We start from the raw sequence: 1,153,433 nt of genomic DNA, 5'->3' as shown, positions 1-1,153,433 counted from the left end.
AATGCTAATTCAGCCGGGAGTTGCTGCTACTTTGGACCATATTGGTCTTATGCTAAACATACACATATATACCCACAGGCATTATATAAATTTTTTTCCTTTGGTTAATCCTCACCTAAGGATATTTTTTCCATTGATTTTTAGAGGGAGTAGAATGGAGAGAGGAAGGGGCAGTGAGAGAGAGAGAGAGAGAGAGAGAGAGAGAGAAACATTGATGTGAGAGAGATACATTGATTGGTTGCCTCCTGAACATGCCCTGACCAGGGCTGGGGGTTGAACCTTCAACTGAGGTATACCCTTGACTGGGAATTGAACCCGAGACCTTTCAGGGCTGGGCCGATGCTCTAACCATTGAACAGCTCTGGCCAGGGCCCCCACACATTTATATTTGGTGAATGTCTGGAACTCTTATTAATGTGATTCTTTTTGATGCCTTCACTCATTTTTCTGATTTTTTTATCTGCCAGGCCCTTTTGAGGTTTCTTATTTCCCTGTGTCTCACCTACATCAGAAAACATTTCCCTCAGAAGGATTTCTCTTTCTTTAAACCTGTCAAAAGTCTGTTGTGCAGATTAAATTCTCTAAATGTGGAAATGAGAAAGTGTAATGCATCAAGTCAGATAATAGTAAACCATGTTAAAGAAACACTAGCGCTTCATAGAAAAAACAGGTTTCATTAAATTAGCAAAACAGATTTATTCAGGCACTGTTGCAACAGGAAAAGGCGACATCGGTGTAACACTGGGCTCAATTCTGAGTATGACAAGGAGAAGTTGGGATTTAGAGGCATGGAGCACTGTTGGGGGGTCAGTATGGAAAATTACTAAGAGGAAATATCAGGCATAGATGAGGTTCTGGCTAAACTGACTTGACAGGATTCTTGCTGAAGGCAGGCCAAGGTCATCAGATATCACCTGCAGATGGTGAAAGATGAGGAATTTGAACACATATGGAAGTGATCAGATATGGAGTCGGGGAGTCTCCCTGAACTGACAGGATTCTTGCTGAACTGGGCGATGCAGGCCCAACAAGGAACACTGAAGCCTACTTGAAAAGAGGGCTTAGAGCAGTGGTTCTCAACCTTCCTAATGCCGCGACCCTTTAATACAATTCCTCATGTTGTGGTGACCCCCACCATTAAATTATTTTCATTGCTACTTCATAACTGTAATGTTGCTACTGTTATGAATCATAATGTAAATATCTGATATGCAGGATGTATTTTCATTGTTACAAATTGAACATAATTAAAGCATAGTGATTAATCACAAAACAATATGTAATTATATATGTGTTTTCTGATGGTCTTAGGTGACCCCTGTGAAAGGGCCGTTTGACCCCAAAGGGGTCGCGACCCACAGGTTGAGAACCACTGGCTTAGAGGCACTGGACTGCAGTCTGTTCAAATAGAGTCTTTGTCAACCAGGAAGAAACAGTCACACATGTATTGCTCCCTTTTTACTGCTAACATGAAGAGGAAGGATTAGTCTTGTGCAGATTGCAGGGTCCAGGAAAAATCACCCCATGATATTTATTCAGAGGCAATAGCATTAAGAGGACATTAAGGGCAATCCTAAGGGGAAAAAGAACGCTTATAGGAAAGCCACATGCATTTTCTGAAGGAGGCATGAAAAGGAGAAGCAGTAAGCCAGTTAAATCTTCCATACCTTAAGGACCTGGGAAGGAGTAGGTAAGTATTATCAGAACCACTAAGGGCTTCATTTTCTTCTAGGAAAATGAATTGTGGTGCCTGCTGCACCCACAACCCTTGCACAACTCTACCCATGACCCTCACCTCCATACAGCCTATATGAAACAATGAGCCCAAACAGCCATATTTTATATTATGGATTAGGAGTACTTGCTCTAATGGCAGCCAATGCATAGGTCTGTGCATAAACTATGACATGCACAGTTGAAATGACGACAAGGACCAGCAATTTCCAACCTTTTTCATTGCATTGCACACATAAACTAATTGCTAAAATGTTGCAGCATACTAATAAATATATTTGTTGCTGATCTGACAATCTAAGACAGCGGTTCTCAACCTGTGGGTTGCGACCCCTTTGGGGGTCGAACGACCCTTTCACAGGGGTCGCCTAAGACCCCCGGAAAACACATATATAATTACATATTGTTTACAGTAGCACAATTACAGTTATGAAGTAGCAACGAGAATAATTTTATGGTTGGGGGTCACCACAACATGAGGAACTGTATTAAAGGTTCGCGGCATTAGGAAGGTTGAGAACCACTGATCTAAGAGAAAAGAGGTCAGTGACCCTGACTAAATAGTCAGGTATTACATGTTTTAAAAAAATCTTGTGGCACACCTGTTGTAAATCGCTGATCTGGGCCAATCATACACTTCCTACAATTTACATGAATTGAAAAAAGAAAATCAGGCATAATGGGTTTGAAGGCGACAAGAGAAGCCCTTGAGGTAGATTTGGAGCCATGTATGAGGGATTAGATTTAGGTCTAGGAAAGGGCAGGACAATCTAAGTTATTAATAGAAGCTGTCAGGTGGAGAAAAGTTCTAGAATACAGAAAGAGAAAAACTAGGTTAGTTGGTGTAGTGGATTAGATTAAAGATTGCTACAAATTCCCTGACATTTGGTTTTATCCAAAGGTGAGGCCTATATCTCCTCCCTTTTCATTTGCTGGGCTGTTTTTTGTTTTGTTTTGTTTTTATTTTTTATTTTATTTTTTACTGCTTTACCAATAAAATACAGAGTGGAAGTGACTTATGCCATTTTGGAACCTCAAGAGATTGTTAATATTCAATTACCATCTGTTCAAATTGTTCTCTAGGAAATAAGCAACATGCTATGCCACCAGGAGGGCTCAAGGAGAGGCCCACATGGAGAGGTAAGGCCCCAGACCAGTAGCCCGGGATGAGCTCCCAGGCAGCAGCAGCACCCATTGGCCAGCCCTGAGTAAGCCCCCTGGAGGTGGAGCCTCTGGGTGCAGCAGAGATGCCCTGCCCAAACTGTAGGTTCACAAGCAAAATAAATGACTGTTGTCAGTGTTTTCATTATTTATTATTTTAATTATGGTAAAATACGCATCACATAAAATTTATGTTAACCATTTTTAAGTGTACAGCTTTGTCATTAAATATATTCACATCACCATATCACCAGAACTCTTTTCATATTGCAAATCTGAAGCTCTATACATGTTAAACAATGCCTCCCCATTCCTCCCCTCCACCCCTCACCTCCCCAGCCCTGGCAACTGCCATTCTATTTGTTATTTATTTATTTATTTATTTATTTATTTATTTATTTATTTATTTATTTATTCAATCCCTCCTCCCTCCACCCTTCCCCTCTGACAGTTGTCAGTCTGGTCCCTATATCTATGCGTCTGTCTCTATTTTGCTTGTTAGTTCATTTTGTTCATTAGAGTCCACATATGAGTGAAATCATATGGTACTTATCTCTCTCTGACTGCCTTATTTCATTTAGCATAATGCTCTCCAGACCCATCCATGCTGTTGCAAAAGGTAAGATTTCTTTTCTTTCTCTCTCTCTCTCTCTCTCTCTCTCTCTCTCTCTCTCTCTCTTTCTTTCTTTCTTTCTTTTTACAGCCGAGTGGCATTCCATTGTGTAAATGTGTCACAGCTTTTTATCCCCTCATCTACTGATGGGCACTTGGGTGGCTTCCAAATCTTGGCTATTGTAAATAACATTGCTATGAACTGAGGGGTGCATATATTCTTTTGATTTAGTGTTCTGGGTTTGTTTGGATGAATTTCCAGAAGAGAAATCACTGGGTCATAAGGCAGTTCCTGTTAATTTTTTGAGGTAACTCCATGCTGCTTTCCACAGTGGCTGCACCAGTCTGTATTCCCACCAACTGTGCACAAGGGTACCCTTTTCTCTACACCCTCGCCAATACTTGTTTGATAATTTATTGATGATAGCCATTCTGACAAGTGTGAGGTGATATCTCCTTGTGGCTTTAATTTGCATGTCTCGGATGATTAGTGATTCTGAGCATCTCTCCATATGTCTATTGGCTACTGTGTCACACCATCCTACTTTATGTTTCTATGAATTTGACTACTCTAGGTACCTCACATTAATGGAATAATATAGTATTTTTCTTTTTGTGACTAGCTTATTTTATTTAGCATAATGTCCTCAAAGTATATCCATATGGTAGCATGTATCAGAATTTCCTTCTTACTTTTATGGCCAAATAAGATTTCTTTGTATGTATATATAATATTTTGTTTACTCATTTAGCGGTTGATTTTAATGATTTTATTGATTTTAATGATTAGCTTTAAGTTCCTATTCTATCTAATCTCTCATCAGTAATAAGGTCAGCTACCTTCCATTTGTCTATATCCTGACCTTGATAGACTCTCGGAAAGGGGAAATGAGGGGCATTGCAATAAGTACAAAGTAGAGAAGATCTCAAGTCATACTAGAGAAAATTGTCATAGCTATTCTCCCAATACTGGAATTGGACATGAGAAGGAGTATGAAGAGTGTTAATATGTGAAAGGGTTTAATGAGTGTGTATGTTACATGTGTTTCTGTGCATTACTTAGACTGTGGGAGCCCAGAGGAGCAGTTCTTAACCCTAGCTGCATAACATTAGCATGGCTTGGGGATCTTTTAAAATTACTCATCAGGTCTTACCCCATTGCATCAAGTCAGGATGAGATTCCATCAAATATATATTTTTAAAGTTTCCAGATGAGTCTAATGAGCACTCAGTGTACAGAACAACTGTACAGGGGAATAAAACCTATTTTTGTACATTTTGCACATTCTGCACAAGGCTAACTACCCTATGAGCACGCATTAGACATTAAGGGAGCCTCTATTGAACCAGGTCTTTTAGTAACAGATGAGGCCTCAATTAGATAGCCAGCCACTCTATTCTATAGTGCTTTCAGGTTTCAAGTTCACACAGATAAGATGAACAGTATCCATGACAACAGATGTGATTCATCCATTACCTTGGTTTCTATTTCCTTTGGGACATTCTGTTTCTTAGGATGACATTTGGGGCAGCTCAGATGCTCTCTCAGCCATGTGGCAGAGCTAGTGATTTGAGCATTCTTCATCTATACCTTTTTAAATATTGTAATCCTAAGGCTATGCCTAATGCATGATATCAGTCTAGGTACACTTTTAAAAAATAGTACAATATTTGCATGATTTTCATAAAAATAACGATTGATTAATTTATTCTCTAAGCACTTACTAAATATTTGTTGTATAGTCAATACTTAAAGGCTCATGCTTGCCTTCAAGTTTCTTGTATTTTAAGTGATAATAATACCTACTTTAGTGCTGGCTAGTGTGGCTCAATTGGTTGGGTGTCATTCCATGCACCAAAAGGTTGCTGGTACGATTCCTGGTCTGGGCACATGCCAGGGTTGTGGTCTCGATCCCCAGTGGGAGGCGTGCAAGAGGCAGCAGATTGATATTTCACTGACACAACGATGTTTCTCTTTCTCCCTCTCCCCTCCTCTCTCTATAAAAATCAATGAAAATATACATTAAAAAATAATACCTATTTTATGCCATCAAATCTATTTTATTATTAATATTCTCAAGCTTGTGTATGGTACTATATTAGTCAAGGTTTTCTAGAAAAAACAGAACCTCTAGAATGAGTACATATAAAGAAAGAGATCTATTATAAGGAATTGGCTTACATGATTATATGGAGCTGGCAAGTCCAAATCTGCAGTGTGGGCCAGCAGGCAGAGACCCAGGAGAGCTGATGTCCTAGTTCTAGTCCAAAGGCCAGTAGACTGGAGACTCAGGAGAGCTATAAGTGCAGATGAAGTCCAAAGGAAAAGTGCAGAGCAATTCCCTCTTATTCGGGGAGGCAGGTCTTTTGTCCTATTTGGGCCTTTAACTGATGGGATTTAAATGTTAATCTCATCCAAAGAGGTCCTTCAAGTTGACACATAAAATTAACCATCACAGGTGCCTAGAGATGATGATGACAATGATGACAGGTACACTAAATTGAGTGCTCACCATGTGCCAGACACATTGACCCTATGAGGGAACTACAGTCTTCATTGTGTAGAGGAGGGAAATGAGGCTTATAAAAACTAAATTACTTGTCCAAGTCACACAGTTGGTAAGGGCTGGTATTTCAAATTAAACCCAGATCCTCCTGGCTCATAGCCCTCCCCATTAACCACCACAAAGATTCATAAAATTTTTTTTGGAGGGGGGACAGTTTTCTTTCTGCTATCCTCTGAGTTATACTATTAAAGGGGAATGATGTTTCGTTTGTGCCTTACAAAGGAAACAATTTTTTTTTAGCATTGACAATGTTTTATTTAATACTAATTTGAAATACTGTGGGCAATTGCATTCTAATGTGTTAAAGTCAGAGCAAACACCTATCTTTTTCCACTGGAAAATTTTCATTAAGATGAAGTGTGCCTCTGCTTCTTCCAATTTGAAGAGGGGAGGAGGTGCTTCTCACTGAAGGTTCACAAAGTGCCTTGAGATCCTTCATAACAAAGACGCCAAAGAGAGGTGTTGCTCTGCTTATTTAAATAATCAAGTCAGTCAGCTTTAATCTCTCTGATCAATATAAAATGTTAATCTAGCCTCTTGTAATATTGTCAGGAGAGCTGTGCTGAAAATCAGTTAGAATCGGAATCCTGATCTTACCTATTGTAAGAACTGAGAAAATGAGTCGAGTCACACAAATCATTCTTCAATAGAGAACCTTCTTATCTTTCACATCCCTGGTTTGCTTAGTACTTATTTTGACTAATTAGTTAACTAGAAATCATTAATTAAAAACAACTTTTATTAGGCACTTCTAATGTGACAGGTGGATAACTATTTGTTTAGGACTTTATAAAGCAACTTCACATACATCTCGTTTATCCCTGTTCCGAGATGGAGAATGTTAACTCTTTCCCCATATGTAATTATCATTTTTGTCCATGTTTCAGCTCCCTTTCAAAAGTTACTTTTAATATAATTGTACTGATGAAGCTGAAGATCCTGGCTCTCTTCAGAGACAAGTTAATAACTCTTGAATTCCAAAATTTTCACTGAAATCTTCCTGTTTGGTCTTTCCACTTTAGTCAATGAGATTAATTTTTACTCTCTGTAATTCTTTTGCTGAACAAACCAGGATTACATTGGTTCTTGTTATTTCCTTCAGAAATATCAATGATCAGATCAGAGTGTCAGATTTTGGGAACATTCTTTATGAGAAAGTGTTACGTGATAAGAAGAAAAGTTCATTAAGTTTTTGTAAAATATACTTTTTATTGTTGATAGTTTTACAGATAAACTAAAGAACTTATGTACTTATACTAGAGGCCCAGTGCACAAAATTTGTGCACTCGGGGGGAGAGGGGGGTCCCTCAGCCCGGCCTGTGCCCTCTTGCAGTCTGGGACCCCTCGGGAGATAACGACCTGCTGGCTTAGGCCTGCTCCCGGGTGGCAGAGGGCAGGCCCAATCCCTAGGTGCAGCCCCCGGTCGGGCTCAGAGCAGGGCTGATTGGGGAGTTGGGGCACCGCCCCCTGTCATGCACAGAGCAGGGCGGATCGGGAGGTTGCGATGCCACCCCTAGTCATGCACAGAGCAGGGCCCATCAGGGGGTTGGGGAGCTCCCCCCTGTCACAGAGCAGGGCCGATAGGGGAGTTGGGGCACTGCCCCCTGTCACACACAGAGCAGGGGGGATCGGGGGTTGGGGTGCCGCCACTGTCACACTCAGGGCAGGGCCGATGCGGGGGGGGGGGGGCGGTTGGGGCGCCGCAACCTGTCACACACAGAGCCACAGGGCGATCAGGGGGTTTGGGCGCTGCCCCCTATCACGCTGATCCCAGTGCTGGGAGGCCTCGCGGCTCCGCGGATCCCGGTGCAGGGAGGTATATTACCCTTTTACTATATAGGATAGAGGCCTGGTGCACGGGTAGGGGCCGGCTGGTTTGCCCTGAAGGGTGTCCTGGATCAGGGTGGGGGGTCCTGCTTGGGTGCCTGGCCAGCCTGGGTGAGGGGATGATGGCTGTTTGCATCTGGTCACACACCCTTTAGGGTGGGGGTCCCCACTGGGGTGCCTGGCCAGCCTGGGTGAGGGGCTGAGGGCCGTTTTCAGGCTGGTGGGTGACTGAAGCTCCCAACCTCTCCCTTTTTCCTTTTTTTTAAATTCTGGGCCAGCTTTAGCTCTGAGGCTCGGCTCCAGCTATGAGACCTCTGCTGCTGAAAGCAGGTTTCTGGCCTTTGTTTACCTTCTGTGTTTGAAACAATGTTGGGGTCCTGCTGGCTAAAGCCCAGGGTTTTGTTTAGCTTTGATATTTGTTACAATGTTGCTTAGAGTGCAGCTGAGAGGCCAGCAAGGCAGGCGGGGAAGCTTGGCTTCCTCAGTCACTGAAGCAAGCAAGCCTCTCTGTTCGCGTCAGCTGCCTGGCTGCCGGCCGCCATCTTGGCTGGCAGTTAATTTGCAAATCGCCCTGATTAGCCAATGGAAAGGGTAGCGGTCATATGCTAATTACCATGTTTCTCTTTTATTAGATAGGATGCATAGCCCATGAGCACAGGCAATAGGGTAGAAAAGTTTATTAAGCTTTATCTTGGTATTTAAACTTGATGTTATACATGCGATGATTATATTATAAAGGCACACAAGAGTATTTGTGAAAGGAATGTAAACCTGACCAGCCAATGCTTTCCTAGCCTAGGCCCTATATATTGAAAAATAATGGTAGCTGAAAATGTCTATGATGTGTATGAGAGCACTTTTTTGAACCTACTCTTTCTCTTCTCTTTAAAGAGAAATATTGTATTCACCATTTCCCACTAACCATATTAATGCTTTGCTTTGGGAAAGGTTGTCAATTAACTGCTGAATCATTTCCAATATACTAGCTTAAACAGATTTGATTCTATTATGAAAATATTGTTCTGCTGGACAAATTATCCTCTCAAGAATTTTATTCCAATTATATGCTATTCATTAGGACTCTTTGTAAGTGTGGCACTCTTTGGGTGCTAAGCTATTATGAAAAATAATTAAAATTCTTATTTTCCCTACTAAGAAGAAATCTCTTAATTTTTCTGCTTAAATGTCTATACAAAATCATCATTCTGTCATTTCTCTGTATCTTTTTCTAGAGTATATAATAGTAATAGTTCTTCAATGTTAACATTCCATTCATTTGAATCAGAAACAGACAATATCTAAACCTTAAAGTCTTTTATGAACACAATTTGGGTAATAATTCCATATGGCTGGAATAGACATCCCATGAGTACATAGAGAAATAAAATGTGGCTGAGAAGGTACATTAGAGCCAGTTTGTAATATGGCTCATGTGTAAGCTTTGTAGGAAAAGTGCTACTTTCAGCTGTTGAATATCCCACACTTTGAAATTAGTCTGCATTAGGCACAGTACCTAGCACGCAGTGGGTGCTTATGAAACATTGAAGCGAAAACAACTGGCAAGACACCAAAGTTTTATAGAACATTATTAAGAATCATATCAAAATTAATGTCTTAGTCCTTTTTTTAGTAGCAAAACTAGTTTTGGGAAGAAAATTTAAAGGGATATTGAAGAACAATTAATTAGATATCAATATATGGGAGAACAAGGTTTTTGAAATAACATTTAGTGTAGTGCCTAGTGAACAGGGAATGGTTCAAGAGATATTGGATAAATGAAAGTGTACATTGTGTGTGTGTGTGTGTGTGTGCATATGCATTCAAACTTTCAGCACACTGATAAATGTTAAATAAGTAAAAAAGTTTAATGTATTCAAATATATTCACATAAAACTCAACATTTAATTTTGAAAAACCTAATGGGAAGCCAGATTCAACAAAGCTGATTCTTTATTTTTATCCCCTCTGTTAAGCATTCTGACAGCTTCCTTGAAATCTCAAGTTCCCCAATGCAATACTATAATAATTTAGGGAAGAAAAATCCAAAAGATGGTGTTGAAAAATAATTAGCATTTAACTGAATGTGAATACAAGCATGAAACAATGTCCCAGGGGCAGTAGATATGAAAAAGACTTAATGAAGAGGAGAAACGTAACAATGATCAGAAAAACAAAAAGATAACACATTTTACACCTCAGGTTCTAGTCTTTGAAATTCCATTGAAAGTTTCCATGACAGAGTGGCTTGTGGGGACTTGAATACATCTGCTTATTTGTTTGGTTTTGGAAAATTTAAAAGTAACCTTGGGGCTATGTAAAACAATAACTTTAAACCGTACTGCTTGTTTTTCTACTCTTTCCTCCTTGTTTATATGATCTCACGCTGTGTTAATTCCCTTCTCTGTGGGTCTCTCAAGCCAGCCAACTCCAGAGGCTGAGTCTAAAGTTAAACCTCATGTAGGTAGAATTTTGTAGAATTGTTTGGAGTATGCTAGAGTTTGCTTTTGTCATAAAAATCAAAGGAAAAGAAGACAACATTTAAATTTTGCTAAGCTATTAATTCACTTTTAAAATCACACCATGCTGTGGGGGAAAAATACTCAAATGCTCATTTCCAGCTTAGATCTTTTGTGACTACTTCAGTGCCACATTTTTTTTTGTGTGTGTGCATAGCTATAGGACTTTTCTGTTTAGGTTTTCTGCTAAAACTTTGCCCTCTTCTACAAACCAAACTTTGTACTCTCCCAATCAACTAACGCCCTGGTTACAAATTTTGGAATAGTTTTTCCTTCTTTTTCTTTCTCTGTTCACAATCTGTTACTTTGTATTATTACTTTTCCTTTGAAATATTTCCAATTTAGAATTAAATATTAAATACTTCCAATCTTATTCTGTAGTCTGAAATGTCTTCAGTAATTAATTGTTCACTTAAAAGATTTTTTTCAGGAAAATGAAGGTAATAATAGGATTGTTGTAAGTTTTAAATGAAATAATGTATGCAAGAATATGTAGTATATACAAGATGCTTAGTAAGTGATCTTTACTAATATGTTTTTCTTTTTGTGTGTGTGTGCGTGTTAAATCTTTATTGTTCAGATTATTACATTTGTTTCTCTTCCCCCCCCATAACTCCCCTCCTCCCAGTTCCCACCCCACCCTCCTCCCTCACTCCCCACCCACTGTCCTCATCCATAGGTGCACGATTTTTGTCCAGTCTCTCCCGCATCTCCCACACCCCTTTCCCCCCCAAGAATAGTCAGTCCATTCCCTTTCTATGTCCCTGATTCTATCATAATCACCAGTTCATCCTGTTCATCAGATTATTTATTCACTTGATTCTTAGATTCACTTGTTGATAGATGCATATTTGTTGTTCATAATTTGTATCTTTACCATTTTCTTCTTCTTCCTCTTCTTAAAGGATACCTTTTAGCATTTCATATAATACTGGTTTGGTGGTGTTGAACTCCTTTAGCTTTTCCTTATCTGTGAAGCTCTTTATCTGACCTTCAATTCTGAATGATAGCTTTGCTGGATAAAGTAATCTTGGTTGTAGGTTCTTGGTATTCATCACTTTGAATATTTCTTGCCACTTCCTTCTGGCCTGCAAAGTTTCTGTTGAGAAATCAGCTGACAGTCGTATGGGTATTCCCTTGTAGATAACTGAGTTTCTTTCTCTTGCTGCTTTTAAGATTCTCTCTTTGTCTTTTGCTCTTGGCATTTTAATGATGATGTGTCTTGGTGTGGTCCTCTTTGGATTCCTTTTGTTTGGGGTTCTCTGCGCTTCCTGGACATGTAAATCTATTTCTTTCACCAGGTGGGAGAAGTTTTCTGTCATTATTTCTTTAAATAGGTTTTCAATATCTTGCTCTCTCTCATCTTCTGGCACCCCTATAATTCTGATGTTGGTACGCTTGAAGCTGTCCCAGAGGCTCCTTACACTATCCTCGCATTTTTGGATTCTTTTTTCATTTTGCTTTTCTGGTTGGGTGTTTTTTGCTTCTTCGCATTTCAAATCTTTGACTTGATTCTTGCGCTCCTCTGGTCTGCTGCTGGGAGTCTGTATAATATTCTTTATTTCAGTCAGTGCATGCTTAATTTCTAGTTGGTTCTTTATCATAACATCGAGGGTCTCATTAGATTTCTTGTAGATCTCATTAAGTTTATCGGCAGTTTCTAGAAAATTATTGAAAGACCTTAAAAGTGTGGTTCTGAACTCTATATCCTCCATTGACAATTTTGTCCTGTTTCTTTGTCTCCGCATTTTTTATGCTTTCTTGGTGCACCCCCTAGTGGTCTTTGTGCGCAGTCTTGTTGTAGTTAAGCCTTGATTGTTGTAGTTAATACTAGGGGGATTTGACCTCCAGGCCAACTGGCTGTGAGAATCAGTTGTGTCTGCAGTGGGAAAACTTCTGTCCTCTGGGGAGGTGCTAATCTAGCCTTTGCCTGAGGCTATCCGGCAAATGCCTCTGTGCAGGGCTTGGGCGGGGCGGGTTGCACAGGATCAACAGGGCGGGCGGAGGGAGCAGTTATGGCTGCTCGCAGTCCTGTCCCCAGAGGCTCTGCCTCTCAGAGTACCAGCAACCGCTGCAAACCTCGGAGAGAAAGCTGCCCTCGAGTTCCTACTGATGCCAGACAGCCCCGCTTCTCCTGTTTGAGTCTGGGTCCCTAGAGACTTGCCCAGAACTGGAGCTCAGAGTCTGAGACTCCCTCCCGATTGAAAACGACAACCGAGCCCTCAGCCGCCAGCCCGCTCCCTGTGCACCTCTGCACCTTTGTATTTTCCGCACTGCACCTCCTCTGAGTCTCGGTATGCTGTTCTCTTTCCTTCTAGTTGAAGAATTTCCCCTCAGCCAGCCTTCCTGTGGTTCTGGGTGATGTCTGTTCCGTCTTTTAGTTGTATTTTTGAAGTGGTTGTGCGAGGCAGCAATCTCTGGTGTTTACCTATGCCGCCATCTTGGTTCTCCTTAATATGTTTTTCTAATCAAAACTTTTTACTGTCTTGTTGCCTCCAGAATAAAGTCTGGAAATTCAGACTGATATTCAAGATCTGGAGAGTTTGGCTCTAGCTACCTATATCAAATTATTTTTCATGAATCTCTAATTATTATTTAATTACACACATCTCTTTATGCCATGAACAGTCCATATTCATCCCAACATTTCTGCCAACATTTCTGCTCCTTGTTCCTGGGGAATCCTACTTCCTCTAATTAATCATATGTTCCAAGTTTCAAGTTCAGTTTTGCCACCTCTATGGAACTTCCTTTACCTGTTCTAGGTGGAGGAGATAGAGCAATGAACAAGGTCTCTGCTCTCATTGTCTCTGCTATCAGGATGCTTACAATCTAGTGGGGGAACAGATAATAACCAGATCAACAAAGAAATGAAATGATATATACATGCAATGAAATATTATTCAGCCTTAACAAGGTACAAGGAACATCATGCTAAGTGAAGTAAGTCATTCACAAAAAAGACAAATAGTGCATGATTTCTTATTTATGAAATCCTAGAGTAGGCAAATTCACAGAAACAGAAGTAGAATGGTGATTTCCAGAGACCGGGGAAAAGGGGAAAAAGGAAGTTGGTATTCAATGAGTATAGAATTTCAGTTTTGCAAGATCAAAATGTTCTAGAGATCTGTTGCACAACAATGTGCATGTAGTTAACAAACTGTACTGTACATTTTAAATGATTAAGGTGACAAATTTTATGTTTTGTGTTTCTTGCCATAGTAAAAAAATAATTGAGAAAATCTCAGCCAATTAAAAGTGTTGTTAAAAAGATAAAACAGGATAACAGGATACTTAGAGGCAATGCTATTTTAGAAAGCCTGTGTGAAGACTTTTGAGCTGAGACTTGACTGATGACATGGATCAGTCATGAGAGTGAGGGCAAAGGTCATGAGGCTGAAACAAATTTGCTCCATTCAGGAAAGATGAGCAAGGTAACATTCAGAGGGCACACAATGAATTTGTTGAGGAAGGCAGACACTAGACTTTATAGGGACTGGTGGGCTATGGAAAAGAGACTGCATTTTATTTAAATGTGACAGAAATTTATCAGAAAATTTTAAGCAGTGGATGATATGGTCTGATTTACAGTTTTTAAAAAGTCAGCTAGCTAAAACCAGGAAACATTCATAAAGGTAAATACAGAAGCACCAGTTAGAATGCAAATATTTACACTGGAATACAGATGATGGTGACATGGACTAGAACTCAGGAGTGAGGTTGTCAGAACTGGAATATGGTTTGAGGTAACAACACGTGGATTTATAGATGGATTAGATGTGAGGGGTGTATAAAAAAGAATTAAAGATGACTCCAGCGGGGGAAATTGTAAGAGAAAAAGATTTGGGTTTGAGGGAGTAAGAAGTTAAAGGTTCAGTTTTAGCTTGTTAAGGTTTTCTTTTTTTTTTAATATCTGTATTAAGATATAATTCACATACCATAAAATTCAGACAACATCTAGAGTGTACAATTCAAGGATTTTTTTAAGCATATTCACAGAGTCATGCAATCAACACCATAATCTAAGTTAAGAGCGTTTTTATCACTTCAAAAAGAAACCTATACCTATCCTGCCTCTGGGCAACCACTAACCTATTTTCTGTCTCTATACATCTCTCCAACCTTGGCATTAAATATTAAGGGATGCTATACAGTGTGGCCTTTTCTGGCTGAATTCTTTTACTTAATGTAATGTTTTCAAGGTTCATTTGTGTTGCAGCAGGTATCAATCAGTACCTCAATCCTTTTTATTGCTGAATAATATTTCAGCATATAGATATACCTTATTTTGCTTATCCATTCATCTGTTTATGGAAATTTGGGTTATTTTTTACCTTTAGCTATTATAAATAATGCTGCTATAAATATTCTTGTACAAGTTTTTGCTTTGGACATATGCTTTTATTTTTCCCTCAGTATATAACCAGAAGTGGTATTGTGAGATTAAATAGTATCTCTATATTTAACATTTTGAGAAATCGCCAAACTATTTTCCAAAGTGGCTGCACCATTTTATAGTCCCACCAGTAATGGGTAAGGGTTCTAATTCCTTCACATTTTCTTGTCAACACCTATAACTGTCTGTATTTTCATTGTAAGCCATTCTAGAGCGTGGGAAGCAGTACCTCATGGTTTTGATTTGCATTTCCCTAATGACTAATGATGTTGAGCATTTTTCATGTGCTTATTGGTCATTTGTATATCTTCTTTGGAGAAATGTCTATTCAAATCCTTTGCCCATTAAAAAATTTTTTTTTGTATTGCTGAGTTGTATGGCTTCTTTATATATTCTAGGTACAAGCTCCTTGCCAGATATATAATTTGCAAATAATTTCTCCTATTCTTTGGGTGGTATGTCCACTTCTATGATAGTATTGCTTGTAGCACAGTTTTAAATTTTGATGTATTCTAATTTATCTATTTTTTTCTTTTGTCATTTTTTCTTTTTAGTGGCATATTTAAGAAATGGCCAGGTTAAATTTTAATGACTTACTAGACATCCAAATTGAGGTAGCAAGTAGGGAGTTGCATAAGAAGCTGGATTTCAGAGGAGAGATCAAATTGGATAGAAATTTCAAATCAATGTATAGATAGTATTTAAAACTTTGGGAGTTGATGGGATCACTCAGAGAGAAAGAGACCGTAGAAGTAGAAAAGTCCTGAAGGATAAAGTTTATAATCATCACAGATAGCACTGGGTTGAGTGTGTGCCCTAGAGTACTGGGTAAACTACCAATTTAAAAAAAACCCAAGCAGCTAAGTAAACACTAAGACTGCCCTGTTAGGTGTAGGGCAGGTAACTTCTCGAAAGAGCTAGTGAGATGGTTTCCACGCTGTGGCCATTCCAGTGAAATAGACTTTTCTGAAATAAACGACAACAGGGTTTTATCCACAGGTTGTTAACGTCCTAGAAAGTTTCTAACACTGAGATTACTCCGCTGCTCAAAACCCTGTATAAAATGTGCATACTGATCAAAGGGGCAAACATAATTCAATCCAGCCTGTTTAAGCTAACAAATAATTTAGTAGAGAAAATCAGAAGCTCAAAGAATCATTGACAGGTCTGAAGAAATAGGCATCGGGCTAAGTTAGCAGGACCCATGCCCAGAACCAATCACCCACTCGCTGATAATCGGGCTAAGTTAGCAGGACCCATGTCCAGAACCAATCACCCACTCGCTGATAAGCCAACCATTGCTGCCGCCTCTGACCCCAGAGGCACGCTGCAGAACTTGCCTCCAGTGGGAACTGCCACCGTCATTTCTGCCACAAGCAAGACATGAGATGCCAGGAACTCAGCTTCTCTAAAATTGCGGATGCCAGGTACTCAACTTCAAATCAGCTTTTACTGCTACCCCCTACAGCAAGCTACTCAGCTGACATTTGCACCAGGAAAATAAATGCCTAGCATGTTGCATGTTTTCTCACATTATGAATTGAAACCTCACGTGGGTGCATCTGATTGGTGGGACCAAGGTTGTTTGCTTGCAGATCCTAGATGCCTAGGATGGTGGAAAAGGAGTGTTCAAGATTTTATAATGAGAAGGCAAAACTCACCTTGGAGAAACTCATGAAATGTAGAGGATATTCAAAAGATAATGGGGGACCGCGCTTGAGCGGTCTCCACTAGAATGTGCCATGTACACTTACAGCACTTGGCTATTATCCAGATATCATCTAATGGATACATGTTAGTTAAAATTCCTCAATTGGGAAGTGACAATTTCTCACTTAAATATAACACATTGTGAACTATATTTGTGAATTCACAAGTTTACCAGCTATTTGAATTTTTTTTTAGAACAGGCCTCAGAATTGGATGGGAAGTTGGTATGCGTATGGAATGTTCTACTCATTTTAATATACATGACCAACGCAGTGACCTTACATTATGGAACATTAATAATGTCTCTTCACAGAGATAGAAATTTAATGATGTTAGTCATTTAATGAGTTCTATGTGCATTATTTTTGTCTGTGAGATATCTGACAAAGAAAAGTCACCATAAAGATACAGTACTCACCATTAATTTATTATAAATCTTTAAAATAGCAATTTAGTGGGGATTGAATAAAACAATAATTTTGCTTTGCTTAGCCATTGATTTTTGTTTTGCTCACCTTTATTGAGATGTAATTTACATGAAAGTAAATTATGTTTGATAGATTTTGACCAATATATTCACCCAAATAATCCCCAGCTGCAATCAAGGTAGAGAACCTTTTCCATAACTCCCCAAAGTTCCTTCCTGCCCCTTTATATCATCCCCACCTTGTCAGATTTATGAATCCACTAATCTACTTTCTATCACTATAAATATTGATTATTTCAAATTACTGAGGCATCATTTACATACAAGATACGGCATCCATTTTAAGTGTGCAGTTTGCTACAGTGATTGATTTTCAAAAAGTAAAATTACTCTCTAATGCTTTGCTCTTGAATTCTCAGCTGTATTTATTCAACTTAAAAAAAACTTACCAATCATTTGGTTATATATAGGAAAGCATTAAATAAGTTCTCTTTAATGTCATACACACGGATTCACACAGAATCACATTCTGTACACAAGCTCCTGTGATACCACAATATTCTTGATTCGTAAACTATTCTTGACAAATTGCTGATACAAAAGGCAGAGGAAGCAGATATCAAACTAAGCTACTGATTTAAAACCAAGCTATTAGCTACTGCCACATACCCATGAATTATAAGGTCACTGAAATATAGATATTATTTATTTATTGTTTAAAGTATTACATATGTCTCCTTTTCCCCCAATTGACCCCCACCCCCCCGCCACTCCCACCTTGCAGCACAAGCCCCACCGCCCGAGTGTCCTTGTTGATTGGTTATGCTAACATGCATGCATACAAGTCCTTTGGTTGATCTCTTATCCCCCCGACCCGACCACCTCCCTTGCTTTCTCTCTGAGGTTGGACAGTCTGTTCAGTGTTTCTCTGTCTCTGGATCTATTTTTGTTCATCAGTTTATGTTGTTCATTATAACACACATATGAGTGAGATCATGTGATATTTATCTTTCTCCAACTGGCTTATTTTGCTTAGCATAATGCTCTACAGGTCCATCCATGCTGTTGCAAATGGTAAAAATTCCTTCTTTTTTACAGCAGTGTAGTATTCCATTTTGTAGATGTACCACAGTTTTTTAATCCACTCATCTGCTGATGGGCACTTAGGCTGTTGCCAAATCTCAACTATTATAAATTGTGCTGCTATGAACATAGGGGTGCATATGTCCTTTCTGATTGGTGTTTCTGGTTTCTTGAGATATATTTACAGAAGTGGGATTAGTAGGTCAAATGGGAGTTCCATTTTTAATTTTTTGAGGAAACTCCATACTGTTTTCCACAGTGCTGCACCAGTCTGCATTCCCACCAGCAATGCGGGAGGGTTCCTTTTTCTCCATATCCTTGCCAGCACTTGTCGTTCATTGATTTGTTGATGATAGACATTCTGACAGGTGTGAGATGGTGCTTCATTGTTATTTTGATTTACATCTCTAGGATGATTAGTGACTTTGAGCATGCTGGGTCTTCTGTTTGTCCTCTTTCAAAACGTGTCTATTTAGGTCCTTTGCCCATTTTTTTTTTATTGGATTGCTTATCTTCCTTTTGTTAAATTGTATGTGTTCCCTGTAAATTTTGGAGATTAAACTCTTGTCAGAGATAGCATTGGCAAATATGTTCTCCCATGCAGTGGACTTTCTTGTTTTGTTGATGGTTTGCAGAAACTTTTTATTTTGATGTAGTCCCATTTGTTTATTTTCTCCTTAGTTTCCATTGCCCTAGGAGCTAGCTGTGTCATAAAGATATTGCTATGACATGTGTCTGATATTTTGCAGCCTATGGAGTCTTCTAAGATTTTATGGTTTCCCGTCTTACTTTTAAGTCCTTTATCCATTTTGAGTTTATTTTTGTGTATGGTGTATTTGGTGATCTAGTTTTATTTTTTTGCATGTATCTGACCAATATTCCCAACACCATTTATTGAAGAGACTGTCTTGACTCCATTGTATGTTCTTGCCTCCTTTGTCAAATATTAATTGAGCAATTGGGTTGATTTCTGGGTTCTCTGTTCTGTTTCATGGTCTATATGTCTGTTCTTGTGCCAGTACCAGGCAGTTTTGAAACAGTGGCTTTATAATATAGCTTGATATCTGGTATTGTGATCTCTTCAACTTTGTTCTTCTTTCTCAGGATTACTGCAGCTATTTGGGGTCGTTTTTTATTCCAGGTGAAGTTTTGGAGAGTTTGTTCTGAAATATAGATATTAATGGTATTCCTAACTAATCACTCCTATAAAATTATTTTTAGGAATGTAAAGTATAAATCTTTAGTAAACAAATGAATAAATAAATATACACAGTTAGTGACTTAGTTTGATGTGAGTGGGAGAGGTGGATAGAGTACATGTTATCCAGGGAATTTCACTAATGATACAATTCTGAAAAAGCTTATTTGAAGCTATTAGCATGTTTTATGAGTTATTGATTTCTAAATGTCTTCCCAGTTTGGCAAAAGAATCGGGTCTTAGAGGACAATGGCAGCTAATCCTTTTTGTCAGGTAAGATGGGTAATGGTTTAAGCATAGTCCAGCTCCCAGAATGTGAAGTGACTAGAATGGTTTTCCATGGTGTGGTATCCCAATCTACATGTGTGCTATAGTAATAAATGCTGGGAGCAAATTATTATAGTTTAGACATTTGGAGCTCCTGAGAAAATTTTCAGGAAGGGGCTCTCAAACCATTTAAAATTTGCAAAATAAACAAGAATAGCAATTGTACAATCAACCAATAACCATTGAATGATCTGTCAGTTCCTTTTAACAAACATGTATGTGATACTCTGTATGGAGCACCACTTATGCGGATGAAGGAGGGCCTCTGCTTTTGAGTTCCTACTTCAGACAGGCAGGAGAGAGAGGAAATATTAAGTAAATAACTGTAACATGGAGTGTGAAGTTCAATGAGAGAAATGTATCTAGATTGTCATGGCAGCAGGGATAAAGAACACTGGATTTAGGCTGAGAGAATAAAAAAAAGCTTTCCAAAGGTGATGATATTTTTGTTAAGTCAAGGAGGATCAGCAGAAATTAGCCAGAGTAAGTAGAGTCTATGTGGCTGTATTCCTAAGAAACCTCCCATTATTAAAAGTCACATTATAACTGCTGCAATGAAAGAATATAGGTAGAAAAAGATAGCTAGAGATCTTCAAGATTATAATAGTAAGGTTTTTATTCTTCTGCAGAGATTTTAATAATGACAATATCTCTATTGTACAGGGGTATGTTTATAATATAAATAACAATCAAAAACAAAATAAAAATGGGCAACATCAAAACTAAACATTTTCGCATTTGCTCTTTGTCCACACAGCCTGAATTCCTTCTGTTGTTGAGTCCTGACTTCACAACGATGCTTGCAGCATTGATCACAACTGCAAAAGATTAAAAAAAAAAAAGAGCCCAACAACAGAAGTCCAAAGAAAGATGTTGGCAGAGCATCTGGCCATGCACTCAAAGCAGGCATGTGTTTCCTTGCTTTGCACGAGTCCCCTCCTGAGCTTTTAATTCCCAATAGAGATTGACTTGCAATCAATAATAGTTTACACAATGCAAAGTAGGCTTCATACTTAATTGATTGCATTATCTCTGATTCCCATTATAAAAGCTTTTTCTGTTGGAGAATTGCCTGAAGTTTGGTGTGACTGGAGCAAAAATACATCTGGGGTAATTTATGAGAGTAAGGCTGGACAAATAGCCAGATCATGGCCTCTGTCTGCCATGTTAAGATTTTGGATTTTATTCTGAAAGCAATGAAGGGTGATTGGCTGATGCATTCCAGGGAGGGTTGAAAGATAGCATAAGATTTGAATTTAGAAAAATACCCCTGGCGGCAGTGTGAAGTATAGATTAGTGTGTCAGGGAGTGGTGACAGAGGCCATTAGGAGGCTATCAGGATAATGAGGGCCTAAAGTAAGGCAGAGGAAAGCAAAGGAAGGAATAATTCAGAGAGATAAGAGCATTGAATAATTTTACTTAGTGACAAACCGGATGCTCATGTGTGGGGCAATGTGAATGTGCGTGGCACTGTGTGTATCAATGTGAATGATTGGGTACGGGGTGTCTACATTACCTCCTGTCCTCCTGATTTAGAGCCACCAGGTGAGATGCAAATGATAGGAGAAGAAGCAGGAACAGGATTCTTCCAGGGGAGTGGTGGAAGAAGATGGCTCAATTACGAATTTAAGGTACATATGGGATATCTAAGAGAAAAGACTCAATAGGTAGGCCTGAAAATCAGGCACTTAAAAGCACAAATACAGGATTTTAGGAAATAAAATTCAATTTCAAATTTTAATCAAAATAGAACAGACACGTAGTTAAAAGCATAAAATCTTCCATAATGGCTTACAAAAGACCATGATTACATGTGGCAATAATCAACTTATTGCCTGTCATGTCCAAATCTATCCCTCATTGCCTGCTTTACAAGTTGTCTCCAGCCTGGAGCAGGGCTGTCACTCTCATGGTTATATTCTAGAAGACCTTGTGATTAGAAATAACTGCAAACTCTTAATAATCTCAATTTCTTATACTCCAGCCTCTATTCTGTACCTCCTCTCAGCTCACTGCTGGCATCCTTAGACCTTCCCTGGGACCGACAGGTCATTGATCCACTACCTTTTACTGTCTCTCTCCTTGGACACCTCCATTCCCTTCTTACCCAGTCTAATTCATGGGTAATCATAGCAATCTCCCTTACATTTACTCTTGACTCCCTTGCCCCATCTCTTCCTTCATTGTACTGCTTCACGAAATTACAGTTGGGTCAAGTCCTTCTTTCTCTGAGCCTACAGCCATGCAGCTCAGCATTTCTGGAGAAAAACTTGCAACACGCTGACTGGTTCACAGTTCAGTATGTAAACCTCAAGTGGGTCCTTAATGCTGCCAGGCAATTGCAGCAGCTCATTCAGCCTCCCATACAACTACTTCACCTTTTTCTTTCGCCCTCAAGCCTATAACCCCTTCTTCCCTGTTGTCACTCTCAACTTCCTCACCAAGACAATGGAAGGAATGAATAGAAAGCTTCCATGAAATGTCCACCACCATATCTGCCTTCCTGCCTATTAGCTCAGTTATGCTCTAGCTTGTCAGCCTATCCACTTGTGCACTTGGTCCTTTTCTATCTTGCTATACAGACATTTTATTTAGCAATTCCATCTTCTACATAGTTTCTTTGCTCTCTACTAGAGCATTTTTATCTCCCAGAACATCTTTCATATAAAATAATATCTTCTCCTGGCCTCATTCTCTCAATAGTTAACCCTTTTTCTTTAATCCCTATTACTGTAAAACTTCCGAGAAGAGTTGTCTACATTGGCTGTTTTCATTTTCTCTTCTCTTCTCCATTATTTTCTTCAACTCCTTCCAATAAGGATGGTTCCCCCAGCATTCCAAAAAATTGACTCTTGTCAAGGTAACCAATGATTTCCATGTTACGAATTACTAAATCTGGTGGCCAATTCCCAGTCCTCATCTTGTTTTAGCTATCAGCACATTTGACAGGGTTAATTATACCATTTTTCTTGATTCAGTTTCTTCACTTTGTTTCCATTATATCACCATATTTTGTTTTTCTTGGACCTCACTGATAACTCATTCTGTCTCCTACTCTTCTTCTCTCTAAACTTGTCATGTTAGAGTGATCTAGGATTGAGGACTTCTCATTCCTTGATTCACTTTTTTTTTTCCTATCTATATTCACTAAATTCTGCCATCTAGTATAAAGCCCATGGTTTCTCCTGAACTCTAGATTCATGAATACAACTTCCTACTAGATAACTCCACTTGGATGTATATTGGATATCTAAATATGAGCATGTTTAAAGACTAAACTACTAATACTCTGTCCTCTACCCTGTCCTTTCACATTTTGATTGATGGCAATTCTATCTTTAGGTTTAGCTGCTTAGATCAAAATTTTTGAAATTATCTTTGACTTCATTTTGCCTCCAATAGCCCATATACAATTCATTAAAAAATCTTTTGGCTCTGCTTTCAGATATATCCAGAATACACAGTCCATATAATGGTCTCTGAGACCCTAAACACTCTGGCCCTCTATTATCCTTCTGACCTTTTTCATACTGCTTTCTAATCCCATTCCATAAGGGAAGGCCACATGGGCCTTTCTGGTGTCCTTCCAACATACCAGGCATCTTTCCATATAAGGGGCTTTTTTTCCCAACTCTTCTTCCAGATGTTCAGCTCGTTTCTTTAAGTCTTTGCTAAAACATCACTTTCTCAAGAAGACCTACATCAAGCAACACTCTGATCCCTATGCCCCCCATCTTCCTTAGCCCAAATATACATCTCAGATATGAGAACTTTTCCCTTAACAGCCTCCTCTTTTATGATTTCTATTTCTCAAATAAAAAATATGCAAAATATATCGAGGCAATATATTTATTCTAAAACAATTTGTACAGATATATTTTGTACTTTTATGAGGTCATTTAGCTAAAATGAGATATGTTGTATAGTTTACAATTCTGAAGAAGCTTTCTTGAAATGTAATAAAAAATACCGATGATGCAAGACTTGGGTACTATGACAGAGAAAATTTAAGAATAGAAATGACTAAGTAATATTCCATTGTATACATGTACCACATCTTCATCCTTCATCGAAGGACACTTCGGTTGTTTCCATGTCTTGTCCACTGTGAATAATGCTGTAATGAACATGGGTATGCATATATCTTTGCAAATAAATGTTTTTAATATTTTTGGGTAGATACCCAGAAGAGAAGTTGCTGGGTCTTATGGTAACTGTATTCTTAATTTTTTGAGGCCATTTGTGACAACATGGGTGGACCTTAGGAATATCATGTTAAGTGAAATAAGTCAGACAGAAAAAATTAAGAACCTTATGATTTCACTCATATGTGGTATATAAAACTGAGAGCAACAAATGAACAAACAAGAAAAACATACAAAAATTGATAGACACAAACAACAATATGGTGGTTGTCAGAGGGAAGGGGTTGGGAGTAGAGAGTAAAGGGGGTCAAATATATGGTGATGGAAAATGATTTGACTTTGTATGGTGGTCACACAATGCAATATACAGATCATGTATCATAGGAATGTACACTTGAAACCTATATAACTTTTTTTTGGGGGGATGCCACATTACTTTATTTGAAGGAACAGTAAAACTGAAAGACATAAGTGGATGTTTTAGTACAAGTTACAGATAAGGTAACTCCAGCATGCACTTACTGCTTTGGTGACCAGGAAGTCACTCCCGTGGCTCTGGGAAGCCAGCCTAAGGCTTAGCTCTCAACACTGTCTACCAGGGTGTGCTTGTCAAAGAGATACTCTGCCATGCCAGTTTCAGGGCCTCCAACCTGTGCAAGCTGGTTATGTGGTCACCCAGTTCTTTAATGGATTTCACTCGCTCATTCAGGTAGTGATTCTCAATGAAGTCACACAAATGAGGATCATTTTTGTCAGTAGCCTGTTTGTGCAAGTCCAATAGTGACTGATTCATACTTTTTTTCCAAGTGTAATGCACTCTCCATTGCATTCAGCCCCTTCTCCCAGTCATCACAGTCTGGTTTCTTGATATCCTGAAGGAAGATTCCATCACCTCATTGGTTCTGTAGCTTCATCATTTTCTCAGCATGTTCTCTCTCTTCATGAGATTGGTGAAGAAAATATTTGGCAAAGTTCTTCAAAACCACATCATCACTTAAAATAGTAAGGTAGTAAGACATGCACAGGCAGACATAGGAAGCGTAGAGCTCCAGGTTGCTCTGGCGGTTGATGGCGGTCTCCGAGTCCTGGTAGTAGTTCTGGTGCACCTTCGAGGCGGACCCTGTCCTTGTTATGGGGTGCTAAGGAGAGGCAGCTGTGCAGCATTGGACTGGTGGCTGGGGCCTTGGGACTGTCTGAGGGTGCTGGGCAGCTGGCTGAGATGGATCTAGCACTGGGTTCCATCTAAGCACTGTTGAAGCAGGAACAGAGTGACTTTCCACAAAGACTCAAAACCTATATAATCTTATTCACCAATGCCACCTGAATAAATTTAATAAAAAAAGAATGAAGACCCCCCTAAAACAGAATAGAGATGAATATTGTCCAAATGATAACAATGGCTGTCATTTATAGGAAACTTTCAGTATTTCAGCTACTGTGAATAGCTAATATTTACTGAGTAAATGTCAGGCATTGTTATAAATGCTTTACATACTATGTATATGATTTAAGCCTCCCAGCAATCCCCTGAATAGGTTCTAATATGTCTCCCCCTAGTGGCTTTGTGGGGAAGAGCATGAAAGGGGGAGGTGGGCAAGTGTGGAAGCAAGGACATATAGGCTTGGTAATTGTTCTCCGTGTTTCTAATTTTTTCATCCCACTCCAAGCTTTCACTTGAGAATCTGAAGAAATTATAGATCAAGAGAGAAGGGAATGGAGTTAAAGGAAGTGTTTTTTTTTTTTTTTTTTTAAGAGAAGTGAGAAACATTGAGACAGAAACCATAGAAAAATTCAGAGTATTCCAGGGGGTTTAAGTTTAATGGCCGCTACCATCTTTTGTCTCTAACAACTGTAAATGTTCACCATATGTAAAGCTTTTGTAAGTGGAAATTTATCCCAAAATTTTGGAAATAGGGAGAAGGCCCAGCCTCCTGAAGCAAAGCAAGAACTAGAGTGAGCAAAAATCTACCCCGAGACACACCAGTGAACCAGGGATAAGGGGAAAATGAAAAGAGTTAGCAAACTAGGGTTTGTGATGAGCACAATTTTGCCACTCACATGGGCGTTTTCTGTTCAACCTGCTAAACCTTGTTACTGTCAGACATTGAGCATACATGAGAAGACTGGGAGATAGCAGCTCGTTTCATGCTCATTCACGATTCTCCTTCAACATGGCAAAGGTAAAGGAAGAAAATCAATGTTCTCATCCTGGACTCCCCTCTAATAAGCTTCCCCATGTGAAATTTAGAGGCAAAGAGCCCAGGTCCTTTTTGTGACAAGGAAAGGATCTGATCGCAGCTTCTGATATCCAAAGTTGTGAAAGGGATATTTGAATACATATTTCATCTTGACACTCCTTCACCCTGTGGCTGCACTTCCTGGGAAGGGACTGCTGCTCCAGTAATGATCAATCAGTAACTGACTCTTTCTGTAATTGGAAAGGCAGCACAAGTCTGAGAACAATGCCGCTTCACAGACTTTTGTTTATGGAGTGTTTTGTCATAATTTAAAATGCCTTGTGTTTTCCCATAAACCCATGAGGTGGGTTATTGTCACTGCCATTCTAAAGATGAGAATGTGGAGCTTGAATAACTCTACAAGGTTATAAGAGAAGTTATTGGCTTAGGATGAGAACTCAACATTTCTTGTTTCACCAGATTATTACCTTGTGAGTCACATAACTGTAGTGACAAATGGAATGACCAGAGATAATGGGTTAAGAAGTGGGACAGGCATAGAAGTCCATTGATGCACCAAGCTGGAAGATAAAAGGGGCCATTATTCATGCAACAAATGCAGTCTGTGCCATGCTTGTAAGCTACTCAGGACAAGTAAAATGAAGCTATATTCTTTCTTTATTTTATTGCTGTTGTTATTTGTGCTGTTTCTATTACTTGAATACTGTTCTGACTTTTAGGTTTGTCAAGTGGCTCCACTGTGGCTCCTATCACTGGTAGAAACCACCAAAGTAGAGTTTGATATTCTCATGATATGTCATGTTTCCATGTCATGTTTCACATTCAGATGGCCAATGGTGGGTGGATAATTAACCAGGTAAATTAGGATATTTTTGTTAATCCTCACTTGAGGATATTTTTTTTTTCTCATTAATTTTTGGAGAAAGTGGAAGGGAGGGGGAGAGACAGAGAGAAACATCAACGTGAGTAAGACACATCTATTGGTTGCCTCCTGCACCTATCCAATCAGGTCCATGGGCTGGCGTTCTACCCACTGTGCCAAACCAGCTAGGGCTGCAGAAGATTTTTTAAAAATATATGTTTTTATTGATTTCAGAGAGGAAAGGAGAGAGAGATAGAAACATCAATGATGAGAGAGAATCATTGGCTGCCTCCTGCACGCCCCCTACGGAGACCGTGCCCACAACCCAGGCATGTGCCCTTGACGGGAATCAAACCTGGGACCTTTCAGTCCACAGGCCAATGCTGTAATCACTAAGCCAAACCAGCTAGGGCTGCAGCAGAATTTTTAACAACTCATTTTACCTTTCTTTTCAGAATCTTAGCAGATTTATTGCTCTATGGAGAGAGAAGGACATTGAGGGTGAGAACAAAAGAGACCAGTCCTTTTTACTTGATTTTCTGAAGAGGTGGTGAACAAAAGGAAGGCTTTACATACTAGGTATGTGAATCATAGAGGAAGCCTGAGGTGGGGTCAGAAGGGAAGCTCAGGCTTTCTTTTCTTTTCTTTTTAAAAAATGTATCTGTATTGTTGAAAGTATTAAAGATGTCCCCCATTGGCCCCTCCCCACATTGATCCTCTAAGCTCAGGCTTTCTGACCCAGAGAAAGGAATTATTTTTCTCAGATCCGATACTGAAGATTTAAAAGGAAAGACCTCATTGTCCCATTGCAATTGCCACCCCATCCAGGAACCGCAGGAGTGAACAGAGGTGTGCGGAGTGGTGATAGCTCTACACAAAACAGACTAAGGAATGGCCTCTGAGCACTGACAGCAACACAGCTTGTGGACAGACATGGGCATGACTAACCTGTAAGGGAGTAACAGCTCTTTTAATACCACGTGTAGGAGAAGAGAGAAACATTTCTCACATTTGCATGTCAAGAGTAAGAACAGTTATAAGTAGGAGAAAGGGTGAATGCACAGTAAATGTGGAAAAAGCCTTGGGAATCCCATGTTTAATCAAGATGGTGCAATGGAAAGTTGTCCAGGCTATCCTCCTCCCCTTGGGGAGAAAAATCACCTAAAAAACAATTCAAGTGAAGTAGTTCACTATTACTGAATTTATCCTGCGTGTTAGAACAGTTAGTAACTAAATGTTTGCGGGGAGGAAGAGAAAATATGGTACCTGGTCTCCCCCACATACCTGTGCTTACAATATTGCAATTGTCTATGTTTTCATATATATCCACACACAGATGTAGGCTCTATGGGGGCAGGGATGCTGCCTGCTTGTTCAGGGTGGTATCTCCAGTGCCTGGCACATTTTGTTTGGCATTTAACACATTAGATGGTTGTCCAAAGGAATGAATGGTACACCAAGGAAAGGAGTATTACAGATAAAGAAAAAGTTAACTTTAATTTTCCAAGTCTAATCCATTGGTACTCTTTTAAGAGACATGCAGTGTATAATTAAAACCCAAACTGCCGAGGTTCCAAATTCAGTTCTACCATCTTCAAGCTGTGTCATCACAGGATGGTCCTTAATCTTGTCTGTGAACTATGGTCCCCAGTTATATCAATGGATATATCAGGGATATAACTTTTGCTGCATGTACAGAACACCCAAATAGAGTAATTCAGATAAGATAAGGGTCTTTCTTTTACTATTTAATATAAAGAAGTCAGTTGAACCTGTATGGCAGGTCTATTATACAATCATGATCCAGACTCTTTCCATCCTTTCTTTTAGCCAATCTTGAACTGTGACTTTTAGAATGGTCACTTGGTGGCTGCTGGAGCTCCAGTTGTTGCATCTGCTTCCCAGGCAGAAAAAAAGGAGATGAGGAGCCTTGCTGACGTGGATCAGTTGTTGAGCATTGACCTATGATGAACCAGAAGGTATCGGTTCAATTCCTGGTCAGGGCATATACCCAGGTTGTGGGCTTAATCCCCAGTCCCGGACCGGACCTGCTGGAGGCAGCTGTTCAATGATTCTCTCTCATCATTGATCTCTCTCTCTCTCCCTCTCCCTTCCTCTCTGAAATCAATAAAAATATATTTTTAAAAAAGGAGATGAGTAAAAGCAACTATGTGACAGTGATTTGTCTCCCTTTAAAAAGATTTCTCAGAAGTCTCAATCAAAAACTTCCATTTATATCTCATTGGCCAGACTGTATCACAAGAATCCTCCATCTGAATAGGAGCCTGGAAAATGCTTATGTGTATTGCTATTCCCAAAATAGAAAGGATTATGTTGGTAAGAAAAAAGTGGGGATTGGCTATTGGATACAACTAACAGCGTTGGAGCAGGTGAAGCCACACCTAGTGGGCATTCAGATAATGTTGCTATACTCACATTTAAATTAGGCTTGTGATTGTAATTGAAAATGTATATAAATATATAGAAATGTATGTAAACTTGAACATTGGAATTTCAAGATATAGCTTTTAGGTGGCTTCCCAGCTGCTGGGTAATGGTTAATGATGGCATAGAATTTCTTGTGAACCTGAATCCTTATATACATTCACTCATTTAACCCTTAACCGCAACTCTGGAAAGTAGTTTGGCTATTATTTTTAGAGGAAACTGAGGACTAAGGAGAATGCCCCACAACCATCAAATGGCAGAGCTAGGTAAAAGCTTAAACCCAATCTGCTTCCAGAGTATGTGCTCTTGATCCCCGATGCAAGTGAGAGAATATCTCCTAGAAAAAGTGAATTAAAAATAAAAAACTAATTTCTTTGTTCCCTGGATGGAATAACTTAACTCTGAAATCTTAAAGATTTACTTGAAATTGTTTTGTCTCTGTGATATCCTATTCAAAATAAGGAGAATAAATAGCAGATGGTGATATCTGTTAGAATATAAACCCAATAAGGGAAAAGACTGCCATTTTTCTTGGCTGCAGCAAGAGCCTAATTTAGTGTCTCAAATATTATGAAAGTACTTGGCAAATCCTATTTGTAGTGAAGCTCACACTTTGACTTCCCCAGCTATCCCAGCCTTACCATGTAAATATGCTGCAATTTAAGAGCTTCTTTTAGAGATAGAACTAAAATTCTTATCTTTAGTCAAAATGAAAATATGCTGTTTTATAAAAACATTTAAAGCTGAACTATTACCAACCAAACAGCTTGCCAGAAAAGGCATATATAATGAGATCGCATTCATAGATGTATTTATGCACATATGCATATATTTTACATGTACATACCATAAACACTCATGCTTATAAAAATAGCCTCATTATTTTTAGAGCATCTGTTGGGAGCAGAGGACATTACCCAGTCATCCTTCAAGGAAGACACAGATGGTAGGTAGTGACTGATTATGAGGAAGTGCATGCTGTCTACACAAGGTCAGGCAAACAAAGCTTTGAGCCTTTTCAGTATTAGGATGAAGGCAATTGAAATGCAAATGCGAGAGGATAGGAGGAGGTAGCAATTACTGCCAGACTCACCAGTGACCAAATAATTATCAGTATTAACGCTGCCTGCAGAGGTAGGAGAAGGGGGTGGAATTTATCTCATTTTTCACTTTCTCTTGCCAACCTACAGCGGATTAGCGGCGAGGTGGGTGGCACCTGTAACAGCTTTGGATTGGCTGCTTTTACATCCTCTGAAAGGAGGTGGAAGGGGAATCAGCAGGTGGGTTCCCAAGAACAGTTTCATAAGCTGGAGACTGAATGATATTTCTACTATCATTAACCCCAGGGAGCTGCTTTTTTTTTCTTTTTCTCCTCCTTTGTATTTTGCTAGTTAATGCCCAAAATGTTCACCATTCACTCTGCCCTCAAAGAAGCCCTTTTGCCAGGGTTGGTGGCTACAGTTTTCAGCCACACACACTCAGGAATCAGTAAGTATTCTCTGACTAGTTGTTGCACCTTTTCCTGTGAGCTAGTGGTTTCGGTGGTTGTTCTTTTCTTCCCAATTGGACATCTACTGTCATGAAAGTGGCCCTGAGGAGCAAACGAAGGCTGCCAAGTCTACTGGAGCCCTCTGTGGTGCTCCGTGGCTAGTTCATATACTGTGATTGTTTTAGGGTTGTTCAGGAGACTGTTTGTTGCTTTGGGGTAGAGGAATCCCACAATGAAACAAACCTCCATCAAGATATCACCGCTTGTATTAATATTGTTGTTATTGTTGAAGATATTGGAGCAACAATCTTGGTAGACAAAATCATGGAAGTCTGGGAAAACAACTGCCTTTTGATTTCAGTAGAGAAGAGAAGCCTTTCAATCTTGTCATTATTGTGTAGTTTTTGAAAATGTTTGCAATTTCCATGAAAATGTATACTTCTCTAAGGCTAGCAGAGCTGACTGAGTTGCAAGAGGACAGTGATGCCTATTTATTTCTTCCTTTCAATAGGAGTGTTATTTGGTATGTTTTGTTAAAACTTTGTAAAAGATATACATTGATGTTTGGAATATAACATCTACTGTTAAACACTTTAAAAATTTACTTTCATGGCATTAGGACTTTTGTTTGAGTAATATTCAAATGTATTTCTATGGTAACAGGATAAAAAATATTGAATAGGTTAGTTAAACCTGATTATTCTAATTATTAAAAGAAAACAGCTCCTTATGTATTTTTGGTAACTCTTTTCCCTTTAGAAACACTTAAACCTCATTAATTTGGATGATATTAGTTAATTTTTTATAGTTTAGGCTGGATGAAATTTTTTTAGCTAGGTCATAAACCAATGGTTGAATAAATAGGTTGAGAAAACAAGATTGTGGAAAGAATGTTGCAAACAATAATGAAAATACAGTGTTTTTAACTATTCCTCATTCTCTCCCCAGAAATAATTTGAAGCATATCTGCATTCAACTAACCCATTGTTACAAGGCTTTCTGTCTTATCTACTAATGAGTGACACTTCATTCAACAAATCTGTATTGAAAATCTATCTTGTCCCAGGAACTGTGATTGGCAGTAGAGATATCAGGATGAATCAGAGAGATCTCTGCTTCCAGACAGCTCAAAGTCTAGTGGCATGGTAGTTAGGAAGTATATAAATCACAATAGAAGTAGATAATGTTCCTATATGAACATTATAATGTATAAAACAAACTGTGTTTATAAGAGTCAAAAAATGCTTAAGGATTCATTCAGGAGGTGCCATTTCAGTAGGGTTTTGAGGGGAGGAGTAAGAGGTTTTGGAGTAATGCAGTATGCATATAATACATTGGGCAGAAGGAATAAGGAGGTCAGAAGCTCTGAGTTGTGAAATGGCAGCATCTGTGTGAACATGGTATGTCAGAGTGGTCTCAAGTGTCTGGTGTGTTGACCTGATGTGTCCTCGTGGGATGTAACCTAGACTGTGTGCGGGTGTGACAAGGATGCTAGTGATGGTGAAGCAGTAAGGGATAAGGCTGGAAAGGTAGGTTGAGACCTCAGGGTCCATGCTCCTCCTCTTCTTCTGCCATCATGGGTACTGTGGGGCATAAGTTTGAGAAGCAGCAAGCCAATGGAGAAAGCATTGGACTTCTTAATTTTTGAAGCTTTCCGAGCTAGCTTACATAAAATGGTATAATAATACACACCTCTCAGGACTAATAAGAAAATACATTTAAGGAAAACATGAAAAGTGCCTGGCAACCTACTTGATACATAGTTGACCTAGGCCAGTGATGGCGAACCTATGACACGGGTGTCAGAGGTGACATGCAAACTCATTTTTTTTGGTTGATTTTTCTTTGTTAAATGGCATTTACATATATAAAATAAATATCAAAAATATAAGTCTTTGTTTTACTATGGTTGCAAATATCAAAAAATTTCTATATGTGACACGGCACCAGAGTTAAGTTAGGGTTTTTCAAAATGCTGACACACTGAGCTCAAAAGGTTCACCATCACTGACCTAGGCACTTTTCTTTCCCTCTTAAAATGCTATTACAGGAATCCTCCAGGGATTGTTTTTGTAACTGAATGAACTCTATAATTGAATCTTTTTGTTTGTCTGTTTTATAAATATTAGTTATGGCTTGAATTATTCATAAATTACAGTAGTCTTCCAAATGTCTTCCATTATAGGACTATGAGTAGAAAACCTGAAAATTAGAAGATTTGGATCTTTAGGTTGATTTGTAGCTATCATTCTGATGCAAACTGGAATTAAAGTCATGCAAAGTTTTAGCAAAATTCTTCCTTTTAGTCTTTTTTGTAAGAAGTAGAAATAACATACTTCCAACCTAGCTCCTGTGGGGATCTTTGAAGGATAAATTGAATAATGTATGCAAAAGTGATTTGAAGAGCTCTATAGAAGAGTAATAATAACCCTACCTCACAAAATCCTTAATCAGGTAAATGTAGATTATTTTCATTCTTAAAACCTTGACACATTTCAGTAATCTCCTTGGGATAAATATCTGTGGGTGTAAAATGCAAGTGTCTTTGGCTATTGCCTTAAATATGATAAATCCTCAATTCCACACCTAGTTTAAAGATTATTCTTTTCATTTGTTAGAATGTGGTAGAACCAGAACAATGCTTTTTGTATTTATTTTATTAAATCCCAGAACTCTTTGTGTGTCGCCAAGATTCATTCGTCAATTCTTATAGCAGTATATCTTCTTCTTGTTGTTGTTGTTCATCCTCACCCAAGGATATTTTTCCATTAATATTTAGTGAGAGAGACACATTGATTGATTGGTTGCCTCCAGCACATGTCCCGACCTGGGTGGGATGGAGCCTGCAACCAACGTACTTGCCCTTGACTGGAATGGAACCCAGAACCCTTCAGTCTGCAAGCCGGCACTCTACCCACTGAGCCAGACTGGCTAGGGCACAGTACATCTTCTAACAGCTATTTTAAAAATAGTCCTAACTTCTTAGAGAATTATGTTGTTTATCATCATATATCTGGACTAATTTCTGATTTGTAATCTTCCCAGAATAATAATCAATAACAGTTACAATGATAGAGCTTTCCACATGACATGGGTTTGAGGAGTTTCTGATCTTTTCTTTCTGGTGATTTTAGTCCTTTGTCCTCGATTGCTGCCACAAACTAATCTACTTGTCTCATGAACCTGCTTGTGTTACTGTAAATTAGGCCACTGCCAGTGCATGTTAGGATGTAAAGTGTAATTATGTCAGTGATCAGTTTATAGAGGTTGTAATCTTCCAGGTTTGCACTTGATAGCACTGTAATAGCTCATATGAACAAAATTTTTTTTTTTGCTGTTTTATGTGATTTGCAGAATATTTTAGAGGTGATGTTTAAATGCTGCCAAAGACATGATGTCATTATTACGTGGTAACATTACCTTTTAAAATGTGCTTGAACCTTTATAACCCAGTAATATAGTATCATGGTTTATGTATTGCTTTAACTGAGAGGTTTTAATATGATATCCACAGGAAAACAAAATGTTTTTCAACTAAATGATAGCAACATTAATATCAATAGTCATTATTGGTTTTGTAAAAGGAGTTTAGTGACAAACTGTAGGCATCTAATTTGGCATTATTTGTTGTGACATAAAAACTATGAGAAAAAACCCTCAATAATTTATATGCAATATATTTGTTTTACTATTTACCCCTAGGATCTCTTGTAATTTGTCTTTTGTGGTAGCTGTAAAATGTTAGAGTAAAACAGGAACATAATGAGATATTTAGATATTTACCTAAGGCAATACACTATTTTAGAATGAACTTTAATGACAGAATAAGAAAAATCTCCTTGACCTAAGTGCCCATCAGTAGATGAATGGATTAGAAAACTGTGGTACATCTACACGATGGAATACTATGCTGCTGTAAAAAAGAAGGAACTTACCATTTGCAACGGCATGGATGGAACTGGAGAGCATTATGCTAAGTGAAATAAGCCAGTCAATGAAGGAAAAATACCACATGACCTCACTCATTCATGGATAATAAAGACCATTATAAACTTAGGAACAATAATAGATACAGAGGCAGAGCTGCCTCAAACAGATTGTCAAACTGCAGCGGGAAGGCCAGAAAGGGTTGGGGGACAGGAGGGAGTCAGGTAAGAGATCAACCGAAGGACTTGTATGCATGCATATAAGCATAACCAATGGACATAAGACACTGGGGGGTAGGGGAGGACCGGGGATTGTCAAGGGCAGGGGGGGAAAAAAAGGACATATATGTAATACCCTTTGTAATACTTTAAGCAATAAAACTTAAAAAAAAAAGAAAAGAAAAAGAAAAATCTCCTTGTTATGCTGATGACTAAATGGTAATTACAAATCATTATTGATCATTGTTCAATGCCCATTAAATCATAGCTTTAACCTACATTTTTCTACTTATTCTCAATAGAAAAAAATTGGCAGGTTAAGAGATTTTATTCTGTCTCCAAATAATTGTGGTAGAATTTCCTAAAAGTGAAAAATTTTTTAAAAGAAAGTTGATTTCTAAAATAAATGTTCAACGACATTGAATACTTACTTCCTGGTCCTTGACAAAGAATGAATGAATGAATATTTACTGAGCTTCCTCTATGGGACCAACCCTGTTCCAGACATGGAAGATGCAGTAGTAAAGCAAAGTTGCTGCCTTTATGAGCTTATGTTCTATAGCCTACAATAGTCTACTATCCAACATTTTTCAAAATTCTAGTTGACAGAAGAATTGTTTGCACTATGGTGATGATCGGCTGTTTTCTTGATGAGGAGAATAAGTTTTTTTTTTTTTTTTTTTTTTGCGGGGAGACCAGCAGCCTGACTCTGTACCTAGTTAGACAGTATCCCTAATGCACATTCTTATTAGCCTATAATCAAGTCACTGTCCCTTCCTTAATTATCTTGTTTTGCAAGGCCTATTTACCTAAATACTCACATTTTACAGAGGCCCTAAACTATGAACAATACACAACCCCCAGAGGGGATTATCAGTGCTGGCGCCAGGCCAGGCCTTTAGGTGTGGTCTCATGGGCCCATCCCAACACACTGGGCTTTTCTGCAAAGCCCGAGAAAGGTCCGGAAATCTGGTCCATATATGGGGGACAAAGAAACCAAAGGGTATAAAGAGAAAGCTTCCTCCATATGGGTTTACTCAGGATTTGAAGAACTGACCCCCCGAGTCACTGTACTAGTACATGTGAAACATCTGGAAATAAATGGGTTTTTCCTGTATCTCCGGGTACTCTTGTGTATTTTTCAGTCGCCTGGTAAATTCTGTAACATTCTCAAGGGGAAACTGACCATTGGTCGATTTCAGATTCCTGTACTTCGTATGACATGAAAGAGGCATTCAGAATTAGATCACAAGGCATGTGGTCATGTGGGGGAGACTACATAGATCCCCATGGTTATCAAAACTCTGGGTAGCCTAGGTCCGTGGTCGGCAAACTGTGGCTCATGAACCACATGCAGCTCTTTGGCCCCTTGAGTGTGGCTCTTCCTAAGCCTTAGGAGTACCCTAATTAAGTTAATAACAATGTACATACCTATATAGTTTAAGTTTAAAAAATTTGGCTCTCAAAAGAAATTTCCATCGTTGTACTATTGATATTTGGCTCTGTTGACTAATGAGTTTGCTGACCACTGATCTAGACGAGTCTCAACGGGGCTGACTGGGGACTTCAAGTCTCTGCCACGTATCTGTTCCATGCCAGTAGGCTACCTCAGGAATGTCCTCATGGAGATGACAGAAACACAAGAAAGAGCAAGGCCTCTCGAGTTGTAGACTTAGAAGCACCGTACTTGCACTTCTGCTTCATTCTATTACCTAAAGCCAGGCACATGGTCAAGTCCAGAGACAGAGGCAGAGGACACTTCAAAGTTAAATGCCTAAGGGGGTGGATGCAGAGAGGGTAAAAGATCATTCAACCCATCAGCAAGACCTATCAATTCTACCTTAGAAATACTTTCCACACCTGTCCCATACTCCTTCGATCTTATTGCTACCACCACTTCAGTTCACCAAGATCTCTCTTACCCATCACCACCTGGCTGCTCTGTCCAAATCTTTCTTGTCCATTCCTTCTCAGACCATTCTCAATGCAGCAACGAGAATAAACTTAAAAAGAAAACCTGCTCTGACTACTCATTTAATTAAGTCTGCCAAATGGTTTCCTCTTGTTCTCAGGATAAAGGTGAAAATCCTGACTAAGGCCTGAATTGTTTTCAATTTTCAATTGAGGGGTTGTTTTAAAGCAAATAGGTGAACCTGGTGAAAGGAAGGGAGAAAGAGAGTGAGGAGGGAGTGTGGGAAAGAGAGGTAATGACTTCCATGTGAGGACAGCCTGGAACCCCTTTCTCCAACCTCATCTCCTTCCATCCTTTCTTTCACTTTATGTTTGAAACACATCATAATTCCCCAACTTGTACACTATTTCAAGCCTCTTGGGCATTACTTGGACTGCTCTGTGTCCATGTAGAGTTCTTTTTCCCTCCTTTTGGTATGGATTCAAAACCCTAGGTCAGTGGTTCTCAAATTTTAGAGTGCCTGGGGAATTTATCAAATACAGATTCCTAATCCCACTTTGAGAAATTCAGATTCTTTAGATTTAGAGAGGTACTCAGTAATTGCATTTTAAGCAGGCAGTAAGTGGTTCTAATAGTGTTAGCACCTCACCCATCTTTTGAGAAGCACCGGTTTTTCTTTATTTTATTTTATTATTTTTAAAAATCTTTGTTGAAAGTATTCCATATGTCCCTTCCCCCCACCCTTCGCCCCCTCCAGCCCGCTCCCTCCTCCTCCTCCCCCAGGCCTTCATCACCCTACTGTCTGTGTCCTTGGGTTATGCACACAGTATATGCATACAAGGTTTTTGGCTGATTGCAACCCCCACACCTTTCCTCCGAAATTCCCCACTCTTTCATGAGGAGCACTTGTTTTTAGATTTAATATATTTGACATTTACTAACATTACAAACTTAATTTAATTATTACTACTTACCACAAAAATGTATAGACAACCTTAGCTGTTTGTCGGTGTAGATGAGCTCTATGACCTCTGAGAGAAGTTAATTAAATTAATCTTTCTGGCATAAGAAGTTTATAAAGTCACAGAAGTAGGAGAAGTGAGCCAGCTGGGCTGCATAGACTTAGGAAGCAAGTTACAGAGGCAAAAGAAGAGCCTTTGGAGTTTAGGAGAGAGAAAGCGAAGGTATGAACCTGAGGGAAAAAAGGGGGAGGAAAGGTGCAAGTGTGCTCCAGAGAGAGAGCGTGCAGAGAAGTTCATTTTAGCATGAGGTGTAGGAAATGTTTGCGTTCCCTGGGAAACTAGAATATTTTCTTTTAGTGGGTAATGTCCAATGTTAACTGACCATGCTTTTTTTTTATTTTGACATTCAGGCAGCTTCGCATCAAATTGATAACTGAACAACCATCATAAATTTGATCATCATAGATATCCTAATTCTTCTACCCAGCCCTCATGACACCACAGCCTGTAACTGCCTCTTCCAACTTATCTTTCTCTGTTGTTCTGATGATACATTTTTATTTATATTTAACAATTGCACTTCTATAAACAGCCCCAAGTACTCTATAGAATGAAATATGTCCTAAGCAAAATACTTCATAATTTAGATTTTTATAAATACAGACAAGTATTTCTTTCAATTTAGTCTAAGAGTCATTGTGCTAAAAAGGAAAGCTAGTTTTCTCACTTTGTAGTAATCATAGTGTTGAAATCTGTATTCACGTAGGAAATACTGAGAATGTGGTTAATCACTATTGTCATTTGTAATAAACATCACTCCTGGGAATACTTGATTATGCAGATGTGATATGAAAGAGGCAGTGAACTGGACCACGAATCAGAGCTTTTGATGTAATCCTAGCTCTACTTATAATCACCTCTATGGCTCTAAAAAAAAATCACAACCTTTCAGAACTTCTTTTTTTTCCTTCTTGAAATCATATGATTTGGAGTAAATAATCTCTAGGGATTTTTTAGGTTTATTTGCAGATTACTATAATTTTTTAAGCTTTATATGATATTTACTCTTTTTACATGTGGTTTTAGAAAACAGATAAATGTATATATCTAAATAGGATATTTTTATTTAACTGAAAAATCTATCACTAATAATTGATCTTGACTTTAAGAATTGGACCAGACTTAATTCTATATAAGATACTTCTTACACATGAGACTAAAAGCACAGATAGAGTTGCTAACACCTCCAACCCCTATCTTTTTCATAGGAGCTATGCAACAGAGGATCTGGGTATGTCTATATACTTGATGAAGAAAATTAAATTATATTTAGACAAGTGTAAAGTTTTCATCTTCAAATTTGTCTCAATACCTTTCCCCCTATTTCTTCCATACTCCTGCTCATTCACTTGTTTCTTCAGGAAAGACCTGAGATAGATATTACAAATTATTGTAGGGGTGACTTTCTAATGCTAATTTCTCCGAAACTAAAATCAGGCTGGAGAATGTTTATTTCTCCCAGCATTGCTAATTTAAAAGACTAGGTTTATAATAACAGTTTTTTGATGACTTAAAATATATTTCCAGCATGCAGTGATGGCCTTGAAGAGACCACAATACCTTAAAGTATTATAAAAATCAAGGCCTCTTGATAGAGTTTGCTGAATATACAATGCAATCTTGTTGCCTAGAGAAGTAGAAACAAAACATTTTCATTATTTACAATGGCTGAAGCATCCTTTTGTTTGCTTTTTCTATGACAGACCTTCAGAATGAGTGGAAGTGGTTAGAATGTGCACACAAGCAGCATGCTCTTCAGACATCTGGCTAGTACCAAGATATCTAGTGAAGAGCACACAACCTAATGAGTTTTCTTTTATTTTTACCTTTTACATCCAGCCCTCAATCTCCCTCCCATCTGACAACTGTCAAAATGTTTTCTGTATCTATGAGTCTGTTTCTATTCTGCTTGTTCATTTTTTTTTTTTTGGACTCCATATATAAGTGAAATCACATTGTCATTCCCTGACTTATTTCACTCAGCACAATATTCTCTAGTTCCATTCATGTTGTTGCAGATGGCAAAATTTCTTCTTCTTTTTTTTTTTTTATGGCTGAGTCTTATTCCATTGTTTGCTTGTACTTCGTTATTCATTCATGTATTGATGAGCAGTTAGGTTGCCATCATATCTTGTCTATCCTATATAATAAAGAGCTAATATGCTAATTAGAGGCAGAATGACCTTCCAGAAAGACCTTCTGGACGACCTTCCTGAATGACCAGTGAGCAAGGGGCAGGGCTGCGAGGGCCTACTCTTGCACGAATTTCATGCATTGGGCCTCTATTTGTAAATAATACTGCAGTGAAAATATAGGTGCATATGTCTTTTTGATTTAGTGTTTTGGGTTTCTTCAAATAAGTACCCAGAGGTGGAGTTGATAAGCCCTTCTTCTTCTTCTACTTTTTTAAAAATATATTTTTATTGATTTCATAGAGGAAGGGAGAGGCAGAGGAAGAGAGTTAGAAACATCAATTGGCTGCCTCCTGAACCCCCCCCACTGGGGATTGTGCCCGCAACCTGGGCATGTGCCCTTGGCTGGAATTGAACCCAGGACTCTTCAGTCCACAGGCTGATTGCTCTATCCACTGAGCCAAACAGGCTAAGGTGCTGGGCCCTTCTTGACTCTTGTTATAGTCTTTGTTTTAAAGTCTATTTTGTCTGATATAAGTATTGCTACCAGAGCTTTTTTGTTGTTGTTATTTCCATTTTCATGAAATACCTTTTTCTATCTCTTTACTTTCAGGTCGTGTGTGTCTTTTGATCTGAAGTGAGTCTCTTGTAGACAACATATATAAGGTCTTGTTTTGTTTTCCATTTAGCCACTGTATGTCTTTTGATTAGAGCATTTAATCTATTTGTACTTAAAGTAATTGTTGCTAGACATGTATGTATTTTTATTTTATTATTCATATTTTTGATTTCTTTTTCTTTAAAGAAGACCTTTCAACATTTCTTGCAATACTGGTTTGGTGGTGATGAACTCTTTTAGCTCTTTCTTTTCTGGGAAGCACTTTATATGTCTGTCTATTCTAAATGAGAGCTTTGCTGGATGGAGTAATCTTGGTTGAAGGTCCTTGCTTTTCATCACTTTGAGTATTTCTTGCCAATCCCTTCTGAACTGCAAAGTTTCTGTTGAGAAATCAGCTGACAGTGTATGTGATCTCCTTCATAGGTAACTAACTGCTTTTATCTTACTACTTTTAAGATTCTCTCTTTGTCTTTAATCTTTGGCATTTCAATTATGGTGTGCTTGGTGTGGGCCTGTTTGGGTGAATCTTGTTTGGGATTCTTTGGGATTCTTGAACTTGTTTGTCTATTTTCTTCACTAAGTTAAGGAAGTTTTCTGTCATTACTTTTTCAAATAGATTTTCAATCCCTTGCTCTTTCCTGATGATGTGAATGTTGGTATGAGGGAAGTTGTCCTAAAGGCTCCTTAAACTATCCTCATTCCTCATTTTGGGGGGATTTTTCTTTTTCTTTCTTTCTTTTTTTTAAAAAAAATATTTTTATTGATTTCATAGAGGAAGGGAGAGAGGGAGAGAAACATAAATCATGAGAGAGAATCATGGATCAGCTGCCTCGTGCACGCTCCCTACTGGGGATCAAGCCCGCAACCTGGACATGTGCCCTTGGCAGGAATTGAACCTGGGACCTTTTAGTCCACAGGCCAACACTCTCCACTGATCCAAACTGGCTAGGGCTGATTTTTCATTTTCTTTTCACTGTTCTTTCTTATCTTCCAAATCGCTGATTTGATCTTCTGCTTCATCTACTGTTGATTCCTTGTAAGGCATACTGTTATTGCATTTTTCATTTCTGACTGGTTCTTTTTTATGTTTTCTACCTTCATTTTTATGTTTCCTATCTTTTTATTGAAATTCTCACTAAAGTCACCTACTCTTCTCCTAAATTCTTTGAGCATCCTTATAGCCACTGTTCTGAACTCTGCATCTGGTAGACTGCTTGCCTTCATTAGTTCTTTTTCTGGAGTTTTGTTCTGTTCTTTCATTTGGTGCACATTTCTTTGTCTCCAGATTTTGGCAGCTTCCCTGTGTTTGTTTCTATGTATTAGATAGAGCTGCTACATGTTCTGGTCTTGGTAGAATGGTCTTATGCAGCGGGTGTCCTGTAGGGTCTAGTGGCACAGCCTCCTTGGTCACCCAAGCTGGGTACTCCAGGTGCAACTCCCTTGGGGGCTGCATGCAGTGCACCCACCTGCTGCAGTTCAGCCTTGATTGCTGTTGGCACTTCAGTGGGAGGGACTGACCCCAGGCCAATTGGCGGAGGGAACTAGCTGCACCTACAGCAGCAGGCCTGCTATGCAGTGGCCAACCCCACGGAGCAGGCCTCCTTTCAGTGGGGCTCTGGTGCCTGTTGAGTCCACCCCTGAGTCCAAGTTGCTCATGGAGGTGGTTGGGCTAGGAAATGACGGTACATAGTAAAGGCAATAAATCTTTCAAATTATTGTTATGATTTCTCCTTTTACTGCTTGGTGAGCTTCTTAAGGAGAAGTGGGTGATTTGCAGGGAAACTTTTAGGGATTCATGAGTTTCAGTGGTCATATATCTACATATATAATGGAGCAAAAACAGTTGCTTCTGTCTCTCTTTTCCTTCTAAGTCTCCTGTGTATGTCTCTCCCTGGTAGATTATAACCCAGAAGCATGCTGGCAGGAGAGTCTGGGAAACATTGTTCCCCAGCCTTCTCCCCTATTAGACAGGAGGGCAGGGAAAAGATGCTAAATTGCTAATAGATAATCTGAAGCACAGAGGTTAACAAAATTAAACACAAATTAAAAACTTAAGTTGGGATTTCTTAAAGTTTTTACTATGTTAATAGGCATTGTAAAACTCTAAAGGAAATGAACTTATGCTTTCCAAACATATTTGACACTGACCTTCCCTCCCCCCCGCTTCCAGGTCATTCATTTTCCATAGGGCATATGGGCAGGGAAGAGTCTATTGTTTTCTTTGAACATTCTGGGCTCAATAAAGCATTCTGATGAAGACTGACATTGACAGACTAGAGTCAGTCAGTAAGGGTCAAATGTCCTAGAATTAGTACTTTAATTCCTGTGATGCTATCAGTGTCCTGGGAACACAGGACATTTCAATACAGAACTGTAATAAAGGGAGGTCAAAGACAGTCCTAATGCTAATTTTCAAAGAGCTTTGCTCTAAATTTACTTGAATGACTTTTGGTCTTACCTTAAGGGAGGAAAGGAGGTAGATAGAATCATAAGACAAAATGTTTTTGTTTTAATATTTATTTTAAAAATATTTTTATTGATTTCAGAGATGAAGAGGGAGGGAAAGATAGAAACATCAATGATGAGAGAGAATCATTGATTGGCTGCCTCCTGCACACTCCCCACTGGGGGTCGAACCCACAACCCAGGCATGTGCCCCTGACAAGAATCAAACCTGGGACCCTTCAGTCCACAGGCCGACGCTCTATCCACTGAGCCAAACCAGCTAGGGCTGGAATGCTTTTAACACATAATGGCATAATACGATAAAAAATTTTTAGAATCATTAATTTAAGTAGGAAACCAATAATTACAAGTTATCTTTTTCAGAGGTGAAATCAGTATACTTGTTGGAATTGTCAAATTGTAAAACCAGATTACGTCACTAGATGGCGTGAGTTGCAAGTTGAAAGGAAACTGTGTTACCAGATATGAAGCATAATGTGCTGATAACTACCTGTAGCCTAGTTGATTTTTGTATATAGGAACATTAATCTTGGAAACTCCCAGGTGGGAGAATATGAATTTTGTTTGGGTCTTTACTTCTGAAATACATATAACAAAAACAGAAAACAGGCATTAAGCTCTTAGTTTCAGAAAAAAATAAAGAAAAATAGTTTTAAAAAAGCGCAATAGTTTGTATTAATCTAAGTCACTGGATATTGAGCTAAAAAATTAGAGGATATTAAAGGGTAAGTAGAATTAGCCCCAGGCAAAACTGAAAAGTGGTGGATTAATGAATTAATTCCTCTCTTTGTTATCCTGTATGGATGGTTTTCTACTTTCCCCATTCTCTTTTGGAAAGTCCCTTCTCCCAGCTGCTGCTTTTCCTGCTGTCCCCAGCTGCTCCGTGCTCACCACTGTGGGCACACAGCACACGGATTTTACTTGTACATTCATCAAAACATTCCTCTTCTATGTCTCATCCCCTGGGAGTCAGAAGTTTCTATACACTGGCTAGTCATGACACAAAGCCATGCCAATCTGTGGATGGGGAGTAGGCTTTAATGGGGGAACTAGCTCAGCTCACTTTCAGTCTCTTCTCCTAGACAACATTGTCACAGAGGTCCCACTGAGCTGGGAAACAGAAGGCATACGCAATGAGTAAGCAGAGAGAACATCAGCTAGTGGTAGGGAACACCCTGGGACTAAAACGGTGGACATAAAGAGAAGACTACAGTCAGTCATTACACACTTGAAGCTCCAAAAACAAACAAACAAACGAATAAACAAACAAGCAAACAAGAAGAAAGAAAACACAACACCTTGAAGCTCTAGGCTGCTGGTGGTGAAGTGTGTGTGTGTGTGTGTGTGTGTGTGTGTGTGTGTGTTGTTAAAAGAAAAACAAAAATTCATTTGAATCGAGCAGCATTCCATTTAGCTGAGAGAAAGAAGCTCTGAAGAGCTACACAGAGTGGAAGACTTTATAGGCAGAAGGGAGCAGAAGAAGGAAGTCATATGAGGTAAAAACGTGGGTTGGTTACTGCAAGGTTACTTTTCTTTAGCAAATGAAGGGCTTTATTAGGCAGATAACTTACTAGTGCTGATCAGGTGATTCCTGACTGATTGGTGTAGGATTCGATTTCTGAGAGAACTAAAACTAAATAATTAAGTCTCAGTTTGATGATGTGTGGCTTAGCATTAGCAACTCCAATTTGGGCCTGTTGTCTTTTTGTTTGTTTGTTTGTTTTGTTTTTGTTTTTTAACAATTCCTTTTCATCAGACTTCCAGCCTGAAAGACTTGATAAAAAATGTAAGGCATTAGCTCTATTCCCAGCTCCTGCTCTGGAGTGCTTGCAGTTTTTGCTGAATCTCTGTATGGTAGTCACAGGCCATGACCTTAGTTTTACATTCTTTAAGTTGATAAATTTCTTCTCTCGTTTTCTGACATTCTTGATCTAGGGAGACCATTGCTTGGTGGTTAGCAGCTGCAGACACACATTTGAAGGCTTTGCGAAAATGCTTATAATAACCATAGTCTGTGCACCAGGGAGACGACTATGGTTATTATAAGCAGGGTCATCCCCAATGTCTGGAGTGCACTATGGAACCTTGGTCCCCAAGACCCAAACCAATCAGAATTAAAGACGTCAGAGAAAGACCCCAGTGAAGGAGTCACTTTCTTAAGCCATCTGGCTTGATCAGTGATATGTAGCTGAGTATCAACTTTCCCAGAAGTGTTAACCCAAGTGTGGCAGGTGGTGTTGTCCACAGAACAGACACCTCCTTGCTCAGCTAAAAGACAACCAAGGGCTATCCTATTATCAAGAACAACTTCTGCCAGAGTGCAGGGATTTTTGTTGGGAAGCTACTGCTTTAGCAACAGATTCTGCAGTATTTTCAAGAGTGAAAATGAGGTTCCTGATCATAGTCTCATTGCACTTACTCCAAGTCAGAGGAGTAGGGATCTGCCAAAGGAAGTGAATTTAGAATCATGAATGCCTCCTGGTAATTCCCTTTGAGTCTGTGGCTGGGGACTGGAAAGGTGACAGCCATGGAAGCCAGTAAAACGTAAGGGTCTGAGGACTGTGCAGATGTTTTATTCTGGTTCCCCTGCCTTGTGTCCTTTCTTCTGTAGAGAGTCTTGACACAAGCCTGGTTTGGGGTTGTTAACCAGAGACAGGGACATGGACGTCCAGGGTTAGGGAGCCTGACATGACAGAGAAGGGAATGAATTTGTTTCAGAGAAATAGGCATTGGAAATCAGGGATAAGTTTGGGATGGGCAGAACTATGGGATCACTAGCATCATGGCAAAGTCATTTGAAAGTTGGATTAGCCTCCCTTGCAATAGCCTGACATATGAGAACAGTGGCATTATCATTCCAGCTAGAGCAAGACAAAAGGTGAACAAAAGAATCATAACGACTTTTATGGTGTAAGAATTAGGAAAAGAATGGTCAGGGAGGGAAAGAGAAGTGAAAATAAATGTTCTTGATCTGATGCCTTGGGAGGAAGTTGTCTGCCTCAGGTTGGCTACTTCTCTTCCTAGTCAATTTGATTTTGAAATTCCAGTGTTTGCACAAGACCAGATGTCAGGTGGAGCCTCTTTATTTGTGAAATATGTACCCAAGTTTTGACACCTTGTAATTCGATAGTGGTGTCAGCTGTCAACAGTACTCAGTAGGGTCCTTTTCATGAATCTCTCTTTTGCAAAAGCATCAGAATAAAACAACTGTCTGCTTGACTCTTATTATTTCTAAGTAGCTTTAATTATGTATAATGATTAGAATTCTTAACCATTAAAGTCCTTTATTCCTAGTGAAAACTAAGAAGTAAGTAATTGTGGACTGTTAAACTAGCATTCTGTGGATTGGCAAATTTATAAATACATTTAATAATTTCTAGAAGTATATTCTTCATAGTAAGTGAATTAAATAGATCTATGGACTTTTCAACAATAATTGTGATTTATGGTATGTGACTTAAAAATAGTTTCCAAAATCATTTTGGTAACTTGAAACCTTAACTTATACCTAGATATGTAAAATGATGGATATTCATTGAATATCTAGATCAAGCATGTCAAGCTCATGCCCTGCGGGCCGCATGCGGCCCACAACAAATATTTTTGTGGCCCAGCCAATATAACAGTATGTAAGAAACATTTTTTTTTTAATTAAATCTTTATTGTTCAGATTATTACATTTGTTCCTTTTTTTCCCCCCCCATAACTCCCCTCCTCCCAGTTCCTGCCCCACCCTCCGCCATCACTCCCCACCCACTGTCCTCATCCATAGGTGCACGATTTTTGTCCAGTCTCTTCCCACATCTCCCACACCCCTTTCCCCCCCAAGAATAGTCAGTCCATTCCCTTTCTATGTCCCTGATTCTATTATAATCAACAGTTCATTCTTTTCATCAGATTATTTATTCACTTGATTCTTAGATTCACTTGTTGATAGATGCATATTTGTTGTTCATAATTTGTATCTTTACCTTTTTCTTCCTCTTCCTCTTCTTAAAGGATAGCTTTCAGCATTTCATATAATCCTGGTTTGGTGGTGATGAACTCCTTTAGCTTTTCCTTATCTGTGAAGCTCTTTATCTGACCTTCAATTCTGAATGATAGCTTTGCTGGATAAAGTAATCTTGGTTGTAGGTTCTTGGTATTCATCACTTTGAATATTTCTTGCCACTCCCTTCTGGCCTGCAAAGTTTCTGTTGAGAAATCAGCTGACAGTCGTATGGGTATTCCCTTGTAGGTAACTGAGTTTCTTTCTCTTGCTGTTTTTAAGATTCTCTCTTTATCTTTTGCTCTTGGCATTTTAATTATGATGTGTCTTGGTGTGGTCCTCTTTGGATTCCTTTTGTTTGGGGTTCTCCGCGCTTCCTGGACCTGTAAGTCCATTTCTTTTACCAGGTGGGGGAAGTTTTCTGTCATTATTTCTTCAAATAGGTTTTCAATATCTTGCTCTCTCTCATCTTCTGGCACCCCTATAATTCTGATGTTGGTACGCTTGAAGCTGTCCCAGAGGCTCCTTACACTATCCTCGCATTTTTGGATTCTTTTTTCATTTTGCTTTTCCGGTTGGATGTTTTTTGCTTCCTCGCATTTCAAATCATTGACTTGATTCTTGCGCTCCTCTGGTCTGCTGTTGGGCGTCTGTATAATATTCGTTATTTCAGTCTGTGTGTGCTTAATTTCTCGTTGGTTCCCCAATATAAGATCGAGGGTCTTATTAGTTTTCGTGTAGATCTCATTAAGTTTATCGGCAGCTTCTAAACAGTTCTTGAGAGACCTTAAAAGTGTGGTTCTGAACTCTATTTCTTCCATTGACAATTTTGTCCTGTTTCTTTGTCTCCGCATTTTGTTATGCTTCCTTGGTGCACCCCCTAGTGGTCTTTGTTCGCAGTCTTATAGATAAATCTTGATTGTTGTAGCTAATTCCAGGGAGGGTTTGACCTCCAGGTCAAGTGGCTATGAGAATCAGCTGTGTCAGCAGTGAGAGAACTTCTGTCCTCTAGGGAGGTGCTAATCTAGCCTTTGCCTGAGGCTATCCGGCAAATGCCTCTGTGCAGGGCTTGGGCGGGGCGGGTCGCACAGGATCAACAGGGTGGGCCGGAGAGAGCAGTTATGGCGGCTCTCAGTCCTGTCCCCAGGGGCTCTGCCTCTCTGAGTCCCAGCACCCGCTGCAAAGCTCGGAGAGAAAGCTGCACTCGCTCTGACCGAAGCCAGACAGTCCCGCTTCTCCCGTTTGAGTCTGGGTCCCTAAGGACTCGCCCGGATCTGGTGCTCAGAGTCTGCGACTCCCTCCCGATTGAAAACAACAACCGCGCCCTCCGCCGCCAGCCCGCTCCGCGCACTCCGCACCTCAGAATTTGACTTCAGCACTGCGGCTCCTCTGAGTGTCCGTATGCGTTTCTCTTTCCTCCTAGTTGTAGGACTTCCACTCAGCCAGCGTTCCTGTGGTTCTGGGTGATGTCCCTTCCGTTTTTTGGTTTCACTTTTGAAGTAGTTGTTCAAAGCAGCAAACTCCGGCGTTAACCTATGCCACCATCTTGGTTCTCCTGTAAGAAACATTTTAATAAAAATTTCATAACTTAATTTTTACAATATCCTTTTATACATAATTACTAATAATGAACTACAATGTTCGCTAATGACTGACTATAATCGTGCTGCATTCATTTCCCTTATGCGCCTTATACGCAGGCGCACCATTTCTCTCCACTAATACTAGCAACGAATATTTTAGCAGCTGATTGCCACACCAAGTGGCTTTTCTTGTTTCTTTTCCCTTGGCCTAGATTGTTATTCTGTAAGAAAAGATTTACATGCCCCCAAAGAATCTGGTAGCAAAGGTCTAGAAAAGCTTCATTTCCCCAGTCAGCTTATCATTTTACTGAGGAGAATTTTATAAATAATTAGACTATTGGTCACTCTCTGATTTAGACCCTCAGATTCTCCTGGTACTTAGCACCGGATTGCTAAACATTTGGGTAAACTAGCCTACTGTTGGCATTTTATTTTTTATTTTAAACATTCTCCAGGCAAATTTATGAAAGCCCACTGCCCCAGCTACCAAATGTACACAAGTCACCCTCAGTTAAAAACCATGCTCCTTAAATTCAGACACAATTACTTCATAATGTACCTTTCTGATCTCCTTTTCAGATAATGCCACTCCATTCTCCTGTCAGTAACCCTGCATGCGGCCTTTTTCCTTACTTCTCAGTAAGTCATTCACTTCAATTTACTTCAATTCTGCTGGGACACAGTATCTCCTCTGCTTCCTCTTCGCCACTGTGCTGGGTCAGAAATCATTTCTCTGCGTGGGTCAGGTGCTCTGGGCATACAGATGTACGTGTACTTCTCCAAACTAGCTAGCCATAGACCCTCATGCCTTGATGTTGGCTGCTGCGTCTCTTCATTGTGTCTGCTTTCATTAATTAGCTTAAGTGTCAGTTCCCCTATGATGTGAAGCCATGCCCGACTTCTCCAGGTAAACTTAGCACTTCTTCCTCTTGGTTCCTATAGTCCTCTGCACATATGTTCAATACTTCAGAGCAATTACTATTGTGGACTTATTTCTATATATGTCTCCCCAGAATCCTGAAGCTCTTTGATAGTTGGGACTTTGTCTTAATATCTAAGTATCTATAATAATCACAACCAGCATCGAATAAATGTGGATTACTAAATGAATGATTACATGTGTGTAGGACTATCCCCTTGGCATGGAAATGAAACATTCAGGTGCTGTTGGTCAGATACAGTCTAATGGACTCACCTAATATGGGAGGCTTGGAAATACAGTCCAACTGCAGTTGCATGACTGGTGAAGAGCTGGCTTGTCTGCCATAGGAACTGTGTTATCAGGAGGAAACATCTTTGGAAATGTTAGATCCTTCTTTTAAATTAAAATTGCATCATTATGTAATGAATCTGATCATTCTTTTTGCCTTAACATCTATTTTTGTCTGATATTAATATAGCTACACCAGATTTTCTTTGAGAGACTTTATCTGGAACATGTTTATTGTTATTAAAAATTCTATATATTTATATTAATCATTTAGAAGTTTCTTATAAAGAGCATATAGCTGAAAACTTCTTGTAAATACAACATGACAATCTTTATTGATACATTTAAACATTTACACTAGAATTTTTTAAAAAATATATTTTATTGATTTTTTACAGAGAGGAAGGGAGAGGGACAGAGAGTTAGAAACATCGATGAGAGAGAAACATCGACCAGCTACCTCCTGCACATGTCCCACTGGGGATGTGCCCGCAACCCAGGTACATGCCCTTGACCGGAATCGAACCCGGGACCTTTCAGTCCGCAGGCTGACACTCTATCCACCGAGCCAAACGGTGCTGGCTACACTTGAATTTTATACTTAATGTAATTTATGATATATTTGGATTTAACTCCTTCATCTTATTTTATAGTTTTTTATTTGCTTTTTTATATGGTCCTTTTCTCTTTTGCTACCATCCTTTAAATATATCAGAAATTTTAAAAATTCAACTTCCCCTTTAACCAGAGTATGTGCATCATAACTTTCTAGCTAATGCTAAACTGTTTTTGTAAAATGGCTTTACCAACTTATGTTCCCATTAGTAGGTGTATGCGAATTTTCTTTCCTTTGCATTCTCACCTACACTTGGTATCTGGCTTCTGTTATGTTTGGCAATCTGGGAGGTGTGCAATGGTATTTCAATCTGTTTTAATTTGTATTTAGCTGATTACTAGCGAGGTTGATCATCTTTTTATATATTTAGTGGCTATTACGATCCTTCTTTTCTAAAGATTTTTTAAATATTTAGGCCTTTTTTTCTATTAGATGGTTCATTTCTTTCACATAAATTAGTCATCGTTTTTTTATTTTTATTTATTTATTTTTTTTTAATTAAATCTTTATTGTTCAGATTATTACATTTGTTCCCTTTTTTTCCCCCCATAACTCCCCTCCTCCCAGTTCCCGCCCCACCCTCCGCCCTCACTCCCCACCCACTGTCCTCATCCATAGGTGCACGATTTTTGTCCAGTCTCTTCCCACATCTCCCACACCCCTTTCCCCCCCAAGAATAGTCAGTCCATTCCCTTTCTATGTCCCTGATTCTATTATAATCAACAGTTCATTCTTTTCATCAGATTATTTATTCACTTGATTCTTAGATTCACTTGTTGATAGATGCATATTTGTTGTTCATAATTTGTATCTTTACCTTTTTCTTCCTCTTCCTCTTCTTAAAGGATAGCTTTCAGCATTTCATATAATCCTGGTTTGGTGGTGATGAACTCCTTTAGCTTTTCCTTATCTGTGAAGCTCTTTATCTGACCTTCAATTCTGAATGATAGCTTTGCTGGATAAAGTAATCTTGGTTGTAGGTTCTTGGTATTCATCACTTTGAATATTTCTTGCCACTCCCTTCTGGCCTGCAAAGTTTCTGTTGAGAAATCAGCTGACAGTCGTATGGGTATTCCCTTGTAGGTAACTGAGTTTCTTTCTCTTGCTGTTTTTAAGATTCTCTCTTTATCTTTTGCTCTTGGCATTTTAATGATGATGTGTCTTGGTGTGGTCCTCTTTGGATTCCTTTTGTTTGGGGTTCTCCGCGCTTCTTGGACCTGTAAGTCCATTTCTTTCACCAGGTGGGGGAAGTTTTCTGTCATTATTTCTTCAAATAGGTTTTCAATATCTTGCTCTCTCTCATCTTCTGGCACCCCTATAATTCTGATGTTGGTACGCTTGAAGCTGTCCCAGAGGCTCCTTACACTATCCTCACATTTTTGGATTCTTTTTTCATTTTGCTTTTCCGGTTGGGTGTTTTTTTCTTCCTCGCATTTCAAATCATTGACTTGATTCTTGCGCTCCTCTGGTCTGCTGTCGGGCGTCTGTATAATATTCGTTATTTCAGTCCCTGTGTGCTTAATTTCTAGTTGGTTCCCCAATATAAGATCGAGGGTCTTATTAGTTTTCGTGTAGATCTCATTAAGTTTATCAGCAGCTTCTAAACAGTTCTTGAGAGACCTTAAAAGTGTGGTTCTGAACTCTATTTCTTCCATTGACAATTTTGTCCTGTTTCTTTGTCTCCGCATTTTGTTATGCTTCCTTGGTGCACCCCCTAGTGGTCTTTGTTCGCAGTCTTATAGATAAATCTTGATTGTTGTAGCTAATTCCAGGGAGGGTTTGACCTCCAGGCCAAGTGGCTATGAGAATCAGCTGTGTCAGCAGTGAGAGAACTTCTGTCCTCTAGGGAGGTGCTAATCTAGCCTTTGCCTGAGGCTATCCGGCAAATGCCTCTGTGCAGGGCGTGGGCAGGGCGGGTCGCACAGGATCGACAGGGTGGGCAGGAGAGAGCAGTTATGGCGGCTCTCAGTCCTGTCCCCAGGGGCTCTGCCTCTCTGAGTCCCAGCACCCGCTGCAAAGCTGGGAGAGAAAGCTGCACTCGCTCTGACCGAAGCCAGACAGTCCCGCTTCTCCCGTTTGAGTCTGGGTCCCTAAAGACTCGCCCGGATCTGGAGCTCAGAGTCTGCGACTCCCTCCCGATTGAAAACGCCAACCGCGCCCTCCGCCGCCAGCCCGCTCCACGCACTCCGCACCTCAGAATTTGACTTCAGCACTGCGCCTCCTCTGAGTGTCCGTATGCGTTTCTCTTTCCTCCTAGTTGTAGGACTTCCACTCAGCCAGCGTTCCTGCGGTTCTGGGTGATGTCCGTTCCGTGTTTTAGTTTCACTTTTGAAGTAGTTGTTCAAAGCAGCAAACTCCGGCGTTAACCTATGCCGCCATCTTGGTTCTCCCAGTCATCGTTTTTTTTAAAAAAATCTTCTCTATGCTATTCCTTTGCCAATTATATTTGTTGCAAATGTCTTTTTCCACTTTGTTGCTCATTTTCTTCTCTTTCTAAGATGCCTTTGGCTGAAGAATTTTTAATATCAATGTAATTCAATTTATCATTTCTTTCTTTCTGGGTAGTAATTCTTGTATTTTAAGATCTCTTTCCCTCCCTTGAAATCAGTCATAGAACACGCTATCAGGGTTGATGGAGGCCTCGTAGGGTGGCGGTGGGTCATCAGGCTGGTTAATGTCTGGGTACATGTAAGCAGCATATGGAGGCGGAGGGTTATGGGAGTGGAAAGCCCTGCCTTCTCCATCATCAGAAAGGGGTAGCGGCTGCGTCTGGGCCATCAGCAAAGCCGGGGATCCTGTGGTCAAGGTTAAAGTGGTGCAGGTTTGCTCCAATCAGGGGCTCAATGTGCTCCCGGTGGACCCTGGAAAGCAGCAGGGACAGGATGAGAAAGGAGGAGAAGCAGCCAACAGTGAGACGCATCCCGCTGGCCATGGAGTCGAACAGGCTCTTCCCATCTGGGTCCAGACACAAGAACTTCTGGGGGTCCTTGCGGTTCTGCGGGCAGCCCTGGGGCGGTTCGCAGAGGGCGGCCAAGCACATCTCCGCTCCCCTCACGGCAGGTGCAGCTCAGGCCGGGTCGCCTCCTTCGCGGTGAAGTGAAACCCTCCATCCACCACGTTGTCTTTGATGTCAGCACACGTTGGACTTCATTTACACAGAAACGAAGACTTCTCGTGGCCGTTCCCCGCATGGCAGCCTTGCAGCCTTGGTTGCGGAGGGCGGGGAAGAGGAGGCACCCGAGCTGGGCGCAGAGCTCCTCCTTACTTTCAGACCTGGCGGAGGCAGAGGCACCGGGCCAGAACCTGTGAATGCTGCCACGCTGTGAGTGCTGCCCCCCTGTGAATGCTGCCCCCCCAGTGAGTGCTGCCCCCCTGTGAATGCTGCCCCCCAGTGAGTGCTGCCCCCCTGTGAATGCTGCCCCCCAGTGAGTGCTGCCCCCCTGTGAATGCTGCCCCCCAGTGAGTGCTGCCCCCCTGTGAATGCTGCCCCCCCAGTGAGTGCTGCCCCCCTGTGAATGCTGCCCCCCAGTGAGTGCTGCCCCCTGTGAGTGCTGCCCCCCTGTGAGTGCTGCCCCCCCGTGAATGCTGCCCCCCAGTGAGTGCTGCCCCCCAGTGAGTGCTGCCCCCCTGTGAGTGCTGCCCCCCTGTGAGTGCTGCCCCCCCGTGAATGCTGCCCCCCAGTGAGTGCTGCCCCCCTGTGAGTGCTGCCCCCCTGTGAGTGCTGCCCCCCTGTGAATGCTGCCCCCCCGTGAATGCTGCCCCCCCCCCGTGAATGCTGCCCCCCTGTGAGTGCTGCCCCCCCGTGAATGCTGCCCCCCTGTGAGTGCTGCCCCCCTGTGAATGCTGCCCCCCTGTGAGTGCTGCCCCCCTGTGAATGCTGCCCCCCTGTGAATGCTGCCCCCCAGTGAGTGCTGCCCCCCTGTGAGTGCTGCCCCCCTGTGAGTGCTGCCCCCCCGTGAATGCTGCCCCCCTGTGAATGCTGCCCCCCTGTGAATGCTGCCCCCCCTGTGAGTGCTGCCCCCCTGTGAGTGCTGCCCCCCTGTGAGTGCTGCCCCCCCGTGAATGCTGCCCCCCTGTGAATGCTGCCCCCCTGTGAATGCTGCCCCCCCTGTGAGTGCTGCCCCCCCGTGAGTGCTGCCCCCCTGTGAGTGCTGCCCCCCTGTGAATGCTGCCCCCCTGTGAATGCTGCCCCCCAGTGAGTGCTGCCCCCCTGTGAGTGCTGCCCCCCTGTGAGTGCTGCCCCCCTGTGAGTGCTGCCCCCCTGTGAATGCTGCCCCCCTGTGAATGCTGCCCCCCTGTGAATGCTGCCCCCCTGTGAGTGCTGCCCCCCAGTGAGTACTGCCCCCCTGTGAATGCTGCTCCCCAGTGAGTGCTGCCCCCCTGTGAGTGCTGCCCCCCTGTGAATGCTGCCCCCCTGTGAATGCTGCCTCCCAGTGAGTGCTGCCCCCCTGTGAATGCTGCCCCCCTGTGAGTGCTGCCCCCCTGTGAATGCTGCCCCCCAGTGAGTGCTGCCCCCCTGTGAGTGCTGCCCCCCTGTGAGTGCTGCCCCCCTGTGAGTGCTGCCCCCCTGTGAATGCTGCCCCCCTGTGAATGCTGCCCCCCTGTGAGTGCTGCCCCCCTGTGAGTGCTGCCCCCCTGTGAATGCTGCCTCCCAGTGAGTGCTGCCCCCCTGTGAGTGCTGCCCCCCCTGTGAATGCTGCCCCCCTGTGAATGCTGCCTCCCAGTGAGTGCTGCCCCCCTGTGAGTGCTGCCCCCCTGTGAATGCTGCTCCCCAGTGAGTGCTGCCCCCCTGTGAGTGCTGCCCCCCTGTGAGTGCTGCTCCCCAGTGAGTGCTGCCCCCCAGTGAGTGCTGCCCCCCCTGTGAATGCTGCCCCCCTGTGAATGCTGCCTCCCAGTGAGTGCTGCCCCCCAGTGAGTGCTGCCCCCCAGTGAGTGCTGCCCCCCAGTGAGTGCTGCCCCCCTGTGAATGCTGCCCCCCTGTGAATGCTGCCCCCCCGTGAATGCTGCCCCCCCCTGTGAATGCTGCCCCCCAGTGAGTGCTGCCCCCCTGTGAATGCTGCCCCCCTGTGAATGCTGCTCCCCAGTGAGTGCTGCCCCCCTGTGAGTGCTGCCCCCCTGTGAATGCTGCTCCCCAGTGAGTGCTGCCCCCCTGTGAGTGCTGCCCCCCTGTGAATGCTGCCCCCCAGTGAGTGCTGCCCCCCCAGTGAGTGCTGCCCCCCTGTGAATGCTGCCCCCCTGTGAATGCTGCCCCCCAGTGAGTGCTGCCCCCCAGTGAGTGCTGCCCCCCTGTGAATGCTGCCCCCCTGTGAGTGCTGCCCCCCTGTGAAAGCTGCCCCCCTGTGAGTGCTGCCCCCCTGTGAGTGCTGCCCCCCTGTGAGTGCTGCCCCCCTGTGAATGCTGCTCCCCAGTGAGTGCTGCCCCCCTGTGAGTGCTGCCCCCCTGTGAATGCTGCTCCCCAGTGAGTGCTGCCCCCCTGTGAGTGCTGCCCCCCTGTGAATGCTGCCCCCCAGTGAGTGCTGCCCCCCCAGTGAGTGCTGCCCCCCTGTGAATGCTGCCCCCCTGTGAATGCTGCCCCCCAGTGAGTGCTGCCCCCCAGTGAGTGCTGCCCCCCTGTGAATGCTGCCCCCCTGTGAATGCTGCCCCCTGTGAATGCTGCCCCCCAGTGAGTGCTGCCCCCCTGTGAGTGCTGCCCCCCTGTGAGTGCTGCCCCCCAGTGAGTGCTGCCCCCCTGTGAATGCTGCCCCCTGTGAGTGCTGCCCCCCAGTGAGTGCTGCCCCCCTGTGAGTGCTGCCCCCCTGTGAGTGCTGCCCCCCTGTGAATGCTGCCCCCTGTGAGTGCTGCCCCCCAGTGAGTGCTGCCCCCCTGTGAGTGCTGCCCCCCTGTGAGTGCTGCCCCCCTGTGAATGCTGCCCCCCTGTGAATGCTGCCCCCTGTGAGTGCTGCCCCCCAGTGAGTGCTGCCCCCCTGTGAGTGCTGCCCCCCAGTGAATGCTGCCCCCCTGTGAATGCTGCCCCCCTGTGAATGCTGCCCCCCAGTGAGTGCTGCCCCCCTGTGAATGCTGCCCCCCCTGTGAATGCTGCCCCCCTGTGAGTGCTGCCCCCCAGTGAGTGCTGCCCCCCTGTGAGTGCGGCCCCCCTGTGAGTGCTGCCCCCCTGTGAGTGCTGCCCCCCTGTGAGTGCTGCCCCCTGTGAGTGCTGCCCCCCTGTGAGTGCTGCCCCCTGTGAATGCTGCCCCCCTGTGAATGCTGCCCCCCAGTGAGTGCTGCCCCCTTGTGAGTGCTGCCCCCCTGTGAATGCTGCCCCCCTGTGAGTGCTGCCCCCCTGTGAATGCTGCCCCCCTGTGAATGCTGCCCCCCTGTGAATGCTGCCCCCCTGTGAGTGCTGCCCCCCAGTGAGTGCTGCCCCCCTGTGAGTGCTGCCCCCTGTGAGTGCTGCCCCCCTGTGAATGCTGCCCCCCTGTGAGTGCTGCCCCCCAGTGAATGCTGCCCCCTGTGAGTGCTGCCCCCCTGTGAGTGCGGCCCCCCTGTGAATGCTGCCCCCTGTGAGTGCTGCCCCCCAGTGAGTGCTGCCCCCCTGTGAATGCTGCCCCCCTGTGAATGCTGCCCCCCTGTGAGTGCTGCCCCCTGTGAGTGCTGCCCCCCTGTGAGTGCTGCCCCCCAGTGAGTGCTGCCCCCCTGTGAGTGCTGCCCCCTGTGAGTGCTGCCCCCCTGTGAATGCTGCCCCCCTGTGAGTGCTGCCCCCCAGTGAATGCTGCCCCCTGTGAGTGCTGCCCCCCTGTGAGTGCTGCCCCCTTGTGAATGCTGCCCCCCAGTGAAAGCTGCCCCCTGTGAGTGCTGCCCCCCTGTGAGTGCTGCCCCCCAGTGAGTGCTGCCCCCCTGTGAGTGCTGCCCCCCAGTGAGTGCTGCCCCCCTGTGAATGCTGCCCCCCTGTGAATGCTGCCCCCTGTGAGTGCTGCCCCCCTGTGAGTGCTGCCCCCCAGTGAGTGCTGCCCCCCTGTGAGTGCTGCCCCCCAGTGAGTGCTGCCCCCTTGTGAGTGCTGCCCCCCTGTGAGTGCTGCCCCCCTGTGAGTGCTGCCCCCCTGTGAATGCTGCCCCCCTGTGAGTGCTGCCCCCCAGTGAGTGCTGCCCCCCTGTGAGTGCTGCCCCCTTGTGAATGCTGCCCCCCAGTGAAAGCTGCCCCCTGTGAGTGCTGCCCCCCTGTGAGTGCTGCCCCCCAGTGAGTGCTGCCCCCCTGTGAGTGCTGCCCCCTGTGAGTGCTGCCCCCCTGTGAATGCTGCCCCCCTGTGAGTGCTGCCCCCCAGTGAATGCTGCCCCCTGTGAGTGCTGCCCCCCTGTGAGTGCTGCCCCCTTGTGAATGCTGCCCCCCAGTGAAAGCTGCCCCCTGTGAGTGCTGCCCCCCTGTGAGTGCTGCCCCCCAGTGAGTGCTGCCCCCCTGTGAGTGCTGCCCCCCAGTGAGTGCTGCCCCCCTGTGAATGCTGCCCCCCTGTGAATGCTGCCCCCTGTGAGTGCTGCCCCCCTGTGAGTGCTGCCCCCCAGTGAGTGCTGCCCCCCTGTGAGTGCTGCCCCCCAGTGAGTGCTGCCCCCTTGTGAGTGCTGCCCCCCTGTGAGTGCTGCCCCCCTGTGAGTGCTGCCCCCCTGTGAATGCTGCCCCCCTGTGAGTGCTGCCCCCCAGTGAGTGCTGCCCCCCTGTGAGTGCTGCCCCCTTGTGAATGCTGCCCCCCAGTGAAAGCTGCCCCCTGTGAGTGCTGCCCCCCTGTGAGTGCTGCCCCCCAGTGAGTGCTGCCCCCCTGTGAGTGCTGCCCCCTTGTGAATGCTGCCCCCCAGTGAAAGCTGCCCCCTTGTGAGTGCTGCCCCCCAGTGAGTGCTGCCCCCCTGTGAGTGCTGCCCCCCAGTGAGTGCTGCCCCCCTGTGAGTGCTGCCCCCTTGTGAATGCTGCCCCCCAGTGAAAGCTGCCCCCTGTGAGTGCTGCCCCCCTGTGAGTGCTGCCCCCCAGTGAGTGCTGCCCCCCTGTGAGTGCTGCCCCCCAGTGAGTGCTGCCCCCCTGTGAATGCTGCCCCCCTGTGAATGCTGCCCCCTGTGAGTGCTGCCCCCCTGTGAGTGCTGCCCCCCAGTGAGTGCTGCCCCCCAGTGAGTGCTGCCCCCCTGTGAGTGCTGCCCCCCAGTGAGTGCTGCCCCCTTGTGAGTGCTGCCCCCCTGTGAATGCTGCCCCCAGTGAGTGCTGCCCCCCAGTGAGTGCTGCCCCCCTGTGAGTGCTGCCCCCCAGTGAGTGCTGCCCCCCTGTGAGTGCTGCCCCCCAGTGAGTGCTGCCCCCCTGTGAGTGCTGCCCCCCAGTGAGTGCTGCCCCCCTGTGAGTGCTGCCCCCCAGTGAGTGCTGCCCCCCTGTGAATGCTGCCCCCCAGTGAGTGCTGCCCCCCAGTGAGTGCTGCCCCCCTGTGAATGCTGCCCCCCTGTGAGTGCTGCCCCCCTGTGAATGCTGCCCCCCAGTGAATGCTGCCCCCCTGTGAATGCTGCCCCCCTGTGAGTGCTGCCCCCCTGTGAGTGCTGCCCCCCTGTGAATGCTGCCCCCCTGTGAATGCTGCCCCCCTGTGAATGCTGCCCCCCTGTGAATGCTGCCTCCCTGTGAGTGCTGCCCCCCAGTGAGTGCTGCCCCCCAGTGAGTGCTGCCCCCAGTGAGTGCTGCCCCCCTGTGAGTGCTGCCCCCCTGTGAGTGCTGCCCCCCAGTGAGTGCTGCCCCCCTGTGAGTGCTGCCCCCCTGTGAGTGCTGCCCCCCTGTGAGTGCTGCCCCCCTGTGAGTGCTGCCCCCCTGTGAGTGCTGCCCCCCTGTGAATGCTGCCCCCCTGTGAATGCTGCCCCCCTGTGAATGCTGCCCCCCTGTGAGTGCTGCCCCCCTGTGAATGCTGCCCCCCTGTGAGTGCTGCCCCCCTGTGAATGCTGCCCCCCTGTGAGTGCTGCCCCCCTGTGAATGCTGCCTCCCAGTGGCCTTCCAAGCAGCCATTGAGGCTGGTGACCACAGACCAGGAGCGAACCCACAACTTGCGCTGGTGCCGCCAAGCGGAAGTCCGCTGTGGCTGGTCCCACTCTTGGCCAGGACGCAGCGCAGCTCCAGGTCGGCGGGGAGGGTGGCGAGGGGGGCGGCGGACGCGCTGGCAGGTCGGTGCAGCGGCCCAGGAGCTCTCCCCTCGCAGGGAGACCCTGCAGCAGCCTTCACAGTGGTGCCGCCGGCGGGACACTTCCCCAGGAACATGACGGAGGCCGAAGCGAACAGGAGGCCGCATTCAGTGCGTGGAAATGCGTGGGGTCGCCACCGCGGGCCGCCGGGCCTGGGACCCACTGCTTCCTCCCCACGGTAAGGTCGCGAATGCCAGTCCCTTCTGGTGGCAGCGGCTCGGGGCGGTGAGCAGGAGCAGGAAGGCACGCTGTCTGCCTTGGGCACCATTTAGCCTCCGTTCATGGCCCGAGGTGACCCCCAGGGAGCTGGGTGGGGACAGGGGGTAAAGGGGGGACAGGCGTGAAGAGGTGGTGGCAGAGGGCTCGGGTGGGCCGGGCTGCACCGGCCTCGGGTTCTCACGCACTCTGGGCCGCAGCCTGGGGTTCCAACTTCAGCTCCGCGCTGGATGGTGGCCCTGTTTCTTAGCCCTACTGGGTTTGGCTCAGTGGATAGAGCCTCGGCCTGCGGACAAAAGGGTTCCCGGTTGGATTCTGGGCCAGGTCAATATGCCAGGATTGCAGGTTTGATCCCCAGTCAGGGCACATACAAAAATCAGCTGATGAATGCCAACAAATCAATATCTATAAAAAACCCCAATTCTTGTAGCAAAGCAGCACACAGGTTGAAAATTACTGCCCTAGATCATTTATTTATAACTAGAGGCCTGGTGCATGAATTCGTGCACCAGTGGGGTCCCTTGGCCTAGCCTAGGGAATCTGGCCATAACTGGCTCTCCGACATCTCCTGAGGGGTCCTGGATTGCGAGAGGGCACAGGCCAGGACACTAGGGGTGCATGATGGGGGATGGGGAGGGACCGCTGGAGGGCTCCAGGGCATGTCCAGCCTGGCTGTCTCAGTCCTGATTGGCCAGACCCCAGCAGCAAGCTAACCTACCAGTTGGAACGTCTGCCCCCTGGTGGTCAGTGAATGTCATAGGGAGCAGTTGAGCCTCCTTAGCATATCATTAGCATATTATGCTTTGATTGGTTGAACGGCTGACCAGATGACCGGACACTTAGCATATTAGGCTTTTATTATATGGGATTTGTAATAATACCTCTCCCCTTCCACCCCAGTTTGTAAAGACACTTCTGTCATATATCACATTTCCCTCAATTTGTGATATCTCTCTCCCAATGTGTAATAACATCACTGTCATGTATCACACATTTATATGTGTGTGTGTTAATTTCTGGACACTTTTCTGTTCTCTTGGTCTATTTGTCTATCTCCTCAGCATTACTAAACAATCATGTTTATTCTACTTTGTAATAATTGGTACTATTTTGTGGCAGATTTCTTTCTAATCGATCCAATGTAGCCTTAAAATGTAACATCCTAGGTTCCAGGGATCAGCACATGCTCTCAAGGTGGGAGTCATTTGAGTACCAATTTATCACACTGTATTCCTAATGCTTCATTTTGTGGCATTTGAGGATTCCTTTATTTCTTTGATTCTTAGCTATGCATTTAAAAGAATCTTTATTAGAAATCATCACCCATTGGTGTTTTTTCTGGATGTTTTTCAGAATATTCTATTCTCCATATTGCCAGGGGACAAAACCTACTCCATTTGGCACAGAGAAACTATCTGCTTTCAAGAAAATGTCTAGATTTTAAGGGAAAATATTACTCTAAAATTTTTGAGAGTATGAACATAGGGAGGAGAATGGGAAAGAGGAGTTTAGTTTATGAGTTATCCCCATCATCACACAGTCAATTATTTTCAGATCTTGATAGGTTCTGCCAATTAAAATACTGCATCTGGAATGAAATATTTTCATAGAGATGGTTAGCAGCCTACCATGACTTTCCTTTCTATAACAAATACTCAATAAATTTATCTTGGTTGATTGATGATAGTATGTCAAAAGACAACTTTTCAAAAACAAACATTTATATCATCCTGACCATGTGCCAGATACCATTTTAGATGGTTTATAAGTTTTAGCTCATGTAATACTCATACAACTTGATGAAGTAGGTAGTGTTATAACAGATGGATTAACCAAACTTGGAATAATTAATTAGGTTGCCTAATGTCAACAGCTGGTAAGTGGTGGAGGAGGGATTTGAATCCAGACAGCCTGTCTCCAGAGTCAGTACTTTTAACCACAATACTATGCATAATTTAGCTCATGTTTCTCAGGAGTTTATTGTCTCTGGTAGGTGGTAAAGTCTTAGTGATAGAACACGGTCATAAACTCAGAGGATGGAAATAAGAAATTATATAAAGTTATCTCACTACTTATATTTGGCATAATTCACAATAACTTGGCAGTGAAATGTCAAATGTAAGCATGATTTAAAAGTGGACTATAGCATGCTCTCATTATATTTTACTCATTCAACACTTTTGAATGTCAGTTATGTGGCAAGTATTTTGCTTCACACTGAGGTTAAAGATATAAATAAGACATGCCCTCCTCCAATTCTCACTTATAGAGTCTAGTAGACAGTTCACCAGAATGGCAGAAGTGGTTTCATTGAACAGAGGTATTTCTCTCTTGTACAGTTGGGGGTGGGAAGTGTAAGAGAAAAAGGTAAATATATATAAAAACAAGCAAGCTGGAAGATGAATTGTTTTGACCGTTTGCTGACTTGTTCCTATTGTACCGATACTAGTGGTCTCTTTCTGTGTTTCTGGGACAGTACCCAAGGATTTCTTTATTCTCTGCTTTGGACACTGCAAATAAGATGTTGATGTGATGTATAGTTTTGAGCATGCTTGTTTTTGGGAAACTGGGAAGAAGGAAAAAGAAGATGACATGTCATAGAGTTCACTGTCTTTTTTCTTGGAGTGTGAAACAGGGAAAGCAAAATTGCAGTGTTGTAAAGTAAAAAGGCAAAAGTTTATCTGCAGGGTGAACGTGGCCACCATGACTTTTCATTCCAGTTGTATAATCAAACTGTATAGGACTTTGAACAATTTGTGCTTGGGCATTTTTTTCACTATCGAATGCTCCAAACTGGAAAATATAAGCGGAACCAAAGTATCAAAAATCAAGGCTGATAATAACGTATAGGTGCTCTGAGTTTTTAGGTTATTGTTCACTTGCAAGTTTTGTATTTTTGTGAACACTTTCAAGTCATGTAAATACTTTCAGAAAAATGTGCACAATATGCTCTTCATATAGCACTGGCTCTACTAGTCCACAATCAGTAATACAGTTTCTTAGATTCCTCTTCCGGTAGCAGGGGTAGTTCCATACCACTCTTTCCATTGTATCTGGCTCCTTCTCCTTCTGTGACAAATACCATGTAAGAGACCATTAAGTGGCATTCTGGAAAGATAAAACATTCATGTACATTGATTGAATCAGAATAACCTAATTACTTTATTGATTTTTATACTAAGAAAATGTGTTTGTCATTGCATTTGTCATATGACATTAGAGACCACACAGAAAAACAATATTAGAAAAATGGAGAAAAGAATTAGGCCAAAGCTTGCAAAGAAATACATATTGAAATAATTCTTAAGGGGATATTAGTAACAAGAGTTGTAGGCTAGATGAAACAAATAGAAAGCAGTAGCATCTTAACAATGAGGAAAGAAAATGGAAGTCAGGCACACAGCATATCAAAGCATTTCAAAGGTCTGGGAAGCCATCCCACTCGGAGCTTTATCCATTATCCTTCACCTCATATGACAGGAATGGTAACAAAGCATCAATAAAGACAGCCATGAGGATAAAAGATCTTTAGGTCATAGCTCCTTGCAGAGACTGAAAAAATGGTGTTGGTGTTCATTCTTGAGAAGGAAATGAAAGGTGAACATGATTAATGCAGATAAAGTTTGGAGTATAGGTTTATGTAAGGAAACTCTTCAAGGATGTAACAGTTCAAAAGCAAGAGGGTGTGAAATAGAACAAAGAAGGGACTGATGTTTAAAGATTGTTATTAACACTAGATTGCCCAAGGAAGTCATTTTGACTGCTTTTTAATTTCAATTAGAAAAACAATTATGTATATAAGGACACAATGTCTTAGAATTTTGTGACTTTTTGTACAACATATAAATGCGTTTATTAATAATTGTAGTTACCTCCCCCCTCCTTCATTTCCAGTATATATATATGTGTTATACCTATATTGCCCAAAAGCAGTCATTTTGACTGCTTGGGTGGGGGGGGGGGATTTTAAATAATCAAATGACACTTATTATTGAAATGAGTAAATTTCTTATATGACCAGTTCAGCTCTGTATTGAAATAACAGTTTTCATTTTTTTTCGATTACCGTCACATGATAACATACAAATACATGATAAATTGTCGATACTTGATAAGTTGCAGTTGCTCAATAAGCTAAACTAGTACTTGTTATTCGAATCTTTATGCAGTGATACTTGTTCTAATAAGTTGTTTATTTTATTTCTTTTGCGCCCTAAATTCCTGAAAGAAATGTCGAATAGAAGTGAGTTATTGGAAAAGGTAAGGAACATAAGTGAAGAGTGCTCCGATATTATTCTTTCACAATGCAGTCATTTTGACTGCTTTTGGGCAATATAGGTATATACTAAGTTTCAGTCTTTCTAGTGTTAAAGAGTGCAGTTCAGCTTGGCAAATACTGGCCATAGGTGGCCCTGGAACTTTTCATTTAGGAAGAAGGAATTTGTTAGATACTTGGGTAAAATTATAGAACAAAACAGTGAGTGTTGCAAGTATGACCTGGGTGTTTTCTTTGGGAGAACTGTTCTTTTCTATCTTGGAGTATATCTTATAGGTAGTTTGCTCAGAGGTCAAATATCATGTCTTTGGACAGTTGATAGTATGTGATATGCTGCATTTACTTTGTTGCTGCCAGCCAACCAATTTTTGTCCATATGAAATTATATTTTGAAGTTTTTATTTACAAGCACATTTATATGTTGACATTAAAACCTGTCAGTGGAGAAAGCTATGTTTACTAACGACATAATGAATACAAAGACATTCATAAGGGCTACTCAGGCAGATTTGGGAGGAGAGGAGAGGTCAATTCAGTCCAACTCAGTACTTTCTTTGTTAAATGAGAGTAAACTGCATGCACATGAAACTTGTATTTTCCTGAGCTAAGGGTAAAAATGTGTTTATATTAATTACAGTAAGTTAGTTGTTTTTTTTCTTTCTGGATTTTATACTACCTATTTCATTATTTTCATTAGTCTTCATATCTCTTCTATACAATTTCTAAGCATCTTCAGGGGTGTCTCCTGTGATTTCACACATAGGTGTGAAATTAACTATTGCTAGCTGTAAAAGCATTCTGCTGGATGCTTCTGGGGTCCATAGCTTCCTACTAGGCACAGCCACTGAGCACCATCATCCCAAATGCCAGTGCTGCCCTTGGCTGTCCTGTGCTCTGTGAGACCTTCAGTGAAATGTAGGGCCCTCAGTCACACTCAACTTTCCCCTGCGGAGGTGGGCAGCTATCTCTTTCTCATGTTAGTTTTTTTTTTTTTTTTTTGGTCATGTGGATATCAAACCTGTGCTGCTTTGTCTAGGTGCCTTAGAAGTTTTAGTGAAAAGAATATCTCTCTCTCTATATATCTATATCTATATCTATATCTATATCTATATCTATATCTATATCTATATCTATATCTATATCTATATCCTCTCTTTCTCTATATAAAGAGGTAATATGCTAATTGGTCCTAATGGTGTCCCAGTCACAACCATTCAACAGGCTGCGCATGCACAGGAGCTGGTGGGCAGGGATAGGGGTGGGGACTTGTGCCACCAGGACATGAGGCTGCCGCTGGGAACGGCCTCCCCGGCAGAGGTGTGTACAGGCCCACCGTGCCACTTGGCCTGGAGGGAGGTGTCAGGATGGGCTGCAGCAGCCCCCTGGTGGAGGCGTGGCATCAGGGGCAGCCCCTCCCCCCCCCACATCCCTGGCAGAGGCACGGTGCAGGCCCTCGGAGCAGCCTGGCCGGAGGGGGGCATCAGGATGGGGGCGGGGCCTTGGCAGAGGGCTGTCAGCACTCCTGCGCCAGGGTCTGAAGGCACAGAGAGGAAGGGAGCACAGATGGGCAGTTAGGGGGTTTAGGCCAGGAGGGGAGAGCAGATAGGCAGTTGGGGGGATCAGGCCAGGAGGGGAGAGCAGATAGGCAGTTGGGGGATCAGATAAGGAGGGAGAGCAGATAGGCAGTTAGGGGGATCAGATGAGGGAGAGCAGATAGGCAGTTAGGGGATCAGATAAGGAGGGGAGAGCATTTAGGGCTATCAGGCTGGCAGGGGAGCAGTTAGGGGCATCAGGCAGGCAGGCAGGCAGGCAGGCAGGTGAGCGCTTAGGAGCCAGTGGTTCTGGATTGCAAGAGGGATCCCAGATTGGAGAGGGTGCAGGCCTGGCTGACGGACCCCTCCTCCCCCATGCACGAATTTCATGCACCAGGCCCCTAGTATATATGTAAATTCTAACCTAACTAGGATTGAGTCAATGGGTCAGGGCAGATGGCTTATTATAAATACTTTGCTTTTTCTTTGTTGGTGACTAAGGTTTTGTTATTGAGCCAAGTCATTTATATTCTTTGGGCATATTCATTCCCAAGGGGCTTGCTTCTCAGCCCTGAGTGCAAATGGATTTCTTTGTTTCTCTCCTCCACCCATTTCTCCATGTCTGCCAGGAATGAGCCACTCAGGTAAAAGCTGGGAGATCAGATTGAATAAGGACTCTTAGAACAAAACAAAAACAGAAACAAAATCAATAAAGGGAGTGGAAGAAAAGTAGAAGAGGAGAAATAGGCAAAAAATAGTAAAAGCAAACAGTAGATCAGTCTCCCATTCTATTTCTCCCCTTGCTCCATGCTTGGAAATTCAACTTAGGCAGTGACTGCCTTACAGGCATTCTGCTTGATTCTCTACTTATTTCTGAGAGAATGCCGGAAGTGCACCCCTTCAGTTGCTAAAGAGAAAGACGTTCTCTTTATATCTCTTTCTGATTCTCATTAACTCCTGCCTTATGTATAATATTTTTGTTGGGGGCTGGCTGCGTCTTTATAATATAGTTTTCCATGGCAGAAAATCTTTTACACCAAGCCACTTAATGATCTTTTACGTGGTTGTTGTCACAGAAAGAAAAGGAGCCAGATAAAATGGAACAAAAATTGCTGTGTCAGCTCAGTTTAGAATATCTTTTTCACAGATATTTCAGTGACATCAACAAAGCTTGTGGGTCACCCAAAGCTGGCAGGGACTCACTTTGGTTCTTTGGGAGGTAGAGCTGCAGAAGCTCACAGGCAAGGTGAGACGAGCCCCCGAGGTTGGGATACCAGGCCATTTCTAAGGCCAGGATAGCTCTCTCGTCTCAGACAGTAGAAGCATGTCATGTTCATTTGCTGGTGACCTTAGCTGCAGAGTCAGCATTGACTGCAAGCAGCAAAATTAAGAAGGCTATGGCAAGGTTCTGTGGCCTCATCACAACCTGCTGGATAATTTAAGGTAGTTCAGTTTTTAAACTGGGAGAATTCACAAGCAGTTTTAATAAATAGCACAGAGTTATCTCTTGTACCCCTTGCCCAGTGGTAACAGCTATAGTGGACAGCCAGGATATTGATTGACATGGATACAATTCAACAATCTTACTCAGATTCCCTAGTTTTACTGGCACGTGTGTGTAGTGTCTGCACATGTGGTTGTGGATATATGAAGTCCTATAGTTTTATCATTTTGTAGGTTTATGTGCCCACTGCCACAGTTAAGGTACTGAACAGTTTCAACACAAGGATCCATTACGTTGCCACTTTATAGCCACACCTGCCTCCCTCCTGCCCCCATATCATCCTTAAACAATCACTAATCTGTTCCTCCTTTCTATATTTTGCCATTTCAATAATGTTATATAAATGGAATCATACACTACTTAAAGTTTTAAAAACACAAACTTTATGTTTAGAGCAGTTTTAGGTTCACAGCAAGTGGAGCAGAAAGTACAGAGAATTCCCATGTACTCCCTGCCCCAACACATAGCCTTCCCCATTACCAACATCCTCCCCCAGAGCAGCACATATATTACAAGTGATGAACCTACATGGACACAGCATTTCACCTAAAGTTTATATGTAAGTTCATAGTTTATATTGTTATTAGAGGCCTGGTGCACAAAATTTGTGCACGGGGGTGGGGGGGGGGGTCCCTCAGCCCAGCCTGCACCCTCTCCAATCTGGGATTCCTTGGGGGAAGTCCGACATCCCTCTCACAATCCTGGACTGCTGGCTCCTAATCACTCACTGCCTGCCTGCCTGGTTGCCCCTAACTGCTGCCCCTCTGCTGGCCTGATCGCCCCTTACTGCCTCTCTGCCGGCCAGGTCGCCTCCAACTGTCCCCTCTGCCGGCCTGGTCACCCCCAACTGCACCCCCCTGCCAGCCTGGTTGCCTCTTACTGCCCCCCCCTGCCAGCCTGGTCACCCCCAAACGCCCCCTTCTGCCAGCCTGGTTGCCCCTAATTGCCTGGTTGCCCCCAACTGCCCCCCCCCCCCCCGCCTGTGCGATCGCCCCCAACTGCCCTCCCCTGCCGCAACCCACCTCCTCCCCCGGGACCTGCCTTCTCCACACGAGGTGGCGGAGACTCCGGGACCGGCCTCCTCTGCACCATGCAGAGCTGCGGGACCCCCAGGCCTCACTGTGTGTAGCAGCCGCTGGGCCCCGCCTCTGCTGTGCATGTGGCCATCTTGTGGCAGCCATCTTGTGATGACGTCGCGTGTGAGGGCCACCTAGGCTTTTATTAGTATAGATTATTTTTGTGTTGGTCCAGGGACTATCTGTCCTCAGATTCCTCCTCATGGTATACTGTGCTCTGTTTATATGCTGGGGTCTGAGCCCTGTGGGCTGTGTTTCCTGGTTTCCTACATGATGCTCAATGCTGGGTTCCAACCAGGGAACCTTTCTGCTAACTCCAAGATCTGAATCATCTCTGGGTCTTCTTTGATTGTTTTCTTTATTCTTTTGATATTTAGATGCATTTTACTGTTCTTTTTCAAAGGTTCATAAATTTTGATTGTTGCTCTATGTTACAATGGATGGTTCACTGTCTTCTCCTATCCCCAACCTCAAACATATGTTTCTTTCTTTTTTAAAAAAAGTATATTTTATTGATTCTTTACAGAGAGGAAGGGAGAGGGATAGAGAGTTAGAAACAGCGATGAGAGAGAAACATCGATCAGCTGCCTCCTGCACACTCCCTACTGGGGATGTGCCCGCAACCAAGGTACATGCCCTTGACCGGAATCAAACCTGACAAGATAGTGCTTGTCACTGGGACCCTTCAGTCTGCAGGGCGACTGAGCCAAACCGGTCAGGGCAAACATATGTTTCTTAATGATTGCACAGGACTTGAATTACAGAGAACAGACTTTTAGTGTTTATTGGCTAAAGGAATAGGTAGAGGTATGAGGTGAGGTAATAGAGACCCGCCTCCTGAGGGAATGAGCAGAATCAACTTTTTGCCAAGATCCTGATAACCTGCTGAGAATCACTCTCTGTAAGTGTTACTCATGGAAGTGTCTTATCCCCAGGTGTGTCTACATGCAGAAAAGAGGTGAGAAGCTTTGCTCTCTGGAGAACAGAGCTTCCTGTGCAGATCTGCGTCTTGACTCCTTGGAAAGTAGCAGGCCTGGGCTGAAAATTAAAGTACATCCCCAAGTAGTATAAGTGGAGAGATAGTGCTTGTCACACATTTCCTCCCAGTCTCCATCAGGGCAGAGGAAGGTAAGTATGTGCAATGCATCTGTACCTGAGCTGGAGGAAACAGTGGTATGGACCAGGAAGCAATCTGCCATAAATTGAGAGTTTATCTTTAGAGTTAATTTAAATGTAAATTGTACTCTGCTTCTGCGTTTGTTTGTGTGGTTTTTTAAAAAATACATTTTTATTGATTACAGAGAGGAAGGTAGAGGGAGAGAGAGATAAAAACATCAATGATGAGAGAGAATCATTGATAAGCTGCCTTCTGCACACCCCACACTGGGGATCGAGCTGGCAACCTGGGCATGTGCCCTGACCAGGAATTGAACCGTGATCTCCTGGTTCATAGATTAACACTTAACCACTGAGCCATGCCGGCCAAGGTCATGCGTTTGTTTTATTTATTTAATTTATTATTTTTTTAAAAGAATAATTTGTCTTAATAGGAAGGTCTTCTACTTTGAAGCAAGTTGACTTTCTCTCTCTCTCTCTCTCTCTCTCTCTCTCTCTCTATATATATATATATATATATATATATATATATATATATATATATATTATTGATTTCAGAGAGGAAGAGAGAGGGAGAGATAGAAACATCAATGATGAGAGAGAATCATTGATTGGCTGCCTCCTGCACGCCCCTACTGGGGATTGAGCCTGCAACCCTGGGCATGTGCCCTTGACTGGAATCAAACCTGAGACCCTTTGGTCCATAGGCTGACACTCTATCCATTGAGCCAAACAAGCTAGGGCCAAGTTGACTTTCTCAATGCAGGATGTGAGTTTTACTTGGAAACTTTGTGTATCCATGGGCACTCTACTTCCCAGCAGCTGCTTTCCATTCTCACGTTTCTTCATTGGAAAGTACAGCAGTGGGGGACAGAGCTCACTTGATGCTAGCAGGTCTCTTTCTAAGAGAACATGTTGATAGAAGAAGAGAGCTGGAGGCTGCTGGGTGCTTGGATTTGAAGCATGAGAGAATAGTTGGTTTTGGGCGTGGGAGAGGTCACAGAAATATTAGGGTGGGAATACCTTTGGCTTGTCCCCATATCTTATAATTTTGGATGGTATTGACTCTTATTAATATGAGCCATACCTTTCTCTTCAATAATTCTAAATGTCATAAAATTGCCAGTAAGAGAAAATCTGATTTTGCTAAATAACCTGTGTCTTGCCCCAAACCACAACTACAAGTTTAACTGTAGGTTCACCATCTGCTTAAACTTGTTACCATGGCCTCAGAGGACGGAAGTTACATACCTGTTTCTTTAGTAAGGTTGACATTGTTCTCCGTGCACTGCATCTTTGCTCTTACCAGACATGTATAGTCTCGTTTAGGAGAGAAGTGCTGAGATGAGGGGAAAATAGAAGCCTTGGATACACTGTGAATCCGATATGCAAATTTTATCACGGTTGCAGCATTTGCTAAAGTTCATTTTGAGGCACTCTGGGAAGTGATTAATTTTAAGGCAATACAGGATATTGGCCACTGAATTTAGAGGTCCTGCAGGATAAATGAAACTGCCTGTTTGCTTACTACCTGAGGGATTTTTAATATAAAATGGACGTATGACAGCTAGAGTAGAATATAATATCTTATTTTTACTGGGGCATAGAGTACAGTAGGAGCTGAGCTATAGGATAAATGGGCCTATTGCAGCACAGGTCAAGCTAATAAAATAAAAATACATTAAGTTTGATCTATTTGTACATTTCTGTGTATCATAAGAGTATCTTGCATCTTTTGGAGAATAGGTTCTTCTCTCTCTCTCTCTCTCTCTCTCTCTCTCTCCTCTCTCTCTTTCTTTCTCATCTTTTCAAACTATTCCATATTTCCCCAGCCATAATTTACCACTTACTTATCAAAATGTATATTCTATAACATCTGTAACAATCATTTGGCAATTGGCCTTCTAATGTGTTATTCTAAAATTGATATTTAGATTCTGTATTATTGCATAGCTAGTATCTTTTCTTCCTAACTGGATTATATGTCTTTAAAGAATAGGAAATATGATTTCCTTTTTGTATTACCCAAATGTCCTAATGTAGTTCTCAATGAATATTTTATTTACTTTCTATTATAAAAGCAACATTTTTTAACCAACTAAAGAGAATGGAGTTTTAAAACATTTAGCAGTTACTCAGGAGCCAGGTATATGGAAGTAGATTACTTTCCTCTTCATGGGTGACTATCCATGCCAAATTATTTCATAAACATTATTGTGAATTTAGTTTAAAAATATTTTTATTGATTTCAGAGAGGAAGGGAGAAGGAGAGAGGGAGATAGAAACATCAGTGATGAGAAAGAATCATTGATCGGCTGCCTCCTGCACTGGGGATCGAGCCCACAACCCGGGCATGTGGCCTAACTGGGAATCAAACCAGGACCTCCTCATTCATAGGTCAATGCTCAACCACTGGGCAACACTGGCTGGGTGCAAATTTAGTTTTTAAGGTACAGATATGCATGGTGGCAGGTAAAGTGAGTAAGTTTTTTTTTTTTAATACACAAAACTATTTTACTTTTCTCTTGGAAACAGAGGAAGACATATATTTCTCAGTATCCTTTTGCATCTCAGTGGTCTGTGTCACTGAGCTCTTCCAATGGAAGGTGGGGGGAGGTGTTGTATGTTGTTACTTACAAGCCTGCCCATGGAGAGTCCCTGTGCAATCCTCCTCGTTCTTCCCCCAACCACATCTTAGGAGAGGAAGGCTCTGAGATGGTGGAACACACAAGGAAACATCCTGAATCCTGAGGTGACCACAAGGAGGAACTTCCCAGGAGATTTCTTGGCCAAGAACTTTAGCTCTGCATTTTATATGAGCAAGAATATTGTTTAAAGTTCCTGAGACATTGGGGCTGTCTATCACAAGTTAATCTTGAATAACACATGTTGAAAAACAGCAATGGGGACTGAAGGTTTAAGAGCTGCAATTAGAGGAAAGCAAATGAGAGGAGAGAGGGGAAGGGAGATTGCAGCCAAGTAACATGGTCTTTGACTGGGCTCCCTGGAAGGAGTGATAAGAAATAAGATGTTGCTGGAAGTATTACTGGCTGTAGAAACTTTAAGAACAGAGGTACAAAATATTTAGTTAAAAATGTCAGAATGTAATTCTTAATACATATAAAAGAACATATACTGATGTTTAATTTTTGAAGCATAGCTTGTGAACGCACCACCCAGCCTGAGAATCAGAACATTGTCATTATTGTTGAAGGTGCAACTCTTTGGATAAATTTTAGAAACATGTTGGGTGGGGGAGGGGGAAGCAAGTCTCAGAAAGTTATATAGTAGATGATAACATTTTTTATAAAGCTAAAAAAACCGTAACAAAATAATGAGGTATTTAGGCATACGTTCAGTGCTTAGTTTTTAAGTTGCTATGCTGTGCTCTTTTGCTCTAAACCTTTAGTGCAAACTTTTTGAATTTTGTTGTTACACTGGAAGGATAAATTCTGAAATTTAATGAGGAAAGAGATAGCCTATCTAATAAAGAGTGAATATGCTAATTGACCCTCACACCATCGCAAAGATGGCAGCACCCACAGCCAATAAGGAGGGAATATGCTAATTGACTGCCATGACCTCAAATAAAGCAGCGCCCACAGCCACAAGATGGCCTGCAGGGGAGGGCAGTTGGGAGGGACCAGGCCTGCAGGAAAGGGCAGTTAGGGGCAATCAGGCCAGCAGGGGAGGGTAGTTAGGGGTAACCAGGCTGGCAGGGGAGGGCAGTTGGGGGTGACTGGGCCGGCAAGGGAGAGCACTTGGGGGTGGTCGGGCTGGCAGGGAGCAGGTAGGCATTGATCAGGCTGGCAGGGGAGTGGTTAGGGGGTCATCGGGCTGGCAGGCAGAAGCAGTTAGGGGCAGGCAGGCAGGCAAGTGGTTGGGAGCCAGCAGCCCCGGATTTTGAGAGGGATGTCCGAGGGGTCCCAGATTGGAGAGGGTGCAGGCTGGGCTGAGGGATATTCCCCCCTGCCCCACCCCTGCCCCCCGTGCATGAATTTCATGCACTGGGCCTCTAGTATAATAATATCTGCCTGTAGTCTTATTTCTCAGAATGTGTCACATGGAACCTCAGGCTTGGGATAACTTTGAACTGTGTTAGAAATGCAGATCTCAGCCCCAAGGAGACCAACTGAATCAGGATCTGCATTTCAACAAGGTCTGGGAAGGTCTGCACATGCAGGTCTGGGAAGCACTGGACTACAGGCACCCTGGAACCATAGTTCCCCTTCTCCTGAGCGGGCTCCATATACCATGTTCATCAGATAGTTCCAGGGGGACAAAAGAGATGGGCAAAGACCAAATGTCTGTTGAGTACCCACCTTGTAAAACAGACATATCTATGGTTCTCTTTTCTTCCTAGATTCTGTCATAATCAGGCTTATGACACAGCAGTCAGTGACTCACACATCCCTAAATCACTGTAGTTGTTTCTTAGCCTATGTGCATGCTGCCTTCCAGGGAAATACTGGTAGGAGTTCCTGTTATTGGTTATACTCCCACCTAGTGCCATGCTCCCTAAGAGAATCATGCATTATAAGTTGGGTCGGCATGCAGGAATGATGGGGTGAAGCACTAATATGTTCCGTTCTCAAATGGCACCTCTTTCTATTTGAAATGTTGGGTGTACTTCACCCACTAATGAATGACCTTGCTGGCTGCTAATGCATGCCAGAAAGCATTAATTTGATTCAATTTTTACCGTGTACTGATGGATCCTGTTAGGAATAGGTTTAAAAGATGAGATTAGACGTTTCCTTAACTAGATTTAAGAAAGAAAAAAAAAGGACAGTCTCTTTAGTTCTGTAAAATGAGTTGACATGTGCCATTAAATTCATTGCTGTTATCTGTCACAGGCTTTTCTGGGAAGAATTATGAATGCTAAACTTTATTAGAAATATGGCTCAATCTTAATATTGCAGGCGTGTTAGTAGACTCGAGGGAATGCAATTGTTTTATCAGAATGACTTTGGTTTGTGGATGTATGATTAATGGAAGAGATAGCTTATACCATCAGAATTTCCATTTAGGTTTTGAAAATCTAACAAAAACCTAACAATGAAATATACCAAAAATAAATCATACTTCAGAATATAAAAGAGATTAAAGAATAAACGAGGCAACTTCTCATTAAGCATGATGGATAGCACATATACACTCACCACCACTTCTACTGAAAGCTTCATAAAATGACAATAGAGAGATTTGTTAAAAAGTTACAAGCCCCAAGTACAAAAAGACAAGGAAAGGGGAAAAATACAACATAATGTATGGGGGTGGTGGGGGTGGGGAGCAGAATTTTCTAGTTATATATTGCTGCATAATTATCTTAATTGTTAATGGATTAAAGCAATAATAATTTTTATACATCATAATTCCTGTGGTAAAATTTTGGGCAAGGTTCAGTTGGGTGATTCTTCCATTCCCTATGGCATTGACTGTGATCCCTCAGAGGTATTTATCTGGCCAGATCTGGAGTGTCCACAACTGCTTTACACATGCACCTTAGCAGAGACAGCATGGGGTCTGCGCTCAGGGGGTTTTCTTCCCTCCCCATGCAGTCTCAGGCCGGCCTCATGTGTTGCCGTTCCCACAGGATGGCTGGATTGTTTACCTGGCAGCTCAGGGCTCCCAGAATGAGTGTCCAAGAGACGGATATCCAGGCTCACACTGTTAGGGCCTGGGTCTGACAACTGGCACACTCCTTTCAGCCTTATCTTATTAGTCAGAGTAGTCTTCTCAATCGGACAAATGGGGCAAAACATTTACAGCCATCTTTAATCTATTGCCTCGTTATGTGATTGGTAACAGCCTTAGAAGACCAGAGGAATCTGAAAGCCAAGCCAGCAGTGAGGGAAACACAGAGGTCAGCTGAGCCTGCCACAGAGCCCTAGAAAGGTTCAGGAATTTCAGATTCTTCTAGAAAGAGGGAGAGGGGCATAAGCAGGGCCAAAACCATAAGGATTGGTTGAAAGGCTGTATAAAACAAAATAAACTTACGAACAAAATAGATCCAGAGACATTGACACTTGCAACAGACTGACGAATTTCAGATGGAAGGGGGTGGGGGAAGAGATTAACAAAGAATTTTATATGCATAGATGCATAACCCATGGACAGACAATAGTGCAGTGAAGGCCTGGGGAGGGGGCGGAGTGGGGTGGAGGAGGCCAATAGGGGGAAAACAGGGGACATCTGTAACACTTTCAACAATAAAGATACAATTAAATAAATAAAACAAAAAGAGTTAGATTGCCTCTCACAGTTTGCTGAGCCCCCCCTCCATACTTATAGAGGGCTAGAGGTTTAATTTCCAGAGAAGTTGAACCAAACAGACCCTGAAGTTGGGCACAATTAAACTCAGGTAACCATACAAAATAAAACAAAACAAAAACAAAGATAGTAAATTAAAATCTACATATTGTGCCATGCAATCTGCTTCCCCTCATCCGAAATCAGCTCTGTAATACTGGCAGACTCATTGGTTAAGAAATGGAGGGTTTCTCTCTGGCAAAATTAACCAATCCATGAGATCATGTCTACAGATGTTGATGGTTTGGGGGTCCAGTGAAATGGCACCATCAGATCCTCATCAATGAAGCCGTCAATCATCCCATCTATATGTAGAGCATCTACTTAGGATTTTAGAATCGCACCATTTAAATGAGAAGACAGTCTAGGATCAATAGACATTAGAGGCAGGCTCTTAAGTTGCGGAGGCCAAACCAAATAAGTAGAAATAAAGAACACGGTAAATGAAAAATGTAAAGAACAAAGTAAAATAAGAAAACTGTAGTTAATATCCCTAAATAGGTAAGAAAATATATTCCATAAAAGAAACAAAAAACGACATTGAGTAATCAAATTAGAATGCTTGGAAATGAAAACTATGGGATCAGAAATTTAAAATTCAGTAGAATGAAAGATGTATTGGAATAATTTTTTGAGTTAAATAAAAAAGATTAAAAACTAGGAAATTTTAAGAAAATTAGAAAGAAAGTTCAAGAGGTCCTCTATCTAGATAATAGAATAAACAGAGAAAACGGGACTAAGCAATTGGAAAGGCTTATTAGGAAAATATCCCATATCTGAAGGATATGAATTGCCATACTGATAAGGACCACTGAGGGAACCACAGAACAAAAGATAAGAAAGGATTCATGTTATGGTACATAATCATGAAGTTGTAGAAAACTGGATACAAAGAGAAACTCCCAAAAGCTGAGGAGAAAAAAAAATAGAACAGAATTAAAAATTATACACATGAGCCACACTGGATGCTAGAAGATAATGGAGTAACATATTCAAAATTCTGAATGAAATAATTTCCAATCTATGTTCAGTAAAGCTATCAATCAAGTGGGTAGAAAAAAGGCATATTGCTTTTAGCTGGTTAACATATGATAGAATATATTCAGGGTAAAGGTTGTGAGTGATCATTTTTTCTTTATTATGCATCCCATTCTCAATTAGATTCTAAGGTTCCCAAGGGATATAATTTTAATTTTTAATTTGTCCTGAATAGCTTCTCATAAGGTAGGCATTTATGAATGGCATTTATAAATAAATGGACTCTGCTCTACTTTGAATCATGATTATTTGGAGTGCTGAATAGGATAGCATTGCTTTGACTTATGAAAGTAACTTATTTTTTAGTTGCCATTTCTTAATAGGACATCTAATATTTATTCTCATTTTTTCCATGGTCTGTGTCTGTATAAAATACCTTTGTCTTCTTATGCTCTTATTTGATCCAATAGTTTAAAGGATTTTGTCGCTTGAATGTTCAGGGAAAAAAGTAGAATGTGATGCTCATTTGTTTTAACAAAATACTTTCAGAGCTGATTGTGATGATATTGACCTGATAACACAGAGGGCCAATAAATTGAAGACAACATTAGAAATTTCCCCTTTTAATTGCTATCCAGGCCAGTAATCAGGTGCTTAATTACTCCCAGTGTCATGGTTGATAATGAAGTGTTGACTGCCACCAGTGAATATGCGCTGTAATGAATAAGGGGACAAGCTGTTTGACTTACACTGTGGAGGAGGGTGGCTCTGGACCCTCGGGAATAATGGCTCAAGGAGAATTCGGAGATCTCTATGGATCTGGAAAACAGAGAAGACTTTGAGCCAGAATTGTCAATCACAGCAGAGATCAAGAGGGACAGGAAAGAGAAAGTTTGGATCAGATGAAAAAATATTGGGGGTCTTGAGATAATGCAGACTTCAGAAGGACAGACAGAAAACCTGACCTCAGGAGGCTGAGCTGAAATACTCAGAATCAAAGAATGAAGGAAGTCACTAACCAATGACACATACTTGTTTTTATTTTGCATGCACGTAACAGTAAATGTGTGTAATTCCTTCTGCTTGTAGCAAAGTTATTTACTTTTTTCTTTGTTGCTTTTAAAAAGATACCCTTAAGGGGGAGGGGGAGATATTTGACTTCCCATTGGGATTATTATAGGAAATGTGGCAAGAGTTTCATACCACTAGCAAGAGTCCAAAAGAGAGACTTCTGTGACCTCTCACACCCTCACATATGATGGAGGCTTTTTATTACTCACTCTTCAAAGCAGTGCCCAGGCTCATTACTGCCACTGTGTGTTCACCCCTGAACAAATGATGTTGAATGCTGTGGTGAGCTGGGGGCTTTCCAAGTGCAGAGACTGGGACATATGGGACCTTGAAGAATAAATGCTTTTGCAGTGGAGATGCCAATAGTCTCTTCCCTACACACACTCCTTCCTTAGGGGACCCCCCTTTCTCTAATCCTTGAAAGGAGTGGCCCTATGCATCACACGACTTAATCCTCCTTGCCGTGGCTGTTGGACCATGGATAGATGTCAGACCCATTCTAAGACTGGAATTTGGAGTTGGGACACCAAGAACTTGATTCAAATAAACAGTGGTAGGCACTGGACCCAGGAGATCATGCAAACTTGGGGTGTGTGGCCTATATACGTGAGGGAGGGAGCAGAGGAAAGAAGTAAAGACTAAGTTCACCCTTATGTGACTGCTGCCTGATGGAGAGTTGATATTGACTGGCTTTCAATCCAGTTCTAATTCATGGGAGTCCTGATTTTATTTAGATACGTTGAGGATGTAAACTTAAAATACCCTCTATCTCTCATAACTTGAGTGGGATTCTCCCCTTACAATGGTCAATTCACATTCATTATTCCATTCAATTTTTCTAACCAGCAATAAAATCTGCTCACCTGCTGGCCAGTTAAGGGAATAAATATGTGGTTATAGAATGACTAGGCTACTGCAATCACATGGCTTCATAATTACTTGTATTTTATCTATCTTCTTTAAGAGTTTGTGAACTCCCTGAATTTTTAAACAAGGAATTTACCCATTTGTTTGTTTCACATAATGGGTTGCCAATTGCATTTTGTACTTGGGTATTGCCTGAGCTGTAGTAAACTTGGCTTATGAGAAATATGTTTGGCTTAATACTTCAAAAGAACAACATCCCTAGCACTAACTAGTGATGGAAATTCCTTTCCAAGTTTTGTTTATATGAAACACTAGGTGTGCGTATGTTACAGTGGGAGCATCCTTTGGTGAGAACTTTTTACCGTGATATCAGGACCCGTGTGGCTCATGGAGGAATTAGTTCTGGAATTCGTTTCTCAGCAACAGGATGAGGAAGTGAGCCTGGCAGCATGTGGCTGAAGCCCTTGGTCATTCTGATTCCAAGCAGTGTGTTGGGCCAGTGACGGGCTCCTCCAGCCTTAAGACCACTTAGATAAGCATCTATCACTGTGTAAATTTAATTATTTGGCAATTGTTGAGCAAAATCATTTCTAGAAGATAACTGTCTTTAGAGCTAACTTTTGCATTTCCAATTTTTAAAAAATATGGCTTAGACAGGAACATAAGGGTAATATCATTTAATTAAACTGCCTATTTATTGACTTTCCCAAGAGACTTCTTTCTCCCTTTTCCTGTAATACGTTATAACATTACCATAATGGGACTTTATTCTTTCTTATTTTCCACATGCATTGCTCTGATAATTGGAAAAGAGTCAGAAAATTTGACTATTGAAATGAGTGACCTTTACATTTGGAAAACTAATTTGTTCAACACAAATATAGGAGATTTCAGTATGTCACGTAAAACATATAAAATTGGTGGTCAATTTCATTTTTTATTAAAGGAAATGATTTACTTAAAGGAAGGATACTGTACCTTTCTGTGTTTTCTTCCTGTCACTCATTTCTTTGGCCTCTCCCTCCCCAGATTTAGTAACAAGTCTTTGATAGTTACTTTTGCATTTGGAAATGTAAAGATTTTATATATAAGTAGTAATCAATGCCCAGGAAATTTGCAGCAAATGGGTCATAATGGATGCAGGCTGGAGAAAGTCCATGATTCATTTATCCACCTTCCAGCACAGGTTCCCCCAGACTTCCTATTCGAGAAGAACAGCCCAGGGCTCTAGGGAGTTTTATCTTTGTCTCCTCCTCCTCTTCTTCCTTCTCCTTTCCCTCCTCCTTTCCTTTCCCCTTCTTCCTGTAAATTAAATCAGTTTGTACATTTGGAGGCAATGGTATCCTGGAACAGGTTCCTAAATATTCCCTTATTTCCATTTCAGCATCTCAAACCCTAGGTTATTGCCTTGCTTACTTTTCAGCCTAGACCTTGTGTTTTTGTTTTTGTTTTTGTTTTGTTGTTGTTGTTGTTTTTTTATGAGGGGAAAAAGCATTTGCAAAGAACAGAACCTGAACACACTACCTGACCTCCTCCGCTGTGGGCAGGAACCGAGTGCTCTGGGAAGCCAGTGTATTTTCCATGGGCTTGAGCTGAGGCTCCGAGATTCCCAGGACCAGTGCCACCATGCCTCACATCTCTGCTTACTTTGTTTATCATTAAAGGATGAGGTGTTCCAGATTATCCATCATTTCAAAAGTTCTCTTCTTCCTCAGGACACACTCGGATCTGATGCTGTCTCCTGCCTGCCTCTCCCTGCCCACCGGACTCTCCCTCACTGCCCTGGGAACCCAGGGTTGGTCACCTGTGAACTGCTCGACATCCTCCACCGCTGGTTCTATTGTTCCCATCACATTCCTGCTCAGTTTCACTGACACCACTTTGTCTGCCGTCCCTCCTAAGGCTGCTGTGCTTTCCCTCATACTCCTGGGAACTCTTGGGCCTGGGGGCAAATTGATGGTTTCTTATCCTTCCTCACTGCCTACACACCTTCCCTCCTGTCTCTTGTCAAACTCATAGTTTTTTGTGGTTGTTGTTGTTTTTTAGCGTATGACTTCAGATCCTACCATTATTCCACCTCCCTTTTCCCAGCTGCTTCCTCTCACGAGGTGACTATAACCATGGCTCACTCCTTTCTTCCACTTCCCCTATCTCAGTTGCTTGACTTTTTAGCTCCGGGAATCTCTACCTCCTCTCCACCGTGCCTGCCTTCCTGACGCATGTATATGGTTATATCCAAACCTGGTGTCACTAGTAACTGTATGTTCTCCAACATCCCATTTTCTTCCTTACCTTTGCCTTCCAGCCAGCTAACTCCTAACTTTCACACACCCACTTTGATCATTCTAGCTCTTAAAGACTTCATTCATATCAGCTGACCCTTCCACATATTTGCTATTCGTAACCTCTTAATGTCTTTCTCCCCCTTTTACCCAACTTAGAGTCCGTATTTTGCACTATAACCATTCCTCTGCCGACATCTTTAACTCTCTTGACCTTCTCTTCTTCTACTGTATGCACCTGACCAAACTTCAGTCCTTCTAAGCCCAGTTATCTGTGTATCCTGGCCTGTCTCAGGGCAGCTGAGCAGTGCTAGATAATCACACTATAATGCTGATGGGCCTCGCTTCAGGTTTATGGCCCTAGATTTCAAGAGCACTGAACACTGTCTGAAAATCCTATTTCACTTTTCTAGTAAACTCATCTTCATCCCCCAGATGACTGTTTCATAACTTCTCTTCTCCCCTCCGGTCTCAAACACTGCTTTTTCTTTTTCCCTCCCAATTGATGACTTGGCCTTATATTTACTAGAGAAAATAGACCGGATCAACAAGAAATACCTCATTTTTCTGTCACTTGACTGCGTGTATAGCCACATACTCTGACTTTTCTCTATTGTTCTTGGCTTGTGTTCTCGATCGATTTGCTTTCTCAAAATCCTCTTAGGTTCGCCAGCTCCATTTCTTCAGCACATCTCTAACGTTGGAGTTCCCAGGCTTTATTTTTTCCAGCCCTCTAATCTTCTTTAGCTACACTTTCCTCAGGAGAGCCTGTGCTGATGGCTCCAAATTTTTATGTTCAGCCTTGAACTCTGTCCTGAACATCAGAATCATACCTCTGACAGCTTACACAACATTTTCGCTGTGTGTGTCTTTTAGCTTTCTCTAGCTGAACATGGTTAAGACAGAAATCTTAGTTTTCTAAAAAAAAAAAAAAAATTCTCTCAATCCTATCACTGAGAGGTACCATCATCCACCTACTGGTTGTTCAGGCTAAAAGCATGGGAATTATTCTCGAATCCTCTTTCTTACTGCCCATATTGAATCCACTGGCAAGTCCAGTTGTCTGTATTTCCAAATTATATCCCAAATCCTACCACATCTCATGATTTTCAGTGCTGCAAACCTAGACCAAGTTGTCACTATGTTTTACCCAGTGCACTTAAAGTTTCAGGAAATTATGGTAATTAATTTTTCTGTATTTACTTTCTGTCTCCCCACATTAGAGTGTAAAATCTTAGCGGGCAGGGATGTTGTCTTGTTCAATGTTGTTCCCTAGCACCTGTACTGTAGCTTAGAAACGGGTCATAGTAAGGGGTCAGTAAATGTTTCCTCCTGACGGTGGGATCTAGCTTTCAGAGTCATTATTGGAACTATATAGAATATATTAAAAATTTAGATTCCTGAAATCTGAAAAAGTCTCAGTGCTTCAATTTTTTAAAAAGCTAATCAATCACGCTGGTGCTTAACTCTCAGTTATAAACTATTCATGTGACCAACTCTAAAGAAATCATATACACTGAGTGGCCAGATTATTATGACCACCTGACGCTTGTAGGCAAATTAGCTATAATTTAGCGCTGAAGTTGATAGAGGGTCAGACCATTATAAATAGGGAAGCAGGTTGTTTACCACGAAAAGTAGAAGTGATTTTTTTCAGAAGATATGGGTAAACAACGCTATTTAACAGCCTTTGAACGTGTATCATATAAATATAATTTCTATATATGACTGTGATATAGATGTAGATACCTCACACATATGTAAGTTTACTATTTTACATAAACAGGATCTTATTACAGATGCAGGTTTTTCCCTATTTCTTATTTTTATTTGCGTCTCCCTTTCCTACCTGTCCCTTTACCCTCTGTCATGTAGTTCTCCCAACCCCAAAGAAATAATCTGCTGTTTTCTGCTGCATGCTATTATCATTATAAAAAACATATAATACATATGTTATATTTATTCAAATATATAATTATAAGGACATTTTTAATTGTTTTACAAAAACAGGATCACATTATGCTTAGTTGTGTGTATTTTACTATATAAAAAGATACTTTTAGCAATTTGTCTCAAATCCTTTGTCTGCATATTGCAGGTAGTTATTCTTGCAATAAGAAAAAGAAAAACAAAAGAGCCCATTAAACACTTCTGGGATGATTGGGTCACACAAATGAGAAGAAAGTGTCGTGAATTACATCACTCTTTTGTGCTTAGTGGGTGTGTTTATACCTTGTGACCCTACCGCCCAGCTTCAGATGACACAAACTGGGACTTTTGGGGCAGAAAGAATCCCCCACCCATTAGGGCTCATGTTCCTTTGAGGTCATATCCAATTCTGTTTTTAAATGAAAATACAGTGTTTAATGTATGTATGTATTCTTTTGTTCTTGTCTATAATTATCTGTTCCATTGATTAACAGACTTAATTGGGATTAGTTTCAATTGCAAAAAACAAAACCAGGTAGAAGAAACTAGATACAAGTTTATTTCTGTCTCAATATAAAAAGTTGCATGAGTTGAAGCTAAGGTTTGATCCACTGTATTGTATATAGCAATTATGACACTTTCACCTGTAAGTAAGGAAAGTCCAACTCCATGTATCGCACTTAAACAACAAGGGGGCTTAATTCCAGATAATCACGAGTATAGGGTTAGGGGAAGTTCCAGGATTGGTTGATTTAGTGGTTCAACAATATCCTTAAGAACCCAAGCCCCTTTAATCTTTTAACAACCTGTGATTGCAGATCAAGACAGATCAACAACAACCAGAGAAAAAGAAAATAGTCCTATCTTCTCTTGCATTCCAAGTTATTATCAGAGAAAACTTTTCTAAGATATCATCCAGTAGATTTGCCTGTCGGTCTCATCAGCCAGAATTGGGTTATATGCCCACGCTTGAACCAATCTCTATCAAGGGAAATGAGACACATGATTGGTTGGCAACAGTTACAATTCACCCTTTAAGAATTAACCTCCTAAAATAAAGAATTAACCTTCTGACATGAGAGAATAAAGCCCCAAACAAAAGTCTGATTTCCTATCAAGGAAGAATGGACTGTCCCATTGGGCATATAATCAACAGTTTATCTCTCAGTTTCTCATGCTCAATTATGTTGTAGATTCCTTTTTTCAAATTTTGCAATTATATACTAAATCTGTGGGTATTTTCCTGTTAATTGCAGTGGGTAAACATGTTATCACATCATGCAAAATGAGTCTTTAATGGCTACATATGCAGTTGTATTTGAGCCTCTTTTTCTTTTTCCAAAATAGCCCCAGGGTTCTTAAATAAATTGGATATGTGCTCTATTCCATTGTGTTTATTTTAAAAGTAGTATCAAATGCTTAATATATGCAAAGTAAACCATGAATTGTGGCAGAATGTGGAATAAATAAGGTGTGATTTCTGTCTTTCAGAATCTTAGTTTTTAATAAGCTTAAAGATAGCCATCATAATTTAAACCAGTGGTATAATTTTGTTGTCTAAGTAGAATGAGTTTCAAGAAGCAACTAGTGCTCTTGGCAGGCAATTCTCCTAGGGAACAACTTAAAACCAGTTACATAAAAATAAAACAGATTTCCAGTAGTGCCAATCCAGGATTGTTTAATAAAGATGCTCTACTAACTGACAAATTGTCAGGAAGAAAACAAAGTTGCATCATGTATTAAATAAATTTCAGATGATTAAAGTTTAAAAAAATATTGAAGAAAAGAGGAGATGTGACAGAAAACAGGACAGAAACCTAGGAATATAAAGGAAATGGCTGATGTAACTCATAATATGAAAATAAAAATAAGTCAATATGATAAAAGAACCATAAAGGAAGTCAACCATAAATGACAGAAATCACAGATCAAGGGTTATTTACCTAAAATAAAACCATTCCTACAAATTGTTGCATGGACAAGTGCTCTTCTGCACTGTACAATTAACATGTTCAGGTACTTGGAAAGTTTTCAAGTCCCGATTTAATTAGCTCAACTTGGGGGGTGGGTGGGTGTCTATCTCTGTACATATAGAGCAGGTTAGCCTACTATGTTGGCAAAATACTGGCCATGCTGGTACTTTTTTCATAACAAAATGGAGAGTTTACCCCTTATTTCTGACATCTAAAGCATATGTTTTGAACCTCAGCTAACATCACAGCCTCGATGCAATAGAAATGAAGGTAGAGAAAATTTATGCAGACTATAAAGCTGCTTAGCATAAAGTGCTCTTAAGACCGCTGATATTTGAGAAAGAGTTCCTTCCATTCTTTGGTGAAGCCATCAGGGAACAGCATTTCTAGGACACAGAATCTCATCTCAGAATCCTTTTATGTTTTGCTCTTTTTGAGAGAGTTTATAATTGAAACCTGCATCTGAGAGACATTTCTGTGCCACTTTATAGCTAATTAATTAAATGACAATTTTTTTTACAATGTTAGATTCTCTAGTACAGTCAGGAGATGAATTAACTTCTATTTAATTTATTTCCAGGAATAAGGTGTTTTTGCTGATGAATTTTTTTTAATTTAAATTCTTTATTGTTTAAAGTATTACATAAGTCCTTCTTTTTCCCCATTGACCTCTCCCTGGCTGCCTCCACCCCCCAGCACATGCCCTCCCCCCCTCCCCCGTCTGTGTCCATTGGAATTTGTTCTTCTTTTAAAAAAATTTATTCTCCCCAGAAAACAAAAAATTAATTTAATCCAGCAATTAGTTTCTCTCAGAAATCTTGTAAGAGCTAATTCCATTTATCCTTTTAGATGGTCATCATTCTCCTTTGAATTTTTAAAACCTAGAACTCTCAAGTTTTACAATATTTTTAATTTATAAAGTTAAGCAAATCATTTTGGAAGCACAAAGTACAAATCTTACACCTTACACCTTCTGTGAAACTGAGGCTCAGAAATGCTAACTGGACAATCTAGTCTTGTACCAATTTGCAGTTGGCCTGGCTAGAGATCAGGCCCTTCACTGCCAGTGTCAATAGAACTCATCCTATGGTTTCTAACTTTCAGGCCCAATTATTTTTCCCTTAACTCCTGCATTAAAATATGCTGTACCTCCTTCTCAAACACTTGTGAAACAAAATGTAGTAACAGTGTTCATTTCTTTTTAAATTTATTTTTATTGAATTTATTGGGGTGACATTGCTTAATAGAATTATATAGGTTTCAGATGTACAATTCCATAATACATCATCTGTATATTATATTATATTGTGTTCACCACCCCCACATCATTTTTTTTGTGAGATATTATTATTCCTCCAGAGTCAGGCAAATGGTAGTTCTAAGATTTGTTAGCTAATCTCAATTTCCAAGTGGATCTTCAGAATTAATTAAATTTTAGAGGCAGTTCCTTATAGTGGTTTAATGTCTTTTGAAAGGTACATATTAAGAGCAAGTAGAAATATATTTAGATTTCTAATCATATAGTTTTACTATTTAGTAATGGTCTGGCTCCATTTTAGTGTGACATTAACTTTGAAAAAGCCAAATGTAAAATATGTGTATAAATTAAAATATGTAGAATGTCACACAATATTTCTCCCAAAATAACTCATCAACACAATTTTATAAATATTCCTACCCATATAAAACACCACTTGATGTAACCAGAGGAATACATTCCAGCTGTCTTCTTTGTGACCTCTTCAACTTGATCTCTTGTTTAACTGCAGCCTAACTAAGACTTCTTGAGTCAGGCAGGTGTTCTCCAGATTTTCATACTTGATTCAAAACAACCATTTCCTCCGATTTTCTTTTTAATGGTATGGTGTACCATATTACCTATCTCCTGATATCTGGGTGACTAGTCTCCCAAGGCTGTTTGCAGCTATATATAGCAATTATGTATTTGCCAAATAAAAAGGTATTTCCATTCTGAGGGTTGCCTAAAAGAAAGTTCCACCTATTTGCGGCTGCCAGACTGGCTGGCCATTTCCCTCAGTAATCTCTACTGCAGATGAACAATGGCAATAGGTATACTGCTGTTTTCCTCTACAGAAAAAGAGGCTTAACACCTAAAGCATATTGCCAGTAATTCTAAAATCAATATTCTTGGACAAAGAGAGGCCAGATTGTTGGGGTATCTTTTTTTTTTTCATATTGATCCCCTTGAAGTCACTGGGAACTGAGTACAGAAGGATTAGGTGAGGGTGCGCAGTGGTGAAACACTGCCAGATTTGCAGTGAATTGTCATAACTGCCACCAACCAATATTTCCTAGAGCTTCCCACTATTTGGGTGGCACCAAGGCGGTTGCTATGAATTTGCAGTGTTTACTGTCATGCTGCGGTGCAGGCTCATGGGTGACAGCAGGTCAAGGGTTTGCGGCAGGGGGAGCAGCTGCTACCCCACTCCCAACCCCAGCACAAGTGGCAGCTTTTAAGCTGTGAGACAAGAAAGACAAGTGCTCCTTAAAGTCTTGCCTTTTTGTTTGCTCACTGTTCCAAAATGCAGAAGCTGTCTGTGTCTGCACTATTTCAAAATTTAGGTCATTTAGGTAAGAGGATGTTAATAGATCTGAGAAAAAGTTGACCACTAAAAATCATTAGGGTAAAGATTAGCAAGCAGGACTGCGGAACTAGGCAAATAGCAGGAGTAAGAAAAAACAAACAAACACAAGCAATTTTGATGCTAGGTAGGCAGGCTACATTTGGGAGGGCCTCAGAGGTGAGCAATACCTAGGCAGGTTAGGCAGGTCCAGGTAACAATTATCCAGATATGACAATGTGACCCTCATCCTGAGGCACAGGTTCTGTGACATAAATATTCCAAATATTCTTCCCAAAGGGAGACCAGTATGATAGCCAGGAGCCCAGAAGGTTCTCAGGGGGCCAGAATCAGCCAACGTATTGGAGACAAGAGGAACTTTAATAATGTGTGAGACATTATTCCCCCCAAATCCCTTTTGGTCTTGCAGCCATATCATGTATGAGCCTACATCTATATTTCTAGGGATGGGGACTCAACCAGTCACTGCAGGGCTATTCCTGGTTTCTCATAACACCTTGAAAGTTCATTTTATGATAAGGAGATAGTAGATACAGTACATGATCTCTCTATCATTCAATATGGAAAATTTAAAGTTAAAAATTAGAAGAGAGAGTAGTATAAAAAAATAGATCACCCAGTTTCAATAATTACCAACATATGGCCAATTTTATTTCAACTATAATCTTTATACTTCCCCTCTCTCCCATCATTGGGTTATGTTAGAGCAAACATAAGGTAGCCTATTATTTTATCTGTTAAAATTCAATGTGTATTAGGAGGGAAAAGGAGGGTAAATGGGAGCTACCTGTAATACTATCAAGAATAAAAAATATATTTAAAAAATTCAATATGTATTGGAAAAAGGACTGTATTTAACAGAATTTCACCTTCCCCAAGTGAACAATCTTGATATTAAGAAATATCATTAAATATCCATTCAGTATCCAAATTTTCCTAATCACATCATAAATATGTTTTATAGTTGGTATTATTTGAATCAGGCCCTGAACAAGTCCACATTGCTGGATATATCTCTTTATATGCTTACAGAGCACAGTACGACTCTTTAATAACAGGCCTTTCTTCCTGTTTATTTTTCCCCTTGCCATTTACTTGTTGAAGAGAGCAGGCCATTGATTTTTAGAATTCCCTGTATCCTGGTTGTAGCTGATTGCATTCCAGGTGTTACTTAGCATGTTCCTCTCATCCCTGGATTTTCAGTGAAAGAGCAGATAGGCCTAGAGGCTCGATCAGATTCACATTTGCTTTGGTGGCAAGAACACATCATTAGCGGTACTATGTGTTTCTCATTGAATCATCACAGAAGGCTCATGTTGTCTGGTTATCTCTTTTTGTGATAATTGATCAGTGAGTCCAGATGTTGTCAGCTGATCCATTCATTTTAACTTTCCAAATTCCCTTCATCTACTGGTTTTAGCAGTCATTGATGATTATTGACTAGATACAATATTTCATTAGGATTGCTAAAAGGTTATACTTTAATACTATCATTCCATCTGTTAGTAGTAGCTAGAATTTATCCATAAAGAACATTCATCTATGGATTATTTTGATAATCTGAAAAAACAGCAAAGGCAAGGCAACTATTTTATTTTTTCTTTTCTTTCATTCTTTTTTTAAAAATTGATTTTAGAGGGAAAAGAAGGGAGAGGGAAAGAGAGGGAGAAACATTGAGGTGAGAGAAAAACATCCATCAGTTGCCTACTGTGCTTGCCCCAGCTGGGGATCAAGCCTGCACCCCGGCATATGCCCTCACTGGGAACTAAACCTGCAACTTTTCAGTGCACGGTATGACACCCAACTAACTGAAATCAATATGCCCAACTCCAGGGATGTTCTGAAGATTAAAAGATAATTTATGTGAAATCATGAATTATAGAACCGTTCTTACATTCATGGATCCTGAGAAATTCTTACTGAGCTCTTTTTGTGGTAGTGGCTATGCTAAGTTTTAAGGATAGGGCAACTAAAACAGATATGGATCTTGATCTTGTGGTCTCATAGAGCTTCACTCTAATGATGAATACCAACACAAAAAATGTATTTGCACTTAAATCATAGGTAGTCTTTAATGATTGCTAAATTTGACTGTTCTATTGTTGATTTATTTCTTATTCCTTTCCACTTATTAGAAGTTGATGTTTAGTTCTGGTGCACTGCTATTTTCACTGTATATGTGTCATCTTGGTTTTCTTTACTGGGTCCCAGAGAGTGACGTAATACTGAGTCTTATTGTAAGTATTAAATGTCATAAAATCAGGTTGGAAATTGTAGACTTTTCATTTTATTCATTCACTCATTCATTTAGCAAATATTCAACAAGATTATAATATAGGGATGATTTCAGAAAAGATAGGGATGCGTTGTTTTATAAGGCAACAGAGGTGAGTTAATTAGAGTTAGATAATACTTTTATGTTTGGCCATTATTGACTGAAAATTGGATCAAATATTTGAGCTGAAAGATTTGGGTCAGTGTGTCTAATTAAATATGCTAATAAGACACTAACAATGAAACAGATTGATCATATTTTTAAAAAGTGATTTTCTTTAAAATATAGATAAGACTATAGAAATCAAGAAATGAAGAGGGATGTCACCTGCCAGCCAGAACTGAACCATGACTTTCCTGTCCATGGCTTTATAAGCAAATTATGCAGTTTTTTCCTCAATCATTGTCTCCACCCTCATCCATATTTCTGCCCCCCTCACATCTATTCATTGGCTTACTTGTTTTGTGTATTTTGTAATGTGTTCTCTGTGTTGACATGAGTTATTCTACAACCTATAGTTTAGAATCTCTACGTGTGTGTGTGTGTGTTTAAGATGCCCATTGAGATGATTCAGAAATCTAATTTCTATTCAAGTATACAAGTTGGATCCAAGCCATAGCTTATAATTTAATTCTTAGCTTTATTACATTTTTTGGGAGGTGGTGATCAAGGTCAGTATATCATCTCATTGATATTTTGCTTCCTTTTATTTTTTGTAATTTAGTTAAATTTATTTTCTCTTAAGTTTGATATAACTTTTTTTGTACCACCTTAACTTTTAATTTCCAAGAGTGATGGCATGGTCAAATATATTTTTTTTCTCACTTATTTTTTCCCCTTTTCTGTGTGAGGGTTATACTTCCTGATCCCATTGATATCATATTTGTTCAGTTGACTTGCTAAGCCAATGGAATGTGAGTGGCAGTCACAATGAAGAGCCATCATGTACTTTTACCATTATTCTTTTTCTTTTGTTATGAGATCAAAATAGGCTGTTCTTTAAGCCTGGATCCCAAAAAGAAGAAAGTCAGCATGAACAAAGAGAAATGGCATTATTATTATAAAAGGCTCGGGTTTTCATGGTAACTTGCTACTGCAGCATATACCTAAGCTAATATTTGGAACATGGTAGTTTAATACTGTTAAGAGGCAGCTGGTTAACTCTAAGTATAAAATAGAGCATATGTTTTGGAGTTAAAGAGATATGAGTTTGACTTAGGTTTGGATTTTATTAGTTGTAAAAAAATTGGGCTTGTTATTAAACTATCTGAACTCCAGTCTTTTAATCTATAAAATGGGAATAAACCCACATCACTTGCTAACATTGCTATGAAGATTAAATAACTGATTTAATGTAATGCTTATTGATGTAATAAAAAATCAAATGCAAAACTTCATAATGACTCAAAATTTATAGAAGTTGATTTTTAACTCGCATAAACTGCAAAATAGATGATCCTGATAGTCAAATGTGGTTTTTTTCTCTCCAGGCAATGAATGATTCAGGGATCTAGTCTCCATCTTTAAATCGTGTGGCTCTGTTATGGTACAATACATGGTGTCCAAGGTTACCTGGGAAATAGTTCCATCGCAATAATCTAGAAGGGCAAAGGAACATGGAGGACCTCAGGAGGGAGGTTTTCATTGGCTATGCATGGAGTGGTCCACATTGCTTTTGCTCAAATTCCAAAGTTTGGAATCCAAGTACAAAGTAGGCTGGAAATGGAAATGAAGCAGCTCTAATTAAGAAGAAAGGGAAATAGGTTTGAAGACTGCCCTGCCACAGTGATATATGTGATGAGCATACCTATCAATGAGAATCTAGTAAACAAGATGCTTGGTTAAACATTCTTTCCTATTTGGTTCTCTAGGTAACTTCAAGCCTTATGTAACTATCAAAAAGAGTTTTATCTACTGGGGCTCAGACACTCAACATTTAAGATGGAATATATAAATCTTGCAGCCATAAAAAAATGCTTGGTTTAGGGGTCTTTTTGGCCTGATAATTCCTGATATTCACAGAGCAACTTTTTAATTCAAAAATCTTGGTTCATTGACTATCAGAACCAGAGGTAATGCTAGAGGCATCCGCTATATGTTTTGTTGAATGCCTAACTGAATAAATATACCTCTTTTGATCTTATAAAAAATATCATGACTGAGCAAATCGTGTAAGGCATATGGCAAAATATAAAGAAATAAATTGGCTTTCTAGAGACTATTGCTTTGCCATCCAAGAATTGGTGTTTGACTTTTATTTACTATGGAGAATTTTTAACATGAACTTAAAAGAATTTACATAGATTTTCAATCTTATTTTCATTGTTATTGAATAATTCCTTTGGATTTATACTTTCATGAGGCTGGATACATGTGAAAGCTACTGATAATTTCTGCTTATCTAAATCAGGATTGTAAGAGTCTTTGAAACATATTAAAATGGGTTTGAATATCAGTTTTTCTTGACCTTTTCTTAGGTAGTTGCCTTGGGCTACTCAAATACGTGACCTTAGTTATTTCATCCATAATACAAGATAAGTATAAATCTAGGTTATATATTTGTAGTGAGTTTTAAATGAGGCACAATATGTAAAACAATGAATATATTTTCTGGTATATAGTAAATACTCAGTAAATGGCATTTTTTCCATTAATATTAATAGCAATGATGATACTACTAACAATAGGAATAATAGTAGAGTAATAATAAACTGTTATTACCAGGGAAGGTTATAGTTTCCCTGGCACATTACAGATGTGAAATAGACATGATGTTTAAACACTTGTCCCTTTAGAAGTCATCATCCCTAGAGAAAACATAGAATGAGGTTGCAATCTGTTTCCTGTAATGCCCAGAGCAAGCTTTTGTTCTCACCTGCGTGCTTTGACGTTGCGTAATTGGATAGTAAACAAATTATGTCACATGCTTGGCATCTGCCTTTTAATAACTTGGAAAAGCCACTAGAGGGTGCTACTTTGTTAGAAAAATAAAAGCACCTCCCAACAGTAGCAGTCAGTCTGCAGCCGAGGCGGCTGATTGTTTAGGGGCCAGAACTGAGCTCTCTGCTGTGAGTATCTGGATACAATTTATTCATTTATTGTTTATGTCGGAAGTAAATAGCCATAGTTTAGGTAAGCCACAAAAGTTGATTCAAATAAAACCCTAGTCCTTTCTGTAAGTTAAGGCTTATACCAATTCTGTTATAAAAAAGCTGTGAATATTTCTTACCAAACAAAATTGTGAGGCTATATGACTTTTCTTATGTGAGATAGCTAGCTGCCTTAAGTATGTGTGTTTTGGTTTGACTAGATATCTGTTGCTTTAAGTTTGGTAGAATGATTTCCTTCTGTCTTTGGTAGTTATTATTCTAAGGATCAGTGAAGACGATCTTGTATTAATTTTGCACACTGAAAATTAATATCCAGTGATTTAAAGGTTATAAATATATTCAGGTGGGTAAGGTGCAGCTAAATTAAGTATGCAACCTTAATTTTTGTTACTCTGGGTTTCATGTGATTGTTACCTTGGTGAGAGGTTGTATGAAGTGTCAGATTCAGTTATGAGTAACAGCCTTTAGCCTATAGTTTATATTAGGCGGCAAGTGCATCATTGCAGAACCAATTATCAAAGGGCAAACACAGTCAGCATGGGTTTAGTAAAAAGATTTCTGCAGATAAACTATTGTCTTTTCAGCTGACCAGGAGGTAATGATAGAGATCGAAGATTGTCAGTAGTTGAATAAGAGGAAGAAATAAATGAGGAAATCGAAAAGAATCCTAATTTTCCAATAGAAGTGAACTACACAAATACTAAGGTTCTCAGTGTATACATTTTTGATCTCTGATAGAGGAATTAGATTTCTGAGGGATTTTTTTTCATACTACATGTTACTTCTGAAATATGAGTGGGGGAAGGAATTTTTGACTTGACTTGTGTAAGTGAAAGGAACAACTAAAAAGTTTCAGACAGAATTATCTGAAAGAGTTTAGCTCATCAAGTCTTCTGAACTCCTTATAGTTAAGGTAACTAAAAAATAGTCTAGATTGGATTTAATGATTAAATATAAAATACTGGCTCACGGTGTGTGTGTGTGTGTGTGTGTGTGTGTGTGTGTGTGTGTGTACTCCACACACTCTTGATTACAACTTTGCAAGAACATGTAAGTCAAGAAATCAGTCTTATCCTACTTGAATTTTTAGTGTTAACACAGCTTCTTTAGCTTGTTTATATTTTGGAACAGTTTTTGTGAGTTTGGTAGTTTTTGTTGGTGGTGTGGGGGAAGAGTCAGGAGGCTCTGATTATTATTTATGGTTGAGATGTTTTCAATCCCACTCTTCAAATCGTGTACAAAGAATTTGAGACTGGCAACAATTGGGTGACACTAATATATATATTCTATGTTTTTCATTAATGTAGATCATGTCTTTCTTTTACCTTAAGCCCATTTGAGGATAGGAATACAATGAAATGGGGCTATCTCATTGTCTATGTTAGGGAAGTAAGGAAACTCTATCTTTCTCTGGATTATTAGAAAGGGAATTATCGAGTATGGACAGAGTTTATACTGAGAAAATTAGCTTTATTTCAATTTGTCAGCTGTCTGAATGCATGGATTACAGAAAATAATATTGAAACAGAAGGAAGGTGGGGGTTGTAATATGTTCTGATATGTCACTCCAAACTGTGGCTAATGATTTTACCTTGATAAACCATGGACATGTTTGCTTGTTTGGTTTTTGTATGAAAGAATAGTTTGCAGTTGGTTTACACCACAGAATTGTTGCTAGTGATGTATAAAATAGTGCCCTAAAACTCTAAAGGCCAATAGAACTGTTGCCATGATCTGTGACAATGTAGTCATCAAAATGGGCTTTGCTAGATTAACTGAACACTATCAAGAAAATACCTTACTTGTTTTCCCACTTGATATTCTTCAGCATTCCAACCTCTCATTCTATCCAGTGCTATCTTGCAAATAACCATATTGAATGTTCCAGCCTGACAGACAATGCTGAAGGTAGATGATGGGGGAGGTAGAAAAAGGTAGCTTATCTTCTCATGTAATATTCAGTGTAACTGCCAATACCCTGCACTGTGCTTTTGCTTTCGTCATAACTTTTTTTTATGACCCAACTGTTGCTCTAAGGCACTTCGTACTCTTGGCTTCTTAAGTGTGGATGCTCAATAGTTCCATGGGGTCCCCTCTCCGGACTGAAAACCCAAGTGGATGTGAAATTGGAAATCCTGTACTAGGAACTTTTATTTTTTGCTCAAATATTCTCACTTGGAAACTTGAAGGGAACAAGGTTTTCAGTAGCTTCTGTTGGTGCAGCTCCATTGCTCCTCAAACCCTGGATGCAGGCTTCCCTTTCTTCCCTGACTGGATTAATAGTGTGAGGGGATCCTCTTCTTTTGCCATGTATGTCCTTAAACAAGCACAATAAGTGAAACCAAATGGTTTCTCTGCCTTAGTTAATGATATACACGCATATATTTTATGCTTTAATCTTACCTGTATGTATGGATTAAGATAGATGGAAATCAAAGAGATCAAAATATAACCTTTATCTTTTTTCCTAACCTTTACTGTTTATGATTGCTAAAATTAATATTGTAGCCTGTGACTTGAGGAAGGGCACCAATAGCACCTGAAACCAAACTCCTGGCTTAGCCAGCGATAGGCAGCTTGAAACATCCTGCCCCCGGTTCACCAAAAGGCAGGGTGAAGAGTGTATCCTCTCAAGGCAGCCCGCTTCCTGGGGGTGTAGGGGAAGGGGCTGAGCTATGCCTACCTGTTTCTCCCAAACGCATCAGTCAGAGAACTGACTCTAATTTTCTGGGGTGAAAAAAGTTGGGAAAACCCATTATAGAAACCTGGGCGGAAGAAAAATGTCTTCACCTCCCACACCTCAAACTATGCTTCAGGGTTTTGTTTTCTTATTTATGAAGCTTAACCATCAAGGCTGTGGAAAGTAGAATTGGTGCTGTTGTCTTAGAGGAGAAAATCTTCAGTCTATGAAGACAGCCTGCTCTCACCATCACGAGGCTGCTACCCTACCACCAGCCTGACTTTCTGTGGGTCTGCCCAGGACACAGGTGAGGGAGACATCGTATTCCCCTAGAAGGGTCGAAAGGGGTCAGTCTGTGCTAAAGCTGAAAATTTTCTCTCCTCTCTATTTCCAGCCCAAATTATGACCCAGTTACATTGTCTAAGCTTAGTAGAGGTTTTACAATGATATCGAATGATCACATAGAGCTCTTTCAATAAGAACATTCCAAGAAGGGAAATGTCTTAAATTTAAATATAAATCTCTGCACATTATTAAATCCCTCAAAAAAATTAAAGTACTAATTTAACTCCCTTGAATTTTACAGTTCAAATGAATTAAAACCCAGAATCAAATTATTTTACGTTTGTGATTTCAAAAGAAATTAGTGAAGAAAAATCATCCTTGCCAATTTCCTAGTCAGCAGGGAGTCCTGATGCCCGAGAGAATGAGTTTCCTTCAGCAGCTGCAGCCTGGGTTATTTCTCATGGAGTGGGTGTAGTTCCTTTACAGACTCAGAAAATGCATTCATTCATTGCCAAGTTTCTGATGTACCTAAATTTGTAAAAAAGGGTTCACAAGATTATTACAGCACCGGGCTGACTTCCACCAAATTGAGAAAAAATAAATAAATCCCAAGCCCCTGGAACAGTTTTTCCAGGAAGAATTGTGTTCTTCAAACTCAGTATTTAGTGATGTCAAAGATTCTGGAAGAGACCCCGTGAGATCTGAGAATAGGGTAGACAGTCTTGATTTTAGTCTGATCAGGATGCCAGTCCAGCCCTAACCGGTTTGGCTTAGTGGATAGAGCGTCAGCCTGTGGACTGAAAGGTCCCAGGTTCGATTCCGGTCAAGGGCATGTACCTTGGTTGTGGGCACATCCCCAGTGGAAGGTGTGCAGGAGGCAGCTGATTGATGTTTCTCTCCCATCGATGTTTCTAACTCTCTATCACTCTCCCTTCCTCTTTGTAAAAAAAAATCAATACTATATATATATATATATATATATATATATATATATATATATATATATATATTTAAAGGATGCCAGTCCATCTGTGCCAGCTTTCCAAAACCTATATGACTTGGGAACTTGGATTCAGTTGGGAGACATTACCTATATTACTTTTGACCCTAGGAATTACCAGAAAACTTGAGAGAAAAATCCGTTTGTGAAATGACCTTTTCTCCTGGAAAGGGATATTTGAGATACGCTGGGCAAGCTGAGGAATTTGCAAGGGTTTCCATATTCTTATCTGGTGTGCCTTGGGGCCTTTGGTGTGGCTGCGTCCTTATGATGATTTAGTGGGCACTCTCTCTAGTGACCAGCCCCACACGCTGTTCTGGGCCATAGGGGGTGGTTCCGCTGCTCTTACTGTGAAACTGCTCAGCTCCAGGAACTCGCTCACCTAGAGAGAGTTTCTCCACGTCATCCCCACTCCAGCTGGAGAAACATCTTCAGCAGATTTCTGAACTCACACAGTCATTGTTATTTCTGGAAGTTTGTAGCCTTAGGGGAGGTAAGTAAAAACAGTGACCTTCCTGTGTTCTTCAAGAAAATGGTTTCTGCCCCTCCTCCTCCCCCCAAATTAAAGCTAGGACCTCACACTTGTGTTCTGAAAGCACTTACAGAACTTAGACGCGTGTACACTTGAAGACAATGCCTACGTACATGGTTGAGAAACAGTAAAATCAACAAAAACTGTTTCATCTATTGTCCACACACAATAGGTAGTGCAAGGTCACGCTGTAGCAGCCAGCTTCTGGAGGTCTCTGTGGCCCACGTGACTTTATTTAAGGCCTGGAAAGCTCTCTCTCTGTGTAAAAACAGCCTCTCACTGTGTAGACATAGCTATATACATGTGGACAAGCCACCATAAGCTACAGTTACCCACCAAATCCCATCGCAATCTATCCATTTAAAGTCCAAGATATAAAGCTGCTACTTAGGCTGCACTGATTTTAAGCAGAACACACAACTGTGAAAACCAGTTGCAAGGTTCAACAAAAGTCAACACCTGTCATAGCCTGACCTCACCTAATGCCTTAAGATCCAGTGTTATTTTCACTCACCATGTCTCTTCCTCAATATTCCCGGCTCAAGACACCATATCCTAACATTCCCTTGAATTGCATTTCCAAATTGTGGGCAGGGGCAGAGTCTGCCCTGTAAACAATGGGATTTGGAATAACAGAACTGACTGCCTACACTCTGTAGTTAGCTGGATCATAGGGAGGGGTGGGCTAAAGGAGCTGGTCTTTTCATGTCCAGTTCTTTCTGAAACTCACCAATCAGGCCACTTACCCGACCTTCATGCACGAGAAGCTCTAGGTATTTAGGACAAATCTCTCATCGTAGATAGCAGAAGAGTAGAGAAGTTCTCTTCCCCCTTAGCAGAAATTGATTGGATTTCCCCCCGTGGCCTCCTTTGATAGCCTGTACTTGAAACCAGTTCCACTCTTTGGAACGAAAAAACCAAACCAAACAAACCCAAAAGACTTATGTGTTCTAAGAATCTAAGTAATTGAGAAGTTCAACAGTTGAGTGGCTCAATGGATGCACCACCAATTTCAATTCTGCTGCAGAAGTTCCCCAGGTGCTCTACATCTGTTAGCTGTAACTGATCTCTTCAACCGTTCAATCTAACACGTTTCTGGGAATGCTTGGTTAAGTCTTGTTTTCCAAAAGCAGGTTGGAAAGATTTCAAATAACATGAATGGGGAAAAATGGAATGAATAGGGAAACGATTCACAGTGCACGTTGATACAGGGAGATGTAATTACATTAAGTTAAATGACGTAATAGTTGTGAAAGCACTTGGCAAACTTGTAAAATACCATATGAAGGTAAAACTTTAGTTTAAAGTGGTAAATGTTCTCTCTAAGTCTTACAATCTATGGTAATCAATATAGTGAATAGCCAAGTGGAACCAAAGAAAGTTTGGTTCTCTTTTTTAAGTTAAATTCAATTCATTGGGGTGACATTGGTTAATAAGATTAAATAGGTTTCAAGTGTACATTTTCATGATACAAGATTTATATACTGCATTGTTTGCCCACTACCCAAAGTCATATCATCTTCCATCACCATATATTTCTCCCCCTTTACCTTTATTACCCCTAGCCCCTTTCCTCTGGTAACCATCATACTGTTGTGTGTGTCTATGAGTTTTTGTTTGTTTGTTCATTTGTTGTTTTCAGTTTTATATCTCACATATGAATGAAGTCATATGGCTCTTAGCTTTTCTGTCTGACTTATTTCACTTAGCATGATATTCTCAAGGCCCATCCGTGTTGTTGCCAAGGGCAGTATTCCATCTTTTCTTATGACTGAGTAGTGTTCCATGGCACATATGTAGCACATCTTCTTTATCCAATCATCCGTTGAAGGACATTTCAGTTGTTTCCATGTCTTAGTCACTGTGAATAATGCAGCAATGAACACCGTGGTGCATATATCTTTGTAAGTAAATGTTTTTAAATTTTTTGGTAGATGCCCAGAAGAGAGGTTGCTGGATCCTATGGTAATAACAAGTACCAGAAGCTGCTGTTTGTCTATATTCATGTGAAATGCAAGCCACCAGGGAATTAGACCCTAATAAAGATGAAAACTTGAGCATAGAAAAATTTTAGTAACATCAGCTCTCGATATGAAGGAAGAGAGATGTATATTTTGGAGCCTAAAAGGAATTAATCCCCCCTTTTGTTTTCTTTATTTCATAAAGTTAGGAAGTTATTTGATCAGCAATAGCTTCTTTAGAAAAGAAATGACAAAACAATAAAAGAGAAGGCCCCAATCCGTCCACATTCTTCTATTCCTATATAAAATTAACATACATAAAGATTTTATCCACAGGACGAATTAACAGTGTATTTACCAGTAAATGGTTAGTTCAGTGATGCATTCCCTTATATCTTAATGAAATATCTAGCCCCTTTCAATGAAAAATAATTTTCTTAGGAAACTTACAGTGTACTGTAAGTTCTGCTATAATGCTTGTTTTGAAAGTGCAAAATATTTTTCACAGAATTGCTATATCAGGGAACTTTGAGCATGACACAAATTTTGTCTTTGATTTTGCAAAATAAATTTTTTAAAATGGTTGGATGGAAGGGAGATCTCAAGTTCTTTAATTGTGAGACTTTTCTTTCTATCCTTCTCCCCACTTCCATTTAAAAAATGATTTGTCTTGAAATAATAGATATTGCTTGAAAGAGAAAGCTGTAGAGTTGTTCATCTTAATTTAAATCTGAGAGGAGGAGGTGTGATTTATATTGTAAGAAAATTAATAGTCTTGTTTTACATCATGCCCATGGCACTTGCCAACTAACAATTACTGCTAACCTACCACTTCCACTCTCATTGTTTCCCCTTAGGTTATTTATTTATTTAGGTATTTAATATCTTTTATTGATTTCAGAAAGGAAGGGAGAGGAAGAGAAAGATAGAAACATCAATGATGAGAGAGAATCATTGATCGGCTGCCTCCTGCATGCCCCACGCTGGGGTCGAGCCCGAAACCCAGGCATGTGTCCTGACCAGGAATTGACTGTGACCTCCTGGTTCATAGGTTGATGCTCAACCACTGAGCCACGCCAGCTGGGCCCCCTTTGGCTTCTAATAGCAGAACCTGTGGATCACAGCTGTCCCTGTACTTGGATTTGTTGGACGAGTTGGAGTAGTCTGGAGCGCATCTTTTCTGCCTTCTCCTCTCTATGGGCATGCTTTGTCTTTCCTTCTGCCACACTTTGCATCCTCCTCTCCATGAAACTTTGACTTTAGTATTCACTTGACCAGCAGGAAAGGGTAGGTTATTTCATCCATTGAATGCTATGGCCTACAAGTTTAAGAAACTGATTGTTCTGTTGTCTGGACAGCATAAGAACAAATTATAGCGGAGCTACTCGTCTGGCTTACAAGATGGTTTTGTACTAACTGAAGGTATTTATTTTAGAAAGCGAACTAAATTCACATTGCTTCCACACAGTTGTATTTCTAAGAAACTCAAGGTGAATGCAGTAGACTGCAGCCAACTGAACCCAGCTGCATAGGAATTTATAAAACACACACATACCCCTAAATATCTACCAGTTACCTCAGTTCACCACGTGTATTATAGGCCACGCCCACACACATCTGCTGTTAGAACTTTCAGATCCTTTTCAGATAACCCTCCTTCCATCAATTCACAAGTTGCAATTGTTCTGCAAACTTCAGGGTTTTTTTTCCCCAAGGTAAAGTGTCATATTTTTTGTAGTACTTATCTATTCCATAATCATTTCATGTGTATAAAACGGTGCAACCATTTTTATTAGGTTCCTCCCATTTAAAAAAAATGTGTCACTGATGAGATTTCTGAGTGTTGGGTCCCTAAGCCCACTTCTCATAAGCCCTGTAGTTTTTATGGCATGATTTTACACAGCACGGCAATTTTAAGGAATGCAGAGGTCGTATCTAGCAGAACTGACTGGATTTTAAATTCAGTTTTTTACTTTATTTCTATTTTGGAGCAACAAGTAATACAATTCTCTACTTCTCCTCTTCCTTCCCCCCAGCCTTTTTTGATAGTGCTGTTAGTTTATTGTAAGATTCCTGCAAAGTAATCTGCTGGCTAGTTTCTGTGGGAAACAAGTCTGTCTGCATTTACTTGGACTATGAACACGTTTTGCAGATATACACCTTTGAAACCAGGCTGAAACCTGCAGGAGTCTGTGTTTAGGTTCAGAGATATTAATTGATGGTAGGCATGCATCCTTGTTTTTCCATACTCTGAACATGAGAGAACATTTTCAGTAAAAACTTTCATATATGATATTTAATAAATATGCATATGAGTTATACATATGAAAAAACATTTTCCTCAGGATTTTATTTTTATTTTGTGTATCTTTCTTAGGCCAGGTGAACCATATTACATCTACGGTATATGCTTTTACTATGATATTTATTGTTATTGTCTTTAGAAACCTCTTTTTAAAACGTTATTGAACAAAATTATAAGATATTTAAAGTGTACATTAAGATTTGCTATGCATATATACTGTGAAAGGATTTCCCCCACATGGTTAATTAACATTTCCATCACCTCACATATTTATCTTTTTTTTTTAAAGAAACTCCTTTGCTTTTCTATACTTTTTATACCATTCATCGTATGCACTCTGTACAGCCACAGTGCATGAAACATAAGTTATAGAACAAAATGTTCAATGATGTGATGGAAATGTATTTGTTCACAAAAGCTGAAAGGAGATATTAATATTTATTAACCTCCTTCTATGTTCCAAGAATTTGGCTCCTTGCTCACTGATAATATATCTCATTCAGTCTTCACAATGTCCCTTCTAGTTTTCACTCTTCATTTTTAACAGAAGAATAACCTGCAGCTCGTGGTAGGTCATTAACTATCCCAATATCAAGGCATTAGAATCATGTGTCCGTTTGGGTCCTCTGAGAAGTGAACACAAAGATGAGATTAGATTCACAGGAGATTTATTGAGGGAAATGCTTGTGAAAGTTAATGGAGGGAGTCAGGAGAGGCTTGGTACCATGGTGCAGGTCTGACACCTGGGAAAAGAGAGAAAAGAAAGGAGGTATTGGTAGGAAGAGACTCAAACTTCATGGAGGTCTGAGAAAGCCAAACCAGTGCCTCAGGGATTCCCTGAGCAAAAGATGCTCATTAGAGGAGGCCTGCATTGGGCAGAAATGGCCAAGCTCTAGTCCAGCTGCCGTACTCCACCATTGGTTGGGAGCAGCCCCAAGGAAGTATGAATGCTGTGAGCTCCAAGTTGGAGCCTAAGGTGTGGACAGCAGGAGGCTGCCTGTCAACTGTGATCCCGTGGGAAGATGCTGTTAAGGGGAGATCAGAGCAGTGCACCCTAAGGTCACCCACAGTCATAATGCAGGACAGGATATGCTTGAGTCCCAAGTTCTTCTCTACATGGGTAATACACAGGGTTAGTGGCAGGGGTTGTTTTCCACCAACCAAAATAACACCTCCAAATAATATAATGTAAGTAAAATTTGTGGGTTTGTTGTACAGGCACAGCTTCAGGATATGTTTGCAAGTCTCCTAGCTTTCACCAGCTGGCTTCATCTAAGTCCCTCCTAAAGGGGAATTCTGTAGCTGCCACTTCAGAGCCAAGGACAGGAACGACATTTTCTAAAGCCATGGTTCCTAATCCCGGTAGCACATTAGAGTCACAGCGAGGGCACAGTTAACATTCCCTATGGCCAGTCTGTACCTCCAACCAATTACATCAGAATCTGTCAAGGTAGAGCTTAGGCATCAATATTTTTTAAAGGTGCCCAGGTGATTCCAATGTGCAGCTATTGTTGTAAAGGATATCCACCTGAAATAAAAGAATATATACATCTTTGAACATTCTTCTAAGTACCTAGGCTCTCAACCAGTCCCACTCATATCCACCCCAGGGAGTCACCCAATTAGTTCAAGACTGTTCCTAAAGGCCATCAAGCTGCTTCTTCTTCTTCTTCTTCTTCTTCTTCTTCTTCTTCTTCTTCTTCTTCTTATTATTATTATTATTATTATTATTTTTGGTCTTTGTGACAGGAATCCTATATAAGCCTTTCCTGTATCTCATTTATATTTGCATTCACATTTCTGTTTCACCATACTTTAATTTGAACACATGTGTGTATTTTTAAATGAAACAAAAGTTATGATACAACTTAGAGTGGAAGTAGAACAGTGAAACTACTGGAAACAGTCAATGAGGGGGTGAATGGTCTGTAGAAAAGTTAAAAAGATTAATAAAACTAACTGAAAATTTATTTTAAAAAGTTCTCATCATGCATTGGCAACTCCAAAACTATCTCAGGGATAAAATATTCCTTCCTAAAATATATTTTCTTGGTCTAAGTTTTAAATTGCAAAATATCACTTCTTTAAAATGTATCCCTAAGGAAACATCGCATTTTGTGTTGTGTTCTCTATGGAATAATGCCATTTATACAGTTGACCTTTGATGTAGGTGAAACACGCCTGGTTTGCAGAGTTTGTTTGTAAAGGTTTGTCTTCTTTCCAGCTTGCTTGTCTCCAACCGCTGTGATAGTACATAGTCCTATGTAGGTTAAAAATAAACAGTGGCGGCAACAGCAAGGGTAAAGATGATGAACTAAGACGAGTTATTTCCCTTTTGTCTTTCTATGTGACAATTTGGAGTTTTGTGTTTAAGGTGCAAATAGTGAAAGAGTGAAGACTGAGAGAAGTAATATTTTTGTTTGGCAAGTACACATTTTAATTCTTATATGAAATGTTTTATTAAATTCAAATAACATTTTCAAAATTAAAATTTACTCTTCTTATATTTAATTTCTTTAAAACTAAAGAACTAGTCAAGGAAACAAAACATTACATCAGTATGATTTAGAAAGTTCAGACATTTTGGTTTTATTAACATTCACTTAAAAACTGGCACAATTATATATATACACAAAATTTAATAAAAGGAAAGGTTCACTGTTTTTATATCTTTTCTGCCTATCACTCATTCGATTTCATGATTATTATTGAAAACTAGAGGCCCAGTGCATGAAACCGTGCACTAGGGGTGGGGTCCCTCAGCCTGGCCTGTGCCCTCTCACAGTTCGGGATCCCTCTTGCAGTCTGGGGGATCGGGCCTAAGCAGGCAGTCAGACATCCCTCTTGCAGTCTTGGGCTCTCACAGTCTGGGACCCCTCACTCCTTACTGCCCACCTGCAGTGGAGGCCGGAGAGGCTCCTGCCACTGCTGCTGCACTTGCCAGCTGCGAGCCCAGCTTCTGGGGAAGCGCCGCTCAGCCAAAATCTGGGCTTGCTGCTCCTTAGTGCTGCTGCGGAGGGGCTTCTGGCTGAGCGGTGCTCTCCCTGTGGGAGTGCACTGACCACCAGGGGGCAGCTCCTGCATTGAGTGTCTGCCCCCTGGTGGTCAGTGCACATCGTAGTGACCAATCGTTCCACAGGTTATTCCGCCGTTTGGTTGATTTGCATATTAGGGTTTTATTATATAGGATAATTTTGTTGTACTTAGTAGGAAAGCATTGAAAATTATTCTTCTCTCAGTGCCAAATAACCCAGATATGACACTGCTCATCTGCTTTTGCAAAGAGCTTGAAAGTCACTGTAATGGCCTCATTCTTCCACCTTTAATGTGTCAGTTTTTCCTTTTCTCCATTCTTCCCTCCTCCTTTGCTTATTACTAGCATCCAATCTCCTAGGACAGAAAATGTCTCCTAAAAAATGTAGAAAGAAGCCACTAATTATATTTATAGTTGTGGCTCTCCTGTGTTGTCAAAGAGGCTTAAAGTAATCCTGCCTCCAATGTGGTCAAAGATTAGCTTAGAAAGACTGAAAAAATCAGTGAGATTGATTTGTCCAATACTAAAGGAAGTGTGACGAGTATTCTACTGAGAAAGGTAATCTAATTTGAGCTGTCCAAAGGAGATTGATCAGATTAAATGATCACTGTATATTATGAGTTTTGTTTAACAGAAATGTTCAGACATTTAATTGCTTTTAAGTTGGTAAACAAAACTGACAACTTCTTTCTAAAGTGCACTGTTGAGAGTGAAAGAAAAAAAATATGAGTCTTCGTAGGTTTAGGGTATTAAAGGATGGAAGTGGAAGAGGTATAAGATTGGAGGAGGCATTGCACACCTGTCCTCCTGTTTCCAAATAGAATTTCATCAACACACTCTTGGAGAACCACAAAGGCAGAACATATTAATGGAAAGACTTGACCTAGCTGGTTTGGCTCAGGGATATACTGTTGGCCTGCAGATTGAAGGGTCCCAGGTTTGATTCTGGTCAAAGGCATATACCTTGGTTGCAGGCTCCATCCTGGCCCTGGTCGGAGGCAACCAATTGATGTGTCTCTCTTACATTGATGTTTCTCTCTCTCTCTCCCCCTCCCTTCCACTGTCTCTAAAAATCAATGGAAAAATATCCTTGGGTGAGGATTAACAAAACAAAACAAAACAAAACAAAACAAAACAAAACAAAACAAAGAAAGAAAAGACTTTGGAGTTGGTGCTCTGGGTTCTCATTTCATTTATTTACTAAACTAGAGGCCTGGTGCATAAAATTTGTGCACTGGGGGAGGTGTCCCAAGCCTGCACCCTCTCCAATCTGGGGCATCCCTCTCACAATCTGGGACTGCTGGCTCCCAGCCGCTCACCTGCCTGCCTGCCTGATCACCCCCCAACCATTCCCCTGCCAGCCTGATTGATGCCTAACTGCTCCCCTGCCAGCCCAATTGCTCCTACTACCTACACCTGCTGGCCCTGCACCCCCCAACTGCCCTCCCTTGCCTGCCCAGTCGCCCCTAATGGCCCTCCCCTGCTGGCCTGATCACCCACAACTACCCTCCCCGGTTGGACATCTTGTGGTGGCCATCTTTTACCACATGGGGGCGGCCATCTTGTGCGAGGGGAGATGGAAGCCTTCAAATAAATTCTTCCTTTCTCCCATGGATTGGGAAGTCATTTATATAGCCTCTCAGAGGGTAGTCTTAGGAGATGATCAATCAGTCATAATACATTGAAGTGGCTTTTCATTCTGCCCTGTCTCATTCCTCTTTTCTTTCATTTTTGCTCCATGGGATTATACTACCTAATAAAGTAGTAAGCCTTTGTCCAAGGCTATGCATTCTTGGGAGTCCAGGTTAAAACAGGTATTTATCTTGTTTCAATCCTGTCTTTCTGGCTTTATCTGTCCATATTTTATCTATCATTGCTGTGTGCTTGGAGCAGAGGTGGTATAGCTTACTGTTTCATCTTGACTAGTAGTCATTACCTTTGACTTTGTAGTTTTTCTTGCTGAAAGACATCAGCATTGTTTTCCATTCACCAAGAAACCTTTAGCAGTAGTTATTGATACATTTCTTATTACATATAAAGTAATATGAACAAACTTGTAGCAGAGATCTTGACACAGAAGAGGAACATGGTAAATATTAATTCCATTTCTGTACTTTTTTCTAAAGTATTCTTTTAGCAAAATAATATTTCCTTTCCTGTGATTTGTACCTACTTACTCATGTTGAATTTTCTTTTCCATATCAGTCTTTCTCCCAATACTTTGAATTTGAGGACAGGAACTGTATCTCACTCACTTTGCAAATAGCACAGTGCCTGGCCCAGTTGGCTCTCAGTTAATGAGTGTAGAACATACCTGACATTTGGAGTATACATGAATGAACAGGCATAGACATTTTGGGTGTGTAATTGTAATTCTCTTTATTTCTTTCCTGAGCATATAAAACAATCAGTAGGTACTTGGCTGATTTACGGTTGCGGTGGCACGTGTGATTCCTGCTGCTAAGTACAGCTGCTTGAGCAAATGTGTTCACTGATGTGATAGTTTATCCGGAAAAGGGAATACTCTACAAATAGCAGGCTTCTAGTAAGTCAAGGTATAACTCATAATGAAGATTCTATAATATCATGAGACAAGTATCTCATTAGCAATAAAAGCTATTAATGTCACTGTTCTTAATGAAGGATTGAAATAGCATCCCTCATTAGAACAGAAAGGACAAGAGTGATGTAATCAACATTGTAGATAGAGAGTTGGTGAACGTTTGGATGTTGGGAGTAAAATTAAAAATCTGCAATCTAAAATGACTCCAAGGTTTAGAATTAGGGTAATATGAAAAAATGGTTTTATGAGACAGGAAAATAGGAAAAAATAAAAATGTTTAAAGAAAGTAGATAAGCTTTGTCTTTAACCTGACTTTTAAATTAAAGAATGTTAATTCTTTCAAGAGTTAATGCATTCAATTTATGTTGAACACCTATTATTACCGGACATTGTGGCAAGCTCTGAGCACACAAATGACACTGTCTGTCAGACATCTCCTTAAAGAACTTTATAAATTAAAAATTCTTATTATTGAACTGGCAATCATGATGTAAAAATTAAAGAGATGAATTTAATGAAAATAAATTTGTGTGAAAAAACTTGGTGTCTGTTAATAGTATATAATGGCTACCTCTTAATATCAAATATATCCTTAAGGTCCATTAATGCAAATGTACAATAAAACAAGGGATGTAGTAGGACATGCTTGTAAAAATGAAGAATAGATGCATAAATGATAATCTACTGTAAACTTTTCATGTCATATCTAGAGTATTGTGTTCAATTCAGGTGCTATATTTTAAACACTAGTTGAAAGGATGTAGTCACAATTAGGAAAATATTGCTTTGCAGTGTTTGGCCTCAATGTCCAATACCAATATAAAAAATAGACCATTTAGGTGGAAACACTAGGTAGGAGGGTTTGACACATTATAAAATGTAATTCTATATAATAAAAGAGTAATATGAAAATAAACTGAATGATGGAAGGACTAGTTGTTGGGGGGTGGGAGGGGTGGCGCCAGGCCAGCTAAAGTGCGTGCCAGTGGGCAGAGGTAGGGGATGGCGATCGGGGTGGCAGTGGTGACCAGCGGCAGTGGAGGGGCAATCAGCTGGCACTGTCCCCTGATCAGCCCCCTAGGTCACCTCCCACAGAGGGAGGCCAGACTGTGGCTTAGGCCCAGTCCCCGGGGTTGTCAGTTAGACATACCCTGAAGGCTCCCGGACTGCGAGAAGGTGCAGGTTGGGCCGAGGGACCCTCCTGAATGCATGAAATTTGTGCACCGGGCCTCTAGTAGTCTAATAATTGGAGCTATCTGGTGTGAATGAGAGGTAGTCACACCAAAGCTGGATGATGGGGAAGTAGCAGAAGACACTCTTATGAACAAGTAGTGGACTTTATTTATTGCTTGCATAAGGTTCACAGGTATTAACATCTGAGCAGCTAATCACCTCTTCATTCTAAATCTTAAAAAACAAACAAAAAACAAAAACAAAAAAGAAACCAAGGTTTTAATTTTTAAAATCAACTTAAAGACTAAAACTGGAGGAAGAAGGAAGTAGATCCATAAAATGACTTTGTGCTCCAATGCTCTGGGCATTTTTCTGTCAGTTGTGCTGTGGGATGAAATTCTCATAGAAGAGAGAATATTAATTTACAAGATTGGTTAGAGAAAAGGTTCTTATGATTGCAAAAAGATAAAAAGGTCACAGTTAAAGATCCTTCTATCCTTCTATCTTCAGATGTTTAAAAATATTGAATTCCTTTAAGAAGAATCTGTTAGGAGAACATGGTGGTATATACATGTTAATTCTTTGTATTCCAGTTGAATTTGCAAAGCTAAATAAGTAATTGTTTGTGGGTGGGTATTACTGATGTTGCACTTGTTTGTAATTATTCATTCATCTATTCATCCATTTATTTATCAAGCATTTACTAAGAGGCCGCTAAGATCAAGAAATAAGGAATAAAAACAAAAGAGTATATTTTCAAAATAACTGAAAGAAAGAAAGAGTAAGAAAGAAAAAAAGTAAATAAATGAATGGAATGCAATGTGATAGGTCATATATTAGAGGCAGTGGTAGCCCTAAGTAAGAATGATCAACTCTGCATGTATCTGAGGGTGAATTACAGAACTGCTCTTGAAGAATGAAGTTTATATGGAGGATGTGGAGGGAAGGATAGACATTTCAGTATCAGGGAGTCATATGTGCAAATACACCAAGATACAATGCACTACAATCTAAGTGTTTTCAGGATTCTGTAAGTAACTCAATATAACAACAACACCACCTAACAATTATTTTTTTGCTTAATATATTAATGTCTAAAGTATCAGTCTAAACATGTTAGATGTATTAACTAATCTTCATAGCAATCTAGAGTAGTCTGGCTTCAAAATCTCTACCTTTCACTCTCAAGATACATACTTTCTTGAAGAGATGGCTTGAGAGTTTATCGACTGTTGTTTTTGATGGCAGGGGAAATTAGATACCTTAAAAACGAAGTGAAAGTAGAACCCACTGGCACAGTTGGAATATTTACATGCTGCAAATACTTTGGATAATAATTTGCTATTATCTTGTAAAATCACATTTGTTCAACCTTAGTTTAGATACAACAATTTCACTCCTGTATATGTTCCCTAGAGAAACTCCTTGAACATGTGCTCTGGGAGACAAGAAGAAGGGTGCTCATGGCAGCTTGTGTGTAATGGCACACACAAAAAGCAAACACCCAAATGTTCACCACCAGTACATCAGCAGTGCCAGGAGAACAGATAGAAACATTGTGCTAAATATAAGTAATAGAAGGCTTATATGAATTATGTAAAAATAAATGAGTTATGCTAATATGGATGAATCTCAGAAAGATTATACCGAGCAAAATGCATACATTTTAGAATATGTAAAGAACACATTTATGTAAAATTGAAAATATGCTAAAATAAACAACATACTGTTTAGAAATACAAGCATATGTGGTAAAATGATAAAAGCAGGGGATGATTTAAAAAGAAAATTCAAGCCGAAACCAGTTTGGCTCAGTGGATGGAGCGTCGGCCTGTGGACTGAAGGACCCCAGGTTCGATTCCGGTCAAGGGCATGTACCTGGGTTGCGGGCACATCCCCAGTGGGGGATGTGCAGGAGGCAGCTGATCGATGTTTCTCTTTCATCGATGTTTCTGACTCTCTATCTCTCTCCCTTCCACTCTGTAAAAAATCAATAAAATATATTTAAAAAAAAAAATTCAAGATACTATTCCCTTTAAAGGGAGCACAGAGGAATGATGGTAGAAATGTGTTGAAATATGGTAGTTCAATTCACTGTGTTGTTATTCTTCATATTTTATAAATATCCATTGTATCTACTAAACAATACCACATTTCATAAATTTTTAAGCCATTAATTTTTTCATATTTTAATATTTCTGAAATTGAGATGTATCTTAAAATCAGTAGTATACAAGTGTAATGGTCAACATTTTTCTTGGTTGTTTTCTAATGCAGCACCTTCTAGTTGAAGGCAGCTTAGATATGATGAAAAATAAAACTCTGAGAATAATTCTGACAAATGTCCTTGAGACTACGTAGAGAAATTGTAGGATATGAGACTACAGTGATAAATGGGGTCAGACCACTAAAGAGGTTGCAGGCCATTGCTAAAATTGTACATTCCATGAGAAATTGGATGCTGTTAAAGGGTTTTAGGAAGAAAAAATAACATGACAGATTTATATAAATTTGGGGTCTTAATTATGATATTGTCTTAAAATAAACCCTTTTATTCATGCTTCAATATTTAAACAATAAATAATACCCTTAAAAACACAGTGAACTTGGGTAACAATGAATGCAAAACATCAATGTATTTGTGTACGTCTATTTTTGGGTCTCTGTGCTTTGACCCTCATTTCTCTTCTGATTGTTTTATGGTACTCACTACCCTAGAATTAAATTAACTTCTCGCAGACAGCAATGGTTACAAAGGATCGTAAAGGTACATATCTATTTGGAAAAAACAGGTGATTTTATTTTTCTGTGCATTGTTTTCCCTTCTCTTTGCTAAGTCTTATGTAGAATGCTCATAGATACAGAGGATCTTGTACTACTTGTTTAATACAGAACAGCAATCCTCCTATCTAATAAAGAGGGAATATGGAAATTGACCATCACTCTATCACAAAGATGGCTGCTCCCATAGCCACAAGATGGTGGTGCCCAGTCCCCTCAGCCCTGCCGGAGTGCCCCAGTCCTTTCAGCCCTGCTGGGGGGGAGGGGGGAGTGGTGGTAGGTGTACAGTGTGGCTGAACCCGCCCTCAGCCCCCCAGCTGCCCAAGGCAAGCCCAAGGCGCAGACAAGCCTTGGATGTTGGTTGCCCAGTCGCCCAGGCAAGCCTTGGAGGTGGCTGCCCAGCTGCCCAGGGCTGCTCCAGGCTCAGGAAACCAGGGCTGGCCGAGGCTTGTGCTGCTCGCAGTGGCAGCAGCAGAGGTGTGATGGGGGTGTCGCCTTCCCCTGATCGCTGGGTCACCTCCCACCCCTGAGGGCTCCCGGACTGTGAGAGGGGGCAGGCCGGGCTGAGGAACCCCCCTCCAGTGCATGAATTTTCATGCACCAGGCCTCTAGTTCAAAAATAAGCTTTGATTGTTGGTTGTCATATTGCTCTTAGACATCAAATAACAAATCACTCTTCCTAGAGAGGCCTCTGATAGATTGGAATAGTTAATCCTCATGAACCATTAATCAGGAGACCTCTAGGGAAAAGGAGAAGCACTAGAGAGATTTCACCCTCCATCTGCAGCTGGGAGGCCTGAAATGTTCCTGATAGACTCAGTCACATTTCCTCAGTGGGAGCACTATCTAAACTATGTTCAATGAACATGCAAAATTAATTTTCTATATGTAAAGGCATTTTGGCCCTGCCTTAATTTCAGAGCTTCTTTTTCTCATTGCCAATAACTATTTTTCTCTTCCTGTAATGAAAAAAGTCAATATTTTAAAAAATAACTTTTGTTGAAAAGCTACTTTCAAATGTTTTTCTTTAGAGGATCTAAGTCCTTTTGTAAATTAGCAAGATGGAAAACATGTTTGGACTGGATTGACAGATGATATAAAAGTTCCTGAGGGATTCATTTTTATCTTTGGTATCTACCAATTAAATTACCTAACCTCTCAGCCAAGGGATTTCATGCCTTGACTTTTAATGTTTGCTAGTCCATTATAGACAATGACCAGATCTTCCTTTGCTGTTTATCTGTAGTAAATGCCCACATAAGGAACAGGAATCATGTGGATCAAATCTCTTTCTAGATAGACAAAAAAACAGATGGCACTGTCATTTTTGCCTAAGTTTCTTTTACTTGTCCATCTGACAAGGGATAACTATGACAGCTCCTGTATTTAAACAGAAACAAATCTAACTATTATGCTTTATGTTCTTTAATAAAAAAATCCATTTGCATTGAAGAAGGGGTCTTAGAAAATGACATATTACCCGTCATGGTTTATTATTAATTCACAATCTAAATTTTTCTTTGTAAGATTATTTTTTATAGTTTATTTTATTTTTTAAATCAGTTTTTATTTTTCAATTACAGTTTACATACAATATTATATTCATTTCAGGTGTACAACTTTTAAGTGATCACCCAATAAAACTCATACCCATGTGGCACCATACGTAGTTATTAGAATATTATTGTCTATATTCCCTATGCTGTACTTTATATCCCCATGACTACTATTTAACAACAAATTTGTACCTAATTCCTTCACCTTATGCCCAGATCTCCCCAATTCCCTCCCATATGACAACTGTTAAAATGTTTTCTGTATCTATGAATCTGTTTCTGTTCAGCTTGTTTTTTTATTTTGTTTTTACACTCAATTATTAATAGATAACTATATATTGCCATTTTTTTTGTTCATATTTATCTAGTTTTTCTTCTTAAAGAAGACACCTTAACATATCATACAATACTGGTTTGGTGGTGATGAACTGCTTTAACTTTATTTTGTCTTGGGAGCTCCTTATATGTTCTTCGATTCTAAATAACAGCTTGACTGAGTAGAGTAATCCTGGTTGTAAGTACTTGCTTCTCATCACTCTGAATATTGCTTGCCAATCTCTTCTGGCCTGCAAAGTTTCTGTTGAAATCAATTGACAATCATATGGATGTTCCCTTGTAGGTAACTAAGTGGTTTTCTCTTACTGCTTTTCAGATTCTCTCTTTGTCTTTAATCTTTGGCATTTTATTATGATGTGTCCTATTATGGGCCTGTTTGTGTTCATCTTGTTTGGGACTCTCTGTGGTTCCTGGACTTGTATGTCTATTTCCTGCACCAGGTTAGGGAAGTTTTATGTCAATATATTTTCAAACAAGTTTTCAATTTTTGCTCTCTCTCTTCTCCTTCTGGAACCTCCATGATGCAAATGTTGGTATGCTTGAAGTTGTCCCAGAGGCTTCTTACACTATCTTCATATTTTTGGATTCTTTTTTCTTTTTGCTCTTCTGATTGGGTGTTTTTTGCTTCCTTATAGTCAAAATCATTGTTTTGAGTCTCAACTTCATCTACTTTATTGTTGATTCCCTATAAATTATTATTCATTTCAGTTATTGTATCCTTCATTTCTGACTGGTTCTTTTTTTATGGCTTCTATGTCTTTTTTATGCTGTTGAAAATCTCACTACGTTCCTTCAGTATCCTTATAATTGTTTTTATTTTTAAAAATCCTCACCCAAGGATATGTTTTTATTGATTTTTAGAGAGAGAGAGAAAAAACACGCACACATTGATGTGAAAGAGAAACATTGTTCGGTTGCCTCCTGCAACCTCGATATGTACCCTGACTGGAAGTTGAACTCACAGCCTTTGCTGTACAGGATGATGCTGCAACCAACTTAGCCACCTGGCCAGGGTGATATAACCATTGTTTTGAACTCTGTATCTGATAGTTTGCTTGCTTCCATTTCATTTAGTTCTTGTTCTGGAGATTTCTCCCGTTCTTTCATTTGGGAATTATTTCTTTGTCTCCACATTTTGGCTGCTTCCCTATGTTTGTTTCTATGTATTAGGTAGAGCTGCTACATCTTCTGAACTTGGTAGAGTGGCCTTGTATAGTACATGTCCTGTACAGTCCAGTGCCACAGCCTCTCTATTCACCTAAGCTGGGCCCTCCTGGTATGCACTTTGTGGGCTGTGTGCACTCTTTTGCTGTTGAGCCTTGATTGCTGTTGGCATCACTGAGAGGGATTGACCCTTTAGGGCAGTGGTCGGCAAACTGCGGCTCGGCAAACCACGGCTCATGAGCCACATGCAGCTCTTTGGCCCCTTTGGTGTGGCTCTTCCACAAAATACTGACTTCTGTGCATGGGCCACGAAGTTTCAATTGCACTGTACGTGCATGTCCGCACGTGGTATTTTGGCTCTAGGGTGATCAACTATGAGAACCAACTATGACTACAGTGGAGAGCTGCTGGTCAGGAATCGACCCTCTGGAGCAGGACTTGCTCCAATGGGGCTTTGGTGCTCATCTGAGTGTGTCACTTGTGGAGGTGCTTGGGTTGTAATATGGTGTAGTTTGTAATCTGGCTGCCCACTGGGTGCATGCACTCTGGGGCCTCATATCTGTGTGCTGCCTGGGATCACCCTGCCCCAGTTACAGAGTAATCTGCAGATGGCTGCTAATTGTGCTAGGCTTAGAGATGCCCAGGCAAGGCAAGCTGTGAACTAAGGCCAGCTGCTGCTAGTGTTGGGCCTGGGGCCACCTATCAAGTGGTAGGAGGTACACAGATGCTTCTTTCTTGAGAGATTTTATGAAAGTCTGAAGCGTCAGCCAAGATAGGCCATTCATAAGTAAAAGCCACTGGAAATGGGTGGGCCTGTAATTTGGGTGGGGCAGGATTTCAGGGAATCACCAGGGCAGGGTGAACAGTATGAGCCAGGTTGATCGAGACTCAGGTGGCTCTATTGTGGGATGTCTCAAAAAAGAAACAATGGCCTCTACCAGCACTTTTGTCTGACAGAAAGCTGCCCCTCCAACTTGTGCTCTGATGCCAGAAAATTCAGTTCCTTCCTGTATGTTCCTGGTTTCTTTCCAGCTATTGCCCCAGCACTGGAACTCAGAAAGAGTGAGTTCAAGTAAATTTGTGCCTGGGCCATTTAAGAGGAACTTCCTGAACTCCAGCAACCCTCTGGCTCCCTAAGTGTCAATCACTGCTGGTTTGTATAGCCAGAAGCTATGGGGACTTCTGCTTCTGGCCCTGGAACCTGGGATGGGAGGCCTACTGTAGGGCTCGGACCTCTTGTTCCTCAGGGGGGATCTCCACAACCAAGATTTCCCTTCCACTTTTTATCTGCCAAATGTGGGTGTGGGACTAGCCCTTTCATTGTCTCTTCCCCTTCTATTGGTCTCAATATGGCTTCTTATTTAAATCCCTAGTTGTAGAACTTTCATTCAGCTAGATTTTAGGCAGTTCTGATTGATGATTATTCTGTAGTTTAGTTGTACTTTTGATGTGGTTGTGGGAGAGTGCCAGTACTGCATTTACCTATGCCACCATCTTGACTGAAAGTCCATTTTCTTTATAAGTTTAGGAGACTTCACTTCTTTTCCTTGTCCAGCTTTGATACATATCAGTATTGTTTCAACTATTACAGTTTGAGAGGGCCACAAAAAGAGCCATAGATTTTCTGAGTTCTGGAAAATATCAATAAATAAATCAAATGGTATTGATTTTATGTTCCCAGATGCATAATCACAGACTGCTCCTCTTATCCTAAATTAGTTGGCCAGTGTTATAAATAGAGATTATTGGCTAAAGGAGAGTCCAGCTGAGAGTGTATGGATAAGTTTGCACACACAAAAAAAGTTTGACAAAAAAACAAAAATCAAAACCTCCTAAGAGATACAAATTTAATAGCCAGTAGTGTCACTTATAAAACAAATGATTATATATGTTCCAAAAATCAATGTTTAGTTTTTACCTACAAAGTTATAAAAAAATATGCCATTGGATTTTGTGTATGTATACTGCTAAATTAGTGTTTTACATATAAGTTCATTTCTAACAAAAACAAATTAAAAACTTGATTTTTTAAAGGTGAAGTTAATTTGGTTTTAATTTCTTATATAAATATGGCTATTTTTCTGCTCAGTTTGGACTTGACTAAAGGGTATTTGGGTTTTTAAGAATATAACATGAGTGAGTCAATATAATGATTTGTTTTGTACCTTATATATAGAATGCTACATAATAAAAGGCTAATATGCAAATTATCTGCATTGGTGGGAGTTTAACTGACTGGGAGTTAGATGTGCGCTGACCACCAGGGGGTGGCGCAGAACATGGTGGGCATCAGCAACATGGCTTTGGCAGAGGGCGGTAGTGGAGGTGCTGCTGGCCCTGATGGGCCCTGATGAGAGTGGGACCATGTTGGGATGGTGGAGCAGGTGAGGGGGCAGTGCCAGGCCAAGGCGAGTGTGAAGGGAAGCCCTGGCCTACAGCTGGCAGCCGCTAGGGACCCTACCTGTGCATGAATTTCATGCACTGGGCCTGTAGTCTTTAATAAAACACTGACAAACTTTATTGAGTGACTACCTTCAGTTAAAAACTGTGCTTATTAGTGGTGGGGGGACAGGGTTGTATGTTATAGTAGCACTTCCTTGACAGCTATCTGAGAAGAGGCAAAATTTAGAGGGTTTTTAAGCTTTGTCCATACTCCAGTCTTCTCTTGGTTACCTGGATGCTTGGCCTCTTGGTGTGCCCACATTCTAGATCAGCGGTTCTCAACCTGTGGGTCGCTACCCCTTTGGGGGTCGAATGACCCTTTCAAAGCGTCGCCTAAAACCATCAGAAAATGCATATGTAATTACATATTGTTTTTGTGATTAATCACTATGCTTTAATTATGTTCAATTTGTAACAATGAAAATACATCCTGCGTATCAGATATTTACATTATGATTCATGACAGTAGCAAAATTACAGTTATGAAGTAGCAATGAAAATAATTTTATGGTTGGGGGTCACCACAACATGAGGAACTGTATTAAAGGGTCATGGCATTAGGAAGGTTGAGAACCACTGTTCTAGATGGTTTCAATTCTCTCGCCACACTCTCATCATCAGAAGCTACTTACCCTATGCTCTATCTCACTGTGTGTACACAAGTCTCTCTGTGCTTCCTCAGTATTATCTATATTTTACAGGACACTTGGGGAGTAAAAAATCCCGAGATTGATGGCAATATAGGAATTTCAGGTATTGTGGAAGGTAATTGTGTTAGGTTGGTGATTCCATGTGGCTTTTCTGATATCAGGAAAATCTGCCTACATTTTCATAAGGTTCAACTTATACATGACAAATGAACATTCCCCACCCTCCCCTTACTGGATTTTTATTGCAACAATTAAGGTCACAATCCTGAAGTTAAAAAAATAATGGTAAGTGTTAAATTTGTGGCATATTTATTTAATTCTTTTTTTGCAGGTCTGATATAAGTGGGACAAAATAATACTACAGAAAAAAGCAGAAATTATAGATTATATTTTACAAGTGGACCCTCAGTTTTTGTGGAATATTCACTAGTACACTAGTAATTCTTTTTTTAATGGGAATAATTTTTAAAATTTTTACTAGATTAGTTATTATTTTTACATATTCCCAGGTTTTGAATATTTATTTATTTATTTATAATTTCAGGCATATCCCTTGAATTACTATTGTGTTGCAAGCTGTGAGTCTAGGGAACATGGAAATTTTCATGTAGAGAAAAAAATTAACTCATCATTTGGGATTGTATAGTTGTTGACTAGATGTACATTATACAAATCTTACTCAAGTTACAAAATAAGAATCAGCAAAAATTGAACTCAGAATATATAGTCATCCGTTTTCTAAACTCCCTCTTGCACACAGCTACCTTTACTGCACTGTTTCTTCCTCATAAGATGCCCTTATGCACCTTTTTAACAGGTTTTCTCAATGTGTTCAACCTATTGCTCACCAACTCTGCAAGGCAGAAGACAAATTTGCATTTTACTGCACCCAGGAGAGACTTTTTTCTTTTCTTTCTTTTGCTATCAAGTCAATGATTTTTATCTTATTTGTGAAACAGCATGGAGTGCCTCTTAATTACAACATAGTATTAACCCACTTATTTGTCTTTCCCGTTTAGAAAATGGAGTTTAGTTTTAACTTAGGTCATTGCAACGTAGTGGATGCTTGCAACTGTAATATGTAGATTCCTTATTTTCCATGTATTGTATATTTTGTAAGTCTTCAAGGAATCCAAGCACTTTAATGAGTCATATTTGCTTTCTCTCCATTTGATTAAAATGAAAGAACAAAACCATGAAAATGTATATGTCCAGACAAATATATCACCCAATTTAGAATAAAATTATAGGCTAAAAATGATAAAAAAAATATTGCTGGTCAACAAATTTTTGTCCATTTTCTGTAGTTATCAACAGCTTTTTTGTTTGTTTATTTAGTTTTGTTAAAAAACACACACATACTCATTTTTTTTGTGGTAATAATGCTATTTCAGTAACACTTTATTTATAGTCAGCTCAGAACTTTCATAGATATGAACAGAGATATGTTCCAGAGCAAATTGTTTTTGTTCTACTCACCATCAGCAAATAGAATTAGTAGTGGTCTGCAGTCATTTTCCTGTTGGCTATGTGTTGTTGGTTACTATAAGGCATTAATCATAAGTTGGTGGCCTTTGGACTGCAAACTTTCTTATTTTACCAATTCAGTGCTTTTTTTTTTCTTTTATCCTCACCTGAGGGTATGTTTTTATTGATTTGGGGGGGGGGGGCGAGAGAGAGAGAGAGAGAGAGAGAGAGAGAGCAATATCAATTGTTTTTTCTCCCATATGCATATGTGCCCTGACTGGGGATGGAGCCCGTGACCTTGGTATGTGCCCTGACTGGGAATCAAACTCACAACCTTTTGCTGTATATGAGATGATGCTCCAACCAACTGAGCCACTCAGCCAGGACCCAACTCAGTGCTTTTTAATAGCTTTTAAATTCAATTTGTGTGCTTTTAGGTGAGCATGAACTTGTCAGTTTTGCTATAAACCCAGCAATCCCTTTTATATATAGCCTATTCATTTTAAACACCTATACCTGGCTGGCATTTCCTATCATTAGCTAAGTGCTCATTAGTGGTTAAAAATTGAAAGAAGCAAAAATAAAAGGTAAACATTACATGCAAACGTAGTATATAGGATGAATCATTTCATAGTAGAAACAATTAGGAAGAACAAGAGGTGATCATTTACTCTTTGTGAAAAGTGCTGGGTCTATGCAGTTGTTAATGGAAAAAGTGACAATTGAATATTTTTTATTGTGAAGCTAGAGGATCAGCATCAAAGTTGAATTTTTATTACCTTAAGGTACATTCAGAAGACAGCTAGCAGTTCATTGGAAGAAGTAAAGCCAAGCATGGTGAAAGTGAGGTTGATGAAATTATCACAAGCTATGGCTACTGTGGGTTCCAGGCCCATTTGAATCCATACAACTTCAAAGTGAAGACAGAGGCTGCAAGTGCTAATGTTGTAATTTCTTAGAAGAAGGAGAGTTCTTCATCCAAAATCGATGACTTGTTCTACTTTGAGGAAAAGATGCTGATAGTATGTATATGATGAGGTGGTGAATATTATGCAGGATTTTAAAACTGTGAAGGACCAATGCAAGCTTTCACTGAGAGAGTGCATCCTGGGGCTTACAAGTTTAAACCTTTATTTCAAATATCTTTTGAGATTGGGACTATTTCATAGTTTGCAGAGTTTATGTCCAGGAGGACAGAGGAACAGAAGATTTGTCTGTTGCTATCACACCAGTAATAGCATATGTGAAACCAAAAAAAAAAATCACCTATAACTTCAATATCAAGAATGTTGCAGTTATGGTGGGGAGGGAATGGGTACAGGGAATGGAGGGGTTGAGAGGAAAAATACACCAAAACTCATGAACATGGACAACACTGTGGTGATTGCCTGGGGGAGGGAGAGTGGGGAGAGATGGGTGACGATGTAAGGGGAATAAATGATGATAGTGGTTGACTTGGGGTAATGAACACACAATACAGTATACAGATGATGCATTATAGAATTGTACACCTGAAACTTGTATAATTTTAACCAGTGTAACCTCAATAAATTCAACAAAAAGAAAAAAGCTGCAGTTATGTTTTTAGTATGGGTTAAAAATTTATTTTTTATTTCTTAAATTGTGCTAAATATACATAACACAATATTTGCCATTTTAACCATGGTTAAATATACAATTATGGCATTAGGGTATTCACATTGTTGTGCAACAATTACCACCATGCTTTTTCATCTTCCCCAGCGGGAACTCTGCACCCTTTATACACTAATTCCCCATTCCTCCCTCCCCCAACCCCTGCCAACCACCATTCTACTTTCTGTCTCTATGAATTTGGCTATTCTAGGTACCCCATATAAGTGGAATCATGCAATTTTTGTTCTGTTATGACTAGCTTATTTCACTTAGCATAATGTCTGTCTTCTAGGTTCATCCATATTATAGTATGTGTCAGAATTTTCTTCTAGAAGTTGAATAATATTCCATTGTGTGTGTATATATATATACACACAACATTTGGTTTATCCATTCATCTGTCAATGGAATCTTGCGTTGCTTCCAGTTTTTGGCTATCCTATATAATAAAAGCCTAATATGCTAAGTGTCTGGTCGTCTGGTTGTCCATTCAACCAATCAAAGCATAATATGCTAATGATATGCTAAGGCTGCTCAACCGCTCACTATGACATGACATGCACCAGGGGGCAGACGCTCCGACTGGTAGTTTAGCTTGCTGCTGGGGTCTGGCTAATGGGGACTGAGTGAGATGGGCCAGACACACCCTGGAGCCCTCCCGCAGTCTCTCCCCAGCTGGTCAACCTCCTGCATCCCTCCTTGGCCCCAGTCATGCACTGTGGAGTCCCTCAGCCTGGCTTGCACCCTTTTGCAATCCAGGACCCCTCAGGGGATGTCGGAGAGCTGGTTTTGGCCTGATCCTGCAGGCCAGGCTGAGGGACCTCACAGGTGCACGAATTCATGCACTGGGCCACTAGTTGTTAATAATGCTGCTATGAACATGGCTAAACTTGGCTTTACAAATATCTGTTCAAGGCTCTTCTTTGAATTCTTTTGAATATATACCCAGAAGTGAATTGCTGGACCATATAATAATTCTATTTTTTAATTTTTTGAGGAGTGACTGACTATATTATTTTCCACAGTGGTTGCACTGTTTTGCATTCCCAATAACAATGCAGAAGTTTCCAGTTTCTGCACACCCTTTCAGTGCATGGGCCGACACTCCAACCACTGAGCAACAGTGGCCCGGGCATGAATAAATATTTTGATAGATCAGGAATTGTAAACTTCTTCTAGTAAGAAATATCAGGTGAAGTCTATTCAGACTTTACTGCTATTTTGGTATCATGTGGAAGTGGAAACTTCCAGATTTAATCAGTCACTTTGTTTTTCAATTTTATTTGTTAGGAATTTGTTTTAGAATTAAATATGCTCAAAACATTTAAAAAATTAACAGAAAAAATATCAGTCATATAATAGAAAGTTTTCTGACTTTATAGAATTATAAATAATTTGTTCCTGTAAAAAAGGTGGACTGTGAATTTTGAATCTAAAGAACTAAAAAAAAGTTATAAATGAAAATATGACATATCACATTAACCATTATATGGAGTCAAATTTAGGGAAAAATAGAACAAACCTATATAATTTCACATTTTGGATTTCAGGCTTTGTGTTACTTATATAACATATAAAATGATTAGTGAGTAATAAAATATTAGAAAGAATATTAATCAAGCAAGAGAATTAAACTATTTATAATATTTAGCATGAATATTTGGTTGAAAAGTTAAACAATGTAAGTGTTCAGAAAAGAAATGAATGAAAATATTTTGAAGATTCTTTACTGGCACTTCCTAGCAACCAGTGGGTTCCCTTGATATTCAGCAGATACTTATTGGGCCACTTCCTTTAAATATTATATTGTTGATTATTTCTAGCAGAATGGTGCATTCAATTACTCTAATAGGAATGGCACTTCATATTTGCCAAATTTCAGTCACTTCTCTTTATTACTTATCAACATATTAAAACAAGTCTATTTAATGTTTGTCTTTGTTGTTGCTACAAAGGCTTATTGATTTATAGCAGTTTCTAATCAAAGTTTTAAGCTCATAAATAAATGCAGAAATGAAAGTCCTAACTTTATAGATTATAAGCCACCACTAGGCTCTCTCTAGCATATGCTATTAATTAAATTGTCAGACATTGATATGTCAGAAATTGTGTTAAGTTCTTGGCACATAATGGTGAGAAACTTGGAACTTAAGGGATACTGACAAGAAAGTAGGCAATTAAAAGATATTATAATGCTGTTAAAAGTTTTTGAGGCTGTCTCATAAATTTCTTAATGCTTGACCAAAGTCGTATCCATATGTATACATGTATTGAATGACAAAGAACAGTTTTTGGCTCTAAGAAATTAAAGTCAGCCCTGGCCAGTGTGGCTCAGTTGATTGGAGTGTTGTCCCGTGCACTGATAGCGGATTGACATCTCTCTCTCTCTCTCTCTCTCTCTCTCTCTCTCTCTCTCTCTCCCTCTCTCTCCTTCTCCTTTCCTGTCTCTCTAAAGAAAATCAATAAAAACATGTCCTCATGTGAGGATTTAAAAAATGAAAAAAAGTTATACTTTGTAAGGGAAAATTTATTTCACCTTTAATGGTATTACATGTCTTGTCCTTGATTGAGTTCTGCTACAAAGCTGTGTTTGATCATTTGTGAAGAGGTCACAGTAAGGTTATTTGTTTTGCAATGTAGTAGGTTTTTGTAATTCTTTTGGACACTAGTTTTAACTCATTTTAATAGTTTTACTTTTTTACCTTTCATGAGTATAAAGAAAAATAAAATGGAGTGCTGAAAATTTGTATACTTCCTAGCAATTACATAGGCAATCAGAGTTCACAATATACTAAAGAAAGAATTGAAGCCCTAACCGGTTTGGCTCAGTGGATAGAGCATCGGCCTGCGGACTCAAGGGTCCCTGGTTTGATTCCAGTCAAGGGCATGTACTTTGGTTGCGAGCACATCCCCAGTGGGGAGTGTGCAGGAGGCAGCTGATCGATGTTTCTCTCTCATCAATGTTTCTAACTCTCTATCCTTCTCCCTTCCTCTCTGTAAAAAATCAATAAAATATATTAAAAATAAAGAAAGAATTGAAGATTAGAAGAATAAGTCAAGGATCAGCTTGTTTGTTTTCTTTAGAATATGTAAAGTTTTTGCTAGATTAACTCTAGGACTTCTAAAATGAGACAGCTTATCAGCATATAACTAAAAACTTTTGGAGTCCTAGAAAGTAATCCATTTACTTGAAAAAGAAGAAATATTTACATTTTAAAAATGTAAAGCAATGAAAGAAATAAACCAGTGTTTTCGATCTCATAACTGAGGCCATACAATGAGATAGACAACTGGATTTTAAAATTAGAGATTATCAAGTCTTATTTAGTGATTATGAAGTTTCTGGTGTGATACAGGAAAATGGTATGATCCTGTTATACCTCAGTTGAGTCACTTATAATATAAATAATACCTATTGTCGCTGCTAAGGAATGAAAATAAATAGTATAGTCAATTCTTCATTATTAAGGCATTACCTACTTTGGAGAATTTTCCTGTTCTTTTGTTTCATTTTAATTTAATATCCACTACTCATCTTTTGACTGTTCTGCTATTTGTTAATTTATTATATTAGGGTAGTTTATTAAAGAGCAATAGAATCTAAAAAGATTTTTCTGTTTTTCTTTTTATCTGTTTTTTTTTCTGGTATAAATTTTTAAAAAGCATTGATTAAATTAAGCTTTGTGGTTGTGGGTTGAATACAATAGTGAAGGGCTGCAGGGTTGTACAATGGGCAACACCAGAGGGAACTAACCCCAGTTGGTTGTAGAACCCACATTAGATGCTGCCGGCATCGTCTGCAGATGAAGCCCAAACAATATAAGGAAATTAAATCCTTGAACTCTGAGCTTTCATTTTTCAACGTCAGTGCTAATATTGAGTTACTTTTAGTTGTAGCCTTTTTTTCTGATCCTCCTTAATCAGAGATTGTTATTACTATTTTAACAAATTATTTATTGAAATTTTCATCATATTTAGCAATTTCTTTGCTTACTATTGGTTCTTGCCTCTCAAGCCTTCCTTCTTGGTTCAATTTTCTTATTGCTGAGTTCCATACTTAATGGTTATTTCAGCAAAAGTCTTTGAGTGGCAAATATTTCAGACTTATTGTGTAGGAAAATACTTTAGTTTCACTCTTACTTGTGAATGATAGTTTAGGTGAATATAAGTTAACTAGAGGCCCGATGCACGAAATTTGTGCAAGAGTAGGTCTTGCTTCCCCCGGCTGCCAGCACTAGCTTCCCTCTGGCACCCAGGACCCGGCCTTCCCTCTGGCCAACGGCAGGCACCCGGGACCCGGACTTCCCTCGCAGCCCTGGCTTCGTCTGAAAGGTCGTCTGGTCTAATTAGCATATTACATTTTTATTATTATAGATAGTGATTTTTTCCTCAGCACTTTGAAATTGTCTTTTGATGAGTATTATTACTTATGGTTTCCTGTCAATATAGAGGAGTGGGCAAAAGTAGACTTACAGTTGTGAATACAGAAAACAGACTTTATTCTCGTATTATTATTTATTTGTATTACAATGATAAACTGTAGTTATTCCTTTGTAGATAATTTGTATTTTCTCAGATAACTTGTAAATGTTCTCTTTGACTTTGATGTTTTACATTTCACTACATGCAGATCTGTGTTTGATTACCCTTTGTGGGATCCATTGTGCTCCTTCAGTCTGAGGGTGACTCATGTCTTTCTTCAATTCAGCAAAAATTTCAGTTGTTCCTTTAAATACATATATTTTTGTCATTTTTATATTCTCTCCATCGAGAGCTCCTATCATACATATCTTGGAGCTACTTGTTCTATGCCATTTGGGTAATCATTTATATCTCCCACCTGTTTGTCCCTCGGCTTTGTATTTTATGTAATTGCTTCAAACCTATTTTATTTCACTGGTTTTTCTTTTTTCAGAGGTATCTAGCCCACTGTTCAACCTATGCAATTAATTATTTATTTCAATGATTAATTTTCAGTTCTAGCCTGAATTTATTTTTTCAAATTTATTGTTTTTCTTACTGCTCTATTCTTACCTGATGGTAAGACTATTATATCAATTTTTGGTGTGCACCTTCCATTGCTTTAGGTGACTCCTTCAAAGAGGTGTTTTTTATGTTTTTATTGATTTTAGAGAGAGGGAAGGAGAGGGAGAGAGAGATAGAAACATCAATGATGAGAGAGAATCATTGATTAACTGTCTCTTGCACGCCCTCTGCTGGAGATTGAGTCCTCAACTGGGCAGGTACCCTGACCAGGAATCAAACTGTGATCTCTTGGTTCATACGTCAACACTCAACCACTGAGCCACAGCAACGGGGAAAGAGTTATTTTCTTGTATGGTTTGTAACCTTGTGAGCTGGTCTTCACAAGAAGTTTTTCACAGGAGTCAAGAATATTCTGGTCTATGGAAGAATGCCATCAGTTGTTTCACTTTTGCCTCTGTACAGGCCCCAACTGCATTGTAGACAAGTACATCCTAATATGTCACCTCATCATGTCTTCCACCCAAAACTTGCTTCTCTTTTTTGTATATTCTCTGTCTTAATGAGGCCACTGTACTAGTTTGCTAGGGCTGTCCCTAACACAGCGCCATAGACTGGGCGGATTATTTTTTCACAATTCCGGAGGATAGAAGTCTGAGGTCAGGTATCAGCAGGGTTGGTTCTTCTGCGGCCTCTCTCTTTGCTTGTCTTTGTCTTCTGTCTTCCCTCTGTGTGTTTCTGTGTCCTAATCTTCTCTTCTTATAAGGAAATCAGTCATATTGTATTAGGGTTCACATGAATGACCTCATTTTAATTTAATTCCTCTTTTAAGGTCCTGTCCCCGAATGCAGTCATATTCTGGGGTTCTGGGGGTTAGAACTTCAACATAAAAATTTGGGGGGGAGGGAGCACAATGCAGGCCAAAGCAGAAGAAGCTAATTACTCAAGCCAGAAATCTAGACATTGCCCTTCACTACTCTTACCCTCTCAGTTCAAGCAGTCACATTTGATTATATTTATTACATAGCTCTCAAATTTATCACTCTTATGAATCTTAATTGCACTTGCAACTTTTGGCCATTGTTAGTTTTTCCCTAGATAATAGCACTAACCTCTTTGCTGTTTTCCCCCCTCCAATGTTGCATTCTTTTACTCTTTCTTCCACATGACAGTAATTTTAAAAATATATAATTCTTATTATATCCTCATCTGTTGCTGTTAAAAACCTCTCTGAAGTCCAAAATCCTCTCTACAGTGTATGAAGCTTTGATCTGAATGCAGCTTGCTTTTCTGTCCAATCTCATTTTTTTGTCTTATGCTTTTTACTAAACCATTTTCAGCTCCTGGCACAGAACACAATCTCCTCAGTCTCTGGCCATTTGCATCTTGTTCTTTATACTTAGAGCAGTATCCTTCCTCCCTTTCATCCCACTTTTGATAACTCTTACCTATCCTTTAGACTTTGGCATAAAAGTTTTCTATGAAGAAGAATTTCATCACTCTTTAAGTCAAGTAAGTGGCTCCTTAAAGTATTTCCTTAAGGTATGAGGTCATTAGTGTGAGCCCTAATACAATATGACTGATGTCCTTATAGGAAGAGAAGATTAGGACATAGAAACACACAGAGGGAATACAGAAGACAAAGAGAGAAGACCATAGTACGTGACACACTAAATTGCAGTTGCCTGTTTACTGGCTGTATAATCCTCTATTCTGGAGGCTTCATGAAACAGGATTATTCATACATAGTTCACAGTGGTATCAGTAATGTTAACCCATAGCAGGAACTTAATAAAATTGATGCTTGGCATACTCCATATCTGGTTATGAAATAATGGATCAAATGGTACCTTATTTTCCTCATCATCCTCTTTAAAAACTCAACCCTTGTCTGATTTTATGTCTGTAGGTTTGTTTGTTTATTGATTGATTATCTCTCTACTCTTGCACTACAAGTGTAGAGCTTGTGCTTTAGACTAAGCATAAATGAGAACTTAAGGGTCTACTTATGTTTTCATGTGTCTGATGATAGAAGAAATTTTATACAAACTAACTTATGGCTTCATACATGTCAAACCTCGGTGCCTTCCATAGGGTGTACTCATTCACTAGAGCATCTCTGGTGCTACACCTTGTGTCATGCGCTGGGTGAGCTGGTACAGGGGACGATGGGAAACATTCCTGGAAACCATCTCTGTACTGGGTAGTTAGCAATAGCTCAGTCACGAAAGGCATGACTATAAAGCTCATATAGAGGGGTGGGCAAAAGTAGGTTTATGGTTGTTCATATGGAAAAGAATACAATAATTGATAAAATAATAATACAAGAATAAACTTTCACATACGCATAACTGTAAACCTATTTTTGCTAATCCTTGTATATATCCTGCTACACCTAAACAAATTATACCCCCCAATTTTTCCTTAACTTCATCTTCCAAAATGCCTGTGACTACTTCAGTGCCAGTTAGAACCAGGGGAAGTTACAATGGAAAGACAGTGGCCTTAACTAATTGTGGTTAATTTTTTTTAAACTTTCACAGGTTAATTTACAGAACATATAAACACATGACCGTGTAAATATTGCTAGGTGTCTTGATAGGGTTTGTGCAAGCGAGAGACCTTTAAGCTGTCCTGGTTGAGGTGGGGATATGTGTAGAATTGGGGGCTGGAGCCACACCCTGGGAAATCTACTAATTCCTCCCTTCCCATTTCATGGAAGACCCTAAGAAACTCTGAAGGTATCTCTGGTCACAGATGAACAGCTGCCTATACCATCTTACTTGCCAGTGTTCTTTCCTTGCCTATAAAGCCTAAGAATTAGATTTGTAATAAGGAACTTTAACTTTTCAAATATAGAAAGGAAGCATAATTCCTTTCAGCAGAAAAGCTCTTTCATGTTTTAAGACTGGTCCTATCATTTATTATCAAAGGGATAATCCAAATCTCTACTCCTGTTCTGGTGGAAAACAGCCAGGCTTTCAAGATCATATAAAAACAAAGCAGCAAAGGTCCTCTCTTGAAAGGGGAATGATGAATCGATGCAGAGCGGTGCTGCGAAGGCCGTGAGGGGTAGTGCAATCAGGCTGTGATTATAGGTACATTACCTCTGTCTGCTGAGACATCAAACCAGTAGTAGTGATTAGGTTGCACAATATAAATGCCTGCCCATATGAACACAATTTGGTAAGTAGTGCATGAAAGTTTCCAGCCATAGCCAAGTAATATTTATTCAAGAAGAGATGACTTCGAGCCTCTCCATGCATGCAATAGGCCCTTTAACATGAAAACTGTTTTCAGACTCAATGGTATTCAGCCTCCTGCTGCGACCCCACAGGCACACAGAGAAAGGCCTGAGAACTCAGCTGTCACCCAAGAACGAGGTTCTTTTGTGACCAGACTGTGGCAGGTGGTATGCAGTTTAATCTCTGAAAAGAGAATAACTGCCTTTTTTTTTTTTTTAAATGAACACTGTAGTCTGGTATTTGTTAAGGTTGATAGAGATAATGACAAAATTAAGCACAAATATATGATTAATTTATTTAGTGTAGAAAATTTATTAATCTTTTTCTTCAGGATTGGGGGCCCAGTGAAGTATCGTCCAAGAACTTAGAAATTTAGATTTTCTTCTGAGCGTTTAACTAATCAAGTCAAATATAATAGGTATACTTATCTGTAAGAGCAAATTTGTGGCCAGTGAGTAAGGGAACAACCAAAAACCAATAGAGGAGAACTGGGCAGAGTCATTGACAGGAGGAAATATAGCAATGAGATTGTAATCGGAGAGAGGAAACCTCATCAATGATTTCAGGCTCAGTAAGGAGAACATGAGACAGGGATGGGCCATGGATGCACAGAAGAGTCAATGTTGATCTTGATCATCACATTTGCCCAGCTAAGCACTGCCTAGTGGAGAGAACGGCTATGTAAATATGTATCTCTCAAGGTAGGCTCCATAGAGCAGAAACTCTGCATTTCTTGTTTACTGGCACAGAGGAGGTGCCCAGTTAATACCTGCTGAATGAATTCACGAAGAAATCATGCCGGCACATCTATCCTTTACTTGAGAGCTCTATCTTATGAACTTTCTCCCCTTGTTTGAAGCTATGCTGGCTAAACAAATTTATGATAATTTATATTCTCATGTAGCTTGCTTATAGAGAAAAAGTTCTGATTTGGTCCAATTGTGATTTTAGCATCTGAGAGCTTGGGTAATGTCGTCTTCCCCTGAGACCTTGATTATTCTCATTTGTGCTCACAAATTCAGGTATCTCTTCCGCACAGTTTATGCCTGCAAAATGGATTTACCATGGAAAACAGCCACCTTAGAAGTCTTTTGTTGACAGATGCTGATCTTCTTAGGTGACATTCTGTTTCACTAGTGCCACCTTAGAATATGCAATATTATTTACCAACATTAGCTTTTAGGGACCCCTTATTATTTTTAAAGATATAGGGTTTAGGACTATGGAGAATTTCATTATGTTCATTATACATAAAACATTTTCTTTTTTTAAAAAATATATTTTATTGATTTTTTACAGAGAGGAAGGGAGAGAGATAGAGAGTTAGAAACATCGATGAGAGAGAAACATCGGTCAGCTGCCTCCTGCACATCTCCCACTGGGCATGTGCCCGCAACCCAGGTACATGCCCTTGACCGGAATTGAACCTGGGACCTTTCAGTCCGCAGGCTGACGCTCTATCCACTGAGCCAAACCGGTTTCGGCATAGAGAGTTAGAAACATCGATGAGAGAGAAACATGGACCAGCTGCCTCCTCCACACCTCCCACTGGGGATGTGCCCGCAACCAAGGTACATGCCCTTGACCGGAATCGAACCTGGGACCCTTCAGTCCGCTGGCCGACGCTCTATCCACTGAGCCAAACCGGTTTGGCTAAAGATATAGGGTTTAGGACTATGGAGAATTTCATTATGTTCATTATACATAAAACATTTTCTAAGGAGAATCAATTACCAATCATTGTAACAGGACCATGGGGGAGGTGGCTCAAGGCTGCTTTTTACAGAGAGAGCTTAAGGATGTTAAGATTTTAAAAGTTATGGTAGATCTATTTTATGCTTTAAAAAATAGTCATCCTGAATTATTACTTTATGTTAAAGATGTAGTTCAAATATCTACAAACCAGCAGAAACAAGGAAACTAGCAAGATGTCCAGTGTCAGGAAGTATCACTCTTAGAAAGGGAGCCACTGCTTCTGACCATGATTACACCACTACAGTAGAAAGGTTATGCTACTGCTCTTGCTAATCACATTCAGCCAAGATGCTTGAAACAGAATTCTCACGGCTTGGTGGTGCTGGGAAAATTAGAAGCAGCAGCATGACAATGTTAATGACTTTTGCCTTATACGGGGGTTTATAATTAGAGACAATGCAAGGTGACACATTATCTTGGTGGTCATCAAAGATAATTATTTATCCTTGATCAAGTGTAAAAATATTGTTAAGATTGCTGTCATGGTTTTAATTTTTCCCATTGCATAATAAATAACCTATGGATAGGGGACACTTCATCTTCTCATAAGAATTCAGGATTGAGTATTTTTTATGTTTTTATTGATTTCCGAAAGCAAGGGAAAGGAGGAGAGATAGAAACATCAATGATGAGAATCACCATGCAACTGCCTCCTTCACGCCCCCTACTGGGGGATAGAGTTGGCAACCTGGGCATGTTCCCTGACCATGGGTTGAAGCTCAACTACTGAGCCACACCGGCTGGGCAGATTGAGTATTGTTTTTATTTGCAGGGGATTCTGAAGGCTACTCTTCTAGTTTATCTTCAGTAGATGTTCAGCTATATAGATTATGTTGCTGTAGTTTTTGATGTGGTTACAAATTTATTTGAGAGTTCTGACTATGTTTGAATTTATTCATATAATTTAGAACAAAGATAGCACTTAGTGATTTGGACTGGCAAAAGTAAATATAGTTGAAATATGGGATAGGTAAAGAACCTCCTAATAAAAATATAACATCATAGGCATCAAATAAACATTTGTTCCTGAGTTTGGCATGGCTCACTTCTTACCTCTAAGTGGGAGTAATACATGTACTGACCATTTTTTAGTTTTAATTTTTATTAGTAAATTTTTTATTTTTAAAATAAGGTATGAATTTACTTTCATTGAAATATACATTTTAAGTTCAATGAATTTGACAAATGCACTGTAACCACACTCTTATCACGATATACAACATTTGGAGAAACTAAGATGGCGGCATAGATAAACACTGGGAAATTGCTGCTTCCACAACAATTGATAAATGCATCAAAAACACAAGGCGGACATCATCCAGAACTACAGGAGAGCTGGCTGAGTGTAAATTCTACAACTAGAAGGAAAGGAAAGCACACTGAGAGCCAGAGGAGCTGCGGAGGTGGAGTGCAGAGGTACGGGGGCTCGCGCTCGCGGAAAGGGTCTGGCACCTGAGGATGCGGCTGTCTTCTTGAATCTGGAGGGAGACACAAGCTCCCGACGGCTCTGAAATCTGGTTCCGGGAAGTCTCTGGGGACCCAGGACTCATACGGGGTGAAACTGGTCTGTCTGGCAGCGGGTGAGCTTGAGGGCAGCTTTCCCTCAGAGGTGCTTGCAGCCATTGCCGGGACACTGGGACTCGTGACTCCTTAGGGCAGGGCTGAGGCTCCACCATAGCTGCCTGCTCCGCCCTTTGATTCCTTGAGACCCCGCCCCGCCCAGGCTGCGGCAGAGGCTTTTGCTTATGAATGCCCCGGCCATTTGCAACCTGTAATTACCTAACCTCAGCCAGGCCAGATAGACCCAGAGCTTCCAAGAGAAGGCCCAAGGCCCCACAGCAGCTTGCATTGCTACACAGCTGAGCATCATCAGGGCACCTCCAAACTCCAAAAAAAGGAAGGGGAATCTGCAGTTCTCTTCGTAGTTCCTGCTGTGTAACCTCAGGCAGAGGCTAAATTAGCACATCCTTAGATCCAAGAGCCACTGTACCCAGTGGTCAGAGGGGGACCATCCAGATCACAACTCCTCAGATCCATAAGGGACACACTCAGGGTGCAGTCTCAGTGAGCACCAAAGCCCAACTGAAGCAAGTCTTGCCCCAGAAGGGTGTCTCCAGCACAGAAGTTCTCCCACTGCAGACACAGCTGATTCTCACTGCCAATTGGCCTGGAGGTCAATTCCTCCCAGTGATCCTACAACAACCAAGGCATAGCTACAACAAGACTGTGCACAAAGCCCACAAGGGGGTGCATCAAGAGTGTCCACCTCAGGTAACGGGGGAGGCTGAGCCACTGGGCCCTACAGGACACCTAGCACACAAAGCCACTCTATCAATACAGGGAAGCAGCCAAAATGCGGAGACAAAGAAACAGGTCACAAATGGCAGAAACGGAGGAAAGCAAATGACTGGATATAGAGTTCAAGGCCACGTTTATAAGGTTTTTCAAGAATTTTATGGAAACCGCCGATAAATTTAATGAGTCCCTCAATAAGTATAGTGAGACCATGGAGGACATGAAAAAGGACCAACTAGAAATTAGGCATACACTGACTGAAATAAAGAATAATTTACAGAGATCCAACAGCAGACAAGAGGATCCCAAGAATCAAGTCAAAGATTTGAAATACAAAGAAACAAAAAATACCCAACTAAAAAGAAAAAAGAAAAGAGATTCCAAAAATATGAAGATAGTGTAAGGAGCCTCTGGGACAACTTCAAGCGTACCAACATCAGAATTATAGGGGTACCAGAAGAAGAGAGAGGGCAAGATATTGAAAACCTATTTGAAGAAATAATGACAGAAAACTTCCCCCACCTGGTGAAAGAAATAGACTTACAAGTCCAGGAAGCGCAGAGAACACCAAACAAAAGGAATCCAAAGAGGACCACACCAAGACACATCATAATTAAAATGCCAAGAGCAAAAGACAAAGAGAGAATCTTAAAAGCAGCAAGAGAAAGACAGTCAGTTACCTACAAGGGAGTACCCATACGACTGTCAGCTGATTTCTCAACAGAAACCATGCAGGCCAGAAGAGAGTGGCAAGAAATATTCAAAGTGATGAATAGCAAGAACCTGCAACCAAGGTTACTTTATCCAGCAAAGCTATCATTCAGAATAGAAGGTCAGATAAAGAGCTTCACAGATAAGAAAAAGCTAAAAGAGTTCATCACCACCAAACCAGCATTATATGAAATGCTGAAAGGTATTCTTTAAGAAGAGGAAGAAGAAAAAGGAACTCTTACCATTTGCCACAGCATGGATGGAACTGGAGAGCGGATAAATACCACATGATCTCACTCATTTGTGGAATATAATGAACAACATAAACTGATGAACAAGGACTGATCCAGAGACGGAGAGGCATTGATTGGACTGTTGGGCTTTGGAGGGAGGGTAGGGGAGGGTGGGGGCAAGGGGGAAAGATCAACCAAAGGACTTACATGCAGGCATATAGGCCTAACCAATGGACACGGACAACGGGGGGGGGGGGGGGGTGAGGGCATGAGCGGGGGGAGGGGTGGCGTAGAGGGTAATGTGGGGACAAGGACACATGTAATATCTTAATAAAAATATATTTAAAAAAAAGATATACAACATTTAAGGTTTGTACCATTTTGAATAAAACTGCTGAGAACAATCCTTAAACAAGCCTTTTTGTGGACATGTTTTTTATTGTAATTGGCAAATACTTAGAAATGTACAATTACTGGGTTGTAGGTTCTGAATATGGTTAATTTTACAAGAAATCGTTAAAAATTTTCCCCAAATTACTGTACATTTTGTATTCCCACCAGCAATATAGAAGAGTTCTGGTTGCTCCACATCCTGGTAAGCACTGGGCACTGTACTAGTAAATCTTACCCCCTCCATTCTATTGGGTCTGTAGTAACAGCTCATTGTGCTTCTACTTTGCATTTCCCTAACGACTAATAACTGTTGAACATATTTTCATGGTTTGATTGGCTATTAATGTAACTTCTGTTGTGAAGTGTCTGTACTAATATTTTGCCCATAAAATGTAAGTTTATCATTGAAGTTTTCTTTCACTTCACAGACAGAGACACATGTTGCAATAAGTTAATAATTAATATTATGATCTCTAAAGTAACCAACTAAATAATAAAGAAATAAAGTTAAATAAGAGGAGATAAAAGGAAATAATCAACTCTATTTTCTTAGTCCAAAAGAGAACAGGTAAAGGAGAAAAAGGAAACAAAGAACAGATGGAACAAATGAAAACGGAATAGCAAGATAGTGGACTTGAGGCATCCATATCAATAAAGTCCTTCATCAGTTATTTACTTTGTCCTATTTTCTCTTTCTGAAAGTAAATTTATATTAATCTGCTTGATATTTTTCCACAGATCACAGAGTCTATGTTTAACATTTCAAAATCTTTTTTTCTTGGTTTTCTAATATCTTTCACTTCGGTGTGTCCTCCAGAACATCAACTGAGCTCAGTACACCTCACTCACTCTTCCAAGCCAAGCCTCACATTTCCCCTGCCCATGCATAGCTTCAAATACAGCTAAAAATCCGAGGTGACCATGCCCTTGCCTACATCTCCTTTTCTGGGCTGCAACATAACCTTCACTGATTTTTAAAAACATATTTAAAAATATTATTTTGAGGTAAGCAAGAGCTAAAGAAGTAGTATTGGAAGAATTTTATATATAGGGAGAAACAAAGGAGTCCCAAAACAACTAGGATTGCTGCAGAAAACAGTTCAATGTAAAAGAACAATTTTACCCAGTATTTGTGTTGTGCTAAAGTTTTTACTTGTCTGAACTCAGTTCTAACAAGTGGAATTTATTGATTATTGAGATTCAGCAGCATTGGCCGGTATAGCAACAGAGGCTGTTAAAACGCTTCCATACATGACAGAATGAAGCTGCTGCCTCCAAGCCTCCCGAGTGCCTGCCTGCTGCGCCAGCTGCCCCAGTCACCCCAGCCCCTTATCCCAGAAGTGTCCATACCTACCCACAATGCATTGATTTAAGGGTTAAGATTTGACTTAGTAGGAGGACTACTGGGACCTGTTCCACACTACTGTTGGTTTATTATGCCATACATACTATTCGTGGTTAATTATTTCTAAGAGCACCCTTACTTACACATATATTATGGTTAAGATTCTTTGCATTAACAGAATGACATTAAGCTCTCAGCTGATTGAGCTGATTGGAAAAATATAATATCTGCACTCCAGGTGTTTGTCAGAGAGTATTTGCCTGAATTTACTGCCGCATAAAGCTTTTTGGAAGTTGAGACGAGCCATTTTCCCAGCCTCAGGATTAAATGAGTGATATATAACCCACCCTTCCCCCATTTTAGACACAAGAGTTTATTCCTGAATGATGCCAGACTGTCGGAGAGGTGTGTATGTATTTTAGAGTGAATTGTTTTATGTCCTTCTTGTATTACTTTTACTAGATTTCAGTTGGTAGATATTTTAAGAAGTAACAATTGGAATTCATTTTTAAAAAATTAAATTTAATGGAGTTACATTGTTTAATAAGATTATATGTTTCAAGTGTACAATTCTATGATGTACTAGTATAATCTGTATATTGCATTTTGTGCCCACCACCCAAAGTCTAGTTTCCCTCTGTCACCATATGTTTGACCCTCTTTACCCTATTCATCCTCTCCCCACCTACCTTCCCCTCTGATAACCACCCTTCTGTTATCTCTGTGTATGAGTTTGCTTGTTTGTTTTTTGCTTTCTTTTTTATTCTACACATGACTGAAATCATATGGTTCAAGTTATATTCTTTACAAGGAATCCAGGGGGGAAAAAAGAAATCAAGGGAGAGACTCTTTCCAAGGCTTAGTAGGGGAGGATAATTTTGCTTCTTGACAGTTACAGCTTATTTTCATGTTAGAAAAAAAATATGTATTGAGTAACTAATTGTATTTCCTTTGCTGGATAAATCATTAATAATCTCAGAGCCCAATTTGTTTCCCACTTTTAATGTCTTCATTCTATCTTTATCTTACTTTATATTTTTAAAAAATCTTATATGGCCGATATTTTTGTAAATGTCCTTGGTTGACTTTTAAACAAGGCTAAGTACACTTAGCTAAGCAAAACATATAAATGAAACACAATAGTCTCTCCATCCAAATGTTCCTCTTTGTGTCCATGTAGCTGGAAGCCAGGAATCTCCTGTGCTTCTATGAAATGACATTGTACTAGTAATCAGAAGTCTGCATGTGGAGTGTCATTGATTCAAAGATGTATACTTCTTCTACATTTTATAGTGGAAAATCTAGATAATTGTTAGTGACTTAATTAGAGGGAATATGAGATTTATGAGTACTTGTTGGTGATAAGGAAAAAGGGAGAGCTTGTCTGCATTTTCCCTTTATAAACTAACTGAAGCCATGCCTGTTCTACCATGTATTATAACCTGTATCCCTTCTCCCCATCCTGCTTGTCTGGCACACCGGATGCATTTTTCAAGGCTAAGTGCCCATATTACATTTCCTAGGAGGTCTTCCTTGATCCTTCAGTTCTGGCTTAGGGTACTTTTTTAAGCTCTCAAGCACTCAGTGCCTCTTCTGTTGCACTTACCATACTCTTTCATAATTATTTGCCCAGGTGTTTGAGAGGCAGTGTAGCAGTATGGCCTCTGGAAGTAAACACCTTAGGATTTAATTTTACTATTATCAATTCTTGGGTAAGTTGTTTAAACTCTCTCCTCAGTTTGTTCATCTGTAAAATGATATTATTATGGCAATCTATTTCATAAGATTATTTCAATTATGAAATGAATTAACACATTAAGAACAGTGCTTGGAATAGTAAATGTTTCTCCTCTGATTCTTCCTTCTCCCTTTCCTTCTCATTATTATTATTATTATTACTAGAGGCCTGATGCACGAAGAATTTTGCAAGAATGGGCCTTCCTTCCCCAGGCTGCCGGCACCACCTTTGCTCCAGCCTGGAGCTGCCTTTCCACCTTCCCACACTGCCCAGAGGCCCGGAGTGGCTGGGGTGGTGCGGAATGCCTGTGTCGTCACCATGGTGTTGATGCAAAGTTCTGCCCCACCCCCAGCCACTTGGCACCAGCACATGCAAATTAACCCACCTTTTTTTGGGGGGGGCTAATTTGCATACACACACCTGATTGGCTGGTGGGTGTCACAAAGGTACAGTCAATTTGCATCTTTCTCTTTTATTAGTGTAGATTATTATTATTATTGTTACTAGGGGCCCAATGCACGAATTCGTGTACCTTGAAAGGAACTGTGGGCTGTAAGGCTGTGGTAGGCACAGGGATGGGTCTTGGTCCATCCTCCGTACCCCCACCCAGCCCCTCCCACCGCAGTCCCTGGTCCCCTGTCAGCCAGTAGCCCCACTCCTGCTGCTGCCACTCCCACCCACTGAGGGTGCTGGCCCCCCTTGCACCTGCTAATGGTGCGCAGCAATTGGGGCCAGCACCAGCAGCGGGTGTGAGCATCAGCGGGTGTGAGCGTCATCGGGTGCGAGCGGCGGCTGCCACCCTGATCATCCCTCAGGACCTGGGGGAGGTGGAGAAGCCCTCAGGGGCAATCAGGACCAGCAGCTGCCACTCACACCTGCTGATGGCACCGAGTGATCGAGACTGGTGCTGGACACCAGTAGCAGGTGCGAGTGGCAGTGCTGGTGCTGGTTTCAGGTGTGAGCAGGGCCAGTGCTGGCAGTGGGTGTGAGTGGGGCTGGTGCTGCCAGCAGGGCAGGACCATGGCATGCAGTAGCAAAGAATTTTCAGTAATCACCAGAGGCTCACTCCGATGACAGTGGCCGGCACCCCTCCTTGATCTGGCACCCCTGCTCACCTACTCCATCATCCCACCACGGACAACGCCCGCCATGTCCCGCTCGTGCCCCCTGGTGGTCAGCGCATGTCATAGTGACCAGTTGTTTGGTTGTTCTGGTTGTTCTGTCGTTTGGTCTATTTGCATATTAGCCTTTTATCATACAGGGTTATTATCATCATCATCATCATCTACACTAGAATGTGAGCTCTGGAAGCAGAAACTGCCTAAATCCCATCTACGTCTTCTTTTTCTAATGTCCCATAACCTAAAAGAGTGCTTGTGCTTATACAAGGAAGTCCTAATTGGATGTTTACAAATGAAGTTCTGATTTATATATGATTTTTGGGTGGCTTGTCATAGGTTAGTGAAACCTGAACTGTGTCTGGGAAAATGCTTTATCAAACGGAGCTAGTGTAATTCACTATCTCTTTCTGGATGATATAGAACAGCAGTTCTCAACCTGTGGGTAGCGACCCCTTTGGGGGTCGAACGACCCTTTCACAGGGGTTGCCTAAGACCATCGGAAAACACATATATAATTACATCTTGGTTTTGTGATTAATCACTATGCTTTAATTATGTTCAATTTGTAACAATGAAATTGGGGGTCACCACAATATGAGGAACTGTATTAAAGGGTCGCGGCATTAGGAAAGTTGAGAACCACTGATACAGAATTTCTTTCTTGGAAAGCATTCAATTACTTATTTAATAAACATTAATTGAGTGCCAACTCTGTCAGATACTGTCCAGCTACTTGGGAATGCAGAGGTGAAAAAAACAACAGCAAAAAACTTCTACCTTCAAGGAACAAATTTTCTAGTGTAAAACTGTGATAGCATATGGTTTTGTTTATTTTAAACTGGGCATTTAAATTGGTAGAAAAATTTCCTTAAACCTAACAGTTTGTATATGCAGAAATAAGAAAACCTATTATTCCATAAATTTATTTTGTTTCTGAGAATTAGTAGGGTGATACTAAGCATGTTAATTTATTCTGAAAAGTTTAAAAATTACCTATTTCCTTATCTATTGGAATCAAGTGTCTAGTTGATTGGCTTTTTCTAATTGTCTGAAAATCACTCATAGTATTGGATATTGTCTTTGAAAAATCTCTTGCATTTCTTGGCTTCTTTTATAAGTTACACTTGATCTCACAACTATAAGTTGTTACATTGAAATTTGGACCCTCCTTCTTAAGGTTATTTTCCTACTGGGATCCATTTAACTCAATAGCTCAGGACAGAACACCAGTTCATTGAAATAAACCCGTGCTCTTGTGTTTATGTTATGCTTCTAGCTTCCACAGCAGTAGCATGAATTCTTTTTTTATTGTTGTTGGTATTTTTTGATTTTTAAAGAAAATCCTTGGGCACCATTGACTTGTATGCTGGGAAATGTTTTTTTGAGAGGTATTTTTTACACAGTTCCCCTTTTGCAAGGATTTCCTTTTTAACTTTTAGTTGTTTCATGTGTTTTAGTGCCTACTCCCAAGTTTTAGCTTATGCAATTTCTCCTATGTTACATATCTCGAGAGATGCCTCCGAAATGTTATGAGTGCTATATACCAAACCTTAATTCTGGGGCAAGATTCCATCTCCTCAGCATAGTTGTCATTTATGGTTGTGCCAATTTTGCTTCTTTCCACTTATTTCTCCATCTGGCATTCTAGTCGCAAGCCTTTACCATTTATGAATCATTGGCTATGTTCACACTAATCGTCTATGACTCACTAGAAATTTTTGCCAGGTTTCTCAATATTTAGGGTATTTTTCTATTTTATGCTCTCTCGTTTTACCAGGGACAGTTGGCACATGTGCTTCTTTATACTGTAATTTCAAATGTGGATGCCAGGTTAAAAGTGCTTCCCACATTAAAATTATTTGCACATGTAGCCTCATGTTCTAAAAAGTCACAAATTAGGGCATTTTTTGGGGGGTGGGGGGGAGCTGCATTTAATAAGCATGGTTGTCAAATTTAAACAATGTCAACTTCTCTGGAGGAGACATTGGAGTGAATAAAAACTTATTCTAGTTTTGTAGAAACACTGGGAATGTTCACTCTCTTTAGGTATATTAGGTATTTAGGTATATTAACCTCATTTAAAACAAAATGGACTTAGGCCAATAGCATGAGAAAAGTTAAAAGAAGGCGCATATTCATCTGTACATGCGTGCACCAGTGTGAGAGTTAGACATTGGTTCAGAGAGAAGATACACAGAGCAGAGAGACTGGATATGACAACTTATTTTTAGAAGCTCAACTAGAATAAATAATGACCTTTTCAGGGCTCCAGGATTTTTAAATATGCACTAGGTTTGGACTTTGGATGCTAGCCTTATTCCTGGAAAGCAGGTTAGGAGAGAATTTTCCCTAAGGGATAAAAACAAGGAAGATGGAGCTCTGTCTAATATGTTTATTTACTGTCTGAAATAAATAGTTACCATAATCACCTCCCATTGTTTTTTATTATTTTGTTGTTGTTAATATATTTGGATTTGAATACATTTGAGCCTCCAGGAGACCTGTTTTTTCACATCAATTGGAAGACATGTGACCTCTTTCTTTGTACTGATATATGCTATCATGATAAATTTCCTTCTAGATGTTCTGAAATTTTTTAAAGTAGAATTTCCAATTTTTGTGAAACATCACATACTGGTGATAATTATCTATATTTTTTCAAATTGGGAAGATGTAATCCACTGCAATTAAGTGAGTGTGTTACTAAGTTTAATTAGGAAGAAAATCAATATATTAAAAAATGAGACCAGATATACTGAAGATATTGTGGTGTTTGTCCAACTGATTTTCCCCTAACTCTGTATTCCTATATTCACTGAGCTTAACATAAAATGGAGGCTGCAAGCAAAAACAGTGCTGTTGAAATGTTGTTGTCATTACAGCCCAACAATGTTGATTAGCTCCATTTGCAGGAATGCCCTGCAGGGGACTTTAGATTTAAAAAAAAGCATACACACACACACACACACACACATTAAAAACTTGGATTGTCAAGAGTTGGGTTTTAAAGTCTTAGTCCTAGCTGAGCTTGGTAGACAATTTAGAAATTGTCTCAAATAATTAAGTTTACTGGGGTTATTATATCAGTATCATATCAGAACTCTGCTTATTTCTTTTAGATACATGTAATAGACTCATCCTGCCTACCTCACAATTCCATTTTGAGGGAATAATCTGGATTCCCATTGAAAGCATTGTTTAGGAATGTGAAAAAGGATTATAAAGCACTGGATGCAGCCTTTATAATAAAAAATGGATTTTTTAAAATTTTAATTGCTAGCTGAGTTAATGAAAAGTTCACAGGGAAAATGGAAAAGAAAATGTCTCTGCTCGTAGTGCCATATTTTGGTTCATGTATGGTTGTATTTTTAAAAAGGACTGGGAGAGTACAAAGGTGGGATGGAGAGGATTAAGCGGGGGAGGGACATCTGTAAGACTTTCAACCATAAAGATAAATTAAAAAATAAATATAAACATCTTTTAGATGAATAAATAAATAAACTTGACAGCAAATCTATATATAAAAAAGCCTAAGTGACCAGTCGACCGGTCGACCATTTGACTGTTCAACTGGCAACTATGATGTGCACTGACCACTAGGGGGTAGATGCTCAAATGCCCAGGCATGGAAACATGGGACAGATTGATGAGTCTCAGAGGGAAGGGGGAAGGGGAGAGGGCGGATTTGTGCACCAGTGGGTCCCTTGGCCTGGCCTGCGGGGATCGGGCCGAATCCGTGCACTGGGCCGAATCTGTGTGCCCGGCCTTCAACATCCCTCCAGGGGTCCCAGATTGCGAGAGGGTGCAGGCCAGGCTGAGGGACCCCACCCTGTGCACTGGGCCTCTGTTTTTATATAATTAACAAAAGTCAATACTTTGTAGGTAAATGCTATTTAAACAGAAATAATTATATTGAATTTGGAGAAGTAACATTTAACATTACCTTCTATGCTCTGGTAAAAACATTCTGGAGATTTTACAGGTTATAATTTCAGATTTATAAATGGGTTTTTAAAATTACTTTCCCATAAAAGTCCTATTTGATTTATAAAATTAATGTGATCCTTCCCAGATTCAATCAGAGGTTTTCATTCGGTCTTCAACCTTCACATTTCTCATCACACTAGTGACAACAGTAACAATATCTCTTCCATGTGGTTCTTGGATGGAATAAATTAAATGAATGTAGATTATTCGCCTGGGACAGAAAAGGTGCTCAATAGTTTAAAAATTATGCCTATTTATCACTATCCGTTTTCTACTGACATCGAACCAATTTGCCATTCAGGACAAAGTATCTTTTGCACCACAAATCCACATTAATTTAAATTCTCAAAGTAGTCTTCATTAAGCAATTTACTTGTTTTATTGTTCCTCCCTTCCTTGTAAGAATAATGGAAGATTAGTTGGGCAAGAGTATTTTTAAAAGTCTTATAACAGCCCTTGCCAGTTTTACTCAGTGATTGGAGCTTCGGCCATGGACCGAAAGGTCCTGGGTTCAGGTCAGGGCATGTACCTCGGTTGCAGGCTCCATCCCTCATCCTAGGAGGCAACCAATTGGTGTCTGTCTTACATCGATGTTTCTCTCTCCATGTCTCCCTCCCTCCCTTCCACTCTCTCTAAAAATCAATGGAAAAAATATCTTCAGGTGAGGATTAAATTAGCAAAACAAAACAAAAAAAACCCACCAAAAAGCAAAAAGCCTTATAACCTTTCCCAGTTAGTGCATTGCTCCTGCTTGTGTTCACTGATGTCCTAGTAGACTTCATCATCTTGCCAGTAGAAAAGAGAGACTTGCCTTCTTTTAAGGGGAAGGTAGGGTAAAATGTAGTGAACTTGGCCATGAGCTATTCATACTGAATATCATAAGCCAAGAGAGAGATTGCTTTTCTTTAGTGAGGATGTAAAATGGAAAGCCTACTGTCTTATTTTACACTTTTGGATAGTGATTGAAATATTATGATTCGTATGGATTTTTAAACACTTTCACCTAGTGACTCCACCCAATTTGTAGTTTTGACCAAGATCTGCATAATTTGTATTCTGAATATGTCTGCTCTTAAAAGTCTGATCTTAGCTCATTTCCACTAGGTTTCTAAGTACGACAGTCTCCACCAATTTGTGTGGTAGCAGTTTTACAACATATGGGATCTCTGGCTTCTGTGATGCTTAGCTCATGTGGTTTTACCTCTAATGCCCTCATACCTTCTCTCTGTCTATTGGCCTCCTTCATAATCTTAGAGGTCCAAGATAAATCTGTTCCTCCCAAGGACATTTCTGCCCACAAAGACCCCAAACCTCTGAACCCTTAGGCACTGGGACTGTGCCATTTCTTTGCTACGGGTTATTTACTACTTGCATTGCTAGTGTTATTCTCATAGTTTGAATTCATCCTATTTCACACCAGATGTGTTCTTTTCTATGGTTCCTATCACAGTGAGTGCCCCCACCATCCAAACAGCTGTTCAAGCACAAACCAGGTGTCATCTGAGAACGATCCAGAGTTGATATTGCAAGTTTCTCCACCAGTGTCCATTTATTCTGTTGATTGTGTGATAACTTCCCATTTTACACACACACACACACACACACACACACATATGCACACATGCACACACACACCTGCCTCCTCAACATGTAAAGGTGGAGTCCTGAGCCATGTCAATTTCTCAACTTCCTGACTTAACTTGCTCCCTTCAACTTCCTGACATCTTTTCATAGCTCAGGCTGTCATCATCTCTTGCCTGACTTACTACCATGCTTTCTACAACTGATCCGATTCCAGCATTGTTTACATTTAATCTCTTCTCCCTGAGGCATCCAGATGATCTTTGCTAAAGGATTTTCCTTTAGCTAAATCCTTTTCACTTTCCTGCTTAAAACTTTTCAAACCATTCATACCCTAGAAGTACCTCCCTTTCTCTAATCTTCCCGCACTTACATATGACACTCCCTGCCTGGGTCTGCCCCACTTTACCTCTACTTATCTTTGCCTGATAAGTGAATTTTCCTAAAGTGCCATTTCAGGGGAAAGATTCATTACTGTTTCCTTCCTATGAGCACCAGGACGCTTTCCTTTCATGGCACTGTCTACTTGTTCTTTCTCCCTTTCTAAGTCCCTGTAAGTTTCTTGAGGATGAGGCATCTGTCTTATTAACCTCTCTGTCTGTAGTGTCTAGTATAGGACCTACGCATAGTAGATGTTCAGTAAACAACTGTGAAATGTAAGGTTAAGGGCCGATAGCATGCTTTATGCATTGTATTGTTTCCTAAGGTGATTGAATAACTTGTGTCACACTTAGGGACAAGTTTGTAAATGTCAGTGTTACATCAGTAGTGCTGCTGCTCTGTTTTGGTCACTTTGGGTACCAGACACTTAACAGTATTGGAGAGGCAGAGTCTCAGTCCCTATAAATACTGGTGAGTTTCTTTATCTCTAAACTGTATAACGATGACAAACATTTGTTCAGACTGAATTTATGCTGTGAAATGAAAACCGTACACAGTTGACTATACATTTATCTTATGTATAAATATACAATGACTCTAAATCTTATCTTTAGATATTTCTCACTAACAACAATATGTACCCAAATTAGCAGCTTTGTTTTTTATCTGTACCCTTCTTTTCCTTGGATTTTTCCAATTATGCTGATGTTCACTACTAGCATTATTGTCCTACAGGCTCTATCATGGGATTCTCGGTGTATTACTTAGGATTAGGTGTAGCTGAATACCTAAACAGAGACATAAACAGAAAACATAAACAGAGACAGAAAACCTAAAATAACAGTTACTTAAATAACAAAGTTGTTCATTCTTCTCTATTGCAAAATTAATCCAGAGGTAGGCAGTACAGGATGGATGTGTTAACTCAGTAGTCACTAGGGACTCAGGCTTTTTTTCAGCTTTTGCTCTTCCACATGTCTAGCATATGCCTCCAACTTCAAGGTCACCTCATGGACTAGGAAGGTTTTTGATGCACCAGCCACAATGTCCAAGTTATAGACCAAAGAAAGAAGGGAAAAAAAGAAGTGATAATAGGGACTTTTTTTTCTTCCAAAATAGGCAACTGATTTTAATCAGCCTACCCACTCAACACTTCTGCTTGTGTCTTATCAGAACTTAGTCATAGGGGGACTGCCTGCTTGAACCAAGGCAAGGAAGAGCTGTCTTTCAGCTAAAACTGAGGTCCTGTTATTGACAAAGAGGGAGATTGGTGACAGTTGTGGAATACACTGTACCGTGGCCGTGTTCTTGTACCAGGGTTTACTGTTTACCACGTTGTCCCTTACTTTACTCCATGTTTCCTTTAATACAAAATTTTTATTGATTGATTTCTACAAAATGCCACACTTCTCTCTAATTTTCTCTGAAAATCCTGGCTGAATGCTTTGTTTGTTTATAGAAGAAAAGCTTTTGTTGGCTTGCCTGGCTGTGCCCCTCTCTTTCTAATCTCAATGCTCTGTCTTGCATCTGTGTTCACATAGCCAGCTGCACGCTCTTGGAGGGCAGGGACAAAGGGCAGGACTTTATTTTGCTGCTTTTTAGTTAAAGTAGTCACTTTTGCCCTGGCCAGTGTGGCTCAGTTGGTAGGAGCATTGTCCTGTACACCAAGAGATGGTGGCCTCAATTCCTGGTTAGGGTACATACTCATGTTGTGGTTGGATCCCCAGTTGGGGCACATGCAGAAGGCAACTGACTGATATTTCTCTCACATTGATGTTTCTTCCTCTCTCAGATCAATAAAAAAACATAACCTGAAGTAAGGATTTTTAAAAAGCCACTTTCTTATCAGAATCTGAGCTGAACATGACACCATGGCTTTTCAGTAATGTGATACTTCCTGTGGCCAAAGGATGGCCTGGTGGAGGGTCTCACTCTGTCCTGAGGGCAGCAGACTTGCTCATTGGTACCAGGTGTGCTTCCTTGCTGCTTCTGATTCCCAGGGGGACCACCTCTTCTTTCCCTGCTGGTCGCCTTCTGGCTTGTCTAGACACGATCCCTTCAGTAGCTGCTGCTGGCTCCGTGAACGTTCCCTTAGAAACGTAAGCCTGTGATGCTCCACACTAATATCATATAAAGCTCTAGGACTATAAAACTGCACTCAAAGATTTGGGTAATTATGTTGAATTCTAGTGTAAATGGTAAAATTGGAAACTACATTACAGACAGAACTTTTCCATGGTCAAGGGAGGAGCTATCGCCTGGCACACATAAACGAATTACTAAAATTCTGCAGCACACCAAAAATATATATTTTTTGCTAATCTGACAAAAAAATAGGTATAATTTTAATTCATTCACACCAGACTGCTATTGTGTTGGCTGTTGTCCTTTTTTGCCAATCTAAGGGAAAAGAGGTCAGTGCCCCTGACTAAATAGTCAGGTATTATATGTTTTAAAAATTCTTGCAGCACACCAGAGTGCCTCCTGCGGCTCACCGGTTGAAAATTGCTGTTCGAAGACATTCAGTCTTTCAGAGGGTACCCTGCTCTATCACTCCTGTATATTCAGTTCTTTCTATGTGAGAAGACCTTTTCTCTGAATATATTTGAAGACAGCTCCTCTCCTAACCATAAAGACGGGTTTCACATCAGAACCTATACCCATTCGGTTCCCTCAGAAGATTATTTGTCCTTGTCTGAATTACTTGGGAAAGAATAACACCAAAGAGAGTTTAGTCACTCAAGACATTCCAAGTCCCACAGAATGATCCAGGATAGATATTCCAAGTTTCTCCACCAGTGTGAATTTATTCTGTTGATTGTTCAGTAGATAACTGTTCCCCTTTTACACACACACACACACACACACACACACACACACACACACACACATACGTGCGAGCGCGCACCTATGCACACAAGCACCTCTCTACCAAAGATGAACAGTATGAGTCTACCCATTAGATGGTAAGCAAATTACTTGAGATTTTTATGTTCCAACAAGATGCACTGAAGAGGGCTTGGGGGAATTTTACCACTGTGGGTGAGCCACATGCCCTTTTTTCATTCTGATGCAGGGTTGCCATATATTTTAATAGCCCCATCAGAAGCAATCTATGTGTGTCCTGCGTCAGAGCCCACCCATTTGTTTATTTTGTTAACTTTGTGGCACACTTGTTTGGAAATGAAAGTGTACTGATCTAAAAATAGAAAAACTTGACTACTTTTGAAAGGTGGTTTTGGAAGGTTTTGCTTTTCTTTATAGCTTAGAAAGTAGAATATAAGCATCAAAAGACCTCAAGTGGGAGAGGATTTAATTATTATCAATAGTCTAGCCATCAAATGGATTTATTTGCATTGTTGGAGAACATACAACTTACACCACAAAATAATATCTTGATAAAGTAACAAGACATTAACTTTAATTAAAAAAAATAGACTTTATTTTTGAGCAGAAAGTAGAGTTTCAATATACATCATATATGGTCAACTTTTAAGGTGAAATATTATTTCCTGTTTCTGCCACCAAACTATAATGAAGTTCCAGTCACTGTTGGATTTTATCACTCTTTAAGTTAAAGTAATAGACCATTGGGGATAGTCATTAACTTCTAAGACATAGAATGACTTCAACATAACAATATTCTCTTTTTTCCAGCATGTATATTTTTTGGTAACTGATCATGTTGCCTTGGGTAAAAACAATGAACCAATAATTTACATGAAAATGGCTTCATTCAAATGTAATCTCTTTATCTATTTGATGAATGAGTATTTTTAAGGGAAAGTAATTTAGTTATCTCTAAATTGTTATTACCTCAATTTAAATAATTGGGTGTGCAGTGAATGGGAATGTTATGACTATGGTATTGTGGAAGGCACCTGTTGCCTGGGTCATTCTTGAAGTAGTAACTAGACTCTTAATACTTCTTTATCTTTCTAACAGCCAATGGAGAGACTAGCTCTGCTACAGTAAAATGTACTTATGCTCAGGAAATATCCTAGGAAACATTTATCACTAGCAAACATTTCTTAGTGCCTGTGGTCCAAAGATTCCACTGGGAGCTTGCAAACTTCCATTCCACTATTTTATTATACATGGATTTTCTTTAGAGAACATTTAAAAAAAATCTAATAGAGTAATGACTTTCATTGTTTATACTTTTCCCCTCAAAGTTCCTAATTCTCTTGAGTGTTATATGTTGTTTATGTGACTGAAGGGAGGAATATACCTAAAGATTATTTTAAGAAACATTCTGCCTGATTATTTTTTGTGCTCATGTTTTCCCTTTGGGCTATTATATTATATTCTCTGGACTTCATATATATAAATCGAAATACTTTTCTTTACCTTTTCTAAAATCTTGATAAAGATTCTTCTCATATCCTTTAAATGTTGTTATCTTCTTAGGAGAAAGAAATCTGGCCTAATATGTCACATACATTTTTTTTTTCTAAAATATTTGCCTGGAGTAAAGATTACTTCACAAAGTCTAAACATTTTGCTAAGGATGGCACATAAATAATGAATAATGAATTTGCCAGGCATTGTTCTAGGCACTGATAAGATAAGGGAGGTAGATGTGGTTGAGGCCTGAGAAGCTTACGGTCTAATAAGGGAGATTCCTGTTGGATAAAGGCTGTGATAAAGGCATGCTCAAGGAGAACAGAAATCAGATGAGAGTAAGAAGGATTCTGAAAGGGTCTGAGAAGTAGGCTGACTTTGAGTTGAGGTTTGAAAGGGTAAGTAGGAATTAGCTTGAAAAGAGAGGAAAAGGCGTTGGAATGGAGGAAAGTCTGAATCTAATATGTTAGATCATTATAAATCCATTGTTATGGGTCTTGGGGGGAAGGAGTATGTGAATGGATAGAAAAAAATTACAGTAGGTAGGTGCCTGGTCATGAAGAGCTTTGTGTGTTGGTGAAGAATTTTGAAATCTAAAGTGAAAATTATAGGGACATACAAAAGGATTTTTAAACAGAGGAGACAAATTATATTTACATTTTAGGAACATCATTCTGGCAGCAATTTGGAGGAGCAGCAGAAGCAGGCTAGCCTGAGGGTAGGCCTCTAATTATGATATTACTGCAATATACAGGGAAAGGAGATGAGAACTGTAAGGCAGTAATAGTGAGAGTAGAGAAGGGACAGATTAAAGTGATGTCTCCAGTGTGTCTTCCACACCCTGAATCAACAGTTTTGTGATGCTTGTTCCCAAAATAGGAAATGCAGAACAAAAGAACAGGTTTTGGGGGAGGAGATTATGTTTAATTTTAGACACATTCATTGTGGCATATCCATAGTGGAGACATTTATTCTAAAATTCAGTATATGTGTCTGAAGCCAGTAGAGGGTTCTGAGCTAAAGATAATTCACTTGGGAGTCATTATACCCTGATGACTCCCAAATTAATATATTTAGCTCAGAACCCTCTCCTGGATACTAAAGCCTGGGTTTCAATGAGGAAACAAGACTTTTGGGAAATCTTGACATTTATGAGGCTCCTGGAAGATGATCTCATGCAAGATATTGAAAACAGATGGCCCTTAGTACATTATCTTGTACATCCACATTATCTTTGTACATTTATCTTATAAGTGGTAAGCTCTCAAAAGAGTTTTAAGGGGAAAAGTGGGGGGAGAAGGAAGAAAGGGTGTGTGAAAACGGGTATCTTTAAAAAAGAATACTTTGCGAAGCTATGGCACCAAAGGGAATTTAAGGTAACACATTAGATTCTTTAGCTGTAAGTCTTGGGATCAAATCTGATTTACTTTGGGGATTTCCAAAGGTATTTCAAACCGTCTCTATTATATATTTTGAAAACAATTTTTTCTAGAGTTTCCATAAAGATCTAGTTCAGGATGGTCTTTAAGCCTATGCTGGGGCAGACCTATTTCCTCGGGCTACACAAGAAAACTTATAGGTACTTTAGGAACCACATTCAATTTTCAGAATTATCTGCCTATATTAACTCTGTTTGGCATAAATTTGTAAGCCTATTATTGACCAGGAATTGAACCTAACCCTAAACAAGCAAAAGACAGGGTGACATTAGTGCGATAAGAGTCACATTTACCCTCTCAGGCCCCTATAGTGGTTTGTCGAGGGCTTTGGGTATTAAGGAGAGTACGTGGAAAAATCCAAATTCAAGCCATATGAGAATGTTTATTTAAGAACCTCATACTTTTATTTTCAGTATATAACACTTGATCCCTAATGGACAAGAGAACTCATCTTCCTGGTATAACTATAAATTTATGAGTTTACCTCAAATAGTGCAATATTTTTGCCTCTTCTCAGCTCCTTCCAATTGCATGGATGCCCTCAGATCTCAGCCAACACTCTCTTATTTTGCTTATACATCCCTCTTATGATTCTTTTCTATGTCTTTAAAGATGTGAGATCTGTCTATAATTATTACTTTCTAATGGGGAGAGGGATTCTTACCATGTTTACAAATTAAGCCTTATTGGGCATAACCTAGAACCCTTCCAAATACTGTGTAGATCTAGTTATTGCCTTTACTCATTAGTTTTTTTGGGGGGTTGTTAACATTTATAAGTAAACTTATAAAACTCTCCAGTTCTTTCTCTTTAAGATGGGATTTCTTAATCACAATAAAAAAGAGCTATTTAAAGTAATGGTCACGTCTTTAGACAAGGCAATTGAAAGAAGATATATAGGAGGTGGAAATGATTCAGTGAAAACAAAAGCTCAAGGCTAGTAATTGAAAAGTGGCATTTACTTTTGCTTTTGAATGTAATCCCATCAGACAGTCTTCTGTGTAAAACTGTCCAGTAAGCTGTCAGCAACCAACTTCATACTTTCTCACTGGGTTAGGCTTTCCTTCTTTTTTTTATGATCAGCAGAAGGAATGCTCAATTAACAGTAGAGCTAATATTATAGAAAAAAAAAGTCCAAAGACTAGATTCCTCCATTGAGCCCTAATAAAAAAGCATTGACGAATGGCCAGGCACACACATCTCAAGTTCTTTGGAGTTGGGTTTATTAATAGCAATTCACAGGGATAGGAAGACTAGCAGGAATGGGTGTCCCCCCCCCATCCCCCACCCCTGTTCCCCTTGTACTTTGGGTCAACAAATAGATCTGGTAGCACCAGACATCAGACTGTAGGAGAGGGAGCCCAGTTGTGAGTTGATAATAAACTGTGTGCTTGCCCTGGCATAATCAGGGGCACAATACAGGATCGCATCAGAGAAGTTTGTCCCTGGCCCCGTTTTTCCATCTCAACACCAGGTTGGAAGAACACCAGCTTTTCTCTAGGCCTCATCAGGGGCTGGGACCCCAGCCTCGTGGTGGCAGCTCTGTGCTTTGTGGTCCATGGGCCTGATCCGGCAACTCAGAATTCTGTGGGGATTTCCTGTAGAACTTGACTCCAGCTGTCTCTTTTGTGCTATGCAACTTCCTCTCTGAATGACCAGCCTGTGGCGATCAGTCTCAGACAAATTAACTCTTCCCTCTTATGTCCCACAGTCTCTGTAAGTACCCAAGCAAGTATACAGATTAAGAGGAAGGAATCCTTGGAACATCACAGTTCTTTCATGTTGTAATGAGAGTCACAATGGGACAGCATTATAGCACAAGAGAAACTTGATTGTCAAAGAAATTTCATGTTGGTTTAAAATGTTTTTTTTTTTTTAATAAAGTGCTGATATTTCACTTTGTAGCACTGGCTCCTGAAGAACTGTAACTCTTGGCAAATCAATTTGATAAGCAATTTAAAGTTGATATAACTAACTGTTTATGGATACTTATTAAGTGCCATGCACATAATAAGAAAATGGAGACTGAGAAATTGACTAGTATACCCAGGGTAACATAGCTAATAAGCGGTCAGATTAGGGTATAAGACCAATTTAGTAAACCTGGATCCAAAGTTTACTAAAACCACGACTTGTGACAATACAGAGCCCCACACCTAGATTTATGGTAATTTTCAGGGGTCTTATATTGCAATGGCTTTTTTTAACAACTCTCAATTCCTAAGGTATGTTATCTCTTGTTGACTCTTTGAGTTTTACCCCAAAACACCCACATAAAACATTGATTAAGAAATAGAATTTACTAAACCTAAATGTAAAAAAAAAAAAAAAAGAATTTACTGAGGGTTTCATGGAGGAGTCAGAAAGGATTGATATTACTGTGACACAACTGACTTTAACTGTCAGCATAGGAATTACCATTAAAGAATATCCACCTTTGCCTCCACACTATGAAGAACCTCAAATCATCTCAGTCTCTCTTGCCCTATTAGCTTCTCCTTTTTTCTCTTTCCTTCTAACCTTTCAGAAAACTCCCATTCAGGAGTAGGCAAGCAAGTCAAAAGCAACTTTCTTCTTTCTTGCAAAAAACAAATTAAAAAACAAAGCATCTCTCCTTTTCTTCTGAAGCTTTGGTGTCAGCCAAAGCCAAGCCCCTCAATATCTTATCTTCTAGCCAAAGTAATTATGGATGTATCTACCTCCCTTCCCCGCCCCCTAAAAGCATTCACACTGAAAAATGAATACAAACTTTCTAAGTTTCTAATTTTATGATCAGTAGATGGTATACTCAGTTCACCATAGAGTTTGAGTTCTGACACCCTATGTCAAGCTTCTCTGTATGACTGTCTGAATTGCTCTATCCAATCTCAAAGCCTTTCAGACTGAAGCATTCAAGGAAGGGAGAGAGGAAAAAAGAGGGAAGGCGGGTAGGGAGGAAATGGGGAATGGATGCAGAAGAGGTCTGTTTTTTAACTTCACATCTTTGAAGTCTATTTGCCTGTAGACCTCTGAAATGCAAGTTAAAAGTTTTTTTTTCCCCTTAAAAATACCTCATTCACTACTTTTGAGCTCCTTTGTTCCACATGCTTTTCTTTTGGTTTGACTCAGATAATGACCTTAAAGAGATTAAGAAAAAAAAAACAAAACAAGAAAGATATGTGGTGGGAAGGATGAGACTTTGAGGTAAAGGAGAAGTATTAAGTGCTTTCCTTTAAGTATCTTAGATGGTACAAAATGGATTAGAAAAGAATATTTTTTCAAGTCTTTTTGTTGAGAGTAGGGGAAAAAGATATAGTTGAAACACCTAGCACTCATATGTTGCCAGGTTTTTTTTCTTCCTAAACTATAATTTTTAAAGTACTATAATAAAAGTTCAGATTATTTATTTGTAAAATAAAGGCATTATTTAGTAAAGTCCCTTTCTTACCCATAACCTACTATGGACCATAATCCAAGGCTGTAACTTTCTACCAATAATTTGGGTGGTAATTGTAAAATTATCCATGTTCATTCTTCACATTCAATTTATTTGTCAGTTTGTAAGTAGAAGACTTTTAGTTTGATTAGTCTGTTTCCTTTAATGGATATGTTAAAAATATTTTGGAATGCCCTGTATCAAACTTATTCAGCATAATTAGGTAGTGAAGAATTTGCAGTTCATCAATTGTTTTTATATGTAAAACAGATTATTGACTTTCCAAGAAATATAGGAAATCCTTTAAAAAAGTAAATTACAGCTATTGTAACTCCTACAATAACAAATTGAGTGCTTACTATGCTATCTACTCTAGGTTCCTAAATGCATACAAAATGTATCAGACACAACCCTTGCTCACTGGAGGCTTGCAGCCTGAGGGAAACACACAGTTCATATCATCTGTATGTACAGTGGTCCACAAAGATGCTCTATGAGCAGTGAGGACTTGTATGATTTTGGGAGGGTGCTGACTTTAACCTGGGAAGATAAGTATGGTTGGTTTGGTTGACAGAGAACAAAGAGGCATAGTAGGTAAAATGGTGCAGTATAGAGGTGAGAAACCAGGGAGCCTGCTTAGAAAGTGGCTAGCCATCTAGCATGGCTGGAGTGTAGTTATTCTGGAGCTGATGGCAGGAGGTAAGGCAGGAAAGGTAAACCAAGACCCAGTTGGGAGGTACGGAGGATTTAAACACAGTGCTAAATAGTGGGCACTTTGTTGTGGAAGCCAGTGTTTTACTGAATAATTTCCCCCAAAGACTATGAACAAAGGGTGTGGAAAATGCAGTATATATATTCCTGTCAGGCATTCACAGTATATATTGACACATTAAAGATTCAGAAAAATCCCACAGTAAGGACTTATTTTATCATGTTTAACATAGTACTTCCCAAATTTACTTAACCATGGAAATTTTGCTTCTGGAATCTTTATTAATATGTCGATGGATACCTGTGTTTCATGGAAGACAGTTTGCAAAAAGTTTCAGCCATTACTGTAAACAATTAGAATAAAGAAATGTTTTAAAAAGGGTGAGGGTATGATCAGGTTCATATTTCTGGAAGGAATAAAATATAACCTTCTTTTGATTCAGATAATTTATATATTTTAAGATATTATAGCACATTGAGGCCACTATTATTAACAATAAAGTATCAAAGAATTGGATATATTTAGAAGTGTGGATTGACAAATCTTTCTGGTGAGTAGTATAAGTGATAACAATATCCAGTATTCCAATACAGTGGGGCCTTGACTTACGAGTTTAATTTGTTCCGTGACGGAGCTTGTAACTCAAATTACTCGTATGACAAATCAAAAAGTAAATGAGTGAGACACGTGATGCTGGGCTGATGTTGTGGCGTTCACTGTGACGTTCGCTGCGCCAACTAGCAGTGGGGTATCTGAAGCTGGCTCGTAACCAGAATTTTAGCTCGCAACTCAAAACAAAAAATCGGCTGAGAGACGGCTAGTATCTCGAAAAACTCGCTAGTCGGGACACTCGTAAGTCAAGGCCCCACTGTATGTGGGACGTCTCTGGAGGAATTCACCCTATTTATGACAAAATTAAATGCCCAGCTGTAACCCCAAGCTGATATTTAAAAAGTTAACAATCAGATTATCTAACAAATCCAATAACCATAGACAAGGGAACTTTAGAATTTGCTGAAAGAAATGAAAATGTGTCCCATTGCTGTTAAGGGAGAAGGCAACAGAGAATAAGGAGGACATTTTGGTGCTTTTTAAAAAGATGTTTCTTTTGTGCAGGAAATTTTTTAATTTTTATTTTTATTTCTGGTGAATTGTCCTGAGGTGTCTGCTTTCCTTAAATCTGTCTTTAGTAGTATATGCGGTTTAATTCTGTCAAGGTGAGGACATTTCATGCGAAACCTATACAAATTTTGTCTCTCAGAGCTACCTTTTATAATAAGGCAGTCAGTGTATTATGCCATCCTGCATTTACTAGTAACATAGGCCACTGTTGAGTCTATATTCCAGTAAACTAAGTGGTGCAAATATTTCTGTCCTCTCAAGCTGAAACATTAACTCCAGGTGCCCATATCACTATGTTTGTTTCCCTGAAACTGGCATTTTTAAGCACTTGATATGTGCAGTAGCTAACTTTTGCCACTGCATGACAGTCTACCATTAGTTCCTTTTTTACCAGCAGTGCCATTATTACTGCCTTTAAATCTAATCAGCCCATAGATTTGATTCCACATTCCTATCTTTTGAAGTTCTGTTTTCTGGTATCAAATATAAAAGCCACTCTCTATGGCCCAGATTCGAAGGGTTTTAGGAGAAGGAACTTGAGGTTCCTGCAATTGTTGGAGGAGCAGAGGAGCTTACCAGGGATCTACTTTGAATCTCATAGCACGTGGCTGGACCTGCCTTTCAAGTATGATCTCTCTTTTCTCTATGTCTCAGTGAGTGACAGGGTCTAATTGAGAAAAATAGAGGGAAGAGGATTCTGGGAAATATAGTATTCAGCTTTCCCTCTCAATCAAAGAGTTGGCCATAAGTAATGCAGCACAAGGCATGGAGTGATAGGTTGTACTACATCTGGTAAGGTTCAGAGGCTAAGGTGCACTGGAGTCAGCAGGGTTTGAAAGCATGCTAAAAGATTTGGGGGATTGTTATGGCTTAAAGACTTGGCTGCACGTTGACGTTCAAGCCAGAACAATTAATTCTTGGCCATGCAGGCCCTCCATCATGTATTCCATGATGTATCCCATGACCTACCCTAAAAAACCTGTGCTCAAGGCCTTCTTTTGTTGCTCCAAATGTTAAGCCTCATGTCCCTTTTGCCTAGGAAGCTTCCCCTCACCTCTTCATATAGCAGCCTGCATCTTCTTTTCCAGATCTTACCTCAGAAGCCTTTCCCTCAGAGAGATCTCCTTATACTCCTAGAACTAAATGTTTTTATACGCTATCACAGTCCCATTCCCTTCTGAACTTCTAGCACAATGAACAATTACTTTATTTAAATGAGTTTTTTCTTAATTTTAAGACAAACAACAACAACAAATAAAACCTTAAAGAGAGAAATTTAGTAGTGGTTAGCAGGCCTGTAGGGGAGCCATTTGAGTCATATGATTTTCCAGGACCTAGCAAATTATAATGTTTTGGAAAGCTGCCACTCTGTTTATAAAACACAGATATCCATATGGACAAACATAATTTTCCTTTCAGTCATATGTGTGTATTGTTATTGTGTTCTTAATTTGGAGTTTCAATTAATTGCCATAAAGCCTGGTACATTTGGATATGTCAAGGGCCATATGGTCAAAGTTCTCAAATTGCTAATTTGTTTATTAGTTCATCTCACAAATACTTTATGTGTATCTAGTAGCTCTCCAAATTTCAAGCTACGAAGTCTCAAAGGTATTGAATTTACATAGAAATTAGATAATAGCTGCCATCCTCCTTTGATGCCCACCAGGCTATATTGACAAAGATTATAGCTATAAGAGCTCATTTCATTTACTTTACATTTTATGGAAGAAAGAACAAATAAAACCACAAAAGAACACTGTTTACTCAGAAATTGCTTTCAGAAGCAGTTCCCTATTTGTTAGTACACATTATATTGCTTAGGTTGGTGGGAGTTTGGTTTACAATAATGTTAATGGTGGGGGCAGAACTTCCACCTATGCTACAGATTAAGAGTGTAGTAGACTTTTATTATATGTAGTTATTTCCAAAGACAATGCATGGTAAAGCTGAATCCATGAGGTAAAGATTCTCCTTCTACAGTGGTTAGATTCCATTTTTTTCCCTTATTAAATGGCACTCTATAGATCATGTTTATTTGCAGAATCATGTGTTGTGTTTGTGTAATATCAACCTTTGCTTTGCTATTATTTCTCCTTTATTTTCCACTCATGGCTCAGTGCATGGATTTGTGCACATTGAAAGGAAATTAATTAGAAGAAATATTTTAATATCACTATTTGCCCTTCCTCTATAATAGAAGTGTCAGAGATGAAAGAAAATTAGCAAAATGTATATGAAAATAATATATAAATTAATAAATAAACAACAACATGATATAAAAACAACATTGATAAAAACAATGATAAATTGATTAAACTTATTCTAATATCTCCCTGTATTCCACATTAAGAGTAAAAACACTTTCAGAGTGCTTGACTAATTTCCCTTGTGATGAACTTTACAACTTTAACTTTAATGTCACATGCTCTTCGAACTCCAGAGAAAGCAACATATAACTGACCATGTCCGAAAACAGATTCAGGTAGGAATATTCCTACTCTGTCTAGAGTTTGTTCTTGTGATTTATTAATAGTCATCACAAATGCTGGCATCACGGGAAACTGTCTTCAAATTAATTTAAATGCTAGGCCAGTGTCAGATGGGACAAATCAATTTTGGAATCAGAACAACCCCTTCTTCTGCAGATCCTGTTAATACTTCAGCTTAGATTATGTTAGTTGCAATCTTATAATAATAAATCTAGTACCATTACACAGACCCCATTTACTATTAAGATTTCACAGTAGCATGATGATTGTACCCACTTTCAATTTTAATTTATGACACAGCATTCACGAAGGAGTAATACTATTAAGAAATTCGATGGAAAAATTTTCCTTTTCGGCATCATCCATTGAATCAATGGAATCATCACTCTTTGTACTCTCATAATCAGACCTTGTCCTTTCCCTAGCTTGTCTACATCCTAGCTATTCTGAATGTCCCCCTAAGTTGTCCCCAGCCTCCTTTCTCTTCTTCCAACAAATTAGAGTTTAACAGAGGAATGCATTTAGAGCTTTCATCCTAAGCTCCATCAGACCACAGAAATATCTCTTTGCTTGAGGGCTGAGAGGCCATGCATTTCTAAGACATCATTCTTTGATGACTCCCCCACCCTGCCCCAATACCTGACACAGCAGCCAGCCTATTATCTATAGCTTTCTCTGTCCATGTCCAATTTCACCTGTGGCTCTCTTTGTACCTTCTTGTATCAAGTATTCTTTTAGGAAGTCCTTAGGTTTCTTTCTGGTCTGAATCCCTAAGCTAAGTTATCTTTCTTCATTGGCCTTCTTATTTCCATTTGACCAAACTCCTGGGTCAGTAACAAATTTTAGCAGATGCTTACTATTATTGTATCTATACCTAATTTCATCAATTCAAATTTTATCTATGGAAACTTTATCAGTTAAAATTTTATTTATGGGTAGTAATGACTTTTATAGCTCCTATTTACTATGAACTCCTTGAGTATAGAAATAGTATATTAAATATCTTTATATTTCTCACGGTGTCTTCCGTAGAGCTTTGCAAATAGTAGGTGTTAAATAAAATAAATGTCTAATAAATGACTAGAATTGATATATTTATGACTTGGACTTATAGATGTTTATTGTGTCTACATGGAATTCTTTTATTTGTTGTTGTTATTTCCTTTACTTATTTTTCCGTGCTTAACAAACACTTGGTTTTGACCTTCAGCTTTTCAATATAGATATACAGACTTTCAGGGTTGAGAGAATTGCTCTGTGCCTCATCCTTCAAGCACCAAATTGAAATAAAATACATACTTAGAATAGTCATTTCCTTTCTACTCCCTCCATACTAAGACTGAGGCAGGTAGTGACAGGCTGCACTAGAAAGTTCACTGGGTGCTACAATAGAGTGACATAAGGGGATGTCAGGTGACATAAGTTTGTCTTCCAGGAATTCCACTGCTGGCCCAGGCACAGTGCAGATGCTGCTTGTCTTTGCTGCTCTTACAGCCATGCTCATTTTACAGCAACCAGTTCTCTGGAGAGATTAACAGTGTCAATTTGTCAGGTTTCATAATAAAAACACTTGAAACTCATGCTGATTTTAGCCAGTTTCATAACTCAACAGTGGTATCTATGATGACAGGTAAATTAAGTAAAATAGAAGATTATAACCAAAAGTTGATAATAAAAATAATGAAAGTGAATAAAGTGACTAAATAATTTACCATTTTCATTATCAGCAAGGAAGCAATTATTGATATTGTTTTAGGTATAAGACAAAATTATGGACAAGATTTTATTTTTTTCATAATTTTTGTAGTTTTTCTCAAGATTCTTTACTTCTGTGTGTGTCCACATGCATGCGTGCATGCATACACACAAATGTATTATAACTTAACTTGCTAAAGGTTTTTGAGGATTTAGGTCTTAGGATTCTTTTGAATAGCTGCATAGCACACAAGTTAGGAATTGCATTCTTGGCAGATGTAAGTTAATGGGAAACTAGGTAATATTTCTTTGAATTTACTATTAAAACCCTTTGTGTACTTGTCTGTACCAGTTAGAATTTGTAGCTTCTTGTATATATCAAAGGAAGGGGAAATATTTAAAGAGAAAAAAAAGACTTACTTGGATTCATAATAATATAAACATATAAATACTCTAAATGAATAAAAGCTTCTTAAATACTAAAGTAATACATTATATCATACTAGAGGCCTGATGCATGAAATTCATGCAAGGGGCTTGGCCCTTGCAGCCCTGGCTGCCTTGGCGGCCCTTGCAGGCCCAGCTTCATCCAGAATGTCACCTCTGGAATGTCGTGCGGACAGTTGTTCTGCTATTCAGTCTAATTAGCATATTAGCACTTTATCATATAGGATGCTTTAGTTTAGTTCAATGTAAGCTTGAGAGGAACAATGGTACTCCTCCCTCCCTCCCCATATTAAAAGTGTCTATGGAACTTAATCAGATTAAATATATTTAAAGAAGTTACTTAGGTATATTTCTGTGAATGTCTGAACATCAGGGATAAATAACTATCAGGACATTTTAAAACAATCTGTATAAAGAACTGATAATCAGTTTAACCCCAGATTTCTTTCTCTTCAATAGTATAATGTACTGAGAGTTCTGATGGAATGTGGTTTCACACATAGAATTCCACACCCACCCAAACTACCAACCAAAGATAAGGAAACAAATTAAAATTTCTATATTGTGCAAGAATTCAAAAACTCTTTCTTCCACTATCCTTTCCATAGGGGTGTGGAAGGGGAGAACTACTTCAGTACAAGGTGGGGCAAATGTAGATTTACAATTGTTTGTATAGAAAATAATATAATAATTAATAATTACATAAGAAGATACTCTGTGTTTTACATACTTACAACTGTAAACTTACTTTTGTTCCACCCTGCATTATTTTAGGAGCAGGACATTTTTTAAAATTGCAAGAAAAAGAAAGAGTATTTGCCAGGAATCAAAACTATACTCAATCCTATATAATAAAAGCCTAATATGCTAAGTGTTCGATTGTCTGGTCATCTGCTCAACCAATCAAAGCATAATATGCTAATGATATGCTAAGGCCGCTCAACTGCTTACTGTGACGTACACTGACCACCAGGGGCAGACAGTCAACTGATCGACCAGTTGCTATGATGTACACCAGGGGGCAGATACTCTGACTGGTAGGTTAGCTTGCTGCTGGAGTTTGGCTGATCGGGACATAGCAGGACAGATTGGCCATGACCTGGAGCCCTCCTGTGGTCCCTCCCCAGCTGGCCAACCTCCTACATCCCTCCCCAGCCCCGATCATGCACCAGTGTGGTCCCTTGGCCTGGCTTGCACCCTCTCGCAATCCAGGACCCCTCAGGTGATGTTGGAGAGCTGGTTTTGGCCTGATCCTGCAGGCCAGGCCAAGGGATCCCACTGGTGCATGAATTCGTGCACTGGGCCTCTAGTAGAATAATAAAAAGAAATCCCAGGATGACAGATATGCAGCAATTCTAGAAAGCAATCAGTTCAGATTAGAATGTGAAGTCAGAAGGCTTCTTTAAGACTGTCTTTCAAAAAGAATAAGATACTATTTCTTAATGGATAATATGATTAAGTACATAGTGGAATAGAAATATCTATTGCAACAAGAGAAGAGCAAATTGAAGTTCAAATAAAAGAAGCAAATATACAAGAAAGTCATGGAAAAATATGTAGCAAATGAAATATGAGCACTTGGAGGAATAAAGGGAACAAGAATCCATTTGATCTTGATTTGTGTAACATTCTAAATAGCTGCAGGGATTTAGTGCATTTGCCTTTTTCTATGGGTCTACTCAATTAACTAGTTTTAGAATTAATAGTTATTACATAATCATCATGTTGTAAATGCTAGTTATTAGGTTCTAATTTTACAAATGAAGCACTGAGATTTTAATTATATTTACAGGATGGGATGTGAATATTCTAAACCTTGACAATATGCATGTGATGATAAAGCTGACATGGGTCAGGAGGTAGAGACATAGGATTAGTGCAGAGTGGTACTTAATAAGATGTTAAGAAACAATGGCTAAAGTTGAAAGAGCAAGTAAAAACTTTAAGTTATATAACTTTTTACAGATAGTCAATGAAGAATTAAAAATTGAAAATTTAACCAATACATCTAGATAGTGAGGAGTAGGGTAAGGAGCAGGAAAAATGGGAGTGATATATGGGAACTAGAGGCCCAGTGCATGAAATTCCTGTACTGGGGGGGGGTGCCCCTTAGCCCAGCCTGAACCCTCTCCAATCTGGGACCCCACAGGGATCGGGCCTAAATGGCAGTCGGACATCCCTCTCACAATCTGGGACTGCTGGCTCCCAACCGCTTGCCTGCCTGCCTGCCTGCCTGCCTGCCTGATTGCCCCTAATCACTTCTGCCTGCCAACCTGACCACTCCCTAACTACTCCCCTGCCAGCCTGATTGACGCCTAACTGCTCCCCTGCTGGCCCAATTGCCCCCAACTGCCCTCCCCTGCCAGCTTGGTTGCCCCTAATTGCCCTCTCCTGCAAGCCTGGTCCCCCCTAACTGCCCTCCCTCCCCTGAAAGCCTGGTCCCCCCCCAACTGCCCTCCCCTGCCAGCCCGGTCACCCCAACTGCCCTCTCCTGCTGGCCTGATTGCTCACAACTGCCCTCCCCTGCCAGCCATCTTGTGCGAGGGTGTGACAGTCAATTTGCATATTACCACTTTATTATGTAGGATTAGTTCTTAGCCAAGTCAATCAGTACCATACCTGATTCATAAAGAGATTAAGTGGATAAATTTGATAAACCAAGTATGATGTTAATTTTATGTGTCAACTTGACTGGCCATGGAGTGCCCAGATATTTGGTCAAACATTATTCTGGGTGTTTCTGTGAGGGTGGTTTTTTTTTTATTTTTTTTATAAGATTAATATTTAAATTGGTAGACTGAGTAAAGCAGATGGCCCTCTCTAATGTGGGTAGGCCTTATCCAATCAGTTGAAGTCCTGCATAGAACAAGAAGACTGATTCTTCTCTGAGTAAGAGAGAATTTCTCCTTCATGACTGCCTTTGAAATGGGACTTTGACATTTTCCTGTCTTTGGACTCAAACTGAGATGTCAGCTCATCCTGGGACTTGTGCCTGTCAGTCTTCAGACTGAAATTAAACTATCAGCTCTCCTAGGTCCTCCACTTGTTGACTTACCTTGCAGAACTTGGGACTTGTCAGCCTAATCATGTGGGCTAATTCCTTATGATAAGTTTCTATCTATCATCTATCTATTTTGTATACAAATGCTATAAAGCAATGGCTATATGAGGTTGGGGAAGGTGTGACAATTGCTGTCACTGTGAGTAGATGTCTGTTAGGAATGTTCCATCTTAGACTCCAGGACTCACTGGTCAGGAACATGCCACATGGCATGTGAAAGGGATTTATTATGAGCGTACCTTATACCCCCGATTCTTCCTGCCCTAAGCTGGCATTGTGTCATCTTACACATCTTACACAAATGTCTACTTTTCTTGTATCCAGCCACAATTCCATTAGCCTTGATCCTATAGAGTCAGGTGTTAGAAAATCCCAGTTGTGATAAAACATTTTAAGATACTATTGAATTCCTTTTAGTAAAAGACTATAAAATTCAGGGTGAAAAGATTGTTACAAGTATGAATAATAACAGCTGAATTTTTACTACAAAAGTATAGTTTTGAGTAGCTAGCTTACCGAAACACAGTAAAAGATTATGTATGTCTGTGGTGCTAATTCCTCAAGATATCAATCATTCTACTCTCAAATTCCTTCTGACAATACTTCCTGTAGCTAGATTTTTGTGCCCTTTCTTATTTTAAACCAGAGGCCTGTTACACGAAGAGATTCGTGCAATAGGCCTTCCATTCCCCTGGCTGCTGGCACCAGTTTTCCTCCAGCACCCGGGACCCAGGCCTTCACTCTGGCTGGGCTCTGGCCGGAGCCGGCCCCGGGGCCACGACGCCTCGCTGCTCCGGCCCCCAGGCTGTCAGGCTTTGCTCCACGCTCGGAGACTATGTATGCAAATTAACCACCATCTTTGTTAGGTTAATTTGCATACTCTCCTGATTGGCTGGTTAGTGTAGCAAAGGTATGGTCAATTTACATGTTTCTCTATTATTAGGTAAGATGACAAAGTGAAACCGACTATGAAAAAGAAGACTGTTTGTTTAAATAGGTAAGTATGGTAGCACTGATTTTATTTCATGGTGATATATCTGTTCTAGGTAGAATAGTCACATGATCTAATAAAAAATTCATACTGAATGCAAGATCCTTTGAGAATTCATGAGTTATTACAAATGAAAATATTGCTTTGGAAATGTTACTATTCCAGTTCCCTATTTTTCACATGTTGGAAAAAAAGATATTTAAGAAATAGAGTAAATTAGTGTAAAATTTTGCCAAGTGAATCCTATTTGAACAATCAAGCTTCCTCTAATGTTAATATTTTACATAACTGTGATACATTTGTCAAGACTAAGAGATTAACATTGGTACATTACTATTAACTAAACTCCAGAGTTTACTTGGATGACCCAATATTTTTCACTATGTCCTTTTACTTTTCCAGGATCCATTCAGGAATATTTCATTGAATTTAGTTGTTATGTTTTCTTAGGAACCTCAGATCGGTGACAGTTTTGTAGTCTTTTTTTCCCCCCTTGATTCTCTAATGAGATTTACCATGTACAATATTTAGTTGGCTTATAAGCTCTTTATTTACCAAATAGTCAAAGAAGATGTTTTTGTTTTTGATTTTCAAATCTCTCTATCCCTAGAGAGAGTCAAATTCCTTTGCACTCACTCAGGTAAATGTAGTTTGTTTTGTTTTATTTGTATGTGTGTTAATTTTATCATTCTCAACCATGCTCATATTCCCCCCCAAGAAATGTCTGATTCTCAGCTCAACTATGAAATAGTGGAAGGCTTTCTTATGTTTAAAGTTGTGGACCAAAAGAAAATTTTTTCATAGAGGAAAAAAAAAAAAGCTGTCTCCTGAAAAAATTGGTTGTCTTTTTTTTTTACAATTGTTGAAGTCTACCCCAGAAAATAGTGAAAAAAAAAGTAATGTAGAGAGCTGTCAAACAGAATTTGATTGTGGAGATAAATCTCCATTCCAATGAAAGGTTAGTGTTAATCAGTTGAAATTGTCTAACAATCTGCTCAGACATTATCTGACTCCAGTTGCTGTAACATTAGAGAACATGTGGTGATATTTATACATAGAACTATGGTATTTTTATAAATGGCTTAAATAGAATTCTTTGTGCCTTGGCTTATATTTGGCATAGTACAGGCCAGTCATCACAGCCCACACATTTGCTAAATGGGCACCTTGAGCCAGTGGTTCTCTTTCCTTGATGAGGATGTGTTTAATGAACCTTTATTTCTTTACTACACTTTCAAAAAATGTGTGACTTTTTTTTTTCCACGAAGTTAAACAACAAACAATTAGTTCCCTTCCCCTGCCCCACCCTCTGGGAAATGGGCAACATTACTGTTAACATGAAAACCAGTAAATGATTCAGAAATACTACCTTGATGATAATGTGGCATTATTCCCCATGCAAAGACACCATTGATTTCCTCAATGGGACTAAGGATTGGATAAAATAAAGTCCTGGGTCTGAATCAGTCAATAAGGCATGTTTTGTTTTATTTTTTGTTAATTCTCACCTGAGGATATTTTTTCCATTGGATTTTTAGAGAGAATGGAAGGGAAGGGGCGAGACAGAGGGAGAGAAACATCTATTGGCTGCCTCCTGCACATGTCCCAGGTAGGGTGGGGACCAAGCCTGCATCCAAGGTATGTGTGTCCTTGACCAGAATTGAACCTGAGACCTTTTAGTCCGCAGGCTGGTGCTCTAACCACTTAGCAAAACTGGCTAGGGCAATACATCATGTTTTGTTCACATGTGATCCAGAGGAAGATTCAGTTGAAATTAGCCATAATTGAGTAACATGAGAGTAATATTGTTTAATTTTTATAAGAAGTAAACTCATATTTCATTTTGCCTTAATAATTGTTCTGTGTTAAGTAAATCTAAACTTCACATTGACACAAACAAATTGATACAAAGAAAGCTAGGAAATCATGTCTTCAAATACAGCATGTCTAGGATACTTTAACCATTTTTTTTTCAATTCAATCAACACGCATGTCCAATAACTTTGAGTTTCTCCTTGCATAAGTTTCCTTCTAAGGAGGTATATTTACTCTTCTCTGCTATTCCATGTTCCTTATTAGGTAAGTGTTTTATGTTTAGCCAATAAATATTTTATTTTGGAATTTTAAGTGAATGCCTAATGTCATATCCTGGGATTTGGTGAGACATGTGTATAGAGTGTGATTCAGAATTACTGGACTCACTCACTGAAGTTGGATAAGCACTGAGGTAGCTGATAACCTGCAGAGCTCACTGGTTATGGGATCCATTTGGTGATCAGACACAATATCTAAGGGTTTCAGCAATTTCTGGCCACAATTCAACTAGCAGTGGGGTAATTACAGGAAGCAGTGTATTGGGCAGGAGTGGGCAGGGAGAGGTCAATGAGGGAAAAAGGAGGCACAAGTAAAACTTTCAACAATGAAGAATTAAAAAAAAAAGTAGTGTGTTATTATAGCAAAAGGATCCAGTTCAGTCAGAGTAAATTTTATGGAAAGGGAGCTACACTTAGATTGAAGATTAATTTAACAAATAGTTGTGTCTAAAAAGTTCATACTTGGACACAAAAGCCACAATTATTATTGGCACATTGAGTAGTAGGTTATTACATGGGAACTCAAAGACGAATAAATTCAAGTATAAGAATTAAGGTTCATTAGAAGAGATTAGGAATTGAGAAAAAAGTAGGAATCTATTTGTCATATCTGTAGAGCATGTGTTAGTTCAGGATCTCTGAGTGACAGATGTCAAGGCAGAATTAAAAGTTCAAGAATTTTATTAGAAGAAATGGCTGTGTGAGAGAAAATGGAGGAGGGAATTGCAAAAGTCTGTGGTAGCCATTAGATCCAATGTAAATCTGATCCTGAAGGGGAAAGGAAGAGACGGTTGGATGGGAACTCCTTAGTCTGCCATACAACCTAATATACGTTCCACAAGACCATTGGGAATCCTCAAGTCAGCGACAACAGTAGGAGGCTCCCTATTTTCACGAGAAGGGGCCTGCCCAATGCCCAGTCACTGGTTTGTAGGAGCCTGTGGGAGAGCCTGGCCTTCATGTCAGGGTGGCAGTGGGTCTCAGAGCACAGCAACTAAGACCCTTGGTTAGTTACTCTGTAATTGGAGGACGAAGAAGCACATCTCTATAGCTACTTCTGTATATTTCCTCAGGAGTGATTTGATGCTCACTCCCAAACCATAGAACTGTGACTCTGACTTGATTTGGTTTTAGACACTGGAGACAGAATTAATTCTGTAAAGGGGAATTAAGGATCTACCTGGGAAGAGAAGAATGAATCTGGAGGTATGAACCAGTTTGAGATTGTCAGCTACTTAGGCTTGTCAAAAGTTTCTTAGCTTTAGTTTTCTATTTTAGTTTCCATTTTGCAACTCATTATCCAGTGTTATTTAAGATGTAACCAAAAGTTCCCTTCCTGTTTTATTCTGTTTCACCTCAATATCAAGATATCCTGTATAGCATATTCGCATATGCACACTTCTTTTTCTGTATCCCCCTTATAAGATATATTTTCTAGGCTTACATTTTCTCATAAAAGAAGATTCAACCTTTTTATAATACACAGTGAGGGGAGAACACTGTTCTCTACAGCTAACTTTTATTATAGAGATTTCATGATCAATATATAACTTATTTGTGTCATTTAATTCTCACATACCATTTTTGGTCGCTATTATAATGCAATATTTATGTAAGTTAAATATTAATAAATAAAACCATGATGTCAAAATAGAAGGTTCCAATATGATTTACCTTAAAGGTTATCAGCTTTTCTAGCTCCATTTTCTTTTATCATCATACATGGGAAGAATAATAAGAAAATACAATTTCTCATTGGCACAATAATGCCCAGAATTGCCTTGAGTAATGCTGAGAGTGAATGGGCTTCTGCTGATTTTTATTCATAGGTTACAGTGCTGTAATGTGAAAAGTCTTAAGCTATATTTGAGATGAGGCCTTGTAAGGCCTTGGTGTTAGAAAAATACGTCATTTATGTGTTCATGGTTCCCACTGACACTCATATTGCTAAATTGATTTTCTTAATGAATTTTCCTGTTTAAAACTTTCTCTTTGATCCTTTTCAATTGGCGTAGCTATTCTGTGTTTTTTAAAAGCTAATATAATTTGGATTTAATGAGCCAGTTCTAAAAGTTACCTACTGAGTCCTCAGAATGCTCAAGATCATGTTTTCTTGGTGATTTAGCTGATGCTGAGGGTGATATCACATGAAGTACTTCTGGGGGTGGGGGGACTTCTTCTGACGTCCCAAGAAAAGGAGAATTTTCTGAGTCTTGCACAGGAGAACAAGCGATTTTTATTTGTGTGGAATTAAATCCCTGTGTTTCTAAAGTCCCATTTCCCTTAGTCTGGTCATAGAAGAAGTGTAGCTGGGGTTTCAGCAAAGCTAGAAGCAAAGCCAGTGACCAAAATTTCCTTTCCATATTGGAGACAGGTCCTTTACAGCATCAGGCCAGTTGTAGTCCATTAGTCCATTGTGTGTGCGTGTGTGTGTGTGTGTGTGTGTGTATGTGTGTGTTGGGGGGATGGGGGGGAGGGATGGTCTGCATGGCCATGGGCCACATGGGAGAATGCCATGAAGCCAAGCATGAGCCATGAGCCATGAGCCAAGAGCCAAACATGCTAAGAGGAACCAAGAGAGTGAACTTCTTTGTTCAGGGGATTATATATCCCAAATTTCTGCTTGCAGTGGCCATGCCCTTCTGACCAAAGACTTCTTCCCAGGTGTGAACCCACCTTCCCTAGTCATCCCAGCTTTATTGGGCATGCGTCTATCTTCCCCTTTTCTAGCCCCCCCCCCCGTGTTTTACAGGAAACATGCCTATAATGTCTGGCCTTCTCTTTGCTCCTTTACTATTAATATTTAGCTAATTACAATGGCATCAAGAGGACATGAAAGAAGAGTTGATGTAAAAAGGCATTGAAAATGTGTTGGTAAGTTTTAGTTGACACAGACTCCTAACTGAAGGTTGTTCTCTAAGTTCCCTGCTAAGGCATAGGCTGACATCCATGCTCTTCCCTTTTTTTTTTTTTTTTTTACTCAGAGTTCTGAGGAAGAAGAATGAGAAGAGACAGCACTAGAGCAGGTGATAAATAAGTCCGATTTTTAGTGGATAATAATCTGTTATCCACACCAACTTTTATCCTCCAAGAAAGGTACAGCAAGGGTATATCAGTATATGTACACTTTTACTTTTAGACAGTTTGGAGAACAAAGGATAAAAATAGCATATTTGGGGAGGTTTACATATTTTCAAAGTCTTTAATAGTTCTACCAGTCAGGGTCTTGATCCTCTATGAATTAGTATTCCTTAGATTTGGGGCTTTTGGCTTCTGGAGAGCATCTTAGCAACTGTTCTTTCTGACTTTGCCTTAATTAAAGACGATATCTTTGCCATCAAAAACCTTTCTTGTGTTGCTTTACCTCCCAAACTGAAAATACAATTGGGTTTTAGGGTATATTTTATGCCAAATAATTGGTGTCTTTTCTCTTAAGTCAAAGATTTGCACTCCTAAGGACTTATAAAGTGGATGACATTCAGTTCACTAGAGTCTGCTCAATTCACAGAAATACACCATGGTAGATTGTTACAACAATGAACACAATAAATCACAACCCCAGTGTCCATGCACCTTTGCATTGTGAATTCGCTGTTTCTGAAGCAAGAGGTGGAATTTGTTTCTATGCACTGTAAGTTAGGGCTGGCCTGTGACTTGCTTTGACTTACAGAGTTTGACGCAAGTGACATAAAGTTCTTACCGCTTTTATTCTTACCTTACTGGAACCTTGAAACCACCACCCTGTGAAGAATTCAGACTACCCTATTGAGGATGAGAAGCCAAATACAGGAAAACCAAAGCTTCCAAACAGGTTGCCAGCACCCCATGTAAGTGAAGCCACCTGGGTCCCCAGTCTCAGTGGAGCTGCCAAATGACTACGGGACACATGAATGATCCCAAGTGAGACTGAAAGAAATGCTCAAATTGGCAATGGAATTGTGAGAAATAATAAATAATTGTTATTTAAACTAACTTTTAGCGTTTTTGTTGTTGTTCTTGTGTTTTTTTGTTTGTTTGTTTTTTTTATATTGCAAGAGATCAGTGAATCAACCAGGGTAGAGGATAATCAAGGAGTACAGCTCTCAACTCCAGAGAATCTCAGACTGAAATATAATCCAAATGTCCACTACATAATTGTAAAATTTCGTTGTCTCATGTTTCCTTAACAACTTGTGTGATTCTGGATTCTGTTCAATGGCACACCTATGTTTATTTTACCCAGAAATGTTTATTTTAAGAATTTGTCTATCTAAAGATAATGGATGCTCAAGAAGGATATGTTTTATTTATCTTGTGGAAACATAACATTTGGCATACCAGTTAGTATCCTAGTTTGAATAATATAGTATCTCTAACATCTAGATATTAAAATGCAAAGTACTGGCAAAGAAGGTGATTTTAATGTTCCATTCCTGTAGTTTTGCCTGAATGTTGTTTCTCTCATTATTTGTATTGTGATCAGCTTTTTTGCAGCTTCTTCTTTGCATCCTTGAATAAGAATGAGTCTTAGTTATCTAATTATGGACAGTGTTCATAAGAGACCCCAATGAAAGCCTCCAAACTTGGTTTTGGTCAGTTCTCTATAGGCTTAAGGCTTTGTATTTTGTTGGAAAAAAAGGTGACCTTTTCATCTTTGTTCTGGTAAAATAAATTAAGTTTTTGCCTAGCAACCAGTTTTCCCGTCAGCTTCTTAAAGCAGGCAGGGTTGCTAAGTAAATTGTTTACAGATTTTTAGAAGAGACTGGACTTACCTAAACATATTCTGAAGTTTGAAAAATCACCCTGGAAACATTAGGGATACAAAGAAAATGTCAGGGAGTGACCTGATATTCTTTTAAGCCAGTTTGCCCTACTTCTTTTGTTATAATATTGAAATAAATCCATACTGGTTTATAAGTAGCCAGTGCTCTGATCCAGAGGGTGTTTCTCACCCCTAGCTGTTTTATTCGCTTTCCTGAGCCAACCTCTACCCTCCGCACCTGAAAGATTGGATATGGAGCCATAAGGCTCTCCTCTGGAACTCTGCTCCAGCCATTCTGGTTGCAAAACATTTTTAGTATCACCCTGGAAATGACCATACTATGCAGTTCACTTTATTTTTTATCAGAGTAATTGGGAGAACAGACAAAAAGAAAGTATAAAATAATAAAAAGCATAAAACTATCAGTAAAGGGGCCTTTTTGTGTTATGACTTTAGGCCTAACTGGCTAAATAGCATTAATCTGCTGTATCATGTCCACATCTGAACCATGAAGACATTGATCTATATAATCTCAAAAGCCAGGATTAGTACAAATAATTTTATTATTCTAGATAACAATCTCCATCTTCAAGTAGAATTACATCCTAATTTAGAAAATATGTAGTATTTAAATAAAATAAAGCTCAAATTACAATGCCAGTGGGTTACATAAAAGGCAACAAAATAAGCAGAAAGAATATGAAAACAGAGGCTAATTATAAACCTTTGAGAGCAAATCAGAAAGCTTTCATAGGCTGTTGAAAGGAAAAGAAAGTTATTGTACATTGTTTCTTTTTTGAAGGCATATGGCTCCAAGGTTATTTTATATTTGAATTTATTAAGAACTAATTATAAAACTATAAATTTTATTAGAGTTTAATTTAGTAATAGTATGTGACTCTCTTCTGGAAGTGAGATGATGAATTTTATAGCTACCACATTCTTATGAAATATTTAGAAACAAAACAGTGTATCTTGCTTATTATAAATTTTTGACGGAAGGAATAGCTCCTGATTAATATAAAGTAATAGTGATGACTAAATAAAGTTTTATTTAAAAAGATTTGAGGCTGGTTATCAGCAAAATGGCAAGCTAGGAAACTCCTGGTTCTTATTCCCCCACAGAAACATCAATAAACAACTAGGGTTTGAAATTGGCTGAACTAACTTTACAGGAGTTTAGAAAACAGTCAAGGATCTGCAGAAACCAATTAAGGAAAAAAATGCCTACAGAATGGTAGAAAATTTTGTGACATTTTTAGTCAATATTTCTCCCCCTCATCCCTGGCATGGTATGGCTTTGGTTTGTTTAAAGTGGCAACCCAGTTCCTAGTTGTCTGCTACATTAATCTGTTCAGGCCGCCCTAACAAAATATCATAGTCTGGGCAGCTCAAGCAACGGAAGTTTATTTTCTCACGGTTCTAGAGGCTAGAAATCTGAGAGCAGGGTGCCAGCATGTTCAGGTTCTGGTTTGTAGACAGCTGCCCTTTCTCTGTGCCCTCACAAGGAAAAGAGAAGGAACAAGTTCTCTGATATCTCTTCCTATAAGGATACAAATTCATATTCATATTTTCATCTCATTCTAATTACCCCCTAAAAGTCCCACCTCAAAATACCATTGCATTGGAGGAGGGGGTTAAGGCTTTAACACATAAATTTGTGAAGGACACAAATATTCAGTTCATTACACCTACCTGGAACTGGAAGGAGCAGAGCAAATCTTATTTGCAGCATTCTAGCCGGTCTGGGGACTGTCTGGGGTCTGCCTGAAAAAGTGGTCTCTGTTGCTCCTAACTAGGCTCTCAGGTAGAAAAAAGCAGTGGGCATTGCTAGTGAAATCTACAGAGACCCTACAGATTTTCAAACTCCTGGGATGAGATTATAGGTGGGGAATACAATAGATTATCTATGGCCCTGAAGAGAAGCTGCAATGAGATTCTTTGTGAAGTTAATACACTAAAAAAAATATCTGGGAATACAGGGGAATGGAGATAATACACACAGGCCTGGGTAAGATGCATGCTTAGAAAAGACATGAGCTGAACCCGAGATTTGGATACAGCTGTACCTGCAGGACTGTCCTGGCACATAACAAGTCTGCAAACACTGAGAGAGTTGTCTGCTTTTTCATATTCCCAATTATCAAAAACAACAAAAATAATTCACAAGGCTTACAGAGGAACAGGAAAACACTCTTTATTCAAAGGAACAAAATAAATTTTCAGAAACCACCCCTGAGGAAGACATTGTATTAGACAAAGACTTTAAATCATTGTCTTAAATATGCTCGAAGAGTTAAAGAAAAACATGGACAAAGAACTACATGAAATTAGGAAAACAATATATGAACAAAAATATAAACAAAGAGATACAAGTTATAAAAAAGGAACTAAACAGAAATTCTGGAGCTGAAAAGTAATATAATTGAATTAAAAAATATTACATGGATTCAGCAGTAGATTTGAGTAGGTACAGAAACATTTAGCAAACTTGGAGACAGGATAATTGAAATTACTGAGTCTGAAGAACAGGAAGAAAAGAGATTAAATAAAAGTGAAGAGAGACTAAGGAACTTGTGATACACCATCTAGAGAATCAAGGAAAAGGGAAAGAGAACAGGGCAGAGAGGTTATTTGAACAAATAGTGACTGAAATATCCCACATTTGAGGAAAGATATGAGTCTACAAATCCAAGAAGTTCAATGAACTTCAAGTAGTATAAACCACAAGAGACCACATTGATTCACTTTATAATCAAACTGTCAAAAGCCAGAGATAGAGAATGTTGAAAACTGCAAGAAAGGAGCAACTTGTCATATACAATAAAGTTATTAGAAAATTTCTTAGCTGAAATCTTGCAGGACAGAAAACAATGGGATGATATAGTTAAAGTGCTGAAATAAAATACTTTCAACCAAGAATTTTATATCTGGCAAAACTATTCTTAAAAATGAGGGAGAAATTAATATATTATCAGTTATACAAAAGCTGGGGCAGTTCATTACCATTAGATCTTCCTTGCAAGAAATGCTAAAGGACATTATACAGTAACTTGTAGTCATATGAAGGATATTAGGATTTCCAATAAAGGTTAACTGTGTAAACAAATATAAAACACAGTGTTATTATAATTTTGGCTTATAACTCTACTTTTAATTTTCTACAAAAGACAAATGCAAAAGAATAATTATTAATCAATGTTAGTGGGTACACATTGCATGAAGATGAAATTTGTGAATCAATAATCTACAGTGGATGGAGTTATATAAAAGTAGAGTTTTTGTATGCCATTAAAGTTAAGTTGGTTTTCATTCAAATTAGATTATTACAACATTATAATGTTATATGTATCTCACCACAAATAAAATAGATAATATTATGTTATTCTATATAATAAAAGCCTAACATGCAAATCAACCAAATGGCAGAACAACCGGTTGCTATGATGTGCACTGACCACCAGGGGGCAAACGCTCAATGCAGGAGCTTCCCCCAGCCTGCAAGCCCCAGGCCAGCCAAGGCGGATACCAGTGGGGACCCCCGATTGCTCTGCCAGTTGCCCCACAGATCGGCCCTGATCACCGGCCAGACCTAGGGAACCTACCCGTGCATGAATTTCATGCACTGGGCCTCTAGTATATAATATAATAACCATTCACAAAATGTGTAATATAATAATCACAAAGAAAATATGGAATATACACTAAAGAAAATTAGATGGAAATAAAAATGTGCCACTTATATTAAACTAGAGGCCTGTTGCATGGATTCGTGCATGGGTGGGGTCTGGCTGGTCCTCCCCAATTGGGCCGATTGTGCCCAGCCAGTGGGGGGTGGGGGGAGACACGGGAAGGTGGCCAGTTGGCCCCACCCCCAATCAGGGTAGGGGGGTCGATTGGGGTCAGGGGCCGTCTGGGGAGTTGGGGCCACAGGTGGTTGGCTGGCCCCTGGTTGAACTCCCAGGTAAACTCCCAGTTGAGGGGACAATTTGCATATTAAACTTTTATTATATAAGATACCTAGAATAGTCAAATTCATAGAGACAGATATAGAATAGTTGTTACAAGGAGTTGGGAGCAAGGAGGGTTATAGGGAGTTATAATAGGTATGCAATTTTAATTTGGGGTGATGAAAAAGTTTTAGAAGTGGATAGTGGTGATGATTGCACAAAAATTTGAATTTAGTTAATGCTACTAAATTATACATTTAAAAATTGTTAAAATGCTAAATTTTATGTATATTTTACTATGATTAAAAAACAATACAAAGACATGAAATGTTGAGAAATCTAAAAATAAAAGCCATTATTTCTGGAATATTTATAATGAATGCCACTGGCTTCATAGTTTACATAGTATTTAACATGCACACAACTCATTCAATTTAATAATTCTATCAGGTAAATGTTTTATCTTGAGTAAAAAGCTAAGTAAATAAATCAGGCTCCAAAAGTTAAATATGTGTCTAAAGACAATGGAGAATAGTGAAAAAGATGAGATTTAAATTCACATTGGTGAGTAAAAACCCATTCCTTCTGTAATTTCATTGAAAAGAGAAAGAAATTAAAGGTGGGTGTTTAGAAAATTTATGATAAACTATGAAATTAATACGTTATTTGAATGCTTAGCAACAAAGTATCAGCATGTCATTAGTAATCCTAAATGTTTGCATGTGGGATAATTATTATTGTAAAATAATCTAATTTACTTTTTGAAATAAAAAATTTATTGATAAAATTGGCTTTACGCAAGACAACTGTAATTCACAATTTGATTTTTACTTATAGGGAATTGACATCTTTATTGTTGTGGCAGAGGCTCACAGATATAAAATCTCTTCCTCTTGTCTGTACAGTTAGTTATTCTTCCCAGCCTCTTTTGTGACTAGAAATAATCACATGATGGAGTTCTAGCCAGTGAATTGTGAGAAGTAATGTGCACTGGTCTGGCCCTAAAAGCATCCTAATAGTGTCCTCCATTTATTTTTCCCTTTGGTTGTCAAGTGTAGAGATGATATCTAAGGATACCTTGGAAGCCATCAAGTTGGCATAACCTCTATCACCATGCATCTCTGAATGACTGTAGAATGATTGTTCTACATATTCATTCACCCAACAGATACTATTAAAAAGTACACTCCCATTGTGTTTGAGTCAGTATAAATTTATGGTCTTTTTTTTAGTAGAATTTAGCTTATTCAAAATAATATAGTTATTATAATAATACCATTAATAATTATTGGTATCCTACCCATTATTAGATTACATTTTGTTGTTCTTTTAATTAAAATGATAATGATTGGCTACAATTACCAGTGGAGAATATATGGTTATAGGTTTTCTCAAAGGGCATATAAGTTAGAATAAAAGTGATAAATAAAAGACTAAATATAAAACCCATGAGATTTAATTTCTACTAATATTCAGTTTAACTACTGGAATATTGTCTTAGTCAGTTTGAGCTGCTATAACAAATAACCATAGATTGGGTAATGTGTAAACAACAAACATCTATTTCTCACAGTTTTGGAGACTGGGGAAAACAAATCACGGCACCAGCAGATCTGATGAGGACACTCTTCTTGGTGTGTAGATGCCCCTCTTCTCATTGCATCCTCATGTGGAGAAGGGCAGAAAGAGAAAGCAAGTTCTCTTTTGTCTCTTTTTATTAGGGCAGTAGTCTCCTCATGAAGGCTTCACTCACATGACTTAATTACCTACTGAAGGTCCCATCTTCGAATACTATCTCATTGAGGATTAAGTTTTCAACAGATGGATTTTGGGGAGACACAAATAGTCCATAGCAGAAGTAAACAACTTGAAGGGAAGGACTTTTTATTCAATTATATTGATCTAGTTATTAGAATACCTTATTATATGCAGTAGGATTTACTACTAGTAATAAATGTTTGAATGAATGAAAAAATTAACTAATTAACTCTTCATGGACCTTGGGCAAAGTGGTATTGGTACCTTAAGCCCTTTGTTAAAAAGTATCCAATCACCTTAAAATTGTGGTGATTATAGTGCGAAAATATTTAAGTCATTTTCTGCAAAGCATGCTGTTTGGAGATGAAAACATTCTAAAGAAACAAACTTCAAATGAGTCTTACAATTGTATGTAATTATATTCATACTTCTAAATTATAGTATTGTGTCTGTCATCCTAGATCTTGGTAAATCATTATTTGATAAAATAGAGTATTCTTTTCTTACATCTTTTTAAAAATTAACTTGAATATTTTTTTGTTGGAGAGATTAGTGTTCATTATATTTTTCTTTGCAATGACATTTAATATCTTTGTCTACTTATAATTTATAATTGAGTAGTTTAGGATTATCTAAATCACTATACTTTGCATAAAAATTATAAACCAGGATTGGTAAACAGTGAAACACTGAGTTGTAGATAATATTTATGGATAATAAAGGGAAATTGACTCATTTGTATACATTCAGTTTGCAAAGCATCTGCCAAAATGTCACACAAGATGTACTTCCTAATAGATATTAGGTTTTCTAGTTCCATCGAATCCTATTGTTGAAAGTTTACATAGGATGCAAACAGATGCTTAATTTGCTAATCCATCACAAAGAAAGAACATTAGGATTATGAAGTGATAAATTTGCCTTTATTGTTTTACTAGTGGAGAATATATGATTATAGTTTTTTTTAAAGGGTATATATGTTGTAATGAGAATGATAAAGAAAAGACTAAAATATAAAATCCATGAGATTTAATTTTTATTAATGTCTAATTTAATCACTGGACTATTGTTTTAGTCAGTTTTGGCTGCTATAACAAATTACCATAGACTGGGTAATTTATAAACAATAAACATCAGTTTTTGAATCACTGAAAATAAATGAAAAAGAGTAGAAGCAAAACCCTACTATTTTAGGTTCTACACTTTTTAAAGAAATTACTTCTTAATCAAGGCACAAAAGTTATAAAACTGATAAATATCTTAAATTCTTCTGAGATTATTAGTCCTTTTAATTATTTTTGTCTTTTTATTTATAGTGATTTCTGTATTTTTCTCTGCCAGCAGAGCAGTTTTATCTCTAGAAGTTTGATGACACTATATTTTTGTATCTTTCATGTCTCTCATTAACCTGCTCAGTTCCCTTTTAACTTCTTGAACAGATGGTATGCAGTTAGTTATAACTCTCTTACTGTCCTTGTGTACTCATTGTATCATCTGTGTAATTTCTATGTCAATTCCAACTGATAGGCTCTTTTTTTCTACTCATTATGGTTGAAATTTACTTGTTTCTTTACATGCTTGCTAATTTTTAATTGGATGCCATATATTGTGAATTTTATATTGTTGGTGCTAGATAGTTTTATATTCCTAAAATTACTGTTCAGTATTATTCTGGGACACAACTTAATTACTTAGTTATTTGATCATTTTTAAGTATTGCTTTTAAGCTTTGTTAGGTAGAACTAGGTAGAGCAGCACTTATTCTGAGGCTGAGTTTCCCCAATATTGAAGCAAAATCCTACTGAGGTTTTCAATTCTGGCTGGTGGGACAAGTGTAAACTCTAGCTTTCCCCGCCCCCATCCTCATCTTTTTGGATGTTTCTTTCCTTGGTCCTGGGTGGATTTCTCACATTATGTGCCAATCAATACTTAGCTGAAGACATGAAGAGGATGCTCCTCAGATCTTGTTAGTCTCTTACAGTTCTCACCACTCTTTCTCTCTGTGAACTTGGCTTCCCTGAACTCCCACTGTCATGTCTTTTTTTAATTTTATTTTTTAATTACAGTTGACATCCGGTATTATTTTATATTAGTTTCAGGTATACAGCACAGTGGTTAGACAATTACAAAGTGATTCTCCAGTAATTCAAGTACCCACCTGGCACCATATGTAGTTATCACAATGTTATTGGCTATATTCCTCATGCTGTACTTTATATTCCCAGGACTATTTTGTAATTACCAATCACTACTTCTTAATCCCTTCACATTTCTCACCCAGCCCCGCCCCCCGCAACCCCCTCTACATTGGCTACTGTCAGTTTGTTCTCTGTATCTCTTAGTCTGTCTCTGTTTGTCCATTTATTTTGTTTTTTAGTTCTATATATAAGTATAATCATATGGTATTTGTCTTTCTCTGACTATCTTATTTCACTGAGCATAATACCCTCTAGGAGTCTAGGTCCATCCATATTGTCGCAAATGGTGAGATTTCATTCTTTTTTATTGCTAGTAATATTCCATTTAGACATGTACTGCTACTTTTCTATCTACCCGTCTAATAATGGGCACTTGGGTTGCTTTCATATCTTGGATATTATAAATAATGCTGCAATTATGGGGTGCATCTGTCTTTTCAGATTAGTATTTTGGATTTCTTCAGATAAGTATCCAACAGTGGAATCACTGACTCAAAAGGCAGTTCCATTTTTAACTTTTTGAGGAACTTCCATACTTTTTTTCCATAGTGGTTGTACCAGTCTGCATTCCCACCATCAGTATAAGAGGATTCCCTTTTCTCCACATCCTTGCCAACACTTGTTGCTTATTGATTTATTGATGATAGCCATTTTGACAGGTGTGGGGTGATAGCTCATTGTGGTTTTAATTTGCATTTCTCTGATGATTAGTGACATTGAAGATTTTTTTCCCTCTGTCTATTGGCTATCTGTATGTCCTCTTTGGAGAAGTGTCTATTCAGATCCTCTTTCTATTTTTCATACGCATTGTTTGTTTTCTTGGTGTTGAGCTCTATGAGTTTTTTTCTTTTTGAGCTCTATGAGTTTATATATATTTTGAATATTAATCCCTTATTGGATGTATTGTTAGTGAATATCTTCTTCCATTCAGTAGGTTTCAGAAATGAAGAACACAATAATTGAAAGGAAGAATACACTAGAAAGAATAAAGAGCAGATTACAAGAAGTAGATGATCAAATCAGTGATTTGGAAGACAAGGTAGCAGAAAACACCCACTCAAAGCAGTGAGAAGAAAAAAAATAATTGAAAAAAAATGAGGATAGTTTAAAGGATCTCTGGCACAATATCAAGCATAACAACATCTGCACTATAGAGGTACCAGTAAGAGAAGAGAGAGAGAGCAAGGGATTGAAAACCTATTTGAAAAGATGACTGAAATCTTTTCTAACCTGGTGAAGGATAAAGACACACCACTCCAAGAAGCACAGAAAAGAGGGTTCCACTGTCATCTCAGGCATAGATTCTCCCACCTGAATCATGGTTTAGTAAAAAGAACTCAAGATTTAAAAGGAGAAGCCATGGGACTTCTGGATCTGTCCCTAGACACTAAGCTCAGGCAATTGTAGGGTTCACTTTGTTTCATATATCGTAGAAATCACTTATTTTCATTGTGTCTTGTTCAATATCTCTAGAATTGTCATTTCATATATTTTGGCCATTTAATTTTTTTTTCAAAAAGAAGATGAATCCATCCCCTGTTACTCCATCTTTCCCTGGAGAGGAAGTGGCTTCTTGATGCTATTGAAAATGCTAGAATCATAAAATGTTGGGGAAAGCATCTAAAAGAGGCCAAATAGTAAAAAGAACTCAAGATCTAAAAGGAGAAGCCATGGGACTTCTGGATCTGGGTTTTGTTCCTGAAATCTTTAATTGGGATTAAATAAGAACATAGACAAAAGGAACTTCATTAAACCTAATAGAAAACTTACTTTTGAAAGTGCCTTTTATGAAATGTAAATCTATTTATGCTATTTCTCTATTTAAACTTTCAAATGACTCCCCATTGTAAAGGGATATAGACATGAGAAGGTGAAGAAAGGTTGGAGGTCTCTAATTTGTGGCTGAGAATAGGGTGTGTGAATGTATTGTAGTAGTTGTGGGCAAGGCTTGGAAGAGGGTAACAAGAAGAGAGGCAGGAGATATGTGTGAGGGATGCATCCTAAAACTTATCTGAAAACCCCAATCACAAATAGAGTTGACTTTGCATAATGTGAGGGTCAGGGGTGCCAAAAATTCATGTATAACTTTTGACTTTACAGTTGTTACTTTATATCTGTGGTTTCAACCAAACATGGGGAAAATCCAGGGTTCAGAAAATGCAGATGGAAATGTGAAGATACTGTTTTCTTTTTGTGGTTGGTTGAATCTTTAGATACAAAACCACAGATACGAGGGCTAACTGTATTTAATAAAAAAACAAAACAAATCCATGTATAAGTGGACATGAGTAGTTGAAACCCATGTTGTTCAAGGGTCAACTATATTTCCAAAGTAAGTTATCGTAATAATTAACTTAAAGAAAACAACTGCTATTCAGACTCAGCAGTCAGAAATTCTGCAACAGATTCAAAGAAATTAGATTTGTCCTTTATAAAAATTACAAATGGGTGTCTCATGGTCCTTCAAGGTAACTCTCTCTAGTAGCCCTGGCTGAGACAGTTAAATCCCAAATTGTCCCCATTCTAATATTTATTTAACCTTTGAACAACTCTTCCTTGATCACAATAAATTCCTACCAAGCATTTGACATTTCATGAGACTGATTATGGGCTTATTTCTAAATTTTAAAAGTTTAGCCAATAGACTATTAATGATTATAGATTATTTGCTTATTGCAGAACATTACACCAGGTGCTGTGGAACATTACAAAGAAAAGACAAATCATGGTTTTATTACAACATTTCTAGAGGCATGACATTCACTTGAAGATACAAGTCAGCAAAGTAAATATTCATAGATAACATGAATAGAAATATTTTACTTGTTTCTATGATAGTAAGAGACACATCTTTCCTTCACGCATAAGGAATATATCAATAACAGTTTTGTTCCTAAATATAATAGAGACCAAAAACATGCCTGTAGACATCTTTGGATAGTGAATTTTGAGCTCCATAGAATACCAAGCTATAAATAGACATACTTTAAGCTTATAGGCAACATTTAGCCCAAAGGCCATTTTTTCTGCACTATATGCTTAACCTTTTCATGAAAAATAATTTGTTCATAATCTTCAACATAGACCAGTGTGAACATAAATTGCTTTTAAAATTCTTTGGACAATTAATATGAAAACATATGGGGGATAAACTTAAAAGCAATTTCAGATAGTATGCTTAAATATTTTCCTGCATGGTGGCAAATGATGAATGTGCTTATATTGAACAAAAATATACAAATTTGACATGACAAAACATGCTGAGAATAAATGAGATTATTGTAGTATCTCTTTAACTAAAAGAAAATGTGCTTTTTAATGAGTGATTTTTAGGCAAAGGGACTCTCCCAATCTTCATTGTAATTGCAAGTAATGAACATCAACATACATTTTTTTTTAGATTGAAATTTATTAGTAAGTTTCAATGATGATTTCCTAGAGGTGTGGAAATACCTAATATTTTACTCTAATAACATGCTTCTTCATATAATAAACATGAAGTCTATGCCTCTGGCATGTTGAAATACCTGGGTTGATTTGGTCACTTATGAGGGTTGATGCTTTGAGTCTAAAATATGTTCAGTACATAAAGCATATAAAGTCCCTGTTAGTGAATGCAAAGAACAGCAAGTACAAAATTGGGCCTTTAACAGGAACTTTCCAAGTTGTAGGAAGTATTATTCTTTTAAATTAAACAATGCCAATTGATGTATTTTTGGAATCTTTTTTGGGAATATTCTTGTGCTTTTTTTTTTTTTTTTTTTTTTTACCACTTGTTCAACTCTCTTCTCTTGTGGTTTACATTTCAACAGGCTCTTCATTTCTTAGTAGTGATCTGGCAGCTGTTAGGTTCTTAGTAATGAGTTCATTTGAATGCATACAATCTCTTTAGTTAACACACTCCCTGCTTTCTCTTTGTGAAGCAAATCTTATAATTCTGCTTGCCTATATTGGTTGTTGGTGGTTGCTGATACAGCTTCTTGAAATATGCTGCCTGAGAATTTGGATTAATAAAGATGGAATTGCATATGGTGACATTTTTAGTCAGTATTAATGCAGGTTATATTTATAATTTTAAGATGGCAAGGAAATAGCTTGTCAGATTCCAAAGAAATTGTGCTTAATTTTAAGGCTTCCTTACTGATACCAACAAGGCAGATTTTCAAATAGTTTATTAGCATTTCATCTAAAAGCCAGCCCTTTGTTTAGACAAGGCCCTAAGGGTGTCTGCCTTGATGGCTACTTCCTTATGTCTGGGCTTTGCTAACTCCTACTCACCCTTTTGGACACAGTTCAAAGGCTGTCTTGTCCCTAAAGATTTCCTCGCACCTGTGCTCAGGGCCAGATGCCACTCTTACACTACTCTCGATACCTGTCTTATCACACCATGTGTTATCTGTTTACATGTCTGACAGCCCCAGCCGCTAGGAACTGGATTCTTTGGGAGAAAATGGCATGTCTTTTAATCGAGGGTCTCCAAAACTTGGTACTTAGTAAACACTTAATAAAAGTTTGTTGAATGATGAATGGTATGATTATAATTGTTTAAGGCTATTCAATATCCATGCCTCTTTGTTGAATAGTTATAGTATCTTTTTATTATTGGTTATGTCTTAGTAGTATTGGTTGGAGAAAACCTTTATGAAGGAGTTTTTCTGGTTGCCAGCTAATCACTTTGGGTCTTTTTTTCAGCAGGATACTAAACCTGTGGGTGATCAGAATTCTACTCAGCCTAACTTTGTAAAATTTTTCCTGTACCGTCTCAGTGAGCACAAATGATTGTAAATGGTTTCCTGGATCTTAGAAATTTTACAGTATTGAAGCAATAACCTAACTTAAAAATGTTTTTACATATATAAAGTCACATAATGTAGTCAAAATGAACTATTATCCCTTAGGAAAAAAAATTATTTTTAAGGTTGGTGTTCTGAAACTATGTTTTCAATAATAGAATGTATAAGATCCAAGTTACCGAGTACAAAAATATTATAAATATACATGTATGATCTAATAATGACCCACTAAATCAAATTCATTTGGTATGTTTGAAACATTAATAGAAAGGGACTTTTCAATTTTTTTCCTTTTAAAAACATTTGGCTGAGTTGGGCCTACTGCTTATAATTCCAAGGGTACAGGTGAGAACATTTGCTGAATTTCTACCATATTCCAAATATTCACATATGTCATATAATTTAAACCTTATAGCAAGTCTATGAGGCATGGATTACTGTCCCCATTTTGTAGATGAGAAAATTGAGCATCATAGAGGTTATGTTTCTTGTTCAAAATTGCAGTTAGTCAGTGATGAAGTCTGAATGTGAAACCAGATATGTCTAAGAATAATTGGTAATAGATTTGGTACAAAAATTGCTGTTGGAACTATAGCCATTGGCCAATTTAGTTTGTATTTTGTTGTTGTTGTTGTTATTACTCACCCGAGGATATTTTTCCAATGATATTTAGAAAGAGTGGGAGAGAGAGGAAGAGACAGAGAGAGAAACATGGATGTGAGAAAGACACATTGATTGGTTGCCTCCTGCACATGCCCCAACAGGGGTCGGGGATTGAGCCTGCAACCAAGGTACCCGTACTTCTTTCCCTTGACCAGACTCAAACCCAGGACCCTTCAGTCTGCAGGCAATGCTCTATCCCCTGAGACAAACCAGCGAGGATGAACAACTTATTTTTATACTAAGGTTCCTTTTGATGATCTTGTAAAGAAAAGTAATACATTTTTATTAAAAAATAGAGGCCCGATGCATGAAATTCGTGCACGGGGGGGGGGGGGGGACGGTTTGCCCCTCAGACCAGCCTGCACCATCTGCAATCCGGGACCCCTTGGGGGATGTCTGACTGCTGGTTTAGGCCCGATCTTGGGATTGGGCCTAAACCAGCAAAAGGACAGTCGTCTCACAATCCTGGACCACTAGCTCCTAATTGCTAACCTGCCTGCCTGGTTGCCCCTAACTGCCCCAGCTGCTGGCCTGGTCACCCTTAACTGCCACAAGCTGCCGGGCAGGTTGCCCCCAACTGCCCCTCACTGCCAGCCTAGTCGCTTCTAACTGCCCCCCCCCCCCCACTGGCCTGGTCACCTCTTACTGTCCCCTCGTCCCCTCTGCCAGCCTGGTCACCACCAACTGACCCCTCTGCTGGCCTGGTTGCCCCTAACTGCCCCCCCAATGGCCTAGTTGTCCCTCACTACCCCCCCCACCAGCCTAATCACCCCCTACTGCTCCCCCTGCTGGCCTGGTTGCCCCCATATGCACCCACCCTCTGGCCTTGTTGCCCCTAACTGCCCCCCCCCACCAGCCTGGTTGCCTCTTATTGCCCCCGTCTGCTGGCATGGTCGCCCCCAACTTCCCCCTCTGCCGGCCTGGTTGCCCCTAACTGCCACCCCCTGCTGGCCTGGTCACCCCCAACTACCCCCCCTGCTGGCCTAGTTGCCCCCAACTGCCCCACCCCCACCCCACCCCACGCAGCCTGCTGTTCAATCGTTTGGTCATCCCTCACTAACCCCCCTGCCAACCTGGTCACCCCACACAAACTGCTGTTCAGTAGTTTGGTTGTCCCTCACTAATCCCCTGCTGCCCTGGTTGTAGGCAGCCATCTTGTGAGGGCATGAGGGTCAATTTGCATATTACTTCTTTATTATATAGGACTAGGGGCCCGGTGCACGAAATTCGTGCACTGGGTGTGTGTGTGTGGGGGGGGGGGAGTGTCCCTCAGCCCAGCCTGCCCCCTCTCACATACTGGGAGCCCTCAGGCATTGACCCCCATCACCCTCCAATCGCAGGATCGGCCCCTTGCCCAGGCCTGATGCCTCTGACAGAGGCGTCAAGCCTGGGCAGGGGACCCTCATTTCCCCCCATCACTGGTTCTGCCCCCAGCCCAAGCCTGATGCCTCTGGCCCAGGCATCAGGCCTGGGCAGGGGACCCCCAGACCCCTCCGACTGCTGGCTCTGCCCCTTGCCCAGGCCTGATGCCTCAGCCAGAGGCGTAGACCCCCATCACCCTCTGATCACCTGATCGGCCCCTTGCCCAGGCCTGACGCCTCCGCCAGAGGTGTCAGGCTTGGACAGGGGACCCCCATCTCCCCCCGATCACTGGCTCTGGCCCCCGTCTAGGCCTGAGGCCTCTGGCCCAGGAATCATGCCTGGGCATGGGACCCCCATCTCCCTCTGATCGCTTGCTCCACCCCCCGCCCAAGCCTGACGCCTCTGACCCAGGCTTCAGGCCTGGGCAAGGGGACCATCATATCCCCCCAATCCCTGGCTCAGCCCCCCGCCCAGGCCTGATGCCTCGGCCAGAGGAGTTGACCCTCATCACCCTCTGATCACCAATCACCGGATTGGCCCCTTGACCAGGCCTGAGGCCGCCGGCAGAGGTGTCAGGCCTGGGCAGGGGAACCCCAGCTCCCCGCGGCTGCAGGCTCCGCCCCTGCCCAGGCCTAACGCCTCTGGCTGAGGCGTCCGGCTCGGACAGCGGGGGCCCGCAGCTGCAGCGGCCCCGCGATCGTGGGCTCCGCTTTAGGCCCAGGCAAGGGACCCCTAGCTCCCGGGACTGCCAGCTTCGACCGTGTCCAGCTCCCATCGCTGGCTCCACCCATACTTCCTGCTATCACTGGCCAGGGCGGCAAAGGCGCCTGATTCTCCGATCATGGCTGATTCTCCGATCTCCACAGGCCAGGCCGAGGGACCCCACCTGCCAGAGGGATCCTGCTCACTCTGCAGACGCCCTTTGAGCCCTGGCACCACCCCAGGTGTGGCTGGCTGGGGAGGGACCATAGGAGGTTGGCTCCAGGGTGTGTCCAGTCCATCTTGCCCAGTCCTGCCCTGCCGGCCACCTTCTAATTAATTTTCTTTCACTGTGCATGAATTTGGGCACTGGGCCTCTAGTTATGTATAACCAGATTTCTGCATGTTTTTAAAGAATAGTTAACACATTTTATGTTCTTATGATTTCTTCTTTCTTTTTTCTTTAAAGAAAATAAGCGCAGATGCTGCTTTTCTTGTAGGTGCTTTCGCAAAAATAAAGTCTTTAATTAGATTTTCTTGAACATAAGCAGTGTTTTTTTCTTTAATAGAATTTATCAAGAGATAATATACCATTTATCTCTGGTATGGAGAACATTTATACCATTCTTCAGTTGATACATATGAAATATTGAAAGTAAGGGGCATTTAATCTGATAATGGGTGCCTGCTAACATTTTGGTAGCTTTTCTAATAGAATATAAAGTTATTAAATGACAGAGAAAAATATTTTTCAATGACATGGCTGAGGATGGATAACTGCACATTTTATTTCTCTATGGAAAGAAGTTAACATTAATGCTGTAGATGATGAATATTTTCAGAAGATGCCAAGTGAATGTAAATTAGCTCCAACTACACAAAATGATAAAGATAGCCCTCAAGTTATAGATGAAAAAACAACCTATTGGACCAACCTATGCTTCCATAGCTGTTGTAGCCAGGATAGCAGGTCAGACTAAGCACTAATAATTTATATCTTGTCCCCCATTTGTAATCACTAAGTTACCGGCCACCATCCCCAATTATCTCTGCAAGTGGATCACCAATTTAATATGTGAAATAGAGTTTGCAGAAGCAGTAGTAAAATTTAAAAATAATAAAAATTAAAATTATAAAAAGAGAACTGTTTTGATCTGAAGAGGAAAGCCCTAGTACTTGACCCAGTTCTTAGGATTGACCTATGACAGGTGATCCCAGTGGCAGAACTGGGCTTCATTTAAAAATTTTTATTTATTTTTCTCTTGAAATTGTAACTTGTGCTCATGACAACTTCCAAGCATATAAATAGCCATTCCAGCCCTGGCCAGTGTGGCTCAGTTGGTTGGACATTGTCCTCCCAGGCACTGAAAGGTTACTAGTTCAATTCCATGCCAGGGCACATTCCTGGGTTTGGGGCTCAATTGCTGGTAGAGGGCATGCAGGAGGCAGCTGATTGATGTTTCTCTCTCTCTTCCTCTCTCTCCAAAAATCAATGAAAATAATTTTTTTAAAAAGCCATACCAAAGAGTAAACCTTTTGTCTATTCTCTTGTTTCTATTCCCCAGAGCTTACACCATTACAGTTTTTGAGTCTTTCCCTGATCATGTATCTATTTTAAACAAGGGGATTTCTGAAAAGCTCCATAATGTATATTTCCCCATGCAGCACATGAAATGCACTTCCCTTTTCTATCTTGCACCTTTCGAGTACATGTGGAATGAAAAATTAGAGTTGCCTGGCAATCCTGTCATCACATGCTTAATATGATATGTAAATTGTTGGCATCTTTGCCCTCTGTGGCCTCAGCTGCCTGAGAACTCCCATAGTAGCAGCAGAATGAGTGACAGGCCAGATCCAGTAGCATGTGTTTAATTTCCACTGAGTTAACATGAGAAAAAATAATAAATATTTGGACTAACGAAGGCTGAGTATGCTTATCCCAGCATTATATTACCTTTCTGGGAGCTAGATGATTCACAAAGAAAATTTCATGTGTCTTCTTACATGCTTGTCATGTATGTAGAATGACTGAGGGCCTCTATCTCACGGAGAAAATATTCTTGTATGTAGGTTCTCTGGGTGGCAGAAGTCTGTCTCTACTGTGCCTTTATAAGTTGTTTCAGTCCTGCTATAAATTCCTATTTTATTAAACAGCTTTATTGAGATGTAATTGGCATGCAATAAACTCCACATAAAGTGCACACTTTGAAATAGGTATAAAAGTGAACCCATCACCACAATCAATATAGTGAACGTACTGGTATCCATCACCACCAAAAGTTTCCTAGTACCCCTTTGTGATCCTTCTCTCCTGCCTTCACCACTCAATCACTAATATGTTCTCTGGCACTATAAATTAGCTGCCATTTTCAAGATGTATTCATAAATGGAATCATAAAGTATGTATTCTTTTCATCTGGCTTTTTCCACTCAGCATAATATTTTTTGAGATTCATCTATGTTGTTCCATGTATTACTAGTTCATGTCCTTTCCTTGCTGTTGTGCAGATGTCTTCTTTCATTTCTCTTGGCTAAAATAAGTGTCACGGAGTAGTATGAGTAGTAGGCTTATTTATTTTTCAATTTAAATTATTTATTGTTTAAAGTATTACATATGTCTCCTTTTTCCACCATTGACCTCCCCCCAGCCGTTCCCACCCACCAGCACATGCCCTCACCCCACTACTGTCTGTGTCCATGGGTTATGCTTATATGCATGCATGCAAGTCCTTTTGTTGATCTTCTCCCCTCCCCTTTCTTCCCTCCGAGGTTGGATGGTCTGTTTAATGCTTCTATGTCTCTGGATCTGTTTTTGTTCATCAGTTCATGTTATCCATTGTATTCCACAAATGAGTGAGATCCTGTGATATTTATCTTTCTCTGACAGGCTTATTTTGCTTAGCATAATGCTCTCTAGGTCCATCCATGATGTTGCAAATGATAAGAGTTCCTTCATTTTTACCGCAGTGTAGTATTCCATTGTGTAGATGTGCCACAGTTCTCTGATCCACTCATCTGCAGATGGGCACTTAGGCTGTTTCCAAATCTTAGCTATAGTAAATTGTGCTGCTATGAACATAGGGGTGCAGATATCCTTTTTCATTGGTGTTTCTGATTTCTTGGGATATATTCCTAGAAGTGGGATCACTGGGTCAAATGGGAATTCCATTTTTAGTTTTTTGAGGAAACTCCATACTGTTCTCCACAGTGGCTGCACCAGTCTGCATTCCCACCAGCAGTGCCCAAGGGTTCCTTTTCTCCACATCCTCTCCAGCACTTGTCCTTTGTTGATTTGTTGATGATAGCCAGTCTGACAGGTGTGAGATGGTACCTCATTGTTGTTTTGATTTGCATCTCTCAGATGATTAGTGACTTTGAGCATGTTTTCATATGTCTCTTGGCTTTCTGAATGTCCTCTTTTGAAAGGTGTCTATTTTGGTCCTTTGCCCATTTTTTGATTCGTTGTTTCTCTTTCTTTTGTTAAGTTGTAAGAGTTCCCTGTAAATTTTGGAGATTAGACCCTTATCAGAGATAACATTGGCAAATATGTTCTCCCATGCGGTGGGCTCTCTTGTTTTGTTGATGGTTTCTTTTGCTGTGCAGAAACTTTTTATTTTGATGTAGTTCCATTTGTTTATTTTCTCTTTAGTTTCCATTGTCTTAGGAGCTGTATTGGTAAAGATATTGCTATGACACATATCTGATATTTTGCTGTCTATGGAATCTTCTAAGACTTTTATGATTTTCTGTCTTACATTTAAATCCTTTATCCATTTTGAGTTTATTTTTGTGTATGGTGTAAATTGGTGATCTAGTTTCACTTTTTTTTGCATGTATCTGTTCAATTTTCTCAATGCCATTAATTGAAGAGACTGTCTTGACTCCATTTTATGCTTTTGCATCCTTTGTCAAATATTAATTGAGCATAATGGCTTGGGTCAATTTCTGGATTCTTTGTTTTGTTTTTCTGGTCTATATGTCTTTTTGTGCCAGTACCAGACAGTTTTGAGAATGGTGGCTTTGTAACATACCTTGAGATCTGGTATTGACATCCCTCCAACTTTGTTCTCTTTCTCATGGTTGCTGCAAGTATTCAGGGTCTATTTTTATTCCATATGAATTTTTGGAGAGTTTGTTCTAGGTCTGTGAAATATGCCATTAGTATTTTAATAGGGATTGCATTGGGTAGTATGGACATTTTAATGATATTGATTCTACCAATCTATGAACATGGTATATTCTTCCATTTGTTTATGTCTTCCTCTATCTCTTTTTTTCAGTGTCCTATAATTTTCTGAGTACAGATCCTTTACCTCCTTGGTTAAGTTTATTCCTAGGTATCTTAATTCTTTTGGTACAATGGTAAATGGGATTATTTTTTTAGTTTCTCTTTCTGTGAGTTCATTATTGGTATATAAAAAAGCCATACATTTCTGGGTGTTAGTTTTGTACCCTGCTACACTGCCGTATTCATTTATTAAGTCTAGTAGTTTTTTGATAGAGTTTGGGGTTTTCTATGTACAATATCATGTCATCTGCAAATAATGACAGTTTTACTTTTTTTCCAATTTGGATGCCTTTTATTTCTTCTTCTTGTCTGATCACAATGGCTAGCACTTCCAGTATTATGTAGAACAGGAGTGGTGAGAGTGGGCATCCCTGTCTTGTTCCTGTTCTTAGGGGAAATGGTTTTAGTTTTTCCCATTGAGTATGATGTTAGCTATAGGTTTGTCATATAAGGCTTTTATTATATTGAGGTATGATCCCTCTATTCCCACTTTGCTGAGAGTTTTTGTCAAGAAAGGGTGTTGGATTTTGTCAAATGCTTTTTTGGCATTAATTTATATGATTATGTGATTTTTCTCTCTCTCAATTTGTTTATGTGATGTATAACATTTATTGATTTGAGGATATTGTACCAGCTTTGCATCCCTGGAATAAATCTCACTGTTGTATGAGCTTTCTAATGTAATGCTGAATCTGATTTGCTAGATTTTGTTGAGGATTTTAGAGTCTATGTTCATCAGGAATATTGGTCTGTAATTCTCTTTCTTTGTAGTGTCTTTATCTGTTTTGGGCATTAGGGAAATGCTGGTGTCATAGAAAGAGCTTGGAAGTGTGCCTTCCTTTGAATTTTTGGGAATAGTGTGAGGAGGATAGGTTTTAGTTCTTCGAATTTTTGGTAGAACTCCCCTGTAAAGCCATCTGGACCAAGGCTTTTGTTTGCTGAAAGATTTTTGACTACTGCTTCAATTTCTTTGGTAGTTATTGGCCTATTCAGGTTTTTTTATTCTTCCTGATTGAGTTTTGGATGATTGTATTTTTCTAGGAATATGTCCATTTCTTCTAGTTTGTCCAGGTAGTTGATGTAGAGTTGTTCATAATATTTTTAAAAATATATATATTTTATTGAATTTTTACAGAGAGGAAGGGAGAGGGATAGAGAGTTGGAAACATCAATGAGAGAGAAACATCGATTCAGCTGCCTCCTGCACACTCCCCACTGGGGATGTACCCGCAACCAAGGTACATCCCTCTGACCAGAATCAAACCTGGGACCCTTGAGTCCGCAAGCTGACGCTCTATCCACTGAGCCAAACTGGTTTGGGCGTTTGTAATATTTTTAAACAATCCTTTGTATGTCTGTAGGGTCAATTGTTATTTCACCTCATTCATTTCTGATTTTGTTTATTTGGGTCCTTTCTTTTTGTTTCTTGGGGAGCCTGGCTAAAGGTTCATCAATCTTGTTTATCCTTTCAAAGAACCTGCCCTTGGTTTTATTGATCTTTTGTATTGTTCTTTTGGTTTCTATGTCATTTATTTCCATTCTGAGCTTTATTATTTCCTTCCTTCTGCTTACTCGGGGCTTTACTTGTTGTTCTCTTTCTAATTCTTTAAGTTGTAGGGTTAGATAATTTATCACCATTTTTTCTTTTGTTTTGAGGTAGGCCTGTAGAGTTGTGAACTTCCATCTCAGGACTGCTTTCACTGTGTCCTTTAGATTTTGTATTGTTGTGTTTTCATTGTCATTTGTTTCCAGGATGCTTTTTATTTATTCTTTGATCTCATTGGTAACCAAATCATTATTTAATAACATGCTATTCAGCATCCAAGTGCTTAATTTTTTTCATTGTTTTTATTGTATTTGATTTCTAATTTTATGCCATTGTGATCTGAGAAGATTCCTGATATGATTTCTATCTTCTTGAATTGAAGAGACTTTGTGTCCCCATATGTGGTCTATCTTTGAAAATGTCCCATGTGCACTTGAGAAGAATGTATATTCTGTAGCTTTGTGTGGAATGTTCTGAAAATGTCAATTAATTACATCTGATCTAGTGAGTCATTTGGGATTGCTGTTTCTTTGCTGATTTTTTGTTTAGAGGATTTATCCAGTGGTGTCAATAGGGTATTAAAGTCCCCTACTATGATTGTATTGCTGTCAATCTCTCCCATGATATCTTCCAGAATTTTTTTTATGCATTTGGGTGCTCCTGTATTTGGTATATATATGTTAACCAGAGTAATATCCTCTTGTTGAATTGCTCCCTTTAGTATTATGAAGTGGCCTTCATTATCTCTTGTTATGGCCTTCACTTTGAGGTCTATTTTGTCAGATATAAATATTGCCACCCCAGCTTTTTTTCATTTCCATTCATCTGAAATTTTTTTTCTATCCCTTCATTATCAGTCTATGTGAGTCCTTTGTTCTGAAGTGGTTTTCTTGTAGACAGCAAATACATGGGTCATGTTTTCTTATTCATTCAGCTTCCCTATGTCTTTTGATTAGAGCATTTAATCCATTTACATTTAATGTTATTATTGATAAGACTTGTTTGCTTCCATTTTTATTCCTTATGCCTGTGTTCCTTCTTACCTTTCTATTTCTTCTTTTTACAGCAGTCCCTTTAGCATTTCTTACATTGCTGGCTTGGTGATAATAAATTCCCTTAGTTTTTTGTTGTTTGTTTTTTGTCTGTGAAGCTCCTGATTTCACCTTCAATTTTTAATGATAGCCTTGCCAGGTATAGTATTCTGGGATTCAGTCCTTTTCTTTGCATCATTTTGTATATTTTATTCCATTACCTTCTGGCCTGATGTGTTTCTGTTGAGAAGTCAGATGATAGTCTAATCGGAGATCCCAGAGTAGGTAACTTTCTGTCTCTCTCTGGCAGCCTTTAAGATTCTTATTTTGTCATTGATGTTTGCCAATTTAATTATGATGTGTCTTGGTGTCAGTCTTTTGGGTTCATCTTGTTTAGGACTCTGTGTGCTTCTTGGACTTTTGTGACTTTTTTCTTCCCCAAATCAGGGAAGTTTTCAGTCATTATTTCTTCAACAAATTTTTTTATTCCTTGCTCAGCTTCCTCTCCTTCTGGCACCCCTATTGTGTGGATGTTGTTCCATTTTGTATTGTCCCAAAGCTCCTTTAGGCCCACCTTCTGCTTTTAAAGTATTTTTCCCCAATTGCTGCTCTGCTTGGGTATTTTTCTACCTTGTCTTCAAACTCACTAAGTGGTCCTCAGCTTCTTCTAGCCTATTGTTGAAATTTTCAATTGTGTTCCTTATTGGAGGTATGTCATTCTTCATTTCCTTTTGATTCTTCTTCATTTCGTCTTGATTCTTACACATGTTGTTGAATTTGTCTTCCATCCTTTTCAGCATCCTTATAACCTTTGCTCTGAATTCTTTCTCTGACAAATCGCTTGCCTCCATTTCATCTATTTCTTTTCTGGTGATTCCTCATTTTCTTTTGTCCGGGGGTTGTTTCTTTGTCTTCCCATTTTGGCTGTTCCTTTGAGATTTTTTTTCTATATTAGATCAAACTGGTATGCCACCCAAATTTTTTGAGTTTGCCTTATATAGTAGATGTTTTGTGGGACTCAGTGGTGCAATCTCTAAGGTCTTCTGGGCTGGGTATTCTAGGGATGCCCCCTACTTGGGATATTTGGGTTCTCTTGGTGTAGTTGGGTCTTGAGTGTTATTGTCCCTTTTGTGGATGGAGTCTTCTCTCATGGTGTCTGGTTATGTGGCTTGCTCTCCACTGTGTTGACCAAACAGCACAAAATACAACTTGACAAGACACAACACAAAGTGAACAAAACACAAATGCACTCATGACACTGATAACCCCAATAAAAGTGACCACCAGAGAAAATATAATTTGGATAGAGGAAAGAGAGCAAAAAGGATATTGAGAAAAGAAAAATAAGGTAAGAAAAAAAATAAAAAGTAGAAAAAATAAGAAAAAAGAATACATGGGTTTAAAACTCCACAAAGCAAACAAATAAAAAAATGCAAACAACAAAAACCTAGAAGAAGGGGGGATAGAATCTATAGAGACAGAGCTTATATACAGAAAATAAGATTAAGGAATTGAATAAATAGGGCAATGGCCATGGTTAAGTATAGAGGAGTTAGAGAGAGAATGAGTGGATAAGAACAAAAGAAAAATAAGTAAATAAATAAATAGAAAGATAGATAGATAGATAAATAGATAAAACAAAATTTTATTTTATTTTATTTATTTTTTTTTTAGGGTTTTTTTTTTAATTAAATCTTTATTGTTCATATTATTACATTTGTTCCTTTTTTTTCCCCCCCATAACTCCCCTCCTCCCAGTTCCCGCCCTACCCTCCGCCCTCACTCCCCACCCACTGTCCTCATCCATAGGTGCACGATTTTTGTCCAGTCTCTTCCCACATCTCCCACACCCCTTTCCCCCCCAAGAATAGTCAGTCCATTCCCTTTCTATGTCCCTGATTCTATTATAATCAACAGTTTATTCTGTTCATCAGATTATTTATTCACTTGATTCTTAGATTCACTTGTTGATAGATGCATATTTGTTGTTCATAATTTGTATCTTTACCTTTTTCTTCCTCTTCCTCTTCTTAAAGGATACCTTTCAGCATTTCATATAATCCTGGTTTGGTGGTGATGAACTCCTTTAGCTTTTCCTTATCTGTGAAGCTCTTTATCTGACCTTCAATTCTGAATGATAGCTTTGCTGGATAAAGTAATCTTGGTTGTAGGTTCTTGGTATTCATCACTTTGAATATTTCTTGCCACTCCCTTCTGGCCTGCAAAGTTTCTGTTGAGAAATCAGCTGACAGTCGTATGGGTATTCCCTTGTAGGTAACTGAGTTTCTTTCTCTTGCTGTTTTTAAGATTCTCTCTTTATCTTTTGCTCTTGGCATTTTAATTATGATGTGTCTTGGTGTGGTCCTCTTTGGATTCCTTTTGTTTGGGGTTCTCCGCGCTTCTTGGACCTGTAAGTCCATTTCTTTCACCAGGTGGGGGAAGTTTTCTGTCATTATTTCTTCAAATAGGTTTTCAATATCTTGCTCTCTCTCATCTTCAGGCACCCCTATAATTCTGATGTTGGTACGCTTGAAGCTGTCCCAGAGGCTCCTTACACTATCCTCGCATTTTTGGATTCTTTTTTCATTTTGCTTTTCCGGTTGGATGTTTTTTGCTTCCTCGCATTTCAAATCATTGACTTGATTCTTGCGCTCCTCTGGTCTGCTGTCGGGAGTCTGTATAATATTCGTTATTTCAGTCCGTGTGTGCTTAATTTCTAGTTGGTTCCCCAATATAAGATCGAGGGTCTTATTAGTTTTCGTGTAGAGCTCATTAAGTTTATCGGCAGCTTCTAAACAGTTCTTGAGAGACCTTAAAAGTGTGGTTCTGAACTCTATTTCTTCCATTGACAATTTTGTCCTGTTTCTTTGTCTCCGCATTTTGTTATGCTTCCTTGGTGCACCCCCTAGTGGTCTTTGTTCGCAGTCTTATAGATAAATCTTGATTGCTGTAGCTAATTCCAGGGAGGGTTTGACCTCCAGGCCAAGTGGCTATGAGATTCAGCTGTGTCAGCGATGAGAGAACTTCTGTCCTCTAGGGAGGTGCTAATCTAGCCTTTGCCTGAGGCTATCCGGGAAATGCCTCTGTGCAGGGCTTGGGCAGGGCGGGTCGAACAGGATCAACAGTGTGGGCCGGAGAGAGCAGTTATGGCGGCTCTCAGTCCTGTCCCAAGGGGCTCTGCCTCTCTGAGTCCCAGCACCCGCTGCAAAGCTCGGAGAGAAAGCTGCACTCGCTCTGACCGAAGCCAGACAGTCCCGCTTCTTCCGCCTGAGTCTGGGTCCCTAAAGACTCGCCTGTATCTGGAGCTCAGAGTCTGCGACTCCCTCCCGATTGAAAACAACAACCGCGCCTTCCGCCGCCAGCCAGCTCCGCGCACTCCGCACCTCAGAATTTGACTTCAGCACTGCGCTTCCTCTGAGTGTCCGTATGCGTTTCTCTTTCCTCCTAGTTGTAGGACTTCCACTCAGCCAGCGCCCCTGTGGTTCTGGGTGATGTCCCTTCCGTTTTTTGGTTTCACTTTTGAAGTAGTTGTTCAAAGCAGCAAACTCCGGCGTTAACCTGTGCCGCCATCTTGGTTCTCCTCTCCAATCAGCATCGATAAAACAAAATTTTAAAAAATTATCTATTTTTCATTTATTTTTGGAAAAGGAGAATAGAAAAAACTTTCTTGGGGACCAAGATGGCGGCATAGGTTAACGCCGGAGTTTGCTGCTTTGAACAACTACTTCAAAAGTGAAACTAAAACACGGAACGCTGGCTGAGTGGAAGTCCTACAACTAGGAGGAAAGAGAAACGCATACGGACACTCAGAGGAGGCGCAGTGCTGAAGTCAAATTCTGAGGTGCGGAGTGCGCGGAGCGGGCTGGCGGCGGAGGGCGCGGTTGGCGTTTTCAATCGGGAGGGAGTCGCAGACTCTGAGCTCCAGATCCGGGCGAGTCCTTAGGGACCCAGACTCAAACGGGAGAAGCGGGACTGTCTGGCTTCGGTCAGAGCGAGTGCAGCTTTCTCTCCGAGCTTTGCAGCGGGTGCTGGGACTCAGAGAGGCAGAGCCCCTGGGGACAGGACTGAGAGCCGCCATAACTGCTCTCTCTGGCCCACCCTGTTGATCCTGTGCGACCCGCCCTGCCCACGCCCTGCACAGAGGCATTTGCCGGATAGCCTCAGGCAAAGGCTAGATTAGCACCTCCCTAGAGGACAGAAGTTCTCTCACTGCTGACACAGCTGATTCTCATAGCCACTTGGCCTGGAGGTCAAACCCTCCCTGGAATTAGCTACAACAATCAAGATTTATCTATAAGACTGCGAACAAAGACCACTAGGGGGTGCACCAAGGAAGCATAACAAAATGCGGAGACAAAGAAACAGGACAAAATTGTCAATGGAAGAAATAGAGTTCAGAACCACACTTTTAAGGCCTCTCAAGAACTGTTTAGAAGCTGCCGATAAACTTAATGAGATCTACACGAAAACTAATAAGACCCTCGATCTTATATTGGGGAAACAACTAGAAATTAAGCACACATGGACTGAAATAACGAATATTATACAGACGCCCGACAGCAGACCAGAGGAGCGCAAGAATCAAGTCAATGATTTGAAATGCGAGGAAGCAAAAAAACATCCAACCGGAAAAGCAAAATGAAAAAAGAATCCAAAAATGCGAGGATAGTGTAAGGAGCCTCTGGGACAGCTTCAAGCGTACCAACATCAGAATTATAGGGGTGCCGGAAGATGAGAGAGAGCAAGATATTGAAAACCTATTTGAAGAAATAATGACAGAAAACTTCCCCCACCTGGTGAAAGAAATGGACTTACAGGTCCAAGAAGCGCGGAGAACCCCAAACAAAAGGAATCCAAAGAGGACCACACCAAGACACATCATAATTAAAATGCCAAGAGCAAAAGATAAAGAGAGAATCTTAAAAACAGCAAGAGAAAGAAACTCAGTTACCTACAAGGGAATACCCATACGACTGTCAGCTGATTTCTCAACAGAAACTTTACAGGCCAGAAGGGAGTGGCAAGAAATATTCAAAGTGATGAATACCAAGAACCTACAACCAAGATTACTTTATCCAGCAAAGCTATCATTCAGAATTGAAGGTCAGATAAAGAGCTTCACAGATAAGGAAAAGCTAAAGGAGTTCATCACCACCAAACCAGGATTATATGAAATGCTGAAAGGTATCCTTTAAGAAGAGGAAGAGGAAGAGGAAGAAAAAGGTAAAGATACAAATTATGAACAACAAATATGCATCTATCAACAAGTGAATCTAAGAATCAAGTGAATAAATAATCTGATGAACAGAATGAACTGTTGATTATAATAGAATCAGGGACATAGAAAGGGAATGGACTGACTATTCTTGGGGGGGAAAGGGGTGTGGGAGATGTGGGAAGAGACTGGACAAAAATCGTGCACCTATGGATGAGGACAGTGGGTGGGGAGTGAGGGCGGAGGGTGGGGTGGGAACTGGGAGGAGGGGAGTTATGGGGGGAAAAAAAGGGAACAAATGTAATAATCTGAACAATAAAGATTTAATTAAAAAATAAGAAAATAAAAAAAAAAGGAGAATAAAGAAGAGAGCAGATAGGCTTGAGTTTATTGAATGGAACTAATTAAACAATTAGGAGAAGAAGAGAGAGATGAGAGGAAAAACAAAAGCATAAAAAATTGACTAGCAAAGAAAGAGAAAATCAAAGGATGCATAGACTTGGAGCAGGAGAGAGGAAATTAGATATATGAGTAAGTCAATAGGGACTACAATAATAAAAACGTCAATAAAGCAGATAAAGAAGATCAATTTTTAACAATGGGTAAAAAGAAAGGAAAGATAAGTACTAAAGGGTGAACAGGAGAAAACAAGATTATAAAAGGAAGAAGTGGGGAAGAAAAGGGTGGAAAAATAAGATAAAATAAAATAACAATCCTATATAATAAAAGGCTAATATGCAAATAGACTGAATGGTGGAATAACCAAACAACCATTCTCTATGACCTGCGCTGACCACCACGGGGTGTGCAGGGAACATGGCAGGTGTCTGCAGCAGGCAGCAGAGTGCAGAACATGGGTGTTGGCCGCTTGTGGTGGGATGGTGGAGGAGGTGAGCGGGGGTGCCAGACCAAGGTGGGGTGCTGGTCACTGTCATCGGGGCAAGCATCTGGTGGTTACTGAAAATTCTATGCTTTTGTGCACCATGGTCCCACCCAGCACTCACACCTGCTGCCAGAGCCGCTGCTCACACCCACTGCTGGCACCCAGCGCCGGCCCAATTGTTCAGCACCGTCAACAGGTGCAAATGGCAACAAAAGTGGGGCTGCCAGCAGACAAGGGACAGAGGGGGCCACGGTGGGAGGGGCTGAGTGGTGGGTGCGGAGGATGGGCCAAGACCTGCCCCTGTGCCCATCACAGCCTCCCAGGGCCCACAGTTTCTTTCAAGGTGCACAAATTCGTGCATTGGGGCCCTAGTAAAAAAATAAAAATAGAATAAAGAAAACATAATTCAAAAAAAATAAAATATAAAGAGAAACAAAAAAGGAGAAAACAAAATTTCAAAATAAAAGATAAAAAATAAAAAAGTGAAGTTTCATTTGCTTCACTTGAGTTTTAATGCCCCATGGGGGCTCTTTTAAGACCCCACTCTTCTGTTCTGTCTGCCATTTCTCAGTTTCCTGTTAGGTAGTCAGCACTGGGTTGAAGTGCCAAGTGATCCACCGCTCCTCTGTTTGTGTCTGTCTCCACAGTCTTGTCTGCAAGCAGGTGGGACCAATCTGCCTGCCTGCTGTCGATCTTAATCACTGAAGTGTCTGTTTCTGAAAGGCTTTAGGTGCCGGGATGGTGCTGTATAGCTTTCCAGGACTAAATGGCACCCCTTCAACCCAGTCCCTGAGGGCTCTTTGGGGCTATTCAGAGTCTTTGTTTCCTTTGCAAAGCTCAAGGTGTAGGCTGGCTGTGGCTGTATTAGCTGTCTTGAGGCTGCTGGGAGGGCTGGCTCTCCAAGAGTAAAATGGCTGCTTAGGTTTGGAGGGTCACAAATGTCTCAGTGCCGGATTCCTGGTCACCTCTCCCTGTTCTGCTCCCCTCCACACCTTCTCCTCAGACTCTACAAATCTGTACCTCTACCTGCACCACACCAAGTGAGTGTTTGTAATTGAAAGGTCCTATGAACTGGGTTTAGCAAATAAAAGCAAAGAGAACAGAGGCATAACAACCATGCAGCTGTGAGCTTCTCTCCCCCCGGCACCATGCAGCTTGGGCAGCTCTTCAGGCCCTTTCTGGGCACAGCCTCTCGTGGCTGGGGACTTAGATCTAGACTCCCCAGCTGCCAGCAGCCCTGTGGACTGCCTTTCCTCAGTCGGATGTTTTGCCTGTTTTCCACAGTCGGATGATGTTGGCGCATACCTCTTCAGCCCAGGTCCCCGAACCTACCCTTCTCCAGGCGTCCTCTACCCTTTCCAGCTGTGCATTGTCTCACCAGCTGTGTCTAATTCACCAATTCTGGTGGATGTTATTCGATTTAGTTGCTCCTTTTATCTGCTCCCAGACAAGGTGCACGACACATCTGCCTATTCAGCCACCATTTTTTCTAATTTTTTGAGACTGCAAAACTATTTTTCTAAGTAATTGTCCTATTTTATATTCCCACCAACAGCCTATGACAGTTCTATTCGCACCATACCTTTTGGTATGGTCAGTATTTTAATTTTAACAATTTTAATAGATGCATAGAATCTTATTGTGTTTTAATTTGCATTTATCTAATGACCTATGATAATGAAAATCCTTTCATTAAGTATTTGCCATTTGTATCTGAAAGGGCAAAGGCTATGCCCTCCATCTTGCCCCATACCCTCCATGTTGGGGCAGCCACCATGTGCTCAGGAAAGTACCTTCTTCCCGGAAGCCCGGGCCTCTGCTGGCCATGCCCGGAGTCTTCTTAAACTAACCAATGACAATCAAGGGACATGCGTGCCTTAGAGATGATCACATCCTGTGTAACAAGACCCGACTTGTGCCTGGCCAATCGGCAGGGCCCACAGTCAGCTCCCCTCCCCTCACTCCACCCCCTGTTAAAACCCTGTTTTTCCCACGGTGGGGACACTCTTCTTATGGTCGCTGTGTCGGCCAGGACGGGGAGGAGAGCTAGCTCAAATAAAGGACCCTCTGCTTTTGCATCGGACTGGCTGGCTCCCTGGTGTGGTTTTCTTGGGGATCTTGAAATCTGGGCACAACAGTATCTATTTCTTGGTGAAGTGTTTGTTCAAACTCTTGCTTTAATTAATTAAGATTGTTTTCTTGTTAGTATTAGGTTTTAAGAGGTCTTTATATATTCAAGATAGAAGCCTTTAATCAGATATATAATTAACAGATATTTTCTCTTTCCCTCCCAACTAGACCATGAACTGCCTAAGGATTTACCCTTAAAGGGAAGGAGCATGTTTTATAAACAAAGGAAATGGATTTGAGTGCCATACAAGTTTTTCTCAAACTAAATTCAGTTTTTTTCCCCCCATTTTTCATTATTTGCTACTACTCCAGAGGAAATTCTTTCCTATTCTTGTATTTTACAAAATTTTATCCCTAAAATTGTGTTGTGTACTTGACTGATAATTAACTTCTGTGCTACAGAAGTGATTTATTTTATAACACTAGTATTAGTTTTCCTAATTTAGGAACTGTTATGTAGGTTTCCTCCCTTTATATCTAATTATAGCTTATAACTATTTATATTGAGTCTCACCATGAAAACTTCTTGAAGTCAGATCTCTGAATTCTGAGAGGAGGCTAAGCTATCCTGTTTTTTACTATTAAACACCACGATCATCCCACTCTTCTTGTGTTAAAATTATTTATTCCATATATTCAGAGGTGTCTAGGCCAGTGATGGCGAACCTTTTGAGCTCGGTGTGTCAGCATTTTGAAAACCCTAACTTAACTCTGGTGCCGTGTCACATATAGAAATTTTTTGATATTTGCAACCATAGTAAAACAAAGACTTATATTTTTGATATTTATTTTATATATTTAAATGCCATTTAACAAAGAAAAATCAACCAAAAAAATGAGTTCGCGTGTCACCTCTGACATGCGTGTCATAGGTTTGCCATCACTGGTCTAGGCAATCGTATTTAAAACACTAGTAGAGAAGATTTAAAGAGTTGGTATTTATTTTATTTTGTATGATTGGATTTATAGTTTATATTTAAAATGTAATTTAATATAAATAATGTACAGATTAGAATATATAGTAATTATAATTAGCAGCCATCACCTGCTAGGTACAGACACAAAGCAACACTAAAAATATCATTTGAGGTTATTATTTCAGTAGTAAAAACTGTGAACTCACATTCAGGAGACTTGTAGTTTCAGTTGTAAAAGCCCATTCTGTGGCTTTGAGAAAGTCTTCCCCACCTCCAGATATTCGTTTTCTCTCTCTTATGATGGAGTCATTGGATTAGATCAGTTGTGAGCGCAATACTTTGTATGAATTTCATGTCAAGAAGAATTATCCTTTGAAACAAATAAAATACAGATATCATAAATTATGTATTATATCAGGAAATGAAATATTTGCAGCTATATGTTTGCTTTCTTTTATTAATTATTTGTGAATAAAGAATTTCATTTTTGAATTAAATTTTAGGAAATACAATAAAGCACTGTCATGAAGGAATGTTGAAACTGAATTAAATTTGTTTTTGAAACTTGTTTATTTTGCCTTTCTACTAGCCTTCTAAACCACTTAATTGAAAATGTGGTTCATCATCTAGGGACTCTTGATATTGTATTCTTCAAAATAAGATTTTCCCGTTGTTAATGAGAAAAAAAATCAGTGTTTTTAATCTAAAAAATATTATTCCCCAGGCTCCTTATGTTGGAACATATGATTTTCATCAGTCACTTTTCTCCTCTTGGCAGTGGCCATAGAAGTAGTTTATGTTTTATTTAGAAAACAGCCTGTCACACACACATTGCCACCTGCTGTTTTCCCCTTCTGTACTCCACATGGAGCAGATAATTTCTTATGTTGCTTGCTCAGTAATTACAATAAACTTATTCTGTCCTAATAGTTAGACCCAAGGAGGAAACCCACAAAGCATTAATGAACAAGTGATTTCTAAGGGCTGGAAAACAGTGAGCATAATTTGGCCCTCTCAAAGCCCTATTCCTGAGCCACACCAAGACTCAGGAAGGCCGAATGTGGCCTGTGCATTTCAGAGCGCACATCAACACAAGCTATCATCTCTGGGATTCCGTCCAGCGTAAAAATGTCTTATTTCACATGGAATACTAAAAGCTGAGTTTTTATTGATGTTGTGTTTTGTTTTTAGATCTAGGCCCTTCATTTTCCCCAGAATACTGTGAAGTAAACACATGGGGATCATCTTATCCTTGAAGTTACTCCCATTAGATACCATCTTGGTGGTTCTGAAAAATTTTGTGTGATTTTTGAGAAAATTAATAAACAATATTTTGGGACCTCCAATTAGTATGTTACTGGTTGACAGGCCTAACTAGACTCAGAGATAGAATATCAAACCAGACTCCCAATCCTAATTGAATTTGGAGGCTCAAGTTGACCTGGAAAGGATACAGCTTCCTTAGAACGTAGACCTATGTTTATATAGGGTTTCCAAACTTCAATGGGCTCATATAGGAAAATTTAAAAAAATAGAAATGTACAAAAATAACCATAATTGCAATAAATCTGAAAGCAAAAATTCCCTAATAGTAACTATTGGTCCAAATAATAAAAGGGTTTTCATAAAAATAACCAGTCTTACAAATTTAATAGTATTTAGAAGTACCAGTCATTAACACCAAATTCAAAGTATTAATGTTAAATGGCTGAGTACTATACATAGATAATTATTTATTGTTAGTAAATTAAGTGTATTTGATGAAATGCATTACCATCTCATCCTATTTGTTGCTGATGCACCGGTAGTAGAGATATAATGCATAGTCCCCATTTCATTTCTGTGTTAGGCACAGACTAAACTATACTTCCCAGAATTCCTTGCATTTGGGGAACATGTGTATATGAGTGAGTTCTGACCAACAGAGCGTGGGGATGTGGGCAAAAATAAAAAATGCCACTTCAAGGCCTGACACATAAGTTTCTCTTACCATTCTTCACACTCTTTCTTACCCCATTTACATGGCTCTTGAAGGATTCTGTGTAAGACTTCAATTCTGTAAAGAATGGTAGAGACACTAGATTTAAAAAAAAAACAACAAAAAACAATAAAACTGGTTCTCCAAGTAAATGCATGGAGTAGAGCCCTGGATGCCTCCTGGCATTCTGCTTAGGACTATAAAGTGAATGAAAAATTAATTTTATGGTGTTAGTCTAAAGATATTTTGGAACTATTAGTTTATCTTGACCCATGCAGTTAGTTAGTAGATTTACCATTATTCCTAATATTAAGCTTACTATTCAGAAACGAACTGTGGGTTTCAAAATCCAGGCTCAACCAAAAATGGCAAATAGATTTCATCTCATTAACCAATTGTAGGATTGATTTTGGAAAGGTGAAGGGTTAACCTTAAAAGAATTTTGAGGCTATGCTTAAATTCAGTGGAAAAAAAGAGCCCAAATTCACTAGTGACTTTGCTCTTGGGTGAAAGAGAGAAGAAGAGTGGTATAGATGCTACATATTTGAAATCTCTGGGTAAGACGGTTGGACTGTTAGAAAGCATAGAGAATAGATTAGTGAGATAAGCCCAGGTTGCAATCAGTGACTTTTCTTAGATTAATGACATATTTTACAACGGTGACTGTATAAATACAGATTCAACTCTAAATCCCAGCATGGTGCTTAGATCTTAAAAGCTATTTGGTAATTATTTTTTTTTTTGTCAAATGAACAAGTGAATAAACAAATAGAAACTAAAGGTATTATCAAGAGAAAATTATTTTACAATAAGTTGTAAAAAAACATTACACATTCACAAATGGGTGTCAGCTCTGATTATCTTTTGTGCTATCAGTTGTGAGAATGTGAGCTCCATGAGGACACAGGCCTTTGTTTCCATCACCTTTGTACTCCTGACCCCTAGAAGAGTACCTGGTACAGTGAAGGCTCTCAATTAAGTGATGGTTGAACCAATCACATGTGGTTTATGTTAATCTTATTCTAGCTCTGATTTGTTTAGCACAGGCCAAGGTCTTCCTCTGCTGTGCTTATAGTTAGCAGTAGTTCTATACTTGACTTTGTAGGTCTTGTAGGCAGGCTGCTTAATAAGCCAGTTATCCATGTCCGAGAAAGGCATCATTCTTAACCTAGAATCAAATTCCAGAGACTACCACTTGGACTTCTTCATCTCTGATGTATTCAGTTCTGTAACCAGAAAAATGAAATATCTGAGCAACACCATTATTCAAATGCATTACAAGCTCTTCCTGGAAACCTGTGCTTTTGAATTCAATAAATAAAGAAATAGGTAAAAATAAGTACAAACATACATACTGCCAGTGGAGGGTTTGGTTGTACCATCCTATTATTCCATAATTCCTAAAGCTTTCCAAATGCATGTTAATCTTTTTTTCTTCTTTTCACATCAAAAAGAGTAAAGAAGGCTCAGTGCTAAAACCAGATGAGGGGCTGGCTTCCTGGGCACGCAAGCTGTGCACTTGCCCTACCCTTGCTTAGTACTCTTAAAATTCTTGATAAATTTTGTACAAAGGATTTAATATTTTTCAGTTTACACTGCACCCATAAATTATGTATTGGCCCTAATTATGTGGTATTTTTTAAATCACACCCTATGGATAACAGGGCATTGCTTGGCACAGAACAGGTGTCCAATAATAAAAGTTGCTTTTTGAGTGTATAAGTTGGAGAATTAAAATGTTTTAGTAGCATATCATAAAAATACAAACACTTATATCTAACACTTAAGTGAAAGAGGTTCAGCTGAACTTGTGAAACTAAGTAAAATAAATCATTACTTATGAGTATATTATCTTTAAACTTTTGTCATTGTGGAATATTTGCTACAGTATACTCAGAAACATTCACACAAGTTTATTAGATAATCTATTGAAAACCATTTTCTGTTATCAAATTTAGATAGGCTCCTTTTATTTCCAGTGAATATTATTTCTCTTGTGTTTGGGTACGTTATGAATAGTAATACTGTTGCTTGGGATTTTTATAGAACCTTTTTTTTTATGAAGCTCAATGTTTGAAAAATATAATCTTCCCAAATTGCTCAATATTTAGCAACATATTAGCAAAAAATAAACCTGAAACTCAGGAAGGTTGACATTAGATCAGTAACAAAAAGAAACCTCATGTTTTTCAGACCAACCTCAGGAGTTTAGATCCACCGTTTAGATGTGCTGTTTTAATACAATATCATACATTGTTTTATGTGAATTATAGTCTACAGTATATCAAAGAGGTTAAAAGTTGGCATAATCATCATCAATCATTTTTTGCACAGCCCAAAGTGAATATAATGCTGATCTAAATGTCATGGATTTGCTTAGTTTCAGATGTGGTCTACTTGAGGCTCATTAAGCCACGTTGAGAGACTGATCGTTGTGCAATTACACTTTGCCTGCTAAGTTCTGGCCATCTATTGTTGTGATTTAGGTAATGGGTTGATCATTTTTCAGAGCTTTATTTCTGTCTGGCATAGAAACACATTTCTGCAAACGGTTGAGTGCTTATGTTTAAACACTAAGTTGAGGTTTTATATTTAACTTCTCAGTAATTTGACTAAGGTCAAGAAAAATGTATCTGATTACTTTTGTTAGATGCTGGTTAATAAAATCTATTCTCACTGGAGAGATATAATTTCTCCTGGAAGAAATAAATGATCTCTTTAATCCCTGAGTTGATGGCTAATCTAATAGAAAGTTCCTTCCCTAACTTGATGACTAACCTAATAGAAAGTTCCCAGTCCATTCTGCTGCTACTGACAGAGTCTAGTTTCAGAAAACAGCACTTTCAGATTAATATTGGCATACTGACTGACACTCGCTACTAATTTCATATTTAATAAAAAATATTGACTAAAATGAGATATTGATTTGAGTTTGAAACTATATTTCCTTAGAAGAGGTTTGTCTCATTTATTACAAATTAGAAGTTATTTGGCTGGCTGTTACACCTATCAATTTCATCTCTAATATTTTTAAATAATTAATGAAATAAGAATCCTACATTTCAAGTTTGTGGTATTAATAGAGTCATTAAATATAAGTCTTTTATTTGGGTGTTTAATATTATAAAAAATAAATTTTAAAACTCTAGCACTTATATAAAATTTTAAAAATATGAATACAATTTTTAATATTTTATGTAAAATGTAGTTTTTATTATTTTTCAATTTGTTTATTTATAATTTACTTTAATACCCAGGTATTCCTTCAAAAATGTGAAAGATGTGCCCAGCTGTTAGCAGTTGAGCGTCAGGCCATGAACCAAAAGGTTACTATTCCATTTCCGGTTACAGCACATGCCTGGTTATGGGATTGATTCCCAGTAGGGGGAGTGCTGGAGGCAGCCAATCGATGTTTATCTCTTATCAATGTTTATGTCTCTCTATCCCTCTCCCTTCCTCTCTCTAAAATCAGTAAAAATATATTTTAAAATGTGAAAGTTGCAAAAAGTTATTTTACTTTATTCCTACCTGAATTTATGTTTATTGCTCTATAGATATACTAATTAATGACATTTTGTTTCCAAGAGCTAATAAGAGTTACTTATTTATTTATTTTTGGGGTCACCAATTCTATATCAGAAATAGAACACAGAAGAAATAAGAGGACTAAGAACCAGAAAAGAAAGCAATATGGTGTGGTTGTGAGATTTTGGAAAACTCCCATCATGGACTAAATCTCAGGCACTGACCATGTAATGATACAATGACATTTCTTTTATGGGAACAAAGAGTAATAAGAAAATTGGACAATTAGTATTAAATAGGTTATGCTAACATAGCATCTCCCTTTTCTATACTATGTCTCCAAATATACCTTAAAGAAGAACAAATAATAGGTAAATCCTTTTAGGAAATGCTCTTCTCAGGAATCCTATTGCCTCACTCTTTTGATAAGTATAATTATTAATTTTGTTCAGGGAGAGATTTTGTCCTTTGCAAAAAAACAGTTCAGCAGAAATATGTAATGTTATCTTACCATGGGTCCAAAGCCTAGTGGAATTTTTTTCATGGTGGAGTATATAAGTCATTTTTACTGAGGGCCCAATAGGATGCACTAGAGAAAAAGCAAAAGATTCGAGTGCTCTTTTATTCCCAAGCAGAAACCCTGGTTTCAAGATTCCCCGGAGTAACTCAGCTATAGTGAGGAAAACAGCTTCCTGTCAACTAACCCTTAATCACCAAACTAGAAACATGAGCTCAGAGCCAATGAACATTTGCATTATAACATTTCTCATGTAGGAGAATAAAATTCAAGAAGGTCCGAATGATAACTAAATGTTTGAACTTTACATTTCATAGGAAAGTAAGCATATGTGAAGCGCTTTACCAGTGCAGTCTCTTGATCATCTTTAAATTTCTATCTTTATTTTATAGATCCAAGTAGGGAATCTTCCCTTCCATACCAAGCTCCGCTGAGACAAAATGGAGATTGAGGGTGTGGGGTGGTGAGGAGCCAAGGGCTAAGTAGCAGAGACTGTGGAGAGCTGTGATGACATAGCCCACGTGACAACACTCATCAACACAGTATTTGGCAAGTGCAGTCCCTCAATGAAATGTGAGCGTGTGCTGGGGTCTTCTGGGTGAGATGTTCAGTAAATCGTACCCTTTCCCCCCACCAGGATTCTGAAAAAGTGGAGAAATAAAAAGAAAGAAAAGTGGCAAATGGAGGCATAGTATTTCTTTTTTTCAGTGATAGAAGCTTGGTTGAGCAAGTGGCTTTGGTTTGGAACTCATAAGTGAGTTCCCTAATTCGTAAGCCCAGACAGATTGAATTTCCAGGTCCAATCAAAGAAGCAGAGGACCAGGGCAGACAGACTCAGTGGAGGAGCAGAGATCATGCTCCCCATGAGCAGCTCACTGCCTAGTGGGAGAAGGATGACACTGAACATTACAGTTTGTTTTTCCTGAATTTTCCAATCAGATCTCCACCTCCTCAGGTTGGGTTGAATAAAAGGTGGAGAAATGCCAGCCTTGCGCTTAGGAAAAATATCCCTCCTTGAGAAAACTTGGAGTAGGGAGACATTTTTCTTTTTAAAGCTTATTTATAAAGGGAGGCAGAGGTCAGGTCAAAATGGACTTTCAATGACATAACCGGGTTTGATTTTATAGGAAAGGAGATGGGTAGTTATTAAAGAATTTACATGCCCTGGCTGGTTTGGCTCAGTGGATGGAGCATTGGCCTGCGGACTGAGGGGTCCTGGGTTCGATTCCAGTCAGGAGCACATGCCTGGGTTACAGGCTTGATCCCCATGAGGGGGCATGCAGGAGGCAGCAAATCAATGATTCTCTCTCTCATCATTGATAATTTCTATCTCTCTCTCCCTCTCCTTTCCTCTCTGAAGTCAATAAAATATATATATATATATATATATATATATATATATATATATATATATTAAAAAAAAGAATTTACAGAGGGAAGAGGGGTTGAGGGGCTGGGTGAAAAAGGTGAATGGATTAAGCAAAAAACAATCAAACAAACTCATAGACACAGACAAAAGTATTATGATTACCAGAGGGAAAGGGAGGGTGGGGGGAAGTAGAAGAGAGTGAAGGAGGCATAACTGGTGATGGAAGGAGACTTGACTTGGGGTGGTGAACACACAATACAATATATAGATGATAAATAATAGAATTATACACCTGAAACCTATATCATTTTATTAACCAAAATCACCCCCAATAAATTCAATACAAAATAATCTATATGTATAAAAGCCTAAGCAACCAGCTGACCAGCCAACCGGCTGACCATTTGGTAGCTATGATGTGCATTGACCACCAGGGGGCAGATGCTCAATGCAGGAGCTGCTGAGCGATGACAACAACTTTGCAGAGTGCCCTCTTACATTCTGGGACCCCTCGGGGGGTGTCGGACTGCCTGTTTCAGCCCGATCACCACAGGCCAGGCTGAGGGAACCCACCAGTGCACAAATCCATGCACTGGGCCTCTAGTAAAATAATAAACATCATAGAGGATGAATGGGGATGGGGTTTGGGGAAGAGGACAGAGATGAAAAGTAGGTGGGTCATTTAGGAGGCTTCCCCCTAGTCTTAGCTAGAATTGACAGTCTCAACCAAAAAAACTGTTAAAAGATTAAGAAAAGAGTGCCTATTTGGGCATCCATAATGTAACCTTAGACTGATGACACTCATCAAAACTCCTCTCAATTCACTGTGATTTTTAAATCTATGCTCTGAGTCTGATATACGTATATATAGATTAATGTCAAAGTGTGACTATTTCTAGAGCAGCTTCAGTGTTCTGAATAAAAATAGCCAAAGAAAGAAAAATGATCCAGGATACCTCACAGTACTGTATAAATAAGTGGTTAAAAAGCATTGATGTGGCAAATATTTTTAATCTTTGCCTTGATACATGTAGAGTTACACCTGCATTTCCTGTGTTGTCTTTCACCTGATGTTATTTATAGAGTGATGTTCTTTGCACAGAGCCCCTAGTTCAGTGATTGCCTATGATCACAACACCTGTCCAGTAGACATTTATGAGATCCTCCCATTGGCCACATTAAATACATGCAAATTATTTATTTTTTTTCTAGAGAAAGCACTTGAAAGTAAAGTAGCCCAGCCAGTGTGTCTCAGTGGTTGAGCATAGACCTATGAACCAGGAGGTCACGCTTTGATTCCCCATCTGGGTACATGCTCCAGTTGTGGGCTCAATTCCCAGTAGGGGGCATGTAGAAGGCAGTCAATCAATGATTCTCATCATTGATGTTTCTATCTCTCTCTCCCTCTCCCTTCCTCTCTGAAATCAATAAAAATATATATTTTTTAAAAAGAAAGTAAAGTAAAAAACAAAATGCTTATATTTCACAACCAAGAAATAATCATAATTTGATATCATTATTTCAAAAGTCTTTCTATCAATATGTACAGATAGATTTTTTAAGGTGATTTTAGAAAAATAAGTGGATTATATGATATATTCAATTTTTAAAGATTCAATTTTATTTTAATGACATTTAACAAAAGTACAATTCTCTGAAATAACAAAGAATTGCTGAGTTATCTGAAGCCAAATGCTATGACAAGAGAAATTAATTGGGTCTTTAAATATCGCCTTAAAAAGCTTAAAGCTAAAGAAAAAGAAAAGTTTTTAACATTTCCTACAAGTTTTGTGATATCATACTATGTTAGAACAGTTTTGATAATATTATTATACTTAAAATCCTTTTTTTCTTGAAATATTAATGTTTATTGCATGTAATATTATTATATTTAAGATAATTTTTTCTTGAATAATTGGTGTTTACTTCATGTAACATTATTATATTTAAAATCGTTTTTCTTGAGATGTTAATGTTTATTGCATGTAACATTATTATATTTAAGATTGTTTTTCTTGAAATATTAAAAAATAAAATAAACAAGCAAAAAAAGAAAAAGAAAAGTTGGAGAGCTCATTTATTTCTTTGTTTGCTAATATTTAATTACATTTTCACTTTCGATAGTAATATAAAAGGTGAAGAAATTAATTGTCAAGTTCACACTTTTTCCTACTTTCTCATTTGGACTTATATGTGCCTGGCTTTTTCTTTCTGAACCCCTTATTTGTTTTTTAATCTTTGCAATTGTGTGACTTTCGCTAAATATATCTTAATGTTGCTCATTTTGCACCAGATTTTTGTGTCAGATTTCCCAGGCACCTATCCTAATTTTGAAAATTACCTGTCCTCACCCTCCCCCCCCCACCTCACTTGGTACATGGTGAGGCGTTTCAGTAATTAGTTTTAATTTTTATAATGTTTTCTCCTATGATATTTTAAAAATTTTCTCCTCTGTTCCTCTTCTGATCTCAGCGTTATGAACACTGGTTATATATCAGACCACTTTATCTCCTTTTACATATGTCATCTTCTTTATAATTTCTGTTCCATTTTGTGTGATATTTTTATGCTTGTATTTTGACCTTCGCTTTTCCCCTCTATTTTTGAGCACTGTCAAGCTCAACAAATTTTTTATCATGAAAGAGATATTATGATTTTATTTTAAAATTATTTAAAACAGTTTTTAAACTTATTGAATGATTTGTCTTAACGCTTTATCTTTGCATGGATTATCCACCTCTTTCTCAGTCATTTCTGAAGCTTTTGTGTATAGGTCCTAAAATAATTCCTTTCTGTTTATTATTCGTTACTCATTTTTGATGAGACCAGTAATCTGCTAAAAAAAATATATGGAAGAAAAGTATGGAGGAAGGGGATACTTTTAATTTTGTTCCTTTTTTTTTTTTTTAAACCAAAAGAGAAATTTGGCTCATCTATCTCTTTGCTGTCTCCTTGGTTCTGCCTGGTATGCAATGTTGTCCACAAATAGCTTTTGAAATGAACATTTTTTTTTGGAACTGGTAAAGCCAAGGAAAGTGAGATTTTATATACGTTTTTCTTAATTCTTAATTTCAAACACACATATACACAATTGTATTATGGTTCATGGGAAGACTGAATGGAAGAAATAGTTGTAATTGGCAGAGATTTCTATATATTTGCTAACTGTTGCACTGCACTATTTATAAATGAATATTTATCCAAATTGCTGCATAGAACTGCCCCCCCACCCCCATCCCACAGTTTAGGGGAAAAAAAACTTTCAGGCTGACTAAAGAGAAATTGTGACTTGGAGGCCTTTTCATTCTTTCCAGAGCTTGGTTTCTAGCCTTGTGTAACCTGCGGTTAATGAAGTTGCACATGTGAAACCAGCAGTGCCTAGCAACCACATGGCTCTTAATTCCCAGAGAGACTAACATTCCCAGAGCTGGCAGGACAAACTAATAATGGTCTGCTTTAGATTCAGTTTCACCAAGTGCATCTGGAACTTGATGGATGTCTGGAAGGAGGTGAGAGGAAGCCAGAGATCCCAAGAGAGATCGACTGGGTTTGCCCTATGCTGCTCTGAGGAGAAAGTTTCTCCTCTTGAATGGTCAAGTTACCCCAGAGTTGTCATGGCGATCAAAACTCCCTTTAAAGGAAAGGTGTTTTTTGGAGGCCACATTCTTCTATGCATTTTGCCTCCCATTTTAACAATTACCAATTAAATTGTGGGGAAATGTCATTAGAGAAGCAAGGAGCTATGAGATAAGAAACCTAGAGTGTGCATCTCCAAGAAAGCTACTGAAAGCTTTACAAGGAATGCAAATTTATTTTTGTTTCACGCTAATAAAAGCATTATGTGTCAATTATGGAAAATTTTGTTGGTACCAGTACATATAAAGAAAATAACATTCATTATAGTCTTACTCTTTAGAAAGCCTACTTTAACATTTTGGTATGTTTCTGCTCTTTTTCTCTGTGCATACGTCTTATACATTTAGATTATACTGTCTGTACAATTTTGGACTATATCATAAACATCTTCCCCCATATTATATACATTATAGGAAACAATTTTAAATCACTGAGGAATACTCCGAATTTATATATTCTAATTTATGTGATTCTCCTATTGTTGGGTATTTATGTTGCTTCTGGTATTTGTGGGATTATAAATAATGCTGCAATAAAAATTGGGTGTACATAAATATTTGCCTGAATTTTGTATTTTTTTCTCAAGGCAGTTTTCTGACTTACTGGCTCAGGAGTGTGAATATTTTAAGCCATTCTGGCAAATATTTATTATTCAGTGTTGACACACATTTATTCCAAGTTTCTAACTTGTCTTTACAATTTAGCATTTGTTATTAGAAGGATTGTGTGTCCCTGAAATTTCATTGTACTCCCATATATTAGTCAGTTCACTGGTACTATTTAGAGATGTGTGCATGTGTGTGTAATATGTGAATGTGTGCATGTGACTAAGCCAAACTGTTTTTTTTTAATCCTTACCTGAGGATATTTTATTCCATTTTTTTTTTTTTAGAGAGAGTAGAGGGGAGGGAGGAAGAGGGGGGAGAGAGAGAGAGAGAGAGGGAGAAGAGAGAAAGATAGAGAGAGGAGCATGAATGTGAGACAGAAATATTGATTACTTGCCTCCACACACCCCTGACCGGGGCTAGGGATCAAGCCTGCAACTGAGGTATGTGCCCTTGAGTGGAATTGAACCGGCAACCCTTTGTTCCACAGGCTGATGCTTTAACCACTGAGCAACTGGCCAGGCCTCAAATTTTTTCATGAAGCATTTGTTCTGTGAGGTTTTAAAATGCCAAGAGGCAAAATGGTTTATATTCAAACTAGAGGCCCGGTGTATGAAAATTCATGCCCTGGAGGGGGGCCCCTCAGCCTGGCCTGCCCCCTCTCACAGTCCAGGAGCCCTCAGGGGTGGGAGGCGACCCGGCAATCAGGGGAAGGCAACGCCTATCACACCTCTGCTGCTGCCACTGCCGGTAGCGCAAGCCTCAGCCGGCCCTGGTTACCTGAGCCTCAGGCGGCCCTGTGCGGCTGGGGGGCTGAGGTGACTGGGCGCTGCCATCTTGTGGCTGTGGGCACTGCCATCTTTGAGGGCATGGCAATCAATTAGCATATTCCCTCCTTTTGGCTGTGGGTGCCACCATCTTTGCAATGGCGTGTCAATTAGCATATTCCTTTATTTGATAGAATAAATGTAGGAAACACTGGCCTAAATGCTATCTACATTTGCTCTGCCTGACTACTCACCATGGCTAAGACTGGTCGCAAATTGGTATCTGATTGTGTGGGACTGCAACAGTCAGGTTCTCTTTGTTAGTGCCTGCAAACAGTGGTGCCATGGAGCCAACAATCTGAAATACAAGTCTTTCAAATAGGGAATCTTTCTCAGAGTCTGGAAAATCGGACAATAGTTTTCATACTCTCTGACTCATCTTGTGTGGACAGAGATAAGTACATTTGAAGGCCACTCTTACCTTTTTCAGCTCACAGAGGGAAAGTGGCCCACTGAAATTAACTGGATCAAATCTCAAGGGCCTGTGGGCTCATATTGAGATGCATAGACTCTGAGTGTTTCTTTTTAATATTCTGTTTTGCACATTAACTTGGAAAAAAATAGTTCCACCTAAAGTAAACAGATATTAATCAGTAGTTTTGTATTATATTTTCCCTCATAGTGGAAGGGATTTGCATCCTAATCAGGAGAGAAGATGGAGGATACCATCTGTTATATACTTTTTTTGTCATTTGCTAATATTTTTACTCCTGTTCAGGTCTCTGGAATGGAGCAGTTGTACAGATGTTGATGTAAGAGTATCTAAATCTCTATTATAGTTCAATGTTTATAAAAGCTGTCTGTTGACAGCTATGGTATTCATATTTCTTTCCTCAGGGACCAGTTGGAGACATTGTTCTTGGTTATTTACAAATATTTTACATTGATGGTGTCTGCCAAGAAATTAAGGGCATCATTATTTACTGAGAAAACCAATTAAATGCTTGTGACACGTGTTGTTTTAGACTTCATCATAGGATAAGACAATTACTCTTTAAATAATTTAATGTAATACCCATTATAAAACCACCGTAAAATTAATCAGTCCTTTGTTTTAACCAGAAATACTCCTTACTTTTTAAAAATACATTTACATTGGCTATAGAAACTGATTATTTTTGGAATTGATAAATTAGTTTCTTGGAAAAGCAAGCATTATGAAATCACAAGGAGGTTAATAAAGGTGCCATACAAAGGAAAACTATAGTAGAAATGATGGAAAATTTTCAGAAAAAAATATAAGAAAGTGAATTATGCTCAATATTTTAGAAGGTTCTGTTCACAGGGTTCAGATTTGTTTCCCTTTAATTTTCACTCTTTGATCCTAGCTCTACTCTTTGAAGCTACCTAAAATAGGTCTAATTCTTCCCCAGTAATAGCCCTTAACCTATTTGAGAATAGCCATTATTATTTCCAAAAGTATATTGTGCTGTCCATTAATATTAACATCTGCATAGTTCTCTGTACACACACACACATTAACTTTGTCATGTATATGTGTATTTATGTGCACTTCTAGCATTGCATGCTACTACACAAATTATATCATTTCAGATAATTATTCTTGAAAATTATTTTTATGCCTTGGGTCAAATCTTCACTTTCCCCTTTTGGCCCTTCTCAATAATTAGCAGGATGCAGATGTATTCATGTTTCGACCTATTTCTGCGAGTCAAGGTGTTATAGAAGTCAGAAATGGAAATCTAACGGCTCTTCTTTCCCTGACGGCCCCAGGAACCAACATGTTCACGCTCCTCCCCAGGCCCGACAGACTTCTTGATTTATAAAATCTTTTGGAATTTGAAGACTAGTGGAACCCAACACTATAATGGCCTCACTTGAATTTACCTATTTTTATAAATGTCTGAATACCCAGCTTAGAGGTAAATTGAAAGTCACGTTTCTTCTCAAATCCTTCTACAGTTTCTAAAGCCTCTGGCAACACTGTTGATTATTTTGGGGGAGCCTAGCCCAATCAAATGGGGCTCCACTCTCCTCTAACCCACCTACTGTTCCCATTTTGTTGTGTTAAACCCATTTAAAATTTTCAAAAACATTTGGATTTCATAAGGCTGCAACTGGCGCTGATTTTTAGGACAGGTTATTTGAAAAGGAAATTTTAGCTCCTAACAACTCTTTGAAGTTAAATAATGCATGTAAGGCACCAGGATTGTTTTTGAATAATTTATGCAGCAATATTTAAAATAAAGAAAGTCATTTTCATCAGAAATAGATGTTAGTGATAGCTCAAACACCTGAGAATTTAAAAAATTATTAAGAAACTCGAGGCCTGGTGCACGAGATTTGTGCACTGGGTTGAGGGGTTGGGTCCCTCAGCCCAGCCTGCACTCTCTTGTAGTCTGGGACCCAGACATCCCTCTCACAGTCCAGGTCTCTTGCAGTCCAGGACCCCTTGCTTCTTACCACCCACCTGTGATCCTGGCTTCTGGCTGAGTGGCGCTCCCCCTGTGGGAACGCACTGATTACCAGGGGGCAGCTCCTGCGTTGAGCATCTGCCCCCTGGTGGTCAGTGTGCATCAGAGCGACCAGTTGTTCCACTGTTTGGTCTATTTGCATATTAGCCTTTTATTATATAAGAGGATTGCTAAAAGACATTTACATTCTTAGAAATGGAACAGAGAGTCAATGGTGTTTGGGTCAATTTTATATGATTGCAAGTGTAACAATAATCTTACAAGTTACTCATATGTCTAAAAAAATTTAGAAGGCTAAATATGTAACCCAACTTAAAGGAAAACATCAAGGACCCTTATGTAAGACATTGCAACCTTATAGTATCAATGGTGACTTCTTTACCAACTCTTCTATATATGGTTGTTAGTGGCAAGTTAATACTCCTTACTCATGGGAACCATGAAAGGATTCCTGAAGGCATCTTGGCCCTGCTCATAGAAGTCTAGGAATTATGGTAGAGACAGTGTTGAAATTAGGTTAAGATCATAAACTGTGTCACCAGACTGGATTCATCCTGTCCAGTCACTGAATTGACATAAGTCATGGGGCAACTAACTTAGCCTCACATTCACCTATAAAATAGCATTAACAATAGTACCTGTCTCATGGAGTTTTTGTTATGGGAAGATGAGTTAATATTTGTAAATCAGTTAGAGCATTGTCTGTAATTAGTGTTATATATACACTTATTAAATAAAATGAGAAAACTGTGAGAAAACCTGTAGTGTGAGACCTGGAGTTTCCACATGTATCATAAAGACTTTTTCTCTAGCTTTGTATATAAGTTGCCAGGTGTGATTTTGTACTGTAAACTAGCTCTCTCCCACCAGGTTATATCCCCTAGGATAAAGTCATCCTCTATCTAGATCTCATCATTATATCTAGGAAGAAAGTGCCATAGAAGGAATTCAATGGAAATTGCTCAAGCTTTCCATTTTCATAGTCATAAAGAACTAAAGTTTGGCCTGGATGTACCCCTATATATGTTTGAAAATCGAAGGCTAATTTAATGTCTGTTGAATAGTTGAGAGGTAGGGGGCAGGATATTTTATGGTGCCAATACCCAGTCTGATTATTTTTAAATTTATCTTTACTGTTGAAAGTATTACAGACGTCCACTTTTGTTTGTTTGTTTGTTTGTTTTGTCCCTCCCACCCCCCCCCCCTTGACCACCTCCTCCCCACACCAGCCCCTCCCAAGTCTTTGCCACACTATTGTCTCTGACCATGGGCTATTCATATATGCATATAAATTCCCTGGTTAATCTCCCCACCCCGTACCCCCTACCCCCACATTCCCTCTGAAATTCATCAATCTGATTATTTTTAACCGATTAAGTGACTAAATTGAGTAAATTGACTTGGTTATTTGGATATGTGGAGAAATAATTTCAGAGAATGAGTTTTAATCAGTCCAATACAGTTTCAGATTTAAGAAATTCTGAAATAAAAAATTAAATCCTGTCTTGAATTTCTAAACCAGTGATTTCCACTTCAAAGTTTCAGAATTTATAATTATTTAGATCTACAATAAAAATATCGATATATATATAAAAGCCTAAGTGACTGGCCAACTGGCCAGACAGTAGCTATGATGTGCAATGACCACCAGAGGGCAGACGCTCAATGCAGAGGCATGGAAACATGGATCAGACTGATGAATCTCAGAGGGAAGGAGGGAGAGGGGAGGGCTGGAATAGATTAACCAAAGATCTTATATGCATACTAGAGGCCTGGTGCATGGATTCCTTCACCGGTGGGGTCACTTGGCTTGGCCTGTGGGGATTGGGCCAAAACCAGCTCTCCAACATGCCCTGAGGGGTCCTGGATTGCAAGAGGGCACAGGCCAGGCTGAGGTACCCCACTGGTACACAAATCTGCATACCAGGCATTTAGTATAAATATAACGTTTCAGGAAGATATAGATAAAATCTGGTGGAAATGTGTGCTGTAAGAAAAAGCATTTGGAAACCTTAGCATTTTCTGCACAGTATATTGACCCTCTCCCAAAGGTACGTGCACTTTGAGGAATTTCCCATAGTAGTGAAGATTTAAGCCTCTTATCACTACTTTGTGAGAAAGGAATTTTTTTCTTCCTCACAAGGTCTAAAGAGCCCAACTAGAAATTAACAATATTTTTTATCAATCTTGAAAAAACTATACACTCAAGAGAAATAAAAGAGGTCAAAGAAGAAAAAGAAAAAGAAGGAAACAGGAATATAACTTCACCTACTCCCAAAACAAAAAAAAACACACAATTTCAAGTTCAATAAAATTCAATTCAGATTTAATTGTGTTAACATAGATTTCTCATTGTTAATTTTGTATCCTGCTACATTGCTGTATTCATTTATTAAATCTAGTAATTTTTTTGATGGAGTCTTTAAGATTTTCTATGTACAATATCTTGTCATCTGCAAACAATGACAGTTTTACTTCTTTTCCAATTTGGATGCCCTTTATTTCTTCTTCTTGTCTGATTACTATGGCCAGCACTTCCAGTACTATGTTGTACAAGAGTGATTGGAGTGGGCATCCCTGTCTTGTTCCTGTTCTTAGGGGAAATTGTTTATTTTTTGCCTATTGAGTATGATGTGGGCTGTAGGTTTGTCATATAAGACTTTTATTATGTTGAGGTATGATCCCTCTATTCCCACTTTGCTGAGAATTTTTATCAAGAAAGGGTGTTGGATTTTGTCAAATGCTGTTTCTGCATCAATTGATATGATTTGTGTCTCTCAATTTGTTTATGTGAAGTATCACATTTATTGATTCGTGGATATTGTACCATCCTTGCATCCCTGGAATAAATCCCAGTGTTGTATGATCTTTCTAATGTAATGCTGATCTGATTTGCTAGAATTTTGTTGAGGATTTTAGCATCTATGTACATTAGAGATATTAGCCTATAATACTCTTTCTTTGTAGTGTCTTTATCTGGTTTTGTGATTATGGTAATGCTGGATTCATAGAAAGTGCTTGGAAGTTTGCCTTCTTGAATTTTTTGGAATATTCTGAAGAGGATAGATAGGTTTTAGTTCTTCTTTGAATTTTTGGTAAAACTCCCCTTGTGAAGCTGTCTGGCCCAGGGTTTTGTTTGCTGGAAGGTGTTTGGTTATTGCTTCAATTTCCTCCATAATTATCTGCCTATTCAGATATTTTGATTCTTCCTGATTGAATATTGGAAGGGCAGATTTTTCTAAGAATATGTCCATTTCTTCTAGTTTGACCAGTTTGTTGGAATACAGTTTTTCATAGTATTTTTTTTTTGACAATCATTTGTATGTCTGTGGAGTCTATTGTTATTTTGTCTCTTTCATTTCTGATTTGGTTTATTTGGGTCCTCTCTCTTTGCTTCTTAGTGAGCCTGGCTACAGGTTCATCGATCTTGTTTATCCTTTCAAAGAACCAGCTCTTGGTTTCATTGATCTTTTGTATTTTTTTTTTTTGGTCCCTATGTCATATATTTCCTCTCTGATCTTTATAATTTCCTTCCTTCTGCTCACTCTGGGCTTTTCCTGTTGCTCTTTTTCTAATTCTTTAAGTTGTATAGTTAGATAATTTATTACCAGTTTTTTCTTGTTGTTTTTTTTTGTTTTGTTTTTTTTTTTTTTTTTTTTTTTTTAGATAGGCCATTAGAGCTATTAACTTCACTCTCAGGACTGCTTTCACAGTGTCCCATGAATTTTGGATTGTTGTGTTTTCATTGTCATTTGTTTCCAGGATGTTTTTTATTTCTTCTTTGATCTCTTTGGTAACCCAATCATTGTTTAATAACATGCTATTTAGCCTCCAAGTGTTTGCATTTTTTGGATTGTTTTTATTGTAGTTTATTTCTAATATTATGCCATTGTGACCTGAGAAGATGCTTGATATGATTTCAGTATTCTTGAATTTGAAGAGACTTTGCCTGTGTCCCAGTATATGGTCTATCTTTGAATATGTTCCATGTACACTTGAGAAGAATGTATATTCTGTAGCTTTGGGGTGAAATACACTGAAGATATTGATTAAGTCCATTTGATCTAGTGAGTCATTTAGGATTGCTGTTTCTTTGCTGCTTTTTGTTTAGAGGATTTATCCAGTGATGTCAGTGGGGTATTAAAATCCCCTACTATTGCTGATGATCTCTCCCTTGATATTTTCCCGAAGTTGTTTCATGTATTTGGTTGCTCCTGCACTGGGTGCATATATGTTTGCCAGAGTTATATCCACTTGTTGTATAGATCTATTTATTTTTATGAAGTGGCATTCCTTATCTCTTGTTATGGTCTTCACTTTGTGGTCTATTTTGTCAGATATAAATATTGCTATTCCAGATTTTTTTTTCCATTTCCATTTACCTGAAAAATATATTTTTTAATCTCTTCACTTTCAGTTTTTGTGAGTTCCTTGTCCTGAGGTGGGTCTCTTGTAGACAGCATATATATGGGTCATGTTTTCTTATCCATTCAGTCACTCAATGTCTTTTGATTGGAGCATTTAGTCCTTTTACATTTAAGGTTATTATTAATAGGTGCTTGTTTGTAGCCGTTTTTATTCTTTATGCCTGTGTTCCTTCTTCCTTTCTATTTCTTTTTTTTTTTTTAATTAAATCTTTATTGTTCAGATTATTACATTTGTTCCTTTTTTTCCCCTCCCATAACTCCCCTCCTCCCAGTTCCCGCCCCACCCTCCGCCATCACTCCCCACCCACTGTCCTCATCCATAGGTGCACGATTTTTGTCCAGTCTCTTCCCACATCTCCCACACCCCTTTCCCCCCCCAAGAATAGTCAGTCCATTCCCTTTCTATGTCCCTGATTCTATTATAATCAACAGTTCATTCTGTTCATCAGATTATTTATTCACTTGATTCTTAGATTCACTTGTTGATAGATGCATATTTGTTGTTCATAATTTGTATCTTTACATTTTTCTTCCTGTTCCTCTTCTTAAAGGATACCTTTCAGCATTTCATATAATCCTGGTTTGGTGGTGATGAACTCCTTTAGCTTTTCCTTATCTGTGAAGCTCTTTATCTGACCTTCAATTCTGAATGATAGCTTTGCTGGATAAAGTAATCTTGGTTGTAGGTTCTTGGTATTCATCACTTTGAATATTTCTTGCCACTCCCTTCTGGCCTGCAAAGTTTCTGTTGAGAAATCAGCTGACAGTCGTATGGGTATGCCCTTGTAGGTAACTGAGTTACTTTCTCTTGCTGTTTTTAAGATTCTCTCTTTATCTTTTGCTCTTGGCATTTTAATTATGATGTGTCTTGGTGTGGTCCTCTTTGGATTCCTTTTGTTTGGGGTTCTCCGCGCTTCTTGGACCTGTAGGTCCATTTCTTTCACCAGGTGGGGGAAGTTTTCTGTCATTATTTCTTCAAATAGGTTTTCAATATCTTGCTCTCTCTCATCTTCTGGCACCCCTATAATTCTGATGTTGGTACGCTTGAAGCTGTCCCAGAGGCTCCTTACACTATCCTCGCATTTTTGGATTCTTTTTTCATTTTGCTTTTCCGGTTGGATGTTTTTTGCTTCCTCGCATTTCAAATCATTGACTTGATTCTTGCGCTCCTCTGGTCTGCTGTCGGGCGTCTGTATAATATTCGTTATTTCAGTCCGTGTGTGCTTACTTTCTAGTTGGTTCCCCAATATAAGATCGAGGGTCTTATTAGTTTTCGTATAGATCTCATTAAGTTTATCGGCAGCTTCTAAACAGTTCTTGAGAGACCTTAAAAGTGTGGTTCTGAACTCTATTTCTTCCATTGACAATTTTGTCCTGTTTCTTTGTCTCCGCATTTTGTTATGCTTCCTTGGTGCACCCCCTAGTGGTCTTTGTTCGCAGTCTTATAGATAAATCTTGATTGTTGTAGCTAATTCCAGGGAGGGTTTGACCTCCAGGCCAAGTGGCTATGAGAATCAGCTGTGTCAGCAGTGAGAGAACTTCTGTCCTCTAGGGAGGTGCTAATCTAGCCTTTGCCTGAGGCTATCCGGCAAATGGTTCTGTGCAGGGCTTGGGCGGGGCGGGTCGCACAGGATCAACAGGGTGGGCCGGAGAGAGCAGTTATGGCGGCTCTCAGTCCTGTCCCAAGGAGCTCTGCCTCTCTGAGTCCCAGCACCCGCTGCAAAGCTCGGAGAGAAAGCTGCCCTCGCTCTGACCGAAGCCAGACAGTCCCGCTTCTCCCGTTTGAGTCTGGGTCCCTAGAGACTCGCCCGGATCAGGAGCTCAGAGTCTGCGACTCCCTCCCGATTGAAAACAACAACCGTGCCCTCCACCGCCAACCCGCTCCGCGCACTCCGCACCTCAGAATTTGACTTCAGCACTGCGCCTCCTCTGAGTGTCCGTATGCATTTCTCTTTCCTCCTAGTTGTAGGACTTCCACTCAGCCAGCGTTCCTGTGGTTCTGGGTGATGTCCCTTCCGTTTTTTGGTTTCACTTTTGAAGTAGTTGTTCAAAGCAGCAAACTCCGGCGTTAACCTATGCCGCCATCTTGGTTCTCCTCAAAACAATTTCTCCTTCCTTTCTATTTCTTGTTTTTACAACAGTCCCTTTAGCATTTCTTGCATTGCTGGCTTGGTAGTGATGAACTCCCTTAGCCTTTTGGTTTTGTCTGAAAAGTTCCTTATTTCCCCTTCAATTCTGAGTGATAGCCTTGCCAGGTATAGTATTCTTGGATTCAGTCCTATTCTTTGCATCACTTTGTATATTTCATTCCATTCCCTTCTGGCCTGATGTTTTTCTATTGAGAAATCATTTGATAATGAAATGGGAGCTCTCTTGTAGATAACTCTCTATCTCTGTCTTGCAGCTTTTAATATTATCTTTTTGTCATTTATGTTTGCCATTGTAATTACAACGTTTCTATGTGTGGGCCTTTTGGGTTCACCTTGTTTGGGACTCTGTGCTTGTCTGACCTTTTTCTTCCCCACATCAGGGAAGTTTTCTGTCATTATTTCTTCAAATAGGTTTTCTAATACTTTCTCCTCTTCTTATCCTTCTGGAACCCCTATTTATACATATGTTACTTTTTTTCATGTTGTCCCAAAGCTCCCTTAGGGTCTCCTCCTGCTTTCTAACTTTTTTCTCCAATTGCTGTTCAGCTTGGGTGTGTTTCTCTGCCCTATTTTCTAACTCACTAATTTGGTCCTCTGCTTCTTCTACTCTACTGTTGAAACCTTCCATTGTGTTTTTTTATTTTAGCTATATAATTTTTGATTTCCTCTTTATTCTTACATAAGTTGTTGATTTTCTCATCCAGCTGGTTTATGATATGCATGAACCTTACTCTGAATTCTTTTACTGACATATTCCATGCCTCTGTTTCATTTAATTCCCTTTCTGGTGTTTTCTTTTCTTGGCAGGGCGGGGGGGGGGGGGGTTGTTTCTTTGTTTCCCCATTTTTGCTCTCTCTTTCTGGCCCTGGGTACCCTCATTGGGGTTTCAGAGGTTGAAGACCCTATCAGGGCAATGCTCCTCAAATTGTTAGCTAAGGGGCTGGGTCTTCTTTGAATCTCAAGCCTTTATTGTCTCCACTCTGAGGTGTATCCCCTTGTCCCACAGATCTGGTCCCTCAGTTGTGTGCTTCAGATGCTCGGGGTGGTGGGAGTGCATGCACAGTTTTCCTGGTGTGCAATTCCCTGTGAGGACCCAGAGCCCTCTGGCATTCAATTTGCTGTGCGCCCCAGTACTCGTGGCAGAGTGGCACCCTAGGTCCTTCTGACAGTGAACTTTCAGTGTGGTCCTCTGGCCCCTGGCTGGGCACATCGGCTGCTCCAGGTCTCCCCTGCAGGACTATCCCATGGGCTTGGGCTTGGAGTGGGGGGGAGGGGTTGCCCTGGGTCACTCAATCCGTGTTTTCCTGTCTCCTGAAGTGTGGTGTACGTCGGTTTGCTCCAGATGGCCCTGGCAGGACTTCCCAGGGGCTGGGATGGAGCAGGTACAGCTTGCCCTGGGTTGCACAGTCAGAGCTGTGGCCCTGAGTGAGTCATGTTCTGGGTTGCTCTGGGTCGCCCCGGCAGCAGGTCCCAGGACTCGGAGTGGAGTGGGCACCGGGTGGCTCCAGGTAAGGCTAGCAGCACATTTCTCGGTTCTGAGGTAGGGGTGGGGCACAGGGTTCCCCCTGGCTTGCACTCACTGTGGGGTCTTAGAGGTGGATCCTAGGAATCTGGGTTCCAGTGGGCTGGTGGGGAGGCCTGCAGACGTCTGGGAGCCTACTGGGAGGTACTGCACCACTCACTGCCAGGGCATGATGGTTGTTCCAGGCGGGTTATAGCTGGTAAGCAGCATTCTCTAGGTGTCCTCTGCCCTTCCTTACTGAAAATTATCTCCTCAGCTGTGCTAATTTGTTAATTCAGGGTGGATGTTCTCTGATTTAGTTGCTTTTCTGGCCTGGCCCTAGGAGGAGGTGCAAGACGTTGCTGCCTATTCGGCCACCATTTTCTCTCCACCTCCATTTCTTTCTTTAAAAAAAAAATTGAAAGTGTTTATATTGAGTTCAGAGAGAGGAAGAGAGAGGGAGAGAGAGAGAGATGGAAACATCAATGATGAGAGGGAATCATCTAATGGCTGCTTCCTGCATGCCCCCCACAGGGGATCTAACCCGCAACCCGGGCATGTGACCTGACCTGGAATCAATCATGGAGCCTGGTTCTTAGGGTTGATGCTCAACCACTGAGCCACATCAGCTGAACATATGCTCCTTTTTAATCACAAGTCTATTTTTAGCTCTAGACAACCACTGATAACTAATCACTATAGATTAAATTTGCCTTTTCTGAGACTTCTATACATGGAACTACAGAATACACCCTCTGTGTTTAGCTTCATTTACTCAACATGTTTTTTTTTTAAATTCATTGTGTATGAATTAGTCAATAGCTTGTTTCTATTTATGTTAAGTAGTATTCAGTTGTATGAATATGCCAAAATTTATTCACAAATTCATATATTGATGAATATTTGAGTTATTTTAAATTTTCTTTTATAAGTAAAGCTGCTATGAGTATTTATGCATAATTTTTTTGTGTATGGTCACAAGGTATGATTTTTCTTCGAGAGGAATTGCTATCATCCTGGAAGTGTTTAATTTTGCAAGAAAGTACCAAATTGTTTTTGAAAGTAGTTGTATCATTTTAAATTTCCATAAATGTGTGAGAGTTCTAAACATCTAGCACAATATTTTAAGTTGTCAATATTGTTTAATATTAGAAATTCTAATATATAGTGATATTGTGCTTTCAATTTGCATTTCTCTGACAGTAAGTAATATTGAGCATATTTTCAAGTGCCTGCTTTTCAATTAGGTATTTGTCATATATATAGGTCAAATTTATATATGTACATATAATTTTTCTGCTAATATACTGAATTACATCAATTGATTTTGCAATGTTAACCAAACCTTACATTTCTGGGATTAATCACATTTAGTCATGATTCTATTGAGTCGGGTGGTTTTTCCTGAGCAGGATACAAGGATGATTTCTTTCCTGAGTCCTTGTCCAGATGGATTTTAAGAATAAAGCCATGGACAAAAGGTGGTAAATGAAAAGGGTGGAAATTTGTTGGAAACAAATACAGACTCTCATGTAGGGATGTAGGGAGGGGGTCTTATAAAGAATGCAGTTTTTTGTTTCTTGATATTCCCTTCCAATTGGTCACTACATCAGCTACAAAGCTCAAAACCCATGTAGTGCCTCCCTCTTTCTCTCCCCATTCAGTGGTAGAATTCTCTATCCTCTGTGAAAATCTGCTTTCTTCTTTCTCCCATTTGTCAGCATTTCTCTATCCTCTGTGCAAGTGTTTTTCCTCTTTCTCCCCATACCCTGTAGCTTTTCCCTAAATTTTGTGAGTGGATGTCTTCCTTTCCCCTTATCCTGCGGCAGCTTTTTTCCCTCTCTGTGAATGCATGCCTTCTGGCAGCCCCCAACTATGCCTTCATCCCCCAAAGACCCCCTCATTGCTAAAACTCCCTAAACCTGCCTATTTTACCCCTAAAACTCCTTTCACTATTCTTTTTTTTAAGTTTTAAAATATATTTATTTAGTTTTATTAAAAATTTTTAATGTTGAGATTATTGCAGACTTTAGCATATATTTAAAAATATTTTCATCTATGTTTATGACACATATCTGAAGTTTTCTTGTAGTGGCTTTTTCTGGTTTTGTTATTGTAGTAATACTGACTTTTGAGTTTAAAATAGCTTTTAATCTATGCCTAGTTTTGACCTACTACTCAGACATTTTCATTTTGGAGTTTCTGAATGCCAAAGCGTCAGATCAGCAAAAAATGCAATATATTTTTTGGTTTGCTGCAGAATTTTAGTAATTAGTTTATGTGTGCCATGAAATGAAAAAGATTGAAAATGGCTCCGCTATAGTGCTTCTCTCTAGAACTCTGCCTTTCAAATTCTGGCCACCTAGCCTCACTGCACTCAGATCTCTGTCTTCTTAACTCAGTACCATGGCCTGAATAGGACCATGAGGTAGAAAGTTGGGAAGATTGTAGGGACCACCTCATTTATCCGCCTTTTTAAAGGATCATTAGCTTACCCTGCCTGCGGTCTAAAGTCTGAACACAGTTTTAGAATGTATTTTGTCCCATTTTCTAATTTTTCATGAGGGTGTAAGTTCATTTCCTTTTACGCTGTCATTGTCAGAGGCAAAATTCCAGTGCCCTACTTTTTGTCCTTTAAAACCCATTGAGTTAAGGCACAGTGTCCGATCCTGCACTCTTTGCGTGGAGTGAATGGAACACTGCCTGAATAAAGAAAGCACCGGGTAGTGTTTCTAATTGTGGGGCAATAGGTGCCTTCTCATTTGAAAGTGGCCATAAATAGGCATCCATTCATTAATTGGACAGTCACTGAATCCCAAACCAGTTTGGTCAATAACAAGATTTAGAAACATCTCTGAGATCCCTTAAGATCTGGCTATTTGTTTACTTAAAGATCCAGATAGTATTTACAAAGTGATAGAAGAGTTTTGGCTCAGATTTTTAAAAAAAATCTATTTAGGTTTATTTGAACACCATTTTTTCTACCTTTGGAAATAATACATAAATAAAAACTAGAAAAACTTCTAATTAATTTGGAAACACAATTTTATATAACTTCATCAGTAGGCCTAAATCAGGGAGAAGAACTGAAATCACTATGCTTTTAAAGAGGAATACTGCCCTATTATTTTATGGGCTCAGCATATCAAAATTTAAGTTGATTCAATCAAACATCATAAAGATGATGATACTAATGATCAGCATTATGAGGGCATATAATTTTTAATTATGATGAGAATTTGTACTATTTACCCATAGTAGTTTATCTGCTCCCTTTTTATGCTTTTATAAAAAGCAATCTTAGAATAATTGCCTGAAGTTAGAATTTAAGCCGGTAAGAATAAATTACTGAGGCAAACAGGTCATTTAGGTAATCAGAGTGTTGACTTAGTCCTCTGAACAGCAGAGTACACCAAGCACTAGTTATTTTGTGTATTACTGACATTCATATATAATGATAATGAAGTTTGAAAATTATTAATATGCTTTTCTCTTTTGCCTTTTTGAATATAAGACCTTTGTCCTAGTTCCCAGGGGGTAGACATTGCCTGGGACTATATTAGGAACTGGTAACCTAGAATACAAAGAGAAAGACAGTTAGTGTTCACCTTTTGACATGCAAAATAAAATTATGCCACACATTAGCCTTGCAAAACTTACTTTAACCTTGAAAAAGGTTTTTCAAACTTCTTTATCACCTTTAATATATTAAGGCTAGATTTAAAGGATTTTTTTCACTGTTTTTCCCAATAGTGTAAGACACTCCTTCCTTCTATGACAGGTCTTTTCTGTTAGGAGGAAGGTACAACCAAAAGGAAGTAGGAGAAAGTTCCCCCTCCTCCCCAAGGCTGGTCCCGGTAGTTGCATGAAGAAGTTTGGAAAGCAAAGAAAATGCCAAAGTATTTGTGTCCCAGTTTCTTTTGGAGCTTTGACTGGGGTTGAACTTGTGGCTCACTAAATTTAGGAGCCTTAAGAAAGTTAGGGGCTCTAACCTAGTACTTGATTAGGTCTCTGGGAGGAGGTTACACACATTAAAGTTAGCGTGTACCACTGATCACATGGATACCTTGAAGTTTACAAACCCTGGGCTGAATCAAGAGGTATTGTAAAGGGCAAGGTGATCCCAACAGCACAAGCGGGCATGGACAGCTCAGACGGGGGCCTGGTGGAGGCGGAACTATAGACCCAGGAGTTGCAGCCAGGGAGAACTGAAAACAGATTGAGTTGATAACAGGTGGCTGAGGCTTCCTCTGAGTGCTTAGAGCCAAAAGACTGAATCATGAATCAGCAGCTGTAAATTGCAGCAAAGGAGGCCAGCAGGGCTCATAGTGGCAAGGCCAACAAAGGCCATAGCCCTTTAGAACAGTAGACAACAGGGAGCACATATCTGAGGATTAGCATGAAGTCATTTCTACCAATGCCATTGAAACCACAATGCCCACAAGGACATTTGTGCTACCCTTCTCTACTCCCATAGATTCCTCAAAGAGGAAGAGGGAGAAGGAGGAGAATATTAGAGACACTGAGAATTTTAATCCAGAGAAAATGAACCCCATAGTTCATTTGGATTAGGTTCTAATTTCATAGCTTTAATCTGGACTGGAGAGTTAATTTTTCTCACCTCACTCACTAGGGTATCAACCACAGAGATTATTTGTGGCTAGCACTTTGTTAGAACAACAACAACAAAATGTCTATTTCCTCTACATGTTTAACTTGAATTAAAATTTACTTTAATTGCCGAAACCGGTTTGGCTCAGTGGATAGAGCGTCAGCCTGCGGACTGAAGGGTCCCAGGTTCGATTCCGGTCAAGGGCATGTACCTGGGTTGCGGGCACATCCCCAGTGGGAGATGTGCAGGAGGCAGCTGATCGATGTTTCTCCCTCATCAATGTTTCTAACTCTCTATCTCTCTCCTTTCCTCTCTGTAAAAAATCAATAAAATATATTTAAAAAAAAAATTTTACTTTAATTAATGGTTTATAATTTTGATGTAAATTTTAGACAAGTTATCTTTAATTATCTGGATTAGTTTTATTGAAAACATCAATCTAAAATGTACATACAGTGGGGACTTGACTTACGAGTTTAATTCGTTCCGTGATGGAGCTCGTAACTCAAATTACTGGTAGGTCAAATCTTAAAGTGAACGAGTGAGACATGTGATGCTGGGCTGATGTTGTGGCGTTCGCTGCGCCAACTAGTGGTAGGGTATCTGAAGCTGGCTCGTAACCCGAATTTTAGCTCACAACTCAAAGCAAAAAATTGGCTGAGAGACGGCTCGTATCTCGAAAAACTCGTTAGTCGGGACGCTTATAAGTCAAGGCCCCACTGTAGTTCTATTTGCAGTACTATGGCAGGTTCAGCAAACACATACGTGGGTGCTATCATTTTCTGCCTGTCCTTTAACTCCCCTCACATTCTTCCCATTCAAAAGCACCCATGACACATCACCAATCAGTCAAAGGATTGTATAAGGTTTTCAATATGACATGCTCGGCAGCAACCACTAATTGCTCAAAGTGGCAGGAGAGAAGAAATTTATTCTGTATTCCTGTACAATGAGGAACCCAGAGATCTTTAAGATATGGTCACTGCCCTCCAGTGAATAACTGAATTAAAAAGATAAGACGTGTAGAGGTGGACTAGTGAACTAGGTAGCATATCATGTAGGATGTGTAAGTGGCGGAGCAAACAAGTGCTACAGGATTTCACACAGGGAAGAAGAAACTGGAACCTGGGAACATCAAGGAATATTTATCAAAGGTGTGTTTCTTCAGGTGCACCGTGAAAGCAATTTGGATAGACGAAAAGGATAAAGGAGGAAATTCAGATATGGTGAGTAGACCTCAAATTCCCAACTATACCAGAATAAGCCAAGTATGCATTCTAAAAACATGTAAAAATTTAGGTTCAAAATCCATTCAACCACTTACCAACTGTGTGAAGTTGGACAAGTGGCCTTAGTTTTTTAAAAATCCATTTCCTCATATGTGACAATGCAGAAGATAATCATAGTATTTTTGAAGATTGAAATAACTTAGAAGTCACTGAGTTTAGTGCCTGGTGAAAAGCTCAACAATGTTATTGAACTCCATTTACTTTCTGTTCATCGCTGCCTTTCATCTCTTTTGACTCAGCACATTTCTCTTACAGAAGATTTTGTTCCATACCGAGTCCCCTTTTCCCATCATTACTTTGCATGACACCCTTCCAATTCTGATTATGTTAAAAATCCTGACAGGGTCACTTTAAATACATGCTTCTGAAAAGGACCACAAAACCAAGAGCACTTGATTCAACTGCCAGAGTTAAATAAGTGTGACATTTCACATTTCACAAGCTCTGCTTTAAGCCCCACATTCAATATGCTATTTCTCATGAGTGGAAAGTTAAAATGATTGTGTGTGCTAGACACTTTAGGTTACATTTTCATATCATCTGTGAATATGGTTATTACATTTTGTAAGCTATTTTCTGTTCAAACTTCCCAGTGTATAAGGGTTTAGATACAGAGTAATTTAGTCATGTGGCAGATCATAACACTGTTATGTCAGAGAAACCGTAGCTCAACTACTCCAGTGTTTGCTTTATTTCTTCTTAGCCCTCTGGCCAAAGTGGAGGTGAGAAGTTATGCACATATGGAATTAATGAATTTGCTGAGATTAGGTTATAATTAATTGGATGATATAATTCCACAGTATCAAATTTTCTGCTGAAAATAAGACTCCACCTGCATTCTGAACACCTATATGGTCATCCATGGCGGTAAAATCATGTTTCTTACGTGCTTTGCAGAATGGTCTCAGGAATTGGTAGCTTTCCAACCAATGTTTAACAGTCAGTCAATAGCCAAAGAGGTGTTATGTACAGTGTAGCAGGTTAGGTTATGAATTGGCAAGGAGAGACACCACACATTCATGTCCTCTTTTTTTCTGTCTCTCTGTCTCTCTCTCTCGTTCTGTTCCCCTTCCTCTGTTTCTAATCCTAGCCAAGGATAAAGGAACTGAGGTAGCTATGTAGAGCAGAAAAAGATGGCATCTTTTTGGTAAGGTTTTTCTCTTGCTCCTGAATTCTTTATGGTTGTAACATTCCTGGACTGTTAGGATCCTTCTAGGGTTGCAAAATAAGCTGAATTCTTGCACTTCCCTGCTCTTTTTTTTACTTAAGTTTACATCTCATTATTGACACAGCAATCTAAGTGCTTCTGGTTAAGGGATTTAAAAAATATATCAGGTTCCCTGGTTCATGAACCAAACTCAGAGCTAGCAATGTTAACTGGGGTGGAAAATGGAGTCTGAGCCTGAATGTCTCAGGAAAATATCTCTAGATGTGGCTTCCATTGTCCTAGAATATCAGTCTCCCCAAATTATCATTAGACACTCCCTCTTTTATCAATATGTCTGGGCCTCCTGGGAATGGAAGAATGTGGGTAATCTGCTGAGAGGATGGTGCAAGTTAGGAGAACTATGAAAACCACTAAGAATTTGTAGTTTGTCAGTTGGTTCATGTTAGCTGTCTTTTAAGATCAAAGGCTCAGGAAGGTTCAAATTTTTTGGTCTCTGGGCTTACATACAGTTTTGGATTTGTTCTTGGTATCAGTAAGACCAAGGACTTATTCCTGGGGGTGACTTCAAGTTTATCATGTGCTCATGATGATTGTAGTTTTGATCATTGTAGCACTGATTCCTTGAAACAGTCGTTCTCAAGTGCTGGTCTAAAGACTAGCGCTTGTCAGTGACAAGGGTTCCACTGGTTCAGAGTATGATAGGAGGAATGTTGGTTTCCCAAATTTATTCAGGGAAATTTTAGGGGTCTAAGAAATCCCAAAGTCCAGAAATTATACTAACACATATATCCTAAGAAACCCGAAGCACTAATCAGAAAGAATGTACGAACCCCTATGTTCATAGTAGCACAATTTACAATAGCTAAGATCTGGAAACAGCCCAAGTGCCCATCAGTAGATGAGTGGGTGAAAAAGCTTTGGTACGTTGACATCATGGAATACTATGCAGCAGTAAAAAAAGAAGAAACTCTTACCCTTTGAGACAGTATGGAGAGTATCATGCTAAGTGAATAAGTTAGAGAAAGACAAGTATCACATGATCACACTCATATGTGGAATCTATATAACAAAATAAACTGATGAATGGAGTGGATCTGGAGACATGGAAGCATGGAACCAAGTGCAGAATCTCAGAAGAAGGTGGGGGAGGGTAGGTGTGTAGGCGGTAATCAACCAAAGACCTTTTATGCATATATGCATAACCCATGGACACAGACAATAGGGTGCTGAAGGCCTGGGGAAGGGGGGGGTAGTTAGTGGAAGGGGGGCAATGGGGGGAAAAGGTGACATATGTAATACTTTCAACAATAAAGAATTATTTAAAAAACAAATGAATAAAAAGATAAAAATGATTCAACAGCATCTTAATTCACCTATTAAAGAAGTTGAAATGGACAATTAGAGTAAATTTTTAAATCAGCAGCTCTTCTGTTCTTTTCTCAACCTAGAACAAGCTAGATATTCTTTAAGTATTAGGATTTCAAATACTGATCAGAAACATTTGTCACTGTCAGATAGGAAATATGATGGAAGGTAAATTAGGTCATAGTTTATAAAATGAAGAATAAAGATATATGGCCATGTCTAACTCTACTTAGAGAAATTGTTCAGGAAATTTACCTAGGAAAGGTGAACACTGGGAAGGATTTTACAACAGTAATTAATTAGTAGATTCAGATAATGTCTCTGACATCATTGGCTCATCAATCAACATGTGTTTAGAGCAGAGCATTTACTCAGATTTCTGTCAGCTCTTATATTGCTTTTTATTCACTTACTCCATTACATGTCAACCTGTGTGTGGCTGTTACTTACTATTTCCTCAGCGTGACGGACATGAGCATGCCCAGAGAACATGATAAATAATCATAGGATCTATGGTTTTCTCTTTGGGATAGTCTATGATTCTAAACTTCAAAGTCCCAAAGTCCTTTTACTTGTTTGTGTGTGTGTGTGTGTGTGTGTGTGTGTGCATGTTTGTTTGTTTTTAAGGCTACCCTATGTATTCAGGCAATAATCACTTATTGCCTAGTTATAAGGCCATCTCAAGTAATGTAATTCACTATTGATAAATTATTTATCCAAGTATTGTTCAGTTAAGTCTCCTTAGTTGGATGCGTTTAACAATAGTATCATCATAGCCCAAGTGGCTTCCCAGGTAGGAAATACCCCTTGGAGCTAAGAAATGATATGACTTTATATTTTCTGTTCATATAATGACTAATACCAGGTGGTACTTTTAGGTAGCTTTATTATTATTTTTAATTTTTAAAAAATATATCTTACTGATTTCAGAGAAGAAGGGAGAGGGGGGAGAGAGAGGGGAGAGAGAGAGAGAGAGAGAGAGAGAGAGAGATAAACATCAATGATGAGATAGAATCATTGATTGGCTGCCTTCTGCACACCCCCTACTGGGGATCAAACCCACAACCCAGGATGCTTCAGTTTACATGCCGATGCTCTATCCACTGAGCCAAAACAGCTAGGGCAATGTAGCTTTAGATTTATGAAGCACAGTACCTAAATCTCAACAAATATATCAATCAGAGCAAATAATTACATTTTGTGCTAACCTGTTGACTTGGTTGTAGATGATAGTGGAACCATCACATAGAAAGGCAGATTTTTGGCCATTATTACCTTTCTAAGCTAAAATAAAACAAAGGATAAACAAAATTTCATTTATTATTAATATCCATTGTGTTTTTGTCTCTACTTAAATTCCTGTATAACCTACTGAAGGATAGCACATAAAAATGTAGATTTTTATTGGAGGTGTTGGGAAGGGATCTACTTTATAGGAGAAAACCAGTAAAGTTGAAGAATCAACACTTCTATACTACAGAAATGAGTTTCTGATCAGGTATTGTTGTGCCCAGATTTCAAAGTTCCCAAGACCCCCAGGGAGACAGTCAGTCCGATGCAAAAGCAAAGAGTCATTTATTTCAAACCTAGGTTTGGCTCCCCTGCCACACTCACCGATGCAACGGTAAGCTCCAGTGGCCGAGAGAGCGAGGCCTGATGGGACAGGGGGTTTTAAAGGGGGGTGGAGTGAGGGCAGGAGAGGGGACTGTGGGCCCTGCCGATTGGCCAGGCGCGAGTCAGTACAGGATGTGGTCATAGTGATGGTGTGCACTTCCCGTGATTATTATTGGTTAGTCCAGAGAAATCCTGGGTGTGGCTAGCAGCGGCTACTTCCCGTGAGGAAGCACATGGCACCGTCCCAAAATGGAGGACCCAAGGCAAGATGGAGGGCGCACATGGCTCTGTCCCAAGATGGAGGACCCAAGGCAAGATGGAGGGCGCAGTCCTTGCCCGGCTCCTGCTGCTGCCGCTCGAACTCTCCACAAGGCAGGATGGCCCTCCCACACAGCACCCGCAGCTGGCCTGCGGGCAGACCGGGACTCCAGCGCGTCTGGGCGGCACAGGCCCAGCAAACGGGGTGCGGCCGGTGGAGTGGCCCAGCTCTGGAGGAGCGGCATCCACTCGGAGCAGGCCCGGCCCATGGGGCCGGTGCACTGCAGCATGGCGGCCTCCCCGAGCCTGGGCACGCGCCCCACTCCGCTGCCGCCGCCGCTGCACTGGGCCCGGTCCGGGGGGCAGCGGGCAGGTGGCAGCCCACGCTGGGCTCCCGCCGTGGGCCGGGGAGCCAATGCCCCCCCCCATGGGGCCTGGCGGCTGGCCCACGCAGGCCCAGGTCCTCCCAACCGGGCCCCAAGGGCCGCATGGACCCCCGGCCCCAGCGCGGGCAAGCGGGGAGCCGACCACGGGGGAAGGGAGGAAAGAGCCAGGCGGTGAGGCCTTCCACTCCCATGACCTCCCGCATGGTCCGTCGCCGCCTGGCCCCACCCCTCGGCCTGCCCCCGGCCACCACACAGCCGGTCCGGACACTCGGACCCGCTCCGGGGAGGCCAGGCCCTACGGCGGGCGCGGAGGGATTCCAGAGCCTGGCGGCCAGACTCCTCCCCCCGCACCACCCGGAGAGGCGGGTGGTGCGCCTTTCAGTATGTCTAGTTTCTCCACTATATCATTACCACCATTACTGCCACCACCATCATCAGCAGCACCATCCAATGGTGTTTGTTTTTTTTTAAAATATATTTTTATTGATTTCAGAGAGGAAGGGAGAGGAAGAGAGAGAGAGAGAGAGAGAGAGAGAGAGAGAGAGAGAGAGAGAGAAACATCAATAATGAGAGAGAATCATTCACCAGTTGCCTACTGCATGCCTCCTACTGGGGACTGAGCCAGTAATCAGGGAATGTGCCCTGACTAGGGATTGAGCCATGACCTCCTGGTTCATAGGTCGACACTCAACCACTGAGCCATGCTAGCTGGGCACTGTCTAGTGGTTTTGATGTCCAAATGGAGAATTTTCTCCCCAGAATAAACATTGTGCTATTCATTAAAGACTACTTCTATCTTTCTTTATATTCCATTCTGTCAAATTTTCTTTAAAGTGGAAATTTGTTACTTGGCATTAGATGCCAATACCTTTAATCACGCTAATTCTTCTAATTTGGATTATATAAATAAATAAACCAAGACAAAACAAAACAAAAATTTCAACTCATCTTGAAGATGATTAGTTATCCAACAAAAAAAGTGTACTCTCCCTTGAACTGTAGTTGTCTAAGAGAAATGTCCAGCCAGGTTTCATACTCTCCAGCTATTATTGCATCTAAGTAAGTCTAGGAGATTGGTTCTTGCCAATGCAACGAGAGAGGGAATGCAATCTTCCAATTTCTCATTTTGGCAGCTCTATGAAGATGAGCACAGCCAGGTGTTCCAATATCTTAGAAGCCAGGTTTTAAGATGGCAGAGCCATGAGTTAAAAAGAGTTTGAGTTCTTGAGCCAATACATAGAGGAAAACTCATCAGCAATACACATTTTAGATTTTACATAAGGAAGTAAACTTCTATTATGTTTGAACATTAAAATTATAATTTTATCTGTAGTTAGCACCTAAATTTGGAATGTACTTCAGCCGTGATATCTAATTTAACACCCTGTTACTTATATAGTCATTAAATACTTACAGAGAAATTACTACACACCATACACACTCACACTCTCATACACATATGTAAATGTAGAATATTTACATAGAACTTACTGTGCTAGGCACTAAGGAGATTTGTAAAAGAAGACATACTTTTTTGGCCTCAATGACAGTGAATTGCCTTGCTCTCCAGAAATCTTTCTCATGGGGAATATCTCTTTTCCTGACTTTTCATTCTTTTTTTGTTAGCTTGTTTGTCAACAGCAAGTTTTCCAAGGCCCTATAGCCTTATTCTCTAGAATCAATTCTTTTGCTCAGTTATTACCTCTATGAATGGCTTCTAAATCCATTTTTCTGGTCATGGCCTCTTAACTATGTTCTCATTTGTATTCCAATTATTTACAGACATTTTCACTTGAATGTCCACCATCATCTTAAGCTCAACTAGGAGGCAATTTAGAGTTATAATTAATAGCATAACAAAAAGAAGTTTAACTTATTGTTAAAGTTAAATTTTCTACAGCAAGACAACTATTAATTGAACAACCATCAAGCTAATTGCCTTGTCACTAGCTTATATTGTTTCTATTAATTATAAGCTTTTTACTAGAAGGAAATGCAACGTGCATGCCCATTGAGTTTTAGTCACAATGAATTTGTTTGTGTATCTCCTTCACATAAATAAGCTAACAATAAACTACACACTCTAAAAAAGAGTTGTAGCTATAGTAATTTAAAGGCTTTTAACCTTCACCTTTATTCTGACATAAAAAATCCAAACATCTCTTCACCAAGGAAACATTTTTCCAAGTTCTCTATAGAATGAGGGACAAGGGCAAGAGTCTGAGGTCAAAAAAAGCCATGTCTGAGCTGGTTGGAAGAGTTGATGACATACTTATCTAGGTTCCAGGAGATTTGGGGGAAAGAGAAAGACTGGACACATTGGAGCCTGACAGGTATTGCCTCTACTGACCCTACTCTAAGATCCTTAAATGATCAGATCAAGCACCAACTCTTAATATGTGTAGTGGTATCATGAATACACTGAAAGAAAAGAGTCAAGGCTTCCAGTCAAGAAGGTGGCATAAGTAAAGGCGGTACTCGCATTCTCCCACAACCACATCAGAATTACAACTAAACTACAGAACAACCATCATTCAGTCCTACTATGTATGATGTCAGATGGGTATCAGATTAAGGGATGATTACTTAGTAAGCTATTTAATGTCTCATCACTGGGTTGTACACCTGAAACTAATAGAATACTGTATATCAACTGTAATTGAAGAAAAATTAAAGTAAAAAAAAAGAAAGAAAGAAAAAAGAGTCAAGTTCCTGAAGTTTTGAGGCATATTCTGGTTATGGGGTGTATTCTGGTTATGGACCAATGAGGAGAGATTATTTTATTTTATTTTAATATATTTTATTGATTTTTTTTTACAGAGAGGAAGGGAGAGGGATAGAGAGTTAGAAACATCAATGAGAGAGAAACATTGATCAGCTGCCTCCTGCACACCCCCTACTGGGGATGTGCCCACAACCAAGGTACATGCCTTGACCGGAATCAAACCTGGGACCCCCCAGTCCACAGGCCGACGCTCTCTCCACTGGGTCAAACCAGTTAGGGTGAGAGATTATTTTATTTTATTTTATTTTTTTATTGCTTAAAGTATTACAAAGGGTATTACATATGTGTCCATTTTATCCCCCCACCCTAGACAGTCCCCTAGCCTCCCCTATCACCCAGTGTCTTATGTCCATTGGTCACGCTTATATGCATGCATACAAGTCCTTTAGTTGATCTCTTACCCCACTACCTCCTGCCCCCCAACCCTCCCCGGCCTTCCCGCTGCAGTTTGACAATCTGTTTGAGGCAGCTCTGCCTCTGTATCTATTATTGTTCAAAAGTTTATAATGGTCTCTATTGTCCATGAATGAGTGAGATCATGTGGTATTTTTCCTTTATTGACTGGCTTATTTCACTTAGCATAATGCTCTCCAGTTCCATCCATGAAGTTGCAAATGGTAAGAGTTCCTTCCTTTTTACAGCAGCATAGTATTCCATCGTGTAGATGTACCACAGTTTTCTAATCCATTCATCTACTGATGGGCACTTAGGCTGTTTCCAGATCTTAGCTATGGTGAATTGTGCTGCTATGAACATAGGGGTGCATATATCCTTTCTGATTGGTGTTTCTGGTTTCTTGGGATATATTCCTAGAAGTGGGATCACAGGGTCAAATGGGAGTTCCATTTTCAGTTTTTTAAGGAAACTCCATACTGTCTTCCATAGTGGCTGCACCAGTCTGCATTCCCACCAGCAGTGCACAAGTGTTCCTTTTTCTCCACAACCTCTCCAGCACTTGTTGTTTGTTGATTTGTTGATGATAGCCAGTCTGACAGGTGTGAGATGGTACCTCATTGCTGTTTTGATTTGCATCTCTCGGATGATTAGTGACTTTGAGCATGTTTTCATATGTCTCTTGGCTTTCTGAATGTCCTCTTTTGAAAGGTGTCTATTTAGGTCCTTTGCCCATTTTTTGATTGGATTGTTTATCTTCCTTTTGTTAAGTTGTATGAGTTCCCTATAAATTTTGGAGATTAGGCCCTTATCAGATATGTCATTGGCAAATATGTTTTCCCACACAGTGGGTTTTCTCGTTGTTTTGTTGATGGTTTCTTTTGCTGTGCAGAAGCTTTTTATTTTGATGTAGTCCCATTTGTTCATTTTTTCTTTAGTTTCAAGTGCCCTAGGAGCTGTATCAGTGAAGAAATTGCTTCGGCATATGTCTGAAATTTTCTTGCCTTTGGATTCTTCTAGAATTTTTATGGTATCCTGTCGTACATTTAAGTCCTTTATCCATTTTGAGTTTATTTTTGTATATGGTGAAAGTTGGTGGTCTAGTTTCATTTTCTTGCATATATCTGTCCAATTTTCCCAACACCATTTATTGAAAAGACTATCTTGGCTCCATTGTATGTTCTTGCCTCCTTTGTCAAATATTAATTGAGCATATTGGTTTGGGCCGATTTCTGGGCTCTCTATTCTATTCCATTGATCTATATGCCTATTCTTGTGCCAGTACCAGGCAGTTTTGAGAACAGTGGCTTTGTAATACAACTTGATATCTGGTATTGAGATCCCACCTACTTTGTTCTTTTTCAGGATTGCTGCAGCTATTCGGGGTCTTCTTTTATTCCAGATGAATCTTTGGAAAGTTCGTTCTAGATCTCTGAAGTATGCTGTTGGTATTTTAATGGGAAGTGCGTTGAATTTATAGATTGCTTTGGGTAGTATGGACATTTTAATGATGTTGATTCTACCAATCCATGAACACGGTATGTTCTTCCATCTGTTTATGTCTTCCTCTATGTCTTTTTTCAACGTCCTGTAGTTTTCTGAGTAGAGGTCTTTTACCTCTTTAGTTAAGTTTATTCCTAGGTAGCTTAATTTTTTTGGTGCAATGGTAAACGGGATTGTTTTTATAATCTCTCTTTCTGAAAGTTCACTATTGGTGTATAGAAATGCCTCAGATTTCTTGGGGTTAATTTTGTATCCTGCTACATTGCCAAATTCATGTATTAAGTCTAGTAGCTTTTTGATGGAATCTCTAGGGTTTTGTATGTATAATATCATGTCGTCTGCAAATAAGGACAGTTTTACTTCCTCTTTTCCAATTTGGATGCCTTTTATTTCTTCTTCTTGCCGAATTGCAATGGCTAACACTTCCAGTACTATGTTGAACAGGAGTGGTGAGAGGGGGCATCCCTGTCTTGTTCCTGTTCTTAGGGGAAATGGTGTTAGTTTTTGTCCGTTGAGTATGATGTTGGCTGTGGGCCTGTCATATATGGCTTTTATTATGTTGAGGTATGATCCTTCTACTCCCACCTTGCTGAGAGTTTTTATCAAAAATGGGTGTTGAATTTTGTCAAATGCTTTTTCTGCATCAATTGATATGACCATGTGGTTTTTTTCTTTCAATTTGTTTATGTGATGTATCACGTTTATTGATTTGTGGATATTGTACCATCCTTGCATCCCTGGGATAAATCCTACTTGGTCATGGTGTATGATCTTTCTGATGTACTGCTGGATCCGATTTGCTAAGATTTTGTTGAGGATTTTGGCATCTATGTTCATGAGGGATATTGGCCTGTAATTCTCTTTCATTGTGTTGTCTTTACCTGGTTTTGGTATTAGGGTGATGCTGGCTTCATAGAATGAGCTTGGAAGTGTTCCTTCCTCTTGAATTTTTTGTAGTAGTCTGAGGAGGATAGGTTTTAGTTCTTCCTTGAATGTTTGGTAAAACTCCCCTGTGAAGCCGTCTGGTCCTGGGCTTTTGTTTGATGGAAGCTTTTTGATGACTGCTTCAATTTCTTCCATAGTTATTGGCCTGTTGAGGTTTTTAGATTCTTCCTGATTGAGTTTTGGAATGCTGTATTTTTCTAGGAATTTGTCCATTTCCTCCAGGTTGTCTAGTTTGTTGGAGTAGAGCTGTCCATAGTATTTTTTAACAATCATTTGTATTTCTGTGGGGTCTGTTGTTATTTCACCTCTATCGTTTCTGATTTTATTTATTTGGGTCCTCTCTCTCTGCTTCTTGGTGAGTCTGGCTAGAGGTTTATCAATCTTGTTTATCCTTTCAAAGAACCAGCTCTTGGTTTCATTGATTTTCTGTATTGTTTTTTTGGTCTCTATGTCATTTATTTCTGCTCTAATCTTTATTATCTCCTTCCTTCTGCTCACTCTGGGGTTTTCTTGTTGCTCTCTTTCTAATTCTTTGAGTTGTAGAGTTAGATGATTTACTACCATTTTTTCTTGTTTTTTGAGATAGGCCTGTAGAGCTATAAACTTCCCTCTCAGGACTGCTTTCAATGTGTCCCATAGGTTTTGGATTGTTGTGTTTTCATTGTCATTAGTTTCCAGGATGTTTTTAATTTCTTCTTTGATCTCATTGGTAACCCAATCAATATTTAATAGCATGCTATTCAGCTTCCAGGTGTTTGAGTATTTTGGGTTGTTTTTATTGTAGTTTATTTCTAATATTATGCCATCGTGGTCTGCGAAGACGCTTTTTATGATTTCAATCTTCTTGAATTTGGGGATACTTTGCTTGTGACCCAGTATGTGGTCTATTTTTGAATATGTCCCATGAGCACCTGAGAAGAACGTATATTCTCTGGCTTTGGGGTGAAGTGTTCTGAAGATGTCTATTAAGTCCATCTGATCTAGTGAGTCATTTAGGATTGCTATATCTTTGCTGGTTGTTTGTCTATAGGACTTATCCAGTGCTGTCAATGGTGTATTAAAGTCCCCTACTATGATTGTATTGTTGTCGATCTCTCCTTTGATATTTTCCAGGAGTTTTTTTATGAATTTGGGTGCTCCTACATTGGGTGCATATATGTTTACCAGGGTTATATCTTCTTGTTGTATTGATCCCTTTAGTATTATGAAGTGGCCTTCCTTATCTCTTGTTAAGGCCTTCACTTTGAGGTCTATTTTGTCCGATATAAGTATTGCTACCCCAGCTTTCTTTTCCTTTCCATTTGCCTGAAAGATATTTTTCCATCCTTTCACTTTCAGTCCGTGTGAGTCCCTTCTAATGAGGTGGGTTTCTTGTAGACAGCAGATGTATGGGTCATGTTTTTTTATCCATTCAGCCACTCGATGTCTTTTGGTTGGAGCATTTAGTCCGTTTACGTTTAAAGTTATTATTGAAAGGTACTTGTTTGTAGCCATTTCTTTTTTTGTGTGGCTGTTTTCTTTCTGAGCTTTTTATTTCTTATTTTTATATCAGTCCCTTTAGCATTCCTTGCAATGCTGGCTTGGTGGTGACAAACTCCCTTAGCCTTTTTTTGTCTGTGAAGCTTCTTATTTCCCCTTCAAGTTTGAATGATAGCCTTGCTGGATAGAGTATTCTTGGATTCAGTCCTTTGCTTTGCATCACTTTGTAAATTTCAGTCCATTCTTTTCTGGCCTGATGTGTTTCTGTTGAGAAGTCATTTGACAATCTAATGGGAGATCCCTTGTATGTAACTTTCCGTCTCTCTCTTGCAGCCTGTAAGATTCTCTCTTTGTCCTGAACATTTGCCATGGTGATTATGATGTGTCTTGGTGTGGGCCTTTTCGGGTTCACCTTGTTTGGGACTCTCTGGGCTTGTGTGACTTTTTTCTTCCCCACCTCAGGAAAGTTTTCTGATATTATTTCTTCGAGTAGGTTTTCTAATCCTTGTTCATCCTTCTGTTGTTCTGGTACTCCTATTATTCGTATGTTGTTTCGTTTCATGTTGTCCCAAAGCTCCCTTAGGCTCTCCTCCTGTCTTTTAATTTTTTTCTCCAATTGCAGTACATTTTGGGTGTGTTTTGCTTCCTTGTCTTCTAATTCACTTATTCGGTCCTCCGCTTCTCCTAGTCTACTGTTGATACTTTCAATGGAGTTTTTCATTGCAGCTATATCACTCTTCATTTCTTCTTGGGTCTTACTTAGGTTGTTGATTTTTTCATCTGTTTCTTCTAGCTTCTTCCATATGTTATCGATTTTTTCATCTGTTTCTTCTAGCTTCTTCCATATGTTATCGATTTTTTCATCTGTTTCTTCTTGCTTCTTGAAGAGGTTGTCGATTTTTTCCTCCATCCGGTTTATGCACTCTAGGATCCTTATTCTGAATTCTTTATCTGTCATGTTGCATGCCTCTGTATTACTTAGCTGCTTTTCTGGAGAGTCCTCCTTCTCTTTCCTTTGGGGGTTTCTTTGTCTACCCATGTTTGATCTCACTGACATATCTAGACGTTGAGTTGTTCAGTGGTTGCTCCCTTGGTGGCAGTGACTCCTTGGTCTGTGGTTGCTCTTCGGGCGGTTGCGGTAGCAGCTGCTCTTCAGTTGTCAGCAGCTCCTCTGGTGGGTGCTGTTCACAGCTGTGGTGGCTCTTCTGGCTGGTGGGGCGAGGTTTCACGTACAGCTGCTGTTCCTCAGCAGAGGATGTGGTGCTCAGGAGGTTGCTGTTCCTTGGATCTGCTGCGTTGATTTAAAGGCACAAAATACAACACAACAAGGCACCACGTACCAGGCACTATACACAAATATATTTACGATATTAATAACCCCAATTAAAGGTGACCACCTGAATTAAGAGAATTAGGGGATAAGGAAGAAGGAAGAGAAAAAGATAAAAGAGAGAAAGGAGAAGAAAAGTAGGGACCAAAAAAAGGGAGTGCAAAAATGAAATTGGGAAAAAGGAAGGGGGAAAATAAAAGCGAGAAAAGAAAAGAAAAAAAAAAAGAGCGAAAAGAGAGAATGAAGTGGAAGAGAGGAAGAGACTTTTTATATGAGGAGAATACTCCTATAGAACAGCCATTAATCCCAACAAATTCCAGCAACAGCTCCCTGGATATGAATGCAAACTAGAAACAACCAATAATATAACGATGAAAATAGAATGGTGAACACTAATCCCAAAATAAAATAAAGAAAAAATAAAATGGCACTTTAAAAAATGGTAAAATGGTAGCAGTAATAATACTGGTTAAAAATAAGAAGGTAGTAATTAAAAGGGTAAAATCAGGTGATGGAAAAAGAAGAAAAAAAAAAAAAGAACAGAAAAAAAAATTTAAAAAAAAATTGGTTTCTTAGTTAAAAAGTGAAAAAAGAAAAAAAAAATTGCAGTAGTGAATGTCCTTCGTTTCTTCTATTCTTCAGTGTGGCTCGCCTTAGACCTTCCAGGTATTCAGGAGAGTGTTGAGATTCCCTGCGATATACTGTTCCTCTGTGTTGTAAACCACAGTCCTTATTTTAAAGCATGCCGCATTTATTTCCCAGACTGCCTTATTTTGTGTTTAGCAAAGAGTCAGTTTGTGGGTCAGCCTCTGGGTGGCAGTGTTCTGGGGTTGGCCTCTGAGGCTATAGGGCCTCTCTGTCCAGTGGAAGTTCACTGCCCAGAGCTGACTGCGTAATAGTTAGTTACCAGCGCTATGTTGTTGCTGGGATTGAAAATCCCCCTATAGGCCAGACCCTGTTAACTCCCAGGGACTGATCAGGTTATCTTAATCCTTGATCTCGTACAGGGTGGAATCTGGGTGTGGCTGTGCTCCTTGCCTGGGGGCTGGGGGGAGGAGACTCACTCTCAGGAGCGGGTGGCTGCCCCAGTCCTGGCCTCAGGGGTGTCTCAGCACTCAATTCACTACCACCTCTCCCGGCTCCCCCTCTTTCCCCAGTCTCTCCCCAGATTCCACTCCTCCGCACATTCTCCCTCTCTTCAGCACAGGTGAGTGTCTGTATCCGAAATGTCCCATGAACAGGATTCAGTGTAAACAAACAAACAAATGCCGGCCGCGGAAACGGGGAAGGCTTGGTTTCTGTAAGCTTCTTCTCTTACCGGGACTGCATGGTCAGGTCAGCTCTTCAGGCTGCCCCCTTTAGGCTCAGTCCTCCGTGATCACAGAACCCAGCTCTCAATTTCCCTGGCGGCGCCAGGAATCCCGCGGTTCTCCTTTCCCCTGTCAGGGGCTGTGCCTGTCCCAAGGGACGCGGCTGTCTGCCACGCGGTCTCCCTCCGACTCTCTGGGCTCAGAGGTCAGGCAAACTTTCCTGCCCAAATCCCTGGGTTTTTTTTACCTTTCCAGGGGAGTTCTGCTCTTCCCGGCTGCAAACCCTCTCACCAGCTGAGCAATTTCGCCAATTCGGTGTGAGTGTTACTAGCTTCAGCTTCCATTTGCTCCGGGACACGACCTGGGACACGTCTGCCTATATCGCCGCCATCTTGGTTCTCCCTCGAGAGATTATTTTAAACATAGCAATGAAGCATCATTAGAATTAATCTTTGACTCAATCCCCTGGCGTAAGTACCAATTCCTAGAGAAAGGCATGGTGAGGCAAACTAAAAAGAGTCAAATGAAAATGGTGTGTTACTACAGGCATTTTAGAAACTGGACACAGGCTTTTAGGTTTTAGCTTTTATATATTTCATACACATTCATATCCTTCAACACATTCTTTTCTTTTAGAGCATAGCAGTAGAGAAGGTGGGACTACAGCAATGGTGATGTGACAAGAAGGGCATGTGTGGATAAGAAGGTTGGCAGCTCATTAAGAGGTAGGAGATGGTGTTTGGGATAGGCTATAAAAAGGTATGTCTGAATCTATCTTCCAAATAATTTTGCAAGGACATTCATAATACCTTCTGTCTCTCCTTTCCTTCCTCGCTACCTCCCCCCCTCCCTGACTTCTGCCATTCATTTTTTCTTTCTTCCTTTTTTTCTTCGTTCCTTTCTTCATTCCTTCCTTTCATCTTTATGTTTTTAAGTAATATTTGTTGAGTTAGCTATGACTCTGGACAAACATTTACCTCAATTTCTTTTATCAAATATGATGAAAGTATCCATTGTATTGATACTATTCTGGTGATGAGAATGATATGAGATAATAGATATGAATATCCTTTGAAAAAATTTCAAGAAGCCACAAAACTCAGTATTTCTGCCACACTGTGAGCTTTCCAGGAACAAAATCATTCTGGCTGACTATAGCTAAATTATTCTCTACTTTATCCCCTTGCTTAACTGTAACATCAAACAATCCATATTAGAAGTATTTCACTTGTTTAAACATAGGATAATTTATCTAGATGAGAAAATTTGCTTGAGTAAGTCTTTGGTATTCATCTTTTTTTACTATTACTTCCCTTGTCATCACTTTTTTGCTCATGGTGACATAATATATTACCTACATTCCTGAAAAAAATTAAAGTTGGATTAGTTTATGAATTAGCATAATTATCTAAAATACTATCATTTATGATCAGAGTCTGAAATAAATCTATATCATTTTAAACTTGACATAAATGAAATAAGCAAATTAATTGACCTTGGGCATGCCCAGTCGTTAATAGTCATCTGACAAAAACATATTAAATGGAATGAAAAATTATAGAAAAACCTATGTACATGTAAAAATGTTTGCACTCTTAGACCCTTACTAAAACAGTTGTGAAGGTAATGTGAATGGGGCTTAATGTAAACTTATTATAGCAGTTGCAATTTACCAAAACCGTATGGCACCATTTTAGAGTAAATCTTTAGTCAGCAATCAAACTGCAAAACTTCATCTTAAGAGTTAAGAGAGATAGGCTGGAAAATGCTATTAGAGATATACATCAAAAATAGTATATTACAGGCTGAGAAGAGCATAGTGGATGAAAGGCTTTTAGTTTGCTCCTTTTGAAGTACTATTTTAAAGGGGCATGCCTGTCTAGATTGTGTCAAGGTGTCATACAGCTACGTTGTAGATGAAACTTGTTAGCTCTGGGGAAAGAGGTAGCATCAATGAAAGAAAATTTCCCACTTCCTATTATATGAGTCCATGATACACAGCTGGCATTCTCTGTGTTTCTCTGGAGTTCTGGAAGGAACCTTAAGCATATACTATTACTCTCTTTTTCCTGTTAAGATTGTGATACTAGCTATGGTTATGTTGAAATCCATTATTTCCTTTAAGGTTTTAGTACTCCATTATTTGCTCTTTCTTGTGATAAGCTCTCTAAATTGTGCCTTACTATTCTCACATCGGCTGGAACCTGTTGCATAGAAACAAGGAGCATGCGATGCCTTAAATGCTATTCTTACTTTAGCCAAAGAAGGAAGAACCAAGATTGGATGGCATATCTAGGGTATGAGTGTGTAAGGAATGGGGATTGAATAAGGTAAATGTTCATTGGTTTCTTCCCCCACAAACATTTATACATCTACTTCCTTTTCTGACACTTCTTTTAATAAGAGAAACACATGTTTTTCCGGTCCTTCAAAATACTGCAGGTAAGGCAGGGAAGATGATGTTGTAAACTGGCTTGTAAATTTGTAAGTTGTGACTATAGCTCTTCTTCTTCAGTCCACAGAACGTAGGTATCATGAATCAATGTGAAATATCCTTAACAGGTATACAACCAATCAGTTGCTGAGTTTGTTTAATGGCAGTAATGTCGTTGCTGAAACCGTGTAACAAAGCATTCCCAAAGAATGGCCAGAATTTAAATTGCTACTTAATCGAGATTGACAGATAGTGTTACTGGTGAAACAAAGGGGCTTGGGCTCTCCTCAACCGTTCACAGGACTTTATGGCATGTTACTACCTTGTTCTGGACGATGCCCAGCCCACTTCTGGTGCTCACTGAATGTTAAATAATACCAATACTGTCAAGTACTTCTTATTTTTCACCGGGAACATTTATAATTCTCTGCTTCATGTGCTTTTTAATTCTTCATGCTCAATGATGGGAATGAAAATTAATTACTCTGGGAATGTGAATGTCATCTTGACAAATCATTCCTGTTCTGTTAAATAATGTTTTCACTGGTGAATGCAGGAGGTCTCTAGACTCTGTTTTCTTGTCCTGATCACCTATTCCTCCTCCTTTCCTAAGAGCTCTTTAGAAATGCCAAAACTGAGCAAGAGTAATTGCCTTTTATTTTAGTCTGAGGTTTAGATGTGATTTATTTTAAAACCTTCCTAAGTGTGGCATTTAGGTGTATTTGAAATCCCCAATTCTCTGTTCCTGTAGCTCAGCCCCAGATGGCGTTTTGATTTCTTAGCTGAACATTCCTAGGAGCATGGGTCTCATTTGTCTGAAAAAGAGATATAAGCTCATTTGAAGTTTCAGTTGACTTATAGTTCTTTTCTGACCTTTGCTACAAATAGCTGGCAGAGAATAAAACCAGACACGTCAATCACTGTCTAGATTTTATAAACTATTGACTGTTTCTTGAAGGATTGGGATGCTTAATTTCTTGGCCTGTTGTACCACAGGCGGGGATTTATATAGTGTCAAAAAAAAAGAAAGAAAGAAAGAAAGAAAGAAAGAAAGGAAGGAAGGAAGGAAGGAAGGAAGGAAGAAAGAAAGAAAGAAAGAAAGAAAGAAAGAAAGAAAGAAAGAAAGAAAGAAAGAAAGAAAGAAAGAAAACTATAACTAGCTAGCATCATCCATATCTTCTGGTAATAAAATCAATGCAATCAATTAAATATAAATGAGCGAAAATCATACCAAGGAGAGAATCAGAAGCATTTTAATTCCTAGATCTCCTTGGCATCATCATATTTAATACTCTGTAAAGAGTTGAATTAACTAGTTTTCCTGATTGTTTTTTTAAATTTACTTTTCATGTTTTAAAATATATATATTTTTTCTTTTTTTATTGTTTAAAGTATTACAAATAGTAGTACATATGTCTCCTTTTTTTCTCAGTTGACCTTCCCCATGCCCAGTGTCTTATGTCCATTGGTTATACTTATATGCATGCATACAAGTCCTTCGGTTGATCTCTTACCTCCCCGCCCTCAACCCTCCCCAGTCTTCCCTTTGTAGTTTGCTTCTCTGCCTCTGTATCTATTTTTGTTCATCAGTTTATAATGTTTTTTATTATCCATGAATGAGTGAGATCATGTGGTATTTTTCTTTCACTGACTGGCTTATTTCACTTAGCATAATGCTCTCCAGTTCCATCCATGCTGTTGCAAACAGTAAGAATTCCTTCTTTTTATAGCAGCATAGTATTCCATTGTGTAGATATACCATAGTTTTCTAATCCATTCATCTGCTGATGGGCATTAGGCTGTTTCCAAATCTTAGCTATGGTAAATTGTGCTGCTATGAACATAGGGTTGCATATGTCCTTTCTGATTGGTGTTTCTGATTTCTCGGGATATATTCCTAGAAGTGGTATCATTGGGTCAAATGGAAATTCCATTTTTAATTTTTTGAGGAAACGCCATACTGTTTTCCACAGTGGCTGCACCAGTCTGTATTCCCACCAGCAGTGAATGAGGGTTCCTTTTTCTCCACATCCTCTCTAACACTTGTCGTTTGTTGATTTGTTGATGATAGCCATTCTGACAGGTGTGAGATGGTACCTCATTGTTGTTTTGATTTGCATCTCTCGAATTATTAGTGACCTTGAGCATGTTTTCATATGTCTCTTGGCCCTCTGAATGTCCTCCGTTGAAAAGTGTCTATTTAGGTCCTTTGCCCATTTTTTTATTGGGTTGTTTATCTTCCTTTTGTTAAGTTGTATGAGTTCCCTGTAAATGTTGGAGATTAAACCCTTATCAGAGCTAAGATTGGCAAATATGTTCTCCCATGTAGTGGGCTTTCTTGTTGTTTTTTCCTGATTGTTATTAATCTAAACAATTCCTCTTAATGATTTTATTCAAATTTTATAACATGTAATATCACAACAGATTGAATGTAGAAACAGATATGAGAATCCAGCTGTCTTCTATTTAGCCAGACATTAAATAGAAGTGCCAAAATGTAAAACAATGCCCTTCATCACTAATTATTATTTGTTTTGGAAAATATTTATTATAAATTATATTGTGTTAATATCTAATGGGTTTATTATTTTAATTGGATTAAAAATAGTTTTAAATTTTTCATTTTAATTTTTTTTAAGATAGTAAATATCAATAGATATAATCTACATGAAATATTTTGCCATCAATAACTTTTGAAAACATTAAAGGGGTCCAGAAATAAAAAAGTTGACAACAGCTGCCATGAACCAAATTTTTCAAACTGTCTAGAAAGATAAAAATTCCTTTGTTATATTGTTGTTTCTTTGTAATGTTTAATTCATTATAGACTGATAGGTCTTACTGTATGTTCATGATAGTAACTTTAAGTAGGCCCTTAATTCTACCCAGAGCAACCTATTTTGTCTAGTTATACTGTGATACCAAACAACCCCCAAGTCTTAGTAGTGAATGCAATAAAAGATTTGTTTCTCATTTGCTTTCAATATACACTGTGGGCCAGCTTTGTCTCTTTACTTTAGGACTAAGCTAATGGAACAGCTCCTCCCTGGGGGAACTGCTGCACTCAGGGCAGAAGAAAGATGAGATAGTAGAACCATATGATGCTTCTTAAAGCTGTTCTGCTGAAGTGGTACATGACACTTCCACTTATATTTCATTGGCAAAAGAAAGTCACTTAGCCAAGCTTAACCTCAATGGGATAGGAATTATAATCCTTCTACAGGACAAGCATAGTAAAGAGAAACTAGTAGGAAAGGGCAGTACATGTTTTTACATTAATACAGCAACCTAGCACAGAATTGAAAATTACATTTCTCATCCCATCACTCTTTCGTTCTCGCAGATGAGTAATTAATGCTTTATTTACTCCCTCAAACTTGCAGTGCTTCTTCTCCTAGCTCTACTCCCTGCTGATGACTTTGCTTCCCACTTCACGGAAAAGATAAAAACAATCAGAAGAGACACCTATCACCTACTTGTATTTGTGGCAGTACATGCTACCTTATCTTGGATTAATACTCTATACTCCCACTTAGGGCTCCCATTTGTCTGCTATCAACAATATATCTTGTATATCACTCTTTAACTCTGTGATGCACAGAATGTTAGTTGTGATGTATCTTATTTTTGAAACAGAATATAACAAGTAGAGTATACTAGGTTATATTAGAATTATCTATGCTTTCATACAACTTTAGAGAAAACATATTACCATGTGTCAATTGTTGTCCCAGTTCTTTTTTTTTTCAGTCTTCAGAAGAAGTTCAATACATCTTTCAAAATTATTTACTCATACGGAAAGCATATTACTTTGTCTCCGTGGTGTGTGTGTGTGTGTGTGTGTGTGTGTGTGTGTGTGTGTGTGTGTGTGCTGGCACATTTGTGTGCTTACACGTGCGCACACGCAGAGTATGTATTCAGTTAATTTTTACCAAGGAAAAGAAGAATTAAGGTATTCCTAGATAGCATGTGGTTTAAATTTTTTTTCTTATAGTGAGGAACTTTAAAAGAGGATGTTATGTTTATCAGGAAATTCAGTTAATTTTCTAAAATTAAGGTGACCTTTAAACATGACTGAAAAATTATGAAACTGTGTCTTAAAACTGAGTGTTCAGTTTTAATATGTCTTACTAATTGTGATGACTTCATATCATCATTAAATAAAATCTCAAGGAACACTTATATAATTTACATTTGATTTATTGTTAATGATAATAGATGTAAATTTGTATTTCAAGTAAACTTCTTTCTTTAATTTTTTTCTTTTTTTGTTGGATAGCTAATCATCTTCAAAATAAGTTGAAATTTTTCTTTTGTTTTGTCTTTATTTGTTTATACAATCCAAGTTAGAAGAATTAGCTTGATTAAAAGTATTGTCATCCAATGCCAAGTAACACATTTCCATTTAAAAGAAAATTTGACAGAATGGAATATGTAGAAAGATAAAAGTAGTCTTTAATGACTAGCACAATGTTTATTCTGGGGAGAAAATTCTCCATTTGGTCATCAAAACTATTGGATGGTGATGATGGTGGTGATGATATAGTGAAAGAACTACACATACCTGATCAGAAACTCATTTCTGTAGTATAGAAGTTTTGATTCTTCAGCTTTACTGTTTTTCTCTTATAAGGTAGATCCCTTCCCAACTCCTAAGAGAAATGTCCAGCCAGGGGCTATAGCTATATTTCCAAGGTATTGTTGCGTTTAAGTAAATCCAGGAGATTGGTTCTTGATAATGTTGGGAAGGTTGAGGAGGGTGGGTGGGTGGAAAGGGATCCACCAATCAACTTGTATGCATATATGCATAACCCATGGACACAGACAATAGGTGGTGGTGAAGGTCTGGGCAGGGGAGTTAGAGGGGTGTGGTGGGGGGTGGAGGCAGGTTAGAAGAGGTCAGTGGGGGAAAGGGGAGTCATATGTAATACTTTTAACAATAACAATTTTAAAAAAATAAATAAATAAAAAATATTTTGCTCTATTTGTTAAGTATGATTATTTCATTGCAGTTTACTATGGCTGATAAAGAGCTCATACAAAGGATTGAAAAAAAAAGTGTCACCCTTTCTATTTACTTGTTTTTCTCTTGGATTTATATTATTCTTATGGTGTTTAATTTCTTGGTTTTATTTTTGCCTGAAAATTTTGACTCATTTGTCAATTTGTGAAAATTAACTTTGTTAAAACTGGATAATATGATCAATATAAATCCACCTAAATATATTCATGCATGCTGAAAGGTATTTCATTACTCTGAAAGCAAGATAGCACTTTAGGGCCATGTAGGATTGAACAGTGGACCCTCAGAAGATATGCTACCTGGAAATTCAGTATGTAATCTTATTCAGCCTTTGTAGATATAATTAAGATAAGGATCTCTAAATGAGAAAATCTTAGATTAGGTGGACCCTACATCAAATACGCAACAGAAAAGAAGAAGACACAGAGAGACACAGGGAACACAGAGCAACCATTGGAGTGATGCATCTACAAACTAAGGAATGTCAAGAATTGCCAGTAGCTACCAGAAGGTGGAAGAGGCAAGGAAGAATTCTCCCTTACAGCCTTTGGAGGGCACATGGAGCTACTGACATCTTGACTTCGTAGTCCAGAACTAGGAAAGAATAATTTTCTATTGTTTTAAGCCACTCACTTGTGGCAATTTGTTATGACAACCTGAAGGAACAAATACAGGTCCACTCTGCTACCCTGTAACTGTCCCACTCTTCCCACAGGATACTTAAATGGTATACCTGAATTCCGCACAGCTGAATATAAACTGAGTGAGGTTAAGAGTGCTAACCCTGTATTATAAATACCAGTATCTAAATGTTAGTATTGTCCTCACACCCTAAGTGTATTATCTTGCACAACACCTGGAGTACACTGCTCTTTGGAGACTACCAGGGAGAGCTTTTTACATTTCTATGCATGTCTTTGATTGCTTGAGCCACATCTCCAGAGTCCTATCAGATAGCATACCGAGGCCACACAGCGGCAAGCTGTTATTCTTTGAAGAGCTGAGAAAATAGCATGGGAGGAAAGACGTGGTACCAAAACACGGTATTTGGAGGACGTAGTAAGAAAGATGGACATGGACACTGAAGTTAAAATTCTGTCCCAGGATGTAGCCCTGACCTGTGTACACAAAGCTTTTTGGGATCACATGATACAAATAAACTCGATAAATTTGGAAAAATATTTCTGCTTCTTTTCAGATGTGATAGTCATTATTGCATTTTAAATTATTAAAATAGTATCAAGTGCTTATTATAAAATACAAATAAGAATAAAGAAAAAGTAAAATCTGTGATGCTTTTATTTGGCATATTCACTCCCCTTCCACCTCCTGATGTGTGGTTTTAAACTGGGATCAAAGTGTATACAAACTTTTATTTTCAGTTTTTGTGTTCTCACCATTGAATATTAAAAGGATTAGAAACTCTCTATGGGTTGAACACCAAGATTCATATCTTTGTTCTAACTCCTAGGACCTCAGAATGCGACCTCATTTGGAAATAGGGTCCTTGCAGATGTACAGTTAAGATGAAGTCATACTGGAGCAATGTGACTGGTGTCCTTACCAAAAAAAAAAAAAAAAAAAAAAAGTAAATTGGACACAGACACTCACACCATGTGAAGATGAAAACAAAGATTGGTGTGAAGCATCTACACGCAAAGGAACACCAAAGATGGCCAGAAAACCACCAGCCACTCAGGGAGAGGCATGGAACAGATTCTCTCTGATGGCCCTCAGAGGGAACCAACTCTGCCAACACTTTGATTTCAGACTTCTAGCCTCAAACACTCTGAGCCAATAAATTTCTATGTAAGCCATCGAGTTTGTGGTACTTTTGTTATGGCAGCTCTAGCAAACTAATACACATGGTGTGGTGGTGAAGTGTGTGGATAATAGACCAGGAGTTTTGGGTCTAAATCTCAACTCTACTTCTGACAGGTTTATCATCATGAGCATCCTAATTTTCTATATTTCAGTTTATTAACCCATACAATGGGGAATAACAGTAGGTGAGACCTAATAGGTTGTTATAAAGATTGAGTCTTTTGAAGCAAAACACTTAAAGTGGTACTAGGCATATAGTGGCCATTGAGTTGTTCTTGCTTATTACTCTTTAAAACATTAGTAACTGGATATTATATCCTATGCATGTACCTTAACTAATTTAATAACACCCTGTTTTTAAAGGTTTTTTAAATACTGTTGTAATGAACACAGTTGGAAATAAATATTTTTTTCCATTAGGCCAGATTTCTATATGTGCAATTCTTGGGTTACAGTATTAGTATTTTTAAGTCTCTTGACTTTATATATTTAAATTTTTTTACTCTGAACAGCTATATTTTAAAAGGATATATCCTTCATTGTACCTTGACAATCATTAAACATTCCAATTAACTAAAATTTTGCTCATTTAATATTATTTCTCTTCCTTTTTGTTATTAATGGTAGTAAGGTTGAATGAACTTTATTAACTTTTGAATGCTGACAGTTAAGTGATATGAATTTTGTTGATGAAAAAGAAGTCTGGTTTTCATGGGAAATACAGAGCCTCTCTCTAGAGGAAGGTCCGGCATCATGAAGCCTTTTACTCCAACCTGCTCTTTTTCTCAATAGTTGCTGGACTTTATCAACGGTTTGCTGACAGAATTAATTTTTCTTTTTAATTTCATCACTGCAGAGCTTCTAATACCTACAGATAAATTGCTAAAACAATCGACAAATATTTTGAAGTGATATTTTCCATCCACTGTGACATTTTCCATAACAAAGGCCTCTGTGCTCAATACAACCTTACAGAGACTGAAATAAAACTGCATTGTAATATGCGATGTGCCATGGACTCATGCAAAATGAGGCTGAGGAAAGGGTTAGGGAGAAATGGGCAGGCTGGTGCTTTGATGCTGTTAGGAGCAAAAGCATATTGATCATGCCTCTGTGAATAACCATGTGCGAATATAATATCATGGCTTAAAATAAACCATCCCACAGACGGTGTGTCTCAGAACAAACCTTTGTCCTCAATGTTATCTTGATGAGTAAAATTTGTTATAAAAAGAGTTGATAAAAAGAGCCTTATTTACTTTTTTTTTTTTACCTCTGAAGTTTAAAAAAATTAACTGAAAAAAGATCAAAGAAAAAATATCCCTTGTAAAATTTAGTTATCTTAGGGTTAACATGCCTGGATTTAGGAGTTCAGGGGCAGGTTTACTGGATCTTCTAGATCATACGAAAAATTATTCCATATAGTTCAGTGATCAAATTCTGTTAGAGCAGACTCAGTGCAATCTTCATTTGTTTATTGAATTCCATAAAACATTAATACTTTATTGGGTCTCTGGAGAAATGATGAAATAGCAAAAATAGATAGATAACCATAATCCTTACTGCTTATCCTTGTAATAGAAGCTGAAGAACTTTGTAGTAGAAACTGTGGTAGAGAGATAAATGTTTACAGGTAGTCCCCAATATATGATGGTTCGACTTAACCATTTTTCAACTTTAAGGTGATGAGAAAGCAATATGCATTCAGTAAAAACTGTACTTTGAATTTTGATCTTTTCTGGACTAGCAATATGTGGTACAATACTTTCTCATGATGTTGGGCAGCAGCAGCAAGCCACAGCTTGTCAGCCACAGGATCACCAGGGTAAACAGCCAATACAGTGTACTATGTTGCCAGCAGTTTTTGAATATTGTGTTTTCACATCCCATCATATGTACAAAACATCTATCTGTGTCTCCTGATTGTGGTGAGAAGAAGGGGAAGGCAGTTACTCTTAAGATGAAACTCAACATAATCACCCAACTGTTGGCTTATAAGTGTCCTGAGCATGCTAAGTTAGGTTAGGCTAAGCTATGATGTTTGGTGAGTTAGGTGTATTAAATGCATTAAATGCATTTGACTTATGATATTTTCAACCTACAATGAGTTTATTAGGACATAACCCCATGGTAAGTCAAGGAGCATCTGTGTATGACATTCTGAAAAAGGGTGAGCTGAGAGGCTGGAGAATGTAACATCTGAACTAAGTTTTAAATAGAAATAAAAAACAAGTGTGGAACAGGAAAAGGAAGACAAATTCAATGGAATGGAATGAGCATGGGTGCAGGAAGATGTCTTTAATGTCTGTGTAGGAAACTGCATGCACATAGGTAGCTCTCAACTGCAAGTAGGTAGGCAGAGGAGACCAGAAAAGCAGGCAAATCTTGCATGTTCCTATCAAAAAGTTAGATATCAACCACAGGCAATGGAAACTCATCTAGGATTTTAAGCTGGGCAGTAGCTTGACCAGGCCAGCCTAGAAAAACAGCCACATAGTCAGTGGGGCAGTGGTCCTTGCTGTAGGGCCCACGGAGAAGGAAATATTAGAGCTTATATTTATGCTTGTTATATATATTTAAAAAACAGAACTATTGGATTGTGCTCAATTTGATGAATGCATCGGAAAGAAACTCTATTCTTTCACTTTTTAACCCACTCTTTGGGCTGGTTAACTTCCTACTACTAGATGAAATTTTGTGCAGGTATCATTGCTTTTCTGATCACTTTTAGGGACAAGTACAGTATAATTTTAGGAGTTAAAATGCCCAATCCTTGCAATAATAAGAACAATACTTTCATTTGAAGTTAATGCTTTCTCCTCTCCCCTAGATTGGGTGTTCTTCCTCATAGGATACTGGAGGGCAGAAGTGTCTTTGCTGTTCTGTCCTTGTTCTACTCTTCTTCATATACAGGGGCTGGAGTAGATGAAGGGTGGAAGCATAGTGAGTACACTACACTTGTGATCTGGCTTTGGTATGGCCACGCAGGTGCACTCCTGCTGTCATGAGTTGCTCTTGATGTTTTCTTGGAGGGTCATCCTTTCAGACCTGCTGTAGCTGGAGTTCCTACCGCATGAGTTACCTCTCTTTTCCTTCAGCAGGCCACTTGCTATACTCTTCATCAGCCCTTCTGATTCCTGGAACTCCATCCTTCTGCAGAGTTACTTTAGCTCTTTTGAGTGGAAACCCTTTCAAGATGTCCCTAGGCCAGCTCCCTCTCATTTGGTTCATATGTATATTTACTTTCACCTCCATGACAAGTGAAAATGTAGGCCATTCCTAGGATAGTTCCCTCTGTTAGCTCACTCTAACACTTTCTCTCTCTCTCTCTCTCTCTCTCTCTCTCTCTCTCTCTCTCTCTCCCTCTCTCTCTCTCTCTTCTTTTCTCTTTCTCTCTGTCTCCTCTTCCATCTGGGGCTGATCTAACTTCAGCATCTCATGCTAGTCTTTAAGCTCCCTAAACTGCTAAATACCTATTTAGCTATGTGACTGGTATCCTCAAAGCACCTCTCATTTGGCTTGTGACACAGGAAAGAGCTCCCCCTGGAAGGTGGAATTTCTCCACAGCACTCTCCAAACTACAACATAATCCCAGCCTTTCTGTGACTGGAGAGGAGTGATCTCTAAGTCTTGAGGAATAAGTTTTACTGTCTCTCAGCACATTCTTATAAGTGATTTAGCAGCTGTCTTTGAGATCTTGGTATGGGTTTCTTTTTGCAGTGGTTCTCAACCTTTGGAGCTAAAAGACAATAAAGAAAATCAAATTACATTTATTATTCTGTTAAACCAAGAATTATATGTATTTGGGGTTTATTATAAAAAAGAAGCTTTATCAACAATTGTCAGCAGGGCGCTGGTGTAAAGAACACTGTGGATGTGTGTGAGATAGGATGTGGAAGGCTATTATACTGTGTAGGTGGGACTTACTGAAAACCTAAACCAAGGGAACAAAAATTTCGATGAAGAGGAAGGGACTGCAGAATGTCCTGGGTTTGGAGATTTATAAAATACCATGATAGGCAGAATTGTGTCCCACAGCCCTAATTCATATGTTGAAGCTTTAATCCGTAGCCCCTCAGAATGTGTGACTTTTGGAGATAGGATCTTTGAAGAGGTAAGTTAAAATGGGGCCCCTATGGTAGGCTCTAATTTAGTCTGACTGGTGTCCCTATAACACGATGAGATTAGGGCAAACAGACACTATGGTTGCACATGCACAGAAAAAAATGCCACGTGAGCACATAGCAAGAAGGCGGCCATCTGCAAGCCAATGAGAGAAGTCTCGGGAGAAACCAATGTTGCTGACACCTTGTTCTTAGACTTCAGAGCTATGAGAAAATAAATTTCTCTTGTTTAAACTACTCAGTCTCTAGCGTTATGTTATGGAAGTCCTAGCAAATTAATATAACTGCCAAATGTGGGAAAATAGGGAAAGGCTAGGACCTTAATTTGCCAAGAATTTTGTGGTGGGGTCATTTGTGTGACAGACTTAGAGGATTATTCTTGCCTTTTTCCTTCTCTCCTCACTTTTCTTGTATATCATTCCCTTAGTAATCAAGGGTTAACTGAGTACTCTGTTGTATGTTAGAAAATAAGGCCAGATGATTAAACATAGTGGTTCAAAGCAGGGTTATTTGAATCAGAAAACTTGTGTTTAAATCCCAGCCACACGCCCTGGCCAGTTTGGCTCAGTAAAAAGAGTGTCGGCCCACAGACTGAAGGGTAGAAGGTTTGATTCCTGATCAAGGACATGTGCCTTGGTTTCAGGTTTGCTCCCTGGTCCTGGTCCGGGAGTGTGCAGGGAGCAACCAATCAATGTATCTCTCTCACATCGATGTTTCTCTCTTTCTCCCCCTCCTCCTCCCTCTGATGGAAAATGTATTCCTGGGTGATGATTTAAAAAACAAAACAAAAAACAAATCCCAGCTACGCTATTTTGAGCAAGTTATATAACCAATAACCAGTTTTGTGAACTGACCCAAATCAATTTGGTCACTTGCACTTCTTTAGTAAATGTTAGTATCCTCCATTATGCTACTTAAGAAAAGCTCTGATTTGTTGAAAGATAAATGAAGAATTTAGAGTATCAGGCTCTGGATTGTGACTTTGATTAGTCTTTCAATGTGCTGATTAACTCTGGAGTGTTTTCCCATATAGATACTTCACATGTTACTAATCACTCTAGGGAATAAAATAAAACTATATATCAAAAGTGTATGTCGCATTATCTATGCTGAAGAATTTTAAGATAAATGAGAGATATTATAAAATTCTCTAAGTTCACTTGCTCTTCTGTAAAATGTAGTATTTTCACCAACCTCAAATGCATAATGCAAGGAATAAAAGCATTGAGCTCCATATAGTAGGAGCTTAAAGTAGTTATTTTTAAAGCATTGAGCTCCATATAGTAGGAGCTTAAAGTAGTTATTTTTACCACAAGATAACACAGATTAAGTGGCTTTACAAAGAGAATAGCTCCCATTGTATTGCTAAACCAATAACTAGGAAATGCGATCTGGGAATTTACTGATCAGTAGCAACAATGTGGTGCCCTGCAGGTCATGTCAATGCAGTGGTGACATGGAATTGCAGTTTCTCTGGTTTTGCCCAAGATGGGGACTTACCACATAGAATCTTTATTTTTGAATCTCTAAATATTTTCTTAATCAAATATTTGTCAAGCTTCAGTTATAATGCATCTTTTTTTTTACCCAGGAAAATAATTTTCCTTTTAGCCTTTACTCAACTCTGCTAAGAAGTTTATATTTCTTTCCCCCAAAGGGTATGAAAATACTTCTATAGATTCATTTTTAATTGTGAAAGTCTTGCATAGAAAAATTGTCACATTTGTGCAAGAAAGCTAAGAGTTGTCAAGAGAACATTTGAGGCTTGTTATGTGGACCAAGAGAGCACAGACTAGCGTGTTCATTCTATCTTGCTACTGGGGACATATATGACTAGGAATATTGCTTAAACTCTGAACATATTTTTTTTGAGTTGCTTCATTGCCTTTTTCCTTCATCATTAAAATTTCTTCACATCTTGCTTATACAAGTAGAAATACTGGGAGAAATGCAGTGCAGTATAGAAACTTCCAGATAAGTTGTTTCTACTATAAGATGTCAACTATTCAAATGTCAACTGAGAAAGTCAGTCGAAATGTGAACTTTGTGGGCTGTGTGCTAATGCTTCCAATATTTGGAAACATTCTAAATGGGCTAAGTTAAAAGAAGGGAACTGATATTATTACAACTCAATATATAAACAATGATTGATCTTTTTCTTTTCCAAAACTGTAATTTAAGCAGGAAAACATGTTGCCTTAGCCATTGCCATGTCCTTCAGAAATAAGAACAGCTGTTTTGCCAGCAGAGTGGATTCCTTTTTCTATAGTGTAAGTAGCTTTAGAAAGAAGAGTTGTTCTGATTTCGAAAGGACCAGCTGCTCTGATGTTTCAGGAATATTCCCATATGTTCTGAATGGGAAACATTAGATGAAGCCAAACCAAAGACGTCTGACTTCATAGAAGAGACAAAGCTTTTCAAGACTTTCTCAACCAGAAAGTTTATAATTAGAGTATTAATTTCCTGGAGAGAATTTGTGCTTCTTTGAGTAACTTCAAGGACAAATTCTTTATCCATTCTCTCATAGGATTTTGTTTTATACTTAGAATTAGTAGTCCAATGAGCCAAAAATAGTCCATGATGCTTGGCTAAAAAGCTAATTTAAGAGCCACTAGAAATGTATTAAAACATGAATTAGTACTCAAAATCAGAGCCTTGCAGCCCATCAGAGAAATATGTGAATCTGCTTTACAAATGACTAATTTCATATGTGTTTAAGCTAACTGGCACTGCCTTGCAGACATCTGTTTTATGAATACTAACATTTAAACTATATAAAGAAGAACAAACAGAAACTTCTCTCCCAAGAAACCCCTGAGACAGTAAATGGTCTACAACTTGTGAATCAGCTAGAAGAGTCTGGCTTAGAAAACAGGCATCATTTCTCACATCTATAGCCATGGTCATCCATTAACTCATAGACTCTCTCAAGGTTATTTGTGGGAAGAGATAAATTGCAGTCCTTTTGTCAGGCCTGGACCATTTACATGAAGTGGGCTGGGAAATGGATCCATATGGGAGGACATGAACCCGAATTTCCCAGGAAGGCTAGGCCAGGAGGTAACCTCTCCATCTGAAAATTGTACATAATCTAATAAATGTGTGTGTTCCTTTAAGTTTGACGACTGGATAACATGAACTAGTTGTTTGTATTAAATGAGAAAATTCAGTGCAGAAACATAAGGGAATTACATGTCTTTATCAAGATAGTGGGAATGAGGTACTTCTGGTTTCCAGTTCTAAGATTCATGTACCCTCAAAGTTACAGTACTTAATCCATGCCGTTTCTGCTGCCCCTCTATCTTCTTCACACCATCAACCTCCAAGATAATTTTTTCAGAGTTTAATTTCACATATTTGTGTTGTAAAAATAACAGGTATGTTAAGCATTCTTTTGGGAAAATACATACATGTTCCTCTCCTCTTCAATATTTATATACACATTTGAGAAACTTCCTTCGTCATTGCTTCACTCTATTTGAGAATCAACATGCAAGTACAAAGAACCTATTTTTGTAATCAACCACATTACTTCAATATGCTTTAATTTGGGGAAACTGATACCTAGTGATTGTTTTCTGGGTGATATAGTGTAATGGTTAATGATAATGAAAAGATAATAACATCAGCTGACAATTAGAGAATGCTGACTATGTTCCAGGTGCTGTCATTTTATGTTTTCAGTAATTTTTAGTAGCAGGTTATTTAAAAAAAAAAAAAAAAAAACCTTTCTCTCTCTCTCTTTTTTTTTAATGAGTCTGGAAACTAGAGTCCAGATAGATTAAGTATCATGAGTAAGGTCACATCTACTTATATAAAACCATGGGTGGTGTCCATCACATACAGAAGAACAGCCAGGAACCAGTGGAAGGAAGTCAGTCCTGCAGGGGTTGTCTTGGCAACGGCTGCACCCTCCCCCAAGCTGTTTCCTGGAGCTGTTTCCTGTAAGGAATATCAGCCACCGGTAATAATTACTACAAGTGGATGAATCATAAATTGCAGAATTTCCACTGTTGGTTCTGGTTTTGGGGGAATTGGGCACTTGCCTGAAACATTCTAAATCTTGTCTTTTGGCTAATTTCCTCACACAGGGGTGACTATGGGGGAATGGGTTTACCTGAGAAGCTGAAGCTAAGTGAGTCCCCTTCCTTGCCAAACCCACACAACGCACTACCCCATAATCAGGATGAAGCTTTGCTGAATCCAATTGTGGTTGTACTTGTAAATATTTCCTTAGAATACAGAGCACTGGTTTTTGTTACAAGTGGTTCTAAAATGGTGATGTGAATTGTAAGAATAGAAAAGTGGTAGCAGGGTAAGAATTCAGCTTTCTGGATCCAATGAGACCATTCATATTGCATTAATATGACACTAATGCCTTATGTTTCTTATTATGGCATCTCACAGCTAGGGAAATTTTGCTGAGATATGCCACATCTGCTGCTATCTTTTGAGGTTACCTTGTTTTTTAAACATATTTGTATCTTCAGATAACTAAATCCAGAACACAATCTAGACTCATAGACTATGTGCTTGTGTGCATGTATGTTTATGTGGTGCATGTATTTGTGTATATATATGTACATGTATGTGCATGTGTGTATGTGTGTGTTTTAGGGATGGGTGACTCTTTCTTAGCCTAACAGAAATGATCTGTGTAAAGCCAATGTATTACTTCTCAATGATGAAACAATCTCTAGATTTCATGTGGGCTTTTATAGCATTTAAGTAAAAATATTTTGTATCATTTTAAAATTTGAATTTATGTATTAGAGAAAGAACTGATAAAAGAGTTGAAAATTGCCAACAAAATCTCTTAAAATGGAGCCACCAGTTGACACAAGCCCCTATGTAAAGGAGCCTATATTGTTAAACTACTTAGAAATATATACCAAGAACTGTGAAATGTTTGAGATTTTACCCTACTTGTAACCTAACAAGTTAACCCACCACAGGTTAATTGATGGTAAGGATACAAGTCTCCTAGGTTGGACACAAGTCTCCGAGAAATGTAACACAATTTGTTACTCAAAGCCAATACCTGTAGCAGGATAATCAGCATTTTGTACTGTTCCCTAAGCTCCATTTCCCACAGGGTGATGTGAATCCCACACTGACACCTACACACACAGTGGGCTGAGTTACAGGAGAGGATGTGGAATTTAGGCATCAGCAACCTTTCATCATGGGCAGTGAGCAAACCTATGCTCTGCTTTTGAGAAAAACTGTCTGTCTTCCAAGGCTACTTACTATACAAGCATCCTTGAAAATACGGCCTGCATCGAAGGACTATCATTGCCTTTGCTTTTAAGACATTCAGAAATGCGTAAGACTCATGGAGGATTATCTCTCAACAGTTCATTTCTCAGTATATATTTTTCCCCTTCCCAGTACTTCTGCCACAGTATCATCTTGCACTTATGACTAAAACCAACAGAGAGAAAAATGGTCAATCTGTTAGTCATTTGGATCATTTTATAACTGACCTGATCATTTGTTTACACATTGGCTGTTAAGGTTGTAAAAAAATAACAGTCATGTAAAAAAACACCCAACTGTAAAATGTTTTCTCTCAGGACCTAGGCTTTGAGTGTTGAGTAAAGCTGGCCTAGGGTACAGCCTGATGAGGATAGTTGGGGTCTGGAGACCTCAGGGCCCAGTTCTAGAGCAAACAGAGTCAAAAGAGATGGCTGAGCATCTGCAAATGTGATTAGAGCAACTGTAGCTCTAATCTAGGGGACTGGATTAGCATAAAACTCACTAAGGACTGGCTTCCTGGTTGCTTTCTGCTTGACCTTGTCCTTAGACCCATTTTCCATCCTTGGTGGCCTCATTGTCTGCCATAAGAGGTCTACTCCTAAGGACTACGTTATCCACAATCCCTTGCCAGCTGGCTTCCATTGGCAGGTAGCAGTAGTGATTGAAGATGGGGGAAGAGAAAGGAACAGGATTTCTTTCCTATTCTCTGCTTGGGCCATGTTTCTGGCAGTGAATCAGTCTTCCATAAGTGCAACTGTAGCTCTTCATGCCACCCCTCCTCCGCAGCTTGGGTTCTCCTTGGATCCCAGTGTTTCAAAATGATGTGATAATGGCTCCCTCTGTTGTCAGTGTCTAGGTGTCTCAAAAGCCTTAGGTGATTCTCTTAACTGTGTCCATTCCTCTATAGATCGAACTTAATTCAAATCTCTTAAATATTTTAAGTGAGATTCTTTTTCCTATAGGGACTCGACTACTGTAACTAGAGGAAAGAGATAGGACCCTCATCTCAAAGGGGCTGGCAAGGGATTGTGGATAATAATTGACACTTATTGAGCTGTTATTGTGTGTCGTTTTAAACATAACAGCAAACCTATGAGGTGGAAACTATTATTAGCTTCTTTAGACAAATGAGGAAACTGGGGCACAGAAATCTAGCAATTAGGGGACCAGAGCTGTAGACTAAAGCAGTTGGGCCCTAAAGCCCTCACCTTTAGCACTACACGCTACCAGATACATCACCAAGATCAGACACTACCGTTTGCTCCTCTGTGGAGCCAAGGCTTAGTCATTGCAACCAGAGGAGGAGGCAGGAGCCGCTCAGGAGGAACAAGGCAAGAGTAAAACCATAACAACCGGGGCTCAGGATGAGTGTGGGATCAGGGGCGAGCCTGTCTTGCAGCAAAATCATTGATGTTTTAGTGCAGGACTGGTCCTACATCATAGGCCAAGACTGAACCCAGATTTTTGAGGTTAAGTCTCCCTAACTATGGGAATTGAGGGCCATGGGGCTAAATGTCAGGGGCAGGGGTGGTCATTGCTATGTTTAGGTTTCAAGCTTTAAGGTGGTATGTCCCTTGTAAATAAATGTATCCATCTAAGGGTGGTAAAATACATCATTGGATGCAGACAGTAGTTAGTGGTATTCAAAACCAATTCAGTGTCAACATATTTCAAAGAAGAGCTGCATATTAGTAAAATGAACTTAATTGAGTCAAACAGAATGAGCAAAATAAAAATAGCATGTACAATTGGGTGGTTATCTGACTTTCAGATGTTTGGCACTATTCAATTTTTTTTTTTAATCCTCACTGAAGGATATTATTTTTCTATTGATCTTTATAGAGTGTAAGGGAGGGAGGAGGGTTGAGAGAGAGAGAGACATGGATGTGAGAGAGACACATTGATTGCCTCCTGCATGTGCCCCGACAGGGGCCAGCGATCAAACCTGCAACCCAGCCCTAGCCAGTTTGGCTCTGTAGATAAAGCGTCGGCCTGCGGACTCAAGGGTCCCAGGCTCAATTCTGGTCAAGGGCATGTATCTTGGTTGTGGGCACATCCCCAGTAAGGAGTGTGCAGGAGGCAGCTGATCGATGTTTCTCTCTTATCGATGTTTCTAACTCTCTGTCCCTCTCCCTTCCTCCCTGTAAAAAAATCAAACAAACAAACAAAACCTGCAACCCAGATACATGCCCTTGACTGGGAATCAAACCCGTGACCCTTTGGTGCATGGGCCAATACTCTAACTACTGAGCCAAAATAGCCAGGGTGGCACTATTCACTTTAAAAAACAATAATCAATATGAAAATAAGCAAAATGGCTAATAGTCCAAAACAGTAAAATTAACCCATACTGTATTTGAGGTCACCTAACGGCTAAAAGGAAAAGCATTTTTCTTTGGTGAATAATTACAACAAAACTCAGTTTTCATTGGCACTTAAGCCCAGAATCCCTGAAGAAATGAGAGGGTTAACAGAGAAAAGATTGATGAAAGGATATTTTGAAAATCCACATGCTAGTTTCTTTCAGAAAGACAACTGGCCACTCTCATTGAAAATATAATGTGGCCAGAAGAGGGAAAAAGCAATGAATAGTCCTGAGAGACGTTATGAGCTTTGACAGCCAGTAACAGAAATTCTCACTAGGGAGGAGGCAGAAGAAATACCAATTAGCTGACTCCAGCAGCTAGAAATCCCTTGCTGTGTTGGCAAGTACAGCTCTGCCTCCCCTGACACTTGCACAGTGTCCTACTTGAGGCACTCCAACCAGCACAGGACAGGAGCCTGGTCACCTGACTGCTTCTCCCGGCAAAGCCTTCTGCATCGCCACCTCGCTTATCATTCTGCTACAGTCCTGCTTAGATTCTGTCCTTGCAGTCTTAGAAGCTACTGTGTGGGAAAAGTAAAATGTAGGAAATTCTGCTTGTAATTTCCTCCTCTTGGGGCTTTTCAGTGATCATTTATACAACAAAAATGTGTGAGATTCTAAAGTAAGAACCCCATTTAATTTTGCTTAAGCCATTCTTTGAAATTAATCTACCACTGAAAGTTTTTATTATTATTATTCCAGTCAAGATTATCCTTAGGGAATGCTGCTGTAGTCACTGTATTTTTGAAAATTATATTTTTATTGATTTCAGAGAGGAAGGGAGAGAGAGAGAGAAACATCAGTGATGAGAGAGAATTATTGATTGGCTGCCTCCTGCATACCCCACACTGGGGATTGAGTCTGCAACCCAGGCATGTGCCTAGAATCGAACCACAACCTCCTGGTTCATAGATTGACACTTGAACACTGAGCCATGCCAGATGGCAGCTGCTGTAGCTACTTTAGATGAGAACACGGGTGTATCATGGAGTCACCTGTATCAATCAGGGTTGAGAAATAAAAGGAGAATTTAATAATGGGACTGTTTGCAAATATGTAGGATCAACGTAGGTGAAGGAACCAAGGAGAGTGATGAACCTGGGTCATAACATCACGGAGCCACTACTGCTCCCGGGCTACTGAAACTACAGAGATGGAGAGCTGTGTGGCAAGATGTGGCCTCTGGGAGCAAGATGCAGCCAACCCGAAGTGACCCAGTTGGAAGGAGAGAAGGACACACGTGCCTGACCTTCCTCACCCGCCTCCCTTTGAATCTGTTGTTGCCTCCTCTGTGTGCCACTAGCTGCCTCGCTGTAAGCCAGAGGGCAGGGTAGTCCCAGGGTGGTCTGTGCAGGTCAGCACCCCAGGTTTGAGAAGGGTGAGGGTGGCCATGAGGGGCAAAGAGAAAATCCCAACACAATATCCCACACTATCAAGTGGAAACTTTCTAAGTTAAAGGCAAATAATCTGTGAAGTTGTGCTATGTTTAAAGAGACAAGTTTGGAGAGCCTTCTGATATTTTTAAGAACAGAAACACTTGAATGGGTAGGTATAATGTTGCTCATTCTTACTATGAAATACAACTCAGAAAGGACAGATTCTGGTAGATTTTGAATCAAATTAAGCTGCTGACTAACTCGGCTTATGCATGCAACTAAATTAGTCTAAAGTTGTGCTTCATAGGAGTACTTCCCAGCAAGAAAATCAGAAAATGTTGCTATCTTTGGTTCACGGATTGCTGAAAAGTATGCTACAAGTTGTTTAACTAGACTTTCAGAGTAAATCCTGGCACTAGAGAACAAATATACAATAAGCACACTTGAAGCTGTAGGCAAATATTTTGATAAAGAACAATTCATTTGTCTATTTACAAAAAAAAGCATAATTACCATTTCTGTTTTGAATTGCAAAGTACATATTTGGTCATTCCAGGGAAGCAGCACTTTAGAGTAAGCACAAGAATTTGGAGTCAGAGAAACTCGGGTTAGAGTCCTGGCTCCCTTACTTATATGGCAGCACCTGCCTGGCAAGTTCATCAGACTCTGCAGACACTGTTCTTTTGGTTAAATTATCCTCCTATATAATAAGAGAGGAATATGCTAATTAGCCATTATGCCCTGAGGTGTAATGACCAAGAACCTCATGTCCAGATCACGGATCAGCAGGAGGGTGGGCCAGCGAGGTACAAGCGGGTTGTGGAGAGCTACAGGAGGGCGCAGGGCAGCAAGCTATGAGGAGGGTAGTGGGGGGCGCTACAGGAGGGCGGGGCAGCGACCTATTGGCTACAAGCAGGCTGCAGAGAGCTATAGGATGGGGCAGGGCAGCAAGCTATGAGGCAGGGCAGGGGGAGTTTCAGGAGTGCGGCAGTGACCTACTGTGCAGGGATTCATGCACAGGGCTACTAGTAACCTAATGATAATAGAAGCTAATGTTCACAAAGCTCTTATTTTGTGCTAGGCACTTTACATGAATTATCCCAATAATCCTTACAATAAACCTAGGGAATGGATAGTTATTATTCTAATTTATTTATTCATGCAAAGTTATCAAGCTGCCATTATATTCCAGGTAAACCAGAGATTATGAAAAGATACGACCAAAGATTGGTCATTGACCTGTTACATAGAAACTATATTTCAAGATCTATTCTGCTGCTAGAGTCTTTGCAAGTAGGTATGAGAGATAGATGATAGATATATAGATAGATAGATAGGTAGATAGATAGATAGATAGATAGATAGATAGATAGATAGATGATAGATAGATATCACACTGTTTATTTCAGTTCTAGAATAGGTGAAAGTAATCTGTGGTGAAAGGCCATGAGGGAACCATCTAGATAGAGGTGTGGGTTTCACGCAGGATTTATATGTAATTTGCAGGGCCCAGTGCAAATTGAAAATGTGGGGCTCCTTTTTCAAAAGTTATTAATATACTTTTGGCAACAGCAGAGCATTAAACCAGGCACAGAGCCCTTCTAAGCTCGGGTCCCTGTATGACTGCACAGATCGCACACCCAGAAAGCTGGTTCTGGTTATACAGGTGTATGCATCTATCAAGTCATTGATTTGAACCCTTAAGATCCACATGCAAATTATATCTCAATTTAAAAATGTAAAATTAAAATAGAGTACAAATAAAATCAAGTGGAAGAAGACTGGAGGTTGAGGTCTGGGTTCTCAAGTAAACCATTGGTGCAAATTATTCATTCCTTGTCAAACATTAATTGACCACTCTGATGGGGGTTAATAATTTTATATATATACTCATACTTTTTATACTCAAGGAGCTTACATTACAGTTGGAGGAGCTTTCTTCTTACCATATGTCCTGGTTATAACAGGCTTTTAGTTCTGCTGACATACCCAATCTGGGCTTTGATCTACTCCTCATTCTAGCTTTCTACTCCTCAGTCCGACTTCAGCCATCCTTATACTGGTTGGTTCATTTTTATCAAAGCAGCAAGTCATTGGCCAATGTTTCTGAGTTCCCAGCATCTGGCTGCATTCTCACATCCCAGAGATTGAGCTTCAGTAGCTTATTTGGACATGAATCCTCAGAATACCTCTTCTGTTGCCTATTGCATGTGGAGCCTCAGCTTCCTGCTCAAATATAAAAATGATGTAATTTTTATATAGCATTTGAAATTTTTAGATTTTATAAATCTAATTTCACATTGATACTTTGTATTTTAAACAATATATTTTATGACTAGCAATGTTTGAAAAGTCAAATATTAAGGATGACATGAGAAATAAAACGAGCCTGTCTGTATTTGTAAGGAGTATCTTCTAGTTTTGCTGTTGGGTGAAGAATAACAACATATAAGCTTTATGACAATAAACACTATCATAAATGAGATGTTGCTGAAATAATGGGCAATACTTCATTTAAGTGAAATAGAACAGGGAATTGAGGTGGTAAGTTGTCTACAAGTGGTATTTTTATTGCCAGTGGTCACATAAATGGACATTGACAATAATAAAGAAGGAAGGAGACATGTATGCATCAGGGTGCAACTATGTCCTAGGAACCAGTGATTTCTCCATAGAGGAATCCAACCACAGGCTGAAGAGACAAACATTTGCTGAAACAGTATATAAGGACTTTGATTTTTCAGACAAATGTTTAAAGGGAACTTAACATTTTTCTCATAATTCAGAGGCTCTATTAGTTTGTGATTTCTTGAGGAGCAAACCAATTATTTGGGAACAGGTTTTTTTATTTTTAAAATTTAACAACTGATGGTGTTTTGCAATGTCTTACCTATAGGTATGTATATAATGCTGACATATTCACTAGTTCTTCGTTACCTAAAAGATAGAAGCCTTATTCTGGACTAAGTTTAATAAAGATTGCCCCATTTCCCTCTTTCTCTATTTTTTCTATGAATAAGTTTTTATTCTATAAATACCTTTATTTTTATGACCTGTAGTATTCAACAAGATATTGGACACATTGAATTTAAACAACAAAAATCAACAAACGTTGCTGAAATATTTGTCCAAAAAGAATTCTCTCTCTATCACAGACACTCTTTATATGAATGATCTATTCATTTTTTTATGTTCCTGGGTATATCAAATAATTATTTTAAGAATGCTCACTCACATATTGTGCGAGAAGGAAGTATTTATGGGATTTCGTAGATCTTCCACAGGAACAGCAAAGGAATATTGTGGAAATTATAATCTTGATTTGTTTCATTTTGTATAATTTTCCTTCTCAGCTAGATTTTAGATTTTCAAAGAACTAAGGGGTGCCCTTTTGGCCCTCTTTTGATCCACAGCAATGTTTAGTGCAATGTCCAAATGCCTGAGGCAATGCTGGACTTACTACATCTCCATTAAATGAAGGACTAATCTGGAATTGATATTGCACAAAGACTGGGAAATTAAATTCATTCTGAGATTCACTAGGTAAATGTTTTTCAAGTTTAATCAATGCTAATTTTGCTTAAACTGTTTACAGCTCCCAAAAAAGCTTATTGAGGGAATTGATTATTTCCACCTCTCAAGTAAAGAGAAAACTCCAATTCTCATTGAAATCACTATAAACTACTGTGCTTTTTACTCTCAGAGAAATTTGTCAGATAGTCGAAGAGATATTAGTGAGCATCTAAAGCAGTGGTTCTCAACCTTCCTAATGCTTCGACCCTTTAATACAGTTCCTCATGTTGTGGTGACCCCCAATTTTATTGTTACAAATTGAACATAATTAAAGCATAGTGATTAATCACAAAAACAATATGTAATTCTATGTGTTTTCCAATGGTCTTAGGCGACTCCTGTGAAAGGGTCGTTCGACCCCCAAAGGGGTCGTGACCTACAGGTTGAGAACCGCTGATCTAAAGCCTAATGGGTGAATTTCTGCCCCCTCCCAACATTTTGCATGGTAGAGTGTAACTTAAAAACAATGGATAATATGCATAACCCATGGACACAGACAATAGTGTGGTGAAGTGGGGGTTGGGGGGCGGGGAGAGGGACATCTGTAATACTTTCATCAATAAAGATAAGTTTACAAAAAAGAAAACAATGGATGAATATCACTTAATGGATATTATTGTTTGTGGTAATTGTTTGTTTTTGTGACTAAAGATGAAGTTTCTTTGCAATTACTCAGCCTGCAAAGATCACCATGAACGTTTAATGCTCTTGTTTCAGAAATGGCTTTAGTGATTTCTGTTTGGGATTGTTTACAATGAAGTTACTCTTTCTTATATGCAATGAAAATCTGTAGCCCTCACTGGTTTGTGAGAATGTTTTAATGCCAGTGAATCCCAATTTTACTGGCTAAAAGCTTGCACTACATATCAGGCATTGCAGGCCTGCAAAGGTCTTCCCCAATACGTCTGAGACTCTTCAAGGACATCTTTCATGTGCCCCCAAATTAGTCCTGATTGTTGATGCTGCAGCCACTGGAGGCCTTCTGTGGCTGGTCTATAAACCAAAGGCACACAGTCCATGTTATTGAGTTAAGATTCAATAGCATCATTGCTTTTGCTTCTATTGCCAAGTCCAGGGATGTGCAATCACTGGTGCTCTCTGAGCTGGAGATGCAGGTCCACTGCTGTGGTTGCCAAGCGGAGCTGTATGCCTCACCTCCACCAAACAGGTCCTGCTGTCTGTGGGCAGCCAGGCTGATGGCTCAGGTCACCAGGGCTATCATCCCAGTTCTTCCACTGCGGAGAGGACGTGGGAATGGCATCCTTCCTCCAGTCTAGAGCATGATCAGTTGTGGGGATTTCCTAGCAAGGTACTTAAACCTCAAGATGTTAAAAGTTTAGTGAAATATTTCCTTTCGTTAGCAAAATGGAACTTTTTAGAGTGCAGACAAACCAACCCAGAATCTAGGTGGGGAGAATTCCTGCAGTAGCTGTGTATCTGGAACCACCTCTCCCTGATGCTCAAACTCTGCAAATTCTCCCCAACCTTTCCTGTGAGATTAATTCTTCCTGCCCCTACTTACTGTACTGGAAATTTATTTCTGTTAGTTCCTCATTGCCTGTGTCCTCAGTCTCCTAGATATGTTTATATGCATGTCTGGGAAACTCCATAGCTGATACCATTAGCTATGGGCAGGGAGGAGTATGCTACAAAGGTGTCCCATAGCTCAAAAATTCCAGTTTGTACTACTCAGTGGGGATGGCCTTTTTATGTGGAAAAGTGAGCATTTATACTCTTTGATTCTTAGAATCTCTGGATGGGTAGGTGTAATTAAGACATTCTCTCATGTGGTTCTGATACACTTTTCTGTAAGAATAGAGAAAGTAGAAATGAAAGAGAAGTGTGGATATTGGGGGAGGGTACCTACCCTGTATCCTATACCAAAAAATCATTGTCATTAAATAGGATTTATCATAAATCTGAATTATAACACCATGTGCCTAACTTAATTACTCTTAGGCAGGAATTAAAGTAGGTACAACAGAACTCTCAGAATGGTGTGGGAGGTTTGAGGAGTAAGGCTGGGAAACCTCTGCTTGTAATTTCTCCAGGGTTTTAGTTCATCCTAGTTTTATTGTGCTCTCTAATCTGGCTCCTCCAAACACCAAGTTTAATTATATACCCGTCAATTTTCTGAGATCATGTCTCAGGTGGGCTTTTATATTTTTCTTATCCATAGGAGTAGGTGGTGTGATGATTTTTTTTACCTCTTTAAAAAAGGATTTTCTCTTATTGTAGAGATATAGCTGTAGCTGTGTAGCCTACTGTTCCCTTAGCTCTGCTGGTCAGTGGAAAATACCAGAATCAGCTCAAAAGAGAAGAAACAGCCACAGGAGATTGGTCAGTGACCTTCTAGGTGCATAAATATTTTACAGAATATGCTGATAATGGACACATCTGGTGCTTGAAGCTGCAGCTAAGCAGAAACAAATTTGGATTAGTTAGCATCCTGTGGTAATTTACAAGGTCACTAATGGGTGAGGTGAGACCACAGAATGAGAGAACTTTTGGAGCTGGAAGGGACCTTCTAAATCAGTGGCTTTCCAACTGAATTGACTAAAGCCTACAATGAGAAATACATTTTACATCATAACTCAGAGTCTGTATAGGTATGTCGAACATAAAAGTTTCATGCACATACACACACACACTAACAATACTTACTATAGGGAAGCACTTATTCTCTATTCTGTTTTGACTCACTAATTTCATATTTCATATTTGGTTGGGAACAGAAATTGGATCACCTTGACTAACCTTTCATTTTATAGAAGAACTGGATAGTCTTAGCAATTAAGTAGATTTTACATCCTTAGTGGCCAGGTCTTCTGATTCTTCTGTTCTCAATGCCAGTGATTCCTGTAATTAAATGGCATTCGTTTTCAATGTTTCTGTTAGGCAGTCTATCTGTTGGGCCACATTAGGATTGTCATTGTAACTATGTAGTAGTTTTGAATATAAATGTATATTACATTTCTATTGTTTAGGTAATAATACATGCAAAGTCTGTGGGTCTCATTCCCTCTTAGTATGCAAGCAAAGAGGCTCAATAATGTGAGCAATGAAATGAAAAGCTACTCCTGAGATCTAGATTTTGGGTTCCTTGATTCACAGTCAGTCAGTGCTTCAGTGAGTCCCTGCCCTGCATGACCTTCAGAGAATTAACTAAGGGACACATTTTATGTGAACAGCAAGAGGCCTTCCTTCTGGAAAGGGGCTCTGAGCATTCCCGACTTTTAACTGGTCTCTTGTTAGGAGTTAGTGCCCATCAGGTAATCTCTCTTGCTTAAGTGCCGCTCTGGCACTCTCTCTGCCCTCAATGAGTCAACTCTTTGGCATTTGGCGTATATCTTGAATTGCTTTCCCAGTAGATAGTATTGAGTTGTAAAAAACTCATGTGGTCCCGGCTTTAATCCAGTAACACACATTACAAGACCAATTGTTGACCAAATATTTTGCAAAGTGCTGTCATCAGACTATTAGTCTCAGGTTTATTAGAAACGCAGAGTCCTGAGCCCCCCTGCAGATCAACCAAACTGGGCTCTCAGGGATGAGCCTGGGCATCTGAGTCTTGGACAAGCTTTCCTTCTGTGCACACACTGACTGAGGTTGTGAGTTCTAAGTGGGTAGGCATGATATCTGTTTTGCTCACCGCTCTATCTCTAGCAAGTTGCACATAGTAGACACTTAAGAATTATTAGTTAACTGAATAACCTATCTCATACTTCATTATCTTCCGTGTCTGAGGCAACAGATCAACCAACACTTTGGAAAAGCTTAGTGAGACAGCGTGTGGGTTATGGAGCCTGGCTGTCTCCAACATTTACCAGTTGCTCAACCTTGAGCAAGTTGTTTAACATCTCTGTGCCTAAATGTCCTTATCTGATGAAATGGAGATAACAGTACTACCTACTGGGATTTGGTAATAAGGATTAAATTAGTTAATAAATAAAAAGTGCTTATAACAATGTCAGATGGCAAGAGCTCCTGAATATGCCATGTAATTGATACTGTGTGTTAGATACATTCTTGGGTATTATCTGTTCTAGTTTTTTCCATGTCAGATTGTTTTCACAGATGAGGAAAGTGTCTTAGTGACAGTTTAGTGACTTGCCCAAGTCATAAATCTTGCAAACATGAATGTGGATTCAAACCCAGGTATTCTGAAGAGCAGACCAGGGCTCTCTCGCAAACATCACAACTACCCACTCCCCTTCTTGCTAGTTCTAACACCACCTCCTTTTTTATGAAAATAATTGCATTGTTTTCTGAACATTGACAGAATTTGGTGGGGAGGGGGCAGAGTTTGGTTGATCTGCAGTGGGGCTCAGGGTTCTGCATTTCTAATAAACACACTAATAAACCTGACACTAATAGTCTGAGGACAGCACTTTGCAAAATATTTGGTCAACAATTGGTTTTCTTATATATGCAAGCTGGCCCACCCCAGTTGTTTACAAGTTGCTACTTCGTAATCATTGCTATGGTGTAGGAAACAAAAATTATATTCATCTCTCTAATCCTGAGTTTCCCACTCTCAGCTGTAGTGACATTTGGGGCTAGATAAGTCTTTGTTATGGGGACTTAAATGCTTGTCAACTGTCCGTGCATTTAAGAATGTTTAACAGCGTCCATGCGCTCTACTCACCCCGTGTAACAACCAAAAATGTCTATAGACATCGCCAAATGTCTCCTGAGAGGCAGTATCACCCCTGGTTGAATACACTGGTTGAATTTGCTGTATCTATTTTGTCTCCCCCTTTCAACCACTTCCATCTAACATCCTCTATTGTTTAACCTCTCATTTAATGCCTAACAGAGAGAAGCAGTAGTCCCTTTCAAAACACATTCTTCCCTGGTACCTGAAATGCCACCATTAGAAGTTAAAGCATAACTCTGAACAGCCTTAAAAGATGCAAATTTCTGGAAGGAAATTACATGTCTTCAATTATTAAAAAATTATAATGATGTAGTCTTAATGTATAATTCCTGTGGCAAAGAGATGCTAGGATAAACACAGAACATAATTATATATTTTTTCAACAGCACTTAATATAAGGCTTTATGTATAGTAGATGCTTAATAAATATTTGTTGAATTAATGAAGGATGAATGAATGAATGAATAGATTAAAGTAGAAGTAAAGACCACAGGAGTAGACTGTTTTTCTAATGAATATGAGAGAAAGCATTGTTTAAAACATTATTTTTTAAACAAAAGAAGAAATCTGGATATGTTCAAATTAGTCTAAATAAATGAGAGCTAGTAGAGAGGGAGATAGAAGATGGGTAGGAATGTGACAGAGTTCCCAGTTGGAAGGGTTATCTTTGCAAAGATATTTTTTCTGTGACTTTCCTTTAATTTCAGAATACAAATTGTCAATGGAAGAAAGCAAAATCTTTTGCAAGTAAATGCAGATTCTAGAAGAAATGTACTGAATAAATCCATCCATTTTATTTGTGTTTTGTGCTCGAGAAACTGGATTTATTCTCCTGCATGTGGCATTTGCAATTAAGGACTATTCAGTGTCAGCCATCAACACCTGCTATTTGTCTTAGATTTTTTACCTGGCACTATTTTCAAAGGTTCTATTTCTGACTTACAGATTTCCTTTTAGAAAGAACACAGCCGTAATTTGCAAAAGGAGAAGCTGTGCAGGCTAAAATGCAAAAGTTGGCTTTTGAATTTATGTTTTAGTTTGGAAATTCTGTGCATAACAATAAAATATCTATGGAAAAGGTCCAATTTCTGTTTTAGATGAGGACATGTTCCATTGCCACAGCATTAGCTATTTGTCGGTTGTTGATATTTGGCAATTTTGAAAGCAATCTATGAGGCCAGCTACATTTAATCTGTTTGACAAGGATACGTTACAAATGACTTTTTTAATAGATCAACTATTTGAGATGAAATGCAAATGAGGAAATGATGAGCTCAAGGGTAAACGAGACCCTTATTCTTTGCTAACAGAAGAAATGGCCGAGCAGATTTTGAGTACACTTGCTGGGCCAATTCAGGATCAGATTAATAATGTTAACAGCATAAAGCATAATCCCTTGTTATTATTGTCTTTAATTTATAAGACATTGCTAGGGTTCAAGTGTAGCTTGGTAGACAAGAGAACGCTTACTGCTTTCCTGCGGCCTCCAGACAGACTCAAAGTACTTCAAAACAAACTAAATTGGAAATGACTGCCGTGGCTGTCTTCACTCCCTGATGGAAGTAACTCAAGAATGTCAGCTCCAGAGTCTACTGCCTGGGTTTCTGTCCTCTAATTGCTAGCTCTTTGATCTGTAATGCACGGCTAATAATGGTATCTAATTTATGAAACTTCGGTGAAGATGGAATAAGGTAGTCCATGTAAAGACAAAGCACAGCGCCTCAGAATAAGCCCTTAATAAGCGCTTGCTATCATTATTCTTCCTTTTGATTACTGGAAGTAGAAATTACGGAAGTGCAACTCATGTAATGGAAGGAAAGTCAGAAAGTATTCTTAGCTTTAATTTTATTTCAGAAAGCCTGCCTTGATCAATTTCTGAGATTTAAGAAGCAAGCAAGCAAACACTGCAAGCAGCAGTAACAGCAACAAGAACAGTAATTTAAAAGCTAAAGGCTAGACAGGAGACAGTCCATCTAGCTACAAGCTAGGTTCTCTAATAGTGGGAAGCTTTGTCCACCACAGGACACCCTGTGCTACTGAAATGTGTGGTTCAGAATTTGTCACTACTTCTGCCTGATCCACTTTCACACTATGATTCCATTCCCTGTCCTTCAGCGCCCTGTGGGTGGGAGTGGTCCTGGTGATACTGGTAATCACCTGGCTGTTATTAACTGGAAAGGACGAAAGGGAAAGTAGGTAATGTAGGGCATGCCATTTATAGTGCTTTGCCAGGAGCTGCAGTTAACATTCTTCAAGTCTGTTCCCCAAATATCACTGTGGGAAGGGACTGGACAATGGGCACATGCCCAGTAAGGTCTGAGTAATATAGGAAGGTGCTTTTCTGGCAGTCACACCTGAGAACAGCGAATTGGCCAAAATAGGTGTGGAGGGTTGGCCACTACAAATATGGGAAGATTTGATATTTAAACTCCTGAACAAAGAGATCTCTCTCTCTGTCTTGCCCTTTCACTCTTGGCCCCCTTGCTCTCTTGGGACTCCTGTTGCACACTCCCCTATATTCACCCACACAATGGACTGATGGACTGAATCTAGATTGATGCTACATCGGACCCAGCTCCGCCATGGAATGGAAACTCTGGACAGTGGCCCTGCTTTTGGCTCTGCGGAGCCCCAGCTACATATTTTCTAGGACTGGTTTAAAGACAATGGGACTTTGCAAAACTGAGGGATGTAACTCTTTGCAAATAAAAACCATTCATTATCCTGTCCAAGTCTTAGACAATTTCTTTTCTGCAGATATTGCAAGAGCCACCCCACTCCCACTAGCGATGGAGAAATCCCACCAATCCAATCCTTTGGCAACACTGGCACCTAGAAAAGAACAGGCCCAATGTCTCTGAGATTAGACATGGCGACCTATGGAACTGGAGGGAGAAGGGTATACAGTTGGGGTGAATTTTTGGTGACTAACATATTCTTTGATTCTAATGTGGAGCTGGCAGACATATCTGGACTCTCATCATGTTCACAGCTAAGCAATATCATGTTGTTGGTTGCCAATAAATAGGTGCTGTCGTGAGAAAAATGTAAGAAAGCTGTCATTGTCCCGAGTTGCTGATAATTCTGCTAGCCATTGTGGAAGGGAATGAGCTGGTGTCAGTGGTTCTGGCTTCTAGTCTTGAGTTCAGGTACAAGCAGGTGATGTTGAGAAAGTCACACCCTTTCTGGACCTCAGCTTCCTCATGTGTAAAATGAATGCTTCTACCTGGGCGGTCTCTACGCCTCCTTCTCAGCCACGATTTCATAATTTGAATGGAAGTGATTAATATACAAGCACATGGGAAGGTAGAGTGGAAATAAGGAAAAGAAAGGGGTTGAGAGAATCTAAGAGGAAGGGAAGATATGGAGACAAGAGAGAGAAGACAGAAGGCAAAGGCCAGTTACCACGTCAGACACTTGCTGTTGGGGGAAAGCCAAAGAAATGAAGAAGTTTAGGTAGGCTATTTGGAGATTGCTAGAGGAAACCAGAGGGGGGTTGTGAATGGAGGGAGTGATGTCAAAGGAAAAGGAAAGCAATCAAAAGGGAGGACGAGGCGTTCACCTCTCCTGCACAGCTTGGCTCACCCAGCCCTGGACTCAGGAACCCCTCTGTGCCAAGAGTTTCCTACCTCTGCTCTCGGCAGGTGCTGCTGTATCCATACAGAGTGAAAAAAAAAAGTAGGCTCTTTTCTCTGGCATCTCTAGTAAGTGTTCAGAATTGTGTTCATCCTGGTGGAGTCTGGTATTCTCAGGAGTCACTATGCAGACATCATAATGATGTTCACAGTTCAGCTGCAGTTTGCCTTGGCTGCCTTAACTCAGAATTCTCAGGGAGCATAGGGAGTACAAATATCTTGAATTCCTTATTTATGTCTGAATGTGCATCTTGATGGATAAGTCAGTTCATTTAGGGGCCTTCAATAAGGCAAGATTTTATTGTTCCGAAACTCTATGGGATCTCAGCCAATGTCTCTACATTTTACAACTTTAAGAACTAACAAGAAATAAAAATGGTAGCAAGTTCTCAGAAGGAATAAGATCTGCAACACTGAGTTGACATTTATGCAATATCAGACACTGGGTTACTGGAAATCTTGTGTTCCTGCGAAGTACAGGTGTCTCTATTCTTACCCTGTTAGTAATACTGATGCTTGGTGTCCAGATGTACAGATTTCAAACTTCCTAACTGCTAGAATCTTAAGCAGCTTCTACTATTTCTTAGTATTTATTTTGTCTAATATATTCTTACATATTAACTTTCACTAATTTCTCAGTGAAAGGAAGCCTTGTTACAAATGGCATGGATTAGGGAATTGGTCCAAGTGTGAAGACTGACAACGAGAATGACTAGCCAGACATGGGTCAAGGTTGCTTTCACGCTTTTTAACAGCTAGGATCTCAAGACTAATGCGCGGATGCCTCCTGCTTCTCCAAGAAGTGTACAGATTGCAGTGGTCACTGGTGCTTGAACGAGTGGGAGATTCTCAGTGGAAGGAGCTCAGAGCCTTGTTTAAAAACGGAGCAGGGCATAGCACTGTATCGGTATCCAAGAGCTTGTCTCGTCTAAGACTTGGGTTCTTTGATTTGCCAATACTTCTGTGTCTGGGATCTCATTCATACAAATCCCTGGTCAAAGTAAACTTCTCAGACCTACCATATGGTGATGACCCTTAGAGATATTTTGAAAATTTCTGTTATATTACATTGGCTGCCTATAAATGTTTTAACTACTCAGCTGACAAGTAAGATTACTTTTATTCACTAAATAAAAAAAAGTCAAATGATTTTTATATCATAGTTTAATCACCTAAAAGCAAAGAATTTAGACATTTTCCTTTTGATGAATTATATATCCCACTATGAAGACAGAATTTGCTAGCAGGTACAAATTCTGTTTGTAAAAATCATGTATGGTCTAAGTTCCTAGAAACTGAAGCATCAGGAAATTCATTTCTAAGCTCAGGTAGTTTTTTTTAAAATTATTTTTTATTAAAAATTTTAATGTTGCTCTAGCCGGTTTGGCTAAGTGGATAGAGCGTCAGCCTGCAGATTGAAGGGTCCCAGGTTCGATTCCGGTCAAGGGCACGTGCCCGGGTTGCGGATTCAGTCCCCAGTAGGGGGTGTGCAGGAGGCAGCCAGTCAATGATTCTCTCTCATCATTGATGTTTCTATCTCTCACTCCTCTTTCTTTCTTTCTGAAATCAATAAAAATATATTTAAAAGAAATTTTAATGTTGACTATATTGCAGACTTCTCCCATTGCACCCTCCCCACAAGCTCCAGTACTTTTGAAGATGCCATAGCTACCAGGATTGACAAACTATCCTTATGGTAGATTTTTGTTTCCCAACTTCACTCTCACTCTGTAATAAACTATACATTTTCAGCCTTTGCATTGCCTCCCAGTAGAGTAGGTGGGGTATGCATCTCCACCCCACTGACTTCAGGGTTGGTGATGTGACTTTTTGGCTGATAAAATATTGGCAGATGTTACATGAACTGAGAGTCAAAATACGTTTGCATAGTTAGGTGTGGTTTCTTGTCCTTCTGCCACCTAGATGAGAAGACCATGCTCTGGGAAGCCACTGGTCCCAGGATAAGAGGCTTGTGTAGCAGACTTGAAACTGAACTTGACTTGCAACCTGGGGCATGTCCATTCTGAACAATATGAAGACCCAAGAGAGACATACAGGTAGTTGTTGCTAGCCACTGAGATTTTGGGTGTGTGTGTTAGTATTATTGGGCAGAACTCTGGCTAGTATATCTAGAACAGAATTTTCCTTTGTGAATTCATCTTTCTATGAGGTTTATAAATATTAATGGATGCATCTAAAGAGATGTGGTTATTTCTGCAAGATCTCAATAAACCAAAGCTTTGGAGGTAAGATTTGTGTTTCTTTTGGAAGTATCCCTCCATTGAAGTAACCTTCAAAGAAAAAGCAAGAACGATTATTGGAACTAATTCTTCCTTTTCCTCTCACACACAAAATGTTTTAATGATATATTCAGTCTTGAGATATTGCCTGACATATTGATTTAGAAATACAGTCTAAGTTTAGTTATGTTAGATACCTGAGTTCTAATAATGTAGAAATATGGAGTAACATTTTAATCCCTTTTCAGGAGTAAAAAGGTCGATTTAGAAAATCTAATGCAATTTCTGATCCCAGAACACCTTGCTGCTTTCATACCATATCTGCATCCATTCAGCAGACATTGTTACACTTCTTTTAGCTAAGGACATTGACCACACTGGGAGGGTCAGCTCCGGTTCCTGGGACAGCTCTGGCAAATGCTGGCCGTATGTTAACCATCTTCGACTTCAACCAGCAGGTGGGGCTATAGAGTTAGTTATACTCCAGCCGAGCCAACTCTCATTTGCTACCAAATGACTTTTTTTTCCCATAACCACCTTTCAGTTGACTGAATTCTGATGGCCCAGTAATTAAGCTGTGTTTGGCTGAACATTTTGGTTTCCATATGGGATTTGACTACCTACCTGTCTAGTCACCTTGATTGGAACTCTATTATCTTCCCTAGTTTTTCAAACCCTCTTCTGCTCAGGAACCGAACTCTGTTCTCATACCTACAGGTAGATATAGTCTACTCTGTATGCATTTAACATCACAAATAGAACCCTATCCACCTGACTTTTAGCACTGCCCCATGATATGCCTGTGCATGAGCTTGGGGTTCTCTACATTTTAGACTAGACCTCCTCCCATCTAAGTGAGTTTCTTGGTTACACATCGGGTTACTGTTTGCCACTGTTGGGTGTTAGTCCTTCACCAGGATTGGTTATTACCTGCACCAACATCAGTCTGCTTCCTCTAGTTCATGGCTTTATTCTCTCAGCAAATTCAAATTGCTGACATTCCTCTTGATGCATGTTTAGAGAATATAACTTTCATTTCCTTGACCTAATTTTAATTTAAAAAATCCTCTCATGTATTGCTTTGCTAGGACAACCATGACAAAATAACAGACTGTATGACTTAAACAACAGAAATTTATTTTCTCACAATTCTGGAGGCTAGAGGTCAAAGATCAAGGTGTTGGCATAGTTAGTTTCTTCTGAGGCCTCTGTTATTGGTGTGCAGATGGCTGCCTTCGCACTGTGTCCTCATATGTTTGTTCTTCTATCTGTGTATTCTGTGTCCTGATCTCCCATCCTTATATGGACCCTAGTCATACTGGAGTAAGGCCTACCCTAATGACTCCATTGTACTTTAATTGCCCTTTTGAAAGTCCTGTCTCCAAATACAGTCCTATTTAGAAGAACTGAAGGTTCAGACTTCAACATATTAATTTTGGTTGCACACAATTCAGTCCATTACCCCTCATTTTCCCAAATGAAAATAATTTTTATTTTTTTTGGTATTTGATTAAGTCAGATTTGTATTGAAGCATTGTACTTGAACTTCAAATAATGGTCGTGTGATATGTAATCTAATCTTTGTTCTTTGGAATGCTAACAAGTAGAGGAACCCTAAGATGGATATAGTGTCCTAGACACTAAATTTGAAGAACTTATAGAATTGTTACAACTGGATTGCCATTGCATAGCAAATATATAGGCAAAACCACCCAGTAAACAGTGATTTAAATTATGTGTGGTACTCATTGCTAGGTAATTCAGAAATGGATGGAGAGGAAAGAATACAGTGATAAATGTAGTGTGACTGGTCAGCGTCTCTTAGCAGCAGCATTAATTAAGAGGGAATCTGTCAGAGCTTTGTAACTCTCTCAGGCCTCTGACTCCTCTCTAGGTTGTGACTGTGAGTCTCCAGGATGTGAATCAATCTACACCTAAACTCCACATTTGCTTGGAGTTTGCTCTTTCACACTCCCTGTGTGCCTTGCTTTATTATCCCCTTTTTTCTAAATTCTCAGATTCTTTCTCTTTCTAAACTATTTCCCAGCCATTTTATATATGGTGAAGTCTTGCTCAAATATCAATTTTGCTGCATAAAAATCCACTCAAAATTAAGTGACTTAAAATAACACCATTCATTTAGTTCATGAGTCTATGGCTCGGTGCTCTAGACTGGGTTCGGCTGAGCAATTCTCTGGTGACAAATGGACACACTCACAAATGTCTGGTAATAGGTTAGGGAAACCCCTTTTCATCCCTCAGTTCTTTGCTATCTGGTGTTCAGGCTCCAAACTTCCCCAATTCTAAATAAACTGATGACAATGATCTACTTAATTACTAAAACCAATGAAGAATTTTCAGATCTAATCTTACTTGACTGTACTTCAGCTTTGGTACTAATGATAGCCATTGTCTTCATGGAAAAAAATTTCCCCATTGGCTTTCAAGAGTTCTTTACTTCTTTAATTTTATTCATTTCTCCTTTTAGTTTCCTCTCATTTATTTGACTTTTCTCATAGTACTAGTACTTCCAGGTTTCCATACTGAAGCATGTCTCACTCTATCCTGTCCCCCTAAGAAGTTGTATTCAATCCTACGTTGTCAGTTGCCAGCTTTACTATCTGAAGCAGAGAGGGTGAGAATACAAGGTACAATGAAAATTCCATTATGAGGACTGGTAGATAAATTATGTCTTAACCCAGTTTACAGAACCATAGTTTAAGGGGGAGGTAAGCCAGATAAGCTGGGGAAAGGAGAACAAAGAGGTTACCAGTGAAAGAGAAAGACCAAAGACAGATCTTGAACTTATGAGAAAGACCCTGAGATTAGAGAGGTTGGGATAAATAGAAAAGGAGACTGTAGGCAGGCAGGGAGGTGGGATGGCTAGAGGGTGTAGAATGTGTGTGAATGACAGGAACAGGCATTGTTCCTTATGGCTGGTATTGACAGACGTGTTCTATATTGCATGGAGGACTAGTTTTATTTAAAAGGCCAGAGATGTATTTATTCAAAACATATTTTTTAAGCATTTACTGTATTCCAGGCTTTGTTTTAGGAACTTGGATTAAGTCAGTAAACAAAAGAGGAAAAAAAATTCTGTGTTATTATAAAGTTTACATTAGAGATGGGAGAAGGGGGGCAGACCACGAACAGTTAACATAATAAAAAATGAAAATATCTTAAAAGGTGATAACAACTGTGGAAAAATAGTATGCAAAATTCGTAAGGCGAATCGGTATGCAGGAATATGTTAAAACTTAAAGGGTGATTGGGATTGCCTCATTGAGAAGGCACCGTTTTAACAAAGAGCCATGTGAGCCACATGGATATGTTGGAGAAGAGCACCCCAGACAGAGGGAAGAGCTAGTACAAATGCCTTAGGCCTAAGGCCACAAGGGGTTGGAAAATAAAACTAGACAGGATCACAGCACCCAGGTACCTATAAATCACGTAGAAAGACACCTGAAGCTCTCATGTACCCCAGGAGGGCAAAGATAAGTTGGCAGTGAGCTGGGGGCCAGGGGGAAGCTTGAGGTTGAAAGGAAAGACAACAGCCCCACACACCTACCGCCAGAGGCCCTGCCGCGGTTGATGGCGTACATGCAGTGGGGACAGAGTCTGGCTGCCGTGGCTGGAGGTGAGGGCAGCTAAGCCTCAGTGTGGTCCAGGAAGGGCAAAGGCCAGACCCAGTCTCCTTCACAGGATGACATGTAAGCCCTTTAATAACTTAAATTATCTTAAGGGACAGGGGGTTAAAAGGGAAACCCTGACTTTGACTGAGTATTTGCCCCTGAAGAACTGAATTTTAAATCAAAGGGGAATTGAGTGGTCTCGAACTGGAAACATCATGGGTTTTTTTTCTTTTTTCTTTTTGAATAAAATTGTAGCTTGAAAGCCAACTTAAATTGAGTCATACTTTTAGACACATGAGAAATGTATACTTGCCATGCGAATGGTTTATATAAAGATGAAGGGAAGAGAAACCAAGATATAATTGAGAAAGTTATTTCAATTTTTAATCCTTGAAGATTACATATTAGCTTGTTGACAGTATCATACTTGTTCATCTATCTGCTATTTATTAAGTATTTATTGGCTACCTCCCACATATAAACACTCTGTCTTGAATTACAAGTGAATTATGCAGCTTTGCAAGACACTAACCCTGTTGTCAAGTGCTGATAAGGTATAATATAAGGATTTTTGTTATTGAAAACATATTAAAAGGTCTTTGAAAATTTGCTTCCAGAGGGGCAGAGTTAGATTTGAAGGGAAACACTATTTTTTAAGAAATTTTTGAAAAAATGGAATGAAAAGTGCAGAGAGTTCCCATAAATCCCCTCATCTAATCCCCAACTTGTCCTGTTATTAACAATTTGTGCTAGAGTGGCATATAGTTTTTTTTTTTGCTTTTTTTTTTTTTACAATTTATGAGCCAATATTGATATATGGTTGAACTAAAGCCCATTGGAGGGGGGCTCACTCTATGTGTTACACATTTTATAAAGTTTGACAGATGCCTGATGACAAGTTTCCACCATGATAGTATCGTACAGAGTAGTTTCCCTGCCCTAAAAGTCCTCCGTGCTCTGCCTATTCAACCTGCCCTCCCCTTAACCTCTGGCAACTACTGCTCTTTTTATCATCTCCATAGCTTTGCCTTTTCTACAATGTCATATAGTTGGAATCATACAGCATGTAGCCTTTTCAGATTGGCTTCTTTCACTTAGTAATATGCATTTAAGTTTCCTCATATCTTTTTGTGGTTTGATAGCTCATTTATTTTTATTGCCAAATAATTTTCTATTGTATGAATGTACCACAATTTGTTTATCAAATCACCCACTGAAAGACATCTTTTACACATTTTTAAATTTGTCTTCTGGTCTGTGGATGAATCTTCTTTTTTTTCTTTTCTTACTTAAATTTGGCCCTCCTATATTTTAACTGGAGAAGCACTGATGATACAATCTTGTATTAAAACTTGTTTGACTGCAAGTGACAGGAACCCAAATTGAATCAACTTAAGCAAATAGCTTATTTTACCCCAAGGGTGCTGTGATAATGCATGGAGCCTGAAGACAGGAAAAAGGGTGACCTTGGAAACAGGTAGAACTCATATGACATCTCATTTTGATTGTGAAAGCAGATTATGCACATCCCTATTTGTCATTTTGGAATCAGTGAAACACAACAAAGATAACCTACTCATATTTCATCTTAAATTGTTAATAGCATTCACCAACTGATTAATTTAGCAGTTATGGCTAGAATTATCTGCAAAAATCATAAATATGCTGTGGTTTTGTTTTTCAACACAGAAGGTACCTAACAGTAGTCATTAGTTGTCTATTTATCATTATTTATCCATTAATTTCAACCAGCATTTACTGTGAACTGTCTGTGAATATTTTACTAGTTTGAACTCTCTGAGGTTTGGCCCCTGTCTTTTGTTGTATCTTTACTATATACTACTTCACTTGTCGTAGAGTAAGAACATAATCCACATTCATTTATTTGAACTGAATTGGGTTTATTGCTGCTGGCAAATTAGAGAGGACTAAAAGGTCACTGTGCCCATGTATCTATTGGGGCGGTGGTTATTTAGGGAAAGTAATTAACACATGTCAGTGATGTGCCCTCTTTAATTGAGCACCTAATATATTCTAAATACGTTCACATATAGCACATTTACAACTCACAACAATCCTATGCATGTATATGTCAGAGCAGGAAAGTTTAAGATTCTTGTCCAATGATATCTAGGTAATAAGTGTCATAACAGATTTAAAACCACATCCTAATAATTTTGTGTTTAAATTCATTACTGGCTTACATGGTGAGTTTGGTTGGCTTGTTTATATTCTTCATTTAAAAGAGTTTTCTTTCTTTATATACAGTCATAAAAGTAATGCTATTGATTTTCAATAATGCATATAACCTGTTTTTCCAGTGGCAATATGAGACTCATTAAAATGTTCATGCTGTCTTGTTTGTGACCAAGAGCAGACATTTCAATATCAAGGCCAAGGGTTCCTTAATTAGCAACCTCTGTCTTTGTGTGACACTAAATGGCTCTATAGGTTTGGGGCCAGTGATTTGGCATCACTAATGCCATGCTTTAGTCAACTGAGCTCTAACACATTATAATACTCATTCTTCCCTACAGCATCTTTTTGATTTGTATAACCATCAGCTTCCAGATTTGGGTATTCCTTCCTATTAATAATTAGACTCTGGAAACTCAAATGCCAAAAATTAAAAAAAATATATTCTTATAACAAATTATATATTAAAGACATATTTAATATGTTTGTATACGTACTCCTGTAAAAGCATATCTTGTTAGCAAAGCAATATGACCTTGCAGTTGAGAAGGGCTTTCTTACTCATGAAGGGCTTTGGATAAATTCATTCTACAAGCAGCAAGAACCTAAGGCATCTGTGACTAGATTAAGGCAGAACCTTTATGATTCTCCTTTGCCAAAATATCTCTTTATCACTCAAAGAAGTGAGCACTAACAGGACCTGCGGGTGCTGAGTAATCACTTCCTTTGTTCCCTGCAATCACCACTATTCACTCCTACACTAGCAAAGACAGATTTTTCTTAATAGAGAAGCCTGAAGCTAAATTTATCCCCAAACTATTGCCCAAAGTATGTTGAAAATCAAGAGCTCAAATGAGGTGGTATGAGGCAGGAGAAAAGATTGGGTATCCTTATCGATCAGCATCTCAGAAGGTAAATGTTTTGAGACATCACCCAATATCTCTAAAATGGCGCTGACACAAAGCACCACTAAAGGTCTGTTCAACAATAGCCAGGCTTTTTGAATCAAGTACATAATTCATGATGTCACAAGATTAAGAGTAATCTTCATTCTTAGAAAATTAAGTTAACTTTGCATCCTAATATCTACTTGCTTTGGTTAAGGATTTTGAAGTGTTGTACCTTTAACCTTACAGAGGCATTGTAATCCTAATACAATCGTCAAATTGTAGTGTGAAAAATTCAAGTGTTAGGATAAGTGAGTCTGGAAGAAAATGTAAACTTGAGATTTTTATTATAATTAATATACCTAATATTTGAGATAGTTTAAATATTTCATAATAGAGAACAGAAAGATTATTACAAGTTGAAAGTTTTTAAAAGTAAATTAATGAAGAAGTGAAAGGGATAGTATTCTAAAAACAGCAGGAATAAATTGAGAAGTTTCATAAAAGGAAAGAATAGCTCATTAAATATTCACTTTTCTTTACAGTCATATTTATATTATTCCAGCCTTTCAAATGAAAACTAAATATGCAAAGGTTAAAAAAGACTAAAAATATATTTTCATATATGAAGACAACTTATTTTCATTCAAAAGTATTCATTCTTGAATATACCCTCATATGACATGCACTTAAAAAAATAAATTTATTTTTTATCACTTTGGGAGATTTTTAAATTAAGAGACTTTACAGTCCTCTCATCTCTATGTTTTGCTAATGGTTTTTCTATGGCCTTGATCATGGTCCCCCCACCTCAACCCCCACCTTCCACCATACCTGTCCTTTGTATGTAAGTGTGCCTGGCACTAGGGTTGAGATATTTTACAGGCCAGGCTGAAAGATTTTCTAGGATATCAACTTTATAAATAACATTTCCATAGATGACAGGATATGGCCACCCTGAAGAGGGGTAGACATTAAATAACTATTCAACAAATACTTGATTCAAATTACTGTTCGCTTACATACATATGGAAAAGTACTCTATGTACTCACCACCCCTCCTGCCTGCAAAATAAAAGCCAAACACTATTAGGCTTGTGTCCACGTACTTTGTACTTTCATGGAAAATCCTGCTATAATTATAGCAAGTCACTATTTTGCTGTACATCCTCTGAGTGGAGGGAAGCAATTATTTATATGGCGCCTCAACATTTGTAATCTGAAATACAGATATAGTCATTGTTTATTCGTTCATTCAACAGTCAGCCATTGAGTGTTCCAGGCACAACAACAAATGATAGGATCATTGTCGGAGGAAGGAGGGGTGTTATCCAGGCGTCCCTTCGGATAAACTTAATTGTGCAGGTGTTTGGACATCAAATAGTTGCCAGCAAAGAGATTACTCTGAGCAGGCAGGGCCGAGGGCAGGCGTTAATATCTGACCTTATAATTAAAACACGTGAGTAATTTCATAGAGACTGCCGGAGGAATTATGCCACACAAAATTATGCAGTTGCAAATCACACAGCACACTTTATTACTCGATACAGGTTCCTGGTGCCGTGGGTACAGGCTTGGTGTCGGTCCCGGGCCTGTGGCATCCTCTCAAGGCAGCGTTGGGCGCCGTTGGTGCCTGGAGGAGTCAGGTCAGGTCTGGTCGGCAGGGACAGTGTCCCCATCCGGGCCTCTGCGATAGGTACGCGGGTACTCTTTGCAGGTCAACCGGAGGTTCAGCCGTTCTTCTGGCATCTGGCGGAGCGGGAGGGGGGACAGCACCCAGACCAGGGGCGATCAGCGATGCCAAAGGCAGTCCAGCGATCGGCCACTAGTGCAGTGCTGGGATCAGAGCGATCAGCGACGACAGCGGGTCCAGCGATCAAGCAGTGATCAACCTGAATGGTGTTTGGCTACCCTTTAAATAGCCTGAGGTACCCACGGCAGTCCAGGGGGAGTAGGGGAAATCTGGTAAACAACATGCATAACAAGATCTCAAGTTTAACATTAGTTCCAATGGGCCTATCAGTAAACAAACCCGGAAACACACGGTTTCACTCTCAGGGGGGAGGAGCACACATCATCACACACATGGGTATCAGGAGCGCAGTCCTGCTTCGCCTCAATCCCTAAGTCACACAGAGTAGAATGATTTTTAACTAAGTTCTAACAGTATTTCTAATTTCTAACTAAGATCAAACAACATTTCTACTTTAACAATCATAAAGACAATTAAGGAATAAGACATGGTTTCTTCCCTCTCAGAGACATTAGTAGGGGAAAGGTCAGAATTAAGAAACAACAGTTATCACAGCTAATGGGGGTTAAACATGCCAAATTGCACACAGTTGTTGCTTTGGACTAAATATATCACCCCAAATTCATATTCTGAAGTGTAAATCCCTGATGTGATGGTATTGGAGGTGAGACCTTTGAGAGAGAATTAAGTCATGAGGGATGAATGGGATTAGTGCCCTTCTAAGAAGAGGCAGAAGAGAGATGATCTCTCTGCTGTGTGAGAGTGCAATGAGAAAATGGACATCGGCAACTATAAAGAAGGCTCTCACCTGACACAGGAAATGCTGGTGTCTTAATCTTGGATTTTCTGGTCTCCCTGAACTGTGAGAAATGAATTTCTATTTTTAAAAATATATATATTTTATTGATTTTTCACAGAGAGGAAGGGAGAGGGATAGAGAGTTAGACACATCGATAGGCTGCCTCCTGCACACCCCCACAGGGGATGTGCCCACAACCAAGGTACATGCCCTTGAATGGAATCGAACCTGGGACCTTTCAGTCCGCAGGCCGATGCTCTATCCATTGAGCCAAACCAGTCAGGGCTGAATTTTTATTTTTTAAGCCACCCAGACGATGGTACTCGTGATATAGCCGCCCTAACTGATTATGACAGCCATACTGCTAGGACTCTTTTGGGGCGTAGTTCCTTTATACAAGGCTGATCCACAGGTCTTTGATTAATAAATGCATAGCAACAAAAGGAACCAGAGAGAGAATAAATAATGAGGAGAGGAACTTCTGAGGAATATGTATTGTCACTCACTTATTAATTCAATAAATATTTATTGAACACATTATGTGTCAGACATTATTGAATTTGCATAATGATGAGCTATGTAGAAACGATGTCTCTCATGGGAGAGTCAAGCCAAAAAATTTCTCCAAACAAAAACCCAATTTGTGAAATATTACATTAAAAATCCCAAGTTCTGATGAAAAATAAATAAATAAATATGGGGCTTATCTATTAGATGGTAAGCATAATGAGGGAAGAGATTTATGTCTATTTTGTTCACGGGGTATAGCTACAGGAGCAAAAAGCACATTTGAACACAGGAGCTGCAAAAATAAAATATTGGTTGAATAAATCTGGCAAATATCAGAAGAGGGGGTATGTATTAGTGGGAATCAGAGAAGATGTATGTATAAGTTTCTTATTGCTGCTGTAACAGATTACCACAAACTTAGTGATTTAATTAAAATGACACCCACTTATCTTGGAGTTCAGTTGCTCAGAATTATAAAATGGGTCTCAGATAAAATCAAGGTGCAGTAGCAGGGCTGCATTCCTTCTGGAGGCTTTCTTGGCGAATCACTTTCCTTACCCTTTTTTTTTTTTTTTTTAGCTTCCAGGCACCCACATTCCTTGGGACCTGGCCCTGTTTTTACTTTCTTTCTATCTCTGGCTCTCTCTTCTGCAGTCATAGCTTCATCTTCCACTTTAAGAACTTGTGATTACATTGGGAACACCAGGATACTCTCCTAATTTTAAATCAGATGATTAGCAACCTTAATCTATCTGTGGTCTTCGTTGCCATGTAACAACATTCACAGGTTCCAGGGCTTAGGAGGTAACACACCTTTGGGTGGTAGTTATTCTGCCTACTCACTAGTGATGTTGAGGAGCTGAGGCCTGAAAGATGGAGGTAGCAAGTCATGTAAGAGGGTGTGTGTGTAAGCTAGAGAGTTAGCGGTTCAAGGGATAGGGAGGGGATCTCCTTTTTTTTTTTCTGGCTGCTTGTGGTTTATTTTCCACTTGGTGCAAGGCACAGGGTTATGGGGTGTCAGGAAAGCTCCCAGGTGGCTTGGGTAGTAAAGAGCGGGGCTCTCTCAACTCCCATTTTGGTGCTTGCTGTTTTGATATAAAAGAACCCAACTGCTTCTGCTCGCCTAGTCTATGGGGTGAGGTGAGGAGGGGGAAGGGAGGCGCTCAGAGAGCCTAGTGCCTCTGGAAGTCTGGTGGCTGGTGGTGGCCCCTCAGCATGGAGGCCCGGCAGTGGCTTTGCAGGGCTGGCCGCCAGGCTGCTTCCCTGTGGCTTCCTGAGCCAGGTCACAGGTGATGTGCTCCTGGAGGCCTGGGAGATTCCAAGTGCTCGGGGGACTCCAGCACTGTGGCATGGATTTCCCAAAAAAGAAGCTTGCCCGCCACTGACGCTGCCTGGCCTTGGTGGTTGGGAATGGCTTCCCCAGGGTACGCGGCACTTCCACAGGAGCTGCGGCTGTCAGTGGAACCCAGGCGGCACAGGGACTAGTCCCGGGTGACCAGGAGTGAGGCACTGGCTTGTGGACTGGTGGAAACCTCGGGGGCAACCACTTGCGGGTGTGATCACAGGTGGCGGGAACGGAGGTGCTAGGCCACAGAGCCCATTTTAAAAAAAAGTTTTTATTAATTTTTGTTAATAGAGAGAGGGAGAGATAGAAACTTCCAGGAGAAAGACAACTGCACACCCCCTGCTGGGATTTGAGCAGGCAACCCTTGGTGCATGGGGTGGACACTCAACCACTGAGCATGCTGGCCAGGCCACAGAGCCCATTTGCAGAGGGGAGCGTGGGAGAGAACCTTTTAATGTAGCCTGTGGGAATGAGTTTGTATTTTATTGTAGATGCACTTGAAAGCTATTGGTTTTAAACAAAAGAATGATCTAATTTCTATTTTAAGTGGTTCACCCTCAAAGAAGTTGTAAGGGATGGAGCTGATCAGGAAAAGCATATATATTTTTAACTGGGAGAAGCTAGAAGCCTGTTAGGTTGGGTTTATCAGGGAGAAGAGCTGGGAGCATGTTATGGATTGGAAGGACTGAGGAATCTGCTTGGGGCAGTCTTGGGCTCATCCAGCTTAGTCAGTTGCAGATCTGGTTGGGAGAGAAGGGTGGAGCCAAAAAGAGAGGGTGGTTGGGGGGTGGGGGGGTGGGGATGGAAAGAGCCTGAGCAGGGAAGGGACAATTAATTGTTTTCTCTGTAAACACATTCTTCACAGGTGAGCCTTTTCCAGATTTTTAGAAAAGGTGAGGAAGCCTTTATAGCAAGATCTGGCTCTGCGTCTACTTTTGGCTTCTAGATCCCAAAGAGGATAAATGAGGAACTGGGGCAGGAGAGTGAAGATTCCAGGATCTGAGAAGCTGATTAAGTGGCACCTAGAGGTAGGCACATTTGGCAAGCACATGACTTTTGGAGTCTGTTACTCAAAAGTTATATTGGACTGGGAGGATTTAAATGGGAACGTGGACCTAGGAAATTCTCTCTACTATAAGAACGATTTTTTAACATACAAAGAAGGAAACAGATTTTGTTTTGTTTTTATTACAACCCATAAAACCCTAACCCTGTGGAAAAAGTCAGGAGGAACTTTTCTTCCTTTCCTCATTATTGGGAACAAACTTGGAGGATTGGGGTGGTGTCTCTAGTGTGTTCTGAGGGGCCCATGGGGACGCTCAGTCATTGCTGGAGCTGTGGATGGCATCAGCATTTGTTTAATCGATTTTAATAATCATCACCTTCATCCTGTGTTATTTATTAAATTGCCTGCAGGTAAAGCCGTTTATCAGTGAGGGAGTACATATGCTGCTGTGCTGTGTTGTGTTATTAAGGGATTGCCATGGAGACTGAGGCTAAACTAATACCGCCAATACCTTCCGCTATTAAGATATCAGAGCCTCTTTGCCAAGCCAAGTGTGGCCTGGAACAGGTGACTTAGCAGAAACTCACCCATAATCAGATGCTCATTTGGGTGCTAATTAAAATTTATAAGCCAGGTGCAATTTCTTTTTTTTTTGGATACACACTCTGATAAATTATTTGTACAATAACTTCCAAGTGCATCCATTAATAACAGATGAGAACTAAAAAGAATTTCCATTTTAAACGGAAGGTATTATTTTGTACTAGTATGTGCCACAAGGAGGGCAGAGTATAAAGAAGTCTCTCCTGCACTGAGATATTCAGCATGGGACTATTAAAAACAAAACAGAACTCCGTGTGTGGGCATTTCAGACACTTGGTGTGGACAGTTTCAGACGGCATAGCAGCATGGGAACTGTAGTTCTGTCCATACTCTGTAGGTCTCTGTTGTCAAGGGCCACCCGAAAGACTCTGCTGCTCTCTGTGACAGAAGAGTTTTGGGGTCCAGTTTCCTGGTGTCATTCTAGCTTCTTTCCAGTCAGTCAGCATTCTCAGAGGAAGCCCATTGCAGAGAGATATCAGCACTCTGGCAACAGATAAGGCACAAAACAGAATGAGTAGGACTGGCTCTGGGAGAAATTGGTGAGAGAGGTTATGTAGCACACAGTTGAGATCCGCAGATGTAGGGAGAGAACTTTGGAACAACTGGACCCTCTTTACACTGCCGAGGTCTGCGGGCAATTGGAGTGTGCAAGCGGAGGGGGCGGAAGGACCAAATAAGCCTCTGTGTTTGGCTCAAGTGACATGGGGTTGGGATTGGCAACAGAAGAGCACAGATTTCCCTTTGTTACTCTCCTTGATTCATTTCCCTTTCTTGCAATATTTTTTTGTAATCTGTATTTTAAAATAAGCAGGAAGTCAGCATCTCAGTAGGATTTGCAGGCAAAGATGGAAAGAGGCTATTCACTGTGAGTAAAATTAATGAACTTCGCTGGGATTTTCATACAATGCAGGAAATAGAAAAATAATAGAAGGTTGGTGGTGATCGCCAGGGAGAAAATCCTTTTTAGAAAGGTTTATAGGGGGTAGGAAAGACCTAAAAATGATTATTTTAATTATTATGTCCACTGTGAATTCGAGCCAAGTAACAACCTGAGAATTCTCTCTCCAATCTAGCTCCAAAGCATCTTATAGAATTTTGTTCATTTATTAAATCAGCAAGTATTTGAGGTTCGGGCACTGTGCTTTGGCACTACCTGTATAGTGAACAAGAGGTCCATGAGCCCACCCCTCACAGTTGGCACTTCTCAAGTCAACATTGAGGAGGGGGCATGGCTCTGAACTTTATTCTAGGCAGAAGAGCTTTATCATGTCAACTTTGGGACCATATAGATTTTATTGACTCAAAGTAAGGAATCATTCATGAACTCAAAATTACTATTAGAACTGAAAGTACCCTTAATTCAATGCAACCCCCCAAGGTATGCATGCATGATTATAGAGTGAACCTCAGAAGCTTGTATATCATGACACAAAATATGTATGTGTAAAACTACTAGGAAAACAATTATATATTGGTGTATTTTTCCTTTAAGTGTCTTTTTAAAATTTTAAACTTATGGTCCAAAATACTTAAATTTTTTTTCAGAATGAGAGAATTCTCTTTTGTTAGCATTTTATTAATTATTAATACTGGAATAATAATTGTCTTTAAGTATGTCGGATGTATTAGACACAAAATGATAAATGAGAATATTGGCAGGATTTAAGATGATAAAAGTGTATGTAAGTATTAACTGGAAAATTTTAATTATAATTAAAAGAATATTAAATTATATATTCATTCATTTATTCAGTAGCTCTGATTGAGTACTTAATGTTTACCAGGGAAGGGGAGTATACCAAGAGAGAGCCTTGAGAAGCTCACGGATTAGTTGGAGGCAGATATTCAATGGAAAATGTGTAATATACTATGCAAATGTCACAATACAGTTTTTATGGGATTTTCAAAGAGAGGGTCTGCATCCTGACAAAAGACGTCAGGGAAGGCTTTGCAGTAAAGGTAATGATAGATTTAAGACATTAAGGATGAGTAGAGATTTGCTTGCTAAGTCATTAGGGGGAAAAGACTTGGGGCAGAAGTCACAGGAAAGAGTATGGAGTGTTGGGAAATCAAGAACAGATTGCTAAATAGGAAGCAAAGTATTCTTAGCGAGACTGGGTAGTCAGGTAGGGGATGAGACTAAGGAGCTTTATGTAATATGCTAGCATTTTTATTTAAACCTGGAGAAAAAATTTTGGCAAGGTAATAAGAAAATTCAATATTCAAGTCAAAATTATCTTTCTAATGGCAGAATGAATAGGTAGTTTTTGAAGATGTGATTGTTTTGTTTTTGTTTTTACAGCTATAACAGATTGCCATAAACTTAGTAGTTTAAAATAACACAATTTACAGTTCTGGAGATCAGGAGCCCTCAAAGCAAAGTGCTGGCAGGACTGTGCTCCATCTGGAGGTTCTAAGGGAAAATTGGTTCCCTTGCCTTTTCCAGTTTCTAGAGGCTACTTGCACTAGTTGATTCAGGGCCCCTCTGTCATCCTGTCTTCAAAGCTGGCAGTGTAACATCATAGCATCTTCAAATATTTCCCCTCCCCTCCCCTCCCCTCCCCTCCCATCTCCCTCCCCTCCCCTCCCCTCCCCTCCCCATTCCTCCCCTCCCCTCCCCATTCCTCCCCTCCTCTCCCTATTCCTCCCCTCTCCTCCATTCTCTCCCTCTCTCTTTCCTCCTATTTTATCTAGAGCCCACCTGGATAATTCAGGATATTTTCATCTCAAAATCCTTAACTTAATCACACTTGCAAAGTGCCTTTTGCCATCTAAGGTAACATATTCAAGGTTTCCAGAGATTAGGACATGGTTATCTTTATGAGGCCATTGTTCTGTCTACCACAAGGTGGAAGGAGAAAAATGAAATAGGAATATCCTTTAGGAGAGAGTTTCTCTAGTTTAGGTTAGCAATGATGACTTAAATGAGATCATGGACAAGCAGTTTCACTCCTATATATTTACCCAAGAGAAGGAAAATACATGTTCACAAAAAGACTTGCACAAAAATGCACATAGCAGTTTATAACTCCAAATTAAAATAACCCAAGTGTCTATCAACAGGAAATGGATAAACAAAATTGTGGTATATTCATACAATGGAACACTATTTAGCAAGATAAAGAAACAAATATCTAATGTTAGCAGAATGGGTGAATCTCAAAAACATTAAGCCAAATTAAAGAAATCAGAAAAAATTGAATAAACACTCTATGATTTTACTTGTTTGAAGTTCTAGAATAGGTGAAGCTAACTTATAGCAAGGAAAATCAGAACAATGGTTGCTCTAAGAATGAGGCTGAGAGTCAGATTATTTGGAAAGGATCATGAGGTAATCATATAGGAAGTGGAAATTTTCTGTATGTTGATTGGTTGAACATTATTTGGGGATTAATATATATTAACACTCACTAAACTGTACACTTAGAACCTGAGCATTTTCTTGTTTATGAATTATACGTCAATTAAAATATATTAAAAATATGGTAGCAGCAGTGGGGATAAATGGGAGAAAGATCAAGAGCAACTTTGAATATAAAACAGTAATTTGTAAGTCATTGAATGTCAGCTGAAGAAGAAAAAGAAAAAGAGAAATGTACAGAGACAGAAATTTCCAAAGAACATTAAGTAAACAGTCAACCAGTGTAGATTTCTGTTTTATCAACATTATAAAAATAAGACAAAGCATTGACTGACATAGAAAATAATAAAAGTAAAAATAAGTTTAAGAATTCATTTCTTATCCTTTTTTTAAAATATGTTTTTATTGATTTCAGAGAGGAAGGGAGAGGGAGAGAGAGACAGAAACATCAATGATGAGAGAGAATCATTGATCGGCTGCCTCCTGCATGCCCCCTACTGGGGATCGGGCCCACAACCTGGGCATGTGCCCTTGACTGGGATTGAACCCGGGACCCTTCAGTCCCCAGGCCGATGCTCTATCCACTGAACCAAACCAGCTAGGGCCATTTCTTATTCTTTTTGTACTTTAATTCAAAGAACCAAATGTTAGTTATTAACTTCAGATGGGGCAGTGACTGAGTTTGGATCTCTGGTGTGAAAAATTGGGCCGATAAGATTCAAGCTTATTTGGAAAAATAAAATATATAGCAAATACATTCAGCAATTAGTGTGGTTTACTCAGAACATGAACAGGAGATATGTCTTGAGCTTTTGCCTGTTGTGAACCTTAGCATGATCATCAATACATTCAAACGAATTGGAAGAATAGTTAAATTAAGTTAAGCTGCATCACTTAAAAAAAATAGTTAAATTCAGTTATTCATGTTAAAAAGTTGCTCTTATACCCAATGCCATCATTTCGAATATAAATAGGTTGCTTTAGAGAATCTGAATAATTATTTTTTAAATTTACTTAATATGAAGAGGCATGATCTTTGTTATGGTAATTCCATTGGTTTTCTTAACTCCAAGATTCTTTCCTTCTCTTCCTCTTCCTCTTCCTCTTCCTCTTCCTCTTCCTCTACAGCCCTGGCCAATGTGGCTCAGTTGGTTGAGCATGATCCCATACAGGAAGAGGTTGTTGCTGGTTCAATTCCTGGTCAGGGCACATGCCCGGGTTGCAGGCTTGATCCCCAGTAGGGTGCATGCAGGAGGCAGCTGATTGATATTTCTCTCTCTCATGGATGTTTCTTTCTCTCTTTCCCTCTTCCTGCCTCTCTTTCTAAAAATCAATTTAAAAAATTAAAAAATATATATCTACAGTGCACACCACTCAACCAAGCTTTAGACTTATATATCCCATATTATCCCTGGCTATAGGTTCAAAAAAACTAACTGCTTCTATTGTCTACAGAGTCCACATTACTCTATAGATTTCAGCTTGAAAATGGCTTGAACCTCTGGTTATGTAATATGCTCCTATTTCTTCCTACCTTTTCATACCTCCTCCAAAATTTTCTTTAGGAAGTCACAGTAAAACATTTAAGAAATTTGTACTTTTAGTCTGACCAGCTCAGCTTGGAGACCCTGATTTATTAGCAGCCTATGTTTAATAATCAGTATAGCTCCCAGCTCCTTATCTACAACCTAGGTAGTTTACTATTTTAATTAACAAGTTTTGTGCGCATCTGTGTCCTGAGGCAACTTAAGGTAAAGTGGTATAGTTTCGGAGCCTTTGCAAAATAAATTCATAAACACAAAAGCCATTTTCAGCCAGGCTAATAAAAACACACCGACTTGAATTGACCATCCATGAGCCACAGTTCAAGATCAACATCCTCATCATATCGACCTTGTAGAGTCTCTGGTGAAACATTTTAAACTAAGAGCTGAGCAAATACACAATCTTGTTGCAAGTTGAAATTTAGGTCAGGGTTTTCAGAAAGCTGAGAAAAGAAAATGGATTTAAACAGAAGGAGTGGACGGCATGCCTTGTCTCTCCGGAGAGCTCTCCTGGTGCTTCCACAGGACCCAGGGTTTCTGCCTCAGTGCCTCACAGAACCACTTGTGAAAGGAAGAGACATGCCTTCCATGGATTTTCTGTTATAAACCATAAGAAACATCCCATTTTTGATGTCAGCTTGAGAGCAAATGGTTTTGAGAAATCAAAAGGAAAAATTCTTCATGTCATACTTTTAATTTTAACTACAGGGTCTGGTTGGCATGGGTGAAACATGGGAGGGGTTTTTTTGTTCCCATTTACTAAACTCTAAAAAAATACAATGTTTTGGGGAAGAAAGCTAAGTTGCCTGGAGATGAAAATGTATTGTTTCTAATATAACGTCACATGACCTGGAAGCATTATTAGGCTGAGAATCAACCAAAGACTGAGACATTAGAAACTGTCACTCAAGAATACATTCTTCTCTGAACTTGCAGAGAATTTCTATGTTGCATCAGTTATTTAAACGGTGGGAAGCTGGGTAAATGTCTTCAGCTATTCTGGTTTTTCACTTATAAAATGAACTTAATAATGATAATAATAGCACCTGTCTCATTGTTGGGGAAATTAAAGAAGATCAAATCTATAAAATACTTGGAACCCAGTCTAACATATGGTTAAGTGCCAAATAAATGTTAATTAGCTTTATTCACTTTATAATGTCACCTTTGGCATCCTACTTCAAAACTAATAGTTTCTTGAAAGGATCTATTGCTAGGGAGTATCAACTTAGATGTTAATGTCATTATCCTGTCAGTCAGGATTTTTGTGTCAGCAAATGATAGAAAACCCAACTCAAACTTTCTGTAATACAAAAAGGAAATGTATTAGCGGATAGCTGAACAATCCAGGGGTAACTTCAGTCATGGCTTGATCCTGGAGCTCTAATGATGCTGTCAGAATACAGTTTTTCTTGGGAATTTGACTTTGTATTCTGCTGTGTAGACTTTATTCTCAGCCTCTTGGGGTTTCAGGCTCTCATTCCTGGTCTCCAGTATGTGGCAACCTAGTACATGCTCAGTCAGTGTCTGCCCTTACCTCCTGCCGCTTCCACTCTGTAAACTGTCTCTCTTATCCTGAGTCTAGGAGGGCCTTTGGAGGTTTTTTACTCTTGGCCTCTTCTACTCTAGAGATCACTTTACATTCTCTCTCTGTTTTTATTTTTTCTTTCTGGCTTCCAGCTTGCCATTCTTTCTAAGAAGCCAGTCTAGCTCTTCATAACCTCATTGGCTCATACAGCAGAACTTAAGGAGCCCAGGGCCTAATAGCTGGGCCCATAGTTCTCGCATTCATGTTCTTTTCAGGAATGTAATGTATACTTTATCATGTTTAAGACAATCCTCCATCTAGTCCAGAGAAGTCCTAATCTTGCTCTCTTACTGTATTTTAAATATTTAAAACTTGTATTTTTTTATTTTATAATACAAATTCTTATTTCCAAAACTTTTCTTTATAAGTTTGAAGAACAAAACAAAAGAAATATGAATTAGAAGAGCACAAACAAGCAAATAAAAATGCTTACAATTCCAGTGCCTAGAAATAGCTATTATCCCTCCCTCCCTCCCTCCCTCCCTTCCTTCCTTCCTTCTTTCCTTCCTTCCTTCCTTCCTTCCTTCCTTCCTTCCTTCCTTCCTTCCTTCCTTCCTTCTTGGCAGTCTTTCCTTCCTTCCTTAGTTCCTTCCTTAGTTCCTTCCTTCCTTCCTTCCTTCCTTCCTTCCTTCCTTCCTTCCTTCCTTCCTTCCTTCTTCCTTCCTTCTTTCCTTCCTTCTTTTCTTCCTATATTTTCATTTGAACACATATACATATTTGTCATAAAGTTCTCCTATCCTCTGGCTGATTCTTTTCAGTCTTCTCTGGTTCTTCCTCATTTTTCTGACCTCTACATGTTAGTCTTCTCATAGTTCAATCATCGGGCACCTTCTTCATCTACACTCACTTCCAAAGTGATTTCATCCAGTCTTCTGGTTTTAAACCCATGTCTTGGTGAGAACTCTAGCCTAGACCACCACTTGAATTTCAGACTCATATGTCCAAGTACTACTTGCCATTTCTGCTTGGATGTCTATTCAGCATGCCAAAAGGAACTGTTAATTTTTAATTTTTTAAATTTTTATTGATTTCAGAGAGGAAAAGAGAGATAGAAACATCAATGATGAATGAGAATTGATCTACTGCCTCCTTCATACTGGGGATCCAGCCTGCAACCTGGGCATATGCCCTGACTGGGAATTGAACCATGACCTCTTGGTTCATAGTTTGACGCTCAACCACTGAGCCATGCCAGCCGGGAGGAACTGTTAATCTTTATACTGAATCTGTTCTTCTTGGACTTTTGTCATCACTGCAAATGGGACCTATATCCTTCTAGTAACTCAGGCCAAAGACCTTGGTGTCAACCTCTCTATAATTTCCTTAGCACCATGCATCTAAACCAGAGATTTTCAACTGGTGTGTTACAAAAAATTTTAAAACATGCAATACCTGATTATTTAGTCAGGGGCACTGATCTCTTTTTCCTTAGATCATCAAATAAAAAAATGACAACAGCCAACACAACAATAGCCTGGTGTGAATAAATTAAAATTATACCTAATTTTTTGTCAGATCATTAAAAAAAATACATATTTTGGTGTGCCACAGAATTTTAGTAATTAGTTTATGTGTGCCATGAGATGAAAAGGTTGAAAATCACTGATCTATACCATCAGCAAATTTTGTTTTCTCTACCTTCAAAATACTTCCAGAATCTAGCTCTTTCTCACTGCTGTTACTGCTCCAGTCAAAAGATTATTGCTTGCCTAGATTACTGCAGATCCTTCCTTCCACCCTTACTTCTCCTTGCCAGTCTTTTTATTTATTTATTTATTTTTATTTTTTATTGCTTAAAGTATTACAAAGGGTATTACATATGTATCCATTTTATCCCCCCGCCCTAGACAGTCCCCTAGCCTCCCCTATCACCCAGTGTCTTATGTCCATTGGTTATGCTTATATGCATGCATACAAGTCCTTTAGTTGATCTCTTACCCCCCTACCTCCTGCCCCCCAACCCTCCCCGGCCTTCCCGCTGCAGTTTGACAATCTGTTTGAGGCAGCTCTGCCTCTGTATCTATTATTGTTCAAAAGTTTATAATGGTCTCTATTGTCCATGAATGAGTGAGATCATGTGGTATTTTTCCTTTATTGACTGGCTTATTTCACTTAGCATAATGCTCTCCAGTTCCATCCATGACGTTGCAAATGGTAAGAGTTCCTTCCTTTTTACAGCAGCATAGTATTCCATCGTGTAGATGTACCACAGTTTTCTAATCCATTCATCTACTGATGGGCACTTAGGCTGTTTCCAGATCTTAGCTATGGTGAATTGTGCTGCTATGAACATAGGGGTGCATATATCCTTTCTGATTGGTGTTTCTGGTTTCTTGGGATATATTCCTAGAAGTGGGATCACAGGGTCAAATGGGAGTTCCATTTTCAGTTTTTTAAGGAAACTCCATACTGTCTTCCATAGTGGCTGCACCAGTCTGCATTCCCACCAGCAGTGCACAAGTGTTCCTTTTTCTCCACATCCTCTCCAGCACTTGTCGTTTGTTGATTTGTTGATGATAGCCAGTCTGACAGGTATGAGATGGTACCTCATTGCTGTTTTGATTTGCATCTCTTGGATGATTAGTGACTTTGAGCATGTTTTCATATGTCTCTTGGCTTTCTGGATGTCCTCTTTTGAAAGGTGTCTATTTAGGTCCTTTGCCCATTTTTTGATTGGATTGTTTATCTTTCTTTTGTTAAGTTGTATGAGTTCCCTATAAATTTTGGAGATTAGGCCCTTATCAGATATGTCATTGGCAAATATGTTTTCCCACACAGTGGGTTTTCTCGTTGTTTTGTTGATGGTTTCTTTTGCTGTGCAGAAGCTTTTTATTTTGATGTAGTCCCATTTGTTCATTTTTTCTTTAGTTTCAAGTGCCCTAGGAGCTGTATCAGTGAAGAAATTGCTTCGGCATATGTCTGAGATTTTGTTGCCTTTGGATTCTTCTAGAATTTTTATGGTTTCCCGTCGTACATTTAAGTCCTGTATCCATTTTGAGTTTATTTTTGTGTAAGGTGTAAGTTGGTGGTCTAGTTTCATTTTCTTGCATATATCTGTCCAATTTTCCCAACACCATTTATTGAAGAGACTATCTTGGCTCCATTGTATGTTCTTGCCTCCTTTGTCAAATATTAATTGAGCATATTGGTTCGGGCCGATTTCTGGGGTCTCTATTCTATTCCATTGATCTATATGCCTATTCTTGTGCCAGTACCAGGCAGTTTTGAGAACAGTGGCTTTGTAATACAACTTGATATCTGGTATTGAGATCCCACCTACTTTGTTCTTTTTCAGGATTGCTGCAGCTATTCGGGGTCTTTTTTTATTCCAGATGAATTTTTGGAGAGTTCGTTCTAGATCTCTGAAGTATGCCGTTGGTATTTTAATGGGAAGTGCGTTGAATTTATAGATTGCTTTGGGTAGTATGGACATTTTAATGATGTTGATTCTACCAATCCATGAACACGGTATGTTCTTCCATCTGTTTATGTCTTCCTCTATATCTTTTTTCAACGTCCTGTAGTTTTCTGAGTAGAGGTCTTTTACCTCTTTAGTTAAGTTTATTCCTAGGTAGCTTAATTTTTTTGGTGCAATGGTAAACGGGATTGTTTTTATAATCTCTCTTTCTGAAAGTTCACTATTGGTGTATAGAAATGCCTCAGATTTCTTGGGGCTAATTTTGTATCCTGCTACATTGCCAAATTCATGTATTAAGTCTAGTAGCTTTTTGATGGAATCTCTAGGGTTTTGTATGTATAATATCATGTCATCTGCAAATAAGGACAGTTTTACTTCCTCTTTTCCAATTTGGATGCCTTTTATTTCTTCTTCTTGCCGAATTGCAATGGCTAACACTTCCAGTACTATGTTGAACAGGAGTGGTGAGAGGGGGCATCCCTGTCTTGTTCCTGTTCTTAGGGGAAATGGTGTTAGTTTTTGTCCGTTGAGTATGATGTTGGCTGTGGGCCTGTCATATATGGCTTTTATTATGTTGAGGTATGATCCTTCTACTCCCACCTTGCTGAGAGTTTTTATCAAAAATGGGTGTTGAATTTTGTCAAATGCTTTTTCTGCATCAATTGATATGACCATGTGGTTTTTTTCTTTCAATTTGTTTATGTGATGTATCACGTTTATTGATTTGCGGATATTGTACCATCCTTGCATCCCTGGGATAAATCCTACTTGGTCATGGTGTATGATCTTTCTGATGTACTGCTGGATCCGATTTGCTAAGATTTTGTTGAGGATTTTGGCATCTATGTTCATGAGGGATATTGGCCTGTAATTCTCTTTCATTGTGTTGTCTTTACCTGGTTTTGGTATTAGGGTGATGCTGGCTTCATAGAATGAGCTTGGAAGTGTTCCTTCCTCTTGAATTTTTTGTAGTAGTCTGAGGAGGATAGGTTTTAGTTCTTCCTTGAATGTTTGGTAAAACTCCCCTGTGAAGCCGTCTGGTCCTGGGCTTTTGTTTGATGGAAGCTTTTTGATGACTGCTTCAATTTCTTCCATAGTTATTGGCCTGTTGAGATTTTTAGATTCTTCCTGATTGAGTTTTGGAATGTTGTATTTTTCTAGGAATTTGTCCATTTCCTCCATGTTGTCTAGTTTGTTGGAGTAGAGCTGTCCATAGTATTTTTTAACAATCATTTGTATTTCTGTGGGGTCTGTTGTTATTTCGCCTCTATCGTTTCTGATTTTATTTATTTGGGTCCTCTCTCTCTGCTTCTTGGTGAGTCTGGCTAGAGGTTTGTCAATCTTGTTTATCCTTTCAAAGAACCAGCTCTTGGTTTCATTGATTTTCTTTATTGTTTTTTTGGTCTCTATGTCATTTATTTCTGCTCTAATCTTTATTATCTCCTTCCTTCTGCTCACTCTGGGGTTTTCTTGTTGCTCTCTTTCTAATTCTTTGAGTTGTAGAGTTAGATGATTTACTACCATTTTTTCTTGTTTTTTGAGATAGGCCTGTAGAGCTATAAACTTCCCTCTCAGGACTGCTTTCATTGTGTCCCATAGGTTTTGGATTGTTGTGTTTTCATTGTCATTCATTTCCAGGATCTTTTTAATTTCTTCTTTGATCTCATTGGTAACCCAATCAATATTTAATAACATGCTATTCAGCTTCCAGGTGTTTGAGTATTTTGGGTTGTTTTTATTGTAGTTTATTTCTAGTATTATGCCATCGTGGTCTGCGAAGATGCTTGTTATGATTTCAATCTTCTTGAATTTGGGGATACTTTGCTTGTGACCCAATATGTGGTCTATTTTTGAAGATGTACCATGAGCACCTGAGAAGAACGTATATTCCCTGGCTTTGGGGTGAAGTGTTCTGAAGATGTCTATTAAGTCCATCTGATCTAGTGAGTCATTTAGGATTGCTGTATCTTTGCTGATTGTTTGTTTAGAGGGCTTATCCAGTGCTGTCAGTGGTGTATTAAAGTCTCCTACTATGATTGTATTGTTGTCGATCTCTCCTTTGATATTTTCCAGGAGTTTTTTTATGAATTTGGGTGCTCCTATATTGGGTGCATATATGTTTACCAGGGTTATATCTTCTTGTTGTATTGATCCCTTTAGTATTATGAAGTGGCCTTCCTTATCTCTTGTTATGGCCTTCACTTTGAGGTCTATTTTGTCCGATATAAGTATTGCTACCCCAGCTTTCTTTTCCTTTCCATTTGCCTGAAAGATATTTTTCCATCCTTTCACTTTCAGTCTGTGTGAGTCCCTTCTAATGAGGTGGGTTTCCTGTAGACAGCAGATGTATGGGTCATGTTTTTTTATCCATTCAGCCACTCGATGTCTTTTGTTTGGAGCATTTAGTCCATTTACGTTTAAAGTTATTATTGAAAGGTACTTGTTTGTAGCCATTTCTTTTTTTGTGTGGCTGTTTTCTTTCTGAGCTTTTTATTTCTTCTTTTTATACCAGTCCCTTTAGCATTCCTTGCATTGCTGGCTTGGTGGTGACAAACTCCCTTAGCCTTTTTTTATCTGTGAAGCTTCTTATTTCCCCTTCAAGTTTGAATGGTAGCCTTGCTGGATAGAGTATTCTTGGATTCAGTCCTTTGCTTTGCATCACTTTGTAAATTTCAGTCCATTCTTTTCTGGCCTGATGTGTTTCTGTTGAGAAATCATTTGACAGTCTAATGGGAGATCCCTTGTATGTAACTTTCCGTCTCTCTCTTGCAGCCTGTAAGATTCTCTCTTTGTCCTGAACATTTGCCATGGCGATTATGATGTGTCTTGGTGTGGGTCTTTTCGGGTTCACCTTGTTTGGGACTCTCTGGGCTTGTGTGACTTTTTTCTTCCCCACCTCAGGAAAGTTTTCTGATATTATTTCTTCAAGTAGGTTTTCTAATCCTTGTTCATCCTTCTGTTGTTCTGGTACTCCTATTATTCGTATGTTGTTTCGTTTCATGTTGTCCCAAAGCTCCCTTAGGCTCTCCTCCTGTCTTTTAATTTTTTTCTCCAATTGCAGTACATTTTGGGTGTGTTTTGCTTCCTTGTCTTCTAATTCACTTAGTCGGTCCTCCGCTTCTCCTAGTCTACTGTTGATACTTTCAATGGAGTTTTTCATTGCAGCTATATCACTCTTCATTTCTTCTTGGGTCTTACTTAAGTTGTTGATTTTTTCATCTGTTTCTTCTAGCTTCTTCCATATGTTATCGATTTTTTCATCTGTTTCTTCTAGCTTCTTCCATATGTTATCGATTTTTTCATCTGTTTCTTCTTGCTTCTTGAAGAGGTTGTCGATTTTTTCCTCCATCCGGTTTATGCACTCTAGGACCCTTATTCTCAATTCTTTATCTGTCATGTTGCATGCCTCTGTATTACTTAGCTGCTTTTCTGGAGAGTCCTCCTTCTCTTTCCTTTGGGGGTTTCTTTGTCTACCCATGTTTGATCTCACTGACATATCTAGATGTTGAGTCGTTCAGTGGTTGCTCCCTGGGTGGCAGTGACTCCTTGGTCTGTGGTTGCTCTTCGGGCAGTTGCGGTAGCAGCTGCTCTTCAGTTGGCAGCAGCTCCTCTGGTGGGTGCTGTTCACAGCTGTGGTGGCTCTTCTGGCTGGTGGGGCGAGGTTTCACGTACAGCTGCTGTTCCTCAGCAGAGGATGTGGTGCTCAGGAGGTTGCTGTTGCTTGGATCTGCTGCATTGATTTAAAGGCACAAAATACAACACAACAAGGCACCACGTACCAGGCACTATACACAAATATATTCACAATATTAATAACCCCAAGTAAAGGTGACCACCTGAATTAAGAGAATTAGGGGATAAGGAAGAAGGAAGAGAAAAAGATAAAAGAGAAAAAAGAAAAGAAAAGTAGGGACCAAAAAAAGGAGTGCAAAAATGAAATCGGGAAAAAGGAGGGGGGAAAATAAAAGTGAGAAAAGAAAAGAAGAAAAAAAAAGAGCGAAAAGAGAGAATGAAGTGGAAGAGGGGAAGAGACTTTTTATATGAGGAGAATACTCCTATAGAACAGCCATTAATCCCAACAAATTCCAGCAACAGCTCCCTGGATATGAATGCAAACTAGAAATAACCAATAATATAACAATGAAAATAGAATGGAGAACACTAATCCCATAAAGAGAAAATAAAATGGCACTTTAAAAAATGGTAAAATGGTAGCAGTAATAATACTGGTTAAAAAATAAGAAGGTAGTAATTAAAAGGGTAAAATCAGGTGATGGAAAAAGAAAAAAAAAAGAACAGAAAAAAAAAAGAAAAAAAATTGATTTCTTAGTTAAAAAGTGAAAAAAGAAAAAAAAAATGCAGTACTGAAGGTCCTTCGGTTCTTCTATTCTTCAGTGTGGCTCACCTTAGACCTTCCAGGTATTCAGGAGAGTGTTGAGTTTCCCTGCGATATACTGTTCCTCTGTGTTGTGAACCACAGTCCTTATTTTAAAGCAGGTCGCATTTATTTCCCAGACTGCCTTATTTTGTGTTTAGCAAAGAGTCAGTTTGTGGGTCAGCCTCTGGGTGGCAGTGTTCTGGGGTTGGCCTCTGAGGCTATAGGGCCTCTCTTTCCAGTGGAAGTTCACTGCCCAGAGCTGACTGCGTAATAGTTAGTTACCGGCGCTATGTTGTTGCTGGGATTGAAAATCCCTCTATAGGCCAGACCCTGTTAACTCCCAGGGACTGATCAGGTTATCTTAATCCTTGATCTCGTACAGGGTGGAATCTGGGTGTGGCTGTGCTCCTTGCCTGGGGGCTGGGGGGAGGAGACTCACTCTCCAGAGAGGATGGCTGCCCCAGTCCTGGCCTCAGGGGTGTCTCTGCACTCAATTCACTGCCACCTCTCCCGGCTCCCCCTCTCTCCCCAGTCTCTCCCCAGATTCCACTCCTCCGCACACTCTCCCTCTCTTCAGCACAGGTGAGTGTCTGTATCCGAAATGTCCCATGAACAGGATTCAGTGAAAACAAACAAACAAACGCCGGCCGCAGAAACGGGGAAGGCTTGGTTTCTGTAAGCTTCTTCTCTTACCGGGACTGCATGGTCAGGTCAGCTCTTCAGGCTGCCCCCTTTAGGTTCAGTCCTCCGTGATCACAGAACCCAGCTCTCAATTCCCCCGGCAGGGCAGGGCCAGGAATCCCGAGGTTCTCCTTTCTCCCCCGTCAGGGGCTGTGCCTGTCCCAAGGGACGCGGCTGTCTGCCACGCGGTCTCCCTCCGACTCTCTGGGCTCAGAGGTCTGGCAAACTTTCCTGCCCAAATCCCTGGTTTTTTTACCTTTCCAGGGGAGTTCTGCTCTTCCCGGCTGCAAACCCTCTCACCAGCTGAGCAATTTCGCCAATTCGATATGGGTGTTTCTAGTTTCAGCTGCTCACTCCATTTGCTCCGGGACACGACGTGGGACGCGTCTGCCTATATCGCCGCCATCTTGGTTCTCCCCGCCAGTCTTTGATGCTTTTAAAATATTAGTGATTCTTTTTAAATGTCACTCTTCTCCTTGAAATTCCCCAGAGGCTTCTCATTTACACAAAATAAAATCCCAAATTTTTATTATGGCCTAAAAAGCCTTGGCCCTATGTAATCTGCATTCCACAGTTTAAGCCTCTCTTAGGTCTTACTCCATTCTGGCAGAAAACTCCCAGGCCTCCTCCTGGTTTCTCAGTGATCTCAGAGATGGCAGCCACATTTTGCACTTGGCAACCTCTGGGGAATATATCATGGGTCATTCTGGAGCCATGCTCTACCGAATGGATACTCAGGCTGTGGCTCCTGGTGCCAAATTATCTTTGCTCTCTCTCACTTTTGTTGGATTGTGATACCCGTTTCCACCCCCCTTCCCCAGTTAAAATTACTTCTTGGTCCCACTTGTTCCTTTATCCCCCAAAAGTAATTTCTTCCTAGTCAGTCCTTTAATATCTGTCTCCTCACCCCATATAAAAAGCATATTATACTCATTGTGTTTTAGGCAGTCAGTTATAAGAACAGAATTGTAATAACAATCATTTAAAAACCCCAAATTAGTGTTTCTATAGCTTTGACTCACAAAATCTGAAGGAACTCTAAATTCTCTAGAATTTCTTCTTCATTGGTCTGGGAGAAATCAAGAATGGTCAGAGTTGAAAGTCTAGAACAGCCGTGGGTAAACTACGGCCCGTTTGAAATGAATAAAACTATTGAAATAAAAGACCATACCCTTTTATGTAATGATGTTTACTTTGAATTTATATTACTTCACACAAACACTCCATCCATGCTTTTGTTCCGGCCCTCCGGTCCAGTTTAAGAACCCATTGTGGCCCTCGAGTCAAAAAGTTTGCCCACCCCTGGTCTAGAATCAATGCCTTTCATTTACTAACTTACTTGCTCCGACTTAGCAGGATAATCCCTGCTTACTGCAATGCCAAAAGTGGCAGATATACCATTGATGTTGGCTGAAGGTGTTACTGCCCTTCTGGAGCTGCCCATGCCCAAGGCCAAGGGAGCCAATAGTTTCCCCTAGTTCCCTTACATTTAATGTTGAAGGCACTAGAGGGGCTGCCATCATTGCCAAAGCTCTCGCCATTCACACTGTTGCTGGTGATAGCAACTTCCCATTTCCCAGTGGTTTTATGGACTCTGCTTTCATTATTCCTGCTCTGTTTTTGCAAGTCACTTCCTCTAAGCGTGACTGTTGAATAACCATTTGTGTGACAGATCCTGTGCACTCACTCATACTTACATGACACATACATTTATTTATTTCAACCAGGGGTCTACCATGCACCAAACACTGTTATAGACCCTGGGAATATAGCGGTGAACAAAGTAGAAATCCTTGTCCTCATGGAGTTTACTTTCTAGTAGGTGAGGTAGACAATAAAGCAAATAAATTACTACTTTGGGTAATTCCAGATGATAAGTGCTATGAAGAAAAATAAAGCAAAGTATGAAGATAGACAAATGCATTGATATCCTAAAGCAATTATTTTGGTCTTCTCTTGACTCACAAATCAATATATATCAAACCCAATGGTATGAATTTTTAAAGTTTCTTATGCAGTTGCAATCAGTGAAGGCTTTAGATACATCCTTATAGTACCTCAAAACTTTACAACTTGCCTCATACTAACATTTGAGGAGTCATCGGGAACATGCAATAACATTCTCTAAGATATTATTTTCTAAGTCCAAGGGATACAAGGATCAAAAATGTGTTAGAGGACAGGAGAATTTTTTAAATCCAACTTTCTCATTATCTTTTATATAGAAATGAAAATGACTTTGGATGAAACAACATGGGCACAACTCAAAGCCGAATTGATTATTTAGATTTGGAAGCCATGGGGTTTTAGAGGCCTCAGGTCACAGGAGAGAGAGTGGCAGGAACCAAGCTTGGAAAACTTGCAGGGGAAGAAAGCACACTTCCACCTTCACTGTGCAGCCAAGTCCAGCCTGGAGGGCCAGCTCAGTACACCCTGAAGGATCCTAGTTAATTTTTTGAATCTCCCATGGACTGAGACCTAAACCTGCTGCCCAGCTGAGGGAAAACCACATCATCATAAGGCCTAAGGCAAACAACAGACAACTGAAACACTGATTCGGAGATGATTCCTATCATCATGTCTTTGGCAGAACAGGAGATAGAAGAAGAAAAGTGCTTTGAGTTATAGCTCTCTTGTCCTTGTGTTTTTATGCTCTGTGCTTATGCATTATTAAAATGAAATTATTCTATAGAGAGTCAGTTACAGGGAACGACTTGTGTAATTAATATTTACTTTCTGTCAGAATGCATAGACTCAGCATTATCAGGCCTGGGTTGCTTACTCTAAAAAATGGGAGTTGCCATTCTTGACAGTCATAATTTGGCAACAGCAAATAAAAATGAAGTTTAATGTTGTGTTGCATCATAAAAAAGGGAAAGGGAGTTAAATGTAGACAGAATTGTAAATATTTAAGTCAGATTTTTTTGATGTCTTAAAGAAGAATTTTACAAATAAATCAATTTGGCTCTCCAATAAAACAATTTGATAAATGAATATAGCAATATTATCCTCTACCAGAAAGGATCACTTAAAGGAGTATTATAACCCACTGAAATCTTTTTCCTTTAACAAGTGCAACTACTCATTTCTTAGAGAGGCCTGATAGTGTAGTGTTTACCAGTATTGATTAGTGCAGGATTGCATGGTTAGAAACCTCACTCTACTTCTTCCTAACAAGTTTCTAAACCTCTATGCACTTCATTTTTCTCATATGCAAAGTAGAGATAATAGTACCTACCTAGTAAGGTTGTTGTTAATTAAAAGAATTAATAGGCCAAATCTATAATGATAAAAGCATAATATGCTAATTAGACCGGACAGCCTACAACCTTCCGGATGTTCTTCCGGATGAAGCCACAGTGGTGGGGGCCAAGGCAGAGGCAGTTAGGGGTGATCAGGCGAGCGGTTAGGAGCCAGAGGTCCCAGATTATGAGAGGGATGTCTGACTGCCAGTTTAGGCCCAATCCGCAGGGATTTCTGTGCGATTGAGCCTAAACTGTCAGTCGGACATCCCCTGAGGGGTCCCAGGTTGTGAGAGGGTGGGTGCAGGCTGGGCTGAGGGACCCTCCCCCTCGTGCACAAATTTCATGCACCGGGCCTCTAGTATATCTATAAACTTTTAAATAAACAAGTTACTACTAAGACTACAATCATTATTAGCTTTATCACTCATGTTGTATGACATAAGAGTGACTATTCTACTGAAATCACAGGACTCAACAAAATAAAGAAAGTATATTCAGAGACAAAGAGGGAAAAAATCTAGGATATCCATAGCACAAATAAATACAGAGAAGTTAGGAGGGAATTCCCTAAATTTTTGAGTTTTATTAAATGTAAGTGTTAATCACAAAGGTGTCAAAAGACCAACTAGGTGAGAAAGTGATGTTAGATGACTTCTAGCTTTCTTCTCTTTAGGGTACAAGTAAATGACAATTGTATTTTATACCTATACAAGGATATACAGGTCCCTGTAAAGCTACACCTAAATTTAGATTCAGAGAGAAAGAGCTGAAAATTGGAGTGAGCACCTACTGTCACCAAGTTCCTTGCATGCACTTTACATTAATGTATTTAATTTCTAAAATTGCAGTTTGATAAGCCTATTGCCATTCTTAGAATATTGGGTAATTAAGTAGCTTGCCACAAATCACCCAGTTAGAAGATGATGCCTGATTGAATAAGTTCTTGATTGTAAATACAGTGATTTTAATTCAAAAGCAGTTATTCAAAGAGCATAGACTTTTAGAATCAGAAACTCTAACTTTGTTACTTAACTGTTTATTTGTCAAGTCATTTAACCTTTCTGATCTTTACTTTCTACTATATTAAATGAGGCAACAACCAGCTGATTATATCAAAGAATTGTTATGAGGATTAAGTGAGATGATGAATAGAGAATGCTTCAGAATCAGACAGCTCTGGTTTCAAATCCCTACTTTACCACTTAAGGAACTAGGCCAGCTTATCTAAACTCTGCATCTAAGTGTTCTGATCTGCAAAACTGGGTGAATTGTGCCTACTTTTTAAGGTGTAGTTTTTAAGGTATATTAAGTACATAACGAATCTAACCCAGACACTAGATCACTTCATAGATGGTTGTAGTTAATATATTTTTTTATAATTTAAAACATTTTATACATTTAATCCTAGGATGCCCAACCTACTCATAACTCTGTATAATTATTAAAATTGTAAATTTGAAAATGTGGCAACATTTCTGAACACATGGCAGAAATTAAAGTCTAAAATTCTCCCTATATTTTGTATTTAAATTGTCATAATAAAAGACATTTTTCAAAGGGTCTGAACACTAAAAATGCATATTTTACATACAATGCCCACTTCATTTAAACCCATCAAATGGAAAGGTTGTGACCTATTGCCATGATACCATATTTGATAAAGGCTAGTTGTGCATCTTTTGGTAATTTGAAAACAGAAAATGGAAACAGAAATGCAAAGCCAGCTGGTGGTAGACTGATAGTTATTTCACAAATCCATTCTCCTTTTTTTCCTCATCAGACCTTTTGCTGGTTACACAGCTGCCCAGCTAGCACATACATTCCCCATTCTTCCTTGTAGGTTGGCATGCCCATGCAATGATGTGCCCGCCAATGTAAGAGGAACAGACGTGAGTGTGCCCCTTCCAGGTCTTGTTCTTAAAGCATTGTCCCTGCACTCCTCCAAGCTAACTCTCTTTCCCCTCTGAAGCATGGTGACAACCACCCCATACTTGGAAGCTTTGTGCTTCTTTGGTCTGGAATACTGGAAAGTATTCAGGAGTGAGGATGCCCCACATTCCTAGACCACATGGACTGTTACAGGGAAGACTTAAACATCTCTCTCACTTAAGCCATGGCATTGGAGTCTCTGTTATAGGAGCACAAATTTTGTCCTAACACACAATTAAAGTCAGAACATGGGTGAACAGCTTGGTCAGCTATTCCCTTTTGCTGGGAGGCATGAATCATATCAAAGAGAAACTTACAAAGCAGAAACAGTTATAATGGATTACAGCATTAAGGTTAAGTTTAATGTATGATTATCAAAGATGGAATGAAGACTTTTATTGAATTATTTGATAGTTTAAAATTATTCCCACAAACATTAATATCTAAAATGTGCCCTAAACAATAACCTGTGTTTCCAAAGCACATGGCCTTTACATTAATGAAAATGTGACCTTTATCTTACATCATTTGGTCCAAAGTGGGTTTTAACAGCATGATTTCTGGTAATTTTGGCCTCATGTTGGCTGGGAAGAACTTACAGGCAGTGACTAATAGGCAAATGACTGAAGAAGTTGCTTCCTTAAATGTTTTACAGACTTGAATGTTCTATTTCAAAAAGATTATGGCTATTTCAGCCCCTGGGGGATGGGGGGGCATTTGCTCAACCAATGTTTTGAAAGAGACTGTTTAAATAAATGATGCATTCAAAAAATTTTTCCCCATCACCATTTATCCCCTCTACACTCTCTTCTACCTTCACCTCCTTCCCCACCACAATCACCACACGGTTGTCCATGCCCATAAGTAGTCTCTCCTTTATTCTTTTTTGCTCAATCCCATCCACACCCCCCCGCCCCCCGCCCTCCACCCCACCATAGTTGTCTGCCTACTCTCTATCTATGAGTCTGTCTCTATTTTGTTTGGGAATTCAGTTTGTTCATTAAATTCCAAATATGAGTGAAATCATGTGGTATTTATCTTTCACCTAGCATAAAATTCTCTAGGTCCATCCATGCTGTGACAAAGGGTAAACTTTTCTTCCTTTTTAGAGTAGAGTAGTAGTCCATTGTGTAACTGTACCACAGCATTATTATCCATTCATCTACTGATGGACATTTGGGAAGTGTTATCAATGCAATAGGTGGTTGTTAAATATTCAGTGAATATCAATGAGAAGAAAAAAAACCAAACTCTGTATCCTAAAAAATGAAAATGCTTTCTTTTTTGTGTACTCTTTCCCAAAATAATTTAAGAAATCTGTTAATAATTTGCAAGAATAGGTGAGAGTAACTTCTGGAGAAAGTACATAATGAAAAAGACAAATACATAGTCTATTAATATAAATCCATGACCTTAAGTAAGGATTTAAATCATGGGCGTCTAGCAGTCTAATCAACAATCAACATTTTTGTTCCTGCCTAAATCAACTGTGTGATTTTTTTTTAATGGTGATGGAGGGTACCAAAATAGTTGATATCCATAGTCATAATAGAAAAGAAATGTAATTAAATGTAATTAAAAAATGTAATTTTTTAAAATGTAATTAAATGTAATTAAAAAAAAAATCAAAGAGCCTACCTTCCTCTTTGTCATATAGGTAGCATCTTTGACATAAACAAATACCTAAATTGATCAATTTCTTACAACACAAATCACAATATGACCCAACCCAGCCTCTCTCTGATGTCAGCTGAATATAGGCCACATGGCTTCAGGATATGCTCGGAATTTGTAATTCTCTGGAGGTTGGTGGAGGAAAATATCTGAGCCAACCTGAGGGCTACCTTCTCTCTTTGAGGCTCCAGCAGTTCAAATGAAGAACTCAAGTATCGTACATGTAAGAAAGGACTTCTAGACGGCAGTGGTTTTCAATGCCAAATGAACGTCATGGTTATATACTTAGGGGTGATTTTCCATGGTGAGAACAGTTTTTCAATATAATTGGTTTCCTTTACAATCCTGAGGGATATAAGAAAGAGTCTATAGGCTTTATCAGACTGCTAAGGAGTCCATAGCACAGTAGCATTTAAGGAACACTGATCTAAAGGATTGGGACTAGTAGGTATTGGCAGGGGCTCAGCACTCCATTCAGCCAGGCTCTGGATGAAAGCTGGATTCCACTTCAAGCAGGAAATCAGCCCTGTGGGAGTCAAATAAGATTTGAGAGTTTGGTTCAGGACCCCAGAGTTCAATTTAACAGTTTTAGTAGTTTCAGTGTCTAAAATGAGCAAAGCCAATTAAAATTATCTTAAGAGTAGAGGTTTATTATTGTCAGTAGGATTGTTTTGTTTCTTCACTTATCTACAGTAATAAAAGAGAAAGATGCAAAGTGACCATACCTTCACAACACCCATCAGCCAATCAGGAATGAGTATGCAAATTAACCCAACAAAGCTGGCAGGTTAATTTGCATACACAGGCACCAAGTGGCCAGGGATGCAGGTGTTCCGCACCACCCCAGCCACTCCCAGCCTCTGGGCAGCATGGGAAGGCAGAAAGGCGGCTTCAGCTGGAGCGAAGGTGGTGCCAGCAGCCAGGGGAAGGCCCATTCTTGCACGAATCTTAGTGCAATGGGCCTCTAGTTTGTAAAATAAATCTATTCTTTCTTTCCCTCACCAACATGGACATTGAGTATAGCCTAGGTAGCAGACTACACCCACTCTTAAAAAACAAAACAAAACAAAAAACAAACTTTAAAAACCTTGTTGTACACACTGGATTTTTCACCAATGACTTCTAAGTGATTGGTTAAATGTTTCTACAAACTAAGCTCAATGTAAATATAAACTGAAGAAAATATTATATTACAGGAAAAAAGGACAAATGTGTCATTGGTGATCCAGAGATGTAATAATTTTAGGCTAAAGAAACTCAACTACTGTGTTTTATAAACACTTGGTAAACAGGCAAACTATGTTTATGTTTTGCTAAGCAGTTTCTGTCATTTATAAAACCTTTTCTGTTTGAAAGGAAATCTCATTTGCACATCTCTAGATGGTTTACTCATCCAAAACTGCTTAGTGAAAAATCAAATCCGTTTTGACTTTTTCATATCTTTTGCCTTCCAGTAGAATGCAAATACTCTACTTCACATTCTTTAAATACCAGTTAAAATGAAAAATTTCCAGTGGAGTCACTGAAAGGAAGTCAGATGGGGCCAAGGAAACTTGGATTCAGATATAAGTCTAGGACTCACCAGCTGTAGGGATTTGGCTGCACCACTTATAATCTAGTGTTTTTCAACTTGGTGACACATTAGGTTCATCCAAAAACTTTATAAAATATGATTATTGAGTTCCTCTCCACCCCCAGGCTTGTGTTTAAATAGTTTGGCATGGAGTCTAGCCCTCCATAATTTTACAAATCTCCCCTTGGTGATTCTAAATGGGCAATCAGAATTAACAGATTATATGGGTTTCAATACTCCCATCTGATTCAAAAGAAAGGTATCCAAATTTTCTGGGTCCTGGGTTATTATGAAGATCAATAGGTAGTATATTGTAACATTTTTTTAAAACTTAAAGCACTACAAAATTAATGATGATGAGGCAACATCAGGAGACTTCTGTATCCCTTGGTAAGCATTGCTGATGTTTCAGTTTCAGTGTCTAAAATGAGTAAAGCCAATTAAAATTATCTTAAGAGTAGAGGTTTATTATTGTCAGTAGGATTGTTTTGTTTCTTCACTTATGTGTAAAATAAATCCTGACTTATTATTTCTCTCAGGGTAAATGATGAAAATAATTTTATACAATTGCTAACATAAAAAATATTGTGTTTATTATTTATTTGGACATTTAAAAATCAGAAACTGCTCTAACTTTATTAGGGGGTTGACCTTTGGGTCACTGGGTAAATATTTTTATAATGAATGTCTTGGATTTGTTAAGCAATTTAATGATCTTTCTCAAGGTGTAGGCATTACTTATATTTATTTGTTTTTGTTGATTTTAGAGCAAGAAAAACATACCCTCTAGGTATCTGGCTACATAGGACCATTTGTGGTGGTGCCTTGAGTGAAGGTCCCCAGTAACAGAGCCTGAGATAATGATTTGGATACCTGTAATTTGGGAGAAGGGAGTGAGTGAAGACTGTTTGGATAGAGGAGGAAGCTAAGCAATGATGTGTTCTAGAACTCTAGCCTCAGTCTAATCCCACAGAGAACTCAGAAGCTTCAGTAGCACCACAGAGTCACAGAGTTGGTCCCACCTGAGGCAAGAGAGACAACCTTTTGTACCCCAGGGACAGTCAGATTTTAAATGAAGACACTTTTCTGGAGAAGAGGCAGCTGTGTGCCATAGCAGTCAGACTCACTGCAGCTGGAGTGGGTACCCTGGCTGGTAAAAGAGGCCTAGGAGCGATACCTAGCATCGAATCCCCTGCCCTAAATAGTATCCTCCCCATTTTCCATTTCCTGTTAATCGTTTTGTTCCTTTTGGTACTTAAGAATCTTTGGTAAAATGAAAATATCATTTGAATGGCTCACACATTAAGTTAACACCTTGGCTCTTGAGGAAGAAGAGCCAGTATTTGTTGAGCATCTGCTAGGTTTTAGTCATTGTGAGGTGCCATCATCATTCACAAATATTTTCTTATGCAATTCAAGGGAAATTTTAGCTAGAAACATGTAATGGTCTGAGAGCAAAATATATCTAAGAAGGATATTTGAAGAAGGAGGTAATTTCAAAGAAGATAAGACTAAACACTTGAGGACATATACCAAATGTTAATACCTTTGTATATTCCCAGTGCAACATAAATATTCAGGTAACCTATGCTAAACACTTGCATAAATAAATGACACTAGGAAACAGAAAAGAGTTATTAGCAGAATTTGGTCAATTGACAATTTTCCCTAGAGTTAAGGGGAAGAAAAAGAACCCAAAAGGTAGAGATTCTATTTAGACTTAAGACACAGAACATTAAAAAGAAAGCACTGATGTGGTACAAGGTCGTTATTGTTCTTCCATGATAGCTTTATTTGTAAAACTGAGATTCTAATGTTATTATGGGGTACTTATCCTGAAAGGGGATTGATTTGGTGCCATATCTTATAAATTACCAATTGTGTCAATATTCTGTGTATTCCCCCTCTGTGAACCAAAGTTAGAGGTTAGAGTTTTGTTGACTTGATAATCATAGCAGAAAACATTTGTTCATTTCCTTACAATCTTCCAGGCAAAATGCCCATCAGATTTTCATCAGCCTTGCAAACACATTCTTCTGGCATGGAACATGACTTCATTAAATTGTTCTGGAACTCTCTTCCGGGGTTACACAAAACAAAATGCAGGTGTGGGTCTTTCTCTCTCTCTCTCTCTCTCTCTCTCTCTCTCTCTCTCTCTCTCTCTCTCTCACTTCCCTAGACTGCTGAATGCTATCCTTATAAACTTGAGTGTCTGCTGTTTAATCAAAGGAAGCTTCAGAAAATCTATCCTTTTCCTGTCATCAGCAAGTCCCTTTACCAATAAAAATAATTGGTCTGTATCCTGGGAATACTGGTATTTTTTTTTTTTATCCTCAAACTTTAGTACCAGAAAGGTCACAAATTTGCAGAAATAAGTACATACTTACTTCACTTCCTCATCTCTACCTTCTTGCAGCTGTGTGTGAACCATAATCTTTTCCTGTGGGCCCACTCAACCATTTGACATTTGCACTATTTTCCATTTCAAATGTTAAGACATAAGCAAGTGTTTTATTAAAAATTAGTAAAATGCTAAACAAATTTTAAGTTTAGATATAAATAGGTTGGTCTTCTTCTAGGCACAAAGCATTATGATAAACCATGGCTCCTTGGGATTTCTCATTTATGAGTAACAGATTTACACCGATCTGTTTATAGTCTCTATAGAGTCACCTTGGTGCTTTCCTGCAGATGCTGAAAGTGCTAGGATAGGAAAGGTCTCTGGTCTTGGAATAGAATGAAATTATTTGGTATTAAACATACTTGATTTGCCTCTCACCTACTGGTTCTCTACCTTTTCCCTGCCTGAGCCATGTGAGAACAGGCGTCCTCCTCCCATATCCGAGGTTTCGTTTTCCACTGTTTCATTACATGTGGTCAACAGTGAAAAATTCCTGAAATAAGCAATTCATAAACTTTAAATATCCAATTGTCTTTAGTGAATGATTCATGAATCTGGCAGCATTCCATCCAGCAAAGTGGTCCTGATGTGGACAGCTTGGTGAACATAGGCCAGGGGTGGGCAACCTTGGCATGCGTGCCAAACATGGCATGCCAGTAACTTTTGCTGGCTCACGAAACCCTCTCTTATAATCTTCCATTTACAATTTTTTTCTTAATATCGACTTTTTTATTTTTCATATAAATTCAGTGTAGGTGCATCTTAGGTAAATAAATAATTTTATATAACAAATTATCTTATAGACCATAGACATGGATTGATGAGAGAGGGGAAGAGCAATTTCTATGCCTCTGCCTTAACTCTCCCTGCCTTCCTAGATCCGACCAGTGTTTTGGTTTCATCCACATACGCTTGTGAATCTTTGTTCTCAGTGATGAATTTTGTTAAGTCTCATAATAGGAGTAGCCTGACAGATGAAAGTAGTAGCTCGTGCGTATCTCTGAAGATCACGAAATATAAACCTGATGTAAAATCTCTGTCATCAGTGATGCAGCAGCAAAAGTCCCACTGATAATATCAAACAGAGTCATAAAGTTTTCTGTCGGACTATCAGTGTACATGTATACATTAAAAAATAAATGTATTTTTCATCATTATATACTGTGTTTTTGTCGCTCAAATGAATTTTATTATTTCTTCAAGGTTCTTTACATACGTACACCTTAAGAGATATCAAGTAGGCGTAACATGTTCTCAAAAAATTAGGGTTGGCACCCAGAAGAATTTTGAGTCAGAGATTTTGCTGGTTTTGGCACGCACTCACAAAAAGGTTGCCCACCCCTGACATAGGCTCTCTGTCAGGCACTGAGTCAGAGGTTATCTCTAATCCTTTCAAAAATTAAGAGTAATAATCTCCTTTTGCAATGAGTAAACAGACTTCAAATGGTAAATGTCTTGACCAAGGTACCCCACCAAGTTAAACAAAGAACCCTTCTGTTAAAGTCACACCTTTTCAAGTAAACCACATGTTTTGGTATATCTAGCACTAGGACACAGCCTCCTCTGAGCATTTAAAATTCTATGAGTATCCTAAATGTCCAACAACAGGCTGCCATAAACACATCATCGTATACCCACACAATGCAAAACCAGTAGGTAAAAATGATGTCAACCATTCAAATATATTGCTGAATGATAGAATAATAAGTTGGTAAATGTATATTTTTAGATATATAAATATATCAAAGTGTTCCAAGTGGAGGGAACTCAATTTTTCTTCTTTTTCTCTATGAGAGTTTCTAAATTTTCTATAATAATCAGCTGTGACCTTTTTGCTTAACCATGTTGAACCTTAGTTTGCTCATCTGTAATAGGGTTGTTGCAAGGCTTACCTGACTAAATTTTTTAAAAGCTCAACCTAGTGCCTGGCCCATTATATGTGCTAAATAAATGGCAATCACTGAGAGACAATGAAAACTTTATTTTAAAATGAATTCTATTTTTTTCTTTAATTGCTGTCTAATGTATTAAGTTAAAATTAATGTTTAAATTCTTTGAGAGCTTACCATCAGTCTGAACGATTACTGTAGTCACTGGAAGATACAGCTCACCAAAGCTGGACTATAGCCTGTATTTATTGAGGCCAAGTCTTCACGTAGTAATGTATTTGATGCTATGTAATTAATATATAAAAGTTACTGAAATGCAAGTGCAGCAGAAGACTAAACTGTGTTGTTCACTCTGGGATGTGGGTAGTGCCTCAGCATGTCCAGGAGATAATGAAGGCTGACTCTCATGTGTCTATTTTCCTTAAGGATTAAGGATTCTTCCAGGCAAAAAAACTAAGGCAGCACAGGCACTCCAGTTTAAATAAAAAACAATGGGCAGGTCTGCAGGAAAGGGTTCATGTGTTCACTATACTTTGGCCAAAAAAGTGGAACGTCCCACTGACCAAAATTCAAGGAGGTTTGGTGCAGAGCTGGCTTTAAAGGAGGACAGGGAGTCATGTACGGAAATTTAACAAGAATCTAGGGACTCCCTAGAGCAATAGGGGACTGATGAGTCTATGGGCCTGCTGGCCCAACATATTTTAGAGAAGACAATCTGCTTTATTGTTAGGTAAATCCCCAAACCAGCTAACGTGGCCTCAGGATGGAGGGGAATATGGTTGGAATACCAGAGAATGCTAAATCAGCAACCCCCTTCCTCAATGATCTACCTTAAACAAAAGTGGGCCACAGAATCCACTGCTCATGTTTTCATTTTCCTAGAGTCTTTTCAGGTTGAGACCTCACAGATAATTGAATGACTGCCCTTTGGACAACGCATGTGGATAGCTGAGCAAAGGGCCTGGGATTTTGAAATTCAGATGACATTCTTATAACTTCATTATCTTGAGTTTTCTAACATTCTTTTATTTGTCAATGTTACCATGTTAAAATTTTATCATGCTTGAAATGTTTATTCCTGCAGTTAAAATGACTCCAGGTAGCAATTTTTTCACTTCTTAAAACTATTGCGTTTTCACTAGATGGCTCTTTTTATTTCATTCGATGATAAAAACTGGCATAACCTCAAGCTCAAATATGTACTATCTTTAGATTAGTGTTTTTTGAGATGACATACTCATTCCACTGAGCAAAATGTGAAGCTGCAGCAGGCTGGGGGCTGTCTCTCTCTCAGCATTGAGAAAGGGTGCATATAAATGACCATGATGCAATCACAGTCAGCTGTCAGGGTTTTCCTAGTCTCAGTAGGAACAGACTTTTGCAGGGGTGTGTCACCCTGGTTTTATAAGCAAATTACACACACCTCTGGGTGTGATGATCTTGTGATACACTGCTCAGTATCCATTACAGGCGAGAGCTAGCCTTCCTCAACCACATGCTGCAGGGAGGACCGAATGCCTCACACAGCTGTGCTCTGTCTCATTTCTATTCCTAAGGAGAGGAGATGGGTTAATAGCTGTATAGACAGAAAATTGTTTTCAGAAGGAGTTGGAAACAGAGCTGTAAAACCATAATGTCTTCCAGACCGACTCAGACCAACTTTTAGCAATCACAACAGACACTCAGTATTAGACAGGGCTTTTCTCCCTTTTCCCATTCTTCTTTAGAAGTTGACTTCTTTCAATATTTCTTCATTCTTGGCTTCTCAAACAAGAGGCCCATATTAATATATTTTTTTAAGTGAGCTCTCTCTATCAATTGTCTTGACTCAAACTTTCCTACATCTGCCCTTCTCTCCTATCTGTGATAATTTTAGATTCTCAGATCTCATTTTCTTTGCATTTCTTATTTGTCTTCATATTCAACTAACCAAAATACCTTTGTTAACACTTGATACATACATTAAGTCTCCAATGGTACACTGGCTTTTTGGTCCCCTCAATAGTGTAACTTCCCTTCTACCTTCTTGCCTGTCTACAGAACCCAATTATCTCAATCTGTTTAAAAAAAAATCCTGGCTTTGTTTAACTAACAGGAACCTGAGTATTCTAATTTCATAAGTTCAGGATGATTTTAGTCAGTATTTATATGCTTAGCAGCAGGTTCTTTTCCAAATTTTGGGGCCTTACTTCTCCCCCAAACCCTGCCCATTTTACTTATTATGAAGAAAACTTTCTAAATTTCTTTTAAGAAGTATGAGATTTTTTTGGATGTCTATGTTTGTAACATTAAAAACTAGAATTATTACTTAGTGCAGTAACACTGTTTCATGTACGTTTTGTTTAATCATAGCAATTAAATAAGGTCTGAACTGTTGTTTCTTTGGCTTTTTATCTTGCTCAAATAGTTTTTCTCAGACTTTCTCAAGTCCACTTATCTCTCCTTCCTTCCCCTTTGATCACACCTTTAGCTTGCCACTTCTAATCTCCTGTAGGTTGGGAAATACTCAGGTAAATATTGTATGCTAAATAATATTTACTAAGACTCTCAGTGAGAGATCAGGAAAGTATTATAGACTTCCTTGCTGGAACAGCCCCTTTTCTGTTTATTTTTGAAATCTGGGTGACAATCTTGAGATCTCCAAGGAGGTGGAGTATAGAACATTACTCTCACCTAAACCTACTGAGAGGGCATTAATATTCACCCATAATTCAGGGGGGGGGGGCAAAGTAGGTTTACAGTTGTCCATATGATAAAATAATACAGTGATCAATAAATAATAATATACTGTCAGAATAAACTCTGTCTTGTGTACAACTGTAAACTTACTTTGCCCCCCACCCCCGTACTTGATTGAAGATTGTCTCCTATCCATGCATTTGAATGAATGTGCAAAATACTATAGGCCTGAAAGAAAACTGAGATTCCATTCTTTCACACATTTTTTAATTTATAATTTTAGATTGCCTTCTATGTTATACAGTTTTCCTTAGACCAATAAACTGCTCCATTTAGAAAGGAGTGAACATAATACACTTTAAAGCCATACTGTGCCTTCTTACCTAAGACAGAAGCATTTTGACAGTGATTGCAAGCAGTCAAAAGGAGGAAGATGTGAACTGCTGAAGATTCAGGTATGGCTGACTACTAGTAGCAGACATTCCAAAAGTTCAAAATAGCAACAGCACAGACGCACTATTTGTTCTTATTAAGGGGTCATTGGAAAGAAAAGGTAGTGATACTTTGTCAGTTTCAGAGTCAGAGCCACCCTGGTTCTGTGAAATCTAACCACCACAGATAATTGATTCTAGGAAACACATTTCCCCCCCTCCGATCTCCATGTATCAGGTTGTACAAATACTCCATTCTCTGTTTAACCCAGGGGTGGGCAAACTTTTTGACTCGAGGGCCACAATGGGTTCTTAAACTGGACGGGAGGGCCGGAACAAAAGCATGGATGGAGTGTTTGTGTGAACTAATATAAATTCAAAGTAAACATCATTACATAAAAGGGTATGGTCTTTTTTTTCAATAGTTTTATTCATTTCAAACGGGCCGGATCCGGCCTGCGGGCCATAGTTTGCCCACGGCTGGTTTAACCAGATGTTAAAATGTTAATTTCAAAATGGAATGTCGATTTGTTTTCAATATTTTTTCTAAAGAAAATAAAATTTTAAAATATTCTTTTTTTTTTTTTTAGAAACATTATGTTGCTAACTGACACAGAATGCTATGAAGTTCACTGATTACCTAGACTTCCTCACTTTATTAATTTCATGTGGTGTCTTTATCTGTTTGGCATTTAATTTATTGGCTCTTATATAGCTGCTCTGGCATATCTGGTCATTAATTTATTTAGAATCTTGGTTCTGCTTTGTTTTAACATGACCAATTGCAGACCTCGATGCCCAGAATCATCACAAGCGTCACTGAGAACTTGTATTTAGACACTGCTGCTCACAGCCTCACATGCTCATTAATATGATTCATAGGGAAGAGAGTGAGTTCATGTAATATTTTCATCCTGTATGACTTATAAATCATATCTGCTGTTTGATTATTTAAAAATATATTATAAATCATGACCCTTTACCATAGTATTTTGTGTACTCTTTTGTTTTCCCATAAATTTTGTTTTTGAATGAGAGTAGCCTTATCTGTCGAAGGTTTCAAACATTTTAATAAGTTGTTCTACAGTTTTTTAAAATCTATTAACATTCCTTTTTCAAAGTAATGTGAATAGGATGAGAGAGAGAGAGAGAGATTGAGATAGTAGAGTTTGCTTCTTAAAGTAAAGGGAAAATAGCTAAGCACAAAATTGACCAGTAAAAAGAAGTAATTGACAAAAGAAATGTAAATAAATGTGATTTAAAATGTAGTAAGAAATGAAACTAAAGTTCTATGTTTTTCATGGTAATTAAAAGTTTTATTAAAAGAATTTTAAAGACATGTTATGTATTTTAAATAATGCACTTTTAAGCATTCAGGTGTTTGGATCCCTAGTTGTGGAATAAACTAACAGAATTTCAGAGCCATCATTTTAGGAAAAATGATCTTAGGACTTCCAAGTGATTATGATTCTATTTCTGACACAGAATCCAAAAGAAGTATATGCAATACACACTCCTCCCCACCGCCCCTCCCCCGACACACACACCCAGGTTGGGCTCACTAGGAGTAATGTTAGGATTAAGAGCAGTGAGACACAGTGGAAATAAATTCAAGGGAAGTGGAGGTTGGGAAGTGAACAATTTTTTTTCTACCATTAGCTGGTAAAGTTCCTATGGAACTGTCAAAACCTAACCTGGCGCTAGAACCTTAGAAATAGGAAAATATCTAGATTGTCATTTCAAAGCATATTAGTTACCAACAACTTTGTATTCTTGGTAAAGAAAAAACTCACAAAAATAATGACTTCATTCTGCCACATTGCCATTGTTTACTCCCTATTGGCACTGGCTCTATCCTTGCTCCTCATTGCTCAACTTAGTGCTCTGATTTTGCCAAATTCCCAGCAATCTTACGTACTTACACACTTCAGTGTGATTTCAAGAAGTCCCTGCTCTCCTGTGTGCTTCTGTGTTGATGATTCACCCAGCCCTGGCATCCCCACCCTCGAATATTTTGGCTCAGAACTCTGAACTTTAAATCTTGTCCTATTTCAAATGGCTTCCCTCCCTAAGAAAAAAGAACTCTTTTAATTCCCTGGGAGAAAATAGGTGTTCAACTATGGTCCTTTCTTTCTGGTTTCTTCCCTTTCTAAGGGCCAACAGCTAAAATACCTAGTGACCTAATCCTATCTGTATTTCTGTGCTGCCATTTTTTAGTCACACTCTCCACTACGGTTTGGATTAACTTTTTGGCTTCCATTTATGTTACAAGAATTCTCTAGCCCTCACTATTATTTTCAGGCCCTGATAGATCATGCATAACTCAATCAGCCAACAAATTATTAAAAAGCCAATTATGTAATCATAATTGTGTATACTGATGAATGTGGTAGACATTTGGGGGCTTACAGGACGAATATGTCAATGTTGTTGGCTTTAAGGAGCTTATTTTATTTAGTCTTATTGAGGTAAGAGTTAAATTTATATGAATGGACTGGCCCTTTTGTACAAAGTACATATTGTTCCACTTCAGCACATGAGTCAAGTTCCCTGGGGGAGATGCTGTGACAGAGGGGAATGCAATTCAGTCAGACTCTGACATTGTCTTAAGTTTTCTTCTTGTGTATTGATTCTGCTACTTCATTCTGTGTCATTGCCCCACTTTCTCCAGGCCAATAATATAAAAAAAATCTCTTCTCATATTCACTTTAGCACAGTAAAGGTACTTAGATTTTCATTTTCAAAATGTATTATTAAATAGTAGGTAAGATAAAATGTTAAGAAATAATGACAACAGTTCTAGCCAGTTTGGCAGAGTGGATAGAACATCGACCTGCAGACTAGAGGGTCCCAGGTTTGATTCCAGCCAAGGGCACATACCTGATTTGCTGGCTCAATCCCCAGTAGGGAGTGTGCAGGAGGCAGTTGATCAATGATTCTCTCTCATTATTGATGTTTCTCTCTCTCTCTCTCTCTCTCTCTCTCTCTCTCTCTCTCTCTCTCTCTCCTTCCTCTCTGAAATAAATAAAAATATACTAGAAAAAATAACAACAAATCCTGACTTCTTACAGTATGATTTGGTAGTGGTGGTTGAATCTATGATGGGAGGAGAGTGCAGTGAGTTTTTGCAGAATAAGCACATGTCAAAAGTCATGAATAACATACCATAGTTCAAAGCCAATTCTTTCCTTTGCTTTTATGGGCTCCAACAGAAAAGTGAAGCTTTCTGATTCTAAGATATTAGAAAAAGGAAAAAAAAAGACATAATCTAGGTTAAAATCTTCCTAGAGCAACATTTACCCAGAACCTTCTTTAGGCTAGAACACATGCGGCCACCTCTACTGGTCTCTTTTCCTTTCACTTCCTACCTGCTTTTTTGGACATGTAGTCATTGGAGATCATCTTGTTTTCCAATATTCTGGAAGCCATCAAAATGAACAACATTCTCCAGTGAATAACAAACAACTGATAAAATCAAGCCTTTTCTTACTTTAAGTCTTCCCAGCATGTCCCAGACACAAGTCCCTTCAAATTTCTCTGCAGAAACTCTTGCCTACTTGACAACTGATTTATAGGCACTGAGCACTAAATAATATTTTATTAATTCCTGGGTTAAGTTTCCAGTCCAGCCTTTCCAAAACACTTTAAAATGTGTGTGTGTGTGTGGTGTGTGTGTGGGGGGGGGTAGGAAAAGGAGGGTGGCAGGGGGTTGTGGATGGGTCTAGAAATAACTACAAAATTATGCAAAACAGTGTTAATATCTGTTTATTGAAGTTTGTATATGCAGATAATGATGCTGAAATTTGTGACCGTAGTTTAGCCGTCATTGACATCCGTCTAAAACAGTGATGGCGAACCTTTTGAGCTCGGCGTGTCAGCATTTTGAAAAACCCTAACTTAACTCTGGTGCCGTGTCACATATAGAAATGTTTTGATATTTGCAACCATAGTAAAACACAAACTTATATTTTTGATATTTATTTTATATATTTAAATGCCATTTAACAAAGAAAAATCAACCAAAAAAAAGAGTTTGCGTGTCACCTCTGACACGTATGTCATAGGTTCGCCATCACTGGTCTAAAAGCAATTCACAAGCTCAGTAGCTGTTACACTTAACCATATTCCTTCTGGGCTGCATGCATGATTGTTGTCTCCTTCCTCATTTGAAAATATCTTTGCCACAATGGTGTTCTACTTTCAAGGACTCTATCTCCAGACTATAGTATCTAGCCTCACACTGAGAATTTCAGACTGAAGATTCTCCTCCTCCTCCTCCTCTTCCTCCTTTTTTATTAATCCTCAGCTGAGGATATTTTCCCATTGATTTTCAGAGAGACTGGAAGGAAGGGAGAGAGAGAAGGGGAGAGAAACACAGATGTGAGAGAAAGGCATGTTGACTGGTTGCGTCCCCCCCACACACACCCTGACCAGGGCTGGGCATTGAGCCTGCAACCGAAGTACGTGCGCTTGACTGGAATTGAACCTGTGACCTTTCAGTCTGTGGGCTGATGTTCTAACCACTGAGCTACTGTAGGGCAACTGTTCCTTTCTAAGAGCGTTTTTCCCATGATAGGGGCTGTTTTTCTGCTTTCTCCTCACTCCTACAATGCCCAAAACCGCTTAGTAGTTGACCCTTTCTTGCTCTTTGACCACACGCTTCTAGCTGTTTTGTCAATTTGTAAGGATCTCCCGAGTGCTTGTTGTTTGCATGGGCTTTGAGCTTCTTGCCACCTTCTGCTCTTGGCTGATTGCCTACTTGAATTTTGGACTCAGCTGCTGCCTACCTTTCTTGTTCACACGAGACCACTTCCTAGTCTTGAAGCCCTAATCCTTGCTCTAAAGCAGCGGTTCTCAACCTGTGGGTCGCGAACAATGAAAATACACCCTGCATATCAGATATTTACATTACAATTCCTAACAGTAGCAAAATTACAGTTATGAAGTAGCAACGAGAATAATTTTATGGTTGGGGGTCACCACAACATGAGGAACTGTATTAAAGGGTCACGGCATTAGGAAGGTTGAGAACAAAATAGAGAGCAAGCTGCTTTTCAAGTGATTAAAGGTGAGAATTACCTCTCTGCCATTACTGCATCCTCTCCAAGAGTATTCTTATAAAATCCAGTCCCTCCCTGTGGTTATGGCGGCCTTGCTCCACTTTTCTCCATGGTGCTTCATCATGTGAATTTCAGTCTTTATAAACCTGTTTCAAAAATCTTGAAATGAGGTGTGCTTAATTGGGGTATGAGAAGACTGATTACCATTAAGGACTCATTACGGATTGGATCATTATTGGTAATGAGGAATAGTGCTTAAGGGAGTTCTTTTGAAACTGGAAACAAAGTATAATATGGCTGGTGTCCATGACAACCAAACACCAATTTGTGAAAAGGTTGTTAATGTCTGTTTCTAAATTAGGCTTGGTGAAGTTGGAGGAGAATATGGACTAGAGGAAAAAGCACTGAGTTGTATACACACTTGGGTTCTCACCCCAGAGCTGTTTGCTTATACCTCTTTAGACATATCTCTTAACATCTCTGAATATTAGTTTATTCCAGACTCCATACTGTTGGTCAAAGAATCAAGGGAGAAAATATACACAAAGGGTCTGGCATAAGTCTTAGACCAAAATAAGCTTCTAATAAATATTAGTGACCATACCCTCTTTTATCAGACCTTTCATTCTTTATATGATCACGACTCTACACAGACATTTGATCACATCAGCTTCTTTCTTAGACCCTTTGGTATCTTAGAATGAAGTAAAAATTCGCAGGATGAAGATAAAACTTATAAGTATGGCCATACTGTCTGATTTTACACATTAAGGTACATGCACCATAATGATGTATAGGTTTGGTAGGGCATTGCCTCCTACCCATCACCTCTATTCAGTTCTCCAGAAAAACTGTCTTTGCCTTTGGCTGTTGCCTCTTTACCTATTTACAAGTTTAGAGCTGAAAGGAGGTTGTCCATCTTGAAGATAAAATAAGGTAACATAATAATTGAGCAAAGTCTTGAGCATATGTTTGGTCTTTCTGCTGAATGGGTAGAGAATAATGCACTATCAACAGGAGAGACTAGCATAGCTTCTCTTAGTGCACACTATACATTGCTTACGGGTGGAAATTGGACCATCTGTGAACTTAGTCCCATGGAACTCCTGAGTGCAAGTAGTAGACATGCTAACTTAGGTGCACTTAGAGAGCTCAGGCGAATAACTTTGCCCAAGACTGTGCGTTGCTCTATGTCTCATTCCTTTGTCTCTCATACTCTCTTATCACATCTCCTTCATCATCTTTATTTCTCTGCATTGGGGAATATTTTTCTAGTCTATAGCTAAAAAGCTATCTCTAAGTCACAATCCCTTGCTTGAGGCAAATGTGTCATCCCTTGTCTGAGGTCAATGAATTCAAACTATAGACTGAAGGCACAGATGAGAAGGGAATACTGGAAATAAAAATGCATTGGTTACTATTTCAAAAATAGTATCTCATTATATTAGTGTAATTCTATCACACAGAATTACTCTAGGACCTATCCAATATGTGAACAAAATCTATATGAGATAATCCTATATAATAAGAGCATAGTATGCAAATTGTCCCCTTGACTGGGAGTTCGTCCAGGAGTTCAACCAGGGGGTGGGGCCGGCTGGGGGAAGGGAGGGAAGCCCCAGCCGGAGCCAGCAGCTGCTAGGGAGCCTACCAGTGCACGAATTTTGTGTACTGGGCCTCTAGTGTATTTATAATTTTAATCAAAATTATTAGAAATGTAGTACCTGCTGCTGTAAGTCTGACACAAGGATAGATTGCTTCCCAGTGTCCTATTCACATGACCAAAGACTCTCCTAGTTCTGAGTCGGGCAGATGAGGATCTCATAGCAACCTGGGCAATGAAACACCTTCAGGGATGCCACTCCATTTGGGGCTTGCTTCCTGCCTTGTTTTGCTGCTCTCTCTTGGACTTTTCCTTTTCCTTTTAACTACTAGTAGCTTTTTCTTTCAACGAGAATTTATCTTCCCCTGATTGACTGTGATTAAACAGTCTGCAATTTTGGCCTTTATACCCTGTCTCTGAAGTTAATAGATAGGGTTTTTGTTGTTGTTTTTTCATTTTTAGCAAAAATTGGATGCATGCAAAAGAAAATCACCTTTTTAGGTCTAGTTCAGATCCTCTGATGGTTCTGTCTCAGGGAAGAATCTGTGCTCTAATCCTAAATCAGCAGATTAGACCTACTCTGAAAGTAGACCATTGGGTTCGAAATTACATCCTGTCCCCTCACTCACACCAGGATTTAGTCACATAACAGGCTGAATTAAGACTCACTTTTATTTTATTTATTTATTTATTTATTTATTTATTTATGTATGTATGTATTTTTAATATATTTTATTGATTTTTCACAGAGAGGAAGGGAGAGAGATAGAGAGAGTTAGAAACATCGACGAGAGAGAAACATCGATCAGCTGCCCCTTGCACATCTCTCACCGGGGATGTGCCCACAACCCAGGTACATGCCCTTGACCGGAATCGAACCCGGGACCTCTCAGTCCGCAGGCTGATGCTTTATCCACTGAGCCAAACCGGTTTCGGCAAGACTCACTTTTATTTAGGGCAGTGATGGTGAACCTTTTGAGCTTGGCGTGTCAGCATTTTGAAAAACCCTAACTTAACTCTGGTGCCGTGTCACAAATTGAACTGTTTTGATATTTGCAACCATTGTAAAACAAAGACTTATATTTTTGATATTTATTTTATATATTTAAATGCCATTTAACAAAGAAAAATCAAACAAAAAATGAGTTCGCGTGTCACCTCTGACACGCGTGTCATAGGTTCGCCATCACTGATTTAGGGTGTTCAGAGAGCAAAAAATCAAAAGAAAATGTCTAAGGCTGAATGGTAGGGATGATGAGACCCCCCATTTATTGTGTATTCCATGTGTCAGGTACGGTGCTTTTTAGTTCACATGTAAGAATTCATTTTATGTTCAAAACAATTCTGTGGTACGCATTATAGCACTAATGACACCTACCTGGACTGGACATACTTACGGGATAAATGGGGAGACAGGCATTGATACCTGACAAGGAAAACTCTGGTGAAGAGAACACTGATTAACAAGGACCAAGCAAGACTAAATGCATTATTAGAACATTATTAAGTAACTAGAGGCCCGGTGCACAAAAATTTGTGCACTCGGGGGGGGGGGGGAAGGGGGTCCCTCAGCCCGGCCTGTGCCCTCTCGCAGTCTGGGACCCCTCGGGAGATAACGACCTGCTGGCTTAGGCCTGCTCCCGGGTGGCAGAGGGCAGGCCCAATCCTTAGGTGCAGCCCCTGGTCGGGCTCAGAGCAGGGCCGATTGGGGAGTTGGGGCACCGCCCCTGTCATTCACAGAGCAGGGTGGATTGGGAGGTTGCAATGCCACCCTCAGTCATGCTCAGGGTAGGGCCGATTGGGGGGTTGGAGCACCGCCCTCTGTCACACTCAAGGCAGGGTCAATGGGGAGGTTGTGGCGCCACCCCCTGTCATGCACAGAGCAGGGCCAATCAGGGGGTTGGGGAGCTCCCCCCTGTCATGCACAGAGCAGGGCCAATAGGGGAATTGGGGCACCACCCTCTGTCACACACAGAGCGGGGCAGATCAGGGGGTTGGGGCACCGCCCTCTATCACCCACAGAGCAGGGCAGATCAGGGGGTTGAGGAGCTCCCCCCTGTCACTCACAGAGTAGGGCCGATAGGGGAGTTGGGGCACCGCCCCCTGTCACACACAGAGCAGGGTGGATCAGGGGGTTGGGGCACTGCCCCCTATCATGCACAGAGCAGGGCCCATCAGGGGGTTGGGGCTCTGTACCCTGTCATGCACAGAGCATGGTCGATCAGGGAGTTGGGGCGTTGCCCCCTGTCATGCACAAAGCAGGGTCAATCAGGGGGTTGGGGAGCTCCCCCCTGTCACTCACAGAGTAGGGCCGTTAGGGGAGTTGGGGCACCACCCTCTGTCACACACAGAGCAGGGCAGATCAGGGGGTTGGGGCGCTGCCCCCTGTCTCGCACAGAGCAGGGCCATCAGGGGGTTGGGGCTCTGTACCCTGTCACGCACAGAGCAGGGCCGATAGGGGAGTTGGGGCACCACCCTCTGTCACACACAGAGCAGGGCAGATCAGGGGGTTGGGGCACCGCCCTCTATCACCCACAGAGCAGGGCCGATCAGGGGGTTGAGGAGCTCCCCCCTGTCACTCACAGAGTAGGGCCGATATGGGAGTTGGGGCACCGCCCCCTGTCACACACAGAGCAGGGTGGATCAGGCGGTTGGGGCACTGCCCTCTATCACCCACAGAGCAGGGCCAATTAGGGGGTTGGGGCACTGTCACTGTCACACTCAGGGCAGGGCCGATGGGGAGGTTATGGCTCTACCCCATCACACACAGAGCAGGGCCCATGGGGGGGGGGGCGTTGGGGCGCCACACCCTGTCACACACAGAGCCGCAGGGCAATCAGGGGGTTGGGGAACTCCCCTCTATCAGGCACAGAGCAGGGCTGATCAGGGGGTTGGGGTGCCACACCCTGTCACACACAGAGCCGCAGGGCAATCAGGGGGTTGGGGAGCTCCCCCCTATCAGGCACAGAGCAGGGCTGATCAGGGGGTTGGGGTGCCACACCCTGTCACACACAGATCCGCAGGGCAATCAGGGGGTTGGGGAACTCCCCCCTATCAGGCACAGAGCAGGGCTGATCAGGGGGTTGGGGTGCCACACCCTGTCACACACAGAGCCGCAGGGCAATCAGGGGGTTGGGGAACTCCCCCCTATCAGGCACAGAGCAGGGCTGATCAGGGGGTTGGGGTGCCACACCCTGTCACACACAGAGCCGCAGGGCAATCAGGGGGTTGGGGAACTCCCCCCTATCAGGCACAGAGCAGGGCTGATTAGGGGGTTGGGGCGCCTTCCCCTGTCATGAACAGAGAAGGGCAGATAGGGTTGTGGCCCTGCCCCCTGTCACACACAGAGTCGCAGGGCTATCAGGGGGTTTGGGCACTGCCCCCTGTCACGCTGATCCCGGTTCTGGGAGGCCTCTCGGCTCCGCTGATCCCGGTGCTGGGAGGCATATTACCCTTTTACTATATAGGATAGAGGCCTAGTGCATGGGTGGGGACTGGCTGGTTTGCCCTGAAGGGTGTCCTGGATCAGGGTGGGGGTCCCCCTGGGGTGCCTGGCCAGCCTGGGTGAGGGGATGATGGCTGTTTTCAGGCTGGTGGGTGACTGAAGCTCCCAACCTGTCCTTTTTTTCTTTTTCTTTTTTTTATTCTGGGCCAGCTTTAGCTCTGAGGCTTGGCTCCAGCTCTGAGGCCTCTGCTGCTGAAAGCAGGTATCTGGTTTGTTTGGGTTCTATAATCTCGAAACAGTGTATCAACTCCAGCTCTGAGATCCGGGCCGGCTGAAAGCTTGTTTCTAGGGTTTTGTTTAGCTTCTATATTTGTTACAATGTTTCAAACTGCAAGCTCAGAGGCCGGCAAGGCAGGCAGGGAACGTTGGATTCCTCCGTCACTGAAGCAAGCAAGCCTCATGTTAGTTTCAAGCTGCCTGGCTGCCAGCCGCCATCTTGGCTGGCAGTTAATTTGCATATCATCCTGATTAGCCAATGGGAAGGGTAGCGGTCGTACGCTAATTACCATGTTTCTCTTTTATTAGATAGGATAGCAGGAGGTCAGCCAGCAAATGAAGAATAGACTATTGAAGAAATGGGTACCAAACACTAACAAAAAATAAGGTTACCAGAGAAAATTTATGGTTCTTGTGTAACAGGTGGATCAGCTTCCAGTTGAGTTTCCAGGAAGATAGTTCGCATTGAATGAAGCACTTATGCAGATTCTGGTATGTATCACATTCTAGATCTCATAAAATCCTAATATTAATAGTGATCCAAATTGCATTGTACAGTGAACTAAGAGATTTGAGCAGTTCCATTTTTAAGCAATTCTCTTTATTTCCAAAGGATCAAAATGCCTAATTGGTCTATGAGCATCTTATAAAATATTTGAACCTGTGCATATACTTATAATATACAAATAACCATATATGCGTTGTTTATGCCAGAACTCTTGTGTGCTGTGATATGAAGGTAGTAGCCAGGCAGAAGTACAGTTGAAATTCTCTTGGAACATAAATATACTGAAGGTTGCTAATGAAAGACTAATTGATGGTAACAAGAATTAAGCAATTTTAATAATGCAGTTGGTTCAGTATCACTATGGCAATGAAAAGAAAAGAAAGAAAAGTTTAAATCTCTAAATTCTGTACTGAAAGATCCAAGGTTAAGATAAGGTTGGAGCAAGTTTATTTATTAGTTTACTAAAAATGATCGAGTTAATTAAAATTCAATTATAGTGGAAACATCTAGATCAGCGGTTCTCAACCTTCTGACCCTTTAAATACAGTTCCTTATGTTGTGACCCAACCATAAAATTATTTTCGTTGCTACTTCATAACTGTAATGTTGTTACTGCTATGAATCATAAATGTAAATATCTGATATGCAGGATGGTCTTAGGCGACCCCTGTGAAAGGGTCGTTCAACCGCCAAAGGGGTCGCAACCCACAGGTTGAGAACCACTGATCTAGATAGACTCATGACAGCCATTTTAATGAGTTCCATTAAGTGTAGCAATAATAATTCAGCTATTTTGAAACCAGCTTAATATTTTTTATAAGGAATCGATTGTGCACATTTGTCTCATGTCCCATTGGTAAACTGTAGTAGCAGGAGATTTAGACAGTGCACTCTAGAAATTGTTGTGGTCCTAACTGCTCTGCCGTGGATTCTGTAATAAATTAATGCTAGGTGTGCTTTTTGAGACTAGTTACAACCAGCGTGTTATCTCTTCCTGCACAACGATTTCACCTTCAAAGAATAATGTTTACACAAATGTAGAGCAGACAGTCTGAGGCACAAGTCCCCAGTCTTTTCTCAGCTACGGGGAACTCTTTAAGGTCAAAACATTTAAAAGTCTCCCCACATATAAATAGTTGTATTTTTAGTACCCTATTGGTTAATCAAAGGCATAATGACACAAAAGCTCTATGAATTCAGTAGTAATTTTTATTAGTCACAGCTTTTACATGCATAAGGGCAATATAAGTGGATTTTTGTTTGAGTCTGTGATATTTGGTCTCAGACAAAGCTCTTGTATTCTTGTCCTTCCCTTTCCCTTTCTCCCTAAGATACGGTCATTGGTATTTGAAATTTGGAGAAGAAAAGATAGGCCCTCATGTTACTCGAACTTCTCCTTGGAGCGTTTATCTGAGCAGGAAGCTGGGGAGATGGAAAATGGGTTACTATGGTGTAGACATAGTAACTTTTGACATCTACTTGCTTTTTCATGAGAATTTTTTATAATTTATTACAAATTTCTACTTTATATATTTGTAATTGGAACAAAATAAAGTTAAAGGAAGAATAAGCTGGATATTTAATCTTTGTCTTAAGTCTGTCAATATTGAGACTTTATGCAAATAATAATTTGTTTATATATTAAACAAATCTTGACTAATTGGGCTCAGGAATGACCAATGATGTTAGTAAACATTACTCAATGTAGATAAATTATTTATCTTCTTATTTCAGCCTTTTAAATAAATGACATATTTTATTGTAAAGTGTCATGGCTGCTCAAATAATACACAAAAGTTCTGATAAATTTCCATTGGTTGACTTATTGAAGCTCATTAGTAGCCTCATAAGGAGTGATTATTTAAATTTGTCACAGTGGCCTAACTTTTAACATAGCTGTGTATTCATGGACTATTAGTTTACATTTGAGCACAGTATGCTTCACCCTGACAAGGGCTATTTTCATGGGGGATCCCTGCAGTTATTAAGTTAAAAAATGTAACCATAAGGCCACTAATCTTACCTTGATAAAATGCAAATGCATTTTTTTTATTATTAATGGGTTTATCTATATACAGTCATGTGATGCTTAAGGACAGGGATGCATTCTACAAGCCTAGACAGTGTAGTCTACTACACACCCAGCCTCTGGTATAGCCTATTGCGCCTAGGCTACAAACCTGTACAGCATGTTATTGTACTGAACAGTGTAGGCAATTAAAACACAATGATGCGTACTTGTGAATCTAAACATATCTAAATATAGGAAAGATACAGTAAAAATATGCTGTAAAAGATAAAATGATATACTTACATAGGGAACTTACTATGAATGAAGCTTGCAAGACTGGACATTATCCTGGGTGAGTTGATGAATGAGTGGTGAGTGAATGTGAGGGCTTAGGACATCAGTGTGCACTAGTGTGGACTCTATACACTCTGTACACTTAGGCTAAACTACATTTATAAAAATATTTTATGTTTTCAATAATATATTAACCTTTGCTTACTATAACATTTTTCCTAAATAGACTTTAATTTTTTTAACTTTTCACCTCTTTTGTAATAAACCACAAACACATTGTACAGCTGCACAGAAATATTTTCTTTATATTCTTATTCTATAAGCTTTTTTCTATCTTAAACATTATTTTTTAGTTTTTAAACTTTTTTTTTTTTAACTAAGACACAAACACACATGCAAACATTAGCCTAGGACCTACGTCTATACAGGGTCAGAATCATCAATATCATTATCTTCCACTTCCACATCATGTCCCACTGGAAAGTCTTCAGGAGCTTTCATCTGCTATTAGAACAGTGCCTTCTTCTGAAATGCCCCCCAAAAGGACATGCCTGAGTGTATTCTCAGTGTCACTCTATTCAGAAATAGGTCCATGGTAGTTTGCTTGGCTTTTTATTTTATTTCTATTATTTTTTTTAATCATAGATTTGCTTGTAATTAGATAATGCACCAGAACATTCCTCTCTGTTAATAAAAAACCTTTCCGTGTTGGGATCCATGTTTTCAAACTTTTAAGAAGCTTGTTGAAGTCTATCTGCAAAAGCTTCTGCTAAACCTTTACTGTGAATTTTCTTGGCAGTTCTTCCTCTTCTGCTGTTTCTTTTTCTCTTTGTGAATGTCATCCTCATTCACCCCTAGGTCAAAGTTGATTACCATTTCAACTATAGCCTTTCTGACTTTTACAATTTCCTCATTCTTAAAAAATTCTTTGAAATCAAGGGACCAACCTCTTGAGTGTATTCTTCCAGATGCCATTCATGTACTCTTTGGTGATGTCACCCTAAGACCAAGCAGGGTTCTTGATGCAGTCATAGATGTTGTAATCCTTCCAGAATTCCAATATCTTCCTCAGTTGTAGCAATGGCCTATGCAAAGGTCCTCCTCAAGTAGTATGCCTAAGCTATAACTCCTTGATCCATTGGTTGGATCCAAGAAATGGTGTTTGGAGGGAGAAACACTACTTTAATATAGGGATACATTTCACCAATAAAAAGAGGATGACAAGGATCATTCTGAACAATCAGCAAAATCTTGAAAGATATGTTATCCTCCAAATAGTAATTCTCCATTTCACTGGCATAGCAGTTCAAGAGGGCATCTTGGAAGAGAAGCTGAGCCATCAGGACTTCTTATTGTCCCTGCAGTGTGTGCTTAATGATATACTTGAAGACCCTGGGGTTCTCACTGTGCCAGATCACAAGGTTTTCAATATGTAGCCTGAAAGCAAGACTTATTCTGCTCTTAAGCATCTTGACACCTGGCATTGACTTGGTCTCCTTAAGGATGAAAACCCTTTTAGGCATTTCTTTCCAGAATAGGTTGGTTTCATGCATATTGAAGATTTGCTCTGGCAAGTTATTTTTCTCCACAATCAGCTTATCTAGAATTTCCAAAGATTCTTCAGCTGCTTTCATATCAGCACTTTCAAACGCATCATTCACTCTCACATTATGTAATGAATAACAATTTCTGAATCATTTAAACCACCCAGACCCAGGAGTGAATTGAACTTTGTAGTCGAGTTCAGCATATTCTTTCAACATTATGAACTTTTTGCTTTGGCTGTCATAGTGCTGAGAGTGACACCCTTCTGGATTTGGTCTTCAGTTCAGGTCACTAGAAATTCCTCTATGTTTGATACAGGTCCTTAAATTTTTGTTATTATCTTCATTGAAGAAGGTCCTTTAACAACTTTCATCACTTTGTTCTTCAAGATCATAGATATGGTAGAGTGAGACATGCCTGACTGTTGAGCCATAACCATCACTGAATTTCCACCTTCATAGTTTTTAATCACTGTTCATTTTGTTTCTGGGTCAATCACTCAACATGATGTCTTAATGGCAACATTAGCAGTAAATTTTGTACACTTAGGGGCCATGATGAACAAAACAACATGAGATTAAATCAAACACAAGAGAAGATGATACAATCAAGGGATGCAGTAAATATAAGATGTATGAGGTTGCTGCTGGTGTAACACAGCATACTCTTTTACTGCAAAACTTTATTTTTAATAAATAGAAAGAGTGCACTCTAAAATAATGATAAAAAGTATAGTATAGTAAATCCATAAACCAGTAACATAGTTGTCTATTATCATAAAGTATTACATTTACATACTGTACATAAAAATATGTGCTCTATATGTGTATAGTTAGTACACCATTGTATGTGCTATGTATGTGTATAGCATCCTTATTTACATGTGAGTAATCCATTGTGGTACCATGTTAGGACAGCAATTACATAAGTAGGTGATAAAAAATTTCAGCTCCATTGTAATCTTACTAGAGGCCCAGTGCAAAAAAAATTTGTGCACTCGGGGGGGGGGGGTACCTCAGCCTGTCCTGTGCCCTCTCACAGTCTGGGACCCCTTGAGAGGTGTCCACCTGCTGGCTTAGCCCCACTCCCTGGGTTATCAGGCCTAAGCTGGCAGTCAGACATCCCTCTGGCAGCCCGGGAGCCCTTGGGGGATGTCCACTTGCCAGCAGGGAGCAGGCCTAAGCTGCAGTCAGACATCCTTAGCGCTGCTGAGAAGGCGGGAGAGGCTCCCGCCATCACTGCTGTGCTGGCAGCCGTCAGCCTGGCTTGTGGCTGAGCAGAGCTCACCCTGTGGGAGCACACTGACCACCAGGGGGCAGCTCCTGCATTGAGCATCTGCCCCCTGGTGGTCAGTGTGTGTCATAGTGACCAGTCCTTCCCAGTCGTTCTGCTGTTAGGGTCAATTTGCATATTACCCTTTTATAATATAGGACAGAGACCTGGTGCATGGGTGGAGGCCAGCTGGTTTGCCCTGAAGGGTGTCCCGGATCAGGATGGGGGTCCTGCTGGGGTGCCTGGCCAGCCTGGGTGAGGGGCTGAGGGCCATTTTCAGGCTGGCCACAGCCACGGGCTGGAAGCAGGTATCTGGGATTTATTTATCTTCTATAATTGAAACTTTGTAGCCTTGAGCGGAGCTCAGGGCCAGCAGGGCAGGCGGGAGGCTTGGCTTCTTCCATCATTGGGGCAACCCAAGCCTCTCTCACTCCAGCTCTGTGGCCGCCCCCATCTTAATTTGCATATCTGTTCCTGATGGGCTGGTGGGCGTGGCTGATAGGCGTGACTTGTGGGTGTAGCAGAGATATGGTCAATTTGCATGTTTCTCTTTTATTAGATTAGTGGGAACACTGTCATAAATGCAGTCCATCATTGATGGAAACATCGTAATGTGGTACATAAATGTATATTGTACAAAACTGTATATTTCAGAAACAAAACCAGTAATTATAAAGTCAACACAGTATAACATGAAGCAATGAAGAGCATATTCATATTAATAGTAGTAAATTTTGGCCTACTGTGCTTCATGTTTAGAAATCATTTTGTTTGCAAGATAACCTCTGAATATAATAAGCTATTAAAAGAAACTATATGTAGATAAGGCTAAATTTAGATAAGCATATTAGTTCTAAATTTGGCATTTTAAATTAAAGAACAACTTTGCTATACTTCTTTCTTTTCATTGAAATATTAACATAAATCCTTAGTCTCAAAAATTTAAATTAATATAATCTTGTGTGTAAAGTTTATTATTTTAAGCATTTGATTCTATGTTTTAATCCAATAGGGCACAGCATGAGGAATTAAGTCATTTTATACATGGCAAGTCACTTCATCTTTTTTAAAAAAATATATTTTATTGATTTTTTACAGAGAGGAAGGGAGGGGGATAGAGAGCTAGAAACATCGATGAGAGAGAAACATCAGTCAGCTGTTTCCTGCACACTTCCCACTGAAGATGTGCCCACGACCAAGGTACATGCCCTTGACCTGAATCGAAACTGGGACCCTTCAGTCCACAGGCCAACGCTCTATCCACTGAGCCAGACTGGCTAGGGCATCTTCATCTTAAATATTTGTTTTATGACATTATTTTTACTAAAGGCCTATACAATAATATATTTACAATAATTCCCAGAAAGGGAAAAGAGAAATGGTGGTGGCAGGGGAGGTTAATTTTGAATCACTTTCAAGCCCACAGATTACATTTCTCTAAATTTTTTTGAGTTTAAGTAAATGTGGGAAACTTCAGCCCAAATATACATGGTTTTAGAATTTCATAATCATATAAACCCAAAGATTAAAATAAAAGGGCTTTGTTGTTTATATTAGGCTTTCTTAGAGTAGTGTTCAATCTGAAAAATATTTTAATGTTTGTTAACTGATTTTCAAGATTTGATACTATCACTACACTTTGGTCATGTATTTAAAAACAGTGAGTGTGTTTTCTGTTATTGTACAATTTCAAAACCAGAGATTCTGTGCAATGTATGCTAAGAAAAATCCACCCAGTAAGTACCTGAAAAAATCTTTACATTAAATATGTCTATTGTAATCCTGGTCAGTTTGTTCAGTGGTTAGAGTGTCAGCCCTCCAACCAAAGGTTCTCCCGATCAAGGGCATGTACCTCACTTGCAGGTTCAATCCCGGGCTCAGATTGGGGCACATGCAGGAGACAACCAATCTATATATCTGTCTCACATCATTTCTATAAGAAGAGTCAGTCTTCTGTTTGCCTGTGAAAATGATGCCAGTAGTAAGTTTTAGAGGCTGCATATGAGTCAATAATAAATGTCTGTATTGTAACATCATCTCTGCATTACCTTAGAGCAGTGGTTCTCAACCTTGGCTGCACATTAGAATCACCTGGGAATCTTTTTAAAATCCTGATTTCTAGGTCTCATCCTCCGGAAATTCTGTTTCTTTGTTATGGGGTGAGGCCACAACATTAGCAACAAAGAAACAGAATTACCGGAGGATGAGGCCCAGAAATCAGGATTTTAAAAAGATTCCCAGCTGGTTCTAATGTGCAGCCAAGGTTGAGAACCACTGCCTGAGAGAAAAAAAGGGGAAATTTACTCTTGTCAACTGAAGGTTGTTGCCACCATTTAATGCCAACAGGAGTCCCCAATTTGGGGTGCGGTGAAATTTAGCTCAATTGTGAGCTGAATAATAGCTCAATTTTGAGCTAGCTGGGCTGTGGAACAGCTCAGTTGAAGCAGCCAGAAAGAGGCGGCTCAGGTGAAGTGGCTCAGGAAAAGTGAGTCAGGGAAGAAGGCACAGGTGTTTTAATATGGTAACTTTTAAGGAAACTTCAAGTGTGTTCCATTGAAGACAGAGATGAAACTGATTTATATAGAGAACAGTGCCCTTCCCTGGTCCCTCATTGGTCCTTTCTATGCAAGTGTTCCAAGACCTCACAGTTTGATTGGTCCAAATAGCACCATCCTAATTGGTAGAAATGAAGTCTCTCTGATTGGTGCAAATGAGGTTATAGCTGCACAGCCCTGACTGGCTGGGGCAGGGCTACAACCCATTGGTTGATTTATGGGCCTAGGAGCTCATTTTTAAGATTTGGCTCAGTGCCACTTCTCCCTGAAGTATAGAGTGCATGAAAGACACATGTTTCACAAGGACTACTGAAAAGAAATTTCAGCCCAATTAGCTACCAGAAAATTAGCTACCAGGAGGGAGAGAGAGCAAGAGAGATAGAAACATCGACATGAGAAACATTGATTGGTTGTCTAAGCTGCAAGCTGGGATGTGCCCTGACCGGGAATCAAACTTGCCACCTTTTGGTGTACAGGACAATACTCTAACTACCTGAGCCACACTGGCCAAGGATACCAAGAGTCTTCTTAACAGGTAGGTTTATTCTTGGAGTTGACATTCTGAATCTTTTTAGTTCCCTCATTCTCAGTGATTGCAGATACATTTCTTGATGGCACACTTAATGTCTGAGTTGATTGCATTTTGTACAAGCCTTGTGTTTGGGAGTTGTTACACACTTTTTGCCTGTATAAAGAAACCATTTATCTTCATGGCAACCAGTTACTTTCTTGAATTTGCTCACTTCTCCCAATATCATCCCCCCCCCCTAAAATTACTATTATGGAAGTTAACTGTTTCCCCTCTGCACTTCATACTATTACTTCCTTGTAATAGTATGTGAGTATCAACAGAAGTTTAAAGGGATTTAGGCAGGGATATGGGTCAAATTTACATTAATGATGAGCTTTTATGTACTGGTTTAAGTCTAGGCTTTACATTTAGGCTCTGAGTACGATGCCCAGCAGGACCAATGGAAATCCCCATCCAGTGGAGCTTCCCATCTCCCCCTCACAGGGTATGAAGTAGCTTATGACTTAGTGATGTTACCCTGTCACAGATCTCAGGGCTGATGTCCACTCTCTTACCTGGTGGCTTTAGTCTGCCACAGTGCTGCACCTGGAAGGCACAGCTGGATTTGATCTTGCTCTTGCTGCTGGTTGCTTCTATAGAGAACCCCAGATTGAAGAGGCTTTCTATAAGCTGATCTTAAAATTATTTTATTGGGCTCAGTCTCTGTCTTTTGTTTGTTTTTTAAATTTCCTTTCTTGAGGAACTTGAAGTTATTTTCCCCAGGTTTGATTCTGAGAACATTTGAATGGGCACATCCGATGTCACATCCAAAAGCTTCCTTCTTTCTTCAACGTGCATCAGCATCTTGAGCGAAGTCTTGGGGCTTTAATTTCCACCTCATGGGACCATCCCCGCTAGAGCCATTTAGAGGCTTCTTTTACGGGTCTCTCCATTATTGAATAAAACACACAGGGCAGAGAGCTTTCTACCGCAGTCATTTAGAACAGACTTCTCAGCATTTTGAAACTCCACCATTTCTCCTCCCCAGTGTCCACTATGTTAGTTCCATGTCACCCCCAGACTAACTCTTGCTAAGTAAGCCTTCACAAAGCTTGCTTCCCACCATTTGTAAACTTTGAAAAAGTTTGAAAATCGGAGACAAGAAAATAAGTAAAGAGGATAACTTTGTGGTTCTATTTTTTATTTTTTTCATTTTTTGTCTTCTTAATGGCCTACATCTTGAATTGCCCTTTGGTCATTGTTTTCTTAGCTTATTCTCTTAGTTTCTTTTGAAAATCTTTCTAAAAATCACATTGTTTTCATTGATTTCCCAGGAACTTTGTTTGGTAATTTTGAAATATGGAGAAAGTAGGTATTCTAAATTCTATTCCTTACATGATTAGCCTGTCTATCTTGAAAAGCAAACTTCCTATTTTCATTTGTCTTTAGTGTCACTTCAAGATCTTAAAGCCAATACTTATTTTTTTCCAGTCAATTTTCAAGTTTGTAAATTATCTAAACCACTTGCTGTTCTTTCTGATATTTCTACCTGTTTTTTAGCCAATTCAATGCTCATTAGCATCTTCAACAGATGGTGAGCACAGAGAGAAAGCAAGAGAACCGTTCATTTTGCTATTTGTTGGAAACTTGAATAAAAGATTAGTAGGATAGGACATTAAAGTTAATACCTAAAATTGGATTTAGAATTGATCTGTAGGAGGCTGGCAATCTTCCTCCTCACAAAAGAATGTAATGATAATAATTACTGTCAAGCATTTGACCAGTGCAAGTGATATGTTAACAGGAAATTTTGCTGTCCTTTGCATAGGGAGATGCTGCTGCTAACGTATTAGAGAAAAGAATCCAGAATCTGTACTTAGATGGCCTGAATTCAAGTCTTATCCTCACGTGTTATGAGTTATGTGATTCCGAGTCAGGTGCATACACTGTTTCTCTTTGTATTTTTCTTCTGTAAAATGTAAGCAGTCATGTCGTTTTCATAGGATTGCTGCAATGAAAATATATCACATATAGGAAGGCACCTTGAAAACCATAAGGTCTAATCCTCCTATTATTATTATTATTATTATTATTTATAATTATTATGGTATTTGAATAAGTTATTTTTATTCACTTATACTTTCTTATTTAGGTTTTATGCAAGTTGATGGTTACATCTGTGCTCTGTAACAATAAAACATTTTATTCTCTTTGATAACTTAATTGGTTTTAAGTGACTTAAAGTTATGACCTCAGTCCCTATAATTAACCAAGATACAGCCCAAACAAGGAAAATTACAGTTGCTCAAGCATGGAATCAATTTTGCCGAGTATCCAAGTCCATTAGCAGCCTTAATAGCTCAACTTTTTGTTTTGACTGTATATTTTATAGCATTGGGATAAGAATCTGTAATGAGGTAAAGGTTCTTCTCCTGAAGTTTCAAATGATCTGAAACTAGATAAAGTAGGTGATGTAGATGGGAGGAAAAATGGAAGCAGAAGAAGAAAAAAATACACACATACAAAACAAACAAACAAAAACACACCATTCATTATTTAAAGATCTTGATATATGATGGAAATAAGATGAAATGAAGAAAAGCTTAGACTGATGAAAATAGGATGAAATGAGGATTTTCTAGACAAATGATAAGGCTTAGAATATACATGGCACTGCAGTTAGACTCATGTGAAGAACCAATTGATAATTTCCTCTCTGTTTGCTTATTAGGCATAGGAAACTGTTTTTAAAGTCACATTTAATTTACATAGTCTATAAGTAAATAATTCCTGGGAGCAGAATAGTTTTATTTCTATGGCAGTATATAATTTTCTAAAAAATGCAAACTTAATGAGATGATTCCAACATGATAATTGACTTGAAATCTACACAAAGGTATGTCTTGAGAGTAAGCTAATTTTGCTATTATTCAGGTATTCAAATGGAATTGCATTTGAAAATATTTTGAAGTTTTATCATGCCAGTTTTATACTAAGAGCTGAGTCCACAAGTAGGTAGTCACATACATGCACTTTATGGATGTGCATGTGTGATGTGAATGTGCATGGTGTGTGTGTGTGTGTGTGTGTGTGTGTGTGTTCACATGTCTACTCATGGGTGACTAGAGAAAAAAGAGAGGATGTGGTGAGCTGAGATGTGAATGACAGGAAAATAAAGGCTGTCTCTGAAAAATTGTGAGTCAGCAAACACAAAGAAACTCTAGAATAGTAAGTGAGACATCTATAAATGGCCACTAAAAGTATAAAGCAGAAGATTTTCCTGGGAGCTGACAGGGAAGGAGGGATCTGCATATCTTGGAAAAGAGAATTTAGTTGTTTAACAAGAATCCAGTAAACTCTTGAGTCTAGGTCTAAATAGCATTAAAAAAAACACTATTTTAATTGAAAACTGAGGTTTGAATTTAGAACTCAGGCAAAAGGACCTTGCTTGGCTTGTAATATGATCCAAAACTTTATATAAGATAGGAACATAGAGAATCCAAGACGGCCACAGAGATCTGGATAACCATGTGAAGACTAGCTGAGCAGAAGTCACATAACTAAGGATATACAGAGAAGCCAGAGACTGTCAGGAAAGGCGGAGATGCAAAAAGGGCTGACCCCTCTCGCCCAAGTGCAGTGGTTGAAAATCTGGAGGTCTATCTTAGCTGCAGAGCTCCCCTCAGAGGAGTCAAGTTCCCCAACCCAGAGCACCACTGCAGGGAAAAGGAACCTATAAAATATCTGCCTAGAAAAATCAGAGGGGATTCCATCTTTTTGGGTGAGAGAGAAGAATGCTGGAAACCCAGGTGTCCACTTAATGGACCAGCACAAAAAAAATCTCACAGACATGCACCCTGAACTCCCGTGGAGGGACAGCAGCTCAGAGGGAACTGGAGTGATACAGGGAAATCTTGGATTGTGTGGCTTTGGGGAGACGGCTGGAGGGACAGCTGCTGATTTCTCAGTGCTGAGTCCCACTCCCAGGCAACCCACAGATGCCATCTTTCATGGGTCAGGCAATCCCCTCCACATGACAGGAGCCTGGGGAAATGCACTAAACCCTCCCCGCTAACTCCCTGAGGACCCACCTTGCCAAGCCTGCTCCAAGTGCAGGGATCTCCTGGCAGCCAGCCTGGGCGGGACGCATTGCAGTCTTTCTTGAAAAACTTTCAAACTCAGGGGTTGCCAGGGACAAGTGGGGAGAGATTGAATTGTGTGGCTTTCAAGCAAGAGCCATTTTTTCTCTCAATATATGCCCCACTGTCACCGCTGTTCCTATGTTTGGCCCAACCCCACCCCCCCTTGAGGCATCAACCTAGAGAGATGCACTACTAGCCCCTCCCTGCTGACTCCCGGAAGTCTCATCTTGCCAAGCTTGCTCTCAGTGCCCAGCAGAGGATCTGCTGGTGGACAGCTGGGACCCACGTTACAGTCTTTCTTGATAAACTCACAACAGGTGCCACCATTCCTGTGCAGAACCCTCCCTCCACAGGATCAAGTCTCAACCTGCTTTAACCTGATGAACTCTACTGGCCCCACTGTGATGACTCCCTGAGGTCCTGCCCCACTGCAAGTCTGTAGGCCCCAGGCAGGTAGCAGCTGGCATAGGTGTACCCTGAGATTTTACTGAATGTCCTAGACTGAGAACTGGTGCTGATCACAGGCAGCTTCTGACATTGACCTGGGCCAGAGTTCCCTTTAAGAGGCCCCAGGACCAACACACCTGGTGGCTGGCCTCAGAACATAGGAGAGAGAAAAAAAACTGGGGTAGCAATACTTATATAAGAGAAAATAGACCTTAGAACAAAGGCTATAATAAGACACAAAGAAGGACATTAATAAAGGGATCAATTCAATAAGAGTATATAACCTTTGTAATGGTTTTATATGTACCCAACATAGAAGCACCTCAATATATAACGCAAATCTTGATGGATATAAAGGAAGAGATAGATAGTAATACAGTCATCATAGGGAACTTTGACACCCCATTGGCATTAATGGATGGATCTTCCAGAAAGAAAATCAATGAGGAGAGAGTAGCCTTAAATGACACTCTAGCCCAAATGGACTTATTGATATTTTTAGAGCATTTTTCCCCAAAGCAGCGGCATACATTCTTTTCAAGTGCACATGGAACATTTTCAGTACAGATCGCATGTGGGACCCAAAACAAATCTCAATAAACTTAAAAAGATTGAAATCATATCAAGCATCTCCTCTGAACACATCATGATAAAACTCGACATCAATTATAAGAAAAAAAAAGTGAATAAATCACACACAAACACATGAAAGCTAAATAATATGTCACTAAACTATAAATGGGTTAAAAAATGAGATCAAGGAAGAAATCAAAAGATATTCTGGACAAATGAAAATGAAAACACAACAATTTCAAATCTATGGGACACAGTGAAAGCAGTCCTAAGAAGGAAATTAATTACTATTACAAGAAAAATCTCAAATAAACAACCCAACCTTATACCTAAAGTAACTAGAGAAAGAAGAACAAACAAAGCCCAAAGTGAGCAGAATACAAATAAGAGAGAAATCAATGAAATAGAGTATAAAAATACAAAACAAAAGATCAATGAAACCAAGAGATGGTTCTTTGAAAAGATAAATAAGATTGAAAAACCTTTAACCAGATTCATGAGACAAAGAAAGAGGATCCAAATAAATAAACTCAGAAATGAAAGAGGAGAAATAAAACTGACACCACAAAAATACAAAGGATTACCATTATAAGAAAATACTACAAACCACTAGATGCCCAAAAATTGGACAATCTGAAAGAAATGTATAAATTTCTAGAAGCATACAATCTTCCAAAACTGAATCAAGAAAAAACAGAAAATCTGAACAGACTGATTACAATTAATGAAATCAAAGCAGTAATAAAAACCAACCAAACAAAAACACTCCCAACAAAAGTCCTGGACTAAATGGCTTCATGGGTAAATTTTACCAAACATTTAAAGAAGTAACACCTATTCTCAAACTATTCCAAAAAATTCAAGAAGAGGGGAAGACTCTCAAGCTCATTTTACAAGACCATCATTATTCTTCAAAATCAGACACTAGTAAGAAAGAAAATTATAGGCCAATATCCCTGATGAACATAAGTACAAAAATCTTTTACAAAATGTTAGCAAACTGATTTCAGCAATACATTAAAAAATCTCACACCATGATCAAGTGGGATTCATTCCTGGGATGCAATGTTGGTACAATATCTACCATTGGTAAATCAACTAACAAGTGTGGGGGAGGTTATTGAGAAAAAGGAACCCTCCTGCACTGTTGGTGGGGATGCAGACTGGTGCAACCACAGTGGAACACAGTATGGAGGTTCCTCAAAAAATTAAACATGAGCCCTGGCTGGTATGGCTCAGTTGGTTGAGCGTCATCTCATTCACTGAAAAGCAATCTGTTCAATTCCTGGTCAGGGCATTTGCCTGGGTTGCAGGATTGATCCCCAGTAGAGGGCGTGCGAGAGGTAGCCAATCCATGGTTCTCTATATCTCTATCTCCCTCTTCCTACCTCTTTCTCTCTAAAATCATTTTAAACTTATTTTTAAAAGTTAAAAATGAAACTGCCTCATGACCCAGCAATGCTACTTCTAGGTACATATCCAAAGAAACCCAAACACTAACTTGAAAAAAGATATGCATCCCTATGCTCATTGCAGTGTTATTTACCATAGTCAATATATGGAAACAATCCTAGTGCTCATTAATAGACATGTACATATAAAAGCTGTGGTACATATATAAATGGAATAGTACTTGGCCGAAAAAAAAAAAAAGTGAAATCTTACGATTTGTGACAGCATGGATGTATCTAGAGCAGTGGTTCTCAACCTGTGGGTCGCGACCCCTTTGGCGGTCGAACGACCCTTTCACAGGGGTCGCCTAAGACCATCCTGCATATCAGATATGTACATTACGATTCATAACAGTAGCAACATTACAGTTACGAAGTAGCAACGAAAATGATTTTATGGTTGGGTCACAACATGAGGAACTGTATTTAAAGGGTCAGAAGGTTGAGAACCACTGAGAGAGGATGTTATGCTAAGTGAAATAAATCAGAGAAAGAAAAAACTACCATGTGATTTTACTTATATATAAAATCTAAAGAATGAAATAAACAAAATAGAAACAAACCTATAGATAGAACTGAATGATGGTTTCCAGGTAAAAGGGGTTTTGAGAGCTGGGTGAAAAACATAAAGGGGTTAACAAGTACTAATTGATAATTACAAAATAGTCAAGGGATGTGGGGTACAGCCTAAGAAATATAGTCAATGATATTGCAATAATTATGTGTGTTGTGAGCTTGGTACTTGAAATAGCAGGTGATCAGTGCGTAGAATATATGATATTCTGGCCACTAGGCTGTATATCTGAAACTAATACACAGTAGTATTGAATGTAAACTGGGATTGAAAAATAAAAAGATAGGCACATAAACAGAGGTGAAGAAACAATTAGACATGTTCAAATTATGTCTAATTTTAACCTAATAGTATCTCTGAATGGTAAGAACATGTCAATTTTTTATTTGTTATGTTTCTTTGTAGCTTCCTCATTTCATGTGTTGAACATGCATTAATTTTGTAATTAGAAAAAACAGCAATTTCAAAAATAAATTTAATTGTGTATTTTTGTTGTTGTACCATCTACTCTGGGGGTCTAGGGGATGATGAAATGTGACTTAGGCCCTAGCTGGTTTGGTTCAGTGGCTAGAGCATCAGCCTGCGGACTGAAGGGTCCCAGGTTCAATTCCAGTCAAGGGCACATGAAATGTTGTGGGCTTGATCCCCAGTAGGGGGCATGAAGGAGGCAGCTGATCAATGATTCTCTCTCATCATTGATGTTTCTATCTCTCTCTTCCTCTCACTTCCTCTCTGAAATCAATAAAAATATATATTTTTTAAAAAAGAAAAAAAAAAAGAAACGTGACTTGGACTGCCAAAAAAACTATGTCAATCGGCCCTAGCCAGTTTGGCTCAGTGAATAGAGTGTCAGTCCTCAGATTGAAGGGTCCCAAGTTCAATTCTGGTCAAGGGCATGTGCCTTGGTTGCAGGCTACATTGGGGTGAGTGGGGGAGGCAACCCATCGGTGTGTCTCTCTCAGAGCGATATTTCTGTCTCTCCTTCTCCCTTCCATTTTCTTTAAAATTCAATAAAAAAATTATATCCTCAGATGAGGACTTAAAAAACACACTATGTCAATTGAATAAGAATATAGTGATGGTTGATGCTATGTTCTACTCAGGATCTAAATGGCAACAGAACATGCTTCATTTTTGAAACTCCTGATGCTATCAGGCCTTTGATGGAGTTAGGAAGAAATCCATGGCTATAGTGGCCCTTCTCTGATTTGCTCTTTGTCTCCTTATCTTTCTCACAGGGATTTAGCTGGATTGATTTGGTCCCAGTATTAGTAGTACATCCCCTTTCCCTGAATCATGTAATCTAAAGTGTTGGGGGAGGATGGGCACAAAACCCCCTCAATCACTCTCTACCTTATTTTGCTAAGACAAAGCTGCACTTTCTTAAAAAGAAACTTCTATCAGGAAATAAAAATAAAAATGTAAATGTTTTTCAGTAGAGATGCCTTCTATCTTAATCCTGAAATCAGATCTTGGCATATTTCAGTACCCACACAAATTGTGCATTGTTGGTGAGAGCCTGGAGGAAATGTTAGGATTCTGGCAATTCTTCACTATTCTGTTTTGTTACTGTGTTTTTTGCCCTCTTAGGAATTTATGTATTTTCAAAAGAAAACATAATTAAAGAACTCCAGTATCTAATATTAATGAGAAAGTGGGTAACATGACAATATATTACTCTATGCTAAGATCTGCAAAGAATCTGGCAAGGAATCTAATTTTTAAATTAGTGAAGTACATTAGAATACATTTTTAATCCATACTTGTATAATAACACCATTTGACCCATGTACTTAAAATATTAGACAAAGTGATTGTACAAACTCTTGCTGAGTTCCCTCTGAATTCCAATCAACGTGGCCTGAGAACAACAATGTCCAAGGGGCTTTGTCTGGTTGCTTTTCCGTCCTTGTCTCTGGCAATGCTGATGCTCAAACAGTTTGCCCAAGTGTAGTGAAGCCATTATCATTTTTCACTGCTCTTCTTCCTCCGTCTCCTCCTCCTCTTCTTTTTCCTTCATTTCATCCTCCTCCTATTTCATTTTTAGGTCCCTGAAATCCATCTGGTCCTGGAGGAATTACACATTCCCCTTGTAAATCTGAGGTTCCTCAAACCCTTGACTACTGTAGACCCTTCTTCTGAGGATATCTATGACTTTGGAATCCTGGGAAATTAGCCCTTACCCTGGAAACATTGCTGGAATTTGACCTAAACTCAGAATTGAGTTGACTGGCTGGCAAAACTTAGCTTAAGTGATGCCCTGGGCAATTTCTTACCAGAGACCCTGGGAATTGAATGACAGATACCCCTTCCCTGGAGTCTGTATCAGTTTCATTGAGGTCCTCCTCTAGCTAGAATCTTTCAAGTCTCTTGCTTAAGAACTTATTTCTCCTTTAAAGTTGAGGAATGTCTCCCAGCCCCAATTAGTCCACAAATAAGAGAGGGATAACATAGTCTGAGTCCTATGAACAACCCAGTGTTTCTATTTCAGGTTATTCTCTCTTGTAACAAAGATCTTTGCTAAATCCCTGAGGAGCTTCAAGGAAAGGAATACAGTGGCCCTTCTCTTTCTGCAGAAATGTGCGAGGGCAAGAGGAGGCTTGTCTTAATAGATATACCTCCTTACTGCTTAATCCCCAGATGACAATCTTCTTATCCTTAAACTAGAGGCCCAGTGCATGGATTCGTGCACTGGTGGGGTCCCTTGGCCTGGCCTGTGGGGATCGGGCCAAAACCATCTCTCTGACATCCCCTGAGGGGTCCAAGATTGCGAGAGGGCGCAGGCCAGGCCGAGGGACCCCACTGGTGCACAATTTGGACCAGGGAGGGACCATGTAAGGGCTCCAGGGCATGTCCGGCCTGTCTTGCCCAATCCCAATCGGCCAGACCCCAGCACCCCAGCAGCAAGCTAACCTACAAGTCCGAGCGTCTGCCCCCTAGTGATCAGTGCGCTTCACAGTGACTGGTCAAATGGTCGAACAGTTGGACACTTAGCATATTAGGCTTTTATTATATTGGATTGTACAGTCCAGTTTAAGATAATCACTTTCATCACACAGGTCAATGAAGTGATATCAAATGGAAAGAGAGGTGACAATCAGGAGATGTGAAGAAGAAGGCCTTAGACACAAGGGTGTGCCATAGAGGCTTATCTTAATCTTTTGGATTAGGGACTACCCAGTAAGGATCTAACCACCCTGTCAATTTTGTATTGTCTTGAGTCTACATTGCTTGTGGTAATAATTGTTAGATCCTGAGATAGGATACTGACATGATAGGTTCCTTGTCTTTCTTAAATTGTGGACATCTTGCATCATACCTAGTAACACTTGCCTTCCTAAGGCTTTTGAGTCCATCTGTGCAGATTTCATTTTGGTTAATTTCATTGTCTTCCAGCTTTCCTCTAAAATGGCTAGAACACTTTAAGCCCAATCAGTTGATGAAGGTCATTTACTCCTTACCAATTAGAAAATAAGCTACATTGCTTCTGGCTAAGAATTCTGTACACATTTTTCCAAAGGCTTGATGGGGCAGTTCACCAGGAAGGAAGACTCCAAGAAACCGGAGAAAGAAGATAAAAAGGAAGAAAACATCTCGTGTCCACTCAGACTTTTATTTTTGGTGTTTCTAAATTTAAATGTGTGCTCTTCTTCTTCTTCTTTTTAAATCCGTGCTCCTTTTCCATATCACTGGCAATATCTAATGAGGCCACTCTTATTTTGTGTCTTAAAGAAATCCGGTAATGATTTCTAAATAATCTGAAGTGGGGAGCTTTGTAAAGCTTATTGAAACAATTTGAGTTGGCATTCCAGGTCACCAATACTGTAAGATATAGATTTGAAATTAGATTGTTGGTGGTGGTATTGAAGACAGAGGGCTTCAAATGTTTAATTTTTCTCTTTCTTTCATACCGTGTGATTCTGAGGGCTCTTAAACCATGACAAGGAAGAATTTCGCTGAGGATCTAACTAGCGGGCACCGAATAAGCATTTCTAGGAATTCAGGTTTAAGGAACCAGGGAGATCTGATTGAAAAATAAGATTTTTACACAGAGAGCAGAGGATAAGCAAGTAAAACCGGTGTGTGGAGTTTGGTCAAAGAAATGTAGCGCTCCTGGAGGTGAGCAGACATGGGTTTTCCATCCTTCTCAAACGCACCCACAGCCTGAGATCCGCGATCAAAGTATATCTGTGTTACACATGAAATGAAATGAGTGATGGCAGCTGCGGAGAGACCGAGGCAGCGCGGGCTCGGGTTCTGCCGGGTGATTCCGATGGACACAGGCTCCAAGGTAACACGGCGGGGAGGCGTTCCAGGAGCGCAGGGCTCCTCCCGGCCTCCCCAGTAGAGTGGCTTGAGTGGGCTCGAATCTTCTGAAGCTGCCAGTTGCCAAATGAAATCTGAAACCCTGAGCTGCGTCTGTGGGTTGGCCCCGCTCAGTTGTCCCAGCCTCTTGTACTGTATATTTACTCATTCACACACAATCACTCTTTCTAACTTCTGGGACTCTTGATTTGCGCAACTGCTAGGATTTCTCAAGTGCATGTGGCAACCCAGCCCAGCTCCCGGTGGAAACCCGCAGGACTCCGGAGGGTCTCCCAGGCCCCGGGAGCTGTCAGGGCTGCGGCGGGGACAGGAGAGGATCGAGGCTCAGGCAGCTGGGGGGGAAACACCCACAACTTTCCACCCCAGCCGCAGCTTTCTCGGCCCAGAGAATTTCCTCCGAAACCGCAGCTGCAGAGCAACTAAGTGCATGGCGCGCAACACTTCTTGTGGGAAGTAAAGGAGCCGTCCCACCCCCTTTATCTCTTTTGCTTTTCTTTCGGCTGGTCCTCGGAGCCTTTTCCTTCCTCCGTCCAGCATCTGTCGTGCGCAAGGAGCAGGGTAGGTGACGCGGCTACTGGGGTGCCCACCGGAGCCACCTCCGGAGGCTGGGACGCGGCCTTGGGGTCGCGGGGGCTGCGGCACAGCTGCCAGGGACAGGGGAGTGGAGGGGGGGAGGGGCGCGAGGGCCAGGGAGGATCGTGTGTGTGCTGGTGCTCGTGTGTGTGTGTGTGTGTGTGTGTGTGTGTGTGTGTGCGCGCGCGCGCGCGCGCACGTGATGGGAAACAATGCTCCTTTTAAAATTATTTTTAAAAGGATAAAAACGGCGCAAGCTGGTAGTGTGTTTCTATTGATAGAACTAATGGAAACCAAATCTACATAGTGCAGTGCCCTCTTACTATCCAGCCTCCTGTTCTCCCTGCCTGTTCCTGTTAGTGTCTTATGTTAGAGTTTTCCTGGATAACAGACATACAGAAGTAGGATTTAATAATACACACTTTCATTGCAAACACAAAACGTTAGGGAATCGTTGGTGAGTTTTAAGACACCCAAAAGGGTTTGTCTAGAGTTTGCAAATATAACTTTTGAGGAAGTAGCCATCCTTTCTTGAGGACAAGATGTAATATATTCTCATTAAAAGGATACTTTAGACTGCGTTTCTAAGTCCCCCAATAGGAAGGGAGAGAATGTTACTCTGGATTCCTTAGCTTTTCAATACCAACTAGTAATGGAGAGACCAGACTCCCTTGTAATCTGTTTTAATTCATTTGAATTAGAAGATAATCTCCAAGTAATGCTTTCATCATAGTTTATCTTGTCACTCTTTTTCTTAAAACAAAACAAAACAAAAAAAACCAACAACAACAAAAAAACACCTGGCAAGACATCATTATTCCATCTCTTTCTAAAAAGAGGAAATAATATATCATGCTGGGTATTTGAAATATAAAAGTTACAAAGGGTTTGTTTTTCCATAAGTAAAACAATATGCGCTGCTGTGTCTACTAAGACAAATTAATTGGAATCCAGGGATATTTACAGTGGAGTTAAGAGGTTTACTCAATTACCGAGAAGAAGATGGACAGATGGATTAAATTCAACCAGTCCCCTGATTCTCATTAGAATGTAAAACCAACCCTTAAGGGCAAGGATGGATGTTGCTATTAAGCTGGACATCATAAAACATAAAACACACAGAGTTACTATATTAGAAAAAGCCAGAAAACAGGTATTAAGCTACAAAAGACTTGTTAAAATCTCTCTCTCCCCTTTAAATTTCTTAATACTTCCTCTCCTCTTGGGATATTTGAACTTCTAAGAGAGCCCAATACTACAGTTCTCCCTTTGCCTTCCCTGAATGCCTGACTTTCAGGAAGCAAGTCCAGAAATCTTTTCTTGTTAGGTTCATTGCTGAATGTCAAAGAATTGACAAAACTTAAAAATAAATAATATCTTCCTATCCCCCAGAGGAGGTATGCTCTTGATGGAAGAAGGGACAGACTGAGTTTTTAAGATCTGGAATTTAGTTGGAGTAAGGAGTAAACAGGTAGCATGATAAAAGGAAAGAAAATCTATAATCCTTTCTACATGTGAAAGGCTGTTGAAAGTCAATTTGTCCTTGGTTTTCAATTGCATTACTTGGTTTTCTTACTTAATCTCAGAGGTTTGGATTTGAGAGGGGGATGGTTTCTCAGTGATGCTCTTTGGGCTGTAGTATATACTGTGAATTTGAACCATCTTGAAACGACAAACCTGAGAGTAAGTGGGGAAGAATTAAGTTCTTAAGAAAAAACAATTCACTGCAGAACGAACAGCAATGCATCTTTCCAGACAAGAGCGTAGATTTAAGCGTAAAAGTGAAAAGTGTTCTTGGCTGAAGTCCCCAGGGAAAGCCTTTTTGGTTTTGCCTGGGATAGTAATGGCTACAGCTCTGAGAATTTTCATCCAGGCACGATTTTATGGAATGTGTGATCTTGGGCTCCCCACGGTGAAGGGTAGGGGTTAAGGGAAGTGGGAGGTGGGACAGGAAGAGTGAGGAATGTGCAGCAGGTGGTACTGAGTGGTTTGGTTCTGATTGCATTGCTGTCGTGGCCAAGAGCCTACTGGGTGTTTACAAACACTGCTCCGAGCCATTTTGCTGTGACCTAATGGCCCAAGGGGTGAGTGTGTTTTCTTTCTGGCTCTGTTAGTGCCCAGGTTGGTTTCTCCGGGCTGAAAGCTGGCGGTGCTGCTGCAAATCCAGGCCATGCATTTGGTTCCTGTTCTTAGTGTTTGCCATCGGATCATCTTAGTTACCTGTGGTCATTCTTCCGTGGTGTTTTCTGGCCATTGGTAAAGGGTTCTTTTCCCATGAGTTGGGCTTAAGTAATGCTGATTCCTCTTTTCTGTCATGTTTCATTTTTTTGGTAAAGATGTGCTTTGGAAAAAAGAAGACGGAGGTTGTGGCTGGAGCTTCAGTTTGGAGCCCAGTAGAAGGACTACCATCCAATTGGTTGCACATGGGTGGGAAGGAGGTTGATGATAATAAGAATATGAAGCATTCATCCTACACTGAGGGAAAAAGCAGAAGAGAGTTAACATATTTTTTAAAAAATTCCTGTTTGCTCCAACATTCATGGCTAAAGGATTCTATTTTCTCCCTAAATAGAGGAAGGTATTTAAAAACAAAATTATAAGTAGTCAACTCAGTCATGAAGTTAATGCTCTTCATGTGAAGACTTGGAGCCTTATATTGAGTCTCTCAGTGGTAAACCCTCTGTCTCTGCCACAGGAACTAAAACTTTACAAGATTATGGGTTGGGGAAATGGCCTCATTTTTGTTCTGAAAAATTTCTCTCTCTTTGAGTTTCACAGACTTTCATAATGATAATCACTCTAATGCAACAATTTTCAACTAGCATGCCGCAGGAATTTTTAAAACATGTAATACCTGACTATTTAGTCAGGGGCACTGACCTCTTTCCCCTTAGATTGTCAAATAAGAAAATGACAATAGCCAATCCAACAGTAGCTGCCCAGTGTGAATGAATAAAAATTATACCAATTTTTTGTCAGATTGGCAAAAAATATAATTTTTGGTGTACTGCATAATTTTAATAATTAGTTTATGTATGCCATGAAATGAGAATGGTTGAAAAATCTCTGCTCTAGTGAATTAAGTACCTATTAAGTACCAGGCACTCCATGCGGTGTTTTTCATATGTTACTTATAATTCCAGAAGTAATTAGAAGTAATTAGTAATTCTAGAAGTAAACCATGTTTTATCTAATTCAGAGACTATTATTCCTATTGTATGGGAATGTTGAGGCTCAGAGAGATAAAGAAGCTTACCCAAGGTAATGCAATTACTAAGTGATACAGAGTTGAGAATCAAAATGAGGTTCTACCTGAAGCCAAATAGTCTGCTACTGTTACTGTGTGACCTTCCTCACATGCTTTTCTTCTTTTTAGTTATTAATCTGAGAATTATAAACTGTGTGTTCTGTGGGTATAGACCCTGGTCTCAACTTAATCTCCATGCACTGGTCTTCGACTTCTCTTGTGGTTCTTTTAGGTGACAATATTCCTGTCCTGAGTTAGGGTCCTGGGGATGGGTTGCCACCATGAAGATTCTCTTATGAGAAGAGTCTCCAGCTACTACAGTCCCGTCACTGAATTAATCTCCAATGATCAGCCTGGCTAGATTTTATTTTCTGTGAAAAGTAAACAGAAAGGGTATGGTCCCTGGGGCTTCTGTGATCTATCCCCATTATTTAATTCCCAGACATGGAGACATATGCTCCAGGAACACTGTGTGTGACCAGTGGAGGTAGAGGAATGAGAAAGGGATAGTAGTCCTTGGCCTGAGGACTAGAGACCCAATGCGGGAAAGCTGAAAGATAGAAGGAGAGGGTGGTTTTGTTGGGGATAGCAACTGAGAAGGGGAGAAAATTGAGTTAGTGGTGGCAGTACTCACTGGGCACACAGAAATGAAATGAGCAACAGGGGAAGAAATTTCCAAGCCAGACTTTCTCAAGGAAGGACATTTATCACAAGAATTGTTGGCGTGCATTGCAATCCTGTTTGCAAAGATACCCAGGGAAGAGAATTGTCCATCGTCCTTGAGGGTCATCTGTGCTTGTTTTTGGAGTATCTGGTTTTAAAATGTCCCTTATGAAGGAACTTCCAGCAAGAAAAGATGAGCCAGGGGATTCAAAAGAGCCTGCTGTTATCTTGCTGCACATAATTTCCTAACCCTAGGCTTCAGCTATGTTAGTATTGCCTTCAGAGTTCCATTTTGATTTTGGTATCTCATGATAGTTTGTTATTGTAAAATGGTCAAGTGCAATGCTGATAAATTTATATAAACGCATCTATGGGGGATACCAAAGTCTCCAGCCTTCTCGAGTTTTTTTGTTTTGCTGATTAGAACCTTCACCTTTTGATAACAACTCACACTTTCACCATGGAGTAAATTTTATGTATCTATGGTGTTAAGTGCAACTTGGCAGGTTCCATGGAGGAAACTTGGTCTTTGGTGCCTTGAGATGGGTGGAGGCCACAAGGAATTATCTGGGTGCGGAGTTCCAAGCACTTCTGCACAGCAGATAGAGCTGCATGAGGAGGATGGATGAGAGAAGGCAGAGGCAAGGTCATAGGATAACATGTTAGAAACCAAGGAAGCAGAAGAAAAGGCAAACACAGGGACATCACTGGGAACTAGAAGCCAAGGTAAGGGGAGGCAGTGAATGACATGGCCATTAATAATTCAGTTTCTTTCTAATGATAAATAACAATTATTAAAGACTTACTATGTGCTAGTTATGCCAAGCACTTGTCATGGGTTATCTTCTTTAATCCTCACAACTCCCACATAAGCAGGCTCTATTATTATCTCTCTTTTAGAGGTGGGAAAACTGAAATTTGGAGAGGCTTAGTAACTTACCAAAACCACACAGCCACTAAATGGTAGATCTGGGATTCAAAACTAATATGTTTCATTTCAAGGGAGCAATCTTTACCATTATGTTTTGGAATTAGACCTATGTTCCAACCAGGCTCTCATATGTACAAACATTGTGACCTTGGACAAGTTGCATTAACCTTGATTCACACATTTTCTCTCTGGGAATATGGGCATTTAATAAAACCTACTTCATAGTGTTATTATGAGTTTTCAATTTATGGAGTGAGCAATGCATGTACGGACTGGAAGGTTATCTGGCACCTGGTATTTGAACAGTTACTATTATTAAATTAAACGATGAACATGGGAGTACTGAGCAGTATTTTTCAAGCTGTACATCTTGGTCTATCAGTGGTCTTGAAATCAAATTAGTGGCTCATGATCAATGTTTCTAAGTAAAAAGGAATAAATGAGGCTGGAATACAGTAGAAAAAATCAGGGTTCATTATATGTAGTAAAAGTAAGAATTGTTTCAAATGTTTTAATTTCCGTGTGTGTGTGTGTGTGTGTGTGTGTGTGTGTGTGCATGTGTGCACTGGGTAAAAATGAAAAATGTACTTCTGATATTGATAGCTGTAAAAAAAAAAGTACTTTTCAAAATGCTTTAAAGTAGCAGTTTTAGAGGTGTGGTCCCAGAACCAGTAGCATTATTCTCACCTATGAACTTGTTAGAAAGGCACATTACCAAGCCCCATCAAGGCCAGCCATTTGCATTTTAACAAGGCCTCCAGGTGATTGAGGACAGTTACATATTCAAAAGTGACGTTTGGAAATCAGGAAAAAATTAGGTAAGGGTATATTACATTACTTGTGAGTGGTTAAAAGTACATGATGTACTGGACTGACTAAAAAATTACTTCTCCACAGAATGCTACCCTGTGTTGTGTAACTTTGGTTTTGTGTAGCTGTTTCCCCTATTTTTCTATGCTGCCTGCTCATAGTGCAGGTGGGTAAGCCCCCCAGACATCAATTAGTTTATAGGTAGGAGGCCACTGAGTAGTTAGATCCTGTGCTTTCTTCTAGAACTACAAGAAAAAAACTTAACATTCTTTGTGAGTAGCCCTGAGCCTTGAATATCTAAGTTGTGTTCAATTTGGAACATTTTAATGATATAAGTCCAGATGCCTCAGCAGCTGTAAAGTTAGAAATTTAAATCAAGAATTCATTAAAAAACTGCACCCAATATTTTACTAATTGAGATATTTATTTTGAAAAGCACATACAGACAAGATGATATTGCAATCTAACGAATGTGCAGCTAATACTGATGATAAAAAATATTTGGTAAAAATGGAAGTGACATGAATTTTAAACCAGGGAATGTGTTTGATATTTATTGGTTGTATACCATTACTTTAAAGAGAAAACAGGCACTATTGCATTGACTAGCCTTTGTTCATTATTGTTTTTAATGTAATTTACTGCTGTAATTGATATTTTGGTTGGAGGGTGTGTGTATTTTAAGACTTAAAAGTATCTTCTTTGATGGGCCTGGAGAATATTATACTAAGTGAAATAAGCTAGTTAGAGAAAGACAAGTACCACATGATTTCATTTATATCTGGAATCCATTGAACAAAATAAACTAACAAACAAAATAGAAACAGACATAGATAAAGAGAACAGACTAACAGCTATCAGAGGGCTGGGGGTTGGAGACTTGGTGAAAAAGGTGATGGATTAAGCAAAAAAACAACTCATAGATATAGACAACAGTATGGTAATTACCAGAGGGGAAGGTGGGGGAGAAGGAAGATAGAAAATGATAAAGGGGGAATAAATGGTGATGGAAGGAGACTTGACTTGGGGTGGTGAACATACAATATATTATGCAGATGATGTTTTATAGAATTGTATACCTATAACTTATGTAATTTTATTAACCAAATGTCACCCAAATAAATTCAGTATCCCCTTTGAAAATATAGCACCCAGATTCACTAGAGAAGAATTGGAAACTTTCTTTTCCATTAAAAATACTATTCACTTGGATTTCTAAAAAGCAGTTTTTCAGTAGGTATGCATGAACTTTTCTTAGTGGTATGTGAAAATATTTTTCAGGATGACAGTGTCAGGAAAAAAGTGTTTCAAGGTAAGAAAGTCTACTTGCTGGCTCACTACGGGCAGAATTTCTTATTTAATCAGTAGCTTGAGATATGTTTTGAAAGATCTTTCTCTATGTTGCATTCTATGATTGGAGACGGGTGGAAAGGAAAACAGTGAGAAGGGCCTGTGCTCTGATTTTACTTCTGGTAATAATTAGCATCTGAACTCAGGCAAATCACTTAGTTTTTCTGGACATTAAGCTCCTTATCTGTAAAATAAGGAGGTTGGAGTAGACCCTTCCTAAGATTGTTCCAGTCTTGAAAAAGCCTCTGTTGCTAAATGGTAGTGTGTTCTTTTGGGGCAATTTTAATAGAAATGTGGCTATGTGTATACATTGACCGGGCTCAAAAAATGGATGTATGACTTGAGAGAGGAAAGAGGATCTGGAAGCCATATAGATTGCATGAAAAAGTTTAGACCTTTCCTTGACAAGTTTCATTTGCCAATGGACTAGTTTTCATCAGCTGTGGGTTTGGGGCCATGGGTAGACCACACATTAGGAGGCATTTGAAAATTCCTGAGGATGTTTTTGGTCATCACAATGACTGGATGAAGCTACTAGCACTTAGTGCCCAGGGGTGCATTAGTGCAATGTGTGTGACAGTCCCTCTCTACAAAGAATTTTCCCCCCCAAATGCAGAACACATCCCCACTGAGAAACTAGCTAATGAAGTTAAAGGACAGAGTTCCAACTCCATTTTTTTGTAGTTCTGTGGGAAATTAGAAGTGAAGTCTTATACTTTCTGCTGTTTCAGTAACACAAATGCAAACAATATCTATTCTTAGATGACAACTGGTGTTTATGATGCATGGGAGAGCGCAGCCTCTAGCTCCCTGCACTATATATTGACTAAGCAGTAAGAAAAGCAGTCAAAATCTCAGCTCTGTCAGTACAGTGTGCAAATATAACTTGAAGACATACTAGAAATAGTTCTTTTGAGTATGAAGTTACTAGTTTCCTGATGACCACCGTATTTTACATGAAATGGCTTACAGAAGTTTCCATTCAACGTAACTAGACATTTCTTGTGTTCAAATAAATACCATGATTAAGTCATTAAATGCATAGATTTGATTCTCTATAAGAACTACCACTTGCTTAACAGCTAGCTCTATGCATGATTATGAGTGATAGGAGCATTTCCTGTTCCTCCTCTGACCTCCTCCTGCACTTGGCTTGGCCTTATATGTTCTGGGTCAGGTAAGAGTAGAGCCCAGTCAGCAAGAGTGACTCATCTAGGGCTATCTCAAGAACCCAGGTAATGTTTTCAAATTGGAGATGAATTTTGTTTGGAATCACTTAGTAAATCATAGGATCAGTTCCTTAAATTACTTTTCTCTCATCTTTCGCTGTGTATTTGTCAAGTTTTTGGTTAGTTAATGTGTGTATTTATAACTGCTTCTATTCAGCTTTTAGGTAGTGTGAGTATAGAAGGTGTATGGATAAAATTGTCTAACAAACCAAAGCCAACTTGTATTTTCCAGGAGTGAAAGGGAACCCCTGCTGCTCCTTTCTTGGTTGAATCTGGGCCTTAACTACCTCTGAAGGGAAAGGAGGTGATATTGAAATCCTGTGTAACTTTTCTTTTCCTATACATTTGGTACAAATTTAGATTTCAGGAGAAGGTTGAAATTACAGAATTAAGAACATGTTTTGGGTATTCTTCCACGTTTATTACCTGTGCAAGGCCTCCACAATTAACAATTTGGAGGTTACATGCTACATTCCCCTTGGAATGAATTTATTAGACCTCACAACAAAAGCCCACTTAGAAAATAGGTATAACCATCTTACCTCAATCTTTTAATATGGAAAATGAGTCCAAAGTGATTTAGGTGATTAGCCCAGAACACAGATTTTCTGTAATTGATTTTTCCCTGTTTACCTTTCTCTGAGACAATTAAACCAAAATCAAACCCAGATGCTAAGTTAAACCCAATTTAAAAATAAAAATATTTTAAAAATTAATTAAATTGAAGTTTACAAGGCTAAACAAATTGAAAACCAATTAAAAATTAAAACTAGAAAATTTTAAAAAATTTAAAAAAATTTTAAAAATAAAATTAAAACCAAATGCTAGCATAAGGAATCCAATGCATATAATGAATTACTTCCTGTGGTCTGCAACTTGAAGGGTATTAGTTAAGTACCATCTGGCAAACTTGAAAAGGAGTCATGATTTTCTGGGTTCTATCATTTGGGTAAGGAATTATGGCTGAGAGTAGAGCGAGTGAATCTGTAATTAACATTTTAAAAAGCATTTCTACTGAGCCTGGATTAACTCTGAAGGCAACTGAAAAATATGCCAGAGTAAAATCAAGGTGTAACTTGTAACACTTTCTGTTTTTTGGTACATTTTAAGCTAATCTCTTGTAATATTAATTGTGTTGAACTCATTTAATGTGAATATCGTCAATGTGCTATAGATTTTCATTCAATTTAGTCTTCAAACTACACTATATTGTTCTCTTATTCCTGTTCATATTCCTGAAAAACAAAGAAGTAAGCAAGGCCGATGGTCTTTAACAGTTAAGAGATTTCATGTAGAAAATAAAAACAAAAATTAAAAAAAAACCTGGTTAATCTCTAAAGAGATTACAGCTCTGCCTTGAGTCAAATAATCATTAAAGGTGAGAGAGAGAATGGAGGAGGGGAGAGCAGCTCCAGCTCACCATAAGCTGCTGTGTAAGGCTGAGAATCGAGAATTCTTTCTGTGCGGTGCTTTTATTATCTCACTGTTTGCGGTCCCATCCTCTACTGTTTAATTTGTGGAACATTCCAGGGAGTATCCTTAGCTTCCCTGGTCTGAGCCCAGGACTGGGGCTGCAGGGCTCTGAGGGCCTCCTTTTGGAAACGGGGGAGGACAAATAGAGCACATGGCTCAGCTGGTGGAGGCGACTCTTCATCAGGAGCAAGGTGAGACCTGTGTGCCACTGAGCTACGGGAAGCCAGAGCATGCTGCTCCACATACCTGTGCAGGCAGCTCTGAAGTGTGGGATGTGATCTCAGAATACGAGAGTTCTATAGAGAGAATGCGAACTGCTTGGACTCCCTTGAGATCTCTGTGTCCCGCTCAGTGGTGTCACATCTGGGCCTCTGCTTCCAATCTCTTTATTTTCAAGCAAGAAGAGGACACTGGAGGCTTGTGAGGGTTTGTTTTTGTTTGTTTAGTAGAAATACTCTTACCAAATGCATAGTATTGATAATAGTGGTGTATTTTTTTTTTTTGCTGCTATTTTCTGTTTGATTGATTTAATAAAGATTTTTCTTAATGTCTTAGAAAGAGCCATTAAGTAATATAAAATTATATTGTACTATTTTGTGGAAATGCCAAGCAATATCACTTATGAGCTGCATTAGTAATGTGAAATGCTAAAATAATTCAGAACGAATAAATGATATGTAAAGGTCATATTACCATGAGTCTGGAGGGATTGGGGATGGAGAGAGTAGGGAGAGAAAGGGTTAGAGAAAGAGAGGGGGCTGACAGAGAGAGGGAGGGAGGAAGAGATAATGAAAATAAATAAATACTTGTGTGATGTTAAGGTGGAATGCACTGAAATTGCTAGTGAGAATTAGAGCTGATGTTGCAGCTTGTCAAGGTTGTCAGGGAACAGATCCTGTGCCTGCTTAAGAGATTCCAGATTGATTCCTGATACCAATGTTGACTCATAAATTATAAGGAGAATAATTAGGATCGAGTTTACAGACTTGGGAGCAGGCAGGGAAGGCTTCTGGCCTGCTAGTTTCATCTTAGCTCAGACCTTTGATTTGAAATAAAGATATTAACTGTCATTTTTGCTTGTTTGTTTTGTTTTTTTCTGGAGTTGATAGTGTCTTTACCTTGCAACTTTCTGTTATCCCATTGTTAGGTTTCCAGAGAATTCTCTTCAGAATGCATTTATCCAGGAACCAGTCCACCTGCCAGTCTACCTGCTTTCTGAGCTACTGATTTTGATTCTGCATTTGATTTTAATCAGAGGCAGGGAACGACCATTATTTTTTGACTGTTAAAAACTGTGATAAACAATTCAGTCATAGAATGATTGTCTGGCTGCTTTTGCAAAGTTATTAATTAATCTGGCAGCCCCAGCTCCTATTAGAATGATTCATTTACCTCTGCAGATCTATGAGTGTAGTACTTTTTGTTTATGGCAGATAAGTGATCACTAACTAGTATTTGATAGCTTATTTGAAAAAAAAAATTCAAGACAGAACTTGTGTGGCATGATTTCATAAAAGCTCTCATCTGTATAGTGTCGACAATAAGGAGTCTTTATTATTGTATATTTTATTAATGAAATATTTCCCTATTGAGACCATCTGATATAATGTTGGATATCAGATTTTTTAAATCTTTGTTTGTAGTTCAACACAAGTGCTTCCTTCTGCAGACTCAAATATGACTTTTAATAATAGATTTGTTTAGTTTAACGTTTTTCTGGTATTCAAGCATGGCTAACTTTTTTTTATCAGTGAGTTGTATTTATAAGTATTAGTACAAAACTTTATATTCTGGGTTGATCTATTATCCTATGATCTTGCTCTATTCTTGACAAACTTTTGACTAAATTAGGATATTAAATGTCTTATAATTTATCACATAAAACAATGCTTTCTTAAACTAATTTTAATTTGACAACTTTTTCATAAGTAATGAATTTTTAATTTATAATGGTTTATTTTTTAGTTTGCTGATGACTAGTTTGGTACGTTTCTTCCACTTAGTGTGAGACTTTAAGAAAAAAGTTTTGTTCTCTTTCATCTTTTCTGCTAATTTTTTGTTTGACTTTAAATATGAGATTCAAATTTGACAACAAAAATAAGTAATGGAAACTGGTTGCTTCTGCAGTTTATTGCACTTGTGTGACTTTTGCACTTGTTTGTATTAAGTCAGTGTGCTTTGTTTCAGCTTAACTGTTATCTCAACATCACCAGGGCTCCTGGAGTCTGTTCACACCCTCTTGGGCAGGGGTCCCAAGAGAGATTGGAGTGGATTGGGTACTTGCTGAGTGGGCTCTTGGAACCAGTGTTTTTCATCTAGATTTTTGCCATGAATCTACACTTGCTTCTTGGTTCATGAGAGGCACTGGCCAGAGCACACTGTCAACCAGATGACCAAAAACTTTGTCCTGTGATGACAGTCCCCGATGCTTCTGGGAGCCTATAATGACATCTCAGTAGAATTAACTTTAAATTCCTGTATAAGTTTCAGCTGCTTCATGTTCGAATTCTAATAAATTTGAAACTGTATTGAGCAGGTGACAGCTCTGAATTAGCCACCACACCAACAGCCCACTCACTTTTGTTCTAATTCAAAATAATAGGTCCTTCCCTCTTTAAAGGACAATGTCTTGCTTCTATCCTTTCTCTAACTACTTTTTTTTCTTTCTCTTCTTTTCCATTTCTTTCTTTTTTTTTTTTTTTTGCTTCATCTCCTTTTTCAACCTAAAACCTGTCATATTTGTTTCCTATTTTCTTCCCATAGTCCTTCATATTACTATTGCTTAGGGTGTTTTTTTGCTCTCTTCTTCAGTTAGGCACTTCCAGGATATACTGCATTGCTTGCTGTTTTTATTCACATGGAACAAAACCATGCACTAAATAATCCACTTTAACTATCTCAACTGCTTCAACAAACTGTTGTACAGTAATCCCTCCTTATCAGCGATTTAGTTGTTCAAGGTTAGTTACCCATGGTCAACTATAGTCTGAAAATATTAAATGGAAAATTCCAGAAATAACTGATAAGTTTTAAGTTGCGTGCTGTTCTGAGTGGTGTTTTGAAATCTCACACCACCCTACTCCATCCTGCCCAGGACTTGAATCACCCCTTTGTCCCGCATATCCATGCTATATATGCTATCCACAAAGTCACTTAGTAGCTGTCGCCATTATTAGATAGGTTATCAGAGAGGGAGACCACATTTACATAACTTTATTCCAGTATATTATTAAAATTGTTCTATGTTATTGTTGTTAATCTCTTATTGTGTCTAATTTATATATTAAACTTTATCATATGTAAGCATGTATAGGTCAGAACCTGATGTATATAGGATTCAGTACTATCTGCAGTTTCAGGCATCCACTAGGCATCTTGGTACATATCCCCTGAGGATAAAGGGGAACTACTCTATACCTATTATTATTAACTCTCCCTTTCTATTTCCATCATCATGAAGCTTTTGTATAAATGTAAAACCAAATAGCAGCTGATTCAGCAAATGTTAAATTGGTCTGTGGTTCAAAACACTCCGGATTTGAGAGTCAGTTCTGATATTCACTAGTGGTGACAAGTCACTTAAAATATTTTATAAAATGGGGATAATGGTCAAATGAGATAATGTAGCATAAAATACATCATGGTATAAATGTTAGTTATTGTTACTGAGAATTACTATTAAAAAAAGGACACCATTCAATATCATAGGCCATTTTAAAATTTATATTTTATTTTTAACTTTATTTTGAAATAATTTCAGAAATACAAAATTTGCAAAAGTAGCATGAAGAATGCCCATGTAACCTGTTTTAAATGTTAGCATGTTAAAGTTATCAAATCCAGGAAATTAACTTTGATATAATGTTAAGCAATCTATAGATACTATTCAAGTTTCATCAATTAAACCACCAATGTTCTTCTTCTGGATACAAACAGGAATCACATATATTTTTAGTTGTCTTATCTATTTATTTCCTCCCATCTGGGATAGTTCCGCAATCTTTCTTTGTCTTACACAATTTTGACACTTTTGAAGAGTAGTGACCACTTTGATTTTGGAGAATGTCTCTCACTCTGGTTTTTCTGATGATTAAGTTCAGGTTATGCATTTTGGCAAGAGTAATGTGGAATGATGCTATGCCCTCTCAGTTCATGTCAGGAAGCATGTGATATCAAGGAGTCTACGAATATGTCAACTTCTATTCCTCAATTCAGGTCTGCCAGTTCTCTCCACTGTTAAGGTGCTAGTTTCATTTATGCAATTACTAAGCATCTTGTGGGGGGATACTTTGAAACTGTGTAAATGACCAGTTTTTCATTCTACTTTCAACCACAAATTTCCCTGTTTGAAACAGCTGTCACTGTGGTGTTTTTCAAATAGTGATTCTCTATTTTATCACTAGAGGCCTGGTGCACGAAATTCATGCACGGGTAAGGTCCCTAGACCTGGCTGGTGATCAGGGCCGATCAAGGCCTTTCTTCCCTTGGCTGCAGACTGGGTCCTTCCTTTGTTCCTCACTCCCCCTGGTGGTCAGTGCACATTATAGCAAGTGGTCGAACTCCCGGTTGGTTGAATTCCTGAGGGGACAATTTGCATATTAGTCTTTTATGATATAGGATTCCTTTGACATTTGTTAGTTAAAATTCATTGGTAAGAATGAGTTTTTCCTTCTCCTTCAATTATGTACTTACTCAGTTATTTATGCATATCAGTATGGATTCGTGGATATTTATTTTCATACTAGAGGCCTGGTGCACAAAAATTTGTGCACTGGCCGGGGGGGGGGGAGGTCCCTCAGCCCAGCTTGCCCCCTATCACATACTGGGAGCCCTAGGGGATGTCCTACTACCTGCTCTCTGCTCCCCTTGCGGAGTGGGCCTAAGCCACAGTCTGGCCTCCCTTTGTGAGAGTCAACCAGGCTGATCAGGGGAAGGCCGCAGCCCCATCACCACACTGTTGCAGCCACTGCCAGTCAGGGCAGCCACCAAGATGTTTTCATCAACACGGACTCCAGTCCCTTTACCATGAAAAAATCCATCCTTCCATCCTTCCATCCTTCCATCTTCCTTCCTTCCTTCCTTCCTTCCTTCCTTCCTTCCTTCCTTCCTTCCTTCCTTCCTTCCTCCCTCCCTCCCTCCCTCCCTCCCTCCCTCCCTCCCTCCCTCCCTTCCTTCCTTCCTTCCTTCCTTCCTTCCTTCCTTCCTTCCTTCCTTCCTTCCTTCCTTCCTTCCTTCTTCCTTCCTTCTCCTCACCTGAGGATATGTTTCCATTGATTTTTAGAGAATGTGGAGGGGAAAGGGAAAGACAGAGAGAAACATCAAAGTGAGAGGAACACTTTGATTGGTTGCCTCCTGCATGAGCCCTGACCTGGGCCCGGGCCAGGGGGGAACCTGCAACCTAGGTACATGCCCTTGGTCAGAATTGAACCCAGAATCTGCGTTGGGCAGGCGGAGGCATTACCCACTGAGCCAAACCAGCTAGGGCAGGATATGACATTTCTTAACCCTCCAGCAGCAGACCTTCCTTTTTTTCTCCAGGAGTGTAGTAAAAAAACCCTAGATCACCTATTTGGACTCTCATTACCCAAGTTACTAAGAATATTACCAGTGACCACAGGGAGCTTAGCCAATCAGCAGTCAGAAAAGGTGTTTCCTCTGTAGTTCACACCAATTGCCAGTATGGCCCCTGCCGGGCCTAAAGCCTCTGGAGAGTTATTAGCCCTGGGCCGGGTCACCCCCAGCTCCCCACCGCTGCCACCATCAACGATTGCTGGCTGGCTCCTCCTTGGCCCAAGCTTAAAGCCTCAGGCTGAGGTGTTAGGCCTGGGCCGCCATCAATGATCGCTGGCTGGCTCCTCCTCGGCCCAAACCTAAAGCCTCAGGCCGAGGTTTTAGGCCTGGGCCAGGGCACTCCCAGCTCTCCACAGCAGCTGCCACCGCCATCAAGGATCGCTGGCTGGCTCCGCCCTGATTTCCCGCCGCTGGAGCCATCAATAATCCCTGGCTGGCTCCTCCCCGGCCCAAGCCTAAAGCCTCTGGTTGAGGTGTTAGGCCTGGGCCTGGGCCGGCGCCCCCCGCCCCCCCAGTTCCCTGCCGCTGATCGCTGGCTGCCCCCCCCCCCGCCCCGGCCTAAAGCCTCAAGCCGAGGCTTTAGACCTGGACCGGGGCACCCCCAGCTCCCCGCCACCAATCACTGACTGGCTCCGACCCGGTTCCCTGCCAAAGTCGCCATGAGGATCACTTGCTGGCTCCGTCACGGTCCAAGCCTAAAGCCTCTGGCTGAGGTGTTAGGCCTGGGCCGGGGACCCTCCCCCCCCCGCCCCCCCGCCATGCTCCCCGCTATCAAGATTGCTGGCTGGCTCCTCCCTGGCCCAAGCCTAAAGCCTCTGGCCAAGGCTTTAGGCCTGGACTGGGGCACCCCCAGCAACCCGCCGTCACCGATTGCTGGCTGGCTCCGCCCCGGTTCCCTGCTGCAACTGCCATCAAGGATCCCTGGCTGGCTGGACCGGCCCAAGCCTAAAGCCTCTGGCGGAGGCTTTAGGCTTGGGCCTGAGCACCCCCAGCTTCCTGCCGCTGCTGCCATCAAGCATAGCTGGCTGGCTCCGCCTGGTTCCCCTCCGCTGCCGCCATCAATGATTGCTGGATGGCTCAGCCCAGGCCCCAGCCTAAAGTCTCAGTCTGAGGCTTGGGGCTGACATATGCAAATTAGCCGCCATCTTGGCTGTCAACTAATTTGCATATCTTGCTGATTAGCCAATGAAAAGGGTAGCGGTCGTATGCCAATTACCATGTTTCTGTTTTATTAGATAGGATGTGAGTTATAATACATTACAAGTGGTATTTTTTTGTTGCTCAAATTGTCCAGATTTGGTCATATGGCCAGTCTTCACATTGATACCTGTGTCCTTTCCTCATTCACCCTCATTTTTAGAACACTTCATATTTTCTGGAGATGCTCCAGAAGATGCTCCAGGTTCATCTTATGCTTTTTCTGATACAGCCCTCTAATCAGCAATTGTTTTATTGAAAAATGATGTTTAGAAACCAAGATCTGGTTGTTAGGTGCCCTCATTCACAAAATAATTTAGCACCTTTCTCTTATGATATATTTACTTATTTCCTCAAGACTTCAGTACACTTCAAAGACTTTCAGAGTTGCTAAACCTTATCTCTATGAAAAACAAATTTGCTAACTAGAGGACAATATTTGTGTAAAGTTATTTTTTTCTTTAGCCTTAGAGTATGGAGTCAAAACACAATGGCCTACATAGAAAGCTATGTAGATGTCATCCTGATTTGAATATTTACATACTTAAACAAGTAACCTACAAAATATATTTTTTAAAAAATATATTTTATTCATTTTTTTACAGAGAGGAAGGGAGAGGGATAGAGAGTTAGAAACATTGATGAGAGCGAAATATTGATGAGAGAGAAACATCGATCAGCTGCCTCCTGCACACCTCCTACTGGGGATGTGCCCAAAACCAAGGTATATACCCTTGACTGGAATTGAACCTGGGACCCTTCAGTCTGCAGGCTGACACTCTATCCACTGAGCCAAACCGGTTAGGACACAAGGTGATTTTTTTATATACTCATTTCTATATCTGTATTGCTACCAACATGAAAAGGAAGCCTCCTGATTCTAATATATTTTCAGGTTCTTGTGGAATTTGAGCAAATATGCAGCCCACAATTAGGAAAATGTAAAGCCCCATGGAAACTGTATATCATCCTATTTGAAATTTTTGATAAGTTTTTACAGCTTTTGCAAGAATTTGGTTAGGAAATAGTATAAACAATAGTTTAGTTGTGATGCTATTTCAAGCCTCTTTAACTCTTATCCTCATTGTCCTGGATCTTTTACAATGTCCCCAACTCCACATTCTCTTCCTTTGTCTACCAGTGGTTCTCAACCTTCTGGCCCTTTAAATACAGTTCCTCATGTTGTGACCCAACCATAAAATTATTTTCATTGCTAACTCATAACTGTAATGTTGCTACTGTTATGAATCGTAATGTAAATATCTGATATGCAGGATGGTCTTAGGTGACCCCTGTGAAAGGGTCGTTTGCCCGCCAAAGGGGTCGTGACCCATAGGTTGAGAACCACTGGTGAGAGATGAATTAACTTCAGGTTGTAAAGGTGGAGTTGTACAATTTCATAGCCTCATTCCCCATTTCTAACATCACTGAATGTATTATATAGTTCCTATAATCTGCATAAGAGATATTGAAAGAGACAAGAGAAACATTATTCTGTTGCACATACCTTTTGTCATTATAGGTATGTATCAAAACTTTCATTTGATAGAAAGGCAAAAACAAAAAAAACAAAAGAAGACTCCAAACAAATAAAATTCAGAAGTCCTAAAAGTTTGGTCATTTGTTACTTAGCTCAACCTTAAAAGGCTGATATACCACTAAATCCCAGCTAATACCTGATATTCAGGCTTTTCTCAATCCCAATCCTAGACCCACCCTTTTAAAAAATCCATGTAACTTTAGGTGGGATTGACAGCACAAATATTGTTCTTTTTCTACTATTCATAGAAATGTTTGTTCCATTTTCTTGAAGAATGTGGAACTTTTACATTTCCTCCATATAGAGCAGTACCTTCTTCATCTGCTTTCTTTGGGAATTCTCTCCCTTCTTTGGGAATCTGCATATTACAGCAGCTCAGAGCACATAGGCTCTGGGTCGATTACTTGGGTTCTAATCCTTACTTCATCAGCTATGTGGTTCTTGGTCAAGCTAGTTAATCTCTGTTTACCTTAATTTCTTTTTCTGGAGAATGAGAACAAAAATAGGACTCCTTTACATGGTTGTTGTGAATTTTAAATGAGCTACTAGATATATACAGTGCTTAGAAGCATTCCTTCACACAATAAGCACTCACTAAATGTTATTGCTGTTACAGTTATTACTTGTGCATCCTGCCTCTTATCGGGTCTCCCCTCATCATACCTGCATTTTATAGATTACTAGATGCATGGATATTTGAGATATACAATCACCATAAAGAGTAGGATAGTTATGCATTACGAGGAGTCAAGACTAGACATCTTCAGTCCCTTAGTAGGATGAAGTGAAAGAGGAGGTATCTTTAAAGAACAAATGATATGGCATTACTATATATTTCTTACTATCTTAATATCTTTATTATTGATTTGTCCCTCACATATGAAGTATAATATCAGTAAATAGTCTTCTTTTAAGTTTCTGTAACTGAGTACAATAGCATAAAATTTTATAAAAGCCCCAAGATAAGGAGTAACCGAGGCCAAAAATAGCTACTCCAACCTGACAAGCCATTTTGTCCTTCTGGAAGATGAGACCTTTAACTACACTGTGTAACAGTCTCTTTTCCCTGCTTTATTCCTGGGTTCCAGTAAGAGGGAAGGGAACTGGAACAGCAGGGTGGGGGTGGACAGGAAAAGCTAAAGAGAGGAGGAGGAGCCCAAATCAAGCTAATGTTCAATCCAGAAAAGACTTATTGTAACAATGATTTATCAGCTATGAGGACAAATTGACTTCTATTAGGATGTCAATTTTTAATAATGTGTCAGAATTTAGTACTGTATAACACAATAGGTGTGGCAAGCATTTCTGATGCCTAGATAGAAGTATGATAGTAATTTAGTGCCCGGACTTCTCTCCTTCCCTGTAATGTATGAGGGCCAGCATTATTTCCCTTGGATAGAGAAAGAAAATTTTAACCTTTCAATAGTACCACTGATTGTATATAGTAGGTTTGTATCTCATTTTGATTTGGTCACTTCCAAACCCTAGGGAATGTATGAAGTAGTCAAACTACTGTTATTCTTGTTGTGAGATTTTGATCTGTTATCTTACATAGCATAGTGAACTTTTTCTTTCAATGAATACATTTTCCCCTATTAGTCATACTCAGTGCTTCCAAAGTTCTTTCTTTTATACAAATGCCAACATTTTTATAACTTTTTGGCTTCTGCTTGTTTAGAGTTCCTGGGAACCATGAAAAGGAAGATGCCTCAGGTGTTTATTTACTGAGGTTTAATAAGAAAGTTATTGATATTGCTATCCTTTGTCTGCAGAAATCTAGGAGAGTTTGGGGTTGCATGTGCCTTTCTGGCTTAGCAGTGGTGAAACAGTAACAGCTTGAGAGTATCACCATGTGGCAGGGCCATCAGAGCAGGAATAGGTCCATCACAGTCATTGCTGATTTGTGCATGGGAATCCTTGGTATGGTGGGAATGTTTATTTGTTTACTTTTTAAAACCTAAAGTAAAGAACTCCTTCCTTGGAGAAGTCTATTTCCCTTCTGGCTTTTGACAAGATTATAATCTTTTGCATGATTTATTGATCACCTTTTGACCACAAGTGTATGTCATGTAATAACGGGCAGGTTTTAATCACAAGGATAAACTTCAACAACATATTAATTAAGATGACCGTGCAACAATGTGAAGACAAACACTCAAGACCTAGGGTATATTCAATTGTAATAATAAAGAAGCTCAGCCTTAGGTGCTCTGTGTTTCATGGGTTATGCCACATTTTCATGGGAGCTTTCCATATTCCTAGCTATAGTCATTATTAGCACCATATTTTGGTCACAAATTTAAAAACTTTTGGGAAGTTGATATTATCCAAATGTCTTTTGGTGAAAGTGTATCCTTCCTGGGAAAGATCCTACCAACAAATATTGAAGGATGAATAGGAAATTTATGGATAGTCAAAGAAGGAAGTCATTTTCTGAAGTTAACAAGTGGATAAGAAAGGAAGGAAGCAATTTCAGGCAAGGGGAAAGCCATATACAAAGAAACAATGGTGTGATGAGAATATTAGGAGATGTTTGGTAAATGTCCAGGAGTTTAGGATGAATTTGGACACTGCTGGTGAAGTGGAAGGAATAGAGTCAAGTATTATGAGAGGGTTTGAATGACTAAACTTGGTGACTATTTAATGGAAGAAGGTTAAGTAGAAGGGGGTTGGAAAGACCCTAATCAACCGAGTGTATTAGTCACAGATGTCAGTGACTAAGACTTACCCTGCCCCATGCATTTGTTGAGTAGCCCAATCAGGGTATTAAATCACGTGCTTTTGTGAAGGCTAAAAATATGGTTTCATGTTTCAACTCTGTCAGTCATGTGTGTAACATTGGAAAAATACTTCTCTGAGTATTAAATTCTGAAAAAGAATACTTCTCAGAGATTTTATAAAGACTAATTGGAGAAGAGAAGTCACTTTGTGATAACTATATAAGTGCAAAATGTATTGTTATCCTGTTTTCTCCTGTTGTTAATCGTCACCATTAAAAATGTATATTTGCAAAGCCGGTTCCTTTATGTTAAATTATAACATGAAACTCAGTGTCTCTGTTTTTGCAGTTATACTGCTGTAGTTGTCTCTGGACACGCCACAGTTTTGCCATACTCTTCGGTCCTTCCAGCATCCAGTTCCCTTCTTCATCTTTTTAATTTCTACTCTAAATGAACCAAGAGGCAGCTATGGTTGAGTTCCTTTTTCTCTTAAGTTGATTAAAGAAAAGTGTGCCGTTCTTTTCTCCAAGTAAAATAAATGCATGAGCCATGAGGCAAGTTATTAGTTTATTTTCTTTTCTTTGGTGACAGGAAGAAGGAGATTTTTGTGAGGAAACAAAATACTTACTTGCGCAGAATCAGTGTTAACGTGTCAAAGGTGACTAATATCTTGAGTCTCCTCCAGACACCTACCACAGGGGGAATTAAGGACACAGTAAAATAATGGCCAACTTTCACACCTGGCTTGACTCTCAATACCAAATTTGATGTGACTTGTATCCTATGAGCTGGGCCAGGCCTCACTCAAGTTTGCAGACATCACCTTGCCGCTTTAACACAATGCTAGGCAGAAAGCAGCTCAAATGGCTTGTGTTGGTATTTTCTCTATGACATGCTTGCTTTGGTATTCTGAAGTTTTTGGTTTTACTAATTGGAAAAGGAAGAAAGCGCTAGAACAAATTGATTCTCTGCCTCATTTCTGGGCTGAGCTTCATGCTGAGCTGCCCAGGGGGTGAGAACACTCTTCCTCAAGTGGGGAAATCCACAGGCTTGATATGCTGTTGTGGCCACAGAGAGTAAAGAGGGCCAAGGGAGTCTTTTTCCTCTAGAGACGAATTAGAATTTTTGGAATTGGGCTCTGGAATCTACATTTGAAATCATTTTCCAAGTGAGTATTATGTACCCTAAGTTTAAAAGTATTTACTAGAAAGTCCACACCCTACCATGGTCTTTTTATTATTTTTTAAAAGCAACTATCTATAACTAATAAGCATGTATCCACATTTTTAAGAAAATGGAAGTCACTACTTAACTACATCTTGCTCAGAACGACTCCTAACTTAAATAAGATCTATTATTTTAGGGTAAGAGCACACACCAATATTTGAAAGAATATATCAACATATATATTTGGTAATGACAGCATTGTTAAAATGAATATCCTTCTAAGTTGATTAGATTAAAAAGTCATCAATTATTGGTTAGAGATATACATTCAGTTTACCTATGAAAATTTCAAGCTTTTATAATCAAGACTATATTTTTATAATCAAAGCTCATGTTTAGACTTAATGAAATGCTCTGTTTTAGAGTTGTTCAGAAGATAACAATGCTATCATTAACAGGTACTCACATGGCTTTAAATAAGAAATACCTAGAAGCCTAAAAAGCCTTGTCATTCTTTTATTCTCTTTCCATCTGTCCATGGTAATGACTCAAAGTCTCAATATTTAAAGCCATGAAAAATTGAGGAGCATTTTCAAGGGATTCAATTGAAGAGCGCTCCCACTTAGTTTGCACCCTTGACTGAACCCAGGAACTGCCCTTCCACTGCCTTAGCCACTATGACTATCTCCCATTATCACCTCTTAATGGACGGCCCCACTAAACAAAGAAGTAAAAAGCAAAATAAGACCCAGAAACATATGGCTTAAATTGATCTGTATCTGCCCCTGCCTCCCCAAGACAAACAGTGCTGATCCTAGAGCACCTGTCTCCAGGCTCTGAGAGTTCATTTTGTGTAATATTCCTTCTTCCACTCTCACTGCCGTCTCCCTTCCTCGGGCCCCTTCCGTTTGATACCTGCATCATTGCCGTTTTGTGCAACAGCTTCACCTATTTGTGTTTGGCCTTTGCTGCAATTAAGTCCAGCTTTCATGTTGGTGCCAGTTCAGTCTTACTGTCCACTGCTTTCTTCATGTCTCTCCCTTCCACTAGTTTGCATTGGCCTTCTCTTGCTGGGACTTTGCAGTCATAACTGACCCAGTTGACCTTATTTCTCTGTATGTTCTTCCCCATTGGCTGCCCTTTCTACTGCCCCCCTCTCATCTTCCAATATTCCTCCTTTCTTTAGGCCTTTCCCTGCCTGCAATTCCATCTTCTCTTCTTGTCTGGTCTTGCCATGCCTGGCTCCACTTCTAGCCTTTCATGAACCCTTCCTCCCATCTGCTGTTGCAATGAGTGGTCACTCCTCTGTCTGAAGTTTTAGAGAACTCTAGGTATATAATTAATTTTTTTTGTTTATAAAATCCTATTTTGATCTGTACATTGTCCTAACTGGAAATTTCTTAATAAAAAAAACAAAACACCCAAAAGTACAAGAGAAAGGGATGTCTAGATTATAAAAAGACATGCATCCACTTAAAAGCATATGTAATGTGTTACAGAAAGAGGACAAAATTATCAATGTACTAAATACAGAAACATTTCCCAGCACCAAAAGTTGAAGTAGTACCTGAGAACACTGGTACTCTCTTTGAGATACTCTCTCTTTACCCGTGGATTTTGAAATGCTCACCTGCTCTAACCTGACAGCATGGCTATTCTGGAAGCAAAATAAACACCTCATTTAGAATCTGCAACTATAATGTTGCCAACTTTCTTTTTGCTTTTTCATGATGTTTTTCCTGGTTTGATTATATTAACGAATGATTTTTACTTTCAACCCTGAGACATTTCATGGGATGTAACATTTTAAATATATATAAGTAGTAAATATATTTATAAATTAAATATACTACACTGAAATGCTACTTTTGTATATAAGGCTGCTGTCACTGTGCCTTTTACTGGGAAAGCCCTGCTTCTAATAAATATCATATACTCACAAAGATAGAATGGTGACAATATGTGCCTCCACATGTATGGCCCTTGATCTTTACTATCCAGAAATATTTCTCAAAGATCAGACCGCAGCACACTTGGCTCTTGGCACTAGAAAGCTTGGCCTTTGATGGTAATCAAGTATTGCATGTGACGTGGCGGCTGTTGAAAGGGACTCTTCAAAATAACGTGATAGGAATGCACACTGCTCTATTGTTTCAGATAAAAGACTTTGCCAAGATTTAAAAAAAAAAGACAGTTTATAAGAGTATTTTCCTCCTTTGGTTTTTTTGGCTGCATACTTATCATTATGAGAAAGTGCCATGAAATGTGTCTCATTTTATTGTCTCATTTTATTTAAGAGGGCACCAGAACCCTGAAGAAAATGTCTGCTGTGCATATTGATAAACAGAAAAGTAACAGTTCACACCTTCACATGTATGCAGCACATTTTTCTCCCTCACCCTGCCTCCTCTTTTCCCCACCCTCCTCCCCCTCCCCCTCCCAGATTATCACATCTGCCTCCTGTCCTGTCTTCAGGCTCATTTTTCTTCCTCTGCTCACCTCTCCTTGCTTTTCCTCTTTTGTTCATTTCTTTCTTTATCACTTCCATGACAATATATCTTAACTATGCCTTTCTAGTCTCTCTCCTCTAAGTCTATATTCTCTCTACCACTTCTTTCTTTTGCAAAGAAAAGCCATGTCTGTTCTCTGGTAAAATGCTGGCTGCACAAGGTCTGTGTTTTGTGTAAACTTGTCTATATCTTCTAGATGAGTTCTTAGAGTGTGGTAATTCAAATAAAACAGTCTAGCAGCCACCCACAAAATACAAAGACTCCTTTTTCTGAAAATGAAAATCCCTTCAGGATAGATGTGGGCCATTTCAGTAATTTAAAAGAATACAGTTAAGCTATTTTTAAAAATATCTAAAAATAACTACAAAAATGATTTTTACCATTGCTGAGACAGAAAATAGGACTTCTGATTTAAAAAAAAAAGATTTATCTGAATGAATCTTCATGTAATTAGAATTTAATAAAACTAAAAATTATATCTATTTTAGATGTAGTTAAATGTTTCTTCTATCACCCAGGAAAGACTTCAAGCTCATGTGGTAATAAAACATGGCACTCTGAAGGCTTTGGGGTTAGGTATTATGTTAGTTTTTTAGGCTGCTGTAACGGTGTACCACAAGCTGGGTAGTTGAAAACAACGTGAATTGATTGTCTGACAGTCTGGAGGCCAGAAGCCTGAAGACTAGATGTCTGCTGAGCTATGCTCCTGAAACCTGTAAAAGAATCATCCTCTGCCTGTTCCCAGCTGCTGGTGCTTTGCCTGCAATTTTTGGTATCTGTGGTTTGCAGCGGCATTACTCCAGCTTCTGCCTTCACTGTCACATGCCTTCTTCCTGTGTCTCTCCGTCTCCAGGGCCATCTTATAATGACACCAGTCACATTGGGTTAGGGGCCACCTACTCTAACATGACCTTATCTTATCTATTATCTGCAACAACTGTATTTCAGAGAAGGCCATATTCTGGCTTACGATTTATACCAGTATATACTTTTTTTGGGGAAACACAATTCAACCATAACAAGCAGCCTCGGTTTCAGTTTCATTCTTCTACCAATTAACCATGTGACCTTTGGCAAACTACTTAACCTCACTGAGCCTCAGCTGTGATGTGCAGATAATTATAGTTCCTACTTGATGGTGCTGTAAGGATTACATGAGATAATGCTTAGTAAAATACGTACATCACCACTCTTTTAGTTATAATTATTTAGGCTGTTATTTTTATTGCTATTACAGTGTAAGAGATATCCTATTTTAGTACCTGGCCCAGTGTAGTTGCTCATTAAATGTTAAATATCAATCACTCAGGGCCATTAGGATTTGTGTACTGTGAATGTTGAAAATGCTGTCACGGGTTACCCAACTATGGTGTGGTTGAGATACTATATTCCACCAAAGGTAGAATTTTCCAATTTTCCATCTGACTGCAAAAGAAGTTGGGAATGAAGTTTGTTCTGGTGCTGTCAGTTCAGACATGACTGACAAACCTCCAACAGACACTTTGATGACTAGGAAACAGGAATTCTTCAGCAAGATCAGCCACTGGAGGAAGCATAAATCTTTTCCATCTTGCTACCATGTTCAACCATGTGGAGAATCCATCCTACTTCAGTGTTCAGTTTGGCCCCTGGAACTTCTAATATACCCCCACCTGTCTGATAACCATAATTTTTATGCCCCTTATGAAAACTGGGAAATCATAGCACATTACATTTAAGAATAAACATTTTTTTCTTAATTTTTAGTCCTATCTAGCTTCCTAAATACTCCTTGTTTAGAATGACTTCCTTTTTCTTTTCTTTTTTTAAAGTTTCTTGTATTTTTTTTTTTTTTAGGACATGTATATCTGGTCTCTTTGTCATGAGTTTTGTCTATTAAAGACAGAAAACTAATATGAAATAGTTTTAACACAAAGAGGAATTTATTGGCTCATTTAAGCAAACTGTAGGAAGGGTTGATATGTAGTTAATTTTAGGGGTGACTATAACTGGGGAATGACTACTGTCAGGATTCTCTACATTCATCTTTGTCTCTCAGCATCGTGGCTTTCTTCTCTGAGACTGCATTCTCCACCGGTAATGGAACCATCTGGGAAGACCTTGTTTTTATTCCTACAGCCTGATAATGAGAAAAGAAAATAACTCTCGTCTACTACAATGTTAATCAATCTCCTCAATAGGCTCTGATTAGCTCAGTTCGATAGAATCTGTACATTGTAGCCAGTAGGTGGGAATCAGACTTAGTCAGCTAACACCAGAGCCACATGTGTGAAGGAGAATCTTTCATAAAAATAGATGATATTTGGGTGCTAAAATAATACATGCCCAATGTATCTGATGCTGTAAACTGTTTTCATACCTACTGTTTTCTTGTTTGTTCTGTGAATTTCCCCCCTTGTTATGGATTCTTATCCTCTCTCTTCTGATAGGCTGCTTCTGTTTTGTCTGTAATTTTGTTGTTTGTCTTAGAGGTTTGATCTAAGTCACAGTTGCAATGTCTTTACTTGCTTTACTAGAGAGCTGTCATGATAGGGGTCCTATGTTTCCTTTGCCTGCAACTTGTTCTCTTATAAAATACCCGCATTCATTTTTTTCTCTCTGGAAATTAGCTCTTCATAAATCTTACTAAAAGTTTTTGTGGAATGATCTATTGTATTAAAATTTCTACAACTTTTATTTTATGATGGCACAAATTCCTCCCTTTTGGCATACTACTGCACACATAGTGTATATTTCCTCCTTTTTCTGTATTATTTCCTTGTCACATTGCTCACCTTTTCCACATTCAGTAACTGATCATATCCCAGCAGTTCTACTATAGGTAATCCATGTGTTTCTTAATTAGTTTAAGAATGAGCTATTTGGATTGCCTTTTGTAGCAATACACTAAATGTCACCTATAATTTCATCTATTGCTTTGCTTATGCAAAGTGTCAGTCACAAGTGAGTCTTACAGCTATTACATAAATAGATTTATGTTGTCTCAAATTCTCATGTCAGTAACATTATATTAAATATTTATCAGAATTTGAAAATACAAGATAAATTATGGAGTTAGATGGGTAACAAAGGTATTGTAGTATTCTTTCCATATTCATAGAGTATAGTTTATAGAGGCCCACTTCAATAGACTGCTCTCCAGATATTTATTCAAATTGCTAAATGGTGTCCTCTTTTCTAAGTTCACTTGCATCTTCTTTTTCGGCTGGAAGTAGAAGCCTCATTCAGGTGATTTGACCTTTTACTGACTCCTCTCCCAAATGCCCCTCACTCATCTCCTTTCCACAGGAGGATTTGTTCCTTGAACAAAACCACCTACAAACAGCTGTATGAGAAATCACCATCCACAGATAGAGCAAGAAAAAACAGAGGTAGTACAAATCAACAATATTAGAAATAAAAAAGAATTAAAACTACTGATACAAAGGAACTTTAAAGTTTATAGGACAGTAGTAAGATCATATTCTGGCAATAAATTTGACATTTTAGATGGATAATTTTCTAGCAAAATATAAATTATTAACGTAGCCTTGAAAAAATGGAAATTATTAATAAATCAGTAACCATTAAAGAAATACAATTAATGCCAAAAATGCTTCCCCTACCCCTAATCTCCAAATGACACCAAACCCAGGTATTTATAGGCATATTTTTAAAAACCTTTAAAGCAGAAAGTTTCTATTTTAAGCAAACTGGATTAGAGACTCAAAATAGAAAATATAACCAAACTACTTAGTGCAACAAGTGCAACTTTGAGGTTAACATAGATGTAAAGTTTGAATAAGAAAATTATCATGTATTCTCATGTCTACACTAATAGAAGACACACACGCAAATTGACTGTACCTTCGGTATGCCTTAAGCCACCCCCACCAGCCAATCAGAGCAACTATATGCAAATTAACCCAACCAAGATGGCGGCTGGCAGCCACGAAGCTAGAGCGAGCAGGAGGCTTGGTTGTCCCAATGATGGAGGAAGCCAAGCTTCCCAGCTGCCGAGTCTGGCTCTGAGCTCCACTCAAAGCTACAAAGTTTCAATTATAGAAGGTAAATAAATCCCAGAATAAAAAAAAAATAAAAAAAGGAGAGGCTGGGAGCTTCTGTCACCGGGGAGGTTGGCTAGCCTGAAAACAGCCCTCAGCCCCTCACCCAGGCTGGCCAGGCACCCCAGTGGGGACCCCCACCCTGAAGGGTGTGTGACTAGCCTGAAAACACCCATCAGCCCCTCACCCAGGCTGGCCAGGCACCCCAGCAGGACCCCCACCCTGATCCGGGACACCCTTCAGGGCAAACCAGCCGGCCCTCCACCCATGCGCCAGGCCTCTATCCTATATAATAAAAGGGTAATATGCAAACTGACCCTAACAGCAGAACGACTGGGAATGACTGGTCACTATGACACACACTAACCACCAGGGTGCAGACGCTCAATGCAGGAGCTGCCCCGTGGTGGTCAGTGCACTCCCACAGAGTGAGCTCTGCTCAGCCACAAGCCAGGTTGACGGCTGCCAATATAGCAGTGGTGGTGGGAGCCTCTCCTGCCTCCTCAGCAGCGCTAAGGATGTCTGACTGCAGCTTAGGCCTGCTCCCCACTGGCAAGTGGACATCCCCTGAGGGCTGCTGGGCTGCCGGAGGGATGTTTGACTGCCAGCATGGGCCCGATCCCCAAAGGAGTGGGCCTAAGCCAGCAGGTGGACATCCTCTGAGGGGTCCCAGACCGTAAGTATGCATAGGCCGGGCTGAGGGATCCCTCTGAGTGTACAAAATTTTGTGCACTGGACCTCTAGTATAAATATAAAAGCAAAACCTTAATATGATATTGGCAAAATATTTTCAACAGTGTATAAAAAACACGATAGTCAAATAATAATTATCCAAAAATGCAAGAATGGTTTAATAGTCAGACATCTACATAATTTAGGAGAAAACCCCACATAGTTATCTCAATAGATGGAGGAAAAGCATCCAAAAAAATTCAACACTCATTTTTTTTGGTAAACTTTCAGTAAACTAGGAATATACTTTTTCATTATTCTGATAAGGGATATTCATCTGGAGTTACTCCAAAACTACAGTTATTTGGAAAACTTTTTAAACATTCCTATTAAAGGTAGCACAGGATAAGAATTCCTGTGATTACCCCCACTATTTATCATTGTACTACCTTAAAAGGAAAGAAAAATGAGAGGTAGGAAGACTTAACAACTTTTGTACCGCTCACGAGCTTTCTCGTGTTTCGTGCGCCATCTGTTAAGGACCGCTCACGAGTTTTCTCCGTTTTTCACGCGCCATCTGTTATGGACCTTAGCTGTCAATACACTGTCTTGTTCACATCGACTGAAGCGATCTCATTGGTGGAAACCGTGCAGGTCAATCTACGAAAAACTATATAATTGCACGAACCCATAAAGCATTGCAGTTACGTTGTATTTTGGTCATTCAAATAGTCTTCGTCTTCAAGTTCCTGGCGCTTTTAGAAATGCCCTCTCTCAGAAAAAGGAAGGAAACCAACGAAACTGATACACGTCCTTTCGTGTTGTTCCATTCTAAGGAAAACGATGAAATGGACAGAAAAAAGTAGAGCTGTACCTTATAAACTGTAGAATTTTCAATTCATTTAGAGTGTACAACGTCCTCAATCCACAAGCAAAAATGAAGTAAAAACAGTTTCTGCTATTGGTGGCAAGAGACTGGATAACGGATGACAATAATGAAGGCTCTCCGGAACCAGAGACAAATCTGTCCAGCCCTTCCCCTGGGGGTGCAAGGAGAGCACCTCGCAAAGATCCACCCAAAAGGTTGTCAGGTGATATGAAGCAGCATGAACCTACATGTATTCCAGTGAGTGGAAAGAAAAAATTTCCGACGAGAGCCTGCAGAGTTTGTGCCGCCCATGGAAAAAGGAGCGAATCTAGATACTTACGTAAATTTTGTTTGGTCCCTCTTCATAGAGGAAAATGTTTTACGCAGTACCATACATTAAAAAAGTACTAGGAACTTTAATTGTTTAATTGTTTTTGTAAATGAAAATGTTATAATTATTGAAAAACAACACCTAAAGTGCATTATGATCTGTAGTTATGATGATTTAAATAACGTGCAGTTTGCCCCCAAACATGCCGTCCCTGGCGTATGTCTTAGAGATTTCTATGTGGTACGAAATGTGTTAAAAAGGAAAGAAAATAAATTACAAATGTGAAATCGACTAAAGTCCAAGAGAGGCACAAGATACAACACTGGAGAAATTTAAAAATGAGTTTAGCATATTCACTGGACTTAAGATTAATATCTATAAAATAGTATTCCTGGAAAAATACCAATCAACCAACTAGAAAATGTCAGAAGAAAATTATCACCATTTGTGGTAGGCAGAATAGTGACCTGCTAGTGATGTTCACCCTGAAACCCATGATTATGTCAGGTTGGTTGGCCAAAGGGAATTCAGTTCACAGATGAAATTATGTTTTATCCTGGGTTATTTATTCAGGTGGACTCAGTGTCATCACAGGTATCCTTTAAATATGGAAGCAGGAAGGAGAAGAGACAGTGTCAGAGTGATGTGACATGACCAAGACTCTACCTGCCCTTGGTGGCTTTCAGGATGGAAAGCCACCTTTCAGGGGTCATGAGCCAAGGAACACAGGTCGTCTCTAGGAGCTAGAAAAGGAGAGAAAGCAGGTGCTTTCCTAGAAGCCTCCAGAGGGAACCCAGCCCTGCCCAATGATAACCATTTCAGATTTCTGACCTCAGAAATAAAAAGTTGTAAGATATAAATTTTTGTTGGTTTAAGCCATTATGTTGCTGGTAATTTGTTACAGCAAAATATAAAACTAATACACCATTCATAGTAGAAAGAAAACCCATAGAAAAGATATGGCTTTATTGCCCATTTTACCCAGATTCTAGTCCTTACACTGTTATGTTTTGTTTTGTTTCGTCTTCTTAGAGCTCCTCTTAGACATTTTTAATATCGGTTCACTGGGCTCAGGTCCCTTTGTTGAAGTCCCTAAGTGTCAGCTGCCCCTCCTCAGTGTGGAAGATAATTGATCTTTACTCTCCTGCTATGATGCCCAAAAGAAGGTTCCCTGCTCACTCTTCCTTTTTAGTCTCCCAAACTCAAGGGCCTGGGGGACTCAGACTTTTTAGTCATTTCCCTCTGTGGCCTCTGAGAGACCAGGAAATACATGTGGCGTTCACTCAGGCCTCAGGGGAAGCAGCCACACAGGGGTCTCTTCTCAGATCCCTGGTCACTTGCAGACTCATTAATCATTTGAATCAGGAGTGGCACAGAGAAAAGAAGTGGAGAGAAAGACAGTCACATTTATTTCCAACTATTTATTACCAACTTCAGAAAACTCTTCATTAAACTTGTCTAAATTTCTTGCCCAGTGACCTGTTGACCATAAACTTATACTGGCCCAAATGGATCATGTGTTATCTTTGCATTTATAGAAAATATAAAAAATTACACTAAATTTGTAAATGGAAGTGATAGAACTTGTCTTGGTTTGGGTACCCTCAACAGCAGACTGAAGGGACTTGAGAATGAAAGTAGTTTGGGGCAGTAGGTGGTACAAGGAAGCATGGCAAAGGAGTGGAGAAGCCAGACGGGGAGGAGGAAAAGCCAGTGAAGGGAGTTTATGGAGTGATAGCTCTGGGCAGCTGGGACCCAGTTCTACTGGGGATCCTCTGAGAGGTGATGTAGAATATTCTTCAGAATTGACTGATCTAGGAATCTGGATTATGGAACTTTATCCTTTAGAACTTCTCACCTGACCTAAGTGCACGGGCCAAGTGAGCTCCTATGATCCAAAAACTTCCTTAAGCAGAGGGATACTGGTTTTATTTTGAATTTTCTGAGTGGTAAATCTTTTACATGGCTTAAAAGTTAAAACCAGCCCTGGCTGGGTGGTTCATCTGGTTGGGGTATTGTACACCCAAAGGTTGTGGGTTCGATTCCTAGTCAGAGCACATACCTAGATTGTGGGTTTGATCCCCAGGTTGGGGTGCCTATGGGCGGCAACCCATCAATATTTCTCTCATATCGGTGTTTCTCTCTCTTTCTCTTCCCTCTTCTCTCTCTCAAATCAATAAACATATCCTCAGGTAAGGATAAAAAATTATATCTATCTATCCCTTAGTTTTGGACAATTAGGATTTTCCTTCCAACTTTAACAACAAATAACATTAATATGTGATCTTTGCCTATATAGCTTTTCCAAATACTAGTATATCATTGTGGATATTTTTATGACTCATAGAGGTTATCATTTTGCTTTCCAAAATGGTATAACTGATACACAGCTGTCACAGAATTTAACATTTTTAATTTAAAAATATTAAAAGGTTATTACTTTAATACTAAAGGCTAATTTTCATTTTTATATTGTTAAAAAATTAAATATTTTTCTACATGTTCATTCACTAATCATCATTCCTTTGTGACTTGCTTTTCATGTAGCTTTTTTCTTCAATTTTTAATTGATTTATATGAACTTGCATATCAAGATATTGATCCTTCATCAATCATGCTTATTGCAATGCTTACCCAATTTATTAAATTTTAATGTTATTTGTATTTTGTCAGGCTGATATTTTAAACTTTAGTGTGAAAAATTGACTCTTTGCTTTTATTTCACTTGTCATTTTTAAAGTTATCTTCACTCATAGGGTTAATGTATATTTATAATTTTAAATGAATATGCAATATTTATAAAAAATAAACCATTTCTAACTTGTCTAGTAATTGTCTTCCCTGGACTAATGTAGGTTTGTAGCAGTAAATTAAAAGGCAGAAGTGATATTACAGGCATGGTCTCTAATAGCTTTAAAAAGTGACATCTAATGAAAGGACAAGAGACTTTCTAAAATTATCACACAGAAATTGTCAAAATTATAGCATTCTAACACTATTGAAGGTAGAGTAAACAGACCTCAAAGTGCCCTAAACTGATGTCCATAAAGCAATTGCAGAATTACGAAAGTATTAAATGATGTTTGGATATCATTGGGAAAAAAGCAAAGAAACATTTGGTGCTTCTAAGTCATTTCTAACTCATATTATTAAAATAATAGTCCTTAGAGGCATAAAATTTATAGCTAACCAGAATTGGCTGTGAAGAATGACTTGTTCCCAGAGGTACCAATTAGATGACATTTTATAAAAATTATTTGTTGCCTGTTTTATATGACTTCCTATATTCTGAATGCCTTGGGAATAATGATCATGATTTATTTCTTAAATATTTAATGCCACTTTTAATAGGTACTGAATGCTTTTATCCCACTTGCTCAGGGGGAACAAAGTCTCAGAGAGGTTACGCTCTGTACCCAAGGTTGGTTTTGAACCCAGGACTATGTGCTCCCCCTACACAGCTAATCCTTTTTAAAAAATATATTTTATTGATTTTTTACAGAGAGGAAGGGAGAGGGATAGAGAGTTAGAAACATCGATAAGAGAGAAACATCAATCACCTGCCTCCTGCACACCCCCTACTCCCTTTCAGTCCGCAGGCCGATGCTCTATCCACTGAGCCAAACCAGTTAGGGCAGCTAATCCTTTTCTCATGATACCTAGTACAGTGTCATCCTAGACTTGATTCACTGCTTGCCAAGCAAATCAGAAAATTAAGTATTTGAAGTTATTAACTATTAATAAGAGGTTGGCAGTGACATGGTTTACAATTTTGTTGGAGAAACAGGACATACAGATGAAACAAGATCTCAATCATTATAATTTAAGGTCTGCCATTTAATGCCCTTTTTCAGAACAACTAGGTTAGCCCAGAAACCTTTACAAAGTAGCATTAGATTCTTTTAGGATCTATTTGTGTGTGTTTTTTGGGGGGGATGGGGGGGAATACAATTATCATTACCTGACATTAGGATCGAGGCACTGTATATAGTCACATGTTAGATGGGCTCTCACCCTTTCCCACTGAATTCTTCACTGGGACGGAAATCCCTTAGTCTTGTTGATTATAAAAGAGAAACAAAAGAAAGCTGTTTGTCTTCAAAGCCCTCCCTGTCTGTGTTTTGTTGTCAAATGTTCTCCTACACCATTTTTTACATTCCATCTCCACAAGAAAAAATGCTTTTGTGACGATGGTTTTTGCAAGTTATTTTTCTATCCATTTAATTATCTTCCTCCTCCCCCCTTCACCTTTGGTGAGGTAAGACGTTGTATCATCTGAGGATTTAAACAACATGCTTACCTAGTAAGATGAAGCTGTTTGCATACCCTTCCTTTATACTTGATGAATTATTGCTTCAAAAACATCTTTGGCCTTCCTTCTCACCATAAACCAGCCAAGCAAGACAAATAGTGTGTTAAAAAGAGGTTTAATTTTCATTTCAGGAAAACATAAGATTTACGCAGTTTTGTCATGCAAAAGGTGAAAAGGTTGTCGGGGACTTTTCAAGTGATCCATACATCTCAGTGCCCAGATGAGGGAGAGATGCAGATCAGTCACTAGAGGCACTGACGGATTACTTAGATTACAATACCATTTTCTCAGGGAATATAGCAAATGCCGAAACTGAACTATATTATTTTCTTTAATTTCATTTAATATGAGGCCCTTTTAAAAAAGAGTAAATATAGGTAATGTTTCCTCTGAGAATGTCAGTTCTGTCGCACAGCCTTTAATAATGCAGTACCAAGAAAACAATAGGTACTCTATCAACAATAAATATTTGTGAATGTGGACAAAGGTAAGGGGGAGAAATTTCCTGTTTCCCCACTGTCTTCTAAGCTATTGTGCAATATCTCTTGACTTTTCTCTTACTTGTAAGTTATTGAACTCATCCAGGTCACCTTTCTGCAGCCATCCATGCCGTGCCCAGTTCTACCAGTGCTGATTCAGAGATATTCAGCTGAGTAGGTAAAGTGCTTAGTGAAGGAAATCTCCAGGATGCAGATGTGAATTAACATTGACTAGACCTAGATGGGCAAATATGGAGGAAAGGGTCCAAGATTAACGATTTAACCAACTTGGTGAGAATGTGTGGTGTACTTAGGAAACACACAGGTAGATGACAATTACTCAATTAGAGAGTACATTGGAGGAGTGGGAATTAGATTAGAGGGGGATGTGAGGGCAGAAAATTTGACTAAGAAAAACTATGCCCAATTATAGTCTAGATATCATTGGGTATGCATCAGGGAAGAATCTAAATTTTGGGGTAGGGCAGTGATACAATCAGACCTTTGTTTCAGCAAAGTAACTCGTGGCAAGTCACAGGATCAATCACAGGGAAAGGATCCCATTAGTGAACGTATAACATGCCCACTTTACCGGTCTTTTCCCAAGCAAGCCCTTTAACAATGGCCTCTATACATTGATTCTCAAAATGACATTCTGTTTCACTCATAAGCAACAAACAGATTATCCCATTTTCTTGGATGACACCTGCTTATCAATTCCCTGCCCTAATACTACCCTATCAAGGTCTCTAATAGTGGCCAGACAAGGCATTGAAAGTTACATAGTGACTAAGAGTGGGTATCAGGTGAATGGAGGGCAAGGTGCTGCCAGATGATCTTAAGAACAACTTGAAACGGTAATATAAATATTCCATATGGTGCCCACCATTTCTTTATAACCTCCATCTAGACATACCCATGCTCATGCACTACCACCCTCTAGTTCACATCCTCCTATCCTCATTCCCAAGCTATACAGGCAGCCCTCTAACTGGAAAAAATTGCAATTAAACACCTTACCATTCTTGTCACACATCCTCAGACTGTTTGTTCTTCTCTGTGACATTTCCAAACTCCCGGTCACTCCTATTCCCCCTTTCAACATCACTACCTACTGCTGATCCTAATGTACTATCTATTCAGTTCATTAAAACTGCCCTTGATGTTCATTTTAACTAATTTTCACCTGTTTAAAGTACTATTAAGGGCATTAGCATACATTTTTCATGAGTCTCACAAGAAACTTCACAGGAACTCTCTCACTGTGACCCATTTCGGACGGAGGCCAATATAGTTATCATTTATTGGTGACAAGGACACTAACCAAAGGTAATGGCAAGCTGTTACGCTAGAAAGAAATGGTTTACATCAGAATACCAGTGGAAAGCTAAAGCTGTCAAGCCATTAAGCTCTCATCCCTTAAATCATTGATATGTTTGATATCTGTTTTGTAGAGCTTTCTAAGAAGCTTAAAGGAAACAAAGGATATGTATCTTAATGTATTACAGTGCCAGTTTTCAATTCAGCTTGTGTTTGGATTCACACTTCGTGTGAACTGTTCTAACAAGTGTTTGGTTTAAAACCTTATGAATGCCCTAGAGTCAGTGGTCGGCAAACTGTGGCTCGCGAGCCACATGCGGCTCTTTGGCCCCTTGAGTGTGGCTCTTCCACAAAATACCACGTGCGGGCGTGCACATACAGTGCAATTGAAACTTCGTGGCCCATGCGCAGAAGTCGGTATTGTAGCGAGCTAGGTATTTGCTATTTTGATGTTTCATCACCCCTGCACCCCTCCCCCAGCAAACAGTGCCTAATTTGGTCAGGCACTGTTCTGGGTATTTTATAAGGATTAGCTGTAAACATCAGAACAACTGAACTAGGCAGATGATGCTATCCTAACTTTTCAGACGCGGAGACTGCAGCTCAGAGAACTTAAGTAATATACCTAAGGTCTTATAATTCATACTTTTGAAGAGGCAGAATTTGAACTCAGATCATATGATAGTCTCTCACTTTATTTTGGCTCGCCTTCTCCCCTGCTTATTCAAATAATTGGCTGCTTTTATATTTTTCTGCCTGATGTGTGTATGTAAATAGCCAGCTAGTCACATGACCACAAGCCAGATGGGCCAGTCATTTGGCCCTTTGGTGACTGACATACATCCAGGTGGCTCTGACAGTCTTTGACGTGCTGGAATGGCATCTGATATATTCAGATAATGTTAGCTATTCAGTACTGAGAACAAAGGTCCATACATAAATGGAGAGCACATTCTTTTCTCAGACGGTAAGGAAGGCCTCTACTATTTATAGATGCGTATTACATGTCTAATACTTTCCCACGTGTCCTTTTATTTCACTGTTAACTGTAAGATGAAAATAATGTATTAAGTCACTAAATTTTTCTTTAGAGGATAATTAAAGTACTTAATTGAGTCTTGTACATGACCTGGGTTTTCCTAATTAAAAGAAAACCTTATAGTTATAGCTTGCAACCATAGAGGCCCAGAGCAGCTTCTCATTACCATCCATTGGTATGTCTAAGAGAATGTAAATCAGTTTTAGACATGACTTAATCAAAATATGATTAGGGTAGTAACTCTGGAGGAGATAAACATAGCATTTCTTAAACAAATATGATTGTTTATTATTTGTGCCATTCAAGGCCTCATTAGCATAAATGAGACTTTTCCTAATGATACTGAACTTTAGTTATGCCTTTCCTTTCCTTAATTCATAATGCAAGCATGGCCAGGACTTCTAGTTGAGTCACTAATTGCTCTGTCACTGTTGCAAGAGGAATTGAAAGTCTTCCCAGGTCATGTACACTATTGGGATTCAGGGATCTCTGTTTCCCTCTGATCATGTGATGTGCTGGGTGTTTGGCTTCTCAGTAAATACGCTTTGTGGGGTTTACAGAGCTCATGTATGTGATGTTTCTCTCCTTATGATACAACGTAGTAATAAAATGAAGAATGGGAATAAAGGTTGGTATTTCCTAAGGCTCATTATGTTGGCCACTGTTATAATAGTGTTCATATTTGGAACTTACGTGAGGACTGTGGGTAAATACCTCTAGTATAATTTGCCTTCTGAAGTGGTAACATTTTCAAACCAAGCCAAAATTTAATAGTTATTTCCTATAAATCTAGCCAAAGAGATTATACTTTCTGTAATTTCCAAGATTGCAAAACGGCTTTACAAACACAAGGTACAAAACAACTCAGCAACACTTTTCACCATACCTTAAGGATAAGTTTTGGGGAAATGTCTTAATTACCAAAATTTTACATGTAACTAAAGATAATTGTGTAATTGGAACAGTTGAAGGCATAAAGTTGAAAACGTTATTTTAGAAGTTTTCAGCATGTTTAAAGGAGGGTGTTATATTTCTAAGTGGAATTATCACCCATGATATGTAAATATAGTTAACAACTAGGCTCAAATAACTAACAACGAAATTACCTTGTACATGAGTTGGCAGGAAGAACAATTTTTTTTCTTCTCTGTGGGGACAGTTTCTTGGTAAGATGTGAGATAAAGTATTGAAAGAATTTGATTCTATTGACTTTCTTACGTCAGAATTAAAATTTTATAGAAAACAGACATATCAATAGACACATTTCTTGTTGACCCTAAAATCTGTGCACTTGGCAAGATTACACTGTGATGGAGCTTAATCTATAGAGGTTGGTCATTTCCTATAGAGGTATTGTTTAGCAACCCTATTCTGCCTATCCTTCCTATCTAATAAAAGAGAAACATGGTAATTAGTCATATGTCCGCTACCCTTCCCATTGGCTAATCAGGGTGATATGCAAATTAACTGCCAGCCAAGATGGCAGCCGGCAGCCAGGCAGCTTGAAGCGAACATGAGGCTTGCTTGCTTCAGTGACGGAGGACTCCAACATTCCCCACCTGCCTTGCCAGCCAATGAGCTTGCAGTTTGAAACATTGTTACAAATATAGAAGCTAAACAAAACCCCAGAAACCTGCTTTCAGCCAGCCAGGATCTCAGAGCTGGAGTTGAAACAGTGTTTCAATTATAGAACCCAAACAAACCAGATACCTGCTTTCAGCAGCAGAGGCCTTAGAGCTGGAGCCAAGCCTCAGAGCTAAAGCTGGCCCAGAATTAAAAAAAAAGAAAAAAGGAGCAGTTGGGAGCTTCAGTCACCCACCAGCCTGAAAACAGCCCTCAGCCCCTCACCCAGACTGGCCAGGCACCCCAGTGGGGACCCCCACCCTGATCCAGGACACCCTTCAGGGCAAACCAGCCAGCCCCACCCATGCACCAGGCCTCTATCCTATATAGTAAAAGGGTAATATGCCTCCCAGCACCGGGATCAGTGGAGCCACGAGGCCTCCCGGCACCTGGATCAGCGTGACAGGGGGCAGTGCCCAAACCCCCTGATTGCCCTGTGGCTCTGTGTGTGACAGGGGGCGGGGCCACAACCTCCCTATCCGCCTGCTCTATTCATGACAGGGGAAGGCGCCCCAACCCCCTTATGAGCCCTGCTCTGTGCCTGATATGGGGGAGCTCCCCAACCCCCTGATCGCCCTGCGGCTCTGTGTGTGACAAGGTGTGGTGCCCCAACCCCTCCCCCTCCGGCCCCCATGGGCCCTGCTCTATGTGTGACAGGGTAGAGCCATAACCTCCCCATCGGCCCTGCCCTGAGTGTGACAGTGGCAGCGCCCCAACCCCCTGATTGGCCCTGCTCTGTGGGTGATAGTGGGCAGCGCCCCAACCGCCCCACGTGGGCCCTGCTCTGTGTGTGATGGGGTAGAGCTATAACCTCCCCATCGGCCCTGCCCTGAGTGTGACAGGGTGCGGCGCCCCAACCCTCTGATCCGCCCTGCTCTGTGTGTGACAGGGGGCGGTGCCCCAACTCCCCTATTGGCCCTACTCTGTGAGTGACAGGGGGGAGCTCCCCAACCCCCTGATGGGCCCTGCTCTGTGAGTGACAAGGGGCAGCGCCCCAACCCCCTGATTGGCCCGGCTCTGTGCGTGACAGAGGGTGGTGCCTCAACCTCCCCATTGACCCTGTCTTGAGTGTGACAGGGGCGGTGCCCCATCCCCCCAATCAGCCCTACCCTGAGTGTGACTGAGGGTGGCATCGCAACCTCCCAATCTGCCCTGCTCTGTGCATGACAGGAGGCGGCGCCCCAACTCCCCAATCAGCCCTGCTCTGAGCCCGACCAGGGGCTACACCTAGGGATTGGGCCTGCCCTCTGCCACCTGGGAGCAGGCCTAAGCCAGCAGGGCGTTATCTCCCGAGGGGTCCCAGACTTGGAGAGGGCACAGGCCGGGCTGAGGGACCCCCCTCCCCCCTGAGTGCATAAATTTTTGTGCAACAGGCCTCTAGTGGTTTATATTTATGTATCTAGCCAGTGTTTTGGAGATTGGATAATTTACCAATTATTACTCACAAGCTCATTTGAAGATAACAGTATTCTCTCCAGGTAGCATAGTTTTGCAAATATGGTTTACCTATGTCAGCATTACTTGGAGAACTATGCTGCAGAATCCTGACTCCCCATTTTGTACCCTTGAATCACAATCTTGGGATGGGGCTATATTTTTTACCAGATTCTTGGGTGATCTTAAGATTTCAATATTTAATAGCCATATTCTTGGCATTTTATTCTTTAATGTTGCTTCTACTATTAGTCTGTAAATAGTAAACATTTAATATACAGTGCATAAAATTTTAACTTCTTAATGAATAGGAATTTCATATAGTTAAGAAAGTTTCTACCACAGAACTATAGAATTAATAACAATAGTAGCTATCACATATTGGACATCTGAACATAAAAAGATGCCCCATGGCCACTCAAGATCTGGAATTCTCACTACAGCCCTTTGTAGTAGATGAGATTATTCTCATTTTATATATGGAGGTAGGTTGGAGAGGGTTCAGTAGCTTGGATAAGGTCACACTTACAGTAAGAGATGGAGTTAGGATTTAAATCCAAATATGGTATGGTTCAAAGCCTGTACTGGAATCACTATGGCAGATGCCCATTTGCAAGTTTATGGTGATGCATAGGGCCACCACTAGTTAATATAGCACATTTATGTAAAGTAGGAAAAGTCTCTTCATCCTTCAGAAAGATGCAGGTGTATGCTCAGGGCAGGAGGTCGAGTCACCTCTCCTCTCTCTTTATCAGGTGACCCAGTACAGTGAGCTACCTAATTACTATAGGTGACACTTGTTCTGAAAAAATTCTAAGGCTCTATAATATGACCTAATATCTTATAAGCACAAAAAATGTTAGGCAACAGACTAAAATCCAGTAAGTGTGATAGGAATGAAGAGAGAGAGAGAGATAGTTTAGGAGATAGTTTATTGATTGCCCTGTTCTATTGATTTATTTGCCTTTGGGGTTCTTGTGAAAGGGAGTGGCTCTACATGCCTATTTTGTGATGGAGGATCATGTATGAGCTAGTGACCTTTTAGCTAGACTCCAGGATAGTATGACTTGGCTTCATTTACATATATACTATGTCTACTATTAATATCCAAATTATATCTTTGATATCACACTACTGTAATGTTTATAAAATATTCAAGATCTAATGGAACTTTTTTCTATAGCTACTAGTATATTTGTTAATAGTTTCACATGCCCATGTATTATCAGCATTTTAAAAATAAAGTAGCTCATGTTTGTGGCTCATGCTATATATTTACATTCTTTTTACACCTTTGCTACCTCACCTTTTAGATATTTTATTATAGTTGACTCAAGCTTTTCTTACACTGTCCAGTATAACCCATGTCAGAAAACCAGAAGAGCTTTTAACCATCCCACTTTTTAAAAAGTCAGCCTAAAATGAGTATGATGAATTTTCTAAAAAAAAAAAAAAGTCATCGATTTTTTAGACAAAAAACATTGCTAACTCTTCAGAACATACTGTTATTGAGCCAAGAATGTTGTATAAACAAGTTATACTAGTTATTGAGCACCTACTGTGTCACGTTCTGTCCTATGTTCTTTGAATGTTTTTAGCTTATTAAAGGTAACCACCACGGCCACTCTTTTGGAGATTGCTTTCCAGGGGAATAGGTGATGGATATACTGCGGCTGCTTCAGTACAAACCTCTCACCATTTCTAGAAAAAGAGCATCCCAGCAAACATTTTGCTGTTCATGCATTGGCCATGGACATCACCTATACAATGAGTCACAGACTGGAATTCCTAGAGAGTAGTGGATGTTCCCTATGTTCCTGTTTTCTTAGGCGGTCAGTCTTTTATTTTGTGCTCATTCTTTATGTTAGAAAAATTGAATCAGGTTTCACATAGGCGCCTTTATACTCACCCAGGGTACCTGTTCTCCAAGATGTATACTCTGAGTTCTTTTGTTCCATTTCCTTCCTTTGAAATGAAAATTATGGATCCTCATGCATTCAGAGTTTGTTTTGATGAACTTGTATTGATGAACACTAACTTGACAGGACAGAGCATGAAATATATTTTAAAGGTTTCTTTCTTTTTTCCATAGCTCAAAATAGCTTTCTGAGAAGAAGATTGTGAGATAAAAAGTAGTTGCTTGGGAAAACCTTAATGATTTTAAGTGTTAGATATTAATGATATAGGGCTATCTTGAGGCCACTACTGAATATCACAGGCGTTCTGCCTGTATGAAGAAATGGGGAACTTGTAGGATCATTTTTTGTGATTATTACTATTTAGTAACTCACTTTGATGTACTCTCTTTCTTAGGATTCTATTGGAGATTGCTTTAGATAGCTTCTGAAATTCTGAAAGCAAATACTACTTTAATTGTTCCTATTGAACAGCTGAGTATCAATAATAAATTTATGTATCTTTTATACAGATATGCACAGGTGGGAAAATACCCTTCTATCATCCTTAAAGATAAATAGTGCTCAGCTCATTTATATTATACTAGGGGCCCGGTGCACGAAATTCATGCACTGGGTGTGGGGCGGGGGGGAGTGTCCCTCAGCCCAGCCTGCCCCCTCTCACATACTGGGAGCCCTCAGGCGTTGACCCCCATCACCCTCCAATCGCAGGATCGGCCCCTTGCCCAGGCCTGATGCCTCTGGCCTAGGTGTCCGGCCTGGGCAGCGGGGACCTGCAGTGGCAGCGGGGGGCGGGGCAATCGCGCGGGCTCCGCCCCTGCCCCTGCAGGATGCCTCTGGCTGAGGCGTTCGGCCCAGGCAGCGGGGACCCACAGCTGCAGCGGCCCTGCTATCCTGGGCTTCGCTTTAGGCCCAGGCAAGGGACCCCAGCTCCTGGGACTGCCATCTTCGACCGTGCCCAGCTCCCATCGCTGGCTCCATCCCTACTTCCTGCTATCACTGGCCAGGGCGGCAAAGGCGCCTGATTCTCTGATCATGGCTGGGGGGCAGGGCAAAGGCTCTTAGCTCCCCCCTGGGTTTCCAATCACTGTCAGTGGCAGGGGGCTTCTTCCTGCTTTCCCTTTCGCCTCCCTGCATTGTGCCTACATATGCAAATTAACCGCCATCTTGTTGGCAGTTAACTGCCAATCTTAGTTGGCAGTTAATTTGCATATAGCCCTGATTAGCCAATGAAAAGGGTATCGTCGTACGCCAATTACCATTTTTCTCTTTTATTAGTGTAGACTAGAGGCCCAGTGCATGAAAATTTGTGCACTCGAGGGGTCTCTCAGCCTAGCCTGCATGCTCTCACAATCTGGGACCCCTCGGGTAGGGTCCAGCCCCATTGCAGCATGGCTCTGGTTCCCCAGAGCCTGCAGGTGGGGCTGGTTCCCCAGAGCCAGCGGGCAGGGGGAGGGACCCAGAGGCCAGTCCAATGGCAGCATGGCTCTCCATAGCTCCCTCTCCCCGCAGCACCATGGGCAGCTAGGACCCAGGACTGACTTCCGCTGTGCTGGCTGGGACCCTAGCCTGGTGATCAGTCATCCATTTGGATGTTTAGGTTGTGATGGACTCTGGCTCTTTATATATTAGGATATGTACTTACAAAACAGTCTATTATGTTGTGTTAACATTTTACTTTTAGGGGTATTAATGCATGATCTGTGCATTTGTTGTGTAATTTACTTCTCAGAAGTTCAAATAGCAATTTTATTTTTAACATGCAATCACTGCTTTTTCTACTATGGGTCAGCAATAGTAGGATTAGTAGTAGAGACGTAGGATAGATCAACAAAATGGATATAGGCACTCCAAGTTCTAGAGAAAGGTGTGATAGAAATATTGTTACATTATTGTAGGGAAAGCTGAAGTGGTAATAGTTTGAGGGGACATTACTGCCTTATCTGAGATTAGAGTACAAAGTAATTTTGTGTTTCTTACATTGAAGTGTACCCCAGCATATTTTCACTACCTCTTCATAAGCTTCACTTGTGATTTCTATTCAATTAGAAAACACATATTGGCCATTAATTATATCAAAATATGCACTAGGTAGACTACAGAGTATAGTTGACCTTTGAACAATGAGGAGCTTAGGGGCACAGACTTCTGCACAGTTGAGAATTTGTGTATAACTTGATTTCCAAAAATTAATAATATCCTACTGTTGATTAGAAGTCTTACCAATAACATAAACAATTAATTAACACATATTTTATATGTTACATATATTGTATGCTGTATTCTTAAAATAATCTAGAGAAAAGAAAATGTTATTAAGAAAATTATAATGAAGAAAAAATAAATTTAAAATATTGTACTATACAGTATTTCTCGATACTGTAAGTTTACATTGTCTGTTTACAAGATGGATCATCTGTCAGTACCTACATTTATATTGTCTTACATGATGCAAACATTGTAGATGTTATATGCATTACTAACACTAGATGTCAAATATAAAAAGATAATGTGAAAATGAAATTCATATTCATTTTCAGGTATAACAATTTGTGCATTAATAATGAGGAAGCAACAGTGTGATTACTTTATGGTAGCCTAGTGAAATCAATATGATTATGTAAAGGTAGTAAGGAAATATCCAAAAGCTTTTTCAATATATTTATTTCTAATAACCCATGTATAAGTGGAGAACAGGGCTTATTTCCTATTTGGGAGAAACAGAAATGCATAGTAATAATAAAAAGGCAAAATTAAAAGTTTTGAGCCACAATGTTTCCATGGGAGTGTTATGGAAGTTGATATATGCAAGTTCATTTCCAACTTAAGGAAGCCACTCTTCTTCCTGAGTGTCTCCCATTGCCAGTCTTATTCATTCAGACACCTTTATGATTTTGCACATGGAAAATTTTACCTGAGTGTGTTGAACTGTTTCACTCATCTTTTATACTTTAGTTCTCTTCTTGTCCAAGGGAGGACAACACAGTGCTTTCTTTTGTACACTCATCCTTGTCCTGTTTCCCAAGCATTACTTTGAAAACAGAAATACTCTCTCTCAAACCTGCCAAGTATTTTTTTTTCCATTTTTTAAATGACTCCTGAAATTTCACCTCATGCACAGAATATTTTTATTAGATCAAAGAAGTAGATATGGATTTCCCTGCTGCTCAAAATTGACAACAGAAAACAAATTTCTTCTCCTAATTTTCTGAGACATCTATTCAATGAGCTTGTTTAGTACTTTTTTACATGTCAAAAACATAAACAAATCTGGCATGAGTTTCTCAAATACTGATAAGGGAGACAGGTGTATGAACAATAGATTACAATATGGCATAATCAATGCTATATCAGTATTTTCTTGAGGTGTGTTATGAACACAAAGAATAGAATGCCTAGCTCTGGAAGAGCTGAAGAGTAGGACTGTGTCAGAAAGAAAGGAGAGAGAAAGGAATTAAGGAAGGAACCAATCTATACAAAGACATAGAAGCATGAAAAAAGGTGTAGATTTGGGTCAGATTGTGTCCTACCCAGAATTCCCTACCACAACAGCTGGGTTTAAATAAGATAACACATGTAAAATGATTAATGCAGGTGAGCAAGAAAAAATAAATTGCTATTTTTGCTAAAAATACTAGTGCTTGTTTTTAAGCATAATAACCCAATAAGAAATCAGAAGTCATTGGAGATATTTAAGCAGATAAATTCATGAGTAGATATGCTATAGGAAAATGGCCCTGGCATCACTTTTAAAATAGAAATATTTCTCTTTGAATAGAATGTGGATGGTAAGGAAAAAGATTGGGGGTAGATGACCAGCTGGCAATCCTATCTAATAAAAGAGAAACATGGTAATTGGCGTGCGACCGCTATCCTTCCCATTGGCTAATCAGCGAGATATGCAAATTAACTGCCAGCCAAGATGGCGGCTGGCAGCCAGGCAGCTTGAAACTAACATGAGGCTTGCTTGCTTCAGTGACAGAGGACTCCAACATTCCCCGCCTGCCGCTGCAGGCCTCTGAGCTGCAACTCTAAGCAACTATGTAACAAATATAAAAGCAAAACAAAACCCCAGAAACCTGCTTTTGTCCACCGTGTTTCAGCCAGCAGGATAGCAACATTGTAAACAAAGGCCAGTAACCACTTTCAGCAGTGGAGGCCTAAGAGCTGGAGCCAAGCCTCAAAGCTAAGCTGGCCAGGAATAAGAAAAAAAGGAGTGGTTGGGAGCTTCAGTCACCCGCCAGCCTGAAAACAACCCAAAGCCCCTCACCCAGACTGGCCAGGCACCCCAGTGGGGACCCCCACCCTGAAGGATGTGTGACCAGCTGCAAACAGCCATCATCCCCTCACCCAGGCTGGCCAGGCACCCCCGTGGGGACCCCCACCCTGATCCAGGACACCCTTCAGGGCAAACCAGCCAGCACCCACCCATGCACCAGGCCTCTACCCTATATAGTAAAAGGGTAATATGCCTGCCAGCACCGGGATCAGCGGAGCCGCGAGGCCTCCCGGCACCTGGATCAGCATGACAGGGGCCAGCGCCCAAACCCCCTGATCGCCCTGCGGCTCTGTGTGTGACAGGGTGCGGCGCCCCAACCCCCTGATTGGCCCTGCTCTGTGCGTGACAGGGTACAGAGCCCCAACCCCCCTGATGGGCCCTGCTCTGTGAGTGACAGGGGGAAGTGCCCCAACCCCCCAATCAGCCCTACCCTGAGCATGACTGAGGGTGGCATCACAACCTCCCGATCCTCCCTGCTCTGTGCATGACAGGGGCTGCACCTAGGGCTTGGGCCTGCCCTCTGCCACCTGGGAGCAGGCCTAAGCCAGCAGGTTGTTATCTCCCGAGGGGTCCCAGACTGCGAGAGGGCACAGGCCGGGCTGAGGGGCCCCCCGACCCCCCCGAGTGCACAAATTTTTGTGCACCAGGCCTCTAGTTGTAACAATAATGTAGAAAAGATGTAATTAGGTTCTAATGACATGGGTGGGAGAATTAACCTCTCCATATATCAGTTCCTCATAAATATTTGGATTATAATAGCATCTAATTCATAGGATTTGCATGAGGATTAAATAAATTAGTTAATATTTTCAAAGCTATTATAGCAGTGCCTTGTAAGTACTACGTGTTTGTTAAAGAAAATTCACACAGATGAATATTGTTTGTATGCCTTTTGCTTATGCATGAGGCCTAGATTGTTGCAATTGGACCTGATTCGTATCTATGTCAATCCTCTGAATAGGCACTAATAAAAAACTGCTCATTTCAGTTGATTATAATTATAACTAGAGGCCTAGTGCATGAAATTTGTGCACTGGGGAGGGAGTGTCCCTCAGCCCAGCCTGCACCCTCTCTAATCTGGGACCCCTTGGGGGATGTCTGCCTGGTTTAGGCCCAATGCTAGCTCCCAACCACTCGCCTGCCTGCCTGCCTGATTGCCCCCAAACCACTCCCTTACCAGGCTGACCAATGCATAACTGCTCCCCTGCCAGCCAGATTGCCCCCAACTGCCCTCCCCTACTGACCCGGTTGCCCCCAAATGCTTCCCCTGCCAGGCCTATAGCCCCCAACTGCCCTCCCCTGGTGGCCTGATTGTCCACAACTGCCCTCCCCTGCTGGCCATCTTGTGGAAGCCATCTTTTGAACACATGGGGGCGGACACCTTGTGCAAGGCCGTGATGGTCAATTTGCATATTACCTCTTTATTATATAGGACAATATTCACTTAATACTTGTCTATTTGATACTATCAAAGTAGAAACAAGTCTTGGTCTTCTGAATCAAGTATATAATGATATCTTGATTGCTCTTCAGCTGGTTTCTTCAGTGATGTCAAAATTCTTCATGTACATAAGATGTGGAAGTAATTGGAGCACATCAGGGGTGAACATATTTTAAGGGTATGTACACACATATATAAAGTGGTTTTATGGTTATCATCAAGGATTCTATTAGAACTCTAATTTGTTCCCAAGAAGAGACAGTGAGCTACAGTGTTCTAAATGCATCATAAATAAAATTATAGATTTTGGCAAGTGCATTGTGATATATACTTCAGTAGCATGCTACTTCTAAGTCTGATTAAATAAAGCACCTGTTTTTTTATAATTGAAATTTGTTTAACTTTGGTATATGAACAAACTTGCTTGACTTGGTCTCATATTTAGACTTTAAGTGTAAAACTATTGCTGATTGAGAATAAAATACTGTTAAAACCTGTCAAAGCACTTAAGTTCAATTGGCCTGAAATTCTTTAGATCACTCTTTCTTTGGCTTTTCATCACCATTTATACATCCTAAATGAGGATAATAATGAGAATTATTGATAAATAATTCTCTATAATAATGAGAAAATAATTTTCTATAATGAGGAAAATTTTTTGTCAGATAATTCTTTAAGGTGCTGTCTAATCTGTGCATTGCAGCATGTTTAGCAGCATCCCTGGCTTCTACCCACTAGATACCAGTAGAAACCTTTTCTCCCGTTGTGACAACCAAATGTATCTCTAGATATTGCCAAATGCCTCCTAAGGAGTGTGGGTGGGGTAGGGTGGAATAGGATTACTCCTAAACGAGAACAACTGTTCTAAATGATGGTTAACAAATATAAAAAGATATAATTTCCCCAAGTCAGGCATCCAAAATATCAATTTGCTCAGGGCTCATCTGAACAATTTTACTAGCCACCTTCAGGCAATGAATTTATCTCTTCAGGGATAATATGGTAAAAGTATTTCTTCCAAATCATTTTACTGCCTTATTAATATTTTAGGTATTCTATTTGGAAGGTATCAACCAAGCAAAACCCAATGTACCATCTGGTTGACTATGAGGCTGATTTCTTCATTTCTGTATTCAGCCATATGAACATTGTGCTTCTTTAAAAAAAATAATTTCTTTCTGGTTTATTTCTTTTGAAAAATGGGTAATTTAAGCCTACTCATATTACATTTGCAATGCCAAAGACTAGAGTGGCATTCAGTCAATATTTGTTGGATATATGAAAGTATGAAACAATGGGCCTCACTCTCATGTGTATCTATCTTTTAATTTCTTTACAAAGGGCATCTGCTTCTTAATTTTAAAAAACAATGAAGTGATCATACTCCTCCAGGTCTAGTTAACAAATGAACATTTCCAAGGTACTTTTCATTTTAAAAAAAAATGTACAGATCTCGTGTGTTTGAAAATAGTAAAAAAATACATTATGTATGAAGCCAGTGAAGTTATAACAAATGTATATTTCATTTTCCAAATGAATGAGAATCATGATAAGCTGTTCATCTTCACAGTGTGTATTATCAGACCTTCTCCTATGTGCATATTTGGTCCAGTGGTTCTCAACCTTCCTAATGCCGGGGCCCTTTAATACAGTTCCTCATGACCCACAACCATAAAATTATCTTTGTTGCTACTTTATAACTGTAATTTTGCTGCTGTTATGAATTGTAATGTAAATATCTGATATGCTATATGTGCTTTCCAGTGGTTGCGACCCACAGGTTGAGAACCGCTGGTCTAGACTGTTTCACTGGGATATTTAACTTTAATAAGAATGCCTTATTAACGTCCAGAGGGCTTGTTACTTTGAAGTTTCCAAGAACACAGTGGATCAGAGGACTTTCTCCCTCCTGTACATTTTTAAACCCCTCATTTTGTAGGACAAAAACACTTGGAATGCGCTTCTGGATTGTGATTTGACAATAAGCACCCAAATAACACTTTATTGAGAAAATGTAAAACTGATATATTTAATACTGGCTTTATTAATTGTTCCCATTGTAATATCTCAGGTCCCCCAAATAGATTGTAAGCGCTCTATAATTAGAAATTGTTTGATCTTCTTCACTATTCTTTAATATAAGAATAGGGTCAGAAATCTCTCAGGAAATTTAGATTCTCTTCCTGAATGGTATTATTTTATGTATTTAACTATGCAACGATCCCTAGGAAACTCATTCTAAAGACTGAGACAGAGAGTAGTTACTTTGTAATTTTTTATCTAAAGAAATGAGTAAATAAATATTTACTCAGCTTTAGGTTTTTTATTTGCATAAGTGCAGGAATTATTTTCCACAGGCAGGGTGATATAGGGCCTTAAAAGTAGCTTTTATGCAGTTTGGTAGTATTCTATAATTTCTAGAAACAAAAATTCTATGGACCAGATAGTTGGTTTTCCTTTTTGTGTAAAATTCTGTCTTTCCATTCTTAGAAGGACGTTAAGGATGTCAATGGGACCTTGTGTGCCAACTCTTTGACAATGTTCCATAAGTCCAGCCCTGACCTAGAGGTTAAAAAGATACAGGGTCAAGAGTAGAAGATAAAATGATGATGACGATTTCTTTTCTTTAAATTTATCTTTATTGCTGAGACTTACAGAAGTCCCTTCTTTCCCCCCATGGCCCGCTTCCACCTGGTTCCCACCCCACCCTAGGCCTTCACCATGCTATTGTTTGTGTCCGTGGGCAATGCATATATAGTGTGCATATCCGTTCTCTGGTTAATCTCTTTCTGCCCCCCTTCCATCTGATTTTCCTCAGTTTGCTCCATGTTTCCATGCCTCTGGTTCTATTTTATTTGTCAGGTTTTTCTTTGTTGTTGTTCATTAGATTCCACATATAAGTGAGATCATGTGATATTTGTCTTTCTCTAACTGGCTTATTTCCTTTAGTATAATACTCTCCACGTCCCTACATGCTATCTGAAAGAGTAAAATATCTTTTTTTTATGGCTGCATAGTATTCCATTGTGTAAATGTACTACAGCTTTTTTATCCATTCATCTACTGATGGGTACTTGGGCTGTTCCCAAATTTAGTTATTGTAAATAATGCTGCTATGAACATAGCAGTGCATATACTCTGAAGATAAAATGAAAATTTCAATGAAAGAAATGCACACCAAATTCTGGGAGATGACATTACGGTTGCCAAGACATTTTGGTGGTATATTTTGTTCACTGCTCTGTCCCTAGTATTTACAACAGTGTCTGGAACAGGGGAAACTCTTAATGAATGTTTGTTTAGTAAATGAATAAATGAGTGATATAGAATAACATGAGTTCTCTAAGCATAGGACTTTGACATGGTATGTGTGTTGGAGGAATGCAGAGTGTATTCTTACTCACAAGTGATCTTCCAGGTCTAACCAATTTATAGCTTCTCCAAATCATTTTTATTTTAGGCTGATAATAGTGGGAAAACAGAAGCATCTCAATACCTAATATTTTATTTCTGGCCTCAGAACTTATTTAAGTTTTATTAAATATTTAATATAGGTATTCCGACTATTTTTGTGTAAATACAGGTGTGGGCAACAGTAGGTTAATAATAATAATAATAAATACAAAATTAATAAATAAACAAACATACAAGCATAGACTCTGTATTTCACAACTATAAACTACTTTTGTTCACCCCTGTATAAGCTAGTAACTATCCTGAGTATATTACTTTGCTTTTTCATTAAATACTCATATTCGTGGTTCACACAATCCTATAAAATGACTTTTTATTTCCTCCATTTAATAAGCAAAGAAACAAAAGCGGTTGAGCTGATTTGTACAGGATCACTTGTACAATCTGGGACTTCATCCCAGGCTTCTTATTTCAAAGTCCATCCCCTCTCCACAGCGTGCTGTATCAGTGGCCAATCTCTGTGGTTCCTTTTATAATGAACATCTGTTAACGATAGAGTCCTAAGGCTTGCTGGGCTCATTAGAATATAGTATCTATATAGTAAAATTGCAAAGCACAAATGCTTATCAAGCTACAGTAACAGCTTAGCCAAATAAAGTGGTAATGGAGATTAGGATACCATTGTTCTCAGGAGTTCATTGTAAAGTCATAATATGAAGTGAACTATGATCTAAAAATTTAGAAATATGTGGTAGGACGTTTCATTGGTTCGTATTTTGTCTTTTTGTGAGTGATAGTGTTTCATAGGGTCCTTGTTAGAAAATAAAAATTTACCCTTGATGGTTAAAATAAAGAGATTTTGAGGAACTAATTCCTTATAGGGGCAGAATGAAAGAATTATTCTATGGGAGTGAGGGCTGTGGGTGGAAAATTGGGAATGATTAACATAAATACTTACACTGAGGATTGTAAAATTAATTTTTGAAACATTTTCTCTATATGTATCTATAATAATATTTATCTATATGATTTTTTTTCAGATAGAGATTAATGTTTCCCATTAATCAAAGAAACCTCCATGTAAACAATTGGAGAATAATATCGGTATTATAAAAACATCATTTTTTATCTACAATTTGAGCCTGCAGAATTTAGACTGTCCATGAAAGACTATATAATATTTAATACCGAACATAATGTTTTGTGATCTTTGAAAGGAAAAACTACAATCTGTGATTACACCATAAACATTTGAACACCAGCATCTGATAACAGCTCTCCCAGTGGCTTATTACTTCCCATGAGCATTCTGCCATTTCCCGATCTTACTCCAGGAAGACAAACTTCGTGGTGTGACCATTCTTGTCCTGTCACTGCTAAGAAGCCTCAACATATCCTTAGTGTATAAAGCTATTTTTATATTGCCTACTGCTCTCTGTCAGTGATGGAAAGCTTCTAAGTTCCTGAATTCTTTCTAGTCACTGATCAGTGGCAGCTCCCGAGAGGCAAAAGCCAATTCTGTCAACAGAAAGTGCTGACGTGGGAGGGGAAACCTTTCTGTTAGACCATGGGTGACATCTGCGACAAAGTCACCTTCAAGGGCATGGCTGAGTGTTTTCCTTTCTATGTGTGAGATGCTATAAAACGGTCTGAGATGCAGTATATCGTGAGGATGTTCAAGGGAGAGTTTTAAAAGTAGCTACTAGTTATATTTATGTGTGGGGCTATAGTATTCATTCTCAAGTCAGTTTTTTCCCATTAATTGAAGAAACCTCCATGTAAACCTCATCTTTATTAAAAAAATCTTTACCTGAGGATATGACTTCATTCATTTTTAGAGAGAGGAGAGGAGAAAGAGAGGGAAATATTGATGTTAGAGATAAACATTGATCAGTTGCTTCCCATAAGCGCCCTGGCAGGGGATTGAACCCACAACCTAGGTATGTGCTCTGATACAAAATCAAATTCACCACCCTTTGGTGTACAGGACAGTGTTCCAACCAACTGAGCCACTTGGCCAGGGCTAAACCTTCATCTTAAGGGAGGAGACATTTTTATCCTTTTGTTTCCCTTGTTTTTGTTATTCATAAAGAAATTTTCCAGTTTCCAAGCTAGGTAAGCGAGGTAAACTAGGTAAGCGTTCTTCAAGGAAATTCATTTAATGTTTTTCCTTTTTATTATTTTCACTTTTGGCTTACATATATATGCTTCTACCAGTCAAACTGCATTGTATTAATAGTTTCTTTTAGTTTATATGCATTCAGGAATCAAAGTTTGAGTGAAAATGTTCTGTAAAAATGAATTTTTTCCTGTTCCACGTCTTTGAGGATGTAGTTTTCAGCACTTAAATAGTTTTATAGTCTAAAGCGTTTTGTATTATTTATATCATAGAGAAAGGGGTATCTTCCCTCACAGAGGGCATATGAGGGTACTATTTATATTATTTGAAATACATCTCTCAGGTTCTGTTTTAGCTATCAAATACAAGAAAAAATCAGGATGATGTCATTAGAAAATTTTGTGTTGTAGATATGATTGTTATGTGATTGTAAATATTACACACATAAAATCAGTGTACAGTCAAATGCAATAAAACCCCACTAGATATACTAGAATGCATTATGATAATCACTAATTCAAAACGCTTAGATTTTAACTAAATAACTAGCCTATGTTAAGTTGTTCTCTTCCAAGGAGCCAGAAGATGTACAGGAGCATCACAACTTTAGTTAAGATACTTTTTTCCAATACAGCACTGAGTTTGCTGAACATGTACATGAGAGCTTAGTCATTAGGGGATGAGAAATCTGCAAGTCATGGACAAGGAAATGAGTGGAGTGATCTGATGCAGATAGAACTAGTCCAGGGAAGTATGTGAAGCTAGAATGTAGGTCATAGCAGAGGATAGATATAAGGATATAGGTATAGGTATAGGTATAGGTATAGGTATAGGTATAGGTATAGGTATAGGTATAGGTATAGGTATAGGTGTAGGTGTAGGTGTAGGTGTAGGTGTAGATGTAGATGTAGATGTAGATATAGATACAAATATAGATACAGATATAGATATAGATAAGATATAATGTTGGAAATTAAACCCTTATCGGTGGTATCATTGGTAAATATGTTCTCCCATGTAGTGGGTCTTCTTGTTGTTTTGTTGATGGTTTCCTTTGCTGTACAAAAGCTTTTTATTTTGATGTAGTCCCATTTGTTTATTTTCTCTTTAGTTTCCATTGCCCTAGGAGCATTATCAGAGAAGAAATTTCTTCGGCATATGTTTGCGATTTCGCTGCCTGTGGATTCCTCTAGTATTTTTATGGTTTCCCGTCTTACGTTTAAGTCTTTTATCCATTTTGAGTTTATTTTTGTGTATGGTGTGAGTTGGTGATCTAGTTTCATCCTTTTGCATGTATCTGTTCAATTTTCCCAACACCATTTATTGAAAAGACTGTCTTGACTCCATTGTATGCTCTTGCCTCCTTTGTCGAATATTAATTGGGCATAGTGGTGTGGGTCGATTTCTGGGGTCTCTATTCTATTCCATTGATCTATATGTCTGTTCTTAACAAAAGGAAGATAAACAATCCAATCAAAAAATGGGCAACGGACATAGATAGACACTTTTCGAAAGAGGACATACAGAAGGCCGAAAGACATATGAAAACCTGCTCAAAGTCACTAATTATACGAGAGATGCAAATCAAAACGACAATGCGTTATCATCTCACACCTGTCAGAATGGCTATCATCAACAAATCAACAAACAACAAGTGTTGGAGAGGATGTGGAGAAAAAGGAACCCTTCTGCACTGCTGGTGGGAATGCAGACTGGTGCAGCCACTGTGGAGAACAGTATGGAGCTACCTCAGAAGACTAAAAATGGAACTCCCATTTGACCCAGTGATCCCACTACTAGGAATATATCCCAAGAAACCAGAAACGCCAATTAGAAAGGATATATGCACCCCTATGTTCATAGCAGCACAATTCACCATAGCTAAGATTTGGAAACAGCCTAAGTGCCCATCAGCAGATGAGTGGATTAGAAAACTGTGGTACATATACACAATGGAATACTATGCTGCGGTAAAAAAAAAAAAAGGAACTCTTGCCTTTTGCAACAGCATGGATGGAACTGGAGAGCATTATGCTAAGTGAAATAAGCCAGTCAGAGAAAGATAAATACCACATGATCTCACTCATTTGTGGATTATAGAGAACAACATAGACTGATGAAAAGGGACAGACCCAAAGACTGAGAAACAGCAATCAGGTTATCAATCCCCAGAAGGAAAGTAGGGGAGGGCGGGGGTAAGGGGAAGAGATCAACAGAAGGACTTGTATACATGTATATAAGCCAAACCAATGGACATGGACAACGGGGGGATGGGAGCATGAGTTTGTGTGTTTGGGGGGAGGTTGGGGGTTAATGGGGGGAATGAGGACACATTTGTAATACCTTAACTAATAAAAAAAAAGATATAGATATAGATAATTAGATGTGGAAATGGAAAGCTTTGCCAGTCATAGTAGGTAAATTTGAAGAAACTTGAAAAAGACACCAAAGGAAGAAGAAAAGTACAGATGATTGACTGTACTTCATTAATTTAGGTGTTTTTATTTTTAGGTTTTAATGCACCTAGTTTCATGCAAATCACACAATAATCAGCAAGTTTGGTTTTAAAAATAACTTTCTAAAGTTATGAATAATTAATAACTTAGGCTTTAAGGCATTAATAATTGGTTATTATTAATAATTTCCTTAAGTTTGCAGAACTAGGAAGTGGCTGGGCTGGAATTCTCAAGCAAGTCTGTCTGTGAGACCACTGAGGTCTTCCCTCTTGCCTCCTCCTCTAGCAGGAGGACTGTGGTTGGGGAGAACAAAAGGAACTGATGCGGTAACAGATTTGCCTGGTTACAGGCAGAGGGCAGCTGGCCATTTGGAGAAAACTAAGGGATAGAAATATGTGAGGGTTAAAAGAAGGTGACAATAAAAAATTAGTGAAAAGTCTTAAAGCCCAGAATGCTCAGTGGAAAAGGGTGTACTAGCTGGTCCTCATATTATCCGAATGCTTAGCAATTGATACCATTATGTGTACAAAGCCTCCAGTTGCCAGTTTCAGACATATGTGACATTAGTGGAATCAGACCTTTTGACTTCTCTACATTTCTAACCTAATCTACCAATCACTAGTAGTGGCCTCTGGGCATTAGATGAAAGTGACTGAATAAACGGACTCTGATTGTTCTCCCTCCAGTTCAAAACACACCCAGCTAATATCTGCTGGGCTTCTGTTGGCCATATTTTCAAGTCAAAGACAAGAACCTCCCTAAAGCTTTGCATTCATTAAGTGGATCTGAATGTCTCTCAAGAGAAGGAGTTGAAGTGTGTGGAACACACACAGTCCAGGTCACTCCAAATTGTTATTTCCTTGAGTTCATTGCAAATAAAAGTATAAAATGCCTCAAATTTAAATACTGATAGACTTTCACATGTAATGTTTAGAGGCAAAAAATGCATTATTTATATAGTTCCATTTATTTTTATTGATTTTAATAAATGGTAAATAAATTATATCATTTTTGTTAAAGAGAAGAAGGTAACCAAAAAATGCTAAAGTATTGGTAAAAATTTATAGTATCTAAGTTATTCCTCACTGTTGCAAGTTAGACACAAAGTATTTTTTTCTACTTATGTATGAATAGTACACATTCAAGTTAAATACAACACTACTAATTGAAATGTGGGAATCAGGTATGTGGTAAATACTTAAGAATGTAGAAGCTGACAATTACCATGCTATTGGTAGCACACATACTGAATGAAAGTCAGGAAGGGCTCAGAGAGATTTAGATATAAATGAGTCTCCTGATTACCTTAGTTGACAATCTAGTGATGATTATAACAAAGAAACCCATAAAAACTCAGAAGAAGAGATGAGATTTGTTTGTGATGAACAGTCAGTTCCAAAGAAAAATGTTGTCACATCTGACTCACAGAGCTCTTCCTATTGTCCATCAAATTCTTCATTATCTCTCTTCTCTCACCTACCCTCAGTCCCCCAGAAAAGATTGATAGAGTTTACAGAAAGCTTCTATGATAGTTTGTTGTCTGTCTATCTATGAATATCTCTCAGTCCCTTATACAGTTTAATAAACCCATGGCTTTATTTTTCTATTTTCTTCACTACTGATTTTCTTGGCAGAGTAAACTTGCTAGTCCTTAGTCACCAGCCTATTTTTCCCCATTTCCATTTTAATTGTTTCTATCACTTTGAAACACTTTCTGCTTAAACTCTTTAGTCACCTCCAATCACACTTGATGGACCCTCTTCGGTTTCCCACCTACTTAGTCTTGGTGCATCACTCACGCTTGACAGTTTTTTTTCTCCTTGACTTCCTTTATACCCCTGCCCTAAAGGTTGAGTGTTCTTCTGATTCGTTAACCGTCTCTTCCATGCATTCTCCCATTGCTCAAGTCATGAATATTGAGAATAGGAAGGGATCTATTTTCAGGCTTCCCACTTGGTGATTACTTGTGTTTCATGATGTTAATTGTAGCATGTATACCATAACTTACTTTACACTTCTAGTATTCAACATTCACCTGTGTTTTATTCATTCAACAAATTTGACAGTATTATTTGTTGACTGTCTCTTATGTGCCAGGCACTGTTTCCATTGAAGTAATACAACTATGACCCTTACTCCTACACACACAAAAAGGACATGGAAATTACTCAGAGAACTTAAGGTGACTTTACTTGGGCAACTAGACATTACTAAAAGAACCGCACAAGTAAATATAAAATTATATTTGTGGTGTCACAGGAGAGATATATATTGTGCTATAAATACTTAAAACTTTATCAGGGAGATTAGCAAATGCTTCCTTGAGGAAGTTAATGTTTTATTCTCCAGTTATTTGGACAAATCCTTGAAGATCATTGCATCACCTATAAATTATTTTATTTCCAGATGACCTTTGCCTTGTTTGGGAGTTCAGTTGTTGTGTCATGATAGCTGAGGTGTCCAGGAGTGTTTCAATATTTCCATCCCTCCTATAGAATCCCTACACTGTATCCTTAGTATAGGACATCAGGATACATCAGATAATATGCTACCATTATTTTGTTTAGCACCCTCAAATACTTACTATACAAGCCATACATACCAAACAAAGATGGTGTATATGTTATTGATGAACATTATTTCTCTAAATGATATAATTACATATTACTGAAAATATACTGGTATCATGATTATCTTGAATGGTCCTTCTTATTTTGTTTTCAAGTCTGTTTCAAATACCTTTTTATTACTAAGTCAACTCTGATCAACATATCTACCTAATTATAATAGATTACTGTTTCATTGATTTTAGTTGTAAACAAAAGCAGGTGTGGGAGCTTTTGATCAGAAAGAAAAATTAATGTTTAGATATCAAAACTACAGCCATTTTGCTAAGTAATAGTGTCTATGACAGCTATGACAAACAATATTTCTTTATAATGTTAGACTTTGGATAAATTTTGTGAACTTAATTAAGATGTTGAAGAAAAATGAGGAATAGTCAGGAACAATTGCCTTTTGATAAATCTGTCCATGATAAGTTATTATTAATGTATAACTTGGCTGATGAAATTTGAAGGATAGTGCCTTTTTGTAACTTAGAAAATATGCATGTGTGCGTACACACTCACTGAGATGTGTGTGCATGAATATTTATAAGTTCTCACTAAAAATATATTTTGTGAACATTTTAGGTCATAGGTAATTTTACACAGTGCTTTATCGAAAATCAATGTTCAAAACCACAAGAATTTACTGCATTCCTATTATGGGCAATATAGGAGGCCATGGTTCTCCAAGCACATTTTGTGAGAAAGAGTCTCATTATTTTTTACCACTTTGTTCAAGAAAAATTAATCCAGAGAAGGAAAATTATCTTTTCTGATTAATATGCTATGTTAGATTCTCTGTATCTACTGTTGTTTAATAGCCTTTTTATCATTTACATTTCAATCATTAGATAGGCACATACTGAGTATCCACTTCATGTTCAATTCTGAGCTATGCATTCAGGGATTATAGGACACAATTCTTGACCTTGAGGAGTTTTTCATCTGGTTGCTAAGATAAAGATCAGGCCTAAGACACAAAGAGAAACATATCAACTACTGGTATTAATGTAATGTCTCCTCTTTTGTATCCAGACATTCCTGCTCCAAGAATCTTTTATTTTTCCTTCCTCTTTTGATTATTAACTCTACTCCAGGGCAGAAAGTGTTTATTTTGGGCAATGGAAGGGAATATAGGACTTTGGTGTGAAAGAATATGAACAAAAACGTATTCAACTGTAAAACTCCATGTAGAGCCAAGATATTCCTGTAGAGGAAAATGATGTTCTTCTACCTAAAAGTTGAAAGTATTACTAGGGTAAACTGGGTTCTAATATCTAGGAAAAGTATTGTTTATTTGAGTTCTTAAGTACTTCTTGTGCCCATGTTTACCTGTGGCATCTACAATTGCAGAAAACTTTCTTCAAGATTGTGATGAACTCTGGGCATCACTAAGTATGCTTTGCCACAAACTGAGATACTACCTGGCCATTAGTAGCTAGCATGTCACTAAGGGGAAAATATTTTAATTGTTGAACTTGTACCCCTAGAGATTTATTTACAATTTGGGCATTGAGAACTTTATAAATAGCCATTCAAATATATTCAAAGAAAGCACAGGTTGTGGTGTGTGCCAGTAACTTAATAACATTTCACTTGCACTTTGGTGTCAGGGTTTTCCCCCAGTGACTTCTGATGAAGAGGTACTCCCTTAAAGGTGCAGATGTGTGCCCCAGGTCTGACAGGTGGATTAATTATTTAGGGAAGATGTACACCTGAGGAATAAATTTAGAAATTTAAGCAAAAAAAAAAAATCATTCCTGCTGCTTTGGAAAAAAGCAAATTTTGTTTTATCCCGGTAACCATTAATAACTAAGGGGGAACCTCCCTTCCCCCAATAAAAGTCTCATAGCTTTCTCCTTTCTAGGACTTTGGGGTACAAAGTGGGCCAGGAAACAGTAGTAATGTAAACACTTAGATTTGATTTTTTATTCAACAGTTTTATTATCACTTCTCAAGGAAGGAAGTAGGAAATTACTGTGTCTTCAGTGCAAATAAACTTGTCTACAAAAGGCAATGAAAGGAACAATGTATTTTGAATACATTGTGTTCAATGCTGATTACTTCCATTTTACCACTTTGACTTTATATTTCACAAAATCAGATAAAATTACCATTTTTGTAAGTCAAAATCTATCAAATATTAGAAATTTTGTGTATGGCTCAATCTAATCAAGGGGCTATGGGGCAGGTGATTATATTTATCATACATGATAGAACTTTCATGATTTGATATTTGGGGTCATAGCTACCATGACTTAATAAAGTCTTTCGAAAGCATAATAGAAGTAAAAAATGTATGGACTCACTCTGTTATTGTAAATATTCAAATTTTACAATAAATATTTTATATCAGTCAGTAGATAGATATTTTTATTGATTTACCACTTCTAATCTAAATAAGTATACTTGTTGGGCAACTATAGCTTCGAAGCAAGTTTTAGGACTCTCTGGCCTTTTCTGCAAGCAGAGCTGCCCCGCAGCCTCTGGTGAGAAATGTGCAAGCAGCTCTGCCAGCTCACGCTCCAGGCTATATTCTCTCACACTCTTGTTGCAGGAAGTCCTGGCTCAGAGGACTTTGTTGGTGACAGGAGATCTAATTCTATACATTTTTGACTAAACATATTTCTTGAGTCTTTGCCTTTTATAATATTTACTTTTTGAATAACATGCTCTTCCTTAGAGACACTTATTTGGGGCTCCGGCTCCTCAAAGAAATAAAACATGGGCAATTTCATAACTTATTAAGAAGATAAAGGAGCATATGTGACATTCATAGCTGATTATGTGGTTGACAATAAAGAAATTGTATTCCTTGGTAATCGAGAGCCATACAGGTAGTGGTTGAATATAGAATCTTGAATCAAACTGCTGATTTGAATTCTGGCTCTACAATTTACTAGCGGTGTGAACTTGCATGACTTACTTGACTGCCTTGGACCTTCTGCAAAATGAGAATGATTAAAATATCATCTTTTCACAAGGTTATTGCAGAGATTATGTGAGCTAAAATGTCTAAAGCACTTATGACATTTCCTGGTGCAGAATATGTAATTTACATGTTTGCTTTTGATGATGATGGTGATGATGGTGATGATGATGATTTTAGTTGTAGTAATTTCTAAGAAGAAAGAGGTAAGAATAAGCACTGCATGTTTGGTTAAATTGAGTACACAGATTTGGATGATTCCTTCATGGGTGCTTGTTAGGGTAGTAATCAACAATAATTTGGAAAGGTAAACGGGGTTAGATTATGACACCTTGAAAATTAGGCTAAGTTCTTAAAATGATGTGCTGTGCAGTTGGCAGCTATTTAAGGTTCTGGACTATATAAAACAATGTACAGTCTGGCAGTAGCATTGAGAGAGGGGGCCTTAGAAGCATGACACTGTGGCTTAGAATGAAGTCATGATCTAGTTGTGAGGCAAAGGGGTGGTAGTGAGGATAGAACAAAGCTAGCTATGATGGAGGGAATGAAGAGGCTAGAAAAGTAGAATATTTTAGTTGTGGGATTAGAAAGAATGATATCATCAACTGTTGGTACAGCTGGGAAAGAGAGAATGGTGATTAAATCTGGATTAGTTGGTGTTTTGTAAATGACAAAAATACTGATTACAGCATTACAGGATCCTGAATGGCTTCTGAATCTCAAAGCAAGTTTTAATTTTGTTGATTATAGTTTTGGTGATAAATACAATTTTTTCTAATTAATTGGAAATTGGCCATCTGTTCATATTATAAAAGACACCATTGCTAGACTTCTCATTAACCTGAGTGTGACATTTCATAACCGTGTTAGAAAGCAGAATTTTCCTACAATTCTTAAAATATTTTATTTTTCTTTTCACTCTAAGATTGTAATTAAGCTGTTCTAATGCTTGAATTTTTATAAGTGACCCTTCATGTAATGCCTCAATTTTATGTTTAAATCCTAAAGCAACTCTATGAAAAATAAGTACTGTTAAAGTATTTTTTCAATTGCCTATTCATTTTTCCTTACACATTTTTGTAATAGTGTTAAGCTATAATAAATATTTAAGTGCTTACTCTTGGTTCCATTATTACTTCATTCATTCCTTCATTGGGGGGAATGCTAGTAGTTATAAGATAGTAGTCTATATCAGGTAATGGTATAAGTATCAGGCAGTATAATTCAGTGGGTATGAAAAGGAAAAGAAAGAAAAGCAACACTTTAGGATCCAGATTAAAAAAAAATACCAGCTCAGATACTTGCTAGGTTTATGACTTGAGCACGTCATCTTAGACCGTGGATTCTGTATACATATGGAATTATATGGATTATATGGAATTTATGAAATTCAGATTATGTATATGCAATTTATGAGAAGCTCTGTGTATAAATGTTGCTGATTATTATGTGTTTTGCAAGGTAATGTGTTAGACATATTAAAATATGATGGATTCTAATTCTTTCTCTTATCATAAGTCCCATCTTTTATATCTCTTGGGTAATTCTATTGTCAGTTAAAAGCACCCTTTCTTAACGGTTGTCCAGCTTTATCTCTTATCCCCAATCTAGGACTCATGAAAGATGAGTTTGGAGCCCTAACTGGTTTGGCTCAGTGGATAGAGCGTCGGCCTGCGGACTGAAGGGTCCCAGGTTCGATTCAGGTCAAGGGCATGTACCTGGGTTGCGGGCACATCCCCAGTGGGAGATGTGCAGGAGGCAGCTGATCGATGTTTCTCTCTATCCCTCTCCCTTCCTCTCTGTAAAAAAAATCAATAAAATATATTTAAAAAAAGATGAGTTTGGGATTTGCATGAGTAATTCACAGCATCTGGGGAGGCCTAAGTGAGCTAAACTGGTGGCTACAGATATTGGCACCTGAGAGAGGGGAGATGTGTTAGCTCTACTGTGATAAAATCCTTAGGAATTATAACTTTGTTCTTTTCCAACTAAAATGACATAGTGCTGGATAGTTTCTTTTTTTAAAGGGAACACGGAATTTGTCACTTTCACTGCAAATGTTCTCTGTGTAAAGACCAAGCACATGCGACTCCTTTTCCCCGGGCTGAGAATACTGAGTGTGCTGCAGCCTGGCTGCTTTATTTGCTGGCCTCTGCCAAGGACGGACCAGCAGCAGCTTCTGAGCTCTCTCACCTGACTACTTTCAAGCTGCTGAAGGGAAGGGGTAGCAAATTAATGTCGCTAATGTCTCACATAGAAGGGTCTGCAAGTTTCAGAATTTAAAGTAAAAACTCAGAACAGAACATGTGTGCATAAATATCCAAATAGGAATATATTAGTGATAGATCTGGAAACTGAGGCTATATATATATGCAACATAAAGCATAAATAGGTTTATAATTCAGGATTACTTTGTTTCTCATGGAATTTTTGAATGCATTGGCTATTCTATGCTAGAGTTTATTTTCACATGATAATGGAGAGACCATGTAGAGCAATGGTTAAGGACACAGCCTCTGCAGACACACTGCCTTGATTTGAATGCATGGTTGTTTTTAAACAGCCACTTATTGGCAGTAGGACTATAGCTACCTTTTGATACTTTAGTTTTCCCATCTATAAGCTGGATAATAATCATACTTCATAGAGTTTTTATGACTAGTACATCTGTGTATATATATATATATATATATATATATATATATATATATACATATATATATATATATATATATGCACATATCCACATGTGTGTATATACATATATATCAGAATAGTGAGCACATAGTAAACACTATATATTATTTATTAAACAAGTAAAAAATCATATTTCTATCTAAAAGCATGGAGAAGGTTAAATATAGATTTTTGATGGTATTTAATGGCTTTTATACTCTTTAAATTAAGGCATGACATTTTTAAAGAATAAAACTAAAATGGCATGGCAATTCAATAACAAGGGCCAGGAATGGAACAAAACTTCTGCTCTATCACCATCCTTTTACCTTTAGCAGTCTTAACAGTAACAACTAGGAAAGCTTCCTACTAATCATGTTACCTCTGGAAGTAAATGCTAAGAATTTCTAAGAATCACAACATTTTAGAATTAGCAGAAATCTTAGACATCAAATAGTTATTTAACCTCTTTATTTTAGGGGCTCAGAGTTATGAGGCCAAAAAATAAATGACTCTCCAGGTCAGATAACTGTTCAGTTCCAGAGCTCTGTTTGCTAACTTCTAGTGTAGTACCCTTTCCATCACAGTGGCCTATGTGAAACCTACTGGTGGTGGTCCAGTGAACAGAACTTGCTTCTCCTTTGTGTCATCTTACAAGAAGCCAGATGTGTTCTGTAACACTTTATTTGGAAATGCGATCACATTTATAGGAAAGTTAAAAGAATATCACCTGGGACTCTTAAACCCCCTTTACCCAGATTCACCAGTTGTTTACATCCTGTTCCATTTGCTTGATCATTCTAGCTATACACCTGTCTGTTTATCATGCTTTTCCCCCCCTGAATTGTTTAGAGACATCTTGCCCCTTTGTAAACACTAGAGTGTGCATTTCCTAAGAACGAATACACTGTCACATAACTGCAGTTATCAGTGATCAAAATGAGAAAATTTGACACTGATACAATAATATTTTATATGCCACAGTCTATATTTAAAATTTATTAATTTTTCCAATAATTCCCTCTTTCTGTATAATTCCCTCTTTCTGTATAATCCCCCCCCCCCCGCCCCTGCTCAGGATCCAAGCCAGAGTCAATCATTGTGTTTGACTGTCATGTCTCTTTATTGTACTTTCATTTGGAATGGTCCTTTATCTTCTTTAGTCTTTTTGACCTTGAGATTTTTGAAGAATAGTTTGGGTTTGTGCAATGTTTCCTCACGATTAGGTTCAGGTTATGCATTTTTGACAGGACCACCTCAGAAGTGAAAGATAGTGTGTCCTTAGAACATGACATCAGGAGGCACATAATGACAGTTTATTCCAGCATTGATGATGTAAACTTGGATGGCATTGGATCTGCCAGGTTTCTCCACAGTAAAGTTAATTTTTACTCTTTCTAAATAGTATGTGGGGAGATATTTGGAGATTATGTAAATGTGTTTCACCCACCAAAATTTTAGCACTAGTTTTTGCATCCATTTATAATTTTTAACTTTGTTATTGCTTCCATATATTTATTAATTTGACATTCTGAAAAGAAGAGCTTCCTTGTGTCTTCTATTAGTTTAATTGCTTTTTTTTTAAATTTATTATATCAATAGAACTGATGCAGTCTTTTCTTTTATTCTTTGGTTATTACCCATACTGTCATTATTTATTCAGATTCTCAAACTGTCCCATATTTGGCCAGTGAAAACCACTTCAAACTAGCTTCTGTATCTTTTTGATATTTCCACAGGATTATTATTTCCTGACTTTCTGGAACATATTATTCTAGGATTATCTGATACTTTTCCTGACCAACCTCTGGAATCAACCTTTCATCCAAGTAGTCATGCTTCCATTTCAAAGCATATGGCACTCACAAGTCACTGTTTGGACACTAGGTGCATTTATTCACCGTTACTGGTGTGCCATTACTTCCAGGCCTCTCAGTTAACAGCATTAGTAAATGTACATCTATATTTATTTCTATGCCTATGTAGCTATCTGTTAAAAACCATGTGATCTTGGTCTAAACACATAATGTTGCAGTTAGGGAGGGTGAATAATTCTAGAGATTTAATGTTCAGTATGATCACTAGAGTTAATAATACTTATTGAATACTGGGAGCTTGCTAAGAGTAGATTTCAGGTTCTCTCATCACACATAAAAATAGTAACTATATGATAAGGTTACATATAAATTAGCTTGACTGTAGTCATCACTTCACTATGTATGTATAAAACAAATCATCATGTTATATGCCATAAGTTCATAATGATATATCTAATTCCAATCTCAAACCACAAGATGCATGCTTGTCTTCTCATTTCCATATTTGTAACTTCCTTTTCCAGTAGTGAGAAACCTGGCTTCCCATTATATTCCACATGTATATTTATTTGTTTGATTTTAAATACATGGAAGGTAATTTCAGAATTGTTAGCCAATAACAATTAGTACAAAACAAGCCTACTAAATAGAATTTGATATTTTCCAAGGTTTTTTAAGTTATTAAAACAACATAGTTTGTGTGCAAATCTCAAGTGTATAGTTTATTGGTTTAGACAAATGTCTACAAGTTGAGCAAATACCTATATATGTTGAACATAATGGAAAACCAGGTTTGTCACTATTAGAAAAGGAAGTTACAAATATGGAAACGGGAAGACAAGAATGTGTCTTGTGGTTTGAGATTGGAATTAGAGATATAGTTAATTAGTTTAGACAAACGTCTACACTCATGTAACTCATGTCCTATCAAGAGACTAGGCTTTTCCATAACCTTAGAAAGAACCCTGTGCCCCTTTCCAGTCAATATCCACCCCCTGAAGAGTAGCCATTTTTCTGATTTCTACAACCATAGACTGGTTTGCCTATTCTAGAACTTCATGTGAATGGAATCATGAAATCTATATTCTTGTATCTGGTTTATTTTACTCATCATAATAACTGTGGTGTTATGTGCATGTGTAATTTGGTTCTTGTTATTGACCCTGGAGTATTTTGCTGTATGGTTTTCTCCTAGAAGTTTTAGTTTTTAAATTTGTTCATCTATTCACTTATTGATGGGCACTGTTTGGGCTATTTCAAGTTGTAGCTAATATGAATAAAACTACTATGAGCATTTTTGTACAAATATATTTTGAAGATATGCATTCCATTTCTCTTGTTTATACATCTATGGTTGGAATTACTAAGTCATAGGCAGATATATGTTCAACTTTACAAGATATTGTCAAACCATTTATCAAAGTGGTTATACCATTTATGCTCTTACCAGCCATGTATGAAAATTCTGGTTGCTCCATTTTCTCACCAACATTTGGTGTTTTCCGTCTGTTTTTAATTTTAACCATTCACATGTTTATGTTATTACATCTCATTGGATCTTAATAATATACATTTCTCTGATGTATAACGATGCTGGGACTTTTTCATGAGAACTGGTCATTTGCATATCTTCCTTTGTGAAGTGTCTATATGATTTTTTTCTATATTCTAAATTGTTTCTTTTGTCTTTGTATTATTGAGTCATAGGAAGCACTTACATATTATGGATGTAATTCTTTTGGCAGATATGTGCTTTGCAAATATTTTCTGACAGTGTCTGGCTTGCCCATTCACTTGAAATAAATGGAAGGTAATTTTTAATGATGTCTTTTGATGAACAGATTTCTACTTTTAATAAAGTCTAATTTATAAATTTTTATAGTTATTACTTTTTGTATCCTTTTTATTTTATTTTATTTTTTAAATGTATTTTTATTGATTTCAGAGTGGAAGGGAGAGGGAGAGAGAGAGAAACATCAATGATGAGAGAGAATTATTGATTGGCTGCCTCCTGCACGCCCCCTACTGGGGATCAAGCCCACAACCCAGGCATACGCCCTTGACCAGAATCGAACCTGCGACCCTTCAGTCCGCAGGTTGATGCTCTATCTACTGAGCCAAGCCAGCTAGGGCCTTTGTATCCTTTTTAAAGAATCACTTTCTTCCCTGAGGTTGTGAATTTGTTTTCCTATGTCTTCTTTTAGAAGTTTTAGCTTTTAAATTTAGGTTTAATATTCATCTTGAATTAATTTTTGTGTTTGATGAAAAGTAGGGTAAGCTCTTTGTGTTGTAAGCCTAGAGTTCTATTATTTTAAAGAAAACTTTTTCAGAAATATTTTTAAGTGTTTGTATTTTATTTTATTTTATGTATCAAGATTCTTTAGGGTATTAAGTAACTCAAACAAGATTAAGCAAGCAGGAATTTATTTGTTCACTTTGCTGGGAACAATAAGATATCTCACAGGATCCAAGGAAGGTACACACAGGCCAGGACTTCAGGAATTAGACCTAGGATGGATATTCCAGAGCTCTCTCCTTTCTTCTCTCACATCTGCTTGTCTCGGAAGAGCCTCATTTTGCAGACTGCTTTCCTCTACTGGGTAGGGGAGATGACCGCTTTCAGCCTCAGATGCTCATCCATCATGTGTCTCTATAGCTGACCTAAGAAAGGCCCCCACTTGGTACTGCTTCAGTCCCATGTCCACTCCCTGGGCTGGTCACTGTTGCTAGGCGGCTCAGGACCTATGGGTGATCCACATTCTGGCAGTGGAGAGTGCGACCAAGGGAAACAACATGGCACAAAAGAGTGTTTCCCAAAGATAGGCTTCTGGACATGCCGAAATCATATGTCCCACCAAGCTTCACATCTTTAAAAATGTCTTTTTATGTATGGTATTTTTTATCTTTCATTGAACTGCTGAGTAAATATATTCAAGTACATGAAAGCTAGGTTTTTGTTTAGTTTATCTAAAACTAAGTGTGTATTAATTAGATATTTTTTTAAAATATATTTTATTGATTTTTTACAGAGAGGAAGGGAGAGAGATAGAGAGCTAGAAACATCGATGAGAGAGAAACATCGATCAGCTGCCTCCTGCACATCTCCTACTGGGGATGTGCCTGCAACCCAGGTACATGCCCTTGACCAGAATCGAACCTGGGACCTTTCAGTCCGCAGGCCGATGCTCTATCCACTGAGCCAAACCGGTTTCGGCTAATTAGATATTTTGAAGAACTATAATATGTTCAAATTATATGAGAATAATGGCACCTCCTAAAGATCAAAGTTTAATACATCAAAGTGCATGATAATGGGAATGATGCTGAATAAAGGGGAATTGCAGTCAGATTTTGCAGTTATTTTGACATGTCCCCACTTACCTTAAATTCTAATGAAAGAATTGTATTGTCAGTATTTCAATATAATAAACCAGTGGGAGATCAACTGTGGTTCAGTGATTAGGACAAGATTTATATACCTAGAGTGAAAAGTGATTTTCCAGAACTTATAAAAGAAGGCTGATGATGTTCAACCTGTAGGATTAATTGATAAAGAAGAAGTCCTTATTGGAAATCATTAAATACCTTACAGCTTGCATTTGAGGGAAAAAGTCTGAGAGTTTATTGTAGATGAATGACTATCTCAGCCACAGTTACCTACTTGTAAAGTATTTTCTTTGAAGTGTGGTTGAATAGAAAGCTGGCTCCATAGATAGCCTTGAAATGATAATGTAATCGACAACATATCTGATCTTCTGGGGTTGGACTCATTAAAGGAATCTGACATTAAAAGTAATATTTAAGGAAGGCGGGGGTTGAGTGGTGGGTGGGAGATTAATGAGGAACTTATGTGCATATGTGCATAGCCATGGACACAGACATGATGAAAACCTGGGAGGGCTGGTGCAGGGTGGGGGGGTCAATGGGAAAACAGAAGGGGGGGCATCTGTAATACGTTCAACAATAAAGGTAACTTGACAAAAAAGTATTTCAGACAAGTTTTTTAAAATCTTTATTGTTGAGCGTATTACAGATAGCTCCTCCTTTTCCCCCCTTGCCTTCCACCCCTGGTTCCTGCCCTGCCCCAAGCCTTCACCACCCTATTGTCTGCATTTTTATCTCAGCTTAAAAATGTGACCGTGAGGGGACAGAGATGGAGAAATTCTGTAAGTGACAGGCCCGGAGGTTATTTCTCTCCTGTGAGCAGAGGACCCAGCTGATCAGGTTCTCCCCACCTGAGCCGGACTGTCTTTCTCAGCTTTCCACTTGTTCAGCTTTGCAACCCTCCCTCCCCTTTTACACACTCCTCCCACTGTGCGCAAAAGCTCTCCTTCATTGCTGCCCTTGTTTCCCCATCCTTTGGGTATTATAATCCCATTACTCTTCAGATTTAGGTGTGGAAAACCTCTTTTCTTTGTTTCTTGAGACAGCTTTACAAAACAAAATTTTGAACTATGACTAAGGGGATGGGAGGGACACACAAAAGCTGAAAAGTTGAGATGTTTATAAAATCAGGTTTCTGATCTTATTTTTAAGGGTCTAGTAATAGATTGGACTAATTAAAATAAAATAAGGGATATCCAACTCCTATCTCCTTTTCTCTGCTTCAAATCTGTTTTCTTTGTGATGCAATGACTGTTGCCTTCTTTGAGCTCTCAGCAAACTATTAGTTCTTCTTTAAAAGGAGATGACTTTTTTGCTCAGATACCCAAATTGGAATAATACAGAGAAGATTAGCATGGCCCCTATACAAGGATGACAGGCAAATTCATGAAGCACTTCATATTTTTATGTAATGTAGAGCATGGTGACTGTAGGTAATAATACTGCATTGCATATTTAAAAGTAGCTAGGAAAGTAAATTTGATAGTTCTCATCATAAGAAAAAAATCTGTAGCTGTGTATGGTGCCAAATTTTAACTGGACTTACTGTGATGATCATTTTGCAATACAGCCATGCACACATAATGACACTTTAGTCAAGAATGAATCTGATGGATGGTGGTCCCATCCTATCTAATAAAAGGGTAATATTCAAATTAACCGTCATTCCATCATAAAGATGGAGGCACACATAGCCACAAAATGGCAGCACCCAGTCCTCTCAGCTCCCCCGGAGTCCCCCATTCCAGGGGCGGGGGGGGGTGGCGGGGGGGGGCGGCCACTGAGAGTGGGCAGCCTGAGCGGCCTGGCAGAATGCTTGCTTCATCACCATGGTGATGAGGCAAGCGTTTCACCTCGGCCGTGGAGGGCCTCTGGGCAGCGGGCACAGAGCAGCTGGAGAGAGGGGGAGAGCAGCCCTGGGGATGAAGCAAGCATTCTGTGCCTGGCCATGGATGGGCCTCTGGGCTGTGGAGAGCCTCTGGGCAGTGGGTGTGGAACGGCCAGGCCCCACAAAGAGCTACTGGTGCACGGATTCGTGCGCAGGGCTACTAGTAAGATTATAATAGAACTGAGAAATTACTATTACAGTGATGGCATCACCATCATAATATTATACCACAATGCATTACACACATGTTTGTGGTGATACTGGTGAGAAACCTACTGTAATGCCAGTCATATAAAAGTATAGCACACATAATTATGCACGGTACATAATACTTGACAATGATAACAACTATGTTACTGGCTTCTGTATTTTCTATACTATACTTTTATCATTATTTTAGAGTGCACTCTCTACTAATTGTAAAAAAGTATGCTGTGTCGTGCTGGCAGTAACCTCATACATCTTATGTTCCCATTTTTCTTGATTGCTTCATTTTTTTCTTGTGCTTGGTTTCATCTTGTGTAGTTTTGTACAGTAACATGCTGTGCAGGTTTGTAATCCAGTAGCAATAGGCTATACCAGGAAGCCAGGTGTGAACTAGGCTCTACCATCTAGGTTTGTGTAAGTGTACCCTATGATGTTCGTGCAAACACAAAATGCCCGATGATTCATTTCTCAGAATGTATCCCTGTTGTTATTTGGTGAATAACTGCATATATAAATGTGTAATCATTACACTGTAATGGTTATACATTTGTATGTGTAATGTTATGTCAATTTTACCTCAATTTAAGAAAGAAAGAAAAAAGAGCTGATTTTCTCTTCTTTCCCCATTACAAATGGTATTCTCTCTTAGGAAGTACATGAGTTTCTACTTTATATTAGTTCTTGGTTTGTTTATACAATTGAAGTAACAAACTGTATCCCTCTCCTTTTCCTACGTGATTGATGTGACTGTTTAGAGTTGCAGTATTGAGACAGCATCTGGGAGTGTATTTAGGTTCTGCAGGAAAAGAACTGTGATTAATTAACAATGTCTGACAGGAGCTTGCAGATCAGCAGTACTATCCATGTGTCTACCAGTTCTCTCTGCATCCTATCAATGGTAAAGTGTTTTGATTTGATTTTTGTTCCTACTCAGGTTGTCAGCATTGGGAACTCCAGTAGTTCTCTTTTTTACTCCTGCGTCTCATAGTGATGTGGTGGTGGGGAACCTATCAGTATATATTAAAATACTTTTCTCCTTATTGAATGAAAATCTTCTTAAGAGGGAGAAGATCCTCCTTATAAAGTATGAGGCATTTTATGTACAACAAAAACAAAGTAAATGCATAAAAGAAGTTTTCTTTTAGATAACTAATCCCAGTAAGTCATTCTGATTTCTTACCAAATGAATATGGAAAATATTGAAGCTTAAAATATAAAATGTGAATTGGCATTCCTGATTCACCCCAACATACACATAATTTTCTATTCCCTGATGTTTTGGACAATATAGTTTCAAATGAATCAAGCAACAGGATATTTAGTGTTTCCTCAGGAAAATAACTGCACATTTATAAGAATTATTACTGTTAACGTTCCCCCAGGTGTGCTCTTCTCGTGACTGCTTTAAACTGTACTTTACTCAATTCCTCTGTTCTCTTCACACTTAATCTCTTTAGGTTTAGAAAAATAGTTTATTTTTAACTCAAATTATGAGTAAGGCTAGCATCATCAGTGAGACAGAAACTCAGTAGTTTCTGAATTTCAATTTAGTTTTCATCTGCTAAAAGCTGAAAGGATTAGGTTAAGGTGTTAGAATTTGGACTGAAGTACTTTCATTGCTGTCTAATTATAAAATATTTAGGACTTTTTGCACTGTACTTTGGGAACCTTCAGGCTTCTGGGGTCAATTCTAGTAGGCCCCAAAGACTGACTAATGTATTTTTCCCTTCCTTCCTTCCTTCCTTCCTTCCTTCCTTCCTTCCTTCCTTCCTTCCTTCCTTCCTTCCTTCCTTCCTTCTTTCCCTCATTCACAATTATTCAACAAACCTTTGTGTATTCAATATATCCTGGTTAGTTTGGGGGGTTCCAGGGAGCACTTATCATCAATAAATTATGGTATAGAAAACTGTAAAGTAATAAGCATATGGCCAGATGATAAAGATGATGTCCGTAATGATAATGTTCTCATGGAAGGGGAATGTCTAGGTAGGGGATAGCAGTGGCACTAGAGAAGCTTTTGTATAGGAGCTGAAGGATAAATAAAAAATCTGTGGTAAATGTATACAATGGAATGTTACTTGCCCATAAAAAGAATGAAATCTTACCATTTGCTACAGCAGGGCTAGACCTAGAGGATATTATGCTGAGTGAAATAAGCCAGTCAAAGACAAATACCATATGATTTCACTTATATGTGGAATATAAAAATCAGAATAAACAGAAAAAATTTAAACAGACTCATAGATACAGAGACCAGAGTGATGATAGCAGGAGGGAAGAGGGATTGGAAGGCCCAGTAAAAAATGTGAAGAGATTAAGAATTATAAATTCATAGTCACTAAATTGTCAGGGATGTAAAGCCCAGTATAGGGAATATAGTCAATAATATTACAATAACTATGTATGGTGCCGGCTGGGTACTTGAAATATCAGAGGGAACACTTTGTAGAGTATATGATTGCCTACCTACTATGCTGTACATCTGAAACAATTACAAAATAATATTGAATGTAAAATGTAATTGAAAAATAAAATTAAAAAAGTAAATATAAAAGGAATGAACTTTAAAAAAAAAAGTTAACCATGAAATCCTGCCAGTGAGAGCAACCAACCATGTGAGGCAGCCCAAGGTGCTTCAAGAAATACAATTGCATCCTGAAAACAGATTTAAGCTCCTGGAACTGGTCTTGCAGCTAAGACAATTTCCACCGGAGCCTCTGCAATATCAGACCTAGAGTGCTTATGCCCTGTAGGCACCGCGGTTCGATTCATTCTTCAAATGAAAAGGTGATATGGTCGAGAGTGAGGACAGAAAGTGAACTGTTCTTCACTTACCAGCTTTTTTTAGGTAGCAGTTACCTTACAACAAGCTTCTAAGACTTGGTTCTTTTAATTTTTTCTTATACATCTCTTCTGTAGATGTGCATTGCCATCATCTATTCTGGCTGCCATAACATAGGGCATATGGACTGGGTGGCATAAATGACAAGCACGTTTTTGCTTACAGTTCTGGAGGCTGGAGGTTTAGATTGAGGGGCCAGCAGGTCAGGCTCTGGTGAGGATCTTTGTGGCTTGCAGGGAGCACCTTTCCCCTGTGTGCTCACACAGCTGTCCCTCGGCGCCTGCCGGAGGAAAGGGAGCGGGGCAGAGAGAGAGAAAGCCAGATCAAGCCTGAAATTATTTGAATATTTAGAATATTAAGTTCTAAATTAGGTAAATAATTGTGGTTATTGAAGAAATGTCCTGGGAAATAATAAGAATAAATCTATACATTCATGGGTTTTGACTGTAATATACCACAATCAGATTTTTCCGTGAACATTGAGTGGCAAAGCTCTTTTATGTTGTTTCCTTCCTCAAAGGATGTGGGATCTGCAGGAATATACATACATGTCTTCCAGTGGCCTGGAACTGAGTTTTGGAAAAATGAGAAAAGAATCTCAACAAATGTTTTGCCTTTTAAGAATTTTCTGCCTTAGGGAGAAAACACACACAGTGAATATATACTCACCCCCACCACACACACACATACCCACATGTAAGCAGGCACATGTACACACATGTAAACATATGTATGCACATATGCACACATTATCTCATTCCTTCTTTATGTTTTGCTTTATGAACCATTGCCCATAGAAAGGATATATGCTAGCACTGAGATGTACAGGGCAATAAAATGTACAAACCTGCCTGACAAGCCAGCATGTTAGCAACAGCTACAAGACAAAGTTGTGTGGTTTTTTTTTTTAAATAAGATAAATATTGACTTTCGTGAACAGTGCAATCACATTCATTTTACAAAGGAGTTAGGTTCTAATGTCAACAAAAGGCAACAATTGGATCTGAACAGAATTACACTTGGAAGTTACATCCATCTCTCACAAATTGCAGTATTTTATCAAACCTGCCAGTTTTATTTTTGTTTTCTCCCAGAGCGATAGAACAGATCACTGTTCTTTCTCTCAGCAACTGGAGTAGTTTGTGTTGAAGGGCCTCGCCATGTGAAATCATGTGAACTCCAAAACTCCGGGGTCACACGTGCACAGTGACACACCCCACGGGGGCCCAGGGAACGGACACTGGCTGTAAGTACACGCCTCCCCCCCATGGGAGCATGTGTTCACTGAGTGTAGTGGAGGCGTTAACGGTGAAACTGCTTATGCTCTAAGTTCTCTCTCTCCCTTCTCCTTCTACCTAGCTCCCTCCTCCTTTTTTTTTTTTTCACTTTCAATTTTATTTTGTGTTGATCTCAGGTGTACAGCTGAGGAGTTACAGTCACATACTTTACACAGCATTCCCTTCGATGTTTCCAGTACCGCAACTGGCACCGTACATAATAGTTATCACAGTATTATTGACTATATTCCCTACGCTGCACTTTACATCCCTGTGACTATTTTGTAACTACCCATTTGTACTTCTTAACCCCTTTACCTTTTCACCTACTCCCCCAACCCTCCTCCTTTCTGGCAGACACCAGTCCACTCTGTGTTTATGAGTCTATTTCAATTTTGTTTATTTTGTTCTATAGATTCCACATATAAGTGAAATCATATGGGATTTGTCTTTCTCTGACCGCCTCTCGAGCCCCCTTCTTCTTTGTCAGACTCTTGTGTTTGCTAAACATGTGTAGTCCCATAGACGAATCCAAACACACTGCAACTCTATGGCATATGGCATTCTATTTTTATACATCTTTGATTACATGCATGTTTATATATTCTCTCTTGAAGTCACAAATATAAATACCTATGTGTGTGGCTGTTGGGCTTTTAGAAAAATTCTGTTAGGAGCAGGAATTTCATCTCAGGTGGCACCATGTGATACTGTTGTGTTCCTAGACCACCTGGATGTAAAAAAAGAACCATACACATAGATGTGCAAATCAGTTTCCACACCTGGAAGATAATTCAAAGGTATAAACCCATCAAATGATGGTAACTTTCTAAGCCCTGGTATGGTGCAGTAGCCATCATTAAGGCTCTTTTCTAAGATTGATATGAAGACATAACTTTTCAATTATTTTTTGTTAGTTTAGAGTAAAAAATTATGTTATTGTTATATTGCCTTTGTTAGGTTGATATGTTAAACACCTTAGTTGATAGTTCTATTCTGTAATCTCAGGTACCACTTCCTGAACACAGTGAAAGTCCTTTCCCAGAGGAGATTGAGTTAGGTTATTCTCTGAGAAGCTGAATGAATATACTATACTTTTCTTCATGCTTAACCACAATTGATTGTGTGCATATCCTACAAGGCTAACACGTGTAAATTTTGAAGGTTATATTTCTTCATAAATGACTGTTTCAAGTTCATTTAAGTTTGAAGATTTTGACATTGTGTTTAAGAACAGTTTTGATGCTAAAGTCTCCTATGTCAGAGGAAAACAAATCAAGTTCTTAGACTATACAATCTTCTTTAAGAAATTCAATGCAATGTAAAAACTCTCCAAAATATTCTTGTATGAATTCTACTGTGGTTGTTACATTGCTTCATTCACCAAGTTTACATTGTTTACTGAACACCAAGTGAGCACTCTTAAAGGTACTGGGTAAACTGCAGTGAGGAAAAGCAAGTCCTTGGCCTTCTGAAGCTTATGATCTCCTGGAGGGGTGATTAGCCATAAACAGCTAAAGAAATACCAACTTAAAGAAGTGCCAGGAAGACAGGACGGAGTTCAGTTAGAGAATAACAAGAGGGTAAGTAACTCACTGGGTGATTAGTAAAGCCTTGCTGGGAGGAGGTAGTTTTAGGATGAGACTTAGAGAAGGAGAAAGAGTCAGCGTTTAAAGAGCACAGGGCAGAGTAGCTCAGGCAGAGATCAGCAGGTATCAATCATCAAGGCATAAAGGACTTGGGTGTTTCCAGAACTGGTAGTAAGCTGGTGTGGTTGCTTGCATCAGGGGTTTTAAGTGTGTGTGTGTGTGTGTGTGTGTGTGTGTGTGTGTGTTGGAATGGGGGGATTGAAGAGTAGATGGCATGAGATGAGGTTAGATCAATAAATAGGTACCTCGACCTAGCTGCTTTGGCTCAGTGGATAGAGCATCCGCCTGCAGACTGAAGGGTCCCAGTTTGATTTCGGTTGGGGACACATGCCCGGGTTGTAGGTTCGATCCCCAGTGTGGGGCATGCAGGAGGCAGCTGGTCAATGATTCTCTCTCATCATTGATGTTTCTATCTCTCTCTCTCCCTCTCCCTTCCTCTCTGGAATCAAGAAAAATATAAATATAAATAAATAAATAAATAAATAAATAAATAAATAAATAGGTGCCACATGATTCCTGATGTATAGGCCATGGTAAGGCTCCAGATTTTAAAAGAAGCATAACTAGTGCCCATCAAATTTTAAGGGTAGAGAATCATTATCTGACTTAATTTTTTAAAAGCTCACTTTGGCTTCTTTGTGGAGAATAAAATATGTGTGAGCATATGCCCATGTCTTAGTGTTTGTGGTTAAAAATGAGACCACACGCTATGAGACCAGTTGGAGGGCTATGAGAATCATTTAGTCAAAGATAATGATGGCTTAGATCATAGGGTGACAATGAAGATGGAGTCAACCGGATGGATTTGAAAATATTTCTGAACTTACTGATGGATCTGATAGTCATGATGAGGAGGAGTCAGGACTCGAAGATGATTATTTTTTTTTCAACTGTGTGTATCATGGTGCCATTTACTAAGATCAGGTTTGGGGCAGGATCAGGTTCAGAGGGAGGTCATGTTCACTTCTAGATATCTAGCACCTATTGCAATATTAATTAATTCATCAAACATTGATTGAGCTTCACCATATGCTAGACATGGTATGAAGTGCGGAGGATATCTAGTGTCCTTAAACTTATGGTATTAGAGAGGTGGTGGATTTCATTGGGCTCGAAGGCACCATAGTTAGAAATGATCCGGGCCAACATTGTCATTTTATAGGTGAAGGATAGAATTTGAGCCATTTAATTTCTGAAGAAATATCAAGACTCCTCTATAAAATTCATAGTTATTTTAATAAACCTTAGTTTTACTCATCCAGCAATAGTTGTGGCATTATTTTCTCTTGGAGATATGATATGATCTGTTTTAATTTCTGTTTAATGAATTGTTACAATTAGTACTATTGAAATACTTGCTGATGCATTCTGAAGTTATGAAATTGGAGGCATCATAGCCAGGAGTTCAGTGGGTGATGGTGTCATTGGTTTCACCAGACTTGTAAACAACTTATGTAAGAAGAATTATAAACAATGTTCTAATGTGCACACATTTTTTCTAAGGCATTAATGGTGGATATAAACAAAATTGGGCAGTTGTATTTTTTACATTATTGATGGTAGGCTCCTAATTACCTTGAAGAATTTTAGAGGGTATTTTTCAAACTTAATAGAAAACATGAATTATAAGAGGAAAGAAAAAAGAAAAAGAAGGGCCAAAGGAAAGAGTCTGTTGTGCATGAATTCTAGGGGTGTGTGTGAGTGTGTGTGTGTGTGTTAGAATGTTTGTTTTAAGGAATACCTTTATAAGTTCAGTTTTATAAGTTAAGGTATTTGGTCAAAGAATAAATAGGTGCTGATGAAATAACAACTTGTGTAGATTTGAACAATTTAAATACCAGGAGACCAAAACGATTATTTAGAGTGGTCTAAATAAGCATACTTATTATCTAAATTATGTTAAGCATTTACTGTTCATTTAGAGTGAGCTTTACATGGCTCCTTATACTTGGTCAAGTAATGTAAAAGAAAAGAGATGAAAGTTCCTGCCCTGAGGGCGTAACAAACTGTGAAGCATTAGGCATGATCCAATCTGCACACACATGCACGCACAGGATAGGGGAATGCTCCCTGCAGGAAGGTGTTTCTGACTTGGGAATGCCTTATGCAGCAAAGGAAGTTTCAAGATGTTTTATAGAGATGAGGGCTTATTTAGTGAGAAGGATGTTTCGGTTTAAAAAGGAAATGGAATATTAAATGAGACAGATGGTGGTCAAGTGGCCTACTTGAAGCTTAAAGGTAGTTTATAGAGATGGAGATGAAAGCAAGGATGGAGATAGCTTGGAATGCATGCCAGTGGAAGAGGCAAAGCTACTGAGAAGATGGTTGAGATGCTCACAACCTGATTAATTAGAGCCAAAGTTCTGCTTCATCTCTGCAACTGGGAGGGCAGGACTAAAGTCAGAAACTAAAGGTCCAATAATGGAAGGTCTGACCCTGTCCCTTCAAAGAAGAAACTTAAATAACTAAGGGCTGACAATGGGAACTTCGTGGAATTTAGAATTAGGATGGTGTACATACAAATTAATGAAAAAATCAATGGTGAAAAGAAGGACTAGACAAAAAGTCAGTTTGTTTTCTGGAATCAAGCAGAAAAGTAGGAGCTTTATGCCTGGATACACCAGGACAGAAATATTCTGTTTTATTACTTAGTCTGTATCTTTATATCCTCATCAAAGATACAAGGGTAAGAATGGACTTTTCATACAAATATGCAGTATTAGTAAGAATTTGCAGAAAGCCTTCAGGGCAGGAAAATATCTTTTATTCTTAGCCACTTGTCTCTGGTTTTCCCAGAAAGCCACCTCCCCATTTTACTGTGGCAGTTTAGCTTCTCCCCTGGTGATTAAGATTTTCTCTACAATAAACTAAGTTCCTTGCTATGTATTAGTATAGTGTGTACGATCCTATACTCCTTCACACATAACCTTGCAACATTCTTCATCATGCAATTGACTTAGTCCTGGTATTTGAAGGAAACTCAACTGGCTGAGCTGGGGGTTTTATTTTTTTAATTATTTTTTTTCTCCCTAAACTTTTTCAGCTGCACTGATTCCTGACCGGCCAAAGAAACTCTCAATAGGATACACTTTGGGGGAAAGGGGCCAGATACATCTTGAGAAATTTTCACATATGTAAAACAAATGTCTTCCATTGAGGTTTTTAAAATAGTCCCTTTAAACTTTAACATGTGTCAGGCTAGTGTTTGCTCAGATAATCACAGGCCTGTCCAAATGGGCCCCAATCAGTACACACCAGACACAGAGGCCCATTATCATGAGAGTTATGGTTTTTGTTGGTTGATTTAGTTTTAAAAAAATTGCTTCTTAACACATTACCTCCAGAAATTTCCCATCTTTAGATCTACTTAGCAAAAAAGGGATGTTATTGCCCAGCTGACTAGCTCACTTAAGGAAGACACAAAAATTCTCTCCAAGTTTTCCCCAGGCACAATGTTGTCAGGTCTGTGGTTTGCTTCTAGAAATTTGGCAAGTGAGTTGATATACATTTTTCACTCCTCATCCTGGTTTTTTTGTTTTGTTTTGTTTTTTAAAGAGGTAGGAGTGATTTTCAGGAGTGAATATATCAAGCACCTTATTATCTCTTTTGTTTGTTTGCTAAATAGGAAAGCCCATCAGCTTGATAATGGAGGAGAACAATGACTCCGCTGAGAACCCCCAACAAGGCCAAGGGCGGAATAATGCTGTGAAGTGTGGGTGGCTGAGGAAGCAAGGAGGCTTTGTCAAGACTTGGCATACCCGCTGGTTTGTGCTCAAGGGAGATCAGCTATATTATTTCAAAGATGAAGATGAAACCAAGCCCTTGGTAAGTAAGGAAATAAAAAGCACTGTGGGTCTAAGAAGTAAAGGCGTTTGCTGAAACCGATAATCTCCTTCAGTTCACTGGCATCTTTCATACTTTTTCTCATTGTTTACCGTGGTTCAAGATGATGAACTTGCAAATTGAGGCCAAGAGGCAAATTATATTTGTATAATATTAATTTTGATTTCTACTAAGCTGGAACATACTGTCTGAGTCTCTCAAGCAAACTAATTTCATGAGAAAACGTTAATGGACCTCTGCTAGAACATACATATTGTAGCCAGACATCTTTCCTTTTCTCAAAAATAAGTTGGAAGCGAAGGAAGACTATACATGAACCTTTCAGTAATTTCTGGGACACCTTTAGTATTAATTCTCTAGGGTGCTTCCCTCCACTTTAACTCATATGAAATATGGATGTGGAGCTAAAGTGAACAATGCTGATACATCCAACCAGCATACACAATATGTTCTGGGAAGAGTTTCTTTGTGGTTCCTAAGTGGTCTTTTATTTGCTTACTTACTTAGTCATTTTCTCAGCCACAAATCTCTAAGCTGCAATGTGAGAGAAGAAAAATCTCTTTCTCCCTGTAGCTACAAGGTTTTTGTTTAGCTCTGATCATTGCTTATCAGTTGATGAAAGGAGATATGAACTGAGGTATTGCATCACCTATGTGTTTTTCCTTCCTTTACATCCAGAGGACATATGAATAAGAGAAGAAACATTTTAGATTCATTTACATAAATATCCCTAACAGTATGTTCTTGTGGCTACTTCCCTTGTGTTAAAGTTCAATGACTTAAGAATTTGGATCAACACTCTGCTTTAGTATTTTAAATTCCTCAGACATTATAATTTTACAGTTTTTATTAATATAATTGAATCAGATAAAAATAGTAATGCCAATACATACTCCAGACCTCAGTCATTATTTGAAAATACTATTTTTTGAGCATTTACCAGAGCCAGGCATTAGACTAAGAATTATTTATATTGTTTTATGAAATGCTTAAAATAATTCCATGAGGTGGGATTATCTCCATGTATGCATTCAGAGACCAAAGTTAGACAGTTTTGCCTTTAAATAAGTCTAAGTTCCTATGGCCTCAGCCAAAGACCTCACAAATAATTAATGAGAATATTCCATATTGGGATCACGACAGTTATAGTGCATTTCTTTACCTGTTATTGCATTCATCATAGAAATAAGTAGATAATCTGGGATTATCATTACAGATGAAGAAATAGAGATATCAAGTGATATAACCAAGATCTATAGAGATAGAAGTAAAGCAGTAGTCTTTCTTTTGTTTCTCATCTCATACTCGTGTTCTTTTCTCATTGCACCATGTTTTATACTATGTCATAGTTACATAAATGTATTATCTTGAACATATAATCACTTTACTAAACTGAGATCAGGTTAATGTGAAAAATCGTGGAATATGGGGGATCCAATATGGGGACTTTGGTATGGAAGAACACATTGAAAAACATAGGAGGAGTATGAGTAAGATTCAATGTTTCATCCTGTGGACTGGGTTGTTAACCAGGGTGGGTATGAATTAAATGACTAGTTAGGTCTGACCCTGGACCTAAACAAAGGATTAGGGGAGCTACCAGAGAATGCAGGAGTGAGTGAGTGGAGAACTGAAAGCAGACCTAATGAAAGTTCTCTTTGGTGAGCTTCATGTACCTTCTAGGACTGAAGGTAGGATACAGTGGATCAAGCCTGAGTTCAATGTTTCTAAAGTGTGAGGACTTGCAGGTTTCAGAGAATATGTAAATGAACCCCCCCTTTGAGGAACTCTGCCCTAAACTGTTCAAAGACGATATCATCTTATTGCCTTGGCTATGCTTCTCTAAGTAATTTCTCAGGTCTGCCTCGTCACAGAAAGTATTCATGCAGTGTCTTTAACTTTGATAAAAGTTTGAAAATATAAATAAGAAAATGTAAAAACTTCTGATTAATGCAAAAGAAAATTGGCCTCAAAATGAAAATTACTTTTTATTTAATTTAATTTAATTTATTTTTTTTTATTTTCTGAGCCTTTTCTTTTTTTCTTTTTTTTTATTGCTTAAAGTATTACAAAGGGTATTACATATGTGTCCTTTTTTTCCCCCCCGCCTTTGACAATCCCCTGGCCTCCCCTACCCCCGGTGTCTTATGTCCATTGGTTATGCTTATATGTATGCATACAAGTCCTTCGATTGAGCTCTCCGAAAATTACTTTTTATAATATTTCTAAGGTAAGTTGTATTTTCATATTAGTATGCCACTACTATTTGTAGACTTATAATAGCTGAAATGAGCAAAATAGAGTTGTATTGACAAGAAAGTACTAATTCTTAAACAAACCAAACATCGCCTACCATCAGTCCCCAAAGAGTTTTCTTAGTAGTAAGTAAGGAACAGAAAAAGAGCGCCTCCCTTCTGGTGCACAGCAGGGCCAAACACTAAACACCTAGAACTGCAATGGAGAAATTGAAGTTGCTTTATTGCCGGGTGAGAACGGGAAGTTATTGCTCTAAACCTGAACTCCCGAAGGCTTACAATCAGAGGGTTTTAAGAAGTTATAGAGAACAGGTATGTGGAATCGCTGGTGGGGCAAGTTTTAATTGGAAGATTTTGGAATGTGATCATTTATGGTGAGGGCTTCAGCGCTGGATCTTCCTGGATCCTTTGCATCTGACAGGGTCCCAGTGTTCAAGGTCCAGTCAAGGCCCAATCCCTTGGTTCCAATGGGAAGGGGCAAGACTTTGCCCCGGGGGCAGCGATGTGACAGGGGTGGCACAATCGCAGGGCTGTCTCTGTGAAATGCCTCAAGAACTGTATTGATCACTAAGCTGCTTAAAGCAAGCAGAACCAGTGGTCAATGTGATTCGTGGGCTGTTTCATTAATTTTTCTTCCTATATATTATTTATTAAAGATTTGCTACTAAAGCAGTAAAATTTTGGGATAAATAGCTTATACACATGGGATAAATAGTATATATATATATATATATATATATATATATATATATATATATATAATCTCCTTTCACAGCAGTACAAGTACTTTTAAATTTTAATCTTTCACATTGATGTTTAAGCTTGTGCAAACAGAATCAGGTTAAAAACCAGCAATTTCTATACCATATAATTGCCTATGCATGAACTAATTTCTTCCTTTAAAGTAGATTCTTTAAGTGAGGATAGGTGCTTGTCACACTGTAGGTGCTAAAACATTTTTTAGATTAGTTGGTGAGTCAGTAAAAGTCTATAGCCATGTGGGGGGAGGCCAGAACCAGGCACTGTGAGTATGTATTGCCTATTCTCAGCTTCATACATCAAAATCACAACTCTGTATTTACAACAATAATGTTTAAATCACATTAAATAAATTCTGTAGAGATATATTATAGAATAACTTTTAAAGAATTGATCACCTCAATGCAGAACAATTGAACACCTTGAAAAATGTTTACATTGGGAAATTAGTAGTTGTCATAAAAGCCCTCATTTTATAGACAGTGTAAGTATGTGTTTGTGTGTGTGTGTATGTGTGTGTGTGTGTGTATGTGTGTATTGACCAAGGGGTAGTAATGAAAGGCAGATGAGGAACTAGAAATCAGATTTCCTTGCTCCTGATTCAGGGTTTCTTCAGCTTAGCCCTTTGCTTGCTCACAAATCTTCAACTGTTCTTTAGATTTGCTTTCAGTTAGAAATACATATTGGTTGTTTATTTCCAATATTGGCATTTTCAAGCATAAGAATGTCATAGTTCTTCATATATTTTGATGATTGCCAGTTCAATAATGCTAGAGGAGATGTCACTCATGAAATGAAAAAAAAAATCATTCTTTTAAGTATTCCTAACCAGTGAAAAGTGTTCAATAAACTTATTGTAGATTTCTTTTCCCCTTTGTAGATGGAATTTTAAAAATGAGAGTATTAATAATCTTGAACTTTTGTCCCTCCCATCCTCAAAAAGTTCTCTAATATAATAGAACTTTCATTGAGTTTCTCAACAACTCAATAAAGACAGGAAATTCTATCATTAAGCTTGTTATTAAAAACTACCTAGTTGTTGAGGAAAACATATAGGGTGGGGCAAAAGTAAGTTTATGGTGTTCGTATGGAAATAATGCAATAATTAATAACTAAGAATACAAGAATAAACTCTGTGTCTCACGTACTCACAACTGTAAACCTAGTTTTACCCCACCCAGTGTAAGCAAAATTATAATTGGACAGGCTACCATGTAAGTACTAAAGTCTCTGAAAACACAGGTATAATTAGTGCCTGGAGTGAATGGTGACTGTCTGAAGGGCCTGGGAAAGGCTGCACAAAGCAAGAGTGGCCCTTACCTGGAGTGTTGAAGGTTGGTGGGCATCTTCCAGGTACATGAATTCAGAAAAGAATTCAGAACAGAGGAAAGACATGGAGTTGTAAAATTAACATCTGTGGGTAGTTTCATATTGAGAAGGTAGTGAAAGGACAAGAAATGGGGCTAGAGTGGTTCTCAACCTGTGGGTTGCGACCCCTTTGGCGGTCGAACGACCCTTTCACAGGGGTCGCCTAAGACCATCCTGCATATCAGATATTCAAATTACGATTCATAACAGTAGCAACATTACAGTTATGAAGTAGCAACGAAAATAATTTTATGGTTGGGTCACAACATGAGGAACTGTATTTAAAGGGCCAGAAGGTTGAGAACCACTGGGCTAGAGAGCTAGGTGGAGCCACGACATAATGGGATGCATGTGTTGCACAAAGAGAACGGATTCTCTGGTAGGCAATGCAAAGTTATTTTCATAACACCTGTGCTATTCAAGCTACAAAATCTGCACTAATTTGTTAGAAAGAAATAATGGCAGCTGTTTCCTGTTGTATTGCTCTGCAAGGTTGCCATCACAGAATACCATAGACTGGGGGGGGCTTGATTAACGGAAATTTATTCTCTCACAGTTGTGGAGGCTGGAAATCCAAGATCAAGGTGCTTCCAGAGCGGGTTTCTGGTGAGGCCTCTCTTCTTGGCTTGCAGACAATCTCCTTCCCTCTGTGTCCTCACATGGCCTTTTCTCTGAGCATAGGACAGTAAGATAGCTCTGGTGTCTCTTCTGCTTATAAGGACAGAAATATTAGTAGATTAGCCTCACCATTAATGTCTAATTTAACTTAATTTTCTCCTTAGAGGCCCTATCTGCAAACATAGCCACTGGAGGGTATTTTGGCTTCAACATGTGACTTGAGGTAGAAGGGCACAATTCAGTCCACAACACTTAACATGTTTAAAACTATGTGATGAATATAATTTTTCACTTAGGTTTTCCTTCCAACTGTTGCATCAACTATGATGTCTACTTGAACCTAATGTACCTGTTTCAGTGCATTATATACTTAATCACTTGAACCTAATATTGGTATTTCATGTTCTTTTTAAAATTGTACCTTGGTCTCCAAATATTCTATGACTTGCACAAGTGTGAGAACGCAGAAAGTCTCATAGCCACTTTTCTTGTACGTTCTTTTTGAGCAAAAGTCAAAAGCGATTCTAGGTTCACCTCTCTCAGGAGAGATTGCCTGGTTTGGAAACAAGACTCTCCAGACCTTAGTCAGGGTGCCCCCAAATGGAACTATTTTATATTTAATATAAACCAAGCTAAAATGTGTAGCATTCTATAATTTTAAAAATGGAAAACACTTCAGCTCTTCAGGGCCAAAACTCTCCCCAGAAACCACTTTCTACAGTGTTTACACTTACATAGATATAGATTTTCATAACTGATTTTAAAAATAAAGTTTATTTTGATTGTTTATGAAAAACCAAATAAAGAAAAATGATGTACGCAGCCAATTTTTGAACATACATTAATGCATCCGTAATGTCTGTAACTCATAGGCCACCACTATAAGAATTTATACCACTGTATTTTTCCAGCATTTAGGTAATATTTCCTTTTGTTTCTTTAATCTCTAAAAACAAGTTAAAAATTATACTATAGAGAAAAATCTATTTTAAAAAGGTCTCCCACTCTGGCCAGTGTGACTCAGTTGGTTGAGCAGCGTTCCATGCACCAAAATATTGACTATTTGATTCCCGGGTTGCAGGCTCAGTCCCTCATAGGGGGCATACAAGAGGCAGCCCATCCATGTTTCTCACATTGTTTCTCTCTCTAAAACCAATAAAATCATTTAAAAAAAGATCTCCCATCCAACTGCGCACCCTTTGGGTTTTGGATAGCTATTTAAACAGTTTTAAAAAACAGATTTAAACTGGATTTGTGACAATATCTCTTTGGCTATTTTTAAAAAATAATTATGATAAATGACTGTGGCCTTAATTATAGACACTATAACATGTGGGAATCAACTGAGTCAGAGATAAAGTATGTTTATTATAGTTATCCTAAATAAGTGTAGGCATTGTTAAATGAATCCAGTGATAAATATCTAGTGCCTTTTTGGAACCATCTGTTTTACTTCTATCATGACATGTATTGTTACTTAAATAATAGCTACGTATCAAATTAGTGAATGTCCCTTGGTACTAGAATTTGACGCTGGAAAGCATTGATTTTTAAAAGCCAGTCTGAGACTCCTAATAAAATGACTAAAATCCAAATAGGCATCAACCCAATTAATCTAGTCTAGACTACAATAGGTATTGATCCAATTGTGTGGGGAGGCTTTTTCTGGACATGATGAAGATGACACTGTTAGATCACAATGGATTTTCTTAACTTAGAGAACAAAGTGATTTTGAGTGAATTTTAACCTGAGGGCTGACCTCTAAATGTGCATGAATTGATTACTGATTTAAGAATAAGCTCTAATTCTATATATTTAATGAAACTGGTGAGTTAATGAAATCTAGAATTCTCTAAGGTAACTGCTGTTCTCTTTTAAAATATATGAACCAGAAGAAGCCAAAACCTTGTTTATGTGATTAAAATAACACTAGAAACCTTAAAACTTGGATTTTATCTTCAAATCTAAAACTGAATTTCTAGGTATCATTTAAATTTCTTGTACTTAAAAGGACACACGAGATGGTATTCTGCATCATCATAAAATTTTAGGAATTCTTAGTTCTTTACGGAATAAGATTATGTCGAGAGAGTATTATTAACATAAAATATTATTTTATTCTGCTAGTAGTTGGACAATTTTTTATTGCTTGCAGAAGTAATTTAGGCATGGAGTTTTTTATTTTGGAGTGGTCAAAACATGGGTTTTTGAGTCAAATTGTTTGTGTTGAATCTTAATTCACCACTTAATAATTCTGATGCATTGCCACTGAATAAGCTGATTTAAGCTTTAATTCACTAATCTTTACAATGAGATAATAATAATACATACCTTGGGATATCATTAAGAGTATTAAATAAAATAATTTATGCAAAGGATCTTAGAAAGCAGTAGCACATAATAATCATAAAATAAATATTAGCCATCTATTAGAATGATAAAAAATAGGATTTCTTAAAGTATTCAACTACTCATTCATCCACTTGTGTGTCTTTTTTTTGGTATTCATCATATATTTATAGATTTCTAATGTGCATACCAATGCGATAAAGATTTAAAAAGAAGAAGCTTATTTCTTTCTCAAGTGAAAGTCCAAAGTGATTCTAGGTTCAGTGAAGGGAGTCTGCTTTAAATGACTGTTTAGAAACTTAGGCTGCCAATGATTTTGCAATTTTAATTTTTGACTCTCAAGTTCACCATGGGGTCATTTCCTTCCCAGATTTAGAAGAGGGGGTATATAAGGAAGCATTGCATAACGGTTTAGATGGATCAGGTATGGTGATAACTCTTATCACTTCTGTGCACATTCCGTTGGATGGAACTGAGATGCATAGTCATACCTAACAGCATAGGAGGTTGGCATAGAGCCTAGCTTCATCCTGGGAGCAAAAAAGAACATGGGTATTAAAAAAGAGTTAGCAGTCTCTGCCTCAGGTGACCAAATCATTCCAGACATTCATGAAGATGGTGTTAAATTCCAAAGGATGTTATAGATAATTGCAGTTACTGTACAATGTAATGAGTATTTTAATAAGGAAAATACAAGGAACCATTGGAGGCCATAGAAGGGGCAATTATAACTACTTTAAGGTTCAGGGAGAGCTTTTTAACGAGAATTGGAGAAGGATATAGCTTTATCACAAGCTATTGGCGGGGATGGGGTATGTGGCAGACTAAAAGGAATAGACCATGGTCCTTCAGTAGATTTTTGGGGGAATTGACAATGGTCAAGTATTTCAGTACTCAAGAATAAGTCAAACAGTGATGAGATACGAATTTGGAGAAGTTAACACAGATAATATGAGTCCAGTAAGGACTGTTAAGGATTGTATATTTTATCTTGATATTTTACATTTCCCCTGCTTTTATGTGCTCATTTCCTTGACTTATCACAAAGCACTTAATATAGGGATCATTCTATGTATCGTTCATTGTGAAGGAATTCAAAATGCCCACCTATCCAAAAAGGACTCCTCTGACAGTCCTACAATTCTGTCTGGTGTTCCTATGTAGTACTGCCTATTTTGTCTTGTGACATTATCTCTTGAAAGATGATTGAAAAGCAACTGTGCTACAGATAAATGCTTCTTGCACCACTTATTGCTTAAGCAAGAATTGTGGGAATGCCGGCCAAGTCACTTTTGACTGTAGGAGGAAGAACTGAAAAGCTCTGTGGCTGCTGGAGAGGTCATCTGTGGTGAAGAGCAGCAGAGGATGTCTTTCTTGGACAAAGGCAGAAATTGATGGGAGGGGCGTGGTGGCCAGAGGGACCGCAGTGTGAGAGAAATATCATAGTCATAATTTTCTCCAGAACTGCTGATCCAGAATGGGCATTTCCCTGGGAAGCAGTTGAGCTCAGTTGTTTTATATACAAATTCAGGAGTCATACTGCCTGGGCTCAGTCTGACTTATAGAGGAATACTACTCAGGTTTCCACCTGGATGTATCTTGACTACTCACATGGACCACTTCATTTTTGACACTTCTGGTCACCAAATTTGGGATTGGGGGTTTCTCCACACCAAGAAATTCTCTAAGACACCATCTGGGTGTCTTATTCCTCCACCACTTCAGATGCCAATTGTACGGAGTAGGTCCTCAGGTTACTCACAACTTCTGTCTGAGTTGACTACAAATGGGAAGTTTCCATAAGTCACCTTCCTGGATTTGATGAACTTGCTAAAGCAGCTTACAAAACTGAGGGAAACATTCATCAGTTTATTAAAGGATATAATAAAAGATACAGATAAACAGCCATGGAAGCTTCATCATGCAGGCCTAATCAAATATTAACTTTATTTCAAGCTCCAGTCTCCTCTTTGGTGGATAGGGGGTTGGGCTGAAAATTCTAAACTTCTAACCATGGCTTGGTGACAGCCCCGTCCAGGAGCCATCTAGGAGCCCACCCAGAGTAGCTTTATTAGAATAAAAGGTGTTTCTATCAGCCATGAAATTACAAGGATTCCTGTCAGGAGCCAGGGTCAGAGCCCAAATATTATAACAAAAGATGCTGCTAGTACTCTTAACACTTAGGGAATTATAAAGTTTTAGGAACTCTGTGCCAGGAACCAGGGTCAGAGACCAATATATCTTCTTTCTATTATCTCACAACTCCATCACTAGTTATAAACCTTGGTTAAGTTACTTGTTACTTACTTGGTAAATTACTTCTCTGAAAGATGTAAATAATAATAATAATACTTATCTCACAGAGTAATTATTAGCAAACATGAAATGTTTCCAGAATACTTATATAGTACCTATCCACATATTCAACACTCAATATATATTAACTATTGTTGTTACTGTCATTATCATCACCAGCATTTTTACCATCTTTGACCATAAGGATACCCTGACACAGCAGTTTAGAAGTCAGGATCTGTAATATACACCTTATTACTTGAATAATGAAGGAAATAACAGATGATCAGTTCATGTAAGTAATGCTAACTTCAAAGCAGAGGAGAACTTGTTTTCACTTGTGACCTATGCTGCCAAAATACTGAACTCATGGAAAAAGCCTTAAAAAAACAATGCTCACCTTTGTAGTATGTCTTATTTTTTGCTTAAATTACTTTTTGGGCTCCTTCAAAGCTTATCAAAATGATTATGATGACAGCCACAGAGACTTGAAGGATTCCCTTTGCAAAACTGGACCACCCAGAGAGAGGCAGCCCTGGTTTTTTTCTTGTCTCATGCACAGCATGTACCCAAGTAAGCACGTGTATCTATTCAATACCAGTTTGCATAAAGAACTACTGGAGTAGAGTCCCTTGAGTTCTGCTTCTAACATTTACTCATATTGACTGAAGACTTTTGTATTTGTGATTTGTTCAATATACAGAACCAAATAGTCCATAGATGGACTTTCCCTATCTTATTAGAATAACAGGTATATTTCAATTATCCCAAGTACTGGAGAAGAGAATTTTGGGGGAGGAAAAGAATGAGTAAAAATGCAATTTGAACATTTATATTTTTAGTGTTTAGAGTAATGTATTTTAAAAAGTTGCTTTAAAAATATTTATTGTTGAAAGTATTACTACATATGTCCCCCTTTTTTCCCCATTGACCCCCTTCTGGCCTCCCCCAGGCCTTCACTACACTATTGTCTGTGTCCATGGGTTATGCATATATGTTTATTGGTTTATTTGGTTTATTTACCCCCTAACCTATGAATATTTGAATAGTGCTACTTATTCTTTTAGGTTTCTTTTGGGCACTTGATCTTCCTGTCTTTTCTTCTTTAGCTTCATCCTTTCCAAATCCAGCTGCTCTCTGTTTTCTCTAACACTATTACCATATGTTCATTCATTAAATGGCAATTTATTAATTGTAAACTACATACATTGTAATTTAGAAAACATTTGATCACATTTTATGTAGAAGGATTAAATCCCAGATGCAGGAGTTATTGTTCCCACTTTCTGGAATTTGGCTCCTTTCCCTTAGCATGATGTCTTCAAGGTTCAGCCATGTTGTAGCATGTATTCATACTTCCTTTCTTTATATGGTGGAATAGTATTCCATTGTATCAACAATCCACATTTTGTTTATCCATTCTTCAGTTGACAGAAATTTGTGTTGTTTCTACTTTTGGAGTATTATAAATAATACTTTGTACATTCAAGAACAAGTTTTTGTGTGGACCTTTTTCCCCTGCTTTAGCTCTCAGAATGGGCAATACACGCACAACACTGGCTGGAATCTCATTACCTGGTGACCTACCTTCCCTGGTTAAATGTGAACTCCTGGAAATTCATTTCTGGTTGTCATGACAAATGTGGTATTGCAGCCTCCTCCACACGGCCATAGAATTTTATCTGCCCTGCATCTTTCTCTAGCTCTTTCGTCCATTACTCAGGGATAGCTGCAGAGTAGCCCAAGCAATGACAAACTGAGGAGTGAGCTGCCAGACTGCCCAGCTGCTAGTGATTCTCCTGGTGTTTCTTTTCTCTTGACCTGAGAGAGTCAGGGCTTCCCCCAAGACATCTTTTCACAGATGGAAAGGAGAAGACAGGTGTGGTGCTGGCCACAGTGGTGGTATCTGGTTGAATTTGATTCTATTCTGTTGTCTCTTAGAACAGTAAGGCACTTAGCATATATTTATTTCTGGTTTTATATTGCAGAAGTTATTCTGGGATAATAGGATAATTCTTACTCAACACCTTATTATGACAACTTATATTTTTACATTTTTTTTCCAACTACAACTCCCAGTCAAATGTATATTCATTTTTCTCCCAGATAAATGGGACTAACATTCTCTCATTAACAACTAGAGGCCTGGTGCATGAAATTCGTGCATGGGTAGGGTCCCTAGGCATGGCCAGCGATCAGGGCCATCAGAGCCTTCCAGCTGCCAGCCTGGGCCTCCCTTCCCTGGCTGCTGGCTGCCTTCTAGGGCCTTCCTTCATTCTGCTCCGCCTCCTGGTGGTCAGTGCACATCATAGAGAGCAATAGGACTCCTGGTGTCCCAGTCAAACTCCTGCTAGGACACTTTGCATATTAGCCATATATATATATATTATATAAATATTCTAGAGATTGTCAAAGTCCTTCATGTGTCTGATTTCTTATGATTATTAACTTGAAACATATTCTGTTCCATTTTTGAGCCAAGTACCTTGACATATACATAAGTATGATTTTTAATACTGTAAAATTCTAAAGCACTAAAGATATAGTTTCTAACTTATGATAATACTAGGGGCCCGGTGCACGAAATTCGTGCACTGGGTGTGTGTGGGGGGGAGTGTCCCTCAGCCCAGCCTGCCCCCTCTCACATACTGGGAGCCCTCAGGCGTTGACCCCCATCACCCTCCAATCGCAGGATCGGCCCCTTGCCCAGGCCTGACGCCTGACGCCTCTGACAGAGGTGTCAGGCTTGGACAGGGGACCCCCATCTCCCCCCGATCACTGGCTCTGGCCCCCGCCCAGGCCTGAGGCCTCTGGCCCAGGAATCATGCCTGGGCAGGGGACCCCCATCTCCCTCTGATCGCTTGCTCCACCCCCCGCCCAAGCCTGATGCCTCTGACCCAGGCTTCAGGCCTGGGCAAGGGGACCATCATATTCCCCCAATCCCTGCTCAGCCCCCCACCCAGGCCTGATGCCTCGGCCAGAGGAGTTGACCCTCATCACCCTCCGATCACCAATCACCGGATCGGCCCCTTGACCAGGCCTGAGGCCTCTGGCCTAGGTGTCCGGCCCGGGCAGCGGGGACCCGCAGCTGCAGCGGCCCCGCGATCGTGGGCTCCGCTTTAGGCCCAGGCAAGGGACCCCTAGCTCCCGGGACTGCCAGCTTCGACCGTGTCCAGCTCCCATCGCTGGCTCCACCCCTACTTCCTGCTATCACTGGCCAGGGCGGCAAAGGCGCCTGATTCTCCGATCATGGCTGGGGGGCAGGGCAAAGGCGGCCCCAGGGCCGCCTTTGCCCTGCCCCCCAGCTCTTAGCTCCCCCCTGGGTTTCCGATCACTGTCAGTGGCAGGGGGCTTCTTCCTGCTTTCCCTTTCGCCTCCCTGCATTGTGCCTACATATGCAAATTAACCGCCATCTTGTTGGCAGTTAACTGCCAATCTTAGTTGGCAGTTAACTGTCAATCATAGTTGGCAGTTAACTGCCAATCATAGTTGGCAGTTAACTGCCAATCATAGTTGGCAGTTAACTGCCAATCATAGTTGGCAGTTAATTTGCATATAGCCCTGATTAGCCAATGAAAAGGGTATCGTCGTACGCCAATTACCATTTTTCTCTTTTATTAGATAGGATTTTCTTCTAATTCATTGCTCCTGTTTGTGTCACAGTCATTAGAAGAGATTAACAGAATCAGTTTCATTTATTAGCAGAACCCTCAGTTCATCTTTGTGAACCTGGATTTCTATGTAAAAACATTTTTTTAGATATGGAATTACAAATGCTTACATAATACATCATCCCTCACTAAAATAAAAAATGTGTATATTTAGATAGATGCACAACTTTTACTTGGTTTACCTATGGCCAATCTTAAGAAATTCTAATATGGAGGAATAGAATAAAGAACCAAATCTGTAGATATCAGTTCAGTGCCCTAGTTGTGGGTTAAATATACTATAGTCCTGGCCTAGCTTGCAGTATGCACAGATTATTTAAACAAACCAACAGTGATCCTAACTTAATTGTGTTACTTAACATTCATGTATAATCTCCTCCAAGGAAGACAGGAAACATCAGCAATTAAGATGCTAAAGCATTTTCAAATAGCTTTGTGGTGCATATTCCTTTATCAATTTGAATCCTTTTTAGTGTTTTTTTTTAAATGTGTAAATTTAATACTTATATTTGCTCTATATTTTAAAGGACATTTCCATATTTTGTTAATTTTTGTTTTTTATAATAGATAATAGATATGGTAGTACAAGAGCCAAAGGCTCTCCTGGGTTATGACTTTATTCTTCCATTAATGAGGTACATCACCTTGCATTAGTAACTTCTCCTGTGCGTCCTCTATCAAATGAAGAGATAACACCAATGGTTTTACAGTTGCTTCTGGATCCCAAGTTTCTACAAGTTTTGCTTAGCCCCACAAACACTCCTGTTTTCTAAAGTGTAAAGTCTCATGATTCTCCCAGTGAGCTAATGCTTTTGTTTCCTAACACATTGCATTTGCCTGTAAAATATGCATGGTAATATCCATAGATTATTTTAGAAACAGACAATTTATTTTGATAGTATCCTTACGGAAAATGAGCAGCAACTCCATTTTCAAACTACACAAAGATTTCATAAATGTTCTCAGTGGTTTATCTTAGTCTGCATTTTGAATATTTAGGCGAAAATCTTTGGTGAAGGCAGTTTTAGTCATTATCACAGGCAGTGACATAATTGCTTATCTAAAATACTCAGTTTTCAAAACATCCTCTTTAAAGTCTCATAGTTTCACATGCAATTATAATAAAAAGGCAGTGTTTATTGGAAATGTTTCTCTTTCTGACTTTTAAAAAATGATTGAGAATATTCTAAAGATACAACTGACTTTGCTTTCCTTCCAAAATTATGAGATACAAAACATAGAAAACATGTCTGGTTTTTATTTTTTTTAAATATATTTTATTGATTTTTTACAGAGAGGAAGGGGGAGGGATAGAGTTAGAAACATCGATCAACTACCCTGCACACCTCCTACTGGGGATGTGCCTGCAACCAAGGTACGTGCCCGCAACCAAGGTACATGCCCGCAACCAAGTGCATGCCCTTGACTAGAATCGAATCTGGGACCTTTCAGTACACAGGCTGACGCTCTATTCACTGAACCAAACCAGTTAGGGCCATGTCCGGTTTTTTAAAAAACATACTTAAGTCATTCATCAAACTGTTGTTTACTGCTTGAAATTCTGTCAATGAATTCATTTTTCAAAGCAAAGACTGCGGACATTCTTTGTATCACTATCCAAAACCTTTACAATTAAGTCAATTTAAATATAGGGCATTAATTTTTCAATTCTTATAACACATCTTAATATTATGGGGGGAAATACACCCTCAAAATACTTATGTATCTCAGGTAATAGTCTGGGTTGAAAATTGTATCATATTTTAATAGATATATTTGAACCACATAATTTGTTTTGATCATAGGAATAATAATTTTTAGAAGCAATATTTGTTGTCTTTTTAAATTTACGTGTCTCTGAGCAGCGACTTCAACAGAAATTGCATTTTTGTTTCTGACCTTTTTCCCTCTTATATTCTAGATTGGGAAACAGGAGTTATGCAATTCTGTCTGTCCCTGAGGACTTTTATTATGTGGATTTCACACAGTTACTACTTTTCTAACTTTCTGTTTTGATGACTGAGATTTTCAGATTTTCTCTTGTAAAATATATTAGCAGTCTTCTGAAATCTCAGGAGCTTAATAAGAAAATAAGCTTTCTTATTTTTGAGTATAATTAACTCAAGCCATTCTTCAAAATTTTTTTTATTGGAGTGGCAATTAAAAATAGTTTTAATAAAAATTGAAGATGAAAGGGAGTAGCTGTTTATTACAAACTGTTATTATGCTCTGTGCTGAGCACTCTACTTACATTTTTCTCTTATTAATTCTCACAGCAATACTATGTGTAGTTGCTTTTTGTTGTTGTTTTTTTTTGTTGTTTTTTTTTTTATAGGTGCAGAGACTACATTTTGGAAGGGTTAAAAATATATGCACCAAGGCTAACAATTGACAAAACTAGGAAGAACAGTAATGGAAATAATATAAGGCCAGAAAGGGGGGGAAATATTCTGAGGTGGTGGGCAAACTAGAGTCAAGAGATTTTTGAGTTTTTATAATGATCAAATAAGAGAGCAAAAAAGAAGACATGGATACTTACTTTAATAAATAGGAATATAGTTTCCATAGAGAATAACCCTATACTATTTTTTTAAAAAAATATGTTTTTATTGATTTGAGAAAGAAAGGAAGGGAAAGGGATAGAAACTTCAATGAAAGAAACATTGATTAGCTGCCTCCCGCATGCCCCCTATTGGCAATCTAGCCTGCAACCTGGGCATGTGCCCTGCCCGGGAATCGAACTGGTGACCTCTTGGTTTATGGGTTGACACTCAACCACTGAGCCACGCCGGCCAAGCAAAACCCTGTACTTTTTAAATAAAGATGACAATTTAGAGGCATCTACAGAGTTCTAGGAATTATGTTAATAACATAATTTTTAGCGAGAAGTTCTAGGAGAGGGGTGTTGGCCTTCTGTGGATGATACTTAGCTGATTGGGCGGTATGTTCAAAGAGTATGTATCTGTGATTGGCTGCAGACCCTGCTAAAATACATCTACCTACACCTAATACTCAGTTTTTGCAGCCATTCATGAAAGGGACCTCTATTAGCTCTGTAGGCTTTTGCAGGCGGCCCCCGCTTGTATTTGTTTCACATGACACCACTCGGATCCATCACCGCCATCTAATATAAACCTGGGCTTTATCTCTGGCTGTCTTTACAAAATCATACAGTGAAGAGGATTCATGGACAAAGCAGATGTGATGCATTCCGTTTCTGACACAAGACAAAAGTGATGCATAGCAGTGGCTGATGAGTGTCTGCTAAATTACTACGATACCTAAGATAGAAATGGCAAATAAGGACATGTACTGGGGATGGTCTTCTTGGCCATGTGACAGGGAACTGAGGAGGGCATGCACTGGTCTATGAAACCCACCTCTCACTCATTTTTGTGGATTCTCTGGAAACAAATCTGAAATTAATCTTTGGGGGCTGAAAGGAACCTGAAAGGATTCAGGGGAAAGGTGCTCTTTTAAACCGCATATCCATTTCAGGGTTATGGCTTTAGAAGACAGGAAGGCCATGGGACTTAAACACCTGACGATACGGTGTTGGAAAATAGATTTGGGCATTTCTAGCAAGAAATGATAAACTCTGTTTTACATACTTACAACTACAAATCTACTTTGCTCCACCCTGTATTTAAAGTTGCTTTCCTTTGGAAGTACATCTATCTGACAAATAGTGATTCAAGGAAGCAACATGTTAATGGGTGAAATAAATACAGTTGGACTAATCCCTCATACTTGATAGAATAGGACCCTTGGCCTTCTTTCCCTTCCCTTACCCCCTTCTGTATTAATTCATGAATAGATGTGTGCATGATGACATATGCCAGGTATAGTGCTTGCTATAAAACAAGCCTTGGGAAGCTCAGCTATACTGAGGGAGACAGTGAAATGCTGTGTGAAGGAAATGAATAGACACCTTGAGAGACAATACTGATATAGTGGTGTTGTGGTGGTGGAGGTGGTGGTGGGTGCTGAACAATGACAAAGACCTAGTCATGCAAAGAGAAGAGGGAAAACAGGCCTGTGTGCTAGTAGCTTCGTTAGCAAGGGGTTTCTGGTTATCACTACCTTTATCTGGGAAATGGTTTCAGCCCAACCAACCGGCCGGATTGCTTTTCTCCATCAGCCAGTCACATCATGTTATGTGTGCACATGATTGGACTCTCCACTAAAACCTCCTGTTGCTTTTGAATCCTAGATTGGTGATTTCCTGCTTGCTAAATTCCTTGTGTTGTCCTTTAATGTAGCAGCTTGTGTTTGTTTATTTGCTTAAGAGAAAATAAAAGTATGTATCATGTCACTCTGCTCTTCCATGATTCCCTTCTATATTCTCTGACCAGCTTGGGGGATAGGAGTGGAAATTAGTGGCTTCCTCCTGTGAATTCCTATAGAATCCAGTGAACATCTGTTTGATAGCACATCTTGTAGGATTGCTATTATCTTTCCTATCTCACAGTGACTCCTTGAGTCCAAATACCTTCTCACATAGCACACTGTCTGGCACACGGTGTGTACTTAATTCACGTCTATTGACTGAAGGAATCATAAACTCATATTCAACAAGACCATTTGATTCTTCAAACTGTGTGGTTATAACAGTAATTATGCAGGAGTACACATTTTTCAAAGTGATTACTCCACCTTTACAACTGAGATTAGTAATGGGAGTTCAAATAAACTAAATCTTCACTTCATTTTCAAAGTTTTAAAATTTTAGCCTTATGCTCAGCTGGTATGGCTCAATGGTTGAGCATCGAACATGAACATGGAGGTCACAGTTCGATTCCTGGTCAGGGCACCTGCCCGGGTTGGGGGCTTGATCCCCAGTGGGGGGCATGCAGGAGGCAGCCAATCATTCTCTCATCATTGATGTTTCTATCTCTCTCTCCCTCTTCCTTCCTCTTTCTGGAATCAATAAAAACATATTAAAAACAAGCAAAACTTTAGCCTTATATATTATTCTCAATGTGAGGTTTATAACATCCTTAGGAAGGACTATGAAGGCTGTGAATATGGAAGTTTTTGTACCTTGAATACTTAACTTCTCCTTCTGACACATAAAATTTCTAATTTAATGTTAACTGATTTAAAGTGGAGAAGCATGAGCAGCTGTCTCCTCTCTAAAGGTCACCAAGTGATATTCTTAGACATAAATCACCTGCAAGGTGAAGCTTGCAGGGGAGATGACTTTGTGAAAGAAATTGCATTGGGCCTCAGAGGCATTGGCATATGATGGACAGAGATTCTGTAAACTCACCACCTCCTTTTAGCTCTGCAGAGCGAAGCTTCTGTGGGAATTTGCATGGATGTGAATTATTTTTGATAACAAATAAAATTGGGGTCTAGCAGGGATCAGAGGACCTGGATTTTAGTCTTAACTCTGCTACTTAAAACCTGAACAATTAATAACTCTAGAGCCTCATTTTCTCATCTTAAAAAAGAAATAGGTTGCATTGGAAAACATCAAATATTTCTTCTAGTTTGAATTTTGAAAACCGTTGAAATATACCTTTTATTAATATTCTATGAATTCTATTAACTTTTTTAATGGAAAAAAAAAGGCCAGAGGATATCATTGTAGCACTGGTAAACTTGACTGAGGGAAGGACTTTTTATTTTTTTAATTTAATATTTGAACAAGTTCTTTTTATCATGTAATCATGATAATTGCCAGTTTGGGGGCATGTCTGCAAACTAACTAGGTAATGAATCTGGTTCCTGTTAACACCATCTGCACCTCTGGCTAATCCATTAGCCAATGATGTATAGTAAAGCTTTCATTTCCTTTGGTTCAAAATATCAAGTTATCCTTGCCTTTGATCCTCTCTTTTGAGCTTGATAATTCGTCTTTAGATGCAGCTAGAGACATATTGGGTTGGTTAGAGTGGAGGCTGGGTGTGCTTCAGGGGAAGCCAACTTAACAAGTTTTTTTGGTTAATTTGCCACAGAGGCACTTTATCCTTCACAGCAACAGTACAGGACACTGTGAATTTGGGGACAAAATTTTGTATTTTGTGGGTTTTTTTGTACCTTTTCTTTGAGGTTTCAGTTTTGAGACAGCAATTAGCAAAAATCTTTGATGTACATATGCAGCACATATTAATTCTCTATGTTAAAGAAGGCGTTCAAAGGAGACTAAGGAGTTGGAAAAAATAAAATATGGACTTTTATTTGACAAATGTTTCCTTCTAGTTATAAGCTTGGAAGTTAGATCTGGTTATTTTTCAAAGACATTGCTACAAATTTTCGTACTATGCCCCATTTTTGTGCCAATTACTGTAATGCATATTGTGCAAGTTAATTTGGATTATTCCCTTTTTAAGAGAGGGAGACTTCCCTCTTAAGGCAGTGCTTAATGTGTGATTGCAAGACAGTGAATTGTTAGTTCAAAGATGCTAATGTTTAGAAAATGACTATCTAATATAAATGAAATGTTATTTTGTCTTGAATGGGAAAACTTCTTCCAATCCTCTTCTCCTCTCCCTCTTCTTCCAGCGCTCTCTATAACCCTTCCTTCCTTCTTTCCTTCTTTAAAAAATTAAAATGAACATTCATGGAGTATCTGCCATCTATCTACCATGCTTATCCTTCAGGAGACCTCCTTTAGAGTAGACCTAATTTTACTGCTAGACGCCCACTACAACTTTTATCAAAATTATTAATGCATTTTAAGTAGACCTTAATATATGTTTATTTAAATGTAATATAAATACCCTCTCTGTTTTCAACCAGTTTGCCACAATTCTTAGAAATGTGTATAGGGGAAAAAGTTAAAGAGTAATCAAATATCAATGAAAACCATTGGTCTTAGTTTTTACATCTGCAAAATTAAAAGAATTGACAGAGATAATTTTATAAAACTCCGTGCAGCACCACTCAGCTCTAGGATCTGGATTTTTAACTGATTTGCTAGCATAGTTGGGGGATTGGTAATCACACTTCTACCAATGATCATCTTTCATGTTAATCAAAACACACACATCTCCATGGCATTCATTTTGGAATTAGCAAGTGAATCTGGAAAACCAGAATGACAAAGAATAATGCTGGAGTGCAAAACTTTGGGGTCCACATGCTCACCTGAAATAATTAGTTATGAGGCATGCCATGTCATTAGTTAAAATAGTAAAATTTTAGGAAAATTTACTTATAAATTTCAGTGCATTCAAGATTATCTCTGCGATACTCACTTGCACACTGACATTTCCTCACTCGAAGGAAGAGGGAAGGACTTGCAGCTACGGCCACTATGCAAAAGGATTGTTTTGAGCCTTAAATGAACTGCTTGATATGAAATACGTGGAATGTAGAAAATATTAAGTAAATGTTAGTTAGTAGTATTACCATACCACATCCAACCAGCATCACTACCTACAACAACACACAAACTTATTATTAGCTTTACTGCCAATTAGATGTGTCAAGGTAGAAACAAAAAACAAGTTTGAAAACCTTTCGCCAGACATACAGTCTAACTAACCTATGTTCTTAGGCTAGGTTTTGCAAATGTGGTCCCACCTGTCCTTTCCTTCCCAAGTCAGTCTTGGCCGCTCTATCTAAGCACCCCTTCCATTAGCCTGATAAATATCTTTGAAATCTATCTTGATATAACATTTCAGACCAGCCACAGTCAGACTGCCTTGGCTAGGTGGCTCAGTTGGCTGGAATATCATCCTGTACAGAAAAAGGTTGCGAGTTTGATTTCCAGTCAGGGTTGTGGATTCAGTCAGGACATGCATGGAGGCAGCCAGTCAATGTTTCTCACATTGATGTTTCTCTCTTCCTCCCTGCCCCACCCCCTTTCTCCTTTCTTCCCTCCCTTCCTTTCTCTCTAAAAAAAATATTAATGAAAGCATATCCTTAGGTGAGAATTTTAAAAGAAAATTGCTTCAAGTTTGAATGAGAGATGATATTTATCTGTCAGCTTAGACTTAGACTTAGATTTAGTAGACATCAACTTGACCTTTTAATTGGAATATAAGTAAAGGAATCTTTTTTATTTTTTTATTTTAGAGTACTTTCTAAAACAATGTCATCTCTTCTGAGTACAAGAATGAAAACATTAAGAGTTCATCAGAAAATAATAGTGGCCCAGTCTCTCTAAAGTATGTGGTTTGAACAAATAATGCACCTCATGTATTGAATAAACCTTGCAGAACATGGAAACGTTCCTCCTATCAAACATCTGGTGTATATTGAACTACTAATCCAAACACAGCAAAAGAATAATCTCTTTCTCAGGTTGATAGAGTACAACAGTCAATGGGAAGCTGCTTTCCATTCAGACACCCGATATGAGAAGATCCCACTAGAAATGAGTATTTCTTGGGTACAGTGGGTAGGTTGTTTATTTTGTGCCCAGTTCATATTGCACCTAAAAAGTGATAACATAAAGCACTTAACTATACACAAATCAGGTAGTAGCTATAGTTATCTGGTAGGCATGAGGCAAAGTGGCAAACTTTCTTTAAAGAGCCAAGCCAAGCTTACCTAAGTTGAAATTCATCTATAATAATCCATAATAATAAAATCATAATATGCTAATTAGACTGGACAACTGAACGACCTTCCAGATGTCATTCTGGTTGTCCTTCTCTAGACAAAGCCAGAGGCAGAGGTGGTTAAGGGCGATGAGGCAGGCAGGCAGGCCAGGGGTTAGGAGCCAGCAGTCCTGGATTGTGAGAGGGATGTCTGACTGCCGGTTTAGGCCTGATCCCTGAAGAGAGGGTGCAGGCTGGGCTGAGGAATCCCCCCTCCTGTGCATGAATTTCATGCACTAGGTCTCTAGTTGTTTCATATTTTACTGAAGGTCAGTGTGTAGCATTTGCTCAGAAATGCACATAACTACTGAATTAGAAAATCAGTACCTTCCTTTCCTTTGTGATGTATGTAAAAAGACTTTGGGGAGCATAATGGAAAGTTTCTGTTGAATAACTGGGTTTGGCAGAGAAATACAATAAAGGAGGATGGACTAATGCCACTCTAGTATGAACCCACTGGTAATTCAATGAAGACACCACTGAGATATTTTATAGAAAAACCAAAGACACTATTTTTCATCACATTTTTAAAAATTCTGTAAATATGCCTGCATACATAATTTTACACATGTATATAAATGGAATCTTCCTCATCCAGCCATCACCACACTCCCATCTTTTCTTACCAAGGTCCTTCATGTTTACTTTCCAATGCTAGGAAGTATGTTTTTGACTTTTGAAGTACGACACTTTTTTGACACTCCTCTCTCCTTTTTCTTTTCACCTTCTCCCCAGTGAACAATGTCCTATGTTAACAAGCTAGAGCATATTTTCTATATTCACACACATATATGAATAATTATACCTATCAGTACTCATACTATCCACAAATATAGGGATGTATGTCCCTTATCAAATAATGTATCATATCATGCCTACTTTTCTCCATCCTGCTGTTCTCATTAACAATACTTGGGTAAATCCCTCCAAGTAAACTAGCATAACCTTGATTCATTATTTTTGTTGGTTTCATAGTATTTGCCACTGTAATAATAAACATCTATGTATATGAAAATTTAATATCATTTTGCACATGAAAACTTAGTTTTTCTACCTTTACAGTATCACCATTGGTGACCTTATAAAGCTTTTTGGTACAGACAGAATGGAACATTACAAGTATAAACCACATAATGCCAGAAATGTGCTTTAATTTTGTTTGAAGAAAACTGTGATGCATGTTTATGAGGCCAGTTTTACTCAAGGATGCTAAGGCCTACATGCCTTGCAGTCTTCTGTGCGTTTGGGAATGGAGCCAGAATCGTGACAGCATTGAAGGTCAAGCATGAAGTAGAGAGTAGGAAGCCAAAAAGATTAGGATTCAAGGTCCTCACCCTAAAATACAGCTATTTAGAAACAACTGATGAGTGGGCATTTCCCGGTCTCTGCTTTGTCTTCCCTGAAAATATTGTGTCCCAGTGATGGTTAGATGAGTGCTGGATGAGGTAAGAGAAGAGAAGAAAGACTGAGCCTTTTCACAGCTTCAAAGAATTCTTTTCTGGTTTAGCTTGGGATGCCTGTGGTTGTAAGGGAGATAGTTAAAACCCTGCATGCATTTCCATCCCCATAATCTTACTTGTCCTTCAATTTTAAGACCAGGTTTTCTAAAATAGAAAATGGCAAATCCAAGGGGCTGAAATCTTGAATATTATTCTGAAATAAAAATGGAATAAAATTTATACATAAAACAGTTTAACACAGTTTCTAGCAGGCCAACACTCTATCCACTGAGCCAAACTGGCTAGGGCTACATGGAATCTCTTTGAAAATATAAACTTTATGCTCCCTTTGGGAGTAAATATTTTTTCTGTGTATACATTGATGTATAGGAGGCATTAACTAAATGTTTGCTTAATAAGAATATTGTATATGTAAAAAAGTGAATTATTATAGCTGTTATCATAAATACCTTGGTAGTTTCCATCTGGAATGGTTTTTCAATAGATTGATAGTTGTAGTATCTTAATAAATGAAATTTAACTTTCAGAATATTCTACAAATTAAACCTACCACATTTTGGATGTAACATGAAATAAAGCAAATTTCCTAATTAAAAGTTCACTAAAGATTCTGAGGATTTGTGAATTCATAATTATGTCAGATGATGGTATTGTGACAACTAAGATGGCACTTGAGAAATTATCAAATGTACCTTTCATCCTTCATTTTAACTTGGAGAATGATTTTAAGCGATCCCAAGGGATAGATATGTTAACATTTACGACATCACAAAAATCTTTATGATGCAGCCACACTAGAATGCAAAAAAGTAGAAATGTCATGACTTTTCAAAAGATGAATTTTATTTCAATTAATCTTTTTATTTTTGAAAATTCATTTGTTTTATTTTATAAATGAGGTAAAAATTTTAGCTATATACTGTCCAATGAATAAATGATTATAAGGTCTTAAGCTACTGAAAGAGTCTGAAGTCATTAGGTCCAACTATGGAGGCATCCTCACACTCTACAGTTATATATCCCATGCTAACTATTCATTCATACGTAGAAATATCAGACCTCTGGTGGCTGATTTTAATTCCTCCTAAAACCCTCCATTATTTCCTATGTAAGGAAACTGAGGCTCAGAAGGATGAATATCTTGTCCCAAAGTGTTTAGTGGCATGCTGTGTGTGTGTGTGTGTGTGTGTGTGTGTTTAATTCCTGGCCAAACTATAATTTCATGTTTCTCAGTAGCTCATCAAGATAATGATGTATGGAAACTACTTTTGAATTTTGGTGCTTGAAATGATTATTTGAAAAAAATAAGATGAATGGGATCAATCAGCAGGTTGAATTTAGTGTTGGACTTTTATAGTATTTAATGGTGACCTATAATAATAATCCCACTTGATTATATAAGCATAGATTTATAGAAACTTGGATATTCAAGTTTGAAGACATTTTAGTAAGAAGTTTTCATAATAGTTACAACATTTCCCAAGGCAAACAATTGGAAAAAAAAATTATCTCACTCAGGCTATTCAATAAAAATATAATGCAGGTCACAAAGGCAAGCCACATCAAGAACTTAAAAGTTGTTTTTTTTTTATAAAGAATTTTTTTTCTTTATTGATTAAGGTATTAAATATGGCCAGAACCTGTTTGGCTCAGTAGATAGAGTGTCGGCCTGTGGACTGAGGGGTCCCAGGTTTGATTCCAGTCAAGGGCATGAACCTGGGTTGCGGCCACATCCCCAGTGGGAGATGTGCAGGAGGCGGCTGATCGATGTTTCTCTCTCATCGATGTTTCTGGCTCTCTATCTCTCTCCCTTCCTCTCTGTGAAAAATCAATAAAATATATTTTTAAAAAAATATGTGTCCTTATCCCCTTATTGCCCCTCCCCCCCCCCAGCTCATGCCCTCACCCCCCTGGTGTCTGTATCCATTGGTTATGCTTATATGCATACATACAAGTCCTTTGGTTGATCACTCCCCCTTCCCCCCACCCTCCCTTGCCTTCCCTCTGAGATTTGATGGTCTGGTTGATGCTTCTCTGTCTCTGTTTTTGTTCATCAATTTATGTTGTTCATGCTATTCCACAAATGAATGAGATCATGTGATATTTATCTTTGTCTGACTGACTTATTTCACTGTGCATAATGCTCTCCAGTTCCATCCATGCTGTTGCGAATGGTAGGAGTTCCTTCCTTTTTACAGCAGCATAGTATTCCATTGTATAGATGTAACACAGTTTTCTAATCCACTTATCTGATGGGCACTTAGGCTGTTTCCAAATCTTAGCTATGGTAAATTGTGCTGCTGTGAACATAGGGATGCATATATCCTTTCTGATTGGTGTTTCTGTTTTCTTGGGATATATTCCTAGAAGTGGAATTACTGGGTCAAATGGGAGTTTTGTTTTTAATTTTTGGAGGAAACTCCATACTGTTCTCCAAGTGGCTGCACCAGTCTGCATTCCCACCAGCAGTGTATGAGGGTTCCTTTTTTTTTTCACATCCTTGCCAGCACTTGTCCTTTGTTGATTTGTTGATGATAGCCATTCTAATATGGGTGAGATGGTATCTCACTGTCGTTTTGATTTGAATCTCTCAGGTGATTAGTGACTTTGAGCATGTTTTCATATGTCTCTGGGCCTTCTGCATGTCCTCTTTTGAAAAGTGTCTATTTAGGTCCTTTGCCTATTTTGCTATTGGATTGTTTATCTTCCTTTTGTTAAATTGTATAAGTTCCCTGTAAATGTTGGAGATTAAACCCTATTGGAGGTAACAGTGGCAAATACGTTTTCCCATGCAGTAGGCTTTCTTGTTTTGTTGATGGTTTCTTTTGCTGTGCAGAAGAATTTTATTTTGATGTAGTCCCATTTGTTTATTTTCTCCTTAGTTTCCATTGTCCTAGGAGCTGTATTGGTGAAGAAATTGCTATGACATATTTCTGAGATTTTGCTATGGATTCCTCTAGGATTTTTATGGTTTCCCATCTTATGTTTAAGTCCTTTATCCATTTTGAGTTTATTTTTGTGTATATATTTGGTGTAAGTTGCTGGTCTAGTTTCATTTTTCTGCACGTATCTGTCCAATTTTCCCAACACCATTTACTGAAGAGACTGTCTTGACTCCATTGTATGCTCTTGCCTCCTTTGTTAAATATTAATTGAGCATAGTGGTTTGGGTCAATTTCTGGGTTCTCTATTCTATTCCATTGGCCTATATGTCTGTTCTTGTGCCAGTACCAGGCAGCTTTGAGGACAGTGGCTTTGTAATATAGCTTGATGTCTGGTATTGTGATCCCTCAACTTTGTTCTTCTTTCTCAGGATTGCTGTGGCTAATCGGGGTCTTTTTTTTTTATTCCAGATGAATTTTTAGAGAGTTTGTTCTAGGTCTGTGAAATATGCCATTGGTATTTTAATGGTGAGTGCATTTGATCCTGGAGACTAATTTAAAAGAATCAAATAAACAGGCAAAATCAACTTTACTATTCTATTTTATTTAATCCAGTGCTTCTAAAAATTTAAAATTTTAACATCTAATGATTATAAAAATCATTGAGATATTTTACATTTCTTCTTTGTTCCATCTTCAAAATCTATGTGTATCTTACATGCAAAGCACTTCAACTAGCCACATTTCAAATTTTCAGTAGCCACGTGTGGCTGGTGGTTATCATATAGGACAATACAGGTTTAATGGTCTGTCCTGCCTCTATCAGTGAGAGAAAGGAGGAGTTAAAGAGAGGAGGTGATAGCTATCTTACTCAGGAGACATGTTTAGGATAGGGTGCTGTTTTAAGTATTAAAACATAAGACAAAATGAGGGTATTGGGACCTAGAGGTGTTGAGCACCTTCCCTAAGAGCTGGAAACAGAGCTCAGCTCCTCTTGGTCTTTCAGTCCTTTTCCCTCTGTACTGTGTGTCTTCTCTGGGAAAAAGAAATCAGTAAACAATGTCAGAAAATTAACCTGGTCCATCACAGATTCATAGAGCAGAGTTCTCTTTACCTTACAGGGAAATCCTTGGTTATTGGATGGAAAACTTTCAATAGGTTTGTTTACTCAGGTGACCCCTCATAATAGATGTTATATGAAAAACGACACTTTGGTGACATTGATGTAATAACATTGCATCTCATGATTTTATTGAAAAAAAAATTTTCCCCTAAGAGACACATGTGAATTGCTTTAAATGGATGTACAGTTTTATATTATATGTATCACAATTTCTACATGTAAAATTCAAGTTTAAGTAAAATTCTACTATTTCTATTTACTATTATATAGTACTAGAGGCCCAGTGCACAAATTCATGCATGGGTGGGATCCCTCTGGATGGCCTGCAGTAATCTGGCCAAAACCCTCAGTCCAACAACGCCGGCATCTCCTACCTCCTGCTCCCACTCATTCCAGCCCCACTGAGCCTGCTGCAGGCTTGTGCCCAATCAGTCCAATTGGGAGAAGCTGGAGCAGCTGCAGCAGCGGAGGGGAGTGGCCTGCAGGATCGGGCGAAACCGGCTCTCGGACATCCTCTGAGGGGTCCTGAATTGTGAGAGGGTGCAGGCCAAGCCGAGGGACTCCACCAGTGCACGATCAGGGATCAGGGCTGGGGAGGGACCACAGGAGGGCTCCAGGGTGTGTCTGGCCTCATCTCGCCCAGTACTGATCAGGGCAATCAGGGCCGGCCAGGGAGGGACTTGGAGGTTGGCCAGCTGGAGAGGGACTGCAGGAGGGTTCCTGGGTGTGTCTGGCCCATCTTGCTCAGTCCAGATCAACTGGACTCCAGCAGCAAGCTAACCTACCGGCCAGAGCGTCTGCTCCCTGGTAATCAGTGCATATCATAGCAAGGAGTTGAGCAGCCTTAGCATATTATGCTTTGATTGGTTGAACAGTTGACCGGTCACCAGATGACCAGACACTTAGCATATTAGGCTTTTATTATATAGGATGCCCTTAATACATTCTGTAAGTATATAATGGTAGATGTTTTGCAAATTGTGCTCTGCAAAGGTAACACCATTTTTAAAAAATGAATTCATTTCACATTAATGTTCATTAATTTAATATAAATTTCACCCTCATGGTATACCCAACAACCTGTTAGATGTTGGGACTAAAATTGAGGATCAGGTGGCAGGGTTTCTGCCTCATGGAGCTAGCATCTTATTTGAGAACACAGATGATAAATATATAGTTATAAATTGTGTTAAGTGTTATAAAGAGGGGAAAAAAGCCAGCGTACTGGAATAAAGAATTAGGAGATGGGGTTGCAGATTTAAGGTTCAGATGATAAAAGGAAACAGCAGGTGCGAAGGCCATGGGTTGGAAAAGAGGTTGGGGTGTTTGTTATGGACACAGAAAGGAAATAACTGTGACTGATGCAGAGCACTTCAGCGACAGGGGCCGAAGCCTCTGGAGCTGGGACCAGATCATCTAGGCTCTTGTTAAGCACATTAAGGATATTTGTTTTTCCTATTATGTAACAGGAAAATGTATTGAAGAGTTTTAAGGGAAGTGATATGACCCAATATATGTTAAAAATTTTACTGTGGCTACTACGTGGAGAATGGGTTTCAGAAAAGCAAGAAATAGGAAGACCACTGTGTAACTGGGTGAGGAGAGAGGAGATGGGGCCTGTATCTATCACAGGGAGAGATCTAGAAGGCACAGCACATTCAAAGGTGACATAGAATAATCTTTGCATTGAAGTGTCTTAGAGAAAGCACTTATCTTTCTTGGGAAGGCAAAACCCCATGTGTGAAGCATACTAATAGTTCAGGCATTTCTGTGCTGAGCTACTCACTTGAAGAACTTGCATTGTTTCTCCTTGGTAATGTGATGTCAATCAACATGCTTTTCATGGAAGGCGCACATCATATACTATCCTTATTCAACTGTTAGCAACTCCCACAAAAACATTTTTTTTAACATTCCTGGGGCAATGTATTCCAATTATGCAAGGCTTGAAAAGTCTTTTTGGTTTTGCCTTCTGGTGATCATTTATAAAAGGATTTAAGAGATGGATGCTCAAATCAGCCTTTCTTCCTCAGCAAGATTGTTGGTAAGTGGTGAAAAAGATTTGAATATGCTGTTAGGGTGGCTTTTATAGCACAAAAGAATGTATTTATTTTACCCAAACAGTGCAGCCATATTACGACATGGTGAGCATATTTTATTCATTTTAATTAATTCTTCTCAACATTCTATAAGAGCCCCTTTTGTGTCTATCCTTTATGCCATTCATTAGAGTCAATATTTTTCAATTTATTATTTTGTTTTCTATTTCTTAACTAAAACGTAAATTCTGTGAAAGCAAAATTGTATTCTGTTATATTCTGTTTAAGGTTGTATCCCTAGGAACTCACAGAGTTCTTGGCACATAATAGTTGCTCAAAAAATATTTGTTAGATAAATGGGTGACTAAAGGGACACTTGGAAACAAACTTTGATATTCCTCCTATGTCAAAACTCATTCACTATATAGCTAATCGCCCAGTGTTACGGGAAGCAACCTCTTCTATTTGACTTCCCCTTCAACCCGCTTTATGTTTAGCAGGGTTTGTCAGCTTCAGTGGTATTGGCATTAGAGGCTGGACAACTCTTTGCTGTGTGTGCATGGCAGGGTGTTCGGCAGCATCCCTGGCCACTACCCACCAGATGCCAGTAGCACTCCCTCCCCAGGTTGTGACAAACAAAAATGCCTCCATACCTTGCCAAGTGCCTGTAGTTGAGAACTCTTGAAGAATTATTTTCACGATATGCATATTAACAATGTTGAAAATACCTAGGTTCCGAGTCAGTTAATACTGAATTTTGTCATTTTCGGTGAAATTTTGGCATGATTCCTGGACCGTATGAAAAGAGTATGCTTAGTTTTGTAATAAACTGCAAAACTGTCTTCTAAAATGACTACCATTTTGCATTCCCACCAGCAGTGTATGAGAGCTCCACAGTGTAGCCAGCATTTGGTGTTGGCTATACTAAGAGGTGTGTAGTGGTATCTCACTGTTGCTTTAAGTTGCATTTCTCTGATAACATGATATGGAGCATCATTTCATAGGCTCATTTTCTCTCTGTATGTGTTTGGTGAGGTGTTTGTTAAGATCTTTGGCCCATTTTAAAATCAGATTACAGTTGAATTCAAGAATCCTTTGTATATTTTGGATAACTTGTTTATCAGTGTGTCTGTTGAAAGTATTTTCTCCCTGTTTGTGTCTTTTTACCTCATTTTCTTTACACTATCTTTCACAGAGCAGAAGTTTTTTAATATCAATGAAGTTCAGGTTATCAATTATTTCTTTCATGGATTGTGTCTTTGGTATTGTATCTATAAAAGGTATGATGATACCCAAGATCATCTAGGTTCCCTCCTATGTTTTCTTCTAGACATTTTATCATTTTTCATTTTACATTAGGGTCTGTGATCCATTTGGAGTTAATTTTTGTGAAGGGTGTAATGTCTGTGTCTAGTAACTTTTTTTTTTTTTTTGCATGTGGATGTCCAGTTGTTCCAGCACCATTTTTTGAAAAGACTATCCTTGCTCTACTGTAGCGGTTCTCAACCTGTGGGTCGCGGCCCCTTTGGCGGTCGAATGACCCTTTCACAGGGGTCGCCTAAGACCAGCCTGCATATCAGATATTTACATTATGATTTATAACAGTAGCAACAATACAGTTATGAGGTAGCAACGAGAATAATTTTATGGTTGGGTCACAACATGAGGAACTATATTTAAAGGGCCAGAAGGTTGAGCACCACTGCTCTATTGTGTTGTCTTTGCTCCCATGTCAAAGATCAGTTGTCTGTGTTCCTGGAGGTCTATTTATGCACTCTCCATTTTGTTCCATTGATTTCTTTTGCCAATATCACACTTGATTATCATAGCCCTATAGTCAGTCTTGAAGTCAGGTAGTCTCCATCTTCTGACTTTGTTCTCTTTTAATATCGCGCTGTGCTGGCAATTCTGGGTCATTGTTCTCTCATATAAACTTGATTTGTAGATATCCACAAACGAATTGCTGGGATTTTGATTGGGATTGTATTGAATCTATAAATTGTGTTGGGGAGCATGGCTTTTCTAAGTAAGGATAAGGGAAGATAGCCAGAATCTTTTTGTGTAATAGGGCTTTTAGTGAGATGTTTACATTACTATTTCCAGATAAAATTCTGCATTAAACATGAAAAAGGAAGCATTTGAAGGGGAAAATATGTCATATCTCACATAATTTCCAAGGCAAAATGTGATCATCAAAGCAAATGACCAATAGACAGCTTATGAGGCTCGCTTTTTCTAAAGAAACACAAAAGTTTAAGGAAACATTTGAGTGGTATTGGAGAGAAAGTGATTTCAAAGCTTACAGCATTATTAATCATTCTTCCACCAACTATTTTGTTTTACAAGTTTTACTAGTAAAGGAAGAAATCATAATTCTATTTTGTAAGAATATCCGGCTGCTTTCAAACACAGAGTTAAGTTATACAAATATGTTTCTGGCGTTCAATAGACTAATTTTCATACAAAAATCTAATAGTGTTGCTACCACATCCTCCCTCCTCACCACAATACCATTTTTTTAACTCATGTAGTTCACATATTAGTCTATATTAAAATTATTTTACAATATGATTTTAAATTAAGGTATTATAAGTGAAAGCAAATGGCACAAAAATGCACTAATAAATCCAAAATTATATAATTGATTGTCTTACACTAAATCCTCAGTGGTATTTTTAATTCAGCTGCTTTGGGGAATCACAGAGTGGCCTCTCTTTTGTTGCCATAGAAAGTTCTGAATATCTTTCTCTTGATGTTCCTTGATAAAAAGGATTTCCCTTATATGTCCCAAATATTAGATTTTAGAGAGAAATCTTTCAGTAAGTATTTTGTCTTTAAATTGAGAAAAGTGTCTTTGATGAATCATTGTCACCTCATTGCATCAAGCTGTCCTGTTTAAGTGTCTACTATGTTAGGGATTATTTTCTATTTCAAGCTCATAAAAATCCACTTTCAGCCACATTTACGGGCAAGATGCTGCTTTTCTAAATGCACCAGCCCATTTATTTAGTTACACTTCATAGTACTATGAGGAAGTAAACTGCTTAATCGTTGTAAGCGAACTAAAATTTCCATTTTCAGAAGAAACTAAAGTTAAATTTTTACTTAATTAACATGGCCTTTTGTCCTGTATTAACTTGGAAGATAAGACAATGCACATTATAAATTGTCTTTGATAATATCATTTATTTGAAGTGCTGAAAATGTAAGAACATATTGGAGGTAGTCGACTACCTTCAAAATGCATCTGTGTAGGTACTGTTCTTCTGTTTTGCAAATTCAGGTAGTTAGTTAGGTTATTAGGGATGATGGGCTATTCTCTCGGAATCAATTGGGTATCCATATAATTTTTTTCTTCAAAGTTGAAGCTTCCATTAGGAAACATTATTATTTTTAAGTTGAAACCTGGTAATACACTGAGCAAATGGAGACTCATTCACCTTTCCTAGTGTTTTTAGGACTGCTAAAAAGATGGTACGCATCTTTGCAAATCCTGGTAAGGCAGTTCAGTAACTATTCCATCTATTTGGCAGAATGAAGTCTGTAGAACTACTTGTTGTCTTAGACTACTAAAGCAGATGATGACAAAATTGGATTGGAAATTGAAACTTCCTGTTTTCCAGTAACAGGCTTAGATGACTCATTAAGCTTGAATGAGATTCTTTGAACTGGGGTGACTACAATGCTGTTCTCCTCTGCATGTCCACGTGAAAAGCGCCTCCATGACCTGTTGCTTATCCTGCCTGGTTTAAGGATCACCAGCTACCCAATGCTTACAAGAAAAAAATGGTCATATCTTTTGAAAAAAAATATAAATGAGGCAAATCGCTAAAGAATTACCCATGGTCACTAAATCTATGAAAAATCCATTTATCAAAATTAAATAAGCTTCAAATGATATGATTGGAATTAATCTTCATAGTCAGTAATCGGGGACTTGGAAAGCTAAGTTATTTTGTATGCTGGAACACTAAGCAGCCATTAAAATGTTCTTATAGATGAGCAACTAATAGAAAGGAGAAAATGTTCATGATATTATTAGCTTAAAATATATAGATGCCATCCCACTTAACAACTGTTATTGTATTTAGATATATGACTATAGCTATTCATATATGCACACAAAGAACCAAAGCTGAATGTATTCATGCCAGTATTAACAGTATTTGTTTGTGTGTATTAGAATATGGATAATTTTTATTTTATTCTTTTTCATGACTAGATTTTTCATGTTTACTGAAACAAACACTTTTTTTGTCATAAAAAAAGATGAGAGATTATTTTTTGTCTATCAAGTTAGAAAATACATTTTAAATAATAAAATATTGGTAAAATCTCAGGGAACTATATTGTTAAAGAGAGTTTAAGGTAATATAATCTTCCCAGATAGATATAAGGTCCACAGTGCACCTCAAAAGTGTTTATACTTTCCAGCCAGCAATTTTAAAATAGGGGTTTTATTCTAAGAAAATAACCAGAGAATTTTACAAACATTTATTTATATTACAGTTTCATGGTTTGTTTATAAGAGTAAATAATTAGGAACAGTAAAATATCTACAAATATGGAATGATTAAATAAAATATATTGCATTTATACAAAAAGCTATATGCAGTCATTTAAACTCATGTTATAAGAGTACTCAATGAAATGAAAAATTGTAAAGATTCATTATTAAGTTTTTTAAAAGCTGGTGTGAAGCAGTATGTACCTGAAAATCTTAATGCATTATATACATGTATATGGCAGAAATGAAAATATATACTGAAGGATGTCATGTTTTCTTAAACAGAGGATTTGCATGCAGGGGATTTAGACTTTCTCACACATGTTTTTCTGTGCATTTCTGAATTTCTACAAAAAGCATGCATTAAGTTCAACAACAACAAAAGTACATTTCACCCTGAAAAAATTACTAGGGAGAACCAGGTTGGGTATGTGCAGTCACCAGAGTGTTTATGGCCATTGCAATGCTTTCCTTTAAGAATTTTAGAGTATTTTCAGTAGCTGACCTCCTTTTCTTATTCACCTTGGACTTCCTTACAAACCATTCTTCCCTTGAAGTTCTTTCAAAGACTTTCAGGCAAGTGGAAAATCATAACATTTATATGGTGAGTAGCGTTCTCAGTTATTCAGATTCAGAGGCAACATTATTTATTGAGTACTTACTACATGTTAAACACTTCATAAAATATCTTCACCCTTTGGAGCATCAGGCCTCAAAGGGGCATTTAAGATTTCTATAGAAAGAGCATAAGATATAGATTTCTAAGACAAAAGTCTGAGTCTAGAGTTTTCCACCAATTAGCTTTATAACTTGAGCAAGTCACAGTCTTCTGAGTCCTTATATTCATTCATTTATTCATTCAACAGACATTGACTAAATTTGACAGGAACTGTTCTAAAATTCAAGGATAAGCCAGCAAACAAAACAAAGTCACTCTTCTCATTCTATTAGAGTGAAACCAACAACATATAAATACATAAATACATAATAAGCCAGATGGAGTGAAACACTTTGATGAAAACTTAACCTACCAAGGAAATAGGAGTGGCTGGAAGGCAAGGTGGAAGATGGTTGCTGTTTTATAAAGAGTTGCCAAAGAAAGACCAATGTGGTGACAGTTGAGTAAGTCTTGAAGGAAATGAGGTACCATAATAGGAAATGCCTTACTTCCTTCACTGGGCTGTTAGAACTTTGTGATAGGGTTTTGCAAATGTAGAATGGTATCTTCTCTGTAGTTCTGTGAAGCTCTTTTTGCGTTTTCTAAGACAGGGCCTGAATTTAGCTCCCTCTACCTAAGAGCATTCTCTCTTCGGAGATGGAGAAGACATAGTAAATAAATGGAATGAGAATAATAGAACTTCTCTCAGAGCCAGAATGGTCAGGCCATTTCCATTCTGCCTAAGTGAACCTAATGAAATACATAGGATAACCTCCCTCTAGGCAGCTGTGCCCTTGGCATCACTGTCCCTTTAGGTTCGTTTTATTTTAACCATAAAGATCTTCCAAAAAAAAGTAAGAATTGGCCCCAAACAAAAATCCACAAAACCTAAAAGTTCATTGGTATCAGGTCATCAAATATCACTGAAAAAGGTCAACCATCAATTGCCTCTGTACCCCTTCCCTAATATCTTTAGTAAATTCAGTTCATTTTAGTCTCGCCCAGATAGTTCTCTGTGGATTTGTCTCTCTTCAGCCACCCTGATATGAATATTCAATCATAGGAAAGTAAAAGGAAAGTTTCTGAAAACAGTCACATATTAATTTTGATACTTCCTCATTCAGCCCAGGTGTTGGAGCCCTGGCCACACTTGCCAAGTTTCTCAGGGTTTCATTCTTGGGCCATGTGATTTCCCTCAGGTGTTGATGGGGCTCAAGTGAGACGGAATATGAGAGCAGGAGGCCCGGTGCTGGCTGCAGACCAGCTCCAAGCTCCGGGCTTGGTGTTTATGCAGGTGTGCCTCCTCTTCCTGTCTGTGGATCTTCAGTTATATAAAAAGGAAGCTATAAAATGTGTCAGGAGTAAGAGAAATCCAAGAATGAAATGAAAATTTCTGAACTATTTAAAGATGTCATCTATCTAAGACCTTTTTTTTTCCTTAACAGATTGTATTACATGTTTATAATGAACTAGAGGCCCAGTGCATTAAATTCGTGCATGGATAGGGTCCCTAGGCCTGGCCTGCGATCAGGGTTGATCTGCGGAGCAATGGGTGGGACAATCGGAAGGCTCTCGCTGGCACCCGCCTTGGCTGGTCTGGGCCAGTGGGCTGGGGGCCACTCCTGCATTGAGCATCTGCCCCCTGGTGGTCAGTGTGCATCATAGTGACCAATTGTTCTGTAGTTCAGTTGATTTGCATATTAGGCTTTTATTATATAGGATAAGTAGAAAAGGTCTGTTCTAGTGTTTGCTCAAAAAATATGACTTGATTTTAAATAGGAAGGAAGGAAGGGAAGATGAAGGAAAGGAGACACAAAGAAAGGAGAGAGGGTAGAGGGCTGTTTTAATATGTAGCACTTAAGAAAATAAATATGTTAATATGGAACTTTTAAAGAATGCTAATAACTTAATGCCCCCCTATTCTTGTGAATAGAGGCAACAGAGTTAAGTGCTACAGTCAGGAAAAGTAGCCAAACAGTTTATAATATGTTGACCACTCTCCTTTATCCTCTGCACTGATGTCACATATATAGTGAGACCTTTTGCATTTATTTTTTACATATAAACATGTACCCAGTAGTATGCACCTCTGTAACCACATGCTTAATATAATACCTGGCTGACAGTACTCAATATTTTTGAGATTAATGTATTATTGTAATCAAACTTATGGGTTTTCTTTAGAAAGGTGGGCAGCACAGTGTGAAGGGATGAATTCTGGAGTCAGATTGCCTTGTTTGGATCCTGGCTCCTCCACCCATTACCTGTAACCTTCAACTTGTTACTTGACCTTTCTGTGGTTCCAATTTTCCATCTGTAAACTGAGAAAAATAATATTGCCTATAGCAAAGGATTATAGTGATAAATAAATTATGTATAAAAATACTAAAAATGTGATTAGCATACAGTAAGTACTAGAATAATGGTGACTGTTATTTAATTAGTAATTGAATAAGTCACATTCTAAAAGGAAAACCCTAATGCAATGATCTATTTCATTAAACATAGACTGAATACTATTAATAGTATGTACTGGGTGCTGCTATAAACTGAATTTTTTCTTTGAGAAATTGGTGAACACCATTAACCAGTGGGAACAATGACATTATTTCTGTTCTAATCCGAACGTTTTGCTTTGTCCTAGTCCAATTGATCCTCCTCTGCATGCCCCACCCTCTTCTGGAATAGCGGTGTTACTTTGTTTTAGGGCCGAGTTTTTTGTCACTGCTTCTGCAAATGCTCCAAGTTCATTGTCAGTCCAATATTTATCAATTTCTAAGGCAACTTTGTTCTCCTTTAAAATGTCCTAGAAATGCATGCTCTTACTTAAAAAACAAAACTAACCTGGGAATGCTTTCATTTCTTTCAAACACGAGTAGTTTTTGCTTTTCTACCTTCTCTGTTGTTTCCTTTACAACAGTGGCAAAGACAAACCAATGCATTCCCTTTGTAGAGTACAATGAAGTATTTTATTGGGTTATGAACTAAAAAGAGATCCTTCATTGCTTAGCACTATGGCACTTTCAGCTTAAATATCATCAAACTGTACTTTATCTGCAATAGCTTACCTTACTTTTAGCCTCTTCACAATGCATATTTTTAGGCTACATAGTGATTGGGGAAATTTTTTTTTTTTTTAAGGATTAATGGATTTATTTCCTTATTAACATTCCATTATCCAATATTCAATCTAGATTCTAGAAACCAAATGTTCCCAAGTCCACAAACGCTTAAATAAACTTGAAAAAATATCTAAATAAAAATAGTTTATAATTAAGAGGGTCACCAACATTCTCTTTTCTCAGTGCCACAGATAGAAAGGCAATCAGCATTTTTTTTACATTCAGGCCCATGGGAAATACCAATGACACTGGCCACTTCAAGAATTTGGGATCTTAAGAGTTTTTGCATGAAATCTCAAAAAACTAATGACAGTGTAATTTCTAGCACCTATTCCCATACTTAGGTCAGACTGGAGCTGTAAGACAGCAGCCTCCAACTCTCCTTTCTTTTGTTGCTCCTGTGCCAGTAGTTCTTGAGTGTTCTGTATAGAACTGCGTAGGGGCAGGCAGTTTTGCTGCAAAATTTGTACCTGCTTGCATTCCACCTCCACTGCTGCCCCCATCTCTTGTATTTTGAGCAGCATGGCCGATCCAGAGTTCTCAAGGGAAGTCCTCAGGCACTTTTCCTGAGACAGCTGTCTCCGCAGCTCCTGAACTTTAAGGTTCATTTTATGCTTTGTGGTCTTCAGCTCCTCTTCCAAAATGGCTGCATTCTTCTTTGTCTCTGAGGCCATCTCCAGTGTGGGCATTGCTTATCTCTGTGAGCACCCTGGGGACATAGATCAAATCTGAATCAATTTATTATTGCTCATGTCTAGCAGAGTGTTTGCATTGGTGTGTTGAATTGAAGGGGTAACATAGGATGCTATGCCCTTGGTAACACCTATGGGTTACCCAGCCAGAATAGTACATTTTAATGGATTTGGCTCAGTATCATCAAAGGAAGTAGATCGGATGCAAAGGGTGAAGATGAATTTAAGAATATCAGAACTCAACCTCTCAAATTGGTTTCTAGCTCCTTAGGAAGAAGTGGCATACTTGTAGTAATTCTTGCTGCTATGGTGAGCAGGTGTTCTTAGTTTCAAAGGTCTTGCATATGTTAGTAGCTCCCATGGTTTCCATTCACAATTACTGTCTGTTTCACTCTCTTTAGGACCCTGTACTACTGTGCCTTATATATGGTGGCTCTTACTATTTTCTCCTGGAAAATTAGACTACATAATGCTTGAAAGCATTAACTTGGAAGTCAGTTAGGTCTGGATTTGTAAAGGTTCTTGGTGTAGTGTTCTATGAATATGAGAGAAATTGAGAAAGACTGCCTTTGTTATCAATTTATTCATCTAACAATTATGATAATACTAGAGCAGAGGATGCTCATTATTAAAGAAAATTTGACATAGAAAAAGGTCAGTTGACTTAAAAAAAGAACTTCATCTATAAGAATAAAAGTGCTATATGCTAATTAACCAGACAGCCAAACGACCTTCCGGACAACCTTCCAGACAAAGCCAGGTCTGCACTGGCTGAGCCCCTTGCACAAATTTCATGCATTGGGCCTCTAGTTTTATAATAATAAACAAGATTTTTTTATGACTTTCTCTTGAAATAAAGTTATGTAAATGAGCATATTTTGTCTAATATGAAACATTTCATATTTGTAACTATGTGCTACTGCTATTTTTGGAGCTGGGAAGAATATTTGAATGGGGATTAATCTTTCAGGTCAGTGTGTAAGTGAGTATTTTGTATTATCAAAGTCTTTGCTGCCCGAAGTGACCTTGTGGGCATAGAGATTTGGACAATAAATTTTCAAATTAAAAAGACTTGCCTGAAGTTATTGTGTGGACAAACTAATATGCAAAGAACACATTTTCCATAATGTTGGGTAAATGAGAGCCATTATGTAATAGTAAGCATGCATGTCCACTGGATCCAAAGACACTTATCTACCTAAGAAAAATGATGGCTTTAAAAAGTGTCTGCATTTTTAAGGCTTTAGAAATTGCATTTAGCTTTTCTGATTTAAAAAAAAACAACCTGTTTGTTTATGAAAAAGTTTGAATTTATTCATCAACACTACAAAAGTCAGTAACTCGTTACCTGAGCTGTTTATTGGTAATACCATTCCTACTCTCTCTCCCTCCTTCCATGGCCTGATTCCTTCCTCTCTCAATGTTCTCTCCCAAGGAAAACAGTTCAGGCACATGAGTCTTGGAAAATGCAAAGTACGATTGAAAATTGAGATTATTCGTGAGTCAGTGGTAAAAGTCTGATGAAAGTATGCACTGTCTACTTGTTGAAACTAGATGGGTTATGCAGGAAAAATGTGAGCACAACAACTCGCTTGTTTTCTAACTCCTGGCTCCATGTGGCAGACACATTCTTTCTTCATTCAGGTCTTTAATTATAATCCCCTACTTGACCTGTGCTTTCCTCCAGGTTTTGTTATAGTACCAGTAAGTATGTGGTAACTGATTGCATGTACTGGCAAGAGATCCTTAAAAATTAACTGGTAAAATAATTAGGGTTATAGTTCTTTGGTGTTGGTGGCTAGTCAGTCAAATATATAGATAATTTGAGTTCTCTTCCATTATATTCACACACAGTCCACAAGGGACAATATGCTAGTTTCTAGACCCTTGTCTCAGATTGTGAAAATTATATTTTTAAGACCAATGTACAGCAAGATGATCCAAGAGGCAAAGTGTATAATTTAATATTTGAATATTATCTTAATTTTGAATGACTAGTCTGAAGCTACATACTAAAAGACATGCTCTTTACTTCTTTTCCACTTAATATTATTCTTAGTTTTAATCATGTCAACAAATTTAAAAGTTAACTATGTACTCATCACCCATATTTAACAGAATTAACCTTTCTCTATATTTTCTTCAGATTACATTTTTGTAAAGGAATAAAATGTTACAAACACAGTGAAAGCTCGATCCTCTCCCCTCCTTTTCACATTCTAGTTAACTACTCCTGAAGTTCGTATGTTTAATATCCAGGCATACTTTTTTATATCTTTTTATATATATGTGTGTACCCCAAAACAACTAAATGTATGTTTTAAAAGTTTAATAAATTTCATCATGATCTATAACTCTTTTCAGAGTTTGCTTTTATCACTCAGCATTATGTTTTAAAATTTTACCAATGTTAATACATTTAAAATTTAGTTCACTAATTTTCAGTGCTTTATAATATTATATGACATAAAACCAGTCCTGTTATGAGACATTAAATTTTAATATTTTTAGAGTGTGGGAGAGGAAGCGGGGAGAGATATAGAGAGAGGCACAGAGAGAGAGACACACACACAGAGAAAAAAACATGCATTTGTTGCTTCACTTATTTGTGCATTCATTGGTTGACTCTTGTATGTGCTCTGACCAGAGTTCGAACCCACACTTTGGCATATTGGAATGGCACTTTAACCAACAGAGCTACCCCGCCAGGGCCAAGAGAGCTTAAATTATTGAATGCCTCCAAGTTTCAGGCATCATGATAGATATTTGATTTTTGTCTCAGGTTAAACCTTAATTGATGATATTTTACTGATTGATGAGGCTAGAATAAGAAAAATTTATTTATGTTTCTGCCCAGCAAAACCTATCATTTCTGAGCTTACTGAATGTCCTCTTAATCTGTTTGGAAACCAATAGTTCTTTCCCAAATGTGTCTATTTCCTGGAGCACTTTGGTAACTACTCCTACCAGAAGCCTGCTCGTTCTTCTAATATTCAAGCTGGACACCTGCTTCCCTAAGTTCACAAGTTTGTTAGGCATGTTTTCTATCTCCACATTATCACAGGCAACATTTTTTAAACAAGTATTTTACCACTACATGAAATTATTCTCTATTTTTTCTAGCCTCCTATAGTAGTTTATTGTCCTTCACTGCCTGATCTGAAAACCAGTGCTACATATAGTGGGGTTTTGGCATAACAGTACTTTAATTCTAGGTACCCATTTCTATATATGATCTTTTGCCAAAACATTGCATAACAATCCATCACAATGGTCAGTGTCATACCAATCATCAATCATTCTGCATTCACATTGGATTTTCACAGCTAGAGACTGGCTGCTCTAGTCTGGGTTTGGCTAAGCTGGATTGCAAACTGCAGGTTGAATCCAGTTCCGTTCCACATGCCTTTTTTTTCTTCCTTAGACCATGGACTCTTTGGGACTTGACCTTTTCTTGGTAATCACCGAAGCCCCAAAGAAATCAGTCAGTAAAACAAGAACACATGCATCATCTGTTTACATCACGTCTGTAATCATCCCATTGGTTAAAGCCTAATGTCAAGAGGCAGGAAAGGGTACCCAAAGTCTCATGGCAAATGATGTGCAGCAGAGGGAGGAGTAAAGGACTAAGAAAAATAATGTTATAGCCCACAGGAAGTAAGAATATTTTAATTGGATTGCCTCCTGTGTGCCTAATACTGCAGTAGGTGCTTTACATACACACACATAATCCTCCAGCCTCCATCATGAGCTATGTATCATTATCTCCATTTTTCAAACAAGAAAGCTAAGGCTTAGAAGAGGTAACTAATTTCCTTAGGAAGCAGAAAAACCAGGAATTGTATCCATAACTTTAGGTCTCCAGAATTATGCTCTTTCTTCCAAAAAACATACAACTTCAATTATTTCCCAAAATTTTAATGTAAAAAATTAGACATAGTCATAGAACATTAATACTACTACTAATAATAAATAGTAGTGCTCATTAGTATGTGTAATATGTATCCTTTAGAACCAGGTTACCCTCACTGCTTTTCTTGTGAGAAACACATAAGCATAATTATCCATTTGGGACCAAAGAAAATGAAGGCAGGAAGGACAAATGGACCCAACCTTAGAGTCAGAATAAGAAATCTGGATTTGCATTTTCTTTTTTAATGTTTTTCAAGCACGTAGCTGCCCCCTCTTCATTAAAATGTCAGTGGCAACACATATAATATTATTATATTGATGAAACGGGTGTGCATCAGTAAAGAACTCTGCCTTCCCTGTTCACAAAGGAGTCTTCAGGAAGAAAACAGAAAAAAACCTTAGGCCCCCAAATTTCCTCTTTGATAGGAATGAAATGATTAGTGATATGTTATAAACAAGAAAGCACAAAGCATGCTGATGGAACTGGAGCAGCGCGTGTTTATAGGCAACTCATCGGAGGTGTCTGATTAGATTAGCAAAGTGTATATGCCATGTTGGCTGCATGTTGGCACATTGTTCTGGTGGGGAAGGTCATTTAAAATATAGTATGCAGAGGTCGTTGAGATTGATTTCATGTGCTGCAGAACTCATGAACTATATGGAGCTGATGTAATCTGTTAGACTGCCAAATAGATACCTGTATACCTCTCACCTTCCTTGAAAGAGAAGATTCACACTCAGGTGCCTAAACTGTACTGGACTTTAGGATTAGCTTCTGTGATAACCACTGAATATACAAAATGTCAGAATCAGTACTGACATTGTTATGACTTCTGAGAAAATGGTAGAGTCATTGGAAATAAAAAAAAGTGTTACTGTGTATTTTGACAACATATTTCTTTCTCAATTAAGTACTTTCTTTTATGAGGAACCATTAAAGTGGAAAAATCACAGAAACTTAACTCTAATTTTAGAGAAAAATGAGGGATATTTCTTTGTATTTCCTTAAACAGAAAAGAGAGACCAAATAATGAGAAAATTTAATGCAAGCTGCCTTATAACTATCTGTGAAACGTGGAAGTAGAGAAAACAAAACTGAAGAGAAGACTAAAATCTGTCTTGGAGAAATGGATAATGTAGGAAGAAATTAAGAAAAAGTCTACTTTGGTGTCTAGTTCATCGTTTTATTTTGCAAAAGAAGACGTGTTATTTCCTGAGATGTGAAGCATCTGAACACACTTCATTTTGTCTCTAAAAAAGGGACAAACAACCTTATACAAGAAGAGAAATAACCATTTTCAAGCTGCCCTGGAGGACCTTTCAGGATAAATAATGTTCCAAAGTCCAACCTTCTATATCCATAATCGCTAAGCCATGACTCAACTTTAGCCAGCTTTATTCTGACCAACTGTAGAAGGTTGCACTGTATTGCTTTCAGAATAGCCCTAATTTCCTCAGGACCATCTATCTGGGGCCATCCAGGAGCCAGAATGCATGGTACACTGATTCTGAGCCTAGGCACCAACCTCAGAGCATATTATACACATTTGGTCAATTGCTCTCCATTATATAATGCTCAGGATGAACTTTCCATGTCTTGAAAGCACTTAAATATCACATTAACTCCTTTTGATAACATCAGATATTAGGGCAGCGGTTCTCAACCTGTGGGTTGCAACCCCTTTGGTGGTCGAATGACCCTTTCACAGGAGTAGCCTAAGACCATACTGCATACTGCATATCAGATATTTATATTACGATTCATAATAGTAACAACATTACAGTTATGAAGTAGCAATGAAAATAATGTTATGGTTGGGTCACAACATGAGGAACTGTATTTAAAGGGCCAGAAGGTTGAGAACCACTGTATTAGGAGATTAAACATCCCATATTACCCTGTTATTATTAAAAATTGCTAATAGATCCTATGATTAAGCTAGGCCATAAAGAGTGACATAGATACTTATTAACAGATTAGAGGTCCAGTGCACATAATTTGTGCACTTGGGGGGAGGAGGGGGTCCCTCAGCCCAGCCTGTGCCCTCTTGCAGTACAGGAGCCCTCAGGGGATGTCTGACTGACAGCTTAAACCCCCACCCCGCTTTTGGCTGAGCAGTGCTCCCCCTGTGGTAGCTCACTGACCACCCGGGGCAGCCCGTGTTGAGAGTCTGCCCCTGGGTGGTCAGGAATGTCATAGCAACTGGTCGTTCCGCCATTTGGTTGATTTGCATCTTAGCCTTTTATTATATACTAGGGGCCTGGTGCACGAAATTCATGCACTGGGTTGTGTGGCGGGGAGTGTCCCTCAGCCCAGCCTGCCCCCTCTCACATACTGGGAGCCCTCAGGCGTTGACCTCCATCACCCTCCAATCGCAGGATCGGCCCCTTGCCCAGGCCTGAGGCCTCTGGCCTAGGCGTCCGGCCCGGGCAGCGGGGACCCGCAGCTGCAGCGGCCCCACGATCATGGGCTTCGCTTTAGGCCCAGGCAAGGGACCCCTAGCTCCTGGGACTGCCAGCTTTGACCGTGCCCAGCTCCCATCGCTGGCTCCACCCCTACTTCCTGCTATCACTGGCCAGGGCGGAAAAGGCACCTGATTCTCCGATCATGGCTGGGGGGCAGGGCAAAGGCGGCCCAGCTCTTAGCTCCCCCCTGGGTTTCCGATCACTGTCAGTGGCAGGGGGCTTCTTCCTGCTTTCCCTTTTGCCTCACTGCATTGTGCCTACATATGCAAATTAACCGCCATCTTGTTGGCAGTTAACTGCCAATCTTAGTTGGCAGTTAATTTGCATATAGCCCTGATTAGCCAATGAAAAGGGTAGCTCGTACACAATTACCATTTTTCTCTTTTATTAGTGTTGATGATGGCTCTTCTTCCCATTGCAACATTGCTTTTATTGAAATGTAATTTGAAATGATCACATGTCTATATATAGCAACCCTATAAGAAAAAGACCTGTGAAAACGAACTTGTTACTGTATTAATTGTCAGGATGTTTATCACATTACAGTCCCATTCTCAAAAACACCCCACAGAAGAAACTTTTCTTAAGTTTCATTAAAGAAAAGAGAGTGTGATTTTTCTTTACATGACTATCAATTTGTATTTGCTTTACAGACACTATCAATTTTCTAAAATATTTACCCCTTGATTCAGGGTTAGTGCACAGGGTTAGTGCACAGGGCATGCAATGTATAGCATATGCTAATCTCCTTCATATTTCATTTTGTTTTTCTTTCCTCATTTTCTTTCCTCTCAGCCAACTTACCTTTATTTATTTTACTTTGCTCTATTTTTTAATCTTTAAAATAAATCTTACATTAAACTCTCCTTAAAACAAAGAAAGGTAAAAATTAATTTTATCACTGATTACTGGAAGAAATCATAATCACTGAGATAGATTTTCTTGACATTCAGTAATTTAATATGCTGCCCACCTGAACAGAAGTAAATGAAGCTCACCAGGGCACCATTGTGCAGAGCTTGCTGCTTGTCTGGTCTGCATATTGTGGGTGCCAGAATCTTCTCCCCAGTTCTCAGTTAACTCAAGATGTGTGTCATAGCTCATAGCCATCTTTACAATTGCTAGATGCTATTATTGATAACAAAAACATTGAGAATATATAAACCCATGATGGAGAATAAACTATGTTGTAATTACGAAATTTTAAGCAAATATAAACTTGTTGAGAGCAGACCAGTGATTACACAGCTTCTAGCATTGATTGCCAATTAACAGTTAATGTGAGAATCCTTCTCACAAGGAATTCGTGGAAATCATAGTCAGTTGAGAGGACCCATTTTATTAGTCAACATGTATTTTTAATTTGTGTAAACATATAAAACTATGTGGTCATTGGAAGTATTGTTTATATTATTAGTGGTCATTGAGAGTATTGTTTATATTATTTATATTGGAAACATAATTATTAGAGTATCTATTCAAGACAATGTCTTTTACTGATTTGGGGCAAAATCTAGTTTGTGTCTTTGTGTTTCTCTAATGCTGGAAGGGTGGGTGTTTGAATTATGTGCTCAGAGCAGATCAGGCTCACAGGACACACAGAGTTTGAGTAACCACAAACTGCTATATTTAAAAGAAGAGACATTTTTATGTCTTTTCTGCATCATTGATTTCTTTGTCTTATTTTCCAGCATGAAAGGCATATTTAAAATAATGGATTTGAAGTTATCGTAGCAACAGCTTTCCTGAAATTTCCAAGTAATGTGATCAGAATGGCTGTAGGCAATCTGAAATTGTTTGTTTTTGTAACATTTGAACTATGAAAAAAATTAATCTTAACAGTTTGTAATGATGCCTTATAACTCTCTTATTTATAATTTTTTAGATATTTCTCATGTTTGAGGCCACTTGATATCATTGCCTCCAGTCCTCTTGTTGGCCATGCCTTTTTGTAAATGTTAAGGCCTAGAAAGATAGATGTTATAGAAGGTATTAAGAATTTTTTTTTTTTTTTGGTCTTTTAGTCTCCATTTTGCAAAGGCTGCCTGTTTGTGTTTTTACTCCCTTTTAGAAAGAAATTCTTTTTCTGTGAATCTCAAATTATAAAAAGCAAACCTGTGCATTTATTTACATACCAATGAGTTATTGGAAAACATAAAAATTTTTCATGTATCTACATATCTGTGTTAAATATATCAATTTTAAATGAAATATTTATATAGCGACTTGTTAAATCTATTCTGTATATAGGAACATCTAGATGTTTTTAACTTTTTAAAGCAAAATTTTAAATGTTCAAAAGAGTATAGAGTGAAATATTTCTCAGCCAACTTTCCTCTCAGAGACAACCCCTGTTAGTACTTACTTACGTATCCTTCTGGAGCTAGTCAGTGTGCACACAGACATACATGTTTGTTTTTCCTCTTTTTTATAAAGATGCAGCAAACTACAGATTTTATTCTTTACCTTGTTTTTATTTTCCATAAAAATATGTCTTTGATTTTGTGTATATCTATCTATTAGGTATCTATCTATCTATCTATCTATCTATCTATCTATTTATTGATCTATCTTTCTCCTTACAAGGGCCTTCATCATTTCTATAGCTGCTACATAACATTTTATTATGTAGATGTACCCTAATTTTATCAGCCCTGTCATGATGAGCATTTTGATTTTTTGCAATATTCTGTTATTACAAATGATACTTTTGCATCATTTTGCACATGTAAAATGTATTACTTAGATAAATTCCTAAAAATGGAAAGTAATTTTTAATATGATAGATTTTTGCAAATTGTCACCTGTAGGGATTTTGCCAATTTTTACATTACCATTAGCCATGTATATGAGTATTTTTATTCATACCCTCTATAACATTGTGTGTTGTCCCACTTTTTATTTTTGGAAATTTGATTGATGGAAAAATATTTAAGCCATTTTTTATATTTTATTATAAATGAGATTAAACATTTTTTGCATGTTTGCACATTTAATTTTCTTTAAAATATTCATTTTTACTTTATTTCTAGGAACTTTTACTACATTAAGAAAATGAGCCTTTTTCTATGATACCTATTGCTAATATATTTTCTATTTTTTTTTCTTTGACAGTTTATTCTGTCTATCACACACATACATGTGTATGGTGAGTGTATATGTGTGTGTACTATCTCTATATGTATATATGAAGGAGATATACAAATATTGGTGGTGTTTCTAGAGTTGAAATTTTCATTTTTTTCCTCTTTTTTGTGGATTCTGAGTTTGTATCATAGCTGGGAAGGTCTTTCACATTCTGAAATTATTAAAAGATGTTTTTCACAGTTTCTTCTAGTACTTTTATGTTTTCTTTTCCACTTTAACTTCATTGATCCATCTGGTAAAAGATGTAAGACTACATGTTGCTTTTTCTGTATAAAGTACATAATAAGCTTGTCTAATTGGGGGGAAATATCCCAAGAAGTTAAATTTCTGCATTGACTTAGTAAAAACTGACATTTTTAGCCTTTTCCCGTGGAAGCCACTGAGTTGAGAGGAGTGTGGCCTTCTCCCCACACCACGGTGTGTGTTCATCCATTGGTATCAGTGTACACAGAGCCTGCTGTGTTCAAGACTCCCATTCGACCAGATATTGTGAACTTTGTTTGCACCAACTTGCACACACAAAAAAATAGCTCTTTGCGGCAGTGAAGTGGCAGGTCATCAAACCAATGCTGAGTCTTGGGGTACTGGCAGAGCTGTGGCTCGAATTCCCAGAGTTCATGGTGGTGAGATTCATCGTTATGGCCAATGGGACGTGTGTGGTGGGGGTCACATGTTTGCACCAACCAAAACCTGGAACCATTTGCACCGCAGAGTGAACACAACACAGAAGTGATACACATCTGCTCTGCCCCGGCTGCCTCAGCCCTACCAGCACTAGTCATGTCTAAAGGTTATCAAATTGAGGAAGATTCTGAGTGTCCTTTGGTAGTTAAAGATAAAGTTGAGGGCTACAAGAAAACCAAGGAGGCTGTTATGCTTCTTAAGAAACTTAAGGCCTGGAATGATATAAAAAAGGTCTCTGCCCCTCCGTGAATGAGAGCTGGCAAGGGCAAAAGAGAAACCATATTTGTATCCAGTGCAGGGGACTTTGCATCATCTCATCTATAAGGAAGACACTGTTATCATCAAAGCCTTCAGAAACATCCCTGGAATTACTCTGCTTGATGTGAGCAAACTGAACATTTTGAAACTTGCTCCTGGTGGATGTGCGGGCTGAGTCTGCATTTGGATTGAAGGTGCTTTCCTTATGACACCTGGAGTAAAGCTGCCTCCCTCAAGAGTAACTACCACCTTCCCATGCACAAGATGCCCAATACAGACATGAGCAGAATGTTGAAAAGCCCAGAGACCCAAAGAGCCCACCAAGCACCACACAATTAGGTTCATCACAGAGTCCTGAAGAAGAATCCACTGGAAAGTCTGAGGATCATGTTGAAGCTAAGCCCCTATAAACCCCAGCCCATGTGCCGGAACCCCATTCTTCTCCAGGACAAGAACCACAGCTCGGGCTGGATAAAGCAGCAGCAGCGCTAGAAGCCAAAGCAGATGAGAAGGGGGTTCCAGGCAAGAAGTCTGTGGTAGGGACAGAAGGAAAGAAGGCTGTATTTGTGCATGTAGTAAAATAAAATTTTATTTAGTTAAGCCACTGAGATTTACTGTTTATTTCAGAAGCCAGTTAATGCTGACTACATTGGGAAGGTAAACTCTACTCAAGGCCTAATTCAGGAATATAGGCTTCTTCTATTTTCTATTTCCATCATCTTAGGGCATGGGTTGTCATTTTTTTTTTTTTTTTTTTTTTTTTTACTGTACAGGGCCAGACAGTGAATATTTTAAGCTTTGCTGACCATGCAATCTCTATTGCAGTTACTCAATAATTGTTTTAGCTTGAAAACAACCACAGACAATACGTAAATGAGAAAGCATGGCTGGGCAATAAAACCTAATTAACAACAGTTGGGGGCCAAATCTGGCCCATGAGCCATAGTTTGCCAACTCCCATTCTCAGGCCTCAGAATGCTACACTGGATTTTCTGTATCCAGCAGGCAGATGCGGGAAGAAAGAACCAAGATGACTTGGAATGTTTTTATTAGACAGACTTGGAATTAGTACACCTCACTTCTGCTCCTGTTTTGCTTTATAGAACTCAATTATATGGCCATACCTATTGGGAACTGTAGCTTGTATATGTACACAAGAAAAGTAAGAAAAATAGGTATGGTGATCATCCAGCTGTTTCTACTATATTTTGCTTGACAACCTTTAGAAGAATAATTTATTTTGTATAATTACATTGGCTACCATCACTAGAAATGTGAACAAAAGTGGTGATAATGAAAAGGCTTTCATTGTCTCTGATTTTAATGACCTGCTATGATTTGCATTAATCTTGATAACTAGGTTTAAGTGCAAAATATATTTTTATCATGTTATGGAAGAGTTTATATTCTTTGTGTGGGGCGCAGTTACGGTGTTTTGGCCAGGTTCAAGCTTCGGACTAATGAAAGGACAGGGTCCTCTCATTGCCACGTGCAAGTCCCAGCTGGAGGGCAGGGCCCTCCCAGCACAATCATAGCCAATGGCTGTGGTTGTAAGCTTGAACCTATGGTCCAAACACGTAGCCCCACGTGCCTTGTGATAGAGTTCGGGTGCATGTAGTTGAGTAGGGTTGGAACTCATGAGAATGCTGTGAACAACTTGATCACGCCCCTACTTTGCCTCGTGGCATCTGCTATAAAATAAAGACACGGCTTGTGGGCGCTGGCGCTGTCTCCTCATCAGGGAGCAGCGTCCCACCGAGACTCAGCTTTCATTCTCTTGTCTGTCTTTTCTCAATCCTTTCACCCGCTCCGCGCCCCCCCCCCCCCCCCCCCCCACTCAGGATCACCTTTGGCTGTGCTGGCGTGGCACACTTTGTATTTGTATTCTACAACAAATTTGTATTTCTACTATTTATAAAAGGGTCTGTTTTGGTACAATCTATGAGCTAAGAATAGTTTTTATGTTTTTAAAGGATTGTAAAAATAAGAAAAGAGTGTGAAACAAAGCCTTATGTCACCCACAAGTCTTAAAATATTTGCCATCTGATTTTTTAGAGAAAACATTTGTTGACTCTTGCTCTAGAAAAGTACTATTCAAAGTGTAATGTAGAGACCAGTAGAATCAGCAACACCTAGAATTTCAACACTGTTAACATTTGGGGCCAGATAATTCTATGTTGTAGGGACTGTCCGGTGTGTGGTACGGTGTTTAGCAGCATCTCTAGCCTCTACCTCCCACACCATCGCTACAACAAAAAAATAATTGCCAAACATTGACAAGTGGCCTTGCTGGGCAGAAGCTCCACCTGTTGAGAACCACTGATATAGAAACGTGGTCGGAATACAAATTCATGGCCTCATCCCAGACGTACTGGCTCAGAATCTCTGGGATTGGGGTCAGCCATCTGTGCTTTAACAAGCTTTCCAAATGATTCTTATAGACACTAAAGTTAGGGAACCGCTTTGGAACCATCTTTAGGATGACTTGTATAACCATGAGGTACTATTGTCATGGTAGCATTCTGACAGCTTTCTTTATATTTTCTATGTAAAGGAGTGGTTAAAATTTTCTATTGTTTCTTGTGGCATTTGACAAATTATATTATCTAGAATATTAATCACATTATCCAGATTTTAAAATATATTTTCATAAAGCTAAGCTAAGTAATTTATCATGGATCTCCCCCCCTTCATTTAGCTAATGGTTTATTTTATTGCTACTTCCAATAATGATTTCAATGAATTTTATCTAATAATTTTTTAGTGTTTTGCTAGTTCATTTATTTCAACTTGTATTTTTATTCATTCCTCAATTTTGCTTTTCTTGGGTTTTGGTGCTATACTTTTTCAAAGTTTTTTTATATGTAATTGTTTATTTTAATTTTGTTGTTTTTACATAAATATTTAAAGTAGAATTATTCTTCAAGACTCTACCAGGTCTCTGGTCTCGTATATAGCCATGTGTCTTATAAAATTTGGCTTATATTACTATTTATAAGAATGAGAAAATACATATTGGGAGACAATTAGCAGTTTCACCTACAAGACTGGCCTTCTGTAGAGAAAGTTTTTCTTGTCCTAAGCTAAGTGTCACATAACTGGGGGGCTGGGAACATGTGTTACCTGAAGAATTGCCATCTTTTATTGGGACAGGAGGCATGTTCTTGCGTCTCTAAGGTGCAAGGCCTCAGAGTTGCATCTCACTGGATTTTACATAATGAGAGAACCTAAGGTATGTTACACAAGTTGTTAAAGGATGTACAAAATGAAAACATCTCTGTGGTCTCACTGTGTTTTCAAGCTTTAACACATATATACACAATAGGGAGTGAGGGTTCAATTTTTCACTCACAGGTATGCAGCCCAACTGCCAAGTGTGCATTAATTAATAGCAAATTAATGTCTAATAGCAATGTCCAATATAATACTTGCCTCTCCCAGCTCCATTTAGCTTTGCAACTGCAATTACCTTGCTCTTTATATTTCTTCACAGCATAAGGGTGTCATTTGGAGGTTTATAAATGTTTTAGAATATCAGGAGATAAAATTAGATTTTGTTTTCTCTGGTGAGATAACAGATGTTTTAAGATGCTAATTATTCTAGGAACAGTATCATTTACTTGGGGTATATTAAACTCATTAAAATTTTTCCCTTTTGGTTTTGCTCCAATGGATAGCATTCCCCCCACCTTTTATATGTGTGTTTGGCTAAAGGAAAAATAATAATGAGCACACTTGTCTAGTACCTACTGTTTTCAGTTTCCAGTAAAATTTGGCCATTAAAATGCTTAGTGTATGTCTACATACAGTGTTACCGCACTGCCCATATGGAAATCTTGGCACTCCTCTTATTAACAGTTTATCTGACTGGCTGTGTTTTCCTTTGCTTTTCTCACTGTCTGGCATTTCTTTGGCTGCTTCTCTGAGTCTCTTTTTCTCTTGATGTGTCTTTTTGGTTATCTGTTGATCTAATGATAAATTGCACACATATGGAAGGCATATATTGGAATTTTTAAAATGTTACCCAGTATAGAAGATTTTGGACAAATTAGTATGTGGTCTAGTCTTTCCTTAATAAGTATTTACTCGGTATCTTCTATTAGTATAGAACTGTGCTACCATGTGTTTAAATTGGGCAATTTCTTATAACTCAAGGCATCTGCAAAGTTCTAAAATTTTAATGCAATTTGCTCCTTGAACTGACCTCTCTATTTATTTTGCCTTATGTGAAATATACGATTTCTTGCCCAAAAGTTCCTCTAGCAGAATGTATTTACAACCACTGGCTTCTTACCTATTTACCTTATTCCACTTCTCACTCACCAAGATCTAGGGAGGTAGAATGTAATTTTAGTTTAAGACCATAGTTTTTATTTCCTTTTAATTAACAATTATAAATCAACAGTTCAAAAAATACTTTTGGAATAGGTGTAATTTTTTATGTATTTCCTAAAATATTTTTGGGAGCCTTTCCTTCTTTCTAAAGTTCCTTCTTTCTAAAGTTAAGTTCTAAGTTTCATTAGATTTAATTGGCAACTAGATGCTTCTGGTTTGGGCCCTTACAAATCAACTTGATTTTGTGCCGGGAGCCGGTCCATCCTTGCTGTTTCAAGGGACCTGGCATATATAGCATACGGTTCTTAAATATGTTTGCTCACCTTCTTGGCTCTGTGTTTTAACAAAGGTCACCTCTCCGAGAAAGGTTGAATCCTCAGGTAGGGATTTTCCCCTGAAGTTAGGGAGGGAATAAAACCTCTTAACTAAGTGCCAGGTGGGTAATTAATCATTTTAACTACGAACAATCATGCTTAAGCTACATAATCTTTACTCCCTGGAATGGAGATAAGAAACACCCTAACCTTTGGAATAGAGATTGATAGGATTGGAATCAACTGGTATAAATACAGATGCAACAAGACAACAACAGACAAAATTCAGAAGACAGAACCTATGCGGAACCTGGAGATGGAGGAGCTTCACTGGAGAGAACATGGCAAGGGATCCTAGACTGAACCTGACTGCAGAGGTTGGCAAGAGAGCCTGACTAGAACCTGGTGACTGAACCTGGCTGGAGAACCTAGCAGGAGAACATGGACACAGAACCTCTCTGGAGATCCAGACCAGAACTTGGCTGAGATCCTGGCTGGAGATCCTGGCTAGGCTACTGATCAACTGAACGTTGTCTCCGTGTCATTCCTTCTTCGCCGACTCCGTCCACGCCTTTGGGGACCCCTGGACCCGCTGGGGTTGGACCCCGGCAATTTTGTTTTCTTTGATTTTTTTATAGATAGGTCTTTAATTTTTCCCTCAGCTACATACTGCAAAAAAAATTCATCCTTCTGAAGATATAGATTGCTATTTTTATGATTTCTTTGGCTTAAGTGACTTGACATTATACTTGAATGTAATTGTGCAACTGATATTTTGCATGTAGTCATTAGCAGTCTAAATAAGAAATGAAAAAATTGCACAAGTGGTTTGGTTCCCTTCCAGTCAGTAAGCTTTGCATATTGATGTACTTACTATGAAATGGAGAAATCAAATGATATCTTGTCTAAGTACTAACAGTTTTGTTTTAAGAATTTATGATCTCTATGTCAAATATTCTGTAGTTACTCAGATTAATAATTTTTTTCTGCCTCTAATTACCACTAATATTGCTTAATTAACTTATTTTATAATTTAAGCCTGGAGGTAATTAAGGTCATAATAGTCAAATAAAAGCTTAGTTTTCTCTTGATTTTAAGGAAATTTAGCATCTTCATATATGACTGTTCTCAGAAGATGTCTAGAGTGTGTTCAATGAGGTATTTCTTGGACTTCAAATAGATACTGCCAATTTCTTCCTCTCTTGCATTTCTCTTTGCATCATCTCCCATATTTAATTCTGCTCACAAAAGGTACTGTTGTTTATATTTGTCATATCACTAATAGCAATCCAGCAGGGTTAAACTTGACCTGTGTTCCTAAGATATTCTTATCCTCAATGAAACTACCACTAATGTAAAATCTTTAAAGTTTCACTCTTTTTCTTTGTCTTACATCTCAGGGTTGCATGCATGGGCCAAACAAACCTTTTCAGTGACAGACTCTTAAGATACTCAGAATAATTCCTACCTTTTGACTCTCATCTAGCTCCTTGAAAAAGATATCCCTTCTCCTATGATTCAAATAAATATAGACTATACACTTAAAACCTAATCAAGCATCCCCGAATCCTTAAATGAATACATCTTCATATCAGGTGGAGAATAATTGGAAAACAGCATAATATTTCAAAGCAACCTATGATTGTCAGCTATTTATTTCTGCTCACTAGATCATTATATGATTACTTTTTATAAGGCTTTTTTTATAGTGAGTACATGAACTATTTTTTGTTATTATTGTTACTCCTCATCCAAGAATATATTTTCCATTGATTTTTAGATAATTGAAAGGGAGGGAAGGTAAGGGGGAGAGGGAGAGAGAGGGAGAGAGAGAGAGAGAGAGAGAGAGAGAGAGAGAGAGAGAGAGAGAGATTGGTTGCCTCCCACATGTGCCCAAACTGGAGCCAGGGATCGAACCTGCAACCCAGGTACAGGCCCTTGACTGGGAATCGAACTTGTGACCCTTTGGTGCACTGGCTGATGCTCTAACCATTCAGCAAAAATACTTCCAGGGTGAACTATTTTTTAACTAATGTTCTTTTTAATTGCCCGTTTCTCCTTCCATTTCTAGTTGAAACTTTTGTTGGGGAAAATGGAAAGCCATGGAGACGTTACCTACTATGAAAGCATGGTGTCAAATCACAATTAAACATTTCCCACTATTCAATAATAACTTATTTATTCATATCAATTCTCTATCATTTTTTTTAATAAAATAATTTCCCAACCCCACTCAATGGTTCTTAACTCTAGGAAGATGATTTTGCTAGTTTAGAAAGTAAAATTTTGCACCCTGGCTGGGTGGCTCAGTTGATTGGAGTGTTTTCCAGTACACCAAAGGTTGCAGGTTCAATTCCAGGTCTGGACACATACTTAGGTTGCAGATTTGACCCCCAGTCCAGTCGATGTTTCTCGCTGACATTGATATATTTTTCTCTCTCCCCTCCTTCCTCTCTCTCTAAAAATCAATAAAAGCATATCCTCAGGTGAAGATGAAAAATAAAGCATACTTTCTCTATAGGCTGCATAGACTGCCCTCTTTTCATTAATGTGTCTACCACCATTTCCTACCTTTTCTCGTCATCTTTCTTTCTGTGCTTAAGGAATAACTTGGTAGACCTAGCTAACACATTCATCCCCAATCATTCAACAACTATTTGGTGATGTAGTTTGTTAATGAAGATTTTCAAAGGTGTCACTATTTCTTTAGCTTTACACGTCTCTTCTTTGTTGTACCATACCACAATTCTAAGACTAAGGTTTATTCTCATTGCTTCCTTACTTACATTCCATTTTTTTTCTATTTCATTAAAAACTGCCTCCACATTCTATTGAATTCCTCTTTTCTTTTAAATAGATCCCGTGTTGTTTTTGTTTTTGTTTTTTTTGTTTTTTTTCACTTATTTTTCTTGGTCTTCATGCACCAGTTGATATAGTTTTCCATTATTCCTTCCTTGGCTTCTACCATATTGTACTTTCATTGTGGGTCATCTATCTTTTCTATCTCTTTAATTCCCTTTCCAACTTTTAGTATTTCTCATAGCACAGACCTTGACCTTCACTATTCTTCTCTTTAGAAGCTTTCTTACAGTGAATTAATAATATAAACTTCATTCCCAAGATAACATTTCTAGTCTCAATCTTATATGGATGTTCTCATTCCACAGGCCTTTGACACTTGAATTTTCTACCATTACTCTGAATTCAAAGTGCCAACCCAAGCTCATCATATATCTTCCAGCTCTAAAAAAAACCTTAGATATTTAACATCTTTGTACTTCCGTTTTTCATCTATAAAAGGGAAATATTAATAGATCTTATAGGCTTGTTGTGAATATATGTATATATTCATTTATATATGTATATTCACCTATGTATATTCATTCATACATATATATGCAATACTAGCCATTATTATTATCCCTTGTCACAAAACTCCAATTAAATTAGGCTGTTCTTATCACCATCCACTGAACATAGAGTGGAAAGACTCAGTTTCATTTCTCTATTGAAATTCTTTCCACAATCCTGAATTGTCAATCCAACCAAATTATCCTTGTGACCATTATAAGTTTGAATTTCTCCATGAAGTCTTTCCTGATAAATCCAAGGCTAATGAATTTCTCCCTTTTATTTTAATGTAATTTTTACACTAATCATATACATTAATTTGATGTGTATTTTCCTCTAAACCAAACTGTAAGTGACTAGTGACATAAATTCATACTTCTCTTGTCTTGCTCTCAGTGTTTTGTTATCTATGAACATGGTAAGCACTTCTTAAGTAAATTTTTGAGGGATGGAAAGATTAAAATATTTAAAAGCTCCCAAAGTGTCAGAGTTATGGACACACAATAATTTTCTGCATAGTTAAATGTGTTAGCAATATTGAATCTGGAGCCCAGTGTAACTGGAAAAATGTGCAAGTTACATTAATTGAATGCTTGAGTTGCGTAGATAATCAGTGTTACCTAGAATCCAAAGTATTTTTTTTTTGTTTGGTCTTAAGCGTTTAATTGTGAATCAATGCATACTCATAAGATGTCTGATACTGGGATGAGTTGCCTGGATCATCTCCCTGGGTAGTATTGCCATAATCATAGATAGTTCAGATCCGCTAACAAAGAAGCTGATCTCAGCCAAGGTTAGAGCCAGGGTGAGAGTCCAAAGATCTTTCACATCAACTTTATCATCTCCAAAACCTCAAATTTTGGCAACAAATATGTGGTGGATGTCACCAAGAGTAGAAGTTTTAGGTTAATATACAACATTCATTAGGTTAAACTGATTTTTCTTTTTAAAACATACATTTGCCTTCTAAGGATTCCTTAATAATAGATTCCAATATCTATACTAGTATATATATATTGTCAATAGCCACAAATGGTAACCACTAACCACATATGGCTATTGAGGATTGAAATGTGGCTAATCTGAATTAAGGAGTACTTTAAGTGTAAAAAAAAAAACCCACTTGATTTCAAAACTTTGTATGGAAAAAAAGAAGGTAAAATATCTCAATAATGTCAACATATAAGCATGTTTTGGCTTTGTTGCATTAAGTGAAATGTATAATTAATATTCACTTGTTTCTTTTTTACTTTTATTGATGTAGCTACTAGAAAATGTTAAATCAAAAAGTTGGCTCACATCATATTTCTATTGGAGAGTGCTGATCTAGATCAAAGAGATATTTGAGGTTTTCTTTCAAATAGGAACACGTATTAACATAGAAGATGACTACCAAGACCTAGGGCTGTGGTTTACATTCCTATGAGGGTTTATCCAAAATCTCCACTCCCTTTGTCTCATCCCCTGAACAGAAGCTTCTTTTATACCACACATCATCTCAGTCACACCACACTGTTGTCCTAGTCCATATCCTGAGTAATCAGTACCATGGCAGGCCAGGAATGTGGCAGAGCTTTGTAATAACGTATCTCGTCTCCACCCCTTCTTACTAACCATGATGGTCTTCTGCATGTTCATTACTCCAGCTTCGCCTTGATTTATGAAGAACTGCAGTAGTTATTTAGCTAGAGAAATAATTTTGTGCTAGTCTTCTGGTGCTTCATTTTAATTGTAAATACCACATGTGATGATACTTACTAGGCTTGTACATGTAATATGATACAACTTCTTCTGAGTAAGGTTCTGCCTGACTTAGTGGTTTTAGTTCAGCTGTTCTAATGAATTTAGAGAAGAGCCTGTTGCAATTTAATATTCTTTCTTAACACCTTTTGGCACCACTTGAAAAAGTAAAGGGATACATTTTTCAACTGACATGTGGCTTCTTCAAAACCCTCTAGTAGTTATGGGAAGAGAAATTCTGTAAGTGATAGCAGCTTATTTTAAACCCAAAGACACTCCATAACAATGAATTTAACAATACAGGATTCTGTGTTCTTTCTCCTTTCTCTTCCCCTGGAGTATTAACATTTATTTTAATTTCATCCATGTGTGGTTGTGTGTTTGTATGCGTGTGTATATCTGTGTGCTCCCACAATGTGAGGGGCACCTTGTCAATCCAGATCAGTGGGCACAAAGAGTCTCCAGAGTTTGTTTGTATTTATTTAGTTATGTTTTTATTGATTACAGAGAGGAAGGGAGAGGGAGAGAGAGAGAGAGATAGAAACATCAATGATGAAAGAATCATTGATAGGCTCCTTCCTGCATGTCCCCTACTGGGGATCAAGCCCCCAACCCAGGCATGTACCCTTAACCATAATCAAACCTGGGACCCATCAGTCCACAGGCCAGCACTCTATCCACTGAGCCAAACCAGCTAGGGATTGTCTCCAGAGCTTTTTAAAAAAATAAATTACAATTTGCATTTTATTACAAGAGTATATTATCATAGGCAGATAGGGTATAGCCTCTGAATAATTTTAATCTTAGATAGTTGCTTCTAATATATATCTAATGAAACGGCAATATATTTTATGATTCCATACCAGAAATTTTTATTTTTGTTGATTATTTCTCAACTTGTCCTAGCATCACCCAGAAGATGGGAATGTAGCACATGGAACTGAGAATCAGTCATGACTCTCTTATCTTTAATCACAGTCTTGGATAAAACCTACTTCTTATTCTTCTGCTTTAGGACAGATTGACTAAAGATAACTCAGTACTATTCTCTATTTCAGTAAATTCTGTCATCTCAATACATTTTAAAAGCCTACATTTATGTGGCTGGTGTTACCCTGAGTATTTCATTGGAAGAAACAAATCATCCCAGTGGTATTGAAGCAAAGGCACCTGATCTCAATATCAGACAAAAGCAGGAAGGAGAATAGAATTCTTTATATTTTTCCCAGTCTTAAATAACCCTAAAGAGCTAATGAATCTCAAAGTTGGCTCTAAGATATTTATATAGTTTAATTTGTTACCAAACAGGAAGAGTTGATTTACATGGCACTAGCAGAGACAAACACTGAAGACCAAGAATTACAGCAGAGAAAGATGGGCTATTTTATTTTGAATGGCACCACCCAGGAGAAGGGAAGCTAAGGCTCAAAAGCCCAAACTACCTATCCAGTGTTCGGGCAGTTTTTTAAGGGTTTAGGGCAGCGGTTCTCAACCTGTGGGTCACGACCCCTGAAAAACATCCTGCATATCAGATATTTACATTACAATTCATAACAGTAGCAACATTACAGTTATGAAGTAGCCATGAAAATAATTTTATGGTTGGGGGTCATCACAACATAAGGAACTTTATTAAAGGGTCGCGGCATTAGGAAGGTTGAGAACCACTGGTTTAGGGGAAACAGGTATGTGGAAATGCTAGTGGGACAAGATTTAGTTGGAGGACCTGGGAGCTTGGCCATTTAGGGTAAAGGGCATCAGCACAGATCTTCCTGGATAATGAACTTTTTGCTTCTTAAAGGGTTCTGGTGTTCAATTCCCATATGTCCCCTCCTTTGGTTTCCTGTGTGTTGGGAAAATGCTCCAGAGAATGGCAGTTGTATAGCTTACTTTATACCTTAAAAGGAGGAGAGGTATAGAAGGTTACATGAAATCCATTGGTGGTAGATTAAGGGGACAGGAGAAAGCAAAATGGGGAAATCTCTGGGGTTGGATAAAGAGTAAAACAGAGACAAATACTCTTTGACATTGGTGGGTACAGGAGAGTGAACAATGAACATTTACAGCACATAGAGATGGTATGCTGGGAATGAGATAACAATGAGGCATTCTGTGGTCTCTTGCTCTGGTGTGGTGGTTGTGCCTGAAAGGGTCTGGAAAAGATTACTCTGGCATTTCAAAGGTATATTATCTTAGATGCAAAAAGACAGTAGACAGGCTCAATTAAGGTAAAGCTTGACCTTGGTCAAGGAAGCTACAAGCTTAGGACGTCACTACCCACCATGGCCTGCTCAACAGAGCTGGTTCCTTCCGAGGTTTGTGAGAGGGAATCTGTTCCGTGGCTTGTAGATGGCCATCTTCTCCCTGTGTCCTCACATGGTCTTCCCTCTGTATATGTTTTTGTCCAAATGTTCTCTTCTTATAAAGACAGCCATCATACTGAATTAGGGCCCACCCAATGACTTCGTTTTAACCTAATGACCTCTATGAAGATCCTATCTCAAACTGTAGTCACGTTCTAAAATACTGGTGCTTAAGACTTATTCATGAATTTGTGGAGTTTATTTGAGGCGGGGGGTAAGGGGGAAGTGGAGGACAAAATTCAGCCCATAACATATTACATATCTGGTTGCTGAGCTAAAAGTAAGAAGTGAATCTGAGTTTTTATTTATCATTTTATAAAAATTAATCTTAATTTTGAAAGTATTAAAAATATCCCCCTCCTCTGCCCATTAACCCCCTTCATCCTGCTCTACTCCCAGGCCTTCACTGCACTATTGTCTGTGTCCATGGGTTATGAATACATGCATATAAGTTCTTTTGTTAATCTCTTTTTGATTTCTGGTATATCCCATATTGCATTGCAATAGAGTTTTTAAGAAAATTAATATTTTAGGAAATTAACTGGTAAATGTCAATTTGTTTTCTTCCCTTTTTTGAGAGAAGGTATTGTCATTAAGCAAAATGATAGTGCAGATGGTCTTAAGAGTAAATAAATGTGGGTTTTTTGTTTGTTTGTTTGTTTGTTTGTTTGTTTGTTTTGGCACATTGACACACTTCTTTAAAGCCCAACTCAAATCCTGTTTCTTTAATTAACCACCCAGTTCTCAAAGAATTCACCTTCAGCTAAACGGCTATAATAGTTTTAGTTTTAATCAGACTTTTGTTGCTCCAACTATATAGTTAAGTTTCATTAAAGATAAAACTGTCTGACATACAAATATTTTTATTCATCCATTCAATGTTAAAAAATTCCTGAACACTTGATATTGATCAGAAACTGTTTATCAAGCCTAAAGAATATCAAGATAAATAAAGTATGAATTCTTTCTCCATAAGCCTCAAAACTGATGAGGAGAAGTATACATGAAATTAATAATGAGAATAATTAGAATAAAATATTTAATATTAGAATCCAGCTTTTCTCACTTCTAACTGTTGCCATTCCATTAATGGTCAAAGTGACTAGTACTCCCATGAAGCTAAGTCTAACGGTCAATTTTTATCCCTCCTCTTACTAGAACTATGAGCAGAATTTGACACAACTGATAAATTTCACTTGGCATTCAGGTCACACAATCTCTTGGTTTTCCTCTATCTCATTTGTCAGTCTCCTTTGCCAATTATTTATTTTTTTTTTTTACTCAACCACTTTGTTACATAATATTGCAAGTGAGTGTTCAGTACTCTTCTATTCTCTATTTATTTCCTTTTTTTCTTGGGGTCCAAATCCATGGTTTTAATTCCATATATATTTCAATGGCCCCCAAATATAAATTTCCAATCCATTCCTTTCTCCTGGACTTCTAGACTTATTTACTCAGCTGCTTCCAACAATCTACTCAATGACTAATGGATATCTTAAACTTAACATGTCCAAAATTGAATTACTGTTCTTACCCCTAAACCAACTTCAACCATAGCCTTCCTCACTTTTGTTAGTGGAAGTTTCATCCTTCATAGTTATTCACTTGAATAAAATTGGAGTAATGTTTGGTTATTCTCAGTCTCTCATATCTCATATATCTCACACCCAAGACATTAAAAAATTGTAGGCCCCACCTTAAAAATATATTAAAAACTTTACCACTTTTACAACTCTGCTGTTACTGCCCTAATCTGAACCACTATCTTTTATTACCTAAATTACTCCAAAACCCCACTTGCTCATCCCTGTTCCTGTTCTTATCTCACTACAGTCTATTTCTAACAAAGCAGACAGAGCGATTCTTCTCAAACTTAATGTCAGACCATGTCAATCCTTTCCTACGAATCTTGCAATGTTCCCTGTGATGCTTAAACAGAAGCCAGGGTCTTCGTAGTGGCCTTCAAGATCCTTCACCATCTGGTCCGTATGTATTTCTCTGACACTGTTTCCCACTTTTTTCTGCCTTGATCCCTCTACAGCCTGGGGTCAGAACTCCAGTCATAATCATACTTGTGGGCTTTGTAGTAGCTCTTCCCTCCTTCTCCATAGTTAACCCTCTTTCCTTCATGATGTATTTACTCAAATGTCGCTTTATAACAAAGAGCTCATCTGTATCACACCAGTGATATTCTGAGTCCTCTCACCCCCTTTTTCCATGGGAGACTGGAAAGCCTAATTTTCTTTGACTTTCCCTAAACTACCAACTCTGGAACTGAGAGCTTTCTTTGTGTGTTATGTTTCTTGTATATTAAATAAAGTGATTTTTTTAAATTGCAAACTGTCCTCTCCCCACACTTATCAAATTCTATTTTTCTTTTTTTGTTAATTCTCACCCAAAGATATTTTTCCATTAATTTTTAGAGAGAGTGGAAGGGAATGGGAGAGTCACACAGAGAGAAACATAGATATGAGAGAGATATATCGGTTGGTTGCCTCCCGCAATCACCCTACCAGGCCAGCCAGGGATCTAGACTACAACCAAGGTATGTGCCCTTGACTGGAATGGAACCTGTGACTCTTTAGTCGATGGGCTGATGCTCAATCCACTGAGCCAAACCAGCTTAGGGGTTTTTCTTTCTTTTTCAGTTCACACTATTTATAAACTTAAAATATAATACAAAATTTACTTTTATCATGTTTATTCTTTATTGTTTATTTCCCACACAGGAGCACAAGTTTAAGAGAGCAGAGATCTTTGTTTTATTCTCTAGTAGAGTGCCTGGTTAACAGTAGGCTTTTAATAAACATTTGTTGAAGGGATGGAAAAGTTAATGAATTAATCAATGTGAACTCAAACGTTATTTGTAAATTGTCACTGACAATTGTGAGTTTGAGTCTCCCAAATAAGTCCAGGAAGATTAGATCAAAGGCCGATTTGATTATCTTTAATTATAATATTATTAAGTATCAGAGTGGAGGTTAATCTCAGTCAAAGATGGTACCTGTTGACGTCACTCTTGGTGAAGTCCTTGAGGAGAAATGTATCTATTAATAAATACAATAGTGTTTATGATTGAGAGCAAGGACCCTGGAGCCATCATTTCCGGGTCTAAAACAGCTCAATGTCTTCCTAGTAATCTGAAGGGCAAATGTTTTAAACTTACTGTCTCAGTTTCCTTCTCTATAAAATGGTGAAGGTAGTACTTACCTGATTGGTAGTTGTAAAGACTAAATGAGTAAAGAGCCTAGAACAGGGCTTGGCACATAGCAACCACTTGATAATCATCAGATATTGGTGTAATTATTATTATGGGGAGGTAATTTTGTTTAATGAAAAGAATATCATATTAGGTTTAAGACTGAGATCTGAGTCTGACTGTATCACTGACTAGTTGCATGGGGTTGAGTCATTTAATTATTCTACCTGTGAAATTGGATTTAATTATTATAATTAGCATTTTATGAAGTGTGTTTACTTTGCATAGTGCTCTACTTAATTATTGAGGTATATTTGTGAAGACAAATATGACCAAATCATAGCAAAGTAGCAAATTGAGCAAAATTATCCAAAATTCTTTCATTTTTCTTTTTGGTGTCCTTCAGCTGAGTTTGTCACTTAACACAATGTCCTGAGACATTCAGCTCTGGTGACCCACCCCCATAGTCATTGTGGGACAGTAATAAGGGTGTAAGCTTAAAAGTCAAACAACCTGAGTTGAGTTGAAGTCCTAACCCTACCTTTCCCAAGTGAGTAATATTGGACAGGTAGGTTATTAAAACTCATCATTCTATTATTTTCACATATAAAATTAATAGTAAATTATACTCACCTCAAAGAATAACATACAATAATGGATGTAAAAATGATCTTCAATCATAGCAACTACATAAAAGTTGATGATGAGGGTGCTGCCCATTGTGACAGGGTGGTGGTGGTACAATGGCAATGCACTGAATACTCAGATGCCAAGTGTCTTGATCTTTGCTCACATGTCATCGTCTTAGTGACAAATTGCCATCCTCTCCCTGAAACCAGCTCTATCCATTTCTGCTTTATTTTTGTCCATGAAACTTATCACCATCTGTGATACCATAACATGTTACTTATTTATCCCTAACTAGAAGATAAGCTCTGTGAGGGAAGGGATTTTCTTCTACTTTGTTCACTGCTATATCACTACTGCCTGGGAAAGTGATTGTCATTATTTGAATATTTTTTTTGACTGAATAAGTGCATAAGTGACTCTAGGTACGTCTGCCTATATAGTAAGCTGAATATCCTTTATGCTGACTTGTTCATACTCAACCTAGGCAATATGTATGCATTTATAAATTATCTCCAGCAACAAAACATTAACCTAGTTATTTTAAAGGTACAACTCCTGCCCCCATGCCACATTGGAGGAGCAGTAGGTAAAGTTTTGTCAGTTGTGTCTTACAGAGGTCCTGCCAAGAAAAGTCCTGAGATGGGATAACTTTCTCTCTGCTCCACTGGCATCTTACTGTGTAGCACATGTTATTTTTAGATATACAATTATACTTATAGAAATGAGTTTAATATAGTTTGCACTGAGTTTGGAGTGTATTTGTACATCAGTTACTTAAAACCAGTTGAGGAAGAAATGAAAAAATTTACACATAAAAAGAATGGCAATGAGTGTTCTTTGCAAACACAGGAATATTTATATATTATACATTGGGATTTTACAAATAGATACACTAGATTCACTTCACAGATCACCAATGACAGAACAGACAACTTTGAAGAGCAAAGATATAACATTGCCATTTATTACTATATATCCTAAAACCAAATGCATTAGGCAAGTGAGAACTGTTATTTGTGTCCTGAGATTTTAATTGGAAGATTTTCTATCAGGATATAGCTAATGATTTATCAACAGAAAATTTAAAAAGTGTGTCTCAGCTTGTGAAGTTCCTGCCAGTTTGATATATTTTAATTATTTATAAAAAATTAGCTTTATTTTTCTTTCTGGAAATAGTCACCCTTGCCTCCTGGAACTTAATTATTGGGTCCTTGGGAAGCTTCTCAATGCCTGCGACTCAATTTCCCTGCATATCTGTTTTTAAAAGTACAAGCAGTTAAAAAGTGTCCTAAAGTAGAAAATATTAAAATTTGGCATTTGAAAAAAATTGCTAATTAGAAATTAACTTTCCTAAAAGGAGTTTACAACTGTGTCACATACGTGCATTCAGAACTCTGGATTTTGAAAGATATATTTATACTAGAGGCCAGGTGCACAAATTGTGCACGGGTGGGGGGACCGATCGGGGGGTGGGGCTGGCAGGGGAAGGGGCCTAAGGTGGATGGCCGGCTAGCCCTGCCTCCTGGTCGAACTCCTAGTCAAACTCCCAGTCCAATTCCAGGTCGAGGGGACAATTTGCATATTAACCTTTTATTATATAGGATTCTATTTCTGAAAGTAAAATGCTAAAAATGGCTGCAAATGAACTAGGTGATTGTTTGGCAGATATCATAAAAAGGCCTTCTTTGTTATGTACTTTAATTCCACACATTTACTAAACGTCTACATTTTATAAGAACAATCTACTCCCTAGTCCAGAATGGCTTCAGTTAAGTAGCCAGTTTCCCAACTCTGGGCTGTCTCATTAGCAAGTCTAATTAGCATATTAACTAGGTATTGTGTTTTAAACACACTATCATATTTAAAATTCACAATAGTCCTGTGGAGATATGTATGACCATTTTAGCATTGAGGAAACAGTTTCAAAGTGTTTAATTTTTGTACAAAATTCTGACAGTTATAAATTGCACAATAAGAACCTTAAAACAGGTATTTCTATTCTAAGTCTAGGGCTTATTTTACTACACCCAGCCCCCTTCCTTATTTACTTGGTATTCTCTCTGGCATTTAATGTACGTAAAGCAGTGGTTCTCAACCTTCCTAATGCAGTGACCCTTTAATACAGTTCCTCATGTTGTGGTGAGCCCCAATTTCATTGTTACAAATTGAACATGATTAAAGCATAGTGATTAATCACAAAAACAATATGTAATTATATATGTGTTTTCCGATGGTCTTAGGTGACCCCTGTGAAAGGGTCGTTTGACCCCCAAAGGGGTCACGCCCCACAGGTTGGGAACCGCTGAATTGTAGTTTTCTTTCACCAAGACTTGCTGATGGATTTATTTGGATCTGAGGCATGAGGGCCACAGAAGAATCAGGAAAACTCTTAGTTTTTTCCAAATATTTTTCTTTGTTGTATTCACCGAAATGGAAAAATCATGTTTTTGTGATTCAGGTTACTTTTTAAGAATTATAAAAATAATATTTAAATATTAAAATGTAATTTTTAAAATGTATCATAATTACTAGGGTTTCATTTTTCAATACTCTTTCCTAGCCTTATCCAAATGTATAGTTTTTATAACAGTGAATATAGTATATATGTAGTTGAATATTTTGTTTTCACTTATTAATAGGTCATATAAGTGGCCTTACAGTATTTTGCATCTTTATATAATTTAATAACCTTTATGACTGCATATATATGTGTATATATATATATATATATATATATATATATATATATATTCCCTCGGGGTCATATCTTTAATTAAATTAGCCGTTTTCATTATTAGCTCTTTCATTAGGATTAATGAAAAGGATTATTGACTAAACCAGCTTTGGTTTTTAAAAGGATGGTTTTAATCTTTCAAAATTAGACACAATATTAAGATGGACTTGGAGTTATAAAAATTGTTTAAAAATTTCTGATAGTGAATAAGTTAATGTCTTTCTCAGAAAACTCTTTTCTTAGCACATCTTACAGTCTTGGAATTTTAAAATGCTGATTAAACTGATCTAATGTTTTGCTTGCTTTCTTCAATTTCAACAAGTATTTTTTAGTGTTACAGCAAAACAGGTCTTTATGATGCATGCTATATTACAATGAAAAAAAATAATGACCAGTGTTCATATTAGAGATTTTAAGTGTTCTACATTTATTTGTTTTTCAGTAATGAGATAAACAGGGATTAAATGATTTTGACTTTTGAATTTTGTAATAGTTTTAGTGAAATGTCACAAACAAAAGTGAGAGTGACAGTACTCCATATAAGAAAATAGAGGGGGGAGAAACTAAGATGCCGGCATAGGGAAACACCAAAATTGCTGCCTCCTACAACAACATCAAAACACAATAAAAAGACAAAACGGACATCATCCAGAACTTACAGGAAGGCTGGCGGAGTGGAAATTCTACAACTAGAAGGAAAGAGAAAAGCACATTGAGGGTCAGGAGCTGCGGAAGTAAAGTGGAAAGGTACGGAGGCTCGAGAGTGCGAGGAAAGGGGCTGGTACCTGAGGACACGGCTGTCTTTTTGAATCGGGAGGGAGTCACAAGCTCCAGATTGCTCTGAACTCAGGTTCCGGGAAGTCTCTGGGGACCCAGGACTCATACGGGGAGAAACTGGACTGTCTGGCAGCGGGCAGAACTCGGAACTCGAGGGCAGCTTTCTCTCAGAGGTGCTTGCAGCAATTAAATTACCAGGACACTGAGACGCGCGCACGGCCCCTTAGGGCAGGGCTGAGAATCTGCCATAGTTCCTTGCTCTGCCCTTTGATTCCCTGAGACCCCGCCCCACCCAGGCTGCGGCAGAGGCTTTTGCATATGAATGCCCTGGCCCTTTGCAACCTGAAAATTACCTAACAAACTACAGCTGGGCCACAGACCCAGAACTTCCAAGAGAAGGCCCAAGGCCCCACAGCAGCTTGCATTGCTTCACAGCTGGGCCTCATCAGGGCACCTCCAAACTCCAAAAAAGGAAGGGGAATCTGCAGTTCTCTCCGTAGCTCCTGCTGAGTAACCTCCAAGAGTCAGTGTACCCAGTGGTCAGAGGGGGACCATCCGGATTACAACTCCTCAGATCCATAAGGGACACACCCAGGGGGCAGACTCAGTGAGCACCAAAGCCCCACTGAAGCAAGTCTTGCCCCAGAAGGGTATCTTCAGCACAGAAGTTCTCCCACTGCAGACACAGCTGATTCTCACTGCCAATTGGCCTGGAGGTCAGTTCCTCCCAGTGATGCTACAACAATCAAGGCATAACTACAACAAGACTGTGCACAAAGACCACAAGGGGGTGCACCAAGAGTGTCCACCTCAGGTAACGGGGGAGGCTGAGCCACTGGGCCCTACAGGACACCTAGCACACAAAACCACTCTACCAACACAGGGAAGCATAAAAAATGCGGAGACAAAGAAACATGTCACAAATGACAGAAATGGAGGAAAGCAAACGTCTGGATATAGAGTTCAAAACCACTTTTATAAGGTTTTTCAAGAATTTTATGGAAACCGCTGATAAATTTAGTGAGACCCTCAAGAAATCTAGTGAGACCCTCGAGGATATGAAAAAGGACCAACTAGAAATTAAGCATACACTGACTGAAATAAAGAATAATATACAGAGATCCAACAGCAGACAAGAGGATCCCAAGAATCAAGTCAAAGATTTGAAATACAAAGAAACAAAAAATACCCAACCGAAAAAGAAAAAAGATTCCAAAAATATGAAGATAGTGTAAGGAGCCTCTGGGACAGCTTCAAGCATACCAACATCGGAATTATAGGGATACCAGAAGAAGAGAGAGGGCAAGATATTGAAAACCTGTTTGAAGAAATAATGACAGAAAACTTCCCCTACCTGGTGAAAGAAATAGACTTACAAGTCCAGGAAGCATAGAGAACCCCAAACAAAAGGAACCCAAAGAGGACCACACCAAGACACATCATAATTAAAATGCCAAGAGCAAAAGACAAAGAGAGAATCTTAAAACCAGCAAGAGAAAGAAAGTCAGTTACCGACAAGGGAATACCCATACGACTGTCAGCTGATTTCTCAACAGAAACCATGCAGGCCAGAAGAGAGTGGCAAGAAATATTCAAAGTGATGAATAGCAAGAACCTACAACCAAGATTACTTTATCCAGCAAAGCTATCATTCAGAGTAGAAGGTCAGATAAAGAGCTTCACAGATAAGAAAAAGCTAAAGGAGCTCATTACTACCAAACCAGGATTATATGAAATGCTGAAAGGTATTCTTTAAGAAGAGGAAGAAGAAAAAGGAACTCTTACCATTTGCCACAGCATGGATGGAACTGGAGAGCGGATAAACACCACATGGTCTCACTCATTTGTGGAATATAATGAACAACATAAACTGATGAACAAGGACTGATCCAGAGACGGAGAGGCATTGATTGGACTGTCGGGCCTTGGAGGGAAGGTAGGGGAGGGTGGGGGTAAGGGGGAAAGATCAACCAAAGGACTTATATGCAAGCATATAGGCCTAACCAATGGACACGGACAAGGGGGGGTGGGGTGAGGGCATGAGCGGGGGGGGGGGGGGGGTAGGGGATAACGTGGGGATAAGGACACATATGTAATATCTTAATCAATAAAAAATATATGTAAAAAAAAGAAAATAGAGTTACTGATTAGAAATAGTTGTAATATCTTATTCCCCTACACTATTACTTTATTGACTCAGCCTATGAAATAGGATATAATTCAGAATATGAAATTCTATTTATTGAAGAAATCCATAAGAAGTTAATCTTCATTAGAATGCAAATTGTGGTTTTCAAGGTCATTAATATTATCATTCCCATTTTATGTGCCTAAAATTTTTATTAAGGCAAACACTTTTTTGAAAGCATAACAAATATTCTCATATCTGCAGAAGTATCTAATGACAATGAAAATGAAGAAGGATGAATTTAAGCTTTATAAAGGAAAAACTTCCTGAGGCATTCTGGCACCAGTTCTTATAGACATGAGTGATAATGCTCCTTTTCTCCAAGTAATAATGTAAAACAAGTAAACAGGAGGATGCACCACTGTTTGAGGGATGCAGAAACTATAGATTTTTGGAAGGCCAAGTAGTGGTGGTGTGTTTGGTGTGCTTCCACTATAAAAGGCAATTGTTGCATAAACAATTAGTTTGTCTTGATTGTTTGGGTAAAGTAAAGGGGACCTTTGAAAGAACCCATGTATTTATGTGATAATTAGTACCAAGGGTTTTTGTGAGTTTTTTGTTTATTGTTTATTTTAGAGTTGAGCATAAGTTTCATCCTTGTTTTTAGTGCTGATTTTGTTTGAATTTTTATTTTGTCTCAAGATGTTAAACACTCTTGAGACACATGATAAATATATGATAATAAAATATTTTTACCATAAATGATATTCATAATCAAATTGTGACTTCAAACAAGGCTAAATTATGTTCAAAAGGCAAGGGAGAATCTGATAAAAATTTCCAAATGAAAATATTTAGATACTATGCAATATTAATATGTTTAATTATGTGACCTTTGATTATACAGAACTGAATAAAACAAGAACACACCACTGTTGCAGATAGAGAAGTTATATTATATACTAGTATTATGTGTATGAATAATGATAAAGTCAGTGGAGTTTTTTTATACTAACTATGGTAATTTTGTAAACAGATCTAGAGAAGTCCCTTTATGTATGACGTGGCAGAAAAAGTTAGTAAAAGCTGAACATTATGAAAGTCTTGAGTAGATGTAAGCATGCTAGATTTGAGCTGCTGTCCAATACTGTCACCACTAGACATATGTGATTATTTACACATAAATTGCTTGAACATAAAGATAATTTGTTTGTTAAAATAAACATAATCTAGTACTTAATAAATTATATAAAATTAAAAATTTCTTAATTTTATATAATTTAATAACCAGTTCTCCAGTTGCACTGTCTACATTTCATAGCTTAATAGTCACATATGCCTCGTGGTTACAAAATGGACAGCACAGGTTCCAAAATATGTCCATCATAACAGAATATTCTATTGGACATTGCTCCTCTAGACACAACTTAGACATGTTCCCTCATCTCTTATTTTACTATTAATAATAAGTATAATAATAATACAAATGAAGCTAACATTTTGGTACTAGAGTATGCATCAGACATACATATATTAACATATTTTATGGATGCTTAAAAAAGTCCTGCAATATAGGTCTCATTACGCTACCCATGAGGAAACCATGGCCATGATGAAAGAGTTAGTTGATAGAGATGGGATTCAAATCCAGGCCTCTCTCATGTTTTATACCATGATATTTCTTATATATAAACTTTAGTTATAAATGGATTCATGAATAAAAATTAATATTTTCATTTACATTTTACAAATAGAAAATCTGAAGTTACTTATGTAAGTGATGGAAACCTATATCTTATGGAATGGGAACATGAGGGTTGGGAGGCATTTGGCTACAGATCCTCATCCTAGCCATGGACACTTTAAAAATGTAAAGTATTGGGAAGGAACTCTTCCATTTGTGACAACATGGATAGACCTTGAAGGTATCAGTCTGAGTAAAATAAATGAGACGGAGAAAGGCAAATACTGTATGATTTCACTTATGGTGGAGTCTAAACCAAAACAATGAATAAACAAAACAAGACAAAAACTCATGGACGGAGAACAGACTGGTGGTTACCAAAGGGGAAGAGTGATAGGAAAGGGCAAAAGGGGCGCAGGGATTAATTGTGTGGTGATGGATGGAAACTAGACTTACAGAGGTGAACACTATGTTGTACTTATAATGTTGACTTATAATGTTGTACACCTGAAATATATATAACCATATATACCAATTTAACCACAATTTTTAAAAAAATATGAGGATACAGTGAAAAGAAAAAAAATGTTATATAGTCAGATTCATAACAATGGATATGATATATTATGATGTAAATGTATACATGTACATATGTATACATTGTATATTGCCTTAGAATTAAAAATGAAGACTAGAGTGTACAGGTTTTAAATATAAGAAAAAGTTGCATACATTGTAACTCATACAAAATTAAACTGAATATATACAAATCAGCTATAGTAGTATAAGTTAGTCTGTTTTTAATCTTTTTTCTCTCATTTACTGGCATGAAAGCGTTTAACTCAATTAAAGTGTTTATTCTTAAAATATTTCTTACTTTTTGGATATTTTTTTATTAATAACATATAACTTTTTGGCAGCTTTTTTTTTTAGGCCCATTGAGCATATGAACATTCTTTGCTGAGACTAGATTCCTGACAGTCAGATTGCAAGAGCTCACTGTGCTCAGGGGCGTAGGGTGATAAATGCCCTTACAATTAGGTAACTGTTTCCCGCAAATCCTGTTGTATCTGATGGACATTTTATTGAGTTTCTTATACAACCATATTGTTTCAGTATTGTTGTTGAGTAATGTCCTTTAGGGACTTGCTACTGCAAAGTAACTTTTATATGAAATGAACTGAATAGGGAATCTTAATTCATATTCATTTTAATAATTTAGTCTAATAACTGCCAGAGGAAATTCTTCATGCATAACTCTCTATCACGGAAAGTGAAGCTTTAAAATGGAAGTTTGGTTAGACCATGCCTTTGCAGGGGTTCTCAACCTTCTGGCCCTTTAAATACAGTTCCTCATGTTGTGACCCAACCATAAAATTATTTTTGTTGCTACTTGATAACTGTAATGTTGCTACTGTTATGAATCATAATGTAAATATCTGATATGCAGGATGGTCTCAGGCGACCCTTGTGAAAGGGTCGTTCGACCACCAAAGGGGTTGCAACCCACAGGTTGAGAACCGCTGCTTTAGAGAATCAATGTGCTATACACTTGAAAAAGATGTTTGAAACTTTTATCAAAATAAAATAAAGCAGTTTCACTCAGTAGCTGATGCCAAATCTTTTATTGAGCTGCTTCCCAATAAATTTATTCCCATAAATATGCTGTCTCCTGTACTGCTAGATAAATTCAAATTTCAAATCTCTGTTTAGAATTTGCCTACAGCTATTGCAGCCTGTGGACACTAAAGATCCCATAGGCTGGGGTCAAAGCATGTTCTGTGAATCATTTACTTACATAAGAGAAGGTGGAAACCATAAATCAAAAACTACTTGATTTTCTTTAGAGGCAATTCAGAGATGTATTCAAAAATACTGCTTGTTATAAAATGAGAGCAAGAAACAATTTGTGCAACCACTGAATTTGAAATTATAATGAAGAAATTTAAATGACATTTTAAGAAAGTGAGAATTTTTTTTATTTTGCCTGAAATGTTTTGCCATAAAAAAATACTTCAATACATAAAATTACAGAAAGATGGACCATATTTTATAGTCAATTAGTTTAACTCATGTGAATTATTTAATAAGCTTATTATTAAGTAATTGGATTTTTAATAAATGCAAGCATGATAATCATGGCCTGTGTCCACATGTAACCATACTCGTCATATGAGTTTCACACTCTAGTGGCCTAGCTTATGGTAATAGTGTTTAACAAACCTTGCTCCTTTCAATAGTTCACTGGGACTTATTCTTGGCCAAAGTATAGATTGTTGAAAAAGTTTACAGCAACTCAAATAAAATATTGCAAAATAGGGTCAACATTAAAAAGGACATAAATAATACAAATCTAACATTTCAGTAGTGTTTTGGGAGAGTTTTCTATTGAATAAACCAAGGAAATAATTTTTGTCTTATCTTTTTTAGTCTCTGTTTTTAGACATGAAGAGAACTGGATTTTTGTTTTTTGTTTTACCTTTTAATTTTTTTCTGGGCTCTGGCTGAATTTTTTCATCTTTCAAGCCTCAACTTATGAAAGTGTACAATGAGGAGAATTTCTATTCACGGCTATCTATCTATCTATACATATAAAAGCCTAAACAACCCTTACAGCGACCCGAACAACCAGAATGACTGGAACAACCGGTCGACTGGTCAATATGACACACACTGACCACCAGGGGGCAGATGCGCAACGCAGGAGCTGCCCCCTGGTGGTCAGTGCACTCAGCCATAAACTGGGCTGACAGCTGGTGAGTGCAGCTGTGGCAGCGGGAGCCTCTCCCAACTCTGCTGCAGTGCTACGTAGCAGTGGCAGCAGGCACAGTGGGCCGGGATGAGCGCAAGCAGCACCTCACTCAGTTCCGGCTCAACCTCCTCCCTGGCTGCCTGCCGCTTGGCACACTGCTACATCCCTGAGGTATGTCTGACTGCCGGTTTAGGTCCCATCCCCTCAGGAACTAGCAATTGGACATTCCCGAGGGGTCTTGGATTGTGAGAGGGTGCAGGCCAGGCTGAGGAGCCCTCCCCCATCCCCTCCATGCACAAATCCATGTACCGGGCCTCCAGTATTTTAATGAAGTGCCATCAAGCACACTGAAACCTTTTGATGTGTTCTCAATGGTCTACCTTTCCTTTTTCTTCCTTTCAGGTTCCATAGATTTAAGAAGAATTTCTCCAAGGAAAGGAGAAACACCTCCTCTCTCTGTTAAACCTTCCTTCTCAGAACCTGTGCGCTGAAATTAACAGTGAATCTTTAATATAGCGCCATTATTGAAACTTTTAATAGTTCTTTACATAAATCTGGCATAGAAAATGGTCACAACAGAGAAATCTTTAGAACACTTTATGTCAGCCTGGCTTCCCATGGGATCAGGGCATTAGGGAAATTAATGACTTTATCCCCAGGGCACTTTCACAGAGGAATAATATTCTCATTTGATTGGCAAAGTACAACTATTTCAGGGGTAGATGATAACTACAAAAAAAAAGTCACAAAATAACACAGCTCCAGTTATTCTTCACTTACAATTGCATCTCGCTGCTCAGTTGTCATGATTTTCTTTTGTCACTGACTGACAAAAAGGAGGAACAAACTCTTTTCCTTTCTGCTGCTCTTATATAAAGTGTCTATAGAAACTCCTTTATAAAGTGTCTATAGAATACATTTTCAGTAATTAAAACAGCTCAAGTCATCACTGTTGGGACTCTTGGATCTACTACCCACCCCCACCCTTTATCTTGGCAAGCAAAGCAAAATTATTAAATGTAAAGGTTTACTGGCAAGATGAAACCTCAGTTCTTATCTTCTTAAAGGAAAGATTTCAATCAGGAGTCAAAATGCCTCAAAGGAACCAAGAATGTATTGGCCACAGCAAAAACACATTTAGGACAGTGAAACAAGGAAGGGCATAGAAGAAGCAACAGGAGAGGCTGGGCTGGGCTGCTTTGGCTCACTGAGAAGTAAAACAAAAAGGGGGCCTTGGGAGACAGGTTCAAGGGGTTAGCCAGGAATGAACTGCCACTGCCCATTGCTCCCCTAGTTGCAAGTCTCCTGGGGTCCCTTAGAGTTTAGGGCAGGGGTTCTCAAACTATGGCCCGCAGGCCACATGCAAATACAAATATTGTATTTGTTCCCGTTTTGTTTTTTTACTTCAAAATAAGATATGTGCAGTGTGCATAGGAATTTGTTCATAGTTGTTTTTTTTTAAACTATAGTCCGGCCCTCCAGCGGTCTGAGGGACAGTGAACTGGCCCCCTGTTTGAAAAGTTTGAGGACCCCTGGTTTAGGGGATATGTGCCTGGTGGGGGGAAGGAGAGGGCAAAGGGAATGGCAAGGGCATACTCCCTTGGAGAAGAGCTTGTGCTGGGTCCTGTAGGTTGAGGGCGCTTATCTCTCTCTTGCTGGTGGGAATCTTAGGGGAGGTCTCAGGAGAGGGTCTCAATAGAATATCCCTCAGCTCTCCAGGTGTGCCCTTTCAGGGTCAGAGTCTCCACTGATTGGTTGGTGCCAGGGCAGGGGGTCCTGAGGCAGCCACAGCATCACTTGTCTGGTATGTCTGCTTTCCTGGGCCTGGAGCTGAAATACAACTGAGGCCTAGATATTATCTTAAGGGAGGAAAGGTCAGGGGGTCTAAACCGCATGACTAGCCATATGAAAGGTCAGGAGATCCAAACCGCATGACCAGCGATGTTCTAGTGAAGGAAAGGTTACCCTGAGGCGAGATTCCTGATTTCCCAGTTTTGTCCTTTGCTAGGCACCCAGGGCTTTCCACCCCGGTGACCTTCTGTACCTGGCCCATCGTCCTTGTTCTGCTCACATCTGCCTGACTGCCTGTAACAAAGGAACATACAGCTGGCCTTTCTTTAAAATGTATTACCTGAGACTCTAAGGCTAAGTTCAGCACTTACAGTGGTCTTTCCATAGAAACCAATTAAGAGAGCTTTTCAGAAAGTTTTTCTTAACCTTTTTGCCAGAAAATTGCCCTAGTAAAAATTGCTATTATCAGCTTGTTGTTTGTGGTACAAAGTAGAGACATTTGTATAAATATTATTTGAACCCCAAGTTACTATAGTAGAAGGCCACTCTGCATGGAAAAGTATTTGATTATGTGTGACGGAATTTGGTTCAGGACTATAATGCTAGACTCGTTTTCCCAGAACCATCTTCACTGTTATATTAGCATGTTCTCACACAGTTGAGTAATAAATATGGGCCATGGGGAATCTTTTAAGCCATTTTTTCTGTGTGGTTGGCCAAGTCATAGATCTCCTTTTAACAGGCTCTCTGAGTACGGTGTTGGCAAGCACACGTGGGAAAGACAGGCTCACCCGACCAGTGAGGTAAGCAGAGAAATTCAAGCCCTCCAGCCTCTCATATATGACACTCCCAAAAGGAAATTAAGAGTAAAACTAATTAAACATAAATATATTCCCCCATAAACAAACTACATGAAAAATTAAACTATTCTCAAGTGTTTTCAACATTCAAGCAATTGAAGATATTTCCCCTTTATTTACTTTGATTTAGAAAAAGAATTAGCAAAAAAAGAATGGTCCCAAGGTAGATAAGTATCAATTGCATTGCTATCCCCTCCAGTCACCCAAGACAAAAATGATAAAAAGCTTCTTAGAATAAATTAAAGTTGGATTTTCTCAAATTATAAGATGCACCATTTGGCAACATCAAGCATTATACTTTGCAATAGTTGAGGTTTACAATTTGATATAGGTTGAATGAAGTAATGAAGAAATTTGTGGTTCCAGATTGTGTTAAAAAATATTGTTTCAATTTTGACTAAATGGTTTTTGCTAAAGATTTGCATAGTTTTAACTGACAAGTGTAATAAAATCTGAAAAACAATTTTTGGACTTCTGTGAGGGCAGTAATTCATATTATCACCTTGCTTGTCAAATTCAGGAACATAATAAAGGTTGTTCCTAAGACCTCAAAATAGTTTCAAAAATTTGAACACACACTGATCACAAACACAATTTTTACATTATAATTCTCCAAATTGAATACTCAAGAGTAAATAAATGATTCTGAAAATTCCAAAAGATCTCCTTAATAGTCTTCACTAGTAACCCTGGAGAGGCCATTCATTCAGTACATTTTGATTGACAGCCTCTCAATAATGGGCCAGTAACTGTTGTTCACAAGAACTTAGTGAAAATGGTAGAAAGTGCTTTCATCATGGAGCATAAAACCTAGTGGGAAGAACCAGAAAGTAAACAAAATATCTAAGTGTGTTGACACAGTAATATGAAAAGTACTTTGGGGAAAAATAAACAAGGAAAGGGATAGAGAATGGGGGCAGAGGGACACGTCATTTTTAAATCCAGTTGTCAGGGGTGACCTAAGTCAGGGGTAATTTGAGCAAAGAGTTGGAATGAGCCTGCCAGGCAGAGGAAATAGCAGGTATGAAGGCCCTGAGGCAGAATCATGCCTGAAGCGCACCAGAAAGAGCAAGGAGGTCAGTGTTATTGGAGTGGAATGCGATGACATCAGAAAAGCCTTTTTAAGAACTTTGGCTTTTACTCATTGTGAGACAGACATTGGAAGACGTTGTATGGAGAAGTTTTTAACATTTTAGTAGTATCTCACTGTCTGGTGTTTGGGGCCCCCAGGACTATTTGACAATGTTTGGAGACATATTGGGTTGTCACAGCTGGGGAGGGTGCTATATGTGTCGAGTTGACGGAGGCCAGAGATGCTGTTAAACAAACATCTTATGAGGCATAGGACAACTCTCGCTAACAAAGAATTATTCAGGCACTGACTGGTTTGGCTCAGTGGATAGAGTGGCAGCCTGTGGACTGAAGGGTCCCAGGTTCAATTCCTGTCAAGGGCGCATGCCTGAGTTGTGGGCTTGATCCCCAGTAGGGGACGTGCAGAAAGTAGCCAATCAATGGATCTCTCTTATCATTGATGTTTCTATCTCTCTTTCCCTCTCCCTTCCTCTCTAAAATCAATAACTATATATTTTTAAAAAAGATTTATCCCCCCCCAAAAAAGAATTCTTCAGCCCCAAATATCAACAATACTGCTGAAGCTGGCAAACTCTGGTCTGAGCGGAAGGATGGAGTTGCCAGGAACAGAATGAGGAGGCTACTAGTGGAGTAGTTTAAGGAAGTAAAATTAGGAATGCTGTCTCTTTGGGTGTTTATTAGTTTTTCAGGAGACCAATTTCAAATATTAAAATGTCATAAAATAAAAATGAGATTAAAGTTTATCCTTTTAAAAGTTATTTGTAAATGGTGCCTTTAGAAATTAAATTCCTGTAAAATAGAAAGAGCGTCTCAAACTATATCTTCAAAGGGCTTTACATAGGTTTCAGTATTTCAAATAGACATTAAAAATAATTAATATAGTGGCCATATTCATTTTCTCTCTGCCAATTCTATCACACTATTTAAAAGGATATAATTCTAGTTTTAGAAAAATTTGTCTCATCATTCAGATAAACAAATTTCATAGCTAAAGTACAATTATAATCAATATCTTTCCTAGTACATTTTTCTCCCCTTGCTCAGTCTGATTTTTATGAAGAGAAAAATTTCATGCTAGAAAAGTGAAAAAAAAAATTTTTCTTATGGATTTTTTCCCCTGGACATTCTTTTCTTGCTTAGGATCTGGAGCTAGTGCTACACTCTTCTCCCAGCAACATTTCTGGTAGCTTGGAAGATATTCTTTTCATGCTACCCCTAAATATAATTGGTTTCTTTTTACCAATTAGGCCTTCAAAATAGTTTTCTTTTTCCTTTAAGTCCAGAATGCTTGCAGCTGAACAGCAGCTATAAGAGCAGTGTGACCTGTTGCTAGGGGAAGTTGACTTTATTACTTCCCTCCAAGCTAGGTGGGTTAGGTGGAAAAAATGGAATGTGCTTATGCTATGATTTTAGTCTTTTGACTTTGCAGTTGAGTGCCTGAAATTGAATTTTTTAATCAACTTCTAACTTGTGACTGTCCCTGTCATTCTCTCCTTACGTGCATTCCTTTCCCTGGGGGAAGCAACCAATCAGTAAATACCTTAGACCTGCTCACCAGCCATGAAGCAAGAAAAATATAGGTGCTAGTAATTAAAATAATTATCACACTCTAGTTAACATTGCTCAATATTTCCCATTTTTGTTGTTATTTCCAAAATGTCAATTTGCCTCTTGAAATACTTTGTTAAAGTAGCTTTAGAATGCATCTTCCATGCAAATAGAACAAAACAGCCAAGATCATTAATTCACAGCTACTGGTGTCAATAGTCCAGATGCCAGGGCTGCAAGTAGTGAAATGGTGAGACTCCTCAAAGGGAGAGGAGTTGGCTGAATTAAGCTCAGAGAAAATCTGTACACGGGCTTCTTTAGAAAGCTGTTGGTGAGACATAATTGTCTGGGTTATTTTTAGAGTTTCAATTTCTGGTCCATTGGTATTTTGAGACTTTCGGTTCTTGTTCACTTTTATTAAGACTTCAGAAATAGAAACAATACTAGACGAATGCTATGATGCAGGTGGCTTCTAATTTCTTATTTCTTACAAAGATATCTAAATTCACACATTTGAGCAGAAACATTACAAGGATGATTGATGTGTGTTGCAAATCTAGAATAGTCATTGGGAACGTGCAAGGATTTCACTGTAAACATGTTTTATAACAAAATTAATGTGTAGGTGCATCTTCCTAGAATTGCAGGCAATGAATAGATAATGTCAGAAATACAAAATGCAGATTGTGACTAGTTAATAATCAGAAAAGAAAGAAAATAGTCCAGTTACTAAAATTGGGTAATTGGGGAACAAATCTTTCTAGAGCAAGCATGTCAAACTCGCGGCCTGTGGGCCACATGTGGCCCAGAACAAATATTTTTGCAACCCAACCAATATACAGTGGGGCCTTGACTTACAAGTTTAATTGGTTCTGTGACAGAGATCGTAAGTCAAATTACTCGTATGTCAAATCAACAGTGAACGAGTGAGACACGTGATGCTGGGCTGATGTGGCGCCACGTTCACTGTGACGTTCGCTGCGCCAACTAGTGGTAGGGTATCTGAAGCTGGCTCATAACCCGAATTTTAGCTCGTAACTCAAAGCAAAAAATCGGCGAGAGACAGCTTGTATCTCGAAAAACTCGTTAGTCAGGATACTCGTAAGTCAAGGCCCCACTGTAATGGTATGGACAAAACATTTTAATAAAAATTTTGTAACTTAATTTTTACAATATCCTGTTATACATAATTATTAATACTGAACTACAGTGTTCACTAATGACTAATGACTATAATCATGTTGCATTCATTTCCCTTACACGCCTTATGCGCAGGTGCACCATTTCTCTCCACTAATACCCGCAGCGAATATTTTAGCAGCCGATTGCCATGTCATTAGTCTTAGACTGACTTGTTTGCTGTGTGCAACAGGAAATATTTTGCTTTCGGAGAACAAGAAAAATAGGTTTATTTGCATTACGCTTATTAATTTGTGCAGTTATTCTGGTAAGTTAGTGTTCAAGAACAAATATTAATTTTTATTAAAATGTTCTATTATTTTATGTTAACGATTACTCATTTATTTCAGCCCTTTTGTATTCAGCATGTCTCTGTCGAAATAAACCTATGTTTCTATGAGAATTGAAGCTTTTGTTTTTTAGGGGCCACATAAACTTAAACCTTGTTTATTTGGCCCATGTTAGCCTTTGAGTTTGACATGCTTATTCTAGAGAACAGGGAAGGGGCAGGGCAACCCAATTCCCAGACTCTTTTTCTCTGGTGGTCAAAAGGAAATAGCCCATAGATTCTAATCTATTACAGCTTGGTTATTAAGTTCTCCTTTATTTTATTACTCTAGTCTAATTTTCAGAAACTACAAAATATATAAAAGTTTGACTTAATTGATCAAATATACAGGTTCTGCCTAACTTTGCCATTTATTTTCTGTTCTTCCCCGAACATCCATAAATTATCTTTCTGAACTCTGTATCAGTAAGGTCAATATTTGTGTTTTTCTGTATCCAGTATCTGAAAAAATCAAAGGTTACCCATAAAGACAAATAAAAATTTACCAGAAAGGCAGAAAAGAGTTCCTTTTTAAAAAGTATATTTTTATTGATTTCAGAGAGGAAGGGAGAGGGAGAGACAGAAATATCAATGATGAGAGAGAACCATTGATTGGCTGCCTCCTGCAGGCCCCACACCGGGAATGAAGCTGGCAACCTGGGCATGTGCCCCAAACGGGAATCGAACTGCCACCTTCTGGTTCATAGGTTGATGCTCAACCACTGCACCACACTTGCCAGGCAGAAAAGAGTTTCTTAAATTACCTAATGGATTGTCTGATTCTCATGAGGTTTACAATTATTTAACTACTATTTTTTTTCTCCATCTGTGTTCGGAAACAAAGAAGAAATACAATTAAATTAAAGTTAAAAAGTTTGGTAATACCAAAAAAATCATCATTAGTAAGGATAAATCAATAAATAAGTTTCCATAAATGGGTGAGTAATATAAATCCTAACAGTTTTTAAATATGGAAAAGTTACACATCTCAAGTTTTATTTAAACGCTGTTTGGGATGCTCTTGAAGTACCCTATAGTTTGGTGACACTTCTTGACACTCTGATAGGAAAAAGAAAGAAGAGTCAGAGCATAATAAATTTCATGTTAAAGAACATTTCACATCAGGGTTTCAGTTGGTTTACCCTAATCTTTTGTTTATAGACTTTTACCAGACTTGTAATTTTTTTCCATCTGCCATCAGATCAAAGACCATTAAAACAAAACAAAACAGTGTACAGTTTTACTTTATTTATTCATTTATTCATTCATGGATGCATTTATGCACTCACCTCTTCCACAACTAGTAACTGAAAACTTACTATGTGCAGGTACTGAGCCAGCTACAGAGGCAATTAAGAAAATAAAATAGGAGTTGATGGCACAAATGAAAGAGAACAGGAAGTTATAGACAATTGTAGTGCATTGTCAAAGTGTTATACAAATACAAGCAAGTACAGTCGGTATAGTAACATATAGAAGGGGCTAATGTCATCTTCCTAGAAGAAATACCCTCTAGACTGGGATTACAAGGTCAGTGGGAGTTAGCTAGAAAGAGAAAAGAAGTGACAGTCCTTGCAAAGAGCCTGGGATTATGAACATCTTGCCTTGTGTGAGTTTGAGAGGGGAAGCTTCAGGAAACAAAGCAATGGGTGTAGAAAGTGGTCCTTCACGATGGGCCCTGTCTTACAATCCATGTCAAAGAGCTAGAACTTAATCCAGAGAACAATGGAGGGTCATGGAAGAGTTTTAAGCTAAAAGCTAAAGTGTTGGATATGCACTTTAGAAAGATTACACTGTGGGGGGAAAGACCAGAGTAAAGGTAGTCAATTATGAAGCTGGTGACATGTTCAAGGAGAGAGATGTTGGTTGTCTGAACCAAGGTCAATGCTGAAAGTGTACAGATTTAGATTCTCTGTTAAGTGGTAGCATTTCTAACATTGCCATTTGTATTGTGCCTTATGATTCTCTTAGATGCATTTCTTCCTCAAGTGATAGGATTTGCTTGGAGTATTTGGTGGTCACAGCTTCTGGCTCAGTGGCCATGCTTCCTATTCATGACTGGGTGTACAAAATTCAAGAACGTTGAGGCTTAAAAATTTATGTGTTACACTAACACCCAGAGGAAAATTGTCTCAAAATTCAGACTTCATTTCCAAGGCAATATATTTAGAGAAAGAACATGATTTGTTGTTGTTTTAATTGAAAAAGTCTGACTCTAATATGACTATGCTATAAGACTGATTTAGGTCTCAGGACCATATTGTCAACATATTGTGACAACACATGCAGTTAAAAATCCTTAGCAGGACCATATTGTCAACATATTGTGACAACACATGCAGTTAAAAATTCTTAGCACACATTATTTGGATAATGGGGGATAAAAGCAAGTAAATAGGACCATCCTAATCTCTGGGGCAGTCACACTTTATATTTTGCTAGACATATGAGAAGAGAAAGTTGGGAAGAGAAGTACAGAGACAGTGTTAGATAGGAGAGAGTGCTGTAAAAAAAGGAAATGAGGAGCAATAAAAAATGTACATATTTAGGTCTCATAGATGCAAGTATTATTACCTAGTTAAAATCAATATGTAATATACGTGGCATACATTGTTAGCATTGCAAGTTGACTATGCATGGTGTGAGAAGCGAAATCTTAATAAGTGCTGTTAGCCAATTCAAATAAAACCATACCTCCAAAATTGCCAATACTGGCTAATATCCAGATAAAAAGATAGATTGCATTGGCCTTGCGCTTTCAAACATAGAACACAAGTTTCTACGTGATACATGAAATTTCAACCTAATCATATATTTTAGTGGACTGCACCCTCCACAGAAGATAGTGATAGAAAAATGTTTTAATGCATCTACTTCTGCACATAAGGATATTATAAGAAAAAAACTACAATCAAGTGGGTAGATCTTTAAAATAAATCCAGGATGTTGGCAAGCTAGGTTCACCACTTATATAGGAAATTATGTCAATGCCTTTTATTGGGCCTTTAGTATAGATCCCATAATCATAGACCCTTGGAAAGGGGCCAGAAAAAGTAGAGGAAGGAGAAGAGGGATGTGAGGCTGGAGAAAGAAATTTTCATCTTGGTTGACATGGGTGGCTGCAAATCTGACTCTATCCCAAGAAAATTTCTTCTACTTTAATATTATGTAACTCAGCCACTCTTTTATCCAATAAAATACTAAGCTTGTTTGGCTGCATGAAGATGAGCATGGACCACAGTGCCTGGTGGCTCCAGCAGAGAGAGAAGATTGGGAAGTGGGGACAAGTCTATGAGGTGGCCATGTAAGTGCCCTTCCAATCTTCGGAGGAGGATAGGGTGGTTTTATTTGACATTTACTTGTTATAAGGTGTTAGAATTGCAACTCACCAGCAGTGTTTGGAATTCTGAAATCTTAATAAGTGCTATATTAACCAATTTAAATAAAACCATGCCTAAATTACCAACATTGCAGAGGAGCAAGCACTAAGGAATATTAATACCTTCTCAGTATCCTACATTATTTATGTTTTGAACCCAATCAACTAAGGAGATGTGAACTTGAACTCACTTCTTTATCTCCTCCATTCCATGCCTTGCAGGAATGGTGTTAGCACAGCAGAAACTAGGGAGAGGATGTAATTTTAGGTCACCAATTCATAGCAATCTAGTCCTCATTGCTTCTTTCAAACCCACTTGCCTTGCTTCTTAACATGTCCTAACTCAGGACATCAGTTGTTCTTGATTGACAGTTTTTATTGCCTCTTAAACTATGCCTTGCCTAGATTCTCTTTTATAACTTGCAAAATTTCCTTCACATTCTCCACAAAGAAATCTATCAACAATCAAGCTGATCAAGGCGTTCCCATCCTTCACTGGTTCCTAGGAGCCTAAAGCAGTTCTGAAACAATGAAATGAAACAGGATCTGTGGAATTTTAAGAAAATATAGGGGAAAGGCATTACCCAAGACCTATGACATTGAAATCTCTTGGTTTAGGACCAAGATGGATGCTTAGAGAAAGATCTCAAGTTCATTCAAATGGGCATCCCCAGTTAAGAACAACTGTCCTACAACATAAAATCTATTTTTTTGTATGACATATAGAGCCCTTCAGTATTTATCTCCTGCCTCAGACATTCTCAGATTATATCATATATTTGCTTCCTCTGTACTGAACTCCTTTTAGTTTGAACACATTTCTCTTGAATGCCTCAGTGCCTTTGCACTAGATGTTACTTCTGACTAGACAGCCCTTTCTTTGAATCATCCACTTGGAAAAAGCCTACATGTCTTTCTAGCTTAGCTTTCTCTAGCCTTTTGCCTTTCTCAGCAATAATTATAAGGTCTGTTTTCTGTATTCTCTGTATGTCTTGTCCATAGGTCTATATTTTCATACTAGAGGCCTAGTGCACAAATTCGTGCATGGGTGGGTCCCTGGGGGTGGCCTGTAGAGATTGGGCCCCAGCTTGCACCCCCAGCCTCGCAGCCCTGCAGCCCCACCTGGCACCCCACCTTGGCCTGGCACAATCCCCACACCTGCTACACCATCCCGCCTGCAGGGCAACCAATCTGGTTCGCCCCCCCCTGCACCTCCCCTCCCCCTCCCCGCTCCCTCAGTGCCTGGGAGCTGGGCGGCAGTCCCACCCCCCGTCACCGCCACTGGTCACCTTCTATGGGGCAATTGGTGGGTGATCAGGCCCCTGCTCGCACCCGCCTTGGTCTGGCACCGCCCATTCACCTGCTCCACCATCCTGCCACAGTCCCGCTCTCTTCGGGGCCCATCGGGGCCAGCAGCACCTCCACTGCCACCCACTTCCAATGCTGTGTCCCAGACACCTGTCATGTCCCACCTGTCCCCTGGTGGTCAGCACACATCATAGCGAGCAGTGGAACTCCTGGTCTCCCGGTGGAATTCCCAGTGGAAGGACCGCCCAAGGGGACAATTTGCATATTAGGCTTTTATTATATAGGATTGTTGATTTTGTTTGCATTTTCCCTCCTAAGAAATAAAACATAATATTTTAATTTCTATTTTCCAATAATTTGGGTCTAAGCATACAGTGAAATAAATATTTGTCAAATGAAAATATGAGTAGACTAATGAATGTGTGGATGAATAGAAGTGATTCAGTAAAAAGCTATTTGCTTCAGCCTTTTATGATTGAATTGTGCGTACAGGGCATCCATCTGTTAAGAAGACACTTCTTTTTCTTCTGGAGTCTCCAAAACCATTTTTTATATGCCCCAGTACATTTACGTGATTGAAAGCAGAGCCTTCTGTAGAACTTCTATGCTGACTTCGAAGGCTGGGAAATTACAGTTGAAGAGTAGGATTGCCTATATAAATGAATACCTGCTGATGCCTCTACTAAAAAGAGAATGTGCTGAAAATATACCACTGACCAAATACAGAAAAATCTTTAAGGACACACCTGGGAAACCTCAAAAAAAGAGAGGCAGACTCCTGGTTGTAGCCGAGTTCTGATGGTTCAGGAAGCAGCTGGCTCTGTGGCTATCTTCATGGCAAGGAAACATGATCTACTGAGTAGCAGTCAGGATGAGGATTGGGGGAACACTTTACTGAAGAAAATTTGGAAAGTGGAAATGAAAAATGGTGAATTAAAGACCCAGGGTCTGAGTGAAGTGCTTTTTCCCCATTTAAGGAACAAAGTTACCAACTTTCAACATATTCTGTCCTTTTGTGACCTGAGATTTTAGCAAAACTTTAACCAATAAAAAGATGAATGAGTTTAATATAAACACAGTACAGTTTTCCATCCCTAAAGAGGAAACAGGCCCAGAAAGCTTTTTGCACATCAGTAGCAGTTCTGCTGCTATTCTGATGTGTTTTAATGTTTATCAACGAATAAGAAACCCTGTAGATTGAATTTCTCTGAAAAGTCCTTAGCCTTGTGCACAGAGGAAGAGTACCAGGAGAAAATCTGTGTAGAGTTGGAATGAACTAGGAAGAGAAGATGTTTAATTGAGCCATGTTGTGACAAGATGGGACCTTTCAATTTCTGGTTTCAAACCTCCCTTCTTTGTGAATTTTTATTCAACGTGTGCTTTCTTTTAGTCCGGCTTTCCACTAGGACAGTGATGGTGAACCTTTTGAGCTCGGCATGTGAGCATTTTGAAAAATCCTAACTTAACTCTGGTGCCGTGTCACATATAGAAATTTTTTGATATTTGCAACCATAGTAAACAAAGATTTATATTTTTGATATTTATTTTATATATTTAAATGCCACTTAACAAAGAAAAATCAACCAAAAAATTGAGTTTGCGTGTCACCTCTGACACGTGTGTCATAGGTTCACCATCACTACTCTAGGAGTATGCGATTGGTTTCTGAACTCCCTGTGACGTCATAGCTCTGTTCCAGTTATGGGGAAGGATGTAATACATGTCACAAGGGACCTGCCAAATGGGAGTGACTGTATCTGAGTATCCTTTGCCCACCAATCCCATTGGTCTTGAAGAGACTGGACTTGGCAGCAAGTTAAGGAGGAATCGTTCCCATTGCCAGCTTGATTATTGCTCTGTATCAGCAGATAAGACTTGGCTCTCCAGTCAGCCGAACCATCTGTTGTAGCAGCGAAGTTTGGTGCCAAACAAAAATAGAGAGGCAGACTCCTGATCGTAGCTGAGTTCTGATGGTTCAGGAAGCAGCTGGCTCTGTGGCTATCTTCATGGCAAGGAAACATGATCTACTGAGTATCAATCAGGATGAGGATTGGGAGAAAACTTTACTGAAGAACATTTGGAAAGTGGAAATGAAAAATGGTGAATTCTGTTATTCAGAGGCTGGCTGTTCTTTGTGTAATTAAATATCACCCCTGTGGAGGGCTCATTTTCTTCACGTCTGCTAGTTTCCTGTTCGGCAACCATCATGGTGTAATAGCATGCTCTCTTCACTAATATACGTCATTCTTTCTCTTAAGGGCACTGGATTTTTTTATAGACCTTTAGTTCAGTTCTCCTTTCTAGGATTAGTGGGGTGTGAGTTTCATCGTACAAAGATAGCCAGTGGCTTTGGCCTGGTTTCGACAGAACAAGCTGGAGAATAGGTTTTCCCTTAATACTATAAAGATGAATTTAGGCAGGGAATGTGTTCACTCTGGAGCACCTGTGTTGCCTTTGGCCCTCCCTTTTGCTCAAACTGTACCTCCATCCAGTGGACTGGGTTGGCAGAGTCCCACATCTGTACCCACAGTTTTTCATCCCCTTCGTGATCCCCTTCCTTGAGGCATTCCTCCTCACCTCTCCGCAGGTTTCTCTTCAAGGATGAACACAGTTTATTATCTAATTCTTAAAATCTGGTACTGATTCATATTTATTTTACAGCTGAATTTTAATTACTTTTCATGTGTTTTTTTTATCCTGATTGATTCACGGTATGCTAAATGAAAGTTCTTTCTATACTTTCCTTTTCTTCTGATTCTCAGCCAGTGTTTCTTTCTCTGGCCCTTCCTTTATGCCTTCTGTTCTACTCTTACGGATTCAATTTTCAGGATGAGAGTGAAAGAGAAAGGAAGAAAGAAAAGAAAGAAAGAGAGAGAGAGAGAGAGAGAGAGAGAGAGAGAGAGAGAGAGAGAGAGAGAGAGAGAGAGAGAGGAAGGAAGGAAGGAAGGAAGGAAGGAAGGAAGGAAGGAAGGAAGGAAGGAAGGAAGGAAGGAAGGAAGGAAGGAAGGAAGGAAGGAAGGGAGAAAGAAAGGAAGAAAGATAGGAAGAAAGAAAGCAGGCTACAATTCAGACAGGGAGAGCTGGACATAGGGTGCATTTTAGTACAACCATCTCACTTTATCAAGGAGGACATTTAAGTGCTGAGAGTTTGACTGGCCTTAAGTCACTCTGAGAGTTGATGGCTAAATGTGGGCTAGTGCATGTCACCTAAAGTCAGAGACTTTTCCCTTGTAACTGCAGAGGCCATATTTTTAGAACCAACAAATCTGGTTCTCTGGTCTGGCAATGCACTTAAAAAAAAAAAACACAACAATGTGAATTTACATATATTAAAAAAAAAGACTTACAGAGTTTTACAAAATTCACATTTTCTTGCCTAGCTCATATTTAATGGAAATGATGACATAACAATAAATCTGCATTAACTAAAAATCTGGGATAATTTATTGCTGCTGTTAATGCACATATTCTCATGATGTCTTATCCTGACGTGGCTTCCAAGCTCACCCAAGTTCATGGCCTCTGGACAAAACCCCGGATACTGAGCAGAGCAGTGCTTCTCCAGCTCCCGCATTCATCAGAGCCAGCTGGAGAGCCGGTTCAGTAGGTCTGAGGTAGGGCTCCATAATTTGCATTTCTAACACTCTTCCCAGATGCTCTTGGTGCTGTGGGACCAGTGATCACACTTTAAGAACTACTGCTCTAGCAGAAGTAGCAGGTTTTCTTTCTCTTGCTAAAGCAGGCAAATTCAACATGTCTTGCTCAGATGATTTATCTTCTACTTTCTAAGGTGTACTCATCTTTTTTTTTTTAAATTTCAGAGAGAGGAAGGGAAAGGGAGAGAAGAATAGAAACATCAACAATGAGAGAGAATCATTGATCGGCTGCCTCCTGCACACCCCACAATGGGGATGGAGCCCACAACCTGAGCATGTGTCCTGACTGGGAATTGAACCCTGACCACCTGGTTCATGGGTCAGTGCTCAACCACTGAGTCACACCAGCCGGACAAGTGTACTCATCTTTTTAAGAACATGTTATAAATTGTATTATTTTATCTTTTATCCAAGAACAATACAAAAATCCTTTTGACTGATATATGGTGGTAAAAATAATATTACATCTTCCTTTATATTTTACTAAATAAATACATATATAATTTATCTAAGTCAACCTCCCTTTAAGGTTTCCATAGCAAATGGCATTTTGCACATTTTATTGATGTAAATGCTGAGCCTTGTCTAAGGCCACAAGTGACTTATAATTGCACAGCTAGTAAGTGCACAGATGGCAAGGATTAGAACTCAGTTTTTCTGACTCCAAGTTCTATGTCCTTTTGAAAGCCTAGTAGTGAAAATCTATGACCTCAGGGCACCTTTCATTATCATATAGAGTTATAGACTGTGTCAGTCTGCATAATTTTGGCTATGCAGGATATATGAGGATTAGCCCCGTAAACATTGAACTAAATATTCACATTCCAAGACTTTTAAAACCATCTTGAATTGACCCGAAGGATCTGCCGTGAGGTAGGCTTTTTGCTACTGTTTGTCTGAGAAATTTGCAATGGGTGATGGGGACCAAAGCAAAGCTCCAAGTAACCACAAATGAATGTACTGCTATCCAATTAGCGTTGTACAGAACTATCTGCAGGTGCCAAGAGGGCAGCCATAAGAACTTGTAATCAGAGTTAGGCTGAAAAATCTTCATAAAGGTTATTCTTGAGCCCTGTTTTGAGGAAAGATACTTAGTGTTGTCTATGATAGAGAAGGAGAGGGCCCTTCCGATAGGACAGTGCGTAAAGACCAGTAAGCCTTGTTCCTTGGCAGGAGTGAAAACTAAAGGCTGCATGGAGCACAAAGATGAGGGCAAGTGTATACGTGAGAAGCCAGTTGAAAACCAAGATGCCTGTGTCCCTGAGATACTTGGCTAAGAAAGTAGGTGGATATAATCAGTTTTTTGTTAATGGAAGTCAGGCAAGTGTCCAAATAAGAACTACCTTCCCTTTCTAGTCTGCTTTGCATTTTTTCCATAGGAAAGTGTGCTTCCAGAGGGTTCGGCATGTATCTTGCAGTTGTGAGACTAGAAAGTAGCTGGTAGAATGTCGCATTGATTAATGTGTGTGATACTCCAGACACTGAACTGAGCAAAATCATCTGGAAAGTTCTGTGGGAGACTGGACTGTGGGGGATCCACATCTGGATACTCTTCTTGCAGAAAATGTCTTGTATTTAAAATTGATGAGACTCACCTTCCCCAAATGGCAGATGCCATTAGTAGAAACTTCCAGCTCCTAGGAAGGTGATGACAGTGAGCCTGTGGAGCCATTGCAATTATTCAAGGACTCACTATTGACGCTGAGTGTGTACTTTGCTTCACTTGACATCGCGTTGAGCTTCAATTGGCTCGTGGCACACCTCAGTTGATGAAGCAGAACTTCAGTGTTTAAACATGCCTCTGGTGTTTACATGCTTTCCTCTCACCCACTGTCATCGCGGAGGATGGGTAGGGCCCATGCTATTCACACGCAGTTATGTTTGCTTTGAAATGCACATCCCATTCCCACCCTGAACCCCAGCAACTGGGTGATGTCCTGTCCACAGTCCCCGTTTTGTGGCACTGTCTCCCACGGTTAAGTCAGAGCTGCCTTGAAGACTCCGAAATTAAAATGGAGAAATAATGAAAAGAGTTTCCCGTTACAAATAATTGATGATGATTATAAAATGGATGGTAAGTTTCATTGCATCATTTGATTGATATGGCAGTTATCATAGCAGCCTCAAATAGAATGCTCTTGTGAACAAGATAATTTATCTCCCTGAGTCTGTTTCTGCATAAATATTTTACAATGAAAGGCATAATAAATCTGTCCGTGGCGTACACACAGTGAGCTGCCAAAGCTGCCACCTGTTTAAGGTTTTAATGAACTGTTCTGCATTCCACAAAAAGCCATATCAAATTAATGCTGACATTTTGCTTTGCTGCTGCCTTCCAGGAACTCTAAGAGACCATTTTGCAAAAGTCTCTAAGCAGGGCAGTACTGATCTTTACATTAGAATTCAGCAACAACTGTTAAGCTCCCCATGAGTTTATATTTACACCTGCTGCTTGATTGGGGTTGAGGGTTAGGGATTGGGGGCAGAGTTAACAGGGTTGGGTGAGTGAAGAGTCAGAACTCCAGTGAAGTGGAAAAGGAATCTTGGACAAGGAGTCGAGAATCCTAAACCTGTGTCTTGGTTCTCCTACTGTCAGCTGGTGGCCTTTGGCTCCCGAGGATCCATTGTTGGCATGTGCAGTGCCCTTCCTCTGGGGAGAGCAAGCAGCAGGGCTATGAGTAAGACGGTGTCCAGCTGGTGTGCGTGTGTGTGTATGTGTGTGTGTATGTGTGTGTGTGTGTGTGTGTGTGTGTGTGTGTGTGTGTGAGATAGCGCAGTGCTTATTCATCTTCTGAAAATCTTGCTGCGGCGAACAGAGCAATGCCATCTCATTCCCTAAACACACTGTCCTCTAACTCTGTCAGAAGAAATCATTGTTTTGAAGTACAATAGCATGTTACAGAAAGGACTCCCATGTTCCTATTCCAATGTCATTAAAAGACACAAGTCCCAGCAGGATTTGTAAAGTGGCAGCACATGAGAGAAGCAAGCTTTGCCTCCTCGAGGCTGGAATGGAGGCTTCTGCCACACAGAGTGGAATGACCCTTCCAGGCCTCGCAGAGCGCTCACATTGGGGAAATGGTGATTTTGTGCGGGCTTTTTACAATAGCAGCTTTGCTCCCAAGCAGAATGGGCATCCACTGAAATAAGAAGCTTTGAAGAGATAAAGGTCATTAGCAAATGACACATGTGCGCCAGACATTGCTTTTCCTTCTGCTGTGGTCTTCTCCCTTCATCCTCCTCACAACGTCTTAATGCGCCTTTAATCCTCCATTTCTGCATTAGCATGTCTGTACGCAGAGATTTATCTTGTACTCCTGACCTTGGCGGACAGGCCACACTTTATATGCACATTTGGGAGGTGAAGGGATTCAAGTCTGCCACTCAGCCTAGCTGAGCATACAGCCTGTATGTCCCTGCTGTTCCTCAGAATGACAGCAGGGAACAATGGGCTTAATTAGTCTGTTTCACATTCAGAATCTATTTTCCAGCTAGCCTTTGGACCTGGCAGGCTGCTAATGATGTATCCATTTTTGCTGCTGCTGCTGTTGATGGGGAAGTGAGTTTTTAACTGTGAACTGTTGTGAGTCCTCTGATAACATTTCAGTGGTAAAAGCCCTTTGATCTTTTCATTTCTTTTAATGGTTTTCCCTCAAAAGGAGTAAAGGCCAGGTTTGCTAGCTGACAGTTGATGCCATGGGTACACATTGTCTGTTTAAGTCAGGGATACACCTTTTATCAAATGTCAGGGAAACAAATGTGTGCCAGCTGTGTGTTGGTATTATGTATATTTTTTTTCAATTTTGTAGATTGTGTTTTACTAAATTATTTTTAAAAGGTTACTTTAATGTGAAAAGCTCAACATAATCAGCAAGAGATCTGGTTCCAGTGCCAAAACTTGTTTTTATTTATAATACATTCAAAAAGAACTTAATAAGAGGCGTATAATAAAAAGCACAGACAAATAAAACATCAAAACTAGATCCAAATAATAAAGGGGTTGGAGAAATATAATTAATACCAGAAAGCTTAGCCCTATTCAGACTATAATTCTAGAACTCAGGGTTGAAAAGAATTAACTGTAAAGTTAGGCAGTATCTACTTCTCAGATTACAAAACTTAATGTAAAACAAAAAGTAACTATATTTTATATAATTTCTACCCCTGTAAATTTCAAATTTCTATCCTAATACATAAAACATGATTCACACAATTCTTAGCCATTTTCAGATTTACAGTCAGTTGAGATAGGATTTTCCTTTTCCTTCCCTGTCTCTAGCATGTTCTAGGGCAGGGGTGGGCAACCTATGGCATGCGTGCCAAACATGGCACGCCAGTAACTTTTGCTGGCACACAAAGCCCTCTCTGATAATCTTCCATTTACAATTTCTTTCTTAACATCGACTTTTTTATTTTTCAGATAAATTCAGTGTAGGTGCATCTTAGATAAATAAATAATTTTACATAACATGTATACATTAAAAAATAAATGTATTTTTCATCGTCATATACTGTGTTTTTGTCGCTCGAATGAATTTTATTATTTCTTCAAGGTTCTTCAGATACATACACATTAAGAGATATCGAGTAGGCATAACATGTTCTCAAAAAATTAGGGTTGGCACCCAGAAGAATTTTGAGTCAGAGATTTTGCTGGTTTTGGCACACACTCACAAAAAGGTTGCCCACCCCTGTTCTAGGGAGTTCATGGTACTAGAGCACTGGAAAGGTATCCAGACCCTTTTGGTATCCACTGCCCTGGAAATCATTCCTTCAGAGAAATTACCTCTGCATACATGTGACTGTTAAGTTAATGTCCTGGGTTTTACTACTGCCTGGCCTTCAGTCCAAGAATTTTCTGTCTTACTCAACATATCAAACCCTCTGTACTCTCAGCTAACTTCCATGCCCTCATTTGACACATAATAATTTTACTGCTCCTGCATGTTCCCTGGAATACCATACTCTACAGATACTACTCAGTGCTGGGATGAGGTGAGAAGTCCTACCCTTGCTTTCTAGACAAACTCACCTTGAGCCTAAGCTTGAGGCTATCAGGACACAAGTCTCTCTTGTATATCTCTCTTATTTCTCCTTCAGTTTTCTCATTATAGGGCCAAGTCTATAATTCTTTTTAATCTTGCTAAAAGTGCAAGTAGGCTGGCATAAAAACAGACATATAGGTCAATGAAACAGAATAGAAAGTCCAGAAATAAACCAATGCCTTTATAGTCAATTAATATTTGACAAAGGAGACAGAAAACATACAATGGGGTAAAGATAGTCTATTCAATAAATGGTGTTGGGAAAATTAGATAATGTGCAAAAAATGAAACTAGACCATCTTCTTACACCAGATACAAGAATAAACCCAAAGAGATTAAAGACTAAAAAGTTAGACTTGAAACCATAAAAATCTTAGAAGAAAACACAAGCAATAAAATCTTGGACATTTCTCATAGTAGTATTTTTTCTGATATATCTCCTTAGGCAAGGGAAACAAAAGAAAAAAGTAACAAAATGGGACTACATCAAACTAAAATGTTTTTGCAGCAAAGAAAACCATCAATAAAATGAAAAGACAACCCCCTGAATAGAAGAACATATTCACCAAAGATATATCTGATAAGAGGTTAATATCCAAAATTGATGAAAAACTCATATAACTCAACACCAAAAAAACCTCCAAACAATCCAATTTAGAAATAGGATAAAGACCTGAATAAGTACTTCTCTAAAGAGGACACACTAATAAAGATGGCCAGTGAACATATGAAAAAATGCTCAATTTCACTAATCATCAAATGAGATATCACCTCACACCTGTCAGAATGGCTATGATCAATATATCAACAAACAACAAGTATTGGGGAGGATGTGGGAAAAAGGGAACCCTCATGCACTGTTGGTGGGAATGCAGATTGGTGCAGCTGCTGTGGAAAGCAGTATGGAATTACCTCAAAAAATTAAAAATGGAACTGCCTTATGACCCAGTAATTCCACTTCTGGGAATATATCTGAAGAAACCTGAAACACTAATTTGAAAGAACATCTGTATCCCTCTGTTCATTGCAGCATTTTTTACAAGATTTGGAAGCAACCAAAGTGTCCATCAGTGGAGGAGAGGATAAAAAAACTGTGGGACATTTGGAATACTATGTTCTTTTATTCAGTACTATTACAATGGAATACTACTCAACCGTAAAAAGGAAAGATATCTTAGCCTTTGCCACAGTATGGATGGACCTGGAGAGCATTATGCTAAGTGAAATAAGGCAGTCAGAGAAAGACAAGTACCATATGATTTCACTCATATGTGGAATCTAATACACAACATAAACTAACAAAATAGAAACAGACTTAGAGATACAGAGATGCAAATTAAAACTACAAGGAGATATCAGACTGACAGATGTCAGAGGAGAGGGGGATTTTGTGAGGCTGGGTGAAAAATATGAAGGGATTAAGCAAACAAAACAAAACAACACCTCGTAGACACAGACAACAGTATGGTGATTACCAGAGGAAAAGAAGGGTGGGAGAGGTAGAAAAGGCTTAAGGGGGATAAATGGTGATGGAAGGAAACTTGACCTGAGGTGGTAAACACACAATATACAGATGATGTATTAAAGAATTGTACACCTGAAACCTATATAATTTTATTAACCAATGTCACCTCAATAAACTCAATATAAAAGAAAATGACAATTTTTCTGTGCAAAAACCAGCAACCAGAAGGCATTTGTTAACGTTGAAACCTAAGTCCTCACAAATGGACAGCATTTGGATGCCGTAAGGCTCACCTTCTTCTCACCCAGGATGACTTCAACTTGCTGGTCTCCTCTGCTGCCTCTGCTCCTGGGTTGCCTGGAACAAGGACTGAGCCCATTTCCACGCTGGGCCTGAGGCTGGTCCAGGGCCTCCTCTGTAGACCATGGCCTCTGCCCTCAGCTGGAATGACAAGGACTGGAGCCCTTCCATCACAGAGTCCAACCTTTTTTTTTAAGACTTCAGTAATTCTTCTCAAAATAAGGAGAGCGGCACGACTAAAGGTACCTGCATTTAGGGAATTTCCTGGGCAGCAGCTAACTGCAGAGAAGTGGCTATCTATCCTCATTAGAGTCACAGCCTGCACATCATCCGTGAGAGGGGAAGTCCACACCGGGCAACCCAAGCCTGCAGGTGCTGTTTCCAAGTCACTGGCTTCTGAATGCTGACCCACGGGCACACATACTCAGTTCCAGCGGAACTGCCTGGGAAGCTTTTCAAAGTCTACATTCCTAGTCTCAAACTGGAGATTCTGATTCATTAGGTCAAATGTGACCCCCAGGAAGCCATCTGCATGTTGTAAGAGCTCCTCTGGCAATTTGAACAGACAAACTGAGTTTAGGAACAGTTAGAAAGACTTTTGAGGCATATGTCATCTTAAAATATAATTGACTTTTTTTCAGTGAAAGTATGTTTTTATTATGAAATGTTACATTATCATGTTAACACTTCAAATATATCTAGAGAAACATAAATAAGAAACTATCTCAAAAAAAATCCTTACTCAGAGATAATTACTGTAAAGGTTTTGAAGAACTTTTTTCAAACAATATGACATGCAAATATATATAATTGTAAATAAATGTCAGCTTTCTTAGATAACAAAGTGGAAACAGGACAGAGATAAGAGGAAATATAGTGGTCCTGCCTCATTGCACTTCTGTTGGATTCTTGTCTGAAGCTTTAGAACTTTGCTACTCACTCGAAGTTTGGCCTCTCTGATTTGCCTCCCCTCTGAGGAGTTTAAATGGTCCTTCCAGTGGCTCAGGTGTGGCATGGTCATGAGCCAATGAGGAAGCTCAGGAGAAGTGCATTACCGACACCTATATCATCCAGGCAGTTACCTCAGTACTGTGAATCTGGTTGACATAGGCAGCACCTCTGTTTTAAAGCACCATTGACAAGAACCTACTGGCATCCCATTGTTTCCCTTTCTGTTCTTGAACACCTCTTTTATTTTTTACTTTTTTTCAGTTACAGTTTACATTTACTATTATTATGTATTAATTTCAGGTAGCATAGTGGTTAGACAATCATGTACTTTACAAAGTATTCCCCTTGATATTTCCAGAAACCAGCTGACACCATACATGGTTATTACAATATTATTGACTGTATTCCCTATGCTGTTTTTTACATCCCCATGACTCTTTTTAACCACCAACCTGTATTTCTTAATCCTTTTACCTTTCCATCCAGTCCTCCAAGCCCCCCTCTCTTCTGGCAACCACCAGTCTGTTCTATGTACCTATGAGTCTGTTTTGTCCTGAACAACTCTTATATTTTTTAAAAAATATCTTTCTTTTATTGTTGAAATATATCCTCTGATGGCTTCCCTTTTTTTTTCTGCCATGCCTATCCATGGTCCAACATCTAATTATTGAAACTTAACAGTAAGAAAGGTTATAAAAAAACTCCTCCTACCACCCAATGCATAATCAGTCTTTTATTGAATGCCATATTGTCAAAGAAAACTGCAGGTTTGAAAAGATATTATTGAACTGAAACCAGTTAATACTGAGAGTCAAAACATACCAAAGAAATTTCACGTATCTTCTCTCATTCAAATTTTGGTGCTATTAGACTGTGAGCTTGTGGATAGGGGTTATGGCTTCTTCACCCCAATGCATTATGCACTCATACAGTATTTGAAATTTGTGAGATAAATGTTATTTTTACATGTTTAGAGTAAATTTAGATTAGAGGGCTTAAATGAATGACCCAGAGTCACATGGGTAGTAAGAGACAGAGGTGAAATAAAAGTAAATTGAAGTATTCTGAAGCCAGGCTCACATGTATGGATATATTTCCATTGTTCCCTGTTTTTAATAGTGGATGTAACACTACATATATCATGAATTAGGATTTGTATTTTGAGTATCACAAGTTTTCCCAAAGCTTAACAATACCCTTTAACAAGAAAAAAACCCCACAAAAACTCAGTGATGAGCTTTTCTATTTCTATTTCCCTCATGATTTCCTAAAGATAAAGTGACAGATACTACAGGAAAGACTCTTAGAACACATCCTGATCAAAGGTTTGTTCTGGCCCCTAGAAGTGTGTCTTGTATGAATACATTGGAGCTTTTGTTTGAGTTACCATAGAATTTTCTTTAAGCTCAACAGCCTTCAAACATGTAGAAAAACGTCTAGTATAATTTTAAGACTTGAAACCAATATGATGTCCTAACTCTTTCCAAATCTTGCTTTATGAGAATGTTTTTCCCTAATTTTTTATGAGATTAAATAAGAATGACTGTGTTGTGCTATCAGAAGCCAATCAGCCCAGCTGACTCCAGCATGAGCAATTTGACAATCCCATGACTCAAGTCTAATTTAAGATCCCCCATGAACAGGGATTTATGGTTTTGTTTCAGATGCCAGTAATTTTTCTCCTTGCTCCTTCCTCCAAGAAACACCACAAACCTAACCACATAATGAGCAGCAGTTGATATAATTAAACATGATGTAAGTTCAAGGAAGCCTTTGCTAATTCACATAGCATTCAGCTCCCCACTTCCCTCCCAGGTTCCATCCTGTTTGAAAACTTGGAGCCAGTTGTGGATGGTTAGAAGATAACAGCTGCATTGAGCTCTCTGATTATATCTGGGAATCACAAGATCACCCCAGAGAGTGGTTCAGTTTTTTCTGGGAACGAGTCCAAACATTTATATGTATGAATCTTAAACATACTGATTCAGAAAAAATCAAATCTATCTACTCAGATCCATATATGAAGTAACAGGTGACAGTCCTTAGATGATTTTCATGGAAGAAATTGAACTCTCCAAGTTGGGAAGAAGTGATACTAACAAGTGATATTTACAGTGAGCCTTGTTAATATATGTCTATTATTCATACCCTTATTTTCATCTTAATGGTAATTTTAATTTGATAATAAAATCCTATCTAATAAAAGAGAAAAGTGGTAATTGGCGTACGACGTTACCCTTTTCATTGGCTAATCAGGGCTATATGCAAATTAACTGCCAACTATGATTGGCAGTTAACTGCCAACAAGATGGCGGTTAATTTGCATATGTAGGCACAATGCAGGGAGGCGAAACTGAAAGCAGGAAGAAGCCCCCTGCCACTGACAGTGATCGGAAACCCAGGGGGGAGCTAAGAGCTGGGGGGCAGGGCAAAGGCGGCCCTGGGGCCGCCTTTGCCCTGCCCCCCAGCCATGATCGGAGAATCAGGCGCCTTTGCCGCCCTGGCCAGTGATAGCAGGAAGTAGGGGTGGAGCCAGCGATGGGAGCTGGGCACGGTCGAAGCTGGCAGTCCCAGGAGCTAGGGGTCCCTTGCCTGGGCCTAAAGCGGAGCCCACGATCACGGGGCCGCTGCAGCTGCGGGTCCCCGCTGCCCGGGCCGGACGCCTCAGCCAGAGGCATCCTGCAGGGGCAGGGGCGGAGCCTGCAACCGCGGGGAGCTGGGGGTCCCCTGCCCAGGCCTGACACCTCTGCCAGAGGCCTCAGGCCTGGTCAAGGGGCCGATCTGGTGATTGGTGATCGGAGGGTGATGAGGGTCAACTCCTCTGGCTGAGGCATCAGGCCTGGGTGGGGGGCTGAGCCGGGGATTGGGGGGATATGATGGTCCCCTTGCCCAGGCCTGAAGCCTGGGTCAGAGGCGTCAGGCTTGGGCGGGGGGTGGAGCAAGCAATCAGAGGGAGATGGGGGTCCCCTGCCCAGGCATGATTCCTGGGCCAGAGGCCTCAGGCCTGGGCCGGGGCCAGATCCAGTGATCAGGGGGAGATGGGGGTCCCCTGTCCAAGCCTGACACCTCTGGCGGAGGCGTCAGGCCTGGGCAAGGGGCCGATCCTGCGATTGGAGGGTGATGGGGGTCAACGCCTGAGAGCTCCCAGTATGTGAGAGGGGGCAGGCTGGGCTGAGGGATACTCCCGTCCCCACACACACCCAGTGCACGAATTTCGTGCACCGGGCCCCTAGTGCTTTCTTATAAAAGGGTAGGGGGAAACTAAAATTGTAGCTAAGGTTTATTGGGCATTTACTATGTGTTGGGTGCTATTTTTTTAATATATATATATTTTTTTATTTCTTAAAATATTACAAAGAATATTACACATGTCTCCTTCCCCCCCACCCTCTTGACATTCCCCCGTCCTCCCCCAACCCCCAGTGTCTTGTGTCCATTGTTTATTCTCATATGCATGCATACAAGTCCTTCGGTTGATCTCCTACCCCCGCCCCAACCCTCCCCATGTTGGGTGCTATTTTAAATGATTTGATGAAGTACATATATTTTAATCTTTTAAAAAATACCTAGAATGTAGGTGCTATTAATTATCCTCAATTTATAGATGGGAAAAGTGGTACAAAGTTAAGAGACTTGCCCAAGGTCAGGAACTAGTCTAGAGTAGAATTCACACCAGTCTGACTGAAGTTGGGGCTCTTAACTACCATGTCACATTCTGCTCTAAAAGAGGATCTATTTCAGGAAATATTCATGAAATTGAGTTGGACAATGTTCTCTAAGTACTAGTACTAGTGGTCCGCTGCCACTACATTAGAACAAAAATGAACAGAAACATAAATTAGCCACACATAGACAAGTATTCCTGAATACTTATATTGTGTGACCTTACAGTTATCCCAACAGAGTGCTCTCATTTGAAAATCCTATCTAATAAAAGAGAAACATGGTAATTAGCGTACGACCGCTACCCTTCCCATTGGCTAATCAGGGCAATATGCAAATTAACTGCCAGCCAAGATGGCGGCCAGCAGCCAGGCAGCTTAAAGCGAACATGAGGCTTGCTTGCTTCAGTGACGGAGGATTCCAACGTTCCCCGCCTGCCGCTGCAGGCCTCTGAGCTGCAACTCTAAGCAACTATGTTACAAATATAGAAGCTAAACAAAACCCCAGAAACCTGCTTTAGTCCGTAGGGCTTCAGCCAGCAGGATCGCAACATTGTTTCAAATACAGAAGGTAAACAAAGGCCAGAAACCTGCTTTCAGCAGCAGAGGCTTAAGAGCTGGAGCCTCAGAGCTAAAGCTGGTCCAGAATAAAAAAAGAAAAGAAAAAAAGGAGCGGTTGGGAGCTTCAGTCACCCGCCAGCCTGAAAACAGCCCTCAGCCCCTCACCCAGACTGGCCAGGCACCCCAGTGGGGACCCCAACCCTGAAGGGTGTGTGACCAGCTACAAACAGCCATCATCCCCTCACCCAGGCTGGCCAGGCACCCCAGTGGGGACCCCCACCCTGATCCAGGACACCCTTCAGGGCAAACCAGCTGGCTCCCACCCGTGCACCAGGCCTCTATCCTATATAGTAAAAGGGTAATATGCCTCCTGGCACCGGGATCAGCATGACAGGGGGCAGCGCCCAAACCCCCTGATCGCCCTGTGGCTCTGTGTGTGACAGGGGGCCGGGGCCACAACCTCCCTATACGCCCTGCTCTGTTTGTGACAGGGGAAGGCACCCCAACCTCCTGATCAGTCCTGCTCTGTGCCTGATCGGGGGGAGCTCCCCAATCCCCTGATTGCCCTGCGGCTCTGTGTGTGACAGGGTGCAGAGACCCAACCCCCCTGATGGGCCCTGCTCTTTGAGTGACAGGGGGTGGCGCTGCAACCTGCCCATCGACCCTGCCTTGAGTGTGACAGGGGGCGGTGCCCCAACCCCCCAATCAGCCCTACCCTGAGCATGACTGAGGGTGGCATTGCAACCTCCGATCCGCCCTGCTCTGTGCATGACAGGGGGCAGCGCCCCAACTCCCCAATCGGCCCTGCTCTGAGCCCGACCAGGGGCTGCACCTAGGGATTGGGCCTGCCCTCTGCCACCCGGGAGCAGGCCTAAGCCAGCAGGTTGTTATCTCCCGAGGGGTCCCAGACTGCGAGAGGGCACAGGCCGGGCTGAGGGACCCCCCCTTCCCCCCGAGTGCACAAATTTTTGTGCACCGGGCCTCTAGTAATATGATAATTTACAATATTACTGGAAAGCCTCAGTATTTTACTTGAAAGAGAATAGCAGGTCATTTGGGTTGTCTTGCTACAACATAGAGGCAATGCGGCTTTACCCTGTGAACCCTGTAGAATACACTGAGGGAGACCGAAGGCAGCCATCCTGCCCTTCCAGCTGCTGTGGTCTCCTCACATGGCCACAGTGTAAACCAAAATGCATTGTCTAGGGAGCCAGCAAGAAGAAAGATACTAGAGATGCTATGGGAATGCAGAATCATCTGTTCAGCCTCCAGAAGCAGAAGTTAATACATTGCTTTTAAGGTATGCAAAAGTTCAGGGTCGGAGTTAAATAATCAAGAGAAAAATAATCCCACCACTTCTGTGGTTCATTGGACCTTGCTTGCATAACATACTTTACCTCTTCTTAATGGACCTTCAGAAACAGGTACTATGAAAACTGCATTCATTATCTTAACAGTATTAGATTCGGGGCAAAAGAGACAGGGTAGAGAGAACTTTCTTTGAAGGAGTAGTATTGCTCCTGTCTATCGCCAATGTAGACAGTGCATCTCATGCTTATCTAATACAGTAAGTGCTTTCAAAAATACATAACATACAGGGTGGGGCAAACTTAGGTTTATAGTTTGAATATATGAAACACAGTTTATTGTTATATTATTATTTATTAATTATTATATTATTTCCCATTTGAACAACTGTAAACCTACTTTTGTCCTACCCTGGATATTTGCTCATGAATCTCTCTCTGCCAGAAATGATCTCTCTCCCATCTCTGCATTGTAAATTCCAAGAAATGAGGGAAAATTATGCCTGTGCTGATCCTTAGACTAGGGTTCAAAATGTGGATGTCCAAATCTCTCACTTCCCCCTGACTTCATTGCTAGTTCTTAACCTCCAGCAATTGTGTGTGGGGGGGTGTAGTGGGGGTGTGGGGGGTGGAGGGGGGTAGGAGTAGTGGGAGAGAAAGAGAAAGATTAGTGTAGATAGGAGACAATGAGTCTTGATCATGAAAAAGGCAGTTCTTATAGGTATAAATTGGAATATGTTAGGGAAGGGAATGTCATGTGTGTGTTAGAGAGATACTCTCTCATCCTTTTCTTTGTGAGAAACGTCCTGCATACATTAGACAAGTCCCTGAGCCTCGTTGCTTATTGAAAAAGAAAACCTCACTTGTGAAATCCAGATATTCTTGTGAAACTTGAACACACTTCTATTCTCTAGCTCCCTAAGTCACAAGACTTCACTGGGCATGGGGTAGGGGTGAGGGGGACTTTGAAAGAAGAGGATAACATTTTTAACAAAATCATTGTATTATAAAAATTAGTCTATCTTTGACCAGTAGATATGGGCATTGCAAATATTTTCAGAGAGATTTCCACCAGAAGAAGGAAAAAGAGACCTTGCTCAATGTAGAAATCTTTCTTAATAGTAACCTCTTTGCATTCCTATCAGGTGTTGCCTCTTGTCAGGGCAGAGATCGAATTGGGGAAAAGGATGGCTTGTCAACCTCTAGAAAAATTTTCCAACCTCTATTACATAAGACATAGGTAGATAGATAGATATGTAGATATAAATATATTTTAATTTAACTTTAATTAAAATGTTTGTTTAAGGAAAAATGAATAGGAAGAACTTTTGAAATTTTGCAGAGGGCAATTCAGTTGGGAAACAGCTTAGATTAGGGTAGTACCTTGTTTATCCATAGTATCTGCTTTTCTCTAAGTTCTGAGAAACCATGAGATGCTCAGATAGGGGAGAATCTGTGGATGGTAGTGCCGGAGGGACCTGGAGTCACCTAGGTGGCGCTGGGAGAGCGGGGATTTGGAATCCGGCCTGCAGTGGTGCATGTCTGACCTCACCCTCTCTGTCACCAGCCAAACATAACCCCCGCGGAGTAGGACTTTACCTGTCTTTCTCCCCACAGTGTACCAGGTCCTAGAGCAGTACAATTGCTTTTTTGAATGAAAGTTTTAATATTGTTAATGAAGATTATAGTATTATTGGTATTACTTTTTGTAATCTTAAAGGACTAGGAAATGTCTGAAGTGTTTGGATAAATGATGAAAAGCCTCTTTGGCCTTAAAGAAACTAAATTTGTCTCTCTCACCATGTGTGTATTTTAAAAAATAAATATATACATGCATGAATACATATACATATTTGTAACTATGCACTTTTCAATTTTGCTTTAGCTTTCAGGCTACAAAGAAAGAATATGTTAGACAAGTATATGTAAATATTAGAGAGGTTTCTTTCCTTTGCTAATTATAGACATGGCTCTTCATCTCAATATTGTTATCCTGTTATGATTCTTGTCTTAAGTTTATCTCCTCAAGTAATGAATTATCCCCATACATCATACACTGAGTAGTCCAGTTTAATACACGGTATTAAAAGTCAGTAACTAAATACAGATGTAACATTTAGCTCAGCTAGGAATCAATAATGAAAGCAAAGGTAAAATGATATGTCTAATCCTCCAAGGTGTAATGTAAGCCAAACATACAGGTTATTATTTGGGCTTTGAGTAGAAGAATTAAAACACCCAGACTCCGTCTCTACTCTAGCTTTTAGTAATATAAGTTTATTTGTTTGTGGGTTATTCTGTACTTCTTACTGTCAAAAGTAAAGTAACAGAATATTTTCATTGCTGCATTTGTCCATCTTTACATAAAAAATTAAATAATGCTGATACCAGATTTTGCTAGGTCTCTGACACCCTCAAAAAACCGTGACCCATATTCTCTTTGGCCGCAGGATATGTACAATAAAGACCAGGTTTGTCTTCACCTGAGATATTTGTCCGTAACAGGGGCATGAGGAGGGTTTAGCTACTTCCTGGTTCATTTATCCACTTGGAAGAGGTGGAAAGCGATACTTACCTTAGCATAACCAGAATGCCCCATTGTCCCATAGATAGAAAAAATCACATGCTTGTCTGAGGTATGGCTTCATGAACTGACAACCTTTTATTTTGAGCTAAAGCCCCTTGGTCAGTCTCAGTGTGGTAATTAGTGAAGCATATGCGCTCTATTTGATTGTCACTGACCCTGAAATAATGAAATAAATATGTTAAATTCTGAAGCTAAGTAAATCACACATAAGTCATTTGATGGGCTAGAACAGCAGCAAGTCAAATAAATTAGAGATAAATGTTTTCAAATGAACTACTGGTAGTCAATAATCATTAGAGTAAAATCCTTAATTTCCTCTTAATCAGTTTTATTTGAAAGGGAGCAAGTTAGTTGGTATAATATATTTGCTAAGCCCTACCTCCTATCTCTAACACAAATAGTATACAAAAGCAAATAAGTTCCATAGGAGAAATATACTGATAAAGTAGAACTTGAATGTATTTTCTTGAAGGAAAACATGATAATAAAATTACAAATAGTTTAAAGTAATCAGAGGAAGGACAGTTTTGTTTCCATCTATGTTTAGTCATACACAGATAAAACATTATGTAGCATTTTGTAGACAAACTTTTTTGGTTATTAGAATGATTGTAATTTTAGTATATGAATTACTTTGGGAGTGCTGGGTCTCATTTAGAGGCCAACTGTTTTTTTTTTGTTTTTATTGAAAAAGAGTCTTAAAATGCCTTATTTTTTTAATTCCTGAAAGAGAATAAATATTGAATATATTCATTTCTTCCTGGTTCATCATCAGTTTTTACTAGAGTCTAAATTCAAATTGGTAACTTATATAATTATAAGAAAGTATGTTTATACAATACATTTACCATCAGAATGAGGAAAGGGTAAATGTCTTTTTAAGAAATATCAACCCTATTTACAACCCAGGAAGCATAACCAGAGTGACTAATTGTACCATAGATAGAAAAAAAAATCACATTCCTGCCGGCAACCTTTGATTTTGAGTTAAACTTTATTGTTTCCTTCTCTTTGCTAACACATTGTATTTCCACTTTTAATGCCTGTAATGGTTTTGTGTTATTTTAACTTGGGTGTCCTTTTATACGGTTTTAAATTTTGCATTAAATGACAATTCAGTTTGCTGGAAAGGACTCATTGACATTCCATGTCACTTTATTTCTCAAGCAAATTCTTTCAATTTAACTCATAACTGGATTGTGCTCATTGTGAATAAAAGTTCCCATGAAATTATCCTCATGCTAAGGTGAGGCTGCTCTTGCAGTTGGTCAGTAGTGGGAGGTGCCAGAGGACCTGGTTGACTTATAGAAAAGGACACCATGCAGAAATGATGAGATAAATGGAATTTTTTTCAGGTTTTGGATAAATTGCCCTGCCACTGGAAAAAGAAGCAGGGGAGGGATGGGTAATGACAGAAGATTTCCTAATAGGCTGCATTTGGATGTACTTTGGATATAGTTGAGGACAACAATAACAGTGAAGGCTGAATGTGCTACAATTGGAAACATAAGAAAAATCCTTCTGAGTTATAGATCTTTGGAAGATAAATCAAGATGAGCTAGAAAGGACAAGGTCTTATAGTTTTACTAGAGGCCCGGTGCACAGCATTTGTGCACTGGGGGAGGGGTGGGCCCTCAGCCCAGTCTTCGCCCTCTCGCAGTCCCCGAGGGGTTTTTAGCGCTGCCACAGAGGCAGGAGAGGCTCCTACCACCACTGTTGCACTCAGCAGCCATGAGCCTGGTTTCTGGCTGAGTGGCACTCCCCCTGTGGGAGTGCAATGACCACTAGGGGGCAGCTCTTGCGTTGAGTGTTTGCCTCCTTGTGGTCAATGTGTGTCATAGTGACTGGTCATTCTGCTGTTTGGTCAATTTGCATATTAACCTGTTATTATATAGGATGTTGTTTTACAACTCAGTTAATCAACAGGCATACATTTATGCTATTAATCATGTATCTATTATCTATGCTAATAAAAGGGTAATATGCTAATTAGACCAGATATCTTCTGGATGTCCTTCCTGACAAGGTCATGGTGACGGGGGCCGAGGCAGAGGCAGAAAGGGGCTATCAGGCCAGCAGGGGAGAGTAGTTAGGGGCAATCAGGCCAGAAGGGGGAGCAGTTAGGGGGCAGTCAGGCTGGCAGAGGAGGGCAGTTAGGGGTGATCAGGCAGGCAGGCAGGTGAGCGGTTAAGAGCCAGTGGTCCCAGATTGTGAGAGGGATGTCCAACTGCTGGTTTAGGCCCAATCCCACAGGGAACTTAAATATCTAGTTGTGAATAGAAAGAAAAAAAAAAGACATGTGAAACCACCAAACATTACTTAGGAAAACATAACATAGTATTAGTTCAATAAGCCCAGTTGCATAACAGATAGCAAATAGAATAATACAAATATGCTAATATGTTCTAGAAGAGAGTGTAACAAATTAGACAAAATGGAAATCAGCCGGACTTAATTTCTGAGGAAAGAGATGGTAAAGAAAGTAGAGTTTGAGCAATAAGATTGGGTCACATGTTGCAAAGAAGAGGTGATAGAAAGGGTAATTCCAGGTTGAGAGAAGAAACTGAGTAAAACACTGAAGGCAGACATGAAAATGCCCCAGTGGGGGTGGAGGGGTGGAGGACAGGAGAAAAAGGAAGGGCGCCATGACCAGAGGCAATGGTAGATGTGGGAGAGTGCCGGGAGCCGGTCCATCCTTGCTGTTTCAAGGGACCTGGCATATATGGCATACGGTTCTTAATATGTTTGTTCACCTTCTTGGCGCTGTGTTTTAACCAAGGTCACCTCTCCAAGAAAGGTTGAATCCCCAGGTAGGGATTTTCCCCTGAAGTTAGGGAGGGAATAAAACCCCTCAACTAAGTGCCAGGCGGGTAATTAATCCCTTTAACTACAAACAATCATGCTTAAACTACATAATCTTTTCTCCCTGGAATGGAGATAAGAAACGCCCTAACCTTTGTAATAGAGATTGATAGGATTGAATCAACTGGTATAAATACAGTTGTAACAAGACAGAAAGAGACAGAACTCAGAACACAGAACTGAGAACACAGGGCTTGGAAGACAGGACCAAAAGAGACAGAGCCTAGGCACAGAACCTACACAGAACGTTCTCTAGAGACAGAAGAACTTCGCTGGCGAGAGCATGCCGGAGGATCCTGGAGAGGGACTGGCCTCGGAGCCTAGAGACAGAGCCTAGCGGGAGAACATGGCAAGGGATCCTGGACTGAACCTGACTACAGAGATTGGCAGGAGAACCTGACTGAAACCTGGACACTGAACCTGACTGGAGAGCCTGGACAGAACCTGGCTGGAGAACCTAGCGAGGGAACATGGCTACAGAACCTCGCTGGAGATCCGAAGCAGAACCTCTCTGGAGATCCAGACCAGAACTTGGCTGGAGATCCGGGCTAGAGATCCTGGCTAGGCTGCTGATCAACTGAACACTGTCTCCGTGTCCTTCCTTCTTCGCCGACTCCGTCTACGCCTTTGGGAACCCCTGGACCTGCTGGGGTTGGACCCCGGCAGGAGAGTAATTAGAATTGGTGTTGGGAGAGCCCAATTTGAAAGAGCTGCAAAAAAACTTGATAGAAATGCTGTGCCCTTTTTCATTTTATTTCTAATGTTTTAATCTTAGTATATAGTTTGTAGTTAAACATATACTATTATTAATAAAGCAAGATTGAGCAAGAGGTGTGTGTGTTGGAGGAAGTGAGGGTGAGGAGGGGAAATGTGGGAAGGGGAGCTCGCCAGCCATGTCTGCACTACCAAGCGCTCACTAAAACTATGGGTTGCTATGTTTCTGCCCCTTGTGACAATTTTAAGTCAAACTCGGTTATTTCAGGTCCAGATATTTCAACATCTTTATCAGTTTGGAACTTGGATTCTTACCAGAGAATCTTCATATTCAGTCATTTGATGAGTTAAAGGGTCCATAGACGGTTAGCAGGGTTTCTATGACTGGCTGAGGAAGCAAAAGTAACAGCAGAGACGAAGTAGGAAGCTATCGTAAGGGTATATCTGGAGACAACAGATAATAAGGCAGATTCTAATTTTTTTTCTGAGGGAGAATTAGCAAGATTTTATGGGATTAATTGGTTGTTAAATGTCTCAACATTTATGAGGTGCTATAAATTATACTTGAACATGAAGCTTCTCAATGTAATCTCCTTCCTGGCTTCACAGGTTCACATTTTCAGTGTTTCAACACTGAACACTGTAAGGAGTTTTAGTCTGCTCAGCTGCCATAACAAATAATCATCACTTGGCTGGCTTAGACAGTAGACATTTATTTTTTCACAGTCCTGGAGGAAGTTGGAGATCAGGGTGGCAGCATGGTCATGTTCTGGTGAGGTCTCTCCTTCTGGCTGGCAGATTATTGCCTTCTTGCTGTGTCCTCACTTGGGGGCAGGGGAGGGGAGGGAGGGAGAGAGAGAGAGAGAGAGAGAGAGAGAGAGAGAGAGAGAGAGAAGCTTTCTGAGGTCTCTCCTTAGGACACTAAATCTGTCAGGCCAGACCCCTGCCTTCATAACCTAATTACGCCCTCAAAGACCCCCATCTCCAAATACCTTCCCATTAGGGTTAGGATTTCAATACATGAATTATGAATTTGGGGGTGACACAAGTGTTCAGTCCATAGCAAACAGGTTTTTTTGGTTGTCTCTTCCCATTCCTCATCCCATCCATTCCTTGCTTTCTCCCTTTCTCGCTGATTGTTTGGAGAAAGACTTAAAGACAAGGGTAGGCTGTGTCATTTCCTTCTGGGCACTTTCTTATTAATCCTCTTGTTAGATATGCAGAAGGGAATCAGACTAACAATCTTTTATTTAAAATTTTACTTTTCTAAGAGGCATATCCTGACTACCTTATTAATACTGTAAACTAACACCCTCCCTACCTCCCAGGAACTCCTGACTCACTTAACTGAGTGTATTTTTCTTTTCACCATAGTCATTATTATCTTTTAAGATACTATATTATGTATTTCTTTTATGTATTATTTGTTGCCTTTATCCAGTCATCAAATGTAAGATTTCCAAGGTTGGGATCTTTGTTTTGCTCACTAATATAAAGTACCTAGGATGGTGCCTGTCCTATAGTAGACACTCCCTATATATTATTGAATGAACAAGTGTACAACTAGATAAAAAGGATATATATTGAGCATTAAGAAGTATTCAAAAACCCTACATTGTAAAACTGAATTAAGATTTCAAAACAATGATTTTTACTGTCCTAAACTGATCATATAGTACGGGTAATTAGAAGCTGACCAATTGTGGTTGTATTTTGAAGACAAAGTCAATAGGAGTTGTTTTTGCACTGGATATGAGTGTAAAAGAGGGAAGTCAAGGATAATTTTAGGAATTGAGGCTGAACAACTTGAAGGACCAAATTGCCCTCATCTGAGATAGGAACGATTACAAGACCCACTTTGCAGATGGTGGTGATGGTGGCAGGAGGCGGGGGGTGGGGGAAGGGGCAGTAGGATGAGAAGCTCAGTTCTGAGTTTTAAAATGTTGAGTTTTAAAATGTCAATTAGTCAGACATCCAGGTGGAGATAAGTAAGTACTTGAATGTATTGCTTCTGTTCTTAATAATTAATTTTATATTGATTCCATTTTTTAAAACTTCTATTATTGAGAGTTTGATACAAAGTAAACTATGCATGTGTGGTAATTTAAGATACCATTGAGACAAAAAATGGAAAATTTTGGCATGTGCCCTGTGTGAGAATTTCCCTTTTATTGTCTATCAGCAGGCAAAAGATAAATAAACCACTTCTTTCTGATAATTCCAAACTGTTGTATTATTTTTTGATGCAGATATACTTTGCAATATTTATTCCTATAGAGCTTTTTATATTGGAAATTAATTGTGTTGACCTTGAAAAGGAATAAATATTCCACTGTAAGAAAAAAATGTGAAAAACTTTGGGACATTTTATTAGTCTGTCACTATAATTACAGGAATTTTAAAGAAAAAATTTATAGAAAGTGGAGCTAAGACTAACCGCTTCTGCTATCACTGTTTCCATCAGTTACTTATATCTCTTCTTAAATATGGCCACACTAGAATTGATACCTAATTTATCTTCATGAACTCATTATCTGTTGTATTTATTGCCTGATAACCACTAGCTACTTTTTAAAAAGACAACTCAAATTTATTTCCTCCCAGTTCTAGACGCTGGAAGTTTGAAATTAGGTATTGGCACCAGTTATTTTTTTGTTTTTATTTCTGTTGTTTGCATCTTTTTAAAAAGCTGTGTATTATACATGGATGCATCTTTCTGTAAAATATATAACATTTATAAATCAAGAATTTGGAACAGCTGTCATAAAAGGAATAGTATGTCCTTATATTTCATATTCTATCTGATCAGATAATCCTTGACTGCAACTTTTTTTAAGATTGATAATTTCTTGTGTGGTCCTGACAGATGTTTAGCAACCAGGAAAACTCTCACATTAGCATTAGCACAAACTATAGGGTTTGTGACATCAAGATCCATAGACATGTACAGGCCTGTACATCTGCATATGTGTACTTGTATGCTTGTATAATAAAACGAGAGCTCCATATGACTGAAAACATGTGGTAGGTGGATTTAATAAAATTCTTTTTTGAAAGCTGATCACCCAAACCATCTGCAGTGTGGTCATATCACACTTCCTTCATGTCTCGTCTGAGAGGACAAAATAACCAGAGATTTGGACCCAGTTCCTCAGCCTAAAGAAGGCTGTTCAAAAGTCCCACCAGTCCCATTGCGCATATTTCTCCTTCTGAAGGGTATTTCATCTACACTCTACTCTGTCTCATCCAAATTCAGTCTGTGAATATGCACATCTCTCTTTTTCTCTCTCTCTGGTTATAACATGCATGTGTATGAAATATAAGTACCCAAATGTAATAAAGCTCCTCTCTTTATGACTATTACACATGAGTATAAAGATAAAATGAAGGGAGAGGAGGAACTTAAAAAGGGAAGTATATACTCTTTTATGTTTGGGTAAAGAGGCAGAATGAAAAAGAGAAGTGAAACAAGGTTTTAAAAAACATCTACTCTTCTATTTTGGTAACAGAAACAGATGTACCTTATATTTACATATGCAATTTTCTTAAAATTAGAATAATATATGCATTAAAATGATCATTTCAAGTTACTTCCTAGCATCATAGTAAATAGATGTCAATTTAGTCATTGATTTTCACATGTATTTTAGCTGAAATATTTCAATATCCTTTACTGTATTAGTGTTTTAAGAAAAGATAAAAATAATTTATTTTCAACTTAGTATTTTTTTACCTAAATCATCAATAAGTTCTTCAGTATAATGCAAAAAAACACACCAAAAACAACAAGATAGATAAATGTTTATGTTTCTTTGTTTTGGGGTTTGTGAGTCTTTTTCTCCCTTTTTTAAAGTTTTATTTTTATTAATTTCAGAGAGGAAGGGAGAGGGAGAGAGAGATAGAAACATCAATAATGAGAGAGAATCATTGACCAACTGTTTCCTGCACACCTATTACTGGGGATGGAGCCCACAACCAGGGTATGTGCCCTAACTGGGAATCAAACTGTGATCTCCGTGACCTCCTGAGTTCATAGGTCAACATTTAACCACTGAGCTGGTTGGATAAGGGTTTGTGAATCTTGATGTATTATAATTGAGATACTTCTTAGAGTACATGACTAGACAGTCAAAATTAAGTTCACATTTACTTTACAGCAACATTTGTACTCAGTTTTGAATATTTAACCCCAGGTTTCATTATTGTGAAAATGTAGATGATGCTTACTTTTATGTGACTTAGGTTTCTATATTTGTGTGTTGAAGTTCTAGAATCTACAAACTAACACCCGCCCAGCTTCATTAACAGCCTGAAAGTAAGCATAAACACAAATTTAACTTGTTACAAATGACCCTTAAAGGCCACTCTTTGAGTCTAATAAGTGCAAGATATGTTCATGAAGACTCCCCTTGGCTCTGTGTAAGGTCGGTAGTGCATGACATAAACTGTAGGTCAGGAGCTGTCCGTGAGATCATCAGAGACCCGTGTAAAAGGAAAGGTTACATGTGGGAAAGAAAAGAGAAGAGAAGCCTGCATATGGGCAGGATAAAGGAGAAAAAAATGAATAAAAATAAACTAAAGACCCAACCAATATTATGACTGAGACAATTGGATCATTGTTGACAGAAATGAAGCTGGGAAGGAAATTTTATCTTGTGTTTATATTAAAAACAGATCCTATCATGGCAGGATAAGAAATAGGAAAATTCAAGTCAAAGTGGCCTGGTCCACCCAAAAGCCATAGTTAAATAATAAGGTCAATCATGTGTTTTTTAAATTCAATTTATTTACTCATTCCACAAATATTTTTGAGTACCTATCATCTGATGACATTCTTTTCTCTGCATGGAGTGTGATAGATATTGTGGAGAAGCTTGAAAAATGCATAATGCTCATAACTCCTGTCTTAAGCATATTACTTAGATGAGAATAAAGAGTAAAAGAGTAAATGAGCATTCCTGTTAGAAAAACTTCACAAACTTATTTCATAGGGTATGGGGTAGATCATTCTGATGAGTGAGCTGTGTACAGAGGCTACCACAAGATAATGTGTTCAGGGACAGTGGGAGATTGCATTGGAGCCTCAACACTGGGCTAGAGATGAGGGTGACTGATCTGGCAGCAGTGAGAAGCTCTCCCAGCCCCAGAGCATCAGGGACACTGCACTTTTATTGTGTAAATCAGACCATTTTATTTTTAAATTATTTATTATTTGAAGTATTACATATAGTATTACATATGTCTCCTTTTCCCCCGTTGCCCGCTCCCGGGCCATCCCCACTTCCAGCACAAGCCCTCACCCCACTAGTGTCTGTGTCCAGTGGTTATGCGTATATGCATGCATACAAGTCCTTTGGTTGATCTCTTACCCCCCTTTTTAAAAATTCAGGTTTACTGAGTTATTATTTACATACAACTATGTAATCACCACTGTAGTAAAGGTATGGGAGAGTTACATTACCCCACAAAAATTCCCGTGTCCCTTCATAATTTTTCCTCCCCACCCTCAGCCCCTGGTAATGATGTGGTTTCTGTCAGGGCATGTGGGAGGCAACCAATTGATGTGTCTCTCTTGCATCGCTGTTTCTCTCTCTCTCTGTCTCTCTCCCTTTTCCCCACCCTCCTTCCCTTCCATTCTCTCCCAAAATCATTAGACAAAAATATCCTCAGGTGAGGATTAACTATAAAAATAAATAAAAAAACAAAACAAAAGGGGAGGTAGGGGATGGACTTAGTGTGGGCATGGTAAAGATGTCTAGAGCCATAGAGTATTATTAGCCAATGGTTGTGGAGGGGGTTGAGGAGGCAGAGGATCTCCAGTCAGATTTTGACTTGGTATAAAGTACAACTTGGAAAGGACCAGAGCTTACCGTCATGGAATGATCTTTTTCAAGATAATGCCTTTTCACTGGAGTGTTCAACAGATGATGGAGAAAGATGCAGCTTTCAGGATCCTGTGCCTGCCCCTCCTAATTCTCTGGCCCCTCCTCAGCCTTCTTTCTGGCTCCCTCCTCTGTAGATCTGCTAGATATAGGCCTGCTCTGGAGATCTTCCCTTGACTCCCTACCTTGCCAGTCCACACATTCTCCCTAGATTACTTTAATTAATTCTGTGCCTTCAAATACAATTTAAAGTTGGGTGGCTCTCGAAACTAAATCTCTTGAACCTATGTCTGGAACTTAAGACTTATATATCAAACATTCTACTTGTCAGTTCCCTATGTCTGATGAGTGTTTCAAACTGAACATGGCTGAACTCTTAATTTCCCCCCAAATCCTGTTTCTCCCTTTCTCTATCTTTCCTACCATTAGACCCTCCAGTGCTCTAATGCTCAAACACAATTCTAGGTATTATAGTTCTTTCTTTCCTTAAGCCTCACATCTAAGACATTACTGACTCCTGTTTACTTCCAAAACATAATCCAAATAACACTACTGGTCTTCGTCTTAATGGTCTTCATCTTCTATATCCTGAATTAGCCTGGACTCCTGTTTCCACTCTTGCCCTTCAACAATCCATTTTCTATTCAATAACCAGTGTGTTCTTTGCAAAATAAAATTCAGATGACACCATGCTCAGAATCCATCAATGGCTCCTCATTGCACTTAATAAACATCCAAACACAACCTTAGCTTATGAAGCGGGGCCTGACCACCCCTGTCTTCTTCTTAGACATAAAGCACTCTTCATCTATCAGTGCTAATGATAGACTTTCCTTAGCATTAAGATCCCAACTAAAATGTCACCAGCTCGGAGAATCATTATTCCAAAGTAGCTACCCAGGCACTTTCAAACATGCACCCTATTTTAATTAACTGTAGTACACAGCACTCTGTGTGAATACTTCCCTTATGTTTTAAGATTTATTTATGTATGAATGGATATATTTCTTTCTTCCTTCATTAAAATGTAACCTTCGTGAGAACAGGAAAACTGTCCACTTTCTATGCTGCTTTATCTCCGGCACTCAAAACATTGTCTGACTCAGAGAAATGCAGTAAAAATTGATGTGGCATTCTGATTTTATCATTGTCATGATACCTGGCCTTGCTCGATGCTTGTGTTCTGTTCCAGTGCCTTCTTCAGTATAGGAAAGCAATGCATGTTAAAATAGATATTAAAGATAATTTTAATTTTATATATTTTAGAAGGGGGAGACATATAAATTTTAACTATCACAAATTAAACTAAATTTTAATTGCCTTACCACATTCATTTTTTCTGGTTAATCAGACAGGAGCAGGATGGAAATGCATATTTGAAATGGGAGCACACTGCTTCTTAATCATAGGAGCCAAGTCAGTGTTTTGAAAGTAGATGAAAAATCAATGACATTTGAGTGGGTTAGCGCAGGAGCCAGGAACAAGCAAATTGCGTGAGAGCAACTATAAAATCAATGGAACTTACAAGATGAAAAATATTAGAGCATTGGATCCGAAACTTTAGTCACTGATATTTTCTCCTGAGATTATTTTGTTAAGCAAGAAGACTAGCTGTTTGCCAAGAAAGGTCAAAATTAAATTAAAAACATTCTCTCTCTCAGCTCCCAAGTACGTGCCTTCATACATCTAGAATAATAGGCAGTCCACTAGCTATGTCTTTAACACTGTGAATGAATTAAAACTACTTTGAATACAAAGGGTGTTTTGTTTTGTTTTTAATTAAAAGGTAATATTCTATCCTGGCCAGAGTGTCGTCCCAATATGTCAAGGTTGCAGGTTCAATCCCTGGTCAGGGCATATACAAGAAACAACCAATGAATGCATAAATAAGTGGGATAACAAATCAATGTTTCTCTCTCTCTCTCTCTCTCTCTCTCTCTCTCTCTCTCTCTCTCTCCCCCTTCCTATCTCTCTAAAAGATTAATAAAATAAAAAATTTTAAAGTAATATTCTTGCACTATAGAAATTATGGAGGAAATGTATAAAGAATTTTTAAAAATTCAACTATATAGAGAAAAGTACTAACATTTTTGTGAAATTTTTATTTGCATACTATATTCCTTTTTAATATAATTTATAAATACATAAAACATTCATAAAATTTCAAAATCAAAACTGTAGTAAATGTTCACAAGAAAAGTCTTATTTTCCATCCATTCTTATTCTGCTGCCCTCACACTCCTGATAGGTAACTACTTTGATTAGATTCGTGTGTATTATTCCCGTGACTTTTTTATGCAAATGCAAATATATTTCTTAGTATCTTTTCTTTCTTACTTAAAATATAGTATATGAATGTGTATTTCTAAACTAAACTATTCTTTCTCTTTATAATATATAATATATAATATATAATATATAACATATAACATATAACATATAACATATAATATATAATATATAATATATAATATATAATATATAATATATAATATATAATATATAATATATCCTCCTATAGAGATCATATATGGGAAACATGAATAATGGAGTATTATGCAGCTATAAAAATAAGCTACATCTACTAAAATATTTTTATATATTAAAGTTCATTCATATATATTTTTCTATATATTAAAGCTCATTCATATATATATATATATATATACTAGAGGCCCAGTGCATGACATTTGTGCACTGGGTGGGGGGGATCCCCTCAGCTTGGCCTGCGCCCTCTCGCAATCCGAGCCCCTCAGGGCATGTCCGCCTGCCAGCTTAGGCAGACATCCCCCTAGGGGTCCTCAACTCTGCTATCGAGGCAGCAGAGGCTCCTGCCACCACCTCTGTGCTTGCCTGTGCTCTCCAGCCTTGAGCTTGGCTTCTGGCTGAGCATTAAGCACCTGCCCCCTGGTGGTCAGTGCACATCATAGCGACCGGCCCTTCTGCTGTTTGGTTGATTTGCATATTAGAGTTTTATTATATAGGATACATATACACATATACATATGTGAATGTGTATATGTATATATATATATATATATACATATATACTTATACACACACAGGGTGGAGTAAAAGCAGGTTTACAGTTGTTTGTATGGAAAATGATACAATAATTAATAAATAATAATACAAGAATAAACTCTGTGCTTCACATTCTCACAACTGTAAACCTACTTTTGTCCCAGCCTGTATATAATATAAAACACCTGATATGATGGTGATAGATTTTCAGTGATGGACATCTGCTTGTTCCAAATCTCGCCTTTCAAACAATGCTATTTTAATGAGAATAAACTTTGAAATAAACCATTTCTTATATGTGTGGGTGTGATGAATATTGCCAAGGTACCCTCTATAAGAATTTAGCTTTGGATGCTGAATGCACAACACAGAATACAGATGGTATATTATAGAACTGTACACTTGAAACCTTTATAATTTTATTGATCAATGTCACCTGAATACATTCAATAAAAATATTTAGAAAGAATTACTTTGCCCTTGTACTACCAATCAATGAAAGTTCTGGTTTCTTATGTTGTCAAACTCACAGAATTTGTTGTCAAACTCACAGAATTTTGCAAGAGCATGCTATCTTTCACAAATAAATATCACATTGCATTTGCAATTCCAGCAACAAATTTTAAGAATTACATCAAACATAATTGACTGTAAGTCACAGAAGTAGAAGAATATCAAGAAATATAGGTGAACCATAAGGCAAAGGAGAGATTGTTTTTTTTAAAAGAAGCTCAGCATGTCCAAACCAGCTGTGCAATTAAGTCTTAAGTTGCCTTCTTTCTGCTAATGACTTTGTTCTCCCAGTTACACTTTCTAATTTTAAAAGTCAACTGTAGGGAAAATTATCAAAGTAACTATAAAATAATTTTACTAGGTTGTAAAAAACTTTCCAAGGTCATTTTATTCAGTATCCCCCATTGTTTGGTATTATAGATTTAACTATTGTACAGTTTCTTCCAAGGTTAAACTTAGGTCCTTTTCACTTTAGTTTTTGAAAACACGAAGGGCCTACTAATTAATTAGGATAAAGGGTTAAATGGGGCTATTCTAATTATCATCAATTTTCTGTTCTATTGATAATGGCTTATTATACCCTTCTCCTTAAGGTCCAGGTTTTCCCCTAACAAATATTATTATATAGCTACTAGAGGCCTGGTGCACAAAATTCATGCAAGAGTTAGCCTTCCTTCCCCCAGCTACAGCACCAGCTTCCCTCTGGCACCCGGACCCGGGCTTTTCTCTGGATCCAGCTTCATCTGGAATGATGTCCGGTCTAATTAGCATATTGCCCTTTTATTATTATTTTTTAAATATATTTTATTGATTTTTTACAGAGAGGAAGGGAGAAGGATAGAGGGTTACAAACATTGATGAGAGAGAAACATCAATCAGCTGCCTCCTGCACACCTCCTATTGGAAATGTGTCCACAAACAAGGTACATGCCCTTGACCGGGAATCGAACCTGGGACCTTTCAGTCCACAAGCCGCTGCTCTATCCACTAAGCCAAAATGGTCAGGGCACCCTTTTATTAATATAGATGACTTTCTCCTCTTCATATCTTATAACAAGACATAAACTGCAAAAACAATTTTCTTGTTGTTTTCTCTCCTACTGCCATAGACTTTGAATCTTTGGCATTTACCATTCCCTGAGCAGCTGACCTTTCATATTCTAGTTGAGAAATAATAAGTGTTATCAAATGGCATGTATTATTGGATACCAAATACAAGGTCAAGGGCCCAGTAATTGATTGAGAAAGATTATCAAGTGAGCTCAGTTCTCTCCAAATAAGGACTCCTAACCTTGCCCCGGGTCTTCTGTCCAGGATGAGAATGTGACACTTGGTTGGATTCATTTCTCCTACTGAGAGTTGAGGATCGGGTGAGGAGGGATTTTCCTTGGCTACAACCTATTTGAGTCCCTTGAACAATGTGGATTCTTCCCAAAATTCATTGGCTGAGTCAACGTTAGAGCCACTCACCAGCACTTGAGAATGAGCAGTGAACTCCTTTTAAAGCCTCAGCTGTTCACTGGCTCCTCCCAAGGGGTCACTGAAGGGTTTGTTTCAAAATATGTTGTATTTGTATTAGCTTTCTTTGACTGCTGCAGCAAATTACCACAAACTTGGTGGTTTGAAAACAACAGACATTTACTCTTTTTTTAAAATTTTATCTTTATTATTGAAAGTATTATAGATGTAACTTTTCCCCCTACTGACACTCTGTACCCCCCACCTACCTCCCTAGCCCTTCACAGCACTAATGTCTGTGTCCATAATGCTGATATGCATATAAGTCCTTTGTTTGATCTATTCCCGCTCCCCCTTCCCTCTGAGATTCTTCAATCTTCACTCTTTGAAATTAATTCTCAGTTCTGTATGTTGGAAGTTCAAATTCAAGGTGTAGGTAGGCCCAGACCCCCTTCAGAGGCTCGAGGAGGGAACTACTTTGGCTTTGTGACTGCCAGCATTTCCTGGCCTGAGATTGTGTCATTCCAACTTTTGCCTCCATTTCCATTTCGCCCTCTCCTCTGCGTGTGCATCCTCTCCCCGTCTCTCTGTCATAGGGCTCTTGTGACTGGATTTAAGGTCTACCCAGATAATCCAGGATAACTCTGTCAGAATCCTTAATTTAATCATGTCTGCAGAAAACTTTTTTCCTGATAAGATAACATTTATAAGTTCCAGGGATCAGGACTTGATATCTATGGGTGGCCATTACTCAGAGTACTGGGCCATATTTAGACATTTTCTAGTGTTGTGCCCAGATTTCAAGGTTCCCAGGACCCCCAGGGAACCCGTCAGTCCGATGCAAAAGCAAAGAGTCCTTTATTTCAAACTAGTTCGGCTCCCCGACCACACTCACCGATGCAACGGTAGCCCAGTGGCCGAGAGAGAGCGAGGCCTGATGGGATTGTGGGTTTTATAGTAAGGGCAGGGGAGGGTACTGTGGGCCCCGCCGATTGGCCAGGCGCGAGTCGGGTCTTGTTACACAGGATGTGGTCATATTGATGGCGTGTAACTTCCCTTGATTATCATTGGCTAGTCCAGAGAAATCCTGGGCGTGGCCAGCAGAGGCCTGGGCCTCCAGGAAGAAGCCCCCGCTGAGCACATGGCTCTGCCCAAAAATGGAGGACCCAGGGCAAGATGGAGAGCGCAGTCCTCGCCCCCCCTCAAGGGCGAGCTGAGCCCGGGCTCCAGGGGCCAGTCCGGTTGCCAGCGGTCCAGCAGATCGACCAGTTCCAGCCCAGACAGGAAGTCCACATCCTCCTTCTCGTCCCCGGGGGTGCCGGGAAATCTCCTCCTCCTCCATCTCCTTGGGCAAGGGCACACGCCCCTCCCCACCGCCGCCGCTACCGCTACCGCTGCCACGTGGGTCTGGTCCAGGTGGGGGTGGCGGGCGGGTGGCAGCCTGCGCCGGGCTCCTGCCGTGGGCTGGGGAGTCAGTGCCCGAGGCAGCCAGCAGCGTGGTCAGGCCCTGCGACGACTCGCCCTTTCACTAGAACTGCCTTCCACAGTCTTTATTTCAAGGCAGAAGCCTAATTTTGAGATTTCAAAATGCCCTATCCAACCTTTCCTCTTTCTGTCATTTATATTTGCTTTAAAAATATACGTACGTTTTTATCATTAAACAAGTAATAGATGCTCATTATTGAAATTTAAAAAAAATAGGAAAAACTTAGCAAAATAAAACCATGACCTGGCTATTCAAGGATGACCTATATTAACAGTTTCATTTTTTTCCTAAGTATTTGGCATCCTCAATATATAATACCTATTATATATATGGTTGATGAATAAACAAATACGTGATGAATCAATAAATCACATTGTAGCTTCCTCTCACATAAGGAATATACAGGCTTAGGAAGGGAGCTTGGGTCAAATTCTATGTTTGTGCTTTACCAGTTGCAGCTACTCAACTTATTTATGCTTCAGCACTCCTTCTGTAAAATAGTTATAATCGGCCCTCCACATAGGGTTCAGAAGATTACAATGTACAGCACAGGCCTGGCACATAGTAATTCTCAGTAGAAATTGGCTGTGATGATCCAAGACAGAAAAGGGGGATTTCACTCTGAAGAGAAGAATGTGGAGTAGCAATTGTTGGGGGGATGGATTTTGTATCAACATTTGAGTGTTTTTTTTCCCCCAATTGCAATCTTTCAAAATGGCATGGGACACCTTAAGAAAGGAAATAAGAGATGGTTTGAGCAAGTTCAGAATGCCTTCGGTATTACAGAGATTCATATGTTAGATAAGCCTGAGAAAGGTAATTTCTAAGGTCTCTACAAATTTTGAGAGTGTGATTATAGAATTTTGGTTTTAGAATAATAATCCCTTCCTTTCCCATATATCTAATGTGTTTTTTCCTCCATAGTCAAGGAATTTGCCCATTTTCCAAGGAATCAAAAGCATGTAGTCAAATAGAAGTGACTAAAATGTAGCTAGAATGGTGGTGATTATGTTCCCAGGGAAACTGTTAGTGCAGAAGGACTCTGGAAGGAATTTCATGTACTTCTGCTCTGTCCAGAGGGAGAGTTCACAGGGGGGACAGGATCCTTGTGTATGAAAATAAGGGTTAAAAGCTTTTAAATAATTTCATCCAAACACTGTACATATTTTTCTCCATCACAATTAGTGGCATTCTGTTAGCTTCTTAGGATCTGAACATATGTAATATTATGCAAATATTGTTTTAAAATTAAAATGAACCCAGAATGACAAATGCTTCCCAAGTGCTAAGTTTGCAGTTTATAATAAAAAACAGCAAAATGAGACATCTCTATAGAGAGTTTATTTCTATTTATTCAGAAATAACTTCATGCTATTATGTCTGTCATTGTTAATTTAAATAACAGTTGGACAATGTTATGTGTATTACTTGCTCTTATGTGTTTTATTAGCTGAGGAGAAAATAGTACATTTGCAAAGTTTGCACATGACATAAATATCATGCTATTTTCTCTAAAAGACAGCTTAAAACAATATTTAGGTTAGTATTCCCCAGTTTGCACACCAGAATTACTTCGGTTAATTCAAAAATTATACCAATTTGCAAGTTTCCCCTCTCTTGTCTTTCTGGCAGCATCCCAGGTATGAGAGTAAATAATTTCAGAGGGCAAGAAGAAACTTGGTAACTATAAAACTTCAAACTCTTTTCAATAGCAGTCATTGGTTAGAAATAGGAACATAAGTTGGGTTAATACTTAAAGATAAAATCCTTAAAGCAGCTTGCATTCATTTGTTCCTTCCCTTTTTTGTTCAAACAAATAGGTTAGGAGTTCACAATGCCAGGCTTTTTGTTAGGTGCTCCCTGAGCTGTATTTTCCTCCTCTATAAAGTGAGAGATACCTATGCCACAGAGTCACTGAGTGAATTAATGATAGAATGGCATACCCATTTGTTTAACAATGAGTAACATTAGCAATCATCATTATCAACATCGTTATGCTATGCTATATATTATTATGGTTGTTAATTAGAAGTTTGTTTGTTTTGATTAGTCTAGCCTTGCAAACATGATGGTCAGTAAAAATTGACTTCAAAATTTCTAATTAGTTTACTCAACTAGATGATAATACTAGCGGATGTGTATAGAATCTATACACATAGAATCGCCTCATCATTTGGGGGTTAGAAAAAATGTGGGCCTAAAATATCTTTGAGCCTTCTGGAGTATAAGAAATATACTTTTTTGTCAGTATTAAAAATACTAAAAAATCTTTTGTCAGCTAAAATTAATCTGTATCAGGCATTTTTCTACAAACTACATGGGTATTAGTCTGTTCACACTTATGAACTAGGTTCTACCTTTATCCCAATTTAAGGATGAAGAGCCTGCGGAATGGAGAGGATGGGTATCTTGCCTGAAGTCACTTCACCAATGGGTGTAGAGTGGGAACCTGAGCCTAGGCAGCTCAGCTCCAGAATAGATTTACTGAACACAAACTTCATCATGATTGGTTGATTACTAAGTGGCCAGAACTCTTTCATAATCATATGTAATGTGTTTTCTTTTCATATTGGGGGCTTATCTGTTTTTTCTTTTCAGTTCTCTGCCTTCCCTGAGTGATTTTAAAATCCAGAAATGCAAGAAAGGGCATTGTTGGACTTTCTCACTATTATCGTCTCTGTGCCTGGGATAAGGCCTGGCACATACTAGGTGTTGTTTAATACAAATTTGTTGAAGAGATTAATGAAATTGTTTGCTACAAAAAAAAAAAAAATCAAACCAACTTACATAACTCAAATAAACATGGTTGAATAATATTTATTTCACCTTGCCCTCATTTTATTAAAGTCTATTTGCATTATAAATATGCATATTTTTAATGTATATTTTTATATAAGCTCAGACTTCACCTAGTTCCAAGTGATGCTCATAATCATTGTTCATGCTGGAAAGAATATCTCATCATTGTGCTTATGCAACTGACACAGCTACTGCACATGAATACATTTTCCAATCCAAATGTCAGAGAATAAGATCACCCTGCTTATTTTCAACATCATCTAGCCTTACCCCCAAGTCCTGTGGCTTTGGTTCGGTGATCTGACACTAACTAGAGATGAGTTTCTTTTCTAGTAGCAATGTTAGCTGAAAACAAAATACGAGTGTGGTTTGAATTCTGTTTCTTTTGCCAACTCTTAGCTGTCAAAGTATAAAATTATTTGTTTAACATAGTATCCCATTTTCAAACTTTAAAGATTCTTTATAAAAAGGAATAGTTCCCAGGAGGGATAGAAATAAGTATGATTTCATTATGAATATGCTGATTAATTCTTGACATGTAATTATCGCCATATGTATTGAATTCTTATGATAAAGTTTACATCCCTTTTTATTCTTGAGTTTCTTCATTCTGATCATTTGTAGTGAGGCCTATTGAACATCATGGGGTAATCTGCTCTTTCTTAGAAAACACAGCGTACTTGTGCCCTGGCTATTTGTCACTTATGATCCCAGCAAGAAATTGATGTCTCCACCTCAAAAGTAGTAATTGGAGGGTTTGTGACAAAGTGTTGCAAAGGTTAATAGAAACTAACAGACAGTGAAAAACATCCTGGGGCTAAAAACAGGGAGGAACCCATTACCACCCTTAGCTCTACAGGAACCTTAGGGAGCCAACAAGTTTAAGGATATGTGGACTAAGGCAGCTGCCCAGGTAACTAGGGCCAAATTGCTGCCTCACATGGAGAAGACAAGTCAATAATTATCTTGTCTTCTGACCTCCTGCTATGGCCTGTCAAACCCAACCTGCAGCCTGTTTTTTGGCAATTTATAGAGAGTTGTCTCCTGAGGTACAGAATAAAGCGATGAGTGGAGGGAAGATCTGGTGGCCTGGGAGGGGGCGGAGCGCACAGGAGAATTGTTTATTCAGGATAGTGGCTTGAATTTACTTTATAAAACACATGTACAGTTTAATATCCCAAGCAGAGCCAAAAGGCATAGAATTATACAGGAGACATATGTACACACATATTCACATACCTGCATGCATAAATGAATATTGTATCTACCTGGAAGGTTAGATGCTATGTTCTAAAACTAAGTTAAATCATAAATTTAATTACTTCACAAGATCATTTAATTAAGTAAAATAAACTTGTAATTGAAAAAAAAACTGATTTTTATCACTTTTTATAGAAATCATATAGATTTCAAGCCTATATATAAAAGAAAGGTCTTAATTATGCTGAATATTTGCAATGTATTTAGTAATTTTAAAAAATCATTGAAAAATACCAAGAAGCCATGGAAAGTAGATGCTTTAAGAAAGCATGGTTAATAGTGCTGAAAGCTCCTGGGAAGTCAAGTTCACTGATGATTGAAAATTGTCAAGCATGAAGCTTGTGAGAATCATTGAATTGGAATTATGGGTGCACAAACTAGGGTACAGTGGATACATGTAAGGATATAGATTCAGTGTAGATAACTATGCTAGGCAAGGGGATAAAAGATGGTAGCTGGAGGGGGAGCTGGAGTCTAAATTATTTAATAGGATAAACTTTTAAACATGTCTCAGAACCATGAGAATGATCTGCTAAAGAGGGAGAAATTTAACAGAAAAGAGAAAGGATCATTAAGAGAAAGCTATGGTAACATTGACTAAGTTATTTATTGTCTCTGCCTTGGTTTTCACATCTGTAGATGGGGAAAATATACCTACCTCATAAGATTATTCTAACAATTAAATAATATGTTGACAGAATGTTTAGTAAAAATTTTGGCATGCAGAAATGCATTTAGTACATTGGTGCTTAAAATGGATCCGGAACCTAACACTATCTCATACACATTAGATGGTCAACAAGAATTTGTTATATGTTGAATGAATATGATTCTGTTATATGTTTTTTGATTAGTTGGGAATATAAATGAGTCAGGTGCATGTTACAATACACTAGTTATAGATGCACCTTGACTATTCACTGATGATGATTATGATGATGATACTATTTAATATTTGCCACCTGATGATGTTGATGCTTGGGGCATTTGTGTTTACAGGGTGCCATTTTTCTGCCTGGAAATAAAGTCCTGGAACATCCCTGCAATGAAGAGAGTCCAGGGAAATTCCTTTTTGAAGTAGTTCCAGGTAAGGTGGTTTTCTGGTTTGGTGGCATTATTGCTGTTCCATATTGATAAAGGTGAAAACAAGTCAGACAGCCTTTATTCATGGCTGAGAACATGAATTTGAGGAGGCAAGTATCAAATTTGGTTCCTGTTTACAGAGATAATGACTCCAGGCTTCTACACTTGGTACAAATGAACGTTAACGCGCAAACACACAAACGCATGGCCACATGGTTATTGGAAGGCAGCTATGCTCACCACTATACCACCAACGCCTTCCACATGGTTATTGGATACCCATCTGTCCACAGACTCCAGAGTGACCAGAAGTCAAGGCACAATTAGAGACAAGTTTCTTGCAATATGAAAATTTTAGCAAGGTATTATAGGTAGACTGCATTGTCCAGCTGATTTACTGCCGTAATTTCCTCATAAAATGACATTGTAAAGAAGCCTTTGCTATAAAAACAAAAGAAAGGAAAAAACCTCCTTCAACAACTAACAAAATGTTGCAGTTCTGTACCTCAACTTTGTTCCCAACCAACCACTTCCATATGTTTAGCTTGTAAAGTTGAGGATGCCTCTGCCAAGTGATCAGATCCTGCAGTTAAATTTCTTCAACATCTGTTCTTTTTTTTCCTTCTATTCATCTTCATTCATCCCTCTCAGAGTACCTGGTTTTCACTTAAACCTTTAACTCACCCAGCAACAATTTCTTCCAGGCCATCAGCTACTTTTTGGATGAGATTTTTAGCCCTTCCTTAATCCCTAATGTAAGAAAAAGAGAGGGATGTACTTTTTATAGCATTGGCTCTGACAGACCCAGTTGATGTGCAATTGACATTGATGTACTCATAGTCTAGGGTGAGTTTTAATTTATTTGGGTGACTAATATGTAATGCATATCAATAAAGCTGGCACAAAGACAATCAACAAAATATTTCTCCCAGATTTATAAATGTTGGGAATCTAAAATGTGAAAGCATATTTTTCTCCTCAATGAAAACAGCTGTAGCATTGAGTTCATCTGGCTCACAGTGGAATCCATGACTAAATGTTAATTAATGCAGCTGAAGTGCAGAAAGGTTAGTCAGATGCACTGTGTTATTTGTTTCCCTCCAAGGAGAACATATTGCAAGAAACCTGAATCTTGTTTGCCCTATTAAGAGCTTTTTTATACTTACTTCTTAGTGGAATACTCTGTATGGGACCAAATTCCAGATGTTGCAAAGTCTTTGAAGTATCAGAAGTGGAAATTTCTTTCCCTATTTATCCTCAAACATTAGGGCCCGTTGGCTTTTAAATGAGCCTGGTATTAAACTGACAGCTTTGGCTCTTTATCTCCAATGTAATTTGAAAGGTCTACTACTGTGTAGAGATTCCATCTTTCTATTGTTCTGATCTAATATATATGGATATTGTCAAGACTTCTAGAGACAGCTGTGTCTTCGAGCTCAGGAAGTCACGAAACCTTCCCTCCAAGATTGCTGTTCTAGGGCATGTGTTGCATATGCAGTGCACATGAAATAATGGCTTTTGATGAGCAAAACTTAAGAAGCTCAAGACTCTATGATGTGGAATCTGAAGGTTGTTCTTTCAAAACAAATGAGCCCAGAGCTCATTTGAAAAGATGCTTCCTGAATCATTAGTACAATATGTGTAGCTTCTAAATTAGGATTTATAATTCTGAAGTGACAAGAGAATTGTGTCAAATGTTTCTTTGAAGAGGGATTTGGAAAATCACTATGGCCACAGTGAGAATTCAGTGTCTGTGCCATTAATCTTGGTCATTGGGGGTTTATTGGTGGGCCCCTGACATCAGGATGGAATTTCAGGCAAATGCTACTGTATTCATATGAACTGTGGGGATCTGTATCGCATGATTTTTATCAATTTTTGCAAAATCAGGATTACTCAGGAATAGAGTGACATGGTTTCTTTTTGCAAATGGGAATGACAAAATGATATTTTCTGAGATCTCTAATTGTGAAATAGTTTGACGTGGGGAGCCTGTGAAGTGCAATAGTGATTTCTTTTATCAGAAAGGATAGGAGACAGGAAAGATGGTGAAAATGTGGTCATTGCCATATATAGAATCCTCTTCCTACTGAAGGCGTATCATCATAACACATACTTATTCTACATTGCTTTCTCTGTGAAATTCTCTTGATCACCACTTCTAAAAACCCATGCTGCAGATGATGCTTACAGAACCAGCACTATTCCGTCTATATGGACATGCACCTTAGGCCCAACTACCCAAGGGATAGCCATTAATAGGATACCTTAATCCCACATGCCTATAATGGTATCTAAAAAAACGTAATAGCCTCCAGGAAGCCCTTTGACAAATATTCTAGTACTATATACATACACATTTGTGTGAGTGTGTGTGTGTGTGTGTGTACAAGCAGGGTAGGCAAATATAGGTTTATAGTTGTTCATATGGAAAAAGACATGCAGGTTATAATTATTACAATAGCTTTATTTTTTAATATATTTTTATTGATTTCAGAGAGGAAAGGAGAGGGAGAAAGAGATAGAAACATCAATGATAAGAGAGAATCATTGATTGGTTGCCTCCTGCACACTGGGGATTGAGCTCACAATCTGGGCATGTGCCCTGACTGGTAACTGAACTGTGACCTTCTGGTTCATAGGTCAACATTCAACCTCTGAGCCATGCAGGTCAGACTACAATAGCTTTATTAATACTGTGCTTCACATACTCACAACTGTAACCTACTTTTGCCCCGCCCTATATATAGGGAGAAAGAGAGTTTATGACATGTGTATATATCTTTATAGTTCCCAGATCTTTGTTTTGTTTTTGCTTTAGTCCAAAATATCTTATGATATTAAGCAATCATGTGCAAATGAGAAAACAAGATTTTTTAATAGAATTGGGCATCTTACTACAATTCTATGAGTCCGGCTATATTATTTATTACTTTGGGTAGTATATTTCTGGGCAGGCTTTGAGCTTTTATAAAAACCTACCTGAAAAAAAATCTGCCATAATTTAGGATTAATTTTTTATAGATTTTCTATCTCATAAAATGAATTATCTCATAATAATGCCATGATTTAAAGCATTTCACTTCAATTTTTTTCCATTTCTCTACTTGTTATTCAAAAAGGAGGTGTTAGCCAAATTGGCGTATTTGAGTACTTCGCTGTCTGACATGCCACATTTTAGACTGGATTACGTTTTATGGCCAAGTGCTAAGTTTTTGGGAAATGTGGTTGAGAAAAGAATGTTGGCAGACCTTTAATGTACAGTGCTCAAAGGAAGAGCTTTGCTTCTCTCAAAATGTGTACTTGGAAGTTTTTCTTGTGATGTTTTAAAAAATTAACAGAATAATTAATGGAATGATGATGCCTTAACTTTCTCAGAAGAATAGTCTGTCACACGGAGAAAAGGCAATAGTGGTTCAAAGACAGACAGAGACTGGTAGAGAGAGACAAGGAAGTATGTGCTCTAAGGAGTTAGGAACCACACCTTTCTCCCTCATTACTTCATCCCTAACACCTAGTACAGCATAAGGCAAGGTGCGGACAAAGGCTGAAGTGTGTGTATCTACCAGGTTTATGGAGGAATCTCAATCATATGAATGCTGTTTTTTGTTGTCTTGTTGATTGGCTACCACTACTCCCAACTCAGTGATGCTGATCTCTTACTTCCTGCTGTGTGGGATCTTTTCATCCCCTAGTGCAGCTAAGACCTCTGTGGCCCTCATGGCTGAAGTGGGGGGCAGCTTCTCACGTTCCTCTTCCCACTTCTCTGCCTTCCCCTCTGATAATGATACTGAGAAAAGGATGGAAGAAGGTGATCTTCCTACCCAAACGCTTCTGCAGGGATATAGCTCCTTTGCACTGCCTGCTTCGTACATGTCTCCCCAAATGCTGAGTCTCTCACCAAGTGCAGTTGGGGATTTTTCAACATCCCTAGAAAGGGAGATGCACCTCACATCGTAGGATGTTCTGTCTTGGGCATGATCTTGTTGGACGGGACACCAACAAAGGGACTCAAAGGCCAGCTGTTTTCCTTGTGGTTACTCAGCTACCAGGAGTCCCATGTACCTGCCAAGTAGGAGCAGTGCAGGCTGTTTCGCTGCTGCTGCCTCACTGCACCCGCCACCTTGCCGCTGCCTCCATGGCGAGTGAGCTTCAGACCCAGTGGGTTCAGTGGCTTTCCAAGCTTCACGCAAGTCTTCAGCTTGGAGAAGTTGTGGGTGACCATTCTAGCACACTTCAAAATTTACGAGCAACTTTCTCATGATTTTCTGATTTGTTCTGTTGGTTGGGAGAAATTCTTTTCCTCCTCGTCAAAAACAATGGTGTTTATCTTGAAAACTGTTGTCTCCAAGCAGCACTTCCTCTTTTCTAGTCTTCATCTTGTACTAGTCAGGGACAGGCAAATGGGGTTTGGGTTTCTTTGAAATGCCTTCTCTCTATAAACCCTGTAGGGAAGTGGCTTGACACAACTTCCATTGTTCTTTACAAGTTGGAATGTTAGTTTTTAGAACTTTTTAATTCATATTTAGATCTTACTAATTCCGGGTAATGGAAAGACATTTTTTAAAAATCTATAGCTATCTAAAATCTTCGTCTGGATTCTGGGGAAGCACATTCTGATGGAGAGTTATGATCACATGTTTATTGGGGAGTGCTCTCTGAAGATACTTCATCTGTGAGGAAGTGAGGAAAGCAGGGTGGGCAGAGGGAGAGGCTGTCCCATGACATCATTGCAATGGAAGTCTCAGCTGATGGTATGGGGGGCCCTGGAGCTGGGTTGCCCCTCAGAGTTGTTCTAAAGTGAGGGACCAGACCTGTTTCCTGGCATCAGCTGGCCAGCCATTGATTGGAAAGAGGGGAGACAAATAAACTGGGGTGAAGTAGTATCCTGATGAAGTGGAGAACAGTTCCATGAGGGCCTCTGTGAGCCACCAGCAGTCAATATCCCAGCCTCTGGGATTTATTGCATTAAATATCCATTATAGCACCTACAGCTTATCTGTATCCCAGGCAAGTCCTGGCTCTTTGCATGAATCACTTTATTTAACCTTTATTACAATTCTTGGAGGCAGCCTATTGTATTATTTCCATTCCAAAATAAAGAAACTGAGGCACAGAGAAGTCATTTGAGCAAGGTAAAACAGCTAACTCCAGCTAGTGAATGTATATGCGCGCGCGCGCGCGCGCGTGTGTGTGTGTGTGTGTGTGTGTGTGTGTGTGTGTATGCATGCATCACTGATTTACCTTTCCCAAAGTAAAGCTCCCAGAAATTAAACTAAAGTTTTATATATATAATCTGACTTCAAAATACGAGGTATTAGAATTTTGAGCATAGTTTGTGAAATATGAATATGTGAATATTTTTGTTATTCTTAGTTGAAACGGGTATACTTGAATCTCTTCTTAACTTCTCCATTAAGAATGAGAGTTTCAGCCCTAACTGGTTTGGCTCAGTGGATAGAGCATCGGCCTGCAGACTGAAGGGTTCCAGGTTTGATTCTGGCTAAGGGCTAAGGGCATGTACCTTGGTTGCAGGCACATCCCCAATAGGAGGTGTGCAGGAGGCAGCTGATCGATGTTTTTAACTCTCTATCGCTCTCCCTTCCTCTCTGTGAAAAATCAATAAAATTATATATTAAAAAAAAGAATGAGAGTTTCAGCACTTGAAGTGAGACTAGGCATTTTCATTTATTTGCAGTTATTTTTAGGTTTATGCCTATCATTACAATAGGCATTGGATAAAGATGCCCATTCATAGTGCTTTTGAATGTATGTTCTAAAGCCAAACTATACTGTCATGAAAAAGTGGGGAGAAAAATATACTTGTCCACACTGTCCTTACTTACATGTGAATAACTATGCCAAAGGAAGAATCTACACCTGTAATTTTTCCCTACAAAAAAACTGATACACTGGGGTTCACTTCTCTTCATTACAGAACTCACGTTGCAGAAACCGTCTCAGCTTCTTCACCAACTTGCTCCACACACTGGCCAAGTTATCACTCACTATCTAGCCAGCAGCAGACACACCTGTTGGCAATCAGTCCACTGACCTGCATAGATATTATCCAAGCAGAGACCCATTATGAGTTTCAAAAGCAATTACCAATATTACAAACTCTCAAAACCCCATTGTGCCCAGTGCCCCAAATCAGTAAGAACTAGAACTTGGAGGTTTTCTCATCCTCTTCCTTCTCCCAAGGAAAGAAAAGAGGAACACACAAGAAAATAGGATGAGGGGTAAAATGTTGGCTATAGAAAGAAAGAAAAAAAAAGGAATTATGAAGGGTATTCTAAAGTGATTTTCATCTGCCTGGAAATGAAATTAAGCCCTTCAAAAAAAGTGAAGGTGTCATTTTCCCCACCATTACCCATGACTACACTAATAATTTTCAATAACCTCAGACAATTGCATATTGCTGCTGTAAATTTCACTGACATTTCTTTCATTCTAATTATTTTCCAGAAGAATTTTTAGGAGCTAAATGAAAGGTTAGAGAACGTGGATGTCTTTATCTGTCTATCTAGCTTTCTCTATATGTAGCTCATTATCTCTATTTCCTTTGCATCTATTTATTTCATCTATATACACACATGTCTAATATGATAATTTTTCTATTATTCATAATTCCATGCTATATTATTCATCAGTTTTTACTTTTACCTCTCAGATTCAGTTTTCTCCTGGTCCTATGATTATAATTCTACAGACCTATTTTATGCATTTACAAAAGAACTCCCTAGACAGAACATTTTATATGTCTGGAGACTGTAAAATTTTTAATTTCCCAAAACCTGAACTGATTTAGATGGTCAGTGCAGCTGTGCTATATAATAGACCAATATTTGTGTTTTTGAGATAAAGATGTTACAACAGCAGTTAAAATTTATCATCCACATCTGTATTTGCAACTACTTCTAGGATGAACAAATAAAGTCATTGGATATATTAATTTTCTGTCACTTAAAAATGTAAGCCAGGCCTTGGGTGGTGTTGCTCAGTGGTTAGAAATTAACCCACACATCACAGAGTTGTGGGTTTGATTCCCGGTCAAGAGCATGTCCCTGAGTTGCAAATTCAATTCCCAGCCCCAAACTGGGTATGCACCATGTTTCTCTCTCTCCCTCCCCTCCCCCTCTCTCTCCCTCTCTCCCCCCTTCTTCCCTCCCTCCCTCCCTCCCTCCCTCCCTCCCTCCCTCCCATCCATCTACACTAATAAAAGACAAAGATGCTAATTGACCGTAACTTCGCTATGTCCAAGCCACGCCCACCAGCCAATCAGAGCGACTACATGCAAAATAACCCAACCAAGATGGCGGCCAGCAGCCATGGAGCTGGAGCAAGCAGGAGGCTTGGTTGCCCTGGCGATAAAGGAAGCCAAGCTTCCCGCCTGCTCTGGCCCACTGTGGCCTCCGCAAAAGGCAACAAAGTTTCAATTATAGAAGCTAAATAAATCCCAGATACCTGCTTCCAGCCAGCCTCCACTGGGAGCTTGGGTGGCTGGGGGCTGTGGCCAGGTGCAAACAGCCATCAACCCCTCACACAGGTTGGCCAGGCACCCCAGTGGGGATCCCCACCCTGAAGGGGCTGTGGCCAGCCTGAAAACAGCCATCAGCCCCTCACCCAGACTGTCCAGGGACCCCAGCAGGACCCCCACCCTGATCCAGGACACCCTTCAGGGCAAACCAGTAGGCCCCCACCCATGCACCAGGCTCTCTCCTATATAAAAAAAGGGTAATATGAAAATTGACCCTAACAGCAGAGTGACTGGGAATCACTGGTCACTATGACACACACTGAACACCAGGGGGCAGACGCTCAATGCAGGAGCTGCCCCCTGGTGGTCAGTGCGCTCCCACATGGGGAGCTCTGCACAGCCACTAGCCAGGTTGACGGCTGCCAGTACAGTGGTGGTGGTGGGAGCCTCTCCCGCCTCCTCAGCAGCGCTAAGGATGTCCGACTGCAGCTAGGCCTGCTCCCTGCTGGCAAGTGGACATCCCCCAGGGCTCCCGGGCTGTCAGAGGGATGTCTGACTGCCAGCTTAGGCCCGATCCCCCCGGGGAGTGTGCCTAAGCCAGCAGGTGGTCATTCCCCGAGGGGTCCCAGACTGCGAGAGGGCACAGGCCGTGCTGAGGGACCCTCCTGAGTGCACAAATTTTTGTGCACCAGGCCTCTAGTTTTCTATAAAAATCAGTGGGAAAAAGATCAGTGGGCGAGGATTAACAACAACAATAAAAATGTAAACCAGTATTTGGTGTGTCTATTTTAAATGAAAATGTGAGGGTATTGTAAGTGTTTTAGCATCAACATCATCTTCTTGATCATTAGTTAAATATGCTGCTGGAACATTTACTTTTAGAACACTCTCTTTAGCTTACCTTTCTCTTTTGTGTTAATACAGTAAGTTAAAATAATGCGATTGTATTTGTTATCCAAAGGCAACTATATTTTTTATCTGCCTAAGTCTATAGACTGCCCTGAAGCTTGTGTTTTTTAAAAGTTCCTTTTTCGTTTTTGCTTAATTTGTGCAAATTATTTAGAGAATGTGAGTAGGAGTTGTTTATGGCATGAAAACATAATTCTATATACACAAGTAGTTCTGAACATGACTTAAATAAATGCATTGAAAATCAGCATGCTTTAGCTACTATGTATTCTTTCATATAAAAAATGCATTTGGGATTTTTTGCTTCTACATTCCCTTGCTAGTTAAAACGCCTTAAAATTTTACATTTAAAAGAGGCTATTAAAATGGTTAAAGAGCATTTAAAATGTTTGCAATCTCTTGAAATTCTGGCTAATGCTTCGTCAACCAGAAGGCATTTGGGGCATTTATAAACCAGTTGTAAGTGTGATCTCATGATTGCTCTTATGAGAAATGCTGAATGCAGCGTGCTCTTTCACAGTGTTTGTGGACATGTGGATCCGTGCACATTTAGTTTTATCATTCACTCTACATGCTATGTCAGGATCAGCAAATATTTTCTGAAAAAGACCAAAGTAAATGTTTCAGCCTTTACAGGCCATAAAGTCTCTGTTACAATTATTCAACTTTGTTGTTGTAACATAAACAAATGGGCATGGCCGTGTTCCAATAAAACTTTATGAATGGACACTGACATTTGGATTTTATATAATTTTCAAATCTAAAGAAATATCCTTCTTTTCAGTTTTTTTTTCTAATAGCTTAAAAATGTAAAAAAAAGACAGTGGGCTAGATTTAGCCCATAGGCCATAGCTTGTGGACCCCTATAGTGAGATTTAAAAAAAGCAAACCTATGAAAAGGAGTCTGAGGATACTAATATAAATCACTAATCCTTGCTGGTGCCATCAGAGCCAGAATTAGAGCTCTGAGACAGCCTGTCTCCCCAGGCCATGGCATTACCCCATGGCTGCCTCAAAATCAGGATGCAGGAGCTGCTTGCCAATCTTTTTATTTAGCAGCTCTATTATTGAATGCTATCTATTTTTTTTCTCACCAGGATGAACCTAAAAAGTTTTAGCGACCAAACTGAAATTCTCTGTTTAAACCCTGTCATGTCTCATTTAGAACTCTAGATCCTGACCAAAGCTAAAATCTTTTTCATGACTTTTTAAAGAAATGAATACCATTAATAGGATATTGAGTGCGCGTAGCCTGAAAAAAAATCTCCCATACTTTGTCCAGTCCACACAAGTTCATGAAGATATTCATAAGTATTCTGATCTTTTGCAAGATCAAATAGCTTGAAGTATCATCAAAACTCTCCTTTTTACAATGTACATACCTTTAAAGATCTAAGTATCTTACAGAAAAGGACAGTACTGTGTTCATTGGTAAAACTAACAAATTAATTTTCTCAGAGGGGTGGTTTATCCTACCACGCATTTATTAACATCTCTACCCCTCACCCACCAGTTCTATAACATCCGTATGAAAAACACTCCCTTAATATTTGTAGTAAATGTTTACAGAAGTTGTGTCAGGTCCTGTAGTCTTATATGTCAGGCTTTATCTACAACGGTTCACTTAATATGACTATACCTGTGATAGATACCATCTTCCTTATTAGTAAACAATGGCTCAAACTCACATTTCTAACAAATGTTAAAACTAAGCTTTACACCTATCTGAGCCCACAAAGCCACCACATGCCACAGATTTCTTATACCAGTAAGAATATGGATAGGCTTATTATCTAGATCCAACAGAGGCCGAAAGTCCAAGAATTAAGAGACATAGGATGACAACTGAAGAAATGAGATTAAGGGTTTAAAAGTTCATGTACTCTGCATTTCCTTCCACTCTCATGAGACTCAACATCTTAAAAATTGTTTGTATTCAATTTCTTTCCCATTACATTTAACACTCTTAAGTAGAAACAATGCCTTCCATCCCCAGTGTCTAGCAGAGTGGCTGTCATTTAGTAGATGCTCAATGCATGCTTATTGAATTAATGAGTAAACTGAACCTCAGGTTTATCATCTGTGTAATGATTGTATTGGATTATACAAAATCAGCTCTTTCTCTCAATGCCATAGAAAACAAGTAACTAGAGACTTTCATTAATTCACAGATGATACTCCTTAAAAAGTAGTCTGCATTTCCTCATCCTTCATTAATACTAAAACCAATAGTGTCAGTACTTTGGTGGCAGAAGGTGTTTATTTGCATGTTATTTGCTGCAAATGTGATCCTCCTCCCCACTGTGTTTTGTGGCATGGTTTCATTATGCATTCAGAGGCTATTTGTGTTCACCTGTCTTTTTCATCCAATAATTGGGAAGAAAATAGACAGTAAAGTGCTAGGCAAATGTCATCCACTGTCATTATGATAAGAGAGTTTCTCCAGGCAGTTCTTTTTCTGTGGTAGGGCTCCTTTGAGCCGTATCTTAGCTAGGGAGAGAGTATGTTTGAATGAGTCAATGGCCAGTGGACAGAAAAACCAATAGACTGGGAAGGATCAGGGAATGAGAAAGAGAAAGTACACTTCACAGGAAAAAGAACATATCAGAAGAAGAAAGGTGAGTGAGCAGAGAACATACTGGTCATGGGAGGTGGGAGAGAAGCTGGCACCAAAGGGAAACTGGCATATCACTAAGTCCTGTGCCAACTCTCAGGGAACCAGGGAAGTCCTTTATTTTATTTTATTTTATTTTATTTTATTTTATTTTATTTATTTTATTTTATTTTATTTTATTTTATTTTATTATTTTATTTTATTTTATTTTATTTTATTTATTTTATTTTATTTTATTTTATTTTATTTTATTTTATTATTTTATTTTATTTTATTTTATTTTATTTTATTTTATTTTATTTTATTTTATTTTAAACACAAAACTGGGCTGAAGTGGTCCTAAAGGTTTCGAAAAGCAAGACCTCAAGGACCATCTGCAACCCAATTATGTGTCCTTGGGGCTTTTGGACTTCCTGGCTTAAGTAAAATAAAAACAAATGAATAAATAGAACAAAAACAGACTCTCATAGAAACAAGAAACAAACGGATGATTGCTACAGGGGAAGGGAGAGGAGGGACAGATGAGTAAGAAAGATGAAGGGGGATATCCTATCTAATAAAAGAGAAAAATTGTAATTGGCGTACGACGATACCTTTTTCATTGGCTAATCAGGGCTATATGCAAATTAACTGCCAACCAAGATTGGCAGTTAACTGCCAACCAAGATTGGCAGTTAACTGCCAACAAGATGGTGGTTAATTTGCATATGTAGGCACAATGCAGGGAGGCGAAAGGGAAAGCAGGAAGAAGCCCCCTGCCACTGACAGTGATCGGAAACCCAGGGGGAGCTAAGAGCTGGGGGGCAGGGCCAAGGCGGCCCTGGTGCTGCCTTGGCCCTGCCCCCCAGCCATGATCAGAGAATCAGGCGCCTTTGCTGCCCTGGCCAGTGATAGCAGGAAGTAGGGGTGGAGCCAGCGATGGGAGCTGGGCACGGTCGAAGCTGGCAGTCCCGGGAGCTAGGGGTCCCTTGCCTGGGCCTAAAGCGAAGCCCACGATCGCGGGGCCGCTGCAGCTGTGGGTCCCCGCTGCCCGGGCCGGACGCCTCGGCCAGAGGCGTTAGGCCTGGGCAGAGGCGAAGCCTGCAACCACAGGGAGCTGGGGGTCCCCTGCCCAGGCCTGACACCTCTGCCAGAGGCCTCAGGCCTGGTCAAGGGGCCGATCCAGTGATTGGTGATCGGAGGGTGATGAGGGTCAACTCCTCTGGCCGAGGCATCAGGCCTGGGTGGGGGGCGGAGCCGGGGATTGGGGGGATATGATGGTCCCCTTGCCCAGGCCTGAAGCCTGGGTCAGAGGCGTCAGGCTTGGGCGGGGGGTGGAGCCAGCGATCAGAGGGAGATGGGGGTCCCCTGCCCAGGCATGATTCCTGGGCCAGAGGCCTCAGGCCTGGGCGGGGCCAGAGCCAGTGATCACAGGGAGATGGGGGTCCCCTGTCCAAGCCTGACACCTCTGGTGGAGGCGTCAGGCCTGGGCAAGAGGCCGATCAGGCGATCGGAGGGTGATGGGGGGCTACGCCTCTGGCCGAGGCATCAGGCCTGGGCTGGGGGCAGAACCAGTGATGGGGGGAAATGAGGGTCCCCTGCCCAGGCCTGACACCTCTGTCAGAGTTGTCAGGCCTGGGCAAGGGGCCGATCCTGCGATTGGAGGGTGATGGGGGTCAACGCCTGAGGGCTCCCAGTATGTGAGAGGGGGCAGGCTGGGCTGAGAGGCACTCCCCCCCCCCCCCCGCCCCCCCCGACACACACCCAGTGCACGAATTTCGTGCACCGGGCCCCTAGTAGTCAATAATATCACACAAAGTGTGATAACTTCGCACGGTGACGGATGGTTACTAGGCTTACTGTGGCAAGCACATCGTAAGATGTAAAATGTCAAATCACTATGTTGTATATGTGAAGCTAATACAATATTATACATCAACTATACTTTAATAAAAAAATTTCAATCTAGTAACAAAATGGTAAGATGAGTTGTGGGTCATATTAATATGATGTACTAACAAAGTTAGGAGAGAAACCATTGTATCATTTTTATTGCCTTTTCTGTCATAACAAAGTTAGAGGGCAGAATATAATATAAAAGAATTATCTTTGTTAGTCTGTGGGTTCATATTTCCTGCCCATTTTTCAAATGCTGCTTTTCTTAAAAATGTTCCATCTTCACACCCCATTATACCAAGCCAAGGAAGGCCTGAGAGGCCCTGGGTCTTGTAGAAATGTAGGGTCCAACCTGGAATCTCTACTCCTTAAATAAGAAAGCTGGCAACATGAAGCAAAGCCACCTAGGACTTATAAAACCCCAATTATCCCAGGTGCTTTGCTAAATACTTTGCCAAATCCCAAACTGTTTTCTTGAGGTATCTGAGAGTAGAGCAGAAAAGGCCCCTTTTCACAGTGATTTAGAAAGAGAGCTGCCTATGGGGGGAAGGCTACGAGTTGATGGTGAGAAAGGAACACAGAGAGGGCCTCCCTGGAGGCCAATTAAAGAAGAGGAGGGAGGTCTGAGATGTCTCTGACAGACAGGACTAGGTCAGATCCCAGCTGTGCTGCTGCAGCTAGTTGCTAGGCTCTCCAAGCCACAGTTTCCTCTGAGCAAATATGAAGTAAGAACACCTCCCTCTTCAGGTTGTGTTGAGGATGTAAAGAGACAAGAGTATGGGGATCACTCCAGACTCTGCCTGGCCTGAAGTAAATCTTAGTGATGAGTAGTAACATTTTGGAACAATGGTTTAAATGGTGCTATGTATAAATAAGTGCTGGATACTGAACTGTCGTAGATGGGATTATAAATGCAGTGAAATTGAGGAAGCAAAAGGTCAGTGTCAGGGACTAGAATAATCAAGGAAGTCTTCCCAGAGTCAGTGAGTTGGCCCCTGGAATTTAAAGAACCCACATGACTTTGATTAGCTGACTGTGGTGTGACAAATCACAGGCTGAACAAATATTGGCAGAGGCGTGACAGAAGTTCTGAGACTAGACAGGGGTACTAATGGAGTAAGACGGGGATGTGCCAGGGACATGCAGTGTGACTCGCGTGTGTACCTGCCGATCCAGGATGTCGCGGAGAGGTGGCCATTTGGTTATTTCTCTGACAGGGACAACTCGGGGGAGCCCTCAGTCCTAGGGAATTTGACAGTGTTCAGACATGAGGCTGCCCCCACATTGGCAATCAGTTAATTTTGTGAAAATATACAGCTAAATACTAATCAATGCTTATATTTTAAAGATTGGAGCAATAAATCTAAATTCAAACTTCTATATTACGTTCAGTTTCATCAAATCAGCTATGAGTCTAATAAGTCTCACCAGCGTAAGAGGCCGCAGCCGTGGGCAAACTACGGCCCGCAGGCCGGATCCAGCCCGTTTGAAATGAATAAAACTAAAAAAAAAAAAAAGACCGTACCCTTTTATGTAATGATGTTTACTTTGAATTTATATTAGTTCACACAAACACTCCATCCATGCTTTTGTTCCAGCCCTCCGGTCCAGTTTAAGAACCCATTGTGGCCCTCGATTCAAAAAGTTTGCCCACCCCTGCCTAGAGTATTATTGTGGAGTGGCGCTGGTTTAAGGATCCTCCGGTCCCATACAGAAGGTTTCCCCCTGAGCTCCTACTAACCAGCACTATTTAAAAAATCACATTTTATGTGTCTGTGACAAGAAAGAGGGATTGGTAGAAAGAGTATTTATTAGTTTGCTAGGGCTGCAGCAACACAGAACCACAGACTGAGGGGCTTAAAAAACAGAAATGTATTTTCTCACCACCTGGAGGCTAGAAGTCCAAGATCAACGTATCAGCAAGATGGGTTTTTTCACTGAGGCCTCTCTGCTTTCCTTGTATATGGCCACTTTCTCCCTGTGTCATCACATGTCTTCTTGCCTCTGTGCCCATCGGTGTCCTAATTTCTCATTTCTAGTCAGATTGGATTAGGACTCACCCTCAGGACCTCTCATTTTAACTTAATTAAAATTAAATGGGGTCTCTAAAGACCCTATTTCTACATGGGGTTAGGATCTGAGGTTCAAGCGGTTAGGACTTCAACATGTATACTTTGGGAAAACACAACTCAGCCCATAACAGGGTATAAAAGGAGATGAGATATCATTGTTCTTCCAAAGGCTTTGCTTTTATATGTATGAAGCAGACTCTTCCTCATGTTTATTACTAACTATTTGAGCTGCTCCCAAACAAAGAAGTAGCCATTCAGATTTTTCTATTTTTACATTAAGTCACAGTCAAAAATTCCACTCAATTTTTTCATACATGTTGGAAAACCAGAATAATTTAGGAAGCAAAGTATTAACTGAGGACATGTGAAATAGCAATGGAGGCTGCCCAGAGAAAGAACAAATATTTTATTTATTTATTTTTAAATATATCTGTATTGATTTCAGAGAGGAAGGGAGAGGGAGAGAGAGATAAAAAGCATCAATCATGAGAGAGAATCATTGATAGTCTGCCTCCTGCACTCCCCCCACCAGGGACCAAGCCCACAACCCAGGCATGTTCATAGGTCAACACTCAATCATGGAGCCATGCCGGCCAGGCAAGAACAAATGTTTTATATAGCTAGTCTTTCTGGCACATTTAAATTCTGTCTTTGGATTTTAAAAAAATCTCCTTAATTTTGTTTTTAGGTTTGTTTTTGTTGTCCTATTTCTAACACTTTGCCTAAAGGAAATAGACTAGACATCTGGTCTTGTGTTGTTATCTCTAGATGTTTTAAGTCCAGGCTAATTTTTATTTGGGAACAAACTCCTTTCTAAAAGTGGTACACTCATACATCCAATACTACTGTGATGTGTTTAGTCAGGGCAAGAAAGCCAAAGGGACCCCTTGATACATCTTATTCAGTTGCCCAAACCTTCTGTAGTGAATTACCAACTTGTCATTCAGGGTGTAGAAGAGCTAGGAGTATCAAAACAGGCAATTAAGGCTTTAGGAAACGATTAGTGCAGGGGCATGACATAATGTAGGGTTCATTTTTCCAGCACCAATTACATTGTCCTTCACATGACTCATTATTTCTGATGTGTCACTTGCTTACAGGAATCACAGGGGAGATAATGACAGAACTGTGCTGGGGGGCTCTTTGGCTCTACTCTAAGGGCTGTGATTTGTCACAATGGGCTCTTTGATTGAAAGACAAATAACTCATTTTGATGTGGATATAACTGATGCAAATCAATTAACATTTGAATCGTTGGTTTATTTTGTATTTTATTTTTTGTCAACCTCTCTCTCCCATAGATAACCTTTCTGCCAACTTAATTTTATGGAAATTACCCTGATTTCCTGATACCAAATATACAAAACTACTTACATGTGACATTTGGTCCTCTTTCCCTCTATTACAGCATAGTGATGCTCCCTTTTCCTTTCTAAGTCCAGGCCTTCATCTGTCTTTGAATTCCATCCACTCCGACCTCTTCAGGAGCTATAATCTCTTGATTATACTGTTTCAGTATTGTTATGTAGCTTTATCTTCTTTTTGGATTATTCCCAGGGCATGTAGGAGTAGCCTGGCATTTTTATTTAAAAAAGAAAAGTAATCTTATGCATGCTGAAGTTTTAGAAATATGAGCATCACGCTATTATTCCTCTGATTAAAAAATAATAATAATCTCCTGACCACACTTCTCCTACTGTATTTTGCTTCTTTTTGCAACAAAACTGCTCTATGCTCTATACTCTCTCCAATTCCTGTTTTGACTTAATCTATTTTTGTGCCCACCCCACTTCACCAGGCTTTTCCTTATTCGTGTCATCCATGGCCTCTTTTCCTGAATCTAATGATTGAGTTTCAGCCTTTATAATAATTGTACAATCAGACCATGTGATGCATTTGATCAGCTTTCTTGGTACACATTCTACCTTGGCTTCAAGGACACCACACTTTTCTGGTTTTTTTCCTCCCTCACCACCCATGTCTTCTCAGTCACCAGTACTTGTCCCTCCTGTTCTCCTTTACCTCTTCACGCTGGAGGGCCCTGGAGCTCGGGTCCTGGTCCTCTTTGTCCTGGAGAACTGTGGTATTCTCCTACTTGTTCTCAAGACTCGAGCCTGCCCCTCACTCCGTTCTATCCCATTTGCTGTAGCCAGAGTGATATTTTTAATAGACTTTATTTTTTAGTAGTTTTAGGTTTCTAGAAAAATTGTGCAGAAAGTACAGAGAGTTCCCATATGCCCAGTGAAACTTTTTATTTTCCAATCTGATCAAGTCACCTTCTATTTAAAAAGAAATCTTATCACAGCCTACAGACTCCTAAATAGACTATCCCAGTATGTTTCATTCTTCCTCCTTGCTCTCTGAACTCAAATCACACTAGCAGCTTTTCAATTTCTCAAATGTGCCATGCTTTACTCTAGCCATGGAATCTTTATATATACTGTTCTTTCCTTTTTAAATGGTTCCTTCCACTCAGTCCAAGACTCATAACTCCTACTCATCCCTCAGGTAGTACCTCATTTACTACTTCAGAGAAACCTACCAGTCTATCTTAACATACTATTGAAGGCCCATGACTTATATTTCTTAGCATTTTTCTTATATAAATGACTAGAGGCCCATTGCACAAAGAGATTCGTGCAATAGGCCTTCCTTCCCCTGGCTGCTGGCACCCGGGACCCAGGCCTTCACTCCAGCCACAGCGGAGAAGCGAAGCCTCTTCAGCCTTCAGTCTTCGCTCTGTGCCTGAGTATGCAAATTAACCGCCATCTTCGTTGGGTTGATTTGCATACTCTCCTGATTGGCTGGTGAGCATAGTGGAGGGATGGTCAATTTACATGTTTGTCTATTATTAGGTAAGATGTTTGTCTCCCTCATAAGAATGTGAATTGCATAAGAGTAATAACTCTGCTTTTGCTCATTATCTTGTTTCTAGCACATAGGAAACTTTTCATAGACTTTTAATAACTATTTGTTGAAGGAAGGAAAGAAAGAAGGGCCTGGCTGGCATGGCTCAGTGGTTGAGTGTTGACCTATGAACCAGGTGGTCATGATTTGATCCCCAGTCAGGGCACATACCCAGGTTGTGGGCTCACTCCCTACTGGGGGTTGTGCAGGAGGCAGCCAATCAATAATTCTTTCTCATCATTGATGTTTCTATCTCCTTCTTCCTTTTCCTTCCTCTCTAAATCAATAAAAATATTTTTAAAAAGAAAGAAAGAAGGAAGGGAGGAAGGGAGAGAGGAAGAGTGAAAAATAAAGGGAAAGGGAGACATCAGAAGTCACACATTTAGTAAGAATCAGCCATGAGCCAGATATTATGTGTCAAGTTTTATTCTCAAGGAGCTGTGGTTTTCCATCCCAGTGAACATCCTTGGGGGCAGAGTTCCAGTGAACACCCTGGGTAATGCTGATGCAGTCCATTTATGAAGCAATTCAGTATCACAGAACCAGCAAGTGGGAGAGATGGGATTCCTCCTCCTGCTATATCTTTAGGCAAGTCCTCTAATCCCTATGGCATCCATTTCCTCATTACAACATGGTACTACCAGAGGAGATGTTGGATGTGTGTGGCTGTCGAAAACTAGTGTCACCCAAATGAGCGTGGTGACTTGTATAAATTAGTCCCGCTAGTCTGACCTCATTCACGGGTCTAGTTTATCTTCAATTCACCTCTCTTTAAGGAGCACCTCATTATTTCTATGTGTTAGAATCTATTAATTTGTCTTAGTAACATCATTCTCCATCATTTTCTTTCCTAGTTAATGTGACGTGTGAAAATCAAATTGTGTGAAAGCAGATAAAGGAAGGGACGATCTGTGTGCCAGTGTAAGGCATGAATTTCTTTTATGCAACCGTGTCCTCTTTCTTCTAAAAGTCCAGACCTGAGCCATAAATAACACCTCTCCTCAGTCAATGTGAGCAGGCACCCAAACGTTAAACCCACTAATTCTGCTCAGCTCATTGCTGCTAACCTGTGAACCCCGGTAGATTTGATTGCTGCTTCCTTTGAGATGAATGTCTCCTTCTGCACTTCCGAGCAGCCATCAGTGCCTTTTCACTGTGGTCTGGAACATAAAGCCTCAGGGAATAAATGATAAGTCCTGATAGAACTGCTAGTGATGGGACTAATCCTGCATGGGAAACTGCAGGCAGCAGTCTGGTTGTATATTCAGTCTACTGATCACTGACTCAATTGCATAGAAACAGTCAGGCACAACGGCTCAGTATGTTCATAGTGGCTGAAAACACCATTCCTTTCAAAGAGCAATGTGACCGTCTTATTGCTCCTCAAAATAACTAGCAGGTCTCTTTTTCAGATCATGAATTTGGAGCTTTTCTGTGCTCTCACTTCCATGGCATTTGCAAATTCACACCTTCAGATTACTTATTGGAAAATGTGACAGAGCATAGAATCTTGACAACCCCAACAATGTAAAAAAATTGTACTAAAAGGGTCAGAATAAAAGGTCCACAATGAAAAGAATGATGATGACTCCCACTTAATGCTTGGCTTCTATTGCTAAGACACTGAACCCTGTATGAATATGCTGTCTGCCAAGTTGGGCTAGATCTCTAGCAAGTACAATGTATCTTTGATGCAATTAATGGAGTTATACCCTTCCAGCAAAACTTGAATATTCAGGATTCCTTGACCAAATGAATATTGAAAATTACTTTTAAATAGGAACTTAAGCTTCACCTGGTAAAATCAGATTTTTATCTTTATCAGTAAAAGCAAATCAAATGGGGGAATATAATGTTGTTCCTAAAATCTCAACATGATTTAAAATAAATCTCCTTGACCATCTGAGTAATATTCTATACTTTTGAAAGGACTTTTTGAACTCAAAATGTGTTCCAAATTACAGTTACTATTTTCTGTTTTATAAAAATAATAAGAAGTAGCTTCTTGACATTTCTTCATACCTGTCACATACATTATATAAGACTATCTTACATAGCAAATATTATACGGATTGAGTGTGTGGTGAGAGATGATGGTTTGTATGCTTAGATGTGGCTAAAAGTGCAATAGGAGGACTAGTGTGCTATTTTTATTTTTAAGAGATCTGCAGTCTGGATCACATAAGATATTTTGCATTTTAAGACTTTACAACTTTGGTTCATTCATGGAGACTCCTGACTGTTTCAAGGTGTTTTTATAAAAAATGGATGAGTAATAATGGCTTTTTAAAATATTCATAAGTTATAGATTTAAATTCATTAAAAGATATTTTCACTAGTGTTTGTGTTAGTTGCTATTATTTCCACTGGAAACATGAGTTGGCTTTCAAATAAATCAATTTGAGCCTGAAATTAAGGCAAAAAGAATATTATAAGGATCATGAAAATCAATAAATCCCTTCCCCTTATTTTATGGAAGTTGTAAAGAAAATCAACGATCATCTTGTTTATTTTACAGATGAAGACTATGAGTCTCAGAGAGGTTATTGTGCCCAACCTTGTATAAATTCCCATATTCCCAGCTGAGTAGTCTTTCTACTCTTCCAAATTCTTTTTGGCTATATTAATATTAAATTTCCATGATTTCTCAAGTTTAAGTGGCAAGACTACTGCCACCCTAGTTCATTTGATTTTGGTAGTATAGCAATGACAATTTAATAATCATAATAATAGCTACAATTTGATGTGCTCTATGTGCTAAGTATAGTATTGTCCTTTATATGGATTATATTATTTAGTTTTGCCACTCTTATGAGTTAAATATTGTGGGTGTTGTTTTTTTTTCACATTATAAAGTTAGGATAGTAAGTGTAAGGAACTTTCCAAGTTTTCAAAACTAGTAAGTGAGTGACAGAGTTCAGATCCAATTTTTTTTTTCAAAGTTAATTTATTTAGGATGAGCATTAGAAAATGATCAGAGAAATTAACATTTTGTTCTCTACTCTATATTTGTGAGATCTTATTAGCTCTCTGGAACATGGTGTCTTTAGCTAACTATAATTATATTTTAATTTTCTGTTACTTTATATATGTGTTGATAGAGAATTATTTCCATACTAGAGGCCCAGTGCATGAAATTCGTGCTCTGGAGGGGGGTGTCCCTCAGCCCAGACTGCACCCTCTCCAATCTGGGACCCCTCGAGGGATGTCCCTGTGGGATCAAGCCTAAACGGGCAGTCGGACATCCCTCTCACAATCCGGGACTGCTGGCTCCCAACCGCTTGCCTGCCTGCCTGCCTGATTGCCCCTAACTGCTTCTGCCTGCCAGCCTGATCACCCCCTAACCACTCCCCTGCCAGCCTGATTGACGCCTAACTGCTCCCCTGCTGACCCAATTGCCCCCAACTGCCCTCCCTGCAGGTCTTGTCCCCCCCAACTGCCCTCCCCTGCCAACCTTGCTGGCCTGGTTGCCCCTAACTGCCCTCCCCTGCAGGCCCAGTTTCCCCCAACTGCCCTACTACTGGCCTGGTCACCCCTGACTGCCCTCCCATGCTGGGCTGATCACCCACAACTGCCTCCCCTGCCAGCCATCTTGTGGCGGCCATCTTGTGATGACATAGGGGCAACCATCTTGTGACCACGTGGGGGCGGCCATCTTGTGCGAGGGTGTGACAGTCAATTCGCATATTGCCTCTTTATTCTGTAGGATATGGTCTTTATGTTTGTCTTATTTACTTAATCAAGTTTTTAAGGTTACCCATGTTGTAGACTGTATTGTGTATTCATTTATTTTATCAATGAATAGTATTTCATTTTATGGACATACACTTTTATTTATTCCTTCATCTGTTGTTGGAAGTTTTTTTGTTTAGTTTTTTTTTTTTTTATTTGGCTATTATGAATAATGCTGCTATGAACATACATTATTATGTACAAGTTTTTGTGTGGACATATATTTTCATTTCTTTTGAGTATATTCTTCAGATGGAATTGCTAGGTCATATATTTTTAATGTTTAACATTTTGTGAAACTGCAAAACTAATTTTCAAAGTGACTGCATGACTTTACATACCCATCAGCAATATTTAATGGTTTCAACTTCTCCATATTCTCACCAATGCTTGTTTTTAATCTATCTTTTTTTATTATTAGCTATCCTAGTGGGTGAGAAGTGATATTATTGTTGATTTTTATTTTCCTGATGGCTAATGATATCAAGTATTTTTTATGTACTTTTGGCCATCCTATATAATAAAGAGGTAATATTCAAATTAACCCTCACACCCTCACAAGATGGCTGCCTACAACCAAGCCGGCAGGGGGGTTAGTGAGGGATGACCAAATGACTGACCAAGCAGGCTGCATGGGGTGACCAGGCTAGTGGGAGGGCCATGAGGGGCAACTAGGCCAGCAGGAGAGGGCAGTTGAGGGTGACCAGGCCAGCAAAGGGGGGAAGTTGGGGGCAAACAGGCCAGCAGTGGGGTGCAGTTGGGGCAATTAGGCTGGCAGGGGGGCAGTGAGGGGTGAATAGGCTGGCAGGGGGAAGTTGGGGGTGACCAGGCCGGCAGGGGGGGGCAGTTAAGGGCGATCAGGCCAGCATGCAGAGGCAGTGAGGGGTGATCAGGCTGGCAGGTGGGGGGAAGTTAGGGGCAACCAGGTAGGCAGGCAGGTGAGCAATCAATTAGGAGCCAGTGGTCCAGGATTGTGAGAAGAATGTCCGACTGCCGGTTTAGGCCCGATCCCCGGGATCAGGTCTAAATCAGCAGTTGGACATCCCCCAAGGGGTCCCGGATTGGAGAGGGTGCAGGCTGGGCTGAAGGGACACCCCCACCACCACCACCACCACCATGCACGAATTTTGTTTCGTGCAGTGGGCCTCTAGTTTATATATATTCTTTTCAGAAATATCTGTTCAAAGCTTTTGCCTATTTTTTTATTGTTGACTTGTAAGTGTTCTTTATGTGGTCTAGATATGATTTTTTTTAACAGATATAGGATTTGCAAATATTTTTCCCATTCCATGGGTTGTCCTTTTACCTTCTTTTTAAAATGTATTTTTTATTATTATTATTTCAGAGAGGAAGGCAGAGGGAGATAGAGAGAAAAACATCAGTGATGAGCGAGAATCATTGATCAGCTGCCTCCTGCATACCCCCTACTGGGGATTGAGCCCACAACCTAGGCATATTTCCTGACCAGGAATCGAACCCTTGGCCTCCTGGATCATAGATTGACTTTCAACTACTGAGCCACGGGCCCTCTTGCTTTCTTGATGGTGTCCTTGAAGCACAAAAGTTTTGATGAAGTCCAATGTATGTATTTTGGGGGGGGGGTCACTTTTTGTCATATCTAAGAAGACTTTGCCTAAATCAAGGTCTTCAAGTTTTATTCTTATGCCTTCTTCTAATAAGGGTATAGGTCAGCTCTTACAATTAGGTCTATGATTCATTTTGAGTTAGTTTTTTTGTGTGTGGTATAAGGAAGAGGTCCAACATTTTTTACATGTGAATATCTAGTTGTTCTAGCATCATGTGTTGAAAAGAGGCTTTTTCCCTCCCCATAGATTGTCTTGGCACTGTTTTTATTTTTTAAGTTATGAGGGTTTCTTCCTCTGGTTGAGTCAGCTGCAGATAACACAAGAGCAAGCATGTTACTTAAAAAGCTTCATTCTTTAATTTTCAATAATTCTCTTGTCTGCTGCCTGCTGTCTACGTTAGCCCCAGGGAGAGTGCCTGAGCTCTAGCTTGGGATCACCATAGATTGCCTTTTGATGTTCTTAAAGCCTTGAAAATAAAAGGAGCATTTAGAGACTGTGCCTCACCTGGCTTGCTCTGTTAACTGCTTTTCTTCATGTGGCTACTGCCCCTTGTCTAGCTTCCAGCCAGGAGAATGGCCTGTGCTCCCCCATGACCCTACTCCTGCTGCCTATTTCCCTCCCACCTCCCCAGTGCCTTGAAAATTTCAGTCTGCCCAGACCTCTTCTAGTGTGTTGCCAATATACATTTAATTAAGTGAACAATAAAAGAAAAAAATCTCAACACTTGCCATAACTCAGGGCATGACCCTTGTAATCCTTACTCTTCCTCACCCTCAATAGCCAGTCCTTCAGCATGTAATGTCAATTATACTTCCAAAACTCTCCACAGTGTCCTTTTCTCTCTCTCTCTCTTTCTCATGCTTGTCTAGGCCATATCATTTCTTTCCTGGATTGCTGGATTCTATTTTCCTCCAATATTCCAGAAAGATCATTTTCAAACAAGCTAAACCAAGTCTGCACTGTATGAAGCCTTCAACAGCTTCCCATCAAACGTAGCATATCATCTAAACTCCATGCACATCCTCACATCCCTACAGCCCCCCCCCCCCGCCCCCCCCGCCCCATTGCCTTTTACCCACCACTCTCCAGCCACACTGGCTTGCCCTGTAGTTCATGAAACTCCCAGATTTTTCAGATGTAAGACTTTTTGTGCCTGTTGGACTATGTCTTTATGCCCTTGCCCCCATTTTTGAAGATTTTTGGGGATTGCATTTTCCTGGTAATTTCTTATCATTTGAATCTCAATTTAAATGTCTTCTCAGAGGAGACTTCCTATTGAAAGTAGCTACCTTCGATCTGATATTCATTATTAGTCTTCTTGCTCACATCTGTCATAGGGTTTTATATTTTGGATTTAATGATTTGTTTAACTTTTTAACCTATTTTATTCACCATTATATTCTGTGGGCTCAGCTCATAGTTGGCATACAACATATAATTAATCAACTATTAAAAAGTACTTTCTTATCATCTTTGTTTCCTTCCTCTCACCCTTTTTTCCTTCATGTGAGTGGAAGAAGATGTCATTCTTTGCCATATTTTTTAGCTCATGGCTTAGTTTATCATAAAACAAGTACCTACCTCATCCACTTTTATCCTTGGTTCAGAAATATTTTCTAATATAATCCTACCTTATAGCTGCCCTGCACTAGTCCCACGTTATCCTAGAAACACAGATTCTCTGTGCATAAGAGAGAAATAGTAACAGCAAACATGTTTGAGCTTTTATCCTGTGATGCTGGAATTCTCATTTAGTTTAACAATACTATAGGGTAGTTTCTATTACTGTCTTCATTTTACATAGAACTGAAAGCTTCAAGGTAAAATCAGTTGTTCACCAGCTAGCAAAACGGCAGGACCAAGATCCTTTCACATAATCATTTTGCTCTTCTTTCAGAAAGAGCTGAGGACAAAAGACTCTCACAGGGGCCTTTTCTCCCTTCCCTCCCAGACAGGTGGACGTCTGTGCTCCTTTCGGCACAGGGAAAAAGAGACTGTGGAAAAGAATATCAACATCATACTGAAGATGGTGCTCAAACGGCTTCTGTTGTTAGAAAAAGATGAGAACAGCTTAGAGAACATCTATGGGGATAGCTTACTAAATAACTCAAGTGGGGAAAAAAGGGGGAGACTTCATAAACAGGTTTGGGTGTTGTTGTGTGTGTGTGTGTTTTTCCAGAAATATCTCTGAATGCAAATAGTTTGAGAGTTGGTGTCATTAATGTGTGAAACTCCTTGCTTTCTGCTTATGACTAATTTATTTGTCTATGTGCAGTTTGGTTCAGCTGGGCATGTGCATGGCTTGGAGACAGAAATGCCAAATAGCTGGTAGATGGCTGCAAGCATTGTGGCAAAGAATCGCCTCAGTTAGCTGGATGTGGGCTATTTTCTTCCCTTGGAATTGGAAGAAGGCAATGATATTGAAAGCGACTGGAAGTTGAGAGGGAAACTGGATTTGTTTCAGTGTCCAGTGACATTTGGGTGCCTGATTTTACAAAATCACAGCTCCGTTTCCGTGAGTGTAAGGAGGGGAAAGAAGTGCGCCCCGAGGAGGTGACTGCTTTTGTGGGCCCTGGTGCCTTTTCATTCACGTTTTATGTGGTTGTCAAATGTTACAAGGCGGCAGACACCACACCACGTGGTCTGATTATGTAGTTCAAAGACCAAAAACAAATTAAAAGATCTCTTTAAAGAGCCTCATTTTCATTGAGGGGATTATGGGGGGAAAATGACAGTGTTTAAAAGTCTCTGTTCTGTTTGCCAGCGTGGGGGAGGGAATGGAAAAGTCGGGTGGAGCGGAGTGGACTGGCGATAGAGGAGCTGGAAAAGTCACCCGGGCCAATTGCCATGTGACTCTTAGAGGGTCTGCAGGGAAGGCGCCATCTGTTACCATTTGGCAGGATTTGGTCACCAGGGCACAGAGTGGGCAATTGTCCTTGACTTTGGAGGCAGAAGCTGGCAGCTGACCCAAAAGTCTGTTTCTCCTAGAAGAGATAGGCAGTCATTGAGCTGAGATAGTGATGATGTCTCTTTCATATCCTGCAACATGGAAACTGGGAGAAAAGTAGGGAGGGCCAAAGAGAGGGAAAGGAGGAAAATAAAGAAAAGGAATACTTACTAACTCCGCCTGCCTATTCAGCTACGCTGGAGATTGATTTTGCTCACTAATGGGATAGGCAACCTGCATTTCTGAATTGAATAAATAACAAAATTACCAAATTACTGTAAGTGTAAGAGAAAGAAGATAATGAAAAATGTGTGTAAACATACATAATATGTAGATATAGCTAGATATAGATGTGAATATGCATTGAATTAATCCATACCAGGCAAAGAAGTATTAGGTAAATTTCAAAGTGATGCCATTAGGGTAGGTTCTTTGATTAGGTCCAATTTAAAGTTGTGGAAACTAAGTTTTGTGACAAGGTTCAGTATCTGATTTATAAACCTTCAAATGTGTGCTGTTATTCGGTGTTTATATTATTTCTGTTATTCATTTTTTTCAAGTTATTATTGTACTAGAGGCCCGATGCAGGAAATTCATGCAAAAGTAGGCCTTCCTTCCCCCTGCTGCTGGCACTGGCTTCCCTCTGGCACCTGGGTCCCAGGCTTTCCTCACAGCCCTGGCTTCATCTGGAAGGTCATCTGGAAGGACATCTGGTCTAATTAGCATATTACACTTTTATTATTATAGATCACTAGCTAGCTTATACATTTCTTAAGGGGAGAACATCTTAATTTTTGTTATATCTCAGTGCCATTTACACATAGTTTATAGAGAACAAATAATCATTTTTTGTGATTGTTTTAAATGTTGTGAACCTCATGGCTTACATAGGACCCAGAGACTGAAGTCTGGAATAATTATGGCTTATGTAAGGTTTCAGTGCAGCGTCAGGGTCCCTGAGTCTCAGTTAAAGTGAGAGAATCTGAATCTCTGAGCAACAATGAATGTTTTTGAAGTTCAGATTTGCTGGGAAGATGTTGAAAGCAAATGGAAGACTATGTTGTTAAATTACTGTGTATGGTTACCTGGCTGGGAAAAAAAATAAATCATAAATTTAAATGGAAGCTAGAATGTACCCCTATCATTAAGAAGATATTTAGGAGAGTAAAAGAAGTCTGGGACTTAGAAGGTGAAATTGAAATGAAGACTACGGGACATCAAGTTAAATGTTAGAAAGAATCAAAGAAACCAACCACCTGGGGATGGGAAACAGTAGTGCTGCACTGGAGTAGCAGTTGTTAATCTTTTCTGCTATTTGCACAGGGACACACAGGTCAGCCGAGTGCAATGACTGTGCAATGTCCGGTGGTATCAGTGGGGGCTTGGTTCCAGAACCCTGAAGTGGATACCAAAAATCCTCAGACACCCAAGTTCCTTATATAAAACTAGAGGCCTGATGCATGGATTCATGCACCAGTTGGGTCCCTCTGCTTAGCCTGTGCCCTCTCGCAATCTGGGACCCCTTGGAGGGTGTAGTAGTGTGCAAAGCGACAGGCAGCCAGGGAAGAGCCCGAGCCCAGGCCAGGCACTGTGCCACTCAAACTCAATCCCAGCCCCACTGCACCTGCTGCCACCGCTTGGTAAACTCGCCGAGTAGCACTCCCACTATGGGAGTGCACTGACTACCAGGAGGCAGCTCCTGCGTTGAGTGTCTGCCCCTGGCAGTCAGTTCACATCATAGAGACCGGTCAACCGGTCGACCTGTTGACTGTGTTGACTGGTCACTTAGGCATATATATATATATATATATATATATATATATATATATATATATAGACTAGAGGCCCGGTGCACAAATATTTGTGCACTTGGGGGGGGATGGGGGTCCCTCAGCCCAGCCTGTGCCCTCTCGCAGTCTGGGACCCCTCAGGGGATGACCACCTGCTGGCTTAGGCCCGCTCCCCAGGGGATTGGGCCTAAGATGGCAATCACACATCTCTCTGGCAGCCCGGCAGCCCTCGGGGGATGTCCACTTGCCAGCGGGGAGCAGGCCTAAACTGCAGTCGGACATCCTTAGCGCTGCTGAGGAGGCAGGAGAGGCTCCCACCACCACTGCTGTACTGGCAGCCATCAGCCTGGCTTGTGGCTGAGCAGAGCTCCTCCCATGTGAGAGCGCTCTGACCACCAGAGGGCAGCTCCTGCATTGAGCGTCTGCACCCTGGTGGTCAGTGTGTGTCATAGTGACCAGTCATTCCCAGTCCTTCTGCTGTTAGGGTCTATTTCCATATTACCCGTTTACTATATAGGATAGAGGCCTGGTGCATGGGTGAGGGCCGGCTGGTTTGCCCTGAAGGGTGTCCCGGATCAGGGTGGGGGTCCCCACTGGGGTGCCTGGCCAGCCTGAGTGAGGGGCTGATGGGTGTTTGCAGGCTGGTCACACCCCCTTCAGGGTGGGGTTCCCGCTTGGGTGCCTGGCCAGCCTGGATGATGGGAGGATGGCTGTTTGCAGCTGGTCACACATCCTTCAGGGTGGGGGTCCCCACTGGGGTGCCTGGCCAGTCTGGGTGAGGGGCTGAGGGCTGTTTTCAGGCTGGTGGGCTACTGAAGCTCCCAGCCTCTCCTTTTTTCTTTTTTTTTTTTTATTCTGGGATTAATTTACCTTCTATAGCTGTCACTGGAGCTGAGAGCAGGCTCCAGCTCTGAGGCCGTTGCCGGCTGAAAGCAGGTACCTGGGTTGTTTAGATTCTATAATTGAAACTCTGTTGCCATCATTGACCGCTCTAAGCTCTGAGGCCGCGCTGGCTGAAAGCTGGTTTCTGAGGTTTGTTTAGGTTCTATAATTGCAACATTGTTTCATCCGGAGCTCAGAGCTGAGCTACGGCAGGCGGGGAACGTTGACTTCCTCCATCACTGGAGTAAGCAAGCCTCATGTTCATGTTCGCTTCAGCTGCCTGGCTGTCGGCCACCATCTTGGCTGGCCGTTAATTTGCATATCTCGCTGATTAGCCAATGGGAAGGGTAGCGAAGTTATGGTTAATTACCATGTTTCTCTATTATTAGATAGGATGGTGTAGTATTTGCCTATTACCTATGAACATCCTCCTGCATAGTTTAAATCAGCGGTCGCCAACCGGTGGTCTGTGAACCACTGGTGGTCCGTGAGGTCCAAAAGGTTGGCGACCGCTGGTTTAAGGAAACCTTTGGAGCAGCTGTCACCAACTGGTGGTCTACAGACCACTGGTGGTCTGTGAGGTCTGGAAGGTTGGCGACTGCTGCTTTAAATCATCTCTTGATTACTTATAATACTTAACACATTGTTTGCGGGTAGTTTTTATCACGCGCTAACAGGTGGTGCAGGCCATTTTTGCTAACTTTTTGTGCAAATGGCAACGTTCAGTAAAATTACGATAACTTTAGTTTACGTATTTATACGTTACCCGCATTCTACAGCTAGTCTATAATAAAAATATTAATACGTGTCCCGCGCCGCTCTACTACCAGTCAACGTAAAACGTATAAATACGTTTCCCACATACAATGTGTTAATACAGTGTAAACACTATATAAATAATTGTCATGCTATATTTTTTAGGGATTAATGATGAGGAAAACTGTCCATACATGTTCAGTACAGGCACCATGACAGTTAACAACCATAGGCCTAACTACATAACATAATCAGCAGCAATGTAACTTTTTAAAATCAAATATAGGGTGTCTCCCAAAATGTATACACACTTTGAATGATTGTAAAGTCAGCGTTTGTTAACATACAGTTCATTTTCAAAATTTAAAAGAACCTACAGAAATGGCTAAATTTTTTTGTCAACACCTATTTTCAAACTGATGACCATTTTGGTCTACACACTACTGATAATGCGAAGCAATGGACTCATACATCAAGAATCATTTCGTCCGGTATTTGTGTGCTTTCAGTTCATCAACTGCTGTTGGTTTTGTACCATAAGTTTTATCTTTTATATATCCCCATAAAAAAGTCTAGTAGATAAATTGTCTTTGTTTAAAGCTTAGTCTGGCTTTACCCATTATTTCAAATCAGTTAAACCTGAAAAGGAGTGAAAATTGAGTTATCAGTTAAAGCGTATATACATGTTTTGGGGACACCCTGTATTTTTGATCCAGGGTTGGTTTAATCAGCTAATACGAAGGACTGACTCTATGTAATTCTACCCCTTGCTCTTCTATTCAAGGAAGCACTCCAGAACTTGAGGGAAAGTAACCTGAAATCAACTGTAATTATAAATAAGCAAATCTCTTACAAATGCCACTACTTGATCTTTAGCTCCTACTGGGTTGCAAAGTAGTTCATGACACAACAATCACATGAAAGCTGAAAACTGCTTAATTATTTAACTCGTAGACTCTTTTACAGCTCTTGAATCATCCCAAGATTTACTGATGGTTGGTCCTAAGCATTATTGAATTGTTATTCAGTAGATGATTTTCACCCTCAATATCTTTTTTGAAAGCATCTCTTTCAAAAATAATCCATCCATTTTATAAAAGCCTTTTTCCTCAGTGGTTCTGTTGTATTTGTTTTGATTATCATATATGAATTCAGCTTTTTCCAAACACACATTGAAAAACATGGGAGCCATTTCCACGTAAAAAATGCTTTTCATTATGTAAGACCCCAGAGTACTTTACTGGTAATACCCACAATTCAACCATGTTCAGCATTAAACGTCAACCCTGGAGAGGCAGGAGCCTGGCTTGTGTTCCCTGGAATCGTTATTTGCATGACTTCAAATCCCATGGCCCCTGAATCTATAAATTTTTACAATTCTGTTAATAATCTCAGTCATATCTTTATCCTTTGTGTGTTAGAGAAAGATATAAGGCCCAAAAAACGGAATGGCTGAATAGAATTTCCCAAATGAAATTTAGTACTCTGTGTGAAAATTTAATGAGAATATGCCTTTAGCATATTGGTTATTAAATGATACTTCACTGTTTCAGGAGAAGAGAGAGAAAGAGGGGGGGGAGAGAGAGAGAGAGAGAGAGAGAGAGAGAGAGAGAGAGAGAGAGAGAAAGAGTGATTCTCTGAGGCTGAGAAGTTATTGATCAAGGTTTCCAGTAAACCTTCCACAAGTACCACAAGTAGTTAGGGGAAACCACACAGTTGCTTGTAGCTCTGACATTCCTGACTGACAGGACCACAGAACAACTTGTAACAGAAGGGACATGAATCATCTTTCACATTGGTTCAGGGATATTTTCCATTATGTAGTGCTTGGTTCTTTACAATAGTTCTTGGGTCATTTAAAAATATATATATATATATATATATATATATATATATATATATATATATATATATATATATATACCCCTACAAATGTCCTTTGTTAAGCCTTTATTTCAGAGAATTATTAATAGGTATTTTAGTCATTAGAGGGTATTAGCCAGGTGGTACAGAATATCATATGCAAGACTCCATTACACAGCCAGACAAGTCTAAAGATGCCCTCCATTTCAGAAGCCTCCCAGTTCTTAATCTAGTCTCAGTATTCTCCATTATTAATTCTAAACAATGTTTAAGTATGGATGTGAGGTTAAATCAAGGTGCTTTTATCTTCAAAGTGGCTGTCAGTGTCAGATATGGGTAAACCAGTGCCTAGGAAAGGTGAATCTTATAGAGGAGAATCTTATAAATTCAACAAGTACTTGTCATGTACCTGCTTGCACAGTACACAATGTGGAAGATGTAAGAAATGGATAAAACATGTAATAACATAAACTCAAAACATTTATGATCTAATTGGCTGCAATGTACCAAAGTAAGTATAGAAGACAGAAGAATGCTCTCTGTGCAAAATGAAATACTGGAGGAGTCCCTTGAAGGGAGAGTTCCAACCCTGGACTGGACTGGACTGGAGGTTGGAATCTACTATGGTTCCACACCCCACTCCCTTCCCTGGGAGACTAACAGTCCAGGAGACTGAGAAAGCAGGCGTGTCAGCAAACGACCACAATGCATGTCAAAGGCACTTTTGATTTAACTTTAATTAGAATCAAGGATGGTATTTTGTTGTTTTTTTCTTTATTGATTAAGGTATGACATATGTGTCCTTATCCCCCCATGGCCCCTCCTCTCCCCCTTGGTGTCTGTGTCCATTGGTTATAGTGTTTTTGCTTGTTGTTTGTTTTGCTCTCCTCAGTAATAGAGATTTCCTTGTGGTGGTGAAAGAGGAGGTAGTGAAAGCAGTAATGGAAGTGCCTCATTTTTTCACTGTGTGTTTTTCTCAGATGGGAAAATGAGGGTAAGTGAAGGAATTGTGAGCTGATTTCCTCACTGGGGACATAATGGTCTGATACCCGGGAATGAGGAGGTTGGGCTGGAAATTTGCTATTTTTTCAAGAACTGTCATTTAAGGACTCATATATTAAAATGGTGATATATCGTCCTCTTCTACCTGTGAATACAAGGCTGATTCTTCATGAAATGTCCCATTCTTCATTTTATTGTTTTTTTGTTTGTTTGTTTGTTTTTTACAAATTTACCCATCCTTTTGGCCCAGGTCCTTCTCCAGTAAACCTCACAGGGGGGCTACATTATTTCCTTGTGACATTTCTTGTATTTGATTTTTCTTTTCCTCTTGTTTAATTTTCTTTTCCTTTTGTTCATTTATCCCATACCCTAACCTCTCAGATAGACATTGAGTTCCTTGGGCCAGGGCTATGGTTTGTCTCTGTGTATCCTTTAGCAACACATCTGGATAGGAGAGGCTCTGGGGATGCTTGATTGGATTGAATATAGAATCTCAGAACCCTTATCTATGTGTGACCAAACCATGGCATGAACCCCATTGCTAGTCAATATCAATGCATATTGAGAATAGCTGCTTCTTTATTTCATTTAGAATCATTATAAACAGCATTAGAAAGAACATTTTCTACTTTTAAGAAAAAGCCTAGACCAGTGGTTGGCAAACTGCGGCTCGCGAGCCACATGCGGCTCTTTGGCCCCTGAGTGTGGCTCTTCCACAAAATACCGACTTCTGCGCATGGACCACGAAGTTTCAATCGCACTGTACATGCACGCCTACACGCATCTAATATTACTTTTTGAAAAAAAGAGAAAAAAACACCTTGTTTGAGAGGTAATCTTTGAGGAAATTATTTAAACTTCTATTGAGCAAAAAGAAGCACCAAGCATGAAACAAGAACACAAAACAAAACCAACCACAACATGACATTAAAATAGCCAAACATTGAACATCTATCATTTATATGCAAGTCTGAAACAGAATAATTTTTAATTAAAAAAATGCAGTCATTAAGACAGAACAGTCCATACAAATGGTGATGTGAATAAATGAAGAGGATTTGGGGGATGGGTGGGTGGGCAGACATCTAATGTTTTAAAATTTTGTGAGTGACTTTAAAATAGAGTAATATATAAGGATTGTAAAAAAAAGAACTGATTAAAATCTTAACCCAACAGGCCTATTTTTGTTCATGCCTGGGTTGTTTGGCTATGTGGAAAGTTTCTTAATCAATATATACAAAATGCACAGCAATACTGCCCTCTACAGTTTCCCTGTAAAACAGTCACTTGTCATCAAGAGTGTAAATGGCTAGTGAGTTTTAAATGAACCCTAACTTACATGGAAGCCTTCCAGTGTGTTTGCTTCTGATGTCTGTCATAGCAGTAAGCGACCTGAGCAACCCCCCCATCTTTATTGGTGGGCGCGATGCCCACCTATTAAATCAAATACTCTAGAAGTGATACATGATCCTGGTTGTTTCTATGACTATAGTCTCCCTTTTACATTTAAATGTTTGCCTGAAAAATAAATAAATAAGTAAACAAACAAACAAACAAATAAATAAATGATTGCCTGTGCGTTGACATTTGGAATTCAGAAAACATATCCTGTGTCAACTCTGTTATACCACATTGTATGGATTTAGGAAAATCTTACTCCATCCCTCCCTTAAAGGAAAAAAGTTGCCAGTGAAAAAATGATTAACACACCATGCATCTGAAATTTTATTATTAATTTCTATAGAGGTCATGGGAATCACACACCAAAGATTTTTCAGGACTGTTCTACTTTTACATAATATTGTCAGATTGTCAAACTATGCATTCCTTCTTATTGTTGATTGAAAACTGTGGTTCTGCAAATATGAGTTGTTTTATTGTTGAGCACATTACAGATATTCCCCATCTCTCCCCGCCCGCTTTGGTCCCCTCTACCCAGCCCCCACCTACCCCAGGCTTTCAACACACTATTGTCTATGTCCATGGGCTATGTGTATATGCATATATATGATCTTTGGTTAATCTCTTCCCTTCCCTTTCTATTTCCATCTTTGTTTCTTTGACTCAGGGATTTCCCCCTTTGCTGCTCCATGTCAGGGCAGACATCTCAGAGATCTCCCCTCCCCTCCTTTCTTGGAAACATTAATTCTTTTGTTGTGGTTCTCAAAGAATGTTTTATCTGCATTTTTATAATCATTTATAATCAAAGTACTACACAGTAAAAAATTCAAATGCTATGAAAGAATATACATAAAAATAAATGTTTTACTGAGTTACTGACTTCAAAGCATCAATCTTCCTGACTAGATTTATATAAAAAGGAGACATATGTACTATTATTTGTAATACTTTAAGCAATAAAATAATATTTAAAAATAATACAAATGAAATAAAGTTTGGTAAAATCACAAAGGAGAATAACAGTAATTAACATGAGAAGTGTCATCCTCAGAAATGTAGGGAATGACTTCCTTATCAGGTTAAAGTTTCTCCTATTTGAGAAAGGCAAATAGATTCTGTGTGGAGGAAAGAAAATGAATGTGTGTATTCAACTCGTACACTTACTTGTGTATTTGTTGATAAGTATGATTCATATACACACATTCCGTTGTAAATTTATTGGATGTATTGTTCTTCTTCTGTATCTTGTTTTATCACTTTATTTTAGACATATTTTATATCTATACATATAGATTTACTTTATTATTTTTAATGGCTACATAGTATTTCATTGTACAGATACAGATAATTAAATTTTTTATCCTGCTCTTAATATGTATTTAGGTTGTTTATGGTGTTTGCTATTGCAAACAAATTTGTAATCCCTCATAAATACATCTTGGCATACTATCTGGTTCAAGTGTTGGTGTGTGCATACTGAATTTATATAGTTAGGTTGACCATAAAAAAATTCCAGGGCCTATGGGTCAAAACTGGTCAAATATTGGGAATTTTATAGGCTTAAACTAATAAATGCTGTCAAAATTTTCCCCAATACTCTCAGTCCAACATTGTTTCTTTTCAACTTCTAATAGCTGTTGAAACAGAGAGGAAATATCTCGGATGCTAAGCCGTGCTGGATAAAGTGAGAAAACTACTAGTATATGGATTGTTATCACTACAAAATCATGGGTTTATATTAATTAGAACCACATTTTCATTTAGGAATGTCCCTAGGAGACTGTCTTCCCATTCCCTGTGGTGCCAAAGCCAGAGACCTTTACTACTGTAGAAATTAGGAGGGTGAGAGGAGAAAATACAGACCTATACTCTAGGCTGGCTCTAAAATGACATTGGGTAAATCATTCACATTTATAGCTTGGTTCAACTAATGAATACAGATAATATCTACCGTAAGAATAAATGAGACCATTCCTATAGCACTGACTACCATAGTATTTGATCCTAAATTCTTGCTTAATAAGTCGAAAGTCAAATCTTCCTTCCTCCCTCCCTCCTTTACTTCTGTGTTCTACATCTCCAAACTACAGAGATATGGCAAGGAATAGAGCCTCCCTGGGCCACGTAGTCATACAAGCATCATTGTGCATCCAGGAACCATTTCTGACTCAGAGATGGGCACTGAACTACTTCTGTTATCTGATAGGTGCCCACTTATGGGTCTATGGCAAGGGCAGTGCCCTCAATGTCTGCACCACAGGATCTGGATAAGTTCTCATCGAGGCCCAATCAGTGTATAGTTAGTGGGGAACTCCGTGGATAAACACAACTTTCCCAACATTACTATCCACCACTTGCAAAACACACTAGGAAGCATCTTCTCTCAGAGCAAGTTCCCACAGAGCAACCCTCAACTCCATGAAGCCCTTATTCCTACTTCACTGCCCGTTCTTATACTCAACTGCCTTTGTGGTCCATCCCCTTGTTAACTCAAGAAATGTGAGTACTGTTCCATATTGTGAGTTGGCTGTCATTCAATGCTAATTGGTTGGTATTAAATATGAAGGCCCATCACTCTTTTATAGATGAGAAGAGAGACACTGTGCTTACATGTTTGGACTCGTGGAAGAGGTACCCCAGTAGTCGGCAAGAGACATGCCTGAGTTTAAGTCCTCACACTGGCACTTGGTATCTTTATTCCGTGAGCAGACTGATCACTTTTCTGATCATCAGTTTCATCAGCTTCATTTTCTATCAAACAGGGTTAATAAAACTCTCATTAAAATGGCTGGGTTATATTCTCCCATGTTACTTGAGAGATGTAATGTGGGTGACAGACTGCATGGCACAAAGAAGCCCTACAGAAATGTTAACTTGGATGTATGATTCTCTAGAGTGATCTGTCCCTATTGATCCTTGCTTTTGAACACTCCCAGAATTCAGATTTGGATTGCCAGGGATAAGGCAATGTAAATTTAGATACCAATGATTAAAATATTCTTTTCAGCAATAGCAACTGAACTTTTTTCAGTTACCTGGTTGATGTTCAATTTGGGAAAAGTTTTTAAATTGGTATATGAAGATGAGAGGCCTGGCTCAGTGGTTGAGCATCAACCTATGAACCTGGAGGTCACAGTTTGATCCCAGGTCAGGGCATATGCCCAGGTTTCAGGCTCAACCCCAGTATGGGGTGTGCAGGAGGCAGCCAATCAATGATTCTCTCTCAGCATTGATGATCCTCTCTCTCTCTTTCTCTCTCCCTCTCCCTTCCTCTCTGAAATAAATTATATATATATATATATATATATATATATATATATATATATATTTTTTTTTTTTTTTAAAAGATGAGAGAATGAACAGAAAATATATCTTCTGACATTTCCTTGTCACTGATACAGAAAAGAAAGGATATGGATGACAGTACATATGGTGATTGTGGAGGGAGGGGGGATAGGTGGAGGTGGAAGAGGGCAAAGAGGGGAAAAATAAAATAAAATAAAATAAAATAAAATAAAATAAAATAAAAAATACAGAATAACATTTTACAAAAGAAAGAATACACCTTTTTAGAAGCTATTGTTATTGATTGGAAAGCCCCCTTCAGAATAACAATACAGATTGAGTTGTAGAGAGACATTACTAGGAACATGTTTTGATAATTGAAGGGTGTTTTTTTTTCTATTTTTCTTCTTATTCTGGCTTATTGGCATAGTGGTCTTGGTATCATTAGAAATGTTACTACTTTTCATAGGACTTCAACCTAGGAAGGAGAGAGGTCACAAATATATAAAGTTCTCAGGTGGTAAGATAGTTGTTTAGTGCGACATTCATTTCAAAATCTCATGTATTACATCAAAGTGTAATAAGACCTGCCTTTGCTTCAAGAGCTAAGAAACCCATCTCCTAACTCCATGGTATCATTCTAGCCTTTGAATCAGGGCGTGTTTCAAAATAGTGTTTAGAAGCCAAGGTATCAATAAAGCAATTTGTGGGCCCCAAAATAAGCCTTTATGCACTAGCTGATGACTCCCACAGTTGTCTGTTAAATTGGTTTTGAAAAAAGAAATATTCTCCTCTCTGGCTTAATTTTAGATAAGCAATCATTCTTCTGAATAAGCAACTGTTTTCCTAGAAATGTGCTTATTTAGTAATGTCTTATTAAGCAGTATCTTTCACTTAACTTTAACTTTCAAATTATGACTTCTATTGACATTACACAGTAGATTTTTCTCCTGTATTATTCTTATTAGAATAAGTTCAGTAGTATTTAGGTGCTCATCATATTCCCTAGAAGCCTCACATAGAAATAGTCCTCTGAGGAGAGATAGATATATGTTAGACAACACAATTTTAATGGTCTTGCTTAAAATCCTGTGAATCCATGAAGAATTTAATACTTCATAGTTGGGTAGATGTTGAATTTTAAGTTCTTGTGAGCAAGTAATGTCTAGGTTTGACTCCTGAGCATTTGTAAAGATAGGGAAGAGCAATTGGTAAGAAGCTTTCGGGTCTGCCAAATACTGAAAGCAGCCAGAAATACTGGAGAGGGCGCTGAACTTAGGTCAGAAGAACACAGTTTAGTCCTGGCTAGAACATTTGTGAATCATGTGATCCTGAGCAAACCACTTAATTTTTGGTTCACAAGTTGTAAAATTGGGATTATTATTTCTGTCCTGTTTTCACTCTCTTGGTTGTTACAAGAAAGATTAGATGATGCACGTGAAAGAGCTTTGTAGCTATAAAGTGCTATTCGGATGTAAGGCCTTGGTATGAATGGCCTCTATTTAAAGTTGTGTAAGCTTTTTGAGACAAAGATTGTGTCTTTGATTTATGAACACTCTATTAAGTCCTAAACAAATGAATGAAGGAGGTGAATCGTCCACTGTAATTTTCTGGGAGGTGGGTTATTTCACATTTTTTCTTAGAACCATAAAAATCTAACTTATTATTATTATTATTATTACTATTATTATTATTTACCATCTCCGCATACTTATGGGCACAATTCTTCCTTTATGTAAACTAACTTGTTTACCTGGGAAGAGCCTTTAAACATAGTAGGTAAACATTTATTATGAAGAAGTTTATTTTTTTATCTCAGTGCAATGCATTTCTAAGTGTATTTGATGTCAGACATCAGAATGTAGACACGTCAAAGCTTGTATGGTATTGAGTGTTACAGCACATGAAATAAAAACACCAACGCATTGGTTTCACAACGCTGAATTCTTTAACAATTGAATAGCATGTTTTCTCCCTTAATTTTTGGGGGTAAGTAAGCTTGTTCCTTTATGTGTTAACACTGTTTTGGCTACTGAACCTGGGAGGCTTCCAGTATTTTATATCAGTTATAATTGGGAACACTAGATTTTTGTTCAGGGCCCCTTCTAGCAAAAGATAAGGCACTAAGAAATGCAATCATATTTGAGATTACAATAGCCAACAGATGATACAGTATATCCATACCCATTAAATTATTTCTTAATAGTCCGTAAGCGAACTGATTAAACTAAAAGTCCCATACACATACAAAATAATTGCAAGTATTTAAACCATTCTATACATTGAATCAAATAAGATATATTTTTAGGAATTGGACATTATGATCCACACCTAAATTACCTTCTAAAAATTAGAGCTTTAAGATTCTATATCTGACTTTAAAATGTTGACATTTTAATCTCAAAGCTTTTTATTATAATTTCAGGATATTGGTAACTAACACTCACTTATATTTATTGGAGAAGAACTTATGGAACCTAGTTTCTCTTTTGAGTCAGCAAAAAATAAAGGAGGGGGATCTTGAACAAAAATTTCTAGGTACTGAGCAAGCTCTTCTCTTAGTATCCTTTGTTTTCAATGACTTGAAACTTTTTGAAGACTTTAATAACTTTCAGTCAAGTAAGTTTTCATACTGTGTAGAGGAGAAAATTCTCAGCAATCACACCTTAGTCAGTGCCAGCCCATTGCTACGCTTTGTTATTGTTTGCTTGTTATATCACAAGGCATTCTCTTTCCCGCAGTTGGCTGTATTTTGTTGGCCTCCAGGATTCAAGAGGTGTTTGCTGAACAGCAGCATAATTCCAAAGTCCCTTGTTGACCAAGGGGATTTGAATTCAGACTAGGATGGAAGGAATCTCTCAGTGGCTGAATTGGCTCTAATTCTCCAGCAATGATGCAGGGGCAAATGCATTTCAGGGTATTGCTGGGCCCTGAGTAATTTTAACTATGCTCCAGAGTTATTTTTGCATGTTTTCTTGTTTATCCTCTGACCAAAGTAGCACAGCATCTTAAGGTTCCTGGAATCCAGCTCTTCTCCAAAGGCTGGATGACCTTTCTGAGCCTAAAATGAATCCATTTAGCACATTTGAGTCAGGCTCCCTCTCTCTTTCCCCAGGTCAACTTTCATCCCATTGGAAGCCGAGGGGGATATAGCAGACACTCACTAGAGGGCAGCAAGGGGTCAATGAAACCAAGACTTTAGGAAAATGCTAACTGTATTATGGGCTCTAAAAGTTTTTAAAGGCCCAAAAGTTTTTTAAAAGTTTATTCACTGCTACTTCCATTATAAAATGCAATGATGTCAATAATCTATTTATGAGTGTGTTTTACACACACACACACACACACACACACACACGTGAATAAAAGAGAAATATAGCCTAGTCATTATAATGAAAGTCTGTCAACTCTAAGGTGTGCATCAGCTGCACTTCCTGGAGACAGCTGTGTACCTATGGGAGTGTGGATCCCAAAGGGGCCTGTTCTCTGTGTTCATGCCAGGAATTAAGCCCCAGTTCAGGGGATTTTGAGGGAGGACGCCTAAAGTCCAGTAGTGGGAAATGAAGGACAATGGCTAGGCTGAGATAACGGGAATGCCAAGTGAAGAGGTATTCCCTCCAGCAGATAAGGAGCCCAAATACCCCAGCTCCACCCAGATGGTGTGTTTGCAGGAAGGAATATCACTTCCATTATCTTCCAATCCAGTCCTCTAAGGAAATTTGGATAAGGAGTGTGAGCACCTTGTTTTGCAGTTTTATGCTGTGAGAGGGGAGCCTCTCACACAGCACCATACACACAGCACAATAGAGGGAGGGAAGTGAACAGGTTGACCAGACATCATGAGAAGGAACAACTTTTTGGAAGGTGACAAGGGGGGCACAAAGGGAAGAATGATTTGCATCATTGTGTACCACACAATGAGAGGCACAGAGACCACAGTGTGTGGAAGAGAAGAACATTGTCAAGGAAAATGATGCATGAGCCACTCCAGGACCCTCCTAAGAACAGGAGATTAAGGGACAGACATTGCTATAATTATGATAGTGAGACTTGAATATAAAAATTACTTTTATTCTTTTTATTGTTACCATATCCCTTCCAGTGTATACCACAAGAAGGCATGATGTGAACAACTTAGTTCACCATTAACAAGAACAAAACCACTTTAATATCCAAATTTTACTATCAGATATTCAAGGAGGGTACATATAACATACTAGAGGCCCTGTACACAACATTCATGCACTGGGGGGCAGGGGGGTCCCTCAGCCCAGCCTGCGCCCTCTCGCAGTCCAGGACACGAGGGGATATACACCTGTTGTGGGGCAGGAGAGGCTCCCGCCACCACCACTGCACTCGCCAGCCGTGATCCCGGCTTCTGGCTGAGCGATGCTCCCCCTGTGGGAGCGCACTGACCACCATGGAGCAGCTCCTGTGGTTGATCATCTCCCCCCTGGTGGTCAGTGCACATCATAGCAACTGGTTGTTCTGCCATTCGGTCAAGTTGCATATTAGGGTTTAATTATATAGGATCATTGTAGAATTTTGATTTCACCCTGAATATTATGGAAAAATATTATTCTCAATCCCAGTTTTCCTTTATGTGTCATACTGGGACCCTTTGCATTGGAATCCCACACGGTGAATTGATAGTTATACATTAGTAATTTTAGGGGGAATAATTTAATAAGGCCTATAGGAGAAAGATAAAACCAAATGTGAGAGGGGCATAAAGAAGGGGAAAATTACTTTCTGCCAGCAGAATCGAGGAAGATGTAATGAGAAAAAATGGCATTTGAACAGGTTCTCAAAATACAGATAGGATTTTTATAATCAAAGTAGTGGAAATAACATTTAGCAAGAAGGAACAGAATGATTATTGATACTTGTTTGGTTGTTGAAGACAGGCTAATGGCTGTAATTTTGGCATGGTGGTTGAGCCCAGCTTGTGAAAGGCTTTATGCAGAGTATTAAGAAATTCAACTCTTATTCTGTGGTCACTTTGGCAGGTACCGGCACAAAGCTATATGAACAGAATTGCACTTGAGGCTAACGCATGTTAAGAAGTAGGTCTGAGGAAGTGAGTCTCTGGGCAATGGTTCAGTGGCAGTGGGATTGGAAGGAGGGGATAATAAACTAGACAGATGTTAAAAAGGGAGGAAGTTGGTTGTCACTTTGAAACTTTTAAAACATGCTTTTATACTTCTTATTAGTAAATGTTTCAATCATATGATATGCCATTTATATTGCAATGGAATATTACTTTCAGGTCTAAGAAACTTAGGCTTTTCTATTTGAGTTTTTCTTTAACTATAGCACTGAGCCTCCCATATGGCAACAGAAATGACATTTTCTTTCTGCTATTTGAGTAATCTGCTTCTAAATGGGAAAAATGGGGAATAGGACCAAAACACCTGTGACATCTTTGGAGCAAGATTTGATGCCAATTAAATCATTGCCATATGATGTTTTTTGGACTGTAATTGCTATGGTGATGAGATGCAGGAAGAGCAGAAGGCCCTAAGCCAAGAAGGACAGAGCTTGGAAGAGTTCAAGGCCCATCACATTAGTGATTCTTATCAATTATACTCAGAAGAGATCTGACTTTGCCTCAAGTAGTTCACAAATTGAACAGCCCACTGTGTCTTATGTACGTTTTCTGCCTTCCAATTTTTACAGATGCATATCTGCAGTGTTTCAATTGCTCTCTGAAAAATATTTCTTAGCTCCCCACCTCTGCCTGTTTTCAGTCATGGATCAGTATTACCACAGCTTATCAATAATTTAAAATTAAAATATGGAAAGCAACAGTAATGAGATCTCTGTAGGCATTACAATGTCAACTGGAAAAACGAAGGCATGGTCATGAGGAAAACATTACTCTGATTATTTTGGGAGGATAGGTTCTCATTTTTTCATGGTGGTATTGAAGCTGAAATTACTTCCCCAAATAGTGCTTCAGAGGACAACAGCTCGGAGATAGCTGGAGTTCTTCCTAATCTGATTCTGTCTCATGCTTTATCAAAGTGCATGTAAAGAAACATGCACCTGAGTCTTATCAGTGCAACCAAGATAGTTCTAGAGCCATTTCTTCAAGCCTTGTGCTAATATCCCCCTAGTCTCCCCAGGTGCTGACACCTCCCAGTAGTGAGAATGCTGTCCTCTTCCAATCTCATCTTTCACCATCACCTGCATCCCACCCTAAATGAGCCCCCCTGGGAGCATTCCAATCTTTATTGGCCTTTTGTTTATACAAGTGAATTCCCCTCTTTGTTCATCCACGCTGGAATTTACAATCAAAAGGGGGATGGGGGAGAAGAGATAAAACTGAGAAAAAGGAATTAAAGGGAAACCAATGGAAGTTCTATTGGGAAACCTGAGTTAACTGAGAAAGGATATTATTAAAGGAAGAGAAAATAATGTGGTCCCGATGCATGGGTCAAATGAATAACAAATAAGTAAGAGAAAAGGGTAGAATTTCAGAGTAAGCAAAAACATGCCTGAAACACATATGTACGTTCTCTCTGTGCACAGTAATGAAGGTGAGTTTCCGAAGCAGAGAACACCCCAAGCAGCAGCAGTGACCACTTTTCACTATGTCATACCGGCAGTTTTAACCTTCTGAGTGCTGGCTTCTCTCCTTGAACAGAGCATAACTTCCAGTGAACCAACAAACGCATTTAAGGTTTGTGCAGAGAGAGGAAAAACTGAGTCCATGGTAACGGCTGTATTATGATCAACAGTGCTATGTTGTTTCTTCCCCAAAGTTCCTGTTTATGTCTCACGGCCTTTCTATTGTCTTTTCAAGACCTGAGCCAGTTGGCCAGTGGCCATGGTCTAATTGCATTGCTAGTGCGTATGAAGGCATCCCATCAGCAAGCACATCTTGCAGTATTCTGCTTAAGCTCAGTGTTCCATTTGAAATGTCATATGGCCATGGGTGAATACAGCACAGTATTTAAGAAAGGCCGATTTGCTCAAAATAGTTGTCCCAATACTCAGATACAGTACAGAACAATTCATTAAGAAATTTTAATCAATATTTATATAGAAACTATGTTATGCAATTATACATATACATTAAGTTTGGCTCTGTTTGAGCATATTTCTCATGTCCAGAAAATCACACGGTATTTTTTTCCGTGAGAATGACAAGGGAAGCTGAGAAGGTGGTTAAAAGAAGGATCTGAGAGAGAACATATGATGCCCTGCTGCCAGTCTTCCACTTCTCGCAACCTTCCCTGTACCAAAGCTAATTAACATAAATTAACAAACAGTGCTATTATTAAAATGATGGTTTCTTTAAAGGTGACAGTGCTAAGTACTTTGAATATTTTTTATCTGAATTATTCCCTCAAACAAATCTGTGAGATAGATTATCTCTATTTTACAAATGAGCCACATAAGGGAAACCAAATGGTTAAAAGAAACAAAAGCCCATGTCATGCATCCATGGGCAAGGAGCTGGGATTGGTCCAGGTCAGTCTGACTCCGGAGCTCCGGCCTCCACGTTAGGCTCTGCAGCCTTCTTTTCTTGCCAGGAGTACCTCCAACAGCAGGCCCACCAAAGAGACGAAAGCAATTTCCTATGACACCTATGCAAAGAACTCCTGTGTGCCTAAAATAGGTGCAGTGCCATTGGTTAAATTAGCAGAATTGTGACGATCAACAAGTTTGGAGATACTGTTGTTTTTTAAAGAAAGGAAAACCAAGGAGTATCTGTGATTTTTTTAAAGTACATATTTAAATTTTAATGACATAATAGCTTAAATCTTTCCTTCATGCCTGATTTTCCTATGACTATCTAAAATAAAATATTTTAAAAAGTATCACTTTTGAATTATGCAAACATGATATCAGTATTTTGAACATATACCCACTGCCAGGTTCTGGTGTTTTTATAGTTGCAGGCAGTCAATATTCCAGTGGAATAACATGACACTGTTACTTAGTTCTAAAAAGCACGTGGTATGGCACTCATTTGTGATAAACCACTGGCGCTTTGCTATGCTGGCCAGGCCATTATTTTCTTATATTAGGGAAAACACTGGTTGCAGTAAACCCGAACTATAACCCATGTAATGTTATTTGCAAGAATGATTAACTATGGTCCCTAGGGCACTTCCACAAACAGTTGTTTCTTCTATTTTTCAGGCGATCAAACCTACTAGTTTGTCAATTTACAGGAAAATCATTAGGTCCATCCCAGTGCCACTGAAATAACTGATCCCCTGAGGCAGGCACACCAACAAGAGGCAAGGCTCTGAGGAGGGAAGAGGCCTGAAAAAGTGAAAGGGTTGGCATCCAACCACCCAACAGGGAAGAGAGGAGAGGGGACCCAAGCCTTCAAGTGGCAGAGAGAGGAGTCAGGACTACTTAGTCATTTATACTTCATTTGTTTGTCCATTTATTTATTTTAAAGGACGGAGTGTTTTAAATTCTTCTCTTCTACCCTTCTGAAATATTACTGGTGGGGTGACAGTCTGTACATTTCCAGAAGTCTGTGATAAAGCTAATAAAGTACCTTCTAAGCCAGAGGTGGGCAAGCTTTTTGACTCGAGGGCCACAGTGGGTTCTTAAACTGGACCGGAGGGCCGGAACAAAAGCATGGATGGAGTGTTTGTGTGAACTAATATAAATTCAAAGTAAACATCATTACATAAAAGGGTACGGTCTTTTTTTTTTTTTTTTTTTTTAGTTTTATTCATTTCAAACGGTCGGATCCGGGCCGCGGGCTGTAGTTTGCCCACGGCTGCAGGCTGCAGCACTCACCAACTTGCACTTTCTTGCCAGGCATGACAAAACTAGAGGCCTCCACAGGAAAGGCCTTTACAAAATGCAAAAGCAGCAATGAACAGGATTGCTATTTACATTACATTGTATGTAAAATCCAAAAGTCAGAATCCTGTCATTTCCATATCAATTTATTTTTTAAATGTTCATTTTCTGTCTCTCCTAATGAATTTCAAGGTCTGTGAGGAAATAGATTTGCGATTTGTTTAAAAAGTATAGAATTCAGCATCATATATTAGCTGAATGCCATTGAATTTACTAACAACTCTGGGGGTTTCTTGAACATTTTATTTATTTACTTTGTTTCTTTACTACCAAGAAATCTTTAAGCCAGAGTTTCTTTTCTTTGGCTTCTTTTTAATGTATACCTCCTCATACTTCATTTTAGATACATTATTATAAAGAGATAGGCTGTTGATATCCACTTTCTGTCTAGTATGAGGTCTCTAAGAGGCAACATTTGGTTATTATTCTCCCCTGCCAAACTCAGTGCCTTAAAAGGAGCAGGTTCTATGCAGGGTCCTTAAACAATCAATGAGCAATAACAATGTGAGGGAGTCACTGCTATTTGACCGGTGACCTTTTCATTCTGTGTAGAGATAACCCTCACTGATATCATTAACCAGATGAAACACTGGTTTGATGCAGTTCTTTTAACCACAGAGCTTGGTATTGATTGAGAAGCAATATCTGACACTGAAATTGTTCTAGTGTCGAGCTGTTGACAGAAACTAGAGGTGCATTCTTTTCCTTTTCTCCAGTCCCCAAAGTAATTGGTGGTGTGTGTGTGTGTGTGTGTGTGCGTGCGTGTGTGCGTGTGTGTGTGTGTGTGTGTTATTTTTGTTGTTGTTTTTTTTAACCATCACCTAACAGAGAGGAGAAACCAAGGACATTTTCTTACTTTTGTTCTGTTTCTATAAACAAGCAAATTCTGAATGCTCACAAGGATGGAGATGTTTTATATTAGCAGTTTTGGTGTGGCATAAGTACATCCCTTTTTCTGTTATTGTTATTCTCAAAGATTTCTCATTATACAGCTCTTCATTAGTACTTTCCATTCAGAAAACTTTTACTACTTTTACATGTGTTTGTATTTGAATAAACCAGGCACACTTACTTGTTGCCCTATGAAAGGCATATGTTACCATAGGAAAGACCTACAGATTTTTGCCTGTTGGCCCAAATGGCTGATTATCTTTGAAAAGTATGATAAGAATCTGCTTCCATACAATAGAAAAAGAGATATTTGTTTAGCTTTTTAATGAATGATACCATGGAAATCAACCCATAAGCTTTCATTTCTGAGCTAATGTTTGAATGAAAGTAAACTCTTAAATACACTACATAGTCTAAAAAGAGTTTAACAAAGGTAGCTAGTACTTAAAACTGTGCTCTTCAACTTAATTTGGTGAGACTGAGTTAATAAAATTATGTTGATGTGTGAATTATACTATGTAGTGAACAGAATAAAAGAATATGCTTGTGAGTGGAATATTGAAGTTTTGTTTTGACTGATTCATGGGTTTAATTCAGAGCACATAAGTGCTATCTATGGATTCAGAATGAATAATATTTAGAAAATAAGCACCAGAAAAAAATGGGTCAAAAGATTTGCTAAGGTACATATGTAAAAATATTGTGGGGGGAAGAGATAAGAAAAATTCTTCAGGGTGAAAGTGTTTTCATGTTTGCTTAGGTCTGTCTCAAAGCACAACAGCAGTTTAAATAAATAAAAAAAATCTATTTTATATTAGCAAGTTTCTGATATATTAAGAAAACATAATTAAGTAAAATAAATTGCTATGTATTTGCAGTTTCAGAAGGACAAAAATTTAAAAATAACTATGGAAGACAGTGGGGATAGGTCATGAGATGGATGTGCTTGTTTTTTATGAAAACTGAAAGCTTACCGTGAAAGCCTATTAACGCCAGTGGTCTTGATCTGACATCAATAAGGATTCAAAATCTGGAGAAAGGCTGTGCATAAATTAAATAAGAGTTCAGAGATGAAACATAATTTTGAAAGGCATATTGGGGAGTCAGAGAAGACTTGGCTAAAGGTACTAGGTTCTTCTTGTCTCAGGACCCCTTGCTATTTATTAACACAGTTTGTCCTAAGTCAAGGTGGAGATCTACACATCAGAGGGTAGCGTTTCCTACAGAATCCATTGTCAGATTGGGGAATTTGCCTACGGCTGTTCAGGTGTTTGGCCAGTAGGAGGCAATAATATGTAGATTGAAATGCCCTTAGCTGTCTGGCAACAAGCAATCATCCCATGCATCCTTTTCAGGTTTGGGGAAATGCCCTCCCTCAGCCATTCCAGGTGATGCAGCCCTGCTGACATGCTGGAATTGGCTTCCGGCAGCCTATCTACTTGTAGGTTTCAAAGACAGAGGCTAACTTTTCCAGATGGAAAATACTTTCAAAACAATCAGTGGCCATGCCTTAGCTGGTGTCGCTCAGTGGTTAGGACATAAGCTGGAGCACCAAAGGGTTGCATATTTGATTCCTGGTCAAGGGCAGGTACCTAGGTTGCAGGTTTGACCCCAGATCCCAGTTGGTGTGCATGCGGGAGTTAACCAATCAATGTATCATCTCTCAAATCTCTCTCTCTCTCTCTCTCTCTCTCTCTCTCTCTCTCTCTCTCTCTCTCTCTCTCTCTCTCTCTCTCCTCCCTCCCCTCTTTCTCTCTCTCCCCCTCCCTCCCTTCCTTTCACTCTCTAAAATTCAATGGTAAAAATATCCTCGGGTGAGGATTAGCAAAAATAAATAAATAAATAAAATCAGTGTCCATACTCTTGAAACATGAAATCTCATGTACAGCATAGTCCTTTGGTATTGAAAAGTTGAGGACAGAACAGAAATAAATTTACTCACAATATGTGGAGTCACTTTTCTGTGTCAGGGTTGTTTCTTTTCCAGCATGTATTCGTTCCCCCCCCCCTTATGAATTACAGATTACAATTTGTGCAAACATTGAAGTTGTTGATTTGCTGTACTTTACTATTGAGTGAGATTTCTTGTAATTTACAATCTGTTTTCAGCCTAAAATAACATCAACAGTAATAGTGCAAAATCAAAATACTTAAAGCTCTGAAGGAAAAAGTCATAAAAATAATGGTCCCATTTCCATATTTCAGAATATTGTGACTCAGTTATCTTTCTATATATAGAAGAAGGAAGTGGAGAAGGGGGTGGGGGCTGGCATCAAAGAAGTAAGTGGAGCCAAAAATAAAAAATAAAAATAAAAAAGAAAGAAAAAAAGAGAGAAGGAAGGAAGGAAGGAAGGAAGGAAGGAAGGAAGGAAGGAAGGACAAAGATTGAGGAGAGAATAATAAAATATTGGAAGAAGATTTTGGGAATCTATTGTACTTGCATAAAGGTCTGAGATGCAAGTTAACACACTGAAAGAACTCCTTGTTCCTTGGCCATTGCAGTGACTCTCCAGTGGTTCTCAACCTTCCTAATGCCGCGACCCTTTAATACAGTTCCTCATACTGTGGTGACCCCCAACCATAAAATTATTTTTGTTGCTACTTCATAACTGTAATTTTGCTACTGTTATGAATCATAATGTAAATATCTGATATGCAGGATGTATTTTCCTTGTTACAAGTTGAACATAATTAAAGCATAGTGATTAATCACAAAACAATATGTAATTATATATGTGTTTTCCGATGGTCTTAGGCGACCCCTGTGAAAGGGTCATTGGATCCCCAAAGGGGTCTCGACCCACAGGTTGAGAACCGCTGCTCTGGACCCTTAAAATTGAACCATTCTTTTAAAATCAGTAGCATGCATATCCCTTGTCCCTCAAAGTGTACCCCTCTGATGAGCATCATTGTTAGAATATCAAATCCTCAGGTCTCCACCCCCATCCTTTGGCTAGAATCAGAATCTGTATTTTAGATAGAGTATATATTTTAGGTGATCATATACTTGTTAAGGACTAAGAAATACAGCCTTGTATGGCCCTGTGTCTTCTGGCAGATCATGAACTTATTTCTGCACGACTTAGGACCACAAACAAGGAAACATAGCATGTGAAAAATAGAAGAAAAGTCTCCTAGGACAAAACCATAATTAAAAAATGCAAAATTCCCCACTTGTGCCAAGTGCCTCCCACTAGACAAGAAAACACTAAGGTCATTTATGAGCTCTAACTTGAAAAAGTAAACAACACCGAGTCCACTTGCCTTTTTCTGCTTCTCAAAGTCAAAACTTTCTCACAATTTTAATGCTTAAGAAATAGTTTAAATGGTGTATTGGTCCTACAAGCTCATCTTCTAAAATTTTAATGTTTAGAATTTGAATAAATTTAACTATTTCTCCAGGTTGCTCTGCTTCTGTCCATTTCCATTTAGGTATGTGTTTTTTAGAATGTCTCTGTGTTTGTTATGTATGTGTTCTATGAGCATGACACACACTCACATGCAAATACCTCACCACCTTTAATACATGCTCTGAGCCCACAGCACAGCTATGGCATTCCTGTAGAAGAGGAGGAAGGCATGTCCAGATCTACCAAAAGCCCTGCAGACTTGAGCAGAGCATCCCAGCAACAACAAAACCAACCTGAGTACCTGGGAGGGAGGAAGGGAAATGACATCTGCTCTTTGGTGTATAGATTTCTGTAGATGGGCAAATTATTAAAGAAGAGAGAGAAAATACTTTCAAATTTCAGTATTATATTTTAGTCAAGGCAGTGGTAAAATGTTTGTAGCTGTTGTTACCAACTGTCAAATATAATGCAGAGAGAAAGAGAGGCTCTTCCCAAACCATGACATTCTTGGTAGAAGTTCAACTCTGTTATCCTTGTTTTGTCTGGCAAATGAGTGACTGGAATGACTGGAGAAGACAGCGCATGTTTGTATATTTAATGCTATGATGCTTACTACCTTATTCATGTTTGTTTATCCTTGGAAGTGGCTGTTGAAAAAAGGAACTGCTGTTAAGTTGAAAAGCTTAAGATATTCTGAGGATACAGCCAAAGAAATGTACCCACTGCTGAAGAATCATCCTTGCTCTGAAGGAAAGATAAACAGTGTTCTTACAAAGTTGGGAGGGTGCCAAAGAGATTCACCCTCACAGACTCAGGGAAGAGACTGTCTAGAAGCGACTGCTGTGTTAACCATGAGCAAAGTGAAATGAAGTGGCATGACCGCCTGCAGCAGAATTACAGCAAAATCACAACAATAAAAAATAAAATAATTAAAAAGAAACAAAGAGAAGACCATGAGAATAGCATGCCAAATATAGATTGAAAAATATCTAAGAGAGGATAAAAACATAGTAGAAATCTAAAGTCCTCCACAAGTACCCAATGCTATGCATTCTCAAAGAAAACAAATTTCCTAAAGAAACCATGAATTCCATAGATGTGAGCTCAAAGACAGAGATAAAGCAACAGAAAAAAAAATGCTTCTGAGTTGAAGAGATAAATTAAGAACTTAAAAAGACCTTTATAAATCTAACAAATAAATTAGAATGAAGAAAGATAGAAAGACAGAACTGCAGATGAGATCACTGGCGGGAAGGAAAGAAATATTTGAAATAATTGTGGTGAAAGCAGAGGGGAGACAGAGAGACTAGAATAATTAGAAAAGAAAAAAAAAAGTAGACGAGAAGGAAATAATAGGTATCCCTGAAGTTCAAAAACCAATAGATGAACTAAGGAAAATATTTAAAGACATAATGAAAGAAAGAAAAAAAGTAGAGTGAAAGGAGTACCTCAATTTGCAGATTAAGTGGACACATCAGATTGACATAAAACATAAGTATCTGGACATATCCTTGTTATCTAGAATAAGGAAAAAGAAAAAATTCTGCTGGCATTCAGATGATAAAATCAATTTGCAGACAAAGGGTAAAAAACATACTTACCTCAGACTTCCTCACAGCAGTGTTGACTGCCAGAAGACACCGGAAGTTCTGAGAATAATAAAATGATACCAATGAAAATGCATCAAGGCCAGCTGTAGTGGCTGCTGCAATTGTACAGTCAATACCCAGGCCTCCTTGAAAAAATTATTCCAATGTGAAATTCATGAAACTGAAAATGAACCTAATAAAAAACTGGGGGATGGGAATATACGATAAAATTCTCACAGTGACATTGAATTAATATAACTATGGGACTAAGATTAAACAACTGGCAAAAATAGGGTTGTAGAACAGAAAGCAGATATAACCTTATTATTTTGTCAATATTTATATATAACAAAAGTGTAGGAGGAAGTGGGAGGAGAGATGGGAGGAAATATAAATGATAATCTCCCATATTTTAAACCTGAAAATGCAATCATATTGTCAAAACTCAAAACATGATTAAAAAACTGAAATATAAACCCTAGCCAGTTTGGCTCAGTGGATAGAGCATCGGCCTGCAGACTGAAGGGTCCTGGGTTTGATCCGGTCAAAGGCATATGCCTGGGGTGAGGGCTCGATCCCCAGTAGGGGGTGTGCAGGAGGCAGCCAATCAATGATTCTCATCATTGATATTTCTATCTCTTCTCCCTCTTTCCTTCCTCTCTTAAATCAATAAAAATATATAAAAAATATTTTAAAAACTAAAATATAATATATATATTTAATAACTCTATCTGAGGGAGGGGTCTAGAAGCAATGTCATGAATGTTCAGAACTTGGTTTCTAAATGCCATTCTGCATTAAAATAAATCAAGGTGAGAAGACTGACTGAAGTCTGGAACAGGGAAAGGATAACTAAGTGTACAATTAAGGAAGTATTCAGAAAATGATAGTGACATAGCAAAAGGACACAGGAACTAGCCTGAAGGGGCTCCCACTGGCTAAGTCTAAAATACTTTAAGTACTAGAGCACATGATAAAAAACCAGCCCCCACCTCTCCTGCGTTTTAGAGATCTTGTTTGCTTTTATAACTGACCAGTTGGGCTGCTTGTTTTTTTCTTTTGTGGAACTTTAAATTTCCCAGGCTCCACCCTGGACCCCAGTAAAAGCAGAAGCAAGGCCTGCTCGCTCTCTCTCTTTCTACTCAGGACCTTGCAGTGTAGTCCTCCTAGGTGTACCATGTAATTTTCAGGACTTGTAAGTAATTAATTCTTTTTTCAAAAAAATTAATAAAGTACATAATAAAATAATTTGTTTGACTAACTGAATAAAATAAAAATGCATGAGTTTATATTAACCTAAATGAATAACAAATTGGTATGATGAGAAAGTTCTTTCTTACAATAGAGTGCCAACTAATATATATAGAAGGAATGGAAAGAATTAACTAATCCATCAGTGGGTGCTAAAAACACTCTGTGAGTGTATGTTAAGAAAATGGGTCAAAGTTAACTTTATCAATATCAGGGCAATCTGACAGCATGCGCCTCTTAATATGATGCATTGAGAAGGACACAACATCACTTCTACCATTTCTGCTAAAAATGCATAACCTGAATCTAATCATGAGAAAATATTAGGCAAATTCAAACTGAGAGAGAGACTATAAAATAACATGCTTGTACCCTTTAAAAATTTCAAGGTAAAAATAAAGTTGAGTAACTGTTCCAGATTAAAAGAGAATATAGAAAAATGACACCAATCACAATGGGTGACTATAGATTGGATCTTGAAATGGAAAAATAGTGGCTATAAAGGACATTAGTGAGACAATTTAGAAATTTGAGTATAGACTGTAGAGTAGTTATAATGTTGTATTAATGTCAAATTTTACAATTTTGAAAATTATACTGAAGCTATGAACAAAAATATTGCTCTTGGGAAGTACGCAGTGTTACTGATAAAGGTATATATTGTCTCTAAATCACTAATGTGAATCAGAAAAAATGTATGCATATAGGTATTTTGATAGATAAAAATTACTAAATCAGGTGGGAGGGTATATGGATTTTGTTTGTAGTATTCTTACAATTTTTCTATGAATTTGAAATTATTCCAAAATAAAATTTACAAAACCTAATAATGACTCATACTTCTACTATAGCCCTTCTACCCTTGCACAATTATTTTTGTTATTGCATTCAAAAGAGTTAAAGCAGGCATCTCCAGATGTTTCAATGAACAACATATCCCACTGCAACTATATCTAATTCATATGTTTATAAACTGCACACACACTATTAACACATCTAACATTTCATTGGAGTGCTATGGAGTGCTATGGTTCTTAGTCCTTGTTTGTCTTTTCTAACTACACTTTCTCTTTTCAATCTCATCTGTCTTATGTCTTTAAAAATCATCTACTTATTAATAACAAATTGAGTTTGAAGAATATAAACAATGTAACATTCCATAACAAATTACAATGACAACTCTCTCCATGACTGATATATGTATTCTCTCATAGGAAGATATTAATAACACAAGTGATGATAGATTCATTGAATATTGTGAAGAAAAAAATCTTAAGAATTGAAGTTCATTGCACAACCAAGGGACTATGAAATGTAGTTTCAGCCCTGACCAGTTTGGCTCAGTGAATAGAGTGTTGGCCTGCGGACTGAAGGGTCCCAGGTTCGATTCCGGTTAAGGGCATGTACCTTGGTTGCGGGCACATCCCCAGTAGGGAGTGTGCAGGAGGCAACTGATCGATGTTTCTCTCTCATTGATGTTTCTAACTCTCTATCCTTCTCCCTTCCTCTCTGTAAAAAATCAATAAAATATGTTTTTTAAAAAAATGTAGTTTCAAAGGTGAAAACATAAAGAATATACTGACTAAAATTTCTAAGAAAAATAAAATTATTTTCTGGATAGGCTAAAACTGCCTGTGATAAGTTTACCAGTTCAATAACTGCTGGCTAACGGTTGGCTTATAGTAGTGCTTTATTTTCCTAGAAAGGCTATGGGAAACATGCATTGGCATCTTTTATCAGACACTGTAAATTCAACAAGGATACTGGGATTGAGAAACCCAACTGAGTGTTGATTAAAATGATGGAGACACTACCGAGACCAATTTATGATGAAGAAGGGGAATCTACTCAAGTCACACTTTTTATTGTTTAGTGGTCATATAGTGAGGATGAAAAATACAGTATTCAGGTTTGAAACAGGCTTCCTCACACAAAGCAATGATTAAGAGACATTCACAAAAGCAATTTAGAACTCTTGATAGAAAGAGAAATGGCTACTATGGGTGTCAATTCACATCTAGTTGTTTCCTGGCAGCTTCTCCACATGGCTGAGATTAGGGTCCTTGAAGTGATTCATCCATTCAAATCAGTAAACATTTATTAGATACTCATTTTGCTTCAGCATCGTGATTGCTAGTGAAAATAACATTGCAATTTTTTTTCTTTGCCACCTGATAGTTGTACAGATAGGTCCAGGGGTTTAAAGATGGAGAAGAGATTTTATGATGGGGAAAGGGACACATTTATTACTATGCTTGCTGACTTGGCTGTACAGGTCAATAAATTTAATAACTGTGTCAAGATTGGGATAAAGGGAGATAATGTTTTCTTTTTTAAACACAGATTTGTGGATTTACACATGAGTGTATGTGTACAAATATACACCTTTGTAGATGGATATAGATAAATGAAAGATGACAGATGATAGATAGATAGATAGATAGATAGATGATAGATGATAGATAGATAGATAGATAGATAGATAGATAGATAGATAGATAGATAGATCTGAGTGAAGGCACAGCGAACTGTTGAGAGTGATTAATTCTTGGAAATAATATTGGTGAGTGTTGAGAGGGTAAGAAAGGTAAAATTATACATTATATCATTTCATATTGTTTATATTTTAATAAGGAAATATGTTACTTCTGTATTGAAAAGGAATCAAAATAATGTGAGGGAAAAGTCCAGCTTCCTTATATTTGGTTGCATTGACACCTAAAGCCCAATAGCACAGGATCAGCAGGCAATTTGTTTTCATTATTTTTGGAACTGTGCTTGTGTGTCTGGGGACTTGTCAAAGATTAAGCCCAGGAAGGTGCTTCCTCTAATCATTTCCAACATTCTGTCCTGTAAACGTGGATTCGTTCTTTACTTGTGAAAAGTGACAGCATAGGGAAGCAACCTGACACTTCTGAGAGAAATATTTTTCAGTATAAACTCACGGAGCTTGATCCTCGGTGTGTTTTGGGAGGCCAAAGAAGCTTACTATCTCAAAACTATAAAGCACATTGTGGTTCGGCGTTTTACACCTGGTGACTTTTCCCCTAAGAAAATCCTAATAGGTTTTCTATTATATGCTTTAAAAAAATGAAATGCCTCCCCATTGCCTATGTTTGTGTTCCTGGGAGTCTTTAAGAAATCATTATTGTTGCTACTATTACAGTTGTTTTGTCAATAACTGGCTGTTTAAATTTCTTCAGGATGCAACAGACATCATCCCAGTCCTCATGGATAAATAAACCTTAAGCAAATGTAAAACATATGGGAGGCAATTATTTCAGATAATAGTTAAGTTTCACATCTGATCGAACCTCTGAGGTAATCTTATGATATCTTCTCATTTTATATAAGAGAAAAATAAGTCTCAGGGGAGTATTTTGTCCAAGGGCAAACAGCTAGTTGCTGATAGAACTGAGGTTGGAAACCTAATTAATTGTGTCTGTTGTGTGCTGTTTGTCCCTGGGCATGTTGGCTATTTGTCCTATGCTCATCCTTCCCTTTTCCAATCTGGTAAGGAACCTTGCCATATAGGGAAGGATGGGCTCATTTTAGGAAATAATTCAGGTGTGGGGCAGAAGAGTGGATTAAGATTTGATTCCATTTGGTGTTTTTTTTAAAAATACATTTTTTATTGATTTCAGAGAGGAAGGAAGAGGAAGAGAGAGATAGAAACATCAATGATGAGAGTGAATACTTGATTGGCTGCCTCCTGCATGCCCCACACTGGGGATCAAGTCCTCAACCTGGGCATGTGCCCTGACTGGGAATCGAACCTTGACCTCCTGGTTCATAGGTTCATGCTCAACCACTGAGCCACTCTGGCCAGGACATTGAAAAATTAAGCTTGTGCTTATTTTTAAATAATCAAAATAGCTAGGGGCACCCATCTATACCAATATCACTTATAGCCAAAATGTTTATGTGAATACATTAGTTTACTTGAGACTAGATACTGTATATATTATCTGTGACTGTTTTTTTTTATTGTTTTGTATCATTTTTAATAAAGTTGTAGAACTGAAATAATTAATATATCCCAATGGTGCAGTTTATCTGGCCTTGGTATTGAATACCTTGCCCAAGTTGTATAAGAATTCTGACTGTGCTTGTCTTGCCTCACTTTAGAAGCCAGTTACTCTAAGACCTAAGACTTCATTCTTGATACTGTCATCATCTGAAGATCAGTTTTAGTGCCGACCTCTATGTAGGGTGGTGTATATCCAGTTTTGCCTATGTGAGTCCTGGTTTTTGCCTGCTTTCCCGTTGTAATTAATAATAGTACCTCCTTTTACTCTCAAAGAGTCATGGTTTGGGCAGTAAAGTGTATGGTAACCCTACCCATAGTAGATATAAAATATGCTAGAGAAGGAATTTTTCTGCTCCATCCTTTGAGACAAATCTCAGCCATCATTTCCTTTTTGAGCTATGCTTCTTCCTTTCTATTTTCAAAGTCTTAAGAGTGTTACCTCTTGCCCTCCTAGATTCATTGAAACTGAGTTTTCTTCCACACTTTATTCTACTCAAAACTCAATATTTGACTTGATTGATCTGCCAAGTCCACTTTTATTTTGGTTTCAACTGGCTGTCCTAATAGAGTGTGAATAAACCTTCCAAGCTTAAAAAATAATTAGATTTTCTAGAGGAATTTGATGAAGGATTTGTGTCTTGCATGGGAGTTAAACATATAGTTCTATAGAAACCGTGCAAATACAAATTGTTTGTACATTAGGTCTCCAATATGAACATGATTATGCCTAGAAAATGTAAGCAGTTCTGCCTAAGGAATATCTTACGATACTGCCAAGTTATATTCCAATCTCTTCAAATCTAGTCACCCAAGTTCCCAAAGGTATTCAAAATGCCTGATCTCAAAGAAACATTTAGTGTCCAGAATATGGGCTTCATAGTCAGATGGACAGGAATCAAAAGCTTCTGTCACTCTTTCAAGTTTGTGGCTCAGCTTCTACATCTGCAAATGGAGAGTGTTTATGAAAAATGTCTTTTTTGTAATGAAGACTTACTACATTTCCATGCAATTCTGATAACTGGATACATTTTTCTGTAATCATGTTCTAGAGATTTTGGAAGTAAGTTTGCCTTTCTCACATCTTCTTACTTATGGAAAGTTTTAAATATCTTTTGAGGCCATCTCGTCTCTCTGTCTCTAATGCCTAATTTCAGACCACCACAATGTCTTGCTTGGGTAAAGAAACAACCTCTGAAGCAGACCTTTAGACCACCTGTCTCTAAATTCTTTCTTCATTTAGCATTCTACACATGAAATATCTCCTATTTAAAATCCCTGAGTAACTACCTATTGCCTTCAGGATAAAAACCAAATTCCTGAGCCTGGGTTCTGTCTATATTCCTTCTGCATATTTTATCTATTAGTCTATAGCTTTTGTTCTACATTCCAGCTCTATAAGAACTACTTGAAGTGACCCGAGTGTGCCCCCTCTCCTGCCTGGCGTGTTTCCTCTCCCCTCCTGTGTTCAAAATGTGCTCTGGTTTCACCTGCTCAAGGAAGCCTCCTTTGGTCCCTTCCCATCTTTAGTCCAGGCTTCTTTACAACCCCATGCGGATCTCCCCAATAGTCTATAAACTCCCACCTCCAAGGGTAATCTTCCTGACAAAGGATTTTGTCCCTTTCTTTATACACAAACATTGCACATTACATGGACTCATATATATGGGCTTCAAGAAATTGTAGGAAGGAAGGAAAAGAGAGAGAGAGAGAGATAGAGAGAGAGAGAGAGAGAGAGAGAGAGAAAGGAGGGAAGGAAAGAAAAAAATGCTTACTTATTTTCCTAGAGAAATTTGTATTCTAGATAAAGAAAAAATATTATCCCATGAGATAACAAGGAATACTTACTATATAAACATCATTGCCTTTCACAAGGCCTTGTCTATAGGAGACAATAAATATTTGTAGCCCTTGCTGGTTTCACTCAGTGGATAGAGCGTGAGCCTACAGACTGAAGAGTCCCGGGTTTGATTCTGGTCAAGGGCATATGCCTGCATTGCAGGCTTAATCCCCAGTAGGGGGCATGCAGAAGGCAATGGAGCAATGACTCTCTCATCATTGATGTTTCCAGCTCTCTCTCTCTCTCCCTTCCTCTCTGAAATCAATAAAGATGTACTTTTAAAAAAGGGGGGCACTTTTTTGCAAGAATGATTTTAATTATTTTATATACCACTGAGCAGCAAGAGTGTTCAGTCAAGAAATTTTCTTTTCCTTGGTGTCCTAGGGAACACAGCTGCTTTGAGGCTTAGGGAAAAATCATTGTCTTCCAAATAAAGAATCACTTTCTTTTTGCCTGCCATCACACAGCCACCTTTCTGATGTGACTGGACCCCGGGTGTGTTGAGCCAGTCACATTATCCCACAATGTCCCTGAGCCACGGGGCCCAGAAAGGCTGACTCACTAGTACAGGTAATTAGGAAGCTGTATGACACGAGACAGGAGAGGAAATCTAATTTACAGCTCACTGGAGAGCTCTGAATCAGTGTGGAGGAGAACTGAGGTGGGAGATTCAGTTATCTGTGAGCTCACCTCTCTGAAATTATTTTGTCTGTCCCCTTTTCATTTAGAAACATATGCTGTGAATGCAAGGATTTACTTCTGCTCCTAAAGAGCTGGCAGCAAAGAGCGACTTCTTGAAAACACCTGGAAAGAATAGAATTAACTTTAGGATATCTGCTATTTCAATAATGACAGCTACTCCAGATTCAGGAAATAGAGGAGATGTCTGGAAGCTCTTAGGACCTTCTAGTAAATGTAATCACTTTTCTAGTTATCACACATCACTAAAGGTGATATTCTGGCAAGTCAAGGGTATATTCCGGCCTTTGTGTTAGCAAAATCCAAGGGCTAGAGGCACCTTGTGTAGATATAAATGGGGAGAGCCCAGTGGGGGCTCTTACTTCCTGTTATACTAGCTCTGAGCCATAGGGAGGTTTGCAAAGCCAATTGCAGAAGTAGATACATCTTTGCCTTCACACTTATGGACTTATGTTAGTTGTTTGTTGACTGAAGAGGAGTAACCCAGAGAAGAAATATAATTAATTCATTCCAGAAATATTTGTCAAATTCCTATTTTATAGTAGACACTATTCTGAACACTGGGAATAATGTGGTTTTAAAAAATCCTAGATCTTATGCTTCTAATTTTAGTTATAACTTCTGATATAGTTCTGACCTTATAAAACCTATTCTAGAGGAGATACAGTGAACATATTTAAACTAACTAATCAACTATTTTAATTAGTGAATAAGTAAAAAAGAACCAAAGGTAATTTTTGATAGTGGTGTTATGGAGAAATGTCAAAACAGGGAAATGGGGTAGGAAGTGAGTATATGTGGGGAAAAAGATGGTTAGCTAGAGTGGTCAAGAAGTCTTTATTCTGGGGAGGTAGCACTGGAGAAGACTCTTTTTTAAAATATATTTTTTATTGATTTCAGAGAGGAAGGGAGAAGGAGAGAGAGATAGAAACATCAACAATGAGAGAGAATCATTGATTGGCTGCCTCCTGCATGCCCTATACTGGGATTGAGCCCACAACCCCAGCATGTGCCCTGACTGGGAATCAAACCCTGACCTCCAGATTCATAGGTTGCCGCTCAACCACTGAGCCATGCTGGCTGGGCTGGAGATGAGAGTCGTGAGTGCTGAGAAGGAGGTAGTCCTGTGAAGATATGAGGGAGAAAAATTCTAGAATGATATGCCTATCATGCTAGGAAATCAGTAGGAAAGATAAATGGGCAAAATTGTGCAGGGCCTAGGAGGCCATAAATAAGCATTTGGATTTATACTGAGGACAATGGGAAATTATTTCAGGGATGAAGCCGGGGAATGATGGGAAGTCATTGGGGAATATGAGAGAAGTGAATGATGTGACACCATTAGAGGGTATGAAACAGGGGGAATAGGAAATCATTGGAAGATATAAAGTAGAGGAATGATGGGAAATCATCAGAGGGTATGAAGAAGGGAATAATCACTCTGGCTGCGGGAGAATGGATTGCGAGAGGAGATGAGCAACAAAGTAGGCATGAGCTTGAATTGGTTTAGGAGTTGATGCTTGAGATTTTTATGTGCATTTGTTTCCTGGGACGGTTAAAAACTTCCATGTGAGAAATCTCCACCCAAGCATGGAATATTATAACCCAGTAGCTGTTTGTGCAGTCACTTCCCTTCACTGCTATCACAAAATTGCTCTCTGGGATTCCTTAGTAAAAGCCTTCTTCTAGTGTTACTGTAAACGTGAAAACTGAGAGGAGGAGATCAAGCGTTAGAGAATTCCGACTGCCTTGCCTGTGTTAATATAGTCTGCCCTGGAGTTCACCTCTTCTCTAAGTACTTCTTCCATCAGTGAAATTCAACTCCACAGGTCCAGCCTTCATAACACAGTAACTATTCCCCTCCACACTACCCTCGGACTCTGAAATCCAGAGCATGCCTGGAGTATAGGGCAACCTGGAGTATGTCCAAGGGACCTAAATATAGAGGGGCAATTTTTTTAAATGGTTGTATATCATTGTGCTATTTTGGATTGTGTTGAATTCATATATTGACAGCACATGCCTCCCTTCCAATGGGTAGAAATGAACCATGTCATGAATTACAAAGTATGTTTGGGGGCCAATTTCCTATTGCTTGCACTGGTCACCAAAATTGCTAGTTCCTTCTTTGCTTAACCTATTTTGGGAGATTTGGGTTCTTGAATTCAATACCTATAATCTATTGTCTGTGGTTCAGCCCACTTCTGTTCTAAAAAACCTGCTGGTACGTGACTCCTCCTTACACCTTCCTTCCTGTGTCCACTCACCAACCCTGAATCATCCTGACTCATTCCATCTAAATCTCCATGTGTCTCCTCACAGTCAACATCTCTTTCAAGGTTTTACTCATATTTCCTTCCTGCTCCTCTTAATGGACAAAAGGCAAATGTTCAAGTAAAAAGTAAAGTTTAAGAAGTAAAAGAAAAATACAGAATACTTTTAGTAAAGCCAAGTAATGTCTATCAGTGTGCCAAACTCCTGTCATATTTGACATATTAGTGTTTTGGATTAATGTAAATGGTAATTACTCTCAGATTTTGGATTTTAATATTTTAAGGAACTAAATCAGGTAGAAAGGTTAGTAGTGACCAGAGCAATTTCAATCTGGGCCACTTCATATTTTGGTTTATCTCACCTGGGGATGTACATTGATGTGAGTGAGCAACTCAATAAATAGGATATAAATAAACTTTGAGCACATGCTTAAAGTGTGCGAATGAATAACAAGGTAGTTATAGAAAATTGGCCTTATTTCCTATCTAAACCCATTGATTTTCTTTAAAAAAAATACGCACTTCTCTTAAAAAGTTATTGCTTGTCAGTTATTATATTCCACAATGGAAAGATGAGGTAAGTTTATAAATTTTCAATTTATGAAATAAGTGAATGAATGAATGAGTGAATGAATACATTTCAGAAAGGAAAACTTTAAAAAATTATTTAAAGACAATCCCCCTTGCCCTAACCAGTTTTGCTCAGTGGATAGAGCATTGGCCTGCAGATTCAAGAGTCCCAGGTTCGATTGTGGCCAAGGGCATGTACCTTGGTTGCGGGCACATCCCCAGTGGGGAGTGTGCAGGAGGCATCTGATCGATGTTTCTCTTTCATTGATGTTTCTAACTCTCTATCCCTCTCCCTTCCTCTCTGTAAAAAATCAATAAAATATATTTAAAAAAATAAAAATAAAAAAAGACAATCCCCCTTCAATTAGAGGAAATAATTTTTTTATATATAAATAGGACATTTAATTTGAAATACAGCAAATAAAAATTATTATTCTGCTTCTCTTTATTTAACAGAATATATAATCAGTAATAATCATAATTAATTTATATGTGTGATTAAAAAAAACTTGAAAATTGGAAGTGGGCATTTATGGAAATAGTAATATGTTTCTAGCTCAAGAACCATGTAACAATATCACTGGTATTGGGTAGAAATGTTAAAGACTTGCTGTAACACCTCTCCTAGCAACATGTCTTATAGAAGTAGTCCTCGTTGAGGACTGTGGGATACTAATAACATCCCCTGAAAAGTGACAACTCCCAAGACATAAAAATATCCTGGAAAATACATGATTTCCTAACCACTGTACCATACACCCGAAACCAATACCAAATAATATTGAATGTAAATTGTAATTGAAAAACAAAAATAAATAATCAACAACAACAAATATTCTGGAAAATCAGCAAAGAAAAAGATTATAACATAAGTATACAAAGAAATGAAACATTATAGGGAAACTCTCAGTATTAATTTTAAAACAGAGATAAATATTTTCTCTTGGAACAGATGGTTCTTATATTATAAATTGTGTTACTGCTCCCTGCCAGCTCCTTTGGGTAGTATACAAGGATACAGAGGGAAAAGGTAAACCATTTCCCCTCAGTTAACTAATGTGGTGGAAAGACCATTGAATTGAGAGCTGTAAAATGCTGTCTCTATTGTTAGCTGTGGCACTAATTAGCTGTGTGAGTGACCTTGCTCAGATTATATTTTCTCTAGACATCAGTTTCCTTATTTATAAAATGAGGTCATTAGGACTAAATATATTTAAGACTCTGATGTACTTTCTATGTCTCTCATTGATTTTTATTTTTTTTTTCTAAGTGCTCAATTACTACATTATTTAAGGTATATTTCCTAGTGGTTCTTTTTTTTTTTTTTTTTTCCCCTCTCCTCTCTCTGTCTCTTTCTCCAATATATGGGATAGGAGGATACTGAGTAAGTCTGAAGGAAAGGAGGAGGAAGAAAACTAGCTACAGGAAGAGTTTATAACCCCCTCTACAAGAAAGCCTGAATACAGCTACCACCGCTTTAAAAGGAATGATTTATGTCCAAACAGCATTTTCCAGACAAGCTCTGTACTTTTCTGCCAACAGAATAAACTTTAAACTGAAGGCAGTAGACAGTTAAACAAGAGCCGGCACTGGGAACAGCTGTGAGTAGACAAGACCAGTTACTTATAAGGTACTGTTTTTTACGCACTGAAATCTCCTTCAGGGTCATTTGTTTCTGGGCACAAGTATTCCGTGGTCATTTGACCTTTTTCCTACACCTTACCTCTCTTCTGAGAGAAAGTGCTCTCTTTAAGATAGCTCTGCTTTCCTAACTACGGTGTTTCGTGGTTGTTGATTAAGTGAAGCTACTGGGATTTTACTTCATTTTGTTGGGCTTTGTTTTCAGGAGCCAAATGATCTTTGTTGCTATTTTATTTTAAAGCAGAGTTGAGCTTTGTTCTTCTGTTGCTTCTTGTCATGGGAGGTTTTTGTACTTATTGTTTGTGTGGGATAAAGAGGGAGATGCTTTAACATTACAGAATGTACAGAATGTTCTCGGCTAAAGGGGAGGGATAGATTAATGCATCTTCAACTTGAAGTGCAGAACCGACATAGAGCCAATCAGACAAGAGGACTAGGGCAGGGGTGCTCCAGGTACTTGAACAGACTTAGTGGAGGCTAACTGACCCCATCTTAGCTTCATGGGTCTGACCTGGGAAACATACATTTTTGAATTGGGGTTTTGACCTCTAGTTTGCTTTTATATTTAATTGTTAATTTTAACCCCTCCTTCCTTTTATTCCCGTTTATTTTTTTAAAAATGGTAAGCCTGCCTTTTCTTTTTTAAATGAAATGTGTCTTACTTAAGCTCATCCACTTAAAAGGAACCACATTCCTAAGAAGAGTGGCATTTGCAATAAGACTTCAAATCGCTGAACTCGGGAGGGGCTCTGGGAGCAAAGGGGGATAGCCCACAGTGGCAGTGCAGGGGACAGGAGGGACTCCACCCTGTCATCCAAGGTGTCACTCTTTTCCCAGAGAACCAGATAGCGGATTTATACCATTTGCTGCTGATCAAAAGACAAATAATAGAGACACTTAAGGAGTTCTACATAGGTGGCCTTTGCAAAAAAAAATGTGAAAGCTTACAAGTTTACCACTAAAAATCCAAAAGCTTTAGAAAGAAAGCTTGGTTATTTTGGGATAGTTAACTTTCTGAGATCCACTCTATATTTTGATCTCTCTCTAGAGGGAACTAAATTTAATTTAATGTTTTCTGAATTACTCAGCATTCTCCTTGTGTATACTGTGGAACTATTCTATAATGAAATGTACTTTGGGGGCCTATTCTGTGGTGTCTAAGGCTATTACTTCTTATGTCAAAAGACCTAATAATCACAGTGCTTTTCAAAATTCTTGTATTATGTTTATAGGACATTTTTTTCTCTTGTGCGCACCATCCATAGGGAAGTGTGACTTTGTTGTTGTTGTTGTTTTTTATCAGTGTGGACAGTTTGCATTCCTCAAAAAACTCCTTTCAATCTCAACTACCCCTGTATAATTATTATTTATTTTGTGCTGTGTACAAGAAAACCAGTAAAAAGGTTTATAAAATAGTATATGTGGAATGAGAGACAATAACATTCTCCAATGGCCCATGAGATTTTTTATGAGAAAAATGCATGTACCAAAGTGCATAGACAGAGCGACATCTATTTTAGGTGCTCAGGAGACTTTTGGTTTATGTCCAAGTTCTTACTTGTGTTCTGTAGTAGAAGTTGCCATGGATGTGGTTTTGGGAGAAGTAAGGCATTGCTGCATCTAATATAGAAAATTCTGGTTCTTCTCCTTTTTATAAAGTTATTGGAGGTATATGTTAAGGATTCAATGACTAATCAAGCCCCAAGGGGCAGACTTAGTATTAATAAAGTAGTAAGTATTTTATTTTAATCCCATTCACTTCAGGCATGTGCTGTTCACATGCATACATGGCTGGGAAATCACATAATAATGCTTTGTAGGGAAGAGAGAAAAGGAAAAATATTTATCCTCTAGTCTGTATAATTCCCCTGTATGGAGATTATGCCTTAGGGAAAAAAATAATGCAAGGCTAATTTTCTCAATGATAGCTTGATTTCTTTAATGGTTTCCTTACTTGTAAGTAATTTCTTTTAAACTAAAAATACCATAAAGCAATTTTATAAACTGTGTACATTGAACTTAGTAGTACCATATAAGATTCCTTATATTTAATATATCTTATGTTGTGCATTTCAGAACAGAAGGAATCACTAGTTTCTCAATGATCTTGATAATGCTGGAAGTCACATTTATTCATCCCACTCTACACAAGAAAAAAACTGCATATATTAGACAAATACATGAAACCATAAAGTGAGTCCAGGATAATTCTAAATCCCAACTTTAATCTAATTAGAGTCTATTGCTAATTACTTGATCATACAGCTTCAGAAATATGTTGTGAGGCCTTTTGTGTTAGAGCCCCTTTGGGCTTGTTATTTTTTATTTTTCAAATTAGGGGCCCGGTGCACGAATTTGTGCATCTTGAAAGGAACTTGGGCCCTGAGGCCGCAGCAGGCACAGGGGCGGGTCTTGGCCCATCCTCCACTACCCCACCTGGCCCTCCTGCTGTGACCCCCGTCACCTGTCTGCCAGCAGCCCTGCTCCTGCTGCCACCACTCCTCGCCCTGACAGCGCCAGCCCCACTCGCACCTGCTGAAGGTGGGACATGATTGGGGCCGGAGCCATCAGCAGGTGCAAGTGGCAGCTGCTGCCCCGATAGCCCCTCAGGAGTAGGGGAAGGTGGAGAAGCCCTCAGGGGTGATCAGGGCCAGCAGCCGCCACTCGCACCGTGATGGCACCGAGCAGTCGGGACTGGTGCCAGGCACCAGCAGCAGGTGCGAGCTGCAGCTCCAGTACCGCCAGAGGGTGTGAGCGGGGCTGGCACCAGCAGCAGGTGCAAGAACCGGGTGGGACTGTGGCACGTGGGAGCAAAGAATTTTCAGTAACCACCAGAGGCTCGCCCCATGACAGCGACTGGCGCCCTGCCTTGGTCTGGTGCCCCCACTCACCTGCTCCACCATCACACTGTGGCCGATGCCCACCATGTCCCACGTACTCCCCATGGTGGTTAGCGCACATCATAGCGACCAATTGTTTAGTTGTTTGGTTGTTCCGCCATTCAGTCTATTTGCATATTAGCCTTTTATAATATAGGATATATATATGTTGTTGTTGTTAATCCTCACACAAGGATATTTTCCCATTGATTTTTAGAGAGAATGGGAGGGAGGGGGAGCGACAGAGAAAGAAACATCCATGTGAGAGAGACACATCAATTGGTTGCCAGGGCCCAGGATTAAGCCTGCAACTGAAATATGTGTCCTTGACTGGAATCAAACCTGGGACCCTTCTGTCCACAGGCTGATGACTATCCACTGAGCCAAGCTAGCTAGGGCTTGGCTTAAGTAATTTTTTAAAATATACATTTCACATAGTCATTGTAGAAATTATTTCTGGCCGTTAAAGCCTATTGTGGTGCACATGGCAACTTTCTGTTTTAAATAATGAATTAGGGACTGTGTTTTGTCTGCAGCAATAAATTTAAAGTCTACATATGTTTGGAAGTATTATCTAATCTAAAAGCTAGAGATTTCACTTATTTTTACTCCCTGTACTTTCTGTTAAATGGAATAAGAGATAATACGAGTTATTTTAAAATAAAATCTTATTGCAATTAAAACACAGCTCCTTAGAAATAAAAATATATATTTTGAGATAATGCAATAAAGTTTTTCTTTACTTGACTGAGTCTTTCAGTTTAATCAAAACTTAATTTTCACATCCATACCTAATTAGAATTTGACATATGAAGGAGCATGTATTTTATAATCAGTACTATACTACCACAGGCCTAAACATAAACCTCCTGAAAACTCAGTGCCATTATGAATACACATTGCTGTTCACAAAATGATTTTTAAAACTAGAAAAGGAAGAAACCTCTGACATAAATTAAGGTCCTTCTTAACACAACCTGATAAGAATTCACCCAAACCCTCAGAACCTACCCACTTATGAACCAGAATTCAGTGAGCAAGATTTATGGTTTCCCAGGGGCTGTCAAGTTGAATGCTGGAGGTGTGGACAGGTGAGAGAAGCTATGGATGTTTCTGAAAATGTTGAACAGGGAAAGATAATTGCGTTGTTCTCATAAAAATCCACATTTAGCACATTTTCAGTTATAACCTCTCAGAAAATATGTTCAAAATGACTCAGGTCTGTCCCATTATATGAAATACCTTTGTTTAATGTACTGAATTGGTATTTTGGACAATTTAAGAGGTGATGTGATTGAAGACCAAAGTTCTTTTTGTGCATCTAAGTCATGCAATAGATTTTTGTTGAATGCAATCCTTAAATTAAAAGGGCATTAATGATTAAAGTATACTAAAATTATGTGTTTTATACTTCATATTTTATTACTGAAGTGTTTGTTATTACTGAAGTATTAGTTCACTGCTGGGTCATGCTAAAACATAAAGACTTCATTAAGCAATGCTACTTAATAAATTACGAAGTTGCTCTTAGCAAACAGCAATTTGGAACTGTAAATTGCTATGAAGAAAAAACATCTAGTACCTGCAAGTCAATAATAATTTAAAAAGTAGAGTTGGAGAACATGAAAGTATCAGGCTTTTTTTCTGTATTCTTTTATTTGGTATATTTTGCTGAAAGTGTTAAGGAATTTATAATACACTTGCTACAGTCAGATATTGCTATTATTTTATTAGAGGTCCAGTGCACAAAACTTGTGCACTGATAGGGTCCCCAGTGGCTTCTGACTGCCAGCCGGTGCCTCCCTCCCTTCCCCCGGCCAGCCCCACCCCTGGTCGAACTACCGGACAACTCCTGGCCAAGGGGACAATTTGCATACTACACTTTTATTATATAGGATATTATTTTTTGTTGTTTTATTGGTTAAAATAGGGGGAAATTAGAAGAATGAACATGGCTGATTCTAAGACAATTTTTTAAAATAGATTTTTATTATTTCAGAGAGGAAGGGAGAGGGAGATAGAAACATCAATGATGAAAGAGAATCATTAATTTGCTGCCCCCTGCATGCCTTCCACGGGGGATGGAACCTGCAACCAGGCATGTGCCCTGGCCAGAAATTGAACTATGACTTCCTGGTTCATAGGTCGATGCTCAACCACTGAGTAACATCAGCTGGGCTAAGACAAATATGATATTGGTCATCTTAAAATTTTACAGAGTAATTTTTAAAAATATATATATTTTATTGATTTTTTTACAGCAAGGAAGGGAGATGGATAGACAGTTAGAAACATCGATGAGAGAGAAACATTGATCAGCTGCCTCCTTCACACCCCCCACTGGGGATGTGCCCGCAACCAAGGTACATGCCCTTGACTGGAATCGAACTCAGGAAACTTCGGTCCGCAGGCCGACACTCTATCCACTGAGCCAAACCAGTCAGGGCAATTTTTAAAGATTATGTAAGTTATAGAGTTCTAGGTAAACACTGATATTTTTCCAAACTAACTAAAAAGAAAAATAATCTTAAGGAGCAGTTTCCTTTTGCTTCAGCTTCTCTCTCTAACCCACATTCTTTTGACAACATTTAATACCAAGGGTGTCCTCTGGGGTTCTTCTCTGTAGCACGTGCTAGTCCCTCAGGGTGGATAGCACTTGTATGTCCATTCCCACACTTGAAACCATTATGAGGAAAACTGAATACAATGGGATTGAAGACAACCTTCCCGCAAACCTCTGTGTAAAATGCCCTACATTACCCATAAGGGATATAACAACCATGATTATGAATAGTGACAATATAAGAGGAAAATAAGTTATTGTCACCCATTCCACCCTGTAGTGGATTCACTCCTATTGTCAGATTTCTTTCTATGACTGTGTCTATAGTATGGTATCAATTTTTCTTTTATCTTATTTTTATAACATTAGCTTAATATTGCATACTTGATTCTACCTTCTCTCGTTTAACATTTTATTGGGAACTTTTTCTATATCATTCAGAACACTTTGGAAAAAATTTACAACTGCCTAATAGTCTATTCTATGGCTATACAGTACATAGTAACACATGTTAAGGATCTACATTATTTCAGTGTGTTCTGTCAATAATAAAATAAGGAGAACCATTTATTTTCATATTATTTTTGCTCATTTGATTATTTTAGAGCTGTAATAACTTCAAAATTCACAAGTCCAAACCCCTCTTTTCACAAAGTAAGGAAAATAAGTCCAGAAATATTACTCATCTAGACCCTAGAATTCCAGCTTTCCGTCTAATGTCTAAATCCATCCAGAAGTAATGACTGGATGATAAATTTATTCAGGGGCAAGAGGTGAAAGCACAGTTTCCTTCTGTCTGAGTAAGAGGTCAACCATGTACCCTATTCTCTGAAAAATCCTCAGGGAACGGAAGGGTTCTCATACTAAAGGAAGAACTCAAGATTCCATGCCAGAGTCTTTATTACACAAGGGGTGATAAACATACAGCCGCGATGGGAACACTTAAAACAGCTGTCATTTCATTAATGAGTACTTGCTAAAGCATTTCCTGGGCCACTGTTGTTCGTGGAATTTTTTAACAAAAATATTTATGTAGATGAAACTAGGACTTGCTTCAGAAATTACATTCTCTTACTTGCATCTTTTGCTTTTCCTCAATGCACACCCAACATACAAGCCTCTGCAACTCTACAAACACTCAACTTTTTTATCCAACCTTTCTCTTCCTGATGCCAAGAAAAATGTGTATTTTTCTGTCTCTGCTTCCTCACCTCCCTCTGACTCTATAACCCTTTGCCGTTTGGCATTTATTTCTACCGTAAAACTGAAAATACCTCTCAGGAGTTGCTAATGATGGCTGAATGAACTGCTAAATCCAACAGCTCTTTGTCCCTGTGCTCATCTTGGCTCCTTCTGTCTTTTACACAGTTTGCTGTCATGTTCTTCTTGTCTCTTGACATTAGGGATCTTCTAATAGCCTACGGCTCTGCCCCTATTTCCCTCACTCTCTTCAGAGAGCTCCTGTCTTCCTCCCACCTCCTGGTTCTGGTTCTGAGAGTCTGTGTTTGTTTCATTTTCCCCCTTTATGCTTTCTTCCTCAGAAGATTGCATCCAGACCCATGGTTTCGACTGAAAGCCCAATCTAGAGTTGTGCTTAGCAAGTCCTTTTCTAATTCACACTTTGTGCGAGTTGTCATGAAGGTCCCCTCCCTCTGGATGTGCAGCCTATGCATGAGGACCTTTGGCCCGGCAGGGTACTGGGCTGCATATCAGCCCACCACCTTATGTAGTTCCCATGCCAGTCAGAGCCACTGTGCTATGCTGTCTCGAGTATTCTTGTACTTTGAACTCAACATCGTTTGTGCACTCAAACCAGCCCTTTATCTTCATCTTTTTCCTCACTTTCTGTACACCAGAATTATTACAGAATTTCAAAATATATATTTCTGGAATTCCTTTTCTCCACTCAATGGCTACCGCCTTGCTCAAAATTCCAATGAGTCTTTAGTAGATGGTTAAGGGCTATGGAATTGAATTTTAGGTTGGGCACATTTAACATGTATCATCATCCTATGCAAGTTACTTAATAATTCAAAACCTCCATTTTTTTAACATAAAATCAGGATACCAGTAATGGCTAACATATATCAAACCCTTGTATGTGCCGGCCCCAATTCTCTGTGCACTCCTAATGCATCCCTTCATTTAATACTCAAAAAGCACATTTTATTAGATTTTACTAACATTCTAAAAAAAAATAGAATCCAATTAATATTAAACAGGCTGGTTTATTCTTTATGAGTTCGATGTGCTTTTTGAAGAAGACTACAGTAAAGTTAAACCCAGGTAATACCAATGACCTTGGTCCAGTTGCAAGTGTAGTCAAACAAGGGCTAGTGGGTATTTTATTTTGTTTTGAGACAAAGGCATCTCCTATCCACTTTTTTTTTCTTTTAAGAAAGGGGAGCAAGAAAAGTAAAACAAAGCATTTTTCTTTTTTTAATAACTACAAATAGATGATGCAAATAAACACTTCTTTACTTAATGTTTCTATGGGTTTTCTCTGTTGTTTTTTTTTTTTTCTTCTTCTTTCTTTCTTTCTGACTCAGCCTTGTAGTCATGAAGCAAATAAGTGGAGTGGCTAGGAATCGGTCCCAGGTTTTTTGACAACAGGCTCTCTGCTTCATTTGCAGGCTGCTGCTCTTTCTTTGAATTTAAGAACCCATGCAGCAACACAGTCAAATTTTAAGTGGGAATACTCCAAAGTAATGAGTACGGGTTTTCAATGTATGCCAGGAATATTGTTTCACTGTAATTTAATCCTGGAATAATAGGTTAATTTAGCTTTTCCAAATCAACATGTGCCTGTCTCTTTGAGTAGAGAAACTGATCATTTGCCTTAGTATCCAATATGGTTTTTTAAAGCTATTATTAGCGCCTGCTCTAATGCTTTTCCCCAGAAACTGCCAAGTTATTTGTGTCACAGAACTTAGGTTCTTTCTTAGCATCAAAGGCTTCTGTGGTTTATTTCATTTCCTTAATCAACTCATTAATTACTTGTAAATGGAAGTTGCATAAATCATGACAATAGGGGAGTTGGGTGGGATTTCAAAGATATTGCAATTAAGCCTCCTCTTATTCCTAATGATTCAAACAGTCCAAAGTAGGCTAAATGTCTTATCAATGGTCATAGAGCAGGACTAGAACATGCTTCCTCTCTACGAACATCTGCCTTACAATGATCCCTGCAACTTGTTGGAATATTAATTGCATTTGATAATCTCACAATTATAATAGAAATAAACCCAAGTCCTCTTTCCTTCTCTCTCCATAATTGGAATCCAGTGTGTATATTAGAGATCCATCCTCTTTTTCTTTTTTTAAAAATATATTTTATTGATTTTTGACAGAGAGGAAGGGAGAGGGATAGAGAGTTAGAAATATCGATGAAAGAGAAACATTGATCAGCTGCCTCCTGCACACCCCCTACTGGGGATGTGCCCACAACCAAGGTACATGCCCTTGACCAGAATCGAACCTGGGACCCTTGAGTCCGCAGGCTGACGCTCTATCCACTGAGCCAAACCAGCCAGGGCCGTCCTCTTTTTCATTCATAGGAGCTGCTTTTGCTGGAGAAAGCCTTTTGCTTGAGTAAATTTCTTCAGCTCCTGAAATGGGAGTGACATACATCACAAATGAAATAATGAAATGTTTAGAATCATCCCCAAAGTGCAACTGCCAATGCTCCACAGTGTTCTTTGAAGTAAAGTAAATCTCCGCATCAGAGATATACTTACACATTTCAAAAAATATGAACATTATGCCATGGCAGCTTTATAATATGAAATGCCACATTTCTTATGGAGAGAGAGAGAGAGAGAGAGAGAGAGAGAGAGAGAGAGAGAGAGAGAGAGAGAGAGATTGGGAGAAAACGTCTTGGGATAATAACTTGATAAGAGTGAGCGCTTCCCTTTCTCCCTGGGGTTTGTAACCTCCTCTGCCACTTTCTCATATAAACATTCGGCGTCGGCATTTCTCTGCAGCCTCCCCTTTGTGTTCTTTGCCACATGCAGGGGGTTTTTCAGCCTAGACCGCTTCCTGGGTCTTGTCCTTGGGAAATCATTACCTTTTCTGGGATGCTCTTCATGGCCCCATCTCTGTCCCTTGTTCCAACAGTATCTCCCATGGCCCCCATCCCTTTGCATGTTAACTTCTTGCCTCAATGGCCCACTCTCCTTAGCTCAGCCACATTGTAAGGACAGGAACTTTGTCTTCCACTTTTGTATGACCAGTGCTTAACACAGTGCCTGACACCTGGATGGCCAATTAGAGGACCCAATATTTCTCTAGTCTTATTGTTACAAAAGGGTATGAATCCTGCTTGAGGTGTTCACATGCAAGGATATGTTAAAGGATTGGTCAACTTTTCAGACTAGACACCTGGTCAGTCATTGGAAAATAAAAAGACTGAAGCAAAAAACACAAGCTTACTTTTATTCCCACTTGGTAAAATACTTCAGGTTTCTGCTCTACATATATTTTATATCATAACTAGAGGCCCAATGCACTAAAATTCATGCAAGAGTAGGCCTTCCTTCCCCTGGCTGCAGGCACCGGCTTCCCTCCGGCCCAGGCTTCATCTGGAAGGATGTCCAGAATGACACCCGGAAGGATATCTGGTCTAATTAGCATATTACCCTTTTATTATTATAGATAAAGCTAATGAGCATTCTAGTGTTTTATTAAACTTTGCTTCTCTTAGCTTGCTCATATTTGCAAGAGTTTCAGCAGCCCTTCCACATGACAGAAACTTAAACCACGAGTAAACATTTCAAAATATTTCTTGAATGTCAGCACTGAGTCTGTTCCTTACATTTGCTCAAATCTCATTTATTTTACAAAAAAATACTGCCTCAGAAAGGAATGACTCAGGGAAAAAAAGTATTTTGAATTTTTTTGTTTAAAACAGTATTGAGATTCAAAAGGCTAAACTCCATTAAGCCTCAAAATCCAAAGTTTAAATTACAAAAACAATGACAACAACCAAATAAAACAGATCTCTTTATCCCATTGCTAAGAGCAGATAATGATCCTCATGGTAGTGGGGCCAGAGGGGAGAATCAGAGGGAACAAGGTAACCTTGAGCACTTGCAGGATGACGGGATTCTGAGTAAAGGCCCCATGTACTGCTACCCTTGGCACCACTCCTTGAGCTGCATGTGGGAGACAGAACTGAAAAATTGGATCAGACTGGGGAGATCTAAGAGCATAGGAATCTGTGAATCACTTCCTGTGTGAAGTGCATAGAGGCTAAAAAACTCAGAATCATTTTTTAGTGCTGCTCTGCTTGATGCCAGGTCCTTAGAAATGGGTATCCAGGCAGACATGTCTAAAACAGCCTCCCCACATATCCCCATGCCCTGTGTGCAGCCAAGAGAGGAAGAGAAGGGACAGTGAGAGCCAAACCTGGAGGAGGTTGGAGTCACCACAAGGAAGACTTAGTCTCTGAGTCTCTAGACTGGTGTCCAAGAGCAGACAGGGAAGGGGAAACAGCATCTCAGAGATGCCCATGTGTGGAAGATGATGACGATGGAACACTTTCCCCCATACAAGACATGGAACCTTGGAAATCCCTGAGGTTATACGGTTCCAAGAAAGTGGAGACCCTGATTAACCAAGATTAAGTTTTTGCCATCTTTGCCATCAAACAGTATTAAAAAAAAAAAAGAAAGAAAGTTACATTTTATATACTGGATTTTGTAGACCAATATTCATTCCTTCCTTCTATATAAGATATCCTATATAATAAAAGGCTAATATACAAATCGACTAAACAACGGAATGACCGGTTGCTATGATGTGCACTGACCACCAGGGGGTAGATGCTCAATGCAGGAGCTGCCCCCTGGTGGTCAGTGCACTTTGCTCAGCCAGAAGCTGGGCTCACAGCTGGTGAGCACAGCGGCGGTGGTGGGAGCCTCTCCTGCCTCTGCAGCAGCGCTAAGGATGTCTGACTGCAGGCTTAGGCCTGCTCCCTGGGAGTAACAGGCCTAAGCTGTCAGTCAGATATCCCCCAAGGGCTCCTGGACTGCAAGAGGGCACAGGCTGGGCTGAGGGAACCCCTTTCCCCCAAGTGCAGGAATTTCATGCACCAGGCCTCTAGTATATATATAACTATCTTTTTTTTTTTTAAACTATCTATTTTACTCTGGAAAATACTAGTATAAAAAGAATGGTTTATAATCTTATCAAAAGTCTGAACTATACTTTTGTTTCTTTGAAAGGAGGAATATCAAGGTTAGAAAGACAAAGTGTAGGATTTGACTTGTTTAGGTCTGGAGCATAGAGGTGAAAGGATTAGGGAATAAAAAGAGTAATCTTATAGGAGAATCTCTACTCTCAACATCTTAATGGAGCTTCATATTTTAGTTTCAGTTTCATCTATATTCTGATCTCTAAGGACCAGAAACATATGCTATCTTTCTAATCCTTACTGAAGTTATCTTAAGTGACACAGAGCAAATGCTGAACTTTTGATAAATTGCTCAAAAGGATTGTTGCCTGATTAAAAGTTCCTTATAAAATGAGTCCTTATTGGAATTGAGTGATCCTTACGTTCTTAAAGCATAGTTAAGCTGCCCAAAAAGTAACATCTGCTCAGTGTCTATGGACTCCAAAGAGATCAAAAACAGAAAGAAAAAAATAAATCACTTACTGGCTTTCTGAGGGGTTTACAGTTTACTCAAAGAGTAAAGGCTAAATTTGGACTTGCCAAGAACTTCCCTCTGAAGATCTAAGTCCTGAGAAGTTCTTTACTCATCTTACTGTTGTGAGATTTTTCCAAACTCATGGCCTATTTAGGTTTTCACCAGTCCTCTGGGACATCTGTGGAATTTCTTGGCCAAAACTTGGCGACTGACTGGGTGTGGCCCAGTTTCCTGCTACCCAGTGTGTAGACAGAGAGGGGTGGTATGCAGAAGTAGACTTGTGTACATGGGCGGGGTGGGAAATTGTCACTGTATGCAAATGAAGGCTCTAAATGAAAATCGTTTTTGAAAGCCAGGCATGGAAGCCCACAGGTTTAACAACATTGTGGTTTAATTTGGGGAAGCAGTGAACATCAGGGGTACCAAGATGTGGCAAATGAGATCCAACCAGCCAGGGTGAGCAAGATGATAGGCAAAGATCAGGTATACTAAACAAGTGCAGCAGGCTTTGCTTCCATTTTCAGGGAAATCAGTCAGCAGATTGGCTCGAGTTCAGAAGAGGACTCTTCTTAAGATTGAAATGGAAAGCCGAAACCGGTTTGGCTCAGTGTATAGAGCGTCGGCCTGCGGACTGAAAGGTCCCAGGTTCTATTCCAGTCAAGGGCATGTACCTGGGTTGTGGGCATATCCCCAATAGGAGATGTACAGGAGGCAGCTGATCGATGTTTCTCTCTCATCGATGTTTCTAACTCTCTATCTCTCTCCCTTCCTCTCTGTAAAAAATAAATAAAATACATTTAAAAAAAAAAGATTGAAATGGAAAGCAAGATGTAGTTTCATTAAACAACTGGGTATTAGATACTAGATAGAAATACACCAGAAAGCAAAAAAACTCGGGTAATAGTAGGGAACCCAAAATCCGATCCTAGAGTGTGTGGGGTAGGGCTGAACTAGCAGTGTGGTAGTAGAAGGAAGCAAATTAAAGATATTGGTAATCAGAGAAAGCCAGGTATTCTGCAGGAGTATGTCTGCTCTGAAAATCTGGTAGTCATGGTTGACTACTAGAAGATCTTAGGGGAAATGGGGAAGTCAGTGACAGGATTTTAATGCATTCCCTATGGGAACTGTTGCTGGGCCTGAGATGTGATGTTAGGATACTTTAAAATCCCCTCCTGATGTCTTATTCCACCAACAGTATAGCATTTACTATTCCAAGACTACAAGATTCTTTACTTCTCCTTGTTTTAAGATCTAAGTAAGACTGCTTCATTGCCTGAATTTCTGGCCTGTCTTTTAAGGCTTTAATTTAAAATATTCTCTTCTTCTGTCTTCTTTCAATAAATCTGTGGATTTAGATTTTTTTAGCAGGTGCAAAAATCACCTGAAGAACTTAAAAAGCAGATTTTGGGTCCTTGCCCAGTCTCTGATTCAGTTAACCTGGTATGAGGCTCTGGAATATGTATTTTAACAAAAACTGCAGGCGATTATGAGACAGGTTGTCCATGGCCCACACTTTAAGAGGCACTGTTTTAAGTCATCTAAATGCCTTGAGAAATTTACCAATTCATTGGCCATTTTAGATCTCTCATACTGCCCCTTACTCCCCATGTAGCAGCACAAGTCATTCTTTCTCACACCATATATCTTGATTTTGGCCTGTGAAAATCCCCATACCTATATCCTGGGCCAGAACATTGATAGTCTTAGAATACAATTCAGAATTCAAGATTGATAGTGCTTTTGCTGTCTTTAATATTATTGTATCTATAATTTAAAGGACAATTTGCTTTTATTAAAATTTAAATCTATCCTGGAATATAAAAATGTCTTAAATGTATACCTGAATTATACGGTTGTATTTTTTCCTCTTCCCAGGGTGAAATATCTCTTTCTAGTTATTAGAGAACTGTTTTTTCAACTGTAAGCATACAGATAGCTGCGGAGTCCTGGTAGGAATTACAAAGGAGTATTAGGGATGTTTATGAGTCCCTTTTAGAATTGGAAGCTGGGCAGCCAGCAGTCATCACATATGGGAAAGATTTACATTGCCTGAGTAGGCTCAAGTTTGATGTAGCATAAATGGTATTTTCAAGAGCTCCAGTTCCCCAGATTTTCCATGGCTACAGTATATGCTCTTGTCTCTGCTGAGAAATATGCTGGTCTAGGGAATAACGAATAAGCATTCTTCCAGGCACCACAGCCATAGCCTTTTGTTGTTGGCCAAGTTCAGTGTGACTGTTTCACATATGATTTTTGCTCTCCATGAACTAGATTGGAAAAAATGAAAACCTGGTCTAAAAATAAATACACCAGGCATTTAACCACTAATCAGTAAACATCTATTATTACTAAGGTCTATACGAAACAAATAGGCAGCCTATGCCATGCTTTGAGAGTCCAATGCTGGTTACAATTGTGTTGTTTACCTTTTTTAACCCAAGAAAGAAATAAAGAATTACAGAAAGGAAGGAACTCCATGAGATAATATATAAAGCAAATTCTCTAAAAAATGCAGATAGAATTGGAATTAAATGTCCATATTTGGGGAATCCGTGAGATTTGGGGAATTTAAGTTTTGGAATTCAAGTCAATATAAAAAATTTTTGATAATGACCTTATGTTCAGTTTATGAATTCTCCTCCTATAACATATTCACGTAGAGCAAAAATACATATTTGAGGGTGAAAATAGGAAGCAACAATGTAAAATATTGGTCCTTACCAAAAGTAGTTAAGACTTGAGAGTTGAACCAAAAAAATACTGAGTCATATATGGTTCTCACCAAAGTTTTTAGCACTCTGCTCTCCTGTCACACAACAGAATTAAACATTTCCCCTCTTTTGAAATTAGTCACTGCCTTGTACCCTGTTTTGACCAATGAAAAAGGAGCAGAAGTGATGTGTCTCACTTCCAGGTAGGGGTTTAGATACTACAGTTCAGATTATCGTGTGCCCTTCCTACTGCTCTGGGATTGTGGAAGCACATAGTATTGGGTCCTGAACGACTCTGATGAGCGGAGGCCTTGGCTGACCCACAACAGACAATAGTGTAAGTCAGGAATAAATGCTGTTATGGAATTGTTTGTTACTGCAGCAATATCTAGTCAATCCTGACTAGTAAAAACATAAACATGGTGACAAAAAAAATACTTCAAGTGTTTAATAGAAAATGGAGCTTTCCCAAGTAAAGCTGAAGATTATCAATATGTATGATTGTGCATTGTCGATCTTTTAAAGGAACTCTAGAACCAGTCTAACAGAAAGAATTGTGCTTGTTAGTTCAATTGCAAGGTCAGGTTTGAGTTAAAAATGCAAAAAATAGTATTGATTTTTTTTCAGTGTGGGATATGTAAAGAGCAGGAATATACAACAAAACTGTCAATAATGATGACATTAGAAAAGTGAGAATCGGAGTGAATTCAATGGAGATTGTACTTTGCCTTTTAACAATTCATTTTTTCAAATAAGCTTGAAGCACTTTTATACTTAAAAATACAAAGATGGGAAAATTTAATGCCATTCCCCCAATAAAAATCTAAAATTTTAATAATTTTTTAAAAATATATTTTTATTGATTTCAGAGAATAAGGGAGAAGGAGAGAGAGATGGAAACATCAAAGATGTGAGAGAATCATTGATTGGCTTCCTCCTGCACACCCTCTACTAGTGATCAAGCCTGCACCCCAGGCATGTGCCCTAAATTGGGAATCGAACCTTGACCTCCTGGTCCATAAGTCGATGCTCAACCACTGAGTCACACTGGCTGGGCTAAAGTTTTAATAATTTTTAAAACTGTATTTTAGAGAAAACATGGTTCTCAGGATTAAGAGAATTCAGGATATGCTGTTCCTGAAGGAACATTCTAAAATCAAGGATATGGAAGAAAATGCAGCATGATACAGCCACATTATCTGTATAAAAATCCAGGAACACATGGTCTCAGCATAGCATAGACTGCTTTAAGAAAACATCACTCAGTGTATATATATATATATATATATATATATATATATATATATATATATATATATTATATATTTACTGCACCTTGTATGTTGTAATTATTTTTTTTAATTTCTTTATTGGTTAAGGTATTATAAATGTGTCCTCATCCCCCGATTAACCCCCAACCTAATCCCGCCCCCTGTTGTCCGTGTCCATTGGTTTGGCTTATATGCATGCATACAAGTCCTTTGGTTGATCTCTTCCCCTTACCCCCACCCTCCCCTACTTTCCCTCTGGGGATTGATAGTCTGATCGCTGTTTCTCTGTCTTTGGATCTGTCCCTGTTCATCAGTCTATGTTGTTCTCTATATTTCACAAATGAGTGAGATCATGTGGTATTTATCTTTCTCTGACTGGCTTATTTCACTTAACATAATGCTCTCCAGTTCCATCCATGCTGTTGCAAATGCAAGAATTCCTTCTTTTTTACCGCGGCGTAGTATTCCATTGTGTAGATATACCACAGTTTTCTAATCCACTCATCTGCTGATGGGCACTTAGGCTGTTTCCAAATCTTAGCTATGGTGAATTGTGCTGCTATGAACATAGGGGTGCATATATCCTTTCTGATTGGTGTTTCTGGTTTCTTGGGATATATTCCTAGAAGTGGGATCACTGGGTCAAATGGGAGTTCCCTTTTTAGTTTTTTGAGGAAACTCCATACTGTTCCCCATAGTGGCTGCACCAGTCTGCATTCCCACCAGCAGTGCACAAAGGTTCCTTTTTCTCTGCATCCTCTCCAACACTTGTTTGTTGATTTGTTGATGATAGCCATTCTGACAGGTGTGAGATGGTACTGCATTGTCATTTTTATTTGCATCTCTCTTATAATTAGTGACTTTGAGCATGTTTTCATATGTCTTTCGGCCTTCTTTATGTCCTCTTTTTAAAAGTATCTATTTAGGTCCATTGCCCATTTTTTGATTGGATTGTTTATCTTCCTTTTGTTGAGTTGCATGAGTTCCCTGTAAATGTTGGAGATTAAACCCTTATCGGTGATATCATTGGCAAATATGTTCTCCCATGAAGTGGGCTTTCTTGTTCTTTTGTTGATGGTTTCCTTTGCTGTGCAAAATCTTCTTATTTTGATGTAGTCCCATTTGTTTATTTTCTCTTTAGTTTCCATTGCCCTAGGAACAGTATCAGAGAAGAAATTCCTTTGGCATATGTTTGCGATTTCTCTGCCTGTGGATTACTCTAGTATTTTTATGGTTTCCCGTCTTATGTATAAGTTCTTTATTCATTTTGAGTTTATTTTTGTGTACGGTGTGAGTTGGTGGTCTAGTTTCATCCTTTTGCATGTATCTGTCCAATTTTCTCAACACCATTTATTGAAGAGATTGTCTTGACTCCATTGTATGTTCTTGCCTCCTTTGTCGAATATTAATTGGGCATAGTGGTTTAGGTCGATTTCTGGGTTCTCTATTCTATTCCATTGATCTATATGTCTGTTCTTGTGCCAGTACGAAGCTGTTTTAAGAACAGTGGCTTTGTAATACAGCTTGATATCTGGTATTGAGATGCCACCTACTTTGTTCTTCTTTCTCAGGATTGCTGCAGCTATTCAAAGTCTTTTTTTATTCCAGATGAATTTTTGAAATGTTCATTCTAGATCTGTGAAATATGCTGTTGGTAATTTAATGGGGATTGCATTGAATCTATAGATTTCTTTGGGTAGTATGGACATTTTGACGATGTTGATTCTACCAATCCATGAACATGGTATGTTCTTCCATCTGTTTATGTCTTCCTCTATCTCTTTTTTAAGTGTCCTGTAGTTTTTTGCAAAGAAGTCTTTTACCACCTTAGTTAAGTTTATTCTTAGGTATCTTAATTTTTTTGGTGCAATGGTAAATGGAATTGCTTTTTTAGTCTCCCTTTCTGTAAGTTCACTATTGGTATAAAGAAATGCCTTAGATTTCTGTGCATTAATTTTGTATCCTGCTACATTGCTGAATTCATTAATTAAGTCTAATAATTTTTGGATGGAGTCTTTAGGGCTTCCTATGTACGGTATCATGTCATCTGCAAATAAGGACAGTTTTACTTCTTCTTTTCCAATTTGGATGCCTTTTATTTCTTCTTTTTGTCTGATCGCAATGGCTAGTACTTCCAGTACTATGTTGAACAGGAGTGGTAAGAGGGGGCATCCCTGTCTTGTTCCTGTTCTTAGGGGAAATGGTTTTAGTTTTTGCCCATTGATTATGATGTTGTCTGTGGGTTTGTCATGTATGGCTTTTATTATGTTGAGGTATGATCCTTCTATTCCTACCTTGCTGACAGTTTTTATCAAGAAAGGGTGTTGAATTTTGTCAAATGCTTTTTCTGCATCAATTGATATGACCATGTGGTTTTTATCTCTCAATTTGTTTATGTGATGTATCACGTTTATTGATTTGTGGATATTGTACCATCCTTGCATCCTTGGGGTAAATCCTACTTGGTCATGGTGTATGATCTTTCTGATGCATTGCTGGATCTGATTTGCTAGAATTTTATTGAGTATTTTGGCATCTATGTTCATGAGGGATATTGGCCTATAATTCTCTTTCATTGTGTTGTCTCTATCTGGTTTTGGTATGGGTGATGCTGGCTTCATAGAATGAGCTGGGAAGTGTTCCTTCCTCTTGAATTTTTTGAAATAGTCTGAGGAGTATATGTTTTAGTTCTTCCTTGAATGTTTGGTAAAACTCCCCTGTGAAGCCGTCTGGCCCCGGGCTTTTGTTTGCTGGGAGCTTTTTGATGACTGCTTCAATTTCTTCCATAGTTATTGGCCTATTGAGATTTTTAGAATCTTCTGGATTGAGTTTTGGAATGTTGTATTTTTCTAGGAATATGTCCATTTCCTCCAAGTTGTCTAGTTTGTTAGAGCAGAGTTGTTCATAGTATTTTTTAACAATTCTTTGAATTTCTGAGGGGGTCTGTTATTTCGCCTCTTTCATTTCTGATTTTGTTTATTTGAGTCCTCTCTCTTTGCTTCTTGGTGAGCCTGGCTAGAAGCTCATCAATCTTGTTTATCCTTTCAAAGAACCAGATCTTGGTTTCATTGATCTTTTGTATTGTTTTTTTGGTCTCTATGTCATTTATTTCTGCTCTGATCTTTATTATCTCTTTCCTTCTGCTCACTCTGGGCTTTTCTTGTTGTGCTCTTTCTAATTCTTTGAGTTGTAGAGTTAGATGATTTACTATAATTTTTTCTTGTTTTTTGAGGTAAGCCTGTAGTGCTATAAACTTCTCTCTCAGGACTGCTTTCATCGTGTCCCATAGATTTTGGATTGTTGGGCTGCTATTGTCACTAGTTTCCAGGGTGTTTTTAATTTCTTCTTTGATCTCATTGGTAACCCAATCATTATTTAGTAACATGTTATTCAGCTTCCAAGTGTTTGAGTTTTTTGTATTGTTTTTATTGTGGTTTATTTATAATATAATGCCATTGTGATCTGAGAAGATGCTTTTTATGATTTCAATCTTCTTGAATTTGGGGATTCTTTGCTTGTGACCCAATATGTGGTCTATTTTTGAAAATGTCCCATGTGCACTTGAGAAGAACGTATATTCCGTGGCTTTGGGGTGAAATGTTCTGAAGATGTCAATTAAGTTCATCTGATCTAGTGAGTCATTTAGGATTGCTGTTTCTTTGCTGATTTTTTTTTCTAGAGGACCTATACAGTGATGTCAGTGGTGTGTTTAAGTCCCCTACTATGATTGTGTTGTTGTTGATCTCTCCCTTGTTATTTTCCAGGAGGTTTTTAATGTATTTGGGTGCTCCTGCATTGGGTGCATATATGTTTATCAGGGTTATATCCTCTTATTGTATCAATCCCTTTAGTATTATGAAGTGGCCTTCCTTATCTCTTGTTGTGGCCTTCACTTTGAGGTCTATTTTGTCTGATATAAGTATTGCTACCCCAGGTTTTTTTTCATTTCCATTTGCCTGAAAGATATTTTTCCATCCCTTCACTTTCAGTCTGTGTGAGTCCCTTGTTCTGAGGTGGGTCTCTTATAGACAGCATATATATGAGTCATGTCTTTTTATCCATTCAGCCACTCAATGTCTTTTGATTGGAGCATTTAGTCTGTTTACATTTAAAGTTATTATTGAAAGGTACTTGCTTGTAGTCATTTCTATTTTGTGCCTGTGTTCTTTCTTACCTTTATATTTCTTCTTTTTACAGCATTTCCTTTAGCATTTCTTGCATTGCTGGCTTGGTAGTGATAAACTCCCTTAGCCTTTTTTTGTATGCAAAGCTCCTGATTTCCCCTTCAATTTTGATTGATAGTCTTTTGGATAGAGTATTCTTGGATCCAGTCCTTTGCTTTGCAACACTTTATATACTTCCTTCCATTCCCTTCTAGCTTGATGTGTTTCTGTTGAGAAATCATTTGATAATCTGATGGGGGATCCTTTGTAGGTAACTCTCTGTCTCTCTCTTGTAGCCTTTATGATTCTTTCTTTGTCTTGTACATTTGCCATCATTATTATGACGTGTCTTGGTGTGGGTCTTTTGGGATTCATCTTGCTTGGGACTCTCTGTACTTGTGTAACTTTTTTCTTCCCCATATCTGGGAAGTTTTCTGTCATTATTTCTTCAAATAGATTTTCTAATTCTTGCTGCTCTTCTTGTCCTTCTTGAAGCCCTATTATGTGTATGTTACTTCGTTTCATGTTGTCCCAAAGCTCCCTTAGGCTCTCCTCCTGCTTTTTAATTTTTCTCTCCAGTTGCTGTTCAGATTGAGCTTGTTTCTCTACCTTATCTTCTAACTCACTAATTCGATCCTCTGCTTCTTCTAGTCTACTGTTGAAACCTTCCATGGTGTTTTTGATTGTAGCTATATCACTTTTCATTTCTTCCTGATTCTTGCATAGGTTGTTGATTTTCTCATCCATCCAGTGAATGAATTGTACAACCATTACTCTGGATTCTTTTTCTGTCATGTTGCATGCTTCAATTTCATTAATTTCCTTTCTGTTGACTCATTTTCTTTCCTCTGGGGGTTGTGTCATCTCCCCATTCTGATTATCTCCAGATGGTTCAAACATCGAGCTGCATTGGTCTGGGCCATGTACAGTGGGAGCCTCACCCCACCCTAGTTTCACTGAAGAGCTCTGACACTAAGATGTGTGGTTGTGGTGGGTTGGTGGGAACGCTCAGAGTCAGTGTTACCAGCGTTCAATGTGGCCTCATGTGCGCCCTTAGAATCAGGGACCTTGCCTGCACCATGCTGAAACAGAGACCCCCCTGGAGTGTGTAGAAAATCAGAGCCCCTTAGTGTGGCCAGGAGTCAGAGTTCCCCAAGAATCTAGTATCACAGTCTCTGTTGCTTTGCGTGGCCTCACGTTGAGAATCAGGGTCCCTGTGTGCCCATGCACCAAGAATTGGAGTCACTGGCTCTTAGTATGAATGCACAGGGAATCAGGAATCCCAGGTGCAGGTGATAAGAAACACAGTAAATTCACTGGTGGTTGGTGCTGCCTCCTGCCCAGAGAATCGGGGTCCCGGGCCTGCGCCAAGCGGGACAAGTTCCCGGTGTTTGTGTGTTAGCTCCCAGGCCAGGGCACCTGTAGCCTGCGCTGTGCTGGACCAGTTCCCGGTGTTCCCACACTTCCAGGCTACAGTTCCTGTAGCAGCACTGAGGCCCGGGCAAGGGGTGGGTCTATCAGTTACTATGGAGCTGCCCGCGCCTGTGGGGAGGGGGATGGGCTCTGTTACTCACGGATCTGCTGCGGGGATTTCTGGACTCTTGGTGTCCGTGAGTCTGTAGCTGTGGTTGCAGGTCTCTGTCCACAGGGGCTGCAGGGTCCTGGTTTGTGTCTGAGACCAGACTGGGTGGTGCTGAGACCAGGATCCTAGTCTCAAGCAGCTCTGTTTCTCAAGATGGCGTGGTCTCTGTGCCTGTGCTGGCCGCCCAGGAGTGTCCACGCAGGGAGCGGGGTTCCGCCATCTAAGACTGCCTGGTTTAGCAGCTCCTTAGAAGACCTGCAGAATCTAACTGTCCCTCGATCATACACACACACTCCACACACGTCCACACACTCCTCTATCACTTCCTCGCGCTCTCACACTCTCTCCTTCCCTACCTTCCTGCCAGTCACCATCTTCCTTCTGTCTATAAATATATTTTTAAGTTCTATACAGTGTATTAGATTATGTTTAGATTCTGAAATCATTGTAATCGCTCTTAAAATTCATTTTTTGCAACGGCCTCAAAACCTATCTGACTCTCAAATTGTTTTTTCCTGAAATCCAGTTCCTCTCCCCCCTCCTTTTTCTTTTCCTACTTTTAAAAATCCCCCCTTTCTTCTTCAAGCACTTTTCTCTCCTTGATTCTCTCAGCTTTCTCTACCCATTATCCAAAGTTTGTTACACCAAAGCCAAGAATGGAGCAGGCGGACTCTCAGTATTCTTTGGAGTGAAAAAACTCAAGAGTCAAAGACAAAATGCTCTATAGCTATCAAAAGGAGATAACAAATAAATAATATATATCCTTATATTTGACACATTTAAGAGGAATGAGCTTTCAGGAAACCAGCCTTAGCTTACCTGTGGGAGTACCCCATTGGTTACATCTGCATAGACAGACTCTTTAAAATTAATGTTGTGGTTTTCGCCTTGAAAGTAGGTAGAATTAACTAAAAGATAAATCATATACTCTGGCACACACCTTGATGGTATTTTGAGGGATATTACGACTATTTATGAATAATATTCCAAAATGCTATTCATTCAGGAAACACTTTTTATATGTCTTTCCTCCCAACATCTTCCCTATTTGGCTTTAGTTTCTTAGGAAATATATGATCTCAAACTGCTTCTATATTTCCTGTTTCATAAATCTAAGATCATAAAGTTGATCTTTTATAGTACAGTTCAAATCTCTGTCGACCTCATTGTCATACACCACTGAAGTACATCAACAAATTATACCTATCAGCTAATATCTGGACTTCTTTTTAGGCTCTCTGTACATTTAATTAGTTTCAAAAATGTCATAGTATACAGAGATATTGCTTTTTTTTTCTGTGTGGAAGACATGTTTATTGAAATGGAGGAATATTTTTCCTAGCCCCATAAATTAGAGACAGTAAGATAAATAGGGAGTTGACAGCTATAAAAGAAGCAAAATTAGCTCCCAGTTATAAAGCACCAATAAATTTTTGAAGAATGAAATTTTGTCTTAGCAGAAGGTCATAAATGTTGCAGCACACACCATTCACTACCCTCTACTTGTATGAGCATGAAGTAGTACAGAATATATGTACTTTAACTTTGTCTACATAGCAAGTTTGATACACTTATTGAGTAGGAGATACTTCTATAGTGTATATTGCAAAAACTGCCAGCAATAATTCTAACTGCTCATTTACAATAACATTTATAATGAGGAATCCTGAAGGAAACAACGTTGAGCTTGTCTTTTGTCCCCAGATCATAAAAGAATTGCTTCTTAGAGATGTATGCTTTGATTTGGGCCACAGTTTTGACATAGTAGGGTTGGGTTTATACCAAAGTTGAAAAATATAGTCCAGATAAATTCAAATTGGGTAAGCTTTATTTCCCACAGAATAATAAAAATATGGAAGAGTTCTTCCTCTTTTAGTTTTGTTTATGGTACCTGGCAAACTCTTTTCCATCACATTCTATTTTTAAACAAATCTTCCAAGCTTTGAAGTTATGACCCTCAGTTTATATATACTCCTTTCTATCTCAAATAAAATATGGGATGGGATGAAGTTCAACTGTTTCCTGTCACAAAAATAAAATGTTCTTGTGCATACATTGAAAAGAAGAAACAAGTAAGTTCCTAAGTATGTTTTCTTCAATATTAATCCACCATCCATGGTTCACTAAGTGTTGCCCAAAACACACACGAAACAGTGTCCTCTTTTTAAGAATTTATGATTCACTGTAAACCTGTATAATATGAGAGAGGAAGAGCAAAATGATAGGGCTATAAATAACAGGATTTTGAAAGAAATTTACTGAGGCTTCACCTGAGAAGAAATGTAATTTATTTAACAGTATGAGGTAATGACTAAGAAGAGTTACCATATAGCTCTTGCCACTTTCTTTAGGCAACAGTATTTCTCATGCTGAGGGGAAAAGGCATGTCCAACAGCGTAATGAAGCAATCTAAATGTATATCACCGAGAGGGGATAAAACCATGCAATCTGGAACTTTGGGGGGGAAGTAATCTCCTCTTTTAGAGTTGTTTGAGTCTACTGAAGGTAGTTGTGTGAGTCTTTTATAATGCAGTTTACATCCATTAAGAGGACATCTGAATTCCATTGAAATAATTGTACGATAGAATGTAAAAGAGATCTGCCACCAAACATTATTTTGCTGATGTTTTTAGTGTCCTTTTGTAACATTCGTTGTGAAGGCAGTGGCATAATCAGTGAAGAACAAAGGATAACAAATAATACACAAATAAAATGTTAGTATGTGTTTTTAAAATATGTTAATTATTGCAGAATATTTTTTAAGCATTATCTTGACCATCTTAGAGAATTCCCCTTGTGATCTTTCCAATGAGTAACGAACGCAGCCTTTAACCAGGTTTGACCCTCTGTTTCATCTCGTCAGTGACTTAGTGTAATGTTGTTCTCCAGCCAACAAAATAAAGGTCTGCCCTCCAGCACCTCTCAGGTTATCCCCCTCAAAGAGCAGCCTGAGAGGTATAAGGTCTGGGCCTAAGGAATGTTGTTTAATTAGCCAAATACTCTTTTTATAAGTTGTAGACAACATCCAGTTGCAAGGAAACTCCACCAGGTAAACAGAAGGATGCCACTTCTCACTGTCACGTTTCTTCATTCCGTGTTATCGGCTGTCACACATTAACATTATTAACATTGGTATCTGTCTCAGAATTGATATGTACATTGACAGAGAAATTCATACAAGGTTCATACAAAGGAATCAATGTTACTCACAGGCAAAAATATGGTAACAGCCTGATGACCTTTTTTCATCATTCTCTATCTTGGCTCTGTTTTCTAACCTCTTCCTCTTTCTCCCACTGAAAGAACATGGTTTATTAGAGAGACCATGGGTTGTGGATTTTGACAAGTTAGGGTTTGAACTAGAGTCCTAACTATTTTGGCCCTCAGTTTTTTTCTCCACAGAAAAGTAATAATGCCATTGTCACAAGGCTATTGTGCAGCCTAGTGAAATAACACATGTAAAGTTTTCAGTGGGAAGCATAAGTGTAGTAAAGGCAATTGGGTTCCTTTTTCAGTGTTCTCTGTGCCCACCAGGCCCAATTCTCCTGCTGGAACTCCTTGTTTTATTTTTCCATATCCCCTCATGTAACTTCCCTTTTATTGTTAGATTAAGGAGACTGCAAGTGAAAAAAAAAGAAAATTTGAAAACAAAAACATAAACTTTCTATGTATAGTGATATGAGACTAAATTAATATATTCTTGACTGAAGAGGAAAGGAAAACTATCTAATTCATTTTTTTCTGATTAATAAAGGCCAAGTTTTAAGTATCTAACACTTCAGTTTAAAAATCAATTTAACGTTTCTTTGAAAACATCAAAAGAATTTGTAAGAGAAGAATGCATGAATTCTTTCTAAATATCTATAAAATTCAGAGATATTGATGGCAGAACCCAATCAAGTCACTTCTTAAAAACAGAACTTCTTATTAGCCAGGAAAACATCAAATCTCAGTACTATTCCAATGTGTATCCTACCCCAAACTTCAGTGGTAAGACCTCTAATCCAAATAATTTAGAACCTCTTGAACACTTATCTATTTTTGAAGGAGATGGAAGTCCAGTGTTGTTAACTCTTGGTCATATAATGGTCTCTGTGCCCTTTATATCAGTCATAGAAACATGGGCTTTGGGTTGAGACTCTTAAAATTCTGGTGACTCCTACCACCCACTCTTTGTTGACAGCAGACACTGAAGGCCTGTGAATGGGAGTTTGACACTCTACCTGTTTGGGCCTTAGTCAATATTTCTTTAAGTTTTGAAATATTTGTTGACCTGACTTCAGTGACAACTTCTATCTAGAACACTTTTGCTTGTTGTCATCTGAGATAATTGGAAATTTAAAGATATGCAATAATGATTAGATATTTATATACAAATCACTGTGTTCTTTCCTATTTCTTTATAGCTGTCAGAATCTGAAAAAAATCTATTTATTTGAATGCTATTTTTTCACTAGGAGATTATCTTTTAGGACTTTTTATCTCTACATGTTTAATTTGGCTACACCATTTATGTCTATTCTAAAAATAGGAAGATGTTTTTTATTAATATGGCATAGTGAAAAAAAATCAGCTAAGAACCAACTTCTGTGCACACATAAAATAATAATAAAAGCACAAGCCAAAATTAACAATATCTGTAGCATTTCTTTGCTTAAGGATACTCAACTTACTGAATCTATAGCTTATATTAAATTATTTCGCTCACACATGTTCGTATTGGAGCGTCTCTGGATCAATATAAGTGCATTAACTCCTTAATGTTTACTTGATTACATTGATTCACCACCAGAGAGAAATTATATCAGTTTCCTGAGAGACAGGTTCTTCACTGCATGTGGTGAGGTGTGTTGAATGAAACTGGTCCCTTATACTAAAGCCCTGATTCAAAGTTATGAAATTTACTCGTAGCTTAAAAAAAACCCAAAACAATTTAGAGGATATTCCAAGTTGCCAATATAATATCATCCCTGGGTAGCTGAGAAAAAGTTTGCTACCAATGGCATCTGTACCAATTAAATTTGAATTTCAATTTACTTTTACAAAATATATTTATAAAACTTTCTAAGATCTTTTTCTCTGTATTAACCTTATTAGTTTTATCGATCTTATTTGTATCCAAATTTTTCCAGTTCATTATAAAAACCCAACTATAACCAACATCAGCAAAAATGGAATTTATTAGATCATAAAACTGAGAAGTTTAAGGGCAGCTCAGCCTTCAGGCCTGGTGTATCAATCTGGGTCCAATCAGGAGAGAGAAACCACAGAGTAACTTGAACAAGGAAAGCTTAATATAAAGATTTATTAACTATAACAAGTAGCATACCCATTGATTGGCTAGTAGGGAGTAAAAAGAACTCTGGAGAATTTAGGCATAGCAGATATCAGGAGTAGCCACAACTCCAGGGTGAGATTGAGCACCCAAGGAATAGCCCACCTCCCAGGCTGAGATTCAGGCCATGATGGAGAAAGCATGGTCTTGCCTCACTGCATCCGTGAGCAGTCACTTGGCTGCTGCTGCACAAGCAGAACTTACTGCAAGTTTTCCCTCTGGGACTTGCCTGAATGCACTCTCCGGTGACAGAAATTTCATAGAGAGGTGTCTCACTGGAGGCACTTTGCTGCAAAACCGCCTGTTGAGGTCCAGGAGGAAGCAGCTGGCCACTGAATGTTCGGGCCAGTGTGCAGTGGCAGATGCCTGATGCTAAAGAGGCTGCGGGTGCTGCAGTTGCTGGGCACTGAGGAAGCCATGTGTGCACTGGAGGAGCTGGTGCTGGCAGCTGCATTTCTGCAGGAGCCTACAGAGCCAACACCCAGGAACCAGGAAGCAGAAAAACTATTGTTTTAGGCAATGTCTCTCTCACACCCCCTACTGACAGAATTTAGCATGGTGCCAGCTGGCAAAGGAAAAAGTATTAAAGGGACTATATCCATTTTCACAGAGCAGGCAAAAAGGATGAATTTAAAGCGAATGTGGTAAACTCCAAAGATTGAAATGATGTCAGCAGAATTTGTTTTTGTTTTTTTCTTCTCTATTTCTCAGTATCGCTTTCCTCTGGAGTGGCTTCGTTGTAGGCAGGCTGCTTCCAAATTCTGATTCAGCAACCAAAGAGTTTCTCTTGTTAGCAATTGTAACTAAATCCCATTATTTTTTTACTCTGATTAGCTTGATTTGTGCCACATGCCACCCCCAAACCAGTGTGGCTGGGGGATGTGATTTCCCCCCTCATCTGCATTATGCTTCCCTACCCGAGACCTAATCAGAGTGTTATTAGTGGACTAAGGTGGGTTGTGCTGGGTAGGACAAAACAACTTTGGTAACAAATGTGCTACAGGTGAAGAGGAAAACTGCAGAATGAATGGTATGCCTTAAGAAATATGCCTTACACCCTTTGGAGCGTCTTCATTTTCCAAGATCGTTTTTATACAAAGTTCAAGAGCTTGAATGAAGTTAAAGGCCATCTAGTTTAGTCACCTCCCTTGACTTTAGCCAAGAAAAAAACTAGTATCAGCATTAAGTTTTAAAGCCAGGATGTCTGTTCAAACTGAGTCAAAAAGTTATAAACATAAGGTTTTTTTTCAAAGATGAGAAGCCATATTCACTTAACATTCTCTCAGCAATAGTGGTCCATCTATGTCATCAGAAACAATTCAGCAATCCAAGGAAATAAGCTACTAATATACAGAAAAAATGTGGGTGGATCTTAAAGGCATTATGCTGAGGGGGAAAAGTCAATTTCAAAAGGCTGCCTACAGCATGATTTCATTTTATATAAAATTTTTGAAATGTCAAAATTATAGTGATGCAGAGCTGAGCTGTGATTGCCGGGAGTAGAGGTTGGGGAGAGGTGACAGTAAAGATGTGGCATGCAAGCGTTTCTTTGGGCTGATGAACAACTTGTATCCTGATTATCATAGTGGTTCCACAAATCAATACATATGATAACATTTCATAGAACTGTACACCCTACCCTCCACTAAAAAACAAAAGAGCACACAAAAAATAGGCCAAACAAACAACAATAAGGTCTGTAATTTAGTTAATGATATTGTACAAATCTTAATTCCCTGGTTTTTAGAAATATGTTGTGGCTTTCAAAGATGTTTTCTTTAGGGGAAGCTGGGTAAAGGGTGCATGAGAAATCTCTACTATTTTTGCAACTTCTATGCAAGAGTAAAATTATTTCAAAATAATAGTTAAAAGTATTAATAAATTGCATCTGAATTTCAGACACTGAATCAGGAAATTGAAAGTCAGTTACCTTTCAATTTTTTATTTCTTCACAGTGAGCAAAACTAATAATAATTATTTTGAATATTTAAAAAATAAAAAGCAATTGGGTACTTATACTATTTATTCTAAAAATCAAGGATATTTTAATAATATTAGGATAAAAGCAACAAAAACAATTTCAAATTACACACAAATACTAGTAAGGAAGGAAAAAGGAAACTTGCCGGGAGCCGGTCCATCCTTGCTGTTTCAAGGGACCTGGCATATATGGCATACGGTTCTTAATATGTTTGCTCACCTTCTTGGCGTTGTGTTTTAACCAAGGTCACCTCTCCGAGAAAGGTTGAATCCCCAGGTAGGGATTTTCCCCTGAAGTTAGGGAGGGGATGAAACTCCTTAACTAAGTGTCAGGCGGGTAGTTAATCAATTTAACTACAAACAATCATGCTTAAGCTACATAGTCTTTACTCCCTGGAATGGAGATAAGAAACGCCCTAACCTTTGTAATAGAAATTGACAGGATTAGAATCAACTGGTATAAATACAGATGCAACAAGACAACAACAGACAGAATTCAGAAGACAGAAGAACACAGAACTTAGAACACAGAACTTATAAGACAGAACTGAGAACACAGGGCTTGGAAGACAGGACCAAGAGAGACAGAGCCTAGGCACAGAACCTACACAGAACGTTCTCTAGAGACAGAAGAACTTTGCTGGAGAGAGCATGCTGGAGGATCCTGGACAGGGACTGGCCTCGGAGCTTGGAGGCAAAGCCTGGCGAGAGAGCATGGCAGGGGATCCTGGACTGAACCTGACTGCGGAGATTGGCAGGAGAGCCTGACTAGAACCTGGTGACTGAACCTGACTGGAGATCCTAGGCAGAACCTCTCTGGAGATCCAGACCAGAACTTGGCTGGAGATCCTGACTGGAGATCCTGGCTAGGCTGCTGATCAACTGAACGCTGTCTCCGTGTCATTCCTTCTTCGCCGACTCCGTCTACACCTTTGGGGAACCCCTGGACCCGCTGGGGTTGGACCCCGGCATCTGGCGCCCGAACAGGGACCCCTAGGTAAGCGCCCCGCACTCGGGACGGATAGGACTCCACCGTAGGAAGAGGGTGGATAGTCTTCGCCGACTCCGTCCACACCGTTGGGAATCCCTGGAACAGGATTCCCTTAGGTAAGCCCCCCCCCTTGAAAACCCCCACACTCAGGACGGATAGGACTCCACCAGGGTGCTACAGACCCCCCTATAGAGGATAAATAGGGTAAGAAGGTGGATAGTACAGAACTTAGATTGAGAAGATGTGCCATACTGAGTCCAAAGAAAGAAGACTCTGTATTGATTCTTAGATTGAGAAGATGTGCCATGCTGAGTCCAAAGAAAGAAGACTCTGTATTGATTCTTAGATTGAGATGTGCCATACTGAGTCCAAAGAAAGAAGACTCTGTATTGATCTTTAGATTAAGAAGATGTGCCATACTGAGTCTAAAGAAATAAGACTCTGTATTAATCTTTTAACACATATGCTTGCTAGCAGAGGAATTAAGGTTACTCCCAGTCAGACAGAACGTTTTATTCAAGAAGTATGTCCATGCTTTTCTGAGGAAGGAAAGGTAAATGTAATGGCATGGGAGGAGGTAGGCCCAAGGAGCCTTATCCTTAACCCCACTGCAGCCTTTCCACCCTGGGAAAGTGCAGGATTGGCAAGCTCTCCCTGGGATGATAGATCAGGACTCGGGTAATAGCGGAAAGCGCCAATCCTACTCTTAAAATGGATATAAGAGAGCATTTGAGGTTTTTCTTTTTAATGCTTGCTTTTAAAAAATAAAAAAGGGGGAATTTGCCGGGAGCCGGTCCATCCTTGCTGTTTCAAGGGACCTGGCATATATGGCATACGGTTCTTAATATGTTTGCTCACCTTCTTGGCGTTGTGTTTTAACCAAGGTCACCTCTCCGAGAAAGGTTGAATCCCCAGGTAGGGATTTTCCCCTGAAGTTAGGGAGGGGATGAAACTCCTTAACTAAGTGTCAGGCGGGTAGTTAATCAATTTAACTACAAACAATCATGCTTAAGCTACATAGTCTTTACTCCCTGGAATGGAGATAAGAAACGCCCTAACCTTTGTAATAGAAATTGACAGGATTAGAATCAACTGGTATAAATACAGATGCAACAAGACAACAACAGACAGAATTCAGAAGACAGAAGAACACAGAACTTAGAACACAGAACTTATAAGACAGAACTGAGAACACAGGGCTTGGAAGACAGGACCAAGAGAGACAGAGCCTAGGCACAGAACCTACACAGAACGTTCTCTAGAGACAGAAGAACTTTGCTGGAGAGAGCATGCTGGAGGATCCTGGACAGGGACTGGCCTCGGAGCTTGGAGGCAAAGCCTGGCGAGAGAGCATGGCAGGGGATCCTGGACTGAACCTGACTGCGGAGATTGGCAGGAGAGCCTGACTAGAACCTGGTGACTGAACCTGACTGGAGATCCTAGGCAGAACCTCTCTGGAGATCCAGACCAGAACTTGGCTGGAGATCCTGACTGGAGATCCTGGCTAGGCTGCTGATCAACTGAACGCTGTCTCCGTGTCATTCCTTCTTCGCCGACTCCGTCTACACCTTTGGGGAACCCCTGGACCCACTGGGGTTGGACCCCGGCAGAAACTTAGAATAAACCCTATAATACTGGTTTAGCTCTTTGCTTTTGTGCAAGAAAAGAATTGCTTAGGTAGAGCTAAGCAGAAGGTAGATCCCATGCAGAAGTAGGCGCCAAATGACAAAATAATAACACCCAAGACCATTGTAGGACAAAGGTAGAAATCAGAAAAAGGGGTAGTAAGAGAAGGAAGAAGAATAGGAGGAGGGGTAAGAGGAAAAATAAGAGAAGGAGAAGAAAAAGAGAAATAAAACATGCTCAAACAGAAACTATTTTGAATGAAGAGACTTAAACTTAGAATATAAATTTTATTTATTTCAGGAAGCATCAAAATAAAGGTTGGAACAATTATTGCTGTGTAGCAACAGAAACAAGCTGTGTTAAAACAATACTTAATAACCTCAGGTCCTCATAATTCCCTTCAATGTTAGAAATTAAAATAATTTTAATGTTTGCCTTATACATTATTCAAGAAAATTATAGCACAGAAAAATTATTTCCTAGACATTCACAACATGATTATATGCAGTATACTTAACATTTTCAGTTGATATACTTCAATAAGAGAAAAAAAGAAAACAATTCACATTAAGAAATTATTCAAATTGACATATCCTTGTTTCTTGTTGAATACACAGATACCACAAAACTTTCAAAGAACATACAGCTTTAAGATGAACAAAATAAGTACAGATGAAGTATGGATAGTTATGTCTTAGTTATAGATGGCATTGACTTTTTGGTTTCCAAGGATTTCCATTTGCTACCTACACCCAACCAAATTATCTAACCTGTCAGAACCTCCTAATGTCTTCTCTTAAAGGTTGCTGTCCAGATCAGTTAAGATAACATTTATATGTACTGCCTATATAATAGGTTCTCAGTGAAGATAGTTTCTTCCCCACCCACTGCCTACAACTATATCAAACCCAGAAAGCGTTCTGAGCTAATAAATGGTTTTTCAGGTACTCATCTCCAGTTAAATGTGCTATACTGAAAGCAACAGAAACCTTAAGGGTTTAACTTAAGAGTTGAATAGGCACATGTCCAGAAAAATAGTCATGTCTTATGATTATTGACTTATTCATTAATGGTGGCTACAGAGTAACAGTACTTTAGTTTTAAATGGAAGGAATGAAGACAATTAAGCTTAAAGCAGTTAATACCCAGTTTGAAAAATAATTTTTATGGCAAATATGGATCATTTCAATGGGCAACACATTGGAGTGTAAAGATGGGGGAGTTCTGAGTTAGACTGACTGGCTTTGGAATTCCTGACTCATCTCCTTAGCAAAGCTTCTAGAGATCACTTAACACTCGTGACTTTCTGTTTCCACCTTTGCAAAACATGAATTATTATTAAAAAAATATGGAGTGAGGGCAAAACAAATGATAGATGAAGGTGTGTAAATTGTCTGACACACAATAGGAGTTCAACATGTGGTTGCTAGCGCTGTATTTGTGGTTATGTTTGTGCAAACTTGGCAAGACCAAGAGGACACAAGTGGATCTGGCCTCTGTGCTTGACTGAGGCTGATAAGTGAGTACATGGAGAGTTACAGTCACCTCTTCTGCTAGTTGAGCTTTTCATGACTAGAGTGTTCTAAACACTAGAATACCAGAGCTATAGACAAGTGTGCGTACTTGCTTGTAACATTTTCCTTAACTAAAATAGAGCTCAATGTGCTTGCTTTATCGGGGATCCCTTCCAGGGCTCTGTCCCATTATTGGGGTGAAGAGGAAGAGAGGCAGGAAAACTTTCACTAGGCCACCAGGGAACTAGATAATACTTTCATACCTACACAGTGAATAATTTTAATATATTTTTTATGATGCTCATTTTGCTCTTTTTTTTTCCTTTTTGTGTTCACACGTATTTCCTTATGTTTCATGAGCTTGAAGCTTAATTTGTCCCCAAACGTTTTAAATGTTAAGAGATTCTCTTTTTCTAAAATTTATAGCCACAATATCCCTTCTGCCATTTGCCCAGGTTGGCCATTTAAAAGGCAGTTCACACCTATTTTCTGTGTGATTTACTGTGCACCCGACCAGGGGGCGTCATATAAAGTGACTTTGAAAGCAGTGTGCTCTGGCTCTTTGCATATTTGTATTAGAGTAAAAGGCTCCCAATGGCTTTGAAACATTTTTATTTATAATAAATGTAAGCACTCTCTTTCTAGACCCAGGTGAAGCTGTTTTCTAAATAGACACATTCTTTAAATATGATTTTATGCAGTGGCATTATACATACTGTTAGGAAAATCTTTACTATGGTTTTGTAGAGTTTATTATGATGAGATTTATAATAAATAGCTTGGTATGGAAGCAACTCAAGGTCTAGTTGTTGTTCGGCCCCAGTAACTTTGGTGAATACTGTAATTCAGTGTCTTTGCCCAGCAGCTCTTCCTCATCTTTACAACAGGTCTTGTATAATGTCCTGTACTTATGCCAATAACTGCAATAAATATATACTGAAATGCAATATATTCTATGCAAATTTTAAATATGACATTCTATGTGAAACAAGATTTATATGAATCACTAAAAAACAATTTGTCTTTCCTTTAACACAGTGGTCGGCAAACTGCGGCTCGCGAGCCACATGCGGCTCTTTGGCCCCTTGAGTGTGGCTCTTCAAGCCTTAGGAGTACCCTAATTAAGTTAATAACAATGTACCTACCTATATAGTTTAAGTTTTAAAAATTTGGCTCTCAAAAGAAATTTCAATCATTGTACCATTGATATTTGGCTCTGTTGACTAATGAGTTTGCCAACCACTGCTTTAACAGAACTAGGTGATAAAAAAAATATATGACATCTATACAGGGATTTATATTTTTCAAATCACTTTGTTTTCTCTTATCCTAATGAAAACTACCTACTCTAACCTTTTCTTGGGTTTTTCTTTTGAAGACATTAGCTATATACGATATTTTGAAATTGCCAAAGAACAAACAGTATTCAAATGCTTGTGCGCACACACCCCACCATCACCTCTGCAATTTTGAGTTCATAGAGCTTTTGAGGTGAGACAAGGTACCTGTTATAACTTTGGTTGTTGTTTTATTGTGTTAATTAATGGCATCTCATCCTTTTTTTCCCCTTTGATCTCTGGTTATTTTAGGCTGCCATTTTAGTTGCAGGTATATACAGACAAAACAGGAACAAAGATATGAGATATAAGTTTATTTGAGCTGCTAGTTTACAGCAAGCAGGAATGTAAGTTGATTAGGAAGCCTGTGGTGGAACTTATTGGGAGAGTCTCATAAAAATATGTCATCTTCTTAATCCAATCATTTAGCCAATGTCACTCCCATTGTTTCCACATCTTTGCCACCGTGAATAATGCTGCAATGAACATAGAGAGGCATATATCTTTGTGAATAAATGTTTTCAAATTTTTCAGGTAGAAACCCAGAAGAGGGATTGCTGGGTCATATTCTTAATTTTTTGAGGAGCCTCTGTACTGTTTTCCTTAGTGGCTGTACCAGTTTACATTCCCACCAGCAGTGAATGAAGATCTCTTTTACTCCACAATCCCTCCAATACTTGTTATCACTTGTCTTATTGATAGCAGCCACTCTAACAGGTGTGGGGTGGTATCTCATTGAAGTTTTGAATTGCATTTCCCTAATACCTAGTGAAGTTGAGCATCTTTTCATATATCTGTTGGCCATTTGTATGTCTTCCTGGGAAAAATGTCTGTTCAGGCCCTCTGCCCACTGTATAAATGGATTGTTTGTTTGGTGTTCATTGTATGAGTTCTTTTGAAATACATAGCTCAGTGGTTGAGCCTCGACCTAGGAACCAGGAGGTCACAGTTCAAATTCCAATCAGGGCACATGCCTGGGTTGCGGGCTCGATCCCCAGTGTGGGGTGTGCAGGAGGCAGCTGATCAGTGAGTGTCTCTCATCATTGATGTTTCTATCTCTCTCTCCCTTCCTTGCTGAACTCAATAAAAAAAAATTGTTTTAAAGAAATACTATTCAGCTACAAGAAAAGACAAAATACTGCCATTTGTGACAACTTGGATGGATCTTGAGATTATCATACTAAGTGAAATGTCAGTCAGGAAAAGTTAAGAGCCATATGATATCACTCATGTGTGGAATATAAAAATGAAAGTAATAAATGAATAAGCAAGAAAAAACAAACAAATAAAAACTCATAGACACAGACAACAGTTTTGTAGTTACCAGAGGAAAGGAGGTTAGGGGATACTACAGGGTAAAATGGACAAATATATAGTGATGGAAGATTTGGATGGTGAACACACAATGCAATATATAGATGAAGTGCCCTGAAACCTATAAAACTATGTTAACCTTTGTCACCCCATTAAATTTAATTTTAAAAAATAACTAGATCCACAAATAAATAAATATATAGTATATACTGAGTAACCCCTCCCAAAATGTATACACACACTTTAAATAATTATAAAGGCAGTGTTTATTAAAATACTTTTCATTTTCAAATTGAGCTATCAGCTATTAAAGTGTATATACGTTTGTTTGGGACACCCTGTGTATCATCTTAATACTTTTGCCTTGGAAACTGCTGCAATGCCTTCATTACTGATTATTCCTTTGCAAATTAGATAACTTTGGCCAAAGAGCTTGCCATTGGTCTTCCCCTTCCCATTGCCTCCTCTTCCCCTTGCCTCCCTTTGCAAAGCAGGAAAGGCACAGGTGATATTTAGGTCCCGGACAAGTTCAGTGTGGGTGAGTTGGAATAGTCCTTCGGAGAAGTTAGGATGATTACCCAGCCACTTTGATAAATTTGCCGACATCTGTTCCAGAGTAATTTTTTGCTGCACAAATCTGTCATTAAGAAACAGTAAGGGCTTTAATTAACTAAGCACACCAAGGAGTGGAACTCTGATAAAATGGCACCATCTGGAATAGAAAGATGTAAAATTCTCTCCTCAGCTGTGTTGATTAGAGACTATATTAAAATTCATCTTGATCCCCAAAGATTCTCCTGCTGTGTAGGGTTAGTAGCAAAGGCTTTATGATTTGAAATACTTTGCTCAGGTGTTCCAGAATTAAAATGTAAATTTCCTGAGCTTCACATTTTTTCCTTTGGCTTTTTGTTAATGCCCCATTAGCACTCATTACTTTTGCAAGCTCCACAGAGTTATGTTGATGAACTCTGAGCTTCAAGAAGAGGTCAGCCAGAACCAGCCATGCCCAAACCCTTGACAGTGGTTCCTAACAAATGATGTGGAAATTTAATGTAAATTCCCAATAATCTCCCTAGAAAAACTCACTTGTGTACATAATCACAGATTTGTGAATACAATTTCTTCAGAGGGGGACTCTCTGAAGACCATTTATGCTAAATCTGTGAATCCTAGATTAAATATCTCTTTTTCACACACAGTCTTATTTGTTTCTTGCACATACAGAATTGTATCCATGGCATTTCAACAGCCTACTTCACTTAACAGCTTCATTTGAATAGATTATTAGGGTTCCTCAGCAAACTTTGAATTTAGAAGCTAAACTTGTTCCAGTTTGGGTCAGTCTGATGGTTCCCAATTGAGTAAGTTTCACTCCTGAGTGGAAGAAGTGACAAATTAGTTGCAAGTCATCATTCTTGGTTTCCACTAGTTGGGAAAGAAGGATTTTTCCTCTGTCCTCAAGGTTCTTCTGGCTGCTGTAAACATCAGTAGATGTAAGACAGATTAGCAGGAGAAAAAGAACCAAATTTAATACATGCATATGCAGGGGAGAGAGTCAGAGACCCACATGCCAGAGAGGTTCCGAGACAGAAATGGGGAATTGGAGAACATAAGAGAGCTTGAGGTAGGGATGAGATAATGATTTACCTTAGGGGCTTCAAAGTGTTATTGCAAGATGATAAGAAGAACAGACATTTAGTAAAAAAAAAAAAAAAAAAAAAAAAAAAAAAAAAAAAAAAAAAAAAAAAAAAAATTGCTGCCCTTTAGATAGATCAAAAGAAGTTATCTCTGATCATCTCTTATGGGCAGGACCCTTATTCAAGTTCTTCTAGACAGAGGGAGGGACAGAAGTATCTCTTGAGCGTATGGTTAAAGTGACCTTTAGCTCAAAACAATCTGCATATCACAGAGGCACATCTTGGGGTGACTCATTCTGGACCCCCCTCCCGCACTGATCTATTTAAGGTGAAGGAAGAGGGGAATTTGAAGTAGATTTTAAGAGAAGATGCAAGTAGGGTACTCTGTCACCTACACCTTAGCAAGGAAGCCATGTTTTCTACCAATAAAGTGAAAGTTCTTTGCCCCTTAGTGTGCATAGCAGGGTCATTATTGAAAATATTTTGTATTTGGCAGTATTGGTTGACAATCATGAATTTAATTACATAGTCTAAAGTCAGATATTCTACTTCTCAGTGCATTTAAGAGAAGACTTTAAGAAACAGTTCTAACATGCCCAAGGCAAATGACATACTCAATTGTGTAATAATTATTCCCTGTGGAAGTGATTTTTTTTATAACTGTGGGCTGGATTAGGAATTCAAGATAAGATTGCTACTTGATCCCTTGATATTTGATAACACAAGCACAAAAATGGGAGTTAAGAAATAAAAACTTTTAAGAAAGAGCCTGGTGGTGTGACTCAGTGGTTGAGCATTGACCCATGCACCAAGAAGTTACTGGTCAATTTCCAGTCAGGGCACATGACCCAATTGTGGGCTTGATCTCCATCAGGGGGTGTGCATGTTGATGCTTCTCGCTCATTGATGTTTCTATCTCTCTCTTCCTCTGTCTCTAAAGATATCAATAAAAAACATATTAGAAAAAAAGAAAAACTTTCCACCACCTCATTAAATTATTATTTTCTTTTAAAAAATATATTTTTCTAGATTTCAGAGAGAAAATGAGAGGGAGAGAGAGACAGAGAGACATCAATGATGAGAATCATTGATCAGCTGCCTCCTGCATAACCCTCACTGGGGATTGAGCCCGAAATCTGAGCATGTGCCCTGACCAGGAATCAAACCATGGCCTCCTGGCTTATAGGTCCATGCTCAACCACTGAGCCATGCCAGCTGGGCTAAATTATTATTTTCATAAATTCACTTGAAGAATTGTATAACTGAGACAGGCTACTAAGCCAGGACAGGTGGAATAGGAGAACTGAGGCAGATAATTAAATGACCAAGTAATTTACAGCCATCTGGTAAATTGCAAAATCTTAGTTTCCCTAACCAAGGACACTTAAGAGTAAATGGTTTTCCCTTCTTTTCCCCAACTAGACGGTAAATAGCTCAAATCACCCTATTCAGGGAGATACATCACAGAACTCCAATTAGTGACATTTGTGCCAACCACACCAAAGGAGAAATGAAGTCAGGGGAATAAATCTCATAAAGCTGACGAACATTCTGTTGAGATCCTCCTCTAAGACATCCCCTAAACTCCCAGCTTTTAAAACCCTCAAGAGGACCGACCCAGGACTCATGCCTTTCCCTTTCCCCTCTCCCTCCCCGCACAAGGCGCAGGACCTCTGCCTTTCCCTCTCCTGTGTTCCAAGGGCCCTTCTTTTGTTTTTGTAACTTGTTTCCTGATCCCATGCAGCCCAGCTGGCTCACTTCTTCTACCTCTGTAACTTTCTAAATAAACTTTCTCTTATAATTTGAATTCTTGCCTCTACATCCTTACTTTGCCAAACTCAAGAACCAAGGTCCAATTCTGCCTCCAACACTGCGGGTAACATAACTATCAGTGTAATTTTTACCCCACTGCTGATTCAGTGCCAAATAGTTCCATTGTTTTTCTAATTATTTTAACTCAAGCTCTGAAATCCAAGTGACCAGGGTATTTAAGAAATAACCTCATGCCATGTTTCCTACCTCCCAAACTGGGGCTATGTTAAAATTTCATAGAGAGGACTGGCAGGTCTTTAACCCAACCAGGCCGAAATGGTCAATGTAATATTCTGATGACAGATGTCTCTGCTGCTTCTGTTGCAAGTTCACTAGGGGCCTCAGGCTCTGTCCAGCCTTGGAGCCCAGGGGTCTCGGGGCTGGCCCCAAAGCTATATCATGTCACCATTCTCCTCTGGTCTTATCTCCCTGGGGCATTTTAAGCCTCACTATTCCAGCAACTTTATCCTCCCTGATGTCAGCAACTTTGGTGTGCATCCCTCCAAGTACTTCTCTCTATCTCTTGTCTCCTCCCTCGCTGACACCGCAAACATTTTTCCTTTCTCTGGGACTTTATAAACACAATGTTGATCTGTCTTTCTTGGGAGCAGAAGAGTTTTTCCTTCCTAACTAACCCTTATACATATTTTTATTTACTTGTTGACAGTTTTACTTCGTTGTTTGTTTCTTCTTGTAATGAAAGAAACCGGATGTTCAGCATTCTTGTGTGTTTCCCTCAATACCAAAAATATGCTTTTTTATTTCAGTGTGATTCTTTTGGGGGGGAAAATATGTAGCAGGCATCAATAGAAAGCAAGATTCTCAATGTTAGGCCCTCGGGGTGATAAATGAACACTTTCAAACCTTGCCATTCTAACTCAGTATCTAGGCAGGCGCTGACTCTTCCCTCTGAGCAGCACTGGGCTCTATATTGGCTTCCTTTCAGCTGCTTTAACCTCTCTACCACATGAACCCGTCTTCGTTTACTGTGAATCCCTCAATCCTTGCATCCTATTCTCTCCAATGTTCCTTCAGTTGCCTCAGACAGAAGTATTTTGTTTGGGTTTTGGTGTTTTTTTTGGTAAAATGAATTATACTGTTGGTTACCAGCTTTTCATTTTAAGGTAATACCTACACTCCATCTTCTCTCTGCCTCTGTTCATAATATTTTATTCTTAAATGTTGTCAGAAAGAAGGAAGATCAAGAGAAATCATCTTGAGAGTGTGAACTATGGGTCTAGAGTTACAGGAAATTGGCCCGGTGAGGCAGCTCTTTCCCAGTCTTGTTTCGATATTTTGACTGACAGGTTTTTTATTCCTGTTCTGCAGTCTCCATGTCCATATGGTAGTGATTGCTGCTTTAATTATGAAAGAAAAAGACCCCAAAGAAATAGCAATTAGGTAATGCAAACCAAAAAAATGGCTTTCCTTGTTGAAAGAAAGAAGGTAAGTGATTTGAAAAATGAGTCTGTTGACAGAAAACAAACTCTTTGTTACATATGAATGGGAAACTTCACCTTCCTGGAAGTCATAGGAAGGATCATTAAAGAATCCTCCCACGTTTCATCAGACTTAAGGTGAGCTACTGTCATAAGCTTTGGGTGGAGAATCATAATGACACCCTATTACAGTTTGGGATAAACAAAGGGAGATGACAGCCCCAAAGGTAACAGAAGGACCTTCTATTTATATAGTTACAAACAGGGTTAAATACAGTTCTTCAGTCATCACTATAACCACTTATTGACATGTATGTAGCCACCATTATCAACAAGATTAACATTTTGTGGGGTTCTGTATTAGGTAATGAAAGGAATTAAAATTCGAAAACGAGTTAGCCCTTATGTTTGAAATGGGTGAGAATAAAGATATTGTTATATAAAATTAAAAAAAGAGACAATAACATCTAGCTAGTTATACAGAGATGGATATGTCAAGGTGGCAGTGACAGAGCCTGTAAAAGAATTATTCATGCAATTCATTAAACAAGTATTCCAGGTAAGACAGAATTACCTTATTCCATCAAGGCTTAGTCACTTACAAAATGTTACAACTGAATATAGTCATACATTTAAAAGTTTATTTAGCATTATTTATCACCCATTCCCCCCCCCTTTTTTTTTCCAGGGATTGAATCTACTTTAGGACCCTCCAGTGCTTAGTTCTAACATCCTTTATTGTTGTATAAAGTTTCTGGCTCACAGAACACTCTGATGAGACAACCTTAAAAGATAAAGGAAGGTTTTAATGTGATGAAAAGGATAGAGCTTTACAGACCAGAGGAAGGGATAAGTGGTAGAAGTGGAGCAGCAGCATGGGGTGGGGGGAATTGATGGCAAAGAGAGATTGCAAAAAGCAGGTGTGCCTAGTAGGCGATTTATCTTTACCTGTATTCAATTCCCTGCATTAGAGTATCATTCGGGGTCCCCCAAAGGTACATCTGAAAGTACATGGTCTTTGGAGTTCAATCCTGATTGATACCTGCTACATACATAATTTTGGGCAAGCCACTTAAAATTTTGAGACTCAATTTTTCTCACCTGTAACATGATTATAATATGAGAGAAAATGAGACTCTACCTTTCAGGGCTGCTGAGAGGATAATAAGAATGTATGTAAAATCCTTGGAACCTAACTATTGCCCCATACGTGATAGACATTACTACTGAAATTTCCTTTATTAAAATTTTAGCCTTGCCTTTGATATAAGTGAATTACCAACTTTGTTAGACAATATCTTCTTGATCTTTAATATGCGGCACAAAATAGCTGTGACTTTGAAAAATGCCCTTAACCTTTATCTGATTCAATTTCTTCACATGTGAAATAACAGAGATAATATCTTGAGTAATGCCAGAGCTCTGAAGGACATGGTGCTAATAGCATACTATCCATTTTGTTCTTGATCATAATTAAAGCCAAGTACAAGCATATGCATCAGTGTTTCCTAATGTAGCATAGCACAGCAGCAGTGTGGACTCCAGGCCAGGTGACCTGCATTACCACTCATGGATTCCTCTACTTAACATGGTTGAGTGATCCTGGCCAAGTCACTGAGCTGTTTTGTGCCTCAGTTTCTTTGTTTTCTGGACTCTCTTTGCACAATTTAATTTTCTAATAATTTATTGAGAAAATCTTTACGTTTCTATTACCTCATCTACTCTAGTGTTGCTCTACTTAGCAAATGTAATAAATAGTTCTCATAAAGATATTAAAGTTTTAACAAAAGCTGGCTAAACACCAACATTTCATTCTTTCACCCCAATCAAACAAAAATGTTTCTAGTGTGCCATTTCTCTTTAAGTTAGAGACCTATAAAATTATTATAACAAATGTTCATGAGAAATTTGAGGTATTCTCTCAAAAATTAAATGTTACTAAAATTGTTAATACAGAGAAGAGCAATGAAGGTAATGCATCCATTAATCAACGCCTTCTCAAAGTTTACTTGGTGGGTTTACTTTTTATAAGTGACCCTGAAGATTCATGACATATAATACCTGTTCAAAAGGTTTGTATTCATGAAAGGTTTGGTTGGGACAATTCTCTCTTCCAATATTAAGGGTCTACTATAGTGAACTGGAAAAATTGGTTCACTCATATTCTTAATAATGAGATAGAAATTTGAATTACATGGCCACTGGCATCTTTTCTAAGGCTGAGATCCTAAGATTTTTATGTGTTCCTTGAGAAGTTTATTGGCTATTTAAGTTGTCAGCATTTGAAATGACTTCTAGTGATATAGCTAGTAAATGGGTCAAAAAGAATGTCTCAAGATGCTGAACTGTAAATGCTTTAAAATATTTTTAGTAATTTTAAAGTTATGTAAATTTTAGTGGATCTTCTTCATTATTCCTCTTCTTAGGGGTGAGTTCACCCTGGAACTTGAGATCCAGCAGCTGGTGTATATGGATAGAAACAGAATCCTAGTCAAGGGCAATGAAATGCTCAGCCCAAAGAGACTCGGTATGCAAGGAGGTCACCCTATTATCAGCCAAATCTATTGCATCTTATATTCATGCTACTTGATCTATATGACAAAATTTCTAGGCTGGTTCTACTATAAAATTTTGTTTTTCTTTTGCCATCTCTTAAACATCATTTTATTCCACTTACAGTGTAGTAAAAAGTAAAATAAAAAATTAATAGTGAAAATGCAGCCCCAATTAAGAGCAGCTACTGGTATTTACAGATTGGAGAAGATCTTCACATGCTTTATTATCATGTAGATAATTACCAAATTATCAGGAGCATCTAGAGAAAAGTTAATGCATGTATTATATGCAAAATTGATTTTAGCATCTTTTAAAAATATGCTAATATCACCCTTTAGTACAAGAGAGAGAAAGAAATAAAAGCTGGTGACATAATAGTATTTTCCTTTATAATAAAGGTTTTTTGTTTTTTAAAAAAATGAATCAGAGCTCCAAGTAAGTGAGAATTTCCAAAAAATCATCTATATATATAAAAGGTTAAGTGACTACCACATCTGAAACAACAAAACGGACGACCGAACAGTCTGTGTGGGGCGACCAGGCCAGCAGGGGGGTTAGTGAGGGGCGACCAAATGACTGAGCAGCAGGCTGCATGGGGCTACCAGGCTCGCAGGGAGGGCAGTTGGGGGTGACCAGACCTGTAGGGGAGGCAGTGAGGGGTGACCAGGCCAGCAGAGGGGGGCAGTGAGGGAAGACCAGGTTGGCAGGGGTGCAGTTGGGGGCGACCACGCCGGCAGGGGGTGTAGAAAGGGGCGACCAGGCTGGCGGTGGGGGAGGCACACAGTTGGGGGTGACCAGGCCAGCTAGGGTGTCAGTTGGGGGTGGCCAGGCCAGCAGGGGGGCAGTTAAGTGCGATCAGGCAGGCAGGCAGGTGAGCAGTTAGGAGCCAGTGGTCCCGGACTGTGAGAGGGATGTCTCAGATTGGAGAAGGTGCAGGCTGGGCTGAGGAGAACCCCCCCTCCCCTCCGCCCCGTGCACAAATTTCATTCACTGGGCCTCTAGTTTTTATATATTTTTCATGCCATGATTATTGGATAATAATAGCTAATTAAAATAAATCCGGCTGTTTGTTTCTGTCAAATAGAGGTTCGTGGTGAGGGCATTAATAACTATGAAATAAAAATCTTAAAGTTATGATTATTGTTATAACATCAACTAAGTTTCAGAAAAACTAATTCAGACTTCTTTCAAAATCCAGCTAAATCTAACACATAATAGGAATATACACTGAGTGGCCAGATTATTATGACCACCTGATGTTTGTAGGCAAATTAGCTACAACTTCGCTCTGAAGTTGCTAGAGGGCCAGACCATTATAAATAGGGAAGCAGATTGTTTACCACAACAGTAGAAGTGATTTTTTTTTTCTGAAGATATGAGTAAACAACGCAATTTAACAGCCTTTGAACGTGGAATATATAGGGTGTCCCAAAATTCACGCGAGATTTGCAATTCAATTCAATTGCAAATCTTGGGTGAATTTTGGGACGATTATATATGTACTGAATGGCCAGATTATTATGACCACCTTATGTTTGTAGGCAAATTAACCGTACACTGCATCATATGAGATATGCAAGTCAAAGGCCTGTTCAAACACCTTTGCTGTCTGCAGTTATCAAGATAAAACGTCTCCAATTCGCACAGGAACCAAGGATTGGATAGTTCAACATTGGAAAAAAGTCATGTGGTCTGATGAATCACGTTTCCAGTTGCATCATGCAGATAGCAGAGTGAGAATTTGGCAGAAACAGCATGAAAGCATGCACCCCGCATGCATGAGTACAACCCTTCAAGCTGGTGGGGGCAGTGTTATGGTTTGGAGCATGTTTTCCTGGCATGATTTGGACCCTTTAATTTGTGTGGAACAACGTCTGAATAGCACAACATACCTAAGTATCGTTGCTGATCAAGTTCATCCTATCATGTTGATGGCATATCCCAATGGAGATGGCTTCTTCCAACAAGACAATGCGCCATGCCATGGTGCTTGTATTATGCAGGAGTGGTGTCAAGAACAGGAGGGAGACTTTACCTTGCTTAGGTGGCCCCCACAATCACCAGATCTCAATCCAGTTGAGCATTTGTGGGATGAAGTTAAAAGAGCCATCAGGCAGCTGGTTCCACAACCATCAAATCTCACAGAACTGGACAGTGCTATTCATCAGGCATGGTGTCAGATTCCTTGCATCACCTTTCAACATCTCGTGGAGTCAATGCCTAGAAGAATTGCTACAGTATTGAAGGTAAAAGGTGGCCCAATTAAGTACTGATGGGATGGTCATAATAATCTGGCCACTCAGTATATATGTATATATACATATATCCCATGTTCAAAGGCTGTTAAATCGCGTTGTTTACCCATATCTTCAGAAAAAAATCACTTCTACTGTCATGGTAAACAACCTGTTTCCCTATTTATAATGGTCTGGCTCTCTAGCAACTTCATTGTGAAATTATAGCTAATTTGCCTACAAAAGTCAGGTGGTCATAATAATCTGGCCACTCAGTGTATATACTGAATTTTTCCCCCAACAACAACAACAACAACAACAACAACAACAACAAATATCTTCCCTTGCCTTATGGAAACTTCTCCCAACCTTCACAATAAAACCGAGATTCTCCACTCCTTCACACGGGGCCATGCAGCTTCAACTCCCTTTTCCTGAGAGCTTTGAGTGTTTCCTTCCCTTCAGGAGATGTGTTTGCATTAGCTCTTTGCAGTCATCCCATATGACTGTATTAGACCTTATGCTTTCATAATTTTCAATACAGCCTTCCCTATTATAACCAATGGAATACTTCATACAAGACTGGGTTCTTACAAAGGACCCATTGGAACAAAGGAAAACAACAAGCCATGAAATACCACCTGCTCTCCAGAGTGACCTGCCCCAATTGCACCATGGCCGCTCTTCTGTTTCAATGTAGCTAGTATCATCTTGGAGTCTATCACTTAGAAGACTTTCTAGACATTCATGTTCCTCAACCTAACTAAGCCCAATAACCAGAAAATAATTTCTTCTTCTACTCTGAGAGCTTCTCTCTGGCTTTATTTTCTTTTTAAAAGAACTACCTCAGCCTGTCTGGTGTGGTACAGTGGTTGAGCATCAAACGATAAACCTGGAGGTCATGGCTCTAATCCAGGTCAGGGCATATGCCCAGGTTGCAGGCTCAGTCTCCAATAGGGGGCGTGCAGGAGGCATCAGATCAATGATTCTCATCATTGATGTTTCTATCTCTCTATCCCTCGCCCTTCCTCTCTCTGAAATAAATAAAAACATCTTAAAGAAAGAAAGAACTACCTCATTCCAGGATGATAAAAATTAAAAAAAAAATAGTCAAGCTCTTCATTGGAAAGACCAAGACCAAAGACCAGGACAGAATAGTAACTTCCTCAGTTCACCTCAATGGGTCAAAGTTCACATAGGAGCTAAGCATAGGAGCAATAGGAATCATGTGTTTTTTATTCATCTATAACCTGCCTTGCTTTGACTGGCTGGAGCAACTGATCTATAACGATGGAGAAAACAACCTAACTACCTGAGTAGAAATCATGAGACAGAACTTTGTAGTAAAGTAGAAATAACAACTAAATGGAAAATCTCATTGTGTTTTCTAGGCCTGACTCAAATGCTCATATATATATATATATATATATATATATATATATATATATATATATATATATATATGACTTTACTTTTAGGGTGTTAGTGTCCTCAAATGTCCAATCCCTGATGTCTTTTTTTCATATCTATGAGTTAAAATCTATTTCTTCAAAGTGAAAAAATCCTAAACAGTTAAACAAGTCTTGCTTGACAAACATTCATTACATATATAAATGGGGAGTAAATGCTGACTAGAAATTAGGAGAGGACATCATGAAATGTAGCTGTGGGAAACTTACTGAATTGTGAAAAGTGAAAATTTCCCCACAGAATTTATTTTATTAGAATTAAGAGTTTTACATCTGATCAAATTATTAAACCCAAGTATAAACCCAAGTGGAGATAATCCTTTCAATGTAAAGACTTTTAATGAGATATTTAATACAAAATCATAGCTCTGTACCCCAGATCCTGGGGTCTTGGTTAAAATCTGTCCCAGTTGGCTAACTGCTTTGTTTTGATAAAATTCTTAGGTAGCATGATCTGTATCAGATATTACCATAAAGTTCAATATTTAAACCCAAGTCTCTATCCCTCTTAGGACTAGATCTAAGAAAATGTTGCTTCAGTGAACACTTACTGAATGATATTAATGTATTGACAGAAGAATACTGAATTTCCTAAGCTTCATTTTTCTTATCTGTAAAATTAAAATAATTATATTCAGTAAGTCACTGCTCCATAATTTGTCTTGTTTTTTTGTGTTGTTGTGGTTTTTGTTTGTTTGTTTGTTCTTTCTCAGAAAGGTCAGGAAGAAACTTCTGATGTCACATGGGTTTTTGTTTTTTGGGTTTGTTTTTTTTTTTTTCATTCTCTTGTCCATTTTAGCCTAATTTGGGACCATGTAAATCAGAAAGGAAACATTTAAGACATTTAGGTAGCAGGAAGTGTTTGGTTTTATCATCAAAAGGACCTCAATTGGGTGCCAGCAGATCCCTTGAAATGCATCCTTCTGCCTCTAATATTGCTGACCATAACATTTAGAACTTCGGTGAGAAAGTGAAAACTAGTTTTAGGTAATATATCTTTTCATTAGAGAGAAATAGGGCTCAAGAACAGCAGGCCCTTTCCACCTCAGTGAAATCTTTCTTCTATTTGTTTTCTTCTCTGCAGCCGGTTAACAACATTTATTGATCCCCTGTGGTGGGTAGATATGTTTATTGCCTCCAATAGAGCCTGTGCTCACTTGTTCATTCCTAGCCTTACCCTCTCTCTCTCAATATGTCACAGAAGCCCTCTTTACAAGAGATAGTCTGCCATTATATAGTTTCTTTTTTTGTTGTTGTTTTAATGGGAAATGTCATGGGACCTGAGGAGGGAAGTAGTTACCAGAAGAAATATTTTGAGAACCACTGTTTAGCCAGTTTGGAAGTTGTGCAACTACAAAGCTGCATGGAAATGCTTATAAATTCAGTTTTTATGCATCATTCCTTTTTTATTTTGCTTTATGAATAAAATATTGGCATGACATGATGACAATCCTATATAATAAAAAGGTAATACGCCGAAACCGGTTTGGCTCAGTGGATAGAGCGTCGGCCTGTGGACTGAAAGGTCCCAGGTTCGATTCCGGTCAAGGGCATGTACCTGGGTTGCGGGCACATCCCCAGTAGGAGATGTGCAGGAGGCAGCTGATCGATGTTCCTCTCTCATTGATGTTTCTAACTCTCTATCTCTCTCCCTTCCTCTCTGTAAAAATCAATAAAATATATTTATAAAAAAAATAAAATAAAAAGGTAATATGCAAATTGACTGAATAGCAGAACAACCAATCACTATGACATGCACTAACCACCAGGGGGCAGATGCTCAATGTAGGAGCTGCCCCCTGGTGGTCAGTGCGCTCCCACAGGGAGAGCGCCACTCAGCCACAATCTGGGCTGATGGCTAGCAAGTGCAGCGGCCTGCCTCTGCAGCAGCGCTAAGGATGTCCAACTGCGACTTAGGCCCACTCCCCACTCCACCATCAGTGGAACATCCCCTGAGGGCTCCCAGACTGCAAAAGGGCACAGGCCGGGCTGAGGGACGCCCCCCCCCGCCCCACCACCACCAGTGCACAAATGTTGTGAACCAGGCCTCTAGTATCTTTATATAGTGTTATTATTTATACTTGACTAGCCACAAAAGTCATGGAGTTCATTTCCAAATCAATGTAACACCAAATTCATAAAATTTAGTGTAGTTTATCATAAAAATAACAACTCCTCAGATTCTCAGTTTATATGGCAGTTCAACATCCAGTCTGATTTAAGTTTCATTCGATGGGTAAGGAAAATGAGAGAGAGGGAAAAGACATGATTTGCCAAGTGTTGCTCAGCTGGTAAGTGGTAGAGTTCACATGACCCCATGCTTGGTCTCTTTCCACCAAAAAAGGATATCTCTCCATTTTGCTGCTGATTCTTGGAGGTACTTTAGATTCTCCTTATTTTTCTAATTCCCCTTGCAAATTGGCAGTGGTAGAGAAAGGCAAAGCAAATAAAAATATATTAGTGCAATATGATTCCAGTGTTAAGGAAGTTCCTGTGCATATGCAGATTTTATGTTCTTGTGGCCTGTTTTGTTGTAGACTTATTGAATGAAAATACTGCCTTGTGTTTGAGTATAATTCCTTAAAAGTTCTTTGTTGAAATAGCTGAAGTAAGTTCAGTTTAAGAAAGCAAGCTTACAGCCAGCTTCAAAGAATCCACACATGTAATTTATCAAGTAAAAATTACAATGGGTTCTTTGAGTAACATATATGTTTTGGTAAACAAACTGTATAAGTAGTTATTTAGAACTTATCAGCATGTATAAATGAAACAAGATCAGCATCACTTATATTTAATGTTATTGAGATAAAATATTTATAGCTCACCCTTGTTCTAGGGATAAAGAGAAACATGGTTACAAAATTTGCACAAACAACTTGGACCAACAGAACACAGAAAATTGTCATGTGGATTAAAATATCCAACACAATCTATAACAAATAATTATAAATGTTCTTATTCACCCATCCTCCATCCCATAAAGAGATGCTGTAAAGCTAATGTATGCCAAATTTTTGGCACCTAAGAAACAAAGCTCTGAATTAGAACAGACTTTGTGACCTAGTGATTTTTTTTCTAGAAATTTATTCTAAGAGAAGACTTTGAAAAAAAAGAAATCTACAGAAAAATATATTTTGAATAATATAATAGTGTAATTTTACTAGAAAATCTAGAAACAAAATTTGAACCCAACTGTAGAGGGATGAATAAATAACCTATATCATATTAATTCAAAATATTATTATGCAGGCATTTAAAATAACAAATATAATAATGATTTTATTTATATATTTTGCAGTTTACAAAGTTTTTCTCCAAATCTTATTTTAATGATACAAGGAAAAATACTTATAAAAAAATCAAATGATATTGTAAATATTGTAAGAACTATGACTACAACCATATAAAACTCTACACATGGATAAAGCTTGGAGTATATATCTATATGTATATTAGTATATGTATGTAGATAGATACAAACACTGTACTGGTGAAAGGGATGTAGATATCATTTTCTTTAATATTAAGATATTTAATTTTAAGGAGAAACTCGTCCTTAATACTGATACTGTTAAATTTTAAACAGGTACATAGAGTGATTATTCCCCCTTGAATTGATTAAACTAAAAAAAAATTTTTTTCATGATAAAATGAATCCATAAAACAGGTATCTTACTATTATTTCTATATGAATGCTTAAATTGAGTTTTTTAATTGTTTTTTTAATCAACCAAAAGGAAGGTTAATAAATTATATTAGCTCATTCCATACAAATAAAATGTAAGTGTATTCAAACTTTATTCAGCTTTCAAAAATAACTGAAATTCTAGCTGTAGCCCAACTAAACTGTAGGAATAATGCAAAAAGAAATTTGTTTAGTTACAGTCCGAATGACGATAGAACATAAGGAAAAGTACTATTTAGTGTATTTCTTAAGATAATTTATTGGAAAATATTATTTTGAAAATGCCACACTTTCATAGTTTTGAGCCTCTAGCTCAATAATATTTGAAGAGCATAGTGAGTTCTCAATTTCATTTGTGTTGACTTTTTGTTTAAAGAGTAAAACCCATTCTCTTGAAGTAGAACCCTGCTCAGCTCATGAACCTTTTCTCCATATGAGCATGTTAAGAAAATTTATTTCAATTTAAAAATAAACACATGGCTATGACTTAATTAATGAAAGGTTAAATGCTCAAGTTATAGATTAAGTCTGTTTCTTCAGTTCCTCAAATGCTATTTCAGAAACCAAACAAATAAATAAAACATTAGCAGGTGGATGAATTTTAAGCTGAGTCCAAATAATCTTCACTGGCCTCCAGAGTTTTGTGCTCAACACTTTTGTTCCCAAGAAATATACACACTGAGGACTGGAGTCTGCATTTAATTAACAGGATGATCTTTGGATAGTCTTGTAATCCTGACTTCTCTACCAGTTGGCTCCCAGTTAGGACAGACAGGTATACAGAACACAAATGGAAGTGCAGGTCAGGCCTAAGTAACATCGGCAATGCAATCTCTCAGCCAGGGACCCTGCTTACCCCCAAAGAAATTAGTATTGCCATTAAAGAAAAGATCTCCCTAAAAGATGTGCTAAGGCAAGGTCATTGTTCAGAAGACAATAGCTTTTCTTGGTCATATATATACTGTCTGTTTACTTTTCCCCTTTCAGAAATAAGTAGTGAACCCAAACTATGATTATGTATTCATGAATATATATCATGCTATTTATATTTGCACCATATCCATTCTCTCTCTATTTTTTACATGCAGATACACATCTGTTATTTTGCTTATCTCCCTTTTTTTATATTCTAAAAATCAATAAAACCAACTACTCTATATTTTCCTTATGCTATAATACGGTGGAATCTCAAATGTTTTATGTGTCCTCATGAATATTTTTAATGCAGATGGTGATAATAATGGTAACAACAGGTCTAAAGACTGAATTTTTCCAGTTGCAGAGATTATAAGCATGGTGAATTAGCTTTTTCTAGAAATGTATTTTTAAGAAAGAGGGGGAAATGGGCAATATCTGTAATACTCTCAACAATGAAGTTAAATTTTTTAAAAATGATTCCCAAACATCGTCTTGAACTAGAGTTCGTAGTCTTTCTTTCTTTCTTTCTTTCTTTCTTTCTTTCTTTCTTTCTTTCTTTCTTTCTTTCTTTCTTTCTTTTTCTTTCTTTTCTTTTCTTCTCTCTCTCTCTCTCTCTCTCTCTCTCTCTCTCTCTCTCTCTCTCTCTTTTCTTTCTTTCTAGGTAGTAAAAGGCATTGCAGAACATTTAGAAAGTGAAAAATCAAGAAGAAAAGAAAATTGCTACAATCTCACTACTTAAAGATAAAATTATTAACATTGTAATGCAGATTTTTCTATACTATTAAACATTTATTACGAAATTCAGATACCATTGCACACACTATTTTCTAATATGCTTTACTCAGTAAATGTACCATAAAGAGTCTTAAAAGTCCTAAGGTGGTGCTCTAAATGTCAATCATCATTGTACCATGGCATAGAGATATATCTTAAGATATATCAGGGGCATTGGCACTGAACTTTTGGAAGATTTTTCCCTCAAGGATTCACTTGATGGAAAAGAGGAGCACCCATGTTCCTGTATGTCCCTGGCTTCCCGAAGGAGCTCTCACTGAAGGACGCTGGGTGAACAGCAGCAAGGCCGTGATCACCACTCTCAGGGGCCAGGTGGCTGAGAGCCCTTTGTGCAGGTTACCTGCCTATGATGTCCTGTGGTGCTGTGAAGGGTGGCAATTATACTGTAAGGCTATATTTTTACAAAACTTTTAAATATCTCCAGTGATCCTGACTGTACATTTTTTGTTTTTAATCCTCACCTGAGGATATGTTCCCATTGATTTTTAGAAAGAGTGGAAGAGAGAGGGAAAGACAGAGAGAAATAATCAAAGTGAGAGAAACACATTGCTTAGTTGCCTCCTGCAGTAACCCCTACCAAGGCCACCGCTGGGGAGGAGCCTGCAGCTGAGGTACATGCCCTTGACTGGAATTGAACCCAGGACCCTTTGGTCCGCAGACTAATGCTCTATCCACTGAACCAAACTAGCGAGGGCCTGACTATACATTTTTATATCACTTTAAATGCTCAGAAATCCCTTTCTCCGCATTCAGAAGGGGTAATCTTCAGGTTCTCCTTTCCACCTTAATTATACTCCCCAGTGTTTGTTTATTCTAAACCACTCAGAGGTATTTAGGAAAATTTTCAGGAGAACCAGGACAGTGGTTCTTCACATCTTAGAGTAGAAAGGGCATTAATAGATCTTTTTGCAGACAAAAAAATAATAATAATAATTACCATCCAGTAAAAAGCAAAGTTATCTTTTAAGACACAGTAAGTTATGACTGTGCAGGAAATGTTCAGTTTTATGATTTTAACTATAGAAAGATTGAGACTTCATATATCTTTAAGCATCCATACAAAGTGGCTGGAATGCTAAAAGCTTACACATTTCAGATTCCTCTAAATTTTTCCCTACAGACCTTCATTGTTTGAACAGTATTTGCTTTCCGTGGCTTATAGATATTATCACGGGGGTTGTTTCTAAGGCCTAAGAAAAGGAATCAAACTGAAGGGAGAGGCAGGGGAAAAATATGTTAGAAAAACACCTTTTCTCATTAGATTCCAAACCGGAAACAATACTGTCCTAGTCATCCGGGAGCCCAGTCCCACCCTAAGTGGAAAGATTCAAAGGACTTCAGGCCCGACTGCCTTGAGTATCTGTGTGAAGGTAAATACGGCCACTAGGACAATCTAGAAGATATTATCATTGGACAAGATAGCAAGAACCAAATAGGAAACCAAGACATTATTTACTTTCTCCACCGGATCACTAATGGTAACCCCTGCTTTCACGTGCTTTCTTCTTAATTTGTTTAAACTCCCATGCAAGTGTTTCTGGTGTGTTGTTGTTGTTTTAATACATGTTTCTGAAATGAGGCTCTTAAAATCCAACAGAAGAATTGAAGAGCCTGAGACAAAGAAAGGGAGGAGGCATGTGCTCTTGTTTTCTGAGGTGGAATTACACTCAGGAGATACCAGCTGCAGTGTTTGCAAAACAAAACACCTTAATGGGACAGAATAACAATTTGAAGAAAGTGCCCAAAACTACATTTTCATTTTTATCATTTCTGACTTGAGAAATAATTTAAAGCATAGTGCAATAGTGTCTAATTAAAAAAAAAAAAGACTGCATTTTTTTTTCCCATCCTTCATTCAGGAATACCATGGATTTGGGAATGAGAGGAAGAAACTTTTTCATTTTGCTTTACGTTATGAATGTCATTGCAGATTAACTCTTTTTTTATTTTACTTGTTCTATAGTTAAATGCAATGCCACTAGAACAATTGGGTTGTAGTGAAGGTCAAAATGCATATTCTAAGCAAAAGGAGCAATGAGTTGAACATCAAATAGCTGAAGGCCCTTCACCTCCTTATATGAGGGTTGATTACTTATTTAGCATACTACTAGTGTTCCGGGGTTTTTTTCATTCACAATTTAACATGGAAAATTGACATTAAAGTATGCATATTTATTCTTTTTATCCACTATTTATTTTGATGTATTACTAGCTTAGTCAATGGCCCAAATACCAGTACAAACCCCTTTTTAATAAAATAAAAATTTCTGAAACGAACTATTTCTCTCTGCAAGACTTCCAAATTTATGGATTTCTTTCTAAAGCAAGGTGTGGGGAGGATGAGGAGGCAGATTTCATGAAGGAACTTTAGATGGTGCACTTTGCAGATGGAAATTTTAAAAGCCAAGGCAAGTTACAATCAAAGAGTGGTATTCTCTGAAAAGATTGCAAAACTATGGAAAAAGGAGATTGAATGCAGAAATCTAGAATTTGCTATGAATCAGACTGCTGGCTTGCAGATCCAATTACAAGGTGACTCTTATAACTGGGATTGCCACTGAAAAGGGGGGAGCAGACACATGTACCATGTAGGGTGCAGTCAGACTCTGCCTCCAGCTTCCCAATAAATTGCAAGAAAGGACCTGGCATTTTATTCACATCCTCAGACCCAGAGGACTGAAAATTATGACTCCTCTACTGTACTCAAAACTACAGTTTAAAAAATGCCTTCTCTGCTACGTTTAAGGGTAGGAGGTTGCCTCACTTCCTTATGGACATTCCTAAGGTTCTGCTAATTTGAACAGATTGAAAAAAAATAATGCATTGGGTGTATGTTGGAAAACAGAGAGGTATTTTGCCATAGAGAAAGACCTCTAAATTCACTTTGTCTATTTGAAGACAGGCGGGACAAAATTTTAAAGAGCTTTTGGCACATATTAACAAAATTGGTGTGAGTGTTTTTTGTATGTTTGTTTTTTTGTTTGTTTTTTTTTGTATCTTAAAACGACTTCATTGTGTTTTTTTTTAAAGAACAAAGTATTTCTTTTTTCTAAAAATTTCTGCACTCTATAAGGTTAACATGCAGTAAATAATCTCAAGAGGATTTCTTAGTACTTGCATGCTTGCCTCTCCTCCCCCCACTATTTAAAAATCAAACTTTATTTCCTCTTCTGTCTGAGAAAGTTATAATTTAACGTATTTACTCTGAATATAGGACTCTAGGCCATGCTGACCTTGATTGTAATTCGAGCTCTACCATTCTGTGATAACAGTCTGCAGGCTGACTTTTCTCATGTATGAAATGGCAATAATTTCAGCAACCTGGTATGGTTGCTGTGAGGATGAACTGAGGGGATATCCAGGACGCTCCAGCCCTCTGTGTCTTATGAGACAGATGCTCACATTGTGAGTCCCTTTCCTGTTCTCCACTGGTCTCCCTTCTCTTGCCCACTCCCACCCCCACCAGAAACAACCTAATCTCTAAATAATGCGTACATAATTGCAGGAACATTAGCCTGGATGCCCAGGAACATTTGTTACTGAATTAACTTAGCAGTGAACTTGGCATTCCATCCCCAAGCTTTCCCCTTCATTAATCCCTGTGGGGAAGCCCCTCAAACCCAGGAGTGCTGGGGGCACCAGGCGAACTGTGAAACAGCCAAACCCATGAACTGTTTCTACCAGAGTTTCAGCTGGTCTGGCTCTGCCTCAGAGGCCAGATGGAACGCATGTTGCTCACTGACTGACTGGCCATGTGCTTGCTGCCATCAGGATCCGCCACAAGGAGGACAGCCGTGCAGTAAAATCTTGAACTCTATTTATAGCCCACTTGAAACAAACACTGTTGTGAAGCCAAGTCCTCTTGAAAACACAGAAAGTAACTCAGTAGTCCCAGTACTAACTAGGACAGTGGAAGGCGGGAAATACAGTAAGTCCCTTTTTTTCTGGCACTCCAACTTACGAAGTACTGTCTCCTATACGTTGTTCTATTCACCCTCGCACCAACCCATGATGTAGACAGAGCAGACACTAGTAACGAATCCCCATTTTGTAGATTATAAAATTAACACACATGGGCGTAGATAAATTGCTCAAATCACAGGGCTAGTGAATAGTGGTGGTTGGAGGAGGAGAGAGGAAAGTGACTGAAGAGTTAGAATAATTTCCTGTTAAAGCTGTGGTTCTAAACATAGGTAAATAATTATATATCTATAAGAAAAAAAAACATATACAGCTAACAGAAATAATATTTTTTAATATACTTGTAATCTTAAAATTGTTACTTCTCCGCTTTTGATAGGAAAACCAAACTATGGATAGCAAGACCCTAGGGAGACTCTACAGGGAAACATTTATATGCATGTTTGTATCTGTCTGTAACATATACATGCTGAATGATTATATTTTAGACAAGAAATGCCTTCTTGAAACCTCTCCAAATTAAATGTGTAGAAGTCAAGACTAATCTTGAAAAAGATGCTAGGAATTTTTATGAGAAATTGTTATTGATTCTGCCAGTCATCTATGAAATAAATACATCTTTGCTATCTTTTTAATATGGGGGTGGTGTTTGCATAATTCTAGTACGTACACAAAAAGCAAGACTTCAATCATATGAGTTGGTTTATAGAGCAGAAATGATTTTTCTCTTAAAAGAATTGCTTTATTTTGATTTTTTCAAATACTCAATTTTCTAAGACATTTCTTTATGCCTTGTTACCTGGAAAGGGCTTGCAAAAAACGTTGTGGCTTAAAAAGGATGTCTGGACAACTAGAATGGCTTGTGGAAGTGTGTGTGTGTGTTGGCTGTGTGTGTTGGGTGTGTGTGTGTGTGTGTGTGTGTGAGAGAGAGAGAGAGAGAGAGAGAGAGAGAGGGGAGCAGGAGAGAGAGAGATTGGCTCAGTGCCATCAAATTTACTGCTTCTCTGATAATTGTCGCAGCTCTGATTTATGGAGTTTAGAATGTCTTGAAAGGCAAGGTGTCTGGAGTTTAGGGTCTTTCCTTGATGATCCCTCCTCTTCCTCTTCCTCTTCCTCTTCCTCATACACCCCTTTTGCCTTGTGTTCACCTTGTGGTGACCTTGCAGGACTCAGCATTTTTACCTGAGCTCAGTAGCTGGGGAGAGGGCCGTGGTTTCCATTCCTGGGTGATGGAGTCATGGGAGAAACTGCTGCGAACCAACAGAGGGTAGGACCCGAGCCTGCTGGGCTCAAATGTGCTTTAAGCAGCTCAGGACAGAGCAGCTGCTCTGTCTCCCAGCCTGCAAGTGCAGCCTGCATTTGTCACTGACCACTGGAGTGTGTGTTTGTGCAAGGTGAGAGCTGGGTGCTTTTTCGTTAATTTGGAGACAAACTGCCAGGTATTGCTGTTGGTTGTGTTTGATGGTTTGGGGATGTTTATCACAGTCCTAGGCTGTGTGTGCTGTCTTTATGCCCTTGTTTTCTGACATGGCCCGTTCAGCTTTCCACCGTGTCAGATCGTGGCAGCAGATTGGACATAGCGCTCCTCTTAAGCTGAAATGTGATCAGTTTGGTGCCGTTTTCTTGGATTCTTTCATTAATTGCTGCTGCCAAATGATGTAGCTGTTCATACGCAGGATCCTAGCGCTGACTTGAAAGCATATGCAACTGCTTCAGATGTAAATATGAATCCCCAGATTTTTAGAGTACTTGCTGTGGTATGTCATTTGTCCACCCACATGTTAGTGGTTGAAACTTCAGAGTGGAATGCCTTAGGTCAGTGATGGCGAACCTATGACACGCGTGTCAGAGGTGACACGCGAACTCATTTTTTTGGTTGATTTTTCTTTGTTAAATGGCATTTAAATATATAAAATAAATATCAAAAATATGTCTTTGTTTTACTATGGTTGCAAATATCAAAAAAATTCTATATGTGACATGGCACCGGAGTTAAGTTAGGGTTTTTCAAAATGCTGACATGCCGAGCTCAAAAAGTTCGCCATCACTGCCTTAGGTTCTGTGTTTTTGCTTATCAAAATGAAAACTTGTGTTTGGCCACTGGGGTTACCAAAAGAAAACCAAACAATGCTTTGCTATCTTTTGATATACTTACAATTACTCTGTTATTAGCATATTTGAATTTGGAACTCCACATGTTGCGTGCACAAGGACAGTGCAGCTGCAGTGTGCACAGGGTATGTGGGGACATAGGTGTGTACTCACGATCAGCACAGCAGGATTCCAGAGTGTGCTCAGGGTAACCTGGCAGGCCTTCCTCCTGCAACAGTTTTGTATGTTACCTACTTAACTGAACCTGCACAAAATATAAGCGATACATTGTATTATTGTATCTAAGTAAATATATAGATTTGTACTCATGAAACACATGCCTAAAAAAGCGAAATGTATTTGGTATAAATGAGTCAGAAGAAGTTCAAAAAGCTATCAAATTTTAGATGGAGGGAAAAGATAATATGCTAATGTGAGGAATAATTATGATGGAATACCGAACAGTCCTTCAGCTGTTCAAATTTTAGATCTAAGGAAAGAACAATAGCATATTTAAGAAAATTCAGAGTCAGCAGAAATGAAGCCAAGAGCAAAATTTCTTAATAAAACACATTGTCAACCTGCAGAAAGTACTTGTCTGTCTCAATTAAGTTGAACTCTGTTTCTGAGATTGGTAAAATTAGAATTTTTTTTAAATGTCAATTTTAAAGTTGTACTTAAAGTTGGTCTCCATTTGGGCAGCATTTGAAAACTAATAAGGTAAAATAAGTTATATTCAAATGCAGTGAACATTGAAATTGTTCAAAACACTTACCAACTAACATACAATATCAAAGTCATTCGTCTTCCTTTGGAATGATGTCAGTTTAGAAAGAAGAGTCTAATATTCTAACTAGAAGGTCACCCGTTGCTACATACACTCGGACTAATTCCTTGGACACCCTCTTCATGGTTCCTTGTTTTCAGACTCCGTTATAACACTGGGGAATGGTGAGCAGGAAATACCCACCTCCAACCCTGTCACTCTTTCTTTGCAAGTTAAGAACAGTCATAGTTTTATTTGAAAAGATGTGGAACTTGAGAGGCGTACAAAGGATCGATGGTTGGCCTGTTTCCATTGGAACCTGTGCCACCTTGGTTTGCTGCTGCCATGATCTAACATTTGGCTATGTCTTTCTGGGGGTGTGACATGACTTGATCACCATGAAACGATGCAATGGAGGGCCTCTGAGCACTGTTTTATAAACACAAGAATATCCATCTCTCCATGATGATTGTGGTCCACTGTGGTGTCCCTCTGCACCCATGATTACCTTCTGTGCAAAAAGACTAGAAACTTAATCATCTATCTGATGAACCATATCCATGTAAACAGCCAAAGGAAGCCTTGAATTGTGTGTCTGCATTTATTCTTGAGATAAATAGCTTACTGGGACATGCAAAGAGGTTTAAAAAGGTTTAGAGATTATAGGTACTGACCTAGAAGCACATGCCAGTCTGTTCAAACACATTTACTTCTATGCAATTAAACTCTCCTAGTTAAAGAAAAAGATTAGCTTTTATTTATATAGTTGATAAGTATCTCTTTTTTTAAAAGCTTAAACTTCTTAACACAATGTGTTCTCTCTCCCTTTCCTCCTTCTTATTCTAGAATTTCACCTTACTGAGTCCCTAATTTACTGAACCTGCTTTCTTTAGACCTACACTCAATTTCCTGCAGCCTGGTCAAGAAAGCAATTGTGATTTGTCCCTTGAGACTGGGCAAAGACCCACCTCCCTTGAGATCAGGAGATCACTGCCCACTCTGTGAGCAGAAAAGTGGGAAGGAATGGGATAAATGGCTCCAGGCAGGGGATGGCCTTGTCTATCTCACCTAGCATTTCTTCTCTTCATGCTTCTCACTATCTAGTTTCTAACTAGGCTTGGAAACAGTTATCAACAATTGTTTACACATACTGACATAGTTACATTTTCACAAAGACATTTGATAAATTGAGGTTAAATATGCTTATAGTATATGGGGTTGGCTTGAAGCACTATTAGCAGTTTTTCTGTTTCTTTACCTTAGCAATAAGATGATTAAGTTCTCTCTCTCTTTCTCTCTCTCTCTTTCTCTCCCTCCCTCTCTCTCTCTCTCTCTCTCTCTCTCTCTCTCTCTCTCTCTCGCTTGCTTACTAACTCCTCCCAAAGTAGTGTAGATTCTGATGAAGTCATGGACACACACACCACTTTTTTGTAATGCCTTTATTGATTAAGGTATTACATATGTGTCCTTATTTCCCCCATTACCCTCCCCCGCAACCCAACAACTTTTAACTATTACTTCCGGATTCCTTAAAGCAGGCCTGGGTTATTTGGGACAGGGAACATGAAAGGCAAGGTATGTGATATGACTATTCCTCTGTAGGATGTCCCTCTGAGGCCAGTCACTGGACTCTTTAGTGGACCAATGGGCTGCAAGACCTTGGCAGCTGGGATGGGAGCAGAAAGCAGCAGGTGATTTTCCATTGGAGACACAGACTAAAAAGCATTTCTGTATGTCTACTCAAGCAGTCTGCCTCATTTGCCCAGAATCCAGTGTTTCTTCTAAGGACATGGAATAGTGCTGGAAGATGGGACCAGATCCTGACCACCTGTTGTCCTTGGCCACCACAGGAAGTTCTAACCATAGCAATTTATTTCAAATACTTATTTTTACAACCAATACAATTCCTATTTTTTTAAACCTTTAAATAATTTCTATTGGGCAGACTTCAAATATGATTCCAACCCAGGCTTCCTCTAATAGCTACCCCCTACCACACACAGCAAATAATTTTTAAAAATACTACTATTGAATTAAATTCTTTACATTTTAATAGCCAAATGATTCTCATAAGTATGCAATTCAAATAGTCAAATTAAGACAATCTCATTGCAATTTCCAAATATTTCTAATGGCTAAGAAACCATCAATAGGAAATTATTTTGAAGTTTTCTATAGCATATTAGATTTTACGGAATATTCAAGAATTCTACTCCAACTTATCAAAATCCATAAAAAGAGACTTTTATATGCTCTCTTCTGATGGAAGATTTTAATAACCAGCATGCTTTGACTATTATGTTAATAAAGTATGACTAACTGGAGGCTGTCCCTTCTCTAAATGCTATTCTCTTATAGAATGAGTTTCACTTGACTTAGGACTCTTATAAAAACACATTGACATGTTAATAGAGATTATTTTGTACCTTTAGGCAGTATCTCCTTTTCTTTATAAGTTTACGGAAGAGCTATGTTATTAAATGGTTTGGTTTATTATTCTTCAGGTAAAGTGAGACCAACAGATCAAGAGACGATTCCCATTAAAAAGGTTGCTACTCACAGTTCTGAGGAGGAGGGGCATGTCATGCCACAAAGGGACCACGTGGGGAGTACCATGTTTGGTCAGAGGGAAGGGGCAAATGTGGGTAAGAACTTTTATTGTGGTTTCCTCAGGAAGGGACAGGAAAGGAAGGATAGGCAGGCTTAGGAGTGGCCAGGTTGAATAATTTCAGCAGGCTCTAACAGGGGTGGGCAAACTTTTTGACTTGAGGGCCACAATGGGTTCTTAAACTGGACCGGAGTGCCGGAACAAAAGCATGGATAGAGTGTTTGTGTGAACTAATATAAATTCAAAGTAAACATCATTACATAAAAGGGTACGGTCTTTTTTTTTTTTTTTTTTTTTTTTTTTTTTTTTTTTTTTTTTTTTTTAGTTTTATTCATTTCAAACGGGCCGGATCCAGCCTGCTGGCTGTAGTTTGCCCACGGCTGCTCTAGGACCTTATGGGCTATCTCTTGCTTTCTGGATACCTGGCCTCAAGGTGTGTAGAGCAGATGGCAAGTGGCCCAGAGTGTGAGAGCCAGATAAAGGATAGTTAGGGTATGAGCTGATTCGTTTATTTGTACATAAAAGGCATGCTCCTAGGTGAGTCTTTGCTATCTTTAGGAATTGGCTAGCCCTGGGAGGGCCAGCCTCACCAGGGTCAGCAAGACCCGAGATGTCAAAGCATCATGAATGCAGAAAAAAAGGCATGACTAATACAAATTAACACACCCCATCAGGAACAGACTAGCTGGCATCATCTGGCCAAGCATGGTGTTCACCTGGTTAGTCCACTATGGACCACAGTCCCTGGTCACCAAAGGTTCCCAGTGATCCAGGTACCCCTCCTACTAAACTACAGGGAGGTTTTTGTTTCCTTTGTTTCTGTTTTTTAAATTCAGTACTTTAACAACAAAAGGGTTGAAAAATCATCGAATCCTCTGCTGAATAACAAGGTACATGTTACTTGTCCCACACAGCTGTGTGCCATTTGATTTGGAGACTGGCAATAAATGCTTGCACATTAGTGTTCATGTAAAACCCTCATTAGACTAGAATCATTAAAGGAATTTTCTTTTTGGACATTCACTATTCACCTTTGGTTTGAATCATCAGGCATTAGTTAATAAATAATTGTTCAATGAACAAATAAATGATTAAATCAACCATACTCATTGGCAGAATTTTCTTCATATCCCTTAAGAGATTTTATCCTGTTTCCAGTCTGATTTCACATTAAAGATGTTCAGAAGAGTAAAATAGGCTGATTATTTTGCTTAAACAAAAGCTGATGTATTATTTAAAAATATCCAAAACCAACCATGCCCTTACAAGCAAACATAAAATGTGGCAAGGAACATTCACAAATTAGGTAGCAGTTCAGTTTCAGCCTAACTGACAAAACTGTCATTCATAATGTCCCTATTCCTGGAGTCAGCAGCAATGTATAGAGGGGTCAAAGAACCTTTCTAGTCAAATAGAATAATTAATTTATAAAATTAGAATGTATGAGCATGTATTGAAAATAACCCCTTACTCAAGGCTAAATAAACCTCAGAAATATGGTGTTTTCCCCTTTCTCCTTTTTACTTTTAAACATGTAGGAAAGGAGAGAGCATATATATAGTGTTTCAAAGGACATGGAATCTTTAACTCTCCCTATTTAGTTTCTTTTCTTCAGTTATCAAAGTTTCCCATGAGAATTTAGTGTGGAATAAGCATGGAACTTCGAAACAATGGGGGAAAGAGTAGACAATAGGTATTGATACAACTAGATTTCGATTTGAGGGGGAAAAAGCTGATGCCTTATACTGAAATACATTCTAAAGGAGTTGAACAAAGGTTTAGATGTAAAACATGAAATTGCATGCATGCTAGAAGAGGGCTTTGGTGTGCTAACTCGCACGGAGTTGATGCTGTACTCACCATGTCACAGGCAACCAGGAGCAGGTATGGAAATGGCATCCCACTGCCTGAGAGGGGCTTGGGCTGGTGGCAATCATGGCAGTGACCATAGCAGAAGGGAGGTGGCCAAACTGGTCCATTCTTGTGGTGAAGGGATTGAGGGGTACGAATTGGTAGTCACAGAATAGTCACAGAGATGCAAAGTACAGCGTAGGGAATACAGTCAATGAGAGTGTAATATGTGTGGTTGCCAGGTGGGTGCTGGAAATATCAGGAGGAGCACTATAAAGTATGTAATTATCTAACCATTGGGCAGTACACCTGAAACGCATACAAAACAATACTGACAGTAAACTGTAATTAAAAACTAAAAATTAAAAATAAACTACAACAAAGCAGTAGCTGTTTCTCTGTCCCATCAGCCCCATCATCCTCTATGTTCCAGATGCCTTCCTCCTGAGATAAAGGCAAGCAAAGAAGGTATAAATGCCAATCCCTAATTTCTTTTTTAATGTAAAGCCGATGCTTTGTTTTTATTCTGCGGCCAGACAAGTGTGAAGGGAAAATTATAGATTGATTTCTCGCTCTTAAGTCCCCAGATCCCTGAATCTGACCCTTGACTGAGGCCTCCCAGCGGCATCCCTCTCTGGCATCTGCAGGCTCTGATCTGTGATTTGTGTTGGTGAGGCAAGGGCACCAGACACTGTCAGCTGTGCGCTGGGCTGGCCGTTCTGAAGTGTTATCACAGGAGACTGAACCGATTCCAAAAGCTCTCGAGGGGCATGTGGGTGGTGGGGAACGGGAGGCATTCAGCTAGAAAGCTTTCTCTTTAGGGCCTGTGGATTCTGTCTTCTTTTCCACTTCCTATTCCTCTAGTTAATTTCTTTATCCTGGAATGCCTCCCCTCCCGTGACCTCTCATACCACCTCACACCATGCTCTGACCTGGATAAAAGACACATTTATGTCACCCACGCTAGGATTCTCAGACTGGCAGGCTGTTTGGAGCAATGTGCAATGTTCCTAGCAACAGATTAAGGCAAGTCCACAGCACTTCAAAGCCTGCAGGCATTGAAAAATCACAGAGGACTATGTAGTTATATTTGGAACTTCTGCTTTGTGGATTTGTATTAGCTAAGAAATCCAGAAAAGTTTTTAAGCATTTTTTGGGGGTTTATTTTTAATAGGAACTTGGAAGGTATAACCCGTTTCTAAAAACAGTCATGATGAATTTGGTCAGGGTGCTGAGAATGAATGCCAAATGTGTCTATGCTGAAATGTGAAAGTGGGGCATTTAAAGTTCACTGGCAGTCACAGGAAGGTGATTTTAATTATTAGGACTATTTTATATTCATTAAGGACACAGGCCATAGGGTCAGCTAGACCTGTTTTTAAATCCATGAACAAGTTGTTTGACTATGGAAGTTATTTAACTTTTTAAGCCTGAGTTTTTACATCAATAATAGTATCATAAATCACATACTTGGGGGTTAAAATGATAAAATATGTATATGGATATAGCTTACCTATATAAGCCAATCAGTATAAGTTGTGAATAGAGATATTTTAGCAAATGGGATTGCCATGATTTTGTGGATGAGTGCATGAGTTTTTTCTACATTAGGCAAAAGGATGAAGTTGAGGGAAAGTTATCAGACAAAATAAGGAAAAAATAATGAGAGATAAAATGGTAAATCTGACTGTCACAGAAGGAAGATCTGATTGTCATTGTATATAACCTCCCTCCATGGGGCCTAACACAATATCTTATTCATAGTAGATGCTTAATTATGCTTGAAGAATTAATGGATAAAGGAAAGAATGAGATAATAACAGTAATGATGGGGGGAACTGGAAGAGTACATAAAAAAATACTTAAAAACACCACTAAGATGTCCTAACTAAAGTATACTGTGTTGGTCAGATTTATCTATTATACTCAAAACAGAAAACAAAAACATAAACAATAAGACAACAAACCAAGAAGAACAGATATTTTGGTTATATAGTATGTTCTTTTAATATATAATAATATATATATATCATATATATTATTGATTTCAGAGAGGAAGGAAGAGGGAGAGAGAGATAGAAACATCAGTGATGAGAGCAAGTCATTGACTGGCTGCCTCCTGCATATCCTACACTGGGAACGGAGTCCAAAACCCGGGCATGCTCCCTTGACTGGAATCGAACTTTGGACCCTTCAATCCGCAAGCCGATGCTCTATCCACTGAGCCAAACCAGCTAGGGCAATACAGTATGTTCTTTAGCATATGTTATTAAATCCATAGAGTGTGTAGAGTGAGAAACCAGTGTTCTTTGAACACACAAAGGAACACACCTGTCAACTCTGAGAGATAGAAATGTATGAAGTCAGCATGGTTTCTGGTAGAAGTCAAAAGGTGAACTCGGAGCTTAAACTGGAAAGACCATTAATCTTTAAAAAGAAAAATGTCCAAATAGGATGAGGGTCTCAATAAAGAAGAGCCTTTGGCATTTGGTGAGGGGCAAACATTTATTATCTCTTGCTTTGCTTTATTTAGTTTCCTATCATTAAGTGCCAATAACTCCCTCCATTTGTTGTGGAAACTCAAACACTCCTATCACCCCTACACTTTTCCAAACACCTTTCAAGGGAGTGGTACCACCCCCCAGTTGGGAGCCATGGAGGGTATAAATAATAGGATGAACTATAATCAAAAGAAATCTAATGGCTAGGGGTTGCAATCAAGAACTTAACACCCTTGACTTTCATGGAACTTGTCAGCATGACTTTCTACTCTTCTAAAGTGGAACAAAGATCTACAATACCTTGTAGCTAATTTGTCCTTTTGCTTGGTGTGATCATGTTTGGTGTGAGGCTGATTTGTAGGGATACTAGTGAGTGAGTTTAGCTTATTTCATTCTTGCCTACACCCTCACATATAAATCAGTGTAGGATTTTTTTATGCTTTTGTTCGTTGTAAGCTTAATAACTCTCATAATGTGAAAGATTTTGTAGGAAAATGTCTCTGAAAAGAAAAGCAGTTGGTAGGGCTGCTAATGATGAGCAAAAGATGAGCAGAGGTAAATTCAATGGGAATTCATAGACAATCACAGTTTTAAATAAATCATGGAATGCAAACTTGGCAGTATTGGTAGTGACAACACAGTGATTCGTAAAATTGTTTCAGTGCCTTTATAATTTACTTTAGGCCTGTATTTTCCAAAATTATTAAGGGGCCACTCCAAGTGTTTAGTTCTCCTTCATTTCTTGAAGGAAATTATATTCTATAGAAGTATTTGAGAATTTAGAGATTCACAAAAATTTCAAGATCTATCCCTTGAGAGTATTCAGAGTCAACTTTCTTGACTTCTAAGGGGCATTAACAACAGACATCATGGACAGAACATTTAACCTGTTTAGTGATCAACACCTATGGGACCGACCCAGGCTTTCATCTTGGGCAACCCTGAAAAATATGACCTACCCCTTTGTGTTGCCTTATCTGTGTGTGGGATGTTGGCCTCACATTCCTCACATGGTCCTAAATTTTGTGATGTACTGAAATGTTCCCTGTGTGTCAGAGAGAAGGAAGAAGAGGTGTCATGGGAAAGTAGTTAATACAGTAGCTATGCTACTTTCACAAGGCTGCCATAACAGAGTTCCACAGACTGGGTGGCTGAAACAACAGAAATGTTCTGTTGCTTAATTCTATCTCAGCTCTGGAGACCAGAAGTCTAAAATCAAGGTGCTAGCAAGTCAACAGGGAAGGTGTTGGGAAAGGATCTGTTCCAGGCCTCTCTGTTTCCAGTAGCCTTAGGCTTATAGATAGCTGTCTTTTCTTGGTGTCTTTTGCACCATCTTCCTTCTGTGCATGAGTGTCTCAATTTTCCCCTTTTTATAAGAACACCAGAATTCATAAGGATACCAGTACTTAGATTAGAACTTAACCATTTTAATTTAATTATCTCTGTAAAGACCCTCCCTATTTCCAAATTAAAGTCCTAGGGTTAGGACTTTAAAATATATATTGGGTGGAGACACAATTCAATCCATAACCTTGGTTCAAGAAAGGTGACAGTGAGGAGAGAACCTAGGAAAATTCAGAGTATAGGACTGGCTGCTTTATTATCTCCATGCTATTCAAAATGGGGTCAATGGGCCAGCAACATCAATGTCACCTCTGCGCTGGTTAGGAATAAGGAATGCAGAACCTCAAACCCCATCCGAGACCTGCTGAGTTAGAATTTGCATCTTTTCCTAGATCTCAAAGTGCTCTGTTTTTACACTGAACTTTGAGAAGAGTTGTTCTAGCTCATAGAATAAAACCTCTACCCTCAAATGAAAGAACAAAAAAAGCACAGTGTTTATGAGAGTAAGCCCATTGATCTCACTAATATGTGCATGCAGTAAGTATGGGCCATTGAGCACAGCTATGGCAGTTACTTATAAAGAGAATATTGATCCCTGGGGATAGTTTTAGGAGTTCAGGTTCAATTATCATTCATCTCCTTTACTGTTGATTATTCCTTGGAAGTGAACTCAGAGGATCATCATATGCAGAGAGAGCTCACATTCCTTTTCCTACACTTACTTTGTTTAGGTTGCTTCTCTTCTGCCATTATGGTCTGCAATTTGAGTTGACCTAGCTGCTGAGTCATACAATTTAATCCTGAAATGAGGCCCATAGAGGAAAAAGAATCCCCTACTCCCCCTCTAGTATTGGGGAAAAGGCATTTGGGTTTATAGTATTGCGTTCTAAATGATGAAGAACGTGAACTCTTGCTTCTTTTATTTCTATCTTTTTGTTCCATAGTCTTTGTGCTTCCCTAAAATTTTAATTCAGCCAGAAGTTGTGGCTGTAGAGCCTATATGACATGAAGACAAATGGAAAAATAAACTTTAAAATAAAAGAGACCGCCGAAACCGGTTTGGCTCAGTGGATAGAGCATCGGCCTGCGGACTGAAGGGTCCCAGGTTCGATTCCGGTCAAGGGCATGTACCTGGGTTGCGGGCATATCCCCAGTAGGAGATGTGCAGGAGGCAGCTGATCGATGTTTCTCTCTCATCGATGTTTCTAACTCTCTATCTCTCCCCCTTCCTCACTGTAAAAAATCAATAAAATATATTTAAAAAAAATAATAAAAAAAAATAAAATAAAATAAAAGAGACCCCCCAAAATAAAATCTTATATAATAAAAGCCTAATAAGCTGTCTGGTCCTCCAGTCAGCCAATCAAAGTGTAATATGCTAATGATATGCTAAGGCCATTCAACTGCTTGCTATGACGGGCACTGACCACCCGGGGCAGTAACTGGTTGACCAGTTGCTATGACGTGCACTGACCACAAGGGGGCAGATGCTCTGACTTGTAGGTTAGTTTGCTGCTGGGGTCTGGCTGACCGGGACTGAGCGAGATGGGCTGGACATTCCCTAGAGCCCTCTGCGGTCCCTCTCCAGCTGGCCAACCTCCCATGTCCCTCTCTGCCCTGATCCTACACCGGTGGGGTCACTTGGCCTGGCCTGCACCCTCTTACAATCTGGGACCCCTCGGGGGATGTTGGAGAGCCAGTTTCGGCCTGAGGGCAGAACAACTGGTTGCTGTGACATGCACTGACCACCAGGAGGCAGATGCTCAATGTAGGAGCTGCTTCCTGGTGGTTAGTGCACTGTCACAGGGGGAGTGCCACTCAGCCAGAAGCCGGGCTCACGGCTGGCAAGCTCATGGGCAGTGGTGGGAGCCTCTCCCGCCTCTGCGGCAGTGCTAAGGATGTCTGACTGCTGGCTTACGCCTGCTCCCTGCTCCCCAGGGAGCAGGCCTAAACCATCAATTGGACATCCCCTGAGGGCTCCCAGACTGCGAGAGGATGCAGGCTGGGCTGAGGGACACCCCCCTCCCCAAGTGCACGAATTTCATGGACCAGGCCTCTAGTCCTATCTAATAAAAGAGAAACATGGTAATTGGCGTACGACCGATACCCTTTTCATTGGCTAATCAGCAAGATATGCAAATTAACTGTCAGCCGAGATGGCGGCCGGCAGCCAGGCAGCTTGAAACTAACATGAGGCTTGGTTGCCTCAGTGACGGAGGAAACCAACGTTCCCGCCTGCCGCTGCCTCTGAGCTGGCAGTTTAAGAAACTCTGTAACAAATACGCCCAACTTCAGCCAGCAGATTGGCAACATTGTAAGCAAAGGCCAGAAACCTACTTTCAGCCAGAGGCCTAAGAGCTGGAGCCAAGCCTCAAGCTAAAGCTGGCCCAGAATTAAAAAAAAAAAAAAAAAAAAAGGAAAAAAAGGAAAAAAGGAGCGTTTGGGAGTTCAGTCACCCCCAGCCTGAAAACAGCCCTCAGCCCCTCACCCAGACTGGCCAGGCACCCCAGTGGGGACCCCCACCCTGATCCAGGACACCCTTCAGGGCAAACCAGCCAGCCCCACCCATGCACCAGGCCTCTACCCTATATAGTAAAAGGGTAATATGCCTCCCAGAACCGGGATCAGCGGAGCCGTGAGGCCTCCCGGCACTGGAATCAGCGTGACAGGGGGCAGCACCCAAACCCCCTGATCGCCCTGCGGCTCTGTGTGTGACAGGGGGCGGGGCCACAACCTCCCTATCCACCCTGCTCTATGCCTGATAGGGGGGAGCTCCCCCCCCCCCACGGGCCCTGCTCTGTGTGTGACGGGGTAGAGCCATAACCTCCCCATCAGCCCTGCCCTGAGTGTGAGAGTGGCGGCGCCCCAACCCCCTGATCCGCCCTGCTCTGTGGGTGATAGAGGGCAGCACCCCAACCCCCTGATGGGCCCTGTTCTGTGCGTGACAGGGTACAGAGCCCCAACCCCCCTGATGGGCCCTGCTCTGTGTGTGACAGGGGGTTGCTCCACAACCTCCCCATCGACCCTGCCTTGAGTGTGACAGGGGGCGGCGCCCCAACTCCCCAATCAGCCCTGCTCTGAGCCCGACCAGGGGCTGCACCTAGGGATTGGGCCTGCCCTCTGCCACCCGGGAGCAGGCCTAAGCCAGCAGGTCGTTATCTCCCGAGGGGTCCCAGACTGCTAGAGGGCACAGGCCAGGCTGAGGGACCCCCCTCCCCCCCCGAGTGCACAAATTTTTGTGCACCGGGCCTCTAGTAATAAAATAAAAGAGGCAGAACTAAACTTTGTCCTGGAGTGAGCTTGGGGAAATTCTTATAATAACTGGGCAACAAATACAACTTCCTGAGATGAACTCTGAGGGCATGGTTCTCATGGGGGTGGAGACTCAAAGTGACATATAATTGTGCACAGAATTAAATATGCTCAGGAAAAATCTGCTTCCCTATAACCCAGGATAGCAGCAAGCACACAACATGAACCACATTCTGATTTCATTAAAATTGCCATGCTGTGGGTAGTACTGTAGATAAACTTTCATATATGGGAATGAACCTTTGTAACTAAAAATTAGAGAGCCCTTGTCAAGAATTCTACCATCTGCTCTTGAGATCTACACTTGGTTAGATTCCTAGGTAAGTACTGATATTTCTGATCTGTTAGCTTTGTCTATATATTAAGTAGTAAAACCATGCTTTGAAAATGTACTAGTGACATTATTTAATGGTCTTGATCATCCTTTCTGCTAATATTCTTTGTTGGATTTGAAAAATGTCAAGACAGAATAGTGAATATGTATTTTTACTACGTGCACTTTTCTAAGTGCTTTACATACTTAAACACTTAATTCTCACAATAAGGCTATAAATTAGAGGTGAGAAAATTGTGCAGGGGAGGACTACTGTACAGATGAGGGAATTGAGGCAGACCTGTATCTGGTTGGAGAAAACAGAGCAAAAAAAAAATACACGTGACAGAATAAACTTAAATAAACTGATTTTTAAAAATTAGGAAAACTAGTGCCAAGTTCACAATTACTCACGGGACAAGAGGAATCATTTTTCCTGAATTGCATTTTAAGGCTTGCCTTTAACAGTGAGTGATCTTGTGTAACTGAACATCATGAAGAAGACATAAGCTTCAGAATGGGCCCCAAGCCTCTCCACCCGGCAACATGTGAAGGACAAATACCCTATGTACATAGCATTGCATTCGGCCTGTCCTACTCCAGAGGTGCCATTTCATCACATATTACTTGTTTCGTAGGATTTATTTCTCGCTTAAAACTGTTGTGGATACAAGGCTTTGAATATTTAGCAGGATCAGTCCTGATGGCTATGGCTTTGTAAATTGAAAGGAAACCCACAGAATATGAAAAATGTAAGAGATGAACACCCTCCCTGTGATGAACCAACACTATTGAAATATAGCTTTTATAAATAAAACTTCAAATATTAATTTATTTCATATTACAACACAGCCTATTAGTAATGGCCCTTAAATTGTCTTAAAGCCATCATGTTAACTGATCAAAAGGAGATTATCTGGGTTGCAATGTCCCATGGATAAAGGGTAGCAGCAGATAGATACATTAATTATGCAATTAAACAACAAAAAATCAATTAATCAAACATGAAACTGATAATAATTTTATTTATTTATTTGAGAGAAAGAAACACTGAGGTGAGAAACATTGATCGGTTGCCTGCCGTACACTCTCTGGCTGAGAATCAAACCTGCAACCTGGGTATGTGCCCTGACTGGGAATCAAACCCACCACCTTCTGGTGTTCGTGACAGACAGTGATCCAACCCACCGAGCCACACTGGCAGGGCCAACAGTTGATCACTTAAGGTGCCTTATTTGATTTTAGTCTCTTCTTTTGGGATTTGGTCATTTAAGTGCTACAAAGACCAAATAAATGGAGACATTAGCTACTGTAATATCTAATAGAGAAACCACAAAAGATGTTACTTTTATGACTTCAGTTTCATTTTAGACCTACTTATTGTTAGTTTTTAAACGAGATCTAGAATAATTGTTCAGTAGGATATTTTCATTTAATAGGGCCTATTCCTGTATGTCCATTAGAGTGCACCTATTAAAAATTTACAGTATCTCATGATGAAAAACACCCTCAATGAAATGAGGATTATAGAAGTAAGAATGAAGGGGTCTATAAGTTCATTTGAATATCTGTATATCTTAACCTTTTTTAAGTGAGTAATCTGTGGTCAAGCACCAGGTAAAAGAGGAACTTTCTTCCACAATCAATACTTCTAGGAATTTGGAGACAAAGTGCATTGAGATCTCTTTCAACTCAAAATTCCTTATTCTTAGAAGGGGTTAGGTGGAGTCCTTATTAATGCAGCACTGAAAGAGAGGGTGGCCCCTCTGCCTTTTTATATCATTGGATGGGAGGACTCACTGAACTGAATAGGATCAAGCCACGTAACATAACAGATGGGGTTTATATAAGCCAGAGACTATTCTAAGCAATTCTTATTGTTGTCCAGTGAGATACATTCTAGCTTTCTCATTTCACAGGTGAGGAAACTGAAGAGGTTAAGTGACTTCTCTAAGGTCTCAGCTGGTAAAGAGTAGACTTAGAATTGGAACCCAGGCAGTCTGGCTCCCAAATCTGGGATCTTAAACGCTATGCTGCACAGCTTCTGGATTATAAATAATAATAATAACATTAAAATATTAACAAAAATAATACATAATATAGCTCTAAGTACAAGACACTACTCCAAGCATTTACACATAAGTCTGCTTATGAGTCCCTTTCCCCATAGATAAAAGAGACAAAAAGGAGCAGGAATGTGCCTCTGAAACTGGAATATTTTTGATGTCATCATTGTGTTGCCTGTTGGACATGTATCCTGTAGGTACTGAACTTGAGTGAATAAAGGAGATGCACATGTACCCTCAAAGAAATAAAAGCATAATTTGTATCACTCAGGTGCTGGGAGATGTGTGCTATCCCCCATCCCTGATCCCCTCAGTTGAGTGCAGTGGTAAACAGATGGGAGTTTAAGGCCCATGTTCACCCTGTGTATGAATCCACCTCTCCCTTCATTTCTTCTTCTTCTTCTTTAAATGTATTTTTATTATTAACTTCATAGAAGAAGGCAGAGGGAGAGAGAGAGAGAAACATCAATGATGATAGAGAACCATTAATTGGCTGCCACCTACACACCCCACACTGGCGGTCGAGTCGACCACCGGGGCATGTGCCCGGACCAGGAACCAAATTGTGACCTCCTGGTTCATAGGTCAATGCTCAATCACTGAGCCACACCAGCCAGGCTCCTTTCATTTCCGAGTTTAGAGCTCAGGCTCTGGAGTCAAGACATCTCAGTTATATGCTGACTCTGTCTCTGCTACCCTGGTGATTACTTAACCAGGCAGGTTACTTAACCTATGTTTCATAGTGGCCTCGTCCACAGATTGGAAGTACTAAGAACATACATCAAAGGGTTGTGGTGAGGACTGAAAAATGTAAAACACTTTTATTATTGTTATTACGAGACAATAAAACAAGTCCTCCAGGTCTGTGAAATGTGTAAAACATTATGGAACTGCCACTTTACCTCAATCTGGTCCCATAAAATGAGGAGCAATAAAGGAAAACAAGTCAGTGATTTTGTGGTCATGAAATCAGCCCATGAGGAAAGCTGGCAAGGCATGTTTTATACACATCAGCTGTGGCAAAAATAAGTCAGCATTGTTTGTAGAAGCTTGGGAGCCTGGATTACCAGCTGTCTGGAAAAAGAACATAGCTTCCTTTTTTGTTGAATGTGGCCTGCCAGCAGCTGGCATTAGGGGAAGAGGAAGGGAGCGCTTGTTCATTGAGCACCTATCTGTGCCAAGTGCATTGTGTAACTTGTCTCATTTAGTTCTCCCCATCTGATGGTAGGATGGTATGAAAACCCCTGATATACACGTGGGGGACAGAGATGAGGGAGGTCAAATAACCCAGCCAAGAACCTGAGGGTAGTGAATGGGATTCGGACTACAAATTCAATCAGGCCACGCCATTGACTGCTTTTAATGATGCTAAATAGACTCATCATTGACCAGTTGGAATGAGCAGTAAAAATAAAAAATTCACATTAAGAAATACCACCTTTCACATTCAGCTATTTAAAAATTGTATAGTCAGCAAATGCTGTTTATAAATGGCCTCTAGTTTTTAGGGTGTTTTTTGTTTTTGTTTTTTTTTGCCATCAATAATTTACTCAAATGCTTCTTATGTCTTTTACTTGCATTTTTGTTCCCTCTCTTTATAACTTTTCATACATGATCCTTATTACTAAGATAATGAGAGGAAATATGTGGAAGAGATGAACATTATATACCTAAATAAGAAATTTTAAATGTGTGAAAAAATTTAAAATGCAAAGACTTTTTTCTTGTAAGTGTCCATAAGAAAAGAACCCATGGAAAGCAATACATTTGTCATTATCGAGTTAAATATTCAAGATACCATTAGAATTTTAATGACTGCATTTAATATTTAAAAAGATTGGATTGATGGTACAGTAAGGTTTGATATTTAGAGGAATACTGCCTTAACAATGTTAGATACTTCTTTTGTATTCTCTTTATGTCTAATAATATAAATATAAACAGAATTAAAATAAAAACTGGATCATTTGTCAGGAAACTTGCATTCCAGTTCTATATTCTATTTTTATCTTTGATTTATAGGTGAGGAAGGGTTTAGCAGCTATGTAAGTGGCATAGCGAATTTTCAAAATTAAGATGCAAATAACAAAAGAGGCAAAGAGGACTTACGATGAGAAAGAAAACGATAGCAGAATCATAATTTTGAACTTTAAGTTTTTTGCTTTATCCATTGTAGATCAGAAAGCAGATTGTGGTTGTTAATTATTCTCTAAATACAGTAATGTTTCTTTTCCTGAGCTAATTAGATAATCAAGTTTAAATCAAAGAATACTAACTGCTTGATTACTAATTCCAGCTGACAGAATAAATCTGAATTTAGAGATTGGTGTATAATAAAAGTAAGAAAAGAAATGAAGATGCTTTAGAAATAACAATATTTTGAATAATTTCCCACAAATATAAATGTATATATGTATGGATTAGCATGTTATGGAAGGTTTGTTCATTTAAAGATAAATCTTTCTTGTAAATCAACGTTTTTCATGTGATTTTCACTAATACTGGAAAAAAATTTTCTTTAACATGCTTTGTTCTGTAGAATTAATTACAAGGTGTACCGGTTAATAATGTGGAATTTTTTTTCAATAGATGGAGTTATACATATGTTGATATATATGTGATTTGATATGTATGCTATTTTGTTGTATTGACAACAAGCTTCAAAATTTCCTATGCCAAATTTTCTGAAGGTGTTAACATCATAGATATTTTACACTTAAAAATGTTGAATTTCCTGCCAAAAAAAGAGCATTTGTGGGAAGTTTTAATGCATTACTTTATTTTGAAGAAAAGTGCTGCTGAATACTTCAGAAAGCTTATGGTGAACGTGCTCCAGCTCAAGATACTTGTGAACGCTGATTTAAACGCTTTAAAAGTGATGGTTTCAATAAAAAAAAAAAAAAAGTGATGGTTTCGATGTGAAAGGCAAAGAACGTCCAGGTAAACCAAAAAAGTCTGAAGAACAACAATTACAAGCATTATTGGATGAAGGTGCGTGGCAAACTCAAAAACAACTTGCAGAGAAAATTAAATACTGCTCAGCAAACAATTTCTGATCATTTACAAACAATGGGAAAGATTTTAAAGGAAGGAAAATGGGTGCCACATCAACTAAAAAAGATAAACGGAAAACCGAAAAGTCAAAGTAAAATGTTGCTTCAACAACACAAAAGAAAGTCTTTTTTGCATCAAATTGTGACTGGCAATGAAAAGTAGATTTATTTTGAGAATCCCAAATGCACAAAATCATGGGTTAATCCAGGTCAACCATCAATATCGACTGCAAGGCCAAATCGCTTCAGAAAGAAGATAATGCTCTGCATTTGGTGGGGTCAGGAAGGTGTGGTGTATTATGAGCTTCTAAAACCAGGTGAAACCCTTAATATTGATCTCTACCGACAACAAATAATCAATTTGAACCACGCTTTGATCGTGAAATGACCAGAATGTGCCAGAAGAGACAGCAAAGTAATTTTGCTTCATGATGATACACCATCACACACTTCAAAGCCAGTTAAAGACACATGAAAAGATCTGGCCTGGGAAGTATTAACCCACCTGCCATATTCACCAGACCTTGCTCCTTCAGATTACCACTTGTACCCATCAATGGCACACACACTTTCTGAGCAGCACTTCAAAACGTACAAAGAAGTGGAAAATTGGGTCTCTGAGTGGTTTGCCTCAAAACAAGGAAAGTTCTATTGGGACGGTATTCACAACTTACCTGAAAGATGGGGGAAATGTGTAGCTAGCGATGGACATTACTTTGAATAAAGCACTTTTGATGTTTCTCTTGAAATGATGGTGTTTTCTTTGATCACAAAATCCACATTATTAATCGGTACACCTAGTATGTGACATTGAATATGACATGGAAGATATTACAGTGTTATTTCATTACAAAGATATGCAACTGTAATTAAAGTAAAATTCAATTGTTTTCAGGATAAAATTTTTTACATTGTTTTGTGTTCCAAGAGTGGAAATAAGACAGATGTCTATGTGTATGTGTGGAAATATGTCTATTTACGTGTGCGTGTTTTGTTAGTGAGTAGGATGGAGCAGGAGTGTGTGTGTACTGATATTTGTCTCTAAAAATAGAGCAAAACACAACTTCATATCCAAGAAATGTCTGAGAATGTACATTATTGTATGAAGTTGAAAAGATTACAGTAAGATAGTAAAATCAACTTCAATAAAATTATGTTTTACCATGACAAAAATATAATTTTATCCAAAAAAGGGTGCTGTGAAATATTTGGGAAATCCATTTATTTACAAAAAAATAAAATTAGAAAATTTGTTGGAAACTTAAACCATTAACTATATAATACATTTAAAAACCATTGTCTATATATAATTGGTCCCTTTCATGATATATTATAGATGTTGGCTTTGATGCAAAATGTATATTGACCTATATCATCTTTATCAACATTGCTATTAATAGTTGTATTAGTATTAATAACAAACTTTTATACATAATGTTGCAGCAGGGAAATATTATAAAATAGATTTAGGAATTCAGACAGAAGAAATCTTAATGGGTGAAGACTGGCACAAAATTCTAGAGAGATAGAGATTCTCCAATAGAGCCTGCTAGTTGAGGGCTAGGATCCCAGCTCTATGTCACTGTTGCGTCCTTAGCACACAGCTCTGTACCAACATACAATAAGCCATTAATAAATATTCATTGAGTGAATGTACAAAACTTACAAAGTATTAATTTAGGCTGCTTTGTGGTGATATTTTGCAATTGGGGAATTAGATTTAAAAATGTCTAATCTTCCTTCCATTCCACAGTATTAGCAAGTGTTAGTAGCAATACACACAAACACACACACACACACACACACACACACCCCATAAACACAGTTTTTTAGTAACTAAAAACATGGTTAAGCACTGTATTTATCTAAAAGAGAAGATAAAGGGATATTTTACACTTTTTATTTTCTTTCTTTATTTTTTTTTTTTATTATTAGTTAAGGTATTACAAATGTGTCCTCATCCCCCTCATTAACCCCCAACCTCCCTCCAGCCCCCCCGCCCCACACACTCATGCTCCCATCCCCCTGTTGTCCATGTCCATTGGTTTGGCTTATATACATGTATACAAGTCCTTTGGTTGATCTCTTCCCCTTGCCCCCACCCTCCCCTACTTTCCTTCCAGGGATTGATAGCCTGATCGCTGTTTCTCAGTCTTTGGGTCTGTCCCTTTTCATCAGTCTATGTTGTTCTCTATAATCCACAAATGAGTGAGATCATGTGATATTTATCTTTCTCTGACTGGCTTATTTCACTTAGTATAATGTTCTCCAGTTCCATCCATGCTGCTGCAAATGGTAAGAATTCCTTCTTTTTTACAGCAGCATAGTATTCCATCGTGTAGATGTACCAGAGTTTTCTAATCCACTCATCTGCTGATGGGCACTTAGGCTGTTTCCAAATCTTAGCTATGGCGAATTGTGCTGCTATGAACATAGGGGTGCATATATCCTTTCTGATTGGTGTTTCTAGTTTCTTGGGATATATTCCTAGAAGTGGGATCACTAGGTCAAATGGGAGTTCCATTTGTAGTTTTTTGAGGAAACTCCATACTGTTCTCCACAGTGGCTGTACCAGTCTGCATTCCCACCAGCAGTGCACAAAGGTTCCTTTTTCTCTGCATCCTCACCAGCACTTGTCCTTTGTTGATTTGTTGATGATAGCCATTCTGACAGGTGTGAGATGGTACTGCATTGTCGTTTTGATTTGCATCTCTCAGATGATTAGTGACTTTGAGTATGTTTTCATATGTCTCTTGCCCTTCCTTATGTCTTCTTTCAAAAAGTAGTTATTTAGGTCTGTTGCCCATTTTTTGATTGGGTTGTTTATCTACCTTTTGTTAAATTGTATGAGTTCCCTAAATGTTGGAGATTAAACCCTTATCGGTGATAATATTGGCAAATATGTTCTCCCATGCAGTGGGCTTTCTTGTTGTTTTGTTGATGGTTTCTTTTGCTGTACAAAAGCTTTTTGTTTTGATGTAGTTCCATCTGTTTATTTTCTCTTTAGTTTCCAATGCCCTAGGATCTGTATCGGTGAAGAAATTGCTTCAGCATATGTCTGAGATTTTGCTGCTTGTGGATTCCTCTAATATTTCTATGGTTTCCCATCTTATGTTTAAGTCCTTTGTCCTTTTTGAGTTTATTTTTGTGTATGGTGTAAGTGGTGGTCTAGTTTCATTTTTTTACATGTTTACACCTTTTTTAAATAATGGCTTAAATACGTCTTATATAAATTGTAATAACAGTTGTACTTTTCATTTTAGATAATTTACTTGGTGGTCAACGTCTAGGAAATTTTTATCAGTATAATAACATTGTTGGTGTACCTCATAATTCTGCTTTTTTAATTTCAATTTTTGCCCCAGTTGCAATGTGTGGAAATGATAGCAGCCTTTGTGAGTCTTCGAGGAGGCAGGGGGCATTGCAGATGTATATGTGTGGACATGGTTATTGGAGATTACAGTGAGGTTAATGGGACCAATGGCCAATTTATCCCTTCAAATGTCCTGTTGCATGGCAACAATTTGACAGAGGTATCATTGACCGAGAGGTTGGAAAATGCTAGTTTGGTATTAGTTCCACCTGAATTGTTTTATACTTTATAGGATTTATCACTTCAACTTCAACCTTGCAGCAAGTGACAAGTACAGTATAAATATATTTCCTTTTGCAGGTCAAATCTATTGAACAGTGTCTAAACAATAAAGGAAACACTATTATCCTAACTTTCTCTTTATCACATCTGATAATTTTAAATCATAATTATGATTCTAAATATAATTTGAATTGTTTTTAATTTATGTATCCTCTGTAAAAATTTTACTATACACACCAGAACTCTATTCATCTCACAAATTTGAATACCAACTTGTGTTATGATTTTACTTAATTAATTTTATTCACATCTATTTTGGAGGTTGTTGCTATTATCTTTATTTTAAACATTAAAAACTAAGACCAATAGAGATTAAGCAGCAAGTGGCAGAGCCCCATTCTCACTCATCTGTCTTGCTCTAAAACTGTAGAAACATTACTGTATACATCCATTTAATTCATTACTGTATATCTGTATAAATATTGTAGAACTTAAATACAATATTTGCATTTGCTCCCCAGAATTTTTCTCTGCTTTTAATATTCCTTCTCCCTTTCATACAAGTTTTGTGGGCACACACTCAAGACATAACAGTGTTTCTTTATAAGCATCCACTCATTCAGGGAGAAGTAGCAACACAATTGTCTTACATAAATAATAAATGCTACATTGCAGATTGGAAGCTCCCAACTATGTTCATAAACTTAAGAATAATTAAGTGAAGGGGTAACAGTTTCTATTGATGGGTATTGAGAGGGTTACACTAGGATTTACTGTTTTCTACATAGCAAAAATTTCAGTCATTAGAAAGCTTATTTAACTACTAAGAGGATGTAAAGATTGATGATTATACTTTTTAAAGTAAAAAATATGAACTTTTTATTTATCATTTTAATTTTATGGGGTTGTTATTGACGTTGTTGGGAGGCAAAAGAATTGAAAATAAAAGTTCCCACAAGACCTTGTCTTCACCCCTGCTCTGTTCTCACTGATGTCAGAGCCTGGGAAACTCAACAGTTGACCATCATCAGTCAGGGTTTTTGATTAATGATGCTTTTTGTTGAGAAATACTACTTTAATATTTTACCAATTGCTGCAGCTGTAAAATGAATCAGATGGTACAACATAAATCACCTATTATCGATCATTAGGATTAGGTAAGTGTCCTTCTGAAGTCCACACTTTACATTCCCTATTGGAATAACTATAAAATGATCAATTAATTCTCACCTAATGATAATGGGGTCATTCTCAGACATCGCGGTGTGGTTCTTAACCAGGTTCTTAACCAGCATTCACTCTACCCTGTTATCTTGGATAAAGATAATTTGTCAGGATTCCAGTACTCTTTTTACCACCATGCCATAGGTATTAAGAAAAATTGATTTGTGGCCTTTTAACTAGGAAAAGCAATAAGGAAACAGATTTTCACAGTTCAATTTTTGAAATATAGTTAAATAGTATGTTGCCTTTCAGTCATGGGGCCATCTTTAGAACTATTTTATTATTTATGTTCCAGAATAAAATATCAGAGAAAGATTTAAAATAATTTTACCACCAGCTTATACCAGTAGGTCAACTCTTGCAGAGGCTAGAACATAATTCAACCAAAGTAAACTAAGTTTACACATTTTCTTTTTTCTGATAGATCTTAGATGTCAACTAGTTCTAGAAACAAAAGGGGGAATTTAGAGGACACATACCCCTATGAACTACATTGGGAATTTCTGAATATCAGATTTCTACTAAAACCTTGTGAAGCACATGGAAAAAAATTCTAATCAATACATTTTATAATAACATAATGCTTCAATATCTAGATTTTAACCATTCACTTGATGATCTGCAATGAATTTACAATAAGAAAACTTAAAGTATCACTGATAATTTTAACCCCTAGAAAATTTGCTTGATTTGTTATTTATTCATTCGATAAATATTTGTTATGACACATAATTCATATTATGTGTTAAGTATTATTCTTAGTATACTGGGACTATAGCAGTGAATTAAACTGGCAAATCCCTTACCGTCAATAACCTTACATTCTAGACTCAAGATATATAATTATAATACCCTAGAGGCCTGGTGCATGAAATTTTTGCACAGGGGGGGCAGAGGGGGGGTTCCTCAGCCCAAACTGCACCCTCTCCAATCCAGGAGCCCTCAGGGGATGTCCTACTGATGGCTTAGGCCCACTCCTCATGATTCTCTGCTGTCTGCGGGGCCTGCTTGGCCACTCCCGGGTCACCAAGGGTGACAGCCAATCAGGTCCTGCACCAGCTGCCGCCCCTGGGACTGGAGAACTCCAGCAGAGCTGAGAGGACTGGGCGACTCCATCTTGTGGCTATGGGTGCCACCATCTTTGTGTCGAAGTGATGATTGATTTGCATATTACTCTTTTATTAGATAGGATTGTAGGTATACATAATGCTTAATAAAATAAATGTAAAGTGCTGGAGTCCATTCATTGTCTTCACTAGCTGAGTTTAGACAGAGACCCCCCAAAAGCTAGTAGCCCTTGAAAGTCCTAGTAAAGGTCAGGGCTTGAAAGTCCTAGCAAAGGTCAGGGCTGTGCACCACCCAGTTAATCTAGAAGCCACTCAGTTAATTTAGGTAATAATAGTTGAAGCATCCCCACCTTAGTTCCCTTAATTCCTTAGATACTTATGTAGATCCTTGCTGATTATTGTTAATCAGATACTCCCAGAAATCTATTGATGAGCTAATCAGATACTTTGTCTATTCCTGGAAATTGTCTGCTGATCAGTGTGTCATTGAAACCTCCTTACCCTAAGGGCTACTCCAGATCAATAAAAGATTGGATCGGCCTGAGCATGGGAAGAAGTCCTTCGGGACTTGCCACCTGGTCCCCCAATATTGCAAAATTATCTCGTGTCTTTTTCTCTCATTTGTTGTGCGGCTCCTCTTTCAGATACTGAACCTTACTCCACACAGAACGTGGAGGGAGTCTTACTCGACAGTAAAGTATGTCAGGCAAGTAAAGACTGTAAAGGAAGATATAGCAGAGTAAAGGAAATGCATAACATGGGTGGACCAGGTTACTCTTTTATATAGGACAAGAGGCCTGGTGCACGAAATTCATGCATGGGGGGGGGGGGCAGTCCCTCAGCCCAGCCTGCACCAACTCCAATCTGGGACCCCTCAGAGGGATCAGGCCTAAACCGGCAGTCAGACATTCTTTTCACAATCCGGGACTGCTGGCTCCCAACCGCTCACCTGCCTGTCTGCCTGATTGCCCCTAACCGCTTCTGCCTACCAGCCTGATCACCCTCTAACCACTTCTCTGCCAGCCTGATCGACGCCTAACTGCTCCCTTGCTGGCCCGATCACCCCCAACGCCCTCCCCTGCCAGCCTGGTCACCCCAAACTGCCCTCCTCTGCAGATCTGGTGCCCCCCAACTGCCCTCCCCTACAGGCCTGGTCACACCCAACGCCCTCCCCTGCTGGCCTGATCACCCACAACTGCTCTCTCCTGCCAGCCATATTTTGGCTGTGGGCACTGCCACCTTTGAGGGTGGGGCAGTCAATTAGCATATTCCCTCCTTATTGGCTGGGGGTGCCACCATCTTTGCGATGGTGTGAGGGTCAATTAGCATATTCCCTCTTTTTTAGATAGGGTGGTCAAGACACACCTCTCTATAAGCAGAAGATAGAGGATCCTGCTGTGCAATGCGTTGCTCAAGCAGAGATAACTGCAATGGATGGGTTCAGATGTGGGAGATACCTGGGCTGTTGGAGGAACTGCAAGGAGGGTGGGTGAGGTCAGAGACAAGAGCACACCTATAGTCCTCTCTGGCTAAATGTGTGATCATCTGTTTATTCACAGCATTAGAACTTAGAGGCCAGGATGTGGTGGTATGTGGAGGGTAAGGCTGCCAAAGATGCATCCCTCAAGTCGCAGGTTTAGTAGATCAATGCTTCCAAATACTGCAGGAGAATTGTGTTTGTTCTCAGATGGAGACATGTCACAATAAGTGAGTGAAGTGTGTTACATGTGATTACACAGTTAATAAATAGCAGAGGTGGTAGTCTAATCTGTGTTCTATACCTTCTCTCCCAGTTCACTACACTATCTCCACAGCATGGCAAATCTGCTGTGTCCACTTCAGTATCCAAGATAGAAGCACACCAGCTGACAGAAGAAATGTCTCCCATTTGTAATTTTGTTCGTAGGAGAAACAAATTAGACAAATTTTGTATTTACATACATGTCTTTAAATTATGTATATTAAAAGGAGGACAGTTTTATGAAATGAAAACTGCTATGGAAATCTTATCCATATAAATTGAAACCTCATATGCAATATATAATAGCACTTTATTTTTTAAATTTTTTTGTTTAATAGCATTTTAAATATATTTGACAAATAGCATTTTGCATTTGCAGAACTGAAAAAAATTGGTTTCTTATGGACTGAAGACTTTCAGACAACATTTAGGCTCAAGGAGCTATTTAGATAATGGTACTGGTATATTGTTAGACACTATAATTTTTTTATTAAAAGCAGCAAAGTTCTAAGAGTAGCAAATTAGTCAACCTTGTTTTGTGAAAATCACTCCTTTTTTTCCCATCTTTCCATTTCACTTCCTTTCCCACCTCATTTATAAACTAAAGGTGTTATAAAACATGGTCTCTAAATTTCTACAGCTCCTTCTGGGAAGTTTCAAAATTCCATAAGTGCATCTCTTTCTTGTTACTTGTATTTCTCCCGTTTCCTTTAGCCTAGAAAGCCCAGAAGCCTCATAGTTAGTGGCTGTGTCTTCTTACACCAGGACAGTTCTAATGTGGAATTGGTGTTCCTGCTCAGCCAGCGAGTGAGCTTAGACATGGTGTGTGCGCTTCACCCTGGAGTACTGCTACCTCAGATGGGATTTTCAGGAATGCTTTCGCAATATAGGAACTATCGGGGTGGGCAGACTTTTTGACTCGAGGGCCACAATGGGTTCTTAAACTGGACCGGAGGGCCGGAACAAAAGCATGGATGGAGTGTTTGTGTGAACTAATATAAATTCAAAGTAAACATCATTACATAAAAGGGTACGGTCTTTTTTTTTTCTTTTTTCTTTTTTTTTTTTTTAGTTTTATTCATTTCAAACGGGCCGCATCCGGTCCTCGGGCTGTAGTTTGCCCACGGCTGATGATGCTCAACCATGCCTGTCATTAGTTCCAGCACCTAGTAGGCAGCATTTCTGAGAGAAAAACAATAGCAACACTTGGTAATTCTAAATGTCTGAAATTGTCCTACGGAACAAAGGACTATTTACAAAACTTCTGTGCTCTTCAAGATACTAGATTTGGGGTAACTTGGTTTTGTTCTCATAGAAGTTGTGTCAGGTGAAGAGGTGTCAGCTACTTCCTGTGCCTACAGTGAAGCCTCCCGCCATCAGTCCTGAAGATTGCAGCTAATACCTAATATTGGTGGAGCTCTTCCCATTTTGAACAATTTTCTATGTGTTATTGCAATTAATAGAGTAACCCTGTGAGTTGGCTGGTATTATGTTACTAGCCCAATATAGTTGGACATTATTTGTGTGTTCATATGTGTACATAAGAAATAGAGAGACCATGAGCCAAAAAAACAAACTAAAATTGTCAGACTCTAAATCCACTCTTTTCTTCCCTAAACAACATAAAATCTTAATCCAACATGTTGAAATCAAACACATCTTTGCCACCACTTGCTAATGTCAGTCTTTTTAAATTTTATGGTTATTAATAGGAGCTTAGTGGTATTTCATTGTGGTTTTAATTTGCATTTCTCTGATAAATAATGACATTGAGTATCTGTTTATATACTTTCTGACCAAGCATATGTCTTTTTTGTCAACTGTTCAAATATTTTGCCCATTTATTTTAAAGGACATATCTTCTTACTAATGTATTGTGTAATATTATGGGTAGAAGTCTTTGGTTAGATAGATATATGTATTATGAATGTTTTCTCTCAATTTGGAGCTTGTCTTTTTGTTTAATTAACTGTTTCTAAGAACAAAAATTTAATGTCAGTGAGTTCTAATTTGCAAATATATTTACATATTAGATGATGAAAATTTGTTGAAATGAAACTATAGGTATTATTTACTAGAAAATCTACATATACCAAATGAGCTCATATTGGTAAAAAATATATATATACGTTTGTGTATAGATACATAAAGATAAAGATCTGAAAGGACAAAAACTACAAAAGGACATTATTACTAAGGTAATAGTGAAAATCTGATATTTTAATTATTTTAGTTTTGCTTGTTAGTACTTTCTTATTTTTTTACAATACACATGTTACACTTTTATAATAATAAAGGGTTTTTTAAAAATTATATAAAATAAGAAGTGAAAGTATCTTATTCTTCCCTTCTAAACTCATCCTTAGTGATAAGCTCTCAACATTTTAGTATCTTTTCCTATTACTACTTTTATGTATACACATAATATTCCAAAACTATATAAGTAATTTTGGTAACTCACATTCTAAAAACTTAATATAGCATACACATCTCATAGATTCAGATGTATCAAAATGTGTTGATTATTTCTCCTTTGCTGGATACATAACTTGTTCCCATTTTTGTTGGTGTGGTATCAAAGCAATGGTGCAGTAAGTATCCTAGAATGTATGCTCTTAAGAAATCAACATTCAACAAGTATTTCTTGAGCATACGTGCTGGGCTCTGTTCTAGACGTTAAAGATACAGTTGTGAACAAAGCAAAATTCTGATCTTCAGGAATTTACTAGCACAGGGTAATGAGCAAAACTGTTAACAAGAACAAACTTCCTTGATATGTTAAGACTGTGAGGAAAACAGGTCAAAAGTGATCCATAACTATTTAATTTTATTTTAAAAACTTCACCAAAAATCTAATAATGAATACAAAAGTAAGGGCATACTGTAGCAAGTGAGATTCAAATAGTGTACTATCTGAAAACACAGGAGTGCATTGCATATATTCAATTTCTCACAGTTAGTTTATTTAAGAATAAGAAAGCATGGGTTATAAATTCAGATTAATTGTTAATCTGAATTTTCTAGACTCCACTTACTCTCCTCACAATACTTTCATTTCCTATATAGAAATAATCTCTGTACTTTTAGTGGTGGGAAAATTTTTGGTTTACATCTTTTCTTCAAGAAGTAAAAGCCCTTAATCCCTCAGCACTACGGAGACAGAGAATAGGCACATGGATTTATTTTTACAAATATGGTGCTCGCTCTTAGCTTTAACATACAGAGGATAGGAAGTTGGAAGCTAGACACTTGAACAGTAGTTATCAGAGGAAGCAGCTAAGTTACTGCTGTAGACCTGTTACTATGCCTCTTGATTCCTGCTTTTTATTTCTATTTAACAACTTTTCTGACCCTTGGAAGCTCTAAAGCCTGATCCTTGGCCTCCCATTGATTCTGAGCCCATAACAAATTCTAATAATTCTCCTTTTGCTTGGCCATTTTTTAAAAAAAATATATTTTATTGATTTCAAAGAGAAAAGGGAGAGGGAGAGATAGAAACGTCAATGATGAGAGAGAATCATTGATCAGCTTCCTCCTGCAAGCCCCCTACTGGGGAATCAAGCCCGCAATCAAATATGGGACCCTTCAGTCCACAGGCCAACACTCTATCCACTGAGTCAAACTGGCTAGGGCTTGTCCATTTTAAAAAAATCTCTTTTGCTTGCAATTAAGCCCTTTAAATGGAACAGCTATTCCTTTTAACCTGTTTTTCAGCATCTACCACAAAATAAGTTCTTCCTTACTACAAGAGTTGTGAGGAATATAGAATAAATAGAACAGACATATGGACACATGCCATTCTTCAATTAGTCATTCACTTATGTAACAGTCAAGACTATTACTAAATACCCAACTATACAAAGCACTGCTGCAAGCTTTGGGGAGTAGGGAGACAACTCTAACATTTGTGAAGCGAGAGCAAGGCAACAGGGATACCTTAGTTGGTCTTTAGACCCCTGAACTCATGTTAGGTGAGCAATGCATCCACAGAGTGTCTTACTTGATTGATGTGCCTTCGCAATTCATTTAATCCACTATATTACACAAAATATTTTCTACTATTTTTTTTGCAATTCCTCACTTTTTCAGTAACAGGTTACCAGTAAATGGTGCCTGGTGCTAATGTGATGTATTTGCTTCTTTTTTTACCCTTCACAGCAGTAGCATTTACCTGAAAATGAATAAATGCTTTGTGCAGCTAAGCGGTGTTCCTGCGGAGAGAGTTCAATAAATTAAAGCAAAGTGATTCGTGCAAACAGTAAAATAAAACATCATCTGGTCTGTTATGGTTCTTCAAGTTGGCTTTGCCTCTTACAGTGATTCTAAGGAGGAATTAACCAGAAATTGGAAAGGATAGCATTCCAAACTTCCTGTTTCATTTAAGGGCCTAAGGTTACGAATGAAGCTGTTTTTGCAGCAGGCAGGAAGAGAGAGAGCCGGGGACAACCTTCCTTTTGCATTCCCCCAGCTATCTTTTCGTCTCCAGTACTCTTTGTTCTCCCTTACCACATCAAAGTGGCAAACCCAAGTTTTAGTGCTTATAGTTTAAAAAGAATTCAAGCTTCCTTCCAAGAGGGAGAGTACCTTCTCCTTGATATTAAAAGGGCAAGCTTTCTGATAAGGAGTGTGCCCTAAGCAGCCTTTAATATTTAATGATGGTATCATAGGGGTATTGACTTGAGAGTGAACAATAAATTCTAAAAACACCCAGAAGCTCATATCAAATGAATCAGAAAAATTGATTTTCTTTTTAAACATGAGCTTGCCATGGGAAGTATTTTAATATGGCAGAAACAGAGCCAAGAAGCTTAGATTTAGAATGAATGAGGCATGGAAGATGAATTACAGGACAAGGTGCTATTTATGGAGAATATAAAAAGCAAGTGTGTAGACAGGTGGGGGAAGCAGGGTGACTTGTTGAAATATAGAACCCCGTGAGGGCACATTAACACATGATCCAGAGAAAACATGGAAGATGCCAAGAAGGAACTGAGATTTACAGAGATGGTCTCTACAAAGACCAAATACTAAGTACACATGATATTTTTGTAACATGTCTTCATTATGGTTTAATATTAAACCCTTCAGCCCTCTTAGCCAGGGGAAGCTCTTCAACCATTTATTGTAGGATCCATTATGGTACAATCACCGGCAGAATAGTCTAGAGGGGCTAGAAGCTTTTATTGCATGTGTCTCTTCAAAACCCAAGGCTAGCTTAGACTAGATGACTTCGCTTTGAGTGAAACACCAATTACTAAAGGAAGGCAGGCATTAAACATAACTGAAGTTTCTGAGAATAGGACAGCCATAAAGTGATAAATGACTACGCATGGATTTAATATTGTACCCTAGGTGCAATACAAAATAATTTGTCAATCACCAGTAGAATGAAGGTAGGCAATTGCTGGCATCCATCTTATCTTTTCATTAGTTGTTAAAATGAATTATGAGAGTCACTCATTCTACTCATATTTTGTGAGCAGGTTGTTTATTAATATTATTAAATTTTTCTTTATTGATATTTTGAATAAAATGCTTTAAAAGGAATGCATTATCTTTAATATTGTTTTTGCTAAGAGGCATTATGCCAGTATTTATTATCTATGTTATCCCTCTCTATTTTTTTCATTTCTTATAAGAATATATGTTACTCTTCCCCTCCCTGCCCCCCCCTCCCCCGCCACACACACACAAACACAACCTGCTCCAACTTCACTAGATTAGATGATTTCCCTTTGTAGATGATAAAACCAGGGTACAAAAAAAGGAAAGAATTGCCTCAGGCCAAGTACTGTTTTAAGAACATAAAAATAAGAATGCCAGAACATAAAAATGACTATTAATCTGCCTGGCTGTTCAGCTAGCTCCTGATTGTGACAACATTTTTCCCATTACTTGTTGCTTTTGTGTACTTTTGAATATTCACATTTTAGTGATCATCCCCTTCCCAAATAAGAACACACCTAATATGAGGAGAAAGGAAAGATTAAATGCTATGCTGTGAGGGCTGTATAACGCAGTTCATTTTACATGTTTCCTTCATCAATGTACAGATCTTGCAGATATGAATCTGATCCTACAACATTCCTTATTTCTATGTTGCAATGTCTGTGGCCCGGCAATGACCAGTTTTGTCCTGATGTCTACCATTACTGCTTTGTAGACTAGTCCCTGCCATTCCAGAGGAAACAGAGCAAGAAGCAAAGCATTCGGTGTGTACCTCTTGGGCTCATTGCCAACGTACACTGGATACTTAAGGAAGAAAAAGAGTATGAATGTTATTTACCAAATTATTTCCTCTTATTTCAACCCCCACCATGATATCTCAAGAACCAAATATTTTTAAAGATATTTGTATTGATTTTAGAATGAGAGGAGGGGAGAGGGGGAGAGAGAAACATCCATCTGCTGCCTCCTGCATGCCCCCTCTAGGGATTGAGCCCACAACCAGGGCATGCGCCCTGACTGGGAATGGAACCGGCAATCTCTCGGTGCATGGGATGATGATCAACCAACAGAGCCACCCTGGCCAGGAACCAAATCTTTTTGATGTTTTGTTTTTATCTACTATATTGTTCTTTTCCGTTCTGCCTCTGTGCCCACCATCTTAGCTCAAACACTTATTCATTCACACCAAGTTCACTGAAATGATGACCTGAGAGATTTCCACATCAGACTAAGGTTTTCCCTATCTTCAAAAATTATATATGAATAGTCATAGTTATTTTAATAATATGTTTATTTTACATACCCTTCCCACTTTACATCTCCACTCAGTTAAAATTAAACAAAAGAAATCATAAGGTTGAAGTTAGAAGTTCACTCAATCCGGCCCCTACTATTACTTCACCATTTTGTTTTCAATATATTTTTACATGAAAATTCTATGGCAGCCAAGCTTTTCATTTATTGTCTCACAATTAGATCAACTCATAATTCCAAGTACCCCGGGTGCCTTCCTCCTTCTCTACTTCTCTAAGTCCTACTCTTCCTTGAATATGCAGTTTCAGCTGCTCTTCCATTAGAGGAAATCTCTTCTTCTGAATTCCTACCCCAGCCCTCTCCCTTTTTTTTTTTTAAATATATTTTATTGATTTTTTACAGAGAGGAAGAGAGAGAGATAGAGAGTTAGAAACATCGATGAGAGAGAAGTATTGATCAGCTGCCTCCTGCACATCTCCCACTGGGGATGTGGCCGCAACCCAGGTACATGCCCTTGACCGGAATCGAACCTGGGACCTTTCAGTCCACAAGCCGACGCTCTATCCACTGAGCCAAACCGGTTTTGGCCCTCTCCCTTAATATACAGATGCAGGGAGCCAACGCCTGTTTAGTAGGCATCACAAACATAAGTTGTTCAAAATGTAACTCTATATGCACTCCCTGCCACCCCCAGTTCCTTTTCTATCATCTAGTTGGGTAAGTGGCACCACCATCCATCCATCTGATATTTGATTGAGTCCCATTTTTCCTCATTCCTCACTTTCAATTCATTCACAACTCCTATCACTTCTACTCCCAAAATATATTTCACATCTTTCAACGTTTCTTTATGGTTACTGCTATCACTATGGCAGAAACCACCATTACTTAGCCTTCTAGCATGTCTCTCTCCCACTCAAACACATTCTCCACAAAACAGCCATTAAAATAAGCAAACATCAGATCCTTCCCTCCCCTGCCTGGAACCGCCCACATTTCTTATCATGACCTATAGGCTCAGCATAAAAAGGTCCATCTCTAACCTCATTGTAGACCACTCTCCCCATGGCATGTATGTTACAGATAAATCGGCCTTCTGATAATTCCTAGATACACCACTAGGATATATATATTTTTAAATTTAGGCTTTAAAATTTACACTTGGAGCCACCTGTCTCCCCACAGGCCCATTGATCTTGGCTGGCCGCAACCCAGGTACATGCCCTTGACCGGAATCGAACTTGGGACCCTTGAGTCCGCAGGCCAACACTCTATCCACTGAGCCAAACCGGCTAGGGCCAAATATATGTTTTTATAAACAGACACAGAATATAAGTTTGGGGTGCGGGTCGGGGCATATAAATGAGAGGATAACAAGGAAGGAAGAGTCCTTCAGAGGTGTCACCAAGAGCCTGACTTGTTTGCTATTGATAAGGGCAATAAGAAGCACACAGAAATGCAGACCAGTTAGGGAGGGGGAGTTTTCAATTTTCTTCTTTGTTTGCTTTTTCTTTTTATGTGTTAGAGGAATGGAGGAGTTCTGGCTAAAGTTTTTCACTAAAATGTCTTCAAAATAAATCATTTATAATAATGTCTTGAGAATATGCATACATTTGAAATGAGTAAGTTCCATATGCCTCATGCATTTCCCTGCTTCATGTGTAGTCTCAGCTCTGTGAGCAAATGGACCACATCCCATCCAACGCTCATTAAGAAGCACTTGCAGGTTTCCTGTGGCAGATGGGGGATGAGTGGATGGAGTTGGCAGGCTCCTCTTGGAGAACATTTTTTCTTTTGGCCTCCTTGTTTGGATGTTTCAGACGAATGCTTCTTTATCTCTTTGCAATATTATTCTACTTCGTTTTATGAATAGCAAGTTTTTTAAGTTATTTTTTTATTTTCTAAGTTCATAATTATTGTGGCCAAATTAAATTCTAAGATTCCATGAGTTGGCAGTTGAGGTAAAATCACTTCCTTACTTTTAATAAATCACAAACTATGATCAGGAAACATATTGTATTTTATTTATGTTTTTTCAGAATTGTCTAATTTACTTTAGAAGTAAGCCTGGCCTATTGAAATCAAGATGTATGCAAATAGGAGGAATGATTCATTTCAAATAAGAACGTTTATATTAAAAAAGAATTCAAATTGGATTCTTTTGTAAAAGGTATCTGTAATACAGTCACGTGCTGCTTAACAATGGGGATATGTTCTGAGAAGTGCTGCCTTAGGCTATTTCATTATTCTGAGAACCTCAGAGAGTGTACCTCCATGCACCTAAATGGGATGCATTACTGCTCTAAGTGCATGTGCTGTCCTTTGATGGTTTATTTACAGCAGCATCACCACAGACACATGAATAATGCATTTCCCTACCACATTAGGACAGCTTCAGCATCACTCAGTGTTAGGACTTTTTCGTCTCCATTATAATCTTACAGGAGGCCTGGTGCACAAAACTTGTGCACAGGTAGGGTCCCTGGGCCTGGCTGGCGATCAGGGCCAATCTGTGGGGCAACCAACAGGGTGATCAGGGCCGATCTGTGGGACAACTGGCACCTGCCTTGGCTGGCCTGGTGCTGCCCACTCACCAGCCCCGCCCCCTATGCTGCCGCTGATCGCCTCCCTCTGCGGGACAACTGGTGGGGTGATCGGGTTGGGGGGCCCCTGCTGGCACCCGCCTTGGCTGGCCTGGTACTGCCCACTCACCAGCCCCACCCCCTATTGCTGCTGCTGGTCACCTCCCTCTGCGGGACAACTGGTGGGGTGATCGGGTTGGGGGGCCCCTGCTGGCACCCGCCTTGGCTGGCCTGGTGCCGCCTGCTCACCGGCGCTGTTCCCCACTGCCGCTGCGGTTCGGGGCCTGTGGGCTGAGGGCAGCTTCTGCCTTGAGCGTCTGCCCCCTGGTGGTCAATGTGTGTCATAGTGACCGGCCATTCGTTTGGTCGATTTGCATGTTAGACTTTTATTATATAGGATGGGACCACCATCAAATATGCAGTCCATCTTTGAAATATCAGTTATTGTGCGTGACTGTACATTCAAAGGATTGTATTTATTGTATTTATTGAATTTTAAAAGTTAGCTTAACACTTTATTAGTTGTATTTATACTGATACCTTGTATAGTTATAAAGATTTTAGACAACTTATATTGGAAAACAAGACAATGAAAAGAAAACCAGAAGGAAAATCAGTTAAAATGAGCAGAAAAATAGGTATATTTATTGGAAACATCTATTCTGCAGCGTGCTTCATGTTTTCTTAGCATAATGATATCTTTTCTTGCCCTAACTGGTTTGGTTCAGTGGATAGAGCATTTGCCTGTGGACTGAAGGGTCCCAGGTTCGATTTTGGTCAAGGGCATGTACCTTGGTTGAGGGCTCATCCCCAGTAGGGGGTGTGTAGGAGGCAGCTGATCGATGTTTCTCTCATTGATGTTTCTAGCTCTCTATCCCTCTCCTTCCTCTCTGTAAAAAAATCAATAAAAATATATTTTAAAAAAATGTCTGCTTTAAAAAAAATGATATCTTTTCTCATTCACCATCTCTGTAATTCTCACACTAACACTTACTGCTGTGCTGGCCCTATTTTCTTACTTGTTCACTCTACATTAATCAGATGCAATGTTAATTTGATAAATAAATACATATGCAACATTAAGTATCCAGCATTGTGGTAGAGATAGAAAATGTAACAAAGGCACAGAGCTTCTCAATAACTTGTCTCAACACATCTAACCACTCAGTGGCAGAGCAGAGCCACAGTTCAGAAACCTGGAACACTACTCATGGTTCAGAAGTGCCTCACTAAACAAGTGATGCCTGGAGACTCCCGACTTCCCAACATCTTGCATACTACAGGGCATTGCTCTGGCTTCACTTGGCCACCACCAAGGCTCTACTAGAGCCTTTTGGCATTTTTCCTGTCTGTGTGTTTGTTTTTCCACATGAGCGAACTCAACTTTGATTCTTATACCTTTAGAAAGATTCAGTGCGAAGGTCTCTTGCTGCTGTCTTTCAAGTCTCTTTTCAGGAGGATAAGCAGTGAGCATACTTAAATGAATGTGAATTCCATGTTATTTCTATGTTCAAACCAACAATTAGACAAATGTCAGCATTCTGTTCACCTCTCCCGATGCACTCAGTGTCCACTCCCCTACTGCTCTCTGCTCTAGAGGGCAGAGCTGTGAGGACCACCCTCGACGCCTCCCTTCCCATTGCCTTGTGGTTGGATTCTGTCTGTGGAAAACCTAACCAAGTCATGGGTGGAGGGAGGAGAATAGTGGTGGTGTGTCAATTTCCCTGACTCCCTCGGTGTGGGTGGAGGGAGGAGTGGGTCACCTGTGGCTGGCTGTATTCTGGATAGTGCCACTGTGGTTTCCTCACTGCCTGTGCATGTCTTTGGGGATAGGCTTCTATTAAAGCCTCAATGGATTCCCCTAACCTGCATATGCTTTCCTGCTGGGATCCCGATTTATACTGCACATGAGTGGTTCTGTGTGCTCAATGGATTTTAGTGGGGGGGAAAAAAGTCTTTAAATCTGTCCTTTTATGAAAGTTTCCTCAGTGGACAAATCATTTCACCTTTATTTGTTTTAATGGATTTTAAATCACTTGATTCAGGAGGACTAAGTGAGAGGATAAAATGAAATAATTTAGGTTTTTGTAAAGTACCTGGCACATGGCAGTCATTTTCATTTAAAAATAAAATTAATGCTGATTGAAGAGCTCTATTTTCTTCTAAAATGTTACCTTATTAAGATGCTGTTTGCTTCATATTTAGCATATTTAAGTATAATTTGGGCTTATTGTCATGGATTCTACTAAATTTATACTCAATGTCAACATTAAAAGAACACAAGACCTATGGTAATAACTATAGTTGACCTGGGATTAAGTAATAATAGACATATCATTTTCTTTCTTTTTTTGCTGGAGCATCCTGTTTTCCTCAAAATAGTACAGGTCATAACGCTTGCTCAATAAATTACTCATTGCTTTTTTTTTGGAAAGGAATGAAATGGAAACATAACAGTGCCTAGAAGGTTCAGCTCCCATTCTATTTTAGAATCCTATTTTTATATTCAACTCTCAATGTCAATTCTCAGTGCTATTATTATGAGGCAATAGTAATTTAGGTAACGTAAATAAATGTTCTATATTTATTTCCTTAAGAGTTCACATGTAAAACTGATATGATATATAACAGCAAAAGGTTACCCTTCCCAAAAGTCCTATTTGACTTGGAAGTGTGCAGCCTGATATGAGCATAGAAGTGGTGATTGCAATGCAGGTGGGTAGGATGAAGTTGGTTTTCTGTTTTATGCTTGCTGGTTCTGTAATTGGAAAGCCTTAGCTATAAGGCATCTACATTCCCCCCATTGACAATAGTACAATAAGAACATAGTGACCAACTAGGGATGCTATGAAACTGAGATGGATGTTGAGCAGGGAGGAAAGGGAGGAAGTTATTGGGGAAGGATTGCCCACAACCTTTGTACTATCATATGTGCAAAGCTGAAATAGCACTTACGTTTACTTGTTCTGTATTTCAAACAAGCAGACACATAAAAATTCTTAATTTATTGCTCCTCTCATGAAAAATCTGCAGAACCACCACAGATAAATTTACTGAGGGTTCTTTATTCCTTCTGTTGTCCGGTCTCCAGCTCAGTTTTGCCAGCACCAGCATTGGCCTCTGCAGTCCCCCTGACTTTCTTCATTCTGTTCTGTGTTTCTTTTGCTATTTGCTCCAGGTGTTCTCACACAGACCATGCCTTGCAATGTACATTTGGTTCATTTTTCTTTGCCAAATCCAAGGTCATAAATCGTGCCACAGCCAGTTGTCTCCCCACCACCAAAAAGGGTTCTGAATGCAAATATAAAAGTGACATCTGGTACGGTCTCACATGTTTTGGCGAGTTTTTCATGAATTTATGTCTGGGGTACCGTTGCCTCCCCGGGGTGAAGGATATTTATACCATTTGTTTCCACTGAAGTAGTCTGTTGGTCATGACCGTTTTGGTTCAGATAGTTCCTGTGTCATTCATAATGACAGCAAATCTTCAAATAGCCAGGGAGGAAAAGCTTTCATTTACTTTTAAGAAAGCTAATGAGATATGATCTGAGAAGGACACTTCACCTCTGTGGTATTTCTCTCCAAAGTCCATAATTCCAGGCTAAGCACGAGACAAATATCAGACAAATCCTAATTGAGGGGCATTAGGAAAAGTATCAGACCAATACATCTCAAAACTGTCACGGTCATCGAAACAAGAAAAGTCTGAGAAGCTGTCATGTCCACAAGAAGCCAAAGCTAACCAGAAGACTGAATGTAATGTGGTGTTCTGAGCAGGATCCCAGAACACAAAAGGGTTAGGTAAAAACTAAGGAAATCTGAATCAAATATGAATGTTAGTTAATAATGATGTGTTAATATTGGTTCGTTGATAACAAATGTGCCATATTAATGATATTCTAATCTATTTATTACAGTTACATGAAAACTCTCTGTACTATCTTTGCAACTTTTCTGTCACCTAAATCTTTTCTAAAATTAAAAGTTTTTTCTTAAGTATCAACCATAATGAGGTCACTCTAAAAGAGATCCCAACCTCTTATTTTTACTCATCTTCCAAACTGTGCCAGGATCCACCTTCTAAACCAGTGATGGCAAGCCTTTTGAGCTCGGCGTGTCAGCATTTTGAAAAACCCTAACTTAACTCTGGTGCCGTGTCACATATAGAAATTTTTTTGATCTTTGCAACCATAGTAAAACAAAGATTTATATTTTTGATATTTATTTTATATATTTAAAGGCCATTTAACAAAGAAAAATCAACCAAAAAAATGAGTTCGCATGTCACCTCTGACACGCGTGTCATAGGTTCGCCATCACTGATCTAAACACAAGTATGATGATAAATGTTCTTGTTTCAGTGCCTGCTACTACCTACTGCCTATGGATGATACTTGGCCAATTCCATTGGTCCGTACTGCTCTCTCCTTTCCCTCAGGGCCTGTCCATTAGTATTGCACTTGTCAACAAATAACAGAACAGGAACATAATGCTGAAAATAATAGGGGTTTATTTCTGACCTAACCGGGAGCTCAGAGATGGGTGGTTATTAGAGGTGTTTCAGTGGCCCTTGCTGCTCAGAAATTCTCCTAGGCTTTCCCTGTGAACACAAATGAGCTACTGTAGCTTCAAAACAGGGAAGGGGAGCAAACAGGAACCAACAGCCAAATTTTTCTCCTTTTCCCTACCCTGTGCTCACTCCTTGTGCTGTCTGCTTACTTCTGATTGCCCAGAGCCCTGTCCCATGCCAGCAAAGAGCCCTGCTTTCTCAGTCTCTAGAAAATCAGGAGCTAAGCAATTATTGCTGATATAGCCAATCCTCAGCTTCTGTCATTCCAAATAGATCCCATTACCATGCAGTTTCTATTGTTCTCTGCAGGGGACTCCGGTAATCCCCTTGCATTAGCTCTAACTCCCAGGCATTGTTAGGAGCTGATGCTCCCAGCTGCATCTGAGTGGTGTCTGCTATGATCACCTCACTCTAAATTACTACAGTCCTGTTCTGGGGGAAAAGCATTAACAAAAAACACATAAAGCTCACCAATTTGACACCCGCTTGATGAGCAGAAAAAGGGAGCATATTTTTTTTACACCAACCTGAAGGAAAGGAACAGATTTCTTTTCACGTGAATTTCCTGAATCATTTTATTTGTCTTTTATAGATTAACAGAAGCATCTGCTAAAGGAGTTGATTACTTTGGGTGTGTGGCAACTCTGTTTTCTGAAGCTGAAGATGAGGCACATATCAGAGAAACAGAATTTTGTTATGGATTCAGGATAGAATATTTGAAGCGAGAATTCCTTTTAGAAAAGGCCTGGAAGTCAGCCCATGGCCTAAAAGCAAAGAGCCTGGGCTATATACATCCACACTGTCTGGATTTGAAACCCTGCTCTACTCATACTGTGGCTTATGCTTTTGAGTAAAATCTTGGGGGTTTTTTGTGCCTTAATTTCATCATCTGAAAAGTGGTGGTGATAATAGTAACTGCCCAAAATATTGTGTCGATTAATTGACTTAATGCATGTAGTGCTCTTATAACATTAGCCCTTGTTATTATCATTAGCAATAATGTAAGTATTACAAGAGAACAATAAAATTGCTTTCATTATTTACATTTTCTTATACTATGTAAGATTCATCTTTTTTTCTCTTTTCCTAAGGGTGAAATTTAAGCAGTAGAACTCACTCATTAGGTATGGCTATAAAGTGCATTGACCTCAATTGTTGATTTTGCTCTCCAGGAAGAAATGTAAGCTCAGAGTACACTGTTGACCTTTTTCTCTCATCTGTGAATGCTCTCATTTGTGCTCCTGTCTGTGTATGGCAGCCTTTTGTCTATATTGCCTCCAAATGTATGGGTTAACTTTTTCAGAATTAAAGTCCACTAATTAGTATAGATGTTCCTTTTCCATGAACTTACATATTTGGGGATGATATGAACATAGAAGTTGCAAATGTTTTGTACATTAGGATAGATGTCTATAGGATTTACCTAGTGCTCTGAGCACATTCAAAACCCACTCTTTAACTATTTAATGAGGAACTTAGGTCTCTTTCCTTTGATATTGTGTATGGTGGAAATATTTTTCAGGCATATTAAGGAGGAGAGATTGGGGGAGGCCAAAAAAGAATAACCTTCTTTGTCTTAAAGGTGGCTATATACTCAGTTTTATTGTTTACTTCAAGTTTCCTTGTACTGAATAGTACCTACTAAATGGTACAATTGTATTTCTGTTTGCTGACCAGGGTAATGTTGAAATAAGAGGAGGAATTATCAAGTAGATATGAGATTAAACTTGTTATTCCCATTTATTCCCTCCTTTGAATAAAGATCTCTTAAATAATTCCTGGCTGGGGGAAAGGGTATTATTTTTCTCATCTATTCGAAGGAATGTGTATAACTCTGTTACAGAGCCTAGAGTTTAACTCTACAAATGTCTCAGGTTACTCTCCAGGGTTAGGAGAGTTCCAGGTTTTGAGGGCCCTAGGTTTTATACATTTCAGGATTGATGGTTAGGAGAAAAAAAATATAAAACTATACATTAAAAAATCAACTATTGTTTTTGAATGAAAAATAATTCATTAAAATAAAAATAAAAAATTGACAGCTGACAAATACTCAGAAGCATCACAAATCCAAAAACACACCTTCTTTGTACCTTACTTAATCACGTCTTTGCAAGTTATTTTGTAATATCACTTTCTAAAGAGTGAAAAGATAATCCAGCCTTTCCTTAAACTATATGCATACATATATTCCACTAAACTTAAGCTAAATGTATCCCCAATAGAACTCCTCGTATCAGGATACAAAAAAAATGCTGGTATTACCTGATCAAGGGAAAGTGTGGTGGTTGGTAAATTGAAATGGACTGTGGCAAAAATATCTTAGTTTTGTGCATTTTATAAAAACATATGGCTGTGTGAGCCCATCCAGGACTTTGGAAAAGGCTCATGCAATTCAAGGACCTTGAAACTGAAGGTTCATTTGTTTCAGAATTAGCTCCTCTCTGCTTGAGAGACAAAGCAATGATAGCACATTCACCCTTCCCTTCACCAACAAAGAGACCCAGTATATTATCTATGCAGACTCCTAATTATTGGATGACATTGTGATGCTAAGATAAGGGTTAACATAAATTGTTTTCATTAAAAAATAATGATTATAGCCAGTATTTTCTCTTTAAACCAGACATTTAACCAAGGTCTAGTGTGCACTACATATTAAATCTACATTACCAATATACCCACAAGGAGAACTATGAAAATATACATGAATTATTTACTCACAAACTTTAAACAGGCTGAATGAGTGTTTGTTTTCATCTAATATGTTATGTTTTGATTATAGACTTAGGAAACTTGTTATTTTTTACAAAAACATTTGAATTCCTAAGTCTTTTATTTTACATTTTGGAGATGAACTCAATCAACAAATTAAAATAGAAATTGCTCTCTAAGTTTTAAAACATATCTCAAACAACCTAAAATGTATCTATTGAAATTGAGCTATAAAGAGGGATAAATAAAAAATGGGGGGGGGGTAAGCTACTAATGATTGATAACCCTGATGGTAAGTTATAGTTAGCCATAATATTGCTGGTAATCTGGACTTGAGACAATTCTGTGTCTGGCATTAGTGTTTTGCATAGAAAGGCTGTGGTTTGTGACTGCTGCTACTCTAGATGGAGATCCTACCCCATACTGTCAGCAGGAGGGAGCAGGGAGCCCCAAGTGTGGACTCCCAAGTCAGCTCATATTGCAAACTCTGGGCCAACTACCTACCAGATGTGTTTGTTTTGGGTGAACAAATAAACTTCTGAGCTTCTTCCATGTAAGTGGGAATATGTACCTCATAGGAGAGCTGTGAGAATAATTTGGAGTAATAAAATACCTGGCTCTCCTTCTGACACATTATGGCCACTTGATAAATGTTAGTCTCTCCTTTCTTCTCGTGCTTTTTGCCCTGTTTCCTTTTCAGGTGAGCACACATCTTTATCCACAAATCACATATTCAGTCAGCAAATACTTGAGATCATCTACTGTGTACCAGGGCTTTTGCCAAGTGCAGAGGGTTTACAGAGCTGAATTAGACATGGTCCACTGCCCCCGGAGCTCACACAGGAGTTGAGGGCAGTAAAAACTAACCCGAGTGGAATGTGATCTCTGTTGCCACAGTGTGCAGAATGTTCAGAATGAGTGATCCTGTTCTTATCTGTGGCATGACCCTTGTCTGTCTTGCTTTTTATTTCTAAGCATCCGTTTCATGAGGCATCATTTCATGCATTTCTATTTCAGTGTATGTGTCTTGTGCTTCTGTCCTGTGCCTGACCCATTCTTGGCAGTTCCTCACTTCTGTTGTCCACACTAAAGTTGATGTCTGCTTTTATTCACTCCTTTCCACGTGAAGTCATATAGAACAGATCAGTGGCCTCAAAACATTTTTGACTCTGCTCCCTCTCAATTAAAAAAGAAATAAAATAAGTCAAATAGACCACGCAGTTCAGTGCAAATGTATGCATGTGCTTTTATAATTTTATTAATGTCTTTTTTATTACAAAACATGCCAAAATATTATTTTAAGATTGGGTGATTAAATTAGGCACTTCCTAAAGGTTCCTGAAAAATTCAGTGCCTTGCAAAATTGCTGAATGAAAACATTAAGGCTTGGGTTTTTCCCATAGAATTAGGACCAGGTTACTCAAAACGTAGAGCATGTAGAAAACAGAGCAGAAATGAGAATGCTGACAGTCTTCATACCAATATCAGCACTGCTAAGTCTCCATGGGCACTGCCACCGAGATTACTGTCAGTCAGCCAGTTCTTTGCAGCCTGGGATCCGGGCTTGCACGTCTTCCTTACTCATATTGATCCTCAGTAAAGGAAAATGCTCTAGGACATATTTTTATAGGAATTTGGCGTTTGATTAGGGAGTTAAAAATTAGAAGGTCCTATTTTATGGATTTTATTTGGTGAATTTCTGATTTCAATCAAGAATTTATACTAGATTGTCTTTCCAACCCTCTGGTCAGGTGAGCAATGAAAAGCCTTAGGTTCTAGAGCTAGATAGACCTGGCTTTCAATTGGTATCTAGAATTTGTTGGTTTAGTTTGTTTGGGGAAAAACTTAGGTTTGTTGAATATAAACGTCCTCTTCTTTAAAATGTGCAAATGTTATCACTACTATAGAGATATTGTGAGAAGTAGATGACAAAATATATGCCAAGTGTTTAGTCTCTAAGGGGTTCATCTATAATAGTTTTCTCCCATTTTCCACTCGACTCTGTGTTCATCGTTAGACCTGCCTGATAATTCATTACATAATTAGAAGTTAGGACATCTAACTTCCAGCTCTGCTACTAACTAGTTGTAGGATCTTGGCAGTTCATTAGACACTTTTGTTCCCTTCTCTCTGATCTGTGAAGTGATAATTATGAACACAACAACCCTTGTGATTTTCTGTATTCTATTTTTAAAATTCTGAATATTAAAATGTTTGAGTGAAATGAACCAGGAGGGGTAAGATAGAAAATTTACATAAGGAAGATTTAATTTAAAAAAATAAACTTGTGTATTTTATACTTTAATAAAATATTCAGAACAATCTGAGCACTTAGCATGTGCCGGGCACTTTGTGCCATGTTACAGCAAAGATAACAGTTCTTTTCTACATTAGGGCTCAAGTTTAATGCCTGGCACTTTCTAAGAGCCAAAAACTCTTTGGGTAGATGAGGATATCTTGGGAACCTGGCATAATTTCTACAATTAGAACCGCCAGGAGGCTGGTCCCAGCTGACCATCAGCTCAGTGAGTACATCAAGATACAGTGCCTACATGTCAAGAGATTCAGGAAGTATTCTGCAAAGATTTTCCAAGAGAATGTCTGGAGTTCCTAACAGATGGCTAGAATGGAGCTAACAATATAAAGGGACAGTGCTGGCATCAAACAGAATACCAGGATCAGTGTAGGGTTGTCCAAATCCCAGAAATTGAAATAAGGTCCTGGAGTGAAAATAGAGTCTCCAATGAGAGCTGAGCAGAAACCAAAAAGCAGGCTTTGCCCAGAGCAGACTGGAGACCAGAGTGTTGGGAAGAAAAAAATGCATGACTACACAGCTCTCCGGAGCTGCCATCTGGGAGAAAGACTTTGTTGGGTTCACCCAGATTGGTGAGGGAAGACATTGGAGGTATTTAAATACTCCCTGGTCTCTGTTCAAACAGTTTAGGTTAAGCAAATCAGCAGGAATAGCTCTAAGAAACAAAGGGATTTAAAGATGGAGCAGTTAGTGGGACTGACACCTGTTCTTTTTAAGCTTATCATTGAGTAAGAGGGCTTGTAGAAGTCTGCATACAAAGAAGAATTTGGTAAGGATCATTGGAAATTTTCAAGAAGAGGAACTTCAAAAGATGAAATGGACACATATGGTCAAAAAGGTTACTAAAAGGGTTTGAAGTCATGGGGAGAATTTTGATAGGTTTTTGTGGTTTTCAATCTTTGTTGAATATCAGAATCAACTAGATCACCTGAATTGCTGGTTAACTATGCTATGGTATGCTTTCTTTCTTTTCTTAGTGATTCTAAAATGCAACTGAGTTTGAAGAAACATTGTGTTAGGAAACTCTTCCAACCAGTGGGAATGCCATGAACAAAGACTCAAAGACAAAGAACCCAGCTTATTCAGGGGCCATCTAGTTTTGCTGGTGCAGATGGCAGGGTACACTTGCTAAGGTGTTACAATAAGAAGGAAAATAAGAAATCATTGTGCAAAAAGGTCCAATGACAAAGCCTTGAAAAATGAAGAAAACAAAGTAGTACAAGGTTGGGAGCCAAGGATGGTGAGAATTTCTGGGAAGATGATATGGTCATATAATGGAAAATACCCAAACATATAAATACAAAGACATCAGGAAAATATAATACAAATTGAGAAGCTAAGTAATCTTTCCCCTCACATTTTTTTCTTATGTGATTAAGTATATTAAAAATGCTCTTCCTCGTTTTTTTGCACATTGTCCTATAGTTTTTTATGCACGTTTAGTCAAAAATGCCCTAGACCTCAATTTCTTTATTTACAAATTAGAAATTTAAGCAACAAAAAAATCCTTGCTCACTTACAACTCCTGTGGTCATTTTGAGGGTAAGTGTGTGAAAGTTTTGTTTATAGCATCTGTCCTTACAAAAAGTAAAAAAAAAAAAAAATACTTAACTCTTGAGTAAGAACATGTGGGTTAAGTTGTAATTGATAATGACACAAACTTACTATTCATTTCATTAACACTCCCAACTTCCCCAATCATTACTTCATGAACTGGCCGTTCCAATTTATTTTCTATAGCCTATTTTTCAGACAAAACTTTCTCAGACAATTCCTTGTAGGCACTATCTGATCTTGGAAGATTCCAGTCCATTCAAACCAGAAAATGCTAAAAGTTAATGAGGGGGAAAACTTTGTTCCTATTTTGCCTTTAAAGACCACTGGGACCGTAAGCCACTTCAAAGCCTGTCTTTTAATCTTCTCATTGTTGAGCCCTTTGTTGTGAGGGGACAAGGGGGTGTGACTTTTATCCTTGTAATCAGTTTCTGTCAAGACTAGCTTTCTAAACGTTTGTTAAGGGGAAGTTACAGAAGTATTATGTGTGGCCACTAGTCTCTCGCCCTTAGCTGATAAAAGCAGAGATGACGGTGAAGTCATCAGACCTCTAGTCTGGTTAGCTTCCTTCTGAAGGTCCAGAAAGGAGCCCCCTTTTCACAAGCACACCTATAATGAAGGAAGATTGCATTCGGAACTGTCCAGTTGTGGAAAGTTTGACTTCCTTCTAGAAAATACGGCAGGTAAATCACTGATTTTTTTTTTTATTAGAAATACGTGGAAGCTTTGATAAAAGAAATCTTGGGCTGGGAGTTGGGGGCTTGGGGTGCAAAGAGAGATTGCTACATCAACTAAAATTGTTATTTTAAGTCTTATATCGGTTTACTATTTGGTGCCTCCACAATTAAATTGCTTGTATAAATATAATCTCTAGAATTTTCTGCTTTCTACACAGTTAAATATGGTGAAAATAGGTTTTGAGATTTCAAAATTACATAGATTTTTATGTCTGTCAGGAAATACAGAGAAACTCCAAGAGTGCCCTGAGGTCACCAGGTAGAAGCAAACAGAAAAAGTGAGACTTGAGGTACTTTTCCTATTTAAGGCAAATAGTCCTTCTTCAGTGTTCGTTCAGATTTATTCATTATTAGCCAGTGTATTTTTGGAAGACATTTTAGGATTTGGTTTCTTTGTTGTGAAGATTAGGTGCATCATGATTCCTTTTGTAGAGCTTAGTGTCCGGTTTTGTGGGCTTGACTAAAGTGTTTTAAGTTAAGTGCTAGATAACCATCCCAGCCTTTAGTTTTGTAACCCACTGGAGAGCCTCCTTGCACTTGCTTCTGGAAACTTGCTGCCTATTTACAGAGCTTTAAATACATGTTTTTATTTGCAGTCTCTTTAAATCATGCTCTTCAAGTAAGGACCATTTTTACAAATTCTGATTCTGAATACATTTTCTATGGAAACCTGTAAATAACTATCAACTCTTACCCAGTTTGGAGGTTTTATTAACTTTCTCAGAGAATGCAATAGTCATTTTTTAAAATTTCAAGAGCATCTTTTTGAAGGTTATTCGGTGTTTCTAAACTATAAACATGTGAAATATATCAAAACATTGTTTACTCTGATAGTATATAGCTTAAATTGTAAAGTAATAGACAATATTATTAATTTTAATACTTCTTTACATCTTTATGAGTTATCTCTAGTAAATTGGGGAAACAGATTTTCATGGGGCTTCCCATACACTTTCAAATATTTGATAATTTCCCATGTGTGAAACCATATGGAAAACTAAAATGGTGCATTATTATGGTTAGTAGAGGGGTTATTTCTCTTAATTGGTAGGGCTCTTTCATTGTCTAAAGCTAAAGTTAGAGTGGGTAAATTATGTTGGTTGATATTTTATTGATTGTCTTTTATTTTTATGCCTAAGAGAGAATTAAAGCACTGCCTAGATTGAGAATCCCTCAGTTAGAGAAATTTGAAATAGAGGGTTAAAATCAATTTCACTGTTGCACTTGTCCAAAAATTAAAGATAAATATTAATCAAAGTCACAACATCAATATCCTAGTGCTGCACAGAAGTTTGAGCCACCTTATGCTATTTCAAAATACCTTAAGGAGGTTATGTTCAGATCTATCTTTAACTTAACAGTGTCTGAACTCAGAAGTGGTTCATTTTTTAAAGACCTAGAACACTCTTTAGCAAATCATGTGTTAGCAAAAATTTAATGATTAGCAATGCTCATTATCTGACAACATAATTTGTTTCCTATAATGTGGTAAATATCACAGAACAATCATAAAACCTTTTTACTAATTGAAGTAGAAATTATAGCTTGAGTTGCTTAGCTAATTTATACAGAGCGGTGAACTACTCCTTGGGTGTGAGTATACTTTTCAGGTTTACTTTTCATCCTGATTCCAGATTAACATTATTATGACATGTGAAGGTATGCACTTTACCAATGGACAACCAGTGCACCAGGAAATGGTCCTGCAAGCATTACACCTTTTCATCTATAGCAGCGGTTCTCAACCTGTGGGTTGCGACCCCTTTGGTGGTCAAATGACCCTTTCACAGGGGTCACCTAAGACCATCCTGTAGATCAGATATTTACATCATGATTCATAACAGTAGCAACATTACCGTTATGAAGTAGCAACGAAAATAATTTTATGGTTGGGTCACAACATGAGGAACTGTATTTAAAGGGCCAGAAGATTGAGAACCACTGATCTAGAGCAAGATGTGTGTCTCTTCTAAAATTGCTGCTAAAATAAGAGTCTTGAGTTTATGTACTCAAACTGATTGAGAGAGGAAATGATAGTCATTTGATGTTTATTCTTAACAGCACTTTAAAAATCTGTACATATTCCTAGAGCTTTGAAAGTATTAACTGCACAGCTTCTTTGCTTCCAAGTAGGTAAATACATTACAAATTAAAATTATGTCATAATGCATCCAAAATACTGAAGCTAGAACACATTCATTATTTTCCCTAAGAGCTACAGATAAAACAGTTGAAATTAATTCCATATACTCACACAGATATGAAGACAATAGTTCATATATGTTTTGATATGATAATGTTTAAAAAAGATTGACTCACAGAAAGTATTTATTGTGAGCACAGAGTTTATTTTTGGTCATTATAGAAACAATAAGAGGTTTTATCATATACTAGAGGCCTGATGCACAAAATTCATGCAGGAAGGGGGGTCCCTCAGCCTGGCCTGCACCTTCTCACAATCCAGGACCCCTTGGGGGATGTCAGACATCCCTCTTGCAATCTGGGATACCTCGCTCCTAACCGCCTGCCTGCTTGCTCCTTACCTCTTGGCTTACTGCTCCTTAGCACTGCCATGGAGGGTGGAGAGGCACCTGTCACCACCACTGCTCTCATCAGCCATGAGCCTAGCTCCTGGCTGAGTGGCACTCCAGCTGTGGGAGCGCAATGACCACCAACGTGCAGCTCCTGAGCTGAGCATCTGCCCCTTTGTGGTCAGTGAGTATCATAGCAACTGGTTGTTCTGGTCATTCTGCCATAATGGTTCTAGGCTTTTATTATATAGACTAAAGGCCTGTTGCACGAAAAGATTTGTGCAATAAGCCTTCCCTTCCCCTGGTTGCCGGCACCGGTTTTCCTCCAGCACCCAGGATCCAGGCCTTTGCTCCGGCTGGAGCCGCCTTCAAGCCTTCACTTCTGCGGCTGGAGCCGCCTTTAAGCCTTTGCTGCTCCGGCCAGAGCTGCCTTCAAGCTTTTGCTGCTCCGGCGGGAGCCGCCTTCAGTCTTTGCTCCACCGCTTTGTGCCTACGTATGCAAATTAACCGCCATCTTTGTTGGTGGTTAATTTGCATATCTTGTTGATTAGCCGATGTGAGGCGTAGCGAAGGTATGGTCAATTACCATGTTTGTCTATTATTTATTATATAGACTAGAGGCCCAGTGCATGAAATTCATGCGGGGGGAGGGTCGTCCCTCAGCCTGGGCTGCACCCTCTCCAATCTGGGACCCCTAGGGGGATATCCCTCTCACAATCCAGGACTGCTGGCTCCTAACTGCTCACCTGCCTGCCTGCCTGATCACCCTTAACCACTCCCCTGCCAGCCTGATCGCCCACAACTGCCCTCCCCTGTCGGCCATCTTGTTGCAGCCATCTTGTGACAACATGAGGGTGACCATCTTGTGACAGCCATCTTGAGATGATGTGAGGGTGTCACACGAGGGTGTGAGAACCATCTAGGCTTTTAGTAGTATAGATAATCTGTTGACCTTTTCTCTTACAATTAAAGAATATTCTGGGTCATGTATGAATCATAATTTTCCCTGGATCACATGATACATATTGACAAGTCTGAACGGTGCTTAACATATTCTCTTTTTCTACAGTCAATTTTACCTAGGGCCCAGAGGAAGCACTCCCATCCATTTTCTTCATGTAAATCAACTGCCTCTCTTTCTGTTTCTATCTTCTTTCCCCTTATCTTTCACCTTCCCTTCTTTATGTAGCACAAGTAGTCTATGTTCTGTAATTTCACATACTTTGTGAACATTTGTATGTAATGCATTTTTTAATTATTCATAAATTTAATAAAATAAATCTTACTTTGTGTGGTCTTTAACTTCTGAGGCCTTCATTAGAATATTTTAGTGTATTTTAGTGAATCTGTAATTTTAAAAGTTCTATTTTTGCTATTTGCAAGTGATGTTTATAGCTTCAGATGTATTTTTATTGCATTGAGTTATTTGCTCTAAGCAGAAATTTTTACAGCAGTCAAAAATTTAAAGCTTCAAGAGGATGAATATTCACCCTGGCTCACTGGCTCAGTCGGTTGAGCATTGTTCCATGCACTGAAAGGTTGCCAGTTTGATTCCCTGTCAGAGCACATGCCCTGGTTTTGGGCTCTGTCCCTGGTAGAGGAGCATGCAGGAGGCAGCTGATCAATGCTTCACTCTCTCATTGATTTTATGATTTTCTCTCTCTCTCCCTTGCTCTCTCACTAACAATCTTGAAAAAAAAAACTCACACAAAAAAGAAAGAACCTCTTCTATTAATAAAGCCATGCTTCCAGGTATTTCTATCATTACAGCTTTTAGTAGCAAGAATAGCCTCAGCACAATATTTCTGAATCCCCCCAAATGCCTCATCCATACATAAGTCATCTGAATCCTAGCAGAATCCTGTATTGATGCTCTGATACTTTTATTGTCCTTTCATTCATTTTTTATTGCCTCTTCTTTCCTCTTTTTTTTTAATTTCCTAAATTCATGAGCTTAACAGGCAGTTGTAATTTTTATTTTCTTGTGAAAGATGTATATATAGTTTCTTCCCCACCATACTGTCAGGGCTGTAGGAAAGAAAAGCTTCCCTGTTTAAAAAACCTGAAAAAACAAACCTAAGCAAATGATCACTTCATGGATGAAAGGTCTGTTGGGGACAATCAGTGTCTTTCCTCTTAGCTGTCAGTTAACAAGGACACCTAATCCCTAGCATTTACTGAGTGTAAAATAAAGGCAGTTAATTATTTTATTACCAATCCTTTCAACCCTGAAGACTTCCCTGCCCCTGACTTTCTATTCACTCTTTTTTTTAATGTGTGTGTGTGTGTGTGTGTGTGTGTGTGTGTGTGTTGTTCTTTAAACAAACCCTTACTGAGTTCTTATCAAGACATACATAAGTTTTGCGAAGGGCTCAAGATACAAAAATGACTACATCTTTTTCCCTACAATTAAAGACACAACAAGCTGGTGAGGGAGACAGATGTGCAGGCAAGGACTTTATTATTCTGTGAATATGGGAGGTGAGGGGGCAGGAACAAACATAGCCACAGAGGAGGCATCAGTGAAGTCTGGCTAGGAGAGTGAGGACAACTTCACTGAAGGTGAACATTTCCAGCTAGGTCTTAAAGCTTTAATAGAAAATTTGCAAGGAAATAAAGAGGTACAGGAGGAAACAAATAAAAGCATGTTCAGGCAAACTATAGCAGCTAGAAGAGTCTGCTTAGAAACACAGGGAGGAGGTGAGTGAGGTTGGGATTGAAAAGAGGGCTGGAAATGTGTCTGAAGCCAGATTGTTAAGGGCTTTGCGTGCCTCTAGAACTGGGGGGCTTCAATTCTCTGGTGATGGATTGTTAGAAAAGAATTTTAATCAGAGTTTCTATCAAGTTAAATCTATGACAATAGCACATAAAATCCATTAGGGCAGAAACTTCATTTCATTCATTTCTAAATCCCCGGAACAGAGTAGGCAGAAACCAGGAAGTGCCTGCTTTACAAATGTCTGTCCTAAAGATTACATGGGGTCGTGTGGCAGCAGAATTGCTGATGGACAATATCAGCTAAAGGGTCACCCCAAGAAGACAGTTGTGGTAATCTAGGGGAGAGGTACAGTCACCTGAGCCCGGGAGTGGGCATCAGTTTGTTGAGAGGTGTGAACTGGGAAGAGATGTTGGGGGCAGTATTGACAGGGTTAAGTGACTGGAACTGGGACCTCAGCTGGGAGATTAAAGAGTTGCACAACGGGACTGGAGTAACTTCAAATAAGATCAGAAAGACCAGAGAAAATACAGGCGGCTTTGAGGTGAAATTGATGATTTTTATTTAGGGATATTCTGTGTTTGAAGTACATCTCTGAGCCGTCACACCAGGGTTAATAGCCAAGCTTATAAGAGTAAGATTCCTCAGGAAAAGGCTTACACAAAAAGAGGGTTACTCTTTATAGGGAAGAGAGAGAAAAATGTACCAAAATGAAAAGATGAGGAAAACACAGCAGAAAGTAAAGGAGAGGTTCGGGAGAAAGTGAATACAGTCCACTCTCTGTCTCCTCCTTCTTCTCCCAAGCATGACTAACGTGCTTCTATTGGTCTTTGAAGGCACAACAGGCTCATCCACGTCAGACAACATAGTGACGATGAAAATGTTATCATCCTTTGTCAGCTCGAGGCAAAGTTGAATGACTTAGGAATTTAAGGATAACTGATGACCAAACCTGACATTTTTCATTTAAATATTTAGAGACAAAACAGAGAATTGGTAAAGGAATCAAAATATAGGACATAATACACTTTTTTATTGCCGCCAGCTTCTGTAGCTTGCCATGGAGAATTTTACACTGGCGAGTTTAAAACCAGAACTGGCATAGTCGGTAGAAAATTTTCTTGGCTATGACTAGTTGCTCATGTTAAAGGCATTTATCCCAAAGAAGATCACCTGGGCTCAAGCCGGCGGGACACTCTTGAAAGACACACATATAAATGACCATGAATTAGTTCCATGCACCCTAAGCAGCTGGGTTTTCCATCTTTTGTTTGTTTTCCTGAGAAAAATTCTTTGGGGGGCAATTCTCTCTCTCTCTCTCTCTCTCTCTCTCTCTCTCTCTCTCTCTCTCTCTCTCTCAACTGTTGGTTGGTCTGAATCAATATTTTATGGAAGAATTCATATTTTTAATTTCTAATCCCCTAATATATATCCACCCTGACTTCTGTCTTATTCACTTTTGAAATCAAAGTTGATTCTAGATACAAAAGATACAGTATACAGATGAAGAGTATTATGTGGGAATTTTGGTGAACTAGTTAGTATATAAAAGACTAATGATCTATAAACCAGCTTCAAATAGTTTGGTACTAGGCCATTCACATCTTATTTCTTAGCCTTTTGAATGTTTTCTGGGCTGCCTGCCTTAATATATGGAAATTGAATGCCAGTTCCCAAAACTTGTCTGAAAGATTTATAGGTCATTTCCCTCTTCCAGAGGTTGTATATAGATCTCACAGCCTGTTGTGATCAATTACTTTAATTTCCATGGTAGAGAGTACATCAATGTAAAGTTAATGGCTTCCGTGACTAAATCCATAAGAATAATTACTTTATTGAAACAAAAACACAAGAACAGAAAGAGTCCCCATGTCTAAGTAAGCACATACCAGGAGTACCCATTAATAATGCAGATTTTTCTCAATAGATGGAGTTACACATATGTTGATATATATGCGATTTAATCTGTATGCTATTTTGTTGTATTGACAACAAGCTTCAAAACTTCATATGTCAAATTTTCTGAAGGTGTTAACATCATAGATATTTTTACACTTAAAAATGTCGAAATTCGTGCCCAAAAAAAGAGCATTTGTGGGAAGTTTTAATGCATTACTTTATTTTGAAGAAAAGTGCTGCTGAAAGTTATCCTATACTTTGGGCAGCTTATGGTGAACATGCTCCATCTCAAGATACTTGTGAACGCTGGTTTAAACACTTTAAAAGTGAAGATTTCAATGTGAAAAACAAAGAACATCCAGGTCAACGGAAAAGGTTTGAAGACCAACAATTACAAGCATTATTGGATGAAGGTGCGTGGCAAACTCAAAAACAACTTGCAGAAAGATTAAACGTTGCTCAGCAAACAATTTTTGATCATTTACAAACAATGGGAAAGATTTTGAAGGAAGGAAAATGGGTGCCACATCAACTGAATGAAAGACAAACAGAAAACTGAAAAGTCAAAGTAAAATGTTGCTTAAACAACATAAAAGAAAGTCTTTTTTTGCATCAAATTGTGACTGGCAATGAAAAGTGGATTTATTTTGAGAATCCCATATGCACAAAATCATGGGCTAATCCAGGTCAACCATCAACATCGACTGCAAGGCCAAATGGCTTCGGAAAGAAGAAAATGCTCTGCATTTGGTGGGATCAGGAAAGTGTGGTGTATTATGAGCTTCTAAAACCAGGTGAACCCCTTAATATTGATCTCTACCGACAACAAATAATCAATTTGAACCACGCTTTGCTCGTGAAATGACCAGAATGTGCCAGAAGACACGGCAAAGTAATTTTGCTTCATGATAACACACCACCACACACTTCAAAACCAGTTAAAGACACTTTAAAAGATCTTGCCTGGGAAGTATTAACCCACCCACCGCATTTACCAGACCTTGCTCCTTCAGATGACCACTTGTTCCAATTGATGGCACATGCACTTTCTGAGAAGCACTTCAAAATGTATGAAGAAGTGGAAAATTGGGTCTCTGAGTGGTTTGCCTCAAAACAAGAAAAGCTCTATTGGGACAGTATCCACAACTTACCTGAAAGATGGGGGAAATGTGTAGCTAGCGATGAACATTACTTTGAATAAAGCACTTTTGATGTTTCTCTTGAAATGATGGTGTTTTCTTTGATTACAAAATCCGCATTATTAACCAGCACACCTGGTACTTCTTGACATCAGATATTGCTAAATAAAGATAGTATTTGGTGGGATATTTAAACCAAATTTCTAAGTTTCGATGAAGTGATGTAAATATTTTCTGTAGTTTATTTTGTTGACATTAAGTAATCAACATCATTTTGCAATTATCAGGTTAATATTACCTTATCTAGGTTTACTACTATTTCTTAATTACATTTTTATTACCTTATGAAAGAATTTTCTTCCTCAATCTCAAAGAAACTGCCATCTATTTATCTTGTGGCCATCTCCTACTGAGAAAGCTATTTCTCTTGTTTAGAACCCTTCACCATGAATCCCACGCCAGCAGTTCTAGCCTCCTCGGGTCTCCCCTGACAGCGTTGTTGTAGAATTTCTTTGTAGAAGTGGCTCATGGGTAGAATGTATTTAGAAGGGGGTGTCGGATTTCTCTTCTTGAAGTTTCATTTGTGTAGCAAATACAATGCATTCATTTACTTTTTTGTTTTTTGGGAGATAGAGGCTAAAGCTCCTCTATCCCAAGACACGTGCTCAGAAGCCCCAGCGGTGTTCCATGCTTGCTGCTCAATTGTCCTCAGATCCCATTGCTGCCGTTGTCATTGTCTACTGCTCTGGGATCTTGTTAACTATAAATGTCACTTATCTTTTTTTTCTGTGATTGGTCTGCATTGATGTTCAAGAAGTTATGTTCTCTTCATGACTTATCATGCTCCAATGGTAGAGTGAAACTTTACACCCATATATGCTGGCTAGTAAGTGTGCTTCTATGAACTCTCAAACTGTTGTATGGGGTTTGGTTTTAAAATCTCTTTTAGGTGTTATTCGGTCTCTATTGAAACCTTTCACCTTAGGCATTGCGTATGTACATGCAGAGGACAGTGTGAGTAAAAGGCATTGGCCACTGTGCCGCCTGATTCTTTGCTTCTCTTCAGCAATCACCTATTCCCACGGGGCAGATGTGGATATCTCAGTCTCCCTTCCCATCAGATGAATTCTTTCTTAAAGGATATAAGACGACATATTAAATTAATTCCAGCTCCAGCTCCGCCATGCTCATAGTCTGAATGCTAGTGTGAACATTGATCAGTTTGCGAACAGAAGCATCACCCACTTCAAGTAAATATTAATTCAAAAGGCAGATGTGTGGAAAAATTACTGTGTACACTGCATACAAATAGATTGTTTATTTTCTTATTTGGTTGTTTGTTTATATGCTTGGTTTAAGGAATATGTATGTACTAACTTTCTCTCACATGGGTTATTTATCAGAGTGGTAAATGTGCTTGCAAGATATTACCAGGTTGAGACATCTATCTATGGGCTAATGTTAAGGAATTATAAATTGTTGTTGTTATTATTATTATTCCTAATGTTTTAAAGGAGTAACTGACTCTATGCTACCAGTCAGATAATTTGCCAGTGCTCAACTATGTAAAAAATAGAGACAAATATTTCACAGGGAATTAAAAGGGGGATCGACCATTGTCAAATGACAAAACCAAAGCCATTTAGTGAAGAACTTGATACCCTTCATCTGAGGGGGTACATCCATGGATTGGGGGTGCAGTACCTCCCAGACAGTGGAGCAGTCTTCACAGCGGCCTTGGGACAGAAGCAAGTGTTATAGAGCATTAGCGACTGCATACAGAAATAGGTCTTGCTTGGCTGGGAGGGCAGGGATTTCCTCATGAGACTGGCAGGTCCAGTTTCCTAGGGTAAGGTGAGCTAGCAAAAGCTGAGTTGGCTGATGGTGATTAGTCTTAGATTTCCTTGACAACAAAGGGTTTTCAGGAAGTGCCTTCTGGCTTGGGTTTAGATTTTAACGTGGTGGGTTGGATCACTGGGGAGGTCTCCATTTTGTGGGTTAACATTATCACTGAAGCCAGCAGCTTTCCATTTCTCTCCCTGTGGCTCTCATATTTGCACTTTCTCATTTATCTTCCTCATTCTCTAATTATATTTTCTTATCACATATTCTTTCTCCTATAATTTTCCGATTTTCCTCCTCTCTTTTTTCAACTTCATGAGCAGTCAAATTGATAGGCAGAGAGAGACAAATGATTGAGGGGGAAAAATGCCCAGGAAGGGAAGATAAAGTGTTGTGTGTGTATATGAATCCGCTATGAGTCGAAGGGGGTAAAGATGGAGCAGGCATACAATATGTTTCCTATACAGCAATGTACAACTCACTTTTTTGTTGTTGTTAGGTTTTCCTGTTTGTTGATTTGGGGATGGGAGGCAGAGTAGGAAAGATCTCTAAATAAAATTGGATTCAAATCATTAAATTGCTACTATCTTTCTTGAAATTCCTGCTTATTAACTACTATTGGTATAGTTGTTTTTATTTTATTATACTTTTGTTTAAAGAACAACATTGCCAAGGATGTGAAGAAAAGAGAACCCTTATGCACTGTTGAGGGGGATTGCAAATTGGTGCAGCCACTATGGAAAACAGCATGGAGGTTCCTTGAAATATTCAAAATAGAAATACCATATGACCCATTAATTCCACATCTAGGTTTTTATCTGAAGAAAACAAAAACACTAATTAAACAAGTCATATACATTGCCATGTTAATTGCACCATTGTTTACAATAGCCAAGACATGGAAGCAACCTACGTGTCCAGATGAATAGATAAAGAAATTGTTATATATCATCTATAAAAAAAAGGAATGAAATCTGCCTGGCTGGTGTTGCTCAGTGGTCAAACGTCAACATATGAACCAAGAGGTCACAGTTCCATTCCTGGTCAGGGCACATGCCCAGGTTGCAGGCTTCATCCCCAGTAGGAGACATGCAGGAGGCAGCCAATGAATGATTCTTTCTCATCATTGATGTTTCTATCCCTCTCCCTTCTTCTCTGAAATCTATATATATAATGAAATCTTGTAATTTGTGACAACATGGATAAACCTAGGATATTATGCTAAGTGAAATCTGTCAGGCAGAGAAGGACAAAGACCATATGATTTCACTTATATGTGGAATCTAAAAAATGAAACAAGGGAACACACATTACCAAACAGAAACAGTTGCATAGATATAGAGAACATACTGATGGTTGCCAGAGAGAAAGGAGGTGGAGGCAAGGGCAAAAAAGTGAAGGGAGATAAAATGTACATATTTCCAGTTATAAAATAAATAAGTCACAGGGATATAATGTACAGCATAGGGAATATAGCTTGATTCTGTAATAAACTTGTACAATGGCAGATGGTTACTAAACTTAGCATGGTGATCCACTAGTTAAGTATATTAATATTGAATAACTATGTTGTACACATGAAACTAATATAATACTTTTTATTAGCTACATTTTAATACAAGTGAAAAAGGGAGTTTTAGCAGCTTTTTTTACACAGGGAGTTTTAGCAACTTCCCAGTATTATATGCCTGCTGGACACAGGGCAATCTGATAAAACTCCAACATGATTTGCCTGAGTTGACAACAGAATTTGTATTTCTAAGCCCTTTGCACTGATCACTAGCAGCTCCATGTCTACTTAGCCTCCTATGTATGTATATATATCCACATGTCCGCATGGCTCTTCATTGATTAAAGACTGAGATGACTATCCCAGACTGGAGTGGATGAGATGCCCATTGTGAGTAAAGTTAGTCTAGGTTACATGTGAGGTTGAAAAATGCATTTGGTAAATTATTTATGAAGAATAATGTCAGGATGTGGACATGAATAATGACTGACACTTTCAAATCGAACCATGACAGTGGAACAGCTGGCAGAGTTGAGATCTTGTTGATTCACCGCTTCTCTTCAAAGAATACAAACATCCAGAGATAAGTTATAGAGTTATTCCACTTAGACCTATAGGGATTTCACTTATCTATACGTTTTTTAAATGCCTTCAGGTATAACAGTGTTGAATCCTGCATTTTAAAAAATTAATCAGATAACTGTTCGGATCATTTTAAAGCACAAGGTTGTTCCTAAGTGCCTTTAAGCTCAAAACTCCTCTTGCCTCATTTAGGGAAATCTTTCATTTGTGAAGCAAAAACTTTTGGAGAGAATAAAATGTTCTATACTAGATAGATAGCTTAAAATTGATTTATAGAATGCAAATAAGAGAACAAAATCATGTTGGCAACTGAAATAGAGTTTTACCTCCCTTGCATTTAGGACAAGGTCAGTTCATCAGTAAGTGAAGTTGGCTGTGTTTCAAGTAATGCTTAGTGGGGCCTTTCAGTTCCTATCTTTGCTTCATCCACACACTTCCAGAGGTCACTCTTTCTTTACTTTTTATTTGAATTTTTTATTAGGTAGAAACAGAATCAAAAGAATAAATTATTTTTAACAGATGAAGTAGTATTAAGATAGTATCCAATGATAAAGGAATGAGACTGATATTATTTGGCAAAAAATAATAAGTTCTGGAAACAAAATATACTTTGCGATAGAATCTGGCCAACTCCCAGGTAAATTTTAATTTAATTCAAACAGTCAAGTTAACAAAACTAGAAAGCCCACTGCATGGGAGAACATATTTGCCAATGTTATCACCAATAAGGGTTTAATCTCCAACATTTACAGGGAACTCATACAACTTAACAAAAGGAAGATAAACAATCCAATCAGAAAATGGGCAACGGACCTAAATAGATACTTTTTGAAAGAAGACAGAAGGACAGCCAAAAAGACATATGAAAATATGTTTAAAGTCGCTAATCATCCAAGAGATGCAAATCAAAATGACAATGCAGTACCATCCCACACCTGTCAGAATGGTTATCATCAACAAATCAACAAATGACAAGTGCTGGAGAGGATGCGGAGGAAAAGGAACCCTCATGCACTGCTGGTGGGAATGCAGACTGGTGCAGCCACTGTGGAGAACAGTATGGAGTTTCCTCAAAAAACTAAAAATGGAACTCCCATTTGACCCAGTGATCCCACTTCTAGGAATATATCCCAAGAAGCCAGAAACACCAATCAGAAAGGATATATGCACCCCTATGTTCATAGCAGCACAATTTACCATAGCTAAGATTTGGAAACAGCCTAAGTGCCCATCAGCAGATGAGTGGATTAAAAAATGGTGGTACATATACACAATGGAATACTACATTGCAGTAAAAAAGGAGTTCTTACCATTTGCAACAGCATGGTTGGAACTGGAGAGCATTATGCTAATTGAAATAAGCCAGTCAGAGAAAGATAAATATCACATGGTCTCACTCATTTATGGAATATAATGAACAACATAAACTGATGAACAAAAACAGATCCAGAGACAGAGAAGCATCGATCAGACTGTCAAACCTCAAAGGGAAGGTAGAGGAGGGTGGGGGTAAGGGAGAGAGATCAACCAAAGGACTTATATGCAAGCATATAGGCCTAACCAATTGACACAGACACCAGGGAGGTGAGGGCATGAGTGGGGGGGATGGGGGGTAATGTGGGGATAAGGATACATATGTAATAACTTAATCAATATATAAAAACAGTCTAGTTAAATTGTGGCTTCTTTTGAATGCTATTCAAAGTCCTAAAATATCCGTGATTCTTAGTATCTCCACTTATAATATAGGGTACTATTTAAAAGTAGCCCATGTTCTTCAAGACAATATTTTTAAATGTAATGAGCCTCAAATAATATATTCACAGAATAAATAGGATTAGAAACATACTAGTGTAGTAATATCTGCTAATTTCTACAACATTAAAATGGCTAACATAACAAAGAAACCACAATAATAATATCAAAAGTCTATTAAAATGTTTATGCTGTCAACCTGTGCTGCAAATCAAAATTAGAATAATCATATAAATTATTGAATAGAAAACTTAACATAGTGGTTAGTCTATAACAGCTGTGCACCTATTAATCTATATATTTACATATCTTATGTCAAATACTTTATTCCCTTCTATCAGTGTATTTTCTCTTAATTATTCAGAATGGGTCTGTCAGCATTGGCTGATCATTTCAACTGACACTTTGGGAAGAAATAGAGTGTGTAGTAAGCACAATTAACATGACTTCAAATGAAAAAAAACTTAAGTAATGTGTGGAATTTAAGGTCACCTTTTTCTGCAGATCATTTTTAATAGCAGTACTTTCTTCATGCAGAAGAGTGTTTCTTGCACCATATGGTCACGCGATTCTCCTGAGGACCAGAAATGCTGAGGCTGGTCTCTTTGCATTAAACAAAATCAATTTTCCAAACTCCACTTATCTTTGAATGTTGATTTTTGCAGTAGCAGAAAAGGACAGGTTCCTTTAGAAAAAAGAGCAGGTACTAATAAGATGAGCTTGGGTAACATCATAGCCATACAATTGAAGACATTTTAATCACCACATTTAGACTGATACATGTTCAGTTAATTAGTCCACTTAAAAATCTGGTTAAAGTAGGGAACTGTGAAATAATACATGTACAGCACAGACATTTTATATCAATACTAGAGGCCCAGTGCACGACATTCGTGCACTGGTGGGGGAATCCCTCAGCCCAGCCTGCGCCCTCTCATAGTCTGGGGCTCTAGCAGTCTGATACCCCTTGCTCCTTACCACCTGCCTGCAGCAGAGATGGAAGAGGCTCCCACCACTGCCTCTGCACTCACCAGCCGTGAGCCCGGTTTCTGGCTGAGCAGTGTTCCCACTATGGGAGCACACTGACCACCAGGGGGAAGCTCCTGTGTTGAGCATCTGCTCCTGGTGGTCAGTGTGTGTCATAGCGATGGGTCATTCCACTGTTCAGTAGATATGCATATTATACTTTTATTATATTATATTATATAAGATAAAATATTTAAGTATACATGCATTTGCCAATTTACATGTGAGTTCAATTTCTTTTCTATAATAAGGGGTCTAATAATTTGGTGTTCTTGTCTTTTTTGCATAAGCTGCTCCTATAATTTCTCACCTGTAATTTTTTAAGTAATGTGAGCCCTTTTAGATCACTATGATTTCTTTTTAAAGTCAGATATATTAAGATATGATTTTAGCCCTAGCCAGTTTTGCTCAGTGGATAGAGCCTCAGTCTGTGGACTGAAGGGTCCCAGGTTCGATTCTGGCCAAAGGCACATTGCCTGGGTTGCAGGCTCGGTCCCCAGTGGGGGACTTGCAGGAGGCAGCAGATCAATGATTCCCTCTCATCATTGTTGTTTCTATCTCTCTCTCCTTCTTCCTTCCTCTCTGAAATCAATAAAGAAATATATTTTTAAAAGATATGATTTTATTAAACCGATAACTGCTGCTGTTTTTCCCACATCGAATTTAATAGTAACTTTGTCAATCCTGTGTAGCAAGCATAAAAATAGTTTCCACAGAAACACCTCTCAGTTTTTGCATCCATATTTGAACACTTCATATTGCATACATTACAAAATAATATTCATGAAACTAAATTCTACAGACCATTTGCCCCTAGGTATTGCAGGGGAGTAAATGTATCAGATCAAATAATTTTAGGAAATGCTAGTGCATATCAAGTTATGCAAGTTTCTTAACTGAAGAATATTTTATGACATCTGAAAGAAACCTGACTTACATAAATGGGTTTGGCAGCAAACACAGCTTACCCAGCTGTGGATGCTGAAGTGAGCAGACATGCAAGAAAATAATTAGCCACAAAATGTAGGGTAATAATAAACCTGTGAGTAATAATAAACCTATTTTATACCAGGAAATGAAGAACATTTGTTATCCAAAGCATTGATGAGATAAAAGCTAGTGAAGACATTCTCCTGTAAATTTGTTTTTATTATATCAAGGCTGCAAAATTCTGTGTCCTATAGGTATATCTGTTAAAGTATACAGAATTGTCTTCATACACTGCAGAGTAAATAATTCAGAACTACTGTATTCTGGATGGCAAACAGCCATTCTCAAGGTCCCATCTCTTTCTGTTGTTTTTCCTTTTCTGTTTCTTTTCTTTCTCTTCTATTCTTTTTTTTCTCTCAGCTTATTTGGCAAAACTTTGTCATCTATAACTACATTTTTGGTTTTCACAGTTAAGCCCACTTGCCCATAGATGTTGATGATCTTCTTGGGAGTTCTCAGGGTAAAGATGTTGCTAATCCCCTATCGAGAATACAGTAAATTTTGCTCACTTGGGAACTACCAAGAATAGCAAAGTTAGTTCCCAAGTGACTTTAAAATTTCTACACAACAGCATATTTTGCTGATACAACAATATGATGAATGAATTACTTAAACACACATCTCCCTACCAGGTTATCTGAGGACAGTTTTGGTGGTAGCATTCAAACAAGTAAGTGTTTTGGCCTTACTGGTGTGTAAGGCTATTTGTGGTCAGCAGATTTGAACCTTTGGTATGTGTATTATACAAATTATTAGTATTTGTGAAACTGAGTTCCTAAAATTATTTCCCCATAATTAAAGGGGAGTAATTTTTTTCAGATCAATTAAATTAAAAAAAAACACACTAGTGTTAGGCAAGTGTCTTGATGAATAACTTCAAAGTTTTCAATATCTAACAGATATTCTGCATCTCTCAAGGAGGGCAAAGTGTTATACATATCCCAAGTTTACTTCATCTGCCAACTCTCTATTCCTGGATTACCAAATAGACTTTTAGGAACAATGAAATATTAAAGCATCAAGCAATTGATTAAGGAGAGAGGAGAGATGAGTAGAAGGACCTTAGCTGGTAGCAAGTTCTACTTTTGTGATTGGGAAGGAAGAAGGAAAGGTCAAGAATGGGGCCAGTGTTATGAAGGGAGACTTTATGGTATTCTGAGTCACTGAGTTAGAAAAGCCGAAGTAAAATTAAGTATAAGCAAAATTCAGTTGCTGTTACTTTCCTTGAATCGTGTTCTTATTATCACCATTACCATCAGCAAACCCAGGATTATGTGTACCTCTTCATAAAACCTGCCACTTATTTAATACAACATGAGCATGAAGGAAAATCGTCTAAATCTCAGTCATGGAGAAATGAAATGAGTGAGTATCAGTGTCTCACCAGTGACTCTTGGATGTCCCTGAAGTACTGAACATTTCGAAACCTCAGTGACTTCATCTGTATAACAGACTTTGAATTTAGATATCGAATATACATTGCAGAATTAGTATGGGCATTAAATAAAATGTGCAAAAGTGCTGAACACTGTGTTTAATGCAGAGTGGACAAACAATAAATACGACTTTTTTATTTTGCTTATACTCACAACTAGAGGCCTGTTGCAGAAAGATTCCTGCAAGAATAGGGCTTCCTGCAGCCAGAGCAAAGCAGAGAGGGGAGCCAAACCCGCCGAGGTGGGCTTCGCTTCCACCTCCGCCACCCCGCTGGCTTCTCCGCAGCTTCGCTCCCTTCTGCAGCACTTGGCTTCCTTCTACGTTGTCTTCAGTCTTCACTCTGCGCCTGCGTATGCAAATTAACCGCCATCTTTGTTGGGTTAATTTTCATACTCATCTGATTGGCTGGTGGGCGTAGCGGAGTGACACCGATTTGCATGTTTCTCTTTTATTAGTGTAGAAGATATGCCCGCTTGGTTGCAACCATGGCCCACATTCTTAAAGGCAAAGTTAACCTTTTACTATTTATGCATACTTAAACTTGTTAAGTGCAATAACCTTATTTTCTCTTGGGTAAAGGGAATCATTTCAGGGCAAATTACTTAACTTCTTCTACAGAGGGCATACTTTCTAACTTGTTTTTGGTACTAGAAATATATTGGGAAAAATAAGTGATTTACAAATCTGAGTTGCAGGCTGATAAAAGGCAGTTATTTATTCACAGAGACCTGTCTTCATTTTAATTTGCCATTACTCCTTCATATTGAAGGAGCAGAAATTGTAGGAAAGGTGTGCCCATTTGTTTCTTGTCAGAGTCTCTTATGGAAAACTAAGGAGAAAAAAGCACACAATGCCTAACAAGATTTAACAAGATTACCTTGAAACCATAAGAAATCTCTATTCTCACATTCCAATTACCTATAAAATAGTAGACCAGTAGGACAGTTATTGGATGACCAGATTTCAAAACATGCCTTTTTATTGATTATTTAGAGAGAGAGAGGAAAGGAGAGGGGGAGAAAGAGAAACATCAAAGTGAGAGAGAAACATGGATCCATTGCTTCCCAGATTGCCTCCTATATGTACCCCAACCAGGAATTGAATCCAAAACCTGACTGAGTTTGTGCCCTGACTGGGAATCAAACCAGTGACCTTTGGTTGCATGGGATGATGTTCAACCAATTGAGCCACACTGGCCTGGGCTGAATGACCAGCTTTTTGCATTGAGTTTTATAATCCTGAATCTAAATCACATATGGAAAACCTGACTAGCATGGCTAACATTTACTAGGCAATAGATAGTTTGCCTTCATGAGAGATGCATGTGATTTACTTAGCAAGGAACTTGAGAACATACATGGGGAAGCAATTAAGCCAAATTGCTTACCAGTTGCTTTAACAACTTTATTGTAGTGCTGCTCATTCAAGAATGTTCAGCTTGCAGAGGAGTAATTTATTTGCCAAACAGAAAGTAAATATTTGTTGTAGCCCAGAAAAGATGCTTCATTCTATCGGCAATCTATGGAACCTTAAATGGCATTGGGTTATGCTGACCGAACCCTCTTCTTCAGGGTATAATGAATAGTAGTATATTTAATATGTTTGTGGTAGAGGCTCCTGATGATGTTTAAAATATCCGTGCACTCAGTGCACAGGGTTAACAACTGGAGCTCACTGCTATGTCTAATTTAGAGATTATGATATTTTCTTTCCCAGGAAGTTTTGTTTCCAAATGGTAACACTGCGTGGCTGGAGTGCCTTCATACTTCTACATTCCAATGCAGGTTGATGCAGCACCATAGTCCCCCGTCTCAAATAACCGTCCAGCTTCACTCGTTTTTAAGGTTGGCTGAGAGAAGAAACTAAAACCTCCATGGTCTGGTAACCAGGGGTTGTCCTTATTTGTAACATGTTCCCCTTGGGCTGGGACACAAATCTGCTTTTAAAAACCCATCAGTACTGCCTGGAACAGAAGGCGAGCAGAGCCAATCAGATCTGACCAGAGTTTTGAAATCTGATGAAAACTTAAAACTTTCTAGTTGAAACGAATCTGGGCTTTGGTTAAGGGTTTAATTGTTCTGACCCTTAATCCAGTTTTCTTTTCCTCCAGTAAACAGGTTATTTTCATGTGTATTTTAAGAATAAAGCTAGGATGTCATTTGAGGGTTTATTGGAAAATATTTTTTTTCTTTTGATTTATTGAAAAGATCAAAAACACTGTGTTTAACTTTTTTTCTTAAATGAGAAACTTTGTACACTTTTATATTTCATGTGAGAAAGGGGAACAAGGTCAAAGAATTTTTCTAATTAACTAAATACTTTGATCTTTGGTCAAAAGCATCTAAAATCTAAAAGGCTCTGATCTATGCTGGACCTGTGGCAATGCTAAGAGCCCTGGTACATATTAGATTTGATTTTACTGCAGCGAGGCTATTGCAGTTTATAAACAACCTTTAATTTCATGCTTATTAACAATTTTATAGTTTGTTCCCCTTGGGATGCTTGTATTGTATAGCGGTCATGTTTTGGTCTGTTTCCAGAATCTAGTGACACTGGACAGCTTAGTTCAATAAGTATAAAAACATGCTAAAGTAACCAAAAACAGATATACTCGAAACTTTCCACTGTTGGTAATGTGAAACTACTGCAATGTACAGCTTGAAGAGTTAAAACTGCTTACAGTTTGAATCATTCTTAAAACAACAGCAACAAACAAACAAAACCATGGGTGTTTAAAACATAAAAAATTTTACCTTAAGAGCTTTTTAGAAATATAAATTTCTGGGCTGCATTCTCAGAGATTCTGATTCACTTGCTCTGGATTGGACCCGGGCCCCCAGTTGCTTAACCTCCCCCCCCTCCCGATGTTCTGTTTGTGACCCCAGACATCTGTACAGCGCAGTGACTGGAATAAAAGTCGGTGTTTCCCAAGTGTGTTCCATAAAGCACAAATTACTTGAGATGATTTGCAAAGAAAACTTCCCATGGTCATGTATATAAGGGATCCTCTTCATATTATCCTTTCTTGGATGTGTTTTAGAACAACTTCTAAATATTAAGACTGAGAAGTCCTGCAAAGAGGAAATCTGTTTAACTTGGTTGGACCTGTAGTTTCTCAGATGCATTTGATTCTGGATAATTTTTTATCACATCTTATCTCTAGACCATGAAACCTATTTTCTGTAGAACATCCTTTGAGGAATGCTGCTAAATGAAATTTGACAAGATCCAAGTTATTATTTACATCAATCCTGCATTTGTGATTATGATGCTTTTCAGAATGTACAATTATCAAAGCTACTGAGAATTATTTTACCTTGCTTTAGAGTATTTCTGTAAATGGAGTGTTTCTGTTGACTAATAAATGTGGCAAATAAAACGAAACACTAAAGATTCACACTATTTGTGTCTGATTTATCTTCTTGTGGCATGAATTAATTAGGAAGAAAGCAAACAAGCAAACAATTAATCAATTAGCTTGTTTTAGTGGTTTAGGTGACACTTCCCTAAAAAGAAGAGTGGTTCTGTGAAGCAACATTATTAAAATGCTCTTGTCAGAGTATTATTAAATATCTGCTGAATTGAAGTTTACAAGTAAATGTATTTGATGCTGAGTGATCTTATGTCACAAAACTTTAAAAATAGACTGGTAAAATAAAACAAATTACAAGTCTTAATTGCTGTCTTTAATTGTAGAATCAAACCTAAAATCATGCCTTTGTCAGTGTGTCTCAGTTGGTTGAGCAGCATCCCATGCACGGAGAGGTCGCAGGTTTGATTCTGGGTCAGTTTGATTCATGGTTGGGGCATCAGTTGAAGCTCAATTCCTTGCAGCTCGATCCCCAGTAAGGGGCCTGGAGGAGGCAACTAATCAATGGCTCTCTCTCATCGATATTTCTCTCTCTCAAATCAATTTTAAAAAATCTAAAATTATGCTCAGGGGACAGAGAATTTGTCAAAATAAGTTACTTAATTTTTTTTTATTTAGTGTGATATGCTCAAAGAAGTTTAAGTTACATTTAATTTGCATTTTTCTAGCATTAGGAAAAGGGTCGAGAAGCTCTGGGTCTGTAGGTAGAGATACAGTCACAGTTCTAAGAAAGGAAGCATTTCCTTAGCATTGGAAAATGTTAGGAAACAAGTAAGGCAAAGAATAATCAGTTTCACCTTCCAGAAAAGGACAAAGAAGAGTGACTTATTAAACAGCATTTTGTTAGGTCACGTGGGCCAGTCACTAAGCTAGGCACACTATGTACATTATTTAAGTAGAAGAGCTATTCTTTAAATCCTATTATACTTACAGACAGATTATTTATTGTTTGGAGTGATTTAAAGAAAAGTAGTTGTGATAATGGACATTTTTGTACCTTACTAGAGGCCCGGTGCACAAAATTCATGCACTTGGGAGGGGTGACCTACATCCTCTCACAGTCCAGGAGCCTTTGGGTGATGTCCCACTGATGGCTTGGGCCTGCTCCCCACCTAAGCTGTCAGTCGGACATCCTTAGTGCTGCCACAGAAGCAGGAGAAGTTCCCGCCACCACCACTGCACTCACCAGCTGTGAGGCTGGCTCCTGGCTGAGCAGTGCTCCCCCTGTGGGAGTGCACTGACCACCAAGGGGCAGCTCCTGAATTGAGCATCTGCCCCCTGGCAGTCAGTGTGTGTCATAGTGACATTCTGCTGTCTGGCTGAAACTGGCTCTCCAACATCCCCTGAGGGGTACCAGATTGCAAGAGGGCGCAGGCCAGGGCAAGGGACCACACTGGTGCACGGTCAGGGCCAGGGAGGGACACGGGAGGTTGGCCAGCCAGGGAGGGACCATGGGAGGGCTCCAGGGCGTGTCCGGCCCATCACACTCAGTCCCAATTGGCTGGACCCCAGCAGCAAGCTAACCTACCAGTTGAAGTGTCTTCCCCCTGGTGGTCAGTGTGCATCATAGCACATAATGATATGTTAAGGCAGTTGAGCAGCCTTAACATATCATTAGCATATTACACTTTGATTGGTTGAACGGCTGGCTGACCAGATGACCGGACACTTAGCATATTAGGCTTTTATTATATAGGACCTATATGCACACTAGACATGCTCTTTCCCTGTTCTTCCTTCCTCTGCCTCATCCTCCCTTGTTCCAGTTCTTTCACCCCTTTTTAAAATACTCCTGTGCTCATCACCCAGTGAGATTCATGAAAATGTTAGCACGTAAATGAAGAGCTGGGCTCCCTTGTGTTCTGTGGAGAGATCATTCCCCTGCATCCGGTTTCTATTGAACATCTGTCTTCTTCCTGAGCTTCTGTTGCACATTATTCTTAAATACATACAAAGAGCATTTTTTCTGAAATTATGATAGCAAGACTGTCAGAAGCAATCCATTTCCCACTCATATTTAGTGAAGCAAAGCAAAATAAAACTTCATATGCCTGGGTTCAAGTATGTAGATGATCTGATATTGTATACATGGGTTGCTTTCCACATTTGATTCACCTTGGTTGGTTTTATGATGCTGTCACCCAGGTGCCAATTAGTACAGTGGACATCTGCCAAGAAGGAGCTGAGATAAAGCCACGGTCTCGTTTTCTTGGCACCAAGGTCACTGCTAAGCTGTATTTAACATGGTGTGCGAGGCCAAAGGCATTGTTTAGTTCAGGAGCTGTATTATATGCAGGAGCCTTACAATAAAGAGATAATGTGCAGGCTTTTTTTTTTATTATTCTTTTCCACTCAACTTGCAAAACAAAGAAAGTGAAAACCTATTAAAGGTATTTCAGAATTATAGCTTACCACTACTAGCATACAAAGTGTACATTATAGATTTTTCCAGCATCATAAAACCCATCGTTCATATACAAAAGCTGCTATATCACTCTCTGATATTTCTTATATTCAGTGAAATGATGACGATCACATCATCTGGAAGGCAGGTGTGTGCTCACTTGGCAGAAATGGGGGTTTAGATCTCCAAGTTCCATCATTACTAGCATTGGAGTTGTTTAGTGCATAGTATCGGGCATTAACATTATCAGCATTATTGGAAGTTAATAACTGATTCCTGGCCAAAATTCATGAAGAGAGGGATATGGGAGACATGGCTAAGCTCCATGAAATGGGTGCTGTCCTATATTTAACAGGATCCCCTCACCCACTAGTTCACTCTCTTCTTTACGAATCAGAGTCATTTTTAATTACTTTTATTTTAAATAAGGGAGAAGTGTAAAGCTCTGGCAGAAGGGCACATATTGGTGGAAAAGGACACTGAATATGCCAGAAGCTGACTGATTTTTTCATCTTTATTATAGAAGCAAATGAATAGAAAGTTAAACCTGATTTGCATGAAATTTTGCTTGCTCAGACGTCTTGCTATGAAATAAGTACTCTCAGTCTTGAGGAAAACCTGAGTTCCCATATTGGATTTTCAAATTACCACTGTGCTCCTTCAGAATTATTAATATATTCTTAGTGTTAATATATTTCTAGATTCTAAGAAAAAAAGCCCCACTGTGGCCAACTTATCATTTGGCATTTCAGTAGCTGCCAACTTACAAATGGATAGCCAAATAAATCTAGTTTATTTTCTTTAAAAATTTACATCTATCTCAATTTTCAATATATTTTCTCATTCGACTCATTTTATAAAACCTAAGTAGACATATTTAAACGAATTTGATTAAAAGAAATATTATCTTGATATTTATCAAGGATCCCGCACTTTATACTCTTTTTGAAATTGATTTCCTGGATGATTTCAACATTATATATTTTTCTCTTTTCATTAGCTCATGTGTAAATCAATTCCTGTCTGACACATAATTACCAGCCAAGGTGTACATGTGTGGATATGTATGAGGGTCTGTGTGCATTTCTATGATGTGTATATCTATATATGTTTGTGTGTGTGCATGTTAGCATTGTATTTACCCACAATGCCCCTGATTTCATTAGGACTAGAAATTTGATATCTTATATTTATTAATTTTCCCCACTAGATGACACACTACTTATGAACAAGAATTGTGACTTAATGATCTTTGTATCCATGGCTCTTAACAAGTGTGGTGCCTGACATGTAGTGTTACCCAGATGAACTCATCTAAAAAATGATGCCTTGCCGGTACTCTCCTTTTTTTAAAATATATTTTATTGATTTTTTACAGAGAGGAAGGGAGAGGGATAGAAAGTTAGAAACATTGATGAGAGAGAAACATCGATCAGCTGCCTTCTGCACGCCCCCTACTGGGGATGTGCCCACAACCAAGGTACATGCCCTTGACCGGAATCAAACCTGGGACCCTTGAGTCTGCAGGCTGTTGCTCTATCCACTGAGCCAAACCTGTTAGGGCTACTCTCTCTATCGTGAGGATCTTCTAATAATGGGACAGTTATTTGCAAACAATAATCCTGGGAAAAGATGGCAATATACAGGAAGAGCTAAGCAAGGCTTAGGGAAATGGGACAAAGGAGAATGCTCTTGTCAGGGTAAGGGAGCTTCTCAGAGTATGGACATAGACTGTCCAGAGCCTGTGGCAGCCACTCAACCCAAGACAGCTTCCCTGTAGAGGCAAGGTCTTCAACGACACTGAGCTCCACATGAGCATAGAGTTCTTTCTGGTCTGCAACACCACCTTCACTTTGAGACTACTGATCAAAACACAGTTCAAGTTCTCCTGCTTGCAGAGGCTTCTTCCTGATAACATGTTATTCTTTATTCCTTTCTTAATAACTAATACCCTTAATTCTCTGTAGCATAAAGGATTTCACCTGTGTTCATTTCATACATTATAATTTTCTTAATTCATGCTTAATAAGATCATAATGTCCCAGTGGGAAGAGCATGCCATGAAATTCCTTTTGTATTCCTCACAGTGCCTTGGCAGTACAAGTACATAAAGTTTAAGTAGGCATAGTATTAAACTAATTGTAGGTTTATTTGCACTGAAGTTGCTATGTATCTAGGCTTTTAGAAATAAAGAGAATGTTGTGATTGAAAGGGTGCAAAATGCATCTCCTATCCAAACTTAATTGTATTAATTACAGTCTCAACTGAAAAAGGCAGCACACTCAAATTAGGATAATTTGAAGAAGGTTTCTGTACAAAGGTATCACTTAGAAAAGTGTGGGTGAGGTGTAGGGGGATTACAAACAATAGTGGAATAACCTGGGCCTAATCATAATGAAGGAGCTTTCCCAGGCTGCTGTCTAAGGGACCATGACAGAGTAGGACTCAGAAGAAGAGTGCCATTGAGAACAGTCTTCTGGGGAGGGAACTGATTTCTGATCAAGATACAGAGCCAACCCAGGACAACTCCAGAGCGAGGGACCCTACAAATACCTGATGTCACGTTTCTTCCTCCTTGCTATCTCCTGCCATGGCTGCCTATTGGCCAAACCCTGTGAAAAGCTATAGGGATGGGAGCCCACTACTATCATCTGCAGGGGTCCTCAAATTACGGGCCCGCGGGCCACATGCGGCCCGCCGAAAACATGTATCCGGCCCGCCCGGTGTTTTTGCCGCCGCTGCCTGTCCTGCTTAGCAGCTGACTCGTCCTGGGCCCACAGTGCGCATGTGTGGAATGTCTGAGGGACAGTGAACTGGCCCCCTGTTTAAAAAGTTTGAGGACATCTGATCATCTGTACAAATTAGTCTCTGTGGCAGGGAGCTAGGTGGAAAAGTACAGAGAGCGTATTTGAAAGGGTATATGGAAGATAATCTGGCACATTATCTCTTACTGGAACCTAACCTAATATGTGAAATTTGGTGCCACTAAGGGTGTTATTTAAAAAAAAAAAAATCAGTAATAAACACATATATTTTAATTCAGTAAGTCAAATGCCTATATTATGCCACTCGACTTGAATTATAAAATAATGTGATATGTGTTATACTAGAGATAGGTGCAAAGTGCTATGGGTGAGGGGTGGGGGCAACTTTACTTGGAGAGTCAGCAAGGTTTCTCATTTGGGTGAGATCATTAAAGATCTCAATGAAGAAAGGAAGAAGGAAATGCTATGAAGTGAGTACAGGTGAATTATAACAAAGCATAGCATGACCCTGAAGAAACCAAGAGTAATGGCGAGGTTGGACTTTGGAGGTCAAACTGAAACCTGTATAAACCACAACTCTGCCATTTATTAGCTATGTGACTTTGAGAAATGAATAAAACCTCTCTGTTGCTCAATTTTATGATCTCTAAAACAGGCAAAGTAAATCCTCACAGGTTACTTCTACTGATTAAATGAAATAATGTATAAAAAGTGCCAATAGTTATGCCCTGTTGTTAGGAGCACTCTCTTTAGACTCAGAGACTGTTATTTTCAAATTTTCATTCTAGGTTACGAAGTAATAACCTGTTATTAGGCTGATAAACTATAGATAAAAATGGGTCAATGGGGGGACAAAAGAGGGTCATATGTAAATTCTTTCAATAATAAAGAATTATTTTTAAAAGTAAAAAAAAACAAAAAACAAAAAACACCTAATCATCAACAAAATAACTTTCCATCTTGGAGTCATAAGATAACTTCTGCCTTGGGTGGTAGGTCACTTATAATAGTCTACAAGCAATCCATCCCACTTTTCCCTTTTATGGTTGTTCTCTGCTGACATCCAGTTTTGCTTCTGAATATTTCCCCTGTCTCCTTTGCAATATGTTGTCAACCATCAAACGGTCATCCTACGTGAGTTTCAATATATTTTAAGTCTAGCTTGTGTGCATACTAAAGAGCAATAAGTAATAACTTTTCATGAATTGTCATATAATTCTTCAATCTCCATTCATTTATTCAAGAAAGATCTTTCAACAACTATTATAACTAGTTCCTCCACATTTTCTGAATAGGGTCATATCTAAGGTATTGAGTTTGCTAACTATGAGGTGTTTATAGATTCTCCTGAAGAGAAACCCAGTGACCTTGATTTAATCTTGCTTTCGACTACAAAACAATCTTCTTCCATGGCTTTATATGCCTTTTCTTTTTCTATCTTGGTGAATCTGTATGCACATGTGTGTGCCTATCCACTTATTTTATGACTTTGCTTCCAACCCCCACCTTCCAACAAAGAAGTTCAGGAAAGATAACATGTATCTATTACCTCTTTGGTGGCTTCCTTACATTATATTCGAAAAAGAATGCCATTATTTCTCATTGGGCTTTTAGGAATATGGCTTCTGTTTAACAGTATGCCCGTCCATCTGCCCATCTGTATTCAGAGTTTAGCCGGATTTAGCTTGATAATTATCGATGAATCACACTGCATGCTCCAAACAGCAGCTGGTTTACCAACTTCTAATGCTACTGCATAGACTTGTGGGTATTCATTAAATGTTAATTAATAATGGTATACTGAGTTGAATTAACTTGTGGAGTCTGGCTGATTACTCTTTAATTTAAAATTATGAGATACACAGCATCAATCTATCAGCAGGCAGCATCTAATTTTAATTTACTTCATGTGTCTAGAAAAATTGCTGGGCTTTAGGAATTTAAAGAAGTGGATATTTGTACTAGATTTGAAAGATATTACATAAAAAATGATACAATATAAAAGGTCTGACAGCTTTTTCTAGGAGCTTCTCCTTGTCTTTGTTTCCTCTTTAATTTTAGGAAGTTCTCATTTGGATTCAGTTATCCAAAGTTCATGTAAAAGCCAGGTGACTTTTTTACTTTTTAGAGTGTCTGTTGATAAGTGGATAATTATGAGAATTTTGAGCATCTTGTTGATGCCCTGAGTGGATGTTATAATTCTCTTTGCTAAGGACAGTCATCATTTTTAAAGTTTTGGGAGTAGTTGCAAATTATTTTAACAGGCGGGAAGGAATTCCTAAAGTATTTTAAGTTTCTTCAGCTTTATGATGGTTAAAATGGCTCTCATTTGTTAAAAGTAATTTTTAAACATAAGACTCTATATTTATGTGTTCAGCTATATGCAAATGGTTTTGGGGAGTCATAGTTTTAGGGAGAATTTCAGATTTTCATCTATTTGCTTACTTAATCTAGATTTTCATCCATTTGCTTACTTAATATTATCAAAAATTATTAAATTAACTTTTTAAAAAGCCCCCCAAAACCCCTCTATAATAATTCTGATGTAATTACCCCAATTGATTCTAATTTGGAGTACAAAGAAAGAAGCTTAGTGTTTTAATAAGATGGATTTGATACCAGCATATTTCTGAATGTTCAAATTAATTTGTTTCTATTGAATTTTTAAAAAATTGTGTAAGAAGGGCTTTTTATTAGGCAAACATTCCATAATACTTCTTGTTTTAAATTAATATTTTATTAATTAAAGATATGGAACCCTAGAGTTTTCTGAGCCTTCAAATACAGCTCTAGTTTTTGTTATTTTATGTATAAAACTAATAAATTTTGTGTTATGATTTAAAACTAGCTTTTGTTTTTTTATTAAAGTTCAATTAACTTATGAATTTGACAAAATTTCTCACAATATTTAAACACTGATTATACACTAATTGCAATCTTGGAGTTGTTTTAAATCATAATATACTTAATTTCCCCAAGTATTTCTGTCACCTTCCAAGGCAAACATAGAGATCTACCAAAATCTTCCAGGTAATGTAATGAGTATTTACCCACTTATTATAGCCAAACTGTTAGATTTCATAATTTTTTTTATAAATTAAAACATGTACTTCTATTATTTGGATTCCACACACACACACACACACACACACACACACACACACACATATACCCCACTTGGTTTTAAGCCATCCTTTTTTTTAAAAAAAATATATTTTATTGATTTTTTACAGAAAGGAAGGGAGAGAGATAGAGAGCTAGAAACATCGATGAGAGAGAAACATCGATCAGCTGCCTCCCGCACATCTCCTACTGGGGATGTGCCCGCAACCCAGGTACATGCCCTCGACCGGAATCGAACCTGGGACCCTTCAGTCCGCAGGCCGACGCTCTATCCACTGAACCAAACCGGCCTCGGCTAAGCCATCCTTTTACCAAGTGATTTGCATTGATGCAATTCGACATCCTCATTTAGTAATAATGTTTCTATCTGACTTAGCAACCCTAAATGCATGGCTATTAAATTGTATATGCATATGTGTTTATTTGAAAAGAAATCATCCTAAAATGTGTTCATAACAGCAATCTGAGAATTAAAAAGAGAAAGTCTACTTAGTCCTTCTGACAGTGTTAACCTTTCTAACTTAATATACAAGGGCTTGGATTAAAAAGCAGATATGGAGTAGTATTCTTCATAGGAACTTCATGTGAACAACATGTGACCTTGTGGCCCTGACTCCTTTTGTAGGTTCTTGGAATTATTTGTAAATAGAATGAGACAATTAAGTTTTCCCTCTCCAGTGAGTAATCCCCGTAAATATACAACATTCTATAATACTTCTCATCTTGCATACCATGGTCCCCTAACTCCAGACATAGGTTAAGGAATTAGCAGAATGAACATAGAGACTCTTTTCAACACTGATTGAGGAAATGGCTACACTTGAGGAAATCATAGAATTAGTGTGTAATGTGTTCATATCAAGCAAATTAGGGAAATTCACAAGTATCCTTTTTAGTGGAATTAAAAATATTCCTGAAACACCAATGTTTTTGAAAGTGTTGGGGTTTTGACACATTGTACAGTTGTGTGCTCGGTGAAGCAGTGCACTTTTACCTGAAGGGCTGAGTTCAAATTTCAGACGTGTAAGACAAATTTTATGTCTAACCTTCCCAAACATGCACACTAGAGCTCACAAAACCCAGAAAATCATGAACTGTGAGAGTTAAAGTACAATGGACAGTGAAGTGTTCTAATTGCCAAGTTAATTTTAATTGCGTAAGAGAACAAAATTCAAACTGAATCAAAGACTTTTTCAAAATTTTATATTATTAAAATAATTACTAGTTGCCATTTCTTGGTTGGGATAATTTAATTACAATCAATCATAGTATTTTATTTTAAATTTTAGGTTCTTTTGTATATACCAAGACATTCTATAAAACTGCTGCTGTGTAAAGTTAGATAATTAACACTGTGACAAATAAAACTAATATTGTATAATAATATTGTCCCAATTAAATTAAGTTGCCAAAAATCTCCCATTGCACAAATACTAAAAATTGTGTCCAAATTAATATAAAAAAAATTTAGTTTTGAAAAATGATTTATGAACTTAACACCATTCCTTATTTTGCCCCCAGGCAGACCTGTGAAGAAAGTAGCTGCTCAATACTAGTTCTTTTTTTTTTCCAATATCTCTCTTCTAGATGTTTTACATATTTTTAACAAACTGTTAACAAACTTTTGGCAGAAATCAATTATGTTAATTGCCAGATTTTACTAAAGATTCCAAAGAGCATGAGGGATGTGAGCATAGCTTTATTAAAGAAATGTGAATGACTCTTTACAGCTCATCTCTTCTACGTCATCATTTTTTTCCTCTCCAGTGAATAATTCCATAAGCATATAACATTCTGTGATATTTCTCATCTTAAACACCTTTGTCCCCATGACTCTGAGAGCCATCCACTGCTTCTCTCTACATTAAAATGCCTAGAGGGGTTGTTGATATTGGCTGTTTCTGTTTTCTGTGTTAGTCTGGTCAGTCTTTCAAGGTCACCAATAATCTCCATGTTGCCTAATCCAATAATCTCTGTTTCCCTAATCTAGTAGTCGGTACTCAGTTCTCACTTTATTACCTCTCAACAGCATTTGACTCACCTGATCACCTTCTTCACCCAGCCTTTCTCGTTTCTCTTCCTACCTTTCTGGCTGCATCTTCTCAATGTATTTTGCTGATTCCTCTTCTTCTTCTCAGTCTATAAATGTTGGAGTTCACTTGAACTTTATCTTGCTACAGTATTCCCAAGGGACCCCATCCAAGTTCATGTTTTAAAATACCATCACCTTGATGACTGTATCTGCCATCCAGACCTCACTTCTAAACTCCAGCCTTTGTTTTGTTCACTGCTATATCCTGAGAAGCTAGAATAATAACTGGCACAATCCAGGTGCTCAGTAAATATGTGTGGGATAAATGAATGAATGCTCTGCTTTACCTCCCAGGGTTATTGGAAAAACCAAATGAGTAAAGGAATATAAAAGTAATTTGTAAAATGTAAATCACCCTGCAGTGTCAACTGATATTATCACTAATCTTACAAGTTTGTAATATTCAAAAACAATAAGAGGAGTGGGATATTAGGAGATTTTTAAAATGGATTTCAGCATTCTAATCTAGGTCTTCAAGAGTGGCGTGTCTCCCCCAAATTTAGTGTTCTATTTCACTCATCAAACTCTGGGTGTCAGGGGAAGACGTATATTGACACTGTATTTAAATACAAAAAGAAATGCTCTAATGTTTGCTCTGATTAAGTATGGTATCTTTAATGCATGAGGCCCACAGATTTGCTAGACTCCATAATCCCAACTTGAATGACACGTCCTGGCAAAACTAGTTGCAGAGTGTTAATCATTTACAATGCAAATAAGCAATTAGATAAGTTATATGATCCCTAGCTTTAAAAGTTAGTACTTTCTGGCTGGCTGGCTATGACTGAAAGAATAAAACATGGATACAAGCTAATAGGATGAATGTAGCTGAAATACACGGATTCTAAAATGTATAGCCTCTGCCTATTAGAGCAAATTCTCTTACAAGGGTGGTTCTCAAACTTTATGCTTGCATCAGAATCCTATAGCAGGCATTTTAAAGAACAGATTGCTGGGTCTCACCACCAGTTTCTGATTTGGTTGGTTTGGGCTTGGGCCCAAGCATTTGTGGTTTTAACAAGTTCTCAGATGCTTTCTATCTTCCTAGACATGTAGACTAGAGTTGCATCACACTTTGAGAAACACTGCAATAGAGGGTTTACTGGCATAGTCATGGGAAGTATAAATTTCAATATATCAAAAAATAACCCCAAATTTTCTAATATTTCTCATTATTTAAGTCATCATTTGTAGTAAGGTACCTCCTCATAGAAAAAATGCCTTTGATTTTTGATTTGTCCAAGTCAGGAAACTCTGCCTTGTTTCTTTGACTATGGATGGTATTCCATTTATTATAAGTTGTAAATTATTACATTGGGACCTGCTTTCCCTTGGGACACCAGTCTGTATCATCTTTGTTGGACTAAACTGATCAGACTCTACAGGTAACTTATTCTACCTGTCTGATTTCTATAGCAATCAGATAAAATTTTGAATTCATTGATCTCCCAAACTAAGCCAAGATCAATTAGAAGAGGACTTAAATTCTAGATACCTTTGCTCTGCCAAGAAAATGTTTTTCTTTTATTTCTTGGGAATTTTAATCAGAATTTAATAAGATGCTGAAAAGGAAGTGACTAGATTCTGAGTCTCTGACATAAGTGAAAATCAAAATATATTGTAGTCTTAAATTGAGATCTTATTGATGGCCCAGTGCAATATGGAAAACAAATACCTAAAATGTAATAAATTATATCATCTTTATAGTAATTGTGCTCTGCCAAATAGTTTTTTGAAAGAATAAGTCCAAGAAATGTGAAAAATTAGTGGAAATATAAACTACTAGAGGCCCAGTGCATGAAAATTCATGCACTCACCTTGGAGGGGGGTCCCTCAGTCCAGCCTGCACCCTCTTGCAGTCCAGGAGCCCTTGGGGGATGTCCACCTGCCGGCTTAGGCCTGCTCCCCAGGGAATCAGGCCTAAGCTGGTAGTCAGACATCCCTCTGGCAGCCCGGGAGCCCTGCAGGGAGCGGGCCTAAGCTGTTAGTCAGACATCCTTATCGTGGCCGCGGAGGCGGGAGAGGCTCCCGCCACCACCACTGCACTGGCCAGCCATGAGCCAGCTTCTGATTGAGCAGCGCTCCCCCTGTGGGAGCACACTGACCACTAAGGGGCAGCTCCTGCATTGAGCATCTGGCCCCAGGTGGTCAGTGTGCATCCTAGTGAACAGTCGTTCCCAGTCTTTCTGCCGTTAGGGCCAATTTGCATGTTACCCTTTTATTTTACAGGATTCTATCAAGGTCTTAAAGATTTTGTTAATCATTTATAAATAAGTATATCACAATTATGCTTTTAAAAACATGACTAATATGAAAATCAATATTTACTTTAAAAATAAATAATAATTACTTTCCTATAAAAAGGTTTTTCTTTACAAATATATTCAGAATATTTTCCCAAAGGTAAGCTATCTTACTGCATTTTAAAGACTTCAAATGACAAATATTTACTATATTAAAAACTTAGGGGGTTAACATTATTATGCATGTCAATAATAATCTGAGCAGAGCATCCTATGTTCCAAGTACTATTCAACGTATTTTGTGGTAATTTTCATTCAATTAATTCACAATAAAGCTATGAGACAGGTGTTGTTGTTACCCTCAATTAAAGATGAGGAGTCTCACAGCTAGTCAATGACTAATTTGAACTTGAAGAATCTGGTTTCATTGATCCAATTTAGTAATTTTTCAATATTTCTTTATAAGCACATATATGTTTTTGTAATTTGATCCCGGAAGCACTTTTGCTCACATCTTTGGATTTTTTTATAGTGAAGTTTGAGGTAAGGCAATCAGAAATAACTAGTATAGTATAGAATTTTTAGTTCAGTGATTTCTCTGTCTGTAGACAACTAGATAGATTTCCAAAAACATAATTATTTCTAAATTTAATTATTAGAAATCTATCATAATTAATAAGTGCTCATCCTATCTAATAAAAGAGAAAAATGGTAATTGGCGTACGACGATACCCTTTTCATTGGCTAATCAGGGCTATATGCAAATTAACTGCCAACTATGATTGGCAGTTAACTGCCAACTATGATTGGCAGTTAACTGCCAACTATGATTGGCAGTTAACTGCCAACTATGATTGGCAGTTAACTGCCAACTAAGATTGGCAGTTAACTGCCAACAAGATGGCGGTTAATTTGCATATGTAGGCACAATGCAGGGAGGCGAAAGGGAAAGCAGGAAGAAGCCCCCTGCCACTGACAGTGATCGGAAACCCTGGGGCCGCCTTTGCCCTACCCCCCAGCCATGATCAGAGAATCAGGCGCCTTTGCCGCCCTGGCCAGTGATAGCAGGAAGTAGGGGTGGAGCCAGCGATGGGAGCTGGGCATGGTCGAAGCTGGCAGTCCCGGGAGCTAGGGGTCCCTTGCCTGGGCCTAAAGCGGAGCCCACGAGCGCGGGGCAGCTGCAGCTGTGGGTCCCCGCTGCCCGGGCCGGACGCCTAGGCCAGAGGCCTCAGGCCTGGTCAAGGGGCCGATCCGGTGATTGGTGATCGGAGGGTGATGAGGGTCAACTCCTCTGGCCGAGGCATCAGGCCTGGGTGGGGGGCGGAGCTGGGGATTGGGGGGATATGATGGTCCCCTTGCCCAGGCCTGAAGCCTGGGTCAGAGGCGTCAGTCTTGGGCGGGGGGTGGAGCAAGCGATCAGAGGGAGATGGGGGTCCCCTGCCCAGGCATGATTCCTGGGCCAGAGGCCTCAGGCCTGGGTGGGGTCAGAGCCAGTGATCAGGGGGGAGATGGGGGTCCCCTGTCCAAGCCTGACACCTCTGGCGGAGGCGTCAGGCCTGGGCAAGGGGCCAATCAGGCGATCGGAGGGTGATGGGGGTCAACGCCTGAGGGCTCCCAGTATGTGAGAGGGGGCAGGCTGGGCTGAGGGACACTCCCCCCCCTCCACACACACACACCCAGTGCACGAATTTCGTGCACCGGGCCCCTAGTCAATCTATAACTGGTTAACAAGTGTGCATTTATATATATGTATAAATGTAACATTTATATAGCTATTTTCACCTTAAACATAAGTTAGCTATATATTATAGTATGATTTCTTCTTACAAAGAGGTTATGAACTACTATAGGGTTATAAGAAATCTGTAAAACAGTATTATAAAGTACACATGAAATTAAAATGTAGCATTAATTTTATTATAATGCAAAATAATATTTAGTAATCTGTTTAGTGTGTGGTACTGACTACAAAATACAAACAGAACAATTATTAATGCCACTGGGCTCTTAATCCCTAGTTTAGGGATTTTAAAATATTCAAAATCTAATTTTAGAGTAATGCAACTTTTCTACATTTAATGAACTGGATTATACTGAAATTTTGCCCTTCTGATATTTTTGAAATTAACCCTTGAGGAAGACAGAATTGAAAAAAATTTTAATTAGGAAAACACACCAACATTCTTAATTTTCAAATAACAATATCTCTATAATACCCAAAATAATATGAAAAATTAAATATGATACTGAATGTGACACCCATTTTTCTCTGCCCTTATTTTATAACTTATGTGCTGTTTTATTATTTTGATTGTTATTATTTATTAAGAAGTGATAGTATCCATAAACGCTTATAATTTCATGTAACTGATTATTTTCCAAGTATCAGTTTCCATAAAAGGAAAGTTATATTTTTCCATCTCAGTAATTTTCCACTGATATGCTTCAGAATTTACTTTATATCTTGCAATTTATCATTCGAGTTCTACTACCAATAAAGACCTAAACTACGTTTTGAGAAAAGTAATGCTTAAATTTTAAAAAAAAAGACTTTGCAGTTGTATGAGTGAAATTTAATAACCCAACTTAGAACATTAAAATATTTTTCTCTTAACTATAATAAAACTGAGAGTATAATAGGTCTGGCTTTAACCTGATTTGTACCTGGGAATGAGGAAACAGTTCACCCTTGAAATTATTAACAGCATCAGAGGTATTCGCTGGAAGGTCCTCAGGTCTGTTCATGAACTGTTTGGAAAGGAACCCAAATGCCTATGACCACAGTTTCCCTTGAACAAGTTGTTTTAAAATTCAAATACAAAAAAGTAATTCTCTATATCTCTTTAAAGGTCTGTTTAGTCGAAATGACACACATATAAATACATCACTTCTAAGTAATTGTTTGGCTTTTTAGTTCATAATTTTGAGAATTTACAATAATTCTTTTCATAGAAAAAAAAGAACTAAACTGTTTTGGTGACTATTTTTTTTTTTTTGGAAATTTCCACACAATAAATTCAGTAAAATATTTATTTAGATATATTTTTAAGAAAGGTAATGCACATAATAGTAGCAGTCCCCTTTGTACTGAGGAGGTCCCAGTTACCTGGTGTCATCTGCACTTTGAGCAACACTGGTCTCGTCCCAAACCTTCCCTTGGGGAAATGCTCTGGGTCAGTGTGGGAAAGAGAGGGAGAAGGTTACAGGTAAATTAGTGAGACTTCACAGTAAGCCAGCTTAGGCAACACTCAGTGAGGGTAATGATAATTATCTGCAGCTCATGTTGGCTTTTTTTTTTTTATTAGTGCTTTCTTGACTATATGATTCCTATCATTTGTTCTTTTCAATAATTTTTTTATGATAATAACACCTGTATTATGTAACAACAAATGGGTAAATATCTGGAAAATGCAGAAAAGAACAAAAGAAGAGAAAAACATTTTCTAATCCTAACATTTAGAGATAACCATTGTTAACATTATTGTGTATTTCAATCTAGTATCTTATTTATCTGGCTGTCTACTTATATAGGAATTGAGATAATATATATAAACTTTGTATACCTTCCTTTTGTGTAATAAAAACTCATATTAATAAATATTCTTTAAAACCCTAATTTAGTGACTGCATCATAAGGAATATTATTCATACTCCTATAAACAATGAGTATGTATATATTGGAACACCATTTCCAATACTTCTCTTAAAAATATAAAAAAGTCTTTGAATCCATGGTCCAATGTCTCAGTTGGTTGGAGCGTTGTCCCATGCACCAAATGGTTACAGGTTTGATTCCTGGTGAAGGTATATACCTAGGGTGCAGATTCGATGTTTCTCACATCGATGTTTCTCTCTCTTTCCCCTTTCTTCTCTTTCTAAAAATCAATTAAAACATATCCTTGGGTGAGGATTAAAACAAATAATAATAATAATAAATTATTTGCAAAGTTGTTTATCAAAAACTATTTTAAAAATATTATTTTGTAATTATTCATATAATTAATGGATATTTGTATTCCTGTTTTTAATTAACTGTGTTTTTATTTTAATGTAATTTTCTTTAGCCTGCCTTTTAATGTTAGATTAAACTTTTTCTTAGTCTATTAAATTCATGAAACTTTTCTTAATCTTATTTAAATTTTTGCAAAATCAAGCCTGTCAATTATTTATTTTATTTCAGACAATATGTTTTCTTTCTGGGAAAGAAAATTTTATATCTAATCCAAATATACAGAAGATCCCAATGAAATGTACAAATCCTTTCAATTACATACATAAACAAGTAAAATTAAATGGTGTAACCTACTTAGTTAACTTCAAATCACAAATGCTTGAAGTATTAATATTATCACCAAAGCATTGCTTCCAATCTGAGTTAATATCTAAAAGTTGTATATAATTTACCAATACATTGTGTCCTTTAAAATGTGTACAATCCACTTTCATAGAAAGCAGTATTAAAAATAAAAATAAAACTACATAGGAATTTATGTTGAAGCAGAATTTAAGAATGGAGAGTGTATAATGGTTATAATATAGACATAAACACACAGATACATACATATATGTGGATTGAAGATGACAATGACACTCCCTCCAGTGATAAATCTCAAAGCTGCTTTTTAAAACTTTACCTTTGGAAAGAATTTGAGATTCACAATGGTTAAATGGATCATTAATTCCCCATAAAGGATTAACCAAGAGTAAAACTTGATTCACATGGTTGGAAGTCAATATTGAGTTTATTCATTTATTTAACCATGTATTTAATAAGTCATTTTTGAGCCCCTTCCATTGTGAGGTGCCGTACCAGAAGCAGGCCTTTAGAACTGAAGGGTTATGAATTAGAACAGATAGCATCTCCAGTTAGAAATCACATAGTTTTAGTACAGAGTTTATATCTATATAAATGTCTCCAGTTGTTTTCATCGCATTCTTACCAATGAGTCTGCATTCTCACTGAGACTTTCTTCCTCTCTTGCTAATACGCTAAGGCTTGAAGCTCTATGTCCATGAGTGAAATTCACAGATGGGCTGTCATACCTGTGACTGGCAGTCTAAATGAGCTTCAGGGTGAGACGCACAGCACCACCCGCAGAGACAGAGAATTACGTGAAAAGTCAGGGGATAATGGCCAGTTGTGCTCATCATTCTCCTTTCTCTCTGCTTTCAGGCAGAAACACTGCAGCCGCTGTCACTCACTCTCATTACCAGGCTGCTTCTGCCTGGGCCGGGAGTGACACAGCAGGATATTGCTGTCCAAATTGAATTGCCAACCATCCTTCCGGCAAAGAGAATAATTAAAATATTCTCACTTCAAATGGCAATTTTTTTTGGCCCAGTGCTATAGTGTAAGTGGATCAGAATGCAAACTAAATCTATAGTCTGTGCCATGATAAATGAAGCACCTTTTTTTGCCATTCAGTTTTTTTCTGCCGCTTTATGTGGCATACAACCATGAATATGCATACTAATGTATGGCACAGTTACATACATATACAGGACACAATTTTATGTGTATTGTTATGTATCAAAGAGAGGTAGCTTTTTAAAAATCCCTGTATATGTGTACTATTGACAAATTGTTCTCAAGCACTTACTAGACATAATATCTATCAGTTCAAATTAAGTGTAATATGTCCTTTTAGCATTTTTAGGGATGAGAGGCAGTAAAATGAGACCGAATTAATATTTACAGAATTTCTCTGTTAGCTTAACATAGTGCTGGTATTTTTACTTTATTGCATTTAATTCTCGTGAAAGTTTATTATATAGGGATTATTATTTCTAAATAGTTTCCAGAAATTATATAATTTCCCAAAAGGCAAACAACTAATATAAGATAGAATTACAATTTCAGCAGGGTTTTCTTTCTTTTTAAAAAATGTTTTACTATTTATTGATTTGAGAGAGAGAGGAGTAAAGAAAGAGAGATCGATTTGTTGTTCCACTTATTTATGCTTTCATTAGTTGATTCTTGTATGGGCCCTGATTGGGGATTGAACCCACAACCTTGGTGTATGGGGATGATATTCTAACCAACTGATTACTAGGCCAGGGCTTAGGAGGTTTTTATTTTTTTTAATTCCTGAACCTATGCTTTTTCAGATAAAAGTTGTTTAAAGTGATGGCTGACCTAGCATACACCTAAAGGTGTAAGAGTGTCATTGCCTCCCTGATAATGAGATGTTCTTTAAAATATGAGATGGCTAGACTTGTTTATTCCAGAGACCTGTAGATATTAGGAAACCTATTTGGTATGTCCCTTGGTCCCTCCCCCATTTCCACCCAGTAGTATTAAAATGTAAAATACCAATGTAGTTGTTTCTTTGGTTGGCTTAAGGTTATTTCACTTCTCTAACCTTTCACTTGTTCTATAAATTTGAAGCAGTGGTAAAATAGTTGTATTTCTCAACCTAGGGCATTCGTATAGAATTCAGATGTCACAAACTCAAATGCCTATAGCTTTCAGAGCTATGTGGGCAATAGACTGGATGTGAAAGAAAAAGCAGTGCTGTAAATTGGAGTCTGCAAGCTCCTCATAAGGAATAGAGATGCATCTTAATACAAACAAACAGCAGCAGTCTTAACAAAACAAAGCACTTGGACACAAATTGATTCAACTCAAGGCTGCACATTTTGCAACACTTAGTGAAAGTTAAATGTTGATCAATCCACCAAACTTTGGCATGGAGGCACCACTGGGGTTTCCTACATCTCACTCTTCAGTGTGAGGCCCATAGGGGTGGGGGCACTGATTTGGCCTTGTGACTGGCCAGCATTGTATCTTCTCTCCTCTTTGCCCTCCTGGAGGTATGATCTCAGGGGAAGGCTTTCCTGCCAGGACAGAGTGATAGAGGAGGACCTCGGGGTCAAAAGTTTTTCATGTGGCTCTTTTGCTTTCCTAGAACTCCCCAGCTCACCCATGAGGTGCTGGTGGCCTCGCTGTGCATGCACTTTCTTCAGACAAAATCCCAGGCTCTGCAGATCACATTTCCATCTTTCATTTTGCTTTTGCTGTTTCTCCCTGCTCAGCAGTGCAGTGTGCATAGACCGGCTGATGAGTTAAGGCAGGCCTATGGGTTGTTGCTAGGACAAAAAGGCAGGCTTTGTTTGGAGAATGGTATTTATTTTCCAGCTTTCCCCTGGAAACATAAGAGTCTTTCCTTTTTAAGCAGGCTTTTTTTTTTCCCCGTGTTGAAATGGTAAATATTTCCAATTCATTGGGTAGAACGTAGTGCTGGCTGCCTTAGGCACAGTCTGTGTGTCAGGAACTCCCTAGGCGGCTCCTGATGGGGAATCTTCTGCTGAGCACACTCTCATGTGTGACTGTCTTCTTACAGGGGGCGATCGAGAACGGATGACAGCAAATCATGAGAGCTACCTCCTCATGGCGGGCACCCAGCATGATATGGAAGACTGGGTGAAGTCCATCCGCCGCGTCATATGGGGCCCTTTTGGAGGAGGTGAGTGTATTTTTAAGTCATGGAAAAACGGAGAAGTAGACCAAACCTGTGCATCCTTTCCTCCTGCTAATATGACTATTATCTCCTATTTCCAAAAGGCTAAATGTTAAAATAAATAGTAAACTATTCTGTTATGGCTAAACCCATATCTAAGTAACTACTGGAAGTTTCATTGAGGCAATATCATTAATAACCAACCTTCCATGAATATCTTGAATTATAAAGAGGGATTATATTTTTATATTCACTAACAATAAATAGTTATGAGACTGATACCATCAAAGTAGATTAGTTAAGAACATGTAGATATGAGGCAAAAAAAAAAAATGACTAGTAGCTTTAGAAGAGATCCCAAACTGCCAGATGTTCAATAACATAACAAAGAAATGGCAAAGCTTTGAATGAAAATCTGATGAATATGGGGATAAAAAAAAATGCTTTGTAATCAGGGAAGTGTTTGTGGATTTGACAGTAAGTTTGCAAAAAATTTTTAGTTAATACAGGGTTGAGAGTCTACCATATGAAGAATAAATAAAATGGTGCTATGAATAGAACTAAAAGGATGAAGAAAGGGTGACAGAAATGATCTTCGTCTGTCAAGGAATATAAAATAGAATAATATGGACAGAAAAATTATTTAAAAATTCAGTAAATGAAACTAATAAGAACCCCAAAATATTCATCTATAACCGACATGTACATGTGTTTCCAAGAATGTACAGACTAATTATTTTATATTGCTGTAGTTTAAACAAATTGTATTAATTAATTCCTATTAAGTAAAACCATTACAGTTTCCATATTTGTTTTATATTCCCTTACGTACTGTCAGCACCCTGCATTCAGAGGTGATTTTTTTCCCCCTTAACATATCAGAGGCTCCTTAGGCTGACTAACCACTTTACATTTTAGAAAAATTTCAAAAGCTTCATTTAAAAATTAAAAAGTTAGGTTCGGGTTAAACTAGTAAAGATTCATTGAAGACATATTGATATTTTGCCAGATTGGTGATACGTGTCTGCCAATTGTTTGTTCTTTAGCACTATCTTCTGTTGGGGAGAACCTGGTTCCTAACCAGGATGACCCTTCACCTCAGTTTGCCTGGCAACAGCCTGGTTTACAACTGTTGTCTCAGGCTAATGATTGATAGTATTACCTCTCACTCTCACAGTGTCTCAGTTTGGGTGACAACTTATATGGCCACCCTATTCATATACTAAAATGTCTGGTGAGCGAAGCCACTATGAAAAACATTCAAAAAGGAGTATGGGGCTGAGATCCCTACCCCAGTGCCTTATCAGAGGAATCTTCACATGACTATCCATGTGAAATCCATACTTCACTACTGGCGGTTTGCTGGTACCTCCAGGGCTATGGGTTTGTGGGGAGGCTGAGGATGTGTCTACCTTCAAAACAGGAGACCCTCTGTTATGAGATTTCTGTGTCTTAGTTCAGGAGAATCCTTCATATCTGCTGAAGGAGGTATTTTTGGTGAGGCAAGGGATTATTTCCATCAATTGTGCTGTTTTCTCCCTTTCCTCTTCTTCTGTCTGTCCTTTTCTCAAGAAAAATGAATGTGATTCAGCAAGCTTCGCCAAATCAGTGACCATAAGAGGTCCTATCAGCCCAAGAGTATCAGAAATGATCCCAATGGGACTGGGAAAAAGCTATAAATGAATCTTCAAATTTATGAACCTGGAAGGTATATTCTAGTAGATGATTGGCTTATATAATTTATCCTATGAATGCTTGATTAAAGTTTACTTTTCAAGAGAGATATTTTGGCATAGAGTACTTATCACAGAAACAATGCACCAAAAAAATAAATTTTCTGCCCTCTTTGTTTAATTGAAGAGTATCATGAGATTGCAAAGCAAACTTTTAAAGCACTCATTCAATTTGCAAGAAATCCTTTGTGATTTATCTAAACATAGGAATTTTCTAAAGTTAAGACAGAGTATAGAACTGAACTAAATATTGACAGTGATAGAAGATTCCAACTGCCACCCATATTCATGAGTCTCAAATGTTTGCATCAGTATCATCCCCCTGTGCTCATTGACTGAATTATACAGAAATATTATAAATTTGAGTTTCAAATAATAAATTTATATAACTGAAAATCCACTTATTTTACATATTAGGGCTTCACTTAACATTTAATTGAAAATAAGTTTCCCACTCAGTAAGAATATTTTAGAACCACTGTTTTAGTTCAACCCAACATTTTATGGCTTAGGTCATTAAGACCTAGGGTAGAGGACTAACTTGATAAGTGGCATTCTGGGAGGAACAGAACCAGGAAGAAAACCCAGGTCTCCTGACTTGTGAGCTTCCTCCTGCTTTTAATCCCAATAGTGTTATCTCTTACTTCTACTGTGGGAGAAACAAAAACAAAAACAACCCAACAACAAAAACACAATTACAAGTCCATGCCTCATTGATAGTATATTCTTCATTATATTCAAAGCAAAAGTTTTTTTTTAAGTGTGATGATTCGAATGAATAGAGTTTTTCAAGTCCTTCAAAAATACCTGAATTGACACCATTAAGAAAACGAAAAAAGCGCTAGCCGGTTTGGCTCAGTAGAGTGTCAACCTGCAGACTGAAGAGTCCCAGGTTTGATTCCAGTCAAGGGCACATGACCAGGTTGTGGGCTCGATCCCCAGTAGGCGGTGTGCAGGAGGCAGCAGATTAATGATTCTCTCTCATCATTTCTCTCTCTCCCTCCCTCTCTGAAATCAATAAAAATATATTTTTAAAAAAGAAAATGAAAAAGAACCCATAGAATGGGAGTATTTGCAAATTATACATTGTATCCAAAATATAGAATGAACATTTATAACTCAATAATAAAGACAAATCAAGTTTTGGACCTAATTTGACTCAATTAAAAATGGACAAAGAATCTAAATAAACATTTCTCCAAGAAAAATATACGAATAATCAATAAGCACATGAAAAGATGCTCAATCCAAAGGTGGTATGCAGTTATTAATCATCAGGGAACTGCAAGTCTAAACCACCATGGTATACCACTTCACACCCACTATGATTGCTAGAATCCAAAAGTCTGATAATAAGTATTGGCAAGGATGTGTAGAAATCAAAGCCCTCCTACATTGCTGATGGACCTGTAAAATCATGCAGCTGCTTTGAAAAAGTCTATCAATTCCTCAAATGATTCAACATAGTTACAATAGGACCCAACATTTTATTTCTCTCAGGAGAAATGAAAACATATGTCCTTCAGAAACTTGTACATGAATAGTTAGAGCAGCATTATTCCTAATAGCCAAAAAGTGAAAACACTCAAATGTTCATTAGTGGACAATAGACAATCAAAATGTACTAGCATCCACGGGATAGATTATCATTCAGCCAGAATGAGGTACTGACACTTGCTACAACATGAAGGAACCTTGAAAACACTATGATGCTAAGTGAAGGAAGCCAGGTGCAAAAGACCACATATCACATTATTTCATTCATGTTACGTATAGAACTGGGAAATCTAAGTATAGAGATAGAAAAGAGATTAGTGGTTACTTAGGCCTGGGATGGAAGGATCAGAGGGTGGTAGAGGGAAAATAGCCAAAGATATGAGATCTTTTCTGGAGGTAAGGGCGTTTTCTAAAATTAACTGTGATGATGGTTTCATATATCTTTGAGAGTATACTAAGAGCCATCTAATTGTGAACCTTAAATGGGAAAATCTATGATATGTGAATGATAATTCAATAAAGCTCTTTTAAAGGGTTTTGCCATGAATCCCTTACATAAGAGAATACATTTCCCCTTCTGTCTTTGTATGGGACCTATGGCCCTGTTGATCCTAAATGAAGACCTCTATGACTTCCAACCTCCTTCCCACCACTCAAAGATTGGTGTCGTCATTGATTAAATGGCATTTGGAAGGTGACAGGTCTCCCTGGTTTATCGATTTTTGTATACTACCTTTGGATATATTTTAAATGTCTATTACAGAGAGGGCATTTTATTGACTATTGCAGTTTCACAAACTGCATTTTTAAAAGTTAATGTTTTTCATGAGGCACCTAAGCTTATCCTTGTTCAGGTTGCATATACATGTAAAATATTCCCTTCCTTACCACTCCAATAACAGACATTTGATTAAAATAGAAGAGAAACCTGAGGAGCTTACCTAGCTTTGAATCTCTAGAAATTAAAAACTGTGAAGTGAAAATCATAAAATGTAGAGCTTTCCTTTTTGTTAAATAAGGAAAATTTAGACAACAACTAACCAGGTGGGGAAAGAGAACTAGGGGAATGGGTGAAGTAGACCTCCTCTCTGAGCAACCTAGCCTGATAACCAAGTTTGGTATTGAGTGTAGATGCCTCAACTTTGTGAGATCTGCTAGCAATCTCCCAGAAACTGAGATGGCCTGTTAGCAATGCTAACTGGCAGGCACATCATTTCTGCCTGACAATCAAATCCCAACGTTGGAATGTCAAAACACTGATTTAGCTATGGAAAAGTTTAGGGGGTTTGTTTGTTTATTTTTGTTTTACACTGGGTTTCTTTTCAATTGTTTTGGAAGCAGGGTATATGGAAATGCCTTACCCAGGGTCTGCGGAGTGAGATCTGCATGATTAGCCTAACTTTACTAATGAATCCAGCCGCTTCCTGTATATGTCTGTATCTTATGAAAAGAGTTGAGTCAGAGACCCATCAAGTCAGTAAAACAGCTGAATGTGAATAATCCTCATAAGGAATCATTGGTGTGTGGGCAAGCAGGGGTTAATTAAGAGCCACTGTGTTCCGGCCTCTGACACAGACCGGCTGTATGGTCTTGGATAAGTGACCCCTCACCTTTAGTTTCCTCATTTGTGAAATAAGAAAATTGGATGACACTGTTTTTACTAGGATTCACTCCAGCTCCAGCCCTGTGATTCCACATGTTCTCTCCTGCCAGTGCTGAGGTCAGGGAAGTGTTCCCTGGCCCAGGGCGCCTCCCAGCCCAGCCCTGCCTCTGTCTTGGTAGTACTGAGCTTTACTCTGTGACTTCCTATTTTCCTAGCCGCATGCTGCGACACAGAGCTGAGAACAATATTTGAACCATAGGGCATGAATAACTGAAAATGATCCCTTCAGTGACAAACTATTCCCACCTGGGAATGAGTAATGATTTTTCTGAAGGGAGTGTCTCATTAGGACTCCTCACAATTTTGGAAAGCTCCCCCTGAATGGCTAGGAAGGAACACAGAGGCCTGGGGGGTCAGCTGGGGTTAAAGCACTGGCATTCCAAATCTGCACCTGGAACAGCCAGGTGGATGAATGATTAACCCAGGAGTCAATTGCTCAGTGAGTGGGACAGAGAGTGCTGGTAGACCTGGCGGCTGGGTGCAGAGGGTGCCCACAAGAGCAGGGGAGAAAGTTGAAAACAGTATTGGTTTTCAAACCACAACCAGAGAAATATATTTATACATAAATGTGCATGCATATGAATGGAGTTGTTTTGTGGTTATACCTGCAGGTTTTTTGTCACTAGATTTAGAATATTTTCTCTTTCACAGACAAATACATACACATCACATGTTTTAATGACTGGAACATTTAAATCAGCACTCACAAGTAGATTGAACTGCAAAGCATGCTTTGTAAAAACCTTGTACAGGAAGAGAATAGATACAGGAAGGAGGGGGCAAACGTGTTGCCCACTTGGGGGTGGCTTGGTGCTGTTGGATTTCTGGAGGGAATGATGCAGCCGACTGGAAAGGTGCAGCACAGACAAGCGCCAGGAAGTCAACTCAAAGTCAAAGGAAGAAAAAAGGGGTTCACCCCGCGGGGTGGCCTCCCCCTCCTCCCCGCACACTGTTGTGACTGCACCTGCTGCATGTGACCAGCGGGCACTGAAGGCAGCAGCAGCCTCAGCAGTGGTGACGAGGCAGCAGCAGCCCTGCCAGCTCCCGCCCAGCTCTCATTGAGAAAAGGGAGCGGAGCGGAGGAGGGGAGAGGCTCCCTGCAGCGCTGCCTCTTCCCAGGACCCAAGGCGTCTCCAGGAACGGGCACTTGACTGTTCTGACGTGGTGATTCCCTCGGGAGCCCCCGGAGTTTGAAGACGGAAGGGAAAAGGGAGGAGAAGCCTGCGGAGAGCGTCCGAGGATGAGGGGTGCTCTAAAAGGGACAGGGGGGGCCCTTTGGAAAGAATCCGTCACGCACTGAAGTGCGTTCTGGAGAAGGTGCCATTATTTGCCTCCCCTATTGCTCAGAGGAAAGGAGCCAGCAAGGACGGCCCTGAAGCATTCCTCAGGGTCCTTTTTGTCACTGTTGCTCTGTCCCCTTGCACATGGCTATTTGATGACCTTTCCCGAAGAATCCCAGTGCCCCCAGTTCCAGCTGAGAAGACAGTTCTTAATAAAAAAAACAAAAATCCTCCTGTCTGAATGGGAGGCGCAGCTTGCTTGCTGCGGTTCTTTTTGCTGTGATATTTTGGAATGGCTGCAGAAATTTAAAAAAAAAAAAGAAAATCCTTAAAAACTCTCTGGATTAGGCAAGAGAAAAGGAAGTGTGTTTTCTTGTGCCAAAAAGAAGTAAATGAGAGGTGGGAACGTACCCCTGTTTCAGGACTTGGAGGATAAAAACCTATGAGTTGTAGGAGTCAGCACTTAAGACCTGACAAATAAACAAACATGAGAAGGAGTGGCTGTGGGGTATCCTACCGAGGCAGGTCTTAAAGGAAGCTGAAACTGTCAGAACTTTGGGCCTGTATGATGCCTGAAGACCGAAATGCGGGGGGGCGCCCCTCAGGTGCCTTAGCGTCAACTCCTTTCATTCCTAAAACGACATACAGAAGAATCAAAAGATGTTTTAGTTTTCGGAAAGGTAGGTAGATGATATGTTAATGTCCTTTTTAAAAGTATGCATATGTTCTCTGATGCTTTAAGGTCAGTTTATGCTCAGATAAAATGGGAGCCTGGAAACCAAGAGATTAGAACTGTGCAGAAGTGATTTGTGTGCGTCTTTGCTTGTCTAGACTGATTTTTCAAGGTGCAGATTGATCTGTTTCTTACTGCCTGCAAATAGTCTGGGTAGGTGGGGCTTACAGAATGGTGGGGCTCCAGAGTGATTGACTGACGGATGGAGAAGTAAACAGGCTGAGCTGACCATCCTGATGGGAGGGGCCACGACCACCTTGGGCTGTTCCCAGACCCAAATCAAGCAGCCATGTTGCTACCCATTGAAATGGGTCCCTCTCAAATCCCGTCTGTTCTCCCATCATATTGGTTTGGCTCTGACCGCCTGTGCTTGCCTCACCTCCCCTGCTGAGAAAATGTTAATAATCAGGTTACTTGTTGTGACCTTTGCCAGAGGCTCTCAGCCACACTGAATAACACTGATTAGAAGTAGAAGTCACCTTGACTTCCCAAAGAGGTGGCATTGGAAGGGGCCAAAGCTAGGAACTATCAGAAATAAGGCGTGGGGAAACACAACAATTGATGATCCGTAAAAGAAACTAAGGCATTTCTGAAGCAATGAATGAAGGGAGAGTTAAAGAGCACAGCATAGGTAAAATGAATGTGTTTAGAAAATGATGATGTATCAAAAGATTTTATCATTTTATTTTGCTTCAAAATGGGAATAATAAATGGAATGATTATCTAAATTGGAACTAGGTAATTATCACTTTAATGTCCTGTACAGAGAGCTAATTTAATCAGGAGCTGATCTGAGTAACATCCAAGGTCGTTCTTTCTCCCTTTTTTCTTTGATCTGCCACCTATTAACCCCCTCTACTTAGTCACCAACAACAACAACAAAGAGAATTAAGAAAAACCACTTATATAAAGAAAAATATAGTGGGAATTTTTTAAAACTAAACCTTGTTCCTTCTGAGTCTGTCCCTTTGAGCAGCTAAGGTCTGGCTAGGATCATTAGCAATATATTATCAGCAAGGAATTCAGGTGTTAATTTTTATTCCTCTCTCATCCATAAAGATAATTAAATGTACATGTCTCACATTTTAGAGAATTATAGAGATTTCAGAACAGGGTGATAGAGCACAGATTAGGGTTACTGTGAGACTGTAGCCCCGAGAGAGAAACAGACAATGATAGAAAGTGAAGACTAGAAACTAGTTGCTTGCAAGACATTTGCTCTTCTAATTCCCTCACCTCAGACACTAAACCGGGTTGATCCAAATACCAGAGACAATCTATGTTTCCGGGTTATTGCTCTTCGTCTGTAATATGAGGCGTTCTGGGGACAATTAATGTATTTTTGAAGCCTAGAGCAAAGTCTTTATTATCTGTATCACCTTTTCTCCTTTAATAGCATCCTGGCTAACAGAGCTGCCCCTTCCGCCTTCTTCCCTTTCTCCTTAAACACCAGCGAGGGGAGGCAGAGCCTGCAAAGGAGTTCCCCTGGGCTGGCAAAGGCAGTCACAGGAGTGGGAGCAGCTTCTGTCTCTCGTCTCCTGTGGGCTATTTTTAAAGCATTGTCCTTCCCTCCGCAAAGTCGCAGTCATCTGAGGAATGCTCAGCATCTGAGTCAAGGATTAACAGATTTTTAATTTACGAAGCTGCATTCTGGTTTCTGTCAGAGCATAAAGGAGAGGAGGTGCGGGAAGCATTCAGCTGCTGGAAGTTTTCTTTCCTTTTCTCCAGAGCCAGTCAGTGCACATGGGCCTCCCTCAGCTCACTGGCTGCCAGGAGCACAGGGAGCGGGGACCCAGTGGGGTTCCTGGAGGGCAGGGGTGCAGGCTGCTGTCCTGCTGTCTCCTGCTGCCCTAGTCACTCAGGTCAGCAGCAGCCAGCAGCACGGGCTGTTTAAGGTCTGGCACTGAAAAGAACGAACTTTTCTTTCAGTCCTGGATTCCCAAGCCATGCCACCTTAAGAAGAGAGGGTTCCTTTGTGCTTTGTTTAATCTCCTGGGCACTCAAGTAGTTCAAGAAGTGGACCTAGTTTCTGAGTTCCTCTCCCAAGCCGGTTGGAGAGCATCAGCTTAAGCCATTTCAGTGAAAGCCAAAGGGAGAGGGCAGGAATCATGGCCGAGAGCCCAGAAGTAAGAATGGTGACGTGTCTGCTTTTCCTGGTCCACATTTAGGGCATATTCTTGACTGTTGTCAAGGGCAGGCGGACAGAAGAAACACCCTCATGATGAAGTGTGGCGTTGAGTCCACGTGTCCATCGCCCTGGTGGTATTGGAGCTTGCATGCTATGTGAGCCGTAACTACCTTCTCAGGGTTCCTTTTTCTTCAGGCTCTTCTGTCCTTGTCATCTTTCTCTGTCTTTGTTTAGGTAGTAATTCAGGTCACTGAAAAGGTTTCCCAGTGGTTTTAAAAATCTAGGAAAAACAAACACCTAATAGGCAGGAAGCTGGGGATAGGGGTGCTCAGTGTTTATGTTCCGGTGAGATAAAGATTACAATGTGTTTTTATTCTCTTGATTTTATTTTATTTTTTTTTTTACCTCCTTAAGACTAATATCTAATATGCGAAGCAGAACCAGTCTTTTGATTCCCTGGGGGTGGGTAACACTTGGGATCATGAATATTAGTGTTAATTTCTAGTTGTAATAGGCTGGTTGGTTTAAAGTTATTGTGATCATGGGAAAGACTAAAGTAAATTTTTAACCCTAACTTTAGCTTGTTGTTTGTTTTGTTTTGTTTTTGTCATGAGTTGCCCTGTTCTTGCAGATAAGTCATCATTCATTTTCCGGTGCTTTCCCCCTCCCCCCCACCCCCGCTTATACATAACCACTTAGTGTCTTCCTTCTTTGTATGCTTTCAGCTCCATTTCTGTTCTCATCATCTTAGTCCCCTGTGTCTCTATTGCTTCATGCACACAACTTACTTTAACCTAAAAAGTGGCTCTTCAAGACAGCACCCATCCTTACCTCTTTCCATCCCCAACATTCTTCACAAATTCCTACAACATACAGTCCATTTGTGTGGGGTTTTTGTTTTGTTTTTGTTTATGTTTTAACATTGAGAGAGATACATTGATTGGTTGCCTCCCTACCTGAGCCGAGGAACCTGCAACCAAAGTATGTGCCCTTGACTGGGAATCAAACTGCAACCCTTTGGTCCACAGACCAATCCTCCAAACACAGAAAAACAGGCCAGGGCCATGCAGTCCATTTGTAAAGCATCACCTAATAGGTATTCCTAAGCAGTATTGTCAGCGGCATTCCACAGCTGAACATTTTCTTGACTCCAAGGAAGTCCTACCTGTTTCATATAATTATCAAACCTTCTAGCCAATTCCAACTATTCTTTAGAGAATAAACCCCTATTCCTCAGACTGCCCCACTCCTTCTCCCTAAACACATCTTCTACATCACCTCTCTGCTTTTGTTCACTGTGTCCTCTCTGCTATGATGCTCTCTCTACTTTGTTGCCTATCCAAACTTTTCAAGATATTGCTGGCTGTTGTTTCATCATCCATTATATTATCTTTTTTGCATTGTGTTATAATGATATTTTTCTTTATTGTTGACACTATTACAGATGTCCCCATTACCCCCTCACTTTTGCCCACCTCTACCCATCCCCCACCCCCACCCCCCTCTGGCCATCACCACACTGTTGTCTGTGTCCATGGGCTAAGCATACATGTTCTTTGGCTAATCCCTTCACCTTCTCTCATCCAGTCTTCCCCATCCCCCGCTCCTCTGACCTCTGTCAGTCTGTTCCATGTATCCACGCCTCTGGTTCTATTTTGGGATCTAATGAACATGCATCATACTCTTTACCCTGCAGCCCTTATATTTCATATATGCTACACTTTGCCACCTTATCTTCATAGCCATCTTAAAGTGCTGTATGCACTTTTGTAGTAGAAAAAGAGAGGCATTTACTTATTCCCAAAGTGAAGAATGGTAATAGGTCTGCTCAATTAGGGATTCAAGATTTATGGCAAACAGTAATAATCTTATCTAAATTTTCCTGCTAGTCTCTATAGGCTATAAGGAATTAAAGAAAAATGTCTTTATAATGTTGGTGGATAAAATCAACATGTTTTTTAAAGATTATTGTATGTTGCTCATGTTGTAATTACACTTGTGGAAATTGACTTGTCCAACAGATTGCTAATATCCAAATCCATATAATTTTATATGGTGCTATAAATGAAGAGCTCATTAATTCATATATCAAAGTTTTATGGAGCATCTACCAAGTGATGCTGGGGATGTGTTCACAGACTCCTTGGGGATTTAAAAAAAAAAACAGAAATAAGTAATTATAATAAGCAATACGTTGAATTATGGGCAATGTCTGAGGAGCCCATGAACAAAAACTTGACTATGGGCTCATTTGCAAAGGCAGTGATTTCCCTGAACTACATGAAACCAGATTTAGTCTTTGGAAGTTACAAAAAGACACTTTCTCCTATATGACCCTAAAAGACTGGTCATCACTATGCAAAAGTTTGTCAGAACTAAATTAACAGAACAAGTGGGAAGAGGAAGTATACGGACCTGCATTTGTACCCCAGATCTGCCACTTTCCAAATGTGTGACTTTAGGTCACCAAACATCTCTGAATCTGTTTGTAGAAGAGCAACCTCCTTGTAGAATGTCTGTGAGTGTCATGAAAAAATGCATGTAAATTGCATGGCTTGTACCTAGATGTAAACGGTGTCTATAATTACTCTGCTGGTCTAACACCTAGGCCACTGCGTCACTATGTTCACATTATTACATCTAACTTTTCCAGGCCTTAATTTTTCTCCTTCCTTTCCCACTCTGACTATAAAAAGAGTCAAGATTCTGCCAAGAATTTATTGGTTATTACAGACTCTGAGCTCCTGTGTTTACATTTTCTATCATATAAGATTTGTTGGCTACTTAGAAAGTGCTGATGAGCCTGAAGTAAGCCTTAGCTGGTTTTGCTTCTATACTAGTTTGGATGTCTTTTATTTTGACTTGTCCATTTACCATGGGTGAATGTTCACTTTCAATAGAAAAATATTATAGTCCTGGTACCAAGACTTATTCTGTTACCAGGCTTACAGTAGCAGAAGAATAAGTAAAAGCAAATTCTCTCTATGGCTCAGCACGTGATCTATAGGAAGGGAGGAATAGTGAACTCTGAAAAATAACTGATAACAAAGAATTGGAGCAATAACCAAAATGCTTTTAAACTTCTGGTTTCTTGTCAGCAAACTAAGGATTTTTTTATTTTCAAGTTTTTATAGAAATCAATGCCACAACCTGAGAACTATTGAGTTCCCTTTTACTTTGAAGTTATTCATATAGTTCCTATAGTTGAGGAGGTAAAATACTTTGCTTCAATGAACTCATTAATTCTACAGATATTTACGGAATAGTCAATCCTTACTCACTGCAGTATTAAGTCCCAGGGATAGAAGCAAGAGAGTTTACCTGTGTCTTAGCCAGTTCAGGTCTCTATAACAAAATGACAGAGATTGGGTAGCTTGTAAACCTCAGATATCTATTTCTCACAGTTCTGGAGGCTGGAACTCTGACACCAGGCCAGGATGGCTGCATTCTGGTGAGAGCCCTCCTCCAGGTGGCCAACTTTCAGCCTCCTGCTGCATTCTCACCTGACAGAAAGGGAAGGAATGAAAGAGCTCTTTGGGATCCCTTTTATAAAGGCACTAATCCCATTCATGAGAGCTCTGCCCTCTTGACCTGATCAGTCCCCAAACGCCCTGGCCTCCTACTACCATCATCTCAGGCCTTGGGTTTTCAACACAGGAATTGTTAACAGACACATTCAGATCAGAGCAGCATGGCAGAATGGAATGCGAATCTTGGAGTCCTTCAGATCTGATGCCACCCCATTTTATTCCTTGTGTATGTGGCATCATAAAGATTACCAAAGCCTCTCTGAAGTTCATAAGATATATAGTATACAACTGTTTTTCAATCTATCTAATAAAGAGGGAATATGCTAATTGACCCTCACACCATTGCAAAGATGGTGGCACCCACAGCCAACAAGGAGGGAATATGCTAATTGACTGCCCTGCCCTCAAAGATGGCAGCACCCACAGCCAATAAGGAGAGAATATGCTAATTGACTGCCCCATCCTCAAAGATGGCAGCGCCCACAGCCAATAAAGAGGGAATATGCTAATTGACTGCCACACCCTCAAAGATAGCAGTGCCCACAGCCAATAAAGAGGGAATATGCTAATTGACTGCCACACCCTCAAAGATGGTAGTGCCCACAGCCACAAGATGGCTGGCAGGGGAGGGCAGTTGGGGGTGACCAGGCCTGCAGGGAAGGGCAGATGGGGGCAACCAGGCTGGCAGGGGAGGGCAATTAGGGGCGATCGGGCCAGCAGGGGAGCAGTTAGGCATCCATCAGGCTGGCAGGGGAATGGTTAGGGGGTGATCAGGCTGGCAGGCAGGCAAGTAGTTGGGAGCCAGCAGTCCCAGATTGTGAGAGGGATGTCATATTGGTGGGGTCCCAGATTGGAGAGGGTGCAGGCTGGGCTGAGGGACACACCTCCCACCCCCAGTGCACAAATTTTGTGCACTGGGCCTCTATTGTATAATAATAATAAATGAAAACTAATTCTCTTACTATAATAATAATGAAAACCCATTCCTCTTTTGACTACTGAGGGACTAGTTCAGTACAGAGAGTCATCTAAGGAAATTCTTACATAGCAATGTGTTAAGACATCAAAGAAGAAATTTATCGAGCTTTGTTTCTAGGATGGGGGTGAGAGAATGGTAATAAAGTCTTAATTAACACAGGAGATGATATAAGTTGCATCTTGCAGGGTAAATTTTTCTAGGCTAACTGGTGATTGCAGGTCTTACCTTCTAGAAGAAAGCAACAAATTGTTCAGTATAGTTAGCATGTTGTTTGTGAAGAAGCCGCGGAAATGAGGGTGGATATGGCACAGTGCCTGGAACACAATGGATGTCACCTAAACATTGTTGATGGAAAAAGACAGTGGAAAAAGACGGAGGTCACATTGTGGAGACTTTGTATTTCATGCAAAGGAGTTTGGTTGGCCAGTGGCAGACACCATTGGAAGAAATGCAGCAAAAGAATGGCACGATCCGATTTAAATGCTATGAAGGTCGCTGTGGCAGCACTTACTAGGATTTGGGACTTTACAAAAAGTCATTTAGGAAATATTGAGAATCTAGCCTATTGTAGTAGTAATGACCCTGGAAAGGACCAACCTGGTGAGTGAATGAGGGTAGTGAAGGAGGGAGGACTCTAGCTTGGCTCTTAGATGGCACTTCCATGATTTGGGGGGGGGGGGGGGGCGGTATCGCTGGAACTGATAACTAAAATCAGAACTATAGGAAGTGGAACAGGTTTTGAAGAAAAGGTTAGTTAGCCAGTTTTAGACATTTTGAACTTGAGATATCCATGTTGAGGGTTCTAATGGGCACTTAGAAATGTAATGCTAGAGACCACAGAGTGGCCCAAATTGAGACACAGATCTGGGAATAATTGATATGCAGTGAAATTAAGTGGAGTCCAGCAAAGGAATTGTGACAAGTAAGGTGTAAACAGGGCTGAGGACAGAACCCAGAGAACCAGCAAACCTATGAGAAGGGGGAGTAGGTAGCATATCAAAAAGGAGACTGGGAAGAGTATTCTGGAAGGCAAGAATTATGTGACATGTGAACAGTATCAGGAAGAAGAGTGAGATTGATAATTTTAAGGGGAGTGGGGCATAAAGTATTACAAAAATAAATTAAGCTGTCAATGATTTGGCAACTAGGAAGTTGCTTAAAAAGCTCTTTTATTTATTTATTTTTAAATGTATTTTTATTGATTTCAGAGAGGAAGGGAGAGGGAGAGAAGAGATAGAAACATCAATGAGAATCATTGATCAGCTGCCTCCTGCACACTCCCTAGTGGGGATCAAGCCTGCAACCCCGGCTTGACTGGAATCTAACCCGAGACCCTTCAGTCCGAAAGCTGACGCTCTATCCACTGAGCCAAACCAGCTAGGGCTAAAAAAGCTATTTTTTAAATATATTTTATTGATTATTTACAAAGAGGAAGGGAGAGGGATAGAGAGTTAGAAACATCTATGAGAGAGAAACATGGATCAGCTGCCTCCTGCACACCCCCAACTAGGGATGGGCCCGCAACCAAGGTACATGCCATTGACCGGAATCGAACCTGGGACCCTTCAGTCAGTCCGCAGGCCGACACTCTATCCACTGAGCCAAACCTATCAGGGCTAAAAAAGCTATTTTAGTGGCATGGTGGTATCATAGGCCAAAGTGCAGTAGGTAAGCAAGAAGCTAGAAAGGGATGGACTGAAGCCAGAGTAATACCTGGGATACTAGGAGCAAAGAGAAAAATTACAGGATGCAGAGAGTCCAAGATTTGCCTTGTATTTGTTTTTAGGATTAATGGAATTTGAATATATCTATCTGATCACATTCACTAACTTCACTGGCTGCCTCTAGCTATTTGGTTTATAAATCACAGTAAAGGAGGAATCTCACAAACCCTGAAGGTTGCTTAGATTTCTCTTCTCTCCCTTTCCCTCTCCCTCTCCCTCCCCCTTCCCCTCCCCTCCTCCCTCCCCTCCCCCTCTCCTTCTCCCTCCAGTTTAAACAGCCTCACACAGATATAATAAGTTCACCTGTGTGATTTTCTTTCTCAGTCCAATGAAAACTCATGTCCTTGGTAATGCCTTATGGCACCCACAATGTTCTTTTAGGGGAGGTATGCATGATGTACTGTCATCACCCCAGAAATTCTGGCAGGATTTTATCAGGGAGTATGAAACCTCACTGGGAATTTACATGGGCATAGTGGGAACTGTTTGCAGACTCACGTAACAGAGAATATTCCTTTAATAATCTAATCAATATATCTTTTTCCTATGCTGCTAGTTGGGAATAGCTCATAACCTTTGTTCTTTTTTGTTAATTTTAAAATTTAAAGTTTCACTTTTCCCTCAAAGAAAATTGTAAATAAAACATATTAAAAAAATAATTTCTCCCCCTCACTTTCCTCATAAAAATTATTATACAGGAGGTTAACTCACGCCAACCATGCAAGCCAGAGACATTTGGGACATCCTATTTGCGTGCTACATAATGGGAAGTGTACATCTATTATCATTCATATCAAGGCTAGATCTAGAGGAGAAACTATGATTTCCCACAGGAATTTCTAAATATATGTTACTACTGTCTACATACTGTAACTCTCACATATGATATGCTAAATAGGCATAGCTCTTTACATAAAAAAGAGTTTCCTTGGGTAGCATACTCATAAATATTCAGAGTTTTTTGCTTCATTCTTTATTTTTCTGACCTTCTCATAAATTTACATTTTCTCAGCAGAAATCACCCATCCTAGTATGACAACAAGAACTGAGGTAGGCAAGCTAGCAAGCTGGCAGGTTACTTCCTCCATGGCTCAGTTTTTAGACATTCTGCACACTACGCAGCACTGTGTTATAGCTGCTGTGTTATACAAACAGAATGACTCTGGATCTGACAGCCTCGAACAAACCTGGCTCCACCATTTACTAGCTGTGTGACATTCAGCAAATTATTCAGTCTTTCTATGCTTTAGCCTCCTCCTCAATAAAATTGAGGGTATATTGGTGGTGCCTCCCTCACCGAGTCCTGTGAGTGTTAAATGAGAGAAATGCTGATACGCTGCATGGCATACACAGGGACAGTTTAGTCATTACCGCGTTGGAGCACAAAAAAGATATGCTATTTTACTCCCTTTTGCAATTTAAAATAATTCCCCACCCATCGCTGGGGTATTACATAGTTTGAACATGCAACAGGTATTTTTCTTGAATTTGATTCTGTAATAATGTGAGGTTCCAAATGTGAAATGCTTGCTAGCATTCCAATCTTTCTTTTCCCTTTACATTGAGTTTTAAAAGAAAGCATCAGAGTGGGAAGAGATACATTTCTTATATTCAGTGTGATTTTTTTTATTTCTTCAGGCATCTTTGGGCAGAAACTGGAGGAGACTGTCCGTTATGAGAAGAGATATGGGAACCGCCTGGCTCCCATGTTGGTGGAGCAGTGCGTGGACTTCATCCGACAGAGGGGGCTGAAGGAAGAGGGGCTCTTCCGGCTGCCAGGCCAGGCTAACCTTGTCAAGGAGCTCCAGGATGCCTTTGACTGTGGAGAGAAGCCATCATTTGACAGGTAGATTTTAAGATTTTACCAACCATCCTTTACTGGGAAATTCAATCTGAACTGAAAGGATGCAGTGAGCTGAGACATTGTCATTGATGTTGTAATAGTATAGATTATGTTAATTATGTGGTCACACAATTATGGATTGTTTTTATTAAGTTGCAGAGTCAAAGATTTGATGCTTCAGATTTCTTTTCTCTTCTGTGCTTTTTTACCCCCTTAAAACAGTTGTTTGTTTTTTAATATGTTTTTATTGATTTTAGAGGGGGTGGGAGAGAGGGAGAGATAGACAGAGTAACATCACTGTGAGAGAAACATCAATTGGTTGTCTCCAGTAAGCACCCTAGACCTGAGACTAAATCCACAACCTGGGAATGTGCCCTGACTGGGAACTGAAGCAGCACCGTGCAGTGGTTCTCAACCTTCCTTATGCCGGGACCCTTTAATATAGTTCCCCATGTTGTGGTGACCCCCAACCATAAAATTATTTTCATTGCTACTTCATAACTGTAATTTTGCTACTGTTATGAATCGTAATGTAAATATCTGATATGCAGGATGTATTTTCATTGTTCGCAACCCACAGGTTGAGAACCGCTGCTTAGGGCATGGGATGATGCCCAACCAACTAAGCCACACTGGTCAGGGGCCCCCTTAAAAACATTTTTATTGATTATTTTTCTTTGGTTCTAAGTTAAAACCGTATTTAACATCGGAAAAGTGAACCTTTTTAAAAAATATTTTTATTGATTTTAGAGAGGATGGAGAGGGAGAGAGAGAGATAGAAACATCAATGATGAGAGAGAATCATTGATTGGCTGTCTCTTGCACACCCGCTACTGGGGAACAAGCCCGCAACTTGGGCATGTGCCCTTGACTGGAATCGAACTCGGGACCCTTCAGTCTGCAGGCTGACACTCTATCCATTGAGCCAAATCAGCTAAGGTGGAAGAGTGAACTTTCAAAGTACAAGTCTTCTCTTGTTTGATTTTTAAGTTTAAGCTAAGGGATATTAAAAATATTGATAAGATTAGGATATTGGCAATGTATTTAAAAATAACTATTTGTTATGATGACACTAAGAAGCATTAGATTTTAAATAGATACCTCCATCTTAACCCAAAATAAATTTACAAAGAAACAAGAAGTATGGCATGGTGAAAGTTAGGAAATAATGGAAGTTCCAGAGGAGAAAGTATACAGCCAGTTAAGAGTTAAACATTGTTACTATTTTGTGAATTACCTCCTTTCTCTAATTTAGTAGAAAAAAGAAATAATTTTTATCTTAATATTATTAATTTAACACTGTGTAGCAAAGATTTTTCCATATTAAGAATTGAAAAATGGGGTTACTTCAATATATTTCAATATATTTTACCTTAGTATTTTATTTCAATGTATTTTATCAATATATTTTCCATTTATTATGTTAATGTCATGAGTTACATTCTTTGATTTGCAAGTGTGAAAACGACTTTATATTCCTATGATAAACTTTATTTGGTTGTTATGTATTATCCTTGTTATATATTACTATATCTGACTTGCAAATAATATGTTAAGGATTTTTGAACCTATATTGACCAAACATATTCTGTAATGTTTTTGACTGGTTTTGTTATCAGAGGAATTCTGGCTTCAAAATTGGTTGGAAAGTGTCCCCTCTCCCTCTGTTTTCTGAAAAGTGTATGAGTTTGTATCATTTGTCCCATAAAACTTTGATCCAATTTATTAGTGACATTATCTAGTCTGATGTTATTTTTGTGGGAAAGTTTTTAGATGTGGCTCTTCTAACTTTTTCTTGTACCATTTCATTTATATCTGTCATGAAACTTGTCCATTCCATATAACTTTTCAAATTCATTGTCATCTTACTTTTTGTGTAATGTCTGTAGATTGTTCCCTGTTTTACTTCTGATGTTAGCAATCTGTGACATCCTTTTTTCTTAATCAGTCTCCCTAGTATGTTATTAATATACTAGAGGCCCGGTGCACAAATTCATGCACAAGTGGGGTCCTTAGGCCTGGCCAGAGATCAGGGCCAATCAGAGCTGGGCCAATTGAGGCCTGCAGCCGGGAGGAGGGATAGTGCATGGGAAGTTGGCCACTGGCCCTGAGAAGGGAGCCAGCCCTCGGCACCTCTGGGAAAGGGGCTGCGTCTGCCACCATCCACCCCCATTTCCCCATCCCAGCCTGGGGCCCAAAGGCCTCGGCGGGGTCGGGAGAGGAGGGACAGTCACTGGACCAGGTGCGGAAGGAACGGAAGCTGTACACTGCCATTGGCACCCTGCCACTGCGTGGTTCCCCGCCTCTCCCCCTCCTCCTTCTCTCACCATTGTGCCGCCACCGCTGCGGGTGGGCCACTTGGGGCCTGCCAGCAGGGGAGAGGGGTGGGGCACGGGAGGTTGGCTGCCAGCCCCAAGGAGGGAGCTGGCCCTTGGCCCCTCTGGGAAAGGGGTTGTGTCTGCTGCCACCCACTCCCTGTTCCCTGTCCCAGCCCAGGGCCCAAAGGCCCCAGTAGGGTTGGGAGAGGAGGCAATGGTGGCCAGGCTGGGTGCATGAGGTTGGCTGTGGGAGTGCACTGACCACCAGGGGGCAGTTCCTGCATTGAGCATCTGCCCCCTGGTGGTCAGTGCATGTCATAGCGACTGGTCGACCGGTTGTTCAGTCGTAAAGGCTGCTTAGGCATATATATATATATATATATATATATATATATATATATATATATATACAGATTAAACTTTTAAAAGAACCATTTTTAGTGTCACTGATTTTCTCTCTTTTTCTGTCCTCTATTCTGTTCTATTATCCTTGGTGATTGTTCTTCCCCTGGTGATTGTTCTTTGTTTAACCCTGTGGAGTTCTACCCTTTGTGTGTTTATTTAGTATTTAGACCAAAGACTTGGTATTTAGACAAAGATTCAAGAAGACCTCAATGTAGAATTCAAGATTTTTTTTTTTTTTTTGGCAAAATGCCCTCCAGCCGCTTCTACCTCCCCAAACTACAACTTCTGTTTCCTTAGCTCAGCAAAACTATTGTTATTTTAAAGTCCTCATCCAGTCCCAGGGTCTGAAAGATGCCTCTGTGTGCAAGCCTGAAGTCATCATGAGACTTATCTCCTTTAATTCCATACTCTCCAAGGTCACATGTTTGCACTGTTTGTTGTTCAATATCTTATTTTATATAGTTAGACTAGCTTTCTCATTTTTTAGTAGAAAAACTGTTAACTGTTATTCTGTGAAGGCTGTGAGCAGATTCTTTCCTCAGCAGTCCTGAAATCCTGCTGGACAAGTTGTCAGGGCCCCTCTCCTGGGGCTGGGACATGTTCCTACTTAGGACTTGGTGTGCCCTCTAGTACTGCTCTCTGAGACTCCCTTCCTTTTCTGCAAGAAATGGCTCCTATTTCTAGTGGAGTTATTTCTTAGCCTACTTCCTGCCCATGAAAGGATCCAAAGTTTCCTTTCATTTTGAACTGATACTATCTGGGTTTTTTTCCCCCAAGTTACCACAATTTCTTTTAAAAACTTGGTTTTTATCATCTGTATGATAATTCACTTGTTGAGACAAAGTCACACCCATGCATCTCTTTGTAGGCCTTTCCATATTCCGTCTGTGAGTCAGGCTGCTATAGAATAATCTTAGGATTCTTCTAAATACTTTCATGTTGCTGAGAGAATCTGTGAGGTGCTGCTTTAGTTCTTCTAGAGTTTTAACAAGGGGTTTTGCAGCCACACCCATCATAAAGGTAAATAGAAATCTTTACCTTCAGTTCTGTACTACTGGATCTTTGCTCTATGCCCATTTCTTACTTTGAGAATCTTTTATCAGCTAGAGATACTTGGGGTCACTATAGTTTCTCTAAATTTTTCTTCAAAGGTGAACAGTTCCTTCTTTAGCCTCATCAGGAACATTTATTATGTTCTGAATTATGCAGACGATAGTCTTGCTAATTTTTCTACCACTGCTTAATAAGCATTTACTTTTTGTAGCCTCTAATAGCAGTTTTCTCATTTTGCTTCCAGCTCTTACTAATAGGCTCCTTATTGCCTGCCCAGACTCTGTTCCAAGGCCGAGAGATATATTTTCAATTTTTGCTGTAGCAGCACCCAATTTCTGGTACCAATGACTATTTCAGGCATCTATTGCTGCATTGCAAACCACGCCAAATTCTTTTGTTTAAAAACAACAGCAACCTTTTCAGATTCTGCATTTGGGCATTGCTGGGCAGAGACCCCTTGCCTCCGTTCCCCATGGTGCTTATTGCCTCAATCTTGTGTAGCTGCAAGCTGAATGAAGTAGTTAAGAGACGTCATTCAAAGTCTGATATCTAAGCAGGGCTGATGGCTGGTTGAGCTTCACTCTTCCTCTGCACACTCTTGGATCCTTCAGGGCTTCTCTCTTTAGCCGATTGTTGGAGCTCTTTAAGGGGTATCTCAGGACTCAAGACAAGAGTGGGTAGGCTCAGAACTGGCACAATGTTAGGTTCACTGAATACTATTGGTCAAAAGTAAAGCATAAGACCAGCTCAGATTTAAAGGTATTGAAAGCCCTTTTTTAAAAAAAAATATATTTTTATTGGTTTCAGAGAGGAAGGGAGAGGGAGAGAGAGGTAGAAATATCAATGATGAGAGAGAATTATTGATCGCTGCCTCTTACACACCCCCACTAGGGATGGAGGCTGCAACCTGGGCATGTGCCCTGACCAGGAATTAAACCATGACCTCCTGGTTCATAGGTCATCACTCAACCACTGAGCCATGCCAACCAGGACAACTCTTCTTCTTGATGGAAGATGTGGTATACATGTATGGGGATGAAAGAAATTGACAGTCACCATCTATCTCATTCATTTCTTCAGAAAATAATTTTGGAGTGTTTACTTTGTCTTAGATATAATTCTATGTGAAAAAGACAGACCAGGCCTATTCTTTTTTGTGGAGTTTGCACTATTCGTGATGGTCAGATAAACAATAAACAGTCATTATATAAGTAATTTCTAAGAGTGATAAGGGGTGAAGTGCCAATATGTTAGTAAGTGAAGTGGTGGAGATACACACCTCTTTCCTGAGGATGTAACATTTGGGTGTAGCTTGAATGATAAGACCTAAGATACCGTGGCAGCACATTGTAGGTAGAGGAGCAAGTACAAGGGCCCAGAAGAACATAACCCCACTGTGGCTGAAATACAATGAGTGATGATTAGAGTCCTCAGAGATGACATTAAAGGAGTTGATCCTGTGTAGTCCAATAGACTATAATAAGACAGTTTTTATTCTAAGTGAAATGGAAATCTATTGAAAGATTTTTAACAAGTAAATGAAGTAATTTTATTTACATGTTTAAAAGGGTCACTCTATAAAGGAAAACTAAATAACAAAAGACTTTCCTTTCATCTTTGTCACCAGAACTAAAAATGCAAGAACTGAGGATAAAATCCAAATATTATAACCAATAAATACTTCCATTACTCTTATCATTGTGGAGATTGTAAAGGTTTTAGGAGCTCTGGCAAGGAGCCAGGGATGAAAACCAAAATATATACATATTTCTTATCATATCACAATATTATAATCTGACAACCTGAATGTCCTTGTTTTGATAAATAGATTGTCAAGTTTGAGGCCAGTCACAGGGAGGCAGATATGCAATTTACCAGATTCTGCTTATTAAATAAAAAGGATTCCAAGATTTAGGAACAGTGAGATAAAAAGAAGAGAGTTACATATTTGCGTCAAAATTTAATTGTAAAGTACACTGGTAGGGAAATAAACAATCTCTAACTTCCCAAGGAGAGTGAGATTATTTTCAGAACCATATTCACATTTTTAGTTAATTGTCTGAGTTTGAAATTTTACATGACCAAGTCCTAGCTCAGGTTTCTGTTTTCAGGATGTGATGTGAAGACAAAAATCCTGGGGACATTTGCTAGTTCAAGTTAATCCCACCAGTGTTCAAAATCAGAATGATTAAAAAAACAACAATACTTTAAAAATACGGACTATTAGGATTTAAAGCAAAGTACAAAAGTTTTTTATTGTGAAATATGTTAAAGAGCAAGAGTAAATAAATATTTTTCTTCTTTATTTGAATAATGCTTATATCTTACTAAATAGTCAACAGGAGTTAGCTTTCATCTTTATACTTATTAAAATCTGAAAAAATATTCTCAGGAATTCTGCAATGGTAATCTCTCATTTTAATAGTGAGGATTACTATTATAGCACTAATATTAAGGCCTAAAATTTGATTTTTAAAGTGAACTTTTAAAATCTATAATAATAAAAGCGTAATATGCTAATTAGATGGGACAGCCGAATGACTTTCTGGATGTCCTTCCGAATGAAGTCAGGGCTGCGAGGGCCGAGCCCCTTGCACGAATTTCGTTCATTGGGCCTCTAGTAAGATTATAAAACTATAACATATAAAGTGTTATTAAAATTTAATAAATGTTATTAAAGTCATTTTAAATTATAACATTTTGTATATGATTTATAATATAGAAATATATATGAAGAAAAAGTGACTATTTCAAAATTAAATAACCCAGAGAGTTATTGCTATATATAACATAAATATATATATATAGACTTAGACATATAGCTATATTAAAATACAGATATATATGTATATGTAAGTATAGGAATCACACAATTTTTACATTTTGCCTTTTCTTATTAACATATATCATGAACAACTTCTCATATTACTAAGTAGTTTTCAAAAACATGATCTCAAGGACTATGTAATAATTTATCATATTAGTACCCCAGTTTGTCTGATTCCCCCTCTGTTGTTTTCAATGTTTTGTATACATCAGACCTATGCTGACAAGCATCTGTATTCATAAATCAGCCTGTGGTTTTGAAACTGTAGATGCATTTGGAAGATAATGTTTTTGTATTTGAATGGGAGAAACATTTTGTCCTGTGGAAGAAAAAAAAAGACAGTAGAGAAAAAGAAATTTGGAACACACACTATTTGAATTTAGAGAGGTTGCCAGTGCCTGGGCCAGCTTTTATTAGACCATGCACTGTCTCCTCTTCTGTAATTATTTCAAACGTTATTTTTCCAGTTCTGTGGTCCAAGTTTAAGACTTGCATGTATGCATGACTTACGGTGTTTACAGTTAGATGACATTTTCCCACAGTTTCCTTGACCAAAATGAATTTTGTGAGAAAGGACATTCGCATTGACCTGAAAAATTTTGTATCTTATCAGTTTATGTCAACTCTTAAAAAAAACAACAGAAATTGTTTCTATCCATTCTTTCCTTCGTTTCCTTTTTCTAGTTAGGAATAGAAACAAATTAAAACTCAACCTTTTTTTATTCAGCTTCCCCCATTGGAGGGGACATGATGAAAAACAGAATGTGTAAAATCGAATTAGAAGCCAAGTGTTATCTTGTTCCCAAAGCTCTCCACATGGCATCAGCTGTTAAAGAAGACTCATTTCGGAAGAGTTGGGAACCTAGAGTCAAGAATGGCCTTGTGGGTATCACTCTCACAGCATTAATTGCTCGGCAACAAAGTAATTGCGTGCTTACCACACAGCATTCAAGAGCAAGGACAGCAGGCTGCGTGAAGCCAGTGATTTTACACATTCTGTCCAAGAACCCCATAAAACAGCTGCTGTCCTAGGTACTCCAGCTGCCCTCCCACACACCCAGTTCATTCTGCCCTCGCTCCTCCTTCGCAGCTTCTCCCCTTTTGTTTATGTTATATTTGTTTGGGTGACTGAGTTAGGACCCCTAAACAAACTGTAAGTCTGCAGAAATAAAATGGGGGGAAAAATCCAAATCTGAAAATGTAGAAGTCAGAAAGCCAGACACATTTTAGTTTTAATCTCTGGGCAGCAATATAGGATTGAGCATTACTAAGCAGGGTTATAAAAGGTGAATTTGAAAGTGAGGAGCATTACTGACATAGTAGAGATTCTCAAACATTAGTTTACATAAGAAATACCTACAAAGATATCTCAAGATTCAAATGCCTAGACCCCATTGCCTATTGTTCTGATTTTAAAGATTGAAGGATGCCTAGGAATCTTCATTTAAAATAAATCTTGAGTTGAGTTTATATGCCTGGCCTTCAAACCATAACTTGGGAGATATAGGCTGGCTACAGGAATGTGGGGTAAAGGGCAATGCTCATTTGAAGTGATGCGCCTCAGTTTTCTCATACATGAAATGAGAAAAAGTACCATCAGCCTCATGGCATTATTGGAAGCAACATACTGGTTCTGACTAGGCGAGGCAGGTGTTGTGCTACTGTGAAAGATAAATTATTTTCTGAGGTATTCAGTTCATGTGTAAAATATATATCTTGCTAGCTTCTAAAATGGGCTGAAATTTTAGAACATACTGAAAAGTACTTCCCTGCACGTTTATGCCTTGATCCATGTGAGAAAGCAAACACGGAGCGTTTAGTAGCAAACTATACATTGTAGAGCCCATGTGTCATAGTGTGAAATATTTAAGGTTAAAGATAGGGACTGGGGAGGAAGGTGAAAAAAAGCAAGTGGTAGCTTAAGGTCATGTGGATAAAAACTTGAAAAAGCAAAGAACACATTTCCAGGAGTTTGCTAAGGCAAGCCCTTGTGGGGGACGAAAAGATGATTTTCCTTCTATCCTTCTAAGTTGTTCTTGCTGGACTAATAATCAAATTAACATGAGACAGATTAACTGGAGAAAATGACCAAGTTTATTATGCATCTACATGCAGGGAGCTCCATACAACTAAGAAACTGGAGAGCACTTTGGGCAATTGAGGCTTATACGCCATCTGGACTGAGGAGAGGAAGGCAGGGGCCTGGGAAATCAAAGGAAAAGTAGGCAATTTACAGGTAGATAAGAAAGGGCAAACATGTGGCAAATTAATTCTTGCATGGCCACCCGGAAATGATGGACATGGAGGGGAATCTAACAGACTTTCTTGGCTCTCCCTGCCTGCCATAGTTAACTCATATGTGCTGAGGTGAATATGCTAAGCTTCCCTTCCTGAGCCGGTTTTATGGTTTGAATTCCTGTAGGCAGGTGAGGTGGAGGAAAACTCCCCAAACCCTTAAGTTTGTTGGGTGGTGCTTTCAACTTGAAATCATCTGCATGCCAGGGAGGCACATTCTGGTGAGACTCATTGTAGACCCCTACACACTGAATGTCTGGATGGTAACATGGTTCCCTATTTCCAGCACCCTAAACGATTCTCAGAAGTCGAGAGGCATCAGCCCTCTAAACTCCTGAACAGCTGTTTAGCTATGGTAACTCTTAACGTACCTATCTTTTGATGCAGTTCTTAGACATTATGGTGGCATGACAAGACTTGGTAACCATTATCTTAGAGTACTTCTCAAACTTGTCATTCATACAGTACCATCGACTTTGGTCATATCCATATAACAACTGTACCAGGTTTACTGGTATTTTTCTTTGCATTTATTCACTGTTCTCTTTGTCAATTTTGTTTTAAAAGGAACTTTGTATCATTATTGTTGGTTGCAAACCAGCATCATTTGCCATAGATACAAAGTCAACACAGCATAAATGCAGTGACTACAAAGCCTGTTATTAAATGCTAGCTGAACACAGCTGCTTTCCATAGACTCTGACCCCGAGTTCCTCTCCTTATTTGATAAAAATAGAGATTAGCAAATGGTAATACCACTTTAACACTTCTCTCATTCCCAGCTGGAACTTCTTGTTTGATATAATCAGGAGAATTGAAAGGTAATGGGGTGGGGGGGAACACTAGAGTTCCTTCTCTGTGATTTGATGTCACCTAGTGTCCGTTTTGCGTGGCACCAGACTTGGAATCGTCCACACTTTGGGAAATGCAGTCAGGTCACTCTTCACTTGCTCTGACAGGCCTACTTCCCCCAATGCTTGGCTTCTTGTCTAATTAGAACAATGGGTATAATTCTGAAGGGTTCCATGAAACCTCCTTGTAAACATACCAAGGTCTGAAAAGGTAATGAGCTTTAAGAGAAAGTATCTAGAATGTGAAAATAGTTTATGTAGGGCAGGTGGTTATCTGGAATTCTGTCCCGTTTCATTGTGCTTTACTCTCTTGGTGATGTAGCTAATAGTCTATACGTATACTGATGAGGACACAAGTTTCACTTTATCTTCAAATAAATTTGAGTTCACGTCCATTAAAACCTTGTTAAGTGATGAATAAAAATAGCCACTTAACCGGTGTTTGGTATATCTATCAATTGGTGTTTGTATCCCTATTCAAAAGGAACAGTGTAGGAATAATAAAGTGGAGTGGTATCATTTAACCCATATGTTGGGAATGCTTTTGTGTTATAATAAAAGACTGTTGGGGTGTTCAGAGAAGGAACAAGTTTTGTGTGGACTCCAATGGTTTTGGTGTTGCTTTGTAGACTCACCTGGATATCCCATAAAACCCTTTTTAAGTCCTCCCTAATACTATGAGTTAAAGATTCAAAATGTAAAATTGGGCGTCTACTTACTCATCTCCTTTGTAAGGCACAAAGGTTTTGTTTTCTATCTTATTGGGGGGAAAAAAGTTTTCTGTAAAAGAACGTTATATCCTTTATTGTTAGTCCCTGAAGCAGATCATCAAAATTCTCCAAACTTGTAACAGTTACAGAAGGAAATGGCCAACATGCAATAGGGTCATTTTAGGAACACATTATATATATTCATTATATCTATGAAATATATGAAACTGGTTGCTAATTAGTCTTCATTAGCTAGAAAAATTATTTGTGATATTTTGTTTTACTTTATTTTTTATTTTAAAGTAGAACTATTAAAGAATGTACATGGGTTTTAAGAAATGTTAGGGAAATTAAAACAATATTTTTAGCATCATATACCTCCTCAGTGTCAAAACATCTATAATGCTTTTCTAAAAAATCCTGGGTTGCATACCTGAAACCTCCAGAAGAAAAATAAATTGCTGAATGTATTTTGATGGTTACATTTCCTTTGTTTCTCTTGAAACTCCATCTGCAGAGTTTAGTGAAGGAAAAACATGTAGGCAGACAGCATAAAATCGCAAAGTAACTAAATACAGCTGTAACTTCTCTGTTTTAGCTAAGCCAAGTTCATTAACTACTTGCCAAGATTTTGAATATCATATGAAACTAAAATTAAAACCCATAGCACTTCAAGTCCCGGGTACAATTGAAGCAAGACAGGGTTATGTGATAAAGTCTCAGGTACATATATTTACTAATGTAAAGACATGAAATTTAGTAGTCATATAAAGGGTCTGTATACCAGGAGTCAAATTTTAGGAAAAACAGCATATCCCATTTAAGAAATAAAAGCTCATCATTTACATAATCTAATTAGATCATCCCATGGTCATAGTATACTTAGTATATGATTTCTTTCAGTTACCTTTATTTCTGAGTCATTTCTGGGAGAAATGCAAACTAAGCAAGAAGTATCTCAGCCCACCTCTTCCAAACTATAGCCATGTTATTCATTGAATAGTAAGTGCTACTTGCTAATTATAATTTAAAATTTTATGTAAATGAGTTTTCTCATATCTCGAGTAGTTTATTTATATCCACCTGAAACTGGGTCATCAGAATTGACAGTAACCTCACAATCATTTTAATTATTCTTGAATTTCTTGGCATATACGTTACATTTTGTGAATTTAAGAAATTATATTCCACAGTACAGCCAGAGAAAGTGCCCAAGTGTGGGTATTACACTCTCGTTATTCCCAACCTAGATTCAGAATGTCAATGTTTATTAAAAGTCCTGAGCAAACTAACTTTGTTCTTGGACAACTGTAAATACTCCGTGAAACCTTGAAAGCTTGAGCCTTCTCCTGAAGCAATTGTAAATAAATTCAAGAAGGTCCACTGGCACTGGAGAGAGAAGAAATCTAACACATAGAGATAATCAAAGAGAGCCTAGATTGATTTTCTTCACACCAAAAAACTTATTGGATATGTTTTTTAAAAAATTCTACAAACAAAATATATATATAGTATGTGTGCATGCAATATGTGTATATTTAGTATGTGGATATGCACACACATCTATATATATCTATAAAAACCTAAGCGACCGTTATGACTAGAAGACTGGATGACCAAACCACCAGCCGGTAGCTATTATGCACATTGACCATCAGGTGGCAAACGCTCAAACAGGAGCTGCCCCCTGGTGGTCAGTGCGCTCCTACAGCAAATCTCCTGTGGCCGGCCAACCTCCCTTGGTCCCTCCCCGCTGCCGGCTGGCCCCGATGGGCCACAATCGGGACTGGGCGAGACAGACCCGATCAGCCCCAATCGCCAGCCAGGCCGAGGGGCTCCACCCATGCACGAATTCATGCACCGGGCCTCTAGCCCTATATGATAAAAGGCTAATATGCAAATCGACCGAACAGTAGAATGACCAGTCTCTATGATGCACACTGACCACCAGAGGGCAGACGCTCAATGCAGGAGCTGCCCCCTAGTGGTCAGTGCATTCCCACAAGGAGGGCACTGTTCAGCTAGAAGTTGGGCTTACAGCTGGCGAGTGCAGCGGCAGTGGTGGGAGCCTCTCATGCCTCTGCGGCAGCCCTAAGGATGTCCGACTGACAGCTCCCAGACTGCAAGAGGGTGCAGGCCAGGCAGAGGGACCCCCCCCCCCCAAGTGCACAAATTTTGTGCACTGGGCCTCTAGTATAGAATAAAATCTCTGCAGTTGGCAAACAGGCTATCTATAAACCCTTTATCAATGATGAAATTCAAACAATTCCTTATGTCAATACTTATTCTAAGTAATTATATAAATTATTGATATGATAGGATCTTAGTTTAATAGAAAAATCTAAGTGACTTCATTGATTTCAGAGTTAATTTCTATTAGAGGAATTTATGGCATCTTTATAACTTGGACTTAAGAGTTTGTAAAACATTAATGTCATTTGTAGTACAAGAATGTATCATGTGCATTCAAGCGTTACTTCTAAGTTACATTTTGATATGACATTAATTAAACCTTGGGTCCAAAACTACTAGACTGGAGGGACATATTAACTAATTTTAACAGCCATGTTAATTAATGTTATAACTAACAGCACTTAAAGTTTTAATTAGTTTCTGGTTGTTGTTGTTGTCGGAATTGTATACATATGTATGTACAAGGTAGCCTGTTTAGAATTATATTGATGTTTTACTATTTTAAGGAACTTTCCTGAATATTCTACATTAAGCTTTATAAGAGTCTTGATCCTATTAAGCCTTATCTCTCTAATGAAAGAACCTTGGTACTATAATGAAAAAAGTCAGATTTTATTTTCATTTTTTGTTCTTAATTTTTAATCTACTTAGATAAATTAGAGTATGGCTATTTATAAACTGAATCAATACTCTCCAACATTCTTACCCAGACTAAGTGATAACAACTCTAATGACTAGTCTATAAAACAAGTATATGGGTTTCTGTGTAATGTATATTATCTAAATACGAGATAATTCATGAACAGGTAGGGTCCCGATCAGGGCCGATCGGGGCCTTCCAGCTGCCATCCAGGGCCTTCCTTCTGGCTGCCAGCTGGACCCTTCCCTCGGCTGCCAGCTGCCCACCGGGGCCTTCCTTCATTCTGCGCTGCCCTCTGGTGGTCAGCGCACATGATAGTGAGTGGTCCAACTCCTGGTTGGTCGAACTCTCAAGGGGGCAATTTGCATATTAGCCCTTTATTATATAGGATGTTTAAACATTTGCCCTTTGTATTTGAATATGGTATTCAAAAGCTATGTAACAAGGCATTTTACTTGTTATTTACATTTATTTGTTACGATGATAACCACCTATGTGGGCATGTTCAGAGGGTTGGGGGTGGGAAGAGAGGTTTGTAGTAGAGAGACTGGCTAATATGCTATTATATTAATGGAAGTGAGTGATACACTGAATTTGAGCAGAGTCAATGAGACTGCTGAAGGGGGAATGGATTCAGAAGGTACTACATCAGAAAATGGAGGATCCCATTAGTATTTTTTGAAACTTCCCAGGTGGTTCCAATGTGCAGCTCAGTATGAGAATCACTAATTACTGATAGATTTAGGGTCTCAGAAAAGCACCATTCAGGTTGACTTCTAGGTTTGTTGTTTGTTTGTGTGACTTCTGATGTCATTCGTGGTTGAGAATATGGTAAAGGAATAATTTTGTTGCAAGGATTTCTTTGTTGTTGTCCAGCTGTGTGTTTGTATAGAGTTCAAAGTATATGGAACAGCTAAGAATTCAGTGGAAAAGTGTGGTGTAGAGAGGTGTACTTGGTAGTCATTGAAGAAAAGTGGTAGTTGGACTCATGGGTTTGTCCAAGGGGGTGTCTAGGAAAATAGAGCCAGTAGTGGAAGAAGAGCTTAGGAGCTGACTGGTAAGAATAATGGCCAGAGGAGAAGACAGAGAGGTGGAAGCCATAGGCAATTGAGGCATTAAAAAACACACACAATGAAATGAGAGTCTCAGTCATGGGAATTAGTTGTCAGAAATAGCAAATGAACAAATATCCATGATTTTTTTTTTTAGTTTGGGAATGTAGCTACTTTCTTCCATTTGAGCATTTGAGGGGTCTGTTATTTGGAGTCACAAAACTCAGATGCTCAAAGTAATATCTTCTTACAGATGCACAACAGGATATTTTGTTATTTTGAGTGTCTTTTACACATGCAGGGGTGTGTGTGTGTGTGTGTTCATGTATATAGTATATTGGTTTATATATATTAAGCAATTAACTAGCATTGTAAGGGAGAAGTCTATACACGCATACTTCTATGAACATGAATAATTCTAGACGCAGGAAAGAAAAGGGCAATGTGTCAGGTTTATGCAGGAACAGCACTCCTCTCACTATTCTTCTATCAGGGAACATTAGAGAGACAAGTATGGAACTAGTTGGCTCCAATGAATGGTGGAGTGGCCATATTTAAATTTTTTACCTTCACATATTGGAACTGCCTCCTTTCATGGAAGTTTTTCACCCCAAATACGTGTTCTGTGTTGGTGGTTCTCGACCTTGGCAGTACATAAAAATCACTTGAGGAGCTTTTGAAAATCTCAATGCCCAGGTGTCAGCCCAGATCAGATATATATATATATATATATATATATATATATATATATATATATACACACATATATATAAGACCCAATAATCCGCATTTTGAAGAACATTCCATATACAACCAGGATTTAGAATCGGTTTCTTCCATATCTCGTTGATCTATCTGACAATATTTCATAAATCCACATTATCGGAAAGCATGTTTCTGTCTTTTGGCTAACATTTTATTACCTAATACTCTAACAGAACCATTAGTGAGGTAAAAATCACCGAATGCAGATTTGGGGGTTGTATTAGTCAGCTTAGGCTGCCATAAAAAAATACCATGGCCCTGGCCAATGTGTCTAAGTGGCCAGAATGTCGTCCTGTGCACCGAAGGGTCTCAGGTTCCATTCTCAGTCAAGGGCGGATACCTAGGTTGCAGCTTAGATCCTCAATCCCCGATCCCCAGCAACCAGTCGATGTCTTTCACATTGTTCTCTCTCTCTCTCTCTCTCTCTCTCTCTCTCTCTCTCTCTCTCCCTCTCTCTCTCTCTCTCTCTCTCGCTCTCTCGCTCTTTCGCTCTCTCGCTCTCGCTCTCGCTCTCCCTCTCGTCCTCCCTCCCTCTCTCCCTTCCTTTATCCCTAAAAAGCAATGAAAAAAATATCCTCAGGTGAGGATAAAGATAAAAAATACCATGGGCTGGGTGGTTTAAACAACAGAGATTAGTTTATTTTACAGTTCTAGAGAATGGACTGATATCAGGGTACCAACATGATTGGATTCTGATAAAGGCGCTCTTGCTGGCTTATAGATGACCAGTGTACTCACATAGCCTTTCCTTGTTGCATATGCATGGGGGTTAAAGGGTGCAGGGCAAGCTCTCTAGTGTCTCTTCTTATAAGGGCATAATCCCATTGAACCACCCTCACGACCTCTAAATCTAATTACCTCCCAAAGCCCCACCTCCAAATACATCATGTCATCACATCAGAGCCAATGGTGTCCACATAGGAATTTGATGGAGGATAATTCAGTCCACTGCAGGAGTCATCATGCAGTTCTCTACCACGGTCTTCTTTTAAAACAGAACACTTGTTTGGAACAATCAGTAAATCAACATAGTCCAGGACTCTGCCTGGAGGTAAAAACTGTCTTTTGGGGTTGTATATAATTCAATGGTGACACTTACATAACGGTAAAAAAAAGCCACAACAGTTTAACTGAATTCAAGTTTCACTGCCAAAAAGTGTAGCAGTTTTGACAGATACAAAAGAACATAAGTTTGAACAGAACCAGGCTTTTCTGGTAGACATTTGGCTTAGTTCGCAACTATTCACCACCTTTGGATTTGCTCTTCTATGTCTTGGTGAACTCGGTTGACAGAGCGTGTGTTGTTTAAGACACGCTGGTGGCAGTATTCATCTTGGCAGTGCTGCTGACGGATTTCCGTCTCACTTATCTTCTTGGAGTTCTATGGACATGCCATTATTTTTTCTTAGTCAAGTGAGCTTTAGGTTATCTCACTCTGCATGCTGCAAATAAGTTCACGATATCTTTAATAACTCTCCATGGGGTGCCTTGGAAATTCACTCTATTCAGTTAAATCAATGGATTATATTATGTTCTGTGATTGAATCTGGAAAGAAAATTTCCATTTCTCATTTTGAAGCTTAAAAGTTTCAAGATTTTTCCTAGGTAGAATGCTTATAATTACTGTAGCATTTGAGCTGATCTCTGTGTGTGGGTCTGTTTATCGGAGAAGGAGGGGAGGGCCTAGAGGATGAGCAAGGAGGGATTGTCATCAGACTCCTTTATCCCTGCTCAGCTTAGTAAGAGGCCCCTATTGTGCATAGATTATAAATAACACAGGTCATTTTCATGAAGTATAAAACTATTCTTAAGATCACGCACCTGGCAGGGACTTAGCAGCTATAATATACAGAAAATGTTAAGAAGCTGAGCGAATGAAAAGTGGTATGGAAACATCTTGGTGATTGGTTAGAGATATAAAACCAAGAGGGACAAAAAAAGATTTCTGCTTCACCTAGCGTGTGGCATGGGGCAGTGCACGCTATAAATGTTCGTAAACTATTTGGTGAGGTAGTGGTTTCTAGAACAATCCCAGAATGACCAAAGGGAGACCTCTGAGAATATAAAATTAGGTCAATTGTAGAAAGTCTCATGGAACCCTCCCTTTAAGTGTAATAGAAAACACTGCAGAATTCAGAAGTACAAGCACAATATAGGTTGTAAACAAAACCCGTATGCTGATCAGTGAAGGGACATATGCTTCGCAGCATCTTCTGGCCCGCCAGCTCCTTTACTCAGGATCCCCGGGCCTGGCTCTGCCTCTTTGCTGTCACTGAACAGAATGTCCATGGTTATTTATCTTAGCTTCTGAAAACAGACTGTACTGCCAGGCCAATGAAAGAGACCTGAGGTTTGTATAATGGTTTTACATTAGCAAATAGTTTTGAATTCCTACTAAAAGAGTGTTACATTAAAAGCCCTCATATATCAGTAATTAGCCAAAAAGAATTTTATATAATGTACAATTTCCTTTTAAGAACCCCAAAGAGAGTTAATAACAGAACCCATTCAATGAGCTGCTTGGCAGGCCTGATGCACAAAGAGATATGCGTAGGTATGTGCTACTGCTGTTTTATTACTATTATTGGCCGGGTTAGGGATTTTAATTCACCATGTACACCAGCTTCTGACATAATACAGTCACTCGACCTCCCTTTGATGAAGACTGAGATATATTTCTCTGAGGCAAAGAGAACACATTTTTCTAGGTACATTGGGCAATTAACATACAGTTGCAGATGTTAAAATAATAGAGGTGATCTGATAGGTAGGGCTTGTCTTATCTAATTAATTTTATTCTTTTCATAATTAAAAATATTTTTATCTTAAAATTCTAAATGAATAGATAATATAGAACCCATCTTAATTGGTATTTACCTAATTGGCCATATATTAAGCAAATATTAATTAGGCTAAGTAATGCTCTAGCCAGTTTGGCTCAGTGGATAGAGCATCAGCCTGAGGACTCAAGGGTCCCAGGTTCAATTCCTGGTCAGGGCACATGCCTGGGTTGCAAGCTGGATCCCCAGTAAGGAGTGTGCAGGAGGCAGCCAATCAATGATGTTTCCATCTCTCTCTCCCTTTCCCTTCCTCTCTGAAATCAATAAAAATGTATTTTTAAAAATTAGGCTAAAAAATGAGTTATCAGTGAGGGGTGTCAGGCTGGAGAGTTAGATGCACAGTGTGGTTCTGTTGTAGAGTGACTTTTTTTAGAGAAACCCCAGACCTCCTATCGTAGTGGGTAGCATACTGGCAATTGGGGTGGATGCACTGTGAGGCTCTTGAAGTGAATCAGAACCAGCAAACACATTGGCGTCGGTCCAGAAGTGATTGTCTTCTTCCATTCAGTGGGAGAGGACAAAGCCAAAAATGAGAATGTAGAAGTCTCTTTTCCTACAAAATAACCTAAGTTTAATAAAGCCCCCAAAGGAGCCATAAATTTAAGTTTTATTCTTTAAGCAAAAAATTTAATAACATTTGCTAATCAAAAAAAAAAACAACAAGAAAATATATTGTAACTTTTCTTCATTTTTTCTATTTAATAGTGTGTGGGTTTATGCATACTAGAAGCTAAAAAGCTAATGTAACATATTACCGTAGGGAAGGGATAATATAATCATCCCAGTCCACATCTCTTACCTTGACTCATAGCTCGAATATTTCTATTCTTGGGAAATTACTGCAGCTTTGGAACGAAGAATATCGCTGGCGGATGAAGAATGATTCTGCAGCATTTCATCCCTCACAATTTTCACACCCTCTCCATTAGTCTAACTTTGCAATCGCGCCATCTAGTGTTCAAACGTCCTCAGTGCTTTAGCTCAACTTCATTAGAAGCAAAATACAGGAAGTAAAAAGGCTACAGGTACCAAGAAGCCAGCAACTGAGAAGTCCTCAGAAAACAAACTCACCGCAAAAGATAAAAAGCCAATTTATTCCATAAAGTTTGGAATCACTTTGGACAGCTAATTTTGAATAAAAACCTGATCAAAGGCAGTGAGAAACATGAAGAAATAAAAAACAAAAAACAGCAAGTTACCTTAAAAACAGTGTGCTTGGGGAGAGTAATGAATAGTTTGTCATTGAAATACTAAAACAGATTTTTTGTTAAATATACATATTTATTATTGTCTCATTTATTTGTATTTATTTCATAAATATTTTATATATTCTATGTGGTCATATAAATTATACATGATATATTCCATATATTGAAATTATACTTATTTGATATTATATTTTTATATTTCTCTCTGTGGCTACCTATAACCTAACAAAATTGTCATTGAATTTGAAGGCAATACAACCTAACCTGGTCATAAATTTATTTGGGTTAGAGTGTGGTTTGGATTTGAGTGGAATCAAAAGATGGAAATAGTTTAATACTTGGTTGAACTGCCCGTCCTTCCAGGTTGTGGTTTTGTTACTACTGAGGACTGCACCCCCAGGGGTCAGGTGATTTACAACATAGCACTAGAAACACAGAAGGCCTTTGATATGCAGGAAGTAGAGTGGTTTGCCAGGAAAAATAAATAGTGTCTTTCATGTCTTACCATCGAGACTACTTTAGGCCTAGCTTTAAAAAGAAATTGGAGGAAAGTATTTTTAAGAATTAATGAGTTTGGTCACAATTTTCAAGACATCTGGAAGACATGATTTTTATTTTCTTTACAAGCCTTTGAGATGACTTCTATATTGTCTATCAGTTGAGAATGTTAAGAGAAGAAATAGTTACTTAATTATGGAAAGAATAAAATTAGTTAATACAGGCCTTATCAGGTCACGTTTATTATTTTAATATCTGTAAAACGATTGGCAGAGTGCCTCCTTTGACTCACTTCAGTGTGAAAATGGAAAACCTCAGCCCTTGCCCTACTTCTGAGGAAGGTGAAGTCCATGGTCCAGTCCCACTCTGAGATCTGGTCTCCTTGGCCTTTGTCAGCTCCTCAAGGACAGGACGCTTCCCCTCACCTGGGTCTCTGCTTATCTGCTTTGCATTCATCAGGAAGGTCTCCTTCTGTTCTTCAGCGTTCACGTAGTTAATTCTCACACACACGCTTCAGAGCTTGGCCCCAACATCATTCCTCAGAGAAACAGCCTCGAGATTAGTCCTCCCTTGATAGCATCTGATACTTTTCCTTATTACCACCTTGTGATTATGAACTTGTATTATTATCTACTTAATATCTGCTCCTGCCTGCCCCCCCCCCCGGGTTATAAATTATAAGCAGGCTAGAATAATACATTCCTTTAACTCATCGGGGTCCTAGCCACTGTGTTTCTGTAGCGTCTAATACAGATTAGCTGTGGGAAATGCCTGGTGAAATCAAACTGAGTCCCACACTGAGAGGTGAAATGCCCATTGCCTCAGCCCGCTTAGTTTGTGAAGTCAATTCTGCTTTCATGTGCTCTTGGGCCAACAGAATATTCACGGAGGTAGGGAATTTCGATGCTTCTATTCCAGTTTGTCTAGGTATATCCCTCTGGCGACTTGTCACTTCCTTCAGCAAGGTCTGGGAGTGGGTGTATGTTCTCATTACTGACAAAATCCCTGACCCGGTTCACTACCACTCTTCCCACTTCCTGGGGATGAATTGACCTTTTTACTCCCTGCTCACCCATCTCCCCTTCCCATTTTCCTGTCCCTCTGCCCACAGATTAAAAAACAAACAAAACAAAAACAACAGAAAAAGACAACCCCTCCTCTTTCTGTCTTTGCTGTCAGCCATCTTCATGGATTTACTGGGAATAGGGAAATACAGAAAACAAAATATAAAATAACATTTCAGTAAATTATCCTGCCACTCTAATATTCAGCAGAGAATAAAAATTTGCGTTTCATGTTAAGTTTTCACTGTTTATTTTTGTAGCACTTTCCTTTCCTTTCTAAAAGACTCTAAGGGTTCCCAACTATCTTAGAATATTAGACAAGCAATCATGCTGTCTAATGGGCTCTGCTTAGAAGCTGCAGCATGTCATGGCAAGCCTCGGGTATCTATAACCAATCACCAGTGTCTTCTCAGGAATGGGAGATATTTTGAGAAATAAAGTTAAGATGCAGAAGTAATTAATTTTGACATTAAATACACACGTACACACGTATGTAGATTTGGTATTTTTTGGTAAATTGTGTTCCATTTTATTTAAAGTCTGGTATATACTCATTGTTTTCAAAAGTTAACACTTTTGCTTAACATCAAATACACACAAAAGCAAAATGCTGAACTTTCAAACCACACTGAGAATTGCGAGTGTCCTTCTATGTATGTTTCTTTCCTTCCCACCTTCGGTAGCATCTAGCAGGCATCGTCACCTACGTATGTATTTCCTGAAAGCTGGATTGACTGATTTCATTGCAAATTCATATATAATTCTGAGACACACACATGTATATTTGATTAAAAAATAAATAAGCAAAATGCTATAAGGCTCAGTCCAAAGATGATCTTCACACTTCTCTCTCCACAGCAACACGGATGTGCACACGGTGGCGTCACTTCTCAAACTGTATCTCCGAGAACTTCCAGAGCCAGTGATTCCTTATGCGAAGTATGAAGATTTTTTGTCATGTGCCAAACTGCTCAGCAAGGAAGAGGAAGCCGTAAGTCTCTGCATTTATTTCTACGAAAGCTTTTGTTTGAGGGTTTTGTCAGTGTTCTCTGTCTTTCATTTGTAATCTTTCCTTTGCCCTATCCTTGGATTGTGTTCCACTCTTCTGTGTATTGACATCACACACATTTAGACTTAACACATACAAAACTCAGGTCCCATTTTTAATCCATTCTCTCATTAAAAAAAGAAAGATGTGACCGAATAAATGAAATGAGCACTCCTTGCCGCTATGCTCCCCTAAAAGGTTAATTGTGGTGATAAATAGTCGATGAACAAAGTGGATGACTTACTTCATGTTTCCTTTTTCATGCTGTGCCTCTTAAATCACCTCAAACAATGACTCCTAAGAAATCCTCCCTACTGCCTGTTTTTGTAAAAACAGCTTTATTGTAATTCAGATACTCTACAATCACCCATGTGAAGTGTACAATTCAGTGCTTTTTACTGTATTCTCAGAGTTATGCAACGGTCACCAAAATCTAATTGTAGGATAGTTAGCACATTTTATCACCCCATAAACTTCATACCTGTTCCCCATGCTTCTCCTTTCCCAACTCTTGGCAACTATTAATCAACTTTCTATCTCTATAAGTTTGCCTCTTTTGGACATTTCGTATAAATGGCATCATTCAACATTTTGTCTTTTGTGACTGGTTTCTTTCACTGTTTTCAAGGTTCATTCATCTACATTGTACCGTGTATTGGTATTTTATTTCTAAATAATATCCCATTATTTATTTATTCATCGGTTGCAAGACAGGCATTTCCATTGATTGGCTATTAGTAATGATGCTGCTATGAACATGTGTTCTCATTTCTCTTAGGTATATATCTAGGAGGTAGAATTGCTGGGCCATATGTAACACTGTTTTCTGAAGAGGCTTCACCATGTAAACTTCCAATGTGTGCAGGTCCCAAGTCCTCTACATTTTTGCCAGCACTTGTTCTCTCTCTTTCTTATCATAGCCATTCTAATGTGTGTAAAGTGGTATATCATTGAGGTATGAGTTGCATTTCCCTCATGGCTAATGATTTTAAATATCTTTTCATGTACTTATTGACTATGGGTGTATTTTTTTTTTGAGAAACATCATAGACAAGACATTTCCCCATTTTATTTGAGTTATTTATCTTATTATTAAGTTGTAAGAGTTCTTTATATAATTTAGATACATGTCCCTTATCAGGTCTGTGATTTGAAAATATTTTCTCCCATTCTATGATTTGTCTCTTCATTTTCTTGATTGGTATCCTTTGAAGCACAAAAATTTTTAATGTTGATAAAGCTTAGTTTATCCATTTTTCTTTTGTCACTTGTGCTTTTATTCGAATATCTAAGAAGGCATTGTTTAACCCAAGGTCACAAAAACTTACTCCCGTATTTTCTTCTAAGCCTTCTATAACTTTAGCTCTCATATTTAAGTTGTAAGCTCCACTTTCAGCTAATTTGTGTTTATGGGGGAGGAAAGGGTTCAGTATCATTCTCTGGCGTGTGCATATCTAGTTGTCTCACCACCATTTGTTGAAGAAACTATCCCTTTTTTCTTATTGGATTTTCTTGGCACTCTTGTCAAAATTGCTGCCTGTTTGTTATATAATGTTGTCTGTGGCTGCTTTTGCACTAAAACAGAAGAGTGGAATAGTTGAGACAGAGACCAGATGTCCCAGAAAGCTTAAAATACTTACTGTCTGGCCCATTACAGGGAGAAGAACAAGTCAGATTACACCATCCAATAGCTTTTTTGGGACCATTTATATTTCAGAGGAAGTTCTACAATGAGAAGAAACAAAGCATTTAATCCCTTTGTGAAATTTCCAGGAAGATCAGGCTTCCCACCCCAAACGATGTGTCCTAGACATGACCAATTTTGAGAGACTTATTTGTCTGTAGATGTGTGTTTCTCTATGTTTGGGGCATGCTGAAAATGGGAAGGACTTTCAATCCATCAAAACTACTTTTTCTCCCCAATAGACTTATTATAATTGCGGCTATCTCCCATTTTCAGGAAAGTGAACAAATGCTTAAATGTTAAAAGGGCTTCACTTAAATCTTTTTCTCCACAAATAGTACTTATGGAAATATTTGAAATCCTTTCACATCTGTGAAAATGTTTCTAACATTCTCTCTGTGATGGTAGCAAGTTTTTAGGACAGGACCCTACACTAATAATATGTGAAATTAATTTAAAAAAAAAACACACACAGCACTGTTTGTCTCCTTTTCCCATTTGCTTTAATTCCAAGACCAATACTTAGAAAGGTAATATTTATTCTCTTTTTCTTTATACTCAGGGCGTGAAGGAATTAGCAAAGCAGGTGAAGAGTTTGCCAGTGGTCAATTATAATCTCCTCAAGTATATTTGCAGGTAAGAATTGTCCTAAACAAAACCAGACTATATTTAGCCTGAAACTAACTTATGTTTGACTGTGAATAAAATCATTTTACTGCTTTGAGCTTGCATGTTGGCCTTGTAAAAGTAAGAGGTTTGACAAAGTGATGTCAAAGGTTCTCTGAGCACTAAGATGCATGATTCTATAATTTGTCATTTCTGAAGTCTCTCTTAGCTTCACATATTAAAGCTATGTTGCTTTGAACTTCAGTCAAAGTAGTTTTTGTACAGGTACCTTGTCCTATTGTTTACGAGACAGAACATGCTCCTTGGCATGACAAGGGTTTGCATGGGAGGCCAGACTCTACCACTGACTACTTACTTATCTTTATGCAATATCTTATTCTCTTTGAATCTAAGAGTCCTAATCGGTAAAATGGTAGTAAAAACACACATCTCACACATTTGTTTTAAAATTGAATTATATTTTTAACTAATTAACGTATATGTAATAAGTGCTCACTGCACTTTATTTTCTTTCAATTCCTCTCCCACCTCAGACTCATTGAAAAGACATTTGTAATTCAACTCTGTTAGAAAAATAGCTGTGCCTGGAAAAGCGCTCTCTCAGTGACCATATTTAACTTAGAGCCTGGGATGGGAGGCTCCATGTCTGTGCTCCTGTTTAAAAAAGCCAAACATAAAATCAAAACCTATTAAATTTAAATAAAGAAATTGATGATTGACACTACTGCAGAGTATCTGAAATGACCACTACTGTACTGGATAATAAAAAGATTAAATTCCCTTTAAGTAAACTGGGAAAAAGGCTTTGAGAACCCTATTGCAAGTCTTTATCGTCACAATGGAAAAACTTAACTTCTCTTGAAACATCTAAGCAGACTTTTAATTTCAACTATTTCAAATAAGAAATGGTAGTTTGGCTTTTTGTCCTTCCATTTTATTATAGTTAGTCTGTATATAGTAAGTCTGTATAACAGGCGGAAATAGGCACCTTTTTGAAAAGTCCTGGTGTAGTAATGAAGAGCACACACTCTAGAGTCAGAACACCAGGATTCAAAGCTCAGCTCTCCCACTTACTAACCCTGTGTCCTTGGGAAAGACTTTTAACCTCTGGTGTCTTGCGTGTCTCACCTGTAAAATGGAGACAATCATAGTACTTACCTCACAGGGATGCTGTGAGAATTTAACAAGTTAACACAATGACCGACACATGTATTAAATAACATAAAATAAGTTAGCTTTTATTTCTCATCATTTCCTTTTTTGTCTTATCGGTTAAATCTGTAAGCCATGCAAAACAGAAGTTCTTGCCAAAATGAAGAAGGGAGAGGGAATGAAAAAAGTCTGGAAGACTACAAAAACAACCCTCCCCCACTAAATTCATTCAGGGAAAGGCTGATTTCATGCCTCTTGTTCTTTAGCACCTAATAAATTGAAACAATTTCTGCTTGTAATTTTCATGTCAGTAGAAATGAGGTTTTAATTTTAAAAATGTTTGGTCTCATTTTTAACAGACTATAAATGGAAAGCTCACAAATTGCTCCACAAAGAGGGGTGATTCTTCCCTTCTGAAATAAGGGATTGTACCAGATGATCTTATTTATAATTCTCAAATTGAATACACATATTTAATACTTTATTGAGGCTTTGGAAGGGAACTCATATTCTTCAATCTAAGTCCATATTAGTATTATCCTAACACTTGTTTCTGTAACTGACAGAGGAAACCAAGTCAAGCCAGGCCAGGGGTGATATCTGATATGATTCCTCAAGTCTGATTCTTAATAATTTGCAACATATTTTCTCCACATTTGATTAAGAGGTGTTTGAATTCCTAAATAATTTTACCTACATAATCATCGCTTAACATTCTCGAGTTTATAAATATTTTATAACTAGAAGCCCGGTGCATGAAATTACTGCACTCGGGGGGGGGGGGGCGGCGTCCCTCAGCCTGGCCTGTGCCCTCTTGCAGTCCAGGAGCCCTTGGGGGATGTCCGATTGCTGCGGAAGCAAGAGATGCTCCCGCCATTGCCACTGCGCTTGTCAGTCGTGAGCCTGGCTTCTGGCTGAGTGGCGCTCCCCCTGCAGTAAGCATCTGCCCCCTGGTAGTCAGTGCACATTATAGCAACCGGTCATTCCACCATTCAGTCGATTTGTGTATTAGCCTTTTATTATATAGGATGACTCATTTTATTCCATTGGCAAATTTAACCTCGTGTTTTCTTCACATTCTTACACCCAACAGATTCTTGGATGAAGTACAATCCTATTCAGGAGTTAACAAAATGAGTGCACAGAACTTGGCCACTGTCTTTGGCCCTAATATCCTGCGCCCCAAAATGGAAGATCCTTTGACTATCATGGAGGGTAAGTAAATGATTATCTTAAACCATCATTAAAAAAAAAAATCACTGTCTCTTGATTGGCCTGAACTTATTGAGCAAATGAGGGAAATAAGTAAATCCATAATAATTCCACTTATGTTCTCAGGTTTTTTAAGTGAAAAAGTCTTCTCTTTGGGAGTCAGGGTTTTGTCTAAGTTTACTAAACATAATAATTGACTAACTGATTCCTCAGTAACCTTACAAGAATGAATGGAACTTCTATAAGTCATCTGTAAAATATTAGGCAAGAACTAGAAAATTCAAGTTCACTTTTGAGTCCAAGGCAATTTTCAGGAAATTCAAAAGTTACTATTTTAAGGTAATGTGTTTTTATTAATTTTGGTTTATTTAACTTATTTTTAGAGGTAGAAAAATATGATCCTCTGTAAGACAATGTTACTTATTTACGTGTGGGAATATATATATATATATATATATATATATATATATATATATATATATATATATGTATATATATATATATATTGATTTCAGAGAGGAAGGAAGAGGGAGAGAGAGATAGAAACATCAACAATGAGAGAGAATCATTGATTGGCTGCCTCCTGCATGCCAGGAATTGAACCACAACTCCTGGTGCATAGGTCAACGCTCAACCACTGAGCCATGCTGGCCTGGCATACCCTTTACTATTCTTTTATTTGATATTTATATTTAAGTCTCTTATAATATACAGCATCCCTATAATTTGTTGAAAAATTAGGTTATCTGAAATGTATAGTTTCCCATAGTCTGAATTTTATTGATTGCATATTCATAATTCAGTTTAACATAGTCCTCTGCCCTCTATTTTCTATAAATTAGAACCTGGATCAAAGCCATGTCTGATAGTATTAGCAAGGCTATAGATTTTGTTATATAACACCTGGTTATCTTTATTTTGTGTGATCTTAGTGCAATCCTCAAAACTATTAATTCACTGGATGTTGAAACAGTGATATCATAATTCTATAATTGTTTTCCAATTTATAAATTGTGATAAAATATCCATAACATAAAATTTGCCACCATTTTTAGGTGTACAATTCAGTAGTATTGTGTACATGTATATTGTCATGCAACGGTTACTACCATCCACCTCGACAACTCTTTTCATCTTGCAAAATTGAAACTCTGTATCCATTAAATATAATGCCTCAACTCCTGGCAACCCCATTATACTTTCTGTTTCCATGAATTTTATTACTGTAGATACCGCATGTAAGTGGGTTCACAGAGTATTTGTCTTTTGGTGACTGGCTTATTTTAGTCAGCCTAATGTCTTCAATGTTCATCCATGTTGTAGCATCATAATGTTTTAACTTAATAATTGGGACACTTTTATTATAAATAAATAATAAATAAATAAAATCTCTTCTCCTCATCTACTACTTAGCAACCCAGTAGTAGCTTTCATAAATAAAAGACAGGATAAATGTTGCTTGGTCTTTCCCTTTATTAGGTTTTAAATAAGGAAATAGATTGTTTTTTAACTGAATTTATTAACAAAAACCATATAGGTTTCAAGTGTGCAAGTCAACAAAACATCATCTGCACACTGCATCATGTGCCCATTGTCCAAAGTAAAGTCTCTTTCCATCCCCATTTATCCTGCTTTGCCCTCTTCTACCCCCCAACCCCCTTTCCCTCTGGTAATCACCATACTGTTGCCTGTGTCTCTCTGTGTGTGTGTGTGTGTGTGTTTGTGTGTATTTTTTTTTTTTTGCTTAATCCCTTTACCTTTTTTTCACCCAGGCCCCCTACTCCTGCCTCCCTGACAGCTGTCAGTCTGTTCTATGTATCTATGCTTCTGTTTCTATTTTGATTGTTGAATTATTTCGTTCATTAGATTCCACATGTAAGTGAAGTCACATGGTATTTGTCTTTCTCTGACTGGCTTATTTCCCTTAGCATAATACTCTCCAGGTCCATCAAGCTGTGGCTTCTTTAACATTCTCTAACAGTGAGTTCTCCTACTCATCCTTCTTATTCTTCTTCCTATTATAAATGTTATTATTAACACTATTTGTAAAATATAATTATGAACTCATGTATTTAAATCTATTTCATGAGTCAATGCATTGTAATTATTGTTCTTTGTAATTATTGTTTTCCATCTTTGGCCAGTGGAAGCCCCTTCAACTAGTCTTCCAGTCCTTTTGACAAGACCTGAATAGTTTTTCATAGTCTTTCTTTTTACTATTTCAGATTTCCCAGACTCATATGTTTCCTGCCCCAAACCTGAATCAACCAATTTCTAAAGAGTCCAATTTTCAATAAAATTTTTTTAGTGGGAAATGATACTTCAAGACCAAAATACAGGTGATGCTCATTGCTACTGGTTTGGTCATTTCTAGACCTTTCAGTGGACAGAGCAAGTAGATATAAATGCTACTTACAGACATACTTAGTACACATACAATATACATACATACACATGTTAAAGACAAACTGCCTCCCAAATTCACACTATGCTTCCAATTCAAAATCATGTCTATAGCATTTTAATTTATTCTTTTCTCTGCTATAGTTTCATCTCCTTCCAAATATGAATATTGGTTCTGAAAGACATTTGAAATTACAAAATTCAAATATCTGATAAATAATAATTTACTCCACCTCTTATCAAATACATAATAGTCTCAGAATAACAATAGTAATACTATTAACACCAGTATGATTATTGCAAACATTTAAAAACTTTTTATATATGATCTTCTAACTCTCCTTTTATTTTTTTAACTAGAGGCCCAGTGCACAAAATTAGTGCACAGGTAGTGTCCCTAGGCCTGGCCAGCGATCAAGGCCAATCAGGGCCTTCTGGCTGCTGGCCAGGGCCTTCCTTCCCCGGCTGCCACCGGAGCCTTTCTTTGTTCCGTGTCACCCCTGCTGGTCAGCACACATCATAGCGAGTGATCAAACTCCCGGTCTCCTGGTCGAACTCCCGAGGGGGCAATTTGCATATTAGGCTTTTATATATGTAGATATTTATACTATATCTACATATAAACATTAGATACTATACTCTCTTTTAGTTCTTCTCCAGTCTTAGTTCTATAGGTAACTATGCGTTTAATGGTCCTTACATTATTGTCTCTCTAACCTTGTAGTTCTCAAAATGTGGTCCAAGGATACCTGGGGGTCCCTAAGATACCTTCTGGAGGTCTCCAAGTTCATATCTTCATAAAAATACTAAGATGTTATACCAAGGTTTCCCTATGTTGACATTTGCATTGATGGTGCAAAAGCAATGATGGAAAAAAATAACTACTTTAGTGTGAATCAAGCTAGTGGTACCAAACTCCACTAGCATCATTACATTACATTTCTCACTGCCATGCACTGGCAGCAGGAAAAAATACAAATTTTACTTAAGAATGTTCTTGTTGGACAGTAGAACATATTAACTGTACTCAATACCCCCCTTGAGAACAATCTGTTGGAGAAATGAGCTCTTTGTGTAAAGCACTTCTTCCACATACTGTTTTTAAGGTAATACAATAATCGGTTCAAGGAAATGCCTTTGTGTGATTACTTGAGTTGAGAGCTACACTAATTGTTTTTCCATGGTACTTCATGTTTACTTGAGAGAACAATGGACAAACTATAGTCATGAAGACTTGAGCTTTTGGCAGACAGGTTCTAAAAAATGAACTAAGTTAATCTTTTTACTTTAAGAAAATGTCTGACAGAATATGTTGTCATTGATGAAATTTAAAGAATTAAACTTTTATCTAACACCTTAAGCTTGACAGCTTCTTAATATTTAGCCATTCTTCTGGTGAGATTGTGTTGATAGTGACACAATTAAATTTTTTTGATACTCTAAAATTAAAGGTACCAACATCTGGAGGATCTGCATAACTCGGTGAATTTTTCAAATGTATGTTGTCATAAGCCAGGCATGTGTAGATGATCTGGTCAGCGTGCATGTTAGGTTCGCTGATTTCAAAGAGCCAAATCTTCTGTTTTTCAGAGTATTACAATATGGCAGCTTGCTTTCTAAGATGGACTGGTTTAGTTCCAACCCTTGGTTTTACTTAGCCTTCCCTCTCTTCTATCTTTATTGTCCTAGTCCTCCCTGCTTGATTTTGATTCCAGTCGCAAGAATTTCCCCCCACGTGGAGTTTGGAAGGAGCTCTGGCTGGCCAGTGGTGAGAGTTCACAGGTGCTAGATGGCTCTCACTTCCCCAGGCTTGCGAGAGATTGTCTCTATGGGATTAGGCACACTCCCTCCCAGTCTCACCTGCTCTTCTTAAATTAGCCCTTTGCTTTTTGCAGCAAATACCTATACTTCAGGGCTTTTCTGTTCTCTTGCCCATTATTTCTTCCTCCCGCTTCCTCTCACACAGATGCCAACACCATGCATGTCTGTGACAACAGGGACTTGTCTGCAGCAATTTCTTTTATGGTGTTTGGGAGGATATCTTGCCACCAAGTTTTATTGTGAACGTTGTCCACGAGTTGGGATTTGCTAACTAGTTGCACGGTTTTTATGTGGAGATTTTGGGAGATTCAGTACTATGCTGACACCATCTTCCCAGAAGTCAGTGAACTTTTTTCTTTTTGCTTAAACTCTTATTGTTGCTGTTTTAGAAGACGTCCTATAAAAATTGCGTGGTCCACCTTCCCCCTCCCCCTGCCAGTATTGACAACAAAGGAGAGCAAAGCTGATACGGAGAGAAGCAGAACCATGAGCTCTGAGTCTCCTAGGGCACCAAAGAACCCCATTTCAACAGGAGTCCTGGGCCTCTTTTTGCCCCTAAGAAACCTAATACCCAATGAGAAAAGTAATTTTCTCTAAATGCAGTAATAATATGTGCAAGGGAAAGGTGCATAAGTGGACAAGTAGGTTTTTTAAAATAGTAGGGGGAAAATGGAGCAGCAAAGTAATCTCACCTGTTGCTTTAATATGCTCTGGTCATGAAAAGTCTTGATTGGGAGCTACAGCCATGGAGTCGCACACCACTCAGCAATAAAAAGAATGAACTACCAATACGTGCAGCAACAACTGTCAGAATTATTATCTAAGTGAATAATGCCTGCACACGAAAGACCTCACACTGTATAATCTCATTTACATGAAATTCTAGAAATAGAAAAACGTAGTAACAAAAAGCAGATCAGTGGTTGCCATAGTGGAAATTGGGAGTAAGACATTGGCTACAAAGGGGCACAAGGGAATTTTCTATATTATGATAATGTGGTGGTTCTTGGACTGGCATTTGTCAAAAATCACTATGCATTTTACAGATACCTGCACACATGCAAAATGACATGTATGGGGGTATTCTTTGCAAAACTAAATAAATTGAAACTACATTTCATAGAATAATGCCAAAGATATGTATATGTAATATACATTATCTATACTAAATACATACTATATACTAAATATATACTATATATGTGTACATAAGTGTACTTTAAAGTTTCAAGGCAACTTTAAAGGAAAATTGAATCCAATGCTTATGAAGGAAACATTCCTAAAGTAGATTTCAGTTCAAACTGTATAAAATGATATGAGCGGGGAATTGCTGGATGGTGCAGCGCAGTGAGGCTCCTGAGTCTGCTTGGACTCTTCAGAATGGTGACTATAAGCACCCTGACCTCATTTGGGTTTCATGTTTCTCATTAGCATTCTAAGGAAGAGAATGACAGGAAGGAGGAAATATAAAGGGAAGGAAGTGGTACACTTCATCATAACCACCAAGCTAGTCTGTCTTAAATAGCTATAAGATATGGGGAGTGGGGAGTCCCTTTACAAGAAACTATTTCCATTTATTATCCCAGAGACAAGATAAAGCAAAGCCTCCCCAAGTAGAAGGGATTTCTAAATCTCCAGGACGCTGACACTCACTCTACAATTGTGGCAGGTACCCTTTGGCATTGCTGTCCACAGACTCACCATGGAGACCTAGGGGATGTCACTTTACAATTAAATGCCCCACAGAGTTCACAGCTTTGACGGGAAGCAGGGATGCCTGAAATATTAATATTCCAGTGACAGGAAAAAGCTAAATTTTCCCAAAGCACTAGACAGAGTCTATAGACCAGAGCCTGCTAACATTGTAAAGTGTGCCTGTCTTAAGGGCAAATAGTAAACTAGAACTAAGTAGACATGTCTTCAAACACAGTACCTGACAGTGATAGTGCTGACAGCCATTTTAGCGCTCCCAACGTCTTTTCATCAGAGTCACTGCTGCATGCATGGAAGTAGGATGACAAATTCAGATATGACTAAGAAGGAAGATGGCTTTTTTCTTCCACGACTCTGTAACAATTGATGGTGCTTTAATAATTGTCTTATATTTTGTTTATTTAGAAAAACATCAAGTTTACTTATCAGTACTGCAGTTTAAAAGCAACAGCAGGAATATAGTAGAACAAGAACTATCTGGAGTAAGAAGATGAAGCATCAAAGTTCATCTAGGTCACTTACTATCCATATGACCCTGAGCAAAACCTTAACCTCTCTGAGCTCCAGTTTTCTCATGTGAAAAATGTTAAGTCCTATCTCACCGTCTTTTGAGAAACTTAATTCAGACGCTGTAAGTGAAACATTTCCATGTAGCACAGTGTTTCTCAAACTCTAACACAGAAATCACCTGGAGCCATTGTCAAAATGCAAATTCTGCTTCAGAAGGCCCTCAGTGGGTCCTGAAACTGCGACGCTTCCAGGTGAGGCCCTGGCTCCTGTGCTGTTATTGCTGTGTCCGCTGGGAGCTGGTTAGCAGTGTAAAATCGTATGCCCCACCGAATACCTACACTTTGACAGAATCTCCAACTAATTTGCATAAATATTAGTGTTTGAGCAACATTGATCCAGCACCAGACCTGACACATGGCAGATTCTTGTTTTAAATATAAATTTTGAATCATCACAGAAGAAATGTGCAGAATAGAAAGAGATATAACACATTTTTCCTGTGCAAAATTTGATTTGAATTATACTCAGAGTCAACTCCTGCCTAGGTGCTGCTTTAAGCTAAAGAGTGTACTCCTCCCAGGTCAGATTTGTACAGTCTGGCAGCCACTCAATTAGCAGCTGTTTCTGTGGAAATCTGCATTGTCTAAAGTCCTTCTCATCATTTTCCTCACCAGATCTCATGTTTTATTTTATGTAGAAACCACATTTAGTAACTAAAATTTAAATTCATTCCTTGCCCTAGCCGGTTTGGCTCAGTGGATGGAGTGTCGGCCCGTGGACTGGAAGGTCCCAGGTTTGATTCTGGTCAAGGACATGTACCTTGGTTGCGGGCACATCCCCAGTGGGGGGTGTGCAAGAAGCAGCTGATTGATGTTTCTCTCTCATTGATGTTTCTAACTCTCTATCCCTCTTCCTTCCTCTCTGTAAAAAATCAATGAAATATATTTAAATAAATAAATAAATAAATAAATAAATTCCCTATATGTACTTATCAGACATTACTCTTACAAACTTTCATCAACATGATATAAACCAAGTTAATACATCAAATTAATACAGTTCAAGCCAAAGCAAAGACGACTGATGTCTGCATTAGCCTAAACTGCTTTATTGTGGGTACATGAATACCATTAATACTTAAGAAGATTCTTAGGGAAATTATGGCCCCCAAGTAAGGAAACTACTTTAGAAGCCTGGTTTATGGTGACAGCCAGTTTTAAGGGATTGGAGTCCAGATTGTAAATCAGTGAGAAATATGTAAAAATGTATTTGGAATTTCAGCCAATACTAGTATACCATTAACTGGTAAACCCATTAATTTTTAAATAAATTACTGCTTTTGATAATAGATCAATTTTTCTATTCATTTTTTTGAGTTACTTTACTTGCTGTAACAAAAGTTTAAGTGCTTGGTAGAGTTCATGGTGTATGCTCAAGAAATTTTAGTTTCTGTTTGCCATTATCATCATTAAGAATATAGTTCAGCACGGCTGACAATAATGTTGAATGTTCACCTGAATGTGGTCCTTTAAGGATCACTTTCAAAATGGGAAATAAATGAAAACTATTTCACTCATGTGACTTTGTTTTCTATGCAATTCTAGGCACTGTGGTGGTCCAGCAATTGATGTCGGTGATGATTAGCAAACACGATCGCCTTTTCCCCAAAGACGCAGAACTGCAAAGCAAGCCCCAAGACGGAATGAGCAACAACAACAATGAAGTTCAGAAGAAAGCCTGCGTGGGGCAGCTCCAGAACAGAGAGAACAACAATGCCAAGGACAGTCCTGCTCGGCAGTGCTCTTGGGAGAAGTCCGAATCTCCCCAGAGAAGCAGCGTAGATAATGGCTCCCCCACAGCCCTGTCAGGCAGCAAAACCAACAGCCCAAGGAACAGTGTTCACAAGCCGGATGTCTCTAGGAGCCCCCCTCTTCTGGTCAAAAAGAACCCCGCCTTCAATAAGGGCAGCGGGATTGTCACCAATGGGTCCTTCAGCAGCAGCAATGCAGAAGGTCTTGAGAAAACCCAGACCACCCCCAATGGGAGCTTACAGGCCAGAAGGACCTCATCACTGAAGAGCTCTGGTACCAAAATGGGCACGCACAGTGTACAGAACGGAACAGTGCGCATGGGCGTTATAAACACCGACTCGCTCGGGAACCCCCTGAACAGCCGCGGCATGTCCTGGCTGCCCAATGGCTACGTGACCCTGAGAGAGAACAGGCAGAAAGAGCAAACAGGAGAGTCAGGCCAGCACAACAGGCTCTCCACCTATGACAACGTCCATCAGCAGTTCTCCATGATGAACTTTGATGACAAACAGAGCGTTGACAGTGCCACCTGGTCCACTTCCTCCTGTGAAATCTCCCTCCCTGAGAACTCCAACTCCTGCCGCTCCTCCACCACCACCTGTCCAGAACAAGACTTTTATGGTGGGAACTTTGAGGACCCTGTTCTGGATGGGCCCCCGCAGGACGATCTTTCCCACCCTGGGGACTATGAAAACAAAAGTGACCGGAGGAGTGTGGGAGGTCGAAGTAGTCGTGCCACCAGCAGCAGCGACAACAGTGAGACGTTTGTGGGCAACACCAGCAGCAACCACAGTGCACTGCACAGTTTAGTGTCCAGCCTGAAGCAGGAAATGACCAAGCAGAAGATAGAGTATGAGTCCAAGATAAAGAGGTGAGGAGAATCTGGAGCGCATAACTGCCAGAGAGCCTCCTACTGGTCACACTCACACAGGGGGTTAAATATGTTCATTCCAGAGCCAGAACCCCCTGTTCAAGTCCTGGCTTCACCATTTGTAAACTGGAGGCTTCGGGGAAGTTAACTTTACCTCTTGTGAGCCTGGGTTTCTTCATATGAAAAATTTAAATACTAGTAGTGTTTTCCTCGAAAGCATGTAAGAAACCATTGAGCCTTGTTCCTGCACAGCAGAGGTGCCCAATAATGCTGTGAGGATTTGTGCTAGAGGCTGGTTAGAGAGGAGCTGAGAGGGGAATGAATGGAGGGTAAGGAGCCTGTTTTCACTGACAAGAAAAGGATGGAATGAGGGTAAAGTTGTAAAAATAATCAGACCTTTTTTATTATTCTTTTGATTGTTGAAAGCTCAGAGAGTGTCTGCTATCTGCCAAGCTCAATTTTAGGCCCTGAGAATTTAGCAGTCAATAAAACAGACTAGTATATAAACTCAGTCCTCATGGAACATGCCTCCGTTGTACGAGAAAAGACAGATAAATAAGTAAAATAGGTCCTATGCTAAGTAAAACTGGGAAGAGGGGGAAGAATGTTGGTGAAGTGCAGTTTTAAGTGCAGGGCCTTATGGCAGGTTAAAGGGGAAGCTGTGCAGACACCTGGGAGAGGAGCAGGTGGAAATGCTGTGAGATGGGCTGGGCAAGGAGCTCAGCCAGGGAACAGGGAACAGGTGATAGGAGCCTGGGGGTCAGATTAAGTCTTTAGCTTTTACTCTGAGATTAGAATCCATGAAGGTTTTTGAGAAAGGTGTTGACATGAAGTATATTCATATGAACAAGGAAAATTATAGCCTAAATGGAAAGCAAAAACTATGATTTATAAGGAAACAGCTATGCTACACCCTGATTTATATCCTTTCACATCTTCTCATCAGATAGCCAAGGCAGGAAGAACTTTGCTTAGCAACTTCTCCAGGAACGCAACCCAGGCAAGATAAAGGGGCATTGTCTGAGGGTCCTGAGTTCACAGGGCCCTGACTGTCAGATAAGCCATGGAGAATGGAGCCCAGGGCTCACAGATATAATCTTGTCCTGAAAGTCACCACATTCACACGTCACTGAGGTCACAGAAATGGCAAAACTGTTTTTTGTTTGTTTGCATGTGTGGGTTTTTTTTGGTTGTTGTTTTTGTTTTGCTTTTAGAGAGAGGAAGGGAGAAGGAGAGGGAGAGAAACATCAATGAGAGAGAAACATCCTCCTGCACGCCCTCTACTGGGGATCCAACCCACAACTCGGGCATGTGCCCTGATAGGGAATTGAACGGGTGACCTCCTGGTGCTTGGGACCATGCTCAACCACTGAGCCACACCGGCCAGGCAAAACTGATTGTTTTTATGTTCTCCTTTCAGCATTGTATAGGGCAAAGGACACTGAGCTCCCGAGTCAGGAGAAGGCCTGAGGCGCGGTTCAGTGTGAGGGAGCCCCTCTAGTGGCCTCACTCCCAGGCTCAGGCTGTGTGTTGGGTGGACCTCTCCCCTTGTGGGGGTTCTAAGACCCTTATCATTTGTGCACATCAGTCTTTGTCCTGCTTCAACTGCTTCCATGTCTCCACACCCCACATGGTTTCTTTTACATATAGAAACTTGACTTTATTTTACCATTTCCCATCCATTTATCAATCATCAGGCCAAAAGGTACTTATTTTCAAGAGCTATGGTGGAGTAAATATAGAATAAAATGCTATTTATATGTTAGGTTGAAAAATTACTTTCGAAAGTTGTTTTTGTAAACTTCGCTGAATGGAAAGTTGATTTGAATTTCTCTCCATAATGCCGAGTGACGGGAAGTTTAAATAAGAAGAAAAAGGCAGCAACATCTTTCAGGTTACTCCTCTTTCTAAATGTGATGTTTAGAAGCACTGGCTACCAGAACTCTGAACTGCCGCCGGTGCGTCGTGATAAATGAGCACTTAGCACTGGGAAAGGAGATAACAGCTGAAGCTTGCATTCATCCTAATGCAAGTTTCAACTGTTATCTCCATCCTGGAAATAAGTTATCATTGTGAATGGCTGCAGATGAACATATTCCTTTTTGACGACATTGGTGATACATTCATGTTCTGAGTCTATGGTGCATTTCAGAGACTTTGATAAAATAATAGAACTTTTCAATAGAGTGCCACCTCACTGGGCCCTCTCACTGTATAGCATTCCTACCACCTGACAGGCAAGGGAGGGGCTCACAAAGAGGTAGGGCAGAGGAGCTGCCACATGCCCAAGCCACAGAAATTCCTGCTTAGACTTACACATTTCGCTTTCAAATTTTTTTAGCTCCACCCACAAATATTGAGGTTAGATAGATGATTCATATGTATGTACATATATACCTACATACCTGAATAGCTCAACAGATGATAGATAAGATAGCTGGATCATACTTTATCAATTATATGTTTTTTAGTTTTTAAACATGTGAGTTTAGTATTCTCCACCCCACCCCCCATTTCCTTTACTGTATTATAGTCAGAGAAATTTATTTTTATGATATCAATTATTTGGTCTTGTAAAAATGATTCTTTTATGATTGGTTTGGGATTTTATATATGACCATAGAGCTAGCCTGTTAATCAAGCTGCTTAAATATTTTACATTTTTCCTCATTTTTATCAGATAGATCTATAACTTCTAACAAAGGTAACTTAAACTCTCCTAATTTTTATGGATTTATCAATGTCTCCTTATAACTCTGTTATATCTTATATTGACTTATTTGAGGCTACGCTGCTAGGTGAATAAAAGTTCAGAATTGTTTATATATTTCTGATGAATTGATATCATTGAGTAATGGTCATCTTTAGTTGTAATAATGTATTTTTCCTACAAGTCTATTTTTTCTGATATTAGCATTGCTATACCATTTTTTATTTTGATTAGTAACTTTCTGCTATTTTTACCATTAACTTTCAAATTTTATTTGATCTGAGAACATATACTTTTCAATTCTGGAATATTTTTATCTATCATCTTTTTATTTCATCTTCCCCATTTTCTCAACTTTCTGTTTCTACAGCCCTTATTCAAGTATGTTGGGCCTTCTTAATCCATTCTCCATCTCTGTTAACTTCTCTTTCTCACATTAAATTTCTATCTTTCTCTGTGAGGCATTCTGGACAATTTTCCCAGACCTGTTTTCCTGTTTACTGATTTTTTTTTCTGTTTTAAGATCTATTTTTAATTATAGTAGATATACAATATTATATTAGCTTCAGGTGTACAACACAGTGATCCAACATTTATATACTTTACTAAGTGATCACCACAATAAGTCTAGCAACCATCTGTCACAATACATAGTTATTTTAATATTATTAGTGGCCCAGTGCACAGATTCATGCACATTGAAAGGAAATTAATTAGAGGGTGGCTGGTAGGGCGGGGCTGTGCCAGACAACCGGACACACCCTGGAGTCAACCTACCACAGTCCCTTCCTAGGGCCGCAGCTCGAAGGGCAGCTGCAGTCACCCCAGTTTGGCAGTTAACCAGATTTGGGGCCGACAATACCCCAGGAACATAACCCATGGCAGAAGGTGGCAACACGCAGCCCTGCAAGGAATCGGGCTCCCTCCTCTCTGGTTCAGAGGTGCGGTGCGTCACCCGAGAACCACTGCTGCCAAGTCACTGCAGCTCAGCAGCTTCTGCATTGAGCGTCTGCCCCCTGGTGGTCAGTGCACATCATAGGTACCAGATGGTTGGGCGGTCACTTAGCCTTTTATATATGTAGATTAACTATATTTCCTTTGCTTTACTTTCCATCTCCGTAACTTATTTTATAACTGAAAGTTTGTACTTTTAAATCCTCTTCCTCTTTTTCTCCCACTTCCCACCCTCCACTCCTCAGAAAACCATCATTTTGTTTTCTGTACCTATGAGTTGGCTTCTGTTTCATTTTGTTTTTTTCAATTGTGTTGTGTTTTTTAAATATATTTTTATTGATTTCAGAGAGGAAGGGCAAGGGAGAGAGAGATAGAAACATCAATGAGATAATCATTGATCCGCTGTCTCCTGCACCCCCTACTGGAGATTGAGCCCACAACTCAGGCATGTGCCCTGACTGGGAATCAAACTGTGACTCCTGGATCATAGGTTGATGCTCAACCACTGTGCCACACCGACTGGACTTGTTTTTTAGATTCCATAATTAGAATCATATGGCATATCTTTCTATGGCTTATTTCATTTAACATGACATTCTCTAGGTCCATCCATGTTGTTGCAAATGGCAAGATTTCAATCTTTTTTTATGGCTGAGTCATATTCCATTGTATATATGTACCACTTCAATCTTTTTTTATGGCCGAGTCATATTTCATTGTATATATGTACCAATTCTTTATTAATTCATCTATTGATGGACACCTATATTGCTTCCATATCTTGGCTATTGTAAATAATGCTGCAGTGAATATAAGGTGTATATATCATTTAAATTATTGGGTTTTTTTCTTCAGATAAATACTCAGAAATTGAATGCTGTATCATACAGTAATTCTGTTTTTAATTTTTTGAGGAATTTCCATACTCTTTACCATAGTGGCTGTACCTAATCCCACCAACAATGCATGAGCGTTCCCTCCTCTACACCCTTGCCAACACTTGCTATTTGTTGTCTTTTTGATGGTAGCCTTTTGTAGGTGTGAGGTGATACCTCATTGTGCTTTTGATTTGCATTTTCCTGATGATCAGTGATGTTGAGCATCTTTTCAGGTATCTGTTGGCCACCTATATGTCTTCTTTGGAGAAATGTTTATCTAGGTTCTCTGCCCATTTTTTAATCGGATTATTGCTTTTCTGATGTTGAAATATATGAGTTTTTGGTATATTTTAGATATTCACCACTTGCCAGATGTATCATTTGCAAATATTTCTCCCATTCAGTGGGTTGTCTTTCTTATTAATGTCTTTCTTCACTTTGCAAAACATTTTATGTTTTCTTAAATATATTTATTGATTGATTTCAGAGAGGAAGGGAGAGGGAGAGAGAGATAGAAACACCAGTGATGAGAGAGAATCATTGATCGGCTGACTCCTGCACACCTCCTGCTGGGGATCAAGCCCGCAACCCAGTCATGTGCCCTTGGCCGGAATCGGACCTGGGACCCTTCACTGCAGGCTGATGCTCTATCCACTGAGCCAAGCCAGCTAGGGTCTTTTAAATTTAATGTAGTTACATTTTGCTTTTGTTGCCTTTGCCCAAGGAGACATGTCCAAAAATGTATACCTTAACACTGATTTTTTTCTTTTGCTGATTTAATTCTGACACTTCACTCATCCCATGAATAGAGTGTGGTCCCTTTTGTATAAAGACAATTAATACTACAAGCTCTCAGCTGAATCTTTCTCCGTTTTCTTCCTCTCTTATTCCAGAGACCTCTTCTCCGGCATGGGAAAAATAAAAACTAGCTCCCGCCTCAGACCTCTATCCAGGATCGATACCCTTCGTGTGCTTCCACTTACTGTTCTAAATTGGAGTATCTTTCTCGGCTATGATACTTGAACACGCTTTTTTATTTCTTTTAACCTTGCTATGTATTTTTAAAGCTTTTATGTATTTTTCCAGCATCACTCTGTGTCTCCAGTGGGAGGGGTTCCCTTCTGTATTCCACTCAGGCTGTTAGAGTCCTGGAAGTTTCATACTAGTTTCATACGTATAATGCATCAGTATTGTTTAAAGGATTGTTTTTGTTGGTATTTATGCTTGAGTTTCTTTTTAGTATTTTTATTTCTAAAACAAATAGATTTAAAAAGAAAAGAGAATGTATTGTAGACTAATTCTGGGTTGCAAACAGCACACTTCCAGGTTGTCATATAAAATATGTGATCATATGATCAAAACAGCCTTCTAACTGATTAGAGAATATGAAGAATTCTCATACTTTCAAAAGAAGAACAGGTTTATTTTTAAGTGTTATTATTATTACCTGGATGAAATATCAACATATGAGACATGATAAAACAAAAACAATTGAGATTTAAATAATAAACAATTATTATTAAGATAATCAGGTTTCTGAAATTCAAATTTTAGTGTTATGGTAACTTTAAACATATCCCAGGGATATTAGCTCAGAAAAGGAGACACAAAAAAGTAAACTGTTATTAAGATTCATCATATAATAAACAAGTGCTTAATACTCCTCTTTGAACAACAACAAATTATGTTTTGGAACTTAGTGATTATGGAGAAAACTGTTTTCAAGAAAGTTATCTAAAATCATACAATTATCCAAAACGATACAGCTATCAATCTATAGAAATATAAATCTAGAGATCCTAAGATACATTAACTTGGAAAGCAGTGAGATTAGGGATAGCAGGTTACTTGGGTGGACTCCATTGTCACAAAATGTCAGGTGGATTACTTATTCACCGCAAGTTATCTCCACTCTTCTGCATGTACGTTAGCTTTGGTACCACTTTTATAAGATTCCTATGTCTCAGAAAGTTCATTCTTAGCAGTGGACTGTATCTAACAATGATATTTTTACTATCATTTTTCTTCTCATAGAAACCCCATAGGATTGCTCCTCTTTTCTTCCATCTTTACTGGGCTTTCCCCCTTTCTCTTAGTAAAGCCCAATTTGCAGTAAGGATCCAGGAAGCCTTGTGGTTTGGGCTGCCTTCTGCTTCTGCCGTTCTGTGCTGTGTGACATTTTCTGACTCCTCTGCGCTGACATTTATACATTCACTTTCAAATGACAACTAAGTGCTTCTGAGAGAGGTCTTGGCTTATCTTGTTAACATGATAGCAAATCATCTTAGCAAATACTAAAGCAACAACAACAAAAACCTTTAAAATCACTGGACCTTCCCTCACTGATTTAAAAGGGCTCACCCCAATTTCCTAAGCTTTTCAGAGACAGAGTTTAGATAATATTTGTATCCCTGTCCTATTGCATGTGAATAAAATCACTTTATCTTTGATTTTCTCCCCAACCCCTTGTAGCTTAGAGCAGCGAAACTTGACGTTGGAAACAGAAATGATGAACCTCCATGATGAACTGGATCAGGAGAGGAAAAAGTTCACAATGATAGAAATCAAAATGCGGAACGCAGAGCGAGCGAAAGAAGACGCTGAGAAAAGAAATGACATGCTCCAGAAAGAAATGGAGCAGTTTTTCTCCACATTTGGGGAGCTGACGGTGGAACCCAGGAGAACCGAGAGAGGAAACACGATATGGATCCAGTGAGCCGGCTGTCTCCCGCTGTCTCTCGTGGATCTGGGAAGGACTTTGGGGTTCCTGTGGGAGGATTACGTGGGATCAGGTGACAGGTCACCTGGCTGTACAGTGCTCTAACTGGGGAAGGAGTATCATTTACAGACATTACCCATCCATATCTGCAATGTGTACCAAAGTTATATCACGCCTCATATGCTACTGTCAAGTGTTACAACTGGATATGTGTATATAGAGTAGTTTTTTGAAAAGTAAACTAAAAATGAGAAGCATATCTCAAGAATTATTTTATTGCAAGTCTTGTATTTAAAATGTTAATTCAATATGTTGTTGCAATTTAGCTTGCTTTCAAGCTTCACCCCTTGCACTTAACATAAGCTATTTTTGGCATTGTGTTATCATCAGCTTATTTTATAGATCAATATTTTTATTTCCCTTTTTTTGCTGAGGAAATGAAGATAAGCAGATATATAAAAATATATAAGTATATATATAAGATGAGTTATTAAAAGCAAAAGAATACTTTGTGGCTGTGCTGTTTGTGCCAATAGACCTTACCATGACCAAAAAAAGAAATGTAAATCGTTCTATGAAATACGGTGGAATCACCAGGAACCTTTGAACTGCTCTGTAAATTCTTCCCTTGACACTGCTCAGTTTGCTTTGTGATGATTTCGCACAGGACATGTTGGATGTGGAAAAACAGTCCCTTTTTCCAGCCCCCTGGTCTGCCTGGTCAGGTCCACAGATGCCTGTCTGCTACGCAGGATGCACCTTAGAGGGGCAAAATGGGAAAGAAAAACATTTAACCAGTCATGCCTTGAGTTACTCTGTCATTCTGGCCTGAATCTGTAACTGCTGGACGGTTACCTGAGAAATTCTTCCTGCCCTTTGAGAGTTAGGAAAAAAGCTTACACCGCTCGCCCCACCCCTGCAATGCCATTTTCTGAGCACCTGCCTTTCACTCAGACCTCCCCCCCCCCCCGTAACTGCACTTTGGGGCTTGTCACCCTCAGTGAAATAGTAGTTCTGTGTCCCTCTCAGTTAAACCACTAGAGTGTGTACCGCAAAGTGACATTCTCCTCTCAGTTAGGCTCACTGTTCTGTTGTCACCTGGGATTCTCTCTGAAGGACACAGAGGGAAAAGGCATTTTGGAGCGAGAGAGAGGTGATGGAGGGAAAGGGGACCAGAAAGAGGAGGAAACAGAAGAAATGAACTAACAATTTTGCTTCTGATTTTCACAGTATTGTTTTTCCCTGTTGGAAACATAGTCATTCACAGTCATTTTCAAATGAGAATGCTTCAAGGTCCAATTTTGATGAATATGTGAACATTAGTAATGATAACTTTCTAGAGAATCTCATGTTTCTCAAGAGTGAGAATTTGGAGAGAACAGTTCTTCACACATCAATATGACAATGCTTTTATGAAGCCAAACAAATATATCTTTCTCAAAGGAAAACAGAAAGTCACCTTTAAAGCATAATTGGAAATAAACACCACTTGAGTTTATGGGATTTGTGTGTTTGAAGGTTCTATGTTTGTGTGTGTTTCTTTTTTTCAAAGGGGAGAGTAGCCTTGACAGCATTCATTCTTGTCGCTGTGCTGCTTTTGTTTACAGCCCTTCAAGGATCAAGCTTACGTGGTCCTTTAGTATCAACCACTGTGTACATTCAAATGCCCGGTCATGGTCAGAGTGTGTGCAGGAGGCAACCAATCAATAGGAGAAACCCATCGATGTTTCTCTCTCTCCCCCCCCCCCAACCTCTCCTCCACTCTCTCTTTTAAAAAATCAATGGAAAAAGTATCCTTGGATGAAGATTAAAAAAATAAATACCAGAATTATATATTAGTGATTTTAAATCTCTCACTCTCCACCCTTTATGTTATAGAGTGCCAGCACAGAGAGTTAGCAATACATTTGGAGAGTTAGCAAAAAATTATGAGGGATGCTGTTATTAATTTTAATTATTGATTTTGATGATGATGACCTCTAATCAATGGATACTGAGTTTCTATTAGTTCTCCTATTAATCAAGCTAAAAGCCTCGAAAATATCAACTACAAATTGACATAAGAATAAATTGGAAATAAGTACTTAGGTAGTATCAAGAATTCATTTGCTACATCTTATATACGCTTCTTTAAAGTTATTTAGGTTAGTCCTGGCCAGTGTGGCTCAGTTGGTTGGAGCATTGCCCCATACACCAGGAGGTTGTGGGGTCTGATTCCCGGTCAGGACATATACCCAGGTTGCAGGTTTGATCTGAAGTCAGACACATGCAGATCAAACCTGCAATTTAAAAAATAAATAAAACTATTGAGGCTAACAGCAATAATTCTTCTTTCCTTTTTTTAAATCCTCACCCAAGGATATGCTTTTTCATTGATCCTATAGAGAAAAGAAGGGAGAGAGGGGGGTGAAAGGAGAGAGAGAGAGAGAGAGAGAGAGAGAGAGAGAGAGAGAGAGAGAGAGAGAGATCCATTGCCTCACACAGACGCCCTGACTGGGGATCAGACCCATGATGCTCTAACCACTTAGCACACTGGTGGCTAGGATAGTTGACTACAATAATTCTCTAATTATGAGCTCAGAATAAAAGATTTGCTTACAAGTGGTGAGTCTATAATGTTGGTCATAGAGAAGCATTGATCAGATGCTCAAACCTCAGAGGGAAGGTAGGGGAGGATGGGGGTAAGAGGAGAGATCAACCAAAGGACTTGGATGCATGCATATAAGCCTAACCAATGGACACAGACACCAGGGGGGTGAGGGCATGAACAGAAGTGGAGTGGGATGGGGGATAAGGACACATATGTAAGACCTTAATCAATAAAGAAAAAAAATATTTGGTCTTACTAGTCAAACTATATGGCTGGGAATCCTCTAGAGAACATTTAAAATAGAATTACCTAGGACATCAGAACAACTCAAATGTAGCTTTTATATGTAATTTTATTATGAAATGACTAAAAAACCCAAGTGGAATTTAAATAATGTTATTGCTATTTATTTTTATTTATTCACAAGCTGAGGCCTTCTTTAAAAAAAAATGTGATAATTCCAAGGTAGGATAGTTTAAAGCACTAGTATAACTACCTCACCTTGGAAATCAGGAGAATAAAACTGTGATGCTGCACCCTGCTTAGAAGAGCACCATAGGAAAGAACATGCACAAACTTTTGGATTTAGAGGCCTGATTCAAATCCCAGGTCTGCCACTTTGTAGTTATATGACCTTAAGAAAAGTTACAGATGTTTGCAAGTCTTAATTTTTTAAATATAATTATATTGATATCAGAGAGAAAGAGAGAGGGAGAGAGAGAGATAGAAACATTAGTGATGAGAGAGAATCATGGATCGGCTGCCTCCTACACTCCCCACACTGGGGATTGAACCCACAAACCAGGCATGTGCCCCGACAGGGAATCGAACTGTGACCTCCTGGTTCATAGGTCGATGCTCAATCACTGAGCCACACCAGCTAGGCATTAATTTTCTTTTATAAAATAAGAATAATAATAGTATCCCTTCCTCATTGGGTTGTTTTGTTTTGGTTTTGATTTTTTGGTTTTATTGTTTTTAATGAATGAGTGATGTGATTAACACAGTACCTGGCATATAGTAAGTGCTCAATAAATGGTAGCTGTCAGCCCTCAAATTATTTCTATGGAAAGGATGTTTAAGCTTCTAAAGAACATAAAAGGGCCCTGGCTTCAGGAATTTGGCCAGCAGTGAAAGACAAGCATGCTCACCAGCAGAAGGTATACTCATGTCCTTGTCCCAGGAACTCTAGTTTTACTTTTGTGCAGATAATCTGCCAGAGATTTATGGCAAGGAATAGGGAACCCCAAGCATCTGAGATAATACAATCACATCCATGACGTGACAATAATGTATAAAGAACTACCTGGAATTATCCTATATTAATTCCATTTATGTGGACACTGAAGATGATGTTGGGTATTAAAGTCCTGAGTGAAATATAAGTGTCCAAGGATATGTACAAAGAACTACCTGTAATTATAGACCAGTGAACATGTCTAGACTCACATCAGCACCACCATTAGTGAATAGTTATTGAAGGTCTCCATATGCCAAGCCAGCACTAAGCCAGGTGCCCTGGGATACCTAATTTACAATGCTAATCACCACATAAGATGAATGGCTTTGAAAGTAGAAGATGCCCAGCTGACCTGGATCAATGATTGAGCATCAGCCTATAAACCAGGAAGTTACAGTTTGATTCTCAGTCAGGGTACATGCCTTGGTTGTGGGCTTAATCCCCAGTGTGGGGCATGCAGGAGGCAGCCGATCCATGATTCTCTCTCATCATTGATGTTTCTATCTCCCTCTCCCTTCCTCTCTGAAAATATATTTTTAAAAGAAGAAAGTAAGATTACAAAGAGAGGCTGGAAAAGGCCATGCAGAGCCATGGCTATGATGTGAGTCCTGAAGGATGAAAAGGAAGTTATCAGACAGGGTGGCCATTTGGGATTAGGGCCTCACTTGTGCATGGAACAGCATGAGCAACTGCCTTTGGTGTGCACCCTAGGGAGCCTTTTTAGTGAAATAAAATTTAACTATCAAGTCTGTGCCATTGATGTGTCATTGTGCCAACAATTTATCCTTACGTGATGAGACTTGAAAACACTTAGGACCCAGGCGCCTATACTGTTCTATTCAAAGAAAATAGCAAGAGCTGGACACATTTTGCCTTGTTTGAACTCACAAATACAGGAAAGGAGTGCTGGAACTGTGGCTCCCAAAGGTCAATCCTGTGATTCTCTCTTTAGGATCATAGGTCTTCTTAACTGTACAAGTGGGCGGGAGGGGGTGATGGGGTGGGAGGGTGAGTTGAAAGTTTAGAACTTCCCAGCTCAAGGGCCTCCTGCTACAAAGTGACTTAGAAAACTGATAATTCCCCAGGAAGCCAATCTGAACGTACTGTAGATCTTGGAGTAGTAAGTTTAACTCATGAACACTGTGTTTTTTAATGCATCGTTCGTGTGGCTCAGGTCCAGAGCTAAATGACACTACGTATGTACTGTGTGTTTAGCTGCTTCAGCCCATTGTAGAGAGGGCTGCCTTTCTTGAGTAAAGAGTACCAGTAACAGAGAATACTGACTTGCCTGATGGAGCAGTCAAATGGAGACTGTTTGCCTTGAGCGAAGTTGTCTCTCCGCTCTGAGGGAGGCTCTCAGTGTACCACTTGCTCTTGTGAAAACATCATGTTTATCCCAGCACTTTCTTCTCAACACACACATGCCCTGCCTCCTCATGATTCACTAGCTGTGATTATGTGCCCCACCATCATGACCTCATCCTTGAGTCCCTATTGCCAAAATAGTCTCAACTCCCATGTCATTTGCCTTCACCTATTCAGTGGTCCGCGGCAAACTGCGGCTCGGCAAACCGGGGCTCATGAGCCACATGCGGCTCTTTGGCCCCTTGAGTGTGGCTCTTCCACAAAATACCAACTTCTGCGCATGAGCAACGAAGTTTCAATCACACGGTACGTGCGCGCCCCCACGTGGTATTTTGTGGAAGAGTCACACTGAAGGGGCAAAAGAGCCGCATGTGGCTCGCGAGCTGCGGTTTGCCGACCACGGAATATGCTTATCCCCGTATGCTTATCCTCAGCATATTCCTTCATTTGCTTCGAACACTGATCCCCTCACCACTTTATACCTTTCCATTACACCTTCTAGATCTTACGGCTGTCATCACCATCACCTAAATCTCTGACAGTTACCTCCTGATGGCATCACCCTCCTTGCAGCTCACTCAAGGATGGCTATTTGGCCTTCCCACAACCTGCATATCACTAGCCTGAAGGAGAGGTAGGTCTTTCTTTGCTCTTTGCTTCAGCTTCCAGACTTTTGCTCCTCCCCACTCCCTAATAACCTCTCTGGAAGCACATGCCTCATGACAATATTTTAGCACCTAATCAACTATGCGCCCCCCCCCCCAACTTGACTACTTAGCTTCTTGGCCTGCTCAGCACCTCCACTTCCTTACCCAAGCCCATCCCAGCTTTCTAGACTGTCATACCCTACACTGAACTCCTCATTTCCATTCTTATCTTTCTTCCTAATATCCTCTCTCACTCAGGAGCCAGAGGGATCCATCTAAAAAGAAAATTCAGATTATATTATTTTCCTGTGCACATCTATTCAGCATCTTTCAATATTTAGAATAAAATTCCAAGATCTTGACATGCTCTGACCCCTGCCTATCTCTCCAATTTCATTTACTACCACCCTTTCTCTTGTCCTTTCTGCTTCATCCACAAGACCCTTTGCCATTCCTGTATACAAGCTAGCTCTTACTCCAGGGCCCTTGCACTTACTTTCCCCTCAGTCTAAAATGCTTTTCCTCAGACACTGAAGTGGCTCCCTCCCTTACTTTGTGTCTCTGCCCAAATATCACCCCTTCTGAGAGGCCTGTCCTGTCTATCTTGTCTAAATAGCAGCCCTTATGACACCTTATCCTTTTAACCAGCTTTGTCTTCTTGTTGCTTCCCATTGGCTTACTCCTTCTTTAGGATGTAGAATACACGAAGGCAGGAAGGGTGCCTGAATTCATCACAATGCTGTGTGCCCAGAACAGTTCTCAGAAGACTGAAACAGTCGATCAATATCGGTGGCATGAATCAATTTTTGGCCTGAGTGAATGTTCACAGCGCAATGTCAGATTTCTGGTTCAGATATTCAGGGATGTTCTGAGCTGGAACTTTTAACAGAAAATAATAAATGACTACATTTTACCTTATGTCATTTTAGAGCTCCACCTATCACCACAGACTGAATACATTTCAGAGATTGTGTGTAATAAGACAGTGTCACTGCAGAGTGACTCCAGTATCCATGGTGATGCTGTTGGCTGATTTGGTGATTGTGATGCTAGAATTATAAGCCTTGAACTCCATATCCAGGCCCAGTAGCTCTCAGAGAAAACATAGATCAACAACAAACTTGATGTAAAGCTGAAAAGAAACATCATGCTATTCTATTGTTGCTGTCAATATTTTTTTGCCTCCAAACTTTTTACCTATTTTTTCTAAGCTACAAATATTGCAGGTCATTGTTAAGGTCTCAGTATGTCAACACATTGCTCTCTTTATCTGTGTAATGACATTTGTTTAAAACAGACCAAAATATAGCACTCTAGCTTTTAATTAAAATGACAATAGTGAAGATACATATTTTTCCTCACTGAGTTAGTGCAGGCCTACTTGTATTTTTCATCTCCATGTTATTTTTAAAAAATAAATTGTAAAAATGGTTTAATCTCCTATACTGTCATAGGAAATATCCAAAATTCTCTTATACTAATTCATTAAGTTCACTTATATATAACTAGAGGCCCAGTCCTCAAAAATTTGTGAACTCGGGGGGGGGGGGGGGTCCCTCAGTCTGGCCTGTGCCCTCTCACAGTCTGGGACCCCTCAGGGATGACCACCTGCTGGCTTAGGCCCGCTCCCCGGGGGATTGGGCCTAAGCTGAGAGTCAGACATCCCTCTGGCAGCCCGGGAGCCCTTGGGGGATGTCCACTTGCGATCAGGGAGCAGGCCTAAGCTGCAGTCAGACATCCTTAGCACTGCTGAGGAGGCAGGAGAGGCTCCCACCACCACCGCTGTACTGGCAGCCATCAGCCTGGCTTGTGGCTGAGCAGAGCTCCCCCTGTGGGAGCGCACTGACCACCAGGGGGCAGCTCCTGCATTGAGAGTCTGGCCCCTGGTGGTCAGTGTGTGTAATAGTGACCAGTCATTCCCAGTCGTTCTGCTGTTAGGGTCAGTTTGCATATTACCCTTTTATTATATAGGATAGAGGCCTGGTGCACGGTGGGGGCCGGCTGGTTTGCCCTGAAGGGTGTCCCGGATCAGGGTGGAGGTCCCGCTGGGGTGCCTGGCCAGCCTGGGTGAGGGGCTGATGGGTGTTTTCAGGCTGGCCACACACCCTTTAGGGTGCGGGGTCCCCATTGGGGTGGCTGGCAAGTCTGGGTGAGGGGTCGAGGGCCATTTTCAGGCTGGCCAAGCCCCTCTGGCGATGGAAGCTCCCAGCCTCTCCTTTTTTCTTTTTCTTTTTTTTTTATTCTGGGATTTATTTACCTTCTATAATTGAAACTTTGTAGCCTTGAGAGGAGCACAGAGCCAGCCAGGGTGGGCGGGAGGGAAGCTTGGCTTCCTCCATTGCCAGGGGCAACCAAGCCTCCTGCTCGCTCCAGCTCCGTGGCCACGGCTGGCTGGAAGCAGGTATCTGGGGTTTATTTACCTTCTATACTTTAAACTTTGTTGCTTTGAGTGGAGCTCAGAGCCAGCCGGGAAGCTTGGCTTCCTCCATCATTGGGACAACTAAGCCTCCTGCTTGCTTCAGCTCCGTGGCTGCCGGCCACCATCTTGGTTGGGTTAATTTGCATATAGTCACTCTGATTGGCTGGTGGGCATGGCTTATGGTGTAGTAAAGGTATGGTCAATTAGCATGTTTGTCTTTTATTAGTGTAGATTACACAAGATGATAACATTGAGAGAAGCAGATTTCTTGTTTCATTGATTTAAGGAAATAATAAAAATGGACTCTTTTAAGTCACACCACTACTTTGAACACATCATTATTTTAAAAGAAAGTAAATAAGTGAGATATAGATATTTTGATTTAACCACTTATTTTTAAACTGAATGATTTATTTACTCTAAAATTTTAAGGATGAGGATTATGTTGTATTTATCTCCTACCTAGCACACTTATATAGATGTTCAATAAATGTTTTAAAGTGAATGAATATGCTACTTAAAAATATAGATCCATCACCATTTATCCCCCCTTTACCCTCTCCTGCCTCCTCCTTACCCCCTTCCCTCTGGCAAACACCATACTGTTTTCCGTGTCCATAAGGGTAAAGGGAATATAAATGCTGATGGGAGGGGTGCTGAACACACAATAGCATATACAGATGATGTATTGTAGAATTGTATACCTGAAATAATTTTATTAATCTAAATAAATTCAAATAAAAATGTTTTAAAAGAATGTATATCAGAAATTAAACTAGAAATTCAGAGCATCTTCTTTGAGCTTGATTTGCACCAAATCTAAATTTGCAATGTATTAACATTAAGAAAGGAGCAATTGCTTTTCAGAAGTCTTCCTTTCATAAAAGAAATACTTTAATATTACTAGTTTCCTGTCCATGTAAAATATACTTGAATCATAAAAATTGGTTTTGTACATAATAATTTTTCAGACAATATTTTCACAAATGTGAATGTGAAAGTGTTGATGGAAGGCAAATGATGTGTGAGACCCTTTTCCAGGAAGAGTGTGGAGAGTTTTTATAATGCATACTATCTTGCAGGTGCTTTCTAAGTTACAAATAATCTGGACTATTGAGTAAACAAAAAGATTCCAGACAAGGCCCAGGGAACCGCAGCACCCAAAGTTCAGCGACAAGGGGGTGAAGCCACCCACTCCTCGGAGTAAAACTTGAATGTTCTAAATTGCAATTCAGACTTAGTTTATGTTGAGTTTTATTCCAAGAGAAGCATTTATTTAAGCAAGAAATATGTGACACAGAGAGGGTGGGAAATTCCAAAGGGGCGTTTCACTCTCATTTGTAGTTGTCACCAAATTGTGTGTGTTTGAGAAACGTACATTCCACAGCTCAGCTCGTTTTCTGTAACTAAATCAGAACATGCTGATCTAGAAGGTTGAGCAGATGGAATTCAGTCTGCAGCTAAGAGAGAGAGATGACTTGCCACGTACAGTGATCCCCTGCATGAAGTGATCTGACAGAGGTGAGATGTTCAGCGTGGTTCACTGCTTTGCAAATGTCCTGCAGGCATGCCTTTCAAAACCCTTGGGGGAAAGGCACGTTACCAGTACAAAACACCATTGTGAAGAGTTGGCAATGTCAGAATCTGCTATCCTGTATTCAAACCAGTAATGTTACTGAACAAAGGGAATCATCCTTCTGGGTTGGTTGTTACTGAAGTAGTAGCTACAAGGAAGGCAGTTTTCAAGACTCCTTTCTTCTCCTCACTACAAAATGAGTTAAAATTCCTCTAAATATTTAGTAACTTTTATGGTGCTTGATAATGCACCAATAACTCCTTTCTCTCCATGAGTAATATTGTGGAATGCAATTTCCCTTCTTAATATTGTGGGTCTTTTCAGGTACTTTACTTGATCATTGTTCAACTTGTGTTATTGAGAGACTAAAGATCCGAGATTTAAATTAGAATAGAAGCTATGCCAGAAATACAAAAGGCATTGGTGTAAATTGTGTTAAATTAAAAGAATAGGTATTTTTATCTTCCAGATTTTCTAATAGTTAATTGGTTAAATGAAATGTTTTATTACAGAAATAGAAGGGCCACTCCTTGACATTGTTCAGGTACTTCCAGCTAAATTAACACAGGTTTGGTGACCTCCTTATCAAACCACAGAATTATATATTTTTTATTCACCAAACAGTTTGAGGTATTAAGTTAGCTACCATGTAGATAAGAAAACCTTTTACCTTCTCTCTTGGGTAATAATTAAACTTATTGGTAATTCTGATAAAGTAACCAAGGATATTTACCCTGTTCTACTCACCATAATGCTTCCAGAAAATGATTTTTCCCCCTTCACTGATTTTACACATTTAAGAAAAGTTACTGAATTGCAGATACACAACTAGTGTCCCCAAACAGAAATGCAGGTCATTTTTAGAAGAAACCCATCTCACATGAAAGCACAGCCTTCTACATGGTCACATACATACACATCACACACACTTTACCCACAGGGAGAAAGCAGGTCATTCCTCATTTCTTATTTATTCCCGAGCACAATCAGACCACACTAGGAAACCATGTGAGACGCTTCAGAGCTGCTGCAAGACATGAAAACCAAGACAAGGAGCAGAACAAACACCACTGTCAACAGCAAACTCCAACGAGGTCTGGTTTAGATTTGATTTTATGTTCAGGGAAGCAGATTTACTCTGGTGTTTAATAATCATAAGAAACAGAAATCACAATTTATCAACTCAGTATCCTCCTACAAAGAGTTCAAAAAAGTCCAAGTTCTCCCTTATTCTCGTTCTTATTCCACTGACAATTTGAAAATAAAGAAAAAGAGTAGAAATAAAAAAAAAGAGTGAGAAAGAACACAGAAATGAATTAAATAATTTCAAATGCTTATTAAACATCACGGAGATTGCATTTGATCCATTAGGCTGACTTTCAGTTCTCACCACTAAGACCTTGCAAAGGAACTGGCATGGCTTTGCCTTCCAGGGTTGATCTAGAATGGAAGGGTGAGGTGTGTGTGAATTTGTGCGTGCTGCAAGTCTGTTTTATAAACACTGACACAGGACAATTCTCACCATTGGTAATAGTCTTGGGAGTTCAATCATGCAGAATAACAGGCAGGTGCAAATTAGGTCTTGTTGCAAGATAGACATGGCAATGTGAACAGTTTAATGCTAGATAAGGGATGGTAGATTTGTTTCCATTAGGATATACTGGCCATTGGTCCCACAGAATCAAAGGTTAGATATACAGAAGTCCATTTCAGCTTGACTGACCAAGGAAATGGGTCAAAGTAAATCATTTCAGACAGTGAGCAGACTATCTAAGTGCCCCCCCATAACAAAATCTTCTATTTTAATCACATGGAAAATAAATAATATAACTATTTACATTGTAACTTGTTAGTTGTTTTTACAGTAAGGAGTCCTGATGGTTTAATGATCCTGTGGAAAATGTTGGATTCTCACAATTAAAATGTGTGTGTGTGGGGGGGTAAGAGCGGGGGAGCATTGTGAGAAGGGGGTGGAATTTATCTTCAGACCCAAAGTGGTTGGGACCAAAGATTCCTGGAGCAATTTTATTTATTTCTCTGAGCTGTAAAAGATAAATTTTTCAGCAAAGCTGGCGGACAACATTCTTAATAAACTGCATTGCTTTTAAGATTTAAATTGTCATATGTTAAAAGAATTAAAAAGGGTCTTAGCCAGTTTGGCTCAGTGGATAGAGGATTGGCCTGTGGATTGAAGGGTCCCAGGTTTGATTCTGGTCAAGGACACGTACCACAGTTGCAGGCTCCTCCCTGGCCTGGGCCCTGGTCAGTACAGGAGACAACCAACCGATATGTTTCTCTCACATTGATGTTTCTCTCTCTTTCCCTCTCTCTTCCCCTCTCTCTAAAATCAATGGAAAAGTAGTCTCAGGTGAGAATTTAAAAAAATAATTAAAAAGAAATAGGTTTTTGTATAGTTTAGATTTTGCAATGAATATTTAAAATTTAAAAGTGAGTTTTGCCTCAATCCACCCACTCCCTCCAACCAGGTCATAGAGAGATTTGTGAATTTTTATCTATTCCATTTATTCCACTTGTCAAGATCTATTTTCTGTTACCAGTATCCTCAGGTAATGTTTTTCTGATAATGATAACAAACTGAGAAAACACTCCTGCCCCTTGGCCCTCAATGAAATAGCTCACCCCAGTCAGAAGGACTTGGCCAGGCCCTGGTCCACCCGGGGTATACATTCCCACAAAGCTCAGTCATCAGATTCTTGAAGATGCAAAGTCACTATTAGTTGTTATTCTACAAGAAGAAATTTGGTTGTAAGACCAATATATATATATATTTTTTAAATGAACAGGCTGAATCACTAAATTTATATAAACATATCAATATGGTGGTGGATTTTGTCAAACTCTCCCAACAATTTAATTCCTCCTGCCTGTGCGCCCATAGCCATGCTTCCTACAAAATACAACAAAGCATTTCACTAAGACCTTGTAAAGAAACTGGCATGGTTTTGCCTTCCAGGGTTAATCTAGAACTGGAAGGGTGATGTGTGTATGAATGTGTGTGTGCTGTAAAACCAGTGCCTTATAGGAAGTGACAGGTTAAGTCTCTGAGTGCCAGCCACACACTCTGAAATGAACCCCAACCTTAGGTAGGACTTTTCCTTTTTTCAGGAACATAGCCCAGGTGACGTGATACTTTCCTGACTAAAAAGCAAGAGTGCTTTGGAAGTTACAGGTGACTATATAGAAATTTTTTTTAGGGAAAAAAGGCTCAATGCCAACATCCTATATAATAAAAGGCTAATATGCAAATCGACTGAACAGCAGAATGACCGGTCACTATGACGCTCACTGACCACCAGGGAGCAGACACTCAATGCAGGAGCTGCCCCCTGGTGGTCAGTGCACACCCACAGGGGGAGTGCTGCTTAGCCAGAAGCTGGGCTCACAGCTGGCAAGCGCAGCTGCAGTGGTGGGAGCCTCTCCTGCCTCCGTGGCAGCACTAAGGATGTCTGACTGCCTGCTTAGGCCCGCTCCCTATGGAGCCTAAGCCAGCAGTCAGACATCCACTGAGGGCTCCCAGACTGCAAGAGGGTGCAGGCTGGGCTGAGGGATCCCCACGAGTGCACAAATTTCATGCACCGAGCCTCTAGTAATATTATAAGAAAGTAGACCCACCATCGTGAAAGGCTGGTGGGCTTTTGAAATAATTCTCTTTGTTGTCACATCACCTAGCTTGCTTTGATAACCTAGTGAAATTAATCCTATAAGCAATGAAAAAGCCAAACTCTTAGTTCTATTTGTACATGAAACTTCAACTGAGGGATTTATTCTATCTGTCCTTGTCCATAAGGGAGATCTGGCTAAAGGCAATCAGCTCCTAAGAACCAGACAACTTGCAGATCAGACTAGTTAAGTTTAGGGAAGGTAGTGATAGCAGGAGAGGGACATTACCTAGTTCATATCTGGCTTTAAGTAAAAAAAAAAAAAAATCGTCACTTCTGTGCATGTGAGGGACAGTCTACCTGCCAAGCACTTCTAAGACGCTGGCTGGAGACCTCCTTCTGTCTTTTGATGTCATTTTGTGGCTGAATAAATTCCCCTGTGACTCTCTTTCAAAGAGTTGCTTACTCTCTGCACTTAATTGCAAGTGCTAGAGAGTCAGGAGGAGAGAGGCCACAGGTGAAGCAAAAGAACACAAAGAAGACAAGAAAAGACTTAATGGGTATAAAGAAGAAACATTCTTTTTTGGTTTTTTAAGGGGTTGGAGTGGGAGAGTGTAACAGAAGGAAAAATGAGAGTTTTTAAAATCAGGTTGTCTGTAATATTAACCAAAAACAATGGTAGCAAGACAGAGAAACTGGGCTACTTTTATTCTAGGGGACAAGCTGCATGGTCTAATGTTTTTTCTCCCCATTTTAAACAAATGACCGCTTGTCCTGAATCCTACTGTGTGAAGCAATCCCCTAAACGGCAGCACTGCTGCATAGTGACGGGAGGTGGGGGGGGGAGGGAGCGGTGGATTCTATTGCTTGAAAAGAGACAAAGCTCCCCTAGTGTGTTTAAGGCAGTGGTCAGAGCACTGGCATTCTTGTTGGCTCTTGTTTTGAAGAGATTCCACTTGCCAGCCAGAGCACACTCATCACCCATCTGTTTCATGTGTTTCACTTCTTCAGGTGAAACGTCACCACATTGGTCCGCACCAAAATGGTCAGAGTGCACAGAGCTGTGACAGCGAGCTCAGCCACGTATGAAGGAAGCCTCGGCCGGTCTCCAGTATTGCTGAGGAGTCACCCTGGCACTGCCCTGTGCCTAACCCAGGTGCCTCCCGCTGCCTCCTCGGGAGTCAGGAAGCACTTTCACTGAATGGGCGCTAAACTCAGGGGATTTTGCTAAACACGGACATCCGTGCTTCATGGCTCTTCGGACAAGCTGCTTCTGCTGAAGCTGTTTAGCGGCAGGAACTTGTGGGTGGAGTTATTGCTGTGGCATCACCTGCGGCACTAAACTCGAATTATTCACCCTTCTCAGACGGTTCCAATGGATGGAAATAAACAAATAGGAAACATCGGCCATATTAAGGAGTGAGAAACAATGTCAGTGGAAATGTTTTCAAATGCTAACCTGAGGATCACCCTGTGCTTTTGTGTGTTTTTTAAAGTCATTCTTATTTTTTTAATTCCAGAAGAGGTAAGTAATATTTCTTCTCAAAGGAACACCTCGGCAGAGTATAAGCCCGGGAAGTAGCACACTCATGGAAAACACAACCCACAAGGTGAGTAAGGGTGGTCTACAGCGGCTCGTGTTCTGAAGGACATCACACGGAGAGCCATTCCTGGGATCAGACACGTGCACAATACCCCTGCCGCCCCACCTGCCCCTCCCTGTCCAGTTGGGACACATAACTTCTCAATGACAAACGGGGTCTACTCTCTAAAACATGGATGTCGGTGTCTCCTAGGAACTGGGCAATAATCCCTTGTAGGTGTTCTTCCATCTCAACACAACTCTAGTCAGTCTACCCACACATGGTCAGGGAAAAGACTCTCAGCTTGCATTCCCACCTTCCTTCACAAGCCAAACCACTGAGTGCCTGGAAACTGTTTCCCCCTCCCGCCCCCACAGTGTACATAAGCATCACATATGTTCTTTCTACAAATTGGTATACAGGTGCCATTTAATCAGTTCAAATTTGGGAGCTACATCTTCAAGGGTCCGAGAGAGCTCACTCCCCCCACGTTTCCCCCTTTTACATGTTTTCTTATAAGACATACAGCTTAATCAATTAACAAACTAAACGGCTTATATACTGGCAATATATTACAGATGGGTTTTATGTCAGAGTAATAGATCACATGAAATGGACCAGGTGGTACCCCAGTGCATGATGTCTTGGTAGAGCCCTGAGGACACTGACAGTAGCATCTCTAAGTAAGCAGTGCTGTCTGAATACAGACACATGCGGATCTGTATCTACATCCATCTGACTAGGCCAAAAGGAGCAGGTAGATGCAAGATAGAGACACACACATGCTGGATGGGGCCACTGCACACCTTGTCATGCCATTTGAAAGGGCAGTTACAGGTCGCTGGTTTTGCAGCCATTAAAATTACACTTTATGGAAAAGGCTTCCCTAATTGTGTTTGATTTGCCTTCAGTAGTAAGCATCATTGGAAGAAGATCAAAGCAAGAGCAACTAGAAGTTAAATATGCATCTGCCTTAGCTGCAATAGAGCACTCTGGAGAAGAAGCAGGCTGAAAGATTTGTTTCAATTTAGGCTGGATTCTCTCCCTTGCTGTGTTCATGTCATTGCGTGTCTGCGCTTGTGTGTGTACGGTTCTGTGTGTGCGGGTGTGTGTGTTCCATCCCATCATCTGCTGAAGAACGCTGGGTTTCGCAGGCAGGCGGCTAGTCACCTGCAACAACCCAGGGGTCCCGCCGAGGCTTCCAGGCTGCTGTCAGTGTCGGACGCCAGGGTCTGGTCGGTGGACATGGAGGAGATGTCGTTGACGGACGAGGATGGAGGGAGACTCTCACTGCTGTTCACTGCTGCACCTGTGCTAAGAAAATGAAGACCAACATGACTAAATCTGCAACTAGACTCAATGTCTCTCAGGATGCAGCACGGGCAAATGCAACAGGGGACGGCTAGTCCTTCATTCGTTTGACAAGCCTTCATAGCAAAACTAATACAGGGCACCATGTGGAGGGTGAAAACAAAGACACAACAACACAAAGTCCCTGGTCACAAGTCACTCACAGAAGAGCGCAGTAGTTGGCAAATCTCACTTTACCTTAGAAATCACCTGTAATGCACTGGAAAGAGAGAAAAAAAAACACACACACACAAAAAACAGCACTAAAAACCCCAGTCACTCCCTGCACCTCCAATATTGTAATGTATAGTATTATAAGTGGCCTTGAATGGAGCCAAGCCTTTGCATTTTTAAAAAGCTTCCCAGAAACTGTGTAGTCAAGGAGTGAAGACAGCTGTTCTATGGAGAAGGCAGACAAGCAAAAGCCTTTAATGTAATCATCTGAACCTGGATGCTTTTACTGCAGGAAGCTTTTAAAAACAAACACATGTAAGAGTCCTACCCCAGAAGTATGGGCTGAGGTGGAGCCCAGAGATCTGAGTTTCTTAGAGACTACAGCTCCAGAGAAAGAAAGGGGTATTATGTAACTCTGATGACATAGTCATGAATGTGACATCAAATTTAAAATCCATATAGAAAACTAAGTAAGACTGTTGATGACAGTTGCCATAGACCAAAGGGGAAAAAATAGGAGAAGCCAGAGCCCACTTCTATTTTTTCAGTTTGCACATCTCTTCTTTTTTGTTATTATTATTAAAATGAAGGGGGTTAAAGGGCCCTAATACAGAGCACACCTTCTAATTGTGTATTTACTTTCCAGCAAGCTTGCTTGCCTGGGAATCTACAAATAAGACTGAATTATTAACTTAGCATAATTTGCAATAATTCTCTTATTTATCAGCTATGTGGGAATACAATGATTTTGCAGCTCCAAGAAGAAAATCCTTCCTGGTAATGTCTCAGTAAATACTTATGAGTTAAAACGGAGAACTATAAGGAAAGATGAACCAGAGGCGTTATAAGGGATAATTAAACCACATCACCCTAGAGAGAATCAGTTCATTTTTTCTCTGTATATTCTTTGTTTTTTGCATTTTATTAGTCTTTAATTTTTAAAATTTCTCTTTATTTTTGAAAGTATTACAGATGTCCTCTTTTTCCCCCATTGACTCCCTCCACCCCACTCACGCCCCTCCCCAGGCCTTATAATCTTTATACAGAAGCAATATGAGTGGCCTAAGGTATACTTTATGAAAGTTTGCTATTTAAAATACCTGCAGTGTAACCATCTAATAAAATAAGAGATGAAGAATTGTCTTCAAAATTGTACTTCATTTGAGCAAATACAGTGTGCTAGATACATTTGGTAAAAGGTAATAAATCCAAAGCAAGTTATAGTAGTATTATTACTTAAATCTAGCAAACCAGAAAAAAAATATAGTTGAGTGAAGTAGAGAAGTCAACACAATCTGATTGCTTCTGGGGTAGACATTTCCTGCCTGTGAAAAAAATGTGATTAAAATGTGAAAGTATCTGGAGAGGACCACACATCTAAACCAAGACAGATTGTATGTGTTTTAAATTTCTATTTGTTGATTAAATGTATACTGTAAATTATGGGGAATGGGAAAAACTACAGAAAAAAACATAATATGCACTGATCATCATGTTAATGATAGGAACTATTCAAGTTGGTATATTTCTTTCTTGTCGTTTTTGCTAGGAAGTTTCTCTAATTGCGATTATTTAATATATATTCTTTTGTAACATGATATTTTCACAAACAAATGTATATTTTCATATACAATATATTTTTCACGTTCTTTAAACTCTTAGAAGTGTCAGTACTTCCTAATGCTAAATGTCTCTAGATTTTTAAGACTCTTATAAATAACTAGGGGCCCGGTGCACGAAATTCGTGCACTGGGTGTGTGTGTCGGGGGGGGGGTCCCTCAGCCCAGCCTGACCCTCTCACATACTGGGAGCCCTCAGGCGTTGACCCCCATCACCCTCCAATCGCAGGATCAGCCCCTTGCCCAGGCCTGACGCCTCTGGCAGAGGCGTCCGGCCCGGGCAGCGGGGACCCGCAGCTGCAGCGGCCCTGCGATCGTGGGCTTCGCTTTAGGCCCAGGCAAGGGACCCCTAGCTCCTGGGACTGCCAGCTTCGACCGTGCCCAGCTCCCATCGCTGGCTCCACCCCTACTTCCTGCTATCACTGGCCAGGGCAGAAAAGGCACCTGATTCTCCGATCATGGCTGGGGAGCATGGCAAAGGAGGCCCCAGGGCTGCCTTTGCCCTGCCCCCCAGCTCTTAGCTCCCCCCTGGGTTTCCGATCACTGTCAGTGGCAGGGGGCTTCTTCCTGCTTTCCCTTTCGCCTCCCTGCATTGTGCCTACATATGCAAATTAGCCGCCATCTTGTTGGCAGTTAACTGCCAATCTTAGTTGGCAGTCAATTTGCATATAGCCCTGATTAGCCAATGAAAAGGGTAGCTCGTACGCCAATTACCATTTTTCTCTTTTATTAGTGTTGATTACTCTCTCATTATCAGAACATTATGTAATGTAAAGTTGTCTGGTTTCAATTTATTCCAACTATACTTAATTATAGCCTTTATAGAGATAGTGCAGAGCTACTTCATTTCCTCTCGTGACGTTTACTAGATTTCTCATACTAGCAGACAACCCTTGATTCCCTGACATATCCCAAGTGCCAGGCTCTGTTTTTCCTCCTGATTCTGGATTAAATTACACTAACATCCTCAAGTTTTTTCATAAGCTTTGGTCTCTAATAATTTGCATCGCTATAATGTACTTGTCAGAACTGTCTCCAAATTTTCCACATCTTTATTAAAGGATAGAGATTAAAACTAGACACAGAACTCTAAGAATGACTCTATCAATTGTGGGCTGACAGAGTGAGATTGCTTTGTTCTTACTGTTCATTCATCTCCTGGGTGATATATCCCTACACAATGATGGCTTTCAGATGGTGGTGATATGCTTTAGAAATACAAAATGTTGCCCGTATACCTTTCTGCAATACCTTTATTGAGATATAATTCACAGATTTGTTCAACTTGGTGGGTTTTAGGATATTCACATCATTGTGCAACCATCACCACAATCAATGTGGTAGTGTTCGCATCACCCCCAAAGAAAACCCTGTCCTTTATTTCTTACTTACTCCCCACCCCAAGGCACTATTGAATCTACTTTCTGTCTATATAAAATTACCTATCCTAGATATCCTATATAATAAAAGGGTAATATGCAAATTGACCCTAACAGCAGAACGACGGGGAATGACTGGTCACTATGACACACACTAACCACCAGGGGGAAGAGACTCAATGCAGGAGCTGCCCCCTGTAGTCAGTGAGCTCCCACAGGGAGAGCTCTGTTCAGCCACAAGTCAGGCTGATGGCTGCCAGCACAGCAGTGGTGGCAGGAGCCTATCCTGCCTCTTTAGCAGCACTAAGGATGTCCGACTGCAGCTTAGGCCTGCTCCCCGCTGGCAAATGGACATCTCTCAAGGGGTCCCGGGCTGCCAGAGGGATGTCTGACTGCCAGCTTAGGCCCGATCCCCTGCGGAGCGGGCCTAAGCCAGCAGGTGGACATCCCCTGAGGGGTCCCAGACTGCTAGAGGGCACAGGCCGGACTGAGGGACCCCCCCCCCCAGTGCACAAATTTTTGTGTACCAGGCTTCTAGTCTATTTATATAAAAGCCCAAGCAACCAAAGACCATGTGACAGGTCGCTATGATGCATACTGACTACCAGGGGGCAGATGCTCAATGCAGGAGCTGACCCCTGGTGGTCAGTGCACTCCCACAGTAGGAGTGCCGCTCATCTGACTGAGGGGCGCCAGATGCAGGGCTCACAGCTGGTGAGCGCAGCTGAGGCATGAGCCTCTCCTGCCACCGCAGCAGCAGGCTACCAAGAGGCAGTGGCAGGAGCAGTGGCAGGAGCAGTGGGGCCAGGATGAGCGGGAGCAGGAGCAGTGCCTGGCCTGGGCTCCTCTCTGATCGCCTGCCGCTTCAGATCGCAAGAGGGCGCAGACTGGGTCAAGGGACCCCGCTGGTGCACAAATTTGTGCACTGGGGCTCTAGTATCATATAAATGGGATCGTACAATCTGTGATCTTTCGTGACTGGCTTCTTTCACGAAACAAAATGTTTTCTAGTTTCATTGATGCTGTAGCATGTATCAATACTTCAGTCTTTTTATGACTGAATAATATTCTATTGTATGGATGCATCAGATCTGTCTAGTTATTAGCTGATGGACAATTAGGTTGTTTCTACTTTTTTGGCCATTGTGAATAATGTGGCTATAAACAGTCATGTAAAAGTTTTATTCTAAGCTTGGAATTGTTGCATCATAGGGTGACTCTCTGTTTAACACAAGTGGCTGTACCAGTTTACATTCCCACCAGAAGTGTATGAGGGCTCCAATTCCCCTCTCCCCTTCCAACACTTCTTACCTGCTGTTTTGATTATAGCCATCCAAGAGTATGTGAAATGGTATCTCATTGTGCTTTGATTTGCATTTGCCTAACAGCTAATGATGTTGAGTATGTTTTCATATGCTTGTTACCCATCTGTATATCTTCTTTGGAGAAATGTCTATTCAGATCTTTTGGCCATTTTTAAATTGTTTTTGTTCTTTTTATTATTGAGTGTAAAAGTTCCTTATATATTCTCAATACGAGTCCCTTATTATATATTTTTCACTTTCTTGATGGTGTTCTTTGAAGCACAAATATTTTTAATTTTGATGAAGTTTGATTTATCTATTTTTTTCCTTTTGTTAGGTGTGCTTTTAGCCATATCACAAAACACACACACACACACACACACACACACACACACACACACCAAAAAACAAACAAACATTTCCTGATTTGCTCCTATATTTTCTTCCTCCTTTCTCCCATATTTTAGCTCTTACACTTTAGTCTATGATCCATTTTGAGTTTATTTTTGTATATGATATAAAGTAGGTGTCTACCTTCATTCTTTTGTATGTGGCTAGCTAGTAGTGTAACACTATTTCTTGCCCTAGTAGTTGATCTCAATGGTTAGAGTGTTGGTCCAAGCACTGCAGAGTCCCAGGTTCAATTCCTGGTCAAGGGCATGGATTTGGGTTGCAGGTTTGATCCCCGTCTGGGTGGATTTGGGTTGCAGGTTTGATCCCCGTCTGGGTTGGGGCACATGCAGGAGGCAACAAATTAATGTGTCTCTCTCACAATGGTGTTTCTTTCTTTCTCCCCCCCTCTCTCTGCCCCCTCTCCCTTCCACTCTCTCTAAAAAATTAATGTAAGAAATATCCTCAGGTGAGGATTAACCAAAAAAAAAAAAAAGACTATTTCTTGTCCATGAAATTGCCTTGTTATCCTTGCTAAAAATCAATTAACCATAAATGCAAGGGTTTATTTCTGGACTCTCAATTTTATTTTATTGATCTACATAGGATTCTCATGCAAACACCACACTGTCTTGAATACTGCAGTTTTGAAACCAGGAGGTATGAATCATACAACTATGTTCATTTTTGAGATAATTTTGGCTTTTCTGTGTCTCATGCATGTGAATTTTAAGAATAGAAAAGAAAATTCTGTCAATTTCTGAAAAAAGGGCAGTTATCATCTTTATAGGTATTGTGTTTAATCTACAGATCAATTTGGCCAGTACTGTCATCTTAACAATATTAAATCTTCTAATCAGTGAACAATGACATATCATTATTTAGATCTTTAAATTCTTTCAACAATGTTTTGTATTTTTCAGAGTAAGAAATGTGCACTTCTGCCCTGACCGGTTTGGCTCAATGGATAGAGCATCAGCCTGAGGACTGCAGGGGTCCCAGGTTCAATTCCAGTCAAGGGCATGTACCTTGATTGCGGGCACATCCCCAGTAGGGGGTGTGCAGGAGGCAGCTGATCGATGTTTCTCTCTCATCGATGTTTCTAACTCTCTATCCCTCTCCCTTCCTCTCTGTAAAAATCAATAAAATATATTTTTTTAAAAAAGAAATGTGCACTTTTTTGGTTATATTTATTCTTAAGCATTTTATTCTTTTTCATGCTTGTAAATGGAACTGTTTTCTGTTCATTGCTAGTATGTAGAAGTACAGCTGATTTAATAAATTGAAAGTTTCATTGTCAGTGAATAGGTAACTAATAGAGCAAATGATAAAATATACATCTCATAAATAGTATAATTAATCAAAACATTCATGTAACCAGGAAGATCTTTGCTAGTGTGCTTTATTTAAATTATGACAAAATAAAGGATTTAAAGTTTTAAAATAAAGTTTTGTAATAATGCAAATGGTATTTTAAAGTGTTTCTACATAATAGTCCTGGTCTTCTCTTGAGATAGGCCTTTCTCTTTAGCCCAAAACAGTTGATTATGTGGATCTGTTCTAATTGTCACAGTGAAAGCTGAGGACTGATTCAAACAAGGATGATATATGACTTAACTGAGATAAGGCTCCTTTATAAGAACACAATTTGATGTTTAATCAAATTGTAAATAAACACAAACCCACAACATTAGCAGCTAGAGAAATTATACAAAGAACATTGAGGAAATTTTCCTAGAAAAACCACAAATTTACATTTATAAATAACATTGAATGGAGGTAGCAAAAACTAGAGTAGCATGCTGGGCTGGCTTTTAGTGGCTTTTAAAAGCCAGTTATTAGCATCTCTTTCCATTCTGCCTTCATTGATGTCACATTGGTAGCCTGAAATTGGTCACAGTGAGAACACTTACATCCCAGAAATTGGTAAATAGTATAATCAGTTCTGATTTATTTTAAAGAGATAGTTGTTAAAGATTCACCAGTCCCCTCCCCCCACCCTGTTCCATGGAAGATCTTCTGAATGACTTCCTGTATTGCACTATAATAAATGCCTTCTTGATTGTAGCCAATTCTGGCTTTACTGGATGATACATCTAAGACTGTTTTCATGTAGGCAATAAATAAACTTTGTAGACCATAAAACCAAACACAAATGGAAGGGTCAAGACATGCACCTTGACTTCAAGTTGTTAATTTACTGCCAAAGAGTTTGTGAAAATCTCCTAAACAAAACTGAACTGAATTGAATTTGATTACAGGGCCACTTGTCCTGGATATTCTGACAATGTGATAAATATTCCTTTTATACTGTTTTTAAGGAAACCAGTAGACATGTGCATTTAAAGAAATGTTTTGACATCAATAAAGAATTATAAATGTTTGCAAATAAAAATGGCATTTAAAGTACTGAAAATACTAGCAGGTTGCAAATAAGGAATATCATCTACTAGCTACTTTCAACTGTATCTGAAAGAGAAAGTTTTCATTTCATGGAAAGAACTTACATCCATGAAAATTTCTCAACTAGAAGTTATCAAGCCAAAAGGTACCTATTATTTCAGTGAAAAATGTTGTTCTGCATTTTTAAAGGAAATTGTTCTCCTGTCCTATCCACACACAAAAAATAGATATGAAGAATTATAAGAAATACTAAAATGAAAAAAAGTAATTGAAATATATTTGTTTCTCTTTCTGCATGATGTTGAGCCTCAACATATTTGGGGCTGAGATTTTTTAAGAAAAACAATTAATATTATTGGACTCAGACAGTGACTCTAATTGGGAAGAATACACTTCATGGTGTGTGAAATATAGTTGGGGGAGAGGTTATCTATAATAATAAAAGCATAATATGCTAATTAGACCTTCCGGATGTCCTTCTGGGTGAAGCTGTGGCAGTGGGGGCCAAGGCAGAGGCAGTTAGGGGCGATCAGGCAAGCAGACGAGTCATTAGGGGTGATCAGACAGGCAAGCAGAGGGAGTTAGGAGTTATCAGGTAGGCAGGCAAGTGGTTAGGGGCAATGAGGCAGGCTGGCAGAGTGGTTAGGTGCGATCAGGCAGGTAGGCAGGCGAGTGGTTAGGAGCCAGCAGTCCCGATTGTGAGAGGGATGTCAAACTTCCGATTTAGGCCTGATCCCGCAGGGACCTAAATTGGCAGTCGGACATCCCCTGAGGGGTCCCGGATTGCAAGAGGGTGCAAGCTGGGCTGAGGGATTCCCCCCACTTCCCCCGCCATGCACCAATTGTGTGCACCGGACCTCTAGTAGATTATAATGATTTGTGGAGCTTTATCTTCAATTAGAGATTCTGCTAAATCTCTACCATCCTACTCAGCATCGGTAACTTGGTGAGTCATTGTTACTTCTGGGAGATTTCTCAGGTGGAATGGAGATGGTGAGCAGAGTTTTTAGATTAGATGACCTCTTATATTTGTTCTAGCGCTAACATTCTATGACAAATGCTTTCGAAAGAAAATTAATTTCTATTCATGAGCTGAAATTCCCTCAGCAGTCTTTACAAATCAATTCAGAAAGCAAGCAGCCATGTTATTCTTGAAAATAAATCACTATGCAAGTGGAATCAGATAGCAGAAGGGAGTACAATTATTTATTTAAAATGTATCTGAAATTTAGATGGATTTCTTATTGATATACAACAATTCCATCAATAAATTTTAAACCTATGCATTTTCTGCAAATGCACATTTAACTTCCTGTTTACATTTTAAACGCATCATTAAAACATGGTTTTGGGTTTCAGAAACATTCTGTCCCTGAGAAACTGCATTAATTTATTCCCTTGCTGCTGAGTTCCCAGTGTTGCCAGGGCTAAGTATTAAGGGAGTCTATGTTGTAATATTATTTCATCTTAGCTATTTACAAAATAAATTATGATAAGGAGATAAATAATGAATAATGCAAGAAAGCTGACTTTTTTCATAGTTGCTTTTTCTTTCCAGCATGGCTTACTGCATATATACATATTGTGCATACACACACACCAGAAACACAGGGGTGTGCCAATAAAAATGTAACAACTGGCTCTCCAGGGCCAAAAAAATCTGACCTGTAGAATCAGGCAATTTCCATGTCTTAAATCCTGCATGGTGGGTCTCAAGCTACCAACATGAGGTCAGTAAACTCATAGTTGGGAGAGATGAGCACAGTTGGCTCTCAGGAGCTAGTAGCATAGGTTCCAGTGCATGGCTGTCCTATGCCTCTGTATTATGCATACAAACATATCATATGCAAATATCGCATAACAGATGTTATATACTGTATATATGATTTCTCAATTAAGCAGTGAATATTTTCCATTAAAATCATGAAGTGAAATATTAAATCCATAATAATTTTTACTGTAAATTGGTTGTCAGCAAAATAAAAAAAATCATTTAATAATTATATAATTACTAGAGGCCCGTTGCAGGAAGATTCCTGCAAGAATAGGGCTTTCTGAGATCGCAGCGAAGCAGAGAAGGGAGGGAAGCCCACCGAGGCGGGCTTTGCTCCCTTCTCCGCTGCCTCACTCCCTCCCTTCGCCGCTTCGCCCTCGGATCCCTCCCTCCTCTGCCACCTGGGCTCTCTTCCTTCTCCGCCGCTTTGCTCCCTCGCCAGGTCACGGATCCAAGACCTGGATCCCCCGGGCAGCGTCGCTCACTGCCAGCCCCGCCTCGCCAGGTCAGGGGTCTGGGGCCCGGGTCCCACGGGTGGTGTTGCGCACTGTTGGCCCCGCCTCGCCAGATCACGGGTCCGGGCCCAGGTCCCGCGGGCAGTGTCGTGCACTACTGTCCCCGCCTCGCCGGGTCAAGGGTCCGGGGCCCGGGGCCCGCGGGCAGCATCGCGTGCTGCCGGCCCCGCCTGTATTATGCAAATTAGCCGTCATCTTTGTTGGCAGTTAATTTGCATATCGTGCTGATTAGTCTCTGGGAGGCGTAGCGAAGGTACGGTCAATTACCATGTTTGTCTATTATTAGATAGGATAATTTAGGGCATGTGAATAAGGTAGATAATTTGTGATTGTTATAACTACTTGAAGTGGTTAAAAAGTGGTTTAGCGTTCTCACATGTAGGTAGAGCCTAAGTGACATAGTTTAAAATTAATCATTAACATATTATAAATAGACCTGCAAAAAAAATCAGGAATATACACTTGATTTACCCAAAATGAGTAAATCAAATGACTTCCTGAAAGCAGCAAAGCTTTTTCTGAAACATGAGCAAATGTCAGTAGTAACACTTCATATATTTGATTCTTGGCTCATTTATCTTCATGGTGATTAATAGGGCAAATAAATATTTACTGCCATAAGAACTTACTGAACTGCAAACTGTGTTAAAGTTATGATGCTGTCTTGAATTCTGTCTTTGGAAGAACACCAAGAAATAAGCCAAGGGAGGGCCTGAGCTGCAATTTTTAAATTAATAAATGTTTATCAAGTTACTATTATGCACACGGCACAGCAATTAGGCACTGCTTGGTACACAAGATGAATGCATACAGGCTTTCTTCTCAATGAATTTATAATCATTAAAGGGGTAATAAGACATCTAAAATACAGGAGCTAATAATACCCATAAGACAGAAAGATCCTATTTATTTGGGATGTTATGAAAAGTTTTTTGGGATAGATATGAAAGATATTTGGGGACAATGTGGTATTTAATAAGCAAACACTTTAGAGTGAACATAATTCCTAAAAGTGGTGAACCTAGCCATATCTATAATAATAAAAGGGTAATATGCTAATTAGACCCATGTCTTCCGGATGTCATTCTGGACATCCTTCCTGACGAAGCTAGGGCCAGAGGGAAGCCAGCTGGGCCCCAAGTGCCAGAGGGAAGCTGCTGCCGGCAGCCAGGGGAAGGAAGGCCTACTCTTGCATGAATTTTCATGCATTGGGCCTCTAGTAAAAATATAAGACTCTAGAAAGGGTTCCATGTGAAAAGCCTGGGTATATTATACAGGGCCATCAATATCAGCAAGAGCTTACTAAGCTTAAATCATAAGTGATGCAAAGCCATTGGAGAGCACTGATCAGTGGAACTCTTGCTCAAATCTATGGCTCCCCCCCCAACCCCGACACACACACACAGATTACATAAATCCTAATTTCTTATATCTTCATCAACCTGCCATTGTCATTCTGCCATTTTCTTCATTGATGAGTTAAAAGAAACTACTACATGTACTCACTTTCTTTTGTATAAGAACTATGGTTTTAATGATTAAGAAAGTATGCTTTGATTATATACAAACTTTGTTCCTTTGCCAACTATTTAAAGCTTTCTTCATATGGCAGACCACTCATCCCATCCCTTTAATGATTAATTAATCTCACTTCTACACTCCTCAGTCCTCTTTTGCCTTCCCTGAGCCACATAAAAGGAATCATGGAAATAAGAATATTTTTGTAGAAGTGTTGTGAAAGTGTTAAAAAGAGAATTGTGGAATTTAAGTCATCAAAGATTAGCTGTTGTGGAGACCTGGTTATGGCTAAGGGGAAAATGGAAGAGAAAATAGCAGAAGATGGGGTGTCCTGGAGTGGGTAGCATGATTCTGATCGCTTTGGAAAAAGGAAAGGAGATGAACTAATGATGACTTTAACCAAAGATGAATAGAAGAGACTCTGTTAAAATGTGTCCAGTCCCAGCCTGAGATGCTAGCTCACCCTTCATTGGACCCTGGTATTTTGGCTTCTTAATGATGACAGCAAAATATGTTCTGGCCATTATGGGAATTCTTAAGACAAGGAGTCTTTTTGCCCTAGCAAGAGGCATCTTGAGGGTATTAGATTCAATCTTTGGGTTCCTTAATTAGCAGCAGACAGAACATGCAGGTAAATTAAAAGCAACTTCTGCAGGCTTGTAGCAATCTGGATGCTAGAACAATGAATAGGGTGGGCACGCAACCCCAACGATTCCCTTAACCCTCTTTGAGTAAAGGAAATATTTGGAATCGAATCTGTCATTTCTTCCAGTCTAGAGGTGAGAAAGACACTCATAACTGAAATGCATCTATTTAGGCAGCCTAGTGGTTATAGGTACAAACTGTTGTTTAGAGTAGAACAAGTATGACAAATTTATTAATTCATATTACATCTTTTTTTCTTCCTGAAACAACTAAAAAATCCTGGGGGGGGGGGGAATTGCTTTTCAAAGGTAGAAAATCAAATCTATTTTTTTAAACTAATCATTTGCAGCCTATATTCTTCCCAGCGTGAGCTGAGTATAAGCCATATATCTTCTTTTTTTATGTTTTTATTGATTTTTTAGAGAGAGAGGAAGGAAGAGGGATAGATAGAGAAACATGGATCGGCTGCCTCTTGCATGTCCCTAGCAGGAGACGTGCCACAACCTGGGCATGTGCCCCAACTAGGAATCAAACCAGCGAATTCTTCGTGCACAGGATAACATTCAACCACTGAACTACACTGGCCAGGGCAGCCATTACATTTTCTAGAACTCTTTCTATATTCTTTTTATATTCAGAACATAGATCTTAGAAAAAATATATTAGCATTAATAAGTGTAAGTAGGAGGAGAACCAAGATGGCGGCATAGGTTAACGCCGGAGTTTGCTGCTTTGAACAACTACTTCAAAAGTGAAACCAAAAAACGGAACGGACATCACCCAGAACCACAGGAACGCTGGCTGAGTGGAAGTCCTACAACTAGGAGGAAAGAGAAACGCACACGGACACTCAGAGGAGGCGCAGTGCTGAAGTCAAATTCTGAGGTGCGGAGTGCGCGGAGCGGGCTGGTGGCGGAGGGCGCGGTTGGCGTTTTCAATCGGGAGGGAGTCGCAGACTCTGAGCTCCAGATCCGGGCGAGTCTTTAGGGACCCAGACTCAAACGGGAGAAGCGGGACTGTCTGGCTTCGGTCAGAGCGAGTGCAGCTTTCTCTCCGAGCTTTGCAGCGGGTGCTGGGACTCAGAGAGGCAGAGCCCCTGGGGACAGGACTGAGAGCCGCCATAACTGCTCTCTCCGGCCCACCCTGTTGATCCTGTGCGACCCACCCCGCCCAAGCCCTGCACAGAGGCATTTGCCGGATAGCCTCAGGCAAAGGCTAGATTAGCACCTCCCTAGAGGACAGAAGTTCTCTCACTGCTGACACAGCTGATTCTCATAGCCACTTGGCCTGGAGGTCAAACCCTCCCTGGAATTAGCTACAACAATCAAGATTTATCTATAAGACTGCGAACAAAGACCACTAGCGGGTGCACCAAGGAAGCATAACAAAATGCGGAGACAAAGAAACAGGACAAAATTGTCAATGGAAGAAATAGAGTTCAGAACCACACTTTTAAGGCCTCTCAAGAACTGTTTAGAAGCTGCCGATAAACTTAATGAGATCTACACGAAAACTAATAAGACCCTCGATCTTATATTGGGGAACCAACTAGAAATTAAGCATACACGGACTGAAATAACGAATATTATACAGACACCCGACAGCAGACCGGAGGAGCGCAAGAATCAAGTCAATGATTTGAAATGCGAGGAAGCAAAAAACATCCAACCGGAAAAGCAAAATGAAAAAAGAATCCAAAAATGCGAGGATAGTGTAAGGAGCCTCTGGGACAGCTTCAAGCGTACCAACATCAGAATTATAGGGGTGCCAGAAAATGAGAGAGAGCAAGATATTGAAAACCTATTTGAAGAAATAATGACAGAAAACTTCCCCCACCTGGTGAAAGAAATGGACTTACAGGTCCAAGAAGCGCGGAGAACCCCAAACAAAAGGAATCCAAAGAGGACCACACCAAGACACATCATAATTAAAATGCCAAGAGCAAAAGACAAAGAGAGAATCTTAAAAACAGCAAGAGAAAGAAACTCAGTTACCTACAAGGGAATACCCATACGACTGTCAGCGGATTTCTCAACAGAAACTTTGCAGGCCAGAAGGGAGTGGCAAGAAATATTCAAAGTGATGAATACCAAGAACCTACAACCAAGATTACTTTATCCAGCAAAGCTATCATTCAGAATTGAAGGTCAGATAAAGAGCTTCACAGATAAGGAAAAGCTAAAGGAGTTCATCACCACCAAACCAGGATTATATGAAATGCTGAAAGGTATCCTTTAAGAAGAGGAAGAGGAAGAAAAAGGTAAAGATACAAATCATGAACAACAAATATGCATCTATCAACAAGTGAATCTAAGAATCAAGTGAATAAATAATCTGATGAACAGAAAAAAAAAAATAAGTGTAAGTAAATTATCTCGAGTAATCCTAAAGCATATTACAGAGCAAAATATGCATATGCACAAATCTGTATATCACAAACTGAAAGATTTTCCATGCTGACGTTAATTGGTGCGCATCTTGGTTGATGCTTCAACTACTGTCACACCAATCCTGTGAAGAGTTCAAACACTGGAGTGAATGAGGAAAAAGGTTCGGGTTGCCGAGTTTCCTAACCTCTCTTTTGACTTGGTGGTAGAGAGGGCGTTACAGCTCTGCATTTGGATGAGTAGCAGTTACCTTTGAAGCAGCCCATGTTAACATTTCTGCAAGACTCGTTATTATCTTAAAATAAGTTCTAAAAGAACTCCTGTGCTGGGTCTTCATAATCTGAATAGTCAGAATGCCACGCTGAACTTCAAACTATTATTTCCCATAAATGTGTCAACTCTTCATCTTTTTTCTAGATTCAACTCTTGAATTTGTAAAACCAAACTTCCCTAAAAACCAACATTAAAAAATTATTTCATATATTCCCAAGCTGGAATTCATTTTCGGCTTATCATTACTGAAGTTGAACTTGCATGTTTTCATTTTGTTTTATTTTGCCTCTTCTAGCTAACAAAAGGTGGGGGGAGTAAAACTGAATTTGTTAAAGGACAACAGTCATATGATATTTGTCCATATGCTCTATGAGCGATATTGTTGGTCGCAATTCCTGCTCAAGGCAAAGAGAAATACACAAGTACTGGTTTATTGGTTATTCACTGAGAGTGAGTACCTGAAGGAGAAGGTTGTCCTTTTACGACACCATTTTTAGTCTTTTCTTCTGAATTCATTACTTCTTTATAGATAAGTTCTGTAAGAAACAATTATTAGTGTTATTAAAAAATAAATTTCTTCTTAGTCCACAAATAAAATTCCTTATTTAATGACAAATAACATTTTGATGGGCTGAGTAAACTAGAACACAATCAGGAGTCCTTTACTCCTCTAATTCTACATTTTCTTGCAACAGCACAGAGCCTGGTAAAAGTAGTTGCACAATAAAGCATTTGGCCAAAAAAATGTATGAGGAATACACATTTTAATTGTTTTCTGAATTCTTCGGGAGATTCCTAACACATTCGAACTTATCTCTTAAGGATTTTTATGGTTCAGTTTTGAACATGCATTTTTCTTTTCTACTCTCTTCTTAAGGAGTGTCATGCTATTCTTGTAAATAAATCACTATATTTATGTATAAATAACATTCTCATGACTTCAAACCATTAGTTTCCATCAATTATTTTTTAACTCTTACTTTACCTTTTTTCCAGACTCAACTCTTGGAATTGTCAAACCAAACTTGCCTAAAACTCAACATTAAAAGTTATTACATTTATTCCCAAACTGGCATATATTTTTGGCTTTTTTTTTTTTACTAGAGTTAAACTTGTATATTTTCATTTTGGTTTACTTTGCCCCTTCTAACTAACAATCACTCAGTGCTACTCATCCCTGCTTTTACATGGCTTATAGCTTTTATGTTTTTGCACGTATTTTCTTCCCCAGTTTGTCACATTTTAGTCCATGTCTATCTTCTTAAGTGATAATTATATCCTTTCACTTACTTACTCAACACAAACCAGAGTGCCTTCTGGTCCTTATTTAGATCAAACTAAGTCTTTTCCATCTATCATCTAATATTTTTTTTTTTTACTTCATCCACTGTTTGTATTCTACATTTTTTTGCAATAGCAGAAAGGAAGGAGGATGCTCATTTTCCATGTCCTTCAACACGACCTCTTGACCACTGGAGTCTCTTTATGACCTTTACGATACTTCTTGCTCATATCTACCCTTTGTTTTCCTCTTAGGTCCCCATTTAGCATTTTCCTCTGTTTTTATTTTCTCATTTTCGTAATTATAAATTATAAGAATTAACTTATTCAATGTGGCACAAACATTTCTTCCATTTAGATCTTCCATTTATGTTCCTCCTAATTTTGATCTCATTTAATCTGTATTTGGTTTTCTAATATTTATTCTACTCTGTAATTAGTTATATTAGTTTAACTATTCTTTATATAAAGTTTCTGTCTAAGTATAATCTCGATCATACAGTGTGTTTGGGAAAAAATGAATTAATGTATTCATTCATTCTTTCTAACTTTAAAGACAATAAGCTACTTAGTGTATTTTTATTTAAATTCTCAAGTGCTATATATCAAGTGAATGAATCAATATATTATCTTTTATTTTCTAATGTCTAAATCATCTCAGACATGATTTTATCCATTTGTATAATTTTATATACAAACAGAACATGTTTAATTGTGAAATGATAAACTGAAGTTTTCCCTCCACCATGGCTAATACCTTGATAATCAGTACTATTTTTAAAAATGTCAGTATTTAATTCCTTTCATTCTTGAGTAAATGAAGTATTCTAGTAATATGAAAGGATAGATTTAGTTTTAGGAGCTTTGAAAATGGTGTAAGAGGGTAGCAATTAGAAACTCTTCTCTTACTAAGTTGTTTTAAAAGAAAAAGGTTTCAGAATATTTTTTGGTTTCAATAAGTAAAATGTATACTTTATTTAAGTAGTAGAGTCACCTTTCCATTCTTCAATGGTGTGTTCTCTTTCATCCAACTGTTTGTCATATATCTGAGGTGGAGGCTGAAAAATAAAGACAAACAATAAACTTTGTGCAATAAACTAAACATGACTAAAGTCTTACAATGATTTTGGTGGTGATCAGAATCTCATAAAATAAGTAATTACAGTGGTGCAGAAGTTAAAATTTTCCCACCAATTTATGGAGGATTCCTTTACATAACTATATTTGCTCTGACCAAATAAGGCAGCAAAATCCAAATCCAATCTTGTGAGCTCATATACCCAAATGTCCTGATTCCAAACCCAAGCCCAACCAATAGCCAGTCTTTAAAAAGCAAGCAAGACACTTGATTACGAGAACCCAGAAGCTTTGATATCATCCATTCACTTGCCCTATGAGAGAACCCTATTAAAACTGTCCCAGACTGATAAGATTTTGTTCCATTTTTAGACACACTGCCCCCCCCCCCAGAAAAAGAGGGATTAATACCTCTCAGTAGACCATATAGTACTAGTCTCCTGCATAAAGGAATATCTGGATCTAATCCCCTTTTTATGTCTCACGAAGCATAATAAAACACTTTAATGTATAGCTGTGTGCCCTATAGTTAAGTGATTTCAGATAGCCTGCTCCTGCTCAGGCAGAAAAAGCTGCTAGTTGTCTACAGAGATTGGCCACCTTAAACCCCTGAGTGGCCCCTTGTTAGTCCTTTCTGGGAGAAATGATGAGACAGGGCCTTTAGTTTGACATGAAATCAGCAGTCCTCTTGCTATGAGAAGTTCAAAGAAGGAAAAGGGGAAATTTTCAGCCAGGAAGGAGGATCACAGATAAATTCCCTGACCTCTTCTTCCTGGTGGTTGGACCTGAGTTCTATTGCGGTGACCTAGGGTAGTTCCAATTCAGGCCAAGTGACAAGAGAAATGATCTCCAGGAGATAAAGAGAGAAGGGGCCGAGAGCTGCCTCTGCTGGCAATGGAATGAGTGAAAGAAAAGAACTACAAAATGCCAGATGCCATGAGAGAGGGGACTCCAGAATTCGTCCTGTCCAACACTCCTAAAGCAACAGTTTCTGTGAGAAACTAAAAGAGGTGCTCAACAAAGTGGCTCAGGCTTATTAGGACACACATCCCTCCAAGACAGCTGCTGTCGGAAGGCTTTGGACACGGTTTTCAGAGACGGCTTCTGGCTTCTGTGGGAGGGTCTCTGGCCCACGAGCAGCACCCACACACCAAAGGGGCTCTTCTTTCTGCATCAGATCTCTAGTAGTGTGGACCGTGACAGAGGGGTCCTAGCCTTGACAGAGGGATCCTAGCCTTGATAGAGGGGTCTTAGCCGTGACAGAGGGGTCTTAGCCGTGACAGAGGGGTCCTAGCCGTGACAGAGGGGTCCTAGCCGTGACAGAGGGGTCTTAGCCTTGATAGAGGGGTCTTAGCCGTGACAGAGGGGTCTTAGCGGTGACAGAGGGGTCTTAGCTGTGACAGAGGGGTCTTAGCCGTGGCATGCTGGGACAGACTCACATACCACAGAAGCAGCTGGATAGGAAAATAGAAGACTTTGACCAGTTGTTTTGAGGCAACTTAATTATTGAGCAATAAGTACTGATGAGGCCAGATATTCATTTAACAACAGTGATTGCTACTGAGGTAGAAGGCTTTAAACCAGCTACTGTGATTCAGACATTGTCAGCTGAAAGGGCTAAGCAGAATGAGACGCTCCTACCCCACAACATTACTGAGAACACAGACACACTGACTTGTAAGGTAAGGGGACTGGGATACCAGGGCACTGCCCTGGAGACCTGACTAAGGCTGGATCTTCCACTTAATTATAAAGGACTCCCAAATTACATGAATGTTATGATTTAATGAGGAAAACGAAGTCATTTTTGAAGATCTGAGAAGCTGTCACCTAAGTCAGCTAATGCAGAGCCGAACTCCGGTCATGGAAAGACATGGAAAGACGCTTTTCAGAGTAACAGGTTTCCTGCTTTGCCTCTTCCTGAGCTCACATGTAGTTCTGTGGTAAGGTCCCCCATCTAAGTGGGCCTCGCCTAAGCCCCCTGCCAGACACCTTGTGCACAAGTTCTCAGAGGTCTCAGGAGCTCTGTGCATCACTGACACCACTTTCCTCTTGTAACAATAGGCCAGCTCAGGATCCTCTGTGGCTGGCTTCTCCATGCAGTGGGTTTTTCAAGTTTCAAAATTGAATATAGCTCAAGAGTACAGTTCCTGCCAAAGTTCACGAATGCCATTTTTTCTTTACAACAAAACTATTTTGAGAGAAGTTTTCCTTGGAGCTTCAGCATCCAGCTGATGCTGATATATAAACTACAAAGTACATAAATTCTAACCACATACAATCACAAGAAAGAAAGCAGAGTACTGAGTCCAATATTTTTCTTTTCAAAAAAACCCAAGAGGGCTGCTTTAAAAAACACTTGCATTATAGTTATGGCTGAAAGGGCTCCATGTTCAGGGTTTTCTGTTTACCTTTCTTTTTTTTTTCCTTTTTTTAAAGAGGGGGTGCAATCACCTGCAGTGAAAGGGTACATTCACATAAAGATGTCTCTCACAAAACAATATAAAAGATTAATTGACCAGTAAACCAAAGAGAGTAATGTCATATTCAAATGCACATACATATGTGCTTAGTTAGCAATCGTTAGCATGCCATGGTCCATTACACTCCCTGCCTCCATCTGCACAGAGAAGCCAGTATTCTACTGCCCACTTGTTCCTTCTTCCCACCTTATTAAACAGGAATATTGTTGGCTAGAGATGTACGGATTTGAGAGGTGTTCCTTGAAATCATGACAGTGGATGAATGAGGTAACCCATGGAGGCTGTGCAGGTAGAAAGAGCAAAAAGCCAAAGTGGACCCTGTCAGATACCAAGGGTTAAAGGTTGGCCAGAGGAGCACAAGTCCAAGAAGGAAGAGGAGGAGGAAGAAGAGGAAAAGGAGGAGGAAGAGGAGGAAAGGATCGTTTAGAGACATACATGGAGGATGAAGATATTGCAGTGGTATAGAAGGCCTGTGATCAGAGAGTTTCAAAAAGAGGAAATAATTGGCAGTTTCTTGAAAGAGAAACAAAGATTTTGGTTTTCAAGGCACAATAAACCATGCCTTAAAACCCTGTAGAGTTTTCCAAAACTCAAAACTGCCACCATACCTAGAAAGATCCAGATAGGTCCTTAGTGGGGAAATTAGAAGGTAGCACCGAAAAAATCAGAACAATGTAGAAGAAATATCCTCTCACAATATGGACATTGTATATAACAAAACAAAAAGGAACTGTAGGACAGACTGTGAGACTGGAAAGATAAAAAACACTTATAATACTCTCATATCTGCTCTTCCAACCATCTTTGAGGGCTTGATAAATACAGATCAGTTCTCTCTCTAATTAAGGGAAGATACTTTTTTTCAGAGAAGATAAATTAGGCTCCATATATGCCCTAATAATCCTCAGGTTAGGAAACTAAGACTCAAAGAAACTCCTTTTAAAATATCTTAAAGTCACATAGCTAATTAATGATGAGACGTTGCCCTAAAACCCAAATTAAAGAATAAGTCAGAGCAAATGGTAATTGAGATGAATCTAAAATAAGGGACAATGGAACAATACTTAAAGTAAACATCTTTATAAAACAAGAATTGAAACATAAGCCAATAGGGAGACTGCAGGTCTCAATTTGCCCCAAAGAGTCCTGGCTTGTTCTAGTTGTCCTTGTAGTTCTTTTATTCTTTTAAATTTACCTTGAAAGTATTACAGCTGTCCCCTCTTTTTCCCATTTATCCTCTCTATCCCTCTACCCCCCAACTGCCTATCCATGTAGTTTTTAATAGCTCTCAGTCATTTCACTCTCATGAATGTTTGGGGGCTAATTATGTGAGAACCCTACATGGCAATGTTGTGACATGGCATATTAGAGATCTCACAAATACGGTAATTAAAGGATGAAGAAAACAACTGAATTGCAACATTTCCCTATCACTGGGGTCTCAACAATTGTAGCTGTACCCTTTGTTGCCCTAAGATATCAAGTCAACATTTCCTTGCATTTTCTCCATCTTTAGGAATATAAAACTCACCTATAAAATATGGCTCTTGACAGAAAGTACATAAAAGAGTGCAATTCTATATAATAAAATTGGGACTGAGGAATCTGAATTCTGTTGGCATCCTCTTGGTTCTTGTTGCTGGGCATGATTTCTTGCTAAAGAGATCTCTAATCAGAACCTATTCAAAAATCTTATTGATTCTCCCAAGGCACTAGTTGCTCTCTCCTGTGACTTCATTTTATATCATACTAGGGGCCCAGTGCATGAAGATTCGTGCATTGGGGGGGGGGGGGGGTCTCTCAGCCCGACCTGCACCCTCTCCAATCTGGGAGCCCTCAGGGGAGCTCTCTCCAATCCGGGAGTTTCTGTCTGTCTTTGAAATCATATGAGTGAATTGTCTGAGACCCCCCCAACCCAGTTTGGTTTGTTGCTCACAGAATAATAGAGACAGTTTTTTTTCTTTGCTTCATTGGTGGAGATTTCCTGGAAGTTTTAGGATATCTTCCCTTTAATTTTTCCTAGACACTCTGATTTTACTTATGTCTCTCACCTTTGCTTTCCCTCCATCCCCCACTGCGACAGTAATTTGCTCCAGGCTCACTTTGCTCTAGTGTCTAGGAGATCCATCTGCCACCAGAACTATGATTCCCAGCATTCCTGGTGCTCCCTGTGCTCTGGGTTTCTGCTTCTGGTCCTGGGGCTGCCACCAGAACTACTATTCCCAGAATTCCTGGTGCTCCTCATGCGGGGAGCAACTGAGGGAGCCATGGCCCCCCAAACCTCCAGCTCTCCTGCTCTGCTCTCTGTCCAGCGACTGAGGGAGCCACATCCCCGAAAGGGAGCGACCGAGGGAGCAACTGAGGGAGCCACATCCCTTCAAGTTGCCAGCTCTCCTGCTCTGCTCTCCTCCCGGCACCTGTGTATCCAAATTAATCTGCCATCTTTGTTGGGTTAATTTGCATACTCACTCCTGATTGGCTGGTGAGCATAGTGGAGGGACGGTCAATTTACATGTTTCTCTTTTATTATATAGGATATTTAAATAATACTTCTTCATTGAGTAAAATGTATGAATCGATTCTTTCCTTAATCTTCAAGATAATTCTATTTTTAACAGCATCATAGAGTGTCAGTGTTGGAAGAAAGTTTAGAAATTACCTTGTACCACCTTTGTTCACTTTGAAAATAAGAATATAAAAACTCAGAAAGCTTAAGTGATTTGTACATGGTCATGGACTTAATTAGCGGCAGGAATAAAATGTATGATCTCTAAGAAAAAAGACAGAATAACAAAGTAATTATGGGTTGAAGAAATGTTAAACTGAATAATTCAACACTTACAAAAGACTTTCATTAGTGGCAAATGTGAGTCTGCCACTCTGATTTCTGTTCCAATTTTCTGTCACTATATACATGTAGCTAGATCTGGCAACTATCACCCAAGTAGTCAACACTTATATTCCTCAATGTTGTTTGCCAAAATATCTTGGACAACATCATGAACTCTACACACATGTGTCTCAAAAAAGATGAGAAACAGATATAAGAAATCCAAGTTGTACAATGTTATTCCATTTATCCATCTTTGCGCCCTGAATTAACATTTTTTCCGAATCTGTCATGTTCTGAACCATATGACAATCATCAAGTTGCTGATGTTTGTTTTCCACTCCTTTTGTCCTAATTAAGCAGGCAATATGGTTTTGTTCCACTTTTTCTCTCTGTGTTCTACTGCCCCATTGAAAATACCAATGAGAGCTTTAAATGGCATTGTTTTTCAGTGTGTGCTTTCTCTCTTAATTCAGAAGCTGGACTAAAGAAAATAATGTTATCTCCTATTTTTTTCTTATTAATCTTTGCAGTTTGACGATTGACAAATATGCATAATTTATTATAAGGCTCCAATAAAGAAGGATAAGTTCCAATACAAAATTAGATCAGAAAATCCATTTAAGAAAATATGCAAGGCATCCAAATTGGAAAAGAAGAAGTAAAGTTGTCATTATTCACAGACTATATGATACTGTACATAGAGGACCCTAAAGATTCCACCAAAAAAACTACCAGACTTAATAAATGAATTCAGCAATGTAGCAGGATACAAAATTAACACCCAGAAATCTATGGCTCTTCTATACACCAATAATGAACTCACAGAAAGAGAAACTAAAAAAACAATCCCATTTACCATTGCAACAAAAAGATTAAGATACCTAGGAACAAACTTAACCAAGGAGGTAAAGGACCAGTACTCAGAAAATTACAGGACACTGCAAAAAGAGATAGAGTAAGACATAAACAAATGGAAGAATATACCATGTTCATGGATTGGTAGAATCAACATCATTGAAATGTCCATACTACTCAAAGCAATCTATAGATTCAATGCAATCCCATTAAAATACCAATGGCATACTTCAAAAACCTAGAACAAACTCTCCAAAAATTCATCTGGAATAAAAAAAGACCCTGGATAGCTGCAGCAATCTTGAGAAATAAGAACAAAGTTGGAGGAATCACAATACCAGATATCAAGCTATATTACAAAGCCACTGTTCTCAAAACTGCCTGGTACTGGCACAAGAACAGACATATAGACCAATGGAACAGAACAGAGAACCCAGAGATCGACCCAAGTTATTATACTCAATTAATATTTGACAAAGGAGGCAAGAGCATACAATGGAGTCAAGACAGTCTCTGCAATAAATGGTATTGGGAAAATTGGACAGATACATGCAAAATAATGAAACTATACACAAAAATAAAATCAAAATGGATAAAGGACTTAAGCTTAACATGGGAAACCATAAAGATCCTAGGAGAAGACATAGACAGCAAAATAGCAGACATTTGTCGTAGTAATATCTTAACTGGTACAGCTCCTAGGGCAATGGAAACTAAGGGGAAAATAAACAAATGGGACTACATCAAAACAAAAAGCTTCTACACAGCAAAAGAAACCATCAACAAAACAACAAGAAAGCCCACTGCATGGGAGAACATATTTGCCAATGTTATCTCTGATAAGGTTTTAAGCTCCAAACTTTATAGGGAACTCATACAACTAAACAAAAGGAAAATAAACAACCCAATCAAAAATGGGCAAAGGACCTAAACAGACACTTTTAGAAAGAAGACATATAAGGGCCAAGAGACATATGAAAACATGCTCAAAGTCACTAATCACCTGAGAGATGCAAATCAAAACAACAATGAAGTGCCATCTCACACCTGTCGGAATGGCTATCATTAACAAATCAACAAATGACAAGTGCTGGCATGGACGCAGAGAAAAAGGAACTCTCTTGCATTGCTGGTGGGAATACAGACTGGTGCAGCCACTGTGAAAAACAGTATGGCGTTTCCTCAAAAAATTACGATGAAACTTCCATTTGACCCAGTAATCCCACTTCTGGAATATATCCCAAGAAAACAGAAACACCAATCAGAAAGGATATGTGCACCCCTATGTTCATAGCAGCACAATTTAAAATAGCTGAGATTTGGAAACAGCCTAAGTGCCCATCAGATGAGTCGATTAGAAAACTAAGGAACATCTATACAATGGAATACTACGTTGCTATAAAAACGAAGGAATTCTTACCATTTGCAACAGCATGGATGGAACTGGAGAGCATTATGCTAAGCAAAATAAGCCAGTCAGAGAAAGATAAATATCACATGATCTCACTCATTTGTGGAATATAATTAACAAGATAAACTGATGAACAAAAATAGAACCAGAGATATAGAAGCATGGAACAGACTGTCCAACCTATGAGGGAAGGCAGGGGGTGAAGGGTTAAGAGATCAACCAAAGGACTTGTTTGCATGCATCTGAGCATAACCAATGGACACAGACAGTAGCGGGGTGAGAGCATGTGCTGTGGGGTGGGAGCGGCCGGGGAGAGGTTAATGGGAGAAAAGGAGACTCATGTAATACTTTAAACAATAAAAAATTTAAAATAAAAAAAGTGAGACAATAAAAAGTAAATTCAAGTTTTAAACAAACAAAAAATAATAATAAATAAATAAATAAATACGCACAGGTCTCTCTCTCCTAAAAAAAAAAAAAAAAAAAAAGAAAAGAAAAGAAAAAGAAAGAAAGAAAGAAAAGAAAAGGTGCAAAATTTGATTTTATATTTCCTTAAATCTACATAGAATAAGTTTTCCAAATGTATTTAAAATTTTTTCTTTAATCCTCATCAAAGATATGTTTTTATTGATGTTTTGGAGAGAAAGGAAGGAGTGAGAGAGAGAAAAGAAACATCAACTAGTTGCCTCCCAAATTCAACCTGATGGGGATGGAACCCACAATCTAGGTATGATCCCTGACCAGAAATTGAACCTGCAACCTCTTGGTGCACAGGATGATGTTCCAACCAACTGAGTCACCTGGCCATGGCCCAAAGGAATTTAAAATTTTTGATGAACAGGACTTCTTGAAGTTTTGACCTCCTCATTAGAAAATAAATTGTTAGATAGAATAATCTATTTTTTAAATCTGACCCAATTATATTTTAGAGGAAGGGAGAGAGAGGGAGAGAGAGAGAGAGAGAGAGAGGTAGGGAGAGAGAGATGAGAGAGAACCATCAATTGGTTGCTTCCCATGAGTGCCCTGATTGAACCCACAAGCTAAGTATGTGTCCTGACTAGGAATGGAACTCACAGCCTTTTGGTGCACAGGATAACACTCCAACCAACTGAGCCACCTGGTCAGGGCTAGATAGAATAATTATTATATCACACTCAATGATGATATGTACGTTTATTTTTATTTATTTAGTTAGTTTTAGCTAATGACCACTTAGTACGGTCTATTTTTTCTAAAAACCTTACATTATCTGTAGCAACAGGGTTTAATATTTAATATTTGCTTAACAATGTTAGCAACAGTTGCCAAATTAATAAAGTGTGATAGCAATATGCACAATTATCAACATGATTGACTAAATAGAATTCTCCAGAGTTATAGTTTATCTATATTGTGAACTTACTAGGCAGTAAGCAGTGATATAGTTTGCAATTACTAAAAATTTCATTGCCTTCTAAAAGTAGACAAATGGCAGCTAGTAAAGGCACTATCTGATGATTTTTAAAATGTGCTTAGGCAAGTTTTAGGAACTGTGCCAGTGCTCTTGAAAAGAAATTAAACATTTTAATACTGCAGATGAAGTAAATGCCTTTAAAAGCTAAAAGTACTCCACAAGGGGGAATAAGAGGCCAATAAAACCTGCCTCTGAGAACTCATTAAGTCTTCTCTCCCAAGCTGCCTTACATTGGTCCCCAGCATGGCTCCAGCAGGGGATGCGAATGCTAGTGGTCACTGGGAGATGTGCTCTCAGAGCCTCTGGTAAGGAAGGGCAGGAGGACAGATAGGGATGCATGAATGACATAAGAGAGTTAGTGACCTTAACAAGAACTGTTTCCTGGCAGAAGTCAAACTGTGCTGCATTAAAAAATAAGTGGGAGGTAAGAAATAAAAAAATACGAGATTGAATAAGTCCTTTGAGAAGTATTTTGTGGGTGGTAGTGACGAATTAATAAGCTTTGACAAGATCGGTATGAAGGGGGCTGAGGGAGGAATCTAGAATGACTCCTAGGGAGTTGGCTCAATTATCTGGGTAAAAAGTCATGCCCTTATAACAACACTCCTCTTCTCAGCATAGACTGAAGCACAAAGATATTACATTTGCTATTGGTGAGTGGCAGAGGCAATATTTAAACCCAAATCTATCTGACTACAAAATCCATGTTCTTTGCTGTGTTCCACCCAACTATAGTGCCTGCTACTTTAAGCTGATAAAACAAATATATCTAAAAGTTTTCTCAGCGAAGCAAACCAGCAGAGTACAACAGGAAAAGGAAAAGTCAATGCTGTCTGGAGGAACCCTCCAAATGCTTTTAATTAATATTACAGACACAAATTTCCATGGGCCGGTCTGTGCATGTGCTCTATTGTGATGCTGCCACCTTGTGGTTGGAAAAAAACAAACATCAAGTAAAAGGTGCTTGAGTCAGAATTCATTTCATCAAGTTGCTCTCACCCAGGGGTTCTAAATGAAAGAATAAAAGAATGTTACAAACTGCACAGGCCCAGCTGCCAGGCCTAGCTGCCTGTTTTATCTCAACTCCCTAGGCTTCCCCCACTAGAGATAGGAACAGAGGGAATGACGCCCTCCCCAAGGCTATTACAGGAGATAGCCCCAACAAAGGATGGGTTGAGTAAACCCAGCTTCAATCAACCTTGAGAGGAACAGGCTGTAAAACACCAGGAAGGAGTGCCTTATCCCTATCAAGCTCCTCTTACCCTCCTGCATGCAACCCCTCCCTGATGTGTGATTTTAGCATATAAATAGCTGAAAAACCCCTTGCTGGGGGCACAACTCCTCTGCTCTTGTGTGAGTACGGGTTGGGCCCCAGCGCACTGGAATAAAGAATAAAGCCTCTTGCGTTTTGCATCAAGTGACGTCTCCTGCGGTTGATTGGGGTCGCCGTCGATCTGTGGGACAGAGTGAGGGTCCCTCTTGGGGGTCTCACATTTGGGGGCTCGTCCGGGATTAGACGACCACCCCTCATCCGCGGAGCCGACCTTGGAGGTAAGAAGGGGTACCCCGAGTTGTTTGTCTTTGTCTTGTGTTTGTCAAGTGGTCTGGATTTGAGTGCGCGCTTTCAGTTTGGCAGCCGTTCGGCAACTCGTGAGAGTGGCCGAACAGTGGTCGGTAGACGTGCCTGGAGGACCACAGGTTGCAGCCCTGGGGGACGCCCCAAGGGTAGAGGAGGAGTTAAGGGACGCCTTGAGCCCCCATATGGGGGGGTGTAAAAGCCCCCATTTGCTTTGTTTTCAGTTTTTCTTCCGCGGGGTCGGAAGGCTGTTCTTAGGTGTCTTTGTTTGTTTGGTGTCTGTGTTCTTTTGTTTACGCTATGGGACAGACTCAAACTACTCCTTTAAGCATTATGGTCATTTTAAAGTCAAGGGCTGGGTCAAACCTGCTTGCCAGCCTCAGGTGTGGTTTTCCAGAACTGCTGAGAACTTGGGACCTTGAAGCTTAAAAATGTTACTGATTGAGAAAAACTGTGTGTTGTGATAGCTAAATGCCTTTGCTGAATGAATGTCTGGTGAAAGTGTGCATGTGTGGAGGGAGGGGGCCTGCCCTCTCCTCTCCTTTGTGTGGCTCCAAAACTTTGGTCAGACGGGTACCTGAGTGAAAATCTAGGAGGGAAAGCAGCTGAGGAAATGGTTAATACAGAAAAGAGGGGGGCCGTCAGCAGGGAAAGCAGACCAGAAGTTTTGTTGATTTTTACTTATCTGCTAGACTCAAGGCCGCAAGCTGCTAAGCTCAGTAAGTTTCTCTCTGCCCCGTTTTGTTCTCTTTAACCCTTTCAAGACTAAATTAGACGAATACAGTATACTTGAAATTGCATAAGGATGGAAGCACCTGGTCTTAGTAATCTAAGAAATACTGGCTGTTTACTTTATGGTAATCATTAAAGGATTGAGGATTCTAAGAATAAGGAATTACTGAGTAGAAGGTCTGAGGCATGGTTATGCATTTTTTTAAGGACATAGAAAGAAGGTTTAAAGGATAATTTGAAAGTATGAAATTTAGAAAGGTTGTGTATGTGATAAGAAGGAGAAGAGAAATGTTGAAAGAAAATTAATCAAATGATACAGGCCAGTAAGTCAGAAAGAGTAAATAATTTACATTCTGCCTCCCTAAACAGAGGGTAAATAGTTATGCCAAAGTACTTAGGGAGAATGATAAAAGAAATCTAAAATCAGAAGATGTTAAGGCAGGTCAGTGGCTTTTTCTCCTTATGTAATTCCTCCGAAATTTGGCAATGCTTAATAAGTCATGGCAATACATTTCTTTGCATAAATTCAATAAGACCAGTTTCCAGTAGTGGTTTTATTTAATGACAACTTTGACTGGAGTATCATGTTTTAAAGAAACCTGTCTGAGCTCTGAAGACTTGAAGCCAAAAAAAGGTGCCACAGGAAAAGCCTGGTATCCTGCTTGGGAGCCCTGAAGATGGCTGGCGCTGGAGCGTCAGGCCCATGCCCTACCATCACTGGCGGTTGGTCAGAGTAGAAGGGGAGCAATAAGGATGCCTCTGCATCCCTGCGAAACCCCCACACACTCTGGACCACAACGAGTAGGAGGGCTACTGAGATGGGCCTTAAAGCCTAGAGCGTGGGCTCAGGTGGAGTTGCTACAGGTGAGGGATTCACCTAACACAGCAGATACAGCAGGCAGGCCTGATGGCAGCTGGATGGCTTGGCTTCCTGGCCCTACGGGGCACATTAAGATTCAACCATGAAATTCCAGCACAGGTAGTCAGTTACCATTCTTGTTGTATTTATGCAAACATCAGGCCAAATTAAATACAATAGATAAATTAATCTTGATTTGGCTTTTGGATAGCCATAGAGGAGTTTTAAGGAGAAAAATCCTATTTCAACAGAGGTTATTAAAACTGAAATGTTTTCTTTCCCTCCCACCAGACCATTTGTTACAGTTTGTCTCTGCCAGGTCACAAGCCTACCTCCTTCTGTGCCCAGGCCTCATCGTCCCTCTGACAGATAGCAAGGATCTCTTGGCTCTGAGAGAAACTTCTGTCCCTCCTCAGCACGAAGCAGCTACAGAAGAGAATTCAACGCCCATTTTCCCTGAAAGAATTCAGAGCCAGGATCCTTGAGGTAATATAATAAGTAGTTAGACAGACATGAGCAGAGCAAGGACGATGGGTCAACTGGCACTGACTCCCCAGAAGCAGGAGGGAACTAGGCTGCAGACAAAGCAGCCCAGGAGGCTGCCCTAAAACCAGTGGGGCCTTTACAGATTCTAGTGACTCTTCCAGACCCTGTACTACTCATCTCACCAGTTTACTCAAGTTCTTTCAGGTTTTACAGTCTACCCAGCAAGCAGACCAGAAGCACGTCCAAGATGATCTGCCTGTATCCGGTTCATCCCTTCCAACCTGGTGACACTGTTTGGGTAAAGAAATTTGCCACCCAAGGACTAAAAGGACCACCCCCACGGCGGTCAGGTCGACGGGATCCCGACTTGGCTTCATCACACCTGGCTTAAGACAGCCCAGGCAAAATAGAGAAGTCTAGGACTCAGTGGACCCTCATATCCACCCTTATGGGTCCTCTTATTATATTGCTTTTAATTCTTACTTTTGGGCCCTGTATCTTAAACCGACTGGTCACCTTTCAAGTACTAGTGCTCAGGCAGCAATACCAGTCTCTCCGCCAGAGAGATAGTTTCAAAGAGGAATGTCTAGAGACAGAAGTTCCATGATTAGAACTTACCAAAAAGCAAATGGGGGAATGAAAGAATAAAAGAATGTTACAAACTGCACAGGCCCAGCTGCCAGGCCTAGCTGCCTGTTTTATCTCAACTCCCTAGGCTTCCCCCACTAGAGATAGGAACAGAGGGAATGACGCCCTCCCCAAGGCTATTACAGGAGATAGCCCCAACAAAGGATGGGTTGAGTAAACCCAGCTTCAATCAACCTTGAGAGGAACAGGCTGTAAAACACCAGGAAGGAGTGCCTTATCCCTATCAAGCTCCTCTTACCCTCCTGCATGCAACCCCTCCCTGATGTGTGATTTTAGCATATAAATAGCTGAAAAACCCCTTGCTGGGGGCACAACTCCTCTGCTCTTGTGTGAGTACGGGTTGGGCCCCAGCGCACTGGAATAAAGAATAAAGCCTCTTGCGTTTTGCATCAAGTGACGTCTCCTGCGGTTGATTGGGGTCGCCGTCGATCTGTGGGACAGAGTGAGGGTCCCTCTTGGGGGGGTCCCAAGCTGCCTTACATTGGTCCCCAGCATGGCTCCAGCAGGGGATGCGAATGCTAGTGGTCACTGGGAGATGTGCTCTCAGAGCCTCTGGTAAGGAAGGGCAGGAGGACAGATAGGGATGCATGAATGACATAAGAGAGTTAGTGACCTTAACAAGAACTGTTTCCTGGCAGAAGTCAAACTGTGCTGCATTAAAAAATAAGTGGGAGGTAAGAAATAAAAAAATACGAGATTGAATAAGTCCTTTGAGAAGTATTTTGTGGGTGGTAGTGACGAATTAATAAGCTTTGACAAGATCGGTATGAAGGGGGCTGAGGGAGGAATCTAGAATGACTCCTAGGGAGTTGGCTCAATTATCTGGGTAAAAAGTCATGCCCTTATAACAACACTCCTCTTCTCAGCATAGACTGAAGCACAAAGATATTACATTTGCTATTGGTGAGTGGCAGAGGCAATATTTAAACCCAAATCTATCTGACTACAAAATCCATGTTCTTTGCTGTGTTCCACCCAACTATAGTGCCTGCTACTTTAAGCTGATAAAACAAATATATCTAAAAGTTTTCTCAGCGAAGCAAACCAGCAGAGTACAACAGGAAAAGGAAAAGTCAATGCTGTCTGGAGGAACCCTCCAAATGCTTTTAATTAATATTACAGACACAAATTTCCATGGGCCGGTCTGTGCATGTGCTCTATTGTGATGCTGCCACCTTGTGGTTGGAAAAAAACAAACATCAAGTAAAAGGTGCTTGAGTCAGAATTCATTTCATCAAGTTGCTCTCACCCAGGGGTTCTAAACTATAGTTGCACAATGAAATCATCTGAGAGCTTTAGAGATGCTGATGCCTGAATCCCACCCTCAGAAATTTTGATTTAATTGATCTGTCGTGGGATCTGGTCATCAGGATATTGAAAAACCCCCTCAGAATTTTATCATGCAATCAAGATAAAGATTTCTGTCCTATCTTATTCATATGGTAATCAAAGTTTTGTCATTTGCCTATGTATGCTTTCTTTGTATAGATACAGGAGAAAATATCATGGATAAAGAAACTAGTTTTCTCTCATCTTCAATGATATCTATTTCTTGATAGAATAAACTGTGGACAGAAATCATCATATGCTAAGGCTTTAAAAAGAATAGAAACAGGGAAATTTGTGAATCACAATCAAAATGACATGATATTTGTATCTCACAATAAATTCAGCCAAAGCGAGCTAGGAGGATCTCTGAGCCTCTCCAGTAGGTCACAGATTTCCTGCCAGGAGCAATGGGAAGAGCACAGGGCTCAGAGCACCCTTGACTCTGACCCAAGCAAGACAAATGACCTTGGGCAAGTCACTTAGTTTGCAATAAGCCCTGGTCATCGGGAAAGATTTCATATACTGCTTTATCTAAGAAGATACGAATCCAAATGTATAACAAATATTACTCCAGATAATTCAACAAACCCCTCTTGAGAACTTGTAATGTGCAAAAGCATCATAATAATAAAGAGCTAATATGCTAATGGTTGGGGCACCGTCACACATAATGACCGATCAGCAGGAGGCTGCCTGCGAGTGTGCAGTGGGGTGTTGCTCTGGAGATGGGGCAGAAGCAGGGAGGCGCCTGGAAGAGGCAGGACCAGTCTGAGGCAACTGGTGGGACTGAGGGAGGGGTGTGAAGCAGCCAGAGAAGGCTGGAGGGGTCAAGGGCGGGGACAGGCACTCTGGAGCCCTGTGGAGAGGTTCAGTTGTCAAGGCAGGGCAGCGGGCGGGTGGGCGTTGCTGCGTGATTTGGCGCGCTGAGCTCCTAGTTGTATTATAATTCGTTATATATTAAAAGCACTGATGTTGTTCAGAGATATCATAGCACTAAGTGTCCAGAGCAACCTTTGAATGCTAGCAATGTAAATTGTAATTATAATGTGAACTGAGTGTAATTAGAAAACTTAATTGAATGATGTTTTTAGTGGCTTGACAAGAAAGTTAAATTGAGTTTTCTCTATTTTTCATTCTGTTCTATAGCTTTCTCAGATGTTAGGTCACAAATTTATTAGCTTTATACCATCAAAAAATTTAATCAAGTCATGAAAATGGAAAATCTAGCTACTGTTCCTTGGAAATTAAATTGTTCTATGGTTCTTTCATTAAAAAGGCTGAGTGATTATACCACCGAACACCCAGTGTCCAAGTCTTAAGTTTCTTTGTCATTCATTCATTTAACACCTACTTATTTAACCAACATACTCTATGCTATAAGTCATCTTGAATTCTACTATCCCTAAGTCTAAAATCTAATTATTTATCAGTAATTGTTAGCTTCTAAACATCTCTTTAATCTTCTGCCCATGTCTGCTCACAGGCCACCATTAGTTCTAACCTATGTTACAGATTTACCCCCTACCTTCCATCTTCCTTTTCTCTTTTCCAGCCTCATTTTGTAGACAGAGTGACCTTTAGAAGTTCAACTCAGTTCAATTCTTCTGCTTGCTAGTTTCAATGATTTCCCGTTATTTTAGAATAGAGTGTATGCTCCATCACAGTGTTTAAAGACTCTTTCCTTACCTGTTCAGTAGACCAAATCATTTCTCACCCTTCTCCATTAAGGCACCCCCAAAGATTTGCAGTTCTCCCAACCCTCTCTTGACCCTGGGATTTTTGCATCATACTTCCTTCTGCCTGTTTTTCTTCACTTAGGTAATGCCTGCTCTATCTTCCATGTTTCTATTTAAATATTAGTCCCTCCAAGGAATCTTCTCTAACCCACAATACTGAGTTGAGTTTTTCTATGTGCTTCAATAAGCTTAAAATGTGGGCTCTTAGCTCTCAATAAACTAGGGGGACAGAATCTTAAGCACAAGGATTGTGTCTTTGTTCATCAGAGTCTAACACTGTGTATAGCACATAATAGACATTCACAAGGCTTCTTTGAAAAAATAATGTTTGAGCGAAGATTTGAATGAAGTACTGGAGGGAGCCCTATAAATATCTCGAGGAAGATGGTTCCAGGCAGAAGAAACTGCAATGAGCCCAGCCAGCATGGCTCGGTGGTTGAACATCGGCCAATGAACCAGGAGGTCATGGTTTGATTCCAGGTCAGGGCACTCTTCCTCTCTTGCTTGGCATGGTAATGAACAGCAAGGAAGCCAGCACATGGGAGCCAAGTGGAAAGGGGAGCATAGGAAGTGGAATCAGAAAAGTAGACAGGAGCCAGGTAAAGTAGAGCATGCTTTCCAAACTGCAGTCATGAAACAAATTGGTGGGTCATTACTTGCACTTTTTAATGTAACCAAGAAAAGAAGACTGAGATAGAATATATCAGAGTATGAAGGCTGTGTGTGTGAGAGAGTGTGTGTGTGTGTGTTTAGGAGTATGTGTATGCTGAGTCACAATGTAAAACACCTTTACACTATGGGTTTTAATAAAATTTGGAACAACATTGAACAGAGCCTTGTAAACCATTGTGAATAGTTTGAGTTTCATTATGGATACAATGAGAAGCCATTGGAGAGTATTGCCTGAGAAAGCACTTACCTGGTTTCACATTTTAAAAGGAAAGCTCTTGGCACTCTGGAGATTAGACCACAGGGGACAAGAATGGAGCTGAGAGACAGGATAGAGACTATTACATGGTCCAGGGTAGAGATGATGCTTGTGTGGAGTAGTTGGAATGAGGTCAGTAACATTGGTTGAAGACATTCACCATTTGAGAGGGTTTTTCTGAGGCTTTAATATGACTGGATTTGAGAAAGGGTTTTTATAAACACTAGAGAAGTGCTCAGCACAGTACAGTTTAATTAAATTCAAATGGCATGTGCTGATCATACAATATTTATCAGATACTCAGTAGGCAAAGCTGAATTTCTGCTCCAAAGGAACTTTAGAGCAGTAAACATGGGTGAGATAAATATAAAAATGGATCAATCCAACATAATGTGTGATATGATAATGGCATATGGAAGGTTTTGTAGAAAATATGTTAACTTAAAATTCTGAGAAGCAACAGCTTTTATTACAAGACTTTCCACGGGCAAAAGGCCACATTAGCCTCAATGATACCTTATGGGACAAATAATGAACTCTATAGGAGCTAGAAAAACATTCGGGGTGGAAAACCAACACATTCAACACAAATACTGCCGAGTCAGCATGTTAAGGCCACCTGTCATTTACATCTCTGCCCTACATTCACAAAACAGAAGCAAAATGATCAGGGAAAAGAAGATTCCAGCACTCTTACATCAGTAACATGACTCAGTAACAATACATCCTGGAGACATTAACCGGAGAAAAGCATACTGATCTAGTTAGCATAAATGAGCAGCCCCGGGATAGAAATCCACAGGAAATACAGAAACTGAGTTACAGAATTAGTACCTGTTTCAAGGAAAAGTGATTTGCCTACACTCAACTGCCATTAGAGGAATACAAATTGATTTTAACTTAAAATTTATTTTTTTTAATTCCAAAATGCCCTTATTAATTTAAAAATGTACTACTTTTCTCATTGCAAATATTTACTTTTTTTCCCCTCTCCTAGAACTGATATCCCTGAAAAATCTTAGAGCATTACATAAATGTGCTGGATTCATAAAAATTTCCAACCAGGTATGAAGAGTTCAGCTAATCAGTTACCATTTGTTCCATCTATGTAGGTTCAATACACCTGGCTAATTATATAAGAAAATATTCATGTACCACTTTAAAAAATATATTTTATTGATTTCAGAGAGGAAGGGAAAGGGAGAGAAACATCAATGATGAGAGAGAATCATTGATCAGCTGTCTCCTGCACACTCCACACTGGGGATCAAGCCTGCAACCCAGGCATGTGCCCTGACCAGAAATCAAACTGTGACCTCCTGGTTCATAGCTTGATGCTCAACCATTGAGCCACACCAGCTGAGCCATGTACCACTTTTATGCACATATTTTTATCAGGTAAAAATTGGCAAACATTATTATTGTAAGTTCATTTTTATTCTATATTTTGTTGGTGCATAAATTATTAAATGGCCTCTATCGTGAAGAAAAATATAACTTTTTAAAGGATATTGTGACAGCCTGGCCAGTGTGGCTCTCTTGGTTGGATGTCATCCCTTGCACTGAAAGGGTGCCTACTGTATTCCCACTCAGGGCACAGGCCCGACTTGTAAGCTCAATCCCCAGTAGAGGGCATGCAGGAGGCAGCCAATCAATGTTTCACCCTCAAATCTCGATGTTTCTTTCTCTTTCCTTCTCCCTTCTTCTCTCTCTAAAAATCAATAATTATATATATATATATATATTAGGAGATTGTGATATAATGAAATGTACACTGGCTTTGAACCTTGGTTTTTAGCTGTGTGACTGTAAAAGTCATTTTAAAATTCTGTAAAATAGGAATAATGGTACCCAGAAATGAGGGTAAGGATTCTTTTGACTGGAGTAATGCAGAGTAGAAACATGGATGGAAAGAGTAGAAACATGGGTGGGAAGGTTAGATAAAGTAGACAGTATGAAAGTGATTAAAACATATCATCAATTCAAATAACTGTTGTGCGAACCTACAGTGTGCCAGGAATATACAGTTACATAGATGATGCAAATGAGTGAAACCAAATCCTTACCCTCAAATTGCTCCTAGAGCAATAATTTCTAAGGTACATGTAGTGGGGACAGGGTACTGGGATCCAAGGTGTGACTGAGAGGGGAACAGAATCACCTGAGGGTGAAGAATTATTTCTAGTTAATAAGTTGTCCACATGAATCTGACATACCCCACACATCCCATCAAGAATCTTTGCCTGCTGAAACCGGTTTGGCTTAGTGGATAGAGCGTCGGCCTGCAGACTGAAAGGTCCCAGGTTCGATTCTGGTCAAGGGCATGTACCTGGGTTGCGGGCACATCCCCAGTAGGAGATGTGCAGGAGGCAGCTGATCAATGTTTCTAACTCTCTATCTCTCTCCTTTCCTCTCTGTAAAAAATCAATAAAATATATTTTAAAAAAAGAATCATTGCCTTAAAAGTGTTGATGAGTTGCTAACATAATGAGTTCATGACTTTTTCTCAGGTATGCTGTGGAAGACAAAAAGTTGAGAATCACAAGTTTCCTGTTTACAAACACAATCATAGAGAACTGTGTACTAACGTAAGGCATTCCTATTGCCCCATTTTCTACTACTTAAGACATTTCACATGATGGATTTTCTTAAAAAAGAGCACACATTTTAATTCAGTAATAAGATATTTTAAGACCTAATTTAAAAAAGAAAGTAATTATAATTAAGCTTTTCATTAATAAGATAGAAATAAATGACATTTTCATGTCCCTTGTGCCATAATGGGTTAAAACTGTTAGTTTTAAACTATTTCAATTATACCCATAAGCTAAAAAGTCCCTCTCTAGTAACATTACATGTTTTCAAAGTTTATTGAGCACTTTCACATACAATATTTTATCTCTTGAAACATTGTTAGGTATCTTCTAGGTGAAAATCACTTGTGACAATTATACCATCAAAAATAGCTCTGAGTCTGTTGTTCTGTTTTTCATCCCCACTACCACTGAAGTTTATTTTATCATCATCTCTTATCTTAACTACTCCACTTGCTTCCTAACTGGTCTTTCTGCTAATATTCATTATCCTACTAGTCTGAAAGAATGGTTTACCTAAAACACACATCTCTGATGAATATTATTCCAGTCATTCCCCCTGCCTCAGGTGCTTGCTGGGGGTGACTTAATGGTGCTCCCTGACCTGGTCTCTGTTCACATTTCTCAGCGCTCTCTTTCTGGTCACACAATTGCCTCACCATTCCTCAGGTGAATTTCAAGTAGGTCTTGCTTCTCTCTTGGTCCTTGAACAGGCTGCTTCTTTCCAGTGGTTCTCAACCTTCTGGCCCTTTAAATACAGTTCCTCATGTTGTGACCCAACCATAAAATTATTTTTGTTGCTACTTCACAACTGTAATATTGCTACTGTTATGAATCGTAATGTAAATATCTGATATGCAGGATGGTCTTAGGCGACCCCTGTGAAAGGGGTCGCGACCCACAGGTTGAGAACCACTGGAGACGCTTTTACTCTTCCACCTCCATTTCTTTTGGCTAACGCTTGCCCACGCTTTGGTCTCATTTAAGACTCTTCTTCCTCCTAAAGCCTCTCATATTTACAAAAAGATGGATAGTACAATATTCCTTTGGCTTTTGTAGCATCTTGTGTTTCCCTTTTTATAGAATTTACCAGAGTGGTAAAAATTTCTCATTTACTTATCTATCAACCCTACCATCCTAAGTAATAGGAACTAGGTCCTTTATTAACATTAATTAATAAATCCCCAATAGCCATGTATAATTGACACTCAATAAAAATGTAGGGAATGACCACAGTGGACCTTTCCATGGTAGAATGAGGTCCTGAGTCTGAGTCTTCTGGTTGTGGACCTGAGTAGTTCTCATTGTGCTCTACCATCTCCCTGTTATCATGACCTGGGTCTCCACATTCTGTAGCTCCGTCTTCTTTCGCTGCCTAGAACCTCATGGTTTGAGGAAGCTTGGTTATATGCCACAATATTATAAATTAACTCATTATAAGCCAAAATTTTTGTTTAGATGGTTGCTAAGCATTCTATTTGGGGAGATCTAATCATTATTTCAGATCCTCTGTGATGAATGTGTAAGAATTCTGGCTAGGAATAAACTTTTCTTTGTGATGGAACAGGTGTCACAAGGCAATGGAGCAGGGAGCATGAGCAAGCCTGCATCAGGAAAGGAAGTGGTGACAGACTGCTGCACTAAGAAGACAGCATTCTGGTACATATGTCATTAAAGTCACCAAAAGTGCTTTCTACAGAATTCAATTCAAAATAACAAACATCTGAGATAAGACATCTTCAGAAAACGTGCCTGAGGCACAGCTATTTATTCTCACTTCTTTCAGAGAAACATGAAAGGAGTTCAGCTGTCCAAAAGCACAGAAAGAAGGAAATCAGATTCTCCCCAAAATTGGAAACTGTGGGGAATTTCTTTTGATTACCAATTAAAAGCATTTTTCATAAACAATAAATCCCTTCTTTTATAAGATATTGTGTGCCAATATTACACAAATGACCCTATGAATCTCATATTAAACCCGTAGCAAGCTATGGAAATGGTTTTTATCATTCCTATGACTTCATCTTGTCAATAGAAAGGGACATAATAGTTTTACTATAGCACATACTTTGTGAAAGACCATAAATTTTTAATAGACTTATAAAAAGAGAGTGTAACCTTTTCAATATTCTGTCTCATTGCTGGATGAGTCCATTCTACCTTCCCCTCTCATATAACCAATGCCCTCAGGCCTAAGCAATGGCTCTATACTTGGGCAAAAAAAATGTTCAGATCCTGAAACGGAAGGTTACCATGATCTAACATTTAAGAATACTTCCTTTTTCTGATTCTTAAAACTTTCAGTCTATAGATTTTTGTTTTTGGTACAATTCTTATAACATGCTGAATTCATCTCTACAATTTTCATTTGGGATTTAGAAAGTCTAAATAAAATCACATAGGTTTAATAACTATCTGTTTTCACATGACCACACATGTTCATTTGCAGCATCATTAAGGATTATACTTTTTTTTTTCTTTTTTTAAAAAATATATTTTATTGACTTTTTACAGAGAGGAAGGGAGAGAGATAGAGAGCTAGAAACATCGATGAGAGAGAACATCGATCAGCAGCCTCCTGCACATCTCCTACCAGGGATGTGCCCGCAACCCAGGTACATGCCTGACTGGAATCGAACCTGGGACCCTTCAGTCCGCAGGCCGACGCTCTATCCACTGAGCCAAACCGGTTTCGGCAAGGATTATACTTTCTAATGATTTTCCCCTCTCCCCTAGAATGTGAAACGTCTCAATTTCTCCCCTAACTCTGGAAGCATAATCAACTCTAGGCATGCTTTCTAAAACCAATGATTGAGTAATTTAAGCTATGATTCTCCTTCATAGTAAAGAAATTTAGGTCTTTTTAGATGCTTTTGCTGTTCGTTTGTTTCATTTTTTGTTGTTGCAACATACAATATAACCACCTTCTTAGAAAATGGACAAAAATCTTGGGAAACAAACATGGCAGAGAAAAATGGATAATGCAAAGGAAATAAGTTCTTTATTAGGAGAAACAAAGTGAAAGCAAATTGTGAGGAAAGCTGGACCTGTCATTCTCTTGACACCTATTATATTCATTGTAGAACAACCCCCCATAAAGCTATAAATCAACATGCCAAAGGAACTCTTGAAAGCCTCGTAGCACAAGAAAAGAGCTAGCTATGTGAAAAGTAGACACTAGCTATTCACTTCTAGTCCTTGAAGAAATGTCATTGTTAACTTGCAGTGGACCATAGGAAACTGTTTCATATTTTCAATCAATTTTAAAAAGTACAATAATGAAAATTGAAAGCATGGTGCTTTATATTTACCTGTCACTTTCCCCTATATCCTTTTCCTGATAAAAGTAGGAACTTTACAGGTGCAAAGGTCTTGTCATACAAATAAAAAACTACCTCAAGGAAATAAGCCAATTTTCTAAGAAGTGCATTATGTCTATAACTAGTAATGGTTAAGTATCTTTCTAACAGTAAATTACTCACAATTTTGTAGCCCCATCATCCAAAACTTTTTCTACCAGATGAGTGCTTTTAAAAATATTAACTATTAAATTTGGAGGTAAAAGTTCCAAAAATCTCCCCAAGGCCATGAGCTATATGCCTAGGAAGATGTATATACATAATTATAAGCAAATAATTTCAGGATGTTTTTAGGAGCCCTTAGAGGCCAATCCAAGGGGGTTAATGAATCCCAGGATAAGAGCTTAGTGCTAGATGTGAGCTCCAAAAGGCAGGGAAATGTTCCCTCATTTGTGCATCTTCACTCTGGTACAGTGCTCAGCACATGGATACAATAAACATATTTTATATTGAATTGCATAGAATGGGCACGTGTATATTTGGTGATCTTTTTAAAAAGGAAAATATGCTATTTAAAGTCTATCATGCAATTCAACCTCATTGAATCCGGTAGAGATAGAACAAAGAAAAACATTTTAAGTAGCAAACCAGAGCAGATTTAGAAACTTAAACAGGGGCTACCTGCCAAATAAACATTACTGCTGGGAACAGGAGGAAGGTGGCCTTTAAATTACAAGGTTGTGTATAATAATTAACCTGTGGGCCTTGCAGAAAACATCACCACCTCCGCAGAGAAGTATCAGTTTCTTTGTCAACAAAGGTTCTATGTTGAAAACATAATGACAGGAGGATGGATAGGAGTGCCTTAGAGCTGCCCTTGAAATTACATACACACTAGTTTACAGGAGATCTTTTATGACAGACTAAACATCGTGGGAAGGGGACAGTATAGTTTGATTATTTTAGCAACAGTGCAGATAGGCAAACAAGGCAGGAATGCAAATTACCTAATAAATGGTGTTTCCTGGAGAATCGCCACTTTTATGACCTCTTTTTATCTAAGGGTGAAAGAGATAACAGAGGTTCTCTCTTCTGACCTACTCCTAGTCTTTCCCCCCCTTTTTTATTATTTGTATTACTATAAAGTGTGGTAATTTTTCATTGGCAGAATACTTTACAAGTTCCCACACTGACTTCTTTGCTTACCTCTCAGGAGCAGCTCTAAAAGACAAAAGCAATACAGTATTTGCTGTGTTTTTTTCCTCCACAGTTTATAGATTACATTATTTTGTGGCACTCTAGGCAGATGTCACCATTAGATAATATTTTTCTTTCCAGGATGAAAATACTAAGAAAAGAAAATATATTCTCACAAATTCTTATTCCCTTGAGTTAAGTAAGTGGATCTCACAATACCTAAGAGATCAACTAAGAGAGAAGAAAAAAAAAAAAATCCCAACAGGACATTATAACTCAGGCTTTCAGAGAGCACCAGATGTAGAATGTCCTAGAAAAATAATTTTCGTTTCCTCCCCACCTTTAATATATATATATATATATTTCAGAGAGGAAGGGAGAGGGAGACAGAGATAGAAACATCGATGATGAGAGAGAATCATTTATTGACTGCCTCCTGCACGCCCCCTACTGGGAATTGAGCCCCAAACCTGGACATATGCCCTGACCAGTCATCAAATTGTGACCTCCTGGTTTATAGGTCGATACTCAACCACTGAGCTACACCAGCTGGGCTCCCTCACCACCTTTTTAAAAGACTTCTCCTTCAGTGGTCTGTGTATTCAAGAGATTAACAGTAGTCACTGTCGAAAGGGCTCAAAGTAATGCTAGTATATGAAAAGCAAAACCTGACTCCACCTATCAGCAAAACAGTTATCTCCTGAAAATGAACTATTCAACTGCTGCAGCTTAGTCACTCCAGAACCTTCTATTTTCAGTGGGCACTGAATATATCAATGATTTGAAAGCAAGAAGAATGTTTATTTTCAGTAGAATAATTCACTAAAATTAGAGACAAATGAATTAGTGTTTGAGTGAAGTACATATTCTTCTTGTAAGTCATGCAGGGAGAGGGGCCACTGAAAGCAGGTGGCTAAATCTATCTACAGAAAACATTTTGACAAGCTCCTACCAACATAATACGTGGCATCAAAAACGATCCCAATGTGATTCGAAAGCAATCCTTACCAGCTGAGGCACTGGGCATAGGGAATGTAATGCTAAGTTATATTTTCTCTGGAAGGCAATTAGTAAATTGCTCACATTTTGCTGCTGAAAGAATACATCAGCATGAACAGATGGAAATTTAGAATTCCACAAATGGCCGATATTAGGAATTAGACATGGCTTTGACTTCCACCAAGCAAATGAGAACCACAAAATATGAATTGCTCTTTCTATAATTAAACACGTAATTAGAGTGCATCAAATTCATATTCATCGTGGCCCATGTTTCTTCCTATTTATTTCTAAATTGATATACATTCTGAGTCTAGCAAACTGACTTGGAGTTCCACTCCATCCTCAAAGGCTCTTCCACGACAGATAGATGGCACTAAACTATTTCTCAAGCGAAGCCTGCCGGCGTGTGGCACTCGCTGGCTCACAGCATGCTGCACGCTGCAGTAAGAAATCATAAGACTCAAAGAGGGAGTCCTTGTGTCGGGACAGATGGAGAGAACAGCTGAGAGAGGGATTCAGCCAGCTTATTCACTCCATGCGAGTAGGGAAAAATCATATTTAAAAGAATTCACAGGAACATTTAGTCTGAAAAACAGAATTTAAATGATGGCAATTTTGGAATGGAGAGAAGGGAAGGATGATATTTCACCTCGCAGCAGCACTCAGTCAGCAATTCCTCTCCCTTCCCAACCGCTGAGAACAAAAAGTCACCCATGACCTTCACACAGATTACATACTAGACTGGTGATGGGCACTTGGGAAATACTTAAACTAATTGTCACACTTAAAACACATAGAGGATGCTATATTATACTGTGGAGTGAAATCACTAACATTACAAGTTTCAGGTGTCATAGTTAATCATCCTTTCCCACACTCTGTAATGGAGTAGTTTGTCCTACATATAAATATGTAATATTTTTCATTGGTAGTGGTTTTTTTAAAATATATTTTTATTGATTTCAGAGAGGAAGGAGAAGAGATAGAAACATCGATGATGAGGGAGAATCACTGATTGGCTGCCTCCTGAATGCCCTCTACTGGGGATCGAGCCCAGGGCATGTGCCCTGACCAGAATGGAACCATGACCTCCTAGTTCATAGGTCGATGCTCAACCACTGAGCAACACCAGCCAGGTTTTTCAATGGTATTGTTAAAATGCTAGAAACAATCTGAGAAGGCTAAAGAGTAATTCCCTTTATAAAAGCTCTATATAGGACTTTCCTGAGAAAATTCAATTGATGTGCTTTATCACATGTCATGATACATGTAGTTGCACATATGAACAAAATTATAAGTTTTCTAAATTTAAATTCAAGGCAAAAAAGTGAAAGGATGTAAAAAATAGTATTTTTGTGTTTGGTTTTGTTTCTTACTTACTAAAAGTGGGTACAGCTAAATAGCATCAAAAAGCAAACTAGTAATAAGCTCACTAGTAAAATCTCAGGTCATATTCAGACACATTACACTTTTTTTCTTTTAATGAAAAGCAATGGAGGCTTTTCATCCATTAAATGTTAAGAGAAACTAGTTTCTTATTATTTTGGCGAAATGGAATTTTTCTTCCTCGATAAAAATGTTCAGAGTATTACAAAAAATTCTTAAATAACTCAAATGTTGCAGGTTATGTATATTTATATATTTAAAAAATCTTTTCTACAGTATGAGAGTTACTATTAAATTTTATATAACAAAGTTCATATCCAAACTGGCTTCTCTCTCAGGCACACTAAAGGCAAACAAAAATAACATCTACAAACGGCTTTAAGCATGTGTCTGTATGCTGTGGGGGAAATCAGCAAACAAAAACAGTCATTTCTGAATTTCAGGGTGATTACTTATTCAGAAGCTGAGCTGAGACATGCCCTAACCTTTTGCTATTACTCACAGAAGGAAAATGTCAATTACAAAGACTTCAATCCCCTTTCATCTCAGCGGGAGAGATACAGCCTGTACAGAAAGATGTTTTAATTTATAACTCATTCAAATGATCTCTTCTAGGTACTTCATGTTTTACATAACACAAACTCAGATTCACCAGATAAAAAATATTTAAAATAAGCACATATATAATTTATTCAGTGGCTTATCACCAAAAAGTAGACAGCTATGATGAATTGTTTGAACATTAGATGCTGTTTATATTCATGGTAGCTCATAGTCTTTTTCTTAATCCTAAATGTATATACAGATGTATCTAATCCTATCTAATAAAAGAGAAACGTAGTAATTGGCATACGACCGCTACCTTTCCCATTGGCTAATCAGGGCGATATGCAAATTAACTGCCAGCCAAGATGGCGTCCGGCAGCCAGGCAGCTTGAAATTAACATGAGACTTGCTTGCTTCAGTGACCGAGGAAACCAATGTTCCCCGCCTGCCTTGCCGGCCTCTGAGCCTGCAGTTTGAAACATTGTAATAAATATAGAAGCTAAACAAAACCCCAGAAACCTGCTTTTAGCGAGCCGGGATCTCAGAGCTGGAGTTATACATTGTTTTGATTATAGAACCTCTTTCAGCAGCAGAGGCCTCAGAGCTGTAGCCAGAGCTAAAGCTGGCCCAGAATAAAAAAACAAAAAGAAAAAAAGGAGCAGTTGGGAGCTTCAGTCATCCGCGAGCCTGAAAACAGCCTCAGCCCCTCGCCCAGACTGGCCAGGCACCCCAGTGGGGACCCCCACCCTGAAGGGTGTGTGACCAGCTGCAAACAGCCATCATGCCCTCACCCAGGCTGGCCAAGCACCCCAGTGGGGACCCCCACCCTGAATGGTGTGTGACCAGCAGCAAACAGCCATCATCCCCTCACCCAGGCTGGCCAGGCACCCCAGTGGGGACCCCCACCCTGATCCAGGACACCCCTCAGGGCAAACAAGCCAGCCCCACCCATGCACCAAGCCTCTATCCTATATAGTAAAAGGGTAATATGCCTCCCGGCACCGGGATCAGCGGAGCCGAGAGGCCTCCCGGCACCGGGATCAGTGTGACAGGGGGCAGCGCCCAAACCCCCTGATTGCCCTGTGGCTCTGTGTGTGACAGGGGGCGGAGCCATAACCTCCCTATCTGCCCTGCTCTGTTCGTGACAGGGGAAGGCGCCCCAACCTCCTGATCAGCCCTGCTCTGTGCCTCATACGGGGGAGCTCCTCAACCCCGATCGTCCTGCGGTTCTGTGTGTGACAGGGTGCGGCACCCCAACCCCCTGATCGGCCCTGCTCTGTGTGTGACAGGGTGCGGTGCCCCAACCCCCCAGCCCCCACGGGCCCTGCTCTGTGTGTGACGGGGTAGAGCCATAACCTCCCCATCGGCCCTGCCCTGAGTGTGACAGTGGCGGTGTCCCAACCCCTTGATCGGCCCTGCTCTGTGGGTGATAGAGGGCGGTGCCCCCACCCCCTGATCCGCCCTGCTCTGTGTGTGACGGGGCAGTGCCCCAACTCCCCTATCGGCCCTACTCTGTGAGTGACACGGGGGAGCTCCCCAACCCCCTGATTGACCCTGCTCTGTGCATGACAGGGTAAGGAGCCCCAACCCCCCTGATGGGCCCTGCTCTGTGCGTGACAGGGGGGAGCTCCCCAACCCCCTGTTTGACCCTGCTCTGTGCATGACAGGGTAAGGAGCCCCAACCGCCCTGATGGGCCCTGCTCTGAGCCCGACCAGGGGCTGCACCTAGGGATTGGGCCTGCCCTCTGCCACCCAGGAGCAGGCCTAAGCCAGCAGGGCGTTATCTCCCGCGGGGTCCCAGACTGCGAGAGGGCACAGGCCGGGCTGAGGGACCCCCCCTTCCCCCCCCCGAGTTCACAAATTTTTGTGCACCGGGCCTCTAGTACATATATAATTGGACCTATTTTCTAAGCCATACCACATTCTATATCACATTGTTTTAGAAACTTAAGGGATTCAAGAGAATTCAGTAGAAGACAACTGGCTAAGTTAATGAAAATAAAGATAAAACAAACAATAACTCACTCATAAAGTAGGTTTAATAGAGCAAGTTAAGACATGATATTAAAATCAAATGATAGCTTTTTTTATGTAAACATATTCAAGAGAATTAGGAGTAGAGAATAAGAATAATTCCCTACAATAACCTTCAACCACTTGAATTTTGTTTAAAAACCCCAGATAGCAAATATATTTGTAGACGAATCTTTAAACTATAAATGAAGTCTTTCCATTGCTTACAATGCCAACTTCAGGATTCTCTAATTATTCAATAAGAATCTATGCATTTTAAGACTGGTGCAGCCACTCTGGAAAACAGTATGGCATTTCCTCAAAAAATTAAAAATAGAACTTCCATTTGACCCAGTGATCCCACTTCTAGGAATATATCCCAAGAAAACAGAAACATCAATCAGAAAGGATATATGAACCCCTATGTTCATAGCAGCACAATTTACAATAGCTGAGATTTGGAAACAGCCTAAGTGCCCATCAGCAGATGAGTGGATTAGAAAACTAAGGTTATAGCTACACAATGGAATACTATGCTGCTGTAAAAAAGAAGGAATTCTTACCATTTGCAACACCATGGATGGAACTGGAGAGCATTATGTTAAGCAAAATAAGCCAGTCAGAGAAAGATAACTATCACATGATCTCACTCATTTGTGGAATATAATGAATAAGATAAACTAATGAACAAAAACAGAACCAGAGACATAGAAGCATCGAACAGACTGTCCAACCTATGAGGGAAGGCAAGGGGTGTAAGAGATCAACCAAAGGTCTTGTATGCATGCATATGAGCATAACCAATGGACACAGATGGGGTGGGGGGGGTATGTGCTGGGGGATGGGGGCAGCCAGGGAAGGGTCAATACGGGAAAAATGAGACATATGTAATATTTTAAACAATAAAGAATTTAAATAAAAAAAAACTATGCATTTTAGCCACTAAAACCTGGTCAGGACACATTGATTTATATATTTGAAGCCAAATAGGTTTGTTTTGTTCTAATCATAGCTAGACATAGATCATCATAATTTATTAATTCAAAGCAACTGATGCACATCTGGCTAAAGATTAGAAGGTAGTCACTGCAATTTAGTTATAAATAATTAACATTGTGAGGATAAGTTATTACAGCTTCTTCTTACATTCTGAAAATAAAGTACTAAACAAGTCAAATAGTCAAATAAGACATATAGCCCACATTTGGAGGAATTTATGTCCAAAGATGATGGGTTATAAGATTCCCACTCAATAAATATTTCCATAGCTATTAAATACATAAAAACCCACCAAGGTCAATGAAAGCAAACACCTTGTGTTTTGTTTATAAAATTTACTGCTGGAACACCAGCACCTAAGTCAGTGTGGGACACGCAACTTGGGTTCAATAAATTTCTACAGGATAGATGAAAAAATAACTAAAAGTGTTAACAAATAATCAAAGTCTATGTAAATAGCTCTGTTGAGCTTGATTTTTTTTAAAAAAAAAAAGGGGGGGGGAAGTTAAGAAGAGAAGGAAGACAAAAAGGAGTGAGGGAGAAGACAAAAAGGAAATGTCTTTTTTAGTATATTTTACCTACTTGGTAGCAGAAGAGTATACACTCCTCATCAACCAGCTAACAAACAACTGAAAAAGTAACATCAACATATGAAAGAAGTACACACATTCATTTGAAAACCCAGTGAAAAATACTCGTATGCCAAGATTCTCAGGTTGGTATAGAACTTGTGAAATCACAAGATCCTTGAGGAAATGATAGTTATTAGGGGTTGTTAGGGGTAATGTTTACTACACTTATACCCAGTGAGGCCCCTGAGTAACCTCCAAAGCCTTCTCCTGTCCAAATTAAGTGTGGATAACCACTTGGTTACTTTAATTTTACGTAGTTGGGCATTTCAGAGATGTGAATGAGGAAAAAAATGAATAGGTGCTTACCAGCCCTGGACCTATTTGTCTATAGAGACAACCCTCTTCCTTCCTTTATCTGCTCTGTATCTCCAAGGATGTCTCCTGCACGCTGCGTTTCCAGCGTCACCTATCAGGTGGCTTAGGGCTAGTTTCAGCCAACAGGAGGGAGATATCACTAGGAGATGAGGGAGTGAGGGGAAGCCAGGCCATTTCTCCCCGTTGCTCTGTCCAGAAGCTGCCGTGTCTCCTCTGTGTCTGTAATCCCAGCTCCCAGGGGCTAGGCCATCATTTCCCATGCCTGGGCTCCAGTAAACCATCTCCTCGCTCTAAGGTTGGCAGGGGCTCTCTGTTGTTAATTTCTGGTTTGTTCTAAAAGTATCTGCTCTTGACTTCAAGGCCCTTTACTGTGGCATCTGCTCAGACCTCTTACTTTGAACCAAATGTCTCTTCTGAACGGGTTGTAACCACCCGACCTGTTGGATTTGTCCAAGTGTCTGCATCAACTCTCACTCGGGACTGTTCACACCAAGCTCTGGAAGCTGTACTACTTTGACCGCAGGCTTCTGATTCTCTTCTCAATATTTCCCAACCCCGTGTCTAGCCCTATTCTACTGTCTTCATCATAATTTCTGGTCCTGGGTTCCTGTAGCTGCTCCCAATTGTAGAGCTGATACTCTGAATGTTGACATTTGCTGAACTGCTGCACAGATCCATTCTACAATGATCTCTAAGCTCTCATTCAGGATTTACCTTGAATAATTTTCCAGATACACACATTAAAATGGACATATCTATGTCACAAGAATTTTGAAAATAATGCATTTCCTGCATGGTTGGTCATCCCTTTCATGTGCCCTCTTTGGTAATGACCAATAAAATACAAGAAGGTTAAATACTGCCTGTTAGTGACTGCTCAAAGGGCATAAAATCTATGATGGCCTTACAATAAAAGCTTAATATAATAGTCAGGGTAATTGTTCCTATAAAGTATTTTGCTGTAGGCAACTAATAATAAATAATAATAATAATAATAATAATAATAACAACATAATCCCTAAAGTAATGAAATAGTTAATCATTTATTTAAGACTCTATTAATTACCTTATGTTATAAACAAAGAGTAAATGTGTAACATTACTAACTATTCTGGGTTTACACTTTCTAAGTGCTTATTTTCATTCAACTTCAGCACTAATACATGTAAGTGTTACTCTGCTTCCTGGGTTACATTCTCACTGGGAATCTGAAGACCAGATTGTTTACCTCAGGATCTGTACAGCTAGATTAAAGTCCCACCCAGCCTTATCCCAATTCCCAAATTAATCTTGAATCAGGTAAGAAATCATAAACAAGCTCCGCATGGGCCTTGCTTCCCAAATCACACTCCACCGAAACTGGTTAGACTGGATTAGTCACAATTTTCCCCTCAGTCTCTATAAGAATGATACATGTACTTCTATTCCCAACCAAAACATGCCCAACCTCTCTCCTCAGTCTACCTCTCAGCCGGAGCCCCATGTGCAAGCCTCTGGTCTAACATTCTCTCCTGTCACATTGACTTGGCTGCAATACAGAAGGTCCTATGTTACTTGCCACCCCTCCTCTGGGTTTTCAAGAACAGAATCTTAGATACTAGCTGCCTAACTGGCTAAGCCTGCCCCTCTGTCCAGATTCCCAGAGTAATGTTTTGACCACTTAGGACTGTTCCTGGGCCTCTCTGACACGAAGACATCAGCACAACAGTGGATCTGACTGAGCACTGCTGGCTGTGAGCCTAGCCCCAGCCCAGTTTCTCTTAGATGCTTCTAGTATCAGGTCGTCATCCTTTCTTTTTGTCATGAATTGAGGAGTAAGGACACGTCCTTCTCTGGCCCCATAAGTTTTAACTGACCTCTGTCAGATGATTGTCTTTGGTGTGGTGGCTGAGCACATCCTCCCTCTCCTTCCTCCCCCTCTCCCTCGCCCACCCCTAGCAAGGCAGAGTAACTGCAGAAACCATTAGTAAGGCTGCTGCCCTCAGCACTTTCTTGGCCTGTTCTGGAGTTTCTGAGACAAATAAAACCGTGTCTTTAAAAAAATTGTCACATTTCATGTTCTTCTTAATTCCTGTTTTCATATGCGGGGTGACATTGTTAATCAATTCCTCCTTAGCTTGTGAAAATACTCTGAAAGGGTTTCTTCATCTCTACTCCCAGGGGTTGCAGGGTGAAAACCACCCTCTACTCTAGCAGGATGTCTACACCCAAGAATCTGGTAAGGAACAAGGCAACTAATCCTCACTATTTCCATATTTCCCTCCAACAGAGCACAGGGCAAATATTCTAAGTGATTCCCACAAACCACCTTGAATATCCCCTAGTTTCATAATAATAGTTACAGTGAGGATTTATGTACTGTATTATACGTCTGCATCTTTATTTAAATTAATGGCACTGGATTCTCTTACACTTGGAAGGTAGCAGTGGATATACATCAGCTAAAAAGAAAAAAGGAAAAGGAGCAACATTTTAAAATCTTGTAGGAACTAGATCATTTTAAGTGATTTTTTTTTTCTTTTTGGTTTGACTTGAAGTTTTGTTTTTTTTTAAATTTTGTTTTATTGCCTAAAGTATTACAAAGGGTATTACATATGTCTCCTTTCCCGCCCCCCCCCCCCCTTGGCCTTCCCCCGGCCTCCCCTACCCCCAGTGTCTTGTGTCCATTGGTTATGCTTATATGCATGCATACAAGTCCTTCGGTTGATTTCTAACCCTCCCCGGCCTGTGATTATTTTTTAATGTTGTAGAATATTTCTGCAGTTTCATGGGCAGCTGGTCTTTTCCCCTGGATATATACATACCTATCTTTACTATATCAAAAGCTAGTAAAGCCTTGTATGTAAAAGTCATACTAGTAATAATAATGAGAATGATAATAATGTATATGACCCTTCCTGGCTGCCAAGTACTATTCTAAGCACTTTATGAACATTAAATTCTCGGCAGAACACTACACAGTAAGTGGGACTGTTCCCTAATCTTAGTTTAAAAACAAGAGCAACAACAACAAAAACTGAGTGCCAGAAAGGTTTAAAAATTTGACTAGATAGTAAGTGACAGAAGAGAAATTGAAACCTAACCCATCTTTTATGCCTGTGGAGATGCACACAACCCAATCCACTACATTGGTATGTGTATGATATCTTTGCCCTCTCGATGAAGACCGAAGCAGAGTTAGAGTGCCTCCCACAGTTGTTTCATGAAATAGCATTGGCATGAAGTGTGGCCTTTGTGCTCATTTTGGGGCACACGATTTTATTACTCTGAACCTTATTTGAATAATAACTTGTGAATAATTTGAGCAGTTATAACTTCAAAATCTTTCTGTGCTATTACACAGATAGATCACTATTAACCTTGACATTCGACTTTTAAAACATGAATAATTTCCTCAGAGCTATGACAGCATTCATATGCTCTTCTCTTTTCATTCGGTACTTTGGCACTTTTGGAAACATGATGAGATAGTAGTATGATTAATAGATTAGTACACACAGCATTTCTCTACTATTCTTTCTACTTTTTCTGAAGACATCACCTTCTTTTGCACTTTCTCATTTATTCCTCTCTCCACTTGTTTACTTACTTCCAATGGACCTTATTTTTGTTTCATCTTTTGATTCCCTTCTCTTTCTAATATCATGTAAGTTACTTAAAAGCTGTCTAATCTTGGATCTTCTGATGAATTATAACCATGGAAATTTTGATTATTTCATACGTCCATTTATTTGGATTACAGAGACACACTGGAGTTTACTTTGCAAAATAGTCTTGTCAGTCCTGGCAGGAAACTTGTGATTCCATTATAGCTTTGCCATGTGTCTGTAAAGCATGGTCATCATACTTTAAATATATATTCCCATGCAATAACAAAGGCACGAATTAAAGGGTATTGCAGAAAGCACAGCGATCACTGCTTCTAACATCCTTGGTTGTCACCTCTTGATACGTTTCATAGAGCAATAAACTAACCTTGCCCAAGGGTCAGGATTCCAACCCATTCACTGCAGCACGTCTAGATATAAAATGTTTGCCCTCATCTGACTAATGATCTTAGTCAAGGTGCTAAATACTTGCTTGTTCTGTGTATTAATTGATCCCTTTTCCTTGACCTTCAGGCTCTATCAGATCCTTCTCCTAAAATTCATACGCCTTGCGTTGTTGCTATCCTTGACCCAACATGATAATATTGACATGGTTGAAAGAAGGCTCTAGCCATTTTAGCACCCTAAGTTTCATCTCTTTATTCTTCAAATGAATTTTCAAAAAGAATTAAAATAAGTTTAAAAACTCATTGAAACTATTCATTAATATACTGTTATAGATTCTACAAGCAACCATCTCTTCTATAGGCAACATAATTACAAGCGAATTACAAATGCAGACTTTATGACCCCAATTAAACACTAGCCACAATCCATTAAAACAGATTGCACACATTACACTAGGTGTAAGAAAAGTATGCCACATGATTTGAACTACCAAAACCAACAAGGAGCAACAATTTCAAATAGTGTATGTTTGCCTCAAAAATTTATCAACGTAACCTAAAATATTTTCTTGAAAATTATCACAGAAAAAATTCTATACTATACTTAATTGTCCCATACACATACATTATACTCCATCTTACTTATTTCATTACTTTATTCTACCCCAAGAATATCCTTAAAAGTATTTCCCAAGAGTGAGAGATTGAAAAAGACTCTATTTTTTTTTCTTAGTTGTAAGAACATTAGTTTTTTAGTTCTAAGAGCATTATAATTTAAGTATTTAATTTTAGGGCTTTTATTTTGTAAAACTCAAGCGACTGAAAATTAATTTGAAACAAAATGAAGTTACATCGCTGTAAAAGTGCTGAGGAGAGCAGACCTTAAGAAAATGTCGTCAAGGACTGCACACCCGTCTCCAGAATTGGGAGAGTAATTTATCACCGAAGTGTTGTCTCTGAAATGTGTGACTGCTTAAGGATTGGGTTACTATGAAAAGTAGATTTTTAAATGCTACGTCTCTAAAATTTGATTCTACCTAATCCTCACTCCCATCTATCAGATCTCACTTCTCCAATGAAGAATGAGAGGGTGCCCTAGCTGGTTTGGCTCAGTGGATAGAGCATCAGCCTGATGACTGAAGGGTCCTGGGTTCGATTCCAGTCAGGCTCCATCCCCAGTGTAGGGCATGTATGGGGCATGTAGGAAGCAGCCAATGGATGATTCTCTCTCATCATTGATGTTTCTATCTCTCTCCCCCTCTCCCTTCCTCTCTGAAATCAATAAAAAATTTTTTTTTAAAAAGAATGAAAGGGTAAGAACTATGTCAGTTTAAATCTACCATCTCTGACATGGGCAAGCACACAATGAAGAAGAGGAAATGAAGCTGAAACAAAGCAGAACTATGCTGGAGCAAGATTAACTTGGGGTAGAAGAAAGGATGCAAGATAAAAAAAAAAAAAAAAAAAAAAAAAAAAAAAAAAAAAAAAAAAAACACAAAAAGAGCATTCCAAATAGAAGATTAAGAACCAATTCAAATAAAGTAATTTGAAGGTATTATGTGAAAGAAAATGAGATCATTTAGTACAGGTGTCCTAAGAATTTGAAGAGATTTTGATGTTTTGGGTACAAGGTAATATTGCTGATATTACCATTTAAAAGAGGGACAAAAGGGCATCCCCAATAGTAGCCCTGTAAACACACATGGGCAACAATACCAATACCCCATTTGCGCTGCACAGCCCTGATGCCACACAGAGAAAAGGAGGAAGGCAAAGATGTAAGAAAGTGATTGAAGATATTAAATGGCTGGAAAATAGTTTGTTTGTTTTTTAAAGAAGGAAAGAAAAGAAAGAGTTATGCTTCCAAGGGGATTCTTAAACTATGTCTAGATTTAAAATATGGAGATACATCTTATTGTGGTAGTCATTTTAGAATGAACCTGAAATACTGTCCTTATTGGAATGTCCAATCTTCTCATCCAATTCATGCAAGGTTTCACAAAGCCACCAATGGCCTGGTAGAAGCTTTATAAATCTGAATGTTTTCAGTACTAAGCTTTGCTGAAGGCAGCTTATGAAGGAAATAGAGGGAAAGTGACTTATCCTCTGTCACATTTTCTGCTGCTTAGTTTGCCTCAGGGGAGGCTGATAACAAACACAACGGAAGAGTTAACAATTTAACAAAAAACAAATGCAAATATCTCATGGACCGCTAAGGTTTGTTGGACTAAATCACCATCTCTCACAGGAAATCCTGAAAAAGAAATACATTTAAAACACAGGTAGAAGAAAACTTTTAGAGGGTAAGTAATAAGTTTGTGACTTAGGGATTTCATGAAGGTCCTTGGTATGCTCATTGGGTTTCTAATTCTCTCACTTTTTATCACTGAGCACCCCGTTACTATGATTTGTTTGTGGAAGGAAAGTAAAAGAAGCTTAGGCCTTACCGCCTCCACTTCAGCAGGGTCGTACCAGACGTTGATGTATGGATGCTGTAAGGCATCGTCCACTGATATCCTTTTGGCTGGGTCAATCACTAGCATCTTTGACAACAAGTCCCTGGCTTGGCTGGCTGAAATGACGAATGAGAAAAATAATTAATAAAATTTTTATTCTGGCAAGGACATTTGTTGGAGGGAGAGGAAATTAGGAAAACAAAGATTGCCTAGTGGTGTGGCTCAGTGGTTGATTGTTGACCTATGAACCAGGAGGTCAGTGTTCAATTCTTAGTCAGAGCACATACCCAGGTTGCAGGTTCAATCCTCAGTAGGGGGCATGTAGGAGGCAGGCAATTGATAATTCTCTCTTATCATTGATGTTTCTATCTCCATCTCTCTCTCCCTCTCCCTTCTTCTCTGAAGTCAATAAATATATAATCAAAAAAGAAAAAGAAAAAGAAATAAAAAAACTAGTACCACCTTCATCCCCAAAATCAGATAACTTCACCTAGTGATTAGGGAAACATAAAATGAAACAACGAAATATGTTTTATCTAGCAGGTTTGCAAAAATAAAAGATGGTGTAATGTCCAGGAACACCAAGTAATTTCATTCATGTTGGTGGGAATGTAAATTGATGCAGATTTTTAGAGAGCAAATTTGGCAGTATCTATTAAAGTTTAAAATGTGAATACCTTATGACTCAGCAGTTCCACTTTTACCTATTAGTATACAGTGTAGAGAAATGATTGCACATGTTCATGTAATGCACATAGAAGGGAAGTTCATTTCAGCACTGGTTATGGAATAAAAAAGTTTTAAAACAGTCTAAATTTCCATCTATAGAGCAACCAAATGACCTCTGATACAACTGTGCCATGGAATTGTATATGGCAATTTCAAAGAATGAGATTGATCTATATATATATTCACATTGACATGTTGTTAAGTAGGGGGTGGGGGGAGTTGCAGAATGATCCATAGATCTGCATATAGGCATAGATCTTCTTTGATCTGTATATAGGCAGTGTTGATCTTAAAAGCAGTAGATATAGTAATGATTTAGTCTGTTGCCATTCAGAGAGCTGGTGGAGGCAGCTGAAGGAAGAAATGCAGCTGGGTAATGCCACAGACACAAAAACAATGCTGCACATTGAGGACACGCCGGATGAAAGTTCGGAGGAGATGGTAAGAGCCTGGGAAATAATAGTACATTGTAGTTTCCCTGTCTCATTTACATCCATAGTCGTTACTAATTAAGCCTTGAAATTAAATATGTACCTAATAGCCCTAACAGGTTTGGCTCAGTGGATAGAGCGTCGGCCTGCGTACTCAAGGGTCCCAGGTTCGATTCCGGTCAAGGGCATGTACCTTGGTTGCGGGCACATCCCCAGTGGGGAGTGTGCAGGAGGCAGCTGATCGATATTTCTCTCTCCTCGATGTTTCTAACTCTCTATCCCTCTACCTTCCTCTCTGTAAAAAAGCAATAAAATATATTTTTAAAAATAAATAAATAAATATATAACTAATATATTGCTCCCCCTGAATATTTGGGGTTAAATTTCAAAGTATGTGTGTGTTTTTATAATGTATAGGATCATTTTCAATAATAATAAATACATTTATTATTTTTATATCTAACAGTTATTGAGTATTTATTGTGCCAGGATTTGAGCCCAGGCAGAAGGGAAAATCAAATTTGTTTCAAAATCATGTTCTCAGAAATGTCGTGTTACAAAAAGAATTAGAAATTTATTTATATTATACTTTATAACTTTCCCAAATTTATTCCTTGTCTCTATTCCTACGACTGAGGCATTATTATCCCAATTTGTGGGTGAAGAAACTAAGATTTGTTACTAAAGTTCACAGCTATAGACAAAGTGTTTGAAAAAATATTTATTAATGAAAGTGTTTATATTGACTATAAAATGTGTAGGTAAAATCCCATGTGTCACTCTAAATGAAAAAAAAAAAAGGTGACTAAGCATTCCCTAAAATACAATAAAACTCAGACACCTGCTTCTCCAAGATTTTACAACAAACAACTTGTGTTGAAAATATTTTCCAGGTAATAAAAAGAATCAGAACAATGATTTTGATATGTTACATTTGTCCTTTAGTTACACGACAAAATAGTTTTAAGATTCTAAATAAGCCCCATGAAATAATGAACCTGCACCACTGTTGCACACTTCAGTATTATCCCTCTCTCTGGATATCCAGTCAGTTCTAAAATCCTTCACCACTTGCCCTTCGTAAGAAAGATCTTTTAAGAAATACCTCTCCTGAACCAGGATATCTCCCTGAATCAATCAGAACCCCTTGGAGGAATCCTAGAATGACCTGTCTCTAATTAATTCCCTACTGCATTCCCTCAACACCACACAGTCGTAATTATATTCATGATTGTAATTGTATTATATTACAGTTGGATCCTCTTGCAATAAACACCATCATAATGGAAGCCTCACTATTATAAAGATTTCCCAGCCTTACCCAATACTTATTTCAAGTATAGTCAACACAATAAAATTCTAATACAAAAAAAGAGAAATATCTCTCCTTAAATTTAGGTAGCTCACGTTAGAGATATGTCTCTATCATTTGCATGTTTAGCCCATCGCCCACATAGTGGTTCTCAAGTGTCCCTGGTGGGCTTACCTTTGAGTTTATTGTGCTCAGAATCCGCTGGGAAGAGGGAATCTGGAAAGAGCTTGGGAAAGGTGAGTCCTGCATACTTAGGCCGATTCTCCACATAATTTCTTACTGTGGGTTGCAATTTCTTCATGAATTCCGGACATGGTGTTCCTAGTTGCTCAATTACTTTGTTCCACTGGTCAATATCTGAGAATTGAATAGTTAAGGGCAAACAAAAGTACAGGCTACTACCTCTTGTCTTTCACTAGTTGGAAGACTAACTGCTTCCCAGAATCCTGAGCACTCATCAACACAACTGGAGTTTTAATAAGCAAAAAAGGACAAAAATGTAAAATCAGAATTGTAAGGCAATGGATCCTCTTAAAACTTTAAATTTACTTTGGGAACATATACACCATTGGAGAACTAGGACTACTTAACAAAATTAGATATCGTGAGATAGACTTTGGGTTGTAAACATGAAAATGTATTTAATAACACAAGAAGAATTTCTTATATTAAGATAAACTTCTATATAACCACGCAATTTAAAAGAGAAAAAATGTGACACATAATATTTTATCATGGAATTACCTCAATCATTTATTTACTAAAAATGACAAATGCACAAATATTTAAATAAGATTCATTTACATGTTTCTTGAATTCCTCTTAAGATTTTTTTCTTCCTTTCTCTACCAAATAAGAAGTTTCATCATTTGTTAATGTTTTCTACTCATATGCATTACTTATGGGATTAATATAATTTTTGATTATATAATCCATTAATTCCTAACCAAAGACTTAAAAAATTTCTCTATTTATCAAAATAGTCACAGTCTCATACCTATTTTCTTGGTCATGTCCTGTCTCCCTGAATATTAAGACATGAGGGTAAGCATAGTACATTCAATTTAAAATAATAGAATTCCATCCAAGTGCGTGTGTTTCAAAAGTACATTAAGCATGTGAAATTCTACAGGAAAAATATTGTCGCTATGAATATTAATACCCCGCCCCCAAAATTGGAGCTAGCTCTTTGATACTGAATGAGATTCTCTTTTTCATTTATTATTTGTTATATCAGAGCTTTGTGAATGATAAATACCACTAATGAAAACTCTGAAGAACTGGAAGAAACTGATTTGAATGAAATCCCTTTGCCATGTGTCAATGAATGATAAAAGCCTTAGAAACTCTTCTTAAATCCAATACCACAGGAAGTGTTACCTTTGCATTGTTTATTCTTTTACAACTCTATCCTTTAGTAATAAGTTAATTCATTCATTTCTGCTAATGTAATTTGCAACAATTCAGGGAACTTACCATAATATTACTTAATTGAGGTTTGTAAACTCCTTATCCTTAGCTATTCAATACAGTTGGACTAAAAAAGATTAGCAGTCCTGACAAAAAACATGAACTATATTTAACAAACATAATATATAATGCAAACAAAGTAGATAGGATATTGCACAGAGATAAAATTAAGTTAATTTGCAAATCTACTTCCTTTGTAATTTGGCTGTATCAAATTTAAATTATTATACATCCTCTTAGTTACTGGGATGAAAAAAATGTATGGTTGAGTAACATCAAGAAATGAAGTGAAAGGGGAAAAAATTGAATAATATTCATGAGAATATTGTAGAAAGTCAGAATAATTAGAAATAAAAGAGCTAAAAATGTTACAAAAGATTAAAGTTAAAAGTTACTCTTACAGAGAAACTTACATTAGTATTATAGGTAAAATTAAGCTTGAACTATTTAAACATATTTAAATAGAAAGTACTAGTACAGCTAAATAATCTCAAGGGCTTTTTTTGTAAATTATGAAAAGAGGTCTACTCTCAAATACAGTTAGGTTATCAAGACCTACCAAGCTATCATTTAATCAATGGTCAAAGTTCCTGAGGATTTTACAGATGATATCAACCTAAAAATAGAGGCAAAGAAGCTATCATGTTTTCTGTAAAGGTATAATTAAAAAAGGGGCAAGATACTCCCAACCCACTATTATATTCTAGTTACATTTAACTAGAGTTGTAGAGTTATTCAGTAAAAAATTTATTGCTTTTAAAGTAGTGTTCCCCAAACTATTCCCAGTTATTTTTAGAGCAAAGTTTAAGGAAAGTCAGATAGTGTGGAATTTGTTAAAACAAGAACAGTTGAAATGTTTCTTTTTATAAGTTATGAGAGGCCCAATGCACGAAATTCATGCAAGGGGCTCAGCCCTTGCAACTGTGGCAGCTTGCCTCAGCCCTCACAGCCCTGGCTTCGTCCAGAAGGCCATCTGGAAGGACGTCCGGAAGGTCATTTGGTTGTCTGGTCTAATTAGCATATTACACTTTTATTATTATAGATAATTAGAGCCTACAGAAGCACTCAATGAATTTTTCTACCTGAGATTGCTTTTTAGATAAAACACAATAATGGTCCTTAATGTAATAGTTTACAAAACATAAGGAGGCAGGAATCTTTATTGTCCATAAAGTACTTGAATGTTAATACTTCAAATATAAAGAAGATATAGTCATCTGTAAAAGTTTGTGTCTTTATTTTAACTGATCCATTTTAACTTCTTTCTCCCCATACATGAAATTATATTTAAGTGTTATTGTTTCTTCCCAAGATGTTCACAGGATCACAACATGAACAACCTGGTCCAACTATATTTCTTTAACCACATGATTTTCCTCTATAATAATTATTAACCAAATAGAAGCCAAGACTGGAAGTCATATCTCCTGACTCTAAGTCCAATGCTTATTGCCATAATTCCAGTAAGGAAAAGAGCAAGTTTGAAATTTATCTGATAGAAATTGTTTTAATTTGGCCATAAAATTGATGGTATGTTTGTCACAAGCAGTTCTCTTAAAGAATGTCTCTGAAACTGCCTCTTTAGTTTGCCAGGTCAACCTATTCACCTAAAACAATTAATTTTTATTAATATTTTAAGTAAAAAAAAAAAAAGGTGATACATGTTTTAAAAATTTTTAATCATCAGATTTCCACATGGTTACATTTTTTAAATATATAAAATTTTAACTGATTTTTGTGCTTATGTATGAATGTTAACATGGTAAATATTTTTTAAAGAATGGCCAAAAGTGCCCTAACCGGTTTGGCTCAGTGGATAGAGCGTCGGCCTGCAGACTCAAGGGTCCCAGGTTCGATTCCAGTCAAGGGCATGTGCCTTGGTTGCAGGCACATACCCAGTGGGGAGTGTGCAGGAGGCAGCTGATCAATGTTTCTAACCCTCTATCCTTCTCCCTTCCTCTCTGTAAAAAAAATCAATAAAATATATTTTTAAAAAAAAAAAGAATGGCCAAAAGTAATTTTGTGAAAGGATTTATTTGCTTTAGAACTCATAAGTCATTACTATCATTTTTTGTTGTTGTTAAGCCTCACCCAAGGATATTTTTTCCATTGCATTTTAGAGAGTGGAAAGGAGTGAAGGAGGGGAAGAGGAGAGAAAGAGAGAGAGAAACATTGATGTGAGACACATTGATTGGTTGCCTCCCCCACAAGCCCCTATGAGGGCAAGGGCTAAAACCTGCAACCCCACTACATGCCCTTGACCAAGAATCAAACCTGTAACCCTCCAGCGCCAGGGCCATTATTTTTATACTGTATGAATATAGATCTGAATATTTACAGAGTCCAGTCTGTGCAGTTATTAAAAAAACAATAAATATGTTTTATATTTTTTATTTACTATTTCAGTAAGAAATTATCACCCTTAACATATTTATCAAAGGCATTTAAAAAATATCATTTTATAGGAGTTATTGACACTAAATTTCCTCATCTAATTCTAAATTCACTACATAAAACTAGTCATATTATAATAAGTTTGACTTTATAGAATATGATAAAACAAGATAATGTGCAAATATTGACTATTAACTAATGTCTTCAGTAAACAGTATTGTAATAGATGAATAAAACAAAGTAAATACGGATTGTAAAAATGAGTTTTTTTAAATAGTAAGATTGAAAATTCTTTGTTAATTTTATCATTTAGCAAAAAGCTTACATTTCATGTACCCCTTCTACTTTAACTTCATTGTTGGGGAACTTTCTAAAACATATCACAAACTGCCTTGAACATAATGTATGAGAAATACCTTATCTTTTAATGGGTATTTTAAGCCATAATTATGAACATAATTTATACAATGCACATTTAAGCATTCAGAAACTACAAAGTGGATTCAAAAAGACTATTTAATGGTCTCATTCTACTATGCCCTTCAAAAAACTGTGTCTTCTTTTGTGCTTTCTTTCATAGTTGATTACTTTTTTGTAATTATGAGTACAGTTTCCAGAGTTAATGACTTCATAAATTCATTCTTGCTTTCTCCCCTAATTGAAGCCTTATAGACAATATTTTGTGCAAAATTTTCTGACACCTATTTGAAACTTAAAGAATATCAGTGTTTATCTCCAAATTCTTAACTAGGTTTTAAAAAATATGTTGCCAAAGAATAGTTTCAAGGGAGGTTATTTTATCTGTCAAGCCATCCATCTGCCTAGGCTCTGTGTTGAGTATTATGGTTTTATGTCAGTCCTGTAGGAAAGAATATTGCCGCCAATTAGTAATTTCCACAATGAATATGCAATAAGGAAGTGGAGGCACGCGTGCCATGTGTTAGGCATCATGATATAAAACTGTGGTTCCCCAATTTGAATATTCATAACATAGGGAAATTACAAAATATAGACCCTTCCACTCTTCCCAATGATCTACATAATTCTGAGTCCACAGATCTGATATAATATTACTAAAAAGAACATCAATAGTAATTGCAATCCAGATGGCTCCTGGACTATATTTTGAGAAATAACAATGTAGAATATACTATCAGTAGTTTGTCAATTACTAAATCCAGATATAAGAATTAAATACTAACCTGTTTCAGTTTATGATTCAAGTTAAAATAGCTTTAAATTCAGCAAAAGTTTAAAACCATATATATATATATATATAAAGGCAGTAACTGTGACAACTGAAACAACTGGTTGACTGAACAGCAGGCTGTGTGGGGTGACCAGGCCGGCAGGGTGGGCAGTGAGGGATGACCAAATGACCGAACAGCAGGCTGCATGGGGTGACCAGGCTGGTGGGAGGGGGGGAGTGAGGGGGGACCAGGCTGGCGGAGGGAGGGGGTAGTGAGGGACAACCAAATGACCGAACAGCCAGCCGTGTTGGGAGACCAGGCCAGCAGTGGGGGCAGTGAGGGACGACCAGATGATTGAACAGCAGGCTGTGTGGGGCTACCAGGCCAGCAAGGGGGCAGGGAGGGATGACCCAACAACCAAACAGCAGGCTGCGTGGGAGACCAGGCCAGCAGGGGGGCAGAGAGGGGTGACTAGGCTAGCAGGGGGGGGCAGTGAAAGGTGACCAGGCCCGCAGGGGGGGGCAGTTGGGGGTGACCAGGCTGGCGGGGGGCAGTTAGGGGTGACCAAGCCAGCAGGGGGGGCAGTTGGGGGTGACCAGGCTGGCAGGGGGGACAGTTAGGGGTGACTAGGCTGGCAGAGGGGGACAGTTAGGGGCAAACAGGCTGGCAGCAAGTGAACAGTTAGGAGCCAGTGGTCCAGAGTTGTGAGAGGGATGTTGGACATCCCCTGAGGGGTCCCAGGTTGAAGAGGGTGCAGGCTGGGCTGTGAGGACCCCTCTGTGCATAAATTTCATGCACCGGGCCTCTAGTATTTAATGAAAAATTTAGGGGTCATTCACCTGAAAATATTGAGGAAAAGAAAAATCCTAATCTCATTTTCCCATGTAACTTTCCTGAAAAGACCTTGGGAATCTACAGCAAGTGGCAAATTTAGTCTCCCAGGAGAGGGAGAAGTATTCCGCCCATCATAATCTAGGGAAAGATTGAGATTATATTATGCTTTTACCTGTGGGTGCTACAAACAGAAAATACAAACACTGCTCAATATAAAGTTCAAAATATTTGACAATTTATTTCAGTAATTGCTTCATATTTCTCTGTGATAAAATTTGCTCTCAAAAGAATTCTTCTGAGGATGACAAGTTTAACGATCAGGATAGAAATATATATATGAGTTCTGCATCTAGATTTTCATGATTATGCTTTGAGTTGTTTTGCTCCTTTAAAAATATTTCTTTGTTACTTAAAAATATTCTTTTCCTCTCAAAAATCCCCCTCAAATTCTGATAACATGAAGTATGGATAAGTAATTTAATATGCAGTAGTGAACTAGCACTTGTTTTCATTATAAATGACAATAGCAAGAGGAAATATTATGAGCCAGAACACATCCAAAAGTCAAAGCTGACCATTTGAGTAAAAGACTATTTGTTCACTGGGTGCAGATTGCTATTGGGATACTGTGGGACACGAAATATCCAAAGTCTGGTATTTGGAACATGACATATATGGATCTTACTATAATCTATTTATTATGATGATCTGTATTTACATATAAAGCAAAAACTGGAGTGACATTTCACATATAAGAAAATTGAGCATATATTAATTAATATGTGTCACAATGGTAGACTTCTCATTAACATATTAAAGGTTAATCTTTGGTTAATCTCTCATTTGCATAGGACCCTTGTAAGACTCTGTACCTAATTTTGTATTTATGATGTTAATTATTTTTTGTAGATAACACCCTCTTCAAATTGTATGCCATTCTCACCTTGTGACCTGACTGCATTTTCAAACTGGGAAGAGGCTTTGGAGAACATTTAATTTGACATCTGTGTTTTATAATTGAAAAATATCAATGTCCTTTTAACATTGGTAAATAAAATGATCTTAAACAAAGGCGCTTACACAAATAGTTTCTAACACTAACAGAAAAATAGATTTCTATATAAGGGAGTTGTAGATCTGTGAGGCTCTCTCTGGAAGATTACATCCATTGCTGGGTAAAAGGGAGGTTAAGAAGGTACAGTCAAGTTTATATGAGATCAAGAACACATGCTATTTTGTTAGGCATACCTGATAAAACATTTATGTTTAAACTTTTTTAAAAAGCAGGAGAGCGCTAACCGGTTTTGCTCAGTGGATAGAGCGTTGGCCTACAGGCTGAAGGGTCTCGGGTTTGATTCTGGTCAAGGGCCTTGTACTTCGGTTTCAAAATCACAACTTTGGTGGGGGCATGCGGGAGGCAACCAATCAATGTGTCTTTCTCACATCGGTATTTCTCTCTCTCCTCCTCTTCCTTCCACTCTCTCTAAAAATAAATGAAAAAAATACCACATGATCTCACTCATTCGTGGACAATAGAGACCATTATAAACTTTTGAACAATAATAGATACAGAGGCAGAGCTGCCTCAAACAGATTGTCGAGCTGCAGCGGGAAGGCCGGGGAGGGTTGGGGGGCAGGAGGTAGGGGGGTAAGAGATCAACTAAAGGACTTGTATGCATGCATATAAGCATAACCAATGGACATAAGACACTGGGTGATAGGGGAGGCTAGGGGACTGTCTAGGGCGGGGGGATAAAATGGATACATGTAATACCCTTTGTAATACTTTAAGCAATAAAAAAAAAAAAAAAAAAAAAAAATGATGCTGACACATCCTTGCTGCCTGAACACCAAAGTCAGGGCTCACTTTTGGTATTGTATGTTTCATGGGGTTGAACAAATTTTAGTGACATGTATCCATCATTATAGTATCAGGAAGAGTAGTTTCACTGCCCAAAAATTCTGTGCTCCAAATATCTTATTAAAAGCCCATATTCTTTTAAATTTGAAAAGAAGCTTTTATTCTAAGTGTAAAGACAAAATGTCTTGTTACTACTGTTATATATTTCTTAACCAATGTTCATTATTTGTTTGACCAATAAAGATATTTGTGATTAGAAGCACAAAAAAAAAAAAAAGTGTCATCAGATGAGGATTAAAAAAAAAAAAGCAGGAGGCAATATATGCATTTTGATCTTCCATATCCCTTAGCCATTATCACCTTGTAATATATTGTGCCTTTTATTGTAAATTTCATGATGTCAAGAATTTCATGTCGTCATTATTTTCATGATGACAGTTTTGTTATTGATATAACTCTGGAGACAAAAAGTGCCCATCACACAGTAGGTGCTCAAAAATTATTTGTTGAATAAATGGAATATCTACTTTATATCCAATCAGAATTTTTTTTTATGGAGATAATTTTTAAAAAAGGGGAGAGAAAATGTTTAAGGAAACAAAAGTTGAGAAATTCCAGGAATTGGAGATAGGTTGGAATTCAAGAAATACAGCGAATCCTAAGAGAAATAAATAAAAAGAAACCCACAACTAGTGACATGGTAGAGAAACAGCAGAAAACCAAAGGTCAAAAAGAAAGAAAAGGAAGGAAGGAAGGAAGGAAGGAAGGAAGGAAGGAAGGAAGGAAGGAAGGAAGGAAGGAAGGAAGGAAGGAAGGAAGGAAGGAAGGAAGGAAGGAAGACGAAAGAAAGAAAGAAAGAAAGAAAGAAAGAAAGAAAGAAAGAAAGAAAGAAAGAAAGAAAGAAAGAAAGAAAGAAAGAAAGAAAGAAAGAAAGAATTGTAAATGAAGCCAGAAAAACAAATGGGGGCTATCTTCAAAGATAACTATTACAACAACAGCAAGTCACCAGCAATATTATAAACAAAAAGTCAGTGGAATAATATTTTTTAAATGTTGGAAGAAAATGTTGGAATAATATTTTTTAAATGTCAATCTCTAATTCTATATCCAACTAAACTATTTTTAAAGTAAAGGAACCCAATTAAAAAATAGAGTTTTCTCATCAAAGACTCCCACAGTAAAAGTCTTCTAAAGCAGGTACTTCAGGAAGAAAGAAAATAATCTCAAAATAAAGGACCAAATTGCAAGTAGTGGTAAGCCAAGAAAATGATAATCAAAAGGGTGAATCTAAACAAACTCTACCTATAATACAATAAAATTGTAATATTGTCAATTTATTAGGCTAAAAAATGAGAACAAAAATATTAGTGTGTGCTAATATCCTTATATGCTCAAGAGAGGGATTTTTAAATGTCTTAATTAAAATAGCAATTTTCCACAAATGGCACTATAGATTTAAACCAATTCCAATATAACTACCAGTAGCAATATTTTTAGAGAAGTTGACTAGCCAATTTTAACATTTGTATGAAAGAGCAATAATTCATTAATAGCTAAGATACTCCTGAAAAATACAAAAAAGGGTTTTATCTCTACCTGATATAACCCATAGTACACATTTGTATTCATTAAGAAAGGGTGGTAGTAATATAGACTCAGACAAAAATATCAGAATATAGAGCCCAGAATATAACAGCTCTCTCCCAATATGTGGAAACTTACAATAAGGACAGCCTTATAGATCAATGAAAGAATACATTGATCAATAAATGGAAGTAAAATAAAATAAATGGGATCCCTCTTTCACACCATACCCCAAAATTAATGACAAGTGGGCTAAAGGCTTTTAAATGTAAAAAGTTAAACTTTAAAATATTCATAGTAAAATTACAAGACAAAGCAAAGGCATCAAAGATTTCTTAAACTAGATATAAGCATACATGAACCATAAAAAACATTGCCAAATTTCAAAATCACTATAAAATGAAATGGAAAAATAATCTATAGTGGAGAAGATATTTGCAACACATAAACTGCCAAAAATTAGGTGACCAATTATATAAAGAAATCCTCATCTATATATATAAAAAGCCAGCAACCACAATGCCATAAAGACCAGAACAACCAGTTGCTATGATGCCCACTGCGGCCAGCAAACCGGCCCAACCAAGGGGTGGGGCCTACCAGCCAACCTCCCGTGGCCCCCCCCCCCAGCCGGCCCCACCTCTGATCGGCCTCTCCCACCCTGATTGAGGGTGGGGTGGCCAGCCAACACCCCCCACAGCCCTTCCCCCCGGCCAGCCCACCCCTGATTGGCCCACAGCCCCACCCTCCAGCCAGCCCCACCCGATTGCCCCCCCCCACACCAAGAGGGGGGTGGGCTGGCATCCAACCTCCTGCAGCCCCTCCCTCCAACCAGCTCCACCCCCAATGGGCTCCCACCACCCTTATCGGTCTGAAGTCCCTCCCCTCAGCTACCTTAACCCTGATCGCCACCCCTAACCCAACAGGGGATGGGGCCAGCAAGCCAACCTCCTTCAGCCCCTCCCCCTGGCCAGCCCCATCCCAGATCTCCACCCCCGACCCTGATCAGGGGCAGGGCCAGCCAGCCAACTGTCTGCAGGCCCTCCACCTGGCCAGCTCCACCCCTAATAGGCCCCCACTACTCCGATAGGCCTGTGGCCCCTCCCCCAGCCAGCTCTGCCCCTGATCACCCCCCACTCACACCAATCAAGGGTGGGGCTGGCCGAACAACCTCCCAAGGCCCCTCCCACAGCCGCTGACCCCCAATTGGCCCCCCCCACCCCATTAAGGGGCAGGGCCAGCAGGCCCGCTGCCCACAGCCCCTTCCCACATCCAGCCCCACCTCCAATCGGCCTCGCTCACCCCAATGGGGGCAAGGCCCACCATTCAATCGCCCGCAGCCCCTCCCCCAGCAGGCCTGGCCCTGATTGGGCCCCAATCATGGTGGGCTGGCTGGCCAACCTCCTGCTATCTCCTCCTCCCAGCAGGGACAGCCCTGATCTGCCCTGATTTGGGTCAGGCCAGCCGAACCCCACCTGTGCACGAATTCATGCACTGAGCCTCTAGAAATTAATAAAATAATACAATAGAAAAATATTGTTTTTATAAGAACACAGAAACACTTTACCAAGGGAAAACACTAATCTATAATAATAAAAGGGTAATATGCTAATTAGACCAGATGTCTTCCAGATGTCATTCCGGACATCCTTCCTGAGGAAGCTGGGGCTGGAGGGAAGACAGCCCGGTCCCGGGTGTCTGTGGGTGGCCCAAGGGAAGCCAACCTGGGTTCCGGGTGCCTGCTGGTGGGCTGAGGGCTGCCAGCCTGGGCCCTGGGTGCCTGCCAATGGCCAGAGGAAGAAAGCCCGGGTCCCGGATGCCAGAGGGAAGCCGGTGCCGGCAGCCAGGGGAAGGAAGGCCTACTCTTGCACAAATTTTTGTGTATCGGGCCTCTAGTATACAATAAACAAGAAAAGACATTTAGCCTCCCTTGTAGTCAAGGAAATGTAAATTAAAGCTCTATTGAAAAAGTATTTTATATTCAAGAGATTGCTAACAAATTTTAAAACCAATCTGTCAATATGAAGAGTTAGTAAGGTTATGAAGTAAAGAGTTACATCTATATACTGTACTCTGGAAATCAATTTGATGTTACATAGTCAAATTAAACATGTGCACACCTATAAGCCTGGCACTTAACATTTTCAAAAAAACAAAATGCCGTGCCCATGTGCTTATAGAGCCATATATTTATATCATCACTGCTTATAAAAACAAAAAATGAATATAACCCAAATTATTTATAGGATATTGGACCAGCCATACAATATTCATAGGCTAAAATACTATACAGAAATAAAAATAAATGAACTATTTCTAATGCATCAATATAGATAAATTTCAAAAATATGTTAACTTTTAAAAAAGCAATTCACAAAATAATAGTGATATAGTGATAATATGTAAAACACATATAATTGAACCATATATTAAGGATATATATATATATGTGTGTGTGTGGTAAAAATATAAGGAAAGTAAAAGAGATTATAAAAACATATTTAGGACAGTAGTGATATCTGTGGGGAGAAGAAAGAATATGATTGATGAAGTGCACCCAAAAAGATTCAAAGGTATTTATTGGTAATGTTCTTTTTTTAAACCTGAGTAGTAGTATATACGTGTTCATTTTATTGATCGTGTTCAAAAGTTATATATTTAATATTAATTTGCTTATATAAAAGTATTTTTGCAATTTTAAAGTAAAAATATCTGCTATGAAGAAATTCATTAGAAGAGATCTCAAAGGAAAATCATCTCAACAGCAGATTTCTGATCCTTTTGTAGAGTTAAAAATATACTTGAATTGAATAAAAGTTAATATGTACTTAAAAGATATTTACTAACAAAGTAGCACATAAATAGATAATTTTTTTAAAATTACCTATTTAAATGTCTCAATTTTGAAAAAAAAATGTGTTGAATTCTTTTAGGCATAAAAGATAATGGGTATAAGACCTTTTCAATCCTGTAAGTGTTGTGGTGGCATTAGCTTATATATTAAGAAGACATGCAAAGTTTATAATTACAAGAAGTTTTAGAAATCACTTACTTTGAGAATATCTTCATGTAAGTGAAGATGTGTTGATTAACAATAATGATTCTTTATGATGTATTGTATAGATGTATAGTGTACATATTGTATATTTCCAATTCCATTTTAAAGGTTCTATTTAATAGATTCGGGTATAATTTTATTGCCTCTCAGATAAGTCATTTATAATAATAGTGAATTTAAAAAAATAATCTCTCTTGTTTTTTAAGAGGACAATTTTATGATATTAGTGTTCATAAACTGTTTTCATGGAAAACACTGATTTAAACTTTAACTAATATGTTTGAAATCATTAAAAGACCACATCTTGGACTCTGAGAAGGCACTTTAGAAAGTGTTTCCCATTTGCCCTTTGAGAAATTTACAAATGTATCCCCATATGAGAGTTGCAGAAATAACTCAATATCAAATAACAAGTTCAGGCATTTAAAGGGCATCTAATATGAAACTATAGCGTTAGCAGCAGCCTAGAGCTTTACTTATAAGAGATTTTGATACCAGAGTTAAGAAGTGATTGATACCCAAGCAACTTCTCCCAAGAAATGGATTCTAAAAAATGTTAATTTGTATTTAATAACTCAGTTGTGAAAATCAATCTGATTTTCTTTAAAAGAAAATATAGAAAGTAATGAAAATCAATCATTTTAATTTATAGGGTGCAAATATTCATTTCACTCATCAATTATTCAGCCACAGTGAATTTCTGAAAAAGCCAAGAGTACAAAGTTAGGAGGTTGAGTTTGTTTTAATCAAATGTCTAAAAGTAGCCTAAATGTAATTACTATTTCATATTTATGTCCAAAGGCCAAACTCAAGTTTATAAATTGTTCAGAATCAAAGAAATTAGTTTTGTATCAAGTAACATACTTCTAAATAGCATTAACATGAACATGAATGTGGTAAATTGTAGATGTTCTAAAGAAATGTACTAGTATATATAGAAAACAACTGCAAATAGACAAAAATTATTTAAATAATTGTGTGTCATATGTAAGATTAGAAAAAGATTTTAATAAGAATGGAAGTTAAAACAGTGAAGCTTTATTTTTACTAAATAAAATATTTTAGGTTAAGTTCTTTAATTCAACAAAAATTAAATGAGTGTCTTTCAGTCATTTTGTAAAATGGTCCTTTAATACACACAGAGAATGTATGTGTGATACTATATGTGTAGCCATATATGTAATTACAAATCCTCAAAGTAAATGGCTAGTCATAATATAGTTAGGATACACTATATTAGTAATTAGATTTACTTCAATTATATATTGAAACTCCATTATTATAGGTTCAACTTCAGTTTTGAATTATGATCATGTAAGCAGAAATTTTATCTTTAGTATGAGGATATATTATTTTCATAAATGACAATGACTGAGTGTAGGAAGATAGTTAACTAACTTAAAGATAAGTTATTACACACCCATATACTAATCACTCAGCAACTTCTCCCAAGAAATGGATTCTAAAAAATGTTAATTTATATTTAATAACTCAGTTGTGAAAATCAATCAGATTTTCTTTAATAGAAAATATATGGAAAGTAATGAAAATCAATCATTTTAATTTACAGGGGGCAAATGTTCATTTTATATCTATTTAATACTGCAGAGACTAGGAATTTTTATTTGCTAACTAATTGCTGCCTAAGAAAGGGTTTCTTTTACTAATCTAAATGACATACATTTATTTATTCAGATATTTTATATAATTATTATTAATAAATGAGGTTTTAAGTATTACATTTGTTAATTACATGAAGAGAATAATAGCAGGAATTGGAGCAATCATTCCTATAAATGAAGTAAATGAGAAAAAGAACTTTAGAAAATGATCAATTTAAAAATAAAATACACATGCATGCTTTTTCAATATGTGTTAAAATAAACTTCTTGTATTTGTGGGTGAACATAAATCTAACTGATTAAATTTTCTATGCCAAGTGAGTATTTCCTATGATATGGATGCATAAATCTTAAAATGAAATATTTTGTCATTTATTATCTATCTATGAAAAGAACTTGATTTTGAAACATCTACAACAAAAATCAATAGAAAAGCATATATCACTGTTATTAGTTTCATAGAACTGAATTAAGACAGACCTTTTGATACCATGCTCAGTGTTTCATATTTGATACTATATTATCTACATAAGATTTTGCTAAGAGACACAGTTACTGTACCATGATGCTAGCTGGTAAATATTTGACACTGGAGTCTCATGGAAGCCCTGTACGGGCAGCGAATGTATCCCATCAGCAATACTATATTCAAACCAAAGGAAATTGATTGAGAATAACACCCACAGAAAACACTGGCTGCTAAGAAGGATACGATCAGTGCCAGGAAACAGCACTGCACCTTTAATCATTTCTCCCATGATGCACCCTACTGACCACATGTCAACTGAAAACAAAAATGACATGGAGATAAACAAAGAGACAGGAATAGAAGGGCAAATAAATGAAGACACTTGACTACCCATGCCATGGAGCAGCGGTTCTCAACCTGTGGGTCACGACCCCTTTGGCGGTTGAATGACCCTTTCACAGGGGTCGCCTAAGACCATCCTGCATATCAGATATTTCCATTACGATTCATAACAGTAGCAACATTACAGTTATGAAGTAGCAACGAAAATAATTTTATGGTTGGGTCACAACATGAGGAGCTGTATTTAAAGGGCCAGGAGGTTGAGAACCACTGCCACAGAGCAATGGCCTGATCTTTCACTGACTGGATTAGAGGCCAGCCTTATGATCATTAATAGTCTTTTAAAACAGTGAAAAGGGGAGAATGCCAGGGCCCTTTCTTCTATGCAACTAAAGTAACAACACCACTCAGTGTTACCCAATGTATGATTGTTACTTTGCAATTATAATTCAATGATTAATTTCGTTTCTGATTTAAAAGGTCTAATTTGCATTCATCTACTAGGATTCTACTGATTTGTATTGTAAATTATTCTAGATTGTGTTAATATGGGAACCATGCAAATCAGTTTTTATTCTTTTGTATACCACATTTGGGGGGTGGGGCTGCCAGCAACTCAAAAGAAAGGATTTCTTTTACAAAACAGATTTACTCATTTATAAATATGAATAAATTTCATGAAGTGATATGGTAGTTCAAGAATGAATGTATTAGAATATGCTGGCTCAGTTCATTGAAACCCACTGAAGGAGCAAATTTCTAAACAGGAGCCTTGCCTTATAAACATGGTTGCTTTGTAATAGTAAGAAATGCTGGATTTCAAAATAGGATGGTTCAACATGAAATAAACAACATGATATAGAGAGATGATACTTCTTCTGGAAATTGTGAATCAAAAGAAACCTAAAATTTAAGGTGAAATTATAATGTCCGCTATTTCCAGTTATAAAACCAGGAAGCTCGGGCAAAGGCACACAGGGAGGGGCAAAGTGGGGAAAGGTGAAGCAAAAAAAGTGAAATCTCTCTCTTTAACTACAGTTGGTTACCCACTTGCTCCTATTGAAAAGTCAGAAAGAGAAAGAGGTCATTTTTAGGAGGAGAAATAACCTAGAAGAATAAAGGGTATTGAAGAGGGAACAAATAAGGAAAGGCATTAAGATAGCAGCACACTATAATTTTGCTGCACTTAATCTTCAAATTACATCTTGTAATTTGGCAGTGACCTTAAAGAATTCCTCATGAGCCAGACCAGCGTGGCTCTGTAGTTGAGCGTTGATTTATAAACCAGGAGGTCAGGGTTCGATTCCTGGTCAGGGCACATGCCCAGATAGCCAGCTTGATCCCGTGTGGGGCCTGCAGGAGGCAGCCAATCAATGATTATTTCTCATCATTGATGTTTCTCTCTTTCTCTCTCTCTCTCTTCCTCTCTGAAATCAATACAAATATATATTTTTTTAAAAAGAATTCCTCATGAGATTCTTTCCAGTGTGAAAATCTCACTTAGACTCCACTCAAAGTTTTCAGTTTGATTTAACTCCCTATACAGTGATCACTACAAAGGAATGGTTACAGCTTTGAAGGTGATAAGCATACCCAAAGAAGCAAATTTGCTTTGCTTCCATTTTAGGAAAGCAAGTAACATGCAAAAGTCTCAGGGAAAGATAGAGCAAACAGTTGTGCATCCCTTTATTATGAATGCATTTGTAATTTCAGATAATATCTGTCTCACAGGAGGTTGGTACTGTGAGAATTTTTGATTTAAAGAAAAAAGGAAAAGATCTCTGAAAAGATATTTGTTTTTGAATTGCAAGTATTCTTATCATACTATCCAAATTGACCAGTCTAAGTTGCTATTTACAGTGCATCTGTGTTTTTTTTAATAGGTACTGGAAAAGAGATAGACAAAAAAATATAGAAAGCTAAAAACTCAGTATGCAGGGTTTCCCCTTGCCTGTATCTATTAAAATGTTTGGGGAAAAGTTGTTTCTGCCACAAACCTATCTGTAACTTAGAAAACATCTATTTCCATTTTTTATTGAATGCAAAAACTCAATGTGATATCTCTGGTATACACTCTTTTTTTTTTTCCTGCTGCAGAACCAATTCCATTGCTTTTTAACTGTAACCTTGAACAAATTACTTCATATCTCTCAATCTCAATTTCATCCTCTAAAATGCAAATGATAGATAGCATTTATGTAGAATTTTTAATAGACTCTGAAAGTATTATGCCTGATAAACATATTTTCATATTGTCTGGTACATAGTAAGTCTTAATTAATGTTAGTTATCATTATCATCATGAATTAAATGTATATTGAAATTATGTATATGAAAGTCACTTATTTTATATTTATATTACATATCCTATCTAATAAAGAGGGAATATGCAAATTAACCATCATGTCACAAAGATGGCAGCGCCCATAGCCACAAGGTGGTGGTGCCCAGTCCCCTCAGCCCCGCCGGAGTCCTCCAGTCCTTTCAGCCCAGCGGTGGGGGGGGGGGGTGGGGGAGGATGGGGGCAGGCAGCAGGCACAGGGTGCAGCCGGACCCTCCCTCAGCCCCGAGCCACCCAGGGCTGGCCCAAGGCACAGGCAAGCCTCAGATGTCGGCTGCCCAGCTGACGCCCAAGGCGTAGGTAAGCCTCAGATGGCAGCTGCCCAGCCTCTCAGAGCCGTCCAAGGCTCAGGTAACCAGGGCCGGCTGAGGCTTGCACTGCCAGCAGTGGCAGCAGCAGAGCTGTGATGGGGATGTCACCTTCCCCTGATCTCCAGGTCGCCTCCCATCCATGAGGGCTGCTGGACTGAGTGGGGGCAGGCTGGGCTGAGAGACTCTCCCCGACTCCAGTGCATGAATTTTCATGCACCGGGCCTCTAGTAGATCATAAAGTTTTTGCATAAAAATTATGTAAAGATATAAACTCTATATCTGAACTACTGTTGAATATACATTGCATTGCATTCCATTTTCTGTATTTTAATGTATCTTTTCTAGGTGGTAATACCCTGGAAACTTTTCCGATTTCCATTTAACTTTGCTCACTATTCACTATTCCTACAGACTATCCATGCTTATGACATCTACATGCTAAGCCTTGTGCCTTGAAATGGTGCATTCTATTATTATGAATTACAAAAGTGGAGTGAGTATATGCATATGAATTTATATGAATTTTTATTTACTCAAGACAGGTGTATTTCTCAAAATAAAGCCATGGAACCAAATTTCATGTTTATTAAGGTGACTGAAGTATTTTATGAACTTTTCAAGATATTCCAATGAATACCAACTGTGAAAACCTTAGGAGAAATTAGCAAATCCAATCATGGTTAGAAACTGAATTTTGATATTTACTGAGACAATCTGATACAGTATTTGGGTCTCCATAAGAGTTTTGTACATTAATGCTACCCAGGTAGAATTCTGGTTGCTTTTATTATTCTGACTCATTACATCCCCCCTCCCATCATCTGTTTCCCAGGGGCAGAAAGCAGATTCATTTGCAACTTTAACACTCAGAAGCTGACTCACTTTCCTTAAAATGAATATTAGTAAATTTTGGTGCTAACAAAATATGATTATTAATTTTCCAAGTAATAAAAATATCAGGTGTCATGTCATTTGTTAGGCATTAGATTATACTAAATTATCTTTTTTCTACTTTTAGCCAAGATAATAGAAATAATATAATGTAGGCCCTGGCAGCTTAAATCTAAATTTAAAAAGCAATGTATTGCTGCTTCTGCACTCTGTAGAGTGACTTGGGTTGTTAACTCACAACAAAATATTTTTTGGACTATGTAAGCTTTGTTTCAGCATCCTGACAAATGTTTCCATGGCTCTGGTAACACGATTTTTAAACCACACTGCTTTCCCCCTTAACATAATTATACCTACATTTGGCATAGAATTCAGACAATGTGCTTTAATACATTTTCTTGGATACCTTGAAGTACAATAGCAAAATTTAATATGGTTTTCTAAAACAAGAACACTATTTCTTTGAAACACTTATGTTTCAAAAGTTAAAAATTCAACTAGATATTTACCAAAAGCTCATTGTTTCAAACTTCGATGCAAAATGGAATTATAAGACCACTGTATGCATAAGTAAATTTAGAAGGTCCACATTTTGCACATGTGAATCTAAGTAAGAAAAATAAACAATATCCATGAGGCACAACATAAATATTATAATGCCAGGAAATCAAAGGAAGATTTTCTCCTTGAATCAACATGTTTGACTTGCTTTTCTTTCTTTATAACTTGTATGGCATCATATTATTAATTTTAACCTTTATTTAAAAGCCTTTATAGTTTTATTTGCTTTTTTACAAAACAGAAAAATCCATGGAAACTTACAATAAAGGAAAAACTTACAATAAAGGAGAAAAATTTTAGGTTTATAATTACACTATAAATAAATTTATAGACTAATGAACTTACAAAATATGTTGCCATAAAACACTTAAATGTTTTTATTGCATCACATTAAAATTTTCGTCTTTGAAAATCCATGTAATTCTGCAGTGTATATAATAAGTAATTTGAAGAAATCCTAATGTTGAAAGGGTATTTTGCTTTAAACATTTTATGTTCTCATCAACACAGAGTAATGCTGGCCCTGGCTATCTCACATTATCATCAAATTAAACACATGTTCCCTTCAGATCCAAGTGTGTCCTCACTTCATTCCATACATCAACTTGCAGAAGTGCCTCAGTAAATGGAAATTAATTCATTGCTTTTCTTTTCCTGTTGTCTGATTCACGGGCATTTGGTTTCTCATCATTTGGAGGATTACTTTTTATTCTAGATGGCCTTTTAGTTATTTTCATTTTTTATAGCTTATCTAATTCAATTTGATGTTTATTTGGGCTAGAGTTTCGCCCAAAGAACTTGATAATATAAAAATTGGAGTTACTTATATTTGAAGGTATTTGCAGATATGTGTATGTTTGTACATATCTAATGTTTTATATGTATCAAATGACTCATCACCACAATCCTGTCAGATAGGCAAAGAAGGTATTTTATAAAGTAAATTGACATGTAGGAGATAAGTCACAGGACTAAAGTGAATAGGACCAGAAGCCAGTTCTTGCAGCCCTGTTCCTACATGAGCTCAAGACTTATTTGAGGGCTGAAGGGAAGAGTCCCATAGTGGGTGTCACCATTCGTGACCTTTGTCCTAAGAGCCAAATGGACCAAGGGCAGTTTAAATGGAATGTCACAGTAATGACTAAGGGATGAATTTCATTATTTGCAGTCCCCCCTCAATGTCTCACTTCATTTAAAAAAAATGACTCAGTATTCTTTCTACAGAACTTAGATGGATAGAAACATGCAATATGCTTTTAAATCTTTCTACAAACATATTTCCAGGAGACAGGGACTCCTGGGGCCCTAGTGGAGCTTTGTGCCTGATAGCACTGAATGTTTCCTCTTCAAGGCATTAAGGGGTCCAGGTCCAGCTCCTCAGCTTCTTGCCTTTTGTTCCACCAGAAGTGGGTTCTCTGTGTCCCCCCTCACTTTCTGCCTCCTTTGCTCTTTAGCTCTCAAACCTCCTTTTGTGACCATTATGCCTTCTGCTGCCCTCTAGTGGACTCTGGTCTTCTCTAACCACCTTGGAGAAGGGAGTTTCCTCTTAGAGCTAAGTACTTCCACCTTTTCAGCTCCCTCAAAATCCCTGGCTTCCATTCTAGTGATTCCTGTCTCACTCAGATTTTCTCAAAATAATAATAAAAGAAAAGAATAGTGAGCATATTATTGGTGAAAATATTTTCTTTTTAACAAATACAGAGAAATAATAAAGGAATAATCTTTATATTCATGATTACCTGCAATTTGCTTATGAATGTGAAAGAATGACTACAGGGTTTTTACCTCCCAACTTTATTTAAAGTCAAAATTATATATTGTTTGAGATAACCCTGTATTACCTTATTATCGAGGAACAGATTGGAACTATAGGAATGTATTAGTTGCAAACTATTAGGAAGTAAGCAGTTATTTCAAGGAGATAAAGGGACTAAGAGCATCTATCTACACTATCTGGAGATACCAGTAATCATCCACAACCTTCAATTTTTGTTTAGTGTACTTTGATTATTCCTAATTTTCATGTTTGAGCTTAGAAAAGATATGATAGTCAATTACTTTGAGAGTGTTTTCTTTACTTCTTCAAATATATTTTGAAAAATCATCTACCAGTTTCTTAACAACTTGGCTCCTTGGCAGGGTTATAGGTATATATCCTTTTCAATCTAACCGAACATTCCCATATCTTCAGATAGAAAAGTAAGAGGTGGTGTTTTAGCAGCTCAGCTATGAGCATTAATCGGAGACAATATACTTGAGGTCTAAGGATGGTGTACCTGTCTTTAATATCACCCAGGTTCAGAGATCTCTGGCCAAGAACCCTAGAAGGTGCTACCATGTGAAGGCGGATGGGGGGAAAAATAAAGTAGAATGTATCTAAAAGAAGCAGGCTTGCCAAAACCGGTTTGGCTCAGTGGATAGAGCATCGGCCTGCGGACTGACGGGTCCCGGGTTCGATTCCGGTCAAGGGCATGTACCTGGGTTGCGGGCACATCCCCAGTAGGAGATGTGCAAGAGGCAGCTGATCGATGTTTCTCTCTCATCGATGTTTCTAGCTCTCTATCTCTCTCCCTTCCTCTCTGTAAAAAATCAATAAAATACATTAAAAAAAATAAATAAATAAAAGAAGCAGGCTTAAGGAAAGAAGTCATGAAAAGTATACTGGTATTACACAAGCCTTCAGTAATCAAGAAAATGGCAAGCCTTGGTTTGTGTGTGAAGTAGATGAAGGGAGTAAGTGACTAGAAAGTCCTAAAACAAAACAAAACAAAACAAAAAACACCCATCATAAAACAGCTTTATTGTGAGTTCTTATTAAAAGAAACAAAATCTGAATGAAATGAGAAGTCACTCATACTTCATGTGATATTTGGATTATGTAAAGAAAATAATTGACCTGGCATATCTATTGCTCTCTGGCTTGAATTCAGCCTGAGTCTAAGACTTTTGGCTGATACTTTATATTATGTCAACATATATGTATGAAATCGGTTTTAATCATAGCACTACAGTGAAAATTGAGTGTGTAATAGTATATGTTCGTATAAATTATAAAGTGTACAATGAATATTAAGTATTTTATTTATTTTGGATATTAAAAAATTATCAACCTATTGAATTACAACAGCAAATATGTATATTTATTTGTTCTTAGCCAACCCTTTAATTTAGTAATCAAATTCTATCATGTGATATCATCTGAGTCATATTTCAATAGTTAAGAAACCCACAAAATGTTTCTCAAATACAGCCAGTTTCAATGTAGGAAAGTAGCTAACACTTCAGTCATCAATAACAATTTCATATGATTTCTCAATTTGTTAAAGTGTTTAGGTTCAGATTAGGAAAATTAGCATTAAGAAGTTCTATGGAGAGAGAGGAATAATGTTGAATGTTGACTGGGGATGATAAAGTATTATCAAACACTTTTTAGCCTCAGAGAAACTGAATAATTCTAAGTGAAAGTTAAGATCTTTTCATTCTTAAGTCTCTGAAGAATCATGGAAGCAGTCAAGGTATCAATTAGCATATACCGATCTTTTATATTCTATCCAGTACATGCTGGAATCATTTAAATGCTAAAATATTGGTATGATTCTTCTGATACATAATCTCCATCAGCCCCTCAACTTGTGTCTGACCATCATTGTTTAGTGAAATTAATTCAATACTCTGACCTCTCAATTCTTGGTAGAAAACTGTACTCATAAAATGATAATAATTTCATGTATATATTAATGAAACAATTTCACTAAAAAAAAAAAACAACAGAATACATGTAGCTCATTGTTTAATAGGGATTTTTATGGTTTCGTTCATTTTAAAACTGTGACAATGACTTTCAATGTTAAATTATAATTTTAATTACAGGTAAAATAAACTAAGGATTTAAATCCAAATTGATACATTTTCAATAAGATGGCAGTTCTAACTCGTTTCATCGCCAAATAATGTACCCATATTTAAGTAGAATTTAACTTTAGCAAAATGTTTTCCACTATAAATGTCTTTATGTAACTTCCTTCTTTACTATTAGGTCCTCATTCAGGCTCATTATCATAAATGGCAGGAGGCTATCAAAGACCCACACTCTCCATAATCATCACATGAGATAAAGGGATTCAGAATGCAAGCCCTTATCACAATCTACATTGTGTGTAGTAAGATATATTCAATTTCTAGGATCAAACTTATCAAGGATATATATTTTATGCATTGATTTTTGCACAATTTACTTTCAGTTACAAACATTTTTTCTGAAATGTAAAATAAAAGGGGGGAATAAAAACTCCAAGAGAACAATTTTTGGAAGTATAAAGAATTATTAATACGGTACTATTATCTTTTGCCTGCTTGTTTTCTGAAGGGGTTGAAAATGGTTTTTGGTTTTTTCCTTCTCATTTTATTGACATTAAAACTGTTAAAATAAGTAAAAAGCAACTCTGATAAAAGTCTGAAGAGTTGTTTCCAAATCTTAGCTATGGTAAGCCAGTCAGAGAAAGCTAAGTATCACATGATCTCACTCATTTGTGGTATATAATGAACAACATAAACTGATGAACAAAAACAGATTCAGAGACAGAGAAGCATCAATCAGACCATCAAACCTCAGAGGGAAGGTAGGGGAGGGTGGGAGTAAGGGGGAGAGATCAACCAAAGGACTTGTATGCATGCATATAAGCCTAACCAATGGACACAGACACCAGGGGGTGAGGGCATGTGTGGGGGGTTTAGGGGGGTAATGAGGGGATAAGGACTCATAGGTAATACCTTAATCAATAAAGAAAAAGAAAGTCTGAAGAGCTAAATCAGATCTCAGAGAACCATGCTAATAAAAAATCAAAGAAGCTGTAACAATGCCATATGGAAATGAGGCTTTTTGTATTTCATTAACAATGCTTTACAGAAATAGATGTCTTTAAGTACTGATTGAGAAGTTTTCTTTTTTTTAATCTGAAATGTGTTATACCCTAAAGGCAAAAGCACAAAGGAAAAAAAATTCTACTTTTGTATGGAATCAGTACATTTAAATATAAATATGAATTTTAATATTATTCAAATCAACTGCATTGAATAAAAAATTGATCCTCAAAATGTAAATAATTAATATAAAGTAAAATGAAATGGCATTTCAATACATAATCAACATAAAAATGATTAATGAGATATTTACATGCTTCCTTTTTATATCTTCAAAACCTAGTATACATTTTGCACCTATAACACATCTCAATTCCGACTAGCTGTAATTTCCACTGCTGAATACCCACCTGCTGCTAGTGGCTACCTATTGGACAGTATAGTTCTAGAAAATGTCATTACTGGTACTCTTACATTATTACTGGAATTTAGAGAATATCTCATTAATATCCAGCAGCATAAATAAATGCCCACATAAATATATGCTCAATATGGTATTAATTTCTTATTGAGTCCAATTTTCTTTTATTATAGACCTGTTCTTTTATTTCTACTAAATATCAATCATAATCTTTCTTACATAAAAGAGTTCCTTAATAGAGCCTTCTTATTAGTCAAATATAAGATTTAATAGTGTTATGGGCCACATACGTATTGGTAATTTCAAAAAAAATGTCATGTAGCAAATATATTGAACTCAACCTTGCATTATCATTGTGAAAGTTCTCAACTGTTGCTGCACTTATATTTTACTATTGTGTATTAGCAGAGTATTTCTGTATTTTAAAAAGTATATTCTCTATTAATATGTAAACTTTATTATCTATATATTACAATCACAAATATGTGCCTTTGTTAGAGAGTAAGCTTTTGTTCATTTCAGAAATATACCAGCTCATTTAATAATTCCAGATCATAAATATCACTCCAAGGAATTTCCGATGGAATCTAGTATAGGACTCAGTGGCAGAACTCAAATCAACACTGCTTTTAAAAAGTCTACATTTCATTGGAAAAGTAATTATCTATGTCTAAGTCACATATCCAAGTCAAGTGAGAGAGGCCTATTTTAAACCCACCAGACACCCAGAAATTTGAATAATAATTATGATTTTTAAATGTGGAAGCTCATGTTTTAAGAAGAAAATGCTATAATGACCTATTTAAGACTGGATATAGTGTCAAGAGCAATTCAAATGAATGAAGAAGCTATAGACAAAAGTTTGCCTAAGTGTTATAGAAGCATAAATTCATTTTAGAAAGCAGATGGAAAATACTTGCAAACAGTGGCTTATTTTTCTAATTATAAAGATAAATATATTTTAACAATTTTGGATTTGGTTGCTTCTCTTATTTATGAAAAAAATAGCACTGCTACTTTGATTTGTAGACAAAATAATTTAAAAAGAAAAAAGCCCACTGAAATTTAATTAAATCATTGTGGTAGGTAGTCTTCAGTACTGGTCAGATTATAGAAATCATCACTTTAAAAAAAAATCACAATTACACCACTTACCCAACTTTTTGCTTCTATCTTTCCTCTCCTGGTAAAACTGTTAGGTGTTTAAAGGGAGAGAGAACAAGACATGTAAAGCTGCAGCAAAAGGTACAAGGATACAGTCCCTTCCTGGAAAGAGGATTTTGTGGCGAACCATTTCTCCCATAATGCATCCCACAGACCATATATCCACTAGAACAGGAGAGAGGGAAGTGAAGAAAAGGGAGGAAAGTAAAGTTAACTGAGATAACTGATCTCTGAAGGAGGAGGAAAAAGAACAGTTGATTAGAAGGTACAATTTTTGTTTCCCACCAAAAGTTGACCAAAAAGGTGAATTAAAACCAGCACTATAATATTACATAATCAATGTCTAGTATGAGAGCTCAGTTTAATTTTTGAAAATTACTTTATGGGTGCCTCTTTAGTGCCAGGAAATGGTGACATGGAAAAGCAGCAGCTAACCAAAAGTATCTTCTTCAACTTGGACAGTGGCTGTTTCCATTTTCTTTCCTATTCAGTTACACGGAATACCTTTTTTTTTTTTTTGGTACGTGCAACCCAATCCAAGAAACTAGGAAATGGCCAGAACCATAGTTTTAAGGCAGAAGTATTTGAATCCCTGGTTTTAGGACTTAGTTTTTTCCTTCATAAATAATTCTTATAAATAAATATCAGTTTTCATTTCTATTTGAAATTTTTTAAAAAACATAACATTAGCACATGTTTAATAGAATCATCTGAAAGTAAAATGAAAAGAGATATTAAAGGTATTTTTAAAATTGTTATATTCATATATTTATCATACTTGTTAACCAAACATGCTTCACCTTCTCTTTCCAGTCTTTCTCCTCTTCCAACTAGCTTTTTAGTAAGGACAAAGGGAACTTGGAGGCAAAAACATTAGGCTGAAACACCCGTTGGGGAAGGAAGGCAGGGTTAGGTGCACGGGTTAGCTGAGCATGCCTGATGTCGCAAGCAGGTTTTTCTGCATGATAACATTCCTCCCATACATAAGTGGCAGAACAGCACAGGTGCTAGGTATGGTTTCTGCACGGATCTAGAGATGCCAAAAAAAAACCTAAGGCAATAACTTGCAACCCTTTCTAGAGAGGAAAAGAGAAGGGATGAGATTATGCACCATTTGTGCAGCAAAGCTCTGAAAAGCCATAACAGGCAAATTCAGACCTCCCCCAGGCTCTGAAGATCCTTGATTTCTTGGCGTTATAAATTGATTTACCTTTGATTTTAAAAAAATAATAACTTGGGAAGAATGTATACAAATACCTGTTTTTCCAAATAATTTAGACTAGATTTGCCTGTTCCAAGTCAAAAGGTAACAGACTTTTTCCATTGTCCACCAAAGTGAACCTGACCTTCCTGGGGGCTGACTTTTTCTCTTCTTCTATACAAATGCACAAAAGTATTGGCTTTCTTCTAATCTGGAAGTATATAAAATTTTTTTAAACTTTGATAACCCCAAAATTTTCATAAAGGTGCCTAACCTATAGCACCTACCCATAAAAATACAATGGTAATTATTTTTATAGAACTTATTAAAATGGATGGCTAGGACTAAATAGAATAGAGTATAACATAAATATGAAAGGTACTGAGTACATATAAAAATTGTAATTTAAAACTATTTTAATTCCTAAATATATTAGATGTTATTTTTAATATGCTATATTATTTGTTAGAAATTCTTTGCAAAATAATATATTGTGATACTTTCTGATAGGTACTTATAAATCCTTCATTTTAACCAATAAAAACATATTGGAATACATTTTGAAGATTCTACCCTTTCTTTTAAAGTGTTCATGACTACAAGATTTCTTTTAGGAAAGCAGTAGTAGCAAATATTTTTCTCTCTCTATGGTTTTTGGAATTTATAAAAAATTTACCAGGAAACTGCTACCCTAAATATTACATACAGATCAGTTTAAAGCAATAAAGAAACTCTTATCCAACTTGAACAATCTGGATTATTTTAAATCAAGTATTCATTGTGCATTTGTAAAGATTCTCACTCCAAAGATGTGTGGTGTATTTTTGTTTGCCTTTCCCTAGGACTAGAACCATCTCTCTAATATATGGCATAAAGCCAAATGGTTAAATATAATAGATTTATTCCTGTTTCCTCACTCACTTTGAGCTGATCTGCAACTCAAAGAGCATGTTTTCCTCAGTACCTACAGCATGTGTGCTCAGTAGTATCCATTTCACTGTTTAGTGGGACAAAGAAGAAAACGCATTTAAGAAAAGGGAGCAGCTATAACATTTTAGTGCTCTTCTAGCAAAGCTTACTTCTTAGAGGCATCCTACACATTTTTAATGAGTGAGTTTTCTTAGTAGTATGGTTTTTAAAAAACAAACAAAACAAAAAAAAACCCTCTGAATACGAAAGCTGGCAGCCCTATTAAAAATAATACTTATATACAAGAAAGAGAATATTATTCTTGGCTATCTGAAACATGTACTCATTTCCTTCACAGTCTCCATGGCTGTGAGTCAGAAGCATCCCTACCGTTCTCCTTGTAGCCCATTCCCAGGATGACCTCAGGGGCTCTGTAATAACGCGTCACCACGTAAGGAGTCATCATGAAGCTCGTGCCTGCGGTCCTGGCCAGTCCAAAGTCGAGGATTTTCAATGTACAATCAGACTTGACTACAATGTTACTTGGTTTTAAATCCTGACAATAGGAACAAGAGAGGGAATGAAAAGCCAGCGTCATGTGGAACCTGTGATTTTCATTTACTTACTTAATCAACATGGTAGTCCTCGTCCTGCAGTAGCACCGGTGGCCCCTCCCCTTACTGCAGGGCCCTACATAACGCAAATAATTGTTGTCCCAAAGGAGTTTACAATGAGTTTTCTGATTATTGGAATAACCTCAGGAACTTTGTTAAACCCAGAAGAGAATTGTACTATCGTCTTTACAATTTAGGCCCATATTGAAAAACGTTTTTAGAGGGGGGCGGGATTTATTGTCATCCGTTAGCTTTCTCCTTGTGACAACATAAACCTTTCAGCTTATCTTTCATGTCTAGGCCTGACAGGAGAGCAGATCGGGGCAGTTGTCTATTCTGTCAGAAACAAACTGAGTTAAATGAACTGTCTTATTTCAACTTCACATGCGACCTCTGCCAATCACGGGCTAGAAGACATGAGGCTTCTCAGAAGCTGACTCTCAATGAGCTGAAACAAAACGTTAAACATCAACTACAGTACAGCTTAAGTTTCCTTCTGCACACTAGTGAATTATGTGCTAATTCTAACATTAAAGAAATGAGGAAGGACAGTCTACTTAACCTACCCCCCTACATAAAGAAAATCATCTACAGTTAGTTTCTCTTCCCTAAAACATCTTCATTATATTTCTGTAGTAGACGCTCTTACCCTGTGAATAATTCCAGCAGAGTGAAGGTGCTTGATGCCACACAACATTTGGTATAGAAGGTAAGACATTCGTTCATGGTCTAATTCCATCTGAATCACCTGACACAAGTTGGCATCCATCAGTTCCATTACTAAGTAACTGGAAGGGTAAATCCACAGTTTAGTTCCAGATCATCTGTTTAGTCCTTCAAATACATCAGAATCCTCTCCTAAATCTGTATGTCTTTCTAACTCCCCAGCTCCACATTTGACTGAATGGAGAATATGAAATATTTCTGTCTTGAACGCATGCAACTCATGGTAACTCTACCACATGTTGCTAATAGAATTTATTAGTGTGTGCTTCCTGCCCATATATTTCCTACTTTTCCCTGAATTTCCTGAAACTCTTTCCCAAGTATTATGATTATAAATAAGAAAAAATTTCAAAATAGCATCTTACACTAAATGCAGTGCATCGGTATTACACAAGATAAGGTGCTGTGATTGACTTTCTCTCCTCTGCTTGTCATCACTGTACTTCTAGGTAGATTCTTTTTACACAAAATCAAAGGCACCATAAAAATAAATATTACAGATAATTATTATCGGATCTCTCTTTAGTAGTATTTTTCAAAGGGAATTAACTCATTCTAAATAACTCACAGAATCAGCAATAACAAAAAACACATAATAAATAACATATCTTCTCCAACTGAAACAAGAACATGGAACAACAAAGCACAGAGAACCAGAAATAACACCAGAAACAGAACCTCTGTCCTGTCCCTAGATTCCTTTCATTTGCTGCCAGCTTTCATGTCCCTTTGATCTCTACAAGGGATTTCATCTATTTTATTTTTGTCAATTTCCCTTGAGTTACTGGAGTGCTATGCTCTCCCTTCCTTCATGAGTTTTATTACTTACACATCTTGGAACTCCTCCAGCGTTTTCTGGGGTGTGAAGACATTTAGTAAACTAATAATCTGGAAAAGAGATAGTGGAAAGGACAGAAGAAAGAGTGAAAGAGAAAAGGGAGAGAATGAGTTATTTTAAAAGCATATTTAGACTAGCATTTTTTCCAACTCAAAGTCACACTCTAGCGCTATGATGGAAACAGAAAAGTTGGAAAAAATTCTAGAACTGTCTCACAGAACATGGAAAAATATACTCAGAAAGGACATATGGTTTGTCTTCAGGTTCAAATACAATTAAAAAGCTGAAATTCTTAGGCAAAAGAAAGAGTCAGAGAAGATATGTAATTGTGATACTGCATTAGAGTATGGTTCTACCTGGTAGAATACAAGGTCATTAAACAAAGAAGGAAAAGCATGCAAGAAAAGGGAGCAGCAGTGAAACACCCAACGAGACTTAGCAAGGCCATGTTTTTCCTCTAAGTGAGCTGGGTGGTGTTCCAGTTAAAGGTGGTGCTCTATTTCAAGATGATACTCTAATTCAAGGTGAACCTCTAATTCAAGATGATGCTCTAATTCAAGGTGAACCTCTAATTCAAGATTTTTTTTATTGTTAATTTAGTTTCTTTTGCTTCTATTTCATACTCAAATATTATTTAAACTATTGTTCCAATAGTATGTGTGTGGGGAAAATGAATTTAGTAGAAAATGGGAAAAAGTTATCAAAAGTTTATTTACTAGTATTAAGCTTATTGTCTCCTGCTTTGTGCTATATATTTGATAGTAAAGAATTTTACCTTCTAGTATAAGTAAATTTAAAAAATCTCCTTTGTCATATTTCCAAATAGAATGCATACACAAATAACTGAAATGTTCTTTCTGCTAAAAATTCTGTACTAATGTGCCAACAGGAAATAAAAATTAAAAATATAGATAACTATCTTCTACTCACAGTATAAATGCAACCATTTCACAAAAATTTGATAAGTACAAGTTTAAGATTTATACAACTTTAAAACATGAATTAATAAAAATGTTAACTGGTACAGAAACATATGAAGTAATAAAAATAAAACAAAATCATTTTAAACATCTAAGAAAAGCAATCAATTCTAAAGAATGCTTTTAGGCATTAAGTAGTTTTCATTTGTTGAGTAATTATTAAGAAAAAAATTATAACATCATCCATTATTTTCATATATATGTCAATGGTTATAATATACCAAAAACCCAAGATCATCTCTACTAAAGCAACCTTACAGTATGGAATATTCATAAAGAATAAAATCATTTCAACTATCATTAAAGCTTGTTAGTAAAGTACCTTGTCATTCTATATACTTAGTTATAGTCTGTGTTGAAAAATGTCAATGTAGTACATCTCTCATTGGAACATATTTATAGTGGGTCTGGTTTTCTAGTATTTTATCAGTATTGGAATGTAATTCATTTTGACATTTTCAAACAAAAACACCAGAAACTAGGTGTAAGACACATATAAATACAACATAATACATACAAATAATCCATATCAAGATTTATTATTTTGAAAGGCAAATTTCACACCATTATCTATTCTTATTTTTCCTTTCCCTATGCCCTTTTTTTAAAATAAAATAAAATAAAATAATTACTTTCAATTTCTTTGATTTCATTTTGAGAATTTATCCTCTTTCTTTTTTGCTCCTTTATGAATTCTAATCCTACTAATAAGAACTTAAATTTTGTCTTTAGAAGCAGATCATCACAGGCATTTCCACTTTAGTTGAACAATGTCCCAGGCAGGAGTCTGATTCAGCTCCTCTGTTCCAGTATCTTAAAGTGCACAGCGATGAATCAGTGTTTGTCCTGGCCTCACAGTCACACTGGCTACCAATTCCTAGAATTAAGTATTTGCTTTCTAAATGGATGCTCTTCTCTGTTATTAAATTTTTATTTGGAATTACTTCACTGTTTCACTTTACTTTCCACAGCATTAACAGAGTTCTGCATTCTGACTGCTTTTACTTAATATTACAAGTACTGAAGTGAAATTTACACTTGGTTGTAAGTGAACTTTCTCTCTGTTAGCAAGTTCCAGAATTTATTTCCATAAACTTTTATACATGCAGACATGCATACATACATACATACACACACAAAGGGTGGTAGCAGGTAGGATGCCATTTATGAATTATATTTCAATTTGGAACTTCTTTTTAGATATCATAAATGTGAACCTCCATATTTCACATAAATGTGAACTTCCCCATCAAGAATGGGGAGAATGATTCCCAAGTAAGTGGAAATTTCTTTGCAATGCATTTATTGTATATAAGGTCAGGAAGGAGGACTAGGAAAATATAAACATATGAAAACACAAGCTGTCAAACTTTTCCACACAGTTGCTTCATTACTAGTATCCATCCTACTTCCATTGCCTATGGTATTTCTCATGCTCTTTGCTATCATAAAAATAGATTGCATAGGTCATGTGGTTTTCTTGCTCTTGTCTTTATTTGACATACTGAAAGAACAAATTGCTTTAGTAGATTGACTTTTCTTAGGAATTATCTTTTCCATCATTTCTATGTTCCTTTCTAGAAGCACCATATTCCTTGCATAGCCAAATTAAAGATGGGTACATACTTTCATAATATTTCCTTTTCTCAGAGAGGTGTTTCTTGCTCAGCCTATTTTAAAAAGTAACTCTACTCCACCCCAAATTCACCAGAATTTTTATCTTCCTTCTTTGCTTTGTTTTATTTAATAGTACTTATCACCATTTGCCATTCCATACTTTTACCCATCAGTTTGGTAGACTGCCTTTCTGCTATTAGAACATGAGCTCCACGTGGGCAGGACTCCGTCTCTGCTATCTTCACTGCTCTATTCTTAGTCCTCAGAATATCTAGATCTATATCTGGCACATTTTATTCATTCAACAAATATTTGTCAAATGACTAAACTAAAAAGTCATTGGAACAGTGTAATAGAGGAAAGAGAAACAATGCCATTGAGCCTGAATCCACATATTTGTATTTCAAATATCCTTTGAATAAACACTCATATATTTGCTTCTTCTTATTGCCATTGATAGATGTGCCTTATGACAAATTCATTTAGTTTTAAGCTTACATTGATAATCCTATATAATAAAAGCCTAATATGCAAATTGACCACAAGGTGGAACGACCAGTTGCTATGATGCACACTGACCACCAGGGGGCAGATACACAACACAGGATCTGCCTCAGCCTGCAGACCCCAGGCCAGCCAAGGCAGGTCCCAGTGGGGGCCCCCTGATCGCCCGCTGGTTGCCCCACAGAGGGAGGTGACCGGCGGCTGTGGCAAGGCGATTGCGGGGTGGGGTCAGTGAACGGGCGGTGCCAGGCTGGCCATGGTGGGTTCCAGTGGGGGGGCCCCCGATTGTCCTGCCAGTTGTCCCCCAGATCGGCCCTGATCACTGTCTAGGCTTACGGATCCTTCCCATGCACAAATTTCATGCATTGGGCCTCTAGTTTCATATATTCTGTGTGATTTTCTTACTTAAGAAAAACTTTGTTGGGAGTTATAATAGTTACTATTTATACAGTAGTATTATAATAATTTATAATATAACTAGAGGCCCAGTGCACGAATTTGTGCACGGGTGGGGTCCCTCCACCTGGCTGGTGATCGGGGCCGATCAGGGCTGTCTTGCCCAGTCCTGATTGGGGTTGATCAAGGCTGGTGGCTGGGGAGGAATTGCAGAAGGGACCACAGGAGGGCTCCAGGGCATGTCCATCCCTGTATTGCCCAGTCCCGATGGGCCAGACCCCAGCAGCAAGCTAACCTACCAGTCAGAGTATCTGCTTCCTGGTGGTCAGTGCACATGAAAGCAATTGGTAGACCAGTTGGCTGTCTGCCCCGGTGGTCAGTGCACATCATAGCAACTGGTCAACTGGTCAACTGTCTATCCCCTGGTGATCAGTGTATGTCATAGCGAGCGGTTGAGCAGCCTTAGCATATAACTAGCATATTACGCTTTAATTGGTTGAACAGACAACTGGACATCTGGACACTTAGCCTAATATGCTATTTATTATATAGGATAACTTCTTTATATATAAAAGGCTAATATGCAAAGTGCCCCCTCAGAAGTTCAACCAGGAGACTGAGAGTTCGATTGCTCTCTATGATGTGCGCTGACCACCAGGGAGCAGCGTGGGACGAAGGAAGGCCTCTGCCAACAGCTGGAAGGCCCAAATCAGCCCTGATCACCAGCCAAGCCTAGGGACCCTGTCCATGCACGAATTTCGTGCACTGGGCCTCTAGCTATTATATATTTATATGTACTATATTTATTATATATTTTATTTCTTAATAATAGTCATTATTACAACAATGAATTATCTCCTATTTATCCTTACTAAGAAGAATGAAAACATAGAAAGAATTCTAGTGGCCTTTGCCTGTGGTTGAAGAAGCTTATACTTGGAAGTGAAGAAAGTCCCATAATGGTTGAACCCTACTGAGTTCCAAGGAGAAATGTTCTTGATGATCCTGTTCTAAAGTGCTTTGCAAATACCCCCCTGCACGACTGTGCAGCCCTACAAAAACAAGTTGCCAAAGCATAGCATGTGCACTGAACAGGTGGAGGCCACTGCCAGACTATAGGTAAAAGAAAAGGGAGGTACAAATCTTCATCTGTTAATAATTAAATTGAAATTGTAAAGAAACATAGCATATTGTTCTATAAGATATTTTTATTTTTATTTGTTTTTATTTTGGAGAAGAATGGAGCTCTCCGCTTAATTTGGAGCACAATAACCAAATATGGTTAATTTCATAACAGGGAAATATCCACCAAATTTATCCCCTCCATGCCATATGGTTTTTAGATGATTTTTTAAGCAGAAAGCTACCATGAGGACAATGAAATTAAATGTAGCATATGGACAGGATAAACAACCTTAAAGACAAATTGCAAAGTAAAGAAAGCTTTTCCTACTCAAGTTGGCATACTAATTTTCTTTCCCCAATCTCACAACCTCCCGCTATCAGAGCTTTAAAAATAACAACTCACGTTTTTATGGTTCACACACTTCATGAGGACCAGTTCCCGGTAAGCTCTCTTGGCATGCGTTTGGTTCTGAAAGGGTCTGCTGAGCTTCTTAATGGCCACATTTCTGTCAAGGACAGCATCATATGCAGCACTGCAAAGATCCAAGAATAACCCAGGATTAAAAACAAAAGAGTCCTTAGAATTCCTGCCTATAGAACTAAGGGATATATATATATATTATATATATATATATATATATATATATATATATATATATATATATATATATATATATAATATGTAATATATATAATATATATATTATAATACTACTCAGATACTCTCTCCTCACATCACAGATCAACAAGGCTGTGAATAAAGATACAGAAGCATGGAACAGACTGTTGAATCTTGGAGGGAAGGTGAGCGTGAGTGGGAAGAGACCAACCAAAGGGGGGAAAAATATATATATAAACAATAGGGTGATGTAGGCCTGGGGTGGGCGGGCAGGGGTGGCGGGGAAAGGGCTAGAAGGAATCAGTGGAGTAAAAAGGGGGACACATGTAAAAAGGGGGATACATGTAAAACAATAAAGATTTTTTAAAAAATAGGAAGATATGAGTGACCAATATAAAAAAAATTCTACTTGCAAGAATATAAATTTAAAAAAAGAAAGAAAGAAAAGGAATCGTGGCAAGAATACAACATATAATTGCATCAGTGAGTGAGGACAAGAGAAGAAAGATAATGCTCAGCTTCCCCCCTAGCCACGTGACTGTGTACGAGTTATTTCATCTCTCTAGGCTTGCAAGTCTCCTCTAGTCTGATGTGATAGTTAGGTTTTCTCTAGGTTCATCATTCTTTGGTTATTTTATGTGGACATTCATGTTTTCCCCATTCAAAGGTGCCAGTTGTTAAGGTGTGATGTTGATTGCCATGAAAGCACGGGTTGGCTGAAAATCAAAGTTCCCTCATTAACTATAACAAAGCTCAAAATGGGGAATGCAATTAGCAGGGATTTCAGACGCATCAATAATATTTATTATTTAAATACAAACATGGAAATAAATGCCACTTATATTTGAAGCTTTCAAACTACTTGAGAATGATCATTTACCATGCTTTGAAAAAGCAATCAATATATGGTCCTGTTTCTCCCATCCTCAGAATACATGGGTCGGGGACAAATGAGGAAGTAGGTCTCTTCCTACTTTCATACCTCATGACCTACTCACAAATGTTTTTCCCATCCTTGCCACTCTCAGTTGTGCTGAATTGTCTGAGTTGCCAGGAAGGGTTGTCTTAGTTTCCAGGAATGACATAGCAACTAGTGTCCCCACAACAATTAATCTACTGAATTGGAAGTGACATTGACAATTTAAGGTTAATGCCACTAAACTGAAAGACAAACAAAAAGGATAACTGTGTTGTAAGATAACGATACACTCACAGGGTAAGGCAGGACAAAGTCTCAGAGTTCCTCTGATCCATGCCTCCATTTAGCACTTATTCCTCTCCAAAATATCTCCATCAAAAGTCTGACCAGTCTCTGCTTGAGCATCTCCAAAAACTTGAGCCCCTTTAACATTAAGGCAGCTCCTTCTGCCATTGAAGAGCTTTGAGGGTTATAAATGCCATTATTCTACTAAGCAGAGTTGTCTTTCCATGGGATGTTTTGATCACTGTCTGCCCTGCCTTCCAGGGCAACTCAGAGTGAAGTATTTCCTTTTCCTTATGACAGACCCACAATGCTCGAAGCCTTTAAAAGACTGAGCACAATGCCTGGCTGGCCTATCAGCACTCAATAACACTAAGCTTATCTTGCTCTTCTCCTAAATCTTTTCTTCCTTAAGCTAAATATCACCAGTGTCCCTACCACCATTTGTCACAATGTGATTTCAAAGCCCATCTCCATCTGGTCAGTTCCTCAGAATATATTCCGGGCTATGAATGTCGTCTAAAAATGTGAGCCCTGCACTAAATCAACACTGCTCCTCTAGGCATGGAGTGTCAGCGAAGGGTAAGGCTACCAAGTCTCTCAGAAACTCAGTCACTCATTCATTATGTTGACACAGTTAATACAGGGAAGTCTATCCTGGCTTCTTTGAAAACCACACATTGCACACCATTGACTCACAGTGAGGGTATGTGAAATGAAAATGCTGTCTTTAAAACAAAAACAAAACTGTGCTGCTATTTAACTCTGTATGTCAGCACTGGTACTTTTGTTCTTATTTGTACTTGTTAACTTACCAATGGCAGGATAGGTAAAGGAATCAGATGGACCTGCAGCCTATAGGTAGTGCACAAGGACAAGTGGATTTGGAAATACAGAAATTATAATTTTTTTAATTAAATCTTTATTGTTCAGATTATTACAGTTGTTCCTCTTTTCCCGCCCATAGCTCTCCTCCACCCAGTGCCCACACCACCCTCTGCCCTTACTGCCCCCACTGTCCTCATCCATAGGTGTACGATTTTTGTCCAGTCTCTTCCTGCACCCCCACACCCCTTTCCCTGCAAGAATTGTCAGTCCACTCCCTTTCTATCCCCCTTGTTCTATTATATTCACCAGTTTACTCTGTTCATCAGATTTTTTTATTCACTTGATTTTTAGATTCACTTGTTGATAGATATATATTTGCTGTTCATAATTTTTATCTTTACCTTTTTCTTCTTCCTCTTCTTAAAGAATACCTTTCAACATTTCATATAATACTGGTTTGGTGGTGATGAACTCCTTTAGCTTTTTCTTATCTGTGAAGCTCTTTATCTGACCTTCACTTCTGAATGATAGCTTTGCTGGGTAGAGTAATCTTGGTTGTAGGTTCTTGCTATTCATCACTTTGAATATTTCTTGCCATTCCCTTCTGGCCTTCATAGTTTCTCTTGAGAAATCAGCTGACAATCGTATGGGTACTCCCTTCTAGGTAACTGACTGTTTTTCTCTTGCTGCTTTTGAGATTCTCTCTGTCTTTTGCCCTTGGCATTTTAATTATGATGTGTCTTGGTGTGGTCCTCTTTGGATTCCTTTTGTTTGGGGTCCTCTGTGCATCCTGGACTTGTCCATCTATTTCTTTCACCAGATAGGGGAAGTTTTCTGTCATTATTTCTTCAAATAGGTTTTCAATATCTTGCTGTCTCTCTTCTTCTGGCAACCCTATAATTCGGATGTTGGTGCGCTTGAAATTGTACCAGAGGCTCCTTACACTATCTTCATATTTTTGGATTCTTTTTTCTTTTTGCTTTTCTGGTTGGGTATTTTTTGTTTCTTTGTATTTCAAATCTTTGACTTGATTCTTGGGATCCTCTTGTCTGCTGTTGGATCTCTGTATATTATTCTTTATTTCAGTCAGTGTATGCTTAATTTCTAGTTGGTCTTTTTTCATATCCTCCAGGGTCTCACTAAATTTATCGGCGGTTTCTAGAAAATTCTTGAAAAACCTTATAAGTGTGGTTTTGAACTCTATTATCCAGTAGTTTGTTTTCCTCCATTTCTGTCATTTGTATCCTGTTTCTTTGTCTCTGCATTTTTTATGCTTTCCTGTGTTGGTGGAGTGGCTTTGTGTGCTAAGTGTCCTATAGGGCCCAGTGGCTCAGCCTCCCCAGTTACCTGAGGTGGACACTCTTGGTGCACCCCTATGTGGGCTTTGTGCACAGTCTTGTTGTAGTTAAGCCTTGATTGTTGTAGGTATCACTGGGAGGAATTGACCTCCAGGCCAATTGGCTGTGAGAATCAGCTCTGTCTACGGTGGGAGAACTTCTGTGCTGAAGACACCCTTATGGGGCAAGACTTGCTTTGGGGGGGCTTTGGTGCTCACTGAGTCTGTCCCCTGAGTGTGTCCCTTATGGATCTGAGGAGTTGTAATCTGGATGGTCCCACTCTGACCACTGGGGACACTGGCTCTTGCATCTAAGGAGGTGCTAATTTAGCCTCTGCCCGAGGCTACCCAGCAGGAGCTATGAGGAGATCTGCAGATTCCCCCTTCCTTGTTTCGGGTTTGGAGGTGCCCAGATGAGGCCCAGCTGTGAAGCAATGCAAGCTGCTGTGGGGCCTTGGGCCTTCTCTTGGAAGTTCTGTGTCTGTCTGGCCCAGCTGCAGTTTGTTAGGTAATTTTCAGATTGCAAAGGGCCAGGGCATTCATATGCAAAAGCCTCTGCCACAGCTTGGGTGGGGCGGGGTCTCAGGGAATCAACAGGGTGGAGCAAACAGCTATGGTTGATCCTCAGCCCTGCCCTAAGAGGCCCCACGTCTCAGTGTCCCTGTAATTGCTGCAAGCTCCTCTGAGAGAAAGCCGCCCTCAAGTTCCAAGTTCTGCCCTCTGCCAGACAGTCCTGTTTCTCCCTGTATGAGTCTGGGTCCCCAGAGACTTCCCAGAACTGGAGTTCAGAGCAATCGGGGGCTTGTGACTGCCTCCCAATTCAAAAAGACAGCCGCGTCTTCAGTTGCCAGCCCTTGCCGCGTGCGCCTCCGTACCTCTGCAGTTTACTTCCGCACCTTCTCTGAGTCTCAAGTGTGCTTTTATCTTTCCTTCTAGTTGTAGAATTTCCACTCAGCCAGCCTTCCTGTAGTTCTGGATGATGTCCGTTTTGTCTTTTAGTTGTATTTTTGAAGTTGTTTTGGGAGGCAGCAATTTCCGGTGTTTACCTATACCGCCATCTTGGTTTCTCCCAGAAATTATAATTTTTAAGGTTAAGCAATTTTACCAGCAGTAAACTGATAAAAATAGCCACCTTAAAGAGAAAAACAACAACTTTTAATCCAAAACAATTTAGTTAAAATCATTAAAATATCTAAAGAAAGAATAGCAATCAATCATAAAAGTGTATAAAAAGGAGTTAGAAAGGCAAATTCTGACACTGCCTGGCCAAATAAGAGATTGCCTCCCAGGTAGACCAGAGGTCCTGCCAGCCAGCAGATGTTTGCATTCCTATTGTGACTGTCAGAGACTGCAGCCTGTTAGCATTCTGATCAGCGTCTCCTCGGTCTGATTCCATCCTCTGCAATCAATGTTCTGCTTATCAGGCTCTCTTTCAGATGTTGCAGGCTAGAATAATGTCCATATTTGGTCAGTTTGACTGTCACATTTCTCATAGTTTAATAAATTGGCATCTGGTTTTATATGTGAATTTTTAGTGAAGCTTGTCAATATGAGTTTCAGTCTGAGAGATACTGACCAGATCCTGCAAGGTAATGGGACGGCCCTAGACTTCTTGTGGGATAACTGAGTATGGCAACTCCCGGCTTTCTGAGCAGTTATGACACTGGCCAGTTTCTCCTAGAAATGTTATAGCATTCTCCCTCCCTCCATGACCTCTTTCTTAAAGCAATTTTGGGTGTGAATTTCAGTACTGCTGCTTACCTGACACAAAGCTATGGGCAACCCACTTGCACTTTATGGCATCAGTTTCCCCATATTTATAATGGAGATAATAACAATTTCATGTATCTATAGTGCCTCACCTAGAGTGAGAACTCAAGAAATAATGACTATTGCTAGTTTTAAAAGTCAATGTCCTTTCTGGAGTCATTGTGTAATGCAGGGCAAGATCAACATAAATCTCTATAGTGTGTGTTATAACTGGATATTTATCTACTAACTAGAGGCCCGGTGCACGAAAATTCATGCACTGGTGATGGGGGCGTCCCTCAGCCTGGCCTGCCCCCTCTCACAGTCCAGGAGCCCTCAGAGGATGTCCTACTGATGGCTTAGCCTCTGGGGAAGGCCACCGGCTGATCAGGGGAAGGCACTGTCCCCAGCACCCCCTCACTGCTGCTGCCTCTGGCCTCCCTCTGTGGGAGGAGACCCAGAGATCAGGAGAAGGCTACACTCCCATCATGCCTCTGCTGCTGCCACTGCCAGCCTCAAGGCTGCCTGAGCCTTAGCCCAGCCCTCGTTGCCTGAGCCTCAGGCCCTCATAGTGGCAGCCACCATCAGCATCTTGCCTGAGCGGCTTTCCTGAGCCTCGGGCTGGCCCACCATTGGTGGCTTGCCTGAGCCTCGGGCTGGCTCTGGGCAGTGGCAGCTGCCATCTGCTCCCCTAGTGCACCTACTGGTCAAGTCCCCGCCCACCCACCCACACGCCTCGCCACTCATGCAGTTCCGCCCACCCCCACATGCCCATTGTGCACGCAGCCTCCTGGTGATGGGTTGTGATGGCATGAGGGCGTGATGGCATGAGGGCATGATGACCACATAGGCTTTTATTAGTATAGATCAGCATTTCTTAATCTGTCTATTAAATAAAATCCACTTAACTATACCACTATCTTGACATTTCACAAGTTTGCCCCATGATATAAAAGTCGAGGCAAAAGCCTTGTTAAAATCTATATACATTATAGCCATACAGTTCTATTACTTATCACTTTAATAAGCTATCCAATATGATTTGTTTTTAAGGAACTCCCTATTCCTAGTGATTAATCGCTCACAGGGTATCTTTTTTAACCAATATGAGAACCAATGTCAACAGGTATCTCTTATCATCTCTTTCCTCCCTCTGAAAGAATAAGAATGTTGCCTGTATACAGTTGTGTGGTATGCTGTGGTTTGGCTCATTGAAATTCCATTTGACCACCTTGTATCATGTCTTCCTTCATCAAGGAGACTTAAGAGTTAAATATATAACTCCCAGATGCTTTTACAGCTAGAGCTCTGGATTCCAATAAGATCCTGTGACACTGATGCAACTATGAAAGATTTGTAGGAAGAAGTGAGGGTGGTCATCTCCTAACACTGCTTGGTTGGCAAGCAAGGTCTCATGGAAATGTGAGATCTTCTTCTGAAGCAAAGATTGCTATCACTCTCCAGAGTCTTGGCAGGAGGAGTTGAAGCACAGGCTGCGGTGGACTCCAGGTTCCAGGGCGCAGTCACTAGCACGATGGAGTAGTGACAGCAGAGGTGATGAGTGCACAGTTTCAGCTCTGTGATTCCTGAACCTCTGTTACAATCAGGTGTTCTGGTCTCAGAGGTAGAAGCTTTCCTGATGATTCTGTTCTGGCATGTCGGGGAATCATTTGGGAAACCCAGACTAGAGCTCACCTCTCTAGGCCTTCCAATGATTTTGCAAGCACCCAATTTACCGTATTAAATCTCTTCCTACTGTAAATGTTCCTGTCTCCTGCCATGAACCCAGGCTGACACTACAGTCTTTCCCATTTTCTGTAATTCCTGAGTGATTACTGGCAGCAGTTTAGCAAATACATCTTCACATTGGCATCATTGGTGTTATACAGTAAGAAATTATGTCAGAGTAAGGGTCATACAGTTCATAAATGGATAAATGAGAAAATCAACAACTTATGTAAGAATCAAGAGAAAAGAAAAAAATGATATAACTACAAAAAAAAAAAAAAAACCACAATGGAAGGTTTCAACTGTAGACTAAAAGAAGCGGAGGACCGAATTAGTGAATTAGAAGATAGGGCAGACAAACACACCCAATCTGAACAGCAACTGTAGAAAAAAATTAGAAAGCAGGAGCAGAGCCTAAGGGAGCTTTGGGACAACATGAAATGAAGTAACCTTCGGAGGGACGGCATGGGAGGAGGGGTGGTAAGAGATCAACCAAGGGACTTATATGCATGCATATAAGCATAACCAATGGGCACAGACACTAGGGGGGTGAGGGCATGTGCTGGGGGGTGGCAGTGGCTGGGGAGAGGTCAATGTGGGGAAAAGGAGACATATGTAATACTATATGTAATACTTTAAACAATAAAGAATTTTTTTTAAAGTGTCATTGGAGTATCTGAAACACCTTAAGCTATAGCCCAACAAACCAAATTCTGTCCTGAGAGGTACCCCTGCACCTCTATTGCTCTTTTTCCATATTCCCACATTCTCACTTTGACCTTTTCCAGAGGCCTGGACCTTAGTTGAAAACTATAAAGAAATGTGCACCTAGTGCCCTCAAATATCTCATTTTCATGCCCAAATATTACTACGGAGACACTGATTCCACCATTGACAGCCATGCTTGTGAACTAGCCGAACTCACCTCTGCCTCAGGCTTTTGGGATTGTTTCTCCTGCCTGGCCCTATCCTGTGATTCAGGTTTCAGCCCAAGTGTCCTTCTCAGTAGAGACCCTCCCTATTCAGCCCATCAGAACTCAATAGTTTGTTTGTTTGTTGGGGTTTTTAGGGGGGGATTATTTTTTGATTGGTTATTTTTATCTTTGAATAGATTGGCTGTATCATTTTGGTTATATATTGTTAGGGATGCTTTTGATTACAAGTAATAGAACTCTAATTAATAGTGACTTAAGTAATAAAGACATTAATTATATAACAGAAAGTCTAGAAGTAGGCATATCCAGGTTTCAGGGATACATTATAACTTTTGTGAGCCCCAAGCACTTTTGGCTTCTGATTTTCTGCAAATATGTTCTCAGCATATTGGAGAAAGAAAGCCAATTATAGAACTGCATTAAGTGCATCAAAGGGAAGTGTAGGTGCTGTGATGCATGCTAAGATTCCCCTTCAGAAATAAACGACTTATTGTCCCAGCAGCTGGAAGTGCTGCTGCAGACATCCCTCGGCTCTTACCCTCCTTTAGGTACAGCCTCTGCCTTTTTCATAGGCAGCCTTCATTCAGTGACTATTGAACATGAAACTATAAAACCCTGGCCACACCCCAACTCAGGCTCCTTCCATCTTCAGAACTCCCAGGAGGGTCAGTTAGGGCTTCTATTGAGATTGCATTGCAGCTAAACTTCTGTCTGCTTTCTTTTCCTTCTATTTCACATGAGTTAACCCCAAGTACACTCCCTAATAAATTTCCCACAAGTGATCACCATCTCCAATGTATTTTCTGTGGAATACAACATTTGACAAGCAGCAATTCATGGTCAAATACAGCAATAAACCACGGAGTTCACCTGGATCTTTCTCTAAGTAAAAGGCAGGGTCCAATGGTAGATGAAGGTAGCAAAACTCAGAGCTCAACATCAAGAAAAGCCATTTCACCTGTGTAACAAACTAATCTAAATTATCAAGCCCAGTTACATAGATTCTTATTAAAACCATTTTGCACTTGATGGACAACACAGTTGAAACTAGGTAGTGTGTGGGGCTCAAAAGCCAAGCCCTCAAAACAGAGCTCTTCCAAACACTAGAAACTGAACTGCTAGTGCTTTATAGCTCTTCAGCGAACTAGTGATGTGGAGATCACACAAAGACTTGATGAAGGATATGTAATCATGCTCAACAAATCATCACCATAGAAATCGGAGCAGGATACAAAATTAATATCCAGAAATCAAGTGCATTTCTGTACCCAGTAACAAACTATCATAGAGAGAAATTAAGAAAACAATCCCATTTACAATTGAATCAAAAAAATAAAATACCTAGGAATAAATTTAACCAAGCAGGTGAAAAACCTATCCTCTGAAAACTATGACACTGGTGAAAAAATATTGAAGATACAAATAAATGAAATGGAAGCATATACATGCTCACAGATAGAAATTAACATTAATAAATTAACATTATTAATTAACATTAATTATTAACATTATTAAAATGCCCATACTACCCAAAGCAATTGACAGATTCAGTGGAAATATCAGAGATTATGGAAATATCAGGGGGTACTAGAAATATCAGGGGTAATACTTTGTGAAGTATATGATTGTCTAATCACTATATTATGCACCTGAAATGAATACAAAATAATAATGAAGGTAAATTGTAATTTAAAAATTAAAATATAAAAAATATTATAAATAAAGATGCTTCAGCAAGGTAATCCCTATTTTCTTGGCATCCTTCATAATTCTGATTGAAGAACAACTTTTTGTAAACACATCCTAATTTTTAGATGCATTTTTTTTTTCCTGCAAAATCACTTGGAAATCTTTAATCATAGTATTCAGTAAATGGAGTACCACAATATTTTAGTTCTTGAAACTTCTAGGGAATAAGCAAAACTTGCAATAAAAGCACACTAAAATGTGCTGAAAGAAAATGAGGCAAGAAAGGAACTGAACATATCAAATATTGAGTTCTCAAAGGAAAAGATTTAATTTTTAATTCCATAAATATGGAATTAAGTTATTCCATAACTAGTGAGGATAATTTTTAGAGTTTCTAATTTTATAATATGTTTATATTCTCAATAGGATTTGATGGAATTCCTAATTTCAGAATATTTTTATGCTGCACTTCATCAGAATATTATAAAGGCCTATATTTTTCCAATATCTAAATTTGGCAAAACATTAACAAGATCATAAATATAGGCAACCTCTCTGACAAGTTCTGTCTTACAATATTATTAATTAATAAAGGAATTCTAAATGAAGAGGGCAGTTTCTGTGAAAAAAAACCTGGGCTGAACCACTTATCCTATATAATAAAAGGTAATATGCAAATTGACCCTCATGCCATAACACCATCATAAGATGGTGGTGCACACAGTGGGAGCAGGGCAGCAGGGGCAGGACCAGCAGCTGCTCTGGCTCTGCACAGCTTCCACCGGGGTTCCTGCAGCCCCGCGGGGGCACAGGGTCCCGGCGGCCGCTTTGCACGGCTTCCGCTGGGGTTTCCATGGCCCCACATACACGCTGCAGGGGCGGGGTCCAGAGGCCGCTGTGCATAGCCCAGAGGTGGGGCATTGGGTGGCACTCCAGGACTCAGGGCCATCCGTGGTGTGCCAGCCACGCGGGGCAGGATTTTGGGACTCGGGGCGGTCCCATGGCGCAGAGGGGGGTGGGAAGAGTCCCAGATCTTGCACAATTTCGTGTGACAGGTCACTAGTATGTAATAATACAAAAATAAACTAGAATTGAGAATATATTTGTTCTTATCAGGTATCTTAGCCCATTTGGAGACTATTTTTTAAATAAAAATATTAGGATCTATATTGAAGGTGTCACTAGTTATTTAAAATTTAGTAACCATATTATGCAATTTTGAAGATTTCCAGAAATTAGAAAAGGTTAAAAATAATAAAATCACATGTAAAAAATGAGCTCTTCTGAAAATAGCAGTGAAACACTATTACAGACAAATAGGGCTGGACAGAAAGCTTCAGTTGATTAAAGTACATGAGGACATATCAAGAATAACTTTCTCATGTTATATTTTTAATATTTAGGCAATGAATATAATAAATTTTATTTGTATTTTTAAGTTAATCAAATTTCAATAGCACTATTTTTATATCCCCAAATTAGAGATAACTTATATGGTCCCCTGCCACTCAGGACCACTGTGCTTCTGGTTAAAGAAGCTTTTACGCATTGTTTCTATAAGATGGAAGAGGCAGAAGCAAGGGCCTGCTTTTCCAAGATTACTGCTACATCCCTACCTTTGGTCATTTCCTGGCAATAAATTTAAAGTGTGGTTTATATTCAATATTTTTTAATTTTATTTTTCAATTGAAATTTACATTCAGTATTATTCAGTATTATTTTAAATTAGTCTCAGGTACACAGCAAAGAGGTTAGACAATCATATAATTTACAAAGTTATCCTCCCAATATTTCCAGTACCCACCTGAATAGTTAGTTAAATATTTACCATACTTAGTTAAATATTTTTATTTTAACAAGATCTTCCCTCTAAATCTACATGGCAACTCAGGTGAGTATTAGAGCCTGGATGATGTCATTTAGCTATGGAGTTGAAATTTATTGAGCACATCACCTTTATTTGTTCAAGTAACTACTCTGAAACAGTGACTCAAGTTGGCCTTGAAGAAAGAAGTTGCTGTCTAAAATTAATAAACAAAGGACAGTAAGATGCTCCTTTGGCTCACAGGGTGCTACTATGTCTTGACGCCTGCAAAACTGAGAGACCCATTAAGTGACCCACGAGAATCACAAATGGTTCCTGCACATGGGACGCACAATTATGATGGGAATAAACGTCGTTGCCCGGCCCATGGGCCTACTCTCTCCTGCTCCAAGACTGCACCAGCACAGGGCTCTGGCTGTAGGAATGCCCTCCCAGTCTGAATGGCCTCAAACCTCTCCCAACAGATGTAAAATGTGTATTGGCTATTATTTATGCCCCCCTGGACTTCTTTCCTTCATTACTACTCTGGCCCTCTTTGGGTACTATTTATCTTTATTCACTTCCCCTACGCTAATATTTATGAAATTGAACTCTCTCTGCAACAGTTTGCATTTGTACCATCATTATGGTGGACTTATATATTGCCTTTTATTGCTTTTGTTTTTCCTAATCTCCAAGTTGTTGTGCTCCTTATAGTTGTGTCCTTAATGGCCCAAATCCTGAAGGCTTTGGCTCTGTATCTCCTACATGTTTGTTAAATGAAATTGTATCTGTAACTGCTAAGCATTTATTTCCAGAGCTCTAAATGTTAGGAAGAGGGCATTATAAAAGCAAAAGGAGACAAAAGTTTAAACTGAGCAGCTATTTTAAAATAATGCTGTGTTACACAGATGCCAAAACATTATCTCTAGCTAAAATATCTTTCTCAAAGCTCCTGACTCACAGATGTAACTGTCTACTGAACATCTCTAACTTGATGACTCGGAAAGACCTGAAAATTAATAGTCCCCAAGCAACAAATCTTTGATTTCTCTCTTAATGTTAAATTGCCCTCCTCCAATCTTTCTCTTATATACCCACTTGTTCAAGTTTAGAAGGGAACTCAATTTTACTCTTTTCGCATCTCCTCCCCTTATCCAACCATGAAGATGGCTTATATTTACCTGCAATATATATTTCCCAATCCACTAAATTCAAACTATTTCTTTTCTTTTTCTTTTTTTGTGCTGTTACTCAAATACAAAGCAAGTCTAACTCCACTTCCATTACCATGTTGTCACATGTACTACAGACTGCCCCGTAAAGGTCTTTTTCATTAATGCGTGCTTTTCAACCCATACTTCACCATTCTGTCCCATTATATCTAAATTGGGCTATCACTGCCATATTATTTTGTGTCTGAGAATCCTGCTTAATTTGAGCACTTATCAGAAAACTCTTGATTATAACAGTATTAATGAAAATAACTTATAAAACTTCATAAAGTTGTTATGAAAATTAAGTTAGCTTCACTTAAAAAAAAAAAACACAAAACTAATACCACTGCTTAATTGTTAGTCCCATAAGGGCAGGAGCCACATGAGTCTTGGGCACCATTTTTCCCCCAGTTTTATTGAGATATAATTGACATTCAAAATTATATTAAGGTGTATGACATAATTATTTAATATACGTATATATTACAAAATGATTACAAGCATAGTTAATACGGAATTACAAATATTTTTCTTATGATGAGAACTTTTAAGATCTACTCTTGTAGGAACTTTCAAGTGTACAGTATTGTTAATTATAGTCACCATGCTGTGCATTACTTATTTGTAAATGGGAGTTTGGATCTCTGACCACCTTTACCCATCCTCTGCTCTCCTGATCCTCATCTCTGGCAAAAATGAATCTGCTCTCTGTATCAATGAGTACAGTTATTTTTTATTCCACATGTAAATCATACACTATTTGTCTTTCTCTATTTGACTTCACTTATCAGAATGCTCTCAAAATCCATTCATGTTGCAAATGGCAGGATTTACTTTTTTAAATGGCTGAATAATATTCCAGTATATATGCATTTTCTTTTCTTGTTTTATTTTGTTTGTTTTTTGTTAATCATCTGAGGATATTTTTCCATTGATTTTTAGATAGTATGGAAGGGAAGGAGGGAGAGAGAAAGAGAAACATCAATGTGAGAGAGACACACTAATTGGTTGCCTCCTGCAAGTACTCCAACTGAGGCCAGAGATCAGACCTGCAACTCAGGTACGTGACATGCCCTTGACTGGGAATCCACATCCCTTTGGTGCACAGGCCGGCACTCTAACCACTGGGAAACACTAGCCAGGGAGAATATACATTTTCTTTAACAATTCAGCAATCAATGAACACTGAGTTTATTTCCATCTGTTGGGTATTGTAATTATGCTTCAATGAGAGTCTTGTTCACCTCTGCATTGTGAGTATAGTTTACGCCCGGCATATAGTTGACCCTACATGAGTTCTTGTTAAACAAGTAAACTGGTGATTGAAGCACTCCTAATAGGAGAGCAGAGTGAACTGATAGCTCAGAATTTTATAAACATGAGTCAAATAGTTTTAAAGTAAGTAAATGTTATGCTTCATCTTTAAATTCATGTAAAAATCTGGATTTTAATTCCATATGTATCCACATTTGTTTTAATATAAAATTTCATTTCCCCATCAACATTTCAATCTTCCCTTGAAATCTGAGTTCCAGGAAAACCTGCATGTTTATCGTGGGGCTTGAGCACTCCTGGCCCACTGCCCTGCACCCCTCCCTGCCCAGCCCCCACCCTGAGGCACAAAGACTCCAGTTTGAAATTGGACTGGGTTTTGTTTTTTTACCAAAATTTTATTAGCATTTTTATATAACAACAATGTGACTTTCACCAGTAAATATTTTCCAATTATCAAATCATTTATCAGGTTCACTTTAGCAAAATCAACTAGATTCATCCTCACTATTGGTTTGAGGCCTAGGTAAATCCAAAATGGGAACAGGTGATATAATTGTTGACATTCGCTCAAAAAAGAACCAGCAAATATCACATGATCTTGCTTATATGTGGAATATAATGAACAAAATAAATTTACAAACAAAATAGATCCAGAGACATGGAAGCGTGCAACAGACTGAGGATTCTCAAAGAAATGGGGGAGAGGGAGGTAGGAGTGGGAGCAGGAAGGAATTAACCAAAGAACTTATATGCATATATGCAAAACCCATGGACTCAGACAACAGTGGGGTAAAGGCCTAGGGAGGAGGAGGAGAGGGTTAATGTGGGGGAGGGGGGGGGGACATCTGTAATACTTCAATGATAAAGATAAATTAAAAATAATAATAATAGTAAGTCCTAGGGCTGTCATGTACATCATGGTGACTATTAAAGAATAAAAATAAATAAATGGTGAAAAACAAAGAGAGAACTAAACATAAGTCATTTTGATTTTATTGTAGTGTTATTCCAATAATCCTAGAAACCAAGATTGGGTTTCATCCTTGAGCTGCTATTAATTTAAGCTGGAAAAACCCTGGGTTTCTAACTTTTATGCATGCAATAATTTTGTAAGTTAGGCACTCTTATCATTCCTATTGTTCAAGTAAAAAAAAAAAAGTTTAATAACAATCAGTATTTATTAGTTCTAAGAAGTTTTTCTTCCACTCATTTGCTTCTATAGTTCGTAACATTTTAGACTCCCTTGATACTCACTAAAACCATATGAAATGAGTATTATTATAGTCTTGTTAGAGCTATTTTTACTATTCTTGCAACTTTTCCACACACTGAAGTTATTTTGAAATGAAAGGTAAAACATTTTTGTTATAAATATATAACAAAAAAATCTGGAATTTATTAGAATTTTCTACAATTTCCCTATTTTAAAGCAAAAACTATACATATTTGCAAGCCATTACACTAAGATTCCAGCCTTTCTGATTGTAATCTTACCATTAGTTCATTCTTTCATTCATTTATACATTTGATCAACAAATAGTTAAGTAACACTTATTTAGATAACTGAGTAATAAATAGAAAAATAACATCATGATAATAACTATAATTTGCATTTATTTTCTGGACAGATAGAAATATTAACTTGCTGTATTTTTATAGACATTTGGTGAACTAGAGCTAAGGAAACTGAGGAACGGAATGGTTAAATAACTCACAAAACAATTTGTACATGAATGCTCTGCGGGTCAATTTCTCTCCTATTGAAGCTTTACTCTTTGTGTTTATAACAGAAGCAAAATTGAACTTCTAGTAAATACTAAAACCAAAACTGTAGAAAAATCACGAAATTGTTTTTTATAAGACTAATTTATTTGAGAAATGTGGTAAAACCAGATAAGTAGATAGCAAATTCTGCAAGTGTTTGTAGTTCTTTGTTAGTTTAAAACAAACATGATTGTTCAGACAAGGTTTGGTCTATATAGTATTCTTCTCAGATAGCTTATGTCCCTGAGAATTTTAAACTGTGATAGAAAATTGGCATTTTGAGACTACACAATGGGATTTCTTTGCATAGCTATGAAAAAAAGTACCACACCAATCAAAGACAAGTATTGATTTTACTTCTAAATCAAGTATACCCACCTCTTGTACTCTTCACTTCTTCCTGTTAGTTGATGTCATTAACAGCCTGTTTTCTAACCTCAAATAAATTTCCTGACCAGCTGGTTTTAGCAGCCCTCCCACTGCATCCTGCTTTTGTGGAATCGTGTGTACTCAGTTTAGGAACACAAGGTACCCAACACTCATAACTACCAAAATGGAAAAAAGATGTATTTATGTTCTCTTTTGTGAGGCACCCTGAGTTTAGAGAAAGGTCACAATGTACAAGATTCACTTTAACAGTAAAAGTCTCTTCTCACAAAGGTTCTTTCTGTCATTGGTAAAAATGAAAGCATTGTGTCTGTATGTATGCTTGTATGTGTGCATGCGTGCACACATGTGCCTAAGCATTTTTTATTAATCATCTTATTCTGGAACACCATACTAATACATAAGTGAAACCATCTGACCACTTCTAGTCTGTTTCCTCTGGTGTTATAAAAATAATTCCTCTGTCTTTTGGCTAAGCACTATAAGGAAATGGAATTCTATTACGGCCTTTCTTTTGTTAAGTTGAACTGATACTCATTGAAAATCAAGTTCACTTAAGGCTATTGCATAGTTATCTCTTTATTCACTCAGCAAATATTTACTGATCTTCTACCATATCTTTATTTTTACATATTAGATGTTTTTATTTGGATAAAGTAAAATACGTCATAGAAGAAAGTTCAATTTAAATGTTAATAGATCACATCATATGTTACAAAGTTAAGCAAAAACTGGCTAATATTGATTGTGATAGATGCAAAAATGTACAAGTTAAGTTTCTTATACTCAAATATTGGGGAATACAAGATAGAGAAATAAAATACAAACTAGAAATATGTCCAAAATGAGAGAAGAAAATACTAGATGATCATGGAAAGGTCTAATGTTAAGGAAATATGCAGGATGGAAAAGAGGATAATTGGCGGAAGTGGTGAAATGGGGTGAGGTCTAGAAGCAAAGTGTAGGAATTAGTTTACATGAGGTGAAACACTGTGCAGAGCAACATGGGAAAGTAGATGACATGGGTTCAGATGCAGGTATACAGGTGGATACGGTGGTGGAGGGGAGCCTGTGGATGTTCGTTTCCGTTGGCTTTTAGGTTTGCAGTAAAATAGAAAGCAAGGTCATTAGCTGGAGAAGAGGAAAAGGTTTTGAGGGAAAAGTAAAGGGATAAAATTGTCACCTGATGGTAGAAATGTAAACCGACTAGCGATCCTGGGCAGTAACAAAGGTCCACTTCATCTTGTTGGTCTTAAATGTAGGCATGAACAGTCAAAACAATTAAATGTTTTTCTGTCCAACCATGTTCATCTATCTTAGTGCAGAGGAGTTAGACTTAACCAGAATTTGAGTTTTGCCAGGAAGGAAAAAAAAAGAAGATAGTTGAGAGTTTATTTAGAGGATAGGTTATAATACGAGACAGAACATCCAAGCTCCGAAAGGAGGAAACAGTACATGCAGTTGGTCAGGAACAGAGCAATGCTGACAAATTGTAGATTTGTAGTCCTCATGGATTAGAAGAATTATTGAAAACAAGGTACTAATATCAAATCACATGCATCACTTCTTCCAGAAATAAAACTTTTCATTGAGAGTTAATTTAGCTTCAATTTGATCATCGAAAACACATACAAGCAAAATCTAATGGGTATTTTTGCTTGCTTTACTTTTATTATCTAGCTTAACAGGCATACAGAAAGTTTAGCAGTCAAGTAGAAATATAGAGAATAGTAAACATAAAGAATTATCACTGTAGAATGTGGCATTGCATTTGAGAATTTAATAAAATCCAAACTGCTTGTCAAAACTAATATATTAGTTTTGAACAGCATAGTTAGGGAAATACCTGCTTAGCTACGGATTTATCTTAGCATCTGTACTAGTCACTGTATTTTTAAAACAAAGCTATATTTCTTCTCCAGTTTATATCATAAACTATAGCTTTATTGCAGTTTCAAGGTAGAAAATGAGAAGAAAAGGAAATCCCACAACTTTATGATCAAGTTACTGGCAACATGTTGTGCCAAAAAATGCAATTAGTCAATTGTTTTAGCATAAATCCTGTTATAGGTCAATAACTAATGTAAAATTTTCATGTTAAAAAGTGTTTAGTTTGCCACTAAATATTTTTAAGTCATGTTGTTTATGAGACAATACAAATAGAATTTTACATAAATGCTGACATTGACTATCAAATACACTGGCCGGTGTTACTCAGCGGTTAAAGTGTCAGCCTCAGCACTGAAGGGTAGTGGGTTTGATTCCTAGTCAAGGACACATACTTGGGTTCCAAGTTCAATCCCAAGATGCGTGTGGAGGCAACCAACTGATGTCTCTCTCACATCCATGTTTCTCTTTCTCTCTCCTGTCTTCCCTCCCTTCCACTCTCTCTAAAACTCAATGGGAAAAAAATCCCCCGGTAAGGATTAAAAAATTATTAAATAAGACTGAAATATTAACTTGGGAAACACAGTCAACAATATTTTCTAAGAGTAATGAAATAAATCAAAGTGCACTGGATCAAAAAGGGATTATCAAATATAAAGGTATTAGAATACGAACCTTAACTCCATTTGGTCACCTCATTTTTCTTCTACCTCTAGTTAGAAAACAAGGTACTATTCTAGCCCATAAAAGTCTCAAATAATGAGTTAATAAGCAATTTAAATAATCCTTCATACTTCAATAAGACTTGGATACAATTCTTTGGTAATTTTATTGCTGCTCCATGTTGAGTTAAAATACTAAATATTATAGTAATTATCCTTATAATGACTTTATATTACCCTCTTTTGACTGCTGAAAAGAAAATTAAAGCAGAATACATTTTTTTGTATTGGGAAATGTACCTAAACAAGTAAATTTATTTATTGAAGGTCCACAGCATATATGACTTTTGAAACTTTTGATGGACTGTAATAACCATCAAAAATGCATTTAAAAGATTATGAAGTCAAACTGATTTTGTCATGTAGTTCAGCAAAAAATTGCCTCTACTATTTCTGTGCTTAATCCCAACTTTGATTCCTTTAATTTACAAATAATATAGGGTGGGGCAAAAGTAGGTTCACAGTTGTTTGTATGAAAAATAATACAATAACTAATAATGGATAATACAAGAGTAAACACTGTGTTTTGTGCACTTACAGCTGTAAACCTACTCTGCCCCACCCTGTGTAAGGTTTAAAAAGGCAAGTCTTATACAGCTTACATACCAATTTTCTAGGGTGAAGACCACTTTATACTCCAGCCTCTCTTACATCAACTGCCGCTTACATCAGGTAGAATTGAAGTGGTTACAAACATTTTGGGGCCTGACTAAGGGGAAATTAAGTTGGGAATATATTTAGTTGGGGTTCAGTGGGTTATTTCACGCTTCAAAATCACTTATGTATTTAAGTCACTGCAACTTTTCCTAGTATAGGTATGATTTCCAAGAATACTGGGTCCAATTAGAACACTGCCTGACAAAGTATGTGGGTACAAAGGTAGTGATAATAAATAAAACAACAACACAGCAAGGTTTGAAATGCTACATGAATCCAGAAGGTAGTCTGTGAACAACTTTTCCAACTAGTACAGCCCATATGTAAAAGGAACTAGAGTTATCCCAAATTTGACAATTCTAAACATACATATGACATCACCAGCAATAAATTGTGAAGCCAAAAAATATTTTCTAAGCTATCAGTAATAAAAGATACGTTTTGACCAACTATGATGAGACTGAATTTTATTGTTTTCTCTATAAGTAATGATAGTACCAAGTAATTGTCATATGAAGACATGTTCAAAGAGTATGCAGCCAAAAACATAGTAAAAAGAAGTATTATATCAATTCATTAATAAAAATATTATTTTTCTGGATTTTATGATTCTGTGGTATTTGTGGGCTATTTAACAATTTGCAATTTGTTGTAACTTTTTTCAAATAATTTATTTTTTTATTAAGGCTTTGCTTTTGTAGAGTAGTTTTAGGTTCACAGCAAAATTAAAGGTAAAGAGATTTCCCTTCACCTCCCACACCCACAGCTTCCCCCATTATCAATATCTCCTACGGGAGTGGTACATTTGTTACAATTGATGAACCTACATTGACATATCATTATCTCTCCAAACCTATAGTTTATATTATAGCTCATTCTTGGTGTTGTACATTGTATGGGTTTGGACAAATGTATCCATCATTTTGATATCATCACAGAGCATTTTCACTGCCCTAAAAGTCCTCTGAGTTTCACCAATTTATCCTTACCCTTCCTCATGTAACTTATTTTATTCTAAAAAATAATTTTCTTTCTTTATTTTATATTTGTGATTTTTCTTAAAACTTTCTTATAAAGTTAAGGCACAGAAAATCCTAGATATACCTGTCCATGATATAAAATTTCACATGCCCATAGCTAAAACAGTCTACAGAATACAACCAATACTAGGACAAACAATTCACCTCAAAAAATCATATGTGAGAACTTAATGCCCAATGGGGTAATGTATGGAGGTGGGACCCTTGGAAGGTGATTAGGTCATGAATACAGAGGCCTCATAAATTGAATGACACCAAGTCTACTGGCACGTTGATCTGGAACTTCCCAGCTTCCAAAACTGTGAGAAATAAATATTTGTTGTTTATAAGCCACCAGTTTATCATATTTTGTTATAGCAGCCCAAATAGGCTAAGATATGTGTCTACCGTTTTGTGTTTGGAGAAGAGTTTGAACTTTCAGATACTCTTTTTGTGGGCGTGAACATGTATTAATCCAGCATATGTAGCCAGAATTTTAGATTCGTCGTTTGGCTGTAGAGCCAGACATCTTCACTGTGGCTCCATCTGAAATTCAGTCTTTGCCGACGTGTGAATAGTTGAAGAGATAACGATTCCAACCCTAAATATAAGACTAACTTATTCACCTTATAGGAGCAGGTTTTCTGCTGAAAAATGTGATAACTGTGAAATAATGTTTGCAATGCAACAAAAAAAACTACCTAAACTTAGAATGGGAAGAAAAGTTAAAATTTCATTTAATCCAACATTCCACAAATAAGTACAATTTTATGTAAAATACAACTTCCTTAAGATATATTATTCAGCTAGCTTTTGCTTAAAAACTATCAGTTTTTGCACCTTCACAAGGAAGACAACCCATTAATAAAAAGCTCTGACTCTGATAAAATTCTTTATTAAATCGAACTAGACTCTAACTCCTACTAATCCTATATATGTTCTCTGGAGCCAAACTGAGTAAGTTTACTCACTTATAGACACAGACAGGTATGTTCAAATATTTGAAGATTTTATGTCCCTGAAAATTCAACCTCTCTCCAAATTAAGTGTCCCTAGTTCTAGATTCAATAACCATTCCCCTCCTGTGCATACTAAGTGTAATTATTCATGCCACTAAGGAGAAAAGGTCCTTTGTCAGATAAACTTTAGATTTAAAACATTTAACTTGAACTTCAGTTAATGGCAATTACTCATCAAATCTTGCAGATGACATTAGTCTCTATCCATTCCCTTTATCCCATTGCCATAACTAACACACACACACACACACACACACACACACATACACACACATGCACACACATACACACATACACACATATACACACATACACACACACATACACACACACACACAACTAACTATTGGCTGCTAGAGACTTGAGACTTGGTAATTACTTTATAGGCTCCTAAGCTCTGCTTCATACCATATGCATAAAAAATATTTCAAACAAAATGCTAAAACCACTGTACTTGTCAGTAGCAATTTTCAAAAGGGAAGAAAAAAGCATATTGTGCATTTCTATAAATAGCATATGGTCTACATATCAAGGCTGCTAATTTTTAACTGAAAGATTGTAATCATTAAACCAATACCCTCATTTTACTTAGATATAAGGAAATTGAGGCTAAGGGTGAAATTAACATATCCAAATCTCACAGCTTATTCGTGACCCAGGTTTATAAGATTTTGTCCCATGTTCTAAAGAGTTCAGCCACACTAAAACACACAGGTCAAGCTCAGCATGCTTAATCACCAAGATTTACATGAAGAAATTCTTAAACCATCTTACAAAAAGGATAGTTTACACACAAAAAATGATGCTAGTATCTTACAAAAAAGTATAAAAAGTATAGTCCCATGGTGAACATGAGACATTTGTTGAATAAGCTATTATGTACATCATATGTCTCAGATGTAGTGACACAAGATAATCAATCCCCTGAACTGAGGAAATTGTGTCATGAAGTCCATAACTTAGTAGGGGGCAGAGAGACTTCTGTGTTCAATTTAAACACTACTCAGTTACTCTTTCTGACCAAAAGAGGTTTAAAACACCATTCCCTTTTTGTGACAGTAAAGATTATCAGTCACAGCATGTAAGAAAGAGAAATTAACGAACAGAAAGAGAAGCCATTCCTATGGGAACAAGGGAATAGGCCCAGATATTTTAAAAAGCTGTTGGGAGAAAATAAAGCTCTATAGAATTTACCCAATGTTTTGATATAATACTGAGGTGATGAAAAATAGATAAACATAATTCACACTTAGAAAAACAATCAGTACCAGGCCAGAATAGAGAATAACCTTTTTTCCAGATCAAAAAGTTGTCACCAGTTCTTTTTACGTCTGTGAGTGTGGGTGTGCACACATGTTTGTGAGTGTGTGTGTGAGTTTGTGTGTGTGTGTGTGTGTGTCAGTGTGTGTGTGTTGGTTTGGTCCTGGGGAGGAAGAAAGAGAACTAGAATTTATTGAGCATCCAATATGTGCTACACACTACATTTTGCATTTTTAATCCATATACAATCTCACATAATCCTATGATATATGTCTTAATTAGCCTCATTTTGCAAATAAGTAAAGGGAAGCTCTAAGAGGCTCCAGTTCGCACCACTAATAAGTGGGAGAGTCTAGGCTGAAATCTATGTGGAATGTCATACTTCTAGTCCTAACAGGTTAGTGATTCAGTAAGCATTACACATAAACTTGTCTAAAATCCTCCAGACCTAGGAATATAGGTGTGTCCTACACATTTCCATGGCACCATCCTTCCAAGGATCTCATCTGTACTAATAAAAAGGTAATATGCTAATTAGACCAGACGTCTTCCAGATGACCATTCAGACATCCTTCCTGACAAAGCTGGGCCTGGGCAAAGCCGCTGCCCATGGGCCCATGCACCAGAGGCTGCGGCTGTGGCCCAGGAGAGAGAGAAGCCGCGCGCCATGGTCCCAGTTGCCTGCACCTGCAGCTGTGGCCTGGGCAAAGCCGCCCACCCATGGTCCCCTGCAGCTGCGACCCAGCCCGGGCCAAGTCAGCCTGGGTCCCGGGTGCCTGCGGTCGGCCAGAGGGAGGGAAGCCCAGGTCCTGGGTGCCTGCAGCCAGCTGGAGGAGGGAATCCTGGGTCCCAGGTGCGGGGCTGAGGCAGAGGCAGTTACGGATGATCAGGCCAGCAGGGGGATAGTTAGGGACGATCAGGCAGGCAGCCAGAGTTGGTTAGGGGTGATCAGGCAGGCAGAGGTAGTTAGAGGCGATCAGGCAGGCAGGCAGGCAGGCAGGTGAGCAGTTAGAAGCCAGCTGTCCCGGATTGTGAGAGGCATGTCCAACTGACAGTTTAGGCCTGATCCCACAGGGACATCCTCCATGGGATCCCAATTGGAGAGGGTGCAGGATGGGCTGAGGGCCCCTCCCCCGACCCCATGCATGAATTTCATGCACCAGGCCTCTAGACTATATATATAAAAGCCTAAGTGACCATTATGACCAGACGACTGGCCGGTAGCTATGACACGCACTGACCGCCAGAGGGCTGGTGCTCAATGCAGAAACTGCCCCCTGGTGGTCAGTGCGCTCCCACAGTCAACCTCCCGCAGTTGGCCAATCTCCCTTGGTACCTCTCCTACACCCTGTCCCCAGCTGGCTGGCCCCAGTCGTCCTGATTGGGAGTGGGCAAGACGGCCCTGATCAGCCCTGATTGCTGGCCAAGCCAAGGGACCCCACCCATGCACGAATTCGTGCACCGGGCCTCTAGTGAGCTTATAAGGAACAACTAGGGAAGCCTGAGGAAGCCTGAGGAGAATAAGTGAGATGACTTGGTATTAATTTTACAGGCTGCGTAATTAGTCACCCCAAACCTAATGGCTTAAAAACAAACATTATCTCAGAGGTTTTGTGAATCAGGAGCCTAAGCATAGTGTAGTATCATTTGCTCAGGGTGTCACAGGTTACAATCAATGTGTTGTCAGGCTGGAGAAACTTTTGAGAGTGCAAGATTCTCCTCTGAGTTCACATGGTTGTTGGAAAAAACCCAGTCTCTGTGGTTGTAGGATGAAGGTCTCTATTTCCTTACCAGCTCTCATCCAGAAGTTTCCTATCAGCTTCTAGAGAAGGGGTGGGGGACCTTTTTCCTGCCAAGGTCCATACAAAAGTATTGACTTAAAATTAGCCAGCTATATTTGGTCAAACAATTAACTCACCCGTAATGCCTTGGCAGGGCCAGACCAAATGATTTCACAGGCCTTATATGGCCCACAGGCCAGACATTCCCCACCCCGGTTCTACAGGCTAGTTCTGGGTCATAGGTTCATGGTCCGCTTACTTTTTCAAAGCCAGCAGGAGAATCTCTCACTGAGTCTCATAAGGTAGAGTTCTTATGACATAACCTAATGAAGGAAGTGACTATCCCATCACTCCTGGCGTCTTTTATTGACCAGAAGTCAGCCACAGGTTCTATCTGTTTGACAAATAAGGGGGTGTCTACCACAGACCTTGGTATAGACGGAATATTTTTGTCACCCCCTAGAATAATTTCTATGTGGTAGTATTAGAAAGTGGGATCATTAGGAGGCAATTAGAATGAGATGAGATCATGAGGTTGGGACACTCTTGAATGGGGTTGTCTTTATAAGAGTCCAGAGAAAGCTTGCTTCTTCTCCCAACAAGTGATGACACTGAAAAGGTAGTCATCTATGAACTTGAAAGCAGGCTCTCACCAGGCACAGAACCTGACCATGTGGGCAACCTAATCTGAGACTTCTGGCCTCCAGAACTGAGAAATAAATCTCTGCTGTTTATAAGCCACCAAGCTTATGGTACTTTGAGCTGAACAAGACAGACCTCAAGCCAAAAAGTTTTAGCAGTAAATCTAGTCATCGGATTTCCCTGCTTATCAATTAATTTTCACTTCGTTCTAAATCAACTATAATTTCTGACATGGAACAAGGAAAAATCCAGCTGGATTTTAATTGTTCCATGGGGGAAAAATCTCAATTATGAAGGCATTACACTCAAACCACCAAAAAAGTAATATAAATTTCATCCTTCTGATGATCCGGATAATCCAGCAAGATTATCTATCTGCTTTACTACTTTGTTTTAGGACTCCAAACTATGTCAGTCCCTTGAAGCATCCACAGACAGACCCAGAGAGTGATACAAACTGCCCAGGCTGGTGACTCAGCTGCTTCCAGAGAATCGATATTCAATCCTGCCCTTTTGGAGCCCAAGCTGGCTCAATCCTAAAATAATCCTAAAATAGCTCTCCTTGCATTTTAGTTAACAAAAATTTAAGAGATTCCCACCCCCTTCTCCCCAAATCAAAGCATTTAAATGACCTGCTATTATTTTTATAATTATTTCATTGAATAGCACTGTTTATTCAAAGTTATTCATAGAATTTTTATTTTCCTGGGAGACAGAAAATATTGCTTATTCCTTTATAATTTTGGAGAAAATCCATTTTTTCATAATTTTTGTCATAAAGACGGTAAAGTACAGAAATTAACTACCTACTATGCATCCAAAGATGGGCACTTTTTGTGCTTTCTCTGTTGGCATTGTAAACAAGATTTAGAGATTGTAAGTAACCTACTTCAGGTCACTCAGCTATTATATATGGAAATGTTAGGCAGCAGAAATAGGCTATTGGAAACTAATTATAATTATAAGAAATATTAACCATGCTCTGCTAACCATGATGGTTCTGTTCTGATTAGAGAAAGCACATTCTAACCTCGCTAAGAGTTGTACGCCCTGGGGCATAGGACCTAACATCGGAATGTAGTCCATCCTTCCTCTGAGAACTGCCTATCATTATGAAAGATTTACAACCTCGTGGTTGGAACAACCTAGTCCAGGAGGCGCCTGCTCTTTACAACCCCAGCCCCTATTACCTATAATGTGGACCCAGGGCGCCAAGAGGCACCCGCCCTCTATGACACCCACCCCCCTCACCCCCCGGCCTGCGTAATTTGTAACTGGTAATGATTATCCCATGCCCACTTTCTCATGCCTGTAATTCCTACTTTCCCATGTAATCTTTGTCCTTCTACCCAGTATAAGCAGCTGGTTTATAGTGGGTTAGAAAGCAGATTTTTGTGGATGACCTGCTGCTCTCCCACACTGCCAGCATTACTGGAATAAATGCTTATGTGATTCAGGCTTCTCTCTGCTTAATTGGCTGAAGTAGCGACAGGCAGCCCAGACCCCTTGGTTGTCCAGTTACGGTAATGGCGTTATGTCAACTCAGGCAGATTTTAAATCCAGGTTTCTTTGTTGTTTGCTTAGTAATCTACAAGTTGTCACTCAAAAAAAGGAGATCTTCAGATAGGTGGTAAAATTAACTCAAATTATGATGCCAAATAAATAAGTGAACTTAAAGGGAGCAATTTTTAAAAGTTCATCACAAAAGTTTAAAGAAAATATAAAGTAAACATGTGATGAACATAACCAGCCCACAAATGTAGATTTTTATCCACACAGTGTTAAAATAATTGAGTTAGTTATAAAAATTTCAATATTGGATTTCACACACACAAATATATATACATAAACACACATGTATATAGCATGTGTGTACAGCAGATATACATATATCCTATTTCTCTAGAAATATCTGAAGATTTGACAACAGGCTCCAGATTTCTTTCTAGCAATAATCAGAGCTACTCACTTTAGGCAAATTATTAAGGAGCAATGTTTAATCAAAACTCTCTCCACAGGTAAAAAGAAATAAAAAGTCAACTTAAAAAGTGTGTTGAGGTTTCACCATCCATGCTCTGTATACCCAGGTGTCCTTATGTATCAGTAGCTTTAACCAGAGACAGGTCAACTGGTCCCCCAGTGACCTGGGGATAATGAACTAGGTAATACAGAGTATTTAATTTTCCTTTCTCCGGACCCCTCAAAGCACAGGCACCATTCTGTGGAGACCACAAAATCCTCTCATTATTATTAAGTTAATTGTTTACTGTTAACTATCCTGCACCCACCTAAAAATTCCTTAAAGAAAGCTGAGTTTTTCCCCCCTGCAAAATACTGTTTTGCATATACCAGCAATAACGAAGGAAAGCTGTTAAAATTTAAAGCAACATTCAATGAGCACATTATCACTAGAAGAAATGTGAAAATCAACTCATGGTCCTGAAAACTTGGTGTTTCAAATATCAAATACCCTTCTTTTCAATACTTCTCAAAAAGTAAATTACAGTCCGGTGTATTTTTTTAAAGCAGTGCTTCAGAAAATACACGGTCATTGGGGTTAAACAATATGAGCTACAAATCTCATTCCTCCCTGCGAATATCTAATCATGAGATCTTAGTGGGTGTGGGGGGAGGGGCAATTTAACCTCTCTAAGCCTTAGCGTCTTCATTTATAAGATACAGGTAATAATAATTATTTGTCAGACTATTGAGTTGGTTAAATTAGAATAGTACATAGAGTATCTAGCTCAGAATGGTGCATCCTAGGCACTCACTGATGGGTAGTCTTGAGTGTGTGTGCCTACAGCATAGAAGCTAAGGTCTTATACATGTGCGGGCTGTCCTGGAACCTGCAATACCGGGGCCCTGAAACCTGAGTGGGCATCAGCACAGCTGGAGGGCTTGTTAAAAACCACATCGCTGGCCTTGGGCCTCAGAGTTTCTGAGTTTCTGGCTCTGGGTTGGGACTCAAGTATTTACATTTCAAACACGTTCCCAGGAGAGTCTGATGCTGAAGCCGCAGGCCCAGGAACCACACTTCGGAAACTACTAAAGGAGAAGAAGGTGCACTTTATTTAGAGGCAGCTGATTTGAGTATAAACCTCCGATCTACCAGTTCTCAGGCATATAAAAAAGTTCAGAATCATTGAGATATCATATTAAAAAAACAATGAATTGAAAGGCAAAGGCTCTTGTAATATGAACAACTTATATGACAACTGGCAAACGTCTTCTCTCTGGGGCCCCAGTTTTCTGTCTGTTCAATTATATTTATGTACATTTTCCTAATTTCACATATTTTAAGTATATGATTGTCCTCAAGTATGCTATATAGTTATTATAAAACAGAAGATAGAGAAATGCAAACAATTAACTCTTATCCTGAATATATCCAGAGCCAGGCTAAAGCCCTGTGCCTGGTTCTCTTTATGACCCCAATAATGTGATTCAAAGTTGAGCAAAAGTAAAATAAGAAGGAAAAAAGGTACGTAAGTCAGAGTCACTACTACAACATATGTCATTCATTTGCTCATTTCTCATTCAATGAAGGTTTTTTTCAGAACCTCTTGTGTTCCAGACGGCGTGAAGGATGTTGGGAAAACAGGGTAGAGGAGACTGGCAGGGCAATTGCCTCAGACTAGGACACGAATCCATGTATTTGTCAGATAACTTATGTTACATTGTGGCATTTCTTGAGAATCAATTGTCCCTAATCCATATAATGCAGCTGGCAGGGACACAATTTAGAGGGATCAAGAACTAAAACCCACAGTGATTTGCAGCAGGGCCACAAGTCCAAGTCAGATGAACAAGAAGAGGGACTGAATATCAGTTATCAAATCCAGAAACTGAAGACTTACTGTTTCAGAGACTAAGGGTCTCTCAAGATCTATCCTCTTCCTCATAGTGATAAGAATCTCCATAGTATAGATGGGCACGTGGCATTCCACAAAAAATCTATCTCCCAGCTTCCCTTGTACCAGATGGAAGCCTATGATGAAGTGCAGGATGAAGGATGGGAGCAGAAGTGAACTATCCAATTTCTGGCTCATACACTTATAGATAGAGTGCTTGCTTTCCACTTGTGTTTTATGTCTTCCCACACACTGCAATGTGACCCTAGAGGCTTTGACCATGTGGGCAAGAAAAACATTGTTAAGATGACCATGTCTCTGGATCGATGCCCTTGTGAAACAAAATTGTCCTGTCCCCTGGAACTATACAGCAGCTAGACTTCTATGGGCAAGAGAAGTGGTTAAGCCATGGCATCTTAAGTCTCTTTGTTAGAGTACCTTAGGCTATACCCTAATATCCAATACAGATATCTATAACCGGATCCTATCTACTAGTAAAAACTTTGGAAGGAGAGTGAGAACCATTTTCACTTGTGCTCATAACAGGAGCGCCAGCATCTAGCACAGTGCCTGGAACAGATTAAGTGCTAAATAAATAAGTAAATTCACTGTAATACAGTGAAATAGATGTGGCTTCTGACTTCAAGGCAAATCATTGCACCATGAGGACATAGACATGGAAACAAAAGTGACAAATAGCTTTCTTTTCCAATTTTATTAATGTACATTGTTCCAATTCTCCAAAGATATATTTCGTATATTTAAAAATTCTTATATTGGTGAAAGTTTAAGTAACTCTGACATGCTTTTTGATAGCCAAGGAAAATAGTTTGTTAGATAATAGGGTGAAATAGCATTGAATCTCAACTGTATCATTTGTATTATTATTGTGTTCCAAACTAAATTATTAATACTTTTGAGTGCATACAACAGAAGTTAGCAATATTTCTGTGAAAAGATACCAAATTACTGGTCCTTTTTCTTTTATTGGGTGTAATGGGGTTATTTTGATTTATGCACACAGAACAACAAATATGTATGTATAGCCACGCCGTGAGTACTTAAAATTTAATTAAAATATTAAAAGATCTTACATTCTAGTATGAGCATTGTTAAAAGCAAGCATGTTTTTATGACACAAAAATTATTTAAAAATTATTTTAAAATAGCTATCTTAAAAAGTTATTTGATTCCAGAAACGTTATTACTTTATAGGCTGAAATTTTATATTATTAATGGAAATAATAATACATACCTCATCAAGGTATTTTAATGTTTCTGCATCATTAGGGCTTTCAGAGTAGAGAAAACTGAAATCTGGTTAAAAGACAAATCTTGCTAATTAAAGAGTGAATACATAGAGACTTACAGAGAAAAGATGTTTATACTTCAAAGAGGTAAATCCCAGAGCTATCCATTTACATTCTAAAAGATTGTAAAACAGGGACCTCTTCCCAGAAAAAATTGTTTATATTGTAAGTATTAGATATTCCTCTCCCTCTCCTCCCTCTCTCCCCTCTCCCTCACTCTCTTCCCCTCTCTCTTTCTCTCTCTCTCAATCTGGAGAAGGAGGAAATGGCAGCTGTGTAGTAGTTCCAATATAACCTCTGAAATTCCCACTTCCTTCTGGGTAGTGCAAACACCTTTTTGCATGTACAGTGACATCGGGCTATTACGGCATAGCCCTGAAAGGGGTGACGGGGCCATAGGTTGCTGATGCAGTTGTTGTGGTTGGTAATAATACCCTGTCTCTGATCTAGAAACTTCATGTTTGCTTTCAGGACACACAAATGAGTATAGATACTAAAAACTTATAATGATCTATAAAAAAAAAGCAAAGATCTGTGAGCGCCATTAGAAAAGCTATATGGGCATGGTAGCCTAGTCTATGGTTTTAATCCCTACCTGTTACCATATTTACCAAAAGAAAAGGTATCAATGATAAGGCACTTTGACCAACGAGCTTCATCCTCCTCAAAGTGCAAAGAAACACAGAAGTGGCAACTGTATAAGAATTCCTCTGTGACTGATGCTCTTCTGTAACATATGTCCTACTTTTCAATGCCTTTTTGTATGTAGCTACATGGTCCAAAAGCTTCTTTGTCCATTCAAAGTTCCACTTCTACTTGAGAGTAAAGCAACACCAGTGAAGATATGTTACCCAATATACCAAACATGGTTCATCGTAAACAAAAGAGGAAAGAAGGCATTTTTCAGTCCTTTCATGAAGAATGATTGCCTCTTTCAAAGCTAATCTCATTAGTGTCTTCCTGCTTTCCCCAAAATCTTTCTTAAACAAATACACTTCAACTTCCTGGAACCTTCAGTCTCTCTGTCTTTCTCTGTTTTTCTCTAGGTGTCTCTCAGTTGGCTTCTTTGTGTCCCTATGTCTGTCCACCTCCTCTCTTCTTTTTGTGTCTCAGACACCTGTTGCTCTCTTGCTATTCCTATCTCTCTGTTTCTGTATCTCTCTATTCTCTCTCTCTCTCTCTCTCTCTCTCTCTCTCTCTCTCTCTCTCTCTCAACCTTTCCCTCCCTCCTTCCCTCCCTCCCTCTCTCTCCACTCACCTCACTTCCAGCACCCAGCATTTCCTCTCCCATGAGGTACACAGACTTTCTTTCTTTTCAAAATATATTCTTTCCTTTATCTGTGAGACTCCAAGCACTTAACTCCCAAGAGCTCTCCTTTGCAAGACAACTTTACAGAAAAGGAGTCCACATCAGAACTGAGAAAGCAAATTGAAAAGCTCAGGGGCAAACCTTTAAGAGGGGAAGATCAAAACAAAGTGGCAAACGCCAAACCAAGTAAGACGAAATGAAGAGTCCTTGCTGCCTGTATCTCAGTGAGAGCAGTGCCCACAGAGTGGTATGCGCAGAAGTGGATTCCATTGCGTTGGGGAGTTAACAGGAGATGGAGAAGAGAAAGCAGAGAGTTTAAGGGCAATACACATTTATTCATGTGCCAGAGCTGTGCTAGGCTTTAGAAATACAATTGGGAGCAATTCTGACAGTCTCTGCATGTAGAGAGTTTATAGTCTAGTGGGAAATGAGACCATTAAAGAGACAACGTAAATATAGAGTGATAGCTACACACACACACACACACACACACACACACACACACACACAACAGGGATGTGGAAGCACATCTGAGGGGCAGATACTGAATTCCAGTGGGTGATAGACAGTGAAATAGGGTGAAGTCTGCAAATTCTAGTGCCCCTGCTCTTCTTAGGCACACAAATGGCTGACATCTGCAGCTTCATATCCAGTCAGGAGCGGCCATGTAACTGAGTCCTAGCCAGCAGAACATGGACAGAAGGGAAACACACCACTTCCAGGCCTGCACAGTAAGAGTTCTTCCCTCCATGCTTTTATCCCCTTTTGCTGTTTGGAGAAGATGAATATGGCAGACGCTGCATCAGTCTGGCGCCTCAGATCACTGATTAAGCAGCCACCTTCCCCTTGTCCACTTACTTATCCCACCTCCACCTGAGAAGAAACAGACATCTATTGTGTTTGAACCTCTATATGTTTTTTAATCACCAGAATCATCCTAACTAATATATATGAATTAAAGGGTGCAAAAGAGTTAGCCCGAGAAAAACAATGGCATTTCTGTGTGTACACGTCCATCTTTCAACTAGATAAGTGGCAGGATCTTTGACCCTGTCTGTTCAGTTTCATATCCCTCTGACATAGCACAGAGTCTAACAGATACTCATTGAATGAAAAGGAACTAATGAGCTGCCTCAGGGATGAGATTTCATTTTTTATTTTGTAGTTTTTCTTTATTTCAGGTTTATAAACAATGACTCTAGACAGCCACTATCATTTGCATTTTCTTCATTTTATTAAACCTAGTCATTCTCCTCCTAATCCAGTAATGCCTCTCCTGTGTACAGCGCTGATGAATATATCCCCAATATTTAGCTGTTTCAGTGCCATTCGTTTCCAATTTTCTAATCTCATGACCCTAATACATTCTGTGTGGATGCCATTAATATTCATTTACAGTAGCCATGTTATTGCTCTTACATTCAGACACAATAATATGGAAGAATATTTTTTAGTAAATTTGTATCAAGTCCTTGGATTGTACTTTTTAATGATTCTTTTAGAACTTGTCATTTATCTGTGCTATTAATATTATCAGATCAAATTTAAATTAGTATAGCATTTAAAAAATAATTTAAAAGTCAATAGTGGTATTAGTAGCTCATTCTTTAACTAAAGCCATAATTATTAGAGAAAGTTAAATTACTCTAATTATTGCATTAAAATAGTTGAATTTGTTTCTATTGTTTCTATTTCATACTTTATTCTATTCTCTATTTTAAGTATTTTTATCATTTGCTGCATTACTCCCGAAATTAGGGGTCATATAGTGGAGTAAATAAATAGGATATATATATATACACACACACATATACATATATATATATTTGTGTGTGTATATATATATATTCATATGTATGTATAACACATCATAATATTGGCAGATTTAATATAGAACAATTTAATATTCTTTTGAAGTCTCGAGACTCTGAGGATGGATGTCAGGATCTTTGTCGCAAGGAGATCATTATCTAGCAGCAGACAGTGCTAGCAAAAGAGGTAGAAGTATAGCATGTCCTGTCAATACAGAGGAGATAGCAATTATTTTTGTTAAGTAGTAGGAAAAGTAAGTTAAGGCTTCACAGATGTGGTGACCCTATAGAAAATGATATTATAATAACTATGTCCAGTGCCAGGTGGGTACTGCAAATATCAGAGGGATATTTTGTAAAGTATATGATTGTCTAACCACTATCTATGCTGTACATCTGAAACTCATACAAAATAATATTGAGTGTAAACTGTGATTTACATGTTTCAGTGGTTGAGCATCGACCTATGAACTTGGAGGTCACCGTTCAATTCCCATTCAAGGCACATGCCTTGGTTGCAAGCTCAGTTCCCAGTGTGGGGCATGCAGGAGGCATCCAATCAATGGTTCTCTCCTCCCCTCTCCCTCTCTGAAATCAATATATATATATTTAAAAGTATACTACTTTTAAAAAGAAAGCTGACAATCAAATTGTATCCTAGTGATTGAGTGCATCACTTGTACATAAATTTTACTTTTAAATAAAAGAAATACATAGTGAAAAGCAAGTATATAATAAAATTATACTGGGCATATTGAATATGACATAGCTGTGGAGTAATCTGAAGGATAAAATGTACAGAAATGAGTATATGGACTTAGAAGTAAGGTGCAAGCTTCCAGTTATAAAATATGTAATGCACAACATGGTGACTCTAGTTCATAATACTAGATTGCATATTTGAATGTTTCTATCAGAGTTGAACTTGAACGTTCTTATCACAATAAAAAAATGTTTTGTAACTATGTATGGTGATAGATGTTAACTAGACATTGTGGTGATCACTTCGCAATATATACAAATATAGAATCATTATGACGCATACCTGAAACTAATGTTACATGTCAATTATATCTACATAAAAATGTGTATTTGCAGTATACCATTGAATTATATGTATACATCAATAAAATATAAGATGTAACCAGAATGACATAGAAGTGGGAGAGATTAGGCACTGTACAGTGAAAGGAGAGAAAAAGCCAAAGGAGGCAGAACATTTATAAAATACAAGTATTTGAAGAGTAGAGAAAGGTGACCAATAAAAGAGACAGATAATGTTTGGTCATAGAAGTAGGAGGGAACCAGGACACACAGTTGGTTTCAACCCAGTAGACTAACATCAGTACCACTCACACACAAACCAGTAACATTCATGACACTTGTCCTAGATTCATTCCATTGTTCCCAAATTTCTCACAATTCGATCCAGTTCTACAGTGCTTTTAGGCACTTGACTCTGTCTCTCATTTAGAATCTCCCTCTCATTAGGATTTAGAATTAGTACCTGCCCTTCTGGCTCCTTTTGCTCTGGCTTCTGTTTCCAATCTTATCTTCAGGGGCTTCATATTGGATTATTTTACTATCTCTCTGCACAATAAACTACAAAATCAGTTCTCATCTAGCCAATCCTTTAGAAATTGGCCATGACCCGGGTCAACGAACACTAATGAAAACTAACATCTATTGACTATTTACTAAAGCCAGGCACTGAATTAACTAATTTAGTTTTCTTTAAAAACAACACAATACATACATATTTTTACTAGCTTGATCTTCAGATGAAGTTACTGAGGACTCCAGCCAGGCAGTCTGGCTCCAGAGCCTGCATTCTTAACCACTGTATGATGGTGCCCTTCATGTGCCAGTCAGTTCATCCAATTTCAAACTAAAAAATTTTTGAACATTCCCAGCTTTAAACTCAAGGGAAGACAGACATTCAAGAAAAATTCAATAAACACTTAACATTTCCAAACATTCCAGAGCAGTAAAAAATGAGGGCTGAAAAATAAGCCAGTGGATGAACAATTTAGGGGGTCATTGGCGGCCCTCTCCATAGCATCTTATGCTATCAGAAGGGTCATGGCAATAGAATTGGGACTGTCTGTGAAATGAGAACATAAATAATACGTGGAGGCATTAAACGCAGACTTCTCTATCCAGAAGTTTGATGATGAAGAAAGAGTGTCAGAGAGGCAGTTTGTGGAACAGGCACATTCTAAATAACATAATAAGAATTTGGTGGGAGGTCTTCAACATAAGCAAAGAAGACACTCCTGGGGGAGAAGAGACATTTGATGCAAAATACTGTACAGAACAACTGATAAGCCCCAGTGGACGGGGATGGAATCAAGAACACAGGTGGGTGGCCGGCCTCGGGGAGCTCCTCCTGGAGGAACTAGCTGGGTAAAGACTATAAATGACAGATAGGAGATGGAAGGGGAAATTTGAGAGCTCACATGCCTGAGGCCATCTGTTTTCTCTAGGAAGTAGGAGGCAAGGCCTTCTGCAAAGAACAGGGCTGGTGAAGTGGAATTGGGAGCTGGCAATGGAAGTTGTAAAAGGATGGTAACAGCCGCCATGGGAAACAGGACAGGAAGCTGAGACACAGCAGTAAATAGATTGCTAAGCAGGGACAAGGGCCCAGCTGAGGATGCAGCTCATAAACTTATAATGGAGGAAATCAGCATGAGGATGTGATTTCCCCAGCTGGGCTCAGCCTCCCAGCAGAGGCGGAGAAAACAGTAAAATGAGGGTTTGGAAAGCAGGGGGCTGCTGAGGCCAGAGGTAAGAAAATGGAGAGCATCTGAGACTGTCTTTGCAATCACTTTCATGGTTCCAGGCTAAATAGGGAAAATGTTGATCCAGCAGGAGAATGACAGGCTCAGAGAAGAGGGAGGCCTTGGAACAATCATGCCCCTAAAGCAGGGGTCCTCAAACTTTTTAAACAGGGGGCCAGTTCACTGTCCCTCAGACCGTTGGAGGGCCGGACTATAGTTTAAAAAAAAAAACTATGAACAAATTCCTATGCATACTGCACATATCTTATTTTGAAGTAAAAAAACAAAACGGGAACAAATACAATATTTGTATTTGCATGTGGCCCGCGGGCATAGTTTGAGGACCCCTGCTAAAGAGATACAGGAGAGAAAGGATGTGGGAAAGGGACCATGTTAAAGGGACAACAAGTTGGCTTATAATTTTCCTCTGCTCCTTGATTCTTTCCATTTTCTGAGGTGCCTTAAATCTCCATGCCAGCTAATTAGCATCCTAAACTTACTGGATTGTCTCTATACTAGTTATTCTCCAAGTTATGTTTTTGCTAGTTAAATTGAATCTTTCTCATTGGCCACCTGAAGTTAAATTTCATTCATTATCAGCCACTAGTCCCTCTAGTGTGGATGTGTGAATCAGGAAAAGGCAGCTCCTATGGGTAAGGAGACCCCAAGGCACATTGCTGGGCAGGTGAAGGTCAGATGGAGTCCAGACCCCACAGGCTCCCTCACCACCTGCCCTTGTACAGAGCACACATTCCCCAACCATATTTCCCAGTTGTGGATGAACCGAAAAGAAAAAAAATTTTCAAAATATATTTGGTGCTGTAACTCCCTGGATTAGGAGTAAAAATCTTGATTTTTGTGAATAAACATCTTAAAATCTTCTGTGGAAACATTTTTAATAATAAAAAATTAAGGTGAATATAAATCAAGAAGAGCATAGCTAAGAGAATTCTAAGGCATATGTCTCTAAATAAGAGAAACACTATGTCAAATAAAGTAGCTAAGGACCCTCTCTGATGGTGATTTAGACACCTGCCCACCCCCCCAACCCCCCGCCATCATACAGAGAAGTTGAAAATGCAATGCTTCAATGCTGGATTCATAACTTTGGACATGCAAAGTGATAGGACTCTCACTTGAACTTCCAAACCAAAAGATGTCTTCCTTTGTCCTCAGCTCTCACATTTAAATCCATGATTAGCAAGACAGCTCAGGCTCTATAAACAGCGCATGATGTCAGAAAGGGCCAGAAGCATGACTCTACGGACAGAGGGCCAAGTACCTTCCTTCAGAGCTTTCTAAAACACTCCTCTAACCTAGCCTTTTTTAGTTACAATATTTATAACACCTACCTGCTTTCTCCTTTTGTTTTATGTGTGTTTTGTTTTTTTAAGCCAACTTATCTACAGATAGAATGGACAGGCCTCTACGAGCAGTAAATGAGAATTGTTTCTGGAATCTGAGGAACAGGAATTGCCCTCTGTTATTCAGCATAATTTAACTTAATTGAAGGCATCGCTTCCTTTCTGTGAGGAATGTTGACTTTTACAAGACGTACTGAATAGTGCAGAATTAAGTCTTTAGTTATTTATATTTGGGTTATAGGTTATTTTTAAAAAATATAACCGTAGATGCACTTTAATCTTAGAAATTCAGAATTATGCATCTGGCAAAATTGTACATGGACCATAAAATAATCTTGTTTTTGCCATGAAAATATCTTTTTCATGCCCTAGAAGACAGGTCCTAAAAGAAATGTCTCACTTAACCTTTTAATCTTTGGAATTGCAGTAGAAACTGAAAAATAAATAATGTGTTCCTAATTATTTCTCTTGGATATAAAAGACATTAGATTTTATATCAATAAAGATTTATAGAGAAGGCTCAATCATCTGTAAGTGAATAATTATCTATGGAAACTTAAAGGACAATTTTCCCCTCTGCAAAAAAAAAAAAAATGTTTCTGGGCTACAAACTCTTACTGCCAATTTTTACTACAGGGATGTAAATTAATTATAAATTTACTGAAGAATGACAGAACTCAGAATAGATGTCCATAATACCTTCCAAATTCAAATGTAATTTTGAGAATTATGCAATCCAACCTCTTCAGCATCAGCTGTTACAATGACAATTACATATTTATAAATATGAACACATATATACTTTATACATACAGAAATAAGGTTAACATACAGAAATAAGGATTTTATATAATTTTGCTTTTTCCAATAAGCATATTGCCATCAAATTTCTACCCATGGTTCCTCAAAGCACCACATTTTCTCTGAAGGAAAATAAATGATATTTACAAGTCTTACTCATTGATAAAAAAAAATATGGTAAATAAATATTTGGGGCTGAAGCTATGCAAAGGAGCCAAGAAGAACAGCAAAATGTGCAAGTGTCTTACTCTATTCTATTTCACTGAACCATTACCACCTCAAACCTCCTTAGAATATAAAAGACAATATTTGAAACTCAATGATCATTATCTCAGGGAGGTTATAATTAAGTGTCTAAATTGTAATAGTAATGGAAAATGAAGGGATACAAAATGTGCTGATAGTCCAGATGTGGGTCAGAGGGTAATAATTTCCCCTGGTCAGGGGCTAAATGGAAATGTGTGATTAGAGATGTATGCGTCATTTAGCATAATGGCTCATTAGGAACTCTAACAAGAGAGTGTGCCTTAGGCTCATGAGTGATGTTTCCAGAAACAAAATAAAATCATCATTCTAGACCCACTGATCAAGTCTCTTTTGTGTTACCCAGGACAGCTGGGGCTCTGAGAAACCTTCTGGGTGATTTTACCCATCTCTCTTCATACCATCAGCTTCACTGCCATAAGACATTTCCATCCAAATCCTGTGCTTAAAGATGGTTCGCTGGGTCTGTTCAGCCATGTTGCAAATTTAAAAACTAATGATTAAAACTTAATGTTGTAATAAATCTTGGTTAACTGAAGCTCAGATTGAAAGATAGGAATGAAAAGGTTAAGATGCTTCTTTGACAGAGTCACTTATGGAATATTAGTAAAGTCATTTTTTAAATCCCATGTTCTCAACAATAACATTCATATAATATGCCCAATCTGATAATTAAGCAGCTGTTAAAATCAAGCATCTTCCTGGGTGGTGTATAGGATGGGGCAAAAGTAGGTTTATAGTTGTTTGTATGGAAAATAATACAATCATTAAAAATAATAGTACATGAATAAATTGTGTTTTGTGTACTCACAACTGTAAACCTACCTTTGCCACACCCTGTATGTTAACATTTTGCAATTTTCCATTGTTAGAAAAGAACAACATTACGTCACCTTCTTTGAACCTACTAAAAGTCATGATAGTATCAGATTTATAAGGCGATGTCATGTATCTCATTTATTTTATACTTTTTGAGTTCTGTGAGCTATTGCTGTTATCTGCATTTTACAGATGAGTAAACTGAGATTCTGAGAGATTGAAAGTTAAATACTACCACTGATAACGCACAGGGCAAGTTGAGTTATTTTAAGGAATAAGTGTATTTATAACTATAATGGCTGAAAATGATAATATAAGGTATTTTAAAGTATCTGTGATTAAATAAATGATCTTTATATGTGCAAATATTTTATAGAATTCAGAGAACTTACTTAATTTCCTTCCTAATTATAATCATCAATAAATAAATATTGAATACCTTTCATCATGTTCTTTAAGATGGTCAAATTTCAGTCTCTTTTGCTCTAGTATATATATATATACACTAGAGGCCCAGTGCACAGATTCGTGCACTGGTGGGGTCCCTTGGCCTGGTCTGTGCTCTCTCACAATCTGGGACCCCCTTAGGGGATATCGGACTGCTGGTTTTGGTCCAATCCCTGCAGGCCAGGCCAAGGGACCCCACTAGTGCACAAATCCATGCACCGGGCCTCTAGTATGCATGTAAGATCTTTGGTTAATCTCTTCCCTCCCTCCCCACTCCCCCCATTCCTCTGAGATTCATCAGTCTGTTCTCTGTTTCCATGCCTGTGTGTTGAGCATCTGCCCCCTGGTGGTCAGTGAGCATCATAGCTACCGGTTGAACAGTCTAAAAGTCACTTAGGCTTATATATATATAGATATACAGATGTTCCCTAATCTTTGCCATTCATTTTGCAAATATGTGCTATTAGTTCAAGGGTGATTAAATCAGAGTATAGATAGAGTAGCTCAAATTTTTCATCACTAAGATGAGAAAAGCTGCTAAAAGCATCAATGAGTCTATAGTGTCTTTTTTAAAAAATAAAATGAGCTCATTAAGAAGGAGGAACTTTCAACAAACCATTTTCTTTTCCAGTGCACACAGAAGCTAATATTTATTATTTGAAAATTAGTCCATAAATAGTGCTTGCTCTGCTAATGTTACTTGATTTGGCATTATTACCAGTAATTTTTTTTTGAGCATTTGAACAATTTGGGATTTGTTTTAGTTTGGCTTTTGGTTCTGTTACTTTGTTATATTTGGTTTGTGTTGTGAGGAGAGTTCTGGCCTACCCAAGGTAATTCTACCTATTACTACTCCTATTACTACTAAGTTGGAAAGCAAAATGCAAATTGTGTTCCACAATTAAAATAACAAAAACAAAACAAACCACAAAGAAAACCCCTTTTCCTTCTATACCTCTACTATCACAGGCATGGGGGACCTAGCTCTTCAGTCAACAACGGAGACTCATGTTATCAGTACCCCTCAAGAGACTCTACCCTGATGGACATAGCAACCACCACTCCCCCAAATCCCTTACATGTTAGGTGTACACTAAGTCACATCTATTTCTTTTCATCACTTTAAATCCTATTTGGGAGTAAACAAGGCTTAAACAATATGTATCTGCATATATGTACCAAGATAATATAGCTGCGGTATCAGATGCTGGTCCAAAGAAGGGCCCACTAGATAAAATGCTATAAAAAAGACTTTGTTTCCTGTACCACATGTTACTGACGGAATGTTTTCTGCCCCTGCCTTCCTTCAGTGTAGAACACACACACACACACACACACACACACACACACACACACACACACACGACATGACAAAAATTCTAGACTTCCTTTCAGTCTATCTCACCCTAAACTTCACCAAGCCGCAGGGATATTGCTGGACAGGCTCCCTGTACACACCACTTGCCCTTATCGAAGGAGGATGTTGAAGTAAGAACATGTGAACACCCGAGGTTTGGCTGAGCATGCCTGGCCATTTAAATCTTAGATTATCTGCATGGGATCTTACTGCTATAGACTAGCTATTTTCAACCTTTTTTTTTTTTTTTTATCTCATGGCACACATAAACTAATTACTAAAATTCTTTGGCACACCAAAATATATATATTTGCAGCTCTAACATAAAAAAGTTAATTTTGAGTCATTCACACCAAACAGGTGTGATTTTTTTTTGGTTTTTTTTTTTTTTTTTTGGCTGTTGACATTTTTTTTACTTGACAATCTAAGGGAAAAGAGATTAGTACTCTTGACTAAATAGTCCGGTATTGCATGTTTTAAAAATTCTTGGGGCAAACCGGTTGAAAATCACTGCTATAGACCACTAACTAAAGGACATTCAGAAAAAATAATTTTTCAATTTTTTGTGTGAAAAACCCCCGATATATATCCTATAGACATAAAATATGTATATATGGTATATAGCATATATATTCAATTCAGATACACTAATCCATTAGATTAGTATGTATATATTTTATGCATATACTATATATTATAAATTGGTAATATATTCATTATGTATATACATATACGGCTATATAGCTAACTTAAGATAAACTAGTCCACTGGAGAATGTTTTATAACAACAATTATTTCAACGTTGATTAAAGGCCATCCTCTAGCATCAATTGGAATTTTAGAAAAGTTTAGCTAACATAAAGTATATCATCTTAATTCTAAATACTTAATTTTCTAGGCACAGATTTTTTTACAATAAGCCACTCAATGCTTTTGTCAGTATTAAGCTTACATCTTTGATATAAATATCCTGTAAAAGATCATTTTTCAAAATTGGATCAGGACTGTTCATAAGATGATTACATGTAGAGGACAAAGAAAACAAGCTAAAGGAAAGAATATAGTTTTATATCCTGTCATTTAAAACTAGGCAATCAGCTCTTTTCAGTTAATGAGCAGTCCAAACTTGGTAAGCCTTCTCTGCTAAACTTGGTTGTTGACTTTTGCTACCTCTTTCACTGTCAGTTTGAATCATCTTTGAAGAAAGAAATAAGACAATAGAAAATGTTCTTGGCTTAGCAAGCAATAAAAGGATGGAGTGAGAAAAGATAATGTTGGTTTCTCCCTATGACCTTTTTGTTGTTGTTGTTTTGGAGCTAGAAACAATGCTAATGAGACCCTCTTCTAATGTTTGGAAAATGTTCTGAGATGATGCCCAGTTAGAGTGGCTCAGTGGTTCGAATCCTGGTCAGGGTACATGCTCAGGTTGCAGGCTCGATTCTCAGTAGAGGGTGAGCAGGAGGCAGCTAATCAATGATTCTCTCTCATCATTGATGTTTTTATCTCTCTTTCCCTCACCTTTCCTCTCTGAAAATCAATAAAAACAGTTTTTAAACATGTTCTGAAATGATTTGTTCATCTGGCTCCCAACCACTGTTGTTAAATAACTCATAGATTGCAATCCCCCACCAAGGAAGCTACAAGGACTTCTCTGCTCACACAGAGCAGCGGAATACAAGCATCTTGTTTTATTGTGCTTCACTTTATTGCGCTTCGCAGAAACTGCATTTTTTACAAACTGAAGGTTTGTGTAAACCTACTTCAAACAAGTCTATTGGTGCAATAGCATCTACTCACTTCATGTCTCTGTGGCACATTTTGGTAATTCTCACAATATATCAAACTTTGCACTATTATTATATTTGTTGTGCTGATCTGTGGTCAGCAATCTTTGATATTAATATTGTCATTGTTCTGGGAAGCCGTGAACTGTGCCCATATAAGACAGCAAACATTAATAAATATTGTGTGTGTTCTGACTGCTCCACAGACCAACCATTCCGTCATCTCTCTTCCTCTCCTCAGGCCTCTCTATTTCCCAAGACACAACAATACTGAAATTATGCCAAATAATAAGTAGTCAAGTAGAAGTGAGAGTCACATATTTCCCACTTTAACTCAAAAGCTAAAAATGACTAAGCTTAGTGAGGAAGGCATGTCTGGGAATGGAAGTGTGCTTGGTGTGAGGGAGGTGGATGAACTCATTGTTGACAAAAACATAAAGCGAAAATCAAATTAAAGGCAGGTTGAAAAAGAGGACAAATTAACGTTTGAATAGATCTATAAGAAAAATAGTACATAACTGAGCCAACTTTAGTTTTGATAATTAAACAAAAATATCTCAGTCTAGATTGAAGAGGGACAAGGAAGAAGAAAGAAACATGCTGGAAGAGTGGTGAATTAATAGGTAGGGAGAGAAGTATGCTACCCCTTATCTAGGTCTTCTCTAGTTTAATTTCCCTCAGCTATAGACAAAAAGACTAACAATAATCTCAGAAAACTACAAGGCTAACATTTTGAAATTCAGGTGTCCCTTTACTGACAAATTTGTCAACAAATTTTTTTGTAAAGCTGGGTTAATAGTTTTACTCAAAGACATTTACTTATTGAAATATATTTTTATTACTATGCCAGAGACCTAGGATTATCCCATCCTATACAAGGAAAGAGATCCAAAATGTCCTATAAAATGTACCACAAAAATTTTAATGGTAGATTTTTCAAATCTTTCTGGGAAGATCTGTTAACTTTTTAAGCAAAATTTCTACTTTGGATCTATTTTTGAATCATTAAAAGACCATCAGCTTCCTTTCACTGGCAGTCCTCATTCTCCGTGGGAGTTTTAATTTAAAAAAATGAAATAATCCCAGTAATATTTGAGAATCTTAACTGAGAACCTTAAGAAAACTTTCTAATATTCTACAGTTTTGAAAAAGGAAGCCAGTAAACACTGTCTTCTCCTCCTCCCATCTCTCCTCTATAAGTATTTTTGGTCTTATATTTTCTATTTCATTTTGAAAGTCTTTCATGAATGCAATGATCTCCTAAATGTGAACCCCACTGTCCAAGTGGTACCCAAACCATCCAGTAGGATGCAAACTTAAATATAAACATATATTGTGGTCTAGAAAATAAATTATACCTTACTCTATTTAATGTACACATTAACACTGGTCCCTCCCATGCACACTTTATCCTGCTGGCAGAGGTCACATATTACCCAGAGTTAAAGATGCGACTTAAAATAAAGCAGGAATTTCTCAGATGGGAGGCTTAACAGAGGCACTCTGAAACATTTAAAACCTTTAAAAACATTATAGTTCATTTTGCCTGCTTTTAATAGAAACTATTTACTATACCATGTATTGATGCCTCAACAAATCACCACAAACCTAGATGCTGAAACAATGCAAATTTATAATCTTATATTCTGTTCTGTAGATAGAAGTCCTCCCTTGGTCTCACTAGGCTAGCATCAAGGTGCCAGCAGCTGAGTGCCACTTTGAACATGTGAGAGAAGAATTTGTTTCCTTGCTCATTCGGGTTCGTTGGCAGATTACAATGCCTGTGGCTGTATGACTGAGGCCTCCATTTACTTGCTGATTGTCAGTGGAGGCCCATTCCAGCTTCTAAAGGCCAGCCTGTTTCTTGGCTCATGACCCTTTTCCCCCATCTCCAAAGCCAGCAACAATAAGGCAAGTCTCTCTCAGATTTAGAATCTCTCTCTCCTTCCCATTGTGTCTCTCTGACCCACTCTTCTGCCTTACTTTCCCACTTTCAAGGACTCACATGATTAGATTGGGGTCACCCGCATATTCTAGGATAACCTCCCCATTTTGAGACCCTTAACCTTAATCACATCTGCTAAGGTTACATACTGTTTGGCCACGTAAGATAACATATTCAAGGATTCTGGAGATTAGGGTCAAGGCACCCCAAGCTTTGGGGCAACCATCATTTTGCCTACTAAATAATGAAATTGTTTTGTGTCATACCTGCACCATAAACAAACAAATACATAAATAAAATTGCTTTAGCTGTATAAATATCTTCAAAATGAAAGGTTTGCTCCACAGTTAAAATATTAAAATATTCCATCTTTCAAATTCCAAAACAACTACTGATTGACACTATAAAAGACTGAAATTTACTGGGCAAATTTCCATAAAAAAACTTGGTATGTTTGATAAATGAGGTTTAAATGGAGTAAGAGGATTAGTAAGTGCACCAACCTGCACTTCTGCCATTTGCAGTAACTAAGCATTCAGAGTAAACTTAAAACCAGTTGTCAAAATAAAGTGAACCTTTAAAACCTTTGTTCACACAAATATCTGTACATGGATGTTTAAAATGCCTTTGTTTATAATTTTCAAAAACTTGGAAGCAACCAAGATAGCCTAAAGTAGTTGAATGGATAAGTAAACTGTGGAACACCCAGACAATGGAATATTAGTCAGTTCTAAAAAGAAATAAGCTATCAAGCCATGAAAAGGAATGTTAAGTGTATATTACTAAGTGAAAGAAGCCAATATGAAAAGGTTACATACTGTTTGATTCCATCTAAAATCATCCTGGAAAAGGCAAAACTAGGAAACAGTAAAAAGATCAATGGTTCCAGAGGCTGGGAGTAGTGGAGGCACTCAGAGGATTTTTGGGACAGTAGAAATACTTTGTATACCATAACAATGAACACATGTCATTTTAAGTTTGTTCAACTCCATAGAATATACAACAGCAAGAGTGAATCCTAATGTAAACTATGGGCTTTGGTGATTATGATCTGTCAAGGTAGATTTATCAATTGTAATAAGTGTACCACTCTGGTGGGGATGTTGATAATGCAGGAATCCATGCAGGGGAAAATCTCTGCACCTTCCTCTCCATTTGCTGTGAACCTAAAACTGCTCAAAAAGTCTTTATCTCATATGGTAAAATTGTGCATGATTTTTTAAAATTTATTTTAATTGTTGAAAGTATTAAAGATGTCCCCTTTGTATGTTTTCCCCCATTGGCCCTCTCCACTCCTCACCCGCCCCTCCCAGGCCTTCACCATGCTATATTGTCTGTGTCCATGGGCTATACATATATGCATACAAGTTCCCCCATTAATCACTCCCCACCCCCCCCCATTCCCCTAACTTTTTAAATGAACATTACTAATATAGCAGTAAGTTATATAACAAATAAAAATACTGACATAACTATCTTTTATAAACATAAATAAATATATGTATTTAATATACATGCCCCAAATTTTTACTTATAAGTGCAAGCTATCAGATTGAAAATTATTATACTAATAAGTTCTTACTAAATATTTCATACTAAACATTTAATTGCTATACTATTTAAAACTATCTAAATAAAATAGTTATGAATCTGAAACAGGTAAATTAGATCTTGATTTGTCATCATTTCAATTGGCTACTGGAAAATGTCTAAAAAAATGGTTACCAAGGATCACAGAATCTTTCCATTTTGGAAACATTCAGCAAACTTTTAAAAAATACCACTTTTTAAATAGGTAACAACTTTAAACATTGAACTTTAAAACTTATAGAGACATTTGAGATAGCATTTATACTTCTTTGGAATGTAGGTAATTTTATTTGCTAATTATCTTAGCACATATCCCCTCATTTCTTGATGTGAAAACATTAAAATGAAATTTATGTGCACTAATAATAGCTACTAAAACCTCTGGTTCTCTGGGGTTTTTTTTTACTGGCTATAGTGTAATAAATATTTTTGAAACCACAAAAAGTAGTCACAAGTGAAGTTGTACATACTGTTAACAAATGGATAATGAATTACAAAATAATGCTTATAGTTTTATTTTTCTTCAGTAGCATGTATTTTCCCTCTCAGTCATGCAATTTATTTATAGATTTTTTTGTTTGTGTTTGTATGCACGCACATGTGTGTGTGTGTGTGTGTGTCTCGTTAACAAAGGGTGTTTCCTTTAAAAATATAGGTTAAGACCTAGCTGGTATTAACTCAGTTAGGTTGGAGTGTCCTCCCATACATGGAAGGGTCATGGGTTCAATTTTCTGTCAGGGCACATGCCCAGGTTTCAGGTTTGATCCTCTGTCCAGGTGCACATGAGAGGTTCTCATTCTCTCCCCACACTGCCTTCCTCTCCCTACCTCTTTCTCTAAAATCAATAAAAATATATCTTACAAACACATGTATTATAAATATATATATATATGTGTGTGTGTGTATATATATATATATATATATATATATATATATATATATATATATATTTTAAACCCATTTCACTTACCAAACTATTCCCTGAGCCCCAGAGCCAATAGGCTTTAGATTCTGGTAGCGCTTGAGAACTGTGAAGGTTGAGTCTCCTACTTCCACGCTGTAGAACTGGTTGTCAACTTTGCTTTTGCTCATGTTGTAATGTTTGGCAATATATGACACATCCACTTGTTTATCGAATCCCTGTGAAAAAAACAACAAAAACATGAGACAAGTGAATTATAGCGCAACACCAGGAAGACAAGCAATCCAATTAAAAAATGGGTAAATGACCTGAATAGACACTTCTCCAAAGGGGATATACAGAAACCCATAGACACATGAGAAAATGGTCAACATCAGAAAAATGCAAATTAAAACCATAATGAGATATCACCTCACACCTGTTAGAATGGCTACCATCAATACTAGTGAACCAACAAATGACAAGTGCTGGCAAGGATGCTGAGAAGAGAATCCTTGTGCACTGTTGGTAGGAATACAGACTGGTGCAACCACTGTGAAAAATAGTACGGAGTTTCCTCAAAAGATTAAAAATGGAACTGCCTTTTGACCCAGTGATACCACTTCTGGGAATATATTCTAAGAATCCCGAAACACCAATTCAAAAGAATATATGCAACCTTATGTTCATAGCAGTTTTATTTACAATAGCCAAAATCTGGAAACAGTCCACGTGCCCATCAGGAGATGAGTGGATAAAAAAGCTATAGTACATGAAATACTATATGGCCATTAAAAAAAGGAATTCTTACCTTTTGTGACAGCATGAATGGACCTAGATATTATTATGCTAAGCAAAATAAGCCAGTCAGAGCAAGATATACTCCATATCATCTCACTTATATGTGAACAAAATAAACTGACAAACAAAATAGAACCAGAGGCATGGAAACAGAGAACAGACCAACAGCTGTCTGAGGGGAGGGGGGATGGGAGGACTGGATGAAAGAAGGTGAAGAGATTAGCCAAAGAATTTACATGCCTGACACATATGGACAACAATGTGGTGATGGCCAGAGGGAAGGGGGTTGGGTGCTGGGTGGAGATAGGCAAGGCAGAGGAGATAGGGACATCTGTAATAGTCTCAACAATAAAAATAAAGTTAAAAAAAGAGAAAGAAGTGCAACTGCTCACTCCAACCCCACACCAACTGAATCAGTAACTCCTTGAGATGGGACCAACATTCTGTTTTATGAAGGCCCTAAGTATTCTGATACACGTTGAGTCACTCACTGAGGGTTTCTCCCCTGAAGATTGCAAAATAGATCACACAGCTCTGCCTGGGATATTTAGAAAGAAAAACTCTGATCATGCAGCAGAAATAATGTTTCTGCATTTGCCTCAGGGAACAGACTTGGTGTCTCTGTGGTCTGCCAGATTCCATTACTGATGGCACACAAACTGGAAACCAGCGTCCTAGTTAGGACAAGGATGACCCCACGCCTCCTGCTGTAATAGGATGGATCACTATGTCCTAGCAAGTGTGCACACTCCTGAGCAGTCCCCTGCATCTTTCCCAGTGCATAGGTACAACAGGACCTTTCATATAATAGGGAAACTATATATACAGACTTGGTGGTAGTTTCATTAAATTGTTAAAACAATCACAGATCTTATACCAGTAGCAAAACTTTGAACAACGAGAGACTTCCCAGTCAAAAAGACACGTAAACACTATTCAAATGAAATGCCTAATACTCTAGCATATTTTCTACAATAACAATTACTCAGTGATCTTTTATCTCCATTTCAGAGCACATAATTTCTCAAAATAAGATTGAAAATCATCATCACAGTAATTGTGAATTCACACACACATTTTCCTTCCAAGTATCCTCTTTATATTTAATTTTGAATTAAACTTTAAATAAAATCTAAAGGTTAGGAAATACATTTTTGGAAGTAATAATTCTCAAATCATTGGGGAAAGGCTATTTTAATTATGAGCAGTAAGACTCAGGGATAACAGCATGGAAATTTTCTTGGATGGCAATGTGTTGTGTTGAAGAACTTCCCCCAGATCTCGTCTGTGCCCTAAGCTTACAAATCCAAATTGAGTTTTAAAAAGCATAGAACATATTTAACACAGTATATTTTATCCCCAATTTCCAGGCAGTCTTGTTTGTCATAACTGTAAAGTTCAAACAAACTTTTCTCTAAGTGCCTGTTAAAATATACCATTAAGCGCACTATGGAAAAATACTGTCAATGCTAAAAAAAATTTCTCCAGTTACATGTTTTAGAATATCCTTAACTTAGGTCCCATAACTTATGATTTGAACTGAGAAGAACCAAAGAGAGCTGATGATTAGAAAGAGAGAAACAAAAATTCATATTGAGAAGAGCAGTAATTTAAGGCAATCCGTTGAGCCCCCCTAAAAAGTGTTGATTCAATGGAACTATGGTAGCACTAAGAATTTGTATTTCTAAAAAGCTTCACACTTTCAGAACTTCCATTTCATTTTATTTAAATTTTATTTCTTAACTACTGTTTACATTCAATATTATTTAGTATTAGTTTCAGGTCTATAGCATAGTGGCTAGACAATCATATACTTAACAAAGTGTTCCCCTGATATTTCTGGTACCCACCTGGCACCATGCAGAGTTACTACAATATTGATGATATGCTATAATTTACATCCCCATGACTATTTTGTAACTACCAATTTATACTTCTTAACCCTTTCACCTGTTTCACCCAGTCCCCTAACCTGCTTCCCCTCTGGCGACCATCAGTCTCAGAACAACTATTTTAGAAAACACGGGAGGTAGTAGATGTCACCATTCAAAGAGGGCTATTTGGAGAGGCAAAAACTGGAAGCAATGCAGGTCAAACCAAGTAAACAAAGGATGCAAAAGTTAAAAATGATGCCAGGATGACTCTCCTTGATATCAGCACCTGTTTATCAGGCCCAGATGTCATAATCCCCAGGGATGTGTTTTCCTATCTCATAGGTGCAATAGAGTGCCTGACCAATGTTCTCTCAATTAGCTCAAAATTTCCATCATCTCTTTATATTCTTTATATTAAATTTATACTAAAATGCTTGGGAAGACTGTCTGAAATTCAAGATTTTTATAAATTCTCAGCAAAATAGACAATCTCTTTCCAGAAAAGAATATGTTGATTGAGTTAATGACAGCCCAGTTCAGTGTGCTCAGTTGGTTGTGCATCGGCCAGGCACCAAAAGGTTACTGGTTCCATTCCCAGTCAAGGCACATGCCCTGGTTGTGGACTTGATCCCCAGTAGGAGGTGTGCAGGAGGCAGCTGATCGATGTTCCTCTCTCACATCGATGTTTCTTTCTCCCTCTCCCTCCCTCTCTCTCTAAATAAATTTTTTAAAAGAAGGAAAGAAAGAAGAAAGGAGAAGAAAGAAAGAAAGAAAGAAAGAAAGAAAGAAAGAAAGAAAGAAAGAAAGAAAGAAAGAAAGAAAGAAAGAAAGAAAGAAAGGAAGGAAGGAAGGAAGGAAGGAAGAAAGAAAGGAAGAAAGAAAAAAAGAAAGAAAGAAAGAATTACAAAGAAGGAATATTATATTTAAAAAATTATAAATCAACACAATGGTAAATTTTGAAGATCATTATGGTTCAAAATAACTACAGATTTAGTATTGTCTATTCTATTGATCAAGTTATTTTTAAAAATAATTCCTCCACTGAATATTAATCTTGTATTTAAATCTCAATAATTATTTCTTTTTTAATAAGAGATATTTTATTTTTAAATTAAATTTATTTGAGTGACATTGGTCAACGTGAACATATAAGTTTCAAGTGTGGGTTTCTATGTTACAAGATCTGTATATTGAACCATGTGCCCACCACCCAAAGTCAAATCTTTCAATAATTATTTCTACGTGAATATAATAGAATTTAATTGAATTTTCTTTTGCAAAAATTCAAGGCAAATTTCTCCTCGTCTCCCATCTGCCAAAAATTTTAAAGCTAAATTAAAAGAAGGCTTTCTTGCCACTGGCCATTTGGTAGGGAGAGAGGAAATCTGTTCTAAATATAATCTGTGCTGTGAAAAGGCTGCACTTTATGCAGGCTTGTAAGGAAGGGCCTTGTGCAACGAGTCCCCATCATCAGTTCAGTTGCTGGCCTATAAGCATGGAGTTTTGCAAAGAAAAATGCCCCATATGACTGATCTTATCCTGCAGGTGTCCAAAGCCTTGATTGCATTTTTCTCATACTGAATAACCTACATTCCACAAGCACTCCCTCCCCATTTTCATGTGTGCATGACTGCTATGTTACTGCTAGTTAATTTTTGAGCAGAAAATATTGAGGTTTAAGAATTTTTAGAGGTTAAGCTTCCTTAGTTTCTTTTTAATGATATGCCTGGATTACTTCTGCACTTAATAGCTCTGAAACCTTGAACAAGTTACTTTATTCTTTCATTCATTTATTATTTATACTAGAGGCCTGGTACACGAATTCATGCATGGGTGGGGTCCCTAGACTTGGCTGGCAATCAGGGCCAATCATGGCCTTCTCACCCAGTCCCAATCAGGGCCAGGGAGGCTGTCTGGCCGGGGGGGGGGGGGGGAGGAAAGACTGCAGGAGGTTGATTGGCTGGTCTTGGGGGAGGGACTGTGGGAGGTTGGCCAGCCAGCCCTGATTGGGGCTGATCAGGGCCAGCCAGTTGGGGAGAGGGACTGGCCATGGGATGGGACTGCGGGAGGTTGGCTGACCAGCCTGAGGGAGGGACCAGCTGGGGGAAGGGACTGTGGGAGGTTGGCTGTGGGAGCGCACTGACCACCTGCGTTGGGCGTCTGCCCTCTTGTGCTCAGTGTGCGTCATACTGACTGATCGACGGGTTGTTCCGGTCGTTCGGTCGTAACAGTCACTTAGGCTTTTATATATATAGATTCCTTGTGGTTCTGAAAAGGATTTGTGCAGCTCACCATAAAAGATATAGGAACACTAAAACCATTAAGTCTGGTTTTAAGAACAAATGTCACATAAAGCAGAGGCTGGGAGATGACAGTCTGCCCCAAGGTCTTAAGTTAAGGGTAGGTACTGCCTTGAGCACAAAACTTAGTGTCATGCTTCCAGAAAGCCAAAGAAAAAATGACAGCAACACAGCACAATGGCAACGAGTGTCTAGTTTTGATTCATCGATCTCATATATGCATCAAAGAAGTTCATAGAAAAGGTAAAATTTCTCTATCACTTACGTACAAGAAGAATATATTCAATAGTTCTTTCTATAATAAACCTGGAACCAAACAATGGGCATAGAATATAGAAATAATCAAAGGATATAGAAATATGTTTCATATTGATACCGTTGCAATAATCTGGTTATTATTTAACAGGAAAGGGACAAAGGGAAGATTAGATAATATAGGCAGGCCATTTATACAGCTTTGCCAAAAGCTGCATTTAACACTTTCCAAGTCTATTCCCTGCTGATCAATGGGGGGAGGGACTGCACAAAGACTGTTTAGACTCAAGCCCAGTAAAGGTCTGAGTGATGTGGAAAGGCGCCTACCTGTCTGCCAGTCATACCGGAGAACAAGTCAGTGGCCAGGATAGGCATGGCCACTGCAAGTTCACAAGACCTGAATATTTAAACTTCCAAACAACAGAAGGTGGCTCTTCTCTCTTCTCTCTCTGGCACACTGGGTTCCCTGGCTCTCCTGTGGCAGGGGGATGTGCTCCCCTGTGCCCACATGGCCCACAGCCCTGTAGGACTCCACACGTGGACTGATGAACTTTAACTTCAATGCTAAACCACACCCGGCTGCAACATGGAACAGCAGCTCTGGACACTGGCCTGGCTTCTGGCTCTGCTGGAATGCTAGCTGCACCTTTTCCAGGACTGGCTTAAGGGGCAGGGGACTTTGGAACCTGAGAAATGTAATTACACACAAATAAAGCCTTCTTCCACATCCCATCCTCCCATGTGATTCTTAGAAAATTCATTTTCTGAAGTTATCCTAAGAACCTCACTCCCACTAGCACCAGGGGAGTTTGAGTCTCAGGTAAATATGACTCATATGAAATTGAATTCCTGATAACAAGGCACAAAGAGAGAGATTTTAATCAACCACTGCACTGCACAAGCTGCAGGCCCATGGAGGTCCCTCAGAAAAGCAGTCATCTGGCATATGCCCTGAAAGGATCCTACTCAGCACCCCCTGCTCAGAGTGTGCCTACAATGGGCCACTGAAAAGAGTGGCCCTTGATGAATGATCATAGTAAAATGCTACCAGAAGCTAACCTCTGTGGGAGCAGCTCTTTTAATAGTGGGAGTTTTCTTCTTAACCACCGTTTCTCATTGGGATTAAAGACCGTAGCCACACTTACAGTTACAGGTTCCACATTAGTCAGGCTGCTTTCTGAGGGGTGCCCATAGCTAGTAAGCAGTATATCCATGAGTCATATGAGTCATATGAGTCAAGGGAAGAAAGAAAGGTGAACTAGTATTAATTGCTTACTTACTAAAGGTGAACTATGTATTCTGTTATATAATACTAGAGGCCTGGTGCACAAATTCGTGCATGGGTGGGGTCTGGCCTGTCTGCCCTTAGGCCGATAGGGCTGAGCAGGCTGGGGGGAGGGGGCACAGGAGTTTGGCCGGCCGACCTCATCCCCTGGTCGAATTCCTGGTCAAACTCCCAGTCAAGGGGACAATGTGCATATTCACCTTTTATTTATATAGGATATTTAACACTAACAACAGCTGAGAAATGAGCTGTTAATTGGCTCAAAGTCTTAGAACTATTAATTAGTGGTCCCAATTAATATGTAATGAAGCTCATCCAATCATTCAACTCCAAGACATGTGTTTTTTTGTTGTTGTTGTTGTTAATCCTCACCTGAGGAATTTTTTTTCCCCATTGATTTTTAGAGAGCATGGAAGGGAGGGTGAGAGACACACAGAGAGAAACATCGAAGTGAGAGATGTTTGCCTCCCACACATGCCCCCAACCAAGGCCAGGGATCGAGCCTGCAACCCCAATACATGCCTTTGATCGGAATCAAAACCACACCCCCTTCACTCTATGGACCATTGCTTTAACCACTGAGGAACCAGTTAGGGCAATGTGCTCTTTTTTTACAAAACCACTCATTTGTTCAGCTAAAATAATTTAAAACAGTGATGTGGGTTTCTTATAATAAAGCTAGCTATGGGAATATGGCTTAGGAAATCAAGATAAATAGATAAATAGCATGTCCTTTTATTTAATAACTAGAGGCCTGATAAATGAAATTTGTGCAAGATGCTCGGCCCTTGCAGCCCCTCTCAGCCTTGGCCAGCCCTCACAGCCCTGGCTTCATCTGGAAGGTCATCTGGACAGTCATCTGGAAGGTTGTCTGGATGGTCGTTCTGCTGTTTGGTCTAATTAGCATATTAGCTCTTTATTATATAGGATTGTCTCGAAATAGAGTGAACATTTCACAATTCAGGATTGAAGCAGACAATCGTGTGTTGGTAATGGAAAACTGGATTTTCAGAACAGGATATAAATTTAATGGGCCTAATTTCATCTATTTGTTAAATATTTATTGAACACTTACTGTATGGCAAGCACTATTAGAGGTGTTATGATATTATATTGATCTATCTCAATAGGCTAGCCAAAATGAATTAGCTGCAAAATGCATCTCCAGAAAATTAACTGGTCAATCTGTTTGATATACTTTAAGTATTGTCTTTTGGATACTGAAAAGTATCTGCCTAAAGTGATGATTCTGCTTTTGGCACAAGTGATATTGAGCTAGTCATTTTCATAGTTATGACTAGCATATCGAGTCGCTTCATGATGCCACTGTAGGATTGTTATGTAAAGTCAGCAGAAACAATGCTTGCTATTCTATTTGTTATGTGTTCCAAGGCATCCTTTAACTATAAAAAAAAAAAATCAACATGCTCAGTCTTAATTATCACATGTATCAAAAAACAAGGTGCTATATCAAAAACCAGTAAGAATTCAAATTTTGACAATAAGAACTCCTCAATGAGGCAGCTATTTTTTGTCATATTCCCAGTAATATTTTAAGCTTTATTTATAACATTCATCTTTTAGAATTTATGTAAAATTCTTTATTTTTTCCTACTGGTGAACAATGGGATATTTGGCTTCTTTGCAAATTATCATAGCATTGTGGTTCTATTTAGTTGCTACTCACTTCAGCCAAAACACTGTACACCAATAAAAGATTTCAAGAAGTTCAAGTTCAAGATTTCAGGAAAAGACTTTCTAGTATAATGAGATTTCCAACTCCAGAATAAAACATAATTGGATAATGCCTTGTGATAATTAATAATGTTGTGAAGATTGAGAGAGAAAAAATCTTAATGAAGTCTTCACACATAGGAAGCATTCAATAATTATTGGGGGCTTGGGGTTTTTCTGATCCATTATTGTTTGGCCTACAGTTATCACTGAGGTCTTTACCTCAAAGAGGAGTAGGTCTTCTTTATGTTTATAAGCCTAGCCACCCTCTCCTGTGCTTTAGATCAGGCAGTGTGCTCTTTGAAGGGAATAACCCTATAATTTATCCTGTATCCCTAATTTCTGCAAGTTACAGATCCATATTATAGGTACTCAGTAAAGACATGCTGAATAAATAAATGGTGGAATCAAATAATAATCAGTCAATGAATAGATACCTACTTTGCACAGAGGCATAGTTTTCTGTGTCATAGCCAAAAAGAAGCCCCCTGAGCTTAGTTCCTTTAGTTCTAGTGCTACTTAAACTTACAAATGTTGCTTCATTAATATGAACCCCCTGTGTCTCAGACTTTCAGAAATCAAGAAATCATTTTAAATAATTGATAACCAACTCAAGCATCAGCAAACATTTAAAAAGGACAATAAGTTAACTTTTTATTTAAAAACTTTCAAATAAATGTTAGGTAAACACTGATTTGTGATTACCAAAATAACCAAAACGCAATGAAATCTATTGCTAATCAACACTAATAAAAGAGAAAAATGGTAATTGGCGTACGAGCTACCCTTTTCATTGGCTAATCAGGGCTATATGCAAATTAACTGCCAACTAAGATTGGCAGTTAACTGCCAACTAAGATTGACAGTTAACTGCCAGCTAAGATTGGCAGTTAACTGCCAACAAGATGGTGGTTAATTTGCATATGTAGGCACAATGCAGGGAGGCGAAAGGGAAAGCAGGAAGAAGCCCCCTGCCACTGACAGTGATCAGAAACCCAGGGGGAGCTAAGAGCTGGGGGGCAGGGCAAAGGCAGCCCTGGGGCCGCCTTGGCCCTGCCCCCCAGCCATGATCGGAGAATCAGGCGCCTTTTCTGCCCTGGCCAGTGAGAGCAGGAAGTAGGGGTGGAGCCAGCGATGGGAGCTGGGCACGGTCGAAGCTGGCAGTCCCAGGAGCTAGGGGTCCCTTGCCTGGGCCTAAAGCGAAGCCCACGATCGCGGGGCCGCTGCAGCTGTGGGTCCCCGCTGCCCGGGCCGGACGCCTCAGTCAGAGGCGTCCTGCAGGGGCAGGGGCGGAGCCCACATGATCGCAGCGCCACCCGCTGCCACTGCGGGTCCCCGCTGCCCGGGGCTGGACACCTAGGCCAGAGGCGTCAGGCCTGGGCAAGGGGCCGATCCTGCGATTGGAGGGTGATGGGGGTCAACGCCTGAGGGCTCCCAGTATGTGAGAGGGGGCAGGCTGGGCTGAGGGACACTCCCCCCTCCCCCCCCCCACACACACCCAGTGCACGAATTTCGTGCACCGGGCCCCTAGTACACTTATAAGATGTTAAGATATTGAAAAAGTGACTTAATTTTGAAAAGCAAGCAAACAATTTTCTACTCCAGAAGTGGTGTTTTCTATTAAGATTTATTTACTCTCTTTTATTTAAAAAGCATTTATTGAACATTTACTGAATTAAAGCAGATTTCTGGGTTTGGAAGTCAAGGATGAGGATGTGTTGGTCCTGTCCCCGAGGTGGTCACCTCTGAGTGAGAAAAACACAAACCTGTACAACTAATGGTAATGCCCATTAGGATCTCATAAATTCTGCAGGCACCAGTGGGTATGCCTGCAGTTTCCAACACGGGCTCTCTCTCTCTGTGTCTATATTCCCTGGTTAAAACCCTGACTCATCTGTTCACTGCACCAGAGGTCCAAAAATAGCACTTTCCACAAAACTTTTTAATTCATATGAAATTTAACAGCTCCGTACTTTTTTGTTCAACTGAGAAAAGAAGGCTTACCTATTTCTCAAGAGGATCAAGAGTTTTTGCAGTTTCAACTCCCTGTAGGTCTATATTTTTGTAAAGGATTCATACTAGTGCAAACTATAAATTGTTCTTTTATTGTCTAACACTTCAAAGACAGATTTCTCCCCAGAATATAACAAGAAACTGCTTGCTTGCAAAAGTTGCTTGATGGGATTATAAAAAAAACAACAAAACAAATAAGAGCAGTTTAAAAACTTAATCCCATTTTCTTCAAATAATTCAATTAAGAAATAAGGCTAATACTATTACAGATAATATAGATATTTTCTGTTGATAAATAACTATGTAGGCAAGTTTATTTTCTGTGATTTCTTATTGATAACAGTGAAAATTGGAAATCTAACATATTTTTAAAAAGCCACATATTAAGATCCAAGAGGTCTGAAGTCTGGATATACTTGATCACTAATTGTTGACAAATTACTTTAGGTCTTTGTATAGTCTCTATGGCAAGAAATTGGGAGCAATCTAACCCTGCTGGTGATTACATGAAACACCACAGCACAAGAATCCATGAGATGTCTCATGAAACCAGAAGCTTCCAAAGAACACATTTTGAAAGTAAATGCCAACATATTATTTTGTCTCTGAAAACAGTGCTACAGGAGAGAGAAAAAAAATAAATGTTATTAACAAATAAAAATTCTATCTGCAAAGTAAATGAGATATGGAGTCCCAATAGAAAGTTTCTGCTTGCTATAATATTTTTAAATTTGGGGAAGTTGCAGACTATGCATTATATTTTCTAGCCACTGAAAGTTCCTAGAAAGCAAAAAGTTCAGTCATTAGAAACGTCACGCTTCACTTCTCTTTATTTCTTTGCTTTAAAGGAGATCTTGTTAGAACTACATTCTGTATCTTTACTCAAATATTGGGAGCTAATTTGAAAATAAATTCAACTTATACAAACACTTTTTGGACTAAAAAAATAGCTGATGTTTTTAGATTTTTAATTAATAAATTTTAAGATCAGTGGTGTGTGTTTTTTGTTTTTGTTTGTTTGCGGGGTTTTTTAATCCTCACCCAAGGATATTTTCCCATTGATTTTTGTTTTAGAGAGAGTGGAAGAGAGAGGGAAAGACAGAGAGAAATATCGGTGTGAGGAAAACACATCAATTGATTGCCTCCTGCACTAGCCCCAACCAAGGCCCCAGACCAGGGAGGAGCCTGCAACCTGCAACCGAGTTACCTGCCCTTGACCAGAATCAAACCCAGGATCCTTCAGTTCACAGGCTGATGCTGTATCCATTGAGCCAAACCAGGTAGGGCTAAATTCAGTTTTAATCTTGAACTATGTAAAATATGAACTTAGTTTTCTTATTTGTTGTTTATTTTTTAAGTGTTTAATGTCCATAGTAAATGGCTAGGATCACAGTCATAAAACTTAAAGTGGTAGGGCTCAGAAATTCATTCATTTCCGCCAGAGAACTATCATAGTTGCAACTGATTACATAATCATGTATCATGTATTCATTCATTAGGTACATATTTGGTAAAAGCCTGCCCTAGGCCACATATTATTGTTAGTCCTGCAGGGCAGCAGTGTGCAAATGAGACAAAATTCCAACAATGTGCTGGTAAATGTTCAACATTTCAGGGGTGTTGGAGGAGGCAAGAGGACTTATTTGTAGCAATTGCTTATTTACATTATGCAAAACTCCTTCCGTGACAGATTTTAATCTACCAACCTCTCATCATTGAACTTAGAGTTGGGAAGAGATGTGTACAACCAACACTTGTGAGCCCATGTAAGCTGGTTCCGACACACCACTGAAAAAATCCTGCCCAAGTAAGAAAATGTACTCTAGTGGAGAGAGAGAAGCAACATACCTGTCACATGGATAATATATCAGATACCGAAAAGTGTGTGTCAGAAAAAAAGAAAAGCAAAGAAGTTGAGGAGGCAGTGTGAGATAAGAAGAGGCAATTTTAAATAGGATAGTCAGGAAAATCTCCCTTTAAAAATGGCATTTTAACAAAGCCCTGAAGTTGTGAAGGAGTGGGCCAAGTGGATAATAAAGGAAGAACACTTCAGGGAGGGTTTCTACTGGCTAGATGGTAAAGGCTTGGGTATTTATTATAAGAATTTTGGTTTTTACCACAAGTAAGATGGGAAAACATTGCAAGGTTTTTGTTTTGTTTTGTTTTGCTTTGTTTTTAGCCAAGGCATGACATGATCTCACTTATATTTTTCAAATGTCATGCTTGGTGATATTTCCAGAGTAAACATTTGGGGGTGAGCTAAGTTGGAAGCTCTTGCAATAATCCAGGCAAGAGGTGATGGTAGTGTGGACCAGAGTGGTAATGGAGAGAATGGTAAGAAGTGATGAGATTCTAGATATGCTTTGAATGTAGAGCCAACAGAATTTGCTGACAGGTTGGATGTGAAGTGTTGCCCAAAAGATAATTCCAAAAATTTGGTTCTAATCAATTGGAAAGATGGATTTAGCATTTACTGAAATAACGAACAAAGACATGTTGTAGGAAAGATCAAGGGCTTGGTTTGGAATATGTGTAATTTGATATGCCTATTAGACACCTAAGAGGAGATGTAGAACAGAGAGTTGAACTACAAGTCTGGTTTCAGGGAAAGGGTTGGGTTGGAGATACAACTGCAGGAGTATTCATGATACTGCTAATAATGAAAACACTGGGACTCGATGGGAGCACCAGAAGAGTGAATGTACATTTATTTAAAACTAGAATCCCAGTGCACAAAATTTGTGCACTTGAGGGGGGGGGTTGTCCCTCAGCCTGGCCTGCTCCCTCTCACAGTCTGGGAGCCCTCAGGGACTGTCCGGCTGCCGTGGAGGTGCGAGAGGCTCCGACCACCGCCAGTGCACTCACCAGCCATGAGCCCGGCTTCTGGCTAAGTGGCGCTCCCCCTGTGGGAGCACATTGACCACCAGAGCCCAGCTCCTGCATGGAACGTCTGGTCCCTGGTGGTCAGTGCGTGTCATAGTGACCAGTCATTCTGCCCTTTGGTCAATTTTCACATTAGCCTTTTATTATATAGGATGGACTTGTCTATTTGACAAACACATATTCCAACACTGTTCTCGGTGCTTTGTGAGTATTAACTGATTTAATTCCCGTAACAATAGAAGATAGGCAGTATTATTTTCCCCTTTTCACAATAAGAAAACTGAAGCACAGAGAGGCTAACTAACTTGCCCAAGGTTACAAGTAAATGGCCAAGAAGTGGTAGATACAATTTCTAGTCAAGGCTCTCCAGCTCCAGAGTTCTTGTAAGAGAAGTTACCAAGGCCTTGAGGCTTCAGTCACCACGTTCGCAGTTTTGGGAGATGAGACTAATCAGCAAATCCTATTCACAGCAGGTGACACATTTTACTTTCCCACAGCAGTTTTAACTATGTTCAGGGAGGATAAATATACCAATGTTTTCTTTCCCTTTATACTTCTGTATATTTTCTCTAAGAAGCTCATATTAATAGGATCAGAAAAGATTATATTAAAATAATAGGAGCTGCAGAGGAATTTTTTTAAACCTTGTTTCAATGGATGCATATCTTTTCTATTTACCACACAGTTAAATGAGAAGATACAATAAAAAATGATTAAAGACAAACTGACGTGAAGCACTCTGCTTGGGGTGTAAATGGAATTATCATAAAATTTACAGTATTTTCCAAAGAACGATTCCTGAGAGAAAAGGGAGCACTATTAATTATACACTGACAACAGGCTTAGGTTAGGACTCCCTTAAGCACATCTGTAACAAGCATAGGTGCCTCAAGGAGCCTCTCTCTTAAAATTAGAGTTGATATAAATACAAGAAGAAATTCCAACCTGCTCCATTCACACGACCAATCATTGTTGTCACCTTCTTACTATTCATTATAGATTAAGTCTACTTATTAAATTCATTATTTATTTGTCATTATTATTGCTTAGATGTTATTACTAACTACTGGTTAGACTGGATATCAGCAAACTGCACATTATTACATAGGAGTATTGGAGCTACTCAGGGCCCATCTGTCCTTAGGATGAGAAATAGTAACAGAGACTTCAGCCTCATTTCAAGAAATTGAAAAGAAATTTTAAAAATGTTAAGTATAAGTGAAACCTAATAAGAAACCACTTTATAAGTGATTAAATGCTATATTTATAATCATTAAAAGGAAATCTCTTCATTCCTATTCTAACTTAAATGAACTACGAAAGAAAAAACATTTAAGTATCCTCTTCTACTTCCTAAACTACTTTTAATATTACTTAAATACTAGATTTGATGTGGAACATGTGCAAGATGGAATGGCAAAATGGAAATACAAGGGAATATACTGTACCTTGTTTTACCTCTAAGAAACACACACCTGACAAAAGGCAATTTTCACATCCAAGGTTGGTTCACTGCAGTAGTACAATAAATGGAGGCTCATAAATACCTACAGAGAAAAAGGAGGGGTGTGACTTTCCAAATCACCTAATTATTCATTATTTAACTATACAAATTTTAATATAATTTGAATTATACACAAGGTGTCATGCACAACATATTTCAGCATGATCCTTATTCAGACCATTAATAAGTGCTTTTCACAAATTATAAATATTAAGTAAAAAAGAATATAAAAATGTCCTATCTTCTATAATGATCAACATTATCACAATCATAAAGAATAGATATAAGAAATTGAGTACACATAATAAATTAAAGTATATCTTATCATATAACAATTTCAGTTCTAGGCATCTAATTTTAAAAATTTCTCAAACATTAGTTTCAAGAGGATATATATATATATATATATATATATATATATGTATATAAGGATGTTTATTCTAGAAAACAGGGACTATTAAATAAAATGTAATTTGTAATAAAATTATATTCAGGAATTGGAATAATTAAATTAGAGTTTAAGGAATCAACATAGATAAAATTTTCAAACATGATGCTGAGTGGGGAAAAAAGCAAGTTTCAAAAGGGTATGAAAACCACTATATTATTAATGTAAACTTTAAAAATATACAAAATGGTAATATATATCACTTCGTTAAATAACCATATAACCATAGACTAAAGAAAATAGGGCACTATATTAACATGGTTTAATCTTGATGGCGAGTACAAATATTTCAATTATATTATTTTCTGCATGTTTAAAATATTTTATAATTCTGTAAAGTTTTAAGAAGACAAAATTTATCTAATGGTATAAATGCTAAGTTACTTGGAAATGATGAGGCAGCATCACAGAAACCCGAGGAAATCTTATCAGTTCAAATAAACACACTTTGTTGAATGTTTATTGTGTGTATGACACAATTCTGTGAGATGAAAGAATTTTAAGACCACATTGACAAAAGACTTGTTTCTGGCAATATGAACAAGTAGATATCCTGAAAACCACTCTCAAGGCAAAACTCCTAAAAAAGGTAGATGGAATATACAAAATATCTTCTAACGTGCATAGCTGAACTGCCCAAAAAAGGCAAGAAAAGTTCTGAGGCGCTGAAAACAATGTGAAAGGATCCATGCAGAAAGTCAATAAGTTGAAGCTGCCGCTTGGCCCAGGCCATCTGCTGATGTCTGGAGACTAGACCCTGAGTTCTTAAGGGCAGCAATGCAGAGTACAGGAAACAAAGCTTCGAATCCACCTATGGTGGGAAATCCCACTGGCGACCCCTGCAAAACTTTTCCCATAGGAAGTTCTAAACACATGTCTGAAGCAAGCTAAACAATCCCAGAAGGAAGGTCTGAATTTCAAGAAAAAAACGTTTTACATTGGAACTTGTGCAGATTTTTAAATTTAAAGAAGAATGAAAGGACAAGAAACTGTAAGACATTCCTGAAGAAAAACAAGGTGGGCATTGGTCTGTGGGGAGGTGGGGGGGAAGCAAGGAATTGCTCTACCACAGATTGAGATTTGTTTTTTAAAGCTCTAGTAATTAAGGTTATGTAGGGTTGATGCAGAGACAGACTAACAATAGAACTGAGAGCCCCAAAACACACATACATATATGGCAGCGGTTCTCAACCTGTGGGTCGCGACCCCTTTGGCGGTCAAACGACCCTTTCACAGGGGTCGCCTAAGACCATCCTGCATATCAGATATTTACATTATGATTCATAACAGTAGCAACATTACAGTTATGAAGTAGCAACGAAAATAATTTTATGGTTAGGTCACAACATGAGGAACTGTATTTAAAGGGCCAGAAGGTTGAGAACCACTGACGTATGGAAACCTGACCATATTATATTTTGTTAATATAGTCACTTAAATCTAATTATATTAAAGATATCTCAGAATAAAGAAAGTGTGCATTAAGTCCTGCTGAGACAATTGGTCATTAATATGAGGTAGGGGAAGGGAGAAAGCACATCCCTGCTGGGAGACAATTCTCTGTGGGCCTCTCACATTTCTGCATGTGTTGCAAACAAAAGTGTTGGATGCCTTTATTCCAGACTATCTTCTTAAGGGTGGTTATACAACAAACAGCCTTGGAAGAGAAAGATAGTGTCTCCCTCTGGAGCAGAAGGCCAACTTTGATTACTTCCCAGTATAACGTAGATAAGATGTCCCTCCGAGACAAAAAGTAAGGCATGTTTACTATCCTATATAATAAAGAGGTAATATTTTAATTAACCCTCACGCCCTCACAAGATGGTTGCCTATGACCAGGCCGGCAGGGGAGTTAGTGAGGGACAACCACACGACTGACCAGCAGGCTGCGTGGGGCAACTAGGCTAGCAGGGGGGCAGTACAGGGTGACCAGGCTGGTGGGGGGGTGGGGGGAGCTGTTAGGAGCGACCAGGCCGGTATGAAGGGGGCAGTTGGGGGTGGCCTGGCCAGCAGTGGGGGTCAGTTAGGGATGACCAGGCTGGCAGGGGGGTCAGTTAGGGGTGATCAGGCTGGCATGCAGAGGCAGTGAGGGGCTTCAGGCTGGCAGGGGGGTGGGGGGCAGTTAGGGGCGACCAGGCAGGCAGGCAGGTGAGCGATTAGGAGCCAAAGGTCCAGGATTGTGAGAAGGATGTCTGACTGCCGGGGATCCGAGGGGTCCCGGATTGGAGAGGGTGCAGGCTGGGCTGAGGGGAACCCTTCCCCCCGCCCATACACAAATTTTGTGCACCAGGCCTCTAGTCCATTATAAAAGATTGAATCCCCTTAGGTTGGAGTTCCTCTACTATAACATAACTACATGTGCAGTTGTCACTTGACCTTCTTTGAGCGACCCTGTGAGAATTGGGGCCTGAGAAATTGTCTTTAGTATTTATATTTTTTATGCTATTACAAATGGCATAATTTTAATTTTCATTTCCCAAATTCTCATTTCTAAAAAAAAAAAATGATTTTTGTAAATGACCTTATATTTTATAATAAATTCATGTGTTCTAGTAAATTCTTGGTTAACACAGAAACTGTCTGCAAGAGAAGACAGTTTTTACTTTTCTTTCCTAATTGCTTTTTCAATCTGCTTTTTCTTGCCTAATTGCAGTACAATGTTGAATAGAAATAATGAGATGATGATTATGTTTGCTGATGACCTCAGATGTATTTATGTGTTTATATTTAAGGTAATCATGAATGTTACTGAGTTTAAATCTACCACTGTACTATTTATCCTGTATTTTACACTTATATTCTTTTTTTAATTCATTTATTCTCCTACCCAGCCTTTTTTTTTTAAACTGTGTAGCTTTTTGTTTTCTATTTTATTTTATATAATAGCACCTTAGTTATACTTCTTTTTTTGTGATTAATCACTATGCTTTAATTATGTTCAATTTGTAACAATGAAATTGGGGGTCACCACAACATGAGGAACTGTATTAAAGGGTCACGGCATTAGGAAGATTGAGACCACTGGTCTAAGGTTTATTTCTACCTCAGTTGCTGGCTCCTACCCAGCCTGGCCCTGGTCTGGGCTTGGGCAGGAGGCAACCAACTGATGTGTTTCTCTCACATTGACATTTCAGTCTTTTCCACTCTCTCTAAACATCAATGGGAAAATATCCTCGGGAGAGGATTAAAAAAACAAACAAAAGTGGGTAACCTGGTCAGAAGGTCAAATCTTTAAAGTGCATGCAAGCTGCTCCTTCCAAGGGGTCCGGACTGAATGTTCGAGAGCACCTCCAGGAAGGCCTGCGGGGATGGTGCCTCCACATTCTGGAAGGTGTTCTGGACTCTGCCGTACAGGATGAAGTATTTCACCTCCAGATGAACCCGAAGTGGTTCTCATCCAACAGGATGAAGACTCCAGGGCGGCGCCTGGCAAAGACGAAGGTAGGTAAGTGCACACTAACGGTTTCCAGGACATCGGAACACATCCTGCAGGTTCGGGGGTAGTTCTGGTCTCTTGAGCGCACGCCCACAGGCAGAACAAACGGGACAGGCTGTTCCTCCGAAGCTGCAGCCCCGGACTCCCCGACACTGGGCTGGGCAGGGCTCTGCCAGCCATGGCCCTCGCTTTCCTCAGTCCAGTCTTCTTGCTGCTGCTGCTTCCGGATCACCTGCTCGTCAATCTCCTGGACCACGCGGGAGAGCTCGTTGAAGTCGCGGAAGATCTCGCCATCTCGCAGCTGGATGCGGCGCTTGAGGTGGATCTCTAACGTCCCCATGGAGTCTCCCGTGATCTTGGTGACCCTGGCATACTTCCCATGGAAGCTGAGCATGGCAATAGTTAGGCCGTAGGGATCGTACTTGGCTTGGAAGAGGCCTGGCCTGATGAGGTCGTCCGGGTGGCTCGGCGGGCAGTCATACTGATGTCTGTCCTCCCGCACCAGCACCAGCCCCCATTCTTCCCTAAGCCGCGTTGGTCAATCCTTTCGGTGGTCTGTCTTGTTGCACTGGATGCTGAATCTGTCCTCCTGAATCTGCATTGTGGCGGTTGTGGGGCCTGCTGATGTGGCCTTCCATGCACTCCACCGCGGCTGATTTCCGCTCCGTCAAGCAAATTCTGAACAAGGGATTGAATTGCATTGGGCCATCCACATGGGTGTTAAGGCAAGGCCCATACATCCAACCAGTAATTCTTAAGGTGTCCACCACTATATTCACTAGTGTTCTATAGTGCTCAGTATCTAAGTGCCACAATCCCAAAATGTTTCTGAATGGGTGGAGCAGCTTCGCATAGACTTCTTCATATGACATACCCATCATCTCCAGGTTCTGCAAGTTTTCACAAATGCCATACTCCTCCCAGCAGGGCCGTCTCCAGTTGCTGTCGGTGTGCAGGATGCGGTGGAATTTGGTGCAGGCCTGGGTCAGGCTGGGCAGGTCGGTGCCAGGGAGTGAGGTGAAGATCTCCACCAGGATCTCCACCGGCAGGTCCTGCAGCGAGCAGCGCGGGGGCGGCGGGGGCATCATGGGGCTCGCGATTCCTCCACTCCCCGCATAGCACCGCGCTGCCGTGTCTGCCTCAACGTGCGTTTCTGCAGGGGGGCCGGCTTGCTGTCAGCCGCTGCCATCTCAGCTGAGCCCTGGCGTTGCTGACCACACCAACATCCCAGCAAAGAGCAAAGGCAAGCCCACTCCTCCATGCCTCGAAGCATAAGAGCCACCACACCTCTATACTTCTCTTTTTTCTTCTTCCTACTGGTTATTCTAGAGCAGTGGTCGGCAAACTGCGGCTTGCGAGCCACATGCGGCTCTTTGGCCCCTTGAGTGTGGCTCTTCCACAAAATACCACGTGCGGGCACGCATGTACAGTGCGATTGAAACTTCGTGGCCCATGAGCAGAAGTCGGTATTTTGTGGAAGAGCCACACTCAAGGGGCCAAAGAGCCGCATGTGGCTTGCGAGCCGCAGTTTGCCGACCACTGTTCTCTATAGTATATCACCTGCATTTTTAATTTTTATTAATCTAGCATTAAATAATATTATTCCACTTCACATATAATTTTAAAAATTTACAATAGTATACTTCAATTTCCCTCTAGTCCTTAGATATTGTTGTCATATATTTTACTTATACATATTTTATAAACACCATAACACATTGACATTATTTTATATTTATTCACATGTTTTCAGTTATAGTCCTTTTATACCTTACTTTTAAACTTTTAAGTTTTTTTAAATATTTATGTCTACAAATGGTTTTATAATTTTATTTCCATTTTCCTAATGCTCATTTCCAGCATTTAAAATATGTTGTTCCATTGTCGTTTCATGATCTTGTCGCATGCATTAAATGGGGATACTTTTTCCTCAGTCTTCTCACAGCACTTTGTTTATACTTTTAGTATGAATATCTTACAATATCGTGACTTTTCATTCATATGTCTGTTCCATACTACAGTATTACCTTCTCGGGGAAAGTGATTATGTTTTATTCATGTTTAAAACCTCAAGGCCCAGCATTATTCTTAGTATATAGTTACTGTCAAGCAAATGTTTATTAAATAAAAGGAGAATCCAATTTAAACCCTGCCTTCTATAGCCCAAATCTAAGTATCTTCATTATCTCCTCATATTGAGACCTGTCAATTTTCAATAACTTTGATGGTAACCAATGAAGAATGAGGAGTTGCAGCAGTGGGAGATGTGCTGCCCAGCAGGACTATCTTTGTTCTCCGCTGCTGACCTGGACATGTGGGCCACATCCAGCCCACCCCCTGAAGTGAGCACTGTATTTTAATTTTTAATGAATGAATAATCTCGCTATGAAAAACAAGCATCCTGACCTTCCCTGGTTTGCATTATAAAGACTTCAAACATAACACCATGACTAAGTCACTCAGCCACTGCAGACCTTCCACAAAGGGACAAAAAGAAAGAGAATGTTCCGTATGATAATCTCAGTGAATTGCAGAAATCTAGTTTGGTAATTATATTTCTTGATAGCGTGGCAGAGAGCATTTGGCACCAATGCATAGAAGCAACATACACGGCAGGGCATTATCTCAATATTAGTCTAAAGTGAAATTAGTGACAATATCTGGGTGCGATATAGGACCCGTGAGGAGTTTGCAGATGGGAAGGGATGATAATTGGGAGTTTAGTGCTTTCAATTACTGGCTGTTCTCCTGGGAGAAGCCCCATATGTGCATTCCTTGCTGTGTACTATTCTGAGATTTTCCTCATTACATGCCTGTATGAGTTAATGGTTACTCTGAGCCAAGCAGTAGGCCAAGTTGTATGAATGAAATACACTTAAGAATTTATTATGTTGAACTGCTATAAAAGAATGCAACTATGGTGTGCTTTAATAGCTTAGATCAATACTTAGATTTTTTTTTTTTTTTTTTTTTTTTGTATGCGAGATGTGCCAACTAAACCACAGGAGGGTTGAGAACCTTCACAGATGCAAAAAATCAAATTGTTCTGGGCAACTCCAGGCTCCCACGGTTTGTCACTGAAATGCAATATATACAAGGGAAAACCAAATGAACTACTGATTACAAAAAAATAAAAAAAATAAGTTCCAGCAGCTTCTAAGCTGAATTGGTATTTAACAAACTCATTATATATAAATTATTTTTGTATTTATTACAAGTGACTCTCTTAACAGTCTGCATTGTGTATACAGTAGTCATTGTTAATTACAAAAAATACTCTGTATCTTCTATGCCCAAAAGGAATCTCCAAACTATGTGGAAAAAAAAAAAAAGCCTTGAAATTAGTAATTATGTTTTCAGGCACTGATATAGAAAATAGAATTAAATTTAATTTCCTATTAAGTACTGTGTAAATGCTTACTTTAAGATATTATTAATATTATTAAGTCCCTAGGTCCATAGATTATCATTTAGAACAGGGGTCAGCAAACTGTGGCCCATGGACCAAATTCAACTCACCACCTATTTTTGCAAATAAAGTCTTATTGGAACACAATCATTCATTAGTTTACATATCACCTATGGCTGCTTTCACAATATAATGGCATAGTTGAGTAATTATTTCAGGGACTGGATGGCCTGCAAAGCATAAAATGTTTACTATCTGTTCCTTTATAGGAAAATGTTGCCAACTTCTGATTTAGAGCATGCTACCCATAAACATCTAGAAATACATCATTAGCTTCAGTATGAAAGCAAAATAATTTACTATGTTTCTAAATATAAGTACATAAATATAAAAAAATACTTTCCAATAAATAATTTTAATAAATAGTGTCTCCTTCCAAGGAATCAGTACTTGTCTTCATCTAAAAGTTATATATCTCTTAAAATACTGTTCATGTGACAAGACAATTGCTTCCACAGAAATTCTTTGATAACTTATTTAGCAGGAGTTAAGCAATAGTTAGAGACTAGAGCAGCCCTGGGCAAACCAGGGCCCGCAGGCCGGATCCGGCCCTTTTGAAATGAATAAAACTAAAAAAAAAAAAAAAGACCGGACCCTTTTATGTAATGATGTTTACTTTGAATTTATATTAGTTCACACAAACACTCCATCCATGCTTTTGTTCTGGCCCTCGGGTCCAGTTTAAGAACCCATTGTGGCCCTCGAGTCAAAAAGTTTGCCCACCCCTGGACTAGAGTGTAAAAGATGATGGGAATGAAGCAGCGCTGGTCAATGTGTCTCAGTTGGTTGGAGCATCATCCCATGCACCAAAAGATAGCAGTTTTGATTCCAGGTCAGGGCACTACTCAGGTTGCAGGTCAGATCCCCAGTCAGGGTGCATGTGGGAGCAACCAATCAATGTTTTTCTCACACATTGCTCGTTCTCTCTCACCCCCCTTCCTCTCTCTAAAATAAATCTATAATAATAAAAGCATAATATGCTAATTAGAATGCATGACCTTCCAGATGAAGCCAGGGCTTTGAGGAAAGCCCGAGATCCAGGCTTCCCAGGTGGGTTCCCGAGTGCTGGAGGGAAGCCAGTGCCAGCAGCCGGGAGAAGGAAGGCCTACTCTTTCATGAATTTCATGCATAGGGCCTCTGGTAAATAAATAAATAAATAAATAAATAAATAAATAAATAAATAAATAAATAAACAAACAAACAAACAAACAAATAAACAAAATATGGGAATGAGGCATATGCATAAGAAATGGGGTGGATTATTGAGAAAGAAGATAAAATAAAAGATGTAGACATGGTGAAATTCACCAATTTAAGAATTATAACACTCGCAAACATTTTTAAGCTCTCCTAATTTTGAACACACAGCACTGATTCTGGTCCTGGGAACCTAGCAGAGTCAGTTAACAGAGAAACTCTTTTGCATCACAAAACACTAGATTAGCTGAGCAAACTGTAACAACAACAACAAGAAAGTTAATGGGCCGCTGAATTTGCATTTAAAAAGGAAAATTGCCAGTAGTATTCTGACATTGGCTTCTACTCTCAGAAGCTGACTGTGCACATTTCTTCCCAACTCCATGCTTAATGGCACCACTTCAGTTGTTTAAAATTGGCTATGGCGGGAATACTAACACCATGAAAATTGGCTAGTGCTACAAATCAGAGCACTTCTTTCCAGAGAACTGGTGATGAAACATTTACTAGCACATCAAAGAAAGTTACCAGGCACTAGAAATGAAAGAAGAAACTGAAAGATGAATCACAAATTTCCAGAAATATCACAAGGAAAGAAAGCACACAGCACAAGTGAGAACCATCAGATACTATAATGGAGCTATTACCACCACAAGAACTTACATGATAAAATCAGTTGGAAAGACCACAAGTTGGAATGAATAAAATCATTAGTCAGAATACAAAATAAATGCCATAAAAATAAGCTATTGCTACGACAAGAAGAAAAATAGATAGATTTGAACATAAACTAAACAGATGCTGTGAAAAAAGAAGCTTTTAAATTAAATATCTAATATGTTAAATAGGTTAAATACAAACAGTTGTGCTAATGAATTGGAAGGAAATTCACAGGAATTTATCAGAATAATAGAGATGGAAAATACAAAAATATCTAAGACTGAGAGATATGGAATAACATTTTAATGAATAGACTCGGTGGAGGCAGGAAAGAAGGAACAGTGATGTCATGAGTCTTCCTTCAGTTCCATTTAGCATTAACATATGAAAAGTAGGAGAGTAATATTTTCTTTTCTTCCTCTACACATGTCTATAATATAATTAACTGGTTGGCACTTAGAGGAAATATACATATTGAACTACACTTTTTAGAAAAGCAAGTTCAAGCTTTTACAAGTGTTCCTTAACAAAAAACCACAAAAATATTTTAAGTTTCTTCTAAACACATATCCAGCCTAGCATATTTGTTACAGTTTTTCTAGCTAGCGATTTAGCATTTGGATCAGAGTAAATGTCTCCCTCCCTGTTTATTTTCTCTTTCTGTCCCAATCTCTAGGCTCTCTATGTCCTTTAAGTATATTCAGGAGGTTCAGCTGTCTTAACTGTCCCACAACATAAGGGACTTTTGAAGGAACCATTTGAGTATCCCTGAGGATCAGTATTTTTATTAATTTTTATTAACTGAATTTATTGGGATGACATTGGTTTGCAAAACCATACAGGTTTCAAGTGTACAACTCAATAAAACATCATCTGCACACTGCATGGTGCACCCACTGCCCCAAGCAAGGTCTCTTTCTATCCCCATTGTCCCCATCCTCCCCCCCCCCCCCCCCCGCCCACCTCCATGCAATTCCTTCACCTTCTCTTTTTTGTAACACTTCCTCCCCAACGAAAATGGTTAGGGAAGTTTTCCCTTTCCCTGACTTGAAAACCACTCCACCTAGCCCCTCTGGAACAGAGTCCAGGGAGTAGAAGGGAATTAGAAAGTGCCAATAGGCTGAGAAAGTCATGGTTCAAACTCCAAGGAAAAGTCTAGAAATGTAGAAAGACCAGTTTCAAGCTAGAGAAGCAAAATTGAGATGTGGTATCAGGTTGGGATCTACCTAAATAGGACAAGTGTAGGAGTGTAAGTCCTGAGAAATTGCTTCCAGAAAACTCCATCCAGCACATCACCACCAGCTTTTATAGGTCAGTGGCTTGACAGGAATAGTTCAAAATGTAGGAGGAAAAAGCCACAGGGGATGGCTACTCTGCTAATTTATCTTATGCAACAAACAAGGCAGTAGAGAAATTGCAGTAACCAAGTATATTTATAGATCATAAAACAGGCACATTTCTTATGGATGGTGAGCACTGTATTGCAAAGCCCAGATTCTCCCTTTGGGACTGAGCTTCATTTCTCCAGCTGCTGGGAATTTTGGCTGCTACAGCACACAGGTGGGCCTCTTCTTAAGAATGGCCCACTGCTGTCCTGCCAGCGTGGTTGAGTGTGGACCTATGAACCAGGAGGTCATGGTTCAATTCCCAATCAGGGTATATGTCTGGGTTGTGGGCTCATTCCCCAGTGTGGGGCATGCAGGAGGCAGCCGATCAATGACTCTCTCTTCATTGATGTTTCTATCTCTCTCTCCTTTCCTCTCTGAAATCAATAAAAATATATTTTTTTTAAAAAAAAAAGAATGATCCGCTACTAAAGGGAACTTCCCTACCCAAAGTTATACCCCTTTCCCAATGAATGCAGGGTACAAAGTCTCCATCCCAACCCCCAACACATACATACCCTTTGTCATAACTCAGGACATCTCTGGAAGGTCATTCCAACTTCGAAGCTGCTCTTGGCATCAGCTACAACCCCTTTTGCAACAGCATTACAGTTTGGCTTCATCTTGTGCCCATGCTGTGCTCCCCACCTCCTGGTAGGTGTTTTCCTAAAAGCATTCCCCAACAAATCACTCTCTGGATAAGAATATATTTCCCAAGGAATCCAACCTAGAAAAGTTGATACCAGAAATAGTTCTGGGAAGCACACTTTAAGACAGATTTGGATCTGGATAATCTGTCTGGCAAGGACAATCCCATCACTAGTCATAAGGCCTAGCATGCAGCTGTGAAACAATTGTTATAGCTTTGATAGGTGGTGACCTGAGACGGAATGCACTAACATATGCAATATCTCAGACCTTTGAGAGAATGAAGGGATATCATAATTGAAAGTACTATAAATAAGGGCATGCCAAAGGGATACAAGGACCAGGCCTAAAAGAGTTCCCAATGGCCAAATGTGGAATAATTTAAGCAACAAAATAAGTAATGGAGTATTGGATTATAACCCCAAATGTAAAATCAATATTCATAATTCCACAGTGATATAAATTACTAATAAATAAAAAATGGGGGGGGAGACAAATCCTTATAGAAAGCTTCCAAATAATTTATGTTGATATTCCCCCCTCTAGCAGGTGAAACAACTTCTACCCCACCACTTTACCCCTCCTACTCCCAGAGTGAGCTCCTTTGGTGACTTATTCTAAAGAGTAAAAAAGAAGAGGGAGGGAAAAAGTGGCATTACAATGGAGAAACCTGGCCCACACTGCCTCAAAAAGCTGATCTAGGTTAAATTCTCAGTGATAGATCATGTTGATTGCATGCACCCTTTGTATGATGTGATGAGGATGGCACTTCAACTTTGTGGTCTTTACCCAAACACCTATGACCCATATCTAACCATGAGAGAAGCACCAGACAAACCCTAACTGAAGGACATTCTGCAAAAACATTGATTGACCAGTATGCGTCAAATTATCAAGCATGGAAGACAAGAAAAGTCTAAGAAACTAGTCACAGACCATAAAGGGCTATGGAGGCATGATGTCTAAACATAACAAAGGTATTATGGTGATGTAGGATGCTAACAATAGGGTAAACTGAGTCAGCAGTATAGCACAGGAACTCTCTGTATTAGCTCCACAACTTTTCTGTAAATTTAAAACTATTCTAAAACAAAATTTTTATTTAATTTTTAAAAACTACTATGGAATTGGAAAGCTAATGCTAAGGAATGTAACTGTATTAAAGAAAAACATTGAAAGGTTGAGGGAGATTAATCATCAGGCAATGACTAAGCCAGAGGACCTCCATCCCAACCTATAAACAGATTCTCATTCCCTGCAGCTGGAGGGCGAAAAAGCTAAGGATCAGACTTAGGAATTCATTCAAAGGGTAGTTCAGTGCCTGGCACAAAGTAAGTGCTTAATTATTATCATGCTCAATTCTTATGTTTCTTTTTGACGTATAAATCTGTTAGAGAGACAATAGAATTTTTCTAAGACAATCCTATCTAATAAAGAGGGGATATGCTAATTGACCCTCACACCATTGCAAAGATGGCAGCACACAGAGCCAATAAGGAGGGAATATGCTAATTGGCTGCCCCGCCCTCAAAGATGGCGGCACCCAGTCCCTTCAGCCCCCCAGCCACCCAGGGCTGGCCCAAGGCACAAGCAAGCCTTGGGTGGCGGCTGCCCAACCGTCCACGGCCACCTGAGGCTCAGGTAACTAGGGCTGGCCGAGGCTTGCACTGCCAGCAGTGGCAGCAGCAGAGGTGTGATGGGGCATCACCTTCATGGGTTCGCCTCCTGCCCCTGAGGGCTCCTTGACTGTGAGAGGGGTCAGGCTGGGCTGAGGGACACCCCCTCCAGTGCATGAATTTTCATGCACCGGGCCTCTAGTAAATAAATAATTAATTAATAACAAATATATTGCTTAAAATGCAGACTATTTTAACAAGAGTCTGCACTAAATATTTAGTAAAAATTGATCATGTAGAACGTGGATGACCATCAATTGCCCTTAATTTGCTACATGTGGATAATAAGACGCTATTATAGTTTCTCACAAAGGATTTGCATTTATTTCTGATAAGTTTAAAGAATTTATAGATATTAACTTAACCTGAAGCTATCTTCATGAGCCAAGTTGAAAATAAAGAGTAGAAAAGATTAATAGAGGAATTGAGCCAAAATAACTTGCCAAGGTTTTAAATGCTTAATATAGCACTCCAAATTCAACATCACGAGTCAGTCCTTGTGAATGACTGAGTGGGAGATACTTCAAGGCTTGCCCTAGCCATATCCATTCAGGTAAGTTAGGTGTTACAGATAAGAACCTGCTGTGGCTGTTGCTCTGTCAGTTGGAGATTATTGCTTGGCAGCATTCGGTAATAGGAGTGGGCAGCAGTAGCAGGTGCCCAGAAGCACCAATGTAGGCTCTTATCTAGACTTCATCACCGTTGGTTCTTGACTGACCCTCAAGCCAACCAGAAAACCTACCAACTACCTAATGCCCTTTTACTAAACCTCTTTATGTTTAATCTACTAGCAGCAAAAACAGAGAGAGATCTTTGCAGAGTAGAGATTGTACAAAACAAAATCAGATGGTACCCAGAGAAGGTCCAATTAGAAGCAATACAGGGACTTTCCACAGTCAAAAGTTAAAGGAGAACCTGGAGATTACTACTGGAATCCATTACTCCTTTATTATTCAACTGTATGTTGATCTCATTAGGGAAATTAGTCAGGCATTCTCAACAAATTCAGTCATTTTCATAATAACCTGAATTTAAGATTTCTAGTTTATTTTTTTTCACATATAGATGTCTGGACTGAAAAATTAAAAGTATTATTATGTTATCCAGATGAATAAAAATGTAAAAATATAAAAAAGGATATTCTTTACCTGCCCTAAAAAAAATTTAAATTCAATATAAAGTGAATAGTCTTGTTACCAAGGGCTGTTAAAATAATCTACAAATACTAGAAGCCCAGTGCACGAATCCTGGCCTGCACCCTCTCGCACTCTGGGACACTTTGGGGGATGTTGGAGAGCTGGTTTCAGCCTGATCCCCACAGGCCAGGCCGAGGGACCCCACCAGTGCACGAATCTGTGCACCAGGCCTCTATTATGCATATAAGATCTTTGGTTAATCTCTTCCCACCCTCCCCTCTCCCCCTTCCCTCTGAGATTCATCAGTCTGCAATGTTTCCATGCCTGTGGTTTCTGCTCCTGCATTGAGCGTCTGCCCCCTGGTGGTCAGTGTGCATCATAGATACTGACCAGTCTGCCTGTTTGCCGGGGTCGAACCCCAGCAGGTCCAGGGGTCCCCAAAGGTGTGGACGGAGTCGGCGAAGAAGGAATGACACGGAGACAGCGTTCAGTTGATCAGCAGCCTAGCCAGGATCTCCAGCCAGGATCTCCAGCGAGGTTCTGTAGCCATGTTCCCTCGCTAGGTTCTCCAGCCAGGTTCTGTCCAGGCTCTCCAGTCAGGTTCAGTGTCCAGGTTCCAGTCAGGTTCTCCTGCCAATCTCTGTAGTCAGGTTCAGTCCAGGATCCCTTGCCATGTTCTCCCGCTAGGCTCTGTCTCTAGGCTCCGAGGCCAGTCCCTCTCCAGGATCCTCCGGCATGCTCTCTCCAGCAAAGTTCTTCTGTCTCTAGAGAACGTTCTATGTAGGTTCTGTGCCTAGGCTCTGTCTCTCTTGGTCCTGTCTTCCAAGCCCTGTGTTCTCAGTTCTGTCTTCTGAGTTCTGTGTTCTAAGTTCTGAGTGTTTCTGTCTTGTTACAACTGTATTTATACCAGTTGATTCAATCCTATCAATCTCTATTACAAAGGTTAGGGCGTTTCTTATCTCCATTCCAGGGAGAAAAGATTATGTAGTTTAAGCATGATTGTTCGTAGTTAAAGGGATTAATTACCCGCCTGGCACTTAGTTGAGGGGTTTTATTCCCTCCCTAACTTCAGGGGAAAATCCCTACCTGGGGAAAACAACCTTTCTCAGAGACCTTGGTTAAAACACATAGTGCCAAGAAGGTGAGCAAACATATTAAGAACAGTATGCCATATATGCCAGGTCCCTTGAAACAGCAAGCATGGACTGGCTCCCGGCACCTGTTGGCTGGTCGCTTAGGCTTTTATATATATAGAAGCTATGGAAATGTTCAGCTGCAAAGTGCAAACAGTAACACTGCCCTAGAAATGCATTCCATCACAGACCCAACAGATAACAAAGAACATTAGTCTGACTTGCCAGAGCATTATCTAACATATTCCCAGTCTCTTTATTTTAAGCCACATTTAATCTCTTTTCAATTTTGCTCTTTTGCATATCTATTATTGTTGATAGTATTACAGATTCCCCCAATTTCTCCCCCTTTAGCCCTCTCCTCCCAGTCCCTGCCCCACCCCAGGCCTTCACCACACAATTGTCTATGTCCATGGGCAATGCATACTAGTATACATATATAAACTCTTTGGTTAATCTCTTCCTATGTCCCCACACTCCTCCCCTCTGAGATATGTCAGTCTCTTCCATGCATCCATGCCTCTGGATCCATTTTCTTCATCACTTTATTATATTCATTAGATTCCACATACAAGTGAGATCCTGTGATACTTGTCTTTCACTGACTGGCTTATTTCACTCAGCATAATATTCTCCAGGTCCATCCACGCTGTCACAAAGGGTAAGAGATCCTTCTTAGTCACAGCTGCATAGTGTTCCACTGAGTAAATAAATGTACCACCTTCCTAATCCACTCTCTACTGATGGGCACTTGGGCTGTTTCCAGATCTTAGCTATGGTAAATAATGCTGCTATGAACATAGAGGTGCATATATTCTTTCTGATTGGTGTTTTGGGCTTCTTCAGATATATTCCTAGAAGTGGGATTTCTGGGCCAAATAGTAGTTCCATTTTTAATTTCTATTATGTTGCTCATTTACTTATTAAAATCTGTCAATGTCAATGACTTAGTTCTGTAAAATAAAATATATTTCCAATTAAGTTTAAAATAATCTCTACTAGGAAAAATACTATTTGTTCTGAAATACTTTAAAATTCAAATGTATTAAGTATTCCAAAATGTGGGGGGAAACACATAACACAATTTTTAAGTAAACCAGTTATATAAATAGATTGTACACCGTTGATTTATCATAGATAATTTCCACTTAATAGAATGGTTTAATTGATATTACATGTTATCTGAATGTAGATCCAGGCAATTAATTAAAAGTAACTAGTACATATTCAGGAGAATTTGCAAATATGTGTAATTGCGTATGTGCTACTGAACTAGAGATGGTGGTCATTGGGTCTACAGCTCCTACTAAAAAGCCATGTATTTTGTACCTTTTAAGCAACACCTTACTCCATCACAGCTAACTGGCCTGGACTGAGGGACCCCACCAGAGCATGAATCTGTGCACCGAGCCTCTAGGACAGGCAGCTACAATCTCTGTGGTCAGGCTCAAAGTTGTGATCTGGATCAGCCATATATTTTTCCTTAGAAATTTAGAATTGGACAATTAAGAGATGGTATAAGTTAAATAAAGGAATAAGTTGAGCTTTAACATGAGATTCTGGAAGTGCATGAAGAAAGCCACAATGAGCCATATGCTGCTATGACGATACATTTCAGTCCTCATTAAAATTTAATAAATGTTAGAAATTATTGGCCACTAATCTTTTGTGCCTGAAACTATGCTAAATGCTATACATGCATTACCTCATTTAATCTTCACGATAACCCTAAGAGATGGATACTCCTATCAGCTATGTTTTATGGATAAGGAAACTTACCCATAAAACAGGTAGAGTACGTAACTTGCCCAAAGTCACATATTTATATAAAACCAGGATTCAACCCCTGGTCGTCTGAAACCAAAATCCTTTTTTAAAAAAAATATATAGATAGATTTTTATTGATTTCAGAGAGGAAGTGAGAGGGAAAGAGAGATAGAAACATCAATGATAAGAGAGAATCATTGATCCTCAGCCTCCTGCACGACCCTTACTGGGAATCAAGCCCGCAACCTGGGAACATGCCCTGAGCCACACCAGCCAGGCCCCAAATCCTTATTTTTATTCACTACACAGTATTTCCAGTGATACAAGAAAATGGAAACTAAGAGAAACCATAAGAAAACAAAATCATGTAGTTCCCTGGGGGGTAAAAAAAAGATATTCTAAAATAAGAATCATACATATCTAGTTTTCCTGAAGACTGACTATAATATATATCCTGTTGTTGGGCTCTTAAGAGATTTTTATATACCTAAAATAAAATGTGCCAAATAAACATAATTAATATATATACTTCTATAAGCTTAACAAATCGCTTTATCGATGATCCCTTCTATAGTTTCTAGTGGATTGACTTTCTAATTACTTATCTTAATAAATTTAAACAATCATCATGGTATTTTTTGTCTGAGGGACACCAAGATTCTGAAACTGCAATTAACCTTATAAATATGAAAGTTATAATTAACATTTTTATATTATAAAAGAGATAGGAAGTGCTTCTCGCCAAGGAACTCAATTACAAATATTTATTCAGTAGCTATTATTGCATTGTTCTAGGCATTGAGGACATATCAATAAACCAAACCCCCAAAAAAGAAGAATTCCTGCCTCCCTTGAAATTACTTCCTCTTTGTGCCACACAATTTAAAAAATAAGTAGTATAGTAGAAGATCCAGGCCAGAAGACAACTTCTGGGAAAATGATGCCAAACCACAACTTCAAACTGCAAGGCCAGAGCTGACCGCAAGCTCACGCACCTATTGAAGAAGAGAATACCTGTGAGAACTCTCACAAATGGTCCCACTAGTTGGGTTTTACACCGGAACTTTGTAAGGACCATTTACACATGGGGTCATAAATCAGTCATAAACTGTAATGACTGTCCAAAATGAGAAGCTCATTTGCTCATGCCCATTCTGGTTGACTGACTTCCTAGATGAATTCTGTATGAGAACACAGTAAAGTTCAGATGGAATTCATGACTTTGAACTGTACTCATAGAATAATGATTGAAGGCTGCAATACTAGTAATAGGCTTAGTAAATCAGTGTTATAATAAATCTTTGTATCAGATAATATAAAATTTGAGGATTAAAAAAGAGAGCAAGAAAGGTTATCTAAAGCATGGTTTTTAACACAAAAGATTGTTTGCATAAAAATGAGACACCCAACATTTTCGATAACAGACATACCCCAAACACCAACATAGGCCCCACAGAAAAACACATGCAGTTTTCTTCCCCATCCTCTTATAATACAGAATCTGAGAACCCATTTTTTACATTTGATTGCTGACAGCTTTAGAGCTTTCCCCTGCCCCCTTCCACCCCAGAACTGAGCAAGCTTATAAGAAAGCTCAGATGCTCTCTCTTTCAGTGACATCAGAAAGTTCAAAACATTCAATCACTGACCCAGGCACCCTCAAACCCGCATCCAAGCTCCCCCCTAAACACAATACAATCCCAACCCAGTCTCCTTTCACAGCCCTCAACTCATTTTGGGACCTGCTTAGGGATTTGTCTGCTCTCCCCAGGAAGCCTCATTATACGTAAGTAATAAGCCTTTTCATACCCTTTCAGTGCATGTCTGGTGTCATCAGTCCTGACATCTGAAGCAAATTTTGGGTGGGGGGATCCATCTCTCCTCTGCAGGGTGACCATAATACTGGGAGTGGCAAGCCTGTCTAGATAATTACCACACTGCTGGGAATCTTTCTTCTCTTGCTTTCTCTTGCTAACTGGCTCCGCTGCCTGCTGAAGAGCACGCCCTTTGAGCTATGCTGCCTGCTGGCTAGACTGTGCTCTCAGCTGTGCTACTTTGTGCTATATTTGCTGAGTCCTCCTAAGCTTTTGTTACAGATTTAAATGACCTATGTCAGACGTTTCATCATTTGGCATTTGGGGACAGGAATATGGATTGGGGCCCTCCTTAAAGGGGCCCTGGATCATATATCTTGTCCTAGACCTGTCTGTATAGTCTTGATTCCAACTTCTACCAGGGATTGGCCCTTTCTATAGCGTGGTCAGGAGAAAGACTGATATCCTGTGCAACCTGTAGGCCCACTGGGTGGTCTGTTGTGTGGAGGAAAGCAGTTTACTATGTGGCATGCTGAGTCACACTCCTAAAAGTAGATGGCTTACCAGGACATTATAAGATGCCTTTGCAGCTACTGCCTATACCTCTGTCGTCAACAAAGAGCTCTACCCTTAGGGTTACAGAGAAAGACATCTATACCCACTTCATCCCCCCAACCCCCATGAGACAGCCAAGGAGTTAATTCAACCCCCACATCAACCTGGATTCCTTAAGCCCTATAAAGCAACCACTGACATGGAGGAGGACCCTAGTCTTTAAGATATTGGTTTGAGGCTCTTTGAAAGAAGAAACATAAATACGACCAGCAAATTTATGAGCCTATAAGAAAGGACCTCCTTCCTACTGAGGTATATCCAACAGCAACAAGGACAACAATGACAAAGAAAAACTGGCATAGGAGGTAGAAACAAAAAACAAAAAAACTGAAAGAGAGGCCGAACTTTGACTCAATTGGAAATCTAACTTGTACTTTAAAAATTTACAGAACAAAAAGATAAAACTGATTGCCTTTTATACCTCTACAGTATAGGTTCTTAAGTGTAATATCTTTTGAAATGCGCCATTTGCCAAACTATCATAATCTATGTCCATACTGGGACTCAAATTACATTTAAACTATGGAAACCCCCTCAATTTAAACAAAATAATTTCTACACTTTTAGGAAAGTTTAAAATATAAACTAGAGACATATAGATATGCCTCACCGTAACCACCAGAAATATTGTCTTGCCAAAATTTCCCATAGTCATGGTATCTATTGCCCTAAAATATCCTATAGCAGATATGGACAGTCTGAACCAAAGACTAATAAATTGAAATTAAATTAAGTCTTTGGCAGTTGGAATTGTCTTAAAAAAAAAAAAAGTACTTCATGATCTTCCCCTTCCAGAATTGATATAAGATCTATTATATCAATAGGGACAGGGTGATAATGGCCACTGTTCCTTCATTAATAGCCAAATCTGGCCTTTTCTTAAACCTAGAAAAATGAATGGTACCTCATGGTGGATTATTATAACCTCAACATTGTGGTCTTGCCAATTAGGGTCCCCACACCCAATATTATTGAAATTATTGACTTTATCTAATCAGTGACTGGCATATATTTTGCTATTATGGATTTGGTTAATATGTTCTCTTCATTATCCCATATAATAAAGAGCTAATATGCAAATGGTTGTCACACCCTCATACTGTCATGCCATAACAGCTCAGACACTCAGCACTGGGGAGAGAGGAATGGGGGCCAGCCAGGCACAAATAAGCTTGCGAGAGAGGAATGGGGACCAGCCAGGCTGTGGCCTGAGAGAGGGACAAGCCGCCCGCCATGCAGTACCGGGTGCCAGCGGCTGTGCCTGCACCTGCAGCCTGGCCCAGGAAAGGGACAAGCCTCCTGCCCTGCAGTCACAGGCGCCTGCAGCTGCAGCCTGAGTGAAGCTACCCACCCACAGTTCCCTGTGGCTGCGGCCAGCCAGGCCGAAGCCGGCCCAGGTCTTGGGTGCCTGCAGCCAGCCAGAGAGAGGGAAGCCTGGGTCCTGGGTGCCCGCGACCAGCCAGAGGAGGGAATCCTGGGTCCTGGGAGTGGGGCGAGGCAGAGGCGGTTAGGGGTGATCAGGCCAACAGGGGAGCAGTTAGAGGCAATCAGGCAGGCAGGCAGGCGAGCGGTTAGGAGCCAGCGGTCCCAGATTGCGAGAGGCAGTCAGACATCCCCTGAGGGTTCCCGGATTGGGAGAGGGTGCAGGCCAGGATCAGGAATCCCCCCCTTCCATGAATTTTGTGTACTAGGCCTCTAGTGAGAAATAAGCATTTCAAACTCTCTTCATGCATGTGCAGCATTATTAGTCTCAATATCCAAACCAAATTTTGGGAGGGAATCAAACCTTCCTCTGCAGGGTGAGTACAACACCCCTCTATATTGATGATATAAACATGCCACCGTTTTTATTTTAAATAGTTTTTTAAAAAACTATAGCTTAGTTGCCATTCTGTAATACCCCAAACTCCATATGCAGAAGTTAGATCCCTACCTCAATTCTGATGATCTGAGGGCATGAAGAATAAACTCTCGCACAGTGTTCATGTAACAAACATTATTTACTACAGACCTGGAATTCTGCTACACACTAAGGACACAGTAGAGATTTCAGTCTCATGTTTGTAAATAGGGAAGACAGAAGCTTGGGTATGGTTTTCTGCAGACTTCACCCCATGTGTCTGTTCCTTGTGCTGATTGTACTTTGCATTCTTGCACTTTAATAAATCCTCGTTGTGAGTAGACTCTATTCTAAGACCTGTGAATGCTCTTAGTGAATCTCCAAACCTGGCAGTAAGGTATATACCTGACACAGACCTTATACATTATCAGTTAAGTATTAGGAGAGTGAATATATCACTTATTCCTATTTTAAGTTAATAAAATATTAACATCTATCATTTACCTATCCAGATTTAAAAGAATTAGGAAATTTTTCCAGAAGGCACTGTGTTCTTGTTGCCCACTGATACAAGCTTCATTGTTAGGTTTTTCTCCTATATATTCTCTGTAAATGTTTCCATGGGTATATACCCTGATAGATACATAGCTATATACAGAGATGTAGATAAGACAGACAGACATATGCATTTCAAAACAGGAAGACTAGAGACAAAGACTCCTACCAGTAGATTTCTCTAAAAGAAGATCAATAAAAAACTGTTGATTATGGCAGTATACAGGGTAAGCGGTCCTTGTATCACACAAGTTAAATATGGAATTTCATTTTTAAAATGTTAAAACTATTTTTCATCACATAGGGATTTCTTGCTTTCATCGTGTGCTCACACACTGATTCGCATTAAGGTGAGCCTGGCAGGCATGATTTTATAAAAAAAGGAATCTAAGTCTGAGGCAAGCTCCTGATCTATCACCTGGGATGTCTAAATATTCTACGCTTTATCTCAATTTAAAGCCAAACTTATAAGTCTTTCAGTGGACAGTTATATTTCAAAATCATAGTGCATTTTAGAATCATTAGATAATGCCAAGTATAATAGAGATAAATGTAATTAAATATAGAAATTAAGGAAAAATAGCATACTATTAGTGACAAGTTAAAATATCACTGTTTAGTGGCCATGATTACAGTATATTATGCCAGAGTTTTAAGGTTATTTTGAAATTCCTCTATAGGATACAAGCTAGCATAATAAAGAGCATCAAACATTGAATATATTTACCCCTAAAATATTAATTCAACTCTGTGAACTGTGTATTATTTCAATCCATTTCTGAATGAGCTACCCAACAATGCAAGAATCCAGGAGGAAGCCATCACTTTAATTTCTCCTCAAGAATTTCAAAGATCGTTCCAGAAAATAAGAAACGACCTATGTGCCTGGAATTTAATTTTCTATTCCATGTTAGGATGATATACTGAGGAATTCTGTGCTCTATATTACAAGAATGACTGAAGACTATTTCCACAGTGAAAATGAAATCTTTAAAAGTTTGATATGGCTGTCCCTGAACATTTACCAATACCATTTCAAATGGTTATAGGTCCTGCATTTGAGAAATGTATACTCCCAAGGCATTGTAAATCCAATTTGCCTGGCTTCACTTGCTAGCATGTTTTCAATGGATTTGATGGATTACTTTTCCTTTTTGAAAAAAACATTTTATGTCCAATAATCACACATTGTGAATGTCACAATTTGTCTTGTCAGTTGTGATAACATAAATCCCCCAATGAACCAGAAGTGAGAAGGGACCCTTTCATACTGCTTCCCACATAGTTGTTCTCCTGGGTTGATGAGAAATGTAAATATCTACTTTGCAGAGTACAAAAACTATTTGGAGGGGTGGGGAGGAACATAGATACCATTATTCTCAGGTCTTTAAAAATATTTCCTCATCTGTCAGCAAAATTAAGTACAAGGGGCCAGCCATGAGGATTATGTATGGCCAAACTAAAAATCTTCAGAGATTCTCAAAGAATGGCATTGTGACACAGGAAAAAGTAAAAATAAAAAATAAGCCATAAAACGATACCGGGGATCTGCCCACCTCATGTAAGATCACGTGTCTTTGTCCCACATGCTCTGACCCCTGCCTGCCTCTCTAGCCTTACCTCTTTCCCATTCAAACCACCTTTCTGTCCTAACTCACACTTTGTTTTAAAAACACTGAGTTGCTTATAGTGTCCCACAGTACCATATCCTTTCTCTTTTCTCTCTCCTCAAGCAATTTCCTCTACCTGAAATCCTTCTACTTTTACATTTATTTTTATATTTTAATATATAATTAATATGTAAATTCACCTTAGCATTCTTGTCAGACCACTCCTACCAAATCCAGATTGGGAAAATTGCCACTCCAGGATGCTCCCAAGATACCATACACACATTTCCATCCCTGTCTTTGCCTTGTAATTATAAATGTCTGTCACCCACTGTACGTGAAGTTCTTGAGAAAAGGAATACCTCTTATTCATGTTTGTATCCCCAGCACCTTACACAGTACAAGGAACGTGATAAGCATTCAATAAATATTTGCTAAATGAATGAAGACAGGCTCCCAGGTAAGGTATGGTTTCAGTCAGTATAGTTTTTTTCTTCATTTGAGTTCTTCATTTGGAACAGAAACTACAGAATACAGTTTAAGTCCATATTTCAACTAAAATTATTTTATTAAGGAACAAAACTACACATAGTTCAAAACATAGCAACATTCAACTGTAGTTCCACAATGCCTCTAAATTTGCTCTCTTTCAGAGAAAGGAAGAATAAGAAATTTAAGCAAATACTCCATACATTTAAATTTTTAATCCCCACTATGAGTTTACAAGGCAACTAAAGAATACCCATTATCCCATTGACCTTCTGGTAAATTTAATCATAAAGATCCTAGTTAAATCCCAATGGGGAGAGCAAGGTCACAGCACAGAACCCATGGAAGTTTAATTTCTTCATATCTACTACCCATTTATTCACTATTAAAATATTTTCAATGAGTTGAAATTTGGTTATAAATAAATCATAAAGTAACTATTATGAAAAGACCATATGGCAGTAATATGTGTACAAGGCCATCAAGATGAACCTGTACTGTGCTCACACCTGAAAAAGGAAACCCTATTAGTCAATGTTTATCAAACTTTGGTCACATAGAAATAACTTACAAAACTCTGTAAGAATCTTGGCTCTCTTTTCTTTAACACCTATCTCTGAATATAAAAACTATCAAATTTATAGTAGGATAAACTGATGTATTCTATGCTATGAAAGAAATTATTAGCATTTTTAATGGTTCACTAAAAATGCAGGAAAACAACTGGCTTTTCATTATAGACATAATCCTAATATATAAAAAGCCAGGGCCATCACAACTGAAACAACTGAATGGACAACTGCACAGCAGGATGCGTGGGGCTACCAGGCTGGCAAGGGGGTTAGTGAGGGACGACCAAACGACTGAACAGCAGGCTGTGTGGGGCAACCAGGCCGGCAGGGGGACAGTTGAGGATGACCAGGCTGGCAAGGGGACAGTTGGGAGTGACCAGGTCAGCAGAGGGGGGCAGTTGGGGGTGACCAGGCAGGCAGGCAGGTGAGCAGTTAAGAGCCAGGGGTCCCGGATTGTGAGAGGGATGTCCCGGATTGGAGAGGGTGCAGGCTGGGCTGAGGGGACCCCCCCTCCCATGCATGAATTTCATGCACTGGGCCTCTAGTTAAATATATAAAAATATATAGAAACTTATTTTGTACTTCATTAAGATGAGAAATGCAACTATTTCCAATTTTATTTAAAAATCACATGCATAATATAATTTTCAGATTAAAATAAAAATTACATGTGTATAGAATAACTTTAAATTATCAAAACCAAAAATGTCAAGCTCTTGAAAAAACTATTTTTAATTAATCATACAGTTTGATTAATTAAAAATATATAGTTCCCATTAAGTACATACTGTATTCATTTAGAAAGTTATTGATTTCATTTTAAATGGGAGATTAAGCATGTGAATTGTCAGTGTATGAGTTACCATATGATTTTAAATTGTACCAGATTAAGAAAATAGCACATAACATATAAAGAGAGATTTGGCATATTCTTTTGTAAGGGAATGGTCAAAAAGAATGTAAGGTGCCTATACATATCCTGATTGCTCTAATTTTTAAAATAGACTCTTATGACCCTGGATGGGTAGCTCAGTTGGTAGGAGCATTATCCTGTGCACCAAAAAGTTGTGGGTTCAATTCCTGGTCAGGGCACATACCTAGGTTGCAGGTTCCATCCCCCCTTGGCACACATACAAAAGGCAACTGATCAATGTCTCTCTCACATCCATGTTTCTTTCTCACATCAATGTTTCTCTCTCTCTCTCTCTCTCTCTCTCTCTCTCTCTCTCTCTCTCTAAATCAATAAACATATCTTCAAGTGAGGATAAAAATAATAAAATAAAATAGACTATATCTACTAATTATATCTCAAAAATATATTTTTGTGAATATTCTGCTCTCATGTAAGTGAAGGATTATTGAGATTATTGATTTATATCACTAACCAGCCCAATATTTACTTAAGTATTATGTATCAAAATTAATGATATCCCTGTACTAATGAAATTGTACAAGTTCACCTCACTAATTTCCTTATTACAGCACTATTTTATAAATTAGTCTTTTAAATCACTCTTGATTTAGTCATCTTTATTTTTATGCAATTTAAATTTCAGCAGAATATTACTACATCAATCATTTTAACCCCCAAATATTATATAACATCTAGTCAACACTTTTATTATCTCTATTTTATTGTCAGTTAAAAACTCTCTGCACTTTTAAATACTTGCTCAGTCTACTTTTTGCTTAATTAATGACCTTTTATATCTGCTCAGATAGGAATGGCAATATAACAACCCCGGGAAAAGTGCTTTTAAAATCTAGACCTGAGATAACTCGGAAAGGCACACTGAAGGAACATCAAAATTTTAGTTCCATTTGAACATTTCACCAGAACATATGAATTGGTAAGTTTTAGAATCCTCAACCAAGATCCATGCTAACAATAAAATCAAAATATGAGGAGGAGATTTTCAATAACCTGATGAATTTTCCTGGTTATCAAAATGAGAAATGTAATATATGTTCCTTTTCTCTTCCTCTTTTATTTAATGCTTATTTACTTCCATATGCTTTTTTTGTCTATAATAAAATTTTAGGATCAAAGGAAAGCATGAAGAAAGGTGTGAAGATATGACTGTATGGTCTGTTTTTACTGTAGTGATGGCAATGTGACAGGTCATTCACACAAAATCCTTTTTAATGAATAATAAACATGAAAGCAAAGAATAACAACATGAAATAACAACATGAAAACAAATAGTGCAAAACCTGTGAAATGAGAAGTATATGAAAGGTCAAGTTTCTTGCATTTGAGATGCCTGCAATCTCTAAAATAGATCTTGAAATATATCACTGCTCATTACTTGATCTTATGCCTCTGTTTAATTATGCATCAAACGAAGGATCATTTCTAGTGTCTCAACTCACAAATTTTCTTAATAGCATCCTTCAGCACGAAAAAGTGAACCACCAGCTGAGGAACAACTGGAACAGAAAGGTTGTGCTGTAGGAATTGTAAAATGGCTTACGGTGCTTCCAGTGAACATCAGAGAGGGACTATAAAGTACCGCACAATATGTGTATGTGTGGTTTGTGATTCCTAGAAGACATGTTGGTAAGGCAATAAGATGTCAGCAACCGATTTAAAAGGCAGCTTTAGGGGAGATAATCAAAGTGCTGAGCTTCTTATTAATTGTTCTTGCCTTTGCATCATGTGAACTCTTTGAGCCTGAGAGATTTTCTTTTTCAAATTATACTGTAAATTTTAGAAAGCTGTAGATTACTCCCCTATCCTTGAACACTGACAATATTTTCAGTATCTAATATTTAGGAATCTTAATGTGTTCTGGGTGTGCATTTTACCTTCTCTTTATGAACATTAATATAGCTTTCTTTAGAAAATCTACTTGACACTCTAAGTCATTACATACATCTAAAAATTTGAGCTAGTATTTGCAACCAACTTCCTGGAAAATATGACTTAAACAAACTATATACAACAGCCCGTGTAGCCCAACTCTTTTAATCCTGTGTATGTGGCATGATATTAACTGTAAGGACCCCTTATGCAGCTTAAGGTCAAGTTGTTTTGAAGACATTGATTTGTTGAGGCCAACGATGTACGTGGTTCTATACTACAAATTTCAGAACACACACTAGCACAAGAACTAATTTTTAGTAAATGGAAAATATCTCTGTTTCATTGTTTAGGTTTGTGGGTCTAGCACTTAAGAGGAGCATTATATAGACCAGGAAACCAACCCATGAGTGAAGTTTAAAATCTTTAACTCTAAAACCAGTCCTGCTACAAACTGGAATCTTGGGCAAGTCCACTTAATTCCTTGTGATCTAATTTTCTTATTTTCAACATGAAAGGGTAAAGTAGATGGTGTTTAAGAATCTACTGAAAACACATTGGTCTAAATTATTGTGAGGTAGTTTGTCTATAATTGGTTAAATGACCACAAGATTGGCAGAATACACACTCTTGGAATAAAAAGACAGATATTCTTTCTTATTTTCCAGACATGATTAATAGGTAGTTAAGCACTTGCTTTTCCACATGATTACCCTTCCAATTAAATTTGAAACTCATCATTACATAGTGATAGACATTCAAAAATAACTGGATAATCCTAAAAGTAAAATTGTTAAAAAACAAAGAACGTATGTAATAAATATTATTGTTTACCAACATTGAACCTATTCCCTGCTTTTACCTTTTTAACACATCAGTTTTGGTTAAATAATAATAAAAGTGAAAGCTAACACTGCAATAGTGCTTAACTTATGTTCTTAGTAGTTCACCTTAAACCTCACAGCGCTTATGAAGTAAGTATTGTTACCACCATCACTACAAATAAAGACACTGAGTTAGTTACCTGGCCTAAATTCACAGAGCAGGTAAACAGAAGAGATGGGAATTGAATGCAGGCAGGGGGGATTATTGGTGCTGTTAACCATTACATGCTTCCCCCACTCAGCCTGTTTAGCTGGGGCAAGTTAATTCTCTACAACTTCAAGGTCTCCTGATTAGTAATCATTATCATCCCAAACACATTGCAAATCATTAAATGGCATTTCTTGGCAAACATGAAAGCCAAGAGTAATGCACAACCCAAGTTGGACCAATCAGACTGAGGGAAGAATGTTTACTCCATGGTAGAAAGAGAGGTCTACTCCAGAACCAGGGTGCGTGTTTCTGCCAATGCTGAAGGCACCCACCTGCCAATCATGAAGGAAGCCAGTCTGAGGGCAAAGCCCACATGAAGAAGAAGAAGAAAAAAACAACAAAAAACAGCCAAAAGAATCATGAAGACATGAAGCTAGAACCCTATTTTACTCAACTCTCAGTTTGCTGTGTCTCTGTACTTTCTTCTACATAAGATAACAAATTCCCTTGTTGTGTAAGCCAACTTGCATCAAGGGTATCTCTTTCTTATACCCAAAATCATCCTGACAAATACCGTATAATTATGCAGTGTATCTACAAATTGTAAAACATAAGCATTTGTTGTTTAATCTAATCCAGGTTTTCCCTCTGTGTTGATCCTGAGATCTGTTGAAATACAACATTTATATCAATTCCCAGTGAATCTTACTGCTGAGTCATTCCTTTTTCAGGGCATTCATTCATTTGACAAAGGTTTATTGAGCAATTACTCTGTCTCAGGCATTGTGAGGCCCTAATTTAGTGAGATAAATGAGTAAGAGCCCCTACCCTCAGAGAATTAATATTTGGAATAAGAAAGGTGTATTATTAACTACCATAATATGCAATGGTGTTATAATATACTAGAGGCCTGGTGCATGAAAATTCATGCACTAGAGGGGGGGGGTCCCTCAGCCCGGTATGACCCCTCTCACAGTCCAGGAGCCCTCAGGAGTAGGAGGCAACCCAGCAATCAGGGGCAGGTGACGCCCCATCACACTTCTGCTGCTGCCACTGCCGGCAGCGCAAGCCTCGGTTGGCCCTGGTTACCTGAGCCTTGGGTGGCCCTGAGTGGCTGGGGGGCTGAGGGGATTGGGGAACTCCGGAGGCAGGTGCACAGCAAGGCCTCGGGGTGGGCCCAGCCTTGCCACGTGCCTGCCGCCCCGGCGGGGCTGAAGGGACTGGGTGCCACCATCTTGTAGCTGTGGGCACCGCCATCTTTGAGGGCAGGGCAGTCAAATGGCATATTTCCTCCTTATTGGCTGTGGGTGCTGCCATCTTTGCGACAGTGTGAGGGTCAATTAGCATATTCCCTCTTTATTAGATAGGATAAACACTGTTGAAACTGGAAGGGACCATCATATTAAACACATTAGTTTTACAGTCTAGGAAAGGGAGGCACAGAGAGATTAAGTGACTTTTTGAAGCCATACAGTTTGGGGGTTCGGACCCACGTGTCCTGTCTCAAGGCTTCTGTACCCCTCTTTATAAAACTCCAGGGTATAGTAACTGTTGAAATCAGAGGTGGGAAGAAGTAAGGTCAATAATGCAGTCATCCAAAGAACTTTAATGAGATTCCCTAATAAAAATTAATTTTGTCTTTATTTTTTAAAAAATAAAACCCTCAAACCTCATGGAAAATAATCAAGAAAACAATGAAATATGAACTGCTGGTTGAACAGGGACTTTTTTTTATAACAAAGCCTCTATCATCTGAAATGAGCAAGCCTTGCTGTTTCAAACTAACAAGAAAGAAAAAGAAACAAGTGAGGGAGATGTTAAGTGAATGTACTACAAAAAGCCTCATCTCTAAAAGGGGAGAGCCCATGAAGTGAGGATGAATATGAGTGCACAAAAGTAAGAAAACTAGGAATAATATCTATGGCCATTTCCCATAATTCATCTTTGTCCAAAAGCAAGAAGATGGATTGAGTGAAACTTTGAAGGTCTTTCCGTAGTAAACTGCCTAACTAGCCTCACAGGAATGCTACTCCTTACACTCTTTTGCAGGAAGTTTAACACATCTAAGCTGTGATCATTGATTAGATAAATCTGTTTATCTAACCTGCAAAGAGTTTTCAAGTAAGCATCTCTCTCAAGTAATCACAGAGGCAAGTGGCTGATTTCGAAGCGATTTTTGTTCTGTAGTTGTGATCACCTTGAGTATCCCCATCAGAGGTCTGTTAATGTCCCAGGCAGACAAGTTCTGTTCTATTTGAAACAACATTAACAAGAGGAGAGTCTAAAGCCTCAAGTTAAGTATACCACAAAAATAGCTCTTATTCCCATGAAACTGTGTTTCTGCTATTAATATGGACTGAAAGTCTAGAATTTTGGAGTAAAAAAAAAAAAATTAGAAAGAGCCAACATTTATCCAACTTTGAAGTGAAGAATCAAGTTATCTTTCAAAATTTTAATTAAATTATGTCTTAGTTTCATAGAGAAGTCATCTACCATTCCCTGACAGTCTATAATTTTTTTTCTTTAGTATGAAATAGAGAAGGTAGCAAAGAGAAAGAAAAATGTAAATCGCACAATTTCTGGAAATTTAGCTATTGCTGTAAACAAGCTACAGACAATGCTTCCCAGGGCCTTAACAATGTGCTTGTGTCAAGGAAACGTGCTCTCAAAGAGCCAAGCTGATTGATTTCACCAACGGTCACGAGCCACAACACAGCCAGAGGACGTGTCAGACTGACTGTAGGAGAAACCCGTTATTTTTCCTCTGTGACCAATGCTGTAACTGTTGAAATCATAGATGGGAAGAAGTGAGCTCAATCATGCAGTTAAAGTGTTGTTTTGAACCAATCAGCCAATAATTTCCTTCACTTCAGGGAATGACCCCTCGAAGTGAAGGAAGACACAGAAAGTCGTGTTCCATCGCAGCAGCTAGTTGCTCCCACATTAGTCTAAAAAAAAAGATCCTGATTTTTCAAATAATTTAGAAAGAGGGCACTCTATACTCTCAATGTTAAACCAAATGCCGTTTTCAAAAAGCTTAAAATAAACACAATGTGTCCTTTTAAACATTCTCAGAAAGTACCAAAGCACTTGTTATGATCATGCTTATTTTTCAACAGAAAAAGACAAAGTCACTCCAAAGGCTGATCCTTTGCAAAGATGTAACATACGAGCAATACCACTGAGGTGACCAATCTGCTTAACCAGAGTAACATATTCTTGGAATCCTATTTTCTAAAGAAAAACAATGATAGATTCTGGGGGTTTATTTCTTTCTTTCTTTTTAAGAAAAGCCTAAAATGGAGGCCTGAGTAGCATAGAGGGTGGGGTGGGTGAAGAGTAAGAGAATGGACAAGCCCTTCTGGTTCCGTTTTGCCTAGGATTGTTGCTACTCTCCAGTCTACTGATAGCAACTCACTGTGGTTTCCCCCCAAAAAATGCACCTGCTTTTTTTATTGTATAGATCTTTAAAAATATATTTCATGGTGTCGATAAGTGAAGACCCTGAATGGAATCTGATGTGAGGTTATTTGTCTGTGACCTCTCTTGCTGATCTCTTCCTCGAAGCTTTTTAAGAAGGTGCTGAGGCAGAGGGAGACATTCTCAAATGGAAGGGCTTCCTTCATTTCTCAACGCATATATCTGCCCTGACAATACATTTCCATTCCATCTACTCTTATGCAGTGCCATACAGGGAACTTTGGAGACCTCCCCTGTATATCTCATTCAAACTACAATCTTGTCTTGAATGACAAGTTTTATACCTGTACTGAATATTTTTAAAATCGTGATTCTTTTTTTTTCTGATTGTAAATTTCTAGAAAAGTTTATCAAAACTAAATTTTCTTTTTCTGGGGGAATAAATGAGGGGGTTGTCTCTATTTTTGCTAAGTCCCTAAACATAAACTAAAACCTGCCTCTTGAGTAACCCAGCACTGCCTTGCGATTCAGAAATTGTGTTTGTCTCACCCTAGATATCTCTTTGTCTTCATTTTCTCCCCAATGAAATGCAGGTTAAAGATGAAAAATATATTTCCCGTATGGATTCATAGCACCAAAAAGTACCTATATGTACTTAGTACATAATATGTAATTATTCAATAAAAAAATGTGCCAAATAATGTAAAGAAAGAGAATGAAAAAGACAGAAAAAAGAAGGGCAAGGCATCAGACAGAAACAGTATAATTGAATTGGGCATTTATAGGAACCTCATGGACAGCAAGCACACTAGAGCCAATTTTCCTCATTATTTCCACAAGTAATTTTTAAGCACATTTTGTATAGCACCTTTATCAATAGCTTTTGTCTCTACAATCAACTAATTTCCCCATATTTAAAGAAAGACTTAACCAGTGCCTTTATCACAGTGCATAGATGTGTCAGTAGCTTGCATATCCTCACCAGAGAAGAGTGGAAATATACCTTTAACTAAAACCAGCCTCTTTATTTTAATTGCCTATAGTCAAAAACTTGAAGTTTTTGAAAACTTCAAAGATTTGAAAACAATGAAAAATTGTAGCTGTAGAGTTATGTTATAAAATTTTCCATCCCTTTAATGCTCCTGTTTTGAAATTGGCCCAAATTAAAACATTATGTTTCTGTTTTGTTTATTCTTAGAACTGAAAGTTCCATTAAAATCAGAGAAAATTTTCTTTTTTGTCATCACTCATTGTACAGTTTTAAAGAAGTAAATGTAGGAAATATATGATACTAGCATGGATATATTCTCAACCACACATGACCAATAAAATGACATTTTTATTAATCCTTAATGACAATTTATTTTCTTGTGATTTGCTCTCATCCAAAAAATATAAGTAAAAGAAGCAAAAGTCCAATTAATTAAGGAATCATTTTAGATTGGGTTAGGTTATGATAAATTGATAAGTATGATAAATCAAAGCTTAATTTGCTCTTACTAAGGGCAAATACTGAACCTATATACCATACCCACTAAGAGTATTACCCAGACAATCTTCTTCAGTCTCACAGAATGTCTAAACATTATAAAATCTGCCTTTGGGATGCTTGTGATTCATTTCTCGCCTCCCTCTTTTCTTCTTCAGGACAGTCTTTCACAGATTCAGCGATAACTGTATACCTTGTTCACAGTTTCCCTTTTAATCCCTGCCATCATGCTGGGTAAATTCAATTGCCATGTAGTTGACTAGTCCAATTGCCATGTAGTTGACTTGTCTCACCATATTTTGCCCTTCTCAGTTCCACTTGCTGCCCACCTCCACTTCACATCAGGCATCCACAAACTGGGCTTTACTTTATATCACTCAGAACTGCCACATTTTTGAAATATTGAACTCCAAGGTCAAATCGAACCATATCCTCATATATCTTCAGTTACCTCACACATACTCCATCTTCTCTTTTGCCCTTAATGTCTTCATCTGGTCCCTATTCATCAGACCACCCCTATTTATTCCCTTTCTATTTTATGACTAATCTAAGTATCATTTCAAATACAATCTCACCAAACCCATTAACTCCCATTCTTTCAGTCAATTTATCACACACACCAGGCAAAACTTCAGGTCTGGATCAATTCTGCTGTCTATTCATTCCTCTTCTATGTCTAGACTGATAAGGCGTATTAGAGAAAAGACAGAATGCACAATCATGAAGGTGAATGGCATGAAAAATTCATAGAAATCAGTTCCAACTGGGCCTTCAAAATTGCTCTGTAGTCCTAGTCATTTCCCTATTATTTGTCCCACAGTAGCTACATGAAATCTTCCCAGGCCTTCTTCCTTCATTACCTACTTTATCATTTTAACAAATAGCCTAATTCCTTAATTCATAGAAAAGACAAAGACATTATTTGCCTCCTCCCAACACTAAATTATTGATAAGCAACTTGATATTTCTTCATTTACGTTTGGGCCAGTGGAAGAGCGCTTTTACCAGTTATATCCCATTCTCTCTCCCCCATTTCCCATGTCCTCAAGTACTTCCTCCTATAAAATCACAAACTGGGTCTATAATCCCTTTTATGCTGGCTTCCGCCCCCTCCCCCCCCCCCCCGCCCCAGTCTATAATTTTTCTCAAGTCTCCTCTATTTAATAATAAAATCTTTATTAATGTAAAGCGTTTTTTGTCTGTCTTTTCTCACCTTACATTCATTCATGTACCCACTGCAACTTTCCTTCTACCTCTCCCCATGCTTTTGTCCAGATTGACTCCAAATTTCAAAAATCAAATGGAAACTTTTCAATCAGTGCCTTACCTTACCCTTCTGAAATATAGGGACTACTGCATCCTTTCTGAATTTATTTATATATCTTCTTCCTTTCCCGCCTTCATGTCTTTGCTCAGAGGTCACCACCTTCTTATACCTACCCAGACTACACAATTTAAAATTGCAACACTGACCCCTCCATTCTGTCTTCTCACATTGCTTTATTATTTTATTGCACTTTGCATCTTTTAACAAAATAATAGAATGTATTTATTATACCTTAATCTACATTTCCCCAGTATCAAATAAGTTTACCCACTGTGTTCATTGTTACATATCAACATACCACACAAAGTAATAGCTCAGGAAATATTTGTCCAGCCCTGGCTGGTATGGCTCAGTTGGGTGAGCCTCATCCCATGCACCAAGAGCTGGCAAGTTCCATTCCCAGTCAGGACACCTGCCCAAGTTGTAGGCTTAATCCCTGGTAGGGGGCATGCAGGAGGCAGTCATCAATGTTTCTCTCTCATAGATGCTTCTCTCTGTCTTTTTCCCTCTCTCACTCCAAACATCAATAAAAACACATTTTTTAATAAATCCTCTAGTTTAAAATATATGTATATGTTTGTCAAAAGAATCAGTATCTTGGTTTCCAGAACAACAGTCTGCCATGGCTTTTCTTTGCTTTTTTTCCATTTCTTTTGCAGCCTCCTCTACATATCCCATAACTTTCAGCCTTTTCATGTTTCCCTCTGCAGACTTTTCCTTTATATTCTCCCTGACAGGTCTCAGCCACTGTAGTTTGAACTACCCTCTTTGTGTTAGCTACTGAAATACCTATAGCTCCAGTCCAAATCTTTCTTCTTAATTTCAGACCCATAAACCTAACTGCTTCCTAAACATCTATACCTCATGTTCCCACAGAGAACTCAAACCGAACATATCCAATCTCTCTTCCAATGATTTTGTCCTCCAACCTACCAGAGCTATCACTCACCTAGTCAAAACCTAGATCTATATTTATGTCTTCCATAAATGAAGGTGAATGGTGTGAAAATTATGTCTTCCATAAAGTACCATTTATAAGTACAATATTTTACCTAAAACCTCCTGGTGAAGGTAAAAGATACTATGGGTGTGAAAATGAATCTACATTTTATGTAACCAGGAAGGAGTCAAACCACATCAAGAAATGTACAGTTCTAACAGTGTGAAAGTGAGATACAAAGATCAAGGAAGCCTTTGCTCTCAGCCCGCAGTGATATTTTTTCTGTAAATTTGAATAACCATTAAGTAACTAATGACTTGGTACACTCAAATTTCTGTTATAAATGTATAAAGATAAAATTTAAAAACATTACCATCCAAACCATTTGCATCGACAAATGAAAACCATCAACAAGCAGTCATGATCTAATAAATTTAACCAAGATGATCACATTTTAGAGATAAATTATACAGTTATAAGCAATATTATCTCCAAGTGCCAGAGAAAGTGTGACATGGGCAAAATAGGCACCATTTTAAACGAATATTACAATTGCAGTATGGAGTGGTGGAAAGAACACAAGCTGAAAAGTGACAACCTGAGTTCAAATTTTACTACTACTACTTATTTGACTTCAAACAAGTTGGAAATAGTAAACACATATAAATCACTTGCTGTCTGCCATTCATGATAACCCTATAAAACAGGCACCATCGTGTATCTGATTTTCCAGATGAACTGAGGAACATAGAAGTAAAGTAATTTACTCAAGATCACAGTCTGTTGCTGGCAGTCATGTTTCAAAGCCAGATTTTTTACTCCAGGGCCATTGCTGTGTTTTGAGACATTGTGGTTTATAAAATTGGGTTTTTATATCCAAAAATTGAGATTTAATTAAAATAACAAGAAAATATAACTTTGTAGACTTTTGGGCACTATTAAATATAAGTTATAGAATTATGAGTCCAGTAAATTAATAAACCCCAAGTAGTGGTGTCTTTGTTTAGTTGGAATTTGTACCACATCACTTCCTAAATGGATCTCAAGGAAGCAATTTCCTTAGAGTTGATGCTCTGAATTGAATTTCATTGTTTAGTCTTGAGAATTGCTCTGCAGGGACCTTGAAGATAACATTAAAAGTCCACTGAAAGTCAGGACATCCTGGCAAATATTTTCCATAGTGGTTCAGTGAAAAAAAAATACTACAACTCAAAAACTGTCATATTCTTTACCAATTAATGGGTTATCTTCAACTGTCATCCTCAAAAGGAAAAATAAGTGATTGGCTTTATTTTAAAAACACAGCTCTAGGGAAGCCAAGTTTTAATGTCATTTAATGAAGACATTTAGTCCCATAAGAAAAAAATTTGCCCAAAGTTTAAATCCACTATAGTATTCATTGTAGCTATATTCTTTTATTTAATCGTTTATCCATTCAACAAACTTATATTGAGTATTTGCTATGCATGATACTGTATAAAATGCTACAGATGCAATAATTAGATAGATATGATTATTGTCCCCACAAGATTTACTGTCCAGTTGAAAAAAAGGGTTTATGAAAAAAATTACAGCACACCATGATAGTATGCTATAGGAGGACACAGAACAGGCAATGAGATATGTCTCAATAACACATATATGAACGGACCCACTACTACATTCTTCATGAGAGAGAAAATACACCATCTTTTACTTGTTTTGTGCCTTGAATACTAAATATTCAGATATCAGCTCATTCTATGGGCTACCTGAAAACAGAACTAGATCCAGCTCCTTGTCCTTCATACAAGGTGGGGCAAGGGTGAGTTTACTGTTTTTTGTATGGAAAATAATACAATAATTAATAAGTGATAACACAAGATAATAATACACATACAATTGTAAACCTAATTTTGCCCCACCCTATATACTAATAGTTTCAATGACAATTCATCACATCATTAGGAACCATCTGTTTGGAAGGTCCTGTTGGGTCATTAAAATCATTTGTGGGAGCAAAATGAAATGTGGACTTTTTTTTATAACAGGAACTGTATTTGTCTTTCAATGTGTCACACTCTAGCTCAGCTAGGAACTCTTACTGCCCCATGCTCTTTTCATGCCTGTCTCTGGTTCTATTTGATGCAACAAATACTAATTATAGGCATAATATATGTGGGCAAAGGGTTAACAAAATATTTTCCCTTTCTCTTTTAGGAGTTGACACTCAATTCACTTTCTAGATCTGTTCCCTTGGCAACCTGATAAAAGAGGTAATGTCAACTGAATTACTAGGTGGCATTGCTCATGGTAAAAATCATGTTTGGTCAATTGAATCTGGAATGGGGAAACTGTAAATGAACAATAAATACCTGAGAAGGATATCACGGCTTTAAACTCTTGTCACTGGGCATGCCTTCTGTAGAGACCATAGGCGCCCTGCATGTGGGAGTACCTGATGCTGCCCTGCTGGCCAACTGGGACTCCTGCCCCAGGTCCTTCTAAGTGAATTTAAGGCCACAAGTGACTTGTGTTAATCTTGTTAGTCAGATTAATAGAACGTAAAAAGACCCCCTGGCCCTGCCTTCAGAGTTTGGAGTAAAGAAATAGTAGATAACAGAAAGTAAATTAAAATAAATGCACCAGGAAGATGTTTGCACTTGCCCTTTTTTAATATACCCCATGGCTGGGCTCATTCTGTGTACTACACGTAGGACAGCAACCACCTGTTTGACATAGTGGAAAGTGAAGAATGTTTGAATGAATGAGTAAGTACATAATTTAATGAGTGAATGAATAAATTATTCTCACCAGTACAATAAATGAAGGAAGCTGAAGCCTCAGGTCTCTCAAGTTTAATTTGGTGCTAACCCAGCTCTCCTGTCACCCCAGCTCTGCCCTATTCTTAATTTTGAATCAAGTTATTGATCCTCTGCCTTGTATCTTGTGCTGGGTAACTCCCACTTGCACCTCACGATCTCCTCCTCTCCAGCTTCCTGCAGTCTGCCCTATGTCCAGAAGGCTGACCAGTAACAGACTGCCTCGACCTCCAGCTTCCTGTTGAGCCACCACAGAGATTGAAAGGAGGGAGGTACAATGGGTTGGGCTGTTTGTTCCTCCAGCTCCCTCCTTGCAGGGTGAATGAGGTTGGCTGTCAAGGTCACCACTACAGTCATCTGGTCCACTCTACACTGTCTATCATCTCCAGGTTTCAAGAACCACTGTCCCCTCACCCCACATGTATATGGGGCTGGGGGGTAAGTGTCCTGTTGTTACTTTCTCCAGAAGATGACACAATCCCTTGATATTTCTCTAACTGCTGCCCACATGTTTAAATGAGTCCCTTTATTAAACACTCCTCAAACTCAAAAGGTCATTCAGCTATATTGAGATTTTAAAATTTTGTTTAGCTGCAGAAATCTTCCACTGCTTATTTCTTTTGTTTGAACTCGCAATATCAAATCACCACAATTATTCATTTTTTTTAAATATATATTTATTGATTTCAGAGAGGAAAGGAGGAGAGAGACATAGAAACATGAGAGAGAATCATTGATCAGCTGCCTCCTGCACGCCCCCCACTGGGGATCGAGCCCACAACCTGGGCATGTGCCCTGATGGAGAATCGAATCGGAACCTCCTGATTCACAGGTTGACGCTCAACCACTGAGCCATGCTGGCCGGGCACAGTTATTTATTATGATTGCTGCTTATAGATAATAACAAATAGTTTATTGTTTCTAGTTGCTGCAGCTATAAATAGCAGAAAAGTTATATGCTCAAAAAGACTTATTTCTTGTGTATAATGTGTTTTAATTCTGAAATTTGAAGTTAACAAGAAAGTGCCATATTAATTCCATTTTCCCCTTATCAGTGCAACATATTTGACAGCATTCGTAAAGTATGATTTTCCTTTAACATTAAAGTCATTTTTTTGTAAAGTTGCCGAGATATTTGGCACAGTTTCCAGTCCAGATTAAGAATATGGTCTTTCAAAGTGCAAACATTCACAGAGTGAAAAACTTTCCAAGGCAAATGGGTTTCACACCACACAAGAACAGAAAAGACACTTCTGCTTAGTTTATTGGGATACATTAGGAAAATCCTTATAAATAGCCCTACTAGGTGAACCAGTCTTAAAGTCAGATAGCTGGTAGATTGTGAGTTGTGATTGTTAAGGCTGCCAGAAAGGACTTTTTAAATTCTCTGCCCTTCTTTCTAATCCTCCTCAATGATGTCTGAAATTCTTTAGGTAATAAGAAAAATTATATATACCAACTCATAATTAGAAATAAATTTAAAATGCAGCAAGTTATTAGACTAAAGTTTAGTTATATTTGTTTTTATTTTTTCCTGATTCTGATAGTTTCCACAAAAAAGGGGCTCAGTGGTTGAAAAGGAGGATGCTGGGAACACTGAAGACAAACACCATCTCATTCACATTTGTGCCTGAGGGTGGCCTTGCACTCTTCAAGATTTTAATAGAATTACTTCTATTAAAATGTATGTTTCTTTCTGCTAAAATATGTCCCCTTCTCTTGGTTTTCATTGTCCCTAGGATTTAAAAAGAAATGCAAAATACAAACAAACAAAAACAGCAGCCTTTAAAAAAAAATACTGTTAGAAAATATGTGAAGTCCAAGTACCTAATTAAACCCAAAGATGACCCGCCAGGCTAAGGAACTCATGGGTGACCCCCTCGAGGATCCACTGATCTAACTTGAAATGCACTGGCCTTGGTCACAGAGAAAGAAACATGTATGGGTGTTCATTTCATTTTGTTTCTGGTACAGGGGCACGGAAGAAATGTAAAGATTAGGAGAATGCTGAGCTGTCATTCAACCTCAGCATATTTGAAGCACAAACTGAGAGATGCCTTAGAGGCAGAAGCTGCAGAAACTATTTTCAAGATTTTTTTCAAAACGCTGTCCATAAGCAGTGCTGTTTCAGTGTCCAGGTGACAATGTGCCACCCAGAGGTGGGGCAAGGTTCACCACCCCTTCTTCATGAATGCCAGGCCTGCTCTGACCTTGAGGACTGATGGCTTTCTGAGCAGCCAAACTCCACACCTTTAACACAGACCTCTGCATTTTCACTTCTGACAATAGGGCTGCTTCATAAGTAAAGGCAGGGGTCAGGGGAAGGTGGAACCAGAAGAGGAACAATTGGCAGAAATACTGTATGAGGGTTAGAAGGTTCGTTCGAGAGAACATGTGAAGATTTGTTGGAATTTCCATGAAAATTTTTCTAGGTGCGTGAAATACCAGGGGAAAGGGAAAAAATACCTGGGAAATGAAAGATGAGGTCTAGTTTGATATACAGAGCTGAGAGTTCCCACGTTGTGTGAGATAATATAACCATAATAAGAGCTTGGGCTCTGGAGTCAATACCCGGGTTCAAATGCCAGCTTACCACTTACTAGCTGTTCGACCTTGGCAAGTTATTTAATGATCAGGGCTTCAGTTTCCTTCTCTGTAAGATGGAGGCAACAGTCCCTAGTTTACAGCATTGCTGTGAGGTTTCATTCATACAAATGGTGAGAATAGTGACTAACAATCATGACAAACATTTGAGTGGTTTGATTTGGTCCCATGTGTCCTCACGGGCTGATGATGTCAGACATCTGGAAACAGAGATCAAGCAGCAAAGTCTAAGCCTAACAGACATTTCCTACTTTATCTAGCATCCAAGTCAATTAGAGTAGCAATTGGCACACATCATATAAATATCCATTCAAATCATGTAAAAAAATAAAAGTAACAGAAGAGGCTTGTGTGCTTGATCCCTGGTTGACTAGTGTGTGTTAATTATATCTTGGGGAATCATAAATGAGCCAGGATTTTGAGAAGATCATTCTGTTTGCAACTCTGAAACTAACACAATCCTCTTGAGTTTTGAATTGACTACTCAATCTGCATCTATACAATGAAGCATAGACGACATAAAATATTGAAAAAATACAACAATGTAAAAAGCAGTGTGTGCTCCCCACAAATTATAAAATTTTGCATCTCAACCCCAATCAAATCTATCTTTGGTGTTATGGGTATGTGTTTACATGCTGCGTTTTCTCCCCATCTTTATGCTACATTTCTATTCTAAAACTTCATTTCTACTCCTAGACTATTGCTTTCTAGTGGCTTTCTGCCCCCAATCTTGACATGTGCACAGCAGCCAAAGTGGTCATTCTAAAGCATAAATCAGAGCATGTCACTTTCCTACCTCCCTGCTTTCCATTGCAAATGAATGAAACCTGAAATGCTCATCGCCACCCACAGGCTCTGCACTGACAGCCTCTGCTGCCCCTCAGGTCTCAGGACCGCCCATCCTCCACTGTTCATACTCTCCTTTCTCCTTCGTGAACATGCTAAGTTCATTTCCTCCTCCGTGTATTTGCTTTTGATGTTGCTTCTCCTTCAAATACTCTTTTCCACTATCTTCATGTGGCTGCATCCCCCTCACCATTCAGATCTCAACTAAAGTATCATAACCTACAAAGCCCTTCCCTGTCAGGGCTAGCTACAGTTACTGATCCACTCCTCCCATTTTCTATATATTGCCCCACTGTTAATGCTTTAAATAACGTATCAGTATGTGCATGAGTGAGTGAATGAATGAATTACATCTAATTGTCTCCTCTACTTTTTCATCTCCAGTAGAATATAAACTCCTTGAGGAACATGACTATGTCTATGTAGTTCTCCATTATACGAGTATTCCCCGATCTAAAATAGTGCATGGTATACGATAATACTTTGATTACTGACTTCATAATGTCTACCAGCATTTATTAAATGGCTAAAATGCACTTTTCTCTGTTCAAAATATGGAGGCTATACAAAAAGGTGAAAGTAATAAAATACCTATCCTATGAGTTAAAAAGATAAACGAATTATTGCACTGCAATGTGAAATTATCTGTGCTTCTCTCCATGCTTCCTAAACATAAACTACATAAATCATTAGAAGCCACTGGTCTATTAGAGTGAGCTATTAGGCTGCATGGTGAGTACATTGCCCTGTCATTATGACGTATGTCTGAACTCCTTAATATTTTTGCTTCCTGTCATTTGGACAAATTCAAATTTCTCTTTGCTAGCCTCACTGCTTCAAATCCCTTCTTCCAGTTAATTCAAATTGCATTTTCTAAAATCTTCCCTTTTTATCACCATGACTACCTCACTGCACTCCTTCCGTTCCTCCCCTGATTTCCTGGGTCTCAATAATTCAATTCAGAAAGTGCTTGAGTGCCTATGAGCACATTGAGTGCATATGCACATTGAGGGAGTGAGAAAAGTCTCAGGCCTCAAGGCTCTGCATCTCTGAACCTGCTCTCTCGCTTCTAAACAGCTCACTTCATTTATTATTTCATACTTCCCCTCCCTTTGTCTCCTATTTGAAGAGCACTTCCACTTCAAATACCACATTCTTTGTTCCCACCTGCTCAGTCAAACCCAGCTTCAGTCCTATTAATAATAAATTCCTAGGTAACAAAATACGGATCATAAGAAAACAATTAAACCTCGTCCTAACACAAAGTGCTATTATATGAAGTTCAGTATTTGTCATCAGTTCTTAAGGTCATATAATATCAAGGTTCTTATATAATAGTGAAAATAATTAATAAGAAAATCTAGGAAAACAGTTTGGAGTTTCCTCAAAAAGTTAAAAATGGAACTTCCATTTGACCCAGTGATCCCACTTCTAGGAATATATCCCAAGAAAACAGAAACACCAATCAGAAAGGATATATGCACCCCTATGTTCATAGCAGCACAATTTACAATAGATAAGATTTGGAAACAGCCCAAGTGCCCATCAGCAGACGAGTGGATTAAAAAAACTACAGTACATCTACATAATGGGATACTATGCTGCTGTAAAAAGGAAGGAACTCCTACCATTTGCAACAGCATGTATGGAGCTGGAGAACATTATGCTAAGCAAAATAAGCCAGTCAGAGAAAGATAAATATCACATGATCTCACTCAGATGTGGGATATAATGATCAACATAAACTGATGAACAAAAATGGCATGGGATTGGCGGGGGAGGGAGGGGGGGTTAGAGATCAACCGAAGGACTTGCATGCATGCATATTAGCATAACCAATGGACACAAACACTGGGGTGGTGGGGGCTTGCTCTTGGGAGTGGGAGTGGCGGGGTGGTCAATCAGGGGAAAAAGGAGACACATGTAATACTTTAAACAATTTTTTAAAAATTGTCAAGAATTAGCATCTGAAAAAAAAAAGAAGAAAAGAAATAACATTCTGATTAAAAAACATTTCTACAGTGAATTGGCCTAAATTTAAAAATTTTATTTTTAAAAGATATGTTATTCTGAGATTATTTTCTGAATAATTGAATGCTATCATTTAAAAATTATGAAAGTGCTTTAAAGATATACTAATTTATAAGAAAACGTTTATAGTTTTAAATAAAAAATTCAGATATGATAAATACCTTCAAAGTATTTTTAAAATATTACATGATTTATCTCTCTCCCTCTCTGTAAAAAAATCAATAAAAAATATATTAAAAATAAAATATTACATGATTCAATTTATTATATTATCCATTTACACACAAAATTCTAATATATTCTAATTCCAACTGGAAATTTGGGATTTTACTGTTCAAAAGTTGTTTAACATTTTGAAACATGAAATGAAGAAATTAATTTGACTTTGATTACCCAATATTTTAGTACATTTCTTGGGAGATTATTTTTATGTACTCTACCTAAAACAGGAAAGTAAGGTATAAACAAACATGATTGAGTGCTATAGAACAAGATGTGAAGAATACCACTGTAAATTTTGCAATCACAATCAAAATTTTAGGAAGGTAAATTATTGTCATAGTCTATATGACTAGAAGTTTTCTGTGTAGAAGAATATAGAAACATTAATAAAAATTGTCTAGAATCCAGATAGTTGTAAAACACATGAAATTAAGGGGGGAGAGCCAGGTCCTAAGAAGTCCCAAAGACTTAAAATCCTTGACTCATACTGATAAAACAGTAGAAAATAAATCAAATGCCTTTTGTTTACCTTTGCTTTAAGATAAAAATGTTATTCATACTCAAATCTTTGACGTATTTTCTTATAAGATTTTGAATATACACTATACAAATTGATAATTAAAATCTTAATTGAGATAAGATTGACAGTGTGATTCACAAAACGAGTGTATAATTTGATTATTTCTGATATATAGACCCTGCAACCACCACCCCAGTGAAAATATAGAACATCTCTATCATCCCAGAAAGTTCTCTCCTGTCACTTTTAGAACATCCCCACACCCCCTAAGCAAACAATGTTTTGAATTCTATCACCATAAATTAGTTTTGTCTCTGCTTGCACTTCATAAAATAGAATCATGTTGTGTTATAACCTCATGTCTGGGTGACTTCTCAGAATAATGTTTTTAAGATTCATGTGTGTCATGGTATGCATCAATAGTTGACTCTTTTTTTTATTAATGGGGAGTATTCCTCTGAATGAATAGATCACAATTCATTTCACCATTGATGAAATTTTGGGTTGTTTCCAGTTTGGGGCAATTATGAATAAGGCTGCTAAGAATATTCAAATACAAATATTTTGTTAAAACATGCTTCTTGCATAAATAAATTTTTCTTGGGTTAAAAAATATCTAGGAGCGAAATTACTGGGTCACAGGTAGGAATATGTTAACTTTTTAAGAAACTGCTCAACTACCTTCCAAAGTAGTTGTACCTTTTTGTCCTCCCTTTGACAATAGATCAGAACTCCAGTTGCTCCACATGTCACCAACATACGGTGAGCAGCTTTTTAATTGTCAGCAGTCTAGTGGTTATAATATGGTGTTTCATTGTGATTTCAATCTGCATTTCCCTAATGACTAAAATGTTGATACCTTTTCAAGTGCTTATTGGCCATTTCTATACTCTTTTTGGTGAAGTATCTGTTCAAATCTTTTACCCAATTTATTTAAATAACTTGTTTTTTATTTTATTATTGATTCATAAGAATTGTTTTAAAATATGTTCTGGAAACAAATCCTTTGTCAGACTTTATGTTGCAAATAATCTTTCCAGCATGTGACTGACCTTTTCACTTTCCTAGCACTGTCTTTGGATAAGCAGAATTTTTAAATTTTGATTAAGACTGATGTACCATATTTTTTCTCTTATGATTAACACTTTCTGGCTCCTGTCTAATAAATTTTGCCCACCCCAATGTGTAAAATACATTTTTTTCCCAGAAGTTTTAACATTTTAGTTTATATGTTTAAATCTATAATCCTCTCAAATTAATTTTTGGTATAAAATAGAGCATAAGGTTTATTTTCCTACACATTAATATCAATTATTAAATTCTAAGTTAAAGATTTGGGGTGAGAAACATAAAAACACACATAAAATTATATATATTTTTTTAACAGGACATGATTATATTTAATATACAACTTTAGTACAACCAAAAAGTAAAACACCACAGTAAAATAATGACAAAAAAAACATGGTATTTTATTTGCAGTGCATGAAAAATTGTTAACATCTTTAGTCAAGCTCTTAGAAACTAGTAATAGAGACACTAAAATCCAAGGAAACTGGAGAAAAAAGAAAATGAAATAATACAAATGACAGTTAAGGATTAAGCATAGATGATGACTGTGCCGAACAATGACAGAAGAATAATTTCTCTGCAATATCACACTGTCACAGAATAAAAACACTGACATCTTTTCTTTAACATTTGCCAGCCTTCTTTTTGTTGTTGTTGTTGTAAATGTAGCTCATGTCTCTACAAGAATAGTCCGAACAGAAGTGGGCTAAAAATGGCTCACAGGCAAACACTGTGCCATTTGTCTTTGACCAAATTCCGCCTTTTCTGAGGATATTTGCTGGAAGGCCCAAGCTTAGGAAGTTTTATGAGATCTCACACATCCTGGGGTCAACGTGCACATTGAGAAAATTACATCATCTGCGGCTCTTGTGAAATGCGTTAACACTGCCAATGGTTTGCCTTCCACCCAGAGTGCACTTTGGCTACCATCTGCCAAGTGTGCAGTTGTCCTTCTGTATACTGGATCTATGGCATAGTCACCAGCCTTCCTTTTAATGAAGATACCACGATGCTACTTGGCAGTTCTCTTTAAAAATATATATATACCACAATGCTGTTTTGCAGGGATTTTTAAAATTCTACAAAATAAAATAACCAACTAAAAACTAACCCTTTAATAGATCTAATTATGGAATCTCATTATTTTACTAAAATGTTTTTAAATCTGCAATTCCTATTTAATTTAGGTATACACCAGCATTCCACTTTAAGGAAGTCTCAAGCTCCACTGTAATAAAAAGAAACTAAAAGCTATGTGAGTACAGATTTTACCTTGCCCGAGGCCTGCCAAAAGAAAGACAATTATTTTGAGCAGCTAACAAACCCAAGATGTAAGCTGTAGCTTTTAGCAAAATCTAAAAAAAAATCTCAAAATAATAATTCACATTTTATCCTCTTCTAAAATCATGTCAATAAAATCAACCAAGGGACATAATAAACATGTTTTATTTGAACTTTCACAGGTTCGTGATTATGAGGTCAATAAAATATTTTAGGAGAAACCAATACAATTTTGTAGTGGTGTTATTGATGTCCAGAGAATTTAAAAATGTGTCTTATTGACAGGAGTCACCACGTCTGATTCTCTGAGAAATCAGGTATGTATACTGCCTTTATCATATTTGATTTCCATACAACACTAATATAAAGTATTTCAAAATAGGAAGTTATAATTGTTGTGATCATTACATAAAATTCAAACACCAGGTGCAAATTGTTGCATTCGAATAAACAAAATGCACTACCAAATGTAATTAAAAGCAATTCTAGTTCCGCACTGGCTGGTGTGGTTAGAGCTTCAGACTGCACACTTGAGGGCCCAGAGTTCAAAAGCTGGTCAGGAACACATGCCTGGGTTGCAGGTTTGACCTTTGACCTGGGCCGGGGTGCATGTGGGAGGCAGCCAATCTATGTGTCTCTCTCACATTAATGTTTCTCTCTCTTTCCTTCCCTACTCCCTTGCATTCTCTCTAGAAATCAATGGAAAAAAATATCCTCACTCCTTCGGTGAGAAAAAGAAAAAATTTAAAGCAATTCTAGTTTCTAGTTTTACCTCTTGAAAAATATTAAAGAAGATCCAATTTATAACCCACTTCTTTAAAACCATTTTTTTCTCATTCCTATTGATATATAGTTTGCCCCACTCCTTAACTCTCATCATGCTCACTTTCAACTCTCTTCCCTAAACCTTCTTCCTTATTTTTGTAAGACTTTCCTTTTCCCCTTCCTTTTTATCCCATGCTATTCTCTTTTCTCTCAAAGCAATATCTTCATGCAAGTACGCATTCGTGATTCTATTGTTCAGCCTCTAAAGATTATGCCAATCAACATAGTTAATTGATTGGTTAGACAGGGGAACAGAAAACCGTGTCTCCTCACATTATTTCTGTTCCTTTTACATACATATCAACTCTCTTCAGAAAGTCTCAAGATATTTTATGTTACTCAGCACTACCGTGTATCTCCAGCTAGTAGGTATCTGTCAATCAAACTTACAGAAAAACTAAGGCTAAGCAATTTTCTCAATTAAATTGAAGATAATTAAGAATTTGGCTTAGGGCTCTGTTCTTCCAAATTAAAACATTTTCCCAGCGAGCACCGAGCCTCTCTAGGGCTTTACCTGTACAAGCACACCTTACTTGTCTTCAAAACGGCTTTCACTGGTATTATACAGTTTCTCCACTTTAATGAAATGAAAGATCTTGATTAGAACAAAGAAAATTAAATTCATGATCATAATTTTGAAAATGCATCAGTTTTTTCACAAGATAATATTTAATTCTGATCCTGATAAATCCTTAAAGAATCACTTCCAATTATACTTCCTGGTAAATAAGCAAAAATATAAAAACTTGTTTTCATATCTACTTAGGGAATAAAATTCAAGCTGATTTTTCATAAAACATAGAGCCACTAGGTATTCCCTTGCTAGAATATAAAGTTGGTCACAACTTAAAATAATCTACGTAATTTTTCAGATAAGATAAAACTGAAGTCTGTGACAAGGAAATTATATAGTCTACTTCTAATGAGTGAGTCCAAATACTTAATTCTACATGATCCATACAGGGCATATCACACTTTATCAAATGTGGAAGACCCAAAGGGCAATAAATACTAGAGGAAGTCCCGCCATCTTACGAAGACCACTATAGTACTATTTCCGCCCAGGCCAAAAGATACTAAAGTCAAGTATGATTTTATTCTGTCTAGAAAAGATGCATGAGAGTAGAAGCATAGAACCAATAATACGCGCTCTAGTTACCGAGGTATAAAGACATACAAATTTTGAGTTTTAATTAAAAAGCCATCCCCTTCAGAAAGTTTCCCATGATAAAGTTAAAGCATTTTCCATCTTATGTAATTTCAATGTTCTCAGCACTTTATTCAAATTTGATTTGGCAATGAAATATAGCTAGTACTCTATGACTGTTTGCTTCTTTGTCAAGCAAGCCTAGAAGCTATGTGTATATAGTTGTTTGTTCAGTAAGTATTACAACATTAAATATGTTATACTTTTGATCTTCGCTGTCATGAAATGCTTTTTAACTATAAGTCTGAGAAGTGTGAACATTTCTGATAGAATATTAAAACTATTTGTTGGGATTTTTTCCTTATTGTGTTGAGTTTATTTAGCTAATTCATATTTATGTTTCTTTTTTCTGTGAGCAATGGTCTTCTAGTTTCTCAAGATTACTGGAAGTTCTATATTTTCCTAGTACCTCTTTCTATTATCCCATCTTCCACCCACTAATAATTTTAAACTATTCTCATTCTTTTCAAATTGTATGCCTTTATCCACCAACTCCTAATTCTCAGAAAATAATTTCAGCTCCTCCTTCACAGAGAATATGGAATCTGTTTCTACTAATCAGGATACAATCTAAACTGCTATAATAAAGAGGTCCTAAAGCCCAGTATTTAAAGATAGATATTTATTTGCTTCTGGCATAACATGCACAGGTAGATAGGCAAGCAGCCTAGATTCTGTCAGGAGGACGGTAAGGACCCCAAACTGACATGCCCTCACATTATGAAAACATGTGGTTTTTATCTCTGTGTCCAAGACCACTGCCAATTTAGTCATTTGCTAACCGACTAGAAGGAGAAAGGGCAATCTGGGGCAAGACACTTTATTTTCCCCGAAAATGTAGACATTCCATTCACATCCTACTGGCCCAAACATAGTCACATAAACACACCTAGCTGCAAGGGAGGCCATTTGCCTACCGAAATCCAGGGGGTTCTTTACTAATAAAGAACTGAGCAAGGTGGAAGGACTGATCAAAAGGAAAATAAAAAGAGAAAAAACTCATGGATTCAGACAACAGTGTGGTTATTACCGGGAGAGTCGGAGGGGAGGTGGAGAAGGGTAGAGTGGGGATAAATAGTGATGGACAGAGACTTGACTTGGGGTGATGAACACACAACACAGTGTTCAGATGATGGGTTGTGGAATTGTGCATTTGAATCCTGTATAATTTTCTTAACCAGTGTTACCCTAATAAAGTCAACAAAAATAAAAACAAATAAAGGAAAATTAATACCAGAGACAATTTGCCATTCTCCGTCAAAACAATAGGTAGGAACTTTTCAAATTATTTCCACAAATTATGATTCTAACCCTAACCATAAACCACAATAAGTGTATCTGGATGCACAACCATTCCTTCTTTTTCCCTTCAGTTAGTAGAAGACCTATTCCACCTCCTTTCACCTTGAACTTATCTTATTTTCCAGGAGCCTTCCTCTATCATTTATTCTTTCTCTTGTAACTCCAAATACTCCATGTCTGCTGGCTTCTTCCCATCAGAATTTACACCTTTAGATCTCTTCCATTTCCATTCTTTAATTCCCTCCAGCTATTTTCTTCTATAACCCTCTTCATAAACTTAAATTTTTAGAAGATTCCTCTAAAGTAGACAGACATGCTGTTTTATGAACTGACTTCATCAGAATCACCTAGGGAACATTCTAAAAATACAGATATCCTAGGGTAAGCCAATTCAGTAAGCCCAGCATGGTATAGGCTCTATATTTGCAAAGTCCCCAGATGATCATAAGTACACCCAAGTTTGGAAACTACTACTATGCTCTCCATCTGTACTTCCTCAGCTCTTAATTGCACACCCCATTGTTTCCATCCTTTCTAGTCCACTGGGGAGATTATAAAAATTACATCTCCACCTACCTGTTTGGACAGAAAACCACAAGTTAATTTTGATTCTTATTTCTCCTTCTTTGCCCACTCACCATCACACTAATCATCAATCTTCCAACTGTCTGGTACTATCCTTAGCACCAGTTTATAAGTGAGACAGTGAAATCCAGAGAAGCTAAAAGATAGCCCAGCCGCACAGTGCTAGATAAGTGGCAGTGCCAGGATTTGGAGAAAGCCTGACTCCAAGTCTACGGTCTGAATTCTAGACTGCTTCTTTATCCCTTAAATATCTCTGTAAATTCCTGAAATTTCACCATCATAGTTGGGACCACATCATCTCTTCCCTGGTTTAATAAAGTGGCCTCTAACTGGTCTTTAAGGCTCCACTCTGTCCTCTCCAACCAGAGAAGTGCAGGTGTCATCTCAATGAAGAGCCTACCTGTATCCACTTACTAGAGTAAACTATGTCCATCTCTTCTCATCTTCACATTCAGTGGCACCATACAGTAGTCTTAAATCAGCATAGTGGAAATATGTATACTGCAGAAATGAGCAAATACCACCAATAAGGGTTTTTTTTGTTCCCCTGAAGAATGAGTCTTAAACATTTGTTAACATACCACTGTCTCCAATTCATTTATTGCATAGCAGTCAGGCTTTTTAATTCACAGCGCTACATCGTGATCATGTGGCCAACTTTTCAGACTTCATAATTCTGGGCTAGCTGTCTCTTTTATGTGCTCTTCAAAGGCCTTCAACTTTCTCGTCCCACCACTTATCACACTGCTGCAATAACCTTATTTACTTGTTTTTATTCTCCTGTTAGATTGTTTAAGGATAGAAAGTATTTGTCATTGTATTCCTAGCACCTAAAACATTGCCTAACACATAATTAGAGCTTAAAAACAATGTGTGGAATAAATGAATGAAATAACAAATAAAAGTGCTTTCCCCAATTACCTGCCAATCCTTATATTACTCCTCCTAAGCAATATCCTCATTACCCTTTACTTCTCAATTTATGAAACATACATTCCAGTACTTCATGGATTACAGATAATATATCCATCCCAAAATCCATCCCTTTTTAAAAGGTAGCAATAAGCCCAGCTGGTATGGCTCAGTGGTTGAGCATCAGCCCATGACCAGGAGGTCATGGTTCAATTCCTGATCTAGGCACATGCCCAGGTTTCAGGCTCAATCCCTGGTAGTGGGTATGCAGGAGGAAGCCAATTGATGTTTCTCTCTCACTGAAGTTTCTATCTCTCTATCCCTCTCCCTTCCTCTCTCTAAAATGAACATTTTTTTTTAAGTAAGCAATAAACTTGACTAGGCTCTTAAATATTATAAATAGCCACCTTCATCAATGTCACTAAAAACTCTCCTGTGCATTTTATTTGCTCATATTGTACAAAGTTTGGCTTGGAATAGAATTGCAGCCTCAGCTTCCACCCTATAAAGTCTTCTGGGGAAGAAAGTAGTTCTTGACAGTCAGCTTCTGTAGCTGGAGAAGTGCCACAAAAAATCTGAATACGCTGCTGTTCTTTAAAATAAAACCCTTCCTCGTTCAGGTAATTAGTGTTGTAGAAGCTTTATTTCCACAAATGAGTACAGCATCGTTAATGCAATGTACATATCCCATCTATAACTAGAATTTGGACATAATCTACTCCCCAATTCCATCCCCCAAGAAACAAAAATTCATTCTTTTGATTTGCATAAATGACATCAAGAAATAACAACAGTGTTTTGATTAAAACAGCTTACCTCAGCATCTTGGAGACTCTTTTTTGAGTGGTAGTACTCTGACTAAATTTATTTTATCTCATATTCAAATATTACTTTAACTATCTCTCAACCCTACTTTAATTTAGGTGCCTTTCATTGATATAGTCTATTCAAATATTAAATCAATTTTTGCCTGGCTGCTTTAGGCAGTGAAAAACCAGAAAAAAAAAGATCATAGAAGATTCCTTTCCTTGGGGAGCTTATATTACAGTAAGGGAGAAAGACTAAACATACACAAATAACTACATACTTTCAGAGAGTAGTAAGTGCTAGAGTGAAAACAAAGGCAGGCAATGCGATGGAAGTCAAATGTGCCCGGTCAGGGAGTGGGCAGGACAGGGTGGGAAATTTTAAACATGATAATCAAAATGACTTCTCTGAAGGAATGACATAAAAATGGGAGGAGAAGAGAGCCAAGTGTATATTGGAAGGGGAAAGATTCCAGGCAGAGGGAATATAACAGCAAATCCATATACCCTGAGGTAGATATTATGTATGACAGCAAGTAATAGAATAGTGATTTCAAATCACATGGTCTCCCATCATATTTAATTTATTTTTTCACAAAAATACATACTCATGATGTTAATTATAATTTCATCAAGCTATGGAGTGCAGTCCCTGTATCCTGAGTTGAGAAGAGATGAACAGTGCATACCATTATAGAGTATTTCACCAACACAGATACAACAGACTAAAGAACCTCAAGAGCATGATTAAAATAATAAGAAGAAAGGGTAATTTAAAGCACTGGGAAATGATGAGTCTTGAGTATTTTTATTATCATTGTTTTTAATAGCATGTACTTAATTCTGAGTTTATATAATTTCATTTTTAATAATAACTGTTTAATAACCAGGTGACAAAACTCCTTAGAATTTAACAACTGGTTCTTGCAAGTTGGTACAAGCCAGTTCCAACACACCACTACTGCACATTCTCTCTGAGTGAGGGCTCATTAATTTGTCAGAAACCAAAAAACAACTATAGAATATTTAATTTTGTATCCTGCTACCTGCTGCTAAGTGGCTTTTCTCACTTCTCCACCACCTACCTCAAAACAAACAAAAAAAGAAAATAATGGTTTTATAGATATATCCTTGGGAGTAAACTGAGATATTCTTTAATTTTATGATTTGTTATGTATTAATGATAAGATTTGTATATTAATTCAGGGTTTCAAGGTCCTATATTATCTCCTAGCAGTAACTAATAAAATTATTTCAAAGCAATCATACAACAAACTTAAATTTAACACTAAGATTACTAAGATGCTTTTTAAAGTGCTTAAACATTGAGATAAAAAAGAATGATTATGTTACTAGATGGGGAAGCAGAAGGGAACTTTTAAAAATGCTAAGTTCCTTTTGCACAAAGAACACAAGAATGGGATATTAACCAGCATCACTATGTTCCAAGTTACTAAATACTAAAGCATTGCAAGAGTATAGCGCACTAACCACTGGCTTACCATGAAGATGGAATTTTATTCTCTTCCTACCTTTGCTATCACCCATCTAAATTTAATTTTATTAAATGGTTTAGCAAACATGAGAAATTTGCACGGTCTGCTGGAGTCCTGGAGCTAATATTTGCACCTGTCCTATTTTGAAGAGGAAACAAGCAAATACACACAAATAACATGCAACATTACTCCTAAGGTTACACAAAATTAAGGCGAGTTTATATACTGGCTCTCTAGTATCAGGGGCAAAGGGTTTAAAAAATAATCACAAATTATATTTAATATATACAGCTTATTATATATACACTGAGTGGCCAGATTATTATGACCACCTGACGTTTGTAGGCAAATTAGCCATACGCTGCATCATATGGAATATGGAAGCCAAAGGCCTGTTTAAACACCTTTGCTGTCTGCGGTTACCAAGAAAAAACATCTCCAATTCACACAGGAACACAGGATTGGACAGTTGAGCACTGGAAAAAAGTCATGCTGTCCGATGTATCACGTTTCCAGTTGCATCATGCAGATGGCAGAGTGAGAACTTGATGCTGCAGAAACAGCATGAAAGCATGTACCCCACATGCATGAGTACAACCCTTCAAGCTGGTGCGGGCAGTGTTATGTTTTGGGGCATGTTTTCCTGGCATGATTTGGGCCCTTTAATTCGTGTGGAACTACGTCTGACAAGCACAACAAACCTAAGTACCGTTGCTGATTAAGTTTATCCTATCATATTGATGGCATATCCCAATGGAGATGGCTTCTTCCAACAAGACAATGCGCCATGCCACGGTGCTCGTATTGTGCAGGAGTGGTGTCAAGAACATGAGGAAGACTTTTCCCTGCTTAGATGGCCCCCACAATCACCAGATCTCAATCCAATGGAGCACTTGTGGGACGAAGTTAAAAGAGCCATCAGGCAGCTGGTTCCACAACCATCAAATCTCACAGAACTGGACAGTGCTATTCATCAGGCATGGTGTCAGATTCCTCGCATCACCTTTCAACATCTCGTGGAGTCAATGCCAAGAAGAATCGCCACAGTATTGAGGCAAAAGGTGGCCCAACGAAGTACTGATGGGGTGGTCATAATAATCTGGCCACTCAGTGTGTGTGTGTGTGTGTGTGTGTAACACAAAAGTATAAGATCATGATGGTTTTTTCCAATATATACTTGAGTGACAAGCAAAACATTAGAAAAGATCATGGTCTTCCACAGGGACGATTGGGAAGTGTTTTCTTTACCAATAATTCGTCTGCATCACTGTTTCACCCTAGGTTTCACTCCTATCAAAAGACAGATGTACGACTTTACATATGGAGGATTTGTTCTAAATGAGCTGTACGTAGTATCATAAAGCCAAGGTTAATAGCCAAATTGGCCTGAAGGCCTTGCTAACAAATGTAGCCTTCAAGAACAGCAAAAGAAATGGCCTGGATACTCATTAAATTGACAGAATTGGCTATAATTCACTAACTCCCTAGTGCAGTACCACATTTTGTATAGGAATAGAGATTGCCTTTGGCGGTGTTGTCTGCTCCAGAATAGGGATGCAGTGGCCTGCTCATCGTTCACTTGGCTCACACATCAGATGGAGCACTTGGTTTTGTGTGGTTTAAGGAACAGATTACGTTCTAAATCACAGAAATTAAGTCACTGAAAGGCAAAAGCAAACTAGATATGGTCCAGGAATCCACATAAGTTAGACATTTTGCAATAAATAAAACCTGCTAATAAAAAATAAAAATTACTAAATATTAGAAATGATAACTAACTTTTTTAAAGGAAAGCTATAATTTAAAAATAAAACACAGTCACCTTAATCAAGTGATCAAAGTTAACATCACTACTAATATGACTTAATGACATTATATACTCCCCTATGGAATGCACAAGAAAGGGCATTCTTCGTCAAATTCATAGCCTCAATCTAACCATAAGAAAACATTAGACAAGCTCAAACTGAAGGATGCTCTACAAAAAATTGGCCATTATTCATCCAAAGTTTCAGTCACAGAGGACAGAGAAGGATAGAGAAACTTGCACAAACTGAAGGTGATTTAAGAGACAAAATAAGTAAATGCGATGTGGGATCCTGGATTGGATCTTGGAAAAGAGAAAGGACATTAGTGGAAGAACTGGGGGAAAAGGGTTCAGGTCTGTGAAGTAATAGTGATGTATTAATGTTAATTCCTTTGTGTTGCTTTTTGTATCATCCTATCTAATAAAACAGAAACATGGTAATTGGCGTACAACCGCTACCCTTTTCATTGGCTAATCAGCGAGATATGCAAATTAGTCGACAGCCAAGATGGCGGCTAATTTGCATATGTCAGCCCCAAGCCTCAGACTGAGGCTTTAGGCTGGGGCCTGGGCTGAGCCATCCAGCAATCATTGATGGCGGCAGCGGAGGGGAACCAGGCGGAGCCAGCCAGCTATGCTTGATGGCAGCAGCGGCAGGAAGGTGGGGGTGCTCTGGCCCAAGCCTAAAGCCTCCGCCAGAGGCTTTAGGCTTGGGCCGGTCCAGCCAGCCAGGGATCCTTGATGGCAGTTGCAGCGGGAAACCAGGGCAGAGCCAGCCAGCAATCGGTGGCGGCGGGTTGCTGGGGGTGCCCCAGTCCAGGCCTAAAGCCTTGGCCAGAGGCTGTAGGCTTGGGCCGGGGAGGAGCCAGCCAGCAATAGTTTATGGAGGCTTTGGCGGGGAACGGGGCGGAGCCAGCCAGCGATTGGTGGTGGGGAGCTGGTGGTGCCCAGGTCCAGGCCTAAAGCCTCAGCCTGAGGCTTTAGGCTTGGGCAGGGGAGGAGCCAGCCAGCAATCATGAACCAGCGATCCTTGATGGCCTAGGCGGCTGCAGGGAGCTGGGGGTGCCTCAGCCCAGGCCTAAACCCTCGGCCTCAGGCTTTAGGCCAGGGCCGGGGTGGAGCCAGCCAGCGATCATTGATGGCAGAGGTGGCGGTGGGGAGCTGGGGGTGCCCAGGTCCAGGCCTGACGCCTCAGCGTGAGGCATTAGGCCTGGGCCAGGGAGGAGCCAGCCAGCGATCGTTGATGGCAGCAAAGGTGGGGAGCATGGGGGGAGGGTCCCCGGCCCAGGCCTAACACCTCAGCCAGAGGCTTTAGGCTTGGATTGTGACGGAGCCAGCAAGTGATCCTCATGGCGACTTTGGCAGGGAACCGGGTCAGAGCCAGTCAGTGATTGGTGGCGGGGAGCTGGGGGTGCCCCGGTCCAGGTCTAAAGCCTCGGCCTGAGGCTTTAGGCCGGGGCCGGGGGGGAGCCAGCCAGCGATCAGGGGCAGGGAGCTGGGGGGGCGGGGGGCGCCGGCCCAGGCCCAGGCCTAACACCTCAACCAGAGGCTTTTAGGCTTGGGCCAAGGAGGAGCCAGCCAGGGATCATTGATGGCTGCAGCGGCGGGAAATCAGGGCGGAGCCAGCCAGCGATCCTTGATGGCGGTGGCAGCTGCTGTGGGGAGCTGGGGGTGCCCCGGCCTAAAACCTCGGCCTGAGGCTTTAGGTTTGGGCCGGGGAGGAGCCAGCCAGCGATCATTGAGCCAGCGATCATTGATGGCGGCCCAGGCCTAACACCTCAGCCTGAGGCTTTAAGCTTGGGCCAAGGAGGAGCCAGCCAGCAATCGTTGATGGTGGCAGCGGTGGGGAGCTGGGGGTGACCCGGCCCAGGGCTAATAACTCTCCAGAGGCTTTAGGCCCGGCAGGGGCCATACTGGCAATTGGTGTGAACTACAGAGGAAACACCTTTTCTGACTGCTGATTGGCTAAGCTCCCTGTGGTCACTGGTAATATTCTTAGTAACTTGGGTAATGAGAGTCCAAATAGGTGATCTAGGGTTTTTTTACTACACTCCTGGAGAAAAAAAGGAAGGTCTGCTGCTGGAGGGTTAAGAAATGTCATATCCTGCCCTAGCTGGTTTGGCTCAGTGGGTAATACCTCGGCCTACCCAACACAGATTCTGGGTTCAAGTCTGACCAAGGGCATGTACCTAGGTTACAGGTTCCTCCCTGGCCCGGGCCCAGGTCAGGGCTCATGCAGGAGGCAACCAATCAAAGTGTTCCTCTCACTTTGATGTTTCTCTCTGTCTTTCCCTTTCCCCTCCACATTCTCTAAAAATCAATGGAAACATGTCCTCAGGTGAGGAGAAGGAAGGAAGAAGAAAGGAAGGAAGGAAGGAAGGAAGGAAGGAAGGAAGGAAGGAAGGAAGGAAGGAAGGAAGGAAGGAGGAAGGAGGGAGGGAGGAAGGAAGGAAGGAAGGAAGGAAGGAAGGAAGGAAGGAAGGAAGGAAGGAAGGAAGGAAGGAAGATGGAAGGATGGAAGGATGGAAGGATGGAAGGATGGATTTTTTCATGGTAAAGGGACTGGAGTCCGTGTTGATGAAAACATCTTGGTGGCTGCCCTGACTGGCAGTGGCTGCAACAGTGCGGTGATGGGGCTGCGGCCTTCCCCTGATCAGCCTGGTTGACTCCCACAAAGGGAGGCCAGACTGTGGCTTAGGCCCACTCCCCAAGGGGAGCAGGGAGCAGGTAGTATGACATCCCCTAGCGCTCCCAGTATGTGATAGGGGGCAAGCTGGGCTGAGGGACCCCCCCCCCCCGCCGCCAGTGCACAAATTTTTGTGCACCGGGCCTCTAGTCCTATATAATAAAAGCTTAATATGCTAAGTGTCCAGTCGTCAGGTCAGCCGTTCAACCAATCAAAGTGTAATATGCTAATGATATGCTAAGGCCTCTCAACCGCTCGCTATGATGCACACTGACCACCAGGGGGCAGATCCCAGTAGATAAGCTTGTTGTTGGGATCCGGCCAATTGGGACTGAGCAAGATGGGCCGGACTTGCCTTGGAGCTCTCCTGCGCCCCCCCCCCCCCCAGCTGGCCAACCTCCTGCATCCCTCCCCGGCCCCGATCATGCACCAATGAGGTCCTGCGGCCTGGCCTGTACCCTCTCGCAATCCAGGGCCCTTTGGGGATGTTGGAGAGCTGGTTTCGGCCCAATCCCGCAGGCCAGGCCAAGGGACCTCACTGGTGCACGAATTTGTGCCCTGGGCCTCTAGTGATTATATAAAGTGTTAACTTTAGGGGAATCTCAGTACAGACTATATATGGAAACTATCTTAACTATCTTTGTAAATCTAATATTACATCAAAATTATCTATAATAATAAAAGCATAATATGCTAATTAGACTGGACAGCCGAACAACTTTCTGGATGTCATTCCGGACATCCTTTTGGACGAAGCCGCCATGGTGGGGGCCAAGGCAGAGGCAGTTAGAGGAGATCAGGCAGGCAAGCAGAGTTTTTAAGGGCAATGAGGTAGTTAGGTGAGTGGTTAGGGGCAATCAGGCAGGTAGGCAGAGGCGGTTAGGGCCAATCAGGCAAGCAGGAGAGCAGTTAGGGGTGATCAGGCAGGCAGGGAGGTGAGCAGTTAGAAGCCAGCTGTCCTGGATTGCGAGAGGGATATCCGACTTCCAATTTAGGCCCAATCCCGCAGGGATTCCTGGATTGCAAGGGGTCCCGGATTGCGAGAGGGTGCAGGCCCAGGCCTGGGTGAGGGACACACCCCCTGCACAAATTTCATGCACCAGGCCTCTAGTAAGTATAACAATATAGATATTACATATTTTTTCATCAAACATTTGATGGTTGATTTGTTGTTTGTAAATTTGTCACCTTCTCTATTTTTATATTTCTTTTCTATTTTTTTTTACTAAGCATCTCATCTTTGGCAAGGCTGAGCAATATGGAGAAGACTGCATTCTAAGTGCCTAACTTCTGATCCTATCTCTATCATTTACTGTGTGATTTGGGGCAAATAAATTAACTTCTAGTGCCAGGTTTCTTTGTTGTACAGATGGAAGAATACTATGTGCCACACAGAGTTTTGTAATAACAAATTAATTAATATATGCAAAACACATAGAACAGTGCATGCATAAAGTGAGCGCCATTTGACAGAAATATCAAAATAATTCAGAGGCAGAGTAACGTGTCCCATTCCAAAAAGCAAATTGAGATGACTCCCTCCCTTTACACTTTTGCTGTAATGAAGCTGACATTACTGGAGGGTGTCTCACCTAATCAGATGCTTCTGACTGGAATTTTGATTCCTGAAAGGATAACATGTGAAGTGGTAGCATTAAGCAGAATCAAGCAGAGAGAAAGTTCCTAGGCCCAGTGCTCTAGCCAAATTCTCTCCAGGTGGAAATCAGGCTGTGCTCTTCACTGCCTACCTTTTTTTGTTTCCTGACCATCTTTCCACCTTGGATCTCAAGGGGTCTGGCTGGTCTGTGAACCATCATAGGTTCTATTACTAGTATTTGCAGCCAGCCACAAATGTGCTGTGTGCCCTGAGACTGTAATCTAATGACCCAGTTTCTAAAGTCTGGGAGAAGAGGTGTCCCTGAGTCTTGCTTCTGCAAACATGGTCCCCAGATCACAATTTGAAAAAGGAACAAAATTTGTTGAGTTGAGATTTGAGACAATAAGTTCAAGGAAAAGCAAATCCTGCTGAAATGTAGGATCCTTGAGGAAGTCTTTCAGCCATCTCCCAAAAGCCCACCATGCAAGTTCTCTCCAATCCCAGTATAAGTAGCTAATAGAAGTTGTCACCTATTGTCCATGGTGATTTAATTGACTGTTATAACAATATAACTGTTGGTTGGAACAATACAAAAAAAAATGGCCCATAGTTTAGGTAGTTCAGTACGTACCTTTCAACAGGCGCCTCATAAGACTTAGATACTAGAGAACTTCCATGGTATATTTGTGTTGTGGATGTGGAACAAATTATTTGTGAAGGTGGACTGATTACTAAAAGGCCTAAATTACCATGTAAATTCAATGTTACTTATGTGATTGATGAGAACTCAGAAGAAATGTATTGGGTCTTACAAGAAATGCTGAAATAAAAATTCAGATGACCAGATTACAGAGTTAACCTACTCCTTAAATTCATATTGGGTAAGACTTCATAAGAGACTACAAAACAATACTGAAACAGTTCATTTGAAAGAGCAAGCAAAAGTCTCCATAACAGTTTGTGAATTTAATGTGTAATGCAAATGTTGTACGCTGCTAATCAAGAATCAAGGATTATAATAAAAAAATCATACCTTTAGTATAATATATTTAAAGATATTCCCTCAAGGTGAATATTGTATTAATTTTAAAAATTGATTGTATTATAATTCTGGTAATTGCTTGGACTTGCTGGATATTTAACACAACTGCAAGCTGCTCAGAAAAAGTAGAAAGAGCAATGGAGATCATTAAAAATTATAGTGCAACTATAAAATAGTAACAAGATGGGAAATTGCCTGGGTAAATACAGACCTAAAAAAAAAATAACACTTTTAAAAAGGAAGTCTTACTATTTGCAACAGCATGGATGGAACTGGAGAGCATTACACTAAGTGAAATAAGCCAGTCAGAGAAAGATAAATATCACATGATCTCACTCATTTGTGGAATATAAAGAACAACATAAACAATGAACAAAAATAAACCAGAGTCATAGAAGCATTGAACAGACTGTCCAACCTCTGAGGGAAGGTGGGGGATGAGGGGGTGAGACATCAACCAAAGGACTTATATGAGCATAACCAATGGACACAGACAGGGGTGGTGAGGGCATGTGCTGGGGGGTGGGGGAGACCAGGGAGAGGTCAATAAGGAAAAAGGAGACTCATGTAATACTTTAAACAATAAAGAATTTAAATTAAAAAATAAAATAAAACCACTTTATTTTGAATGTTCCCTAGTATACTAGTAAAAAGAGAAGAGTATTCCTCCCCCTCCCTTAGAATTTTCCTTAGAAAACTTGAAATTTTAAATGCTTCCTCTGAGATGTATATAAGTCTTTTTAGAAGTTTAATAAGCAATTGCTCCTCAGCCTTTTGGCCAAGATCAAGTGTAGAGGTTTAATAAGCCTCATGCCAGTTCTGTATCCCAGGAATATATTTCTGGGTGGCCTCAGAGCTATTTCTTTGAAGTGTGAACTTCTGGGAGGATGAGTGGCACTCCGTCTCCCTGTCCCTGTGGGAATTATACCTTTGTGCATGAACCGATGTGCATGGCTTTAGGCTATTACTGCCTGCTTGTCATAAAGATACAAGAAGTTTTATTTTTTTCTTCTGATAAAGACAATTAATATGCATGTCATAGATTGTATCTGCCTAGCTATATAAAAGGATGAGATTTCTTTCTCCTTTCGCAGTCTGCTTAACAGATTGCCTGTGATATGCATCTCAGTCTGTTTTAACTCTTATCCAATAATAAAACTGTTTTATTCTTTCCTACATAGAGAGAATTCACTGGGCTGGCAGGAGAATTTATTTTTAATTATATTTCCCCACCCCAGCTTAATAGTAATGGGGTACAATAGGAATAATTCCTATAAAAGCTACTTCTCTCTAAATAAACCCATGTCCAGTTAGTTCTTAAAAGCCAGGTAAAATATACTGTCAGCCACACAAACATTAAATAAAACAAAACTGATCAATATAAGTTACCAACAGTGCTGGGGGAAACAAATAGAGCAAAACCTCTGAATAATGTGTTTTTTATTTTAATTCAGTATCACTCTGATATCAAAGTAGGACACACTAGAGAAATATAATTCCAAAACTTGAAAGAATAATGTCCTTATCCTATATAATAAAAGCCTAACATGCTAAGTGTCCAGTTGTCTGGTCATCTGTTCAACTAATCAATGCATAATATGCTAATATATGCTAAGGCCACTCAACCACTCACTATGACAGGCACTGACCACCAGGGACCAGACAGTCGATGTTGCTATGACATGCACTGACCACCAGGGGGAAGACACTCCGACTGGTAGGTTAGCATGCTGCTGAAGTCTGGCCAATCAGGACTGAGCGAGACAGGCCGGATACACCCTGGAGCCCTCCCACGGTCCTTCCCGGCTGGCCAACCTCCCATGTCCCTCCCCGGCCCTGATCATGCATCAGTGGGGTCCCTCAACCTGGCCTGCACCCTCTCGCAATCTGGGACCCTTCAGGGGATGTCAGAGAGCCAGTTTCGACCCAATCCTGCAGGCCAGGCCGAGGCACCCCACTGGTGCATGAATTCATGCACCGGGCCTCCAGTGACATGATAATAGACAGTGTACCACAAACACTCTGAAGGAATTATAATGTGGTCAAATAAATCACCCAGAAGGCTGGAGCTTTGCCAATTTTTTACAACATTCTGTAAAGGTGCCAAAAAATTTTTCAATGTTAAAGGTGATGATGTTGACATGAGTGAGTGATCATAAGGTATGAGTGCCTATCTATATGATTTTGAGCAATGGAGTAAGAAGTGTACTCATGATGCTTTGTGAAGCTCAGAAGCTCTTTGATGGTTAGTTTGAGTGCAGGTCATCAGTAAAAGACTTTCACATCTGTTTTTCAATTCTTGTGTACAATATGTATGAAACAAAGAACAGTTTCTAGACTGTGTCTGTAGAGCACCAATGTCCTATGAGATAGTATTTATACTTTACGAGAAAAAAGGGAAATCTGAGAACTCTCCTCTAGAAGTTTTACAATCCAGGTAAGCTCATTAAAGGCTCTGAGGAGACGTGAGGTAAGCAAACCCAATTAATTAGAATTCCCCAAATTATTTGACTATGAATTCTCCTGCTGTTTCTTTTCATTCATTCAATAATAATAATAATCTTATATAATAAAAGCCCAGCAACCAAACAGCGGAATGACTAGAACAACCAATCGACCACTCACTATGAGGTGCACTGACCACCAGGGGGCAGATGCTCAATGCAAGAGCTGCTCCCTGGTGGTCAGTTGCTACCCTAGTGGGGGTGCCACTTGGCTGACCGGGATGAGCGGCTGCTACTGCCAACAGGCAGGAACCAGGCTGCAATCGTCGCCTCCTCACCCCAGGCTCGTCCTCCTCATTCCCTGCTGCCTCCTCTGGATGCCCGCAGGCTACAGGTGCATGGCTACCATGGGACTGAGGCCTACTCCGCCACCTCTCAATGCTACTGTCCCTGGGCCCGGCCCCTACCGGGTCCCCTGGAGAGGCGAGTGCTTCAGCTCCACGGAAGATGCCGGACCAGGGAGCAGCCGCTCCACAGATGCTCGGCTGACCTGAATGAGTGGCGCTCCCACAGAAGGCCAATCCCTGCAGGCCACGTCCCCCCACCAGTGCACGAATCCTGTGCACCAAGCCTCTAGTAATGATAATAATAATAATCACTATTATTTATTGGGCACTTACTATATGTCAGTTTTATGAACTACTTTACAGGTAATACTTAATCCTCATATGAGAAACATACTATCATTATCATCTCCATTTTACAAATGAAGAAACTGAGGCTTAGAAGGGTTAAGTAACTCACCCAAGGTCACCTAGCTTGTGGTAGAGGAAGAACTTTAATCCAGAAAGCCCACCGTTAGCAATTTTGCTCTCTTTCCTTAACAGAGAACTGTGCGTGATCAGTCCATTATTACTTCAGGAAGGTTACAGCTTTCCCTAAATTGTGCTTGCTCATTTACTCCTCTGAATAATTTCCATTCCATGGTTTGTTGGAGTTATGTTCCCTGGTTTCCATATCTGTCAGCTATGCTATCATCATTCCATTGTCCTTTCCCTCTGTATTTTGGCAACACATCTCAAGTTTGTCTTCCACAGCACTCTGTGCCTCTGTTTCTAAGAATAATACTACCTTCATGATAAGTTATTGTAAGGCTTAAACAACTAAGACCTAAAATAAAAAGTTCTTTGACCTGCAGCCTACCCATAGCAGAAGATCACTCAAGATTAATGATGATAATTGTCATCATCACCGTCTATATTATTGTTGCTCTTTTTCCCATTAATTCAGTCTCTACAGAGTCAGCCTCTGTGTGGTATAGGAAACAATGCACTAGTAACAGATGGATAACAACATCTGACTGCCTAAAAAATGTAGTATGTATACGATAGGACAGTGGTCGGCAAACTGCGGCCCCTTGAGTGTGGCTCTTCCACAAAATACCATGTGTGGGCGCGCACGTACAGTGCGATTGAAACTTCGTGGCCACACTCAAGGGGCCAAAGAGCCGCATGTGGCTCGCGAGCTGCAGTTTGCGGACCACTGCAATAGGAGGATTATAAAGCAGTCTTTGAGTTGGTAGGCCTTTATTTCTACCATGGTACAAGTGATAAAGAAACAAAGGGTCCTCATACCTACTTTCACAAGAGCAAGATTTTTCTTTCTTGCCATGGAGGTTGCCCATTACTTTTTTTCATTCTAGTTTCAATGGTCTTGCTATGGAAAGTCCCTTGGAATCTAGCAAAACTAAATTGTCACTCCTTGTTTTGTTCCTGTTGTGACTTTTCCTTTTCCTCTGTTTTTGTAGCCATTTAAGTTGGAAAGTAGGAATGGATACTTTAGAGCAGTGGTCGGCAAACTGCGGCCCCTCGAGTGTGGCTGTTCCGCAAAATACCACGTGCGTATGAGTGCGATTGAAACTTCATGGCCACACTCAAGGGACCAAAGAGCCACATATGGCTCGCGAGCTGCTGTTTGCCGACCACTGCATTAGAGAAAGCCAGTGACATGTTATTTTGAACCAGAATCATGGAATCTTGCTTTGAAAAGATATTCTTAAAGAAAATTTGCATCTTCTAAAAACACTTCTGAGATTTCTTGCTAGTTCCTTACATAAAACTCAAGGATATTTACTTATTTGAAGAGAGCAGATATGTAAATTCAGTGTCATTTTATTCATGAATTTCAGAGAAACCAAACATCCGAATAGTTACATCTACTTTTAAAGAACTGTATGCGCCAACAAATCAAATTACTGCCAACTATCCCTTGATCTACATAGCAGTAGAGTATAACTGGATTGCTTCCCACTCTTTGGCTCTGCAGCTGGCTTGTCCAGTACTAATTATTAGGCTTTCTAGCTTAAAGAAGTGCCTCTCAACAAGGGCTAGGGGAGGTTGTCTTACGACTTTATTCCCACAGAGATTCTGTATTGTCTTTCATTACTACCTGGAGACAGTATTACTGAATAGTCATAAATAGTAATAATTATAACTAATACTTGTAATGCTTACTCTGTGCCAGGCATTGTTCCAAGCACCATATATATATATATATATATATATATATATATATATATATATATTAACTTACTTACTTTCATTCAGCACTGTATATATATATATATATATATATATATATATATATATTAACTTACTTAATTTCATTCTCACAGCAACCATATGAGGTTGATATAGATGAGGAAACTGAGGCAAAGAGAAGTGAAGAAACTTGCCCAAGGTTATACAGCTAATAACTAGTATGGCTAGTAAATGGTGTAGCAGAGATTCAAATCCAGGCAGCCACACTCTAGAGTTCTTACTCTTAATCTCAAGGCTGTGCTGAATGAGGGGCATGTGAAATTCCTCGGGCACATCAGGGACGCAGTGGAGAGGAAGGTCACCATCTCTAGAGCCTGCTCCCCCTTTCAGCTCCCCACCTAAGAGCAGCCTAGGCAGAGTAACGATGTGGGTTTGTTGATGATACTTCTCAGTGTCAGCAAAGACTAATGGGAGAGAAATTTAAAGGCTAAACCAAAAGGATTTGGAAACTGATGGAGAGAGAGCAAGTTAGAGTCTGTTTGGTAGAATGCAGTGTTAACAGACATAGAGAATCAGATCTGCCTTTAGGGGGCCTCAAAATGCATTCAGGAAAGACCAACGTGTAAAAACACAGCATTTTGAATGTAATGAAGAAAGTAGTAAGATTGCTCCAGGTGTTATAGAAGGACAGAGGAGGTTCATTTATCCAGCTGGATGAGGGAAAAATCATCAAGGAAACTGTAAAATAGCAAAATCCATTTTCTAGAATCATAGACCAATAGATCCAGTATTTCCCCATAATAATCAATCAACAAAAACTTTAAAGTGTTGGCTCTGCTTGTCAAAAGTTAAATAGAAGCACCGTAACTGTATTTGAGGTGATTCTAATTCTTAGTTTTCTAAATATCTATTTATTGTTAACTATTTCTGTCAAAATTATTATCCACAACCCTTTTGATTTGGGCTCTTTTTTTTTAACCAAAAAATGGACCTTGTAAATGCTATATGAAATCTAAATATATTCTTGCCCTTTTCTGTATAGTAATCTTAAGAATATTTGTCATTAAACAGGAAGCAGCTGACATCCTTTGAAAAAAAATCATGAGTAAAGGTCTATTCTACATCCCTAAACAGCAGGTGTTCTAAAAAGCTCAAGAGAGTCAATTTTATTATCCCTAAATGTGCTAGACATAGTGCAATTTTCATTGTTTAAATGCTCACATTAAAATTACTTTCATTAATCTATGCATTACACACTATTATATAAATTTACCTAACCCATTTTTAAAGAAACTAATCACCACAAGATATAATTCAAGTTCAGAATGATTTTCAATAATGTTGGTGATATCTAAAAATCAAGCTTGGAGGGAAGGTGGGAGAGAGTGGGTGGGCAGGAGGTAATCAACCGAAGACCTTGTATGCATATATGCATAACCCATGGACACAGACAATAGGGGGTGAAGGCCTGGGGCCAGGGGTTGGGATGGGCTGGAGGGGGTCAAAAATTAAATAGAAGCACCATAATTGGGGGGAATAAGGGGCATATGTAATACTTATAACAATAAATATTTTTCAAATAAATAAATAAAAATCAAGCTATAACTTGGACTCTGTCTAAAATGGGACTTAATGTGTCTGCATTGTTCATATCCTTATGATAAAAGTGTGACTCACTGAACTGGATCACTGTGGCTTGCTTCTAAATATATGGAAAAGAAAATCTAATACGAGAAAATACAATAGAATGAAGAGGGTGGATATATATAGTCTTCGGAAGTGACCACTGGAGACGTGATCACCAAAATCAAGGAAATGGAGTAAGCTATGGAAGAATGACACAGTGAGAAAAAGACTGGACTGCAATCCAGGTATCCAAATTCTCGCTCTAGTTTTGTCCATCTCCTGAGCTCTGGCCCTCAACTTTATCATATATTTTAAAAGCCATTAGACTAGATGAACATCAATGTCAAACTTGACAAAACCTAAGGTTCTAAACTCTGCATTTGTTTTCTTAATGTTATCTTAAATTCTGCATTTTATGTCATGTGGGAAATTGCATGCTTTTCACAATTAAAAATTGTGATCTAAAATGTGATTTCAGAATATCATTCCACTATTTTCTAAACCAGAAATGAGCTACATTTTACCCAATACAAGATAGTTGATCACAACAATGCCACTAGCCTAATGCTTTGGGGAGATACTAGAAACTCCAGGAATTGCTTCTTTAGGGAGCAATGAGACTAAGTAATCATTAATTCATTCAATACACTTTTATGCAGCACCCCTATGTGCCCAGACATTTCTTCAACATTGGCAAATCAGAGATAAATGTTAATGGTCTTTTCCTTCCAGGGGCTCACAGTCTAATAAATGAGAAAAATTACTTCCAATTAAAACACAGCTTTTTAAATGCTATGAGAGGGCTGTAAATAGGGTTCTATGAAAGCTACGAAGAGAAACCTCAATTCATTTTTCAATAAATATTCTCTGAGATGTGAGAGAAGAAAAGGGCTACAGAAGGCTCTCAAGGTTTAATTGGAGCAACTACATGAATAATTATGTCATTTACTGAAATAGTAAAGAATAAATTAAAGTAGGTATTGAAAGTGGGGCTGAGCATAAAAATTTCACTTTTGGACATATTTAATTTGGGATGTATGTAGATGAGATGTCATGTAAGCAATTAGATATACAAGTCTGAATAAAGTGGTCAGAGAAGGCAGGATTGGAAATATAAATTTAGATGTATTTATTATGTGTATTTAGCCACAGGATTGGATCTGCTGATACAGGAAGTGGAGAGAGAAGAAGGACTATGTTTGAAATCACGAGAAGAAACCAGCAAAGAAGCAAGCCATCAATCAGACCAGAGGAAACCTGGGAGGGTGGCGCCGTGGGAGCAGGCGATCTGCATGAGGAGCTGCAAAGGAGGGTAAGTCACATGAGAACTGAGAACTGACCACTGGATTGAACATGCTGTTCCTTCTTCCTGGAATGCTGTTCCCGATGTTCACATAGGTGGCAATCTCTTTCTTTAGGTCTTTACTCAAAACTTACCTTGTTGATGCTGCCAATGGCCACTCACCCTATCAAAAATGTCAACACACTCTTCCAGTTACTTGTATTCCTTTCCCAGCTTTATTTACTCTCCTGAGCATTTTATCACTATGTAATAGACTAGGTATTTTCATTATTATCTGTTTCCATCATTGGAATAAATCCGGAAAGACGGGGTTTGGGGTATGTTTTATTCATTGCTGTCTCCTCAGAACCAAGAACAGTGCCCGACACCCAGTTCACACCCAGCGCTCAATAAATGCTAACCAAATAAATAAATAACAAACCCATCAATCATTATATCAGAGTTGGCCTTTTTTCTTTTTTAATCAAACTTACCTTTGGGCATAGACTCATCTTCCTCTAATGAAAATGTAAAGGGAATAGATATTTGCATATTTCTTGAAAAGGTTGAAAGATTAGCTTGCTAGAAGTCTATCAGACATTATGTAAACTATTGTGTAGACTTTGATGATGCATGGATATATAAGGCAGGGAGGCCACTCTCAGGAACATTCAGTCTGGTGGTGAATAGGAAAACTACAGTCTAGTATAGGAAGTGCAAACATAGGAAAGGCCACTGGAGGCCTAATGAAAGTGAAGCGGCCGCCCAGACAGGTGGAGAACTGGGTCGAATTCTGTGCGTGACTGGGAACAACAACATCAGAAAAGATCTGGGATTTAAGTCGTTTGTTCATGAGTATTTATTGACATCTCAGCACCACATGAAGCACTGGTATATAATAAGCAAAAGAAACACAATCTCTTCCCTTACAACTTGCAATCTAGCAGGGTTTATAACCTACCTGTATGAATCAGTATTTCAAAAAAGCACCTGTCGAAATGCTTTCTATATCCTGAATCAGTCAATTCTAAGTAACCACACTATGCCTCGCAGCAATATGATGTTCTGATGAATAGTTCTTAGTGAAAACATCCAAACACACCCCATTGCTGGCCCAATGGTTACAGAAAATGTACAAGGATTTATTTGAGCAAAGATAATCTACTGAGCTCTACACCTTTTTTTTTTTTAAAATGCATTTAGTTTTGGCATTTCAAACTTAAGACATGACCCTGGAAAGCTAGATGCTGGGATTTAAAAAATGTAAATCATAACATTTCAGTGTGAATTTTTAGTTTTTCAGTTCATTCATTTCTAAGTACCGGCGCTCTCCTAGATGACTTTATATTGCACCAGCACTTGCCAACTTCCAAACCAAAAGGACTCCAAGGAACGAAGGCCCCTGGGTAAAGCAGGAGAAGCGAAAAACAAATTCATTCCCCAAGGACTAAGGCTGCAAATTCCTATAAATTAAATATTTGGGTCTGGAATGTAAATGAATATATGGAGAGCCATATAACCTTTTCTGTGATGATTTTATAAATTTTTACACTGATAGTGAAAGAAAACTTCAGGCCATGATGCGCCCCTCAGGACACATGGTCATTACACTGGACCTGTTCTCTCATCCTGCTGAGCCACAGTGTTATTCCACTAATGGAGCCCTGGACAGAGAGGCTTTCTTCTCAGATGCTGATTCTGAAGTGGACTCATAAGAAATTAAACCTGATAAACTAATCAGGAACCTTGCAAGGTTTTCACTATTTGTCTAATTATTAAAGAATTATTTTTAAATGCTGTCCAGTATTCTATTTCTAATTAACAGTTAAGAGGAAGATGCAGAAATGTGTGCACCTGAATGATGTCCAAGAAAGTGTAATGTGATATTGACCTCAATGACTATTAAGAGAATAGAACTCTTCCTTCCACATCTCTAGCAAAAAAAAATCATAAAATGTTGAAGCATAATCTTCATTTCTTTCTGTCAACAAAACATGGAAGGAAAAAGCACTCATGTAAGTGAATGAGGAGATTCCTGGGATCAACTGTGTTTAGGGTGCAGAAATAATAGATGTGTTTTGAACTCTGCTGGCAACACAAAAAGTGGGGACAGCTCCAGCAAAGGAGATGCTTTTGTAGGTGAGAAGGGCAATAAAACCACTTCGGAGTAGGCTGTAGTGATGTGTGACATCATAACTATTTTGGCATAACTCACTACTATTTCTCTGCCCAGGTTGTCATTCTATACCTCTCCTTTTATGAGAAAGGTACAAATGCATAAAACTAAGTTGGCATAAGATGTTTTGTCAAGAACACCACTACCAAGGTACCATCTATCCTAAATTTCCTTCTCTCCATATGAACAAATGCAACTATACCTATGGTTTTAGTACACTACATTAAATGAAATGACTGAGTCTTCAGCAAAATCTAATGTGTCTCTCTCATATCAAAGTTTCTCTCTCCCCCCCCCTCCCTTCCACTCTCTCTAAAAATCAATGGAAAAACTGTCCTCGGGTAAAGATTAACAACAACAACAAAAATCCATCTAGCATATTAATCTCATGCTGTTCTTTGAATTTTGTTAGTTCTTTAAATTGGTTGGTACTTAACTTGTAAATCTATTGGTTATATAATTCTATAGAAACAATAAGCCTAAAGATGTTATAGAGAACTGTATGTTTATACAAATTTAAATACTTTTATAATAAAAAAGATTACATATGGAAATTTTGTCCCTGTAATGGATTCCATATACATCATTCAAGGTTTTCATCTTTCCTAGCTCTAATCATAACTCTGTTCTTTTCCCTGCATTGCAGTTCGAGTGATAGATGTAAAACACAAATCTTATACTAACCCTTCCCTCTGATAAATTTTTCAAGGGCTCCTCTTTTTATCTAGATCAATTCTAAGTTCCCTGAGATGACATAGAAGGTCATTCATGATCTGACCTCTGCTTATCTCTCCAGACTCCTGGCTGACATCTTCTATCCATAATCACTGGGATCACAGTGGTTCTCTGGGTTCTCCTTGTACCAAAGCCTTTGTCTTTGCTATTCCATCTGCCCAAAATGCTTTTTCCATAATCTTATTGGATCTGGTTTTTTGTAAGACTTGGCTTGGATGTCAATTCCTCTCTAGAGCCTTGCTAACCTACTCCAGATTACCTGTAACAATATTCATCTCACCCAATTATCATTTCCTATTTTCTTATTTGCATTCCCCAAGAGTTTGTGGGCATTTCTAGAGCACAGACTGTGTCAATATTAATTATTGAATTCCTCCCAAAATCAAAGCATACAAAAGGTCCTATGCAAACTTTTTAAAATATAAGACTAAAACTCAATAATAAGGATACATAGGTCTGAATCCTCTATAATTTTTAAATAAGCCAAGCCACTGTCAGATTAACCACCATGGAGACACTCCTCTAACCATTAGGAAGATTAGAGTCTGAGCTGTGGTAAATACCTAAAGCCCTTCTCTGACTAGACCTTCACTCTGCACACACTAAATCCCACCAATGCTCCTCTCTCTCTTGCCCTGAAAGTTCCGTGAGGGCAGAGACTGTGCCTCGCTGTGTCCCAGTGCTAGGCACAAAATAGGCGCTTAATAAATATTGGTTGTCTATTGTAACCTAGTCGCGTTTACTGAGAAGCCTTGTTTCCTGGCCATGAGTGCACGATCAGAGTTAATTCAGACAGCCAACTACGGATTTGTTCCTGAACCCCCTCAGTGACTCGTCTAAACATAACTTTTACCATCAACACCTTCCTCTTTTGTTCTTGTTTTCCCTTCTCCCTTGTATTCAACTTCAAAACACTTCAAGCAGCCAGGCTGGCATGGCTCAGTGGTTGAGCGCTGACCTATCAACCATGAGGTTATAGTTCAGGTTCAATTCCCAGTCAGGGCACATGCCCGATTGCAGGCTGGATCCCCAGTTTGGGGCGTGCGGGAGGCAGCCTATGAGATGATTCTCTCTCATCATTGATGTTTCTATCTCTCCCTTTCCCTTCCTCTCTGAAATCAATAAAAATCTATTTAAAACAAAAATACTTAAAGCAAATGATGGGCAGTATGGTTTGGGTTTAGTTCTGTTTTTCTTAATGAAAAAAGTTAAAAGGTGAGAAATGAATTTAGGGAAATGAGAATAGAAAAAGCAAAATAAGATTTTTCTCCTTTTCCCCATCCATGAAGCCAATATGAATAATTGGTGCTAATGTAACCTCTAAATTTCTATTTACAAAGAAAGACACCTGAAAGGCCCACCAATTGCTTGAATGGGGTTATGGCCTTCTTTTTCTGTGTCTATAATTTGGACCAATTTAATAAAAATAAGGATGAGATGAGACTAAAATAAGGAAATTAAGTTTTCAGAATAAAAGTAGTAAAAATATACTTTATTTTGCAATTTCAATTATGTAAATATTCATGAAAGGGAACTTTTAAAAGTATTTAAATGAAACTAAAAGGAAAAGAGATTACAGACTTGATTTTGGCAGCATAGTATTAGTTTATCTCAGTACTTTGTAAATTTATTATCCAAATTTCCTTTCTCTGAAACAATCAAGACTAGTCTCATAAAGGCAGACTAAAAATTACTACGTTATGCTAGTTACAAAGAAAGCATCTAGAAAGGAGATATAATTGCAGCTTTGGAGAGCAGAAACACTACCCTTAATCACTGCTCATGAGTTTGCCCAGCATGGTAAACAATGTTCAAATCTTTCAGGAGAGATAATAATACATTTCTTACTTTAAAAGGGTTATGAGGATTAATTAGTTAATGTTTGTAAAGAATTTTAGAGATAAAATGCTTCCGTCCCTTCAAGTGTCTCTGAAATCATTAAACAAGTGAAATTCAATACTACAATCTTAAAGTTTTGAAAAAGTCTACCCAGTGCTATACAATTATCTAGCTTTTTCATGTTAGAATCCAAATTTTGAGCCACATATTTGTATATAAAAATATTTAGTTCTTTTTAAAAAAAATGTCTCTTATATCATTCAGATAAATTAGGGGTTTCAAAGACCAAAAAAAAAAAAATGCCCATTCTACAAATAATATTAAGATTGGTTTTTTAAAAAATATATTTTATTGATTTTTTACAGAGAGGAAGGGAGAGGGATAGAGAGTTGGAAACATCAATGAGAGAGAAACATCGATCAGCTGCCTCCTGCACACCCCCTACTGGGGATGTGCCCGCAACCAAGGTACATTGCCGGGAGCCGGTCCATCCTTGCTGTTTCAAGGGACCTGGCATATATGGCATACTTTTCTTAATATGTTTGCTCACCTTCTTGGCGCTGTGTTTTAACCAAAGTCACCTCTCCGAGAAAGGTTGAATCCCCAGGTAGGGATTTTCCCCTGAAGTTAGGGAGGGAATAAAACCCCTCAACTAAGTGCCAGGCGGGTAATTAATCCCTTTAACTACGAACAATCATGCTTAAACTACATAATCTTTTCTCCCTGGAATGGAGATAAGAAACGCCCTAACCTTTGTAATAGAGATTGATAGGATTGAATCAACTGGTATAAATACAGTTGTAACAAGACAGAAAGACTCAGAACTCAGGAGACAGAATTCAGAAGACAGAACCTACACGGAGCCTAGAGACAGAAGAACTTCGCTGGCGAGAGCATGCCAGAGGATCCTGGACCGGGACTGGCCTCGGAGCCTAGAGACAGAGCCTAGCGGGAGAACATGGCAAGGGATCCTGGACTGAACCTGACTACAGAGATTGGCAGGAGAACCTGACTGGAACCTGGACACTGAACCTGACTGGAGAGCCTGGACAGAACCTGGCTGGAGAACCTAGCGAGGGAACATGGCTACAGAACCTCGCTGGAGATCCGAAACAGAACCTCTCTGGAGATCCGGGCTGGAGATCCTGGCTAGGCTGCTGATCAACTGAACGCTGTCTCCGTGACATTCCTTCTTCGCCGACTCCGTCCACACCTTTGGGGAACCCCTGGACCCGCTGGGGTTGGACCCCGGCATATGGCGCCCGAACAGGGTTCCCTTAGGTAAGCCCCCCCACACTCGGGATGGATAGGACTCCACCATAGGAAAAGGGTGGATAGTCTTCGCCTACTCCATCCACACCTTTGGGAACCCCTGGAACAGGATTCCCTTAGGTAAGCCCCCCCCCATTGAGAACCCCCACACTCGGGACGGATAGGACTCCACCAGGGTGCTACAGACCCCCCTATAGAGGATAAGTAGGGTAAGAAGGTGGATAGTACAGAACTTAGATTGAGAAGATGTGCCATACTGAGTCCAAAGAAAGAAGACTCTGTATTGATTCTTAGATTGAGAAGATGTGCCATACTGAGTCCAAAGAAAGAAGACTCTGTATTGATCTTTAGATTAAGAAGATGTGCCATACTGAGTCTAAAGAAAAAAGACTCCGTATTGATCTTTTAACATATATGCTTATTAGCAGAGGAATTAAGGTTACTCCCAGTCAGACAGAACATTTTATACAAGAAATGCGTCCATGCTTTTCTGAGGAAGGAAAGGTGCCGGAAAGGTAAATGTAGAGGCATGGGAGAAGGTAGGCCCAAGGAGCCTTATCCTTAACCTCACTGCAGCCTTTCCACCCCGGGAAAGTGCAGGATTGGCAAGCTCTCCCTGGGGTGATAGATCAGGACTCAGGTAATAGCAGAAAGCGCCAATCCTACTCTTAAAATGGATACAAGAGAGCGTTTCAGGTTTTTCTTTTTAATGCTTGCTTTTAAAAAATAAAAAAGGGGGAATTTGCCGGGAGCCGGTCCATCCTTGCTGTTTCAAGGGACCTGGCATATATGGCATACTTTTCTTAATATGTTTGCTCACCTTCTTGGCGCTGTGTTTTAACCAAAGTCACCTCTCCGAGAAAGGTTGAATCCCCAGGTAGGGATTTTCCCCTGAAGTTAGGGAGGGAATAAAACCCCTCAACTAAGTGCCAGGCGGGTAATTAATCCCTTTAACTACGAACAATCATGCTTAAACTACATAATCTTTTCTCCCTGGAATGGAGATAAGAAACGCCCTAACCTTTGTAATAGAGATTGATAGGATTGAATCAACTGGTATAAATACAGTTGTAACAAGACAGAAAGACTCAGAACTCAGGAGACAGAATTCAGAAGACAGAACCTACACGGAGCCTAGAGACAGAAGAACTTCGCTGGCGAGAGCATGCCAGAGGATCCTGGACCGGGACTGGCCTCGGAGCCTAGAGACAGAGCCTAGCGGGAGAACATGGCAAGGGATCCTGGACTGAACCTGACTACAGAGATTGGCAGGAGAACCTGACTGGAACCTGGACACTGAACCTGACTGGAGAGCCTGGACAGAACCTGGCTGGAGAACCTAGCGAGGGAACATGGCTACAGAACCTCGCTGGAGATCCGAAACAGAACCTCTCTGGAGATCCGGGCTGGAGATCCTGGCTAGGCTGCTGATCAACTGAACGCTGTCTCCGTGACATTCCTTCTTCGCCGACTCCGTCCACACCTTTGGGGAACCCCTGGACCCGCTGGGGTTGGACCCCGGCAGTACATGCCCTTGACCGGAATCGAACCTGGGACCATTCAGTCCGCAGGCTGACATTCTATCCACTGAGCCAAACCGGTTAGGGCAATATTAAGATTGTTGAACCACATTTGCTTTCCAGAATTTGACATAATACACAAATACCCCAATTTAAAATTCCTCTACAAGGGAAAAAGCTTTAGAACATTAAAAATATTATTTATAGAGTAGCTTCAAAATTCCCTATGGTGTATTTGTAGAGCTTTCCTTATATGTTTCTCTTAAAGTCAGTGAGATATTCAGGATTGATTATTTCTGGAATTCAGTTTGCATATTTGCCTTTCTGCCCCCTGGAATTGGCAGCTACTAACAAGATAACTGTGTACCTGAGTTCAGACAACAGTAACAAAGAGAGTCTCTCTTCCTCTCTCTCTCAGTGGCAACATCTTGAGATAAAGAAAGCCAATATTAAAAGCATAAGAAAACAAGCTAAGCTTAAGAAAGCGGGAGGAAGGAGAAGCAGCGGGCATAGAGCAGTGGTTCTCAACCTGTGGGTAGCGACCCCTTTGGGAGTCGAAGGACCCTTTCACAGTGGTCGCCTAAGACCATCAGAAAACACATAATATAATTACATATTGTTTTTCTGATTAATCACTATGCTTTAATTATGTTCAATTTGTAACAATGAAAATACATCCTGCATATCAGATATTTACATTACGATTCATAACAGTAGCAAAATTATAGTTATGAAGTAGCAATGAAAACAATTTTATGGTTGGGGGTCACCACAACATGAGGAATTGTATTAAAGGGTCATGGCATTAGGACGGTTGAGAACCACTGGCATAGAGTGTGATTCTAAAGGGTTGTGAACAAGTTCCATGAAAAAGCTTGAAGCACCAGAACAGGAACAACCACTGAGAACTTTGACTGTGACAAAGTAGAGGGGTGGCCAGTCTAAGAGTTAGATATGGCAAATGATGCCAACGAAAGTTATGATTAATTCATCCACTACCTAGGGCAGTGATGGCGAACCTATGACACTGGTGTCAGAGGTGACACATGAACTCATTTTTTTGGTTGATTTTTCTTTGTTAAATGGCATTTAAATATATAAAATAAATATCAAAAATATAAATCTTTGTTTTACTATGGTTGCAAAGATCAAAAAAATTTCTATATGTGACACGGCACCTGAGTTAGGGTTTTTCAAAATGCTGACACGCCGAGCTCAAAAGGCTCGCCATCACTGACCTAGGGGGATGGGTGGATGCTGATGAGAAGAGCCACCTTTGAGTGGTGTCTGCGGGAACAGACTCTTGGAGTAGTCATAGCCGTAGTAACTGCCAATGGAAACTCCACATCAGAAACTTCATGGTGAAGAACATGGTGTGGGGCCTCTTATGCTCTTTAATGAGGGAGGAGTCTAACAGCTTCATCCGGGAAATTTGATGGGTTTAAATAACAGAGACTTCTTGCAAGGAACTCACTGACTTCCATTTAATTCATTACATTTAATACAGATACTTTGCGCTCTCAGTGTGTGCCAGGTGCTGTGCTGGCTCTCAGGAATGCAATGATGAAAGCAGTCTACCTTCAAGGAACTTAAGTTCTAGGAAGAAATATAACTATGATGAGTGAGGTTGGTCTTCAGATTCCTGTTGCAGGGTGTGACCCAGGCAAAGAAGATTCAATTCTCTACACTGACAACCACCACACACGATTAGGACTTCAAAATCATGGTACTCTTCATTTTTAAAGAGTAAAAACTGCTTAGCTTTTTTCTTTATTCAAATGCCTTTATTCCCCTCCCCCTCCCCCTCATTTTAAATTTGTCAGCCATTTCACTGGCATTTCAGGCAGCTGCTTTTTCTCCATTTCAGAGCAATCAATATGTGAACATTTTTAACAGGAAAAAAAAAAGCACTTTGGTTGCAAATTCATTTTTCTTCTAGCATACATGTGCATAATCACTTGGATTTACATGCGGGTGCTAGCCAGCTAAAGTCAGCAAGTCTTCCTGGAAAAGCATTTGATTCAATGATGACAGACATGCTGTCATTTCTCATTTAGGCCCAGCTGCCTAATGCTAGCAAGGTAACATTATTAATAAACTACTGGCATAGCTAGTTAGGGAATGAACAATCCCCGATCACGTACAGTTTTAATTCACTACGGCAAAATGCTCACGACTCTTCCACATATGATTCCCAGGCCCATCTTCAGTGGAATTGAACTACAGGCTTTGTAGACTAGTCATTAGTATTCAACATAAGAAACAATTGCTTGGAACAGGAAACACAGAAGCCAGACATTTGGCAGCATCACACAGAGTTCACTGCTGAAGTCAACTGGCAAAGCTCTCTGGGCTGACAGGAACAGGCCTCTGTTGCCATGGAAACAGCAGTGAGCTGTGTTAGTAAACAGTTTGGCTTTTCTCACCTGCCAGGGCATAAATTCAGAATTTACTGCTGATCTTTAAGTCCACTATTTATAAGTGACCTATTTATGGAGTAAACACTCAAAATCATTCTCTGTTTCAGGAAAGATAACCTAAACATTTGTACAAATAAATATCTGAGTCTTAACATATCCAAACACAATTAAAGTTAATTGTGCAAAATATCTGACAAAAGGAATTCTGTCTCTTCACATTTACAGTTGCATATTTTGCCAAAAACTAGTTCCTAAAAATATATAACTAAAGTGTTGAGAATGTGAGGGTAACATTAATCACCAAGAAAAATGCCCTTCCAAGCTCAGGGTAAGGAGCCAAACCACTTTTTACTTTTATTTCAAACCACAGTTGTATGTTTCAAGTGTGTTTTTTAAAAAAAAAAAAAAAGCTGTATTTATTTTACATTTCTTTCATCTTCAGTCACAGCCCAATGAACTAAATGAGGCTGCCTCCTGCCCACTTTTGACTCAAACATCCCCTTACAGGAAATCCTCGGTCTTGATAATTCCCATAATTATTATCCCTGAATTACAGATGTACAAAGTATAACAGAAGAAAAGTGTCTTGACTAGAGCAATTCAGGAAAAAAGCCAGAGTGCAAGCCTCTGAATCTCAACTCGCTTAATCTATATCTCTTGTAGGTCATTCTAGCTTTATTTTCTGCAACTTTTTCTAATTTCACGCAAAATCATATTTTCCCATGAAGTCTACAAGTGAAAAAGTTATTTCGTTTTTTGCTCTGAGCAGCCAATTCCCCCTATCAACAATCACTAAAACATGCCCATCACCCTCTTCTGTGACTTCTACTTTCATTCATCAATAAACATTTACCAGATATCTGTATGTCATGTGCTATATGCTTGACAAAGAAGGGAATAATACAATGATAAATAAAACATGTGTTCTGCTTCTAGAAGAGCTATTCTAGTGGGAAAATATAGATAGATGTAACATAATTCGGTAACAGTATAGAAGCAGATTAAAAGTGCAGTGCGAACATTATGAGGTAAAAAGTCATTCTGCTTAGGGAAATAGAAAAGGTCCCATTGAAAAGGAAGAATTTTCACTATATCTAAACTGAGAGTTTTATACATGGTGATTGAGAAGGGCAGGTGCTAAAATATAATGTTCCAAAAGTTAAAACATCCTCTTATTCATATATAAAATGAGCATGTATCAAATGGTTTATTTGACTTATAGAGATATATATCCTCTATTGGACAAAATCAATTTTCATTGCTATGAACAGGAATCATTTGTATTGCTCTCTGCTTTCTACAACTTAACTTCTACAACAACAAAAAAGCTGTAAAAGCATCTGGTCAACAGAAAGTTAGTCATTCTGCACACCCCTATGGAATCAACAATGCCCAATGGATCGTCTAGATAATATGCAGTAATCCCTTTAGTCTATTTCCAAGTCTTGAACAATTTTTCCTGATGGAGAAAATTGATGGAGGAAAGAGGTATTCCAGATTTGGGGAAAATAAATTTAAAAACAAAGAGATATAAGAAAATAAGTACTTGGATATGACTAAAGATGAGGCTATGGGAGGAGAGAGATGTCATTTCATTCATGAAAGAAAATTGTACTGGAAAGGGGATTGAGGTCAAATTATGAAGGCTTTCACATGCTATGCAAGAGGCTAGACTTTGTTCAAAAACATGGAGAAGCCAACAAAGGATTTTAAAGCTTAAAGTATCAAACTAAAAAATGTTTTGTTTTCTCACTCCTAATTCATTTATTTAAGTCTGCATTTTCTACATATGACTTGTTTTGGAATATTCCTTAATCCAATATTTAATTCTATCCTGTTTGTTTTCTAAAACTTTTAAAATGTCTCTATTTCTATCCACATTTTCATCCATAAGTGCTAATCTAGAAAAAAAAAAAAAGTAATGTAGACTCTGAGAAAACTGAAGCAACTATCACTGAATTGTTTTAAGATCACTCCCCTTAGAAAGCTTGTTTCCATTATATAAGAAAACAAAAATTGGGGGGTTGGGGGCTGGCTGAAAAAGGGGAAGGGATTAAGAAATACAAATTGACAGTTATAAAAACAGTCATGGGAATATAAAGTACAGCATGGGGAATATAGTCAATAATATAATAACCATATATGTTATCATATGTATACCAGACTTCTTAGGATGATCACTTTGTAAGTTATATAATGTCTAATTACTCTGTTGTATACCCGAAACTAATATAAATTATATGTCAACTGTAATCGAAAAAAATGTTTAAGTTAATAAAACTATTTTCAGTAACTAAATGGTAGTCATATACTAGTAAGAAAAAAAGGTAATTTATCATCAAATATGATAAAGCAGAAGAATAAAATCAAAATTGACACCGTATGTATACATAGCCTTTGTATGGGGGGGGGGCTTCTTTGAATTCTAGATATTTCTAAGTGGTTAAAGTAAGCTTCAAGTCTGTAATTCAAGCATGGGTCTAATGACCTTCTAAGTCTGGGCAGTCATTCAAATTGTGAACCAGGTATCACAAGGATGGCCAGAACTAAAAAATGAAGCACAGCTAATATCATCTACTAGAGAAAATAATCTTCAGCTGACTTACAATGTTATCAATCCTCTAAATTTCCAGACACACCCATTTAGGGTCCTTAATTAGAATATTAACATGTTTTAGCATAGCCTACCTTGTCATAGAGGGAGTCCATAGGTTGTTGCATAAACTTTCAGGCTGTGTTTTTAATTTGCTAAGAGCAAATTTTTTAGCTTTTCTGATAGAACCCCAATTCCATTTAACTGGACTAACATGTTTTACAAGGAGCTCTTACACGTGTGCATGAGTATGGGGACGAGGGAGCTGGAAGAGTGTTAGAGAACATAACATTGATTATAATGCAAGGAACTTTAAGAGAAGTACAGAGGGTTATAGAGAGAAAGGGAGTCCTTGCGGGTGTGATAAGGAGAAAGAGTTGAAGGTGATCCACACAGATCTACACAAATAGGATTTTGAAAGGTAGAGATGGAAAGCAAGGCTATCCCAGGGGAAAGAAATAACTCTAAAAGAGTGCAAACACAGGGAACAGAAACATGTGACTTACGTTCAGGAAGTGGGGAAGAGTCTAGTTTGGTTGGACAAACAGGGGGAGTAAGACAGGAACAGTAGAATGATGCCATATTGTAAAGTCCTTGAATTCCTGGCTGAGAAGGTTGTAGTTAATTATGAGCCCTGAGGGGATAATTAATTAAAGATTTATAAGTAGTGGTCTGAGAGTCTTGCAGCAGATGGATTAGAGGAGAGAAAGAGGACACCAGTAAGTAGCCATTATCTCAGTCAAGACAAGAAACAATGAATGAATGAGTCCTTAACTGAAGCTCCAGCCACAGAATTTTAAAGGCAAGAGTCATTTTCCAGGTAGAATCTATAAACGTACCAACAGGTGAGTAAAATAATCAAGCGATATAGAGCTCTCAAAAATGACTCCGATTCTGACCCCTGTCCATTAGGGAAATGATGATATGATTAATATTAATGGGAAAGTACAAAAAAAGAAATGAACTGATTTGGGGGAAAGAAAATGATTGCTAAATATGGTAAATTTCAAATTGGAGGTTAAGTAGGCATTTGAAAATAAGGAATAGAGTCTGAGGCTCATTTACTTGTGATCTTTGGACATCTCTTAATACCTTAAACATCCAGCAGAGGGGAAAAGATATGAATTAGTTTCTTACCTAATGCAAAAAAATAGATTCATTTTATCTGGCATTTTCTTCCAAGAAGATGAAACACCTGACATTATTATCTTATATTTCTACATAGAGCTTAAAATGAAGACAGTCTTCTTTCTTTGCTGAATTGCTATCTTGACTTTAAGATTACAGACGGGAAAAAAAAGGTTAAGAAAATAAACTTGTTAAGAGAACATGGTGATACACTACCTCTGTGCCTCTATTCCTGCATGAATTTCTGTAGATCATCCCCCTTTTTGCAAGTGAGAATGTGCCTCATGGCATGATTTAGTTAAGTAGCCTACTCAGTGCACCTCTCTAAAAATAATAATCGCTAGACTTTGAGCTTAGTTAGAATGGACTGGAGGAATAACACCCCTGTACTACTGACCAAAGAGAAAGGAGATTTTCTAAACTATCTGGGATTGGGGGAGAAATCATTTTTAAAATTTAAAAAAAAAAAAACAGCCCTGACCAGTCTTGTCAGTGGTTAGAGCACAGTCCATGCACCAAAGGGTCTCAGGTTCGATTCCCAGTCAAGGGCACATACCAGGGTTGCAGGTTACATCCCCAGCCCCGTCAGGGTGCCTGCAGGAGGCAACCAATCCGTGTATCTCTCTCACATCTCTCTCTTCCTCTCTCTCTCCCCCCCTCCTACCTTTCACTCTCTCTGAAAATCAATGGAAAAAATATCCTTGGGTGAGGATTAACAAAAAACATAATAATAATAAAATAAATTAAAAACCATCTCTTTTTTCTGCTAATTTTGCTAATATAACTGACATGCAATTGAAAGGAGTTATTAAAGCTATCTCTTCATAGTTTACATTTTATTCTATGAACTTACTAACACTAAAAATATTCAATAGGGTGATAAGTAAGTTAACATATATAAAGTCATTAGAAGAGTGCCTGTCCAGAAGAAATAATAAAGAAACAACCACAGAATTTAAAAGAAGAAGAAAAATAAAATCTTCCTAAGTCTTCAGATCTATAAGGCACCCACTGCCTTCCACGGACCATGAATGCAAAGGAACACACAGAAATATATGTTTGCACTTTATAAATTACAGGATTAATAACAACTATAACTTTCAGGATGGTCCACATAGTTTATTCACAAAGAATGGATCAGTGGAGAAGTAAGAGAAGGGGTGCAAGGATGGGGATGCGAAGGGAAGAGAGAAAAAAGAGTCCGCTATGGGTGGTGTCCCTACTGTGTGCTAGGCACTGTGCATTTAGCTGTATAAACATTTTTCCACTTAGAAGAGAGAAAAAAAAGAAGAGTGCTTGGCACATAGTCAGCTGCTATTTAAGTACCACTATCACTACCACCATCATCATCATCATCACATTCAATAGCTGAAAACTTTGGATACTGACGTTTCTTCCATTTATAAAATTGAAAAATATTCCTACAACCCTCACATTAAAGTGGTAGGGGGAGGAATCCTTTCAAATACAAAGTCTTATAGGACAGTATTCTTTATTGGCACTGGAATCTGGCCTCTATTTTAGTTTTTGGTTATTTTGCTTCCTCATTTAAAAACTCTACGTCATATTCTATAACTAAAATGAAAAATAATTGAGTCTCAAATGCAGTCCCACATTCCCCACTGATGCTATTCAATGTCAGGCAGGCGGGCAGGTACGCAAAGCACAGATGGACTCTGTCACAGGCTCTCTGGACACCTATATGTTCAGACATCACATCAATGCAGTAAGTGAGGGGGCTTAAGCTCAGGGGGTAAGGGCCAACGGCCGCACTGCCTTCAGCCACCTGCCACCTACATTCAATGGTCTGCAGGACAATTTCATAAAGGAGATCGTTCCTAGCAATAATGATGTAAATGTAAAATCATCCCAGGTGTCTTTTTCTTTCCTGCCATAACCTGAAAATCACGTGTAGTGATTAAAACTGGCTCCAGGTACAGTTGGTCTTGGTTCAAATCCCATTACCTTCCAAGGGTGGGACCTTGGGCAAAGAAACCCCCTCTTTCTCAGTAACCAGGTCATAAAATAGGGACAATGATAGAACCTTCTTCACTGAACTGTTAAGAAGAACCGAAAAATTCAGATATGAAGAAATTCAAGCAGGACCTGGCGCATACTAAGTGCTAACTAACTGTAGCCTCCGCTATGCAAAAATATGTGCCAGGCCCTTGCAGGCCTAAGGGTTAGGTGCTGCACTACTCCCCTTTGAACTGTTATAGTGTGTTATTAACAGCCTCTGCAAATCCATAATGCCGCCCATCTTGGTTTTTATGCAAAAGCACAGAGAATATAGCTCTTATATATGGGTCATCCATTTATATACCAAGTAATATATGACTCAGTAAATCGATGAAGTGTGAAGTTTTCTGATCAATGTGCATAGCACATTGGCTCCTCCATTAGTAACTTCCTTGCAAGCAACATAAATATAATACCAATGTTTGTAAAAAATATCAGTATATAATGTCAAGAGAGAAGTTGACTCTAAAATTGCTGTCAGCCTAGAAATCCATTGAAATGTTTTCACCTTTCTAAGCTCTCGTCCTGTTTTGAAAATCTCCTTCACTTCCTTGAGGCACTATTTATGATGGCTTGCTCTCAGTTGTTGTTGTTTTTTCCTAATTTTTCCCTGTGTGACTTATTAGTTTTTCTTCTCAAGGAAGATTCTTCATTCCTTACCTGCTGTGGAATGCTTTTCATGAAGGCAGCTTTAATTATTTACTCTGTATCCCCTACTGTGGCCGAGGTCGGACCATTACTTTTAAGATGGACTGTTATATAGGTCTCCTGTGAGTCCAAGGTCAAAAACAGTCTCAGAAAAACAATGTCTGAGGCAAGCAAATTTCCGAGCACTATATGATTACACAGTTTTAAGTTAAACACACACACACACACACACACACACACACACACACACACACTCATGAATGCACATACTTATCCTCAAAAACAAACTTTCTGCTAACATGCTAACAAGTATTACACATTTATATTGCTTGAATAGTATAAATGTGTTTAGATCAACAAAATTGGTTCAACATTATTTAAGAAGCTTATAAGATAGAAGAGTATTAAGCAGATAAAAATTGTAAATGGGAAATCCAAGGCTCTTATTATTCACTAGAGGCTCGGTACATGAATTCGTGCACCGGTGGGGTCCCTCAGCCTGGTCTGCACCCTCTCACAATCCAGGACCCCTTGGGGGGATGTTGGACTGCCAGTTTCGGCCCGATCCCCACAGGCCAGGCCAAGGGACTTGTGCACCGTGTCCATGCACTGGGCCTCTAGTATGCATATAAGATCATTGGTTAATCTCTTCTCTCCTTTCCCCTTTGCTCCTTCCCTCTAAGATTCATCAGTTTGTTCCATGTTTCCATGCCAGTGCATTGAGCGTCTACCCCCTGGTGGTCAGTGCGCATCATAGCTACCGCCTGAATGGTAGAACGTCAAACAGTCGCTTAGGCTTATATAAATATATATATATATACATATATATATAAATACATAAATATATAAATATATATATACATATATACATATATACATATATATAAATATATATACATATATATGTATATATATTTTAGTTCTATAGGTATTCCAAGGTGAAGCTCCACCATTATAGTTATTCCAAGGTGATTTTCAATTTTTCCACCCTCACCACCTAGAATTTTTAAATAGAACTAATGTTACATTTTGAGATACCTTCAGGATAACTCCTGCTTGTAGTTTGAGGACCTGCATCCCTAACATTGTCACTAAGAATAACAATTTTTTATTTTGTGAAGAGTTAATGTGACTTTAAAAGATTGTGACTACATTTCCTCAGCAATGATGCCAGCTTCTATCTTCCCCCTTTACAGAGATAAACCCCATAGCTCAGAGTTTCTGCCTCGAGTATATGATGGTAGACATGTGAGGCACTTTACTTCCTGGATGGCTGCTTGTAATTTTTGATATTATAAATTACACTGGATGGATATCTTTATATAGTTTTTATTATACACATAAAACGTGTTCTAGAGGTGGAATACTAAACCCAATATAATAAATATTTCTAGAGTGCTTACTACATACTGTATTGTCAAATACCTTCCAAAAACACTGTATCAGAAAGGATTTGCCTGTTAATTTTACTTATGTATATGTACAGAGTTGTTTTCTAAATTAATTAAGAGAAATTGTGTAACTTTGGTAAAGCTGTACATTTTCTGATGCTAAGACAGCGATATCAAAGAAACAGAATTAAGTGTACAAATTTGAGTCCCTCAGCCTCGAATGCAGAATTGCATTAAATTTTCTTCACCTAGATTTATTGAAAAAATTTAATAACTTCTGATATATACAGAAAAAATGTTAGTTTTTTCCCCAAAGCAGTAAAAGGTTTTACCTGAGGGTTTCCCTGTTCTATTCAGGTGAGTCTATAAATTTCCCTTTAATGGACGCCATTAGTAGAGTAATATCTTCTTAAGAAATGCTTCTGACTCTCCGTAAAACTTGGGAGATGCTCTGTAAACAAATACTGATACTCTACATCTAAAACTGCCTTTTGCCCAGCCAATATGGCTCAGTGGTTGAGGATCAATCCATGAACAAGGGTGTCACAGTTCGATTCCCCAGCAGGGCACATGCCCTGGTTGCCAGCTCAATCTTCAGAAGGGGGCATGCATGAGGCAGCCAATCAATGATTCTCTCTCATCATTGATGTTTCTATCTCTCTCTCTCCCTTCCTCTCTGAAATAAATAAAAACATCCTACCTAATAAAAGAGAAACATGGTAAATAGCCATACGTCTGCTACCCTTCCCATTGGCTAATCAGGGCAATATGCAAATTAACTGCCAGCCAAGATGGCAGCCGGCAGCCAGGCAGCTTGAAGCTAACATGAGGCTTGCTTGCTTCAGTGACGGAGGAAACCAACATTCCCCGCCTGCCTTGCCGGCCTCTGAGTTTGCAGTTTGAAACATTGTTACAAATATAGAAGCTAAACAAAACCCCAGAAACCTGCTTTCAGCCAGCCGGGATCTCAGATCTGGAGTTGATACAGTGTTTCGATTATAGAACCCAAACAAACCAGATACCTGCTTTCAGCAGCCGAGGCCTAAGAGCTGGAGCCAAGCCTCAGAGCTAAAGCTGGCCCAGAATAAAAATAAAGAAAAAGAAAAAAAAAGGAGCGGCTGGGAGCTTAAGTCACCCGCCAGCCTGAAAACAGCCCTCAGCCCCTCACCCAGACTGGCCAGGCAGCCCAGTGGGGACCCCCACCCTGAAGGGTGTGTGACCAGCTGCAAACAGCCATCATCCCCTAACCCAGGCTGGCCAGGAACCCCAGTGGGGACCCCCACCCTGATCCAGGACACCCTTTAGGGCAAACCAGCTGGCCCCCACCCATGCACCAGGCCTCTATCCTATATAGTAAAAGGGTAATATGCCTCCCAGCACCAGGATCAGCAGAGCCGTGAGGCCTCTCAGCACTGGGATCAGCGGAGCCGAGAGGCTTCCAGGCACCGGGATCAGCGTGACAGGGGGCAGTGCCCAAACCCCCTGATTGCCCTGCGGCTCTGTGTGTGACAGGGGAAGGCGCCCCAACCTCCTGATCAGCCCTGCTCTGTGCCTGATAGAGGGGAGCTCCCCAATCCCCTGATCACCCTGTGGCTCTGTGTGTGACAGGGTGTGGCGCCTCAACCCCCTGATCGGCCCTGCTCTGTGTGTGACAGGGTGCGGCGCCCCACCCCCCACCCCGCCACGGGCCCTGCTCTGTGTGTGATGGGGTAGAGCCATAACCTCCCCATCGGCCCTGCCCTGAGTGTGAGAGTGGCGGAGCCCCAACCCCCTGATCAGTCCTGCTCTGTTGGTGATAGAGGGTGGCGCCCCAACCCCCTGATCCGCCCTGCTCTGTGTGTGACGGGGTGGTACCCCAACTCCCCTATCGGCCCTACTCTGTGAGTGACAGGGGGGTGCTCCCCAACCCCCTGATCGGCCCTGCTCTGTGCGTGACAGGGTACGGAGCCCCAACCCCCCTGATGGGCCCTGCTGTGTGAGTGACAGGGAGCAGCGCCCCAACCCCCTGATCAACCCCGCTTTGTGCATGACAGGGGGTGGTGCCACAACCTCCCCATAGACCCTGCCTTGAGTGTGACAGAGGGCGGTGCCCCAACCGCCCAATCGGCCCTACCCTGAGCGTGACTGAGGGTGGCATCGCAACCTCCTGATCCGCCCTGCTCTGTGCATGACAGGGGGCAGTGCCCCAACTCCCCAATTGGCCCTGCTCTGAGCCCGACCAGGGGCTGCACCTAGGGATTGGGCCTGCCCTCTGCCAGCCGGGAGCAGGCCTAATCCAGCAAGTCGTTATCTCCCGAAGGGGTCCCATACTGCGAGAGGGCACAGGCCAGGCTGAGGGACCCTCCCCTCCCCCCCGAATGCACAAATTTTTGTGCACCGAGCCTCTAGTTATAAATAAATAAATAAATCCTATATAATAAAAGCTTATTATGCTAAGTGTCCAGTCATCCAGTCATCCATTCAGCCAATCAAAGTGCAATATGCTAATGATATACTAAGGCTGCTCAACAACTCGTTATGACATGCACTGACCATCAGGGGGCAGACAGTCAACTGGTCAATTGGTCGCTATGATGTACACTGACCACCAGGGGGCAGACGCTCTGACTGGTAGGTTAGCTTGCTGCTGGGGTCCAGCCAATTGGGACTGAGTGAGACAGGCCGGACATGCCCTGGAGCCCTCCCGCATCCTTCCCTGGCCCCAAGCATGCACCAGTGGGGTCCCTTGGCCTGGCCTGCACCCTCTTGCAATCTGGGACCCCTCAGGGGATGTGGGAGAGCTGGTTTCAGCCTGACCCCGCAGGCCATGCCAAGGGACCCTACTGGTGCACGAATTCATGCACCGGGCCTCTAGTAAATCTATAATAATAAAAGTGTAATATGCTGATTAGACTGGATGTCCTTCTGGATAACCTTCAGGACAAAGCTGGGCTGTGAGGGAAGCCCGGATCCCAGGTGCCTGCCGGGAGCCAGAGGGAAGTCCAGGTCCCGGGTGTCAGAGGGAAGCCAGTGACAGCAGCTGGGGGAAGGAATTCCTACTCTTGCATGAATTTTGTGCATTGGGCTTCTGGTAAATAAATAAAGTAAAACAAAATTGCCTTTACACTGAGGCTTTCACTTCTCCAGAGGCAACACAAGGCAAACAAAACCAACACCACACCATACAACAAAGAAAAAAGGATAGAGAGATAACAAAAGGAAGAATAGTGGCATATCTTATCCTTAGCAACACATGCATATATCAATGACTGGCCAGATGCATTAAAATAACATTCACATTCCATTGTGATTTTCTATCCCTTTTAATAATGCTTTATATAAGTCCTTCACATCCTTTGCCAAGTTTATTACTAGGTACTTTATTCTTTTTGTAGCAATTGCAAAAGAAATTGTTTTCTTTTTCAACTCTCTTTCTGAAATGTCATTGTTAATATATAGGTATACAGTATATTTTTGCACATTGATTTTGTATCCTGCCACTTTACTGTATTTGTTTATTGTTTCTACTCGTTTTTGGTGGAGTCTTTAGGGTTTTCTATATAAAGAATCATATCACCTGCAAAAAGTGACACTTTTATTTCTTCATTCCCAATTTGTATGCCTTTTCTTTCTTTCTCTTGCCTGATTGCTCTAACTAGGACTTCCAGTACTATGCTGAATAAGAGTGGTGAGAGTGGACATCTTGTCTTGTTCCTGATCTTAGAGGAAAAGCTTTCAGTGCTTCACCATTGAGAATGGTATTTGCTGAGGGCTTGTCATATGTGGCCTTTATTGTGTTGAGGTTCTTTCCTTCTATACACATTTTATTGAGTATTTTAATCATAAGTGGAGGTTCTATTTTATCAAATGTTTTTTTTCTGCATCTACTGAGATCATATTATGTTTATCCTTTGTTTTGTTAATGATGTATTACATTGATTAATTTGCATATGTTGAACCATCCTTGTGCCGGTGCAATAAACTCCACTTAATTGTGATGTATGATTTTTTAACATATTGTTGTATTTTATTTGCCAGTATTTTTAAGGTTTTTGCATTGGTATTCATCAGAGGTATTGGTCTGTACTTTTCTTTTTTAATGTTATCCTTGCCAGGTTTTGGTATCAGGGTTATGCTGGCCTCATAAAATGTATTAGGAAGTATTGCCTCTTCTTCAATTTTTTCGAAGAGTTTGAGAAGGATAGGCATCAAATATCCTTTGAATGTTTGATAGAATTCACTGGTGAAGCCATCTGGTCCTGCACTTTTATTTTTTGGAAGGGTTTTGATGGTTGTTTCAATTTTCTCACTGCTGATTGTTCTATTTGGATTTTCCAGTCCTTCATGATTCAGTCTTGGAAGGTTAGGTATTTCTAGGAACTTATCCATTTCTTTTAGGTATGGAATTTGTGGCACATAATCTTTCATGGTATTCTAGTATGATTTTTTGAATTTCTTTGATGTTGGTAGTAACTTCTATTTCATTTCTGATTTTGTTTGAATATTTTCTTTTTCCCTTAGTGAGTCAAATCAACATAATTAAAATGTCCATATTCCCAAAGCAATATAGGACTTAACACAACCTCCATTAAAATCCCAATAACGTTTTTTAAAGAAATAGAACAAAAAATTATCAGATTTGTATGTAACCACAAAAGACCCATAATAGCCAAAGCAATCCTGAGTAAAAAGAAGTAAGCACATTTCCTGACACACAACACAGACCAATGGAACAGACTTGAGAGCCCAGAAATAAACCCACATGTATATGGGAAAATAATCTTCGACAAAGGACCCAAAAACATAGAATGGAAAAGAAAGCCTCTTTAATAAATGGTGCTGAGAAAACTGAAAAGCCACATGCGAAAGAATGAAACTAGACTACAGTTTGTCTCTATGTAAAAAGATTACCTCAGAATGGATCAAAGACCTAAATATAAGACCTGAAACAAAAAGTTACATAGAAGAAAACATAGGTACTAAACATATGAACCTTGGTTGTAAAAATGTTTTATAAATTTGACCCCAAAGGCCAGGGAAATAAAGGCAAAAATAAATGAATGGGACTATATTAAAGTAAAAAGCTTCTGCACAGCAAAAGAAACTATAAACAACACAAGAAGGCAACCAACCCAATGGGAGATGATATTTGCAAACAACACCTCTGACAATATGTAAAGAACTCATACAACTCAACACCAAACACAGAAAAAAATTCAATTAAAAAATGGGCAGAGGACCTGAACAGACACTTCTCCCAAGAAGACATACCAACGGTCAATAGATATATAAAAATGATACCGTATGCTAACCTGGTTATAAAATAACAGTAAAATGTAAAGGGAAGACTAGATAATATAGGCATGCCTGTTATATTTGCCAAGAAGCTGCAGTTAACACTCTCCAAGTCTTTTCCCTGCAGATCACTCGGGGAAGGGACTGGACAATAGACAAATGCCCAGTAAGGTCTGGGTGACTTGGGAAGATGCTTACCTGTCAGTCACACCTGGGAACAAGTCAGTGGCCAGAATAGGTGTGGCCACTGCAAACACCGGCCACTGTTAAACTCCTGAAGAAAGAGAGTTTACCCTCTTGGCTCTCTCTCTCTTGCTGCTTGGTGCCTGACTCTTATTGCAGGGAGCACATTCCCCTGCATTTGCCCACACGGCTCATAGCCATGTGAGACCCACACAATAGACTGATGAACTGACTCTAGTCTGATGTTCCGCCGGACCCAGTTTCACCATGGAACAGACACTCTAGACCAGGGGTGGGCAAACTTTTTGACTCGAGGGCCACAATGGGTTCTTAAACTGGACAGGAGGGCCGGAACAAAAGCATGGATGGAGTGTTTGTGTGAACTAATATAAATTCAAAGTAAACATCATTACATAAAAGGGTACGGTCTTTTTTTTCAATAGTTTTATTCATTTCAAGCAGGCCGGATCCGGCCCACGGGCCGTAGTTTGCCCACGGCTGGCTCTAGACACTGGCCATACTTTTGGCTCTGCTGGACCCCCAGCTATGCCTTTTTCAGGACAGGGTTAAGGGGCATGGGACTTTACAACCCGAGGAATGTAATTCCACACCAATAAAGACCATTCACTCTCCTGTGCGTGTTTTAGAAAATTAAATTTCTCAAGATATCACAAGAGCCACCCTACTCACACTCCCAATGTCAGAGAAATTGGACCCCCTGCTTTCTCCAGTAACAAAAAGATGCCCAATTTCACTGGCTATTAGGGAAATGCATACCAAAACTACAATGAGATACCACCTCACATCTGTTAGAATGGCTATTATCAACAAGATAGGTAATAATAAGTGTTGAAGAGATTGTGGAGAAAAAGGAACTCTCATTCACTGCTGGTGGGAATGTAAACTGATACAGCCACTATGGAAAACGGTATGGAGGCTCCTCAAAAAATTAAGAATAGAGTTACCATATGACACATCAACCCCTCTTCTAGGTATCACCCCCAAAATTTGAAAAACATATTTTGCAAAGGTGCATGCACCACTGTATTCATTGCATCATTATTCACGGTGGTTAAGTCATGGACACAACCAAAGTGTTTTTGATAGATGACGAGATACAGAAGCTGTGGTACATATATACAACGGACTACTACTCAGACATAAGAAAAGATGAAATACTGCCCTTTGCCACAACATAGATAGACCCTGAGAATATCATGCTAAGCAAAATAAGTCAGAGAGAAAAAGTTAAGATCCACATGGTTTCACTCATATATGGGATATAAAACTGAAAGCAACAAATGAACAAAGAATAAAAACAAACAAAAACTCATAGACACATGCCGGGGTCCAACCCCAGCAGGTCCAGGGGTCCCCAAAGGTGTGGACGGAGTCGGCGAAGAAGGAATGACACGGAGACAGTGTTCTGTTGATCAGCAGCCTAGCCAGGATCTCCAGCCAGGTTCTGTACAGGTTCTCCAGCCAGGTTCAGTCACTAGGTTCTAGTCAGGTTCTCTTGCCAATTTCTGTAGTCAGGTTCAGTCCAGGATCTTTTGCCATGTTCTCTCCAGCGAAGTTCTTCTGTCTCTAGAAAACGTTCTGTGTAGGTTCTGTGTTCTGAATTCTGTCTCTCTTGGTCCTGTCTTCCAAGCCCTGTGTTCTAAGTTCTGTGTTCTGAGTTCTGTCTCTTTCTGTCTTGTTACATCTGTATTTATACCAGTTGATTCAATCCTATCAATCTCTATTACAAAGGTTAGGGCGTTTCTTATCTCCATTCCAGGGAGAAAAGATTATGTAGTTTAAGCATGATTGTTCGTAGTTAAAGGGATTAATTACCCGCCTGGCACTTAGTTGAGGGGTTTTATTCCCTCCCTAACTTCAGGGGAAAATCCCTACCTGGGGATTCAACCTTTCTCGGAGAGGTGACCTTGGTTAAAACACAGCACCAAGAAGGTGAGCAAACATATTAAGAACCGTATGCCATATATGCCAGGTCCCTTGAAACAGCAAGGATGGACCGCCTCCCGGCAGACACAGACAATAGTATGGTGGTTTCCAGGAAGGCAGTGGGGGGCTAGTAAGGGTAAAGGGGGTCAAATACATGGTGACTGAAGATGATTTGACTTTGGGTGGTGGGCACTCAATGAAATATGCAGATCATATACCATAGAAATGTACACTTAAAACCTATATAATCTTATTAATCAATGTGACCCTAATAAGTTTAATAAAAAGACATTCACATCTGAAAAAATTTTTACAGTGAGGTGAAACCTGGCATTTATATTATGTTTCTCTATTCTACATTTAAATCGACCAAACAAATTAAAACTAACTTTTTATTAAAGAGAGAAAAAGACAATATTGACAGATAAATCAAATTGGTCATATGACTAATGTTATCTACATAATGAAGCATCTATCTTATATAAAAACTGCTGTTTGAAATTTTAACGCTGCTATTTCTGGCTTCTGTAAATGCTTGCTGGCTTAAATAATAAGGAAAATAAGACTACTCCCATTTCAGAGAGGCCATTAAACCTTCTCCAGACGAAGTTATCAGTGCTGGCGTCAGGCCAAGCCTTTGGTTGAGGTCTCAAAGCCCCAGCACATCAGGCCCTTTAAGAACTTGCAAAGGGAACCGGAAAAAACCCCATATTGGGGAGACAAAGAGGGTAAGATAGTATAAATACAGGAAACTTCCTGTGTGATTTCACCCAGAATTTGAGAGACATTTTCCTCTGGGCCCGCGCGTAATAAATTTAACTCCATCTCTCTAAGCATTGCTTGGTTCTTCTCCGGTTTTTCTGTAACAATAAGAATTCTTTTCCAGTGAATTTCACAGTAAATAACTAACAATATATCTGCATACGAACTCTCTTTTCCAGTGACATTTCATAGTAAATTCACTATGATATAATCTGTCTGAGTCTGTCCAACATATCTCCCTGCCCCTTCCCCCCCACCCCCTTCGTGCACGCTCTCTTGCTCTCTCACACACACAGATTTAAAAGGTACAAGATGAAACAGTACAATATTAAAGTACTAATGAATTTGTAATTATTCTGTATTTGTCAAAGCAAGCTAGAAAAAGAAAGCATTTTACTTTTATAAAGATTTATAAAAACATATTAGATTATGTGATTTTCATCACATAATTAGCGATAGTTTAAAAAATAGCGATTGACTCAGAAAGCAGTAGCAGCAAGCAGAGATAATTTGGTCCAAGGACTGCAAATTCAAATGCCCACAGGGGCTAGACGGAACTCCTAGATACTTGAGGAAGTAGAGTTGGATCTGGGCAACCTGGACAGCACCGGAGCCATTTAAATGGCAGTAACTACAGCCAGCTGTAGCTACAGTAGAAATGACTGCCTAAGGTTTCAGATTTTATCATTTTACATGATAGGGTCAAACTATGGGTTTTAAAAGGTTTCTAATTAATATTTACATATTTTTAAACAGTGTACAAGCTTTACTTAAGATGAATTCAGCCCAAAGTAAACCAGTTTCCATGCTCTGATCTAGTCCAATGTGAGGGCCAACAAGGAGCCCAAAATTACACAATGAGTAACTGGAAAATTCAAGAGGTTCCCTCCCTCCAAGAGGAGTGCCCTCGCCCTTGCACACCACTCTGCATTCTCTGATAAAGCTGTGTTCCAAAACCATGTTCGGTCATTCCTGGAGCGCCACTATGCATGTGGCTGCCTCACTCTTCCTCTTCCACACAGATCCTCCCAGAGTCCCAGTGGTCTCCACACCACTCCATGCCTGTGAGGTTCCGTCACATCCAGGCTTCTGCTTCTGCTCTTCCCCATGTCCAGAAGATGCCTACTACTGTGCTCTCCTGTACAAGACCTGCCCACCCTGGCCCAGTTCAGATGCTGTGTTTCTGAGAAGCTTTCCTTTGAAGCCCTCATGAAGTCTTCCTTCTTTGAAATCTTGCAGCACTTCTACGCAATTCCATATTATATATTAATTATGGTTCCTGTTCTACAGTGTTTATCTACCCAAACCAACTATTAATTTCTTGAGAGCTAAAGTTCTGTCTTCTTCCTCCTAGCATTCTAACAGATAACTGAGTTGCTAAATACTCAAGAAATAGTGTTGACTGATTGGCCTCATAGCTCTTCCAGGATGAATAAGTATACTATAACCCTGGAAATTATTTGCCATGCTACCTTAGCATCTGTATTCATTTTCTAGAGCTGCCATTAAGTCCCACAAGCTTGGCTTAAAACAACAGAAATTTAGTCTATCAGAGGTCTGGAGGCTACAAGTCAGCAAAACCTCTAAAGCAAGCATGTCAAACTTGTGGCCCACAACGAATATTTTTGCAGCCCAGCCAATATAATGGTATGTAAGAAACGTTTAAATAAAAATTTTGGAACTTAATTTTTGCAATATCCCGTTATACATAATCTTATTTAATAAAAGAGAAATATGTAAATTGATCATCACTTTGCGACGCCCCACAGCCAATCAGGAACAAGTAAGCAAATTAACCCAACAAAGATGGCAGCAGCAGTCCCCCCCCCGTCCCCCCCCAATCGGCCACTCTGGGCCTCTGGGCAGCGTGCCTCCTCAAGGCCTCCCTGCCATGCTCCACACCTGCCAACCGTCCTTGCAGCCTCCCTGTGGCCCAGCCCCTGGCCTCAGAGGCAACCCTCTGGTGCCTGAGGTCATGCAGGAGCTCTCTCGATGCACAGTTAGCATGCCCGGGAGCCCCGGGCCAGCCAAGGGGCAATGGCGGCGGCTGAGGAGGCAGAGGCAGGCAGCTCAACTTTGTTTTGAATAGATGAAAGAGACCACCTATACAGTAACCCAAATTATCAGAACTTCCTCCTCCCTATCTTGCCAAATCAAGAGGGGAGGGGCGAAGGGCGTGGAGGGAGAGCGGGAGGGCAGGAGGTGGAGGGCGGAGGAAGAAGAAGATGAGGAAGGAGGCCAGTTGCATCCCACTTTCACAATGGGAAAGTGAAATGCCCTAGCGCACCCAACCTCTCCAGTCCTCCCCGCCTCCACTGCCGCTGCACAGGCTGCCAGAGCGAGCTCGCCGTGTGCCAGCAGCCAGGGGAAGGAACACCTATTCTTGCATGAATCTTCATGCATCAAGCTTCTAGTCATTAATAATGAACTATGTTCACTAATGACTGATTACTATAATCATGTTGCCTTCATTTCCCTTACACGCAGGTGCACCATTTCTTGCCACTAATACCAGCAGCGAATATTTTAGCAGCTGACTGCCACATCATTAGTCTTGGATTGACTTGTTTGGTGTGCGCAACAGGAAATAGTTCGCTTTCGGAGAACAAGAAAAATAGGTTTACTTGCATTAAGCTTATTAATTTGTGCAGTTATTCAGTGGTAATTTAATGTTCAAGAAAAAATATTAATATTTATTAAAATGTTCTGTTATTTTATGTTAATGATTACTCATTTATTTCAGCCCTTTGTATTCAGCATGTCTCTATTGAAATAAACCTACATTTCTATGAAAATTAAAGCTTTTGTTTTTGCTGCACATATAAACTTAAACCTTCTTTATTTGGCCTGTGTTAGCCTTTGAGTTTGACATGCTTGCTCTAAGAAAGATCCTTCCCACCTGGCTGGTTGGGTCTGTAGTTGATCGTTGACCTATGAACCAGGAGATCAAGGTTCGATTCCCAGTCAGGGCACATGCCCGGGTTGTTGGCTCCATCCCTGGTAGGGGGCGTGTAGGAGGTAGACAATCAATTATTCTCTTTCATCTTTGATGTTTCTATCTCTCTTCCCCTCTTCTTTCCTCTCTGAAGTCAGTAAAACTTTATTTAAAAATAAAAACAAAGAAGGACCCTCCCCTTCCTCCTCTTCTAGCTTCTGATGGTTGCCAGCAATCTTTGGCTTTCCTTGGATTATAGTTGCATCACTCTAACCTCTGCCCATCTTTCCATGGTCTTTCCCCTGTTAGTCTTTGTATCTGTATCCAAATTTTCTATTTCTTTTAAGGATACCAATCAAATAGATTTAGGACCCAACCAAACCTAGTATGACTTTATCTTAACTTGATTATATCTGTCAAGACCCTATTTCCAAATAAAGTTACAGTTGTGGTTTCCACATAGACAAGAATATAGGGGTGGGGGGGGACACACTACTCAATGCAGTAAATACAGCCTCTAATCTACTCAAGGTTGATATTATAAAGATTATAAATATCAGTAATCACTATAGAATAAATAAGATTTCAAAATAAATCAAATAAACTTCCATATTTCTTACATTTTTTCAAATACTATTGTAATTTGTGGTACATGGAGAAACCCACCAAAATACAACTGAAAAATCAAAGACAAATTTAGAATTATAGAATTTGGCTGATTTTATGCTGTCTTGCCCCATGCATCTCAAATTATCTATAGATTTTAGTGCTTCAGTAGTCTATAAGAAGATCCATTCACAAAGCTAAATAATCAGGCAGTATAAATAAGAAGAATAAATTTAAAAATCAGTATTTTGCAAATGATTATTATGTTTTGGAATTGTGCTTACTTATCTAATCTCCATTTCTCCTAATATTGCTGAAATATTGACAAAATCACTTTGGCACATTCCAAATGACTTCAGCTAAATGGGGAAAATGAGGAAAGACCTGTTTGGGTCTATATAGACTAATAAAAAAAGACAGATATGGTTTCTGTACTTAGGATTGAAGGTGTACGTGATTGAAGGTGTTGGTAGAGGTTGAGTAGAAGGTGACTAAATAAAGAAGTGAAAAATAAAAAACAAAAATAAGTAGAAAAATAGATAGAATAACCTTCTCTCTTATTTCCTTGCAACACTTGAAGGGCCTCATCTGATCTCCAAGTGGAGTTATTAAGTTATTTATTACTATGCCCATTGTAGGAGTTATATAAATGAAGCAGATCTAGCCCCAGCCACCAGAAGCTTGCAATTTACAGGTTTTCACATTAATTAATAATTTAGATTAGGCTGGCAGCATGAAAAGACCCCTGAGGGTTAGTCACAGCTCTGCCATTATTAGTTGTGGGACCTGAGCAGGTTACTTAACCTCTCTGTAAATCACTTCTTCACTTGAAAATTCAAGTGGGTCAGCCCTAGCTAGTTTGACTCAGTGGATAGAGCATCAGCCTGAGGACTGAAGGAGCCCAGGTTCAATTCCACATGCCTGGGGGCTTGATCCCCAGGTTGGGGCGGGGGGCGGGGAGGGGGAGGTTGTGCAGGTGGCAGCCAATCAATGATTCTGTCTCATCATTGCTCTCTCTCTCTCTCTCTCTCTCTCTCTCTTTCTCTCTCTCTCTCTCTCTCTCTCTTCCTCTCTGAAATCAATGAAAATATATTTTAAAAATATTAAAGTGGAACTGCCTAGATTATCTCTAAGAGTTCCTTCCAACTCTAAGTGTAAAGGAAAAATGTCTACATTTTTTGACGAATGAGTTAGAGGATGTCTCAGAAGTGAAATAGCAGAAGGAACTATCAGCAATCACTCTTCAGTTCAACGTTTCAAACGATTATGGCCCAGGTCTTCTCCAACTTCAAGAAAGCCTGCTGGGCCCCTGAGCAAGCTCAACCTGCATGTGCTGGAGGAGTCAATGCCCCCAGGGCAACTCTAACCAACTGGGGACTGCAGCCACTGCTCCCAAGAGATTTTGCTTCGGGTCCTTAAACTGACAACCATGGGGTACCTAATGTTTGCCTCTCAGAAGTCTTGACCAAAATGAGCCCCAACTGCATATGGCAGAGACCTCTTCCCCTACCCCACTCCCTCTCTCCCTCTCGTGCCCTCTGGGATAACCTCTGAAATATATCCACGCAATCCCTTCCTAAAGAAATGCGAATAATAATAAATTTAAATAAAAATAAATTAAAATTCCATAAATTTAATGGTTTCTGGAAGCATAGAGACTGTTTCCAAGAGGCTTTATGACCTTGGACAAATCAGGTAACCTGTCCAATCAGTGGTTTTCAACCTGTAAAATCCAAGTGTCAGACTAGATGTCTTATGATGTTCCAGTCAACAAAGTCTTTCAGTCAAAAATGTATCTCCCAATTCAGGAATTGTGAGACCAAATAGGTAAGGTTCCTTGAGAGTAATTCCAATTGCAGTCCATTCTATTTCCAAACCTTAACAAGAGCCTGCAGTGGTTTAACTAGATTCATATTTCCATGAATCATCTCATCTCTATTCCAAGTTCCCAAATAGTTTAATACCAAATCAAGTAGAATATCTACATTTATTGCCAGAAAGAATGGTTTCAGTGACTTAGAGTTTGGGGTAATAAAGAATCTATAAAGATCGATTTACTAAACATCCTAAACAAATAGTAAACCTATTTTGTAACTCTAAAATGGGTATGCACTGCTCTCGTTTGTAATATATCTCATTTTTCAAATGGAGCTCTGTAAAGAATTACTGGATAAATTTAAATGCCACTAGAAATCAAGTGTTCATCATTTCATAAAATTACCTGTCTTGATCTGTAATAACTAAAATATAGTCTCAAATTAATGCACATGTTTAAAAAGCTTTCTAGCATGTTTTGAGTCATGATTTTGTATATAGATCAGAAAAATTTGCATTTGTCCTTGGAATTTCTTTTCTCACTTCTCAGGAGACTGCATTTCTTATATGTGAAATATTTTAGAGTATAATCTAGTCAGCTGGCACATGTTCTACAGAGATTCTATTTATGGAACTTGGAGAATAAGGCAGCACACACACAAAAAAAGGAGACATGGAGCTATGAATTCTAACATAAATTAATTGGCAAGGAGGTGGCAAATCCACCTGAATGATGCCTATACAGAAGTCTGAGAGGCTTCTATTTAAGTCTGACTTCCTTCCAAAGCTTAAAAAAGAAGAGTCAGTAACTGGGACACACTCCCGTGGCAGAATTCAAGTTCAATCCACACTGACCGTGAACATGACTAACGACCTTGTGAGATGTCAGCTGCGATAGCAGAGGCTGGTTGCTCATTTTGAGCGAGGTTTTTATCAGACAAGGATTATCCCCTGAACTACTAAAGGACCAACTACTGACCCCCTGGGCCCAGAGAAGCCCATTCTTTTTTCCTGAGGAATTTCAAGTCAATATTTGTTGCTTAAATGCTCCCCAAGGTCATTCCAAATTGGAAATATTCAGGCCAGGAGAGAGAAAAATGTTACTTTTCTGATTGCAGAGAAGAAAGCTCACTTTGAAAAATAGCATTTATTATCACAGGAGATATAGCAGAAAGCCAGCACACATGCTGGAAATGAAATGCTGGGAATAAAAGGTAAACTTTCTGTCTGCTCTCTTCTTTATGGGCCCTCAGGAAGAAGGTCTGAGTAATCTCTAAATCTCTCAATGTGGTCTCACATTTATTTCCATTATAAATTCAGGGCAGGCCAGGCAACACACAAATCTGAAATAAATTGGAAATAGTGTTTGTCAACTCTGTGCCAGGCATCGAGCTAAGTGATTTATGTGTATAACCAGGTTTATACCTCACCAAATCATGTTGAGTGTCTTGGAAACTAACTTGTCCAATATCATACAACTAGTGGCCTGGTGCACGGATTCATGAACATTGAAAGGAAATTAATTAGAAGATATATTTTAATATCGCTATTTGCCCTTTCTCTATAATAGAAGTGTCAGAAATGAAAAAATTAGTAAAATATATATGAAAATAATATATAAATTGATTAATAAATAAACAATAACATGATATAACATCAACAAAGACATGATATAAAAACAACAGAAACATGATATAAAAACAACACTGATAAAAACAATGACTGATAAATTGATTAAACTTATTCTAATATCTCCCTGTATTCCACATTAAGAGTAAAAACACTTTCAGAGTGCTTGACTAATTTCCCTAGTGATTAAGTATTTACAACTTTAACATCACATGCTCTTCGAACTCGAAAGAAGGCAACATATAACTGACCATGTCCCAAAACTGGTTCTGGTAGGAATATTCCTACCCTGTCTAGATTGGTGCCAGCGAGAGCTTTATAAGTATCAAGCATGCGAGAGTCAGTATCTATTTTTAAATTGCTAGTGCACATCATATGTATTGGCCGGTCAGTCGGTGGTTCATTTGGATGGATGGATGGTCTGTCACTTAGCCTTTTATATATATGGATAGACAAGAGAGCATCGGAATTAAAGTTTAAACCAGGTCTGTCAGATTTTGCGATCATAATTTCTCCTACAACAGTCTAAGCAAAAACTGAAACTTTCAATCTATGCAAAAACTGAAATCCAGAGAGAAGATAAGGTGGAGCATTCAAAAGGTTTTAGAGAAGCAATACAGGGACTAAGAGAAGAGCCACATTACACATTATAGGGGCTAGTTAATAGCTGATTGGCAAGATATCAAGATAATTGCTAATATGTATTGATTACTTCTTGTGTGCCAGACACTAAGCCCATACATTTATTATCTCCATCCACACACCACCACCACCTCTTCTGTACTAATATTATCCCCATTTTACATAGAAACAGGTTTTATAAGGTTAAAAATGCCCAAATCATAAATTTGATAAAAGGCAGCATCAAGATTTAAATTGAAGTAATATTCTGTCTTCAGATCCCTTATACTATGTCACCTTCATAATACTTAATATATGGACTCAACTTCTGGTAGTTACTAGGAGGAGGTGTCCGGGAGAGTAAGTAACATTTAGGCTGAAGTATGATTTGAGCTGGAAAATATTAATAGTGTCATTTACTCAGACTCATCTCTCCTTCCTCTGAGGAATTATCTTCTCTTCATTTTGCTCATAATAATCAAATAAATTATTACAGATAGAATAAAATATTCCATCTCTAAACATAAGAAACTCACACTATCCATAAAATCTATTGCAAAAGTTATATCATAAAGAGTATCATGAATAAATTTGGTCCCCCTCATTTCTTATTCAGCCCCTTTTAAGAAACTCATCTATGAACTCCTTCCACCCACTTATAAATCTTTTTTTTTTATTGCTTAAAGTATTACAAAGGGTATTACATATGTATCCATTTTATCCCCCCGCCCTAGACAGTCCCCTAGCTTCCCCTATCACCCAGTGTCTTATGTCCATTGGTTATGCTTATATGCATGCATACAAGTCCTTTAGTTGATCTCTTACCCCCCTACCTCCTGCCCCCCAACCCTCCCCGGCCTTCCCGCTGCAGTTTGACAATCTGTTTGAGGCAGCTCTGCCTCTGTATCTATTATTGTTCAAAAGTTTATAATGGTCTCTATTGTCCATGAATGAGTGAGATCATGTGGTATTTTTCCTTTATTGACTGGCTTATTTCACTTAGCATAATGCTCTCCAGTTCCATGCATGACGTTGCAAATGGTAAGTGTTCCTTCCTTTTTACAGCAGCATAGTATTCCATCGTGTAGATGTACCACAGTTTTCTAATCCATTCATCTACTGATGGGCACTTAGGCTGTTTCCAGATCTTAGCTATGGTGAATTGTGCTGCTATGAACATAAGGGTGCATATATCCTTTCTGATTGGTGTTTCTGGTTTCTTGGGATATATTCCTAGAAGCACCCACTTATAAATCTGAGTGCCCTCTAGAACATACCATCTTATGCGTTCATTCTCTCTCTCCAAAATCTGCTCTCCATGGCAAAACCTGTCCATTTAAAGATTATTTTTTGTTCCTAGTCAGCACAAGCTTTCATACGTTTAGCCACTGCACTCTGTGCATATTGACTTCTAAAATGCATACTGTTTTGGACAAGGACTTTCACACAAGGGAAATAGGGAGTTCAGTTTAGGTTCTAATTTCCACCTCTCCCTTTGCTGTAATTTTAATTCAAACTTCTTCTTTGAGCTTCCATCTGAAGTTGCAATCTGAACTGGAAAATATTCCTAGAAACATAAAGCACCCTACAGAATAATTAAATAAGTGAGGTTTCACAGAGAACAGAGGAGGAGAATAAAGTAATTAAGGAATAATAATAATAATCATTATTGACTTTACTGGGTGGCCAGGCACTTTTCCATGAAGTAATTCGTTTAATTCCTAAAACAATATCATGAGGAAGGCTACCACTATTATCTCCATTTAAAAGAAAAAAAATCAAAACACAGTAACTTTTAAAAATTATTCAAATAGTAATAAAAACCAATATTTAAATCCAGACACTTTGGTTCTAAAATCAGTTTGCTTAGCCAACATATTATGCTGCTTCACATATTTCATTTATTGAATAAACATCATCAACAAATAATTTACTAAACAATCTTACCAATGAATGTGGCATTAGAAACATCTCAAATTTTATCAAAACATGGCCCTAAGTGTTTATGGGTGTTTATGATGAAAACTGCATGTGCTCAGATCTAGGAATTCAAATAGACTGCTAAAAGATATGACTATATCTGAATTTTTAAATAAAATTCCTATCAAAACATTGTTATTTTTGTTACAGTTTCAGTGTAAGGGAGTTTTTAAAATAAAAAAAATAGGCGTAGAATGTTTCACCTGAATTCATTTGATCTTGTTTTCTTAGTTTAAACAATGATAAAAATGACTCGACTACTAATACATATTTAATCAGTATCAAATGAGTAAATTATATTCAAAGAAAAGAATACAGCAGTTCTCCCCCCCCCCTCATCCACAGGGGATGTGTTCCAAGTCCCCCAAGGGATGCCTAAAGTAGTCAATAGTACCACACTCTCTATATATTGTTTTTTCCTATACACATGTACTATTATAAATTTTAATATATAAATTAGGCAAGTTATGAGATTATTAATAGCTCATAATAAAATAGAACAATTATAACAATATACCGCAATAAAAGTTATATGAATGTGGTCTCTCTCTCATCTTAAAATACCTATTCTACTGTACTCACCTTTCATTTAAAAAACACTTGATGTCCCAAGAAACTAGAAACACCAATTAGAAAAGATATATGCACCCCTATGTTCATAGCAGCACAATTCACCATAGCTAAGATTTGGAAACAGCCTAAGTGCCCATCAGCAGATGAGTGGATTAAAAAACTGTGGTACATCTACACAGTGGAATACTACCCTGCTGTAAAAAGGAAAGAACTCCTACCATTTGCAACAGCATGGATGGAACTGGAGAGCATTATGCTAAGTGAAATAAGTCACTCAGAGAAAGATAAATATCACATGATCTCACTCATTTGTGGAATATAATGAACAACATAAACTGATGAACAAAAAAAGATCCAGAGACAAACATCATTCAGATTGTCAAACCTCAGAGGGAACGTAGGGGAGGGTGGGGGTAAGGGGGAGAGATCAATCAAAGGACTTATATGCAAGCATATAGGCATAACCAATGGACACAGACAACAGGGAGGTGAGGGCATGAGTGGGGGGGGGGGTGGATGGGTGGTAATGTGGGGATAAGTACACATATGTAATAACTCAATAAAAAAAATTTTAGAAAGCACTTGATGGCTTCTCTTTGGCATCTCCAAATAGCCAGCATCACTGCTGACAATAAAGGTTACTTGAGCATAAGCACAGCAATACTGCCACAGTTAATCTTATAACCAAGATAGCTACTGACTAACCAAGTAGGGAGCATATACTAGTACAGCTTGGCGATGCTGGACAAAGGGATGATTTAAAAACCTGGCTGAGTAGATCAGGATGGTGCAAGATTCCATTATGCTGCTCAGAAAGGTTCACAATTTAAAACTTATGCAATTGTTTGCTTCTGGAATTTTTTCAGTTAGTATTTGTGGGCCACAGTTGACTGTGGGTAACTGAGACTAGAAAGCAACACCAGAGATACTGCACATAAAGAATTTATAAAGCAAAAATCCTATGCAGAATTTTTCACTTGTCAACCAATATTTATTGAGCACCTACGATATTCATACAGCATGTCAGAGGACTGATAAGAAGAAAATAACCTTATCCTTGAGGATTCTCAGTCGAAGGAGCTATGTAGAGCCAGAAAATGGAGCATTATTTTTTTGCTGAGACTGTGTGAAAATGTCCAGAAAGATCTTGTCAGGGAAAAAGAAACTTTCCTCTACCCTCAAGAATTAAATCTATGGGCTACAGATTAACAATAGAAAATGACCAAATTTAATTATATGCATTAGCATGGGAACTCCACATACATAAGAGATTCAGAGACACCCGCCCTCCCCCACCCATGTACACAAGAGGTTCAGAGACAGAAAGGGAAAATGAAGTATATATGGCATTCTGAGCTAAAGATAATGCAAGCTACCTGGGGGCTTCAGAGGTCATTGCAGGATGATAAAAAGAGTAGACGTTCAATAATTAGTAATTTGCCCTGACATACAGATGGGTCAAAAAATATTTTTTTCTGGTAACTTCTGATTATGAATAAGGCCCAAAATTCAAATTCTTCTGGCAGTTAAGAGAGGTTTCTCTTGAGCCTGCAGGGCCTCAGTTGCCTTTACCTCAAAATAACGTGCATACCAGAGAGACACATCTTAGGGTGACACATTCTGAACTCCTGTAGTCTTCAGAGTCAGTGGCGCTGCTGAAAAGAATGTGAATTACCCAAAGACTGGAATTATCAAGCACAAAGTATTCCAGGCAGATGGCAATGCATGGAAGGACGCAGCTCATTCAAGGAATAACCACACTCTTAATTTGCAGAGACCCATAATTGGCTGACAAGACCACAAGGTGACTTGGTAGTCACTACGGTAATAAATTTGGACTTTATGGGAGAACCCACTGGATGCATGTAAGCAGGGAGGAGACTGTCCGATCTGTTTTAGAAAATTCATTCTGACCTCACTGTGTCTGGTGGATTCAAGTGAGGAGAGAGCTGAGGCAGAGACCAGGAGGGAGAAAACTGCAGTGGGTTAGCATGACATGGTTAGGGTCTGAGCCAGAGCAGTAGGTAGCGTCTACAGTAGACCAAGATGGCTTGCCATAGCTTCTCCCTTCCTCTTACAACTCCCCCTGAATGTTGATAAAGGAGAGTGACTTACAGACCACTGGATAATTGCCCAAATTCCCTTTAGAATAATATGCCATTGCAGTCATCTGTGGTCAGTTTAGACTAGAATTGAAGATAAAATAGCTGCAAATCTACCAAGCACGAGTGTATAGCTCTTTTCACTGATGGGAAACAAATTAAGCAATAATAAATAACAGAAACTAAAAGTTGACCACATTCAATAGGGAGATAAAATCACTATTGAAAAGTGGAGTAAATTGTTTAAGCTAACCACTGTATAAATATGCCAAGTAGCACAGGAAATGTACATAGTTTCTTGATTTTAAATCTACATTGTAAGTATTTAGCCACCTGATCCTGTTATATTATTTTCAGCATTCTTAAATCTACTTTAAAAACCTTTCTATAATTCTGTGTTTAGCGTGAGTACATGTGATATACAAGTGCTTATATTTCATGTAGTATGTAATCTGTCTGGTTTAAAGTCAAATTCTTCATTAAATTTTACAAATCTTAGAAACCTTGAAAATTCTGTGAAGTTTACCAAATACAGAATACCTTGATTTTTATTATATTTTTTTAGCAAGGATTATCTTACCTGGAGATTTTTTTTTTAAATTATCTCACCTGAGGTTTAAAAAAGTAATGAATTTTTTCTTTAGTCAGAGTCAACATGCAGCTTTAACCAATAAAACCTCATGAAATTCTATCTTATAATATCTGACACTTTTCTCTTAATTACAGTACTTTATTGCTTAGTGTACTACTTAGTTTTACAAATGGTTAAGCATTCACAAGTTTCAGTCTTGCATTGAATCTAGTTCTTTGAAAGAACATAATCTCAATATCCTACATAATGTGCAATTAAATAGAATATTTAAATTCCATTTTTTCTAAAATCTCAATATCTATTTAAAGTTTTTAAGCTATTATAAACTCTATTTGTAATGAAACATGCTCTAAAAATATAGCCTGGCTGGGGTGGCTCAGTGGTTGAGCATCGACCCATAAACCAGAAGGTCATAGTTTGATTCCTGGCCACAGCACATGCCTGTGTGTAGGCTTGATTCCCATTAGGAGGTGTGCAAGAGGCAGCCAATTGATTACTCTCTCTCATCATCATTGATGTTTCTATCTCTCTCTCCCTCTCCTTTCCTCTCTCTGAGCCAATGAAAGAGAATTTTGTAAATATAAACATTTTAAACACACTTTAATAAGCTGGATGAATGCATGTAAGTTTTTAATTCATTAATCTCTTAGTTCTATCCTTTTTCAAAATATGATTACTATTTTTTATTTTATTGATTTTTTACAGAGAGGAAGGGAGAGAGATAGAGAGCTAGAAACATCGATGAGACAGAAACATCGACCAGCTGCTTCCTGCACATCCCCCACTGGGGATGTGCCCGAAACCTAGGTACATGCCTTTGACCGGAATCGAACCCGGGACCCTTCAGTCCGCAGGCCGATGCTCTATCCACTGAGCCAAACCGGTTTCAGCGATTACTATTATAGAGATTGTGAAAACACATTTCATATAGACACTAAATTGCATTGTCTATAAGAGATTTATTTAAGTAGGAAATCACCACTGGTTATACAGAGGAAGATGCCTTTTTCTAGCCACAAGGACACAGGCAAGGGCAAGGTCCTGAGCTGGTCCAGGCCAGCAGCAATAAAAGATTCCAGTTTGGGGCTTACAACAGTGTGGCTTCCTCCCCGCTCTGCTTGTTCTTATCACCTTGTTCTCTATGCCATCTGTCATCCCCCGATGCAGATATTTTGAGTCACAAATTTTCCTTCTTATCCCCTAGTTTTGCTGAATAACCCCATTCTCGTTCTTTATAGGTCACCTCATTTCTACCTTTCCAAAATGAAAAATAAATAATAAAGTACTCTTTGCAGAAAACCTATATTACTGTAAGACTGTTTTTTTTACTATTTCCAAATGCAGTTCTACCCAAAGTTATAAATCTCATAAGCAATAAATTAAGTAACAATTTAATCTTACTTGAATGAGAATCAACAGAGGCATATATTTTCTAGACTTTTCATTTAATAGAATTGTACATCCCTAATTCAGACATGTTCAGTTATGGTGGGCCACCAGAGGGAACACCGGGGATCATGTGTGTACATGGCTATGAGTGTGGGTATGTATGTGTCCTCAGCCCTTAAAATGAGCATCTACATCTCTGAGAATTCACATAAAGGTGTATTGTATTGTGTTGTTCAGAATAATCAGTGTCTTTCTAATGAAATTAACACAATAATAATATGGTGCTTATTTTCAGTTTCAAAAAGAAGTTCAGGAGAAGCTCAGGTACCTGCTAGCTTTATGAACTCCTCAACCTCATAGGATTTACAAATTACCCACAAGCAAAGCAAGCAGCAGGCTTTCAAGATCAATGTCATCTTTGTCATAGCTTTTCCCTTTCTGTCCTTCCCCACCTGACAGAAGCTCTGGGACAGACTAAGAGAAGGCATAAGGATCATTGCTAAGGAGGTTGCTTTCACTTCTATGTTAACTTGACATAGTCATAATGATGGGTTAGTATTTTGAATTCATTTTCAAATCTTAAACTAATTAAAATATACTAAATACATTTGTTGGAATTTCTTTTGGGTATAAAAACTGTATCTTATTCATCTTCCTCGCAGAATTATAGCACAATGCCTAGCATGTAGATACTCAACAAATACTCATGAAATGAATAGTGGTTTGTATTAAAAAAAAAATACCAAAGAGAAAACATAAATATTGACAAGCAGCTTATCAATGTTGTAAATGACCGATAATAAATACATAAACTCAGAGATAGAATGTAGGTCCCTATTTATGTTTTAAACACGTGAGCTAACTACTAATTTCTATGGGGAAGCTGGAAAGGGAGGTGTGAAGATAGTGAGAACAATGACTATCTCTCTCAAAGTTGACTCGAACCACAGGAAGCATCTCAAAATCAAAGATATTCTTTTCTCAAGCTCTCACCAAAGCATGAGCCAGAAAAAAACAACCTTTTACAAAGGGATAGATCATTCCCTACCAAGGAGACAGCAGCCAAAGCACAGAAGGAACATCTATCTTTTCCCTCACTTAGGGAAGCACGGGCAAGACAGAACACAGCGCCAACTTGGTGATATCTTTTGAATAGAGGAAATTTCTCAAACATGATGTATAGCCAAGTTTGAACATGATGACAGAACCCCCCTCTGCACCCTTACATCAGCTTGTAGACTCAGGAGTACAGTCTCATCAGAACAAGCCCAGGCGGGGGGAAGCTCCTATGTGTCTCTCACTCTCAGAAAAGGACGCGAAGAGGCTTACCGGAGAGCACAGATGTTCCTTCCCTCTCACAGTCAGTCACCGAACTGAGAAGAAAAATGTTCCCAGTTGGCTTCATTGCCTTGTTTTTCATTCAACAAAGAATCGGGTACTGAGAATTTCCTCAAGCAAATAGTCACTGAATTCTTGTTAAAGGGGAAGGCTCAAGCACCTTTTATTAAAAGCAACGAATCGATCATGAAATGACCCTCAGGAAATACGTTTTATAGTTAATATGGGGAAACGTACAACGTGACCAATTATTCAGTAAGTATGATTATCTACAAGGACTGCTTAGAAGATAAACAAAAAGCTGTACCAAAGTGATTCTTTACTTGGTTTTGTTTATGCTTTTGCTGGGTTTGTAACTAGAATTCACTTCATTGTTAACTGTATCTTCTAATCTTGCTTCCTCTTCTCTTTTCTTTTATTAACGCCCAAATGGAGCTTTTAAGTGACCAAGAACCTTACATTTAGCCAAAATAGCAAATGCGCTAAGTACGGCACCTGTGTATTTCTCTTCAAACAATATGCAAATATACCATGAATATTTCAAGAAAACACAACTAGAGGTACAACAAAATTAAGATATTAAAATAAAACTACATATAAATGCATTTTACATTTAAATAAAGTTAATAACCTTTATTCTAAATAAAACATGTTAAATATAATTTTATGTTTAAATAGATCATTTTGTAAATCATTTTCTTTCATCAGAAAGACTGTTTTTTAATTATGTTTTTAAATGTCACAAGCTCATCAAATTCATGCTGTGGCTTTAAGATAGGAAAGGAATAAACTTGTGGAACCAAAAAACTTTAATATTCTGTTTTTAAAAACCATTTTCAGTAACCTCTGCCGGGGTCCAACCCCAGCAGGCCCAGGGGTCCCCAAAGGTGTGGACGGAGTCGGCGAAGAAGGAATGACACGGAGACAGTGTTCAGTTGATCAGCAGCCTAGCCAGGATCTCTAGCCCGGATCTCCAGCCAAGTTCTGGTCTGGATCTCCAGAGAGGTTCTGCTTTTTATTGTCTTGTTACATCCGTATTTATACCAGTTGATTTTAATCCTGTCAATTTCTATTACAAAGGTTAGGGCGTTTCTTATCTCCATTCCAGGGAGTAAAGATTATGTAGCTTAAGCATGATTGTTTGTAGTTAAATTGATTAACTACCCGCCTGGCACTTAGTTAAGGAGTTTCATCCCCTCCCTAACTTCAGGGGAAAATCCCTACCTGGGGAAACAACCTTTCTCGGAGAGGTGACCTTGGTTAAAACACACAGTGCTAAGGGGAGCAAACATATTAAGAACAGTATGCTATATACGCCAGGTCCCTTGAAACATATGCTGTGCAGATGTTTCTATCCTGCAGCGACTGTGTCAAGCAGCAAGGATGGACCGGCTTCCGGCAAACCTCAGCTCCTTATAATGGAAAAAAGAAAAAATGCCACCCATCAAATTACATAGAATTTCAGAAAACACATTTCAGTTCACCTTTGTCTGAAGGTATTGTTTGTGGTTTGACACAACATAGTACCAGTGTGGCTTTGTAACATTTCCCATGCCCCCCTTCCCAAAAATAAACAGGCCAGTTCACCCTGTAACTTTCCACAAAACCTTTCAGCAGAGCTCCTGAATAATCTAGAGCAATGGTTCTCAACCTTCCTAATGCCGTGACCCTTCAATACAGTTCCTCATGTTGTGGTGACCCCCAACCATAAAATTATTTTCGTTGCTACTTCATAACTGTAATTGTGCTACTGTTATGAATTGTAATGTAAATATCTGATATGCAGGATGTATTTTCATTGTTATAAATTGAACATAATTAAAGCATAGTGATTAATCACAAAAACAATATGTAATTATATATGTGTTTTCCAATGGTCTTAGGCGACCCCTGTGAAAGGGTCGTTCGACCCCCAAAGGGGTCGCGACCCACAGGTTGAGAAGCGCTGATATAGAGGGTATGGCGGGGATGGTGGTCCACCTGACCTAAACAAAAGCCTAAGGTCAAAATTAACCCTGATTTAAAGTCACAAGGAAAATAATTTTTAGAGAAACTTCCCCAAGGCAATCCTTACCATCTGTACTTTTAGAGTAATAAAGGGACGGAAGTGAGCAGAGTGAAATGTACTAGAAAATGACTGTTGCTTGTCCTGGGTCAGAGCACTTCATTTATGTCTGATTAAAACTTATATTTGTTCCCAAGGTCCTCAAAACAGTAGTCGCAAATCAGTATGTTTCTGGCCAGAGGTTTTGCATCCAAATTTAATGCTGTTGGCTGGTGGGTGATGATAGTCAAATAATCACTGCATGGCTGTACAGAGTTTAGGAAAACAATGAATTCTATAACTTAGCATCAAGGATTGTTTTATGATTATTTTGGACCATACCTGCCTTCTTCCAAAATAAACAATGTTTCTCAAATGTATTCCTCTCATAAAGAATTCCTCTCTGCTCTACCTCTATATCAAGTCATTTCCATGACGTTTCTTCCCAGTCCAAGTCTGTCATTTAGAATGCACCAACTCTTCTCTCCTCACCTTCCCAGCTGAAGTGCTTGTCAGTATCATCGATATTTCCTGTCTTCCTTTCCTCACCTCCCCATAGGTCCTCAACCAACTGAGATCTGTCTTCTCAGACCACCACAACAGCAAGCAAGTACTCGTTAATGGCAAATGTCACTAAACCTATAACAGGCAACTTTCAGTCCTGATCTTCCTTGGCCTCTAGGCAACTCTCCTCCCAGAGCTTCTGGATAGCACATCCCCACGGCTTTCAGAAGAATGTAGAGAAAGTGCCCACAAACTCTGAAGCCAGAATGCCTAGATGTATATAAATCAGCTCTGCCACGTGCTGGCTGTGTGACGGTCTGTAAGCCACTCACCTCTCTGGGATTCACAAATTTTTCATTGGCAAAATCAAATGTTAGCCATCCCAAATCAGCATCTGTCCCAACAGAGGAAATTCCCTCCACCTCAAGAAGTTTACAAAAAAAAAAAAAAAACTAAACAAAACAAAACAAAAAAACCTGCCTCTTCAAGTGTTTGCCTAATTCCTCTTTTCACTTGTGCCATTAGGCAAGCACACAGCAGAAGCCACTTCCACGTGGCCCTGGTAGAGAGCAACTGCTGCTCCACGCTCCATTCCCACTGTACTTAGCATTGTATTTTTATAAATAAAGTTTCTTTCTATGCAAAGCACAGAGTTTGATTTACAGAAACCTTGCTGCAGTAAGTACCGTCTCAGTTTTGCACCGCTGATTTGGCGGTTAGCACAGTAAAAATCATTTGTATCAAAGGGGCAAATGCTTTATTGAAGGAATATAGGGAACACTCCGTTGAGAGGATGAAATTGATTTCATGCATGTAAAAGCATATAAAACAGTACTGGGCACATAGTAAATGTCATGTACAATTTAGCTTTTATCACTTTTATTATAGTTTTCCTCCTACTTCTCTGATCACGCCTTCTTTTGTGGTGTTCATCGAGATTTTGCCCCAGATTCTCTCTCCCCACAAGCTACAGTGTCCTTACTTGCTGATAAGGTCTAAACATAATTTCCAGCCCACCCCAATTCCTTAAACTTTAAAAAGATGTGTGCTACTACCTCCGGGATGTCTCAAATGCCACATGTCCACAGCCGAACCTAGCTTCCTCCAGGCCTGCTCCTCCTCCGGTGGTCCTTGTCTCTAAAACTGCAGCCACCACCCACACAGTCATCCAAGCCAGAAACCAGAAATCATGTCCGGCTCTGTCATTCCCCTCATCTTCCAAATGCACACAAGCCTGCAGATTCTTCCTACCTCCTAAGTATTCCTTGAACACATCCACTTCTCTCCCAACGTGGGAGTGCTTAGTCCAGACCGCCACTCTGACTCTCCTGGGCCACGGCAGTAGCCTCCTCGTCTCTTCACCACCAGCCATACCTTCTCCAAGCGTTTTCCATACAGCTAACACTCAAGTCTCATCATGTTTCCAACCCTTTGCTTAAAACTCTTCTGTTAGGCCGAAACCGGTTTGGCTCAGTGGATAGAGCGTCGGCCTGCGGACTGAGGGGTCCCAGGTTCGGTTCCGGTCAAGGGCATGTACCTGGGTTGCGGGCACATCCCCAGTGGGAGATGTGCAGGAGGCGGCTGATCGATGTTTCTCACCCATCGATGTTTCTAGCTCTCTATCTCTCTCCCTTCCTCTCTGTAAAAAATAAATAAAATATAAAAAAAACCTCTTCTGTTATAATGAATATGGTGTATAAAGCTCTTCATAATGTAACTAGTCCCTGTATACTTCTTACACTACATTTGCTATCCAAGGAAATAAAGGACCAGTACTCAGAAACTATAAGACACTCAAGAAAGAAATTGAGGGATACAGACAAGTGGAAACATATACTGTGTTCATGGATCGGAAGAATTAACCTTATTAAAATGCCCATACTCCCCAAAGCAATCTAGATTTAATGCAATTCTATTAAAATATCAATGGCATATTTCAAAGATATAGAAAAAAATATTCTAAAATTTTATATGGAACCAAAAAGGAGAAAGAACAATCTTTTAGCAATCTTGAGAAAGAACAAAGTGGGAGGAATCACAATATCTGATATCAAACTGTATACTACAAGACCATTGTAATCAAAACAGCCTGGTACTGCCATAAGAACAGGCACATAGAACAACAGAACAAAACAAAGCCCAGAAATTGACCCAAGCCATTACACTCAATTAATATTTGACAAAGTAGGCAAGAGCATATAATGGAGTCAAGACAGCCTCTTCAATATATGGTGTTGGGAAAATTGGACACGTACATGCAAAAAAATGAAACTAGACTACCAACTTACACCATAAACAAGAATAAACTCAAAATGGATAAAAGGTTTAAATGTAAGGCACAAAACATAAAAATCCTAGAAGAAAACATAGGCAGTAAAATCTCAGACATCCCTTGTAGCAGTATTTTTGGTGATATATTTACTAGTGCAAAGGAAACAAAGAAAAAATTAACCAATGAGGTTACATCAAACTAAAAAGCTTCTTCACAATCAAAATGAAACGGAGACCTAGGTGGTTTGGCTCAGTGGATAGAGCATCAGCCTGAGAATGAAGGGTCCTAGGTTCAATTCCAACCAAGGGCACATGCCCAGGTTGCAGGCTCGGTCCCCAGTAGAGGGCGTGCAGGAGGCAGCCAACCAATGATTCTCTCTCATCATTGTTGTTTCTATCTCTCTCTCCCTCTCTCTTCCTCTCTGAAATCAATAAAAAATATTTAAAAAAAAAAAAAGAAAAGGGAACCCACCATATGGGAAAACATATTCACCAATGATACATCTGATAGAGTTAATTTCCAAAATATATAAGGAACTCATGCGACTCAACCCAGTAAGACAAACAATCCAATTTAAAAATGTGCGAAGGACCTGAATAGACACTCTCCAAAGAGGACATACAGATGCCAATAGACATATGAAAAGATGCTCAGCATCACTAATCATCAAACTAAAGCTACAATGAGATACCACCTCACACCTGCCAGAATAGCTCCCATCAATAAATCAACAAACAGCAAATGCTGGCAACGATGTTGAGGAAAGGGAACCCTCGTGCACTGCTGGTGGGAATGCAGACTGGTATAGCCACTGTAGAAAACAGTATGGAGTTTCCTCAAAAAATTAAAAATGGAACTGCTTTTTGACCCAGTGATCCCACTTCTGGGACTATATCCTAAGAATCTCAAAACACTAATCAGAAAGAATATATGCACCCTTATGTTCATAGCAGCACTACTTACAATAGCCAAATCTGGAAACAGCCCAAGTGTCCCTTGGTAGAGGAGTGGATAAAAAAAACCTGTGGTACATTTACACTGTGGAATACTACATGGCTGTAAAAAAGGAACTGTCACCTTCTGCGACAGCATAGATAGACCTGAAGAGTATTATGCTAACTGAAATAAGCCAGTCAGAGACAAATACCACATGATCTCACTTATATGTGTAATCTAATGACAAAAATAAACTGATGAACAAAATAGATCCAAAGGCATGAATACATGGAATAGACTGACAGATCTCAGAGCGAGGGGGTGGGAGGGACTGGATGAAAGAAAGTGAAGGGATAGCCAAAGAGCAAGCATGCATAGCCCATGAGCACAGATAACAGTGTGGTAAAGGCCAGCAGGAGGGAAGCCGGGCTGGATAGAGGTGGGCAAAGTGGGAGATAATGGCAGACATCTGTAATAGTGTCAACAATAAAAAAAAAAAAAGAAAGAAAAAAGAATCCTCTACCATCATTCAAGCTACCATTGATTTGCCCAAATATTCCACTTACTACTATCAAACTGGTCATTTTATCCTTATCATATATGTTTTCCCAATATCTATCTATCTACCCTTTTTCCAACAGTCCAATTGCTTAAATTTTAATTGCTTTTCATCTAATCCATACTTTCCTTAACATGTAATGCAAGACTTCTTCCTCTTTTTGCCTTCCTTGTCTAATTCCAAACTTCTCTTCTTCTCAGAATGTCTATGGAAATTATTTTTTAAATCTTATATTTGCAGAGAAATTGAGAATCTGCAAAGTACATTCACACATTATTTCACTTTTATAAACAAACAGAAGAGTACGATTTTGTAGACTCGTTTTTTTTTCTTACAGTACCCAGCTACACCCTTTTCACAGCTTGCTCTTCCCAATTCCAGGAGGGGTCACCCAGGAGTACACATGCTAATGAGGATGAAAATGAAATTACTTTATTTTATTTTACTGAAAAGTACCTCAGGGAATTTCTATGATAACAACTAAGTTCTTTTTATTATTTCAATAATGAAACTGTTTGGTAATGATCCAAAGCAAACCAATCTTTTCAAAGTTTTTTAGTGTTAAAATAACAAAATTTAATTTTCTACTCTAGCCAGACAGTATATTAAAATGTTTTACACTTGATTCTCTCAGAAACTATGGGATACATACTACATGCCCAGTTTATAGATAAAGAAACTAAGTCTGACATGTCAATTAATTGCCCAAGGTCAGGTTGGAAATTTAGATCTGATCTGTATGACTTGAAGTCGGACACCCTTGGGCACCACACTCTGCAGACAGGCCCTATTCTATTACACAGAGTGTATCAGCAAGGCTGCACTGCAGACAAAGTCATCTCACCTATCACCAGGGACATACAGAGTACAAAGCACAATAAAATAACATTTTTAATTTAAAATAAGTAAATATGTTGGGGTCCAGCTCCAGCAGGTCCAGGTGTTCCCAAGGGTGTGGACGGAGTTGGCAAAAAATGAAGGACATGGAGATAGTGTTCAGTTGATAAGCATAGCGAGGTTCTCTAGCCAAGTTCTAGCCAGGATCTCCAGCCAGGTTCTGTCCAGGATCTCCAGCCAGGTTCTTGTCCAGGATCTCCAGCCAGGTTCTGTCCAGGATCTCCAGCCAAGTTCTGTGTTTTATTGTCCTGTTACATCTGTATTTATACCAGTTGATTTTAATCCTATCAATTTCAATTCCAAAGGTTAGGGTGTTTCTTATCTCCATTCCAGGGAGTAAAGATTATGTAGCTTAAGCGTGATTGTTCGTAGTTAAAGTGATTAACTACCCACCTGGCACTTAGTTAAGGGGTTTTATTCCCTCCCTGACTTCAGGGAAAAATCCCTACCTGGGGAAACAACCTTTCTCGGAGAGGTGACCTTGGTTAAAATACATAGCACCAAGAAGAGGAGCAAACATATTAAGAACAGTGTGCCATATATACCAGGTCCCTTGAAACATATGCTGTGCATATGTTTCTTCCCTGCAGCCACTGTGTCAAGCAGCAAGGATGGACCAGCTTCCAGCATAAATAGCAAATGTGTGCAATTCCTTGGGGCCTCAGACAGAGTCCCGCAGTGAGGCGAGCAGTAGGAAAGGGGAGAAGTTGAAGCTAATTAAGATGAGAAGTCTTCTGTAAACCCTGCTCTTACCTCATCCCCAAGACAGAAGATCTCATCTTGGACAAGAAGCACTGAGGCTTCACCTGCATACACAACCACAGAGACCTCAGTGGTCCACCACACTGCCTCGCCTTCTTTTGTCCTCTAGTGCTACTTACAAATCTTCATTTTAACTGCGATTTTCTGATTGTATGAATAGATTTAGGGTTTGAAAGAGAGTAGGACAGAGTGAGACCCTCAATCATTAGAGTCTAGTTTCATTCGCCAAACATTACATTCAACTTTTTATCTTCAGAAGAGGCAGAAGATTATAATTCAGAAGTATGCAGATTCTCCTCTGCCACACACTAAGTGGGGGACCCTGAACATGTCACTTAACCTCTCTGTGCTTCAATTTGCTCATCTGTAAAATGGGCATAATAATAGTAGTACCTCATTGTGAGGTATTATGAAGAATAAATGAGATAAATATATAACATACTCAGGGATTTTACCTGACTCAGAATAAATTCTCTTTTTAAGTATTAACTATTATAATTACTATATAATGCATGTCATAAGAATTACAAAAATAATAGCTAATCGCTTCTCGGCCTTTTGGCTAAGTTCAAGTGTAAAAATAATAGCTACTGTTCAATAATAATTATGCTAAGAAATTTCCATTTATTCCTCACATGAACACTATGAATTAAATACTATCACTGTCCCAGTTTAAAAGAAACAAAGGCTCAGAGAGGTTATGGAGTCCAAAATTACCTAAGCAGTAAGTAAGTTAGAACTCAAGCCCAGATTCCAGAATCAACTCCTAACCCTCACGCTACTTCAGCTGGATGATAACACTTGCTGATAGGTACTGAAGTTTTGTTCTGTGCCAAGCATTGTTCTAACAACTTTAAATCTCTGATATCTTATATCTCTTATAAAAATTAATTCAAACTCTCACAACTACCTTATGAGACCACGGCTTTTTTTTTTCAATTAAAGTTTACTTTCAATATTATTTTGTATCGATTTCAGGTGTGTAGGATAGTGATTATACAATCATATACTTTATAAAGTGTTGCCCTCGATATTTCTAGTACCCACCTAGCCCCATACAGTTATCTCAATATTATTGATTATATTCTTATGCTGTAATTTACATTCCTGTGGCAATTTTGTAACTACCAATTTGTACTTCTTAATTCTTCACCTTTTTCACCCAGTCCCTACACCCTCCTCCCCTCTGGCAAGCATCAGTCCGATGAGATCAATGCTTTTATTGGTCCCATTTTACAGATGAGAAAACCAAGAGACCAGACATTAGGTAACATGGCCAAGATCACACAACTAGCAAATTGGTAAAGTAAGTATACTCCACACTGAAAGTCGGTAAAACTGAGGTGCTAAATTTAAATCTCAATGACCTAACATCAGATTGAGTATCACAATTTTCAAAAAGGAAACTTTTCCCTGGTATAGTCATCTGAACTATTTCTAAGCCAGAATGATTAAGACAGATACTCAACACTGGAATCATAACAAAAGGCACTGATTAAATGCTAATATATTCTGATTTGCCTTACTACTCAAGCATTTTCTCACCTTTAACAGCAGCTATTTTCAATAGTCATTTTCATTCTGCCCTCTACAATTCGAATAGACTCACTATTAAAAAATATAGATTAACTTTTCTTTGTAAGCACTATTGCCTTCATTAAGTTCCTATCCCATAGAAGTTAGAGACAGTGTAGCAAGAGCTGATGGATGAATATTCAGTCCATGCAACTATGACAAGAGGAGAATCTGTCAATGATATATCTGGCCAAAACTCACAGGAATTTATAAGCATCAGTTATCAATAGTAATGAATTAGAACTGATTGGGTACTGAGCAGGACTACAGGAATACAATAACTCTTGAAGAACTTATGCAAATTAGATAAATGAGTCTTGGTTTGATGAGCAGAGCACAGGTTTGGTTGTAGCCCTGACCACCCACAGAGCCTCAACACTATATGCCAAGGGCTTGGTGTATGTTCTGAACAGATCTCAATGGATCTGAGCTAATATGGAAAAGTGCCTTTGAGGTCTAGAAAGACATGGTTGATAACAAGGTCAGAAACATGCTAGTACAGATTGAGAATGGATTAAGTCAAATACAAGGGGCAATAAGGAAGAAGGCAAGCAAAATTTCTTTGTAGAAAGACTGTGGGAGGATAGCAACGTGCTATGGAAAATAATACCAGTCAGAACAAGTGACTGAGTACCTTTCATTTACAGCAGAATTAAATACTTGATTTTCTAGGCAAAAGAAAGCCCAATAGGAATATCTACACTAATAAAGGAGAAAGATGCAAATTGACAATACCCCCGAACGCTTCCCATTGGCTAATCAGCCGGATATGCAAATTAACTGCCAAACAAGATGGCGGCCGGCAGCCAGGCAGCTGAAGCGAACAGGAGGCTTTCTTGCTCCAGTGATGGAGGAAGCCAAGGTTCCCCATCTGCCACTGCCGGCCTCTGAGCTGCAGTGTAAGCAACTATGTTGCAATTATAGAAAGTAAATAAACCCCAGAAACCTGCTTTCAGCCAGCTGGGCCTCAGAGCTGGAGTTGAAACAGTGTTTCAATTATAGAAGTGAAACAAACCCAGAGACCTGCTTTCAGCAGCTGAGGTCTCAGAGCTGGAGCCGAGTCTCAGAGCTAAAGCCGGCTCTCAGTTCCAGTGACAGCCATAGAAAGTAAATAAATCCCAGAATAAAAAAAGAAAAGAAAAAAAGGAGAGGTTGGGAGCTTCAGTCACCCCCAGCCTGAAAACGGCCCTCAGGCCCTCACCCAGACTGGCCAGGCACCCCAGTGGGGACCCCCACCCTGAATGGGGTGCAACCAGCTGCAAACAGCCATCATCCCCTCATCCAGGCTGGCCAGGCACCCAAGTGTGACCCCCACCCTGATCCGGGACACCCTTCAGGGCAAACCAGCTGGCCCCCACCCATGCACCAGGCCTCTATCCTATATAGTAAAAGGGTAATATGCCTCCCAGCACCAGGATCAGCAGAGCCTCCCAGCACCAGGATCAGCGGAGCAGTGAGGCCTCCTAGCACCGGGATCAGTGGAGCAGCGAGGCCTCACTGCCCCTGTGTCAAGCGGAGCTGCAAGGCCTCCCAGCACTGGGATCAGCAGAGCCACAAGGCCTCCTGGCCCCTGGAGCAGCGTGACAGGGGGCAGCGCCCAAACCCCTTGATCGCCCTGCGGCTCTGTGTATGACAGGGGGCGGGGCCACAACCTTCCTATCTGCCCTGCTCTGTTCATGACAGGGGAAGGCGCCCCAACCCCCTGATCGGCCCTGCTCTGTGCCTGATACGGGGGAGCTCTCCAACCCCCTGATCTGCCCTGCTCTGTGTGTGACAGGGTGTGGCGCCTCAACCCCCCCATGGGCCTTGCTCTGTGTGTGACGGGGGGCAGTGCCCCAATTCCCCTATCAGCCCTACTCTGTGCGTGACAGGGGGGAGATCCCTAACCCCCTGATCAGCCCTGATCTGTGCGTGACAGGGGTAGCTCCCCAACCCCCTGATCGGCCCTGCTCTGTGTGTGACAGGGTACAGAGCCCCAACCCCCCTGATGGGCCCTGCTCTGTGCGTGACAGGGGGCAGTGCCCCAACCCCCTGATTGGCCCTGCTCTGTGCATGGCAGGGGGTGGCGCCGCAACCTCCCCATCAACCCTGCCTTGAGTGTGACAGGGGGCAGCGCCCCAACCCCCTAATCGGCCCTACCCTGAGCGTGACTGGGGGTGGCATCACAACCTCCCGATCTGCCCTGCTCTATGCATGATGGGGGGGTGGTGCCCCAACTCCCCAATCGGCCCTACTCTGAGCCTGACCAGGGGCTGCAACTAGGGATTGGGCCTGCCCTCTGCCACCCGGGAGCGGGCCTAAGCCAGCAGGTCGTTATCTCCTGAGGGGTCCCAGACTGTGAGACGACACAAGTGGGGCTGAGGGACACCCTCCCCCCTGCCCCGCCAGTGCACAAATTTTTGTGCACCGGGCCTCTAGTCTATAATAATAAAAGGGTAATATGCTAATTAGACTGGATATCTTTTGGACATCCTTCCTGACCAAGCCAGGCCCCGAGGTAAGCCAGCCCGGGTCCCGGGTGTCAAGGGAAGCCGGTGCTGGCAGCTGGGGGAAGGAAGGCCTACTCTTGCATGAATTTTCATGCATCGGGCCTCTAGTATATATAAAAAGATACAATGAATAAAATTTAAGATTTAGGGATTCTTCAGAATGTTATTCTAAGTTTTAAAAGAAAGGGTTGATTATCCCAAATTAACTATTAGTAGACAAATAATAAATTAACAAGATATGGAACAAGAACCTATTAGGAAAGAAGACGTGCTAATGATAACGGTAATAAATGTGACCAAAACCAAAACCTGGCCGTTACTGGGCATTTAATGCTATGTACTTTACATTCAACCCCCCACAGTAGCACCATTATTAGTACCATTTTACAGATGAGGAAACTGAAGCTTAAAAGAGGATGTGACTTAACCAGGATCTCATATGAAATCATTAATTTGGCTTTAAACCCAGATAATCTAATTCTGGAGCTTACATGCCTGACCAGCTATGTATTAAATGAATGGAAGAAGCCATAATTAACAACAACACAGATGCAAGTACTGGACACATCAAATGTGGCCCAGCCTTCATTTGCATAGAGAAAATTCAAGATAATTAAGTCCCTGAGAGCAATGAAAACCTTACCAGAACAGAGTAATGGAAATAATGAGATACAGTGAAATTCAAATACACTTAAAATGACTTCTCTGCTAACCAGGAAATTAGTTTACAAATAGCAAGATTCATAATAAACTAAATGGAATGGACGTCCATGCTTGGCTTCATCTTCCTATTTGGAACTGACAGAGAAAAAGTTTGCTGTGTAGGCATTTTGTGGCAATGGCTTTACTATGGTTAACAGTAACAATAGTTCCAGGCGGTATTTCATATTTGCATAGCAGCCTTCAACATAGAAGCGAAAGCACCTGGCAAACGTTCTTATTTTATTGATGGCTGGGATTAATAGAGCCATCAATTGTCTTCTGCATGCTCCCTACTAGAATCAAGCCAGCAACCTGGGCATGTGCTCTGACCAGGAATTGAACTGGGAACATCTTGGTTCATAGGTCGATACTCAACCACTGAACCATAGTGGCTGGGCCAGAATCATTTCCTTAAACCTGCTCAGAAACAGCTGTACCTCCTCATAGTCTATAGAAACAGACATGAAATCCTCCATGGATATCCAGGACCTCCCTCAGTCCAGACTCAATCTGTGTTACTAGCCGTATCTCTGACTGCTTCTCCTTTGGCCTAGGTTCCACAAGCCTAAACTTCTGAACCCCAAACCCACTCTGCTCCTTGCTCATTCTGTTCCCTTTCTAGAAGTAACCTTTATAACTCCCACACTATCGACGTTATCTTCACAATTCCACGCCAATGCTATCTCTCCCATGAATCTCTTCTAATACTTCAGTTGAAAATGGCTGCTCCCTTTGACTCTACAGCACACATTGGCCTTTATTTCTCATCTTATTCTATCTAGAACTATTGTGACTTTTAAAAGTATGTCTGTCACGTTAGAATGTCTATCACTGAGCGTCACAGAGTCAACTCTGTGTCCAGCCCTGAGATATCTCATGAGACGTAGATCTCTGCCTTCATGGAGGTGACAGTCTTGCAGCCTTTCACCTCTAGAGCTCCTTCTCTGAATGACAAAACACACAATTTTTTCCACCTTTCCAAGAATGGTGCACAAGCAGTACCATTCTAGATACATAAAACAGATATGAATTCATTACACACAACAGATGCTTTTTAGAAGTGGTTCTCAAGTATAGTACACAGACCCCCTGAAGACCCTTTCAGGGAGGGTCACTAATGTCAAAACTAATTCCAAATAATATTAATTCATGGTTTGCTGTTCTCATTCTCCTTTACTCTCAAATGTAGTATAGTGTCTACCAGAGGCTGCATGAGGTGTGACATAACACCAGATTGAAAGCATAAGTAGATAAGAGAATTCATCTGTCTTCTATTAAATCAGTCATTAAACAGATTTGCAAAAATGTAAAACAATGCCACGTTGTAACTAAATTATTTTGCAAAGAGCAGTTTTCGCTAAAAGATATGTTATTTTGTGTTAACATGTAATGTGTTTTCTGTTGTTAATTCTTAGATGAATTACACAAATATTTTAAATTTATATCTTAATTTCTAATACGGTAAATACCAATGGATAGAACCCACATAAAGAAAAGCTCTTTGGGTTCCTCAGTAATTTTCAAGAATGAAAAGGGTTTGTGAAACCACAAGTCTGAGAATTGCTTGCTGCCTTAGAACACCGGGACTCATGTCTTTCGGTAGAAACCCAAGTGAGAATGCCTGGGTGATAGTTGAGTCATTAATGATTGCAATGTTCCCTGAACTCGATGTCTTTTCACTCATTTAAAAGATTTTCCCCCTTCCCTTCCCACCCGAAGGCCCCTAGTCTGATAATGAGTTGCTTAAGAGCAGACTAACTAGAATTTATCTTTGTTGCTGCAGCACCTCACACAGATTGGGCAGCCAGTAAATATTTCAGGAAAGGAAAAGCGGGAGGAGGCGGGAAGGAAGGAGGGGAGGAAAGAACATAGAAAGGAAGGGAAGGAGAAAGGGAGAACTGTGTCTTTTTCATTTTTCAGAGATTCTACAACAATAATCTGCCTATTGAAAATATCTGTTAACCTTTATGCAAATGTGTTGCATTGATAACATCTAAAGTGATCAAGATGCCAATAGTTTCACCTTGTATGTTGGTAAATCCTAGCACAGCTTAGAAACCATGATTTTTAAGGGCGAATTTAAAATATTATTCTCATAAATAAATCAATGAACAAACATTTGTGAACAGTAATCTTTCAGTAGCAGAAGACAATTTTCAGAAAAAGAAATTACACATTTGGGAAATAGATACAGTCAATTTGGTCGCCTATGCATGAATGATATCCCACATGGATAATAGTCCCACATCAAGGTTTCTTCCTTATCCGGAGACTGTACAATGAAAATTTTTAAATAATCTGATAAACCCCTAACACAGCATTATCTTCAGGACCTATCTTGATTCCTTTCCCATATAAAAATCTTTCCTATGTAATCCGTTCTTTTAGCCTCCTTTATTAATGCATTAAGACATTTATCCAAGGATAGATATTATCCATGATTCAAAATCCATTATCACCAATTTACACCTTAACTCAAGTTAGCTTATCAGATTAACTAGCCAACAAATTTACCTCATAACATTTCAATTTTAACAGGTACAATCTTCAACCAAATGAGTAACTAGGGGTTTCACACATTATATCAGGTTCAGAAGCAGAGGGTTGCGAACCAGAGGGTATTTTGGCTCCTTAAATTATAACAGAGTCAGACATCTTTACTCAGGACCATGACTAGAAAAGAAGTTCAACACATTAGGTTTGATTGCCTGTGATGTTCCACACTGCTGACCTGAACCCTGGTTAGCAAGACAATAGTCAACAGATACTTGACAAAATATATTTGGCTGAAACTCAAAAAAGATTTTTTTTAAAAGAGCTTAATTTAATACATTCCCTCCCACTACTTCACATACTTTTTGCCTAATATTTTATTTAATCTTTTATTTGGGGGGGGGGCAGGTTTTAGGGGGCAGTGCAAGTTTTTTAAATCTTAATGAACTAAATTGCAATTGTGTTGATTCTTAAGATTTATAAATTACTTTCTAAAGGCAATACTATCAAGGTTATCCACTCTCAAATTTAAAGAAGCTTGAAAATGAGCCTTCAGGATTTAAAGCACTAATAAACTGCCCTAGACCAATGGTCGGCAAACTCATTAGTCAACAGAGCCAAATATCAACAGTACAAGGATTGAAATTTCTTTTGAGAGCCAAATTTTTTTAAACTTAAACTATATAGGTAGGTACATTGTTATTAACTTAGTTAGGGTACTCCTGAGGCTTAGGAAGAGCCACACTCAGGGGGCCAAAGAGCCGCATGTGGCTCGGGAGCAGCAGTTTGCCAACCACTGGCCTAGCCCTTCCAAAAGTACAAGTCAAAAGAAAACTCTGAATCTCAATTGTTCCTATCTTGTGTTCCTCTCCCAACTCCATCTCCTTCCCTAGGGAACAGGCACTCTAAGGTGGGATGGAGTCCTAGCCTCAGTTTGAAGTGAGGGGCTGAGAGGGAGGTGGGGTAGGGCATGATCAAAGGGGACATTTCTCACTTTTCTTTCCTCCTCTTCACTGCCCCTTGAGCTAGGTGGATTACCTCTTGATAAATAAGAGTATTTGGTGGGGAAGGCAGGTTAAAAAAGAAACAAAGAACTCACTCCCTACTCCTTTGTTTCTCCTCCCCCTAACAGTCTGCTAACAGGAAGAAACCACACCATCAACACCAACGTTTCCACGTTCCTTTTACATCAAAAGGGACTTGACTTTTTATATAACCAAATGTAGTGTTTTAGCCCTAACCAGTTTGGCTCAGTGGATAGAGCGTCGGCCTGCGGACTGAAAGGTCCCAGGTTCATTTCCAGTCAAGGGCATGTACCTTGGTTGCGGGCACATCCCCAGTGGGGAGTGTGCAGGAGGCAGCTGATGGATGTTTCTCTCTCATTGATGTTTCTGACTCTCTATCTCTCTCCTTTCCTCTCTGTAAAAAATCAATAAGATATATTTTTTTTAAAATGTAGTGTTTTAGTGACTTTTTGATAATGTACAGTTTTTTGTGAATTTAAATTTATTTATTTCTATATTTTTAGGACCAATCTCATTTTTAATAAGGTTTAAAAAAAGAAAAAAAGTTTAGAGAAAAAAACTCCCGTTTTTGCCAAGTGCAGCTATAGAAAAGTGCTTGTCAGTTGAATAAAAACCACATTTGATAGAGAGAAAAAAAATAACAACAACTTTGAAACTCCTGGCATATATAATTTCTGGTATCTACACTATACATAATAGATTATCACATGTAATAATTGCTGCTAAACTGCAGACTACATTTTCCAATAAACCGTAATCTGAAAAGGGTCCTTATGCTAACCAAATTTTCATTAAGATCTCATACTTCTGTCCTAGCCAGTTTGACTCGGTAGTTAGAGCATTGGCTCACAGATTGAAGGGTCACAGGTTCAATTCCTGGTCAAGGGTACATGCCTCAGTTGGAGGCTCAATCCCCAAACCCTGGTCAGGGTACGTGTGGGAGGCAACCAATCAATGTGTCTCTCTCACACCCATGTTTCTCTCTCTTGGTTTCTCCTCCTCCCTTCTCTCTCTAGAAATCAATGGAAAATATATCCTCGGGTGAAGATTAACAACAACAAAAAATAATAAATATCTCATACTTCTATTTTAATAAAAGTTCCTCTGATATTGGTTATTGGAATGCAGACTTCTTTATGAAGAATCTGAGATATGCTAAAATTTATGCTGACTCACTCTTTACATACGCACCAATAAAACACCAACTTCTAAAGGAAAACATTATTACTTTCCTTATCTGACATCAAATTACTTGGAATCTTTCCAACAGTGACAGTCCCACTTCCATCTTCCTGGGAAATATAGCCTGAATTCCTGCCAGTCAGTGAAAGGCCTTTAAATTTTTATACAATATGAGAGCTACTTATATTCATTTTACTAATCCTAAGAATTTAGTTTCCTATCTTGGTAACTTGCAACCACAAAGAAGCAAGACAGAGCAGCCTTACATGACAAGTTTCTGAATAGTCTCTTATCCATCATATTTGGATTCTGAAAGATTTGGCAAATAGTATTCACATTATCAGCCAATCTGTTTAAATAAGATTGCAGACCCTCTGTCAGCTGCTTTCCAAATTGTATCCAGAGGTGCAATCTTTGGTGCCTTTTTTTATAGTCTAGTTATTTCCCTGAAAAGTCCCTTTGGCTGTATTTTATTCTCATAATTTTCTTCTCCTGCCTCTGCTCTATCAGTCTATACATCTATCTCTTGCTCTCTCCTTTCTTTCATCAATTATTCAATAAACATTTATGCACTGTACTAGGCATGGAAGTCTAAGATAATTATATCTGACTCAAATTACTCCCAGGCTAAGGTGGAGAGACAGACCCATAAACAGTAAAATGTGTGGTAACACAGTGTCTACGGTACATAGGCTACTGTGAGAACACCAGGAAGAAATGAATGACTAATGGTAGGAGTCAGGAAAGGTTTCTAAGGGAAGATAACACCTGATGAAGTCTAAAGTGAGTCTAAGCAGCACCTCTCAAACCTCAAATCATCCAAGGATCTTGTCTGAAAGATTCTGAGTCAGTAGATCTGGGTGGGATCTATTGAGCGCTCAGATGATGCCCATGTTGTCAGTCCCCAGGCCATTCTTAGACTACAAAGGCCTTAACGGATGACTAATGACTGTTAGTAAAGGACGGGTAGGGTGAATACAGGCAGAATAGACAGCGTGAAGTAAAGCACAGAGGTGATAAACCCTGCGTGTCTGTAATAAAGCACATTGGTGTCCCAGGCAATGGGAGAGAACAGTTCCTAAACTGGGGTGAATGGGAATATGGTATATTTTAAAGGGAAGGGAATTTATTTCATAGGCAATGGAGCCTATCAAAATGAGCAAGACAGTTACCTGGTAACAACTGCAAATCAGATCTGGTGACTTCATTGGTAGAGTCATGGGCAAGAAGATAACTTGCTAGGCTATCTAAATAAACCTGCTAACAATGATGATGAGGGCCTAACTTATGGCAGTAACAACAGATTTACTCAAAGGGAACTGACTTGAAAAATGTTTAGGAGATAAAGTAGGTTGATTATATTTTTACGTATTAATTTAAAAGTTCTGCAAGTTGTACTTTCTTGGCATTCTTTTCAGGCCTGGTGTCTATTCTTAATCTGAAATTTCGTAGCATGTGATCTTGAATAAGCCACTTAACGTCTTTTTGCACCAGATTCCACGTTTTAAAACAGTGAAGAGTTGACCTAAATAAACATTGTGGTCTCTTTAAATGCTAAGCTTTATGATCCCATGAAATAAATTCATCTCATATTAAATCATGGAATCAGAGAGTGTATTCTTAAAACTTATCACAATACATGGAGTGTAAATGTACATTGTATGACTAAATTGAATCCACCTAGCCAACAGGTATTAAAACTTGAGATTTTTTTAAAAACCCTTCCACTTCATCACCCTTGACACTCATTACTAAGTCCAGTTGCTTTGTACATATGTCGTAAAGGTCATTCTTTGATTTATACCTTTATTCCTTTTTAACTGGATTTCTGCAATAGCACCTTAAGTGTTCTCTCTGGTACCAACCTAATCACTTTTTAGACACTGAGAAATTGAAGAACTTAGGAGTCAGAATCACCTGGGCTTAAATGCTAAGTCCACTACTTCTTGGCTGTGTGGCTGCTAGCAAGTTATTTAACCTCTTTAAATCTGTATTTCCTTATCTGTGAATCATAAAAATGATATGAAGACGAAATGTTTATAAAGTGCTTAACACAGTGCATACTACACAGTAAGAACTCAAATCTAGTTATTATTCTGAAACACAAATCTCATAGACTTAAGCAGATACTTCACAAAAGAGGAAAAGCAAATAGCCAATAAAAAAACGAAAAGATCTTCTTCATTAGTAATCAGCAAAGTACAAATTAAAACTTCCATAAGTGCAATTATGTATCCACCTGATTAGCAAAATTTCAGAACTTATAAATCAAGTGCTGATGAGGACATAGAGCTTCTCATACATTGCTGATCTCACGGATTGGGGAAAATACTTTAGCATTATTTAGAATTGAATGTGCACATACCCCAAAATTTAATTCATTCCCTTGCCATGTATCCTATAGAAGCTCTTATATATGAGTACTAGAATCTATGAGCAATAATATATATGCATAAAAAGTATTATATATACTTATTAAGTTTATTTATTATGAATATATTTATTAAATAAATATATATAAATCAGATTTTATATATATATATATTAGTATAATTAATATTGACACAATCCAAATGTCTATCAACAGTAGAATGGAAAATTAAATTTGTTATATGCATGAAACAGAATATTATACAACAATTTTCATGAATAAACTAACTGCATGCATCAACATGGAAGAATTGTACAATGTTTAGCAAAGTCAGGTGACTAAGAATATATATTATATAATTACAAGTTGGAAAATCTTCAAAGGAAAGTAAGGGAATAAGTGTGATAAAAGGCAGGGTGGCGGTTAGGGGTTACCTATAGTGGAAGGAAAAGCACGTGATCTTAAAGGAGCACACAGAGACTTACCGGGAGTCTATTTCTTAATGTGAATAACGATTATACGACATTTGCTTTATAATTATTCCTCAAACTGTATTTTTCACACATTCTTCTATGTGCATGACATCTTTCACAATTAAAAAATAAATGTGGTCATGTTAATTTCCTCCTTAAAATCTTTTAAAAGTTCTTCATTTTGGAATAAAATCCAAACCCCTTAGCTTTATTCTAAGAGATCCTTTATTATGTATCTCCTGTATGTATCCCTCTTCATCTCCACTACTCCCATTTATGCCCCAGCAAAGTGACACCTAGTCCCACCCCACTCCCCCACAAAAACGTACACTCTCTCAAGCCTGTGGACCATCGAAAAATGTTCCCACTGCTCCCCTTCCCCTGGCTAACCTCTTACTGTCCTTAATAGTCAGCCAAAACATCATCCGCTCCAGTAAGCCTTCCTTGCATACTCTCCTCTGTTGCACATCCTTTGGCCCCCATGCCTGCCCGTGTCACAGCACCGTATAAAAACTACACATTTGCACTGAGAGCTCCTTTAAGGCAGGCAATGTCTCTTTCATCTATCCCAAGAGCTGATTCTCAATAAATCTGAGACATCACAGATTCTCAATAAATGGTGCTCAATAAATAAACATTTACGATGGGACAATATGTTTTCTACATTACTTAGAATGATACATAACTCAAAATAATATTAAGTTCAGCCATATAAAATTGCCCTTCTTTTAGTTTGAAAATGGTTGAGTATTGGCAATTTAATACATGTTGATTAAGCACAGAATAGTGATGACTATTACATCTGCTTCCTCAATATAACTGTAAGCAGACTGTAATGAAAATCATGATGTGAAATAAGCATAGGGTTAATTTCATCAGTCTTCTGCAGTCATAGGTTATACATTAACTCACAGGGTAGCCTATCTACCCAGAGTTATAGAAGCCGCTAAGCAAATGAAAGAAAGCTATTGATCACTAGCTCAGAACAGCTTCTTTTAGAGTCTTACAAGCACCGCTGTCATATTGTATTTCCCAGAGATGTAATTTGACAGATAACTAGTTCATCACTGCTGGAGTCTATTGACTATTGACTTTGGTAACTATGAAACATCAAGTATTCGATTAAAATATATATTTTGCCTGTGTATGTTATTTTTATAATATTTTTAAAAATTATTTCAATTAGCAAGGCAACTGGATCTTTTTTAATATTGTTTTATCAGGCAAATTGATTTTTAGGCTAAAATGTCATAAATTGAGCTTTATAAAACTGCTATGTGATTTCTCTTCCCTTATTTCTAAAGATCTAAATTAGTGGTTCTCAAACTGTGGGTCGCGACCACTTTGGGGGTTGAAGGACCCTTTCACAGAGGTCGCCTAAATACATCCTGCATATCAGATATTTACATTACGATTCATAACAGTAGCAAAATTAGTTATGAAGTAGCAACGAAAATAATTTTATGGTTGGGAGGGTCACGGCATTAGGAAGGTTGAGAACCACTGATCTGAGTGTTCTGTTAATATATATACCTATATACTACTATCTATTTATACAGGAATGTGAATATGTATAGGAAGTAGGAATATATATATGAAAGGAATGGAGCATTATAATTTAGCTCAGAACCAATTCTTCTACTAGAAAGGATGAACTGGTAAATACAGAATTATGTTACAAATAATAAAACCATTGAAAAGTACAGTTACCCAACTGTTACTCAGCCTCATGGGATTGTTCATTGCATCCATTTTACATAGGCTGACAGCATCCAGGATGGCAGCATCATTGTGTTATACAATGAACCCACGCACCCCAAGACCTCCTGCTGCTATCTGTGGTATTAATAGCACCGCACCATCAGTTAAACATCCTCTCCAACCAATGTTCACTTCAGTGACATTATTCAGAACAGTATTTCTCCAGATCCATACGCTAAATCATATGCAATATTTAAACAGCTTATGTAGATATTTAAACATTTCCTGCTGAGGAATGTTTTCAAATTTGTAACTCACCACTGCTTGTTTGGTTTCTCATCTATAGGAAATGGATCTAATTCAACAGCTTCTTGCATGAGTTGCCATAATGAAGATCTGAGATGATCCTGCCCTTGGTATTTCTCATACTAGCCTAAAATCGAAGCAAAAACATAGACAAATTTGATTTTAACATTTAAATGGTTATTTCACCTGCACTGAGAAAACCAAACAACTGCGAAGGACAATTGGTGATGGGTGACACAGGGGCGAGAAATAAAACATCTTGAGGTAGTTCACTCTGTAAAATTATCACAAGCACAAGAACTTTGGTTTCACCAACACCAGAGTAGCTGGATACATGAGCCCAATCAGTATTGCTACTTTGGGTGATATAATATTTGTATTTGTTTTTAAGATTTTTTTATTGATTCATTTTTTAGAGGGGGGAAAGGGAGAAAGAAAGAGAAACACTGATGTGATAGTGAAACATTGATCGACTGTCTCTTGTGTGCCTCCTACCAGGAGCAAGCCTGCAGCCCAGGCACATGCCCTGACCCCAACTGAACTGGCAACCTTTTGGTGCACAGGACTCTGCCCAACCAACTTAGCCACACCAGCCAGGACTGATATTTGGTTTTGTGATATGATTTGGTTTTCTGACACAAGCCATCCTACTAAGCTTCAACTGAGGCAGCTCCACTGTTACATGTTTGCATATTCTGCTTTTCATGTAAGACTTCATTGGAACTATGGATTGCATAGTTACCAACAAAAGGACTGACCAACAGACTGTCAAACTACAGCAGGAAGGCCGGGGAGGGTGGGAGGGCAGGAGGGGGGTGGGTAAGAGATCAACCAAAGGACTTGTATGCATGCATATAAGCATAACCAATGGACATAAGACACTGGGGGGTAGGGGAGGCCAGGGGATTGTCAAGGGAGGGGGAAAAAAAAGGAGACATATGTAATACTCTTTGTAATACTTTAAGCAATAAATAAATAAATACATAAATAAATAAATAAAATAAAACAAAAGGACTGACTGAGAGAAGTTTGAAAACCACTGAAGTATATGAAATAAAATAAAGCTAAAGTTGGTCTGGAGTTGGAAAGAGACCTGTAAGTAATTTTTCCATAATCTGATCTATTTAAAAAAGTAGCTTTGTAACTTAAATCTGTTACAATTATTTTTCGATAATATATCAGACGAGATTCTCCAGGACTGTGCCCGTTTCCAATGTTCTACCCCATCATCGAACGTAAGTTTTGCTTTCTAGTTTGGGAAGTATGGTCACCACACCCAAACCAACCTCCTCTCTGCCCCAAATAAGAATCCCTTTCTTGGCCAGAGGCTTACAGTAACTGCTCCTAGGAATTCCTCCCCCACAACCTTCTGCCCCCAGGCCATCCCTATGTGGCCCCAGGGTCACTTACCACCAATTCAGAGGAGGTGAATTTCTTTCTCTTCTGAATTCCTATTACATTTATTGTTAAATCATTAATATACAATTACAATTATATACCACCTTTGTTATTTAACCTCATCTCCAAAAATGACTATAAGCTCCTAAGTGTCAGAAACTATGTTACAGGTTCCCAAACTCTGCTACCCATAGCCCTTAACAGAGAACTCTGTACATCAGAGACATTCATTCAAGAAATATTAATGTGCCCCAACTATGTGCCAAACAGACACAGTCAGTCCCTGGCAGAGATTATAGTTTAGTGGTAATACAGAAAACGTAAGGACAGGTAATCTCTGTGTTGTGTGATACGTGCTATGACAGAGGTAGTATAGACACTGAGTGAACATGACCAAATAAACAAACTATGCGCTTTCCTTCACTATCAATGCTTTCAAATGCTATCTCCAATGTATGAGAAGGTATCATAACTTTAAGAAACTCATTGTCAGGGAGCACATGGAGCACCCAGGCTGGTTAACATCTCAAAGCCAGGAGGCAGTTTTTAGCACTTTTCTGTCACTGCTGGGTTGTTTTCTCCCTGCTTTCCAATATATATATATATATATATATATATATATATATATATATATATATAGAGAGAGAGAGAGAGAGAGAGAGAGAGAGAGAGAGAGAGAGAGAGAGAGAGACATTGTAGCAAAAATCCTGTTCATTACTGTGCAGGTCACTCTGCAAATGACTGATTGCCCTGTAGGGGAACTTCGCTTCACACCTGCACACCGTATCAGCTTTTAGAGCAACTGGGGGTTAGGAACTGCTTCTAAGGAACCTTCAGTCATTTATTTTCCATTCAAAACTCTAATTTCCATTCCTAGGAGCCTCTAGGTTTTACATCTCATAGTCACCAGGGATAAGAACAGTAAGAAAGGTCACGGTGGCTTGTTAGGAATCCAAAATATCAAATCAGCAACAACAACAAAAAGCCTTTACCAAAAATAAGTATAAATTTGAGGTCCACTTTTCAAGCCAGAAATGTCTCTTTCTAATTTAAAGATTTTCAATATCACCTGAGGTCTCACAATAAGAAATAAAGCTCCCCTCCATTAAATGAAGGTGGGAGGAGGGGGAGAATTCGTGCCTAAAACACACAGCATGCAGATTCTTCACTTCCCCTCCGGGCCCTGATTTTTCTCATAAAGACACCATGTAGTCAAGCTGAAAAATCTTTATTCGAAACCTTACAACTTGGTGATGGGGACATGAGCAGAGAGGTTGAATTTCTGGAAATCCAAGCTCCAATTCTAAGTTATATTTTCTCTTTCAAACAATCAATATGCAGCCTGATCTTTTATCTGAATCAGCAACAGTGTCTCATCTCAGATTTACGTAATGGAATAAATATATCTAATATAAGGAGAAACAAATGTTCTCTCTCATAGCAGAGGTACCTAATATAAGAGAGAACAGATGTTCTTTACCAAGAAGCATCTCCCTCAGGAGTCTCTAGGCCCAACTTTCTCCACAAGCCCTTGGTCCCCAGAAGGTGTAAGAATCCATGGGGGCCAGGGAGGAAGCACTGAGACTGCAGCACATACAGCGTTGTACCACTTTCGGGCCATGGCTGGACACTGTGCCTGTTTTTGCGTAAGTGTGGCAATGTCCAATCAAAGCTTCAAAGAGACTGGAGAGGAAACAGTAGGGGCAATGGAAAAAAAATTTAATGTCAATTTGTTTTCTATTATTTAAATTGGAGAAAGTCTCTCTTGCTTTGAGTCCATTATTCTCATAAGCAACTAAGCCATCACTTGACGTGAGCACACCAATTCCATGCAAAGTCGTTTAGCTACAAATGTGACCTGAAGCCAGAACTAGAGCAGCGAAGGCGAGCATCTGCCCCCATGTTTAATAAACCAGAAAACTCCAATTAGTCTTTGCCTTTTAACATCAGTCTTAACATACTTTTCCAATAAGATTACATCCAAAGAAATAGGCTCATTTACATAAAGCCCCAATAAAACTTTAAAAAAAAATAACCTTTAATTATAGGAGGCCTTCCCTTAAACATGGGAGGCTTTCTCAGACCACGTAGGTGAGGCAGATTCCTTTTGCTTATGATTTTCCTATAGGATATACTAACAAGAAAAACCCTATGAATTTTCCTGGCATCTAAAAATATACTAGTACATGTATTTTATAGCACCCACAATCAATTCGCAGTTCATTCTAACCTTGAGAAATATTGGCCACGCACTACGAAACTATTACATCCTAACAACTGCAGACATACCAGACAATGACAGCAAAACACACTGGCCCCTCCGGGATCCGTTCAGAAACATCCCCCTCCAGCGCCGCGGACGCGCTCCTCCCAACACCAGATGCTGTTCTGGGGCAAGCAGGCAGGAAGCTGGAGGCAGCTGCTTCTTCCACTCCGCGTATAATTTCTTACTGCCTCATCATCAAGAATCTTTTTACCAAAACTGCGAGGATTTTGTAACAACAGGAGCCCATCAAATTCAAGGCACTTGCAACAACAGGAGGAAGTAACCTGCAAATGAGGAAGCCTGAGGAGTCTTTACTATCTGAGGTCATATCACCTTTGTCATCTGATTTTCTAGTTCCGTGGTGGGGGCGAGAAAATCCAATTTGCTCGAGGTGGTAAAATAAACTAATCCAGTACTTCCTGTCAATTACAAGAGAGAGAACTCAAGGTAGGGAAGCCAGTACATACCAGAGGCAGCAACACCGCTGCGGCCAAACTGCCCGACCCCTAAAATCCCAGCTTCCAGAGTGGAGTCAGAAGCTTGCGAGCTCACTCATGAGCATCTCTATCTATGCTGATCACATACATGCTCACCGAAGGCACAAATTTTACTGACGCCTCTCTGAGACAAATGGTCATGCCTGCAACCATTTTTAACACGTCCATCAGCATTCTATGAGGTCTCCCAGGGTGCGACAACTAGCAGTCTAGGGATAGAGGGAGAATCCGGACCTTTGGGCTGGAATGCCTGGTGCACTGATACCCATTTTCCTTCCATCTGAACTGTGGCCTCTCCCACAAGACTGAGCCTGCCTCTTTCCAGTTCGTTCATAAAAGTTACCATCAACAGACCAGCGGCAGGCAGGGCTGCTGCCCACTGTCCGCTTCTGCAGCAAGGCAGGCGCGTAAACAACCTTATGATTGCTTCAGAGCTCACTGCCTCAGGATAAGCCATTCTTCTTCTGTGGCTAAATTGCAGTATCCCAGGAAGTTATGCCTTGAAGAGGGTTCAAGCAGAGACTCAGTCTCTACATTTAAATGTAAGGGGGGAGGAGGGGACAAATATGTATATATATAATTTTCTTGAGATATCTCTAACCTTGATTTACTTGAAGATTTTCCAATAAATCCCATTTATTTTGCTGCAGGCACAAATACATAAGTTCTGATAAATATATTGCCATGCTCATTTCTGATCATAGATCCTTTTTCTCCCCCAAAGAGCTCTGACATTTCCAGGGGACACAGTATCCCAGCACAGAAAACCTGGGAACCATGCCATTAAAAAAAAAAAAAAAAATGCTGCCTGCTGTGACTAGGAGATCACTTTCTTAAAGGGACCCCTTACCTATAGGACTGCAGTGCCAATGTTTCACCTGACCCCTGTTCTGTGTTCCTCTCCCCAGCCCAAATTTAGCCTAGAGTGTTTCTGCAAGAGTAATGCCATTAGTTTTGCAACTAAAATATATACATACCATTCTCAACTAAAATATGTAAATATGTTCCAAAATATTTAAGTTACACCTCTCAGGAAGTAAATGTAAGTGCATACTGAAAGATATGATTTTTAATGTTTTAGGGAACTCGTAGCATTTCTTGGATATGGGACTGAGGTCAGCACTTCCAATAAGCATCTCTCTCTCTCTCTCTCTCTCTCTCTCTCTCTCTCTCTCTCTCTCTCTCCTGCTTTTCTCTTCCTTGCTGTAGCTCTGCACTGATCTAAAAACCCCTGGTCACAAGAAGAAAGCTCCCTCCACCCTCTGCCCACCCTCACTCCGAACAGAAACGTTCCAGCACGCCCAAGTCTGGGGAGAGATGCTCCGCACCACAGGAGAGGCTGGCGGTTCGGCCTCAGAGGTAGTTCACCTCATTAACCTGCTTTCCGCCGCACCTGCCTCCTCTCCCACCCACCAGGAGCAATTACCAGACCTCACCACACCCTCCAAAACACACGTTAGAACCCAGAAGGAGCAAAGAGCTACCTACCATTCCGTGCTTCGGAACTCCGATCCTCATCCAGCAGTTCGCCCCCCAATCCTCCCTACTTGTTTTTCATTAACCACATTCCAAACTGTGATAAGGAACAGGTTCTTTGGAGGTGGGGAAAATGTTTAAAATTAAAGATGGACAGGTGATGTCCAAGAAAACCCAATCTTAAAGTCACTCAAGCCCCTGGGAATTGAGGGGTGAGGAGAAAAAAGGAAATTTGTAAAAATGAAAAAAAGAAAAGCAAAAGGTAAGCATGTAAGAAGCGCCCCCCAGCCCCCATGAAAAAATAAAAAGACAAGGGAAGGTTTTTTTAAAAGAAGGAGAAGGAGAAGAGTGGCTTGCTGAATCACCCTCTTTCACTGCCTGGAAACCATTGTGCAGCGTGATGCTGCCTGTACCATTGTGGAACCTACCAGAGGAGACCGACCGACAGAGGGCTTGGGGAATGGGGTTGCTATGGCAACCGAAAGGAGCACACGTGACGTCAAAGCCCAGAGAGGTCTAGGGAGGGGGGAGAGGGGAAAGGGAAGGAGGAAAAAGTCTCTGTGCGGCTACAGCTACCTTGTTTTCCAGCGAAATGACGACCAGGCAAAATGGAAAGGAATAGGGTTTGTTGGCAACCACTGTCAGCAGCGGGTCTGCACAGTCCCGAGAAACAATCGGCTCCATGCAGCCCTGGCCCTGCAGGAACAAACGCCCGCAGTCCAGCACACCATTGGAAATACAGTCCATCTCTTCTTTTCGACTAGCTCAGCTTTTTTGCAAACAGCACAAAGAGAGACATAGTATCTGTAACCGTCAAAGCAAACAAGGGTGATAATATCCTCCGAGGGGATGTGAGCATTTAAGTCCTGCCCGGACCCAGAGGTCATTTGCACAGCGCTGTTCCTTTTCTGTTTCCCTTGTTTTTAATAAAAAATCCTAAATAAATATTCACTAAATCAAACTCAACAAACTGATTCTTAGACTGCAATTTGAATGTGAAAACAAAATACACATCATTTGAGTTAAAAATCAGGGTTCTTTTCTTTACTTTAAAGGCAGATAATTCTCTGGAAAACTGATACAAATTGCATTATTACTATTTAGGGCAAATATATCCATTTTATTTAAGAAATTTGCCCTGCTTTGACTTAGAGCATATTTTTAAGTCTCCAGTTTTTCACATCTACAAATAGTAGGTTTTTAGAGAATGAGAGCAGTTGGCTACTTACACTACTAAAAAAAAAATTACCAAATTTTAACATTTTAAAAATATCTTTTTACACAAGGAAAAATTTCAATATATATTTGTCCTCACCAGCTTCAGCACTTGGACTTCCCAAGTTACTGAATCTAACCAAACTCTTTTTTGCTTAAACAACTTTGAGGAGGGTTTCTATCTATTACAACCAAGTAGTGCTGAGTTTTATATGATTCTACAGTATGTTTTGGAACTAGTATACTTACATGAATATGGAGCTTCTTCTGCATGTTAACAGAAAAGATATAACATGCAACAGATAAATGAGGCAAGGATCTGAGACACTGGAACACATCAGGAAACTGCTGCTGCTGTTGTTTTATTCAGGAGGGAATCTGGAAAAAAATAAAGTCTTGCATGAGTTTTCTGTCTTTTTAGTCCATTGGACAAATTTTTGGATCTCGCTTACTCTAATATTCAACAAAAATCAGTTGATTGTTAATTTTTAGTCTTAGCAATTAGCTTACCTACAAGATGACTATGTCTCAAGCAAAAATATGTAGTGATTAGCTAAACGACTTCATAGTACAATGTAATTGGCATTCAGACTTTTCAGTTATTGTATTCCGAGTTTGGGTATCAAAGGTAAGTTCTCAATAACTGGATATCAAGGAGGAAACTGTGAACTTCAACTCTTACCTCACATTACAAACATAAATATTAATTCAGGATAAATTATACTCTGAAATAGAAAAGCTAAAATCTATAAAACTACTAACATAAAATGTATCTTTTAGAAGAAAGAAGAGCTTTCTGATCTTGGAGTAGGCAAAGATTTCTTAGAACACAAAGTACTCATCATAATTGGGGGGAGGGGAAGGGCTAAATCAAAACTAAAAGCTTCTACTTATCCAAAGTCATCATTAACAAGATGAATAAACAAGACATCGACTATAAGAAAATACTCTTGATAAACATATCTAAAAATACTCTTTATATACACAAATTCAAAATATCCTACAACTCAGTGTTAAAAACAAACAATTTTGTTTAATGGGCAAAAGTCTTGAGTAGGCACTTGACAAAGGAAGATTGATAAATGATCAATGGGTATATAAAAAAGTATTCAACATCATTGCTCATCAGAGAAATGCAAATTAAAACTGTAATAAATGTCATTTCACACCCACAAAAAAATGGTTAAAATTAAAAAGACTAACAATACTAACTTTTGGATAGGATATGGAGAAACCAGAACTCTTCTACATTAATGATGGGAGTAAAAACTGGTAAAACTACTTTAGAAAATGGTTTGGCAATGTGTGTTTTTTTAATGGTAAACATACACCCACAGATTGGCTCAACAGTTCTATTCATAGTCACCCAAGAGAATAGAAACATATGTCCACACAAAAAAGTTTTTCATAGATGCTTGTGCTAGCTCTATTTATAAATGACAAAAACTGGAAATAACTCAAATTATGGTATATGCATACAATAAAATACTATTCAGAAATTTTAAAGTGACAAGTATAAATAGCTTAAAACCAATCCTTTTCTTCCATTAGGTGTTAATTTTTAATGGCACAAGTTATAAAAAGTGATAGGTCCCAACATTGTTCATAGATTTTGAGGTAGATTTTATAATTTAGGGCTTTAATTCTCAACCTGCCCATTTCAGTAATACTTGGATGATTAAAATGATCTTTTAAGTCCATTATATATAATATGGAAAAATTACTTTCCTAAAATCAGATCCCATTTAATGCAAGTTCATTCCTTTAAAATCAACATCAAAATAAATCCCCATTACTTACTGGGTAAAAACAAAATTCTTTAAAGCTTTTAATAAGATGATTTGAATTGTGAGTCTCAATCCAATATAATATGTTTTAGAGCCTCTACTTCCAAAAATATACATTTTAAAATAAAAAGTGAGAACAAAAAAAGAAGATACCTACTGATATCATTGCATTTGCATCACATAGTTGCACCTACCATGTGAATTCCCACAAAAGTGTCTCTTTCCTTTCATTTGGTATTTACTATAATATATGTTGTATTACTCTTATTTTATGAATATATAATATCTTACCTTAAGCTTGACTGTGACTTAATCCACTTTATTTCTCATTATCTTCCCTGAAAGTTCCCTTTTCCAGCAACTTAGCATATCTTCTCACACATGGTAGGTGATCAGTAAACAGTTATAGTTAACTAGAGGCCAGGTGCAAGATTCGTGCACCAGCGGGGTCCCTTGGCCTGGCCTGTGGGGATCAGTGGACCTCCGTGCCACCGAAGCCTGGCCTTACCCACCAGCTCATTGGACTCCAACCCATTGTCCTTATCGATCCTGCACAGCACAAAGTAGTGAGTAAAGCAGCAGGCGGCTGGGGATGAGCCCCAGCCCGTACTGGGCGCTGAACTGCTCCCACTCATCCCAGCCCCACCGCCACTTGGGCATGCAGGGGGAGTGTCCGTGGGAGAGGCTCGCATCACCACAGCTGCGCATTGCCAGCTATGAGCCCAGTGCCTGGCAGCTCCTGCATTAAGCGTCTGCCCCCTGGTGGTCAGTGTGCATCACAGCTACTGGCCTGTGGTCCAGTTGCATAGGCTTTTATATATGTAGATTATAATGATCTGTGATTACATAATTCTTTTTACCAGCCATAAAAACTGTTTATCTCATATGTTATTATGGAGTGTTAAGTTTTGAGATATCCAATATTAAAGCAGGTAACTTCTGTTAATAATATTACATATTTGAACTTTAACTATTTCAAATTCTTTGCAAACTGCTTTCAAATGGAACTGTATTTAATCTAGAAGTCTGACCTGAATTCTATCAGTACTGCCATCATGAGTTTTTGAAACAAGTTAAATAAATAAATAAATAAATAAATAAATAAATAAATATAAGTTCTTGTTTTGAAAAGCACAGAATTGTATTTAGTATCCTTTGTGTACAGGTTTATTTATTTAATGGCATGTTTGTAGTCTGTGGTAGGGCTGAAGATGTTCAGGAATATTTCTTGTTCTCCAAGCAAGATCTCCCTTCCATTATGAATAAAACTTTTGGTATAGTACATGTTTAAAATGAACTACTGAGACATGTACCAAAATAGATGAATCTCAAAAACATAATGCTAAATGAAAAAAATGAGACAAAAGAGACTATTTAGTGTATAAGTCCATTTATATGAAATTCTAGAATAGAAAAATCTATTCTATGGTGATAGAAATAAGAACTATGATTGCCTGGGGGAGCCACACAGTTGAGGACTATATTGAAGACAGGAGGGAAATTTCTGGAGTGATGATAATATTCTACATCTTGATAGAAGTGTGAGTTGTTGCATAGGTGTAAGCATTGGTTAAGACTCTTCAAAGTGTAACACTTTTTATTTTGCATTTTAACTTCCTTAATAATACACTCAAAATTTTAACACAAGAAGGATTCACAATTCTAATTAACATTTAAGCACGGTTTTAAAGTACAATAGACTAAACACATTTGTGAACAAACTGCAGCATCTGTCTCCAGATTCATGAGCTGCCCAGCATATTTTAAGTGCATAGCATATGAAGTCACAGAGCCACAGGGCTGGAAGGAAACCCCACAAGTTATAGCTTAACTATAATCAGATTCATCTTCATACGGAATAATTTTTTAATTCGTGTGATGGCCATAGATGTCAACCACATAGATGTCAACCACAGGGCCTTGCAAATGTGGAAGGCCATTTACACTTAAAATGAAGTATAACAGACAACCAGAATAAAATCAATTCCCTTATTGTTTTATATTTTCAACATGAGCACTTCAAATACTAATGAGATAGAAGTTCACTATTTAAACTCACATTACATGTACCAAATTACAAATGAATACAGCAGATCAGTGCATTTTACTCTATTTAAATTAAATAGCTGTTTATAAAAAAATTTTCAGTCAATTCCCAAGAAGAAAATTGCTGTGTGAGCAATAAGTTAGAGTTCCCTAACCTACAAATCTGGTCCCATACTTTGAATACTGATTATGCAGGCCCAGCAATAGGAAAGGCCAGATTCAGAGTCACCAGGATCTGAGATCTAGCAAGCCTTATGTAATGAGGTAGACAACTAATGAAGGCTTACCTGAAAAACAAGAAATGAGAAATCAGATATTAAAAACAGACTGTTGCCCAGCTGGTGTGGCTCAGTGGTTGAGTATCAACCTTTGAACCAGGAGATCAGAGTTCAACTCCCAGTCAGGGCACATGCTGGGTTGCAGGCTTAATCCCCCATGGCGGGTGGGGGGAGGGGGAGAGGGCACACACAGGAGGCAGCCAATCAGTGATCCTCTCTCATCACTGATGTCCTATCTCTCTCTCCCTCTCCCTTCCTCTCTGAAATCAATAGAAATGTAAAAATAAATTTAAAAACAGATTGTTCAGAGACACCTGGTGAGAAGCAGATTCCTAGGTTCCACTCTAGGGACTATCTCTCAGTCTCAGGACTCAAGACTCTCCAGGAAATGAAGGTTCTGAAGAATTGGCTTTCCAACAGTAAATGAGTGGCAAGGGACTCAAGACTAGAAGGACCTAAATGAATCAAGTCAGTGAAATTAGAATGTCAAATAGGAATTCAATTTCTGAATCCAAGCCTCAAGCGCATTCATGGGGGATGGGGGGGAGGTAGCAGTAGAAGGAACTAAGGTCTATTATTGAAATTGGTCCCAGAGCAGGGTGACTACCTCGTCCTCATTTGCCATTGGCTTCCAGGTTTTATAGCAAGTCCCTCATCCCAGACAACCACTCAGTCCTAGGCAAACCGCAAAGGTTGGTCACCCTATCCCAGCATCTAGAATGGATTTGAACCCTCATGAGAATTAAGGTCCCATCTGGTGTAAATATTTCTCTCTTTTCCATGTCCAGCACGGCTAGAGAGTGGTCTGGTTCCTGAGCAGGGGCAGCTGGGGACTGAGAAAATGAAAGAAAGAGACAGACACAGAGATAGAAGGAAAAGCTGGGGCTGGGTGGGACAGCTGTCCTCTGATGGAGAGACAGTGACCCAGAGCCAATACAGCGTGTTTATTTTATACAGCAAAAACCAGGAAGTTTTACTAAAGGTCAAAACAAAGGAGATTATGTGCATTCTTGGGTGGGCCCCAGTCGTATTCATTCCTGGTGCTTGGCTGGATTTCGAGATAACGAAACCCACCCCCTGGCACCTGGGCTGGAGGTCAGGCTGACAACACTCCTGCCTCTGGCAAGGTGTGTTTCCAGGACGTGGCTCTGCCAATGCCACTGGCTTCAGCTGACAATAAATAAAGAAATGCCCATGTGCCTTCCCAGGCGCTCTCTACAATCTGGGAAAGAAAAAGTTTCAAAAGAAAGAGCGTATTCTTGTAACAGGGATGTGGCTAAAGAGGAGTGTCACCTAGCTACACTTTTAACAATTAGGTTATTATGCCATGACTTAGGATAGTGACCAGAGGATGCAAATGGTTTGATAAACACAAGCAACATTTTGAAAGATAAATCAATAGAATTTGGTGAGTGAATTAATATGAGGGAAATATATGTGGTGCCCATATACAATGGGATATTAATCATCCATAAAAAAATGAAATCTTGCCATTTGCAACAACGTGGATGGACCTAGAGTGCATTATGCTGAGTGAAATAAGTCAGATAGGGCAAGACAAATACTGTATTTAATCTCACTTACATATGGAATAATTAAAATAAAAACGAGCCCATAGATACAGAGAATAGATTGGTGGTTGCCAGAGGCATGGGAATGGGTGAAATGGGTGAAGGGAGTCACAAGGTACAAACTTCCAGTTATAGATAAGTCATGGGGATATAATGTACAGCATGGCGACTATAGTTAATAATACTGGGTTATAAATTTGAGAGTTGCTGCGAGTAGATCTTAAAAGTTCTCATTACAAGAGAAAAGGTTCTGTAACTGTGTATGGTGATGAATGTTGGCTGAACTTATTGTGGTGATCATTTCCGCAATACATACAGGTGTCGAATAATTGTGTTGTACACCTGAAACTAATCTAATGTTATATGTCAATTATACCTCAATAAGAATTAAAATTTAAAAATATCAATGGTTCCTAATAAGAGTAAACTTTGTGATCTTTCCACGTCATAGAAAGAAAAGGGATCTAACTCAGCACGCTTCTATAATTAACAGACTTTATTTTTTAGGTCAGTTTTAGGTTTACAGGAAAACAGAGCAGAAAAATACAGAGTTCCACATACCATGCTCTCCTCCACACACACACACACAGCTTTCCCACTATTAACCTCTTGCATCATTGTGGTTCATTTGTTACAATTGACGAACCAATATTAATACACTGGGGCCTTGACTTACGAGTGTCCTGACTAACGAGTTTTTTGAGATACCAGCTATCTCTCGGCTGATTTTTTGCATTGAGTTGACAGAGTAATTTGAGTTAATGAGCTCCTTAACGTAAGTCAAGGCCCCACTGTACATTATCACTAACAAAAATCCATAATTTATTTTAGGTTCTCTCTTTGTATTGTACAGTTCTACGGGTTTTAACAAATGTATCATGTCACGTTACACTCACTTTTATTTATTTAAAAAAATTTTTTTTCAGAGGAAAGGAGAGGGCGAGAGAGAGAGAGAGAGAGAGAGAGAGAGAGAGAGAGAGAGAGAGAAATATCAGTGATGAGAGAGAATCATTGATTGGCTGCCTCCTGCACACCCACACTGGGGATATGGCCCACAACCTGGCTTATGGCCTGACCAGGAATCAAACCCTGACCTCCTGGTTTATAGTCGACACTCAATCACTGAGCCACACCAGCCGGGCTACCCTCACTTTTAATTTTCCTCTTGCTTAGGAGTCAATTTTACATTCAGGTAACAACTGTGTTCACATCAAAAGAAAGCAGATAAAATTGGTCTGGTGAAAGTTTTTCCTAATGAAAAGAGCATTCCCCTTAGAATTTAATGGCAAAAAAAAAAAGTACTTTGAACCAACTTTTATTAAACTTATAAAAGCATCAAATTTTTTCTCATTGGGAACACCTATAACTAGCCAAATTGTGTTCCTTTGTGATTAAACATACTTTGATTGTAAATGCAGAATATATGCTGCAATGAAAGTAGTACAGTTCACCCTTGAACAACGTGGGGCAGAGACACCAATGCCTTGCGCAGTCAGAAATCTAACTACAAATGGCCTGTTGACCAGAAGCCTTACTGATAACATAACCAGTTGGTAAACACATACTTTGTATGTTATATATATTGTATACTGCATTTTTACACTAAAGTAAGCTAGAGAAAGGTGTTATTAAGGAAATCATAAGAGAACATACATTTATAGTATTTATTTTTTAAAATTTGCATATGTTGTTCAAGGGTCAACTATAGTGATACACAGCTTTCCAGTATCCTGGCAGACTTTTTTTTTTTTTTTTTAACTCTGGATTTAGTTAACAATAATAATGGAGGGCAAATTCTATTTTCTATACATACATTAGCTCCTCAGACCTTAAACTTCCTCAGTAACAACAGCTTTAAAAAAAAATCTCATTAGAGTATTTGTCTTTTGAACAGCAATGCTAATAGAAAATTTCCTTCTCTTAGATCCCAGCAGAAGCTGGTTTGTGAGATAAAGGAAAGTCATTCTTGCCAGACATACTCTGGTTTATCTATACTTCAATCCATGCACATCTGTAGCAATTCCAATTTTCCTTATCCTTGCTTTGCTACATGCCCAGAAGCATGACAAAGCGTGGAGAGACCATGGATTATATTTGAGTTTGGCCTAGAAATTCAACTTCTTACCACTCTGCAGCAACTCATAACTTCATTAAATGGGCTATTCTTTTTCTCTCTCAGCTTTAGTTAGGTATAATTCACAAATAAAATTGTAAGATATCTAAAATGTACAACGTGATGATTTCTTATACATATAGTACATTGTGAAAGGATTCCTCCTCCAAGTTAATTATTACATCCATCACCTCACATATCATATTTACTTTGGTTTGGAGTTTTATTTGTTTGTTTGTTTGTTTGTTTGTTTGGGGGTGCTTTGTTTTAATGAAAATATTTCAGTTCTACTCTCTCCACAAATTTCAACTATACAATAGCGTGTCATCAACTACACTCAGCAGGTAATACATGCATTAGCTCCTCAGACCTTATTCATCTCCCAACCGAAAGTGTGTACCCTTCTACCAACCCTTCCCTATTTCCCCCAGCTCCCAGCCCCTCACAACCACTTTTCTATTTCTATGAATTTACTATTTTTTTAGGCCCCACATATAAATAATACCATGTGGCATTTATTTGTCTTTCAATGTCTGGTTTATTTCACTTACCAAAATGCCCTCAAGGTCCATCCATGTCAGCACAAAAAACAAGATTTCTAACAGCTATTCTCACCTCTGACTCTGACTAGCCATCACAGCACTCAAACAAAAGGCCGGCCAAGAATCAAAATATAAGCCAAACTTTTGTAATTCAATTTAAAATATGAGGTTAACAATATTCTTTTTACAAATAAAGATACTGTGTTGCCACTAAATGAAATTTTCTAATATTAGAGAGCCCACTTTCAAATACTGACATAAGATTTATGCAGTCGCCTAATTTGTTAGTGAATTCACAGTCTGTACGATTGAACAATAAGGTAAGTAATAATAATACATGGTGATAGCATCCAAATGATCAAAAGACTAGTAATCAGAGTTGATAATATAATAGAGAGTTTGGTATATATTTTTAAACCAAATAATCATCAGCATAAACTTATACATACAAACTTAGGCCTACTAGATTTTTACGTTACTAACAAGAAAATTCTTAAAGTATCCTAAACATGCCATTCAACCATTA

General features: G+C 39.0%; 2 protein-coding genes, 1 non-coding gene and 3 pseudogenes across 12 annotated transcripts; 3 read left to right on the top strand and 3 right to left on the bottom strand.

Moving 5' to 3' along the window:
* Window positions 1-24,255: 24,255 nt before the first annotated feature.
* On the bottom strand, window positions 24,256-25,856 carry LOC132238762 (ferritin heavy chain-like; annotated as a pseudogene).
* Window positions 25,857-52,997: 27,141 nt separating this feature from the next.
* LOC132238721 (integral membrane protein DGCR2/IDD-like) lies at window positions 52,998-59,634 on the bottom strand (annotated as a pseudogene).
* A 234,289-nt stretch (window positions 59,635-293,923) lies between these two features.
* Window positions 293,924-836,290, top strand: ARHGAP24 (Rho GTPase activating protein 24). Of its 7 annotated transcripts, none has more exons than XM_059666147.1 (10): window positions 293,924-294,065; window positions 437,661-437,860; window positions 564,726-564,813; window positions 774,729-774,851; window positions 791,751-791,958; window positions 813,533-813,665; window positions 815,969-816,042; window positions 818,279-818,400; window positions 826,449-827,526; window positions 834,541-836,290. In XM_059666147.1, exons 2-10 carry the CDS (start codon window positions 437,681-437,683, stop codon window positions 834,782-834,784), a joined length of 2,250 nt encoding a protein of 749 aa, XP_059522130.1. In that variant the 5' UTR covers window positions 293,924-294,065; window positions 437,661-437,680; the 3' UTR covers window positions 834,785-836,290. The 7 variants fall into 7 exon arrangements, with proteins under 7 accessions (XP_059522130.1, XP_059522120.1, XP_059522140.1 ...); XM_059666137.1 differs by lacking the exon at window positions 293,924-294,065 and adding an exon at window positions 356,193-356,588; XM_059666157.1 differs by lacking the exon at window positions 293,924-294,065 and adding an exon at window positions 433,168-433,186.
* Window positions 427,475-427,578, top strand: LOC132223876 (U6 spliceosomal RNA). The gene has a single exon (XR_009450544.1). It is a non-coding gene; the product is annotated as a U6 spliceosomal RNA (small nuclear RNA).
* LOC132216749 (large ribosomal subunit protein uL4-like) lies at window positions 485,215-487,500 on the top strand (annotated as a pseudogene).
* Window positions 836,291-850,238: 13,948 nt separating the features above from the next.
* MAPK10 (mitogen-activated protein kinase 10) lies at window positions 850,239-1,143,788 on the bottom strand. Of its 4 annotated transcripts, none has more exons than XM_059666105.1 (14): window positions 1,143,368-1,143,745; window positions 1,137,731-1,137,845; window positions 1,004,909-1,004,980; window positions 990,358-990,527; window positions 942,837-942,966; window positions 937,803-937,861; window positions 936,897-937,035; window positions 936,024-936,189; window positions 922,876-922,947; window positions 908,325-908,507; window positions 905,670-905,794; window positions 867,834-867,897; window positions 866,017-866,094; window positions 850,239-851,136 (listed from the first exon to the last, which is right to left on the bottom strand). In XM_059666105.1, exons 3-14 carry the CDS (start codon window positions 1,004,972-1,004,974, stop codon window positions 850,994-850,996), a joined length of 1,395 nt encoding a protein of 464 aa, XP_059522088.1. In that variant the 5' UTR covers window positions 1,004,975-1,004,980; window positions 1,137,731-1,137,845; window positions 1,143,368-1,143,745; the 3' UTR covers window positions 850,239-850,993. The 4 variants fall into 4 exon arrangements, with proteins under 4 accessions (XP_059522088.1, XP_059522079.1, XP_059522098.1 ...); XM_059666096.1 differs by lacking the exon at window positions 922,876-922,947 and adding an exon at window positions 933,617-933,688 and having other exon boundaries at window positions 1,143,368-1,143,738; XM_059666124.1 differs by lacking the exon at window positions 922,876-922,947 and adding an exon at window positions 933,617-933,688 and having other exon boundaries at window positions 851,014-851,141; window positions 1,143,368-1,143,788.
* Window positions 1,143,789-1,153,433: the final 9,645 nt, after the last annotated feature.

Source organism: Myotis daubentonii, chromosome 1, assembly GCF_963259705.1.
Source record: "Myotis daubentonii chromosome 1, mMyoDau2.1, whole genome shotgun sequence".
Classification (NCBI taxonomy): Eukaryota; Metazoa; Chordata; class Mammalia; order Chiroptera; family Vespertilionidae; genus Myotis; species Myotis daubentonii.
The sequence above is the reverse complement of the archived record's forward strand: the minus strand, read 5'-3'. Positions and strand labels throughout refer to the sequence as shown.

Coding starts and splice junctions, on each gene's coding strand:
- ARHGAP24 (XM_059666147.1), top strand. CDS start 437,681: ATGGAGGAGAACAATGACTCCGCTGAGAACCCCCAACAAGGCCAAGGG. Junction 774,852..791,750: donor ATGGGGCCCTTTTGGAGGAG/GTGAGTGTATTT, acceptor TTATTTCTTCAG/GCATCTTTGGGCAGAAACTG. Junction 827,527..834,540: donor TATGAGTCCAAGATAAAGAG/GTGAGGAGAATC, acceptor AACCCCTTGTAG/CTTAGAGCAGCGAAACTTGA.
- MAPK10 (XM_059666105.1), bottom strand. CDS start 1,004,974: ATGAGCCTCCATTTATTGTACTACTGCAGTGAACCAACCTTGGATGTG. Junction 908,508..922,875: donor GCTGTTTCCTGGCACTGATC/GTATCCTTCTTA, acceptor TTCAATTCTCAG/ATATTGACCAGTGGAACAAA. Junction 905,795..908,324: donor TGAGCACAATAAACTCAAAG/GTAAGCCCACCA, acceptor TCGTCATTTCAG/CCAGCCAAGCCAGGGACTTG.